Raw genomic sequence first — 1,135,542 nt, forward strand, 5'->3', positions numbered from 1 at the left:
CTCAAAAAAAAAAAAAAAAAAAAAAAAGGCTGTGGTTCATTCTTTCAAAAGCTAAGTGGAGCCCACATTGGCACAGATGCCAGCTACAGTGTCTGTGGAATCAGAAGCATCATCTGGTGTTACAACTTCTGGCCTATTGCTCTTTTTCTTCTTTCTCCTTTGCCTACTCTTCTATTTCTCCATATTACCTTTTTGTTGGCCAATGCCTTAGACTTGCTCATGAGCATTTGTAGGTTTGGTAGCTGGCACACAAAACCAAAGGAATAAGTGTCTCCAAGTTTGAGTTGTAATTCTCCAGTTAAATTTCTTTCTTTGAGATTTATTACAGTAATAGGTTACTAAGACATTGTAATTCTCACTTAGGGTATGACTGTATTTTATTCTAATACTGAGTTGAAAAATTACCATGGCCTCATATCTATATATCTACATCTGTGTATTTTAAAGGCTCACAACTCTTATACGATATAAATTGAGCTTTAGAGCAAAATTTATTCAAGATAATATTTATCATGTGTCTTTATGTACCAGGAATGAGAATACAATGGTGAACAGACAGAAAAGTCTCTGGTTTCCTGTAGTGGGCATTCCAGGAGCAGAATGGCGTCATAATTCATTTACTCTATAAGTCAGAGAGAAAAATGATGGCACGAACTGCAAGGGATTTGTGTGTAAAATTTGACAGTAAGAAAAAGAAACTGGAAGGGAATACGCATTTGCCATGTTCTATAATATGCCACAGACATTGTAACAAAATATTTCATGTCAGTTACTTCCATTTAGGAAATACATGTTCATTATTTTCTTCAAACTAAGAATTACTTTATCCCTCTTTTCTTTGAAGTTATCTTAAATCTGTTATTATTCAGGGTCTCTATCCAACTTCTCATCAAATTACCCTATTTGTAGCTTCCAAACGTTAACACCTCTCTGCTGAAATGGAGCCTACAAAAAGCCTTAGTGGCATAAACTGTGTGTGAGGGAGAAATGGTATTTAAGCCCTTAATGAAGTTAGGAGCTTTCAAACTGTTGCACTTTGGGTTTACAGGATCCTTCCTCCATGTCCTTTTTTTTGGGGTGCGGAAGGATTTGGGAGAGTGGGAAACACTCTCACTATATATTTATTACATTAATTATCTTCTCTTTTAAAATGCAATTTTCATGAACTGGCGATTTATGAACACTTCACATTGCTTGAAAGCATCTTACACTTTTTTTTTTCCGTCAACTCACAAGGCAGTTTCTTTCTACTGGTCGAATTCTCAAGGCAGAAAGGCTACATAAGTCCCTCGTTTCTTCACTAATTGTTCTCTAGAAAAGGGAAAGTGAAGAAGGGAAAGAGAAAAGACAACGGGGAAGAAAAGAGCATAGAGGAGAGAGGAAAAGTGGGGAGAGAAAGGAAGAAAAGGACTGAGAAAACGCAGGAGCCCTGGCTTGCCGGTGAGCAGACCCGGCGCAGCCACAGCGCGGAGCCGGGGCGCCCACTGGTCCTCGGAGCTGCCAATCGGCGTATAATCCTGTAGGAATTTCTCCCGGGTTTATCTGGGAGTCACACTGCCGCCTCCTCTCCCCAGTCGCCCAGGGGAGCCCGGAGAAGCAGGCTCGGGAGGGAGGGAGCCGGTGGAAAAGAAGAGGAGGAGAAGGAGGAGGACCCGGGGAGGGAGGTGCGGCGCGGGAGGAGGAGGGGCGCAGCCGCGGAGCCAGTGGCCCCGCTTGGACGCGCTGCTCTCCAGATACCCCCGGAGCTCCAGCCGCGCGGATCGCGCGCTCCCGCCGCTCTGCCCCTAAACTTCTGCCGCAGCTCCCTTTCAAGCCAGCGAATTTATTCCTTAAAACCAGAAACTGAACCTCGGCACGGGAAAGGAGTCCGCGGAGGAGCAAAACCACAGCAGAGCAAGAAGAGCTTCAGAGAGCAGTCTTGCCGGAGCACCAACTCCGTGTCGGGAGTGCAGAAACCAACAAGTGAGAGGGCGCCGCGTTCCCGGGGCGCAGCTGCGGGCGGCGGGAGCAGGCGCAGGAGGAGGAAGCCAGCGCCCCCGAGCCCCGAGCCCGAGTCCCCGAGTCCCCGAGCCCGAGCCGCAATCGCTGCGGCTACGCTGCTCCGGATTCGTGTGCGCGGGCTGCGCCGAGCGCTGGGCAGGAGGCTTCGTTTTGCCCTGGTTGCAAGCCGCGGTTGGGAGCAGCCGGTCCCTGGGGAATATGCGGCGCGCGTGGATCCTGCTCACCTTGGGCTTGGTGGCCTGCGTGTCGGCGGAGTCGGTGAGTGGGCCAGGCGGGGGACGCGCGCGCCGTTTAGGGTGTTTGAAGCTACGAGAGGAGCCCGCAGGGAATCGGGGAGCGCCACCTGGGGAACCCCCAGTCCCCAAGTATACACCGGAGATCCGCTGGTACAAATGCGCTCGTCCGGTCACCCTTTCCCCCTCTTCCCTTCCTCAGAAAAGCGCTGCTCGCTGGCGTTACCCCGCGGTCCGCGGGAATGGGGGCACCGAGAATTGCAGTTTGGTATAGCCGCAGAGGCCCCTGAAGTCACTCCCAACTTCTTCGTCCTCGGCGGGTCTTGCTGCGTGGTCTGGGAAGGACGGAGGGGAAAGGGTGGCAGGAGGGGGGAGCCTGCGTCGGACCCGCGAGGGAACGGCTCCACTCCGCGCGCTCCTCGAGACCAGGGATGACCTGGAAACTTTGGGGTCCCTTCCTCCGCACACCATCCCCCCCACGCCAGCTTTCCTATTTGACTGCATGCAAGTTTTGGGGAGATGGGGGCCAGATTTAAGAGACCCGCGAGTGTCCAGAGAGAAAAGTTTGCAAAAGTTCTTTTGTTTGATGCTCCCTGCGGCTAGGGCGAGGTAACCGACACTACGTGGAATCGCAGTACGCGGTCCCTCAAGGGGATACTGGGGGAGGCACGGAACGCGTCCGAAAATGCTGGGACGCCGGCCACTGGATTCCCAGTCCTGCGGCGACCCCCTCCTCGTTGAGGGGTGGAGGTTGCACCGCGGAGCGTCAGGGACAGGAGGACATTTTCATAGGAGTTACACGGGAGTGCCGCAAGCAGGGCGAGGCGGGGTACGTGTGACACGGCGCTCGGCTTCGGGTCGCCTGGCCGCTGGGGGACAGAGGCTTCCCTCCCGCCACGCTCGCCCTCTCTGGCCCTGGCGGGGCGCTTCTGGGGCCGGGAGGAGTCTCGTTTCCGGCGGGGTGCCTGCCGGCACCCAGCTTCCCTCCCCCGCCCTGGCGGTGGGAACTTGATTTCTCCTTTTGGTCGCGCTTCGAGGGCTGGAGCTTGTTTCCCCAGGTCGCCCAATGAGCGCCCTCTAAAGGGAACTGCCTCCTTGGCCTCCTCTCGTCCGCAGCTGCCTCTACCTGGGCGCCAGGAGCTCTGTGGGGCCAGGTGGAAGCTTGAGCACCCCAGATTTCGTCTGCAGCCTCAGTGCCTTCTGGGGTCTCAGGGAGTGCGGCTGTTTCTGGCCCTTCTGGTTCCCCACGTCCTCTCCCTTTGCCGTTTAATAACGTGTCAATTTCTAATTAACTGAATTGTCTTTTCAAAGACAAATTATGTCATCTTAAGGTCTTTTAGGTAGTTTTATGAGTTTGAGTCTCCCTCCCCCTCCCCTTTTTTGTGCTGAGGCTAATTTAGGACTGGGAAACCTCTTTGGCATCGAGCGGCAGATGGACATTTTTAATCAGTGTGGGAGCCTCTGTGTGTGCTAGCAGATCCCCATACGTTCTTTGTGGTTGGAGACTGTACAGACTACATGAGTATTTTGGGTGCTCAGGTTGTAAAATAGAACTCCGAGCCTTATCAGTGTTTCCCTTTGGCAAATGATGGTTTAATCCGTTGGTATTAGTTATCTCCCAGCCAGTTAGGATGAACTTTGGCTCTTTGTACACGAAAAGGCAGCAGTTCTCTTGTTTATTTCAGATGAGCGTTGTTGCTCCTCTTGTTGCAAAACAGGGCAAAGGGACTTCATCTAATAAATTTGAAGAGCCTGCCTAAAAAACTGCACATGGTTAAGGAGGCCCTTTTTTTTGCTGAGTCTTATTCATGGATTTGCTAGGAAATGTTACTGTTTTGGGATTCTGGAGAAAGAATGTTTCTATCTTCTGCCCTTCTGGGTTTTTGCATAAATCTACCAGTGCTCCTTAAGGAAGTTTTTTGGCCGAACTATATACCCGTCCTCCCCGGTGACAGCTTTCCCCTGAACTGTGTATCTTTGGGGTTCTAATATTTCTCAATTTGAACCAGAACTGGATGCTTTCCGAGTGAACTGCTTCATTGTGATAGACACTGTTTTCAGTAATTGGAAAATCATCCAAAAAGGGTGATTAGATATTTATAAAATGTCAACTTGGAGACTAGCAGAGAATCTTTGTTAGGCAGTGAGTCAGTCTTTCTAAATAGAAGCTGTTTCAAGGCCCAGAATGGCTAACAGTCCATTTAAATTACTTTTCAGTCTCCGTTTGTTTCATGTATAGCAGCAAAAATATAAATGAAGTCAAAAGACTGAATTTTTAAAAAAAATTAGCAATTACAGAATATTATTTCCAGAACTTTGCATTTTAATTTGAAAACTGCAACTGTTTCCTGGGATTTAGAAGTAGTAATTTGGGTTTAAAGTCTCCCTTTAAAAGGAAGAAAGGAAAACTGCCTACAGTTAGTGAATTCTTGAGTTTTATACTTAGCTCTGGGGGTAAAAAAGAGGTTCTCAGGAACTAAGGCTCAAAACTGCCTATGAAAAGGAACTGGTAGCTGTTCCTTTATGGATCCTGGAGGCAGCTGGGAAAGCCTGTTCCTAGTGATCCATTCATACTTTCCACTGGCAGGTTAGGACTTTGGCTGCGGAACACCAGGCAAGGGGAAAATCTGACTGAGTGTGGCAGTAGTGATATGCTGCTGGTTTTCTGTCCATTTTGTACATGACTGTTTATCTTTAGAAATAATATATTGCAGACTGCTATAAACACATAATTTGAACTGGAAATATGTTTAAGAAAAGGAAGTGTTTTGAACTAGAGGAATTTTATAAACATTCTTAGATGTCTGTAAATTAAAAGAAACTGTCAAGTCATTTGGGCCCATGCATTATCTCTCGGTGTATTATGAAAGGCAGGCTCTGGAAAGTTTGCATTAGAAGGGTAACTAAAATCGAAATCATGTAACTTTGCAGTTCTTTAGAAAATATAGTTTGGCTGTTTTATGAGTGAAACAAATTGCTTTTGCTAGGGAATTTTATAAAATCAAGGGCTCTTTCTCTCTTAGTTGGGTATTATCAGAAGGAGGATGTCATTTAAGAAGGAAAGATCTTGAAAGATCAGGCTTGCAGAAAATGGATGTCTGAGAAGCAATTTGAGCATGCCCTTCAGCTTCTGCTTTTAGGACCTGATATGTCTAGTTTTGATGGTAGCCACCCTTCGAGGGGTAGCCTACCCTGTGTAATATGATCACTTAAATGGCGCCTTGGATAATCATTAGTTTGGAAAGGATTTCAAAAGGTGAACTGGTTTGTTCCCTGGGTGGAACTAGTTTTCAAGTCTCCAAAAGCCCCCAGAGACCTGACTGGCCAGCTAGAGGTGGCTTGGAGTCTCCTTAGGTCGGCAAGGCCCCTGAAGCTGACCCAGTCACACAGCCCCACCAGCCCCGTCGTTAAGGTTTATAGCGAGTCCAGTCAAGCCACTGTGCTTTTGGCATACCTGCTGGTGGGGATCCAGTTGTCCTGTGAAGAATGCCATCTGGGTTTAGATTCTCACTAGATTGTCCTTCTTCCATTGCCAAAAATCAAACTAAAAGATTTTGCCCATCCTTTTCTTTTTCCCAAGGCAGAAGGGTGCATTGCAGAATCTCAAAACCACTGAATTCTTTTCGTGGACTAGAGGCCAAAATAAAGTCTTAGAGAAAAGCCAGAAGTAATGAAGAAGAATCTTTGCTAAAACCAATCTACTCTTATTTAACTTTTTTAGTCAACTGTGACAGTACTATCATTTTCATTCTAATCATTTGGATTTAAATCTTGAAGAAGCCCTGGACTCATTCATCTTTGTTGGTTTCCACGTCCAGTCTGCCTCTAAGTCCAGCTGTGCATTCATTCTGCAGATATTTATTTCATACCTACTAGGTGCTTGAGGTAAAGCAGTGAGCAAACCAGGCAGATATCCCCCTGCCTTCTTGGAGCTTGCATTCTAGTGATCTTTCCGTTCATTTTTTCATGCCTTCAGTGGCCAGTGTGGAACTTCCTCAGGAGTGCCAACCGGCCCCAGAATGCCCTGGCCCATGGGAACCTGCACTTAAAGATGCAGCACCAACAGGTGTTTACCCAGCTCCTGACCTGAGCTCAGCACTGCAAAGAAGTCGGGGTTTGGAAATGTGGTCCCTTCCTGCAGCGCTAATCTTTTTTTTTTTTTTTTTTTTTTTTTTTGAGACGGAGTCTCGCTCTGTCACCCAGGCTGGAGTGCAGTGGCGCGATCTCGGCTCACTGCAAGCTCCGCCTCCCGGGTTCACACCATTCTCCTGCCTCAGCCTCCCGAGTAGCTGGGACTACAGGCGCCCGCCACTACGCCCGGCTAACTTTTTGTATTTTTAGTAGAGTTGGGGTTTCACCTTGGTCTCGATCTCCTGACCTCGTGATCCGCCCGCCTCGGCCTCCCAAAGTGCTGGGATTACAGGCGTGAGCCACCGCGCCCGGCCCTGCAGCGCTAATCTTTTTTTTTTTTTCCTCTTGAGATGGAGTATCACTCTGTCACCCAGGCTGGAGTGCAATGGCACTCTGCAACCACCACCTCACTGCAGCCACCTCACTGCAACCACCACCTCCCAGGTTCAAGCGATTCTCCTGCCTCAGCCTCCCGAGTAGCTGGGACTACAGGCATGTGCCACTGCACCTGGCTAATTTTTGTATTTTTAGTAGGCATGGGGTTTCAACGTGTTGGCCAGGCTGGTCTCCAACTCCTGACCTCAGCTGATCCACCGCCTCGGCCACCCAAAGTGCTGGGATTATAGACGTGAGCCACCATGCCTGGCCATTGGTCTCTTCCTGCAGCACTAATCTTGATGGGACAGAAAATTTCAAATGAAGAGCTTTCCCTCTTTTTTTCTTCCTTGGGGGCATGCCAGCTTGTGCTTCTATGTCAGTAGCCTTGTAGTTGCCATTCCTGGCCCAGACACTTGCATGCAGTTTGGTTTGTCCTCCACCACTTTGATCATGTTGCCCATGGTCTAGACACCTCCGTGTCCTTGTTATTATGGCATATAGTCTGTATGCCTCTGCTGGATTTATAAGCGGCCCCATAATAGCCTTCCTTTCTGGTTACCCCCTTGATCACTTTCCACCACATCTCCCAGCCCTGGCCCATTGATATCACTATCATGAACACTCCCTGGACATTGCTACTTTTTCAGTGTTTCTCCTTTTAAATGCTATTGATTAAATGCAAGCTCCAAATACCTTTTCATGGCTGATCCAGCCCTGTTGTTTTTAATCCTTCTGTAAATAGCAAGGCATACTGATGATCAGAATCATTGGAAGTATGTGAAAATACAGATTTCAGGCCTCCTCTCAGACTTACACAATCAGAAACCTGAATGGGGGTGGGAGTGTGGGGGAAACTGTATTTTTATAAAGCGACTGAGATGATTCTAATGAATCAGACTAATTTGGGAATTGCTGGTCTAGATCACAGCATTACCCCTTAATTATGTGCTATTCTGTGTTACTACTAGAGTTTTCAGCAGTAGCTGGGCTTAGAGTACAAAGGGCTTGGGAGGTGGACAAGTCTGGGTTCAGATGCTAGTACCTTGCCACTTAATGTGTCAGAACTTGGACAGTATATTAAAGCTCTGAGTCACTTAAAAAAATGTGTGTGTGTAAATTGGACCTAAGAATGCCTTTATAACATGACTGTTGTGAAGATGAAATGAAGGGAGCATATGAATGGTGCTTGAGGCACGGAAGATAGGACATTTTTTTTTTCTTCCTTTCCTCTCTTGGCCTTTTTTTTTTTGGCAATGAAATGAATGAAATGAGGGAGCCATGTCAGATGTTCTTACCTCTCTGACATTCTAAAGAGGTGAATTTTCTCTCCCATCAAGGTTAGTGCTATAGGAAGAAACCATGTTTCCAAATCTCCTACCCCTGTGCAGTGCTGAGCTGGGTAAACATCTGTTGACACTGCATGTTGAAGTGCAGGTACCCGTGGGCCTGGACATTTTGGGGTTGGTTGGCACTCCTGAAGAAGTTTCACGCTGGCCGCTGAAGGCATTATGGTTCAGGGTCAACTGAATACACCAGCCCCCAGTGGACCTGGGCTAGTTGTCCAGTTTTGATGCCTCTGCACTCAGTGTCATCAGCATTGCAGGGTTGGTGTCAAGAATAAAGAAGACATTGATGTAACGTCTTGACACATCAGCTGTGCACAATCACACCTCCTCTTCCCTGAGGCTGTGCTGAGATTCCAGCACATGGGAAGGAGAGAGTTAGAATTTAGTCTGTATCATGCGTTGGTATGCCGTTGGTCATTTAGAATGGGGTGGCAGGGGTAGTGAGTATATTTTGGGGATCTGGGGGCAGAAAAGGGATTATTTTTATTTTTTAAGAGTGGAAATGTGGCCTGGCGCGATATCTCATGCCTGTAATCCCAGCACTTTGGGAGGCCGAGGTGGGCCAATCACCTGAGGTCAGGAGTTCGAGACCAGCCTGGCCAACATGGTGAAACCCCGTCTCTACTAAAAATATAAAAATTAGCCGGGTGTGGTGATGGGCACCTATAATCCCAGCTACTTGGGAGGCTGAGGCAGGAGAATTGCTTGAACACAGGAGACGGAGGTTGCAATGAGCCGAGATCATGCCATGGCACTGCAGCCTGGGCGACAGAGTGAGACTCCATCTCAAAAAAAAAAAAAAAAAAAAAAAAGGAGTGGAAATGCATTAAATTTCTTTTATCCATTTGGGCTTTAGGTCTTACTATTGAAAATCTCAATTGCATTTTGATAAGTCTGTTTCTAGGCAGCATTAGCTTTAGCAACAAGGATGGAGGGGTGAATGCCTCTGAATGGGAGAGGACACTGTTGAAATAGAATTGTGAATGTCTGTTTTTCTCGAGTATCTCAAAGAATTGGTAGGAGTGGGATAAGAGAGAAGCCTTGAAATCTTTGGAGATTTTCCATTTGCATTTCACATCAGCAGAGTGAAGCCAATGAGTATGCAGCTGGTGGTGTGATAGCCAATGCACAGTCTTGGAAAAATGGAAAAATGTCATTAAAGACATGTTTTCACAGTTTTTTTCTCTACCATTCAGTCTATTTTGTGAAAAATGTCACAAAGACTCAGTAAGTATGCTCTCTACAAAGCATTTTGGTGTTCTTTTTTTATGATTACACAGGTATATTAAATACAAGTAGCCGTGATGTTTAAGGAGTATGTGCAATTAATAGAATTTAGTCTCATGGTATAAGAATGACACATGGGACAAGATACACAATTATTAAAGGAAAATTTTTTTTTAAGGGAAAAGTTAAATATGTATTTCTTTTTTTTTTCTTTTTTTTTGAGACAGAGTGTCACTCCGTCACCCAGGCTGGAGTGCAGTGGCATAAATGAGGCTCACTGCAACCTCCTCCCCCCATTCAAGTGAATCTCCTGCCTCAGCCTCCCGAGTAGCTGGGATTACAGCGCACACCACCACGCCTGGCTATTTTTTTTTTGTATTTTTAGTAGAGACGGGATTTCACCATGTTGGCCAGGCTGGTCTTGAACTCTTGACCTCAACTGATCCGCCTGCCTCAGCCTCCCAAAGTGCTGGGATTGCAGATGTGAGCCACTGCAACCAGCTGAGTTAAGTATGCATTTATGTGTAATTTGTTATTAAATATAAATACAGTAGACTAAATATACAACATTTTAAGTCAAGGCAAAAGCAAGGTTTTATACACATGTAATTAACTGTCTTAATCCCTGTGAGACCTCAGTTTTCTCATCTCTAAAATGATGGAGTTGAACGAGAAGAACTCTGTCTCTTTAATATTTACTTTTTCTGCACTTTAGGGTGTGGTAGGAGAAATGTGAAGATTAACTTAATAAGTAATTATTAATCCCCTGTAAAATACTTCTAATTTTATTATTGAAACATGGAATTTATTCACCTTACAGAAAGGCAAGTAATTTCTAATAGCTCATGGTAACCTGTTACCTTGAACTGAGTGTTCATTGTTTACTAGGAGTGTATACATTGTCCTGCGTATTGGTGATCTAATGTCTATTTGTATTAGTCTGTTCTCACTCTGCTAATAAAGACATACCCGAGACTAGGTAATTTATAAAGGAAAGATGTTTGATGGACTCGCAGTTCCACATGGCTGGGGAGACCTCACAATCATGGTGGAAGGCAAAGGAGAGGCAAAGGCACGTCTTATATGGTGGCAGGCAAGAGAGCTTGTGCAGGGGAACTCCCATTTATGAAACCACCAGATCTTGTGAGACTTACTACCACAAGAAAAGTATAGGGGAAACCACCCCCATGTTTCAGTTATCTGCACCTGGCCCCGCCCTTGAAACATGGGGATTATTACAGTTCAAGGTGAGATTTGGGTGAACACACAGCCAAACCATATCACTAGTATTTTTTTATATATTTTCTGATACAAGCCAGTGTAACATAAAGAACAGCTGCGTGGTAAAAATAACTTTCATTCTAGATAGAAGACTACATGACTTGATATACTGGGGGGCTTTTTAAACTATAAATCTCATAAAGTGTTTTAGGTTCCTCCTATGGTTTCTGGCCTGGATCTCCATTTCCAGAGTGGGGCTTTTAACTGGTGCCTTCCGTTTGGTCCCTCTCTAGAGCACTTGAGCCTGGTCTGAGTACTGTGCAGACCACAAGCAAGAATCTAAATGAGCAGACTATGGTAGTGTTGCCTGGGTTTGGATACACTTATTATGTAACCTTGGGCAAGTTTTTTAACCTTCTGGGCTCAGTTTTCTCATCTGTAAAACTGAATATCCTAAAATAAGTTTTTAGGATTATGTGAGACACAATAAGTAGGGACTTTTTAGCATAAGGGAATGTCCATGCTTTGTGTCACATGCTAGTTATAATTCCTGGCTTTCTGCTTCTCTGAAGAATAAGGGCTTGGCACACACATTAGTTGGGCTCATCTGACAAGCTCTAGCCCAGAGGGTGGCTCAGCATATGCATGCTAAGGCCTACTTTTTCATAACAGGGGCTTTCTTCTTGTCTTGGGGTAGACTAGTTCTACGCTGAGATATTGGGAATATGTTTGTAGTCAGCTTTTCTCTAAAAGTGGATGATGTGAGAAAATATGCCATTTATTATTTCTGGCTGATGAAAGGTTCCTTACAGGGACAGGACAAATCCGTGTTAAGATGTGAAAAGCTCATCTTTCCCAGTAATTTTACCTCCACAAATCTGTCCAAAGGAAATTATTACCAGGTAAATAGTATTTAATGTCTTTGTTGAAGTCTCTTACTTATAATAGTTAAAAAAATGGAAACAACCCAAGTGTACAATAATAGAGTAATTGTTAAATAAGATTCTAATTTAGACACTGAATATCATGTGGCCATTAAAGATTTATTTGAAGGGTATTTATAACTTAGAAACTATAGTACACAAAAAGTTAGATATAAACCTATTATAGTGAGACCTTGGTTATATTTTAAAAGGTGTGTGTGTGTATAATGTATATATACAAATCCATACATGTCATAGAACTGTGTAGATACACATACACAAACATACACAGCATGAATACAGGTAAAACTAGGAAAATCAGAATAAGATTGGTAGATTGTATCAATATCAATATCATTGTTGTGATGTTTACTGTAGTTTTATAAATGTTACCATTGGCGGAAACTAGGAAGGGGCACAAGAGATCTTTGTATTATTTCTTACACTGTGTGTGAGTCTACAGTTATCTCAACAAAAATTTCAATTAAAAAATGGCACCAGAGCTAGATTGTTGTTCAAGTAAGTTCTGCTGATCCTTCAGAGAAAGATATGTTGTAAAGCTCAGAGAATGATAGAAGGCTGTTCTTTCTCATTTTAGGAGGTTAGCATCACTCTATGTCAAAACCAGACAAGAAGAGCAGAAAAAACAGACCTATAGGCCAATGTCATTTATATTAGATGTCAAAATTTTAAATAGAGTATTATTAAATTGAATACAGCAGTTTATTAAAAGAATAATGATGAGCCCAATTGGGATTTTTCCAAGGACAGTTTCAACATCAGAAAAGCAATGCAGGTATTAACAGTTTAAGGGAGATAACAATATGATCATCTCAACAGATGCAGAAAAAGCATCTGACCAAAGTACATGTGAAAGTATTAATATAAAGGTCCCCAAATTCTGGTTAACTGAAGGCATATTATATTTGGCTAGTACATCTGTGCTTCGGACTCAATTCACTTGACATGTTTAGGAACCAAAAGGCCTCTGTTTACAAAGTTGTTAGGCAACAGTCTCTGGTTGCATGAGTGACAGGTGTGTGACAACCCAATAAAGGATGGGCCATGACATATATAGATTCTAATTCATATGGAGTTGTTCTAGCATTGCCAAGGTTCACTGTGTACTCTCCCAAATTAAGAAAATGCAAGAGATGGTTTTGAATGTTTTAGAATCAGATAAATTGGGGTTCAGTTTCTGGTATTACCACTTAAAAGCCATGAGAAGTCTCTTATCATCTCCATGCTTGTTTCTTCAGTGTGAAACTGGGATTAGAATATTTTGCTTTTTGGTTATTTTGAAGATTAGCCTCAATAATGACTAAAATCTTCTAACACAAAGCCTGACCCATAGTAGGTGATTTAAACCTGTTGGTTTCTCTTTTCTTCCATCTTTAAGTTTTGTGATTCTGCAGTATATTATATGTTTATGTATAAATATATATGCATATGTTTTGTGTTTCTCACCTGCATCCTGACTCTTAACACTATGGGACATATATTTTTACAAATTTAGAACTGGTTTTATTTTTATTTTTATTTTGTATTTTTTGTGTGTGTGTGAGCAACAAGGCTGTTTATTTCACCTGAGTGCAGGCACGCTGAGTCCGAAAAGAGAGTCAGCGAAGGGAGATAGGGATGGGGCCGTTTTATAAGATTTGGGTAGGTAAAGGAAAATTACAGTTAAAGGGGGGCTGTTCTCTGGCAGACAGGTGTGGGGGTCACAAGGTGCTCAGTAGGGGAGCTTTTGAGCCAGGATGAGCCAGGAGAAGGAATTTCACAAGATAATGTCATCAGTTAAGGCAGGAACAGGCCATTTTCACTTCTTTTGTGGTGGAATGTCATCATAAAACTGGTTTATTTTTAGTCAGGCAAGTTATGATGCTTAATTATATTTTGTATTTCCCCTATCACCCATATTTCCTGAATAATACTTAGCTAAAACTTGCATACAAGTTGGAAATTTAGTTAAGACTGGAAAATCTTTGGCAGTACTTGGATTATAATTAAAATAATTAAAGAAGGTCAGCATCGGAACCCTAATTATTTTTATTATTTTTATTTTTTTTTGAGACAGGGTCTTGCTCTGTCGCCCAGGCTGGAGTGCAGTGGTGCGATCTCGGCTCACTGCAGCCTCTGCCTCCCAGGTTCAAGCCATTCTCCTGCCTCAGCCTTCTGAGTAGCTGGGACTACAGGTGCGCCACCACACCCAGCTACTTTTTGTATTTTTAGTAGAGACAGGGTTTCACCATGTTGGCCAGGATGGTCTCAATCTCCTGACCTCGTGATCCCCCTGCCTTGGCCTCCCAAAGTGCTGGGATTACAGGCATAAGCCACCGCGCCCGGCCTGGAACCCTACATTTTAAACACTGTTTTATATAAATTTACTAATGAATTAAAATCTTAACTTTATTTATGTCCCACTTCTGAACTTGCTTAAATAGGAGTGGTGTTTTGATTTGATTATTAGATTTGATTAGGTTTTGTGATTATGCTGATTAGTTATTGAATTAAGTTTTGTACTCGATAAATCAGTTTAACAATGGACACACGTTACTATAAGCCAACAAAGGACAAAGCTCTATGTTGGTCCTGCAAGTTAAAAAGAAATTATGACATGGTACTCACCTTGAAGTAACTACTGTCTACCTTATGATTATTTAGAGAATTGAAAATGAGTTGGGCCAGCACTTAAAATATGTGTTATATGTAAAATATGCATCAGTTTTTGTTGAATCTAGTTGGGCATTTGTACAATCAAAATTGCCAAAAAACCACAATGGAGAATAAGAAGAACCCCTTGTAGAAGAGAAGTCACTGGTCTCCTGGAAAAGCAAAACCTTCCTAAAACCTTCCTTGAAGTGGCACAGTATGTTGGAGAAAAAGGAGAATTCTGTTAATGACTTGGAGACACTTGATTTTCATGTGTTTCTCTTTTTCCCAATCTTCTCTTCAAAGAAAGACTTCCAAATGGTAAAATGTACAAAAGGTAGAAAGAGTAAGAAATTGTTTAGAACCTGAATGATCTGTTGATATTTCTATCAGGGGAGAAAGTAACCTTATATTTCAACCAGTCTTGGTTCTCCATATTCTATAATCTTTGGGGTCTTAAAAGTGAGAGCTGGGCCTTTGTATATATCATATGTAATCAGGTAAAAAGTATATATTTATAATATACACTTATATATTATACACATCATATATTATATACATTACATATATGTATCCAGTGAAAACTTATAAGAGACGGAGTCTCATTCTGTTGCCCAGGCCGCAGTGCAGTGGTGTGATTATGGCTCACTGCAACCTCGATCTCCTGGGCTCAAGGCATTTTACTGCCTCAGCCTCCTGAGTAGCTAGGACTACAGGCACCAGTCCTGGCTGAGTTTTTGTTGTTGTTGTTCACATGGGGTTTCACTATGTGGCCCAGGCTGTGGACCTTATATTAGGTGTTCAGTTAGATCACATAGCCTTAGCTGGCCAGGAACGGTGGCTCACGTCTGTAATCCTAGCACTTTGGGAGGCTGAGGTAGGTGGATCATGAGGTCAGGAGATCCAGACCATCCTGGATAACACAATGAAACTGTCTCTACTAAAAATACAAAAAATTAGCTGGGTGTGGTGGCGGGCGCCTGTAGTCCCAGCTACTCGGGAGGCTGAGGTGGGAATATGGCGTGAACCTGAGAGGTGGAGATTGCGGTGAGCCGAGATCACGCCACCGCACTCCAGCCTGGGCAACAGAGCGAGACTCCGTCTCAGGAAAAAAAAAAAAAAAAAGATAGCTAAGTAATCAAAGAGGTATAAAAGTGTTGGGATAATTCTCATTGTATTCTTTTGGATTTTGCTTTTTTAGTTTTTGTACCAACGGATTTTAGAGCTGGAATGGACTTTTAAAAGGAAACACATCCAGAGAGGTTAAGTGATTTATCCAAGATTACATAGGTAATTAGTGGCAGAGTTGTAAATTTAGCCTATGCTGTTTTATTAGTGTATTTTCTTATAAAACATTCCTTTTCTGGCTGCTTCTACTCCCTCATTCCCCACATTAATGATTAGCACCTAATGCACTTATTTCTGGCACATGTTTGATAAATAAATGAAATACCATGAAACATACATTTTATGTTATACATTTAGCATCAGTGTGGTTAGTGGGTTTTGTGCAGAATCCTTTGGTGTTTAGATACTTCTTCAATTTCCAGCAAAACTGTGCTCCAACTAATTCCTTTACTTGCTGGTGAAACTTCAGGCTAATTATGGGAAGACAGTTGAGAGGACTGAGATTTGGAAGACCCAGAGACTGAAATAGAGTTGATTTGTAAGTCTTAGGAAGATTGTGGAGATTTATAGATAGAAAAGGAGATAAAAGCTTCCTGGAGATAAGAGTCGGGACCAGAAGCAAAATCCTCGTGAATTAATACTGCATTTTCTGGGGGAAAGAAGGCTGCTATTGTAGTTAAGAGAAAAAGAACATTCCTTGGATTTTTATGCTAAAAATATGTCAGTGCCTTCCAGGAGAGAGTCTGATGCACTTACAGCCCAGGTAGAAGTGCTTTTTTACCCAATTCCTTTTGCCAGTCTTAGATGTAGGCTCCTCTTTTCTCCCAAGAGTTTCCTCTTGAATATTGGCCGGGTGTGGTGGCTCATGCCTGTAATCCCAGCACTTTGGGAGGCCGAGGCGGGTGGATCACAAGGTCAGGAGTTCAAGACCAGCCTGGCCAACATGGTGAAACCCTGTCTCTACTAAAAATACAAAAATAGGCCAGGCGCGGTGGCTCATGCCTGTAATCCCAGCACTTTGGGAGGCCGAGGCGGGCGGATCACGAGGCCAGGAGATCAAGACCGTCTTGGCTAACACAGTGAAACCCCATCTCTACTAAAAATACAAAAAGTTAGCCGGGCATGGGGGCGGGCGCCTTTGGTCCCAGCTACTTGGGAGGTTGAGGCAGGAGAATGGCGTGAACCCGGGAGGCGGAGCTTGCAGTGAGCCGAGATCGCGCCACTGCACTCCAGCCTGGGCAACAGAGTGAGACTCTGTCTCAAATAATAATAATAATAATAATAATAATTAGCCGGGTGTGGTCACGGACACCTGTACTCCCAGCTCCTCAGGAGGCTGAGGCAGCAGAATGGCTTTAACACAGGAGGCGGAGGTCGCAGTGAGCAGAGATTGAGCCACTGCACTCCAGCCTGGGTGACAGAGCAAGACTCCATCTCAAAAAGAAGAAAAAAAAAAGATTATTGGTTTATAAATTTTATCATAACACAAATGTATTTGAGTCAAGCTTTTTCAGAAAAATAAGTCTGTGAGATATTTTTAAGGAAAGAATTTTATTAAAAGGCAGTAACATTAAAAATTACCGTTACCACAGCCTTCTCCTACTATAGATAGGCATTTTCCATTCATTGTCTATAACTGTCTCACAACTGCTAGGCAGTATTACTTGCCAAGGCTGCATTTTATGTGGCCCAGCACAAGTTAGAGCCTCAGTTTTTCTAGCTTTAAATAGTCTTTCTGTGATACTGTAATCTTTCAAGAGAGCAGTGAAAGTGTCTAACTGTATCACCAACTGTTTAATGTAGTCCAATGGGTACAACCCTGGATCATGAAGTGTCTAATGGTTGCAGCCTCAAATCGTGAAGTATCTAATGGATGGTTGCAGCCCCGAATCATGAAGTGTCAGAATCTTCCTTTTCATTGGTTGGCCTAATCTTCCAGGTCACTGATATTCTGATTTCTTTACCAACTTTTAGCATATTGCTTTAATGGCTTCTCTCTGCAAACTTCAGTCTGGTAATGGGAGAACTAAGAGGTAGAATTAATGGAACCTCTCTAAATCTCAGCTCTGCCAATTTCTGGACTTGGGCAGGTGATTTAACCTCTCTATGCTTCCATTTTCACATCTGTATAAAGGAGATTAGTCATAGTAGCCACCTCATAGAGGTGTTGTGAGGGCTAATGCCTTAATTAATGGGTGTCAAGCACTAATAAGAGTGCGCAGGATAGAGCCTGCACTAGACTCTCAGTGTTGATGATGATTGAAATGGACAGCTAATTAGATGTACTGACCAAAGAAGACAGTGTCAATAGTCTTTTGAGGTTTTGAACATGAGGCAAAGAAGACTGATGGTGCCACTGACCAGATCAGGAGGACAGACCGATTTTTTTTCTCTTCTTTTTGTGGCTCTTGTGTTTTGGTGAAAGGAGGAGGCATTTTGGTTTCTCTAGGTTTTCCATCTGGGTAGTGGAGGGCATATTCTCCATCACAGGTTTTCAGCCCTTGCTGCCGATTACATAAACTTGGGGAGCTTTTAAAAACTATTCATGCCTTGGCCCCACTCCAGACAATTAAATCAAAATCTATGTGGTTGGGGTCCAGCTCCCTGTTAAAGCTTATTCTCACTTCCAGAAGGCTTGAGAACCTTGCTCTAGAGGACTTCTTAGTCTCCAGTTTAGAGAGCAGCCTAGCAGGTAAGATTTTGTATTCTTAACGTATGCTTTCTACTGCTGTGATTAAGCCGCATGTAATGAGGTGGCTTTCCAGGACTCATCTGCTGCCTGTCACAGTCTAAGCAGTGTGGAATTGGGAAATCCTTGCTCCCTTCCAGCTTTTTCCTTTTCTCCAATGTCTTTTCTGCTGGATCATACTTTTTTCTTTTGACTATTATTTTGGTGGATTTGGAAACATTTGAGAGGTCTTTAGACAGAAGACTGCATAGCTATAAAGTAAGTTTATCTGAGGATGTCTTTTTAAAAAATGCACACATTGCCCTTCCTGAAGGAAAACTTTTCCTAGTGGAGCAAGGGACACTCGTCCTCTTGGTCTGGTTACAGAAAAGCATGTTTGGCCAGCTTATTAGATTTGCCTGAGTTCATACTTTGAACAGAAAAATTGCATGTTTTACTGATTGGAAATACATTCTGGGACTTGATTGAATATACTGATCATGTATAGGTCCTACATAGGTGTCTTAATAATGGCCTTCTTACCGTACCTGCACTGAAGTTCAGCAATTTGGACCTGGTTCAAGTCGCTTCAATTCCATGGAGCTGTATTGTTTGCAGCCGAAATAGGAAGAGAGCGTGCTTTAGGCTGTCTTGTGAGCAAGACATCGGAGTTGTCTTTAGTTCATGCTTAAGCACAAAAGCAGCAGCCCATCATCTAATCTATTCATAGTTTACTTTGTTCGGGTATCTAATTTGGGAGCATGCTTGCCCTCACTCACTTCTAAAACACACAATTTTCCATCCATTGAATAAAAGGGTCTATCTTTAATTGACTCAGGGAACAAAACATTGTTCAAGAATTCTGGATTTCTCAAAGCTTTTAAAAATTGCTCTGCAGGATAACATTACAATGCTGACCCTACTGCTAGTCAACATGTATCTGTCCTACAATGGAGTTGGAAGAGGGATTATTCTGAGAAGGCTATTAAAATGAACCATTTACTATGATTCATAGGCTTTTAAACCCAGTAAGTCTGTAATATCTAGAGTAAAATTCAACATCAGTTTATTATTTTGGTGATGATGGGGTTAAATGTGTCTTTACAAAGTATTAAGCATGCACAGAGAAAATGCAAATGTGAATTCTCTTCGTTCTCCCCGTTGGGAGTGTATGCCTGATAGATAAATGTTCCAGAGCATTCATGTAATACAATTAGTAGATATAAGTGCTTTTTCTCAGTGGAAATTGAGGTCTGTTACAAGGAGTAACAGATTAGGCTAGTGGTTCTCGAAGTAGGGACTAATCAGCAGCATCTACAGCTCCTCGGACCTTGTTAGAAATGGAGATTCTGGGCCTCTCTGCAGACTAAGCAATCAAACTTTGCAGGTAGGGCCCAGCAGTCTTGAGCTTTAAAAAGCCCTTCAGGGGATCCTTCTGCATGCTAACGTTGGAGAACCTCTGAGCTACGGTTCTCACCTTGACAGCACAGACACTATTGAGAGTCCCTGGTTGTGGGGCACGGGTGTCAGTATTTTTGTTTCTTAAGCTGCCTTGGTGATTCCAGTGTTCAGTCAGGATTAGAGGCTGCTGCTCTAGGACCTTGCTACCCAAAATGAGGGTCCCAGACCAGCAGTGTGGGCATCACCTGGGAGCTCTTTAGAAATCCAGGCTATCAAACCTCACCTGAGACTTACTGAATCGTATTTAAGTTTAACAAGATTCCCAGTGACTCATAAGCACATTTAAGTTTGTGAAACACTGATTTATAGAAATAGTGAGTTTCCTTTGTAGAAGCCAGCCCTTAGAACGCCCTTAATTTAAAAGTTTTGTGAGGAGGTAGAACAGCTGTTTTGGCTTCTGCCTGGCAGTGACTCAGGGAAGCAATCACTGGGGGCAAGGCAAGGCTCCGAAAGCTGTGAAGGACCCAGGACCATTTCATCAAGTGAGTGCTGGTGCAAGTAATGAAAATCCCAACTCAGATTGGCTTAAGCAATGGAAACTTTTTGGTTCAGATAATGGAAAAGTTCAGGAGTAGTTCTGTTTTCAGGTCTGGCTGCATCAAGAAGCTTATGTGATTTTTTTTTTTTTTTTTAAATCAGCCTCAAGGCTTACATAACTCTCAGCTCAACCTTACTTTGTTAGATTCACTTTCAGGTTTTATGGAATTAGAGTAACAGCTAAGGTGTTGTTAAAAAGAGATTCCTAAACATAGTGGCTTAAAGTAGATTTATCTCTGTTTGACACAACAGTCCCAAGACAGGTCTGGTGGGATAGCTCTGCTGTGCTCACACGCAGTTCTTACCTGCTGGTCCAAGGTGGCCAGTCCATCCATACTGTCTCCCAGCCAGGAGACAGAGTCAAGGGGGAGAACATACCCATTCCTTTTAATGCCACAGCCTGGAGGGGTAACACGTCACTTACACTTATATCCCACTATTTGCAGCATAGTCACGTGGTCACACAAGGTACTATGCGGGCTGGGAAATGTAGTCTCTACATGGGTGGCCACGTGCCCAACTAAAATCTGGGGATGTTTTGTTACTAAAAAGGGAAGACTTTAGGTATTGATGACAACCAGGAGCGACTTTTCCTCTGGTGGTGGCAAGATGGAGTCTGGCAACTTCAAGTTAACAGCCTGTCCTGTCAGCAGTTTCAGTAGAAAGCACTACTCTTTCCTAGTTCTTCCAGTAAGAATCCCAGAATAGCTTCCTAGTTCCTTAATTTCTGGGAACTACACATGAAGAAGTGTCCCCAGAATCCCGTGGACTGTGATAGAAAAGGATTGGTTCCCCCAAAGAGAACTGTTTAATAGCAGGCTTAGAACAGAGAGACCTTTACCTCACTCCTTTGTGAATTGGCATTTAGACCCAGACAAGAAAGGAAAGTGGAGAACACGGGGGTGCTCAAGCCAGATGTGGGGGCATTGGGGGCTATTTACTGTCGAGTTAGTCAAGCATGGAATATTTGAAGATTATTAGCACGTGACATAAAGGGTATTTAGGAATAAATGTGTTTGCTGAGTTTAATAAACATAGGAGACTGTAACAGTGTACTTTTGATCTTCTGATCTCTTATTTTAGTGGTTGGTAAATAAGAGTAAAAGAAAATATAAACTTTGACAAATGCTTTTAAGAATGTTTTAAATTATTTAATCTTTAATTGCTAAAGATTATGTAAATAGAAGCCTTTAGTGCATCAAACAATGAGTGTTGGAGAGATGATGAATTGAACTTGTGTTTACCGTCTCCTTCTCAAGGTTTTGTTTTCTTAGTATGTTTTTTATACTTTATACTTAGTACTTTTTTATACTTTATTCATTACACAAAGGATTTGAGGTAATTTCCAAGACTAAGGCCTTTCTCGCAAGCTTTAGAAGAAAATTCTAAAAGCATACTACATCCTGCTTTTAAAAAAAGTTGTGACAGTCTTACATGATAGAAAAATAATATATCATATTCAAAATAACATGGTATTTCTAAGGCTCTCAACTGCTTATTGTCCTTTTAATGAAAATGTGGATTGTAGGCACATCTGCTATAAATGAATTAAAATTTCATTTGCCCAGAACTTTGTGTATTCCATTAATAAGATTTACCCAAAACACTATTGTTGGTTTAATAAATATTAAGAGAGCCTTTGGGATGTGCCTCCTGGCGTTTGTTGTTTCTCTCCTTTGAGCATTAACTACCCTTCTGAGCCTTCACAGGCTGCTTTTGTTGTTTTGTGCCTTGAGGTATAAATAGAGGCAGAAAACCCGGAAGATGCAAACAGATTTAATACTATAAACTATTTACAGATGTGTTTAGTATTCATTCAATAGAACCTTTTAGTTTATTGAATATAAACCAGCTTTAGCATTCTACATGTGCAAGGGGTTCTGTTTTTTCTTTTATTGGAAATTTTAAAAACGACAAAAACATCTTTTGGTAGTATCATCATCTAATAAGCACCAGAAAGATGTAACGTCATGACTTGCACCTGACCCTTTGTCTTCTTGGATCTTACATACTTTTGGACAACCAAGAGTGAAAAGGGTGGAAACTTCCGATCTCGACTGAGTAAAAGGAAAGCCTTTCTAAGAGGCAGTCAAAGATGGAACAGGCTACTTAAGCAGGAGGCAGGACCCATACCTGGAGCTAAGCTGGTGTGTGTTTGGATGGCTGTTTACTGAGGATCTTTAGAGGAGATTCAAGCCATCAACTGGCTGGGGAGAGTCGCTGACCTTTATAGCTTCTTTCTAACCTTAGAAGATTCTGTACGACATTTTAAAGGTGAGTGCTGAGCAACTTAAACTATAATTTATTTCCTTTCCTGATAACTTGGTCTGACTGAGACTAGACATCTTTTGTTGCCTGTAGTTGAAGGAGTCTGGCATTCTAGGACCAACTTGCTGTTAAACTGATGGCAAGATCTCTATTTGCCAAAGTTAGGGGACTGTGTATGTAACCATTGAAATCTAACATTACCTCAAACTTCAAGGGACTCTGACAGGTACTTTAACCAGTTAGAATGGCACACTTGACTGTCTGGTTTGAGTCAGAGCAGTGAGTGCCTGGGAGAAAACAGCAAACTCAAGACACCATGAGTGGACTTTAGGGAGAGGGAAGAGAGACAGAGGGCCCACAGGCCAGCACGAAGAGTGTAAAGGGAAAGTGGCCACTGTCCCAACCTGCCAGGGGTTTAGGAGGCACTCTTAATTTCCCAAGCATTCACTTATCCACACTTTGACCAGGCAACCCTTCTTAGGCTGGACAGGGACATTCATACTGGACCTTGATCACCCATGACCCATGTGTCATAGTGCAGAGCTTTCCGTCTGAGGCTTAAGTGACCAGTGTGACAAGAACCCTGAAACACCTAATGTACAGAAGGACTCTAGGTCCATGGTCCCCAACCTTTCTGGCACCAGGGACCGGTTTCATGGGAGACAGTTTTTCCACAGGTGTTAGGGGGGATGGTTTTGGGATGAAACTGTTCCATCTTGGATCATCAGGCATCAGACTCCTTTCACAAGGAGTATGCAAACTAGATTCCTTGCCTGTGTAATTCACAGGGGTTTGCATTCCTAGGGGAATCTAATGCTGCCACTGATCTGACAGGAGGCAGAGTGCAGGCGGTGATGAGATTGGATGGCTACTCACCTGCTGTGGGGCTGGGTTCCTAACAGGCCATGGACCAGTACTGGTCTGTGGCCCTGGGGGTCGGGGAATCCCTGCTCTAGTCATGAACCATTTGTCTCCCTCTTGATTTTTCCTGTGCTAGCGCTCACTTCCATGTTTCCTTCTTTATTCTGGGTAAAGCAAGAGAATGCTGGACAGGTAGCCAGAAGACTTGGGTTCTTATAGGCTGGCCTTTCTCTGCCAGTAACCAGCTGTGACCGCTGGCAAATCACTCAACCTCTTTTACCTCAGTTTCCCTTTTTGTAAAACCAGCTAGTCTCTGCAGTCAAACCTTCAATAGTTCTATAATGGCTATGCTTTTCTTAAGGAGTCGCTTTTTCCCCCTACTTTCTACTTACTGCCTTGCAATGAAGTTTTTAAAATTCCAGTCCAGACTTTAACACTGTGTTCTATTCTCCTCTCTTCTCCTTTGGCAGCCAACTAAATTGGTTACAGTTGTCATTTAGAGTGCGGTAATCTTTCATGACTAACCATTTCCTCTCTTAGAGATGCCACTTCATCTAGCTGCTGTAGCTCGGATTTCTTCCTCACAGATAAGAGGATGGAGGTTGCTCTTGATATGGGAAATAGAAGGATGGAGGTTGCTCTTGATATGGGAAATAGAAGGATGGAGGTTGCTCTTGATATGGGAAATAGAAGTCGGAGTAGGAGGTAAAGTTCCACTGTAGAGGGAAAATGTCCACTTGTTAGAGACAGGAAACAACTGGGGTGCGAGGGGCCAGCTGTCCATGTTCTATGGATGAAAATTCCCAGCAGATTTTTTCTGTATTTTTGGCTCTGAATATTATACACTGAACATAGAGTCTTGTCCTGGAATCTGATAGTTTTCTTAAACACTGGACAAGTGAATATACTCCAAAAAGATCATGAGGCCACGGGTATTGTATTCTGAGGTCCCGAGAAGTTGATGAATCTTCTCTCCCAAAGGCGGATATTTTTACCAGCGTGAGCTACCCAGAAAATTTTCAATTTGAAAATCTCCCAAATGCCCATGATTTTGATGGCAAGAATTATTAGAGGCAGGTGGAAAATACTGCCCAACTGTGATCATGACACTTTCACCAACTTACGGCTCCCTAGCCCTGGGACTGGAACCCAGTGTTGGGCTGGAAGGGGAGCCCTTCCAGGCTGATGGATCTCTTTGCCCCAAGTGCTGTTGTCACACTGCCGGTGTTCGAATCACCTTGGGGATTGGGGTTATTTGTTAAAAATGCACATTCTTGCATCCCATCTCAGACCCTGCATTTGAATGTAGCTGAAACATACTGAAGTTACAGAATCATTGCTTTTGGCTGAAAACCTAGAAAGCTTGTAATGGCTTTCTGTGGACCCCACCTCTCTGCTTAACCTTTTTGGGTTTTTGGTTTGGGATCTAAGGCCCTCCCCTCTCTAAAATGCAAAATTTGACACTGAGCTAAAGATCAAAACATAGCAAGCATTATCTAGAAATTATTCCTTTAAAAATAGTTTATTTAGCCATGCAATAGGATAACTGTCAAACAATATTTTATGCTACTTAGAGTTGTACATATAGGTACATAACATTGAATAGCTTTGTTGAAGTATAATGTACCTGCCACAAAAATTCACCCATTTAAAGCGTAGTTTTTAGTGTATTCACACAATTGTGCAACAGTGACCACAATCTAACTTGAGAATATTTTAATCACCCCCCCACCTCAAAAAAAAAAAACCTGTACCCATTTGCAGTCACTTTTCATTCCACTCACTTCAAAGCCTAGGCAACCACTAGTCTCAGTCTCCCTTCTGTCTCTGTAGATTTGCCTATTCTGGACATTTTGTGTAAGTGGAATCATGTAATATATGGCCTTTTGTGATTAACTTCTTTCAGTTAGCATGTTTTCAAGGTTCATTCATGTTGTAGCACTAGTACTTCATCTCTCTTTATTGCCAAATAAATATTTATTGTGCATTGTATATAGTCATACCCCCTTTTCCATTTGTTAGTTGGTGGACATTTGGGTTGTTTCAACCTTTTGGCTATTAGGAGTAATGCCGCCATAAGCATTTGTGTCCAAGTGTACAAGTTTCATGGGGCTATATGTTCATATATTTCCGTTTCTCCTGAGTATATATACCTACGAGTGGAATTTCTGGGTGATATGGTAACTCTGTATAACATTTCAAGAAACTGCCACACTGTTTTGCAAGGTAGCTGTACCATTTTACATTCCCACCAGCAATGCACAGGGTTCCAGTTTTTCCACATCCTCATCAATATTTATTATTGTCTGTCCTTTTGATTACAATCCCTATTGGGTATGAGTGGTATCTTATTGTGGTTCTGGTTCTCATTTTCTTACTGACTGATGATGTTGAGCAAGATGTGTTTTTGTGTTCTTCTTAGCCATTTGTATTTACTCTGTGAAAAAATGTCTATTCAGATGTCTATTCTGTGGGTTGTCTTTTCATTCTCTTAATAGTGTCCTTTGAAGCACACAAGTTTTAGATGTTTATGAAGTCAAACTTATCAGCTTTTTCTTTTGTTGCTTATGTTTTTGGTATCATAAATAAGAAACACTGCCTAACTGAAAATTGGAAACATCTATTCCTATTTTCTTCCAAGAGTTTTATGGTTTTAGTTCTTACATTTAGATCTAAAATCTATTTTGAATTAGTTTTTGCATATGTTGTGGGGTTGGGGTACAGTTTATTTTCTTCTTTATGCATGTGGTATCCAGTTGTCCCAACACTTAGAAAGTCTTATTCTTTCCCCGTTGAATTCTTGGCACACCTGTTGAAAATTTATTGACCATAAATGTAGAGGTTTATTTCTGCACTCTCAATTCTGTTCCTTTTATCTGTATGATTTATATGAAGTACTATATGTACATATTTTTGTATGTATGTATGTGTGTGTATAAATACACACGTTTGTGTGTGTGCGTGTGTGTGTGTGTGTGTATATATATATATATATGCACACATGAATCTTAAAATTGTTTTTCCTGTGGCCTTAATTTAGGTGATTAGGGAAATGGACAAGTCAATAGGTAGGAATTAAAAGACGTTAACTACACCAGGAGACTTGACCATGAAGTCCCTCCTGCCTCAGCTGAGCTCATTTAACAGGGATACAAAGAGCCGCAGAATGATTGGTTTGCTGTTGGTGTTTTTCTTTTTCTCTCCCTCCCTGAAATGGAGTGCCTTTCAGAATGTTTTGGAATGGGGTGCATTTTAGATATCTCTAGTCCTTGGCCTAGCCCTGACAGTGAGGTCTTGGCTAAGATACTTAATGAGTTCTGAATGCCCCTCTCCTCACCCTTAAGCAGCTGATTTTTCGAAGTTTTGTTTCGCTTCATGGTATAAAAAGCCTAGTCATGTGATCTTCGTAATGTTTCTCGGTTATTTTAATTTTTAATGGTAAAAAATGCCTGACAGAAAAAAAAAGAAAAACCCAAGACTTTCTTGTGACACGGTGCACTTCTGCCTTGTGGACCTAGTTGGAGAGACTGCCTTACCTTGAGAGGTTTTTTCTTTTTTTTTTTGAGACAGAGTCTCTCTCTGTCACGCAGGCTGGAGTGCAGTGGTGCAATCTTGGCCCACTGCAAGCTCCGCCTCCCAGGTTCACGTCATTCTCCTGCCTCAGCCTCCCAAGTAGCTGGGACTACAGACACCCGCCACCAGGCCCGGCTAATTTTTGTATTTTTAGTAGAGACAGGTTTCACCATGTTGGCCAGATGGTCTTGATCTCTTGACCTCGTGATCCTCCCGCCTCGGCCTCCCAAAGTGGTGGGATTACAGGCGTGAGCCACCGCGCCCGGCCTACCTTGAGAACTTTTAACTACAGATAAAGAGCTGAAACTTCTTGTGAAAAATGTCTTAATTTTATTCTTGGGTCCGTGGGAATTTAGAAATATAGGCTTTTAATTGTTCACAGCTGGTGCATGAATAGAGTGGTAATAATAATTAGGAATAATATGGTTCACCTCCTAAGCTGTTAGTTTTAATCCGTTAAATTTTTTTGAACTGACACAGTCTTCAAGTCTGGCACAGTCTTCAAGTGAGACCATTTGGAGGAGGTCCATCCTAGGTTTCAGTCAAAAAGTGTGCATGTCTGTCTTGTCCTGCTAATTTGTTACAATGATTTCTATGGTTTGATTTTAATGTTTTTCATCTAAAAACACACATGCAAATCCAGCCTACGCTCAACAAAATCCATCCAGACACTCTCACTACAGAGCCCTTGAGTGACAATTCTCTGTATCTAAGTTAGAGGGAGCGTGCAGCCTTTCCTACATCCCTCTGCGGTGGGAGGAGCCTTGCTAAGGGAGAGAGGGGGTTTGCTCTAAGTCTCTTGTAAATGGAGGCCGACCCAGAGTGCCCAGAGTGCAGTGCTTCCTGTAATTCCCCAGAGAGTAGTTTGGAAATCATAAAGCTGATTTACAGTTATTGATTCCCTGCCCCTCCCCCCACACTATTTTTTGTGAAATCCTCAAATTTCAAAGTATTAGTACAATTGATTAGTGATGTTTACTTTTCATCATTTCTTAATGCTCCACGATACAGAAATTTTTCAAAATGTTTCAAAATGACAAATATTTAGTAGAGAATAAGGATTAAAAAAGGAATGTGTTCTTGAAGAGTGATCTGGTTGGAGGTTGTTTTCTGGGAAGGTTTAACAAAATAGTTGTCTTAGGAGAACACATCATAATATCAGATTATTTAATGAAACCTCTTTTATCTTAGATAATCTAGGGGGAAAAATCCTAAATTTACACTTAAGTGGTGAAAAAAATTAAATCGCAATTTAATTATTTTTTAGAAGTAGTATAAATTTTTTTTTTTTTCTTTTGAGACAGAGTCTAGCTCTGTCACCCAGGCTGGAGTGTAGTGGTGCAATCTCTCCTCCCGGGTTCAAGCAATTCTTGTGCCTCAACCTCCTGTAGCTGGGATTACAGGCGCGCACCTCCACGCGTGGCTCGGTTTTTATATTTCAGTAGAGACAGGGTTTGTTGGCCAAGCTGGTCTTGAACTCCTGACCTCAAGTGATCGGCCTGCCTCAGCCTCCCAAAGTGCTGGGATTACAGGTGCGAGCCACCACACTCGGCGTTAGAAGTAGTAGTATAAAATTGATGATATCAACAAGTTGATAGCTTCTCATAATTTATGCTGCCCACTAATTTGGCTAATTTAGTAAATAGTTGTTACCTGGAACTAAATGATTTCTCATAACATGCCTTCTTGGCCTTTCTCACGGGACTTCCTGGAACAAGACGACTTTTGTTGGGTAGAGCTGATATAAGAATCCAGCCAATAAAACTGTAGTGACAACTTTTTACTTTTAAAAGTATATATTGTAAAAAGCTCTCTTGAATCTACAAATAGAATCCATTTTACTAAAGCTAGGGTGTTAGTCACATTATATTTCCAAGAAAACACAGTATAATTGTCACTTTCAAGGGCCATCGAACTGAAGTAGAGAAAGGTGGTGACTTTATGGGAACACCAGATTAGTATTAGAAATTAGCGTGAGATCTATACATTTAGCAGTTTCTAAAGGTGATTTCTGCTGCTTCACTCACTCTTACTGTTTCTTGAAGTATTGATTGTCAAAGTGATTAGAGGAGCAGTAATAATTCATTTACAGGGAGTCTTACTGCCTTTTCCCTTCCAGAGCCTCTCCTCACATTCCCAAGCTGTTTATATGTGATGTTCAGCTTGTGGACAGGGTGTGTGCTTATGTTTTAAGTATTTGCTTCTGGAGAGCTAGCTAGAAAAAGCAAAACAGAGAAACCCATTGGCGTGTTGAGAGTTGAATCCACAAGAAGATGTTGTTTGCAATGTGCCGAAAACATAAGGTCCAAACAGCCGGAACAGGCCTGGTGCCAGGCAATTTCACTGTGAGAGAAAGAGGAGGTCTGATGCAGTTCTCTAAGGATTAGCTGCAACTCAGCAGCTGCTGTCTGAGTTTGATTATGCACATCCTGAGACCTGCATTAACCCTTGTGCCCCTGGGGGAACCTCAGGGCTGTCTTCTAAACAAAGGACTTTTCCCCTGGACACCCAGGGGCAAAAGCCAAAACAATATGGAGGTTAAAAGAAGGCGGAGCTCTGGGAGACTGGATTTGAGAGAACAATCTAGGAAGGAAACGGATTGTAGAATTTTGGAACTGCAAGTGCCTTTTAAGACCCTTTCATTTTATTGATCAAGAAGCAGAGGCTCAGAGAAGTTAAGTGACTTGCCCAAGGAGAATCAGTCAAAACTTAAGTCCAGGTGTCTTCATTCCCAGCTAAGCTGTTTCATGCAGCACCACATCCCTAATGGGATGATTTTCACATTCGTATAGATAATATGTTGTGTATTTTTGAAAACTGCGCTGAGAGGAAACCAAAAGCATTTTTGAATTATGTGTTAATCACTTCTTATAGACTGTCCAGGGATATTCAGATTTTTCTTTCAAATAGCATTTTATTAGTGTGTAAGTCTTAATAAGTGACAGGTAAATAGATCATTCCAGTAGATACCATGTATGATTCTTAAAGGCAGAACAGGCGTCCTGGGAAGGTGTTAGGAGGGAAAGCTCGGATCTAGGGAGACTGCTCTGAAAACAAGGAAGGATGTTTATGGAATGAACTCTTTTGTTCAACCATGGCGATGTCTGGATCAGGGCAGCCTTGGAGGATTTATGGCCTCCAGTCTGGAGAAGGTAGGTGGGCTCACATTATCTGTGTTGTAAGAAAAGTGTGTGAGGTCTTTGAGCCTAAGGCTGTCCAGGTAACAAAAGACTCTGTCAAAAAAATATGTCTATTTAGAGTTCTTTGAGAGTAATATGTTGCTATTTATTTCACATCTGTGTCGGGTATTGAGCATTTTCCTTGCTGTGCGGTTGTAACAAGATCCTCAGCTTTCTTCCTTTTAAAGGTTGGGGAGCTAATTTCTTGTAGGAAATAACACATTAAATCCAAGCGTATCACTAAAACATGTGTGCCTTCTCTTTTTGCTCAATTAAAAGATTGAGCTGTTCGTGTTTTGTTTGATATGGGGGTACTTATCGAACATTGTCAACCTAAAGCATTTTGAGTAACCAAGAGAAAAATCAGGATGGCCTAATTCACTAAAATTCCAAGTAGATTTGGGATGTGTTTTTATACTTCTTAATTATGAGATTTTAAATTGCTTTATTTTTAAAGGTTGAGTGTGAGCTGAGTGTGTGTCTTTTTCTGTAGTCCTACCATCCTTTCTGCAAAACTCAAGTGAAAATTATTTATTTAGGATGCCCTATTGAGATATAGTGGAATGTCTTTGTTTGCATTTATTCTTTTTCTGGGATTTTGGTTATATCTATAGCTGTAAATAAAGGGGAAAGGAAGGCTTGGAGTGCATGTTAGGACAAGAGGTCCCAAGTAGGAAAAAAAGTCTTGCCTTAGAGCTATGCCTTGGGAAGTGCTTTTTATTTAGTAACCTAATCAGGACATGCCTGTGTCTATTTATTGTTGGATGAGCTTTTGAAGTACATATTGCCTGAAAGAGAATTTTTCAAGTGGTTACCTAATTTTTTTTTTTTCCTCCTCTGGCTGGAGAAAAGTTAGAACAGAAGGGAACGCTGTGTATTATTTTTGTTGTTCTTCATTAAAGACATAGTCTTGGCTACTTTGGAAAAAGAAGGAAGGTATGAAATGGTGGTTAATCCTTTCCTCCATTTTGTCCCCAATTGCTTGCAGTGTCTCTTCACCCTACCGAGAAACACTTCCTCAAAGCTGTCTCTGTACTGTGATGATATCAGAGGAGTCAACTAAAAGCGATTTTCTCTGTAGACAGTTATTCTAGTTTATGGGATGTATTATAAAACTATTGGGGAAAATCACTGAACTACTAAGGTAAGGGAGATAGCTTAAGGATCTATGATCCATATTTGAAATAGTCATTAAGTTATATAATTGGATTTTTAGAGAACAAGATAGAGCAGTTTCAGGATGTAAGGTGTAAGATAAATCTGGTCCATGAACTGCTTCCAAATCGTCACCCTGACCAAGAAGTAACATTCCTCAGGTCGTGGCTTTATCTAGAAAGGGGAAATGGCTATTTCTGGATTAGCTTTATACAAATGAGTGTATTTCCCACCTGCTGCTTTTGCCTAGGGTTGGAATTTTTCCTTTTCACTGCTTGTTACTTGGCGTTTGGATGGAAACGTATCCTCCCTTTCAGAGCCAGAAGATTCTGTGTGAGTCATCAAGAAAAATTACTCTGAGGAGTTATTAATTCAGTTAGTTGCTCCATAGTAAATGGTTCATGCAACAGTGATAAACCTCTGAATTTGAAATCTTTCTTTAAAATCTTTTTTCCTTCAAAAAATGCATACAGTGGATTGCTGAGCATCTAAAATCCCGCACTGTTCAGCACTGTCATTCTTGGTAATCGCTTTTTAGAGGATTTGGTGTTGTTTTGCTGCTTAAGCTAAACCACGAAGTTAAACTTTTGTACTGTGGAGTAGCTCATGAATCCTTTAGATTTCTTGGGAGAGGAAAGATGAGTGTGTGGTGAATATATATGAATATCACATATTTGAATGTGTTACTAGTTTTGGTTGAGCATTAAGGTTGCCCCTAATGGATGGGATCTCTGCCAGGGGTAACTCTTGGAGTCGTAGGTGCTATTGGGGAGGAACCTTTCATTCTCGGCATTCTGGGGGAGATTTACATCTGTAAGCCGGATAAAAATATGTGGAAAGGTGATTAGTTTAATTGGCCCACTATTATAATTATTCAGTAGGAGGTGGCTGTGGGACTGCTATTATAGCCCAAAATGCCTGGTAGGAAGAGGCGGAGACTCATTGAAAACAGCAGCAAGGTTATAAAACGTTGGTTTAAACGTACATTTAATAACAGATTACCCTGGTGCTTTAAAGACAGAGGAATGCTTAAGTATTTGGTACAAGAATCCATCCAAAAAAAGATGCGGATTTTTTTTCAAAGATAATTGTGGGAAATTCTGCTAATGATTTCTTTTCCCTTAAAATACCATACAGGGGAATAGGATTTAGGTAGGTGTAAAGTTGCTCAACGTGTTGGTAACTTTATTTCTTCTCTGGTTGTTGCCACAGACACTCAGGGTGGCCACAATGGTGGTGTTGTTTTAGGATTCTTTCCAAAAAGAAGTCCAGTCCAGGATAATGTTGTAAAGTGGAGTATTTTTCTTTCACATCAAAGGGCAAGGAATGTTTTACAGACAGTGAGCTAAGAAGTAGGGCACAGACATTTCAGTACTTGCGTTGGGAAACTATGTGTGGAATGTCATAGTTCATATACCAGAGACCCTGAAGTGAATCCAGGTGCCTGCATGGTGCTAACTTTTCCTGGAGTGAGATGACTGTAGGCAGAAATTGCAGCCAGATGAACCTGAAATAAAATTGATGGCTTTATTGGACATTCTTTTCATGAGATTTAACTTCTTAACGTGCACATACATCACTCTGGGGATGTCATTATCATGGCTGACCTTTTGTTTGGGGGAGCTGCTGCTCGCTGTCTGTGCAGCTCCGATCAGCTTGGCTTTGATTACCACCCACATCTGTTGAGCATGTGAGAGAGAGATTTTGAAAAATCTCAAGCACACTGACAACTGGCTACAAAGATTTAATTAAAACCGGTCAGAACTAATTTCAGTTATATATTCCAGTTTAGGGTATCAACTCTTCTGGTTTCAGAAGGGGGAGTTATGACTTCCTAAAAGTTGTTGTTGAAGGCAGCATGAGGAAATCTCCTTGGGCAAGCAGTGGGTTTCTTTGTCTTAGCTCCCCCACTGCTACCTGGGGTTAATGATTACAGGGTGGCTGGCATAATGAACCAGTGCCGGAAAGCTTATTATCAACATGCTCAAGTCATATTTAGAAATCATTCCTCCTCCTTTTTTCTCCTTTCCAATACAAGTCAGAGCACTGCTGTGGTTCCACCTAATAAATACTGCAGGCTTCATTGGGCTGTTTAATGAGACCTAATATAGTATCATTTGTGCACTTTAGTGGGTGGTTCCTATTTATATTTTTGTGTGGTTTACTGCTCAATCTTGGGAAGATGTGGGGTTTGAGGGTTTATCAGTTGCAGTTTTTTGTGGAACCAGTTTGAGTGAGACAAGACTTCGGCCATTATTTGTCAGGTTACATGGATCTCCATATGAGCTATGAAGATACTGGAATAATTGGGTCACAATAATGTAAAATCGTAGTCTGTACTTTCAGCTCATTCCAGGGGAATGATTGGAAGCCCTGCTGTCCCTCTCTTCTGCATGCAAACCTCAGGCGTGATTTCGGCCTGTGCCCAAGTGTTCTTGAAATGTTCAAGGCTGTCCGTTCCCACTCTGTGATGAGGCTTCTGGTTGATGTGTGACGTCACTTAGGGCAGGAACTGGCACTGTCTTCATCCTGGCTGTCCTGGAGAAGCTTCTGTGCTTGGCCTTGGGAAGCCACCCCATTTGGTGCTGCTGTAGTCTCCTTTCTGTGCTCCTCTTTTAACAGCTGCCTCCCACCTGTGCTCACTTCCACCTGCAGGCCTTGTTTTCCAGTGGCACTGGAGTGCCATGCTGAGGTCACTGGACAAGTTCCTTATCAGAGCCCCCTTCCCATTAGAGTGAGGCTGCACCCCATCCTGCCTGGGCTTACTTTGTGAGTTGCTTGGGGGCATGGAGAAGGTTCTTGCCCTTGGTGCTTTATATGAGGTCCAATTCCTCCAGTGTTTGCCGTCTCCTTTAGAGCTCTCTGGTGACAAAACCTTCTTCAGCTTGTCTACCCTCCAGGCTGGTGAGTTGAACTCAGACTGGTGCTCGGAAAGGTTAAAGGACTTGTCCAAGATGTTACCTTACTGGCAAACTGCATTCCCAAGTCTTTATTGATCTCCGAGGGCATCTCTTAATTTGTTGGAGTTTTCTTTTCCTGGAAAAAATACTGCTTGGGTCTCAGTTTCTCCACATATAAAATCAGAATAAGACCATAAATTCATGTAATTGAAAGGGGCGGTTTCAGGAAGAAAACTAAGATAATGAAAGCCTCCGGAAAAGGGTCTGGGACGACATTATTTACAGAGTACTTTCCATACATTGTCAGGGTGGGGCCGCACAGGAACCTTGTGGGGTAGGCATCATTGACCTGTTTCAAAGATGAACAAAGTCAGTCCCAGAGACCTTGAATGGAGGCTTATCAAAGCTAAGCATACGGCTTCAAGTTTAACCGTCAAATGGTAGAGTTAGTCATGGCTTTTGGATGTGCGGGCCAGGCATGTGCAGGGCCAGGTATGTTTTCGCCTTGTGGATCTTTTTCTGATATTTCGGTCCTGTGGGCCTCCCCAAAGTGGCTTTGCACCTATGTTTGTTATGGGCATAAGGAAGTTAGAATTCTATGAATATGTACTGATTTTTTGTGATTCTGAATTTAAATAGGCCTCTATAAAGCTAATACTTGAAGTTTTGTTGTAATGAAGCATCAAAAATACTTTTACATAGGAAAAAGGAAGAAATGAGAATTTTACATGCTTGACATACCAAGCTGATCTCCTTAAAGCGGTTGCAAAAACCACCCAGTTGTTATACGATTGTTTGTTTCATGTTTCTTGTTATGTAGCATATTTCCAGTAAGTGGAGGGACCAAATATTTTATAGTTACAGAAACTTCTTCTCTCCCTCCTTGAAGTTTAAAAAAGTGGATCAAATGTCTGCCTATTTTCAAGGAGGCAGGGAGACAGAAGATCTTTTCCAGATTGCAGGAAGGCCAACACAGGTTGCACCCAGAGAACTATGGAAACCACTGTTGAGGAGGAAGGAATTGGGTGAAAATTAAAGAATCAAGCTAGTAAAAGTGAAAAGAGGCCTTTGGTTTTTTTTGGACAGTTTTTAAGGGCCTTCATAAATACTTGGTGTACTCCTCAAAGACCAAGCGTTGAAGGGTCAAGTCAGGGAACTAAAACTTGGATTGTGTGTTGACCCCTGTGTAGCTGTGGCCAGGGTTCCTGATTTTCCCCTGACGATCCATTGGTAGAACAAGGCCAGTGGTACTGTTTTCTGGTGCAGGGGAGGCTCGGACCTGCAGGGGAGTTACGGAGGCTGGCCACTGGTTTGGAGCAGACAGGTAAGTAGCCTCTAGGGAGGCGGTAGCTCTGTACAACAGTCTGTTCCCGATGTCTGGGTGACTCTTGTTCCCAATACTTGGCTCTCTTTTTGGATGTCAGAGTCATATTCTTCATTCTCCATGTCTCCTGCTAATTTTTGGCATTGACCTATCCAGGATTTATTTCAGCAGCTAGCATGGTGCCTGACCTATCCATAGTAGGTGCTTAGTAAATACTGCACTCCACAGGGGGAAGGGGGCAGGCACGTTCTGCCTGTTGACGTGGTGGGAAGAGAGACCGTGCTTAGGGACAGGTTTGGGAGCTTCATTATTTCTGCCTTGGGAGTGTTTGAATGCACCCTATTTTGCTATAGGGGAAACACTGCAATAACATAAATCCCACTTGAATCATTCTTTGTTCTATCAGCCCTGCCCTTATCGCTGCTCTTGTAAGACAGACATCATAGGAGACTCCTAATCCTCTCCCTGCCTCTGGTGGGTGCATGACACTGATCTAGCTTCCACTTGCACAGTTCTCTCTCTCTCTGCCCCTAAAACAGAAATATGATCGTGTTATTCTCCTACTTACATGCCCGTCAGTGGCTCCCCAGTGCCGTACTGCTGTGGCACACAGAACCCTACGTGATCTGGTCCTGCGTGCTCTGTAAGTGGCAAGTCCCAGGGCCTCTTCGTGCAGGCTGTTCAAGGAGGTCTCATAACCTACCACTCCGAGTTAGACTTGTTGGGTCTTAAAACCGAGCTGCTTTGAGTTGGGTCTTCAGATGAACTGGGAATCAACATATTTGGGATGGATCCATAGGGTGCATATTTAAAAGGCACTGAATGTGTGGAATGGAGTGCAAGAATTAATGTTAAGTTACCACAGAAAATTGAGGTATTAAGGGATCTGCACATATAGTTTTCAAAAATCAATTAAACAAAAAGCCTGTTTTTTAACTGATTCTATAGTTCATTTGGAAGACTATGTATATTACATTATATCATATATCTACATGTGTGATATATTTATAATAGAAAAATGAAGCAGAAACTTCTACTACCAAATATTAAAACACATTATAAAGTGATGATAAAAGATGATGTGGGCATAAAAACGTGCAAATAATCCAACAAAACAGCACTTTTCAAAACTTTTTTTAGCGTATGGAATAAATTATAAGTCATTGGGGAAGGAACAGATTATTTGATGAAGGGGGTTGTGAAATTGGGTATTTTAAAAAATCTATTTATATCTTTGCTTTGGTGACACACCAAAATATCTTTCATATGGATTGGATTTAAGTATATATATTTAAAGCTCTAAGCGAGAAAAAAAATGTGGAGAAAAGTTGATCTCTGAGAAAGAGGATTTTTTTTAAGCCTAAAAGCCAAAAACTCTAAGTGATTGCTCAACTTAAGTACATAACAGTATTCATTTTACTGAAGAATTACAAATAACTAATAATGATCACTAGAACAGAAAAATGTCAAAAGAAAAAACACACGGTATTCATTGTCCTCTCATAAAATTAAGAAAGATTTAGAAAATGCAAATACTCAGTGCTCATAAGAATATGGTTAGATTTTCAACACTTTCTAGAAGGAAAAATGTTAAAATAAATTCCAAAGAAAAAATTTTTTAAATGGTTTGGTTTTTACATATACTGGGGAAACTTACTATTTAAAGACTAGAGTTAATTATTTCAAAATAAAAATAGTCTTTCTAATTTTAGTTTCATAATGTTGGTTTTTAATCTTTATTTGATTTTAAACAACCCTTTAGTCTTTGGGCTGTCCAAAATTATAAATTATATGTCTGTAATTTACTATTGTTAATCATACAGTTCTCCATATAAAAAATGGCAGAGAGATAAACTGGAAAAATATGCCCTGTGAAGGGGATTTATGATCCTTACTATCCCAGAAGAAGACCATAATGAGGCATCTTATGTAACAGAGAAGTCATAGAGGGCTTCAGTTTCTAAAGTGCTCAAATTGTAATTCATAGGGTGACTTTGAACAGGCTACTTTACCTCTCTTGGTCTCAGTGTCTTCATCTGTGAAATGGGAGGGTTGGGTTAGATCAGTTTCCCAGCTGAGATGCCCTGGCACAGCTGTGCCAAAATTCTGATGCCCCTCGGCCCTAAAGACAGCTGGACAGAGCTGGGGTGGATGCCCTAGGTCAGTTACTTCCACCCAAGGGCAGCCATTTGTTTTCCCCAAGGAAAATAGTACCACAAATCACACTCAATGCACTCTTAGATAATGAGTTGTCTTACTTTTAAATTCAAGAGGTGAGAGCTACGTGGAAGAGGAGATAATTTTGGACATCACAGTGAACCATTCATCCTTCCCAGTCAATATTCAATAGGTATGTTAAAAAATGAATGGAAGAAAACACATCAAAATGTTATTAGTAATTATCTCTGGTGATTGACTTACAGGTAATTTTTATTTCCTTATTTATAATATTCTGCCTCATTCAAATTTACTGTTAAGAATTTGTTAAATTTAAATAAGAAAAGTTATTTAAAACAAATCCCAACCTGTACCCATTTTTATATTTAAAAACTCCATGAGTACGAGTGACGGCTATGGCTGTTAGAGTTAAGAATCTAACAAAAATAAAACGGCAAACATGGACCCATTTCACATTATGGAAATATCCTGGGATATTTTCATTCCAAGGTTTCTTGCTCAGTGCTTACTTTCAAGGCTGGTTTCAGGTGTGAGGAAGAAGCTTTGAGCAGAAGGCCTGTTTGTAGAGTGAGTGAGTAGCCTTCTTACTTGGGGCAGCTGACCCCAAAAGTCTTCCTCTGCATCTCCCTCCTTCAGTGCTTTCTTCCCTTATTTTTCCCCTTCCCTGTGACCCCTGAATTGCTGATAATTCCTTTCCTTCTTTGTTCTTCTCAATCCCCGGTGTGTATATGGTTAGAAGTTCCTGGTGCCCACTTAGCTGAGCCACAGAGATTCCATTTTTAACTTGTCCCTCATATGCCAGCCCATCTAGTTCCTTAGGCATTACTGCCTTCCCTCTCCCAGCTTTCTTCTGCTTATTTACATCTTTCTGGGAATGATGTGCTTCAAACTTTCCAACCTATTAGTTTAAACCAGATTTAGTGGCAGGGGCGGGGGGAAGTAGACTTTCTCTGCCCTTTGGTTTTGCTTTGCTTTGGTTTGAGATAAACACTATATACATTAAAGGTGCTTAAATGATGTTTTTCTCTGACTTCCTAAAGGGGTTACTTTTCATTGACTCCTAACATTTTAATTCTCTGATTGTGATTGTTTTGTCTAAATCATGGGGTGGAGTGCATGTGGGGAATTAGAAAACTAATTGTCATTATAACCTTTCAGCAGAATTTTGGAATGATTAATAGCTATGTTAATATGCCATAACATAATTACTTATAAAAATCAGAATATACCACCACCTTGTTAGTATTAAAATGGTGCTAGGCTGGGCACGGTGGCTCACGCCTGTAATCCCAGCACTTTGGGAGGCCCAGGCGGGTGCATCACCTGAGATCAGGAGTTGGAGATCAGCCTGGCCAACATGGTGAAACCCCGTCTCTACTAAAAATATAAAAATTAGCTGGACGTGTTAGCGGGTGCCTGTAATCCCAGCTAGTTGGGAGGCTGAGGCAGGAGAATTTCTGGAACCCAGGAGGCGGAGGTTGCAGTGAGCTGTGATCGTACCATTGCACTCTGGCCTGGGAGACAGAGTAAAACTCTGTCTAAAACAAAACAAAATGAAACAAAAAAACCTGCTAAAATTAGGTTACTTTCTTTATATAACATTTTAGGACCTTACAGTGTACCTTAACTTTCTGAGCATAGATAACAAATGAAGATAATAAGAAATATTGTTTTATATTGTTTATAAAGCACTGTGCTCTACATTGCAGTTTATAGAACCACATAACAGTTGGCCATGGGCAGTATCTCAGGAAGCCTTACAATCTCAGGAAGACTGACAGAATGGCAGAGCTAAGATGGACCTCAGGGTCATCTAATCCAGTGTTTCCCAACCATTTTCACATCATGGCACACATTGAAAAGGTGCACAGCACACCCTGGGGAAATAAATGACTGCTCTTGGCTGAAGGTAGTGGATCTGAGGACTCCAGCCTAGGCTGTGTCCAGCTCCCCTGAGGGCTGATGGGCATCAGAACCTTGGCGCAGCTGTCCTAGGGCATTCCAGTTGGGAACTGTGATCTAACCCAACCCTGCCATTTTACAGATGAGGCACATCTGCATTTACATATCGAGACCCAGAGAGGTAAAGTAGATTGTTCAAGGTTACACGGCGAATTAGTGACATTATGATAAATAGAATTTGAGCATTTCAGAAACTGGAGTTTAATATAACTTCTCTTTTACATTGCATGCCTCATTATGTTGTTCTTATAGTACATTAGAACTTTTATAGGGCATGTTTTTCCAAAAGGTTTACCTCTGCCATATTGTATATGGAGAAGTATGATTAATATTAGTAAATTATAGATATATCTCTTTTGGACAACCTAAAGAATAAAAGGCTCTTTTAAACCCCAAATTCAAGTTAAAAATTAAGATTATAATGCTAAAAATAGTCTAACATATGTAAAAAGACTTAAAAATATTTTATTTACACAAAGAATGTACTCAGGCTATGAAACTTGTATGCTGGCAGTTGCCTCACTTTAAAAAATTCAAGAGAGAAAAGTAAGATGGAAAAGAAAATTAAAATTGTAAACATTTTAATGACTCACCACTACCTCCATCCTTAGATTTCTTTGCCATCAACTATTTAAACCCTTTAAGAATATTAGGAAACCATGGTTACTTGGAATGGTTTTATAATTCTGTTCTGGTAACCTCTAAATTCTCCTTCAACCCCATGATGATTCACTGATTCTAGTGTAATGAGGGCTTGGTTCAGCCTTACATATATTTATGTGTGTGCCAACCAAGATATACATGGGAACATGGCATCTCATCTTCAGTTCTTTGTCTGAACCACAAAATTTATGTGCCAATTCAGGACAGTTTATAGCGCTAGGTTTGTAACATCAGAGTGACTTGTTCCACCATGACCTCAAGATGGTAGCTGTAGACTAGCGACACCTTCCATTAACAGCTGGTTGACCTTGGAGAAGTTCTATAATCTCTTTTTTTGCCTCTGTTTTTTCGTCTGTGAAGTGAAGGACAGACTGCCTACCTGCTAGGATTGTTATATGGATTAAATGCATTAGTTAATGCAAAGTCTTAAGAACAACACCCAGTGCACACAGAAATAAATATGATAAATAAGTACAGTGAATGTGGGCCGTTTTCATCACCATTATTAGTAATAGCTGCCATGAGTTGTCATTGAATAGGGAGCAGTAAGGGGGCCTCCAGGTATAAACAAGACCCACCCTGCTTTGTCAGTCTCAGGTTTTATAAAAATAGTTGCCGCCTAACTGAGTTCTTGGGGCACCAAGGAATAGGATTATTATTACCAGATGCCCCTGAGTCTCTCTGCTTATTGAGGCTTGCTTTTTTTTTTTGGTAGGGCTTTGTTTGGGGAAAAAAAGAAAGAAAATCTACCTCCAGGGACATGGGTAAAATATTTTTTCCCTTAGTTAACATTAAATTCCAGTCATTCTTTTGCAGAAGTGTTGTGGAACAGAAGGGAGGGGTAAAGATTCCAACTTTAGACATTAGACTAAGAATGCATGTAATGAGTACCCAGACAGCATGACACTTTTTCAGTTATCACTGCCACCCCCATCCCCCCAAAAAAACACACTGTGAGGGAAAGAGCAGGAGCTGTGAACTCAGACAGGCTGAGTGCAGCCCCTAGCCCACACTTAATGGCTGAGTACATCCGGGCTATGCATTCACCTTCTCTGATGGGTCTTGTAGGTTGGAGTCATCTTCTAGAGGTGCTGTAAGCTGGTGTAAGAGACTAGCAAAGTGCCAGCAGCATAGGCCCTGTGCCCTAAATGGGCCCACATTTTTCTGAGTTCATCTCTGCCAAAGGGATTTTTTTTCTTAAGTACATACTGTATCCAGAATTGGTGGGTTCTTGGTCTCACCGACTTCAAGAATGAAGCTGCGGACCCTTGCGGTGAATGTTGTAGTTCTTAAAGGCGGCGTGTCCGGAATTTGTTCCTTCTGATGTTTGGATGTGTTCAGAGTTTCTTCCTTCTGGTGGGTGTGTGGTCTCGCTGGCTTCAGGAGTGAAGCTGCAGACCTTCGTGGTGGGTGTTACAGCTCGTAAAGGTGGTGTGGACCCAAAGAGTGAGCAGTAGCAAGATTTACTGCAAAGAGCAAAAGAACAAAGCTTCCACAGTGTGGAAGGGGTACCTGAGCGGGTTCCCGCTGCTGGCTTGGGCAGCTTGCTTTTATTCTCTTATCTGGCCCCACCCACATCCTGCTGATTGGTCCATTTTACAGAAAGCTGATTGGTCTGTTTTACAGAGAGCTGATTGGTCTGTTTTGACAGGGTGCTGATTGGTGCGTTTACAATCCCTGAGCTAGACACAAAAATTCTCTAAGTCCCCACTAGATTAGCTAGACACAGAGCACTGATTGGTGCATTTGCAAACCTTGAGCTAGACACAGGGTGCTGATTGGTGTATTTACAATCTCTTAGCTAGACATAAAGGTTCTCCAAGTCTCCACCAGATTAGCTAGACACAGAGTGCTGATTGGTGCATTCACAAACTTTGAGCTAGACACAGAATGCTGATTGGGGCATTTACAAACCTTGAGCTAGACACAGAGTGCTGATTGGTGTATCTACAATCCCTTAGCTAGACATAAAGGTTCTCCAAGTCCCCACTAGACTCAGGAGCCCAGCTGGCTTCACCCAATGGATCCTGCACCGGGGCCACAGGTGGAGCTGCCTGCCAGTCCTGCTCGGTGCGCCCGCACTCCTCAGCCCTTGGGCAGTAGATGGGACCAGGTGCCACGGAGCAGGGGGCCGCGCTCATTGGGGAGGCTTGGGCATGGCGGGCTGCAGGTCCTGAGCCATGCCCCACGGGGAGGCAGCTGAGGCCCGGTGAGAATTTGAGTGCAGCGCAGGCGGGCCGGCACTGCTGGGGGACCCAGTGCACCCTCCGCAGCTGCTGGCCCCGGTGTTAAGCCCCTCACTGCCCGGGGCCAGCGGTGCCCACCGGCCGCTCAGAGTGTGGGGCCTGCCGAGCCCACGCCCACTTGGAACTCACTCTAGCCTGCAAGCGCCACGCGCAGCCGCGGTTCCTGCCCATGCCTCTCCCTCCACACTTCCCTGCAAGCTGAGGGAGCTGGCCCCAGCCTCAGCTAGCCCAGAGAGGGGCCCCCACAGCGCAGTGGTGGGCTGAAGGGCTTCTCGAACATGGCCAGAGCGGACGCTGAGGCTGAGGAGGCGCCGAGAGCAAGTGAGGGATGTGAGGGCTGCCAGCACGCTGTCAATACGCTGAGTCACCTCTCAATACTTTAGGCAATTTCTTGTGGTGGCACATTTGAGACTGTTTCATGTCAGTGGCTTTTTCATTTTCCTTTCTTTTTTTGAGACTCTTGCCCTGTTGCCTAGGCTGGAGTACAGTGGTGTGATGATAACTCACTGCAACTTCAAACTCCTGGGCTCAAGCGATCCTCCCACCTCAGCCTCCTGAGTAGCCAAGACTATAGGCGCATACCACCATACCTGGCTATTTTTTTTTTATTTTTTATAGAGACGAGGGCTCTTCATGTTGCCCAGGCTGATCTCAAACTCCTGGACTCAGCCAGTCTTCCTACCTCGGCCTCCAAGAGTGCTGGGATTCCAGGCATGAGCTACTGTGCCTGGCTGGCCTTTTCACTTTCTATTAATGGTTCTCAGGGTCATCTCCCGCTGCCCTTCTCCCCCAGGAATATTTTAGCAGCATTCTAAGTTATTTCAGCTCCTTCAGTTTTGTTGCTCATATCTTTGCTACCCTTGCTCACCATTACAATTCAAAGCGTCACTGTTCTTGCCTTCTCACTGATGGGTTAGCCTTTTTTTCTTCTATCACAAATAGGGTTGCTAGATAAAATATTGGGCACCCAGTTAAGATGGAATTTCAGATAAATGCCAAATAATTTTTTTTTTTTTTTTTGAGTCAGAGTCTCCCTCTCTAGCCCAGGCTGGAGTGCAATGGTGCGATCTCGGCTCACTGCAACCTCCGCCTCCCGGGTCCCAGTTCAAGCAATTCTCTTGCGTCAGCCTCCGAGTAGCTGGGATTACAGGCATGTGCCACCACGCCCAGCTAATTTTTGTATTTTTAGTAGAGATGGGGTTTCACCATGTTGGCCAGGCTGGTCTTAGACTTCTGACATCATGATTCGCCCGCCTTGGCCTCCCAAAGTGCTGGGATTACAGGTGTGAGCCACTGTGCCCGGCCCCAAATAATTTTTTAGTCTAAGTGTGGCCCATCCACTATTTGGGACATACTTAAACTAAAAATTGTTTGTTTATCTGGAATTCAGATTTAACAGAGCATCGTGTATTTTTAAGTCTGGCCACTCTACAAATATCTGTACCAATTCTCCTGTTATAACTTTTTACCCACACGGCAGCATGTTTTGGCCAAGAGGAATAAAAGAGGCTTCTCAGATATTTCCTAAGGCCCTGTTTTGACGAACTTAAAGAGAAAATGCCAACAGGTTAATAGGAGATTCTGACAACGAAGAGGAATTCCTGTGATTTTAGGGGTTGAGATATATGTCGACTTCGATTTGGGAGATCACTTGGTAAATGTGAGGTGTCTGTATTTTGGGCTGAATGTCAACTCTGGAAGTAGGTAAAAGTTAAGTTTTATATCCACATGCTATTCCACCTCCGTTCAAAACTTAGAAAAATATTGTCTTCCATACCTAATTCACAGTCCTAATGATCAGGTATTAGCTGAACAGAACAAAGAAGCCTGCCTTAGAGGATGTTGTGAATAGGTTTTGGGGATGGAGACTTGAGACACAATATAAAAATATGATCAGACCAGTTAAGTATGACATGAGGCAGTTTTATGAAACGTAAAAATGGCTTTTTCATGCAGCTCAGAGGCATGGATATAGAAAGGGAAAAACCAAAAAGAAATGATTTGTGTATGTCAGCCCACTAACATTTATGGAAATGTCCCTGGGGACTACCGAAGTAATCAGATGACATGGACTTGCCCCTTGAGGAATTTAATTTATGGGTGAGAAATTTGAAAAGAAAGTGGCTTATCCTAGCTTTTCTTTTTCTTTTTTCCCTTTTGTTTCTTCCAAAAATTTTCTCCCAAGGGACAGAAGTGGGTCTGCCACAGCTATGGATAGGAATAATCAAGTGAAGGGAGGCAGTGACATGGGTGCTTCCACATAGAGGCTGCACTGTGATGATTCAGGAATATTTCTTGAGTACCCTTTATTTTATTTTATTTTATTTTATGTTATGTTATGTTATGTTATTATTTTGAGACAGGGTCTTGCTCTGTTGCCCAGGCTGGACTGCAGTAGTGTGACCTTTGCTCACTGTAGCCTCAACCTCTATGGCCCAAGGGATCCTCCCACCTCAGCCTCAATAAGTAGCTGAGACTACAGGTGTGTGCCACCATGTCTGGCTAATTTTTGTAGATACGGGGTTTCACCATGTTGCCCAGGCCAATCTCCAACTCCTGGACTCAAGCAATCCCCCTCCCTTGGCCTCCCAAAGTGCTGGGATTACAGGCATGAGCCACTGAGTTGAGTACCTCTTAGGTGGATTGTCATCATATTTGAGTGCCTAGCATGGTGTTAGGTGCTGGGGATGTAGCAACAGTCCGCAAGGGCAGAGTCTCAGTCAGCTCTGTAGAGCTTGTGTGCTGTCATCATAGGTACTTTGAGAAATGCAAAGGTAGACCAGGTAGGATAGGGAATTCTGGCCTCTAGGAGCTTCCTTAGGGTTGATTACCTATGGTTTTCCTTCTGTGGCAATTGGAAACTCAGTCTGCTGTTGGCCAGAATACTGGATAACTGGTAGGTTACTCTGCATTGTTGGGAAGGCTGATCAGACTTCAGGTCCCCCATTGAGGAGTTTTACATCTGAATCTTCAGCAGCTGGTCTAAACTGACAATGGCAGGCTTCAGTAAAATCAGCCATTCAATTTATCTATATTATAAAATGATGAAGGCATGCTCCATCTGGTATCAGATAGAGTACCTTCTAATATTGGTGCATTATCAGTACCTTTGTGTGTAGGGGGCCTGCTGTAATGACAAACAGTAGAGCTCGATTCATCCTAATTACATTTTGATCAATTTTAGGGGGCTGAAAAGATTGTACTGTGACAATAAGGTTTTTCCTTCTTACCAAAAGAATTTATAAATGGTACAGAAAGTGAAAGATGGCTAGTGGGTTTAGCAGTTCTAATGTTTTTTCTTTTTTTAGATAAGGAAAAAAACCCCACTCTGATTCTAAAACCCGCTGGAATTTGAACTCTTGCCTGTGTTCTAAAAGTGTCTTGAATTGCTTGGGATCCCAAGCCTGAAGTTTACAGCATCTCATGGTGTCCAGGTATCCAAGAGGAGTCATAAAGTTCTCCGAAAATTGTGAAAACCATATACTTAAGGGACACACGCATGCAGTGGAGTATTCTTCGATGGCCGCATTTTCTTTTGGGGGAAATAGCAAATCAGGCAGTAATGAGGTGTAAGGTCAGAAAAACTGCATAGAAATCAATGACTAGGTGTTCAGAGAAGTTAAAAGAAATTAATAATTTTTCTTCTGTGTGATTTTTGCTTTGGGATATTTTGGTTATTTTTTACCGGTTTCGGTTGCTATTTTAATGAGTATTTTGTTTATATTTTGTAGGCCCATGAATATGAAGGATAACTTAGATTTTAAAAGTTCTTTCTTCTATTCCCCAAGGGCTGATGGACTTAAAAATACCTGTCAGTTGAGCCTTCAAAATCTTTATATTGACAAGTGACTCCTGACTTCAGGCCTAATTGGTTCCTGAATGTTTAGTCTTGGGGCATGGTCATAACACAAACTCTTACTTCCTGCAGGCTGTGTTATCTGTAAAGCTTATGTTTTGTTTTTGTTTTGTTTGTTTGTTTGTTTGTTTTTGAGATGGAGCCTCGCTCTTTCGCCAGGCTGGAGTGCAGTAGTGCAATCTCGGCTCACTGCAACCTCCACATCCCAGGTTCAAGCTATTCTCCTGCCTCAGCCTCCTAAGTAGCTGGGATTACAGGCGCACACCACCACGCCCGGCTAATTTTTGTATTTTTAGTAGAGACGGGGTTTCACCATGTTGGTCAGGCTGGTCTTGAACTCCAGACCTTGTGATCCACCCTCCGTAGCCTCCCAAAGTTCTGGAATTACAGATGTGAGCCACTGCGCCCAGCCAAAGCTTGTGTTATATATTGGGCTTCCATTCCTGAAAGCTGGTTTTATACTATATAAATAACAATGTCAATATGAAAATGTGTCAAAAATATGAATGTACCTCTTAAATACACATATTTATTAACTATTTCAAACAAAAGTACTAAAGATAAAAAAAGTTATACTGTAAATGTTACTTTCAGGGAATTTTTTTCTGCTGAGGTTGAGTTGACTGAAGCTTTTAAAGTCCAATGTTAAGTCTTTCTAAAGCATATAGAGGTTATTTTTTTTCCAGTGTTTCAAGGTCTTTTAAATTGTGTTAAAAAACAGAGTTATCTGCTTCCAATTCTATTGCATATGAAAAGTGTAGAAATGCTGGGAAGTTTGTTAATTGCTAAAAGTTGAAGGAGGGGCAGTTTCCATTTCAACTTCTTCAGTAACCCATGCTCTGATATTTCAGAAGGATATTCTTTGCTGAGCTGTGAATGCAGTATTAAGAATTCAATCAGATCTTCAGAATGTGAAGAGCAATTGCTAAAGAAAATCATTAGCCCTGTGCACAGTTAGACCAAACAGCTGGCTGGGTCTGTGCTGTCCCCTATTGAGTCAGCCTTACCTGTCCACTAATCAAGGCGTTGCCTTCTGGACATATTCCTTGGTGAGTCTGCTAGCCGTCTGGTTTTGGTCATCCCTATGAAAGTCTTAGGAAAGGCAGTAACAGGTTGAGCTGTCTTTGATTGAGTTAGATTCATGACTGAATATCATTAGGATGTATTCCTTTAATCTGTATGTGTTGGGAAATGATTTGTGTGTCTGAAGAAAGTAAGCAACATATAAATTTTGTCTAAAAGGCCACATTTATGCTGTAATAATTTTCTGGTTTTACTTTTAAATAAGGGGACAAACCAGGGCCTGACATTATCTTGTAATAACGAGTACTGAGCATAGAATTTTATGTGTCCATGTCTGTGCCTTCATGAATTGTCAGATTCTACAGACATGACCTGAAAGGGAGATCTTTTATCTCCCATGTTTTCAAAGATGAAACCCATCTACATGTGAATGAGATGATATAAAAGTGTTTTCTTCAAACATTTTTGGTTACTTACATTTTCTTACTGATCTTCTTGACTAGATTTTGTGCTTTGTAGGGTTGTGCACATATAAAGTACTGAAGTATTTATGGATTTTATAATATGTTGACTCATTTTCTGGTTGAATTTATATTTTCAAAAATTATTAAATTAAAGGAAGAGAAACAGTCATCTTGCATTATTGCTAATAGTCAAGTAAACATCAATCTCTAAATCAGTGTGTTAAGTATAGTACATATTTGCTTGCCTAGCACTATGCCATAGGGATCAAAAGGAAATGTAGGAAATGATGCCTGCATCGTTTAAGTTGCCCAGTCTGATTTTATAACCTCTTATTCATAGTTGAAAAGCAATATAACGTGAATTTAATTAGGTTTTCACTTAACAAGGCAGTCTACTCCGTTTTTTTCATTCATTCTGTTTTCTCGTGTTAGATGGCATTTCTGATATTTATAGTCTTTGGTCATTCCCCTACCCAGGTTTTCCAATTTTCTAAGGTGTCATTTCTGGAGCAAGGTATAGTTTAACCCTTACCTACCCTTAGGACACCATATGATATAAATTAACTTATCCTGACTTCCATAACCACAGAAGGGAACCTGCTTGGAGGCAGGGTCTCACTGTCACCCAGGCTAGTTCTGAGCAGTTAACTTGGTTGGGAAAATGGGGACATATTGACGGAAGAAATCCTTTTAAAACCAGTCAAGCCTCCAGTAAGTTTCAAGAAATAGGAAGAAAAGTGTAGTGTTCATTACATGAATATGAAAATCATCTGTGATTATGCTTTTCTGATGTCTGTTCAGAATCTCAAGGAGGGGAGAAGAAAGAAAAAAAAAAAAAGCCCCCCCACCCCCACCCCACCAGGTACAGCCTTGACAACTATCAGAATTGCACAGGAGGCCAGGCGTGTAATCCCAGTACTTTGGGAGGCCGAGGTGGGTGGATTGCTTGAGCTTGGGTGTTCAAGACCAGCTTGGGCAACATAGCAAAACCCTGTCTCTACTATATATATATATATATATATATATACATATATATATATATATATATAAATTAGTCGGGTGTGGCAGTGTGTGCCTGTGGTCCCAGCTATTCATAAGGCTGAGATGGGAGGATCGCTTGAGCCTGGGAGGTGGAGGTTGCAGTGAGCCAAGATCCGTGCTACTGCACTCCAACCTGGGTGACAGTGAGACCCCGCCTCCAAAAAAATAAAAATCTGTACAGTAACTTCAATTGGGCCTGCCTCTGCTCACCCGCCCATCTTTAGGAAGCCAGTCTTAGAAAGACAGTGGCTGGCCAGAGGCCTCCCTCCCCCACTCTCCTTTCCCCCAACACTGCTTTTTCAAACTTCTGTGGTTATGGAAGTCAGGATTTGAAAAGAGATTTAGCAATGTTTTTCTCATTCTGTAGTGGCTTTCTTTTTCCGGTTGAAGAGGCTATCCTCTTGGCCTTCATGAAGTAGGTTTTACCACAGCATTGAAAGTGAAGTATTAAAATATAAGCTGATAAGAGCAAGGAAGTTTACCAGAAAAATTTCAGTTCACATAGGGCCAAGTAGGTTATTGAGTCGTGCATTCTTTTTGAGTGGTAGGAAATAGAAGAGAGCCTTGGAGAAGCATTTTCTTACCTGACTTTATTTCATCTCTGTTTATCTAAGAAATTTCAAATATTCCAGTCTAAGAGATTTGAAATTCTGTCAAATTTAAGGAGACTGTCTTTCAGTCTCTGAAGTATAGTTATTTAATTGATTAAAAGGTATTTATTATAGATAAAAATATTTTTTATGGATATGTGTATACATACAGTGGAATATTATTCAGCCTTAAAGAAGGAAATTGTAGACTGGGCATGGTGGCTCACACCTATAATCCCAGCACTTTGGGAGGTTGAGGCAGGCGGATCACGAGGTCAAGAGATTGAGACCATCCTGGCCAACATGGTGAAACCCCATCTCTACCTAAACACGAAAATTAGCTGGGTGTGGTGGTGTGCGTCTGTAGTCCCAACTACTCAGGAGGCTGTACCCCGTCTCTCCTAAAAATACGAAAATTAGCTGGGCATGGCGGGGTGCACCTGTAGTCCCAGCTACTCGGGAGGCTGAGGCAGGAGAATCCCTTGAACCCGGGAGGCGGAGGTTGCAGTGAGCCGAGATCACACCACAACACTCCAGCCCGGTGACAGAGCAAGCCCATCTCAAAAAAAAAAAAAAAAAAAAAAAAGAAGGAAATAATGCTACAACACGGATGAACTTTGAGGACATTATACTAAGTGAAAGAAGCCAGCCAGAAACAGAAAGACAAATATTTCATGATTCCATTTATGTGAGGTACCTAGAGTAGTCAAATTCGTAGAGGCAGAAGGTACAATGGTGGCTGCCAGGGGCTGAGGGAGGGGGCAATAGGGAGTTAGTGTTTAATGGACACAGATTTTTAGTTTTTTGAGATGAAAAGAGTTCTGGAGATGAATGTGGTGGTGATTGCAGAACAATGAGTATATTTAATGCAATTGAACTGTAGGCTTAAAAATGGTTAAGAGGGCAAATTTTATATTGTGTGTATTTTACCACAGTTTTTAAAAATGTTTATTGAGCACCTGTTCTTTGGTTCCAGTTGAGCTCCAATGACTGAAACAAAGGCCCTCAGCCTTGAGGGAGCTGACAGGTGAGTTAGAGGTGAGCATGTGATGCTGCTGGAATAGGGAACACAAGGTCATTGTCATGGCTTAGGATGCTGTGGTCCTCAGTGCAGGCGAACTTGAACCTAGCCATGAAAAAGCACCAGAAATGGCTCTCTTTGTAATTTTCACTTCTCCCCAGCTTCCCCTCCCAATATGTAGTGCTGCCCCACTGCTGCATCCCAAAGCCAATGCCGTGGATCATTTTAACCGGCTGCTGCTTTAACTGGTTTGTCTTTTGCTCTTTTCCTAAATCCAGCTCTGCTCTTCCTCCTTGGTCTGCACTTGTAAGGCCTTTATTTGATGTGCATGTATCTCCCATTTTATAGCCCACATCATTTTTCATCTTGGACTATAAATTCGGAGAAGATGTGGGCTATGCACTTTGACCTTCGCAGCACCCAGCACAGTAAACCATAATGAATGTTTTGGATGAGGATGAGGCTCTGAAGTTGGGAGCTGACGTGGCTAATGCCTATTTAATTGAAGGTTATTAATGCCTCTTTAGCAGTGAAGGCTAGATAGTCTTCTGTTTACAGCAGAGAAGGAACAAGCCCTCAAGCTTTTTCCAGTGGTCTCAAAGAATTCTCTGTCAGGTGTTGCCCCAGTACACACTGACCTGAACTTAGCATCCCGGAGAATGAAAGGGACAGTTGGGGCACTGGGGCAGCTTCCCCCGGAGAAGACAAGCATCTTCTCCTCTGGGTTCATGGTTCCCAGGTGGGAATTCAGGGCGGGGGTAAGTCAGAATATTTATGTTCTAGTTCAGCTTATTAAATATGAGATTTTCCGTCTCTTAGTGAATAGAGTTTGCCTTCTGTCCAGCATGATAGTTCTAAGTAGGGCGACCATATGTCCCAGTTTTAATACCTATTTGCCTGGATTAATTATTAATAGCTCCTCCTTTAACAGTGCCCTGGTTTGGATGATAAATATTATTGCTATCCTTGTTACAAGGGGGAACATATAGAGAGGATAGTTATACAGGGGAAGGTGGGGAGAAAGAGGGAGGGGAACTTAGGCAGGCTGCTGGAGATTCAGAAGATAAGGAATGTGAGAAATAGCTGTGTAGTCAAACATTTAGATGTTTTTTGGATGGAAAAAATTATTTGGCTTTTAAATGATAAGCTAGTCTAATAAGTTAGGATTTGAAAGTCTTGATCAAAGGGAGATTTTATTTTATCAGTCATAGTATAGGATCTTTTAGTGCAGGTTAACAGGTTAATGTGTATACTCAGAGCTTCAGGTATTTTATGGCTAAAGACAAAAGACTTTAATGTACAAATATGTGTATATATCTCACATTTGTTTCTTTAACTATGAAAATGAACTTAGTCTGTTTAAAATCCTGTTTTTATTTGCATATGTATTTAACTTAGATAATGGTGTAATGGATATTCAATATTGATTAACCTTAGGTATGAGGAAAAGCCACATTGGTAATGAAGGAAATTAGGTAGGACCATATTAATTCCTTCATATTTGTTAAGGGAACATCATGTAATCTGAACAAAATAAGTGTTTTATAATCAGATGTTATTTTGGAATTTTTATATTCAAAGTTTTTGTTTAAATCAGTTTGAGCTGGTTTTCGGTGAAGGAGTTGTATCAATATCACTTTAAATCAATGGAAAGTCTAAACATAGGGTGCTCTAGGGTTGCTCCATCAAGCAGCCCGGCAGTCTTAGCCGCATCCTGTGTCTTTCCATTTCTCTTTGGCATCCCTGGTGTGTGCTTCAGCCTGAGCCAAATGCTCACCTTGCTCTGGGGAAGCCATCATATTTGAGTTTTTAAAAATCATAACAATATGTGTATATGAGTGTGTATTATATGTGCGTGTTCCTTGTGTACTTACAAATAAATTTATAATTTTTCAAAGTTATCTGGCAGTATTGCTTTACATTTTGAAAGAGCATTACAGTTTTAGAAATGACTATTTATGTCATTGGATCAGCAAACAATTTTACAGGATGGAGAAATTATCGATTGTATTTTGTATGTTAGTGACTTACTCGAGGTGCTAGAGCTGTCAGAATGAACTTAGACTCAAACCCAGGTCTTCTGACTCTATGTCCATCACCCTAGCCATGATATTGACTTGTAGATGTCTTGCCCAGTATATTTCAGAAAGAATTTTTCTTTTACAATTGCTTTTCTGTTTTGGTTTAATTTGATGTTGTCCTACAGTATTCCTTGTTAGGAAAAAAAAATAACCTGGCTGCCTTTGGGCTAATTGGATGTGTACTTACCTATCTGCAAAGTGTACTTACTGATGCAAAATTATCACCATCCTACCGGTATACCTTGATGGTGGTCTCAGTTCAAACATCCCTTTGACAACTCTGCCTCAGTTGCTGTCTCAGTACGTTTGTAGCATAGGAGCTTTTCTGTCTGTATTCTTTACCTCTTGTCCTTCCTGCTTGCTGACTGTCTTTTCTATTCTAACCTCCACTTAAAAGACTTATGCTCATCCTTCAAGAACCACCTGAAATGCTGCCGCCTCAATGATGTTTTCTCTATTTGTTCTAGCGATTACTCTTTTCTCTCTTGAGTTCCTGTAGTGCCTTGAATTTCTCTTCTGGCCCTTATCATACCCTGCTTTACACCACAGCCATTTGTCTTTATTATATTCCTCCCTACAAGATTGCGGTGAGCTTCTCAAGGGCACTGGCCATTTCTCATTCATCTTGGTGTCCCCACAGCACTTTGCACAGTGCCACATCCCTTGGAAACTCTGCAGTTCATTTTGTTTTAAATAAATGAATGGGTTTAGACATGGTTACACCCACTCATAAGATATGAGGTGATTGTAGATTTTTACAGCACATGGAGATTACAGAGAACCTTATATTGGTATAATTATCACCTGGTTTGTGCATAATTAAAAATGTAATTGTATATTTTTATGCAGTAGGTTATCATGTACTGTTTTAAGTGTGTACAGCTTTTTATGGGCCTACCATTTAGTTAAATTGCATAGATGCTTTTTAGAATGCTACTGTGAAGAAGTGCAGAGTTGAGGTCGTTTTTAGAAGCTCAGTGAGTTGGCCCCTTTTGCTCTCTGTATTATCCTGTTAGGCTAAGCTGCAGCACAGCTGTCCCACCTGACTAGCTTTCCTCCTGTGGCTCTTATCGTCATTGCATTAGCTGAGAGAACAGGTTTTAAGATGTTTAACTCTTCTCTGCCTAGCCTGGGTTTCAGAAATATTTTAGAGGGTTTTTAGAAAGTCGAAATTCAGTGGATAAGACTTTTGATAGTTTTCAGGTTCTCTTTGTTTTATGTAACCTTCGGTTTTTAAAAATGTTTACATTTCACTCCATTTTCTTCTAATCCTGTAGATCTTGGACTGGCCTAGGATCTGGCGTTTTAAATAATCTTTTCACTTCCCCTTCCCCCAACAAGGTAATTCTGATGTCAGGGAGACAGGGAAAAATTCACCTCGAGAAACACCAGTATTGGGGAATGAGGACTTGAGATTTGCCTTTCAAAATGAGTAAGGTTTAGGTGGATGGAGAGGAGATGATTTCCTTGTGGAGGTAAGAAACAGAGCAAAGTCTAAGGTGAGAATGAGCACGTAATATTAGGAGAGAAGGCGGGCAAGGAGGATGCTAACCAGCTTTCAGTGGAAGATTATTTTAGAGCAATGTTCTCAAACTGTGGGTACATTAGAAGTGTACCATGGGCTTGTTAAATAGCCACATTCCTGCCTTCCACCCCGACCCTGAAATTCCTTGTTTGGGCGTTCTGTGGGCTTAGGGTGGTGGCCTGGGCATCGGCATTTCTAACAGACATCCAGCTGAACTTGGCGTGATGGAATCCCTGCTTTATGGAATAAAAGAGGGTCTGCTGACAAGGCAGCAGGGACTGCATTTTGGCAGTCCTTACTGTGTTAGATGAGGTTTCGGAGTTAAGGTGGGGACACTAGAACTCTAGCTGGGAAATCAGGTGCAGGGATGCTGCATAATCCCATGAGGTGATGCGTGCAGCGAGGCAACAGCGGTCAGGCTCTACAGGGTAGAATTTATTCTCAGAAGAAGGTATAGACCGCTGACAAAGGAGTTCACTCCTCTGTAAACTGTTAAGGAATTGCAAAGAAATTTTCCATTTGTAATCTGCTGACATATTTTAGAAAGGTAGCCTCCTTAATCCACCCCTCTAAAGACCTGATGATGGTCCCTCGCAGGTATCCAAAGTAGCCTAAAATCAGAGACTGGTCTAGTTGGAGGATTTGACTTGGAATCTATGAACCCTGGATGTACTTGAGGGCAACTCACTTGAAACTTTGGAATTTCATGTGGATGCATGTTTTCTGGAGAGAGGTCCTAGAGTCTTGACCATATTCTCAGACATGCCCTTACTTGGATTTAGGATTAGATGATTTAGTACTTGGCTCATTGGGTGGCTGGCTTTCTCTCTCCTCTCTTTTTTAAAAACCCAGAACAAATTCCTATTAGTGAAAAAGAAACAATAGCTTGAAGAACAAAGAAGGCCCCAGACCATAAGATAGAATGATAGAAGAGCCCTAGATTTTCCAACAGATGACCCTCCCTTTATTTTTGCTTGGGTGGGTGTGCCATTATTAATAATAAGCCAGGGGAATAGGGGATTGAGAAGCTCTTTGTAGAATGTGTAATGAATTTTTCTGTTCCTTGTGGAGCAGTTTCAGTGGTTTCAGCTGAAGTACACAGAGAGGGCTATGTTAACAGTACGGAGGTGAATTACTAGTTATTGCTATCAAGTTTGGAGCTGGGGAGAAAGCGGGTGTGTGAAACAGGACCATGTGTGAATGGATTTCTCAAATGTTTCATTAAAGATCCGTCAGAACGGTTAGCCCTCTAACCATGCTTCAGTCTCTGGCTTCTGATTCCTTTGTGGAATTAAAAATGCTTTTGGGAAGAGGGGCTAAACAAGCCTTTTGTCTGAATTTCCATATATTGATTAATGGACCCAGCAGAGCATCCTGCTGTGAATTCTGTCTGCTGATGGTAACTCTTACAATGAGCAAAGCTTTTCTGAACTGGCATTTTCCACTCAGCCTGTAGGCTGCTGTATTGGGTGTGACAATTTTTTAAAAGCCATCATGCTAGAATGAAAATGAGCCATATCTAAATGGCCTATTGATTTGCAAAACCTTTTTGTGTTGGATTGAATGGTTTCATATCTCAGCTGAGGGAAAAAGATGCAGGCTATTTTTAATTTATTTTTATTTTATCTTAAAGATTTGAGTTGACAACGTTTTGGTCATGATGTTTACCTACTGTTGAAAGGTCTACTTGCATGTCATGACTTGATAATAAATGTAAAACTCTGGTTCATTAGCTTACACTATAAAAGAGTTCTACAGCTCCACTTACAGTGTGAGCCACAGTCAGTAAATATGGATCCAGAAGTCCTAATTATGACTCAAGCTCACCCATAAACTTGGGGACCACCTTCGCACCAGCGCTGTCCACTGGGCTATTTATGGAAGAAGCCACCAGGAACTGTTAGGCGACTCCATGTGTCTGGCTAACAGGGTCTTTATTCATTCACCTCATCACAGTATTCAGTCTTGATGCTAGTGTGCACGCTTCCTAAGAATTACAGATGGGAATAAAAGGTGTCTGGGTATACCTGGGGAGTGTATGTTTTTGCCTGCTGATATAGGATACTAGGGTAGCTCGTATGCAAAAGCATGAGGGTCTAGGTTTAAAGGATTCTTTTTGTTAATATCTGAGTTGACTTGGTATGGATCCTTGTTTTATTTTTTTTTTAAAAATTTTTATGTATGTATGTATTTACTTTTGAGACAGGGTCTTGCTCTGTTGCCCAGGCTGGCGTGCAGTGGCATGATCACAGTTCACTGCAGCCTCGACCTCCTGCTGCTCAAGTGATCCTCCCACCTGAGCCTCCCAAGTAGCTGGAACTACAGGCACACACCACCACACCTGGCTAATTTTGTTTAATTTTTTGTAGAGATGGTTTTGCTATGTTGCCCAGGCTGGTCTCAAACTCCTGGGCTCAGGCCATCCTGCCTGCCTCAGCTTTCCAAAGTGCTGGGATTACAGGTGTGAGCCACCACGCCAAGTCCTTGTTTGATTTTCTTAACCCCTTGATGGCAGCTTTTGTAGATGTTTCTTACTTCCAACAATAAGAAATATCTACTATTTGCTAGGTGGAGCAATTTCAGTGGTCTCAACTGAAGTAGCTGATTTTTGTCAAATGCAGAAATTAAAATCAAAATGAAAAACAGGATGGTTTTCCCAGCCTCTCTGTACAATTTTGATTAGGGTACAGTTACGGGTTGGGCATCCCAAATCCAAAAATCTGAAATGCTCCAAGATTCAAAACTTCTTGAGCACTGACATAATGCACAAAGGAAATGCTCACGGGAGCATTTTGGATCTCGGATTTTCAGATTTGGGATTCTCAACTGGTAAGAATAATGCATATGTTTCAAAATGTTTCCCCAGACATGAAGGGTCAAAGAGAAAGTTCATTCTAAGAGTCACAGATGCTTTTTGCTGCAGATAGATGATATGATTCATCTTGACAGAGGGATTCTTCTCTAATCTGCAGACAGGAGTGAGCAAAGTGCCACCTTTTCACTTGTTTTAAACCTGTACTTTACTCCAACACTTCAGTATCTCCTTTTTCTCTTCTTGAAGTGGCATGAATCTTAGGGAAAGGTGAGGAGCTCCTAGAAGTAGCTGTCACCAGAAACGGGCCAATGAACTTCCTGGTCCAAGTCTTCTGTTTAAACTCCCAGTTTTAACATTGAGCGTCTGCTTTGCAACGAACATGAAACAAGGAATTTGCAGCATTGAGGGTCGTACGCTTCACTGACTTGAGGTCAGTGTTGCTGGTAAGTAGGCCTATGGCAGTGAAAAGGCTTTGACCCCAATTCCGCGGGGGACAGAACTTCCTAGAGCATTCTAGAAAAAGTGTACACGTGGAGTAGATGCCATATTCAGTGTGATTTTGCAGCATAACGTTGTGTTGTGGAAACTTCCCTCTTACCACTGTGCCCCAGTAAATTGAACTCGAATGTGCCTCTGTACCTTTTATCTCTTGTATAGGAAATTATATCTGTGAGAAACATTTCTTAGATAATCTGAGTATAGGAATCTAAAAACTGAGTACTCTTGTACTAAAATGAGACACCAGTTTCTCAGGAAAACTTAGGAAAGCATGTTATTTAAAAACAATTTTGAATATTTCTAAACTTTCTCCTTTGCATTTTTTTCTCCAACCAGAGGCCTTGGCTTAGATAAAATAAACTAATAAAATCTTTTTTTCTTTTCCTGTTTCCTGTTGTTGAATGACAACCTCCCTGAGCAGCCTGGTGGCTTGGAGGCTCTGCTGTGAAATATAGGATAGGTGGAGGGCGAATAACAAAAGCCTTATCATGTAGATAGCCCTGAAATGGGACCACAGTCTTTATCTTTGAGAACTGTCCAGTGACTGCTGCAAACTGGGCAGCTTTTTTGGAAATGAGCAGTCTCTGATACAGCTGGTAGGTAGAACCAATTTGGCCCCTAATAGGCTAACTGGAGCCAGTAGTTTAAGGGGGTGTTTATTAATTTGCCTTGTGTTTGTCTTCATTTAGAGTAAGTTCATCAGGCTATGTTTTCATGGTACCTTGCATCAAGGAAAATGTGGTTCTGTAAGTCTTCATATCAGTTTCTCTTCGAGAGTAGGAGTAATAATGCATATATGTTTGCATACTTCCAAATGCCTTTGTTTAGGGACTCAATAAGTATTTACTATTAAATTTGAGTTTTTAGTTGAATAAACATGTTTTGAACAAAAATTATTTCCTAATTTTGACTCAGAGCCTAGAAACTGTTATAATGTGTGGCATGTACACTTCTTTTTAAGCTAAGAGTAGAGTTAGAATCTACTTTCTAATTCATCCATTTTGAACGTTGAACCTGAAATCCAGCTCATCTTTAAGATTGTTGTATCTGCTAGGTTTGGAATTTTAAACTTGGAATTTTGGGGTCTCCTTGGTGGTGTATAGTACTTCCAGATATAGACAGCATAGATGGGTCTCTTAGCTCATCTGAAAATGGGAGCTCAAAATTTTTTCAAAGATCTCATATTTACAAATGAATAAGTATAATGTAAAATGCAAAAATGAAAATCAAAATGAAAACAGGATGGTTTTCCTAGCCTCTCACTAGGATTTTGATTAAAATACAGTTACAGGTTGGGGATCCAAAAATCCAAAAATCTGAAATGCTCCAGAATTCAAAACTTTTTGAGCACTGACATGACACACAAAGAAATGCTCACGGGAGCATTTTGGGTCTTGGATTTTCAGATTTGAGATTCTCAGCTGGTGAGGATAATGCAAATATTGGAAAATGTGAAAAAATATGAAATCCAACACACTTCTTGTCCAAAGCATTTTGGATAAGGGACACTCAACCCGTTTAATCCAAGCACTTGGTGGAGAATGTTGACAGTCACTTTCAGAGGTAGACAAATTCCACTGGCAAGTTTAATGACCGATGGTATTATTATTGTTAACTCACACTTGTGTCAAAGGTGCTTGTGACATAGGGAGTTTTGCTCTGTCCAGCATGTCCATTGACTTGAGCTGGTTCCCACTCAACACACAGACCTCAGGGCCCTGGGGAAATCACTTAGGCAGCCCAAACAAGACCCCTGACCTCTGCTGTATAGGCAGATTTCATTAGCAAATAAGAAATGTTCTATTTAAAGTATATTACAGTGATTCATTGTAGATTAACTCACAAATCAAGACAGACCAGTGCCCTTTTGTGATTATTTTTCATCAGCCTCAGGAGCCTCTAGAAGCCTCCTGTGGAGGTCTCACGCATGGGGTGTCAGGAGTCAAAGTGCTTCCTGCTGATGGGTGTCCTGATTTTTTTCTAGGTCTAATAGTATCAGCTGTGGGTTCCTTCCTGTAGTCTTTGTGATCATCTGACTGGCAAGGTCTCCAGGTATCCACAGCTCACAAGTTACTATTGGCGAGGGCTTGGAACTTGCCTCCTGCCCAGCCAGTGATAGCATGTTCATGCAAGTCCCCACTGGCCAGCAGGGCTGCCGGAATAGTAGATGGCTCTCCCTGGGGAGCTCTGCCTGGTTCAAGCACCATTACCATGGGGAGGATTTCTTTGACCCACACCTAGTCTAGGCAGGTGGTGCAAGTGCAGAGACACCTGTCACAGCCTTGCCGTGGGTTGCATCACATTCCTCCTAAAAGCTCCAAGAAGTTCACTTCTCACTCACTAAGTGGGATTGAGAGAAAACCTGCCTGTAGTTACAATTTTCCTAATCGAAACTCACCTCTTTTCAGTAGGACAGTACAAAACAGGCTACTTTCTCAGTAAATAATTACTAATAACTAACACTGATATACTGCCTGTTTACTATGTGCCAAGTACCTATTCCAAGCATTCTGTGTATTTTAAGTCATTGAATCCTCCCAGCAATCTCATGAGACAGGTATACTATTATTAGCCCTAGTTTACAGGTGAAGAAACCAGAGACAGAGCAGTTCAGTAACTTGTCCAAGGTCTCCGGTCCAGTGGAACCTGGAATAACTCATCCAGCTCCAAGGCCCACCTCCTCACCTGTCATGCCTCTCATCACCAAATGCAAGCTAGTTTCAGGGTGGTTAATTTTGGAGCTGATAAGCTTTACAGGTGATTGAATTTAATCATTTATGAGAGTAGGCAGGTAGGATATGCCAAGAAAGAGACCTTACTCAGTAAGTTTGGCAGGCCTCCATCTTTTGGGCCTTTCTTTGCTTCCCCGTGTGATCCCAATGAACTTGGGTACCAAGTCTTCTTGTTCCCATTACCCTTTTCTTGGAATAGATTTTCTCAGATAATCTCCATCTTTCTCCCAGTCTCCTCTTCCTTCTTCCTTTTTCTTAAACAGGATGAGCCTGTTTACTGCTGGGGGCAGGGTATGTATCCCCATGAGTCAGGGGCTTGATTGGTAGGGGAGGTGATTGTTCATGCTGCGTCCCTAGACATCTTGAATGTCCCCCAATTTGAGCAAGTAACACATCACTTAGTTCTGCAGCAGAACCAGCCTCACATTGGTGTGTGTTTGGCTTGCCTCTGATTTGATGTTGCTCTTTTCTCATGAGGCTTGGACAAAACTCCTGCTTTACTCAAATCTAGTTTGAGTTAATATCTCAGCCTCCAGGTGAAATGAGGAATGAAATACAGATTTTAGTATCTAATATAAAACCATAACTTGTTTTTACTCTGAGCTCCATCTTGGGACTATATTCTATCCAGAGGCCCTGAGGAACTTCTCTCCCTCCTTTGTTTTGATTTATTAAAGTTCTTGAATTATATCCCATGTTATTGATCTCAGCAAATGTGGGTTTCAAAATTGAGAGAGAAGTAAATCGTGCTGTGTTGTTACTGTGCATTTGGCTGAATTCTGTTCAACCTCTAAAGGAAAGGAAATATATCATGCTGCAGTCTTTTAACATAAAATCAGTTTACACTTTGCCATTCTAAAAAATTGATCAGTTCAATACATTTGATAAGTGCCGCAAGTAAGGATTTACTCTGATTCAGTATCATTGTAAAGTCCTAAATTTTACTTAAATTATTTTAATTTACAAGCTGTCTTCCTCTAAATTTAGGATGGAAGGGGACAAAGAAGTTTTTAGATTTTTGTCACTGATTTATAGCATGTAATTAAGGTCATTTTGTACTATTTTGAAGCTCCATTTTGTTTCTTGGTTATGTTGTTCTTAGAAGGAATGCTTTAAAATTGTTGAGTGTATTTAGTTAACGTTTCATATAAAATGGTATCTACTTCCCCTCCCCCAGGTTAGGAGACTCTGAATGATGAAATTCCTCTGAATTATCTTGAAGTATCTTTTTAGAAAGTAATGTTTCTCCAATTCATTAAGCTACTAAGAGTTTTCTGGTATTGAATGAAAAAGAATTGTAGATATTTCAGGAATTCCTGAATAGCTGTTTTATAACCAGACTGATGAAAAGAAAGCCATTTTAGATGTGGGGTTGTATGTAATAAAAGTTTCAAATTTTAAAAATAACACAGAAATCTGACATTTATTTTAGAAAATGCCTTTTTTACATTGAGGGAGAAATTACTGAAAGGCATAAAATAAGTTTTATCTGATAAATATTTAAAATAGAAATGTGTCTGTGAGGTATAACTTTTTAAAAGACTCAACCCCCACAAACCAGTATTTCTGTTGATATTAATTTTAGAAAAGATTAATTACACATTCAATTTTGATGCTGATCTATAAAACATATATTCTAATTATGCAGGCTCTATGTGAAAATGGTTTCTTATTGGATTTTAATATTGTTTTATTTTGATTTTAAAAATAACTTTGAAGATACTACAGCATATTGTAAGTATAAATGGCTCAGAAGTTGATATATTTTAAGATACATTTTCAGAAAATTACAGGGCTTTTTTTTTTTTTTTTAGTCCACAACTAAGTTTGATTGCTTTAATATCTTCCTCTTAGGAAGAGATAAGGGTAATGGGAAGTTGTAGAGATAAGCTAAACTTATACCAACACGAGTTTGAGAGCCATTCGATTTTTTTTTCTTGCTATTTTTTGGCAACAAGAACCGCACACACCAGTAGCAGAGTAGATAATACAACCATTTATCGACCTTAAAGAACCACAAGTGTTATTCTTTATGCTTTATTACTTCGCTTCAGAATATTACCTTCAGACTGTGAAATTGTACCCCTGTTTATTTACGATTTTTATTTAAAGATTTTTTTTTTTTTTTTTTGGAGACAGGATCTCACTCCAGTTGCTCTGGCTGGAGTACACTGGCACAATCTCGGCTCACTGCAGCCTTGACCTCCTGGGCTCAGGTGATTCTCCCACCTCAGCCTCCCGAGTAACTGGGACTTTAGGCATGCCATGCCCAACCAGTTTTTTTGTTGTTTGCTTTGTGTTTTGGTATTTTTAGTAGAGACAGGGTTTTGCCATGTTGCCCAGGCTAGTCTTGAACTCCTGGAGTCAAACAATCTGCCTGCTTCAGCCTCCCCAAGTGTTAGGGTTACAGGTGTGAGCTACTGTGCCCAGCCTAATTTTATATAAAGATTCTTAATCTGTCTGTCTGGTTTGGACTTAAGCTCTCTGTATAATAAAGTAATTGATAAGATGATATGCAGTTCTGGATTTATGCCAGATATATGTTTTATAAGGAATTTTACATGGTAATTACTTAAAATATAAGATTCTGGTGTATTGAAATACGTATTTGAGTAGCCTGCCATTTTAAAGTTATAATGCAAGTTAACTTCTAAATTTTAATAAAATTTTGAGTTTTGTGAATACCGTTTTCTTCAGCAAAGCTCAAGTATTAGGCTATTCGTGTAAAACTATTATATCTTTGGGCACATGTTTCTTAATATGATTTTAAAAGGAAAAAAAGTAGGTTTTAAGCAGGTCATGGTTTATGTTCCAGCATTTAGTTAAAAAAAAAAAAGACCTCTAATCTTATAATGCTGTTAATTTGCTGAACACTTTATCTTTACAGATCAATTTCACATACTTTTATCTGGTTCATTTTTCACAGCCTTGCTCCGAGTGAGGTGTTCTTATCATCAGTTGACAATGATGGGACAGAGATGGCTCAAGAATGTTGGGCACCCAGGGGTGGTTGAACTGGCAGTTACGACTTGATCCAGGTTATCTGATTTGGGATCCAGTCTGCTTTCTCCTAGGTCACAGAAGCCTTTTGATTTTGTTTTTCTTCTTTTTTAATGTTAAGACGGGTAACTGACTAGGGCTGCAGGTCTGGCGGCTGCTTGTTTTGGGTTGGTCTTCAAACCCTGTTGTTCCCTGACGTCCTGCCTTCAGCACAGGTTGCTGTACAGCTTTTCCTGTGGGCCCAGCTCCTCCTTCCAGGGGCCTTTCTTTGCAGAAGCTGCTCTTTCTGCATGGAACTCTGTTTCCTTTCCTTGTTTCTCTTCCTTTCCTTCTTCGAATTTAAGCCTAGTTACCCTCCACGTCAGCGCTTCCTCCCACCTTCCCCACTGTATACTCTCCAAACTCCATCCACTTCCCTCTGCTTGGAACTCTTTCTCTGCAGTGTATTTTTGTGGCACTTGAGTGGCTTTGTCCTTAGACTAAGTTCTGGGAGGATGGGATCTTTTGCCAGTTTTTTACCCATTGTATTCTCAGCCCTTAGCAGGATGCCTCATACTTAAGAGGTACCCACATATTTAGGTGGATGGATGGATGGATGAAAGAATGAATAATGCCGATTCTTTCATTATATGGACTTTGTTTCCTTTCTTAGACAATTGGAATCAGCTGATCGTCTAGCACTTGGCTAGATTTGAACAAATTAGGAATCCTATGTTCTGTTTAGTTCCAACTCCAATCAATTAACCAATATTTATCGAGTGAGAGGCAGAATGTGAAGTGCTGTATCTCTGTTGTCTTCTCTGTTTCTCTATCTTAGCATTTTTTCATGTTTACAGAGCATCAAGCATGATTCAAGTAGTTGCTGGAAGCCACCAGGTCAAAGTGTGCAGAGAACAAATACCAATATGAGGGGAGCTACATAAACATATGCACACATATTAAACATAAGCTATGTCATCTGTAGAATTTAATAAACTAGGCTAGATTTAAAATCTTTCCCTTTGATGTGTAATACATCATGGTTTTGAACATTTTCAGAAAATGGGGCCACTTCTCAGTTACTCCAGATAAAACTTACTCTTCAAATATGACAGCATTTTCTTCACCAATGTATTTTCTTCACTCATTTTTCAAAATCCCTTTATTGACCCTGGGTGCCAGATGAGTGCAAGTTGGGGCACCCATACAAACCCACATTTTAAACTTCTTTGTTTGTTTCAGGGAAGGTTTGAAATAGTGTAAATTTTCTCTTAGTCCAAGAATAGGCTATTTCCAGCCTGAGCTATAGTACCTTGTTAAACTCAGTGAAAGCTACACCTTTCAACTTCATAAGCTTGGTTGCCAAAATGTAGTTCGTTTGGAATGAATTATTAGAATATCACACACACACACACACACACACACACACGCATACACACACACACACACACACATTCAAATGTAACTGGAAAGTCAGTAGATAAATCAGTTGACTAGAAAGTTTATGGTTTGGATTATTTTTGTAATGTTATTTCATATTTCCCACCCTTATATTCCCCTCTTTGGGAATGATAATTTGAGAAGTTAGCTATGTATTAGCCTTAGTAAGAAACTGTATTATGTTTATCAGAGAATGAAATGAAACAAATTATTCCTCCTCTTTAGCTACTCCCCTCCCCCGCCCCACACTCTTTTAACCAGTTTTAGGATTTTATTAATTAAGTACTTTGCCACATGTCTGGTCAGTTGGTGTCTTTGTATAAGAATGGTACCACTTCCTGGTACCAAAACAGAGATACAGATCAATGGAACAGAACAGAGCCCTCAGAAATAACGCCGCATATCTACAACTATCTGATCTTTGACAAACCTGAGAAAAACAAGAAATGGGGAAAGGATTCCCTATTTAATAAATGGTGCTGGGAAAACTGGCTAGCCATATGTAGAAAGCTGAAACTGGATCCCTTCCTTACACCTTATACAAAAATCAATTCAAGATGGATTAAAGACTTAAACGTTAGACCTAAAACCATAAAAACCCTAGAAGAAAACCTAGGCATTACCATTCAGGACATAGGCATGGGCAAGGACTTCATGTCCAAAACACCAAAAGCAATGGCAACAAAAGCCAAAATTGACAAATGGGATCTAATTAAACTAAAGAGCTTCTGCACAGCAAAAGAAACTACCATCAGAGTGAACAGGCAACCTACAAAATGGGAGAAAATTTTCGCAACCTACTCATCTGACAAAGGGCTAATATCCAGAATCTACAATGAACTCAAACAAATTTACAAGAAAAAAACAAACAACCCCATCAAAAAGTGGGCAAAGGACATGAACAGACACTTCTCAAAGGAAGACATTTATGCAGCCAAAAAACACATGAAAAAATGCTCATCATCACTGGCCATCAGAGAAATGCCAATCAAAACCACAATGAGATACCATCTCACACCAGTTAGAATGGCAATCATTAAAAAGTCAGGAAACAACAGGTGCTGGAGAGGATGTGGAGAAAGAGGAACACTTTTACACTGTTGGTGGGACTGTAAACTAGTTCAACCATTGTGGAAGTCGGTGTGGTGATTCCTCAGGGATCTAGAACTAGAAATACCATTTGACCCAGCCATCCCATTACTGGATATATACCCAAAGGACTATAAATCATGCTGCTATAAAGACACATGCACACGTATGTTTATTGCGGCATTATTCACAATAGCAAAGACTTGGAACCAACCCAAATGTCCAACAATGATAGACTGGATTAAGAAAATGTGGCACATATACATCATGGAATACTATGCAGCCATAAAAAATGGTGAGTTCATGTCCTTTGTAGGGACATGGATGGAATTGGAAATCATCATTCTCAGTAAACTATCACAAGAACAAAAAACCAAACACCGCATATTCTCACTCATAGGTGGGAACTGAACAATGAGATCACATGGTCACAGAAAGGGGAATATCACACTCTGGGAACTGTGGTGGGGTGGGGGGAGGGGGGAGGGATAGCACTGGGAGATATACCTAATGGTAGATGACGAGTTAGTGGGTGCAGCACACCAGCATGGCACATGTATACGTATGTAACCTGCACAATATGCACATGTACCCTAAAACTTAAAGTATAAAAAAAAAAAAGAATGGTACCACTTCTTGCTGAACAGTATTTTTATCTCTTTGATGACTTTCCCTTGATCCAAGAACACACTGTTTTGTAGCAGGAAGATCCTATAACTCTATGCTGAGTATTTTTGTTTTTTAAAAGAAGATACATAAGTACTGGAGGAACACAGTGCGTTAAACTTATCCTGAGGATAGATGTTAGGGTGTGTCTAACCCATGTCTACATTTAGGGTACTTTGTAAATAAAGCCCATAATTGGTACACATGAATAGTTAGAGCAGTTCTAATTGCATGAAACCTGTCTGAGAGAAGGATTCATTCTGTTCTTGGTGGTTGAGAAGATTATAAGTGTAGAGTAGAGCTGTGTGTCATTTAGAAATGTTTTGCTGGGGTTCAGGCATGCTGCTTTTCTGGTGAGTGGATATAGGGTGAGAGGAAAGGAGCTGGATTTGCCCTGATTCTTGGGAAAGGAGAGGGGGTTGGGGATTCTGGCTCAGGGTCGGGGGTTCTGGCTCAGAGTTTGGGCATTGGGAGCAATGATTAAGCAGAGGAGTTGGCTTATGGTGTTTTGTGGCGTGCAGCTGATAGGCCTTCATGGATAGGTATGTTTCCTGTGTAGATGGTGGTCTTCAGTTACAGCCTTGCCATGGAGGAAATCTTTTTAAGGTAAACATACAACACAGAATTTCTGAATTTCACCTTCTGAGATAGTCTTAAGGTTCTCATAACTAAATGTCTATACCTAGTAAGTGCTTAGAAATATTTGTTGAATAAATGAATGGATGTGATTTTTAAATGAAATGTCTCTATAAATTGATATCTGTTTCTGAAGCATCTTAATGAATCAAAGCTTTGGAGCACCAATTCTTTCCATTGTAATCCCAACACTTTGGGAGGCTGAGGTGGGCAGATCACTTGAGGTCAGCCCCAAAGAGGGGAATATAAGGGTGGGAAATATGAAATAACATTACAAAAATAATCCAAACCATAAACTTTCTAGTCAACTGACTTATCTACTGACTTTCCAGTAGATAATCACATTTGAATATGTGTGTGTGTGTGTGTGTGTGTGTGTGTGATATTCTAATAATTCATTCCAAACAAACTCACAGATCGTGAATGTAATAGTAAACTAAGTGATGCAAAGTAGTAAAGAACCTCAATGAAAAATCTTAATGCAAATATTATTTTAAAAGTCACATTTAATTTCCAGATTATTTCATGGATTGCCAGTGGAGGAGCTGGCTTATTTTTAGACTGTTTTTACATGACTTAATGTAATTGGCGAGTAATTTTCTGCACAGTAATTTAATGAGTAAGTCATCTACTTTATGCTCAGTCTGGGCTGGGTGCTTGCTCTCTGGGATCTCCGTAAGGAGTACTGGTGGAAATGAGGTTGCCATATTTGACACAAGGGCCGATGGCGGCTGTGTGGGGTATGATGACATGAGACAAGAGTGTCAAGGCTTGAATGTCCAAGGAGGTAAAACTTGAGGTGAGGCTTGAAAGATTTCAGATTTTAACAGTGAGAGGAGAAAGGAAGGAATTGCTAGATAATCTTCACTAACTTGGAGATTGAATAGTGAAGAGGGTGACCGACCTTGTCGGAGGTTGTCTGTTGTTAAAAGGTGGAAATGACATGATGTTGTGGGGCCAGGCAGAGGAATTGGGATTTACTAAAGTAAGTAGTAATAGGAAATCACTGCAGATTTCTGAAGAGAGGAGTGAAACTGCAGTTTAAAGAAGCTTGACTTGCTATGTTCATGAGTACTTCTCATGACACTGGTATAATTTGCTGCTTACGTAGCCATATACCAGATACTGCCTCCAGTAGGTTTTGCCTCCTTCCCTTTTTAGTGGATTACCAGTGATGATTTAGTGATTCAACCTTTGTAAATATCAAGTTTTGTTTTGAGTTTTATACCTCTGTGAGTTATAGAGTGCAAGTAGGTCTTGTAATCTTCATTCTATAAGAAGGGAAATGAAACTCAAGAATTCTTCAGCAGAATTCTAACCAAGTGTGGAATCCATCCAGGAATAGTAAGCCAGCTTTTCTCTTCCACTTACTACTGAACTTCCTAATGTGAAATGAATTGTCTGTTTTGGAACAAAACACCTAGGCTAAATTTACGTTTTTGAGTTTGTATTCTTGATAATTTGATCTTAAAATGACAAAATATCAATAATTCATTTGCCTCCTTAATTGTCAACTGATTTTTTAATAGCTGTAAAATGTAATTTACATACCATTCATCCATTTAAAAAGTGTCCAATTCAATGGTTTTTAGCATATTTAGAGTTGTGGAACCATCACTACAATCAATTTTAGAACTTTTTCATCACCTCCCTGAAAAACCTGTGTCCATTAGCAGTCACCCCTACCTACCCTGTCATTCTCAACCCTTTCCAGTCCTAGGCTATCACTAATCTAATTTTTGTCTCTATAGTTCAATTGGTATCTTTCTAAACTAGTATTTTACAAAATGTTACTCTGGATTTTGTTATCAGAAGATGGTTTCAGCCTCAGCTTGCTAGTACTATGACCTTGAGAAAATTTCTTAACTTTGTGAAATTTATCCCCATATCTGCAAAACATGAATAGTCATATCTTCACAGATTATTTTGACGATTAAAGGATATTTATGTGAAAGTGTATTAAGTGCTATATGAGTTAACTGTTCTACCAAAGATATGTAACTGAATTATTTTATTAAATGGTCTCATTTTAATCTTTTAAAATAGTTGGTGGAACATAATAAAACACATAATAAATGTTTGGATAGAAAAGGATGGAGTTTTATGTTTTTAAGGCGATGGTTTTATTATGTATGTGATTTTATGGTTTGACTTTTAAGATGGAAGGAGTTTTTCTGAATTTCCCTGGAGAACTTAATATAGTCGTACTTATATTATTTTTGGATCATTAAACCCTCTGAGAATCTAAGGAAAGCTATGTACATATACTTGATTTTCCAAAAAAAAAAAATCAAGAGGTTCATGGATCTTTAAAACTATTTACACAGTCCCTAATACCAGGTTAAGAGCCCCTTTATCTAAAAAGAGAGATACGCCGGGCGTGATGGCTCACGCTTGTAATCCCAACACTTTGGGAGGCTGAGGTGGGCGGGTCACTTGAGGTCAGGAGTTCGAGACCAGCCTGGCCAACATGGTGAAACGCCATCTCTACTAAAAATACAAAAATTAGCTGGGCATAGTGGCACGCCTGTAATCCCAGCTGCTCAGGAGGCTGAGGCATGAGAATCACTTGAACCCAGGAGGCGGAGGTTGCAATGAGCCGAGATGGCGCCACTGCACTCCAGCCTGGGCAACAAAGCAAGATGCTGTCTCAAAATAATAATAGTAATCATAATAATAATTAAAAGAGAGACAAAATAGTTCTTCAAAGCCGGGCCAAGTGATTCCACACATTGGGAGGAAGACACAGCCAATCAGCCCAAGGTATGTTTATTTACTGTCCAATTTTCAGTATGTTCTGTTGTTCATATAAAAGTATACTCAGTATATGCTTGCTCAAGCAAGGGGGATTTTCTTCTAGCTATGAGATTGTAAATACACCATACATAGAGAAGACATGAAGACAGCTCTTGAAGACAAAGCTGAGGGGAGGAAGAACAGGCAGCCAGAGTGCCTTTCATACTGTAGCAATACTCTTTGGGCTGCACATTTTAGAGCGCTTGTATAAACAAGCATTGGATTCCCAAAGGCCCTAGGGGAAGTGGGAATGCTGTACAGGCTGTGTGGGGCGGCCTGATTGAGTTTATTCTCCAGATGGCTATTACAGGCCACTTAATAACCACTGTTTTTTATTTCATTGTTGTTAGATGGCCTAACAGTACAGCATCCCTCAGTCCATGTAACAAAAATGTTCTTACCGTGTCTAAAAAGCAAATTTCTTCCTTACCAAGTCTATTCCCAGTTGCTTCCCTTAATTTGAGATGTATTATTGTGGAAGAATTTGGATACCAGTAGTGAAAGAATCCAGCTGAGAACAAAACTCAGAGGTGCTGGAAAGGGGAAAAAAGAAATGCCAGTTAATGGAATGACTGGATGGTCCTATCAGGTAAGAGGGCAGACCACTTGCCACACAACCTTTGGATAACAGTCCTTTGTCAGGCATGGGGTTTTTGTTTGTTTGTTTTGTTTTTCCAAATATTTTTTCCTAGTCTGTGACTTGTCTTCTCATCCTCTTGACAGTGTCTTTCCCAGAGAAGTTTTTAATTATAATGCAGTCTAGCTTATCAATTATTTCTCCTATGGATCATGTGTTTGGTGTTGCATTTCAAAAGTCATCGCCATACTCAAGGTCATTTTGATTTCCCCCCATTGATCTTCTAGGCATTTTGTAGTTTGCCTGTTACATGTAGGTCTGTGACCCATTTTGAGTTAATTTTTGTGAAGAGTTTTTAAGATCTGTGTCTAGATTCATTTTGTTTTTGCATGTGGGTGTCCCATTGTTCCAGCACTATTTGTTGAAAAGACAGTCCTTTCTCCATTGTATTGCCTTTGCTCCTTTGTCAAAGATCAGTTTCCTGTATTTATGTGGGTCTTTTCAGGTCCACAGCCTTTCAGTGACTTAATGATGAAAAGAGGTGGCATCTTTCCCTGGGGCTGCCTCCCCTGCTTGCCCATGGCAGGATTTCTGAAGGCCACAGTCAGCCTGGGAAGTTAGGATGCCAGGGAGTTGGCATGGAGTCCCTGTGGGACTTGGTAGCTCTGGGGGGCTTCTGAGGAAGCGAGTCATTGTTACTGGAGTGAACGTCAGAAGCTCTGCATTCGTGGATTAGTGAGTCCTTTCCTCATTTTCTCCTCTTGTGCAGGCTTCTTGTTCCTAATGCACTCATTCTAACTGATGAGATAATTACAGCAAAATTTTGTATAGCTACTAGAACCAGGAATTCCGTCGACACAATTAGAATTGGTAATCCTTACCTTCAAATCTTCATTCTAGTGAAACCTAAAATAAAATTAGCCTTGCTTTCAAGCAGAGCTTTTGTGCTTAAATTACCCCATTTCTATTCCATATCTTAAGGCTGACCTCCATTCCAGATTTCCCATTTGGGGACTTGGATGGTTCTCCTGTGGAGCCAAGGTGAATTTAGTGACAGGTTAGTGACTCTGGTGGGGGACATGTTTGCAGTAGAGCTCCACTCTTTTTTTTTTTCCTTTCCTGACAATATTTCCTAACTTTTTGCCTTCAGACTATCATTTTGACGCACATCACCCCTAATTTGTTTTCGTGGCTCTGTACTCCTTTCTCTCCAATTACTGTTCCATTGTTACAGCTACCTGAAAGACATTTTCCCTTGACACATGCTGTCTGTATCTCAGACACCTCAGCGAGGTGACTGTGTTGCCAAGTCTTGTCAAAGGTTCCAATTTTGAAACCTTATAAATCTCTCCCTTGCCTGTGTTCAGCCTTGCTGGGATCAGCTGTCTTGACAGCCTTCCATCTGGCCTTCCTAGCCCTTCCTAGCCCACCATTCTAACAGCCTTACTTCCTGCCTCCAAAATTTTCAAGAGCTCCCAATTTTCAGGGAGAGTGCGGGCTTCCTAGGCTAGCACTCAGTGTCTTGAATTTCCTGGCTTTTACGTAACTGTCATCTTTAATTCTAGCACATCGTCTCATGCTCTTTGCTACCTAACTAAGCTGAGTGCTCTCCCTTCCTTCCATTTCCTATAAATATCTTGTACTTTTCCACTTTTATGTCTTTGTTCTCAGACTTCTAAGCCAGTGGTCCTCAAACTTAGGAATGTATCAGACTCCACATGGAGGCCTTGTTACAGCAGGGAACACAGGGCCCAACTCCCAGAGTTTCTGATTCATTAGGTCTGGGGTGGGGCCTGAGAATTTGAGATGCTGCCGGCCCCAGGGACTGCACCTTGAGAACCACTCTTCTAAGCAGTTCTCTAATTCTAATACGTTTTGGTTAAAAGAAACATCGAATTCATTGGAGGCCATTGGTTATTCAGATCTGTGCGTTGGATTTTACATCCAACAGTGCTAAAATTGTGTTTTGAACATAAATGCATTTTGAGCTCCTGCTTGGTGCCAGCTGACAGGCCCTTTTTCCATAAAACTACTGATGAATTGAAGGTTATACTTCTGTTTCCTCTCTGCATGTTGGGTGAGGACACTTACATATTTAGCTGTGAGCCACTGGCGGCTACACTCTGTCATTACAGACCAACAGGCCCTACAGCCAGTCAACTGCCAATTAACAAAACTACAGGCTTGTATTCTGCAGGCAGTTTAGCCAAGGGATGCCAGCATCTCTGTTGTTCCTGCCGTTACCAGGCCTAGGCATTGTCTTGCAGCTTGGTAACTCCACCTTTCTAAAGACTCAGGTGTCCCCAGTTGTACTGGTAAAAGGTTTTGCATTTTAGTGTTATGGTTAAATTTGGGAATAAAAAAAAATGTAGGAATCATTCCTTTGTCTCATTCACAGTGTAATTGTCAACCACCTGTATCATTAGTGTTGGCGGGGAAAGGAGGGGTGAGGAGTCACTGTGGCCATGGATACATGTCATCTGTCCAGGCCTATAGCCTATTACAGGCACTTGATTTGAGTACTTTCAACTTTGCAGGGGGATGGGATGTCCAAGGGTGAATGTGATTTGAGTAGGGCATCTGGAACTTTTTAGAAGATAATCAGTACCTAATAGATTTTTTACCGCGTAGATTTTTCACTTCTCGTTGCACTTGCATTTTGCTGGTGTAGAATGCAGCGCCTTGACTGTAGAGCTGTGTGGGTTGCACGTGGATTAGCCTCACACAGAGAGGTAAAGGGCCTCTAATTTAAAGGACCTTTGTGAAGGATTCTAAAGTAAAAGTGTACAGAGTGCTTTCTGATTGGCGAATGTACCTATGATACGTTTTATTTGGGCATATTTTCTTGTTTTCCTTACACACCTGTAGACTTCTGATATCTGACATGAAATAAAACTTTCCAAGAAAATACCTCAAGATTCCAGGTTTTTTCCTACAGTTCAGCTTACACGTGTTATCACATCCCATAGGTAAGTGATGAAGTCTGCCGTGCCAGTGCTTTGGGAAAGCACCTTGCCCACCGTTTTGGGAGTTGAACTTTGTGATTGTTTAGAATACCAGCTTTTAATTGTTTGTTGTTAAATTTTAGTCAATCTCTGTACATTCTTCACTTTGCTTCATAAACTTTGATAAGTTAGCAATGGGATATCCCTTTCTGCCTAGGTATATTTATTCTTTAAAAAATGTACATTGAGGAAGGGAAAGTAATTTTTAGGAAAATTACAGTGTGGTAAGCATACTGATCACTGAGACCATCCTAAATCTGATTTTTTGTTGTTGTTGTTGTTGTTGTTGTTGTTGTTGTTGTTGTTGTTGTTGTTGTTGAGATGGGGAGTCTTGCTCTGTCGCCAGGCTGGAGTGCAGTGTACGATCTCAGCTCACTGCAACCTCCGCCTCCCGGGTTCAAGCAATTCCCCTGCCTCAGCCTCCCGAGTAGCTGGGACTACAGGTGTGCGCCACCACACCTGGCTAATTTTTTTTGTATTTTAGTAGAGACAGGGTTTCACCATGTTGGCCGGGATGTTCTCGATCTCCTGACCTCGTGATCTGCCTGCCTCAGCCTCCCAAAGTGCTGAGATTACAGGCGTGAGCCACCGCACCCGACCCCTAAATCTGATTTAATCTTTGATTCAGAAGATATCTCAAGAGTCTTACAGGATCCATGTACATCTTCATTTTTTTTTCTCCATGCTGAAATGAATTTAGTTTGAGTTTTAACTTAATAGGGTTTTGGATAGAATAAATCTATATGTATATGTATTAGGATAGAGACATAATAGGAAGTGTGGTGTTGGGAGACAGAGAATTGAAAATCTGGGACCCTAGCAACAGTTGCTTCAATAACTATAGTACTGAATGTGTGGCCTTTATGTCTGTGTCTCAGTTTTCCCCGACTCCAGTCATACCTGCATTACACATAGTTTGGGAAAGACTACCTTCCCTCTGCAAAGTCCATCTGATTGGAAAGGCTGGGTAGATAACTGCAATAAAGAGATTGAATATAACGGCGTTCCTCCTGGGGACGGGAGGTGAAGGATTCAGAGATAGGCAGTAGAGTGATCAAAGACCTGGAAGTTGTAGAATTCAGAGTTCTGCAGCCAGTTGACATAGCTGCCTTGTTACCCCAGAGAAGATTCATATTGTTAGTGAAAAATATGCCACCCAGAAGACCTGGGCTTGAGTCCTGCTTCTTTCCTGCCCTGTACACCACGTACCAGCTGTGTGATCTTGGGGAGGACCTTAGATGAAGTCCTTTTCCCATCTGTAAAATGTTGGTGATGACCACCGTCTGGTCTTCCTCACATGAGCACAGTGAGCACTCACTGGAATAGTGTTCTTCCTGTCATAGATGTAAAGCAGCAAACTGAAAGTTCTGGTGGTTTATCATGATTATTATACTTGTTGGCTGACTTTCTCATGGGCTTCTTAGATGCTTCTCTTAAAGGCAGAATTTTAATTTAAAAATGGATATTATGTAAGAATATTGTAGTTGACTTTGAGAATTCATGAACTGAAACACTTAAACTCTCTCAGGACCTCTAAATATTTCTTGACTATTTCAGAGCATTTGATTTGTCCTAATGCTATGGAGTTATAAAACCATTAATGGTATGATAGCTCTGGAAACAAACATTAATTCATTTGAATTCATTAGAATGATAAAGCATATTGTGCAGGGGTTTTCAGGCATTCAGTTCATAACTATCAAAATGTGGATCATAACAAATTTTATTTGGGTGTGTTTTCATGTCTAAAGAGGATCTTATCATAACTCTCATACTTATTAGTTTTATGTGAAATACAACTAGCAAGCATATATACGTAACAAAAAAATTGCTGATTGTATTTAGTTTCTCTGAGATTGATCTATTTTATTAAATTATTTTTTATTTTATTTTTATATTTATTGTATTATTATTAATTTTTTGTTATAATTAAGTCATTCTGACCTTATAATTTGAGAAGCATGTGCCCTGTTTTCATGCTTTAATTTTATTGTAAGCATCTATATTTAGGGAGGGGAGTGTGGTTATGTGTTTGTATATGTATGTTCAAGTATATCTTTATTTTTATTTTATTTTTGAGACAGAATCACACTCTGTTGCCCAGGCTGGAGTGCACTGGCATGATCTCGGCTCGTTGCAACCTTTGCCTCTCAAGTTCAAGCGATTCTCTTTCCTCAGCCTCCCAGGTAGCTGGGATTACAGGCAGCAATCACCACGCCCGGCTAATTTTTGTACTTTTAGTAGAGATGGGGTTTCGCCATGTTGGCCAGGCTGGCCTGGAACTCCTCACCTCAAGTGATCCACCTGCCTCGGCTTCCCAAAGTGTTGGGATTACAGGCGTGAGCCACTGCGTCTGGCCTATATCTTTATTTTTTAAAGTTTACAAGGTGATAGTTTGTTAGTAAGCGTTCATGGCAATAACAGTTTCTGTTCAAATGTAGTTAAAGCCTGACTTGAAGAATTCTGGTAGCGAAAGGGGAAGATTTCGTACCTCTCAATTGCAATTTGAACAGAAAGTGGCATCTTACAGAAGTCTTAATTTTGGCATGTTTTGCCATTAAAATTTTTTTAAATTTCAATAGCTTTAGGGATACATGGTTTTTGGTTATATGAATTAATCGTGTGTGATGAAGTCTAGGATTTTAGTGCATTTGTCACCTGAATAGTGTCCATTGTACCCAATAGGTAGTTTTTCATCCCTCACCCTCTTTTCTTCCTCCCCACTCTGAGTGTCCAGTGTCCACCTTACCATTCAGTATGCCTTCGCACACCTGTAGCTTAGCTCCCACTTAAGAGTAAGAACATGTGGCATTTGGTTTTTGATTCCTGAGTTACTTCATTAGAATAGTGGCCCCCAGTTCCATCCAAGTTGCTGCAAAAGACATTATTTTGCTCTTGTTCTGCCATTTTTAATCTGATTAAGAATCATAAGAATAATTTCGTTGTCATAGATATTTTTTCCTAAACTTATTTTTATCATAAACACCTAATTATTCACCCATAGTCTGAGAGGTGGAGTGGAGTAACACCTCCGTTGAGCACCTCCGTTGAGCACAGTGCCAGGCACTGTTAGACAATGTGCAGGCAGTTATTATAACTCCTATAGAATGCAATGGCTTTATCCTCACTTTTTGGAAGAGGAAACTCCTTCAAAGTGTTGCTGTCATTTGAACCTAGGTCTGCTGCACACTAGAAGGTCCGTATTTTCTCCCATGCTTTTGTATAGAGGCATAATTACTGGCTCTTTACCCTAGTGTATGGCAGTAAAACAAATTCTTGTGTTTTAGCATCAGTAAACTTAAAGGAGAATTGCCTCAATTTTCTTTGCCTTCTGTTACAAAGTTATAGGAGGGTTAAGCTAAGTACACCCTCTTTTTCCAGCAAAGCCTGCGGGTTTTCCTCTCTTCCTCAGAAGTTCTTAATTACTGTTGGCACATCTTGTGGTGAAAGAATATACCTTGTGGGGGTGGAAAATGAAATGTTAACTGTAATGAGTAAGATTGTTGGCCAACCCAAAGAGTTGGTTTAAACAAAAGTGGGGAACAGCTTGAATGAATCTGCTTTTCATAGGTACTTTTAACACATAACCATAACCTGTCAGACATACCAATCGACTGTCAGTTGCTTACATGATTGTTTTAGTGTCTGGTGGTGGAGCCCCAAAGCTCTGTCTGTATTTGCCAGACAGGCATGGTAGTTGGAGCGATGTATGTGGTCAAAGAGGTCCAAAAACTTGCCTAAGTGAAGACCTGGAAATGGAGTTCTTGGTTGGAGTTCTTGATTTATAGGTAGAAATAAATACCACAGAAACAGTGCCACCCTTTCTTGTATCTGCAGGTTTGGAGATTGTGAACTGATTAAATAACTGTAAATTGAGCATGGGTGTGCTGAACCCAGAGCTGGTTAGCGCAGCCCTGTCTAGGACATAATTCAGGCCACCATTTTAGAAGTATGGGTCTTTAGTCCTAAGAGAAACTAGGGGAAAAGTGAATTCATTCAATAAACATGTATTGCTTCATGGTAGGGAAACAGGTAAATGGGGAACTGTTCATCTATTTGGGATAGGCAGATGTAAGCCAGAGTGCAATGCAGGTGAGCAGTGTGAAGAGTAAGGAAAAGTCACTGGGTGTCAGGGAAGGGAAATTACACATGGCTGCTGCTTGGATAAGAATGGTAGATAAGATAGAATGTAGAATGCTCACTGCTTCCTCCTCCTTGTTTTTTTGTTTGTTTGTTTTTGAGACAAGGTCTTGCTGTTTCCCCCAGGCTAGAGTACAGTGGCACAATTATGGCTCACTGCAGCCTTGAACTCCTAGGCTCAAGTGATCCTCCTCTCAGCCTCCTGAGTATCTAGGACTGCAGGTGCACACCAACACGTCCGGATAATTTTTAAAATGTTTTGTAGAGACAGGGTCTCACTACATTGCTCAGGCTGGTGTTGAACTCCCGGCCTCAAGCCATCCTTCCGCCTTGGCCTTCCAAAGTGTTGGGATTACAGGCATGAGCCACCACTCCCGGCCTCTTCCTTTTTCTTATACTCTCAGCCTAGATATCCTTTCCTCCATGAAATGCCTTCCCCGACTTTCACCCCAGTTCTGGGTTAGGTTCTCTTACTGGGCCAGTGTAGAGTACAGTATACCACACTTAGCAGAGTATCTACCTCCTGGCTTACCACAGCTCTTATCTCTCTCCTACCTGACTCTAAGCTCCTGTAAGAGCAAGAGCCTTATAGAGACAGTCCCCAGTCCATAGTAGGTACTTAAATATTTGCTAAATGAACTAAAATGAAGCTGTAAAAGTTGGAGTCCAATTGTGGAGAGCCTTGTAATAATACTAGATGATATTTATTGAGTGCTTACTATGTTTTAGGCACTGTAAAGGTACGTGGCATATATTAACTCATTTAATTTTTCAGTAACCTATAAAGTAGTTACCATCGTTAATCCATTTTCTAGATGAAGAACCTGAGGCATGGGAAGTTGGGTGTCTTCTCAAAGGTGGTTCACTTTGCTCCCTGCTTCTGGCTCCTGTACTGCTGGGAAATTTAGAGTGGTTCCTGGAGGCGGTGGGGACTGTTAGTGCTATAAGGGGCCCGGAGGTGTGAGCACATGTGCTCTCTGGGAAAGGAGTCCTGACATTGTATGTAGATGGACTACAGGAAGGGGAGTCGCTTGAAGCAGTCCAGAGTCACCTCTGAAATGGCAATGCAAAATATATTCATGTGATTTGTTGATCTAACACGCAGGACGCTCACTAAGTGCTAGGCATTGTTGAAAGTGCCTTAAATGTTAACTGATTCAATGCTTTTGGCAGCTGCTTGAGGTAGGCACTATCACTATCCTCTCCATTTTATAGATGATGAGCCTGAGGTTCAGAGAGATCCTGCAGCTGGTAAGTGGCAGAGCCAGGCAAGTCTGGTGCCAGGGTTTCAGCGACTATCCCAAGCTCTGCTTAGTCTTCCTGTACAAAGGGAACGATAACTAGTAGTCTCCAGTGATGTTTTTGTTCCAGATAGTACAGGATCAAAGTGATATTTTGGAGACAGATCCTTCCGTTTTCAAAAGCATCTGCCTTAAAGACATTTGTCTAGAAATATTTATATGATTGTATTACATTTAATATGTGCTTGGCTTAGAGCAGGCAAAAACAAAAAACAAAAAACCCAAAGACACAGGTCCTGCCCTTGGGGAACTCATACTCTGCTAAGGGGAGATAGAGATGTATGTAGACTTACAAAGAAAAAAATAATTTCGGCTGAGAAAGGCAAATGAAGAAAGTAAAACAAGCCAGTGAAAGAGACCTGTGCATTCCACTGTGATAGCCACGAGGTGCATGTGTCCATTGAGTACTTGAAACATGGTCAGTCAAAATTGAGAAATGCTGTAAGGGTGAAGTACACACTGGAATTCAAACTTAGTATGAAAAAAATATATAAAATATCTCAATAATTTTTACATTGATTATATTTTAAATGTTCATACATTGGGTTAAATAGAGCATATTATTAAAATGAATGCTAAGTGAAATAAGCTAGGCATAAAAGGACACTATTATTGCACTTATGAGGTGACTGGAATAGTCAAGTTCATGGCGGCAGAAATTAGAACAGTGGTTACCAGGGGAAGGGAGAATAGGGAGTTACTGTTTAATGGGTAGAGTTTCAGTTTGGGATGATGAAAGGTCTAGAGATGGATGTGGTAATGGTTGCACAACAGTGTGACGATACTGAATGCTGCTGAACTATACACTTGAAACTAGTTCAAATGGCAAATTTTAGGTATATTTTACTACAACTTTAAAAAGCCAGAAAATATGTGTCACACTTTTAAAAAATGTGACTACTAGAAAATTTTAAATTGCATACGTGGCTTGCGTCATAACTTCTGTTGGACTGTGCTGGATGGAGAGTAATGGGTAAAATGGTCAGGAAAGGCCTCTTTGGAGAGGGTCACATTTGTGTCCTATGAAATGAGAAGGAACTGACCACACAAAAGGCTTGAGGGAAGCATTTCAGGCAGAGGCAGAGCGGCTGCAAAGGCCCTGGAGTGGGGAAAGTTTGTATGCTTGGGGAGGTGGGATGAAGTTAGGATGGAAAGGGGCAGGGCCCCGATCACCAGGGTCTTATGGGCCTGAATACTGCTGCTCTGCATAAAACTTGAAAATAGAAACAAAGCAATAAAAAACTCAAATTTCCATACAGATTAAACCACGTGAAATTACTGGTATTCTGACCTAGTTATATGATTCAGCCTAATCTTGTGTTTGTGGTTCTGGGGTTTGATTCTTTCCCTAGTGATGTACTTGTTTGGCTAGCAGAGAAGGCACTGCCTTACTTTCTAATTATTTGCTAATTGGTGGGTACCCAAAAGACAGCACCCCTCTTGCTGGCTTACATACCACTTTGCCTGACAACAAATTTGTGTTGAAATGGAAGGAAACCCAGCTGCTCACAAACTCAAACTGTCACAAGTAATAAAAAATCCTGAAGACAGTACCTTGAACATTTTCTATTTCATAAACTTCGTCTTTGTCAGCTTGGTGGCTTTTGGAACCCAGAGGGAGCAATAATAGTATCATTAGCACCTTTGGATCCTGGCGCTATGAAGTCACTGGGAGCATTTATTATTATTGCACAGGTAGACTTTTCTTTCTGGAAAAGTCTTGGCTCAGGACAAGTAAATTGAAGGGTTGGCTTTCTCAGTAGGGAAGGGTTGTTAGGAAGGTAAATTGGGGTTTGTTTATCCTTCTGTTAAAGGCCATCAGTGCTGGCTCAAGCAGTCTTGTGGAGGCTGCTGCCACCCTGTTTTTTTCCCCAAGTCCACCTTGGTGGCCTCATTGTGTGTTACTACTGCTTTTCCTGGAGCAGGGGTCTGGGACAATGAGAGGCAACCCTACAGGAGGTGCTGCAGAATGAATTGTTTTCTTAGTGGTTTTTGACTCCAGAACCCCTGGTGGAAAATGTTTGTTCATATTAAAGGAGAAGATGGTTAATACCTAAAATCTTTCATCTTATGGAAAGTTTTTTTGGGCTTTGAAACATCTCTGGCCACCTGCTGAGGACCAGTGAGTCTGGCAAGTGGTAATGCCCACTGCCTGTGCACTGGTCTTTTGTGGAGGGGTTCTGTGCCACATTTGAACTCCCCAGTCAAATGGTTCTAGTGGTGTCTCAGGTGGTATGAAGCAGAGAGGTAGGTGCCTGCATTCGGTTCTCCAGGCTGGCCCAAGTTTAAAAGTTGACTGGGTACTTTGTGCTCCCTTGGGATTGCTAGATATTGCCTCATAACCTAGGTGCTGTGTAAGCTAATTTGTTAAAAAACAACAAAGGCCCCATGTTATGTAATTATTGATATCTGAACCACAAACCAGAAATCTGTGCCCAGAAACCATCCCACAATTTCTAGATTTCCACCCCTGCACATATCGTGGTCCATTTCTGTAGGATCACTGTTGGTGTCATCTTTGTTTATTTACTGTCCAATTTTCAACTGCTGTAAGTCATTAACTACATTAGTTGAATACTTTCTTACCTCAAGGAATTCCTTATTGCAGTAGGTTTATATGAAGGTGGGGTTAGCTTTAGACTTAGCTGCAGAGTCTTCATTTATTTTTCAGTCCTAATCAGCTTTATTTGTTTATTTTGTTTTGTTCATGTCAGGATTGGTCAGATTGTTGTGACCACCAGCTTAGTTATGACACAGACCAGGAAAACCGTGTGACCTCCCCAGAGGTGGCTTGAGCTACAGGAATAGGCACTTTCTTAATGTGGGGCCTTGCCTGCCTGAAAGATCAGATGCATCTGCATAAATATAAATAATTACTTGTATTCTTGTTTTTTGTTTTGTTTACAGTTTACATGAACTATTTCACATTTTTTCTCTTTAATCTTCATGTGAAATTTGGGAGATGGGCACAATTATTGTCTCATTTTATAGACAGAACAACTCAACCTCAGAGTTTTAGTCCAGGTGTCTGACTTCAGGATGGATCCTCTTCTCAGACCTCCCAACAACAATGTTGCCTGACCTTCTGGCAAGTTTCCAAGAGTGCCACAACAGCCAGTTGTTCAACATGAATTGAGAAAACGGTCCTCTATCAAAGGTCATCTTCCTTCCTTCCCTCCTTCCCTCCTTCCTTCCCTCCCACCAGCATGTTCTGCCTCCTCATTCTTCCAACTCATCGCGTCTCAGACACAAGTTGCTGTCTGAGCCCACATGTATGTGCTTGCTGTATGACGGTTGACAGTGAAGGACTCTGTCCCTCAGCGAGGACCCCAAATTAGAAACCTGGGTGCTGTGTTTACACTTCATGTGTGGGTGATGAAGGGGAAACCATGGGATCGCTAAGGCTCAGGTTCCACAGTTGCAAAATGGGGCTAATACCTGCAGCGTTGGATGCTGGGAGGATTTTGAGGTCTTATCCATGTAAAGTGATAACAGCACCTGACACACAATTGCTCTACGAGGACAGCAGCGACTATTGTCATTTAAAAAAATAAATCATCATATCCTCTCACTTACCCTTCATTCAATAAGTTCACAAGACCTGTAGATTTTACTTACTTTAATACCATTGACTCTGCCCTGGCTTTCTAATCCTTCTGGTTTGGCACTTCTTACACAATTCCCGCCATAATTGGATGGATCACACTGCCTCCAGTCAAGCCCCTCTAATCTGTCATCTGCACTACATCCAGCCTGATCTTTCCAAACACAATTTTGACCTTCTCCTTGAACATCCCTCATTTGCTTACAGAAGAAATATAAATCTCCTAGTTATTCACCAAAGATTCTTTATAATCTGACCCTCTTCTTAGTCTTATTTCACCTATCCCGAACACACACCCTACCCTTCATCACACAGAACTAAAACTCCTCTCTTTTCTCATCCTGTCTTGGTCCCCTAAATGCCCGCATTCCGTGTGCCTCATTTGACCCTATTCTCCCCCTGCCCTCCACACCCCCTCCCCTCCACACCCCCTCCCCTCTGCATAGCTAGCACCAACTCACCTTCAGCTTTGGGATCTTAGCACCGTGCACACACCCTGCACGGTGCTCAGTGAATAAATGAATTAACTCTTGGTGTAAGTGGATACAGTAGCCAGCATCTTTAGCCTAGGGGGTCTCGCAAGTCTCTAGCCTTTCTAAGGGGTTGGCAAGGCTGGACACAGACTAGATCTTCATGGGGAAACCCTGGGATGGCAGCAGAGCTACCCGAAGACCTGGAGTGTGCACCTGGGATCTGAGGGGAAGAGAAAGAAGTGAGATCACAGTCACCAAAACATCTGCTTTATCAGCAGCAAAAAAGCCTACCTGTGGTTGATCTGAATTCAAATATATGCCAGCAGCAGCTATCTCATCAGAAACTTATCTAGAGCTGTCATTTGGCTATTTAGAATTTAAACCGTAATTACTTCCTAAATATTCTCTGCAGAAGTAACTGCCCTTCCCCACTAAGCAGCAACCAGGCAAGATCAGTTATCTGTGGTTACCAGGTACAAAATCTCCATTAGCTGAAATAACAGCCAGGCCTGCTATCTGTGTGGTCTGCAGGACCTTGTTCTCTGTGGTAGGAATTACGCCTGTTCACAGTCATTTGACTGCTTTCTACTGAAGGTGTTAAAGTGCTAGGCTTGTCTTACTGTTGTTCTGTGAAAAAGACATTTAATGCCTCCTATCTTTATTTTATGTTTTATGTATTTGGAAAAATGGAAGAACTATGGAAAATGTATTGCGTTTACCTGTAGGTTCTAGACCAGTGGTCCCCAACCTGCTTGACACTAGGGACTGGCTTTGTGAAAGACAGTTTTTCCACTGACCGAGGGCAGGGGTGGGGGATGGTTTCGGGATGATTCAAGCGCAGTACATTTATCATTAGATTCTCGCAAGGAGCGTGCAACCTAGATCCCTCACATGTGCGGTTCACAATAGGGTTCGTGCTCCTATGAGAATCTAATGCCGCCACTGATCTGACAGGAGGCGGAGCTCAGGTGGTAATGCTCACTGGCGGCTCACCTCTGCTGTGCAGCCTGGTTCCTAACAGGCCACGGATCGGTATTGGCCTGTGGCCTGGGGGTTGGGAACCCCTGTTCTAGACAACCAGAAATCTAAGCCTTTCTCCTTCATGAAAACTGTAGAGATGCAGAGCCTTCTAAATATGTTTCCTGAGTGAGCACTGGCATCTCTGACTTCAGTGCTCAGATACACAGGTAACGAATGAAAAAACCTGAAAGAACTGTGAGATCCACCTGGTAGGTGTCTTGTAAATACCTGTAATTGCAAACCTGCGGGGTGGTGGGGGTAGGGTGGGGTAGGGTGGGGTGGCGGCGGGGAGAGTTTCTGAGATTCAGGTTACTCTCTTTATGTTTGTTTTAGTCAACTTTTCACTGAAGTATAAATCAGAAAAGTACACAGATCATAAGTGTACAGTTTGAATTTTCAAGTCATCCTTTTAATATATTAATATACAATACATGAATAATTTATGTATTCATGCCACCAACAATTTCTTTCTTTAATTAAAATTAAGGGGTTGGTGAGGATGGCAATAGGAGCCAAGTTCTGAGTTCTGTTCTGTTGACATAACTGTTGAATCACTTCCCCCCACTCACTTGTTCAAGGAGGCAAGGTTTTGTTTCCTGGGGGTAATATCTAAGCCATTCACAGCCTGAAATGTTTACCTCTAATTTTGTTTCTTTAGCTATCTGAATACGTGAATTCCATTAAAACCACACACATAGAAAAATGATTTCTGTTCTGCATGTCAGATTTTTTGTTTTCCCAATGAAAGTGCACCAAAGAGTTTGCAAGTAGCTCTGACAAGGAAGTTCTTTACTGTGACTGGACTTGTTTTCTGCCCTTATAAAGATGCCTCTCTTACCTGCTTTTCTGTCTTCCCCCCTTTCCGTTGTCAAAGAAACCTTTTCCCTTTAGGGCGCTAGCTTATCTGTCAAGTTCATAGCTGTCTTTTCTCCTAGAATATTATGTGGTTACCACCCTCCCCCATCCCCACACACAAACACATCATGCAGTCTTTTGTGGGCCCAATTTGTTTAAGTCAACTAACTACAGGCTGGTATAATTTTTAGCAGATTTCACCTCATTCTTGTACCTGGTATGAAGGCGGTACTTTCTGGTCCCATTAGTGATTAATACCAGCTCTGGTGTCACCTGAAGTTTTTTCAGCTGGAGTTACCCTACTGCCTTCCAACTTTTAAATTATGAATTTGCAGATACACAGAGAAGTTGAAAGCATAGGACAGTATTCTCCACATAAGTTCAATAATTGGTAGTTTTTTTTTGTTTTTGTTTTTTACCAGATTTGCTTTATTATTCTCTTTATATACAGCTTTTTTTGTTGTTGTTTGGTTGTACCATTGACAGTAAATTTCAGTGATCAGGATACTTGACCCCTGAGGATTCAGCATTTATCCCCTGGGAAAAAGGAGAAAACACAATCTCACCTAAGAAAGTTAATGGTAAATACATTTCTAATATTCAACCCATATTTACATTTCTCAGTTGTCCCAAGAATGTATTGAGATGTAGTAGACTTTTAATCCTCTGCAGTTTATTAATACATCAGAGAAATCCCAGTGATTGTGCTGGCTAGGTGGATGGAACGGTGGTGCAACTCATTATTTAATACTTGTACACAAATGAGCTATTTTCCTAGAGAAGACTGAACTTTCCATATCTGTTGCTGGCATCTTACTTTCTTGCTTGATGGAACAGTGTAGGCAAGAATGAATGAATGAGAATGAATGTATAATACCCATTACAACTGTAAATGGGCTACTTATAACTTCCAGAAGTCCAGGAATGTGTCGTTTATTTGCCGAAGCTAATTGAGTCTGATACCAGAGAGGTGAGGCAGCTAGGTACATACATCATTAACAAACAAGAACCATCTCTTGTGTGATTCATCTAAAACCTGGTTTCACTGTAGGAGGGATGGTTGGTCAGGGCAGAATATATGGACAGGCCTCAGGAGTTCTCCAGGTATTTGTCTTTTTGATCATGAATAGACTATTTTTTTGGTAGAGTCTTAGATTTATCAAATAATTGAGCAGATAGAACATTGTGTTCCATATACCCCCCATGCATTCCCCCATTTCACCTCTTACTGTATACTAACATATCTTGTATTAGTGTGGCACATTTATTGGGATTAATGAACCAACATTGATACATTATTATTAGCTGTAGTCCATAGTTTACATTAAGGTTTACACCTTGTGTTATACACTTACATGAGTTTTGACAAATGCATAATGTCGTGTATCTACTATTATATTATACAGAATAGTTTCACTGCCCTAAAAATACCCTGTGCTCCACCTATTTGCCCACCCCCTCTTCCCCTGAACCCCTGGCAACTACTCATCTTTGTATTGTCTCTGTAGTTATGCCTTTCCAACATGTTGTATACTTGGAATCATACAGTATGGAGCCTCTTCAGATTGGCTTCTCTCACTTAGCGATGTGCCTTTTAAGTTCCTTCATGTCTTTTTGATGGCTTGATAGCTCATATCTTTTTATTGCCAATAATATTCCATTGTGTGGCTGTACTCTAGTTTGTCTATCCATGCATGAAGCTTACTGTTTTACACAAATGATAGGACATTTCAGCACATAGCAGTTGTTTGATAAATAGTCATTAAATGACCTAGTTAGATGGACTGCTTAATTTTTCTGCCAGATGTATAGTGCCAAGGGAGAGTTGTGATGGAAAAGGCAATTATGTCGTTAGGCACTGACTTCTGTTAATGTGCAGTTAATGTTTAAGTGGCTTAGCCCAGCAAAGGTAGGTGGCTTTGAAGTGTCCAGGCTTCCAACAGCAGTTTCTTAAATTCTCTTTAGAGCTGCACTGTCCAGTATGGTAGCCACTAGAAAAGTCTGGAAAAATAGCCACATGTGTCTATTTGAACTTAAATTGATTGAAAAGTAAGTAAGATGAAAAATTCAGTACCTTGGTTGTACTAGCCACGTATCAGCGACTCAATAGCCATATGTGGCTATTTGCTATTATTTCGGACAGTGCAGATGTAGAACATTTCCATCATCACAGATTTTATTAGACAGCCCTAATGCAAATAAAAGCATTCAGAGAGAAGGATGGGATTGAAATTAGTTGACCAGGCTGATTCTGGTTTCTCTTCAATGCTTAGCTCTTTTGTGCCACAATTTTACAATGGAAGAGATGAAGCTCAGAGGTCTGTTTGCTGAAGAACAGTTGCTTAAGATGACTTTGGGGATAAAAAGGCTGCCAGGCCAGTGAAGCTGTGTAATGCCCCCTGCGTGACAGCCCCAGGCGGCATGGCTTGACAATGGTTTAGGCCCTTGATCAGCTAGTGTTAAGGAGTTTTACAGAACTCTCAGCTCTTGCTTATTTAGTTTGGTGTTGAAAAAAGAAAGAAAGAAAGAAAGAAAAAACAGGGGCCTTCTCTAATTTGAGGGGATGATGGGGTGGGTGTGGAAAGGGAATTAAACTTCCCAACTAATAAATTTGGAAATTGTACACCCATTTCCTCAGTAAACTCCTGCGGTTGTTGGATACCAGGAATGTGAAACCTGAATGCATATCAGACACTTGCCACAGGAATTGTAGCTCACTCCCTTGTAACTGCAATTGCTCTTATTTGGGAGCAAAGCAAATAGCAGTTAAGTTTTTTTGTGTTTTGTTTCTTTGCCAGCACTTCGGATTTGATCAGATCTAATTTCATTCACGTGGTAGGTGCCACGCTGACAATAAAGCATTATGGGCTGTCAGTCTACTTAGATTTCAGTTCTGTATTCGTTTTATGTATGGCATTTTAATAAAGTCTTCATTTTTTTTCTTCTAAACAGATAACAGACTAGATTACATTGTGCTTTCCTTTAATGTCTAATCTGGAAATTGGCTGTTGATGCTAGTGAGGGTTTTTAATATAAGTTTTAAATGAAAATGCCAAATTGCTTTGTCTGTGCATTGTAGCTTTTTAAATATTGACTTTGTGCCTTTTGAAATGCTTGAGTTTCTAAGAGGCCTAGCGTGAAAAGGCAAACTTGACAGAATAATATATCTACCATCATTCCTGTGAAAAGACTTAAAATATTCTGGTATTTGGAAGTTCAGTCAGGATGTGACCACTTGGAACCATGACTGTCTATAAACACAGGCTTAGAATTGATACTTTTCTCTAAGAATAGGCACAGAGAAAATAGTATATTATCTTGCAAATTAAAAATTGGAAATGCCAGATCTCAAATGAAGACAGAGTTTTCCTCAATCTTTAAGCTATTGTCATCTGCTAAAGAACTCTTATAAGAGTTGCAGAGTTTTAATCAATATTTAACAATTATTGGATTTGTTCAACTGGCATTTGTTTTAAACAAACATGTTGTCTCTTACATGAAAGGCAGGATAACGTATGGCTTTCTTTTATCTGCTACAATTTTTCTGTAATTTTTGAAGATAACATTTTAATTTAGATACTGTTTCATGTTAGCAAAGTCTAGAAAAATTGATTATAGTTTCTTAGCATGGGATTGTTTTCTTAAAAGCCGTGAAAGGGAAAAGAATCAATATTAGGGCTTTCCGAATGGCAGCTTTTTACAGAGTCCCCCAGCACGACTGATTACAGCTGCTTTTGTAAAGGATTTAAAAAGAACAATCTGTATGAAAAACATCATTCTTTGGTATGAGCTTTAACAGCTCCACATGGGTTACCATGGGGGCTGCCCTGCAATGTGACCACTTGAACGAACGGATTGTGGTCATCACCGGTGGGCCAGGGCAGCGAGGCAGGGGAAAGGCGCTTAGGTGAGGCATTGCTGGCATGCATGCCAAAGAGGTTACCGTGGCAGCTGCAATCATTCAGCCGCATTCTTTAGCCTCCAAAGCAGGAGGGGCAAGAAGCGTGTCATTTTTCTACAGGCAGAGTGTAAGGTTAAGCAGCAGGAAGGGAGAGTCAGAGGATGTCTTTGTTCCAGAGCATTTGCCAAAGCCAGGTATGTCCAGTCAAAGGGATAATGCAACCGATAGCTCCCAAGCCTCCATATCCTCAGCTGTTGCTTGTTGCCCCTGAGGAGTGGACATGTTTTCATTTGGCATCTTACATGTGAGCATCATGACTACAGACTCATCTTATACCAATTAAATAATAAACTCCACTCTGTGGGCAGAGGTTCTGTCTGGAGGTGAGTGTGCCTGGAGCAGTTAAATCTATTAAATATTAGAAACGTTGGTCCCATCCTCACAGGGCATGGGACAGGGCCCAAGCAAGAGACCATTAATGTGGACTGGGCTTCCAGAGTTTAACTCAGTAAGACTCTGTGGGCTCTAGAAAATTCAAATGTAACAGGTAGTCCAGGTGCTTTCATTCTAAAAGAGGGAGCGGGGTGCTCATTGCCATTGGCTACTTTACAGAAGGCATTTATTTGCAGGAATGGGGTACCCTATTAATTTGGGAAGAATTGAATATCCTAGAGAGTATGGGGATTTTTATAAAATAGTGTTGAATTTAGCATCACTTTTCATTTAGCACCCCTGGGTGCCAAATCCCACAGGGGCCTCTGTAGTATGGCTTGCCTCAGAACTAGTAGAATCAGCTTTTTTTATTTCTGGACTAACTTGGAGAAAAAAAATTCCTGAGATGATCTATTTTTAATTCCTAACTGTTTTGCTTTTCTTCATCTTCCATATTTTTAGAAAATGAAATGTTATATCTCTTATGAAATGGTACTTACACATGTGTGTTCCAACTGAGACTTTTAATTGTCACTAGTAAATTACTATAAATCAGCCTCATTCGGGGGCAAAAAATAATAATATGTGTTCTTGTTTTAAACGTATTCTCAAAAGTGCTTCTTAAGTAGTATTTTTTAATTAAGCATGTAATTTTATCATTTTGCAAATTCGCTTTTACCTTTCATCCTGTGCGACCCTGATATCATAAGGATAAGAGTACTATATGAGGGCTGGGCATGGTGGCTCACGCCTGTAATCCCAGCACTTTGAGAGGCTGAGGCAGGCAGATCACTTGAGGGTTAGGAGTTCGAGACCAGCCTGGCCAACATGGTGAAACCCCGTCTCTACTAAAAATACAAAAATTAGCTGGGCATAGAGTTGCACACGCCTGTAATCCCAGCTACTTGAGAGGCTGAGACAGGAGAATCTCTTGAACCTGGGAGGCAGAGGTTGCAGTGAGCCGAGATTGCACCACTGCACTCCAGCCTGGGTGACAGAGCGAGACTCTGTCTCTTAAAAAAAAAAAAAAAAAGTAAAAGAGTACTATATGATTCTGTCAGCAGGATGCTGGAATGTCTTCATATATAGATTCTGATGGAGGTAGATTAGAAAGACAGAAGGCAGCATGGGAGTGGATTAGGTTACCTTTTTGGATTTTTGAGGGCTTTGGCCATGTGTCAGTTTGTACAGCTGATAAAGTATTTGTCATTGGTGAAAAAAAATTACTGTCCACAGGTTTCCTTTCCCTCATATTGGGCAAGAACCTGAATGTCTTCTTCAGATAAAGTACTCATATACAGCACTTCAGCACACCAACAGGAGTCCTTTCTAAAATGCGTTTGTTTGGAGATGGCACAGGTCATGTGATCATCAGTATACTCTGCGTGAAGCATGTCAGTTTGACCGGGAGCTAATGCTTCTGCCCCAACTGCCATGGTGCAGCTCGGGGAAGGCTTCATTTCCTGGGGAATTTCATGCATTTTCTGTGATGGATTTCATAATGGGCTCTAATACCTTTAAATATTTTCCTGGTTCTTCTGTCAAGGAAACCATTTCTTTAAAAGTTGCTTGGTTGGCCATTATCATTTATTTTACTTGGTTAAAAATTTTGGCCAGGAACAGTTCCTTTATATATAAAAATAAATACAGAGCCTAGGGCTATGAGTCTTGGGCAGAATCAGGCTGTTTTCCCAGTAGATATCAGGAATATGAATAATCTCTTTGACACACAGTGCAGCCACCCTGGTGACTTGGTGCTAGGTATTAAAAACCCTACCGTTCAGAACAGTTTCTTTTAACTTCAGCTTTGAAATTGGTGGTCTCATCAGCTTTAGATTTATTCCTTCTTTTTTAGCTTTCTTGCTTTTGTTTAGATTTTTAAATTTTTAAGAGAGTCTTTGAAAGTGCTGACACATTTTCAGGCTCCCGGTATAAGGAACCAACTGCAAGTGTCATTTTCTTCATTTAAAAAGTCCTCCTAGATCAGGTCAGTGTGTCCACTTACAGACTTTCCTGTAATCAGCAGAAGGAGAGGCTCCCATTACAAACAGGTGAGGTAGGTGTAATAGATTGGATGCTGAAAACCAGGAGCAGTATGGAACATCTGCCCAGCTCACTGGCATGTCAGCCCTGCAGGTGTGTCGGAGGCACAGGGCTCAAGTGCAGGCATCTGCCTCCTCTGGTTGGGGCTAAGCTGGAAGGGAGCTTGCATGCTGGGAAACGGAGCAAGCTCTCCTTGACATGGAGTGGCTTCCTCCACTTGAAATAACCCAGGAGCAAGGAGGCGCTAACAAGACAGGTTATTAGACCCAGGAATTTTTAAAACCTGAAATCTTGCAACTGAATATCCATTTTATTAGACCTTTTGCCTTTGTGACCACAGGTGAAATGGATCAGGAGTGGCCCAAGCACTGTTCTGTGAGTTGGCATTTTTCTGAAGTGTGACTTTTTTTTTTTAATACTTACATACTTCCATAATATTTGCTGCTTTTCTTAAAAAAATCTTTTGTAGAGATGAGATCTTACTATGTTGCCCTGGCTGATCTTGAACTCCTGAGCTCAAGCAGTCCTCCAGCCTTGGCCTCCCAAAGTGCTGGGATTACAAGCATGAGTCACTGCACCCAGCTCATGACACTTGCTTTAGATTTATATATAATATATATATAATATATAATATATATGATATATATGATATATGTAATATATATTATATATCATGCATAAAATATATATGATATAATATGTGTGTGTGTGTGTGTCTTGTGTTTGGATGTATTCGCTGTTAATTAATTTTCAAAAGTTTATTTGCACAGTTGATGTCTGAAAGCTGGTTCCAAGTCATTTGTGTCTATGACTTATCGGTCTTGTGCTTTCTGTGCTTTCAGCAACATTATAGTGCCAAAAAATGTAGCTGTAATATCAATTAGGAAAAAAATTACACATAAATCCACCACCCTAACCAGTTATCTTTCTTCTTCATTTTCTATTCCCTTTCGGTGCTTGGCCAAATATATATATGTATTTGAAATATATGTGTGTGTATGTGTGTGTGTGTGTGTGTGTGTGTGTGTGTGTGTGTATGAGAAATTGCAATATAGTTGTAATATTAGAAAAAATTAATGTATGCTTTTTAAATTTAATATGTTGTTACAAACACTTTTACTTATTACTATGTGGTATATGATTTTTAATGGCTATGTTGAGAAAACTAATATATCATGCATAATTATTTACCAGACATAGTACCCCCATGTAGTGGGCATTGAGATTGTCTCCCTGATTTGTCTTTAATGCAGTAGTAAACACCCTAACTTTTATTTCATTAGGATAATTCCTGGGAGAAGAAACATCTGGTCAAATAGTATAAAAGATTTCATAGCTTCTTAAAACACATTGCCAATGTGATTTCCAAAGGGTCTGTGTCAATTTCTGTTAGTTGGCATCTTTTAAATAGTCAAGGCTTCTTTTTACAGGCCAGCAGCAGAGTGTTCCATATTCCTATTGACATTCAGACTCAGTTCTAGCTCAGACCTCTGAAAACACTTGGAAATTGTATCCATTGACTGTGGCAAGTCTCAGAACTCAGATTCTTTCTCCAGCCTGAGCTGAAGCCTGGAATGGTGTGGTCTGCCCTTTGGCCCCAAGGTCTTTCCCATTTTTCTGTCCTGTAAGCTTTCTGTGGCATTCTGTCAGCCCTTGTATAGGGAGGAGAATATACGTGGTTATGCCTTGGGGCCTAGAATTGTAGCAGTTGAAAAACTCTTGAAGTGAATTATTAAATCTAAACCAGAGCCTGTTGGCTTCCTGTGCTTGACTTGGACTCTGTTCCATTATGGTAGTTTTTACAAAACACTTCTGAATACGAAATAAATTCCAAATATTTCCCCCCCCTTCTCCTGCCAAACTCCGCCAGGAAATAGAATCTCATTACTTCAGTTAGAATTTATTAATGCTGACCCTCTCCAGCACTTGGAGCTTTTCAGGTTAGGCTCACACAGCTTCTATTTTTACTCTAGTCTAAACAGTGGTCATATGGATAGCAAAATAAATACTAGAATATTCTAGTTTGGGAGGGGGAGAGGCAGCGATGCCTATAATAACATGGCTGCAAACCTCTCGCTTCCCTCTGTTTGATATTCCAAAAAAGGAAGAAAGCTCAATGCGGAGCACATCTGTAAGTCATGAACATTTTCCTTTTGTGTGTCATGCATATTCAACATAATCCCACTCAAAGTCCCAGGCGTTGCTTTAGTATACATTGCCTCATACATCCCTACTGTTGTTGCCAGAAAATTTAATTCAAGACAAAGGTTGCTTCCCTTCTCTCTCTGGATCAGGAATCCGAACCCATTACCACAAACAGAAGTAAGAATTGTCAGTGTGTTCTGCTTTGCTTTTATTTTGTTTTTTTCCCCCAGTTGCCTTTTATCCTTGTGGCTGAGGAGGAAGATTTCTTGTTCGTTTATTTGTTTTTAGTGTAAGCAATACACCAGTTTCATGAAGTGTATTTTTAAAAAACGTATTGATGGGATTTTGTAATGCAAGTGTTTTGAAATTCAAAAGCAACAAAAGGACATAATGTGAACATTCTCTCCAGGTGGGATATTTGGCTTTTAATTAGTTCTCTCTGTAATTATTTTGATTAAAATGTACGAAATGTGTCAAGAGTTTGGGTGAAAAGGTTTAGTTTCCTTTTAGCTGGTTTTATTCAGTTAAGAGTTCATCATGAGATGATGGCTTGGAACACCTGAGGGTTCAGATGACATGAGTTTGTAGAATGATATGCCAGTGATACGATGACTGGGAGGTGAGCATAGACTCAGCGAGTGTGTACACCCAGGGCTGCTCATTGTTACCAAGCTTTAGATTGAAGAGAAATGAGAAGGATGGGGGCGGATGCATCCTGTTTTATGTGTTGTGATGCTTGGGGACAGGGGAAGGGGACATCATTCAATTAAATAAGCATATGAGATCTTTCTGGATCATCATATCTGAGATGCTATTTTAAATTTACCCAACAAACCACTTACTGCACCAGGTACTGTTCTGTAGAGTGAATAAACAAACACTGTAGGAGGAAAAATCGTTTTACACCACCAGATGCCCCAACGTACATACAGCAAGGCCCCTTTCTGAAAATGATATTGATTATATTGAATCATGACTACAAGTTTAGATGTGCCAAGTAATCCTCTGGCAAGAGGTTTTTTCTTTTTTTTTGGTTGGTGGGGGGGCGCAGTTAATGTACTGATTATTGCGCTGAGCAATTTATGAAACAGATTTTACGAAACAGATTTTACTTGGAGCTTTGTTGGTTTAGGAAATCTAACTGCTCTGAAGCAAGTTTAGTTCTTTTTTCAAACAAAAGAGCAGAATTTCTGCAGTTAAGTACCCTAACTTGGTGTTACTTTTTAACACACTCCTCAGCCATTTAAATGTTTTCCAAAGACCAGAGCCATGCCTGGCTCATTGGAGGCCTTCTTCATGAGCCCAAGGTTTCTTCCAAGGTCACATTTACCTTTTCTGGCAGTTCCCCTCACAGAATAAGGCCGAATTCCAGCTTTTTAAAAAAGAGACCACGTAAGAGAACATTGATCTGTTTTTCTCAGTTGTAGGGTAACCAGGTAGTTTCTTTAAAGGGCTTGGTTATTTCCTTTCACCAAATGACGTAAAGCTTGGATTCAGCCCCTTAGAAAAAAGGGTTTCTTCTACTTTCTGTGGAGTCTTTACCATATATTGGTTCCTAGAATACAACGGCGGTCAAGGGAGAGGACGCAGAAAGCATCAGGCTCAGGCCTGGGTCTTGGGCATCTTCAAGGAACTCACTTTCTCAGTGGTATAAGAAGAGCCCCACTCTGTAAGAGGCATCCAACAGGAACAGCCAACATCAGTGGCACATTCCAAGTGAGTGGTTCAGACTTCAAGGACTGTGAATAATTACAGTAGGAATTCTGTCATCTCCCAGACCTTGGGTCATTTCAGAAGCTTCATGGAACTAGAGGAATTTCTCCAAAGTTGCCTATTACTTGACATCTTTATGACCAGCCCAGTCATCCTTGTGCCTCCCACTTTCCACCCAAATGTGATTCTACCTTCATGTAACCTGATTACTTTTTTGGCTTTGGGTTTGTTTTCCTAATATGCGTGAGTAAATCATTTAAATTCATTCCCACTCTGTGGAAGGGATGTTGAAGTGTTTCTTAAAGAGACTTTAGCTTTCTATATAATGAATTAAGAACTACTTGAGATGTTTGAAGCAGTTTGGAACTGAAGACCCTTCTTTTTTTCTCTTTTGTTTTCGAGATGGAGTCTGGCTCTGTCACCTAGGCTGGAGTGCTGTGGCGCAATCTCGGCTCACTGCAACCTCCGTCTCCTGGGTTCAAGCGATTCTCCTGCCTCGGCCTCCCAAGTAGCTGGGATAATAGGCACCTGCTACCACGCCTGGCTAATTTTTTGTATTTTTTGTAGAGACGGGGTTTCACCATCTTGGCCAGGCTGGTCTCAAACTCCTGACCTCAGGTGATCTGCCTGCCTTGGCCTCCCAAAGTGCTGAGGTTATAGGTGTGAGCCACTGTGTCCAACCTAAAGACCTTTCTTAAGAGTTTCTTATGTAGCGGGGGTTAAGAATTTTCTTTCATGTGTGACCTCACTTTTGATTTTGGCTTTTTTCCATGGATGGTTTGTATGTATATACAGGATAATAAGGTAAGCCTAGGAAATTGCTACATACTAGATAGTTCTCTGTAAACAAACCCTTAAAGTAAGTGCTAATAAAGACAACAGTATGTGCTTATAAGTCAGCCATATCTAACATATTCAAGGGCAAGATCATCTTTTTCCCACAGTAAACAAAGGGCTCTTTCCTTCTGTTACATTTTTAGTTTGCGTGGGTCACCTGCTTGTTAGAGATGGCGTTACTAAAAATTAATGAATGACAATTGGTGTACATGGCTCCAGGCATCTTCCGTGTAGGAAATTTGAGGGGCATTAGGCAGAGAAGTAACTGTTAAGCCAGAACTCAAAACTCTCAGTGCAATTTTTTCCCCATCTATGATGCCAAGAATACTTGTTCTGAAAGATGTTAAATCGATATTCTGGGGGGAGAATTTCCATGATCAAAGTTTGAAAATGCTGGATTAAGCCAAGTTCAACACAGCTCTTTATTGTAGTTCTTCCCCAGTCCTTTATTATTATTATGTGTGAATCACAGGAAAAGGGAGGGACGAGGTAGGCAGCATGTTGAACATGCTCAGTGACACACATTTTGAGGTCCCAAGTCCCTACTTCTGGAGCTGTATGATTTCAGGCAACAATCTCCCGGGTAGGCCCTGGAGATTGTTGAGATGATTAGATGAGCCAATGCTTAATAAAATGCTAAGCACAAAATGCCTGGCACATAATAAACACCTACCAGCCACAGCTAATCCTTTTGAACCCGAGGCTGAATGGTCTGATGTCACTCATGTTGTGGGGCATGACAGTGCAGCAGAAAGAGCCCACACTTAGGTGTCAAGAGCTTCGGGCTCCAGTTTGGCCACCAGCTAGACCAGAGGACTTTTGAGCTACTTTGCTACTCTGGTGTTCTGTTTCTTCATTTTTGAAATAAATCAGTGATCTTGGTGACTATAGTGTCCAGTCAAGCTCTAAAATTGTATGTTCCTTTGGGCTAGCCCTAAGCCAGAATTGACAAGTTTAGCTTGAGGACAGGTATATCATCTCTGAGTGACTGTGTGGGTGACATAAATTTTTAGCTAATTATTATTTCCTTTACAATGTGTGTTGCTAGTAATAAAATAGTTTACTGAGTCACCTATGGAAAGATAAGCTACAGTTACAGCCTTTTTGGCACTTTGTAATCATCATAAAAGTTAATATACATTTGAGTCATAATTGGAGTTGGACTGCCTTTACCGTAAAACAGGAGGCATCATCTAGATGTTTGTTGTCTGTGATGTGATACAGAAATGTATTATTAGGCCACACGGATATTTTATTTTTATGTTCAAAGGCTAATTTTCTGAAAGTTGGGTCTGGGAGTCTGAGTTATCCATAATTAAGTTTTCTACCTTCTGCTTTCGTTGTTAACCTGAGTTAAAACCATAAAGTAAATTCGACATTTACTAATTTGAGCTTTAATTATTTTGACCACGGTGTTGGTTGCACTGGTTGAAAGCATGTGCAGGACCTCTGCTTAGTAGGTAAGGCATTGTGTTTTTTAAACAAGGCTTTGAATTTCTAAATAACAGATTTCCACACTGGCAGTTTGAAACATGGTATTTGTTCAGTGTAGGTTTTACCTACGTGAGAAAAATCAAACAAATAGATTTGTTCAGTTGCTATCCTACAAATTGTCTTCGCTGAGAAAATGGACAGGTTTGTGATGTTTCTGACTAAATCAAGACTCTACTACACTTGATCTTTTGTGTATTGAATTAACACTTGTTCTTGTCATTTTTATTACAACTACCGTATAAGTTTGGGCTGAATCATTTTATCAAACTCTAAATTTTTATCATCAAATGTGGAAGGCCTAAATCACCATCGCTGTCCTCAATTTTCCAACCTAAAGGTGTTTATTTCCTCTTAGGTGTATAATACGAAGGAAAGTAGTGTCACCAGATCTCTTCTTGGTGTTTTTGTATTGGTGCCTGGGGTTTGGGTAGAGGAAGCAGCAGCAGCTGAGACTAGAACTGCAGCTGAGGCCACTTGGTAAAGAACTTTTTTCCAGGCTAAGGACTTTTGTTTTGTTTGTTTGTTTGTTTGTTTGTTTTTTGAGACAGAGTCTCCTTGCTCTGTCTCCCAGGCTGGAGTACAGTGGCGCAGTCTCGGCTCACTGCAGCCTCTGCCTCCCAGGTTCAAGTGATTCTCCTGCCTCAGCCTTACGAGTAGCTGGGATTACAGGCACCTGCCACCACACCCGCCTAATTTTTGTAATTTTTGGTAGAGAAGGAGTTTCACCATTTTGGCCAGGCTGGTCTCAAACTCCTGACCTCAGGTGATCCGCCCGCCTTGGCCTCCCAAAGTGCTGGGATTACAGGCGTGAGCCACTGTGCTAGGCCCAACTAAGGAGTTTTTATGTCATCCTCTATGTGGCAGGGAGCCAATAAAGGCAGGAGAGTGATACGATGATGTTTGAGTTCAAGAACAGTCCCTCTGCATCGAATGGCTTCAGAGACACAGACGTGGGCAGTGACAAGGTCGGGAGGCCTTAGTCCAGGTCCAGGCCCAACATGATGAGTTAGCCAGAGCCGGGGGGCCAGAGGCAAAGGGGTGGAGATAGACAAGTATGTATCTTGCCTTCCTTCTAGGCAGTGTGGGTTTACACAACTGAATCAGATGCGCATTCTCCTCTGGGAATTTCATCTATGGAGGCAGTGTAGTGCTTCAGTTTCCCTGGCTGAATGTGGCATTACGCAGAACCCTCTATCTGTCTGCCGCACATTTTCTTCTTGGTCGTACCTTGTTGCTTTCCACAGCCTTCCTTTGCTCTCCTGTATTCACATCTTGCATCAGCCAAAGGGGGAAAGGTCTGAAAGACCAGCTTTGTTTTTCTCCCAGCTTGTACTCTGGACCCTGTTAGCCAACAGTATTGGCACTGCCTCACAGCGATGGTCAGTCCCAAATTAAACAGCCTCGTTATGACACCCTACAGCCAGGCTGCAGCTCTGGACTTGTGCTTCTGCACGTTTCCTTCCAGTTGCTTTCGTCCAGCATCTCGGTCCCATTGAGTAAGGGAGTGTGTGCAGAGTATGTCCCGAGGTTTTCTCCTCAGTCAAGCAGACTACATTTCGCCAGGTGTAAAATCGGTAGTTTCGAATTCACCCCTTTTCATGGCCTTGAGGAGATGCTTGTCTCCTTGTCCCAAGGGAATATTGGTGCATAAATCATTTCCCGTCCTAGGCATGTTCATTCCAGAAACCTTTCAGAACAGAGTGTGGAGTCTTCATAAAAGGAATTTGTCATGAGCGCAGGGTTTTTTTTTTTTTTATTTTTTATTTTTTAAAGGGGAAGGCAATAGAGGTATTCATTATCTGCTACAGAGTGAAAAGGGCCCTGCTTTATGTTAAATTGGACTTTATGGAAAGATATTGGTAATTTCTCCTATGTTCTTGGTGCTCCTGAAATCAGAGTGGGAGAGAACTTTGATGTCAAAATTATTTTCACCACCCTGGATCACAGAGAAACACACTTTTGGCTGCCTTTAAACACACTAAACATCTGGTCAGCCCAGAGACCACCCGGGAGCCCTGTAGACCCCAAGTAACTGAGTGGCTGAGGGTAAGCCAGCTTCTCTCGACACACCCTGACTTCCACCCCAAGTCTTGTTGAAATAACAGGCCTGACGGCTGTCCCAGGAAGTCAGTTGGCTTGTCAGGCTGCCAGTGTGGTTGAACGGTGAGGTGGCTAGAATTCTCTGGGAGGCATTTTTGGCCCATCTGCCTGGTAGCATGACAGATGTGTTAGTCCAGACAACTGGGTCATCGAATGAATTAAAATTCAATTTACACATAGGGATTAAGTATCTCAGTATTACCCTTGCCACATCAAACTTCATTGACAGAGCCAAGAGGAAAATGAAAGTCATTCAATGTTAAGAAAAGGGAAACAAGATTCTAACATGGAAAGGGAATATTTTGCTTACTTTTAAGACCGTAGGTTACTTAAATAGATGCAATGCAAGCTATAGGAGTTTTGGGGCAGATGGTCTCCTAGGCTTAAAATGGAGAGATTTTAAACTACGAGGATCCTGGAGGTCTTGTGACATGTAACTCTGAAACCTCAGTCCAAGGCCAATTTGGTTTAAGTAATCTCAGTCAAATATTTATTTTGTGTCCATGCATTTTGAGAGGGACAGAGAACACAGGTCATTCAAAACATGCCTTCAATGAGTTGTACTCTGCTGAGGGGCAAGAAAAATACATATGAAACAATGAAAAGTAACAGTGAGGGTTTATGTCTTAAACTGTTCATATGCTACAAAATCCTAAAATAGTGCTTTATAATTAGGAGGTGTATAAGGAGTGGAGAAGTCACAGCCTGTTTCATAGTAGACAGGATTTGAGAGAAGAAACCAGGAGGTCCTCCAGGGGAAGTAAATGGGACAAAGTTTAAGACAAGCAGGACGGAGAATGGCTTTTTCATGGGAGCACGAACAGTGGTTCAACCCAAGCGGTGTTTACTGAGCATCTACTATATGCCAGGCACTGTGATTGGGGGAGGGAAGCCTTGCCTTTAAAGGAGCTGAGAGCCTAAGAGGAGGCAGTTGATGATAGAGCTGTAGAACACAGGGCTCCTGACACAGTTCACAAGCTTTGGGAATTACAATCTGGAATGGTGATAGCCTTGGAAACCAGTGAAACAGGGTGGCGTCAGATTGCAGAGTTAAGCTCTGACCATTCTACTAGAAAAGTTGCAGCACACTCTTGGCTCAGGGTGGTCCAGGCCACTGGAACACCAGTCTCTAAGGTTTCAGTTCTCAGAATCCACCAGTGTGATAGCTCAAACAAAATAGATTCCCATGCTTTGCTTTCAGTTGGCACTGAGGCCTGGTGGAGAATGTGGGCTCAGGTTTAAAGTGCTTTAGCCTTGCTAGCCAGCTGCTGAAACCTGAGAAAATAAAGTGGTACTGTTACGGAGGGTTGGACCTGTCCTCTTAGGAAGGTTCCAATCACAGCGACTGCTGGAAGAGAAAGTTTTATTTTAAGATTAAATCTAGTGAAAGCCAGTGTAGTAAGGGAAACATTATTTTATAATTTCTGTTAAGAGCAAACATTCTATATGATTTTTTAAAAATAGAGCAATAATGAGTGTTGCCTGTTTCCAAACAAGCGTTGCTTAAAAGCTGCCTGTCTGCTTTATTATTTTTTTCCTGGGCTTTTGGGAGATAATGGTAGTAAAATATCAATTTACTAAAACCATTTTTTAAAGTCTTATACCTCTACTCTGTCTCCAGTTCATGCAAGTTCTTCTTTTGGCAGGATTAGGTTGAATTTTAATACTAAACTCTTACTGAAGAGTTAAGAAGCTGTGGAACTGGTATACTTAGTGACTGATCCCTCTCCATATTAAGCGTGTGATTTGCTATTACCAGTTGCCAGTAATAGAAAAAGAATGTGCTCGTGTGGGTTTATCTGTATTTGTCATTAAGGTTTTGCTAAGCCAATGAGCCCTAGAAGCAGGCGTGCAGTGGGCTTTCTCCCTGTCGGGTGAGCCTCACGGGCGCTGCTCCTCTCCGGGCACTGTGGCTGGCCTCAGCACAGGTCTGGGCTGGGGTAGAAAGGCCTGCATGGCCTGAGGACCCGGGTGACTGGGGATCTCTCATCTGTAGTGGTAAAGTTCTGAGCATTGCCAGGCCTGCAAGCACTGGTAGGATTTGATGGATCCCTGGGTGATTATTTAGCCTAAGCTAAGCCGTAATACCTGTGCATACATCCCCAAGAAAGTCCTAAGTGTTTTGTTCCCTTTCCAGTAAGGGAGTGACAAAGAGAATGCCCAAGATGGCTTATAACTAGCATTGGGATGGCTGAAAGTCAGGTAAGTTTAGTGGAATGCAACAAAATAAGCCCAAGATAGGAGTTTAGATCTCCGAACTGTTTTCATTCTACTGGTTTAAGCTGTGTAGGCTTCCCTTGCAGGTTATTAGTGCGTGCTCACCTCTCAAATTGCTGTTAAGTTGTCAGGGTGCCTGAGGAAGACTGTGGCCAGAGATGTGGATTCAGACTACTGTGGGAGTGGGAGGGGTAGTCACTGCAGTATGTACCTGAACAATCAGATATACAAGTGTGTTTCTTAATCTCTCAACATCCTGACTCCCTTGTCTTTCCTTTCTCAGAGAGCAGAGCTGACATCTGATAAAGACATGTACCTTGACAACAGCTCCATTGAAGAAGCTTCAGGAGTGTATCCTATTGATGACGATGACTACGCTTCTGCGTCTGGCTCGGGTAAGGTGGCTGCTTCTAAGCACTGGACCTCATTCTCCAGGCATGCACGCACACACTGCGCTTACTTCAAGGAGACAGGCAGGATGCACAGTGGTTAAGGGCACCGTCTTTGGAATCAAAGGGCCTGGGTGCTAATTCTAGCTCTCTCTGCCACTTACGCTGTGAGATCTTGAGAATTTATTTGCTGAGCCTCAGTTTCCTCCTTTATAAAATGGAAAGTAACAATAGTCCTTACCATAGAGTTGTTGTGAGGATTAAAAGGGAGTTGACACATCTAAAGCTCTTAGATTTGGGGGCTTGGCACATAGTGCTCTGTCAACATTAGCTTTTAATCGTATTAAGACTTTCAGAGTGATGTCATGGAAACCACCCTTCAAGAAATCCCTCAAACACTGGTTTCATAAAACCACCTACCCTATGTTAAAAATTGTAGATGAGACCAAGAAGTTAATACGTTTTTTATTCCTAGGGTATTGTAGGAGGAAAATGCAGCAGCCAAGTAAAATGATTATGTAGTGACATAATCAGATTCCTTAGTATATTATTAATAGTTATCTGTTACCACTCTAAGGCTACATAATAAACCACCCCAAAACTTGGTGGCTTAAAGTAACAGTCATTCATTTAACTCATTATTCTGTAGGTTGGTGATGTAGGCTGGGCTGGCTGGGCTCCCTCACATGTCAGTGGTCAGCTGCCGGTTGAGTGTACAGCTTTAGGTTGGGTTTGCAGCTTTCGGGTACTCATATCTCTGGGGCAGCTGAGCAGACTTGGGTCCTGTTCGTGTGGTCTCTCATTCTCCAGTAGGCAAGCTATTTTTTCACAGTAACAGCAAGTAGAAGTGTGCAAAGCCTCTTGCAGCCAGGCCTTAGAACTGGGCACAGCATCACTTTTACTACATTTTACTGGTTGAAGCAAGTCAGAAGGCCAGAACAGACTCCACCTGTTAGTGAAAGGATTCATAAAGTCACATTTACAGAGGATATGTATACACTGAGGATTAAGGGATTCTGGTCACATTTGCAATCTACCATAATTGATGAATATTTCCCCTGTTCTCAGAGTGGCCCCTGTATGAGTTCATTCTCACCCTGCTAACAACACAGGGACTGGGTAATTTATAAAAGAAAAGAGGTTTAGTTGACTCACAGTTCAGCATGCCTGGGGAGGTCTCAGGAAACTTACAGTCATGGCAGAAGGGGAAACAAACATGTACTTCTTCACATGGTGGCAGCAGGGAGAAGTATGAGCGAAGAGGGATAAGCCCCTTATGAAACCATCAGATCTCATGAGAACTCACTGTCGTGAGAACAGCATGAGGGTAACTACTCCCATGAGTCAGTGATCTCCCACCAGCTCCCTCCCATGACACGTGGGGATTATGGGAACTACAATTTAAGATGAGATTTGGGTGGGGACACAGCCAAACCATATCAAACCCCAAGAAGCTCAAAAAAAGGAAGAGCTTTCCACGTACTTAATAGTCAAGTGAGAAATTTGTGGTCAGCAGCATGGTAGGTAAGACTTATCCAGACCTTTTTTGCTTTAGGGTTTTTATAACAGATTCAACAGATTGTTAGATATCTATGTTCGGTATAACTTTTGTGATCAGATTGAGCTGGGCTTCAGAATGACCCAGAACAAATTAAAATCAGTTGTGTCTTTGGTAGAAATCTAGCCGTGTAAGAGTGAATGTTTTAAGTTGAAAAGCACAAAGTCTGAGAAAGACAAGAGAGGTGGTTGCTGACCTAGTAACAATGAGCTTACAATGCAGTCCTAATGTAAAAATAACTCTAGTTATTCTTGGGAGAGTGATATATATCACACACACAAAATGGGTGTGAAAAGAGTTGTTCTTATTGCTCACAACTCTATAAATATCTTTCACTCATGGTACCTCTTTTTTTTTTTAGCACCTTAAGAGTTCTTTGTAACTGTCGTCTTCAATATGTCCCAGGAAATAATAACTATGGACCTTTTTTGTTCCTACTTCGCAGATCTTAGAATCCAAGAGTTGTTAGTGGGGTGTACAGGTTGGCGAAGTCATTTTGCTGATTTGCTAAGGTTGACCTTAAGTCTAGTTTAAAGAAACCAGTATGCTTAAAGTAAGTTTTCTTTAAATTAAACTTAAGGACAGTCTTAGCAAATCAACACAATGACTTTGCCAACCTCTACAGACCCCCTGCCCCCATCCAGGTAAAAGAGAGTTAGGGAGGGTCATTTGAAGTCCTGAACCCACTGATGAGATAGATCAAGCTGAGGGTTAAACATGGGCCCACACTGCTTGTGCCATGGCCCTAGCCTTAGGCTGATCACTGCTGTGAAGAAGTGAAAGAGCTTCGTTCTTGACTTTGGAAACCACCTTACACTGAGCTGGAAGTGTTGTTTTTCAGCATGAAGCAGCAGTACTTTTAACTAAAATTTGTGAAGCTTTTAACTGTGTCAGAAACTACTCTAACCCCGATAACATCTCTGAAACGATAGATTCTATTAGTATTTCGATTATTCCCACAAGAAAACCTGAGGCACAGAGAGATTCACTTGCCTCAGGTCACACTGTTAGAAGGTAATAGAACCGGGATAGTGAGAAAGTGAGGGAGTTGGGCGTGAGAGTGTGTTTTCTTTCATTCCTTTGCTGTGCTGCCTCCTTGTGTCATAAACCCCTTCTAGAATTACCCAGTTCCAGCTTAAAAACACCCCAGGGTTTGGCCAGTGTACCAATTGTCCCTTCTTTCATCCAGCTATCCAGTAGAAAAGCAAATGGATTGGAAGAAATGGCTGAAGGCCCAGAGGGGACTTGGGCAAGGAGATAGGACTATGTTCTATATGTGGGCTCAAGTATGGGCATAAGCAAACATGAAACCCTTCATAAGCATTTGCTGTGTGCCACACACTGTGCCATGCTCTTGGGGCACAGAGATAAGAAAGACTTGGTCTCTGTCTGTAGGGGACCAAGAGTCTAATGAAAGAAATACAAACATGAGAAATAATCATTGTGATACCCGGTGAGGGGTGACATAGTATAGGAAAGGGCTGTATAACAAAAATGTAAGAGTTAAAATATAGACCTTTGGTTAAAGATGGCAGATTGAACACTACTACCTTTCAGTATGCAACTAAATTGACGATAAAAGAATTGGGCATGAACTCATAAGGACAAACAAAACAGTAAAGGAAACAAAAGCCATGAAGTTTTGAAAGCTGGGAAGAAAATGAGCTAGTGGGGACAGACTTGGCAGGCTTCAGAAGGCCGAGTTAGTTAGCAGTGGGGAGAGCCAAAAAGCAACCCAGTTAACACAGCAGAATCTCTTGGGACCTAGGAATAGGTGGCATTCAGTGGAGGGTGACAGTGATGTTAAACTCAGGATGATTGGCTGGAAGTCTGTTTAAGAAGTAGATCCCCTGATTCCTTTCCTCTCTCATGTAGCAAAGGGGCTCGTGTTCCCTGCCCTCAGAGGGAAACCTGGAGATTTATTATCTGGAGAGGGTAAAACAGAACCCGGGGGTATTTCAGGAACAGATGGGGCTGGGGGTACCTTATGTAAGACAGAGAAAATAAGTTCTTAGATTAAGAATAATTTAATATGGTGTGATCTCCAGTTGTCTTGTCTTCTCCCAGTCAGTTCCCAGAACACTGGCAGTCTGTCCTTTTACCCTCTGGGTAGGGGACTGGGAGGCTCCCCTCTGGGAAGCTGGACCAATTCAAAGAGAGTGGCATGGGAGCTCTCCAATGAAACGTACAGCTCTGTATTACAAAGAATAAAACTTCAATGAGAAATGAAAAATTTCAGTCAAGGGGATGATGCCTACATTTGACACACCTCTCCTGTGTGCTCAAAGCTTCTAGTCGTCTTTTCGGTGTTTCCCTCTTCAATATAAACAGGTAACCAAGGCTCCCCAGATATTTAGGAAAAACTTGTAACATGAGAGAAAGAGAAACCCCCAAATTGGGAGAGGACAGCCACTTACAGGAAGAAAAAAATTCACAGAAAAACATAGTAAATTCAGAGAGAAAAGCAGATGTTCGAACAATGGCACAAAAACAGGATACTATAAAACAGGAATGTTCTGAGACATAAGAGTTCTTAAGAGTGTGGGACTGTCATGTCAAAAATGAAAAGCTCATTTGGAAGGTGAGAAGACACAGAGGATATTCATTCATTGAGGAAGTATTTCTTAATCACTTAGTACATGGGGGAACAGGCACCATTCTAGGTTCTAGGGACACTTCAGTAAATAAAATCTAACAATGTTTTCTCTGGCTATAGGCTAATTGTATTTATTCCTTCTGTGTTTCCAAATTCATACATGCAAATGTATTTTAAAAAGTATTATTTTTATAAGTTGTCTTGGTCCATTCAGGTTGCTATAGCAAAATACTTTAGACTGGGTAATTTATAAATTTATTGGTCTCAGTTCTGGAGGCTGGGAAGTCAAAGATCAAGGCACAGCAGATTTGGTGTCTGGTGAGGGCTTTCTGACTACTTTTTAGATGGTGCCTTCCTGCTGCATCCTCACATGGCAAAGGGGACAAACAGTGTCCCTCAAGCCTCTTTCCAAAGGGCACTAATTCCATTCCATGAGGGCCCTGCCCCCATGACCTGCTCATCTCCTAAAGTCCCTCTTCTTAATACTATTGCATTGGAGATTAGGTTTTAACACATGGATTTTGGGGAGACACATTCATACCATAAGTAAAAGAAAATGTTATTTTTAAAAAAGAAAATAAGGCTGGGTGTGGTGGGTCACGCCTGTAATCCCAGCAGTTTGGGAGGTTGAGGTGAGTGGATCACTCGAGGTCAGGAGTTCGAGAACAGCCTGACATGGCGAAACCCCATCTCTAATAAAAATACAAAAATCAGCCAGGCGTGGTGGCGCATGCCTGTAATCCCAGCTACTTGGGAGGCTGAGTCAGGAGAATCGCTTGAACTCGGGAGGCGGAGGTTGCAGTGAGCTGTGATTGCATCATTGCAGTCCAGTCTGGGTGACAAGCAAAATTCCGTCTCAAAATAAATAAATAACAAAAAAAAAAAATAATAAGAGAATGAGCATGGGAACATAGAGACAGAACCGGTGCTCTGATGGAGAGATCAAGGAAGGCTTCAGAGAGGGGGTGATATTGATGCTGTACTTGATAGTGAGAGCAGGAGTTTCCCAGATGGAAACAGGCCTTGGAGTAGTCTATTTCAGACAGGGAGAACAGTAGGACCTGAAGGAGGAGATATTCAGTGGGACTTCGAGATTTCTGGTTTGAGCAAAAGAGTTAATGTTTTTAATAAAGATATTGAAAGCAGCAGAGCCATCTGAGACAGATTGCCCATCTGTCTCTATCTTTTTTTTTTTTTTTTTTTTGAGACAGAGCCTCACTCTGTTGCCCAGGCTGGAGTGCAGTGGTGGTATCCCAGCTCACTGCAACCTCCTCCTCCCAGGTTCAAGCGATTCTCCTGCTTCAGCCTCCCAAGTAGCTGGGACTACAGGCGCCCACCACCACACCTGGCTAATTCTTTTTATTTTTAGTAGGGATGGGGTTTCACCATGTTAGCCAAGATGGTCTTGATCTCCTGACCTCGTGACCCACCAGCCTCGGCCTCCCAAAGTGCTAGGATTGCAGGCGCGAGCTACTGTGCCTGGCCCTGTCTTTAACTTTAAAGTGCCAGCTTAAGGGGGATTTTCTACGTTACAAATCTCTTCCCTCATACAGATTCATCCCACTTCTAGGTTGATGACTCATATTGGTAACTCTTGTGAAACAAGAGGGTCTTTAAAAGCCCTAGACTGAAATTTTTCATTTCTCATTGAAGTTTTATTCTTTGTAAGAAAATGATTCATTGTAGGAACAAATTAAGCATATTATATGTAAAATGTTGATAGATAATTAGGTCACCTGATAAAATAGCATTATATTTCTGGACCCATCATTATTAATGACCTATATTTGCGTAACAGTTTATATAGAATGCTTTAAATATGTATCATGTCTGTTAGATATGTATCTGTGATATATATGTACCTTCGTGGGTTAGTTATTATTAGCCCCATTTTACAAATGAAGAAACCAAGACTCAAGTATTACTTGCCTAAGAGTACAGAGCTAATAAATGCCAGAACCAGTACTAGGTTTGTTTGCTTTCTTAATACCAAACCCTGTATTTATTCCAACATGCCCTGCCATTTCTTCTGCATAATAATGAATATATATGTTTTGAAATTAAAGGAGACAGTTGATAAATTAAGAAATGAACCGGCCAGGAGCCGGGCACAGTGCCTCATACCTATAATCTCAACACTTTGGGTGACCCAGGCAGGAGGATCCCTTGAGCTCAGGAGCTCGAGACCAACCTGATAACATAGTTGAGACCCCGTCTCAACAAAAAATACTAATAATAATTTTTTTTTAATATTAGCTGGGCTCAGTGGCACATATATTTAGTTCCAGCTACTCAGGAGGCTGAGGTGAGAGGATTGCTTGAGCCCGCAAGTTTGAAGCTACAGTGAGCCATGATCGCACCCCTGCACTCTGGCCTGGGTGACAGAGCAAGAAAAGAAAAAGAAAGAAGTGAACCATGGCCATCGCACATGTTTCCAGCATGTGTTGCTTTCCCACCTGCTTATTACATTGATGCGATTCTGTGGAAAATACCCATTTTCTTTTGTTTGAGGAATTTAGAGGTATTTATCAATTTGTTGTCCAAGGAAGCCTGGTTAGTTTGAGTTACAGAGTTGGAGTTTGTTTGAGTTGTTACAAATTTGACAAATGATCAACTTAAAAGGAATGTTGTATTTGAATGTCAGAAATTCTCAAATGCTATTCTAGTGAAAAGGCAACAACAACAAACAAAAATCGTGCTCAGGTAGAAAGTCACTTGTTGAACAAATACCAGATCAGAGCCTGTTATGTCTTAGACACTATGTTAGGCACTCAGGGGCCTATTAGGAAGAAGGCAGGTACAGTGGTTCATGGAAAGGTCACAGTGGCTTGGATTGCAGTGGTGGCCCCGGAACTGTAGAACGGTGTTAAGAGTGGAGGGATAATAAGAAGATAAGATTGATAGGACTGGATAAAGTATTCAAAAACAAGGTAAGGAAGAGGAAGTCAGAGTTTTGGTGTGTAGGAACAGAGGGCTTCAGTCACTGCAAGGTCACAGGAGGAGAAGAGAAAGGGACCATGAGTTCTGGTTTGGACATGTTCAGAGGTGTGTTGTACCTTTGAGTCATTCAAGTGAAAATGCCAGGAAGGCCACTGGATATGTGACTTTGAGAGGGGTGGTAAAAGCCGATGATGTAAATTTAGGTATCATCTGTGCTTAACTCATCATTTGTTGACATTGTGGACATGGATGAGGCAGAAAGTGTAGAGGAAGAAGAGGCCTAGGGACAGACCTTCAGATACTCTTTGATATTTGGTGTTCAGGTAGAGGAGGATAAACCAGCAAAGGAAACTTAGAATAGCCAGAGAGGTGAGGGGGAAGCCAGGAACTCTTAGGAACCCAAAGAAATAGGGTTTGTCAGGAAGCAGATGGCACTTGACAGTGTGCAGTGGTGGTAGGAAGTTCTTCTACTAGAGGAAGGCGATTCTGAAGAGTGCCACTGGGTGCTGTGGATACTGGTGACCTTAACAAAACAGTATTAATAGTGATGACAGGGAAAATGCTCCTGGAGGGAGTAGAATGCAGAGTGGAGAAGATGATGAGGACAAGACCTAGTGAGTATCCACCCCCACTGGAAAAATCTGCCTGTAAAACCAGGAGAGGGCCAGGCACGGTGGCTCACGCCTGTAATCCCAGAACTTTGGGAGGCTGAAGCAGGTGGATCACAAGGTCAAGAGATCCAGACCATCCTGGCCAACATGGTGAAACCCCGTCTCTACTAAAAATACAAAAAATTAGCTGGGTGTCGTAGCATGCGCCTGTAGTCCCAGCTACTCGGGAGGCTGAGGCAGGAGAATCACTTCAACCTGGAAGGCAGAGGTTGCAGTGAGCCCAGATTGTGCCATTGCACTCCAGCCTGGTGACAGGGCAAGACTCCATCTCCAAAAAAAAAAAAAAAAAAGAAACAAAACAAAAACCCAGGAGAGAGGGCAGGAACTCACATGAAATAAGGAGTCAGCCATAGGAAAGTTTTCCTGTTTGTATTTTGTTTTGTTGTGGGTTTTTTTAATTTTTATTTTTGGCAGAGTCTCACCCTGCCACCCAGGCAGGAATGCAGTGGTGTGACCTCTGCTCACTGCAGCCTCCACCTCCGGGTTCAAGTGATTCTCCTGCCTCAGCCTCCTGAGTAGCTGGGATTACAGGCGTGCGCCACCATGCCCAGCTAAATTTTTGAATTTTTAGTAGAGATGAGGTTTCACCATATAGGCCAGGCTGGTCTCGATCTCCTGACCTCGTGATCCGCTCTCCTCGGCCTCCCAAAGTGCTGAAATTACAGACGTGAGCCACCGCACCTGGCCTGTTGTGTTCTTAAAATGGAAATGGAGCATGTTTCAGTGTAGATGGGAAAAAATCTTGTCAAGCAGGGAGAAAAGGAACATGCAAGTGAAAGAAGGGCTACTTGAATGTTCAGGATAATACTATTAAGGAAAAACTTGCTAGGCTACCCACAGACACCTTTGAAATCACTTCTTCATCATGGTGAAGACCACAGGAAGCTTTGTGCTGAAGTGTTAAAGAGCCAGCCTTTTGAAAGAACATGATTCTGTCAGTGTCAACGTCAGGCAGTAGTGCCTGATAATGGAGACATCTGTGTCATGATTGCCATGCTCAGTTCATCTTCACTTACTTTTCCAGGAGCTGATGAGGATGTAGAGAGTCCAGAGCTGACAACATCTCGACCACTTCCAAAGATACCGTTCACTAGTGCTGCTCCAAAAGTGGAAACCACGACGCTGAATATACAGAACAAGATACCTGCTCAGACAAAGGTGCGTTCTATTTTCCATTGCATTGCATTATCAGGTTATTATAAATGCTTCACTCTACTGACTGTACACAACAGTCCCTTTTGTATTATTTTCTTCTTTTTGGAGCTACCCATCATGAACTATGTACACAACAGTTCTTTTAAAAGGCCCCACTTAAAATAGTGTAAGGGCAAATGGTCTTCAGGTGGTGTTATAAATGGCTCTTCCTTACTCTTTTTGATGATTTTGGCATTTACCCACTTATAATTTCTGTCATCCAGGCTCAAATTATATACAACTATTTTTCACATGGCCCTCCTTCTTAAGGAACGTCTGAAGCCCAGTTAAGAAGTAAAGCCCTGTTTCTTTGGTTTCCTGGTTTGTAGGTTACGTAATTAGAAGACTCCAGGTCACGTCTTGAGGTGGTCCTAGTCTCACTAAGTCATTTCTCAGTCTTCCTAGGCCGACCATCAGTACTACGTAATCCTTGACCTCTCTCAATGATGATGATGAACCTGGGTACATCTGTATATATTCATTTTGAGAGCTGACTTATTAAGAATAAGGTCTTTGGCCTTAGACCTGAGTAAAGTGACCAGCTAATGAAAACTTGGAGCTTGTGATTTTGACCTCGTTAATATTGCAGTTAGCTGACCATCCGCTAATAGGTAACCCACTGAAGTTAGAACATGCATATTAAAGTCTGGCAAAGACCTAAGTTTCAAATCCTGGATCCAGTCACATTTCTTAGCTTCTGAACCCATTTCCTATGGGCCTTGAAGAAGATGAAATGTGAGTGCATGTAGCATGGCACCTGAGACCTAGTCACCATTCTGTAAGCATTAATTGAATTTGGTGGAGCAGAAGAGACCAAGCCAATTCACCAAATGAGCATGTGTAATAACTGTAGTGGTAGACTTTGCAATCAGTGCAGGGGTAACATACGGCTTAAGAAAACTCAGAAGCACAAGCATCCCCTTTTAGAGCTCACCCATCTGTTGATTAGAAATGAGATGCTGCCAAGCTTTAGCAGCAGACAGGATATGAATATGGAAGGCTGTTTGATGAAGGTGGCGACAGGCCTTCCTTGGAGTAAGAATCATCCCGTCTTCAGGCAGGAATGCATGTGGGCTTTTCTTACCCTTGCCCCAGAGTACCTTTGTTCTTCCTTCTCCTCCATCCTCCCAGTGCCTGTGACTGGAATGGTGAATGGCACCACTGGATGGGTTTCTGCAGATGTGGAACAGCCAGGAAGCCAGCCCTGTCCAAATTGAAGTGCTCTCTGTAGGACCAAGAAGGGTCAATTACTATTAGTGGTAGACTTCACAAGCTGGGCGGTAGGAAGGCAGGGAGAGCCCTATGAGAACTGAGACCGACTCACCTGGCATGTGCTGAATCCATGCATAAAAGCTACTGTATCAATGTTTCAGTTGAGTGAATGAAACAAAAAAAGAAAGGGAGAAATGAAAAGTGCAGGTGCAATTGGTGGTAGGATGACTGAATGCCTCAGAGTGTGTGTGGCACAATTATCTACTATTTACTAAAGATGCATTTGGCTCTTACCACATTTTTATTTGACCACTTCTCTTGACTAAATCTGTTGAAGTCAGAGACAATTAGGACTCACTAGCTTGAGGGAAGAAACTCTCCTGGGTGAGTTTTGGCTTGTAGTGATAGAGAGTTCTATCCTAAGCAAGACTTAATTTGACATAGAGTTCTGTCTGGTTTGTTAACAGCAATGGATTGACCACTAATTTAAATTTTTAAAAATTGGTTTTAAGGAAGTAATTGCATCAGATCGAGATAAAAAATATAGAACTTTGGCAGGTGAATTTAAAAATTAAGGAGCCCAAAAGATTTTAATACATTTATATTCTTACTATCATTTGTGTTCAATATAGTAATAGTAGAAATTCATCCATTTATAGGAGATTTGTTGAGTGCTATTCATTATGTGTCGAACACTGTTTGCAGCACTGATAATGATAATATTGATCATGAATAACATGAATAATAATGATTAAATTTTTCATTTTGCTGTTTATGTGGTACAGTCAAATTGAACATTGCCTCTAGGATACCATTAGTGTAGATTTTGCTTTTCAATTGGTCTCACAGTGGCATTAATGTCACTGTTACAGATATCCTATCTAGTTTGTTGTAAATTTAAGTGACTAAAATGCAAAAAAGGGAATCTCGTTATTTGTTTGAGAAGAGCATCACTCATAAGCTTTTACTTCTGTTCCATTTCCATGGGATCCAAACAACCAGACATGGATGTGGCAGATCTTTACTTGGCCTCATTTAATCATCCCTGCTGTCTTTTTGCAGATTCATTTTGCACATACATTCATACAAGAGTGAAGGTATTTCAGATTAGTTCCATATTACAAAATGGTATCTTCTTAGTCAAGCCTTTGCTTCCATACGATAAAACATTTTGACTTAAAAAATGAATTTTCCACCCAGAGCCGCTTGAGGCTTGTGCACCTTCAGCTGCAGGGCGGCTCCAGTTCTGTGGAGTCCTTCAGTCCCCACACTCTCAGATCCCTGGATTGCACGCTTTGTTCAGCCTGCCGGATCAGAAGCTGAGTCAGAGGAAACTGAAAAGATCAACTCTCTTAAATGACTTTAGGGACTCAATCACATGGTGAAACCATATGATTTTTAATAATAATGGGACAAAGATGGTATGGATATGGATGAATTAAACTCAGTCTCTCATATTACAGTAACTACTTAGGTCCATTTCATTTCTCACCGGAACTTGTTTACCTCTCTCCCTAGTCACAAACCTGAGTATTCACCTATTTGAGATTTCTCTTCCCTTTTCTAACTTGTAATAGTAAAGCAGTACTAATGAGCAGTGAAAAGGTTTCTAGACTAGAACCCAGATAATCCATTCTCTGATCTGTTGTCTGTCTTTCCACCAGGCAGCCAGTTAATGATGGGCTTTTCATGAGAAGAATAGAAAAAACTCAGCAAAAATACTGCCAATGAGCTGCTCTCTTCTGCTTTACTTTGGTACCTGAAGGCCTGGGAAGTCCTGTCGTATTTCCTTCTCTCATAGTAATAGAGAGGACCGTGACATTTTCAGTGCATATTGTGCACCAGTGAAATGAAATTTCTCTATGGCCTCTGCTTTTTGTAAGTCATGGCAGGTTGAAGTTTAGGTAGTACAGGGTTTCTTGCAATTTGGGAATGACAGTTACTCTTTATTATACTTTATTACATACCACCTTCAGTAGAAGTGTAGCGTTCTGCTCACTGAGACAGGGACCTATTGATCTTACATACCCTAGAGTACAAATGGATCCACCTGGTCTAGCTTATGGTCCTTCCTAGCAACGAGGGTGGCCTTAAGGTGCAGAAAAGAAGTATGATGTGGTCAGGGTCCCACAGGAGCTACTTGCACAGCCCAAGAAGGTGAGGTCTTTTCTTCTTACACTCTTTGAGCCTCTAGACTTAACTAGCAGGCCGCCATTTTGGATGAACTCTAGCCTTCAGAAAGCAATCAATTGCTTTGCTGAGCCATGGTATGTTAGACTCTGTGGAGTCCTAATGAAGATGGTAGGAAGCTCTCAGGAACTTAGGAAGAGTAGTAGAGCTGAGAAGGATTATTGTCTGCAGTATTTTTTTTGAGACAGGGTCTCACTCTGTTACCCAGGCTAGAATGCAGTGGCACAATTATAGCTCACCGCAGCCTCCAACTCCTGGGATCAAGAGATCCTCCACAGGTACACAGCACCATGCCTGGCTAATTTAAAAAATTTTTTTGTAGAGACAAGGTCTCAGTATGTTGCCCAGGTTGGTCTCTAATGATCCTCTCACCTTGGGCTCCCTACCCAGCCACCTTTAGCCTTTAAACCTCAATGAAGTTGACAGTGTTTTCATCAGTGATGTTGGCCGACAAGAACTTCAGACTGTTAGAGAATGAACAACTCCTTTGAATGGGACTTCTCTAACCCACTGGTTCTTAAACTGTGGAATTGTCTGGAGAACTTAAATAGCAGTAAAAGTCAGTGCCAGCTACATAGTGCCCTGTATAGCTCAGAAGTGAAGGAGTAAGGAGAACTGGGGCAGTGCTGTTGGGTTGGAGCAGTCAGAGGGAGATGGTGATCTGAAGTCAGACCAATTGAAATGGAACCTCTAGTAGTAGGACTGTATTTTTTTTTAATGCCTTTCAGGTGATGTGGCTCAGCGTAACCTTGGGTGATTCACATAAGATGGCCAGTGATGGTGCTGAGAGTTAGAAAGGCAAGAGATAATTTCTTTGTAAATAATCCTGGGGTTTTAGTGAGGTAAAAGGTCAGAGAAGGCTTCATTAAGGACAAACAGATAGTAAAAGAAGTGCAACATTTGGACTGGGGATAGAACTGCATGAACTAGAGCAGAGTTCCCCACCCGCTTCTGGGGCCACGGACCAGTAGCGGTGGCCTGTTAGGAACCAGGCTGCGCAGCAGGAAAGTGAGTGAGCATTACCACCTGAGCTCCGCCTCCTGTTAGATCAGTGGAGGCATGCCATTCCCATAGGATCTAGGAGCGCAAACGCGATTGTGAACTGTGCGTGTTGTGCTCCTTATGAGAATCTGAGGTGGAATAGTCTCATCCCCCCCTCCATCCCCCCCACCCTCCCATTCATGGAAAGATTGGGGACCGCTAAACTACAGCACAGATACTAAGAATCATTTTTGATAATGAAGAGGTGGTGGAAATGGCCTCACAGGGTTTTCTACTGGGAGTAAGTGGTGGGTTGGGTGAGGACTGGAAGCTACCCAACACGTGCAGTTCTGAGGTTGATGCGGGATGGGAGCTGGGCTGTGATGTGCTGGCCACCTGAACGAAGCTGTGGAAATGAGAACCCAAGGGAAGAAGTTAATGTGAGAGCAAGATGGGAGGCAAATTGACAGTGCTGTGACATGGAAAACATATGATAGAAAATGTGCCGAAATAGATAACTTGGTAACACCCCAAAATACAGTGCCATTAATGGGAATAGAAAAGGAGGCTGATCTGATTCAGCAGTGAATTAATTACTACTTAGACTTGACGAGTAGAGTTAAAGGTGGTACAGCCAACAGTTAATGTCCTGCAGGCTGCTGGCTTGTTGGGAATAATGCTGACTAGAGATGCGGCTGTGAGAGGTATTCCCATAGATTTCTACTTGAGCATTGTGCAGTGTCTGAGACCCTGTGAGTGTCGTTCATTAGACAGGTGAGGAAATCAAGGTGGAGAAAAGAAGTATGATGTGATCAGGGAGGAGCTACTTGCACAATGCACGTCCCCGGATGTCCTGGTCCAGGGTTTGCTGAAGGTAATATGACTAGGGGGAAGCATTAGGAGTAAGGCTTGGGGATTGCTCCCCACAGAGTGGGGACAGGAAAAGCCCAGTCAGGCGTGAGAGAATATCTGAAAGGGAACTGTTGTCATAGTGCCCTGTGTAGTTCAGAAGTGAAGGAGCAGGGAGAATTGGGGCAGTGCTGTTGGGTTGGAGCAGTCAGAGGGAGATGGTGACCTGAAGTTAGAAGAGTGGTGAGAAAGTAGAAATCTTAGGAAATGTCCACTAAAACAACCTCACCATGTCCTTAGGATTCTTATGAACTCACTAGCTCTCTGACTTGCCTGATCATGCGATAGGTGTTGTGCCAAACCATGAACTACATGGGTCCATCATGACACCCATTGCTGTAAACATCACACAAGTGATTATTCCAGTTATTTCCTAAACTCATTCTTTGGGGGAAAAAAAAGAAATTTTGGAATATACTCATCTATTTCTTCTTTCCAGCACATTTTCTTAAATCAATGTAATCTTTCCCTGTTTCCCATATCAGTCACCTGAAGAAACTGATAAAGAGAAAGTTCACCTCTCCGACTCAGAAAGGAAAATGGACCCAGCCGAAGAGGATACAAATGTGTATACTGAGAAACACTCAGACAGTCTGTTTAAACGGACAGAAGTCCTAGCAGGTGAGTAGCCTGGTGGGCATCAGGTGGGAGGGTGCCTACATAGGCCTCTGTTAGTCTAAGTGATATTCAGAAGTGCAGCAGAGCCTGCTGTCATCTTTCTACTGAAAGCAGTCTTGTGGGTGCTTGCTTCCAGAGCGAGAAGCAAGAGGCTCAGCAAACATTGTCTTTATTGTCTGCCAGCTCCCTCAACCTACCTCTTCGCCAGCCATCGGGCAGGGGATAGGAGGTAGCCTAAAAGAGGGAAAGTTAACATCTGAATTGATCCAGAACAGCTGGATGTAGAGAGATGGCAGAGTGTGAAGATCCATCAGTCTTGCTCACAGGCATTCCACATTTCAAAATAAAGAGAACGAAAAGTTCTTTAGGGGAAGGCAGTTCATATAAGTACTGCCCAAAGTGTTAAGAACGTTGTTTCTATTTTAACTTAATTGGATGGAAGTGCAAATACTTTAAAGGGGAAAACTTTCAAGATTTAGGAACACTTGATAGTCTCAAATCCAAGAATAGAAATAAATTTGCATGCTTTTTTTTCATGTATACTCTTTAAAATTTTAAGTCAATTATACTACGTTTTGTGTTGAAAAAAAGCGGTTAGAAAATTAGAATATGAAATGTGAGTTCTGAAAAGACAAAAGTAGTTTTCAAGTATGGAATTAGTTAAGATCAAGGCCAGATTTTTCTTATCGAGGTTTTTGGGTGGTATTATTAACACTAACCAAAGAAATTATTGTATCTTCCTGAGGAGTTTCAGATTTGCATAGTTACCACGTTGCTTCATTGAATCCAGCTTTTTTTTTATTGGGGTTTTCAAATTAAGCCTTTTAAAAAGTGTAAGTAGATTAGGCTTGACAATAAAGCTAATGTCTGCAACCCTTGAATCTCTTCTAAAGTAATCTTCCTTTTGGTTGTTTCAGCTGTCATTGCTGGTGGAGTTATTGGCTTTCTCTTTGCAATTTTTCTTATCCTGCTGTTGGTGTATCGCATGAGAAAGAAGGATGAAGGAAGCTATGACCTTGGAGAACGCAAACCATCCAGTGCTGCTTATCAGAAGGCACCTACTAAGGAGTTTTATGCGTAAAACTCCAACTTAGTGTCTCTATTTATGAGATCACTGAACTTTTCAAAATAAAGCTTTTGCATAGAATAATGAAGATCTTTGTTTTTTGTTTTTTTCATTAAAGAGCCATTCTGGCACTTTAATGATTAAATCCTATTGTATTTAAAACATTTCGTGTATTTCTTTAGAACAACATAAAATTAAAATTTAACATCTGCAGTGTTCTGTGAATAGCAGTGGCAAAATATTATGGTATGGAAACCGTCGATGTTCATGGAATTGGTTTAAACTTTTATGCGCAAATACAAGATGATTGTCTTTTTCCTATGACTCAAAGATGAAAGCTGTTTCATTTGTGTCAGCATGTCTCAGATTGACCTTACCAAGTTGGTCTTACTTTGTTAATTTATCTGTTGTCCCCTTCCTCTTCTCTGCCCTCCCTTCTTGGGCCCTTAAAACCAAACCCTATGCCTTTCGTAGCTGTCATGGTGCAATTTGTCTTTGGAAAATTCAGATAATGGTAATTTAGTGTATATGTGATTTTCAAATATGTAAACTTTAACTTCCACTTTGTATACATTTTTAAGTGTCAGACTATCCATTTTACACTTGCTTTATTTTTCATTACCTGTAGCTTTGGGCAGATTTGCAACAGCAAATTAATGTGTAAAATTGGATTATTACTACAAAACTGTTTAGTCATATCTATCTAATCAGATCTTCTTTTGGGAGGATTTGATGTAAGTTACTGACAAGCCTCAGCAAACCCAAAGATGCTAACAGTATTTTAAGAAGTTGCTGCAGATTCCTTTGGCCACTGTATTTGTTAATTTCTTGCAATTTGAAGGTACGAGTAGAGGTTTAAAGAAAAATCAGTTTTTGTTCTTAAAAATGCATTTAAGTTGTAAACGTCTTTTTAAGCCTTTGAAGTGCCTCTGATTCTATGTAACTTGTTGCAGACTGGTGTTAATGAGTATATGTAACAGTTTAAAAAAAAAGTTGGTATTTTATAAGCACAGACAATTCTAATGGTAACTTTTGTAGTCTTATGAATAGACATAAATTGTAATTTGGGAACATAAAAACTACTGAATAAATCATGTGGCCTAATATTGAAAATGTCACTGTTATAAATTTTGTACATTTTTGATCAAATGTACATCTCCCCTTTGGTAACGGCCGTCTGCTCTCAAGGATGATGTGGGTTTGATTTCTAAGTGTTTCACAGTGTCTGTAAATCAAGACCAAAGAGCCTGTCGATGAGACTGTTTATTACCAGATTCACTTCTGAATTGGCCAGAGGAAATCTGAATGTATTATCCTGTGTGTGTCTAGGTAGAGATATTGGAAGGCTGCCAGGGAATTTCGAAGGTTGCAACCTTTATAGGATAACTGATGGCAATATTAAGACAGACGCCTGCTTTTGCAAATAACTTACAAGACTATAAATTCCAAATATCTGAAGGGGGCTTTCCTGATGTTGGTATCTAAGGCTTAGGCCTATAGATTGATTTACCTTTGGAATTGTGCTCCAAATGTCTACTGAAGCTTAACCGAAGAACTAATAAATGGACTACAGTAGCTCACGTTACAGGGAAGGAGGGTAGGCAGGGAGGCTCTGTGTGTTAAAATGAGGGCCTCACTGCTTTAGGATTGAAGTGGCTGGAGAGAGTGATGCCTGGGGAAGGAGATGGAGGTATGAAGGTACCGTGGCTGGTACTTTCTGTACTAAACATTTCCTTTTTCTATTTTACCATTAATTTTGTTTTAAACTGTGAGCCGTCCAAGTCGGAAGAAGACAGCAAAAAAAGCAACTTTTCCAACATAACAATTTACTTTTAATAAAGTATGAATATTTCATTTTGAGAACATTCCCTGGAATTGCCACATAATTCATTAAAAACATTTTTTAAGCAACACTTGGAACAGTGTTTACTTAAATCCTTAATGGCCTTAATTAATTCTCAAATTCCTGCCCCATCACTTACAGAATCAATTCACTTTAGAGTGACTGAAAGGAAACGATAGCCTAGCTTTCTAAAGCCACGCAGTGTCCCTCAATTACAGAGGGTAGGAATGGGTATACCTCTAACTGTGCAAAGCAGAGTGAAATTCAATTCATAGAATAACAACTGCTTGGAATATCCGTGCCAGGAAAAGAAAAGTTTCTGGCAAATATTTTGTCACTGCTGTAAAGCAAAATATTTGTGAAAGTGCCAAAATAAAGTCTGTCATGCCAAAAGTAAATCATTGTATAGACTGGCATCCAGTTTTCTTCAATTGTACACTTTCTGCTTAGTTTTTTTTTAAGATGCAGTAAATAATACTATAAAAAGTGTTAGTAATGATTACTGAGTTCAGGAAAATTTTGGTAAAATGTAAATATTAAAGCCAATGTGAAAATTTCCTGTTTCCTTAACCACATGTAAATGATTTCTCTTGAGTGAATATGGCTTTGTGTTTGAGAGACTTGAAATATTCACACTGTCCCATTTTCAGCCCGTAGGGGGAATAGGAAGCACTTGGGTTTTATTTTTGTTTTTCAGTTTTAGTTGCAGGTGCGTAGTACCTGAATTTCAGGATTAGGACCTGTTTAATAAAAGTGAACAAGATTATAAAAATTGCCATTTCTTAAGGGTTGATAGTTTCTCATCAAACGTTTAGTGAATTTTAGTCAATGCACTTTTTTGCAAGTTAGACAAAATGTACTTGTTATGGATGTAGTCTGTTAGGTCTAGGAGAGTAAGCTAATTAAATAGAATATGATTACTTTCTTCAAGTGTCCCTAAAGAAACTACTGTGTCCTACCTCATAGTTCTAAGGAGCTTATTTCTTCAATATCTTAGACATTTTGAAACATCAAGGAAAGATGTTAGGTGAGCAAAAATATAAAACCTAGAAATATTGGGTTAATTTTATAAGCGTGATCTTTATAGCGTTACTATAATTTCATGAGGGGGTGGTAGAGAAAAAAATATTTTTAAACATACTTGGTAGTACCAAAAAAGGCAACAACTTTGAGCAACACTATCTCTAATGTGAATTTCTAAATTCTAAGCCCGCACCAGACATTGGTGAGACCCTAAGAGGTTTCCAATTAAAATTAAGCCAGATGATAAATGGAGTAATCTGAAGTGAGTGATCACTAAGGTTTTTTTCAGTTCTAATATTTTATGACAATTGTGAAATTTGAGACTTGACCGTTCCTGGGGAATTACATTAAGTCAGCACAAAAAACTTTAAAAGGGTAAAACCACATCTTTCAGTGATAAAAACAGTTACCAAAATCACTTCTGTCTCACTCTGTCTCCAAACTCTGGGTGACTTCACTCTTACAGTTTATGGTTGTAAAGTTTCATTTATTTTTGTTTATCTGCTGTATATGGTCTTTAGCAGGGCCTTTTCTGACCATGGAATCGTGGCAACTCTGAGAGCAACTTGGTTTCCTGCGAATTAGCTGGAAGGGTGTAACCCAAGCTGTCAATCCAACCCACAAATAGAGTGAAATGTTAGGCTTTGGTGCTTCAGAGATGCTGAGTGCAAGATGCATTTATTCCAGTTTTGTTGGCAAAATAGCATTCAAAAAACAAATGCTTGTATGTGCAATCCATCAGAAGTTCAGTCAAATATTTGCCTGACTATGCACTGGAAACTTAAAGAAGCAGAAGGTATGGTGGTGAACTACACAGACAAGGACCCTGCTCATGTGGAGCTTTCATGAACTTGGTGTGGGTTGCAGAGTGGAAATAAAATCAATAAATGAAAGTGACAAATGGAAATTACCAGTTGGTAATTTCCAGAATGGACACAATACAATATAAGCTGACGTGTGGGACTGAAGGGCTGTAACAGTCCAGAGAAGCTAGGTATGCTATGGTAACAATCTGAAAGTCTCAGCAAATTAAAACAGCAAAGATTTCTTTCTTGCTCCACTCTGTGTCCTATTGGTTGATGGGGAGCTGTGCTCTGGATAATTGTCATCCCCTCTTCAGGGCTCAGGCTGATGGAGTAGCCATTATCTGAAAACACTGGTGGTCACTGGTAGAAGGAAAAAGGGTGAAGCACACAGTGGGATCTTAAAGCTTCCACCCATACTTAATTTGCCAAAGCAAGTCATATGGCCACATCTCATGTCCAGGGTGCAGAGAAGTGCAGTCTTACTTTGTGCCCAGAAGGAGAGAGAGGGAATATTTGTGAGTAGCCAACATTACTACTATAGCTGAGTCAGCAAAGATCTCTGAGAGGGGAAGGCCTGAATGATGTGTAGCCAGCTGTGCTAAAATCAGGACAAGCATGATTTTAGCTGTGAAAAGATTCTGAAAAGGGAACAAGCTTGGCATGTTGGAGTAACAGGGAGAAGACCAGTAGCTGGTGAGTGGGGAGACAGAGGTAGAAGAGGTGGAAGAAGAGGGCTGAGAAGTACAATCCCCCCTTGACTGGTCTTCTTCCTCTTTTGTTCCTTTGTACTTTATTTCCCACAAGGAAGCTAAACCGATCTCATTAAGGTAGAAATTAGTTTATGTTGCTTTCTCCAATGGCTCCTATAGCACTTAGAATAAAGCCCCTGCTTCTTATCCTTGCCCTCAAGGTCTGCAGGAACTGCCCCGTGAACAATGCATTATAAGTGGACACAGTGGCAATAGCATGGCTAGTTGGGAGGTCATTATAGTCACCTAGGGAAGAAATGGTGGTGGCTTGGCCTAAGGTGGTTATAGTGGAGATGGAAAGGAACTGTTCGGGGAGGAACAATCGGTAGGTCTTTCTAAAAGATTGGAAGAAGTAGGAAGTAAAGAAAAGAATCAAAGAGGGCATTGCCATTTTTGCCTGAGTAGTGGGTGAATCATGTTCTGAGAAGAAATACCATGGGGAATTGGCTGCTAAACCAAGGTTTTCTATTGGGCCATGTTAAATTAGAGAGGACTATTAGACAACCAAGTGGAGGTGTCAAGTGAACGATTAAATGTCAGAATCGAGCTCAGAGAAGAGGTCCTCTCTTGGAACTGGAGATATTAATTTAGGGGTAGTGTTAGTGTTCATTTGCCTGTTGGCACTCTGATTCATTTCTTGCTCTTTCATGCTCTACTCTGTATGGCTTGAGGATGAGTGGCTACCAGGAAAGTGGGGTCTGCAAGGTTGACCCACACAAACTACACTTCCCAAGCTTCCTTGCCAACTGGCCTCTGGGAAAGTTTGGCCAATGGAAGACACTGGCAAAAGACCGCAGTCAGTAGGAGAGGAAAAGCCAGAGTACTTTCCCCTGTCTGTGCTCTGGGCAACATCTCTAGCATGAATGCACTTCCTCTGTAGTTAAGTCACCACCAGGCAAGCCCTCCTGCATGGCCCTAGCTCCCACTATTCCTAAACTCTTATAACTCCACTTTCCTCCTTGGTTTCTCTACTCCTAGGGAGGCATCAACTTCCTGATGTTGGTATTCTCTGAGTTATTTCCCTCTCTCCAGTTTGCCCTTACAACTTTGTCAACATCTTTGCAACTGACTGGTATTAAATCTCTCTATTGCACTACCAGGTGTGGGTTCTGTTTTCCTTCCCGGACCCCTGGTGATGACACAGGAGTGAACAGCATATAGATGGTATTAAAAGCCATGGGATTAGATGAGATTATTTACACAGGTAAGTACAGTAGCACCCTCGGTTATCCAAAGGGGATACATTCCAAGGCCCCCAGTGGATGCCTAAAACCATGGAGATACCTAGCCGTACACTGTGTGAAAGTTGCTCATACAAATTGGGTCGTATTTTCATACCCAACCAATTCAGAGTCAAGGAGCCAGAGGGAAAAAGAACGTACGGCATACAACATTGCTCTGAGAATGTAATTCTCTGCAAGCCTGGCTGCTGAAACTGCCTGTTGTAACCTGAAACTAGTTTTATCAACAGCTACCGAAACAAGCTGCTGTGTCTCTAAGACTAGTTTTACCTACCGCAGTCACTCACCAATCAAAGCTTGCCAGCTCCCCAGAACCTTACTGGTGCCAATGAACTTTCTTGAAAAGAAGTAGGTAACATTTCTTCTTTTTATAAAACCTCCAACCTTCTCTTGTTCTTTGGACATATGGAAGACCACCCAGTCTGTGTGCATTCCTTGAATTTCAACTCTTGCTTCCCATATAAAACATTTTATTTTATTTTATTTTATTTATTTGAGATGGAGTCTCACTCTGTCGCCTAGGCTGGAGTGCCATGGTGAGATCTCGGCTCACTGCAACCTTCGCCTCCTGGGTTCAAGCGATTCTCCTGCCTCAGCCTCTCAAGTAGGTGGGACTACAGGCATGCAGCACCAGGCCTGGCTGTTTTTGTATTTTTAGTAGAGACAAGGTTTCACCATGCTGTCCAGCCTGGTCTCAAACTCCTGACCTCAAGTAATCCGCCCATCTCGACCTCCAAAGTGCTGGGATTACAGGAGTGAGCCACCGAGCCTGGACTAAAACATTTTAAATTTAGAGATTCATCTCTATGTTTTATTTGACAACTGTAAAAACTATGTTTTTTCCTACACTTACATACCTATGATAAAGCTTGATTTACAAATCAGACACAGTAAGATATGAGCAACAACAATAAAACAGAACAGTTATAACAATATAGTGTTCATGATTTCACAGAGAGAAGACTCATTTTGACCTTAGATCTCAGCAACCTCAGTATACAATATTTTTCTTTCCTTATAAAGTTGGCAACTTTCACCTTTTCACTTAAAGGAAGCGCTTTATGGCTCTTCTTTGCATCTCTAAATTATCAGCATCACTACTCTTGCACTTTAGGGCTATTATTAACCAAAATAAGAGTTACTTGAGCACAAGCACTGTGATACTGTGTCCGTTGATCTGATAACCAAGATGGCTACTCAGTGACTACGCAGTGGAGAGTGTCTACAGCATGGGGACATGAGACAAAGGGAGGATTCATGTCCCGGGTGGGATGCAGCAAAATGGCAGATTTCATCACACTACTCAGAACTACACATAGTTCAAAACTTATGAATTGTTTATTTCCAGAATCTTGCATTTAATTTTTTTTTTTGAGACAGGGTCTTGCTCTGTTGCCCAGGCTGGAATGCAGTGGTACAATCTCAGCTCACTGCATCCTCTGCCCCCACCAGGTTCAAGCGATTCTCCTGTCTCAGCTTCCCGAGTAGCTGGGATTACAGGCATCCACCATTATGCCGAGCTAATTTTTGTATTTTTAGTAGAGGTGGTGTTTCACCATGTTGGACAGGCTGGTGTCTAACTCCTGACCTCAGGTGATCCACCCGCCATGGCCTCCCAAAGTGCTGGGAATACAGGCATGGGCCACCACGCTTGGCCTATTTAATATTTTTGGACAGCAGTTGGCCTCAGGTAACTGAAACTGTGGAAACTGAAATTGCAGGTGGGGGGACTACTGCAAATAGAGAAGGATGGTCCTGGGTCTGCCTTCTAGCAGTGTGACTATCTTTTTAGGTGAACCAGTACCTGATTCACTGTTGAGCACTGGTTTGCCATGTTGGCAGATGCTTTGCAGATAACACAATCTTTCATTGCAAGGGAGGAAAGTCCCCATAATGCACCACGGACACATTTTTGAGAAAATTAATAGGTAGGTAAAGTATCCTCTTCTACCTGGTCATTAATAACATAAAATCTGAACTGTTTTTAAAATAGAACACAGTAGTTGGGTGGAGGAGTAAGAAGTATTTGAATATCAGGAAGTGCCACTATTATCTGTGTTTACAATGGGAACATATCAGTAAATAAAGCAGTGAGTAATTCTCCCACTTGTAGCTTTGTCCTAAAGTCATTGAAAGCATGATTTTTGCCAACCTTAATTACATTCTGCTTCAGTAAATGCCAGAGTATGCTTGAATTCCTCTGTCGAGATCAATTACAGGGACGAGCAGTAAAGAGGGTAAAAATGTAGACAACTTGGCTCTATGTCAGATCCAGGACTTAGAGATCATGAAGTTTCCTTTTCTGATAACCCCACATCTTAGTCCTTTGTGCTTTTAGTATCTGTTACCCGTTTTTTTCACTTAGCTCATTTTTTTCATGTGTAAAATAAAGATAATAATATCCACCACATTGGCTTCTGGGAATTCAATGAGGCAATGGAAGTGATGCACTTAGCACTATATCTGGCCTCTGGGAGATGCTCAATACTCACACCTGTAACCCTAGCACTTTGGGAGGCCGAGGTGGGAAGACTGCTTGAGCCCAGAGTTGAGACCAGCCTGGCAACATAGTGAGACCCTGTTTCTACAAAAAACTTTAAAAAAAAATTAGCTGGGCATGGTGTCATGAGCCTATTGTCCCAGCTACTTGGGAGTCTGAGGTGGGACGATCACTGAAGCTTAGGAGATGGAGGCTGCAGTGAGCCATGATGGCACCACTGGACTCCAGCCTGGGCAACAGAGGGAGATTATGTCTAAAAAACAACAAGATAATTTATTCTTCTCCCAAATACTTCCTGAGCACTTTGTTGGGCACAATTTCAGTCCCTGGGAAGAGACAGACAATAACAAATAAGTTATATAGTCATGTGCTATGTAATATTGTTTGTGTCAATGATGGACGGCATATATGATGGTGGTCTTATAAGATTATATTACCATATTTTTGCTGTACTCTTTCTAAGTTTATATATCTTTACATACATTAATACGTAATGTTGTGTTACAGTTGCCTACAGTATTCAGTATGGTAACATGCTGTACAGGTTTGTAGCCTAGGAGTCATAGGCTATACCATATAGCCTAGGCATGTAGCAGGCGATGTCATCTAGGTTTATTTAAGTTCACTGTATGCTGTTTGTACAACAACAGAATTGCCCAATGATGCATTTCTCAGAGCATATCCTCATCATTAAGTAATGCATGAGTGACTGTGTGTCAGTGAAAAGGTGCCATTTGCGCAGAGTTGAAGGTGGTGAGGGATTGAGCCATGGTGTGTGGGGAAGGGGAACCAGGGCCTTGGGGGATCTGGGAAGCATTGCAGGCAGAAGGAACAGCAATTGCCAAGGCCTAGAGTGTAGCCAAGGAGCAAGTGAGCTGGAGAGTAGAGTGGTGGGTAGTCAGGGCTGTATCCGTGAGCCAGACCGCATATGTATGGCCTTGTAGTCATTGTGATGACTTTGAGGAGCAGGATTTTGAGCCAAGGTGTGACATGATCTGACCTATGCTTAAAATTGGTTCTCAAACCTCAGCAGGGATCAGAATCATCAGGAGGTCTTGTTAAAATACAGATTTCTGGGCCCCAGCCCTGGAGATTCTGATTCTGAGAAACTCGTGGGTGGAACCTGAGAATGTGCATTTCCAACAAGTGTCTCAGGTGCAGCGGCTGCTGCTCGAGCAGGGACTTCTTTTTGAGAAGCAGTGCGTCAAAGGGATCACTGTGATTTTACTTGGATTACCATGTTGACAATAGGCTAATTGGAGGTGGCAGAGATGAGCAAAAACACAACAGGGAGACTAGTGAAGCTATTGCAGGACTCAAGGAGAGAGACAATCATGGTGATAGAAGTGGTCAGATTCTAGAGAGCCAGGGTAGCCTGAAAGTCAGGAAATCCAGGTGAATACATAATAAATGGTCTGTTGATGTTACATTACAATATCTGATAACATAATATAATCTGTGTTTTCAGGCTTTATGGTCATTCCATTTTTTGAAGATCTAACCAACCAGATTTGCTAGCAAATCCTGGGTGACCCTCTCTTCTTCCAGATGGCCACACATTCCATTATCCTCTCCTCTTCTCAGGATATCGGGAACTACTGTCATTATCCATTCCCTCAATCAACCTCACTCCTTTTCCTTCACTGCTTTAGCTTTTAACATTATACCTTGTCTGGCTTTGTGTTGATGGATGATATAGATATAGATGTAGATATAGATATAGATATCTACTTTTGCCTTCAGTTCTAATTATACTGAGGACCTAGATTATGTTTGATTCACTTTGCCATCCCCACCCCACATACCCCCAAACCTCCTCACCCCCTTCTGCTTCCCATCCCCACTACCACTACCATTCTTAGTACTAGCCAAGTTCCAAACGTTGCAAGCATCATCAGATCCCCTCCATTTCTCTGTGAAATTTGGTGGGATCCCATATATTTGGGACATTCAGCCAAGCAAAACAAAACAAACAAATGACCGATGTCCTGTCAAAAGTCTAAAGAGAGTTAAAGTAACTAGGTGTCCACAGATACTTGTTAAACCCTGGGCTTGTACTTCACCTCCTTAAGGCACAGAAAGTGCTCTGATGAATTTATAGTTTTCTTCCAGATACATTTTAGCATTTGGCGGATAAATATTTAGCATTTAAACAGGGAGCTGATTAGTGTTTTTTTCCCTTTGTTCTTTCAATATTTCCGCCGTTGTGCCACATAATCACCACGCTGGATCCAGGCTGTCCCTGAGATCAAAAACTACCCTTTTTATGACCCGTTCTCCCATTTATTTGAAGGAGGCTGGGCTGTAAACGTGGTATGAAAAAAATTCTTATATGCCATCTTGATTGCTAACATCTGTTCAAATTTCCATTCATAAATTTAAAATTCAGGCTTCTGTAGCCATCTGTTTTCTCACAACAATCTGAAAAGAAGAAAAGCGTAAGGCAGATGTGCGGTTGGGAGAAGAGCTTCTGCCCGGCTTGGCCAACTTTTGAGAGTTTTTACTTTGTTTTTGTTTTTCCTCCCTAGCAGGGTAGGCATGACTTTTCTCCCTTCAGGGAGATTTCAGTCCCCGTGTCTCAGTTTCCTGTTAGACAGTGGGGTTAGAAAATGGCTTTTATCTCTCTGTCCTTCCCAATTCCCTCTCTCTCCCTCTTCCCCCACTCTCTGTCTTTCTGTCTCTTTCCCACGTGTATGTGCACGTGTGTGTGTGCACATACACTCACAAAAATGCCCATCTATGAACAAGAGGTAGGAACTGAAAACTTTCTGCTGACTTTCTTAAAGTTGCCCAACAATCTCAGCACACGCTGGTGAGCTAGAACCCACTGCTTGCCTGGATCATAGGCAATTTTCTGGCTTGGTGGGCCTCTCATTGGGAATTTCTCCACGGATTACTTTGGCATAGCTAATGGATATGATTTGGCAGCTGCAGGATCCAGATGCCAAGCCAGGCATTTTGCTCTTGGCAGTGTCATCTATGTCTAAGGGACTGGGCTTCTTCTAAAGCCACCTGGCTTTGTTCCAGCAGTGCTGTTGCAACAACTGTGAAATGCCTTCGAAAGCTGACATGACATTTTGGAGGCCTGCTGGGCTACAGTACTCTCCTAAATGGGACCTAGCTTGGGACTCACTTTTAGCATCAAATACTTTTTTCCCCCCAGTTTATGTTGAGAAACAAGTTCTAAGCAAACCACATTCAAAGTCTATTTTGCATCCTAATGTCCACTCTGAAAACCTCAGCACTATGGATCAAGGCTCCACCCATCCCAAACTTGAGTTTAACTGTTCTGCACACAAGCTGGTGGTTTGTGGGATCATCTTGTTGGGTTATATGTGCTCATTTTCACTTTACTCTGACATTGCATTTATATATAACTCATGACTGATGTCCTGGGCCTCACTGTGTGACAAGTCGTTTAACCATTCTGAGCCTGACTTTCTAAAATGTCAGTGGAATAGAGGATATCGATACCTTACCTCCCCTTGCTTGCTAATGAGTGGATCACTGGGGTGTAAGGAAGGGCTTGACAGGCATTGATGATGTGGGAATACTTGACTTATAAATTACCCATACTTCTGAACAGCTGTTATCCCCACATCAGAGCTGCCCCAGCCATTGATTTCATCAGGGCCTCCCACACTGTCACTGAAGCCTCTCTAGTATCTACTTCCCTTCTCTGCTCTCTGTATCGTTCTCCTGTCCTCTTCCCCTACTCCCTAGACTCCTCAGGGCTCCAGATTGAGGAGTACTCAGAGACAGAGACAAGGTCACTGGAGCAGAGATGACAAATATCTGGTTTTTGGTCTTCTTTTCCCATTTCTTCAGACACCATTAATTGATTCTAGTATGCACTCCTGCTAAGGCCAACCTCAGAATTCTTCTCCAGACAGGGATCCCTGCAGCCACAAGTAATCAGTTGGAATTGGGTTGGGAGATTAAACTTATCCACCATCTTCTGTCTAGAGGGACACTGGTCTTGGGGCCACAGTGGCTCTGAATCAGCCATGTTGTGAGTTAAATAGTTTTGGTCTACTTAGATAGGTTGGCCTAAGGAACCAAACCTAACCTTAATACTGTAATACTGTTTTGGGGGGAAACGCATTTGGAACTTGAAACATTAGCTTAGAAGGGAGCTTTTGGAAAGCCACTGGCACCTAAATCAGAGTTCACCTGTACTTGGTTATGGCATGATGAGAGTGGCACGTGGGTAGAGGCTGAGAGCATGGACTGCTTGGTTGTAATCCTGGCTGTGCCTCTTAACTGGCTGGCTGACTGGGCAAGTTAAAGTTAACTAACGTCTCTGTGGCTTACTTCTTTTGTCTGTAAAATAGAGATGTTAATAGGATCATCCTCCTCATAGGATTACTGTGATGATTAAAAATACATTATTTGTAAAGCACTTAGAACAATGCCTGGCATACAGAAGGTTTTTTTTTTATTTTTGTTTTTATTTATTTATTTTTTTTGAGACAGTCTCGCTCAGTTGCCAAGGCTGGAGTACAGTAGTATGATCTTGGCTCACTGCAACCTCTGCCTCCCAGGTTCGAGGAATTCTCCTGCCTCAGCCTCCTGAGCAGCCGGGCCTACAGGCGCATGCCACCATGGCCAGCTATTTTTTGTACTTTTAGTAGAGATGGGGTTTCACCATGTTGGTCAGGCAGGTCTTGAACTCCAGACCTCAGGTGATCCACCCGCCTCAGCCTCCTAAAGTGCTGGGATTATAGGCATGAGCCACCGCGCCCAGCCAGACGTTTCTTATATATATTCTCATTTTAAACCCAGAATTTAGCAGCTTATTTTTGACCTCATATATATTCTTATATTGTGGTATAAGAAATTGTGAATAAAAAACCCAAATTCTAATCTGAACTGGAAGGCTATATCTGTTTTCATCTTCTTTATGAAACAAGAAAAACAGAGATGATCACAACTTTTGTATTTGTAGAACATACATGCTGTTGGCATCTATTAAATCATTTATTCCACACTTTCCAGATATATTAACTCATTTAATCCTCCCAATTGCCTTTTGAGGCAGGATATTCATCCTCATTTTACAAGTGAGATTACTGAGGCATTTCTACATGGTATTACAATTTACCGATACAGTCATACAAACGCCTTAGACATCTCTCCAACACCTGTAGCAGAATCGGCAACCCTATGTCAGAGGCAAGGAGATGCTTTTCAGGGACTTTGCCTGAATGTCTTCAGTAACATCCATGTGTCCCAGTTGATAACAATGTAAGTTATTGAAGGTTGTGAATACCCACGCTATGGACTCTTTTTCCCTAATTGTGTTATTTAAATTTTACTTTAAAAGGTATCTTTTACTAGTACAGAAACAGGGCATGTACATTGTCACACATTTGAAAATAAAAACAAGCAAAAATAAGAGAATAAAAAAGTATTCCCATTGCTCAGTGAGGACTAGCACTAGGTTACTATGCTAGTACATTGTTTGTGTTTCTTTTTTTTCCCACAAAATGAGAGCACCTGATACTACTGCTGTTCTATTCTCTGCTTTTTTTTTTCAGTCACTGATCCACATTTTTCCATTTCAACACGTTTCATCTCATGTAATAATAAGCCATATATAAATTTCCCAGTTATCTCTAAACTGTGTGTTATAATTGGTTTCTGCAAATTTGAATCCCACCCAGGACCACATTTGCATCTGCTTGGTATGCCCCAGATGCCTCTTTTAATCTGTCCCTTTTATATGACACAGATGTGTTGAAGAGACTGGACCAGTTATCCTTCATTCTTGACTTTTTAAAGAAAATTGGAAACAGTCCCAAATTTACAGAAAAGTTGCAGTACAAATAATAATTTTTCTTTCCTGAAGCATGTGAGAGTGTGTTGCTGACACGATGCCCCATCACTCCTAGATTTTTAAGTATGTATTTCCTCCAAAAAGGACATTCTCCTATACAACCACAATACAAGCATGAAATCAGGAAATTAACACTGGTACGTCACTACCATCTACTCTTTAGACTTTGTTCAAGTTTCTTTTTTTTTTCTGAGATGGAGTCTCACTCTGTTGCCCAGGCTAGAGTTCAGTGGTGCAATCTCGACTCACTGCAAGCCCTGCCGCCAGAGTTCAAGCGATTCTCCTGCCTCAGCCTCTCGAGTAGCTGGAACTACAGGTGCATGCCACCATGCCCAGCTAATTTTTGTATTTTTAGTAGAGACGGGATTTCACCATGTTGGTCAGGCAGGTCTCGAACTCCTGACCTCATGATCCACCTGCCTCGGCCTCCCAAAGTGCTGGGATTACAGGTGTGAGCCACTGCGCCCGGCCTGTTCAAGTTTCTTAAGTCGCCCCAGTAATGTCCTTTAGGAGAAGAATCCAGTCTAGAATAGTGTGTTGAGTATTGTTGTCATGTTTCTTTAGTCTCCTTCAGTATGAAACATTCTTCAGTCTTTCCTTGACTTTCGTGGTCTTGACACCTGTAGAGATAAAAGGCTAAAGAGGGGTAAAAACATGTCCTTCAATTTAGGTTTGTCTAATGTGTCTTTATGATTAGAATCAGGCTATGCATCTGCCAGAAATGTCACAGAACTGATGCTGTATTCCCATTGCATCCCATTAGATGGCATAGGATTTAGATTTGTCCCATTACTGATGATGTTAACATTGATCATTGATTAAGGTGGCATTTGTCAGGCATCTTGCCCTTAATAGTTAGTATCTTGTGGGAAGGTACTTTGAGCCTATGTCCATAACCTGTTTCTTCTCGTACTTTCAGTTTGTTGTTTATTTATATCAGTTTGGACTCATATGCAAACTATTCTATTTTATTTCATGGGTCATAACCTATTACTAGCATTATTTATTTTCATGCTTATATTGGTCCATTTTTGGCTAATGGGAGTCCCTTCAGTCTGGTTTCTATGTCCTTTTGATGTGACATGTCTCTAAATTCTTTGAGCACTTTCTTACTTTCTGGCACAAAAAGAACTTTCAGGTTTGTATTGCAAGTTAACTAGCCCAGCTTTGGAATCAGCCATTTATCCAAGGATCCCTGGTGTCTTTTGGAATGGTGTGTAGAAACCAAAATCTAGATACTCATTATGTTCCTTGGTATTGGAGTGTCACTGCTTCCAGACCCTCTTAGTGCGTAGACCTGGGAAATGTGTATATGTCTGTGTATACGTTTATATTTATTTTTTATCTATATATATCTGTCTATTTAAATCTTGAAAACTATACATTCACATCCTTAACTCCAGTTCTAATGCAACACCACAGGATTCGTTCTAGTTTTCCTTTCGCCATATTTGTAAACCCCTCTCCAACAATAGGACACCTAGCTCTCCTTGTCCTTAATATATTTACTTACTAGTATGTAACAAATCCACCTATATGTAACAAATCTCTCATCTTCTCTCTTTACATCACTTGGGCTCTAACATGCCCTACTCGGCCAACCTACCATGTAGATGTCCTATTCACTCTGCCCAAGCCCTGCCGTCTCATACCAGGCAGGCCTGTCTGCATGGATGTCCTCCTCAACTGATGATTGAGGCTCTGATGCTCCATGCCAGCCCCAGCTCACCCCAGTGTGAATGCCTTCCTCACTCCTCTTGTCCTCTGACACAATGCTGAGCCACTCTGCCTGCTGTGTGGGTGTCCTCCTTACGCTGCTCAGGCTGCCACACCCTATACTGGGCTACACTCCTGTGGGGGGAGGGATACCCTCCTCAATCCACTCTGGCTCTGACACCCCACACAGAGCCCTCCTCCCTCACAGAGACCCGTCTCACCCCACTCAGCCTTCAACACCTCACAAGAGGCAGCCCATCCACATAAATGTCCTTCTTACCATTTTTGGATAAGGCTACCTCATGCCAGGCCACCCCCTGTGGACACCCTCTTGGTCCCTGCCCTGGACCGTCATGGCTTACTACCCACTCCCAGCCCAACACACACACACACACACACACACACACACACACACACACACACCGTTGCTCGATCAGCTTCATCTAATGACTTTTGCACAAATTATTCAGGAAGGATAGAGGAAGGGAAAGAAGAAGAGAAGGGAACAGCATTGGCTCTTGAGGGAGGGAACACTGGCTCTTTACCACTAGGCCCCCTCTCCTTTTCAATGACTGAAACCCCAGACCCTTCCCTTAGCCATTGGCCGAATAAGATAATGCTTAGTGATTACCCCACAAATACCATGGGTTTGCTTTCTGTGGGTATTTGAGTAGGGGGAGGTGAGAGGAAGGGAGCCAGAAAAAGATTTCTATTATTCTTTCCCAAAGGATCTGGTGAGAAGAGATGCCAGTTTGCTAATAATTAGTGGGAGACATTATTAATTTTCTAGGGATACCATAAAGAAGTGCCATAGACTGGGTGGCTTGAAAACAGAAATTTATTTCCTTAGAGTTCTGGAGGTTAGAATTCTGAGATCAAGCTGTCAGCAGGGTTGGTTTCTTCTGAGGCCTCTCTCGTTGGCTTGTAGATGGCTGTCTTCTCCCTATGTCTCCACAGTCTTCCCTCTGTGTACGTCTGTGGCCAGATCTTCTCTTCTAGTAAGGACACCAGTCACATTGGGTTAGGGCCCACCCTAATGACTTCAGTTTAACTTAGTTACTTCCTTAAAGACTATCTCCAAATACAGTCATGTGCTGAGATACTGGGGTTTAGGACCTCAATGACGGAATCTGTAGTGGGAACATAATTCAGCCCAGAGAAGGGACATCCTCCCCGAGGACATGTTTTACATTCTTTTTTGTGTGGCAAGAGTGCCTTATGCACTGTGTATTTTCAGGACTTCCTTATTTGAATGATTAATCTTCTCATAAAATCTTATTCTTTCTTATCCTTTCCTAGCAAAAATTCCTATTACCAAACATGGGAAAAGTCCTGAATAATTTATTGAGATACATAGGAGGTTTTTATCATTGGGTTTCCAAATCATATGCATTAAAGCTAAGAGAGATGACATCAAAAGAAGGTTTGTATCTATTAAGGGGACCTGGAAGGTTTGCTACAGGGCCCACTTGAGGAGACAAAATGACTCACTTGTTCTTGCTTATGGAAAGACAGCTGACTCAGGGATCCTTGGCTGTGTGCAGAAGTCAGAGACGCTGCCTAGTGGAATAGCAAGTGTGCTGCCCAGGGTTCTTGGAAACACTACAATCAGGGTGAGACTGAAAGAGAAGGCCAGGCTCAAGGTACCATGAAGTGTCAATCTAAACAGATCCAGTTACCAGGATACAAGACAGAAGTAGAGATAAGGCACCAGAGCAAGAGGGTTTAGCATGGAAAGTACAAAGTGGAACCTGAACCAATTTTCTAAACCAATGGGACATAACTGTAGGAGCTGTTTACAGGATGTCAGCAGCTTTAGCCATGGGTGATGAGGGAGTTGTTAGACTGACCAAATCAATTCTGATTGATATGATTTGGCTTTGTCCCCCGCAAATCTTATCCTGAACTGCAGTTCCCATAATCCTCACATATTGTGGGAGAGACTTTGTGCAAGGTGATTGAATCATGGAGGTGGTTACCCCCATGCTGTTCTCATGATAGTGAGTGAGTTCTCATGAGATCTGCTGATTTTATAAGGGGATTTTCCCTCTTTGCTCAGCACTTCTTCCTGCCTCCATGTGAAGAAGGACGTGTTTGCTCCCCTTTCGGCCATGACTGTAAGTTTCCTGAGGCTTCCCCAGCCATGCAGAAGTGTGAGTCAATTAAACCTCTTTCCTTTATAAATTATCCAGTCTTGGGCAGTTCTTTATAGCAGGATGAGAACAGACTGATACACCAATACAATAAAAATCAAGACTCTTTTGAAAGCAAATGACAGAAATGCTAACTCAAATAAACCTAAATATAAAATGAATTTATTGGTGCATGTAGCTGAAAAGGAGCAAATTTAGCTTCAGGCACAGCTGGATCTTGGGGTTCAGATGGTAGCAGCACTTTCTATCTGCTCTCTGCTTACCTCTACCTCCCTCCTTGGTTTGGCTACATTTTTTTCACTACGTATGGCTTTTCTGGTGTTGGGAAAGATGTTTGCAAATACAACAACTTCACTTTCCTCACCTGTCTAGAAGAATACACCCTCACTCTTCCAGCATCTATATTAATTTTTTTTGAGACAGAGTCTTACTCTATCACCTAGTTTGGAGTGCAGTGGCCTGATCACTGCTCACTGCAACCTCCACCTCCCAGGCCCAGGTGATCCTCCCCCCTCAGCCTCCTGAGTAGCTGGGGATACAAATGCATACCACCACGCCCAGCTATTTTTTTTGTGTGTATTTTTTGCAGAGAGGGGGTTTTGCCATGTTGCCCAGGCTGGTCTCCAACTCCTGGACTCAAGTGATCCACCCATCTTGGCCTCCCAAAATCCTGGGATTACAGACGTGAGCCACTGCTCCCAGCCATGTATTAAATTTTAAGGAAGAATCTGGCCCACTTTGGGTCACATACCTATTTGAAACTAATCACATGGTCTGCAAGATGGGCTATTCTGAGTGGTCATTCTGGGTCTGGGGCTGGGGAGGGATGGTATCAGAATCACATGGAAAGAGAGCAGAGGAGCTCTAGAAAGGTACCAAAGTGCTGTTACTAGAAAAATGGAGAATGAGTTCATGGTAGGCAAATGCATTATCCATCACAGACAACTATATCCAAACCAGGGAGTACACACATTTTCCATGCCCAGGACACCTATCCTGACTTATTTTGTGTGCTACCTCATCCCTAACATGTAGAAGAATGACCCTATAAGAATAACTCTGAAGGCTCCATAAGACATCCTGGAATTTCTTGCTAAGGCACTGGCATCCTTTTAAGTCAGGCCCTGTCTCTACCTGCTACACCAATGTCCACTCTGACCCATTTTTGCTTGTCATTTTAGTATACCTGAAGAAGCCAGTGAGCAGTTAGCTTGACTGCCGCACATGTAGTAGGCAAAGTGCATCCAGGCTCAGCCACACAAAGAAATAAATCTTTGGGTCTCTGGTGAGATGGCTCCTGCCATACATTCCTACTGACTGTTTTTGCCTCTGGTAGAAAATGTTATAATCTACTCATGAATAAGGGGAGAAAATGTCAACTTGTCTTTCATTGCCCTTCCTTCCTTCCTTCCTTCTTTCCTTCCCCCTTCCTTCCCTCCCTCCCTGCCTTCCTCCCTCCTCCCTTCAAACTATCCATCCATTCATGAGTATGTATCTACCCATCTATCTTCCTTCTAAAATCTTTGACACTTACATAGCATTCACTGTGTGCCAGGCACCATTCTAAGTGCTTTTTTTTTTAAAAAAAGTTATTTTTGCCAGGTGCAGTGGCTCACACCTGTAATCCCAGCACTTTGGGAGATTAAGGTGGGTAGATCACTTGAGATCAGGAGTTTGAGACCAGCCTGGCCAACATGGTGAAAACTTGTCTCTACTAAGAATACAAAAATTAGCCAAGTGTGGTGGTGGGCACCTAGAATCCCAGCTACTAGGGAGGCTGAGGCATGAGAATCACTTGAACCCGGGAGGCAGATGTTGTAGTGAGCCGAGATCATACCACTGCACTCCAGCCTGGATGACAGAGGAAGACCCTGTCTCAAAAAAAATTTTTTTTTTACAAATATCAACTATTTTTTCTACATAATCTTCATATCCTAACAGTTCCCTTTGTGTCCCAGTTGAGGACAGGAGTTTTCTTCTGCAGGTTTATGAAAGTCCACAGGTTGATCTTGAAGATTTGAAGAGTCAACGTAATCAACAATTAAAACTAACACCGAGAAACTTAGCTTAGAAAAAATCAAGACTACCGTAGAAGAAGAAGGGGTTGGGGGGAAGAAGGAGGAGGAGGAAAAGAGGAAAAAGAGAAAACGTTACATACATACTCACTGAAGTGTTTAGCCTCCGCGTCTTTTGAAAACCGTAATTCAAGACACTCTTCTGGATTACCTGAATTGGATATAAATAGATTGAATTCAATCAATGTTATTAAGGGTCTTCTATGTGATAAATACTGTGCTAAAAAATGTACTCAACTTATTTGTGCTTAGTAAATGACACAGTTCCTGCTATTATAAAATCTACTGTCTAGTGAGGCTGGGCATGGTGGCTTATGCCTGTAATCCCAGCACTTTGGGAGGCCAAGGCAGGAGGATTTCTTGGGCCCAGAAGTTCAAGACCAGCCTGGGCAATATAATGAGACCTCGTTGTTACAAATAATAATAATAATAATAGCCAGGCATGATGGTGCATGCCTGTAGTCCCAGCTACTTAGGGAGCTGAGGTGGGAGGATGATTTCAGCCCAGGAGGCAGAGGCTGCAATGAGACAGGGTTGCACCACTGTACTCTAGCCTGGGCAACAGAGTGAGACCCTGTCTAAAAAAGAAAAAAAAGTACTGTCTGGTGAATAATAGTCATATGTGACAGACTGATAAATATCTTCTGTTTATTCCATCTTTCTTCCTGTTAGTAATAAAATATCTAAAAGTTTTAGCTGTGTATATGGTTGCCAAGATAGAAATGACTTTTTCAAGTATCCTTTGTGACTAGGTTTTGCTATGAAATTATGTTTTGGCCAATCAGGTTTAAGTAGAAGTAATGCATGCAATTCCCAGGTCATTTTTTTTAAAGAGTCTCCCTGATTTCACTTCTTCTCTCCCCCATACCATATATTGTGGGTATATGGTGCTGGGGTCCATCTTCCACCACGTGATAAGAACCACACTCTAGCAGCCTTTCTCAACTGGGGTTCCTGTAAGAGAATTAAACCTTCCAGAGAATGATTTCAGTAATTCTTATCTACACTATTCCAAGGATGGTGTAAAGCTATACTATTCTAGATGCATAGAGGAAAAGTTAATGTATAATTATAATGGAAGCCTTAAAGCATTAAAGCTTAATTCTCTCAAGAAAATTCCACCGGAAAAGGCTTATTGAGAACATACGAGCAAGAAGATGGGAGGAAAGTGGAATTGTGCAGCAACATAGGACTCAAGAGGCTTGAGATTCAAAGAGCTGTGAGATGTTGGGCAGGTTGGGTTCAATCTGAAAAGATAAATAAGAACACTCTGGTTATTGTCTCTGGCACAATTTTTCTGCTAAGAGAGGCCATTTGGACAGAGCAGCAGCTGCAGACTCGGGGAGAACACACTCTCAAGCGATGCCAGGGGGCGCTTCTCCCATGTGCCTCCTGCCCAGTGTTGCCCCTGACCCTTCTGGATTAAATACCCCTCTTATCCATGAACCAAAAATTCAGACTGCCGTGGAATCAAGTGTATGTAGAAAAGAACTGCCAGATCAAATACATATTAGCAAATGGCTGGCCTTTCTTATGGGAGACACGTCTTTTCCCCAAAGACAAATAGCTGTAGTCACCAGCAGAGTGAGTGTTAATAGATATCTTGGGAAAATGCTGTATCTGGGTCCTATTGGATTTTTGTTTCTTTCCAGTATGGTAATTTTACAGCACCACAGTCCAACCGCTGATCTCCGTTCCATAGTTCTTACTAATAGAGACAGGACACACTAGATGTAGCTAGCAGTCAGAGGGTCTTAATTAGCATTGGTGCCTGAAGTACAAAGCCCCAACATCACATGCAGTTCTTATAATCTCTTATAAGGTCGGGAGGTATCAAAACAGATTTTTATGGATGAAAAAAGTGATGGCCAGAAAATTTTAAATAACTTGGAGAGAGGCGCAGAGCTATTAAGTGATAGTCCATGTGACTCCACAGCTAGTACTCCTTCTATTACACCATGCAGTCTCTAAGTACTGAATAAAACTGGTCTCTATGGTAGATTAAATTCTTGTCCCCAAGTTTTCACCACTCCCTCTATCCACACTCTTTACAAGTGAGTTTATAGTTTGTCCCACTAAAGGCATAATGGACTTCCCTGCCTATTGACTCTGAACTCAGCTACATGACTTGCTTTAACCAAGTGGGTGGAAGTCCATTGAATGGGTGAATGTGGGTGGAAGTTACTATGCACCTACTCTGAGCCTAGGACTTAAGGTGAACCCCAATTTCTGCTGCCCTCTGGGGCTTCTGCCATTGCCATGAGAAGAGCATGCCCTGGATAGTCACTTGCTCAAAAACGATGAGAATGCCCCTTAGGCATCTGATTTCCCTTTAGCTTGGGCCCCAGAATGAACCTACATGGAAAAGACCCAAGCCCAGCCTACAGGAAGGAACTGAGACCAGACAGTCCTGCAGATTGAAGCAGAGCAGCCCAGCCAAGTCCAGTCTAGATCAATCCTGGCCAACATACAGACATGCAAGCAAGAATAAATAAGTACAGTTTTAAGACACTGAGTTTTTGGGGTGGTTTGTTATATACCAACAGCTGGTTGAGATCATCTCTGACAAAATTTTAGCCAATGTGGAAATATATTGGACTGTCCTGAAATTGGAGGAGAGATAATACTATTCTGCTTATAATTCTTAAGTGGCTCCCTATATGACTCCTTTGTGATAGTCTGTACCCTAATTGATCTCCAATAAACTTTCTTGGACCTGATCCCTGCCTGACTGTCCACTTCATCTCCTCCTCTATATATCCATTACTTTAAGCCCCACATGGGTCATGCTGTTTTACACCTCCAGGTCTTTGTGTACTCAGTTCTGTCTTCCTAGAATGTCTTGTCACCTTCTCTGTCTAATTAATTCTAATCTTTCCTCAAGATGAAGCTGAAACATCCCCTCCTCCAAGAAACTTTCTCTGCCCTCCATTGTGACTTAGATGTCCCCTTAGATGTGCTTCCCTATACTGTAGCCCTTATCACACCATATTAAAACCAAAAACTTGAAATTCTGGATTTATTTTGAAGGTACAGCCAGCATTATTGGTTGATGCCTTGGATGTAGGTGTGAGAGAAAGAGAGAAGTCAAAATGTTACCATAGTTTTTGGCCTGGGCATCTAGAAGGTTGGAGTTGCCAACAGATATGAAGAAGGCTGCAGGTGAGAGACATATTTGGACATGATAAGTTGGAGGAGACGCCTATTAGATATCTGTTTTAATTTGTTTAGTGTTACTATCACAGAATACCTGAGGCTAACTTACGAAGAGCTTTACTTGGCTCGTAATTCTGGTGGTTGGAAGATTCAAGATTGGGCAACTGCATCTGGTGAGGGCCTCAGGCTGTTCCAACTCAGGGCAGAAAGCATAAGGGGAGCAAATGTGTGCAAAAACATCACATGGTGAGACAGGAAGCAAGAGCACTGAACTGAGGAAGCTCTTTTTAATAACCGGCTGTCTCAGGAACTAATCCATTCCTAAGAGCAAGAACTCACTCACCCCAGATGGTGGGCATTAATCTATCCATGGGAGATCTGCCCCCATGACCCAAACACCTCCCACTAGTCCCCACCTCCCAACACTGCCATGTTGGGGATCAAATTTCAACATGAGTTCCAGAGGAGACAAACTATATTCAAACCACAGCAATATCCAAGTGGAGAAGTGAAGTCAGCAGTTGGATATACAAGCCTGGAGATGGGATGGAGAAGAATACATGAACTTGTTCAAGGTATTAATACATCATAAATGCTCTGTGAATGACTTCCAAACCCTAAAAATCTGGTGGATTTTTATTTTCCTCATTTTAAAATGCAAACTAGATACTTCCCAAATGCCCATCAACAGTAGAATGGATAAATAAATGGTGGTATATGTGTACAATGTAGTAATACTGTATAGCAATGAGAATGAATGAACCACAGGTGTGCACGATAATATGAGTGAATCTCTCAAACGTATTTTTAAAATGATAAAATTTTTATAGCCAACCACAGTGGCATCAGCCTGTACTTCCAGCTACTTGGAGGCTGAAGTAGCAGGATCACTTTAGTCCAGGAGTTTGAAACCAACCTGGGCAACAGAGTGAGACCCTGTCTCAAAAAAATTAAAAAAAAATTTTTTTTTCTTTTTTTTTTTTTTTGAGAGACAGAGTCTTTTTCTGATGCCAAGTCTAGAATACAGTGGCATGATCATAGCTCACGGCAGCCTCCAACTCCTGGAATCAAGGGCTCCTCCTGTCTCAGCCTCCCAAGTAGCTAGGACTACAGGTGTGCACCACCATGCACAGCTACCTTTTTTTTTTTTTTTTTTTTTTTTTTTTTTTTGGTAGAGATGGGATTTCACTGTGTTGCCCAGGCTGGTCTCAAACTCCTGGCTTCAAATGATTCTCCTGCTTTGGCCCCCCAAAATGCTGAAATTACAGGCATGAGCTACTGTGCTTGGCTTAATTTTTTAAAATTGTAGTAAAAAACCATGTAACAAAATTTACCATCTTAACCATTTTTAGGGGTATAGTTTAGTAAAGCATATTCACGTTGTTGTGCAGTGGAACTCCAAATCTTTTTCATCTTGTAAAACTGAAACTCTATATCCATTACATAAGAACTCTTTATTTCCTACTTCCTCCAACCCTAGGCAACCATCATTTTGTTTCTATGAATTTAACTACTTTAGATAGCTCATACAAGTGGAATTATATAGTATTTGTCTTTTTGTGACTGGCTTATTTTACTTCCCATACTGTCTTCAATGTTTAGTGCCATCCCCTTGATAGTGTCCTCCTGATAGTGAGTGAGTTCTCATGAGATCTGGTCATGTAAAAGTGTGTGGTACCTTCCTCCCACTCTCTTGCTCCCGATTTTGCCACGTGATGTGCCTGCTCGCTCTTTGACTTCTGCCTTGATTGGAACATTCCTGAGGCCTTCCCAGAAGCAGAAGCTGCTATGCTTTCTGTATAGCCTGCAGAACCATGAGCCAATTAAACCCGTTTTCTTTGTAAATTACCCAATCTCAGGTATTTTTCTTTATAGCAATGTGAGAACAAACTAATACATGTAGCATGTGACAGGATTTCCTTCCTTTTCAAGGTTGAATAATATTGAGATATAATATGTATATGCCACAACTTGTTTATTCATTCATCGATAGGTGAAATATCCATTTGGGTTGCTTCCTTCTGCTGGCTATTGTGAACCATGTTATTGTGAACACAGGTGTGAAAATATCTCTGAGATCCTGCTTTCAATTATTTTGCATATACACCCAGAAATGGGGTTGCTGGATCATATGGTAATTATATTTTTCACATTATAAGGAATTGCCATACTGTTTTCCATAGTGCTGTACCATTTCCTTGCCAACACTTGTTATTTTCTGTTGTTTTTTTAATGTAGCCATCATAATGAGTGTGAGGTGGCATCTTATTGTGGTTTTGATTTGCATTTCTCTAATGATTAGTGATGTTGAACATCTTTTCATATGCTTGTTATCCATTTGCATATCATTTTTGGAGAAATGTCCGCTCCAGTCTTTTGCCCATTTTTTGTTTTTAATTTTTAAAAATTTTAATTTTAAAAAGATAGGGTCTTGCTATTTTTCCTAGGGTGGACACAAACTCCTAGGCTCAAGTGATTCTTCTACCTCAGCCTTTCTCCCAAGTAGCTGGGACTAGCAGCGTGAGCCATTTTTTGTGTTATTATTTATTTATTTATTTATTTTGCTGTTGCATTGTAGGAGTTCTTTATATATTCTGGCCATTAACCACTTATTGGATATAGAATTTACACATACCTTCTCTCATTCTGCAGGGAGAAATTTTTACTCTGTTGGTTGTATCCTTTGATGCATAGAAGTTTTTAAGTTTGATATGGTCCCATAGGTCTATTATTGCTTTTGTTGCCTATGCCTTTAGTGTAATATTCAAGAAATTATTGCCAAGCCCAATGTCATGAAGGTTTTCTTCAATGTTTTCTTCCCTAGGAGTTTTATAGTTTTAGCTCTATATTTAGGTCTTTAATCCATTTTGAGTTAATTTTCATATATGGTATAATAATGTCAGAGTCTGACCTCATTATTTTACATGTGGACATCTAGTTTTCTCACATCATTTGTTGAAGACATTGTCCTTTCCCCATTGAGTGGTCTTGGTATCCTTGTCGAAAATCATTTGACCATATATGTGAGGGTTTATTTCAGAGCTCTCTATTCTATTCTGTTGGTCTATATTTCTGTCATTATGCCATCGAACATATTTTTGAATAAACGAATCCAGATACAAAATGACACTGTATGATTCAATTTATATAACATTTAAAAATATTTAAATCTAATCGATGGTATTAGAAGTCAGGCTGAGGGATAGCCTTGTGGGTGTAGGTGATGACTAATAGGCAGTATGAGGGAGACTTTGGGGGGCACTTGTACTATTCTGTTTCTTGATCTGCATGCTAATTATATGAGTGTGTTAACTTCGTGAAAATACACAGATATAGTCATGTACTGCATAATGCTATTTCAGTCAACAACAGACCTCATATGGATGGTCAACTTCTAAGATTATAATGGAGCTGGAAAATTTCTAATTCCTAGAGACATTGCAGTCATCATATTACTCAAATGTTTGTGGTGATCCAGGTGTAAGCAAACCTATTGCACTGCCAGTCATATAAAAGCATGGCACACAATTATGTACAATACATAATTTTGATAGCAATAGTAAAAGAGTATGTTACTGGTTTATGTATTTACTATACTATACTTTTTATCATTATTTTAGAGTGTACTCCTTCTACTTACAAAAAAAAACAGCTTTAGGCAAGTCCTTCAGGAGGCATTACAGAAGAAGGCATTGTTATCATAGGTCCATGCATGTTATTGCCCCTGAGGACCTTCCAGTGGGACAATATGTAGAGGTAGAAGGCAGTGATATGGATGATCCTGACCCTGCATAGGTAAAAAAAGTTAGCTATTATTAACATTTATTGAGTAACCAGCATGTGCCAAGCTTGCTAGTAACTTTTATAAGGTTAATTAAATCTAATCCTTGAAGTAGGTTTTGTTATTTCCCATTTTATAGATAAGAAAATGAATGCTCAGAGAGGTTAAGTGATTTGCCCGTGGCAACACAGCTAATAAATGGCAGAGCCAGAGTTTAACTTCCAAACTGTCTATTGTAAAGCCCTGGTTTTCAAAATGCTTTGGCTAATATACTCCTTGGCACATTTTTGTAACATTAAAAAAAAATAAAATTTCCCACAGCTTATAAATATTGACATTTCAACATAAAACTGTTACATCTCTCTTCTAAATGTATCTAATGGAATTTAGATTCTGCAATAACCAGATACTCCCCAAGGTACACTTAAAAAATACCTGAAAAAAGCTCTTTAATCGTCAGAAATTTTATGCTGTTCCTTTTCTTCCATAAAGTTGTTTTTCTATTCCAGTGCTCCCCATTCTGGGTTTTATCTCCCCAGTTTTTATGCTTCACAATATTTTGTTGATTTCCCTATCATAGTTCTCCACAGCAAAAAAATACACATTAAAATATAATTTAAAAATTTTTTGTCCAGGTCCTGAATGTTAAACATTTTGCTGAATTGAATTATCATTACGATTACTAGTATTATATGATTTATTACAACAATATAAATACATTACATATTTAATAAATAAGTATTGAATACAAGAAGTTAGATATTGGAAGTGAATCTTCCTGAGGCAGATGAGGGTCACGGGTACTGATGGAACTTAGATTAATGGAATTATCGAAGTGTCCCTTGGCTTGACACATCTTTTCTTCCACCAGACAATGCACCTCAGAGAGATAGAGGATGTGTGAGAAGAATTCTTTCTTTTGAGAAGTGGAAGAAAGGTAATCATGAAAGGTACCTTGTAGGCAAATTTGTTTTGGAAAGAGGTAATATGGCGTTTGAGGTTCTGGATCTTGAAACTGATTCTTTACAACTGTCTCTGCCTGGCTGCTCCTTGGAAAGTTCTTAAGCACTACCACGACCACACATCCCTCTTTCATGCCTCTCGTCTCTCTGTTACTCTCTGTCTCAGTTTCAGTGGTAAATTATTGGTCATCCCAGTGAGTACCCCTTGTCATTCCCCTTCTCATTCCCAAGGTGAACATATATTTAGATTTGAAGATGACTCTTGAAAACCAAGGAGTGCCTATATCCTATTTCTTTTTTTCCTATTAAGATTTTAAAATATTCATTGCATACCTACTATGTGCCACACACTATATTAGGTACTTCGATATATATCTCATTATCAAAATTATCATGTGAGATATTTTTATTATACCCTCCCCCCTTTAAAACATTTTTAAAAATCCTGAAAACCTAGAAGGTTTAATTGACTAGCGATGGCTAATAAGTGGCTGAACCAGAGCCCAAACCTGGGTCTCCCTGTTTCTAAAGTCTTTTTTTTTTTTTTTTTTTTTTGAGACAGAGTCTTGCTCTGTCGCCCAGGCTGGAGTGCAGTGGCGCGATCGCCACTCACTGCAAGCTCCGCCTCCCAGGTTCACACCATTCTCCTGCCTCAGCCTCCCAAGTGGCTGGGACTACAGGTGCCCACCACCACGCCCGACTAGTTTTTTGTATTTTTTAGTAGAGACGCGGTTTCACCGTGTTTGCCAGGATGGTCTCCATCTCCTGACCTCGTGATCTGCCCGCCTTGGCCTCCCAAAGTGATGAAATTACAGGCGTGAGCCACCATGCACGGCCTAATTTATTTTTTTAGATGGAGTCTCGCTCTGTCGCCCAGGCTAGAGTGCATGGTGTGATCTCAGCTCACACCAACCTCTGCCTCCCGGGTTCAAGCGATTCTCCTGCCTCAGCCTCCCAACCAGCTGGGACTACAGGCACACACCACCATGCCCAGCTAATTTTTTTTTGTATTTTTAGCAGAGATAGGGTTTCACCATGTTGGCCAGGATGGTCTCGATCTCTTGACCTCATGATCTGCCCACCTTGGCCTCCAAAAGTGCTAGGATTACATGCATAAGCCACTGCACCCGGCCTTTTTTTTCTTGAGACAGGATCTCACTCTATCATCCAAGTTGGAGTGCAGTGGTGTGATCTCAGGTCACTGCCGCCTTGACTTCCTGGGCTCAGGTGATCCTCCCACCTCAGCCTTTCAAGTAGCTGGGATTACAGGCATGCATCACTGTGCCCTGGAGACCCAGGGACTAGACCTGGATTTCAAGAAAAGCCTATTGTTGAAATCCAGGTCTAGTCCCCGGGTCTCCAGGGCAGGCAATGCCTTGCATTGGTGTCCTTTCCTGGGGCAGGAGGTCCTACCTCATGAAACTTGGGTTGTGGCTCAGTCCTCCTCACTGCCAGACTGCTCTTTTGCCTATCAGGCTCCCTTTGACAAATGTTTGTACTTCCTCGTAATCCTGGTTCTGTTCACCAGCATCTCTTTCCTCGGTGACAGCACAGTGCCAAACTATTCAGTGATGGCAGCCAGAGCAATTTCTCCAAATGCTAAATTAAATGCACTGGATGTAAGCCAGTCCAGTGTTTTCTATAAGGATAAAGCCTTAACCTCGAAACAAGATTGATACGGCCCTTTTTTCAAATGCACACTTCAGCCCTACTAAACTTTCTTCTCCTTCCTTGTCCATACCCCGACTCCTCTCATTTATTGTTGAGGAGTTGCCCCACACACTTCTCCACCTATTGTTGCCTATTGTTGCCCCACACACATCTCCACCTTCCGGAATCATTTTTGATTCATGCTTCAGATCTTAGATCTCTGAAAAGTTCCCTGGGTTTTGTGCACCACTCTCTGCCCCACTAACTTTGATGCCCTTCCAGTGGTGTGCTGAAGCCAGCTGGTACAGGCTCTCGACGCCGACTGTGCATATCACTTCCCAGCTCCAGTGTTGCATGACATCACTTTGGCATCTTGAAATTGGCCATGATGGAAGTATTGATAGCATGGAAATCAACAAATGGTACAAATGAGGGTTTTATTAAAAAAAACCAACAACTTGTTGGTAAGCATTTACAAGCACACCACCATGCCCCTCTTATATTTTCATAACACTCTGAGCACTGTGTATTTCTTCATTTGTTCAGTGAATATTTACTGACTGTGTATTATGTGCCAGGCACTGCCCTCTATACTGAGGATATAAATGTGGGTAAATAATATCGTTCTTGCCATAATGGAGCTTAGAGTTAAAAGGGGGAGACTGCCCTTAGTCAAGTAAGTAAGTAAATAAATAAATATTCAGTGATAATTACGTTAAGAACTAAAAATGCTTTCAAAATATATAATAGGGTATTTGACCTAGTCTAGGAAGGTTTTCCTGAGCTAAAATCTGAAGGATAATTTTGAGTTGAGGAAGGAACAAGGTGAGGGAACAGCATTCCACGCCAAGGGAACCGCATGTGCTATGGTTGGAGGGAGCATGCCTCCTGGGAGCAAGGAAATAAGACAAGTTTGGCTAGAAGGGAGTCAGAGAGTTTTGTGTGAGATGCAGCTGAAGAGTTAACCAGGAAGCAAGCCATGCAGAGTTTTGTAGGCCCTACTAAGGAGTTTTGTCCTTTCCTAAAAGCAGTGAAGTGTTTTTTTTTTCTTTTCTTCAACTTTTAAATTCAGGGGTACCCATTACTGGGTATATACCCAAAAGAATATAAACCATTCTGTTATAAAGATACATGCACGCATATGTTCATTGCAGCACTATTCACAATAGCAAAGACATGGAATCAACCCAAATGTCCATCAATGATAGACCAGATAAAGAATATGTGGTACATATACACCATGGAGTACTATGCAGCCATAAAAGGGAATGAGATCATGTCCTTTGCAGGGACATGGAGCTCCTTTAGGAGCTCTTGAAAGGCAGGCCTGGTGGTGATGAATTCCCTTAGCATATGCTTGTCTGAAAAGGATCTTATTTCTCCTTCACTTATGAAGCTTAGTTTGGCTGGATATAAAATTCTGTGTTGAGAATTCTTTTCTTTAAGAATGTTGAATATTGGCCCCCAATCTCTTCTGGCTTGTAGGGTTTCCACTGATAGGTCCACTGTTAGTCTGATGGGTTTCACTTTGTAAGTAACTTGGCCTTTCTTTCTGAGTGCCCTTAACATTTTTTCTTTCTTTAGGCCTTGGAGAATCTGATGATTAGGTGTCTTTGGATTGATCTTCTTGTGGAGTATCTTACTGCAGTTCTCTGGATTTCCTGAATTTGAATGTTGGCCTGTCTTGCTAGGTTGGAGAAGTTCTCCTAGATGATATCCTGAACTACGTTTTTCAACTTGGTTTCATCCTCTTTGTCTCTTTCAGGTACCCCAATCAGTTGTAGGTTCAGTCTTTTTACATAATCCCATATTCTTGGACGTTTTGTTCATTCTTTTTTATTCTTTTTTGCTCTATTCTTGTCTGCTGGTCTTATTTCAGAAAGATAGTCTTCAAGCTCTGAGATTCTTTCCGCCACTTGGTCTATTCTGCTATTGATACTTGTGATTGCATTGTGAAGTTCTTGTGTTGTGTTTTTCAGCTCCATCAGGTCAGTTATATTGCTTTCTCACCTATTCTGGTTATCTGGCTATCAGCTCCAGTATTGTTTTATTATGTTTCTTAGCTTCTTTGCATTGGGTTACAACATGCTCCTTTAGCTCAGCAAAGTTCGTTGTTACCCACCTTCTGAAGCATACTTCTGTCAGTTCAGTCATCTCAGCCTCAGTCCAGTTCTGTGCCCTTGCTGGGGAGGGGTTGTGGTCATTTGCAGGAGAAAAGGCACTCTGGCTTTTTGGGTTTTCAGAATTTTTGCTTTGATTCTTTCTCATCTTTGTGGGCTTATCTACCTTTAATCTTTGAGGTTGTTAACTTTGAATGAGGTTTTTGTGGGGTCTTTTTTGTTGATGTTGTTGTTGTTGTTTTGTTTGTTTGTTTTTCTCTTAACAGTCAGGCCACTTGACTGCTGCAGTTTGCTGGAGATCTGCTCCAGACCCCAGTTGCCTCACTTTTTCCTGTATCTGGAGGTATCACTAGTGAAGGCCACAAAACAGCAAAGATGGCAGCCAGCTTCTTCCTCTGGAAGCTTCATCTCGGGTGGTTTCTGATCTGTTGCCAGCCCTCATACACCTGCAGGAGGTGGTTAGAGACCCCCACTGGGAGGTTTCACCCAGTCAGGAGGAACGGGATTAGGGACCCACCCAAAGAAGTAGTCTGGCTGCTTTTTGTAGAGCAGGTGTGCTGTACTGGGAGTGGGGGTGGGTGGGGCCCTCATAGTCTGGACCACTTGTATTCTCCACAGCTGGTAGGCTGGAGCAGCTGAGTCCACTGAACTATAAAGATGGTGGTTGTCCCTCTCCAAGGCAACCTGTCCCAGGGAGATATCAGAGCTCTCTCCATAGAGCCCTGGCTGGAGGGCTCTATGAAGCTCCTGCAGGGAGGACCTACCCATGAGGAGGAATGGATTGGGGTCCCACTTAAAGAAGCAGTCTGGCTGCAATTTGGCAAGGCAGCTGTGCTACATTGTGGGGGACCCTTCCTTGTATGGTCCATCTGTATTATCCACAGCTGGCAGGCTGGAATGGCTGAGTCTACTGAACTGCAGAGATGATGGCTTCCCCTCCCTCCAGGAGCTCCGTCCCGGGGAGAGATCAGAGCTCTGTTCATAAAACAGTTGCTGGAGGGGCTTAAGGAGGTCCTCTCTAGCGAGGAGGAATGACTTGGGGTCCCGCTTACAGAAGCAGTCTGGCTGCTTTTTGGTAGGGCAGGTGTGCTGCATTGTAGCAGAGGGAACCCTTCCTAGTTCAGACCATCTGTATTCTCCACAGCCAGGAGGCTGCAGCAGCTGAGTCGGCTGAATCACAGAGATGGCAGCTGCCCCACCTGCTGGAAACTCAAACCTGTCTCAGGCAGACTCCTATCCACTGCCATTGGCTGGCTGGGATTCTAAGCTGGTGGGTCTTAACTTGTGGGGTGTCATGTAAGTGGGGCCTGAAGAATGGTATTGCTTGGCTCCCTGGATTCAGCCCCCTTCCTACAGATGGATTTCCTGCCTTGCTGGTGATTGTGGCCAGAGTATGTAAAACTTCTGGGCCTCTTTGTATGTGCCTGAGTGGCTGCTCTGTCAAGACAACACACAGCTCTGTGTATCAGACTCAAGGCCCTCGTGGTGTGGAGTCACGAGGGGGTCTCTTGATCCACAGGTTGCAAAGATTCATTGGAGAAGCATGGTTTCCTGGGTTGCACAATCACTCACCACTTCCCTTGGCTGAGGGTGGAGGTTCCTTTGGCTCTGTGCTGCTCCGAGGTGGGCTCCCCACCCTGCCCAACTTTTCTTCATTCTCCATGGGCCGGTGGTTTGCCTAGTCAGTCCCAATGAGAGAACCTGGATATTTCAGTTGAAGGTACTGAATTCACTTGCCCCTTTTCATTCCTCTCTGAGTGCTGCAGGCAGGGGCTTCTAATTGGCCATTATGGATTGATCTCCCTGCAGTGAAGTGTTCTAAGTAGGAAGAACACATGGTATTGTGGAAAATCAGCATAGCATCGTGGCTCAGAAATAGATTCTGGAGCCAGGCAGGTTGCTTGGTTTGGAATTCTGGTCCTGCAACTTACTGGAACCTCTCTGTGCCTTAGTTTCCTCACAGTTTAAAGAGGGATAAAATAATATCTATAGGTCTATTTGCGAGGTTTTAAAATTCTTGGAATAGTACCTGGCTCATTATACATGCTATAGAAGTGCTTATTCAATTAAATAAATAAAAGCATCTTTGGTAAGATAACTCTGAACATTGTATGGTTTAGTAGAGGATGCTGACAAGAATAAATAATTAAAACATCATGAAGTAAGCATAAAAGATAGTGGTAACGCAAAGATGCGAATGAGCTCTGCTTCCTGTGATTAGTGTGAGCAGACAAATTCACTGTACTCAGAAGCTTAAAGCCTAGCGTGGGAAGCTGACATGAATGAAAACCAATGGGAAAAAATGTTAGAGTAGAGGTGTAAGCAAGAGTGATTAATTTCAACTTGAAAGCAAATGGGGGAGGTTTCACAGAGAGGGGCCCAGCATGTTGGTTGATTGCTTGGGCTCCAGAATCAGGCCAGCTCAGTTTAATGCTGACTTTGTACCTCACTGGTTTTGTGACTTGACCTCTCTAATCCTCCATCTCCTTATCTGTACAGTGGGGAAAAATAATAATGATAATAATATGTAGCTCATAGGACAAATAAGAATTCACAGTTAATGCATCAAAAATCTTAGCACAAGGCACTCAATAAATGTGAAGCTTTTATTGTTATTACGAGTTGAAACTTGAGTGGGAAAGAACTTCGTTCGCATTAAACATGAGAAAAGGCCCAGAAGTTGAAAAGCATTTGACATAATTAAAGAACAGCAAGTCAGTGCCACTTAAACTGTAATCCAACCACCGCCAGTCAATGAACAGCTTTTTACTGCTCCATGAACAGGTAAGTATAGAAATTGTGAGTAAGCATTTAGAAATAAAAACAACAACAACCAATAATTGAAAAACTAATTTTATACTTTTTGGCATACTCATTGTACACTTGTAATAAAAACTGGGCTTGTAGTTTTTGTCTCTTTTCTTATTTGCTAGCAGGTTTTGATTTGTATTTTACAGAAATAATGGTCCATGTCAGGTTGGAAATAATAAAAACTTGTCTTTTACCCTTGATAGTTTGAGAAAAAAGTAATTCAGTGGGGTTAGATATGGCATCCGAGAGATGATTCTGGAAAGGTGGGCCAGGGCCATGTTTATGTGGACCCTCCAATGCCTCAGAGTTCATACTTTTTTCAATGGGCAACAGGACTAGTAAGGTTTAGAGGGACTGTTAACCGAAGGTGAGTGGACTTTGCACATTTTATGGTATTTTTTTTTTCCCAGTAGGCATGTGCTTATTCTTTCTTTTCTTTTCTAATTAAAAGTTCTGTTTGGTTTTTTTAGTTAAGAGGAGAGACTGGAACTGCTCAGTGTTTCACAAAGATAACTGTTTGTATTTGATAAGAGTTTCGTTAAAGAAAGGAATTTGCACTTATCAAAACATAAAGCATTGAAAACACTGAGCACATACTCTGTGACCAGAATGCGTGTGACTTGTTGAGATAAGCCACACCGGGTAATCAGATGAGTCTCCTTTCTTCTTGGGCACCCTCATATAATCAAGGCACAAACGAAAGAGAAAACACTTTTTCTGATCTCTCAGTTCGGGTCATCTCCTCTGCCTTCCATCATCACCGCCTAACAATCCTACACCTGGCAGGGTGGGAAAACGGTTTAATAATCTCTTCCCTTTGGGAGGCGTTTGACAGCTCAGAAAGCATGCCTTTACTCAGGCTCAGAGACACACAAAAACCTTTCACGTTTTCCTTTCAGCTTCGCAGCCCCGTCCTTCTCCACCTGCACGGGCACCCACTGAAGCACAGGACCCTTCTGCCAAGCCATGAGCCTTCTCAGGCCCCTGCCGCCCGCCTCGCCTGAGGCTGCGCTTCTGAAAAGCACGCGGCCCTGGCCTGCGCACCACCCAGTCTGAAGGCGACGCCCCCGCACGAAGGAGTCAGGCCTAGGGGCTCGGGACCCAGGGCGACACTCAATTTTCTAACAGGAGCCACAGCCCAGAAGCTGAGCAGCCTTCCGGCCGATCTGTGGCCCTGAGGTCGCCCTTGGAGAGCGAGTGAGAACCCCCCAGGCGTTCCGGAGGTGGCGCCCGGCCCGAACCCGGCGCCCGACCCGGCCCCCGGAGTCAGGTCTTTGCCCCGCCTCTCGGCCCCGCGGCCTGGCCGGCAAGCAGGGCTGCAGTCACGTGGCGGCGCGGAGGGCCCCAGCCCGGTCAGGGGTGTGGCCGCCGCCACCGTAAGGCTAGGCGGCGAGCTTAGTCCTGGGAGCCGCCTCCGTCGCCGCCGTCAGAGCCGCCCTATCAGGTGTGTTTGCAGCCGAACTGGCAGTGCCCGCGGGCGGCTGGGCCGAGGCCTTGGCTCCTACCCGCGGCGGTCGGGCGGGCTGAGGCTGGAGCAGGCCAGGGGCGGGGGCAGAGGGGGACGGACTTCCAGCATCGCTCATTCGGGGGCGTGACGGGAGGACCTGGCTGGGGAGCGGCGGGTTGGGAGCCTGTGGCTGCCCCTTCGGTGACAGTGGAGTCACCGAGCCTAGAAATGGGGAAGCTGTGACGTGGGGGTGGTGGAGGATGCTGCGGGACAGCAGCGAGCACGGCCCTCAGCCGTCCTTCCCAACACGGTTTCACTTCCCCTCAGCTCCAGGGCTCAGCCCCAAGCCGCCCCCTTCATCCCCCATCTGCAAACAATCCTGGTCCCCCTGAGCCTCCAATATGCCTTAGCAGTTCTTTTGGGGTTCCTTTCGCATTTTACCGTGTACTTTCGCTTTTGATGCGTCTAGTTTCTGCTACTGGACTCTCCTAGAATCGAAGTTCCATGAGGGCAAAGTCCTATCTGACTTAGGACTCAGAGCTACTCAATAAGTAATTGAATGAGTACCTATGCCGTAGAACTGAGTGAATTAACAAATGAGTAAGTGAATAAATGAGTGCATACGAGATACAGCTGAATGAATCAGTGCATGAGTGAAAATAAAGATGTATGAAGTGGAAGCAGTGGAGACGCAGGCTTACAACTCCTATTTTTTGATAGCTTTCCAAAAAGTTGTGTGAATGTCGCACTTTTGCAAATGGAGGCATTCTGATTGGGACCACTTAAAAAGAGTTCTATGCTGTTCAAATAGTCTCTGGAAACGCCCCCTGGTATTTCCATTTTTGTTGGACTTGGCTATATGTGTTTGCTTAAAACAAAATATGCCTAGGTTTTTTCTTGCTTGTGTTTTGTTCACTTCTACTTTGGACGTTTAAAGAATCATTGTCACTATAATATTATTTCATGTATTTCTTAAAGATAAGGGTGACTCTGAAGGCAGAACCATATGACTCTGACTTGTTTGTAAAACCAGGCTTTTCTTTTGAATTCAGAGTTGTTAAGAATCTTGTCTGTTTTCCTGAGACAGGTGCTGGCTGATTTGCAGGTGACTGAAGAAGGCTACATAAGGCCCAGAAAGACACTTATCTGTTTGTAAACAAATAGGCTTAGCACATAGCTTTAATACAGTTGGTCACTGCAGCAGTTCTTACTTGCCAGGTCCAGGTTCCAGAGGAGCTGGATGACCTTGGACTTGCCACTTGATCTCTTTAGGTTTTAATTTCTTAATCTCCAAAATTAAGGTGTTTAGCTAGGAACCCTGCCTGAGTTAAACCTCTGGGATTCTTTTGTGTCACGGTTAGAAGTTGAAATTACAGATGATTTCATGGAGTTCTGCTTACTTCACCTCCTCTGTTTGAGATTCCATAGCATTTTGTCTCTGCTGTCTTCTCTGCTGTTTACAGCTCATTTCCTTTCTTCTCCACATCTGCAACAAGAAAGCCTGGGAGCTCAAGATAAGTGTAATAAACCCTAGGCTGGTGGGGAGAAAGGAGGGTAAGATTTTCTTCTACATTGTCACAGGCTCCTGGTCCTGGGTCTGACTTTTTTCCAGTGCAACCCAGTCTGACAATGCCATATATTCCCAGTATATCTGGGGAACTGCATCACTATTTCTTTGCATGCATTTGAGATTAGTTATCATAGATCACATTTTGGAGCTGGAAGGACCTTGGAGATTTTTTAAAGGCACTTCTAAAGTCATTATACATACATATTTAAATATTTTTGCATGCTACATTTAACAAACACAAAGTTCCAAATGTGTTAAGTAAAATGAAATTAATGTTACCTACTTCAGTGAATTCACATTTATAAGGAGAAGTGGAATACACATGTTGCTTGGTGAAAAGGGCCAACTTTCTCACACTGTTTTCCCAATGAGGTCATGTGTCATACAGGCATGGAATGTTACAAAGCTGATATTTATGGGGCACTGACCATACACCAGGCACTGTTATATTTAATCTTTTTACTTATATTGCCCCATTTAATCATCACTATATATCTAAGAGCTAGATACTATGGTAAGTCCTATTTGATCTTCTTAACTAGAAACAGTACATGGTAAATGGGAGAGTTAGGACTCAAAACTCAAGCAGATGGAAACAGGGTTTCTCCCAGAAACAAGACAATCCTGCCAGGAAAAACTGTGTGACTTTGAAGAATGTGGTCTCTGTGTGTGTTCAAGCATATATACAAACCCTGGGTTATTTGGGTAAATGAATTTAGAATAAGAGCACAGGGTGAAATGATGAAGACTGAATTATAGGGGAGTTGGTTGTTTTATCATTTTGAAAATTATTGAATTCCATTGAGATTCCAGAAGACTCTGATACTTTGACCTAGGTGCCCATGCATCTTAATTTTAAATGTGTTCAGACTTACCAATTTAGGGAATATAAAATGAGTGACATCGACAGCTGCCATCAGTGAATGGCACTTAAGGGCTTTGAACCATGAGTGCCAAGCAGTGTTGTTTCTTGGACTAGCTTTGTGCCCTTGGTAAGGCACTGCCTCCCAACCTCTTTCTTTATAAGACCAACAACCCCTAGTATAGACAAAGAACAATGCCTACATCTGTGTAATCCAGAGACAAGAATGCAGGATGGGTTTCCAGAACCCTTATAATTAATTGATGAGAGCAAAAGACGAAAAGAGAGGCCCATAAAATAAGTGGGAAATTATTTTGTTTCTTTTTTGTCAGCCAAGTTTAGCCCCATGGAAAGCAGAGACCAGTTGTGGCCGCCTGAAAAACTAAGAGCTGATGCCGGTTTGATTTAGCTCAGGAGGCTGAAACTTTCTGCCCCGAAGGCTGGTGTGATGGAATAGACCTTCCCATTGCTCACAATATTATGAAAAAAACATTAAAGCAACAATTTTTATTACTTGCCCTGAAGCTAGAGCTTTAAAATGTACTTTCTTCTCCCCTACCCTCCCTAAACCACTTAGCTTTTAAAAACAAACAACCCATTCATGTGTTTGTTACAGTCACATTATTAGTTCTTTCTCTTTATTCCTGGGCCCTTTTCTTTAATGCAGCAAAGTATTTGGAGGGATGTACTTGTGGATCTGTGGAATTTTGCTTTAGTTATTTTATTCAGAAAATATTAATTTCAATAACCATTTATTGAGTGTATACTATGTGACAGATAAAGATGAATGAGAACAAATCTAAATAGGAGAGTGACCCATCTGCAAACAATTGCACCACAGGGTAATGTGGAAGTAGTGGCCACTCACTCTTCCAGGAAAGAGGTATGATTGGAACTCAGGAAGACTTTGCAGAGAAGGTGAATTTTGAACTGTGTTTTAAAGCCTAAAGACCAAGCAGAGGGAGAAGGGTATTCCAAGAATGGAGAACAACAAGAGCAAGGAAAAGGAGGCAAGTATGAACATGGCATTCTTCAGGAGATGGGAGTTCAGTGTGGCTGTGGTAGGGAGGTGTGGTAAGGTTAGGGCCAGACAGTGATGGTCCTTGAATGTCATGTTATTTAAACTTTATCACAGTCTAGATAATCCTTTTCAGCATTATTTTTGTTTTGTTTTGTTTTGAGACAGGGCCTCTCTCTGTCACCCAGGCTGGAGTGCCGTGGCAAGATCTCACTGCGACTTCCGCCTCCCGGTTCAAGTGATTCTCCTGCCTCAGCCTCCCAAGTAGCTGGGACTACAGGCGCACACCACTACAGCTTGGCTAATTTTTTTATTTTTAGTAGAGACGGGACTTTGCCATGTGGGCCAGGTTGATCTCGACCTTCTGGCTTCAAGCTTTCTGCCTGCCTTGGCCTCCTAAAGTGTTGGGATTACAGGCATGAGCCACCGTGCCTGGCTCTTTTCAGCATTTTTAAGCTGAATTTTAAACAGAGGAATGATATGATTGGATTTTCCTTAGAAAATAGCTACAGTAATAATGTTTCAGAAGAACTGGGGAAGGAAGAGCCAGAAGGCCACAGGAAAATGAAGATGCTATTGCCATAGTTCTAATGAAATAGGATAAGGATCTAAACTAAGATAGGTTTGAGAGACTTTTTGAAGACAGAGCAGGATTAATGACTAGCTGGATATGGGAAATATGTTTGAAAATAATCCGAGGTTTTGGAATTGCTTAACTGGGTGAGTGGAGATGCCACTAATGAGGGTAAGAAATATAAGGTGAGGAAGAAGTTTCGGGAGAAAGACGGTGAGTGAGCAGAGGTAGCTGTGGAACATCTGGGTAGAGATCCCAGGATATAGCCTTTTCTGTAGCTGTGCTGTGATGTCACACAGTCAAGACCTCGGCCAAACATTACAATAGGGCCTCAGTCTAAAAAGACACATCAATTTAATAACTCACTTAAAAAATACATCATACTTATCTAATGACCATTACATTATATTTCAGGCAAGTTCTTAGAGAACTCTGATTCTTATGTAAGTGCCAGTGAAGGAAAAAAATTGGAGACTCAAACAATGAGGAGTTATTATAAGCTCCCAGGAGAAACTGAAAAAGAGAAATACAGACCAGAGTCGTTCAAAGGAACAAAGATAAGGAAATGGCAGGAGTGTTGCAGAAAGCAGTGGTTTCTGAAGACACAGGTATAGGCAGATATGAAATAGAAGAAATTTGAGCTGGCGCTTCCAAATAACTGTACTTCTTTAATGGTAAGATATCCCAAGCTTTGATTTGTCATCTTATTCAGTTTGTTAGGAAGAGACAAACAGGTGTGGGTGCTGGGCAGAGGGCTTGATCTCATTTTGCAGAGAAAGTGTTTGGAGACTTTGAACTAAGCAAAGAGTAACAGGGAAAATAAGATAAAAATGAAAAGGGTAATGATTCGGAGAAATTTTTCAGAGAATTTAAGGAATTCTATGACAAACAGGTGTTAAAGAAAAAGGCAGATCAACACAGTGTTCTCTTGATATAGTGGTATTAGACTTCCTTGGAAAAAAGATTCGCATAGCGCCTTATATTTAAAAAGCAATTTTATATATGATTGTTACAAGAACCTAGGAAGCAGGTGCAGCCAGGCATTATTATCTTTCTTTTATAAACTTAAAATCTGGCATGAAGGAGGCTGCAGTTTGTTTCATGGCTCAGATGGCTCAGATCCCGTGGCTGGCAGGGACTCAGAGCCTTCTGACTTTGGGTCCATTGCTTTGCCCATTGTATCAACGCCTTGCCTTACCTTGGAACCTTGGCCTTCTGCAGTGTGCCTCCTTCCCTTATCATATCATATCACATAAATGTAAAAGTAAAGCAGATGGTATTTGAAGACCAAAAGAACCAAGATCTCTGGGGAGACAGGCAGTGATGTGAAAGGATCCTTAGCACTGATTATGCTATATACAATAGGGATGTTCATGAAGAGTTGTGCATAGAGTGTATCTACGTAAATCAAATGACACTTTCAGTGCAGTAGGGGAGTCCACAATATCCAAAGTGTTATGATTAAATTTTTTATGAGGCAAATAATCCCTTTATAAAATGAACAATCAGTCACTCCTTGATATATTATCTGAATAAATCCAGATTTTCAAATATGGGGTTGACTTAAAGCAAGATACATCTCTAGTAGCCTACATCTATATTTATCATATATGAAGATTTTTCTGACTTGGGTATTGAATATGAAGATGGGGATCTGGAGCTGGATCCTCTAATTGTTAGAGACCATTTAAAATACAATGGACATCATAACTTGCAGCTAAATCCATTCAGCTACCTTTACTGTCTACCAAGCACCTAACAGGTACGCCATTGGATGGGGCAAAACTCAGCTGGGAAATGGAGAGAGAAGCCCAGCACTGGCACTGCCTTGAGTCTGACAGTTAGACCACAAGAAAGTCATAAATGTAAATTCACCAATATAGTGAGCCAGGGTAAGAAAACTAGAAACTCTTATGGTCCTTGAATTCTACATCAGCATTAAAATGAAACCAAGTATATTTCAAAGCAAAGACCGTTATGTTAGACCCAGAGTTATTCTGTACTGACAAAAGATAATCTCTGTAAGGAAGAAGAGGTAGTTGTGACTCTTTATGCATCAAACATTTAAAAATGCATATCTTTAAAACATAAAACTAATGATTAGAACTATGAGAAATAAGCGAAGCTATTTGTAGGACACTTTAGATCTGTTGTTTTACATGACAAATCAAGTAGACAAAGTCAAATGGTAATACACAAGATTTGAATAATATAACTAATGAGGTTGAATAATATAATTTATGAGTGAATAGGGATATGGAACATTTAATAGTATATTTTATTAATCAAAAAATTGTTATGTATGAATATATATGTACATGATATATATTGGGATATATGTGGGGTATATGTATGTATATATGTCTCCTTTTTTGCATTAATAAGTTCTTTTTTATTTTATTGTAAATTGGCAAATTATGGTTGTATATATTTATGAAATACAAAGTAATGTTGATATATGTCATAATACAACCTTCCATACAATGTGGAATGATTAAATCAAGCTAATAAACATACCCATCACCTTAAATACTTATCATTTTTGTGGTGAAAATATTTGAAATTTGCTCTCTCAGCAATTTTGAAATATACAACACAGTATAATTAACTATAGTCATCATGCTGACAATATAATCTCAAAAAATTTATTCCTCTTGTTTAATTGAAACTTTGAACCCTTTGGCATTCCCCATTTTCCCCAACCCCTCAGACTTTGGTAAGCACCATTCTACTCTACGCTTCTTAGTTCTGTTGTTTTAGATTCCACGTAGAAGTGAGATCATGTGGTATTTGTCTTTCTGTGCCTATGTCTGGCTTATTGCGTTTAGCATAATGTCCTGCAGCTTCATCCATGTTGTCACAAATGACAGAATTTCCTCATTTTTAAAGGCAGAATAGTATTTCATTGTGCATATATACCACCTATTCTTTAGCCATTTATCCGTTGATGGACACTTCGGTTGATTCTATAATTTGGCTATTGTGAATAGTGCTGCAGTGAACATGGGATTGCATATATCTCTTTAATATAATTATTTCAAATCTTTGGCTATGTACTTAGAAGTGGGATTGGTGGATCATATGATAGTTATATCTTCAGTTTTTTTGAGGACCCTCCATGAAGTTTTCTGTAATGGCTATACTAATTTACATTCCCATCAGCAATGTATAAGAGTTTCCTTTACTTCACATTGTCACCAGAATTTTTTGTTTGTTTGTTTGAGACGGAGTCTTGCTCTGTCGCCCAAGCTGGAGTGCAGTGGCGTGATGTCGGCTCACTGCAAGCTCCGCCTCCTGGGTTCACGCCATTCTCCTGCCTCAGCCTCCTGAGTAGCTGGGACTACAGGCGCCCGCCACCATGCCCGGCTAATTTTTTTTTGTATTTTTAGTAGAGACGGGGTTTCACTTTGTTAGCCAGGATTGTCTCGATCTCCTGACCTCGTGATCCACCCGCCTCAGCCTCCCAAAATACTGGGATTACAGGCGTGAGCCACCGCGCCCGGCCCCAGAATTTTGTTTTTGAGGCAGGATCTGGTTCTTTTGCTCAGGCTGGAGTACAGGGGCGTGATCTCGGCTCACTGCAACCTCTGCCTCCCAGGCTCAAGCCATCCTCCCTCCTCAGCCTCCTAGGTAACTGGGACTACAAGTGTGCCACTGTGCCTGGCTAATTTTTGTATATTTGTAGAGAATGAGTTTCGCCATGTTACCCAGACTGGTCTCAAACTCCTGAGCTCAAGCAATCTACTCTCCTTGGACTCCCAAAGTGCTGGATTACAGGAGTGAGCCACAGTGCCTAGTACATTTGTCATTTTCTGTCTTTTTCATAATAGCTATTCTAACTGGGGTGAGATAGTCTCATTGCAGTTTTGATTTGCATTTTTTTGATAATTAATGATGTTGAGCATTTTTTAATATATCTGTTGGCCATTTGTATGTCTTTTGAGAATTGTCTGTTCAGGCTCTTTGTCCATTTTTTAATCAGGTTGCTTGTTTTCTTGCTATTGAGTTGTTTGAGTTCCTTATACAGTTCATCCTTGAGCAATGCGAGGCTTAGCGATGCTGACTCCCTCTACAGTTGAAAATTCTAGTATAACTTTTGATTCCCCCAGAACTTAACTACTAATAGCCAACTGTTGACTGGAAGCCTTACCAATAACATAAATAGCCAATTAACACATATTTTGTATGTTACATGTAATATATACTATCTGCTTACAATAGAGTAAGGTAGAGAAAAGAAAATTTTATTGAGAAAATCCTAAGGGAGAGAAAATAGATTTACTATTTATTAAGTGGAAGTGAATCACCATAAAGGTCTTCATTCTTGTCATCTTTATGTTGAGTAGGCGGAGGAGGAGGAGGAAGAGAAGGGATTGGTCTTGCTGTCTTAGGGGTGGCAGAGGTGGAAGAAGCGGAGGAGGTGAAAGAGGAGGGAGGAGAGGCAGGCCCACTTGGTGTAACTTTCTGGAAATACATAATAATTTCTGTATGGCTACTTTTCTCTTTCTAAAAATGTTGTAAAGTTTATCTTAAAATGTTTCTATACAGTACCAGTCTTCTGCTATTTGCATTAGCTTCAGTGCCCATATCATAGAAGCGTTCATGTCATAAAAGAAGGCAAATGCAATCTTAAATAATCAGAACGCTTCTGCCAGATTGTCTGATGTTAATTTGCTTTTTGGTACTTTTATATCCTTCTCATCATCATAAGGCACTGGTTCAGAAGCACTCTGTCAAGTTGTCTTCTGTCAATTCCTCTGGTGTGTAGTGTCTATTAGCTCTTGAATTTCTCCAAGATTCATATCTTGACACCTTCATTCACCACCTTTTTCCCCACTATATTTACAATCGCTTTCATTATTTCCTTGAATTGGCTTTGTCATAAACCCTGTGAAGTCATACACAACAGCTGGGCACAGTTTTCTCCTGCAGGAACTGTTGTTGGCTTGATGGCTTTCACAGCTTTTTCTATAACAATGATGGTGTCTTCAGTGGGGTAATCCTTCTAGGCTTTCATGATGTTCTCTCTATCGGGGTTCTCTAACATAGCACTGACATCCTTTCCATAGAGTACTGTGTATAATGAGCCTTCAAGGTCCTTATGATCCCCTAATCTAGAGGATGATTAGAGACGTTGCATTTGGGGGCAAGTAGGACCCTTGGATGTCTTTGATGTTGAACTCATGGGGTTCTAGGTGGCCAGGGGCATTGTCTAATATGAAAATAATTTTAAAAGGCATTCCCTTACCAGCAAGATACTTTCTGACTTCAGAGAAAAAGCATCAGTGGAACCAATCCAGAAAAATAGTTCTTGTTTAAGCCAAAAGACTGGTAGCTGATGTTTATCTTTTTCCATCAAGGCTTGGAGGTTAGCAGCTTTATAGATGACAGTCCTGACCATAAACCTGACTGCATTTGCATGAAACAGTAGTTAGCCTATGGCTTCCTACCTTAAATCTTGGTGCTCACTTCTCTTCCTTACTAATAAATGTCCTTTGTGGCTTTTTTTTTTTTTCCAGAATACAGCATGTTCAGCTGCATTAAAACCCTGTTTAGGCAGGTATCCTTTCTCCTCAATGATTTTTTAATGGCTTTGCAATATAGTTTGATATCAGGCAGTGTGATGCTTCCAGCTTTGTTTGTTTTATTTAAGATCATCTTGGTGATTTCTTTTTAATTCCCTATGAATTTTAGGGTTATTTTTTCTGTTTCCTTTTAAAATATACTTTCTGGCCATTTTTCTCTCTCTTCATCTTCTGAAATTATGTGAAGATTAGTTACCTTGACTGTGATTGTGTCACATAATTCTTGTAGGTTTTCTTCATCTTTTTCATTCTTTTTTCTTTTTGCTCCTCTGATGAATAATTTCAAATATTCTGTATTTAGCTCATTGATTCTGCTGCTTAATTGAGTCTGCTGTTGAAGATTTCTATTGCATTTTTCAATTAAGTCATTGTATTCTTTATCTCTTGGGTTTCTTTTTTATTGTTTCTACTTCTTCTATATTCTCATTTTGTGTATTGTTTTTCAAATTTCATTTAATTTTATATCCATATATTCTTGTAGTTCACTGAACTGCTTTACAAGGATTTTTCTGAATCTTTTTTCTACCACTTTATAGATCTTCATTTTTTAGTCTGTTATTGGAGCTTTGTTAGTTTCTTTTGATGATTACAGATGCTCTTTGACTTACAATGGGCTTATGTCCTATTAAACCCATAGTAATTTCAAAACTTTGTAAGTAAGAAATGTGTTTAATACCCCAGTAAACCAATTGTAATGTCAAAAAATTACGAGTTGAACCATCGTAAGTGCAGATGCTCCTTGACTTACAATGGGGTTATATCCTGTTAAGTCCGTTATAAAGTTGTATAGTTGTAAGTTGAACCATCATAAATTGGGGACCGTCTATATTTGTAATCCTTGTGTTCTAGCATTGGTGTCTGCACATTTGAAGAGACAGCTTCTTCCTGAGTGCAGTGGTATAATGACAGCTCACTGCAGCCTTGACCTCCTGGGCTCATAAGATTCTCCCACCTCAGCCTCTTGAGTAGTTGGGACCACAGGTGTTTGCCACCATGCCTGGCTACTTTTTGTATTTTTTGTAGAGAGGGGTTTCACCATGTTGTCCAGGCTGGTCTTGAACTCCTGGGCTCAAGTGATCTACTTACCTTGGCCTCCCAAAATGCTGGAATAACAGGCATAAGCCACTGCATCCAGCCCCAACAGCTTGCTCTTCTGGTCTTTACAGGTATTCTTTGTCAGGGATTGACCTTTACTTCTTAGTCTAGGCTGTGATTCTAGTTGGGTCAGGTGGTAATGACCCCATGCAGGCAGAGCTCGCTATAGTTGGCTGGGTGCTGCCTTTGCTCTGAGGTCTGATGGGGCTACTGGCTCGGCTCCCATGCTTCGGGGAGACCACTGGCTGAGCTCTGCTATAATTTCTGATTGGACAAGGTTGTAGGGTGTACTTCCTGGCTGGGTGGTACTACTTTTTTGGTTCAACAGTTGAGCAGGGCTGCAGGCTGGACTCTGAGTTTAGGTGGAGTTGCTGCTCAGGATGGATGGGGTCTGGAGTATATGCTGCATAGAACTGCACAGCTGAGGATTGCCTGTCTCTGGGCAGGGCCTTAGAGTGGGCTCTGAGTCTGGATTGAGTCACTCTTTGGATTTCTGCGTCAGGCAATTCCAACCCCTATGATCCACAGAAATGCCCTGTGATGGTCATCTCCACATCTCCCGCCTGGGTAAGGCATTGGGGTCGCCTCTGAGGCTGGCCATCTAAAGTCTCAAAGCAGGCTGACCTTCTCATCATATTTCTGTGAACAGTCAACTTGGCTTTGCAAGTGATCCATACCATTGGCTGGTATCTCTGATTGCGCACCACCACTGGGAGGAACATAGAGCCATCACCAAAATTTGCACACTGTTCCCTGTGAGCTCTGCCTCCTTTCTTTGTTTATACCTAACCCAGGAGGTCTAGCCATGTCATTACTGCCAGTATTCCTCATGAGGTCAGATGGGAGTGGGCTTTCTGGGAAGTGTCTCAGAATGCTAGGGAGCTGGATGTCTAGAAACTCTGGTTACCTTTTTTTTTTTTTTTTTTTTTTTTAACTGTATGGGCCCAGTTAAAAAGACCCTCTTGGCAGGGCACAGTGGCTCACGCCTGTAATCCCAGCACTTTGGGAGGCCGAGGTGGGTGGATCACGAGGTCAGGAGATCAAGACCATCCTGGCAAACATGGTGAAACCCCGTCTCTACTAAAAATACAAAAATTAGCTGGACGTGGTGGTGTGCGCCTGTAATCCCAGCTACTCAGGAGGCTGAGGCAGGGGAATCACTTGAACCCAGGAGGCAGAGGTTGCAGTGAGCCGAGATTGTGCCACTGCTGGGGCAACAGAGTGGGACTCTGTCTCAAAAAAAAAAAAATCCTCTCTCTGTGTGTCACCATGCTGATCTGGGGGAGCAGGAGGGGCAGTGTAGTCAACGTGAGATTGTTCCTCTTCTAATATGGTTTTTATTTGATTCAGTGGCCTATTCATTCAGCTGTCTCCGTTTCTTTCTCAAGTTTGTAAGTTTTCACAAAAATGTTCTTGTCTTTGGATTGTTGCTTGTTGGACTTTCTGTAGAGGGAAGTGAAGCCAAGTGAAGCCTGGGACTTCCTATTCTGCCATCTTGCTGATGTCATGCCTACATGTTTACAGAAAATTCACATCCTCTTATAACATTTATGAGACATTGTAAAAAACAAAACAAAACAACAACAACAACAAAACCCAAAAGCCTTAAATGAAGACTTTAGTGAATTCCAGAGTCCTTCTTACTCTTACTGGCCTTGTGCCTTAGCCCTCTGGTTTAGCCCCTGTTTCCAGCTAGCTTTTAACAGGTTGAGAAGATGAAAAGAAAACATACCTCTCTCCTTTCACAATGCTGTGAAGTAGCTCATATAATTCATCTTCCACGTTTATATACGTATGTCTCTTTTGTGCCCAGAGCATCATTTTGAGATTCTTTTTTCATTATCAAAATACATTGGATCTATGTTATTCATAACTAATCTGAGGCTGTATTTGTTACATTTGAGTATTTTAAATCATTAATGCCATATATATTGTATACCAAAATTTACCATCTAAAACACCTGGCTATTCTTTTGTAGGGTTTTTCTTTTCATTAGCTTTTTTGAGCTAAAGCTTAAAGAAAATCAGGGACCAAAGGAAGGTTAGAAAGTGGCTGGAGGTATCATAAACACCAACTAAGTTCTTTGAGAAGCAGAAGGTACATCATGGAAATCAGCATTATTCTGACTTCATTTCATTGCCTACTCAGTCCAAATTTTAGGGTTTACAACTTAAACTAATAACTCACTGGCACCTTGCATTTCCTGTGGCTTAATGGTTAAGAACATGGGCTTTGAAGTCATTGTCCTGAGTTCAAATTTGAGGTCTACCACCATCACCTATGTGACTTTGGGCCAAACACATATACTCTTTATACCTCCATTTCTTCATCCATAAAATTGGGATAAAAATTATAACTGTCTGCAGTGGGCAGAATACTGTCTTTCCTACCACCCCCTATGGTGTCCATATCTTAATCCCTGAAACTGTGCATGTTAGGTTACATTGCAAAGGGGAATTAAGGTTGCAGATAGAATTAACATTATTAATCATCTGGCCTTAAAATAGGAAATTATGCTGGATTATCCTGGTGGGCCCAATGTAATCACAAAGGTCTTTAAAAGTGGAAGAGTGAAGCAGAAGAAGTCAGAGAGTTAGGAACATGTGATTATGGAAGAATGTTCAAAGAGAGACAGTGCCACTGGCTTTGAAGATGGAGGAAGGGGGCCATGAGCCAAGGAATGTGGGTGGCCACTAGAAACTGAGGAAAGCAAGGAAATAGATTCTCTCCTAAAGCTTCCAGAAAGGGATGCAGCCCTGCCAATACCTTGCTTTTACGTGATGCATACAGTGTTAGACTTCTGACCTAAAGAACTGCAAAATAATAAATTTGTATTCAGATACCAAATTTGTGGTATTTTGTTACAGCAGAAATAGGAAATAAATGCACCGCCATATGGGGTTGTTGTAAGGGTTAGGAAATGTAAACCTTTAAGATAGACCTGCCACATGGTAAATGCTCAGTTAGTATTAGCCACTATTATTATCCATTGGTACTTTAGTTTCCCTTCTGTCTTTGCTCTTTTGTGGTAGTTGTCTTGTAATTAACCAAATTTGTGGTTATCTTCCCTACAAAGACTATGGCCCTAGGTGTTTTTCACTCTCATTTTAGTCTATACTCAGCCTCCAGTAATTTGTCAAAATTACCATTTCAGAGTCCCTACCATTTTGTGGTTCCAGCAGCTTCTGTTCCAGGTGAGTAGATCTTGGCTGTGACTCTCTGGATTTGCCTGTCTCTCCAGATTTTAGGGTGGTAGTTTGCCCTGCAACTTCAGTTCTGTGGAGCGTCCAAGGAAAGTCACTGGTTTTCACTTTGTTTTGTTTCATTATTGTAAGGACATGAGTGCTGACTTCCAAGTTCTTTACATGTTGGTACTGAAATTGGAAGTGTGGGCAGTGCTCTTTACCCTACGGCTTTAATACTCTTTCTATACACATGAGATTTTCATCTCTACACTTTACTTCTTTCAGATTTCCATTATCTGGTTTTCACTTCATTCATTTCATTTCCAAACATGCTTTTTCTGTATTTTCTATTTAGGTTAGTGGCATCTCAATCCAAGGGATAGTAGTTAATTTGATGTGTCTGAAATACAGGGTGCAAAACAGGCTCATAGTCGGGGAGATTGCCCTTAACTCTCCACCTTTCCTGAATCCTTTTCTTCAGAATTAGTAAGTCGCCAAGGGCTGTTGTGTCTATGAATTTTGCCCACATCCTTGCTGTCGTTGCGCTAGTCCTAACTCTTGACTCGGCCATGCAGAATATTTTAAACCACTTTATCCTCTACACTGCCTCAGAGTTAGATCATAAGTTGGATCATGTTACTTCCTCTCTCAGAAGACCTACGTTTTGAAAAATTGCCTGTGGAATAAATCCCAAACTCCTAATTTGGCATTTAAGGTTCTTAAAGATCTGTAATTAAGGTATATTTCTAGGTGTATTCATAGTGCATGTACCTACTGTATTTGCTAGTGCTACCACAACAAAATCCTGCAGACTGGGTAGGTTAAACAACAGAAATGAATTTTCTCATGGTTGTGGGGGCTGGAAGTCCAAGATCAAAGTGTCTGCATGTTTGGTTTCTTCTGAGGCCTCTCTTTTTGGCTTGCACGTGGCCATCTTTTCTCGAGGTACTTACATAGTCTTCTCTCTGTGCATGCACACCCCGATATCGCTCTGTGTATTCCAGTTTCCTCTTCTTATATGGACACCAGTCAGATTCTTTTAGGGCCCACCCTGATAGTCTCATTTTACCTTAACACCTCTTTCAAAGCCCCATTTTCAAATAGTCACAGTCCAAAGCCCTGGGGGTTAGGGCTTTAACGTATGAATTTTGGGGAACACAATTTAGCCCATAACACCGACTGTATCCCTCTATGTATTCTGTACTCATGAATGTATAATGGATCACCTAGGAAGATTTAGAAAATACTGATTTGGGGGTCTCACCCAACTTCTTGTAGGTTCTGAATCAGTAGGTCTGAAATGGGGCTGAGAATACATTTGGTGTTTGTGTGTGTGTGTGTGTGTGTTTACACTTCTCCCTAGTGCTTTCCCAGCTTTCCTAGACTCTTTAACATTATTGGTGAACATACTATAAGTGTTCATACCTTTGCTCATATTTGTTTTTTAACTGAAAATTCTCTTCCTACCATACCTATGAAATTTAATATCTATGAAAATTAATTTAGCCTTCTAGGCTGATCTGAAATATCATCTTTTCTGTTATCTTTTTCTTATTCTCTCCAGAGACAATCCTGCAATACTTTGTTGTGATTTTATTTTACTTTATATAAGTACTGAAGAATTTATTTTGTTTTATATGATAGTCATTTGCCTTCTTCTTTCACTAGCTTTCTGAGACCAAAGAGGACATATTCTTTATTTCTGTATATATGAAACAGCGGCAGTTGCTCTGAACATAGTAGATAATTAATCAATCTTTGCAGTGTGAAAAATGAACTAGTTAAGAAATGCTAATATTTTTATTGTGACTTTTTATAAAATGGAGATCATTGGGTGAAAAATGAACATATCAAATGTAAAACAAGTGGCAGACTTTTTTTTAAAAAGACTTTACTTTTTTTTGAAAAGCAGTTTTAGATTTATAGCAAAATTGAGAAACTGTAGAAATATCCCATACACTACCTGCCCCTCACATGTGCATTCCCCACCAGAGTGGTACATTCGTTGCAATTGATGAACCCATATAGACATATCATCATCGCCCAAAGCCCATGGTTTATATTAGCGTTCACTCTTGGTGGTGTGCTTTCTGTGGGTTTGGATTGCCCTAAAAATCCCCTGTACTCTACTTGTTCATCCCTCCCTTCCCCTCACTCCTGGCAACTACTGATCTTTTCTCTGTGTTCGTAGTTTTGCACTTTCCAAGATGTCATATAGTTGGAATCATACAGTATGTAGTCTTTTCAGATTCGCTTCTTTCACTGAGTAATATGCATTTACTTCTCCTCCCTGTCTCTTTATGGCTTGATAGCACATTTCTTTTTAGCTCTGAATAATATTCCATTGTCTGGATGTACTATAGTTTATTTATCCGTTCACCTACTGAAGATCATCTTGGTTGCTTCCAAATTTTGGCAATTATGAATAAACCTGCTCTTTACATCCATGTGCAGGTTTTTGTGTTTACATGTCTTCAACCCTTTTGGGAAAATATTAAAGAATGCCATTGCTGGATTGTATGTTAAGAGTATGTTTAGTTTTTTAAGAAACTGTCAAACTATTTTCCAAAGTGGGTGCACCATTTTACATTCTCACCAGCAATGAGTGAGCATTCCTGTTGCTCCACATCCTCACCAGCATTTGGTATTGTCAGTATTATGGTTTTGGGCCATTCTGCTAGGTCTGTAGTGGTATCTTGTTTTCTTTTCCATTTCCCTGCTTACATATGATGTGAAGTATCTTTTCACATGTTTATTTTCCACTTTATATCTTCTTGGTAAGGTGTCTGTTAAGGTCTTTGGGTCATTTTTTAATTGGGTTGTTTGTTTTCTTGTTGCTGGGTTTTTAAGAGTTCTTTGTATATTTTGGATAATAGTCCTTATATTTAATATGTCTTTTGCAAGAGTGGCAGAATTTTTGTTCATTATTTTTTTCTTGAATTAAATATCCTTAACATTACACATAAACAGTATTTTTAATGTGTATTTTCAATTTGGAACTTTTAACATTTAAAAATTTCTCTTGATGAAGATATGTGATAATAAAAGGGGGGCAAAGTGAAGACATTGTAACAATTTTTGATAATCGCATCTTCTTCTGCATTGCATTTTTCAGGGCAGAGTATTAATGGTCCAGTTCTTAAAGATAAATGGATTCCTCAATGTTTATTTGTAGTATATCCTTGTTTATTCTCCTAATGAAGAACTGCATCCTTAAAGCTGGCAGAATTAGGTAGACTTGTCTATTAGCTGAGCTACTAAGCTTTATTTTCCTGGGTCAATGAATAACAGAAACAATTCTCAAAATAATTAAATCTGTTAAGACCCAGTTTTGGGGTAAGGAGCTGGGGTCTGGCATTTCCTTTTTGTTGGTTTTTCAAAAATTATTAAAACTTCAATGGTTGGCCAGGTGTGGTGGCTCATGCCTATAATCCCAGCACTTTGAGTGGCAGGCAGATCGCTTGAGCCCGGGAGTTCAACACTAACCTGGGCAACATGGCAAAACCTCAACTGTACAGAAAATATGAGAATTAGTTGGGTGTGATGTGGCACTCCTGTAGTCCCAGCTACTTGAGAGGCTGAGGCGGCAGGATCACCTGAGCCCTGTAAGGGTGAGGCTGCAGTGAGCCAAGATCACACCAGCACTCCAGCCTGAGCTACAGAGCAAAGCCCTGTCTCAAACAAAACAAAACAAAATCTCAATGTTAAACTTTCTAGAGAATGGGTAATCACCTTTCAAGTCATTTTTCCAAACCCATTTCTGAACCAGGACAGGCAATAACAGAGATTGGCAGGGGAAGGACTGATGTCTCCCCACAAGGGAAAAAGGACTCTGCATTGAAAACACAGATGAGCCTTTGGATGTGGAAATTTACAAGGCTCAGAGAGCCCCGAAACATCTTCAGAAGTGGAGCCCAGCAGAATAATGGGAGGCTGTGTGCTGGCTTGGCACTGGAGACTGTCTGGCACAAACTACACTGTAAACAACTCCTCAAACATTTTCATCTGCATACATGATATTAGATTCTCCAAATGTCCAATTAAACACTTGTCAATGGAAGAAATGTTTGTTTCCTCAGCTGACCTGTTGTCAGCCTTGGCCTTCCTGATGGGGAAGCAGTTTCAGCTGATACTGTGGTATGCTCTTCCTTTCTGGGCCTGATCTTGTCCCTTTTGAGAACTGTGGAGACTGTGCCAAGCTGTGGACCATGGGATTAGGTTAGGTAACTAAAGAAAATATCCAGGCTGTGAGCACTTTTCAAACCTAAGAAAATCTTTAGTTTTTTTTGCACAGTTGTAAACCGTTTGTGCTTAAAAAATTATAAAAGTGATTGCAGTTGAGATAAAGAGAAAAGAGCAGTGCTGATATGTGTTTATATACTTCTAAGGGCTGACTTCATTTTTTTCAACATCTTAAACTTCTATTGAACAAATATTGTGTGTGTAGGTGTGTGTTTGTGTGTGTGTGTGTCATCATCTCTGTTGACAGAAATGCTCAATTATAAGTCTCTGTGACTGGAAGAGCAGTGAAGGACTTGGACACATGCTGTAGAAACATAAAGGAAGTGAGGAAGGCAATATTGGAGAAGAATCAAAGGAGTTTAAATTATTCTTTGGAAAAGTTGGAGTTTATAAATTAAAAAAAAACTGTATGACCTTGAGCAAATTTCTATTTTTACTAGTGTCAGTTTCCTAATCCATAAGATAGGGAATATAATGTCAAGAACATCGAAGGTTATTGTTAAAATTAAATAAAATGATCTATGTAAAATACAGCAACACTTGCCACATTGTAAATGCTCAAGAAATGCTAGCTAATATTGAAATATGAAATAATACTTCTTTGGTCCAAAGATGTTTAAGCATTCCTATTTGGTAAAGAGAAGGAGCAAAAGAACAAGAGAAAAATTAGATAATTGGTACAGTATGAACAGAGAATTTGGCTTTGGAAAGGAGGGTAGGCAGTTCTTTCACTGGGACAGGAGCTCAGAATGACTCTATAGGTAAAGGGATAGAAGAACTTTTAAGGTGAGGATGAAGAAAGACAAAGCATGTCATGGTCATTCTATTGTCTCTTCAGTTACGTAGAAGAGGAGAGCTTTTTCTGAGCATGAGGGGGAATAGGAGTGAAATTTGAGGCTTAAAGAGAATGGAAAAGTTTCATAGCAGCTGCTGTGGAGAATTTGATACGTGTCAACTGAAGATAAACATAAGGGTTGTGCAGCAATGCAGAGGATATGGCTGAGGTCAGACAGCCTTAGTTTATAGTGGCATGATTTTGGGAATGTAGATGATGGCATTATGTACCCTGGAGCAAACACAGAGAAAATTCAAAATTACCTTTGAGGAATAAGAAAGGAGGTGAGGAGTAAGGGTAAAGGCGTCCTAAGGTGCTAATGAAAATGCTGTTGAAATCATTAACCACCAAGTAAAGTTGTGAGCCAAGATTAATCTGAAATGGTGATTTGTGTGGATAGAAGTACAAATAGACTGGAGGTGGGGAGGCCCTTCACTGGACAGGCAACATTAATCTAGCTGCCACTGTACCACACACATGCTGAATGATGATGATACAGGAATGAAGGAAACACAATTCACTTGGGCAGCTCAAGAGCATTTTTTTAAGCTCTTAGTATATACTGGCTAGATCATCCATATGACAGCAATGCTTCCCTTGAAAAGCTTTAAGTCTAGTGATATGCCCTGGATAATTTAAACTCAGACTGTGGGGTACTTTGAAGGAGGTAAGCAGAGGGTCCTAGGAAACAATAGAAGAGGACATTCAACATGACCTGTGAAAAGAAAGGGCAGGTCAGTAAAAGTATCCTGGAAAATATCTTGCTTGAGCTGAATCGATTGTAGAGAGCCAGGGTAAAGAATGGCAGAAAGGGAGAGGCAAAAGCAAGGGAGAAAAAGCAAGGAAAAAACAGAGCAAGGAAGTGATTTGGCTAGGGCAGACAAAAGATTTCAGAGAAGGGATAATTAAGATGAGTTACATATGATACTATTACTAAGTGAGAGAAATAAGGAAGACATGAATGAAAGTGATAAACAATGTGTTGGTAGGAACAGAAGAAAGAATGCCAAGAGAACAGAATGATGAGATTTAATGACTGATTGAATACGTGGGGAATGAATGGGTGATTTTATACTCTTGATCCTGAATTATAGGGACAATTATGGTTTCCTTAACAGAAAGAGGGAAATCCCGAGTTAGGGAAGATTTAGGGGAAGGTGATGAGTTTGGAGATGTTGAATCAGAACATATGGTTTCAAGTGAAAGTAATTCAACCAAGATGGGATTAAACCAAATGAGAGAATTTGTGATGTTCATAATTAGTAAGTTCATAGGTGCATCTGGATTTAGGCATACCTGGCTCTCCAGGGTTCAAATATGATATGGGCTTATCTCTATTCCTATGATCTCTGTCTCTTAGATTAGCTTGTCTTGCTTGTTTTCATTCCAAAGACAGGCTCTCAGTATATGGTAGGCAAATGGGTACCTCCAGGTTCACATTCCAGCGATCCCAGTGGAAATAACTTTTATTTGCAACATCCATATATTTTAAATGTAGGTTTTATTATTATTCAGATATGGTGAGGCCAGGAGATTAGGAGAAAATTGCCAATGGAAAATATAATTTGTTACTCATATCTCCTATGATATGGGGGCACACAATGACATGCAGACCACACAGGGAAGCACCAGGGTCAGTTAGGAAGCAGAAGGAGTGAGGGAAAGAGCCTTTATTGTGGGGTTTGTGGGAAGGAATGGATGAGTCAAAGCAAGTAGGCTTAGGTTTGGCTAGTTTGAATGATTTTCATGGGCTCTGGGTTGTAGAGTTCTTTAGCAAGACGTCTGGTACCTAGCCCTGTGGTTATAAAGGCAGGAAAATATTGGCTAGGTGTATGAGGATTTGATAAGGGAGGTCATGCTGGTGGGATGGGCTTTGGATTGGCTAGTTTCTGCATGAAAGGCACGCTTACAGGGGTGTTATTTGCTATCACTAGCAATTAGCTAATGCTGTGAGGGACAGTCCCTCCTGGTCCATTGAGTTCCTGGATGCCAGAACATTAAGAATACAGAAAATAAGAGAATATAGTTAATACATTGTATACCAACGTCAGGAAAGATTCTGATTTGCCTTACTTGAGTCATTCCAGCTCTGTAGTTTAGGTGCAGAGTACAGGGTGAGGAATGGTATTGTGATTGACAGTCAACCTAGACCAGAGTGTAGGGATCAGGGAGGACTACCCTAAAGAAAATAAAGCCAGAACATGGGAAAGTATGCTGGTAAATCAAAAACTGTATCGACTGGTCTATTCCAAGGTGGCTAGAGCCGTCTTGGTTGAGATGACCAGGAGGCCATTCAAATATGGCTCTTGGCCTCTAGACTTCGAAGAGGCTAAGGATTTTTATTTTTGTTTTAGCAGCTCTCGTACACCATGTATTGCTCCCGGGCTTGATGGCCCTCTTCTGTCCTGCTTTTCTAAAGCCTATATAGTTCCTGAGCTCAGTGTTAAAAACCAAACTGGAGTTTTAGGCATCATTTAGGTTTTCTGATTCTCTTGGTGAGGTACCAGTGTTTTCCTCAATGCCTACCTCAGAAACCTTAGCTTTGACTCCCTTCCTTTCCCTTCTATCAAGTCATCTATCTTCTTCTGAAATAGCTCCCAGATTTACTTCTTCCTTACTCATATTAGCTGTTGCCTTTCTAGTCTCTCTTTTTTAATACGGCTTTCTGAATATTGCCAGAGTTATCTCACTGGGGAAACATCATCCCCACTTCTCCCACAAAAAAATCTACCCCTGCCATTTGGACATTACAGAGAGTAAATGGTGTGTACATATTACGTGGGTGGGTGTCTGAAGACCTAGATTCAAGTCACTTCACGTTCCTCCTCTGCATTTTATTAAAGATATTTGGTGGCTTACATAAGAAAATGCATGTTTTAAAACTTTTTATAAATTGTAATGTAGTTCAGATGATGGTGATTTTTTGATTTCTCTAATTTTGAAATTCTAATTTTCAGGCTTATCTTTTTTCTTTTTTTTTTTTGAGACAGTCTTACACTGTCACCCGGGCTGAAGTGCAGTGGCACGATCTCGGCTCACTGCAACTTCCGCCTCCCGGGTTCAAGCAATTCTGCTGCCTCAGCCTCCCATGTAGCTGGGATTACAGGTGTGTGCCACCACGCCTGGCTAATTTTTTTATATTTCTAGTAGAGATAGGGTTTCACTATGTTGGCCAGGCTGATCTCAAACTCCTGACCTCGTGATCTGCCCACCTCGGCTTCCCAAAGTGCTAGGATTACAGGTGTGAGCCACCGCACCTGGCCTTATCTCCTTTTCTAAATGAACCTCTCCGTCGCCACACTTAGGCCAAGTTTGTTTCTATCTTTATATCTTTCTATATTGTTCCCAACCCGAAATCCCCTTCTTTGCTCTACTGTCTGCCAACTAAATATTAGCTATCCTTCAAAGTGTGTCTGAAGTCCTGTCTCTTATATGAAGTCTTGTCTAATTATCTAGATCACCTATATTCTCTATTTTTCTTACACTTCAATTTCACTACTGATTATTTACCTTTAATTATTATATATCTTTTATTCTCCACAATATGTTTGATGCTTCTGAGGGCAGGGATCCTGACTTTTACTTATTTTGTATCATGGACAGTTCTGGGCATAAATTAAAAAAAAAGTTGCTAATGATTAATTATTAATTGGGGAAAAGTACTAATTTGCAATAATCACACTTTGGATATAGTTTGTGAGCTTCCCTTTTCCTCATGGGAATAAATAAGTTTGGATTGATTGGACTGACAGATGGTGAAACAATTTGGTTCAGTTAGACAAATTCTTATTGAGTTCTAGAACATATGGGTAACTGCTGAATAAATATTCATTTGTTCATTTATTCAGTCAACAAATATTTATTGGATATCCATTGTTTGCCCCACACTGTGCAAGTTACCATAATATATGTCTGCAATCAGACATTTAGATATTGAAAATCTAAACATGAATCTCACATGGTTCTCATCTTCAATTTGCTTTATTACATGACCAAGGATGAGATCATTGGGTGATTATAAAGCATTGCAGAAAAGTAAATGATATGCTTGTGGACATTTGAAGAAGGGAGTAATTTATTCTGACTCGGGTAGCTCAGAAGAGGATTCAAAGAGACCATATTCAGGAAAAAATGAAACATGTAGAAAGGAAATATTAACACTCATGTTTGCTTTGTGAAAATTTTGCATTTTACACAGTGTGTTGTTAAAAATTAACATGTTGGAGAGTTTCCATTTCCAGGAAGATGGAGTAAATGTAGTTTTTCCTATTTGTCTCCTAAGTACAACTAAAAACCCTTGACATTATATATATAAAACAAATATAAGAAGACTATGAAAGGTGGAGAGAATAAGGCAAACCAGCTGGAGACCTCAGGACCTGAGGAATGACACATTACTGAGTTCTCTGGGTTTTTCTTTTTGCCTTGTATATCTCAGACTTAGAGCTGACCAAATGGGTAACTTGGAGATGCCAATGGTGCAGACAAAAAAAAAAAAATCTCCAACAAAAGCCTGTTTTCTCTAACAAAGGACCCAAAAAGGATAATCCAGCAAGACAAAACTTTTAAAAAGTAACCACTCTATTGCAAACAAACAGAAAAAATTGTGGACCCACCCTTATGTATTCAGCAAAGACTGAGTGGATATCTTAGATGTCTACTCTAATAAGGCTGTGATGAGGTATCTGAATATCCCTGCCAGGGTAGGGTCAGAGAAGACCAAGTAGAGGTACTTTCCTTCCCATCAACCAGTAATGAGCCTCCTGCTGCCCCCACCACATCCCCGCTTGTGATGTCAGCGGGGATCTTGGACTTGTGGCCTAATTGACAATAATGCACCTCTCCCTTGCCCTGCTGGCATGATGTCAGAGGAGATCTAGTGGACTTTTACCATTTCCCAGAAGTATTGAGGCCATCTTACCACAGTGTCAGTGGATACCACATGGAGGATCTACGACTCTCACTTTCACTCAGAATGTATGAGGAGACCCTGCCCCTCCTTGAGTGTCAATGGAACCTGGACTTGTACCTCTATCTGGCATTGATGAGGCAGTGACACCTCCCACTCTCCATCGCCCCTGCAGTAGTGTCAGAGAAATCCAACTAAAATGGATGTGGAGTCTCATAACATAATATAAATATCTGGGTTTCAATTGAAAATTACTTGTCACAGAAAGACAGGAGGAAAAAAAACCTAGAGAAACAAAAAACAGAGAATAAAAATAGAAAATAAGAAATAAAATGGTGGATAAGTTCTAATATATCAACAATTACATTAAATGTTAATGGCGTAAATGTAACAATTTAAAACAGATTGCCAGAATGCATTGAAAAACATGATCAACTCTATGCTATGTACAAGAAACTTACTTCATATGTAAACATATAGGCAATTTGGAAAGGAGAGAAAAACATATGTAATTGATTCTTGTTAATCATGGTAGTTATGTTCTGTAAAACTGCTGTGAATGCTGAATTTGCAAATACTAAACTGCTGTTCCTAGGGGAAATACAGAGCTAGATTCCTGCAAGCCTCTGGTCACATTTTTCTCAACTGGTCAATGAATAATTTTATTTTATGTGTTCTGTTTAAAGACACCTTACTGAGTATATATTATCGATTCATTAACTTTGAACTCATTGCCAAGAGCTCTAGAACTCATATCTGAACAAAGCTTATCGCACACACATGTTTTCTCTGTAAGGTACATCAGGGCTTTCATTTGCTTAGGAACAATAGGGCTTTAGTACTATGCTTGAGGCCATTTTAAACAGTAAAATCACCAATAAAAAGTACAAACATATCAAAACCGTGGCAGTAAATAAACTGTGAGAACAGTTGTTTACAGCATGAGAGCTAAAACAAGAAGGCAAAGTATTTACTTGTTTGACCTTGGCTAGGAACATGTGTATGGAGTGACTCAATTTTTTTTTTTTTTTTTTTGCTGTACTGCACTTGTGCACAAATGGCTGCAAAAGCAATGCAAGTATGATTTTGGGGTTACAGATAAATTTTAGTGAGTAGGCAAATTAGCAAATATGGAATCCACAAATAATGAGGATAGATGGTGTCATGCAAAGATCAATCAAAGGAAAGCAGATATATTAATATCAGATAAAGTAGACTTCAGATGAAAGAAAATTAACAGAGACAGAGAGACATTATCTAATGATAAAAGCCTTATGCTAATGTTTATAACAGCTTTATTTGTAATAGCCAAAATGGAAAGAATCCAGTTGTCCTTAAATTGATGAATGGTTAAACAAACTGTGATATATCCATACTATGGAATACTACTCAGCAATAAAGAGGAAAAGATTATTTATATAGGCAATGACCTGGAAGAATCTTTAGGGAATTCTGCTGAGAAAAAAATCAATCATAAAGGTTATATACACATGTTTCTATTTATATAACAATCTTTAAATGACAGAATTATAGAAATGAACAACAAATTAGTGGTTGCCAGGATTTAAGGAGTTTGGGTGGGGGTGGGAGTAGAGGGATGCGTGGGTGTAGCTGTAAAAGAGCAACAGGACAGATCCTTGTGGTGATAGACATGCTCTATGTCTGGACTGTCTCAATGGCAGTATCCTGCTTCTGATAAAGTACTGTAGTTTTGTAGGATGCTGCACTGGGGAAACTGGGGAAAGTTTACATAGGATCTCTCTGTATTCTTTCTTATAACTCAATGTGGAATCTACAGTGATCCCAACATAAAAACTGTAATTTAAAAAACTTAGTGTACTTTACTGTATGTAGCTCCTTTCCTTGTACTTGATAATCTTCAGTCTTTTTGTCAACCAGTGATACACTGGTCTACAAATATTTATTTTGAATTCCTGCTTTGTTCTCAGCATTATGGTGGCTGGAACTATTAGGAATACAATTACAGAAGCATAAGATTTAGAGTACATATAAAAAAGTGTGTGTGTGTGTAAAGCATATGCAAGTATGTCTGAGAGAGTAAACATAATTCTCATCTTTCAAAATTTTGGTGTTCCACTGTAAATTGTAAAAGCTATAGTGTAAAGTAGCATTTGTAATCCTATTCAGCTCTTAACTTGCCAAGAATATCCTCTCAGGATGTGTTGCTTCACTACAGTACCAACCATTGTGTTGTCAAATCCATGTGAATTATGCAAAACAAAAGAAAAACAAATGGCCTACGTAAGGTTTGGCAGCTGCAACAAGGAAACTATCAATTTGAGGTTTATTGTAATACATTAAATTTGAAAGAATATTCTTCCAAGTAATTCTAGGGCTTGGAATGAATGAAGGATCATTTGAAAAATCTGCAACTCATTTCTAAAAGATTAGGAAAAAAGAGAAAAGAACATAGTTGCCAACTTCTCCTTGGTTTGTATTTATGGAATATATGAAGGTTTAGCATTTTAGATTCTTTCCTAATTCTCAGTTAATTTACCTGTAGAATCTCTTTGAAGAACTACTTTTACATTTCTTTCATTTTGATGAGAAAATTGAAAACTTGGGGCAACTAAAAAGAAGTGTTTAGCTTGAGTGATAGTTCGTTAATATGATTTTTAGGGGCCTGGCAGAAACAAATAGATCCTAGCAGGTCTCGTGATTTAGAGGATTATTAGAGATTTGGGTGAAATAGGTAAGTATTTCTCCTTTGACAGAATCAGATAATTGTCTCTCTGTGCAATGTCCAACACCAGCTTTCTATGTAATAAAAATAAACTATGAAAACAAAAAGGAGGCAAAAATAAAGCTTCATGGGCTTCTTAAACCGTTTGTGAAAGTTGTTGTTTTAGAGATCATAAGGTAGGGAGTTAATAAATACTTTGTTCCTTGACAGGGCTACCCCATTCTACCACTCCAAAACCATGGGAATGGTGTCCTGTGAGGTTGTATAGTACACAGTCAGCCTTGTTCTGTGCAGCATCCCTGGGACCTGCCATGTACTAGACACTGTTCTAGGTACTGGGGATATAGCAGTGAACAAAACAGATGAGAAATATCCCTGCATTGATGGAATTTCCATTCTAGACTGGAAATTGAGACAATGAGCCAAATGGATAAATTAATTTTATAGCATGCTTGGAGGTGGCATATTCTATGCCAAAAAATAAAGCAAAGGAGTTGGAAAACGATTGCTAGGATTGGGGAGTTGTTTCAGTTTTAAATAGGGTGATCAGATCAGCTGAGTGCAGGAGTTCGAGACCAGCCTGGCCAAGATGGCGAAACCCCATCTCTACTAAAAATACAAAAATTAGCTGCGCTTGGTGGTGCATGCCTGTAATCCTAGATACTCTGGAGGCTGAGGCATGAAAATTCCTTTAACTTGGGAGGCAGAGGCTGCAGTGAGCTGAGCTTGCATCACTTTACTCCAGCCTGGGCGACAGAGCAAGACTCTGTCTCAATTAAAAAAAAAATGGGGTGGTCAAGGAGTGCTTCTTTGAGAAGTGAATGTTGTTTCTTTAAAAATTTTTTTAAAATGTTAGATTCAGGGGGTGCATGTGTGGGTTTGTTACATGCATATAGTGTTTAATGGTGAGATTTGGGCTTCAAGCATAGCCATCACCCAAATAGCAAACATTTTCAACCAAGATGAAGGTGTACTATTCACTCTGGGTAAGAGTGTGCCAGGCAGAAGGCACAGTTACTACCAAGGTACTGAGGTGGGAATATTGCCCTTCAGCAAAGAGGCCAGAGTGACTGGAGCAGAGAAGGGGAATGGTAGATGTTACCAGTGGAGTCTTGACTAGGAGTCATCCAGGTTCTTGGCAGTTTGAACAAAGAATTGGACAAAACACACACAAAGCAATGAAAGAATGCAGCAACGGAAGTACAGATTTATCGACGTGAAAGTACACTCCACAGAATGAGAGCGGACTTGGGCAAGCAGCTCAGGAGCAGTGGTTACAGAATTTTCTGGGGTTTAAATACCATCTAGAGGTTTCCCATTGGTCACTTGGTTACATCCTACATAAATGAGGTAGTGGGCCACGACCAGTCTGATTGGTCGCCTTTCATGATCAGTCAGAGACTGAAGTGGTTACAAAGTTACACCCCTATGCAAATGAAGACTAGGCCTGTGACCAGCCTGATTGGTGGTGGGAGGGGACAGATCAGAGGTACTTTCCATTTTTCATCTGATACCGGAAAGGGGGTGTTGTAAAGGGAGCCTCTGATGCTTTTGTTACATGGGCTTGGAAAGTTGGGGTTTTCCTTTTGATTTAGTTCTAGGAAGTCAGTGTGAATTGGCCTTAGGGTCCCTGCCTCCTGACGCTATTCTCCTGCCTCAGTAGAGATGAGATCTGAACATAAGACCGGACTTGTGGGACATCCATAAGACTTCAGCTTTTATTCTGAGCAAGATAGGGTGCAATCTGAGGGCTCTAAGCTGGGAGGTGACATTAGCTGACTAGATAGCTGTGGGTAGTGTGAACACTATATTGTCTGGCTAGTTGGGAAGTGGCTCAAATATCTTATTGAATAAATCGCAATAAAATGCTAAAGTTGGAGCTGTAACTGAGGAAAATGGTGGTTAGAAAAGAGAAATGAAAAACAAATAAACCCGTGACAAGACTTTTCTATTACTTGTAAGAAAGTGGAGGTGGATGAGTGGGGGATATTGTCTTGTAATAAAAACTTAGTCTTATTTCTAAAAAGTAATTGTTCAACTAGAAGCAACAAAACTAATCATAGGGAATCTGTTTTAGTAGGTAATGCAGTATGTCAACCATTTTTAGAATATCTCAAAATTTTCAACATCGGCAAAATACCCAAAGCTGGCATTACAGCTTGGATTCTTCCCAATGGAAAACCAAGTTGGACACAATGTTCTGAAGAGGAAAGGAGTCTGAGAAATAGAAAGAACTGAGATGCATGTATTTCCTGAACCTTTTTTCCCCCTGTCCTTAATGATGTTGTGGTTAAAACACTTTTGTGGGTTTATTGAGACTGATAAATACACTCATTTACATCTCATTAATGTCAAATTGATGTGGCTGAATAGCATAGTTTGGTAGTCTCTAATGTGTGAGACTTCATGACTTAAGTAAACTTTTCTATTACTCTGAATTAGTGTCACCAAGGGCATAGGTTTTTTAAAGAAATGCTTGTAGAGACTTTAAAATAATGAAAAATATTCAACACACCTGGCTAAGAGTGATTGTATTACATTCCTGTTTCTTTAGATAAAGGTCTGTCTGCACATCCATTACAGGCACATCTTTTCAGTTGAAACTTGGCATAGCAGTTCTAAGGAGGAAAGAGATTCAAACAAAATGTGAACAAAATGTTTCTTTTGCTTGAAGAAGACATTCCCTTCATACCCTGATGCAGCTACATCCCATAAAACTTTGAGAATCTTATTTTCGTTTTGTTTTTGGTAAAATAAGAAGCGCCTTTGAAAAACAGTTTATCTTTGGACACGAAGGTAAAGAAAAACCTTTTGATGTTTGGCAACAGATTTGCTTAAGAACAAAAATGATTTAAACGGCTTTTTAAAAAGAGTTAGTGTTGTCTGTTTTTATTTTCTCAGACAGACCATAATCACAATGACAATTGAAACACTGATACCCTTAAGGACTAAATTTATCCCGCCTGTCCCTGGAACAAAACAAGAATATCCACAAACATGACACCCTCTTTGGCAGAATAGACACTAAGTGCATATTTGTTGAGAATTGAGAAGATGCATAAGTCAGAGAAAAGAAATTATATTTAAAAAGGCTTTACAAATTTTTAGTTTTTGAGGTAATATATACAAGTGGAACACAACTCAAAAAGAGTATGTAGTGAAATGTAAGTTTCCTTCTTCCTCCTTGCTCTAAGCCACCACTGGGTTACCCTCCACAGAGACAAACACTGTTATCAGTGTCTTATGTATCATTTAAGAGAGCATATTCTTTTTTCTTTTTAGTTAATTGGTAGCTTTACATTTTATTCTGCACCTTGCTTTGTTCTCCTGACATTTCATTTTGGAGGCTGTTCAATATATGTATGTAGAGAGCTACTTCTACTGCATTCTTTTTAATTAGCTTCGTGTTCTAATTGGTACGTTACATGTACCAATACACATAGATGTACCATGATTTACTTAGTCTACATAAACATTTAAACTATTCCTAACTTTTCCTATTACAAACAGTGTAACACAACATCCTCGTGCACAGATCATTTTGTGTGAGTGTATCTGCAGGATAATTTCTAGAAGAGGAATATTTATGTTAAAAGTATATGCATGTATGTAGACTGTTCTCCATAGAAATTGTACACTCCCAGCAGCAATATGGAAGTGTGCCTGTTTCTCCATTCCCTTTCCATCACAATGTATATGAAAAACTTAGTAATCTGATGGAGGGGAACAGCACCCTGTTTTAGTTTGTGTTTTTATCATGAGTAATGTTGAGCATCTTTTTATAAGTTTAAGAATCATTTGTATTTTCTATGAATTGTTTATTTATTTTCCTGCTTTTAGAAAATATTATTGGTCCTTTTCTTATTGATATGTGAAAACTCTTTTTTAAAATAAGTGTTTTCTCAACAACACACACTAGTGCATTTTTGGTGTATGTAAGTTCCAGTTGGCTTTTTATCATACCAAAAATGTTTATTTTTTCCTATTTTTATTGATTAATAATTATTGTACATACTTATGGAGTATGTGTGATATTTTGATACATGCATACAATGTGTAACAATCAAATTGGGATATTTAGGATATCTATTACCTCAAACATTTATCATTGCTTTGGGAACATTTCAATTCTTTTAGCAATTTTGAAATAATAAATTATTATTACTGTGTCACCTTACTATGCTATCCAACACTAGGACTTCTTCCTTTTACGTTTCTGTATATAACCAACCTCTCTTCATCCCTCCCACTGCCTCACACCCTTCCCAGTTTCTGGTAACCATCATTCTACTCTCTATCTCCATGAGATAAACTTTTTTAGCTACCACATATAAGTAAGAGCATGCAATATTTTTTCTTTATGTGAATTTATTCCTGGGTTTTCTATTCTATTCCATTGGTCTATGTGCCTGACTTATTTCACTTAACATAACGACCTCCATTTCCATCCATGTTGCTGCAAATGACAGTATATCATTCTTTTTTATGGCTGAGTAGTATTCCATTGTGTATATATATGCCACATTTTCTTTATCCAGTCTTCTGTTGATAGACACTTGGGATGATTGCATATCTTGGTTATCGTGAATAGTGCTACAATAAACATGAAAATGTAGGTATCCCTTCGATATACTGATTTCTTTGTTTTGTATTTGCTTTTTTAAAAGTAATTTTTATTTCAATAGTTTTTAGGGTGCAGTTGGTGTTTGGCTACATGGATAGGCTGTTTAGTGGTGATTTCTGAGATTTGTATACCCATCAGCCAAGTAGTGTACACTGTACCCAATATGAAGTCTTTTATCCCTCATCCCCTTTCCAACCTTCCCTACCAAGTCCCCAAAGTCCAGTATATCATTCTTATGCCTTTGCATCCTCATAGCTTAGCTCCCACTTATAAGTGAGGACATACAATACTGGTTTTCCATTCCTGAGTTATTTTACTTAGAATAATGGCCTCCAGCTCCATCTAACTTGCTGCAAAAGACCTGATTTTGTTCATTTTTATGGCTGAGTAGTATTCCATGGTCTATATCTACCACATTTTGTTTATTTACTTGTTGTTTGATGGGCACTTTGGTTGGTTCCATATCTTTGCAATTGCAAATTGTGCTGCTGTAAAAATGCATATGCATGTGTCTTTTTCCTACAATGACTTCTTTTCCTCTTGGTAGATATGCAGTAGCGGGATTGCTGGATCAAATGGTAGTTCTACTTTTTGTTCTTTAAGGAATCTCCATACTGTTTTCCATAGTGGTTGTACCAGTTTACATTCCCACCAGCAGTTCTAAAAATGTTCCCTTTTCACCACATACACACCAACATTTATTGTTCTTTGAATTTTTAATTATGGCCATTCTTGCAGGAGTAAGGTGGTATCTCATTGTGGTTTTGATTTGCATTTCCCTGATCATTAGTGATGTTGAGCATCTTTTCATATGTTTGGTGGCTGTTTGTATGTCTTCTTTTGAAAATTGTCTATATGTCCTTTGCGCACTTTTTGATGGAATTTGGTTTTTTTTTGATGGTTTGTTTGAGTTCCTTTTAGATTCTGTATATTAGTCGTTTGTCAGATGCATAGTTTGTGAATATTTTCTCCCATTCTGTGGGTTGTCTGTTTGCTCTGCTGATTATTTCTTTTGCTGTGCAGAAGCTTTTTAGTTTAATTAGGTCCCATTTATTTATTTTTGTTTTTGTTACATTTGCTTTTGCAGTCTTATTCATGAATTCTTTGCCTAAGCCAATGTCTAGAATAAGTTTTCCAATGTTATCTTCTAGAATATTTATGGTTTCAGGTCTTAGGTTTAAGTTTTTGATCCATTTGAGGTGATTTTTATATAATGTGAGAAATGAGGATCCAGTTTCATTCTTCTACCTGTGACTTGCCAGTTTTCTCAGCACCATTTGTTGAATAGGGTGCCCTTTCCTCAATTTATGTTTTTGTATGCTTTGTTGAGGATCAGCACTTACTTAATATATTTGGCTTTCTTTCTGGGTTCTCTATTCTGTTCCATCGGTCTACATGCCTATTTTTATACCCCTACCCTGCTGTTTTAGTAACTATAGCCTTGTAGGATAATTTGAAGTTGGGTAATGTGATGCTTCCAGATTTGTTCTTTTTGCTTATCTTGCGTTAGCTGTGAGGCCCCTTTTTTGGTTCCATGTGAATTTTAGGATTATTTTTTCTAATTCTGTGAAGAATGATGATGGTATTTTGATGGGAATTGCATTGAATCCGTATATTGCTTTGGGCAGTATGGTCGTTTTCACAATATTGGTTCCACCTATCCATGAGCATGGGATGTGTTTTTATTTGTTTGTATCATCTATGATTTCTTTCATCAGTGTTTTGCAGTTTTCCTTGTAGAGATCTTTTACCTCTTTGGTTGATATACTGATTTCCTTTCCTTTGGATAAACACCCAATAGTGGGATTGCTGGAGTGTATAGTAGTTATATTTTTAGCTTTTTGAGAAACCTCCATGATGTGTTTCATCATGGCTGCACTAATTTAGATTCCCACCAACAGTATATAAGCATTCCCTTTTCTTTGCATCCTTGCCAGCATTTGTTATTTTATGTCTTTTTGAAAATAGCCATTCCAACTAGGGTGAGCTATCTTTTATTTGCATTTCCTTCATGATTAGTGATGCAAAGCATTTTTTCATATACATGTTTTCCACTTGTGTATCTTATTTTAAGAAATGTCTCTTCAGACCCTTTGCCCACTTTTTAATGGGATTATTTGGGCTTTTTTTTTTTTTTAGCTGTTGAGTTGTTTGATTTCCTGTTATGTTCTGGATATTAGTTCCTTGTTGGATAAATAGTCCGCAAATATTTTCTCTCATACTGCAGGTTGTCTCTTCACTCTGTTGATTGTTTTCTTTGTTCTGCAGAAGATGTTTAGTTTACTATGACCCCATTTGTCTATTTTTGTTTTTGTTGCCTGTTTTTGAAGTCTTAGCCATAAAAATCTAATGTCCTGAATTGCTTCTCCTATGTATTCTTCTATTAGTTTTATACTTTTGGGTCTTATGTTTTAGTATTTAATCCGTTTTGAGTTTATTTTTGTATACGTAGTAGGGGTCTACTCTCATTCTTCTGCATGGATATTCAGTTTTCCCATTTGTTGAAGAACTGAATGCTTTTTCTATGTCTACTGAGATGATTCATATGGTTTTTGTCCCTCATTCTGTTGATGTGATGTATCATATTTATTGTTGGTGTTGAACAATCCTTGCATCCCTGGGATAAATTCCACTTGATTGTGGTGTATTGTCTTTTTAATGTGTTGTTGGATTTGGTTAGCTAGTATTTTGTTGAGAATTTTTGCATCTGTGTTCATCAGGGATATTGGCTTTTAGTTTTCTTTTTATTTTTTAGTGTGTCCTTGTCTTGTTTTGATTTCAGGGTAATTTTGGCCTCATAGAATGAATTAGGAATAATTCCCTCTTCTCCAATTTTTTTGAATAGTTTGAGAAGAACTTTTGTTAGTTCTTCTTCATGAGTTTAGTAGAATTCAGCAGTAAAGCCATCTGCTCCTGGTCTTTTCTTAACTTGAGACATTTTATTAATGATTAATTATTACTAATTTTTATTCTGCTCAGGCTTTCTGTTTCTTCCTGGCTCATTCTTGGTAGGTTTTATGTGACCAGGAGTTATCCATTTTCTCTAAGTTTTTCCATATGTTAAAGTATAGCTGTTTATAATAGTCTCCAGTGATTCTTTGTATTTCTGTGGTACCAGTTGTAATGTCTCCTTTTTTTTTTGTTTCTGATTTTATTTACTTGAATCTTTTCTTTCTTTTTCTTGGTTACTATAGCTAGCAGTTTGTCAATTTTACTTATATTTTCAAAAACCAACTTTTCATTTCATCGATCCTTTGTACTTTTTCAAGTCTTGATTTCCTTTAGTTTTATTCTAATGTTATTACTTCTTTCCTTCTGTTAATATTAGGTTTGATTTGTTCTTGCTTTTCTAGTTCCCTGAAATACATCATTAAGTTGTTTATTTGAAATCTTTCTACTTTTTTGAGGTAAGCATTTATTGCTATAAACTTCCTTCTTGGCACTGCTTTTGCTGTATCCCATAGGTTCTGGTATGTTGTATTCACATCTTCATTTGTTTCCAGAAATATTTTAATTTCCTTCTTTATTTCCTCATTGATGCAATAGTCATTCAGGGGCATGTGGTTTAACCTTCATATATTTGTACAGTTTCCAAAGTTCCTCTTGTTACTGATATATAGTTTTAGTTCATTGTTGAAATTCCCAACTGATATGGTTTGGCTGTGTCCCCACCCAAATCTCATCTTGAATTCACATGTGGTGTGGGAGGTTACTCAGTGGGAGGTAATTGAATCATGGGGGCTTGTCTTTCTCATGCTATTCTCATGATAGTGAATAAGTCTCATGGGATCTTATGGTTTTAAAAACAGGAGTTTCCCTACACAAGCTCTTTGCCTGCTGCCATCCATGTAAGACCTGACTTGCTCCTCCTTCCTTTCCACCATTATTATGAGGCCTCCCAGCCCTGTGTAACTGTAAGTCCATTAAACCTCTTTCTTTTGGAAATTTTACAGTCTTGGGTATATCCTTATCAGCAGCATGAAAACAGACTAATTACAGTAAATTGGTACCAGGAGTGGGGTGCTGCTGAAAAGATATCCCAAAATGTGGAAGCGGCTTTGGGACTGGGTAACATGCAGAGGTTGGAACAGTTTAGAGGGCTCAGAAGAAGATAGGAAAGTGTGGGAAAGTGTGGAACTCCCTAGAGACTTGTTGAATAGCCTTGACCAAAATGCTGATAATGATATGGACAATGAAATCCAGACTGAGGTGGTCTTGGATGGAGATGAGGAACTCGTTGGGAACTGAAGCAAAGGTGACTCTTGTTATGTTTTAGAAAAGAGACTGGTGGCATTTTGCCCCTGCCTGAGAGATCTGTGGAACTTTGAACTTGAAAGAGATGATTTAGGGTATCTAGTAGAAGAAATTTCTAAGCAGCAAAACATTCAAGAAGTGACTTCAGTGCTGTTAAAGGCATTCAGTTTTAAAAGGGAAACAGAGCATAAAAGTTTGGAAATTTTGCAGCCTGACAATGCAATAGAAAAGATAATCTCATTTTCTGAGGAGAAATTCAAGCTGGCTTTAGAAATTTACATAAATAATGAGGATCCTAATGTTAATCCCCAAAACAATGGAGAAAATGACTCCAGGGCAGGTCAGAAGTCTTCATGGTAGCCCCTCCCGTCACAGGACCAGAGGCCTAGGAGGAAAAGATGTTTTTTTTGGCCAGGCCCAGGTCCCTCTGCTCTGTGCAGCCTAGGGACTTGGTACCCTGCATTTCAGCAGCTCCAGCCATGGCTAAAAGGGGCCAAGGTACAGCTTGGGCTGTTGCTTCGCAGGGTGAAAGCCCCAAGCCTTGGCATCTTCCACATAGTGTTGTCTGTAGGTACACAGAAGTCAAGAACTGAGGTTTGGGAACCTCTTCCTAGATTTCAGAGGATGTATGGAAATGCCTGGCTGCACAGGCAGAAGTTTGCTACAGGGGTGAGGCTGTCATAGAGAACTTCTGCCATGGCAGTGCGGAAAAAAATGTGGGGTTGGAACCCAACACAGAAACCCTACTTCAGCATCGTCTAGTTTAGCTGTGAGAAGAGGACCACCATCCTCCAGACTGATAGATCCACTGATAGCTTGCACCATGCACCTGGAAAAGCTGCGGACACTCAATGCCAGCCCATGAAAGCAGCCAGGAGGGGGGCTATACCCTGCAAAGCCACAGAGGCAGAGCTGCCCAAGGCCATGGGAGCCCACTTCTTACATCAGCATGGCCTGGATGTGAGACATGGAGTCAAAGGGGACCATTTTGGAATGCCCTGCTGGATTTCGGACTTGCATGGGGCCTGCAGCTTCTTTGTTTTGGCCAATGTCTCCCATTTGGAATGACTGTATTTACCCAATGCTTGTACCCCCATTGTATCTAGGAAGTAACTAACTTGCTTTTGATTTTACAGGCTCATAGGTGAAAAGGACTTGCCTTCACTAAGATGAAACTTTGGACTATGGAATTTTGGGTAAATGCTGAAATGAGTTAAGATTTTGGGGGACTGTTGGGAAGGCATGATTTGTTTTGAAATATGAGGACATGAGATTTGGGAGGGGCCAGGGCAGAATGATATGGTTTGGCTGTGTTCCCCACCCAAATCTCATGTTGAATTCTCATGTGTTGTGGGGGGGACCCAGTGGGAGGTAATTGAATCATGAGAGTGGATTTTTCTTGTGCTATTCTTGTGATAGTAAGTCTCACTTACTCACTCGTGATAGTGAGTAAGATCTGATGGTTTTAAAAAGAGAAGTTTCCCTATACAAGCTCTCTCTCTTGGCCTGCTGCCATCCATGTAAAACGTGACTTGCTTCTCCTTGCCTTCTGCCATGATTGTGAGGCCTCCCAGCCATGTGGAACTGTAAGGCCATTAAGCATCTTTCTTTTGTAAGTTGCCTAGTCTTGGGTATGTCTTTATCAGCAGCATGAAAATGGGCTAATACACCAACTATTGTTGTACTGGAGTCTGTCTCTCCCTTTATATCTGATAATATTTGTTTTATATATCTAGGTGCTCTGCTGTTGGGTGCATGTATGTTTGGAATTGTTATATTCTCTTTCTGAATTGATCCCTTCATCATTATATAATGACTTTCTTTGTCTCTTTTTACAGGTTTTAACTTAAAGTCTGTTTTATCTGATATAAATATCACTATTCCTGCTTGCTTTTGGTTTCATTTGCACGGAATATATTTTTCCATCCCTTTACTTTCATTCTATATGTGTCCTTACAGATGAGATGAGTTTCTTGGAGACAGCATAAAATTGGGTCATGCTTTTTTATCCATTCAGCTTGATTATATCTTTTAAGTGAAGACTTTAATCTGTTTACATTCAAGGTTATTATTGATAAATGAGGAAATATTCCTGTCACTTTGTAGTATGATTTTTGGTTGTTTTATATATCATTTGTCTCTTTCTTCCTTTTTTATTTTTTATCATTATGGTTTAGTGGTTTTCTTTAGCGGTAATGTTTCACTTCTTTGTCTTTCTCATTTGTGTATCTTACTTTTATACTTTCATGTGTTTTTATGATGGTAGAGATTATCCATTTGCTTTCAGATGTAGGATTCCGTTAAGTATTTCCTGCAGGGCTGATCTAGTGGTGATGAATTCCCTGTTTTTGATTGTCTGGGAAATACTTTATTTCTTTCATTTCTGAAGGACAGATTTGCTAGGTATGGTATTCTTAGATGGCAGGGTTTTTTCTTTTGGCACTTTGAATATATCATTCCATTCTCTTCTGGACTGTAATTTTTTGCTGAGAAATTTACTGTTAGTCTGATTAGGATCCCCTTGTATATGACTTGGCACTTTTTCTGTTTTTAGAATTCTCTCTTTGTCTTTGGCTTTTGGCAGTTTGCTTATAATGTAATTTAGAGAAGACCTTTTTGGATTATGTCTATTTGTGAGTTTTTGTGCTTCTTGTACCTGGATGCCTAAATCTCTTGCAAGATTTGGGAAGTTTTTAAGTATTATTCTGTTAAACAGGTTTTCTATGTTGTTACCTATTTCTTGCCCTTCTGGAACTGCCAGAATTAGAATTTTTTTCTTTTTATGGTGTCCCATATATTATCTAGGCTTCCTTCATTCTTTTAAATCAATTTTTTCTATTTTTTTCTTTTCTCTTTTGTCTGACTGAGTTATTAAAAAAAAAAACCTGTCTTCATGTTCAGCAGTTCTTTTCTCTGCTTGGTGTACTCTATTGTAGAAGCTCTGGATTGTATTTTTTATTTCATTTATTGAATTCATCAGTTCCAGGCCTTTGGTTTTGTTCTCTTTGGATATCAGTCTCTGGTATTTATCATTCAGCTCATGAATTATTTTTGATTTCTCTGTATTATTTATCTGTGTTCTCTTGTATCTCACTGTGTTTCTGTAATATTATTCTCTGGAATTCTTTTTTAGGCATTTTATAAATTTCCTTTACTTTGGGATCTCTTACTGGATAATTATTGTGTTTCTTTTGAAGTGTCATGTTTCTTTGCTTTTTTGTGTTTTTTGTATCCTTACATTGATTTCAGTGCATCTGACATAACAATTGCTTCTGATTTTATGCATTGGCTTTCATGGAGAAAGACTTTTTCCTGTAGATAATCTATAGTGTTGGTTGGATAAAGTGCTTTGGTTTTGATTCTGGTTGGGCACGGTAGTATAGTCTGCATGATTTCTTTGGCTGTAATTAGCATCAGTGTTTTCTCTGAGTTCCTCAGTGGCTTAGACTGCAGTTGTTAATGGATGTTGTGGTGAGGCTTTGCTGGAGATGGGCATGCCATGCAGGCTGGTCCTTGGGTACCAGTGGTGTTGGTGAGGCATGCCTGTCCTCAAGTCCCTGATGGTGGATGCAGGTGTTAGCTGTGGCAGGTACGGTGAGGACTGATCCTTAGACCCCCACACAGTATGCTTGGGTGCAAGCAATCATGGTGGTGGGTGGGATCGGCTTGTCTTTAGGCCCCAGATGATGTACTTGGGTGCCATCAGTGGTGGCAGTGGATAGGGTGGCCCTGTCTTCAGGCCCCTGGATGGAACATGTGGGTGCCAGTGGCAGCAAGAGGGATGGGTTGATTTCCAGGTTCTTGGATTATGTGCACAGATACCAGCAGCAGGGAAAGTGAGCCTGTCCTCAGGCTCTCTGATAGTGTGGGGAGGTACCAGCAACAGCAGGTGGAGCAGATTGATTTAAGAGTTAGCTCAGTGTTGGCCAGACGTGGTGGCTCATGCCTGTCTCCCAGCACTTTGGGAGGCTGAGGTGGGTGTATCACGAGGTCTGGAATTCGAGACCAGCCTGGTCAACATGGTAAAACCCCATCTCTACTAAAAAAAAAATACAAAAATTAGCCAGGCATGGTGGCGCTTGCCTGTAGTCCTAGCTACTTGGGAGGCTGAGGCAGGAGAATCACTTGAACCCAGGAGGCGGAGGTTGCAGTGAGCTGAGCTCTGCCACTGCACTCCAGCCTGGGGTGATAGAGTGAAACTCCATCTCAAAAACAAACAAACAACAAAAAAACAAAAAACAAAAAACAGAGTTAGCTCAGTGTTTTATGATTTATAAATATTTTCTTAATTTTCTAGGCATTTGTGTTTTGATTTTTTGTTATGAAAAACTTTTTATTTCTATTTTTATTAGTCAAATTTATCAATTTTAATGGGTTCTGAGTTTTTTGACAGAATTAGAAAATCTTTATTGCTCTGAGATCTTTTTTATAAACCATCTCATTTTTTAATGGTACTTTAAGGGTTCTTATGTTTAAATCTTTAATCTGTCTCAGATTTCTTTTGTGTAAGGTGTGTTATATGTATCTAGCTTAATTTTTCTTCATTTAGTTATCAAGGTTTTTTTGTTTTTATATCACTTTTTGAAGTTCATTTTTTCCCATGGGATTCAAATATACTTATCACATTAAAATTTTCTAACTATATTTGTGTCTATTTCTGGGTTCTCTGTTCTGTTTCATTGATCTATTTTTCTGTTTACAAACCAGCAACTCACCATTTTAAATAATAGCTTTACAATAGGTTTTTATATCTTGCATTGTTAATCCCGATCATTTGTGTTCTTTTTCAGAATGTTTCTTGTTATTCTTATTTTTCCTGTGAACTTCAGAATCAAATCAATTTCTTTTGTTTCAAATAGTATTAATTGTGTGTGTGTGAATATGTGTGAACATATTAAATTTATAGAATAAGTCAGGTAGAACTGACATCTTTAACATTTTGAGTTTTCTTATCCATCAATATCCCTCACTTTTCCATTTATTTAATTCTTGTGGGTCCATCAGTAACATTAAAAGTTTTATTCACATATTTCTTGTTATACATTTTTCTAGTTACTCTATAATTTTGGTTGCTACTTTTAATGCAATCTATTCTTACTTTGGATCTCCTATTTGTGTTGTTCATATGTATGAAAAGTAGTGGTGTCACAATATTATTTTTGTATTCATTCACTTAACTGAATTCTGTCATTATTTATAGTTTTCCAGTTGATTCTCTTGTGCTGTCCAGGTAAATAATCATATAGTTTGCAAATAATGATATTTTAGTTTTATCTCTTAAAATTTTACCTGCATTTTACTGTCTAGTTATGTTATTCAGGACCTCCAAAAAATTAATGGTGGTCATAGTAGACACTCTTGTCTTCAACTTATTGTTAATAAGAATACTAATAGAGTTTTCATTAAGCATGACATGCTGGCTTTTGAGATGCAACAGAGATATTTTGTCATATTAAGAGAGGAAACCCTCTTTTCTTAGTATAGTACATGATAAGGATTTTTGTCAAAAATAACATTGAATTTTATCAAAAGCCTTTTCATAATTTATTGAGATGGTATTTTAGTTTTCTGTTTTTATTATTAACATGGTAAATTATATTAATAGATTTATTGTTATACATTATTCTTTTATTTGGGGCATAAACACCACTTAGTAATGGTATATTATACTTTAATGTGATCCTGGATTCTATTTGCAAATACTCACTTAGGGTCTTTTTTCATGATATTCACAAGTGAGTTTAGGCTATATTTTTATTTTTTTCTGTGCTTTTTATTGTGGATTTATATGTTATAAATATACATTTGAAGATTTTCTTTTTTTTTTCCTATGCTCTACAACACTTTGAATGGCATTAAAGTTAGGTGTTTCTTAAAAATTTGTCAGTATTCCGCTAGTGAAACCAACTATGTGTTGAACTATTTTGTTGGGAGTAAATTGACAATTTGTCCTCCTTTTAAAACAGTTAGTGATATGTTAGATTTTCAAATTTATCTGGGGTGTGATTTCTTAGAAAAGCATCTTAATTCTCAAATTTACTCACAATGAATTGATCAAACTGGTGTTATAGGAGTCTTTTAATTTTTTTTTGTTTCTGGGATCTTCCTCATTGTTTCTTGTTCTTTGTATTTGTATTTTCTATCCTTATAACTAAAAATGTTTTGGCAAGTTAAAGGTTTTGTTTCATGTTATTTCTCCTCCTCCACCCATGAAACATCTGTTGGGTTTACTTATTCTTCCACATTCCATTTTTCTTTTCTTTTCTTTCTTTTCTCTTCTCTTCTTTTCTTTTTTTCTTTTTCTTTTTCTTTTTTTGAGACAGAGTCTTGCTTTGTCACCCAGGCTGGAGTGCAATGGTGCAATCTTAGCTCATCGCAACCTCCGCCTCATAGATTAAAGTGATTCTCCTGCCTCAGTCTCCTGAGTAGCTGGGATTACAGACGCACACCACCACTCCTGGCTAATTTTTGTATTTTTAGTAGAGATGGGGTTTCACCATATTGACCAGGCTGGTCTCGAACTTCGCCTCATGATCTGCCTGCCTTGGCCTCCCAAAGTGCTGGGATTACAGGTGTGAGCCACTGCACCCGGCCACATGCCATTTTTCTAATTCATTATTTCACTTTTTATGTTTATTAATTTCTTTTTTCTATTTTCCTGTTTTTCATTTTATTCTAACTTGAGTGCTTATATTATCTCTTTCATTCTTTCTTGTTTATTAATATTTCAGCTATATCACCTAGATAATTGTATATTGTTCTTTCTTCGATTGTTATTTCCCAGATATCCTATAATTTCAGTTTTGATTTTATATTTGATGCAAAACTTAACAGAATTTTAAAATATCCTGATAGTAGATTATTTTCATTTTCTGGGTTTGTTATTTTTAAGTTTTATTACATTATGAGCACAGATGTATACATTATTTCTCCTTTTTGAAAACTGTCGAAGTTTTTTTTTTTGTTTGCAAATGATCAGTTTTGTGAATGTTCCATGGAAACTTGGAAAGAAGGTGTAGTCTCTATTTTTAGAGTAATGTATATCACTTAATTTTATTTAGGTTTTCTATATTCTGAAAAAAAATTTTTTTTGCTTATTCTGTCATGTCCTGAGGGAAAAGAAAGTTTCCCATTGCTGAGATTTTATTTTCTAATTTAAGACTTCTGTTTTCTGTAGGGTTTTTTTTATTGATATTGCTTCTGTATTACTGGGTAATTAGATAGTCATAACATTTAATCTACATTTTGTATTGTGCCCTTTAGCATTACAAGGTGTTTATCTTTTTTCATTGAACATATATTATGCTGCATTAAAACCCATCTGATATTAATACCATGAACGTTATTTTCTTTTTACTTGCTCTTGCCTGTTGTAATCTTTGCCTTTCCTTTTATTTTCAACCCTTCTTGGTTACTTATTGATTTGTCGTATTCTTGTGTGCAGCAGATATTTGGATTTTGCTTTGAGGCCCACCTCATTTTTCTTTTAATGAGTATGTTTAGGCCATGTGTAGTTGTAGAAATAAGTGTTTACTTTTAATTCTGTCATTATATCTTATCACACTTTGTTCACAGTATGGACTATTTCTGCTTTGTGGGGCGTGTGTGTATTTTCTGATTTGGAAGATTTGTAATTTTATGCTACCAGTTACTTTATAATTATATCTTTATGTGACTCTCTATTTCCTACTATTAGCATAGATGAACTTGGCAATTTCCATTTTCTTCCTTCTACTCCTACTGCAAAATTGAAGGTACTATATTTCTTCATGTATGCCTCTTTATATTTCAATGTACTGTAATTCTGTTGCTTGACTTACCAGTTTTAAATGATCTCTTTTGATTGCTAGTATATCAATTAGAATATTTTCATTGATAAGTAACTGAAAAGCCATCTAGTGGTTGCTTAATCAATTAAGACAATTGCTACCTTAATAATAATGTTAATAAGTCCAGAAGTAGGATAGTTCTAGTATCTCAACAATGTTTTTAGAATCCAGTTTTTCCATATTTTTCTTGACCATTCTCAGCATGTAGGCTCTTAACTTCATTGTTGTTTCTTCTTGGTTACATTTATAGGCATGAATTTATTCTATAGCAGCGTAAGAGACAGAGAAAAATGCTGTTTATCTTCTCAAATTTCTTCATAAGAACTGAGAAACAAATGTCTGCTCATGACTCATTGGACAGAATTGAATCACATGTTCATGCTAAAACCAGCCCATGTTAAGAGAAATAGATTTCCCAAGACTAGCTTATGCTAATCACAAATCATTCTGTGGAGCTGGGGAGAACCTCCTAGTTCTACAATACAGAAGCAGAAAAGGATAAATTTGTGTAGGTCTCCAGTGGTGTCTGCTACCTCTGTCTCTATAAAATGAAGAAATCAGCAGAAATATACTGCCACCAATTTTCTTGCTCCCTTGCTGTGTCAAGTTTTGTTAATTACACATTGTTACATGTCAAGGCTTCTAACCTATTCATTCTATCCTGTAACCATAATGTATTTGTTTTGGTCTTCGTTATAGAGAATTCAGTACAACTATTAGTCATTTTGCCAGAGATTTATCATGCATTTCTTGATTGACTGAAGTTAATGCACTAGCAATTTCTTCCAGAAATGGAAAAAGGGAAGAAGGCAACCAAATTCTGTGGATTATTGCATGTTAAAAAAAGTTTGTCAGCAGTCATTGTACTTCAGCAACCGTTCGATTGGATATAAAATTTTTTCTTATTTCCTTGAGGACTTTTCTCTAGATGGGAAAAAATTATGTATTGAAGCCTGTTCCTTCCATTGTTTTGATTACACTTTTTGGGGACACTAGTTGTACATATGCTTGATTTCCATTTTCTCTCTCTTCGTGGCCTTTTGGCTAAGATCAAGTGTAATTGATTTCCATTTTCTGTATATATCCTTTTTTCTATAATCATTAAAAAATTTTACTTTTGCTATAATCCTTTTTAACTTGGTTATTTACATTTTATTCTGATCACTTTTTAAATTTGTGTCCTTCATAATTCTTACTTTGTTTTCAGCAGCATTTACTCTGTTTGGATTGTCTCCAATATGATCTTCATTTCTCTGATGGTTTTATTTTTCTCTCCTGTTTATGAACTCTGCCAGTCCAAGCATCATCTCCTTGTATTGCCTTGCCTTATTTTACTTGGGCTCTTGTATACTTACTTTGCATTTTTAATTTATAGAGGTATGTGCTTATTTTTTTGTTTATATCATTATATTTGGTCACAATTTTTATCTGTTCTGTGGCAATATTTTTTGGATGCAACTTTCCTCTGTTCCCTATTTTCTCCTTTTGTGGCTCTTATGCAAGTTATTCCTTTTAAAAAATAATCATCTCTAACTGAGGCACATTTTTTCTGGATCAGCTACCTGTAAAAGGTTTGTGTGAGAGGGGCACCCCATTGTGTTCTAGGCTAATAACAATTGTCCTTATGATTTAATGAGTATTTTTTTAAATTTAGCTTTTACTCTCTTCCCCATTGCCTTGCCTTCAGACAGATTTCTGAAAATATAGCTTGTACATGTGATTTGTTATTCAGTCTCAGTTACTTGCTTTCTTTAGTGCCAAGTTGTGTCCAGGAAATCTATTGCCAAGTTATGCAACTACTATCATTATTCCTAACAAGGGATTGTTAGTTTTTCTGTTAGGATGTGATGCTTACTTTGGAAGATTGTTTTCTGCTGTAGCCATATGTAGTTTCTTTTGACATCTTCTTGCAACTCCGTTTGAGCTGTGATACAAAGTTTACATGCCCAATGCAGGGGAAATGATGTGTGTCTGCTGCTTTTGAGTGCTATGATTGCTGACTTCTTTAGATTCTCATAGTCTGTCCTGATAATTGCAGGAATTAGAAAAGGCTGGCCTAGAGTCCTTTCCTCACCTATGACTTTAGGGCCACATTATGGCTTCCTGTTACCATTTCATGAAAATATGACTACATCTATGGTCTTTTGTGAAAAACAAAGTAAAATGCCCTGCTAGCAACTGGCAACCCAAATCCAAGAGGTAACCAGATTTTCTTTAGGAATATAAGGTTTTCCAAGGCAATATCCATGTGTGAGACATCTTCATGTATATGAAATGCCTAGACACAAGAGCCTCCTGGGGGATATTTTCTGAATGGAAGAACAAATGTACAGAAGTTGGTTGTATTAGTTTCCTAGGGCTGCTTTAACAATTTACCATAAAACCAGTGGCTTAAAAGAACAGATATTTATTCTTTCACAGTTCTGAAAAGCTGAAGTTCTAAATGAAGGTAACAGCAGGGATGCTGTTCCTTCAGAGGCTCTAGGGGAAGAATTCTTCCTTGCCTCTTCCAGGTTCTTGTGGCTCCAGATGTTCCTTGGCTTGTTGCTGCATAACTCTAATCTCTGCCTCAGTCTTTATATGGCTTTCTTCCTTATGTTCTGTCTTCTCTTCTGTCTCTTATAAGGATACTTATCATTGAATTTAGGGCCCATCCAGGATGATCTCATCTCAAGATCTTTAACTTAATTATATCTGTAAAGTCCCTTTTTTTGAATAAGGTTATACTCATCAAAAGTACTAGGGGTTAGGACATGGATGTATATTTTGGGGGACCATTACTCAACCCACTCCACTAGTGTTTCTGTGTCATCTCTCTTCATACATTTAACAGTTGTATATATAGCAATGTCTTTATGAGTGACACTGTTCTGGGGGTTTCAGAGTATTGACTATCTTTTCCTTAAAATGTTTATAATTTACTTGAGGACTCAAGATCTACATTTGGACAATAATATAAGTTAAAACAAAAAATAAAGCGGAGTCATTTTGGTAACTGGTGTGAGAATTCCATTGCTGGGAAATATGTTCTTGATATGATACTTTGATAAGCTTGGGTAGAAGTTAGCCTCCAAAGCCCAGCTAGTCCTCAGCTTTCTTTGATGCTGGTATGAGAAGTGGCTTTTCGGTAGAGGCAAGCCTAATGGGGATTTCCATGTAAAATGCTGTTCTGTGCACTCTGACCCTTCCTCATTACTCTAAAATATGTCCAAAACCATATAAATAACAGTGAAAATAGGTTGAGTGTATTTCCTTTGGAAATCACTGAACACGCTGGGCATTATCAAGACATACAATTACATATAATTAAATAAGACTATAATACTATTAATAAGTCATACAGTTCTGGAAAACAGTAAGGTCTCTCTGGTTGGAGTTGTCTCTGGAAAATGAATCTTGAGTTGAATGTTAAAATTGGGTGGAATATGACTGAGAAAGGGTATTCTAGAAAGGAGAATGATATTGGTAAGTGCAGGAGTGTACCTAAGACAAGCTTGAGACACCAAGTGAGTGGTCTGATCCTGCTGAATTACAGTAGGCTTTCATTGCTTGTAGGTGTGTAATAGAACTATTGTGAATAAAGTTGTGGTTTGTAATAATTATTGAACCCTAGGGCCTTAAGCAAACATAGGCAGTGGTCAGGTAGTTACAGTGGGCCTTGGGTGAGACCCAGTGCTATGCTGGCTTCAGGTCTGACCCAGCACAGTCCCAGTGTTGGTGACTGCAGCGTTGCTTGTGTCACCCCTCTCCCAGCTCCAGGCAGCTCAGCATAGACAGACTCTGTTTGTTTGAGAGAAAGTAAGGAAACAGAGCAAGAGTCTTCCTGGTAATCCAGCGAATTCTTCCGGATCTTATCCAAGACCACCAAGGCGATAACTCTACAAGTCCACAGGAGCCACAGTTTTACTAAGCTTTAGGTGTCCCCTAATGCAGATACAGCTGCAATGCCCAAAAATTTAGACCACAACACCCAAGTCCTTTCAAATACTTGAAAAGCCTTCCTAAGAAGGACAGGTACAAATAAGTCCAGGCTGCAAAGACAACAATAAATATTCAATTCTTCAACAGCCAGAGACCAATGAACATTCACAAGGATCAAGACCGTCCAGAAAACATGATCTCACCAAATGAACTCAATAAGGTGCCAGGGACCAATTCTGGAGATACAGAGATAGGTGACCTTTCAGAAAATTCAAAATAGCTGTGTTGAGGAAATTCAAAGAAATTCATTGATAAGGAATTCAGAATCCTATCAGATAAACTTAACAAAGGGATTGAAATAATTAAAAAGAATCAAGCAGAAATTCTGGAGTCCAAAAAGGCAATTGACACTCTGAAGAATGCATTAGAGTATCTTAACAGCAAGAATAGATCAAGCAGAAGAAAGAATTAGTGAACTTGAAGACAGGCATTTTGAAAATACACAAAGTAGACAAAAGAAGAAAGAATAAAAAAGATTGAAGCATGCCTACAGGTTCTAGAAAATGGCCTCAGAAGTGCAAATCCAAGAGTTATTAGCCTTAGAAAGGAGGAAGAGTAGGGAGGGGGGAGAGAGAGAGAGAGAGAGAGAAGGGTAGAAAGTTCACTGAAAGAGATAATAACAGAGAACTTTCCAAACCTAGAGAAAGATATCAATATTCAAGTACAAGAAGGTTATAGAACACCAAGATTTAACCCAAAGAAGACTACCTCAAGGCATTTAATAGTCAATCTCCCAAAGGTCAAGTATAAAGAAAGGATCCTAAAAGCAAGAAAAAAGAAACAAGTAACATACAATGGATCTCCAATACATCTGGCAGCAGACTTCAGTGAAAACTTTACAGGCCAGGAGAGAGTGGCATGACGTATTAAAAGTGCCAAAAGAAAAAATCTTTTACCATGGAATAGTATATCCAGCAAAAATATTCTTCGATCATGAAGGAGACATAAAGACTTTTCCAGACAAAAAAAAAGGCTGAGGGATTTCATCAACATCAGACCTGTCCTACAAGAAATGTTAAAGGGAATTCTTCAATCAGAAAGAAAAGGATGTTAATGAGGAATAAGAAATCATCTGAAGGCAAAGGACTCACTGGTTATAGTAAGTACACAGAAAAAATGGAATATTATAACACTGTAATTGTGGTTTGTAAATTACCCATATCTTAAGTAGAAAGATGAAAACATGAGGTGATGAAAAATAATAAACTGCAACTCTTCAAGATGTAGGCAATACAATAAGATATAAATAGAACAATAAAAAGTTAAGAAGCAGGGAGATGAAGTAAAAGTGTAGAGTTCTCTTTTTGCTTGCTTGTTAGTTTGTTAATGCAGTGTTAAGTCACCAGTTTAAAATAATGGGTTATAAGATGGTATTTGCAAGCCTCATGGTAACCTCAAATCAAGAAACATAAACAAATACACTAAAATTAAAAAGCAAAAAATTAAAACATAGCACCAGATAAAATGACCTTCACAAAAAGGAAGACAGAAAGGAAAGAAGGGAGGAAGGAAGAGAAGACCACAAAACAACCAGAAAACAAATAATAAAATGGGAGGCATAAGACCTTACTTATCAGTAATAACGTTTAATGTAAATGGACAGAACTCTCCAATCAAAGGACATGGAGTAACTGAATGGTTTAAAAAAAAAAAAAAGACCCAATCATCTGTTACCTGCTGGAAACACAGTAAAGAAATATCAGACTTAATCTGCACAGTAGATCAAATGGACCTAATAGATATTTACAGAACATTTTATCCAATGGCTGGATAAGACACATTCTTCTCCTCAGCATATGGCTCATTCATAAGGATAGACTATATGTTAGGCCACAAGACAAGTCTTAAAACCTTTGAAAGAACAGAAATTATGTCAAATATCTTCTCTGACTACAGTGGAATAAAACTGGAAATCAATAACAAGAGGAACTTTGGAAACTACAAACACACAGAAGTTAAACAATGTGCTCCTGAATGACCAGTGGGTCATTGAAGAAATTAGGAAATTAAAAAAAAAAATTGAAGCAAATAATAATGGAAACACAACATACCAAAACCTATAGGATACAGTGAAAGCAGTACTAAGAGGAAATTTATATGTATAAGCAGCTACATAAAAAAGAGGAAAAACTTCAAATAAACAAACTAATGGTGTATCTTAAAGAACTAGAAAAGTAGTTTTTTCCAATTCTGTGAAGAAAGTCATTGGTAGCTTGATGAGGATGGCATTGAATCTGTAAATTACTACTTTAAAGTTCATATGGAACCAAAAAAAAGCCCGCATCGCCAAGTCAATCCTGAGCCAAAAGAACAAAGCTGGAGGCATCACACTACCTGACTTCAAACTATATTACAAGGCTACAGTAACCAAAACAGCATGGTACTGGTACCAAAACAGAGATATAGATCAATGGAACAGAACAGAGCCCTCAGAAATAACGCCACATATCTACAACTATCTGATCTTTGACAAACCTGAGAAAAACAAGCAATGGGGAAAGGATTCCCTATTTAATGCATGGTGCTGGGAAAACTGGCTAGCCATATGTAGAAAGCTGAAACTGGATCCCTTCCTTACACCTTACACAAAAATCAATTCAAGATGGATTAAAGACTTAAACGTTAGATCTAAAACCATAAAAACCCTAGAAGAAAACCTAGGCATTACCATTCAGGACATAGGCATGGGCAAGGACTTCATGTCTAAAACACCAAAAGCAATGGCAACAAAAGCCAAAATTGACAAATGGGATCTAATTAAACTAAAGAGCTTCTGCACAGCAAAAGAAACTACCATCAGAGTGAACAGGCAACCTACAAAATGGGAGAAAATTTTCACAACCTACTCATCTGACAAAGGGCTAATATCCAGAATCTACAATGAACTCAAACAAATTTACAAGAAAAAAACAAACAACCCCATCAAAAAGTGGGCAAAGGACATGAACAGACACTTCTCAAAGGAAGACATTTATGCAGCCAAAAAACACATGAAAAAATGCTCACCATCACTGGCCATCAGAGAAATGCAAATCAAAACCACAATGAGATACCATCTCACACCAGTTAGAATGGCAATCATTAAAAAGTCAGGAAACAACAGGTGCTGGAGAGGATGTGGAGAAATAGGAACACTTTTACACTGTTGGTGGGACTGTAGACTAGTTCAACCATTGTGGAAGTCAGTGTGGCGATTCCTCAGAGATCTAGAACTAGAAATACCATTTGACCCAGCCATCCCATTACTGGGTATATACCCAAAGGACTATAAATCATGCTGCTAAAAAGACACATGCACACGTATGTTTATTGCAGCATTATTCACAATAGCAAAGACTTGGAACCAACCCAAATGTCCAACAATGATAGACTGGATTAAGAAAATGTGGCACATATACATCATGGAATACTACGCAGGCATAAAAAATGATGAGTTCATGTCCTTTGTAGGGACATGGATGAAATTGGAAATCACCATTCTCAGTAAACTATCGCAAGAACAAAAAACCAAACACCGCATATTCTCACTCATAGGTGGGAATTGAACAATGAGATCACATGGACACAGGAAGGGGAACATCACACTCTGGGGACTGTTGTGGGGTGGGGGGAGGGGGGAGGGATAGCATTGGGAGATATACCTAATGGTAGATGACGAGTTAGTGGGTGCAGTGCACCAGCATGGCACATGTATACATATGTAACTAACCTGCACATTGTGCACATGTACCCTAAAACTTAAAGTATAATAATAATAAATTAAAAAAAAGAACTAGAAAAGCAAGAGCAAACTGAACCCAAAATTAGTAGAAGAAAATAAATAATAAAGATCAGAGCAGAAATAAATAAAATTAAAATTAAAAAATAGTACAAAAGATAAATGAAATGAAAAGTTGGTTTTGTGAAAAGATAAACAAAATTTACAAACCTTTAGTCAGGCTAAGAAAAAAAGAGAGACTACCCAAATAAATAAAATAAGAGATGAAAAGGAGACATTACAACCAATACCACAGAAATTCAAAGGATCATTAGAGGCTGTGATGAGCAAATATGTGCCAATAAATTTGAAAACCTAGGAGAAATGGATCTCATTCTAGATACAAACAACCACAAGATTGAACTATGGAGGAATCCAAAACTTAATCAGATCAATAACAAGTAACGAGATGGAAGCCATAATGGAAAGTCTCCCAGAAAACCAAAGCCTGGGACTTGATGGTTCCATGGCTGAATTCTAACAAATGTTTAAGGAAAAACTAATACCAGTGCTATTCAAACTAGTCCAAAAAATGGAGGAGGAAAGAATACTTCCAAACTGGCCTTCTATGAGACCAGTATTACCCTAAACCAAACAATGACACATTCAAAGACAAAAACAAAAAATTACAGGCCAATCTCCCTAATGAACACTGATGCCAAAATTCTTAACAAAACATTAGCAAACTAAATTCATTGATACACTAAAAAGATTCATCATGACCAAGGGGAATTTATCCCAGGGATGCAAGTATCCTCAACATATGCAAACCAATTCATGTGATACATCATATAAACAGATTGAAAAACAAAAAATCATATGGTTATTTCAACTGATGCTGAAAACGTATTTGATAAAATTCAGCATCCCTTCATGATAAAAACTCTGAAAAACTGGGTATAGAATGAACATAGTTCAATGTAATAAAAGCCATATATGACAGATCTATAGCTAGTATCTTACTGATGAGGAAAATCTGATAGCCTTTTCTCTAAGATCTAGAACATGACAAGGATGCCCACCTTCACTACTGTTATTCAACAGTCCTAGCAAGAGCAATTAGACAAGAGAAAGAAATAAAGGGCATCCAGATTGGAATGGAAGAAGTCAAATTATCTTTGTTTGGAAATGATGTGATCTTATATTTGGAAAAACCTGAAGACTCCACCAAAAAAGTATGAGAACTGTTCAACAAATTCAGTAAGGTGGCAGGATACAAAATCAACATATAAAAATGAGTAGTATTTCTATATGCCAACAACAAACAATCTGAAAAAGAAATTTAAAAAGTAATCCCACTTACAGTAGCTACAAATAAAATTAAATACCTAGGAATTAACCAAGCAAGTGAAAGATCTCTACAATGAAAATGATAAAATGCTGATGAAGGAAATTGAAGAGGACACAAAAAATGGAAAGATATTCCATGTTCATGGATTGGAAGAATCAATACTGTTAAAATTTCCATACTGTCCAAAGCAATCTGCAGAATTAATGCAATCCCTATCATGATACCAATGACTTTCTCCACAGAAATAGAAAAAACAATCCTAAAATTAATATGGAACCACAAAAGGCCCAGAATAGCCAAAGCTATCCCGAACAAAAGGAAAAAAATGAGGAATCACATTATCTGACTTCAAATTATACTACTGAGCCATAGTAACCAAAACAGTATGGCACTGGCATAAAAACAGACAGACCAATGGAACAAAATAGAGAACCTAGAAATAAATCTATACATCTATGGTGAATTTATTTTTAGCAGAGGAACCAAGAACATATATTAGGGAAAGAACAGTCTCTTCAATAAGTGGTGCTGGGAAAACTGGATGTCCATATGCAAAAGAATGAAACTAGACCCCCATCTTTCATGATATACAAAAATCAAATCAAAATGGATTAAAGACTTAAATCTAAGACCTAAAACCATGAAACTACTATAAGAAAATATTGGGGGAAACTCTCTAGGACATTGGACTGGGCAAATATTTCTTCAGTAATACCCCACAAGCACAGGCAACCACAGCAAAAATTGACAGATGGAATCACAGTAAGTCAAAATACTTGTGCATAGCAAAGGATACAACAAAGTGAAGAGACAATCCACAGAATGGGAGAAAATATTTGGAAACTATCCATCTGACAAGCGATTAATAGCCGTAATATGTAAGCAGCTCAAACAGCTCTATAGGAAAAAATATAATAATATTATGAAAAATGGGCAAAAGATGAATAGATATTTCTCAAAAGAAGGCAAACAAGTATATGCAAAGGTGCTCAACATCACTGATCATCAGAATATGCAAATAAAAACTACAGTGAGATATCATCTCACCCCAGTTACAATGGCTTTTATCCAAAAGACAGGCAATAACAAATGCTGGCAAGGATGTGGAGAAAAGGGAACCCTTGTACACTATTGGTGGGAATGTAAATTAGTACAACCACTATGGACAACAGTTTGGAGTTTTCTCAAAAACCTAAAAATAGAGCTACCATAAGATCCAGCAATCCCACTGCCAGCTATATACCCAAAAGGAAGGAACTCAGTATACTGAAGAGATATCTATGCTCCCATGTTTGTTGCAGCAGTTTTTCACAATAAGCAATATTTGGGAGCAAACTAAGTGTCCATCAACAGATGAATGGATAAAGAAAATGTGGTACATGTACACAATGGAGTACTATTCAACCACAAAAAGAATGAGATCCTCTCATTTGCAACATGGATGGAAGTGGAGGTCATTTATGTTTAGTGAAACGAGCCAGGTACAGAAAGACAAACATCACATATTTCCACTTATTTGTGGGAGTTAAAAAGTAAGACAATTGAATTCATGGACATAGAGAGTGGGACGAAGGTTACCAGAGGCTGAGAAAGGTAGTAGGGGGCTGGTGGGAAGTGAGAATGGTTAATTGCTACAAAAATATGTTTAGAAAGCATGAATAAGACCTAGCATTTGATAGTACAACAGGGTGACTATAGTCAATAATAATTTAATTATACATTTAAAAATAACTAAAAGAGTATAATTGGATTGCTTGTTACACAAAGGATAAATGCTTGAGGTGATAGATACTCCACTTACCCTGAAGTGATTATACACATTGTATGCCTTTATCAAAATATTTTATGTAACGCGTATATATATACCTACTATGTACCCACAAAAATTAAAACTAAAACCCCAAAATAATATAAACCACAGTGTCATATTTGTGCTTCACTGCATTCAAACAAATTTTGAAACATATGGTACTGAGGGCCCAAGCTGAGGACAAAGAGACATCAAGCACACCTATTCTAAAGTGAACTATAAATAACTGGGGTCAGACACCTCCCCCAGAGATCAGTGAGAGGTGGCCAAACTGTCCTTATCACTCTAAACTGTCACCCAAGGCCTTTCCTATCATTTCCCAATTGATAAAAGAAGATGTGGGGTAGAGAGGAGAAAGAAGATGACATTGTTACATTTGTGAGTTTCTTGCCAAATGTTGTGTTTCCCTCCCTTTCCCGTGGGGGCTTCCTGCCTACTTCAAAGCCCTGTGAAAAGTGGACTACTAGACAAGAGCCTGGGAGTGTCAACAGGAGACTGGCTTCTCACTCCTGGCTAGATGTTGCATGAGGTGAGGCAGCAGAGGCTTAGCTTGGTGAGGTTGTTAGCATGAAGTGAAGTATGGTGAAGGAAGAAAAGGACCTACTATGGGTCCTTGATGTGTGGGGGCATATATGTACTTGGAAATTGATGCCTTCTGCTTGCGTGGCTGCACTACTCTGCCAAGGCTGATAGACAATGGACCGCAGGTAAAATGTCTAAGAAGAAGACAGAGAAAATCCCCCAGCTCACTTAGAAGGTCTGGAGGAGGATTTTCATGGTTCCTATGGCTTGTCAGAATAAGTCTAGCAGGTAGAATGCAAGGCATGAGTTTGGGAACTGATCAAGTGGCATCTAGTTATGAGATACCCCATTTGGTGAGAGGGTTGAGTGCGTGGACCAGTGACTGAGACACAAAATGGAGATGCAGTTGTCTCTTGTTTTGAGGGCATTCTCAGTCATGTATAGTGCTGGCTTGAAGCAGAACATCTCTCCAAGTAAACTGCATGCACCTTCTGGGTAGATAGCACCACATTGGTAAAGACCACCAGCATCAGAAAGAACCAAACCTAGCTAGAAGGGAACTCGAAACAGCTGCCCACTTCTTCCAGACAGCCAGTCTCATATGTCAACCTCTGCCACATCTGAAATTTCTCTCCCACTGCTCTAATGCGTGGGTGGACTTACAGCCTGGAAGCTGGAGGAGGGAGGAGGTACAGAGGACACAGAGAACATCTCTTTCCTTCCTGAAGGATGGATAGAGAAGAACTTTCCCCTGTCTGCTCCAGGCCTGACCTGAAGCTTGGCTGGCCCCAGGGAGAGCAAAGAAGAGCTTTATACTAGCTATGAAACTGGAATTTAAAATATATTTGAGTCTTAAATACTGGAATTAGACTCTTCTAATAACTGAAAGTGATTGGAATTTTGTGGAATATTCCCAGATGTTACTAAGGGATAGTGAAATATGATTCAATGTAGGACAGCTGTCAGCAGGGATTGGGAAAATGAAACCATTTTAAGTTTATTTTACATCGAATACAGACTGTACAATAACCTGGTTATATACAATATAGTGGAAAGAAAATAGATTAAGTCAGACTGACTTGGGTTTGAATCCTTGCTCAGCAACTTACTTTCCACATGATTTTTGGCAAATTACTTTCAATAGTTTTCTTAACTGTGAAATGGGGATAGGCAGTAACATCATTCTTCCAAGGATTTGGGAGAAGATTAAATGAAATAAATTCTAGGAAGCAGCTAGTGTGATGCCTGAGACATATAGACCTCTGAAACGGGGATTGATTATTACAGCTGGAGACAAATCTGGTAAATCAAGGACTAATGGCTGATGTAGCTATCAAATGTAATTTGAAGTAGTTAGGTGGGTGGGATCTGATGAGTATTTGATGTTTTCTAAATCCCAAACTATCTTTTTCAATGAAGTCAATGCATTTTCAAAGCATTTTTCTGCTTAATTTGGAAGTTTAAATGTATCTAACTGGAAGCGCATACTATGAAAAGCATGAGAAAGGGCTTCTTGTCCTCATCAGAAAGATGAGGAGGCTCCGAAGAGATCTGAGGCAGGACTTCTGCCAGCCTCAAAATGTGCCACACACATTTCACTGGGAAGATGCTCTGAATAACATACTCTTGGCCATGTGAATGCGTTCCTTGGCAACCCTGGCCCTGCAAAGTTTGGCAGGAGGGGATTTTTGGGTTGCCAGCTAAAGCCCTGACACTCAGAGCAGGCCTCAGTGTCTCTGTTCCCAACCCTGTCCCCATCCCCAACGGAAGGAACTTTTGTTTGTGCAATAGCTGTTGTATCTCACTCATCCCTTCTACTAATTGGCTCTGACCCTAACTTTCCATATTCTCCAGCTTGGAGATGCCTGTGGGAGGTTTGCTTTGAGAAGGCCCCAGCTTTGGCATTGTCAGTTTCTCATCTGGCTCCTAATCTATTTCACTTTGTCTCAAGCTTCCCTTCTTTGGTGACCCACTAAAAACTGAAGTTGTGCTGGCAAGATGGTGCTTTGTTGTCATGGAAAGAGGCTGTTTGCAGAACTGCAGGGTTAACAAGAAGGCTTCTTCGGCCTGTGGACGGTTGGTTTGTCTTTGGCAGTAGCCAGTTGGAGTACAGCAGGGAGGCATGTTCATTCCAGAAGCTGTCTAGTCTTCACTTGAAGGAAGTGCCATCTTAATTTGGAAATGAGAGCAACTTACATCTAGAGCAAACTCTTTGAAGGAGGGGGATCTTCCAATATCCCGTGTGGGCCTCCCGAAGGCCCGAGGCATAGACAACAAGGAAGCAAGGAAGATGAGGAAGAAAAGGGGTGGGTAGAGAAAGGGAGAATAAGAGAGAGAAAGGTGAACGAAAGCTACAGCTGCTGAATCCTCTTCTGTATCCATCACATGTTTTTACTGAAAGTTTAAGATAATATCCCATTGCCTTATGTTTATTTGTTTATTTTGATAGCTAACACTTAAATAGTGCTTACTACCTACCAGGTGCTGCATTAACACTATATATATTAAGTCTTTTAAGCTTCACTACAAACTCATGAGGTAGGCAATGGTACTATGTTTATTTCAAGATGGTAAACTGAGACATGGAGCCATTAAGTAACTTTTCTAAGATCACACAGCTAGTAAGTGGTAGAGCCAGGTTTCAAATGCAGGATTTATATTTTCTCTTCCCTTTCCTTACTGTCCCTCCCTCCCCTTTCTCCTTCTGTAAACAAGTGTCTTCTTTGAGGTGTATTTAGTGTCACATATTTTGCATTTTTGTGCTTTTTGGGGGGGTTGTGATTTTGCTGTTTAAAATGGCCCCCAAGTGTAGTGCTGAAGTGTTATCTAGTGCTTCTACATGCAGGAAGATTGTGATGTGCCTTATAGAAAAAATGTGTGTGTTAGATAAGCTTCATTCAGGCTTTAGTTGCAGTACTGTTGGCTGTGAGTACAATGTTAATGAATCAATAGATAGATATTAAATATGATATTTAAAAGAAGCATACATAAAACAAGGTTATGTCTTCATAAGTTGATGAAAGTGTTATGACCAGAGGCTCACAAGAACCTAACTCTGTATTTCCCAAGAAGCCATGATTCAATAATCTCTAATTCAGTGTTTGTGACAACTTTATAGAACATAACTCCATGAATAATGAGACTTTGCCATATTTTTTTTGGCAAAGATTATAATAAATATGTCTTGCCACCTAAGTTTAGCTTGATGCACAGTCTTCTTTCTAAGCTATGTGGCCATTTGCTAAGCAATACCACTATATATGTTTTGTTTCTTCAGTTCATAAAATCTCACGCATAATATCTTATGTGGTGCCTGAGAAATAGTCAGTGCTCCATAAATGCTTATTGAATGAATGATTAAATGAATGAAGAAAGTAATACTCAAAATTTACAAGATAATCTAGTCTAGTACTTTACATTTTAAGAAATACATGAATGGACCTGGAACTAATGTGTGTTTGTTTTTTTCTTTTTAAGTAAGCCATATAACCTATGAGGCAAGCAAGTTGTTCTAATTGCCTTCTGGTTGATTACATACTATTTGTTGAGTACTAGCTACTGGGATTTTCAAAATGGAATTTTGCATAGTTTATTTCGCTCAATCCTACCTAATAAGATTAAGGTCTATCTGTTTTGTATAAGAGTCCACTGTTTACTTATCAAGAGTGCTTTGATAAACGAAGAGGTTATCAGCCACTTGTATGGGTATCCGATACTCTGTTTGGCTATAGTGAGGTTAAAAGGTTAAGAATCTGTAAGGGGATTCTTATCCATGAGGATATTATGTATGCCTAGGGACCATGGAAGTGAAGTTTTGTTTCATTTATTCATCTATTCAACAAATATTTTGAAGATGTGCTGGTGATATAATTTTGAATACAAAAATATGATGTCCCTGAGATTGTTCTTTGGCATCTTGGAAAATAGTCCTATGTAGAAAGCAACATCCTTCATACTTTCAGTTAAGTATTCATCAAGCACCTATTATGTCCCAGGCACTGGGGATATAGCAGTAAGACAAAGCCCATACCCTTTGAAACTTATATTCCTTCAGGAAGACCAGGCACTGAACAACCCATCTGAGGTAATACTCTCCCCTTTGGCCCTGATTCTGATTCAGCCGCTCTTTATTTATTATCTCCATATTATGTGAAATTATCTTGCCTTTTTGCTCATTTGCTTATTGTCTGTCTCCCCTCGTGACAAATGTAGCTCTAAAAGAGCAGAAACTTCATCTTTCCTATTGCTGAATGTCCATCACTGAGAATAGTGTTTGATCCAACAGTAGATGCTTAATAAATGTTCATTCTTATTTAATTATAGTTATGGTAATGCTAGGAAGTGTATTTCTGGAGATTTTGAATTAGTATGGATAATCAGGAATACTCCTTAAAGGAAATATGGATTGAGTTGAACTTTGAAGAAGTAAGCAGCAACTAAATGGAGCAAAGAGTGTATATTCTAGGCAGAGGGATCAGGTCAAAGAATGGAACATTAGAATGTGTGATATAAAATTGATATATCTGGAGTTCAAGAGTAGGAGAGTATATTAGGTGAGTCTAGAGAGGTAGGAGAGGGCAGGATAGTCAGGGATTAGGAGGCTATATAGGGATTTGGAGTTTTATCCTAAGAGCATTGGGAAGTTATTAAAGAACTACAAACAGGAAATCAATCTGTTGTTCTGTGGATGGGAGAGAGACTACTGAGTGGATAGTGCAACCATTCATGGTCTTGAAGATTAGGTGTTCAGTTTGGGAAATCTTTGATTCAAAGTACCTGTGAAACATCCAGTTGGAGGTATTAAGTAGACAATTGGCTATACATATTTTTGGGTTCAGAGAAGGAGGTCTGAAATGAATACACTCATTTGAGTGACAGCACTGTGAATGGTGTTTGAAGTCAAGAGGACTGATGAAACTGTCTAGGGGGAGAGTGTAGAGTAATAAAAACAGAGGGCTTCATTCAGGCTAATCTTTGAGGAACTTCCTCTTTTAAAGATGATAAAGAAGGGTGAACAGGAAAGAATCTTAAAAGCAGAAAAGTTTAAACTAAACTATCTATGCTTATTTATATGGCCTTTCTGAGTGGTTTTATTGTCAATTGCCCAAGTATATCTCTCTAATAAGACTCTATTTAATTTACCATGTTTTAATCACTTATTTTCTTGTCTTTTTCTTCTATTGTCCTTGAGAGTAGAGATTTTGTTCTTTAAAATCATGCTTGAAACCCTAGTGCCTAGCATGCTTCCAGCTTAATAGGCATGAAATATATCTGTTATTGAGTGGGAATACAGAGCTTTCTTAGGAAAGATGAGCAAGAGTGGAAAGCAGATTTTTCCTCACAGCCTCTTCTATGTGGGACACCATAAACATTTTATTTTAAGCCTTTTGTCTATAACTGTGAAATGGTGATTTAGGTATCAGGAAGCAGATGGGAAACTTTTTGAGGGGTAGAGGCGTTTAAATTCTGCATCTGTGGTTTCTTTGCATGGATTTGCTCCTACCCCTAGACCTGTGGCTGCTAAAAGTTATTTCCAGAAGCTGTTGCAGCCAAGAGTCTGGTGTCTACTTCATCACTTTGGAGGTTGGCCTGCCTAGGTCTCCCAATAGTCCCTTTCCTTCTATTCCCTCTCTCTCGACTATCTGTTTCCCATTTCCTCTAACTTTATCCCAATTCCTCTTTGTCCAAAGAATCCCAGGGCATGTTTCATAATTATAGGCATTATTTTACTCAGGATTTATTAACATTTTGTACAGTTATCACCTTTCCCCATTTTGCCATTATGAAATACATTTTTTATCTCATATAATTTTTACCTTTGATAATGAAGTGTGTATATTCTCTTTGATAATGGATCTAATGATAATGTGACCAGTGTGTGAAGATCAGTGGGCCTTCCCCTCCTCCCAGTTACTCCACATTCTGGCTAGGTGCCTCTGTTACTAATAGCTTAGCCTGCTGTTCCCATGTTTGAGGATTGATTCTTTTTCCTAGGCTGAGGCAAACAGTTGTAATGTTAAAGGCTTGCTGACAGCCGGTCTTTGTTGCCTGGACCGTGTTTTAATACGTGATCTTTGCTGCCTGAATTTTCTTTTTTCTAGACTACTTGATTTTTCTTGACCTGTGGAATTTTATGATTACTTGATTTGTGGAATTTATCTCAAGCCCCTGATTTTGAACCAATGACTCTATTATTTTAAGCCAGATATTGTTTTTTTAGCCTGTGTCTATTATACTGTGTGTTGCTTCTTATATTCCCTGTATCTAAGTAACTTGGCTGACTGGGCATTTTGTTAACTTTGGGGAGGAAAAGTATCAACATGACCTGCATATGGCTGGAGAAGAGTGTGGTTAGCCCTTGAGGGTTGGGGGTGAATGTGTTAAGGGTATTAAGGGTGGGGAGATAGTGCTAAGTTGGAGAAAAACTTTCAGCAAATTTTACTGATTTCAAATCAAGCTGAATTTGAAGTTCTTGTCTACATGAGTGAACAGTTTTTAAAACATTTGAAGGCATGCATTTAAAGTGACAGCTTAATGTTAAAATGGGAAGTTATGATTCATAAGCAGTAGTAAAATTTTGAATAACATGACTTTATTCATTGACAGTAACTGCTTTACATTTTCCGGTTTCATTATATTAGTACTGTGAATAAAATCCAGAAAAGTTATAGAGGAGGAAATGACTTTGAGTTTTTATTCAATAGTCATTACTTACGTCTTTCCACATTTTTTTGCAAATTTTAAATTTCAGTAATGATCTTGCTATTCAAATTTTCTATTTCTTACAACCATAATCTTCTAGAATAGCCACAAAGGTAGGAGTAAGCTGAAGTAAAAAGCCTGTAGGTCAGTGTAAATGCCTTTCATAAAGCCCACAGCTTGATTCAGTAAAACCCAGATTGACGTCTCTTTTCTTATGATAGGCCCAGAATTTATTTGATTTAGTTATATCTGTGACATTTTATTTATTTTCTCCTGGCAACATATAGTTTTCACTTTTGATCTAGGGGAAAAAAAGGAGGCTTATAGCTGTAAAAATAGCCCTGTACAAAGTAATAGACCCTAAAGTATAACTGTGCAGAGACAATGAAGAAACAGATCACTGTTGCTTAGTAGGAATTTCTGCAGTGATAGAAGTTTTTCTCTGCAGTGCCCAATACAGTGGTCACTAGCCACAAGGAGCTGATGAGCACTGGAAATGTGGCTATTGAACCTAAGATACTGAAATTTAATTTTAATTTCAATTTAACTAACTTAATCACATGTGGATAGGAGCTACTACACTGGCCTAGTGCAAGTATCTACTTCAAGCTTGTCCAACCTGTGGCCCAGGACAGCTTTGAATGCCCACACAAATTCGTTAACTTTCTTAAAACATTATGAGATTTTTTTTTCCTAACTCATCAGCTATCCTTAGTGTTAGCATATTTTATGTGTGGCCCAAGACAATTCTTCTTCTTCCAATGTGGCCCAGGGAAGCCGAAAGATGAGGCACCCCTGATCTAGATCATTGTATTAACTTTCTACTGGTATTACAAAAAAATTACCATGGACTTACTGGCTTAAACAACACAATTTCATTTTAATGAATGAATGAATGAATGATTTTTTTTTTGGCTTAGGACAACACAAATTTATTATTTTGTAGTTCTGGGAGTCAGAAGTCCAAAATGGGTTTTACTTGGCAAAAAATAAAGTGCCAGTAGAGCTGCATTCCTTCTGGAGGCTCTAGGGGAGAATGTGTGTCCTTGCCCCTTCCAGCTTCTGAATGCTGTCTATGTTTTTGGCTTGTGGCTCTTTCCTCCATATTTAAAGGCAGCAATGACCAGTCAAGTATTGTCATATTGTGTCACTCTGACACTCAAGTTAGAAATCTAGCACTGTTCTCACTGGGCTAAAATCAAGATGCCCTCAGGGCTGCTTTATTTTCTGGAGGATTTAGGAGAGAGTCCATTTTCTTTTCCTTTCTAGCATTTAATGGCTGCCCATATTCCTTAGTTCATGGCCCCCTTCCTCCATCTTCCAAGCCATCAATGTTGCATCTCTCTGTCCCCTTCTTCCGTAGTTCCATCTTCCTTTGCCTCTCTTCTTCTGCCTCTCCCTTACACTTATAAGGATTCTTGTGATTACACTGAGCAAACCTTGATAATCCAAGATAGTCTCCTTATTTTAAAGTCAGCTGACTAGCAATCTTAAATCCCTTTTGCTATAGAACCTAATATATCCGTAGGTTCCAAGAATTAAGACTGGATATTTTTGTGTGGGCCATTATTCTGCCTACCACAGCTTCTAAATTTGGAGCTATTTAATGAAAAGACAAGGTAAGCCATATGTGTGTATATATATATATATACACACATTGTTTGTTGGGCCTATACCTATATTTCATCCAACACAGTATAGGGTCTCAAAATAATTTAAGAACAATAGAAACTTAATTTTAAAAGAGGACTGATATGATATCTGCTCCAATCTTCTATCCCTTGTAGTTTTATTCTCTTCTATAATAGAATCTCTAGTTTATTAATTTTCTGTCATTAGTTTCCTATGAATGATACTCCCTACTTAACAACAAAATCAGCTGTATTGTTGTATAGCTATGATTGTTCTAGATCATCCTATCACCTAGCCTTTACAATCACCACAGAGTAGCACTTTGGTTTCTGACTTTTGGAACAATGTTAACCTGCTTTTTCGCAGAGTTACATATCTCAATAAATGGAATTACTACCTACATAGTTGTCTCGGCAAAATCTTGGGAATTCTTCTTTATCACCCACCATTCACCACTGTTGAATATTCTTAATATATAACTCCTAAAATATCTTTCAGATCTGTCTACTTCTTTTAAGTATTTTACTTTTCAGTTTTAGAATTTAATTTTTTTATAGTTTGAATTTATTTGCTGAGATTCTCATTTGTTTATGAATCAAGACCATGTTTTCTTTTTCTGTCATTGTTCTTTATGTATGTTCATTTTTTAGTTTTTAAATTTATCTATTTAACTCATTTCCATAGCTTTTGAGGTACGAGTGGTTTTGTTTACATGAATAAATTGTACAGTAGTAAAGCCTACGATTCTAGTGTACCTGTCCCTGGACATTGTACCCAATATGTGGTTTTTTTAATCCCTCACCCCACTCCCACCCTCTCCGCTTCTGAGTCTCCAAAATCCATTATACCAAGCTGTATGCCTTTGCATACCTACAGCTTAGCTCCCACTTATAAGTGAGATCATACAGTATTTGGTTTTCTATTCCTGAGTTACTTTACTTAGAATAATGGCCTCCAGCTCTGTCCTTGTTGCTTCAAAATACATTAGTTCATTCCTTTTTATGGCTAAGTTGTATTCCATGGTGTATAAATACCACATTTTCTTTATCCGCTTATCTGTTGATGAACACTTAGGTTGGTTTTATACCTTTACAATTTTGAACTGTGCTGCGATAAACATATGCATGCAAGTGTCTTTTTGATATAATGACTTCTTTTCCTTTGGGTAGATACCTAGTAGTGGGATTGCTGGGTATCTACTTTATTGCATACTCATTTATTCTGAGTACACATAAATGTGGTTGTGTATTGACTTGTGAATGCAAAAACATCTCTGCATCCTTGGGATAAAACCCACTTGATCATGGTGAATTATCTTTTTGATGTGCTGTTGGATTCAATTTGCTAGTACTTTGTTGAGGATTTTTGCATTAATGTTCATCAGGAATATTGGTCTGTAGTTTTCTTTTTTTGTTCTGTTCTTTCCCAGTTTGGGTATCATGGTGATACTGGCTTCATAGAATGAGTTAGGGAGGATTCCCTCTTTCTCAATCTTTTGGAATAGTTTCAGTAGAACTGGTACCAATTTTTCTTAGAATGTCTGGTGGATTTCCCCTATGAATCTCTCTGGTCCTGGGCTTTTTCTTTTGTTGTTGGCAATTTTTAAAAATTACTGATTTGATGTTACTGCTTGTTATTTGTTTATTCAGGGTTTCTATTTCTTACTTATTCAAGCTAGGAGGTTTGTATATTTCTAAGAACTTATCCATTTCCTCTAGATTTTCTAGTTTATGTGCATAGAAGTTTTCATAGTAGTCTCGAATGTTTTTTTGTATTTCTGTGCTATTGGTTGTAATGTCTCCATTTTTATTTCTAATTGAGCTTATTTGAATCTTCTCTCTTCTGTTTTGTTTATATTTTTAAAAAACCAACTTTTTGGTTTATTGGTTTTTTGGTTTCAATTTCATTTAGTTATGTTCTGATCTTTGTTATTTCTTTTCTTCTGCTAGCTTTGGGTTTGATTTGTTCTTGTTTCTCTAGTTCCTTCAGATGTGACATTAGGTTATTAATTTGTAATCTTTCAGGCTATTTGATGCAAGCATTTAGACCTATAAATTTTCCTCTTAGCACTGCTCTTGCTGTATTCTGAGGTTTTGAAACCTTGTGTCACTATTATCATTCATTTTGAATAATTTTTATATTTCCATTTTGATTTCATTGCTACCTGAAAAATCATTCAGGAGCTGATTGCTTAATTTCCATGTATTAGTGTAGTTTTGAGGGTTCCATTTGAAGTTGATTTCTAGTTTTATTCCATTGTGGTCTGAGAAGATACTTGATTTGATTTCAGTTTTAAAAAACTTAATGAGATTTGTTTTGTGGCATGTCATATGGTCTGTCTTGGAGAATGTTCCATGTGTTAATGAGAAGAATGTATATTCTGCAATTCTTGGGTAGAATATTCTGTAAATATCATTAGGTCAATTTTTTTTATAGTGTAGATTAAGTCCGGTGTTTCTTTGTTGACTTTCTGCCTCTATGATCTGTCTAGTGCTGTCAGTGGAGCATTGAAGTTCCCCACTATTATTGTGTTGCTATCTATCTGTTTTCTTAGGTCTAGTGGTAACTGTTTTATGAATGTGGGAGCTCCAGAGTTAGGTGCACATATATTTAGGATTATAATGTCTTCTTGTGACCTTTTTTGCCCCCCCCTTTTTTTTCTTACTATTATTGCTTTAGTCTGCTTTATCTGACATCAGAATAGCTACTCCTGCTTGCATTTAGCTTCCATTTGCATGGATTAACTTTTTCCACCCCTTTACCTTGAGTTTATTGGAACCCTTACATTTAAGGTGATCTCTTGAAGACAGCAGATATTTGGCTGTGATTTTTTAAAAATCCATTCTGCCAATCTGTATCTTTTAAGTGGAGCATTTAGACAATTTACATTCAACGTTAATACTGAGATGTGTGTACTGTTCAGTCATCATGTTGATGTTGCCCAGATGCTTTGCTTTCTCCACTGTGTGGTTGTTTTATAGGTCTGTATTAGTCTGTTCTCACACTGCTAATAAAGACATACCTGTGACTAGGTAGTTTATAAAGGAAAGAGGTTTAATTGACTCACAGTTCAGCATGGCTGGGGAGGCCTCAGGAAGCTTACAGTCATGGGAGAAGGAAAAGAAAACATGTCCTTCCTCACATGGTGGCAACAAGGAGAAGTGCTGAGGATAATAGGGAAAAACACCTTATAAAACCATCAGATCTGGTAAGAACTGACTCACTATCATAAGAACAGCAGCATGGGGGTAACTGCCCCCATGATTCAATTACCTCCCACTGGGTCCCTCCCATGACACATAGGGATTATGGGAACTATAACTTGGGATTTGTGTGGAGACACAGCCAAACCATATCATTCTGCCTCTAGCCCCTCCCAAATCTCATGTCCACATATTTCAAAACACAATCATACCATCCTAACGGTCCCCCAAAGTCTTAACTCATTTCAACATTATCCCAAAAGTCCAAGTCCAAAGTCTCATCTGACAAGGCAAGTTGCTTCTGCCTATTAGCCTGTAAAATTGAAAGCAAGTGAATTACTTACTAGATACAATGGGGATACAGACATTGGGTAAATACAACTATTCCAGATGGGAGAAATTGACCAAAACAAAGGGGATACAACCCCTTTCAAGTCTGAAATCTAATAGGGCAGTCATTAAACCTTAAAGTTACAAAATGATCTCCTTTGACTCCATGTCTCACATCCAGATCATGCTGATGCAGAAGGTGGACATCCATGGTCTTGGGCATCTCCACCCCTGTGGCTTTGCAGGGTACAGCCCCTCTCCCAGCTGCTTTCACAGCTGGTGATGAGTGTCTGTGGTTTTCTAGGTGCATGGTGTAAGCTGTTGGTGGATCTAGCATTCCGGTATCTGGAGGACAGTGGCCCTCTTCTCACAGCTCCACTAGGCAGTGCTCCAGTGGGGCCTCTGTGTGGGGGCTATGACACCACATTTCCCTTCCACATCACCCTAGCAGAGGTTCTCCATGAGGGCTCCATTCAAGCAGCAAACATCTGCCTGGATATCCAGGTGTTTCCATACATCCTCTGAAATCTAGGCAGAGCTTCCCAAACCTCAGTTCTTGACTTCTGTGCACCTGCAGGCCCAACACCACATGTAAGCCACCAGGGCTTTGTGCTTGCACCCTCTGAAGCAACAGCCTGAGCTGTACTTAGGCTCGTTTTAGCCATAGCTGGAGCTGAAGCAGCTGGGATACAGGGCATCATGTCTTGAGGCTGCATAGAGCATGGGGGCCCTGTACATGGCCCACAGAATCATTTTTCCCTCCTAGGCCTCTGGGCTTGTAATAGTAGGGGCTGCCATGAAGGTCTCTGACATGACCTGGAGACATTTTTCCCATTGTCTTGATGGTTGACATTTGGCCCCTTGTTACTTTTGCAAGTTTCTGCAGCTGGCTTGAATTTCTCCCACAATTTTTTTTTCTGTTGCATCATTAGGCTGTAAATTTTCCAAACTTTTATGCTCTGCTTCCTCTTGATCACTTTGCCTCTTAGGAGTTTTTTCTGCCGAGTACGCTAGATCATCTCTCTCAAGTTCAAAGTTACACAGATCTCTGGGGCAGGGGCAAAATGCCACCAGTCTCTTTGTGTACCAAGAGCCACCATTACTCCAGTTCCCAACAAGTTCTTCATCTCCATCTGAGACCATCTCAGCCTGCACTTCATTGTTTATATCAGCATTTTGGTCAATGCCATTCAACAAGTCTCTAAAATGTTCCAAACTTTTCCACATCTTCCTGTCTTCTAAGCCCTCCAAATCTCTAGGAAGTTTTAAACTTTTCCACATTTTCCTGTCTTCTTCTGAGCTCTCAAAACTGTTCCAACCTCTGCCTGTTACCTAGTTCCAAAGTCGCTTCCACATTTTCAGGCATCTTTACAGCAGTGCCCCATTCCCGTTACCAATTTACTGTATTAGTCCATTCTTGTGCTGCTAATAAAGACATACCCAAGACTGGGTAATTTATAAAGGAAAGAGATTTAATTGAGTCACAGTTCAGTGTGGCTGGGGAGGCCTCAGGAAACTGACAGTCATGGCAAAAGGGGAAGCAAACACATCCTTCTTCACATGGTGCCAGCAAGGAGAAGTTCAGAGTGAAGTGGGGAAAACCTCCTTAGAAAACCATCAGATCTTGTGAGAACTCACTCACTATCATGAGAATAGAAGCATGGGAGTAACTGCCCCCATGATTCAAATACCTCCCACCGGGTTCCTTCCACAATGCATGGGGATTATGGGAACTACAACTCAAGATGAGATTTGGGTGGGGACACAGCCAAACCATACCAAGGTCCTTGAGTTTTATGCTTTCAAGAGGTCTATTATGGAGGATATTGACCTATTGTTTCAAGATTTAGAACTCCTTTTATCATTTGTTGTAGGGCTGGTGTGGTAGTGACAAACTCCTTCAGAATTTGGTTGTTTGAAAAAGACTATTTCTCCTTAATTTATGAAACTTAGTTTTGCTGGATACAAAATTCTTGGTTGATAGTTATTCTTTTTAAGATGCTAAAGCGGACACCAACTCCTTCTGGCTTGTAAGGTTTCTGCTGAGAAGTCTCCTATTAGTCTGATAGGTTTTCCTTTATAAGTTTTCTGATACTGTTGTCTCACCGCTCTTAGAATTCTTTCCTTCATGTCTACTTCTGAAGCCTGTTGGCCATATGCCTTGGTCATGCCCTTTTTTCAGTGACTCTCTTAGGAGTTCTTTGAGATTCTTGTATTTGGATACCTAAATCTCTAGCAAGGCCAAGGAACTTTTCCTCAATTATTCCATCAAATAAGTTTTCCAAACTTTTTGCTTTCTCTTCTCCCTCAGGAACACCAGTGATTCTTAGGTTTGGCCATTTTACATAATCCCATATTTCCTAGAGACTTTGTTCATTTCTTTTAATTCTTTTTTTTATTTCTATTTTTGTCTGATTGGGTTAATTCAAAAGCCTTGTCTTCAAGCTCTAAAATTCTTCTACTTGGTCTATTCTACTTTTTAAACTTTCCTCTGTATTTTGTAATTCCCCAAATGTGTCTTTAATTTCCAGAAGTTTTGATTGGTTTTCCTTTAAAATATCTATTTCTTTAGAGAATTTTTCATTCACATCCTGATTTTTTAAATAAAAAAATTATGTTGGTTTTTATCTTTCTTTTTATATCTCCTCAAGTAGCTTAATAATCAACCTTTTGATTTTTTTATCTGGTATTTCAAAGATTACTTCTTGGTTTGGATTCATTGCTGGAGAGCTACTGTGACCTTTTGGGGGTTGTTATAGAACCCTGTTTCGTATTTCCAGAATCATTTTCTGGTTTCTTCTCTTTTGGATAGATTATTTTTTCTAATTATTCTTGAATTTATTTTTGATTCTACTGTGTTTTCTTTTTTTTCCCTCTTGAAATGATGATGCGACTTTAGTATTTACAGTTTATTCTAGCCTAATGAAGCTCTTGGTGCTTTCAGGGGTGAAGACTCTGTATGAAATTCGTTGGTTATAGATAGTCTTTGTATTATGGCTTTCTCAGATGCTGATTGTAGTAGCAATGTGTTTAGTGTGTGAGCAGGTTCATAGTCTCTTGTGGGGTTGAAATGGCAGAGGTCTCTTGAAGCTTATCTTATTCCCCAGTGATGTGCACATTTTAATTTATTTTTTCCCCAGTATTTTGCTTACTGGGTTGAAGAGTTCAGGCTTCAGGCCAGTAGGGGAGGTGTCTGTGGGTAAAAAACCAGTGTGGCCAAAGCAGGTGGGTAAATGCAATACCCAATGGTGGGCAGAGGTCCTAGCCTTGATAGAGGAGGCTAGGGGAGCTCTCAGTGAAACACAGTGAGGTCTCTGCAGGGGAAATTTAGGCAGCCACATTAGCTTCCCAGCCAGGCCAGCAGGAAAGCAATCTACCTCCCAGTCATACTCCTGACCCAGTGTTCTAGCTATTCACATCAGACAGGTGCCTCTTTCCATCTCCAAGAATGTTGATTCTCTAAGTAGATAGGGATTGTGACTCTACTCCTTGTGCAAGCCTGAACCTGGAGGGCACTCCTCCTGTGAGGAAGGAGTTACTCTGAACCATTTCAGAAAGGCTGTCTATAGGTGTACCCACACGAAGCTCCCATGAAAGAATCCCCTGCTGTATCTGCAATGGTGGATGAGGGGGAGAAGAAGTCCCCTTCTCCAAGACCCTTCATGAGTACCAGGGCTGCCCGAGTATTGGATAGAGCTGCAGACTTTCCCTGTGGAGTGCAGCACTTCACTTTTGCCTCTGCTGAAAGAAACTTCCCACAAGCAGAAAGTTCTGGGACTCAAGACCTGCCATCTGGATTCTTTTGTCCCATGGGGTGCTCCCTTGATGTGGTGCAGTCCCCCTTTCTGCAGAAATAGGAGTCCCTGAGGGCCAGATTACTGTGAATGATGCTGCTTCTCTTAGTTTAGCCACCCAGTGGGGCTGTCACACTCCAAGCTGGTGCTAGGGAATGTCTGCAAGGGTTCCAGTGATGTGAACTGTCCTCAAGTCTCCGAGCAGCAGGTACCAGCACTAGCTCTGATGCAGGTGGCAGGAGAGTGACATAGACTCTGTGAGATCCTTTGGGTATACATAGCCTTAGTGTGTTGGCTTTCTCAAATGTTGGCTGTAGTAGTAATGAACTGGTCATGTGGACAGACCAGGACCTTCTCATTAGCTAGGGTGATGCAGGCAATGGTGAAAGCTGAGGTCATGCACAAGTTTTCTCTGGCCTGGGTGCTGTGTCATTTTAACTGCAGATGGTGTAATGGACTGTGTTGGTTGGCTTCTAGTAGGTGGTGGCACTTGCAAAAGAGTGCCAGCTGTGGTGGTAGCAGTGGATTTTTTGTTGTTGTTGTTTCCATGAGCAAATATACAGATTTATTTTTTATTTATTTTTAAATTTAAAATTTTTATTTTAATAGATTTTAAGGGAACAGGTGGTGTTTTGTTACATGGATATGTTCTTTAGTGGTGATATATGAGATTTTGGTGCATCCATCACCCAAGCAGTATACACTACTACACTGAATGTGTATTCTTATTTCTCATCCCACTTCCACCCTTTCCTTGGAGTTCCCAAAGTCCACTATATCATTCTTAGGCCTTTGCATCCTCATAGCTTTGCTCCCACTTATGAGTGAGAACGTACGATGTTTGCTTTTTTATTCCTGAGTTACTTAACTTAGAATAATGATCTCCAGCTAGGTGCAGTGGCTCATGCTTGTAATCCTAGCACTTTGGGAGGCTGAGATGGGCAGATCACCTGAGGTCAGGAGTTTGAGACCAGCCTGGCCAACATGGTGAAACCCCGTCTCTACTAAAAACACAAAATTAGCTGGGTGTGTTGGCGTGGGCCTGTAATCCCAGCTACTTGGGAGGCTGAGGGAAAAGAATTGCTTGAACCCGGGAGGCAGAAGTTGCAGTGAGCTGAGATCACACCATTGTAGTCCAGCCTGGGCAAAAAAGAGCAAAACTCCGTCACACAGACACACATACACACACACACACGCAAGAATAATAATCTTCAATTCCATCCATGTTGCTGTGAATGTCATTATTCCGTTCCTTTTTATGGCTGAGCAGTATTCCTTGATATAAATATATATATATATATAAATATATGTATATATATACACGTATATATACACATACACACACACCACATTTTCTTTATCCACTCATTGATTAATGGGCATTGGGGCTGTTACATATTTTTGCAATTGTGAATTGTGCTGCCATAAACATGTGTGTGCATGTATCTTTTTCATATAATGACTTGTTTTTCTTTGGGTAGATAGCCAGTAATGGGATTGCTAGATCAAATGGTAGATCTACTTTTAGTTCTTTAAGGAATCTCCACACTGTTTTCCATAGTGGTTTTACTAGTTTACATTCCCACCAGCAGTGTAAAATTGCTCCTTTTTCACCACATCCATGCCAATATCTATTATTGGCACATAGCCACTGGTCTATGTGCCTATTTTTATACCATTACCGTGCTGTTTTGGTGACTATGGCCTTATAGTATAGTCTGAAGCTGGGTAACGTGATGCCTCAAGAACAATATGATTTATTCTTTTTGCTTAGCCTTGCTTTGGCTATGTGGGTTCTTTTTTGGTCCCATATAAATTTTAGGATTTATTTTTCTAGTTTTGTGAAGAATGATGATAGTATTTTTCTTTGCCTTATGTTACCCAGGGGAGGTACTCAGACAATGGATTGGGACATAGAGCTCCCCAAAAGTTCTATCATTTGTGTTAAGCTACTAGGACACATGGAGGGGCAAAACCAAGTCATGGGCACTGGGTCAAGCAAGTATGTGTTCTGGCTCTCCACATGTGGGCACAAGCAGTGGCTCCAGAGGGGATTGTAGGGCAGTTCTCTAGCTGCTGGGGTAATGTTCCAGGGAGGAGCACAACTGCCTCTGTTGTACAGAAGAGTCTTCATGGGGAGTGGGGAGTAGCAGGTGACAGTAAGCCCTACTTAGCTCCTATGCACTTGGCAAGGCTGTTTTCACACTTGCAGTGTTCCACTAGCAGCAGCTAGCTAGTTTCCAGGCAGTCTGCATCAGGACTCAAAACTTCCCCAGGCCATAAGCTTTCTCCATGGAGACAGAAACCACTGTGCCCAGGCCATGCCCCTCCCAGCCTGCCCTAGAAGCAGGGGCACACTGCTTCTGTGCTTGTGGCTGCAGCCCACTTCCCACTCACCCCTCAGTTCTGGCCAAGGGAGTTCATCCCTACTTGAGATTATATTGTGAATCTTAACTGGGGGCTTCTCCCAACCTGTTGTGTCCGGAATTGGTGGGTTCTTGGTCTCACTGACTTCAAGAATGAAGCCGCGGACCCTCGCAGTGAGTGTTACAGCTCTTAAGGTGGTGCGTCTGGAGTTTGTTCCTTCTGATGTTCAGATATGTTCGGAGTTTCTTCCTTCTGGTGGGTTCGTGGTCTCACTGGCTCAGGAGTGAAGCTGCAGATCTTCGCGGTGAGTGTTACAGCTCTTAAGGCAGCGCGTCTGGAGTTGTTCGTTCCCCCCAGTGGGCTTGTGGTCTTGCTGGCTTCAGGAGTGAAGCTGCAGACCTTCGTGGTGAGTGTTACAGCTCATAAAAGCAGTGTGGACCCAAAGAGTGAGCACTGGCAAGATTTATTGCAAAGAGCGAAAGAACAAAGCTTCCACAGCGTGGAAGGGGACCCAAGTGGGTTGCCACTGCTGGCTGGGGCAGCCTGCTTTTATTCTCTTATCTGGCCCCACCCACATCCTGCTGATTGGTAGAGCCGAGTGGTCTGTTTTGACAGGGCGCTGATTGGTGCGTTTACAATCCCTGAGCTAGACACAAAGGTTCTCCACATCCCCACTAGATTAACTAGATACAGAGTGTCAATACAAAGGTTCTCCAAGACCCCACCAGAGTAGCTAGATACAGAGTGTTGATTGGTGTACTCACAAACCCTGAGCTAGACACAGGGTGCTGATTGGTGTGTTTACAAACCTTGAGCTAGATACAGAGTGCCGATTGGTGTATTTACAATCCCTGAGCTAGACATAAAGGTTCTCCATGTCCCCACCAGACTCAGAAGCCCAGCTGGCTTCACCCAGTGGATCCCGCACCGGGGCTGCAGGTGGAGCTGCCTGCCAGTCCTGTGCTGTGCGCTCACACTCCTCAGCCCTTGGGTGGTCGATGGGACTGGGTGCCGTGGAGCAAGGGGTGGCACTCATTGGGGAGGCTCAGGCCACACAGGAGCCCATGGAGGGGGTGGGAGGCTCAGGCATGGCGGGCTGCAGGTCCCCAGCCCTGCCCCGCGGGAAGGCAGCTAAGGCTCAGTGAGAAATCGAGCGCAGCGCTGGTGGGCTGGCACTGCTGGGGGACCCAGTACACCCTCTGCAGCCACTGGCTTGGGTGCTAAGTTCCTCATTGCCCAGGGTTGGCAGGGCTGGCCGGCTGCTCCAAGTGCGGGCCCGCCAAGCCCACGCCCACCCGGAACTCCAGCTGGCCCGCAAGCACCGCACGCAGTCCCGGTTCCCGCTCACGCCTCTCCCTCCACACCTCCCTGCAAGCTGAGGGAGTGGTCTCCGGCCTTGGCCAGCCCAGAAAGGGGCTCCCACAGTGCAGCGGTGGGCTGAAGGGCTCCTCAAGTGCCGCCAAAGTGGGAGCCCAGGCAGAGGAGGCACTGAGAGCGAGTGAGGGCTGTGAAGACTGCCAACATGCTGTCACCTCTCACTGTGACCACTGCCTGTGTCAGTTGGCAGACTTCTGTGAGGTCCCTCCCCTGTGAGGTAGGATCAGGAATGGCTTTCCTCTATCTCTCCTGGAGACTGGGAATGCACACAAAGCATGTCTCAATGTTACTCCTTCTCATATACTCCCTACTGCTCCCTATAACAGCTCCAGTGCTGTATAGGGTTAAGGCCTTCCCCTGTGCTTGGGTTGCCAGGTTCCCCAGTAGGAGTATATATCCTGGAGGTAGTTTATCCCTCTCTCACATTCACGGGACTTACGGTTTTCTGCCTGACTCATGGTGTAGGCTGAAGCCTGCCACTTCATTCAAAGGGTCTGTGGTTTCTTTTAGTTTTCCTGTTAAGTTCCTGTATTGCTTCTTGGAGAAAAGTTCACAGTGTGAATCTCTATGCACTATTTTGTCTTTCCAAATGGAAGAAGCATGCCACCAATAACTCCAATCTGCCATCTTGGAAAAAAAATGTACATATATCAAGATGATATTTTCATTTCATTCTTTGAACATATTTTCTCTTAACTCCTTGAACATATTTAAAATAGCTATCTGAAAGTCTTCTGTAAATCCAACACTTGCGGCATCTTGGGATTGGTTTCTATTGATTACTTTTTTTAAAAAAACTGTGGATCACATGTTCCTTTTTTCTTTGTGGATCTAGTCATTTTTTTATTGTATGAGGGACATTGTAGACAACATATTGCAGACACTCTAAAATCTGTTATTTTTCTCTAAAGAGTTTCATGTGTGTGTGTTTTGTTTTGTTTGTTTAGAAGGCAGTAGAATTATTGGCTGATCACATTGAACTTAGATAGGCATGGTTTTATGCTTTGCTGGAATGGTTCTGTGGAAACCTCTAGGTGCTGCCTAAGCCCCTATAAATTACTAGGACTTAACTTACAAATTACTTCCTCTGAAGATCTTGTCAAGACTTAGTTCTAGGCTTTTCTTGGACTAGTTTAGTCTGTACTCATAGGGCAGTGTTTCTCTATCTTTTTTTTCATTACTATAAAAGAGATTTGTAAGACATTTTTTTCCCAGTTTTGCTCCCCCCTCCTCCATGAAGTTTTAATACCACAGATATAACTCTATATCTGTTTATGTACTGTGGTTCTTTGAAGAGGTACAAAGCATTGTAATATCTAAGATTCTTTTTGCTCCCCGCCTCCCTGCCAAGAACTAATTTTCATCCCTTGGGGATGATATTCCCCTTGCTGAGAATGCATTTTCTGTGGTGTGGTCCTAAGGTAAAGCCTTTCTGATATCTCTGCTGGATGCTCCAAAGATTAATAAGGTGTTCATGGGGTTTTTTTTTTTTCTTCCCTGGCTGTGCCAGAATGCCAGTATCTTCCAACAATGCTCAAAATCTCATACATCTTTTATGTTTTTAATCCTATAGCAGCCACTCTATAAGCTTTGGGTAGTGCTGTCCTGCCCACGTACAGCCCGTCTCTCAGCAATGTACTTGCAGGGGGCTCCTACACGGACTTTGAGGACCCCATGTTGCATGGTTTCTTCCTCTCTGGTGCCCTGCCCTGCATGTTTTAACTTTTAGCACTTTGAATTCTGCCTTCTTATCTCAGTAAGACTGCTGTCCTCTGCTTGGACTCTAGCTCACTTTACTGTGGTTGGGAGTTGTCCTGGCACAAAGAGATGGGAAATTGGGATTACTTTGTGAGTTTTTATTCTCTCAGAGATTGCAGTCTTACACTGCCCCCTTCCCAATGCCTGAAAATAGTTGCCTGTTTTGCCCAGTTTTACGGTTCTGTGGTCATTTATGGAGGGACAGTACACCTATACCAATAACTACAGTTTCTCTGACTTCTTTTGGAAGCAGAAGTCCTCCTTCTACTACTTTCAATTCTCATCTGCACCTAGTACAGGTGATAAGCATTCTATCAGAATTAGGACAATCATCTTCTAACGGGTCTTCTGATCTCCTTACTTTCAGCCTCCATACTATCTCCAGAGTGAACTTTTTGAAACACAAAAGCACAAATCTCCTGTCATTCTCCTGTTTGGAACCCTTATTAGGCACTCCTTTATCCTTAGGATAAAGTTCAGTCCTCTAAAGTAGCTCACAGGCCTCCCTCTATGATCTTTCTTCCAGCTCTCTCTCCAGCCTTGGCTTTTACTCTCCACCTTGAACCTTTGTGCATGTCATACTACTTTTTCCAGTTTGCCATACATGCAGTGGTTTTACTTGCCTCCTTGCCTTTGCACATTTATTTTTCTTTTTCCGGAATTCCTACTCTGTCTCCCCACTTTACTTGGCTAACTCTTGCTAATCCCTTAGGTTGCAGCACAGATTTAACTTTTTCTGGTAGTCCTATACCAGGATAGAGGCCCTGTTTTATGTTTCATACACTACTCTGGTGTCATTATTAACAGTTCTTTTTTTCTTTTCCTTACTTCCACAAGAAATAAGCTCTATAAAGGCAGGGATTTTATTTGTCTTGTCCAGTGCTGTATCCATAGTGCTTAGTACAATGCATGGTTCACAAGTAGGTATTCCATTAATATTTATTTATTGAATGAATAAATAAAGAGAGATAGTGTTTATTCCCTTTTTCATATGATTGCTCTTCAAATATATAGGATAACTCTTGTGGGTTCCTTATGTCTTTACTTTTTGAGGCTACATATTCAGAGATCATAAAGGAAAGGTTTAAATATTTATAGCAGGAGTTGGCAAACTATGGCCCTGGGACCAGATCTGGCCTGCTCTCTGCTTTTGTAAATAAGGTTTTATTGAAATATAACCATACCAGTTTTTTTTTCACATATTATCTATCTATGGCTGCTTTTGAACTACCATGGCAGAATTGCGTAGTTAAGACAGAGACATATGACCTAAAATATTTACCTTCTAGTCCTTTACAGAGAAAGTTTGCTGACCACTGGTCTACATGAAGTTTCCCATGCATCCTCAATTTATTTAAATGAAGAAGCATAGGAAAGTATGCTAGAGTATATGTTGTAAGTGATATACTAGGCTAGTCTGAGGTCAGCAACTAACCTTAAAATCTTAGTGGCTTAACACAACACAGATTTATTTCTCTCTCATGCAAATTTCTTTGATGCTTGGACAATTTTCCAGTGTACTCCTCTCCGTATAGTGACTTAGAGATCCAGGCAGCTTCCATTTTGTGTTCCGTCAAATCATCTATTTTCTTGATTTCCCTGGCACAGGAAGGGGAAGCTAGAGGGCCTGCAATTCTTGGGACTGAAAGTGACACATAGAGCTTCTTCTCATAGCTCATTGGCCAGAAGTAGTCATATGGTCCTGCTTAGTGAAAGTTGGTTGGAAAGTAAGGAAAGACATATAAATATTTAATGAGCGATGAGCATCTCTGCCATAGAAAGATTGCCTTAAAATGATTAAAGGCTTGTTTTTTGGGGAAAGTTTTTCAACTTAACATTTTCAGCTTCAGTTATCTTGAACATGCAATCCTTCCAAGTAACACATTATAATTACGTTTTTATTTTACAGATACCATACCCCGAATAGTAAAATATTATCAAAAGTAAATAGGACAAGGATTTTTTTCTTAAAAAATTGGGTCTACTGGTTTTTAAAAATTGGATTTTATTAAAAAAATTCACTGACACAATTTTCTAAGAATATATCAATTAAGCAAATTAAATAAAATACAGTAATGGTTGAAATGGCCTGAAGGATCTCCCTGACACAAGGGGATCCTTTTATAAACACTTACATGGAGACTGAAAATTTATCCTGCTAATGGAGTATTGTTATTTAGAGTGGTGGTTTTTCACTACTCCCTCCACCCCTTTGGTTTGTTTTATGTGACAGAACCCTCTTAGGAGAGAGCCCAGTTTATAAAACATACAAAAAGGAGCTATTGTGTCTGAAGAAGGCTTGCTTTGGATTCTGTCTACTCAATCTCTCTTTTATTACCCCCATCTCTCCCTCCCTAAATGAGTACCTTTTTAGTATCCTTGAGGACTGAAAACCACTGCTTTAAGCATCTATAGGACACAATTTCGAGCTGTAGAACCACAGATTTTAGAACTCAAAGGGAATTTAGAGACCATGTACTCTAATTTTACTATGATTTAGTAGATGTTGGTTAGCAACTCTGGAGCTGCAGGACAACAACCAACTTGTGTGCCTGATTTTCTAAAAAACTAGGGGCATCTCAAACAAAACTAACTCTAAAGTGATTATTTATTCCCAAGAGACCTCTTATATTAGGGGAAGACTACCAATTTACATCAAACTAGATTCCAAAGGGCATTTTCAGGATCTGTACTTTTCATTTTAATATAATATAATTTTTAATATATAAGTACCCAAGAACCTACCCTAAACAAAATCTGGGATCTTGACAGTAACCTGTCTTTATACCTCACCAACCTATCTCTCTGCCTACCCCTATTTGAACTAATCATCATTCTGGACCCTATGTTTCTATTTGCTTGCTTTTCTTTTTATATAGTTTTATTGCATCTGTATGCATTCTCTCTCTCTCTCTCTCCCTGCCCCCTTGCTGTTTTTAACTAAAAAATAGGGGATTGTGTTGTTTATAATCTTTTGAAGTACATTTTTAAAATTCAGTATTATACTGCTCAGAATCATCCATATTGTTGCATATTATAGTCATTCATACCTTTTGACTGCTCTGTAATATTCAATGTGTGAATATAACAGCTTGCTATGGCTTGAATATTTGTTCTTTCCAAAACTCATATTGAAATTTAATCCCCAATGTGGTGGTATTTAGAGGTGGGGCCTTTAAGAGGTGATTTGCAGTAGTATTTCTGTGCATAACATTCAAGCTGAGAGCCAAGTCAAGAATGCAGTCCCATTTAGAGTAGACACACACACACACACACACACACCCCTAGGAATACATCTAACAAAGGAGGTAAAAGATCTCTATAAGGAGAACCACAAAACACTGCTGAAAGAAATCATAGATGACATAAGCATATGAAAAAGCATTCCATGCTCATGAATTGGAAGAATCAATATCTTTAAAATGTCCACACTGGCCCCAAGAAACCTATGGATTCAACATTATTCCTATCAAACTACCAGTGTTATTTCTCACAGAATTAGATACAACAATTCTAAAGTTCATATGGAACCAGAAAGGAGCCTGAATAAACAAAGCAATCTTAAGTAAGAAGAATGAAGCTAGAGGCATCACATTATCCAACTTGTTTATACTATAAGGTAGTGGTACAAAAACAGACACATACACCAATGAAACAGAATAGAGATCCCAGAGATAAAGCTGCACAACTACAACCATCTGATCTTTGAGAAAGTCAACAGAAATAAACAACGGGGAAAGAACTTCCTATTCGATAAGTGATGCTGGGATAACTGGTTAGCCATATGCAGAGAATGAAACTGGACCCCTGCCTTTCACCACATACAAAAATTAACCAAAAATGGATTAAAGACTTAAATATAAGGCCTCAAACTGTAAAAGTCTTAGAAGAAAACCTAGGATGTACCATTCTGGACATCGGCTTTGGCAAATAATTTATGGCTAAGTCCTCAAAAACAATTGCAACAAAAACAAAAATTGACAAGTGGTACCTAGTTAAACTAAAGAGCTTCTGCATAGCCAAAGAAACTATCAACAGATTAAACAGACAACCTACAGAAAGGGAGAAAGTATTCATAAACTATGTATCCAACAAAAGTCTAATATCCAGACTCTATAAGGAACTTAAGCAATTCAACAAACCAAAAACTAATAACCTCATTAAAACGTGGGCAAAGGACATGAACAGACACTTATCAAAAGAAGACAGACAAGTAGCCAATAAACATATGAAAGAAATGCTCAACATCATTAGTCATCAGAGAAATGCAAATCAAAAGCACAATGAAATACCATCTCACACTAGTCAGAATTGCCATTATTAAAAGACAAAAAATAACAGATGCTGGTGAGGCTGAGGAGAAAAGGGAATGCTTATATGCTGGTGGTGGAAATGTAAATTGGTTCAGCCACTGTGGAAAGCAGTTTGGAAATTTCCCAAGAAACTTAAAACAGAACTGCCATTCAACCCAGCAATCCCATTATTTGGTATATACCCAAAAGAAAATAAATCATTTTACCAAAAAAGACACATGCACTCATATGTTTACCATAGCACTATTCAGAATAGCAAAGACATGGAATCAACCTAGGTGCCCATCATTGGTGGATTGTATAAAGAAAATGTGGTACATAAACATCATGGAATACTACACAGCCATAAAAAATAATGAAATTGTGTTATTTGGAGCAACATGGATGCAGCTGGAGGCCATTATCCTAAGTGAATTGACACAGGAACAGAAAACCAAATACCACATGTTCTCACTTATAAGTAGGAACTAACCATTTGGTACACATGGACATAAAGATGGGAAAAATAGACACTGGGGACTAGTAAAGTGGGTAGAGAGGCAGGGGGTCAAGGGGTGAAAAATTACCTGTTGGGTACTCTGCTCACTACCTGGGTAATGGGATCGTTCATACCCCAAACCCATGTAACAAACCCACACATATGCCCTCTGAATCTAAAATAAAAGAAGAAATTATAGAAAAAGAAGTGATTGGGTCATGAGGGTTCTGTGCTCATGATGGATTAATTCATTCATGAATTAATGGATTAATAGTATAACAGATTGATTGCTTATCATGCATATTAGTCTCTTCTTGCATTGCTATAAAGAAATAACTGAAACTGGGTAATTTATAAAGAAAAGAGGTTTAATTTGCTCATGGTTCTGAAGGCTGTACAGGAGGCATGATGCTAATATCTGCTTGGCTTCCGAGGAGGCCTCAGGAAACATACAATCATAGTGGAAGGCAAACAGCGAGCAGGCATCTTACATGGCAGGAACAGGAGCAAGAGGGCGAGGGGTAGGTGCTACACACTCTTAAATGACCCATGAGAACTCACTCACTATCTTAAGGACAGTACCAAGAGGGATGGTGCTAAACCATTCACGAGAAATCCACCTCCATAATCCAATCACCTCCCACCAGGCCCCACCTCCAACAATAGCGATTACAACTGAACATGAGATTGGGTGTGGACATAGATCCAAACCACATCATCATGGGAGTGGGACTGGTGGCTTTTTGAGAAGAGGAAGGGAGACCTGAGCAAACACTTTCGACCTCCTTGCCAAGTGATGCCTTTTGCTGCCTTGGGACTATGCAGAGAGTCCACACCAGCAAGAAGGCTTGCACCAGATGTGACCTCTTGACCTTGGACTTCTCAGCCTCCAGAACTATAAGAAATACATTTATTTTCTTTATAAATTACCCAGTTTCAGGTTTTCTGTTATAAGCATCAGCAAATGGACTAGTACATAGTTTATTCATCCTCTTTTCTGTTGATGGGAAATTGGGTTATTTCTAGGTTATTGCTGTTGAGTGCAGTGATGGCTATGAACATTCTTGTGCATATCTCTTTTTGTACATGTGCAAGAGGTTCTTTTGGGTATACACTTAGTGACTAAATTACTGGGTCATAGAGTATGTGAGTTTTCCACTTTAGGGAGTAATACCAAATTGTTTTCTAGCCCTTTAGCCAATATATAATGGAAGCAACAGCATTTTTTTTCTTTTCTTATGAAAGAGCAAGCAGCTATTTAGTCCTGTCCCTGCAGTTCCCATTTCGTTTTCACTGGGACCTGCATTAAAACACATCTGAGGGTGTCTCACTTTGAAAACAGGTGTGTTCAATCATCTACTTTCACCTTAGGTCATCCTCAGTCTAGTTAGCAGTCCTTGCTCCTGACATAAGGTATAAAAACACTCTCAGGACCGCTTCAGGTTTTATCTCATCTCACTGCTATGTTCTGTGGCAGTACCACCTTGATTTTCCTAGCTGCTTTAGTCCTTATAGTTCTTTTACATCTCACCTAGCTTTCTGGCTTTAAAATCCCTAGCTTGCACCTACATGTTGAGGAAAGATAACTCTTAGGCCTCCCTGACTTCCAGATTCCGGATTTTTTTTCTCACCTTTGACAGCTGAGAGCTCCTTAAACGACGGGTGACACATTCAAATGCTTATATAGGCCAGGGTGGGAGCACTAATGAGTGACTCAGGATTCCAGGATTAATATAACACTATCAGGAGCAGTGGGACTGTGGTGGCCTGATGATGGGGGTAGCTTCTCCTTATGGGGTTGCTCCCAGGACTTCTGATTTTTCCAGAGAAAAATAGTTATCTAGATTTTTAAGTGAAATCTCTTGACCTTTGGGTGTCAACAATAGATTTAATATTTAGAAACACTGTGCAGGCCAAATGAAATATTTCTGACCTGGATTCAACCCATAGGTCGCCCGTTGGTGAACTTTGCCTCAAACTTTGGCTTATCTGCCTTTTGCTTGGCCATTGCCTCATCTGCCTGTTCCTGCCAGGGTGTGCCCCTCTCTCTGGAGGACACTTCATTGTGACATCTCTCAGGTTTACCTTGACTTCCAAGTGACCTGATACTGACAGCAGGCAGGGCAATGTCTGATTACTTACCCTTTCCTTTCTCTCACTGCTTGCCTTAAATGCTTCTATCAAATGCTGGTTCTTGGAGGCCTGACTTGTTTTGATAATTTGTAGAAGAGAAATGTTATATGGAATGATATTTTTTTAACTTGAAAAAGTATGACAAGAGGCCAGGATTTTATTATTTAATGGCTCTCAAACTTATTTGCAGTTTTAGGGCTTCTCTGCTTGATCTTGCTCTGGTGTTGATCAGGTGGCCCTGACTTCACTGGATGCTGGATTTGTCCCTACTCTTGTCCTAATGGATTGGTGAACTAAAACAGCAGTTTTTTGATTTAGGAAAATAAGGTCTTTGACTTTCCCCCATCTTAGAAATGGTCACAATATTTTGATTTGGGATTCTAGGCTTTGAGCATTTGAGAATATCCTTCTCAAAACAGAAAACCTTTACTTTCTTTGCAATTATTTGGCACATTCTAAGGGTGGATATGGTCAGTATCCAGTTGGGAAATAAAGAAAGTGCTTCATAAATCACACAACTTTTTCTGTTGCTAAGTCAGTATCAGACACAGATATTTTCTGAGTCAAGCCTGCTGTTCTGTCAGGTGGGAGATTATGGATAAGGTCTGAGATTGAGTGGAGTTCGTTAGAGCAAGATGCTAATGAGCACAGGGTCATGGGTTTGATCCCCATACAAGTCGATTAGCTTACACCATAAAGGGACTCCTGGCTCATCCAGCCTGGCAAATATGTGGTCACAGGCCTAAGGAAGACTAGGTTAGAGAGTGAGAAAAATCCTTCATCATCAAGAGGAAAAAAACGAACAAACCTCAAAGCACATGTCCTATTGGATGTAGTAGGTGATATCATCTGTGGTGGTAGTCAGTGCCTATATTACTTATATGTAGGGAGAAGATTTGCATCCCATTAAATCTCCCAAAATATGTAATATAGCGTGCATGAGGTTAAATAACCAATGGGAACTATAGTGGCATCCAAAAACTCTCGCAAGAGAAGTCTTATAGCTAACTGAGATGGGGTGGAACCTCCATGGCCATGGTGGAACTCTGTGACTGTGCTGAAGACCTCTTGTGCAATTAATTCCTTGTTGGGCATGAAGCCATGCACATATACCCTAAGACAATGCTGTCTTCTCCTGGAGGATGGATAAAAGGGCAGAGAGGATTGTGTGAGGGCCTAGGATTGTAGCCACTTGTCCTATGGCTGTCTTATTCACTCTGTATATTTGCACACCCTGGTTTCACATTATCTGAGTGTTTTCCTATGGAAAGAGGTTTTCCTATCTTCATTATAAGAAGGACAGTATTTTCTAGCCATACCCATTTTTCAAGGATGATCTATTTAAAAATTATTTTTCCCAATGAAAAGTGTCAAATGAAGTAATCAGAATAGAATAATGAATGTCCATATACACATCATCTGGATTTAACAATTGTCAACATTTTGCCATATTTGCTTCATTATTTTGTGTTTTTTTGCTAGTGTTATCTCGCCTTTATATATTTTTCTTAAAAATGGCAATTTTCTGCATAACTGTAATACTATTATCACTCCCATTAAAATTAACTATATAATTTCTTAATGTCCTGTAGTACTGCAAATTCAAATTGCTCAATTGTCCCCAAATTGTCTTTTGCAGCCAGTTTGTTCAGTCAGGATCTAATCAAGGATAGTGAATTTTTTATGTGTGTGTGTGTGTGTGTGTGCATGTGACATGGAGCTGTGGAAGAGACAAGCCAGTTGGTCTGTACAATGTCTCATCTTTTGGATTTGTCTGAGTTTTCAGGATGAGTTTTGATGATTTGTATTTGGTGTTGAAAATGGGCTTGGGTCTGGAGATTGGCAGTGGCCAGGAGACCCTGTACAGGGAGGACCTTCAAAAATGAGGGAGGTAAACACAAGGGCATTAGGAATGTTCCATATTTTTGTGTCTTGCTTCCCACCAGGGCTGACAGACACAAACTCATGTGAACACACAGGGACATAGACCTTTATAAAAGAACCGGGTAATGTTTTTCTCTTTGCCAGGCCATAGATAGCACAGAACTTGAGGATATGATAATCCTATTGGCTGTATATTTTGAATAGTGTATCCTGAATAAAACAAGATAAAACCAAGAGGCAGAAAAACGAATAGAAATTAAAGCTATGAGAAAGTCATAGAAAATTCTTAGTGGTCTGACATTTTGAGTTTGTTCTACTTTGGTTAAGTTCACTCATCTCTCTTGGGAGTAGAGAGAACCCATATTTGAGATAAACAACTGCAGAGGACCAAGAGTCTTGGGAGAAGCTGATGACAGGCATTCAGAGGTAAGACTTGGGAAGAAAATAGCCACAGAAGGAAAGTACAGGGAGGCAAACAGTGGGAGGGGCCAGCTCATCTCTTTTCTCCTTCCCCCCAAAGACTGCTGGTTGTCAGTGGGCCTATAAAATCTTTTCTGATCTTAAAGGTATTTTGGAAGACTAAGTCAATCTTTAGCATTCTTAACCTGGAGCAGGGGTTCTGAAACTTGAATTGGCACATTGGCATCACCTGGGAACTCTAAAACACACTGATGTCTGGCTACCACCCTCAGAAATTCTGATAGAATTTGTCTCAGGTGTGGCCAGGGCAACGTGCTTTTTAAAAGACTTTCCAAGTAATTCTAATGAGTATCTAAGTTTGAGGTCCACTGATCTAGATCAATTAACTATACATATATATATATATATGCCTTTTTTTTTTAAAAGATACATTTAACACCTCCCCCCACCCAATAAACCTTATGGAAACCCAATGCATAAAAAAGATAAAAGTGGAGGTGCTTTACATAAGGTGCTCTTTAAACCTGGCTGAGTAGGCGCCATTTGCTACACCCACTCCCCGTTTCTTTCAAACCCTCTCATCTTCCTAGAGCAGTGTCTTCAAAGAATTAGGGTCTGAAGGGTAGGACTATTTGAAAAATAACTGGTCCAGAGTTTAAAGGGTTTTAACCATCTACATCTAGAACTCTGGCTCTTTCAATTAACTTATTAACTGTATGACTTTGGACAACTATACCTAAACTCTCTGAACCTCAGTTCTCTTATATCTTAATTAGAGATGATACCTATCTCACAGGTTGTAATGAAGACTAAAGTTGGATATATGCTAGTGTACTGTCAGTAGAGATTAGTTCCTTCAGTAGTTCAGGCTTTCCTCCAGGCTACTGCAAGCTTTCAGGTCTGTCCTGGGATGGGACTGATGGTTTGGTTTAATCTGGGAACTTCAGTTACCTTCATACTATACTCATATGGTAGGGTGTACACAGATTCCCTTTACTCATGATGGGTCTAAAATTCCTGATTGGCTTGCAGCATCATAGGAATAAATGGAGGTGGGATGGGGGTGAGAGTTTGTTCACTGCTGAATGCTAAGGGAGAAGCCAGGAGCTTCCATGAAACGACTCAGGAAATGCTCTATAATTCAGACAAACTGTTAATCAATGGGGAGGGAACCAGGCAAATTCCATTTTAATATGAAAAAGGTATTAAGATCCATAATAGGCATAGTGGAAGGGCTGGGGGTGTTGAGGTGGGAAGGAGTTCTCTGTGGACCAGAGGAGCATGTTCATGACTGAGGGAGGAGTTATTGATTTTTTTTGTAAACAATAGATTTTTAAGCAGGAATGAAGAAACATGAACATATTCTTCCCTATTTTTTTGTTCCAATATGGTTAAACAAAACTCCCAGATAATATAGAAACCTTGCTTATTCCCCTTATGAATATTTTACCAGTATTGCTAAGAAGTGAAATTGATTGATATTAATTTAACTTCCTCCTCTTCCCACCCAGACATTAGTAAATAGTGAAATGGTTGTAAGTGTTCAGGGAGATGACAAAAGAGAAGTCTGAGGCTTGAGGAATTACAAAGTCAGATGATCTGTAATTGAATAATATTGAGTAGAATACACAAATCAAAAGTGGTGTAAAATCTATTACAGGAAAAACTCATTTGAGTCTGGCCCTGTCACAGTCATTGAACTAGTGATTCAAGTCTGAACATGGCCAGCGGTGGTATTTCCTGTTTATCTTTCACAAAGCTGGCAACAATTTCCACATTATGTTCTCTGCACATCTCCAACCTCTACCGAATGAAAAATGCATTTTAGTTTCCTCAGCATTCACAATGTAGAAACTTCCAGAGAAGCTTTCTTTTCTTTCTGGCATCTGGATAAATGGAGGAATAGCACGAAGTGGTAGGTGCTTAGGCCAATTAAGATGTTTGGTGGGCTCAGTGGGGATGACCCTTGGTCTTTAAAACATTTTTTTGTAATTATCTTATTCACATATTATTATCCAAAATACCATGACTGTGGTTTTGGTTGCTACTGCACTTTAATATAGTAGATGTATTTTTACTTTCTATTTTTCTTTTTTTTTCTTTAAAGATTTCCATTCTTAATAGATGAGAAAAAAAATTTCCTAAGAAGTAAAATGTTAAAGATGCTTGTTTGGGATCATAGGATCTCTTTTAGCAATTTGCAATCTGAAGCGGAGACCACACAATTTCTGGCCACATTGGGATACTGTCTATACTGCTGCCTCTTTCTCACATTATCTTCCTGCTATCTGACATACCTATGCTTACATCCAGGTACTGAACAGGGGCCCTACATGGCTCTGAGGTAATCAGAGTTCACTTGTCCACAACTTGCCATTGAAAGGCTATGCCCTTTAGAATTTCGTATTCTGAAGAAAATTTCTATTTTTTTTAAATGTTTCAATGTTAGTGAGTTGTCTGAGGAAAGAATGTGATAAAGGTAGTTCTGATCAAGGTATATGTGAGAGACTAATCAACGGTAGGACTCAATGTTTTATCCTGATATGAGTATATTCATTTCAAAAGGAGTCTCCTGTAAACTCCAGCTAAACAAACACCAAGGCATTTTCAGGATTTCAGGTATACATTTGATGGCTGGGGCAGAGTGGTATATAGAGTTTTTCATATAGACCCTCCTCAAATCTCAACACATGACTTCTATTTCAAATCTATTTTAAAGACCAGAACTATTTAAATTTTACCCTAACATGACTAAATTTACTTTCCTTTATACCTCCACATTGCCAGGACATTTAAAAGCCTCTTCCAATCCTACCAAAGATAAGACATTGATGACATCTCATCTCCTGCCTAACTTGTGACTATTCTCAGTATTGGTGAAGAGGTGAAATTTGTAGATGAGGGATTTTAATCCTTCACTTTGTATTTGATACATGACTTTATGTATTATGGTGCTGATTTTTCAGCACGTCTTTATTTTCCCTTTTCCAGTTTTAACAATGAACTTTTCCAATCTATCATTACTTAGTGAAGACGGTTAATAGTGAATACATGGTTCAGGTATTTCTTTTAACAGCCCTGCAAATAGAAATACAGTGTAAGTCCCATATATGATTATATATTTTCCTATAATCACATTAAGAAAAACAGGTAAAGTAAAATTTTAATAATACATTTAATCCAATATGTCAAAAATATTATCATTTGAACATGTAATCAGTGTAAATAATGAGGTATCTCATTTTGTTCCTGAAAAAAATCTTTGAAATCTGGGATTTCTTTGAAATCTAGGAGGTATTTTACAATTACAGCCTATCTAAATTTGGAGTGGCCATATTGAAGTACTCAATAGCTAAGTGTGGCTACCATATTCACAGCCTTAGAAAATTTTGAGTAAGATGAATATAAGCTGTGAACCCGTACTTAGTTTCAATTAGACTATCTTCTTTATGAAAATGTTTAAATCTAAACTAATTTTTCTCCCCAAATATGCTTCTCTGCTAGTGTTCTCCAATTCAGTAGTTGGCCCTGACATGCCTGTCATATGTGGTTTTAAAGGTAGAACATGGTACACCTCTAAGAGGCATTAATTACAGTGCGCACAGCTGTATGTAGCAGTATGGGCTCAATAACACTACTTAGTTGTCCATGCCAGAAAAAGAGTTATTTGAGACACATCATCTTCCTCATTTCTACACTCCATCTTCCAAAATTGTCTTTCACTAAGTCCTTTCAGTTCTACCTCCAGAGTACATCTGGGACCGGATCACATTACTCCATCTCTACAATCTTCTCTTTAAGTAGGCTGCTACCTCCTAGATGGCTGCAATAGTCTCTAACAGGCTTCCCATATCCTCTTTGGATATTCTCCAGTCCATTCTCCATGTTGCAACCTGTTTTGTGAAAGGCAAATCTGAGCATGCCACACTCCCACTTAAAATCCTCTGACAGGCTGGGCGCGGTGGGTCACGCCTGTAATCCCAGCACTTTGGGAGGCCCAGGTGGACGGATCACAAGGTCAGGAGATCAAGACCATCCTGGCTAAAACGGTGAAACTCCGTCTCTACTAAAAATACAAAAAATTAGCTGGGCGTGGTGGCGGGCACCTGTAGTCCCAGCTACTCGGGAGGCTGAGGCAGGGGAATGGCATGAAGCTGGGAGGCGGAGGTTGCAGTGAGCCGAGATCGCCCCACTGCACTCCAGCCTGGATGACAGAGCGAGACTCCATCTCAAAAGTAAAATAAATAAAATAAAATAAAATAAAATAAAATAAATATAAAATAAAATAAAAAAAATAAAATATAAAGAATAAAATATCCTCTGACAACTTCCCAGGCTTTTATACTTGAGTCCAAAATCCTATGGTGACCTACAAGGTCTTTGTGATCTGGCTCTATTTATCTACTACTCCTTCCTTCTTTATTTTGCTATGCTACTCTCTCTTCCTGTGTGAGGATTTTCACACACTCTTACTTTTATCTGCAGTGCTTGTTTGCATGCTCTCTCTCTTTCTCTCTTTCTCTCTCTCTCTTTCTGTTTCTCTCTCTCTGCCTGGCTAAACTCTTTTTGCTGTTCTGCTTAAATGTGACTTTTTCAGGAACACCTTCTCTAACTTCCTTGACTTTTGGGCCCCATCCTGTATGTTTTTATATTAAACAGGACCACTGTGTTTTTTTCAGGACACTTATCACAATTTTATCTATATGATTATTTGTGTAATTTTAGTATATTATGTGTCTCCACTAATGTAAGCTTCATACAAATAGAGAACCAAATCTCCCTTGTTTATTCCTTTTATGTCTGTAGTACTAGCCTAGGGCCTGGCATATATTAAGCCTTCAATAACTTCCAGCTGAATCTGGAATACATGTGCTCAGCCCATTGTCTGTAGCAGCTTGGTAGTTTTAAGAGGCTTCTCAAGGTTGCAGAAACCCTTGTGGGTATGACTAAGTGTTCCAGCTTCTGTTTCATTGTGAAGATTTTAGAAGTGTAGCCTTTAAGAGGCATACTACAATCCTTCCAAAAACAAAGAAAGTCTGAAAATAAATTTGGGAGAGGATGTGGAACAAAGTAATTTCTACACTAATAGGAAAAATGTAAATTGGTGTAACTTCTTTGGACCGTGTCTCCAAACAAAAGCTGGCTCATGTCAACTGGCTGTATTATTCTGTCTTCTTGGTTATTGGGTGTTTCTTTGTGGGGGTATTCCTTCTGGTGGGTCATAACATATGCCATAAAAATCCACATTGTGGCCACTTCCATAGACCCATCTGCAGACAGGCCTTTACTCAGATCTTCTTGTCCCAGATCTTTAAATCTTTCTTCTTTCAGGTGCCTGCCCAATTAGCCAGGGTATTCTTCACTGTTTATTAATCCTTATATCTTCTAACAGCAAGTCACTTCTTGTCCACACAAAGAGGATGATTTAGTATACTGCCTTCGTCCATTGGGAAGATTTTCCTCTCTTCGCTGTCTTTCGAGGCCATCCCTAAGGGAGGGTTGTTGTGCAACAGCAGTCCATTTTTGGGTCACACCGAGATACTGAGCTGATTCATTTATGAGCTAGTTTTCCCTCTTTCAGCTGGCCATTAGGGACTCAACACAGGGCTACAGGTATCGTTTGAAGAGAAATGGATGATATGGGTTTGAGAGTCATGCAATTTGCTTGTGCCCCCTGGCCCTGCCTTTGTCCAATCCTGGAAGTATCATTTCCATCTTATGATGGAGTACTACCAGACCTGCCTAATCATATGAATTGTTGCGTTTGTTAGAACTCAGCTTAATGTGGTTATTTCTTATTGTAGGGTAACTTGAGGTTCTATGGTCAGATGCTCAGTCTCTGCTAGGGCTCAGTAGTATTCCAAGAGCTGCTGTTTGAATGTTATATAGTTCCTGGCTGAAGATGGCATGCTTTGTTTTAGAATCCTGGGGAACTGCTTATGTTATGATTCTACTATTTCTTTCTATAAAATCCACATGGTGTCTTTTCAAACCACAGAAACCCCAAGAACCAAAAGTTTTGCCGTATCATATTGCATAAGTCATAGGGTCACTTTTATGACAACCTGAACCTGCTGGAGAGCCCTTTGGTGTTTTGAGCTCCACTCACAGCTGGTAAATGTGTATTGTTGCCTAACCTATGTAAATGGGTACTGCTTCTGATCTTCTTACTGATAGGGATGGAAAAGAATGCATTTGCCAGATAAATGGCTGCATACTACATGTCAGATATTGTGTTAATCTGCTCTAATGAAGCTATCATATCTGGCCCAGCAATTGCAACTGTGGCTACTACTTGGTTATTATAGAATGTTGTAGATTTTATTTCTTTAATACTTAATGGACATTAGAGATTTTCTAAATCTTTAATTTCTAAATTAGAGATTTTCTGAATCTCTCTGAGCCCGTATTGGTAGTTCATACTTTCCTAGGAATATGTCTATTTCACCTAAGGAATTTAGTAAATTTCTCTTATTACCTTTTTAATATCTGCTACATCTGTAGTTGTGTCCCTTTTTGATTCATAATATTATTTGTGCCCTCTTTCTGTATTTCTCATTCACTTTTGCCAGAGGTATGCCAATTTTATTAGTTTTTGCAAGGAACCAATATTTGGCTCTGTTGTTTCCTTCTAGTCTATCTTTGCTTTCTGTTTTATTAATTTCTTCCTCTTGTCTTTATCTTCTCAATTTTTATATTATTCCTATTTGCTCTTTTCTTAACTTTTCTAAGTTGGAGGTTGTATTAGTCAGGGTTCTCTTAGAGGGATAGAACTAATAAGATACACACACACACACACACACACAAAAACTAATAGGATATATATATGTATATATACACATATAAAACTAATAGGATATATATATATATACACACACACACACAGAACTAATAGGAGATATATATATATATATGAGTTTATTAAGTATTAACTTACATGATTACAAGGTCCCACAATAGGCTGTCTGCAAGGGGAGGAGAAAGGAGACCCTGTCCAAGTCCCAAAACTGAAGAACTTGTAGTCCATTGTTTGAGGGCAGGAAGCATCCGGCATGAGAAAAAGATGTAGGCTGGGAGACTAGGCATGTCTCACCTTTTTCACGTTTTTCTGCCTGCTTTATATTTGCTGGAAGCTGATTAGGTAGTGCCCACCAGATTAAGGGTGGATCTGCCTTCCCCAGCCCACTGACTCAAATGTTAATCGCTTTTGGCAACACCCACACAGACACACTCAGGATTAATACTTTGTATCCCTCAATCCAATCAAGTTGACACTCATTATTAACCATCACAGAGGTTTAGCACATTAATTTTTCACCCTTTCTTGTTTCTTATTATAAGTATTTAAGGCTATAAATCTTCTTTTACTTTGGATTTAAAAATTATGTATATTTAAGTTGTAAATGGCTCTAAATCTGTCTCTATCTGCGTCTCACAATTCTTGATTTGTAGTTCTTTTGTTATCTTTCAGTTGTATGTATTTTCTATTTTTTAGTATTTTTAGTATTCTTCTATAGCCCATGAGTAATTTAGAAGTATATTTTTGAATATTCTAATGTGTAATTTCGTTTGATAGTTCGTTTTGCTGCTGATTGTTAATTTAACTTTTTTGTCAGATATTGCAATGTATGAGATATAGATTCTCTGAAATTTGTCAATATCTATTTTATGGCCTGAAATGTGGTTAATTTTTATAAACCGTGTGTGCTTGAAAAGAATGTGTATTCTCAAGTTGTTAGATGCATTGTTTCATAGACACACATTAAATTAACCTTGTGCTGTTCAAATTTTTATATCATTATTGATTTGTTGTTGTTTGACATATCAGTTAGTGAGGAGGTATGTTAAAATCTTCCATTTATGTGGATTTGTCCATTTCTCTGTAGTCCAGATATTTTTTGCCTTATACTTTGAAATGTGTTATTAAGTGCATATATATGTAAATTGTTTTTTTTTCCAGGTAGTTATTCATTTTTATTTTTTATTTATTTTTTATTTTTTATTTATTTATTTTTTAAATTATACTTTAAGTTTTAGGGTACATGTGCACAATGTGCAGGTTAGTTACATATGAATACATGTGCCATGCTGGTGCACTGCACCCACAAACTTGTCATCTAGCATTAGGTATATCTCCCAGTGCTATCCCTCCCCACTCCCCCCACCCCACAACAGTCCCCAGAGTGTGATGTTCCCCCTCCTGTGTCCATGTGTTCTCATTGTTCAATTCCCACCTATATGAGTGAGAATATGCAGTGTTTGGTTTTTTGTTCTTGCGATAGTTTACTGAGAATGATGATTTCCAATTTCATCCATGTCCCTACAAAGGACATGAACTCACCATTTTTTATGGCTGCATAGTATTCCATGGTGTATATGTGCCACATTTTCTTAATCCAGTCTATCATTGTTGGACATTTGGGTTGGTTCCAAGTCTTTGCTATTGTGAATAATGCTGCAATAAACATAGGTGTGCATATGTCTTTATAGCAGCATGATTTATAGTCCTTTGGGTATATACCCAGTAATGGGATGGCTGGGTCAAATAGTATTTCTAGTTCTAGATCCCTGAGGAATCGCCACACTGTCTTCCACAATGGTTGAACTAGTTTACAGTCCCACCAACAGTGTAAAAGTGTTCCTATTTCTCCACATCCTCTCCAGCACCTGTTGTTTCCTGACTTTTTAATGATTGCCATTCTAACTGGTGTGAGATGGTATCTCATTGTGGTTTTGATTTGCATTTCTCTGATGGCCAGTGATGGTGAGCATTTTTTCATGTGTTTTTTGGCTGCATAAATGTCTTCCTTTGAGAAGTGTCTGTTCATGTCCTTTGCCCACTTTTTGATGGGGTTGTTTGTTTTTTTCTTGTAAATTTGTTTGAGTTCATTGTAGATTCTGGATATTAGCCCTTTGTCAGATGAGTAGGTTGTGAAAATTTTCTCCCATTTTGTAGGTTGCCTGTTCACTCTGATGGTAGTTTCTTTTGCTGTGCAGAAGCTCTTTAGTTTAATTAGATCCCATTTGTCAATTTTGTCTTTTGTTGCCATTGCTTTTGGTGTTTTAGACATGAAGTCCTTGCCCATGCCTATGTCCTGAATGGTAATGCCTAGGTTTTCTTCTAGGGTTTTTATGGTTTTAGGTCTAACATTTAAGTCTTTAATCCATCTTGAATTGATTTTTGTGTAAGGTGTAAGGAAGGGATCCAGTTTCAGCTTTCTCCATATGGCTAGCCAGTTTTCCCAGCACCATTTATTAAATAGGGAATCCTTTCCCCATTGCTTGTTTTTGTCAGGTTTGTCAAAGATCAGATAGTTGTAGATATGTGGTGTTATTTCTGAGGGCTCTGTTCTGTTCCATTGATCTATATCTCTGTTTTGGTACCAGTACCATGCTGTTTTGGTTACTGTAGGCTGTAGTATAGTTTGAAGTCAGGTAGTGTGATGCCTCCAGCTTTGTTCCTTTGGCTCAGGATTGACTTCGTGATGCGGGCTCTTTTTTGGTTCCATATGAACTTTAAAGTAGTTTTTTCCAATTCTGTGAAGAAAGTCATTGGTAGCTTGATGGGGATGGCATTGAATCTATAAATTACCTTGGGCAGTGTGGACATTTTCATGATATTGATTCTTCCTACCCATGAGCATGGAATGTTCTTCCATTTGTTTGTATCCTCTTTTATTTCCTTGAGAAGTGGTTTGTAGTTCTCCTTGAAGAGGTCCTTCACATCCCTTGTAAGTTGGATTCCTAGGTATTTTATTCTCTTTAAAGCAATTGTGAATGGGAGTTCACTCATGATTTGGCTCTCTGTTTGTCTGTTGTTGGTGTATAAGAATGCTTGTGATTTTTGTACATTGATTTTGTACCCTGAGACTTTGCTGAAGTTGCTTATCAGCTTAAGGAGGTTTTGGGCTGAGACAATGGGGTTTTCTAGATATACAATCATATCACCTGCAAACAGGGACAATTTGACTTCCTCTTTTCCTAATTGAATACCCTTTATTTCCTTCTCCTGCCTAACTGCCCTGGCCAGAACTTCCAACGCTATGTTGAATAGGAGTGGTGAGAGAGGGCATCCCTGTCTTGTGCCAGTTTTCAAAGGGAATGCTTCTAGTTTTTGCCCATTCAGTATGATATTGGCTATGGGTTTGTCATAGATAGCTCTTATTATTTTGAGATACGTCCCATCAATACCTAATTTATTGAGAGTTTTTAGCATGAAGGATTGTTGAATTTTGTCAAAGGCCTTTTCTGCATCTATTGAGATAATCATGTGGTTTTTGTCTTTGGTTCTGTTTATATGCTGGATTACATTTATTGATTTGTGTATATTGAACCAGCCTTGCATCCCAGGGATGAAGCCCACTTGATCATAGTGGATAAGCTTTTTGATGTGCTGCTGGATTTGGTTTGCTAGTATTTTATTGAGGATTTTTGCATCAATGTTCATCAAGGATATTGGTCTAAAATTCTCTTTTTTGGTTGTGTCTCTGCCCGGCTTTGGTATCAGGATGATGCTGGCCTCATAAAATGAGTTAGGGAGGATTCCCTCTTTTTCTATTGATTGGAATAGTTTCAGAAGGAATGGTACCAGTTCCTCCTTGTACCTCTGGTAGAATTCAGCTGTGAATCCGTCTGGTCCTGGACTCTTTTTCATTGGTAAGCTATTGATTATTGCCACAATTTCAGCTCCTGTTATTGGTCTATTCAGAGATTCAACTTCTTCCTGGTTTAGTCTTGGGAGGGTGTATGTATCAAGGAATTTATCCATTTCTTCTAGATTTTCTAGTTTATTTGCGTAGAGGTGTTTGTATTATTCTCTGATGGTAGTTTGTATTTCTGTGGGATCGGTGGTGATATCTCCTTTATCATTTTTGATTGTGTCTATTTGATTCTTCTCTCTTTTTTTCTTTATTAGTCTTGCTAGCGGTCTATCAATTTTGTTGATCCTTTCAAAAAACCAGCTCCTGGATTCGTTAATTTTTTGAAGGGTTTTTTGTGTCTCTATTTCCTTCAGTTCTGCTCTGATTTTAGTTATTTCTTGCCTTCTGCTAGCTTTTGAATGTGTTTGCTCTTGCTTTTCTAGTTCTTTTAATTGTGATGTTAGGGTGTCAATTTTGGATCTTTCCTGCTTTCTCTTGTGGGTGTTTAGTGCTATAAATTTCCCTCTACACACTGTTTTGGATGCGTCCCAGAGATTCTGGTATGTTGTGTCTTTGTTCTCATTGGTTTCAAAGAACATCTTTATTTCTGCCTTCATTTCGTTATGTACCCAGTAGTCATTCAGGAGCAGGTTGTTCAGTTTCCATGTAGTTGAGCGGTTTTGAGTGAGATTCTTAATCCTGAGTTCTGGTTTGATTGCACTGTGGTCTGAGAGATAGTTTGTTATAATTTCTGTTCTTTTACATTTGCTGAGGAGAGCTTTACTTCCAATTATGTGGTCAATTTTGGAATAGATGTGGTGTGACGCTGAAAAAAATGTATATTCTGTTGATTTGGGGTGGAGAGTTCTGTAGATGTCTATTAGGTCCGCTTGGTGCAGAGCTGAGTTCAATTCCTGGGTATCCTTGTTGACTTTCTGTCTCGTTGATCTGTCTAATGTTGACAGTGGGGTGTTAAAGTCTCCCGTTATTAATGTGTGGGAGTCTAAATCTCTCTGTAGGTCACTCAGGACTTGCTTTATGAATCTGGGTGCTCCTGTATTGGGTGCATATATATTTAGGATAGTTAGCTCTTCTTGTTGAATTGATCCCTTTACCATTAAGTAATGGCCTTCTTTGTCTCTTTTGATCTTTGTTGGTTTAGAGTCTGTTTTATCAGAGACTAGGATTTCAACCCCTGCCTTTTTTTGTTTTCCATTTTCTTGGTAGATCTTCCTCCATCCTTTTATTTTGAGCCTATGTGTGTCTCTGTCCATGAGATGGGTTTCCTGAATACAGCACACTGATGGGTCTTGACTCTTTATCCAATTTGCCAGTCTGTGTCTTTTAATTGGAGCATTTAGTCCATTTACATTTAAAGATAATATTGTTATGTGTGAGTTTGATCCTGTCATTATGATGTTAGCTGGTTATTTTGCTCGTTAGTTGATGCAGTTTCTTCCTAGTCTCGATGGTCTTTACATTTTGGCATGATTTTGCAGTGGCTGGTACCGGTTGTTCCTTTCCATATTTAGCACTTCCTTCAGGAGCTCTTTTAGGGCAGGCCTGGTGGTGACAAAATCTCTCAGCATTTGCTTGTCTGTAAAGTATTTTATTTCTCCTTGACTTGTGAAGCTTAGTTTGGCTGGATATGAAATTCTGGGTTGAAAATTCTTTAAGAATGTTGAATATTGGCCCCCACTCTCTTCTGGCTTGTAGAGTTTCTGCCGAGAGATCTGCTGTTAGTCTGATGGGCTTCCCTTTGAGGGTAACCCGACCTTTCTCTCTGGCTGCCCTTAACATTTTTTCCTTCATTTCAACTTTGGTGAATTTGACAATTATGTGTCTTGGTGTTGCTCTTCTCGAGGAGTATCTTTGTGGCGTTCTCTGTATTTCCTGAATCTGAATGTTGGCCTGCCTTGCTAGATTGGGGAAGTTCTCCTGGATGATATCCTGCAGAGTGTTTTCCAACTTGGTTCCACTCTCCCAGTCACTTTCAGGCACACCAATCAGACGTAGATTTGGTCTTTTCACATAGTCTCGTATTTCTTGGAGGCTTTGCTCATTTCTTTTTATTCTTTTTTCTCTAAACTTCCCTTCTTGCTTCATTTCATTCATTTCATCTTCCATCACTGATACCCTTTCTTCCAGTTGATCGCATCGGCTCCTGAGGCTTCTGCATTCTTCACGTAGTTCTCGAGCCTTGGTTTTCAGCTCCATCAGCTCCTTTAAGCACTTCTCTGTATTGGTTATTCTAGTTATACATTCTTCTAAATTTTTTTCAAAGTTTTCAACTTCTTTGCCTTTGGTTTGAATGTCCTCCCATAGCTCAGAGTAATTTGATCATCTGAAGCCTTCTTCTCTCAGCTCGTCTAAGTCATTCTCCGTCCAGCTTTGTTCCATTGCTGGTGAGGAACTGCGTTCCTTTGGAGGAGGAGAGGCCCTCTGCTTTTTAGAGTTTCCAGTTTTTCTGCTCTGTTTTTTCCCCATCTTTGTGGTTTTATCTACTTTCGGTCTTTGATGATGTTGATGTATAGATGGGTTTTTGGTGTGGATGTCCTTTCTGTTTGTTAGTTTTCCTTCTAACAGATAGGACCCTCAGCTGCTGGTCTGTTGGAGTACCCGGCGGTGTGAGGTGTCAGTCTGCCCCTACTGGGGGTTGCTTCCCAGTTAGGCTGCTCGGGGGTCAGGGGTCAGGGACCCACTTGAGGAGGCAGTCTGCCCGTTCTCAGATCTCCAGCTGCGTGCTGGGAGAACCACTGCTCTCTTCAAAGCTGTCAGACAGGGACATTTAAGTCTGCAGAGGTTACTGCTGTCTTTTTGTTTGTCTGTGCCCTGCCCCCAGAGGTGGAGCCTACAGAGGCAGGCAGGTCTCCTTGAGCTGTGGTGGGCTCCACCCAGTTCGAGCTTCCCGGCTGCTTTGTTTACCCAAGCAAGCCTGGGCAATGGCGGGCGCCCCTTCCCCAGCCTCGCTGCCACCTTGCAGTTTGATCTCAGACTGCTGTGCTAGCAATCAGCAAGACTCCGTGGGTGTAGGACCCTCTGAGCCATGTGCGGGATATAATCTCCTGGTGCGCCATTTTTTAAGCCCGTCGGAAAAACGCAGTATTAGGGTGGGAGTGACCCGATTTTCCAGATGCCGTCTGTCACCACTTTCTTTGACTAGGAAAGGGAACTCCCTGACCCCTTGTGCTTCCCGAGTGAGGCAATGCCTCGCCCTGCTTTGGCTCTCGCACAGTGCGCGCACCCACTGACCTGTGCCCACTATCTGGCATTCCCTAATGAGATGAACCCAGTACCTCAGATGGAAATGCAGAAATCACCCGTCTTCTGCATCGCTCACGCTGGGAGCTGTAGACCAGAGGTGTTCCTATTCGGCCATCTTGGCTCCTCCTCCTAGTTATTCCATATGTAAATTGTTATATCTTCTTGATGAATTGAGATTTTTATGTAGTGATCTTTTTTTTATCAATAATCCTTTTGCCTTGAAGTCTATTTTGTCCCATACTAATAAAACTTTACCAGTTTTTAAATTAGTGTTTTCTTGATTTTTCTATACATTTGACATTAAATTTTTGTTTTATTTTGAATTTTTGTATGTTAAGCTTTAGATGGTGTCTCTTGCAATAACTTAGAGTTGTATTTTCTTTTTAATCCAGTCTGACAATATTTGTCTTTTAACCAGGTAATCTAGGCAATTTACATTGATCATGATTAATATTATATTTGGATTCATTTCTATCATCTTATAATGGTTTGGACTGAAGTGTTGATCTGGATTGTTGCACATCCCTTGGTTGAAAGATGTTACAGCCACTGAATCACCCAATCACTGATCCACATCCTATTATTTTGAACTATCCCTATGGCCCCCAATAGCATAGTGACTTAGGGTTAAATGGCAGTGTAAAAGGATACAGGAGGCTGGGCGCAGTGGCTCACGCCTGTAATCCCAGCACTTTGGGAAGCCAACGTGGGTAGATCACAAGGTCAGGAGTTCGAGACTAGCCTGACCAACTTGGTGAAACCCCGTCTCTACTAAAAATACAAAAATTAGCTGGGCATGGTGGCTCATGCCTGTAATCCCAGCTACTCAGGAGGCTGAGACAGGAGAATCACTTGAACCCAGGAGGTGGAGGTTGCAGTGAGCTGAGATCACACCATTGCACTCCAGCCTGGGCGACAGAGCAAGACTCCATCTCAAAAAAAAAAAAAATGTATACGGGAACTGGAGATTAAGTTAGTGGGGTGAAGAGCAGTTTCAGGAAAGAAGTTCATCAACATCCTATATTTAAAGGACTATGATATGTGTATAAAAGAGGGATTAAAACATGAGCAGCAAATGACAGAACTAGAGCAAATGAGTGGAATAATACCTTATTCCTTGAGCAGCTGTTATGTGCCAGGAAAATTGCTAAATACTTTTCACATATAGCTTAATTCATACAACAAACCACTGAGGGAAGGGCTCATCATCCTTATTTCATAGGTGAGAAAAATGAGGCTCAGAGAGATTAAAGAAGATACTTGAAGTCAAACAACTAGTAACTGGCAGAATTGGGAATCATACTCAATTTTGTATGACTCTAAAACCCTTGTTCTTTTTATTGAATTACATCACAGAAAGGTGAACTGGTAAATACCAAATGAGGAAGAATACTTTTTATAATTAAAATTCATAAAAAAGTAATGAACTATCATTTGAAATGGTGAGCATCCCATCACTGGACATTTCTAAATAGAGGTAATGTGGTCATGTGTCAGGACTATTATAGTGAGAGTTTTACTTTGAGTGGGAAGTTGTACTTTAGAACAGATGCTTGGATTAGATGATCATTAATTATGGTCTATTTCAGTTTCCATGAGGTTATTGAAACTGTGCCAGAGCTTAACAAATGCATTATTTTCAAAACTCTCCCTACCTTCTGAAACTAGCCGCAATGTGAACTTGTCCTTTCTTCACTTAGCCTCCTTAACTCACTGCAGTGTTATGTGATGTGTACAGGTGGGGACTTTAATAAAACCCTATTTGATGATGACTTGATGAAAGTCTATTTGGCCTGTTTAGATAGGAGAAAAACAAGTCATGTGTATAAGTGCAGTGTAAGGTTCTTTAATTTGAAATACTGGAGCCAAGCAATGCAAAAGCTGAGAGACGCCATTTAATAGCATGTTAATATATTAAAACCCTTAATAATAAATTCATAGCACTTAAAATACAAATATTTCTACAATGTAATATTATTTTACAGATGGTATTTAGTAAATAGCCAGTATTTACTGGGAAGTGGGGAATTCATTGTCCTTTGTGTCTTGCTTTGTTGACACATTCTACCATGTGAAGGCCAAGAGCCCGTAAGAATAGAAAAACCTTTCTGTCAGCAGCAGCCTCATCAAGCTGGTCCCTCTGTAGACTCTGCTCTGTCCACTTATTTTCTTTATCCTTACTGCTAATCCATCAAGTAACCATTTCCCCTTCTTTTAAAGCCCAGCCACAGGCATTATTTCTTCCCGGAGCTTTCATTGACCTGTGCCTCTCCCTGCACTGTACCTCTCGAGGTATCCAGTAGTGGCAGTTGAAGTATATGAAGAAGGATTTTATACATTATTTACTTTTGTTCTGAGTAGTTCTTTTAAACCTTGTGAAAGCAATTTCACAAGTGTTTCCTATAGTATTGCTCTGATGTGGATAGGAAAGACCTCATTATAGCCTTTGGACATGAAGAAACTGAGACATCAGGAGGCTGAGAATTGCCAAATAGTGGTAGAGTTTTAGCATCTTTCAGCTCCACAGCTCTACTAGCCAAATGTGCGTTCCAAAATATTTCCCACAGGTTTCTGACTCTTGGATTTTAAGTAGTATGTTATGGCTGGTACCTGGGATTTGGTGTATTTAAAATTTGTTTTGGCCAGTCGCAGTGGCTCACGCCTGTAATCCCAGCACTTTGGGAGGCTGAGGCGGGTGGATCACCTGAGGTTGGGAGTTCGAGACCAGTCTGGCCAACATGTTGAAACCCTGTCTCTACTAAAAATACAAAAATTAGCCAGGCATGGTGGTGCACACCTGTAATTCCAGCTACTCTGGAGGCCAAGGCAGGAGAATCGCTTGAACCCAGGAGGTGGAGGTTGCAGTGAGCAGAGATCCTCTCACTGCACTCCAGCCTGGGTGACAGAGCGAATCTTTGTCTCGAAAAAAAAAAACACTGTTTGACTCATTATTTGAATGGGCCAAGCAAGTGCTGACCAATGCATAGAGAGAAGTATGGTTATTGAATCCCTACTAGAATGTGAACAAATTTTGAGAAAGGCCTACCATTGAGGTGAGTGTGCTGTAACCTGAGCATGTGAGACCGAAAAAACACCTGAGAAAAATTTTTGCTTTCAGAATTCATCCATGTGACTCTATAGATTGGATATTCTGGTTTCATCCATTTAGCCCCAAACTGACAGAGGGTTGTCTTGGGCAGTCAGAGATGTGTAGTGTAAAGATTGTTGGGCACTACGTAGGAGCCAAAGGTTTTAATTATGGAGCGTCTCAAGATTAGATTCATCTTTTTTACTTTCCTGGCCTCAGCTCTCTCTTATGGCAAGTGAGGGGTTTGCAATGAGGTCAGTGGTTCTCAGACCATAGCCTTTGGAGTACATGGACCAGAATCGCCAGGTTATTTGTTAAAAGTTGAGATGCTGGACTCAATCTAGGCCTACGGAATTGGAATCTCTGGAGTGGCACTTGCTTATCTGCCTTTTGACAAGTTGACCAAATATGCACACTAAAGTTTGAGTACCTCTGGATGATGTAGATTCTAAGGTTCCTTCCAGCTGTATGATACTTTGAATGAGAAAGACAAAGACAGACAGCAATTACGGATTTCATTTCAGATTTCTTTACTATTCTTTAATGTCAGAGCCTTTAGTGATTTTAAATTTGCCAGAAATCACCTAATTAGCATGTGATGACAATATACTATTTTCATTTTTTATGTCTGCCTCCCCCAGCTTATTATCAGCATTGTTTCTATTTCTTTTGTGCATTACTACAGTAATCATCAATCTCTTCTTATTCACTTCCATCCTTTGTATCATCATCAGAGATTTTTGGTGTTGTTTTTGTCCATAAAACAACAAACACAAAAAATGTCCCTTACATGATTAATAAGTTGCTTTTTTTTCTGGCAATAAAAACCCTTAATTTCTCAGCATGGCTTACTAGACCTTTCCAAGTGTTATTTATCTTTGTAGTTTTATCTCCCAAATTTTTACCCACATCCAGCCAGGAATCCTTTAATTCTCAAACTAGTTTAGGTAGCTGATTACCTAGAGTCATCTTGTTTCTTTCTTTCTTATTAAATATGAAATAGCTTTATAGTTAACTTCATTGTATGATCTGGTACAATTTTATTCACAGAAAATATTACTATATGATAACATTTTAGACCATAAGCATTTATTAATAATAAAAAAAAACCAAGCACTGGATTTAGTTTGGCTCTCTCTGAGTTTTTTACCTAATATATTTTCTATCTTTTTTAACTGTTTGCTACCTCTTTCTGTTAGAAAAGTGAAGAAAAATACCAAAGAAATATTTTTGTAAGAATAACTTAAAATTAAGACTATTCCAGATATCAATTTAAAAACGAAATTTCAACAGATTGCTACAGATTGCTTTTATATGGTTTAAATAATAAATTACTTTGATTCCATTTATGGAGCACTGGTGTTTTTTGTGAACGCTGTTAGGTAGCAGGACCTGTGTCCCTGTGGTTCTCTTTCTGGAATGCCTTTCTGAAGCTTCTCCTCTTAAAGAATTCCTGCTCATTTTTCAAGACCCAGTAGATTTGTCACCAATTGCAAAGCCTTTTCTGACCCTCATAGAAATAACTATCAACTCTCTCCTCTATATTTTCCAGATTTCTTGGTATGTTCATCTCTACTTAAAAAACTAATATCTAACATCATTATAATAATAATGATTATTCTGTTTATCTCCTCTCTTCCTCTCTTGCCTCTATGGGTCCTGGCACAAAGTTTATGTTCCATAATTGATGTTAAATGAATGTCTTGTTTTGACTAAGATTTTTGTTCCTTAAGAACCTTATCCATCTTACCTTTATTCTGTAGGACCAAGAACACAAGATCTTATGTGTACCCATTTAGCGATGACAGACTGACCAAGTGATCTGGCTTTTCTCCACGCTCTGGGAAATAGTTTAACTCTGTCAAAGAGCAGTCAAGAAAAGTTCATATATTGAGAGTGATGTGATGATGGCTGTTTGAAAAGCTTGGAACTACCTTTTTAGATCAAATAGGCTTGGTTCTGTCTCAAATCTGGATTAGGGCCAATGCTTTGATATCCCAGTCAGCAAAGATCAGAAGTCAAGAATTCACAGTCTTTCATCATGCTCTGAAATCATTTGTCAATAAACAACAAAGACCTTCTAGGGCTGGATATTAGAGAGGCAAGTAGCCGAGAGCTTGGAAGGGGAGCTTTTCTATCAGCTGAGGACTCTGGATGGGAAAAAGGCTTAGTTCAGGTCTGGTAAAGAATTTGAGAATAAGCGAAATGCAAGGACACAGTAGTCAAGAAAGTGTTTAGTACTGGGTGTTGGCTCGGATGTGAGGAAAAAGGCACTTTACACTGTTAGTGAGGAGGACAGAAGTAGAAATTGGTACAGCCTTTCTGGAGTGCAGTTCTGCAAGGTGTATTAAAAATGTTAAAGGTGTTTATACTTTTTTTCCCACCAATTCTACTTCTAAGAATTTTTCCTAATGACATACTCTAATAAGTATACCAGGATTTTTGTATAAAGAAATTTATTTAGAACAACTATAAAGGTCCCAAAATAGGGAACTGATTAAACAAATTGATTAATCTATACAAGGTAATATCACACAGGCATTCAAATAATGATGTAGAGATATATTTATAGAAAAGGAAAGGGGTATATGATGTATTATCAGATTTAAGAATCTATTTATGAAATAATAGGTAGATTATGATTAATTTTTGTAAAACAGATATATACATGTATATATATTCTATATATACACACACATATGCTACACAATTTATGGAAGTTGTCAATGAGAGATTTTTTTTGGTTTACCTTGATGTTACAAATTTTCTACAGATAATACATAATACTCAAATTATAAAGAAATAATTTTTTCAAAATATATTTTTCAAAATATTTCAAAAATTTCAAAAATTATTATTTTTCAAAATAATTTTGAAAAAGTTATTTCTTATAGAAGGGATAATTCTTTCAGATTGGTATTCTCCAGGTTGACTGAATAGTGCTTGGAACAGAGTACATGTGTGATATGTATTAGCAAATTTAATGACTGAGTGACTAGGCAAATGACTTTACTCCAAACTTGGTAGTGTAGGTTTTATTGGTGAGAATTTTCTAAATTTTATCCATTCATCTTCCACTGGAACTGCATCTGTAGGATAGCTGATTTTTGATTCCTGAGATCTTTCCTTTTTTTTTTTTTCCTGGTTTTCACTTTTTTTTTTCTCTCTTCAACTTTTATTTTAAATTCTGGGTTACTAGTGCAGGATGTACAGGTTTGTTACGTAGGTAAACATGTGCCATGGTGGTTTGCTGCACAGATCAACCCATCACCTAGGTATAAAGCTCAGCATCCATTAGCTTTTCTTCCTGATGCTCTTCCTCCCCTGAACCGCTCTCCCAACAGGCCCCAATATGTGTTGTTTCCCCCAGTGTGTCCATGTGCTCTCATCATTCAGCTCCCACTTGTAAGTGAGAACATGTGGTGTTTGGTTTTCTGTTCCTGGATTAGTTTGCTGAGGATAATGGCTTCCAGCTCCATCCATGTCCCTGCAAAGGACATGATCTTATTCCTTTTTATGGTTGCATAGTATTCCATTATGTATATGTACCACATTTTCTTTATCCAGTCTATCCTGGATGGTCATTTGGGTTGATTCCATGTCTTTACTACTGTGAATAGTGCTGCAATGAACATATATATGCATGTATCTTTATAATGGAATGATTTATATTCCTTTGGGTATATACCCAGTAATGGGATTGCCAGATCAAATGGCATTTCTGCTTCTAGATCTTTGAGGAATTTCCACACTGTCTTCCACAATTGTTGAACTAATTTACACTCCCACCAACAGTGTAACAGCATTCCTTTTTCTTCACAAACTTGCCAGCATCTGTTGTTTCTTGACTTTTCAATGAACCACCATTCTGATCGCATAAGATGGTATTTCACTGTGGTTTTGATTTGCATTTCTCTAATGACCAGTGATGAAAAGCTTTTTTTAATATGCTTGTTGGTCACATGAATGTCTTCTTTTGAGAAGTGTCTATTCATGTCCCTTGCCCACTTTTTAATGGGGTTGTTTAATTTTTTCTTGTAAATTTGTTTAAGTTCTTTGTAGATTCTAGATATTAGACCTTTCTCAGATTATTAGATTGCAAACATTTTCTCCCATTCTGTAGGTTGTCTGTTCACTCTGATGATAGTTTCTTTTGCTGTGCAGAAGCTCTTTAGTTTAATTAGATCCCACTTGTCAAGTTTTGCTTTTGTTGCAATTGCTTTTGGTGTTTTCATAATGAAATCTTTGCCCATGCCTCTGTCCTGAATGGTATTGCCTAGATTTTGTTCTAGGTTTTTTATAGTTTTGGGTTTTACATTTACATCTTTAATCCATCTTGAGTTAATTTTTGTATAAGGTATAAGGAAGGGGTCCAGTTTCAATTTTCTGCATATGGCTAGCCAGTTCTCCCAGCACCATTTATTATAAAGAGAATCCTTTCCACATTGTTTGTTTTTGTCAGGTTTGTTGAAGATCAGATGTTTGTAGATGTGTGGTCTTATTTTTGAGTTCTCTATTCTGTTCCATTCTGTGTGTCTGTTTTTGTACCACTACCATGCTGCTTTGGTTACTTTAGACTTGTAGTATAGTTTTAAGTTGGGTAGCATGATGGCTCCAACTTTATTCTTTTTGCTTAGGATTGTCTTGACTATTCAGCCTCTTTGTTCCATACAAGCTTTAAAATTTTTTGTTCTAATTCTGTGAAGAATGTCGGTAGTTTAATGGAAATAGCATTGAATCTTTAAATTAGTTTGGGCAGTATGACCATTTTGATGATATTGATTCCTCCTATCCATGAGCATGGAATGTTTCTCCATTTGTTTGTGTCCTCTCTGATTTATTTGATCAGTGGTTTGTAATTCTCCTTGGAGGGGTCCTTCACTTCCCTTGTTAGCTGTATTCCTAGGCATTTTATTCTTTTTGTAGGAATTGTGAATGGGAGTTCATTCATGATTTGGCTCTGCTTGCCTGTTGTTGGTGTATAGTAATGCTAGTGATTTTTGCATATTGATTTTGTATCCTGAGCCTTTGCTGAAGTTTCTTATCAGCTTAAGATGCTTTTGGGCTGAGACGATGGGGTTTTCTAGATATAAGATCATGTCATCTGCAAACAAAGATAATTTGACTTCCTCTCCTCCTATTTCAGTACTCTTTATTTCTTTCTCTTGCCTGATTGCCCTGGCCAGAACTTCCAACACTATGTTGAACAGGAGTGGTGAGAGAGGGCATCCTTGTCTTGTACCAGTTTTCAAGGAGAATGCTTTCAGCTTTTGCCCACTCAGTATGATATTGCCTGTGGGTTTGTCATATATGGCTCTGATTATATCATGATATGAGGTTATATCCCTTCCTTGGTATTAGTTTGTGCCCCTTCCTGTGTCTGAGTGTTGATGATATATTTCTGATTGGTCATTAGTTGTTTTTGTTCATTTCATTACGGGTTTTGAGAGTCAGGTTCCATTAACCAGTGTCATTCCACCATTTTATTGTGTGACTTCTTTCGGTGCTATTACATTTAGAAAATTCTTCCTCTCTAAAATGTGGTAAATATTTACCTACTTAGCTTTTAAAATATATTTTCATTTAATTCTAAAATGTATTTGAAATTAATTTTTATATGATATGAAGTGAGACCACAAGTTGATATTTTTCTTTTGAAATACATAACCAGTTTTACACAAACCATTTATAGAGTAGTCCATTTTTTCCATATTGGTTTATGATGTATGTTCTGTCACATATTAAGTTATAATGTGTACAAGGCTCTATTTCAGGCCTGTTTGTTTTGTTGCGTTAATTTTTCTGTTGATTCTTATACCACCATTACACTATTTTGTATGTGTTATAAAAGGCAGTTTAATATTCAGTTTGGGTACATTTCCACTGATTTTACTTTTTTAAACAGTTGAACTATTTTCACACACAATATTTGCCAAATGCAATGCTTGACATTATATCAAAAATATAAATTAATTTTGGAATAATTAACATGTTTTATTATGTAGTCTACCTCTCCAGGAGCATATTTTATCTTTCCATTTGTTTAAGTTTTCTTCTATCTTGCATCCCTCAAGGTTTTGCTTAAGAAATTTATAGTTTGTAAGTATTATGTATTGACCTTTCCCTCATTACGTTTTCTAATTATTGTTAGTATATAGAAAATTGAATCTTGAATATGTATTTTATAATTAGTGATTTTCTTGAGTATTATTATTGATTTTGGTTCTTTTTGTATCTTTTAGAAAAGCAATCATACCTTCTGCAAATAATTATAACTTCTATTCTCTTTTGAAATAGTTGTATCTTGTTTCTTTTCTTGCATGTTAGTATGATCTTGGACATCCTTACCTTCCTCCTGATTTTAATGAGAGCAGCTTTAATAATTTGCAGCTAAGAGGCAACTGGCCTAAAAGAAATTAGGAAATACACTTAGCTTCCTAGTGAGGCTTAAAAATCAGAAAAAAAAACAGTGTTGAATTTTATCAAATGATCTTTTGTTCTTTTTTTAAATAATTATGTCCTCTTATTTGACCTAGTGATGCAATGTGTTATATTAATATATTTCTAATATTAAACAATCCTTGCATTTCTGAGGTAATCCCTACTTGATTATGCTGGGTTATTGTTTTAATATACTTTGACTTAATTTTCCAGATTTGTTATTACGAATTTTCACAACTGTATTCATAAATAAAACTTGTTTGGAAGAACATTTCTTGAAATGCATTCTAAGAAGGAATGTTATGAGGAAGAAATGGTTCCATGGTCAAATACACTTGAGAAAGGCAGATTAAAACATTTTAACAAATTTCTTTGCTTTAGGTTTCTCAGACTTTAATATGCTAATACATGCTGTAATCTCTGAGGGAGTGCTTTTCAAGTGCACTCACAATAGATTCCATTCCCCCCTCAGAAAGTGACACTAATTTCCACAGAACCCTCTTTGGAATATTAATCATTGTCATATTTTGTTATGAGGGTTATGTTAACCTCATAAAGTGAGTTAGGATAGCTTTTCCTACTTTAACGTACCCTGGAATGGATTATATAATGTGGGTCTCATAAGTTTCTTGAAAACGTGAAAGGCCTAGAACTAGTTTTGCAAATTATCCCTTAATAACATTTGCTAAATTTTCCATGGATATTCAGCTTTCTTATAATATTGAATCAATGTTATTCATATTTCTAGAAAATGGTTCACTTTATTGAAATTTCTAAATTTGTTAAAACATGATTGTGAGTGGAATTCTCTTTTAATTCTTAAAATATGTTTCATTTACCTGTTGGTAAATATAATGAAATGATCTGTGCCAAATACTTGAAACAGTGCATGGCACATGGTAAATGGTAAATGTTTTATTTCCTCCCCCTTTTTCTTATTCTGTATCTTTCTTTTTCAAAAAATTTAGATTTGTCAGAACTTTGTTGATTTAAAAACTTTGTTTCCCAGATAATAACCTCTTCTGCTTATCTTTTAATCTACTTATCTCTTCCATCTATTTATTTGATTGTTTAAAAATTCATCACTGTTCACCCTAGATTTATATTTTATTCTTCCTGCTTTTTTATAGTTTTTTTCTTTCTTTTCTAGCTAGCTTCTTGAATTGATTGAATAATTCTTTTAAAACAAAATTCTTGGTTAGTAATGAAAATATTCAAGTCTATCAATTTGATTTAAAAATAGTTCTGTATTTTGTGGTCCTTTATGCACATTGTACAAAACTCAAAGCATACAAAAGGGCTTACAGATAATAGTGAATTTTCTTCATTCTCCTGCCTTAGTCTTCTTGTTCCTCACCAGGAGGTAACCACAATTATGACGTTCTTGTGTTTCCTTCCAGAGGTATTCTAAGTGGATTTGGCTATTGAGTACAACTTTGTCAGAACTATATATATTTTTACTGAATTATTACTTTCATTATTTTAAAATAGAATTTGTTATTAATTTAAATTTCTCACTTGATACAATAATTAGGAGGGTCAAATTAAAATACTTATTCATAGGACATTTTTTGTTATTAATTTCTAGTTTTGCTGCATTGTGATTAAAGAATGTAGTCTATAATTTCTGCTACTTTGAAAGTCCTGAGGTTAATCATGTGAACAATTACAGGGTCAAATCTTATAAATATTTTATGAAATATTTTAAAATTTATAATCTTCAAAGGGCACAAAGTATATAATTATTAATTCAAAATAATTTTTATTTATTGTGGTTTACTTGATCTATTACAGACAGCAATAAATTTGTTTCCTTCTCAAATCGAAATTTTGTTGTTTTATTTATCCTTATAACTTAAAAATTTGTATGCCATAATATTTTGCATAAATTATGATTATGATAAATTATGATTCTATGAGAATAAACACAAACATAAAAGCAAACTCTGGCTTGTAAATTTTATTAAATAAATAAGTCCTGAAAGTAACACCTGTGCCAGGATATAAACATTCAATTAGTGCAGCAGGATATCAAATTAGAAGTGAAATTTTTGTTCAGACTCCCCATTTCTAATCTCACATTTCAGTCATAATTACTTTTGAATGCTTTGTATTTCTTCTAATAGTTACCTCCATAACTCTAAATAATGTGTTTAGATCTTTCATTCTTAATTAGTAACTATAGACTTTATCTATTGATTCTTCGATATGAAAGAGTAAGGCTCAAGTTATTTATACTACCCGTACCTTTCCTTTTCAAATTCTTCCCAATTGTAATTTTTTTCTTAGATGAATAACTTTTGTAATTTTTAAAAATACTTAAGCTTCAACTTCTTGATTCATCAACTTTAAACATTTTTTGGACTCTTGGTTATTTTTTGACTCTTGGGGAATGAATTTCCCAATTTAGCATTCTCTATGTCTTCCTTTCTCTACTGTCTGACTCCTATTAGCTATGTTATCACTTTATGTGGGGAACGTTTAGAGCATTCTGTTCTCTAATTCTAATTAAATTTTATATGCTTTGTCTGTAGGTTAATTCTGAAAGTCAAAAACTGGTGGAATTTTAATATAATAGTTATATAAATATTCATTTCATGTTTGAGGAATATTGGGTATGTAGAGAAAGCAATGCAACTCAACACCTACGCCCCTTTAAGGAGAATTTTCTAAAGGTCAAGATTAAATGGATTTTCTCTTTCTATTTTAATATTTCATCCATTATTCAGACTATTGTCATGATTTAACTTGTTTCATATTTGGACCATTCTTGGGAAATGTTTTGGGTTTAATTGCCTTTTTTCTTGAGAAAAGAAACACATATCTTTTTACCATATTGCCAATATCTTGCAATTGTTTAATGCTTTAGTAAGTATCACTCTATTTCTAGGTCTGTTTCAAAGCTGTCACCCTGATATTTCTCTTTATTTCACTTCTAGATTAGTTTCACTATTTCTTAGATCCTGTGTACTCCCTTTTAAGAACATTTCTTTTTCCTCCCCTTCAGGACATTTATTCAAGTGATTTTTTTTCCATAAAGGGTGCATGGGAGGTAAACTTCCTGGGTCCTTGTTTTTCTGAAAATGTATTTATTTTTCCCTAATCCTTGACTGATAGTTTTGGTAGGTACAGAATTCTAGATTTAAAATGATTTCCAGCTGAGTGTGGTGACTCATGGCGTAATACCAGCACTTTGAGAGGCTGAGGTGGTAGATCACTTGAGATCAGGAGTTTGAGACCAGACTGGCCACCATGGTGAAACCCCGTCTGTGCTAGAAATACAAAAATACTTAGCTGGGCGTCGTGGCGCATGCCTCTAATCCAAGCTACTTGGGAGGCTGAGGCACAAGAATCACTTGAACCTGGGAGGCAGAGGTTGCAGTGAGCCGAGATCACACCACTGTACTCCAGCATGGGCAACAGAGCAAGACTCCATCTCAATGATAATAATAATAATAATAATAATAATTTCTTATTAGTAATTTGAAGGCATTGCTTCTTTGTCTTTCAGCATTGACTGTTCCTAATAAAAAGCCTGAGGCCAAGTTTATTCTCTTTACTTTCTAGGTAACCTGAAGTGCTCTATCACAAATTATATTTTCTTCAGTTTCATTCTGTTCTTCATTGTTGTCAATATGCTTTTAAACTCTTGATTTTGTTTTGGGTTTCCTTATATTTTCATATTTTAGCCAATTATTTTTTTCAGCTTGTTCTCTATTTATTGTGTTCTGACCTTGTTTCATAGAGATGATGACCTTTTACATATTTATGAAGACAGCAAAAGTGGTTTAAATTTTCACTGAGAAAACTCTTTTTAGAAGTTTCTCTTTCTTTGAGATTTTAGAGAGTTATCTATTTTCTCTGTTGTTGAAGTATCTTTTTTTCCATAATCCCATTGTTGGCTCTTTTTCTACTTTTTCATTCTTGAATTGTGTGAGATTTATCCAGGCTTTGTCTTTATTAACAAAAATAATAGGTGAATTATTTTTTGCTTCACTTGCCGTTCACACGTTTTGCCCAGATTTAAACTTTTAATTTGATGGTTTTTTCAAATGTCTAACGGGCTTTCATCTGTCATGGATTTAGGTGAATTAATACAACTCTTGCATTTTTTAAACTGTAAGGTTACATGTAATTTGAAGTTGTTTGAATAGTGTAAAACATTAATTAGTTTTTTCTAAATAACTGCTTCCACTCATGCTGATTATTTTGCTAAGTTAAGAGATCTGAGGTCTTTTAGCAAAAGTAAAATAAGTAGAGCTCATAGAATGGGAAGACTGGTTTGTGTAGGAGCCCATGACTGCAGTAAAGAAAGTTCCCATAAGACTGATTGCTGCTCACTGTATTTCTCACCACTGTAGCCCCTGTCTTCTGAAACATGGTGTAAACTCTATGGGTAATCAACATCTTTTCTTATATTTTTTGAGACCAGAATGGAAGGAAGCATCCATTTTATGTGGTTGTAAAAATAAAATATGTGATGTATGGTCTAAAACTACACCTGCCAACCTATTCCTGATGATACATTAAATGGAATTTTTATACTCTTAGTAATTCTGATCTTTGGCTTTCTGTACTTTGCCAGTCAATGAAGGTGTGTGCATGTGTGCATGTACATATGCGTGCATGATTTTTTCATAATGGGAGATGGGGAGAGGCCCTATCATACATAATAGCCTGCTGCCTGCTGCCATGTTAAGAAGTCCAACCATTAGTCTGTTTTGATAAGCTAGGCATCTCAAGTAGCCCTATTGATTTTTCTTTAGTTCTTCCTCTTCTTTTTTGTTTTCTGTTTATTTTTGTGTTTTTAATTTATCCTAGGCAGTTGAATTAAATTATCTTCCACTTAATTCATCTCAACTTCTCTCCCAGTCTTTTTATGTCCAAAGTCCTTCACCAGTCTTCTTATTGCCTCCAGATTGTGAGCCAATTTCTTGAAGGTGGAGCCAAGTCTCACTCTTTATATCTCCGTATAATACATGTTTCATACATACCTACTGATAAGCTGATCAGCTTAATGATAGGGATAGAAGTGAGCTCCTACTCCTGTTTTTTCTGTCAAAGGTAAACCCTGGAAAAGGACAAAGTTTGAGTAATATTTTCTACGGAGAGCTTGGAACTCAGACGTCTCCTATGGAGTTCTCATCTTCTTGCTCCCTTGCCTTTTGGTGAGGAAAAGAATATGCCACCTGTCTTGTCTCCTGGGACCATGCCAATAAGTGTGCTGCCCCAGGGGCTCTGCAGGATGGGTTTGTTCACCTGCTCACCTTGCTCCATCCCTGCCCTACCTTTATTCTGCTTTCAGGAGGCTCAAATTGTTTTCTTGTTTCCTTCTTTCCCTTTCCCCCAAACCTCCAGTAAAGAAGAGATTTTAGTATTAAGAAAATGGGCTGTTGAATTCCAAAATCAGAAATAGACCACATAAATATGTATGAAGCATTAAAACCCTTCTTCGAAGTGTGATTTCCTGGCTAATGGATGCTTCTGGGATGATTATTATATATTTTTTGTACTCAGTTAAGCCCTATTCAGACCAACTTATTTTTTGGTGAACTTAAGGACCTTATGATTAGCATCCATTAGCATTTCCATTACATCTATATTGTAATAATACCATCTAAAATTTCTATGCTGTATCTTTCACAGAGTGCTTTTATGCCATTATTTTATTTGATACTCCCAACAACACCGTGAAGAATGTTGAGATTCTCTTAATATTTTTGTTTTATAGATGAGGAGACTGAGGCGCAGAACATTTAAGCAACTTGTCCAAAGTCATGCAGTGAGTAAGGGAGTGGAATGCTGACTAGGAGCCATGTCCTCAGCTAGTATGGCAAGGGCATGCCCCCTATCACTGCTAGTAATAGCAAATGATCACTACCACTGAGTATTTGCATCATGCCAACTACTATATTAGGCTCTCTGTATATATTTTCTCATTTAATACTCCTCATAACCCTGCAAAGTAGGAATTGTTATTATTCCCCCCGTTACATAGAGGGGAATTGCAATTTAGAGAGGTTAAGTAACTTGGTCCAAGTCACACAGCTAGTCCTAGTATACCTAGGACTATACTGCAGTTGGAACCCAGGTTTCCCTGATTTCAGGCCTCAGCCCTAGCCACGTGGGTCCCTCATGGTTTTACTGGACTGAGCCTATGAAGATATTCAACATAGCATAGCTCATAAAGGCTGTTCCAGTTCTCATGATTCCCTGAGCTGTGATTACGAGCTCTCCTTGTGACCCTATGGCTCTGGGGCATATTGCCAGAGGTAAAATTGGGAGCTGTATGGATCAGAAAGGCAGAGAAAGTGAAGGGACTAATATTTACTGAATGCTTACTATATTCCCAGTGGCCATTAAAACCCATATCACAGGAACCTTGTAAGTCTGGTATTATCATTTCCTCTTTATGGAGGAGGAAACACAGGTTCAGAGAGGTAAAGAAATGTATGCAAGATTGTAAGTGGAAGAGTCAGGATTTTTAGTCAGGTCTGTCAGACCTTATAGCCCATGTTTTCTCCTCTATGCCTGAGTAGGAGTGGGCTCAGTGGTGATGTTTTAAGGGCTAATGTTGGTGTTTTAAGGGCTAATGAGAAGGAGCAGTATTTCTAAAGGGCTTAAGGAGGATTTTAAGGAACAGAGATGAATTTAGACCCTGGTGGTTATAATGCATTATAATCAGTACTCTGGAGCCCTATAAAGGAACTCATAAGAGAACCCAAAGAGAAGAAAAACTGTGGCAAGTTTTAGGCTACATTGCCTAGCTTATATCACAATGCCAGCAGCCTTCAACTGCAATACATAGGAACTGGGACTTAAAAACCAGCAGAAACATATTGGTAAACATCATAATGACACGCACATTTAGGAAAATGATGTTTTTAATTTCAAATTCTATGCAGCCTTGCCTTATATAGTCAGTGCTAGGAAGTTGTGGTGTACCAGGAAATGATTTACATTTTAGCCTTAGGCAAAAATATGGAACTTGTAATTATGTCAGAGAGAGGCAAAACCTTCCAGATTTTACAGCTTTAAAGCTGTAAAAGTCTCAGTTAGGATGTGTGTTGATTAAACTGTGGTGTGGCTGAGCGTTTTGCCTGAAACTTCATAGGGAGTAAGCATCTGTTAATGACTTTCAGGTAAAAACCTTCCTTCTAAATCTTTAATGCAGTATTGTCAAAATGTGGAAGTGGTGGGTGACAAGCATTTTCTTGTTCCTTCTAAGGCCTTCCTGATCCAAGGTAGTTTTGAGCACAAACGGCTGTGCTGGTTAAGCTTTTGGCTCGTGGGAAGAAAGCTGCACATCAGCTCCTGATACACACGAACTAGCCTGAACTCTGTGATGACCATCAGATGCAGATAAACTGCCAGACAGAGAAGCTGTCTTGTAGATGTGACTTTGCTGCCTTCAAGAGCAGGGCTTTCTGCACCTATGCTCTAAGCGCCCTTAGTGTTCCTCTCCCAGTGGTCCTGGATTGATTTCTCTAATGGGGAGCCTCCTCTGTAGGGTCTACAAGGTGACTGGTGGATTGATTGCCCTACTCCACGTAATGTGAGTAGGTGATTGTAAAGGGGAGGTTGAAGAGCTTGCCTGTTTTCTTTGTTATTCTTCTTCCTGAGAGAGATGGACTAGAGTGGTAGTTCAAAGAACTGGCTCTGCAGTCACAGATCTGGGTACCAATCAAGGTTCTGTCCCTGATTTTCTGTGTGACCTTGAGCACATCATTTATCATCTCTAAGCCTCTTTCTCATCTTTTAATGCTTCATTCATAATACCTGGTTCACAGGATTGTTGTGGGAATTAAATGAGATAATGTGATATTAAGTCCTTAGGACTTTTAAATTTGACATAGTATTATAACTGTTACCTCCGCTAATAGCATCAAACCTTGGGTCTAATCAGGGCTCAGTCTCTTTACTATTTGTGTGACCTTCCTAACAATTTTGCCATTCTGTCTCCCTTCTGAACATAGCAAATGTAACTAGCTTGCTTTGGCCTTCAAATTAATAGAATTCATCAGCCACAGATCTCTGTGAGCCACTTGCTCTGTAACAGGGAAGGGGTATGTGTGTCTGGCATGGGAGCTCACCAATATTTGCTCAATAGCTATGCTATTATACCATCACGTGCTGCTGTGGCTTTATAGGAAGTATATCCTGGATGGTTATTACATATTTAGCTGGAATTTAGTTTCCTAGGGAAATAAAAGTTTCATTTTTTAAGAATAGACAATTATTTTGAACAAGTGGTTTATGTCCACAGAAAGTTCATGTTCTTATCTTTCATGTTTGAATGAAGGCACTGTGTATGAGGTGTCCCTGAACATTGGAAGTCTAAAGAGCATGGATTTGGACGTCAAAACTGGGTCCAGATTGAAGTTATGATATGGACCACCTGTGAAAGCCTTAATTTCTTCCTGTGTGAATGTAAATAATACCTACCTCATGGGATTAAAAGAGAAAATAATATAAGAAAGCATATATCATATTATGTAACACATAGTAGCCTCTCAATAAAAGTTAGTGGTTACTATTTTGGGCAGATCCAAACATTATGTTAATAAATTTCAATGGCTTCCACATTTTATTCTTTGGGGTGGCACATTCTGTAGAGATATCTTAGGGGCTACAGAGGGACAGTGATGGAGGGACTAAGGAAATAGTATCCAGGCTCTCTGCCCCACTTCCCAAGAAGCTCTGCTTATGTCTGTTTTACATCTAGGGCATCTGAGATTGTTTTATGGGGGAGAAAGGCTTTATAAGTGCTTTCAGTTCAATTTATTAATTTTTCCCTCAATGAACCATAGTTTTAGTGTTGTATCTAAGAAATCTTTGTATATCACAAGGTCACAAAGGTTTTCTTCTAGAAGTTTTTATGATTTAGAGTTTTAAATTTAGGCGTATGATCAATTTTTTAGTCCATTTTTGTTTATGGTAAGAGGTGTGGTGTATTAGTTTGCTAGGACTGCCATAAAGCATCACAGATTAAGTGGCTTAAAAAATAGAAATATATTTTTTCACAATTCTTGAGGCTGGAAGTCTGAGATCTAGGTGTCAGCAGGGTTGGTTTCTTCTGAGGCCTCTCTTCTTGCCTTATAGTTGGCCATCTTCTCCCTATGTCTTCATGTGGTCTCTTCTCTCTGCCGGTCCCTGCCCAACTTTCCTCTTCTTATAAAGACATCAGCCATATTGGGTTAGGACCCACCCAATGAACTCATTTTAACTTAATCACTTCTTTAAAGACTATTTCCAAATGCAGTCATATTCTGAGGTACTGGAAGTCAGGACTTTAACATATGAATTTGGGGGGTACATAACTGAGCTTATAATTCATGGATGAAAGTGTTTTTTTCCCATATGGATATTCGATTGTACTAGTGTGGTTTGCTGCAAAGAACCTCCTTTTTCACTGAATTGCCTTTGTACCTTTCTCAAGAAACAGCTGTCCATATAAATATGGGTTGATTTCTGCACTCCGTGTTTTGTTCCACTGAACTATTTGCCTATCTTTGCTCTAATATCATACTGTCTGGATTACTTCCATTTTATAATATGTTTTAGAATTGACAAACTGGACTTCCTCAAAATGAAACATTTCTGCTCTTCAAAAGACACTGTTAAGGGAATGAAAGGACAAGTCACAGACAGGGAGAATATATATATACACACACATATTTGCAAAAAGTAGAGCTGATATGGGACTACTCATATCCAGAATATATAAAAAACTCTAAGATATAAATAATAAGAAAGTAACCTAATAAAAAAGGACAAAAGATTTGAACAGATACTTCACCAAAAAAGATATGTGACTAGCAAATAAGCACATGAAAATATACTCAACATTATTAGTCATTAGAGAAACGTAAAATAAAACCACAATGAGACACCAATACACACATATTAGGAATATAAAAAGACTGACCATATCAAGTGTTGGTGAACATACAGAGGAACTAGAACTCTCATATACTTTTGGTGGGAATGTAAACTGGTACAACCACTTCGAAAAACAACTTGGCAGTTTAAAAAAGTTAAACATACACTTACATGGTCCAGCCATTCTATTACTAGAAATGAAAGCATATGCCCATATAAAGAGTACAAATAAATGTTTATAGGAGTTTTACTTGTTATAGCCCCAAACTGGAAGCAACCCAAATCTCCATCAATAAGTGATTGGATAAATGAACTGTGTTATATCTACATTATTCAGCAATAAAAAAGAATGAACTATTAATGAATGCTACCACATGAGTGAATTGCAAAATAAATATGCTGGATGATAGAAGCCAGGTATAAGACGCAAACATGCTAAATGATTCCATTTGTATCAAACTCTAAAACAATGCAAACTAATGTACAATAACAGAAAACAGATCAGTGCCAGTGGTAGAAGGGTAGGAGGAAAGGAATACCAAGGGGCCTGAAGAACCTTCTGGGAGTGTTCCTTATAACACGTTCATTATCTTAACATATATTCATTCAGTTAAGGAACACATGTTCATTATTTTAACTGTGATAATGGTCTTATGGATGTAAACATATGTCAAAACTTATTAAATTATATATGTTAAATATGTGCAGTCTATTATATGTTAATTATATTTCAGTACAGCTGCTAAAAAAGTGATAAAAAACATTTGGGCCAAATATGAAAAACCCAAGACTAAAGTGAAAAATTACAAGACTGTTACTGATCAATGTTCAGGCATATTAAAATTTCCCCTATCCCAATGGCACTTGGACAACTACTTTTCTTGTATACTTTAGGAAGTATCTAATTCAGACAGGTGACTTAGAAGAGACTCTTCACAGTGCTTGCTGATAGCCCCAAAATGCAGCATGAAACCACCCAAATGCCAAGACAAATTGAGAAAGGTTGACCTTTATATGTAGAGTTCAGTACCTTTGAATTAAATTGCATGTTCAGCTTTGGTTCTAGTTGCTAGAGGCTACTTTTTTCAAGTCCACAATTGGCTCCCCCAACTGCGTTTGAAATTCAGTAAAACCAGCCTTTGCACCTGCTTTTGTTAAAATCTGTACCTAAATTGTTTGGAACAAGAAAGAATAGTAACTAGAAGCAGATTTACTGCAGTCTGGACTTAGTTGTTTGGGTGACCTCTTTTTGCTGGTTTTCTGGGTTGATTAGACTTTGCTAATTGACAGAGTGTTTGGGGCGATAGCCCAGGCAGAGCCACTCTGCTCTGGACTTGGACTTGGTACAAGCATTCCTGGTGGTCAAGTCATGTATTTTCTAGTTCGGAAACAGACGTTGGATCAGGACTGCTGGAGCAGGATTGCAGGGTTCTATGGTGGAGAAACTATAATGACTTTCAAAAACATGGGCCAAGGTAATTTGGCTGTCTTTTCATTCCCATCTCTAAAAGAAAGAACCCACCAAAGTTCAGAGCATCTTAAACATTTTGAAGTTGTGACAGTGAGTGTGAATAATTGGTGTCTGTGGGACTCTAAGGGTGAAAGCAGGGCTTACTAGTGCTTCTTATTATTTAACAGAGAAGAGCCTGGAAAAAAAAAAACCTATAGTCAGACATAAACATTTCAGCCTTATTTATTTTCAACCAGGGAATAGCTAATACCACGATGCTGTAAAGTTCTTGCATTTAAATGTCCTATTTCACAGGTCCAAACCCATGTTCCACATAGTAGTATTATAATAGTACCATGGAGACTATCCAGTAGGATCCTGAAAGTCTTCTTACCCACTCTTTTCCATTTTGCTAAGCACTTGGTTAAATTAAAATTCCAAACAGTATTATTCAGAGACAGCATGGAACAGCGGATTCTTAATTCTGGCCCCCCCATTCATCAAGCACACATAGGCCAGGCAATGCATTTAGCACTGGAGATACTGAAGTAAGGGATTGCCTCTGCCTTCAATGAACCTTTGGTCTAGAGATGGAGACTGAGAAATAAACAGGAAATTCTAAGCAGAGTGCTGTGTACAATGGAGAAAGTCCTAAACAGAGTAATATTGGGACCTGTAGGAGGCCTTCCCACTCCAAACCATGAGGGTCAGGCAAGGCTTCCCAAAAGGTGAGTAAGAGTTACCTCCTCAAAGAAGCGGGGGAAATTGTCTCTTACTACTCTATGACAATGAGCAAATCACTCAAATTCTCTGACTCTCTCTTTTGGAAGAAATAACATCATTTACTGGTTGCTTTTGAGGATTGAATCAGATGAGATAAAGTAAAGCCCTTAGCCCAGTGCTTGCTAGGGGAAAGGTCAATATTGGTTTTCATCTTTCCTTTCTTTTTTCCTCCCCTCCTACCTCCATCAAGTGGGGAGTGTGACTTCCGGAGCACACTACACAGAGGTGACTTTTGGAGGGTTTTTAGTTGTCATCTCTGTCACTTGGTGTTTATCTTCCTGCTTCTAGTTCGTTAGGGCCTTTTTCTTCTGATGCTGGCTTGGGCTGTGTTTATGTCTTTCATGTGCTTCTGTGACACTTCATCAGGGGAAGTGGCTGGCCCTCTGAGCAACTGCTGGAGGCGTAGGGAAGATGGGAATCAAATGCAGCCTCTGTAGGTGGGTGTGGAACAGAACAGCAGTGTGGCCCTGTGCATGTGTCAGGGGCAGGCAGCAGCCCATCATCTGTCCTCATGTCCTGCCTGTGGGGTCTGATGAGAAAAGAATGAGTTAGTAATGAAGTAGAGAGGAGAGAGAGCTGAGTGCTAAGTGGAGAATAAAATCATCTTCAAGTATAACTCAGGTTTACTCTGGAGCTGTGTGTCCTGCAAATAGTACAGTATTCCCACTCTTGGCCAGGCACTAACAGCTGTGGAAGCAAATGGTGTAACTGCCTTTAGGGGGCGTTCTGACTGGCCAGCAGGCATTACTGATGCAGGGAAGCAATGCAGAAAACTCCACGGCAAGCTGGGCACACTTTGCTTTCTGTTGCTCTGTGTGTCCTTTGGTTTATTTTTCTGTGTACTCTCCCCTCCTAAGAAGACTGTGCTCTTTCCAAACCCAAATCACCTTCTTATGTTGCAAATCCACCTAACCGTCAGATTTTTTTCCTGCACAGCTGTCACAACAAACTTCCCCTCATCTGCTACTAAATGTATCAGACACTGTTGTGCAGTCTGTGAGCTGCCGACTCATTATCCGAGGGCTTTCCAATAGAATCTGATGTTATCCAAAGCTTCTCATCTGTTTCAAAGGGAACAATTTCCTGCGTTCTCTGGAGGGAAATCAAACGCACTACGTTTAGGAAGTAGGACGGTCCTTCACAGATTTAGTAGATCTCAAGGCAATTATGGGCTGATTATTCCCAACTTAGTGTTTCTTCACCTCATTTCCCATAACAGTGACTAGAGTGACCTGAAGATGGGCTTTTTGTCTTTCCAGTGAGACATCGGGAAATAAATCACAAAAATCAAGAGAAGCTGTGGTACCTTTGATTTCCCTCAGTCCTCCTCCCAAGCCGTTTTTGGCACTCCCAAGAGGAAACCAGTTCTCCTCTCCTCTTTTACTTCTGCAGTGGGCACTTGGGCTCCAAGTATCTTTTTTTTTTTTTTTTAAGTTCATCCTCATCATCCTTTAAATTAAACACCTACTCCCCTGATAAATATGATGCTCTTTTTAACAATTAGTCTTTGGATATAGAAGTTGCTGATGAGGAAAAATCCCTTTCAGCTGGTTACCTATGCTTTTTTTTTTTTTTTTTTTTTTTTTTTTGAGACGGACTCTCACTCCGTTGCCCAGGCTGGAGTGCAATGGTGCGATATCAGCTCACTGCTGCCGATGCTTCCCAGATTCAAGCGATTCTCCTGCCTCAGCTTCCCATGTAGCTGGGATTACAGGCATGCGCCACCATGCTCGGCTAATTTATGGTATTTTTAGTAGAGACAGGGTTTCATATGTTGGCCAGGCTGGTCTCGAACTCCTAACCTCAGATGATCCACCCACCTCGGCCTTCCAAAGTCCTGGGATTTCAGGTGTGAGCCACCGTGCCCGGCCCCATGCTTCTTTATACTAGTTCTTTCCTCCCTTCTCACCTCCAGCCTGGGATGTAGTCTCCACTATGGTCTTTATTCCATATTCCAAATTCGTCTCTTTCCAAGTATCTTCCTAATTCCTTTTTTTAAAGTTACGTTTTTAATTTCCTGCCGTGAAACATCTGCTGTATCATCTTGCTTCCGCCACTTCCTAGAAAACTTGTTTTATGAATGTTCTTTCTCCTCAGTATAATTTTCCTGGCTGTGCCCTGATGAAGTGCTACAATAGTTTTATTTTACATTGACTGATTAAGCACTTTGAATAATTGTTTTAGCTCCATTATGGCAAATCTATTTGGCTTAACACTTTTTTTTTTTTTTTTGCAACCTTTGATTAATGCCTGACCATTGGGACAGAAAGGAATTGGCGCATTAATTTCCCCTTGACGCCACGGAGAGCTGCTCTTTTATCTGTGCAAGAGCCTGAAGCAACAGATGCTCTGTGTTCCTATTGCAGGGGAGAGCACACACTGTTGCAAATAAGTATGTGTGTGTTCCCGGTCAGTGTTTGCTAATGGTGCTGTGTGGCAGCCATTTCATAGCAGAGAGCAAATGTTAGGATTTAGGGAAAATTGTACCAGCATATCAGATTTTAAAATGGAATGGTGAATTTTTGTTGAGTTAACAGTGTGTAGCTAGACGATGTTTTCTTTCTAAGCTCATGAAACTTAACAGCTGTTTAGTGAAGCAGTATTTTCATATATTCCTGTTTGACAGGTTTAATAGCAAATTTTGCAGTAAGTGACTTGCTGAACAGGGCTTCTGGCTTGGGCTGTAACAAGAACTGTATTTGTAGCAAGATTCATTGAGGGTCTTTGTGCTTTAGTGTTTATGGGAAGGGGAAGCCTGGCTAAAGTGAGGAAAACTGAAAGGCATGATCCAAAGGAAATTACTAATATCTCTACCAGAGTGTTCCTCAGAACTTGTTATTAACTAGTTTAGGGGAAGATAACATGGGGAAAACATGCTGTTTAGCAATAAAAACACATGAGTACAATCAGCTTACTGTAACCCATTATTGCTGCATAGTAATTAAATCTATATATCTCCAACTTTATAGTTTTCTGCAGCAGAATCTCTGAAAGACTTCTGCACTTCATCTGATTCAAGGAAGCCTATATTCTCTCCCCTGTCTCTGGAAAGGCTGCTGTGCCTTGTAATAGCTTTTTAATATTGCCAGATCGAAGACAAATGCTTCACTGGTTTTATTGGGAGAAATAAAGCACTTCCTATTACACTTACAGGGGGGATCCAAGTCTTGGGAAACTAGCACTTTATGAGGTTAGAATCCTATTTCCTTTCTTCCCATTTTTGAGTTCTCTCAGATCGTAGGACCTCAGAATCACTCATTCCTAGGGCTACCCACTTTGTATTTGGCTCCTAAGTGCATTTTTCGTGATTTATCTGTGCTTTTATTGATTGCATGTGCTTAGTTATACCTGCTGATTGTGGGTGTGTGCATGTATGACAGAATCACAGATCATAGACCCCTGTTCTCCAGGGCAGCCACCCTCATGGTCAGCCCAGCATCCTCGGCTAACAAAAGGACCAAGAGCTGTCTTACATCCTCTTTGGATTTCCGCATAGATTTTGCAAGCCGTAAATACAAAATTTGTCTAGAGTTCATAGTTGGTTCTGTTTACTGGATTTTTTTTTTTTTTTTTTGAGACAGGGTCTTGCTCTGTTGCCCATGGTGGAATGCAGTGGTGCGATATTGACTCTGTGCAGCCTTCGCCTCCTGGGCTCAAACGATTCTCACACCTCAGCCTCCAGAGTAGTGGGGACTACAGACACGTGCCACCATGCCTGCCTAATTTTTGCATTTTTCTGGGGGGTGGGTAGAGATGGGGTTTCACCATTGTTTCTTAAGCAGCATGTAAGGGAGCTTCATATTTGTTTGTCTCAGTCCCATCATGATGTAGGTCAAAAGCAAGTTACATTCAGCTAGCTGTATGACAAAGATGCCTCCTTTTGAACAGTAAGAATTTAGGCTTTGTTGTCTTATACACTCAGGCAACTTGAAAAGGATAAAAGAAAGGTGGAGAAAAGAATAGTAAAGTGAGCTCAATTAATTTTCTAAGAAGGCAAACTAAAAACTTCTCACATGTAAACAGTAAGATGTCAGGGACACAAAATGAGTTAGCCCATGTTGCTGGGATGAGGAGGGATAGCAGAGAAATGGCCATATGATGTCTGAGAGTGTGGCCAGTGGGAGGAGAGGGGTCTACTGGTGGACTTCTCTCAGCAGGTTGTCACCTCCACACTTTCTCATCCAGAGCTCCTGGGATTCCCTCTAGGAAGGAATCATTATACCATTTGCCCTGCTCCTATCATCTCACTAACCTGCTATCACTATAGTAACTCCAAGAACCAGTGAGACAAGAAAGAGGGATGTCATGAGCTGCCTCTGCACAACTGTTGAATTCAATTTTCTTTCTTCAAGACTCCTTCCCCCATGTTTCTCTAATGCCCATACTTTATTCAGGATGTCGTGTTCAGTAGCAGAGACATTTGAAATGAAGCTTCCTTATCATGGCTTTTAGGAAAAATAATGGCAAAACTATTGGATACAGGTGAATTCTAGTCCAATATGGTAGGAGAGGTAAGCCTGGAATTGCCCTTTTTACATATCCTGCAGTCTGATTCTAATAAAAGTAGACACAGTTCTGGTACACTACTATGTGGTTATTTCCAGAAATATAAATGAGTGTTATTTTATATATATATATACATATATATAAAATATATAATATATACATATATGGTATTGAACCGACAGTAGGTACTTATGCCTTCTAAAAATGTAGTAGTAAGTGAACATAGGCAGGCAATATAGGAGGTGATACCTGAATTAGTTTTGAAAGGCTCTAGCACAGCCACCAGGCATACAATTAGGGAGGAGAAGTGGATGTACATTCTATACCGAAGAATAGTTCCCTCTTTATAACCCAAAGAACAGTGCTGAATACATCTTACATGCTTTGTAAATAGGTACTGTCTTGAGCTGTTGTAACAAAGAGAACATATTGGAAGAGGAGACTGGAGGCAGGGAGATCAGTTAGGAGATTATTGTGGTAGTTCAGGTTGAAGCAATATATATATATTATATATATAAATATATATATTTATATATTTTAATGTTTATAAATATATAAATATATAAAACATTATATTTTAATGTTTAAACTTTTAAAAAATCAGATAGGTAGGACTTCCTTTTTCTTTTTTAAATAATAACTATGGAAGTGCAGAAATAATAGAGATTCTATTGTGCTCTTCACCTAGCTTCCCCATTGGAACATCTCTACAACTCTAGTAGAATGTCAAAACCAGGAAATTGCCATTGGTACAATCTATAGACTTTATTTAGGTTTCAGGAGCTGTTTCTAGGTGGGACTTTCTAAGGATTGCAAACCCCATGGCTTTTTCTTTTTAAGCAGGTAGAACTGAGGGTGCAGTAGAAGCAAAGGCTCATGTCTGGTCTCTTCCTTTCTTTCTGTATTGCCCTCCTATCCCCCATCATGTGAAAAATAGATACTAGAAAACTCATATCAAAAAGTACAGTCTGGATGCTTACTTTGCAGGGTAGTATGTTAGGTGCCCAGGAGGACATGAATGACTATAAGAAGAAATGGTTCTGTATTTTGGAATCATTTGTTTATACAGAAAGATTCAGCTCAAGACAGTACCTATTTACAAAGCATGTAAGATGTATTCAGCACTGTTCTTTGGGTTATAAAGATGGAACTGTTATTCAGTGTAGAATGTACATCCACTTCTCCTCCCTAATTTTATGCCTGGTGGCTGTGCTAGAGCCTTTCAAAACTAATTCAGGTATCACCTCCCATATTGCCTGCCTATGTTCACTTACTACTACATTTTTAGCAGGCATGAGTACCTACTAACTGTCAGTTCAATACTAGATCCCAGGGGTTCAAACATGGATTCTACACATTCTCTACCCACAATGAGTTCACAGTTTAGTGGAAGAGAGAGACATTTAAGGAGGAAAATGCAGTAGAGTGTTATCAGAGGTATAAGTAGAGGTATGAGTAGGGTATATCTTGAATGCTGTGGGGTTTGAACAAAGGAGGAAAAAATGAATTTCTTTGGAAGAGAGATAACTGTTGTAACAAAGAGAACATATTGGAGAAGAGGAGGCTGGAGGCAGGGAGATCAGTTAGGAGATTATTGTGGTAGTTCAGGTTGAAGCAAGATGACTGAAACCAAGGTGGAGAGGAAGACCTAGGGGAAGGGATGGGTTTGGGGGCTACTTAGGAGCTAAATTTAAGAGCACTTACTGATTAACTGACTATAGAGTTGAAAAGAGTGAGGTGTCCGAAATGGTCCCAGATGATGGGGTGGTGGAAGTGCCATGCACCAAGAGGGAGAGTCTGGGAGAAGAGCAGACTCTGGAAGAAAACTCTTGACGGGGTATGGACGTATTGAGTTTGGGGTGTCTGTGGGATGTCCAAACTAAGAGAGCTCACTCACTTATAGATGAGCTCAAATGATAGATGGTGCCTTGATGTGAATGACTTTGCCAGTTAAAATATGTAGTAGGACAAGAAGGTCAAGGAGAAGCCTTAGGAATCACTAAAATTTAAAGGACAGATGGGGGAAGGGACCCTGCAGGAGAGATTAAGAAGGAGAGCAGAGTGAGAGGAAGAAGAGTGTTTGGAAAACGAGAGGCAGTCAACAATATATAATGTTTTAGATGTCAGATATGATAGAAATTGAAATGTTTTCATTGGAGTTAGGGACAAAGGACATTCTTATTGACCTGTGTGAGTTCAATTTCAGCTGGCTGGTTGCAGGAGACAGCAAAACAGTAGATCAAGTAGTGATTTTTAACTATGAAACAATTAAGAGTCTGGTATAAGGCAATTTAGTTAAGTGCTAACATAGAGTGTAAAGAAAAGTGTAATTGATATTAATTATTTAAGAAAATCCATAATAGAATGTTAGAGCAGAAATGCGACCCCATTTTTAAATATAAAGAGAGATTTCAAGTAAATTGTTCAAGGTCATGCATCTAAAGAGGAACAGCCAGGACCAGGTCCCAGGTCTGTTTACTCCCTTTATAAAAGAAACTTCTGGATAGACTAGTTTAAAGGAGCAAATGAATGTCTGTTGCAGGAAAAGTGATTGTTAAAATGATGAATCAGAGCTGTATACTTCTATTGTGAAATATAACTACTTGTTTGATGAATTTATTCATGTATTCTATAAATATTAATAGATATTGTGCTATTTGTTTAATATGCAAAGACAAATAAACACATTAGTTGTAGAGAACATGCCTGGTGAATTTTATAAAAGTAAAATATTATCGCCATTAAGTGATGTAGTCTAGCAGGGTGACAGACACAAAAATGGTATCATACAATGTGCAATTGAAAAGGCAGGAAATAGTTTTGCCTAGGAGTTGGAGACTAGTGAGCTGAATCTTGCATCATGATTGTGATTTTTCCAAATGGAGAAAGGATTAAAGGGAACTTTCAACAAAGGGAACAGTATGAGCAAAATCAGACCAGTATAAAGAAAGTCTATAACTTCACAGACTGTTAAACAGCCTGGTGGGGATATGATATAAAGGTAGGGAAATAACAAAGAATTATTTTGAAGACTAGAAAAGTATTAGTTTGTTTGTGCTGCTATAACAAAATACCTGAGACTGGGTAATTTACAAAGAACAGAAATTTGTTTTCTCACAGTTCTGGAGTCTGGGAAGTTTAAGATCAAGGCACCAGCATTCGGTGTCTGATGAGGGCTGCTTTCAGCCTCTAGGATGGCACCCTGTGGCTGCATCCTTTGGAGGGGATGAATCCTACATCCTCACACATGGAAGGGACAGAAGAGCAAGAGAGTGCTTCCTTCAAATTCTAGCCTTTTTATAAGGCTGTTAATCCCAGGCATGAGGACAAAGCCCTCATGACTTAATTATCTCCCAAAGGCCACACCTCTTAATACTGTTGCAGGGGATTACATTTCAACATGGGCCCGGCATGATGGCTCAGACCTCTAATCACAGCACTTTGGGAGGCCAAGGTGGGTGGATCACCTGAGGTCAGGAGTTCGAGACCAGCCTTGCCAACATGGTAAAATCCCATCTCTACTAAAAATAGAAAAATTAGCCAGGCACAGTGGTGCATGCCTGTAATCCCAGCTACTCAGGAGACTGAGACAGGGGAATCGCTTGAACCCAGGAGGCAGAGATTGCAGTGACCCAAGACTGTGCCATTGCACTCCAGCCTGGGTGACAGAGCGAGACTCAGTCTCAAAAAAACAAAAAAAAAATTTCAACATGAATTTTGAAGGGGACACCGTCTCAAACCATAGCAAAATTCATAACCATAATACTGAACAGTAAATAGTGGGGAAACAGATGTTATAAGCCAAGGTGTCCTTTGATCTGGGCTTAAGATAAATCTGGTGGCAATGTGGAAGATGAGTTGGAAAGGGACCTCTGTTTAAGGCGGTGAGATGTGTGCAGAAATGCGTCACATGAGTGATAATGAGGTTGTGAGCTAGGGAAGTGATGGTAAGAGTGAAGAGGAGGGAAGTTAGTCAAGAAAGAATTTGAAGGCAGAATTACAGGCAGCGTTTGGCAAGTGTTCACCTGTTCTTCCTGAGGGAAAAAGAAGAATCCGAAAAAACCCCACAGTCATTTCTAACTTATTGACTAGGGTGGGGAATAAAGGGAGAGCAAGTTTGGAAAGGAAGATTCTCAGTTTGGTGTTGGATATTTAGAATTTCAAGTACTTTGGGAAATCTAGGTGGACCATACATGAGATCCTAAACACAGCATAGTCATAGGTCTTGCTTATGGTGTTAAGTAAACAATATATTTAATTATGGATCCCCAAGAAGCACTTAAAAGTAGTTTATAAGTTGGAAATGTATTCAGATACATGGCACAGAAAATCTGACTAAGTGGCTAAAAGAAATAGAGTTTATTTTTCTCATATACAGGAAAGTTGGTGATGCTGGTGTTGGTTCAACTGCTCAGTGATGGCAAGACCAGTTCTCTGGGACTTGCCATCATGGTTATAAATAGCTGATGCAGCTCTAGAAACATAACCACTTTCTTGTCAGGTGCTTCTGTTGGGGTCTGTTTGGGTAGAACTGGGTCATGAGGCCTCCTCTGGCTGGAAGGTTGGCTGGAAGAGTGGGAAGAAAATTGTTGAATTCACTTAAATACATACTTTCCCATCCTATTAGACACAATTCCTCTTTTTTAAAAACAAATAATTTGTAATGCCTTCTTTATTATCCTGAAATAAACATCATAGACAATCTGCTTGTGTACATTTTTAAATAAATATATTATCCTAACTGTAATATAAAGGAACAATTAAAGGAAAATAATTTATAATTATTTCAAAATGTGAATTCTAAGGCATGCCTTCACTAGAAGACATAATGAAGAAGTCAGATTCTTGCACGGTGAATGTGACAGCAACATATGCAGGTGATACAAGGGTATGGTAATGGTGTTTCCAGTACCACAGGCAGCATATTCATTTGTGTTTTACTTAAAAGATGACCAATTTTGGGTCAAGTTCTGCACAAAACACAGTATAGTCTTCTCTTGATATACAAGATAGTTGTTTCTTGAAAGAGTCAACTTGCATCAAAACTGTGCAACAACAATTTTGTATTCGTATACACAATAGAGTTACATTCAAGGCCAAGGTAATAGGTTTTTCACATTTAGAAAGCTATTTGGAATGTAGGAGAGTTCTTAGTACACAGATTGTCCCCCACATAGCTGTCTGTCTAGTGTCCCCGGCCTCTGCCAACTAGTTACTAGTAGAATCTCCATACCATGGTGACAAGTAAAAGTGCTCCCCCCACATATTCAAAATGGCCCCTAGGGGCAGCATCATCCATATTAAAAACAACTGGCTTAGATTAATGGGACTGGACACTTTGTACTCCAAACAAAATGGAGGTTGGTTAGCAAGGAAAAGGGGGAATGGATATTGAATAGGGAATTAAGTGTCTACCAATAGTAGGAACTGGGTTTTCCTTATGTTTGTATCTTTTCCCAAATTCTTGCACAATTCCTTGCATATAGTGAGTTCTCAATAAGCTTTCTTGAATGACTGAATAAATAACTGGAATGTAAGCTATGGGAAATGGAAACCCAGTGTTATGTGAGCTTTGAATTTAATAAAGGCAAAAATCTTCCTTGAGATACTTAAAGGGCTAACTACTGTAAATCCAGGAATGTTGTCAGAAGTTGGGAAGTGAACTTTGGTGTGCCAGTGTCTGTGCTAGGATTTAGCACTTCTGGACTTTCTGTCTGTTACACATTCTAGACTGAAGACTGAGGGTTAAATTTATATCAGTGAGTCCTGTTCAGGAATGGAGGGTTTAGGGGAAATATTTAAGTTTTCATGTAAGTAGTATAGAAGAAAAAGTAACTGTCACAATAAAAGATCAATAAATCTCAGGCTTTAAATCTTAGTCCCTCTGTCTTTTAGCACATTCTCTTTCCACTGTGTTCTTTTCCACTTCTGTTTGTCTATTCGCTCTGGCATTTTTATCATAGCCTGAGACATTTTCGAATGATAATTTTTAGGAGAAATATTTAGAAACAGAATCAAAGGGCTTTGTTTTGTTTCCTCAAAATATAAACCTATTATTAGAATATAATTCACAGTATGAGAAATGTAGGTTTTGCTTGAGTTTGCTTCCAGATTTAAGTAGAAAAGAAAGAAAATGACATTATAAAGAATTTTATCTCTTTTTTTGTGAAAAAGATAATCTGTAGCTATGGATTGTGAAGACAATATATGAAAAGCAAATCTTTTTCAAACAGTGCTCCAAAGTTGCCTTTGAATATGTAACTTCTGAATTCAAAAGCATGATACAGCATGGGTTTTTAAAAAAATAGTTGTTTAACATTTTGAAGGGTATAACATTTGATAATTCCATACTTTGAATTCAAGTGAAGGAACAATAACTTCAACCTTTTGTTTATAAGAATAAGGAACACTAAAAAATGTTGTGTAGTTTAAGTTTAGACATTTCAAATAGTCCTATAATTGCTTGAGAGAGCAGTAGAGTTTTTTTTTCAATTAGTTTATTAGTATTTCAGGGATTTTAAATGGAAGAAAATCTTGAGTGTCTTTGTAAGTGAATTGCATCTTTTATAGGCACAGATGTCTTTCGCAGCATTATTTTCATCCCCATGGCTGCTTTACAATATGTGGCCTATGGAGAAAATGACAAGTAGGTAGATGATGAGTAGGGGAAAATGGTGGAAGGTACAGCAGCAATAGGAAGGAAGTATTCCCCAAGGTTTGCCTGAAAACATCTACTTTGTGAAGCTCCAACATTTATGGAGCAAAATGCGCTAGAGTGCTGCAACAGGAGACACAACTTACCACCCCTCATACGGATGGATGGGAGGGAGAAATGGAAGGGGAAAGGGAAGGAGGGAGAATTCCTGTGATCTTCACTACCCGCTGTCTCCTTAGCACAGAGAATTCATCCGTTGCCACATCAGCACAAGGACAACATATGAAGTTCCTCAAAATTTCCAAATAAGCCATTACTTATTACCTATGCGGTTATTCCCTAAAAGTTTCACACTGAAGTAAACAAGTGTTTTTGGTCATTTCATGCCAACAAACTGATGGCCCTTGATCATCATCCTTTGAACTGACTCCAGGTCTAGAATGAATTTTCCTATGTATGGTGACCCTAAGTCTGTGTCTTAGAAAATATATATATATATATATATTTTTTTTTTTTTCTGGACTCACTGCAAACTCTGCCTCCCTGGTTCACACCATTCTCCTGCCTCAGCCTTCCGAGTAGCTGGGACTACAGGCGCTCGCCACCATGCCCAGCTAATTTTTTGTATTTTTAGTAGAGACAGGGTTTCACCGTGTTAGCCAGGATGGTCTCGATATCCTGACTTTGTGATCCGCATGCCTTGGCCTCCCAAAGTGCTGGGATTACAGGCGTGAGCCACCATGCCTGGCTAGGAAAGAACTTTTTAAGGTTGCCCTTGAATACCTGTCTTGATTAAGTTTTATTCTGTCTATATATTTCATTATTTTAATTTTATAATACATTTCTATTTCTTGCTTAGAATTTATAAATTATACATCAGATTAATGATTTCTGTGTTTTAAAAATACCTATTATATCTTATGCTGGTTTTCTTAAGTGGAATGTGATATATTAATATCTTGTTCCATTTTTATTACTTCTCCAAATATAGACGATTAGTAATATTATTTTCTACTATTTATTAATGAAAAACTACCTTAGTTGGCCTAATGTAACTATCTAAAAACAATAATAATAAAATTCTGTAGTGCTGTTAGAGAGATATATGATTATGCATTCCAGCCAGGAATTACATCAGTAATTTTTAGATTATATTCCAGGGAAAACCAGGTTTTGAGTCAACTAACACCTATTTATTGTTCACTTATGTTGAAGGTTCTAGGTGATTTCTCATATAGCTCATTGTTTTGTGCCTTCAATCTTAGTAAATCTTCTAAAGTGCTACCGATATACTCAGGGAAAACTAACTTTGTTAAAAGAATATCTTTTAAATTAACCTACTTTTAAAAATAAGCATTGTTATGTTTGTGGAATTTGAAAATACAGTCTAGTTAAGGTATTTAGAATAACACTCAGTTTCTGTTTTAAAGTGATTATATCATTTTAGTATCAAAATTAATTTAATTGACCATATAAGGAGACATTAAGTATTATTATAAAAATGGCATGTTATGGCAAAGTGTGGTGGCTCACGCCTGTAATCCCAGCACTTTGGGAGGCTGAGGCGGGTGGATCACAAGGTCAGGAGATCGAGATCAGCCTGGCCAATATGGTGAAACCCTGTCTCTACTGAAAATACAAAAATTAGCTGAGCATGGTGGCAGGCACCTGTAATCTCAGCTTCTCGGAAGGCATAGGCAGGAGAATTGCTTGAAACCAGAAGGTGGAGATTGCAGTGAGCCGAGATTGTGCCACTGCACTCCAGCCTGAACAAGAGTAAAACTCCATCTCCAAAAAAAAAAAGGCATGTTATTTATTAATACGAGTGACATACATGCAAAAGGATGTCTGACTTAAGCAATGTTATTTTCTGGACATATTTTTTAACTAGACTGTGACCTAAGTTCTGGTGGTCCCTCTAGAAAGGGTACCATTCCCTCTTCTCTGCCTGCTGAGCCATTTCCTAAGACTGTCTTCAGATGTTATGTCTTCTCTAGAGCTTTTCAGCATTCCTTTTATTCTTTTTTTTTGTTCTCATGGTACTCTATGCATGAGAATGTTTGAGTATATATATATTATTACAGTTATTTGCCTCTTAGACTGCATTTGGGTATTCCTCATTGAGTTTCTATTTCATGTAAATGCATATGGTTTCCTATAAAAAACACAATTTATAATCCTCCAGGAAGTCTGTGTAAGTCAGTCAGTCAAATTACCTGGTTGATTATAGTTTCAGGTTTATCTGCTGCCTGGGAATCAAAACACAGGTCTTGATTAACTTTCTATAAAGCAAGGATATGGATTAGGGATCACTAAGCTCTCCTGTATCTCTACAGTGGTGTCATTATATGATTCTAATCCATCACTAGAAAGGTATTGTGAAATAGTTAATTAATGTTTGCAGAATGCTTAGAGAAATTTTAATGAGAAGTAGATATTTGTGGTTAGTGCTAATGAATAGATGTCTTATGAACCTTTTTTTTGCACCAACAACACATTGGAAAAATGTACTTTCAACAATAAATTGCAATCTGGTGAAATTTTTTTATTAACAAAATTTAGCTTTTAAAAACAAGTATCAGTATAGTGGCTTTAGAAACCAGGACCCTATGCATGTAAATAGTTGTAATAAAAAGGGAAGCAGCAGCAGTGTATAGTTTTCATAATTTTTCAAAATAGTTTAAATATGATAGCAACTTTTTACTCTTACAGCTTAGCTGTGAAGGAGGCAAGGCCAGTACTCTTATACTCTGGGAAGCTAAGACCTAGAGAGATTAAAGGCTCATTTATTTCTTAAATAAAAATGTATTGAGTGCCTATATTTGAGTATAACAATTGAAGGTGCAGTGGTGAATAATTTACCCTACTTGACTTTGATACTAAGGGAGACAGGTTTATAAACAAACATATTAGCTGATAGCATAGTTAATATGGTAGAAACACAGAAGATGGTGCAAATAACTCTGGGGTGTTGTTTAGTGAGCCTTTACAGAAAAGGTAGTTTTTAAAGCATTTTCATTAAAGAGTAAGTGGAGGCATTTGCCAGATGAAGGGGAGGAGGTGAGGAGAAGGGTCTTTCAATAAAAGAGAATGAACATATATAAAGACCCAGAGTTACGAAAGAGCCTGTGCGTTTGAAGAACAGCGTGAAGTTCAATGCAGCTAGAGCAATATTGTCCAATATAAATATGAACACAAATGTGCAATTTAAATTTTTCTAATAGCCATAGTACAAAGTAAAAAGAGACAGGTAAAATCAATAATAACACATTTTATTTAACCCAATTTATCTGAAATATTTATTTATTTTTCAACTTAAGTCATTAAAATCAAATCAGGTGAATATTTTACACTTACAAAACATTTCAATTTGTCTTCCTTCCTTCGTTTCTTTTCTTTTCTTTCTTTCTTTCTTTTTCTTTACTTTTTTTTTTTTTTTTTTAGGGACTGGATCTTGCTATATTGCCCAGGCTGGTCTTCCTGCCTCAGTCTCCCAAAGTGCTGGGATTACAGGCATGAGCCACTGCCCTCAGCCTAAGACATCTCAGTTTGGACTTAACACATTTCAAGGGCTCAATATATAGAAGCTTAGCAGTGCATGTATATGTATGTGTGTGTCGGAGAGAGAAAGAGAATGAGAATGAAAATCTGTGTGCTCTGGAGGGGGAGGAGGTTAGATAAGGTTGAAGTAGTTGTTGGAGTCATATTTTTAAAGGCTCTGCATGCTGGCTTATTTTACAATTTTTTGTTATAATTTAGTAGTTTATGATTATGCTTCTCATATTATCTGTGGTGAAAGAACAATTTTGAAAATTTTGAATTTGTTATAGACTAATGCTTTCGCAAAATAACTAAATTAGAAAGGTGAAAATAAAAAGACATACAAAGAGAAGCACCATTTTTTAATCATTAAAGTAGACAAGATGTTGTCTTAGTCTATTTTGTGCTGCTATAATGGAATACCATGGACTGGATAGTTTATAACTAACAGAAATTAATTGGTTTACAATTCTAGAGCCTAGAAAGTCCAAGATTGAGGGGCCACATCTGGTGAGGGCCTTTTAGCTGCATCAAAACTTTGCAAAAGGCATCACATAGTGGAAGGGCAAGAGAGGGAGAGAGAAAAAGCAAGAGGGGGTAAACTCACTCCCATGATAAATAACCCATTCCCTCAATAAAGGCATTTGTCCATTCACGAGGGCAAATCCATCATGATCTAAACATCTCTTAAAGGTCCTACCTTCCAAGACCATTACAAAGGCAATTAAATTTCAACATGAATTTGGAGGGACAAAAGTTAAACCCATAGTATTCCTCCCATCATGTTTTTCTTACATACAAAACACATTTATTTCATCCCAATAGCTCCAAAGTCTTAATTCCTTCCAGCACCAACTCAAAAGTCCAAAGTCTTGTCTAAATCAGATATGGGTGAGACATAACACAATTCATTCTGAGGCAAATTCCCCTCTAGCTGTGAGCCTGTGAAATTATACAAGTTATCTATTTCCACAATACAATGGTGGGACAGGTATAGGATAGACATTCCCATTCCAAAATGGATAAATAGGCAAGGAAGGGGTAACTGGTTCCAAGTAAGTCCAAAATCCAACAACAGTAAATCTTAATCCTCAGAAATAATTTTCTTTGACTCCATGCTGCCCTGCTTCCTGGACACACTGGGAAAGGGGTTGAGCCCCCAAGGACTTGGAGAGCCCTGCACCTATGGCTTTGCTGGAAGGTTGGAGTCTTATGCTTACAGCTCTCCCAGGCTGGCTTTGTGTGCTGGTATCTACAGTTCAGGAGTCTCAGGTGTGGTTCTGCCCCTGCAGCTTCACTAGACATTGCTTTAGTGGGGACTGTTTGTGGCAGCTCTGCTCCTGCAGCAGATTTCTACCTGGATCCCCAGGCTGTCTGATACATTCTTTAAAATCTAGGTGAAGGTAGCCATGCCTCCACAGCTTGTGAACTCTGTGTGCCTGCAGAATTGGCACCGTGTGGATACCACCAGGACTTACTGCTTGTGCACTCAGGAGCAGAGGCCTTAGCTGCACATGTGCCTGCTCAAGCTATGACTGGAGCAGCTTAAGGGCACTGCACCAGAATGTGGGGAACAGACATTTGGGGAGGTGAGGTGCAGGGCAGTGAATTCTGAGGTCCTCTGGGTGCCTCTTTGGAAACTTTGCCCTCAAGATTCTAGCTTGCCTCAGAGATCCCTGAAGTGCCTTTGGGGTCATTTTCTTATTGTCTTGATGAATAGCACCTGGCTCTTTACTATCCATACAAACCTTTCTAGCAAATGGTTGTGTGGCCACATCTTTTGTTTGCACTCCTAAGCACACATTTTTATTCTTTACATGGCCAGGCTGTGAATTTTCATAATTTTTATGTTCTATTTCCCCTTAAATTATAAATACTGTCTTTAAATTATTTCTTTCCTCTCACATTCTATTATATACATTTAAAAGAAGCCACACAGCTCCTTCAGTATTTTGCTTAGAAATTTCTTCCATCAGATATTCTAGTTTATCACTCTTAAATTCTGCCTTCTGTTAAAGCCCTCAGGCATAGACACACTTTAGCCAAGTTTTTTGCCACTTAATAACAAGGATAGCCTTTACTACAGTTTCCAATACGTTGTTCTTAATTTCCATCTGAGACCTCATCAGAATTGCCTGTACTGTCCATATTTCTGTCAGCATTCTGGTCATGAATCTCTAAGAAGAATCACTCAAGTAATCTCTAAGAAGTTCCAGACTTTCTCTCTTGCTCCTCTGCTCTTCTGAGCCCTTCCCAGAATTGCCCTTACTACTGCATTCATTGTAATCTAGGCTTTTCCTAGGCTGCTCTTCCAAATTCTTCCGGCCTCTCCCCGTTACCCAATGTCAAAGCTGCTTTCACATTTTTCGGGTATTTGTTATAACAACCCACCTCTCTGGTACCAATTTTTGTCTTAGTTGTGTGTGTGTGTGTGTGCTGCTTTAACAGAATACCACAGACGGAGTAATTTATAAAGAATGAAAATTTATTGGCTCGTGGTTCTGCAGGCTAAACAGTCCAAGATTGAGGGGCCACATCTGGTGAGGGTCTTCTTGCCACATCATAACATGGCAGAAGGCATCTCACAGAAGAAGGGCAAAGAGGGGATGAGAGAGATCAAAGGAGACACAAACCCCTTCCTGCAATAAACATTAGTTTATTCATAAAGGTGGAGCCCTCATGTCCTGAATACCTTTTGAAAGTCCAACCTTATAATACCGTCACAAGCGCAATTACATTTCAACATGAGTTTTGAAGGGGACAAACATTCAAACAATAGCAGACATACAGTTTATAAAAAAGTGTCTAAACCAGTGCTATCCAATAGAACTTTCTGTCATGATAGGAATGTTCTGTCTGTGCTGCTTAATATAATAGCCTCTAGCCACACGTATCTATTGAGTACTTGAAATGTGGCTAGTATGACTGAGAAAATAAATCTTTAGTTTAATTTAATTTTAGTTAATTTAAATCGAAGTGACCATATGAGACAATTGATTACTATATTGGACAGCATTGAATACATTTACTCATAATCTCTGTATTTACCTATTGTGCATTAGTGAAAAACAGTTTGTGGACTGGTATGGCCCACAAACCATGCTTTGAGTAGCACTGTTTAAAGCATGGACTCTAGAGCTAGAAAGCCTTTGTGTATCTTTGGCAAACTGCTTAATCTCTTGGTGCCTCAGTTTCCTCATTTGTAAAATAAAGGTAATAATAAACTACCTTACAGAGTTGTCATGAGGATTAAATGCATTAATGAATGTAGCATACTTAGTACAAGGTCTGACACACAGCATGCACTATATAAATGCTTCCTGTTATTGTTATTATTTTTATTATGTAGGTGGTGGATATCAAACAGTTAAGTGGTAACAAAGCCCAGTCTTTTTATTAATTCTCTGCTTTTTGCAGTAGCTTAGACTTTTTCCTTTTAAAAACATACCACAGTTTGTGGCATCTAGTGGCTTCCAATAAATACCTTTTGAACATAAGTATAAAGTACTTTTCAAGCACAGATGAAGAAGCAATTATTGTTCTGAAGGCGGGGGTGGGGTTGGTAAAATTATCAAAAACAGATGACAGCTGAGAAGGCCTCAATGGAGGAGTCTGACAGGCAAAGAGGAGAGAACACACCTGGTGGAGGGAGCAAGGACACCCATTTGGATTATACTCTATTTAGGAGACTATACAGCAGGTAACACTGACTTAGCCCTATCACTGCTACCACCACTTCTTTCTCTCCTTCCCAGCTCTTTTCTTGATTTATCCTTTCAGCATATTTTAAACAGGATTAATAGGTAACACGTGATTCTACAGTTTTAAGGGAGGTCAATCTTTGCCTCTTTACTTGTTCATTCCTCGGAGTAACAGTGCCTGAATTTGATGGTGGATGTTGGGCAGTGGTTGGGAAGGGAAGGGGAATGCTGCTTGAAAAGCAATCCCTGGGTTATGGGCAGATAGCTGTGAGATTCTTTTCCCCTAAAACATAATGTTTCTTATTTACGTAGATTATCTTAACAAGAAAACCAACTGGAAAAAAAATGAAATTCCTTATCTTCGCATTTTTTGGTGGTGTTCACCTTTTATCCCTGTGCTCTGGGAAAGCTATATACAAGAATGGCATCTCTAAGAGGACTTTTGAAGAAGTAAAAGAAGAAATAGCCAGCTATGGAGATGTTGCTAAAGCAATCATCAACCTAGCTGTTTATGGTAAAGCCCAGAACAGATCCTATGAGCGATTGGCACTTCTGGTTGATACTGTTGGACACAGACTGAGTGGCTCCAAAAACCTAGAAAAAGCCATCCAAATTATGTACCAAAACCTGCAGCAAGATGGGCTGGAGAATGTTCACCTGGAGCCAGTGAGAATCCCCCACTGGGAGAGGGGAGAAGAATCAGCTGTGATGCTGGAGCCAAGAATTCATAAGATAGCCATCCTGGGTCTTGGCAGCAGCATTGGGACTCCTCCAGAAGGTATTGTTTGTCTTTTCAGTTTGATTTGTATTTTATAAAACTAATGTCCCTTGGTGTAATTGAGTACAATATGCATGATTCATATTATAATTTGGATAATTTCCTATTCCATTGGCTTAATGAGTTCTCTACCCTTTTTCATCCTCCCATTTTTTACTTCTGTTTCTTTTGTGAAAGGGAACTGATCATGTTGGATCGCTTTTTAAATGCAGAATCTGTAGCTACTGGTCCATGATACTTACCAGCCCTATCACTTTGTAATTGCTATCTAGTTAAACATTAGCATCGTTCTATAGATAATTGAAATATACATAAACAGGATACAAAAACGATGACTTCTTCCAAGTGGCCTCAGTGTGAATAATTTTTTAGAATTAATGAAATAGAGAATAGAACTTTGCACTCTGAATTGATTTAATTATTTTTATAGAACTGAGGCTTCTCCTGCAAGGAATTATCCAAGGTTGAGTTCTACCTTTACTTATAAGCACCCTGGATCAGCTTTATCAGATAATATACAGTAAATGCCCAGATCAGGGATGTATAGCCAGTCATCAGGGAGCTATCAGCCTTGAATATATCCATGGGCTAATTTCTGGTGGCAGAAGAACGAGTTTCTATTCTTTTGACTTTTTTGAATGCCAAGAGAAAGGCCTAGTGAAGAAGTACATTGTCAGTTTAAAACATTATTTCTTGAGATATAATTCACATACTATGATGTTCACGCATTTAGAATGTACAAGCGATTTTTAATATATTCACAGAGTTGTGCAGCCACCACAATCTAATTATAGAACATGTTCATCACCACAAAAAGAAACTCTGTGACTGTTAGCTGTCATTCTCCAGTCTACTTATATCCCAGCCCTAGGAAACCACTAATCTGCTTTCTGTCTTTATGGATTTGCTTATTCTGGGCATTTTACATGAATGGAATAATAAATTATGTGATCTTTCATGAATGCTTTTTTTCATGTAGCATACTGTTTTCCAGGTTCATCTATGTTGTCACATGTTTCAGTATTTCATTCTTTTTATTGCTCAATAATATTCCATTTTATGGATGTACCACATTTTTATTTATCCATGCATCAGATGATGGACATTGAGATTGTTTTTACCTTTTAGATATTATGAATAGTGCTGCTATGAACATTCATGCACAAGTTTTTCATGTGAACATTTGTTTTCATTTCTCTTGGGCATATACCAAGAAGTAGAATTGCTGGGTCATATACCAGCTCTATGTTTAACTTTATGAGGTATTGCCAAAGTGTTTTCTGAAGTGGCTGCACAGTTTTATGTACCCACTGACAATGTATTATAATTTTTCCATATGCTTGCCAACACTTGTTATTATCTGTCTTCTTGGTTATAACTATTCTAGTGGGTGTGGAGTGGTATCTCATTGTGGTTTTGATTTTCATTTCCCTAATGACAAGTGATGTTGAGCATCCTTCCATGTTCTCACTCACCATTTGTTTATCTTCTTTGGAGAAATGTGTATCCAAATTCATTGCCCGGTTTTTAATTGGACTATGAGATTTTTATTATAGAGTTTTAAAAGCTTTTTTAATGTATCGTATATACAAGTCCCTTTTCATATATTTGATTTACTAATGTTCTCTCCCATTCTGAGGACTGTCTTTTCTTTTTTTGATGGCAATATTTGCTACAGAAATATTTAATTTTTGATTAATCCAACTAATTTATTTTATTTCTTTTGTTGCCTGTGCTTTTGGTGTCATATCAAACCATTTCCTACACCATGGTCACAAACATTTACTACTACTACTGTAATGTATCTAGGTATGTATATCTTTACTCTCATCTCATATTTTCTTCTAAGAATTTTATGGCTGCGATTCTTACATTTATATCTGTGAATTAATTGTGTTAATTTTTGTATATGGTATAAGATAAGGCTTCAGCTTTCTTCTTTTGAATGTGGTCATTCAGTTGTCTCAGCTTCATTTGTTGAAAAGACTATTCCTTCTCCTTTAATTTGGTGCATTACATTAATTGATTTTCAGATGTTAAACAAACCTTGCATTACTAGGATAAACCCCACTTGATTACAATACATAATCTTTTTTATATGGTGCTGAATTCAGTTTGGTGGTATTTTGCTTAATATTTTGCATTTACATCCATAGGGATATTGGCTTGTAGTTTCATTTTCTTATAATGTCTTTTTTTTTTTTTTTTGTATCAGAGTAAGACTGGCCTCATGAAATCAGTGGCAAAGTGTCACCTTACCTTCCATTCTTTGGAAGAGATTACAACTGACTGCTATTAATTTTTTAAATTTCTGGTAGAATTCACCAGTGAATCAATCTCATTCACGCTTTTCTTTGTGGGACGATTTTTAATTATTAATTCAGTTTCTTTACTTGTCTAATCAGATTTTCAGTTTCTTCTTGAGTCAGTTTTAGTAGTTTGTGTCTTTTGAGAAATGTATCTGTTTTATCTAAGTCATGTAATTTGTTGGTATACAGTTATTTATAGTATCTTATTATAATTTTTTTATGTTTGTAAGGATAGGGGTCTAAATCACTGCTGTCACTTGCTTTTGGGCAGAACAACTGTTTAGATTTTTCTAGCAACAAATTCTCTGAGCCTTTATTCATCTTCATCTCTTTGCTTAACCTTCAGTTTTGAAAGATAGTTTTACTAGACATGAGATTCTTAGTTGACGGGTTTGTTTTTCTTTTCTTTTTTTCTTTTCTTTCTTTTTTTTTTTCATTTTCAGCACTTTGAATACATTATCCATCCCATTGCCTTCTGGACTCCATTGTTTCTTTTTCTTTCTTCCTTTTTTTTTTTTTTGAGATGGAGTTTCACTCTTGTTGCCTCGGCTGGAGTGCAATGGCACAATCTCAGCTCACTGCAACCTCCATTTCCCCAGTTCAAGTGATTCTCCTGCCTCAGCCTCCCAAGTAGCTGGGATTACAGGTGCACACCACCATGCCCAGCTAATTTTTTGTATTTTTAGTAGAGATGCAGTTTCACCATTTTGGACAGGCTTGTCTCAAACTCCTGGATTCAGGTGATCCACCTGCCTAGGCTTCCCAAAGTGATGGGATTACAGGCTTGAGCCACCATGCCCGGCCTGGACTCCATTGTTTTGATGAGATGTCAGCTGTTACAGTTTTGGAGGTTTCCTTGTATGTGCTGAGTCATGTCTTCTTTATTGCTTTCAAGGTTTTCTTTTTCTTTTGATTTTTATTATTTTGACTCTAATGTATCTAGGTATGTATATCTTTATTCTCATCTTACTTGGAGGTTGTTGATTTTCTTGCGTGTGTAGATTGAAGTTTTTCATCAAATTTGAGAAGTTTTCAGCTATCATTTTCACAAATTCTTTTTCTTCCTTTTTTTCTTTTTCCTCTCCTTCTGGTACTTCCATTTACAGTTTGTTGGTGATTTAATGATGTCCCATGTTTCTCTTATGCTCTGCTCATTTTTCTTTGTTCTTTATTTTCTTTGTTCTTCAGATTGTATGACCTCTATCAATCTGTCATCAAGCTTACTGATTCTTTCTTCCATTAGCTTAAAGCTACTATTGAGCCTCTATACTGAATTTGTCTTTTTAGTTACTATACATTTAAACTCCAGAACTTCTCTTTGGTCTTTTTAAAAAATAATTTCTGTGTCTTTATTGATATTTTTTATTTGATGAGATGTTGTCATCATATCTGCCTTTAGTTCTTTAAGTATGGTTTCTTTTAATTCCTTGAATATTTCAATAATAGCTGCTTTGAAGTGTTTGCTATATCCTACATCTGGGCCCCCTAAAAGACAGTTTCTACTGCCTACTTCTTTTTTTTCATGTGTATGGGTTGTACTTTATTGTATCTTTTTATGCCATAGTTTTAAAAACAGAAAACCTGAATATTTAAAATAATAATTTAAAATAATATTTTATGGCAACTCTGGATACTGACTTGTCTTCCTCCCTTTCCCCCATCCATTTACTTGGTCATTCATTTGTTTAATCGCTTGACTGTACTAACTCTGTGACATCTATTTCTCCTACACTGTTCAGCTTCTGATGTTCTGTTTAGATTGTTTTTCTGTTTTATTTTTTGTTTTTCTTTTGGCTGGGTTCCCTATGAGTCACCCGTAGGTCTGCATAAGCCACTTATTGGTCAAAGGTTATGCTTAGGTTCCTTTAGACAGTTATATTTTTACTCTTTGCCATTTGATGTTTTTATGACTTGGAGTCTGTTATTACAACTTAAGAAGTTTGTTTTTTCCCCCAACTTTGGCCAAGGCCAAATGCCTTGGAAGTTCCTTTTCTAATCGCTTCTGAGAGGGTGCGGCCTTGGGCATGCACACAGCCTTCCAGATTACCAGAATGCAAATAATTTTATTTTTAAGTGTGGCTTAATAGTATTTTCTCCAGGGTCAGAATAGCTTATTTTTTAGCCAGTGTTTGCTCAGAGGTTGTCCTTAAACACCTTGAGTGAGTGAGATTTCTGCCCTTTGTTGACGGATCTGTGTGCAGCTTGGGAAATGTTTTCAAGTCTGACCCATGTGTTGTTTTGATTGTTCCTGAGTAGGTATGACCTAGGACATGTGTGTAGCTTTTCAACCCCCAGGGTTTACTGGGATCCCAGGAAGGCCCTTCTTTGTTGTTTCTTTCCTTGGTTCTTTCTGTTAAAGCTATGGTTGTTCTGCCATTTTGCTTGTTGCTAGCAGTATCGTGAAGCTACCAGCACCCCCTTAATTGTTCTTCACCAAGCTCTCCATTATTTTCAGCAACACCCTTAGGTAGGGAATTCTCCATTCTCTGCACTAAATGAAGTCACTAACATCAATAAGAACTATGGAGCTCTTCATCCTTATGGCTTCTCTCTTCCCCCAGGAGAACATTCGTGCTACTGCAAGGGAGCTAGATGCAGTGATAGTGGCACCTCCCAGTGTCACCCAGAATGATATCCCTAGTGGATGATAAGAAGGGAGGAGGTAGTTCTCAGCCTTGTTGGCTTGCAGCTTCCAGTGTGGGACCACCTCCTATGAGTGAGCTGAGAAAGGGGTGATCAGAGTCTTAGTATTCTTGATGGCTACTTAGGGTAGAGTTTCTACCCTATGAGTAGGACTTGGGTAGAGGAATGGCACCTCAGTTCTCTTGGCATTGCTTGACTAGAACAGAGGTTCTACCACAAGGTAATGGGGTTGAGGAATGAGAAACACTGGTAGCCTGTCCTTCCAAAGGTGAAACTATAGCCCTAAACTGAGAATTGGGTGGAGAGAAAGCTCTTACGTTCTTGTCTGCACTTGGTCAGAATACGATACCTGTAGTAGAGTTTCTGTAACATGGGGCTGGGGGTGGGAGAGGAAAGCAGATCATGACCCAGATGCCACAGACTCTTACTGTTCTCATCAAGACTTGGTAAATTTTCTTGGATGAATGTTGTCCTTTGCTGTATGCCCTTAGGGGAGTTTTGAGAGACATTAAATTATTTTTTAAATAATTTTTCCCACTAAATATTTTGTGGGGTGAAGATCTGCTGAGTTACTCATGCTGCCATGCTGGAAGAATCACTGGGATAGCCAGTTTTGATCTCTCTAAGGCTGCATGAATAGGTGGTAGAATTCTCCAAGGTATTAGGGAGCTCCTTAGCTTGGGTTCTATAGTGTTAGTCAGTTTTCTTCAGTTGCCTTCTGTTAAATGCTAATCTATGTTAGACACCAACTTAAATCCTCCTTTTTAAGCTCTCTCAATTGTCCAGTTATCTGAAAAGGATTAGCACTTTTTTTCCCAGATGAGAGAACCAGACTCCAAGAGGTTATGTAATTTACCAAGGGTTGCACAACTGGTAAGAGGCCTTGTTTGGGCATGAACAACTGTCAAACTCCAGAGTTTGTGCTTTTAGTCATTAGACTATATTGCCTCACATACAAATATTTTAATGTTGTTTCATTTATAAGATTACTATTTTTAGCCATCTAGCTGAAGCAGATCTGTTTCAAAAGCCGTTGATACCTGTACTGTGACAGCAGAATATATTGGTTTTTGTGTGTTTTTTTAAAGAAAGTTTTCTTATTCCCATTTCTTTCTCATTGTCATTTCTCATCCTACAACTGGGCCTCCTCTTTCCTGGCTACCTGCCTGGTATTGAAAACTAAGCCAAGTTACTGATTGCTCCTGAGACCTTCAAAACCCAGAGGATGTGAATTTTACTCACCGGAATCTATTCTGGTTTTCCAAGACTCACTTTCACCCCACTCCTCGTTCCATGGGGCTCAAAGAAGATAAACAGTTGTCTGGCAACTGGACTATTTTAAGCTCTGAAGAGACTGAAGAGTTAGGCTGGACCAGGTGTGGAAAATTCCCACAGGAGACAGTGTAAAGTTGGCGTAACAGGATCTCTAACCCAGGCAGAGTGGTGCAGATCTTATCTTCTAGCCTCTCTCTCAGGAAACCTGTCTTCTCACTTTGGCTTACCACTAACTAGTTGTGTGACCTTGGTTGCCATTTAATCATCATGGCCTTGATTTCGTGACCTGTGAAATGAGAGATGGTTAGAATGTTGAATCTGTAAGGTCTCCTCTAGATTGGAAAGGGTAATTTTTATGAGACTCCATAAGGGATCACTGAAGCTAGAATTCACAGGAGCTGGATTCTGCCAACTATATGTGATGGAGTAGATTCTTTGTTTAACCAGATTTTTAAACTTTTTAATTCTAGACTTGAATATTACAGTATGTATGTTAGTTTGTGCACTCTTCTCAACTTCAGTATTACAGTAGGTATGTTAGTTTATTCACATGGCAGGATTGAGAGCTCTGCAAGTTATCTGTGGAGAGTTTGAAGAAGACAGATATACAAGCAGGCCAAGTCCGAACAGATGAAGGACAAACTTACAAGACAGGAGAAAGCACAATCTCCAATCAGTCCTGAGATAACATAGCATACATCAGATTTGAATGGACCAAGTAAAAGAGTGAGAATCAACAGTCACATCTGGGACAGGCTGACATATGTTCAAGAAGAGGAACTTGGGCAGACTATGTGGTTCTTTCCCAGCAGACATAACTCTGGGTCTTCATGGTTTATGGTCTCTGAGCCCAACACAGCAGGTCATTGAGTATTTATTAATCCTCAGTGGAGACTGACATCTCTACTGAAATACAGGGCTTTCTTAAAATTTTAGGATTGTATGTTTTTATTATGTTTGGTGTATGTTTTATTATGTTTGTATGCCATATTATGTTATGTTTTATCATATGTTTTATATTAGTTAGGGGGCTCCTGGCGGCCTGGACTGAGTCTTATCCATTTCTGTATTCTCAACATCTAGCATCATACTCAGTAAATAGTAGTTACTCATTTAGTTTACTCATTTATTTGAGAAACAGTGGATTTTTAAGGTAGTTCTTTCCTTGGGGTATTATTCACTTGTACTAAAATAAGGCCTTCTTCTACATTGTATTAGTCTGTTCTCATGCTGCTATGAAGAAATACTAAGACAGGATAATTTATAGACGAAAGAGGTTTAATTGAATCACAGTTCCACATGGCTGGGGAGGCCTCAGGAAAGTTACAATCATGGCGGAAGGCACTCCTTCACAGGGCAGAAGGAGAGAATGAGTGGCAAGCAAAGGGGAAAGACGGTTATACAACCATCAGATCTTGTGAGAATTCACTCACTATCACAAGAACAGCATGGGGGTTACTGCCCCCATGATTCAGTTACGTCCCACTGAGTCCCTCAATAAGATTTGAGTGGGACACAGCCAAGCCATATACATAATGAATGATGATACTGTTGAGCCATCATCATTTACTCAAAATTTCCCTGATTATAAAATTAATACTTGCTTATTATAGAAAACATGTACATAAATATAAAAATAATAAAAATCATCTGTATTGGTCCATTTTCACGCTGCTTATAAAGACATACCCAAGACTGGGCAATTTACAAAAGAAAGAGGTTTATTAGACTTACAGTTCCACGTGGCTTGAGAGGCCTCACAATCGTGGCAGAAGGTGAAAGGCACATCTCACATGGTGGCAGACAAGAGAAGAGAGCTTGTGCAGGGAACTCCCCTTTTTAAAACCGTGAGATCTTGTGAGACTTATTCACTATCATGAGAACAGCATGGGAAGGACCTGCCCCCATGATTCAATTACCTCCCACTGGGTCCTTCCCACAACACGTGGAAATTCAAGATCAGAGTTGGGTCGGGACATAGTCAAACCATATCATTCTGACTTGGCCCCTCCAAAATCTCATGTCCTCACATTTCAAAACCAATCATGCTTTCCCAACAGTTTGCCAAAATCTTAACTCATTTCAGCATTAACTCAAAAGTCCACAGTCCAAAGTCTCGTTTGAGACAAGGCTAGTCCTGTCCACTCATAAGCCTGCAAAATCAAAAGCAAGCTAGTTACTTCCTAGATACAACGGGGGTACAGGCATTGGGTAAATACAGCCATTCCTTGTGGGAGAAATTGGCCAAAACAAAGGGGCTACAGGTCCCATGCAAGTCCGAAATCCAGCAGGGCAGCCAAATCTTAAAGCTTCAAAATGATCTCCTTTAACTCCATGTCTCACATCTAGGTCATGCCAGTGCAAAATGTGGGTTGCCACGGTCTTGGGCAGCTCCATCCTTCCAGGCTGCTTTCATGGGCTGGTCTTGAGTGTCTGCAGTTTTTCCAGGTGCACGGTGCAAGCTGTTGGTGGATCTATCATTCTGGGGTCTTGAGGACAGTGGCCCTCTTCTCACAGCTCCACTAGGTGGTGCCACAGTAGGGACTCTGTGTGGGGGCTCTGATCCTACTTTTCCCTTCTGCACTGCCCTAGTGGAGGTTCTCCATGAGAGCAATGCCCCTACAGCAAACTTCTGCCTGGACATCCAGATGTTTCCATACATCCTCTGAAATCTAGGTGGAGGTTCCCAAACCCCAATTCTTGACTCCTGTGTACTGGCAGGCTCAACATCATGTGGAAGATGCCAAGGCGTGAGGCTTGTGCCCTCTGAAGCCATGGTTCAGATTCTACATTGGCCCCTTTCAGCCACAACTAGAGTGACTGGAACGCAGGTCACCAATTCCCTAGATAGCACACAGTATGAGGATCCTGGGCCCAGCCCATGAAACCACTTTTTCCTCCTAGGCCTTCAGGCCTGTAATGGGAGGAGCTGCCTTGAAGACCTCTGACATGCCCTGGAGACATTTTCCCCATTGTCTTGGGGATTAACATTCAGCTCCTCATTATTTATGCAAATTTCTTCAGCCAGCTTGGATTTCTCCTCAGAAAATGGGATTTTCTTTACTATCACATTGTCAGGCTGCAAATTTTCTGAACTTCTATGCTCTGCTTCCCTTATAAAACTGAATGCCTTTAACAGCACCCAAGTCACCTCTTGAATGCTTTGCTGCTTAGAAATTTCTTCTGCCAGATACCCTAAATCATCTCTCTCAAGTTCAAAGTTCCACAAATTGCTAGGGTGGGGGTAAAATGCCACCACTTTCTTTGCTAAAATACAGCAAGAATCACCTTTGCTCCAATTCCCAACAAGTTCCTCATCTCCATCTGAGACCATCTCAGCCTGCACTTCATTGTCCATATTATTATGAGCATTTTGGTCAAAGCCATTTCAACAAGTCTCCAGGGAGTTCCACACTTTCCCACATTTTCCTGTCTTCTTCTGAGCCCTTCATACTATTCCAACCTCTGCCTGTTACCCAGTTCCAAAGTTGCTTCCACATTTTTGGGTATCTTTTCAGCAGCGCCCCAGTCTACTGGTACCAATTTACTGTATTAGTCCATTTTTGTGCTGCTGATGAAGACATACCCAAGACTGGGCAATTTACAAAAGAAAGAGATTTACTAGACTTACAGTTCCACATGGCTGGGGAAGTCTCACAATCATGGTGGAAGGTGAAAGGCATTTCTCACATGGTGGCAGACAAGAGAAGAGAACTTGTGCAGGAAATTCCCCCTTTTAAAACGATGAGATCTTGTGAGACTTTTTCACTACCACCAGAAGAGCACAGGAAGCCCTGCCCCCATAATTCAATTACCTCTCCCCAGATCCCTCCCACAACACATGGAAATTCAAGATGAAATTTGGGTGGGGACACAGCCAAACCATATAATCACCTATGATATTTTCCTCTAGAGAGTCATTGCTATCATTTCTATTTTTCCTTTTGATATTTCTATATGCATATGTATTTTATTTTATAAACTTGTGTTCACACTGCATATAGTTTGTGTCCTTTTATCTTCTATATCATGAACATTTACCACATACTAGTAAATATCTTTTTAAATAAGTTTTAATGGCTACCAAATTTAAATATGCAATAATTAATATAATGCCTTGTTATTGGAAACTAGATTATTTTCTTATTTTTTTCTCTTCTTTTAAATAGCATGGGTATAAAATCTTTTAATGCAGAAAGAAGTATAGACTTTTAAAGGAAATTTTATGTTTTTAATAAATGACATATAAAGGAGGAATCATCGGTATATTCTAGGAAGTTGTAGGAGAGTAGAAACAATTAGTTTTGAAACTGCTTGTATAGATGTAAAAAATGCCAATAAAGTTCTTAGAAGCTGTTTTATTTTTTAGTGGTTTTAGTTGTTTAAAAATGTTAACACAATAGATATGTAAACATTATATATAATGTACATTTTAATGATACAACGTAAATATATTTTTTAATTTAAATTATTAATGTACATATTGATACATTTATATTCTTGATATATTTTGTTAAATTGTTTTCCAGATTGTACACACCTATTCTCTTATTAGCAGTGTATCTTCAAAACACTGCACCTTCACCTGCATGGGTATTTTTTCCTAATCGTTGCCAATTTGATGAACCAAAAGTGATATTTCCCTATTATTTTACTTTGCATACCTTTGCTTATTGTTCAGGTTAATATTTTCATATGTTTACTGGAAGCATATTTTTCTTCTTTAAATTATTTGAGCATATCCCTTGCCTATTTTTCTACTGGTGCTTTAATGATATTCTAATTGATGAATAATAATTCATTATTAATGAATTATTTTAATAAATCAATTGTAACTGGTTGTCCTATTTTATTCGAATTGAGTGTTTTAAAAGATATTAAGATGGTTTGCATTGATATATCACCTTCTTTTTCATTTTTTCTTAAAAGCATATTTCTTTCTGTATTTTGAGGATGACTTAGAATGTAGTTAATAGACTACAAAATAGCAAAGTTGACTAATTTCCACTCCCTCTCCCCTATCAAAGTGCTCTAAGGAACAGTTCTTTAGGTTAGCTTACACATACTTTGGAACATCAGTGTCATTGTTCGAAGATTGGTGAATGACATGCTTTTGAATATGTACCAGCAAACTTAAGGTCTCAGTGTAGCTAGACTTGGATTTTTGAGCTGCGTATATGGATTGGTACTTCTGCTGGTTTATGTCAAACTGTGTGTACCTTATGACTTTTCCTTTTGGGAATAATATAGGAGTGAGAGGAAGGACAGGTAAAGAGCACTAGATTGAGCTCAATGTGCAGAGTTGACTGGATAGTTAATGTTCAGCTGTGGAGATTAGCATCTCCTCTAACTGGTTTAACCAGCTATGAATATCTTACAGGATTTTAAATGGTTTACAGAATCACTGGGTAAGCTAATGATGCAGATTTTAAATTGAGCTTCTCAGGAATGAATTGGAGAATAATTCTGTAGAACCAGGCTACCATGGTTCCTGTTGCCTTTCGTAGATTAAGCAATGGCCTTTGTCAGAAAACTGCCACAGAAAATCTAGAGATTTTCACAATGGTGCTTGTCTCTGAAACAGCAGAAAACAGTCTCTGTCTAATTCCTGCTTTCCAGATCTTGTTCAAGTGCAAAAAATTGGTGACACTTAAATTACCTCTAGAACCCTAACTGTAGAAAATCCCAGGAATGTAGTTCTTAGGTTTTCAGTCTTTGTGACTCAGAAAAGCACATTTGCAGGACCTTGAATGGATGTTGAATGCCAACTCTCCATATCTAACACAATACTCCTTTCATTATGTCCCTTAATCAACAATATGATATGGACTTTTTTGCATAAATAAACAAGAACAGATTGCCATTGGTTATATAGTACAAGTATCACTACCAATAGCATTGTGGTCCTCTGTAGTTATAGGATTAGAATGAATTTAATAGGACAAAAAGGAATATAGAGCATAATCATGAAAGGAGGTATCTCCAAGGGCATTCTGATGGATTGAAGGGAAATTGCTTTAGGCTGTTTGTCACATTTGCCATACAAGTTAAAGTAGGTTTGGCTGGGTGCGGTGGCTCACGCTTTTAATCTCAGTGCTTTGGGAGGCCGAGGCAGGTGGATCACCTGAGGTTAGGAGTTTGAGACCAGCCCGAGCAACGTAGTGAAACTCCCTCACTACTAAAAACTACAAAAATTGCCAGGTGCGGTGGCTCACACCTGTAATCCCAGCACTTTGGGAGGCCGAGGCAGGCAGATCACGAGGTCAGGAGATCAAGACCATCCTGGCTAATGTGGTGAAACCCAGTCTCTACTAAAAATACAAAAAATTAGCCAGGCATGGTGGCAGGTGCCTGTAGTTCCAGCTACTCAGGAGGCTAAGGCAGGAGAATTGCTTGAACCTAGCAGGTGGAGTTTGCAGTGAGCCTAGATTGTGCCACTGCACTCCAGCCTGGGCGGCAGAGCAAGACTCCATCTCAAAAAAAAAAAAAAAGTTAAAGTAGGTTCTCCTTCATTTTTTATACCCTTTCCCTTTATCTGTTTTGTATGCTTCTCTTTCCTAGGCCATATATATATATATATATATTTCTGGTCTTACTCTGTTGCCCAGGCTGGAGTGCAGCAGCACAATCATGGTTCACTGCAGCCTGAGCCTCCCAGGCTCAAGCAGTCCTCCCATCTCCATCTCTCAAGTACCTGGGCCCACAGGTGCATGCCACCACACCTGGCTAATTTTTCGATTTTTTTTTAATAAAGATGAGGTCTCACTATGTTGCCCAGGCTGGTCTTGAACTCGAACTCCCAGCTCAAGTGATCTTCCTGACTTGGCCTCTCAAAGTGCTGGGATTACAAGCATAAGCCACCATGCCCAGCCCCTAGACCTCATCTTAAAGGCTGGCATTTCAAAGGTTTCTATCTTTTGTTTATAAACATTCTCCTTAAGTGATATGATGCAGTTCCATGGCCTTAAGTACCACCTTGTGCTTCAGCCACATGGGGTCTATTTGCCTTTCCCTCAACATGTGAGTACCCCTTGCCTTAAAAGCTGCTTCTTGGACCTCTGTCTAACCTAACCCTAACCCTGACCTTAACCCAACTCAACCCCTCTCTGCTTGGATAATTTATACTAGTTTTTAAAGACTCATTTTTTTCTTTGAAGTCTTTCTGGAACCCCAACCTAAATAAATTTAATTGTTCTTTCATCTCTACTTTTGTAGCACTGTCTGTTTTATACAATGGTCAGATTTTATTGTAGTTGAGTGTTCACATGGTTATCTCCTCTGAAAAACAGTGACCTCCTCCATGGTAAAAGCCACACCTTATTTATCTTTCCATCTCCTGTAGCACTAGGCCCAGGGCCTGGTATGTAATAGATACATATTAGATATCTACATGTTAAATCATGAGTGGATTGTGAAAGGTCACAAATTTAAAAAGGATATTTGAAAACTCATTCATACTAAAACAAGCTTCATTTTAGCACTGTGTGATTCTCATAGGTCTTTTATGTCCATGTCATATCCAAATAACAAGAAATTTTGGTTGGCATCTCAGTTAAAGCAGATGAGAAAGAGAAGTATAAATAAACATCAATCAAATGGTGATTAGGTTGTTCACCATGGCCTATTCTTTCTGGAAACTTAAGCAGCACAGATAAAGTCTGGGAAGCTACAGCCTAAACTTATTTCCAAACTCTTGTCTCATAGGAACCTAAAATAGCCTTCCTGCATTCTTCAAGCACATCTAGCAAAAGAAGGCTTTCTATGGCCAATAAGTTCAGTCCATTTGTTAGTGAGATGCTAATTTACCTGCAAAGTCCCATCATCAGATAAGTAATTATTTGCACATGACCTCATCTCCTCTTTTGATCTCATCAAGGAAACAGCATTTTCAGTATTTTTTTTTTTAGGGCTTAATCTTTGTCTGGTATCTAATTGCAGAATGAGCAGAAGTGCTCTAGACAGCCTGTATCCACAGATGATACTTTAAAATTGGCGGTATGGGATCAGTTGATGGATCTGACTACAAAGTGTCAGAGGTTGCAAATTCCTTCTCTCTGTATCAAATTAGGGATGGAAATGAGGAAGTAGGGGGCCAAGGAATTTACATTGATCAAGTGTTTATCATATTCTAGTCTAGTCATTGTGCAGATTCTTTTATGTATTTTGTCTGTGACTATAGGGGTTGTTCCCACTTTACAAATGATAGGCTCTGGGAGGTTCATCATCTTGTCCAAGGTCACACAGCTAATACATGGCAGGGTCTTGCCCCAACATCATGCCTTCCCAGTAGCCTTCCCTCTTCACCTTGCCTCATGGTAGATCTTTTTGCCCATATCTTTTAAGTATTTCCACTTCCCTCTTGACTGTTCCTGTAAGAATAAGCACACCTATCTCCTATGCACACAAACATGACCTAAGAAGCATAAATTAAAAGACAAAAATATTGCTGAATTTGATAGCGTCAGAACTTAGAATTTCTGTTCCGTGAAGGATACCATGAACAAAGCCATTAGAAGGCAAAATGAGAGAAGATATTAGCACTGTCTAAAATGTTAAGGAATAATTATGTGGGCCTAGAGAATACTGGAAATCAACATGAAGAAGGCAGTAGTCCTAATAGAAAAATGGGCAAAAGTTCTGAATTGGCAACTTAAAGAAGAGGAAGCCTAAAAGCTAGCAAGTATGTAAAGAAATGTTCAACTCATTAGTAATAAGTAGAATGCAAATTTTAAAAACAATGAGATCACTTTGTAGCAGGGATGTATTAATAAAATATGTTGGCAGGGCTGTGAAGATGTGGGCACCCTCATGCACTGATTGGTGGGTGTGAAGCATGGTGCCGCTATTCTGGAGAACAATCTCTAGCCAAATTAAATATATTTTCATATTCTATGACCCAGTAATTCACTTTTCTGGTATATTTCCCAGAGAAATTATTGTACAGACCCCTAAAGGTACATATTCAAGGATGATTATTATAGCAGTATTTATGGGGGCAAGATCTATGTGGGAGAGTGGACATATAAAATATGGTGGATGACCCCAGGGACTATGACAAAACAGTTGGAAGCAATAGACTAATGTATGTATTGCAACATGAATGGCTCTTATAAACATAAAGCTGGGCTTTAAAAAAGTAAAAAATAGAATGATATATAATACAATTGCATATGTATACATAAAATTTTACATGCACACAGAATAATATTTTATATTTTGCAAGAAGATATACAATCAAAAAACATCTTAGAAGAGTTTTCTACTTAGGACATTGTGGGAGGGAGTGAGAAATGGGGATAAAAGAGAACAAATAGTTTTTTGAAAGCAAATAAGACAAAGAGACTTGCGATGAATAGGCTAATGATTTTGTACCATGAATTGAGGCACATAATTAACTGAACACTCTGAATTTGATTTTTTTTTTTTTTGAGACAGGGTCTCACTCTATCACCCTGGCTGGAGTGCAGTGGCATGATCTTGGCTCACTGCAACCTCTGACTCATGGGTTAAACCAATTCTCATGCCTCAGCCTCCCGAGTAGCTGGGATTACAGGCGTACACCACAATGCCCAGCTATTTTTTGTATTTTTTGGTAGAGATGGGGTTTTGCCATGTTGGCCAGGCTGGTCTTGAACTCCCGACATCAGGTGATCCACCCACCTTGGCCTCCCAAAGTTCTGGGATTAAATGCGTGAGCCACCATGCTGGCCTGAATCTGATCTTAAAAACAAAAATCCACTCGCCTGTGAGGCATGAGGTTAAGATAGATATATGGATAATTTATTACTTACTTCAAGCATAAAGGAGGCCACTTCTCTTTTACTCTTTCAATGCTTATCCAGTTCCCTTTTCACTCACTATTTTATGACATTCAATTAGATTTTTGCTTTTGATTTTATATAATGTAAATACAATGTAAATTATTCACTTTTTAAAAATATGTTTTTGGTTTTTATGTCATACATCTTTGCCATTGTTTTCTTCTTCATTTCTAAGCTTTTAAGGGCAGGGATGATATTTCTTTTCACTTGTTATTGTATAGTCCCTAGCATGGTGATAATCCCAGTGTTCAATTTTATGGAAAATCTTCTAGGAGGAGGTTTTCCTTTTTAAATTCTAAAAGTGTGGATAATGTTCCTAGGAGAATAGATGACTAAATAATGTAGGCTGATAGCATCAGGTATCCTTTTTAATAAACACCCCATTCCATCTTAACACCTCCTCTCTGCCTCCTCTCTGCCTTCTCTTTAGCAAATCTGTCTGCCTTTTTTCCTGATAGAAAGTATCATTGGTTAATAACTGTAGATTCTTGATAATTGTTATTGTGAATGAATTGCAAAATCGTGGTCAATAATTAATAGGTTATAATAAGTATTGAGCTTAATTAAGTAGAAGTAGTAAATTTAGATATTTCTTCTTGATAGTTATGATTTCATCTCTTTATTTGTCTTTTGTTTATTTTTTCAGCTTCTCTCTGTGTGTCTTTTTCTATATCTCTCTACTAATCACCTCTTTTTTCTCTTTATCTCCCTCTCCCTTTCTTTCTCTTTGTCTCTTTCTTTATTTTTGACTGTGTCTCTTTGTTTTTATCTCTTTTTTTCCCCTCTCCTAGTTTCTGGTTCATGGCCTCACCAACAGTGTAGTCCAAGGCTGATGCATTTGCAGCTATGTCAGGTTAGTGCTCTAGAATTAATTAGAGCTTCTATCTTTTTTTTGAGTCTGTAAAAGCTTTCTTTGACAGGCTCATTGTAGTCTTGGAATTATAGTCACTTGAATCAAGCTGGTGAGTACATATTTTGTGTCTTCATAACAGTAAAGAAACATTTTGTGATGCATTTCACATTGAAAGTGGCTCCAAAAGAGTCAGTGCCATTTTGATGGCACTTGGGAAAATGCATCAGTAATATCATTTAGCTGAAGGCACTTTGATTTCTCCAGGAGAGCTGAATAGACCAAGGCCTTGTGAGACTCTTTACAGTCCTGATTTTCTTTGCCTTGAAAAATTTCAGGGCAATTTCCAGGAAGTTTCAGAACTTTATGTCATCAAATTGAAACTTTTTTTCTTAGAAAAACATTAAGATTTTTCTTCTTTAGTAGTAGATGGCTTAAAGGTTTTAGGTCTGCTATTGGTAAATGCATTGCATGTTCAAAGCTTGATTGACAAAGTGGGTAATAAATAAACCACTGGGACCAGATGACATCAACCCAGTATTTTTGAAGAAAGTAGAAGGTAATATTGTCAAAACTTGGTTCAATTATTTTTAACCCTTGTTAGTTGGCACTGAACACAAGAACTATCAGATTTTTTTGAGCTTACCCTTCATAAGAATTATCCTACGAAGACTTAAGCAGTACATTTTGTTGGTGATTATTATCTCTTTATTTCATCCTTGTATTAATCAAGGTTCTCAAAAGAAACAGAAGCATACACACACACACACACACACACACACACACACACACACATATGGCCTCTTTGGAGGCCAAGAAGTCTCATGATTTACCATCTACCAGATGGAGACCCAGGAAAGCCAGTGGTGTAGTTTGAAGGACTGAGAGCTGGAGAACCAATAGTATACATTCCAGTCTGGGTGTGAGGACCTGAGAACCAAAAAATGCTGAGGGCAGGACAAGATTGATGTCCCAGTTCAAATGATCAAGCAGAGTTATTCCAGCCTTCTTTTGCCTTTCTGCTCTATTCAGCCTCTTAATGGTTGGATGATGTTAACCCACATTGGGGAGGGCCATTTGCTTTATTCAGTCCACCAATTCAAATGCTGGATGGAATAAGAGAAAGAGTGAAGACAGAGTCCAGATTTGAGGGATGAATGGTTTGATTTAATGGCTTCAGAAGTGGAGAAGCAAAAATGTTAAAGATCTATTAATACCTTTTGTATATGAGAGATGAAGGAATTGGAGGAATCAAAGATTATAAAGCTTTCAAGTTTGGATTGGTGAGAAAACCATAATGGTATTACAGAGAAAAAGAAGAGGGTTGGGGAGGTAAGTTAGCTGAAGCCAGTAATGAGTTTGGTTTTCAATACACTGAACCTTTTGAGGTTGATTCCATAAAAGGTAGTCACGTCCTCATATGCAATGCTCCCAAGTGTCACAGAGTGATAACAATGGACCAGTGTAGTCACTGATCCCACCCATGTAGCATTTCTTATTTTCTTCAGTTAAATTCTACAAACTCATCAGTATCTCCTACTAATACTGCCACAACAGCGATCTCTGCTTAGTTATCTGTCAGGTCAACATACTGTGAGCCTGATTATGGCAAGGGCTGCCTGTAATCTGTCTCCCAAGTCCTGAAGATAGCACCTGCCACTTGGTAGGTGATCAGTAATTGGTTGTTGCATTGGCATCCACGGTGTGCCCAGGTCAAGGTGATGATGATACACAGATGAGTCAAATGAGGAGATAGCACTGGTGTAATGTGGGAACATGGAGAAGAGGAGGAGTGATAATTCTGTTTGGGGGTTGAACAAGCCTTCAAAGAGATGTGACATTGAAGGATAAAGGATTTACTGGGGCTGAGGAGGGAAAAAAGATATTTTTAGGACAGGAAACTAGAAAAGCAAAGGCATGCAGGTGTGAGAGTATAAGATGTGTTTGCTCAATGACTGGAGGAGCGGGTTCACAGAGAGGAGAAATAAGTGGATGGTGCTAGAACTGAAACGTATGCAGGTGGACTATAGAAAACCTTGCTAAGGCTCTTATGTGCTCTCACACTTCTTAGGACAGAAATTATTTTTAGAGTGAGGAAAGAAGGGGAAGGAGGTTGTTAGATGGTAATTTAATCTGGTATCTTTTAGTAGAAGCACAGAGAACTGGGAATGAAGAGTTTTGAGTTTTAATTTTTGTTGCTAACTAATGTGATTAGGACAAAGTTATAAAAATTCTCTGAACTATCTAGGGTTAGTTTCTGTTATTTATGAATACTATTATTAGTAGTATAATTTTTATTTGATACAAGAATTCCTAAAAGTTTTTTTTTCAGGAAAATATCTAGTTTTTTTAATTTTAAAAAATCTAATAAACCAAACAACAGTTCATACTCTTTTGGTCACATAGGCATCAATGAAATAATTTCTATTCTGACTGTCATGGAGAATCATTAGCCTGTTGCCTACTAATGTTCCCTTTGTCTTTTACACTGTGGTTTTTTGTAAACTATGTCAGTCTTGCTATGATTCAAAGGACATTAAAGCAAATGGGCTGTTTAGTGACAAAAGTATTTACAAAAAGCTTTTTTTTTTTTAAGTTCACACTGCTATATTGTACTCTCCTCAACCTTACTTTTAAGTACATTTTCTATACTTAATTTGGGAGAAATTACCATAAAACATTCAGTGCTTTGTTTTCTGATATGGTTTGGTTTTGTCCCTTAGTTCATGGAATAGAACATTTGCCTTCAGACTGTATTTATGTGTTACTTTCATCTGAAGAACATTTATTAAGCACCTGTTTGTGGGCATTGCCAGTGATATAACTGGTCTGAACAAAAACATAGCTAATGATGCGCAAGCAGAAAGTGTAAGTTTCCTGCAGCCTTTTAAAATAATATTTTCCTGATCATAAAAGCAATGTACTTAGAATGTAATATATGTAGAAGTTTGAAAAATAAAGAAAAGCACAATTAGGAAAATAAAATTCCATGAAATTCTACTGCCTGAAGATAAGAGCTCTGAATATTTTGGTCTGTTTGCATGCTCTGTTTTTTTTCCCTATGCATTTAAATATTTATGTACATTTACAATATCTTGTGAATGCTTCCCCTCTTTTAAATGAGAGTATAGTGTGATTGTTCAGGACTCGGCTTTCCTGATCCAATTAATAATGACAGTGTGACCTTTATCAACTTATTTCACCTTTCAAAGGCTCTGTTTTATTTTCTGCAAAATGGGAATAATACTAGTGTCTACTTCACAGGTTTGGAGTCAGGGCAAAATGAGATAATGCATTTACCGCACTCAGAGCCTGGCTCATTACAGGAGTTCTTTATTATTGGATATTGCAGTTATTTCATTTTTTTCATGTATGTAATGTTTGCTAAGCTATGCACAGTCAGTGCCATCAGTTTCCTTACCATTCAGTTGTTAATCACAGAGTTTGATTCCGTTACAATAATAATTGCTGAGTCAGATTTTCACCCCACTGTAACTTGTCCCTAGTGGACATTTTTCCATTAGTTTCTGAAACTTGGGACCTCTCTGTTGTTTCCCTCATGCAGATTTGGTCACACTAGATGACCTCATTTGGTTGTCGTGGGGTTTATTTCTGTAGTGATGACAGCCTCTTACATTCCGTCCACCATAGAACTTGGTAGGGATGAGAACTAGCTGGACGGGGCCAGTAACGGGGTTGCATATGACCTTCTGGGTGGTTCTAGAGTCTGGATCTGAGTCACTTCTGGCAATGGATCAGCCATAGGATTTCATAAGAGTGGCCATTAGAGCCCTTTTAAGCAGAATACTGAAGTCTGGGGATGGAACCAACCTAGGATTAAGAGTTGGGGAATCAGCTATCACCAGCATGAGGTGGGATGGAGAAGGGGATGAGGCTAGCACAACGTTAGGGAATTTTGCTGCTGTTTTGGCGGGCAATATAGGTTTGGCTGTGTGTTTGTCTTCTTGTGTCTTGGTGACATCTTAGAGCCTCACACTACTCCCTTCCTCAACTTATTTATTTATTGGAAAATATAATAAAATTGAGATAATTTTTACCTTTAACATAAAAGTTCAGCTCTAAAAAAATGTTTGGCAAAGCAGAAACTCTAAGTACTAATGAGGGTATGAGTTGCTCCTACAGCCACTTTAGAGAGCTACTAAATGCAAATAAGCATGACCTGATTCTAGGCTCACACCCTAAAAAATCTCTCCCACAGTACTAAGACAGACTTGTACAAGCATATTTATTGCAGTGTTGTTTGTAAAAATATGAAATTATTATTAAGGGAGAGTAGTAAACCAGGTCAGATTTATATAAGGAAATACTAGAAAGCAGTTAAAATGGATGAACTGTAGTTACATATGTCAGCCTGAATTAAACGACGTTGAATTTAATAGGTGTGTTGAGAATTACAGGTACAGTATCATACAATTTAAATGACATTAAAGAACATGCAAATGATACTGTATTTATGCATTTATGTATAGCGAAAGTATAAATGCATTCATTCACATGTTGAATACTGTATTTAGATAACAAGTGCTATGTCTAGAGAAGGAAGAGAATGAGATGGGGGAGATAAAGCATCAGAGATTTGTATTCTATGGATATGTACTTAAGTTAAAAAATGACAGCAAAAACAAATATTTGAGGGGATGGATACCACGTTTTCCATGATGTGATTATTATACATTGCATGCCTATATCAAATATCTCATGTACCCTATAAATGTATACACCTATTATGTACCCACAAAAATTAAAAGTAAAAAATTTAAAAGGACAAAATATTAAGTTTTAAGGAGACTGAAGTATGTTTTATATTATCTCTATTTGTTATCTGATTAACGTATTTCACCATTTTCTTAAATGGGGAAATAAGGACAGAGGAAATTAACATATAACCACAATAAATTCTAGCAGTGCAAGGGAAAGTAAGCCTTTATCACACTGCTGATCCCTGATCCCTTGTTCCTGTGGCCAGAGAAAACTGCTCTTTTTTTAAAATTTTTTTAATTTTTTTTTGAGACGGAGTCTCGCTCTGTCTCCCAGGCTGGAGTGCAGTGGTGCAATCTCGGCTCACTGCAAGCTCTGCCTCCAGGTTCACGCCATTCTCCTGCCTCAGCCTCCCGAGTAGCTGGGACTACAGGCACCCACCACCATGCCCGGCTAATTTTTTGTATTTTTAGTAGAGACAGGGTTTCACCGTGTTAGCTAGGATGGTCTCGATCTCCTGACCTCGTGATCCACCCGCCTCGACCTCCCAAAGTGCTGGGATTACAGGCTTGAGCCACTGCGCCCGGCTGAAAACTACTCTTAATAGTTACCCATGAATCCTCATGACAGCTGGTGATATAGAAGCATATTATATGCACATTCCTTTTACACCTGCATGGTAAATGCTCTTTGCTCCTTTCACTAAACTATGTATACCTTGGAGGTCATTTATCCTGCAATATCTGACCTTTTCTTCTAAAGAAACTTTTGCTTCATGAAGGTAAGTACAACTACAGTTTCTCTAAAGCTCAGTTTTGAAATCAGTGATATAAAATACATAGGGTCAGTTTTACATAGTAAGTTGTCAAGACAGATTGCACTCAGACTCAAACCAACCTTGAAAACAAAGTACTGTATATCTGTATTTACATTTGAAAGGCTCTTTTCCCACTTCAGTTTGTCAAACAGTTGAATATGTTAAGCTTGAGACTAGAGACAATGTCAGGGTGAACATATGTGAGGGATTCACACTTCTCAAAGAAAAGCACGCTTTTTGTGGCCTTGGATAAAGCTGGGATTCCGTGCTGTTGTTATTTTCACAAGTCCCTCTACTGAGATCATGACTGCATCTTAGAGTTGCTGTTGAATACAGATGATGTTAATTTTGTTCTCATTCATATTCTATTTAGTTTTTACCAAACTAAATATTTATTAGTTCGTGATATTTTGGAAGGTTGATAGGATTGTGACTATATAGCTATATTTTATGAAAAATGGAGGAAAAGTTCCCTTTAAAATACCTAAATTTTTTTTGAGTTAAAGAAAGAAAAATAAAATTCATGAAATAGTGACGTGAAGCTTGGTAGTTTAGCTGCAGCTGCCAGGTGTCTAGGCTGGCTCTTGGGAGAGATTATTATGGGATCACAGTGAGCCTGGCTACACAGAGCATGGAAAGTCCCCTCGTCCTTGTCATCACAGAGTTTGGCTTACAGACCTCTCCTCTCAAAGATGGAGGCTTCTGGTCTTTCTGATATTGTTTTCTCTTCCTGTCCCTCCTCATAGAGAGAAATCCAAAATATTTTTGCTAAAATTCTCTAGAGTTGAATTTGGGAACACCAGGGGATAAAACCCCTCATGTTAAGGCATGTAGGAGGAAAGGTATCCTCTTATCAATCGAATTGTAGTTCAAATATGCTGTAAACCCACCTGTTTACTCCTTCGTGGTGGCCATAAGATGTGAAAAGGCAGGGGCTCCAGAAGTTCTAGGTAGGAGTCCTTTGTTCTTATGTTTTTCAAGGGTCTCATGGTGACCAACATTGTTAACTTCTTTTAGCCTCTGTTTCCTCATCCTCAAATGAGGTCAATAGTATCTACTTCCAGAAGTGATATTCAAAATATCTGATATGGGAGTGGGACTTGGCTGTTATCAGACAGATGGCATATGCATCCCATAAGGTTGTGCCTGGTGCTGTAAGGTTGTGCCTGGTGAATGTCAACTAGGACTGTTTTACGGGGTTGCTATAAGGGTAAGATAAGATCATGCACATGAATGTGCTTTGAAAACTGCAAGGGGATACATAAATTTGTACTATTAATGCAAAATACATGCAATGGGCAGGAAGTTTGAGAAGTGCTTTGAGCTGTTTGACCAGAAGATTCTTTAATGAGAATAAGGAATTATTGCCCTGTGATGTCAATGTATTTAAATATATGCTTATTGTACATATATTGAACTATATATATAATATACATATATTACACATATATTGAACTCAACAATTGAATGCTTAGGTATTTACCTAAGAAAAATGAAAACACAATTCTACTCAAAGGCTTATAGGTGAATATTCATCGTAGTTTTATTCATCATAGCTAAAAACTGGCAACGATTTCTTATGTTGATCACCTGCTGAATGAGTAAACATGCTGTGATGCCTCCATACAATGGAACACTACTCAGCAATGAAATGGAACACATGCCTGATGGACACAGTAATGTAGACAAGTCTCAAGTGCATTATGCTAACTGAAAGAAGACAGACACAAAACATTATGCACCATATGATTCTATTTCTATGAAATTCTATCAAAGGCAAAACTTTAGCAACAGAAATCAGATAGTGGTTTTCAGGGACCAGGGGTCAGGGGAGAGATTGGCTGTAAGAGGTATGAGGAAACTTTCTGAAGTAATGGAAATATTCTATCTCTTGATTGTGGTGGTGGTTACATGATTCTATATGTATTTGTCAAAATCTATGGAATTATATACTGAAAAAATTGTCAATTTCATTATACATAAATTATACTTCAAAAAAATGGAACTGGGTAAAAATAGTTCCCTCATGAAAAAAATAGAAAATGCAATGTTGAAAGAGAAAGGAGGAACATTCTTTACAAAACAAAATGTTTCTTCTTTATAGGCTATATATTTCAGTTTCAGCTTCGAGTAATGAATTTTATGGCTTCGTCTCTTGCATTGAGCATTACACTCTAGTAAACACCCAACTTGCTAAGTCGTCCCCCATACACACCTTACTGTTTCTCTCTTTGTTATCATTTCCTTATGCTGAGCACTTGCCTGGAGTAGCTCCCTCCCCCAGCCTTCCCTGGGGCTCTCATTTCCTCCCTCACTCATTTGGTTAACTCTTATTTACCATTGAAGATTCAGTTTGGAATTCACCTTCTCCAAGAGGCTTCCCCTGGTTTCTCCCCATCCCTTTCACATTGGGGCTCCTTTGGGTATCCCTGGCCATTAGCTTTGTCAGTATACTCACCAGATTTCACTATAAGTAGCTCTTTATGGGTTTGTCTTCCCCAAAAGAGGTTAAGGACCATATCTTACACACTTTTATACCCTGGTGCCCAGCATGTTGCTGATGGTCAATAGATGTTTGTAGAATTAGTGATTGGGAGTGCCAAAGGGAGTGGTGAGGACGTGTGAGATTGTGGAAAGAATGCATGGGAAGGAAGATTATTTGAATCCCAGTCTCTCACTTAGTGGTTAGAGTAACTTTGGGCAAGTTGGTTAATGTGTCTCAGATAGAAAATGAAGATCTAGACCCATCTACTGGATAGGATTACCATAAGATCTACATAAAACTATGATGTGAAAGCACTCTGTACCTAGTAAAGCAGTTCACACACATAAGTTATTATTATGTCACTGGAAGAGTGTTGTTTCTCAGCTCTTGGATATAGCAATGTAAACCAAACCAAATGGATAAAATATATTCACCTTCAACTTTAAGGGTAGTGTCAGCATTGCATTGATATGTTCACCTGACTCCTTATAGTATCTAGTTAGAACTTCCTCTGCTCATAAGAGACAGCTATAGTCTTGTCAGTCCTTTCACTCTGTTATTTCTCATTGAAGCAATTGCTAACCAGTGTATATAATTTTTGAAAACATGGATCTTGTTTTATTTAGCTTTGGGTCCTCTATAGCACTTACTAGAGTTCATTGCATCTAGAAATGTTAAAATGGCAAGCCAAGTAGAGGTTAACATAGACATCTAGAGAAATGTTATCCAGTTTTCCAGAGAAGGCTAAATATCAAAATAGTGTTGTAATTAAATCTTATTTTTAGAATCTGATAAAGTAATTTTGGGTTACCACAGAAATCTTTCAAGTTTAAGCTAATAAAATATTAATGTCCTGGATCTTTGGAAATCTACTAATGTCTTCATTTGGAACTTCGTAAGAATCAAGAATTTCACTGCATCTAAGATCCGTTTTCCACAAGTCTTAAAATCTGAACTACAGCATGTTATCTATGTGATATTCTTTCTAGCATTTCATAAACCTATTCTTTTAAAAAAATAATTATTTTATCTTGATTATAGAAGAACGGAGTCTATACCTTATTTTTAGGTGATAGAGCAAGCACCAGGCCCTTGACCCACTCTCACTGCCTCTGTTCATCATTATTTTTAGTTTCTACTAACCTTTATTGTATTATTTGGAACAAAATGGAAGAAAACCTAATTGGGTGTATAAATTTTGATGTACATTAATAATTCATCAAAGTGATATTATAGATAATGTGACTGTTTTCATAAACAAAACAGGACTAAAATAAATGAATATGCAGAAGAAAGTGTGAGAGATACTGAAATATTTTGCTGGTATAGTATATTATGCAGATGTTTGCATTTATGAGGTAGAACTAGAAAACAAAAAAACTCTATGTTATAATCATTTTTAATAAATGAATTTTTATTTCCAGGTAATTTATACCTATATTCAAGTCTTGGTAAGCAATTTAAAATAATTTGCTGACTTGTTGATCTCACCTTTCAAATAATATGCCAAGGGCCAATAACTTCTTGCAACATGTATAGATATTTATCCAAATGTGTTTTTGATAAGGATATGAAAATATTTGGGGAATAAATCCAATACTTATGCTTATTTATGGTGCATAAATCAGAGTTTCCCATGAGTGACTGTAAAAATTGGAGGAAGTGGAAAGAAAGAGGAACTGAAATATAAACCAAATGTTTGTTTATGGGCTTTATTTAGAAATCCACATTAGTGATTCTGACATTGGGACATTAATCCAAAATTTCCTTTCTTTGTGGATTATTTTCACACCAAATTGTACATTCTCATGAGGCAATTCTCTTTGGAGTACCCATAGAGAATTATTACATTTTTACCAGATAGGTTCTTTTTAATATTCTAATCTAGCAAATTTGCATTTAAGAAAACTACTTTATTCCAGGATAGCTTTTTTGCACAGGTTATTGTTCTGCCCACCTCCCCTCAAATAAAACCAGCATCATAACTTCTCAGAGCTTTGTCTGCTTTCAAGATTCTTTGGCACCTGCACTGGGTTATATGCCATACCAAAAATGTTTCCCAGCCACTCATGTTTAAATACATTTAAGTTTACATTAATTTTTAAAAGGATTAAAAGCACCTTCAAAAATGAAGCATGTATTATCTAAGCAGCAAGTATTAATTTATAGGGGCTGTTCATGGAAAAAAATGCTGTTATTGTATGTCTCTTGCCCCATGCATAATAAAGAACTTTTCTTTTTGAAAGTAATTGCTGTAAAATATTCCTTGAGGGATCAAAATATTAGTATGATTGGGAAGTAGGATCTCTGTTCTTAGGCAGATTGTTTTGTTACTTAGTTCCAAATATAAAACTGGACAAAAGTAGGTGAGGTAAGGGAATGATAGAGTGGTTAGAAGAGATCTTTAGATAAGAACATCTTTGGCAACAGGGATAGGGCCTTCACGATCTTTTTAAAATCCTGGAGCAGCAGGCTTCACGTGGGAGGAAAGCAGGGGTTGCCACTAGATCAGCTAAGAGACAAGCAAATAAGAGGCTGGGTGCAGAAAATGCTGAGCCTCTCCGAAGGTTTTTCCCTCAAGCTGAGCTGGTGTCTGGTTTTCTGACCACATGTTGTTTCTTCTCTTTATAAGAGTGAAACAACATTCCTGTTTAAAAAAAAGAGCCAAAATGTTTGTCATCAAGCCTGACAGTGATATGGGTCCTCACTCAAATACAGTGAGACTTCTTCCTACGATATTGGTCCTGTGGAGTTAGGTCAGAAGGATGTGGTTATAAAATAAAGTGATTTCATTTTGTTTATCTCCTACTCAGAAACTTTCAGTGTTCCCTCTTTCCCACAGTGACAACAGGAAAAGGCCCGAAAGCTTCAGCATGGCAGGTGGAGGCCTTCTTGAACCTGGTTCCAATCTTAGCATAACTTTTACCACTTCCTAACTCAAGCCTCAACTCTAGCTCAACCATTCTTCTATGTAATCAAGAGATATTCTAGGCACTTCTGGTGGGAAGTAGAGAATAAGCCAAGGCTGGGAGGGGTGAGGCCTGGGGAACTTTAACAGAGATTAGTACCCAGATCACTAAATTTGGGGTTGGAGGGTAAGGCAAAGAACTCTGGTACTGTCCACACTGACAGTCTTTCTAAGGTACCTTTCCAAGAAGAGAAGACAGTGCTTGCCTAGTGACTGTGATGGTTCAGGGATAATGTGACAATTCTTGACACCCTGCTGTTACTTTACTTATAGATCAGAACATATTCTGTGAGCTGCTATATTAGATTTTAGAAGGAGAAGCCAATCCCAAAAGACAGGTAGGAATTAAATGGGGAACTCAGGATACCCAACTATCAGTTTGGTGGCCAGAGCTGGACTTGCTTTCTTGAGGAAATTATGATGAAAACCAGGGCCTGAGTCTTGCAGTCAAACTGGCCTCTGAAAGAGAGGGCTGGAGGTGGGAATGGGTGGGAAAATGGCAGCTCACTCTGCTGCCTAGGACTCATAACGCCTGGTATATCAGATACCAGAAAACAAGTATTATACTATTCCAGAGATTATCTGTCTTATTAATAGGGCCCTGGGTAGGGCAGAGCCTATAGGCTTTTAATTTTGACACCTGGGCAGGACAAGTTCCTTCAGCGACTATAATAGGCCTCATTGTGGTACATATGATAAATTATCTTGTCCAATTAATTTATGCCACTTTAGACTAAGAACTGTCATATATATACATATATATACACACATACATATATATATACACATACATATACATGCAGATATATATATATATAGTTTCTTTAGGTCTTACCAAAGTATTAAATACTTTTTGAACAAATAACATATTTTGGGGGGCATTATTCTGTCCACTTACCTAAATCAAGGATGATATAAACAATAAATCCAATTTCATATAAATTAAATTTTAATTTTTTTTAATGAACAGAAAGCCAATTGATTGGTTTCCTGAAGCTCTATTGTTTCCTCCTGTCAATGGAATACAAAATCACAGGAACTCTTTATCACTTAGATTGGAGATTACGAATGCCGTGAAGGAAAGTAACTGCCTTTCTTCTTCTAATTATTTTGGAAAGAACATATTTTTCACTAGAAAGACCAGAAGCTGGAAAGCCAAAGGCTTTGGCCACAAAACTGTGAAGGGACTCTGGATGGATGGAGGCTCCACAAGAGCTTCATTCCAAATTAAGATGTTCAGGCTACATTGAAGAAAGCAATCTATTTGCCTTGGAAAAATTTATTAGTGCTAAGAGCTAATATATGAAATATACAATCTGTATCTGGATGTTTGCATTTCTCTAAATCTTGCCCTCAACATATATATCATTTTCAATAAATGGTTTTGAGCCATAATTTTTTCATTCATTCTATATGCCAGTTGGTGTGCAGGTGGTGTTGATATAGAAATGAGTAAGGCACAGGTGCTGACATCAGGGGCTCACAGTCGTCACTGGCATCAGGTGAGGCACTGCATGCAATACAAGGACAGGTCCTCAAGCAACTGATGCATAGATTTTTAAAAAGTGGTATAGCCATACAACAGAATAGTCTTTGGCAATAAAAATGAATGAAGTACTGGTGCATGCTAAAAACCTCAGAAACATTAGGATAAATGAAAAATGCCAATCACAAAAGACCACATTTTATATGATTCCATTTATATAAAATGTATAGAATAGGCAAAGACATGGAAATAGAAAGTACATTGGTAGTTGCCAGGGGTTTGGCAACCCCACTTTGCCAGTGTAGGGTGCAGATGGGGAGTGATTATTAATGGTACTGTGTTTGTTGTAGAGGTGATTAAAACCTTTCAAAATTGATTGTGGTGATGGCTGCATAACTCTATGAAATACTAAGAACCTTTAAATGAACACTTCAAATGAGTGAATTGTATGACACATGAATTTAACCTGAACAAAGGTATTATAAAAAGAGAGAGAGAAATGGAAGGAGGAGATAGATCTTTCAAAAAATTGTGAATTAGGCGAAGTAGAGAAATGGGAAGGTGTTAAAAGAAGATGTTTTAATCTACATTGGTTATCAAATGTACACAACAGTTTTAAGTACACATTCTCATTTCATCCAAACAAAATTGCTGTGATTTTGCTGTTATTTAGATAAGGAAATGGAAGCTTGGAGAGCTTAAGCGATTTGCCAGAATACATACAACTTAACAAGCAGAATGGGCTATTAAGGTCAGACCTGAGGAAAGCAGATCACAGTTGAGGGGGCTGGAGGAAAAAAAGAAAGAAAGAAAGAGAAAGAAAGACAAGATGAAGATACAGGGATTTTGAATTCTCTGATCCCAGAAGCTCTCACTGGCTAAATCACAGTTTTAGCACTGTTCACTTTTATTCTTTTGTAGGCTAATGTACTAAGCTAATTATGTATTGACATTTTAAATTCCTTGAGGACTAAGCAATGTCTCTATCATTTAGATTCTTCTAGGTACAGGCATCCCTCGGAGATATTGTGGGTTTTGATTCTGGACCACCACAGTAAAGTAAATATCACAATAAAATTTTTTGGTTTCCCAGTACATATAAAAGTTATGTAGTCTATTAAGTGTGTAATAGCATTATGGCTAAAAGAATGTACATACTTTAATTTATAAATACTATTAATATATTGCTAAAAATGCTAACTGTCATCTGTGCCTTCAGCAAGTTGTAATCTTTTTGCTGGTGGTGGTCTTGCCTTGATGTTGATGGCTGCTGACTGATGAAGGTGGTGGTTGCTGAAGGCTAGGGTGGCTGTGGCAATTTCTTAAAATAAGACAACAATGAAGTTTGCTGCAATGAATGATATTTCTTTCATGAAAGATTCTTCTGTAGTATGTGATGCTGTTTGGTAGCATTTTTCCCACAGTAGAACTTCCAAAATTGGAGCCAGTTCTCTCAAATCCTGTCATTGCCTTATCAGCTAAGTTTATGGAACATTCTAAATCCTTTGTTGTCATTTCAACAATGTTCACACACCTTCACCAGGAGTAGATTCCATCTCAGGAAACTCGTTTATTTGCTCATCCATAAAAAGCAACTCCTCATCTGTTAAAGCTTTATTGTGAGATTGCAGTAATTTAGTCATATCTTCAGGCTCCGCTTCTAATTCTAGTTATTTTGTTATTTCTACTACATCTGCAGTTATTTCCTCCTCTGAAGTCTTGAACCCCTCAAAGTCATCCATGAGGGTTGGAATCAACTTCTTCCAAACTCCTGTTAATGTTGATATTTTTACCTCCTTCCATAAATCATGAAATATTCTTAATGGAATCCAGAACGGTGAATCTTTTCCAGAAGGTTGTTGATTTACTTTGCTTAGATACATCAGAGGAATCACAATCTATGGCAGCCATAGCCTTCTGAAATGTATTTGTTAAATAATAAGACTTGAAGGTTGAAATTACTATTTGATCCATGGGCTTCAGATTGGATGTTGTATTAGCAGGCAAGAAAACAACATTAATTTTCTTGTATATCTTCATCAGAACTCCTGAGTGAACAGGTGCCATGCCAATTAGCAGTAATATTTTGAAAGGATTTTTTTTCTGAGCAGTACATCTCAAGAGTGGGCTTAAAATATTTACTAAACCATACTGTTTAATAAACCATATCTGTTCTATAAACAGATATGCTGTCATCCAGGCTTTGTTGTTTCATTTATAGAGCACTGTTAGAGTAGATTTAGCATAACTCTTAAAAGCCCTATGATTTTTGGAAAGGCAAATGAATATTGGCTTCAACAAAGTCATAGCTACATTAGTTTCCAACAAGAAGGTCAGCCTGTCCATTTGAAGCTTTGAATCCAGGCATTGACTTCTCTCTAGCTATGAAAGTTCTAGATCTTCTAATAGAAGGCTGTTTTGTCTACATTGAAAATCTGTTGTTCAGTGTAGTGACATACCTCAATGGTCTTAACTGGGTTTTCTGGATAACTAGCTATAGCTTCTACATTAGCACTTGCTGCTTCGTCTTGCATTTTCACGTTATGGGCCCTCTTTCCTTAAATGAACCAACCTCTGCTAGCTTATATGGGTGCAGTTCATGGTGCTCCAAAACAATTATGATAGTAATATCAGAACTCACTGCTCACAGGTCATCATAACAGATATAGTAAAAATGAAAAAGCTTGAAATATTGTAATAACTTTTCTTTTGTAGCTTCCTTACTTCTTTCAGCCATCATAGAATTGAAGAGAGTTAGGGCTTTCCTCTGGATTAGGCTTTGGCTTAAGGGAATGTTTTAGGGGGTTTGATCTTCTGTCCAGACAACCAGAACTTTCACCCTATCAGCAATAAGACTATTTTGCTTTCTTATCACTCACGTGTTCACCGGACTAGCACTTTTTTTTTTTATTGAGACAGAGTCTTGCTCTGTCACATAGGCTGCACTGCTTTGGTGCAATCCTGGCTCACTGCAGCCTTGATCTCCCAGGCTCAAGCAATCCTCCCACCTCAGCCTTCTGAGTAGCTGGGACTATAGGTACATGCCACCATGCCCAGTTAATTTTAAAATTTTTTTGTGGAGACAGGGTCTCACTATGTTGCCCAAGCTGGTCTCCAGCTACTGGATTCAAGCAATTCTCCTACCTTGGCTTCCCAAATTGCTGGGATTATAGCAATGGGCCACCACACCTAGCCAGCACTCATAATTTCCTTCAAGAGCTTTTCCTTTGCATTCACAACTTAGCTAACTGTTTGGCACAAGAGGCCTAGCTTTTGCCCTGTCTTGGCTATTGACATGCCTTCCTCACTAAGCCTAACCATTTCTTGTTTTTGATTTAAAGTGAGAAATGTGTGACTCCTTTCACATGAACACTAAGAGGCCATTGTAGGTTATTAATTGGCCTAATTTCAATGGTGTTGTATTTTAGGGAATAGGGAAGCCTGAGGAGAGGGAGAGAGCACCACGTACTGCACCCATATAAGAAGAGAAACCTAATCAGTAAACTTTGTGTTCTGACTGCTCCATCAACCTTCCCGACCAGTCAGAACACAAGCAACGTTTATTGATTAGGTTTCTCTTCTTACATGGGTGTAGTTCGTGGTGCTCCAAAACAATTACAATAGCAATATCAGAGCTCACTGATCACAGATCATCATAACAGCTATAGTAAAAATGAAAATTCTTGAAATATTGCAAGAATTACCTAAATGTGACACAGAGACATGAAGTGAACAAGTGCTCTTGGAAAAAAGGTATGGATAGACTTGCTTGATGTGGGGTTGCAACAAACTCGATTTGTAAAAAACGCATTCATCTGTGAAGCACAAAAAGGCAAAGCAAATAAAATGAGGTATGCTTGAATATTTGGGGATCTGACTACCCATTTGCCTGTTTTGGGCAACTGTATTCTGAGAAAAATCTGAGCTCACTGGCAACCAATCAGTAGAAGTAGGGTGGCCACAGGTACAGACATATGTCCTTGTTAGTTGTTATTATTTTGTAAGAGAGTATCACCTGTAGTGTCAATATGTATTACCCTGCCCTGAACTGATAACATGGAACACACATTAGCTCCAAGTTTTTGGCAGAGATGCTGTCCTTTAACTCTTTGTTATTCAGTCCTCATCAAATCCTTCTTTCCTTTTTCTAATTGCACTCCTTTTATACTCCCATATCAAATCATTCAATGTAAACTGTTAATTCTATTTCTAAAATATATTGCAAATTCAGCCACTTCTTTTTCTCTTCTGTGAAATCAGGCCTGGCCATCTCCATCATCTTTGTTTAGGTCTTTCTTTTCAGCTGGTTACATTACTTTCAAGTCTGTCTCTCCTCTACTCCGTAACTGAAAAACTATATTTTTTTCCTATGGAAATTCCATCACATAGCTCCCTGAAGGTCCTCCTGCCTAGAAAAATTATCATCACACAATTACTTTTTAAAACACATCTTAAAAACCCAATCAGCAAATGTTTGAGGGGCTAATATGAGGGAGCTTCAAACAGTTTGTGCAAAAAGTGAATTAAAAATAAAAATGAAAAATATAACCTTTATTTCTCAACATAAGCTCCATTAAGTTCAAAACACTTTTGTAAGTGATGATATCAGCCAAATATTTAATTTATCCCTAAATAACTGGGCACCCTAGGTATATAACCATATCATTGCAGTCTTTTTTACATTATTAACTAAAGAAAACTGGTTGCCTTTTACAGATTTTTAAGATTAGGAAACAAAAAAAAAATCAAAAGGAGTTCAATCAGGACTTTCAGGTGGATGCCTAGTAACTTTCCATTGAAACTTTTGTAAAATTGCCCTTGTTTGATGAGCAGAATGAGCAGAAGCATCATTGTGGTGGAGAAGGATTTTCTGGTGAAGCTCTCCTGGGCATTTTTCTGCTAAAGATTTGGCTATGTTTCTCAAAACACTTTTATAATAAGCAGATATTATTGTTCTTTCACCTACAGAAAGACAATAAGCAAAATGCCTTGATCATCCCAAAAAACTGTTGCCATGACCTTTGCTCTTCATTAGTCAGCTTTTGCTTTCACAGGACCACTTCCACCTCTTGGTAGCCATGGCTTTGCTTGTGCTTTGTCTTTAGGATCATACTGGAAAGCCATGTTTCATCTCCTGTTACAGTTATTTAAAGAAATGCTATAGAATCTTGATTCCACTTGTTTAAAATTTTCATTGAAACCTCTGCTCTTCTCTGCAGCTGATCTGGGCACAATGGTTTTGGCACCCATCAAGTGGAAAGTTTGCCCAACTTTGATATTTTAGTCAGAATTGCATAAGCTGACAAATCAAGATATCTATGGTGTTGGTTATTGTTTCTGCTGTTAATTGTCACTCTTCTTCAATTAGGACATGAACAAAGTGAATTTTTTTCCTCACAGATTGATGTGGATGGTCTGCCACTGCAAGCTTCATTTTCAACATTGTCTTGTCCCTTCTTAAAATGAGTTAGTGATCTGTAGGCTGCTGATTCCTTTGAGGCATTGTCCCTGTAAACTTTTCATAAAGCAGCAATGATTTCACCATTCTTCTTCCCAAGCTTCACCTTAAATTTGATGTTTGTTCTTGTTTCAATTTTAGCAGAATTCATGTTGCACTGATGGGGGCTCTTTTTCAAAAAAATATTTTTTTATTGTACTAAAATATACATATATAATTTACCATCTTTACCTTTTTTAAGTGTGTAGTTCAGTGGTAATAAATGCATTTATATTCTATTTGTTTCTTCGACTCTTCTCCCCTCTCCCCTTCCTGGCCTCTGATAACTACCAATGTCTATCTTCATGAGATCTACTTTTTTAGCTCCCACGTGTGAGTGAGACTATATGATATTTGTCTTTCTGTGCTTGGACTTTTTCACTTAACATAATGGTCTTCAATTCCATCTATGTTGCTGCAAATGACAGGATTTCATTCATTTTTATGGCTGAATGATATTTCATTGTGTATATATATGGCATTTTCTTTCTTCATTCATCTGTTGATGGGTACTTAGCTTGATTCCGTAGTTTCACTATTGTTAGCAGTGCTGAAATAAACACAGGAGGGCAGATATCTCTTTGATGTATTGATTTCCTTTCTTTTTGATATATACCAAGAAGTAGAATTACTGGATCATATGGTGGTTCTACTTTTAGTTTTTTGAGGAACCTCCATACCGTACATTAGGCTGTACTAATTTGCATTCCCACCAACAGTGTATGAAGGTTCCCCTTTCTCCACATCCTCACCAGCATCTGTTATTGCGTGTGGTGAGATGCTGTCTCATTGTGGTTTTCATTTGCATTTCTCTGATGATTAGGGATATTGAGCATTTTTTTTATGTACTTCTTGGCCATTTGTATGTCTTTTGAGAAATGTCTGTTCAAACCTTTTGCCCAATATTTAATCTGAATTTTTTTTTTTTTTTTTTTTTTGCTATTGAGTTGTTTGAACTCCTTATATGTTCTGGTTATTAATCCCTTGTCAGATGGATAGTTTGCAAATATTTTCTCTCATTCTGTGTGTTGTCTTTTCACTTTGTTGATTGTTTTCTTTGCTGTGCAGAAGCTTTTTAGGTTGATATAATCCCAATTATATATTTTTGCTTGGATTGCCTGTGCTTTTCAGGTCTTAAACAAAAAATATTTGCCCAGACCAATGTTCTGGGACATTTCTTCAAAGTTTTATTCTAGTAGTTTCATTGTTTTAGGACTTCTATTGAAATATTTTATCCATTTTGATTTGATTTTTGTGTATAGTGGGAAATAGAGGTCCAATTTCATTCTTTTGCATATAGCTATCCAGTTTTTGATAGGGGCTCTTTTAAAACTGATGTCTTATCCTTTTAATGCCTCAAACTAGATTCTGTTCAGATATGTTATAATAAATTAGTATGAGTTTATTTTGATGCAAAAAAGTTGAAATCTATTTTTTTATAATACACATTTTTCATGAACTTCTTGAAGACCCCTCCTATTTGCCAGACACTGTTCTTCCATTGACTAATAAATAAATTCTCTCTCCTTTCTTTTTTCATTTTTCAGCTCTTGGGTTTTACAGTTTTAAAAATTAATTTTTAATTAGACAAGTAAAAATTATATGATTTGTACTGTACAAACGTGATGTTTTGATATGTATGTACACTGTGTAACGGCCAAATCAGGCATATCCATTACCTCACATACTTAACATTTTTTTGTGGTGATAACACTTAGAATCTATCCTCTTAGCTATTTTCAAGTATACAATCTATTGTTATTAACTATAGTCAGCATGATGTACAACATATCTCTTGAACTTTTTCTAACTGAAAATTTGTGTCCTTTGACCAACTTCTTCCCAATCTCTACATTCCCTCATCTCTGGTAATCATTATTTTACTCTCTGTTTCTATGAGTTTGAGTTTTCTAGATTCCACATATAAGTAAGCTCAGATGGCATTTTTCTTTGTGTGCCTGGCCTATTTTACTTAACATAATGGCCTTCAAGTTCATCCAAGTTGTTGCAAATGACAATATTTCTTTTTTTGGTAAGGCCGAATAGTAATTCCATTGTGCCTATATACCACATTTCCTTTATCCATTCATTCACTGATGGACACTTAGGTTGATTCCATATCTTGGGTATTGTCAATAACGTTGTAATGAACATAGGAGTGCAGGTATCTCTTTGACATACTGATTTCATATTCTTTGGATATGTGTACCCAGTAGTGGGATTGCTAGGTCATATGGTAGCCCTATTTTTAATTTTTTAGCTCTATTTTTAATTTTTTGAGGAGCCTCCACACTGTTTTTCATAATGGCATTCACAATTTACATTCTCTTCAACAGTGTACAAGGATTCCCTTTTCTACTTATCCCTGCCAGCACAAATTCTAACTCTTCACCATGGCCCAGGAGGCCCTGCATGATATGGTTCCTGCCTTTTTGTCAGATTTTGTCTCATGTTTCTCTTTGCCCTTTCTTACTGCACTCCAGCCACAAAAATCCTCTTTCAGCTTCTTGTGAAGGTTTTCCTGCCTAGAGGCTTTTGTAGGTACAGTGACCTCTGCAATGAGTATTCTTGTCTCCATTCTTCTTGTCCATAGTTCCTTAGCATAAAATCCTTCTGTTTTTCAGCTTAAATATCTCCTCAGAGAAGTCTTCCCTGATCACCTAATACAAAGAAGTTTTCTGTCCCCCTCATTCTTCAGTTAGCTAAAAATAATAGAAAACCCAAAACAATAGTAGCTTACACACCATAGAAGTTTCTTTCTCTGTCATATGAAATTATAGATAACTATGCACCAGAGTGTTAGCAACCCAGATTCCACTGTCCCGATGTTCCTTTCCAAGCCTACCTCATCATCCAGGATGGCTTCTTCCATCTGCATTTGAGTGACCAGGATAAAGACATGCCACCCCCTTTAAGTAACGTGGCCACATCTAGCTACAGAGAAGCTAGAAAATGGGGTCTTTTTAAAACTCTAGACAGTCATCTTCCCAGCAAAATTAAAACTGTTATTACTAAGGGAGAGGGAGAAAATGGAAATGGAGGGATGAAGAGGAGTTACACTCCACATTTTATACTCATGGTAGAAATGGACTTTTGTACATTATTGTATCACATGGCATTTTTAATTATGTAATTTTCTTGTAGGAAAATAACTTTCTTATGGGAAATTTGTGCTACTCTTAAGCAACTGGCTTGTTTTCCTATTATGGACATTGTGAATCTTCTGCCTGATTATGTTTTGCTTTTTGATTTGTTTGCCAGGAAGTTTGTAGCTAAATTTATGGTCCTCTCCAGCAACTACACAAATCCTATGATGGATATTTTTTCTGATAATGTTATCTGTAGCGTTATTTTATTTTACTATACCTTCTTCCTTTCTTTCTTTACCTTCTTCCTTTCTTTTTATTTTCTTCAATGTAATTTTGCAAGTCTCTTCAAATTCCTTTGGTAATAAGTCAGGAAATAAGTAAAACAGAAGTATAAATTAATAAAGTATTTTATATTTAATGAAGGTGATAAAAGTGCCTACATTATAGGGCTGTCGAGAGAATCCACTGAGTTAATGTAAGTAAAACATTTAGAGCAGTGCCTGGCATATTGTAAGACCTATAGAAATGCTAGTTCGTTATTATTATTATTTTAATTAAATCTTTCCTGAAGTGACCGTCAGATAAATCTGCTTGATAAGACAGTTTTACTATAACTTTTATTCTAGGTTAAACAAAGAGGGAAAGATTAAAATATACATTTAGGGACCACTCAGCAACAATTATTCTATGTCTTCATATTCTAATCTACGTGGCAGCTAGTAAATGCATTGTGCTGTGTAAGATAATGTGCTAAAACTCTGAGTGGAGATGGCCTCTAAATTTTGTATGTTTAGTATTTAGGCATCTTGTAGATAAGATGTATGTATGAATAATCAGATGAGGATTCAATGACCAGAAGTACTGTTGCTTTCTCTCCATCTCTTTCTGTTAGAAATAGATCTCCATCAGATAGGTCTGTGTTTGAATTTTAGATGTACTACCAACCACACTATGTGACCTAGGTCAAGTCTCAGCTTTCATGTCAATATATTTACCGATGGGTGGCAGTAATACCTATCACATAGGGACATAAGGATTACATTAAATAATACATGTTAAGATCTTTGCATGGTTCCTGGCCAGAGTACACATACAATAGGTATTTCTGATATCATTATTTTCACTCAAGTCTCTTAAACAGAAGAATTATCACCTTTTACCACTTGAATTTATATTGAATCTATACACACATCATTTTTTTATTTAAATATTTGAAATCCTTACCCTACAATCCAATGGAAATTCTGCAAATGTTTAAAGTTTTGGACTCCATGACAAAGTTGTATAGATAGAATAGTGGTTTTAAATACGGCTCGGGGATTACAAATGGTCCACATGGATCCTTGGGAATGAATCAAGCTACGAGCTCCTATAGCAATAATATTTCTATTACTATAGCATTTGTGCCTAAGTTTCTGGTGTGGATTAATAAATTATTATTGTTGTTAAATGGATGCCTGGTTTTCTTAATTGGTAGCTCATCAAAAGCTTATTAAAAACTTCCTATTCATTTTGTTGATTTCAGTGGTTGGGGATAAATGGCCCAGGAGGCTCTTTGCCCTGCTAAAGTGGATCATGAACAATGTGGGATATTTAATTCAATTCAATTCAGCAAACATATTGAATTCAAAATATGCAAAAAGCATTGTGCTACAAATTGTGGCAATATCAAGGGACATCCCCTGTGGTGGCCTTCTGTTGTTTGGTACCCAGGATCCATTTTTATTCTATTTGGGAACTACAGCCTTGGCCCACTCCAAGCTATGTGGTTTGGGTAGGATTGGCCCCTTACCCAGGTCTGGGGGTGGAATGGCCTTGCTTGGCTTAAGGTAGTCAGCATAACCCTTTCCTATGGCCATGGTATTAGCTTTATGAGTGGGCATATAACTCATGAATCTTTAAAAGACTTGTGCTTGGGGCTTCTGAAAAAAAATGAAGTCTCCTCTGTCTTTGCAGTGGGAATTTCCGGAAAAGATACTTTCTCTTTCGCTGGGCCTATAGCTAGGATGTAAGGTCTAGGAGAGCCTGCAGATGTTTTGGGGGAGAATACCACACAGATTTTGAATATGAAGCTAACACCATGGGTTTGGAGTCGGTCTGACCTGGATTCAAATCCAAGCACTGTCACTTTCTAGTTTGGTAAGATATTTGAGCTTCGTTGTGCCTCCATTTTGTCACCTATAAAATGTGGCTAATGCCCTTACTCTCTCCTCCTTAAAACTATATGGTACTGGCTTTTAATTGTAACAGAATTAACATCGATAATTGGATTTGTGCCCATCAAGCCAATGAACTTTCATAAAATGAAATCCAGAAAATTTTCATGTAATTCATATAGTTCTGATATTTAACCCATGTCTCTAGAATCTTCTTCTAGTGACAAATTATGTTGTATTGAATCATGTGAAACTGAGCCAAGTTTATCATTATTTAGGGTAGAAATTCTGTTTTGTTACAGTAGTTTCACTCAAGTTTTACTTCTCTAAGAAGAACATAAGACACACTTAAAATTTTAAGCATATCTACATAAAAAAGCCCAGTTTGTTATAACATTTTCACAGAGTTATTTTAGCCCTCTAATATAGCACTGTAATAACATTTTGTACTAGCTACAAACATAAGCACACTAGTTTCTATCATTTTTGCCCTTGGTTTATAAAGATGGAATTTAGAAAGCAAATACATTTAGGGATGAAATAGTGAAATCTGCTGAATGTGTGTAGAATTATTAAAGAGTATAACATGGCTGCTTGTTTTATTTAGAAATGACATTGGGTGGGTTAGCTAACCAAAGCTGCCAATACTGTATTTTAATGATCTTGAGTGTATCTCCTATTTACAATTCTTTGTCATTTAGTCTACAGGTGTTAGATCACTTAACACTTGCTGAATTCTTCAGATTTGTTTGTTTCCTGCCGTTTGGTGTTGATCATTTTGATGTGTGATAGGAGGAGGAAGTAGTTATCTAATTTTCACTGAACAATCTTCCCTAAGGTATCACATATATTCATTCTATATCTTCTATCAGTCAGCCATAGATTGTGAAAAACTTTGATAGAAACTTTAAATTCAGAGCCCCTGAATTAGTCAGTTTTCACTCAGTAATGCTGTGGTAACAAACAACCTCCAAAATCTCAGTGGTTCACAAAAGCCAAGCTTTAATTCTTGTTCTGTATATATATATATATATATATATATATATATATATATATATATATATATATATATACACACACACATATATCTACCAGTTAGTAGTGCCTTTGCTCCTGCCTCAGGTATCTTTTTTTACCCCAGAATGCAGACAGAAGGAGCAGCTTCCATCTGGGACATGCCATTCTCCTGGCTGAGGGCAATGATCTCTCTTTTTCTTTTTTCTTTTTCTTTTTAAGTTCTGGGGTACATGTGCAGGATGTGCAGGTTTGTTAACATAGGTAAACGTGTGCCATGGTGGTTTGTTGCACCTATCGACCCATACCTAGGTATTAAGTCAAGCATGCATTAGCTGTTTTTCCCAATGCTCTCCCTCCCCGTACTCCACTCCTCAACAGGCCCCAGTGTGTGTTGTTCCCCTCCCTGTGTCCGTGTGTTCTCATTGTTCAGCTCCCACTTATAAGTGAGAACATGCAGTATTTGATTTACTGTTTCTGCATTAGTTTGCTAAGGATAATGGCTTCCAGCTCCACCCATGACCCTGCAAAGGACATGATCTTGTTCCTTTTTATGGCTGCATAGTATTCCATGGTGTATATGTACCACATTTTCTTAGAGACAATGCCAAATCTTGCAATGGTCCTTAAAGCTCCTGCTCAATTATGACTGTATATCATGCGTATTCATATTCCATTGGCCAGAGAAAGTCTCTTGGCCAAGTCCAAGCTCAGTGTCTTTGACTGAGATATCGCAGTTTACAAGGCAATGGGTGGGCATGAGTTTTGAGAGGAAATAATGGAACATATGTCATAGGTCTGTTTTGGACAGGGCTACTGGTATATTTTTCTCTTATGTCCTATTCTTCTGCTGTTTTTTTCTCCAAAAACTCCCTTCCTTGGTTCTCTCATCCACCCCTCCATCACTTCCCCTGTACTCTTGGCTGCCAAGTAGACCCATGGAGCCTACTCCACTTTTCTGTCCAGCCTGATGTAGGATCTTTAGGATATAGGACCTAAATTATTGCTTTAGTAAAAACTGGAGCTGTCTGATGTTATAAGGAATAGCTCTACTCTGAGCCAAGTAGGCTTGATATTTACTGAAGTCATATCCACTTTGTTTTATTCCTGGTAATTTGGCTTGAAGTGAAATTTTAAATAAACCAGATACTTATTGCTTATGCCCACTAAATATATGTCCACAGCCCTTAAATAACTACCTTTGTCTTATAGTGCTTTATGGAACATAGAGCAATTTTACCACCATTATCTCATATGATAATGGTCACAAGATGCCTGGTGATGCCAATATTATTGTGATTCCCATTTCACAGGATAAAAAAAAGTTAAGTAGCTTATTCAGGATCAAAAGGCTGGTGAGCTTTATAGCCAGCATTCAAGCCAGGGTATGTAGTGATAGGCATTTCTTGTTATTGACAAAGAAATCCTCTGCTTTAAGCATATATCGAATAATGCATAATGTAATAAATACCCTGTTTCTTCAAGAAAAAGTTACAGAGTAAGATGTTGCCTTGTTTCACTGAAAATATTCAACTTAAAATTTTTAGAAATGTCTTCTTAGTTTTGAATGATCTGATGACTAAATTTCAGTTTATATAAAACTTTCCCTCATAAAACAATCATTACACAGTTTGGGCACTATGCTTGCTGGAGTATAAAACCCCATTGCAGTAAACAGTGTGTCATCATGCTGTTACTGAAAGTGGCCTACTATGCTTTATCTCCACTGCCCTGTCCCAATCTAAGCCACTGTCACCTCTTACCCAGAATGTGGCAGTAGTCCTTTCAACAGTCCTCTATACCTTTTCTGACTTCCTCCAAGCTTTTCCTCAAGCTGAGCCTAGTGATATTTTTAACTGTGAATGTGAATTTGTCTGACTTCCCTATCCTTACCCAAAGTCCTTAATACAAGTCTCCCATGTGATATCACCCTGCAAACGTGGCCAGCCTTCTGTCGTCATTCTCTCCCTCAATTTCTGCTTACTTTCTCATCTTAGTCCTCTCTCCTACCCACCCTCCAGCCAGTGTCTCCTAGTCAATTGGCACTCATTTTTCCCATCCCAGCTTCCCAGGGAAGCTAGCCATGACCCCCAGACCATGATAACTAGCCCATTTTAGTCTACTGTAGCTGGCAGCTCACCTCCATATCCCACCCATTGCCACACCTGGATTTTCCTCTGTAAATACTGCTTGAACCTGACTGAGGTGCATTATGCTTCCTGCTGCTCACTTTACCAGGTTAGATGACAGCGGTTTTCATGAAAGCCGTCCCTCACTCACGCACATTAGTCACCTTTACAAGGAAACACCCAGTGATTAGAGAGAAAGCAACCACCATGTCAGCCATGCTTCAAAGCAACCATATTCAAAACAAGTTGTTTTTGGAAAAGAGTATATTTCATGTTTTAGAGTATAAATGTTCCCTGTGATAATTACTATAAGAAATCAAGGTATTCAAGTCTGAGTGCCTGTTCATGCTGCTGCAAAAACAATGGGAAAAGTTTGGATTTTAAGGCAATCCAATTTCTAAGGACCAGAAGCAGTCTATGCTTATGGCTGCTTATTGCTAGTTGGGTTCTTATAAACCTGGAGTGTCCTACATTTCATGTTGAATTGAACATAATGGGCCTGTGATAGGCACCTCTCCACTAAATAACAAAAGTCTCTGTATAAACTCAATATTTTAGAAGTCAAAGTAGACAGGATACTTTGCTTGTGGCTTGTCCTCAGGTATCAGTACAGCAAGTGGCTCTCAGCACACCACCCAACAGGGCAGGCAGCTGGCTCTCTAGAGATAATTATAATTTATTGTGCCCATGGATTTTGATGCAGTGGGGTCTGGGCTCTCTCACAAGGCCAACAGAGCAGGTCTAATTTGAGCCAGATCTCAGGAGACACAGTCCGGAGAGGATGGGTCATGTGCCTTCAGTTATCACTTGGAGTTGCACTTTGCCCCTTGTTCCTCTTTCTCTCAACTAGTAGCTGAGTTTTAATTTTTTTCCCTGAAAATTTATTCAGAGAGACTGTTTTCCTTTTCTTCCTGGAATTCACAGAATGAAGATGGAGGTCCATAAATACCTTGGTTAAAAGTTGGAAGATCATAGAGTGTCCCACTGTCTGTTTTGGGGCCTGGCAGGAATACTCCTAATCACTGTAAATGAATAGGTGTTTCATCTATTTTTGTCTTCTCTTCTTTGTTCTCTACCTGAAAATGTCCTTCCCTCATTTTCAGGCTACTGAAATCTTCTAAAGCCTTCTTAAAGTTTCTTCTTTATAGGAAACTTCCTAGATTTCTTCCTTTAGTCAGAATTAATGCTGATTTATGTTCTCTCATGAAATTGTACTTTGTACTTTCATTTAGTGCTGTGACTGTGTTCTTTTTAAAGTTATTGCTTACTTATTTTTTTCTCCTCCAGATTATACAATCCTTAAGGATAGTACTGGAATTTCCTCATCTTCCTATTGTCCACATTGCCCAGCATGAAATTTTGGCCCAGTAGGAAGGCTATACATTTGTTGAATTAATTTGAATGTGTAAGGCATATTCTTCCATGAAAAGGACATTGCACAATCACAATATTCTCCATAAACAAATGGACACTCAGAAAGAACTGTTGTGATGTTCTTTTATCTGCCTTCCATGAATGTGCAGTTTCCTTACCACTTCAAGCCAAAACACTGAGTTTCCCAGAACAATTGTTTCTCTTCTCCATAACTCTGAGTTCTGGAAAAATCAGCCATTCCATGGACCTAGTTATCTTGCATAGTGCCCACATTAGAAGATTATGTGATAAAAGTAGAAAGCTGGGTTTCCTTTGGGTAGGGCTAGACTATTTCCTGTTCAGAGGTGAAGACTTCTGAAATCAGAATCAATTTTCTAAAACATACCACATTAAAATAAGCCCATAGACACGTTTTTCTGTCTATAAGTCTTTTTATTTTAATGGTAGAAAATGTTGTAAGATTATTTCATTATCTTCTTATTGTTAACTGTTTTGGGGAAGAATCAAATCAGGAGAGACTGAGATTGGAGTCTTTTTATCAAATTCTCCATAGACTAGATGATCCGTGCCGATACCACAGCAGTCAGCAGCTGTTGTCTGTGCTAGGAGACCACAGTAGTAATTACACACAGGTTAAGTAGCTTAAAAAAAATGATCGGTTTTGAAAATTAGGTGTGGAAGATAGAAAGGAACCTGAGGATTTTTATAATATTTTTGTGATATAATAGACTATATAGCCAAAAGAGTTACTTTGTAGTGAGTATTTTTAGCTTCAGTCGCACATTCTCTTCAGAAATTAGTATTATAATCCTTTTCATTACTCTAACAGTCTGATGACTCCTGTCCTAGAATGAAACACCCCTCCCAACTCCCTTATTAAGAGATTGGGACCTAGTGTGATTAACAGCACCCTGATCGATGAGCAAGATTCTTATAGATTAAGGAAAAGAATTGCTGACAACTTAGGCAGACTTTTATATACCTATTTGTTTTCCTTCCTAATTCCTCTTAAGATGAAAATGCCAAGCTTTTCTTTTGATATTTGTTACATTTGTGAAAAAATATAACAATGCAGTTAATGGGAAGAGCATGACCCCTGGATTCAGATATCCAATAGTTAAAAATCTCAGCTTCAGCACCTAGCAGTTATGTGAACTTTCTTCTCTGCACCTCAGTCTCTTCATAATAACTACTTTGCAGAGTTGCTGTGAATATTAGTGTAAACAATGGACATTCAAATATAGCTATTACTGTTATTATCATCATCAATTATTCTGACCTATAGAAATATGCAAGTTCCTTGGAAGTATACATTTCTGGAGAGTGATCAGGGATGGGGTATTATACTTTTATTTTTTCGGTTTGTCTTCATTCATTCAGTGAGTTGTGGGTATGTGTTTGTGTGTGTGTGTGTTTCACACGTTATGTGCTAGGCACTATTTCAGGCACTTGGAACTTACATTATTGTAGGGGTACAACTGGAAACTGATAAATGCTGTAAAAAAATTAAACAAGCTAAGAGGTATAGGAGGTTGGGAGAGAGTTGCAATTATTAATAGGGACATTAGGATAGGCCTTACTGTGAATATGACACAGGTTTTGTGTTCTTAGAGGTTTTCATGAACTATCTTTTGGAATGGGAGGATGGGAAGAAGGGAGATGAGAGTAAAGAGTAAGAGCTTGCTGCTTTGTAGGCAGGCATGAATATTCCCTTTGGTATAAGGTGTCAAAACACAAACTAATATGGAAGGGTAAAATTTTCTAGGTGGTCTAGTTTTATTTTATTCCATTTGAGCAAAAATCTTCCTAAAGTATTTTGTACACACCCTGCCTTCCCAAACAATGGCTACTGAATACAGTGGCCCACCTTGTCTGTGACTGCTGGAGGAGGTCATCACCATGACTCACATCTGTTATTGGACTTTCATGAAGCAAGTCCCTCAGGGCCAGAAGAGATGCTGTCATCTGTTTGTCCTATGCAATGGCCTGAGCCTGCAGTCATTGTGAGTTCTACCCACATGTGGCTATTTAAATGTACATATAAATTAATTGAAATTAAATGACATTAAAAATTCAGATTCTTAGTCAGTCTAGTCACATTTCAAGTGGTCAATAGCCACATGTGGCCAATGGCTACTGTGTTAGCATAGATATCAAACATTTCTGTCACTGTAGAAAGTTCTCTTAGTGTTAGTTATTTTATATGTTTCTGACTCCAACATTGTTTTTTGTGGTACTGTTGTCAGTTTTCAGACCTTATTTCCTCTTTTTGATTTGTTGTTTCTCATAGCTGATAGGTTTAAATGCCAGATGTAGAATTTTGTGTAAAGTAAGGGTAACCAGGCTCTAAGAGATCAGAAGAGCTTTCTTGTGTTCAAGTTTTTGTACTTGGAATTTTTATTTCTATTCTGAGTGCCCCAAGGCCTCTTTTGCTTGGTTATTGTTCTGCAGCTGTACTGTAGGTGTAAGGGAATCAGACTGCTGAGTTCCTATGGGAGAAGGGCTATCAAACTTTAAAGGTAAAACTGAACATTCATGGAAATGCTTTAGATCCAGTCAGCAGTCTCTTATTTGGAGCAGCACAACTCCAGGGGTGCTTAATGACCAACTGGCTACATGTACGCCAGGCACTGGTTTAGTCCCTTGACACACAAACAAAAATGAACATGGACCCAAATGGAGGAAATTACAGTTTAAGGGGTAGAGAGAGTTTCATTAAGTCAATTCCCAGATATGTCCCAGGTACTCTGAAAGTCCAGAGAAGGGCGGTACCTGATCCAGGCTTCCCTGATGTTACAGGAGACAAGAGGCCAGGGAATGCTCCCTAAAGAAGTGATTCTTGAGTGGAATCTTGAGGGATGCATAGGTACTGGTCACATGATGAAGGTGGGAAAAGGTGTCTGTATAGGTAGGTGTCTATACAGGGAAAAGTGTCTGTATAGGTAGGCAGACTTTGGATGTTGAAATGATGGGTTTTCGGCAGAGGTGGAAATGGGGAAGAGGGGTTGGGGATGGTGCCTGGGGCAGATCTGACTCTTCAGTAGTTTGACTTGTTCACTCTGGCAGCTCTGTGAAGGTAAAAAGGAGCCAGGCTGGAGGCTGGCACACCGGTGGTATGGGAGGGCCAGGGAGTAGAGACCTGTAATAGTTCAAAAGAGAGGTAATGAGGGCCTGCTGCGAGAGGGTAAGGGGGTTGAACAGAGTTCATGATTTCAATTGGTATTGATTTCTAAGGAGTAAAATTATCAGTATTGGGGGATTGATTACATATGGGGGATAAAGGAGACAGAGGAATCAGAGATGACTGTGAGTTTTCAGAAAAACAGATTAATTTAAACTCTTCTTCCAAGTTCACAGTGATAGGTTTTGACCTGTAGCTGCTACTAGTGATTTGCATTGGCAACTGTGGTGTCTAGATTAGGTTTCGGCACTTTAGGACTCCACTCTCTTGTTTGTTTAAAAAAAAAAAAAAAACTTGAATGGAAGCATAGACCATAGTGAAGTACCACCCTCGTATGACTTTAATTTCACAGTGGCCTATGAAAATTTATAGAAATTTGGCTTCATTTCTAGTGGCTCCAATCCAGATGCCAAAATTGCCCTATTGTTGCGACAGCCCTTGAGTGGACTATCGAACCTGTTATTCATTAGGAGCAGCTGAAAACCATCAGCCAAGTTCCCATACTATGCTAACAATAGCACCAGTCAAATTTCAAGGTAACTCCAGGTTTCAGAAATGTATGAATCTCAAAATCTGTCTAGCCAAACTCTTATTTGTATTTTTATGCATGCATATTATATGAAAAAAGCTGGTGGTTTCCTTAGTTTCCATAATTATACATTGCTTCTTTTAGACTATAAATTGAGTTCTCAGTGTTGGTGAAGGCATACCTATAGATCTGTAGCCAATCACTTTAAAGTGAAAATAGAAATTCAGTCTGGATCATGGTACCAGGGGTAGCCAGCCCAAAGGGCCCATTATGATGAGGCCTATATTGAAAGCAAAAATTCTTGCATACCTGTAGTGCATTTTAAAAGGATTTTCCAAGTAACAGTTAATATTTGTTAAGCTTTCAGAAAAACTTATTTCTCTAGTTTTTAATATTAAGGAAATATGGAAATATATGTTGATACTTTGTCTTTTACTGACATACTTCATGACTGCATGGCTAAAGCCACAAAACACTAGGCACTTACCACTTTCTTTCTTTTAGATATATTTAGCCACTGCATCTGGCCTTTGTTGCCAAATATTTTTTCCTTTTTACTCTAACTACTCCATCAATTTGGATCTTTAATGGTCAGGCAAATTTTGAATGATTTCTTGGAAGATGTGAAACCCTGTTCCCTAATCAGGAAAATGTGGGCAAGTCTTATGGTATGAGAAAAGAAGGGACATCTCTTCTAACAAAGACAACAGGATTATAGTGCCATTACACAACATCTTCAAAGTTTTTATTTGAAAAATAATGATGTGTTTGGTGATGAACAAGTACCGTAAATGGGAAGCATGGGAAGTTTCCACTCTTTAAGAATGTTTCTATGCAAAGGAGGAAGGAAAGCTTACTTTTTGTGGTTCTTCAGAGAGATTACATTAACCATTTGTTGAAAGTTTCATTTATGAACATTGGCTTCTAAGAGTATTCTTCACACACTGGCATCCTTTGTATGATGTTGTTGTAGGTTGTTTAGCAACATATCAAAATAGTTATATAAAAAGATTAATATGTGTTTCATTAATCCTAAGGAGAGCTTTCTGAAATTCATTTTTAAAAATAAATGATTAGCATCATTCTTTGAAATTTGTGACTTCTGAGGATGGGAAAGAATTAAAAAAGAAGCTATCTTTTCAAGCAGTTTGTGATTTAATACCAGCTGGTCATGTGAGTTGAAAAACCTTATGATTTTTATGTTATATTATTTTGAATGCCTTTTCACTCTCTTGGGAAGTTGGCTAACCCCACAGTCTTTTTCCCATGGTAAATGGCTCTAAAACTTTGATCTTCTTATACCAGTTTGCCAGATGTAGCAGAAAGAGCATGTGTGTGACCTTTCCTGTGCCAATTCAACCCAGCTGATGGGAAACTGTAAGTTAATCTTGCATGACTTTTATTTCTAGGCATTACAGCAGAAGTTCTGGTGGTGACCTGTTTCGATGAACTGCAGAGAAGGGCCTCAGAAGCAAGAGGGAAGATTGTTGTTTATAACCAACCTTACATCAACTACTCGAGGACGGTGCAATACCGAACGCAGGGGGCGGTGGAAGCTGCCAAGGTGGGGGCTTTGGCATCTCTCATTCGATCCGTGGCCTCCTTCTCCATCTACAGGTTTGTCACAATGTTCATTTGAATTCCTTTCAAAAACAAGGGTTTTCCATGAAAGAAAAGTCCTTATGAAATAAAAACAAACCATTCAAATGAAAATACTTATTGTTCATGGAGTTTCCCCCCCAAACACACACACCCATTCCACGTTTGGTCATTTGTTTGTAATATCTTCTTTGGCTTTTCTGGATTCCAAGCATCATTTGTGCGTTCCTTTAAAAAGCTTTAAGGCTTTTCACATCCACAGTGATCCCATTACATTCCTTATATAACTAATATATTATGTATTTTCATTGGCGGAAGAACTGCGTTCATGTCTGCATTTCATCAAAGATTCCTAATGACTTCAGAGGGAGCCAGGCTGTTTTCCATGTTGCTAGAGAAGTGGAGTAAAAAGAGAGTGGGTGACATGATGGGGGCCATCTATGGTATAGTGAAGAGTTAGGGAATTAGAGGACCTTGGATACAGACTTGGCTCTGCTCCCAAACAACTATGTGGTCTTAGGAATGTTTCTTAAACTTCTCTAGGCCTCATAATTTTCTTCTGTTAACCAGGGATAAAGAATAATAATAAATGTACAAAATAATTTTGAGATTAAATGAGGTCAACTTGAAAAAGATACTTAATTATCTGTAAATGATTATCTACAAAGGTCCATATAAATATTTGGTAATATTGTTTGAGAGTAACGTAAGACTTGTCTTTTTCTTTGTAGTCTTGATTGAGGTCATGCCAAATAACTTTATTGGCCCTCAGTCCTAGGATGAAATTCAGTATTACAGTGGATAAAAAGTCTAAAAACTGAGATGTAGATGTTCAGCCTAGTTTAATAGCTATTATGGCAGTGTCGTACGTTAAGGATAAAATATTTGAGAAACATGGGAAAAAGAAGCATAACTTTAGTGTGATAGCCTGGCCTAAGATTTTTTAAATGCAAAAATAATAGCAGATAGGGTTTATTTAGGTCTCCGGATTGGATTTTTAATGTCTATTGGAAAGGGAAGTTTATTTATTCTGCACAATTGCTGTTTGGAACTGGAGACACAGCTGCTTGACCTTAATTAGCACCCTACACCCCTGAAAATAAAAATAACTGGGGAACATATGTCAGCAGCTAGGAAATCCAGTCAGAGGAGAGTTGTACAAAAGTGCAGGGAAAAGGAAAGAGACATTTTCCTTATACAGGGATAAGATATCTTCCCAGGGGAGGAGGATGGGGCATGTTAAAACTACATGTTAGAAAGTTATACGACTAGTTACATTGATGTCATAGTGCTAAAAATAATGTTCTTTGCGGGGTCTTTAGAGGTTTCAAGACTAGTGAAATAATGATTGGACCATATTCTTTTGGATGATTAAGCTTCCCAGGAGGGAAGTCCTAAAATGGCTAGCTTACTTCCCATAATACCTCCATCACCCCTTGGAATAACATACTCAGCAAGCTGTGGCCATTCACCATGATTTCACTGGTCATGAGACTTAAATTATGGAGCTGGTCTGTTGCTTTGTGAAACTGGGTGATTGCCAGAAACCTTTATTTAAGAACTACTACTCATAAGACTAATAAATTCCCAAATGACTTAATGCACAGTAATTTGTCAGGATTCACTGGCATTTTTTTTTTTTTTTTTCGGCATAATGAAGACATCTGGAAACCCAAGCTACAACTTAGGAGTACCAGTAGAATTGTCCAGCAAGGGACTTCAGAATCTGTTGCTAGCCTCTAAGACTGATTATAATGTTTCACTGATTTTATAGCCAATCCATATTTCACTGGACTCTTAACTTGTATAACTCTATTCTTTCAACATTTATAAATACATAATAACATTGGACTTTACATAGCACTTTAGAATCTTTCACATGTTACTTTATTTGCTCTGACAACAATTCAGTGGCTCATGCAGAAGGGTCATTATTAGCCCTATTTTATTGATAGGGAAATAAAAGTTCAGACAATTAGACATATTAACATGTTTAAGTTTTGCAGCCTAAGAAATAAAAACGAAAATAAAATGAGATAAACTATGTTTGTCTACTTCTAGCTTATTGTTTTTAGAACCAAATTTCTTTGATGAGTATTCTATATTCCTACCTCTAATTCCTCACCTTTCATTTGCTCTTCAGACTATTATAGCCTGGCTTTTGCCAATGCTGAAACAGGACTTGTTAAGGTTGCAAATAACTGCCTACGTGTCAAATTTAATGGACATTTTTCAGGCCATCATCTTACTTCACTTTTATGAAGCACTTGCCTCCATCAACTGCGTTTTCAGTGTTTCTTCTCTTTGGCTTCCATGACTTCTTTCTCATGTTTTCTCTCTCTTTCTTGCTTGCTGTCACTCTCACTCTCTTCTCTATTCCTTCCCTATATCTCTGGCTTCTCACTGTGACTGTTTGACCTGTGTATCCTCATCATGCTCCTTTGAATGCAGTTCATACTTGTGAAGATGTGACTTCAACCACAATCTACATTGTGGCCATTTCCAAACCCCTCTCTCCCATCCATACCACTGCCGCCAGCTCTAGGCCTATATATTCACCTGCCTGTGGATTCTTCTTTGGGATGTTCCATAGCTATTTCAGTTTCAATTTTTTTCAAAATTGACCTCATCCTTCATCTTCTAAGTCACATGGTCCTTTATTGCTTTTTTCTCTTTCTGTGTCCATCATTTCTAACAGACACTGAGTCTCTTAGGTTCTGCTCCTTATCAGTCATTTCAACAATTACACACGGAGCAGCTCCATTTCCCAGCACGACTCCACATTCCAGCAGTCAGGAATCACTAACACTTTTCCCATGCACCACGTTTCCTCAAAGTTTTGTGACTTTGCATATGCTTTCTCCTCTGCAACCCTCCATTTCCCTTCTCAGTGCCACACACTTATGAGTTTCTTCCTCTGGGGATCCCTCCCTGATATCCACTTGTAGCCCAGGTGAGTTACCTCTTTTTTGGTATTTCCACATACATCGTTCTGTGCATGCTCTGTATCATAATGTCTTGGAAGTATTGATAGTTTTGGTTCGTGCTTTGGTAGAGTAGACTAACTGTTGTAACAAACAGCTTCAAATCTCAGTCACTTCACACAATAGGAGTCTTTTGCATGTTCACATAATGGTTTCAAGGGGGTGGTCAGAATGTGGCCTTCTGCTCCTTTCCATCTGTGGCTCTATCATTTTTGAGATCTGAGTTCTCTGCAGAGTCTTCTGCATTCATCTGATGCATAAGGGGATAGAGAGAGAAAGTCGATAACCTAGAGGGAGCTTTTCCACGGTTATCTATATCTAGGCCTGGATATGGCACACCTCACTTCTGCTGACATTCTATTGGGCAGAATGCTATTACATGGAGGCTAGGAAATTTGGCCTATCTTTATGTCCAGGGTGAAAGGAAAGTGAATTTGGCGAAATACTGCCCAGTCTGCCCCAATTGCCTGTCTCCACACTAGACTCTAAGTTCCAGAAAGACATTGATTACGTGTATTTTTTAACCTCTGGATTCCTATCATCTACTATAATGTTTGAAACATGGTAATAACTTAGGAAATGTCTACAGAAGGAATGAATTTGTCTGAGGATGTAGAGTAAATCATGGCAGGGCTCTCGTAACAAACCAGCTGACCTGGTTCCTGGTGCTCTTTGTCCGAACTATGTAACCTATGTATAGTAAGTTTGAAACAACTTGAACTTTTACGGTACTTTGCTCGCATTTGGAGGAAAATATTCAGATGCCCAATATGCCAGATTATACATTTTTTCTGCCATGACACTTATGAACGAAGATGTTTTGAGTTGCTGATTAAGGAAAATAGCTCCCTTCTCTCTGAAAAGCATTTCACCTCTATTGGAGTGGGTGATACTGGATTTCATCTAAAAATATTATAGAGGTCAGCAACACTAGAGAACATTATATTTTATATATATATATATATATTATAATTTGTTGCTGTTGGATTCAAAATTTGAGAATCCCCTGGAGGGTAGTTTGATTTGACCAGTTTGATTGGACACTTTTTGGTGCAATCATCAATATCATCAGCCATTTTGGGTCTGCAGTGGTCACACAGTTGCATGACAGATGTCCTGAAAAAATGTCCATTGCTTGTTGTCAGCATCGTCTCCAGGTTCATTATTGTTATTCTCTGTGTTGCCATTGTTAGTGTTCTTGTGCTCAACGTTACTTCTAGGAGATATTCCCTTTATTAATGCTTTTCTAATGACACTTCTTTCCATCACCATTATCAACTGAGACCCCCCCATTAGAGCTTTTTTAGTTTTTCTGATGGTAAAATACCTTTCTTTGCTTTTGTCATGGGAAACATATTTTAAGAATAAATGCAATTAATTAGAGATTTAAGTCCCACAGAGGAAAGCTTCTCTATGGAACAATTTGTCTTGCATTATTTCTCTAATTTATCATATTGTTTAGTACATATTTCTTGAGAGCTTCCTAGTTGCTCAGAAATTTCCAAGTACTAGGATTACTAAGGTGAATTCCATATGTTTTTTGTCCTCAAGAAATATTTTTATGTAGCCAAAAGAGAAGGGGGTAAGAACATGTAAGTGATTAGTGTTATTTATTTTATATTTAGTGCTAAGTGAACGATTGGGGGAAAGGGATAAAGAAAGGAAATTACTATTTATTAAGCCCCAACTTTGTACTATTCTAAAGGGTTAAAGAGTTTGTCTCAATTAATTCTTTATGTAACCCAATAGAAGTAGATACTGTATTGGTATCTCTTTTACTGAAGGAGAGACAGGTTCAGAATGATTAATGGCTTATCACGCTACACATCTAATGAAAGAACTAGGATTCAAACTCAGAGTCTCTGGCTCTAACTTCCATGCTGTTAGATTGTACCAAGCAACCTGGAGAGCTAATGCTATAGGAATCTAGAGGAGATAACAGAAATCTGATTGGGGTTGGTTGCACTGACAATGTGGATTTGGGGTGTGTTCAATAAAAAGGCAGAATTGACCAAGAGAAAGGAGGTGGAAAGACTCTCTGTAAATATCAAAGCAAGGTGGGAGTGCATGGTATATTTGGGTAAAACACAAGCAGATCAGTTTAGCTGAAGCCAGGCCTCCTAGGGAGTCAGAGAAATGCAATTTTGAGGTGAGAGGAAGAGACCAGGCTTGAAGAATTCAGGGTAGCAGATTAGGCAGTTTTAAGTTTAATGTGGAGGAAATGGAGAACCATAGAATGTGTTAAAGATATGGGGTGAATTTTACAGCAGTGGTTCTTGAAGTGTGGTCCCTGGAATAGCAACATCAACCTATCTAGGAGCTTATTGAAGTGCAAATTACCAGGCCCCACCTAATACCCGTTGTATCAGAAAAGCTAAGGGTGGGGTCCAGCAATCTGGTTTAACAAGCCCTCCAGGTGATTCTGATACACATTAAAGTTTAAGAACTACTGTTTTAGAAAGATCAATTTGGCCATTGTGCGTAGCATGCATTAGACAGGGAAGGACAAGTTACTCCTCTAATAATGCAGATATGAAGTAATGAGGGCATAGATGATGGCAATTGGAATGGAAAGAAATCAGCAGGAGGCATAGTATGAGAACATTAGAACTTGGGGATTGATTGTATTCAAAGGGGGAAGGAGTCGGGGTCCAAGTTGATAGGCAAAGATTAAAATCTATGGGATGAATCTGTGTTTAGTTCAGCCCAAAATTTAAAAATCATAAGTTTCAAATAACAATAAGGATTTGTGGTTTTAGAGAAAAACCAGATTTGGTGATATATCTTGTATGTTCCGTTGGGCAAACTTCAGCTGAGCAGATTAGCCACCAAATTCTTCTTGTTGATGGGATGTCCCCCCTCTTATCTGCCAAGTTTCCCCCTCTTTTTTTATATACTTTATTTATTTATGTTGCCTATTCGAGTCCTGTAGATATTTGAGCTGATGGTCCCTGCTCTAAGGATCCCAGCTTGGGGACAGGAGAATAAGAAATGTAGGGGTCGGGAGAGGGAGCTGGCTTGGAGGGAAACCAGCCAGTTTGGTTTCTAGACATTTTGAGTCTGAGGCAACTGTAAGATAGTCCCATTAATCTGGTCTTTATATTTTGCAAGAAAAACAGTTCAGCATTTCCATTTCTCTGTTGTCCGCTTTTTAGATCACCCAAGGCACTTTAAAATTCTAGGCTGGCTTTCTTGCAATACCTTGGGACTTCTGCCTCCTGCTTTCTTAGCATGCGAGCTCAAGAATGCAAAGTAATTTTTATATTAGCCCAAGTAAAATATAATTCAAAAGGTAACTCTACTGAGGCCAAATTGTTTGTTGTATTCCCATTGCCACACATACATTTTTTTCCTAGTTATTTTCTCCATTGCCCCAGATAGTTGAACAGAGACTGCAACTTTTAATCAGCTAAGGAAGCAAAAGACTTTCTCTTCACTTTACTGTGAAAATTGCATCACCACACTGGGCATGAACTCATTGAGGTGGGAATGAGTTGTTGATAGGGCTTGGCTTTGGAAATACTACTGGCTGATGTTTTATATCACTTGGCCTTTGTGTACTGTATTGACAGAATATAGTGAAGAGGAGGAGGAAGAGGAGCAATTTAGTTTGAAGATGACTAAGAGCTGATTAAACATTCAGCTGGGGAGACAGATGAGTGAATCCAGGTGATGTTTATGGAGTGTCAGAGAGGGAGAATGCTATACCATCTGGTGAGAGAGACATGAAAAAGTATATAAATCAATCTCTATAATGATACTTAATTAATACAGAGTTGATAAATGACATAATTGAAGCAATGGTTGGGCTACATCATAGAGTTAAATAGCTTCAAAGAGGGTGCTGATTAAAGCCATTACAATTTATAAAACATTCTTCATGTTAAGAAAGCATCTTGATGAGATTTCACATGAACATTTTGTAATCAGAGGGCCAGCTTAAAACACTCAGAGCAGAGGTGAAATGTCTTAAGAGGTCTATTTTGGATGATTTTTGAAAACCAGTTATTCTCAGGGAATAAAAAAGCTTGCTTTCCCCACTCCCTTTGTTTTTTAATGGGAAAAAAATTAATGTTGCATTCTTCACCTTTAGACAGTCTCAGATTTTTCATGTCCTGGTGGTTTGGTTCTTAAGCATGACCTTAAGATAATTAGCTATCAAGCTTGATTTAAATTGTTTTGAAATATCATTGCAATTTGGGGGGCATATGTGCCTGCTGGTGAAAAATAAGGAAAATACCACTGGGACTCAAAAACTGTACAAGTGACTCACCTCGATTAGTAGGCTTATTTTGTTTTTGCTTAACTCACTCTGAAGCTCATAACAGATGCACAGTAATCAAGCAGAATGCCAATTCTCATCATTCATGCAGGTGGAGGGCCACTGTGCTCCCAAGGGGGAAACCAGAGAAGACCCACAATGAACACTGCGTTTTTTCTTCTCATCATCCTTTTCTTTTCCCCCTTTCTGATTTTTGGAAGGTACATTCTTTGTTTGGAAAGCCTTTGTTAGAAATTCCAAAATGTTCTTTAATCACTGGATTCTTATTATTGTATCGGGTAGTGTGACAGGCATGCTTCCTCATAATGGATAGAGTCAGGCAATGTATTTTGGAGCCCACATTCTGGAGACTCCATGCCTGTGTCTTTGTTCAGCCACTTGCCAGATGTGCCTCATTGGTGCCTCAGTTTCATCTGTAAAATGGGGGAAATATCTTCTTTGTTTTTCTTCCTGGAGTTTTGAGGGTTTTCTTTTTTTGTTTCATTTTGTTTTTGTTTTTCTGAGGCAGAGTTTTGCTCTTGTTGCCCAGGCTGCAGTGCAAATGGCATGAGTTCGGCTCACTGCAACCTCCGCCTCCCGGGTTCAAGCGATTCTCCGGTCTCAGCCTCCTGAGTGGCTGGGATTACAGACACCCGCCACCACGTCCAGCTAATTTTTTGTATTTTTGGTAGAGATGGAGATTCACCATGTTGGCCAGGCTGGTCTTGAACTCTCGACCTCAGGTGATCTGCCCACCTCGGCTCCCAAAGTGCTGAGATTACAGGTGTGAGCCACTGAGCCTGGCCTTTTGTGGGGTTTAAAAGCAGTAATGTTATTAATGCCTGACATATAGTAAGTTTTAAGTACATGTAAAGTTGCTACTATTATACAGTCTTATTAACTATTGACTGGATATAGTTATTGAATGAAAAGGAGGAAGGGAGGGAAGCAGGTAATCAGGGAGGGATTGAGGGAAGGAAGAAAGAGAAGAAAGGAAAGAAGGAAGGAAGGAAGAAGAAAGAAGAGCTTAATTTAATGTCACTGTTGTAACTGGTGGATTATAATTGAAGCTGTCTGGTTGGGGGACAAACCCTATGCCATTTAGATCTCTGTCTGTTCAGTTTGTCCAAACTCTGCTGGGGTTATGTATTTACTAGTCTGTCTCCCTTTTTGGATTGGCAATTCTGCAGACAGACTGTGTGTCTTACTCATCTGGGTGTCCCCAGGGCTGTGCTCTATACCTGGCACACAGTAGTGCTGGAATAAATAAAGAGCTGGAAGCAGCACGTCCCTTTCTCTAACATGTAAATTCAAGGTGTCACCATTTCACACTCATAGACATTGAATAATAATGTAGATGAGGTGACTAACCTTTTGAATTGCTACTTATCAAAAATGGAATCTCTGGAATCTGAGAGGAGACTAGTTATGTAAATTTCGGCAAAGTATTGCAAACTCCATATTACTATGGTGCTTTGTGGGGCTGCTATAATTAATGGTCTGTTTGCATTTCTAGTACAGACTGTCATTTTTCATCTGCTTATAACCTTGATATAAACATTTATTCTTGGCTGCTATTTTGCATTCATAATTGTAAAATATATATAAATGTTAACCTTCTGTTTTTCAGCTTTTTTATTTATCAAAAGCACAGCTCAAGAATCACATCATTGTGGCATGTTTTTCTGAATCTCTAGTGGCAAAAAGAAATGAATGCATTTTGAATTCAGGCTTCAGGATTAAGGCAATGTTGTTTGCTTATGCAGTGCCCTTTGAAAAATGTGTAATGTAGCATATGAACCAAAAGAATCCTGAGAAACTTTTTCCAGCTGGTCTTTTTCTATTACTTATGCCTTTTTTATCCATCTGTGTTCCTCCCCACCTCTGTCATCAGTTCAAGATGACTCTTAAAGTCCTCTTGCATCCATCCAAATGACCCATTGGCCTCTTTAGGTGCCTGGAGAAAGCACCAGCAAAGGTATTTGTTGGAGTCTATCAAAGGTAACAATACATAGAGTGGGTTTCAAAATCAGACAGGCTGGGTTCTATTGTTGGCTCTCCCATTTAGATGCTGTGTGACCTTATGTACATTAAACAACCAGTGTGAGACTGTTTTCTCATCTGTAACATGTGGAGAACAATGTTTACCTCATAGAGTTGTTGAGAGAATTAAATGAAATCAAGCCCTTGACACAGACTGAAACATGGGAAGTGATCGATGAAATATAACTGACGTCTTATCTTGGCCATGGTCATTATTATCATTGTCATCATTAGATAGTGATGGGACTAAGCTAGGTAGGTTGACATGAGCTGACTTATCTTAAAAGGCACCAGCTCTAGATAGAGCTCTCCTCAGTGTTCAAAGACTCAAGAGACTTGGGTTCTGTTTATCTCCCGATTTCGGGAGCCCACTCTCCTTAGTCTCCCTCAGTCATTGACTGAAAACTATGCACTTGTCTTTTCCATTCTCTCTATCCTCATGTTAAATGCTTGATATTGTTCTTGCAAGCAGTACCAAAGTTGTGGTGGCCCAAATCAGTATCAGTGGCCAGCTTACCCAAAATGCAGCAAATGTTCTATTTCAAACAATACCCAAGATATTTTCCACCTCAGGGCCTTTGCACTCACTGTCCCCTTTGTCTGGAATGCTGTTTCCCTGCTTTGTATATGGTTGACTCTGTTTCAATCTTTACATTTCAACTGAAAGGTTCTTTTTGTGAAAAGCCTTTCCTGACTATACTAAGTAGAGTAGCACTCTCCCTCAAACTCTCTCACACATAATCTCCTCTGTATGCACAGAATCCTAATTATATTTGGTAATTTCTGTCTATCTGCCGACCTACCTATCTAGTTTTCAGCATGTACTTCTGCATAAAAATATAAATTGCATGGGGACTGGAACTGTGTCTTTCGTTTACCTCATTGTATTCTCAGTACCTAGGAGATTGCTGGCACAGGGCAGGTACTTAAGAGATATTGATTGAATAAATAACTATTTTAAAAATCATCTAAGACAATAGAGAACCAATTAAACAGATACATATTGTATCATAGCTATTTTTCTGAAGCCACATTCTAAAGCACCACAGATTTTTTTTCTCAATTTTTTGTTTTGTTTTGTTTTGAGACAGGGTCTTGCTCTGTTGCCCAGGCTGGAGTACAGTGGCATGATCATGGCTCACTGCATCCTTCACCCCCTGGGACCACAGGCACAAGGCACAATGCCTGGCTATTTTTTAAAAAAAATTTTAGTAGAGATTTTTGTGGAAAAATATAAATCTATAGTAAGGCTGAAAGAATAGTAAATGACTCATATACTCTTCTGAGATCAGACAAGATCTCAGTGTGGTATGGCCATAGATGTGACTCATATACTCTTTATAAGAAATTGCCTAACTTTTTATTTTTATTTTTATTTTTTGAAACGGAGTTTCACTCTTGTTGCCTAGGCAGGAGTAAATGGCGCGATCTCGGCTCACCGCAACCTCCGCCTCCTGGATTCAAGCGATTCTCCTGCTTTAGCCTCCTGAGTAGCTGGGATTACAGTCATGCACCACCATACCTGGCTAATTTTGTATTTTTAGTAGAGATAGGGTTTCTCCATGTTGGTCAGGCTGGTCTCGAACTCCTGACCTCAAGTGATCCACCCACCTCAGCTTCCCAAAATGCTGGAATTGCAGGCATGAGCCACGGCGCCCAGCCTCCTAACTTTTTTTACGGAAGTTGTACCATTTTATATTTTCGGCAGTTGTGTGTGACACTTCAGGCTGCTCCACATTCTTGCCAAAATTTAATTTTAGCCTTTCTGGCAGATATGTATTGGTATATCACTGAAGTTTTGATTTACATCTCCCTGATTTCTGAATCTCTCTTTGTGAAAAGTCTACTCCAGGCTTTTGCCCATCTATAATTTTTTTTAAAATTACTGAGTGGTAGGAGTTCTTTATATAATTTAGATACAGATCCGTAGTCAGATATATGTTTTGCAAATATTTTCTCCCAGCTGATGTCTTGCGCATCTTTTGTGTCATAGAGTCTTTTCTTAATAGTGCCTTTTGATGAGTAGAAGTTTTAAATTTTGAAGTCTAATTTATCCACTTTTAGTTGCTTTCTTTTATATGCATCTACATTCATTACTCGATATTTTGCCACATTTGCTTTCTCTCTCTCTCTCTCTGTTTCTGGATCATTTGAAAGTAAGGATGTTATAACACTGAAAACATTTCACCCATAAATATATGAGCATGTATTCATAAGAGCAAGGACCACCTCTAACATAACTGTAATATCTTTGTCATGCCTAAGAAATTTAGCATTGCTATAGAAATATTATTTAATTTAAAATTCATCCATATTCAGATTTTCCCAATTGTTTCCCCCAGTAATGTTGTTGATCTTTTCTTTCTGAATTCCATAATCCAATCAAGAACATACGTTACATTTAGTTGTCATAAAGCTTTAGTCTCCTTATATCTAAAATTGCTCCCTAGTCTTTTTAGTATTTTATGACACTAACATTTTCAAAGAATATAGGGGAGTTATTTTGCACAATGACTCTCAGTTTGGAGTTGTTCCTCATTATTAGATTCACGTTAAATATATTTGGCAAGGGTTCTATATGGATAATGTCATGCCCCTCATTGCATCACATAAGGAAACAAATAATGTCACTTTTCCTTATTGGTGAGGCCAAATTTGATCACTTGTCTAAGGCATTATCTCTGGATTTCTTTATTGAAAGGTAGCATTCCACCTTTGTAGAGGAAATACATTGCAATTATGGTGGGATGCTCTTGAGACTTTGTGAATCTTAAGTTCTTTAACAAAATTTCACCCAGTGAGATTTTAACATCCGTTGATGACCCCTGCCTGAATCAATCATTGTACTGGAAGTTGCAAATGTTTTTCTAATTCAATTATTTCTATTACAATTATTTGCTGTGTGCTTTTGTAATAAAGAGCATCTGCCTCCTTTTCCTTCTTTTTGTTTCTGATGATCACTTCATGGGTTTTTAAAAATGTATGTGATAAAATTCATTACTATCATCATTCTTTTTGATAAAGCATCAAAAATTTCAAAATAATTAATGTAAAAGTTAGCATTACATGATAAGCTTGAATATTTGAAGCACTGGAAGGAATACCCTTTTTATTCATCCAAAGTTACCCAGACTACCACAGATAAGTCAACTAATTAGGAGTGTGTAATCAGTATCATTTCCTCTGAACTTTTTCATTAACAGCATGAGCTTTGGGGTAATAATCCTGAAGTTATTTTTAGTTTACAATTGCCAATGTATAGAATATGCAAATAAAGATCCTTCATCCCATACATAATTGCTGTTAATTGTTAAAATAAGTGAGCAAAATCTGAGGTCCAGCAATTGCTTCTGAGTTTCTGCAGACTGATATTTGTTTTCCTTTTTTTTTTTTTTTAAACTATGCAGCTCTGATGTTGAGGAGTATGAAAAGAGCTTTTTGAACTTTTTTTTTTTTTTTTGCAAGAGAAATAAGGATCTCAATATAGGTTTGCAGAGGCCAACAGGGATGTATCTTTAGGATGGGTTTACCTCATATCTGTGTAATACAGAGAACTATAAATTATCCACCCACTCCAACCTCCCCATGTCATCAGTGGTTGTGAAGGGGTAACTAGCCTCTGCCTGGGTGTCAACAGTAATAGTTTAATAGGTCAGTGAATGTCTGTTGCCTCACTGGTTACTGCTCCGTAGAGTAAATATTTGACATCAAGGACAAGAATTTAACTTTTAACTTTCTCAACTTAATTTTATTCAGTAAACATTTATTATGTGTCTTCTATATTTCAAGCCAGGAGAAGACCCAATTTTTGTAGGGGTAGGAACTTACATAATTTGGGGGCCTCTTTAAGAAAAAAAATACAAAGTTACTTCTACACATTTAGATATAAAATCAACATTTATTTACAATAGGGAAGAAATTATAACAATTTATAAATTTAAGAGAGCCACCAAATACTACAAACATGACAAAATTCAGAAAAATATCTTGTTTTGGTTAAATAACTACCTATCAAGCTGCTGTACTTTGCATTTTTTATTTGCACATTCTTTGATTGCTCTTTGTATGACAGTGCTTTTGTGTTGTAGTTTCTAAAACAAGAATAAAAAAGGAATTCAGTCTTTCCTCTAGTATGGTTGATCATAATTTAGCTTTTATTATTGATAGTTTGGAAAAGTTTATTTCAGCTTTATAGCTTTTTTATTGGTAGTATCATGTACATTTTTAGGATTGTTGTCAAATTTGGGGAAAATGTTATCAAGTTTTGTTCATGTATGGGCTGTAAGATTTCAGGACATTTTATGTTTTTGTATAGTGACAATGAAGGAACATCATTCCATTTAGTTTGTTGTCTAGATCCTCTTTTTTAGTGGCATTTTATGAATTTTTGTTATCTTTGTATTTGTCAGCATTTTGTGTCAAACCAACAAGAAATTTCAGTCTTTTCTCAAGGTGATTTACTTTTTCATTATTTGGCTTATTGAGTGATCTATGAGACTACTCATCCCAAATACCCAAAGTATGTCTTTTTGTCAATAAACTGTAGTTTTGTATGGCTTTTGTCTGAGAATGCCATACTTTGTCAGAATAACATGTGGTGTATATTTTAACATGTAATCCAATATGTTAACACAAATAAAACTGTGACTTCATACATAGATGCATTTGCTCTTTGAGCTCTACAAACACAGGAGTTCTGATAAATTCTATTTTGCATGACTTCCTTAAAAATATAAAATTAGAGGTTGTGTTCGCAATAGCATACTCTGAATTACTGAACCTATTCTTGATAGGAAAGAACTTCCATTTTAAGTAGGAATTAATGAGGATTGGTTACCTCGACTGCAGTTCTGCATATCTGATAACTGGAAGCATTTTCCAGTGACTGGCTTCTGGATCTGCACCACTGTCTCCATGCTTTCACTGCCAGATGTTGCAGGATGCATTCTTGTTACAATATGACCTCTGACCTTGTGTCTTTGTATTATGACACTAGTAGTCCCGGGACACATTCATGTACCAAGATGGAAACAACTGTGAATCACCTAAGCACATCCCTGTAAACCCAAGCCAATATATCTCCAGGTCAGCTTCTCCTAGCTGGATCCTCAATGCCTATAGTCAATCCAGTGCTGCTCCATATGTTGGGAAGTACGATAGAAAGGAAGTCAGAGTGGATTAAAAGATTCCACACCTGTGGAGTGCATGGATTGGTGCAGCCCTCCTAGTGAGACATCCCCAGATGTTAGCTGATAACATCCTCACCCTCATCCTCCCCACCATCACTTCTCTATGTTTTACTGGCCTGATCCAGTTTTTGGTGGCTTGGCACTTGGAATTCTTTACAAGCACTTTCTTTCTATATTGACTTACTATCATTTTTAGAACCCAGATTTTTTAAATGTTCACGCTGGATGAATCCTTATACATTTGCTCTACTCTTTCATTTTATAAATGAGGAGCTTGGGGCTGAAGGTCATTCAGCTAAGTAGAAGAACAAGGACACATTATTTTTTAGCTCTTTATGCCATCTTTCTTTTCTTTCAAGTCTCCATCAGACTACACCCAACCTTCCAGGATTAAAGTAAGTTAATTAGGCATGCACTGATTTAATCTCCGTAGGTCCCCCCTAAATTGATATTTTTAGGAGTTAGAATATTCAATGTGCTCCCCAAATGCTATGTAATAGTGGTTTTTTGCTCATTTTGATAGGGCTTTTAGCAGAGTGAACTGTTTTGTGGACACTGTCACAGGAAATGGAAACTCACCTTGTGAAAAGGTAAGCTTTCCATGGGCTTTGAGTTTTCCTTTCCTCCGCAGGGGAAGGGCCTATATGTGTTAGTGTTAGCTGCCTGGCCTTCCTCTGGGGCTTGGCTTTTAATCTCTAGGGAGGCAAGGCTGACAAAATGTCATCTATTTGCCTGCTAAGGAAAGAAGCTGTGAAATAGATCTCCATTGCTTATGCACCTCAAGTTGCTTAGTTCCAGCTGTATCCATAACATCATGGTGTATTTAAAATACTGCTCATTGCAATCCTTTTGAAAAGAGATTCTGATGCTTGTAAATACTCCAAAAAGGCATTAAGGTGTTACACTGATTTTTATTTTTATTTTATTTATTTATTTATTTATTTATTTATTGAGATGCAGTTTTGCTCTTGTTGCCCAGGCTAGAGTGCAGCAGTGAGATCTCGGCTTACCACAACCTCTGTCTCCAGGGTTAAAGCGATTCTCCTGCCTCAACCTCCCTAGTAGCTGGGATTACAGGCATGTACCACCACACCTGGCTAATTTTGTATTTTTAGTAGAGACAGGGTTGCTCCAAGTTGGTCAGGCTGGTCTGGAACTCCTGACCTCAGGTCATCCACTCAGCCTCCCAAAGTGCTAGGATTACAGGCATGAGCCACTGCACCTGGCCGCTTTTTATCTTTAATTGGATTTATTCCCTTTAGAAAACTTAAGTTTGTGGATTCATGTCCAAATATTGCCCTTTACTGATCTAGCTTTTTCTGCTGTAAGTTCTAGGAACCTTTTAATTCAGAGAGGGGAAAAGAAAAGAGCTAGCATACACTCAATAGCTTTTATGTTTTGGATGCTTCATAAATATCACCTCATTTGGACCCTTACAAGAGCTTTGGGAGGCAGGGAGCTTTAGACACATTTTACATTTGAGTAACTTGATCAGGACATTTTGAAAAAAAGGTTTTTGATTATCTGTTTTTCAACTTGAGAGAGTCGTGAGATAACTAAACTACAAATGAAAAAAACGTAGGTAAGTCTCTTTGTAAGGTCATATTCGTAAAGGTTGCAAAAGAGACCAAACAATGTATTCCAATTGAGAAGTCCAGGTAGAGAATTTGGTTCATTTGTGCTGCTGAAACAGAATACCATAGACTGGGTAATTTATAAAGAATAGATCTTTATTTCTCACAGTTCTGGATCCTGGGAGGTCAAAAAACAAGGCACTGGCAGCTTCTGTTGTCTGGCAAGGGCTGTTCTCTGCTTCCAAGATGGCACCTTATTTCTTCATCCTCCAGAGGGGAGGAACACTGTGTCCTCACATGTGGAAGAACAGAGGGACAAGTGAACCAAATCTTTGTGTGAAACCTCTTTTATAAAAGCCTTAATCCCATTTATGAGGGGAGGAGCCCTCTTAAAGGCCCCACCTCTTAATATCATCACATTGGCCGTTATAAGTGTCAACACCTGAACTTTGGAGGGGACACTTTCAAACCATAGAATAAAGAAAATGAAAGGGGGAAAACTGCAAACCAATGTGCTAACACCAGCGTTAATGAGATTAGATGGATTTGAAGGGGACTCGACAGTCTTGGGCCTTTTGTTTTGGAAGATGGATTTTGAAAGTTATCTTTTATTGTATTCCTGTGAGGCCCATTTGTTTCCTACGCTTTTCTCTTGTCCCCCTCTTCCTTCTCTTTATTCAGTATCTTCCTGTGGCAAATAGCAGTTGCTAAATTTGGTTCTCTGTTATCTTCCAACTCGAAAGGCAAAAGGCACAGGCAGTACCCTCCTGGTAATTATTTATGATATTTTTCCTTCCAGAGATTTGCCCTATGGCAGCTTCAATCCGTTACCATCACTTTTTATTTTTTTGCCCATATTGGCAGCTTCCCAAGACTTTGGGAGGAAAAAGCAGATCTGCAGATACGCAAACCTCAAAATCAAGACTTGGTTAATGAAATCACTCCTCCACTTGCCCTTGCCTGTTACTGAATCCTGTTCCAGCTGGGATGGAAAAAGTGCATTGGTCATGCTGTCAAAAGCATATCACATTTCTCCACTGCTATTTCCTTCCTTCTTAACTAAAAACAAAACAAAACACCACAGACAACAAATAGACACACACACACACAAAAAGACACTAGGTGAGAGTGAAGGTAGTTTGTACTATTTTCATTTTTCGTGTGTTCAATCGTATTTCTCTCAGCAAATATGATTGGAAGTGGTGCTTTTCCTTCCTTCCTCACCTTCCAGCATTAGGTTTATAGGTGAACATAAAAATACACTGACACTCAAAGAAAGAGCTCTTTCTGCTCTGCACACATCCCATCTCGCCCTCTTCCTTGCTCCTGCTTACTTCTCTCTCTTTTTGCCTCCTTACCTCCTTCAGTTTAGAGCTTAGAGAAGTTTTTCACTCTTCTTTTGACAGGTGTCAGATAGACAGTATGAGCTCGTTTAAGCTGAACAGTCTGGGGGAAACTAAATTTGTTCAGGAGAATAGCAATTTGGATGACAAGTGCCAGGACATACCAGATGGCACGGCTGGAGAAATTCTTATCGGGCTCCCAGCTCACGTTCCAGGCGGCCTCTCTGTCTCTCTCCTCTATTCTTATTTGTTCATGGTTGACCCAAAAGGAAACTTGAAATGCAAATGTATTTCTTCTTGGAAGTTTCCAAGTAAAAAAGGTGATAGTGACTCAGCATAAGATGCTTACATGCCCCCAAAAGAATAGCCAGTACTTGTTATTTATGCTTATTACTACTGATGCTTCCCAGACCCCTGTGGGCACATATTTGAAGAAGTCTTAATTGTGAGCCCTAAACTGATTGTGTAATTCCAGTTGTTTACTAAAATAGGACTGTTACCTAAGCTGCAAAATATTTGATGTTCTTGTCAGGATGTGAATGGAAGTGTTCTTAAATATTCTTCCTCAGTTGCCACACAGTTTGACTGATTTTGTTGGCCCTCACTTTCCAGAAAGGGAACCGTGGACATAAATGTCATGGGAAGGTATTTAGTAGAAGGTGTGATTTTTGGGGGCGCATATAAAACATTCTAAAATTCAAGGCCAGGGCGCTGTGACAGGCTCTAATCTATGAATCATTATATTCTTAACATATTCTGAGAACAGGAAGAGAAAGCTCAACCTTTATAGACACAGATGGAATTTCTCCTGTGAAGACTGGTAATTCATGTGACATTTGCTGTTTGCTTTTGTTTGCAGTCAAATTCTTTCTCTGAACCTTGCACTGTGCTGTTACTGGTCACTTAACAGACCTTCTGAAAGAGCAATATAAGTTTATATTTTAGGTACACAAACAAAGCAGATGTTTATAATACTGGGCATGATTTTTTTTTTTTTTTTGGTCAATATTTGGTTCACATGAGAAGATCAACTTTTTCTAGCCTGTATACTTTGGCTCTGAATTTACGTGTTTTGAAAGGTTTGTTGTTGTTGATAATTTAGTGATGAAACTTACTCGTGGAAAAGGCTTATTGTGAGTGAATAAATAAATAGTATAGGCTAAAGTATGTGTAGCCTACATTATTTGGTAGTGTTGTGTACACGCCACATACTTTTATCATTTTAATTTTCTACTAAATTATGCATGTCCTGGTATTAGGATTCCCATAGTCATGGCAAAACCAATGATGGCAGCGCCATACTTATCTGGAGGTTAAAGTTTCATTAACAATTTAAGGTGGAAATCAGAGAAGAAGGCCTCTGAGCCAGCCTAATAGCTATGCTAACCCCACACAGCAAGGTAGTATATTGTATTGCTGCTCTTCTCACCAAGAGCTTCTGGTCCTTTAGCACATTATTTTTAACATGTTTAAATTTCTGGGTTTTGTGGACACATCACATTAGCAGATGTGGGAATGATAGAGGGTATTTTGACATACAGAGAGGAGACAAGAAAACGGAAGTGTAGCCACAAAGCTGGGTTGCCACATCCTATGGAGGTGTAAATTCATAAGGATAACATTGAGTCACCCAGAAAAGTTGTATTGTGTCTTCCTTTTAAGAAACAATGTGGTGGAACTAAAAGCCCAGTAAAAGTGTAACATGAAAGGAAAGGCTATGTTATATTAATCCAACAGGGTGTGTGTGTGTGTGTATGTGAATATGAAGAAATTTATTATAAAGAATTGGTTCATATGATTACGGAGGCTGACAAGTCCCAAAATCTTCAGGGTGAGTCAGCAAGCTGGAGACCCAAGTGAGCCAATGCTTTAGTTACAGTCTGAGTTTGAAGCCTGAGACAGGAGAACTGATTGTGTAATTCCAATCCTAAAGCTAGCAGACTGGAGACCAAGGAAGAGTTGACATTTTACTTCAAATGCAAAGGCAGGAAACATTCTTCCTCAATTGCCACACAGTCTGACTGATTTTGCTGGCTCTCACTTTCCAGAAAGGGAACCATGGCCATAAATGTCGTGGGAAGGTATTTAGTGGAAAATGCAATTTTTGGGGTCCATATAAAACATTCTGAAATTCAAGGCTTGATATCCCAGTTTGAGGGCAGCAGGGCAGGAGGAATTCTCTCTTCCTTGGGGAGGGTCAGCGTTTTTGTTCTATTTGGGCTTTCAGCTGCTTGAATAGGGTCCACTCACATTGGGAAAGGCAATGTGCTTTGCTCAGTTTACAAGTTTAAATGATAATCTCTTCCAAAAATGCCCTCACAGAAACATCCAGAATAAAGTTTGACCAAATATATGAGCACCCTGTGGCCCAGTCAAGTTGATACATAACAATCACAGCCATCCTTCCAGTTAGTCACAGAAAGATACCTTCCTGCATCTAGACAACAGGCAGCTGCTGAGGAGGGCTGGGAACAGCAGTTCATGATCTGGTATCAGATCATGAACCCAGGGGTCCAGCACAAAGACATAGATCCAGCCCTGATAGGAGAATGCCTGGTTTTTAGAAATAGGGGGATTAGCTTCCAAACTATGGAAAGAATTCATTCATCCATTCATTCATTCATTTTAAAATTCAGGTCTTAATTCAAATATCACTTCCCCAGGGAGGCCTTTCTGATACATTGTCTACAGAAGTCCTTTCAGCCGCTCTCATTTATTCATTCATGAAAATGTATCAGGCCTACCCTGTGAAAGGCACTGGGAATCCAATAGTGACTGTGAATAACAAGCAAGGTCCCTTCCCTCATGCATCTTACTTACTAGTGGGGACAGACAGAAACTAAGTAAGCAAATAAAGAAGGTAATTTCAGATAGTGATAAATGCCATAAAAGATAAAATAGGGTAATGCATTAGAGTGTTGATTTGAGGACAGGGAGAAGTTACACTAGATACACCCGTTAGGGAAGACTTCTCCAGAAGACCAGTCAGCTTGGATTGAAGGATGAAAAGTAAAAGCTCCATTCAGAGCTCTTGGGGAAGAGCCTCTTAGGCAAAAAACAGCTGGTGCAACAGATCAACGGACAGAACCATTTGGCCAGTTCTGGGACTGAAAGAAAGCCAGTGTGACTGGAATACACTGAGCAAAGGAGAGAAAGGTCAGAGAGGTGAGCAGAGAGGTTGGCAGGGCAAGATCTTCATGGAAGGTCATATAGGCCCTGATTCAGAGCTTGCATTTTATCCTGATTGGAAATAAGTTTTAAGCAGAGGAGTGATATGATCTAATTTGTGCTTTGGGAAGATCACTGACTGCCCAGCGGGACACAGATTGTGTGGAGCAGGAATGTTGTAAGAAGTACAGACATGTAGGAGGCTATTCCAATAGTCCAGGTGAGAAATTACGATAGCTGGGCTAGGGTGGTAGCTGTGGAGACAGTGGGCAGTGGGCAAGCTTGGCTGTTCTGTGAAAAAGTCTTCAGGAATTGCTGATGGTTTGGATATAAGGGGTGAGAAAAATAAAGGACTCAAGGGTGACTGCTAGGTTTTATTTTCTTAATGGCACATATTTTTATTTGAAATTATCTTGTTTATTTGGGTACTTCTTTACTGTTGATCTCCCTCATCAGGCTGTAGGTACAGTGAGAGAAGGAATCTTGCTTATCGTGTTCACTGCCTCAGCCTCAATATCCAGAAGAGCGCCTGTTCCTTGAATGTATGTGTATATAAATATTGATTGAGTACTTAGTATGGACCAGGCCTGTACTAAGGCTGAGATACAGAGGAGAACAAGACAGAGATGACCCATACGATCATGGAGGCTGCATTCTGGCAGAGGAGATAGACAATAAACACATGAACTGAGTTGTTTCAGGTTTCCATAAATGCTGTGTTGACAAAAGGATGAAGAGAGTGGTTAAGGAAAAACCTCTTCTCTAGTGGTTCTGTTATTCTACATGTACTCACTAGACTCTAACTTCCGTGAAAGCAAGGACTAGGTCTTATATTCTTCGTGTAGTGCTAAGAAGATAGTATGTGCCCAGGAAATAAAAGTGGGCTTGTCAAGCCTGGAAGCCATGCTCAGTTCCTGGAGCATCCTCAGTACCTGTTTTGTTATCTATGTGATGTGACCTGCTAGGGAAATTGTCCGAGTCTCTCCTTTCTTGTGTAGGTTGACAATGCCTAGACCCATCAGTCTCTGCCTGGACAGGCCTGTAATTTAACTGCCTGCCTGGCTCTGATTGCTAATAGGCATGGGTAGCCACCTATGGATTTGCACAGCCACACATGGCCTTGCTGCAAATGTAGCAGCAGATAGTGCCTCAAGGTCACTAGGGAAGAAATGAATCTGTAAGGTGAATAAACTAAGGCCAATAAGCATAGAGTGCCAGAAAGTAGTGCCCAGAGGGATCTGAGGGGCATCTGCATGTTTATTAATAAACAAACACACAAAAACCCCCGCCTCCTCCTCTACTTAAGGAACACAGTGAGATCTCCTCTTATGAAGTCATTTCTCCCACGTCTTCTGCTTTGAACAGATTTTCAAAAGAGCTTTGTTTGCCCTTAAGCAGTCTTATCCTCAGATAAGGATAAACAATCAGAGGAAAATTTCACTGGGTTGTTGGTCAGCTATCAAAATGAAAAATGAAAAATCTTTCTTAACTGGAGTAAGTGTGGAATGCTTGAATAGTGCAGCAGCTTTTAGTCATTCTTTTACAACTGCTGTACACATTGCAGCCAGAAAAGACATTTTAGTTGTCAGGTAGTCAATAAATATTTATTACATGCTTCCTGTATACTGGTTCTCCACTGGGAACTGTTCCTAAAGGTTTGTTTTCTTGTTACTTTTCTTGTCCCTGTGTTCCTCATAACTCAAAACTGCTGACCCATTTAGGAGGTATGGGAAAGCAAGATTGATCAGAAAGCAGACTGGGAAGAGACAAGTCATGATAATTCTTATGCTGTCAAAAACTGAGTTTAGCATCATGCTAAGCAGGCAGTATTCAATTCATAATTCAAAACTGAGTGTCGCAGTGAATGGGGCCCTGCAAAGTCAATGTCTGATTGTTTTCTTGCTGATAAGCACCATGATCAGAGGTCTCTTCACTTTGGCTTAAATCATAAACATGTTTGGAGCACCTACCTTGTATGGCCACTCTCCTAAGAGTGAGGTAGGATATTGAGGTACCCCCAATGTAGTGTCTGGCTTCTGGGGACTCAGTGTTAAATGAGTGTGGAGAAGATGTGTATATGAAGACTGTGTCTTAAGGGAGAATGTACTAAGGGAAATACGAAGTCTGGTAGGTACACAGGAGAAGGAGATATTAATACTTCCTGGGGGGAATCCAGGCATTACTAGAGATCCTTCTGCACACTGTCCCCCAGCTCCTCACTTTGAGTGTTTCTTTTGGATTATTCATTTTCTCTATCTTGTGGCAGGCCTCATCAAGACTGGTATGTGCATCTGTGTTTGCTTTTATCAGATAATCTTCTACCTACTTTGAGTTTACCTTCTGTTTCTAATTCCTTGCTTAACTTCTGAGTTCCTTGCACAGCAGCGTCTGATATTCTGCATGTTAGTTCTTTGTTTTCCCTACCCAACTGAAAATTACTAATGCAAAATTATATTAGCAAAATGGGCATAACCAGAATCACCACTGCTGGGGTAGTTAATGAGCAGAGGTCTCCCATTTGCTTCCTGCCCACCAGTCTCTCTCCTGCCCTTTCAAGGCAGACGGGTTGCTGGCTCACTAATTTCCCACATATTGCAATCTTTTCCTGTGATGCAGAAAGCTATGTGTATTTCCCCACTCCTGAGGTGACTGAACTGTTTAAGTAGTTTTGATAATTCGTTGCTTTAAAAAATACACAAAGATTTGAATAATATAGATAAATGTTTTCCTTGACTACCCCCACCACCCTATTGAGGTCAGTATTCTTAGATATAATGAACAATGTGAGTTTGATCTATATTCTTCCAGACTTTGTTCCCATGCACTGACATATGTATATATGTGTGTGTATGTGTGTTTGTGTAGTTTTGTGCTTTTTTCTAACAACTCAGCTGCCAAATGATCAGTGCATATAGCACTACTTCATTGTTTTTATTCTCTTGAGTGTCATTCATGTATTTCTAACTCTTTGTATGCCTAATATTTTTTGTTTGAATGCCAGGCATTGTTTTAAAAAGCTATTGATGCTCCATAGGTTTACCTTTCCTCTACTAGGCAGATCAGGTTGAAAGACTGATTGCTTTAATCCAACAACTGACTAAGTTGCATCAGAACAGGTTGCAATTTTGTCAAATTACTTTTTGTTCTCCCTATTTCAGAAGCATGGCCCTCCAGGGCTTTTGATTGTAATTCTTCGTCTCCTCAGCACTAAGAGACTGCAGAATATCTTGTCTGCTTTTGAGAGATTTGGGCTTAGCTCTTTAGTCTTCTGCACTGTGCAGCTTCTGAACATGACAAATAACTTGACAGGGAGACCAACTCTGTGTTCAAGGCTCCTCAAATCTTCGATTTAACCACTGAAGCCGTACATGGTTTCCAGAGGATCTGCTGGTTTCTTTGTCCCAGCAGCTTCCCTCTGCCTGAACCTACCCTAGATTCCATTCTCTAGAATGAGCCAGCTTAGGGTGGCAAATGTCCCTGAAGTTGGCTGCATGTCCTCAGATCACCTCTGAAATCTTTCCTTTCTATAATTTTACTGTTGTTAGAACTTTTGGCTTCATTAACTTTCTAATGTCCTTAAATATGTGATTTTTATAATTTATTTAACTTTTCTAGTTGTTTTTAGTGGGCATGTTGGCCTGCCATGAACAACTTCATTATACTTAGAAGTAGAACTTCTCCCTCATTGCTTTTAACTCCTTCAGATTCTTTCATTGCATGATGTCTGTGGCTTATTTGGCCATTTCCCTGTTGATAGACATGCTGATTTTTATTTGTCACTGTTATAGTCTTATAATTTAAAATGAAGTACATACATTTTGTGTACTTATTTATAGCAATTACTAATATCTGGAATTTCTGGATTTAAAATATGGATTTTTAATTTTAATAGAGATTGCCAAATTGTTCTCCAAAAAGACTTAAATTTAAATCTCAGGGGCTGAGGCTTCCCTTTAAATAAACCAGGTCTATCTCTGATCTTATAGGTTGGCCCTAGTACCAAACAGTTCTACTAGTAACATTGAGAGTTCTATGAACTCTTTTAGAGACTCTGAGCACATTGAAAGCTTACCTGCTGTGTTGTCCTTGCCACTGTTACCTCAGTGCTCTCCTGTGGGTACATTTAGTACCTTTACAACATGTGCAGTGATCATGCCATGGATTACAAGAGTTTAACACATTTTCTAAGACACCAAGTGAGTAATGTAGATACTGAGGAGATATTCAGTAGAAAAAGCCAAATCACTAATAATAGCATATTTTCAATATACAGGCAATTTCTCAGTTGAAAAGCTTAGCTATTATTGCTATGGCCATGGCTTCAAAGCTGTGAGGTTCGCTTTTTTATTTATATTGGCAATTTTCCCATGTGCTTATAAAAATCAGTCCTTTGGATGGTTCACTCAGTGTATTTGAATACCTTTTCCAATTCTCTGAAACTCCTTGATCCAGTAACAGTTTCTTTCCTTGGCAGACCATGAGGAGTGGGAAAGTAGCTTTTGCTAAGTAGGCATTGATTGGCATTGAGCAGTGGGAAAGATTGGAGCTGGTGAACATGGGGTGTGCAAATGTATTCAGCCAACAGGAGTTCTTCCAGTTCATAGGGTGGATCTGCTGGAATAGTTACCTGGTTCTCCTTTCACTTCAGGGTGGAATTAAGCTCCTGGCTCAATAGGGAGGAAGCAGGATAAGTCTTAGCCTCTGGACACTTAACCTAAAATTCTAAAGAAAAATTCCTTATTCCTTTTTTCCTTTTCAATGGCTTACCTTTAAACAGCATTAATATACTGCCTGTTGTACTGAAGCAAGAAACTGTAGTACCTATTTTCAAAACTAGTACCTGGATTTTCAATGTGAGTGTCTTGGTAATAAATGCTGGTTTATTTTGAATTTAAAAATGTATTTTGATTTTGTACTGACTGTTTAACTCTTTGAAATATAACGGAGGAAGGGTCAGAAATAAAGCAATCTTTCTTTCTTCTGGACTTATTTATTTTCTCTTCTTTAAACAGTTGTTAAATCTCTCTTATGCATTTGACATTGGGCTTTGCACTAGTGATAGAAAAATAAATAAGACTGTGATATCTTTTGGTACTACATCATATAAATTGTCTAGATTGTACTCCTAAGCCAGCATGAGCATTTTAGAATATAAAAAATAGAAACCAAACCAAGAGACTCTAGTTCGGAGCAAAATTATATGCCCAGTTGTCTAAGAAAGGGCTTTGCTTTTTACCAGTAATTTAGAATTTTATGACTAAGACTAAGCAGAAAATTGGGAAGAACAGTGAAAAGGGCAAGAAGTTAATGGAGTGCGGTCAGAGCTGAGAGGAAAAAATCTAAATGAAAGGGGGAAAAGCAATAAGGATTGAGGAAGGTTGTTTAGGTCACTAAGCTTACAAGATCTCCTGTTTCCCAATTAGTACATTCTGACCCTGAAGACGTTTAAGTACATGACGAGGATGTCACTGGAGTGTGACAAATTCTTCACATTCTCACTTCCCTTTGCTAATTCTGGCGTCAGAAGTTATTGCAGAGAACATAGTCAACCGTCTGTGGAGATACATCTAAAACAGATGTGCCTATTGTTAAACAAACATGGTATGTTTAAATCCATATTTATTTATTAAACAAAAATTAGATAATTACTCTGATTATCTGGTACTTATTGCTACCCACAGGGATCATACAAATGACAAACACAAAGGGCCAGCACTCTGAGAATGAGAAGCCTAGAGAGAGGCCAGGCTGGGATAGTGCCAACCCTGACATAAGATAGAATATAATTAGGACTTTAAAGGAAATACAAAAAAATATTGTGGGCACTCAGGAAGAAAAGCACTTTTGGTTGTTGTGGATACAGGTAGAGGGAGAAAGCACAAGCAACTCAGAGAAAGTTTCTTGAAGGAGATAGTATGCTAATTGGCCATGGAAAATTGTTTGAATGTCAACAAGTGATGGGATCTCAACAGGGATAAAGGATACAGGTGTCATAGGTAAGGTAGTGGCATAAGCAAAGCCATGAAGGAGGACAGCTTGTTTGATGACTAGCAGTGTGTGTTATAGGAGATGGGGTGGAGGATGCAGAGAAACAATGTATTTTGAGACCACACAACTATGCCTTTAAATCCCAGCCCTTCTGCTTATGCATACGGGACCATGCCTAGGTTGCTTAATCTTTCTAAATCTCAGATTACTCATCTTTAATATGGGGACAATAATATTGATTTTTGCATTTGTGTGTGTGTGTGTGTGTCTGGGAGAGAGAGAGAGAGAGAGAAAGGAGAGAGAGAGGAGAGAAAGACTGGTTATAATCTATGTAAACCTTCTGATGCTCAATAAATGGTAGTAATTATTATGGCAAGTAGTTAGGCTGTCTCAATTTTGGACAATGTGTTAGATAAAATCAAAAAAATAATTTGTGATCAAATTTTGGGTGATCTTAAGGAGCTAGTTTAGGAATACGGAGTTACTTTGATAGGCATTGGAAAGCCATTGAAGACTTTTGACCAGGGAATGATGTGATTAGGGCTTAGAATTGCAGTGCTGATTCTAGATATATTGTAGAGCTACGACATAAAGGATTAGAACAATTAGATATGAACCATGGTGTCAGACACCTACATATCTGTTCTTTACTCTCTTGCAGTTATAAAAACACTGATTTTTAGCTGGAAACATGACTGTCTAAAATGAAGACCCTATTTATCTGTTTTGCTTGTGGCTAAGTGTGCCTATGTGACGATGTTCTGGCCAGAAGTGTCCCGCAGTAGCATACCTAAAAGATGGCTGGCCCACCTTTTACCTCTTTTCTTCTTTATCACTTCCTCCATCCTGCTTCTTAGATTACCTGCCATCTTGGTCTAGGTCCAGCTGCTAATTTGGACCCTAGCAATATTGGAGGGATGAACTGGCAGGAGACTGAGTCCCAAAGAACTTCATGAAACAGAATTCTGCCATACCATCCCTTGACTAAATTTCACTAGCCTTCTACATGAGAAAAGAATAAACTACCTTGTTGAAGCCTCTGAGATTTTGAGATTCTGTTACATGCAGTTGATCTTACAATCTGATTCTAACCAATTCAGATATGGAGGAAATAAATGAATAAGAACTTAGTTTCTAGGATTTAAAGCCAGTAGCCATTATAGGAATATAAGGAAACATGTTTGGAGCAGGGGGAGGATGATGGTTTTGGTTTGGGATTCAATCCAGGTGGAGATGTCAGGTAATTGGAAACAAATGTCAGGAGCTTGGAAGAGAGGCCAGAGTTGGAGGTTTAGACTTGGGGTGGGAAGCAGGACTTTAAATAGCTCTGATAGTTGAATGTATGATAGGGGAAGACATTTTCAAGGGATAAAAGTATAAAAAGAGTGGAAAAACCTGAAGGCTGACCCTGGGCTAAGTGTCTGCTTATACAGGTGAGGAGGCAATAGAGATAGTGAAATTGGGCAGGAAGAGGTGTGGTGAAGGTGAGGGTAGAGGGAAGAAGAGTTGAGGCTGAATTAATGAGCTTATTTCTTTTGCATATGGCATGTAGGAGAGGAAAAGGATTCCTAGGTTTCTCATAGTCAAGAATGTACTGATTATATGCATTTGCTTCATTAATGAATACAGTGCTATTTTGTTTAGTGTTTCAGGAAATGCTTTGATTCCAGCATTGTTTTCCACTTTTAATGCTTGGAAACAGCTTTGCTAGGCTCTTCTCAGGTGAGTAGCTGCACGCCAAAGTGTCTCAGTGACAGCATTGCTAAGGAGTTTTATGGAGAATGGATGGTCTTGACTGGAAAGTCACTTAATGGCTTTTAAAGTTGTGAGCAGTTGATCATACTGTATAAGCGACAGACTGTGAAGTCTGAGACCTCATGAATGGTTTTGATGTTGGCATCAAATAAAATTACTAACAAATTAGATCTGACATATTTTAATGGTATGTATAATTATTATTGGTCTTTGTGATTATAGGCTACATAGTAACTGCTATCACTGGTAATAGCCAGTATTACTTTTGTCTGGACACACACCAGACATTTATGGAAATAGCTGGAAGAAGAATGATATTGAGAATTGAGGGAGAGGGTGGTTTGTGCCAAAAGGAAGGTTTGGAAGAGGTGGACACTATTCCTCTCTCACTTCCTAACCGGCTTATTCTGGAGTTGGAGGCCTGCAGTGCCTCACATCCTGTCAAGCTGACCTAGGCACCTAGTATGTTTAGCTGTTCCAGTCCCCACTCTCCAGATTTGGCCACATTCTCTCAGTTGGAGATGATGGAAGATATTGCCATCTGGAGTTCTCTGATTTCCTGTAAGTTCTTGGAGACTTTATGCATGGCCCCACCCAAAGCTTTTCCTTCACCCCAACAGGAGAGAAGGAGGCTGCAGACCACAGAAACTTCAGAGATGATGATTTATGTGGACTCATCAGAAGTCTAAAGGGGCATGTCTGTGTTCTTAAAGGGTACGGGAACCTCAGAGAGCCAATTGGCCCAAGAAGCAGTATATAGAATGGCTACATATTCTATATTTTCAAAGATCAAACAGTGCAGAGTGCAAGATTATAGGAAACCCAAAAGGGTCTTGTACAAACCATGATAAGAAAATGTCCCATTCACTGCCATATTTTCCAAACCTAAAAGAGTGCCTCAATAAATGTTTGTTAAGTGAGTTTTAAATAAATATCTTTATTTCAGTAATATTTAAAAATGTATCCTAAATCTACTTGTCGTCTGTATTTTCAAACATAGGGAAATAAGCACCAATAGCTAATTGGAGGAATAGGATGGGGGATGGGGCACAGCATGAGGAGAGGAGTGAGAGTATGTCTCTCCCAGAAAACATTTATTGTAGGTATTGATTCAAATTCCAGTTCCTTTCATTCCTAGCTGTGTGATACTGGGCAAGTTACTTAAATTTGAGCCAGAGTGTCTCCACTGTTAAACTAAGTAACAATATCTACTTTATAAGATTATTGTGTAAAGTAGGTAAAATTTATGAGAACATGCTTAATAAATTCTAAGTGACAAAATGTTAGGTGTTATTACTGACATTTATAACAACAATAATAATAATAAAATAATAAAGGTTGGAACATGGCCAGGGAGTGGTGAGGGGTCACACCATTGGTGTGAAAGTTGGATTTGAATGTCAGTTTCTCTGGATCATATGGTAACTCTGCCTATCCAGGATTTAACTTAGAATCAACAGCTCCCCAAACAACAGCTGAGCTCTATCCAGTTTGAACACTTGAACTAGTTCTTTTACTCAGTGAGAACCTGTGTGTCTGTCTGGAGTAGAGAGGCGGGTGTTGAGATTAAACCACCACAGTGGGCTGTCTCTGTCTTAGAGAAGAATAACAGAGAAGGAGTTTCCGCACACCAGTCTGACTTAGCGCTGAGCAGCACATAGATGTGTACCCAGGTATCTCATGCCTTATGCCCAGCAGGACCCTTCCTGGTGTGTATTGTCGATATGCTACCCTGTGGAGGGTGGCTATTTATTGAATTCCTATTCCATTCAGCTTCAGTTTACCTGACTTTGGAGGGGTTGCAACACGGCCTTGCCTCTTATGCTGAGCTTTCTTTGGAATTGCTATGTGACTGGTTCTTTGACAGACTTAGTTAGAAATTCAGATGATATTGATTTAAAATAGACCCGTGGGGTTTGAGAACAGTTAGAGAGAGCACAGATGAGAAGGAGAGGTTAAATTTTTTCTAAACTCAAGTTGTCAGTACTAAATTCATTATCCCCCATTAACAGGCATAATAATGAAAATAATAATGTATAACTTTTTCACTCCATTCACTCATTTATTCATGAAATATTTATTAAGTGCCTATGTACTAGAGTGTATACTAAATGCTAGACATATGTAGATAAATAGATAAACCATGCCTGTCTTAGGGAGTAAGGTGGAAAGCCTGAGGGTGGCATATAGGTTAGTCTGGCATATAATCTCAACAAGCTTTTGGAAAGATGAAATGGTTGTCCTTAGAGGCAGAAATTGCATTTGTTTTGGTCACAGATGTAGCCTACCTCCATTGCCTGCCACAGAACCTGGCTCAGCTAAGTACCCAATAGATGTTTTTTGAATTGGCTTAATATTTCTAATTGCATGATTAAGTGGCCAGAATCAGTTAATTTAACCCATGAGTCCTTTTCACTCCTTTTACAGAGCTAGAAACTTTTTGTGGCCAATCAACCTGGTAACCAAACATTTAAATTCTGGTAATTGGTAAATATGCCTCGTCACAGGTTTGTTGAATGATTTATTTTTCATAAAAGCAGGAGGTTCATGACAAGCTCAGCAAATCTGTTGGCAGTTTTAAGACATTATACCAGGTAGTTTAGGGAAGTTTCTCGGCAAATGAGACCTTTAGATTATGTAATATTCTTGCAAGGCAACTAGGAAAAATAGTTTTTAAAATTATGTCTATTTTGCTATATTTAAAAGCAGAAATTATCTTATTATGGAGAATTGATTAAATATTTGATAGCATTTTTGTATGATTTAACATATTTATAGGTGTTAATTTCTCACAAAATTTAAGTTATAGCTCTAGGTGTAGAATTAATAGTTTCCCTCTGATTACAGTTTTTTTGGTGTTAACTTACATCTATTTTTGGATGATTTGACTTACCCTTCCTTTTTAAAATTCAGACTCTAAATTTAAGGCTGTACATCACCATAGTGTTTATGAAGGGAATTAAATCTTACAGAATGTTCCAGTGCAATCTGAAACTACAGCAACTACTTGAGGTTTTATGTCTGAAAAGTGTTTTAATCAGTGATGGATTTGGAATTATTGCAGCTGATTCCTGAATTCTTAGGCCTAGGCCTTAGGAACACACTCTCCAGATGTTTATAAAATGCCATTTTACCAATGTCCTGTTTATACTTTGACTTTGTGGTTCAAAAAAAATACATTTGCCTACTTCAGAGTACCAGATGAAAGTATTTTACATCAACTAAATACTGCATTTGAGCTGCCCAACTGTCCCTAACCCTGACTCCTTCTGCCTTAAAGGCATTTATTTCCTATCATCACCTATTTTCTCCAAGACATGTGAGAAGAATAAAGCCTGTATTGTGGCATTTTGTGTGAATGCTAAGTTCTTGGCAATGTTTCTTATTCCTTCCCTAGCTCTTCTATTTTCCCTAAAAAGTATTCTCTTTTTGAAAGAAAAATTTAATTTCTCAATTTCTTAAACCAGATTATTAATTAAAACTGCAAAATGAAGGAAGGAACACCCACTAATTCTTCAAAGCTCAGCAACAGAATCAAATCCTTTGAAGATCTGTCTGCTTAACTCATCACTATTAATCAGTTTAAGACTATTTAGAAAAGGTACTGAGAGAAAGAAATGAATAAAAATGGGTGAATAAGGCAATATTAAGCTGACACTTTATAGTCTGGTTGGTAGAGTAAAAAAGCAGTCAAACTTAACAGCTTTTTTAAAAAATTAAGAATGTTATATAGGTTGATGTTATTTTTATTATTATAAATGTAATATTTACTCTTTTTGCCAACTTGGAAAATGTAGAAAAGTCAAGAAGAACATAACATTCATCCATGATCCCACCACCCAGACAAAACCACTTTTACCTTTTCCCCTATTTTTTAAGTCATTTTTTTGCTACATAATTAATCAATTTGCATAAATACAAAATTGAGGTAATGGTATATGCACAATTTTGAAACATGTTTTAATCACTTTCTTGTGGCATTAAATATTCTTCAAAATATGTTTTTAGTGGCTGCAGAGTTATGTTATGACTTTCTCATCCTTTAGTTGGTCTTTAGTGTGTTTTTATGGTGTCCAGTTTCAGTCTCATGTTGATCTCCTTCCACCCTTTGTCTTCACTGAGTCACTCTTGGCTCACTATGGTAATCATTAGCACTGGTTTCTAGATATTTCTGGCTCTTCACCTGCACATGAAACAGGGCTGTACATATCAGTCCCTTGGAGTTTGGGTGAGGACATGTGACTTTTTCTAACCAATGAGATGTGAGTAGAGCATTTAATTACTGACGAGAGAGACCTTTCAGAGTGCTGTCCTCTTTGCCACAGTGACTGGCAGCTTTCCAGAGAGTGGCTGCTCCATTAGCGTGGATCCCAGAGTGAGGTTGAGGCCAACATAAACACCTAATTGGCCTGGGACGGATAGGTAATGTGAGAAGAAAATGAAACTTTGTTTTAGTGAGTGAAATCTTAGGGGCTGTTTGTTATCAGTGAATAAGTTTGCCTGTCTTAACTGATAACACCAATCATTTGTATCTAGATTGGGAATCTGATTTAGACCTTGTGGTCATCTTATAGACTCATGTTCACCTTCACATCTGTAAATTATGTGGCAGGTCATCGTATACACTTTCTCAAACAATTGGGGAATCTTTGCCCCTATGCATCTGTTTTCAGGGTGTTTCTTTAGTTGACTTCAGGCGTATTCAATAACTCATATCATATACATACATAAACACTCATACCTTCATTCTCACAATGTTTATGATTAGCCTTGTTCATACTTTTCTGTTGCCTAGGAAAATGTCAATAGAAATTTTAAAGTAAAGACTGATTTTTTTTAAAGTATAAACTTTGTAGTTATATGAAAATGAGAAAATTCATAAGGAAAAAATCCTGTCATTTCCCCTGCCATTCAAACCTATTTTTTTATCCCATATTTCCTCTATTCCCTGTGTATAAAACTTTATATTGCTTATCATAGTTTACATACAACTTGACATTTTCTATATATATAAAAATTTTCATGTTTTTCCTACACTTCATAATTAACATTTTAATGGCTGCAAAATATTCCACTGAAATTGAACACCGTAATTTATACTACAATTTCCTTATTACTGGTTTTTTAGTTTGCTGCAATTTTTTTGAAATTCTGTTGGAATAAATAATTTTTAGAGCATTTTAAAACAAATATACTAGAATGTATACATCTAATCAGTATTATCATATAAATAACTTCTAAGTCTAAACACATATTCTAATGCAGGTGCCATTGATATAAACATTTCTAATCTCTTTTAAAATGGTCTTTATGGCCAATTGATGAGCTACAAATTAAAAATTAGTCTCATTATTTTATAATATATCTTGATTTGGACCCCAAATCATTCATTCATTTTGTTAATCATGTTTTGGCTGTTTTCAAGTTAATTCTAATTTTAAAGCACCAAATTTTGCCTTCATTTAGACCATTTGGAAGGCTGCCAAATGCTCTGAAGGCAATTTCAGAGGAAAAGTTCCAAAACTGTTAACAGCACTGGGCAATTGCTGCGATAACTGTGCAGCCTACCATAGTGATGGTTTTAGAGAAAAAAACACTCTTTTAAAAATGTGAGTTTGAGTAGATTTGTTACTGTAATCATTAAATCCACAACTCTATAGTCACGCTGGGCATGGATGTAATATTGTTCAAAATAAATGCCAGTTGCTTGATAGCAGGGACTGATTCTTTCACGGCATCTACATTAGTGCCTTGCACATGGTAACTACTTAGGTATATTTGTGATTGAGTCTGTGAAAGTGATCCCTGTTGAGATCACACTTTTTCCATTGGCAAGGACCTATCTTTGAATAAATCCTTTCTGCTGGTGAAGTCTTGAAGTCTCCAGCACTCTAGACTTACAGCATTAGCATCATGTGGGAATTTGTTAGAAATGAAAGTTCTCTGGCCTCACCCTGGACCTACTAAATCAGAAATTCTAGAGATTGGGCCAGCAATCTGTTTTAGCAAGACTTCCATGTTATTCTGACACATAATAACTAAATGGTAAAGTTAGCCTGAAGAAAAACTGAAAATAAAGGTCAAAGAGGTGATTCTATAATGAAAGAAAGTTGGTGTTAGAAGCCACAGACTAGCAAAATTCAATAAACATCTTCAGAGCACCTACTGTGGTCCAGAAATTGAGCTTGTAGATACTAGGTATGCAAAAGCAAAATAGATAGTGTCTATACAGAATACATAAATGTGCGTAAATGGGTATAAAATAAATACAATGCTGAGTGATACTTCGGTATAGAAGAATATACAAAATATGGGTGGTGATGATCATAACTACCATTTATAAACCACATGTTGTCTGTCAGGCACAGTACAGTGCTTTATATATATTATTTTTTTGGTATGATTATCAGAAGGAATATAAAGATTAAAAGGTGCTGCATTACTTAAATAGGTTCCCTTAAACCTGGAAAGAATAAAATCCTGGTCACAAAGTTCATTTCTTGCCCAGAGCACTTGACCCATTCAGGGACCCTGTGTTTGTCAGTTCACTTCAGAAATGATTATATTGGCACCTATCTCAGAATTGATATACAGATTAAATATGGTCATGGATGAAATTATTTAGCCCACTATATGTCATCAATATTCATTAGATAGTAATCATTTTTATTGCTACTAATAGTAATCATCATCATCATTAGAGGGGTGAGCGGCAATATAAGATAGATTCTATAGAGGTTAAAAGCATGACTCCAGCCAGATTGCCAGGGTTCAGTTCTGTCTTTGTCAGCTTCTAGCTGTGAGACTATGGGCTTAGCCTTTCTGTTTCAATTTTGTCATCTGTACAATGGGGACAGTAAGAGTCCTTCACAGGGTTGTAATAACTGGTAAATGAATTAATGTGTGAAAAGCACACAGCACACTGGCAGGCACAGGGCAAATGCTCAGTAAGTGCTAGCTTGGAGTGTTCTGTCAAAAAGCCTAACATCTCTTGGTGGTATTTTGTGATTTTTGACAGAATGGTGTATGCTTTAGGCATCTATGGAACAAAAATATCACCCTTCCTTAAATCTGTGGCGTTCAGGGATCACTACATATTTGAATAAAGGCCTTTCTGTGATGTCTAACAGGAAGAAGAAAACCACTGATACAAAACTAAGGTTTAAAAAAGGCCAAGGGGAGAAAATTTTAAATCAAAAGTCATCCATTCTTATTTCATGGAAATACGTTATTTAAGCAAATATACTGATAATGATGCACAGATGCTGTTTGTATACATTACTTTCCTCCTTTGAATTCTTATTGTACTCCTTTGAATCTATAAGTACTGATTTCTTATTGGTGCCAGCGATCTTCAGAATTAGTTCTGTCCCCTTCTGTATCATTGTGTGAGACAAATATCTCATATACAACTTTTCTAAAGATTAGAAGACTAAAATATGTGTCTGTTGCCTCAAAGGCAGAGAAGAGGTACACAAATTTGAATAAACAGTTAAAACATTAACAGATGTATTGGAAGAGTCCTTGAATACACATGCGATTGATATCAAGAAAACATTAGCTTTGTAATTCTGCCTAGATCCAACACTGATGGGCTGGCACTGCAGAAAGATTCAGCTGCAAGTATTTCATGTAACTGATGGTGTAACGCAAAAACATTTCAGTAGATATCTTTCTAATAATTTGCCACAGGTGCTCAAATGCCTGGGAGCTAGAATTTCAAGGATTCAAATTGCTACTGTGATAGCTTCAGGCTTTGCTTCCAGGTTTTTTTTTTGTTTTTTTGTTTTTTTTTTAAGCAGGCTGTGGCACATGTTTTTAAGAATTTAAGTTTATTTATTGGTGATGCTGCAGTTTGCTTGATTACAGTTTAAGAGGGTGACTGTAGTTTCTCAAAGAACCTAATGAATATGAACTCAGTTTACATCATTGAAAACTCATGTTCAATCTCTATCCTGCGTGTACTGTGTTCAGTTATTTTCTTTGAACTTAACATTATTTCATCTACGTTTCTATGTACTGCTTTCGACCCATTTACGTGTCATAGATATCTTCTCTTTTGCCACTTCCTCTCCTGAAGTTTCTCTCCTGGGTTTCTTCTAGAGTTCAATGTATATATAGAGATGCAGAGAACATCTTAGTACAAATTATTTTTTCTTTTTTTACCATATTGCCGAGGAGTTTGTTCTCCAAAGCAAAATAACCAAAACAAAATCAGAATTTTTATAGGTTTGCTGCATTTTGGGAGATCACACTCTAGAAAGATCAAACTAATTTAAGTGCCACCAGCATTGGTTATACAGATTGATCATCCCTTATCCAAAATACTTGGGATCAGAAATGTTTTGGATTTTGAATTTTTTCAGATTTTGGAATACTTACATGTACATAATGAGATATCATAGGGATGGGACCCAAGTCTTAAACATACAGTTCACTTGTGTTTGAGATACACCTTATATACATAACCTAAAGGTAATTTTATGAAATATTTCTGATAATTCTGTGCATGAAACAAAATTTTAACTGCATTTTGACTGCCACTGGCCACAGAAGTCATGTGGAATTTTCCATTTGTGGCATCATGTTGGTGCTCAAAAAGTTTCAGAGCATTTGGGATTTTGGATTTTTGGATTAGGGATGCTTAAACTGTATGTATAATTTTCCCATAGCTTATACGGTACCAGATTTTTATTATAATTTAGGTGTGTAATAACTTCTTACAGTAATTTTAATTTAGGTTTACTTAGTTGGTAGGAAGTTATATATCTGTGAGAGAAAAATCTTAATATTTATAATTTGAAAATATATAATGCACTGATTTATCATTTTGGTCATGGCAAACACTGGGACATATTTGTCTGCAAATAAAAGAAAATTCGACTAATGGTGGTTGTATTAGTCAGGATTATCCAGAGAAACAAAACCAATAGGATGTGCAAGTAAGCAGAAATTGTAACATACAGTAGAATTAAATTGGAAAGGAAACAAGGAAACTCATATATTTTGTGATGTTTACTATGGGTTACAGAATGTACAGTAAACACAAAAGCTAATATTTATTCAATACTTTCTAGCTCACAAAGCATTAAGTGTAAAATTTTAGCTATTTTAAATTTTCTTTTATCTTTATTTCACAGGCACTTACCTCCTGTATCTTTGAATCTTCTTTATATTTTTATGTTTAAGAGAAAAAAGCCAAAAGTCCTTCCTGTATGGTGTGGATGTTAAATACCCAACAGTTTTATTCCCCTTAACATTTTGACCATCTTCCTTCTTTCTTGCACTCTTGTGGAGTTGGCTGCTTTCCTCTACTTTGGAAGAAGCTACGTTTTTCTGACCCTGTAATGGTGTTCTTCTGAGATTTGTGGATGAACATAAGATATTAAACATATCGGTTGAGTTTTGTTCATGTGGAGTCTGTCATCAATATGGAATAGAATTCAATAATTTGACTTTTTCTTGCCTCTCTTCTGCCATTTCAAATGAATCATAAAAATTAGGAAGGAAATTTAGTCTCATCTCCTCTCTCTTGAGCAGATTTCTTTTCCTTCTCTTTTTTTTTTTAAACCTGTGGGAGTTGGGAATATTTTAGTGCTCCCCCTTTGTGAATTATGGTGTAAATGAAACTTTTTGCTTTTGTGTTATTAATGACAGTTTAAAAGTCTGAGATGGATTTTCTCTTATTGTTGTTAATGACAGTATAAAAGTCTTAGGTAAATTTACTCTTAAGGTGCTAAATTTAAAAAAAATTAATAAAGTCAATTGAAAATTTTCCAAGAGTTATTTTAAAGTTGATTTTTAAATCAAATAAGCTTTTCTAATAAGCAAAATAAGTGCTCTTTTAATTAGAAGCTTAAAAAAAAACTCTATGGAAACAAAAGACTATACCTTCAAAAGCTCACAATGTTTACAATTCACACCTCCAGACCTTTTTTTAGGAAACATTCCAAGGCTTTAAACTATTTGTGAATAATTTTTATCTTAGTCAATGTGTTATATGCCCCTGCACAGACTTACATATTCTTCATTGAGATATATAATTGTCCTCTTGTTGGATATTTAACCTATAAGCTGACACTCACTTTCAAGGATTGATTTGAACTTTGCAAATTTTGAAATGCTCAGAAACATAAAGTGCTTGGTATCTTTTATAAGAAGCTAGTCAGAACTGCCTGACATGAAGGGAGTTTGATTGATGTGTGATAATCAGGTAGGAAATTTCAAACTTATTTATTTAAGCACTGCATTTATTTTATGTAGATCAAAGGAAAATATTCAGCTGGCTTCAAATGATGTCACTTTTCATAAGATACACAAGAAATTTGATGAAATTTGAAAAACTGATTAAGACTTACATTTGTTCATGTTCATTTTATATTTTGGGTGTACTATCTCGCAAGCACAAACACCAGCAGGCTTTGCTTTTACACGTCTCATAAGCCAAGTCCATGGAAGTATAAATTTTTAATGAGATAGATACTAGGATTCTCTCCTTAAAGGAAAATTGGAACCTTAGGATTCTTATTTTGATTTTCATGATAGAAGTTCTATTTGGGATATAATTCAGACACAATAAAATATACTCCTTTAACTTGCACAACTCTATGGTTTTTAGTATATTCACAGAGTTGTGCAACCACCACAACTAATTTTAGGACATTTCATCATCCCAAAAAGAAAGCTCATATCTATTAACTTTCCACTCTCCCCTGCCAGTCCTGGGCAACCTAAAATTTACTTTCTATCTAAAACCTAAAATTTACTTGATTGAATTTACATTCTATCTAGATATGCCTGTTCTGGACATTTCATACAAATGGAATCTTGCAATATATGGTCTTTTTTGACTAGCTTCTTTCACTTAGAATAATGTTTTCAAGGTTCATCCATGTTGTAGCATGTACCAAATGTCATTTTGTATTGCTGAGTAATTTCATCATATGGCTGTACTGCATTTTGTTTACACATTTATCATTTGATAGGTATTAAGGTTGTTTCTACCTTGTGACTATTAAAAATAATGCTGCTATGAATATTTGTGTGTAATTTTTCTTCATGTGGGCATATATTTTCATTTCGTTATAATATATACCAAGGAGTAGAATTGCTGGGCCATGTGATAAGTACACGTTTAACTTTTTGAAGAACTGTCAAATTGTTTTCCAGAGTAACTATGCCATTTCACATGCAATGTACAAGGATTCAAATTTCTCCACATCCTCCCCAATGCTTGTTTTTATCTCTTTTTGGTAATAGCCATCCTACTAGATGGAAAGTGACATCTCATTGAGGTTTTGATTTGCATTTCCTTTATGGCTAATCATGTTCAGCATCTTTTCATGTAATTATAGTCCATTTATATATCTTCTTTGGAGAAATGTCTATTCAAATTATTTTCCCATTTTCATAATTGGATTTTAAAATTATTGAATTGTTAAAAATCTTTATATATTTTAGATACAAGTGCCTTATCAGATATATGATTTGTAAAAGTTTTCTCCCATTCTGTGGGTTGCCTTTTTACTTTTTGATGGTGTCCTCTAAAGCACAAAAGTTTAACATTTTGGTGGTTCCATTTATCTATTTTTTATTTTGTTGCTTGTGATTTTGGTGTTGTCTCTAAGAAACAATTTCCTTTCCCAAAGTCATGAAGTTTTATAGTTTTAGCTATTACATATAGGGCTATGATTCATTTTGAAATTATTTTATCTATGGCATGATTTAAGAATGTAACTTTATTCTTTTGCATGTGGATGTCTGGTTTGCCTAGAACAATTTGTTGAAAAAACTGTTCTATTCTTGTTGAATTGTCTGGGTATCTTTGTTGAAAATGAGTTGGCCATTCCTAGAAGGGTTTATTTCTGGACTCTCAATTCTACTCTATTGGTTTATATATCTATCCTTATACCAGTACCATGCTATCTTGGTTACTATAGTTTTATGGTAAGTTTTTAAATATGGAAGTATGAGTTCTCCAACTTTGTTCTTTTTTTAAAATTCTAACTTGTTTTGTTTATTTTGAATGATTTCCATATGAATTTTATAATCAGCTTGTCAATTTCTTTTTTTTAAAAAAAGCAGCTGGAATTTTGATATGGATTGCATTAAATCCATAAATCAACTTGGGGGGCATTGCCATGTTAACAATATTAAGTATTCTACTTTATAGACATGAACATCTTTCCATTTATTTAGATCTTTAATTTATTTTAACAATATGTTATAGTTTTCAGTATACAGGTCTCACATGTTGGTTAAATTTATTTGTTCTATTTTATTGTTTTTATTATGAATTACATGGATTGCTTAGTTAATTTAATTTTCAGATTACTCTTTGCTATTGTTTTGCTTTTGCATCGTTCATTGCTGCTGCACAATTGATTTTTGTATGCTGATCTTTTATCTGATAACCTTGATGAACTTAATTAGTTCTAATTGTTTTGTGTGTGTGTGTGTGTGTGTGTTCCTTAGGATTTTCTATATGTAAGATCATGTCACTCTTTCTAGAAATTTGGCTTTGATATTAAAAATACATTAATATAAAACTAAAGAATTAGAATAAGATTTTATTAAAAACATTAACTTACTAAAAAAAAAAGATCATGTCATCTGTGAAAAGAGATACTTTTACTTCTTCTTTTCCAATATGGAATTTAAAAAATTTCTTTATTCTTATTTGATTCCTCTGGTTAGAATTTCCAGTAAAATGTTTAATAGGAGTGGGGAGACAAACATCCTTGTCTTCTTTCTGATCTCAGGGGAAAAGCATTCAGTCTTTCTCCATTACATATGATGTTAGCTGTGGGATATTTGTAGATGCTTTTTATCAGATTGAGGAAGTTCTCTTTCATTAGTTTGATTAGTGATTTTATCATAAAAAAGTGCTAGATTTTGTGAAATACTTTTTCAGTATCTGCTGGGATAATCATGTGGCATTGTCCTTTATTATATTAAAATAGTACATTACATCGATTGATTTTTGGATGTTAAATCAACTTTGTATTCCTGGGATAAATCCCATTTGTTTGTGGCATATAATCCTTTTTATATGTTGCTGGTTCTCTTTGCTGGTATTTTGTTAAGGATGTTTTGCATTTATATTTATAAGGGATTTTTGGTCTGTAGTTTTCTTTTCTTGTGTTGTGATGCCTTTGTCTGGTTTTGATGACAGTAATGGTGGCCTTGTAGAATGAGTTGAGAAGGGTTCCCTCCTCTTCTATTTTTTGTAAGAATTTATAGAGGATTGTTATTAATCTTTAAATCTTATTTAGATTTGTTATGGCTTCCTTGGTAGTTTACCCTTTGCTTTTATAAATTGCAGAAGGGGCTTGTAAATGGGGACAGGAAGGTGGTGTTTGTGCTGATTGGTCCCTTTACAATAATTTTACTACAGTGAAATTAGAGGATTTTAAATAAAACTGAGTCTTCATTTTGCCTCCTTCTATAAAACAATGATAGATGCTCCACCATTGGAAGACATGCTTAGTTGCAGAAACAAATTCAAAGGTTTTTATATCTTAAATTAAAATTAGAAGATGCCTTTCGGTGCCATCTCCTCAGCTGAGCCATGGGTGCATGCCCAGCTCACTGTCCCCACTTTAAGAAATCTTACCAGTAACCTATAAGTACAAATCTGTCTAGAAACACTACTTAAAAGAGCCTGTTAAGAAGTGTTATACTGACCTTCTCTTAGGTAAGAGCCTAAGAACAAGGAGAGTTTGTTGAATCCCAGACATCACGTAAGGTAATATGAATAATAAATATTTAGATTGTCTTCCTACATGTTGCAAGGTAATTTTTGGTCATTAATCACTCCACTAGCTCAGTGGGAAAAATTAACACCAAAGAAGTAATAACAACTGATGTTTACTAAGTAATTACTATGTGCCAAACACTGTCTTAAATCCTTTATGTACACTATCTCTTTTATTTTTCATAGCAATATTATGAGGTCAATGCTAACATTATTCTCCACTTTACAAATGCGGAAATTTAGAAACAAAGAGGTAATCTTAGTTGCAAAGAATGCTGGAGCTGGGGTCCGACCTAGGTTAAGTGACCCCAGAACCTGAACCAGAATTTGGAATAGATTATATGCATCCCAGGGATTTAGACTCAGGGTCTCTGTATTCCAAGTTCTGGGTTTGGAAGATAAGTCTTTGTACTCCTTTTGATGAATAATAAAATTTGCAGTCCACCTTTTCTTTTCTTTTTTTTTTTTTGAGACGGAGTCTCGCTCTGTCGCCCAGGCTGGAGTGTAGTGGCATGATCTTGGCTCACTGCAAGCTCCGCCTCCCGGGTTCAAGTGATTCTCCTTCCTCGCTATACCTGTAATCTCTGGGGATTACAGGCATGCACCACCACACCTGGCAAATTTTTCTGTATTTTTAGTAGAGATGGGGTTTCCCCATGTTGGCCAGGATGGTCTTGATCTCTTGAACTCATGATCCGCCTGCCTCAGCCTCCCAATGTGCTGGGACTACAGGCATGAGCCACCATGCCCGGCTTGCAGTCTACTTTTTAGAAATGTTCATAGAAGGTATACTCAGATGGTACTAATCACTTGAGATTAGACAGTCTCTGCAGGGATAATTGAATAAGCAAGTTAATAAAATAAATATTTAAAATGCATTGAGTGATTAATGTGTTTGAGGGTAAGTGATTTAGTTGTATAATTAATTATTTCTGCAAAATAACTCTATGAAATGGTATTATTATCACTTCCATTTATAGAAGACGCCCCTGAAACAAAGATGTGGGTAACTTGCCCTGGGCCAGTTAGCAATAAGCCCATATTTGAACCCAAGCAGTCTTGTTCCAGACCTTCTGTTTTTAACCATTCCACATTGCAGTTTCTCTAAGTAAATAGTCACCTGAAATATGGTTACAACAATACAGTCACAAAAAGAATTAGTTAGAGATAAGAATGCATCATTGTGTTTGTGCATGTGGAGACTGGAGCTGCTTCTATAGGAGATAAGCACCAAGCTATCATCTGTTGGAGAGAAATGTGTTGTGGGTGAAAGGAGGAGGAATGCTGTTCTGTAAATATGAGACAAGCTGAAACAAATATAGAAATATGAAAAGAAAAAACTAATTTTCAAAAGTGAAGTTTTTAGCCTATGCTTTAACAGAAGATAGGAATAGACTGTGGCATGCACTTGGAAGCTGTGACAGTTTGGTCCTGAGAGCACTGTGGTGTGGGAGGGTTAGGAGCCACACCTCAGGGGTGAAAAGGAACAGTTTGAAAGGGCAATTTTAGAAAATGACTTTGATAAGCTCCATTAGTAGATACAGAGGTTGAATCAACAGATTAATATAGGCTTCAATTATAAGTGTTTCTATGAATATAAGAAGCATCTAGAAATTAACAGGAAAATATCTGACCAGTTGGGATGGTATTTCTCCTTTAGTGCCAAAAGTATAATAGTTTTTTTTTCTCTTGTGGCAGTAAAATTAAAGGCCTGGATTTATTCAGCAACTTTTCTTTGTGAGAATACGAGTATATTCCCAGACATTGTTCTACACTTTTCCTGCGTGGTGTTCTACCACCAATGTGGAGTTATAGATTTAGACCTCTGTGTTTGGGTGGGAAGAGAGTAGGCCAACTGGCAGGCAGTAACCACAGAACTACATGTATCTGGGCCAGTTTTATTCCAGACATGTGGATCTTCTGGTCTGCAGCCTTGACAAACTTCAGAGTTCCCTTGTCTCCTTGTACAGATGTGTGTACCTTTTGATCATGAAGGCACTATTAATGTCCTTCAGAGTTTGTGTCAATTTGCAACTTTGAAGGATATCCACATTATCAAATAATTTACATATGATGATTATTAAATTGAAGTTTCTAATTTATTCTTAACAAAAAATAAAAATTACATTCACATCAAAAGCAAATAAATCAATACTTCCCACATTTCCTGTTTCCCAGATGCAAACAAAGATAAGTGGAAGTTAAATATCAATATACAGGTGCTTTCAAAAAAGTCTTTTGGTCTATTTCCACTTTCAAGGTAACCTGGTGGCTTCTTCTCTCAAGTCCTCACACAGGTATTCAGGAATACCAGGACGGCGTGCCCAAGATTCCAACAGCCTGTATTACGGTGGAAGATGCAGAAATGATGTCAAGAATGGCTTCTCATGGGATCAAAATTGTCATTCAGCTAAAGATGGGGGCAAAGACCTACCCAGATACTGATTCCTTCAACACTGTAGCAGAGATCACTGGGAGCAAATATCCAGAACAGGTGAGTGAAAGAGAAGGCTGGCCTAAGAATACAGTTTCCTGGTCTAGTTTGAGTTTTTAGAGATAGTTTGGGAAAGAGAGAACGTGAAACCACCTAGATGGTCCTCATAGATTCATTGAAGACAGAAGCTTTATATATATTTTTTCTCATCAAAATTTTACCACGTTTACCATCTCACACCAGTCAGAATGGGTATTACTAAAAAGTCAAAGAATAATAGATGTTGGTGAGGTTGTGGAGAAAAAGGAACACTTATATGTTGTTGGAGGGACTGTAAATTACTTCAACCCCTGTGAAAAGCAGTTTGGAGATTTCTCAAATAACTGAAAACAGAATTAGCGTTTGACCCAGCCATCTCACTACTGTGTATTGTAACCAAAGGAAAGTAAATTGTTCTACTAAAATGATACCTGCACTCACATGTTTATTGCAGCACTATTCACAATAGCAAAGACATGGAATCAACCTAGGTGCCCATCAATGGTGGGCTGGATAAAAAACAAATATATGGTCATATATATATACCATGGAATACTACCCAGCCATAGAAAAGAATGAAATCATGTCCTTTGCAGCAAGATGGGCACAACTGAAGGCCATTATCCTAAGTGAATTAACACAGAAACAAAAACAAAAAGCATGTTGTCACTTACAAGTGGGAGCTAATCATTGGGTACATGTGTACATAAATACTGGAAGAATAGGCAATGGGGGCTCCAAAATCGGGGAGGGAGAGAGGGAAGCAAGGTTTAAAAAAACTACCTGTTGGGTATTACATTACTCTTTGGGTGACGGGTTCAACTGAAGCCAAAACTTTAGCCTCACACAATATGTCCATATACCCCCTGAATCTAAAGGTTAAAAAATAAAAAATAAAAATTTTACCACATTGACTGAAGAAGGGCAGGAGTAATTGAAGGACAGAATGGTATTCATGGTGTGGAAATTCAACCTCGGAACAGTTGAGGGTGGTATTTGTCCACATGTGTTGTATTTATTCCATTTGAAGCTAGCCTGGCATTTGAGATAAAACCAATAGTTAATACTTATTGTGTTAATTATCTTATTTAATCCTTTCAAAGCTTAGTGAATTTGCATATATTTTCTGTATTAGTCCATTCTCACATTGCTATAAAGAAATACCTAAGACTGGGTAATTTATAAGAAAAGAGGTTTAATTGGTTCACAGTTCTGCAGGCTGTACAGGAAGCATGGCGGCATCTGCTTCTGGGAAGGCTTCAGAGAGCTTTCAATCATGGCAGAAGGCAAAGAGGGAGTGAGGTGTGTCTTACATGGCAGGAGCAGGAGCAAAGGGGAGGGGAGATGCCACACACTTTTAAACAACCAGATCTCATGAGAACTCACTAACACAAGAACAGCACCAAGGGGATGGTGCTAAATCATTCATGAGAAACAGCCTGTATAATCCAATCACCTCTCACCAGGCCTCACCTCCAACATTCGGAATTACAATTCCACATGAGATTTGGGCAGGGACACAGATCTAAGTCATATGAAGTTTCTTCATTTTATAGGTGAGAAAACAAACCTAGAAGGAAACTCAATTACCCAAGGTCCACACAGCTAAGTAGGCAGCTAAGAAGGAATTCAAACCCAGGATCTTGTGAATATTAAACCAAGCTTTAAACCACAGTTTATGTGCAGTTTCCAGAGTTTATGAATTTATCTGCAAATAAAGGGATAGTATGCAAGTAATTAACAGAATTATCGTGAGGACTAGATTAGGTAAGGCACATCAAATAGCTTTGTTGAGTGTTTGGCACATCACAGCTCACTCAATGTAAGTTTCCTTTGTATGGCATCTAGTGTGCAATAAACACTTTTTATAAGGTTTCTGGTGCAAGTCTCATACATTTGTTATTGAAATTCTAGAAATGGAACTTAAAAATGTTATTTAGAAATTTCAGACTTGTATTTTATTTGACAGCATCAGTGGGATGAAGGAAAGGGTGAAGAGTGATGGCGTTTGGTGATGGAGAAACAAGTCTTATGCACATGACTTCTCCCAGACTAAGGACTGGGAGACTCAGGACTCAGGACTTCTCCCAGACTTGAGGGCTGTACTGCAGTAAAGATTCATTTTAAGCTCAGGACTCTTTTCCCTCTTCTAAAATCATCTGCCTCAAGGACCTGGGCATCAACCATGGCTTTTGCCACAGGGATGATGGAAAACAAGAACTCAATAGAATCACAGGGAGTCAGACAGCTGTAGAGAAACCATGGTTTCAAACAGACAAGCCCAGCCCCTTGTGCCTTTAAGAAACTGATAACAACAGAAGAGCCAAGAGTCTATATTTCAGATGCTAAATAGTCAGATGCCTTAAAGTGTAATCCTTCCCAGGTATTTTCCCCAGTCAGTAGTTCCTGGGTAAAGTTATGTCATCATCAGGTAGCTAGCCCAGGGCTTGAAGGGTTTAGGATTATAATACTATCGCTGTTTGGTCGAGCAGGCTGGGTGAGCTGGCCTAAGGTTGTGGGCAGGTGGGTGGCAGGGTGAGAGTGAGTTATGGGGATCCTTAGTCTGTAGCAGCTAGGGAGTCTCAGAATCTGAGGCTGAAGTATTTAGGCAGAGGAGTTCTTGAGAGCCAGAGGGCTGAGATAGTGCTGGCTCTGACAGCTTCATGAGGGCCATTAACATCTTCTGGCTAGGAGAGCTTGGGCCTATTTGTCAGCTCAGCCTGACTCATTCTTTTATCTTTTAAAATCAGCTGAATTGAGGTATAACTTATATAAAATAAATCAACCAATCTAATGTACAATTTGATGAGTTTGGAAAATGTATAATGTAACCACTACCACAATTATAATATATAATATTTCCACCACCCAAAGTTTCCCTTGAGTTCCTTTGTAGTCCATCTCCGACTCTACCACCCTGCCCTGGCAGCCAGTGATCTCCTTTCTAGAGCTATAGTTGTTTTTTAAATTATTATTTCATATATAAGTGAAATAATATAATTTGTAGTCATTTTCTGTCAGGCTTATTTCACTCAGCATAATGCTTTTGAGATTTATCCATGTTGTTGATTCAGTTGTTTCTTCCTTTATATCCCTGAGTAATATTTCATTGTACAGATATATGACAATTCGTTTATCCATTCAGCAATTGATGGATATGTGGGTGGTTTCTAGTTTTTGGTTATTGTGTATAAAGCTTTTGTGAACATTCTTGTACTAGTCTTTCTGTGGACTTAATGTTTTCCTTTCTTCTGAGTAAATATCTTGGAGTGGAATTGCTGGATTGGCCTAAATTTAAGTACCCTTCTCTCTGTCAAGATGCTTCACTCTGTATTTTGTCGGGGTAGCACCTTCTCCCAGAAGGTAGATGGACAATTTCAGAGCAATCATGAGATTTAGGATGTTGCCTAGAATTCCAAGAGTTGATCATAAATACTTTTTTACCAAGATGTAAAAGGTAGAACTTTAACAAAACTTCTTCCACAAAGAAGTAACAGCATTACTTTCACAGAAAAAAATGAAAATGAGGACAGTAAAGTCAAGTCTGTGGTTGCGTTTTATGGAGGGAATCTGCATTCTAGCTGGCCTGGAACCACAGGGGACATACAGACTATGAAGGCAAGCAAGAAGCATGAAGTCCCTCTGCAGGTGTTAAGTTGACTAATGAGCCTGAAAAAGAATGGCCTTATCCCCAATAAATGTCGCTTCTTCCATGACGACTGCTTTGGTAACATTCCCCTCATCCCAACACTTCATGCCACTGTTATGGTGTCATCTCCTAGCAGAACTTGCAAATGCCCTGAGAGCAGGCACTCTGTTCACTCTATTTCCTTTCTTTTCCTTTTTCCCGCCCTAATGGCTATTTCAGGAACTTGGCATGCAGTGGCTTCTCAACACATGTTTTATCTTGGTAAAATGAAGGAGTAAGTAAGAAGAAAATGGTTGGAGGATGTTACTAATCTTGATCCCCTTTAAATCTGGAAGTTTTACTGCCCTTTTAGAATACCAATTGTTCATTGGCACATTGAACCTCACCCCTGAATGTAGTGCAATATGTCCAAATATGAACACATTGGCTCCCTCATACCTGATTTGTTGTCTTTGTTTCTTGTTTCTATTAAATGAACCATATTTATCGAACAGCAAAGTTATAAAACTTCAAGTTAATTTTCATTCCCTCTCCTTTATCACTGTCCTACAGTCAGGTATCACATCCTATTCAGTCTATTTTCAGCATATTAAAAAAAAAATTCTGTTCCTACCTTGCCTTTACTGCTACTACTGCCTTGATTCAGGCCCTCACTATTTCCCCCCGATTTTTTTTTCTTCTGGTCTTTTCCATACTTCTTTGCAATGAGGCTCAAAGTTATTTTAAAACATTTGATCTCAACATGGTGATTCCCTGCTTTCAGATCCCTCTCTCCTGTTTCTTATAAGGTAAAGGTTGTGATGAAGATAAATGCTGAGGTGAGTAATCAGAGGTGAGCAGATGACAGAGAAAAAAAGACAAAGACAGAGGGGAGTCAGGGTTAGATAAGAGGCAGTTATAGTAAGAAGAAATTATATGGTACCATTCATAAATGAACAGAAAATGAGAATGAAGAAAGGGGAAAAGGAAATGTATGATGGTGAAAGGCAATGTCTGGTGGAGATTCAAGGTCAACTGAGAACTGATCTTTCATAGGCCAGGGAAGGAGTTCAGTTTCAAAGTCTAGCAGACTTTCCTAAAATCATTCATTTTTAAGTTATCAGTAATGCTAACAGTAACTTAAAAGTTGGTTTTTATAATTTAGGTTGACTAACTTCTGCCTGACACACCCTTGCTACTTTGCTCCATAGCATACTAAAGAATAGTGGTGCTAAATAACTTATAAAATTAGCTGCAGTGGAAATTTTCTCTATAAAAGGAGAAGGTCTGTTGAAACTATCATTATTCTGCCTGCAGAATAATGCAAATATCTTTGGAGACTTGAAGGTAGGCAGAGGGGAGGAAAGTGGGTATCTTAGTCTGTTTTATGCTGCTATTGAAGAATATCATAGAATGGGTAATTTATAATGAACAGAAATTAGATCAGAGTTCTGGAGACAGGGAAGTTCAAGAGCATGGCACCAGCAATTTGCAAGGAACTAAGGAACTTCATGCTGCATCATCCCATGGCAGAAGGTGGAAGGGCAAGAGATGGTGAGAGCAAGAGAGCAGGAGGGGACCAAACTCCTTTTTATAACAAACTCATTTTTGAGATAATTAACCCATTCCTGTGATAATCATATTAATCCATTCCTGAGGGCAGAACCCTCATGATTTAATTACCTCATATTAGGCCCCACCTTCCAGCAATGTTGCATTGGGGATTAAGTTCTCAACACATGAACTTTTGGGTGACATATGCAAACCATTGCATGGACTAACACTAGGCAGTGGCTAATAGATATTGTTCAGTAATAACACCCAGTATAGTTCCTTACATCTCATCAACCATGCAGAGAACCTTAATAAAAGTAAAGCAGTTAGCATGTAAATAATCCTTCCATTTTGGCCCAAAACCCATGGGCAAAATGTGGTAAATATCAGCTTTAGAAAAGTGTATATGTGATTGATAAAGTATTAGTACATTTCAAAACCCTGTTGCATAATTCATCCATAAGCCTGGACTGAATTAACCACAGGATTTAAAAAGATGCCAATAGGCCAGGCGCGGTGGCTCGTGCCTGTAATCTCAGGGAGGCCGAGGTGGGCAGATAACTAGGTCAGGAGATGGAGACCATCCTGGCTAACACGGTGAAACCCCATCTCTACTAAAAAATACAAAAAAAAGTTAGCCGGGTGTGGTGGCGGGCGCCTGTAGTCCCAGCTACTGGAGAGGCTGACGCAGAAGAATGGCATGAACCTGGGAGGCGGAGATCGCACCACTGCACTCCAGCCTGGGCAACACAGTGGGACTCCATCTCAACAGAAAAAAAAAAAAGCCAATAATGAAAATACTTTATTGGGTTTCACTTTGTGAAAATAGCAGAATAGGGGTAGTATATACCTAAAATCTACCCTCTTTCCAAAAAACCGATGGTGGCACATTCTGGCTCCTCTAAGCCCAGAATTCTCTCTCCACTCTGACTTCCTCAGAAACTGTACTCTTCTGTGACTTGGGCATGTTGTGTAGGACCCAGAAGATCTTGGACAGTGTGCATGAGTGCACTTCACTGGGGCTAAAGCAGTCCTCTGGAAGCTCTGACATTAGCCTCAGAACTGCATTCTCTCAAGACAGGTTTATCCCTGGGAAATCACGGTATCTTTAAGACCCATCTATGGTTGAGAATAAATCCTAGTAGGTGAAAATGAGCGCTTTTTGATTTCTGAGCTGATACTTCATGGTACTAAAATAGCAATATTATTTCTACCCCCACTTATCAAGGAACTACTTTGCATTTGAAAATTCAGAGGAAACTTCTTGCCATCTGTGAATAGGTTTTATTTTTTGTTAACTCTATAGAGGTTATCCTAACAATTAAAATAGTCTTAGAGGCAGAGACAGAGAACAGGGATCCTAGAGATTTAGTACAAACTCCATGACTTTCAGATTAGGAAAATTGACCAAGGAGAACTTGTCCAAGGGGACACAGCAAATGTGTGGTACAAACACATCTGGAACATAACTCTAGATTTCTGGACTCCCATTTCTTTTAACCTCTAAGAGATTCCATTATGCCTGGGCATGCCTTAGTTGAATGGTGTCTAAATTTGAGGGCTATACATTGATTCAGGATATAGGCAGTTCCATCCTTACCAAGTCATTTTTATAGGAGAAATTGTACCTTTCTCTCATGCTTTTTCTCCTGACATCTTTTCCCTAAGCACAAAGAGCTCTCATATCTACTGTCCTTTGTCGTCTCAGAGTTTCCTTAGAGCACCCCTGAAGGAGTTTCATCTGGGAAAGTCGCCTGTGCTTGATCCATTGATTTTATGTATCCTCCCTCTAAGTCCTCCTTGGGTCATTTCTTTTTAGCTCCTTGTCACTTTGGAAGAGGATCTGATGAATGCATCACTTCTGGGGTGTTAATGACTATGACGCCTTGTTCTCCTGTGCCTCTTTTCACACCCCTTCACCAATCAGCTACTCAGGTCCATCTTTATCAGAGGGCAACAGAAAAAGCCAAAATAGATGCACTACTAATCATATTATATTGTAAAATAAACTTTTTTAGAAATAATTTTAGACTCACAGCTATTGTAAAAATAGTGCAGAAAGTTCAAATGTACGCTTTGACCAGGCTAACATGATCAGTGATAACATCTTACGTAACCATAGTACATTAACCTGTTGAGGACACTGGTGAGAGGAGACTCCTGAGAGCGAGCTGCTTTCTTGGAAAGCGAGGGCTGTGTTGTGGGCATCTCTGTGTAGCACCCAGTGCAGGGTGGACCTGCTCTGACTTTATTCCCCTTAGTCTTTTTCCAGTTTTAACTTATGATGCTTTCATGATTTTCCACAAACAAATGAACAAATAAACACAGAAGGAAGGTTGTGCTTGAATTGACCTGACCAGAGGACAAACTGATCCTAAACTGGACTCTCTCACCAGTAATGGATTCTCTAATGTTGACTCTTGGGGCTGGCCCATTTCTTTTGATCCCCAGCAGTTTCCTAGGTCTTATTTTGAGGTTTGCTTAGTAAAGGCAATATTTTTAAAATGTTAATATATTCATGAATTATTCTGAAGTTATTGTATGGAAAGGAAAGTGTTTGGGATTTTGGAGTGGTTGGCGGTTGATGGTATTCAAACCCATTTTGATAAGGCCTTGATGCAGCGAATTTTTTTTTAACATGCCTTTTTCTTACAGCAGTTATTTTCATGCATTCAAAGAACAAATTCAGTTTTATATGCCAGTATTATTTTAAATATGGTACAGTACTGTGAAGGCTAGTGGGGAACATTGAAATGAAAACTCTAGTTTGTTAACTGAACACTTCACTTTCTTTTTTCAGTGTGGGGCAGGATTTCTCAACATCATCTCTGTTGGCTCTTTGGATCAGATAATTCTTTGTTATAGGGGGCTGTCCCGTGCATTGTGGGGTGTTTAGCGACATTCTTGGCCACTAACCACTAATGTCATTTCCTACCCCACACCACACCTCCTGCAGTCTCGAGCATCATAAATGTCTCCAGACATTGCCAAATGTCCCTTGGGGGACAAAAGCCACCCCAAGTTGAGAATCACTGATGTGGAGTAATGGAAGAAAGACTAGATGGGTGTTGTGAGGCTTTGGTTCTGGTTTTATTTCTGCCACAAATAAGCTGAGTGGCTTAATCCTTCATCTATAGAAGGAGGAACTTTGTCTGAAAAAGCTTGAAGGTCATTGCCAGCCCTAAAATTCCTTTATTAAAAAAATACTGAAAGATGAAAAAAAATACTTAAAGATGAAATTTATCGTCACACTAATGGTAAATTCTGTGTACTGTTAAATAGCAACAAGACATCATGGAAGCCCTTTCTAAAGCTGGTGCTGGAGAAAAGCATTATTTACAGAGTAAGGGTGCTGCTGTTTTGTTTTGTTTTTAAATTCTGTGTTCGAATACAGTTGGGAACTTTCCTATTCAAAAAGTTAAACAGGCTCCCTTCTTCTGTGGTACTTCTTAAGCCTTTAATGTGCTGATGTGCACTGGGAATCTTTAAGAGGTAGCTTTGCAGTATTCTGCAAATTTTTGAACATGGAACACTGTTTTCACAGAGTATCTTAACATAAAACATTTTGTGAAACAGTAGGATGAGGCATGAGTTTTGCTGGGTAGATTATGTTTTAGTGTTTTTTATATTCTTTTAAAATTGCTCTTACATTAATTCAGCATCTGTTTATTTATTGGGTATTGGTATGTGTGAGGCACTAAGGTTATAGCAATAGCATGGGGTGGGCAGTATGCTCTGAGCATAACCTGTAAAATTTGCATCCTGTCTCTTATGTTTTGTTGGTAGACTATTTTGCCTTTCTGGATGTAAACATCAGCCTTTCCTGAAGATGGGAGAACTTATGCAGAAGTTGAGAAATAGGAGAGGCCCATTAGGAGGGACAGCCCACGGTGGGTCTGACATGCCATGTGAAGGGCCAGGGCTTTGTCCTGTAGGCAGTGCAAAGGCACTGTAGAGTTTTAGCAGTGGATTTGCATTTTAGCTTATTCTGGCCACTGCATACTTTTGAGTAGGCAAAGACTGAAATTCAGCCAGAAGATAATAGAGTTTAAACCAAGACAGTTGAAATAGTGTTGGAAAAGAGGAGAAGGATTCAGAAAATGTTTGGAAATAAAGTTGGCAGGAGTTGTTGAAGTTTGGGTATATGAGAGAAAAAGAGGTAGAAGTGCAGTTTGGATGAGTAGGAGAATTCATCCATTAATTCTACAGGAATTTGTTGAGCTTCTACTTTGCTGGGTGTATTAGGGTTCTCTAGAGGGACAGAACTAATAGGATATATGTGTATATGAACAAGAGTTTATTAAGGAGAATTGACTCACACGATCACAAGGTAAAGTCCCATGATAGGCCATCTGCAAGTTGAGGAACAAGGAGGCCAGCAGTGGGTCAGCCCGAGTCCCAAAACCTCAAAAGTAGGGAAGCTGACAGTGCAGCCTTCAGTCTGTGGCCAAAGGCCCAAGAGCCCTTGGCAAACCACTACTCTGAGTCCAAGGGTCCAAAAGCTGAAGAACATGGAGTCTGATGTTCGAGGGCAGGAAGCATCCAGTACAGGAGAAAGGTGGAGGTCAGAAGACTTAGCAAGTCTGCTTTATCCTAGCCTCACTGGCCATTGCTTAGATGGTGCCCACCCAGATTGAGGGTGGGTCTGCCTCTTCCCGTCCACTGACTCAAATGTTAATCTCCTTTGGCAACACCCTCAAAGACACATCCAAGAACAATACTTTGCATCCTTCAATCCAATCAAATTGACACTTAATATTAACCATGACAAGTTTACCCCTTGTCAACTTGAACCCATACACATCTCCTGAAATCGTATATAATCTCCAAATAAAGACAATAATTATGCCTAATATAATACAGCTATCTCTTGTGCAACCGGGAGCACACTAATCGTTAACCTAAATGCTATTACATAAAGTTAACAATACTTAAATACTGATATGAAGTCAATAAATCTTACATCACATGATAAAGGAAAAAGAAAATGAAGATATTTTCTTAGTGCAAGTGTATATATCTACATATTCTTAACAAAATTAGGAGGAAATATTCACAACAATTACAGTCCTCTTTCTGTAACTGGTCACGTGGTTGTAGCTGGTATTGATGACTACCTTTTTCTACTACCTATTCTGTATTCCCTTTGCCTTCAGCAAGCACCTCAGTGGGTCGTAGTTTTTTACTTGGTGTAGTGACCCAAACTTTCACTCCTGAAGAGTCTGGGCCATTTGTAGTCATGCCTGGATTGGGTTGTTGTAGTTTCCCATTGACCATAATCACGAGGCATGGTAATACTAAGAGATGCTGTAAGGATCTCCTGTATTCCATGCATACTCTTCCTTACCTCCATTGTGGGATAATAGACTAATTTTATCTTGATAATCCGGATCAGTCACCCCGGCCAACACTGTAACTCCCTTCTTAGCCTGTTGACTTAGAGGTAGGCAGAGCCCAAAGTGTCCAGATGGCAACCTTAACTTCCAATTTATTAGAATCATTGTTGTGCCTCCTGGCAACATTCCTCCCTCTGGAACTAAGACTTCTAAGCCAGCAGAATATAATGTAGCAGGAACAGAAAACAAGAATTTTGCTAGTGGGTCACTAGGGGTGATGGTGAGTGATGCCACTTCCATTTCCACCCCTTGTTTCTTGGACCTGTGAATCCTGGCTATGGGAGAAACAGTACCATGTATTGGATGCTGATTCAGATCATACACAGCCTTCTGGAGAACTTCACTCGAGCCCTGCAAAGCCCTGCAAAGTATTGTTGCCTAGTTGGCATTGTAATTGTGACTTCAGAAGTCATTCCACCATTCTATCAATCCAGCTGCTTCAGGATGATGGGTAACATAGTAAGACCAGTGAATTCCATGAGCATGCACACATTGCCACACTTTTTTAGCCATAGAGTGAGTGTCTTGGTCAGAGGCAATGCTGTGTGGAATACCATGACGGTGGATAAGACATTCCATGAATCCATGGATGGTAGTCTTGGCAGAAGCATTGCATGCAGAATGGGCAAACCCATATCCAGTGTCTATTCCGGTGCGGACAAACTGCTGTCCTTTCCATGATGGAAAAGGTCCAATATAATCGACCTACCACCAAGTAGCTGGCTGATCACCCTGAGGAATGGTGCCACATCGAGGGCTCAGTGTTGGTCTTGGCTGCTGGCAAATTAGGCACTCAGCAGTGGCTGTAGCCAGGTCATCTTGGTGAGTGGAAGCCCATGTTGCTGAGCCCATGTGTAACCTCCATCCCTGCCACCATGGCCACTTTGTTCATGGGCCCATTGAGCGATGACAGGGGTGGCTGGGGAAAGAGGCTGAGTGGTGTCCATAGAATGAGTTATCCTGTCCACTTCATTATTAAAATCCCCCTCTGCTGAGGTCACCCTTTGGTGAGCACTCACATTGGATACAAATATTTTCACAGTTTTTGACCACTCAGAGAGGTGCATCCTTAAAATTTTGTATATACATATTATCCTATTATCAAATATTGTCAAATTGCCCTCATAGCACCATAGCTGCATGGTAAGATGGGCAATTAAACAAGCAACAGTGATAAAAGGTGGTAAGTGCCACAGTATGGCAGCTACATGCTTCTATAGGGGCTCATTTGAGGACAACCGTCCTGGTCTAGGAAGCCAAGGATGGCTTTCTGGAGAGATTCAGTTTATTCCTACTAAAAAGAAGATTAACTGCATGCTAGAGATTATAAGGATGGGGTTGGGATGAGGTATATTACAAGCTGAGGAAGTACATGTGAAAGCCTGAAGAGTAGTGTTACTCTTTTTTTTAAGAAACGTGATGTGACTTCCTGTAACTTCTGAATTCATTTGCTAATGAATCCTGTTTTTATGGAGTTATCCTGCAAAATAACCCAAAGACAAAGACATGGCTTTTTAAATGTATATGTGTTTTTAGAAATAAATCATTGAAAAGCTCAGTAATCCCTTTGGAGAACGGCTTTAGCATTGATGCTGTCAAGACCCTTGTCAAAAGAATAAACCAAACCTGATTGGCCTGGTGGATAAACTCATTCCATACATAATTGAATAGTTAGAGACTGTACAGAAATGCAGTTTTGCCTTTCATCCGAATATGTAGTCTGATGATTTGTAAAAACCTTCTTAGTGGGAACAGCAGGTTATTCTGCCTGGGTGGGAGCCTTTTTACTAACTTAAGCAGCTGTTTAAACTTTCATAAGCAAAGTAATTATTAAATGTTTCATGAACATATTGGTTGGAACGTTTGTTCACATTTTAACCTTGAGTTGGAAAGTTTTAGGGGGGTGGGGTTAAAGAGTTTTAAGCTGGCAAATTCATTCTTTTTTTCTTTCTTATTATAAACTTTTTATGGCTTAGAACCAGCCAACCTAAATCATGGAAGGAAAAATACATGTGTGGCAAGCATGAGACATTTCATTGTTTATTTTTCAAGTTTCTGAAATGTGCTCATAGCTGTGCATGCCTCTGGGCTCATAAAGACAGCAAATGGAAATAGCTGAAGCCAGACAGACTGTTTTAGATAGATAGCCACCCAGGTAGGCAAGGAAAACCTTGGAGGTTACTCTTTCCTGGAATCAAGTCATATTAATTTGCCAAAATGGGATTTTCAAGCAGGAGGATGTGATCTTTCATAGGTCTGAACACCTTGCCTTTTTCAATGATGGAGCCATTTAATAATAATCATAATCAGAAGATGAGGAATAATATACATTTATAGAGTACTTAGTACATGGCAAGTGTATATGACACATAGTAGTCTAGGTGTTTCTCATACATTATCTCCTTTAATGTTCACTGCAACCTTGTCAAAGAAGCAATGCTGTTATACCCATATAACAGATGAAGAAACGAAGGCTTAGAGAGGTCACAGAATTTGCAAAGCTTCTGAGTGGCTGAGCTGGGATTTAAATTCATCTGTCCTATCCAAGAACAATTCATTATCCTGTACTTCTTAGTGCCTTTTTATTCTAGTTTGTGGAGTGCTGCTACCTAAAGAGTTTCCCATTTTACTCTAAATGAAAAAGAAAACCAAGACAACCATCAGCATCAACAGCAACTAATGCTTGTTGAACAACTACTATGTGCAGGACGCTATGTTATAAGCTTGGGAAATATTCTGGGACTGAGAATAAAGAAGATAAAAGGGTCCTTGCCTGTGGCTGGTGAGGAAAATAGGCAGTAAGTTCTAGAGCTCACACTGTGCAGCACTAGTGCAGGGCCTGCAGCACTGTGTCCTTGCTGGCCCAGTACTAATGTCTGCATATAGTGCTTTACAATTTGTAGTGTGCCCTCACTGATATTGTCCCACATAATCCCAACAATAGGACTGATAATAACGATTCCCACTTTAAAGATGAGGAAGCTGAGATTCAGAAGGACAAAATAATTGGACTAAGGTCAGGCACACACCAAAATAAGTGGAAAATACGATTCAAAATGTGATTCTCTATAACTTGCTGTAGTCATTACCTAGAGCCCTGCAATTTTATATAGCATAAAATAAATGCTTTAAGGATTACCTGAAACACTACCTTAAAAATGAAAGCCTTTAAATAATAATAATTACAATATAGTGATGTAATGAGAGCAATTTTAGTGGTTTTAAAATATGTCCACATTTTTTTTTTAATTTCTGTTTAAAAGGTGGAGCCGAATTCTCTTCCCCTGCATGTGTACTGTACTTAGTGTCTGACTTCTAGTGAATAGAATATTGCAGAAGTGCTGGGTTATGGCAGCCAAGATTAGAACATAAAATGCAGTGTAGCTTCCTCCTTGCTCTTTCTCTTGCATCACTTGCTCTGGGAGAAGCCAGCTGCCATGCTGGGAGGAGCACTTGGAGAGGTCCAGGTGGTAAGACACTGACTCCTTCTGCTATTAACCCCTACAAACTAGCTAACAAGTAAATCCAACAGGTCCAGTCTAGGCTTCAGATGACTTCAACCCTGGCCAATATTTTGACCACAACCTTATCAGAGACCCTAAGCCAGAACCACCCAGCTACGCCACTCCCAGATTCTTGACTCACAAGAACAGTGTGAGATAATAACTGTTTATTGTTTTAAGCCACTAAGTTTTGGGGTAAACTAATACAGCAATTAAAGGGCACAAGATACACAGAAAGGAATAACTGTGTCTAAGCTGTTACAAAAGATGGGTACTAAAATGTGACAAATATGAGTAGGAACTTATAGGTGGACAAGGAATTTATTGGGAGGTGTTCTGGGCAAAGAGGCAAGTGTATGCAAAAAAGTGTGGAAGTGTGCCACAGCAAGGTACATTTATGAAACTGCACAGTACAGCGCAAGATAAAAATCACACCAAGAAATGTAATATATCATAATATAACAACAAATGTTCTTAAGAGTGACTTTGAGTCTGCAAGAAATTTAGTTCTATATGGACTATTTTAAAAGATAGGAAAGCAATTAAAACATTGTTTGAAATATTTACTTCAAAATTTTTTTAAAGTACTGTATAAATTTTTAGTTAGAGTCTAAGCTATCCAGAAAAGCCACTTCCCTGTTTTCTTACTTCACTAGAACTGTCTGGTTCCATGTTTTGAAAACTTTAGTTTAAATGTAGAGCCAAGAATTAACTAATGAAGAACACCTGGATTTTCTGCAGGATTTCACTGCACCAATTCTGTTACAACAATCAGGTAGAAATTAACATTTTATAACCAATTATATGTTTTACTTGGCATCATGCTAACCAACTGAATTTTTACAAAAGAGAATTGGCCAGATTGACTCATTATTCTCCACCATATCTCACTCATTGACTGACTATTTATTGAGTGCCGTCCGTGTGTTACCCACTGTGATAGGCCCATAAAACAACCCTTTATGGCTGCAAAAATCACTTTGCATCCCAGTTGCAGCTCTACTGTTTTCTAGAGTTAATAGAAGTTCCTGGTGAAAAAAACTATGCTTAGTTTTTTTCTAAGCATGTTTAACTTGGGTTTTTAATATAAAATTAATACCTACTCATTTGAAATAAAGAGAAAAGTGAAAAGAAATTTTACTTGGAAATACATTAATTGAAAGACAGTTGCTGTTAGCATCTTGCTGCACTTCTTTCACTCTATTTTCTTCTATGAGTATCTTTATAAAGTTATAATATTTTATAGATACTGTCAAATCTAGTTGTTGTTTAACATCAGGCAAAATATCCCTTGAAACAGAATTTTTAATGTATTTAAGTTATTCTAACAAATGGATATCCTGCAATTTACTTAACCTGGTATTAGATGTTTTGATTATACATGAATCTTTTAGGAAAAATGATGTCATAGTTAAATAAATATGTAGCTAGTGAATTTTGGATGTGTCTTTTGAACTGTTTATGGGCTTTGTGATGATTGGGTAATTTTAAATGATAATCAGTAGGAAGCTTAGGAAGAGGTTAACATGGTTTCTCTCCCTTCCAAGAGAACTGCCTTTGTAAGATTCTGAGATGACCACTGTGGCCATGTGCCCAAGTGTGCTGTCACAGTTATACTGTCAGTTAAATTAAGCATGAATGATTGGATGGAGAACATTATTATTCTCTGCACATTCTTGATTCTTAATTTAAGGTTAAACTAATTTAACGTCATGTAAATTTTTAGCAGCAATTATGGACAGTTAATGCATGTTCTTCCTTAGTTATGCCTCATCTCTTTGCAAAATTACAATATTTCATTCCAAATTTCTTCGGACCAGATTTGGAAGTAGCTCTCTCTTCTCTTTTCCCTCAGTGTTTATATCAGAAGGGTTTTGAGTTTATACTGTAAATCTCCATTTGTGTATTTTCATAATAAGACTCTAAGAACCTTGACTGGTTATGAGGGCACTGGAATCAAAGCAAATGAGGGCACTGGAATCAAAGCACTGGACCCAGTGCTTTCTCCATCCTTCAAGGGATATTGTACAGACAATAGAGATGCTATCTTAACATCTCTGTCTGAGTTTTTCCCTCTCCACCTCTCTTGCATACCACCCTAACCAATACTCCTTAAGTATGCCTCTATATTACTATGCCCCTATCAACACTCTATTTTAAAAAGGCATGGCTTCACACTTCCTGTAAGATAATAGCCAGTAGTCCTTGAATCTGGCATTCAAAGCTTTAAATCTACAAGATGATATACTGGTCATACCTTTTCCTGCCTATTTTCTAGAGTCTTTTCCCAGAAGACTCTGTTCCATGTATTTGGTGTCACTTTCCTGTCTCTGTGCCTTCCTCATACTGACCCCCTTTTCTAATCTGACTGTTGAAATCTTACCTACTCAGTCTTTTTTCATTTATTTGTTGATTGTTTCAATAAAATTAATTTACTTAATAAGTATTTACTGAGCACTGATTGCTCATCAGACAACATTCAAGAGCCTACTGAAATGGCACCTTCCCTGAGAAGCCTCTCTTAATTACACACCCATATACAATGTTTCTGTCTTCAGAACTTCCATAGGTCTCTTTTTTATGCTTTCCATAAAATTTGTCACAAATCCCATACCTTATTTATGTGCATATAGGAGCATCTAATGGGAACTCAAAATTGCTTCAAAGAACATAAATGAATGAATGAACATGAATGAGCTAATGAATGAAAGAAAAGTTATGCCTTCTGCACCAGCAGAAGCTAGTGACTAAAATAAAATGGTTAAACTGGACTAGAAATTTAAGATTGTTATGGGTTTCTAGTCTAGGAAACACCCTCAATGTGGTTTCCATATTGGATTATCCCAACAGAGAAAGATATGGAATCCCCATCTTCTGATTCCCAGACCATTACTCATTCTGCACCATGTTATCACATGCTACTCTATTAAAAGTGAGGCAGTATTATCATACTTTGTTATTGCTTTTCATTATTAGACATAGTGTTTTAAGGACAGTATTGAATAGGAAGATTGTTTTTTCAGAGTGCTGTAACCTATTTTAGCATTCAAAACGGCAAATGTATAAACCTGAGTGGTGAGAAAAACGAAGCAGATTAACTAATTTTGAAAGATGATTTATTTTGAACTTGAGTAGGGGCTAGGGACCTTCATTAGTTCCTAAGAAAAGTAGACCACGAACTCAACCTCTATGCTCTTTTTTATCTAGTCATGATATTAGAGTATGTGTGGACTTTGACAGTGACGCCTAAATGGTTTTTACTTGCCTCATTGTTTCCTTACTAACTGTATGAAAGAAGAACACGTGTTGAGCCCCTCCAATCTAAAAATACAAACTATGGAATGCTCCAAAATTTGAAACTTTTTGAGTACCAACATGACTCCACAAGTGGAAAATCCTGACCTCACATGTTGGATCACAGTCAAAAGGTAGTAAAACAATTGTTTCATGTACAAAATAATTAAAAATTTGTATGATATTATCTTCAGACTATGTGTATAAGGTGTATAAGAAAGATAAATTAATTTTGTGTTTACACTTGGTCCCATCCTCATGATATCTCATTATGTATATGCAAATATTCCAAAATCTGAAAAATCCAAAATCCAAACATTTCTGGTCCCAAGCATTTCAGACAAGGAATACTCAACATGTGAGACTCTGGAGGTGAATTTTTGTTTGTTTGGTTGGTTGGTTTTTGCAGTAAATTGTTGAAGTCTTAGAAGGGGCGCATTCAGCAGTTAGAGCTTCCCTTTTAATTTGCATACCATGCCGAAGAAGAGAAGGTGTGATTCTCCTTCTGGAGATGATCATTCTTTCAAAAAGAATTACGGTGAATTCTGTTTTTTACAAATAGACTTCTAGGGCAGAGTAGGGGAAAAACATAGGGAACCGTTAATTAAGGTATCAGGGCTTGAGAACGTTGTTTTTGTCTGCCCAAGACCCTTCCTTTGGAAAAAGCACCTCTCCCAACATTTGTGCTCCTTGTGGACTGGTAACTTGCACTTCTAAGAACTGGAATCTTGAGGAAGACACAGAGCGATAGATGAGATTGGGGCTGAGTCATCCATGATGGTGTCCTGGGCAGTTCAGAATCTCTGAGCCTCAGTTTTTCTTCCCCCCAAAATGGGATTCTATGTCTCACTGAGTTATTTGAGGATTCAGTGAGATGATGTCTCTGCAAGCTTTGGCACAGAGTTGTTATTCAAGTGAATATTAGCTACCACTCTTTGAGGTTAGTAGTCCTGGGGACAATTCTTTTCTCCCCCTAAAGAAGGAAAGGGAAAGGAAACTTTCTACTGAGGAGGTAGCAAATGCAGAATCACTGAAAGTGCTTGCGAAGAATATCCAACTATTCAAATTATGGATTAGCAAAAGATAATCAGGTGATTGTGAACTGTGGGTTGCTGCTGCTTTGTTGTAATACTGCTGTTAAAACCCACGTTACTTCATTCTTAAAAAGTTAATAGTACTGCAGAAACTCAGGCTTCTTGTTGGGTCGGGGAGTGGCGAAATGTAAAGGGAGTAAAAAGGGTGGTAGTCTATAAAGGAACTAGCCATCCAGCCATCCAGAAACCAAGTCCCTCTTTTAATTAATAGAGTTATGGAGAGGCTCCAGCATATTAATAAATGTCCCCCTATGGGTGGTGAGAACGTCAAGTGTGAAACAGAGCATATTGGATTTTGTAATAAAAATACAGAGAATTATAAATGAGATGTCCAGGAGGCATCTAAGTTAAGGACATCTAAGAGCAAGACTTTATATTCTAGTTGATAAAAAGTTGTGGATAAAATTAGGGTGCTGAGATGGAAAAAGAAAGGCTCCTGTTGGTAGGAGGAACACTGAATGAAGTGATGGGAGAGTTTTGATCAAGCCTGTATCTTTGGTATTTAATATGGGGATGCGTAGAGAGTATTAGAAGCCATAGGTACAGCCACATACATTGTTAAAATGTGACTTTTTGTATATTATTTCACGTTTGAGCAATTACCAACTTACTAGCAGTTGTACAAAAAGTAAGCCATTGTGAATTTGGGATGCATTTTCACATATACATTGTATTAGACCATTCTTGCATTGCTATTGAGAAATACATCAGACTGTGTAATTTATAAAGAAGAGGTTTAATTGGCTCATGACTCTGGAGGCTTTATAGGAAGCATGGTGCTGACATCTGCTCGGCTTCTGGGGAGGCCTTAGGAAGCTTACAATCATGGTGAAGGTGAAGGAGAAGCAGGCAACTCACATGGCGGGAGTGGGAGCAAGAGAGAGAGAGTGGGAGGAGAGGTGCCACGCACTTTTAAACAACCAGATCTCTTGAAAACTCACTCACTATTGCAAAGGCAGCACCAAGCCATGAGGAATCTTCCCCCATGATCCAAACACCTCCCACCAGGCCCCACCTCCAGCACTAGGGATTACAATTCAAAAGGAGATTTGACCGGGGATAAATATCGAAACTATATTAGACATGAAGCTGCAAATTATTATTTAATTCATATTCTAGCATTAGGTATACCAGAACAAGCTATCAGGCAGGGTAAGAGAAAGTCGATATGAAGGGCACAAGATAATGGAGGAAGACAGTTTCTTCTATCATCTAGGGACTTTGAGCCAATTCTTGGGAAAAAAAATAGATGATGTTGTCTTTGATGGTCCTTTTGTTGTTGTTTTGATCCTCTTCTTCAAATTCCTGGTACCTTTTCTTTCTGACTAACAGAACTCTCTTGTTGTAAAACAGCCCAGTGAAATAGGTATTATCCCAATGTTACAGTTGAGAAAATGGGGCTCAGAAAGGTTTTGTTAACTTGCTCATGCCAGTATAATAAATAGGAAAAGCCAGTTTCATAATCAAGTATGTCTGGCTCTAAAGCTCACCAAGTCCAACATTTTTGCCTTGGAATGTGTAAGTTAACAATGCCCCCACTAACAACATGAAGCAATACAGAAAGAATGGGTTGAGATGGGGTTTGGGCAAAGCTCATCTTTGAGCTTGGTTTTAGGTGTGTTGATTTTGAGCTACCTTGGTAAGCCATTTTCTGTTTTGTGGTTGCAAGAGAAATCATGGTTTGTTGCCCTGTGTTAGACATGGGTAAACTTAGAGTGTTCCATTTGCTGTAGAATTAGTGGAGGATAGATAGATGGGATATAGAGGCAGAGATCGATAGATAGATAGTTGTTTTTACATTGGTTGTTTGAAAGTTGAGCAATGTCTGCAGTCACTAGTCAGTATTTCTATTGCTTAGCAACTCTATTTCCTCATGTAGCCATAACAAATGGAACTTTTATATTTATTTTTTATGCCTAAGGGTACATAGTGCTGCTTATAAATGATGCATAAGTGACAATTTTATACTGTGAGCATTACTCTGACTCTTGGAATCATAGAATCTCAAGGTTTGACAGGAACTTAATAGTTGGATTTGTTCTATATTCAGACTGCTTTACACCTCCATGAGGTCCTGACTGACACATACTACTCATTTAGATAGTGCTCCCTATCTGAAAAGTCTCAGTTTTGAGATAACATTTTCTTTCCTTTAGGCAAATTGTTCCTGTTTTACCCGTGAAGGACAAATCCAAATATCTTGTCTTCGTGAGAGCTCATTGCACATTTAGAAATAGGCCCCATGTCTCTGCCAATTTTCTCTTTCCTGGGCTGAGCTTCTTCTCCATCTTTTCAGTGGCTCCTTGGGGAGATATATTCCTTGAGCGCAGGACTCTTTAGCCCAGGTTCTGGGAATGCACCTCACAGAAGGTTCCAGTGTCATCCCCTGCAGGCATTGTCTCACTGGCAGAGAGCCACTCATCCATGGCCATAGCCTTTTCCGGTGTGGTCCCCATCTAATGATCAATTCAGATGAGGTATAAAAGCTCAGTTATTTCAGTCCAATATGTGACAACTCTGACAAGCCATTTTAGTCTCAGAGCTGCTCATGGGGTCAGCTGAGTCTATTGTTGGGCTGCATTGCAACTTGATTTGTTTTCTGTTCCTTCTTGAGTCCTTCCCCTCCCTTTCTCAGGTGTTCATTCCAAGGGCATAAACATTCTGCCTGCCAACTCTGATGTAGAGTCTGCCTCCTGGGGAACCAGGCCTGCAATGTATGACTTCAAGTCTTCTTATGAAACTGTTCCAATTTGTTTATGGACTTAGACATGTTGGCAGGGCTTCTGGAGTGGATGGATACCTCTAGGTGTAATCTCCTGTGTAATCAGAATACATTTTGCTTTGAAGAATATTTTAAATTAAGTAGGATTCCACAAATCTAATATGTAAAGCTCATGCAGTAGAAAGTTTTCAGTGTGGATCTCTTAGCTTAGGTTCCCCCTCAAAAGCAGAGTGTGAAACAAGGACTTACATGTGAGTAGTTTATTTGAGGAAATTATCCCAAGGAACAGAAGTGGGAGACTGGAAATGATTGGTCACAATAATCTCTGTCATTTCATAGCCATAGTTTTTCATCAACACTTTCCTAATGAGCTCATCTTTGGGATGCCAAGTGACATTGCTGTGTGCTTTCTTCAAGAGATCTGAGCAATGTAGTCAGACAGCCAATTAACATTTTTATTTACTTTGGGAAAGCTTTGAGTCCTGAGACCTGCATGAGATTTTTCTGGTAGTATTTCCAACTGTCTAACAAAACATGTCAAAAATTTCATATTTGTCATTCCAGGAATTCAGCTTAATAAGACTACACAGACCAGGACTGAGAGGTTGGTGGCAAAGGAAGGAGCTACTGAGAGCCACACGTCAATAAGATGAGATATCCAAAGCATGGAAGGAGGGTCAGTCAAGGCAATGAGGGATAGACTGGGATCAGTTCAGGAGGCTCCTCCCAGAACCAGGAATCTAATTAGGAGACTGAAAAGAAAGGAAGTGAAGGGGCCCCAAGCCAGAGAGCCCTATGTATAAAATTATACATGATTTTATATATGTAAGTCGTAATTTAATTCTCACAGAAATATTGTGAAGAATGTGCCAATATTATTATCAAAATTATTTAGCAGATGAAGTAACTGAGGCACAAAGAGGCCAAATAAATTGTCCAATGTTGCATAGGTAGTAAGTGGCTGAGCCTGACTTCAAACCTCGATAGACTTTTCCCAAAGTTCATGCTCTTCTGAATATTACTTATTTCTCATGTACCTGTTTCTGAGGCAGAGGTTCTCATGTATTATAAATTTCCTTGATGAAAGACCAGGACTGGTTCAGAATGTGTGTGTTGGAGAAGAGGGGTGTAACAGATACACATTTTATAGACCTCCTTCCATCCATCTGGGCCCACTGCATCTTGCACTGCACCACTCAGGGAACTGCCCCCTTGCCCTTGTCTGCTACTATGTATCTCGGTCAGCAAGTTCCAACTTGGAGTTTCTGGCTCTTCTTGCCACTTCAGGACTTGGATGAGATACTAAGCCATGGGGCACGCAATGTGGCCCCACATGTGTTGGAAGAAGCCAGATGATACACCCTGGACATGAAGGAGAGTTAACTCCTTGTAGGGTGAAATTTGACCAGAGGAGCGCAATGGACAGGAGGGAAGTGGCTAAATTCCCTCATCTTGCACTGTCCAATCGACTTCTCTGAGGCATGAGTTTTTCTTCTAGCTCATTCTTTCCCTTGTCAAGTGGACACACCAGCAAAGGACCTGTTGCGTCTCTTTGTGGCTTAGTGTGAAGTGATAGGCAGCATAGTGATCCTTCAGTTGGCATTGCTTGGCATCTTTTCTTGCCTCAATTTCCTTCTAGCTCATTCTTTCCCTTGTCAAATGGATGCACCAGCAAAGGACCTGTTGCGTCCCTTTGTGGCTTAGTGTGAAGTGATAGGCAGCATAGTGATACTTCAGTTGGCGTTGCTTGGCATCTTTTCTTGCCTCACTTTCCTTCTTTCTAATCCTTGTGCCCTGGGTTTACCCCTTTCAAAGAAAGCATTAAAGGCCAAGCTAAGAAAATGGGTCTGGACTAAAAAGTGGAAACAAATAGAGTAGTAGGCATAGTTCTTAACAGCACTTCACTGTTCAGAGACAAGAAAGGACATAGATTCTTTGAAAAATAAGTGTAGAACAAGTTAGATGTTGATATTATGACTAATGTGTAAGTTCCAGTACTTAACAAGAAGTTGTTGTAAGGTGAGTATTTATGAAGAAGGGGGAGAAGGGAAGAACTCCCTGATCAGGCTGATTTTAAGTCAGATCTGTTTACTGCCTGTTATGCCTGTCTCCTCTTCCTCTTCATGTTGCTAATAGCAAAAATAGCCGCTATTTTCTGAACACTTAAATATATGTCTGAGACCATGCTAAGTGCTTTATGTATATTTTCTCATTTATTCCTTTGAGGTAGAAAATTGAGACTCAGAGAAGAGAAGTAGCTGTCAAGCAGCTAATGAGTGCTAGCACCAGATTTCAAACCCAGGGCTGACTAACTCTGAAGCCCATACTAAAAATGGATTTGTTCTGCTGTCTTCTGCAAAGTTCCTTATCAAAGGAAGTTATCTAGAGCAGAGGAAAGCCACATGGAGAAAAAAATATAGCATGAGAGCATCTTATTCATTTTGTTCTTATTTGCTCCGAAAGCAACTTCTGGTGGAGCCAGCTGCTGGTGTTTGGAGTGTCTTTGCCTTCTAGGATGAAATACTCTTTCCTAGGTGCCACACTGTTGATACTTCTCAAGACCAAAATACCACAGGCCTCCAGCTCCTTGATAAAGCTTTAATGTGTTGGATTGGCATAAATCAATTCCCTAAGTCTGCCTAGCAGAACCAAACTCTGAATATGGTGACCTCACAGGGTCATCTAGCTCAAGGCAGCCAGCAGGCTTCCTACTTGATACTTTCTTTGATAGATGTCTTTAGGGGAGCCAACTTTTCTTTAACATCTTTCCTTTGACTCTAAAGCTCTCCTCTCCCAACATTTCCTCCTCAGTTTAACCCGAGTTATGTGTTCATGACATAAATAGGGCCACGTTTGCCGCTGAATGATGTCACAGTGCAGGTGATCCACAGATAGAGAATACAAATAGCATTTGACATTTGCCTTTGGGATGCCTTATACTACTTTTTATCCTCCCAGTAATGTTTATTTTGTTGTTTTGTTTTTGTTTTTTGTTATTTAAATGATAATGGCAAAAGACCCTTGTTAAGAGTCATGAGATCTGGGATTTGATTGCAGCTCTGACTTATCATCTGGATGTGACTTTGATCTGTCACCTGGTCCTCTGAGGACTCAGTTCTTTCACCTGCAAAATGGGAGAGTTGGGAGAGATTATGTATTCTTAAACCATGCTGATCATCAGAATCACCACAGATGCTTTTTGAAAAGGGCCCATCTCAGAGTCCTGAATCACACTTCAGGTGATGGGAGGAGAAAGGAGATTGGGGAGAGGAGCAAAGGTCCAGAATCCATAATTGCAACAAGCTGCCTAGGTCATTCTGATGCACAGTTTAGGACAACTTTATGCAATACTGCCAGTTGCACAACTCCAAGGGGTGCCACTTGCATTCTACAGACTCCATGGGCACAATTCACATGAAATAGAATCTGAACAGCACCTCTTGGTATTGTGTAATACAGCAGCCCTGTATGAGCTGATTACTGTATAGGGTCATTTGTAAGCATGGATATTCTTTGATTGGATGACAGTAGAGTGCTTTGAGGTCCTCAGCAGACAGTAGCCCTGTATTAGTTCATTTTCACTCTGCTATAAAGAACTACCTGGGACTGGGTAATTTATAGAGAAAAGAAGTTTAATGGACTGTTAGTTCTGCATGGCTAGGGAGGCCTCAGGAAATATACAATCATGGCACAAGGCCAAGGGGAAGCAAGGCACATCTTACATGGTGACAGGAGAAAGAGAGAGAGAAAGAGAGAGAGTGAGGGGGGAAGTGCCACACTTTAAAACCATCAGATCTTGTGAGACCTTACTCACTATCATGAGAATAACAAGGGAGAAATCCACCCCCATGCTCCAATCACCTCCCACCAGGCCCTTCCTCTAACATGTGGGGATTACAGTTTGAGATGAGATTTGAGTGGGAACACAGAGCCACACCATATCAGACGCATAAGCATGTGGTTACAGATGAAGGCACAGTAGCTGTGACCAATAGGATAGGAAAGTGGATGGCTTAAGAACAGCTGATGAACACTGCCCCATACAAATCTGACTCTCAGATTGTCTCCCACATTATAGCATTACAGCTGGTGCCCATCTGACAAGAGGGAGAGTTGTGTGAAGAAAGCAGGATGTTGAGAGCAGCGTGAGCCAAACAGCAGGACCTCGGGTCATGGTTTCCCCAATAGGGTTGAATTGAGGAAAAGAAACAAGGCTTTCTCCCAGCTAAGAAAAGCTTTTAGTTGCCTACTAATTTCTGTGCTTTGGGGTTTCTTTGACTTTGTTTTCCCTTTACACATGGTGAAATTCCTTTTGAAAATAAATTCAGCCCTGTCTTAACCAAAAAAAAAAAAAAAAAAAAAAAAAAAAAAAAAAAAAAAAGACTGGTAAACCTGTATGGAGATATTACTGGAGTTCCTAGAAGCCAGGTTTTGTTAGTAAAAAATTGGATAAGTTTGGGTACTTGGGCAGACAGAAAGTTGAAAATCTGGGGAAAGAGAGTTAGCATGCAGTTGTGATTACATTAAATGCTATAAATGAATTTATATCAGAAGCTAGTGAGATGCTGCTGAGCTGACTTGAGGTATTCCATTGTCTAGAATAATACTCTGCTCAATTTGCATGAGAATCAGTTGAGGCATTTGTCAAAAATGCAGATTCCTGCCACAGCCCCAGGCAATTCTGAGTCACCGGGTATGGAGGGGGCACCTGGGCTGTGCATTTTACATGAGAATCCAAAAATCATGCTTTGAGAATGCTGCCCTAGACAACTGATGGAAAGAGGGAACTTTGTTCCAGAATACATCCTGTGTTCCTTGGAAATTATATTAACTCCTCTCAGCCTTAGTTTTCCCTCATGTAATGTGGATAAGGATACTTACCCTTTCCAAAATCAGAGGTCTTAGAAAAGTATTTTAAAAAATAAACTGGATAAAAGAGGTAATGCTAGTTACTTAGAACAGGAATTTATGTGAATAAAAGTCTATGTCATGGGCTTCTGTAAACTCACCTCTCAACCCCAGCATACAGCACAAGAATATGGAAATAGAAGGAAGTATGTATGCATATATGTGTATAAATATGATTGAGATTGCGTAGGAGCCTGTCTTAGTCCATTTGTGCTGCTATAACAAAATTATAATAAAATACCACCAACTACATAGCTTATATACAACAGAAACTTATTTCTCACAGTTTTGGTGGCTGGGAAGTCCAAGACCAAGGAGCTAGCTGACTCAGTGTCTGATGAAGTCTCACTTTCTCATAGATGGGGCTTTTTTGCTATGTGTCCTCCGGTGGTGGAAGGGGCAAGGCAGCTCTCTGGGGCCTCTTTTATAAGGACACTAATTCCATTCATGAGGACTCTGCCCTCATGACCTAATCACCTTCCAAACACCCTGCTTCCTGTCACATCACATATGAATTTTGGGAGGACACAAATGCTCAGACCATAGGAGAACCTTGGAAAGATTTCTAGAAAGTCAAACAATAGATTTTTAAGAAGTCTATTTTCTAATAAGCTATTAGTTAGTGCTTATTAGAAAATAGAATCTGCCAAAGTAATGTGGGAGGAGCATTTATCAAGGCAGATTGATAGAGACAGCTCAGTAGATAAGGCAAACAAATGTTGACCAGTGAATTATATTCATAATATATTTTGTATTTGTAATATATTTTGTTCTTATTTAGAGAATGTACTAATTAGGGTAAAGTATAGCTGCTGTAACAGAGAACCAACAGTCTAGTGGCTCAAATAACAAAGAAGTTTATTTACTGCTCATGTAGCAATCCTGGTATGAGTAGTCATTGCCTGATGAGTAACTTTGCTCTGCATGGTCATTCAGTGAGAGGTTCCTTCTATCTTGTTGCCGTGCTATCACGTAGGACACTGCCATCATTTACTTTGCAGAAGCTGGCTTGTCACCTGGAAAAGGGACAGAGAACATGGATCATCATAAAGCTCAGACCTGGAAGTGGCACATAGAACTTCCATTCACAAACCACTAGTGAGCTTAAAAACACCAGGATGCCTAAGTGAAGGGGAGGCTGGGGAATGTAGCCTATCAGAATAGCCATACCCAACCATAACTCTATTATTACTGCTGTTGAAGAAGGGGAGAATGGGGTTGGTGACTAACTAGCAGTCTCTGCCATGGGAAGGTATACAGAACTTTGAAAATGGAGCCAATTACTACTTTTTATGGCTTCACTAATTGGCCAGAGCTACTACTGTGCTGTGGAGTATCAGTGTTTCCTTTGATGTGTTGTTCCTAGCCTCTCTATGGGCTTATATCTAGTATCCCAGGTAAACCTGAGAGTTATCCTGGGCAATGTGGATGCTGGTATTCCCTTTTCTCAATTTTAGGGTTCTCCTCCTGTATCCTGTACAGGTCATGAGAAAAGACTTGTTGAGTCCTATCCTACTGTTAATAAATGTGCTGTTGATAGGAAAATGTTGGCAGAAGTGCCAATATGAATAGTCTTCTAGTTGCCTTTCTGATGGTTGTGACATAATGAATCTCAAGTGTGACTTTTGTCATATAATTGGAGGCTCTGAACATTAAGAACATTTTCTTAAGGATCATCCAGGCAGAAAATGAGTTCACAGGTTCTTAACATTTTTATTGATGGTTCCCAAGTCTCCACCTGTCCCTGCATTCTATTCTATACTGCCTCTTTATTGGATTTCTCCCCCACTGCAACGTGTGTGTGTGTGTGTGTGTGTGTGTGTGTGTGTGTTTCTGTGTGTGTGAGGAAAGAGAGACGAGAGAGAGAGGAGAGAGGGAGAAGAGAGAGAGAAGAGAGAGACAGAAAGAGAAAAGATTGACAATATATTTCAGAATTCTTAAGGTTTGCTCCTCGTTATTCTGTGATGTGCAGTACTATTCATAACAGAAAGGTCTGATAATTAGCTGCCTTGGGATGTTCTAAAGGTGAAGCCACTCTCCTGCCATGCATCTTGCAAGAGAGATTAGTGATGTAGACTGGAGGTTGGCATGTGACAGAGACTGTTAAGGACAAAAGCAGGTTGATAACAGTGAAAGCTGCTGCTTGGATAGGTTCATGGATTTAGAGAGCGACCTCCCCGCCATGGGAACTGGATCCCTATGAAACTGTGGCATGAACTACAATGAGATGAAATTACCTCAGAGAAAAATCTGAAGGCACATTTGAGGGTTGGGACATTGCTTAGGAAGCTGATTACCAAAGACAAAAACATTCATGTGTATAGTGGGAGAATGGGAGATAGGTTACTTTTTAAATAGCTGGTTGGCATTGTCATTGAAGTTTGCCTTACTGGAAAAATTATGCAGCTATTTCTCTTTTCAGTTTTATACACATGTGCACTCACACACACACACACACCCCATATATTCTGGGGAAGAGGTGTTTTATTTTCCTTTTGTATCATGATTTCATAGACCCTTATATTCTCTAAGAGATCTGGGCTTTCAGCCACATTCCCATAGGATTCTGGAATTTTTCCCTCTACCCTCAGCCTGTCCCATCACCCAAGTGTGATTTTTGTGATTCTTGTGTTTCTCTAGTGTCTCACCAACTGTATTTCTAAAGCTTGGTCAGTGTTCCATCTTGGATTTCATGTTTTGCCACTTGTGATGGCAATTTATAATAAAACCAAGATATGACCTGTTTTGTATCCAGCAATGAAACAAGTTGGAATCTGCCTGTGATGTGCAATGTGCCTTCAATGAAGGGGCAGCTGTGATATGAATGGATCTTGCGGGAGAGAAAGGACCTTAATTTCTCTTCTCTTTTCCCATGGATATAAAACTTTGTTATGGTAAACTAAACCTCTGATATCATATGCAACCGCTGGCATTCTAGATTGTTTTAATGGCCACTCCTTATTGCTTCATGCTAAGCATTACCATCTGTTTCTTTCTTAATTATAAATGCAGCAGGAATTCACAATTACATCAGTAACGGTGGAAATAAAATGGAGTTAGAGGCTTTCTACTTAACACAAGGCAGCCTTCCTCTAATACTTTTCTTCTGTTACAGGCATTGGTCAGAGAGGAGACATTTTCAGTGGTTTTCTTTTCCCTCTCTTCAGTATACTTACCATGAGAATGTCATGCTATAAATTCAGCAATTTCCTTTTAGTGAGAGGGAGAGCTGTGTTTATTTTCTGTCCATGGAGCTGGGGATGTGTGGGCAGCTCTTTCTCACAGTATTGGAAACCAGTGGTGTGATTGTCCTGCTGTTATTGGCCTCTGTTTTTGTGAAAAGAGATGAGTTATGATAGCCCAATGACATGAGTCATGTCATCCCCCAGAGGAGAGCTGGGAGTGGACATCTAAGAAACTCTGGTAGCCAGCCTGCCTGTCTGTGAATATATGGGAACATTTATAGAGGGAGGTGATATAAAAGCTGAAGACATGTTTAACCCAGATTACTTAGGCTTTTATTTTTCATTAAGTGGAAAAACTAATCAAATTTCAGACTCATGAAATTTTAGTGCTAAAAGAAACCCTTATAAATCACCTTGATCAAAGCTGTAGTGACTGCCCTTTCCTTTGTGTAGTGCTTGACCAGGTTGAGCACGGGATTTGGAGTCAGCAGAACAGGTTTGATTCTGAAGCCACCACCATGGACTTTGAGTCCTCTTCACTGAGTTTTTAGTGTCAGTTCTCTTTATCCATGACAGGAGACATGATGCTTCTTATGAAGCCTATGTTTGGATTAAATGAGAGGGAACAAGTAAATCCTAGCCATTGTGTGGCTGGTCTGTGGGGTTTTTTCCCCTTCTTTCCATTCACATTTATGATAGATGAAGAGATATTGGTCCAGAGAGGTTAAATGCCTTGCCCAATATGATACATCTAGTTCAGGGTGGACCTGAAATAGAAGTAGTTTTAAAACTCTATTTCAAGGCTTTTGCTTACTATGTCATATCTAGACCCTTTGCTACCTTTCTCCATCCTTGGCACCATTGTACAAGGATATGTACTTTTGCACAATGAATAACCACAATGGTTATCATGTGTATGATACTTTTTAAATCTGTAAAGTACCTTTTAAAATGTATATTCCCATTTAACATGAAGTAGGTGAAATAGTGTTATAATCTTTTTTTTCTCTCTCTCTTTGAGATGGAGTCTCACTCTGTCGCCCAGGCTGGAGTACAGTGGTGTGATGTCAGCTCACTGCAAGCTCCGCCTCCTGGGTTCATGCCATTCTCCTGCCTCAGCCTCCCGAGTAGCTGGGACTACAGGGGCCTGCCACCACGCCTGGCTAATTTTTTGTATATTTAGTAGAGACGGGGTTTCACCGTGTTAGCCAGGATGGTCTTGATCTCCTGACCTCGTGATCCGCCTGCCTTGGCCTCCCAAAGTGCTGGGATTACAGGCGTGAGCCACCACGCCCGGCTGAAGTAGTGTTATAATCTTATCCTTCCTTTTATTTTAAGTTGGAAATTCTGAAAGGTCAAGTATCTTGTTGAAGTCACACAGAAGGCTGAGTCAGGACTTGAACCAGGTTTTTAAGACTTTCCATGTATGGGCTTCACTCTATACTAGATGGACTCTTACTGTTACACCAGTACATGTAGGAGAGGACTGAAAGATGCAGTAAAAAGAAATCGATATTATTATCTATAATTTAATAGTTGTAGTTAGGACTTTTTATGATGTGGATACTATAAGACCAAAACCATTTTCTTGAATTATATTAATATTTTAGCGATCCACATGCTTTTTACGCACCAGAAGGTTCCCCTGGGTATGTAAAGAGGTGGAGCAGGAGAGAGCAGGTTTCCACCGAAAGTAGTTACAAAACAAAACAAAACAAATAAGACATCAACCACAAGAAGCCCTTGCTCCAAAATGCAAATGACTCATTTGCTACTTCAAAAATGCACCTCATCAATGAAGGGATCATTTGATCATTTGTTCCTGCCAAGTTTATGTTTAGTCCAGGAAGGGTCAGACTGATGCATATTCTCACCCAGAGGTCTGAGAGCACAGTGGCAGGTGTGAAAAGAGTCTTTGGGCCTTGCACTTGCCTTTTCATGCCAATGCCCTCATCCAAATAAGAAGTCCCCTTTGCACTTTCCCAGCTTCTAGGCCATATGTTATGTCTGTTTCTTACAGGGTGATTCAATGATTCCTGGTGATAATGACATCACACTGAGTTTTACTTACATCCTGTTTCTCTTGTATAATGCCCATGCTCCTCTTGTCATGCGGTCCTGAGCCATCAGGGCCCACTCTATAAAGCTTCCTGAAAATCAGGCCTTCCTGGCAACAAAACTAAATCTTTTAATCTCAGAAACCCTACTACTGACCATGTATAGAAAACCATGCAAATTTAAAGAATGTAAATATTGACATTCTCAGGTTTTCCCATGTAACCTCATTTAGTCTGATTTCCCTATTATTTCTGCCATTTCTGTGGACATTTTACTGAAGCCAGGTTTTATAAAGCAGCCCAGAAGCAGCATCGTTCATAAGGTAAGGGCACAGGCTGTAGTATCGGCCAGACCTTTGGTCGAGTTCTGGCTGTGTAGCTTGACTGTGTGATGTCATGTAAGTTCTCAGAGCCTCCCTTTCCCCATCTGTAAAGTGATGATAACGGTGCCAACCCATTAGCTGGTGCTGTGAGGATCAGATGAGCTACCGCATGCAAAGTGCTTAATTACAGGACAATGTTTTGCCTTTCTGACCCCCCAGAACCAGATGAATGATTCATTTGTGATGTTTTTCTCTCATTAGGAAGCTTTAGCTGGACAAAGGTCATTCAGGATTATTTTAACATATGAAATGCATTTGTTTTATTGAAAGAGATTAGAAATGTTATTTTGAAAGTTTTATACCTTACTTTAGAAGTCAAGTCTTATGACATTAGTAGGTTTTCACTTCAGGTTACTTTCATGTTGTCTTTTCACTGTGAGCAAGGTGGTGAGAAAGCCATTCTTTCTATTGTCTTGCATGCGAATGTGAAAATATCCTCTATGTGCCAAATACAACTTCGTGAGCATATTGTTTGTTTTAATGTAGCCTTTTAATGTCAGAAAAAAAGTCTCAAAGTTCTAGTATAATAATAATGATTAAAATGCTTGTTAAAGAGCACATTAAAAGATAAGGCTATTTTGAGGACTCAGGGGCATATAAACAGGTTATTATTTTTTCATAAATGTATTAAATCAGGCATGTGCTAGCCAAATGTATGACCTTATATAGGTTTTCTTCAGAGTTCTCAGAAATAATGCTAAAATAAAGGAATGTGAATTCCTTTGCCAGTTCTTTGAAGGAAATGGTAGAATCTGACCTACCTCGAAGGAGTATTAAGAGAAACAACCTGGTTATATTGCTGGAGGCTTAGAGTCTTTAAATAGTCTCAGAGATCAAATCTCCTTTGGCTACATAGAATGATTCCATATGCTTTCTTCTGAAACTTCCTCTCTTTATCTCTAAACAGGGCCGTTTTGAGCCCCACATGAGGAGGCGCAGTGGAAGAAAAATGTTCTGCTGAGCAGAATCTGCAAGCCATGCCACATGCAGACATCTCATCTGATAATGACATTCTCACTCTGTAGAGGCCAGGACCAACTGTGTTATCCTCTTTCTCCTGCTCCTCTCCTCCCACCACACACATGCACAAGCACCTGTCAACCAACATCCTCATACCCCTTCTTCTCTTAGAAAGGAGGGGCTTCAAAAAATATTCTAGGGGGAAAGGTCCCATGCCTCTCTGATAAGAAGAGGAATCTGTGTTAAATCCTTTAATTCTACTAAACATGCAAAAGCATTGAGCAAGCAATTAGGCAACCATGTATATAGCTCCAGATGTCCCATACATATGGACAATGGTCCACACTGCTAGTGGGGCTGGCAGCATTTTAAAAACTGGTTACAACACATATGGTCCTTTGCTTTTTGCTCTGGCATCTGAAGTCTTGCTAATCCAAACACATCATCGCTGTGGTACTTCCAGCACAGTAAATACCTATCTGCTCTCAAGTTACGAATGCGGTGTGCTTCCCTAGCTCAAGGTTGTGGGTAAATTAATTCTTAAATGAAAGTGAGAGGCAGGGAGCTTTGCAAAGAGAAGAAGCATGTTAGGTGTAGGAAGAGGAAATTAAATGGATTGGACTCTCCTCTATCTTTTCAGTGTTTTGGCCCTCCACCCATTAAAAGCTTTCAAGCTTTATTGGATGATAGTTTCTAATTCCCCTTCTAGCCAAGGCTCCAAGGTATGATTTCAGGATGGAGAGTAAATTCTTTGTGTTTCCCATCTCTCAGAAAAATTGCTTATCAGCTAAAGTTTTCAAAGAGTCAGTTTATGGGAAGCTATTTTGGTTGTCTAGCTACTTATGTTATCATTATTCAGTCTAAAGTCTTGCCTATTGCTGAAAACTTTATGCAAAACAAGATATTGTGGTTATTTATTTCTTAGCCATTGCTTTGTTGTTTACACACCCACATAATTACCTTGAACACCACAGAAAAAAATTGCAAAATAATATTTCCTAAACACACTTTGGGTTTACAAAGTGATTATAAATGGCTTTTAAAGAAAGTAATTCTTGTTCATTTCATTGTGTTCAAGCTTCTCTACTTAATTGTGCTGTGTGTGTTGGAGGATTGTGGTGGTAAGTTGAGATATGTAGACAAAAAAGATTTTGTCATTTTTTTCAGTAGACAAATTATAATAGTGTGGAGATACTGTCATTTTAAAATTAATCTGAAAAATATTTATTGAGTACTTTCAATACGTCATCAGACAACTTCACCTGTCTTTGGGTATGAAGTTTTTGTTTGTGTTTTGTGTTTTGCTTCGATTAGTTTTGTAAAAGGAGACAGCAACCCAAGGACTTTATAGCTATAAAAAGGCAAGGTGGTTACTACAAGCTAAATATGAGAAAAAAACAGTTTTGATTCATTCCTTGAATGCCTCCATCACAGAGCAGTTTTTAGCAATGGAAGTAAGATTGTGAAAGGAAAAGAACAGGGCCCTTTACAGAGCTCCAGGAATCCTTTTGTGGTACTTTCAGCAAGTATTGGCGGTAGAAAATTAATAGATATAATAAACACTGTGAGGTTGGCTGGCATTTTATCTATCCCTTGAACAGATTTAGAAATATAATTGACTTGTGTCCACAAATCTGAAATACAATTTTTTTGTGTGTAATAGTAATTTTCCCCGCAGCTTTGGCATTCTTTTTTCCATTAAACGTCTCAGTTTTCAGTGAGGGGAATACATCCTTGGTCCTACTTTGTCATTTTGGGATGATTTATTTTAAAATTACAGTAAGGGACTTTGGTCGGAATTCCACTAGGCTAATTTCAAACCCAGTTTGCTGACTCCAACTCGCCATAATGTTCCCCACCTCCAGCACACCGAACAGGAAGTGGCATACTCAGATGCCAGGAACAAGGCGATTGCTCAGATGGAATAACACTTGGCAGTTTGGAAAAATTTGTTGATGTAAGCTGAAATTGTAGGTTAGAGACTGACTTGTGGGATACATTTCTGCCAATTACGGTCCATTGTACAGTCAAAAATGGGAAAAATTACTTACTGCAGCTGGCTTTTTGGCATTGAAATCACTGATGGAATAATCAGAGGTAAATCTTTTAAGTTATCATAAAAGATGGATTGTGACACAGGATGTCAGTTTCCAGGGTTATCCGTTTTACCTGCCTCACATGACTGGAAACCTTTTTGTTTAAGGACAGAATCAAAGAGCCAGAGAACTGTTGAGCAGTCCTTGACTCTGACTTGCCCAATGATAACTGATTCCTACAACTAGCCTTCCTGTCCTGCTACTTCAGGGGCCTATGTTTTTAAGAGCTGCAGCCTTGGGAAGATTTTTTTTCCATGCCTCTCCTGTGTCCAAAGCTCCTGAAGCATCTGTAACTTCCTATTCCAGGAGTGTACACATTCTGTAACTAGAAGCCTACAGCTGTAATGCTGAACACCAAAATAACTACAGTTGATCACTGGAAACATGCCTAAGGCTGAACATAATTTTTCATTTTCATTCATGGATTTGTACATATTCTAAAAAAAAGTTCACTCTGAAAATAATATTTGCATAAAAGGAAATAAGAGAAAACATACTACCCACCCATGTAGAGCAAATGAGCTACATCTCTTTATTGATGAATTTTAAGTCATTTGGATTTTTCCATACTTATTTATCACTGAATGCTCCTTTTCCAGAAGACCTCACAGTTGTCTGACTGTGTCCTCCATCACAGTCCTCCCAGTATTCAGGACAGATCTTAGGATTCCTCTCTTGAGGGTCACGTATCCCTGCTTTGTAATTCACCTCCTCTGTCCTCTATTTCAGGATGCTCGGCTCTAAATACACTGCTTGCCTCAACCTTCCCTTTGGATTGTAAGTTCCTTAAAGGAACTTAGGCAGCCGATGTTTCAGCCTCCCCAGAATCTGCCTCCTCTTTTTCTGGAAATAGTACCTTAATTACTCAAGAGAACCTCCTCTCCCACTTTGCATACAGGCCAAGTGGCATCCCAATTAAGATTTTCTTCTCGTTTCTGCCTGGAGGTGATCACATGATTCAGTTGAGGCTATCCAGATTATCTCTGCTCTGAGAATTTGAGCTTTGAATAGAATCCCTGTAAGAATGGAAAAGAGAGAGATCTGATTCCTCTTAGGAGAGTTTTCTGAAGAGAAGGCAGGATATCCTGCTGCTTGCCTTGACTTGCCTACTTCCCTTCCTTTATAAGCCCCGGTTGAGTAGCTTTACTTTAGAGTATGTGAGTTGACACATATCTTGCCAATACATCTTTTAATTTTGTCCCAGTTGGCCCAAATTGGTTGGTGTTTGTTGACAAAGTATCCTAATACAGCCTCCATCTTCCAGTTTCTATTTATGTGTCATGATGATCTGAAGCATTTCGAAAGAATAGTGAAGGTTATTGCATAAGATTCAGAAAGTTCCAGTATTCAATGGGATCATAGATATGAATTAAACCAAAAAATATTCTTTATTATACAACTTTATTTCTTCCCAGAGTTTTAGAAATGTGTGAGTTTAAAATGGAGAATTCGAGCAGGAAATAACTGGAAATTCATGACCATTATCTTTAAAAATGATTTTTTAAAAATTTTAGAATAGTTTTAAATGTACTGAATTTTTGTAAAATAGTACAGAGTTTCCATATAGCCCACACCCAGTTCTCCCACTATTAACATTTTACATCAGTATGGTAGATTTGTCACAATTAATGAACAAATATTGAATATTTTTAACTGAAGTCCATAGCTTATTTAGATTCCTCTGTTTTTCCTTAATATCCTTTTCCTGTTCCAGGATCTTATACAGGGTACCACACTACATTTGAAGTCACATCCTTTAGGCTCCTTTTGGTGTGATAGTTTCTCAGAATTTTCTTGTTTTTGATGGCCTTTACAGTTTGGAAGAGCATGGTCAGATATTTTGTACCATGCTTCCAATTGAGATTTGTCTGATGTTTTTCAAAAGTTTAGACTGGGGTAATGTGTTTTAGGGAGGAAGACCACAGAGGTAAATTGCCATTCTCATCATCACATCAAGGGTGCAAACTATCAAAATGCTTATTGCTGTTGATGGTAACTTTGATCACCTGGCTGAGGTAGTGTTCGTCAGGGTTCTCTTCCTTTTTTTTCCTCCTTTTACACATTGCACTCTTTGGAAGGAAATCACTACACTATGTGTAGCCCACACTGAAGAGTTGTAAGGTGAGAGACAGACAGGTACAAAGAAAGAGGCAGTTATTAATTCCAGGATTTAAAAAAACAAGATGGCATTATACTCCACCTCCTTAAGGGTGTAGTTTGTATATATATATTATCCATAATTCTTCCACACAGGATATTTATCTATTTTCCTTTTTTATTTTATAGCTTATTTATATCACTGTAGATACATGAATACTTATTCTATAAGTACTGGTTATAATCTATTACTAGTTTATTTATTATGTTGCTCAAATTGTTACAGCCTTGGCCATGGCCATTGGGAACTCTTTCAGTGGCTCTTGTGTCCCTTTGACATACTCCCATTGTTGTGGGGTTTTTTGGTTTTTGGTCTTTTTTAGCCCTTCCTTACTTTCCGGCAACACAAAATGCTCTTGGCTTATCTCTCATACTTCCTGCTCCAGTCCTAGAATCAGCCATTTCTCCAAGGAACCCTGGTTCTTTTTAGTGGAGAATGGCATTAAAAATATGTATCTGGTATTAGTTACGCTCATTACACCTAGAGTGTCATTGCTTCTAGGTCTTCTCAGCTGAAAGAGCAAAAAGATGTATGTGTGTATACTAACCCATCTGTATACACGTATCTATAAGTATTTCTCTGTGTAATCATTTGTATCTATTAAGATAAACATGAACACATACTGATATCTCCAACTCTAATCTTTCACCACATTCTAACTTTGTCCTCTTGCTTTTCTGTAAGATCCCAACAGTGAAAATCTGGTTCCCTTCACCCACCATTCATTGTCCAGTTCCAGCATAGATGTATTGTTTCAGAATTGTTAACTCATACTCCTGTGGAGAACAGCTGTATCAACTAGAGTACAGTGCTTATAGTGCAGTTACTGTTACCTTTAGCCATATAGAGTGTACTCTTAGTGTACACCCTAAGATTACCCCATGGGTACATAAGTTACTCTAGCTTTACTGTGCTGAGTCAGTAAGAATTCCTATATCTGCTTGACATCTTCATTTTGTGTGGTTCAGTGTTACAGATGTCTTTCGCCTTTTTTTTTTGTGCTGTTGGTTGTTGTGAGAGGTGATTGTGGAAAGAAAAGGGTGTGCCCAGTTAAACCTGAAGTCCCATACCTGGTCTACATTTTGTATGACCACACTAAACTCAGCTCATGCGACCTCTTTGGAGAAGGTACTCCTGAATCTTCCAAAGTAAGTTTCTTTGTCTTTGGCTTCCATGGCATTCTGTCTGTGGCACATGCCATACTCTTGTCATTTTCCCCACTAGACAATAAACACATCTAGGGCAGGAATCATATCTAACTAACTAACGTATGTGTACTGTGAACTCTGTGCTGCTGACTCTACTAGATATCCTCAATGTGTACTTACTTAAATCTAAGAATTTGCTACATTAATTGTAAACTAAAACCTCTGAGATATATTATGTTGCTCAGGTACCATCTGAGAATGTATGTGTCAATGTTGGGCTGAAACTAGAATTTCACGTTTTAAAGTCTTAAACTGGTTTTATGTTCCACAACTATGCGGCCCCTGGAAGGTATTCTTGTGTGACCTAGAAAAGATTGGAAGAAATTGAGGATACTTCAATTAGGGAGGTTCCCCAAATAACTTGATTTTTCTAATTAGATAGAGATATCTTTCACATTTAAAATTTTATTTCTGTGCAGATTTGCTGTGACTTTGGTGCGGCCTAATCTTCAGAAGTAATCACTTTAGCAGTGAAATTTAACTTAGAAGTCCAGTTAGGGTTAAGATAAAAAGGCCACATGAGGTAACAAATGAGAATATGTACTCTGGAGTTATACAGATCTGAGTTTGAACTTTAGCTCCTTCACTTACCAAATAAATAAGTCATCAACTTCTTTCAGCCTCAATTCATCTATGTTAAAATTGGGGTAATAGCAATACAAACATTATAGGTCTGTATGAAGATTAAACAATATAAAATATGTAAAACAGCATAATGCCTGGTATGTGGTAAGCTTTCAATAAATGTTACCTTCATTTGTTATTATATATCATGACAGTTAATACAATGCTGAGCAAATATTTGATGATTGTCTCAAATAACTTGAAAAAGTTTAGTGAAAAAATTGGGAGATGGAGGGGTTGGGAACTGGGCACAGACAATTCAGCCATCTAAGGAAGCAGTGGCACTTTCTTCACTGAGCCCTATTAAATTGAAAGATTGTGTTCTAGCACCAGGCAAGAGTAGCTATATGAATCATTTCTTATGATCTAAAGTCCATTAGCTACTCCATTTAGCTGTTAATGTTGCGAGGCCATTGGTGGAAATAAATATGTTATTTGGTAATGGACTTGTTTTCTTAACAATTATAATATATTCTTTCCAAATGCTGTAATTTAATTCTGCCATTCTGCTAATTAGTCAGCCGATCAGCCTTCAGCATTGTTTCAATATCCCGCCCACCACATTTTTATATTAAGCTCATTTAATTGGTGTTGTGGGTTGAATTCTGTTCCCCCCCAAATTCACACGTACCCTAACCCCTGGTACCTCAGAAGGTGATCGTATTTAGAGATATTTCATCTTGAAAAGATTAAAATTAGGCCATTAAGCTATTAGGGTGGGGTCTGCCTCAATGTGACTTATCAGAAGAAGAAATTTGGATGCACAAAGGGACACTAGGGGCATGCAGAGAGGGACCACCTTGTGAAGAGACAGAGAACAGGCGGCCATCTGCAAGCCACAGAAAGAGACCTCAGAAGAAATCAGCCCTGCCAACAGTTTGATCTTCAACTTGAAGCCGCCAAACTGTGAGAAATACATTTCTGTTGTTTAAGCCACCCTGTCTGTGGGATTTTGTTACAGCAGCTAAGCAAACTAATGTGGTTGGCATTGAGGAGCAAAATTTAGACTGGAATTTCTGATTTATTTTATTCTGTATAGCTTATAAAGCACTTATCACACACGCCATTTGAACTTCACCCAATCCTATAAAGTAAGTGTTATTATTAACTCCCGTTTTACAGATGAAGCCATTGAGGCTCTGAGAGTCTACACAAACACATAGCTGCTCAGGGGGCAGGTGGAAATTGAACCTGGGCTACTTGATTTCAATCCCCCTTTCTTTTTATGTTTCTCATTTCTCTCCCCCTTTACTGTGAATGTAGAGCATGCACCTGTTCTTTTCTATTGCAGTTCATTCATTTGTGCAACTGACAGGTTACCACTGGTGACTGTGGATTGCTGCCTAATGCTGGGCTGAAGAAAACAACAAATTTGCCAATCTCAAAAGAGAGCATTTTTATTTATTGCTCAGCTTCCAGAACCTAATGCCTTTCAATTTTCTGTCATTGTTCCACTGAAAGTGAAGAATGCAATGATGATATACCTCTTGTTTTTTCTGCCTTTATGCCACTCCATATGGTTAGACCACCTTTTAGGTGTTCATTCATTCCACAAATATATACTGAGCACCTGTTTTGAGCCCCGAGTTTGGATGTCATGTTTTTGAGGCAGGAGTTAATGTGCTCAGCATGAAGAGCTGGGACTGCACAGAAAACTGCTGCTTCTTGAGCCAGGGAGGTCTTCCCATGATACTATATTGCAGCTTCTTTGCTGTAATGAAAATACAGTACACCTTTCCCCAACTCCCAAATTAAGCTTTCAGTGTTCTTCATTCTCTGAAAAACTTTTATAGAAATTCTAAGAAGTGTGCCTCAAAATAATATAGTAAGCAACCTGACATTACTGGTTTTATATAATCTTAGTGCACTATCTTATTCATAATTAAAGTTACAATGGTGACTATGTGGAAGTATCTTGGAGGAGAAAGTGAATAGATGAAGTGGGGGGACATTTGAGTAGTAACTTTGATTTTGGATGTCTTCTCTATTATTTTTAGATTATAATTTAAATAAGTTCATGTGTATTATATTATTTCACCAAAAATTTTACTTTAAGATATGGAGAATGCTCCTTTTTTACCCATAAGAGTAGCAATAATTTTTAAAATTGTCTTTTAAAATTAGATTAAATTACTTAATTCCAGAGACCTGTGTTGTTCTTGTGTGACAACACAGAGTATGCAACTTTAAGTTACTGGCCGTCTAATTAAAAAGATGTTTCCAAAGTATGACCAGCATTGGAATTTGTTCAGACCCATATTTATAAACAGTAACTATGACAACCCATTCCTCCCAACCATGCTCAACCCCTCATACTTTCCCAACTGTCTGTTTTACAAGATGACATAAGTAGAGGGTTTGGAAAAAAGAAAAAAAAAATCTTTGGATGATAAACGCTTTTTGCAAACAGAGCCTATAAAGCTGTTTGTTCAGCAGCATGCGAATCAGACAGTGGGAGTTCATCAGACAGCAAGGATTAACCCCCTAATTTGTTTCTCTCTTTTGGAAGAGAACAGACTGCTGTGAATTCCGTGTACTCAGCCTGAGCTGCCAAACATGATTGAAAACTATTTGACTGACTGGTGGCCAAAACATGAGGCAGGGAGCATTCATCATTTTCCTGCTCTTCACAACCCCATATAATAAGTTTTGTTTTGTTTAAAAGGAGTAAATGTATGTTACAGTTTTCAAACCAATGTCTCCCACAACCTAAAAGCATTTCAATATTGTACCCTTTTCCAATAGAATGGAATGATGCTACATATCTGTAGCAATTTTAACCAAATTCCTTCTAGTTACCTCCATTTCCAATGCAGAAACTCCTCTCAAGTGAATACATACACAGGTTATAATATACTTGATGAGCCAGTTTCTTTAGGATGAGTACATACATGATTGGTTTTGATTTGACCATTGTGGTGTGCAGTGGGCTTACTGTGTCCATACCAGTGTCAGAATAGTCCTCTGGTGCTTGATTGGGTGGCATAGCCCATAAGATTAGCTGACTTTTAAAATCAAAGTAATAGGAGGACTATGCAATGGAGACAACTCCTCAACATTGACCCATCCCCTCAGTCCAATTCCATATGTTCCATTGGGAATTAATTTCCTGCAGGCATAGAGGAGTTGTAAGAGCTGCCTCTGCCAGAGAAACCCCATCTTTCCTTGAGCCAGGAGTCAGTAGAAGATAGTAGGCTACAAACCATTTGACTATACCTCTATGATCTCTTGCCACTGAATATAGAAAAGGAGTATAAAGAAGCAGTATAAAATATGAAATTGAATTGTCAGTGGCTAGATAGTTAAACATATAGTCTGGGTATTCAAAGGGAGTGCCTTTTAAAAATGTGCTCAACCCCCATTAGCCCATGAAATGCCTCCTTTCCATTCCTACACTGGCATATCTTTCACCAGAAGCATTTAACCAGATTCTAGAACCTGTCCATTGGGAATAATTTAGTCACCTTCTTCAACTTATTTTTCTCTTTTTCCCCTCTCAAATGTCATTTTTTTCGCATGGCTCCAGTCTCAATTCTCCTCTTATTTTATCCATTGTCCCCAGTAACACACTCTTCTTTGTCCATCTAGTCATACATCAATCCACCTATCTATTCGTCCAATCAACTATTATTGAGCCCCAATTACATGCATGTGAAGCATATTCTCAAAGCACCATTTCCCTGGCCAATCTAGGATGATAATGAGAGATAAGATGCTCTGTTTCAGTTTGGTTATTCAAAGCAGACCCTATAATAAGGAATTGGGAGCAAGTAGTTTATTTGATAGGTAATTCCAGGAAGCAACAGTGAGGTAAAGAAGGAGGGGAAAGGGGGGAAAAAAACAACAAAATAATGAAGGTGCATTAAGATGTGAGAAACTGCTTATAGGCAACTGGGTTTAGTCCTGCTGGGAATTTTTTGAGAAACTTTGTAGAACATGCCTCAGAATTGTCCCCCTGAAGGATGAGAAAGCTGAGATGTTTATCCATTTACTTCAGTCCTCACTGGCTAAGAGTTATCTTGGGGGCATTAAATCCCTGGCATTTTCAGGATGCCCTCCCAGTAGGCTTTGCAAGCCTTAGTACTGGAGAGAGCCTTCAGGCAGAAAAGCAGAAGACAAGGGCATGCATAGTTTCTGTTCACCTAGGCCGCAGGTGAACTCAAAGGTGGATGCAGAGGTTTTGGTTGGGGGTGGGGGTAGGGGCAGTGGTGGTGATTCCATAGCATCTGCTTCAACCTCTGTGTGACCACCCCCAACTGCCTTAAATGGAAGCATATCAGAGTTTTTCATTTTCTGGTAAAGAGTACCAGGGTGGGCATTTACTCTATGTAATGTGGAGAAACACAGCACTGTGTTTAGAATTGGACTTACTCATTTCCTGAATATATGTATAGCTTCCCTTTCTCTACAACCTCTTTTCAGCAGATTTATGCAGACAAGAAAAATATTGTAACCGAAAGCGCCACTGCAAATTTCCCTGTGCTGACATTAATCATGCCCATTTGATTTATTATCTATCATTTGAAAAGAATATTTTGCAACTCTTGCGCATTGATTTTTTTTTTTACCAAGAATGATTACATCCATGCAGCATAACTCTTCTAAAGGCTAATGCAGTTTGCTTTTATCACCCATTCACTCCCTAATTATGGTGTTTTCGAAAGCAGACACTATACCTGGAAAGTTGGGAGAGAAATATTTGATTCACCCATCTTTCAGAGAAGAGGAGATGGATTTAAACCAGGCTAGATACTGTAACTGATTATTGAGTATTTGGCTTGGTGGGCTTAATTTACCAGCTACCATTGAATTAATTGAAATATAAACTTCTGTGGATATTAATACTTTCAAGAGTCAAAGTTTAAATGCCATCTACTTTGGATCCATTCAAAATATTTTCACTAACCCTTTATAATTTAATTGACTTTTTAACTTTTTTGTTCTGTTTTGTTTTAACACAGCGATCTACCCTTTTATGTAACCCCTTCTGCTCTACATATCACTGGGCTGGGGCCAAAAGTAACTGAGTGACTAATATCTGGGAAATATTTATTGAATGAGTGAAAGAAATCCAGTTGGGATTTATACCCAAGAACAAATGCTCATTAACTGTAAATTCTCCTTCTTTTGAGGTTCATATATAGATGCTCTATATGTGTTTATCAAACACCTATCAGGTTATGAAAAGAATGCAAGAATGCCTCTCTTTTTTCTCCATTTATCCAAATCTATCATTTAAGGCCCTGGCATAATTTCTCCTTTAATGAAGCTGCTTCAATTTCTTCCAATTCAGTGCTTCATATACTTGGCTGCAGTTGGGGAGCTGTAAAAAATCCTTTTGACTAGGCTACACCCTTAGAACCCTAGATGATTTAAACCAGAGCCTTTGGGTGTGGAATTCAGGCCTCTGCTTTTTTTTTTTTTTTTTTTTTTGAGACAGAGTCTCACTCCATCCCCCAGGCTGGAGTGCATTGGTGTGATCTTGGCTCGCTGCAACCTCCGTCTCCTAGGCTCAAGTGATTCTCCTGTCTCAGCCTCCTGAGTAGTTGGGATTATAGGTGCCTGTCACCACACCCAGCTAATATTTGTATTTTTAGTAGAAACAGGGTTTTGCCAGGTTAGCCAGGCTGGTCTCGACCTCCTGACCTCAAGTGATCTGCCCGCCTTGGCCTCCCAAAGTGCTAGGAATACAGGCATGAGCCACCGTGCCTGGCAAGGCCTCTGCACTTTTTTTTTTTTTTTTTTGAGACAGAGTCTTGCTCTGTCGCCAGGCTGGAGTGCAGTGGCGCGATCTCAGCTCACTGCAACCTCTGCCTCTTGGGTTCAAGTGATTCCCCTGCTTCAGCCTCCTGAGTAGCTGGGACTACAGGTGTGCACCACAACGCCCAGCTAATTTTTTGTATTTTAGTAGAGATGGGGTTTCACCATGGTAGCCAGGATGGTCTCAATCTCCTGACCTCGTGATCTGCCCGCCTCGGCCTCCCAAAGTGCTGGTATTACAGGCATGAGCCACCGCGCCCGGCTGGCATCTGCATTTTTAAAAGCTCAAGTTATTACAATGTGCAGCCAAGGTTGAGAACACCACTGTACCTGGATGTGATTGCTCTCTTCTCTGAAAACCTAGGAAACCTCGATATTAAAAGCCACCTCTTAAGGACAGTTGTAATTGGCTTAGTATTCTGGCTTAAGTTACTCTGAAGATCAACTAGCCTAACCACCCTTCCAATTCCAAGATACCTCTGACAGCCTTCTGGTTGTCCAGTTCAAATCCTTAATACTGACATGGAACTTATTCCCAGTGTAGCCTTGCCCATCTTTGGGCAGCTCTGACCAGTCCAGACATGAGTCTGTCTCTTTGTAGCTTCAAGCTATTCTTCCTGTCTCTATCACTTTGGGGTGGGGCTGGGAGTGAGGGAATCTTTCTAACAAGTGTTTTAAATGTCTGAATGATCTATTTATTCAATAAACGTTTATGGAATGCCTCCTATGTATTGGACACTGGGCTACCTCATTGAAAAGCAATGTACAAATTCCTAGGAGGATTTGCAAGCCAGTCCTCCTTTCTTCTTCTTCTTCTTCTTTTTTTTATTGTACTTTAAGTTCTGGGGTACATGTGCAGAACGTCCAGGTTTGTTACATAGGTATACATGTGCCATGGAGGTTTGCTGCACCCATCAACCTGTCATCTACATTAGGTATTTCTCCTAATGCTATCCTTCCTCTAGCCCCCAAGCCCCAGAGAGGCCCCAGTGTGTGATGTTCCCCTCCCTGTGTCCATGTGTTCTCATTGTTCAACTCCCACTCATGAGTGAGAACTTGCATTCTGTTTGTTGTTATTTTGTTATTAAGCTGCCACATTTCTGACATAAAAGAACATCTTTGGCTGCAATAGTGAAAGAGCAAATGGGCTTAAGCTACAACATGAGAAATTTAGGTAGCAGAGCGATGACTATTAAACTTTGAGAAGTTTTCTGTTTAACGTTGTGAAATCTTTCCTTGAAGCTTTAAATATGACATACTTTCATGTGACTCTATTTATATACTGCCTTGAGGGCAGAGGGCAATGCCCTGTGTTCCTTCTGAGGGTTCCTTCTGAGTGATTCTAAGTCTCTAGATGAGGTAGCCCTGAGGAAGCAAGAATGAATGATTAAGATACTTCCTGATGATGTTTTTAGGGGAAAGATAAACAAGGTTGCTTCCCCTGCTGGCTGGTGTTCCCCATCGTGCGTGCATCCAGATGAGGTCTCCAAGGAAAATCTTGGCCCAGCAATGCTTGACTGTGCCAGTTCCCTGAGGCTGAAGGCTTTGCTGGGAAACAAAGCACATTAAGGGTGGATCTAGGTCACTCTGGACTTCATACCTTTCCAAGGCAAGGAAAGGCCAAGCTCCAGGGGCTCCATTCACATTATTGTGCTCCTGAGGGGTTGCGCTCCTAGACTTCATCAGTGTCACTGGAAATAATACCTCCCACAGTCATTTAATGAGGTAGTCCTGGGCATATAGCACAGTGGAGATAGGCACCTTGTCAAACAACTGGTGCTGGAGAAGTGCTGAAAACTCTATGCTGTCTCATTGGAGGGAAGGTAAGGGGTCTCAGGGACTGTCTCCTAGGAATTAGAACATGGTTCCGCTTACTCCAACCTAGAAACACATCAGAGAGGAATTTTATACTCCAGGAACCAAGCTAACTAAGATGTTTCCACCACCTTTTTTTGCCTGCTTAGATTTCAGATCCTTCTTTCTTTCTAATACACCAAGCCCTGAGATGACATGGGTTCCTTCTAATCTCAGAGTGTGAAATTTTCTCTCTGGAATTTAATTCTGGTTTATTCCTCCACCTTGCCCTGCTTTATCCTGTGGCATATGTGATGCCACAATGCAGTTGTGACTTCCCTGGATGCATCAGCGTTAAAGCAGACACAAGCACTGAAAATATGCAGGGCCAGACCAGCAGGTCCCGTACAGCTGAAGTTCATCATGGTGTTTTACAACCAACCAATTACTCAATTCATTTTATGGGTTGACTGTGCCCATCTTTTACTCTCAAGAAGCATTTTCTAATATCATAAGACAGAAAGCGAGGGAAAAGTGCTCTTTCAGTTCCAAACCCTGGGGCATTTATGCACTAATAACCTTCCTCCTTTGTGCTTTTCCAAAGAATGTAAACCAAAGCAATTAAATTAAATGGAGTTAACATTGGCATGGTAGCATAAATCAAATGTCAGGAAATTCATTATTAAGGGGTTATCGTTCCTTTCTTATGAGCTATCTAGTATCTGCCTTCTCTGAAGTAAAAATAAGCCAAAAATTTGGTGCTGATATAAATGAGGGGACTGCATGAGAGAGAGACAGACAGGGAGAGAGAGACCTTGTGTTTAGCAGCAGATAGTCAGACTTGTGATTTGTGGGCAAAACATGTTTATCAGATGCTTGTCTCTTTGCCTCTTAATCAGGTTCTTCTTCCCATGGGCATGCTAAGCAGGCAAACACAGTTAAGCAGTTTACCTCTGTACTCGACAGTTCCAGAACTAAAAGTAAACAGCCTTGTGTGTTTAGGCTGCAGCCACCGGGCTGTGCTCTGTAGAGCCGCCAGATTTCTCCACATCACTGATTCTCCCAGTGAAAAGCAAAGGCTTCCTCTTCATTGTGTTCACAGACTGAAAGTTGCTTGCAGGATTGGCTTCCGAAGTTCAGACCCTGATGAAGGAAAATGATACCCCGAGTCTGAGGGTGGCAAATCAGAAGAAATAATTTGTTTGGATTCGGGTCTGATTTTAATTTCAGGAGTCTGGGGCCTGAAAGCTTTCTGCTGAGTCTGAACACAAACCCCAAACTTCTCAACTCAGTTTGCTTTTAAGGAATTGTAAACTATTTAAAACCTATATATTTAAAAAATTATAATTTATTCCCAGTGAGAGGATCCTCTCCCCAGCCAACCTCTATTTTGCACATGACTTTCTAATGAACTGTTAACAAGCATTTATATTAAGAGCTTGCTCGGGCTTTTGAATGATGGAAGATAATTCTGATTTACATGAGTGATAGTTTAAAATTCCAGGTGCTTTATTTCTGTTTATTGGGGTGGGACAGGGGAAGGACTAAAACTGCCTACAAAGACCCTTTCAAAGGCAAAGGAATAGAATGTATAACATTCCATTTTGTCAGCATGAGGAAGGTCTTATTTAAGACTCTCTGAACAGATGTGACCAATTGTATTGGTGAGGAGGAATGTTGGAAGATAAGATGTTCTGCTCTGTTTGAATGTGTATTTTTAGCAGTGTCCTATTGTAAAGAAGTTATGCCCATTATCTTTTGACTTGCTTTATCAGATTAAACAAAGATGCTCATCTTTCTAGGCTTTCTAATATGCTCCATCAATGCAAGTCTCTCAGCTCCAATGCTGCGTGTTGGAGTGTGATACCCCCTCCTGTTACTCCCATTTGGCTGAATTTCAGAAATCCATTTAGATACTCTCACGGTTTTGTTCAGCATTGCTCAAAACATGGCTTCTCACCAATTCTGACTGTCTCTCTGAAACATGATTTTTTCTATGTCTATCTTTACACTGTAGAGTTTAGGTTGAAAATATACTTTTACTGTAGTCTCTTATTTTCAGGAGTGTGTACGTAAGCACCCAAATGAATTCTACCCTGAGATACAATTACCCATGTATGCTTCCAACTGAAAGCATCCACTGAAAAAATATAGATAGAGAATTCAGTAGCTCTGACTGTTAGAGCATCTCAGTAGGCAAAAGTTTCCTTACAGTAATTGCTATGCTTTGGAAACAGCATTTTCTGTGTACTGAGAACTCAAGGGAGAGCTGTGTTCAGATCAAAGCTTGGGTGAGGTATAATAAGAAAGAACCCCAGCCGGAGCAGTGAAAAAACCAAGAGGCGAGAATTTTGTCCTCTCTGAACTTCTCAGTTAGAAGATAAAGAGGGAGATATAGGTTCCCTGAGACATTCAGAAACTATAGGGGTTTCTATGGCAACAGAAATGAAAAATGAAAATACAGTCTCATCTTCTCTTGTTAAGATCCCTCAGTTTCACATGAGCCCAAGATCAAGGAGTCAAATACAGAGAAAGTCACAGAGCAAAGAGGGAGCCATGTTTCTTTTAGTCCAGCAGATGGCTAGCAACAAGAACTCCTTAGAAGACCTTCACTTGTTGAGGAATTGAGAGAACTGTTGAATTTCCTTTTTTCCAGGTGATTTTTGGGAAAGATTGAAAAGTTAATCCAAAGAGTTGGTTGAGATAGAGCATTTATCTCACTTGGTAGCTCCCCCAGTGGAATTGAAGTCCACAGAATTGCTGTCTCAGAAGTTTCATTCTTTGGTTAGCTGTTTCCAAAGTGTAAGTGAGTCCTTCACAAACATGATTACCAAAAGTAATAAATAAATATATATCTGGCAGTGAGGATGATTTTTTTTGGAGATTTTTAGTTTTAAACCACGTATTTTATTGGAAGTATAATGCACCCATTTCCCAGTGGTTACATGGAAAGACTTCATTCCTCTTCTGGTTCTCCCAGCAATGACTTTTCAGTCACTGAAGAATTCAGAGGACAATGACAACTCCCTTCACAGGATCATACAGACACCTGTCATTTGAATGCCTGGGAAAAGGATAGGAATGGAGATGTATCTGTTTGGACTCCAAGATAAGGAAAAACTTTTGATGGGCAATTGGAATGTCAGCAGATTTATATCTCCTTGAACTTGGGTCTGTCAACACTGCCATGAGAAGGAAGATGTTTTTCCCACAGAGAGACATTTATGGGGCAAAGACAGACATCAGTGTGCTAAATCTTATAAAATTCCTTTGCATCATCCACCTTGACAGATGGTCTTCAGGAATGTGCTGAACATCCAAAACAGAGGGTTGGGAGGAAACCCAAGAGTGTTCTTCACCTGTCTTCTGTCAATGACTACAACACACTGAAGGCCACATTGACCTTCCATCAAACATACATGCAGGCTTCAAGCCGCCCTTCCTTCTTCCCCGTAAGGGACTAGTTGAAGCAAAGATCATGCTATTAGGTATTAGGTAACAAGCCTCCACTTACAGAGTATCCTAGGGATGAAAACCTTTTTGCCTTATAGCCATGCTAGCTTCAAACATGAGATAGGTAAAATCGTTTTGTTTTCAACTTTCTTTCCATTTACTTCCCTTTAACTTTTCTATTATGCCACAAAGGACAAGTGTGTATTTTCCTTATAAAAACAAGTTTTGGCAAAAAATGAAGTTTTGGTCCTATAGTTTATAGTGGCCCCAGAAAAAATTGCCTTACTATTTCCACAACACCATTGCTTGTTTTTTGTTTTTTTTTTTTATATAGTCCCATACTTTCTTTTGCTCCTGTTTCATTTACTAACTTGGAATGCTCACTCTCCTGGGCCTGATACACTCCTAGGATCACCTAGGCTGGGTGAAGCTTGGCCTTCAGAGGAGTAGACAGAGCAGGAAGGATGACCACTACGGTCTTAGCTTCCTTTAGTATGACTTCCCTTTCTTCAGCTGGAGTCCCTTCCCTAAACACCTGCAGCCATCCTGTGGCTTTGCATAGTGGAGCCCAGGGACTAACACGACAGTGGCCTGAGTATCTCAGACTTTGAGACTATTGCTTTCTCCTCTGTCCCAATCTCCAAAAAGAGTTCTATGAGAATAATTGCCCAAAGAGAAGGTACTTCATTTGGTAGGGCTGGGAAAAGAGGCATCAGATTGCATCTTGATATGGTGAAAGATTTGAACAGACAAAGATCTATCTGGTGCTAGTTTAGTTGCCTTGAATCATCGTTACAGATCCCTCTGGACTATTTCCCTTTAGCCAATCAGCAACTTCCCCAGGGAGAAACTTGAGATCTTTTATTCTAGATTTCTGGATCCCTAACTTGTTCCAATGTTCCTTTCTTTTTAAAATTATTTTTAGTTTTTAATTTAAAATTTTTTCAAACATTTTTTAAAAATACAGAAAATCAGAAAAAGCGCAGCATGTATATATTCACTACCCAGATTGAACGGTTAACACTTTGCTATGTTTTCATCAGATAACTTGGGAAGGAAGGAAGGAAGGAAGGAAGGAAGGAAGGAAGGAAGGAAGGAAGGAAGGAAATAGTGCAAATATAGTTGAAGTTTTACTCAGTATTTCCTGCTCTCTTCCCTTTCTTCCCCATATAGTTTACTTAAAAGTTTGTATATATTATTCCTATGTGCATTTTGATTATTTTTATTACATATACATGTTCTCATAAACCACATAGTTATTGATTTTTAATATTATAACTTTAAACAAGCAGCATCATAAAGTATGTATCCTTTTTCAACTTGATTTTTATTCAACATTATTATTACATTTTTAAAGACTCATCCACATTGATATATCTAGCTCTAGTTCATCCATTTTAATTATACGAACGAGAGTTCGTTAAATGGTATAGTTGCTCTAAATGCCACTTTACTATACAAAGCTGATTATGTTTCTTCCCTACTCATGACAACCCAGCCCCAAACTGCCTTTCCAGTCATCGTGAATTACATGTTCTTGGACCCTTTCCCCTTGGTCCTCCTGTCTTTCAAAAGATGTGCTACGTTATGTGATGAATTAATTGTCTGTGCTTTGACCCCAGTGAGTACAAACAGCTTTGTGAGCAGCGTCTTTCAGGTAAGAGAGTTCATTTGAGATATGAGATTTTGTTTGTTCACCATTATCTTTCCAGCATCTAGGAGAGTGCTTGATTCTTAATAGGTGTGCAATAGATATTTGTTGGACAAATGTCTGCATGAGTGAGTAGACGGCTGTGGAATTGGGTTTAATGCTGTGATTCCAATGCATATGATAAGGAATTAAGTTCTTTCCTAAAGTACTCACACCACACTCTAGCAACCATTGGCTTCTTGCTGGTTGATTTATTCTCTAAGAATTGCCACAATAGATTAAAGAGATGATGTGTGTCAACTCTTTCAGACGGTAGAATCCTTGCTTGCCTCAGAGAGGACCACTGAATGTTTGCAAAGAACTACCACAAGCCCTCACCATGGGGAATTGGTGATTTGAAAGGCCTGGCAGATGTTACACTCTTTTGCCATCTGTCTCTTGGAAGTAGCTTCAATTTGGCTTTCAGTAGGCCCCAGCAAGGTCATGAATATCAGATTTGGTGAGAAAACGCCAAGTGTGTAGCTTCAGTCAAAGGGAGACAGCTTTTCCCTTATGCTGCTCTTCTCAGCAGCCCAGGCCCATTTGTTCTTGCTCTGTGTGGAACTGGATGCTCCCTCCTGTAGTAAATGGTTGGAGGGTCCAGAATGAGATGGAAAGTGGTCCTGTATCATCAGCAGTAGCTTCTTGTGGACTTTGTCACCCTCATTCATTCAACAATTGTTTACTGAACAAGTAATTGACAAGACATTCTAACACCCACAAGTTGTGTTTAATTCAGAGGAGGAGACTAAACGCTGGTGTTTCCAAGGCACTAAATAAATGCTAAAACAGGGAGAGGAAGCACACAGGGCAGAGGAACACTTAGGAGGAGCACCATACTATTCTATGGTGTGGTGGTCAGCAAAAGCTTCCTGGGGGAAGTGACCTTATCTGTAAAATGAAATGGGATTAATACACATGTTGCAAGATGGAGCCAATGTAAGGTAATGTCTTTAAGTTTCCTGCTGCTTGCTTAGTAATAGCAGTGGTGACCATGTGGTATTGATGGTGATGACAGTGATAGAGAAGAAAAAAAAATGGCTTCACAACCAGATAGTCCTGTTTCAAATCCTAGCTCTTCTTGTCCTTAGCTCTGTGGCCTTGAGCAAATCACTTGGCTTCTCTGTGCCTCATCTATAAAATGGGAATAGTGCTATGTACCTCTACCACAACTGTAATGATTGCAGAAAATGTTCACAAGGAACCTAACAGTGCCTAGCACCTGGAAGGCATTCAATAAGAGGTGAAAATGCAACAGGAGCATGAAGAGAAGGTAGCAGTAGGAGCCATCAGTGGATATGGAGGGAAGAGCTCTGCATGTGGAGTCTAGGGACCTAGATTCTCATCTGACTATCACTGAGAAGCTGGGTGCCCTTGGGCATGTCGTGTCTGGCATTCTCTGGAGTCTCCCATCAGTGCAGAGAGGCCCATCCATGAAACAGGTAATTTTTAAGTGAGAGGAACACACAACAAGCCTAGGATTGAGGATGGTAGAGAGATTACTGTGTGATGCTATGGCATGGGAAGACTTTGTGGAGGAGAAAGCCCTCGGGCTGGATGCTGAAGGCTAAGTAGGTGTTAGACTGAGGGAGCTAAGTGAAGAGGGCATTCCAGGCAGGGGCATGATTGAGCAAAAGGGGCCAAGTCACGCATTAAGTATGTCAGCCGCTTCCCTCATCTCCTCACCTCTGGGGCAGCTTTACTCGTGGAGAAGAATGGATAATAGGAAGGTCTTGACTTCAGCTCAGAAGTTTGTTTCTTTGATAGTCAGGACTGGCTCTGGGAAAATTGTCAAGTCATTGAAGTTAGTCTGTGCGACCATTCATCTTAATGTGAGCAACCCACGTTTTTTGCCTGCACATTGCTGCCACCTGGGCTAAACAAGCCCCCAACTCCCACCCCACTTTGCAAGCCTACAAAATATGCCCTGTAGAGCAGCTCCTTTTTGATTCTTCTTTCCACCCTCCAAAGCATACCCAGAAGCACAGTATGTCAAAGCTTAGAGGGAGCTCGGAGTTCATTATTTTAAGCCCCCTTATTTTATTATGAAGGGCCATACCCAAAGATAAGCACTTATGGGCAGAAAAGGAACAGAGACAGATCATCACGATCCCCCAGTTGTGTTCTTTCTTCCACTATGCAGCCTACATTTCTCTCTACCATACATTTTGATTACTTAACCTAGGGCATCAATACGTATGTATTAATCAGGACTCTTGGGATTTTAAACGTCAAACACCTAGAGAAACTTGTTTGATAAGCAGGGAAGTTATTGGCTTATGTAACTGAAGAGTTTTGGTAGGGCTGAATCCAGGTTTCCAGAAGATGTCAGGTGTTTGCCTCTCCTTCACAAGGCTTAACTTTTCTCAGTGTGGCTTCATTCTCAGGCAAGCTGCCTACAAATAGTGTCCAAAAGGCCTTAATGGCAACAGGCTTATATCCTACAAATAGTGTCCAAAAGGCCTTAATGGCAACAGGCATATGTCCTACCATCTTGGCATCCCAAGAAACATAGAGAAATGTCTCTGGCATAGGTCCTAGATAGGGTTTTCATTAATTGGCTTGAGACATGTGCCTACTTTCATTGTGATGGGGTTATAGAACTGTGATAGTCTTAAACTAGGTCAGGTACCCACCACTGAAACCAAGACTCAAGGTCAGTCTCACCCAAACAATGGATGACTGTGGGGAAGAGGAGGTTCCCAAGAGGTTACCAGGTTTCTGTTTCCAAAAGAGAGGGAAATAGATGTTAAGCTAGTATGTGTTCACTCACCCACACATCACCCTCACACAACCCACCACAAGCTGATAACAGTTTAAGGTATTGTATTCCTGATAGCATTAGCCTTTTGTGAAGGACTGTACGTGTTTTAGTTGAGTATAACATGGAAATTTGGGGTACCATGGAAAGGCCAGTGAGGGGGTTAGAGAAGGTGGAGATTTTGTATTTCAGGGTTTTTTAGGCTCCCTCAAATTATAGCACAAAATATCTACTTTGTGGCATAGCATAAAATACTTTACTTATAAGTTCTGTCCTGATGATAGCCAGGAACTCAGCCTGAGATGAAAAGGTTTCCATTAGTGAACCACATGTAGACAATTGAAAGTTAATGCTAATTCATTATCCTCACACCTGGGCTTTCCAAATTTGTCTACCTCTTTTTTTTTTTCTTAACCATGTATTGCTTATCTTTCTCATGAACATAACCAATGTCTTATGAGCACAAGTCAAGTAGTGAACATCAGATAGGAAATTATAATTTTGTGTATATTCTTTCCCTCATTTTTGTGGCCTTTTTGTGTAGTTCTCTTGTGCCTGGAGAAAACTCAGGGTTTGTGTGTTAAGAATGAAGTGCTTGCATTCCCTCACCCGGATGCAGTGCAGCAATGGGGTATAGTGGGACCACACTGGAAGGAGGTAAGAGTGGTGGCAGGTAGTTAAAAGGTAGCATTGTTTACTGTGGGTCTAATGCAGTATTTCTGGACTGAACGGAATGGAAGTTTTGCCTAACATCTTTTAGAAATCATTTTCAGGTCTGTTTCGATTCCTAATGTTCTTTTGTATAATTTCTGACTCATTTGCTTAATGGTTTCATTTGTGTTTAAAAAAGCAACATCAAACCTTCATTATTTACTTTCCATGATGCTTTAAATACCACAGAATTCAGTAAGGCCATCAGAGAGACAGAGAGGCCAACATTAAACATTAATTTTTATTACTTTGGCAAAGAATTCTTGAGATAATTCAGCACAGAGGAACCAGTACAGGTCTCTGATAGCTGTACCAAGTGCTGATTAACTCAACCTCACAGAACCTCTTGCCTGTCAACAATTAGTAGAAACATACAGAAATATCTAAATATCCCAAAGATATTGGGGAGATATTTGGAAAGTATATGAAAACATTTAGAAACATCAGAAGTTTGAAAAACAAAGTTTTCCACATATATGGATGAGACTGGGGAAGGGAGTATGGTCTGTTTTCTTCTCACAATTTTATCACCCTGGCAGTTATTGGTGGAGAGAAGGTTCTCAGTAAGCATATGACGTATCTATTACTTTATCTTTACCTTGATTTCTCCATTCCCATAGCTTTAAAAGTCATTAGAGGAGATAAAACAGGGTCATTTATTTTGTATTGTCATATGTATGGATCTAGCAACATGTGATATCTTTCCTTCCTTCCTTCCTCCCTCTCTCCTCCCTCTCTGGGTATTCCCTCCTTTCCTTCCTCCCTTTTTCTTTCCAGTATTTAATGACTCCTACTCTATGTCATTGTCTCTTATGACTGAGAGATGCATAAGGCTTAGTCTTGCCCTCAAAAAGCTTACAGTTTTTTTTAGAGGTTACACACAAGTTAATGGGCAATTTCAATATAGTATAATAAATATTATGATAGAGGAAGTACACAGTGCCTTTGGGTCATTTAAGGAGAGCACTTAAACTCAGGGAATCAGGAAAGCCTTGTCAGGGGAAGTGCCATCTAATCTGAGTTTTGAAGGACAAGTTGAGTTAGCCAGAGCTAGTTTTCTATGGCCGAGTGGGCCAGATGGGAGGAGCCTGGACCTGAATTTAATCTCCCTGCTGGGGTAAGGCAGGTGTCAGTGGCCACCCCCAGCTTCAGGTGCTCAGATAGAGTCCAGTCCAGTAGTCATAGCGTGGTAGCCAAAGGATTTTGCCTTGAGTTCATAATCAAGAAACACCTCCAGGCCCTGGGGAGCAAGAGAGGAGATAGTAGTACTGGAAGTCTGCCAGACCTTAGACCTTAGGAGAGACACTTGTATGAACATGGTCAAGTGAAATTCTAGTGTCTGGACACCATGACACAGCTCAGCCTGCACAGGGCTTGGGACTTGAGCTTTGTATGCACAGTGCAGTCCAGGATCCAGCCGACAGTCCAGTTGTTGCCTATACCCGCAGTCAATTGCCATGTTTTTTAGGAAGCCTCTGTCGAGCGACTGTAGAGGTGTTTCTCCCTTCCCTCTTATTACTAAACCTTACAGAAGCTAAGCTTGCTTCTAAGATATCTTTTAGGTTTAATATTCACAGGATTACAGTGTCTGCATTCCTTAGATGCTCCTATCATGCTGTGCTAGTCGGGCACTGTGCTAGGCACAGGGAATGTTGAGATAAAAGGAACTTGGTTTGTTGTTTAAACTACCCAGATTGTGCATTGTTAAAAATTATTATTTTTTTTGGAACTCTTAAAATTTTGTTTTGCCCAAAAAATTACATGACACTTTCCTCTTAGAAATAAGTTAGTTATACAATACAGAAATGTAAAGGCCAAAACATTAATATTTTCCTTCTTGAAATTCTAGCTTCTTTCACCAGCGTTAACAACTGATAACCTTCTCTTGTGTATCTTTTTAGTCCATTTTCTATGCTTGCATATCCATATATAATTGTATCAGTTGAGATTCCAGTAGGAAACAGATGGTACATTCAAATTAGAATAATTTAGACCAGGTGTGGTGGCTTATACCTGTAATTCCAGCACTTTGGAAGGCCAAGGTGGAAGAATCGCTTGAGGCTAGGAGTTTGAGGCTGCAATGAACTAGCATGGTGCCATTACACTCCAGTCTAGGTGACAGAGCAGGACCCTGGTCTCTAAACAACAACAACAAAACCAAATTAGGATACTTGAGGTTTAGTTTAATAAAGGGACTATTTATATGATGTAGAGAGGGTATAGGGAAAGCACAGGGGATCATGTTTATCAACCCTAAATCTGAAGGGGTACAGAGGAAGTGGTCATGGAAACCTGGACACAGAAAGGGTGCTGCAGAAAGGACCCTCTAATGGGCACTGAGACCTTTGATGGAGAGATGCAGCCAGTTCTTAGCAACCACAGGAAAGGGGCTGGGAATAAATGCACTCCTTCCTCTCTGCTTCTAAGCGCCCCCCATTGACTGAACCCTATGGGAAGCCAAGGCAACAAGAAAACCTATTGATGTAGTCCATATAGGTCAGCCCCCTTAGCCAGAGAGCTGAGTGGAGAAAGGTGGAGAGTGGATCAGAGGGGCAAACAGAAGGTCTCCAGTACAAATACATACATAGCATATAGTTTTAGGAGTTTTTACTTTCTGTGCTTCCTTGTTACAGAAATGAGATTGTGCTGTAGTACTATTCTGGGACTTTTTGTTAACACAATTTGTCTTGAAGCCTTTTTGCATCAGTATGTATGGATCTAATTTAATTATTTTATTCATTGGCTGCTTAGTATTTCGTCATACAAGGTATCTGAACTTTTTAAAATTCTGTATATGTAATAGTTGGTATATACAACAGAATATGTACCACCTGTGTAAGTTATGAAGCCTAGCAATAAAACAGTCATCTGTAAATTTATCTCTCAACCTAAGATCACTAATACCATTGACCTTAGTCAATCAAACTATTTGACCTCAGATCATCAGGCAATCAGGCATTAGTTAGAATTACCTAAGGAGCATGCACGTGCAGTTCACAATAGGGTTTGGGTTTCTATGAGAATCTAATGCTGCCACTAATCTAACTGACAGGAGGCAGAGCTCAGGCAGTAATGCTCACTTCCTGTTGTGCGGCCATATTCCTAACAGGCCACAGACTGGTACCAGTATGCTAGCTGGGGGTTGGGGACCCCTGCTATACAGTCTTCCTGTGTCCCCTCACCCTGCCAATGCTAGTCTGAAGTTTTTTGTGTTAATTCTCTTATACTTTTTAAAAATAGTTTTTCCATATTATGAGTATGTTGAAACAATATATTATATAGTTACTTTTTAAAAAGCTTTATAAAATTGCTGTTTTAGTTGTACATAGTCTTTTACAATTTGCTTTTTTAACATAGCATTCATAATGCAGTGTGCAGCTGTGCTTCATTTATTTTCATAGCTTATAACACTCCATTGTGTGAATATGCCGCAATTCACTTCTCCATTCTACTGTTGGTGGACTTTTGGGTCATTTCCAGTTTTTGCTGTTTCAAACAGTGCTGCTTATGAACATTTTTGTCCATGTCTCCTGGCACATACATACAAGAGTTGCTCTAGGGTATATACCTAGGTATATATTTCTGGGTCATGAGGTTTACACATCCTTGGCTTTGCTAGGTAATGCCAAATTGTTTTCAATGGGATTATGCCAATTTACATTCCCATTAGAAGTATGTAAGAATTCTGGTTGTTCCTTTTCCTCCTTAGTGCATGGTATTTGCAGAAGGCTTAACTTTTTACCACCAATACTCTTTTCAGGGATACCAAGCAAAAACTTAATGAGAGTCTGACTCTGTTATCATAATAAATATTTTTCTACTTTTCTCTGTAAAAATGATTTTCTCTTTCTTGCCCTGTTTTTTGCCTCATTGTTCCCTAAGTTTATGTCATCTACTAATAAATTATATTTAAAAATAATTAGTACATTAAAACAAATCTGCCAAATGGGCCTTTCAATTCTTTCCAACTCTAAAATAAATGTAATTCTAGTAGAAATCCATATGCAAATCATGGTTCATAAAACTGAAGGTTAACATTGGTGCCATATGGAGAAGTTAGCTCACATACAAAAAGAGAAAACCATCAGTTCTCCAAATATTTCTTTTTACCAAATTTGACTTTCACAGCAAACTGGATTGTGTGTACTCTTGAAAGGAATAGTGCTCCATCTTGCTCTCCCTCTCTTTCTTCATCCTTCCTTAGTTTTGTTCTTTCTTTCTTTGCTTCTTTTATGTATTCATTCACTGATTCACTAAAACCCAGTGGAGAAGACAAATGAATTATTACTGCGTAGCCTGCAAATGGGATGATGAGGAATGGACAGATGTCTTCTGGAGTGAGAGAAGGAAACTTGACTTCTGTATTTCTTGAGTTCACTTCAGTTCCTGACATAAAGTAGGCTCTACTGAGTATTTGCTAAATGAATGAACAAATCAATACTATAAAATGTTTTCAGCTTTTTACTCATTGTAGTGTAGGAAGAGCTACATGGAGTTGAATTTCTGTCAACTAGCCCATCTTTTATTACTGGAGTTAGTCTTCTTTGGTAATTTAATACTCAGAGTACCTCATATGATCTCTTTATCGATTCCTTCAGGAGACATTGAACGTTCTATCAATTAATTATACTTAAAAAGAATACCTTTTGGATTCATTCAAGCACTTCATCTTCTTTCCCCAAATCTTGGGAACTGGTGTCAGCTCCTTAAAATGAGCCAGCATGCTTTTTCACCCTCCCATATAAGTAAGAGCTTGTAATCACCCAGTGTTTCTCTGACCTAGAAAAGCTGAGAAATTCACATAAATGAAAACACAGGGGCTTACAAAATTGCTTTCAGCCCTCTCCCTTAGAAGCATGTCTGGCACTTGGTAACTGGCTGGATGGAATGTGGGTACTACATGGAGTGCCCTGGTGCTGCTGCTGCTGCTGCTGCTGCTGATAGGCTTATGTAACTTTGAAATCAGAAAGCAGATTCAGTGGGGTAGGGGAGAACTGCTTTTAACAAGCTGCTGGGATTGGCTGAACTTGTGCTGGCCTTGCACTCTTACTATTATAAACTTGATGTCTTTCTCATTTGTAAACTTTATTTGCATGCCAGAGCTCAGCTGAATTTGCCTGGGTTCCTAGTTTCTTTAATCTTTTCTCCTGACTGGCTTGCATGTAAATCAGCTTCAGACTTTCAGCTGCCCATATATTGCCCTAGTTTGCACTCTATAAAGAGTTCTTTCTTTGTAGGCTCCTGTCCAAAGCATGGCAGTGTGTCTTAAAACTGTACAATATGGTTACTATTAGTAGCAATGAGTTGTTATTGAGTGTCAGTATGAGGTTGGGTAGATGGAGCAACCAAGGCAGCTTAGAACTGAAGGTTTCCCAGCTAACATGCTGTGGAACCCTGGAAAATTTGCCAAGCTCCTCCAGGTCTCCTATTCCATCCTGCCAGAGGTGATGTTTTTCTTTCCTGCTAGGGATGTCATGAATATAACTGAGAACCATGATTCTAAAACAATTAGAATGAAACTTTGTAATTTTATTTGATGAGATAAGCACCGTTTTCATATCTTTACATACATACTGCATTGTTAAGTCCTATTGTCATACCCATGAATTAAATGTAATCATTTTTATATTTTTAAATATAGCAATGCAAGAAAACTGAACTGATAAAGAGTGATAATAAGGCAGATAAGTGAAAGAGGAAGGTGTTTAGCCATTCAAGCTACTGCTGAAATAGTGAATCTCTTTAATGGTAATATATGAGCTGGAATGTTTATCCTTATCCTTTCCTCTAGAGAAGATTAATTTATTTGGCAATATCTAAATAACTGAGAATGGTATATTCCTCATTCATAACTTAGAGAAACAATTTGGCTACTTTTGTTGGCAGAACCTGAAATAGCATTGCCCTTCCAAAGACTGTTTAACTTGATTTCACAAGTAAACCACAAAATGCAATTATTTGATATTTTACCATATCCCATTCCCTTCTTTCATCCCCATAATGCAGGGGGCTGAGTTTGGATTTGCAAACCTTACTTCTTAGCCTAAGCCCTTACAATTGTTTTTTAAATGGGAATTTGATAATCTTGCCAGATGCATGTTAAGGAAGGAATCCTATAGAGGTAGGGTACTTGGAGCAAAGTTTTCAGGGTGGCCAGCTCTGCCCAGTTGCCTTCTTTGGTCCCAGCGAGATTTGTAGTTTTGGTTTCTCTGTTTGAGGCTGGGTTGGGTGCAGGGACCAAGCAAATGAAAAAACAGACCCTTGGGGTATAAAAGAGGTGAGACATAGGTCAAACAACCTATGGCTCCTCTAGCTGTTACAGAAGATCCATCACCAACAACATAGGTTTATGGCTCAGTCCCATGACCTGGGTGGAATATCTGGAGCAGTTCTGGAAATATACCATCCATTATAATCATCTGAGTGCTTGATTAAAATGTATATTCCTTTAAACACAAACAACAAAAACAAAAACATGTAGATTCCTGGGACCCATGCTCAGATTCTGATTCACTAGATCTGGGGCGGGACCCAGGAGTCTGCATTGATGCAGATGTCACAGACAATTCTGATGCTGGTGCTCTAAGAGCCACACTTGGAAAAATTCAGTTTAGTGCCTCTTTGTCATTCTTCCCTTTGGCTCCTTGGCTTTACTTCAGGAAATAACTTTGAATATGACTTTCAATGTCACCTCTAGGAGCTGCAGCCAGACATTCCTATGATGTACTTATAGCTAATCTAGTTGAGCTCCATTTGAGAGGATTCTAGATATATTACTTACTAGAGACCTGGCTTTCTAGAAGGCTCCCACTGGATCCAGGTAATGTCCAGTGGCTTGAATGATAGAAAGCTGGAGTCAGCAGCTGGCCTTCCAGACCCGTGCAAATCCTCTTTCTTTGGAAAGCCTCTAGCACTTCACTGTAAAATAACAGATAATCCCAGGCCAGAATTTTAATTAGAAAAGCTGAATGACCTGTAAGTAAATTATTAAGAATTTGAATATCAGCTAAGATCAATGGAACAGAACAGACAGCCCTGAGGTGCATCTGTAGATGCGTGTACACAATAATTAAGTTTGTTATAAAGATCCTATATACTATTTTCTCTGTATATAATGGTGGGACCTATTTTCATACAATCCATAGATACAATTGAAATAATACAAATAATACAAATCATTGATAACTGACTACCATGGGTCAGGCCTTGTTCTGCACGATTTCTATATATTCTGCTAATACTCATAATAAGCAGCACTTTAAGTATTATTACTCTTCTCCTTGTATAGTTAAGAAACCAAGGCACAGGGAAGCTAAGTAACTTGCATAATGTTGCACAGCAAGAAAGTAGCAGGCTGGCCCTCTTGGTTTATTTAAGTTAAAATGAAATAATGGAGGAAATTAGGAATCTGAAGAAACCTCCATTTTCAAAAGAGTAGAAAAATAGATACCTGAAGGGCATCGTAGGGTCATAACATAACCACTGTGAGAAGTGTTGTAGCTTTTTGTATGTTTGTGAAATTTTTCAAAAATGTGTCTAGGTACAGTAGTTGAAGCTTCTAATGCATATTGGGGTTAATTCCAGGACTCTTATCGTCACTCAGGGTTTGACAACGTAATAGTTATTTGTGTTACTAAACCTTTGAGGCTGGAAGGTTTTGTACATTAATAGATGTTAAAGATCTTACTGCAGAAATTACTGTCATGATTTTGGAAGCCCTAGTTTAACCCACATTGATCATAATATGTCTCTGGCATGGTCAAGAAGTTCTTTTTTCCTGATTCAAGTACTTTATAAAGCATATTTAAAGGCTGGCTTCAATCTCTCTGGAGTTATACAGCCCTTCTGTTAGTCCTGGTACAATCCCTCTTGAGAATTTTTTCTTTTTTTTAGTGTTATCAAAAACACAGTAAGACGATTGATATTGCTTAGTACTGAATCCCGGAGTTCTGTCTATGATCAAAATATCCTCTGGCCCACCAGCCAAGATTCCAAAAGTGGTCTCATTATGGTTCATACCCAGTTTTCCATCCTACAGCCTTGGGTTGAGAGCTGCAGCCTCCCTCCAAAGTCCCCTCCAGGCAGTTCTGGGAGTTCTCAGGTGTTTCTAATCTGCTCAGTCCATTTGTTCATGACCCCCTGCTTCTGTCATCTCATCAGTATATCCTGATATAATAAAAGTTTGAAAATATAATCAATGCTAGTAAGGAACAGAGTCCTATGCTGTACCATTTCTTTCTGAAGTGTAGCTTTGTTATTAAAAACAGTAATAAAAAAAAGGACTGGTACAAAATTTCCTGTTCTGGAGGTGTGGACTTTTTCATATGTCAACCAGCTTTAACCTTTTGAAGGTTTAATGAAATCAGCAAATATAATCCACTGCACGAGAGTGGATATGAATCAAGTCTATCATTGTTGAACAAATGGCATTAATTTCCAGTGCACATGTGGATCTGAGTTTTAAATATTGGTTTGAAAAATGTCAAGCTGCTCATTGTTTTAGAATATTTGAGCAGCTTGCTAGTATACTCTTTTTGAACAGTTGTACTTCTAAAAGGTTACAGTGTTTGCACATTTATTCTTTTCAATTTAAAAAATTCTTCCAGTGGCCTGGGTAGTAGGGAAATACCTCGAATTCCTTTTTTTTATGGATTGTACTTCCTAGAGGGTATTAAAAAAAAACTCCCTTTCACTTTTAGCAGTAGCTGAAGCTACAGGACTCACTTTACACCCCAGCGCTCATCATCATGTCTCCAGGTGAAGTTCTCTTCAGTGTCCCCAGAAGCTGTAGAATTAGATTGCTTAAAGCTCGTGGAAAAGCTTATATCTCCTATGTCCAGTGTCAGCCCCCTAGGAAGAAAAGAGCTCTGGGGGAACTAATGCTTGTTGAGTGCTCTAAGGAAGCAGGGATTGGATGATGAGCAGGATGGCCATGGGCCCTGCTCTCCTGGAGATCATGGTTGCTGTTCAGCCAGGGTCAGTGGGGCAGAGAGCACAGTAGTCTCAAAAGTGGGTGTGGGGAGATCCATGAGGATGTTGGAAGCAAATATAAAATTGAGGGTTTTCTCATTTTGAATTTCCATTGTTGCAGATGTTTCATAATGCAGATAGTATATTGGTATTTTGGTGCATCTTTTACAACAAACTTAATTATTTTGTATACACATACACAGATGTGCTTCAGGGCTGTCTGTTGTGTTCCATTGATCTTAGCTGATATCTTTAAGAAGGATTGACAACTATGTTTTAAAAATCTAATCTATCTAATCAGGAAATTGATTTAAACAAAGCACTCCATTCCATACAAGATTTGATTGAGCTGTTTTTTTTTTTCCAAGATGAAAGACTGCCTAGGAGCATGGTTATTTTTGCACCTATATCCAATTTAGCACCTCTTTCAAGTTAGGTTTGAAGTTGGAAGAATTACAACATATTTCTGTAAAATAATCTGTTTAATGATATGATGTTTCATTTCTTACTAAAACAAAACCCTTCCCATTAACTTGTTCGCTTGTCCCCATTTTATCATATATGCCTAGGGCGAAGTCTCCATTAACTGGTTTCTTCTTGCTCCTAAACCATATCCTCTTTCTTAAGCAAGTTCTCCACACTATTAGTTTGCTTTCAGGTTCCCCTGTGTTTGCTGTCTGTTCAAAACTGGTGATGCTGTGAATTGTAGTCAGCTCCAGTGACTTCTAGGTGACTTGCCTTCAGCAGTGGCTGCTCATTTCATGCACTGCAGAATCCCTGGGTCATGCTGACCTGTTGATGATACCAGCATCACAGACTGCACATTTCAGGCCCGCTTTCTATGATGCTGGTTTTCCAATTAACTTTGTGAAAAGATATATCCCTGCTTATGTCTTCCTGGTTATCCAGCTCCTCTTGCATTTGATTTCATCTTCAGCACTCGTCTGTTTGCCAGTTTTCCATAGTAGAAAGATAGAATTTTTTTCAAAAACGACTCTTCCCTTTTAGTTCCATTCCATAGGACTTCTAAAACAGATATTTGCATTGCTTTCATTTCCAAAACAAAATTATTTGATAATTAGAAAAATAATTCTAGAAAATAATTGTCATGTTAGTTTGCTATATTGAATATTTTTGGGGGATTCTAGATTTAATGTATCACATTTCACTAATTGAAAGAAAATTATTATCAGCAAGATGAATCTGTTTGGGAGTGTTTACTTATTTCTTTAATTTTCTAAATTAACATGCCCCTCCATAATTCTGAAATCCAAATTAAACTAGTATTTCTGGTACCTCAAGATTCCCTAAATGGAGCTTCCTGGGTCAGTACGCCACTTAATCTAACTTGTGAAGAAAGACTTCAGCACTCAAACTCATTCTGACCCTGTGGACTTTGCTTCAGCTGCTCCCTTTGGCTGTAGTTCTCTTTCTCAGAGCTTCATGTGGCCAACTCTTATCATTCAAGTCTCAACTCAAACCCTACTTTCTTGGAAAGACCGTTTTCTGGCTGCTGAGGTCTCTGCCACTATCTGTCATATAATTTGATTTTATTTTTTCACATCATGTGTCAGTCTCTGGAATTATTTTTGTTAACTTGTACATCTACTGTCCTCCAATTAGAATGTAAATTGAGAAGAACAGAGCCATTGTCTGTCAAGTTCATTGCTGTATCCCCAGTACATAGTATGGTGGCCAGCACACAGTGGTTTGATAAATTCTTGGTGAATGCATGGATATAACATTTGAGAAATGCTGCATAAAATATCATTCAATGGGTTTCTCTAGAGTGAGATATATTGGTTCAGCATTTTCCAAATATATTTGACTAAGAACATGTATATATGCCATGTACCACATAATGCAGTTTTGATCAATGACTGGCCACATGTATGAAAATGGTCTCACAAAATTATAATGGAGTAGGCTATATCATCTAGGTTTGTTAAGTACACCCTATGGTGCTTGCACAACAAAGAAATTGCCTAAATGACACATTTTTCAAATGTATCCCCATTGTCTCCTACTATTGGTCTGTATGACTGTCATTATGTCAGTACCATATTGTTTTGATTACTGTAGCTTTGTAATACATGTTGAAATCAGGAAGTGTGATGTTTCCAGCTTTGTTGTTTTTTCTTATAATTGATTTGGCTATTTGTGGCCTTTTGTGGTTCCATATAAATTTTAGAATTGTGTTTTCTATGCCTGTAAAAAAAAAAAAAAAAAAAAAAAACTGCTATGGGGATTTTGATAGGGATTGTAGCCAAGCAGCTTGGCTTCAAAAATGCATTTTAAAACTTTTTTCTCCTTTCTCTTTTCTCCTTAATCTCAAGATGTAACCTTGAAGCCAACTGCAGAAGCGTTTCCCCTTAACCTTAAAATAAGACTTCATGTCCCTCTCTTTCCTATCATTATCTAACTGTATGCTAGTATCTAATTATGTGCTTACTTAAAGTTCTAGGACTTAATCTTGAGACAGGCAGACCAAACCCGGAAACCCTGCTTCAAAATTTCAGATAACCTCAAGGTAGCTAGTTAACAACTTGGCCATTGTTGAGATGATGCCAGCCCATGCTCCAGGTGGACCAAGACCCAATATAGCAACCAAAACAAGACATGCAGATCTAGTACTTAGCGCAACTCCTGCTTGCCTTCCACATCAAGTCTCCCCTTTTTAAATACTTAGCTTCTTCCTAGAAATTCAAAGTGGTTACTTTGGATAGGGAATCTGGCCACTTCCCCATTACTAGTTTTGGTTAATAAAGTCACTTTCTTTCTATCAGACCTCTCTCTTGTTAATTGGACTCTGCAAGCAGTGAGTGGCCAGACCTGTGTTCAGTTACAAGATGACATTGAATCTTTAGGTTGCTTTGGATAGTATGAACATTTTAACAGTATTAATTTTTCCAATTTGTGAACTGCAGCCTGTAAGTTTTGATATATTGTGTTTTCATTTGTTTATATTGAGGTATTTCTAATTTCCTTTTTGATTTCATTTTGACACAATGGTTGTTTAAAAGTGTGTTCTTTAATTTCCATGTATCTGTAGATTTTTCAGTTTTTCTTTTGCTATTGATTTCTGTGTCATTCCATTGTGGTCAGAAAAAATACTTGGTATGATTTCTACCTTCTTAAGTTGGTTAGGACTTTTTTTGTAACCTAGCTTGTTACCTACCTTGGAGAAAGATTTGGGGGCACTTAAGAAGAATGTGTATTCTGCCACTGCTGGGTGAAACGCTCCATATGTATCTGTTAGGTCGGTTTGATCTATAGTATTATTCATGTCCTCTGTTTCCTTACTTATCTTCCATATTGATGTCCTCTCCATTATTGAAAGTGTGGTATCGAAGTTTCCTACTATTACTGTATTGCTATCTATTTCTTCCTTCAGTTCTGTCAATGTTTGCTTTACATATCTAGGTGCTCTGATGTTGGATGCATATATATTTATAATTCTTATATCTTCCTGATGGATTGACCTTTTTAATCGTTGTATATGTCCTTCTTTGTCTCTTGTGATAGTTTTTGACTTAAAGTATGTTTTGTCTAAGGATAGCCACCCATGCATTCTTTTGGTTACCATTTGCTTAGAATACCTTTTTCTAGCCCTTCACTTTCACCCTGTATGTCTCACTAAGTCTAAAGTGAGTTTCCTGTGGAGTGCATGTAGTTGGGTATTTTGTTTGTTTTCCATTCAGCTACTCTATGTCTTTTGATTGGGAATTAATTCATTAAAATTCAGTGTAATAATTAATTGGGAAGGGGAGGATTTATTATTGCGGTTTCATTAGTTGTTTTCTTTTAGTCCTATAGTCCTTTTGTCAGTCTTTTCCTTTCTTACTGTCCTCATTTGTGTTTTCTTGATTTTTTTTTTTGTATTCATATGCTTTAATTCTTGTTGACATTTTTAGTATTATACCTTTTCATGGGTTTTGGAATTTTGGTCTGCTGACTCATTTTGAGTGGGATGTTTTTACATTCACTTTTTATTACATTTTTTCCCTTTCTTGTTTTCCTTGAGGTTTTGTGATCACTTTTATCTGGTCTGAAAGACTTCCAGTCCAGACCCTGGTTTTATTGTGTTCTATCAGCCACCCTTGCCAATGGTGATATTGGGGATATCACATACTCTGTTACCAAGCGAGCAGGTGGTTTGATTCTGTGCCTGGGTCTGAATCACATCTTTGTCAACTTTTCCCTCACAGGCTTAAATTTTTATAAAACTGCTCCTCTTAGTGTGTCGTGTTTTTTGTTGTTGTAGTTTTGTTTTTAGCTTCTTCTTATTAGCCCAACCTCCTTGTTTGGCTTTACAGTTAACCTGGCTTAGGTCTCCTTATCTCCAGTGAGCCAATTTTAGATTCTCTTATCCTGTAGGAGCAGAATGCCTAGCAGTCAGTGCTGGCTTCTAAATCTGGAGCCTTGCAGGTTCCCTGACTTCAGACTTACTCACTGCTTGTGATTCTAATGCGTTTCTAGTCCACAGAGATGTTTATCTGGTTCTTGGAGACAAACTATAAACATTTTGTGTTTACTTTTTATGTTTCATCTCTAATTATCACATGTCTGGAATAGGAGGAGTTTTATAATGGTGTGAATTTGCTGAATCATGTTGACCAGAAGTCTCACCATTACTTCTGGAGCATTTTAAAGCATATTTCTGTCCTAATTTCTTGTCCATAGCTCTGCATGATTCTGACCTTTGAAGACTATAATAAAGGTTCATCATTTTTTAATGTACTTATTGTTTATACTCATCACTGAGAGAAAATACGTTACATTACACAGTAGTCGAGAATAAACTTCTTTAATGGGTTTATGTGACTAAAATTGTAAAGGTCAGGGGAATTAATGGGAAATTTGTTTTAATTATGCATTGATCACAAAACATAATATTGTTTTCTTTAAGGAACTGAACTAGCTGGATTCTGAATCATATTTTATTACTAAACAGAAACAAATAAACTCAGATTGACTTATTGACCCTGCTGTATGCCAGGCCTTGTGAGGAATACATGGGAAGGAAATAAAAAGGTCTCTGTCATTAGAAAGGCCGGTGTTTCTCAGCTGAAGGCTGAGGTTGGAGGGTCTCCTCCTCCCCTCTCCCCAGTAGAAATCTGTGAGAATCTGAAATAGGAGGCTTTTTAATTTTCAAGCTATGCACCCTTTCTCCATTTCCCAGCCCCTACCACCAGGGGAGTGTGTCTGTTGCCCCTCAACTGCTTCAGAACTACTATCAGAGCCACTTTTACCAAGAACATACACCACAGCAATTGGACATTATGAAAACAATAAAATATGTAATTAAATTCTAAAATGAATTAGGATGCTAGATGGATTGAGCATACACTGGATACTAGGCAATGCATTAGGACCTTCCTTGCAATTGCTGTTACATCAACTCTGTGGACAGATGTTAACATCCATTTTTAGATACATAAAAGAGGGAGCGCAGAGAGCTCAAGCAGCTTGCTGAGGTTCCTAGTAAGTGGCAGAGGTGGACTTCAAATCCCGGCCTGCTTGCCTCTGAAACCCAGATCTTAATTACTGTGTTGTAATAAGAGGGAGAAAGACAAGGTTAAAATATGTCCTACTGTATTGTGGTTTACTGAAGGAATTTATGGAGATTAAAACTCATAAATTGTTACAGAGTTAAAACAGATGAAATAATGCTTCTTTGACAGACCATTTAGTTTTTTCTTTCATCTTTAAACAACGCTGCACTAAAATTTGTCTGTAATGGCATTAAAAAAAACCTGATATTTGCCTTTTCTTCTCCATTCCCCATGCTTGTCAATCGTTACAGAGGTTATGCTCAAATGTGATATCAGGAAATACTTTTAGTCCCCAGCTTAAGCTTCTCATTTCTATGTGAAATATGGCAGACTTTTGATGCTTTCTCTAAGGTCCCATTCTGGATATTCTCCCTGTGTTCAAGGCCCTTTTAGGGAGAGAGCCAGTCTATGGCCAGTCTTGCCAACTCTGTAAATGCAATTTACATTCTTAAAATTCGCTATCACCAGGTCAAAACTAGCCCCTGGTGCATTTTGGGAAGCTTCAGTTCAAACACCTGAATTCATTTTCACCAATGCTACCTGGTTACCTTGTAACTCCAGAGTTTTTTAGAGAGGTTTTGTATATGATTGCTTGAGCTATAGCTTTTTCCCCTTTTGCAAGCTATTATTGAAATAAAAATGTAACTTACCTATTTCACGGTGTATGGATGTTTTTAAGTGGAATAAGTTCATGCTGTTTTAACTTAGGTTCACCAAACAACATTTTTAGAATATTTTCACCTTTCTAAATAACGTGCTTTTGATTGATACTCCCTGTAATTCAAACTGGCAGTGCATAGTACCCTAAACCAATGCCCGCATAAGCAGTCTGTATAAAACATGCTTACGCTTTTCAGCTTCCCAAGTGAATCTTTCCTAGAGAGAATTGGTTTTTTTTGAATGTTTGAGGTCATCTTACAATAATTATGACATAATCAGTAATGGAAACAATTTAAAGAGTTTGCACTATGTGCCAGGAATATGATCGTGATAAACAAGTCATCTCATTTATTTCTTACAACACACTTTTTAAGGGAAGGTTCGTATTATCATTCCCACTTTACAGAGAGAGAAACAAAGGTTAGAGAGATTAAGTAACTTGCTCATGTCAAGGTGGTAGTGAGAAATTATTGAAAGCACTCATTATGCCATGTGAGTAAGCAAAAACTGGCAGATTAATTTTTAGCATACTCAAATAAAAGGTCATGCATTAGAAAAAAAGCAGTCAAAAGTAGCTTCTGCCCCATCTTTAGTGAAGCAGACAGAGGGATATGATTGAAATAGTCCTCAGCTCTGGGTCAAACTCTCTGGCTTCTATTTTCAGGCCCTGCCACTTGGGCAAACATTCCTTCTCTGTGGAAAAGTAGAATGTTGGCCACAATCTCCTAAAGTCATTCTAGCTTTGATAGGGTGTGATTGTAGGAGCCTGCAAAGGAATCTAGAGTCATTGTAGTTTTCCTAATGTCTGTAGCTCTATGCAATTAAAAAGATTGAGTAAATCTTGGGAGCTGTCAAGAAGGTTCTTACAGTTTATATATAACATACAAAAAAATGTATAGGATACATCATAGTTTTGCTTGCTACATCTCCAAAATCTAGTGGAATTCAAGAAAGTTTCAGAAGGAACCACCAAAATGGCATGATGAGACTATTATAAGGGGTATAGCAATCTTTAGCCTGTAAATAGAGAAAAAAGTCTTATTTAGAAATGTCTACAAAATTATGATTGTTATGTATTTCATACTTAAGAAAGTAATTTTAGTTGAGATAAAATGAAGTACTGTTTTACACAGTGGATGATAATTTTGTGGAACTTTCCATCTGTAGAATCAAAACATAAAAAGTAAATGTGAAAACAGGCAAATGTAGAAATAACAGTCCATCATGGATTATCAAAGGACACTATAAAGTATGCAGTTCTCCCCTAAAAGTTGGTATTGATAGGGATCTTAGTTATTATGCCTTCCTACTGTATGTGCCAGGGTTCCAATGGAAGTTGTCAATACAGCATAGCTCCAATTCAGGAAGGCAAATTTTAACTCATAAAAGGTTCTGTTTAGGATGGCAGATTTCCTTAATCATTAATTTTATTAGTAGTATAATATAATGTTAAACTTTTGTTTTGGTTCCAGTTGAAGAGCAGCATGATGATAGGAATTTGCACTAGAAAACAATACTAATATCACAGGAAAACATTAAGAGTTTCTTCTCTCTGAATAGTGGTCATAATAAGCCCATCCTTCCTTTTCATAGAGGTTGATGGTGTCTTTGGAGATGATCTATCTCATGGCCTCCTCAGGGCAGGTGTCCATTGTTTACCTGGCAGGTGTTCCTTGCACCTCTGCTTGAACACTGCCCATATTTGGCAGCTTATCCTCTGGGGAGTACTGTTCCCTTGTGGGACTGCTCAGGTTTATTCTTTACTGAGCTCAAATCTATGTGCATATGCTCTTTCTCACTGGCCTGATTATTCCTTCAGGGAAAGTCTACTCTTCTTGCAGATGAAGCATCTAGTCCCTTACAGTCTTCTCTTCTCCAGTGTAATATATTCTGCTGCTCTTCAAGCAATGCATTTCTAGACACTGGAAAATCCTGACAGCTCTTTTCTGACCACCGTCTCTTTTCCAAACTCTTTCCTCAAGTGTCCTGGAGGGAAACAAAAGGGAGTAAAAAAGTGTTGGATTTATTTAGAATAAAAAGGGAGTATTACTTCACATAATCAACAGCATTATTTTATTTTTATCAATGAACCTTAAAATCTTTAAAAACATTTTCCCGTGACTGAGATACTGTTAGCTCAATATGCTTGTGGCCACCACCTGAATTTCCTGATTGTTGCCAGACAGACCGCTATCAACTCACCCTCTCAAAGTGCAGTGTGTGCTTCAGATTTATCCCCACTGAATTATCTTGTCAGTTTTAAGCTATTATTTGTGCTTCAGGATATTTTACAATCTTGATTATTTGGTCCAACATATTAATGATTCATCTTATATTTTTAGCATCTTAAAATTCATAAGAATATCTCCAAGGTATTGATGGAAATGTTAAACAAGATTGTATCAAGGGCCGAGTTAAGTTAAGCAATGCTAACATTCAAAACTTAATGAGAAATATAATTTAGTGAGAATGGTACTTTGATGCTTGTATTTCCTTTAATCTTGCTCTAATTTATAGCCTATTAAAATATACTGTTTATGCTAATAAATACAAATTAAATTTTAAAATACATGTTTTGGTTTGTATTGTTTTTTCAAAAAATGCACAATTGAGAAAAAAAGTCCACTTTTCTTTCTTTTTTTTTAAGGTTTTCCACAGGTTGTGATTATTCAACACATGGCTACAATCGACTGATGAGATTTAACTGATTTAATGTATGATAATATAATCTAATGACAAGTCAAAATAATTAGGGGGACAGGGACAACCTCATGAGTGTTGACTTTAAAAATCTAAATCCACAACATGACAATAATGTCACAATGTCCATTGATGAAGAAAGTGAACAGTCTTTTTTTAATGATGTTCTTTTATTTTAGTTGATTGCATTTAGAGAGAGGACAACTAAATTATTCATTCTCCTTTGTGGTATCTATTAAGTTTTAAAAATTACCTCGTCTTTCTGTTATGTTTTTTTATTTATTTATTATACTTTAAGTTTTAGGGTACATGTGCACAACGTGCAGGTTTGTCACATATGTATACATGTGCCATGTTGGTGTGCTGCACCCATTAACTCGTCATTTAACATTAGGTATATATCCTAATGCTATCCCTCCCCACTCCCCCAACCCCACAACAGGCCCCGGTGTGTGATGTTCCCTTTCCTGTGTCCAGGTGTTCTCACTGTTCAATTCCCACCTATGAGCGAGAACATGCGGTGTTTGGTTTTTTGTCCTTGTGATAGTTTCCTGAGAATGATGGTTTCCAGCTTCATCCATGTCCCTACAAAGGACATGAACTCATCATTTTTTATGGCTGCATAGTATTCCATGACGTATATGTGCCACATTTTCTTAATCCAGTCTATCATTGTTGGACATTTGGGTTGGTTCCAAGTCTTTGCTATTGTGAATACTGCCACAATAAACATACATCTGCATGTGTCTTTATAGCAGCATGATTTATAATCTTTTGGGTATATACTCAGTAATGGGATGGCTGGGTCAAATGGTATTTCTAGTTCTAGATCCCTGAGGAATCGCCACACTGTCTTCCACAATGGTTGAACTAGTTTACAGTCCCACCAACAGTGTAAAAGTGTTCCTATTTCTCCACATCCTCTCCAGCACCTGTTGTTTCCTGACTTTTTAATGATTGCCATTCTAACTGGTGTGAGATGGTATCTCATTGTGGTTTTGATTTGCATTTCTCTGATGGCCAGTGATGATGAGCATTTTTTCATCTGTCTTTTGGCTGCATAAATGTCTTCTTTTGAGAAGTGTCTGTTCATATCCTTCTACCACTTGTATGGCCATACTGCCCAAGGTAATTTGTAGATTCAATGCCATCCCCATCAAGCTACCAATGACTTTCTTCACAGAATTGGATAAAACTACTTTAAAGTTCATATAGAACCAAAAAAGAGCCTGCATTGCCAAGTCAATCCTAAGCCAAAAGAACAAAGCTGGAGGCATCACGCTACCTGACTTCAAACTATACTACAAGGCTACAGTAACCAAAACAGCATGGTACTGGTACCAAAACAGAGAAATAGACCAATGGAACAGAACAGAGCCCTCAGAAATAATGCCACATATCTACAACTATCTGGTCTTTGACAAACCTGACAAAAACAAGACATGGGGAAAGGATTCCCTATTTAATGAATGGTGCTGGGAAAACTGGCTAGCCATGTGCAGAAAGCTGAAACTGGATCCCTTCCTTACACCTTATACAAAAATTAATTCAAGATGGATGAAAGACTTAAATGTTAGACCCAAAACCATAAAAACCCTAGGAGAAAACCTAGGCAGTACTGTTCAGGACATAGGCATGGGCAAGGACTTCATGTCTAAAACACCAAAAGCAATGGCAACAAAAGCCAAAATCGACAAATGGGATCTAATTAAACTAAAGAGCTTCTGCACAGCAAAAGAAACTACCATCAGAGTGAACAGGCAACCTACAGAATGGGAGAAAATTTTTGCAATCTACTCATCTGACAAAGGGCTAATATCCAGAACCTACAATGAACTCTGTTATGTTTTTAAAATAATTATTCCTTATGGACTCTCAGTCTAAGCTAATTTTTATTTGTTCTCTCCAGCAGGTCTATCTTTATAACATTCAAGCTCCCCCTACTCCTTATCCTTGGAGTTCACTTTTATGGGGACAAAAGATGAGTTTTCTGTGCTTTGGAAAGCATGATTATGCTTCATGTTAGCTTTGGAATTAGAAGAAATCATTTTCGGACCATTCTTTTTGAGTTGTGATACACAAACATTATAAGGTTAATCAGCATTTTGGCTTATTAGTGGCCCTTGATTCTTACGAAACTAAGATAATTCTCTTTTTCCTGCAGATGTGACATTTGACTATGAATATTGAAGTTAAGCTTCAATTCATTATATTGTAAATGGAAAAGAAGAGTTTTTCATTTTAGGTATATATACATAATACATATATTCTTTTCCTTGGCTCTCATCATGTTTATATTAGGTACAAAACTAGTTGACATGTCTATTCTGTCATTTTTCCTCCAAGATATATAAATTCTAATAAAAAATAAGATGAGATTGGGGAATGAGGATAATAGTATTCTTTTAAACAAGGATGAAAGAAAATGAAATGTTTAATTTTTGCAACATCTCCTTTCTAAAACAAAATATACTGATGGAAATTTGGCTTGTTTCCTAGAGTCTCAACACAGGGGTTATTAACTGCGATGACCAGGCTAATGCTATGTGAGGTGGAGTATGATAAAAGGATTAAAAGCTAGAGGTACTGTGCTTGGATAGCAAGCTGGATGCTTGTGCAGGCATGGAGCCTTTCAAAGTAAAGTTGGCTCCTTGACACTCTGTCCTGAAGCTTGCGCTGATTTTTAAGATCATTGAAAATCAGGTCATTGAGAAGTCTTCTTTTAGGGATGTCTGTAACATTCTTTGACTGTCTTATGTTTAAGCTAGAATTTAAGCATCCAAATAAAAGTTGTTCTCAGGTGTCATCATCATAGGAAGCCATTCAGCTACCCTAAAGTTCACTAAAAAGTCCTGGAACTTGAGATGATTGACTTCTGACTCCCCATTGTCAGTGTGGTCCAGGGACATGGCAGGCAGGAGCCAACTGCTTAAGGTAGAAATGCTTTGAGTAACTTTCATTTAAACTGCACAGACTATCATGGCTGGGTATTTTTCAAAGCTACATAGGGTTCTGGAATTTTAGAAACCATTAGGGGCCAAGAAGAATCTGTCAGCTTATAGATCTAAATGTTCAAAATTTAAGTTAAAGCCTGTTTCTTTTGGTAGGAAACACCTTGACTCCCATTTTTTATCGTGAAAGATTGATGATATCTCTATTAGCTTGTTTAAACTGAGCCATAAAAGAGTCTGTAGGAGGCCAGATACAGTGGCTCATGCCTTTAATCTCAGCACTTTGGGAGGCTGAGGCAGGCAGATCACTTGAAGTCAGGAGTTCCAGACCAGGCCAACATGGTGAAAACCGGTATCTACTGAAAGTACAAAAATTAGCCAGGCATGGTGGCACGTGCCTGTAATCCCAGCTACTCAGGAGGATGACGCATGAGAATCACTTGAACCTGGGAGACAGAGGTTGCTGTGAGCCAAGATCACACCTCTGCACTCCGGCCTGGGTGACTGAGTGAAACTGTGTCTCAAAAAAACAACAAAAAAAAGTCTGTAGGGTACCAAGTGCTTTTTTTTTTTTTTTGGAGACAGGATCTGGCTCTGTGGTACATACTGGAGTGTAGTGGTGTGTTCATGGCTCACTGTAGCCACAGTCTTCTGGACTCAAGTATCCTCCTACCTCAGTCCACCTTCCCCTCTCCAGTAGCTGGGACTATAGACGTGCACCACTACACCCGGCTATTTTTTTTTTTTTTCCAATAGAGATGAGGTCTCACTACATTGCACAGGCTGGTCTTGAACTCCTGGCCTCAAATGATCCTCCCTCCTTGACTTCCCAAAGTGCTCGGATTACATGTGTGAGCCACCATGCTCAGCCTTCTTCTTTTTTAAAATCCCACCCACTTAACATGACAAAGGCCTGGGACATAATGGTAAGCGAATAGTTGTAAGGAATGAGAAGTTTTAGCTGTGCACTGTACCATGCTTGGATTTGATTATGGGAAAGATGATCAATATTAACATAGAAGTTACCTAAACTCTCTGTGTCTTTTCCCTTACCTCAGGAAGTTCAAATACAATGTTGTAATTCAGCTCTTCTACTCTTCCTGTCCTCTCAAATGAGACAACTTATACTGTGGTTGCTGAGGCTAAATAGAGGAGGAATTCAAATACATGGTTCTTCTACTTAAGAGAAGATCATCTCCAGTTGCATCTAATCATGACTTCTGGATGCAACCCAGTTGCCTCCATTTCATGAGAATGATTTCCTTCCATAGACATTCTCTGCTGTTCCCCTATCATTGTCAAATCAATGTTTAATCAATTCCAGCCATTTCTTGAAAATCCACTGCAATCACATTTTATAAATCTACCTAGTGCTTGGTTTTCATGCGCCACAGATAAATTAGGTCCTTCTTGTTTTATCCTGAGCTATCAGTCTAGTAACATGCTCAGAGCATGCAACCAGGAATAGGCATGATCTCCTTTTTGTGAGTCTAATCTGAGTGCCCTTTACAAGTAAGAGGGGATAGTCTGGGAGTGGAAACAGCTCTTTTCAGGACCAGCTGGGTGATCCGTGAGCATTTGAACAGATGGCCCATTTTTGTGGGAAAGGATTCTGTATCCTACAAGCTAACACCCAACAGCTTCACTGAAAAAAAAAAAAAGCTTGAAGATAAGAAATCAATTCAAGAGGAACCCACATGTTTGCTGTGTTGCCTCTGAACACACCCTGTATGTCAAGAGCTTAGCTTTATTCTGTAGACCACCTAGTCAGAATCATTGGGGAGGAAAATATTTGTTCAAACATAGTCCCTTTTGTCTGTGCTGGGCAATAGCACAATACATTCGGCAACTACCCTCTGAAAGCCAAGGCTTTGTCTCCAGTGGGGATTATGAAAACATGGATTTCTTGAGAAGTGCCTGCCCACCTGTGTTTAGATTTTAAATTTTAGGAAGATGCTTGACAGCCAGAAAAGAGGTGCTCAGGGAAAAGTCTGTTGAGATTATAGAGACTTTTTGAAAGACCATTACCTCCTTTAAAATGATTAGAATAGAAGAGGAATTCTTGAAAACTGGCATGGAATATCGTATTAGATGGAACCTTGGAAGGTTTTATTTATCCCTTCTCTTTTAGCTTTCTGTCTAAGGCCTCAGAATGTAGTCTATTTTAGAAACTCTCCAAGGAAGGAAATTTTTCATAACCTTTCCCCTGTTAGTCATTTTTTTTAACTTCAACAAAAGCCTGCATCAGAAGCTTCTTGCTCGCTTATATGACCCTAATGCTCACTGCTGCAGTCCAAGCCTGGCTTCCTTTGCGCTTTCTTTTGCTGTTCATATTCTTCACAGTGGGACCTGTCTTAGCTGAAGCCCATTATTAGGTCACTCCTTGGCCTCTTCTCTAAGGCTAAATAATGAGTTATTTTTTTTTTCTCCTTTTTTGGTACATCATATTTTTTCAACCATTTAATGATTTTTGTTGTTGAAAATTTGGGGATTTCCTGTGTCTGGAAATGCATTAGGCCTCAAACTTTGTACCCCTAAGACTTTTCCTGCCACCTTTTAAAAGACACCAAGTAAAATTAAGACTAGGAGAAGAAAGCTGCTGCAATTTTAAAAAAATCACAAAAGCAAAAAAAAAAAAAAAAAAACAAAAAACCGAAAACACCAAGTAGCTGTCTTTCTGGTTTTTGATTGAGCAAGATATTTGTAAAATGAAGCATACTTTATTGTCAGATGGGCCTGTTGTTTACTGACAATTGACCAACATGAATGTGGTCAGGTTTAGATGAATATCTATACAACTCACATAATTTTTAATGAAGAGAGTTAAAAGCTAAGCATGCCAAGAAAATAAGTATGACTCAAAAGTGGCCCTTTCTTAGTATATTGGATGTATTATAGCTTCTAGTTACCAAGGGCCTTTGAAGATGACTGGGCCATTATTTTAATACTTTTTAATATGCTTCTGGATTCAATTATTGCAGATTTTTACAATTATATTTGATCTCTAGTTTATAAGGAGGACACTATCTTTGTCAGGTTTTAATATCAAGATTGTGATAGCTTTGTAAGTAAATGTAGATCTTTTCTATACTTTTTCTTTGCTTTAGAACAGTTGAAATAGAACAAGATCAATCTGACATCTAATGTTTGGTTGAACTCACTTCTAAAACTGAGCCCCTTGACTTTCAAAGGTAGGTTTTTGATAATTCTTGCTATAGTTTAACATATCACACATATGGAAGACTTTATTTATCTATGTTCAATCTAGAGAATAGTAATGGAAGGATTACACATGTTCTCACCACTGAGTTGCAGAAACAGAACACTATCAGTATCTTTGAAGGTCACTGTGTTCCTGTACCTGATCACCTCCTCCTCTCTGCCCTAACCCCTATTTGACATAAACACAATGCTAACTTTGGTATACCATTGCTTTGCTTTTCTTCATAGTTATACCATCTTTGTATATATTATTACTGAAGATTATATTATTTAGTTTAGTTGAAATTTATATTATAGAATCATAATCTTCTACTTCTTTTGTCTTTTTTGGGTTTTTGTTTTTTCTTGCCTATTTTTGTTTTGAGATTCATTTATATTTAATAATGCATCACTAGGTCATTTTCGGTTCACTTTACTACTTTGTAATAGTCCATTGTATGACTATTCCACAATGTATCGATTCTACTGACGATGGACATTTGTGTGTTTTCAGTTTGAGAACTTCTGAATGTGTCTGTATGACCGTTTTGGTCCATGTCTCCTGGTATTAGAATTCCTCTAATGTTTACACCAAGAGTGGAATTGTTGGATTGTGGAATGCCCATATGTTCAACTTTATAAGGATATGTCCAATTGTTTTCCCTTAATGATTTTAACAATTTTCTGCTTCTACCAGGAGTGGATAAGAATTCCTATTGCTCAGCCTCCTTGCCAAGATCTCATTTGTGTGATTTTAAATTTTTTGCCAGATAGTTGTAAAGTGGTATCTTATTAAGGATTTAATTTACATTTACATTTCCCTGATTGGTAATGAAATTGGTCACCTTTTCAAATGCTTGCTGTCCATTCATCATTTCTTTTCTGTGAAATGCCTCTTTATGTGTTTTGCCTATTTGCTTTTTGGGTTGCTTGGCTTCTTTATTGATTTGTAAGAATTCTTTACCCATTTTGAATATAAATCATTTTGAGTTATATATATTGTAAATGTCTTCTTCTAATTTCTAGCAACTGCTCTCATTCTATGATTTCTCTTGATGAACATAAAGGCTTCATTTTATGATAGTTAAATTTATACATCTACTATTCATGCTTTTAATTTTTATTCTATTTTTAAAATCTCCACACTGAAGATATAAAGATATTTTTCTCTGTTGCACTTAAAACTATCATTATATTGTGTTTATTTATTTTCCATCTTCCCACCAGAATCTAAATTCAATTAAGGCTAGAATATTTGCTTGTTTTATTCATTTCAGTATCTCTAGCACATAGTGTGAACTCAATAAAAATTGTTGAAGGAAACCATGACTGAATGCCAGAGAGCGTGAAATGTTCTTCAGTATCTTGCATTAGCTCATTTTCCTAAGAATGCACATCCTCTGAGGCTATTTCCTCTCCCTAGTCCTGCCATATTTTTCATATGTCTCATTTTCATCTCATAATCAGGTGGATCCATTTGGACTCAGTGTCTTCATATGCACCAGTAACAGAGGGGCTTGTCCTCAGGCTGCTGTCTGCACATCTTTGATTTCATCCATCTCCACTCTCAGACCTACAGCTGGCCTGCAGGTGGATGTATGCCGTTGCCATTCTGGTTCCTTCTCCTAGCAGGCTTTCATCCAGTGCATTTCTGTTCGACTGCGGTGTATTCTTCCTCTATTCCCAAGGCCCTCATTCCCAAGGTAGTCAGGGCTAATTTAGTCTGCCTCGCAAATAACAAACCCTACATTTCAAAGAACTAGAGTTCCCATTCTGCGTTTCTAGTTGTTTTGTTACAGCTGCTACTGCTATTGTTGTTTTCAGAGTAACTTTTTACTCTATACTGCATTTGGAAAAGATGGTGGTGAAAAGGAAGTTGGGGGAAAGGAATTGGTCAGTGCCTTGAGTGCCTCAGGATGCAGAACACAAGGGGTAGATGGGCAGGTGCCCACGTCTCTGTTGATTCTAGGCCATGCTTTTGCTCAAAGGAATCCAGATCTGGCAACAGAGGCAGTGAAGGGACTGTGCATTTTCCTAGCATTTATCAGGTGATATTTTTCATGAAACTGCAGTTTATTGCATTTCTGGGTAGTCTGTTTTTGTTTGTTTGTCTAAATCAGATCCAAGTTTATTATAACTAATGTTCTTTTATGCCTGACCCTGACATAAGGGAGATTTTCAGTAGCCTTGTGTGTTGGTATATTTTTCTGGGTTATCTTTTGTGAGGTGACATTAAGGAATGCTAGCCACATTCCATTTTGAGTGAAACCCCCTGCACTGCTATTTTCTAAGTGTATGCAGAAGCTCATATAGTTGGAAAATTCAAGTTCATTCAAATTGCTACTGAATTAGAAGTATCTTTTTGTCATTACCTAGTTTTAAATCAATAGATATTAAAATTACTACTACTATTTCATTGTTGCCCCAGTTTTTTTTCTGATTAAAAAAAATATACTAAAACAAGCTCTCATAATCCAGAGAATATGTAATAATTCTTCTATAGCACTATACCAAAGACCTTATCCTATGGGATATCGCTTAGTTTCCTATCATTCAAAAACCATCTTTCCAATTTTTTAACTACCAGTTTAAGTAACATTAAGTAGATTACAGAATGGAGAAAACATAAAGAAGTATGATCGTAAACAACTTCAATTTTTCTGAAAGAAATCTGAAGGATAAAATAATAGCTTCCCTGACTTAGTTGTTCCTATATATTATCTGAGAAAAAGTTTATTGAAGCACATTTTGACACTTTTAATCCACTGGAACGTCATGGAGAAAATGTTCTGAGAGTCATGAGAATGTTGACTAATTGGGCTGTTTGTCCCACATGGGATTACACCACTACTTTCTGAATCAGAAGTTCCTGCTATTGCAACATGAATTATTCTTTATTCTTTATTTTTCCCTCTTAGAAACAATCCATTTGGGTTCATTACATAGCCATTTGTTAGTTTAGGGGATTGTGCTTGTTTGTAACTACAATGAAGTCATACTAGACTGGGTCTGTATGTAAGTCAGTGGGAGATCGTGCAGCTGCTCTGTGAATCATTCAGTGCAAAGGGTCACCCTAATATTTTAACCCCAAAATCCTGCTTTCCCAAAGTCATGGGTAATTTTTATTTTAATCATCAAGAAGATTGGTTCAACTTTGGTTTACTTAGTACATGTTGCACATACATATCAATCTGTAAAAGTTTTAAAAAAATTATATTGAAGTATAATATTCTCAGAGAAAGTGCACGAATCCTAAGTGTATATGGTGAACTTTTACAAACTGAGTACACCTGTGTAACTGCTACCCAGATCAGAAAACAGAACATGACCAGCACCCCAAAAGGTTTCCTCTACCCCCTTTGTGTCACAATCCCTCCTCACCAAGGGTAATCACTCTCCTGTTTTGCGTGTTTTTATACTTTATATAAATGGATTTATACATCATGTGTTATTTTGTACCTGGCTTCTTTCATTCTTCATTATGTTTATGAGACTCATACAATTTTATCATGAATTGTGTTTTTTCATTTTCCATTTCTACCTTATTGCTATGGAGTGTCCTATTGATAAATACAACACAATTTATTCATTCTATTGTCAGCAGACATTTCATGAGTTTTCTTTCTTTTTTTTTTTTAGGAGGGTTAGGCTATTATGAATACTCTGTTATGAACATTCCAGTACATCTTTTTTGGCTAAAGTATACACACACACACACACACACACACACACACACACACACACACACATCCTGTTGGATATATAACGAGGAGTAGCATTGCTGGGTCATAGTTTTGTGTATGTTCAGATTTAATAGATAAGCCAGTTTTTCCAGGTGGTTGAATGTACTTACACTAGCAATGTACAAGAGTTCCAGTTGCTCTACCTCCTCACCAATATTTGGCATATTTTGTCTTTTTCATTTTAGCCATCTGGTTCAATATGTATTGAATGTGGTTTAGTTTATATTTCCCTAATGATAATGAAGCTGAGTATCGTTTTTATGATTATTAGTAATTTGCTTATCTTTCTTTGTGAATTGTCTGTTCATATACATATATATATATGCTGAATATTTTCTGTTTTTCTGTGGGTTACCTTTTCACTCTCTTAAGGGGGTCTTTTGATGACTAGCTTTCCTAATTTAAAAAAAAAACACTCTCACATATTAAAGATCTTAGTAAATATTTAGAAAATTGTTAACCAATGTGTGAGGATCTAAGTAGTGACATGTTTAACTCAAAACGTAATTTATTATTTTTTTCTTTTATGGCTTATAATTTTTGTGTCCAGTTTAAGATATCTTTGCCTACTCCAAATTGGTGAAGTTATTCTATGCCTTCCTCTAAAATCTGTGTTTAAATATATAATTCATCTGACTACATATTTGTATGTTTTATAATGATCAGGATACATTTTTTTTCAAACCAATGTTCTATATACCCCAGCATCACTTTACTTGGTTTATAACTTGTTTGAAATGTGTCCACAAAATTTAGTTTCAGTGAATTTTTTAATATTTTCTTAGAATTACTAATACTTCCTAAGAAGAATTTTAAACGTGTGATGATTTCAAATGTGTAATATAATTTCTAGATTTATTTAATACTAATGTCAGTTGAAATTTCCCTTAAAAGTTCTCCTGTTCAATTGGATCTAGTTTTGAAATCCAGCTATTTATTTATTCAACATCAATCTATAATGCATAAAACAATTTTTTAAATAAATTATTGTTCTCATTTTCTCATTTAAATCAATTCAACACATGTTTATTACGTTTCTTCTAGAATTTGGGACAGTTATGAATGTGGTTGAAGTTTCAAGCTTCATTTTTATGTCCTTTAGGTTTTAAGCCATATAATAAATGTATCAAATATCTGTCAGTAATAAGCCAATTTCTTTTCTTTTTTTTTTTTTTTTTTTTTGAGATGGAGTCTTGCTCTGCCACCCAGGCTGGAGTGCAGTGGCGCAATCTCAGCTCACTGCAAGCTCCACCTCCCAAGTTCACACCATTCTCCTGCCTCAGCCTCCCAAGTAGCTGGGACTACAGGCGCCTGCCACCACACCCAGCTAACTTTTTGTATTTTTAGTAGAGACAGGGTTTCACAGTGTTAGCCAGGATGGTCTTGATCTCCTGACCTTGTGATCCACCCGCCTCGGCCTCCCAAAGTGCTGGGATTAGAGGCATGAGCCACCGCACCAGGCCAAGCCAATTTCTTTAGTAGTCAAAATTATATTAATAAAGAAAGGTACAAAGTGAGGATTTTTATTACTATTAGGATTGACTTAGACCCCTTATACAATTCCTCAATACCAAGTTTTCCACTAATAATGACACATATCTTTAAAGACATAAAAATAGGAAAGAAAATATAAAAGTTTCATTTTTATATTTTGAATACCTATAAATGTTTACTCTTTGATGTCATTTTTGCTTAGTTTTATTTTTTGACTTTTTATTATTTGTTCTAGGTTGTACTGGTCAGTGGACATCTGGACAGCTGGGATGTTGGGCAGGGTGCCATGGATGATGGCGGTGGAGCCTTTATATCATGGGAAGCACTCTCACTTATTAAAGATCTTGGTAAATATTTAGAAAATTGTTAACTAATGTGTGAGGATCTCAGTGACATGTTTAACTCAAAACACAAAATACTTAACAGATTAGTTACTATGGTATGTTCAAAGATCCTCTTGAGTTCAGTTGATTCCCAGAAAAGAAACAACTTATCCTCTTAAAGAAATTTTTATTCATGTGTATGCCAGACATCTAAAGTGTCAAATGTTATTATCAGCCACTGGGGAAAATGAACAAGCAAATAAAACTGAAGCAAATGTAACCACACCAGCTAAAGAATATGCAAGGAAAATATGATGAAATGCAAAGAAAAATCAGCAGCACCTCCTACTTCCTTTCCCTTATTCATCTTAACACATTATCAGACTATTAGGACAATGGATAAAGGCTGGTCGTCTTTCCATCATAGAAATAAAAGAGTAACCTAGATAGAAAGAATGATTTCCATAGCCACAATAAGGAATCCAGGCAGATAATTCTTTGTTGCAAGGTCTGTCCCATGCATGATAGGATGTTTTGCAGCATCCCTGACCTCTTCCCACTAGAAGCCAGTAGCACCCTCCCCTAACCTCAAGTTATGATAACAAAAATGTCTCCAGACATTGCCAGATGTCCCCTGGGGGGCGAGGGAAGCAGTTGCCCCATTTTGAGAACCACTAATATAAACTAATAAAAATATCTAGGTAACCTGAATACAGGGTCATTTTGTTAAAGAAAACAAACTAATTGGAAATCTTACATTGTATATACACTTTTACCATAATTACAATACATGACAGAAAATATTTTGACCACCTACTTTGCTTTTTATAAAGCACTTTGTAAAAGCTGGGCACATAGGTTTAAAGCATGTCCCCTGTTCTTAAGGCTCTTAGAATGGAGTGGGTAACCTTCACACATACATACACACATAGTTATCAATATAGACATAATTTCAACATCTAATTTTAGAATTGGGGAAGGTTTGAGAGAGAAGTTATCCAGCAAATAAAACTGAAAATCACACATTCCTTCACAGAAAATCTGGGAGACGCTATGTTAATTCTCTCCTGCTCTTCTCTTAAAAATATTCCCTTGGCTATCTCTTCTTTCTGTTTCTCATATCATTCCAGAAAGAAGTGGGTTCTAGAGGAAAGCAGGAAAAAGTCAAACATTTTTCCTCTTCAAAAAGCACCGATAATGATTTTGGACATTAATTTTATTTCAGTATGTTCAATCAGCTTGATTGGAAGCACAGTGGTGGAGTAAAAAGAGAAATTTTTTTAGACCCATTTGAATTGGACTTTAGGTCACTTTACTATATTCTGGGCCATAAGCAAGTCATTTGAATGCTCTGGACTTCATTTTTCTCATCTCTATTAAACTGTAAGCTTCAGAGTATTTCATTTGCTCTAGATTGGAATCAAAATTGTATCTTCTTTAAGCTTTGAATCTTACTTCTTTGGTATTCAGCATGGGACCCTAAATCACTGTTAATTGAATTGAATTCAGTTGCATGGACAAATGTTAAATACCATGCAAAAGTGAATTGAGTATCTTTTACCAGTTCTCAAAGTACATCGACTTCAGTTGCTTTTGATAGCTAGTGACCAGTCTCTTTAATTCGGGACTTAAATCTCCAAAAGATTTCTGAAAGTCTGTGTAAAGATATGAATAGAACTCTAAAATAAAGAGTAATATTTCTTTTGAGTAGGCGTTATGAGGCACCATAGTATACTGTTAAAAACAGGATTCTGGAGCCAGACTGCCAGGGTTCAAATCTCAGCTCTGCAGTCTGCTAGGTGTGTGGCCTTAGGTAAGTTACTTTGCCTCTCTGTGCCTCAATTTTCTCATCTGTGAAATGGGATAATAATAGTTCCTATCTCATAAAGTTGCTTTGAAAATTAAATAAGCAGAGTATACTTAGAACATGGGCTGGCCCAACCCAAGTTATCAATAAATGTTAAATTTTATAACTTAATAAGCATGATTCTGACAGTACCATTTTTTTAATATAAGAGAAGATGATAATTTAGTTTACCTCCATCCCCATTAGTGATTACTTTGCCTCCTAACTTAGTATATTAGCTATACTAATGTAACTTTAGGGCCAGTTGCTACATATCCCTAAAATATCCTTTCCCTTTACTACTTAAGTCACCATCCCTTGTATGATAGAAACCCAGTGACCCCTCCACTTTTTTTCATTTCATACTAAATTTTTAGAAGTCTTAAATTTCTCCTGGTTACTTTTATATCCTGCTTATGTTTAATGCCCAGTATCTTACTCTGCACCTCACTTTCCATGATTGCACTCATTGAGTCTTACTCTTTAATTTTGAAATTGTGGATTTCTATTTGTAGATTGCCTATGTATTTTAACATGAAGAGCTAGGTTCAGCATGTGATGTATGAATTCTGGATGAAAATTGCTGATATACTTGAACTAGAAATATGCCCTTGGGCTTGAGGCCAAGAAATAGGTTCATAATTATATTACTTAATTACATGGAATCCAATCTGTTTAATTGGTAAAATGTGAAAGCTCTGTGGCAATCTCTTTTTCCAAGAAAAATGAGACTCCTTTTGGATGCTATTCCTTGGATGCAGCATGTCAGAGTCCCTCAGTGGAGCTTGTTAACTTGAAGAGCTGGTCCAGTGGGGATCTCTGATATTTGGAAATATTTTTCTAAGATTCATCCTTCTGGTATCTTCTTGTTTGTCTTCCCCTGTCACCACTCTTATAGATTCAGTTTTTTGCTCAAGCCTTCAGCTTAAATTATATTCAATTAATCTAACAGAAGAGTTATTTGTGCTTTGTAAATATAATCAGTCTTTCCCGAGTAACTGTCTACAGAAGGCTGTTTGCTGTGAAGCGTCGTTGAATACTTTTCTGTGTTTGTGGTTTACTGGACTTGAAACTGTTTATTTGAAATGTTATTTTCTGGAATGTTCTGGTGTCAGTGGACAAAGCCTATGGCCAATGATGCTCCAAAATGCTCATTTGGCACTTAGAAAATAAACTACCATCCATCCCAAATTCTTCCGACTATATCATTTTCTATGAAGTTAGAATTTTGAGTTTCCAGATCTAAAGAAATGAAAGATATGAGAATTAACAGTATTACCTGGTTGTTGGAATGTGGAATATATAAGAAACATTTTTCCAGAAAAAATGTAAATGTTGAGCCTTCTGACTGTGATTACTATAGAGCTTGAAAGTCTATGTCTTAGAAAAATATTTTATTGGTATGTTTCTTCATTCATTCACTCAACAAATACTTGTGCATTGACTGCTGGTTCATGTATCAGATGCCTTGCACTAAAGAGGAAAGAGAAATGGCCCTTTAAGTCCTTGAAGTAGGAGAGACATTTAATTCAAAAATTGCAATGAAATTGTGGTAAGTTCTCTGAATGTAGGATGTACAAATTACTTTGGGCACCTGGTAAAGAGACGGACCAACATGGCTTGGCTGGGTCAGAGCAACTTCACTAAGATGTTATTTGAACTTTCTTTTATAAAGATAAATAGAAATTCCTGAGACGAACAGTGCAGAATGAAGTATTCCCAGCAGAGTACAGAGCTTCCAGTTCTGCGTGTCATTAAAAATGAGAAGAAAATTGTTGACAGTAGCAGTCTTGGGATTATAGGGGGGAGACAGGAGTTGTGGAATTACAGGAGAGGTTCACTTTTTACCTGATATATTTGTATAATGTTAGATTTTTGTGTAATAAGTATGTGTTACTTCAGTAATCAAGAAAAAGCTATCAAATACTCCTCTACCCCTACTACCAAAAAAGAAATTAAAAAGAAAAGAAAGAGTTTTGGTATTGTCATTATCATAAACACCCTGTTAACAGAAACAACACGGCAGAGGTAAGGAGTTGGAAGAGTTGTCCAGGAGTCACCAAGCCTCCCTGGCCCAGAATACAACCATGAAGACAGCCAAAGGCATGCCAGGGCTTTGATGCAAGTTCCACTATAGCTAGAGCCTTATGCAGCCATTTCCAATGCAGTGGGTTCTCTCTTAGAAATGGGGACCCATCTGGGAAGAAGGTTTTCTTCCCTAAGGCTCTGGTCAAGACTGTCTTGGAAAAGCCCCAGGAAATGTAATTCAGAGTAACAGAGAAGAAAATGAACAGCCTCCAGTGAAATGGAAGCCTAAAGGGTAGAGCTAGAGATGGCTGGTGTCCTGAAACGAATCTGGGACTAGCCCAGACCTACAAAAGATATCTCCTTTGGAAAGGACCTCCCCACTGGGTTTAGCCGTACCGCTGGGTATAATAAAAGTATTGAGAGCTAGCATTGACTGAAGATTACTATTGTAAGCATTGTGCTAAGCACTCCACTAAGTACATATTCTCCTTTATTCCTGAAAATAAACCCAAGCAGTAGGTAACTCGTGTTATATTCATTTTACAGAAGAGGAAACCAAAGCAGAGAAAAGCTAAGTACCTTGCCCAAGATCAACAGCTATTATGTGAAAAATTTAAATCTAGGCAGCCTGACGCCATGCCCAACACTCTTAAGTACTTTATAATATTGTTTTAATGGAACAACACTGCCAGTCTGTTTCTAGGAACACTCATCCTCAGGATAAAAAGAGATATTATAAAGAAAGCGGGGAAAAGTGTCCTATGGTCAGATAAGTTTGGGAACTCCCTCTTGGTAATTTCTTTATTTGTAAATAACATTTGTTGGGAGAGTACTCCGTGGGTATAGCGTACTTTGGAACACAATGCCCTGCGGCATTTTTTGAGGTGACAGAACTGAGTAAGAATACAAAAATCCTTACACAGATGCACTTCTGGAAGTGAGTACAAATAGCCTTGGATTTGTTTTCATTCTAGATTTTCTAGGCTACCTTTGGGAGCCTGAGATTGCCAGAATATTGACAAGCTAGAACCATATGATGATTCCTTAACTGGCATGATAGAGCCTATTGTTGTGTCTCTCCCTGAAGAACATTTGTATCCACCCAAGTGAAAACTCTAGCTGATAACTAACTTTTTATCCACACTGAGTCTATTTTATTCAAAATGAACATAGTATTATTGGAAATATTTGAAATATGCTAATGACTCTTTCTATCAGGTTTTTCTATGGCCCCAGATGAATCAGAATTTGTAAGATTTTTATTTTCTAGAAGGAATTTTTATTTTAAAACATTCCATGAACTCTCCCTATTGCCATGTTGGATACGCTTTCTGCACAATTATTTGGGAACAAAGGAAGGGAGACTAACGGCCCTGGGAAAGGTATCCTATTAAAATCACTGGTCCTCAATATGTTTAGTGAATAATACATCTGCTTGTGAAGCTGTCCAGTCTGAAGCTGTGTTTTAAGTCTTAAATATTTCCCCCAACATTAAATTTTATTTTTATTAATTTAAATGTTAATGCGTAGATGCTGCTTGCTTCTTTGGTTCTGAATTTTGGTCTTGATGTTTTATAATTGCACTTATTGAGGAAAGTACCTAAAACAGTAGAAGAATTAGAAACTTGAAGAAATTGTGACGAAGGATTAAAATGGCAGATAGGAGGCAGGACTAGTTTGCAGCTCCCATTCGAACAGACAGAGCAGTGTTTGGAGACTCACATAGTGAACTTTTGCTCTAAGAACTACCTCAAGAACATATCAGGAAAGCCAAGAGAATCCACAGACCCTTTGAAGGAAATGGATCACCGCTGCAGGCTTCCTGAGATGCCAAAAAAACTATGAGTCTGTTTGCTTTCTCAAAGGAGAGGCTCTTGGTCTGAGGCAAGTTCTCAGCCCTAGTTACCTGCTGCCTGGAAATAGATTCGGTGCTGTTATGGGGGCACTGTGGTAGTGAGACCGGCCTTCAGGATTGCAGGCTGCATGGGAGCAGGGTAAGGCCTGTGACTGCCAGCTTTCCTCCACCTCCCTGGCAACTTGTATGATTCAGTAGAGACGGCCATTATCCCCCTGGGAATATAACTCCATTGGACTGGAATCCACACCCTCATAGCCCACAGCAGCTACAGCAAGTCCTGCCCAAGGAGAGGCTGAACTCAGACATGCCTACCCCTTCCCCCACCTGGTAGTCTTTCTCTACCTGCCCTGGTAGCCAAAGACAAAGGTCATAATCTTTTGGGAGCTCTATGGCCCTACCCATCACCTGAGAAACCATTTAACCAAGTGTTCCTAGGGCAACTAGGAACACAGCTGATGCACTCTTGTCAGTGCCACCTCCTGGCTGGAGGCCAACCAACACAAAACCAACACTCTAAACAAAAACACAACCAAGGACCCTCGCAGAGACGACTTCACTCCCCTGCTAATTCCATCAGAGCAGGTGCTGGCATCCATGGCTGCAAGACCTGAAGACAGATCACATCACAGGACTCTTTGCAGACACTCCCCAGTACCAGCCTGAAGCCCAGTAGCTCCTCTGGGTGGCTAGACCCAGAAGAGCAAAAACAATCACTACAGTTCAGCTCTCAGGAAGCCCCATTCCTAGGGGAAGGGAAAGAACATCACATCAAGGGAGCATCCCGTGGGACAAAAGAATCTGATTAGCAGCCCTGAATCCCAGACCTTCCCTCTGACCTAGTCTACCCAAATGAGAAGGAACCAGAAAAACATCTGGGTAATATGAGAAAACAAGTTTCTTTTACATCCCCCAAAAGATGATACCAGTTCACCAGCGATGGATCCAAACCAAGATGAAATCTCCAAATTGCCAGAAATAGAATTCAGAAAGTTGATTATTAAGTTAATCAAGGAGGCACCAGAGAAATGTGAAGTCCAACTAAAAGAAATAAAAATTATGGGATATGAAACAAAAAGTTTTCAGTGAAATAGACAGCATAAATGTAAAACAATCACAACTTCTGGAAGGCAAGAAATGCAAAATGCACTGGAAAGTCTCAGCAATGGAATGGAACAAGCAGAAGAAAGAAATTCAGAGTTCAAAGACAAGGCTTTCAAATTAACCTAATCTGTCAAAGACAAAGAAAAAAGAATGAAAAAATTGAACAAATCCTCCAAGAAGTTTGGGATTATGTTAAACATCCAAACCTAAAAATAATTGGTGTTCTCAAGGAAGAAGAGAAATCTAAAAGTCTGAAAAACATATTTGTTAGAATCATCAAGGAAAACTTCCCTGGCCTTCCTAGAGATCTAGACATCCAAATACAAGAAACTCAAAGAACTCCTGGGAAATTTGTTGCCAAAAGATCATCACCTAGGCACATAGTCATCAGGTTAACTAAAGTCAAGATAAAGGAAAGAATCTTAAGAGCTCTGAGGCAAAAGCATCAGGTAACCTATAAAGGAAAAACCCATCAGATTAACAGAAGATTTCTCAGCAGAAACCCTACAAGCTAGATGGGATTGGGGTCCTCTTTTTAGCCTCCTTAAACAAAACAATTATCAGCCAAGAATTTTGTATCCAGCAAAACTAAGCTTCATAAATGAAGGAAAGATAGTCTTTTCCAGACAAACAAATGCTGAGAGAATTCACCACTACCAAGCCAGTACTACAAAAACTGCTAAAAGGAACTCTAAATCTTGAAACAAATCCTTGAAATATACCAAAATAGAATCTCCTTAAAGCATAAATCTCACAGAAACTACAGAACAATAACACAGTGAAAAAAAAGGTAATCAGGCAACAAATAGCATGATGAATAAAATAGTACCTCACATGTCAATACTAACATTGATTGTAAATGGCCTAAATGCTCCACTTAAAAGATAACAGAATGACAGAATGGATAAGAATGCACCAACCAAGTTTCTGCTGTCTTCAGGAGACTACTCTCACACATAAGGACTCACATAAACTTAAGATGAAGGGGTGGAAAAAGATACTCCATGCAAATGGACACCAAAAGTGAGCAGGTGTAGCTATTCTTATACCAGAAAAAACAAACTTTAAATCAACAGCAGTTTAAAAAGATGAAGAGAGACATTATATAATGATAAAAGGACTGGTCCAACAGGAAAATATCGCAATTCTAAATATATATGCACCTAACACTGGACATCCCAAATTTATGAAACAATTACTATTAGACCTAAGTAGTGAGATAGACAGCAACACAATAATATGGGGGACTTTAATACACCACTGATAGCACTAAACAGGTCGTCAAGATAGAAAGTCAACAAAGAAAAACTGTACCTAAATGATACCCTACAAGTGAACTTAACAGATATTTACATGACACTCTACCCAGCAACTGCAGAATATACATTCTATTCATCAGCACGTGGAACATTCTCCTAGACCACATGATAGGCCACAAAACAAGTCTCAGTAAATTTAAGAAAATCAAAATTATATCAAGTACTTTCTCAGACCACAGTGGAATAAAATTGGAAATCAACTCCAAGAGGAACCCTTAAAACCACGTAAATACATGGAAATTATATAATCTGTTCTTGAATGATCATTGGGTCAACAATGAAATCAAGATGGAAATTTAAAAACTTTTTGAACTGAATAATAATAGTGACACAGCCTATCAAAACCTCTGGGATACAGCAAAACTGGTGCTAAGAGGAAAGTTCATAGCATTAAATGCCTAAACCAAAAATCTGAAAGAGAACCAATAGACAACCTAAGGTTATGCCTCATGGAACTGGAGAAACAAGAACAATTGAAACCCAAACCCAGCAGAAGAAAATGACGAAGATCGGAGCAGAACTAAATGAAATTTAAAAAGAAAAAAGATAAATGAAATTTAAAAAGAAAAAAGATAAATGAAACAAAAGCTGCTTCTTTGAAAAGATAAATAAAACAGATAGACCAACGAGATTAACCAAGAAAAGAAGAGAGAAGATACAAATATGCTCAATTAGAAATGAAATGGGAGATATTACAACTGGTACCACAGAAATACAAAAAATTATTCAAGGATACTGTGAACACCTTTACACACATAAACTAGAAAATCTAGAGGAGATGGATATATTGAAAGTATACAATCCTCCTAGATTTAACCAAGAAGATACAGAATCTCTGAACAAACCAGTAACAGGCAGTGAGATTGAAATGGTAATTTAAAAAAATTCCAAACAAAAAAAGTCCAGGACCAGATAGATTCATGGCTGAATTCTATCAGATGTTCAAAAAAGAATTGGTACCAATTCTACTATTTCGAAGGATAAGGAAATAGAGAATCATCCCTAACTCATTCTGTGAAGCCAGTATCACCCTAATAGCAAAACCAAGGGAGGACATAACAAAAAAAAAAAAGAGAGAGAAAACTACAGACCAATATCCCTGATGAACGTAGATGCTAAAATCCTCAACAAAATACTAGCAAACTGAATCCAACAGCATATCAAAAAGATACTTCACCATGATCAAGTGGGTTTCATACTAGGGATGCAGGGATGATTTAAGAGACATAAGTCAATAAATATGATACATCACATAAACAGAATTAAAAACAAAAATCACATGATCATCTTAATAGATGCAGAAGAAGCATTTGACAAAATCCAGCATCGCTTTATGATTAAAACCCTGAACAAAATTGGCATAGAAGGGACATACCTTGAGGTAATAATAGCCATCTACAACAAACATATAGACAACATTATACTGAATAGGGAAAGTTGAAAGCATTCCCCCTGAGAACTGGAACAAGACAAGGATTCCCATTTTCACCACTTCTATTCAACATAGAATTGGAAGTCCTAGCCAGAGTCATCAGACAAGAAAAAGATATCAAGCGCATCCCAATCAGTAAAGAGGAAGTCAAACTGTCACTGTTTGCTGATGATATGATTGTATATGTAGAAAACCCTAAAGACTCATCCAAAAAGCTCCTAAAACTAGCAAATGAATTCAGCAAAGGTTCAGGATACAAAATTAATGTACACAAATCAGTAGCTCTTCTATATACCAACAGCAACCAAGCTGAGAATCAAATTAAGAACTCAACCCCTTTCACAATAGCTGACAAAAAAAACCACAAAACCTCAGGATTATACCTAACCAAGGACATGAAAGACCTCTACGAGTAAAACTAAAAAGCTCTGCTGAAAGAAATCATAGATGACACAAGCAAATGGAAACACATCCCATGCTCATGGATGGGTAGCATCAATATTATGAAAATGACCATACTGCCAAAAGCAATCTACAAATTCATTGCAATTCCCATCAAAATACCACCATCATTCTTCAAGAAGTAGAAAAAACATCCTAAAATTCATATGGAACCAAAAAAGAGCCCGCATAGCCAAAGTAAGACCAAGCAAAAAGAACAAATCTGGAAGCATCACATTACCCTACTTCAAACTAAACTATAAGGCCTTAGACACCAAAAACAGCATGGTACTGGTATAAAGATAGGCATATAGACCAATGGAAGAGAAGAGAGAACCCAGAAATAAAGCCAAATACTTACAGCCAACTGATCTTTGACAAAGCAAACAAAAACATAAAGTGGAGAAAAGATGCCTATTCAATAAATGGTGCTGGGATAATTGGCAAGCCACATGTAGGAGAATGAAACTGGATCCTCATCTCTTACCTTACATAAAAATTAACTCAAGATGGAACAAAAACTTAAATCTAAGACCTGAAACCACACAGATTCTAGAAGATAAAATTGGAAAAAGTCTTCTAGACATTGGCTTAGGCAAAGACTTCATGACCAGGAACCCAAAAGCAAATGCAACAAAAACAAAGATAGACATACGGGACTCAATTAAACTAAAAAGCTTCTGCACAACAAAAGAAATCATCAGCAGAGTTAACAGACAACCACAGAGTGGGACAAAATCTTTACAATCTATACATCTTACAAAGGACTAATATCCAGAATCTAAGAACTCGAATAAGCAAGAAAATAACAAATAATCCCATCAAAAAAGGGCTAAGGACATGAATAGACAATTCTCAAAAGAAGATATACAAATGGCCAACAAGCATATGGAAAAATGCTCAACATCACTAATAATGAGGGAAATGCAAATCAAAAACACAATGCAATACCACCTCACTCCTGCAAGAACATCCGTAATCAAAAAAAAAAAAATAGATGTTGGCAGGGATGCAGTAAAAAGGGAACACTTTTACACTGTTGGCGGGAATGTAAACTGGTACAAGTACTGCAGAAAACAGTGTGGATAATCTTTAAAGAACTGAAAGCAGATCTACCATTTAATCCAGCAATCTCACTACTAGGTATCTACCCAGAGGAAAATAAGTCATTATATGAAAAAGATGCTTGCACACTCTACCCAGAGGAAAAGAAGTCATTATATGAAAAAGATGCTTGCCCACTCATGTTTATAGCAGCATGATTTGCAATTGCAAAACTATGGAACCAGCCCAAATGACCATCAATCAATGATGGGTATATATATATCATGGAATATTACTCAGCCACAAAAAGGAACAAAATAATGGCATTCACAGCAACCTGGATGTAATTGCAGAACATCATTCTAAATGAATTAACTCAGGAATGGAAAATCAAACATCGTATGTTCTCATCCACATGTGGGAGCTAAGCTATGAGGACGCAAATGCATAAGGACTTTGAGGACTCAAGGGAAAGGATGGGGGGGCAGCAAAGGATAAAAGACTGCACATTGGGTACAGTGTATACTTCTCAGTTGATGAGTGCACCAGAATCTCAGAAATTACCACTAAATAACTTACTCATGTAACCAAACACCACCTGTTCCCCAAAAACCTATTGAAATAAAAAAAATTTTTTTTAAAGAATTTGTTCCTTTCCTTTTTTTAATTACATGTAAAACTAGGTTTATGGCCATGGGGCATCTGTGACTCCTCCTCTTTTTCTTTAGAGGATGATCTTCTCATTTTTTATTCTGATATGTTATTTCCTCTAGCGGCAACTTATGTTAGTGAATGGCTTTTCTGTAAGACCCATGGCAGATACATATTTTTTTTTCTGCTGGGAATTGCTGAGAGCTTTTCCTAAGGTTTGAACACATTTAGAAGCTTCACTAACACACTCAACAACCTTATGTCTCATCAGTTTACATAGACATTTCTACTAGCATGTGTAAAAAGACAAATTGTGTGTAAATTGATTTGCAAAATACATCTGTGAGATAAAGCAAGATTTGTTTACAATGAGTCACTTAGAATGTGGTCTACCTTTTAGTCTGGATTTGGTATGAGAGATTCCATAGTCATTTTAGAGCCTTAGGCTACATGAATATTGCTGTTTTTATTGTATCATTTAGTTAGAATATACAATTTCTGTGCAAAAGTAGACACCACCCAGGGTATACAGCATAATGACCAGTTCTTTTCTATCTGACAGTCTGGAAGGGTGGCAGATGAATGCTATGAGAGGGCCCCCTTTTCTACAGCATGCTTAGCTTCCTCCCTGATGTATGCTTTGATTTGGCCTTAGAAAGTGAAGACATGTGGTTGTAAAGGAAACGGAAGCTTAAGAAATTGGTATCATTTATCCTGGAGAATAAGGGCCATAGAAAATCTTACTAATGGTATCCTTAGTGCCCCAGTGGATTTCCTCCCACCCAAGAATGGAATACATACAAATCCATGGTAGGGCTGTCTGGAAAACCTAGGCTACCTTATTGCAATGGTATCATCACTGTATCACACACTTGGCTCACAAGGAGACGTCTTATTTCAATAAGAAGCTTTGACTGCCCACTTCATGTCAGGCAAATAATATGGACAGGACACAGTTCCTTGCATCAAGGAGCTCATAGTCAGGCAACAATGGCTTCACATAGATAGAGGCATTTAAACCAGGCCTTGAAAAGTTAGGAAGTGGGAAAAAAAGAACAAATTAGAACTCATGAAAGTACATAGTTTGAGGAGTAGAAGATGTCTTCATAAATCTAGAGTAATGGGTGAGTGAGGAGGGGGTGGGAAATGAGTAAAGTGAAGGATGAGAGTTTGTGAAGGGTACTGGATGCAAAGCTAAAGGCTGGAGTTGGTGCTATAGGCAGCAGGCACCACTGAGGATTTTAAGCATGATAGGACTTCTTTCTAAAATAGGGATATCGCATTGACTATTTTAACTGCTAAAGTACTATGATAAATAGAATAGAGATACAGAAAAACAGAGTAGGGAGATCCCAGTTATACTGAGCCTGGAGAACTACAGCTTTGGAGTTGCTTAGCAAATTTTATTTGCTGTGGTGGGTGAGCCAGCTTCTACCTCTCTATGTTAAATATACCAAAGAGGAAGTGATGGGGTTTCCAGGGATGCTGTGTTCTTCGCCTACACGCTTCTCTGCATCATGCTAATGCTGCATTTTGCAAAAGCTGTGGTTTACCCAGCTTCCAATGAATTTTGTTCCAGTAAACTTGCCTAAAAACGGAAGTCTGCAAAAAATAAGAAAATATGCTATGAACATCTGATCGGACCTTTATGGTTAATTGGGTTTTTTTAATTGCTGTGGAATGTAAGGGTTTAGTTCAGTCTATTCTTAGGCTCCTCGACTCCTGCAAACATTCTCAAAAATAAGCACTAGGAAAAGAACGTTTCTACTGGGTATGTGACAGGATAAAGAAAGTATTGAGGGAAGTTGATTATTATAAGAGTACTTATTTATAATCCTGCTCGTGCCCTCCTCATATTAGATAATCATTATCGATGAGCTGATGCTTGGCCCATGTTCTTGCCTGACACTAGCATTTTCAGACTACATGTGACCCAGATCTCACTGATTTTTCAACCTTTAAGTCCTCCTTTCTTAATCCTTAAATAATTCAAAATCTCTAGGTAAGTGAGAGGCAGCATGGATAGTAGAATAAGCATATGCTCTATGTTAGAACATCTTGGATTCCAATCCTTCTGTGCTATCTAGTAGTTGTATTTTCCTGGACAAATTATTTAACATTCTATCATTATATATAGATTTTGAAACAGAGTCTCGCTCTGTTGCCCAGGCTGGAGTGCAGTGGCACAATCTTGGCTCACTGCAACCTCCGCCTCCTGGGTTCAAGTGATTCTTGTACCTCAGCCTCCAGAGTAGCTGGGATTTCAGGCACACACCACTATGCCCAACTAATTTTTGTATTTTTGGTAGAGACGGGGTTTCACCCTGTTGGCCAGGCTGGTCTCAAACTCCTGGTCTCAAGTGATCTGCCCACCTCGGCCTCCCAAAGTGCTGGGATTACAGGCATTAGCCACCGTGCCCACCTAAATTATTTAACATTTTAAATCTCAGTTTTCTCTTTTTACAATGGGAACAATTTATCTTCAGTGCTTGATAGGATAATTTGACATAATATAGACAGTAGCTGGCCCCTGCTAAGGCATCAATAATAGTAACTATTATTATCAGATTCTAATTGCCAAAACAGCAGGTTGGATGTTCCAGGAGAGGTTATAATCCCAGTATCAACTCTCAGCTCTCGAGTCTTCATGTCTGTATCCAATTGCAAAGTTCAGCTTGGTCAGGGGAATCCCCACAGTGAGGAGGCCTTCATAATAAAGCCCACATGTGAGTTTGGCCTGGATAAGCTAAACTCACAGACCTTCACCCCAGTGTAGCCACCATCCGTGAGTATACATGAGGCTAGTGTATAAGGCTAATTCTCTCCTCACTGTTGTAGTGAAGAGCACTTAATAGATGTGTCATAAATGTTATGCAGACTTAACACTCTGAGGACATGGGGATGCACAGATCATTTTTTCCATCCCTTTTGCTCTCTCTGTGATGTCCTTAACCTAAATAACAGTGTATAGAGAAAAATTTATAATATTCCTGAGGAAAAGAATAGTAGAAACGGTAAATAGCTGTTAAGGTCAATATAATTTACTACAAAATAAGTTGTTTGAGATACAGAAAAAAATCAAGGCAGAGAAAACACAATCAAATCTAGTGCTTACTATTTACAATTTACCCTGGGGCCTGAATTCTCAAGAAATCTTTCTGTTTTTTAATATAGTCACAACACCACAATTTTTAAGCATTTTCAGAAGATCCTCATGCATAAAAAACCAAGGATGGTGACCACTGATGCTTGTATTATTTTCCTTTCTCTGAAATAATGGCATCTTTTAAAAGGAATATATTTAAAATGTAATTGAAATTATTGAGTTGTTGCTCTGATTAATGTATGTGGGAAAATATAAGTCAGGAAGTGTTTCAAAAGCTATATTTCTGTTCTCATCGCCAATCACCATAGACCCTAGATCCATTGGGCCATCCCATATTCACTTGTTTTAGGCAGGATGTTAGAATAAGGAAATATTTTATGAAGTGCTTCATACTGGAATTACTCCTTTTCTGAAAGAGGGAAGTGTGAATTTATCTTTTATAGTGAAATAATTTTACCTGAAGTCATTTCAATGTCATTTTTGGTCATAAATGAAGAGTTTGGTAGAGGAATCTTTGAACTAATTACCTTTCTGAAACCTTACAATATTTTGTTGCAAAAAACAATGGTTAAACTTATAAAGCAGAGGTTTTTGGTAAAGATGCAAAACATCTACCTAAGAAAGCCCCATGTCCTATATTTTCATTTTTATAATCTATAAACATTAATTGAACACCTGGGAGAATGGAGGAGAGAACCAATATTTATCTCCTGTGTGACAGTTACTTACCATGATCTTTTTAAATCCTCAAAGCCGCCCTGTAAGGCATGTATTATTACCACTGGCAGGTCACTGGGCCTGTCTGGGACTCAGTTCCTTATCAGTAAACTAGATGGTAACATGCTTGCAGGACTGTTATATGGATCAAACATAATCTAGGAAAAACACATGTCTATTAGAGTTGCAAAGATGGAAAATACATGGCACATGATGTTAAAGACAACTGTAGTGGCAGTGCTGCTACTAATGGTGATCATCTCATGGCTTGAATTGAAACAGAGCACTTTGGTGGAGCAGTGATGTGGGATATAGTGACAAGGCAATGTTCATAGTGGTTGTAATAAGGAAGAACTTCAATAATGTCCTACAGCATTTTATAACAGAAGCATCATTTTACTAATCACAAATATATAACATTTCCTGATTTTTTTAAATAAAAGAATTGGCAGTGAATACTCTTGCTTTAGGACTTAAATGAAGTAGAGTCAAATAAGATTTCTCATCCAGGTCTTTTATTTTTTTTCTTTGATATGGAGTCTTGTCTCCCAGGCTACAGTGCAATGGCACATCAGCTCACTGCTGCCTCAAATTCCTTGGCTCAAATGATCCTCCCACCTCGGCCTCCTGAGTAGCTGGGACTACAGGCATGCACCACCATACCCGGCTAATTTTTAAAATTCTTTTTTATAGAGACAGGGTCTCACTGTGTTGCCCAGGCTGGCCTCAAACTCCTGGACTCAAGCAACCTTCCTGCCTTGACCTCCCAAAGTGCTGGGATTACAGGTGTGAGCTACTGTACCTGGCCTCATCCCAGTCTTCTTAAATTGATGTGAAGATGGGAGTAGATTATTTCAGATTTTAGGATGAACTAATAATAGCAGTTAGCATGCTTGAACAGGCTGTATCTAGTTCTGAGCTAAATGCTGGATATGTGATTCTCATTGAGTCCAGGAGGTAGGAACCACTATTACTCCTTTGACAGGTGAAGGGACTAAGACTGATAATCTCACAACTTGCAAAACTAGAAAATCTCATATTTCTTTTTTGTAAGGTTGTTTTTTATTCTTTGCCCTTTTTTTAAACTAAGAAATATTTCAAATATTGAAAAATAACATTGAATATCCTCCACCTAGATTTCATAAATGTTAACGAATCTGGATATTTGTTTCAGATCCTTAGTTCAGAAGAAATTAAAAGTTACCAATACAGTTGAAACCTGTTTTCTACCTCTCCACAATCCATTTCCTTCTCCCTCTGCAGATGTAACCAGTGTTCTGAGATTGTTTTAAACTTACTCTAGAATATGTATATAAAAAATGGTATCATATAGTTTTTGTGATTTTGAATTTACATAAGTGGTATTTTCTTCCATATTCAGGTTTATCCTTTTGTTTATTTCTTCTATCTTTTTGAGGTAAATATTTAGTCTATTAATTTTCAGTCTTTCTTATTTTCTAATGTATACACTTAAGGCCATGCGTCACCCTCTAAGTACTAGTTTAGCTGCATTTTGCAAGTTTGAAATAGTGCCTTAAAGTTTCCAAAATAGAGAGTTATTATTGAGTTACTGAGCTCCAATTTTGTTGCATATGAGTTGTAGTGTGGTCTATAGAATACCAACTTTTTGTTATTTATTGAGAGTTAACTTTGGCTCATTACTGGTCAATATTTTTTTAAATGATTATATTGACTTGAAAAGAAGATATAGCCTCCCTTTGCTGGGAATAGAGTTCTACATAGTTCATTAGAGCAAACTTACTAACTATTCAAAAGTACTGTGTCATTTGAAAGAAGTATATTAAAAGGCCCCATTAGGATTGTGATTTTATAAATTTCTCCTTTAATTTCTATCAGCTTAACTCTATGTAGTTTGGGGTTTTATTGCTTTATACAGTTTAGCCAAAAGACCTTCTTTATCCTTAATAATGAATTTTCTCTGCAAGTCTATTTTATCAAATATTAATATCATAGAACCAATTCTTTTTTGGTTACTTTTTTTTTTTACTATTCCTTTTCTGACTTACCTCGGTTGTTGTGTTTTAGTTGATTCTGGTATATTTTCAAATATCCAATCTGACAATAGCAGTTAACAGGGAAGTTTGTCATGTTTATTGTGATTACTTACATTTTGTGATTTTCTAACATTTTCTATTAAAGTTGCTATTTTGCTCCTTTTTTTCTCCTTGTTTGCTTTCTATTGGATTCAGTGGTTTTTCTTACCCTCTCTCCTCATTTTCTCTCCACTATTTAGAAACTTATACATTCCCTTTCTTTTTTTTAGTGGTTACTATTAAATATCACATGTATATTTGTCTTAATTAAATAATATAGTAACCATAGATTGCTTCAATATATCCCCTTCCATCATATATATTATTGTTGATTAGTGTTTTAGTTATGCCTTGTTTATAAACTGTCCCCAGATTTGTTATAACATGGTCATTATTATCTGCTGTGGTCTGAATGTGTCTCCCAAGTTTCCTATGTTGGAAATGTTGGAAATCCTCAATGCAACAGTGTGGGGAGGTGAAGTCTCTGGGAGCTGTTTAGGTCATGAGGGATCTGCCCACATGAATGGATTGATGCCATTATGAAAGGGCTGGAAGGAGGGAGTTCACCCCATTTTTCCCTTCTGTCTTCTATGTGAGGACAGTTTCTCCCCTCTGGAAGATGAATTGTTCAATGTGCCATTTTGGAAGCAGAGACTGGATCTTATCCTACAGTGCCTTGATCTTGAACTTGTCAGGCTTTAGAACTGTGAGAAAATAAATTCCTGTTCTTTATAAATTACTCAGTCTCAGGAATTATGTTGTGGTAGCACAAAATGGACTAAGACATTATTTGTTTGGCTTTGCCACTTACTGGCTGTATTACTTCGCAAGTTTTTTAGATGTGTGATGCCTAGTTTCCTCATGGATATACTGGGGATTATAATAGTATCTAATTATAGGTTTATTGTGATAATTAGATGAGCTTCATCAGTTCCTGGCACATAACTGCTCAGTGAATTTTAGCTGTTATGATTTAGTTAGTACTTATTAGATTGTCAACATGTTCACTGATATGTTTATGAACTATTATTTCTTTCTCCTGGTTCAGTTACCTTCTTCCTGAAGTAGCACTCATAGTAGTTCCTTTAATAGAGTTCTGTGAGTAATAAACTATCAGTTTTATTTGAAAACACGCTTACTTTGTTCCATCTTTGAATGATGTTAGTTGAATGTGAAATTGTAGATAGCAGTTACTTTTTTCCCAGAATTTGGAAGATATTATTTTATTTTTTCTGGCTCTTATAGTTGTTCTTGAGGAATCTAATTGTATCAGTGATGATCTGCATTTTCACCATGATTTGTTTAGGGACACTTTAAAAAAATATTTCCTTGCTCTTACATTTTTTTCTTCTTCAATCTGAGAACTGGGAGCTCTTATTTTTTTTTTAATTCAGTAATGTCATAAGCTATTATTGCCTCAAATATTGCCTTCCTGCATTCTATTCTGTCCTTCTGTAATCCATACAGAATAAATCTATCATTTTGTCTCCCATGTCTCTCAATCTCAGTCTCAGGTTTTCCATCTCTTCAACTTGCTTTACAACTTTCTGGGTGATTTTCTCAGGATTCATCCTTTCAATTTATCTCTCTTTGGTTGTGTTTTTAATTCTATTTAATCCTTCCATTTAGTTTTTTAGCCTGATGCTTGGCATCTGGAGAAGACAAGAACAGGAAAATCAGGACAATGACCTGACTGTTTCACCCACTGGCATGAAATAATGAGGAAGGGGTGAGGAGAACTATGAAAAGCATGAATGGCATGTTCAGTGATCCTCAATCAGTTTACCAACAAGTTTTCTTGGTATTTTAACCTTTTGTGTGTGTTTTCAAAGGCGTTGTAAAAAACAAAACAACATATAAATTTGTTAAATAATAATAATGTATCTCCAGATTTTGCTTATCACAAAAATTTATAACAACCATACTTTAATTTAAATGACCAGTGTTACTGTATCAAACTGGTATTCTTTCAACTAAGAGAAAAGAAATTAAATTTGCCAATTTAGTTTATTTGGGGTACCATCTCACCCATAAAGATATAATTTTTCTATGTTTTTTAGAATACTTGAAACTGGTTCATAGAGTCCCTTTTGTGATCATAGGTTTGTAAACACTGGCGTAACATTACTGATTGGAGCTCTAGAAAGCGGGAAGTCATTCTTGCCTACCATCTTTTATTCAGCATTTAGCTACTGGCTGATCTAGAAACTGCATCTACAGCCACTGCTCATTACCTTCTTGACCCAAGTTGCAGCATCTACAGAAGATGGAGATGCAGTTCGTAAGTGGTCCAGGAATGAGTGTTGATTAGCTTTTAGAGGATGTTGCTTGGACTAGCACAAGGAGTATCATACAAAACTCTCTTGTTGCCACCCTTGACAAATGACCCTAATTTTCATATCAGATTAGAAAATTCGATTGGACCATCAAAGCAAATGTGTTCTTTTATGGTTTATTAGTGATTCTTCCCAGCTTTGGTAAGTGCAATTTATATAATCAGCTCTCAAAGATTTTCACTATGGGTTTTTATTTATTCTTGCAGAATAGTGCCTTAGAAAATTTTATACGGATTTTTTTTGGCAACTATTAAGCAGTTTTCCCTTATTCCCACTCTCTCAAACCCCAATGCCCAGCATGAAGAAGAAACAAATCTCTATTTTCAAATCTAAGCCACTCATGACACACCCAGCTGGGCTTACTCTGAAATTGGATTTCCATTGAAGGACAGTGGGCAGAACACTAATCACTTGGGGGCCTGGGGAAACAGTGGGAGGGTGAATCAGGAAGCCATCAGGAGATGCAGCCCTCTTGCTGCTTTATGTAGTTAGAGAGAGAGCATATTTTTAGAATGGACTTTGCTAGGAGGATAAATAATACAGTTCTATTATTTGGACATTTGAATCACACACGTCTAGCCCTTTAACTTATCTGATATACCCCTATGTACTATTATTTTTCCATAGGGAGAAAAAGGCATTAAGTGAGGGATAGGTATATTAATGAATATACGCAGAGTTACTACATTGAAATCTGGGGAATATAGATACAGAGACCAAAATGGGGAGTGATGTTGATCATTGTTGGCTAGTGGCCCTGAATGGAGCAGGGAGTAGGTTCCTGAATGGGCACAGGTAGGAATCATGTGGGAAATGGGCATATGTGCATCTTTCAAATCCCTCCATAGGGCTGCTGCCTACTGCTTGTATTAAAAGGCATTTTATGTTGCATCTACTTCAAGATGCCTAAATATGCTATACTTTCACCTCTCCTCATTCAACATATGTCCATATGTTATGTGTACTTCCATTGTCAGATTTGAGCTCTTGAAGCATGATTTTTAATCTGTGCGTGCCCACATCCAGTGCAAAGTAAAAACCAATAGTGTCTTTCAGGTTTAGAACTGACCACAGTCAAGTACTTTAGGACAGGAAAGTGAGAGGGCCAGAGGGAAGCTTCGCTTTGGGGAGTAAAAGAACCAATCTACAGAGGCCCTTGGTCTCCCACAGAAACACAGAAATGATAAGGAAGTATAACTATGACTAAAGAGAAAGGAAAGAAGAGAGAGAGAAAGTGAAGAAACACAGCCAAGTAGAAGCAGAGCCTGCTCAGGGAAGCATAGATGGGTTAGAGGAGGGACATTTGGGATGCACATCAGAAAATCAGATGAGAAGTCCGCGTTTGTCTGTTTTGTCTGGTCACCATAATTGTGCTGGCTCTGAGTTTCAACCTTTGTTAATCATACAGCCTTGTTTAAATATGGAATCATTTTTCTTTTGTCCTTCCTTGACTCCATCTTAAACATCACATTACTGATAACTCAGAGAACTTTTAACCTAGGCAATCTTCATGTGAGTTTCTTTCAGTTCCTTTTGATATACACATATTTAAAGTGACAGTTATTTCCTCTTATGGAAGATAGATTTTATTTAATAATTTTTTCAAGCGGAGAGATTAGTTGTGGTCACAGTAGAAAATTTTTCATAATTCTCCAAGTACTATAAAAAGTAACTTGATGGCATAAAGTGAATTCCCATGATGAGAGTCATCCTGTCACTGTGAATTGCTGTGATCATCTTTAAAGTGATATATCTTTCCACACTGTCTGTCAGCAACTATGTAGGGTTTGTTTTAGATTCAAAAATGTGTGAGATTCGTTGATCTATATCCAAGGAATTCAGACACTTTTTGTTGTTTTTGGATCTAGTCACTGTTCACTAGTTCAGTTGTGGGGTAGTTTTCTTATGTTTATCTGTCCTGAAGTTTTATATTCAGAGGCAGTTTTTACATGCTCTTTTTTTCTTACCCTTCACTTAATGAAGCAGGGTTATAGGAGAAAAATAACCTTTTATCTTTCCTCAGGGATATTAACTTCATTGCATTTAACTTTTTAATAAATCGTAAGCCTACTAATTTACAGAAGCCTTATTTCTAAAAAATGTAATATATATGACTTAAGACTGATCAATATCTTCCCCTTTCTACTACATACATATTCGGAGTTTTTATTTTGTTTTCTTTTTGTATATTCCAGACTGGGAAAAAATGTACTATTTGTAAGCAGATGATTTAATTTCAATAAATGTCTTTTTAGTTCTCTCTCCCTTTGATTTATTGCTTGGAAACCATGAGAAACATCCAAGTGCAGATGCTGTTTTCCAACTCTGACAAAACATTGCTTGTTGACCTCGCAAACTTAGAAAGATTTATCTCCTGTGATTCAATGGTGGAAGTAATAATATTAGCAGTTAAAATTTTCTAAGACACGATCAGGAAAAGGAAACTTTGGTCATTCTGCTTCTTGTTAAGAACAGCTGGCAATTTAAAAAGCAGACACTTGCTAAGGGGGAAGGAGATAAAGAAGATCAAACAGAAATGCCTCCCCCTTTAGTTAAGTATGAACTGAGGATGCTGCATAGTAGCAATAAAATCAGATTCTTAAATGCTTTCCCCTGTTTAGTGTGTATATGTGCTTATTTTTATTTAGTCTTCAAAGATGACTTTCCTTATATATTTATTCTCTTCGAAGGAAATACATCTTGACCAAATATTTTTTGCCAAATACTTGTCATATATTAAAGCCAGCTTAAAATGTCATATTTGCTGTGGCTATGTTGAGACTCTGACAAGATTATCTGCAGTGTGAGTGATGTCTGCAAGAGTGGCCTCTCACCATGCCTTCTGCACATTGATTCCACTCATCTGCCAGGAGGCAGAGGTGATTCCTATCATTCTGAGAGCTTCCTATAGAAGGCAGAGCCTCTGCAGTCTCTAGAACTGAGGAACTAAATGAAGGCCACCAAAGTGACAATTAAGTTTCTTAATTGTGAGGAAGCATCTTTAAGAGGAAATGATTCTACAGCCAGAAATATGCGTGACCAGTTCTACAGGATGTGATGTCATGTGACTGGTGGAGCTTGTCTTTCTATCAAAGGCTTGTACAGAAAAGGGAAAATAAATGGGCATGTTTCAGGTCAGTTCTGAATAATGGAAGAAAGAATGAAAGGAATGAGAGGGGAGGGGAGGGGACAGGAGCGGAGGGAAGGGGAGGGGAGGGGAGGGGACAGGAGCAGAGCGGAGGGGAGGGGAGGGGAGGAGAAGGGAGGAGAGGGGAGGGGAGGAGAGGAGAGGAGAGGAGAAGAGAGGAGAGGAGCAGAGAGGAGAGGAGAGGAGAGAGGAGAGGGACATGTGAGCTGGATTTCTTCAAACCCCACCAACCTGGACAGTGAGTCCTGGAATCAAAATAATGGTGAGCCTCAGCATCTAACATCAAACACCCAGACTTCCTTCTGGTTTAAGAAATTCCAAAGGCTCTCAGCTGTGATAAAATTAAAAGGACATATTCCTATTTGTTCTTTTTGTTATTGGTTCTCTGTCTCCCCCTGAACCTTTAGCCAGAAATAGAGATGCACCCTTTCTTCTTCAGTAGCTTTGAGGATCAAAGAATCTTAGTTGCCAGAGCTGGGAGGGGAATCTCAAAGATTGCCTAGTGGAACAATATGATTGTTCATGTGAATAAACTGAAACTCAGAGAGAATGTGGTCTATGCAAGACATGGCCCATAGTCTGTGTCAAAAGACAGGTTTTCTGACTTGTGGCCCAGGGCTCTCTGTAGTATTCCGGGCCAGCAAAATCCCATGTCTCTCCAGACACATCTTCTCTTGCACCAAATGGGCCTCCTTGCTGTGTCCTCCTCAAACCACCCTCACTCCCACCTCTGAACTTTTGCTGATGTTCACACCCTGAACAGAGTGCCCTTCTCCTCCAACTCCTCTGCTCAGCACATCACATCCCCTATGCTCAGCCCGATCTCATTTCCAAAGTTAAGGCTCTGCTACTCTTTCAGCCCAAATTGATGTCTCCTCTCCCTAGACCCCTTCAGGTCTTTTTTCATTCCCTGTTTCATGTTTGATTTTAACTTCTCAACCAGATGATACTTTCCCAAGCCTGTGTTTTTGTCTTCTCCACAGCAGTCCTCCCAGCACCTACTGCCAGGCCAAGTGCTTTTCTCTACTTCAGTCTTCTTCTCTGTTAAATGTGTATAATAACAACTGCTCTAAATCTAAGCCTAGTGGACTCCCAGCTTGTTGAAGGGCATGTTGAATGTCTTATGTACTGGAAGTTTGAGCTTTTGGGAGGGTAAAAGAAGGGACAGGGATGCCTAGGCACAGAGAACTCAAATGCAGTTATTTGGGTTTTCCTCTAACTTAGCCTCCACTGGTCAAATGTTTTTAGCACCTGCACCAGCAGCCATTTCCATGTATCCCTTCTCCCTGGAGACAGTACAAACAAGAGATAATTCCTATCATTGTCGGGACAGAAGTCTCTCAAAGCCCTTACCAATATTATAGTTTTGAGATTCACAGTGTCCTCTGAAACTTCCCCTTTAGGAGGGATGGAAACCACAGGATGGGCATTCTGGTAAATGCTCAACATAGATACCTATGGACTGGGTAGCAGGTGACCCATAGGAAAACCTCAAATATCCTATAAGGTCCTAATAAGGGCCAGTCATTCTAAGCAAAGGAGCTTCTGTGAGTCATAGTGCAATCCATAGATATGCTTGTTAGCTCCTTTTTTAAACCCTTCCTGAAACAACAGCCAAGAAAGGAAAGGACTCAAGGTCACCTCTGGAATCAGAATCTACTCAATCTTTTCCCATCCTAGTTTGTATTCACCATATTCAGCTCTCAGCCAACTTGAGGCAGAGTGCCTTGGTAGAAAGTGGTTCTTAGAGACAGGCATCCAGGCAATGTAGCAAAGTAGAAAGAGCCCTAGACTAGAAGTATAAAGACCCAGGTTTGAGGCCTGACTCTGCCACCTGCTGTCTCAAAAACTGCAATAATATAAAGTCTCTTACCAATTCTAGCTTCAGTCTTTTCCTTTGTTAAATGTGAATAATAATAATGCCTTCCCTGCCAGTCATGGTGGCTCACACCTCTAATCCCCCCTCCCCCCTACTTTGGGAGACCGAGGTGGGCCAATCACTTGAGGCCAGGAGTTCAAGACTAGTGTGGCCAACATGGCAAAACCCCATCCTACTAAACATACACAAATTAGCTGGGCGTGGTGGCAGGTGCCTCTAGTCCTGGCTACTCTGGAGGCTGAGGCACAAGAATCACTTGAACCTGGGAGGCAGAGCTTGCAGTGAGCCGAAATTGCACCACTGCACTCCAGCCTGGGAGACAGAACAAGAGTCTGTCATAATAATAATAATAATAATAATAATAATAATAATAATAATGCTTTCCCTACATCTAGCTATAATTATTTCTTTAACATTTCCTTCCCTGCTACATTGTCAGCTGCATAAGAGCAGGGTCTATGTGTATCTTGTTTACCACTGTATCCCCAGAACCCTAGTAGGACACGTACTGTATTAACTGGTTGGTTGACTGAGCAATAGGGAGAAGTTTAGAGCAAGTGCAAGCTATTATTATGATCCTTATTATGTTTGATGTTGTTGTTATGGCTCCCTAGAGTTTGGTGGATTTTGGTTTGGATTTCCATTCCACTCTCCATCATTGAGAAGGAACTGAGTCAAAAGACCCATAGTGGATCAGCAGAGACCAACCACTCACCATGGTCATAAGTAATTTCAGAGTCCATAGTATCTCTCTGTAGATTCTTCCCTAGTCTCAGTACTTGGCCACAGAGTGGATGGCTTTGATCTTACACAGATTGATTCTATATCCCTTGATGGGTGTGTGGCAGCAATCATCAACAGCAAGGTGACCTTCTCTGCTTATCATGACTGGCCCCTTTTCTTCTATAATTTTCTTCTTTGGTTTTTGATGTATGAGTATTTTTAGTGACAAAGATAAGCTTCCAATGGTACTGTACTAAATGTGGCTTCTGCCTGAGGATGCACTTGTGTCTGAGGAGGATCTAGACTGCCCAAGTGAGCTCTTATTTTAAAGCCCCTCTTACAGGTTGGCTCTGAAGGACTGAGGAAAAAGCAGGGCCTTTAGCATCAGGCAGGTCTACTTTTGGAAGCCCATGTAGTTGACAATCTAGCTACATGGGACAATGTAGCTACAGGGAAGGAAATGTTAAAGAAATAATTATATGTGTGAAGAATACCTAGATGTAGGGCAGATATTATTATTATCATTTAACATGAGAAAAACTTAGTCTGAGAGAAGCAAGAAGCTTTGCTCCAAGTTTTTGAGACAGTGACACAGAGAAGGTGTCTCTCCTTATTGTATAATAGGGACAATAATAAAGCCATCTTCAAGGGATGTTGTGATGAATCAGTAAGAAAATGTATGTGAAGTTAATGAGCAAAGAGTCTGGCCGTAGTATTAATTAGTATTAATACTATTAATAAGTATTCAATAAAGGAGAGTCTCCCACTTTCTTTCCTTCCACTGTCTTTTCCATAAATTAACCAGAGATAAAAGTGGTGGAATTAGACTTCAGTCCTGTAATGGTGCACCTGAAGTGCTTCCTCTTAATTCATATCCATCTTCCAGATTGCTTGTTGTACCCATATTTTCTGTTAACACAAATTGGAGGGAGTATCATGACTTTCATTTGTTGACAGATACACAAATGGGCAGAACACAATGATGAATGTCTCAATTCAGACAGGAATTGAATGTTGCCTGTGGGGTAGGCTGGCTCTGCCACCGGCACTGACAATACATCATCCCTGGAAATTAACCCATCTTCACCATAGCCATTGAAATGGAAAGAAGTGCTTGTTCATTGAAAACACCTTCAAATGGAAAGGATGAAGGTCTAGCATAGTATATATGGTGCATTAATATCTATAATCATGTTTAATTTGCATTAGTCTAACTCTGCCACTTGGAAACTGTTTTTAAGATATCGTGTTGCCTGAATGGGTTTGTGTATGCATTATTTGCTTCTTGAATAAGAGCTGAACAGAAGCTAATAGCTTTATATAAAATATAGTGATTACCAAATTCAAGAGTCAATGTCCTGTTTCACATTCATTCTTGCTCACTTTTAGTACAAGCTTATGCATCATCAGGCATGTTGTATACAAAAATAATGATGTGGGTCCTGGTCTTTATAGGTCTAATGGGTGGTAGTTCCACATTTCTGTAAATTTTAAAAGCATTATTACTCACTAAATATGGATCATTTTAAAATAATTAGATATATATATGAATAGGCTTCATATCACAAAGTTTTATTTTCTTTGTTAAGGATATGAATCCTAATGTCTTTACTATTGAATCTGCTAATTCAAATAATATCTATCAGTAGGTAGATGAGCTAAACACTAAGCCTGTATGTCAAATTTTATACACGATATTATGCTTAGATGCATACATAGCAAAACCAATATTTATAATATATTGGTGTACAAACAATATATTGGTGTAAAAAAATGATTAGTGCTTCTTCATCAAGTTAATATATTCAGGTTTCATAATTATGTATTATTTCATAGTGTATCAACAAGGAGAAGAGAAACGAGTTATTTCAAGCAGGAAGTGATTTAATTTAGGGAAATAGATTCTATAACAGAAAGAATTAATGTTTACCAAACACTATATTGTTCTCCCGTTCTCTCTTGCTGTTAATTGGGACCCTGTGATAGTCCTGGCTGAAGGACTGTGAAGGGGAGGGAAGAATTAATATCCCAGGGCCTAACTGGTTAAGAGCTTGTGTGCCTCTTTCAACCCTCACTTTCCCTGGAATAAACCTTGGAGCTATATGTTGAAACAGAAAATAAAAATATGGATGAATCTTGCTCGTCTGAGTCACCAGTTAGAGGAGATCTCTTGCCAATCTGCACTGGATTTTGCATGAGCAAAAAGTCACCTTTTACTGGGATAAGCCACAGAAATTTCAGAGTTTTGTCTATTGAGACAGCTAGGGTTAGTTACTGTAAAAATACTAGGGCCTGGAAAAATGTTGGAAGGCTTGAGAGAGGGAAGATCAGGTTGCAACTACTAGTATGCAGAAAATCATAAAGCATAGGAACTACAGGAAACTGTCACCAATGATCTCAGCTGTCTACAGCACCAAAGTGAGTGGTCAGTAGGAAGATACTTGGAAGCTGTTAGCAAAAGCTCACATCTGGGGTCTACCCAAGTCCATGTGACTACCTGTCTCGAAAGAGTAATAATAGTTCTATTTATCTTTTGTCTTTGAAACCTTGCATGAATGAGCCTAATTGTCTTAATTTAAACCATAACCCTGCTGGCAGAGATTCTAAGAAATGTAGTTCTCATGCTTCCAATCCCTATAATACTAGGGAGAGCGTAGAAGGAGAAAATGGTGTCAAATTGCCAAAAAAAGAACCTGGCATATAGAAGTAGCCCAATTATTAGGGTGATGACATGCCCCAGTTTGTCTGGGACAGTCCCAATTTATTCCTGTTGACCTAGAGTAATTTTTGATAGTACCCCGTTTCAATCTCAACATGTTCCCTGCTTGGACACTAAATTATATGGACATCGACCTATTAATAACATGATAAAAATACTTTATTTCATCAAAAAACACTTATTCAGGATATGCTAAGTGCTAATCATTGTGTGGGACATTGGTCAACAAAGGCATTTATGACCTTGGCATTCATGAAACTTAGAGTCGAATCTAGTGAATGATGGGAGCCTAAACAAGGCAATAGCTATGAGGATGGAGCAGAGGAGGCATACTTGAAAGAGGTTGAAGAACTAAATCATACAGGTCTTGATAACTAGCATACTGGTTAAGACCCTTAGGCTCTTAAGTCAGACTATCCAGGTTTGAACACCAGCTCTATCACTTGTTGGGTATTTTAACTTGGGAATTTACCAACTAATCTCTGCCTCAACTTACAACTCTGTTAAATGGGAATTATAATAATACTTATAAGATTGTTGTGAAAATTAAATGAGGTAAAAATGTATAAAGTTTATAAGAGGGCCTAAAATATAGTAAATGCTCAAGAAATATTTAGCATTATAGTGAAGAAATTGTGGTGGTGGTTGTTTTATAATGGCTGAATATGAGAGAACTGTTAAGAAAATCCTAGGTTTCTGACTTGAATATCTTGATGGATGGTTATGTAAAATAATAAATGCAGAAGAAGCTGATTTATGTGGGGGAAAATAATGCATATAGTTTGAATGGATTGCTAGAAGAGTAAACAGAGGAATTGGCATTCTAATTTAAGTGGGGGAAATAATGCATTTGGTTTGATTACTGCTGAGTTTGAGGGACTGGTGGGAAATCCAAATGGCAAGGTCTGATAGCAGCTGAATAGTTAGAATTGGGGATCAGATAAAGATCTGAGCTGAAATTTAGACTTGTGAGGTTTTTTTTAAAAAAAAAAAAACACTTCTATTTTAAGTTTAGGTGTGCAAGTGCAGGTTTGTTACATGGGTAAACTTGTGTCATGGGGGTTTGTTATACAGATTATTTCATCACCCAGGTATTAAGCCTAGTACCCATTAGTTATATTTCCGGATCCTCTCCCTCTTTCCACCATCTCACACCAGTCAGAATGGCTGTTATTAAAAAGTCAAAAGATTTGTGACTTTCTAGATGGTAGTTGAAGCCAAGGAAATTTGGGAGATGAATTAGAGAAGGTATTCAGAGTAGACCAGAACTTAAAGGGCAGAGGAAAAGAAACATATGAGAAAGACAAGAAGGAATTGCCAGAAAAACAGAAGAGAAGCAGGCAAGTGATGTGAAGGAAGGTGAGGAAGGAGAGAAAGCCAGAAAGAACAGGGTGGACGATGGTGTTAAGTGCCAAGCACAAATCAAGAAGATGAGAACAGAAATGATTTCCACAGATTCAGCAATTGAGGGCTTTTGCTGATTTTAGTAAGAATAGATTCAGTGGAGTAGGGAAGGTGGAAGTCTTCTCAGGTCACCAAGGGTAGAGGTGAGAATGAGAAGAGAGAACATATAGATCATGAAATATTAATCTTCAGGGTGCTTGGCTGTGAAGGAAAGGAAAAGGGTCAACTGGTGGCTAGAGGCTTTTTAAAAGCACAGCCTACAAGATCCTTTGGTCCTAGAGTTGCACAAAGGATTTGCAGACCAGGAAAGGTTTAGATTACATGACCACCAAAGTCTTCCCCATTTCAAAGTGTTTATTATTTCATGATTCTCTGCTTAATAAGTACCAAGGTTCAGCTTTTATTTTCACAGGTTGTTACCTGTAAAGAGGGTACAAAATCTGTTTTATCCTAACAAATTTAAGTTAGAATTTAGTTTGATCTTACGAGTCTTTAGGGAAATATATTTTAGGGGTCAAAATGTGTATCTGTACATAGTATATTTATGAATAGTGTTCTTAATTTTTAATTCAGTACCTTTACAAATTATTTTATAATTGGTTCCTGTTTTCAACCAGTTGCTTGTGCTTATATATGCAATTTGTCTATTTTTTTCATATCTGTTTTCAGCTTCTCCCAAAGAATTATCATTAGGTCATAACATTGGGGGAGGTTTACTGAATGATAATTCTTTTCAAAGACTTTACCATTTCCCCCAGAGCCTTGGTTGGTTTATTCACTAGAGCAAAGCAGTTAGTTTGCTATTAGTGGAATAAGGTAGGCAAAGCATCTGGAAATGTTCTACCAGGAGGAGCCAGTGGCCTTGTTTTCGAAAAGTCCCAGGTCTCCCATCACTCCCTCCAGTCTTGCTAGGGCATGAAAGAATCAGAATTTATAACTGCATCATAATTCTGTACTACAGCCTTTCATCTGGGATCTTCTGTTTGGAAAGTCTCTTCAAATGTTTTCTTAGCCTCAAGGGAAAAATTTCTCCCAGAGGTACCTCAATTTTGATCAAAAGCATTCACAAGTCCACTTTCAGTTTTTTCTTTACCAATTAAAGCCCTCTTAGCTTGGTAGATTAAAGCTCATAAAACTGGTTCCACTGGTTTATTAGAAAACTCACTTTAGCTAGAAGAGTCGAAATTTTGATATACACAGACCCTAGAGAGCTAGGAAAAGCTTATTTTTCTCCAAAGAATTCAAGTTCTATTATTTAATTTTCATCTGATTTTGGCCAAGTTCAGATTTTTGCTGACTGTGTAACATAGCCTATTCATTTCAGCTACAAATAGTTCTCTTTTGTTTCCATTTACTTAGAAATTAACAAATTATTGCCATCATTTTATGTGTTTTCATAAATGTATTTAAAGCCTTTTATAATTATGATATTTAAATATTCTGTTTTTAAATTCCAAATAACATTAGTTGAGAGATGCATCTTTGACATAAAAAGAAATTTCAGGAGAAAAATTTCTTGTAAAAGCTTCTCAATGAGTGTATACATTGATCGTAAGACCATTCTGATTCTAGAAACATTAAATATGAAAAAGTATACTTTTGGAATTGAAAAGATATGGCATTAATGGTCATTTCACTTGACTTGAGGCTTCCCATGTGTGGGATTCATCATTACTTCATATGCATCTATCTAATCTTCATTTATCCACTCAGCTCACAGTTATTGAGAACAATATTAAGTCTTAAGCTCTTTTGCTAAGCAACGGACAATGAACACTCCCTGGTGCTAGTTAGCATCCGAATTTGTAAAGTGAGCCATTTGTTGTATGTTTTAACCTTTTAAAAAATTCAGCATTTTTCTCTAAATATTTTGAAATCTAACTCAAGAAAAATAAAAATCACCCAGTGGCTTTTTCACATAATTTTAATCACCTTTATTCTTCTGCTTATCCTGTCTCCTCAGTCTTACATTCCCCTACACTGTGCAGCAACCTGAGTTGATAGCTATCATACCACGCCATGCTACTCTCATCATCATACGGTGGCATGATTAAGACGGAGAAGACTTGAAAATAAGCATGCTTAAAATCTTCAGAAAATAAAATGTGAATAGCATCCATTAAAAAATAAAAACAGGAGTTTATGAAATAACAATTAAGTGGTAATCAAATTAGAACATGCAGATTCAAAAGACAACCGATTTAAATGATTAGAAATAAAAATGTGTAGTCATTTAGATTTTCTAGAAAAAAATCTAAATAAAAGGAATAAATAAAGAGAATGCTGTCAAAGGGAGACTTTATAAATTGGATCACGGAAATTAGAAATTACCAAACTGTGCAAAACAGAGAAAAGAGAACTGAAAATATAAAAGATTTTGTAATGTAAGAAGTTCTATTATATATAAGTAAATAGTTCCAGTGGGAGAAAATAGAGAAAATTGCTGAACAGTTTCTAGAATTAAGGCAAGATGTGAGTATTCATATTCCAAAAAGGACAAATCATGCCAAGCAAGATGAAAATTTTAAAACCTCTTTCTATATTTACATTATAATGAAGCTAAAGAACATCAAGAGCAGAATGTTTGCTTTTCTGAATGGGGAGATATGAAATATCATTGAAGCTTTCCTTGATTACTAGAGGTTTATTCCTGCATTCTGTTGTGATAACACTTTCTTCTATGTTGATTTAGTTATTTGCCTGCTGTAACTTCTCATGCAGTCATTGTACTGGCCTCCAGCTCACTTTTGTTTACTGCTGTTCTATGCTATTTGCTGGACAAACCAAAAAACTGCCTTTGTTAAAAGACTTATAATAAACAACAATAGCTTATTAAACGAAGAATTGGCTTTAAAGAAGGTACATGATACCAGCGTAGCAAAAGCTAACATTAATCAGGTGTTTTCTATCTACTAGACATTTTTACAAGATTTTTCTCACTTAACCCTCACAATGTCCCCATGAGGCTGGTATTACTCTATCACCCCCATTTTACAGATGAGGAACCTGAGGCTTAGTTAGAGAAACTGATTCACTTGCCCAAGATCATGTGGCTTTAGCAAGTACGTTAAGTGGTGCCTCCTAGATTTTAACAAAGTCAAATTCTAAGCCCAAAATTTTTAAATACTCCTTTTTCTTATCCTTTTTTTTTTTTTTAACTTTTATTTTAAGGTCAGTGGTACAGGTGCAGGTTTGTTACATAGGTAAACCTCTGTCATGGGGTTTGTTGTACAGGTTATTTCATCACCCAGCTATTAAGCCTAGAACCCATTAGTTATTTTTCCTTATCCTCTCCCTCCTCCCAACCCTCATCCTCCAAAAAGCCCTAGTGTATTTTGTTCCCCTCTACGTGTTCATGTGTTCTCATCATTTAGCTCCCACTTATAAGTGAGAAGATGTGGTATTTGTTTTTGTTTCTGTGTTAATTTGCTAAGGATAATGGCCTCCAGCTCCTTCCATGACCCTGCAAAGAACATGATCTCGTTCTTCTTTATGGCTGCATAGTATTCCATGGTGGGTATGCACCACATTTTCTTTATCGAGCCTATCATTGATGGGCATTTAAGTTGATCCCATGTCTTTGCTATTGTGAATAGTGCTGCAGTGAACATATGTGTATGTGTCTTTATAATAGAATGATTTATATTCTTTTGGGTGTATACCCAGTAATGACATTGCTTGGTTGAATGGCATTTCTGTCTTTAGGTCTTTGAGTAATTGCCATGCTGTCTTCCACAATGGCTGAACTAACTTACACTCCCACCAAAAGTGTATAGGTGTTCCTTTTTCTCCACAACCTTATCAGCATCTGTTATTTTTTGACTTTTTAATAACAAACATTCTGACTGGTGTGAGATGGTATCTCATTGCAGTTTTGATTTGCATTTCTCTAATGATCAGTGCTGCTGAGCTTTTTTTTTTTTGTATGATTGTTGGCTTCATGTATGTCTTCTTTTGAGAAGTGTCTGTTCATGTCCTTTGCCCACTTTTTAATAGGGTTGTTTGTTTTCTTTCTGTAAATTTAAGTTCCTTATAGATGCTGGATATTAGACCTTTGTCAGATGCAAGTTTGAAAAAATTTTCTCCCATTCTGCAGGTTGTCTGTTTACTCTGTTGATAGTTTCTTTGGCTGTGCAGAAGCTCTTAAGCTTAATTAGATCCCATTTGTCAAATTTTGCTTCTGTGGCAGTTGCTTTTCATGAATCTTCATCATGAAATCTTTGCCCTTGCCTCTTTCCAGAATAGTATTGCCCAGGTTGTCTTCCAGGGTTTTTATAGTTTTGGGTTTTACGTTGAAGTTTTTAATCCATCTTGAGTTAATTTTCATATACGGTATAAGGAAGGGGTCCAGTTTCAGTCTTCTGCATATGGCTAGCCAGTTATTCCAGCACCATTTATTAAATAGGGAAACCTTTCCCCATTGCTTGTTTTTGTCAGCTTCGTTGAAGATAGATGATTGTAGGTGCATGGCCTTATTTCTGGGCTCTCTATTCTGTTCCATTGGTCTATGTGTCTGTTTTTGTACCAGTACCATGCTGTTTTGGTTACTGTAGCCTGTAGCATAGTTTGAAGTCAGGTAGCATGATGCCTCCAGCTTTGTTCTTTTTGCTTAGGATTGCCTTGGCTATTTGGGCTCTTTTTTGGTTCCATGTGAATTTTAAAATAAATTGTTTTAGTTCTGTGAAGAATGTCAATGGTAGTTTAATAGGCATAGCATTCAATCTATAAATTACTTTGGGCAGTATGGCCATTTTAAAGATATTAATTATTTCTATCCATGAGCATGGAATGTTTTTCCATTTGTTTGTATCATCTCTGATCTCTTTGAACAGTGGTTTATAGTTCTCCTTGTAGAGATCTTTCACTTCCCTAGATAGCTGTATTCCTAGGTATTTTATTCTTTTTGTGGCAATTGTGAATGGAAGTTTATTTATGATTTGGTTATCTGCTTGCTTATTGGTGGTATATAGGAAGGTTAGCGATTTTTACACATTGATTTTGTATCCTGAGACTTAGCTGAAGTTGCTTATCAGCTTAAGAAGCTTTTGGGCTTAGACAATGGAGTTTTCTAGATATAGGATCATGTTATCTGCAAACAAAGATAATTTGACTTCCTCTCTTTCTATTTGAATACACTTTATTTCTTTCTACTGCCTGATTGCCCTGGCCTGAGCTTCCAATATTATGTTGAATAGGAGTGGTGAGAGAGGGAATCCTTGTCTAGTGAAATCTGATTTTCAAGGGGAATGCTTCCAGCTTGTACTTCTTCAGTATGATGTTGGCTGTGGGTTTGCCATATATGGCTCTTATTATTTTGAGATATGTTCCTTCAATACCTAGTTTATTGAGATTTTTTAACATGAATCGTTGTTGAATTTTATTGAAAGCCCTTTCTGCATCTATTGAGATTATCATGTGGTTTTTGACGTTAGTTCTGTTTATGTGATGAATCACGTTTCTTGATTTGCATATGTTGAACCAAACTTGCATCTTGGGGTTGAGGCCTACTTGATTGTGGTGGATAAACTTTTTGATGTGCTACTGGATTCAGTTTGATAGTCTTTTGTTGAGAATTTTTGCATCAATGTTTATTAAGGATACTGGCCTGAAGTATTCTTTCTTTCTTTTTTTTTTTTTTTTTTTTGTATTTCTGCCAGGCTTTGTTATCAGGATAACCCTGGCCTATAGAATGAGTTAGTGAGTAGTCCCTCTTCAATTTTTTGGAATAGCTCCAGTAAGAATGGTACCAGCTCTTTGTACATCTGGTAGAATTCAGCTGTGAATCCATCTGGCCTTGAGCTTTTTTTGGTTGGTAGGCTATTTATTACTACCTCAATTTCAGAACTCATTATTGTTCTATTCAGAGATCCAGTTTATTCCTGGTTGAGTCTTGGGAGGGTGTATGTATCCAGGAATTTATCCATTTCTTCTAGATTTTTTAGTTTATGTGCATAGAAGTGTTCATAATATTCTCTGATGGTTGTTTGTATTTCTGTGGAGTCAGGGGTAATATCCCCCTTATCGTTTTTGATTATGTTTATTTGAACCTTCTCTCTTTTCTCCTTTGTTAGTCTAGCTAGCAATCTATTTTATTAATTTCTTCAAAGAATCAACTCTTGGACTTGTTGATCTTTTTAATGGCTTTTTGTGTCTCTATCTCCTTCAATTCAGCTCAGATTTTGGTTATTTCTTGTCTTCTGCTACCTTTGGGATTTGCTTGCTCTTGGTTCTCTAGTTCTTGTAGTGGTGATGTTAGGTTGTTAACTTGAGATCTTTCTGTCTTTTGGATGTGGGCATTTAGTGCTATAGATCTCCCTCTTAACACTGCCTTGTCTGTGTCCCAGAGATTCTGGTACGTTGCATCTTTGTTCACATTAGTTTCAAAGAACTTCTTGATTTCTGCCTTAATTTCATTGTTTACCCAAAGGTCATTCAGGAGCAAGTTATTCAATTTCCATGTAATTGTATGGTTTTGAGTGAATTTCTTAGTCTTTATTTCAATTTTGATTGTGTTGTGGTCCAAGAGACTGTTAATATTTCCATTCTTTTACATTTGCTGAGGAGTGTTTTACTTTATGTGATTTATTTTAAAGAAAGTGCCATGTGGCGATGAGAAGAATGTATATTCTGTTATTTTTGGGTGGAGGGTTCTGTAGATATCTATTTGATCTAGGTCCATTTGATCCAGGGCTGAGTTCGGATCCTGAATATCTTTGTTAATTTTCTGTCTTAGTGATCTGTCTAATATTGTCAGTGGGGTATTAAACTCTCCAGCTATTATTGTGGGGCAGTCTAAGTCTCCTTGAAGTTCTCTAGGAACTTGCTTTATGAATCTGGGTACTCCTGTGTTGGGTGCATATATATATTTAGGACAGTTAGATTTTCTTGTTGTACTGAACCATTTACTGTTATATGATGCCCTTCTGTGTCTTTTGTTTATCTTTGTTGGTTTAAAGTCTCCTTCATCAGAAGTTAGAATTGCAACCCCTGCTTCTTTCTGTTTTCTATTTGGTAGATTTTCTTCCATCCCTTTATTTTGAGCCTCTGTGTGTCATTGCATGTGACATTGGTCTCTTAAAGACAGCATACCAATGGGTCTTGGTTCTTTATCCATCTTGTCACTCTGTGTCTTCTATTTGGGGTATTTAACCCATTTACATTTAAGGTTAGTATTGATATCTATGGATTTGATCCTGTCATCATGTTAGCTGATTATTTTGCAGACTTGTTTATGTGGTTGCTTTATAGTGTCACTGGTCTGTGTATTTCAGTGTGTTTTTGTAGTTCTAAACCCAAATTCTTAATGACTACTCTATATCTTTTTTAATGGAAAAAAAGACTTTATTTCCTAGGACCCCACACACTATAAGCCCCTATATATTTCTCTTGAAGCCCGAAAGTCTTGACTTATTCTTCAGCTGTAATCAGCTGTGGTGTACTTTGGGGACCCATCACTAGATTTGCACTGTGAGGTTACCTATGCTCCATTTCTCCAGTGGCCTGGTGCTATCTGACTCAATCTGGAGTAATATGCATGCTTTGCCAAGTGAATTTGATGACTGAAGGGTTCCATAAGGGTCTAAGATAAGCATAGATGCATATTGGCATCATCTGCTTGGAAGGGGCCTTTAAAATGACACCATTCCTCACTATGCTACACCAAGGAAAGGGGGATAATTATCATTGCTTGTGGTAGGTGAGGCAGGATGGTCAGAGCATGTACTTTGAACCTCATCATTCTGCTAAGTACTACTATACGTTATTTTTTTTGACTATCATTATCACTGACATCTAGGATATAAGCACCTGTCTTTACTAATCAGACTTAGTAAGACATTTTGGTATGTGTTGAGAAACAGTAATATTGAACATATAACCTTACAGATGGAATTACATTTTGGATTTAACTATCCTGACATCTTTTTCTTTAACTCTCCTAATTGATTTCCATTATGTTGAAATCCAAGTCCATCCTTTGAAATGTTAGCGGGAAGACTGAGGATTGAAATGTGTAGATAGAAAAATCACAGAATTTAACTTAAAGTACATGAAGAAATTCCAATGAAATTATAACCATTAATATCCTTAATACATAAAATGTTCATACAAATCAATAATAAAGAATCCCCATGACTGCAATAAATAAATAAGTAAATGTCCAAAATGAATAATTTGTAAAAAAAAAAAAAGTTTAAAATGTTAAATCCCAGTAGCAATCAAATACATATAATTCAATTCAAAACACTGAAATGACAGTTGTAGTCTTTTAAATTAGTGATTTTAAAAAAACAAAACAACAAAAAAAAACAGAATATTGGTAAGAGAGCAATGAAAAATGCGTTTTCATACACTGTGGGAAAATAATTTGGTATCAACTATGTAAAAAGCAATTTGGCAATACTGTATACATCAAGAGCTACAAAATTACCCTTTGACTAATTTTACTTCTCATAAATTATCCTGAAAAAAATTCAAATATCTGGAAAAGCTTTAGTTCAAAGCTAATCATTACAATGTTATTTGTAATGTTAAATATCAGAAATAAATGAAAATTACTAAAATTGAAAAACAGAGTTTACTTCATCCTTAAATGGAATATTTCACAGAGAATACAAATAGAAATACAGAGAGACTGTGAAATAGCACAGATAAATGTCTAAGCTTTAATGTAAAATGAAGAATATACATATGTAATGGATCAACTATAAGAAACTTAAAAATGTGATTAAGAAAGATTAAACAAAAATACCAAAATGTTAACAAAGATTATCTCTTGTTAATGGGGTTTGACTATTTCTTTTCTGTGTTTCCCAAATTTTTATGATGAATGTGATTTATTCTATTTTAAGAGGGAAAGAATTTTTTTTATAAAGAAAAATTGAATTAAAATAAATTTTTATGGGGCTGAAGAAAAGGCCTCTATAAATGTGACTTGATTGGGAAGCTTGTGAATTTTTTCTGTAGCAACTGAGTATTTATGAACTTTTTTTTTTTGAGATGGAGTCTCACTCTGTTGCCCAGGCTGGAGTGTGGTGGTGCGATCTCGGCTCACTGCAACCTCCGCCTCCTGGGTTCAAGCAGTTATTCTGCCTCAGCCTCACAAGTAGCTGGGACTACAGGTGTATGCCACCACACCTGGCTAATTTTTGTACTTTTAGTAGAGACAGGATTTCACCATATTGGCCAAGATGGTCTCAATTGCCTGACTTCATGATCTGCCCACCTCAGCCTCCCCAAATGCTGGGATTACAGGCGTGAGCCACCGCTCCTGGCCTATGATCATTTTATATGGACTGATTTAAAATCTGTTTTGAAGCCAGGTGCAGTGGCTCATGCCTGTAATCCCAGAACTTTGGGAGGCTGAGGTAGGATAATTGCTTGAGCCCAGGAGTTCGAGACTACCTAGGACAACATAGGGAAATTCTGTCTCTATAAAAAATAAAAATACATTTAAAAAATAAAATAAAATCTGTTTTGAATAGCCATCAAAAACAACTTCTCCTACACTAACATTTAAGAGCGTGAAAGGTGGCAAGAAAAGTTCTATCATAGCTTAGATCCTAAACTATGCTACGCAGGTTTTTGATGGGCTCTAACATGTTAACAGCATATATGTAACACTAATTACAAAGAAACCTCATTTCTTCATTGAAAAGGTTATCAGTTTAATGCAGTGAAATCTGACTATGTGAGTGTGAGTATATATAGTTGTGCTAATATCAGTTTGTAGTCGTTCAAGGCTAATCTTCCCACTCCAGAGGAATTTTTTTCTCATATATGCATACATTGCTGCACTGAATAATGGGAACCTAAAATAAAAAAGATCATTGCCCATTGTATATGCTCCATAAAATTCACTGACAGTAACCACCAACATCCCAGGTATCGTCTGCAGTTTAGAATCCTGAATATTTTCCCCAAAAATGTCCGATAAGGGAAGCAATTTAAGCAAGGCAGACAGTGCTGCTAACAGAGACCATACAGTTTCAGCCAGCGAGTCTGCTGACTGAAATGAAGTCCTTGGACCTGTGGTTTTTTTGTGGGGTTATTTGCTCTTGTAGAAGAAGGCTCTCAGAATTTCAGTAAAAGGGTGAAAACAGTTTTGAAACTGAGAAGACTGTTACACTGCCTAAGAGGAATAGAAGTGTGATTGAGATGTGGTGAAAGAATCTGAAAGTTGAGTTGTTTTTTTTTAAGTCTCTTCCCGTGTCTATGTCCTGCCATTTCTTAGATTTATACAAACCCGACCCAAAAAAGGGTGTCAGGGGCTTGACTCCAGCAGGCACTCTCATACAGGTCTGTTACACCACTTCACCTTTTATAGTCAGTAGACAGGACAGGGGGAATTACTTAGTATACAAAGAAGTGCAAGGGAAATAAAACCTATGCAAATCACATTTGTAGCCTTCTAAATATTTGACCTATATGAAAAATTCCAGCTTTGATTTCTTAGTCCAAATTGCAAATCAGCCAAACGTAGCTGATTCTGTCCTATATGAGTTGGTTATTACTGTCTTTCCCTTTCTTAGAACCCCTGGGAACAAACAAGAAAAAGTAAGGAAAACAAAATACTTATTAAAATGTAAATACAGTGGCTGGTTCCCTGATGTGTTATGCTGACAACCCTTGCTGGCAACCCAGGAGGACCCAGGTGCACCAGGAACCGACTTATCTGGTCACAGAACATCGGGGGCTGGAAATTGACAGCCTCTGAAGGGGGCCTTTTGTTACTTGACTTCTGTGGCAGGTTGCTGGCTCATTCTCCTGCATGGAAGAGTTGAAACTCGTCTTTCAACTAAATGGAGTACATGAGGGCAGAGATTCTTTTTTGGTTTGGCAACCCAAGTATATTAGGAAAAAATAGGCACTGCAAAATAGCAGGAAAGCATGAAAAATGCTTTATGAAGAAACATAAAAGAAAACCAGAGGAAAGCATATTCAGCCTCAGTCATTAAAAAGCACACTACTGTTTCCAGTCTTGCCTTCTCCAAAAGTTTGTCTGTTTGAAGTTTCTTCTGCAGAACTCTAAGCAGGTCTCAAATATACTGACATCTTTAACAGCATTCTGGAATGAGAGGAGTGTCTATCAAGGGAGACATACTCCTCTATTTCATTTGGAATTTTACACAACACTTTTCTGTGTGGCTTAATTTTTGGCATCAAACTGTTTTAACAGAAGCTGTGCTTTTCAGTTAGATCTTTATCTGAGTTCTAGTGTCCTCCCACGATGCCCCTAGGAGCCTATCAAAGCAGGCCCACCCTGCAGAAATGCCTAGAATAAAATAACATGCAAATGCCACTAAGAACTTGCTTCCCTCCTGACTCATATTTTACTTTCTATAAAGTGTCTGTTTTCAAAACTTACAGTGTCTGTAGCCTGTTAATGGAAGATAATGATTTGCACACCAAAATGGGAGTAATCACAGGGCTATTTGACACTGTCCTTAGAAAAATTCCTTACTTACTCAAAAGCCAAAGCAAAGAACTATTTCTAAAATGACAAATGTGTGTAAATTTTCAAAGTGGATTGTGATTTCACCCAGAAAAACACAGGCAGCCAGAACACAGTTATGCTTTAGTGTATATGGTGATCTAATTCTTGAAATAAAACTTATTCTGGGCAATAGCATGCATTTCTAGATGAGAGGAGAAATTGTTATTGCTCATAATAAAGGACGAAATGTTTTTCTTATTTGGGAACTTCAGGGGGATGAAGTAAGGAAGTGGGCTGCAGAACACTGGGATAAATCTTATTTATTTAACATTTAATGCTATAGTCTGTTAGGAAACAAACTCACTGTGGTATAATTATTTAATACTGGACAGTAAAATCATCTGCTAAGATTAGATTAAGTAGTTGACTCAAAGTACTCCCCAGGTTCAAGGCTCAAAAATGAATAAATCAACATGCTTACTGTACAGAGCCCTTGAACATTATGTGTGCTGGGATGGTGGCTTACTGAACTATCCTCTCTTGTTTGGGTCTGTTGTGAAGTCAAGGCTTGAGGACATGACCTGACCTCTTTATTTAAAAAAAAAAATCCATTTAATATCAGTTATCACTTGAAGAATTTAAAGACAGAATTATTTGCTCAGAACAATTTGATGCTTTGTGCTATTAAACCCTCAGTACACAGAAATAGATTTAAGCAACATGGTGGTGAATCAAGCCAAGGAGAGCTGGGAAGCTGGAATTGATGGCTCAGTATTCTCTGTAATAATGTGTCGATTTATGCCTGGACATTTTAGGATGTCTGTTTATACAAATGTGAACAAATGTACCTTTGACTTGTAGCCAGGGTGAACCCAATGCCAAAAGAATAGCTCTTCCCTTGGACTGGGTTTCTCATTTTTTTTCAGTTTTGTGACTGGCCTAGGGTGTATTTTCCTTTTTGGAGCCTTGTGTACATACACTAAATTGTTGTCACCTTCATCCATGCCAGGTTCTCATAGGACTAATCCCAAGGAAGTCATCCCCAGTCTACTGGGCACACTGAGGGAATCCATGTGTACAATGGAGGCTTAAGCTGTGAGCTTTGCTATCAGGAGAACCTGGCTTTAAGTCCTGTTTCTGCCCATTATTATATATGTGACCATAAGTGAGTTGCTTAACCTCTCTAAGCCTCAGCTTCCTGATCCATACAATAGGAAAAGTACTAGTACCTGCATCCTGTGTTACTGTGAGGTTCAAAAAGTAAAGGAACTAATGCACATAAAGTGTTTAGCATACTGCCTGGCACAGGGTAGGGATTCCATAAATGCCAGCTTTCTTTATACAAAGAAAAACGTCTTTGCCCTTTAGTTAATGTTCTCCTGTCCATGTCAAGGTCAGCATGACACCATGGAAGTCTGTCTAGCTTGTATTTGTGTCTGCTGCTCACATAATTGTTTTTTCACTTGCTGACCTGGTTGGCTGAAGTTTTGGCCATGGGCCACCCTGTCTGTGCCCCCTGGCTTTGGATCCCATCTCGTCCTATCCATAATGTCAGGAGCAAAGCCGCTTCTTTACGTACGTGGCAGAATCCAGCCAGACACTCTGCATCAGCAACATCTCCACAGCCAGCTGCTTGGTCTTCAGCCTGTCAGGCGCTGAGCACTTGTTCTCCATCTGAACCAGCTCTGTGCTGGCCTCTAGCAATTATAATGCACCTGCTGATGCCTCAGAGAGCCAGGCCAGACTGACACTTTCCTCTCGGTATTCTTTAATTCTATGCTTGACCAGTTCCAGCATTCTTTCTTCTTGGTCCCAGACACTTTCCACCTCATCTACATGTCACATCTGATTTGTCCTTATTGTAGAAGGTAGGTGTAAGGCCTAAAGAGTGAGTGTCGTTTGTTGTCAGCTGCTCCAAATGGGGCAGCATTGGCAGGAGGTGCAGGAACAGATAGAATAAGATTTCTATATCTTTTCTTGAGTTTGTGACAGTGCTGTTTATGGTCACCAGTTTTTATTTGAGGAATTATCCATTTATGCAAAAAATGTTTTTTATTCTATATATCCTTTAAAAAGACATACAGGTTGCCCTCTGGAAGTGAGTCTTAAGCATGTCTATAGTATAGCTATATCATCCACATCTTGAGTCATTTTACTCAGTGGATTTTCTTAATTCTCAATTAATTTGTATTCAGTCAGACAGTCTAGTGAGGGAGTAACGAGTGGTAAGTTAGAAGGTGACAATTTTATCCGAGGTCTGTGCATAGGGTACAGTGGAAGAATGGAGACGGTGATGCCTCATGGCCTCAGCTTACAGTGTGATTTGTACATTTTCTGTGATTTCTATAAGTAACAGGCTGACAGTGTTGGATTTGCTGTGTTGTGCTTTGTATCTACCTTTGTACTGCCTCTTTTTTTCCCTCCCACGCTGACTTTATCTCATTCCTTGTTTTCCTTGAGAAGATTGCACTGGAAAACTTGAAGAGGGGTTAGAAGGTGGGGCCATAGTAGATACCAGTAGGAAGACTTCAGAACAGACCCTGTCCCCTGCTGTGATGATGCCTTGTGACTTAACACTGATGACCTTACATGGAGGATTTAGTGAAAGTTATATTAGAAAGCAATTCAGTTACTTCCAGATTGTTATTGAAGTCCAGCCTCTGTGGTCTACCTATGCCATTAGTATTTGTCCTAGGTTATTTTTGCTTTCGTATGTCAGAGAATGGTCTCAGTGTAAGGGGGTCTGAGTCAGGGTGGTCTAGTTGAAAAGGTATGGGCATTGGAGTAAAAAAATAAAAAATCTGGATTCATATCCAGCCTCTAGCACTGAATAGCTCTGTGACATTGTGCAAATTGCTTACATTCTTTTAACTTTTGTTTTCTTATCTGTAACTTGGGGATCCAGATATAATAATACTGTCAGGTATTATAGAATTATTGTGAAAATTAAATGAGATAATGTCTGGAAAGAACTTAGCACAGCGTCTGGCATAGTGTTAAGTACCCAGTAAATCCTGATTCTTTCTCTCCCCCAGCCTCACTGCCTCACCAGCTGCCCAGCTGTCTCTAAACACAGCATCAGTGGAACTGTAAATACTTTCACAGTTATGTAATCGCTCTCCACAAATTCACTCTTTGATCACCTTTCTGCCCTCCCTCCAGATCTATTCCTTAACTCAATTTTGACTCTCCCTCTGGTATAATCTCCTTCTCTCTGCAGAGAACAGTAAGACCTTAATGTTTAAAAAAATCATTTCTTCTTAAAACTTAAAGGCCCTAAAACATCATTTTGAGTTTTTGTCTCCAGCAGGGTTTATTTCTGACAATAAAATTAATATATTTATATTTAATATTTGGAGCTTTTATTTTACAATCATCTTGACAGTAATATTTTTCTGATATTTGAAAAGCCCCGTGATTTTTCTGTGCAGAGAATGCATTTTGTTAATTTGTCTAAGTGGCTGCTAGGCTTTTAAGGTTTTAGGTTCATTTTTTATTTTTCTGGAGCTCAGTCCCCTAAAATGCAAATGAGTCTTGAGCAGCTCTTCCAGAAGATAAATTATTCTTCTTTTCTGTCTCCTACTGTTCAAAGTTAGTGATAATTTTTAGACCCAGCAGTTGAAGATTTTGACATTCCTGTTGATATAAATCTGGACATTCCAATGTTGTTCAACTTCTGACTGTCTTAGGGACTGATTGCTTATCTCTATCAGCCAAGAAAATGCCCTTTGCATTGGTCTCATCTCTCACCCACACCAACCAAACACATATATGCAATCTAATGTCTATAGGTCACATTCTTGCCACTTTGTCTCTTTAAAATTGGATAGTTTTAGATGGAATTTGCAGGTGCTAATATGGACCACTGGGTAACAGAGATAGATACAGTAGCATTGTTAGATTATATTCTCTAAATTGAGATTTTTCACCTAAAAAAGAGACAGAAGAAGATAGAGGTTGCACAGTACTGGTCAGATCTTCCCATGCAGTTTATCTTTTGGAAGGGCAACAGTATAAAGCAGTTAAGAGCATTAATTGGGCATTAGGCAGTCCTAGGTTTGAATCCTGGCTCTGACTTATTGGCTGTATAATACTGGTCAAGTGACTTAATTTCTCTACCTCTTAGTTTTATTATTTGTGAAACAGGATGACAATATTACTTGCTTTGCAGAATTAAATGAGGTAATATTTTGAAAATTATATGAGCTATTGTCTAAAAACATTTAGCACAGTGACTGGCACAGCATAGAGTGCCCAGTCAATCTTGGTCCCTTCTCCCCAATTTTGCCCTGAATGTTGGCCAGCTTTGCTGCAGATGCTTTCTCCACTATGCCATTACTCTCATCCAATCCTTTCCTTTATTAGCTTTCTTCCCTAGCCCTCACTTCTTCTCTTGGACCCAGTGTGCGCTCTCTCTCTCTCTCTCCAGAAAAATAATAACTTAATTTTAAAAAAATCAGTTCTTCACATGAATGCAAAACACCTACTACAATGATGTGGGTGATGGTGATGATGATAAGAATAATGTGGGAACTTTTTACCCTTTTTGTCCTCTGGATTGTAAGTTTCATGAGTTCAAAGATAATGATTTCTTCGGCACCCAGTGCCTTGGTTCCTGGACCAGGAATAGTTGGTGAATGGATGAATCTGATATTCAGAGTCGCAATGATTGTGGCATTTAATCTTTTTTATTTCTGCACAGTTAGTCCAAATGAGTATTTATTGACTTGTATATTTACTACTTCTATTGCAAAATTTTAGTTTCTTCTTTTATGAAATAGAATTCTTAAATGCATGCTTGTGCATCCAAGAAGGACAGTGATGATGTGTTTCAATGTGTTCAATGTTGAAATTTAAATGTTGGGGCATGTTCTTGAAATGGTGACTACATAGGGGAAAAAACTCTAATAGATTGGTTTTAAGGTTTGAGGACGGGGGTCCTGGGAAAGTGCTGAGAATGGAGGCATAGCATTCCTTCCCACACTCAGCACATAACTCTGCATGGATTTGGTTTCATTTCAAAAACAGAGTGTTCACAGACTGAATACACCTCTGTACACTTGACCCTAGTAGGGCAGCAGATAAACTTGGGGAGTCTTTTTTAGACAATATTCCCCTGAGGTTTTAAGTAAATTTTTACAAGCTCCTAGAAATACTTTTAAGAATCTATATAAAATTTCTCCCTTACCTTAACAGCTTTTACTTAGAAGATATATCAAAATGACCCCAAAAAGCAAAAGCTCCGTAAGGTCAGCTAATCCATTACCTTAGCAATGTAAGGTGCATAAAATGTGAAGCGCTGAAATTTCATGTAAACACCTCACAGTTTGCTCTAAATTTTCTTTTATCTCAAGGATGCAAATGTGTCTTGTGCTTCCCATAATTGAAGAATGAAAATGTTTGAGATAAATAGCCCTTCCCCTGAGAGGCCAAATACTTTCCTCGAAGAAATGCCAGTCCTATGTCCCTGTGGGTAGGGTTCAGTATTTGTAGAGTCGCCAATTATAATGGCCCAGATCTAATAGGAACTCAAGGATTCCAGCCTATTTCCACCTACCCCACCTGCCCAAGACCAGCCTTATTTCCAGGCTTTACTCTCCCTTAGGCATATGTGGTGGCAGGCACCTGTAACCCCAGCTACTCAAGAGGCTGAGGCAGGAGAATCGCTTGAACCTGGGGGGCAGAGGTTGCAGAAAGCCAAGACCATGCCACAGCACTCCAGGCTGGGCAACAGAGCAAGACTCCATCTCAAAAAACAAGCAATAACAATAATAATAATAATAATAATATTAATGATTTAATGTTCAAAAATATCCTTTGTCCAAAAGTTCTTTTTATAAATCTGATCCATATCGCTATTGTTGCAGCTTAAAATTCTGTTACACATGGTAATACATACATTAACAAATACGTATAGGTCTCTTTGATTTACCAGGGGCTGTGTGTGAAAACTACATTAATCATAATTAACTGCCAAATGGTTAGAACAGAAAATAACAGTTTTGAAGTCCGGAGAAAGGAGAGAGTGGAGCAGGAGGAATTGGAGCTGGATCTTGTAAGATAGTTGAGATATGCATAAGTTGAGAGAAAAAGAAAGGACAAACCAGATGGCATAAATGGTGTGAGGAAAAGCACAGAAATGGAAAGAAAGTGAGGAGGTCAATTTACATGGAAATGAGGCTTTTGGAAAAGGGAGTAGTTGGAGGTAACTCTGGGAGGCAGATCGGAATCTATCTACATAGGGCCTTGAATGCTATACTAAAGAGGATGGTCTATCCCATAGACCAGTGGCGTCCAAAGTTAGGTAGTGTGTAGGAAAATACATTTGTATATAGAAAAAGATGTATTCTTTATATAGAAAAAGAAATATATTTTACTAATAATTTCTTGTATTGACAATGTTGTATATGTGTCATTTATATGTAAATATGCATATGTGGTGATCCACACTCAAAATTGTTTTATTGATAGAGATACATGTTCAAAAGAGGTTGGAGGCAGATGACTGCTATAGATGATAAGGGATGATTAAAGGTTTTCATGCAGCCAGTGACATGTTCAAAGCAGTATTCTAAGAAGATGAATCTGGCAGCAGTTATACCAAGAGGATTGGTGGAAGCAGTTAGTTGGAGATTGCAACAATTCAAAGGGCTTAAATTATGATAGCCACAGTAGGAATGTAAAGGAGGGGGAGAGTTCCAGGGATGTTCGTATAATCTTATTATTTGCATGGTGAGATTTTCCTTTAGCAAGAGTATTCAGCAATCTCTTTGGGGGCTGAGAATAGAGCAGTGCTCAAGAAGGTGAGTTTTTGTTTGAAACTGATTTCAAAAGTGGGTTCAGTGGTCAGGCGCAGTGGCTCACACCTGTAATCCCAGCACTTTGGGAGGCCGAGGCGGGCAGATCACTTGAGGTCAGGAGTTCAAGACAAGCCTGGCCAACATGGCAAAGCCCCATCTCTACTAAAAATATAAAACTAGCTGGGCATGGTGACAAATGCCTGTAATCTCTGGAGGCAGAGGCATGAGAATCACTTGAACCCAGGAGTCGGAGGTTGCAATGAGCTGAGATTGCACCACTGTACACCAACCTGGGTGACAGAGGGAGACTCCATCTCAAAAAAAAAAAAAAGGATTAGTACTACCCCAAATGTACTATGGTCTGAAAACCTAAACTTAAATGTGACCAATAATTAAAAATTACATTAATTACTGGTCAAAAACAATAAAGGATTAATCCTTTCATTGAGTATAGATAACTTCATTACTAATTTTATACACAAGGAAAATCTTTGAAAATGTAGATAACATCTTCTCCACCATAATCACAAAAAGGAGCATGTTAACAGAAGTAGCTTAATAATGATTCCTGCATTATATTAAAAAAAAACTTATGCTTCATATTTGCTGTTTGGTATTGAAAAGGGATCCCAGAAATTTTCTCATCTCAGTTGCTTGTTGGAGATGCATTACTTTTTTATAATACATGATTCAAGTACAAACAGTTGTTTTTCCTCACACAGCTTGATCTTCACAAAAAATAAAATTTAAAAAACCATTTTGGTAAATGTAAATTTGTAAAAGGAGGTTTTGGTACTTGTACTTGATTTACCATCATTTTCTTTAAAATTGTACTGTTGTTTAACTTCTCACCAGTTGATGTTTTTGTAAGGTAGAACTCTTAACAAAAGTGTGATTCAGAGTTCAAATCTATTATTAGCCAGGCTTCTCAATTTCTCCTTGCACATAAAAACACGGTAAATAATGATAGAGAAAAAGAAATAGCATGTTTTAAAATGCCAACTAGATCAGGCTTGTGATTCCTACATGATACTAGCATTATCTTAGACATGTGTTGATAAAAGAGCCCTACTATCAGGCAATTTAAATTAAAAAAAAAAACAAATTCACATATTTTAACTCTTGCCAGGCATCGGATATAAACTTAACAATTATCTCAATCAAGGTAAAATAGACTATAGATTGTGTGTGCATGTGTGTGAAAATGAACAGAATATAGTGTAGAAAAATAGAAACAATATGACACATAAAAAAGAAGATAAGATTTTAAAGTTCTACATTAAGCAAAAGTAACTTTTCTCAGGCATTGCTGGTAGAAATATAAATTGGTAACCTTTCTTTAGGGCATTGGTGGGCATGTGTCAAGAACCTTAAGAATGTTTATACTGTTTAAACTCAGTTCTATAATTCTATTTTTAAGAACTTGTCCCAAGAATAAAATCCTTAAATGCCCAATAATAAGGGAGTAGCTAAAATAAGTGAAGAACCATTTTTGAACATTATTGATTATAATAAGGACCATATGTGCCCTGACTTTAAGTGGAAAGGGCAGTAGAAAACTACTATTGTTTACATACATTTATAATTTTTGTACGTACATATTTGTATACATACATTTGTTTACAAAAAATGTAAAGAAGTATAACAATATTCTTACAAGTTGTTTTGGTTTCTAATTTTTTGTTTCTCTCAATTTTAAATTTTAAAAAAGATATGTTGCTATATATTGTATTTATATTCAGAAAAATTATCAAAATAATTTTAAAAATAAAATAATTAAAGAGAGCTCCCAGAGTTTAAAATGTAAATACCTATCATATAATTCAGTTAGCTGATGGAAAATTTTGGTGACCATTACATATTTATTTAATGACTTAGTCAACAAGAGCTGTTGATGTATTAAATTTTGAGTAGACCCAGCTGTGCTACAAAAGTAGGTAATGTAATGGCAACTAAAGCAAATGTCAAAGCTGAAGCACATTTAATTATCTTGGCTACTGGGGTGTTTTAACCTATGTTACTTGTGCTTTGGTCTCACAAAAATGGTATCTTTTACCAACTTTCTAAACTGAGTAGGCAATGCATGCTTTAGATTAAATGAAAAGGTGGTCCCTTTTATTTATATTTATACAAATATATTCATTCAGTCAATCAAATAAACAAAAATTTATTCAGCAATTGTTAAATGTCAGGTATTGGGCCAGATTATGAAAAAGGGAAATGAGTATCAGAAAGTTAATGGTCTAACGGGAAGATCAACATTTAAGGGTGGCTGAACATGAAAATAGAGTTATGCATGCAGTTCTAGAGGAACATTGAGAAAGGGGCAGCCAACTCTGCCTTTGAGTTAGGGGAGCCTTCCCAGAGAAAGTATTATAGAGATAGGCTTTGTTCAATGAATAGGAGTTTCCTAGATGGAAAAGGTGAAGAGGTATTCTAGATAGGAAGAAGAGCATATACAAAATGTCAAAACTCTGAGATAACATGGCCTGTTCAGGGACTGGTAGGAAATATGGTATAGCTAGAGCTTAGGATGAGAAGCAGAAGCAGACCATGATGGCAGACCGGAAGCAAGACTAGATTGCAGCTGTCACTCGGATGGACAGAACAGTGTGTGGAGACTTGCATTGTGAACTTTTACTCAAGAATGACTGCAGGAATACATTAGGAAAGCCAAGAGAACCCATAGACGCTCTGAAGGAAGCAGATTACTCCTGCAGGACCTGGGAGACACCCCAAATACTGTAAGACACCCCAAAAAACTGTAGAAGTGGGAAAAGGAGATCATCTGCCCCTGAACATATATCCCTACTGGAGAGGGAACCTGAAGTTCTAGAGTACGGGAGAAGATTCTGACCTTACATGCAGCTGAGTCAATGTAGAGGGCCGAGCAAAATATGGGGTTAGAAGAAGCAGCAGAAAAGTCCCTGTGGGCTCGCTGGCTCCCCTAGCAAGCCACTTCTGCCTCACCTCACAGGGGTCATTGAGGAGGGGGTGCTAGAGGCACTGGGAAAAGGCCACAGGGAGAAGGAAACCTCCAGCTGAACTTTGTAACAATTTGAGCTGATCAAAAAGTCTCCTGGCCAGAACTGGGGGAAGGGCATGAATGCGGTGTGCAGACTCCACAGGCAAGGGAAGAAGGAAAGCCCTACTTACTTTTGCAGCTGGGAGGCAAGTAGCCTGGGGCAAGTTCTCAGCCCTGCTCACCCACCGCCTGGAAACAGACTTGGTGCTGTTGGGAGGGGCACGGTGAGAGTGAGATCAGCCCTTTGGGTTGCCTGGGAGCTGGATGAGGCCTGTGACTGCCGGCTTTCCCCTACTTCCCTGACAACCTGCATTACACAGCAGAGAGAGCCATAATCCTTCTAGGAACATAACTCCATTGCCCTAGAAACTTCAACCCCATCCTCCACAGCAGCCATAGCAAGACCTGCCCAAGAAGAGTCTGACATGCCTAGCCCTGCCCCCACCTGGTGGTCCTTCCCTACATACCCTGGTGGCTGAAGACAAAGGGCATATACTCTTGGCAGTTCTAGGGACCCACCCACCACGTGTTCCTCCCCATAATACCACAGATGATGCTCTCTTGAATGTGCCACCTCCCAGCAGGAGGATAACCAGCACAAAAATAGTGCACTAATCAATCAAAGCTAAGGTATCCTCACAGAGTCCATTTCACCTCCTTGCCACCTCCACCAGAGCAGATGCTAATATCCATGGCTGAGAGACCCATAGACAGTTCATCACAGGACTCTGTGCAGATGACCCCAGTACCAGCCCAGAACCTGGTAGACTTGCTGGGAGGCTAGATGCAGAAGAGAGATAACAATCACTACAGCTCAGCTCTTAGGAAGCCACATCCCTAGGAAAAGGGGGAGAGTACTACATCAAGGAAACACCCTGTGAGACAAAAGGAACTGAACACCAGGCTTGAGCCTTAGACCTTCCCTCTGACAGAGCTGACCCAAATAAGAAGGAACCAGAAAACCAACTCTGGTAATATAACAAAACAGCATTCTTTAACACCCCCCCCAAAAAATCACACTAGCTCACCAACAATGGATCCAAACCAAGAAGAAATCCCTGATCTACCTGAAAAAGAATTCAGAAGGTTAGTTGTTAAGCTAATCAGGGAGGCACCAGAGAGAAACAAAGCCCAGTGTAAGGAAATCCAAAAAAATGATACAAGAAGTGAAGGGAGAAATATTCAGTGAAATAGATAGCATAAATAAAAAACAATCAAAACTTCAGGAAACAATGGACACACATAGAAATGCAAAATGCTCTGGAAAGTCTCAGCAATAGAATTGAACAAGCAAAAGAAAGAACTTCAGAGCTTGAAGACAAAGTTTTCGAATTAAGCAAAGACAAAGAAAAAAGAATAAGAAAATATAAACAAAGCCTCCAAGAAGTCTGGGATTATGTTAAACTATAAAACCTAAGAATAATTGGCATTGCTGAAGAAGAAGAGAAATCTAAAAGTTTGGAAAATATATTTAGAGAATAATTGAGGAAAACTTCCCCAGCCTTGGTAGAGAACTAGTCATCCAAATACAAGAAACTCAAAGAACACTGGGAAATTCATCACAAAAAGATCACCACCTAGGCACATTGTCCTCAGGTTATCTAAAGTTAAGATGAAGGAAAGAATCTTAACAGCTGTGAGGCAAAAACACCAGATAAACTATAAAGGAAAACCTATCAGATTAACAGCAGATTTCTGAGCAGAAACCCTGCAAGCTAAAAGGCATTGGGGCCCTATCTTCAGCCCCCTCAAAACATTTTATCAGCCAAGAATTTTGTACCCGGCGAAATTAAGCTTCATAAATGAAGGAAAGATACAGCCTTTTTCAGACAAACAAATGCTGAGAGAATTTGCCACTACCAAGCCACCAGTACAAGAACCGCTAAAAGGAGCTCTAAATCTTGAAACAAATCCTGGAAACACATCAAAACAGAACCTCTTTAAAGCATAAATCACACAGGACCTATAAAACAAAAATACAATTTAAAAACAAAAAGCAAAAAACCAAAGTATACAGGCAACAAATAGCATGATGAATGGAATGGTACCTCACACCTCAATACTAATGATGAATGTAAATGGCTTAAATGCTCCACTTAAAAGATACAGAATTGCAGAATGGATAAGAATTCACCAACCATCTGCTGCCTTCAGAGACACACCTAACACTTAAGTGCTCACATAAACTTAAGGTAAAGGGATAGAAAAAGAGATTCCATGCAAATGGACACGAAAGTGAGCAGGAGTAGCTATTCTTATATCAGACAAAACAAACTTTAAGGCTCTAGCAGTTAAAAAAGACAGAGGGTCATTATATAATGATAAAAGGCCTTGTCCAACAGGAAAATATCACAATTCTAAATATATATGCACCTAACACTGGAGCTCCCAAATTTATAAAACAATTAGTAATTGACCTGAGAAGTAAGATAGACAGCACCACAGTAATAGTGGGGGACTTCAGTACTCCACTGACAGCACTAGACAGTTCATCAACACAGAAAGTCAACAAAGAAACAATGGATTTAAACTACACCCTGGAATAAATAGACTTAACGGATATTTACAGAACATTCTACCCAAGAACTGCAGTATATACATTCTATTCATCAGCACATGGAACTTTCTCCAAGATAGACCATATGATAGGCCACAAAACGAGTCTTGATAAATTCAAGAAAATTGAAATTATATCAAGTACTCTCTCAGACCACAGTGGAATAAAACTGGAAATCAACTCTAAAAGGAACCTTCAAAACCAGGCAAATACAAGGAAATTAAATAAACTGCTCCTGAATGATCATTGGGTCATAATTGAAGTCAAGATGAAAATTAAAAAATTCTTTGAACTGAGTGACAATAGTGACATAACCTATCAAAACCTCTGGGATACAACAAACGCGGTGCTAAGAGGAAAGTTCATAGCATTAAATGCCTACCTCAAAAAGTCTGAAAGAGCACAAATTGAGATTCTAAGGTCACATCTCAAGGAACTAGAGAAACAAAAACAAACCAATCCCAAACCCAGCAGAAGAAAGGAAATAACTAAGATCAGAGCATAACTAAATGAAATTGAAACAAGAAAATACAAAAGACAAACGAAACAAAAAGCTGGTTTTTTGGAAAGATAGATAAAATTGATAGACCATTAGCAAGATTAAACAAGGAAAGAAGAGAGAAAAGCAACATAAGCTCAATTAGAAATGAAAGGGACATATTACAACTGACACCACAGAAACACAAAAGGTCATTCTAGGGTACTATGAACACCTTTATGTGCATAAACTAGAAAACCTACAGGAGATGGATACATTCCTGAAAAGATACAACCTTCCTAGCTTAGATCGGAAAGAATTAGATATTCTGAACAGACCAAAAACAAGCAGCAAGATTGAAATGATAATTAAAAAATTACCAACAAAAAAAGCCCAAGACCAGATGGATTCACCCAGAATTCTACCAGATATTCAAAGAAGAATTGGTACCAATTCTATTGACACTATTCCACAAGATAGAGAAAGAGGGAACAGTCCTTAAATCATTCTATAAAGCCAGTACCACCCTAATACCAAAACCAGGAAAGGACATAACCAAAAAAGAAAACTAAAGACCAATATCCCTGGTGAATATAGATGCTAAAATCCTTAATAAAATACTAGCTAACCAAATCCAACAACGTATCAAAAAGATAATCCACCATGATCAAGTGGGTTTCATACCAGGGACACAGGAATGGTTTAACATACACAAGTCAATAAATGTGATACACCACATAAGCAGAATCAAAAACAAAAATTACATGATCATCTCAATAGATGCAGAAAAAGCATTCCACAAAATCTAGCTTCCCTTTATGATTAAAACTCTCAGCAAAATCAGCATATAAGGGACATACCTCAATGTAATGAAAGCCATCTATGACAAACCCACAGCCAACATAATACTGAATGGGGAAAAGTTGAAAGCATTCCCTCTGAGAACTGGGACAAGACAAGGATGCCCACTCTCACCACTCCTCTTCAACATAGAACTGGAAGTCCTAGCCAGAGCAGTCAGACAAGAGAAAGAAATAAAGGGCATCCAAATTGGGACTGTCGCTGTCTGCTGATGATATGATTGTTTGCCTAGAAAACCCTAAAGACTCCTCCAGAAAGCTCCTAGAACTGATACAAGAATTCAGAAAAGTTTCCAGATACAAAATTAACGTACAGAAATCAGTAGGTCTTCTATATACCAATAGCGACCAAGCTGAGAATCAAATCAAGAACTCAACCCCTTTTAAAATAGCTGCAAAAAGATAATATAATAAAATACTTAGGAATATACCTAACCAAGGATGTGAAAGACCTGTACAAGGATACAAAACACTGCTGAAAGAAATCATAGACAACACAAACAAATGGAAACACATCCCATGCTTGCGAATAGGTAGAATCAATATTGTGAAAATGACCATACTGCCAAAAGCAATCTATAAATTCAGTGCAATTCCTATCAAAATACCACCATCATTCTTCACAGAATTTAAAAGCAAGCAAACAAACAAACAAAACCAGTCCTAAAATACATACAGAACCAAAAAAAGAGCCCACATAGCTAAAGCGAGACTAAGCAAGAAGAATAAATCTGGAGGTGTCACATTACCTGATTACAAACCATACTATAAGGCCATAGTCACCAAAACAGGATGGTACTGACATGAAATTAGGCACATAGACCAATGGAACAGAATAGAGAACCCAGAAATAAACCCAAATACTTACAGCCAACTGATCTTCAACAAAGCAAACAAAAACGTAAAGTTGGGAAAGGACACCCTATTCAACAAATGGTGCTGGGATAATTGGCAAGCCACAAGTAGGAGAATGAAACTGGATCCTCATCTCTCACCTTATACAAAAATCAACTCAAAATGGATCAAGGATTTAAATCTAAGTCCTGAAACTATAAAAATTCCAGAAGATAACATTGGAAAAACCCTTCTAGACATTGGCTTAGGCAAGGATTTCATGATCAACAACCCAAAAGTAAATGCAATAAAAACAAAGATAAATAATGGGATTTAATTAAACTTAAGAGATTTTGCATGGCAAAAGGAACAGTCAGCAGAGTTAACAGACAACCCAGAGTGGGAGAACATCTTCACAATCTATACATCTGACAAAGGACTAATATCCAGAATCTACAGTGAACTCAAACAAACCAGCAAGAAAATAAACAATCCCATCAAAAAGTGGGCTAAAGACATGAATAGACAATTCTCAAAAGAAGATATACAAATGGCCAACAAACATATGAAAAAATGCTCAACATCACTAATGATCAGGGAAATGCAAATCAAAACCACAATGCAATACTACCTTACTCCTGCAAGAATGGCCATACTCAAAAAATCAAAAAATAATTGATGTTGGCAGGGATGCAGTGAATAGGGAACACTCCTACACTGCTGGTGGGAATGTAAACTAGTACAACCACTATGGAAAACAGTGGGGAGATTCCTTAAAGAACTAACAGTAGAACTACCATTTGATCCAGCAATCCCACTACTGGCTATCTACCCAGTGGAAAAGAAGTCATTAAATGAAAAAGATACTTGCACACACGTTTATAGCAGCACAATTTGCAATTCCAAAAACGTATATATATACTATATATATAGTATATACAGTGTATATATACACAGTATATATACACAGTATATATACACAGTATATATATAGTATATATACACAGTATATATATAGCATATATACTGTGTATATATATAGTATATATACTGTGTATATATATACTATATATATACACAGTATATATGCTATATATATACTGTGTATATATACTATATATATACACAGTATATATATAGTATATATACAGTATATATATTGTATATATATACAGTATATATAGTATATATATAGAAACTGTAGTGTATATATATACACACTATATATATACACTATATATATACACTATGTATATACTATATATATATACACTATATATATATACTATATATATTACTCAACCATAAAAAGGAATGAATTAATGGCATTCGCAGTGACCTGGATGAGACTGGAGACTATTATTCTAAGTGAAGTAATTCAGGAATGGAAAAACAAACATTGTATGTTCTCATTCATATGTGGGAGCCAAGCTATGAGGATGCAAAGGCATAAGAAAGACACAATGGACTTTGGGGACTCAGAGGGAAAGGGTGGGAAGGAGTTGAGGGATAAAAGACCACAAATTGGGTGCAGTGTGTACTGCTCAGGTGATGGGTGCACCAAAATCTCACAAATCACCACCAAAGAACTTACTCATGTAACCAAACACCACCTGTACCCCAATAACCTATGGAAATAAAAAAATAAAAAATATAATAAGCAGAAGCAGAGAATGAGAGTGGAAAACTGGGCTAGGCCAGAAATGGCCTTTATGCACTTGGAGTCATAATGTTTCTGCTTCACCAATGATTAATAGTGATTTTCCTGGCTAATAGAATCTTAATCATTATAATGAGGTAGGACTGTTGCCTTTGAATTATGGAAATTATAGCTGTTAAGACCTGGTCCACAAACACAGGTTATACATATTATCACATCTCTTTAATCTTCTTTACAGTTAATCACCCAAGTCTCCACGGGGCTTATTAGCAGGAAGTCTATTATCTCCTCTTGAGATCCCTCCCACTGCCCCTGAATTGTCCATGAATCCTGACTTTACTCAGGCCAAATGGGTCAGTCCTCCTGCAGAAGCCCATAGCTGGATCTGTCTGTGACTGCTGCCCTCTCTGGTGTCTGCTGCATGGCACCATTTGCACATCCATGTCACAGGGTACCCATTTTGGGTGACAAGGTTACAACTCTCTTTGTTTACATTTCCATCCTCAGCCATTGTTCCCTAAATCATAACCACTGTGCCAGGCTGGCTGGTCTGGAGGCGCTTCTGGAGTTGGCCTCATGCTAGTGTGAAATTAGTCCTTCTCCTAGAATCTGAGGCCATTTTGTTGAGCCCAGATCAACAGCCCAGATTCCGCCCTTCTTTAGGATCACTTTATTTCCATGGCTTCCAGGACCTTCCCTGCTCCGGGACCTTAGTCAGTGTCATCCTGACCCAACAGATCTCTCATCCCTGGCTTCCAGTTCGAGGAAACGGGGATGAAGACACTAGAGCTTCCCCCCAGAAGGCCCTGGGCTCCTTTTTCCACACAGATTCTCCTCCTGCCAAGTGTGCAGATTGTTTCTCGGGGTGGCTCAAAAGGTAGCAGTTTGCAAGATGGAGTTTAAAAAACAGTTTGTTGCCCTGCCCTAATGCTCCCCCAAAATGCCTAATTGCTTTATATTTACATAACTAAGAAAGACACCATGGGATTCTTCCAAAAACAAAGATCTTCTTCAAGGTGATCTTCTGTTCTGCCTTTAAAGAGAAGTAGTTGCAGTTTACTCCACTAAAATAATTAATTTTTGTCTAACCATGCCCCTATTTTATCAGTGATAATGTGCTCATAAATTACATGACAGATTATGTAATTTGCCCAAAGCAGAAAGAGGTCTCAGCCCCCAAACCCATGCATTTAACCACTCTGCTTTACTACCTCTTGTCATTCAATTCACACGCTACCATGTCATTATTTACTTTTATGTCTCGGATACTGTACTCTTATTAGTTAAGTTTATTGCAGGAATATAAATCTCTTTAAGTGTAGGCACTCTCTTCTGGGCTGTTGCTGAAAGAGAGTGGGACAACAGGTGTATTTGTGAACTAGTAGGAAATGAGTATATTTACTGCAGAAGGAAGTTGTGTTTTCTCTGCAAAGTTAGATCACAGAAGGGAGAATGATACTTATGTATAGTTCTGGAGGGTTGAAACCGAATAGTAAATGGGTGTTAGGGTCAATATATATTCTTAAGAAACAGTGTTCTATAAATTTCATGATTTAGGAAAGCTGTCTACAAAGCTGGATTAATCTTTTTCTGCTGAGAGCCAAGTTTACTTTGCTCTGCCCCTCTCTTTGTGCAAGTGTAAGACAGTCAACTGACCTTTCAGATTATCAGCTTAATGATAGTTCTCTCTCAGAATTCTTTAAGAATAATGAAAAAAAAGTCCAAAGAGATCTTTTTCATCATTTCTCTTCTCCCTATTATTATTACTCTCCTCAATGAAATGAAAATGAAATGCCTGTGTATCCTATTTCATAAACCAAAACCAAGTTCTGACACATTATTGGAAGTTTATGTTGCTTTAGAGGAAAACCATGTTGGCTATATACTGTTGCATTATCTGGAAATCATACTGTAGATTCCAGGATGTCAAGGCATCTCTGGCAACTTCTATATATTTATAGGAGAACCGATTGCCTCTCCTCTAACAAAACCTCAGTGAGACCTGACTCCTAGCAAGCTAAGACTCGGCATGGTCCTCCCTGCGTCTTCAAATTCTAGGACTTTCCCTCATGTGCTTGCCTTGGACTGGAGCTGCATGCTACCAAGCCAGCGCCAGACTGGGGGCCAGGCTTACAGCAGAGCTTCCACTTATCCCAAATCTGCCACAGAATTAATTCCCTACATTTGACCTCATATTACTTTGTTTTGTTACTATCATTGTTACTGCTTTATTATTGTTGTTGTCGTTGCTTTCCTGTATATATTTAAGACTTGTGGCTTTTAAAACTAGTTTGGATTTAAGATACACAATAAGTTCTGTCATTTGAAAATGATAAATATAGATGTCCTTATATCAATTGTCTTCAGATTTCGGATATATTTAGCCTTTTGACTTTATCCAAAAACTAAACATTCTGATTGGCCCTCATTTTAAAAGGGAAGAACCTGTTTCTATTTATTTAGATTTGTATATGCTCTATATTGGGATGAGGGAGCTTTTTGTACTGAAAGAAGTTATGTATTTTCCTACAGGTTAGATAAAATCTGTGCTTTCCCTTGGCTGGGTTTATGCATGCTGTATAAACAAAGGTGTTCTGGGGCTCCTAAGGAAGCGGTCTGAGGACCATGTGTCTCACCTAGTTCTCCCACATGCTCTCCCTGGTGACTGTTGGCACTGACCAGAAAGGTCTAGAGTGGTGGAGAGAGAAGCTAATAAACAATTCTTGAAAACCTACTATGTGCCAGGACTATGCTTGATATACATTTGCTTTGTTTTATTTAACTTTCATAACAATCCCAGCAGGCAATTACCATTTTCCTTATTATATAGATGAAGAAATTAGGTATTATAATTAATCTAATCTCACAGAGCCAGAAGTGGCAGAGCCAGGAGTAAAACACAGCTCATTCAGACTCCACAGCCAATGCCTTTCTGTACCCTACACCGTCCATCATGGATTTAGGTAGCCTGGGGACCTGAACTCCCCACTAGGTTTAAGGTCTAATTCTTGAATGAAACCTCACGCATTTCTCTTAGGTTCAGGGACAATCAGATTGTCAGAGTAGAAAGAGACTTTGGATTCAACATTTGCTAACCCACTGGCTTCCTAACTTCTTCCTAAGGCCTTCACTCTGTGAAGTAGGTGCTAGGGTTCCCTGCTAATGAGTGCTAAGCTTCTCAAGGGCTTGAGCAGGCTTGTTAGTCTTTTTAGGGCCAGCTGTGCACCAACTATGCTGTTGTTGTGTTGAGGCCTTAGCATTCCTCACTTCGAATCAATTACTTCTTTATTACCTTAATACATCACTGGCCATGTGGCTGATTTGGAATGTAAAGGAGACTAACCCTGTAGGATAATAACTTTCACTTGGCACACAAAATCTATATGGATATTCAGAGCATTTGCTTTTAAAAAATGAATATTCTGTAGCCTGTGCTGCCTGTTTATTCTTATTTAGAGAACTTCGTCATTTTAATAATTTGGTAATATTTTACTGGTAGGTGCAGAGATATGTAAAAAAAAAAAAGGGTATTTTTTCCTTTTCTTGTGGATTTAAAAAATGTTTAGAATTTTTATTTGCAGCCTATAAACAATAATAGTACTTTATCCTTTCTTATTTTTGCCTATATTACAAGCAAGTAATTTCATTTAAATTGACTTTAAGCACATTCCTTTGAAAGAAACCAAAGATTGTTATATTTGGCAATCCTGATTAGATTTCTTCCTCAGACTACAGTTTATTAAGTTTGCGCTATGAATGTGGGCAGGTGGTTTGACTCGGTGGAGCAAGTAGTGGGCACTCTAGAATTCTTGTTCTCCAAGTGCTCAAAGGCCTTTGGAAGAATTTCCTCTCTGAGCATTTAGATGTTCCTTCTACTCTGTGAGGTGAAAGTGTGTTATGTGGTTTTATTTTTCACTTATTGAATGCCAATTACATGCCAGCCCCAGGGTTGTCTTACATGTGTTATCACATCTCATTTAATTTGAAAAAGGATGATGGCATAGGCACGTAATATTATCTTCATCTTTCAGATAAAGAGGCATAAGTTCAGGTAAATACGTTTCCCAGTAGTTACACAGCTAGTGCCTAATGATAGCAGGATTCACCAGATCTGTCTGCCTTTTTCAAATATAACACCTTGCCTGGGAATGAGCTAGCAGAAGACTTTTAGAAGATGAGACTGGAGAAGTGGCTTCAAATTTCATTCTAATCAAGACACTAAGCTTTGCATTTATTTATTCCTTCATTACCATTTATTGGGCACCTAATGTGTGTCAAACAATCTAGGAATTGGCGACATTACAATGAATAAAAAGCATAGATCGCTGTCTTCCAGAAGTTTACTTCTGGTTATTGGAGGTTTTGAGCCAAGAAATGACATGATCTGGCTTAGCTTTTACAAAGACCCTCCTGGCTACAGTGTGAAGCATCACCTGAAGAGAGGTGAGGGCTTCAGCAGCAAGCCCAGTTAGGAGGCCACTGCAGCAATCCAGACAACTGTGGGGCTCGGACCACAGTAGTGGCCAAGATGAGAATTTGGATTCTATATGGACTTAGATGGACACACCAATGGGATTGCTGAGGAACTGAATGTAGAAATTGCTTGTCCATGCTTTAACTGCAACTATGGTCAGCCTGCATCCTAAACCTATGCTTTTTAAGTTATGTTAACATGCTGAAGTATAAAGTGACTTCACAACTATATTCAATTTCATGAAAAACTGTAGCTCCTCCTTTTCAGCTCCTTAGGCTTAGGAAAGGAGAGTGCCTCTTGGAGCCTGGAAGAGGCAGGAGAGAGCTCTGTGTCCCAGAAGCATTTGTCATCCAGGCTGCAGTTAGCCAGCTGGCTCCTTCAAAAGCCACACACCTGGGTGGCAGCACATATGTGGTTATACTTGAGATATGTGGTGTGTCCATCTCAGAGCCACTCAAAGTCCATTTTAACCCTTCCCTATGGCTCCCCATGAGGAGGTGGGAAAATGAATCCTCTTAATAAGATTTAAGCACAGCTTCACATTTTTCTGCCTTTGTTATTTCTCAGAAATGCCATTATCAGTCTGAATCAGAACCGATATTAATTCTTGGTCACAAAGTAGCACTTTTAGCATACTCTCACCATTTTTTTAACTTCAGAAACAGCTTCCTTGTAGGTAACTTTCACTGAGCTGACATTGTCAGCCAAAAATGGTTCTGGAGCCACTTCATCTGCCATAAAATTTAATAAGTCCAGGATACAAATTTGTGTATCACAAGTCAATAAAATTGCCACCAAGCTGTTTGTGTAGTAATAAGGTCAATAAATATCATCCTCATTCAATTAATTTTCATTGACCTTAAGGAAATGACCTTCTATTTCCAAGTAGGAGAAGAAATTGGCCATGGAGAAGCATAACTGTTGCATCTGCTTTTCAGTTATTACATTACTGAAGATAGCATGGGCATCTAGCTATGCTTGTATATTCAGACTAAAAAGTAATCTACATGGCTTATCCTGAAGTAGACCCAAATGATTTAATTTCAATTAAGATCATTGAAAGACCCCACAATCTGCTTGGGGTCATCCTAACTGCATCTTCCAGATATGATCTAATATCTCACTGATCTTGGCCATCCATTGGGTTCTGCTGGGCAGGATATCAAGTTAAGGAGGTGATGAGAGGCTCTCACTTTCTGGCCTGCAAACTGCATTTGTCACAACCCCTTTCTCCATTAACCTGGCCTGGAGATCAGCCCTGAAGTTGCTCCTTTGCTGTGCTGGCCATACCCTGAAGGAGACAACCACACCAGTGAGAGTTGAGTGCCTCTGATTTCCTCCTTCCTCCACAAGGCAGATGAGGGACCCTGCCATTTTTTTGTAAATTCAAAATCAACTAAAGTATCAATTTTTTATTTTATTATTTTCCCAGGGCTGCGTCCAAAGAGGACTCTGCGGCTGGTGCTCTGGACTGCAGAAGAACAAGGTGGAGTTGGTGCCTTCCAGTATTATCAGTTACACAAGGTAAAAACCCAGCCGTGGATTGCTAAGCATTTGTACATGTAATATACAAAAATCCCTCTCATTGTCCATTTAAGACTTCAATAATACTTTCTGGTCAACTGGCCCTAGGAAACACCCTTATATGAGCCTTCTCCCTCCAGCCCTGTGAATGAGAATGCACTGGTAAACCAATGATGCTGTGGTGTAGAGCTGAGGGCTTTTCTTCTTCTACACCACAGTCTGAGGCCAAAGAAAAATTCCAATTGCCATGCTGCCATTTTTTTCAAGTCTCCCTAGTTCTGCTGTATTCATGTATGTCAGAGAAATAGTTATAGGCAAACATTCCCTCTCCCCACTGAGCCTATCCCCATACCTCAATGCCCGCCATATTCCCAGAAGCCTTGGCATTTGAGAGCCAGGTTCCGAGTCATTGAGTCTGCCAAGAGCATTGCCATGATGGTGGTGGAAATGGCAGCAGCCACAGGCCTCTGTCCCGGGAATGTGGAGGACAGCTTGGTTTGACACCAGCTGTCATTACACAAGTGTGAAGCTTGAAGTAGGAAGGTTATTGTGGATGGTCATGATTAGAAATACAAGACCACATGGAAGAGAGGGGATAGGGAGATTAATATCAAGAGCAAATTTTGAGACAGCAAAATATACAAGCTGAGAAATACTCTAGATCAAGTCAAATGTTAGTTCAAAGAGGAACTCCAAAATCAACGCGCATATGCTGGCAAGCAGTGATGGTTGCCCAGAGAGGAGCATTTGGTCTGCTGCTGCTGCTGGATGGTTTCCCCTGAATGTCCAGATGAGAAGAAGCAGATCTTGCAAGCTTAAATTATCCAAATCAGAGAAGGGTTTCTTTTGTGAATTGTGTGTATGTTATTTTTGAACTTTTTTTTTTTCAAAGTCGGTCTCTATTACCCTATTTCAGTCAGTTAGAGTATAATGAGTTCAAAGTCATGAATTTGGTCACTGAATACAATTATTTACTGTACAAAGGACAACTTATGACCTATGCCCTACTCTTTCACCACTTTAGTTCTTTTGGCCTCAGGTGATCCTGGGGATAACATAATTCAAGACAAGTGTCCTTTGGTTGGTAGGTCAGTAACATCATTTTCTATGTGTTGTGGTAGACCACAACATCATATAAGGGTTGTTCTAGATTCAGCAACATTCAATTAATATTTTCTGAACATGTACTATGTTCCATACACTATGTTATGCATTAATGTTAGCATCAAAAAGATCTACCCTGACCTTACAAAGCCTACATTCTAAAGGACACTGACGATTAACTTGAATTATAAGGTGTTAAGTCTTTCTGGGAAAGAAATTACATCTAAGCTGAGACCTGAAGACTGAGTGGAAGTAAGCTAAGGAAATGGAGAGGGAGGGAGGAGGTGGGTACTGCACCTTGGCAGAGGGACCTGTGTGTGCAAAGGCAGGAGATGAGACAGAGGAAAGCATACCAGAGAAATGGAAAGGAATTCAGAGTGGCTGCTGCATAGAATGCAAGATGCACAGTGGTAGGAGGGTGGAACAGAGAGGTAAACAAGAGCCTGAACAAGAAGAACATATGAATCATATTTAGACGTGCGGACTTTATCCTCGAGGCAAGAGAGTAACTTATTTTTAAGAAGAAGCTCTAAAATTCTATACATATTGGACTTTATAGAAAAAAAAAAAGAATAGTTAAAATAACTATTCTTTTTTTTTTTTTTTTTTTGAGATGGAGTCTCGCTTTGTTGCCCAGGCTGGAGTGGAGTGGCGCCATCTTGGCTCACTGCAACCTCTGCCTCCCGGGTTCAAGTGATTCTCCTGCCTCAGCCTCCCAAGTAGCTGGGACTCCAGGCGTGTGCCACCACGCCCAGCTAATTTTTTGTACTTTTAGTGGAGATGGGGTTTCACCATGTTAGCCAGGATGGTCTCGATCTCCTGACCTTGTGATCTGCCCGCCTCGGCCTCCCAAAGTGCTGGGATTACAGGTGTGAGCCACCGTGCTCTCTTTTATTCTCAGTAATACACTCTACTCCAAGAAAAATATTGGATTTAAATTGCAATTGATCTGGCTAAAAAATTTATCATCACTGAAATTCCTAGAATGTGAAAAAAGAAGGTTTATTTTTCTGTAATGTGAGTTTCACTGTAGCCTATCAAAGCACATGGATGAAATCGGAAATGCCTAAAATTCTGAGGTTGGCAGAAATACACACACTCAAAGGACATGCAATCACATAAACAGAACTAGTTTATCTTGACAGCATCCAGGCTGCCTCCATACAAATGTAGCTTCATGTTGGTGGCTAGTCTGCATTGCATTTTCAGAGATAGAAAGAAGAAATTCCAGAAAGGGAAAACATTGGCATTTTGTTTTACAGTAACTCTTTACCTCACCTTTAAAAAGCCATTGTGCATGCTTTACATGATACAGCCAATTTCGAAGGACTTATTCTGGATTCTTATGATTAGCATATTGATATTGACATTACTAAGACTATAATCATTTCAAAAGTGGCTGAGTTTAACTTAAAAGTTAATATAATACACAAGTCACAAACCACAAGGGTAAATTAGATTGTCTTTAGACTTCTCTGTGGCATTACTGAATGCCAGCAGACAGTCCAACAATATCCAGTTCACTCCAGTCACAACAGAGAGATCATCTGTTCCAAATAAGGTTATGCTAACTGCTGAAACAAATAATAGGTCAAATTTCAATGACCTAACATAACCCAGAAATATATTCCTTGCTCACTTAACATACAATCTACAGTAGGGCTCTGCTTTATACAGGTATTCAGTGATCCAAGCTGACATACCCTTTAACAACATGGCTTTAATATGCCTTTGAGTATTGACATCCAGCTGGCAGGCAGGGGGATAGTAGGAGGTTTTTATGGGACAGTTCTAGAAGTGGCTGACATCATTTCTACTCACACTCCATTGGCAAGAACTAGTCATGTAGTCCAACTGCGTGAGAGGCTAGGGCATACAGGCACTGGCTGAGCAGCCACTTCCCAACAACAGCTCTATACTGTAGGCTGGGAGCATTCTATAGCCATATTCTCTATCTTTGGCAGAAAGCTGACCCACTCTAGGGTCTTCCTTTCACTTCGTTCTGGCTTTCTAAACACTTTAGCTGCACAAGAGGCCAACTGCCCTGAGGTCTTTACCTCCCATGGTGCTCAAAGTTGAGATCAGCTCTGTGAGCTGCCTAAAAGTACTTATCTTCACCACTACCAGGATGCCTTTGTCTAGCAACACACAAAAAGAAAAGAAAAGGAGTCACAGTCTATGACCAGAAGGACCTTACATTTTACTTCAAAAATAACTTTAAATGCACACATAAGAAAGTTAGTATAACAAACCATATATAATGAAGTTTTAAATAATGTACTAAAAGTATTTTATTTTTATGGACGATGCTATCATTGACAAAGTGCCAAATGGTGTAAAGGCTGAACAGAGTAAATGGAAAGGATTTAGAAAAGGGAGAAATCACTATGGCATGTTAGTCGTGAGGAAGGAGGCAACACCTAATCCTTGCAGAGCAAGTGGATTTCAGCCAGTGATCAAGAGGGGAGAGAAGGGACAGCTGCTCCCCTTTAGATGGATGATAATGGAGCTCGAGGTCTGCCTTTGGCATTGGTGTGGGTGATACCAAATAAGAACAGAACTTTTATGGCGGGGGTGGGGAGATCTATTTTAGTGATTGTAGAAATAAAAGGTGTGAACTTTTTAAATGACTCTGCTAACATTTTTATGATACAGTTATGGTTATTAGTGATCTATGTCAGGAATCAGAAAATTATAGCTGATGGACCAAATCCAGCCTGCCACTTGTTTATGTACAGACTTCAAGCTAAGAAGTTTTTTCATATGTTTAGCTGATTATGCTACAGAGATTGTATGTGGCCCACAAAACTTAAAATATTAACTATCTGGGTCTTTACAGAAAAAGCTTACCTACTTCTGGTCTATAATGATAAAAGTCATAAAATATCATCACATTATTTGTATACAATGATCTCTTTCTCGTTTGTATGACCTAAAATATAATTTTGTAAATTTTGTTTGGAGCCTAATATTAGCCAATGTAAGTATATTGTAGGAAGATATTATTGTAATGATAAAAGTTTGCATGCACAATCTTTTTTTTTTTTTGCATTCTTATCTGGCAGTCTTTAATAATAAAGTTGGCTAAACCTACATGGCACTAGCTAGGGAGAAAAACAATATGTAGATTATTTCTTCTTTTTGTTTTTCTGAATGTAACATTCTTTCTTCCCCCTCACAAAGTCTTTTCAACAGCGAAAGTTCTACAAAGGCTATTTTAATAATAAATCAGTTTGTGGAATAATGAATTATTAATATTCATTATCCTTTCCTTAGTAAATATATCTTTGTTTACACTGTACTCTAATTAATATATGCAGAAAATATAAAATAGTTATTTTAAATTGTGGGTAAAATGTATTGCTGAACTAATTTTCAAAATTGTATTTGGATTAAAAGCTACCTTTACTTCATAATTATGCTTTCTTATGACATATCAGCTCAATTATTATAATAAGTGCTAGAATTTACTAAATTTACTAAACAATTTATTAAATTATAAAGGATGTGAGGCTATTTGTAGCTTGTGTATACATTTTGAAATTCATATGCAACTTTATTATAATGTCTAAAACACTTCAAGGAAACAAACTTTGGCAAAAATGGTCTATAAGCATTTTAGTAGCAGTTACTAAGTAAATAACTCAAACAGGAAGTGTTGAATATTTCACTGTAGTACTATACACTAGAATAGAAATCATTCCTGAGATCCATTCAGCATGCCTCTAACAGTTCATAGCGGAAAGTCCCATAAAAGATTTCTCTTCTTAAGAAAATGCAAGTTCACATGTTCTCAAGAAAATGCAAGTTCACATGTTTCAATAAGTTGTTAAATTTTCTCTCCTTGTTTTAAAGTCCTTTTCACCATGTCTTTGATTGTCTTGGTATTAGCACATAAGCTTGAGAATGACTTATATGGACAGTATATTGTTTGTGCTTTATTTAGAAGCTTCTTTTAGAAGCAACTCATTTTTACTGCTGTTTTATTGAAGTTTAATTAGCATTTGGTAAATGCACATATCTTAAGTACACAGCAAAATAAATTTGGAAAATGTATACCCCTATGTAATCATCCCCCAGATCAAGGTATATAGCATTCCTATTACCCTAGTAAGTTTCCTTATATCCCCTTCAAATCAACTTCCGACTCTACCAAAGACAACTACTATGCTCCTTTGTAACTCCAGATTGGTTATGTCTGTTCTTAAACTTCATATAAATGGAACCACACAGTACATAATCCTGAGTCTGACGTCTTTCACTAAACAGTATGGTTTTGCAGTTTATCCATGTTGTTGCATTAACAGTAGTTTGTCCCTTTCTATTTTTTTTTTTTTTTCGAGATGGAGTCATGCTCTGTCCCCCAGGCTGGAATGCAGTGTGGCACGATCTCAGCTCACTGCAACCTCCGCCTCCCGGGTTCAAGCGATTCTTCTGCCTCAGCCTCCCAAGTAGCTGAGACTACAGGCGTGTGCCACCACACGTGGCTAATTTTTGTATTTTTAGTAGAGACAGGGTTTCACCATGTTGGTCAAGATGGTCTCGATCTCTTGACCTCGTGATCCACCTGCCTCGGCCTCCCAAAGTGCTGGGATTACAGGTGTGAGCCACCACGCCCAGCCATCCCTTTCTATTTACTGGGTAGTTTTCTATTGTGTGAATATACTACAGTCTCTTTATTCTCCAGAACGAATGAAGCAAGAATATTCTGTTGATGGACATGTGAGTTGTTTCCAGTTTTAGCTATTATAAATGAAGTTACCATGAACATTTATGTACAAATCTCTGGGTGGACCTATGCATTTATTTTTTTTTCTGGGAGTATAATTGCTGGGTCATATGATAGGTGATGTTTAACTTTACCAGAAACTGCTGAAGAGGTGGGAAGTTGTACCATTTTACATTTCCACCAACAACATGTGGGAGTCCTAGTTGCTCCCTATCTTTCCCAGTATGTGGTATCATTAGCCTTTTTATTTTTAGCCATTCTTACAGGTGTTATGTGTTTATATTTTTCAAAGTACAGTTCTGAAGAGTTACAAGAAAAGTCCTGACTCCTCTCCTAATGGCCACTATTCTTTTGCCCTCCCTGCTTCTTCTTGCCTTAAGACTTTTTGTTTGTTTGTTTGTTTGTTTTGTTTTGTTTTTGAGACAGAGTCTCGCTCTGTCGCCCAGGCTGGAGTGCAGTGGCGCGATCTCGGCTCACTGCAACCTCCGCCTCCCCGGTTCACGCCATTCTCCTGCCTTAGCCTCCTGAGTAGCTGGGACTACAGGCACCTGCCACCACGCCCGGCTAATTTTTTGTATTTTTAGTAGAGACCGGGTTTCACCGTGTTAGCCAAGATGGTCTCTATCTCCTGACCTCATGATCCGCCCACCACGGCCTCCCAAAATGCTGGGATTACAGGCGTGAGCCACCATGCCCGGCCGCCTTAAGACTATCTTCATTTCGGTGTTGTGCTTTATGATTTCAGGGAGACCAAAGGCCTTTTTACCCTGCATGAGGTTTGTGGGGCTGTTCATGGTTGGAGGGACCTTATTTCAATTTAGAGAAACATCTTGGCAAGAGGAGGACATAGAAATGCCATCCTGCTCCATAACCACGGCCAACTCCCAAGAACACATGGGGGCTGTTGAAACTCAACTGGAGCCCAAAGGGGAGGACGATTCCCTCAAAGGACATGAGGAGGAAGATTTCTCTTTTATGCCCATAAAAGAGGTTATTCTAGGGAGAGGGGAAAAGTCCAGAAAATGCCTTTATGTTATTCTTTATTGATAAATTATATTTTTTAAAAATATGAACTCTATTGGTTAAATTTAACTGGCATTCACTTAAAAGGAAACTTTACCACATAGAGAAGCATGTTATTGCACTCTAGTGAATAAGAGTTTATTTATAGGAGTGGAATTTGACTTTGAAATTTGAAAATATAGATGAGTTTATTGAATTTTCAAATCAGTGAATAAAGTGAGGGTTGTCCAGGCACCATTTGCCTAATCTGCTTTTCATGGGAATAATGTTGCTGTCTTGTCTTCTCTTCTCTTCTCTTGGAAGGAGAACAGGATGTCATTTCTCATGTCCTGAAATGGACAAAGGAGAAAAAACATACCTAGCTTCAACTGGATTTCTGGCATTTGTTAATCTTTTCCATTTTAAGGAAAAATATGATCTGGCATAATTATAATGAGTAAGGTAATCTGGCCTTGAGAAAGCCTCATTACACAAGGTAATCAAATAAAATAGATTGATATGTCTTATTCTGGCATGAAAAATATTTTAACCTTTTCCTGATTTATTGCACAAACTTCTGGCAATTGAATTACAGGGATAATGAACACTGTTGTGTTCTGGTAGTCATTAATAAGGGCAATATTTTAAATAGGCTTTATTAAATGAGGGATGGGATGTATGGTCATTCCAAATACACGAATTTATCTCAACTCTAGCCAACTCTAAAACTGAAAAGGCAAAATTGAATATTTTGTCAGAATTTCCTGTTTTGTCATACTGAGGAACAAAAATTCCTCTTTATGTATAGAAATACACAAAAGTGTTAGCTTCTTTTAGCAGTGAAGTTCTTGCCATCTTCCCAACCTGCATTAGGTTTCATGTTTCACTCTAAAATAAAAGAATATGTTAGAAATGCTTTTGAGACTTCTTCGTGCTATCTGGGCAAATGTGTTTCTTTGGCATTTTTATTTTACTAACTCTATTTCCTCTATATGATGCTAATTTAGATAGAGTGACACTGCTAGAGTAAGGGTATTGTACTCATGTTGAGCTCTGGTTATACAAATAATAGAGCTGATGTACTCGTTCAGCATAATTGTGTCCGGACTATGTCTCCAGCACAGCCTTTCTTATATCTTTAATGTTCCGTGCAGTATAGACGTACTAATCAGAGGTTATTGTCTCAATCATTACTGCTGGGCGTTTATGCATCCTGTGTTTTTCTTTCAGTGCCTAGATATTGCATTAGTTTCTCAAGCACATCACAAAATTGGTTTAAATTTCATTTGTCTCAGTGTTTTCTTGGTCTGGAGCCCTTGTAGTTCCTATATTCACATGATTTATACTGCACACCTGGGAGCTCTTAAGGGTCTTATTAGAATTTGTGGATTTTATTTTTGTAAAAAAAGGAAAGGATTGTCTTTTGAGTTTGCTTTCTCCTGTGTAGAATTCCATTATGACTAGGGGACTTCTGAATCTTATGTACATATGGTAATTATATATCAATGTATGCCAGTCTAGGCAGAGCTATCAAAATATCCCCTTTGATACTAGGAGAATCATATACCACCTTGCGAATAAACATGAGTAGGTTTCAACTCATCTCTTTGCTTTATCGCTCTTTAGAAGGGATCCTTCTTAACTGGCTTTTATTATATTTTTCTATATAAGAGAAAATAAAGTAAAAAGACTATGACAACTAGAATGGAATTTTTTCATGTTTCTAGGAGAGCAAGACCTTGCCTACCATTCTGAGATAATTTTATTTAATTCAATGCCTTATGGTTTCAGATTATAGTGAAGTTTGACTTGAGTGTTGGTTTTAGCCCAGTACCTTTAAAGAAAAGAGAAATATCCCAACTTTTCTGCTACCATTACTAACCTAAGTAAAACAATTGCCTTTTAAAGTTACTCCTAAGAATGTTGTGCCAAAACTTTGAGGTTTCTTGTCAATTATTTGGCTGGCATTTATTCTCCCCTCCTGAAACCGTGAAGAATGGCTTCAGCTTGTATCTAGTCTGTTTTACCAGCTTACAGGAGAGTGCCTTCTGGCACAAATAATTTCTGCCTCAGTGCCTCCCTACTCCTAACCAGGCCATGACCTGACCCAGAAGGACCCATAGCATATCTAGTGCATGAACTTCCTGAGGAAATCAAGTTGGCACACCAGGATGCACAAATCTGAACTGAGGCATCATGCCTTGGGCTCACAAGTGAACTGCATGGGTCAGAGGCTTTGGGACTAAATTATCTCATTACATGTACTGGGGCCTTACTAAGTTACAGAGTCAGCAAACCACTTTTCAATCACCAGCACTATTTTATTTTGCCTGAAGTTGTCTTCTGCCCTTTTGTTTTCTAAATCAGGGGTTGGCAAACTTTTTTTTTTAACAGTCCAGATAGGAAAGATTTTAGGACTGCAGGTCATATGGTTTCTCTACTCAACTCTCATTGTAGGCAGTCATGGGCAAAACTAGACAAATGAGTATGGCTGTGTTCCAACAAAACTGTATTTACAAAAAAGAAAAAAAAGAATGAAGGCAGGTCAGATAGTTTACTGACACCTGTTCTAAACTGTTACAAGGCAGAAGTTTAGAAAACTTTCTTCTGAAGCCTTTTCTTATATCACGGTCACAGCTTTTAGTGAAACAGATTCGTAGCACATAGTGGAATTCTAACGTTTAGAGATTATGTCTTGGTAGGCTAATAATAGGACTGTTGGTAAGCTTAGCATTTACAAGGTTGCAGTTGTTTCCCTGTAGGTATTTGGCCAACAGAACACACCATCACCAGATCAGTCTAGTGCCTTAGTTATATCCCACTGAGCCACACAATAGGCATAATTACCTTGTTGGAGGAAGAAGTTAACATACTTCCCCAGTATTTCTAAAAGCAAGAACAGAACCCTTTATAAAGATAGCTAAATGTGTACTGGAAAATATACTTTAAAGGATATCTATTTTAAATGTTTACACATATAGAAGGGTCTTTTAGAGAAATGAACATTCCAATACATTTTGGCAATTTCACTGTTTAACCACATCCTAGTTTTGTCCATTGGTTTGCTTACACTATTTTTTTTTTTTAATATTTCCTTTCCTTTTTAATGTTAAACAATTGTGATTCTTTTTTTTTGAGTGACTTCTTTTATTATTATTATTCTTATACTTTAAGTTTAGGGTACATGTGCACAATGTGCAGGTTAGTTACATATGTACACATGTGCCATGCTGGTGTGCTGCACCCATCAACTCATCATTTAGCATTAGGTATATCTCCTAATGCTATCCCTCGCCCCTCCCCCCACCCCACAACAGTCCCCAGAGTGTGATGTTCCCCTTCCTGTGTCCATGTGTTCTCATTGTTCAATTCCCAACTATGAGTAAGAACATGTGGTGTTTGGTTTTTTGTCCTTGCGATAGTTTACTGAGAATGATGATTTCCAATTTCATCCATGTCCCTACAAAGGACATGAACTCATCATTTTTTATGGCTGCATAGTATTCCATGGTGTATATGTGCCACATTTTCTTAATCCAGTCTATCATTGTTGGACATTTGGGTTGATTCCAAGTCTTTGCTATTGTGAATAGTGCCGCAATAAACATATGTGTGCATGTGTCTTTATAGCAGCATGATTTATAGTCCTTTGGGTATATACCCAGTAATGGGATGGCTGGGTCAAATGGTATTTCTAGTTCTAGATCCCTGAGGAATCACCACACTGACTTCCACAATCGTTGAACTAGTTTACAGTCCCACCAACAGTGTAAAATTGTTCCTATTTCTCCACATCCTCTCCAGCACCTGTTGTTTCCTGACTTTTTAATGATTGCCATTCTAACTGGTGTGAGATGGTATCTCATTGTGGTTTTGATTTGCATTTCTCTGATGGCCAGTGATGGTGAGCATTTTTTCATGTGTCTGTTGGCTGCATAAATGTCTTCTTTTGAGAAGTGTCTGTTCATGTCCTTCTCCCACTTTTTGATGGGGTTGTTTGTTTTTTTCTTGTAAATTTGTTTGAGTTCATTGTAGATTCTGGATATTAGCCCTTTGTCAGATGAGTAGGTTGCGAAAATTTTCTCCCATTTTGTAGGTTGCCTGTTCACTCTGGTGGTAGTTTCTTTTGCTGTGCAGAAGCTCTTTAGTTTAATTAGATCCTATTTGTCAATTTTGGCTTCTGTTGCCATCGCTTTTGGTGTTTTAGACATGAAGTCCTTGCCCATGCCTATGTCCTGAATGGTAATGCCTAGGTTTTCTTCTAGGGTTTTTATGGTTTTAGGTCTAACGTTTAAGTCTTTAATCCATCTTGAATTAATTTTTATGTAAGGTGTAAGGAAGGGATCCAGTTTCAGCTTTCTACATATGGCTAGCCAGTTTTCCCAGCACCATTTATTAAATAGGTAATCCTTTCCCCATTGCTTGTTTTTCTCAGGTTTGTCAAAGATCAGATAGTTGTAGATATGTGGTGTTATTTCTGAGGGCTCTGTTCTGTTCCATTGATCTATATCTCTGTTTTGGTACCAGTACCATGCTGTTTTGGTTACTGTAACCTTGTAGTATAGTTTGAAGTCAGGTAGTGTGATGCCTCCAGCTTTGTTCTTTTGGCTTAGGATTGACTTGGCGATGAGGGCTCTTTTTTGGTTCCGTATGAACTTTAAAGTAGCTTTTTCCAATTCTGTGAAGAAAGTCATTGGTAGCTTGATGGGGATGGCATTGAATCTATAAATTGCCTTGGGCAGTATGGACATTTTCACGATATTGGTTCTTCCTACCCATGAGCATGGAATGTTCTTCCATTTATTTGTATCCTCTTTTATTTCATTGAGCAGGGGTTTGTAGTTCTCCTTGAAGAGGTCCTTCATGTCCCTTGTAAGTTGGATTCCTAGATATTTTATTCTCTTTAAAGCAATTGTGAATGGGAGTTCACTCATGATTTGGCTCTCTGTTTGTCTGTTATTGGTATATAAGAATGCTTGTGATTTTTGTACATTGATTTTGTGTCCTGAGAATTTGCTGAAGTTGCTTATCAGCTTAAGGAGATTTTGGGCTGAGACAATGGGGTTTTCTAGATATACAATCATATCACCTGCAAACAGGGACAATTTGACTACCTCTTTTCCTAATTCAATACCCTTTATTTCCTTCCCCTGTCTAATTGCCCTGGCCAGAACTTCGAACACTGTGCTGAACAGGAGTGGTGAGAGAGGGCATCCCTGTCTTGTGCCAGTTTTCAAAGGGAATGCTTCCAGTTTTCGCCCATTCAGTATGATATTGGCTGTGGGTTTGTCATAGATTGCTCTTATTATTTTGAGTTACGTCCCCTCAATACCTAATTTATTGAGAGTTTTTAGCATGGAGGGTTGTTGAATTTTGTCAAAGGCCTTTTCTGCATCTATTGAGATAATCACGTGGTTTTTGTCTTTGGTTCTGTTTATATGCTGGATTACATTTATAGATTTGTGTATATTGAACCAGCCTTGCATCCCAGGGATGAAGCCCCCTTGATCATGGTGGATAAGCTTTTTGATGTGCTGCTGGATTCGGTTTGCTGGTATTTTATTGAGGATTTTTGCATCAATGTTCATCAAGGATATTGGTCTAAAATTCTCTTTTTTGGATGTGTCTCTGCCAGGCTTTGGTATCAGGATGATGCTGGCCTCATAAAATGAGTTAGGGAGGATTCCCTCTTTTTCTATTGATTGGAATAGTTTCAGAAGGAATGGTACCAGTTCCTCCTTGTACCTCTGGTAGAATTCAGCTGTGAATCCATCTGGTCCTGGACTCTTTTTGGTTGGTAAGCTATTGATTACTGCCACAATTTCAGAGCCTGTTATTGGTCTATTCAGAGATTCAACTTCTTCCTGGTTTAGTCTTGGGAGGGTGTATGTGTCGAGGAATTTATCCATTTCTTCTAGATTTTCTAGTTTATTCGTGTACAGGTGTTTGTAGTATTCTCTGATGGTAGTTTGTATTTCTGTGGGATCGGTGGTGATATCCCCCTTTATCATTTTTTATTGCATCTATTTGATTCTTCTCTCTTTTCTTCTTTATTAGTCTTGCTAGCAGTCTATCAATTTTGTTGATCCTTTCAAAAAACCAGCTCCTGGATTCATTAATTTTTTGAAGGGTTTTTTGTGTCTCTATTTCCTTCAGTTCTGCTCCGATTTTAGTTATTTCTTGCCTTCTGCTAGCTTTGGAATGTGTTTGCTCTTGCTTTTCTAGTTCTTTTAATTGTGATGTTAGGGTGTCAATTTTGGATCTTCCCTGCTTTCTCTTGTGGGCATTTAGTGCTATAAATTTCCCTCTACACACTGCTTTGAATGTGTCCCAGAGATTCTGGTATGTTGTGTCTTTGTTCTCGTTGGTTTCAAAGAACATCTTTATTTCTGCCTTCATTTCGTTATGTACCCAGTAGTCATTCAGGAGCAGGTTGTTCAGTTTCCATGTAGTTGAGCGGTTTTGAGTGAGTTTCTTAATCCTGAGTTCTAGTTTGATTGCACTGTGGTCTGAGAGACAGTTTGTTATAATTTCTGTTCTTTTACATTTGCTGAGGAGAGCTTTACTTCCAACTATGTGGTCAATTTTGGAATCGGTGTGGTGTGGTGCTGAAAAAAATGTGTATTCTGTTGATTTGGGGTGGAGAGTTCTGTAGATGTCTATTAGGTCTGCTTGGTGCAGAGGTGAGTTCAATTCCTGGGTATCCTTGTTAACTTTCTGTCTCGTTGATCTGTCTAATGTTGACAGTGGGGTGTTAAAGTCTCCCATTATTAATGTGTGGGAGTCTAAGTCTCTTTGTAGGTCACTCAGGGCTTGCTTTATGAATCTGGGTGCTCCTGTATTGGGTGCATATATACTTAGGATAGTTAGCTCTTCTTGTTGAATTGATCCCTTTACCATTATGTAATGGCCTTCTTTGTCTCTTTTGATCTTTTTTGGTTTAAAGTCTGTTTTATCAGAGACTAGGATTTCAACCCCTGCCTTTTTTTGTTTTCCATTTGCTTGGTAGATCTTCCTCCATCCTTTTATTTTGAGCCTATGTGTGTCTCTGCACGTGAGATGGGTTTCCTGAATACAGCACACTGATGGGTCTTGACTCTTTATCCAATTTGCCAGTCTGTGTCTTTTAATTGGAGAATTTAGTCCATTTACATTTAAAGATAATATTGTTATGTGTGAATTTGATCCTGTCATTATGATGTTAGCTGGTTATTTTGCTCGTTAGTTGATACAGTTTCTTCCTAGCCTTGATGGTCTTTACAATTTGGCATGATTTTGCAGTGGCTGCTACCGGTTGTTCCTTTCCATGTTTAGTGCTTCCTTCAGGAGCTCTTTTAGGGCAGGCCTGGTGGTGACAAAATCTCTCATTTGCTTGTCTGTGAAGTATTTTATTTCTCCTTAACTTATGAAGCTTAGTTTGGCTGGATATGAAATTCTGGTTTGAAAATTCTTTCCTTTAAGAATGTTGAATATTGGCCCCCACTCTCTTCTGGCTTGTAGAGTTTCTGCCGAGAGATCCGCTGTTAGTCTGATGGGCTTCCCTTTGTGGGTAACCCGACCTTTCTCTCTGGCTGCCCTTAACATTTTTTCCTTCATTTCAACTTTGGTGAATCTGACAATTATGTGTCTTGGAGTTGCTCTTCTCAAGGAGTATCTTTGTGGTGTTCTCTATATTTCCTGAATCTGAATGTTGGCCTGCCTTGCTAGATTGGGGAAGTTCTCCTGGATGATATCCTGCAGAGTGTTTTCCAACTTGGTTCCATTCTGCCCATCACTTTCAGGTACACCAATCAGATGTAGATTTGGTCTCTTCACATAGTCCCCTATTTCTTGGAGGCTTTGTTCATTTCTTTTTATTCTGTTTTCTCTGAAATTCCCTTCTCACTTCATTTCATTCATTTCTTCTTCCATCACTGATACCCTTTCTTCCAGTTGATCATATCAGCTCCTGAGGCTTCTGCATTCTTCACGTAGTTCTCGAGCCTTGGCTTTCAGCTCCATCAGCTCCTTTAAGCACTTCTCTGTATTGGTCATTCTAGTTATACATTCGTCTAAATTTTTTTCAAAGTTTTTAGCTTCTGTGCCTTTGGTTCGAATTTCCTCCTGTAGCTCGGAGTTGTTTGATTGTCTGAAGCCTTCTTCTCTCAACTTGTCAAAGTCATTCTCCATCCAGCTTTGTTCCGTTGCTGGTGAGGAACTGTGTTCCTTTGGAGGATGAGAGGTGCTCTGCTTTTTAGAGTTTCCAGTTTTTCTGCTCCGTTTTTTCCCCATCTTTGTGGTTTTATCTACTTTTGTTCTTTGATGATGGTGATGTACAGATGGGTTTTTGGTGTGGATGTCCTTTCTGTTTGTTAGTTTTCCTTCTAACAGACAGGACCCTCAGCTGCAGGTCTGTTGGAGTTTGCTAGAGGTCCACTCCCGACCCTGTTTGCCTGGGTATCAGCAGTGGTGGCTGCAGAACAGCGGATTTTTGTGAACTGCGAATGCTGCTGTCTGATCCTTCCTCTGGAATTTTTGTCTCAGAGGAGTACCCGGCTGTGTGAGGTGTCAGTCTGCCCCTACTGGGGGGTGCCTCCCAGTTAGGCTGCTTGGGGGTCAGGGGTCAGGGACCCACTTGAGAGGTAGTCTGCCCGTTCTCAGATCTCCAGCTGCGTGCTGGGAGAACCACTGCTCTCTTCAAAGCTGTCAGACAGGGACATTTAAGTCTGCAGAGGTTACTGCTGTCTTTTTGTTTGTCTGTGCCCTGCCCCCAGAGGTGGAGCCTACAGAGGTAGGCAGGCCTCCTTGAGCTGTGGTGGGCTCCACCCAGTTCGAGCTTCCCGGCTGCTTTGTTTACCTAAGCAAGCCTGGGCAATGGTGGGCGCCCCTTCCCCAGCCTCGCTGCCGCCTTGCAGTTTGATCTCAGACTGCTGTGCTAGCAATCAGTGAGACTCCGTGGGCATAGTACCTTCCAAGCCATGTGAGGGATATAATCTCCTGGTGCGCCATTTTTTAAGCCCGTCGGAAAAGCGCAGTATTAGGCTGGGAGTGACCCGATTTTCCAGGTGCCATCTGTCACCCCTTTCTTTGACTAGGAAAGGGAACTCCCTGACCCCTTGCGCTTCCCGAGTGAGGCAATGCCTCGCCCTCCTTCAGCTCGCGCACGATGCACTGCACCCACTGTCCTGCACCCACTGTCTGGCACTCCCTAGTGAGATGAACCCGGTACCTCAGATGGAAATGCAGAAATCACCTGTCTTCTGCGTCGCTCACGCTGGGAGCTGTAGACCACAGCTGTTCCTATTCAGCCATCTTGGCTCAGTATTTCTTTTTTAAACCTGAATTATTTTCTGGGAGAGATGCTCTTCCCAAGTGACCCAAAGATCATTAGGTCTTTGGGTACTCAGTAGCCCTTCTGGAAGTTCATCTTCTACTTCTTGTTACTGTGATTTTCTGTGCTTCCACGACACTAACACGTAAACATCAAAGAATGGTCTCTCTAAGACAGCTTGAGGAATGCACGAGCAGAAGTACTGGCAGGGCTGTTCATAAAGTCAATGCCAGAAAGCAGCTCCTGGCTGGCACATCCACTTTGTACTTTGAGAAGCAGTATCCAGAAGCCAGGATGGGCAATACCCAAACTATGTTACTTTAAGGGCTGAAGATCAGGCAGGGAACTGAGCCCCAGAATTGTTAGACATTGTTGTGAGTGCAAACTGAGCGCTTTTGTCTTTCTTTCTGCTACTCATCTTACTTGATCATTCCTGAGTATATTAACCAAATCCTGTGGTGTCTCAAAGATACCATGTGTGCCCTGAGAGGCTGGTCTTGGTCTAGCTTTCTGATTTCCTTATCAATTGGGTCACATCTGTATTTTCTGCTGACTCACTTATGTGTGTAAAAAACACAAAGGCATACTTTTTTTTTTCCTAAGCAGATCGGAACTTCTATTCCTTTTTTTTTTTTTTCCCAGAAGACTTCTCTCGTGTACTGTCATCAAATGCTTGTCCTACATTTGTAATTATTTATTGTAGAAGCTGAGGTTGCCCCTAGCAACCAGCAGTTTGTCTAAACTGTTTTGGTTTCAGGGTTGTCTTAAAGGAGAGTTTCTCAACATCCATTTCCAAAGAGCTTTTATACCCCACACAGCAAAACATGTATAAACAACAATTCAAATTTAGGGAGCTTAACAAGGCCTTTCAACAAAGGTTTAAAGTGGTTTCATCACATGATTTATTTAAGATTAAACAGAATTTCTGTTACTAGTTAAAACGGGAGTGTAATTTGCTTTTACGGATTCCTATAGTTTCATTTAATAAAACTCATCCAATCAGATGCACTCCTCCCCTGTGAAATCAGAGGCAGTGCCATATTTGTAAATGTGTTTCAGGCAACTCTCCAGGTAGTAACTGAGGGCTGGAAGAACGTACAGCATCCACCTGCCCTCACTGCCATAGCTGGACGTCTTTTCCCCTCCAAAGCTCTGGAAAATACTTTATTATACCTCACAGAGCCAAATGAGAGGCAATCAAACTGTTTTGTCATTTGAATTAGGAAAGGTCAAAGGGAAAGGAACATAATAGTAGACAGACAGAAAAGTGTTTTGTGAAAATTGCCCATTTTTTCCACGTAAGGAAAAGTAATTTGTTTCTTTTATTAGATCTGAAAATTCAGTGCTAGAGATTTTTTTTGATAGATTTACAGAGAGAAAAGAAACCATCAAGAATTTTGAAAGGTCCCATTTCCCAAACAAGTTCTTACCATTTAAAAGATGGCATTATAATCTCTTGCATCTATGTGATCATTTATAAATTACGCTTTCGTGGACATCAAGTCATTGATGATAGTAATGACCCTGGTGGTTGCCAGACCATGTACTGTTTTCCTTATTTCACACATGAAGAAACAGAGGCTCAAAGAAGTGAAGAATGTACCCAAGTTTGCATAGCACAGCCCATAAGGTGCAGAGCCTGAACTTGGACTTCAGCCATGACTTCTATGACCACATACTTCTCTGTCACCATCTTAAATGTAGATATCTACTAATTTGTCATAAACTGAGGGACATACACAGCAGCATATTTAGGAATGCTGGATAATCAGTAACATATAAACAGATGAAAGGAGAAGTTGCTTCAAGGTGCTTAGTTTAAAACACATATAGCATGGTATCAATTCTATACAATGGCCAAAGGATGTTGTGTAACCATGCAGACATCAGTTGTCACTAGTAATTCTCAATGTTTTATATTCACACTTTCTTGGTATAAAAATAAATATTTGTATTTGTTCACGAAGTTAATTCTATAAATCCTGCTACAATGAGTTTTAAAAAAATAACCAACAACACTTCAGTCATCTGTGTAATTTTCCTTTAGTTTGGGGCATTTTCTAGGTAAAGTTTTAGCTAAACAATACAGAAAAATTAAAAAGTTCAGAGATCTTTTAATGATATGAAAAACTGTTTCTAATAATAATAAATGTTAAAATCATTTCACTATTCAAAAGACTGCGTTCAGAGCAGAGGCACCCTAACATACTACTCTAGGACATTTCTCACTGCCTTCATCTTCAAATAAAAGTGAGAATAGAACCCTAACCTTTGAGAGATGGAAATAATGCATGTATATGTCTGTTTATATATCTTTCCCATGTGTATAGAGCTTAGACACTCTATATGTGAAGACCCTCCAAAAATCAAGTCTGGCTTTCTTCTTTCAGGATAACCATTCCCAAAACACCAAGGACAGGGATACACCAGAATGGACCCCTACCTGTGTTATATATTTAAAGATCTCCAAGGATAGAGATTTTACATATGTCAGTATTTTTTAACACTATCAGACAATGAGAATATTCCTGGCCAGGTCCACTTAGTGATTTCTTCATTGAAGGATACAATTTAGAAGATTGGGGGAGCAATTATAAAAGAAAGTGATACAATTTAGAAGATGGGGGGAGCAATTATAAAGGAAAGTAGCTGTAGGTCTCCAAAAGTTAAAGTCCCTTAATCCCAGTTGCCTTAGTAGTTCTTGCATGAAAGCACTAAGGAAGGATAAATGACTGGGAGATGGGATGAATTCTGAATTGCAAAAGAGACATTTAAATATTACTTGCAAACTAAACTCAAAGCACAAATAATTTAACACTGTTTTGTTTTAGTTTCTAAAAAAGTGGACTCTAATTCATTCTTTCCTTGTTCAGGAGATAAAACTATTTGTAACCTTTAACATGTTCTTTTCTTCACAGTTGAGAGCTTAGTTTGTTAATACTTTCTTTCCCAAACTGTTTTCTGAATGTATTGGAAAACTGCACCTGCCAGAATCGATTGGTGTTTGTTCTTCTTCAGTGAAAGGTGGCTGTGATCAGGAGCTGCCCCTTTTAGAGAGCTTAAGCTGCCAAAGCCTAATACAACAGAGGTGGAACGGAAAATGAGAATGAAGGACATATTCAAAAATTTAACAAATTGTTGGTGCCTCAGGCATGAAGCCCATTGGTTTCCAAAGAATTTGGCAGAAAGATTTCTATCTTCTCATCTTGTAGGCAATTACCTTAATATGGCACACTTTTGTGATGGCTTTCATTGAAAGGCTCTGTTTAAACATCTTTCTCTGAATCACCAAGATAAGAATGGAGCAAATGAAGGGAAAAAAAATATTCACTTGTACACAAAGCTGCTACCTTCAATTCTCTGAAATTGTAGTTAATGCCTAATTATACTGACATTCCTATTGTACAAAAGTGTTGAGAATGCAAATATAATTTCCCAGCTAATTATTTCATTACATGGAAGTGACATGAGTGAAGTAATAAATTAGCATCGTCTTTATAAGAACCAGCAATTCTGGACTTTAATATTGAAATTTTCAAGTGGAGTGAAGTGCTTTTTCCTTATGACTACTCTGATTAGGTGAAAAATGCCTTTTAAATTTATGTGTATAATACACCTCCTTCCTTTAGCAGATATTTTACCATTAATATAGGACAGCGATATTTATGTGAGTATATTATTACTGAGACGGAGACCCAAAGGATGTCAAAGGGCAGAGCTGCCAGCTGCAACAGTCTGGCTTGTACTGCTTTTCTTAAATGTGGTTCAAAGCAATCAGATTATGAATAACAGTGAAATAAACTTACTTTTACTTTTAAAATACAACCACCATTAATAGCTCCCCAGTTAAAACAACTGAATGTCAAATAATTGTATTCTCAAATTTAAACTAGAAAATAGTAGAGCTTGAGGAAGGGGAGTGGAAACTCAATAGTGACACACTGAGATGGGTTAGAAGGTATTCAGTTCTCCATTTCTTTGATTTAAGGATCGTCAATTGTTAGCGGTGCGATTAAAATTAATACAAATTTTCAGGAAAAATAAAACTACATTAAATGCACAGGAGTTTTTAAACTGACAATATCATACAGTGCCCAACACTTTTGTTTTTAGAATCAATCTATGTCTAAAATACCTTCAATCCAGAGTCTGCAGATGTCTCTGAACCCTTTGGTCATTAGCAGTGAAGCACTGGCATTAAGGTGCCAGGCCACTTTGTGTCACCCATGCTCCTTGTTTTGACAAGGTGCTAAAGGTGTACGCTTGTGGTTGGCAGCCTATTACAAGGCATATTGAACACGTCTTTCCTCTGTACTTTCAATTTGGCCAAGTTTTTTACACTTTATTTTTAATTTTAATATTTCTGTAAGCCATATAGCTTCTCCTGAAACTCTAAGGGAGCTTTTGGCAAATTGCTTAGTACCCGAGTGGGAGGCCTCCATGATTCATGGCTGGCTACACCAGTCTTTGCTCACCTTGAACACTCTAGAGTCTATTCTGAAGATTTGGCGATTTCTATTGTTTTTCATTGTTTTGCCTCACACGTGAAAATCAATCTTCTGTGTACATCAAAATATAATGAAGAATTTTAATCAATAATTATGGACTGTAATTTAAAATTTAATGATCTGTGTTGATACCAGTGTAAATAAGTGAAGTGTAAAATACATTATCCAGGGCCCTTTCTGTGTGATGAAGTTTGCATGTGGACAAACAATGACAATGAATATATGAATACAATACAATGAATATGTTTGTTTATTTGCCTAGAATTTGGTAACTTTCTTATGGAATGCATCAATAACAAGATACATTCCAATTTCCAAAATGCTAAAAAAGGAGAATACTGTGATTCTTACATTTAGGGAAATATGGTATTTTATCTTTTGAATTTTATACTGGCAGAAACAGGAGATGCAAAAAATCAGAAAAACAAGCCAGACGTGGTGGCACACATCTGTAATCCCAGCTACTTGGGAGGCTGAGGCAGAAGGATTGCGTGAGCCCAGGGTTTGTGATCAGCCTGAGCAACGTAGCAAGATCCCATTTCAAAAAAATTAGAAAAATTGTGCTTAAGTAGCCTTTTGGTCCTGATTTGCTTGAGAGTCCAGCTTGTACCCATTGTCCTGACATAATCATTAATAGAATCCCCTTTCACTCTCAAAAGTTTCCTGGCCTACATAGCAACTTAAGTAATGGTTACTCTACTTATTAGTCACTTTTGTTGGTAATAACAATGCCTCGAGAGAACAGAATAGCTTGGTATATTATAGCCCTTCGAATAAATATATTAAATTTATATAATCCTCAGAACAACCCTATTAAATAGCCCTTTCTTTTTGATGAGGATATGAAGCTCAGTGAGATTAATGGTTGCCAGGGTCATTTAGCTATTATGTGACAGAACCAGTACTCCAACCCACATGTCCAGGGCAAATTAATTCCATTGAGTTTAATAATAATAACACTATGAATGATCATCATCATCACCATTACTACCTTACTAATAAAGCTACAATTTGCCCAACAGAGGTTCTTGACCATTGCTGTGCCACAGGCCACTTTGGTAATCTGGTGAAACCTATGGACCTCTTTTCAAATAATATTTTTGAATGCATAAAATAAAATGCATAGTATTACAAGGATATGAATTTTATTAAAATATAGTTACCAAAAATTTTAAGCTAAATTTGCAATATAGTTATATATGTGGTTTTCCAAATGAATTAAACAAGATCTTGAAGGATTATTTAATTATGACTATGGTATCAAAGTAATGATGAACATAAAGAATACTTAGAGATTTCTGCAACAAGTCTAATGTGATATGAAAAGATCTATGATTTCTACCAGCAACAAAGTGACAGGTTTTGCTAATACTACTGAAGTTTGTTGCTTACATTCATAATTAAAGGAAATTCTAAATTTTACATACAGGTTAGTAAAAATAAAGATGTAATTTTTTCCCATTCAAGTTCACAGAGCTCATCCAAGTGTATCAACCCCCAAGGAACCCCGATTAGGACTTCCTGCCTTGGAATAAACCTGCAAAACAACTATTATTCCCATTTTACAAATGAGTAAACTGAGGCTCAAAGTAATTAAGTAACTTGCCTAATATTATTTACCTTATGGCTGAGAAGTGCATCAAATGGCATTGGCACTTGTACATCACCTCCTTTTGCTCCCCAGTGGCAAGCACTATAGAGGTGGGTATTGTAGTGTCCACCCCTCTCTCAGACTGACAACCTTTTCAGCATAGTTGCCCTAGTCACTTGCACATCCTTTAAACACCAATGATGCCCTTGATGGAGAACACAGATATCCAAAGAGAAACTGGAGGAGAGGTCTGAGTGTCTGACTAATGCTTTTTATTCAACCCGCCTTGAGGATTTCTAGTGTTCAGTATCCCGTCAGTGGTCCTCACATGGCTCCCCAGAATGATCATTATTCCCGACATATTTGCTGCTATTTTCTACCATAGCTATTTTCCTCTTCTACCTTTAGGTGATTATTGCTGCTACTTATTACTATTCTCAGATGAAGGAAATTGTTTGTCTTCACCTCCCTTAGTTCAATACAGGTACCTATTTGGATTTTTTCAGTAATTGCTATAATTCCTTAGCCTCTCTTTATCTAAACTATACCCATTAAATTATGTTAACTCTTCTCAAAGCTAAATTGCCTCATCTGTTTATTATTTTCCTCATCTTGCCTGAATATTTTAAAACTTACAAAATATGTGAAGCAATTGTTAAAGATCTAAGTAGTCCCAGGACACATTTATTAGTTACTGTAATTGAGTCTTACTGATTACACATGCATTATAAGCCTCATGATGTGCTAACTTTAGCACAACAAAGATACAGTTTTAAAATATTATATATTTAATATTTTTTAAATTCTATGTTGTCAGTTCAGTTACTGTTGCTCATCCCCTTCTCCTCCTGAGTAATGGCCAAGTTATTTTGTGAGTCTAACATATGGGAGTCTCATCTTTGATAGCAAAATGATGATGACATATAGTCTACTGAGAATATATTCAGCCCTGTTTTCACCTGAGAAGGAGGAGATTTTGCCACCTAGCCTCCAAAATAAGAGCATCTTATTCCATTATTGAAGGGACCTTTGAAGTTTCACTTGTATTTTGATAATTTATGGCCACTTCTTAAAAAATCACTATCACTCTATATATCCTTCTGGAAAGCATTTGTTTTAGCACTTATAATGGATGTTGTAAACATTTGTATATTATTAAGTGCTTTATAACATACACAGTAAAGATTCAGCTAATAACTTTAATTGTGGAACTGTAGGTTTTCTTGAGAACATTTTTTTAAAAAGGAAAACCGATTCTGAAAAACTGATGTTATTTTATCACCAACACGAGTAACCACATCATCATCATCAACATCATCATTATCTTCACCACCACCACCATCATCCAAAATGGCATCTAGTTACATGCTCGCATGGGTTCACATATACAAATATACACACGTATGTGTTTAAACACACACATACATGCATATATTTATTCATTCAGTCAGCACATGTTTACTGAGAGCCTACTAAGTGCCAGGCAGTGTTTTGAGGTCTGCCCTCATCTTGCTTCCATTCTAGTGAATCAAGACTGATAATAAATTGGATAAATAAGTAAAATTGTATGTTAGATGAAAATAACTGCTAAGGAGAAAAATAAAACAGGGAGCAGAGATAGAGTACATGAGGAGGGGGCTGTTTTAATTTTTGATAGAGGGGAACAAGGCAGACTTTATGGAGGTGGTAATATTTGGTTAAGACCTGAAAGGATGAAGAGGAGAGCCACATGGATACCTGGAGGAGAGCATTCTAGCGAAGATGGAGAGTTGTTCCAAAGGTGCTGCTGGAGGCCATGCTTGACATTCGGGGGATAGGGAGGAAGCCAATGTGCTTGAAATGGAGCAGTGAAAGGAAAGCAGTAGGACAAGAAGTCAATATAAAGAAGCCCAGGCAGAGTCAAGCCCCATGGGCCATTTTCTCTGAGTGAGGTTGGAACTATGGGAGGCTTTTGAGCATAGGAGAAACATGATCTGAATCAACTTTCTAAAATAATCATTCTGGCTGCTTGGTTGAGAACAGACTAAAGGGGAACCAGAATGGAAGAAAGATAATAGCCTAGGCAAGACAAGAGTGTAGTTTGGAACAAGATGATAGCTGTGGAAGGCATAGCAAGTTGTCAGGCTGCAGATAATATTTTAAGGAAGGAGCCAACAGAATCTGATGGTGGATTGCATATGAAGTATGAGAGAAATAGAGGAGTCAAGTGTAACCTGATAGTTTGGGGCCCAAACAACTGAAATGAGGGGAGTTAGGCAGGGGGAAAGGGGGAGATAAGGAGTATGGGTTTAAACATGTTAAGTTTGAGATATCAGACTTTCATGTGGAGAGGTCAAGTAGGCAGTTTGGTAAAAAATATAGAGTTCAATGAATTGACATTTCTCAAAAGAAGATATACAAATGGCCAACAAACATATGAAAAAATGTTCAACATCACTAATCATCAGGGAAATGCAAATAAAAACCACAATGAGATACTACCTTACCCCTGGGAGAATGGCCATTATTAAAAAATCAGAAAACAATAGATGTTGTCATGGATGTGGTGAAAAGGGAACTCATACACTGCTGGTGGGAACGTAAATTAGTATAGCCTCTATGGAAAACAGTATGGAGATTCCTCAAAGAACTAAGAGTATATCTACCATTCTATCCAGCAGTCCCACTACTAGGTATCTGCCCAAAGGAAAAGAAGTCATTATATCAAAAAGACACCTGCACATGTACATTTATCACGGCATGGTTCACAATTGCAAAGATATGGAATAAACCTAACTGTCCATCAGTAGATAAGTGGATAAAGAAAATGTGTTACATACATACCACGGAATACCACTCAGCCATAAAAGAGTGAAATAATATCTTCTGCAGCAACTTGGATGGAACTGGAGGCCATTATTCTAAGTGAAGTAATTCAGGAATGGAAAACCAAATACCACATGTCCTCACTTATAAGTTGGAGCTAAGCCATGGGTATGCAAAGACAGAGTGGTATAATGGACACTGGAGACTTAGAAAGGGGGAGAATGGCAGGTGAATGAAGGATGAAAAACTACCTATTGGGTATAATGTATACTATTCGGGTTACGGGTGCACTAAAATTCCAGGCTTCACTGCTATACAGTGCATCCATGTGACCAAAAAACCACTGTACCCCTAAAGTTATCGAAATAACAAAATGTTTTAAGTGTAGAGTTCAGGGGAGAAGTCTACAGATAGCCATAGGCATGGAGTTTTCTTCATATAAATGTTCCATCTGAATGGAAAATAATAGTTACCCTCTCACAACACCGCTGTCCCCTGTCCAGTGGAAGCTCAGCTTCTATGTTTTCAATGCTGTGATTGTTGGTTTTGCTCTCCAGGGAATATAGTGCCCTTAGAGGCTCTGTCTCTTCATCTTGAAGATCCCCTGGTCCTAGGGTCTGGATTCTCCACAAGCCTCCTTTATCACATCATCATGACCCTCACTGGAATCAGTCTCTCTGAACTGTTTTCTTCCTCCTCCTGATGTCTCACTCCCCTCTCTCCTTTCTCCAGGGCTATTGTTGCCACCAGTTCCTAAAGCCATTGGATGCACCACCTTTCCTTCAATAAGTCAGCTGATGTAATTGGATAGAGACGGTTTTGTGGCTAACTTTTTCAGCCTTTTGAGGTTCAAGTCCATATTCTGTAGACAACTTGAGGCTTCTTTAGTCCTAAAGCCAAATAAATAATAACTCAACTCTCACCTTCAGATTCTCCCTGACCAAGATCATTTCTCCCATTTTCTAAATAGGCTGAAGGAAGTCAAGGGCTGAAACAGGGAGACAGGATGCTACTGCAGTACTCCAGGTGAAGGCTGGTAGTCGCTTGGACTGAGTCAGAACAGGGAAACTGATGGGAAGTTGTCGGAGAGTAAGTCTATGTTGAAAATAGAGCCAACAAGATTTGTTGGTAGATTGCATTTTGGGTGTACAAGCAAGAGAGGAGTTACAGAAGAAACCAACTCTACCAGCACCTTGATTTTAGCCCTGTAAGGCTTATTTCAGACTTACAACCTCCAGAACTGTTAGAGAATAAATTTTTAGGCCAGGCACAGTGGCTCATGCCTATAATCCTAGCACTTTAGGAGGCCGAAGTGGGTGGATCACCTGAGCCCAAAAGTTCAAGACCAGCCTGGGCAACCTGGCGAGAGTTTTCCTCTATAAAAACACAAAAAAATTAGCTGGGCGTGGTGGTGCACCTGTAGTCCCAGCTACTCAGGAGACTGAGGTGGGAGGATTGCTTGAGCCTGGGAAGCCAAAGCTGCAGTGAGCCAAGATCATGCCACTGCACTCCAGGCTTGGTGACAGAGTGAGACCCTATCTCAAAACACACACACACACACACACACACACACACGCACAAATTGTGTTGTTCAAGTCAGTGACTTTGTGGTAATTTGTGACAGCAGCAATAGGAAACTAATACACAATTAGACATCTAAGTAGAGATACTGAGTAGCTGTGGGATATGAGTATAGAATTCAGGAGATGCATGAAAATATGAATTTGGAACTCATCACCATACAGATTTATTTAAAACCATGAGCCTAAATAAGGGTTCCAACACAGTAAGTGTGATAGAGAAAAGAAGAGGCCTTTAGTCTGTTTCTGAGCACCCCAATGTCTATTGGTCAGGAGGATGAGAAAACCAGCCAAGAAAAATGAGAAGGATCATCCAGTAAAGCATAAAAAGAGCCAAGAGTCTGAGGTTCCAGAAGCCAAGGGAAGAAAGCATTTCCGGGAGTAAACAAACGTCAAGTGCAGCTCCATCACAGGTTTGAAATTTGATGCTCACTAATGGTTTCCACTTTAAATTTTTTGCTAATGCCTACAAAAATTCTAGGAGGGACAACCAATGTTTGAGAGTGAGATACTCTACAGAACATGCTTATATTTATCCTTTTAGAGATTGCCTAAGCTCTGATCCTCTCTTGGAAAGCTACATTCTGGACATTAGTTGGATGCTTAGAATAAAGTCATTTGTTCATTTGACAAGTATTTTCAAGTGCCCGTTAGCTAGGTTCTGAGAATATGCTGATGAACTAACAAGATCCCTGCTCTCATGGGAAAACTTTCAATCTAGGGTATTTGCTGAGGCCAAACATCACCTCTTTTATCAAGCTTTTGCCAACATTTTTCAGTAGTTGCTTTCCCTTCTTTCTACATATTCATAGAACTCATCACATTTAATGTATTAGCCAGTTATTGCCTCTGCTGGTAAACTCTCCCCTCCTTTAGGAAAGCAACCCTATCTTAGTCATCTTCATATATAGATACCCTCATATGTAGGTTGGAAATATGATTTATTATTAAAACCAGGAAATGTTTGCAAGAGAAAGGAGGCTCTGTTAATTAACACCAAGACAGGGGATGTAAACTGGGACTTCCTAGGGCAAACAAAAATGTATAGTCACCCTATCACTCAAGTTTACGTCAAAATAGCTGTTGAATAAATACATTTTGCTTCCTGAAAAAAACACATTTACTGAAATGTGACTTAATATTTTGCTTTTGGCTTTAATTGAGGATCAATATGTAAGAAATAGTGTTAGGAAAAGTGTTTCTGCATCTTTTGTAAAACTGTTATTGGAGACTGTGTCCATTATTTTGTCCAGTGTTCCTCATATAAAGAGCCATGTAATTACTCCTCTTAGAACTGAGCGCTAGGAAAAAATATTGCTTTTTTCAAGGAGATGGTGGTGCACTTTCTCTTCCTAGATAATGAGAGCTCAGTAATACATCAATCACGCTCTCACATTGGCAGCCACAAGCTAGAGCTAAATTACATCCTCAAGTTGCTTTTAAGGCTGTGTCACAATGTTCCAAATTGTGACTTTTCCTTTGCCTTAAACATTTATTGTGCACCTACTATGTGCTTAGTTCTGTTATTTAATCTAGAGATATGGCAGAGATCCACACAGGTGATTCCTGTGTTCATGGCATTTTCTTGGTTCTAGTGCATTTACCTACTCTTTTAGTACAGTATTAGGATATTTTCTTGTAGAAAGCCTTAAATTTTTGCAGGAACAAGGTAGGTATTTAAAAAAAATTGAATGAAGTGCAATAGGCCAACAAATTAGGGAGGGGTATGGACGGTAGTCACAGAAGGCTTGGGCAGAAGTAGGGCATGAAGTCACTTGAGCAGACCAAGGAGCCCTGAAGTTCATATTTTGGTACTTTTGTTTTTCATAAGGTTTCAAACCTGCTAATTTTCTTTTGAAAAAGAAGAAGGAAAGGCCCGCCTAAGAAAATATAATTATTTCTAAAGTTGTGTTTAGCATCTTTACTAATATTTGTAAAGAGTACTTGATCAAATAAGGCATATGGGGATATTGTCACAATCCAGAAATGCTGAAAGTGCTTGTCTGTAGGCTAGAGAAAGAAAAACTCACAAATTGGGTTTTAATATGATACACCCTAATACACCCTAGGATTGAGTAAATATTTGGGTTCTAGAGTATAGTGTAGTCTATTTTTGCAGGACAAGAAAATGATGAGTACTATTTTTTTAAAAATAACCTGTCCACTTATGGGTAGATGAACTTAGCGGTCCATTATAACCTTAGAAAGGGACTTGAAGAAGCTGCTGCAGTCTTCCCAACCAAGAGAAGGACATTAGAGGTCAACCAGAAAGCACTATCTTGGCTGGTACAACAATGCCATCAAAAACAAGAAACACATCTTTATGTGTTAGTTTATTTAGCATGTCACAGTGTTAAAGGAAAATGGTCAAATGAAGGAAAGGTTCTTCAGGCAGGCAATTTAGTTGTTACCTTTTGAACCTGGAGAAGAATAGTAGTCTGGTGGGTATAACAGGAAAGAATGACAGATAACCTGTTAGAAGAGGGGACTGAGAGGGATAGAGAATGAAAAAGGCAGGAAGTCTGCTCCTACAAAGCCAGCTGTGTTGGTACTTTCTCTTCTACGACTACATACTGAAATGAATGTGAAACCAGTAGCATGAAACACTTGACCAATACATAGCATTAAAGGAATCAAAATTTAATTGTGAGCTCTTGAGTCCCACTACTTCTATTATTATTATATTGCTTCAACATGAAAGAATAAAATTAGAAGCTGAAATAGATATCAATTTGCTATGTAAGCCTTTTTTTAAGTCATATCTACCAAATATCCTGGATATTGCATTTTTTAAAAAAGCATATCAAATGCAGTCAGATTTGCTATATAATACAAATAAAATTACTCTTTTTAGCTAATGTTTATGCCACACTTTTAGCCTTCTGGCTCACTGTTATTACCGTAGTGTCATTTATGCAGGGATCATGTGTTTTTGGTAAGCTTAAGAGTTATCCACGGACCTTACCAAGCACAAGAGGAGAATTCACTAAGATCTAGAGTGCTTCAAATGACATTGCAAACATTGGACTGCCTGAAAACATAGGTTTGTCTCAGAACAGAATACCTCTGTGCACACACAGAGAATGATAGGTCTGGAAAGGGATCTCCAGTGGCTACTCATTCTGTTCCTGTCTCCAGGTACGATGGTGGCTAAACCATAGTAGGAGTGCAGTGAGAAGATGGTTAGATCCACAGAGGCTCCTGCATGTGTTAGGTTTCCCGCTCTGTCTACAATTTTGGTACTAATGTAACTTACCCAAGACTGCCCATTTCCCCAAGCTGCAGCCAGTTGAGCTATCAAATAAAATAATTTATGTTATCATCCCTTTCCTGGCTCTCCCTTGGGTGCCCAAAGCTGTTCAAAACTGAGTGCTGGAGACTGAAAGTAAAGGTCAAAAGGAAAAGTCTGAACTTCAGGGTAGATCTGACCAGAAAATAAAGGCTGTCTTTCTACTTTGCACAGCAGGAGAACCTTCTTTACCTATCATCCAATCATGTTAGTTGTTTGAGCTGAAGCTCTGTAAAGAAATCACCTTCATCCACAGAAACTGGGAATTCCAGGGTCACTGGCAGAACTGCAAAACAGGATTGCAGCAACTCAGCACACACATTGTAAGATGATTTGCTTTTGAGAACTTGTTTTGAGCCTACCACCTGACCAAACAGCATCACCACCGTTATCTGTAAAATATTTACATTTACAGGGCAAGAAAGAGTTACTAAAATTGATTGCCCTGTGTCAGTGTGGAGTTTACTTCTTTGAAGAATAAATTGAGGAGGCTACATGATTAATTCAAATAGTTAGGAGTCTCTTTTCTTTCCACTTAATCTTGAGACTTCAATGTCACTTTAAGTCAAATTCAAAGACATGTTGAGAAACATGAGGAAATACATTTATTTCATTTATTTTTCCATGGTGGTCTCATAGGTTATTTTTTCTAGGTTATGAGAAGATAAAAAACTTTTAAACAAAGAAGCCAAATTTGGAGAGAAAGGAGCTATTATTGAACTTGGGTCTATGTTTCTGAAAAGTAGCCTAGAATTTTATAAAAGCAAAAAACACAAACATCATCCTTGTGTTTATATTAGCAAGTATTTTAAAACATGCAATATGTATTTTAAACACTTTTCTTTTGAATCTTGCGTTGCACCCAAAGAATGCTAATGGTAACCAAATTGTTCTTTGGCAGAGTAGCCTGACCCTTAAAAAAAGAAACAGAAGTGTTACAGCATGTGATTGTAGCACAAGACAAAATTATGAATCCTCAACCCTGAGCAGATATTAACTAATCCTATGATCTGACCGTAAGAGGTTACCTTGGAGCATTCCTCTACATTGCATTATGTATATTACATGGTAATGAATGACAGTTTTCATGGCTCCTAATAAAGAGCTGCTTCTCTTTATTTAGAGAACAAAATAGGGGGTTTACAGATAATATCTGAGTTTATCATTGAGCTGCTCAGCCTCCTCTTCTATGTGCCTCAGCTTGTCTCAATCAGTGCTGGTTATCTCAGCAATAAAGCATTCAGCCTCTAGAAGTTGGTTTCTTCCTACACCCTATAAACAAGAGGATGAATATCTTGTTACATGTGCTAAAATGAGTTGGGTGAAATGAGCATTACTCTGCTCCCTGTCACTAGCTATAATCAGCTTTTCAAATCTATACTGAGTGTGTACCCACACATAGCACACTAAGGAATAAGGATGTTCGTGACAACACATTCCTGAGAAGCAGCAGTTCTAACAGCCCAGTGACACAGCTATTCATTCCAGTTTCTTTGTGCAGAGACATTGTCCCAACTCCTTCACCATGTGCTAACAATTAGATAATGACTCTATAAATGTAGAGAAAAAGCAGTGTCATGGACGGTGGGTGGTTTGTTTTCTTAGTTCCTTATTGAAAACATATGGAGATGTTTATATATAAATAGAAAACAATAAAACGCTGCCGTCATGTAAGCAGCAACTTAAAAAGTTCTACACGAATAGAAATCAAACATTTCTATACCTATGCCAGAATTCTGGTTTACTGATATCTACACATCCTGTCTTATTTGGCTTGAAAAGATGTTTTATTATTTTAGGCTTTTTATTTCTAGTTGGAAGCAAATTGTGGAGCAAGAGATTTTTGTTTTTGTTTTCATTTCTTTCTTGGCTTAAACAAATTACTTTTTTAGCAGGAACAACAACTTCTGTCCAAGTATACCTTGTGTTATGATCATGAAAAAAAGTTTTTAATGTATACATTTAACTACAGTCTTTGTATTTCTGAATTAAAAGTGAGGACTTGTGGCCTGACAGAAGTGACTTTCAGGAGACCCAGCAGTGGAGAGGCTGAGAGCACTGCTTAGGAGGTAGAAGGAATTCCTCTGGGTTGGAATTCTGGCTGCACCACTTAACTAGCTAGGTAACCATGGGAAAGTTAGTCAACCTGACTAAACCTTAGTTACTTCATCTGTCAGATGAGAAATATAAGAGCACTTAAAGAATGATCATGCACACTCATGGGATGAGCTGTAAGATGTTACACATAGTGTCTGGCTCGTAGGAAACATCACAGAAATGCTGCCTAGCATCGTTGTAATCAGCTAACAGAAGGGCTTATATTGAGACCATCCTTGAAAATCTGAGAAGTGTTGATGCTCAGTGCCAAGAACAGTAACAACAGTAATGCTACTGTTTACCAAGTGCTAGTTATGCCCTAGCCTTTACAATGTACTGTTTTTGACAATTCCATGAGCTGGGTACCATTATCATCCCCATTACAGCTAAAGATTGGTTGATGTGAGGGTCAAACCCAGTCTGGATCATTCAGAAGCCCACACTCTTGATCTCTCTGCTAAAATGGCTGCCACATATATAGCCTAGGGCACCTTTGAAACCTTCCTTATTTACACTATTCTCTACGTTCCTGTCAACATCCTGTGACATTGCACAATGGCATTCACAAACTGTGAAGTCCCCTGTCCCTAGGACATCTGTTCATTTGTAGTTAAAGAGGACCAGGAAGCACTTAATGAACACATTATTAGAAGCCCTGGTTTTCAATTCATGCAACCATTTTTGCTTTGGTTTAAAGGCCGTTTCTTTAAAGGTGCTTGAAGCTTCATATGGACAGGCTCATTATTCAAGCTTTTGTCCCAACCTACAGATGCAGAAGCCAAGGACCAAAGTAACATGACTTGGGGACAGAGGGAGAGGCCATTCACCCACCTTTGTAGCCCAGTGTATCAGTTGCTGAATCAGGAATACAACAGACTGAGCCCAGGGCAGTGTCCAACTCATCAGGCTGCTCATTAATGTTGGGTCTAACAGCCAAACTGCTAACTAGCTCCACTTTTTAAAAACTTCTATTTTAAGTTCAGGGGTACATGTGCGGGTTTGTTACATAGGGAAACTTGCCTCATGAGAGTTTGTTGTACAGATTATTTTCTCTCCCAGGTGTTAAGCCTAGTACCCATTAGTTATTTTTCCTGATCTTCTCCCTCCTTCCACCATCCACCCTCTGGTAGGTCCCAGTGTGTGTTGTTCCCCTCTATCTGTCTTTCCCCTCTATCTGTCTATGTGTTCTCACCATTTAACTCCCACTTATAAGTGAGAACATGTGGTGTTTGGTTTTCCATTTCTTCCTTAGTTTGCTAAGGATAATGGCCTCCAGCTCCATCCATGTCCCTGCAAAGGACATGATCTCATTATTTTTGTGGTTGCGTAATATTCCCTGGTATATATGTACCACATTTCCTTTATCCAGTCTATCACTGATGGGCATTTAGGTTGATTCCATGTCTCTGTTATTGTGAATAGTGCTGCAGTAAACATACACATGCATGTGTCTTTATAATATAGAATGATTTCTATTTCCCCTTAACTGGTATATACCCAGTAATGGGCTTGCTGGGTTGAATGGTAATTCTGTCTCTCGGTCTTTGAGGAGTCGCCACACTGCTTTCCACAATGGTTGAACTAATTTACACTCCCATCAACATTGTATAAGTGTTCGCTTTTCTCCTCAACCTCACCAGCATGTACTTTTTTTAGTTTTTAATAGTAGCCATTCTGACTGGTGTGAGATGGTATCTCATTGTGGTTTTGATTTGCATTTCTCTAATGGTCAGCGATATTGAGCTTTTTTTCATATGCTTGTTGGCCACATGTATGTCTTCTTTTGAGAAGCCTCTGTTCATGTCCTTTGCCCACTTTTTAATGGGGTTGTTTTTCCTTGTAAATTTGTTTTAAGTTCCTTATAGATGCTGTATATTACACCTTTGTCAGATGCATACTTTGCAAAACTTTTCTCCCGTTCTGTAGGTTGTCCGTTTACTCTGTTGATAGTTTCTTTTGCTGTACAGAAACTCTTAATTAGGTTCCATCTGTCAACTTTTGCTTTTGTTGCGATTGCTTTTGGCATCTTTGTCATGAAATCTTTGCTAGTTCCTATGTCCAGAATGGTATGCCTAGGTTGTCTTCTGGGTTTTTATAGTTTTGGGCTTCACATTTAAGTCTTTAATCAATCTTTAGTTGATTTTTATATGGTGTAAAGAAGGGGTCCAGTTTCAACTTCTGCATGTGGCTAGTCAGTTATCCCATCATCCTTTATTAAATGGGGAACCGTTTCCCCATTGCTTTTTTTTTGTCAGCTTTGTCAAAGATCAGATATTTGTAGGTGTTCAGCCTTATTTCTGGGCTCCCTACTCTGTTCCATTGGTCTTTGTGTCTATTTTTGTACCAATACCATGCTGTTTTGGTTACTGTAATCCTGTAGTATAATTTGAAGTTGGGTAACGTGATGCCTCCAGCTTTGTTCTTCTTGCTTAGGATTGCCTTGGCTATTTGGGCTATTTTGGGGTTCCATATGAATTTAAAATAGTTTTTTCTAGTTCTGTGAAGAATGTCATTGGTAGTTTAATAGGAAGAGCATTGAATCTGTAAATTGCTTTGGGCAGTATGACCATTTTAATGATATTGATTCTTCCTATCATGTAGCTCCAATTTTAACCTACACAGTACATGACTAGAAGCACTTTGGCTGATTTTCTTGTTGGAAGAATGGGATCTGCCTGCAATATGGAAACCCTCACAAACAAGATGACTCAATTCTGTTTTCATTTGCAAGATATATTGTGAATGTTCTTTTCTCCTTTTTGCAGGAGAGGGAAAGGGTTTAGGGTTGTGGGTGTGGCAGGGCATAGAAGGGAAGAGGCTTAGGACTGCCAAATTACATGTCAACCTGCTGACTTAGCATCAGTGTACTAGTTAAACGAGCCCTGAATGTAAGACATTAATGCAAATATTTTGCATATTATTAACTCTAATGATGCTACCATAATGCAGTATCCTCAGCTGAAAGCTGAGGTGGCATTTTTTATTATAAATGCCCTGGGTCTTTCACTGAAAATCACCATGAAGACAAGCCCCTTAGAAGTGAGAGCAGAAATATGAACAGACTTCTGCATCGTTAACCTTCTCATCATTAACAATAACAAAAAATGTTGGTGTCCCAGGGCCCTGCATTCAGTAAATGCCGGCAACATCTTTCTTTAGAAACTGTCACTGCTCTTGCCCTTATAACTACAATATACTTCCAAAGCAAAAGGTTAGGCAATCATTGTAAAATGGAATCTGTTTTAGAAAGAAATGCTATGCAATCCCCAAATTGTTATGTAGGTGGAAAATTATTCTAAATGCAGAACAAGTATTGCTTACCCTCCAGTGCCATGCTAGTGATGGTAGTGTGGAGTCTTGGAAAGCAGGGGGTTTCAGAGCCAGCGCTACCATTTGCCAGCTGTATGACATTGAGCAAATCGCTTGACCTCCCTGATTGTCAGATCCTTTCCTATAAAACAGCAACATTAATAATACTGCTTTGTCTATTTTATGAGTTGCCAAAGAACACCAAAGGAGATTGCCAATGTGAAAGCTCTCTGGACGCAATGTACAAATGTTATTATTGATTTTTTACTAGGTGAGTAATGAGGAATGAGTAGCAGTGTTTGTCCAAGGATAGCTTGGGAATAAGTCAACCAAGGTGGCAGTTGGTAGGTCTTGAAGATGTGGTTGGCTCCTGGGAAACAGATGAGCTGGCCAGTTTGAAGGATCTTAAAGTTGCAAGTTTTCGGGCTGGGTAGCAATTTAACTGTGCAACCTGTCAAGAGCCTATTATATTCTAAATTTGTGCCGTGACAATATTGGCTACATGAAATAACTGTGTGCTTTCTTACCAGACTTTATTTGGAAAGAGTTTATGAACTAGTGGCCTGGCAGCGTTGCCTGGAATTAAGAGTGCTGTGGTTTTACACCAGGGAGAGCAGTGTTTCATGCCTTGTTCTATTACCTCCCTCCCTGGAGATTCAACAGATGGAACAATAACAAAATCAGAACCCCAAGACAAACCTGTCAGCTTGATGTCTTTAAGCTTCGGCAGAACTCACAATTAAGATAAGATAGAATATCCATTTAGAGGAAAGAGGTGCAAAGAAATAAGTTCACAGAGCATACCTTCTTTTGTCTGAGCACGGCTAATACTATCTGGAGATCCCTGCCACATAGGAGGAATTGTATACTGGAACACAGTGAACACTTAAGAAAATTAGTTGAAAGAATATTATTGCTAGTAGAAATAACTGACCATCTTTAATATGGGGCTTTATATTTCCCTTCATTATATTTTTTTAATCCTTTCAAGCCAACTCTTGAGTTTGGCAAATCCTAGGCTGAGTAATTGTGCATCTCAGAATGGTTAGATAATATGCAGAGCAGACCTTAAGTCAGGCACAGCAACATGTGTTTTGGCACAGCCGTAAGGAGGTAAAGTATTTGGTAATTGTTGTTTGATAGTTCCCAAGGAGAAAGCACTGAAGCAACAGATAAGAACCAAACAATGTTCTCTTGTGTTTAGGTAAATATTTCCAACTACAGTCTGGTGATGGAGTCTGACGCGGGAACCTTCCTACCCACTGGGCTGCAATTCACTGGCAGTGAAAAGGCCAGGGCCATCATGGAGGAGGTTATGAGCCTGCTGCAGCCCCTCAATATCACTCAGGTCCTGAGCCATGGAGAAGGGACAGACATCAACTTTTGGATCCAAGCTGGAGTGCCTGGTAAGACCAAAAGATGAAGTTGTGTTCCTTATATATTGCCAACAATTTAAAATAAAATTTCTGTTTTAATAGAGCACAATGAATACTGGTAGGCCAGGTTGTCCACGGAAACCTTAAGCTTTTGTTCAAGGTATAATCTGATGATTTCCAAAACTGGGATAATAGTCCTCACCTTGTATTTGTTTACCCATCTGTATCCCTCCACTCTTTCTAAATTATAAGCTCCTCACTCCCAGAGATTCTGATTTAGTCATTCTGGAATTGGGCCTAAAAATCCATTGTTTTGTTTTGTTTTTTAAGGAGGTATCTTTGGTGATTATAGCACAAATGATCTCATAACCAAAATTTGAGAAATAGAGTAGAAGGCAAATATTACTACTAATATCCTTCTAGTTCTAGTCCTGTGCTAGAAAAACTTCCCTGATCCAAATAATTCCCTATTAAAACACTGTGGTATCTGAAATTTTACCATTAGAGAGAGATTCCTTGAGGGTGGGGTACTTTCTTTTAATCATGTTTTACCTTAATGCAAAGACTCCTGTGCAAGAGGTTGAGCATAAACTAATTTACCCTGGGCAGTGATTTATCATGTGAATATCCTGAAGAGAAGTCCTAAGTCCCTGGGGTCAGGGATGAAATTATGAAATGGGAGCGGACATGAGGAGGTTATTTACAGAAATACAAGCTGGAACAGCTGGAGCAGTCTCTTTTTTTTTTTTTTTTTTAGACAGGATCTCACTCTGTCACCTGGGCTGGAGTGCAGTGACATGATCACAGCTCACTGTAACCTCCACCTCCTGGCCTTAAGCAATCTTCCTGTCTCAGCCTCCCGAGTAGCTGGGATTATGAGTGTGAGCCACCATGCCTGGCTAACTTTTGTATTTTTTATAGAGACAGAGTTTCGCCATGTTGCCCAGGCTGGTCTCCAACTCCTGGGCTCAAGTGATCTGCCTGCCTTGGCTTCCCAAAATGCTGGGATTATAGGCATGAGCGACCATGCCTGGCCTCTAGAACGGTCTTAAAGAAGACAAATGTATACTACTTCACAAAGTTACCTAAGCCTGGCCATTGAAAAAGTTTACTGATATTGTTTGTGACCCGAGGTTGCTTCCTCAACACCATTATATCCATAATCCAAAAAAGTTAAAGGATCCATCTGCAAATTGTTCTGTATTTGTACTATACACATAGGAAGCCTAACCTTTGAACGGTTTGAACATTGCTGTGTTCAGAAATATTTCTGTGGCTACGAACATTTCATAGGTACTAAAACAGTGTCTCTGGACCTACTCCACTCCAGATTTTTTTTTCCAGGCTGCAAAGTAGATTTTACCAATAGTAACATACTACATAGATTTAAGATTTTTAAAAAGCTTATTCTTGCAATACTGCAGATTTTTAAGGCATATTTTAAGTTTTAAGGTTTATAATAATCTTTCATAACTAAAAATAAAAGGAGATTTTCTGTACTCTAATAGAAAGACCAAAATTCTTTTCCTTTGTTCTTTGTTCTGTGTATGTTAACATATTTTGAAATCTCTTAAAGCAACATTTCCATTTACAATGCTGTACTTCTCCGGACAGATCCAATACTATCTACATATGTGTCATTGATAAACATGATCTAAGTGTAGGGGAGAGAGTCTGCCCTTTAAATTATATAGAATCACTTGTATGAAATTCTAGATTTTTTTCTGAGCCTGAAATATTTCAACAGGAACTTCTTAAAAATTGAGAAACCCTGAATAAGCTGCTGTGTGGTAGCTGTGAGGAAAAGACTGGTAGACTGTGGGTGAATGAGAGTGCAGACTGGGGGTGGTTCCAGGTGAGGGAAGGAGCTGAAACCTAAGACAGAATTGGGAACAAAAACTTGTCCCTCCCCATCCCAGGTATTTCTTTTTTGTTGTGTTTGATCATTGAGACTTGGCTCTAGCTTTTTTCCTTCACATGAACATGTTGTATAAGAATGGTTCTGTTTGGAGTGATCAGGTTAATTTGATTCTTTTCACCTAAAATAAGAAAGCATTTTCTGTCTTTGCCATGGTAAGATGAGGTCAGATTTGATTTCTACCTAATAGAATGGAGTGGGGAGACTGAGCCCATTATGGTTGTGTAAGAATTAATAAGAGGCCAGGTGCAGTGGCTCATGCCTGTAATCCCAGCACTTTGGGAGGCCGAGGTGGGTAAATCACTTGAGGTCAGGGGTTCGAGACCAGCCTGACCAACATGGTGAAACCCCAGCTCTACTAAAAAAAAACAAAGTTAGCCAGATGTGGTGGTGCAAGCCTGTAATCCCAGCTAACTGAGAGGCTGAGGCAGGAGAATTGCTTGAACCCAGGAGGCGGCAGTTGCAGTGAGCTGAGATCATGCCACTGCACTCCAGCCTGAGCTACAAGAGTGAAACTCCATCTGAAAACAAACAAACAAACAAACAAAAAAGAATTAAGAGTTAAAATGTGTTGAACTCCTAATATGTAGGAAGTACCTAGGCTTTTTGCAGACACTGTTTTATCCATACAACCATCCTATGAAGGAGGTACAATTATCATTATCCCTATTTTGCAGATGAAGAAACAGACTCATAAGGGTTAAATGACTTGCCCAAGACTATACTGCCCTTAGGGCAGGAGTCACCCTGAGAACAGGCCATTTTGGCTTCAAGGCTGGTGGCCCTTTTCTCACAATATGCAACAACACTGAGGGGTCTGGAATGCTGAGAAGTCTCCAAATCTCTGGCAGTGTCTAAAATGTTTATCTTACTCAGCTCTTGCTTATGCAAAGGATTTCAGTCCATTCCTGCTCCACAATGATTTACCCCTGGGAGAAAGGAGTTTGTTATTGTAAATAACTACTTATATCTTCTCACATTCTTTGTTCTACTCCCTTCTTTAACTCTGAAAGATCAGAAAGGTTTACATAAAGTCAGTAGCTCATTTAGATGACTATAAATGTTTCCTTGAATTCTGTTTTATTTCCTTTAGAGCATTATAAGACAGAACCAAATTACTGCTGTCTTCCTTTTATTACTTTTGAGTTATCCTTTGATATTTCAAATTTGGGCTATTCCTGGAAGAAACAATGGTACTGCTTATAACTCTTGTCACCTATTGAAAATTTCAGGAACCTTGCTGTGTGCAGTGGCTTACCCCTGTAATCCCAGCACTTTGGGAGGCTGCAAGGTGGGAGAATTGCTTGAGGCCAGGAGTTTAAGACCAGCCTGGGCAACATAGCAAGACCCCCATCTGTCTCTAAAAAACAAAAAAAGAAAAGGATGAAGAACCATACTTGGGTTCTTCATCTTTTTTCTAAAAGATGAAGATGAATTTGCCTGAAAAAGAAAAAAGTAAAAATATATCAGTTGTGTACCCTATATTTGTGAAGGCCTGATAAATTATAGCTTAAAGCTAAGGGTAGGATTCTAATACTAATTAAGTTATCGTTTAAATAACTGCTCACCTAACTTCTAAAAAATTAATGCTAAATAATATTTCTAAACTCCATCCTTTTTTCTTTCTTTTTTTCTTTCATGGATTCAATAAACATTTATTGAGTCCCTACCATGTTCTAGGCCTATTAAATTTCTATAATTTGAGGTGACTGTATGATGACTAGGCCCCAAAATTCCATGTATACTATTTACGAAAATACTGATAGAATTGTATATCTATCACACAGATAGAATTAAAATTCAACACTGCTTTCATTAATTATAGAAGACAAAAGGATCAATTTATAATACGGCCATCTTTGGGAGACAAAAGATGATATCCTTTACCCATCTAGATGATATCTATAATGGACAGAATAACTGTCAACATAAATATAAGGCTTTGGGGAAAAAAGATTTTCTTTAAAAGTATCTTGGATGTACTTTCCGCATAAACTCTTTGTTCTAGATCTTCAGATTCCAGCCTTCTCCCATGTCCACCTCCTTCCATATTCCTGTTCTTTCCCTCTAAATCCTCAGTGCTCTTTAAGGCTCATTCTGTATTCATTGGTGTTCATGAATCCTGAGTCCGTAGTGCTCTATTGCTTTTCCAAATTTCTAACACGCTTCAAGTCTTTGTCCCACAACCTGGCATGTGAATTACAAACTATGATATTGTTCTTGGAACACTAGGGGCTTATGTGCATCCTGCTGCCTATATGCAGTGATCAGTTCTTTGAGGTTAAGGTCAATAATTTCTCATTCTTTGCCTATTCCATAGCTGTCGGTTTAATTTTAGGAGACATTTAAATTCTTATAAATCTGACTTAGCAGAAACAAAAACATTGAAATAATGATTGTCTAGACAAGCTTTTAGATACTTCAGTTTAACAATATGAAGAAAATAAAGGATACTAAGAGCCAAAAACATATAAAAAATATTGGGAGAATGATATAAATTGGGAAGCCTAGAGCAATAAGGATTATTTCTCTTAAAGGAGCAAAGACTGAGAGAAGATGTATCTTTCAATACTTTAGTGATTCTCACACATAAAATGGTGAATTGCTCTTCCCTGACAATTTGAAAGACAATACAAGAAATGACTTAAAGTGACCTAAGAGGAATTTAAGCTAGTCTCTATTCACTCCAGATAATAGAGAGGCTTTAAATCTCAAGTTTTTGCCTGATTCTCCTATATGAGCTCCAGGTTAGGATGAAAGGAGTCTATTTCATTCTGAGTATGTCACCAATGAGGTATAATCCATGGTTCTTAGATGTCCCTAAGTGCATCCTTCTTGAATATATTTCTTCTTTAGAAACTCTTTCACAAAATATACATTAATGAAAAAAAATTAAATACCCTCTTACTGTGACCTGAGAGAATGAGCCCACTCTTACTCTATATCTGCCAAGAAGAGTTTACTCCTCTGCTTCAGAATCTGAAATTCAACTTTTTGTTGTTGTTGTTTTTAGTGTGGTGGCTTGTGGTAGACGGTGTATTGCAAGGAGTTAGAGGACTTGAGTGTATATTCTGACTTCAAAACTTCTAACTATGTAGGCAAACGGTGTAATTTTTCTAAGCCTCATTTATTTGTTATTAAGCATCCTTATTAATCAACTATTGTATGGTACTGGAGAATCAGTAGTAAGAAAAGACAGATAAGATCCATGCTCTCACAGACAACACAGACTAGTAATGAGACTTGGTTATTTCATCTGCAAAATAAGTCTGGTAACCTATGAGTCATTATTTCTACCAGGCCTCCACTTGTGTTCTCCTCCTCCTCTGTCCCCTATCTCATTAGCAGGCACTATAATTCAGAAACCTCAAAAGCACCCAGGACATAAAGCCAAATGTTTACAAGTCCTGTTTACTCCAAATCCCTGCTATTTCTTAAACCCATTCCCTCCTCTCCACCCCACAGACCTTGTCTCACCAAAACTCACTGATTCCTACAGCAGCCTCCTAGTAATATCCCAACCTGTGTTTTTAATCTTCTTTCACCTAATTGGCTCACTGCTTCTAGAATGAACTTTCTAAAGTGAAAATCAGTATATCAACCTGGATGCTTTTGGCTGCAAAATGAAACAGAAGACCCAGTCAGAATGGCAGTAAGGGGAAGATGTTTTTAAATTCGCTTAAAAAGAACTTTGCAGCAGGTGTTACAGAGTGCATAATTTGGCCATTCGACCACTTCAGGGACGTTGGTTCTTTACATCTTTCCATGTTGCCATTCTCAGCTTGTAGACTTTTGTCAGGCGTGTCTCTTTGTGGTCCCGGGACGGCTGCAGTTGCTCTAAGCAGCACATTCTCATACATTGTGCAGTAGTGGAAGAGAGAATGTCTGTAACAGATATCCCTTTTGAAGAGTGAGGAAATGTTTTCTAGAAGCCCTAAAACAAGTTTCTTAAACTCCATATTATTGGCCAAAATTGTGACATATGTCTGTGGCTAAATCATGTAGAGGCGATAGAGTGGAATTACCTAGATTGGCTTATACTGATCAAATTTTACTTCCTAGGCATAGGGTGGGGCCCAGTATTCACTGAAAAACAACTTCCTGAGAAGCTGTTTGAGAAAAATTGGGATTCTTTAGGGAAAAGATGATGATATCTATTGCGTAAATAATTAAAAGTAGCTGCAATATCTGATCATCCCTGCTCCTTGCTTCCAATCCTCCAGCATCTCCCTGCTGTCTCCAGAGTATGTATGAATAAAGTGTTCACCAAGTATGGGATTCAAGGCCCCAAATCTCAGAAATCACCGCTAAATAACTTACTCATGTAACCAAACACCACCTGTTCCTCAATAACGTATGGAAACAAACAAATGAAAATGGTAATTAAAAAAAAAGAAATCAGGGGCATCCAAATCGGTAAAGAGGAAGTCAAACTGTTGCTGTTTGCTGATGATATGACCGTATACCTAGAAAACCCTAAAGACTCCTCCACTCCTTTCTATCCATCTCTCAGTCATACAAGTCTAATTGAAGTTCCAGGCACACCCTGCTGCTCTCATACTTCCTTGCCACTGGACCTGCCCTATTCTGTCTTTTTCACCAGTTAATTTCTACTCACTCATGATGCAGCTCCTTGTTCTCCTCCTTCTCAAACCTTCTGCAATCTGCTACAGTCTGAGTAAATGTCCCCTGGGTACACTCCTACAATGCCCTGTGTTCACCTCTCCTCTTAGTACTTATCTTGTTCTCCTAATTGTGATCAATTGTGAATTCCTCAGAATTCTCAGTGCCTACAAGTGCCTGGCCCTCTACAAAATGTCCATGACTCAAATGCTGAATAAGCAGGATCCATGTCTGTAGGAAGAGTAAGATAATGCCAATGAGGTTTATTAACTATAATGCAAGACACAACTGTAAGTTATGATTACTTTAGTAATGACATCACTCATTGAGCTGTCCTCTTTCATTGCATATTGTGTTGTTTTAGAAATCATATTTTAGTTTATGTCATCTTTTCTATAATAGTTCAGACTCCACGTTGAAGTACCAAATACACAGATTACTCAGAATTTCACGTATTTTCCATCTTGCTTATTTCTGCCCAATACCTCATATGGCATTAAGCAGAACTAAATTAAAACTTTCCATTTCTACATTTGCAAAGGCCTTTCCTCTAAAATGTTCTAAGAAAGGAGACATCAGGACACAAGTAGAAATGGTACTGTAAAGTAAATTGAAGGTTCAGCCTCTGGACCCAGGACTCCTGCGTTTTCCAATCACCAGATGGAATAGCGCAGCCCAGCAGTTCTGTATCCCCTCTTGTCCCTAATTTAAGGGTGCCTCCCTTATGGTGAAAACACTGTGCAGTGATGTTTGAAGGGATTGATGCTCCATGGTAAGCAGACTTCGCCCTACTGGGAACATGAAAAGGAACCTCTTTGATTTGTGGCTGTAACCCTCAAGCCCTCATTTAAATAGCCAGGGCAGTTTCATTTAATCAACAAGCATGTGTTGAGTGCCTGCTGTAAACCAAACGCTGAGACACTGAGGAGAGAGGATGAAAAAGACTCACCAGGTCTCTGCTCTTGTGGAGTTTACATTGTGATGGAGGGGTGGGACACTGGGAAGATACATATTATAACTAAGAAATAGATTAAGAATAGAGAAAAACAGTAGACATTGATAAAGGCTATACAGAGAATTATAGTAGGTGGTTACCTCTTACCTCTTTAATTCAGATGAGTCAAAGCTCTTCCTATTCACTGACTGCTATTTGCTTGACAGCAGTGTATGACATCCTCATCAATATTGCATTCCTGGAAATTGTTCATCAGAACAGCTTATAAGCTTCTTCTGCTCTTCCCTCTTGCAGTAGATCTGCTTCAGCTCAAACAGAAACCACTGGGTATCTTGCCCAAAGCAGACCTGGCTCATGCCTTCTAGGATAATTACCAAGTAGGAGAAGAGCAAATTGTTATACCATTGGGCAGTTAGTCATGCACTGCTTTATGAAGTCTCTTCTATTGTTGCCTTGAACTGTTTTTTAAAGCACACACTTTAACTTTAAAGTTAATATACTTCGTACTTTATCTCCTTAACTGGATTGAGGATGAAGAGACTATTTTCTTCTTGTTTATATACCCACGACACCCATTATTACTTGGCATAGAAAATGTATCCAGTAAATGTTTACTGATTAGATGTATTGATTTAAAGATGAAAATAAGCTAAGGAACAATAAAAGGAAGTTTTTCGTATAGTACCAAGATAAATAACACATGCAGAATAACTGCAGGGGCACACAGGTCAGAAGACAAGAAAGACGTGGATGAGAGCAGCTTGAGCTGGACATTGAAAGATACGTAGTATAAGAATGGACAGGCCAGGAGCAGTGGCCCATGCCTGTAATCCCAGGACTTTGGGAGGCTAAGGCAGGCAGATCACCTGAGGTCAGGAGTTCAAGACCAGCCTGACCAACATGGTGAAACCCCCTCTCTACTAAAAATACAAAATTAGCCAGATGTAGTGGCGTGGCGGGTGCCTGTAATCCTAGCTACCCGGGAGGCAGAGGCAGGAGAATCACTTGAATCTGGCAGGCAGAGGTTGCAGTGAGCCAAGATTGTGCCACTGCACTACAGCCTGGGTGACAAGAGTGAGACTCTGTCTCAAAAAAAAGAATGGACAGAAGAGGGTAGAGAAGGACATTCCTGATGAGATAATAATATGAAAAAGGCAGGTGTCCCTGTGGGGCCAGAAAGGAAAGTGACACCACTTTCCTAATTCATCTTGCAGGGCAGTGGGCGATGAGAATAGGTGAGTACCTCTGGGCCAGATGAAAAAGAGTCATAAATGTCAGGTGAAAACTCTCATAGCTGATGCGAAGTTACCGGAACGCTTTACAAGGAGAGGGATTAATAAAAGCAGTGTTTTAGAATGTAAATCCCTAAAGCTCGTGCATGCCTAGAGCATCCAGGTCACACTCAAGTAGAAGGCTCAAAGTAAGAACACTTAAAGGGAACCGAGGAGCTTGAGGAAGTAGCAAAGGGTTCAAAACAATTGCTTTAGAAAATCAGATAATGACATTATGATGTTGCTCCATTGTATGTACTATAATGACCCATAAAACACTATTACTTAAGTCTCTGTACCATTTTCCGTTCTAATGACATAGCCTAGAAAAGTTTTCCTTCTCTATCTTCCCCTTTTAGGGTCTCAAGATTAGCTCTTCTGAGTTCCCCTTCTTAACCATAGGACTTTCCATCAGTTTCACTTTACAAGTTCTCTAATTTATTTCTTATGTTACACTTTAATCAATGGGTAGCTATAGTGTATATAAATTATGGAGGATACAAAAATGAGATATGGACCCTTCTCTCCTGGAGCTCACAATTGAAAACTGATTTTGGTTAGCTTAATAATCGTGAAGATAAGAATAAAGACTTCATCATAGAAAACTAAATAAAGCTACATTAAAATTTCTAAGAAAAATATCTAAAATTACTTGAAAGCCAGTGGAGTATAAAGAAGAAGGATTTCAAAATATGTTTTCTCCTTGTCAGCCATGTGAGATTTTTCTCTCTCTGCTTTAAATAATTAGGGAATGTAGAATTTATTCTGACTTGTTTTAATATATCAAGTGATTTTAAAGTGTGATTTTTTTAAAATGCTATTACCAAAACTTTCAAACATATACAAAACTAAAATAATATCATGAACCCCCATGCACCCACCACTCAGCTTAAGGAGTTTTTCACTCATGGTCAGTCCTATTTCAGCCACACCCCAGCTACTCTCCTACACCCAGTTTATTTTGAAGCAGATCTCCAAAATCACATCATTTCATTTATAAATATTTTAATTTGTATTTCTAAAAGGTAAGGACTCGGTTTTATTTGTTTTTGTTTTTGTTGTTTGTTTGTTTTTTGTTTTTTGAGACGGAGTCTTGCTCTGTTGCTCAGGCTGGAGTACAGTAGCACAATCTCGGCTCACTGCAACCTCTGCCTCCCGGGTTCAAGTGATCCTCCTGCCTCAGCCTCCTGAGTACATGGGATTACAGGCACACACCACCATGCCAGGCTAATTTTTGTATTTTTAGTAGAGATGGGGTTTTACCATGTTGGTCAGGCTGGTCTCGAACTCCTGACCTCGTGATCCTCCTGCCTCAGCCTCCCAAAGTGCTGGGATTACAGTCATGAGCCACTGAGCCCTGCCAAGGACTCATTTTTATTTATATAACTACAATACTATTATTCTACCTAAAATATTTTACAGTGATTTCTTAATATCATATCCAATATATGGCCAGTTTTCAAATATTCCCAATTGTCTTCATACTTCTTTAAACATAGTTTTCTAATGTAAACCAGGATTCCAATAATGTTCAAACAATGCAGTTGGCTGATATATCCCAAGTTTCTTGTAATCTATAGGTTCTACTTCCGTCTTTTTTCTTCTTACCACTTATGTGTTACAGATGCCAAGTATTTGTCCTGACTCCATTTCCACAGCATCATTTGTCATGTTCCCCTATCCCTTGTATTTCCTGTGGATTGAGTTAAATCTAGAGGCTTGCTCTAAGTTTGATTTTTTTTTAGCGGGGGAGAGGGAGTAGGCTAAAATGCTTTCTAGATGTTGCTGCTTGTTTTCATAGGAATAATATCTAATTATCTCCCTTTTTATGACATTAGCAGCCTAGATACATTTGAAGTTGACCCTTGAACAACAGGGAGTTTAGGGGTGCTGAGCCCTGCACACAAAAATCTGCATATAACTTTTGACTCCCCAAAAACTTAACTACTAATAGGCTACTGTTGATCAGAAGCCTTTATGATAACATAGTCAATTAACACATATTTTGTAAATGTATTATATACTGTATTCTTATAATAAAGTAAGCTAGAGAAAACTGTTAAGAAAAGCATAAGGAAGAGATACATTTATAGTACCGTGCTCTATTTATCAATACCATCTGTTTACAAGATGAATTTTCTGAAATGGCAACCTCAGTGGCACACCTCAATCTGTGGTACATATCAAGCAATTCAACTTTTTCTTGTAAAGTCACGACTTTTCCCTGCTTCTTGGGAGCACTTCCAACATCACTAGTTGCACATTGTATGAGTCCTATGGTGTTAGTCAAGGTCTACAGTATTACACTAAATGTGATGAAAAGTATGTGAGAGCCATCACTTCTTCCTGTGATATGCAATTTACTGGAGAGATGAACTGCTCACATAGAGGTGATTAGCATCCGCAGCATTTTACCAGATACTGGCAACACTTGAGCTCACCACAATAGCAACAGGAGGTAGCTATGAAATTACTACAGTAGTACAGTATGTACTACAGATAATGTTCTGCAGTTATGATTTAATACTACATCTTTACATTTGTTTACATTTCTCTCATCTGCAAAGGGAGCCATGTACAATCTGTGTTTATGTGCACATGTTTTGACAAATTTTAACTTTTTATAATAGATCTGTGTATACTTTGTGGTAGTAAATGCTAAAATAAACTAGCATCCACATATATTTATGCATTCATAACATACCTAACTTTTTCTTAGTTATATTGATATTTCCAGACTATGTGGTTCATTGTAGAATTTTTTTAAATTGTCACAAATCTCCAAAAAATTTGTGGAAAAAATATTTGAAAAAGTGGATCCACACAGTTCAAACTCATGTTGTTCAAAGGCCAACTAGATTTAATTTCAGTATATTCTGAATGGTACAGACTAATCATGTAATTCCTTCTTTATTAATTTAAATAAATCTACGCAAACAGAACTTTCCCCTTATCAGCTATTCAGTTACTCTGAGATACTTTTGTATAAGAAGGTAGGATAAATGCCTCATTCTTTCTCTTTATTTACCTATTTTTAAACCATCAGTTTGTTTACTAGTATCAACCAAAGACGATTGATTTATTTTTTGTGTCATTATTAACTGATGGATTTAAAAATATTTGATGTGTTTCATTCCATTGTAGTAGCTATTTTATTGATGCTCAAATTGTCCCATCTTTGGCCAATTGAAACCTCTTTAAACTGGTTCTGAGTCCTTTTGACATGACCCTCATAGTTGTTGATATCATCCTGGCTTTCTGATAGGACAAATTGTTTCAGGCTATCTTGTACATGTCCTGCCCTAGATCTGAAATCAGCTATCTCTTCAAAGAGTCCAATTTATTTTCCTAGGTCATAGTATTTAGAGGCCACAGTCTGAACAGTAAGTGTGTGTGTTGCTACTGGATTGTTCATTGTTCCTAGGTCTTTTCAGCAGACAGGACTAGGAAACACTTTTTTTCTCCAACAAGAAATTATATTACTAATTATATGATATTTCCAATTTAAGTTCAGGACTATAAAATTGCACTTTACCTCACTGATGTTACATCTGCATTTTCTTTTTCCCCTGCCTACAATCCTGGCTCTCAGTGGAACAACATAATCACTCATTTGCTTTATCCCACAATACACACCCAGTAGTCTCAGAAAAACAGTATCAACACGATCACCAACAGTGTAACTACTGAAGAGAGTTTTCTGTAGTTCTTTTTGTTTTTAGTATGTATATTCTACTAGAGATGTACAAATTTCTGTTAACCTATGATGCATATTACTCTAAATATGATATCATTTCCATTTCTCTCTCTCTCTCTCTCTCCCTCTCTCCTTTTTTAGAGATGGGATCTCACCCAGGCTGGAGTGCAAAAGTACATTCATAGTTCACTGCAACCTCAAACTCCTGTGCTCAAGCAATCTTCCCACCTCAGCCTCCCGAGTAGCTAGGACTACAGGCTGGTGCCATTTTTTAAAAATTTTTTTAAAATTTTTATTTTTAGAGATGAGGTGTCACTATGTTGCTTAGGCTGGTCTTGAATTCCTGGGCTCAAGCAGTCCTCCCACCTCGGCTGCCCAAAGTGCTGAGATTATAGGCAGGAGCCACTGCACCTGGCCATCTTTATTATTTTTGTTTTAAAACCTCCACTATTGATTTCTAAAATGTTTAAATGCTTATTTTCTAATTTTTCTTTATAATGTGGGGAAGAGAATATGAGTAGGAATCATTATATGATTTATGAATTACCTTGGAGTGTCATAGTTAGATCCTCAGTATACTATTGCCTGTTCTTTCTTCTTAGACCTGACTCAATTTCACAATTTCATTCACTCATTCATTTAAGAAACCCAAGTAAATGCTATGAAGCAATTGGAAAAGAGGCTTAAGGAGAGAATTTAACATATATTGGTTGTCTACTATGTGTCAAAATTATGATAGATGCTTTACTTATCTCATAATTTCATAAGAACATTTTGAAGTATAAATTATTATTATGTAACCAATTTTCGGATGAGGCAGTTGGGAATCAGGGAGTTTCCTTTGCCCAAAGTCATAAAGATACTAAGTAGAGAAGCTAGAATTAACATATACAGTCTGTTTTACTCCAGTGTCATATATAAGATGCAGTCCCTGTCCTTAAGGAGTTAATGGAGGGTTGAGACCCAGGAAGAACAGAGTACAATAGGAGTTCAGGCCAAAAGAAAGGTATTAAACTGCCGGGGCCTCACAAAGAGGTGGCATTTCACCTGATTATCAGGAAATAATAAAATGTGCTGGATATAGAGGGAATGCATCCCATGTCAAAAATTGGAGATGAGCAACATTCTGTAGGTAAGAAAATGTAAGGGGTATTTAAAATGATAACCAGTCGGGTTGGACCAAAGTTTAGTTAATATAGGGAAATAGAAAACTAAAAGGGTTGCCTGGAACCTCAGTTGGGATCTGAAGGTCATTCTGAGGATTCAGGACAGCTAGAAACTTTTGAAGGTTTGAGCAGGAGTGAAATATGCTAGGGCACAATCCTAGCCACTGGGCAGGCTCCAGCTAACCCAGATCCTTCTCCTTGGAGGGACTCCAGACAAAACCCACCCTCATAGATCCACAAGTCTTGCTGATTGACTGCATGTCTTCTAGCAATTTGCTAGAAAAGTTGCATTTTCTTCGATGTTTTGCTACTGGAAGTTTTGCCAAATTAAGTCTTACAGTCGAAGAGAGATGGAGTAGCCCCACAAAGCATTGCATTGCGATTGGCAGTGGTTTTCTGAAGTCTCAGATGTGAGCAAATAAAGTCTGACTCTAATTAGACATACTTAATCTGCTCATTGAAACTTGGAGTCAAATAAGTCTTAGAGTAGAGTGACATTTCACTGATTTCTTATAAGAGCTTTGCTAAAAAATATGCTTATCAATTTAATCAATTATAGGATTATAGAAATCACAAGAAAAAGATCACAATTAAAGAGATTTTGGTAAAACTGAGTTCAAATTGGGTAGGACTTTTTACTATAAAAATAAGTTATATCTAATGTTATACAATAAACTGCCTAGTTTGGATAATTTCATTAGCTTAAACTCTTCCCTTTGCTCAGTATTAAAGTTCAGAAGTCGCCACCTAACCTAACGTTCTTACATATCCCCCTTATGGGGACTTTTAACACAGTGAATTAAGTGTCCCCTTTATTCCATTTTTTTATAAGAAAGTATGAGATTGCATAATTCATGATAACTAAACTTACTTTTAAAATATGACATTTGCTGTCTTAATTCTTTCCAGTTCATAATCTATAAATCAAATGTGGTCGAGCTCTGTGAAATCTATTAGTTATGCATCTTTTGAGACCTGAGTGATCTGTTGCCTATCATAGGACTAGATATGAAGTGTGTCCTCAGTATTCTTAGTACCCAACCTTCTTTCCTTCCTTCCTTCCTTCTTTCCTTCCTTCCTTCCTTCCTTCTATACATGTATTTTTTGTAATAGCTTGAATAGTTTACTGTCATGTAAGAGAATAGCATCTTATGTAGAAACATAGTGTGGACTTCACCAATACTCATTTTTGGAAGTTTAAACCTAAGAGAAAAATGTTTGCTGGATACATCTTTATAAAATCTACATTTTTACAGAAATAGTTCATTGATTATTATAAATATCATGTTTGAAAAATTTTTTTAAATGAAGTTACACACAGATATTTTTTAATACCTTTAGCACTATACTGCAAAGTGCACTGCAGAAATAAAGCCATTGTTTATTTAGATGGGTCAGTGATTCCAGACTCACTACTCCTCACACAAGATTTTATCTGAGATACCCTGATCATTGTAGTCATTTGGCTTGTGAGCTTCAGTTGCCCCCCCATACGCTTAAATTTTTCGTTTTGTGCTAGTGTAGACCAAGTCAAAGCCCACATAAACCCAATATATGTGTTAAGGTTAGAGTTGTGCTTCGCACTCTTGACTGTACTTTAAAATCACCTGGGGAGCTTTTAAAATTATCTCAGTGCTGGAGCCCCACTCCCAGAGAGTCAGAGCTAATTGGTCGGGCCGCAAGGCCACAACAGTTGAACAAATGCAGGCGGCACCTCTTACGAAGAACCTCTTCATCTCCCTGGCCTTCCAACTTCCTGGAGCACAACTCCACTGTTTTCCATGTGAATAGCACCCCTGTACTTGTGCAAACTTGGAAGCCCTAGCGATAGTGGCTGAGCACCCATGTTTTCAGAAGGCCCCCAGGTGTTCTAATATGCAGCCAGAATTGAGAACCACTGACATATAATATAACTTTGACATTAGGTGTATGGATTAAGGAGCTGTGTAGAAATAGATTCAAGATCTAGCTCTACTACTTTTTAGCTGTGTGACCTTAGGAAAGTCATTTCACTCCTTGGAACCTCAATTTCTTCCTAAATAAAATAGTAATACTAATACCTACCTCATGAGATTATATAAAAGAAAAATAAGATGGTCAAAGTGAAATGCTTGGCACAAAGTTAACACTTAATAAGCCACTTTTATTATTTTAGCTATTAAAGCAAGATTTCTATATTAGTCTAGATTCCTACAGTACTAAGTTACAGAGGTCTATCTCAGATGATCTGAAATAAAAATGGGGAAATTAAGCAAGCCACGGAAGGGTAGAGTTTGATCTGGCCTCAGATTTTGGCATTTGAATGCTGTTAGGACACATATTCTCTCTCTCTTTCTCTCTCTTGGGCTTATTTCAGCTTCTCTTTTCATGGTGCTTGCGTTCTCTCAGCCCAACTTCCCCCCTTGGGGTAAACCATGACCATGGGCCGCTCAAGACATATCTTTACAGCCTCTTTAGCACAGAACAGGCAAAAAATTCATCCTATCTGACCCGGTTGGAAAAGTTACAGTGACCCAGCCTGGCTCCATCCCTGTGGTCAAGAGCTGTAGTCATTAAAACGGGGAGAAGGAGGGCTGTGCAGATAAATACAATAACCAGCTTTGTTTCATTGTTGAGACCTGATTCAAAATAAATAAAATACATAAAACTCTTGCCATTCTAGGATCTACTGGCAGACAAGGAAAGTCAGCAGTAAGATCCCAAGAGCAAGAACTTCCCTGAAATTAAAACACCTAGTCTCTCCACTCTCCATGACCTATGCACAATAATCACCCCTTAAGGTGAATTTAAGATCACAGAAGTGTGCCTTATCCCCTCTGGTCCAGTTTACTTGAGACGCTCAAACTGACAGGCAAATGAGGAGTTGAATCACTTCATACCAAGCTCCCAGCAATCTGCATTATTGAATACCTGAAGTGTTCTGTCCTCCCACTCCCACCCCATGGTATTTCCTTACCCATACAAGTGAGAAGACTAGGCAGAGTTATTTATTTATATAAGTGTTATTTATAGGAACACTCTCTACAGCTACTCTAACGTGTATGTTATCCAAGAATAAGGCAATGAGGTAAAACAACCACAAAAGGCCCAGAAACATCCTTTAACATTTGGATTGTTCTAACCACTTATCTGACACTTGTGGTGGAGAGGCAACAAGTGTCATGAAAGAGCAACAAGATTCATCACTTATAGCAGTGTGCTTTTGACAAGTTACTTAACTTCCTGGAGCTTCAGTTTCCTGATCTGTAAAATGAGGGCAATAATATTTCAAAGGACTATTGTGAGAATTGAATGTATTTGATAAGTGATAATGTATTTGAATGTCAATTACACTCTGTACAGTTGACATTAAATAAGTGGTTTTCCAGGGGGGGTGAATAATTTTATATTTAAAGCATTATTGAAAAAGCTTTGCTATGAACATGTTCTCATGTATTTGGACCCAGTAGAGAGGATGACTGGGCATGTACTCGACTATCCTAAGAAACACTGCAAAAGAGGCACAAGTACTATTGGCACTCACCAGCCATTGGGTTCTTAGCATACTTACTTTGTGGTTACAAAAAAAGAGTGATGGAGCTACTAGCATACACTATAACCACCCTGCTACTATACTGGTTCAGTGTCCTTGTTTAGGAAAGCAGCCTGACTCATTTCACTGTAATATGGTACAACACTGCAGAGAATAATGCCAAGAAGAAAAATGTCAAATATTAATAGCATTACTAGCTCTTCTATTTCAAAGAATGCCTCTAGGGATTTTGAGGTATCTGTATAGTTCCTATTCAGTCAAAGTAAATTGATTATAGGTGATAAGAGTCGGTGGAGGATTATATGAGTGAATGTATAAAAGCACCTGGCCAAAGGCACAGAATAGCACTTGGACTGACTCTCACAGGCGACATCAAGTTCTAGTTTGTCTGCTATGGACTGACTGGGTATTCTTCACTGTAAAGGAGCCTCATCCCTAATGGTGATGTGAAGATAGTATGTATCCCAAAATATACATAGGGTATGCATTTTCTGTGACCTGGAAATGGGACAAGTACCTCTGTAAGCCTCACTTATTTTATTTTTTTTCACACTGCCATGAGAAAGTAAATGTAAGCCTCTTTTAGCATTAAAACTCTATAACCCAAACCCCACATTTTTCCAGAAGTGAAAATTGCTTACAATGTAAAAGACGAACATTTTCAATGAAGGAGCAGTCTAATCATAAACTTTTAGGAACAAGAGATGAAATAGCACAAAACTGCCTATATCAAAGAAACACGAATAAAGTTCAGACGTGGATTTTAAGTTATTCAAAAGATTGGTACTTCAACCTACTAAAATATTGGGGACAAACTGATGAGAATATCTTGGAAGTGAAGGAACATATTTCCTTAATTTTCAACATGTAGTCTTGGAACCAGTTTTATTTCAAATTTTTTCTAATATAAATGTATAAATATCTGATTTACACAGTTTATGTATCCTGTGGCAACGTGATCTTTTGCTTCTCTCTTTTATTTTCTTCCTACCCCTCCCCCATCTTTTTCTTGAGGGACTCAGGAAACGGTGTCCTATTTCTCAACTGTTGAATCTATTTATGAAAATTAGAACTAAACAGTTTAGCACAATTAAGCAGAATGCCACATTCATCAAATCTTCATTTTTCTAAGACTTCAATTCTGTCAGTCACTAGAAAGCATGTGCTAAGTAGAAGCTGTGTTTCCCGTCTTTTGGCATCCCACATCTGTTGACAATTACAGAGGCACATACATTGCCATTCATAGAATGGCGTGTGTCTCCCTATGCCTTGGTTCACAGGCCCTCGGGGACATTTACAAAGTGTGTACTTTTTAACTGTCCTAGAACTAAGGAGTTTAATTTTGCCTGAGAATGTATTTATGTGCCTTGTAAAGGAGCTAGTCGTTCCCTTTTGCTTTCCTTTATTATGACGTGTGTACACTGTGTGTGTGTGTGTCTCTGTGTGTATGTACACCAAAGAAGAACCACACCAGGAATTGAGCATAAAGGCTTTCTCTTACCCATCTACACACCTTTCTTGTAAGTTGCTGCTTTTATTTTTTATTTATTCTTTTGTTAATAGTGTATTTCTTGGCTTCTGCTGGATTTTTTTTCTGTTTCTAAACACTATTTAGTTCTGATTTCATATCCTTATGTTCTTCAGTCAATACTCGGGTCAGACTTCTTTATATTATATATGTAATTATTATAATAAAAGTCACCATGTGTGGTGGCCCACACCTGTAATACCAGCAATTTGAGAGACTGATGAGGGAAGATTGCCTGAGCCTAGGAGTTCAAGACCAGCCTGGGCAACATAGCAAGACCCTGTCTCTACATAAAATTTAAAAATTAGCCAGGCGCAGTGGTGCATTCCTGTAGTTCTAGCTACTTGGGAGGCTGAGGGAGGAGGATCACTTGAGCCCAGAAGGTGGAGGCTACAGTGAGCCCTGATCATGCCACTGCACTCCAGCCTGGATGACAAAGTGAAACTTTGGCTCTAAAAAAAAAAAAAACAAAAACAAGTCCCTGGACCCTCTCTGGAGCTATGCCCTCTTTCTTTTGGATCTCTTCCTGACCCATAAGCAAACCATATTCTTCAGGAAGTATCTAGTACCTAGAAAACTGAAGCTGAATCTACATGTCATCTATCCAGGAACTTCATCTCGCTAGTCTTAACACCTCAGATATTTGGCAATATCCAGAATATTGACCATTTTTCCTATTTTCATCCAAATATTTAATATTGGGTATGCATGACCATAATAACATTAATTTTTTTTTTTCATTTAAAAGATAGGTACTGCCTTTGGACATTGTGAGCATCTCTTGTTAATACTATGAATAGTTAAATAAATTCTAGTATAGGAGCCACCTAGAGGAGTTGTTTAATGGCTGAAAGACGAATTAGGTGAAAAAGAAGTTGAGACTGAGGCTAAAGCCAATTGTAGTTTCATCCACGGTGGTTAATGGTGTTTCTTAATCTTTAAATATCAAATGTGTTGTAATGCTTAATTATCCTTAATACATAAAGGAAGTGACCTACAAATTCTTTACTGTTTATTGAAAAGTAGCATATTTGGAGGCTTTGACAATTCTACAGAAGAGAGGAAGCTGTTAAATTCTAGGCTACCATGTCCTTCAAATGGGAAAAAACAAAATGCCTGAGCATGTCTCTTCTCCAGCATTAAATTTTTCATCAGTTTCCTATTAAACTCAAGGATATGTGAAGGGAGCAATTTTAATTGCTTGGCACTTAAAAAGCCTCCTCCACTGTTCAATGAGTTAGAAATATTTTGAAAATTTGATTGCATTTAGAACCACACAAATTTACCTGTAATAAAATTTTTGCTGCACGCTTAAATAATGTCTTCTAGAAATGAACATTTAAATGAACCATAGAATGCTCAGGGGGTAAAGGGAAGCTAATATTTATTGAAGACCTATAAGGTGCCAAATACAGTACATTCATTATTTTATTTGCTCTTCTTAACATCCATGTGAATGGGTATTGCTGTTTCTGTTTTACGAATAAGAATTGGGGCTAAAACCAGCTGAGGGGGTTACCTAAATGGTACGAGGTGCAGGGCAGATCTGAAATCTGCTCTGTTTGATTACAGAGTCTGTTTTCCTTCTCTGTTGTCTTTACATTCTCAGGATTATGTTGAAAACAGCAAAGAGTGCCATCTTATTAGCTCATATAGGCTTTACAGTCAGTGCAGCCTGATTCACCAAAGCTACACACCCACCCTCACACACAGAAAACCACTTGGGGGCTGACTTATCTGGATTTGTGTCTAAATTATCCCATATATCAAATAATACTAGATCTCCTCTTCAGTTTCTGCTTTGTAGTTAGCTTAAAATATCTCAAAACTCACATTGTCCCAGAGGAATACCAAGAATGTCATCTTACGTTAAGTAAGTATGTACTGTACTGTCTCATATTAATTAAATTTATGGTACCTAAATCAAGAATCCTTCAGATTGGCTTTTGAAGTGCACTCTATCTCTGCCATGGGAAGAGCCCATTTTGAGGTTTTCCTACACAAAAGAAAAGAAAGCCACCTCCAGGTATCCTTAGGGTCCTTTCAACTGATCCCCAAACAGAGGAATCTAGTTTCAATGGAAGTTTTTAATAAGCCTCATTATTTGACAATTAGTCAAGTGTCTGGCATTCCTTCTTCCTTTATTTTTCCACTTCTGCTTATGCTTTCAGGCTCCTTTGATGTTGTTTGCCCCTCCGGTGGTGGTAAATGACCACCATGGCTAATAGGCTGGCTTCCACAGGCGCCTGTTAACAACCACCTCATAAATATTCAACAGGAGCATTCTGTGCAAAAGGCTGGGGAATTAGGTGACCTGCCAAATCTTTCCACATCTAATATCTATGATAATGGATACACAAATTACACGGGACAGAAGGAATGGCCTTGCACTGTGAAAAACCGAAGGGGAATCAATACAGCCTGTGGCTCCCAGCTCAGGCAGGCAGCCTCGCCCAGTATACTTCTCCCAGGTGCCGACTTGGGGGGTCAAGGGCTTTCCCCTCTGCCTAATGAGTAGTTCTTCCATAGCAAGTCATCACCACCCCAGAGTGGTGGGCTCTTATCTGTATTTTAATTTTTTGTTATGATGGTAATTAGCATTACATCTTGAATAGTAAATTAAGAAACCCAAAACAGAATTTTAAATTTAAAAAGCTTTTCCATTAGGAATCCAGTTGCATTAATTTTGTGGATGGAAGGTGAGCTAAATTAGCCAAGTTTGTGCATTCATTACCTCGTTCTAATCCTCAACATCACAAATGCAAAAGACTGTCATTAGATTTGAGAACTGACAAGAACTGGGATTTCACAATATGAATGTTGAAAGATTAATTTGAAAAGATCTCACTAAAAAACACAAAAGGTTATTGCTAACACGGAATATTTTATGTTCATAGTCTGTACCTAGTTTTAAAATGCCTATTTACAGTTATCTGGCTTAAAAATAAATGGTACATTTACAGTACTTGATCAAATTGGAATATTTCTAGGTATCTTGTTTTGATGATAGAGAAGTGTAGGTATCCAATATTATATGATAATATTGGAAATGCTTTTTTTATCAAGAGATATTTGACTTTCAATTATTATATCCAAAGATAGGTTAAAAATAAAGAGAAACAAGAAAGAGAATGGGCTTTTTCACCATTTTACTTCATAGTATGATGTCAAAAAAGAAAGTTATTCTTTTGCAATATTTCACCCTTTGTGTTTGCCCTGAAAATATTAATGGTGAAGTAGAAATCACAGTGATGAAAGCAGTGTCATACATTTCATGAAAGTATAGTTAATTTTCACGAAACGAGTTGCCAAGCTGGTAGTGGGTAAAGATGTAAATGTTCATCTTTGATCAATTGAATTTTAATGTTGTGAATAGCTGTATGCCTTGATTTATACATCTGTAGCACATTTTAAACATCTGTGTTCAAGATGACCATTTGGGAAAAGATTCATTGGCTTCACTTAGTTCATGTTGTTTGGTTCTATATACTACATTCAAGTCCCAAATGAGACTTTTCTAAAAAGAAATTTTACACAAATTGCTTACTTTATTATAGACTGCATAACCTAGAATGGCGTTTTAAAAACCAGCATGGGTGATTTCACCATGAGTTTTCAAAGGTTATACAATTGTTGAAGAATGAAAATGTATCCGTTTCAACAGTGAAAATGAGAATAATTGATATTTAAATGCTACAGTAGCTGAGGCTAATGTTTCTCTTAGGAGCTCTGTTACCACAGGACCCTCACTCTCTGTGTTGTCTTTATTAGTTTCTAGGAGATTTTTGCATTTAGAACCTATAGCCTAGCTTTTAAAAAATGCTACTTTAAGGTCATAGACTGGAGTGTAGCATTATTTTTCATCAAACTTGATTAATTTTAACCATAGGTAGCTCAAAAGAACAGCTCAATTAAAACTACCACATATACAGGAAGAAAAGAAATAGATTGCCTGTAGCTTAGCTCTAAAATAGGAAGTCCAAGCTATACTTGAAATAACTTTTACAGGTGACCCTTCTATTTTTAAGACAATTATAGGCTGGGCATGGCGGCTCACACCTGTAATCCCAGCAATTTGGAAGGCCAAGGCGGGCAGATCACCTGAGGTCGGGAGTTTCAGACGAACCTGACCAACATGGAGAAACCCCATCTCTACCAAAAATACAAAATTAGCCAGGTGTGGTGGCACATGCCTGTAGTCCCAGCTACTCAGGAGGCTGAGGCAAGACAATCACCTGAACCCGGGAGGCGGAGTTTGTGGTGAGCTGAGATCGTGCCATTACACTCCAGCCTGGGCAACAAGAGCAAAACTCGGCCTCAAAAAAAAAAAAAAAAAAAGAGAAAAGAAAAGAAAAGAAAAGAAAATTATAGTATTACCATTTCTAAAATATCTAGGCAGCCATTGCTATTAAGAAAGTTGCGTTGCTTCTATTTACCTTACAATGTGTTTGCATCTTTCCTAAAAGCACAGGCCTAGAAGTAATTCCAGTGATCCAGGGGGTAGTCCATAGTCTCGCCTTCGAGACCAGAGCTACAGCTGCAGATTTTGCTAACATCAGAATAGTCCGCTAGTTCTTCTTCATTTGCTATTAGTACAGGAATCCCCCCATGGGCTTAAAAGCAGCAGCTTTGTTATAAGAGGATCTTTTAAAAAAAATTACTCTTCAGATCCCTTTCTGCTGGAGATATATTTATTTTGTAGTCAATAAAAACTTACAGGACCCCTTCTGAAAGTTTTGCTTGGTAACTCATAATTTAAACATCTGTCATTTTTTCCTTTTTAACACTACCCTTTATGTGTATTGAACTCAACCTAGGATGGGGTGGGGAGTACTGATCCTGTCTTTAATTTTGAGTGGCCCTTTGGAAACACTTACCCCTGGACCAGTAGTATTCAATGTGGTTAACAATCTCCTGTACAGCTTATTACAAGTGCAAAGACTCCTGAGCCCAATATCCCAAAATACTAATGTAGTAAGTGTGGGGTGAGACTCAGAATTTTCATTTTTCTTAAGTTCCCCTGCTGGATAAGAAGGGCATCTGGGAACCATCCTTTGAGGAGTAAGATGGTCTCTGAGTCCTTGTTTATCTGTTTACACAGAAACTACCTACTGTAACCACCTAAGAATTATGTGATCGAGGCAGTGTTTTCCCAGGTATACTAATGTTAACAGTTGCAGAGGCAAAAGGATAACACTGAGGTTACTTCACACGAATGGATGTTTGATGGATTCTGAGAGTTCCCTGGAGTAGGGAGACCTGGGTGAGTTCCAGGGCCCTGATGCTGATGCTCTGGCATTGTGCAACTTAAATGACTCAGTTTTCTAGTGTGTGAGTGGAGATAATCATCTTTCCCTCCTACCCACATAATTCCAATGCTCTGACAAATGTCGAGGCACTACTTGTAAAAATAATCTAATTTCTACATGATGGTGTAGTTATATAAGTAAAAGTTTTCCAGAACAAAATACCCATTGAAAACCTAGCATTTTTTAATGTTTTATAATTTCCCCCCATTTTAGATGATAGCTTGTAAAACTACTTCCTCACAGACTTTCCCCATAACTTTCTACTTTACCTTTAACCTGTGCTAATTCATTTCTATAAAGACATTGAGATACCAGATTACATGTCATGTTTCCAAACCACTCTCTAACTGGTGTCCTTGGAAATTTCACATTTCCCACACTCAGAACCTAGGAGATCAACCATATTTGACTCGCCGAAAATAATAACCAGTCTGGGATATGGTATGGGAAAAAAATTAGGTTAAACCACAAAACTCTTCCCAATAATGAGTCAGTGTGTGAGTGCCTCTGTGTAAGACCTCATTTAAGAGCAGCAGGAGCTGAGTGGGGGACAGTTCTCAAGCCGTTCTTTGGAATTAGCATTTTTGCAAGGAAGCTTTCTTACCCACCCCCACTAGAGAAACCTCTCATTGTTTTACCCACCTCATCCTCTCCAAACATTATGATGCAACTTCACATCATAACAGGATGCCACAAGAGTCCATGCCCCTTTAACTTCTGCTTTGTCTAAGACCAAGAACACATCTATGGCTGGACAAATTGGGTTTACCATTCATTGCAGTGAGGGAGAACTCATGTCATGGGGACCCACGATGCATCTCAATAAAAGGGTGTTAGAAGGGCTTGGAGGAGGATTGAGATTTTGTGTAGAGGAGAGTTTGGTAAGAGTCCAAGAAAGTGGAGTTCGCTCCAGACTGGGCACTGTTGGGAAGTGGGGACCATCCTATGACTGTGTATCTTAATAAACTGTGTCTATAGGGAGAGAAGCCCAGAAGAAGACTAAAGCTTTAATTAGTAAAGATGCAGCCATCACTTATATTTCTCAGAAGAGGGGATGTCTGATATTTTGTGGTTTCCCAGTGACTTTGTTTTTTCTGGGCTTAAACGAAATTATGAACTGGCTAGTTTTGACTTACTTCAGTACAGTCACAGAGTGACCTTGTCTGTTGCTGGCGTTCCATGAGATTAGTTATTTGTTCATGAGGAGAACAGATGGCATGGTTTCCTTAACAGCACTGATACCTACTTGTAATTGTCAGGCCAGTTCCCAGATGTCAGAGGCTACTTCTTTTTTAGATCAGATACCTTTGTAGCATAAAATCAGTTTTAGGGCAGTATGATTTTTCATGGTGAACATTTTAGGTTCTCTTTGTAGGTGCTGGTTTTTAAATTAATCTTTAGTTTTGCCATTGTCCATTTATGATCAGTTGATCTGATTTCAAAATGCAAATCCCTAGCATTTAGGAACTTATACATTGGGAACATTTAGGGATTTAGGAAAAGTGGGAAGAGTGAAGAAAGGTTTCTCCTATGAAGCAGTGGGTCAGTAGGGAAATCATAAGGAAGACCAAAGAGAATGAAATGGTTACCAAAGTGTACTAATGTGAGAGATACAAAGATGGATGGATGGATGGATGGATGGATGGATGGATGGATGGATGGATGGATGGATGGCAGAGAGAGAGAGAGAGGATGAAAATGTCATGCTCATCTGAACCTCATTCTTATCACCCCAGGGAAACTGCAGTTATCCTAAATGCCTCTGGTACCAATAACTGACAAAACACATGATTCCTACCATTTAGTTATTCGTCTGTTTGTATGTATGTGCATACGTACATATGCATTGCATCTGTTTGACACATAATACTGAAACTGTATACTGCTAAAATTATGGTAAAGAGCAGCTAATGTTCCAATAGGCTTTTCTTGCTTCATAGCTAAGGGGAAAATATATGGGATGAAAACTCCCGTAGAAAACTGTGTGCGGCATTTAGTTTTAACACCCACTACCTTTAAATCTGTCAAAAATCCATTGTCCGCTGTGGTTAGCCTCAGAATCATAAGGTTTAAAGGCTATAAAATGTTCATTTTCATATAAACATAGAATGGATTCAGGATTTGAGGTGATGCATTCCTTTTCCAATAGGTACTTCTGCATAACTACCCAGTAGAGAAGGATCCTTTCACAAGAGGTGTGGGAAAACGATACTACAAGGCTGCAGTAACCAAAATGGCAAGTTACGGGTACAAAAACAGACACATAGGCCAATGGAACAGGTTAGAGAAGCCAGAAATAAAGCCACACACCTACAACCATCTGATCTTTGGCAAAGCCAACAGTAAAAAACAATGGGGAAAGGACTCCCAATTCAATAAATGCTGCTGGGATAACTGACTAGCCATATGCAGAAGATTGAAACTGGACTCCTTCCTCTCACCATACATAAAAATCAACCCAAGATTGATTGAAGACTTAAATGTAAAACCTAAAATTATAAAAATCCTACAAGAAAACCTTGGAAATAACATTCTGGACATTGGCCCTGGCAAAGACTTCATGATGAAGACTCCAAAAGCAATTGTAACAAAAACAAAAATCGACAAGTGGGACCTAATTAAAGAGTTTCTGCACAGTAAAAGAAACTATCAACAGAGTAAATAGACAACCTACAGAATGGGAGAAAATATTTGCAAACTACGTATCTGACAAAGGTCTAATATCTAGAATCTATAAGGAACTTAAGCAATTCAACAAACTAAAAACAAACAATCCCATTAAAAAATGGGCAAAAGACATGAACAGACACTTCTCAAACGAAGACAGACAAGCAGCCAACAAACATATGAAAAAATGCTCAACATCATTAATCATCAGAGAAATGCAAATCAAAACCACAATGAGATACCGTCTCACACCAGTCAGAGTGGCTATTACTACAATGTCAAAAAATAACAGATGCTGGCAAAGTTGCAGAGAAAAAAGAACACTTACACACTGCTGGTGGGAATGTAAATTAGTTCAGCCACTGTGGAAAGTACTTTTGGAGATTTTTCAAAGAACTTAAAACAGGACCTACCATTTGACCCAGCAAATGCTGTGTGTATACTCAGAGGAACATAAATTGTTCTACCATAAAGACACATGCTCACATATTTTCATCGCAGCACTATTCACAATAGCAAAACACAGAATTAACCCAAATGCCTTTCAATGGTAGAGTGGATAAAGAAAATACATTCATTACCTGGGTGACAAAATAATTTGTACACCAAACCCCAATGACACACAATTTACCCATGTAACGAACCTGCACATGTACCCCCTAAACCAAAAATAAAAGTTGGATAGAAAAAAGAAAGAGGTGTGAGAAAAGACCCCACTGTGACACATAAGTGGCATAGATAACAGTGGAGATTCACTCACATTTGATGCGTTATTACCTAGACAAGGAGGACAATGGCCCCTCTTCCTTTCTGTATTCTTTGTAAAGAGTAGGCCTTCTGAGAGGTTAAACCACCAATCAGAATTTGAAATCTTTAAAGTAATCAATTTACCTGCTATTCATTTGCCTTCTACTTTAAATCTAAAGTTTTGTCACAGCCAATATTTAGTCTCTGACATCACTGGGATCAGAATGGAGATACTAGAATCTGTTTTGTGGTATCCTAAATTCACTGAATTAGTATTTATTGTAGGACTCCCATAGGGTGTGAGTCTTTACAAATAAAGGTAGGGAATGCCCTTTATTTGTAAGGGCAAATAAGTTCCTCCTTCTCTTGTCAAGGGGATGTGAAAATCTCCTTGCACATTTTTTCTTTTCTTTTTTTCTCTTTGCAGAATGAGTGTTCTGAGAAGAACAAAACTCTTTTCTGACAACTCTTATAAAACACTTTTGTGTTTGATTCTCCAACGACTAAGATTTGGACACACAATTCTCCATTCATTTCTCAAGTGTCAAGAGAGAATTGAGTTTAAAGGCTCCAGTTCCCTTGCAGGTTACACTGTCTATCTAGATGAATTAGTATTCAGCACAGCTTTGGGAAAATCTCAAATGATTTGCAGGTTTGCAAATTGTTCAAACTCATAATGAAATTTCAGGCTGAGGAAATCACTAAACAGTTCATGGCATGAGTTTTTCCCTCTGAGGTCTGGACATCTTAGATCAATTCACTCCTCTACCTTCGCTGCCCCATCCATGCCAGACAGCCCAGGGCTGCTTGAGAAAGTCACACACACCTGTCACCACTGAGGTTATTCTCCTATCCCCATGTCCTCCCCTGCTCAGCAAACCAGCCCACTCTCCATCCATTTTCATTCTTCAATTTCTGTTCCTATAGCGTGTGTTCCTCTTCTTATCCAGGGCTATGTTCTGAGTCCGGTCCCCCTCTATGCCCTCAAGCAACTCAAACTGGCAATTATTTATATCCTATTGCTTCAATTCTCTCCTTCTCTAAACTTTTCCCATCAGAATATAAATATTTCAAGTATTCGCCATTAAAATATATATATACAGCTTTACCCAACTTTATGAACCTCCAGCTCTTTCTTTTCTTTGCAGCCAAGCTTTTTGTCCTCTCACTCATTCCTCCTTCCAGTGCATCCTGAATTCCACTTGGAACTGTCCACCAGGATTACCTTCCCAAGGACACAAAGGTCCTCCTTTTGGCCAAATTGAACTGGTGCATTCTAGTCCTTTTCTTGTTTGATTTTTCTGAAGCATTGACATAGTTGACCACCACTTACATCTTGAAACTCTGTATGTCCTTAGCTTCTCTTAACTCCTCTTTTCATTCCTTTTTTGCTTCCCTTCCTTGTGCCAGTCCCTTAAGTGTTAGTATATGCTAGGATCTCATCCTTGGACTCTATTTATTCAGGTCACTGTTCCTGGAAGATAACTCTATAGATTCTCAAATCTATATCTATAGATTTTGGAAGCCATGGGGCCAACGTTACCACTTGGATATCCTGTAGGTATTTAAATTCAACATGTCTGAAGCCAAACTTCTATCTCACCCTTACCACAACCCATCTCTAGGAATAGAAATTATTGTCCAAGTCGCTCAAACCTGAAAACTTGGCATTGACTTAGACTTATTTTCCTCATTCACTCTCCCTCATTCAGTCAATCCTTAAGATAATGCCATTTCTACCCTTTAAATGTAGCCTCTCCTTTATTCATTGTACTGCTGCCTTAGTTAAGGCACTCGAAATTCCTCATTACTGCACTGCTCCCAGTTGTCTTCCCAAAATGTGGCTTCCCATTCTTTCAAGGCCAACTCTTGAGCATGACATATTGGTATATAAAGGCCTACATGACTTGACAGTTGCCAAACTCTCCAGCCTGGTCTCTCATGGGTTTTTCATGTGGACTTAACTCTGGCCATAGCATCCTGCTGGAAATTATTTAAAAACACCAAATTATTTCACAATTCCTTATTTCATATGCTATTATTCCCTTTGCTACTTATCTTTTAAGGCTTAGCACAGAGAGCGTCTTAACACATATTACTCAAGAGATGTTAGCAATCACTATTGTTGTTTTTGTTGTCATGTCTCCCTTTAGTATCTAAGGCTGTTTGGTACTCCTCCTCTGCTTTCATAGTAAACTTAAAACATAGCCTTAATCATACTATATCATAGTTGGCTACTTGTTTTTCTTGTCACCAAATTCTGAATTTTGGTGACAATTCAGAATTGGTGACAATTTTGGTGAATTATTTGGTGAATTTCACTTACATTGCCTTCCTGGACCCTAAAAGCATTTGGGCTTGTTATTTCTGTTTAAAATAACAAAGACCATCAACAAATTTCCAGTGAAATTATAGTTGTGGTGGGGATGATGATGATGATGATGATGATGATGATGATAGCTACATTTATTGAACTCTATGTCCTAGGCACTTGCTAAATGTTTTTAAATGTTTTCCATTATAATCTTATTAATGATTTCATTTAATGGGTAAGGAAACTAACACTGAGAGAGGTAAGTACCTTGGCCAATTCATATAAGTTATGAGTGGTAGAGCCAGGATTTAAGCACATAGAGTAGTATTCCAGAGACCAAAAAATAAAGAAATCATTATCTATATCCTGATACTAACCTTATTCTTATTACTTTATGAGAAAGAGAGCCTGGAAAGTCAATTCAAAATATTTGTTACATGTCTACTTTATGTTGGATTGAATTAGGTCTTTGAATAAAACAGCTCTTCTTTGAACTTTATCTCCTAGAAAGGGAAATTAGATATGAACATCCCTAAATAACTAGGCAAAATATTATAAATGCTAAAACGTGCAACTGCTATAAAAATGGAAAGAGAGAAAGTTTAAACTGGTTGAGGAAAACTCAGGAAAGTCATCTTGGAGAAGGCGGCATTTGATATGTGCCTGAACAGTTGAGTCCTAATGTGTGAAGATGGCAGAGGACTGAAGAGTGCATGAGATTTGAAGGGTACTTGTAAGGAATGGAACAACCGCCTCTTATTACTCTGCTTTATGGCAAACGAGTAAGATGAAGGCAAGAGGCCTTCATAGAGCTTTCTCCCTACAGAGAGGGGAAGAGTATAGTCCCTCATGACTCAGAATCTCTTGGTTGCTGCCATGCAGGCATCTATGGAATCACAAAAGCGAGACCCAGGAAACTTTAAACTAACCTATGCTTCCCGCCCAGAATTCAGTCTATTTCCATATTAGTGGGTGCCTTCTGTCCATACCTATTTCTGTGTGCAATGTGTTGAGTCTTTTGAGTGGTGGCTTAACAGCCCAGGAGAGAATTGAGCTATACTGAGGCTTCATATATGAACACAGTATGGTTCTATTCTTGAAAAGGTTGCCAGTGTCCTTTTCCAAAACTATAGAGTTGTGCCGCTTCTGTCTAGAAAGCAGCTCAGTGAACTTGACCTTGACCCTTCTGCTGTATGAACTTCTCAGAAGATTGCAGATACTTTTATTCAATAAGTCTATTCCCCCTTTTTTTGTTTAGTCAAGTAGGTAACTATTTTGTGGGTATATTTTCTTAGGGCAAATTCCTAATGATAATAGACAACCTGAAGTTGATAGTGGCCAACTCTGTGACATTGCTACTTGATAAATATACCAATCTTAGGATCTCTTCTTTTTTTTATGAGTACACAAAAATCATTTTGAAATGCCTGACTTGCTAGTTTTTTGACGCCTTACATATGGAATATGCGTAATAAATTACATTTGTGATTTAGTATATGTGATTCAGTATATACATATGCAAGTACGTATGTGATTGTAACCCTATTTTTTAGTCCTACTCTCTGTCAAGAATAAGAAGCTTAAAGGTCCCTATAACCAACACAGAATTCAATGGCCTCTGTCGTGTAAGTAATGCTGGCAGCTACAACAAGCAATCCCATCTCAGTGGCTTAACAAAACAAACATTTAGTTCTTGCTCATGTTATAGGCCAGTGGGGAACAGTTTGTGGGAGGGGTTTGGGGAGGAATATTGTGCGCCATGCAGGTATTCAGGTATCCAGACTTCTATCTACTGACCTGGCTGTGCCCTAAGGTCTCAGAGCCTTGAAGTTCTCCACTGGAACCTCTGCAACTGGTTGCCCAGACAAGGAGAGAGAGAGAGAGAAAGAAAGAACATGGAAATTTACAAGAGAGGTTTCTGGAAGTACCAAACATGACTTCTGCCCAAATTCCATTGGCTAGAACAAGTTACATGTTACATGGCCCTAACTAAGTGCAAGGGGAGCCAGGAAATGTTGCCTTCCTATGTATCCAGAAGAAAAATAAAATGATTTGTTGAACATACAGCATTGTCTCTATCTCAGCCTTTATCCCCTTCATTATTCCACTCATTTCTAGTATTTTGAAAGTTTCAAGGTCTCCCCCAACCCTCAGATGTCAAGAGGGCCTCCTAATAGATTGATGGAGAGAGTTGGGGATACATAAAGAATGCAGTCTTCCCAACTTTACACTACTCTCTTTTTCCTGGATCATGGCTTTCTGCAGCTGCTTCTCATTTAGTTCAGTTCAAAAACATTAATTGAAATCCCACCATGAACCTAGCACTGTTGCAGGATCTGGGGAGTCAATGATGCACAAGACAGTCTCTGCCCTCAAGATGCTGAGTCTAGTGCGGTCCTCTACTACTGTGGCATGTTCTTTCATCAACTCCAAAGAGCTTTCTCCAGTGCTTTTCCCCCTCCCAAACTTCTGGGTTCTTCAGAGAGAGGTCATACTCCCCTTCCAACTCTAGACAGCAACTCTCAGCAGAAGCCCTGCTGGTCCTTACAGGAGTACTCTGTGTTTCCAAAAACCTTCTTTGAACACCCTAGAATTAATTTTGAGGGATAAGTCTAGAAAACATAACCCAGAGCCATATTCCTGCTTATTATTAAGGTCCTCTTTAGATTATGTCCTCAAGCATGGCACAAATTCACTGATGTTCTCTGGCACAAGGAAAACTCTCATCCTCTCTGAGTGGATTGGTTGTCTTAATGGTCACAGTACAGGTCATCATACACCTCTGGAGGAAGTCTGTTCTGCAGTATTGAGAAAAATTAGCAATAGAATCAAATTCCCCTTCACAGGGGAATTTATTCAATTGGGTCCTGGAAACAGCCATTGATATCCTATGATTCCCAGAGACATGCAAATAGAATTCTACAATAGCCTGAGGTTGTATGTGTGTGTGTCCACTCACACCCCCACACACACATACATAAACACACAGATATGTGTATAAAATTAAATTTAGAAAGCCATTTTGTAGAAGAGACTGACTTAGGCCTGTTAAATAAAAGTTTAATTTAACAAAGCAACCCGGTATTTTTTTCACCAAGTTTTTAAAGCATTCAAGATGCTAAATTTTCCAAGATGAGTTTTCTGGAAGAAGTCCCAAAACTCCCTTCTCTCTTTTTTTTTTTTTTTTTTTTTTTTTTTTGTGATGAAGTCTCACTCTGTTGCCCACTACCAGGCTGGAGTGCAGTGGCACAATCTCAGCTCACTGCAACATCCGCCTCCCAGATTCAAGGGATCCTCCTGCCTCTGCCTCCTGAGTAACTGGGACTACAGGTGCACACCACCAAACCTGGCTAATTTTTGTATTTTTAGTAGAAACAGGGTTTCACCATGTTGGCCAGGCTGGTCTCGAACTCCAGACCTCAGGCGATCCATCCACCTTGGCCTCCCAAAATGCTGGGATTACAGGCGTGAGCCACCATGCCTGGCCCCAAAACTCCCTTTCTGATCACATCCTATCAGGCTTAGAAGGGGCAGGTATTTTCTTTTGGTGGGTTCAACTCCACCTTTGTTCATTTTGATTATAGGAAAAATTCTTAAGATATGTGTTTTTTTTTTTTTCTGACTACGTGGTTTCTCCTAGTGCTAAATTCTCACCATGCTTGAAATATTGTAGAGCAAAGCAGCTCTAGTTATCTTCAAGAAAAGGATCAAAGAAGGGAAAATATATTAATGAGCACAATAATTCAAAACCTCTTAAAATGCTGTTCCCAAGTGTGCTGGGACTTTCTGGGCATGTCTCTGCGAAATGGATATTTTGGATCTTGCTTTAGCATACACAGGAAACCAATCTCCAGGCAGTTCTTCCTTATAATTTCTTTACAAGTTTCCCCTTAAAGAATTCCTAATGTACTTTCCTCAGTAGTAACATAGATTTTTCTAGAGTTAGAAAATTATGAGAAAATAGAGTGAGCGGCTATCTCAAGTGTGTTTACTTGTCTAGTCCCCTGATATTAACTAGCTATGTACCCCTAACACCAAGGCAACCACATTATTGATTTAATGATAAGCTGTACAGCAGTGAAATCACATTGTTTCTTCATAGACACAGAGAAAGCAGAAGCATAGCTACTGTTGTCAAGGAGGTTAAAATTTAGATGTGAACGCTAAAAGTGGGAACCCCAACTGGAACATAAGTTCCACGAGAGGCAGCCTTATTCACTGCTGAATCTCTAGTGCCTTGGGTAGTATCTGGAATATGATACAGTTCTCCAGAATTATTTGTTGAACGAATGGAGATCCAACAGCATAGAGCAATATATCACCAAGTATTAAAACTGTAAGAATGGCAGGAGTTCACTGAGAAAAGTGAAGACTTTATGAAGACAGTGGAGTTGAGCAGAGCCATAGAGCTATAGACTTCCCATAGGTGGAGGAGAGAGGAGTGGGCAAACCAGGCAAAGAGAGATGAGAGAAGTAACACAGGAGGTAATGAGCATGTTGCAGTGGGAAAGTGGGCTTGGCTCTGGTCAGAGGAATCACGCAATGGATTAATAGAATCCAGGCAGGTCAGGGATAGGGATAAGGACTTAGACATCCATCTGGTTTTCTGTCCTAGCTTCATCATTTATTCAATAGCTGAATAAATCACCCCTTTTAGTCTCATTTAATATCTAAATTTGAGAATAATACATAGAACATATATTTTTAAAATTCAAGAAGAAATTATAGGTTAAAAATGGTAAACTTGAAGAGCTTTTTTAAAACATGGTATTATCATTGTTATTATTTATGACAACAGTGTTCTGGTTGACCTTTTGATTGTGGTTTTCTTAATGGGAAAATAGCTCATATAATGGCCCCCGCATGTATGCCTGGGAAGAAATATGTTAAAAAATGAAATCTAGTGATTGATTGTTTATTGGATAATTTCAAAATAGTACAAGTGAAAAAATTATTTTAGTACTCCTAAGTATTAGAAATAATTTTACAGTTCAATTTGTGTGATTAAATTATTGTATATTATATACAGTCGTTTCACAAAATTGTCATGTGGGAAGTAAAGATCCATTCAGTGACTGAGTTAGCAAAGGAACTTGATTAGAATAATACTCAAGCACATTTGTATTGTCAGGAAATGTTAGAGAAAGCTTTATTGTTGTTAATGACTCTTGGCATATATAATACTCCTCATCCTTAAAGAACTTGACAAACATTGATTTAAGCCTCTTTTCAAATATATTCCAAAACTAAAGTCATTGTTTCTGAGTATGCCATAAAAGATAAAGTAAGATTTGGTGGTTCTCACATTAAAAAAACTGTTGAAGAAGCAGAAGTGAAAACTGCATATTCATAGAGTAATGATAGTTTGGGAGATGATAGTGTTGGCTTAAAACAAATTGGGTAGTATGTTCTGCCCACAATTGATCAAGTTGTGGTCAATTATATAGACAGATTCAGCAAATATATAGTATTTCTGCAGTACTATATATATATATATATATGATATACTATATATGTAGAAGATATACTATCTCTCTCTCTCTCTGTTTCTCTCCTTAGAGACTCTGAGTCTAAAGCAGACATCACTAATCAATCACACATTCTTTCCAACTGAGTCTTTTTTCTTTTCTTTTTTTTTTTTTTTTTTGCCTTTTGACCAGGAAAAGGAATCCAACTGAGTTTTGATTTGGCCATTATGTCTCTTTGAGATATAGGGCTCTAAGTAGCCAATACCAGAGATCAGAGTTGGCACAGGCAAAATGGAACTTACTTACTATCCTAGAATCAAGGATGGTTCTATAAAAGTTTCAAAGAGCCTCCCTTATCATTAATGGCTGCAAACATATAAGGGCATATAATTAATAATACATAAATGCAGGACTTAAATGACAGTAATATCTCAATCTCCCTTCCCACGTGTTGCTTTCTTCATTCATTTGGCCCTTCATTTTTATTCATTAGATTGGTGGCTCTCTCTCTCTCTCTCTCTTCCTCCCTCTCTCTCTCTCTCTCTCCTGATAGCTCACCTTATGTTAAGTGCTAAAGAGAAAAGATATAAGACCTGCTTGCTGCTCTGAAAGAGCATGCAATATGGTACAGTTAGGGAGATAAGATCTAGCTGTGAGAAGCAGTCACACATCCTGCTTCTTTTTAAAATGAATGTGATTACTTGAGTTGTTTGTTTGTTTTGAAAATAAAAATGCACTCAAACTGAAAAAAAGGAAAACGGATGTATTTCTTCCTGGGTTTGCAAAGCCCCTTCTGATTTCAAAGAAAGCTGCTCGGTAATTTCTTATGGGCTCAATTCTGAAAGAAGCTCTTAGAAACCAAAGTACCTAATTACTAAGTCACCCCCATCCAACCATCACTACTGTTTGAGTTAAACTGCCTTTTTCCAGAAGTAGAGAGAGGAATAGGGGAGAGGTTCTGTGATGGGAAAAGAATGAGGACCAGAGTGATTGTATATGTTGCTGTTTCTCGCTATTCAACAGGCAATTGAAGGTGGCTGCTTTACAACATTGGCAATAGTGCCTTTTCACTTACCTTCTTTTACTCGCAGTTTCAAGGATTCAGATTTGGTGTTTTGATTAGGAACATGGTCCAAAAGGCCTGAGTTCAGGTATTAGCTGTGCGATTTCAGCCAAGTTCTTAACCTATCTACATGTCAGTAAAATGACATTACTGACATTTTTCATCTGTAAAATGAGATTAAAAACAGTGTCACTGAGGGAATTATGGTGCACTAAACCACCCAGCACTACGCCCAGACTTTGCATGGGCTGAAAAAATCTTGTCTAGTATTATCACTGGTGATGCTTAGTTGACTATATTAGTTTCCTTTTGCCACTGTAAGAAATCACCACAAAGTTAAGATGACTTAAAACAACAACAACAACAAAAAAGTGTCTTTTTTTACGTTCTAGAGGTCAAAAGTCAGAAATCTGCTTCACTGGGCTAAAGTTAAGGTGTTAGTAGAGATGGTTCTTTACAGAGTGTCTGAGGGGAGAATCTATTTCCTTGCCTTCTAGTGCCTTAGGGCCCCTTCTTCCATCTTCAAAGTATATCACTCCAATCATCTCTGCTTCCACCATTGCATTGTCTTCTTCTCCAACTACCTCCTGGTTTCCTCTTGTAGGGACCATTATGGTTACATTGGACCCACCCAGATAACTCAGGATAATCACCCATCTTAAAATCCTTAATTTAAGCACACCTGCAAAGTTCCTTTTTGCCATATAAGGAAAAGGTGACACTCACGGGCCCTAGGAATTAGGACGTGGCCAGCCATCTTTGGGGAACATTATTCAACTTAACCACATTGACTAATCAGATTATTCAACATCATTGAGACAGTCTGCTTCATAGTGCTATAACGCAGAGTGGTGACCGTGAACCTTGAGGCCATGAGGGTTTGAGATGCTAATCAAACAAATCACTTTAAAAAACTAGTATTTTTTAAACTCTAGTGTTATTTCTGTAACACCCATCTTTCCTTCCACTCCTGTCTTATCTCTACTTGCTCAGGAAGAAAGATGAAATTTGATAAAGCAGAACAGAAGAGCATAATCCTAAGACTCAGATAGACCTGAGTTCATGTTCCAACTGCAACCTGATGGCTAGCTGGGTTACCTTGGGAAAATTACATGATTGCATTGGGTGCATTCCTCAAAAGCATTCCCTGAGACAAAGATTTGAGGCAGGACTTTATCTGAAAGATGATCCCAGGAAAGATGGATGGAAAGTGAGGAAATGAGTCAGAGAATGGAAAGAAGCTAATAAACAGTATATTATCAAGCAGGTTACTCCTGTGGGCCACTGGGTGACCTGTGGGAAGTCACAGGGAGACAGTGTAGAACATCAGAGGTATCCTACCTGTGGAAAAGAAGCTTTCATCATTGGCTGAGGACTGATCCCTGGCACATTATCTTCCGCACTTCCAGGCTGCTCTTGAAGCAGGCTGAGAAAGCCCTGGGGAGACTGCATAGGATGGCCTACCTCTAGTGAGAAGCACTGAGTGCCACACTGGTTGTAAATGGGGTACTAGAAAGGCCTCTCTGAACTTCAAGGATGATAGTACTCAGCTTGCAGGGATTTTCTGAGAATCACATACTAAAGCACCTACTAGTATGCATGGCACATAATAATCGCTCAACAAGTGGTAGCTTCTAAATAATGATCATATCAAAGGTTTCCCTTTGGTTTCTGCTTATGAAATTAGTTTGCACATGAGAAGATCACTCGACATTTTTGTGCCCAGTCGTTTTTTAATCTCTAAAATCAGGGAGGAGAGTAAACTAAACCATCCCAAAGTGTATTCTTAGGACTAATAATCTAAGTCGTCATGGCTTAGTTTCTCATGTCCTTTGGCACTATAATTTCGCTCTGGCTTCTATGCTGATGATTGTAAACTGACCTTAGCTGATTTGGTCATGTGTGACTCTTAGGATCTTTTTGGTAAATCATAGTAGCCCCTGATGAAGTTTTGAGGTAAGAGTTGCCTGCTCAACTGGCAACTTCACTACTAGGTTATAACGAACAGAAATTCCAGACAAATACTGTCACATATAAAACATCCATCAAGTAAACATTTATTAGCAAGTAAACACACAGTTACACACACACAATTTATATGACCTGTTTTGTAAACTTGAGCATGTGTCAGCTGTTATTTTTAGCTGCTCTGACCCCCATCTTGCACAAAATATTCCCTGAAGGCCATCACAAAGATTCCACGGTCAGGAATTTGTCACTCTTTGGCTAGCATCAGGGATCTAGAATCCCTCAGTGTTCCTGGCTGGGCATAGGACTATTTAGAGATTTAGCCTAGGTCATCATCCCTGAGGGTGAAGGCTACAGGACTAATTGGATTCTTGTGCCCTTGTGAAGCAGGTGTGGGGAGTGTTTCTAAAATATTTCTGCCAATCCACATGTAATGAATACTTTTAATTTCACTGAGAGTCTTTTTCTAACATTCACTGGCCTACATAACAAACTGCCAATTTCATCAACAGAAAATCTGTTTCTGACTTTCAGTATGTTAATTAGCAAAGCATTGCTTGTGGGTTGAGATACAGGTAACAAAAACTTGTGGTAGCTAATTGAAAAGACCACCCTGGCATTGTGCCTTCTTGATTAGCATGCAGACAGCTCTCGGGTTATAGCTTAACCTAAGTAATGGCCATGTGGTATCACACAGCACATGCTGAAGTTTGGGGATTTTTTTAGATTATAGTAAAATAGACATAAAATTCCACACAGCCCTTGACAACCAACATTCTACCTTCTGCCTCTGAATTTGACAACTCTGGATACCTCATCTAAGTGGAATCATACAATATTTGTCCTTTTGTGACTGGCTTATTTCACTTAGCATAATGTCTTCAAGGTTTATCCAGGTTGTAGCATGTGTCAGAATTTCATCTCTTTTTAAGGCTAAATAATATTCCATTGTATGTGTGTACCACGTTTTGTCTGGTTTTTTATTCAGCAGTGGACATTTGAGTCGTTTCTACCTTTTGGTTATTGTGAATAATGTTGCTATAAACATTGGTATACAAATAAATGCCAAAAGCATTTTGACATAAATTACAGATATAACAATCTGCTCCTTTTACTAGGAACCTAAGGAACATACAAACTATTGCTTAATCCTTAGTATTGTTGCAGTTTAGTAAAACACTTGTAGCTTCTTAGTACCTTATTATATCTAAAAGCATTGGTCACGTGGATCTTCAAAATAAGATTTTAGAAGGAAACAGTTTTAAACTCTTTATATGTTATCATAAGCCTGATTTCATATTTCATTCCCCAAACAGCTTTTAAAAATATCATTTACCCTATAGTCATTTAATTTCCTATACAGTACTTTCATTCTGCAAAAATCAGTTACATTTCTACAGCTATTTGGTAATTCTGCTTTGTTTCTAGGATGCAGTTGCATAAAACATTATATTCTGTGACCTCAACCTCTTCATCTGTGAATGCTGAAATGTGCCTTCATCTTCCTTTCCATTGGGAGGTCCGATACTTTACAGAATTTTAATAACTTCCCTCTGTAAGACCATGAATGTGGATAGTATCTGCTCTGAATTCTGATGATGGCCACGAATGAATCAAGTGGATTACATATCAGCAGAGACTGGAGGGCTTGGATTCTGTGCAGGATGGATTGTTTGTTTCCTTAATTTATATGTGAGAATGAATGTGTTTGTAAAATCAGGAAAACCCAGGACCAGGCACTGTTCTTACCTACAGGTATGCTGTCAGAAAGCCCCTGCCCAGACTTCTGGATATTTCCTTAACATGCTTGGAAAGAAGTGTGTTTCCTGAGTGATGAGTTCCTGGGTTCTGACCCTATCTTTGCAAGTGATAGACTGCAAGTTCTTGGAAAAGTTGACCTTGGACTTTGATCACACATCTATTAACACATTTTTATTGAGCACCTACTATGTGTCAGGCACTCCGCCAGGTGCTTAGGATACCTCAGTGAGGAAACAGTGCTCCCTGCTCTTGCAGCACTGCGTCTAGAGCTGCTCCTTGGGAGCCACTAGCCACATGTGGCTATTTAAATTAAAATATGTTTAAATTTAGGGAAATTAGGTAAAATTTAAAATTAAATTCTTCAGTTGCACTAGCCACATTTCAAGTACTAGACATCCAAATGGAGATGTCAGATAGAGAGTATGATGCTAAGAAAGAGGTGAAGGCTACAGAAATCATTTGAGAATCAATAGCAGGAGAGCCTTGGGCCAGATGGATCGCAAGTGAGTGAGCATAGAGAAGAGAAGAGCCCTGGCAGTTCCATCATTAGGAGCTTGGGGATAAAGAGAGAGAATCAGCAAAGAGCCGAGAAAGAGAGGCCAGTATAGGAAGAAAACGAAAGAGTGTGGAATACTAGAAGCCAGTGAAAAAGCATATTGGGATAGAGGGAGTGATTCTCGTGTCACATGCTGCAGGAATATAAAGTAAAATGAGGATAGAAAACCAATCATTGGATTTAATATATTGGTGACCTTGACAAGAACAATTCTATTAGAAGGTGAAGAGCAAAAGCCAAACAGGAAAGAACAGAAGGGAAGGAATGGGAGCTACTGACTCTAATAGCAGAAATTTGCTACAAAGGATCTTTTTTTCAAAAAGGCTTAATAGGTAGTGCACTAACATTTATGGGATCCAGGCCAAAATGGAGGCCTATATACAATATTTGTAAATAGGTAAAAGTTATTTATCAAGCTAACAAACTATTAAACAAATATGTGCTTTGCATTATATTGACAAATATAACTTCATAAGAATCTGGAAAAGCAGATTCCAATTTAGAATTATTGGACTTTGGAGTTCTGTTCTATAACTTGGTGGCACAGGGAAAGGGCCTGAGGCCCACATGCCTTGGCTTCCAAACCCCAGCTCCATCCCATACTCTGAAGGGTGTGCTTGTGAGGGGCCTGCATGCCCTGGCCTGCATATCCCAGCCCTGTCCACACTTCTTCAAACAACGATCCCCTGAATATCTCTTGAGTCCAGGAGTGTGTAAATCAGCAAGTCCACCCTAAGGAAGATGGACCCAGAGAAGAGGACTATGAACACCCTGTAAGGGGCTAAGGACCATGTGGGCAGAGAATTCTGAGGTGCAGAGTACCCATGATCCAGATGGCAGGAAGCATCAGCTCTGACTAAGCACTTCTCCTTGGCCTAGCAAATGCTCACCCAGAGAGAGATGTGTGGCTGGAGAAGGGCCAGAGTACAGACCTTAAGGCACAGAGCCAAGGGCAGCTCTCTGAGTTGGTGGGGAAATGGGGCAAAGAAAAAGATTTTTAAGATAAGAGAAATAACATGTTTGCTCATGAGAACAATCCAGTAGAGTGGGAAATAGATGATGTGGAAAAGAAAAGGATAGCCAAAGCCATTATCTGAGTAGGCAAAAGGGAAGAGGCTGTGGTGTGCAAGTGTGGAAATGGGCTTTGGATATAAGCTTGAACAGTTCCTCTACAGCAGCAAATAAGAAGGCAGAGCATGTGGATGCTGATGCAGGTGAGGAAGTGGATGTGGTGGTGGGACAATGTGGAAGTTCCCTTCTGATTAATCAGCATGTGTTTCTGGAAGATTTCTGATTAAGAATGCCTTGCCAGTGCTGTTTCAGGTCAAAGTTGATTATTTTTGTTAATTTAATTTCTATGTAAGTCTCATTAATAATGCACCATTTTTAAGTATATAAAGTACTAATACTCCATGTTGTATAGCTCTTTCACCTGCATAGTTTCTCCATGAGGAAACTGAGGCACAGAGAGACAATCATTTGTCAAGGGACACGTAACAACTCGGCTGCCATTTTCTCCTGACTTATGATATAATAGGCAGCTCCTACTGGCCTTTTGAATGTTTTTCTTGATTTAGGAGTCTGGGGGTTCCCAAATAAGAGATTTTATTTTTAAAGACTTGATGGGATTATGTCAATTTTAAAAATCAATAAAAGAACTAGAAAGATGAATAAGAAGAATACAACTCCTTTCTTCTCATAAATTTTGTTTTTAAGTGTCAAAACACGCAATTTCTTTTCAGATACTGAAACCTGTGATATTATGTGCCCTTTGCCCACTGCAATCACTTTCTGAATAGTCAAGTGATTTCAGCGATTACCTCTGTGCACCCAAATCCTACCTGATTGGAAGGAAGTTACCGGGGAGGGGATGGTGAGATGACGCACTAAAGTAAAACTGCTTGCTTGTAAAAGGTGAATAAAAACCACTTTTGTGTTACTCATAGAGACTGAATTGAGATCAACTTTAAAACATATTTTGAAGAATTTCCAGCTTCATAGAATTAAAGTGGTTAATTACAGACAATAACATAAGAGAAAGAGAAGCTTGTTGAGTGAGGATTCTCCACCACATTTTCTCAAGGACTTCAACCTTTGGCTCACTCTTCCTCCATACCCATATTCTGCCATGATACTTAGTGACTCCAACTTCCAACACAAAATGTCACCACCGTTCAGCTTATCCCTCAGCATAGCTTGTAACTCATCAGCATTCAGAGATGCTCTCCCTCAAACATCTTGAGCATTAAATTTACCTTAGTTGATTGATCCACATTGCCTCATACTTACCAACTTTCTTGTACATCCTGAACCTACTTCTCTTCTTCCTGACTTCCAGACCCTTGACCCTTCCCCACCCTTCACTGGCCCTGCTCCATCCCATTCCTGCTTCTAGCCATGATCCATTTCAAGGGTGTTCTTAATAGCTACGGTGCACTTTCATTCTCCATGCTCTGCTAGTTTCCCACATTGGCAATGATCTCCACTGTTGGTCTATGCCATACAACTCAGAATTGTTTCATTCATCTCAGGCAAACCCCCTTTCAGATTCTCTATAGTGCTGTGTTCTGAACTCTTAACATGCTCTTGAGACCACAGTTCTACCTTTCACTGAAGGTCTTTTCTCCACTATGTTGAGACATTGGAAGATGTCTGTCAGGGGTTCTCATTCTTTTCTTCCCCTCACCCTTCACAGCTTTACCCAGCCCTCCATCTTCCTTCCTGACCCAGAAGGTTCCCCTCCTTTCTAAGGGTGAGCCATCAAGGTCTACCAGAACCTTGCTCTGTGAATGATCTCCTCTCTTCAATGTCTCTTCCTCAGTGATTCCCCCTTTGGCCTACAAACATGCTACACACAAATGATTTTTTTTTTTCAGTTATCTAGACTTTTCAGACTCCTTGAATGATTATTCCCCTTCTCTTTCTTGGTGAATCCTATGGAATATGTACTCAGCACTTTTGGCTCCTACTGCCTTACCCGCTGTTTTATGACCTCCACCTCCCTTTCTGGCTTTACCTCCATTCCCCACATGACTCGTCCTCAGGCCAATGCACATCCCCAGCTCCCTACCTTCTATCTCCATTTCTTCCTCCTTCTTTGCCTTCCCCCCAAAAAATTCTTTAAGGGTTATTCTCCATGGAGCCTTCTTGAGGCAGCACTTCTACAAATCCATGCTGTCTTTCTACCCAACTCTTATTTTTTTCTATTTTTACTGAGATACAATTGACATATGGTAAAATGCACCCAGCTTGATGAGTTTGGATAATTATGTAACCTGGGTGACAACCACCCAAATAAAGACAGAACATTTCCAGCACCCCAGACATTTTCCCAGTTCTACTTTTCAGTCAACTGCCAACTTCACCAAGAGACAACACTATTCTGATTTCTATTACCAGATATTAGTTTTTCCTGTGCTTGAACTTCATATAAATGGACTCACACACGGGTATGTATCATATTTAGCACTGCATACTGTTTCTGAGATTCACCCACGCTGTTGCATTTATCAATAATTCATTCTTTTTGATTGCTGAGTACTATTCCATTATATAAATACACCACAGTTTGTTTATCCATTTTCCTGTTAAATGCATATTTAACTTTTTTTCAGTTTTTGGCATTTATGAGTAGAGCTACTATGTACGTACTTATACAAGTGTGCAAGTTTTATTTTCTTTCTTGGGAAAATATCTAGGAGTGGGATTGCCGGGTCACAGGTTAAATATATGTTTAACTTTCTAAGAAGCTGTCAAACTATTTTCCAAAGTGGTTTTTACCCCTTTTCATTCTTCACATCCCACCAGCAGTGTGCATGGAGTCTGGTTGCTCCACATCCATCCCCTATTTTTGTGTCCTCCTTCTTGGCTTTTTTTGGCATCATTGCCTATGTTCTTAGAGCATCTTATCTCATCTCCCCTCCACTTGAGCTTCTGAGGGACTGCAGTTGTGCCTTCATCATCTCTGCACCCCCACACTCTAGCCCTCCTTAAAGCTCTAAATTTGTACAGAATAGGATAATATGGAATCCAGTGAAGGAGCCAGGGATTCGGGAGTTCTGTACAAACAACCAAGTGGCCCAACCAAATCAATATGATCCAACTCACCCAGCAGTGTATTACAGTATTACAGCTCGAATGTGGGGCTCCTGCGGCCATTTGTCACAGTCTTCAGGAAAGGCTTTTTATCAGATTCATAGTGGCAAGTGATACAAATTATTGGATTTCTTTTCCAACATAAAAAATAGCTATTTGCAGCCTTTTGAAGCTGGGTAAATGAGCCATTGATCTTACCTGTGGAACACCGCAGGGTATTTTTGTCCATCCTAACTTCCAATATTCTATGATGGGAGCCCACCCCTCCAGCCAAGCTTGTCTAATCATTATTCCTTGGGTGTGCCTGATCTGTATCCTCCTCCATACCTTTTCCCACAATGTAGAGAAAATTTTTAGTGGAAATGTCCTCCCTTTTCCCCCTCCTGGAAGCTGTCTTCAAGGCCTGGCACAAATGCCAGTATGTCTATGAAGCCTTCCCAGCTGCATCATCCTGTAGTAACTCTTCTCTCCCATGAATTATTACAACCTTCCCAGGATGAGATGACGGCCTCCGTCATAGCTTCCTGGACTTCTAAATAGAAAGAGGAATCTGAGAACAGAAGAGAGCTCCCTAAATGACAAGTGTACCCCAGATGTCTGTGGCCATGTCCCAGAGGGCCAGCTGCAATGCAGGGCCTCTCTTTTGATGTCCCTTGTTCACAACAAGCCATTTCACTTCTAGTCAGGACTATCTGCCTCCTACCGTCATCTTGAAGCAATAAATTGCTTCAGACTGTGTTTCATCACTTACCAGTCAGTCAAGAGCTTGGGTTGCATTCAAGAGCACATGTTAGAGCATTCTGTCTGCTGAGTGTGTGGGAAGGCACAGAGTAACATGGCCCTGCCTCATGTCGTCAGTGCAGGATGCTCATTTCCAAGGGGGACAAGAAACATTCAGCTTAAATTTGGTAAATATCTTGAACAAAACAAGAGGAGTCTAAAAACCCTCCAGGTTTCTTTTCTCTTATTCTGTCTCACTCTCTCTCAAAGCAAACCAGCACCTGGTCTGTTTCTTCATATGCTCTGGGATATCTTCCTGAAGAACAGCCTGAAAAGCAGAGTCTTCTCTTGCCATGGTCCACACTGATCTCCAGGAAATCCTTCATCTTTAACCCTGGAAAATGGCAGCTGGAGAACCAAGGAATACCACCCTCCCATGCTTCCTTATTTTCCCTTTCTAGCTTTGGTACTCCACTCTGTCCTCACCTCCCATTTCCTATAAAATATGTTTATTCATTAAAAAGTATTTAATGCCTTATTTATTATTATTATTATATATATATATATTTTTTTTTTTTTGCTAAGACACTGTGGTAAGAATTAGAAGTCCAACAACAGACAAGATGAAAACAGTGTCTACTTCTGGGGCTTATATTTTACTAGGAGATATAGACACTCAATGAGTCATCTACAAAAGAGTATCCTGACTGCCATCTTAGTAAAAGTACAAGGACTGTGGGCATATGAGAGGGGCACCGAGGCCAAGCTCAGGACATCTGGGAAGGCCTCAGAGAAGAACTGACCCATAAGCTGATGAGAGTTACCCAGAAGTCAGCTGGAAGCCATGAGGGTGGCATGGCACAGAGGACATGGGTGGGGGCACCCAGCAACTGAGAGCATGGCACAATAAGGAAGCAGTGGCAGGTATGAGAGAGAGTGGTGAAGACAAAGCTGAAAAGGGCAGCAAGGATATTCCCATCACAGGCCTTTCCTGTACGTTCTAAGAAAGAGTAGGGACTTAGAGCAAAGGGGAGCCATTTATAAGCTCACACAGGGGAATGAGGGCATCGCTTTTGTGTTTGCAAAGGCCGTGCTGCAGCAGCACTGACAGCATGGATCAGAGGGCAACACTGGACAGGCGGGAAGACAGAGGAGACATGACAATGGCTTCCATGAGGGGAGGGGCAGTGCTGATGGTGTACATGGAGGCACTAGTGATGTCACGGAGAGGAAGGAGTAAAGGATGGGGCTCAGGTTTCAGGCTTGGGCCTCTGGGATAATCGTAGCATACCCACAGAAGTTGGGAAGACTAGAAGCTGCAGATCTAGGGACAGAGGGAAGCCATTTTGGGGATAGTTTGCTGTGTATCTGGGCCTCAGGAGAGGCCTGGACCGTTGGGGTCACAAATCATCAAAACTTTGCTAGTCATGCTGCCCTGGGAGTGGGTTAGACAGCCCAGGAGAAGAGGAGGGATGCTAAGGAGCAGGCAGGTAAAGAGAAGCCCATGGAGAAGACTGCGGGGCCATCAGCGAGTGGGGGCAACCAGGAGAGAGGCTACCATGACAGGGCTTGGGGAAGAGTTTTGCAAGGAAGGCAGATGATCAAGCAGGTCCAGTGTCCCAGAAAGATCTTTTTTTGTTTTTGAGACAAGTCCTGTGCTGTCGCCCAGGCTGGAACCTCAAGAGGCTTGGCTCTGAAGGGAGGAGACAGAGAGAGCAGCAGCAGGAGAAGGGTGTGGGGTAAAAGAATGGGTTGCTTTAAGACAGGAGGAACATAAACAGGACTTTAATGTGTTTTAGAATGAAGAGGATGAGTGAATGAATGTTTGGTGAGAAGCAATTACAGGATATAAAGCAAATAATTAGAATATAGGCACAGTGTTTACTGACTTAAACACTTAACAACAAAATTATATGATAGTGGACTGAATCCTCAGTTTGCAAAATGGTTAGAGAACTCAGTTCCATGTGGTGGAGGCAGCATAGTGAGCAGGTTCTGGAGCAAACCTCTGTGGTGCATTCCCAGTTGAGGGTGGCTAAGGGCAAGTGACCTAATCTCTCTACCAGAAATGGAGATAATCACACCCATCTCTCAGGCAACAACAACTGAGCTCAGTTAGAGCTCAACAAATGTCAGCTCTAATCAGCTACTGAAACCTAACATTAAGGGAATAAAACGTATCTGGTGGATACTCACCCAGTCTGCTAAAGGTACAGAAAAATGTGTTCATGTGCTGTTGATTTCTAAACTGCTGAAACTCAGACCAGTCCTCAAGAGCTGGGCCTGTTCCAACTGTGGAAACACTTAGGGTTTGTATTGTTTGGCTACAACGTGGGCAGCAGAGTGTCCATCACGAAGGCCATGTATGCACAGCCAAGAAAACTCTTTTAGGTTCCTACCTGTCTCTTTCCAGAGCCATCCCTCTGGATTTCAAACGAGATTTCCCTATTAAGGAGGGATGCCAAATGCTGGGGATTTCATAATACTCCCAACCCCAGGCACCAGATTTGTGTAATTGCAGTGGTGGAGATTTAATTGTCCTTTGAAGAGGCCCCATACTGTTTGTCTGTCAAATTGTCTGCATGTTGGTGCAGTTGAAATTATAGGAGATGAGGAAACCAGGGGTATGTTTCAAAGTAGTTGGCACATAGTTGGTGATCCATAGTGCAGGTTTCCTTTCTGGAAGGTAACAGGACTGTGTTCTCATAAGGCAGCATGGCAGGGTGGAAGCCATATGGGATTTGCCCTCGAATTTCAGTGCTGCTGTTGAGCAGCTGTACGAACTTGAGCTATTTGCATATCTTCTTGAACTTTTTTGCTCCTCTGTGAATGAAGCCATCGCACCAGCATGTTTTCAGGATTAAGTGAGACAATATGTGGAAGTGCCTGGCACACAGTAGGTGTTCAGTATTTTTTTATTTTGCATTCTCTGTGTCCTTGTTTTGACTACCAGGTAACTATGTTTACCCTCAGAGATCTGATGTATTTCTTCACATCAAGTATATATCAAGAATTTCATCCCTCATCCTAATGCATTAAACTCACTGCATGGAAGTTATACCATTACCTAGACTCACCACGGTCTTGTCAGACACCAGCAGAGTTTTGTGTGGCTGCAATAGAGATGTTATTGCCAGTTGTCAGTATTGAAATGAGGCACTCCTTCATCCTTCAGTGAAATCTGTGCAGGCATTTTCCTTTCTCTGGTTAAACATTTTATAGTCTCCTTTAAAAACGATGCCCTCATTTCATTTCCTCTCTCTGGCTGGACTCTTCTCCTCCCTCCTGCTTTCCTAAAATCCATCTTGTTTCCCTGTATTGTTTGTTTAATGGGCAGTTTAATGAATACAGCATTTCCATTTTGAAATGTACAGAGCACAAGGCAGAAACTGAATTTCCTCCTGGACAGTTTCCATCCACAGTCCTCATTTCCAGTTTTCTCCCTTCTTTTCTTTTCTACAATACAACTGAAATTTGCTGAACCAGAAAGGGGAGGAAGGAGGTGTGACAGGAGAGGCAATATGCCTTCTCATTGTTTCAGCAAAAGCTTATTAGCATCCTGCTCCCTAGAAGAGACCAAGTGCCCTAAAGATGCCCTGGGTGCCTCTTCTATTGCACAAAGCTCAAGGTCCAGAGTATACAGTGCATGACAGAATCTAATTACCAAGATAATTACTGTTACCTGCACTGCCTAACTGTTGTGTTTTGTAATCAAAAGCTATATTGGCAGGGGTGAGTGTGAGCCTGCTGAAAACTCAGGGAAACTGTTGAAGGTTTATCAACCCGAAGCAATTTTACTCTAGTTAGTGGGCCTCTGTTGCTCAGTTAGCAGAATGTTTGGGGATCAGAAGAATACCCCAGAGCACTTCAGCCATTGCATAGACATTAGTCACCGGGTAGGAATATCCTCAGCTGACTCAGGTATTCATGTTGTTGAAACCAGACTTCATGGCAATTTGAAAACGTCTGTGCCATTTTTAAATTTGTTCTCGAAATAGTTTATCAGTACCTGACTTAGCCTTTATTTGGCATTCGGTGAAGGAGAAATTGATTTCCTTTGGGCATGGCTGTATGTACTTGATGGGTACAGCGTGTGCTAAGCTGGATGTAGGTGTGTATTCATACTATCACCACCTGCTTCATATTCATTATGGCACAAGGTTACAAATTGGCTTCCTGTTTCCCATCTCAGCCAGCTCTAGTTAATTTATGTCTTTACCTCTGTGCTTCGCACACTAAAGAAATGGAGTTTCTACTTTAAAAATCAGGTTTATTGAAAAAATGGTTATAATTGTTTTTTTTAAATTTTTAAAGAAATTCCAAGTGGAAAACAAGGAATAAGTTGCAAAATCGTATGAAAAGTTTGGTAATAAAGACAAGGACACTTAAAAGGAGAGAGTAAAATAACAAAGCAAAATGGGTGAGGCTGACAGGCTATAAATTGAAAAGGGAGAAGGGGTCAAGGAAAATGCAGACAGGAAGAAAAGAGACAGAAAAAGAAATGATATGGCCTTGAGTAATGGACTCAGAAAAGGAAATAGGAAAAGTTAAGACCAAAGTAAGAATTATGGAGACAAAAGTCAAAGACATCCAGGTCTCAAGAATTACAGGTTATTGGTGGCCTGGGAGGTAGTGAAGAGGGGCTAGGCATATCCCTCATGAAGTTAGATGTCTGAATTCCTCAGGACAGTGTGACAGTCAGGGAGAATGTCCCCTGAATATGCTAATTCAGACTCTAAAATAAGAGCCAGCCAGATTCATTACCATGGTTGGCCAGCCTGTAACGGCAACAGAATTCACTGATGCATATTAAACTGAATTTTTCTAACCAAGGTCTTAAATAAACAGACACCAGCTATAACTGAAAATTAGAATAAGGCCTTCAGTGGTGACTGTTTCTGTAGGGAAAGTCTGAAAACCCTTAACATGGTTTTTTTCCAAATTTTTAGAAATTTGTGGTTCTTAAGGCTGCTTAGTATGTTAGCAAGTGCTCCAGTGCAGGACTGTGTGGATCCCTCTGGTATTTTCTTTTAACTTTTTGCAAGGCAGAGAGAGTGGCTGACCTGTGATATAAATGAAACCCCGTGGCAGGAACATTAACTCCATCTACGACAAAGGAACATGTAGAGATTTGGATTCTAATGAAAATAATAGAAGCTCCTTCTCCCAAAGTTGGGAAATCCAGAGGAGGTCTCAGCCAGTCCAAATTTGCAAAACCAGAATCATCACAGAAAGGTAGATAATAGGAGGCCTAAGAGAAAGCTCAGTTGTCCTTTGGCCTATGGCCTTTGGGCTTGCTGTAGATCCTCTGCTGGCAACTGGATGCTCTGTTGAGTCCAGGAATTGATGATAACCAGTAGCTTGTGGGTAGATTTCCATGTTGAGCACTGCCTTCAGCTAAGTGCTTTCAGTTGCCTCTTGTTATGGTTGGAGCTGAATGACCTTTGTTTACGTGTGTTTCAGGCTAAGTGATGAATTACAAGATTTTCACCAATGAGTGGGAAATGTAGCGATAATTATTCAGACTGATGTATATTTGTCTTTGGGCTGGTTTTTCATGTATATTTTTAGACATTTTAATATAGTTGGATCTGATTTTTTATAAAATCATGAGGTTCTCTTTATGCTCAAGTGCTGCCAAGAAGTTGGACAGCCCTCCTGTTCTTCTCCCAGTTCCCCAGTCCCTATTGCAGATGAGGGGATGCAGAGTTAGTTGTCAATTCATTCAACAAACGTTTATTCAGCAGTCAGAGTGACTATCTCATCTCAGTTCCCCTGAGACTTTTCTGGTTTGAGCACTGAAAAGTTCTATATTCTAGGAAACTCCTCAACCTCAGGCCAGCCAAGACAGTTGGTTACCTTATCATCTACCATGTTCCAATAGAGCTAGGAGAGACCCTAGAAATCATGACAATTTCTTTATTATTATTAATTACTTTTTAATATTCTTCTTTTTTTTTGAGACAGGATCTTGCCCTGTACCCAGGCTTGAGTACGATGGTGCAACCACAGCTCATTACAGTCTCCACCTCCCAGGCTCAAGCAATCCCCCTGCCTCAGCCTCCCAGGTAGCTTGGACTACAGGCATGTGCCATCACACCTGGCTAATTTTTTATTTTTATTTTTTTGTAGAGACGAGGTCTCATCATGTTGCCCAGGCTGGTCTCAAACTTCCAGTCTCAAGCAATTATCCTGTCTTGATGATTTAAATTCAAAGAAACCTAGCTTCCCAAAGTGCCAGGATTACAGGCACGAGCCATGGTGCCCAGCCCATTCTGATTTCTACACACCCATTTTAAAGTGCCAGTTAAAGCCAAGGAGACCTCTTTATCAATTTGTTTTCCTTCTGATTCACACATTCCCTGGATTGGAAGAGATAATTAAGTTCTATGGTTGAAGATGTTATCTTCAGGCTGCATTAAAGAATAAAATTAAATAAAAGGTCATGCAGTGTGCCAATAAGAATTTTACAAGCCAGGTTGGAATTTGAAAATTAGAGAGTCAAAAAGATAAAGTGAATCAAAAATCATTTATTTAGTATCGAGGTACCTTTTGGTACATCAAAGAGATCATTTATAAAATAGTATAATGTAAGGAAGTTGAAAGAATGAACTACAGTGGAATACTATTATTATATCTACTTATGCCTTTTTTTCTGGAAAATGTTCACAATGATGTGAAAGGATCTAAGACCAGCCTGGCAGCCACCAGATGGTGATTCTAGTCCTGGCTCAGTCAGTAATAGGTCACTGACCCCAGAGAAATCAATTCAGCCTCCCCAGATCCTTGGATTTCTTTCTGTGAAAATGAAAGCATAGGTAGGAATTTCCCATGGAACAGCTAGCAGAGGAAAAATATTAAAAGTCAGGAGACTCATGCTATAGTTTTCATACTTCATTACAACAATGTTGTTTAGGACAAGTGAGTTAACCTGTTAGCTTCCTCATATATAAAATGGAAAGTCATTAAAAACCTACATAGCAGGGTTCTTGTGAAGATCAAGTGATAATGTAGGAAGCATGTACAAATTTCACATTCTGCCGTCATGTAATGGCCCTCACAGCTTGAGGTAGCATTTAGCATGTGTCATGATTTAGTACAAGGGTTGGCAAACTGTTGCTCTTGGATTAAATCTGGCTCATTGCCTGTTTTTCAAAGAAAAAAATTGTATATGTGTGTATATATGTTATATATAGGTACACACACATATGTGCTATATACAGCATATATACACACATAATATATAAACATATACATATATAGCATTATATATATACGTGTATAATATCTCCAGTCCTCATGACCAGCCATGCTTGTTCATTTACATTTGCATACTCTATGATTGCTTTCATGCAACAATGGCAGAGTTGAGTGATTGTTTTGCAACAGAGACTGTATGGCCCACTAAACCTAAAATATTTAGTCTCTGACCCTGAAATGTAAGATTGATAGCCCAGGACCAGGCGTGGTGGCTCACACTTGTAATCCCAGCACCTTGGCAGGCCAAGGAGGGTGGATCACCTGAGGTCAGGAGTTAAAGACCAGCCTGGCCAACATGGTGAAACCCTGACTCTACTAAAAATACAGAAATTAGCTGGGCGTGGTAATGGGTGCCTGCAGTCCAAGCTACTCTGGAGGCTGAGGCAGGAGAATCACTTGAACCCAGGAGGCAGAGGTTACAGTGAGCTGAGATGGTGCCACTGCACTCCAGCCTCGACGACAGAGCGAGACTCCATCTCAAAAAAAAAAAAAAAAAAAAAAAAAAGATAGTCCAAGATCCAGGATTCTTTTAGGTTCTGTGTCACTATGTGACCTCAGGTTAATGATTTATTGTTTCTGATTCTGTTTCTTACACTGTAAAAAAAAAAAAAAAAAAAAAAATGGTGGAGGGGAATACAAATCCAGCCCCTTCTTTCCTCACAGAAATGTTGTTAAGATAGATAAGAAAACAAAAGCATTGATCTCTTCTGGAGGAAAGATGATTTAAATTCAAAGTATTACTCATAAGGTGGATGCTGTTAGATGACTCAGAAATGATGACTGATGTGTTATTATTATTCTCTGAAATTAGTTCCCTCATGTACCTCAGTGGGGGATTACTTAGATCAGCAATAGCATACAGACCCCTGCATTGTGACACTACGTCAAAAGCTAAGATACTGCACCAGAATCTAATTTAATCACAGTACCCAGTCAGGAGTGAGTTTTAATTGTTTCTTTATCCCTTTATCCTCTGAAGACTGTCATTAACATTTACAAGACATGAACTTCAGATCATGCCAACATCTCTGCTGAGGTCACCTGGCAGCTAGCCATTTTAGTCCATGATCAAGACAGAGGGGCCTTCTGGGCACATAAGGAGGGACAAGACAGAACACTAGTGGTGGTAGCACATAAGCTGGTTTACAGAGCAAATACCAAAGATACTTGTTTTTGTTAAAACTTGAATTTATATTTTATTCTTGGACACATGACTGATATCCAGGCTGACTAAGAACATACACAAGTAATTAACAAAACTTTGTCTAACACGTATAAATATTAGGACCTCCTTTTTCCCCAAGAATCCCCTCAAACCTCCAGGGAGGATCTCCCTAAAGGAGCAGCTCTTCATGTGGCTGAAAGCAGCCACATAAGGAGGCTAAGGCTGGCCTCTGAAAGTTACCTCGGCCCATGTGCAGCCCATTTATAAACCCTCTATACCCAACTCCAGATTTATGGCATAGATAAATTAGTGGGCAATCATTTGCTCTATAAAATGATTCTTCATTTTACAAGTTTATTCACTGCCGCATTCCTTTACTGATCTATTGCCACTAGTGCAGTTCCAATAAAATCTCATTGTTAGAAATCCAGTATACATATGCTTTTTCACTGCTAACCTGGATGGAAAGATGAAGAATACAATGCACGTATAATCCCCTTAGATCTTATGATGTGGCTTTGGTCAAAGTCTTCTGTTCTCAGTTTAGGAGCTTAATGTTCCTTGGTACTTACGATTGACAGGGAGAGACAGGATACAAGATTCTTTAAAATAACAATGAAACAATATGTGATTTCATTAACTAACTTGCTCTAATTATCTGCATGAGATTTTTAATAAAAGGATCAGTCATACAGAAATAAGCTAACTGGCCTTTTGATGATGAGTAATAATGATATTGACAATAGCTACCATATTGAGCATTACCATGTGCCCCATAGCATTCTAACTCATTAACTTATTGAAGCTAAAACCTAAAAGGTAAGTATAATTATTTTCATTTCTGTATTACAGATGAAGAAATTAAAGCACAGAGAAGTAAAATATCCTACCTCATGTCACAAGCTGCTATATTCGGAGTCAATATTCAAACTCAGTGGCACTGACTTTATAATTTTGCTACTAAATAGTCACAGTGCTGTATTGACAAGTAAAGCAACTGTCAGGTGCTGAAATGTAGGAGTAAGAGCAATACATAACATGTGTTCTACCTTCAAGAAACTAATAAGAATTTCTGCCTCCGGCCATTAGAGAAAAACTGGTTTGGGACTTGTCCTTTGCCATAAAATGAAAGAAAAAAGGATAACTGGACAAAATATATCAAACAACTAATTTCATACCTTGGACAACAGGAAGGTTGTTGTTGGACAACAGGAAGCCAAAGTGGAAAGAACTTGTTGGGTATATAGTAAATTCAACAGAGACCCTAGAAGGGCCTTGGTTTAATAGTAAGGCTAAACTAGCCCTAGAATCAAGATTATTTTAGACTCACTCTGGTAAAACTTAAAAACAAGACTTGAAAGGATCAAGTACATCTAGAGCTGCCAAAACAATAGCCAACACTTTTTAAAGGAAAAAAAGACAATCTAGACAGACACTCAACATGTAAAATTTATTATATCTATCATTCAATCAAAAATTACTAGACATGTAAAGAAGCAAGAAAATATGACCCACAACTAGAACACCCACTGAAGAGAAGCAGACCTAGAAATGATAGTGATGATGAAATTTGTAGACAGGCGCTATAAGCAACTATTATACATATATTCAAGGATTTAAGAGAAATCAGAAACATAATGAAAAGAGAAATGGAAACTATCGAAAAGGAATCAAATGTAATTCTATAACTGAAAAATACAATATATGAAATAAAAAAATTCACCTTATGGGCTCAACAGTAGATTAGATACTGCCAAATAAAAGATACATGAACTCGAAAAGATAGTGATAGAAGCAATTCAAACTGAAGATAAAATGAGGCTGAAGATAAAAAGGCTCTTGTAAAAATAAGAACAGAGTCTCATTTTTAAATAAAAATAAACAGAGTCTCCATGACCTGTGGGACAACATCAAGCAGACTAACATATATGTAAATGGAGTCCCAGAAAATGTCAGGGTAATGGCAAAAAAACCTGAGGAATTAATGACTACAGTTTTTCCAAATGTAATAACAACTATAAACTGACATATCCAAGAAACTCAATAAAACCCAAGCATGATAAACGACAAGAAAATCATTACAATCAACTAGACAGAAAGCAGCAATACAAAAAAAAAACTTAAAAGCCTCCAGAGAGTTGAAACACATTATATAAAAAAGAAAAAGATAAGAATAATCACTGATGTTTTTTGAGAAAATGCAATGTCTTGTAGAAGACAATGGGTGACATCTTTAAAGTGCGTGAACAAAAATCTGCCCACCTAGAATTCTATAATCAGCAAAAATATTCCTCAAAAATAAGAATGAAATTAAGAATTTTTTAGACAAACAAAATTTGATGAGCAAATTTTTCACCACTCTAAGAAATGTCGAAGGGAATTTATCAAGTCAAAATAAAATAATGGGAACTCAGATTTGCACAAAAGAGAAAAGTTTCTAAATTAATAAATATGTAAGCTGGGTGTGGTGGCTTATGCCTGTAATCCCAGCACTTTGGGAGGCCAAGGCACGCGGATCATTGAGGTCCGGAGTTTGAGAACAGCCTGACCAACAAGCTGAAATCGCATCTCTACTAAAGATACATAAATTAGCCGGACATGGTGGCGTGCACCTGTAATCCCAGCTTCTCAGCAGCCTGAGGCAGGAGAATCGCTTGAACCCAGGAGGCAGAGGTTTCAGTGAGCCGATATCACACCACTGTACTCCAGCCTGGGCAACAGAGTGAAACTCTGTCTCAATAAAATAAAATAAAATAAAATAAAATAAAATAAAATAAAATAAAATAAAATAAAATAAAATAAAATAAAATAAAATAGTGAGTAAATATAGAAGGCATTTTGGTTTTTAAAATAGCTTGAAAAGTAAATGGACTGTTCAAATAAAAAATAATAAAGATATAATAATGATATATTAGGAAAAAAATGTATGATAGCATAAAAGAAAAGAGAATAAGTGGAAGTATACTATTGTAGAATTCTTAAATATATGAAGTACATATCTAATGAAGACTGTGATAAGTTAAAATGCATATTGTAAATGCTAGAGCAACCATTTTTAAAAAATGGTATAGCCAATAACCCATAGAAAAGATGAGATGGAATTTGAAAAGAAAAACCTCATATGAAATGAAAGGAAGAAAGGAACAGTGAAAGAATAAAGAATAAGGTACAAAAAAATCAAGATGATATAATAGACAAACTCAATATATCAATAATTACATTAGGCATAAATAGACTAACCATGCCCCATTAAAAGACAGAAATCGTCAAACTGAATTAAAAAAGCAAGATTCAGTTATATGCTATTTACAAAAAAACATACTTTAAATATAAAAATAGCTAGGTTAGATATAAATGGATAGAAAAAGATATACAGCAAATTCTGTATACGTGAAGGCTGTCATAATTGTACTATCTGAAAAAGTTGGCTTCAAAATAGAGAACATTATTAGAGAGGAGGAGGGACATTTTATAATGGTAAAATAATCTATTCATCAATAAGACACAGTGATCTTAAAAGTAAATTCACTCGCCGAGGTGGGCAGATCACAACAAGGTCAGGAGTTTGAGACCAGCCTGGCCAACATGGTGAAACCCCATCTCTACTAAAGAAAAACAAAAATTAGATGGACTTGGTGGTGGACACCTGTAATCCCAGCTGCTCTGGAGGCTCAGGCAGGAGAATCATTTGAGCTGGGGAGGTGGAGGTTGCAGTGAGCCGAGATTGCACCATTGCACTCCAGCCTGGGCGACAGAGCAAGACGCTGTCTCAAAAAAAAAAAAAAAAAAAAAAAGTAAATTCATTCAATTACAAGCTTTGAAAACTACATGAAGAAAAAACTGACAGAATTGAATTGAAAGAATACACACATCTATAGTTGTGGCTGGAAATTTCAACACTTCTCAGCAGTTGTTAGAACAAGTAGCTGGAAAGTCTGGATATGGAAGATTCAAACAATACTATCAATCAACTTGATCAAATTGATATTACAGAACACTGCATTCAACAACAGCAGGGTGTACATTCTTTTTAAGTGCACATGGGGTATTCACCATGATAGACTATATGCTGGGTTATAAAAGCTTCTCAACAAATTTAAAAGGATTAAAATTATATGAGGTCTGTTTGTTGACCACCATGGAATTGTGTAAGAAGTCAAAAGCATTAAGATATCAAGAAAATTCCCAAATACTTGGAAATTAAATATCACACTTCTAAATAAGCCACAGATCAAAGAAGAAATCACCAGGAAATTAGAATTTATTTGAACCTTATTGATAATAAAAACACAATATATCCCAGTGTATGGGATGAAGCTAAAGCAGTGCTTAGATGGAAATGTGTAGATTAAATTCTTATGTTAGAAAAGAAGAAAGTTCTAAAATCAGTGATCTAGCTTCCACATTAAGAAGCTAACAACAACAACAAAAATACTAACCTTAAGTAGAAAAAAGTAGAAATCAATGAAATAGAAAATAATAAATAATAGAGAAAATCAATGAATTTTAAAACGGACTTTTTGAAACAAAGCTATAAAACTGATAAACTATCAGACTGGTCAAGAAAAAAGAGAAGATGCAAATTGGCAATCTCAGGTGTGAAATAGGGCACATGACTACACATACGTCATTAAAAGGGCACTAAAGGACTCTAATGAACAAACATATACAAAAAATTCAACAACGCAGATGACATGCATAAATTCCTTAAAAGACAAATTACTAATACTGATTCAAGAAGAAATAAAAAACCTAAATACTCCTATAAATTAAATGAATTGAATTCATAAGTAAAAGCCTTTACTCAAAGAAAACCCCAGGCCCAGGTAGTTCCCTAATTAATTCTGTGAAACGTTTAAAGGATAAATAATAACATGACTATGCAAACTTTAAGAAAACAGAGAAAGAGGTAAATACTTCCCAACTCATTTTATAAGGCGTGTATGACACTGATATCAAAACCAAAGATATGGTAAGAAAACTATAGACCAATATCTTTCATGAATATAGACACAAAAATTCTTAACAAAATATAAGCAAATTAAATTCAGCCATATGTAAACTGGATAATATACTATGTTCAAGTGGCATTTATCTTAGGAATTTAAGGTTGGTTTAATATTTTTAAATCAATCAATATAATTTACCACATTAACATAATAAAGGAAAGAGTATGATCATTTCAGGAGGTGCATAAAAAGCATTGCACAAAATTCAACACCCATTCATAATAATGACTTTTGGAAAATTAGGAATAGTGACAGCTTCCTCAACCTGTTAAAAGGCAGTGATGTCAAATCTTCAGTTTAATTATGAAAGAGTGAATGCTTTCCTACTACGATGGGGAATAAGACAAAGATTCCCGTTCTCACCACTTCTATTTAAACATCATATTGCAAGTCCCAACTAGTATAATTAGACAAGATAAAGAAATCAAAGATTACAGATTGCAAAGGAAGTAGTAAAATTATTATTACGAATAAACAACAGAATTGTGTACTGTCAACCTAAATAACTAAAAGAGAGAGGCTCTGTGAAAGAAAGATGTTTATCTGGGAATAGAGCTTTGCAATGGAAATACCTAGGCTGTAGTTAACTATGTGTGTATTCAGGGAGGTAAAGGAAGACAAAGCTTTTTCAAGGAAAAAATGAGGAAGATTACATAATTGTTTTGAAATAATTATCCTTGACTACAAAGATCAATAAGAAGGGTGTGATGGGTACGCTAAAAGCCCAGACCTCACAACTGCACAATATATACACGTCTTCTGCACTTGTACCCACTAACCCTATAATTTAAAAAAATAATAATAAAAAATAGCAAGAGTGACACCTTCTGAGGTTGGACAGGTAGCTGCTGGGCAGATGTACTTACAGAAGTAAGTTTTATGCAAAGTCTTGATGGTCTTTGTGCAAAGTTGTGGTTTTAGCAGTCTTTTTTGTTATCAGGCATGCAAGCATGAGAACCCTCTCTTCGTGACCTTCCCTAGCTGTATTTGTTTGGGTTTTCATAACATTTATGCCTTCATTTTTATTCTGATAACTTTCACAGTACATAGAAAATCCTAAGAAAACTACAAACATATGCTGCTAGAAGCAAGAAGTATACTTAGCAAGGTCACAATATACAAAATTAAAGTTTATGTCTGTATACTAAAAACTAGCAAATAATATTTTAAAAAATAACATCAAAGAACTTGAAATACTCAAGAATAATTTTAATAAAATACATGTAAAATTTAGGAGATTTTTAAGCAGACTTAAATAAATGAAAGAAAAATTTTGAAAAGGAGAAAAAAAATTTGAGGACTTACTCTGATTTCAAAAACTTTCATCTACAATAATCAAAGTCATGTGGTATTGGCATATTGGCATAAGAATAGACAGATCAGTGGAATAGCATAGGTCTATGCGTATATGGTCACTTAATTTTTTACAAAAGTACAAGGTTATTCAACGGGAAAAGGATAGTCTTTACAACAAATAGTGTTAAAACAGATATCCTTAAGGGGAAAAAAATGAACCTTAGCCCTTATCTCATACCCTGCACAAAAATTAACTCAAAATGGATCATAAACCTAAATGTAAAATCTTAAACTATGATAATTATAGAAGAAAATATAGGAGAAAAATCTTTTGACCTCAGGTTAGGCAAAGATTTCTTAGATTGCTAAAGGAACTAACCATTTAAAGAAATTGATAAGTTGGACATCATCATAAGTAAAATTTCCACTCTTTGGAAGATATCATTAAGAAAATGAAAGGCAAGCCACAGAGGAGAAAATACAATACATACATCTGACAAAGGACTTGTAACTCTCACAACTCAATTAAAAGGAGACTAACAAGAAAAAATGAGCAAAATATTTTAACAAACATTTCACAAACAAGATACACCAATCCCCAGTAAGTACATGAAAAGGTGCTTGAGATCATTAGTCATCATTGAAATACAAATTAAGGCTAGGTGTGGTGGCTCCCAACACTTTGGGAGGCCAAGGCCAGCAGATCACTTGAGGTCAGGAGTTTGAGAACAGCCCGGCCAACATGGTGAAACCCCCATCTCTACAAAAAATACAAAAATTAGCTAGGCGTGGTGGCACGCACCTGTAGTCCCAGCTACTCAGGAGGCTGAGGCACGGGAATTACTTGAACCTGGGAAGTGAAGCCTGCAGTAAGCCGAGATTTTGCCACTGCACTCCAGCGTGGGTGACAGAGCAAGACTCCATCCCAAAAAAAATGAAAAAAAGAAAAAGAAATACAAATTAAAACCAAGACAAGACATTGCTAACACTCACTAAAATGTCCAAAACAAACTATGCAATAATGTGGATGAATTCCCAAATCATTATGCTGAGCAAAAGAAGCCAGACACAAGAGATCACACTGTATGATTCCTTTCAGGCAAAAGTATAGGAAAGGGAAGCCTAATCAATAGTGACAGGAATCAAACCAATGGTTGCCCGAGACGGGGGTGGGAAGGAATGGACTGAAAAGGACCATCAGTGAATTTTTAGGAGTGATGGAAATGTTCTGTGTCTTATTGCTGTAGTAGTCACACAGGTGTGTTCATTTGCCAAAACTTGTCAAATATACACTTAGAATGAGTATTTTCTATTCTATTCAAATTTTGCATAAAAAGAAGCAGCTATTTTGTTGTTCATGATAGAAGCAATATTAGCACTTACTGTTCTCTGGCTCTTTCCCAAGGTTTTGCAGCACTATGGATTCCTTTAGTCACTCAGAGAATTAGGAAATTAGCATGGGTTGTTTTGATCTGATTGGGCATCACAATAGGAACTGACCTTTCTGTCTTCTGAGCTCTAACTTTGGATCTCATGTTTTGCTCCTGGTGTGTAAGTCCTAGCTCTCCTATTTGGGCCTCCTTAAGGGTGGGTGCTTGGTGCAACTGTTATAGTCCTTTGCTTAAAACTTTCTCCTTGGCCAGGCACAGTGGCTCAAGCCTGTAATCCCAGCACTTTGGGAGGCCAAGGCAGGTGGATCACCTGAGGTTAGGAGTTCAAGACCAGCCTGGCCAACTTGGTGAAACCTCGTTTCTACTAAAAATACAAAAATTAGCCAGGTGTGGTAGCAGGCACCTGTAATCCCAGCTACTCGGGAGGCTGAGGCAGGAGAATCGCTTGAACCTGGGAGGCGGAGGTTGCAGTGAGCCGAGATGGTGCCGTTGCACTCCAGCCTGGGCAACAGAGCGAAACTCTGTCTCAAAAAAACAAACAAACAAACAAAAAAAGCTTTCTCCTCAGCTTATTTTACGAACATAGTTGTAAGTTGAATGAATGCACGCCTGGAGAGCAATTGGGATGCACTACTGTGGAAAGTACTGCTTTTCCTATTAGTAGAGGTATTCAGAAAAGGCTCAACAGCCATATATTAGGGATATTATGAAGTGATTTAAACATTAGATGATGGTCGGACTAGAGAAGTTCTTCCCCAGTCCTGATTATGTGAAAAGAAAGCTTCCAAGGGCAGGAGACATTTCTACACAGGGGGAAGTGAGTCTAAATATTAGGAGGGTCAGTAGCCATTCTGACAACCTACCCACCATAGACAGAGTGGGATTCACCCCTAAACCAGCAGAGTGGTTAGATGTCTGTCACCAGGCACGTGGGTCTGAATCAGAAGAAAGAGAAGGATATCATTTTGGAAATTTACAAGTGAGACATGAAATCTAATAGAAGGGATTTCAAAAAGCACAGATTCATACGAGAAGTTCCCTGGAAAGAAAAGATGGGTGCTGATGTGGGCAGGGGCCATCTGAGGATGGCAGCTTCACAGAATTGCCCTCTCGCTCCACTCTGGGGCCAGGACTCCCCACTCCTGTAGTCTTCTCCCTAAGATGAGTAAATAGAATTCAGCACCAAGTAAAACGGCCTACACATCCTCTCACCAGACTCTTTTGCTTATAATCATCATTATTACCTTAAAGCCAAAGTTTACTCATCTGTAAAATGAGGATAATAATAATTATAGAATCATTGTGAGGCTTTGATAAGATAATGCCTGTAAGTGTTTAGTACAGGCTCATAGAAAGTACTTAGTAAATCCTGGCTATGATTGTGGTTATGATTTTGTTACTTGTTTCATCATTAAACCATATATCATTTACTCCGGAAACAAAAAGTAGGAATGCTATTTCCCAATCTCTGTACCACGCTCACAGCGAAACAGCCTGTGCCATCCACTAACATACCCATAAACAATCTCCACTGCATTACAATCAGGAACTTAGGGAAAATGAGGCTTTTTTCTTGTTAAGCTTTATCTGCAGAATCTCAAGTAGTTTTTAGCCGTGCTCTTTTATATTCCAGTCAACCTCATTTCCACAGATGTACTCCCCTAGATTGAAAGTTCCGTGAGAGCAGGCATCTGGTAAATTATGCCCACCACTCTTTCCCCAGGGCCTAGCAAGGTACTTGGCACTTAGTGGGAGCTCAGTAGATATAAGATGAATGAATATGGTGCCCTTTCCAAAATCCTTCTACGCAAGTCCCGCTGCACTAGTCGCTGCCCTGCTATGGATGCAAAAATGAGTGAAAGGTTGATACATTGTAAACGTAACTGTGATCATTCTGAGTAGTCATTTAACCTCTTTACAGCAGCTGGATGATTATTTCTCAGCTATATGAAATTATTAAATAAGAAATAATTCATGCTTCATGTTCCATGTCCTCCATCATGAGGCCTTTTTACCAGTTTAATTAGTTAGTAAAGGACAGCACGCTTTCCTCTCCACCTTTTGTCAAGAATTCTAAAGGCTTTAGAGAAAAAATGACTCAGGAGGTGAAACAGCAGGACTCCTGGTGTTATTTATAAACTCGTCACTGGCATCTGCAGCAGCAAATCTCAAGCATCGTTTACCTTGCCCCGTAATTCTGGAGTTTGAGTATAAATGATGAAACAGCTAATGGCATGTTACCCAACAAAGTAGCATTAGCTTCCTTTATCATCGTCAGCTGTTTTTTTTTTTCACAAAAATGTGTAAACTGCAGTTTATCTCACCAGAGAAGCATTTGATCAAATGTACTTTAATTATATTTTGTGTGGCTACTGAGAATAATCACTGTTTCTTCATCATAAGGATTGTCCTAAAAAATTATATTAATGTGGGTCAACCATAAACAGCAGTGGGAATTTAGCTACCTTTAAATGCTAAATTTGCCTCTCAGCTTGTAGATTTCCTACAAATGAATTTCTTTGGGTCAAGATTTTTTCATGAGCATTGGCATTTAGTGGATATTCCTTTAATCAACCTTTTACTTTAAGTGAAATGTATTTGCATTAAGAGCATATTCATTTCCCAGGCTGCTTCTTAACACATTTGTTTCCCTTTGTTTTGGAATTCACAAAGCTTTTCATGGTTTGCTCATTCGTTCCCTCACTGCATAATGATTTTTAGTAGGTTATATTTTAGAAGGTTTTGTGTCAAAAAAAAAAAATTTGCATCTCTTCATCAGGTAGTCAGTTAAAGAGGCTGCATTGAGCTGCCAAATGGGATGCTGCCAGGTGACCAAGAAAGAAAAGCCTACTTGCATAAATAAAACGAAAGCATATTAGAACATTTAGCTAACATTCACCCAATTTTTCATAGTTGGCAACTTCTAACTTTGTTTCATCTTCAAGGATTATGGTTTGAAGCAAGGGTAATTCGCCTTGTGTCTTCCTTTTAGTTCTTCCCTCAGAACCTGGTTTGGGAAAAACCTCACTAATATTTTGTAGCATCAGCCAAGTAGTTGTCATCTTTTTTGTAACCAACTGCCTTATACAAAAGCATAGACACACTTATTTTGGATAAATCCATACTGTCTGACACATAAGCAAATATGGAAAATATAAAGGAATCCAAAGGCTCTCACACAGATCAATTTTCTTCATTGGCCAGAGCTGCCTCTAAAGAAATTCACATGACACCGTCTTCATTTTTCTGAACATGATACATATTATTCATTAGCATTTAAGCTTATATCTAATGCACATTTTCAGATAGGATTTTTTAGTAGTAAGACTTTTTTATATGTTTACCTATTATTATCCATGGTAGAGTTTCTTGTGACCTTGACCCTGTGATATCTGGAAATGAAAAAAGCCTATTTTGTTTCAGACTCTTGGTCCCTCTAGCTGTAATTCTACTTCTGACAGTGGCCCCCAGAGGCATTTTGTGGAGGGCCGCTGCCACTTTGACATCACCCCTAAAATTGTTGGGCACACCCTCTCTAAAATAATTTTATTTCTCATTATAGCTTAATCACTATGAATTTATACTAGAGTCATTTAAAAGAACAATTTTAGCCTGCCCTATTTGTTGGGAAGAATAGGGGAAATTAACAGCATCTTGTAACTGGAAGGACCTTTATAGGTTCCTAAGACTGATTCCAATTCCAAACAATAATACCAGTCCGTAAGTGGATCTGCTTATACAGAAACACCTGTTGCTTCTGTTTTTTGTCTCATATCCAGTTAGTTTCCCATTCACAGCAAAACATTCCCTTCAATCCCAAGAAAACTCAACCTTTTTGATTATTAGTATAGTTTCATCAAAGTTTCTTTGAAAGGTAAAATATCCCCTTTTTCTTGCCTATAATTTTTAAACGTTTTTAAAGGTTGTAAAGAATTAGTTAGTCAAGGCTTCTTCTCATAAAGCCAGGGTTTCTTTTTTCCTAGACTCTATGTGCTTAATTGCTCTATGATAAAATGTGGATGTTATAAACTCATCAGCTTGGCCATGTGGAAGTGAAAACCACTGGTCAGAGGTGTGTGGATTCTCCCTTGTGACCTCTCTCATATTACTGTGAACCAGCTGGCCTCCAATACCATAAGCATTAACAATGGGTGACAAAATTGGGACTCCAGCTCCATTGTGTCACCTGGGCATCCGTGCAGCACTCCTGCCAAACAGTCCTACTAAACTATTCCGATTTCAGATGGGAATTTGGTCAGAAACAGCATTTTCTTGTAATACTTCCCACTTTTCTAATTCCCTTGTTTCTGGTTGCCAACAGAATGGGAGGTAGACATGAAGAGGTGGGGAAAATGTTTAAGTTCCAATGTCATCTCTGCTAAAACCTGACTTCCACTGCACTGTGGCTTTGTAACCTCCTTGTGTTTGTAGCCAGCTATCAAAAATCTGTCCATTTGAACATGATTATACTAAAGCATGATTATTTTAAAGCTTTCATTATAAACTCTACACTGGAAATAATCTTTAGGGTGTTTTCAGGTTTGAAAACCCATATGCACTGAATGTTCTCATGGTGTGCTCTGTCAGAAACAATTGTTAATGATGTTTCCTCAGTGAGCATCATTCCCCAGATGTGGACAGAGCTACAGAAAGGCATTTACAAGGAGTCATGCTGGCTCAGATGGGTGAAGAGGGAACTTTATTGACGTCAGACCATGAAAAGAGAGTGGGCAATAAATTCTGTATAGACAAAGGTGAACACAATAAACTGAGACAGACATATAAACACGAGTACAATTCAAAATACAGTGGTAAGGAGGTGTGGATGTTTCTTTATAGCTGTATATATTTTTGACACACCTGCACACACAGAAAATTATAAAGTCAAATATAATGAACCTAGAGTCATGTGGAAGGTGTGAGGTGGGTCAAGGGAGAAATAGAGGTTATTAAGGAGTATAGGTAGGTATTGAAGAAGAGCCTCATTTTATACACATACAGACACATGCACACATATATACCTATATATACTCTTTCTCTCTCTCCATACATACATATATTTATATTTATGCACATGTAAATACATATATGGAATTTATATTTATTTTCCCCCAATACTCCTCATACCTAGAGACCATGAACTACATACAGAGGGAAGGCACACTTTCTACCTGAAGGCCAGCCCTTATATTGGTGATCAGTTTGTTCAGTGCTCTTAATCATTAGAGTAATTGTGTATAAAATCATGAATGGGGACTTTGTGAGTCACTTAACGTTTGCAAGAAGCATATGAACGTGATTGTTCTTTTAGAGTTTGTTAGGTGGGTGGTGGTAAAGTAATACAATTTTCTAAATGGTAAAATCATGAATCTCATGCATGTCAAAAAATTTATTCAATTCATTAATTAATGAGAATATCAGTAAGATGTTATACCATTTTAAAGAGCATTTGAGAAACCAAGTCTGTGCAACTTAATAAATATATATTAGGATAAAATTGCTGGGTTAGATAAAAACTGGTTAATGTCTTAGAAGCCAATAAACTGTAACATTTGAGATATCTGTTCTATGGGACAAAATTCATTTTCATCTCTTTTAGACATCTTTAAGTTGACATGTAACTTCACTAAATCTGGGACCTTTAATCAACAGTAAGCAGTGAGTCAAAATAAGTACATTCTAATAAATAATCTTTGGGTGGACTTGGCCCCTGAATGACATTGAAAGAATGTACTGCCTACCTTTTTGCTTTATTTTTAAGTCATGAATAATTTTTATAAGAGTGGTGAAAGGTAATAAGAACATACTGGGTTCTACATAATAGTGTTTGGATCTCAACTTGTATATTGCTATATGTTTACATGGTTTTGGTAAGGAGCACTGACTTGTCGTTCTCCAAGGCAGAAGCTGAGAGTAGAACTCCCAGAAAGTGGGATTTACTTACCATAAGTTGCTGTAGAAAAGGAGGATGGAGTCAATCTTTATTTCTGCTTTTGTCCCATTACATGTTAAGAATTTTTTCATTTACCCATTCAGTGATTCAACAAATATCTGTTAAGCATCCACTATGTGCCAGGCATTGAGGATTGGGGTGAAAAAGCCCCTGCTCTTAAGGAGCTTACATTCTAGCAGAAAAGACAGACAACAATAATAAAACCATGATAATATTGTTTCAACTGGTAGATAGTGCTATGAAAAAGAAAAAAAAGCAGCAGCATGAAGGTAAGGGAGATAATGAGTGACCACATGGAGGGGTGGACTTTAGACTGAATGATCAGGGAGTCCCAGGAGGACTGGCAGGCCTGCAGAGTGTGGCCCGGCCAGAGCGATGGGCTTGGTGTCAGGTAGGGCTGCCATTCATCTTCTGCCCACTGTATGAATGTAATTCAAGTCTTTACTCTATTTCATGGTCCAGGATACCTCCAACCCAAGTTTCCATCTCTTTGTCATAAAGTAGAATAGGGGTGGGAGATCAGAGCTGCAAATGAAGCAAGTCATGCAAATGGTTTCCCACTGGAGAAAAGGCACATTTTTTCCTGAGACAGGGCAGTGAAGAAGGTACAGAGCATGGATTTCAGATCAGAGACACCTGGGTTTGAATTCTATTTCTACCACTTACTACTGTATGACATCAGACAAGTTACTAAAATCTATTTTCCATCTGTTAAAGACACATGAAGATCCCTCCCTCATAGGGCCAGTTCAATGAAATCATCTCCAGAAAGCCCTCAGTACACAGAAAGCACTCAACAAGCAGTGACTATTATTTTTGTAATTCCCCTATTTGGGGAGTCTGTAGTATCATCTTCATGTAGTACTGATTAACTAGTCTTAGTTATTGCTGCCACACAGTTTTACAACCTTACAGAAAGATGACTCATTATCACACAGTTCAGATACTGTGGGACCTGCAAGTCCACCAGAGGTGTTGGTGTTGACCTAAACTATTTGGTCAAAATTATGCCCACAGCCAAGCCAAGGTTTCCAAAGAGACAGAAGGTACATGGGCTTAGTGGCGCACCTAAAACTTTTTAGCCCAAGTTTGGAGATTCTTGGGTAGCTTGAGAGTTTAGAAACTAAAAGTAGAATACTTTTAATGGATTTGTGATTGAGGATTTTGTTTGTTTGTTTTTACTTTCTGGTCCTGTCCTGTCCTTTGTTTTCCTTTCCTTTTTTCCCCCTCTTATGAGTTGAGTTGCTTTCTCTTCTAGGGAGCTATGTGTTAGGAAGCTGTTAATGAACTGCTTTTGAGTCTAATTTTCAATAAGATTTAATACAGTAGGGATTAAACTGCCCCCTTGAAAAGAGAGATTAAGTGTCTGCAAATCCCATGAATTGATTTTCTAATTGTTTTGGTAATAATGTGTGTGTGTTTTTCATTTGCTAATGTTGCTGAAAATAATAATAATTTTAATTAAATTTTAAATGTATTTTTAGTATTTTAAGGATTCTAGAGGGACTAAGTTTTCTTGCAGGGAATATGTTAAGACCATAACATTCTTCCCTCACCCCATAATTATTATGATCAGGGAATATCTATAATATATTCCATGGCAATTAAATTGCATACCCCAGACTGTTCAAGATGTGTTTATAAAAGGAGAAATGGATTTCCCACAGCTGCTCGCCTGTGAATGCATCCTTCACACAGAACCACAGTAGCCAGTATATGCACTAAAATAACAGACTTGAATTTAAACTTTCAGTGCTTTCAAATGTCTTTCAAAAACTTCTCATAACACAAATTGCTTAATTTGTGTACATGAAAACTCACTGATTACATATGAATGAGAGTCAACCTATAATAATGGGGACTTTGAGAATCTTTGTGTATGTGCCCACCCATCTCTTCAGGAATTAGCAGGTATTCAGTCTTGTTCCAACATTCTGCACAAGCCACAGTCATTAGTGAGAGCACCCTGTGAAGGCTGAAATCTGCTGTGAACAGTATGGGGCAGCTCAGGTATTTTTTATAATATTCATCAGATGGTCTTCACCCAGTCACGTAGCTGGAAAATGTTTTCTGTGAGATGAGTGTTTACAAAAAAAAAGATTCATAGAGAAGGAGCAAGGGAAGGAGGAAGAGGGAAAATAATCCAAACCAGGGTCAAGGCAGTCATATAGACTAGAATCACAGACCAGCTGTTCCGTCTTTAAAAAGCGATCGTCACAACTTTGATTTATTAAATTGGAATTTAAATATTCCAAGCTGTAATGAATTGATCATGATACCGTTGATATAGATTGGCTCATCTTTGTGGCTGTATAACAACTATAATAAAGAATTAACTGAGTACCTATTAATCCTCACAAGCATCTTGGAAGTTGGATATCATTAGCCCTGTTTGCTGATTGAGGAAACTAAAGTTGAATGGCTTTACATCATTCTTTCAAAGTCACCCAGTTTTTAAGCAGAAGAATTTGAATTTGAACCCAGCCCTACCTGCCTCTAAACCCCGTATTCTCTCAGCTGTATCTCCCTCCTAGGTGCAATGGCTCCTTGGCTGACATGCTGAAGGATATGTCTTCACATTCTTAAACTCCAAACCTCCCTTGGAAATAATTTCCTAACAGTGAAACTGCCCTAATAATGCTGTAGTTTGTTTCCAGGGGAGAATATTTGCCTTCAGAGCAGGCTCCTTCTACCAGCTTTCCATTTCATAAGTGCATTTTATGACTCCCTCTTCAGAGCTCATATACCTGTCAGAAGATCCTATGCAATTTATCCCTGGGGATAGTTAACATTCCCCCTGACCCACCCACCCTGCAATGTCAGGTGCTCTCAGAAATGGAAGTGCAGGATCTCCCTCAGTGCCCATCTTTTAGATCAGTAGCTGTCACTGATAAAATGTCTCCTTGGAACTACAGAGACAAAGCTGCAAGCCAGCCAGCGGGCCCACCCTGGTATCTCCTGCAGTTATCAGCATTCTCACTAGTGATAGAACACGTTTTGGAGTTGTTTTAGTTTTGTAGAATGTTCATGGGAACTTAGATGATATCTGAGGAAATGCCTTCTTCAAGTCACTAGTTCTAAAGGAAGGCAGCCAAATTCCTTCAGTCTGAGAATTTTGGAGCTCTGAAGAGGGCATGGACAAATATTTCTTGCCTCTCTTTTTTAAATATGGAATTTGGAGGCTTTGTCTGTCGACCACCATGCCGTGTCTTTAAGAAGCTCTGACTGGGAAGGAAACAGCCCCAAGTGTTCCAAGCTCTGTCTGCTGGAATTAAATGTCCCTTCCTGTTTCCTGACATCCACAATTCTAATTCATCCTCCATTCACCCTCAGTGACTTCTGTTCTTTGAAGGTTTTGACTCTGTCCTTGTACATGAATTTGACATTCACCTGATACTCTGTGGGGTCCAGAGAGCATGTACTCCCCACCAGCTTCAACTAACTCTAAAATGTCACAGTTTCTGTTAAAGTGCTTTCTAGCTACTACCAGAGTAAACATACAGATTTGTCTCCCCTGGGTGTGCTGTGAGTTCATGGCATAAAGTATTTTCTGGTTTTAAAATGGACTTCTGGCCTGTGATCCCAGCACTTTGGGAGGCCGAGGCGGGCGGATCATGAGGTCAGGAAATCGAGACCATCGTGGTTAACACGGTGAAACTCCTTCTCTACTAAAAATACAAAAAGTTAGCTGGGCGTGGTGGCAGGCGCCTGGAGTCCCGGGAGGCAGAGCTTGCAGTGAGCCAAGTTCACGCCACTGCACTCCAGCCTGGGCGAAGAGCAAGACTCCGTCTCAAGAAAAAAAAAGGACTTCTGGCTTTTCTACTGGGAAATGTGGTTATCTGTGCCTTCTGGAGGTCAAGATGTCATCATCTGGCCCTGGTCCCTCTCTCTTCTCCTCAGACTGGACCTCTTCTCCAGCTGTTTACTCACCTTCGTAGTTGTTCACACAATTTCTCCTTCATGTTTTTTGGAGCATCTCCCTAAAGTGCATCTCTAGTCATCCCACCTTCTCATTCATCCTCCCAACCGCCATGGCTCCACATTTATGAACTACATTCAGTCTATTTTCAGCCTTACATTTAGGACCTTCCACAGGTAGTTGCCAACTTTATCTGCCAATAATTAGCCCAAGTTACCCCCCAGTGTCAACCAAACTGGAACGCTCACATGTTCTGTTCATCTGGAATACCTGTGCCTATATCTGTCTGTTGACATCCTAAGCACTCCACCCCAGAGCAAGGGGTTTATGGGAGTAGATAGGGGAAAACTCTGGTACAAAGTTGTAAGAACTTGGGTTGGGCTTGGAGAAAATCTAGATGGCATCCTGGGGCAATGGAGGGCTCAAGAACAATGGCAATGTCCAGTACACAAGACAGGAGGTAGGGGATTTGAAGAGGGAAATCCTAGCAATGTGGTTACCAGAAACACATAGAAACATACCTCCCCTTCCCTAAAATAGTTATTGGATATAATAATAATTGCCTTTTAATAATACATGACTTAGCAAGATGCAAAATAAGGGAATTCCTCAGAGGTGAGAAATAATAGAAATAATGAAAATCTATAGAAGTAAGAAAACCCTGGGGCCTGACATTTGTCTGCTAATCCCTGTTTGCCTAGAGCATGGGTTTTAATGAGCAGTGAGTGCATCTAGGACAAGTACAAAACTTGGGGCCACTAGTGTACTTTATAAGATATTGATTAACTTTAGACTTATTAAGATGAATATGTAACCTATAATTTCCAAGGTCTCCACTGACAGAATTGAAATAAAGCATGTAGCTTCCAAACTATAGAGTTGGAGGGAAAAGGAATGAGAGAAGGGAAAAAAATCAACCCAAAAGAAGGCAAGAAAGAAAGAAAAAAAAGAAACCTAGAAAACATAATAAACAGATAGAAGCAAAAAAATTCAACTCTGAACTATTCATAAGAGAAACTCCTAAAAGTATGAGATAGAGAAAGGCTGCCAGTAAAACGATGGGAAAGGACACACCAGGGTAATAGTCTGCAAAAATAACTAGGTGTGCCTATCTTAATTATTAGGAAAAACTGGACTTCCAGAACAAAAAGCAATATTACAGATGAGTTTTCAATTTACCAGGGATACATAATTTTAAATTTGTATACCCCTAACAGCATAACTTTGAAATATATTTTAAAAAATTACTGGAACTACAGAATATTCAAAATCACAAAGGGACATTTTCACACATCTCACAGAGGGACATTTTCACACATCTCTCTCAAAATTGATGGGTCAAATAGACAATAAATCAGTAAGGAGTTAAAAGGTTTGAAGAACACAATTAAGAAGCTTGATCTAATGGACTTACACAGAGCACTGAAAGCACATTCTCTTCAAATACACATGAAACATTTACAAAAATGCATCGCATACTAGGCCATAGAGCAAACATCAACAAAATTCAAAGAATCTATATCATACAGCCAACATTCTCTAACAGTTAAATTAGAAATCAATAATGAAAAAAATAACTCAGAAAACTTCATACTTTTTAAAATTAAAAAAACGCATTCTAACTCATGAGTCAAGGAAAAAGTAAACTAGAAATTAATAAATATTTAGAACTGAATTGTCATGAAACTACTAATGGGAACTGGTGAGATACAGCTAAAGCAGTATTGAGGGAAGATTATAGCCTTACTGCTTATGCTAGAGACAAAGTACGTCTGCAGAGTAATAAACTGAGTGTTTAACTCCAAAAATTAGAAAAAGAAAAGCAAATAAATCCAAAGAAAGGAGGAGTAAAATAATATAAGCATAATATAAACTTAGGAGCAGAAATCAATGGAAGAACAACTACTAAATAATAGAAAGTATCCAAAAAATGAAAGTCATCATTTTTTCTTTTTCTTCAAATTATTAATAAAACTGACAAACTGCAAGCAAGATTAAAAAAAAAAAACAAAGACACTGATAATCAACATCAAGAATGAAAAAGAGGGCATCACTATAAATGCTGCAGACATCAACTAAAATTAAAAACAGGATATTACTGACAACTTCATGCCAATTATTTTGAGCATTTAGGCAAAACTCACAAATTCCTAGACAAATGTAATTTCCATAGTTAATTCAAGAATAAGTACAAAACCTGAATAAGCCAATAACCATGAAAGAAATTGAATCACTAGTTAAAATTGTTATCATAAAGAAAACATCAGACTTTGATGGCTTTGTTAAAAGTTCTACAAAATAACCAGGAAATAAATAATTCTAATCTTACACAAACTATCCCAGAATGTATAAAAAAAAAAGGAAAACCATGTTATGCATCAGATACATCCTTGATACTAAAACTGGAGAGCCACAAACAGAAAATGTAGGTTTTTCAAAATGAAAATTTACAATAGCAACAAAATATATAAGCCATCAAAGAAAGAAAATGAACAAAAGGGATGTAAAACTGTTATAAAACTTGAAAGACATTAAGAAGACAAATAGAAACATATATAAACACACCATTTTCATGGATAAGAACACAATATTCTAATAAAAAGATGTTAGGTTCCCCCTAATTTAAAATAGATATTACCACAATTCTGAACAAAACCCAAAAATACTTTTGGAGTATATTTAAATGATTCTAAAATTTATCTGAAAGAGCAAATGGTTCTGAATAATCAAAACACTCCTGAAGAAGAAGGAAGAGAAAGTGAGGGAATTTGCTCTAACATATATCAAGGATTCTAAAGTAATAGCAATTAAGATAGTGTGGCATTGTTGCAGAGATAGACAAATAGATCACTGAAACAATTAGAAAGCCCCAAAATAAACATATAAGGAAACTTAATATGGCACAATCCGTACCGCAGATCAGTGGAGAAAGAGGATGTACTACTAATGAATAAATGTTTCTAGGCAATGGAAAACTGAAAATAGAATCCTACCTCACACCCAACACAAAAGTCATTTCCTATTCTGGATGGGTGGAGAACTTAAAAATGAAAATAAAATATTTTTAAAATTTAGAATAGAATTTCAGAGAATATCTTTGTAATATTAGGGTAAGGAAGGACTTCTTAAGACATAAACAGTATGGATCTTACAGGAAAATATTCATAAATCCAACTACATTGAAAGTAAAAACACTTATTCATCAAAACACACACTAAACAGGGTAAAAAGATGAGCCACAAACTGGGAAATGATATATACAAACTTACTAACAGAAGTGTCTAAATTATGCCAAGAACTCTTACAAGTCAATAAGAAAAAGACAAATCCATTGAAAAATGGGCAAAATGCATGAACAAGAACTTCACAAAAGAGAAAATACACATAAATGACAAAAAAATCCACATGTAAAAGCATACTTAATCTCACAATTAGTTTCTTTTAAAACTGAAAATGAAATGTTAGCATTTCACACTCACCAAATTTACAAAAATTAGTTTGACAATATCAAGTGCTGTAGACTATGTGAAGCAAGAGAATGACTCATATACTAACAGTGTAAGTGTAAATTGAAAAGGAAAACATTTTGGAATTGCATGGTAAAATTGAACACACACATACTCTATAGCCCAGCAAACCACTCCTACATTCAAAGCCTTGATAGTGTTGGTAGCAGCACGTAATAGAAAACTGGAAACCACCTAAATGACCATTGTTGGTAAAATGGATAAATAAATACAAAGAGGTAATATACTGCAATAAAACATGAAAATACTACAGCTATACACAACAGCATAGATAAATCTTATATATGTTTGAATGGAAAAAGCAAGCTAAAGAAATATATCTGGAGGATATGGTTCAAAAGTAGGCAATATTAAACTGTATATCTGTACACGTATAATTGTTATATATAGTCATATACATATATGTGGTAAAGTATGAAGTGGTAAAACTGTAGAAAAGCAAGGAGTAATTAAGAGGCAAGACAGGCTAGTGGGTACCTCTGGAGGGAGGAAAAGATCTGCAATGGGCAGGGGTGTCATAAATGGGTTTCCAAGATACTGGTAATATCATTCTTGCATTAAATTATGGACATATATATACTTATTATTTTCACCCTTTATAATATACATTTATGTTCTTTACAATCTTATGTGTGTATGGTATATTTCACAATAAAACAGTCAACCAACCAATCAATCAAGCTAGCTAGAGGCTAAAGAACTGAAACTAGAATCCATAAGATGGGTCTAGTAGGTTTTCAAGGATAAATAAGAGACAGTGAAGTTTCCCTGAGGCTATGATCCATGACTGAAACTAGCAAAAAGCTTCACACTTGAATAAGAAGAAAGCTTTGAAGCGGGGCAGACTCCTGCTGGTGCCCTTGGAGGTTGCTGGGGATGTTATAACTCTAGGAAGTAAATGGATGATTTGAGAAGGAAAACTTGAACAAAGGGGTATTGACTTTCTTTTGTATCCAGGAAGGTACATAATTTGCAAACGTGCAGATACAAAGAAGATACTGTCTTTTTATAAATATGAGGCATTTGTCTCAGTTACTTATACAAATAAAAGTTTATTTTCCCTTATATCACAGGAAATCCAGAAGAAGGCGGTGCAGAGCTTGTTGAGAGAGTTAGCAATATTTTCCAAATGCAGGCTACTTCCACTCTGCCATTTTTAGTTTAGGGGCTTTTTGCCCCATGCAGCTCCAAAGTTCTCATCTGCCTTTAATGCAGCATTAGGGATATTTTCCCAACTCTTTGTCAACGAAGTTAAAGGCTTTTCTAGAACTCATCCACAGCCGGCTACTCACATCATAGTCATCAGAATGGTGACACATGGACATTTCTTGCAGCAAGAGAGCCTGGAAAAGTAATTATTTTGCTATTGCAGACTGTATAATAGGAGCAGGCAAAAGTGAAGGGGGAGAGGTGTGTATTCAGCAGTGTCTGTCAAAATACTCCACTAAGAACTATTCCTCTTTTATTCCCAGGAGCCAGTCTACTTGATGACTTATACAAGTATTTCTTCTTCCATCACTCCCACGGAGACACCATGACTGTCATGGATCCAAAGCAGATGAATGTTGCTGCTGCTGTTTGGGCTGTTGTTTCTTATGTTGTTGCAGACATGGAAGAAATGCTGCCTAGGTCCTAGAAACAGTAAGAAAGAAACGTTTTCATGCTTCTGGCCAGGAATCCTGGGTCTGCAACTTTGGAAAACTCCTCTTCACATAACAATTTCATCCAATTCATCTTCAAAGCACAACTCTATTTCATGCTTTCTGTTATTATCTTTCTTGATACTTTCCAAATTGTCTGATTCTAGAAAAAGGAATCATTCTCCCCTCCCTCCCACCACATAGAATCAACATATGGTAGGGATCACAGTGGGGGCATTTCTTTATATCACCTCTTAAAAACATTGTTTCCACTTTAAAAGTAAACACTTAATAAATTTTTGGAAGATCTCTGATTTTTATGTGTTCATTTATGAACATTAAATACGAAAATATTATGGTTTATATTATTTATTGAAGGAGTAGAGGAATTACTCAACTTTAGTATGCTCTTAATTGAATATATGGAGGCACTTGACTTTCTAATTTGTATATTTTTATATTATGTGAATTTTAAAAATGAGCTTTGGAATTTTTTAATTTATAGAAAAAAAGGATATCATTTGGGGAAAAAATCAAGAATGTATCATTCAATTGCCTTATTAAAGGTAAATACTAGGGTCTGTCACTAGATAAATAATAATGCTATTTTGCATTTATGTTTTGTTATTTTACACAACATTTCCATGAAGTTGGGGCTTATTCACAATTTGCTGATGACATGGTTGGAGCTCAGAGAGGCTCAATAATATTTACAGAGTCGTCTAGAGCAAAAACATTAATCCCCATCCTCTCTGGAGCCAATTTCTACTATTCTGCCTCACACAACATCCAATATTCAATAAAAAATTACAAGACACACCGAAAAAAGAAGAAGAAATAAACTTATTGTCAAGAGATAAAGCAATTAAGAGAACAAGACTAAGAGATGACCCAGAAGTTTGAACGATCAGAGGAGTTTAACCTAACTATGATGATTATGTTAAAGGTCTAGTAAGAAAAATGGACTACACACATGAACAGAAGGGGAATTTCAGCAGAGCTGGAAACCATAAAATGGAGTCAAATACAAATGTTAAAAAATGCAATGTCAGAGATATAAAATTTTTTTGTCAGACTCATCAGCCAATTGGACAAGGCTGCAGAGAGCATTAGTGGACTTGTATGTAGGCCAATGGAAATTATTCAAAAAGAGAAGAAAGAGTAAAAAAAAAAAAATGCCAGAGTGAATCATCCAAGAATTGTGATACAATATCAAGTTGTCTAATATGTGTGTTATTGGATTTTCAGAAGGAGAGGACAAAGCATCAATTGTATTAATGATAATAAAATGATTGAAAGAGTGGGATCTTTCATTTCTGACAAAGTAGCACACCAGTACTCTGACCCTTACACTGAAGATGACTAAAAATGCTAGATAATATTTGAGAAACATCTTATTAAATATATGAATGAACTGATTAACAAGAATATTAGACAAAAGACTAAGTATCGAAAGACTATATACCAAGAGATACATAGAATATTTTTTGCTTTTAAAAGGTTTTTAAACTTTTAAATATATATATATACATATGTGTGTGTGCGTGTGTGTGTGTGTACTCCGTTGCCCAGGCTGGAGTGCAGTGGTGCAATCTTGGTTCACTGCAACCTCCACCTCCCAGGCTCAGGTGATCCTCCCACTTCAGCCTCCTGAGTAGCTGGGACCAAAGGGTGCTAAATTTTTTTGTGTTTTTTGTTTGTTTGTTTGTTTGTAGAGATGGGGTTTCGCCACATTGCCCAGGATGGTCTTGAACCCCTGGACTCAAGCGATCAGCCTGCCTCAGCCTCCCAAAGTGCTGGGATTACATGCATGAGCCACTGCGCTCAGCCTTAAAAACATATATATTTTTTAATTCCAATAGCTTTTTAGGTACAAATGGTTTTTGTTACACGGATGAATTGTATAGTGGTAAAGCCTGAGATTTTAGTGCACCCCTCACCCAACTAGCGTGCATTGTATCCAATATATAGTTTTTTTATCCCTCACCTCCCTCCCATCCTCCCTGCTTCTGAGTCTCCAATGTCCATTATAGCACTCTGTATGCCTTTGTATACCCATAGCTTAGCTCCCACTTATAAGTGAGAACATACAGTATTCAGTTTTCCATTCCTGAGTTACTTCACTTAGAATAATGGCCTCTAGCTCCATCCAAGTTGCTGCAAAAAACATTTCATTCTTGTTTATAGCTTACTCAGCAGTGTTCCATGGTGTATATATACCACATTTTCTTCATCCACTCATCACTTGATGGGCAGTTAGGTTGGTTCTATACCTATTCAACTGTGAATTGTGTTGCGATAAACATATGTATGCCAGTGTCTTTTGATATAATGACTTATTTTCCTTTGGGTAGATACCCAGTAATGGGGTTGTTGGATAGTATGGTAGATATACTTTTGGTTCTTTGGGAAATCTCTATACTGTTTTCCATAGAGGTTGTACTAATTTACATTCCCACCAATAGTGTATAAGCAGTCCCTTCTTACCACATCCGGTCAACATCTATTGATTTTTGACTTTATAATAATGGGCATTCTGGGGCCAGGCATGGTGGCTCGTGCCTGTAATCCCAGAACTTTTGGAATGCAGGAGGATTGCTTCAGTTCAGGAGTTCAAGACCAGCCTGGACAATATTTTGAGACCTTTACTGTACAAAAAATAAACATAAAAATAAATTAGCCAGGCATGATGGCATGCATCTGTAGTCCCAGCTACTTGGGAAGCTGAGGTGGGAGGATCTCTTGAGCCCAGGAGGTCAAGGTTGCAGTGACCTGTGATCATGCCACTGCACTCCAGCCTGGGTGACAGCAAGACCCTGTCTCAAAAATAATAATAATGGCCATTCTGACTGCAGTAAGGTGGTATCTCATTGTGGTTTCGATTTCCATTTTCTTGATAATTAGTGATGTTGAGCATGTTTTTATAAGTTTGTTGGTCATTTGGAGATACATAGAACATTGAACAAGCTTTCTCTTTGAGAAAGTTTAAGGAATGTGGTAAACTTAAATTCCATTCAGACATCAGGAGATTGTAGACAAATTCGAGATTCTGCCACATTAAGGATACTATAGAACTCCAACAAAAATGAGACCCCAAAATATTATACCTCAATACAGTGGTGAACAAAAATAACTCTCAGGTCTGCAAGGAAAGTTACCATGATTGAGTAAAAGCTAAGTAGAGGGTCTGAAGAAATTCCCACTTATAAAGTTAGATAAAATATTAACTCACAACAAAAAGGGGGAAAAAAAGAATCACAGCATTCTGAGCAAGAGCAAACAAAAAAAAGATAAAGAATTAACCCACAGTGTCCTCTGATATTGGAATTTTTAGGTTAAAATTATTTAAGCTATGTCCATTATTTCAAGGAAGTCAAAGAAGAGTTTGAAAGTAGAATAGAGAGCATGGGACCATAAAAAAAATGATCAAGCATATTGTAGAAAGAACCAAATAGAACTTTAGGGAATATAAATTATACTCAGTGAAATTTTAAAATTAGAGGACAAATTTAACCAATTTAATGAGAGTTAGTAAACTGCAAGACAATAGTGATGAAATTTATGAGAATTTAGCACAGAAAGACAAAGAATGGAAAATATAAATGAAAGGTTAAGAAATATGAAGGATAGAGTTATATTGTCTAATGTGTTTAATCAGGGTTTCAGAAAAAAGAAAATGGGACAAAGAATTATCTGAAGACATAATAAATCAAAATTTTCCAGAAATGAGATACACAAAATCAAGAAACCCAGTGAATCCCAAACAGAATAAATAAAAAGACATATTTTAGAGAAACTACAGACCAGAAGAGACAAAAGAAGCTCTTTGAAGTAAGAGAGAAGAGATGGACTATCTTGAAAAAAGCAACAATTGGACTTTTGGCTAACTTCTTAACAGCAACAATGCAAGCCAGAAGATCTTCCACATGCTGAGAGACAACAATTATCAACCTAACAACTCTGTGCTCAGGGAAAATATCTTTTGAAAACAAGGACAAAGTAAGGATATTTTTCAGATTAAAAAGTGAAAGAGTTGGCCAGGCATGGTGGCTCATGCCTATAATTCCAGCACTTTGGAGGGTGAGGCGGGTGGATCACCTGAGGTCAGGAGTTCAAGACCAGCCAGGCCAACTTGGCAAAACCCCATCTCTACTAAAAAAAATACAAAAATTAGCTGGGTATAGTGGCACGTGCCTGTAATCCCAGCTACCAGGGGGCTGAGGCAGGAGAATCGCTTGAACCTGGGAGGCAGAGGTTGCAGCGAGCCAAGATCATGTCACTGCACTCCAGTCTGGGCAACAGAGTGAGACTCTGTCTCAGAAAAAAAAAAAAAAAAAAGTGAAAGAGTTTACTACCAGCAGGTCTTCACTACAGGAAATTAGAAAAAGTGTCCTTTAGGCAAAATTAAATGATTATAGAGTGGACACTAATATACAAGAAGTGAGGAGATTGGCTCCAGGCCAAAATCAAAATCTGTGTGTGACTTTCCAGGCCTGACTTTAGGCATTACAAAGGCTTTGCCTGGCAGGCGCTACTGGGAGAAAGCTGCCCCCTTGATGTGGTTTGATTGTGTCCCCACCCAAATGTCATCCTCAATTCCCATGTGTTGTGGGAGGGACCTGGTGGGAGGTAATTGAATCATGGGGGCAGGTCTTTCCTGTGCTGTTCTCATGATAGTGAATAAGTCTCATGAGATCTGATGGTTTTATAAAGGGGAGCTTCCCTGCACAAGCTCTCATTTGTCTGCCACCATGTGAGACGTGCCTTTCACCTTCTGCTGTGATTGTGAGGCCTCCCCAGCCATGTGGAACTGTGAGTCTATTAAACCTCCTTTTCCTTATACATTACCCAGTCTCGGGTATGTCTTTATCAGCAGCATGAAAACAGACTAATACACCTCCCCACAGCTGACTTAGTGCTCTGCCAGTGGGTTACAGTTTTCCAGAAGGAGCTGCAGTCAAGGACTCAGGCCGCCTAGGGCAGCCACCCATTCCTCACCCAAACACCTCCATTCAAGGCCTCCTTATCTTATGACCAAGATACTTTCATCCACTCTGACCCAGTACTTTTCTAGTCCTAGACTTCCCCTACTCCCTTCTGTCAGTCCCCTGGAGTCAGGAGTCATTTGTTCAGGGCTCTTTGGTAGTGAGATGATTTTCCCTGTCTGAGCTGATTCATCTGACCCTTGCCTACTGCCATTCCCTGGGGAAAAAATGGAACGTTAGGAAGCTGGTGCTTATTTTTGCCTCTTGTTTACACTATTTCTGTAAGTGATTAAGGCTTGATTGTTAACTTTCAGTTTGGCTTATTGTTCTGACTGACCACCTAATCCTGGCCACTGGACAGAAATTAAGAGCAAAGAAAGTGATAACCGTTTTAAACAAACATAGAATAAATAAAAACCACAATAATATGGTGGTATTTGAAAAGAAAACAAGATGGAAAGAATATATTTCACTGGAATAGCATGTGAATAAGAAGTGAAGTTACTGGAATTAGTGTTCTAAGGTCCTTTTGAAACTGCCTTTGCAAAATTATAACAGTAAGAAAAATCTGACCTAGTTGACTCCATCTCACTTCTAACCCCAAGCTGTCCTTGGTCATTCCTGGACATAGGCCAAGATAACTTTGAGAGGAATTTAGTTTATAGTTTAACTTAGAAGCAAGAATGATAATAGTCCCTCCCTGAAACTAACCCTCTCCCTGTTCAATGGCTGAAACTGCCTTTGTAAGACTAATGAAAGGTCACAAGATTAGGATTATGGGAGAGGCCCAAGTTCCGCTAAAATGTAGGCATAGTTTCTATAATTTCTTACTGCTCAGGAGTCATGTGGCCAGAGGTCCCAAGATTTATAACTTCCCCAATTGCTTCTATAGGTATCACTGTTGTAGAACCTAAGACTGGGGAGTTTTTTTTTTAGATGTTTTTCAGACTGATCCCACCTGGACTCATGACTCAGCTGGTCCTGTGGCTCTGCCCACAGGTGGCCTCACTGCACAAGGACAGTCTTCCAGCACCCCTGTGATGGCATTCCCAACCAATCAGCTGCACCCATTCCCTAGTCCCCTGCCCACCAAACTGTCCATAAAAACCCTAACCTCTGACCCTTCAGGGAGACTGATTTGAGTGATAACTCCAGTTCTTCTGCATAGCTGGCCTCACGTCAGTTAAACTCTTTCTTTACTGCAATGCCATGGTCTCAGTCAATTGATTTTGTCTGTGCAGTGGGCAGAAAGAATAAATTTAGGAGCTCATATGGGATCCACCCTTGTGGGTGCCTGCTTGCAGTTGATTGGTTCCCCACAGGTCCGACTGACCTGGAGGTGAGCTCTGATGGCCACTTATTTCTCCAGAACTGAGGGTCTCTGCCGATGTCCCTCTGCAGCTGTCCTGCCAGTGAGGCACTGTTGACCCATCGTGCCTGGGCCTAACTGTCATGTAGAAATAGTTTCTGGAAGTCATCTTTAAACTGGTCTGGTGAGTATTCTAAGTGCGACCAACATCCCCTTCCTTCTCCTGACCTAGTTGGCCCCTTTTGTGGGTTCCAGTTAGCCTTTTTCTGTGGGTTCACTTGTATTGCTCTAGAAGAGGATAAAGATATTGTCTAACTTTAGGCTTTGCTAAGTTAAATATGAAAGTTAAATTTTCTGGCCAGGCGCCTTGGCTCATGCCTGTAATCCCAGTACTTTAGGAGGCTGAGGTGGGCGGATCGCTTGAGGTCAGGAGTTTTTAAGATCAGCCTGGCCAACATGGCCAAACCCTGTCTCTACTAAAAATACACACACAAAAATTAGTCAGGCATGGTGGTGTGCACCTGTAGTCCCAGCTACTCGGGAGGCTGAAGCACGCAAATCATTTGAACCCAGGAGGTAGAGGTTGCAGTGAGCTGAGATCATGCCACTGCACTCCAGCCTGGGTGACAGTGGGAGACTCCATCTCAAAAAAAAAGAAAAAAAGAAAGTTAAATTTTCTCAGGTAACCACAAAAAAGAGAGAGAGGTGAAGTGTGTAACAAAAAAACAACCTCCCCCACCAAATGGAATGAGAAAAAAAGCCTTAACAAATTTGATATCATATTCTGTGACCACAATGCCACTAATCAACTAAAAACATATATAAGTTTGGAAAATTAGAAATATGACTCATTGAAATAAATAAATGACTTAATAAATAAAGAAATTATTTAGTAGCTTATGAGTCTGATATGGTTTGGCTGTGTCCTCACCCAAATCTCATCTTGAATTGTAGCTTCCATAATTCCCACATGTCATGGGAGGGACCCAGTGGGAGGTAATTGAATCATGGGGGAAGGTCTTTCCCATGCTGTTCTCATGATAGTGAATAAGTCTCATCTGATGGTTTTATAAAGGGGAGTTCCCTTACACAAGCTCTCTTGCCGGCCGCCACGCAAGACATGACTTTGCTCCTCATTCACCTTCAGCCATGATTGTGAGGCCTTCCCAGCCATGTGAAACTGTGAGTCAATTAAATCTCTTTTATAAATTGCCCAATCTTGGGTATGTGTTTATTTGCAGTGTAAGAACAGACTAATACGGAGTTACAGAAAGAATTATAATTAAAATTAAAACATATGTACAACTGAATAATAGCTCACACACAGACAACACTTTCATATCAAAACTTGTAGGATGCAGGTAGGCAGTTTCTTAGAGGCAAAGTTACAGTTCAAAATGATAAAAATTTTAAAATAAGCTAATAAACCCAAAGAAAGAATTAGGGATTATTGTTTATTCCCTAATTATTTGGTTTATTCTGCTATCCTTTTTTTCCTCCAATTAAGAAATAGCAGAATAAACCCAAATAAAGAATTAAGGCATAAACAATAAATATGAGTAGAAGTGTGTGAAATAGATCACAAGCCTTCAGTAGAAAGGATCAACAAAGCCAAAGATTTGGCTCTTTGAAAATACTGAAAATTACTGATTAAAAGCTTTATGCCAATAATTTGGAATCTTGAATAAATGCACCAATATTTAGAAAAAAAATGCGATTACTTAAATGAGTTGATGAATAAACTTCGTATTTTAATAGCTCTAGAAACATTAAATAAATTGAATCACTAGTTTAAAATGTACCCCCCACCACATAAATTCTTTAGTTTTATAAGTAAGTTCTCCCAAACTTTAAATAAATAATTTCAATTTTACAAAATTATTTTACAGTATAGAAGAAGGACTAATTAATTCTAAGCTCATTTTATGAGACTAGTAGAATCTTAACACCAAAATCTAATTAAGGACAGTTTGGAAAAATCACAAGCCAACTTCACTCATGATTATAAATGAAAAAATTGAACAAAATATTAACAAACTACATCTATTAGTGAAAGAAAAAGAGAATAAATGATGACAAAGTTGAGTTTCTGCCAGATATGCAAGATTGGTTTATCATTAGAATATCAGTTAATTTAATTCATCACATTAACAAATTTAAAAGAGAAAAGTTATCCAATCATCTCTAGATGCAGAAAAAGAGTCACATAAAACCTGGAATCCATTTATGGTAAAAATTAAAGAAGACATCCTTACCCAGATAAAAAGCGTCTACAAAAAAAGCTAAAGAAATATCATAATTAACATGAAATGCTGAAAATATTTCTTTTAAGGTAAGAAATAAACTAAGGGTATTCACAGTTACTACTTCTATTTGGTAGTACTTGGATATTCTAGCTTCCACAGACGGGAGAAAATGTATAAGCAATGGAAAGGAAGAAAGAAAACTGTTTCTACTTATAGACAAATATGATTGCCTACATTGAAAATTCAAAAGAATCTACCAAAAAAGTATCATAATTAAAAATGGGGCGTAAGAAGTTTGCTCAAGAAAAGAAATTTTAAAAAATGAAAAATATTTCTAGACAAATACTTAGAAAATGCAACTAAAAAGATATCATTTATGTTTGCATCAAATAATATAAAATGTTAGCTGTGTTCATTGGCACACACCAACATTCCTGTAGTTCCAGCTGCTAGGGAGGGATGAGGCAGGAGAATCACTTGAGTCTAAGAGTTCGAGGCCAGCCTCTGCAACATAGGAAGACCCTGTCTCTAAAAATAATAATAATGTAAAGAGTCTAGAAAAAAATTTTATGATAAGATGTGAGATTGTTTTATGGATAAAAATTATCAAACTTTATTAAAATATATTAAAGTAGAGCTAAATAGTTAGAGAAATATGACATTCATGTTTTGGAAGACTCCATAGCAAAGATGTTCATTTTCCCCAGATTTATCTATGGAGTCAATACAATCTCTATCAAAATTTTACAATGGAGTGTTTTGGCTTTGAGTTCTTGATTTTGGTTTGTTGGTTTGTTCATTTATTTAATGTGTCAAGCTGAATCTAAAGTGTAATTGGACTACTAAGGGCTAATAACAGCCAACTATTTCTGAAAAAAAAACAATAAAAGTAGGGGATCATAGCCCCTTAGTTCCACTTTCCTTCAAGGCAAGATTGTACTTTCCTGATTTCTTGTAATTTGGTATTACTATGTACTTTTGGCAAATTAATATAAGCAGAAATCAGCAGGTGTTTTGTTTTGGACTTAACTGTTGGGTGTTCAGTGAGAAGAGCTTCTACACAGGACTTACAGAAAAAGAGCAAAGCCCAAATATTAAGCAACTAAAACTCATGTTTCAAAGAGATCATACACCTCTGAGTGGAAATTGTAAAATTCCCTGTATGGTTTGCCATACTGTCTCTTTCTCCAAGGCAAATGGCAATGTTTCAGATAATGCCTGCTCCACAAGCTTGGATCCAGAGTGATAAGAAGGAATGACAGAGCTTCCAGTTTATTCACAATGGATGTGAAGCATGACTAAGAAATAAATTTTTGTTGTGTTAAGCCACTAATAATTTTGTGGAGGTTTTGTTGCCACAACATAATGTAGCCTATTCTGATTTTTTATCTTGTCTTGCCAGATGTCAAGACTTAACTTATTGTCTTTAAGATGGCATAGCATTAGCAAAATAAGTGAGTAGTCCAATGGGACAGACTAGAGTTCAGATCCAGAACCACATATGCAAAAACTTGATTTATGACAGGTTGGTATAGATGATCTGTAAAAAATAGGTGGACTTTTCAATAAATGTTACAACAGTTATCTATAAGTAAACGTTTAAATTGGACTGCTACCTCATACCTCCTCTGCAGTCTTTTGTTAAGAACAGTTGGAAAACAAGTGGTTGTTTCCCTAATTTAAGGGCACCAAGAATAGTGCCCAGTACATAGTAGGTCCACAATATGTGTCCCCTGATTGAGGAATGTTAGCTGCTTCTATTTTACAGCAAATTCATTTCTCAGTTCCATTCCTCCTTCCTTCCCTTTTTTGAAGTAATGATGGAAGCAAAATGAAAATTTCCATCAAGAAGCCCTGTCAAGAGAGAGCTAGCCTGAGTGCCTTTCCAGGAAAGTCCTGGAATTCTCTTAAGAGAGGAGAAAGTCTTAGGAAGGAAATATGGAAACTACCAAAGAGGCAGGTCATTATCACAATTGTGCTTTAGGTGGTATCATTCATATCCTATCTTCACAAAAGGAAACAAGTGGTCAGAAATGGAGATTTGTATTGGAGACACCACTCAGTAACCCACATGAGTAATAATTTCTACCACAGTGGCCCTTGATGACACAAGGAAATATTTTGAGTGATTAATATTGGTCATGTAGCATACAAGATGGTGTCTTTCAACTCAATCCAAAAGACAGTCAGTCACTCTCAGGTTCATGCGGGATTTAGATATGTAGCATGTCCTGATTCTTTAACCAAGCTCAATTAGGTGAAACTACAGCAACATTTAGTCTAGGGCTAATTTTGCCCCACTACTAAAGCTCAACCCTTCTAAGTACTCTTGATGCTCTATAGATTATGATGTTTTTTCTCTATGACTGAAGGAACAGGAGTTCCTAGTATTATTTTCTATATTCCTTCCAGATGGTTCGTTCCCCAGTTTCTGATCATTTCCGCAAATGCATGAACTGATCAGTACTCACCTGAAGTTGTGGGAAGGTGGGACCCTCTGCAGCTCCCTGGCCTTCTCTCTGTGTGTGGAACTATCCTCCGTGACACTGTGTCCTGTGAATTCTAGCTGCCTCAGCCTCTCTGGACATTCACATTCCTCTTTTCAACTCATGGTGGTTCCTGGGTTCTGCCTGGGTTTCCCTTCCCCACAGTGTAACTGGACACTCTATTAAGGAAGTAAGCTAGGGCCATCATAATGCTCACCTCATTCGTTTTCTGTCTGTTGGGCATCATTGCTCCTCATTTCCTGGTGTCTGGTGTCTTGAACACTGTTATTTAATACATTGTATTTGGATTTTTTAATTGTTTCATGCATAAAGGTAAGTCTGGTCCCTGTTACTCCTACTTGGTTGGAAGTGGGTGTCAGACCACTAATTTTTGTCTGACGAATATACTTATATTCCTTTTACATTTAATGCATTTTGATTCATTTTTTTCACAACTTGATTCCAATCTGCGTATGTAGATTTACAGAAATGTTCTGAACTGTCCAAAGTCTGCTCAAATATGCAAGATTGGTTTATCATTAGAATATCAGTTAATTTAATCCATCACATTAACAAATTTAAAAGGGCAAAATTATCCAATCGTCTGTAGATGAAGAAAAAGAGTCACATAAAACCTGAAATCCATTTATGGTAAAAATTAAAGAAGACATCCTTAACCAGATAAAAAGCATCTACAAAAAAAACTAAACAAATATAATAATTAACATGAAATGCTGAAAACATTTCTTTTAAGGTAAGAAATAAGCTAAGGGTGTTCACGGTAACTACTTCTATTTGGTAGTACTTGGATGTTCTTGGTATCTATGAATTACCACAGTTCAAGGATAATCTGTAGTTTATCTAGTCATCATTATTGGATTTCAGGTTTGTTTTCTAGAAAAGTTATATCCAGTTTTATAATTAGCATTAAAAATTCACAGGCTGACTGATTGCCTCCTTTTTGCTTTCTAAGATGGACATTTATGTCCTATTAGACTAAATTTCTTCCCTTTCCTTCAGTAATAGCAAAGAGTAACTTCTTATAGGAACACTGCCACACCAATGAGCTCCACCTCCCTTTGACTTGGGGCTGCTGTGCTTTCTGCTTATCAGCTCTGAGCAACATCTTAGATTATCCCCATAGACAGTGGAGCCCAGAGTAAGTTAAATTCTGTATTCTCCACTCACTGCTACCACCACCTACCCCAGTCACTCCAGAATTTTAGGTTTCAGAGCAACTTTAGAAGAGAGAAACTCACAAAGTTGTATTAGTCTCAAAGTTCCACCAGCTGCTGGCAAGATCGTCATTTCCTCCCCCACTGCCTCCTGAGTCACTGTACCATTCTAGTTCCTCCAGGGAACCAGACCCTTTCTCCACCTCCACCTTTGGCGTAGGGTTAGGGATTGTACCCCCATTGCCTTATCCTACAAGTGGCTCTGAAGAAATGGACCTTATTCATTCTCTCTGTAAAATTGTCTGTTTCCTTAGCAACAAAAAAAAAATTATATGGGGCCAAATGATAACATAAACGGCCCATTTTCTAGCTGGGCCCCTTTACTGCTGCCTTATTAGAGGAGTACGGAGTGTCTGGGTAGGGGCGACAGTGTGACTGTGTGCAGGTAGGGGAGTGTGCTGATGAGTGTGGTTATCGATAGCAATAAGAGTAGGGGAGGTATGAAGAAGTATGTGGGAGTTAGAACAAGAGAGGGTGGAAGAAAGATGATATAGTTTGGATGTTTGTCCCCTCCAGACCTCATGTTGAGATGTAATCCCCAATGCTGGAAGCGGGGCCTGGCATGAGGTATTCGGGTCATGAGAGCAGATCCCTCATGAATGGCTTGGTGCTATCCTCACAATAGTGAGTTCCCACAATATCTGGTTGTTTAAAGGTGTGTGGCACTTATCCCATCTCTCTCTTGCTCCCACACTTGCCATGTGAGACATCTGCTCCCCTTTCCCCTTCCACCATGATTATAAGCTTCCTGAGGTCCTCACCAGAAGCAGATTCTAGCGCCATGCTTCTTGTACAGTCTGCAGAACCATAAGCCAATTAAACCTCTTTTCTTTATGAATTACCCAGTCTTAGGTATTCCTTTGTAGCAAAGCAAAAAGCCTAATACAAGAGTGATCTGTAGAATTATTTTCCTCTTATGAAAACTCTACCTGCACATCATAATTGCTAGGGTGTACCAGGCAATCTTGCAGCCTGGCACAAGCTATTGAGTAACTATCGCTATAGGCATTTTTAAGTACGATTTTCTTGTTTTCCATAAATTTAAAAAGAACTGTTTATCTGCTGAGAAATGGTATATCATTTGCATGGTGGCCTATTTTCTATGCATGCAGCCACTTTCCAATTTGACTTTAGGGTCAAGTTGCTTTTCTGATTCATTTAGCTGAGTAGACTTAAGTGCAAATTGAGAAGAGAAACCCATTTAAATATTGTATAATGTGAAAAGGGTGAAATCTGTCACCGAAAAAAAAGGAGGAAGCTAGAGGGAAAGGAGGTCAATTGCTGATTTTGCCCTTGACATTGTTAAGATGTGGTTTTGAGGGTTCTGCTGTGTCTGTGGAGAATTTGGAGTTTATGTTCCCCAGAGTGTTCCACCCTCCTCACAATAATTACAGTAATGACACCAAGAGCATCTTAAAAATTCTCATGCATCTACACTGCATACATTACATTGCCACACACAGTCCTATTTGCTCAGTATGCTCCTTTCATAATAATTTGAGATGCTTCTCATTTACCTTGAGTAAATATCAAACGGATCTTGATATCTATATCTGTCTCATGAAATATACATCCTCTCTAACTGTGCCCGAATGACTAATTTACAGCTATGTGATGATTAGCATAAAAACCTCATCACAACACGAGATAGAAATGTTATCACTAATTGCTATTTGAAGTGAAGAATGTTTTCTGCGTAGAAATTAATGATGCATGCTTACTTCTCAATTCGCTGTTAAACCAGAAAACCCAAGACTGTTTTTGGAGAAGAAAGAGATTACCTTTGAAATTGTGTGGGGCTTTTTCCTCTCCCTTAGATGACCCACAGTTAACCAAAAGGAATTGTGGAAGGCAATGGCTAATGAAGTTCCATGCATAAATTAGACAGGTGTACTCAGCCCTTATCAAATCAAGTCTTGCTATCAATCCATGACTCAACTATTCAACTGCAGGCAAAGACATTTTCCCCTGGGCATGAGAGCCTCCCTGTAGCCTTGAAACTTGTCTCATAAATATTCTTATGTTTACAGCATATCCTAAGAGTGTCCGGGTTCTTCACAGAACCTGATGGTCTTAATATCATTGGTGATCATTCTGGGCCTGCTCAAGCAGCCACACAACTACCTATGAGTTGGATGGTACCTCAGAAAGCCTTGCTTTATTTTCCAGATTTAAAGAACATTGAGCTGTGACTTAGATTTTGACAATAAAGTCACGCCCTGGTCCAATTAGTTATCTTAATTCTAAGTACCAGCCAGTCTATCCCAGAGATTGTAATGGAACATGAATTTTTCCCAAGCTAAGCTTGTCTCTGAGATTCTGCCTTGCCATCCAAATCATCATCATCATTATCAGTAATACCTATCCTGGGCCAATCATGCTGCTAAAAACTTAATGCTCATTTTCTCAGTTAATGCTCACCCAATGCAATGAGGTAGGTCCTATTTTAATCCCCATTTTAGAGTTGAAAATTCCTGGGTATACAGCTTGTAAGTAACTTTTCCAAGATCACAGAACTGACCAAATTTGATTAAAATCTAGATGATTCAAAACTGATTATCTTCCTCAAACATACTTCTCTGAATAGTGAGCCTTCTAATGTTCCCAGAGTGAATATATCCAATCTAACCGGTGCATTTTCATTTTAAGGAATAGAAAGTGGGGTTTGAAAAGTGCCATGCTTCAGCGCACGAAAGAGGGGACCCCTGCCCTGAGCCCTGTGCTTTAGAGGATCCCATGTATCACAAAAACACACCAACAATAAATTTACTGAAGGATATATGGATGCTTCTATCACCAGGGATCTGACACTCAGGGCTGGCACAGCGTGACTCTGCATGACTCAAAGTGTTCACCTCCAAGCTAATGCCATTTAGGCCCCAAAGAAAGGTGGTTCTCAGGTCCTGCCTTGGAGGGAAGACTGTGTCTGAATGTTGTGAAGACAGACACTGCTTTAGAGCATGAATATTTGAGGAACAAAAGTATTCAAGAAGAAAAGACAAATTCATCAACTTGTCAAATCTTTCCTCTCAGAGAGCATAAAATCAATAGGTTCTCACATAAGGGAGTATTGTTTCCCAGAAGTGAAGAGCATCTATTCTTTGGGTTCTTGTTATGCTCCAATTTGTGGTTCCAAGGGAACTTGTGAGTTGGCATGGCATTTGCAATAGTTGTACATGGTGGCATTTTGCATTGTTTAATATCTGCAATGTTAAATAATTTGTACTTATAAATTTGATGTGTTCATCTAGGTATAACACTTATGAAATGCAATATCCATAATTTACACTGGCAACAAGATGGGCATTTTCATACTGGAATTGCAAAGTTTTACTTTGTAAAATTAATAATATTCAGCAAACATTTTAAAATCCAAGTAGAAAAAGATTGCTTTATTTAAATATCTTTATTTAAAAATTTGATGTGTTAATTATAGTTAATAACTCCCCTTCATTTAATAGCTAACTTTAAATTATTGTGTTAAAAATTTTGTGTTAAATTTGTGTAAGCTTTTTGTTACAAAGCTACAGTAATCAAAACAATATAGTACTGATATAAACATAGATATATAGAACAATGGAGTCGAACAAAGAACCCAGATATAAACCCTTACACATGTGGTCAAATGATTATATTTTTGCAACTAAAAAGCTTACATAAAATTTAATGCAACACAAAATTTACTATCTTAACCATTTTCGTTGTACAGTTCAGTGGTACATCACATTGTACATTCACATTGTTATGCAGCCATCACCACCATCCATCTCTAAAACTCTTTTCATCTTGCAAAATTGAAATTCTACTCCTCCAACATAACTCCTCATTCCTGACTCCACCCAGCTCCTAACAACTACCATTTCACCTTCTGTCTCTATGAATTTGACTCTTCTAGATACTTCCTGTAAGTAGAATCATATAGTATTTGTCTTTTTTCCAACTGGCTTATTTCACTTAGCATAATGTCCTCAAGTTTCAACCATGTAATAGCATGTGTCAGAGTTTCCTTCTTTTTAAGGCTTAATAATATTCCTTTGTCTATATACACCACGTTGTGCTTATCCATTCATCTACTGATGGACACCTGGGTTGCTTTCCCTTTTTAGCTTTTGGTTATTATGCTGGTACAATGCTGGTATATGGGTGTACAAGCTTCTTTTTGAGACCCTGCTTTCAATTCCTTTGGGTACATACTCACAAGTAGGATTTCTGGATCACATGGTAATTCTATTGTTAATTTTCTCAGGAACTTTTATACTGTTTTTCATAGCAGCTTCACCATTTTACACTCCCACCAATAGTGCACAAAGCTTCTAATTTCTACACATCCTAGCCAACACTTATCATTTTCTCTTTTTGTTTTTTTTTTTTTCATAGTCGCCATCCTAATGGGTGTGAGATGTGTGAAGTGGTATCTCATTGTGGTTTTGATTTACATTTCCCTAATGATTAGTGATGCTGAGCATCTTTCAGGTGTGCTTATTGGCTAGTTGTATATCTTCTTTGGAGAAATGTCTATTCAAGTCCTTTGCCCATTTTTTAATTGAGTTGTTTGGTTTTTTGTTGTTGAGCTGTAGGAGTTCTTTACAGATTCTGGGTATTAACCCCTTACCAGAGATATGGTTTGTAAATATATCCTCTGATTTCATAAGTTGCCTTTTTACTCTGCTGATTGTGTCCTTTGATTCACAGAAATTTGTAATTTTGGTGTAGTCAAATTTATTTTTTCTTTTTTTGGCCATGCTTTTGATGTCATATCTAAGAAATCATTGACAATCTAATGTCATGAAGCTTTTCCCGTATATTTTCTTCTAAGGGTTTTATAGTTTTAACTCTTACATTAGGTCTTTGATCCATTTTGAGTTAATTTTTCTATATGGCATAAGGCTAGGATCCAACTTCATTCTTTTGCATGTGGATATCCAGTTTGCCTAATAACATTTATTGAAAAGACCTTTCTTTCCCCATTGAATGGTCTTGATACCCTTGTCAAAAATCATTTGACCATATATGCAAGGGCTTATTTCTGGGTTCTGTATTCTATTCCATTGGTCTGTATGTCTTTATGCCAGTACTATACTGTTTTGATTACTGTGGCTTTGTAAGAAGTTTTGAAATCAGGAAATGTCAGATATCTGTTCTTTTTCAAGATTCTTTTGGATGCTTGGAGTTTCTTGAGATTTCATATGAATTTCAGGGTGAATTTTTCTCTCTTCAGTTTTGATAGGGATTGTATTACTCTGCAGCTCACTTTGAGTAGCATTAACATCTTAATTACTGTTAAGTCTTCAATCCATGAATAAGGGATATTCCTCATTTATTTGTGTCTTCTTTAATTTCTTTCATCAATGTTTCATAGTTTTCAGTGTATGTCTTTTTCCTCCTTGGTTAATTTATCCCTAAGTATTTTTTTGATGCTATTGTAAATGTAATTGTTTTCTTGATTTCCTTTTCAGATATTCACTGTTAGTATATATAAATGCAACTGCTTTTTTGTATGTTGGTTTTGAATCCTTCAACTTTGCTGAATTTGTTTATTAGTTCTAACAGTTTTTTGGTGGAATCTTCAGACTTTTCTATATGTAAGACCCATGTCATCTGCAAATAGAGATCATTTTACTTCTTCCTATCCAATCTGGATGCCTTTTATATCTCTTTCTTGACTAATTTCTCTGGCTTCAATAATTCTGAATATTTTAGAAGAAAAATAACCTTTTGGAAAGCATAAAAATGTACAAAAATGTTTTTAATTGTTTACACTCACTTTAATTTATATTTCTATTAAATATATTCAAAATTTTCTACATTAGAATTCAAATACTTTTTAATCTTTTAGAGCATTATTTTAAACAGACTACAACTATATAATTATAAATTTATAATGACATAGAATATAATGTGTTCTGGATTATAAGACCACAGTTCATGATTTTGCTGAAAAGAAGGCAAGAAAAATAAATTTTATAGAATACATATGTAATAATTTGTGAATTATGTGTGTCTTTATTATTCATCCAAACATTACTAGCCCATCAATAGAATATCAGACATGGGCAATAATGATTAAATTCAACTATCTTTGGTATTTTTTTGACTTTTAGTCATTGTGAGTGTGTATTTGTCAAAGTACTTAGTTTAACAGTTTGTTAGTCTTCATGTATAACTTTTAAATATTTAGGTATATTTAAAAGTTTCTCTGTAACAGTCAAGAATCCCAGAAATAGCCAGTTTGGGCTAATCTGTAGCTCAATGCTCTCCTTGCCAGAGTCCCACAAACATGAGGGACAGGCTTGGGTTTGCAAGTACACTCTTACAGTAGGTTTCTCATTTACAGAAGTTATTCTGATGGGATAACTGCCCCCTCAACATTGCAGCCAGGATGGTGTTTATGTGTTACAAATATGTCCATGCACTCCCCTACTTGGAGCCCTTTGGTAGCTCCCCTTCCCACTTGGGATGAGTTCATGATATCAGCCTTTTCCTTTCCAGATTCACTTTATACTGCTCCTCCTCTCTTCAGCCAACTCAGACCACGTTGGCTTTTTACCAGTTTTTCCAACATTTCCCCTCCTGTCCCAAGACCTTTGGCCATGTGGTTCCCTCTCCCCATAATGCTGTCCCTTTACCCCTTCCTTTGCCTAGCTTACTGCTGCCTATCCATGGAACTCGTCTCCAAGGTCTCTCCCTCTGGGAAGCCTCCTTTGAATCTTTCCACGAGATAGATATCAATAATAGCAAAAATAATTATTATGCTGGTCATGTGTAAAAGCTAACACTGACTGTTTGCTGTACAATGAAGTAGTACGCACTTCATGTGTATTAACTCTTTTAATTCTGGCAAAAGTCTCCCCTCCAATTTTATAAATTAGTAAGTTAAGACTTAGACCTAAGTTAAGTCACTTGCCCCGGGTCACATTGTTAATTAGAGGTGGGGCCAAGATTTTAATCAAGACTGTCTAACTCCCAAGCTTATATACTTAGTCACAGTGCCATATTGGTTTTCTCTGGCAAGGGTCCTCATTCATAATCTGGTCATTCATCCCAAATGTTCATTAAGTTTCTACCATGTGCAGGCACTGTGAGGCACTGGGAGTATGGTGTTGAGCGGCAAAGTAGATAAGGTCCCTGCACTCAAGGAACTTTGTTCTAGTGGGGGAAGAAAGACCACAAAAAGTAAAAATAATCAAATAAACAAACAAGATTATTCCCATGGTGGAGCTGGACAGGTTCTGTGGTAGAGAGTAAGTAGGGGAAACTTACTATTGACAGAATAGATGCAGGTGGTCTCTCTAAATAGGGGTCATTTGAGCTGAGTCCTCAAGGATGATGAAGTAGAGGGAGATTATTGTTTTTCAAAAAAATCACCCTTTTTATGGTAATAGAGGCCCTAAATTTTAGCTGGAGTAAAGATATTATATTCTCCTGCCCCAGTTTGTAATCAGGTGTAGCCACATGGGTCATTCCTGGAAGTGGTATGAAAAACTTCCAGGAGTTTTCCTTAAGAAGAGCTAAAGGAATGGGAGTGCTCTCCTCCTCCCCATCTTCCTTCTTGCTAGAAAGTTGTAGCATCAGCAGCAGATTTAGACCATGAAGTGAACTTGGGAATGGGAGTCACACATAGCAGAAACAAACAGAAAGAAGTGTAGGTCCCTGATACTCTGAAATACCACACCAGCTCTGGACTGACTACCTCAGATAAACTTCATTAAAAGAGTGCTTCCTACTGCAAGACGACTTCTTTATCCTTCTGAAGATTTAATGCTGCCACTTGTGAAATGTAGGGAATAAGCGTCATGCACAAGCTTTCACCCACAGTAGTGATAAATTAAACATCCTCAGAAAGTCATTATAGACCCCCTTTAGTTGCCTCTGACTCCCAATCACAGGAAATGGCTGGGTTCTCTTTCTCTCTGGAATGCGTTTGGAAGGTGTTTGGCATGCTGGGAGGGCTACTCGATCAGATGGCACCTGCCAAACTGACATAGATAAAAACCTCCACAAAGCAGATATCTGAGAAGCACCTCCATGACATATTAGTGATTTCACAAACACATTCAAATGCTCAGATAAATCTTTTGATGTCCCTGATCTTTGCACCTCCAGATGGTGGTTGAACAAATAGAAATCGGTCTTCTTTGAAACCCTTCAAAGCAGTGAAATTGCCTAAATCAGTCTGTTGACTATTCTTTGACTTCCAAAGGTCAGGAAGGCTTTCCGTTTGTTCATCTTTCCAAAGACACGTTCACATTCTCTTCTAGGTACCTCTGTTCTGGGAAATTTAAATCCATAACTGATCTGTTTGATATACAACTTTAAATTCCACATGAAGACTTGGCTAGTTTTTCTAAGGACCGAACATGATTATTTTCAAAACAGTTGTACAAACATTCTATTAAGAAATGGTAAACTGAACTTATCGGCATGGAGGTAAATAGTTAAGAGGAGAAACTGATTGTTTTAACAACATATTTAAAGCTCATGAAATCACAAATGTGTCATTGTCATTTACTAGAATATTCTATGTAAAATCCAGTGTGCTGAGGTTATTATGTTACCATCTATGTGAACTGGGCCTGGCAGTAGGAAGACTATGTGGTTTGTGTTTGTTTTTCTTTTTTTTTTTTTTTTGAGACGGAGTCTCGCTCTGTTCCCCAGGCTGGAGTGCAGTGGCACAATCTCGGCTCACTGCAACCTCCGCCTCCCGGGTTCACGCCATTCTCCTGCCTCAGCCTCCCAAGTAGCTGGGACCACAGGCGCCTGCCACCACGCCCGGCTAATTTTTTTTTTTTTTTTTTTTTTTTTGCATTTTTAGTAGAGACGGGGTTTCACCATGTTAGCCAGGATGGTCTCGATCTGCTGACCTCGTGATCTGCCCGCCCCGGCCTCCCAAAGTGCTGGGATTACAGGCGTGAGCCACTGTGCCCGGCCTGTACTTGTTTTTCAACAATTGTTAATTAAGTAATCAGCTCTTGAGGATGACTCTCACCAGGTAGAAAACACCATGAAAATTACCATGTGCAGAGATGAACTAAGAGGCTGATACTTTATGGTTTTCTCTGTCATTATGACCCTCGTAATCAGGACTCTATAGGTAAGAGACAAAATACATTTAAACTAACTCCATAAGAAAGAGGAGATACTGAGGTATCACGTGAACTCAAGGTCTCAGATATAGCGAGGCTGAGGCTTCAGGAATTGAACTGGAGACTGCTGCCTGCTCAGCAGTGCTTTTCAACCTGCTTCACCTCACAAATATTACATAAAATGATGATATTCCTATGGCTCATGGGGATAAAATAATGAGACTGCTCCAGTGTAATCGAAAGTGACTTACTCCTTGTCATACTGATCAGCCATCCAGATTCCAGATAAAGCCCTTTATTCTCCCAGTTCCCAAGCTCTCAGGAAAGCCATGGCAGATATTTATGGAGACCCTGTTGTGTGGCAAGCACTGTTTTAAGCACTATACCTGCATTTCATCACTCAACAAATCCTCACACAATCCTTTAAGTCAGCTATTATATTTTCCCATTTTATAGATAAGAAACCTCAATTACTTAGGGGCTAAGCAACGTGCCCAAAGTCGTGGGACTAGTGATGGAGACTGAATTTGAATCAGTTAGGCTCCTGTTTCCCCTTAACCCTCAGTTTCAGTGCCCCAGCAATGGAAGGTAATAAAGCTTTCTATAACAGGGAGGGAACTGATTGGCTGAGCTTGAATTAGGTGCCCACTCCTTGACCAATCAGCCATGAGAAGGGGATGGTCTCACACTGTAGATGGCAACTAGGTGCTCCTGCTAAGCCCTGTGGAAGTGGATAGGGACAAGTCCTAGCAAAAGAGTGCTTAACGGTCACTCATAGGGGTCCTCTTCTTTCTCTCCCTCCTGAGTCCCTCAGGGACTCAGGCTGACTTAATCATTCTCATCAGTTCACAGCAAGCTGTCATTCCAATGCATCTCTTGCTTTATTTCATCCTATTTCTATTTTCCATTCCCATTCTCCCAACCCCAAAGGCAACCATCCTACTTTGTTTGATAGGAATCATTTTATTTTTATGTGTTCTTACATAATGTGTCAATATATATTGTTTTGTGTGCATACATTATTCATTTACATACATGACACTGGGCTACAGGTCCTACTGTGTGTCTTCCTTTTGTCACCCGGTGTTATGTTCATAAAATCTATCCGTGTTGCTGTGTGCACGTCCAGCCTATTGCTTCTGACCACAGCATGGACTCTATGATGCGCCAGCAACACGTTTTGCTTTATCCAACCCATGTCCTGTTAAGTCACGGACTAGTGTGGTCTATGGGCTGGCAGAGGTGAAAAGATCTCCCTTGTCATGTAGCTTGCCCACCTACTTACAGCGTTGCATCACAGGGTCAAGTGTTTCTCCTCCACTTCATGCAGCTCGGGAGCCCTCTTGTCTGGAAAGGCCCTTCCCTGCTGGTGCCTCCAGGCTGGGCTGGTTGTTGTTCCTCTATGCTCCTGAGGTCCTCAGTGCCTGCCTTTATCAGAACAGAGGCCACAGAGCACCTTGGTTAAATGTACAGTCTCTGGGACCAGACTGCCTGGACTCACAACTCTGGCTCCGCCATTTACAGGTGAGTCACATAACCTCTCGGTGCCCCCACTTCCTTGCCTGCAAAGTATCATTTACCACAACTACTCATTGGATTGGTGTGAGGGTTCAATGAGAAAAATCTATGAGAAGTGCTAAGAATAGTACCTGCCATCAATTAAATTCTATTTGTGCCTATAAAAATAACATTTGTTGTATGTAATGAAATTGTGTTTACTTGTGTGTCTCCACCATCAGGCTAAGACATCCTCAAGTCTAAGGACCTTGGTGTTTTCATCCCAGAGCCCCACACCTTGCAAGTGTCCAGAGCATAGTCATTGGATGATGCTGTTTCCCACTTACCCTCTGGTTTGACATGGCTGCAGGATTGGCATATGGAAACTGACTGGGTTGAGAAGAGACTCAAATAGGGACAGACTGGAGATGTGGGCTTAGAAAGGAGAGATTTCCTGAAGCTTTAATGCTGTGCAATAGAAATATACAGCATCACCTTCCTTATACAACTAGGCGGGTCAGCAGTCACCTGTGGCGGACCCAGGGAGGATGTCCTCACACCGACAGGTGAGCTTGGCTCGGAGCATGGCCAGGAGCCAGCCCATAGCCACATGCCACCACTTTCTGGCCTTCACTGTGTTTGCCTTAGTGTCCTCGTCTGTAAAACAGGACTAATGGCATCTACCTCACAAGGCTGATGTTAGGACTTTGTGAGGAAACAGTTTTCAAAAGCTTAGAACAGTGTCTGGCATGTCCTCAATTGGCAAGAAATGTCAGCTCCTCTTGGTGTGATGATCACCAAACCCACTTTTTTTACAAACAGAGTGGGGAGACACCACGTCATTTTCATTCTTGTTTCAGGATCTTGGGAATTTCTGTTTGTCCATTTATGCATTTGTTTTTGTCTTTATTTATTTATTTAGAGTTCTGGTGGAGATAATTTGTTAGCAGGTTTTCTGTTGGAAGGTGCAAGCCTTCTTCCCTAGCCTCAATAAGTGTGTCCCTGTAGGCAGAGGGGGGCAATATAGCTTCTCAATCTTCGAAGATTTCCTAAGGACAACATCACTCTCAGGTTAGAAATTCTCCGAAATCCCAGCTTACAGCAACCCACAGTCAAGTATTCCTAGGGATATGAGAGGGTTTTGTTCGCAGTCACAGAACACGTATAAATGGGGATAAACTCAAATGGTTTGTTGTTTTGGTTAAAGTAAATAAAAGGGAAGAAGAACAAGGAAATCAAATACGGATCCAGTGGGACCATCCTCAGTGTAATAACAGCCTTTCCCATTAGCTTTCTAAGCAACTTTTAGGCTACTGATTTGCCGCAGAAAGACTTTTTTAAAATGCTTTAGTTTCATACATAGAAAGAAGCCCTCAGGGTGAATTGCTGGCTGCCCTACATTAGAGGCCTAGCAGTAAGAACCATTAGCTCTAAAGAGAGGTTAATTACGAGGAGAACTCCCTGGCCTAAGCTGAAGGAGTTACAGTGATTCCCAGTGAGAGGCTAATCAGGAGGCAGCGTTGGGTGGCAACAGCCCTCTCCTGGACAAGGGCTTAATGGGAGTGTCTAATACCATTTGCAGTGTTTGGGTTTATGTGGGGACCAGGGGTCCTGTTGTGTTTGGGTTCATTAGCTTCAGGGATTATTGCCTATGGGGATTCACTAACAAGTAGCAGGGGAAGGCGGGAAGAGGCAAGATGAGCTGGAGAGATTCAGCAAGACCTCTTATTCTATAAAATTAAGATCTTGATGAAACCCCAGACTTTGTCCAGGGCTGGCTCCTTGGTCTATCTGGATTGGCAAATAGGTGTAGACAACATATTACAGGATCTTACACCCCATGTCATCTATTCCAGATGATTCTGCAATCAGCTGTGCCTTAAAACATGTTCATGAAAGCTACTCTTGATTTCCAAGAAACTGCATGAGATTTCGTTTAGAAGCCCTTGAAAACAAAGTTTGTATTTTGTCAAGAAAAGTTTGTTTAGAGCCAGCAACACAATTTCCAACCCATTCACCACCCTCCACCAACATTCTGAGGGCAAATAGGAATCCAGGATGTGCAAAATTTAGGAACTTTTCTCCAAAAGAGGTATTTTGACAAAATATATATAAGCATCAGATTCCACAGTTACTAACTGAGCACCTACTATGTGCTTGACACTGTGCACAGTACTTTGCTTTGCTCCACGATTCCCACAATGCTCATTACTCCACGGGACAGGGGTATGGTTATCAGTTCTGCAGATGGTGAGACTGAGGCCTACAGACTCACAAAAGGCCACACAATGAGAGCAGAGCCAGCCTCTGTCTTCCAGTCCTTTAACTTTGGTCATTTTTCCTGTCTTCTGCCCTGCCTCAACAGAATAACCCAAATAGTTACCTGTAATGGAAATTAGAACCATCGTAACAAGTATTCACAAGTATTTAGCTTAAGGGAAGAAATGTTAAAATGTCTCTCCCTGTGGGTTACTGAGTGTGACACCCCCTGACCTCACCCACCCTCTACAAGTGGGGGCCAGGAGCCCTGTTGTGTGTTGTTGTTGTTTGTCTTCCCAACTTTGGAGTGAATAAGTATGCAGATAAACCCTGTGACAAATATCAGGTAAATCTGAAGTGGCTGTTTGTGTTGACATTTCATTTTTATTATATGTTTTCAATATCTGTGAAAATTTTCAATAAATAAATTTTTCTTATGACACCTTCAAATTGAATTATATTTTAAGAATATCTACTTCGCTGTGCTGGCACTGGATGAAATTCTACCATTTTGAACTTCTCCTCTTCATGCCCATGTGACAATTAAGGTAATTATATAACATGTTACTGAATGATGATCTTGTCACAGGTTAATAAAAATTAATGTATTTCTATTCTTCACTCTTTAGTTTCTTATCAACATTCGGCTTAAGCATTTTTAGCTCTTAAATATTGTACATTTGGCAATGTCTATAAGACATTTCCACTTGAGTTCAGCCAAGGCGGTATGCAAATGAGGAGCTGACACTGTTCTGTAAGTCAGCAGAATGCGGTGGGTAACAGTCTGGTTTCTGGAGCCAGCTTGCCTGAGTTTGGTTCCTGGTATACCATCACTTCTGCTGTTGATCTTGGGCAAGTTACTGCACCCAGCTCCATCTTATGTTCTCTGTAAAAATAAGATTAAACGTGCCCCTGCCCCATTTGGTTCCTGTAAAACCATTATTTATGGAAAGTGTTTAGAATGATGCCTGGAATATAGTAACTCTATATAACTAATTGCTGTTATTATCATTATGTAGGAAAAACAATGAATAAGACCTAAAAAATGTGGAAGGCAGCTACTGGCACATCAGGAATCAGGACTTGTGTATGCTGGGCCTCACCACCATGACCTTCCAGAACTGAAGAACTTGCAGTACTAAAGCACTTAATGATTATCTTAGTCCATCTGTGCTGCCATCACAAAATGCCACAGACGGAGTAATTGATCAAGAACACAACTTTATTTCTTGCAGTTCTGGAGGCTAGGGAATCCAAAACCAAGCTTCCTGGCATTGGCGTCTAGTGAGGGCTGCCCTCTGCTTTCAAGGCGGCGCCTTGTTGCTGTGTCTTCACATAGCAGATGGAAGGGCAAGAGGGCTGAACACTGTATGAAGCCTCTTTTATAACGGCCCTAATCTGATTCATTAGATCTCCACTCTCACGACTTAATCACCTCCTAAAGGCCCCCTCTTAACACTGTCACATTGGTGATTAAGTTTCAACATATGAATTTTGGAGGGGACATAAACATTCAAACCATAGCAGTGATACAGTCATGACTCTTCTCCCCTAACTCACTTCTCAGGCCTGTAATGTTCATGCTTTTTTCAGTCTGTTAAATAAATCAGCTCGTAGTTCACAAAATATAGCCAAATAATCTTAAGATGTGAAAGTATAAATAAGTAGCCACTTAGCAAAAAGTTTGATTCTCGTAGGCAGAATTTATGGGATGTGTTAAGCATAAGATAAGCAGATAGCAAGTAGAACGTGCGTGTTATACCCAGATTGAGTAGGATGAAAGGACCGAGAAATAGCTAATATTTATGATGCAGTTGAGTATTAAATATTTGTAACGTACTAGATAGACATTTAGACATAAGGCTAAACACCGAGAGGTACCAAATAGACATGAGCATTTTATATACATGATCTCCTAATTTGGCAATCTATTGGCTATATCTTTCTGGTCCAATGTGTCCTCTGCCCCCAAAAACAAATAGAACTTATGGCTGCTCATCTTGCTAACTGGCAAGCTATAGCTGTCACCAGGCATACTTGTCCTTATATCTCTAGTAGAACAGGGATGTGATATCAACCCAGCAAATCCATCCCTATCTATATCAGGGATTCCCAAGGCCACCCTCATGTTCAATGATTTTCTGGAAGGACTCACAACAATCAGAAAAGCAGTTATACTCATGGTTACAGTTTATTATAGCAAAGGCTATAGATGAAACTTGGCAAAGGAAAATATGCAAAGGGTGGAGTCCAGGAAAGACAAGGTCCAAGCTTCTAGTTTTCCTCTCCCAATGGGGTTGTATGAACAACACTTAATTCTCCCAGAAATGATGTGTGATACTACATACAAAGTACTGCCAACCAGGAAGTTTAACCATGCTTTAAACTTGGTGTCCTGGGTTCTTACTGGAGTTTAGCCACATAGGCATAGAGTGCCCATGTAGCTTATCTTAGCTACTCAAACCCTAGGCCCCCGCTGCCCCCTAGAGGTCAAACTGATAGCATATGGCCCAAGTCTACTACCTAAATCACATTTTTAGCATAAACTATCTGGTATGGCCCAGGGCACTGGGCAAACGGTAGCACTTTTATCAGTAAGGATATTCCAAAGGCTCAGGAATTATCTCCCTGAACTAGTCCAAGGGCCAGTCCTTTCTTTGGGATGTACAGGTTTGAACACCCCAGACCCACTGAGTTAACCCTTTCCTGCACAGTGGGGTCCTTCCACTCCACTTGTGTCTGATCCTAAGTGCATTAACTTACCCCATCTCTCTCCTCTTGCGTCTCACTTTGTGTTTTAAATTGACTTAATAACTTTGCTATTTGCAAATTTTAATCTGCCTCTTAATGAGCCCTTCTGGGATAGCTTGCTTGAGAGTGTATTTGTAGACTATCATTTCAGACTATCATTTCATGTACTTTGAGCTAACTTCTCACCAGACATGTCCAGCCTTCATCATTTGCTTTACCCACCCATCATTAGGTGGGTAAAGAGAGGTGGTATATTAGTGTGCTTTTCCTGAGCTATGCCATGGAGGCAAACAATACCAATGCTTACAGTGACCATGGTTATAAATTAGGAATCTGTACAACATACCACAGTGGGATAGAGAGGAGGAGAAAGCTTAAAAAGCAGATTTTTGAGAGTATTATTATAGGCTTGGTCTTGTTCATTGCTTCTGGGCACTGCTGACCATAATTTGCCTACAAGTCACATTTAGTGAATGCCCACTACAGACCAGGCACCATGCTAACCACTCTAGATGAATTAGCTTATCCTCACAAAAACCTATGAAGTAGGTATTATTTATATCTTCACCATTTTATAGATGGGTAGATGGAGGTACAAAGGAACTTTGAGCTTGTGTGCTTTGTCAACAGTGGAGCCAGAATTCAAAGGCTGGTGACAAAGTTCACACTCTTAACCACTCTGCTAGGCTGTTTGGGCTCTCTCATTGGTTTGTCTCGGCTACCTGGCATACAGTAGACATAACTCTTTTAACTATGAGTGACAGAAACTCAACTCAAAATGACTTAATTGAAAAGGAATACTTAACTCCACAAGCTTGAAAATTTCCAGAGCTAGAACTGAAACAGTTGGATCCAGGAGCGCAATCAGGAAGTCAGGATTTGACTGCCCTCTTTCCATCTCTCAGTTCTGTCTCTTCTTATTGGTCTCACTTTTCTCTCGTGGCTGTTGGCAACTTGAAGCTGACATTCCCAAAGTTTGGCAATCCCAGCTCTATGAGAGACATTCTCTTCCCCAAGAATTCTAACCACAAACCAAGGAGTTGGAGTGGCTTTGGTTTCCCTAATCAATCCAGTCACTGGGGTAGAGCAGTGGCCTGGTGGGGGTGATGTGTCCATTCTTGGTGCTAGGTGCTGTGGTCAATCCCACTTGAACCACACGGACTTAACATGAAAGAGAACATTGGCCCAAAGGAAGAGGAAACAGCTCCAGGAAGGCAAAAATAATCAATGCTCTTATTGGGTTCAGAAAATATATGAATATTGGAAGATGGATGAATGGATGGATGGATGGGTGGCTGAGTGGATGAATGGATGGATGGATGGATGGGTAGACACATGGGTATATGGGTAAATGAATGCAAAAGATAATGCCCAAGACAAGGGCCTCTATGATGAGAAACGCATAAGACAAATACTTCTTATGCACCCAAACAGTAAGAGGAGTCAAGGTTAGGTTAAATCAGTCAAGGTTAAAGAAACTTTGCTTCTCTTCCACAAAAAGAGACACCAGGATATTTGGGGGAAATGGTAGAGAAAGACTATTGAAAAAAGGTATATGAAACAAAGAATGAGAACATGAGGAGGAATTTCTCTAATGGAGACAATTACAGTTTTAATAGGACATCTGCTTCGAGCAGTATGAATTTCTGGGTGCTGCTATTGTTGGTATATCTCTTTTTCTTGGTGCAGTAACTAGGCTACAGTTGTCATGGGCAATTACAGCCCAGTGCGCAAAGTCACACATCCCATCTGGAGAGACCGGTCACCTCAACTCGCACAAGCCAGCAGGATCCTCAGGAAATATGAGCTCACTCCACAGGGCTTCTCAGATTCTCTTTAACTTCCTAACTCAAACTGTTCCTTTAGGTTGCTCTCTAGTTTTCAGCCTTGTCTGTGTCCCCTTAAAGCTGCCATTTGGAAAGCTGAATTTTCAGAATGGGATTTGGCAAGGCAAATAGAACCTCAGTTGGGAGAGACTATCTGTCCTGCCGAGAAGCTTATGAAAAAGGACAGGATGATGGATTCCAGCAGCAGGTTTAGAGAAAGAAAAAAAGAGCGATGTACATACTCACATACATAAGCATCTTGAACTGCTTTTATGCAGAGCTTGGGTTCAGCAAGTCCTTAGCATATTTCAGCCCAAAACCTTTGTCTTATTTTATTTTTCACCCTACGCTATGTTTCAGAAAAAAATGTAATCTGCATCTTTCTAGTTCTTCTGACTTCAATTTTGTCCTTCAAATTTATTAGCCCATCTTTTAAACTCATACAGCTATTCTTATATAACAGCTCCACTCTTCTATAGCTAAGTAGATGTTTATGTCTTTTGTGTTTATGTCAGGGATTTGTTGTGAGAAAGTAGGGGGAGGGTTGCTTCCAAGAATTTGAAATTTCTTTTTCAACCCAGAAGTTTCTAAGAGTCATGAGCATCTGCTCTGCTAGTCTAGAGGGCTCAAGTCTAGGGCACCTTTTGAGGTATGATGCTTCATTCCTTGGGCTCTGATGTGGGACTGAGTTTGCTTGCAATCTAGGACCTAATATCCTAACTATTTCCTTCTGCATCAGGACTGGTTATGCCCATCTTAAGCCAACTTAGGGTTAAATGTAAGAAAATGTTTTCATTGTAGAATGCAATTTGCCAACCAAAACTTATGCCAAAACTGAAATCTGAAGGGAGAGAGAACAAAATGGGGTCACTTTTATGAACTTTTGCCAACCTGGCTGGGCTAAAGGCAGCACAAAGCAAGAGAGCTGGTTTTCTAACTGCACCTCGGGCAAGCACAGTGACAGAAGTCCTTTAGGAACCACACATCACCTGCAAGACATGGAGAAAGTGGAGATTCAGCAAGGAGCTGGATTCTTTGCACAGATAATTTCAAACTTGTCCTTTCCCTGCTCTTTCAACTGGTGAGATACTCTGCAAGATCTTCTGCCTCATCCTATTTTATTGCCAACCTATCTCCACTCAATCCAGTTTTGCCCAGATATAATTAATGGCAACAAGAGCTTTCCAGCCTACAAAATTAATATGGAAATGGCTGAAACAGTGTCTTGATGGCAGAAGGAAGAAACATTTCCTTATAATTTGCCATGCAAACAATCCGCTACATCCGTAACTGTGCCTTTTTACATGCAAATGAAGGAGCCAACCTGATATATGAACTTAATTGGGCCTCTTTAGGAAAGGAAGTCACATCTGAACTTGGCTTCAGGAACTTCTACCCGCATTCACCTTAGTACATAAGGTCAAGTGAATATTTTTTAAATGAATGCCTCACTGTATTTCTTTCCCTGCCTCCCTAGACTATTTCATTCGGATTCAAATCTCATAGTCCAGGCATTAATACTGACAATTCATCTGACTGTTAAACAAAAAAGGGAGATAATTTCTTACATACAGAAACAGAGAAGCCACTTCCTCAGATTTGATGAATTTAAATGCCTAACTTCATCTTAGAAAGAATAAAGCCAGTAATAGTGAGAGGAAGTCAGAAGTGGGCAGGGCAGACCAGGTAGGCCCTTATAAGCCTTGCTAAGACTTTGGATTGGAGGGTTGAAAGCGGGACATGACATGATTTGAATTAATATTTCCTCTTTTTATTTTATTATTATTTTTTATAAAGTTAGGATTCAAATTCTATTTAGGATGCTATTTTAAAAAGAGAAAATGCAAGACCTGAGAGAACCAGAAATCACCAGTCAGGAGCTGCCATATTATTTTCAAATATTCTCCTCTAAAAGTGGAACTGCCCACACAATATGAGCATACTCATTGGTCTTGTCACACAAGGAAGAATTTGTGAGAAAAGTCAAAATTCAGTTTATAATGTTCTTTCTCCATAAATGATCACAGGATATCAACTTTTTCTTTATGATATGACTTAGGCTAAGAACTGTGATCCTGGATGAAACTTAGCTTCCTCAGCCACCCTGGCTTCTGCCTATTGTCAGGCCTCTGAGCCCAAGCCAAGCCATCGCATCCCCTGTGACTTGCATGTATGCACCCAGATGGCCTGAAGTAACTGAAGAATCACAAAAGAAGTAAAAAGGCCCTGCTCCGCCTTAACTGATGACATTCCACCATTGTGATTTGTTCCTGCCCCACCTTAACTGAGTGATTAACCCTGTGAATTTCCTTCTCCTGGCTCAGAAGCTCCCCCACTGAGCACCTTGTGATGCCCGCCCCTGCCCACCAGAGAACAACCCCCTTTGACTGTAATTTTCCATTACCTTCCCAAATCCTATAAAACGGCCCCACCCCTATCTCCCTTCGCTGACTCTCTTTTCGGACTCAGCCCACCTGCACCCAGGTGAAACAAACAGCCATGTTGCTCACACAAAGCCTGTTTGGTGGTCTCTTCACATGGACACGCATGAAATTTGGTGGATCAGGGGACCTCCCTTAGGAGATCAATCCCCTGTCCTCCTGCTCTTTGCTCCATGAGAAAGATCCATCTACGACCTCAGGTCCTCAGACCGACGAGCCCAAGAAACATCTCACCAATTTCAAATCTGGTAAGCGGCCTCTTTTTACTCTCTTCTCCAACCTCCCTCACTATCCCTCAACCTCTTTCTCCTTTCAATCTTGGTGCCACACTTCAATCTCTCCCTTCTCTTAATTTCAATTCCTTTCATTTTCTGGTAGAGACAAAGGAGACACGTTTTATCCGTGGACCCAAAACTCTGGCACCAGTCACGGACTGGGAAGGCAGCCTTCCCTTGGTGTTTAATCATTGCAGGGATGCCTCTCTGATTATTCAACCACGTTTCAAAGGTGTCAGACCATGCAGGGACGCCTGCCTTGTTCCTCCACTCTTAGCGGCAAGTCTCGCTTTTCTGGGGGAGGGGCAAGTACCCCTCAACCCCTTCTCCTTCACCCTTAGCAGCAAGTCCCACTTTTATGGGGGAGGGGCAAGTACCCCTCAACCCCTTCTCCTTCACCCTTAGTGGCAAGTCCCACTTTTCTAGGGGGCAAGAACCCCCAATCCCTTATTTCCACACTCCAACCTCTTATCTCTGTGCCCCAATCCCTTATTTCCATGCCCCAACCCCCCTTCCTGCTTTTCTGGAGGGTAAGAACCCCCAAAACCCTTCCCTCCGTGTCTCTATGCTCTCTTTTCTCTGGGTTTGCCTCCTTCACTATGGGCAACCTTCCACCCTCCATTCCTCCTTCTTCTCCCTTAGCCTGTGTTCTCAAGAACTTAAAACCTCTTCAACTCACACCTGACCTAAAACCTAAATGCCTTATTTTCTTCTGCAATGCCGCTTGACCCCAATACAAACTCGACAGTAGTTCCAAATAGCCGGAAAACGGCACTTTCCATTTTTCCATCCTACAAGATCTAAATAATTCTTGTCGTAAAATGGGCAAATGGTCTGAGGTGCCTGACGTCCAGGCATTCTTTTACACATCAGTCCCTTCCTAGTCTCTGTGCCCAGTGCAACCCGTCCCAAATCTTCCTTCTTTCCCTCCCGCCTGTCCCCTCAGTCCCAACCCCAAGCATCACTGAGTCTTTCTAATCTTCCTTTTCTACAGACCCATCTGACCTCTCCCCTCCTCTCCAGGCCGAGCTAGGTCCCAATTCTTCCTCAGCCTCTGCTCCTCCACCCTATAACCTTTTTATTGCCTCCCCTCCTCACACCTGGTCCAGCTTACAGTTTCGTTCCGTGACTAGCCCTCCCCACCTGCCCAACAATTTATTCTTAAAAAGGTGCCTGGAGCTAAAGGCATAGTCAAGGTTAATGCTCCTTTTTCTTTATCCCAAATCAGATAGCGTTTAGGCTATTTTTCATCAAATATAAAAATCCAGCCCAGTTCATGGCTCGTTTGGCAGCAACCCTGAGACACTTTACAGCCCTAGACCCTAAAAGGTCAAAAGGCCATCTTGTTCTCAATATACATTTTACTACCCAATCTGCTCCAGACATTAAATAAAACTCCAAAAATTAGAATCTGGCCCTCAAACCCCACAACAGGGCTTAATTAACCTCACCTTCAAGGTGTACAATAATAGAAAAAAAGTTGCAATTCCTTGCCTCCACTGTGAGACAAACCCCAGCCACATCTCCAGCACAAGAGAACTTCCAAATGCCTGAACCGCAGCAGCCAGGTGTTCCTCCAGAACCTCCTCCCCCAGGAGCTTGCTACACATGCCGGAAATCTGGCCACTGGGCCAAGGAATGCCCGCAGCCCGGGATTCCTCCTAAGCCGCGTCCCATCTGTGTGGGACCCCACTGAAAATCGGACTCTTCAACTCACCTGGCAGCCACTCCCAGAGGCCCTGGAACTCTGGCCCAAGGCTCTCTGACTCCTTCCCAGATCTTCTCGGCTTAGCGGCTGAAGACTGACACTGCCCGATCGCCTCGGAAGCCCCCTAACCCATCATGGACGCCGAGCTTCAGGTAACTCTCACAGTGGAAGGTAAGCCCGTCCCCTTCTTAATCAATATGGAGGCTACCCACTCCACAATACCTTCTTTTCAAGGGCTTGTTTCCCTTGCCTCCATAACTGTTGTGGGTATTGACGGCCAGGCTTCTAAACCTCTTAAAACTCCCCAACTCTGGTGCCAACTTAGACAATACTCCTTTAAGCACTCCTTTTTAGTTCTCCCCACCTGCCCAGTTCCCTTATTAGGCTGAGACACTTTAACTAAATTATCTGCTTCCCTGACTATTCCTGGACTACAGCTATATCTCATTGCCGCCCTTCTTCCCAATCCAAAGCCTCCTTTGTGTCCTCCTCTTGTATCCCCCCACCTTAACCCACAAGTATAAGATACCTCTACTCCCTCCTTGGCGACCGATCATGCACCCCTTACCATCTCATTAAAACCTAATCACCCTTACCCCACTCAGTGCCAATATCCAATCCCGCAGCACGCTTTAAAAGGATTAAAGCCTGTTATCACTCACCTGCTATAGCATGGCCTTTTAAAGCCTATAAACTCTCCTTACCATTCCCCCATTTCACCTGTCCTAAAACCAGACAAGCCTTACAATTCAGTTCAGGATCTGCGCTTTATCAACCAAATTGTTTTGCCTATCCACCCCATGGTGCCAAACCCATATACTCTCCTATCCTCAGTACCTCCCTCTACTACCCATTATTCTGTTCTGGATCTCAAACATGCTTTTTTTTTTTTACTATTCCTTTGCACCCTTCATCCCAGCCTCTCTTTGCTTTCACTTAGACTGACCCTGACACCCGTTAGGCTCAGCAGATTACCGGGGCTGTACTGCTGCAAGGCTTCACAGACAGACCCCATTACTTCAGTCAAGCCAAAATTTCATCCTCATCTGTTACCTATCTCGGCATAATTCTCATAAAAACACACGTGCTCTCCCTGCTGATCGTGTCCGATTAATCTCCCAAACCTCAATCCCTTACAAAACAACAACTCCTTTCCTTCCTAGGCATGGTTAGTACAGTCAGAATTCTTACACAAGAGCCAGGACCGCACCCTGTAGCCTTTCTGTCCAAACAACTTGACCTTACTGTTTTAGCCTAGCCCTCATGTCTGCGTGCAGCAGCTGCCGCTGCTTTAATATTTTTAGAGGCCCTAAAAATCACAAACTATGCTCATCTCACTCTCTACATTTCTCATAACTTCCAAAATCTATTTTCTTCCTCATACCTGACGCATATACTTTCTGCTCCCCGGCTCCTTCAGCTATACTCACTCTTTTTTAAGTCCCACAATTACCCTTGTTCCTGGCCCGGACTTCAATCTGGCCTCTCACATTATTCCTGATACCACACCTGACCCCCACGACTGTATCTCTCTGATCCACCTGACATTCATCCCATTTCCCCATATTTCCTTCTCTCCTGTTCCTCACCCTGATCACGCTTGATTTATTGATGGCAGTTCCACCAGGCCTAATCGCCACACACCAGCAAAGGCAGGCTATGCTATAGTACAAGCCACTAGCCCGCCTCTTAAAACCTCTCATTTTCTTTCCATCATAGAAATCTATCCTCAAGGAAATAACTTCTCAGTGTTCCATCTGCTATTCTATCTGCTATTCTACTACTCCTGAAGGATTATTCAGGCCCCCTCCCTTCCCTACACATCAAGCTCAACGATTTGCCCCTGCCCAGGACTGGCAAATTAGCTTTACTCAACATGCCCCGAGTCACAAAAACTAAAATACCTCTTAGTCTAAGTAGACACTTTCACTAGATAAGTAGAGGCCTTTCCTACAGGGTCTGAGAAGGCCACCGCAGCCATTTCTTCCCTTCTGTCAGACATAATTCCTCAGTTTAGCCTTCCCATCTCTATACAGTCTGATAACAGACCAGCCTTTATTAGTCAAATCAGCCAAGCAGTTTTTCAGGCTCTTAGTATTCAGTGACAGACTAATGGTCTATTAAAAACACACCTCAGCAAGCTCAGCCACCAACTTAAAAAGGACTGGACAATACTTTTACCACTTTCCTTTCTCAGAAGTCAGACCTGTCCTCAGAATCCTACAATGTACAGCCCATTTAAGCTCCTATATAGACGCTCCTTTTTATTAGGCCCCAGTCTCATTCCAGACACCAGACCAACTTAGACTGTGCCCCAAAAAACTTGTCATCCCTACTATCTTCTGTCTAGTCATACTCCTATTCTCCATTCTCAACTACTGATACATGCCCTGCTCTTGTTTACACTGCCAGTTTACACTGTTTCTCCAAGCCATCACAGCTGATATCTCCTCGTGCTACCCCCGAACTGCCACTCTAAACTCTTGAAGTAAATAAACAATCTTTGCTGGCAGGACTATGCTGAATCTCCTTAGGCACTCTCTAATCAGATGTCCTGGGTCCTCCCAATTCTTAGACCTTTTCCATTTAGTTTTTCAATTCATACAAAACCGTATCCAGGCCATCACCAATCATTCTACACGACAAATGTTTCCTCTAACAACCCCACAATATCACCCCTTAACCACAAAAACTTCCTTCAGCTTAATCTCTCCCACTTTAGGTTCCCACGCCGCCCCTAATCCCACTTGAAGCAGCCCTGAGAAACATCACCCATTATCTCCCCATACCACCCCCCAAAAATTTTCGCCGCCCCAAGACTTCAACACTATTTTGTTTTATTTTTCTTATTAATATAAGAAGGCAGGAATGTCAGGCCTCTGAGCCCAAGCCAAGCCATCGCATCCCCTGTGACTTGCACATATACACCCAGATCGCCTGAAGTAAAGGAAGAATCACAAAAGAAGTAAAAAGGCCCTGCCCCGCCTTAACTGATGACATTCCACCATTGTGATTTGTTCCTGCCCCACCTTAACTGAGTGATTAACCCTGTGAATTTCCTTCTCCTGGCTCAGAAGCTCCCCCACTGAGCACCTTTTGACCCCCGCCCCTGCCCACCAGAGAACAACCCCCTTTGACTGTAATTTTCCATTACCTTCCCAAATCCTATAAAACAGCCCCACCCCTATCTCCCTTCGCTGACTCTCTTTTCGGACTCAGCCCACCTGCACCCAGGTGAAATAAACAGCCATGTTGCTCACACAAAACCTGTTTGGTGGTCTCTTCACACGGACGCGCATGAAACCTATGACTTGTTATGCTTTGTCATTGAAAGGTCCTGGCTGATCTTGGTCAAGTCACCCACTCTTGCTGGCCTCACTTTTCCTCTTTTGTACCATGAGCCCAGAGAGGACGATCTCTGAGGCATTTCTATCTGCCTCCTCATAGTTCTAAGTCTCCACTTTTAATCTACATTTCTAATTAAGCGAGCAATCTGTGAATGATTCAGAGGCAACATTCTAAAGGAGTGGTTCTAACCCTGCCCTGCCCTATTCTCCAGAAGGTATCACACCAGTTGCCTCCTTTAAATATAATTCTATGGAAGTGTTTGCTTACTCGCGTGTTTCCTTGCCTGCCTTCCACTTGTGCCTTCCATTACAATTATCTTTTCCTCCCAGCCCCCACACTCAATTGTAGCAATCGCTCATTTGCTGGGTAGACGTCTCTAGAGCACCTGTAGGTACAAAGCACAAGGCCCCCGTTTCTGACCATCAGAGAAGGGAAAGTTAGTGACCAAAGGCAGAAATGCAAGATAGAAAGTTCAAAGGAAAAGGAGGTCACACAGCAAAGATTTCCTGGGGAAACAAACAGGAGGAGGAGGAAAGGAAGCTGACAGAAATAGCCTCAGGACATTTGCACATGAAAGGCTCTGGAAGCCTATCTATGCTGCTCAGTCCCAGCTTTGGTTTCATAAGAGGTAACTGGTAAAACTGAGAGGCTTGTAAAACCAGATTTCAAAGCATCTCTCTCTCCCTGCTTCTAAGAAACAAGCCTCTAGGCCTCCACACACCGAAACACTTTCCACAAGTCTGTCTTTTGGGGTTCAGAAGAGAAACAAGATACAACAGGCCATTTGGAAGGGAAGGGTAGCAGGAAAGAGGGGGACAGCTAGTGGAATAATAACCAATCATCATAAATTAATATTGAGCCCTAAACATGCAGACTTGCATTTAGAGCACAAAACAATTAGTTCCCACATAGACTGAGTCTTTACAAATATTTAAGTTGGAAAGAGAGAAAAGAAACAAATCCTCATTTTGGTATTTGCAGGAAATACATGAGTTTCAGCTTGGGAGGCAATGGGGTGCTCTAGGGTGGGAAATGATGTCTTGAACAATTAAGGTGCCTACTCCTGCCCTTTATCCAAGCAGACTTCCTTCCCATCCATCCCTTAGCTATCACTGGGGTGTCTACCCACTGTGTTCACTTCTGCAAACTTCTCTGACAGAAGAAAGGGGGACTTGCAGCTGGACGCTGCTCCCTGGCTCTTTGGAGTGGGTTCTTTACACTGTGCTTCTCCACAGCATGGACCATAGATTAATTGCAGGCATGACTCAGGGAGAGCTTGCTAAAGATGCAGGGTCCTGGCCTCCACCCAAAACTTCTGACTTTGAATCAGTGTCTAACATTTCTTTATTTATGTACTTACTTATCTGTTTTGTTCAATGCTATATCTTAAGCTCCTAGAAAAGTATTGAGCATGGTAGATGCTCAATAATTATGCACTGAATAAATGAATGAATTCACATATTACATTCACTTGGCCACAGTGGTTGGCTTTAGGAAACACAATCAGTATGACACACGAAGACCCAGTTCGAGGGCTCTTGTTGGGAATGAGAGCCATTCTTTTATTGCAGGGATGGATAAAAAAACAGTGGGGTGATTTTTGCCTGAGAATAAAGTCAACAGAGAGAAAACTGGAGCCAAGAGATTGAGTGAGAAAGACTGGGTCCCGATGACACTAAACTTCTAGAGCCAGCTGTGATTTCCTTGGGGATGAGAGGCAATAAATTCCTTTCTGCTGAAGCTGTGCTGACTGGGGTCTCCATCACTCACTGAGACCTGCCAGGCTTCCTGGTGCTTCCCTGTCAGGATCACACACTCAGGCTGAGTGACAGCTTTTTCAGAGCAGACTTGATGCCTTTTCATGTTTTCTATATCTCTCCTTTTCCAACCTCCTGCTCTTGAGGGTCTTTAATGTAGGGCAGGGCTTTCTAGGCATGGTTACCATTGTTATGATTATTGTAAGAAACTTATTTTTGAAAATGACTTAAGAATTTGCAAATCATTTCGTATTTATTACCTCATTTGATCCTCTCAAGGACCCATAAATCAGCAGTGGACGTGTAATCCTCGTCCAGTTCATTGATGAGAAAATGGACACTCGAGATAAAGGCTCCAGTCCTGGGGTCAGATGACTCGTATGCAGCAGGGTCTGACCTGGATTCTCACCCAGGCCCTCTAATCACATAGCCCTTGCTTTTTCACTTTGTCTTTATGTCTCCTTTTCAAGAAAAAAATAATAGGCCTAAGATTCAGTGAGTTTTCCCTAATGAATTTATAGACTCGAGCCATAAAGAACACTTGAGATTCCTTGGACCTTGCAGGAATGTTTCTGTGTCCCACTGTTGGATTTTGTAAATGGAGCAAGTCTCCAACAGGATGATACTCAGGCCATGGCTGCTTTCTGGAGCTTCCAGATACTTTATGATGAGAAATTAGTTGAGTTCATGTTAGTAGCATTTTTGCAGCCCATTTCCTGGTACAGATGGTGTGGACTGAAACACAAGAGTGGGATGGAAATCCATCCTGGTAGAGTTCAGCAGATAAATGACATATTTTAGAACTTGTGTCCAGACAACATCCCAAGGTACAAGACACCATTTCCCCTTCACCAATACCTAATGCTCACTGTTGAGAAGCCAGTGCGGACTTCAGCCTAGACACACACACACACACAAACACACACACATTTATAATTTATTTATTGGGTGTTTTAAAACTCTACGCTCTAGGAAATGACTATGGATGAAAGCCTAGAACTTATATACCAGTAAAAAACAAATACAAATATGATACTAATTAAAACTATAGCAAGATACAAAGTTCACCCAGAAAACATCACCTTGTTGAGAAGAGTCTGTTTAAAGATACAAGTCAGAATACAAAGTCTGGCACCTTGTCCTTAGTGAATTAAAAATTCCAGAGTCCTTCATGGATTTGAAACTTGCCATTGGAATTATAAATATTGCCATATTGATAGATATACCTTGACAGTTATGAATAGTAGCAGTAATAATAACGATGATAAATATGTTATCTGACATAAACAATAGCTAATACTTTATTGTTAGCCAAGAACTCACTCTCCACATATCATCTCATTTGATAGAACAGTCCTGATGAAAATATGGAGCTCATCACAGGCAGTTCAGAAACAATCCCATGCATTATTAACGGATGTCCTGAAGCATCGGCTCTCAGAACAAGAGCGACTCATTGAGTCCAGCTGGATCATTCCACAGATGATAACAATAGCCAACATTTGTTAAGCCAGGCCCAGTGCTACACATTTTACATTCATTATCTCATTTAATCCTCACCCCCAGTTTGCTGGTCAGGAAACTGAGACTTAGCAATGTTAAGCGATTTAGGATGGTTACTCAACTAGCAAATGAGAGAGCCAGGCTGTGTGGTTGAAAGGTGTTATCCTTGTGGCTCAAGATACACTTCTAGTTCGGTCCTACACAACTTCATGTTCTTTACTAGCAGAGCTAAGATATGACAAACTTTCTGCCTTGGAGCAAAGGGTCCAAAAGAAGACAAATGAAAGAGAACCTATACTAACTAGCCATTCGCCCTTTGGAAAATCAGCATCCCCCAGCCTTGTCTTCTGCAAAACAAGACCCTTAGACTGAATGCTCTCTAAAGAATCATTCAGCTCTAACATTTGATGATACCATAAAATATATCATGCATGGTAATAGGCAAGTGTGTTGGGAAGGGAAATTTTCCCATTAACAAAAAAAAAAAAAAGAAAGGAAGACAGGAATAAGCATAGCTACTTCTGAATTCTAGAGAAGCAGCAGAATTCCTCCCAGGGGACTCTTAAAATGCATCCTATTAGGCCTTTTGGTTGTTAGTATATTTCTTATAAAAGAGTTTTAAAAGCCCTCTGGTGCCCATAAGTAAGTGATTTCTGTACTTCAGAATCCTTCTCAACACAGGGCCCCAGGCAGCCACCAATAAATGATCAAAGTGGGCTTGCAAGATGAAATGCATTTTATGTCCTTCCTACAAAAGGATATCTTGGTTTCAAAAAAAGCATATACCTTACAGACATCTCATGGTTATACTGTAGTGGTCAAATAAATGGTGAATGGGTGACAGCCTGTTGGACAAGTGCAAGGCCTGCTAAATGCATTGCCAAGGACAAGGTTAACATGCATCTGGAAATGAGGTAGTCCAATGACCACAGTCCAAGCTGTGGTCATTGGTTGGCTTTGACAGTGACATTCATAAACTCTCAGTATTACAGCCTAACACCTCTGGGATAGAAATTGATGTATCCACTTTCAGCCAGGAGAGAAACAGAGAAGCTTCTCGGGGAGAGTCCACACTCCCCACCATGGGGCTCCCTCTCTGGGAAGACAGTAGCTACTCTCAGCATGCCAGCTCCCACAGGGCTCACAGACAAAACATCATACAGATGAAAGCATCCTATCAATCTAGTTTACTTCTCTCTCCTTTGGGAGTGAAGATGAGCTTGTGGGATCATAGCAACAAGCTGTAAATAATGGTTGCAGGGACAAATGGAGGACGAGAGCATCTGGGCAGGCTCCTGGCTGCTGCTGCATTCCAGGTCCGCCTGCTTCAGTCACCACCACGCCCAACTCAGAGACACCTCCCGAAGGGAGCGTGTGTCCTCCTGGATTTTATTTCTGCTGCACTTTGCCTTTCTATTCCTGCCAACTTCTGTTTGTTAAAAGTTGAATGATACAACCATAGCTGAGTGAAAACACAGCCGGCAAATCTAGCTTTCTTCTCAAAACTGGGCACTCCCATGAGGTCCTTTGATTCTCTGTGAGAAGAGAAAATGGTATCTCCTGAGGTATCCAGCTGGGTAGTTAGTCAAATATGTACATGGAGTGGCCACTGAGTGCCAGGCTCAGGGGATGCAAGTGAATACAAGGGGTGGGGAGGGCATGGGTCTTATTTCATGGTCCTAGCAGTTTAGATGGAAAGACGACTGAAATAAATAACTACCAATAACAAATGAAAAAATGGCTAAGTGCCAAGTGCTGTGAGGGAGGACAGTGGGCAATGGGAGTTCCACATGGGGACCAACCGGGTCTGGGTTCTATGTGGTGAAAGTTCACACACACTCATTGATGTGTGAATATCCACAGAGCTTTATAGCCATAGCTACACCCTTAGCATCACTCCCTCTCTGCATCAATTTCAGGCATTTCCCTAAAAATGCACTCCCAAGTCCAGGGATAAGCCATGTTTTCCAGCTCCTAGAAGCAGTGCTGGCAGCAGCAGTGGTTAGGTCCATAGTGGTGGTCAAGGCAGGTCCCAGAGCAGGAAGACTCTGGTGCTACAGCAGCAGCAGCAACGTGGTTCTAATGGCAGCAGCCTCTGTGATGAACTGAACTCCCTGGGTGCATCATTTTGCCTTTTTCTCCATGGCCTGAGGAGCAGTAGCAACTCTCTGCAGTTTGTAATCTGTGGTTTCCCTTACTGTTCTCCTTCTGCCATCTAGATTTTTCAGTCAACTCCCCAAATAGAATTCTCTCTGATTGAAATATGCCATCTAGATTTTTCAGTCAATTACCCAAATAGAATTCTCTCTGATTGAAATCTCTGGCATGTTTCAGTTTTCCTGACTGGACACTGACAGACACAGGGTGCAAAGATGTCTAACAGGTGGCCCTGCCTTCATGGTCTGCTGAGGACAAACCCTCGGCCTTCCCAGCGGTAACATTTGAGTTCTCTTCTCACTTCGCTGAGAGCGATGGGGTAAAGAAGAGAAACCCCTTCACTATCCCCAACTAAATGTGTCCTAGCTTGACTTGTTGTGGGGACTAAGAGCTTTCTCTCACTAAATGTAGGTACCCTAAAGCTTTGTGAATTGCTAGAAGTAACTTGAGAAAAATAGAAAGCAGTGGAAAGCATGTGCTGAAGGAAACTTAGCCAGGGAACAGAGAAGTACGAATGACAGAAGGCGACCTACAGAGAGGACTCAGAAGGTTAAGAGTGAGCAGTAAGTAGGAAGAAGCAGAATTCAAGTTGGTCAAGGCCACCTCTTGACCTGTTGGCCAGATTGGGTGTGATGAAGGAGGAATGAGCTTCCAATCTGCTCAGGGAATTGGGATATTTCTGCACAGCCAATTTCAGTCTAAAGCTGGGTTTATATCTGCAACCTCTCTATAACACAGTGGTTAAGGCATGGCTTGTGTGTCAAATCACACACTAGCTACGTGATTTTGAGCAGGTTTTTATATTTTTCTGAGCCTCAGTTTTCTCATCTGTTTAACAAAAAAATAGTAGAATGGGGGGAATATGATGGTCAATTTTAGGTATCAATTTAGCTGGACCATGGCATCTAGATGTTTGGCCAAACACATCTGGATGTTGCTATGAAGGTAATTTTTTAAAATTTGAGGTTAATGTTTAAATCAGTAGATTTTGAATAAAGCAGATTATCTCCATAAAATGGTGGGTCTCATCCAAGCAGTTGAAAGCCTTGAGAAAAAGACTGACCTCTCTTGAGGAAGAGGGAGTTCTTAGCCTTCAGACTTCAGCGGCTTCATCAACTCTTCCTTGGGTTTCCAGCCTGTCTTGTAGATTTTGAACTTGCCAGGCCTCCTCCAATTGCAGAAGCCAATTCCAATTCTTGAAATTAATCTAAATTAATCTCTCTCTCTCTCTGTCTCCCTCTCTACCCTCCCTGGAGAACTACTATAGAGAGTAATCATTTCTACATTGCCAAACATGGAAGCCTGATAGCTTTGGAGGCCATTACTCAGCCTCCTACAACTTGGTTCCCTGGTCTGGGCTGATGCCCTGAGTTCAAAGGCGTTTACATTATGCAAAAATCAAAGCCCCACTGATAGGAAGAGAGGTTGTACCATGAGCCCCCAAGACAGCCCACTTCAAGACCCAAGGGATGAATAGGGCATGTTTGCTGAAGGGAGACCCCGTAATCCTGCCAAAGACTGACTCCTTGGCTGCTTTCCAGAAGCTTAGCTTGAATCAGAAGAGGTCTTGGCTGGGCTCATTCTTCTGGGGGGAATGGGTAGGGGGAGGAATGGCAGAGTCAGCCCCAGCAGAAGTTTATACTGGCCCAGGAATTCATTTGGGAAAAACAGTCTGACTACTAGACCAATTAAAAGGAGGACTCACAAATCCTTTTTTCCCTAATCTGTGGAAATTTCTGTGCCAAGAAAAGCAGCTTAATTTTTTTGACATAGCAAACTTTTTCTCCCATGTCCAGCTCCACTCTCAAGGAGGAGAAAACCATCTATCTTCATCTGTGCTAGCAGGCTGCTCAGTATGAGAACATGGAGGACTGAAATGATTAAGCCTGACAGGCAAGGACAGTTTTCTTTTTGCACAGGGAACGGGAGCAGCAGGCAGGAAAATTCTCAACTTTAGCTCTCTTGCTCTCTGGTCCTCATTCTGACATCATTGGCCCCTCACTGAACCTGCTTTCTTCTCTGTAGCTGCTCTATTCCTGGTCTACAGCTTTAGTCTCTCCTTTTCTCCCACAGCCCCTGCTTGTTTAGCCCGGAGTGTGTGCAGATGTAAAACCATTACTCTTCAATCTTTACTTCCCTGGTGATTCTTCTGAGAGGTGCCCTGCACAGATGTTGGCAATGCCCAACTCTATCCCCTCTGCATTTACCATCACTGTAAATGTAGCCCAAATCTCACCTGCCAATCAGCACCCATGATACTTTGCCCGCAGCCTCGCTCTAACTGTTACAGCCCCCTCTACCCACTGTGCCCACTGGGGCCCACCCAGCTCCCTCTGCCCTCAGATAGGATGACTCCAAGGCCTGTGCTCTATGCTGGCTCCCAGCGTTCCTCAGTGTCCACAGCAACAACTTGCCTGATGAGGGGCTTTACTTGGCTGCCTTCCCGTCTCAGTCTTACTGCCCCACTCCTCACCAGTGCTTCCTGCAATCACCTCCCGAAAACTACAGTAGTCCCCTGCAATCACCTCCTGAAAACTACAGTAGTCCCCTCGTATCTACAGTTTTGCTTACCAAAGTTTCAGTTACCCGCAGTCAACCCAGTCCAAAACTATCACATCACTATTCTTGTGCTTTGGGGCCATTCTTAAGTAAAATAAAGAGGACTTGGACACAAGCAATACCATGACAATTTGATAACTGAGAGGGTGTATTAGTCTGTTTTCACTCTGCTATAAAGAACTGCTCGTGACTGGGTAATTTATAAAGGAAAGAGGTTTAATTGACTCACAGTTCAGCATGCCTGGGGAGGCCTCAGGAAACTTACAATCATGGCAGAAGGCCAAGGGGAAGCAAGTCACCTTCATAAGGCTGCAGGGAGGAGAAGCACCAAGGAAGGGGAAAGAGCCCCCTTATAAAACCATCAGATCTTGTGAGAACTCACTCACTATGAGGAGAACAGCATGGGGGAGACTGCCCCCATGATCCAATTACCTCCGCCTGGTCTCTCCCTTGACACATGGGGGGTTATGGGGATTACAATTCAAGATGAGATTTGGGTGGGGACACAAAGCCCAATCATATCAGAGGGCTACTAGGTGACTCAAGGTGAGCAGTGCCACAATGTGGAGATGCTGGACACAGGGAAGACTCATGTCCTGGGTGGGATGGTGCGATATTTTGTCATAGTACTCAGAACTGAGCCCTATTCAAAACTTATGCATTGTCTATTTCCGGAATTTTACATTTACATCACAATGCCTACATCATTCACCTCACTTCATATCATCATGTAGGCATTTTATCATCTCACATCATCATAAGAAGGGCGAATACTGTACAATAAGATATTTTGAGAGAGAGAAAGACTACATTCACATAACTTTTATTATAGCATATTTTTATACTTGTTCTATTTTATTATTAGTTATTGTTAATCTCTTACTGTGCCTAATTTATAAATTAACTTTTATCATATATAGGTATGTATAGAAAAAACATTTTATATATATATATATATGTATAGGATTCTATACTCTCTGCAGGTTTCAGGCATTCACCAGGGAATGTATCGCCCATAGATAAGGGGGCTGCCATATTTGCACTTGAATTCTTGCCTCAGGGTCTGCTTCTGGGAGAAATGTGAGCTGGAACATCCTCCTGTCATCTCTGGCACTCCCTGTGTTCCCCACATCCCCAAGGGCATGAGCCTTGGAGCAAACTTTCCTATCTACTATTATGGCTTCATACCCTGAAATCTGCTCACTTTAGTAATAATGGGAGAAAGCAGATAGGGCCCAGCATTTCCTTGCTGTTCGTTGTCAGCCAAGATTGTTCACTCCTGTTTGCTTATTATCTCATTTTTACACCCTACTTTAGCTTCTCCCACAATAAACACACACAGGCTTCCTTCTAGAAGCTATTCCAATGTTGGTTTATGGTAAGCTTCAAGTTTTTCTTGCTATTTTGCTTGTTTCTCATTTTTTAACCCATCTCTCTCTCTCTCTTTTTAAAAGAGATTGGTTCACGACCTCTGGAACAATTCAAACCCACCACGTGACCTCCTTCTACTCCCAAGCCAAGTGCAGGCAAATGGCTCTCCTAAGGAAACTTCAGTCATCACTTGCCCCCATTGCAACTCTATCAAATCAGAAACTGACCTTCCTGAATCAGCCCCTTTCAAAGCTGTTATTATTTATCTTTCTCGTCTCCAAATGCCCTCAGTCTAGTTGACATCATTTTAATGCAGACAGGCTTGAACTATACCCAGGGTGGCTCGGCATCCATTGACTTGCATCCTGTCATTTCCAGCAGTGACAGGACTCCTAAGTCAGCTTTGCCCCAAAGTGAGGTCGATGACCTCAGTAATTATTGCTTCACTCCTGGGTGTCTCTCGCTGTGTGCGGCCATTAATTCCTGGCTGATAGTAATGCTTGTGCAGTGTGATTTAAGAAACAAAACCTAATACAAATAACTATTCCTGTTGCTGGTAATTGGATCAAACTTCCTCAATGTTATCCCTAACAGAAGCCAACTCTCTGGAGAAACCCTTGATTGGGATTTGGAAGATTGAGAGGTCAGTGTTCAACTCTGTCCCTACCTCTCCAGGTCTTCCTTTTTGCCTATCCCATAAGTTTCCAAATGACTTTGAGGTTGGTGGGTGCGGGGAAGCCATGAAGGTCAATGCAAAGCTCCTGGGCTTTGAAATCCTGACATCCGGGTTATATCTCAGTTCTATCATTTGCTCGGCATGTGGCCCCTAAACAAGTTAACCACCACTCTGAGCCTCAGTTTCCTCAAGTGTAAAATAGGAAAGATAAAATCTACCTGCACATTAAAAGTGATACAGTGTATCTAATTCATGGGTCAATTATGGAGAGGAGTGTGTTGAAATATTTCACTATGATGGTGGATTGGTTGATTTCTTCTTGAAGTTCTGATAATGTATACAGAGAACTTAGCACAGGGCAGGCATGGTCGGCACTAAATAAACACACACATTTAACAGGTGGAAAGCTAAGGTAGGGTGATAGATACAACATTTTATTTTTCGCAGCCATAAAAAAGAAAGAAATCATGTCCTTTGCAGCAACATGGATGCAGCTGGAGGCCATTATCCTAAGTGAATTAACACAGGAACACAAAACCAAATATTGCATATTCTGACTTACAAGCGGGAGCTAAACACTGGGTACTCGTGGACATAAAGTTGGCAACAATAGACAGTGGGGACTACTAAAGGGAAGAGGCGGAAGGAGGGAAAGGCAGAAAAACTAACTGCAGGGTACTGTGCTCAGTACCAGGATGATAGATCATTCGTACTTCAAACCTCAGCATCACGCAATACACCCATGTAACAAACCAGCACGTGTACCTTGTGAATCTAAAATAAAAGTTGAAAAAAAGTCATATGTGCTATATTTGAATTCCAGCTTATGCATCTATTAGCTGTGTGAGCTTTGAAAAAAAAACACTTAAATGACTACTAGTTCTTCATTTGTAGAATGGTGGTAACAATTCTAGATATATGGTGGGCATTCAGCATTTCCTATTTTTCCTGTATTTCTTTTCAATTACTTCAAAGTTGAGGTAGTCAATAGTGTGGACTCAGTATAATCGATCAGGGCGAAATGTGTTTGTCATTTGTTGTTGCTTTGTTATTATTTTGCCCCATGTCTTCTAATGTTAAACTTCCCAATTAAACAAAATATGGCAAAGCCTGAGACCATGCTTAGTTAACAAAAAGGTAAAATCTAAAGGTCTTACTGTCCTGTATGCCCCAGGTGGGGATTAAGCCACATATAAAAGATGTGAACCTTATCTCCTAAGATTCAATAAATGTATTTTATTTTGTTAGAAAGCAATTTCCTTCAGGCTTAGGTCAGAATTTCTCGGAAATAAAACGGCAACATATCACTACTTTGTCACAATTCTCAGTAAATCATTAGAGCTGTGAAAAATAAATTTCGTTTTTAACAAAACATCATTCTAGATCAGGGTCAGCAAACTATATGGCCCGTGGGCTAAATCTAGTCCACTGCCTATTTTTGTATTTTTTACATTTTAAAATGTCCTTTTAGAAAAATTAAAAGAAGAAGAATATTTTACAACACAAGAAAATGATATGAAATTCAAATTTCTGTGCCCATAAATAAAATTTTATTGGAACTCAGCCACACCTATTCATTTATGTATTATCTTTGACTGCCTTCATGCTACGAGAATCGAATAGTTGCAGCAGAGACCATATGGGCCACAAAGCCTAAAATATTTTCTACCTGGCCCTTTATATAAAAAGTTTTCCATCTTCTGATCTAGATTCTAGATCGATGGTTTATTTAAACTATGTTAACTCTAAAAAACTGCCTCCAAGTTACCTCAAGTAAGAGGGATTTATCATCAGGCTCCAGGTTTCCACAGAAAGAGCTGGGGCAATCCTAGAGCAAGGTGCTGGCGTGCAGTAGGCTGCCGTCCTCGAGCGGATGCCTCACTGACAGCGACAGAGTTCCAGCCATGCTGCACTTGCTCCAGCCACTGACTTAGAGACAGCAACCTGTACAGGCACCAAGCAAAAGAAGAAATCTGGAGATCTTAATTAGACTAGGAAAATCTCTCTTCAATATTTCAATCCTTTCAAAAGCCAGGTTGGTTTTCATTTCCTTATCTTCCTACTGTTGACTGAGTTCTAGCTACGAGGTGCTGTGCTGAACACTTAGATCCATTGTGTCCTTGACTCTTCTTAAGAGTTCTGTGAGGTCAGTGGCTGAATAATCTGAGACTGAGAGAAATTAAACAATATGTCTGCTTTCGTTTGTCCCCTCCAAAACTCATGTTGAAGTTTGATTCTCAGTGTGGCAGTATTGGGAGGTGGGGGCTAGTGGAGATGTTTGGATCATGGGGGCAGATTTCTCATAAATAGATTAGGGCCCTTCTTCTGGGCTGAGTTCTCGCTCTCAGGAATGGATTAGTTCTGGAGAGAGCAGGTTGCTAAGAAGAATCTGGCTTCTTCAGTCAGCGCTCTTGCTTCCTATCTCTCCATGTGATCTCTGCACAGACCCACTGCCCTTCTACTTTCCACCATGAGTTGAAGCAGCCTGAGGCCCTCAGCAGATGCAGCTGCCCAATCTTGAACCTTCCAGCCACCAAAATTATAAGCCAAATAAATCTTTTCTGTATAAACTACCCAGTCTCAAGTATTCTGTTATAGCAACACTAAACAAAGTAAGACAATGTCCAAGGCCACCCACCTACAAAGTGTGGATTTGAGGTTTTAAACTTGATTTTTCTGACTTCAAGAGCCCCTGGTTCTACTCATTATACTCTACTATCTCATCTATGCATTTTTTTTTCTAAGAAATGGAAAGCAAAAGCATGTACATTTTAAAATAAAGTCTGAGCTCTTGTCTGTTTTTCACTTTATTAAGGCTATGGAGTTGGGTACAAATCCATCACTGTGGGATCCCAGATGCAGTTAGTTGATTATACCTGAAAGGTGTAATAACTTGCTTAAATGAAGCTTCATTCATAACCACCAGTGTGCACTTTATCTCCCGAGATGTCCAGTGATTAATTTCTCACACACTCGGGATTTGGAAACTTAAACGTGAAAGTGAGCGGCTCGGCAACCCTCCAAACTGGACTATGATGTGACTTTTCCCCTGGAGATGCCACCGCTATTGTGAAAAGCCTCACTAAGACTCAATCTCCATGTAGGAATATAGTCCATTTGGATTGCATAAGAAACACACAGTCTAGGATGCAGGGGTGTCCTGGATGTCCATTTGGTGCAGACTCCTGTGCAGTCCCCCTGAGAACTCAGGAACTTAGCCTGTTGCAGAACATATGATGGGCCCCAGGGAGAGGGCAGAGGGATCTTCCCAACATCCCTCAAAAGATCTGAAAGGAGACATTGAGTTTTATAAAGAATGATTGTTTTCAGGTAGCAACTAAAAGCTAAATTTTGCATCCCCAGGAGATCCTGATAAGGATTCTGTCTTAAAATCCTAAAAGCTGTCTTTTGGCAGAAATGCTCCAAGCAATAATTTTTTAAGTTTCAAGTGCAAAATATGAGTGGCATATGTATGCTCATTTATATTAATGTTATAAAACTCATCAAACATAAAAAGATGAAGTATATGACCAGTATTAGCAATGGGCCTAATCTATTTTTTAAAGAAGGAGAATACAATATATGTCTAACACAAATATCAAAAATAGACCCCCCAAAACCCTGTAAAATAACTAACTAGCACAAATGCTTACAGGATGCTGATCTATGCCCAGTGGCCAATGTGAGGTGCAACCACAGATCAGGTTGGGGATAAACAGTTTATGTCAGTGAGGCTGCTTTGGGTGTCTGGGAAATAGACCAAGCTGACAGAGGGCAGAGGACTCTATGGAAGGAAGGCCCTGGGGATCTAGAGTCCGGAAAATCAAGAATGAAAGCATAAATGGCAGAAAAGAAAAAGCACCTCCCATCCTCCTGTCAATGGTAGATGGCAGACTGGGTCATGCATTTCTCTGTTCTCCCCTCCCATTCCCTCCCTGTCTCCCTCCCCTGTCCCCAGTAACAACCTCGCCAAACAGTATCAGGACTTGAGTCATCAAAACCATCTTTGTGGATCTTGTACTTACAGTCCTCTCTCTTTGATTTAAAAAGAGATATTGCCCCCACTTCCTATGACCTGCCATTTCTTGGTGACATGCTCTCCTAGCACAGCTCCCAGGATTCTGTCCATAGTGGTGCAAGGAAGTGGGTGCACTTTGGCCCTTCTGGGTGTGACAAGACACCGTCTTTACTGGGAAAGCAAGTCAGTTGTGGGGGAAGAAGTTGACTATTCAGGTAATTGTTCTGATTGCACCTGGAATCTCTGGACACAGAGTGAGGCTGGGAGGCCAGGAAGTGATGAGGAGTTCTGAGGTGGGGTGGAATGGGGGAATATTACCTCTCTTCCAAGCAGTGACATCACATGAAGAAATACCACCTGTGAGTAGTGAGAAAAAGCCCAGGATGATTCAATAACACTGCAGCAGAGGGCGAGTCTCCCATGCTAAGGACAGGCTATGTGGCCATCTTCAATAACTCCATCCCACCCATCACCCATGCTTTAGCACTTGCCATTTTCCAGCACCATGCTCAGCAGAGTACATATAACGAATGCAAAGACAAGTCACGCAGCACATAATAGGCACTTAGCAAATATTTGTTGAATGGATATGAATGAATAACTAAAGACAGTCTCTGCTCTCAAAGTTTTCACACTCCAATAAAGGAGACGTAAGCATGGAAAATGTAGTGCTAAAACAAAGGTGTGAACTGGAAACCATACCAGAACACAGGGGTGACTACTTACTTCTATTTGGGTGGGTCAAAGAGGATTGAGTCTGGGTTTTGAAAGAAGAGTAGAAGTTTTTCAGTTGCAACCCAGGCAGAGAAAATACCATATGCAAAAGTACAGAGGCTGGTATATGCAAAAGTATAAAATAGAATATGCAAAAGTATGACATAGTTGGGGAGCTGGAGCTGTTCAATATGGCTGGAGAGGTAAGTATAGTACTCGGGATGAGGGGAGGATCACGACTGAAAAGGTCAGGAATTGAATCATAGAAGGCTTGACGTGTTTTCCCAAGAAGTATGAAATACCATCCTGTATGGGATGCATATATCAGCATCCTGTAACCATTCACTTTAGTTAGTTATTTGTTTTATAGGGTTTTTGGCATATTTTTTAGTATTTGTGTTTAACATATATTTTATGCTACTTCTTTAAAAAAAGATTGGCCGGGCGCTGTGGCTCACGCCTGTAATCCCAACACTTTGGGAGTCCGAGGTGGGCGGATGACCTGAGGTCGGGAGTTCAAGACCAGCCTGACCAACATGGAGAAACCCTGTCTCTACTAAAAATACAAAATTATCTGGGCATGGTGGCACATGCCTGTAATCCCAGATACTCAGGAGGCTGAAGCAGGAGAATAAGTTGAACCCAGGAGGCGGAGGTTGCAGTGAGCTGAGATCACGCCATTGCACTTCAGCCTGGGCAACAAGAGCAAAACTCTGTCTCAAAATCAATCAATCAATCAATCAATCAATCAATAAAAGATTAAGCCCATTGTTAATATCCGAATATATACTTCACCTTTTAATGTTTGATGAGTTTTATAACCTTAAAATATGCTGCTCATTTTTTTATGAATGATTTCATTTTTCAAGAACTAGCAATTCAATTGATTGGATTGGGTGGACTATGGTTATTCACTGGATGAGGAGAAATTGAATTTAGGCAAAATCTTCCTGTCAGGTTTGGGTAGGCACGCACACAGCCAGCCCTATCATTTCAGCCTGAAAGAACCTGTCCTGCAGCGTGCTGTGACTAAGGTGCCTATCCCCTCTGGGGGTTCCAGTGTGGGGGTGTGTGTGGACTCTGGATCCCGCACGCCGGGCAGTGTGTGGACAGTGGTGGCTGGTGCCTGATGCTGCCATGCTGTTCTTCGCACTGGCTCCAGGTTTCCTCTCACATTCAGTCTTGCCTCAAGACATAGGCCAAATGGAAATAAACTGTTGCAGTTGGCCCCTTTCCCAGAGAAATTATATTTAGCCTCCAAAAGCAGCAGGCTTCAAAATGGCATGGTTGTCTCAGCTAAAAATGGCCATCCGGAAGGAGCTGGATTATGGGAAGCCATCCAGAGATGAAGAACGGGCCACTTTGAGGCAATGATTATTATGTGCTTCAAGGAGTCCTGTTCTCAAGTCCTCATGGACTGGGCCAAATTAAAACAGATGGGCACATGACATTTAGAAGCAACCATAAAAAGGGCTTATCTGGAGGGTCCTAGGCCCAGAGCCAAGGCTGGCCAAGGCGAATTTCAGCCAACTTCAAATTTATGCTCCACAACATAGATAGCATTTACTACGTCATAATATTGAAGGCCTTTTAGGGCAAAAGACGCAAACAGACATCATACAAAGGGAATGATAAAAGTGTCAAATGTATGTTTTTTAAAGCTCAATCTTTGCCAAGAAACAAAATATAAAATACCATTTTTCAAAAATGTCTTAAAAATTATTATAGATAGTAAAGTTTTGGGAAATAGGTATTCTCATACAATGCTAATAAGAATATAAATTAGCTGAGCTATTTAGAGTTTTGTTTTAGAAAAAGCACTTTGACTAAGGGGTGGAGAATGGATTGGAAGGGCTCAAAATTCAAGGCAAGGAGACCACTTAGGAGATAGGACAAAAGCAGAGGGGAGGGTAGCCTGAATAGGGCAGTGGCAGAGGGGTGGAGGAAGTGAACAAAATCAAGAAGTATAACTCACAAGTCTTGAGAATTGATTGGATTGAGTACCTGGGTGGACAATGGCCATTCATTGAAAGAGGAGACATCATCATCACCATCACCATCAGTGCAAACTTTTATAGACCACTGAGTAGGGTGAAGCACTGTTTTGAACACTTTAAAAGTATTAATGTGTAAGGAAAATACCTAATGCATGAGAGCTTAAAACCTAGATGACAGGTTGATGGGTGCAACAAACCACCATGGCACGTGTATACCTATGTAACAAACCTGCACATTCTGCAAATGTATCCCAAAACTTAAAGTAAAATAAAAATAAATAAATAAATAAATAAAAGTATTAATGTGCTCAATCCTCACAGTAGCCCTATGAGGTTTGTCCATTCTTCTCCACACCTGACAGATAAGGAAACTGAGGCACAAGAATTGAAAACTTGCCCAACGTTCATACATTGGCATTATTCTCTTCACCTTTGTTTATGATATTGTTAAAAATAGAAACAACTTCAAAATATCACAATAGTATATTGATTATATAAATTATGGCCCAGTCACATGATGGAGTGCATGTTTTAGAAGAATATTTAATGAATGGAAAAAGACATAGAACATAAGTTAAAAAGTGAGTTATAGAATTCCAGGTGGGGGTGGCTGGTTGCAATGGCTCACACCTGTAATCTCAGCACTTTGGGAGGCCAAGGCAGGCAGATCATGAGGTCAGAAGTTCAAGACCAGCCTGGCCAACATAGTGAAACCCCATCTCTACTAAATACAAAAAAGTTAGCCGTGCATGGTACTGGGTGCCTGTAATCCCAGCTACTTGGGAGGCTGAGGCAAGGAGAATCACTTGAACCTGAGAGGCAGACGTTACAGTGAGCCGAGATTGCACCACTGTACTCCAGCCCCAGCGACACTGCAAGACTCCATCTCAAAAAAAAAAAAAAAAAAAAAAATGGGCCAAGTGGTGGCTCATGCCTGTACTCCCAGCATTTGGGAGGCCGGAGTGGGAGGATCACCTAAGGTCGGGAGTTCAAGACCAGCCTGACCAACATGGAGAAACCCCATCTCTACTAAAAATACAAAATTAGCCAGGCATGGTGGCACATGCCTGTAATTTCAGCTACTCAGAAGGCTGAGGCAGGAGAATCGCTTGAACCTGGGAGGCAGAGGTTGTGTTGAGCCAAGATCTTGCCATTGCACTCCAGCCTGGGCAACGAGAGCAAAACTCCATCTCAAAAAAAAAAAAAAACAATTGCAGATGGGAGTTGATCTATATATCTATATCTATATCTATCTATCTATCTATCTATCTATCTATCTATCTATATATATATATATATATATATATATATGGCTCCCATTTTCTGACAGGAAAAGATCATTTAAAGTAAACCCACTTAAAATATAAAAAAAGTGTTATAATGAATAAGCAAGAAAAGATTTGATTAGGGTTGTGTCTTTAAAAATTAAGCTAAACATTATGAAAATTTTTATTTTATCTTACATATAACACTATATAGATTACTATTAAAACTTTGAGCTAATTCTTGGAACCCAGACTGAAAGGAGGCTTAGATATGAGCTTTCTGAGAAACTATATAGTGACTTGAGTACCCCCCAAAGTGAATCCCGAGTCAAGGACTTGTGTGCTGTTGGTTGACTCAGCAGGAGATCCAAGTAGCATGGCTGAGGAACCAAGGAGAGGGAGGAGAGGAAGAAATGCAATGCAGGCAGTCTATCAATTTTGTTGATCCTTTCAAAAAACCAGCTCCTGGATTCATTAATTTTTTGAAGGGTTTTTTGTGTCTCTATTTCCTTCAGTTCTGCTCTGATTTTAGTTATTTCTTGCCTTCTGCTAGCTTTGGAATGTGTTTGCTCTTGCTTTTCTAGTTCTTTTAATTGTGATGTTAGGGTGTCAATTTTGGATCTTTCCTGCTTTCTCTTGTGGGCATTTAGTGCTATAAATTTCCCTCTACACACTGCTTTGAATGTGTCCCAGAGATTCTGGTATGTTGTGTCTTTGTTCTAGTTGGTTTCAAGGAACATCTTTATTTCTGCCTTCATTTCGTTACGTAGCCAGTAGTCATTCAGGAGCAGGTTGTTCAGTTTCCATGTAGTTGAGTGGTTTTGAGTGAGATTCTTAATCCTGAGTTCTAGTTTGATTGCACTGTGGTCTGCGAGATAGTTTGTTATAATCTCTGTTCTTTTACATTTGCTGAGGAGAGCTTTACTTCCAAGTATGTGGTCAATTTTGGAATAGGTGTGGTGTGATGCTGAAAAAAATGTATATTCTGTTGATTTGGGGTGGAGAGTTCTATAGATGTCTATTAGGTCCACTTGGTGCAGAGCTGAGTTCAATTCCTGGGTATCCTTGTTGACTTTCTGTCTCATTGATCTGTCTAATGTTGACAGTGGGGTGTTAAAGTCTCCCATTATTAATGTGTGGGAGTCTAAGTCTCTTTGTAGGTCACTCAGGACTTGTTTTATGAATCTGGGTGCTCCTGTATTGGGTGCATATATATTTAGGATAGTTAGCTCTTCTTGTTGAATTGATCCCTTTACCACTATGTAATGGCCTTCTTTGTCTCTTTTGATCTTTGTTGGTTTAAAGTCTGTTTTATCAGAGAATAGGATTGCAACCCCTGCCTTTTTTTGTTTTCCATTTGCTCAAGACTAATAAAGAAAAAAAGAGAGAAGAATCAAATAGACACAATAAAAAATGATAAAGGGGATATCACCACCAATCCCACAGAAATACAAACTACCACCAGAGAATACTACAAACACCTCTACGCAAATAAACTAGAAAATCTAGAAGAAATGGATAAATTCCTCGACACATACACTCTCCTAAGACTAAACCAGGAAGAAGTTGAATCTCTGAATAGACCAATAACAGGAGCTGAAATTGTGGCAATAATCAATAGTTTACCAACCAAAAAGAGTCCAGGACCAGATGGATTCACAGCTGAATTCTACCAGAGGTACGAGGAGGAACTGGTACCATTCCTTCTGAAACTATTCCAATCAATAGAAAAAGAGGGAATCCTCCCTAACTCATTTTATGAGGCCAGCATCATTCTGATACCAAAGCCAGGCAGAGACACAACCAAAAAAGAGAATTTTAAACCAATATCCTTGATGAACATTGATGCAAAAATCCTCAATAAAATACTGGCAAAACGAACCCAGCAGCACATCAAAAAGCTTATCCACCATGATCAAGTGGGCTTCATCCCTGGGATGCAAGGCTGGTTCAATATACACAAATCAATAAATGTAATCCAGCATATAAACAGAGCCAAAGACAAAAACCACATGATTATCTCAATAGATGCAGAAAAAGCCTTTGACAAAATTCAACAACCCTTCATGCTAAAAACTCTCAATAAATTAGGTATTGATGGGACGTATTTCAAAATAATAAGAGCTATCTATGACAAACCCACAGCCAATATCATACTGAATGGGCAAAAACTGGAAGCATTCCCTTTGAAAACTGGCACAAGACAGGGATGCCCTCTCTCACCACTCCTATTCAACATAGTGTTGGAAGTTCTGGCCAGGGCAATTAGGCAGGAGAAGGAAATACAGGGTATTCAATTAGGAAAAGAGGAAGTCAAATTGTCCCTGTTTGCAGATGACATGATTGTATATCTAGAAAACCCCACTGTCTCAGCCGAAAATCTCCTTAAGCTGATAAGCAACTTCAGCAAAGTCTCAGGATACAAAATCAATGTACAAAAATCACAAGCATTCTTATACAACAATAACAGACAAACAGAGAGCCAAATCATGAGTGAACTCCCATTCACAATTGCTTCAAAGAGAATAAAATACCTAGGAATCCAACTTACAAAGGATGTGAAGGACCTCTTCAAGAAGAACTACAAACCACTGCTCAAGGAAATAAAAGAGGATACAAACAAATGGAAGAACATTCCATGCTCATGGGTAGGAAGAATCAATATCGTGAAAATGGCCATACTGCCCAAGGTAATTTACAGATTCAATGCCATCCCCATCAAGCTACCAATGACTTTCTTCACAGAATTGGAAAAAACTACTTTAAAGTTCATATGGAACCAAAAAAGAGCCCGCATCGCCAAGTTAATCCTAAGCCAAAAGAACAAAGCTGGAGGCATCACACTACCTGACTTCAAACTATACTACAAGGCTACAGTAACCAAAACGGCATGGTACTGGTGCCAAAACAGAGATATAGATCAATGGAACAGAACAGAGCCCTCAGAAATAACGCTGCATATCTACAACTATCTGATCTTTGACAAACCTGAGAAAAACAAGCAATGGGGAAAGGATTCCCTATTTAATAAATGGTGCTGGGAAAACTGGCTAGCCATATGTAGAAAGCTGAAACTGGATCCCTTCCTTACACCTTACACAAAAATCAATTCAAGATGGATTAAAGACTTAAACGTTAAACCTAAAACCATAAAAACCCTAGAAGAAAACCTAGGCATTACCATTCAGGACATAGGCATAGGCAAGGACTTCATGTCTAAAACACCAAAAGCAATGGCAACAAAAGACAAAATTGACAAATGGGATCTAATTAAACTAAAGAGCTTCTGCACAGCAAAAGAAACTACCATCAGAGTGAACAGGCAACCTACAAAATGGGAGAAAATTTTCACAACCTACTCATCTGACAAAGGGCTAATATCCAGAATCTACAATGAACTCAAACAAATTTACAAGAAAAAAACAAACAACCCCATCAAAAAGTGGGCAAAGGACATGAACAGACACTTCTCAAAAGAAGACATTTATGCAGCCAAAAAACACATGAAAAAATGCTCATCATCACTGGCCATCAGAGAAATGCAAATCAAAACCACAATGAGATACCATCTCACACCAGTTAGAATGGCAATCATTAAAAAGTCAGGAAACAACAGGTGCTGGAGAGGATGTGGAGAAATAGCAACACTTTTACACTGTTGGTGGGACTGTAAACTAGTTCAACCATTGTGGAAGACAGTGTGGCGATTCCTCAGGGATCTAGAACTAGAAATACCATTTGACCCAGCCATCCCATTACTGGGTATATACCCAAAGGACTATAAATCATGCTGCTATAAAGACACATGCACACATATGTTTATTGCGGCACTATTCACAATAGCAAAGACTTGGAACCAACCCAAATGTCCAACAACGATAGACTGGATTAAGAAAATGTGGCACATATACACCATGGAATACTATGCAGCCATAAAAAATGATGAGTTCATGTCCTTTGTAGGGACATGGATGAAATTGGAAATCATCATTCTCAGTAAACTATTGCAAGGACAAAAAACCAAACACCACATGTTCTTACTCATAGTTGGGAATTGAACAATGAGAACACATGGACACAGGAAGGGGAACATCACACTCTGGGGACTGTGGTGGGGTGGGGGGAGGGGGGAGGGATAGCATTGGGAGATATACCTAATGCTAGATGACGAGTTAGTGGGTGCAGCGCACCAGCATGGCACACGTATACATATGTAACTAACCTGCACGTTGTGCACATGTACCCTAAAACTTAAAGTATAATTAAAAAATAATAATAATTAAATAACTGTTATCTAAAAAAAAAAAGAAATGCAATGCAGGGTGCATTATTATCAAGGTCACTCCTGTTGACAGCTAGGATGTAGCCTCACCAGTAACCTCTGAGGAAGGCATAGAATGCATCTCACAGTTATCCACCTGGGGACAGACTGGAGGACTATTTCTCCATCAGCTCCTTGCCCACATTGCTTATGGGTTGTTCCTGGGGCCATTATTGCTCCCAGCACTTCTGGGCTACTTGTGTCTGTTTGGGAAGCAGTGCTGGTGTCTACAGCGTAGAGAAACCCAGGAGGGAAGTGAAGAGCAGGAGTCCTGAGTGTGGAAGCCCACAGGGAACTGCCTTCCATCCTGCAGCCTTGGCTGTGATGAGAGGAAAGAGCATGAGCACATGAATCTGGCCATCAGAGGTGGGTGACTGACACGATAGCACACATCATAGCATTCTCATTTGAATCACAACATGATCATACTGAGGACCTCTGCAAAAGCGTTGCATAGAAGTCTTCATCAGTTTTCCCAAAGGCCTTTTGTATCCTTTAATATTCAACTCTTTTAAACCACCTTCCATGCTGTGCTGTTTCTCTTCTTTAATTGTTAACTGTCCCAACCCTGCCAAACAATGTTTGTTGATGACTTGGTATGTGTTTTCTGCAGTTCTCCAACTCACTTTAATCAGCTTCACAAAACAATGCATCTTTTGCAAGATTTGAGATTTCTCTTTGCAGTGAACTTGCAATGCATTTGCAATGAGCAGACTAACCAACAAAAATATTCATGCGAGAGTGGGAGTATATACAGGGAGGGCTGACTGTTAACACTGAGAATTAATTTACTCAGTGGTCAGTTTATTACTTCTAGTTAGTGTCCTTAACCCACATACCATACCTTTACCTTCTCCCAGTTGGTTGCCTAATGAATATATCCCTTGGAAAGCAGAGGTCGATGCCTAAAGCATTGGAAATTCCTACCATACAACTGTATATTTCCCTCACAGCCACTCCCAGAAGAGAAAAGCAATGCAGGGTGTGTCCTCTCAAGCATCTCTGCACCTTCCCTACCACCTAGTCAAGCCTGACTTCATCCTTGCCGGACAATTTCCCAACATGGGCTTCCTCCGCCAAGGATATGAACTAGAATTTCTTTTCATGTCACCTTAGTAATATCTCACTGATATACTGAGACCTCCAGACCCTTAACACTAACTTCACTTTTACCCTCAAAGCCTCCTGACCCCATGCTTCATTTTCTTTCACATTAGGCAGGAAAATGTTGGTATTATAAAAACATGGATTGGAAGTGTCAGGCCTCTGAGCCCAAGCCAAGCCATTGCATCCCCTGTGACTCGCACGTATACACCCAGATGGCCTGAAGTAACTGAAGAATCACAAAGGAAGTGAATATGCCCTGCCCCACCTTAACTGATGACATTCTACCACAAAAGAATTGAATGGCCAGTCCTTGCCTTAAGTGATGACATTACCTTGTGAAAGTCCTTTTCCTGGCTCATCCTGGCTCGAAAAGCAGCCCCACTGAGCACCTTGTGACCCCCACTCCGGCCCGCCAGAGAACAAACCCCCTTTGACTGTAATTTTCCTTTACCTACCCAAATCCTATAAAACGGCCCCACCCTTATCTCCCTTCGCTGACTCTCTTTTCGGACTCAGCCTGCCTGCACCCAGGTGAAATAAACAGCCATGTTGCTCACACAAAGCCTGTTTGGTGGTCTCTTCACACGGACGCGCATGAAATTTGGTGCTGTGACTCGGATCGGGGGACCTCCCTTGGGAGATCAATCCCCTGTCCTCCTGTTCTTTGCTCCATGAGAAAGATCCACCTATGACCTCAGGTCCTCCAACCGACCAGCCCAAGAAACATCTCACCAATTTCAAATCCGGTAAGCAGCCTCTTCTTACTCTCTTCTCCAACCTCTCTCACTGTCCCTCAACCACTTTCTTCTTTCCATTCTTCAATCTCTCCCTTCTCTTAATTTCAATTCCTTTCATTTTCTGGGAGAGACAAAGGAGACACGTTTTATCCGTGGACCCAAAACTCCGGCACCGGTCACGGACTGGGAAGGCAGCCTTCCCTTGGTGTTTAATCACTGGAGGGATGCCTCTCTGATTATACACCCACGTTTCAAGGGTGTCAGACCACGCAGGGACGCCTGCCTTGGTCCTTCACCCTTAGCGGCAAGTCCCGCTTTTCTGGGGAAGGGGCAAGTACTTCAACCCCTTCTCTCCTTGTCTCTACCCCTTCTCTGCTTTTCTGGGAGAGGGGCAAGTACCCCTCAACCCCTTCTCTCCTTGTCTCTACCCCTTCTCTGCTTTCCTGGGGCAGGGGCAAGTACCCCTCAAACCCTTCTCCTTCACCCTTAACGGCAAGTCCTGCTTTTCTAGGGGAGGGGCAAGTACCCCTCAACCCCTTCTCTTTCACCCTTAGTGGCAAGTCCCGCTTTTCTAGGGGGCAAGAACCCCCAATCCCTTATTTCCACACCCCAACCTTGTATCTCTGCGCCCCAATCCCTTATTTCCGTGCCCTGACCCCTTATTTCCATGCCCCGACCCCTTATTTCTGCGCCCCATCCCTTATTTCCATGCCCTGGCCTCTTATCTCTGTGCCCCAACCCCTTTTCCCACTTTTCTGGAAGGTAAGAACCCCCGAACCCCTTCCCTCCGTTTCTCTACTCTCTCTTTTCTCTAGGCTTGCTTCCTTCACTATAGGCAACTTTCCACCCTCCATTCCTCCTTCTACTCCCTTGGCCTGTGTTCTCAAAAACTTAAAACCTCTTCAACTCACACCTGACCTAAAACCTAAATGCCTTATTTTCTTCTGCAATGCCGCTTGACCCCAATACAAACTCGACAGTAGTTCCAAATAGCCAGAAAATGGCACTTTGAATTTTTCCATCCTGCAAGATCTAAATAATTCTTGTCGTAAAATAGGCAAACGGTCCGAGGTGCCTGACGTCCAGGCATTCTTTTACACATCAGTCCCTTCCTAGTCTCTGTGCCCAGTGCAACTCATCCCAAATCTTCCTTCTTTCCCTCCTTCTTGTCCCCTCAGTCCCAACCCCAAGCGTCACTGAGTCTTTCTAATCTTCCTTTTCTACAGACCCATCTGACCTCTCCCCTGCTCTCCAGGCCGAGCTAGGTCCCAATTCTTCCTGAGCCTCTGCTCCTCCACCCTATAATCTTTTTATCGCCTCCCCTCCTCACACCTGGTCGGGCTTACGGTTTCGTTCCATGAGTAGCCCTCCCCCACCTGCCCAGCAATTTACTCTTAAAAAGGTGGCTGGAGCCAAAGGCATAGTCAAGGTTAATGCTCCTTTTTCTTTATCCCAAATCAGATAGCGTTTAGGCTCTTTTTCATCAAATATAAAAATCCAGCCCAGTTCATGACTAGTTTGGCAGCAACCCTGAGACACTTTACAGCCCTAGACCCTAAAAGGTCAAAAGGCCATCTTATTCTCAATATACATTTTCTTACCCAATCTGCTCCAAAATAAAACTCCAAAAATTAAATTCCGGCCCTCAAACCCCACAACAGTATTTAATTAACCTTGCCTTTAAGGTGTACAATAATAGAAAAAAGTTGCAATTCCTTGCCTCCACTGTGAGACAAACCCCAGCCACATCTCCAGCACAAGAGAACTTCCAAACGCCTGAACCCCAGCAGCCAGGCGTTCCTCCAGAACCTCCTCCCCCAGGAGCTTGCTACACATGCCGGAAATCTGGCCACTGGGCCAAGGAATGCCCGCAGCCCGGGATTCCTCCTAAGCCGCGTCCCATCTGTGTGGGACCCCACTGAAAATCGGACTCTTCAACTCACCTGGCAGCCACTCCCAGAGCCCCTGGAACTCTGGCCCAAGGCTCTCTGACTCCTTCCCAGATCTTCTCGGCTTAGCGGCTGAAGACTGACACTGCCCGATCACCTCGGAAGCCCCCTAGACCATCACGGACGCCGAGCTTCGGTAACTCTCACAGTGGAAGGTAAGCCCGTCCCCTTCTTAATCAATACGGAGGCTACCCACTCCACAATACCTTTTTTTCAAGGGCTTGTTTCCCTTGCCTCCATAACTGTTGTGGGTATTGACGGCCAGGCTTCTAAACCTCTTAAAACTCCCCAACTCTGGTGCCAACTCAGACAATACTCTTTTTAAGCACTCCTTTTCAGTTCTCCCCACCTGCCCAGTTCCCTTATTAGGCTGAGACACTTTAACTAAATTATCTGCTTCCCTGACTATTCCTGGACTACAGCTATATCTCATTGCCGCCCTTCTTCCCAATCCAAAGCCTCCTTTGTGTCCTCCTCTTGTATCCCCCCACCTTAACCCACAAGTATAAGATACCTCTACTCCCTCCTTGGCGACTGATCATGCACCCCTTACCATCTCATTAAAACCTAATCACCCTTACCCCACTCAGCGCCAATATCCAATCCCGCAGCACGCTTTAAAAAGATTAAAGCCTGTTATCACTCACCTGCTATAGCATGGCCTTTTAAAGCCTATAAACTCTCCTTACCATTCCCCCATTTCACCTGTCCTAAAACCAGACAAGCCTTACAATTCAGTTCAGGATCTGCGCTTTATCAACCAAATTGTTTTGCCTATCCACCCCATGGTGCCAAACCCATATACTCTCCTATCCTCAATACCTGCCTCCACAACCCATTATTCTGTTCTAGATCTCAAACATGCTTTCTTTACTATTCCTTTGCACCCTTAATCCCAGCCTCTCTTCACTTTCACTTGGACTGACCCTGACACCCATCAAGCTCAGCAAATTACCTAGGCTGTACTGCCGCAAAGCTTCACAGACAGCCCCCATTACTTCAATCAAGCCCAAATTTCTTCCTCATCTGTTACGTATCTCGGAATAATTCTCATAAAAACACACGTGCTCTCCCTGCCAATCGTGTCTGACCGCTCAAACCTCAGCACCTTCTACAAAACAACAACTCCTTTCCTTCCTAGGCATGGTTAGCATGGTCAGAATTCTTACACAAGAGCCAGGACCACACCCTGTAGCTTTTCTGTCCAAATAACTTGACCTTACTGTTTTAGCCTAGCCCTCATGTCTGCGTGCAGCGGCTACCGCTGCATTAATACTTTTAGAGGCCCTCAAAATCACAAACTTTGCTCAACTCACTCTCTATAGTTCTCATAACTTCCAAAATCTATTTTCTTCCTCATACCTGACGCATATACTTTCTGCTCCCCAGCTCCTTCAGCTATACTCACTCGTTGTTGAGTCTCCCACAATTACCGTTGTTCCTGGCCCAGACTTCAATCCGGCCTCCCACATTATTCCTGATACCACACCTGACCCCCATGACTGTATCTCTCTGATCCACCTGACATTCATCCCATTTCCCCAAATTTCCTTCTTTCCTGTTCCTCACCCTGATCACACTTGATTTATTGATGGCAGTTCCACCAGGCCTAATCGCCACACACCAGCAAAGGCAGGCTATGCTATAGTACAAGCCACTAGCCCGCCTCTTAGAACCTCTCATTTCCTTTCCATCGTGGAAATCTATCCTCAAGGAAATAGTTTCTCAGTGTTCCATCTGCTATTCCACTACTCCTCAGGGATTATTCAGGCCCCCTCCCTTCCCTACACATCAAGCTCGAGGATTTGCCCCACCCAGGACTGGCAAATTAGCTTTACTCAACATGCCCTGAGTCAGATAACTAAAATACCTCTTAGTCTAGGTAGATACTTTCACTGGATAGGTAGAGGCCTTTCCTACAGGGTCTGAGAAGGCCACCGCAGTCATTTCTTCCCTTCTGTCAGACATAATTCCTCAGTTTAGGCTTCCCACCTCAATACAGTCTGATAACAGACAAGCCTTTATTAGTGAAATCAGCCAAGCAGTTTTTCAGGCTCTTAGTATTCAGTGAAACCTTTATATCCCTTACGGTCCTCCGTCTTCAAGAAAAGTAGAATGGACTAAAGGTCTTTTAAAAACACACCTCACCAAGCTCAGCCACCAACTTAAAAAGGACTGGACAATACTTTTACCACTTTCCCTTCTCAGAATTCAGGCCTGTCCTCGGAATGCTACAGGGTACAGCCCATTTGAGCTCCTGTATAGACGCTCCTTTTTATTAGGCCCCAGTCTCATTCCAGACACCAGACCAACTTAGACTGTGCCCCAAAAAAAACTTGTCATCCCTACTATCTTCTGTCTAGTCATACTCCTATTCACCGTTCTCAACTACTCATACATGCCCTGCTCTTGTTTACACTGCTGGTTTACACTGTTTCTCCAAGCCATCACAGCTGATATCTCCTGGTGCTATCCCCAAGCTGCCACTCTTAACTCTTGAAGTAAATAAATAATCTTTGCTGGCAGGACTATGCTGAATCTCCTGAGGCACTCTCTAATCAGATATCCTGGGTCATCCCAATTCTTAGACCTTTTATACCTGTTTTTCTCCTTCTGTTATTCCATTTAGTTTCTCAATTCATCCAAAACCGTATCCAGGCCATCACCAAATGTTTCTTCTAACATCCCCACAATATCACCCCTTACCACAAGACCTCCTTTCAGCTTAATCTCTCCCACTCTAGGTTCCCACGCCGCCCCTAATCCCGCTTGAAGCAGCCCTGAGAAACATCGCCCATTCTCTCTCCATATCACCCCCCAAAAATTTTCGCCGCACCAACACTTCAACACCATTTTGTTTTATTTTTCTTATTAATATAAGAAGTCAGGAATGTCAGGCCTCTGAGCCCAAGCCAAGCCATCGCATCCCCTGTGACTCGCACGTATACACCCAGATGGCCTGAAGTAACTGAAGAATCACAAAGGAAGTGAATATGCCCTGCCCCACCTTAACTGATGACATTCCACCACAAAAGAAGTGAAAATGGCCAGTCCTTGCCTTAAGTGATGACATTACCTTGTGAAAGTCCTTTTCCTGGCTCATCATGGCTCGAAAAGCACCCCCACTGAGCACCTTGTGACCCCCACTCCGGCCCGCCAGAGAACAAACCCCCTTTGACTGTAATTTTCCTTTACCTACCCAAATCCTATAAAACGGCCCCACCCTTATCTCCCTTCGCTGACTCTCTTTTCGGACTCAGCCTGCCTGCACCCAGGTGAAATAAACAGCCATGTTGCTCACACAAAGCCTGTTTGGTGGTCTCTTCACAGGGACGTGCATGAAAGGAAGGGCTTTAGCACATCAGATACGTACCCCCATTCATTGACATGTATCTTCGTCTATTTTCTGCTGCTATAACGGAATACCTGAGACTGGATAATATGTTGAAGAAAGGAAATTTATTTGGCTCATGGTTCTGGAGGCTGGGAAGTCCAAGATAGAGGGGCTGCATTTGGTGAGGGCCTTCTTGCTGTGTCAGCCCATGGCAAAGGCAGAAGGGCTAGAGAGCATGTGTCCACATGAGAGAAAATGAGGTCAATCTCATCCTTTTATCAGGAACCCACTCTCACAATTGCTAACCCACTCATGTAACAACAGCATTAATTCATTCATGGAGGCAGAACCCTTATGACCTAATCACCTTCCTTTTAAAGGTCCCACCTCTAAACACTTTCACACTAGGGATTAAGTTTCCAACACATGAACTTTGGGGAACACATTCAAACCATAGCAATGTGGGTCATGAACATGTTCTCAGTTTTATGTAAATTGTGAAAAAGCAGCTTTAGGGCAAGCCTCTTAGTCATCCCCTTTACCCCACAGTTGCCTCTAGCTCTGCCTAAGTGGAAATTCTGGCCCTACTCCTGACAGGGAGGGGCTTTATATTACTTGGTCATTGTTAAATCCCAAGCAATAATGATTGGCAGCTCAGTGCTCTAGGTAAAAGCATGAGTTCTCGTGTTTGAGCACCTGGCTTTGGGACCTGGTAGCACCATTTACAAGTCATGTTACTCAACTGCTCTGTGCCTCATTCCTCCATCTGCAAAGCAAATATAATTATATCAGCTACCTCTAGGCAGATGAGGATTAGTGAGTTCATTCATGAGAAGCACTTAGACCAGCACCTGACTTTGAACAAACACCCAAACATTAGCCAAAGCTATTCTCCTCCCTCCAGTTTGAGATAGAGAAATAATACTTTTCATGTGGACCACATGTGATGAAAGAAGTCTGAAAGAAGCTAAGAGGATGACCATCAATTAACAACCTTCTTGGAGGGCACAACTTTCCTCTATCATGTCTGAGAATGTAGAGAGGGCTTATCCCAGCTCCCCTGGTTAGCTGAGCCTGACTCAACTGAGCCTCCTTAAGAAGATGAACAGATCATGGAAATTTATTAGCAAGCACCAGAACCATCATTGTGGAAGCATTTCTCCAAAAGCCATAATTGAAGGCTAGAATGTATGACATGGGGAAGTGGCAAGGGCCTGAATTAAACAGGGACTTTGTCACTTCATTTTTCAAGAGGGATGTGAAATCTGCACAGCCTCAGAGATCTGTATCCAGAGTTCAGTGGGTATTCATCCATAACGTGAGACCAGAAGCATTTGGCTGAGTCAGGCTGTCATTAAGGGTCACTGGGGGTGCTGACTGCAGCTTATCAAAGGCATCCTACTAAACTGAGAAAGGCACAGATGAAATAAACAGGACCTTGGCCCCACTGGAAATGGAGCTTTCTTTGCAGGGGGCTGACCTTGTTTTTGTAAAGGGCTTTGATTATCAGTTGATCTGACTCCAACAGGGTCATTCTAGGGCAAAGGGAACCACCTCCAAGGGAACCGATGCCGGTGCCAGCACACGTAGGTGGGTACTGCCCACTTTTGCTTATGTAACCCTTCACCTGCCAACTTCCTTCCCACCTCTGCCACTATGGGAAGGTGGCATAAACTCACTGACACACCCATTTCCAAGGCCTAGCAGGCCAGCCTTGTGTCCTAACTAACATAAGACAATGTTTAAGCACAGTTGGGGGGAGCACCTTTTGGCTATCAAATGACAAGTAACAATTTGTGTCTTTCAAAAGCAGCAGCCAAGCCCAGGTCACTTCAGGAGGGTGCAGCATACAGACCCTCTTCTCCCACCATGTGAAATAAGAACTGCTGTTCACTGAGAGCTTATCCAGGACCACACCCCTTCATCCACATGGGGATCCTGTGAGATAAGACAATCTCCATCTACAAATGAGAATTAAGGCTCAGAGAGATTAAGTAACTAGCACAAAGCAGCCCAGCAAGGACGTATGAGTGGGGATTCATACTTGGGGTGTTGAATATAACCCAGAGGGGTCTTACACATGCTATCTCTGAAGATCCCCAGAAGCCTTATTAGTCTTTGGTAAAACTGAGAGGCAGCGAAGTTTATTTTTGGTTGTCTCCTGCTTGGCATTCAGTGTTTCTCCCCCAAAATTAACAGAGCACCTCTCTTTGTTGGGTGACCCCCTTGCCCAAACACGTGTATTCCCCTTTGTCTTCTTCCCACCACCATTGTCCAATCCACATGCTCTTCGTGTTTCTGCCTTAGCTTCCATCTGGAACAAAGAACACTGATGAATGAAACACATCAACTCAACCAACCGAGGTTGATGATGACTGCTGCCCACCTCACTCAGGGTTACTCATGCGTTCAAAACTTAACTCCAAATAATGAATTGTGATGGTTCTGAAAAGTACCCAGTATGGCCTACAGAAGGGGACCTCCAAGCTGTGTCTAAAATAATCCAGGCCTTGGGTTGGCCATGGTGGCTCACGCCTGTAATCCCAGCACTTTGGGAGGCTGAGGTGGGCAGATCACCTGAAGTTGGGAGTTCGAGACCAGCCTGACCAACATGGAGAAACCCTGTCTCTAGTAAAAATATAAACAAATTAGCCAGCCATTGTGGCGCATGCCTGTAATCCCAGCTACTCCGGAGGCTGAAGCAGAAGAATTGCTTGAACCCAGAAGGCAGAGGTTGCGGTGAACCGAAATCACGCCATTGCACTTCAGCCTGGGCAACAAGAGCAAAACTCCGTCTCAAAAATAAATAAATAAATAAATAAATAAATCGAGGCAAAAGGGCTATGTGTGCTTTCTTTCCTCTCCTCCATATGGTTCTTGAGATGCCATGAATAATCCAGCTATACCCAGCGATTCCGGGGGGTGCAGACCAGAGCTCCCCTGGCCATAGGCCTTTGAGTTATATCCACTTCAGGGGTTCTGGAGCTGATTCCTAGGCTCAGCATAAAAAGTCACTAGGCACAGTGGCTAAGCATCAGATGCCTGAGTCAGGCGGCCCAGTTCATAACATGCTTTGCCATTAACTAGCTTGTTCGCCCTGTACACATTACTTAACTGCTCTGAGCTTCAGCTTCCTTATCTGTGGGGAGGGGCCAGCACATAGGAGGCACTCTATAAATTGATGGACAAATGGCAATAATAAAATGACCTTCTTCATATTCTTCATAGGATTGTTGTGGAGGATATGTGTGTGTGTGTGTGTGTGTGTGTGTGTGATTTATATGTGATATATATAAAGGCAGTGTTTGACTCCTAGTAAGTACTCAATAGATAACCATTATACTGTCCAAAGGTGTGACTTGCCCCTGACCCTGGAGATCTGAATCATATAAGGGGTCAAAAGGCATGAATTCGAACGGTGGGTGAGACTCAGAAGTGGCCTGCTATAGTTCTGGGCCATTACATTCCTGTTAGGTGCCCAGGTTATGGTCTAGTGAGCAGGAGAAGATCCAGTTGCCCCCAACTCCCTCTCAGTGAGGGGATGGAAGTTAGTGAGCCAGGCCCTGTCCTTTGATATGCATGGCAGGGCTTCAGTCCGAATGGGGAAACAGGGAAACTTGTTGTTGGTTGATGTGCCTCCTGGTCCTCATTCCTCAACACCAGACTCATTCCAGACCCCTGCTGGTGCACCGTGCACCATGAGGCTCAGCAGGGCCCTACACCCAGGATGGGTCAGGCTGGCTCAGGAAGTGAACTGGACTAAGCTGCCATGGGAGACATTGCTGCTTTAGCTGAGATTCTGGGCTACTCTGGGGTCCTGACCCCAGGAGGTTCTGGGGACTTTTGCCATAGCCCTGATCACATGGCTGAAGGAATCAGTCACTCCCATCTGCTGAGGGATGGAAACAGGGAAAATTGTCACACCATCTAAGTCACTTATTTCTTACTCATGCCTTTATCTGTCCATTCAAAAATAATTACTAAATTACTACCTATTCCAGCTCCTGTACCAGAGACAGTGAAAATAAAAAGCCCCTTGGAATTTACAATCTGTTAGGAGAGGCCCAACTAAATGAACAATTACAGTAAAACATGATTAATGCTGTAATGGAGCAAAAGCAGGTGCCATGGGAACATAGCAGGGCAGCTTACCTAGGCTGAGCCAGAGAGGCTTCCTGGAGGAAGAGGCACTTCCATTATGGTTAGTGATTATTAATAATATTCCCTCATTCTTAAATATGAAATACTATATATACCCCCAAATAAAGTGAGCTCTTTTTCCCAAAAAATTATCTTTTTAAAGAAAAAGGAGAGAGGAGTTGCCTTTTTCTGAGTTTTTACAGTCACATTTTTCATAGCAAAGAATCTCTCTGTAAGATGTTACCTAGAGTAACAAAGTTCTAGTAGGAGGAAGTATGTTAGGCTACATGACCTCAGTCGATACTAGTTTGGGATTGTTTAAACAGATGACCATATAAATTTGGCTGCAAATAAAGAAGGCAAAAGAGCATAAAACAAATGTAGTGATTATTCCTGCAGCTGTGTCCTCACTGTTGTGTTAGATATTGTAAGCAAGCATGCCAAAGACGCTTATGATACAGTGATAAGTTATTACCTTGAAATATTTCCATGTATGCTGTCTTAGTCTTTTGGGGCTGCTATAACAAAATATCATAGGCTGAATAGCTTATAGAGAGCAGAAATTTGTTCCTCCTAGTTTTAAAGGCTTGGAAGTCCAAAATCAAGGTACTGGCAGATTCAGTGTCTGTTAAGGGCTTTCTGGTTCATAAATGGTACCTTCTTGCTTGTCCTCACATGGTGGAAGAGGCAAACAAGCTCTTTCAGTCCTCTTTTATAAGAGCACTAATCCCACTCATGTGGGCTCCATCCTCATGACCTAATCACCTCCCAAAGACCCCACCTCCTAATACCATCACCTTGGGGGCTACAATTTCAACCTGTGAATTTGAGGATGAACACAAACATTCAGACTACAGCATATGCAATGGTAGTTTGCTATCAGTGTCATATATGGATTCAAAAAAGGCTCTAGCTCAACAGTGCTCTGAAAAACCACTGCAAATGCAGCTCTGGTAAGAAAAAGACAGTGATGTCAAAGACACCTGCAGTGTAATGAAGTATTTTAGTAAAGTGTACTCCAAAATAAAATGCTTTATGTACTATGTGATTTTTAAATACATGTGTATTCCTAAATTAATAGATTAAGTACTTAAGTAGACATTTGACTAGTTGACCTACGAAGAGACTTCAAAAAGTTCATGGGAAAATGGAATTAAAAGATAAAAATAAAAAACATAAACTTTCTTTCTCAACATAAGCTCCATCAAGTTTAAGACACTTTTGTAAGCAACGATACCAGTCATTTATTCCATCCCTAAAGAACTTAGGGTCCTGGAATTTAACCATGTCCACGCAGACTTTCTTACATTTTTAACTGAAGAAAAATGGATGCCCTTTACAGATGTTTTTAAGATTAGGAAACAAAAAGAAGTCAGAGGAACCAACTCAGGACTGTAAAGTGGATGCCCAATGACTTCTCATCTAAACTCTCACAAAGTTGCCCTTGTTTGATGAGAGTAATGAGCACAAACATTGTCATGGTGAAGAAGAACCCTCTGTTGAAGATTTCCTGGGTATTTTTCTGTTAAAGCTTTGGCTAGCTTTCTTAAGACACTCAAATAAGTAGATGTTATTTTTCTTTGGCCCTCCAGAAGGTCAATAAGAAAAATGCCTTGAGCATCCCACAAAACTATTGCCATCACTTTGCTCTTGACCAGTCTGCTTTTGCATTGACTGGACTCCTTCAACCTCTTGGTAGTCATTGCTTTGATTGTACTTTGTCTTCAGGATTGTATTGGTAAACCCATGTTTTATCTCCTATTACAATTCTTCAAAGAAATGCTTCAGACTTTTGATCCCACTTGTTTAAAATTTCCATTGAAATCTTTCCTCTGGTCTGTAGCTGATCTGGGTGCAGTGGTTTGGCACCCATCAAGTGGAAAGTTTGCTCAATTTTAACTTTTCAGTCAGAATTGTGTAAGCTGAATCAATTGAGGTGTCTGTGGTGTTGGCTATTGTTCCTACTGTTAATTGTCAGTCCTCTTCAATTAGGACACAAACAGGATGATCTGCTGCTGCAGGCTTTATCTTCAATATCATCTTCTCCTCTCTTAAAACAAGTTATCCACTTGTAAACTGCTGATTTCTTTGGGGCCCTTGTCCCCATAAACTTTTCATAAAGCATCAGTGATTCCATCAAACTTCACCATAAATTTAATGTTTGTTCTTGTTTCAATTTTAGTAGAATTCATGTTGCTTTGATAGGATCTCTTTTTAAACTGATGTCTTATCCTTCTTAGTGCCTCAAACTAGATCCTCCTCAGACATGTTATAACACGGTAGTACAAGTTTATCTCGGTGCAAAAAAATTTTTGAAATCCATGCCTAGTTTTTTCATAAGATACATTTTCCATGAACTTTTTGAAAGCCACTCGCATATCCTAGACTTTGTACAATCGGATTGACACGGGAAAAAAAAAAAACACTTTGGGAAAAATCTTATTGAGGAAATGAAGACTGTCTTAACTTCTAGCTTGTCTTCTATTTGGGCAAGATGAGAGGTCTCTTCAGTCACTTGGTCAACCAACAAGAATGTGTTGAGTGCCTACCTGGGTATTATGGGGGCTACTAAAGGGAAAACAGAGGTCTCCCTGTCCAAGAGTTTGCCCTCTTGCTGGGGAGACAGGACACAGTCATAGGAAAGGATCAGAGAACAGGACACAGTGTGGGGTGGGGAGGGGGAATCCCCTGTAGAACTGGCATGACCCATTTGTGAAAGCACATTCTCCAAATGCAGGTCCACTGTGTCTTGAACGTGGAAGCACCCCATGTCCTTAGATACTTGTCAACAGGGGCTACAGCCCAGGCAAAAGGAGAAAATTAACCCTGAAGTGTCCTCTATTACCAATGTGGCCCCCAAAGACATGGAGAAGGTTCATGCAGGGGCCCTCGATAAGCCAATGTGTGGCAGACAAGGCAAGGAATCACAGGGAGCCAACCACCATGCGACCCCATCTGCCATATTGCCAGCCCCTAGCCATCCTCTAGGTTCCTCTGAGATGCATGAGGTTCTCTCTCATGTCATTCTGAGAGAGACACGTCATGAGGTTCTCTCTCATGTCATTCTGAGAGTGTCATTCTGACACTCTTCAGGCAGTCTGACAGTGCCAGTCCCCTGCCTGTGCTATGGCTCCTGGCGCTTCTGCGGCTGCATAAATGCCATACCCAAAGCAAAGCCCAAGGTGCAGATAAGCTGTGCCTTGTGCCTGTACCCACAGAGCACCTTTGACCAGGCCCAGACCCTGCCAGTGGCCCTCTAACACCACAATGCTTCATCGTGAGTTCACCAGCGGGCACAGACATTATCCCCCGGCCATCAGAGGCAAGTGCCTGGGCAGAGCAGGCAGAAACAAATTGCTTTACAGCCACTACCTTGAATCCGACACACATCCCTTTTCCAAAGTGTGCACCTCACTGGCAACTTCCAACTGAAATTCATGGGAAAGTATTTAGCAAATCACATGCTGACACATTTATCTTGTTAGCTGTCAAAATGAGTAAGTATGCACGTTGAATGCCATCATTCAGCCTGAACTGAGAAAGGCTACTAATCAAGAAATCTGACAAAATAAATATGTTTTCTAACCTGATTTGTCAGATTTATATTAATCCTTTGTTCAGACCTTGTCCTAATTGACCTTAAATAGACCTATGACGACCCAGGTGACTAGAGACCACGAGCCATCATGTGCCCTACATATTAAAGCGACATGCTGCCCACAAGGCCCTGCAGAGGGTGTGATGGAGCAGCTATCCAGCCAGCACCCCCTATTTTACTTGCCTTTTAGTACCTAATTACCCCGAAAAATCTATCAAAAACCATATGTTCAGGCCTTGCCACAAATGCAAGCAAAAAAGCCATGGGGCAGGTGAGGTCATGGTCACATTCTCAGGGGTTCTGTCCACCCTTCCGACAGCCAGGGCAGAGCCTTGAAGTGAGTTCAATGTGGAGGAAATGGTAAGAGCATGGACTGTGGGGTGGAAATACTTCAGAGCACTAACAGACTTCAGAGTAGAGAAATGTCGGTAACTGCCCACATCCTCCCCTGCCCTATCAACCCTGGCCTGGCCTGAGGCAGCAGATTAATTGCTGACTCATCTGTACAGGTTTAGGAGTTCCAGGGAGGACAAGCCCCTGTCCCCTCCTTTTTCTAAGCCTTCCTTGAGGACAGCCTTCTGAGTGCCTACCTTCCTCTGGTAACTTGAGATTAGGGGCCTAGGAATCTGTATGTGTTAAAGCTCCGTGGCACTGGGGCCCGGTGTGCAGACGTAAAGCCCCCCCGCATTAGAGGACAGTGGGCTTCCAGCTATGTTCAGAAAGGGCAAAGCAGACATTAAAAGCACAATTTTATTTTCTCTGAAAGCTCTTGTTTTATTTTTAAATGTATTTTTTTAAATGCATAATGTTCTTGCTCTATTAAGATAATCAAAATTCAAAACTCTTCCCCAACTCAAACTGATCTCGCAAAATGTAACCTATTTATCCTGTGGTCTTATGTACTAATAATAGCCAGAATTTCTGGAGCACTTATTAAACACTTGGGAACATCCTAAGAGCTTTACCTGTCCTAGCTCATTTCACTCTCACAATTGCACTATGAGGAAAATAGCATTATCTGTATTTTGCCAATGAGGAAGCAGAGGCTTGGGGAGATTATGTGAAATCTCACCCAGCCAGAAAGAAGCAGAGCTGGGATTTGTGTCTAGGTTTGTTTGAACCCCCAACTGGCACCTTTAATCATTGTGATTGGCAGTCTTCTGATATGAGATGCACAATCCTAGACCAGAGGCTATTTTCTTCCCCAGTTGAGGATGGACTTTTAATAAAACTCCTCCTCCTCAAAGGAACAATTATAACAGCAATAACAAACAATGGTATGTGCAAGGCCACTAAGTGAGTGTGTGGAAGGACTGGAACTCAGTTCTCTACCATTCTTTACAGGGAAGGTATGAGAGGTTCAGTGTGAGATGCTATTCAAGAGACATGGGAGGAGGCTTGTAAAAGTCCCCCACGCCCCAGCCTCTCTTCCTACAGGGCACTGACAGAGGGGGCTGGCAGGGGAATCCACGATGGGAGGGCTACACACAGATGTGGTCTAGAAGGATCTACGCCTGGAAGCTACCAGGTTTCATGGGTTTGATTTTGCATCTGAAAATGTGTATGGTCTCAAAGGGCACATCTCAAAGGAGGTTTCAGTGCCTGCCGTCACCAAACATTTTTCTTCAAATTATATTTCCTTGCAGGTTCCGTCTGAGGAGATAATGTTTGAGAAAAAGCCTCTGGTTGCCTGAAAAGGGAAGTTCCATAAAGGCCCTTCACAAAATGCTGACTTGAATGTGTAGCTCAGCTGACAACATGAAAAATGCAAGTTAGCCAAAATAGATTGCAGTAAACAGGGACTATGCCTCCTTGATTTAGACTGTATCTTGCCCTTCATTCATTCTTTCACCCATGGGATATTTATTGAGCACCTGCTAGGTAGATGCCATGCACTATGGTAGATGCTGTGCATACATAGATAGATATGCCTTTTATGATTTCAAAGTCAAATAAAAAAAGACATAAATATCTGTCTACACTTAGAATGAGGAATATAAGAACTAATGGTTGCATGGCAATAAATAACAAGAGCCAGTAGTAATTGAGCACCTACTATACATCAGAGGCTTACTAAACCATTGCTGTGTACTAATGTGTTGAAAATTTACAGACCCTTTAGGATAGATCCAATTAGCATCCCATTTTACAGATGAGGGTATCAAGCCTTAGCAATATTAAATAACTTGCCTAGCATCTATAGCTGGGGCATTTAAAACCAAGCTCCTCAGGCTTTGGTTTAGAGCTGTTTAGCTCCAGAGCTATAATCTAAAGGGGCCTGGGTTTGATCCTAGCCTGGTCACTTAGCAGCCATAACACAGGTTGCAGTGAGGACTAAAGGCAAAATGCATGTGAGGTGTTGTCACCCACTCTAGCCATCTAGCCATGAACTTGAAGGTCTTTGTGTTTTCTGTAGAGGTCTGGACTACATGCCTCTTCATCTAGCTGTAGTTCTGGTGATAGGCAGGCAGGCAAGGAAAGCATCAGGGAGGTGACCTTAAACAGGATTTTGAAGGAGCTGTACGAGTTTGCCAGACAATGTGTTGTGGGGAACAGAGAAGAGAGGACACAAGAAAGGATACTCTAGGCATGGAAATGACGTGAGTAGAAGCAATTAGATATGGCTGGAGCCTGTCTCAGGGCTGGGCTGGGGGCATAAAAAGAAGAGGCCAAAGAGGCAGACAGGCCACAGGTCAGGAGACCATCCATGGATGTTGTGCTACCAGGTTACACCTGACCAAAGGTGACAGCGGGGCAGTGGAAAGGTCACTCTGCAACAATGTGCAACAAGGTGGAAGGTGATCACAGGGGGAGACCTGGGTGGCAGCCAGAAGCACAGTTAAAGAAGTATTGACATAATTCAATGACAGCTTCATTCATTCATTCAATCTATTAGCCAGGTAATAGGCAAATATTTGAAGACTGTCTTACAGCAATTCTCAAATTATGATATGGGGACCCTTGGGAGTCCTGAAGACCCTTTCAGGGGTATCAAAGAGGTCAAAACTATGTTCTAATACTACTAAGACATTATCTGTCTCTTTTACTCTCATTATCTCACAAGTGTCCTGTGGAGATTCCCAGAGGCTGCACAACCACAGATAAAAGAACATATTGAAGGCAGGAGCAGATAGAAGAATCCCTAGCCTTTTATTAAGTCAAACAGTTAAAGAGATTTGCAAAAATGTAAAACAAGGCCACTCTTCTTAATACATGTTTTCGTTTTCAAAAATATAGTCGTTTTTTCATAAAAATAGGTTCTTTATGTTAGCATGTAATGGGTATGCTTTTTAAATGAACTATTTATTTAAGAGTATAATAAATATTTATATATTTTTAAATAAGTATTTTTAGACGTTATGCTTTAATTTCTAATATGAAAATCTTGATAGCTATAATCCACCAAAAAAAAATTTTGAGAGTGTAAAAACGGTTTCTGAAACAAAATGTTTGAGAGCCACGGGTATAGTACATACTGGGTACTGTCTAGGACACTAGGAGTAAAGCAGTGAACAGGCCTCAGTCAGTTCCTGCCTTGTGGAGGCTGTCATTCTAGTTAGTGGAGGTCCATAAATAAACAGTGAACAGCAAAGAGCTGGGTAATGGGTGAAAAGCAGTGAGCCAGGCTCGCCTTGCTGTCTTTGTTTGCTGGCAGCAAAGCCCTGGTCCCACCCTCTTCTCTTGCTCTCACTGAATGCCACAGTCCCCAAGGGCATCCATCCTCTGAGGGCATATTAGTCCATTTTCACACTGCTATAAAGAACTACCTTAGACTGGGTAATTTATTTTAAAAAGAGGTTTAATTGGCTCACAGTTCCACAGGCTGTACAGGAAGCATGGCTGGGGAGGCCTCAGGAGACTTACAATCATGGTGGAAGGTGAAGAGGAAGCAGGCATGTCCTACATGGCTGGAGAAGGAGGAAGAGCAAAGGGGGAGATGCCACACACTTTTAAGCAACCAGAACTCATGAAAACTCACTATCACGAGAAGCAAGGGGGAAGTCCACGCTAATGATCGAATCACCTCCCACCAAGCCCCTCCTGCAACACTGGGGACTACAATTTGACATGAGATTTGGACGGGGACACAAATCCAAACTATATCAGAGGGCCTCTCACATGATGGCAGTTTCCCTCCCATGCCCCTCACAGCACAACCAGCCCTGGCGTTGGGGAAAGGGTTCTTCATGTTCCCACTGCCTCCTCCAGTCCCTCTCCCTCTTTCCTGCTCAGGCATTGATGTGTTGTTAGAAGCTTCCCAGAGCCAGAGTTCAAAATGATTCCCCTGATATACTCACACCATTCATCTCATAGATGAATTCTTCACACTCTCCTCCTCAAACACCTCTTCCCTGTCCTCACTCACAGCTTCCTAATCCATGGGGAAAATGGAAAAAATCCAAGAAGAACATGTACCTCACTCCTCACCCTGTCTACCCTAGTGCATCTACTCTCAGACGCTCTGGCTTCCCTCCCCCACCACTCTGTTACCAAGAATGAACTCTCCTGCTCCTGCCACCCTCCCTGCTGGGCATCCCACTGGCTCCTACATTCTCCACTTGCCCCTTCACTCTCTCCTGCATTATTCATGTTTCACTCTTTACCAGAAATTTCCTATTGGCAAAATAATACAATATTTCTTCCACTAAAAAAAAAGAAAAAAAAATCTTTACCCCACATCCCTCTCTATTGCCCCAAGTCTGTATTCTCTCTTTTAAAGCAAAATTCTTTAAAAGGATTGTCTTTACTAGCTCTCTCCAACTCCTCTATTCTCATCCATTCCTGAACCCATTCCAGTCATAATTTCTTCCCACCATCCCATTGAAACTGTTTCCCAATGACACCCAAGTCACTAAATCCAAGGTCAATTTAAGTCCTTATCCTGCTTGACTCTTTCAACAGCACCTCACCCAGTTGATCATGGTCTCCTCTGAAGCACTTTCATTTTCTTCCCTTTCTTGGGAAGGAAAACCCAAGAGTGGGACTTCCAGAACGTCCCACTCTCGGGTTTTCCTTCCTTCATGAGCTACTTATTCTTGGTCTCCTTTGCTGGTTCCTCTTTGTCTCCCTGAATTCTGTTAGGGTTTAGTTCTCAGAACTCTTCTCTATACTATAGTCACCCCCTGGATAATTTCAGTCAGTGTCAGTGCTTTAAATGCTCTTGGCCAGGTCCATGGGTCAGCAGTCTCCAGCAGTCTAGCAGTAAGAACAATGTTTTTCTCCCAAGAATAATTTCTTGGGAATACGTTGTTGTTTTGGGATTGGGAGAATGTCTCTCTAAAATTCCAAGTAAGCACCATGCTTTGCTGAATTTCAGCAAATGGAGCCTGTACTGCCTTTTTAGTGAGGATTTTGCCTTACTAAGCTGGATTCCTGCCGGTTCTTTTTCATTATTGCAGCAGAACTGGTTCACATGGAGCACTTTCTTCCATGTAACATTGATCTCTTAAAGACCAAATCTAATGTGCAACCACTTGACATAATGACCACAGGAGAAGCACAGAAAGCAAATGGAGAGCTTTGTATTCCTGCTGTCATTGGTCATCATCATCCAGGCTGCCTAAGCCTCCTTGGAAACCAGACAGACATCACCCCGTCGCACCCTCCATCACTGGTCAAAACTTGAGTTCATGCTGTCAGACCATTCTCATTCATTCTCTCACAAGCCTGAGTTTATTACAGCCCACATCTCAGAGGAAATATTCCATATCTTGAGTTTATCACTATCTTTATTCAGCCTCCCAACAATTTTAGCTAAAGCTACCCACCAAGCCTTCTCTTAAATTCTGCAATTTGAAAAAAAGAGATACCATTCAATGTATTAACTCCATTCTTCATTATTCATTCACTCATTCATTTCTGTACAAAGCTCAGTACACATGGTCAAACAGGGAAGCAGAGATGTAAAGCAACTGAAAAACTGCTGAAATGGAGGCAATACAAGGTTAAGTAGAGTATCTTCTCTTTCATGCCAGTATTTTTGTACATGTTTTTCTCCTTGTTTGAAATAATAATAGGTAAGATCTAAAGAGCGCTTAGTAATATGTCAAGAACCATGTACAATTTATTTTTCCTCAACTGAATGGAATAGCTATTTAACATCTTTTTGCCTTAGTTTCTCTTCTCAAAGATTGTGGAAGAGTCTCAAGTTGACAGGCACGAACCTAACATAATTTTATTTTTTTAGGACCTGAAAGCAGCTATATATACTCTGTCATTTTAGCTATTAGAGAGTGTTTGTCTTCTCACTCAGGACTCTGTGCCATTTATTTTAAAACTGCAAGCTTCTATTTGCTTCAAGGTTCTCCCCCTGACCATCCCGCACTGACTGGATTTATAGCTCCTCTAGTCCCGGATCGTGGGCAGGGGTGGGTTAGGATCTGCATTTTTACTACCTCCCCTCTGCTGTCTCTTTCAGGTATTCACCTTCTTGTGTTGGGCAGGAAGAAGAAAGGGGCAAGGCACCTCCTTATGTGAGTGCTCATGCTGAGTTTGTTGTCCTATTTTAATGTTCATCCAACTCCAATCCAGCTCATGGTCTCCAGCCTTGGGAAGTAATATGGTGGTCTCACACACTCTACTGACAGGCCTTCATCTCATGTGACTCCTTAGGCATCAATGGTCACTTTCCTTTTTCTGTTTTTGTTTTTTTTGTTTTTTGGGGTTTTTTTTTGGCAGAACTCTCACTGCCTTCCTCTGGTGCATGAAACTTTTTGTCCCATTCTGGAGCAGCCTCCACAGTGCAGCAGCCTCATCCCATCAATCCTCTGCAGGATGACTGGGCTTTCCCTTTCGACATGACTGTGCCCTCTGACTTCTCTTCCCAGTCCTCTGATGAGTTGGAGGAGCAAATCATGAGCCCCAGCTGGATTGGGCAGGGACCAGGCCATGAAGGGCTGGTAGTGGAGTAAAGCGTTTATGCTTTAGGCCAGGTGGAGCCACCAAAGAATTTTGAACAGGGGAGTGATATGATTAGATTTATTACAATCCTTCTTAGAACACAGCAGAGAATGGACAGGAGAGTGTGAGACTAGCAGCAGGGAGACTAATAGAGCCAAATGCCATGCTTTTCCACTTGCATATTGTCTGCAAACATGGCCAATCTTGATCACTCTTTTTGCTTATGACATAATCTAGAAGGTGATTCAACATGCCTTGGGTGAGTCGGTCCTTTCTGTCTATGGAAGGCTGTAGTGGGTTGAATTACATCCCCCTCAAAGGTATACTGAAATCCTAACCCCTGGTACCTGTGCCTGTGACCATAGTTGAAAATAAGATATTTGCAGATGTAATGAAATTAAGGTCATGATGGATTAGGGTGGGCTCTAAATCCAGTGACTGGTGTCCTTTTAGGGACAGGGGAGGTTTGAAGACACACAATGAAGAAGGCTGTGTGAGGAGAGAAGCAGACATTGGAAAGATGCAGCTATAAGTCAAAGAATTCCAAGGACTGCTGGAAACCACCAAAATCCAGGAAAGACAAGGAAGGATTCTTTCTAGAGTCTCAGAGGCAGTGTGGCCCTGCTGATACTTTGATTTCCACAATGATGAGAACATTACTGTTTTTTCTTTTAAGTCACCAAGTTTGTGGTAATTTATTATAGCATCCCTAGGAAACGAACGCAGGGCCAAATAATTACAGAACATTAGAACCATCTCCATCATCAGATGAGAAAGCTCAGGCCCAGAGATGTGACGTGGATTCCCAAAGTCCCCAGAGGATTCACGGCAAGTCCCGTAGATAAGGAAGGTATACTTGGGGAAACAGGGACCGTTTACCCTGGTTGTAGTTTCTGACACTTCCTTGGCTGCCCGCATTTGACTTCAGACCCTCAGCTCTTTGCCTAACCAGACCCTTCTCCTCATCCCCTACCCAAGCCTCCCTCAGTCCTCTCTCCCTGATCATCCAGTTTGCAAACTGTCTGCCCACCCAGGACCTAGCTGGAGTCAGCTCTGGGGATCTGACTCAACACCTGTCTGAGCCTGACCCAACCCTGCTGCCAAGTGCAGCCACTGGGATCTCCAAGTCATCTCGTGAGCTGACCCTGAGGGATCTCTCCAGCTCCTAGACCCAAACATTTATTACACTAAAGGCAAGGCCACATCATTTTCATGAGTCTCTTTCCCACTAGACTATAAGCTCCTTGAGGAAAGAGACCATTTACTTTTACAAATCTTTCTTTTTTATACCCAGCACAATACCTGATCCATGGTGAGCTCTCAAGAATACTGAATGATGTTATTAATTGAGTCATTTCTTTACAAGCTGTCTAACATGCCTCAGCCCTATGGAGAGAGATTGGAGGGGCCCCAGGGTCAGTTCACATGGGAAGTTCCCACCCCATGAAAAAGAATATGTGCAAAGAGATCAGGCAGAGTTACCAGCAGTTAACAAGTATTCCACAAAAAAAGAATATTGCATGTGCAAATCAGTTTGGGGAAGGCTATGTCATAAAGAGTTAAACCTCTGTCTTTACTATAGGACCTGGAGGGATCTTGACTATGCTAATATGCAGCTCTCCAAGATGAGTATCAAAAGGAATCACTCTTCTCTGCACAACACCTGACTTGCACCAGGCGTCCCTTCTGTTCTGCTGAAGAATATTTGGATTTCTAGTGAATTTCTGTTTTGTTTTTAAGAGGAACATGAGCCAAAGGCGGAACATGAGCCAAAGGCATCCTCTTGTGAGCTGTAAGTCTGCCCGCTCAGTTTGAAGATGCTGACATGGCCCTAAATGTCACCACATGGATATTAAAATCTTTGGCTTCTCCCCACTCCACAGTGCCTCTGGGCTCTTTTGCCAGAGTGCTTTATGGGGGAAAATAGGCAGAGGAAATAGATGACCGCAGTGTTGCGTGGCAGTCACCTAGGAGACCAGCTGTGCCTCTCAATTCTGAGTGCAGCCCCAAATAAATGAGGCTCTGATGTGTGTGAGCTGAGCAGATCACTCCTTGAGCATGGGGGACTGTTGAGAATGGAAACACTTTGAGCCTCCACTATGTTAGAGAGGAAGAAAGTGGAGCCCAGAGAAGTGACATAGCTTCCACAGCATCACAGAGCCAATGCTTGTCTCGTCAAATGTAACTCTCAACCTGGTTAAAACTGTAACTCAACCACCAACCATTATAAGGTGCTGTATTTTTAAAACTTGCTTCAGAAATAAATATACGCAGTCTGGGGTCCTAGCGTGGGCGTAGTAGGAAGGCCAGAAGACAAAGGCAGCCATCATTAGCCATTAGGATAGCAAGGGATTCCTAGCTAGAGGTGATGCAGGTGTGATTTGTCTCCTCCAGTTCTCAGCTGCACTTATTCCCACCTTTTTCTCACTCCCAGGCAACCACAGGGGATCTGAGAAGGAATCCTCCTCAAGTTCCCCAGGAGATTCTGCCCCAGTTTCCTGAGCATTCACGGCTAACAATTCCAAGGAGAAAGAGGCACCCAGCCTCCTCTCTAAGGGCATCCCTCTTCCCTGTGTTAAACCTGCAGCAGCAAGCCCAGCTGAGCACCTCCCACACCCCCTGACCCTCCAGGGGACTCTGCATCAGGGACAGAATGGGAAGGGAGAAAGTGTGGTGGCTTTGTTGTCCCCTTCACACCCCACTCAGTATCCATTCACCTTCTCTAAGAGCACCCTGATCCCTGATTTCCTCCTGGTTTGAGTTGTAGTAGGATGGTAAACCCAGGCACCTGCCCTCCAAATAAAGCAATCAAAATCTCCTTCCCCCAGAGCCTCCCTCAGTATCCCAGTGTCACAGGGGACAGGCATGGGACCACACTCAGTAGCAGGGGCTTTCCCATCTCTGCATCTTGAGTGGGTGTCCCTAGGAATGGTGATATGTCCAGAGTCCTACTCCCCTGTGGTGGCACCCTGGGCATGCAGTCCTGCTAGAATTCTACTCCTGGGGCTTTGCTTCCTCATCCTCTAGGGCTTTCTCACCTTTTGCTTGTCTCCTAGCCTAGTTTTCCAACATTCCCTCTGATTCTATAAGCACCTGATCTACCTCCCCATAACCCCATTCCCCTGGCCAACCAGAGTCACTTTATGTTGCTTGCAATCAAAGACCCCTAAGGATACAAATTTGTGCACCAATAATCCTCAGCAGATGTAGTAAATACTTAAACTCTCACCAAGTGCCAGAAAGAGGAAAATGTTTGGGGAGAAGTGGGAATGGCAGGGGAAGAAATCCAGGAAGTCTTTGAAAAGGAGGAGATGTCTAGGGATTGGAAAGATCCCCTACAGGGTCAGGAATGGCCTAAACACTTAAGCAAGTGCAGACAGGGACGCTTGTGCACAGGTGGAGCAGCTGCAGGGAGGGGAGAAAGCAGAGTGTGTCCCAGGCGCCCCCTCTGCTGCTGCTTCTGCAGGACAGCCACAGCTGGGTCCCCCCACTGCACCTTCTCCCCAGAACTGAGATGCAAATGCAGCCACAAAAACGCTGGCACCCACCCCTTCCTTCCACCTCTGGGCAGGGGCCAAGGGGAAAGGGGCTGGGGTTTCTCAGTGGTGACAACAAAGCCAAGCCAAGGAGGCATATGTGGCAACCTTGCATCCTCATAAGGGTCTTTCCTGAATGCCCAAGCCCAGAGCTTCCTCTGAGCACACCTGGGGGCCATTGCAGCATTAGCTTCTAGTAACTTCTCCCCCTCTCTGCCGCTCCCTCCCCGAGCTTACTGGAAAAGTTCCCTCTTCATGTTTACAATTCTCCATTTCCCACTGGGCCATAATGGCCCATGCTCCATAAGCATGGAGACTATGCTTATAATGCTCTGCATTAGTCATTTCCACAGAGATTCAAGCAAAACAGCAAATCCAAGTGAATTAATTCTGACAAAACTCTGGCAAAGAAAAAAAAAAGGAAAAAGGGCCAATTGCTTATTATAGTCCTCAAAGCAAAAGGGCCAATTGCTTATTATAGTCCTCAAAGTCAAAACGAGGGGTTACGGCAACTTATCTTGTGTTCCCCAGTGTCAAGGACAAAGGCGAGATAAGACTGATCCTCCCTTATGCCTGCCTCTTTCTTCACAAGGACATTGGAAATAAGGAAGGTCTGGGAACAATTTGTTCAAGGTTTGAGCTATTGGCTCCTAAACAAGGAGTGATCTTGGGGAAAAACATTATAATGCAATTGTGACGAAAATCTCTTTTCAGTAGAAGATTTGCAGAACATTAAATCCACGGACGGTCTCAGATGCAGTCCCTAGTTGATGAGAACAGAGCAGCTTTTGAATCTGAGTTTTCTCCCTGCCGTACCTGAGAATCCTCTCTTTCCATTTGGGGTGCTGTGTTTGAGGTTTGGCAATGAAGTGGCATTTCCTTAAAAGGAAAAGAAAATACATATTTTGGTGGCTATGGCTCAGGTAGCACATGTTTCCAGAGGAAATGAAAGTCTTTGAAAGGAATGTTTGCCTCCTTCAGTATAAATAATGTTGATTTGTCGATGTCTTAACCTCTGTTTGGTGTTTAATGAGCAAAAATATATCTTCTCAGACATGGAGCACACTGGATCATTTTTAGTGGGCCACACTGGGGTAAATAAAGATGAAAAGAAAAGCGTTATTGTGACTCCAGTGAAATACACTGTTCTTTACGCAATTATTCTGAAGTTTGGATCCAGGCTGTTCCTAGGGAAATACCAGCTCCTTCACCGGTATTTTTCTTTTTCTTTTTTTCTTTTTCTGCCTGCAAATCATAACCCCTAGAAATTTTAAATTACTTCTTCGTGCTTAACAAATTAACTAATTAGATGATTTCATTTGGACATTGAATAATATGGTAGAGTTAGGGATTGGTCAAGTTCCTTGATTTGATTTGAGAACCAGTTCCAGGAGTTACTGGCTGATGGATCTCCTGAAAGTCATTTTTCCCTTCAAAGCCTCAGTTACCACAGGCATGAAGGGGGATGATAATACCCACCATACCCCCTTCAGCTATTATGAAGATCAAATGAAATAATGAATTGAAAGTGCTATAATGCAGATCAAATAAAATAACAAATTGAAAGTGCTTTGGGAAGTACAAAGCATGTCACAATTAGAAGAGAGGGAAGGAAAAGGGAGTCATGGTTTATTGGGCACCCAATGTGTACCAAGTCTTCTGCAAACTGACTCTTGCAATAGCCTCCTAAGCCCTCTCTACATCTCTAGTCTTACCATGCTCGCCCCAATCCATCCCCAATGGCATCCAAAATGACAGAAATCAGATCATGTCATTTCCAGCTCTAAAATCCTCCTGTCTCCCATTGCAATTATAATAATATCCAAGCTCCTTGCCATGGCTTTATGAGGCTCTACCTGACTGCCTCCTCTCTCCCCAGTGCCTACTTCTCTACTTGGTCATACTGGTTCTTCCCATTATTGGACCATGTTCAGCTTCTTTCTGTTTTGGGGCCTTTGCACATGTCTTAACCTCGCCAATCCTCTTCCTCCTTTGCAATTTGCATGTCATTTGCTCCCTCTCAGCTAGAACTGCCATATTGACCAGACCTGTTAAGTAATATACATCTCCAGGGGGTGCCATTCACATAGACTACAGTCTGCACGACAGCACATGGTGGCCCTGTTCTCAGCCTCCAGCACCACTCCTGTTATACCCTTGACTTGCACTACACTTCTCCTTCACAGCAATTCACACGTTCAGAATCATTTATTTGTTAAATGTCTATCTTCTCCACTAGTCCATCAGGGTAGGGACCATGACTTCCCTGTTCACCTAGAATCCTCAGCACCTACAACAGAAGGTACTCAGTAAATGTGTATGGACTGACTTTCCATGAAGTACAGATGAGTACATATCATGCTGTCTCAACACAATGTCACTAAACAGGCATGCGCATTGAGGCTTGGCAAGTATCTCAGCAGCTTCCCATCATCCATCTCCATCCCCAGTGCCAGCATTGACCTGGAAGCTAAGAAGTCCTCCTATACCACAGGCCAGGTGTAGAGGACCTCAGAGGAAGAAGGGCAAAGGGTCACTGGGAACTGAGTCCTGCCTTCTGCTGCTAAGAGACACATCCCTGCCCACTAGAAGTATTTAGTGTCTCTCTCCAGAAATGAACTATTCCAAGGAAAAGTATATGAGAGCAGACTCTCAAGTTCTGAAGAACTGAATTTTAATCTTGCCCTATAATGGGTGAGCTGATGATTATTGGCAAGTAATTATAAAATGTTCTATCCTTTATCCTTGCTAGGATTTTTTTAATTAAACAAGTCACTTTATAAGTAGAACCCTGAGCTCTAAGGCAGAATGACTCTAATAATGTGATGCAGCATTGTTATTATACAGTCGATTAATAAACCTCTCAAAGTATGTGGTTGCCATTGCTTCCCTCTCACCTGGGTCTTAGCTGTAGCTAGCTTCAGTAATAACTTGTTCATTAATCAATCATAAAGGGTTTAGAAACAGAAGGTGATGTCTGCATTGTGTTTTGCATAATATTAAAATAAATAACCCTAGCAAACTCAGTGCTCTTTTTTGGTGAGACCTCATTCATTGATTCTTAGAGCAAACATTTATCAAATGTCTTCTCTGCACCAGGGATTGTGTTATGTGTTGGGAAAGATGTGTTTCCTGCCTTTAAGAACCTCACCAGCTAGTGCAGGGGGTGGGGGGAAAGAGCGAACCAACGAGCAAGCAAACAATTGCAAGCAGAAGGTCAAGTCTGTTCTGATGGAGGTATGCACAGCATCCCACGGCAGCACAGCGGGGAAGCCAATCAACTCTGCCTGAGTGAGAAGACAATTCTCAGGGGTACCATCTTAGACAAAGCTACTCTGCATCTCATGTAGACATTCAAGGGAGAAGAAGGTGGGAAGGCTTTCTGGAATGTATTAGTCCGTTTTCAGGCTGCTAATAAAGACATACCTGAGACTGGATAGTTTATAAAGAAAAAGAGATTTAATGAATTCAAAGTTCCTTGTGGCTAGGGAGGCCTCACAATCATGGCAGAAGGCAAAAGGCATGTCTTACATGGCAGCAGTCAAGACAGAATGAGAGCCAACTGAAAGGGGAAACCCCTTATAAAACCATCATATCTCCTGAGACTTATTCACTACCATGAGAACAGTATGGGAGAAACCACCCCCATGATTCAATTATCTCCCACCAGATCTTTCCCAGAACATGTGGGAATTATGGGAGCTAAAATTCAAAATGAGATTTGGGTAGGGGCACAGCCAAACCATATCATGGAGCTACTCCTGGGCAGTGAGAACCAATCAGATTCCTTCCAACTTCTAGTTATCCATTTAAATCTGATTCCCATCATCTGAGTGCACACAGACCCACAGGAAGGAGAACAAACAAGGAACTGTTTGCAGAATACCAACCCAGGCCCTCTCCAGGTAGACAGGAGGTTTATGGGCAGCAACATCACTCCAAATTCCTCTTGAATGAGTGAGGTTTGGCAGGGGGCACTCTGCCTAGTGCATTTTTCTTCTTCTTCTTTTTTTTTTTTTGTAAATTTGTGTATTTCTGACGAAATTTAATTCTTAGGAGTCTCACTTGCTTACATTCCAAAATGCCATTTTTTATTCAAGGTATAAGAAGCCTCTATACACCCTTTCTTTCCAAAAATGTTAGATTTTTAAATTCCCAAAGTCCAGAATGTAGGCTCCAGATTTAAGCCTGGAAAATCAGTGAAAGTTTGAGTTACAAGTGCTCTCATCTCTGACTCTCTGGGACTTCCACAGGGCTGGTGGTGACATGGTATAAGGCCGTGAAGTGGACAGCAAGCTTGAGCTGGCTGTGACCATTGCATCTAGATTGGAGTTGGGGGCTGGCTTTTGTTGACCAACTAAAGTTCCATGGAGCTTTAGAAGGGCTGGATAGATCAGAAAATATTTTGATAAGTTTCCTGGAGGAAAGATGAGAGCCAAGGAAACAAAGGAAATAGCTAAAGTGGTCCACATTAGAAACATAAGTGACCAACAAACATATTTAAAAATGCTTATCATCACTAATCAGAGAAATGCAAATCAAAACCACAATGAGATACCATCTCATACCAGTTAGAATGGCTATTACAAAGAAGTCAAAAAACAACAGATGCTGGCAAAGCTATGGAGAAGAAGGAACACTTACACACTGTTGGTGGAAATGTAAACTAGTTCAGTCACTATGGAAAGCAGTTTAGAGATTTCTCAAAAAACTTAGAGCTACCATTTGATTCAGCAATCACATTTCTGGGTATACACCCCCCCAGAATAGATAATTCTACCAAACGACACATGCACTCCTATGTCTATCACCTAGCTATTCACAATAGCAAAGACATGGAATCAACCTAGGTGCCCATCAGTGGTGGATTGGATAAAGAAAATGTAGTACATATATACCATGAAATACTATGCAGCCATAAAAAAGGATGAAATCATGTCCTTTCAGCAACATGGATGGAGCTGGAGGCCATAATCCTAACTAATTAATGCAGGAGCAGAAAACAAAATACTGCATGTTCTCACTTATAAGTGAGAGCTAAACATTGAGCACACATGGACATAAACGTGGGAACAATAGACACTGCAGACTACTAGAGATGGGAGGGAGGGAGGGGGGTATGGGTTGAAAAACTACTTATTGAGTACTATGCTCCCTACCTGGGTGCATTATACCTATATAACAAACCTGCACATGTACCCCCTGTATCTAAAATAAAAGTCAACATTAAAAAAAGAGAAAGAAAGAAATGGGCAGAAACCAGGGGGCGGGGGAGTGAATGAAAAAGACAGGAGGGAAGATGGGAACAGAAGAGGTGAGGACCAAGCAACATGAAGGGGTCCAAGGAACCTTTCGAAGCAGAATTGGATGACACTGTGTTTGGGTCAGTTTCTGATGCTATGGTACAATTCCTTTCATCTTTCCAAGCCTTCAGTAATGTCACCTACACACAAAAAATGCCTGTGGGAGAGGTTTGTTTCAGGAAAGTTAGCAACTGAGTTACTTGGCGAATGTAGTGCAAGGTCAAACATAGACTGAAATAAACAGACCTACCGAATCCCTCAGCCTCCTCCTCTGTCCTTGCGGCATTTATCTCTTTGCTGCTTGGGCACCATATTTGGGTGAGACAATACGTAAATTGATTAATTTAGTGGAAGAAGGAGCTCAAAACCCAAGGTGACCGACCATGAGCATGTAATTTACCCCAAAATTCCTGTGACTCTGGAGGAAGTAGTTGGAAGTTCCATAACCTGTAGTTCAAGGGTGCAATAGTTTGAATGTTTTTATCCCCTCCAAAACTCATGTTGAAACTTAATCCCCAATGGAACAGCGTTGGGAGGTGGGGCCTTTCGGGAGACGTTTAGGCCATGAAAGCTCTGTCTTTGTGAATGGATTAATCCCACCATAAAAAGGGTTTGCACAATATATCCACATCACGTAATGGGACTAGCTTACCCCCCCCCCCCCCCCCACCATACAAAACAAAGACTGCCAGCACTACAACCAACACCTCCATTCGTCAAGCACCAACTGTGTTGTGTACCCGGCACCATTCCAGGCAATATGCAGATATCCACTACTTTGAGGTAGTTATTCTTACATGAGCACAGGGGTGCTTAGAGAGCAGACGTAACCATATATAGAGATCACTCAACAATTCTCATAAACTTAACTTTTGTTTAGTCTGTTCTTTCGATAGCAAAAACTGTTTATTAGTTCTGCCATCTGTAGCCTGAAGTATGGAAAGAACATAGGTTTTGGAGCCCACCTCTGACACTTTCTGTGTTAATTTGGGCAAATTCCTCAACCTCTCTGAGCCTCAGTTTCCATCACAGATCTAACACTTTCTTCCTTGCAAGATTAATATGATATATGTAAGGAACCTAACACAGCTGTTGCCATGTAATCAGCACTCAATAAATCATAGCTACCATTTTAAAAAGACAGTGGCTGGAGAGTCTTGAGGGAGTTGAGAAAGTGGGTTGGCTCTCTTCCACTCTTCTACCAGGTGAGGAACAGCGTTTATCCCTCCTGAAGGATGCAGAATTCAAGGTACCATGTTGGAAATGGAGACCAGGTCCTTAGCAGATACCAACCCTACTGGTCCCTTGATTTTGGACTTCTCAGCTTCCAGAACTGTGAGAACTGAATTTCTTTCCTTTACAAATTACCTATTCGCAGGAATTCTGTTATAGCAGCAGAAAATGGACTCAGAGAGTTTGAACAATCTCCTTTTGCCCCTTAAGGGGCAAAGAGACCCCAGCTAAATCTAGGTCTAGAATTTTATTTTCTCATTTGATCATGTAATAAATAGAAATAATTGTCCTATCTTCCAAAGGAAAAGGCCCAGAGGGTCTTTTATTTCCCTAAGTCCCATACCTAATAAGTAACAAATCCAGAATTTGAATTCAAGTCTTCAGCTGCAATTTTTAAGAATGTTTTGTTTAGAAATTTTTGTAGACTTACAGGAAGTTGCAAAAACAGTGCAGAGAGGTCCAGTGAATGCTTTATCCAGCTTCCCCAATTTTTGGGAATTCTTCTGCTATTTAATATTCTTCCCTTCACCCACTGAATTTAGGGATGAAGAGCTGAGCTGCAAAGATGAGTTTTGTGCTACAGCAGCCTTTCTAGGTTTACAGATCATCAGGCCCTGGGTCTCTAGCTGAGAATCAGAAAGTAAACAGACAAAGAGTTCAGCCTAAAGAAGTTCAAGTCCCAGAGCAGTGGATCTCAACCCTAGCTGCACATAATCATCATCTGGAGAGCTGTTTAAAATACAGGTTCTAATATAATCAATTAGTTCTGGGAATTAGGCTTCCATGTTTTCTGAAGCTCCTTAGGAGTTTCTAACAGGCAGATAGGGTTGAGCTGTGCCATTGGTACTAATAGGCTCTAAAGTGAGCCCACCCTCTCATCAGAGCATGGTGTCAAGCGACTCTCCTTCCTAAGATCCCATCGCTGACACCAAGATACCTGTAAGAGGATCCTGTGAGTGGAGAGGCTCCTGGGGTAACCTGGCAGGGAAATTTGTCTATTGTGTTTACTGAAAGGCATTGTAGTACTGCCACTCAGAGCTGTGCTTCCCTTTCTGAAACAGTCAAGCAGTTCCGGGCACATCAAAGGAGATTATCATTCCTCTGGCACCAGCTTTGTTTTTCGCTGCCTCTAAAAGAAACAGGTCCACTTATCTCCAGAATGCTTTCCCAGAAAGCTCAGTCCCTGCTGGGTGAGGTCACCGGTCCACAATTTGCGTCCATCACACCTTGTAGGAAGTGAGGAGAAACTGGCTTGCTTTGTTTTCCAGCACTGGGGAAACAGATTTCTTCTTAAGCTTCACACAATAAATTGTATTAAATCCTTTCAGCAGGGTTTCCATGGCTATGTGAAAGGAAAATCATACAGTAATTGTTTTAAATAATACAGCAAGGCAAGCTGGAGAGTACATCTTAATTTTTGTCATCTGTGCTGTGTTCCTGTTTGTATGGAAATGTTCCTGAGGCAGAGGAAAGGTTTCTGCATTCACTGGGAGTTGCTTGGTGAATGTAATGCAAGGTCAAATACAAACCAAAATAAACAGACTTACTGAATCCCTCAGCTTCCTCCTGTCCATGTGAGCCCCAGGGCTTGTTTGCTTACTTTAAGTGGGAATTAGGATGGCATTTATCTCTTTGCTGCTTGGGCACTAAAACTGAGCCTTCGACTGCATAAGCCTGATTCCTGCTTCTCCCTCAGTCCTCCATAAGGAGACAGAGTTAGATGTCTGCCCTAGACAAAGGCGATGCCTGAGAGGAACCTTGAGTATAAATTTGTCCCCCAGCTGCCTGGTACCTGGGAAATTCTGCAGGGTTAGGTCTTTCCACCAGTGTTAGCGCAGTCATTTACAACAAAACATCACGCATAACAGTCAAGGTCCTGTAATCCCAGCACTTTGGGAGGCTGAGGCGGGTGGATCACCTGAGGTCGGGAGTTCAAGACCAGCCTGACCAACCTGGAGAAACCCCATCTCTAGTAAAAATACAAAATTAGCCAGGTGTGATGGTGCATGCCTGTAATCCCAGCTACTCGGGAGGCTGAAGCAGGAGAATCGCTTGAACCCGGGAGGTGGAGGTTGCAGCGAGCCAAGATCATGCCATTGCACTCCAGCCTGGGCCACAAGAGTAAAACTCCGTCTCAAAAAAAGCAAAAATAAAAAAGAGTCAGGGTCTTCATAATGGACTGTCCAAGATTCTGAGCCCCAACAACCAGGCTGTTGCAAACTGCCTACCCTCTCTGAGATTTCATTCTTCATCAGTAAAACGAGGACGGTGAAACCTATACACCCAGAGATTCTGGCTCTCAAATCAGGTAAAGGATCTAAAGTGCCTATCCTAGTATCTGACAAAGCATCAGGGCTCAATAAATAGTAATAGTGTTTTGTTACCATTATCATTATTAGTATTTGGTTGTAGAAGAGACTGCCTCTCTCATAATAAGGTGAACCAGAGGGTTGTTGCCTGCCTGGGTGGTATCCAGACTAAATTCAACAACTGCCACTGAGCCCCTTCCAGATGTCACAGAGCTGGCTAGTGTTGGGAAATTGGCAAAGGTCTGCTTCCTCCCCTGAAGGAGCTCTCAGTCTAGAACTAGGACCCTCACCAGCTGATGCTGATGAACATTACACTCAGATTGTACTTGACCATGGCTGGCCCATGTTGTGCGATTACTCCAGGGAGAAAGCAGTTCCTAACTTAGTCCTAAACAATCAGTTGGATAAGGAAATAGAGAGCTCTGTACTGTCACTGACAGAAAATGTCATGTTGGGTCCCAATCCTCTGTAGGCAATTCAGCTTCTAAATCGAGATACAAGTAAATTCCCTCAGCCAAGCCCCAAAGAGAGTCAGGGTAGACTGCATCCCAGGGCCTAGTCCTTTGACCACAATGATGCTGATGAGAACCTCATGTGGCCGGGAATGGGGAGGTGGAGGAAAGAGAAGATAGGAGTCGAGGAGGCAGAGCCTCACCAAGCAAGTATGAGATCACTTGGCAGACAAACCAACATTGGAAGGAAAAGGACATTGGCCCTAGTCACAGTCTGCCATTTTGAACTCTGGAAGTTTATTTTAGCTCTTTTTTTTTTTTAACGTTTTACAGCATGGACAATAAAAAGTAAGAGAACGCATTAAGAAGATTCGCCCACACAGAAGTCATCTGTGGAGCCAAAACCAAGACATAGTTGAGATGTTTTGCTTTAATCTGTGCCTGTGAGAGACACTTGCTCTCTGCAGGCCCCATGGGAGTTGTGGAACAGACTCACCAGATTCCAGGGCTGCCTGAGAGTGTGCCAGTCTATGGCCCCTAGAGGCCAGTGTGGCCCTGTCCTTCGGTGCCTCTGGTCAGTGGCTTTTGCCTACAGTTCACTAGGTCAATCCCAAGCCTATCACTTTTTCCAGATGCAGCTCATGCCTCACTCGCTTCCCTGTTTAGAACTTTTTCCCAAGGTGGAGTAGGTTGATGCCAGAGTTGGAGCCCCTCCTCTGCACTCCCATGTTGCCCTCTACTGTGGTACTTACCCCCTAGCCATACTTCCTGTTTACCTGTCTGTCTCCCCTGCTGGTTCATGAGCCCCTCATGATCACAGGGGAGGAACCGTCTCTTAAGTGTCGTGCGTCCCCAGAGCATAGCACAGGGCCTGGTGCATAGAGGCAGGCAATAAATGGTTGTTGAATGAGTGAATGCCTATATAAATAAATGAATGGGTGACAAAGCTCACGGAGCACATCAGTATGGTGATGTGCTGAACATCAAGACATTCCTTTAAACCTCTCGGCTGGGGTCCAGCCTCTTTAAGTTTGCCCTCACCCCATGTGGAATTCCAGCACCCACTCACCCATCCACATGCACATACAGTGGACAGCAGCAGCATCTTAGGCCTCCAGGGGGCTTCAGAGCCCCTGCTCCTTCTCTCTAGGCTAGTGCCTCTGGTCTCACTGTAACAAGGGCTGGGTCTGCTCAACTGCTCACTATGACCTTAGTGAGCTAGGCCTGCTCAGCGCATGTGGAGGTGGTACGTGCCGTCTATGGAACCATAACAGCCCCATTTTAAAAGGCCAAGTGTTTCTATTTCTTTTGAGCCCAGGATTTTTTCAGAACATTTCCCCCATGAATCAAAATCCCCTATAGTCCATTACAGAAAAATGGACAGCAAATACAAAGATGCTAATGACCTAACCTTACTCTCAGGTCCTTAGTAAAATGACCAGATTCTTAAATTTATTCTTCCCACATGGCCACAAGCATCTCATCTACCTTTCAACAAAAGCAGATGACTCACACTGGTTTACTAACCATAGTAACTACCTACTGACCCACTTTCTGTCACTATATTGTCACTTTTCATACACTCTCTCTTTTAATTCCCATAACAAACCCATTAGGTGGGTTCTGTTTTGATTTCCATTTTATAGATGAGGAAAATGAAGCTCAGATATTTTAGGTGACTTGCCCACAATCACATAGTTGATAAATGATGAACTTAAGATTTGAAACCATGACTGTTGACCTCTAAGATTTAACCTTATCTGGTTATCTCTTGTTACATAACAAACCATCATCAAAATTTAATGGCTTAAAACAATTTACTATGATCTCTCATGGTTCTGTGGATTGACTGGGTCAGGTGGGAAGTTTTCACCTGTAGTCTCTCATGCAGATGCAGTCAGATGGCAGCTGGGGCTGCAGTCATCTGAAAGCTGAACTGGGCTGGATGTCCGAGATGACAAATCATATGGCCACCAGTCAATGTTCACTGAGAACTGGGAGTTCTTCTGGGGCTACTGATTGAGCATTTATATGTAGTTTGTGTGGTTTGGGCTTCTCACAGAATTTAGAATCCACAGGATAGTGGGATTCTAAAAAGGAGTATTCTAAGAGAAAACTTTTCAAGAGATCCAGGCAGGAACTGCAAGGCTTCTAATGCCCTAATCTCACAAGTCCCAAACTTCACTTCCTGTGTATTCTATTGGTCAAGCAATTCCCCAGGGCCAGCTTGGATTCAAGAGGAGGGAGATAAGACAATAACTCTTAATAGGAAGAGGGTCAAAGAATTTGCAGTCATCTTTGTCACAGTCTGCTCTCTGATTGCATATTATTTACATTCCTCCCACATGGTAAATACATGTGTCTCCTCCTAAGACCCAAAAGTCTCATCCCATTATGGCATCCACTCAAGCTTGAGGTCCAGGATTTTATCATCTAAGTCAGATCTTGATGCAGATGAGCTTCCTTGGGGTGTAGTTCCCTGAGTACAGCTCTGTCAATCTGAAGACCTGCTAGATGAAGAGACAAGTTATCTGTCCCACACACATAAATACAGTGGTAATACAGAGATAGGATAACTTCACTAAAGCTTTCATTCGAAAGGGAAAGAAACGGGAGGCACATCGTAGTCACTGATCCATAGCAATTCTAAACTGCTGCCAGGTACATGTTGCCAGATCCTTGATTAGTGAGTTCCCAGTTGTGCCTCCCTGGGAATGATTGTAGCTCTTGGCTCCCCACTCCTACTGGGATTTTGATTCTGCTCTCTGAATCATTCTTCCTTTTCCATAAGAAATGGCCATGTTTGCAGCTTAGTAGGCTTCTTGTCCTACTTCTTACCCATATAAGGCTCTTTACAGTTTGAACTGTCTCTTTCCTGTTTAGTTCAAGCTGATGGTGCTTTCGCATGTACAATTCTCTTAAATTTTTTGTAAGTTTCCTAAAGACTCTTTCAGGTTCACTCCATTAGTCAAATACATACCTACAAATCTCTTTAAGGCATGCCACTTTCTGCCTTGGGCTGACAGTTGGGTGCTATGGAACAATGCCCTTCAGAATTCTTCAAAGTCTGTGAAGTAGACTTTCGCCTCTCCGTGTGGCCTGGGCTTCTTACAGTATGTCACCTTAAAGGTTTCTAAAATCTTAGCAAGCATCTTAGAGCCATATCTCTGAGATGATCATTACCTTATATCATGTCTTACTTTGAGAACTTTTTTTCCAACTGGAGAGGCTTGGAATGGAAAACAGCTTTATTTCTAAACCCAGCAAGTCTGGCTTCTTATATTCCATCTAAGTTTTGCTTGAAACCGAATAGTTCATTATGGAAGAGGGGAGTTCACTTCCCTATATTCATACTTTACCATACTTGCCTAAGAGAAACCATTAGGCATGTTTAGCATTCTGCCTGGAAGTCTCCTTAGCCAAATCTGCCATTTCCTAGATATATTTTCTGTTTTTCACATTACCAAAAGCAACATTATCCATCATTACAAAACAAAGGATGCCTTTTTCCAACTTCCAATAACAATGTCCTCGTTTTCCCTCTAGTTCTCATTAATAGTTTCCTCAGGGACCTCATAGCTTCTTCCTGCTGCTTGGTCCCCAAAGCCAACGTCCCACATTTTAAGTTTTCATTATGGCAGCACTCCAGGTACCAAATTCTGTTCTAAGTATCCACAGTTCCATAGAATGCCACCCAAAACATAATTGTTTAAAACTGCAATTTATTATTTATCATGGTTTCATGGGTTGACTTCGTTCAGCTGGGTGATTCTTATCTGGGCTTTCTCCTACGGTTGCAGTCAGATGTTAGCTGGGGCTGCGCTCAGCTGAAGGCTTGATTGGGATCCATGTCTATATGGCACACTCAGATAGCTGGCAGCTGATACTGGCTGTGGGAGGGAAGCTCAGTTGGAGCACCTACTTATGGCCCCTCCATGTGGCCTGGGCTTCTTACAGTATGCCACCTGGTTCCAAGATGGAGCATTCTGAGAGTGAACATTCCAGGAGACCCAGGCAGAAACTACAACACTTCCTCTGACCTAACCACAGAAGTCCCAGAACATCATTTTCACTGTATTTTATTAGTCAAGCAAGTCACTATGGCCAGCTTAGATTCAAAAAGGGAGGAATTAAGGAAAGGAGAAGACATGGAGACTTGTCTCTCATTAAGAATCCATCTCTTAATGAGAAGCAAGCCTGTGTCCTCTCCTTTCATACTATTCTATACAAATTATGGGTCAGCTCTGCATATCTGGTAACTCATTCCTTTAAATATTGATGCTGATTCTGCTCCCAAGGCCATCTTCTCTTACCTTAAAAAAATACACATATCCTACTAATATATAGACTCAATTTGACATTCTTCTGAGCTTTGTATTTGTAAAATATGTTAACTTTTAGTAACTTTAGGACATATGAAAGCTAAAATTGACAATGGCTCTGTCAAACAGCCATCCATGGAGAACCTAGATCAAGAATATTGCCTCTCAATCCCCAGAGCTCTCTCACTCCACTTGATGGGGCCCCACGGGGCCAGGTACTGAGGGGACTCCCCTCTCTGTATCCCACCCATCACTAGCTTTCCCCTGTGCCCTGGGGGAGCCCTAAACTGGGCACTGTCTCATTCTCACAAATATTTTAAGGGGGAGTGGAAAGGGAGGGGGTCATAGCTGTTTTGTTTAACTGGAACTAGAACAGGGATCATGTCCTATTTTAGGACAGAAAGGGGGAAAGATATCAGGATCTCACTTATGCACTGGCCACCACCACTGTCACTCATCACTTTGAGTGTACGTCCCTCAAGAGTTTGTATAAATTCAGGTCAGAGCTGCAGCTACACAGCCATCCAGTGTCATAGAAAAGCAATTCATGGATGACTGATCTCTCCATTCGGAAGGATGCAGTCTTCACGTACAATGATGAGAAACTGTTATTTTATAATCTTTTCATTAAAAGCTTGGCTGAAAACCAAAAAAAAAAAAAAAAAGAAAAGAAATATTGCCTCTCTTTAGGCAATTGATTCATGAGCAATTAGCTGCCTGAAACAAAGAAGAAAACACCCGAATCAAACATTCTTATAACTTTCAATTAATTACCACTGCTAAGTGGCAGACCAAAGTGTAAGTCTATGTCCAATTACACACCTTATGGACCATTGCTTTTGTTGGTGTAATAAGCCTTCAGCCCCCTTTTGCTATCTTCATCCTTCAGAATGGCTATCTGATGTGGGTAAAAGTGAGTGGTCATTCTCCACTTGTGCTTCCTCTACCTCTGTCAACAAGCATGACAGGGGGAGAAGGCTGTTAGGCAAGATGGGAGGAGGAATGGAATGCAGCAAGGGCCTCTGCGATTTTATAACTATGACAAAGAATATACGCTCTCCTGCTCAAATGACCATTTGGCAGTATCTCTCACCTTGCCGAGAGCCAGTATAGCTTGGAGAGAATGGGCACAAGCTCTGGAGTCAAGGAGCTTGTATCTGGTTCCTGGCCCTTCCGTTTAATGTGCAACAATGGACAAGTTATTAACCCTCTTCGTGCCTTATTTCCTCAGTTCTCAATACTCGTCCTGCTTCTCCTGTTAGTCACATGTAATTACTCGATCACTCCCTCCTTTTGAAAACACGCAGAGTGACCGAAGGGTCAGGGAGAGCTGACTTAACACTGGGCAATCAGGTGAGCACATCTGAGGAGGTGGCATTTAACCTGAGCCTTGAATGACAAGAAGAACCCAGCAGGCTTGTAACAGTCATGGCAGGTGTATTAGTTTCCTGCAGCTGCTGTAACAAATTACCACAAATTGGGCAGCTTAAAACAACAGAAATGTATTCTCTCCTAGATCTGGAAGCCAGAAATCTGAAATCAAGGTGACAAGGCTGCCCTCCCTCCAAAGGCTCCAGGGGAGAACCTGTTCCTTGCCTCTGCTGGTGGCTCAGAAATTCTTTGACTGTGACCACATCTCTCCAGTCTCTACCTCTGTGGTCACATTGCTTCCTCCTCTTGTCTGTGTGTCTTCTTCTCTGTGTGTCTGTCCTACAAGGATTCTTGTGATTGCATTTAGAGCTACCTGAATAATCCAGGATAAGTGCCTCTTGTCAAGATTCTTATTTTAATCACATATTTTTGCTATGTAGGGTAATATTCACAGGTTCCAGGGATTTGTAGGTGGACATATATTTTTGGGGCCACCATTCAACCCGCTGCAGTGTGGTCAAAAAATAAAAAGAAAATCAGACTGGATGGGGCCTTTTCAGCCTAGTAAGGGGTTTAGTTTTACTAGCAATGAGAAGCCATTAGAGATCTCAGGCAGAGTTTATACTGAGATGTGTGTGTGTGTGTTTGTGTGTGTGTATGTATGTGTGTGTGTGTGTGTGTGTGTGTGTTTTTTTTTTTAGAGGCAGTATCTTGCTCTGTAACCCAGGCTGGAGCACAGTGGTGCAATCCTAGCTCACTGTAACCTTGAACCCCTGGGTTCAAGCAATCCTCCTGTACCTGAAACTACAAGCACACACCACTGATAGCTAATTTTTACATTTTTAATAGAGTCGGGGTCTTGATATGTTGTCCAGGCTGGTCTCAAACTGCTGGCCTCAAGTGATCCTCCTGCCTTGGTGTCTCAAAGTCCCGGGATAACAGGCGTGAACCACTGTGCCCATCCTACACTGAGATATGTCTTATGATGATCACTGATCACTCTTGCTGCTTTGTGAAGAATGGATTTGGAGGGAGAGTAGAAGTAGAAAGACCAGTTCAGAGGCCATTGCCAATCTGAAAACTTGAGTAGGGGGCAGATCTGATATTATCCATGTAGATAACAGGCAAATAATCCTTCATCAAAGCCTGTAACACAATATTGCTCATAAGAACAATTTTTTTGATAAGGCAACTTCTCATTCTAAATCCTACAAAATAGGACTATGTCCTGGCCCCACTTTATTTTACCTTTAACCCAAATAATTTACTTCTGCTATTAACTAAAATGAACTCATGCTCTGTTTTCCACAGCATTTGGGGACTTCCTCCATTATACCGATGACATGGTTTTAGAGTGAGGAACTCAGAGCAGACTTGAGAAGAAGCTAAAACATTTGGTAACAACAATCAGAAGGAACAATGTCAGGTCTGCCATACAAAAGTGAAAATATTTGCAGTGGGGAGCAAGTGGGTAAGTAATAGACTGAATACTTCCTGTCTTAGGCTGATCAGGTGCCATAACAAAGTACTGTAGACTGAGTGACTTATCAACAACATAAATGTATTTTTTACAGTTTTAGAGGCTGGAGGTCTGAGATAGATCAGGGTGCCAACATGGTTGGGCTCTGATGAGGGCCTTCTTCTGGGTTGCAGATGGCTGTCTTCTTTTTGTATTCTCACATGGAGGAAAGAGAGCAAGCTAGTTCCCTGGACTCTTCTTATAAGGGCATTAATCTCATTCCTGAGGGCTCCATCCTCAAGACTTAATTACCTCCCAAAGGTTCCACCTCCTAATATAATCGTATTTGGATTAGGGGTTTCAATATATGAATTTTGGGGGAACACAAATAGTCAGTCCATTGCACCCCGGCCATGCCCCGCAGGCCTTTCTTTCACGACATGAAGGTTTCCTTACAACCAACTCAGTTGATGGGTCCATTAGCTTACAGGATGTGTTCAGAAATAGACTTTCTGCAGAGATGAGACTAAGCATTTCTGTGATTAAAAAGAAGCAGTGCTTTTATTAATGTTGCTTTTCAGGCCACAGATGTCTCTTTCATGCATACAGCAGAGATCTCTGAGGTCTTAACCAAGTACATGCGTCTCATGTGATTAAACTAGCCATTGAAATAGAACATTGGTTCTATTTCAAAAACAGATGTTGGCTCTACCAGCAGTTATCCCTGCAGCCACCCTCTGGTTTTGCCTTGCCTTACAGGGAAAGGGAAGAGAGGACCAACATTTATTGCCACCCACTTTGAGGGGTCTCACTTTGTGGCAGAGAGTTCTGATTGTCCTTCAGTGGTCACCCTTCCTCCCTGTGCCCCTTCACCCTCGATTAGTAATAGGATCCTTGATTGTTAACTAGTTAGTGTTGCCAGATAAAATATAGGACATCCAGTTAAATTTGAATCCCAAATGAACAATGAAAAAAAAAAGTATGTTTCAAACATTGCATGAGACATACTTATGCTCAAAAAATTATTCATTGTTTATCTTAAAATTCTGATTTAACTGGGTGTCCCATATTTAACTGGGTTGTACTGAACAAAGATGATGTTTCTCACCTTTCCCTGAGGCTAAGTGAGACCTTGTGACAAAATTCTGGCCAAAGGGATGTAAATAAAAGTGTTCTTAAAAGAAAATAACGTGCCCTCTCCCTTTCTTCTTCCTGCCTGCGTGCTGGGACGTGAAGGTAATCCGGGAACTCCAGCAGCCATTTTGGACCATGAAGGGATCTTGGGAATGGAAGCCATTCGTGGTACAACAAGAAGCTAGAAGGAGTCTGGTCCCTGGTCTAGAAGATGAGTGAAAAATAAACTTCTACCTTATTGAAGTCACTGTTATTTTGTTTTTTTTCTGCTACTTGCAGCTGAAGCTAATAGTACCTACTACACTATGTCTTCTAATTCTCAGTTAACCTTGAAAGGCACATTATTCACATTTTGGCAAACAGAATCCTGAGGCTGAGAGAAGTAACTTGGCCAAGGTGGTCACATAGTAATCATTGAGTCAGATTTTGAAACCCAGTCTATGCGAATGGTATCCTGGGCTCTTATTTTTCTACAATACATTCCTTCTCTGGGTAATAATTTTTATCAAATTCCTAAGGTTTTGTAGTATAATATTAAATTTGCTTCTGCATGTCTGCTCTCTAAAGCATTTAGCTTTCTCCCTCACCAAAAATACAGAACAAGGCATTTCTGCTGTCAATGTTATAGGATCTAAAACTCCATCCCTAGATCTGATATTTGAGAGATCTGCACCAAACGACACATTATTTATTTACTTGTTTCCTTTGGGGTTGCTAAAGAAATGTTTCTAGTCTGTATTATAATAGTTCCCTGCAAAAATGTCTTAAGTGAGTTATGATTCAATATGAAGTGCTCGCTTTTATAGAGAATCAGTATTAAAAGGTCTATTTGTCTATATCTTTTGAAACTTACTGGGTTGTTTGTTGTTCCTTGTAAAATAGAATTTTCATGCAATAAATTCCACAGTGAATTTAATGCCAGAAAAAAATATTTTCAATATCTATTCAGGCATAATTCTATGTTTTTTTGTTTGTTTGTTTATATTTTTGTCAAATATCAAGAGAATAGGAGAGCTTAACAGTTACTTTTTTGCTTTGGTTTCTAGGAATCTTGGAGTTAAATCCCGTGTTTATTTGTGGTCATTCAATCATTCCAGATACTAAAATATTCATTTCTGATTTTTTCTTTTTTAAAATCCATTTTTTCTTTTTCTCCAACAGTTTTTTTCTTTTTCTTGTCTCTACATTTCCATTTTAGGATACATTTTTATTATTATTGACTACCTCAAATTTGCCTTGATTTATTTCACAAATGCTTATTCATTGCCTCCTTTGCATACCATACTTGCTTGAAAGAAGGTAAGCTGCAAGCTATAAATTCCTAACTGAGCCTTTGCTTGTAACTCATGAATACTATTTTCTTTCAAAATGGCCCTACAAATCTCTACCAAATAACTTATTCCAGAATTAGATGAAGATCAACAGTAAACCCAATATTTTCCAAAATTTACATTCTTTCTTCTGTTTTAAAAACCAAAACATTAGCCGCATCATTCCAACCTTCTGACAGAAAGCACGTAGCAGTCACAAATTTCAGGTGCCATTAATAGGACCAAACCTAGAGAAAATTGTGGAGGGAGTAGCGTTTTGACAGCAGCATTTCTGCTGCCATCTGTTTTGCAATTGGGGCTTTGCTCTGGGTTCCCGAACACTGAGTACTTCTGGGCCCTCCTTTCACCCACTTCTAGCTACCAACCCTCTTCTCAAAGGATATCACAGACATCATTATAGCTTTGTGTGGATGTCACTCTTTTCTCCCCCAGTGGGAATGGCATCTTCGCCCTTATAGCAAATTAGGAAATGAAGGGCTTCATCCCCATTAGAGGAAACGTATACACTGTTGAATAGGTTTTAAGAAGGGGGAGGGGCCAGGCGCGATGGCTCACGCATGTAATCCCAGCGCTTTGGGAGGCTGAGATGGGCAGATCACAAGGTCAAGAGATCGAGACCATCCTGGCCAACATGGTGAAACCCCATCTCTACTAAAAATACAAAAAATTAGCCTGGCCTGGTGGCAGGTGTGTAGTCTCAACTACTCGGGAGGCTGAGGTAGGAGAATTGCTTGAACCCAGGAGGCGGAGGTTGCAGTGAGCCGAGATCACGCCACTGCACTCCAGCCTGGGCGACAGAGTGAGACTCCACCTCAAACAAAAAACAAAAAAAAAATGGGGAGGGAGGGTGAAAAGCAAGACCTGAGGGCCTTGGAGACAGTAAGAAGCTGGGGCCTTCCTGGTGTCTCTGAAGTGGCTGTGCAGTCAGCATCCATATGCCTGCTTGTCTTGCTCAGCAAAGCACCTGGCAGGTGCATGTCTCCATGGTGATGTAGCCCGTTCTGTCAAATATTACTGAGCTTTCAAAGGGTGGAAAATACAGCCAAGCAGAAAATTAGAGCCTTTCTGCTAGACCAGGGAGGCTGAATTGGAATTTTGATTTTCTTGCCCCCCTCCACTGTTAGAAATGGTTGACCCCATCATCTAGGATAGCCTGAGCTTTCTGCCCTTTCAAGCTGAAAAGAGAGACCAGCAACGGCCCATATTCCTAAAGAATCTGTTTGGCTCCTCCATGACATTCCCCTCCCTCACACGTGGGGTTTTCCCCTCTGCCCACAGTCTGTTCTTGGAGGAGACTCCTGATCCAGTCCTCTCCGGCCTCACAGAGGGAAATCATGTGCAGTGATTCACAGACATCATGGTTCACAAACCCCTTTCACATGCTCTGTGAGGTAGGTTTATGACCTCCGCATTCCTGCTGAGGAAACAAGCTCAGGAAAATTTAGTGGCTTGTATAAGATTTACAAAAAATGAGAAAGCAGAGCTGGGACTAAGAGGTCATAGCTCTCACTTCAAGACAAGAGTTATTTTCAGTTCTCTTCAGCGAATGTGTCTGCTGAGAGCCAAGCAGGTTGGCCTCCTCTCGGAAGCCTCCTGCTAGCAGATGCTCGGCCCCCTTCCCTTCATTCCCCCAGTGCTTTGCTCACACCTCTCACGCTCTAGGCGGCTGTTGATGTGACTCTGTTCCTAGGCTGTGAGTCTGTCAATGGCAGGGACAATGTCTGATTCAACTCCAACTACCACATGCCTACCACCATAAATGTCAAATGAAGGAATGAACTCGGGGCTAGACCCTTACTGCTGTCATACCAGCATAAGGAGAGTACTCTAGTCCTTGTGGCACTCCGTATAGAAAAAAAAAACAACAACATCATTTTCTTGACACATCATCCCCACTGCACACTTGCTGTGTTCAATGAAAAAAGAAGCAGGCTTTAGGTGTTGTAGGACATTTTAGTGGGAAAGATTTAATGCCCTGGAATAATATCTGCCTCATCAAGTCCACATCAGAAAATCAAGCAAACCAGAATATGGTCTTTTTTCTGTTTTTGTCTTAACGGCTTTGGAATTGTGGTCAGTGGAAACAGCATAGTTTGCAGTAAAAATATTCCTGGCTAGCCAAGTGACACATCTGGTTAGTCAAGGACAAGGAAGAGAACAAACTCTTTCATTCCTCAGCAGCTCAGGAGAAGGCATCTGGGTGGGTCTGCCCATGAGAATGTTTGTGAAGTGTCATTTGAGAAACTCTAGCAGAGCAAGGATGATGAATTTCATAACTGAAATCAGGAATCAGGTCCAGAATAAAGTTTGGACAATTTTATAAAATTGTGGAGTAGACGAGATCCTACATGAGGACAATTATTCTATCCCTCCCCTGCTCTTTAGGACAAGACTGAAATTATCCTAGAAAATTTACTCACTTTAAAAATCTCTAGAATAGGAATTTCTTAAAACTTTCCTGGATGAGCCTTTTAAATACCTCACAAACTTTCTGGGAAGAAAAGTTTTCCTTCTTTCTAACCCAAATCCTTCTTGCTGAAATTCAAATCCATTCCCTCTTGTTTGAGGATCAGCCAAGGATTTAATGCCTTGATCAATTTGCATCAAAACATGCAATAAACTTATTGGTTTTTTAAGACGTGTAAAGTACACCTATTAGCACTCCTTGTTGCAAATAAATACCCAACTCACAGTAACTAAAACCATAAAAGAAACTCTTTGATACCCATAAGTGAAAAGTACAGAAGTAAGCTGAGCCTTGGCATCTTAATAATGTCAATAAGGGCCTGTCTTATTTCCTATTATCTGCTCTGCTTACCATAGTGTCAGAGTCATCCTGAAGCTATTTCCCTCATAGTGGCAAAATAGCTGCAGCAGTTCCACACCTCACAGGCTTATACCACACCATCCCTTCTGCGATAGTTTGGATGTTTGTCCCCTCCAAGCCTCATGTTGAAATTTGATCCACAATGCTAGAGGTGGGGGCTAATAGGAGGTGCTGCAATCATGGGGGCAGATCCCTCATGAATAGATTAATGCCCTCCCTCAAGGGCAAGTGTATTCTTACTCTATGAGTTCCCTCAAGAGCTGGTTGTTTAAAAAGGACCCAGCACCTCCCCATATTCTCTCTTATTTCCTTTCTCATTATAAGATCTCTGCACAGGCCAGGTCCCCTTTACCTTCCACCATGAGTAGAAGCTGCCTGAGGCCCTCGTCATATGCCCATGCCCAATCTTTAATTTTTCAGCCATCAGAATCATAAGCCAAATAAACCTTTTTTTCTGTATAAATTACCTAGCCTCAAATACTCTGTTATCACAACACAAATGGACTAAGACACCTTCTAAGCAACAGGTGCTAAAACTCCCCCGATGAGACTTGCTTGGGTTATGTACCCACACTTGACCCAGGAAATGTAATATACCCAATTGGTTTGATTTAATCGGGGCTCACCCTGGACCTGGTAATAGGGGGTCAGCTTTCCAGCAGCACTTGGGCTTAGTGGGAAAGAAGACGAAAATGGAATTGAAATCTTGGTACTGTTGCAAAGGGGATGGGTAAGATGGACAATTGAATACTCGGTAATTGTGCAAACAGAAATGAACCTAAGGTTAAAAAGCATGGTATGATTTGTTTTGCATATAAGACATCTCCCCAGACCTGTGGCTTGTCCACTTAGAGATGCGTTTTATAATCCTCATATATCAGTGTTTCCTACCCTTCCCTGATGATGAGAATCACTTGGAGCATTTGTTAAAGCCATAGCTTCTTAGGTTCCTCCCTTGGAGCTTCTATTCGATGGATCTTGGATAGGGCCTGGGAATTTTTAATTGGAAACATTCTCCAAGTGATGCTTATGAGACAACGTCCCATACACAACCAACTCCAGTGCATGCTCTTTCTACTCCTAAAAGCAGGCAGGTACACTGTGGCTGCAAAGATCTTTGGGATGAGGAGGGGCATGCTCAAATCATGACAGTTCAGTCTAAAAAAGACTTTAGGAAGGTCTTTTCAGACTTGGTCATTGTGAGTATTGGTCTGAGTCTGTAAGTGGTGAAGAAAACAATTGCTAATCCTTATTGAGTACTTAATCTGTGAAGGATGCTGAGCTGAGTGCTTTGCATGAATTATCTTCTGTAACTGATGCATTTCCTTTTCTGGAGGATTTTTAGGTAAAGCAGGGACTCTCAACCTTCTAAAACATTCTTATTAAGCACTGACACCCTTATCATGTATAAAAATCAAAATCTCCCACAATAACCATTTACATATCCATTATTGAGAAAATATATAATATCAAGAAGTGACTCTTGTCAAAGTTTTCTTTTGTTGAAATTATGGAAACCAGCATGAGCTACCATGATCAATTTTTAATGTATTGGAAAGACTTCTAGGATACTCAGAGGCAATTCTGGGAGGTAAAAAGCCAGAGCTGGAGAGCAGTTAGAGTCTGACTGTGCGTTGCCTCAGTTTCTACTTCATGTACTTGCAACACTCTTTTCCCCCTGCATCCCCACTTCCCATGCTGAAACTGGGGTGAGCAGGAGGTGGTGCCATCCCGCAGTTCCCAGTTACATATTATCACAGGGCCACTCACCTGCACCCAAAAGCTATCTTTGAATTCCAATTTCAAGTTTCTAAAAGGGAGGCTGTAGTTGGCTGAGATTAGGCAAGGCGTCCGCCTTGGATCCAATTCACTGAGACTGGGGAGAAGGGGCTCATGTGGCACAAACATGGGCCAGGAACCAGGGGCCAGTTTCTATTGGGGGGACGAGCTTAGTTCTCACAGAAAAGAAGTCTTTGAAAGCTGAAGAGAAGCCTCCCACAAGGCTATTGATACAATGAGAGTGAATCAATAGCTCTTGGATTTTTATTTTATTCATCCCAGAAGCATCTGGAAACATTTGAAAAATTGTGGTGCTGGATGTGCTCGTGGCTTCCTAGACCTACTGCAGTAACCCTTCAGCCCTCCCAGGGTCCGAGGCCAGCAAGTGGGAGCCAGCGTGTTAGAGGAACAGGAATAAACCAGGTGATTCTTAGGAGTCCTTGACCTCTCTGGTTACATCCTGGGAAAGAAATGGAGATAATGCTTCACTTGCTAGAAGTGATTGGATGAAGAGCAACAGATTTCCTCCCTGGCCTCTCCCAGGGCCCTCCCAAAGGCCTACCTCCTCCCTCCCTGGCCTGCCTCAGAGCAGGCCCAGCCACTGAGCCTGCCTAGCTGGTAGTAACATTTCAGTCTCACTGGCAGCTGACTGCCCACTTCCTGGCAGCTCCAAACTGCAGGAGACTAATAAAACAAGACCTAACGAATGGATGGCACTGCAGTAATAATGAACGCTCAGATTTATTCTTGTTAATAATTTCAGTGGAGTAGGCCAAAGGGACTCTCATCAGTATAACTAGGAGATAAAATTCTGATGAATGAAGCAATACCTTGTTGATTAAGGAATAGTGCATAATTAAGAGGATTGTTGACTCTAATTGAAATGATGTTGCCAAGGTAAGCCAAATAGCACTTCTGGACCAGAGAGGGAGTTTTCTGCCCAGGACAGACTCTCCTACAAGCAGAGCAGCTAACTTTGATTCTGGTAACGTTAAGAAATGAGCTTTGGGCCAGGCGTGGTGGCTCACACCTGTAATCCCAGCACTTTGGGAGGCCGAGGAGAGCCCGAGACCACCCTGGCTAACATGGTGAAACCCATCTCTATTAAAAATACAAAAAAATTAGCTGGGCGTGGTGGTGCATGTCTGTAGTCCCAGCTACTTGGGAGGCTGAGGCAGGAGAATGGCGTGAACCTGGGAGGCAGAGCTTGCGGTGAGCCGAGATTGCGCCACTGCACTCCAGCCTGGGCAACAGAGCAAGACTCCATCTCAAAAAAAAAAAAAGAAAGAAAGAAACGAGCTTTGTTAAGGGGGCTTTTTAACCTGGATATGGAGCTAGATCCTGAAGAGTGCCAAGTGCCAGACTCTGCCTTATATAGCCCTCCTGGCTAAGAGGAAGGGACCAAGATATAATCCAGGTGCCTGTCCATCCCAGGCCTCCACTCAGGGTCTGCAGTTGCTCTTCTGAGTGTCCGGGTGAACAGGGCCAGGTGGAGACTTTTAGAGAAAGTTTGCATAAAAAAAATAACCTGCCCACAATAAGTAATTTAAAATATAGTAGCAAATCTTAAAATTCAAGGAATGCTAAGATGTACTGATTTTTTTCCACCATGAGGACTTTGACGTATCTTTTAGAAATATCTAATTCTTTCTTTTAAAGGTCTGGGGCACATCTTAAGCATATTTCAAGGCTCCTCTTGGGTAAACTGTGATGAATCAGAGAAAGAGGCAGGACCGACAACCAACACACCTGAGTTCCAACCCTGGCTCTGCGTCTCAAGCAGCTCTGGAACTTTGGGCAAGTCACTTAACCTTTCTGGCTCTCAGAAAAGTCATTTGGAAAATGGTGGTTCCTCAATAGGCAGCGGTAAGAATCAAATGAAATGTCAAAGTGCTTTGTAAACTTAGAAACACTGTACAAATATAAAAGGAAGGCCCTGTCACTGGAGCATTCATTATGCAAGGGCCTGAAATATGGTATGGCACAAGATGGCGAAAGGTTTCATATCGCAAAAATACTCACACATTGGTCCCTACTCCAAACCTCCTTACAATTAACACAAGCACTCCTTCTTGCCAGAAGCACAGGTCTGTCCCTTCCTGATGGTCTGATACCCACAATATCTGACCTTATTTGCAAATGCTGTGCAAACATATGGTAAAATGAAATTGCAAATCTGGTAATTAATGAGGGATTTCATGAGGTCAGTGAAAGTGATGTTGGAGGCTGCGTTAATTCAGGCAGCTAAGTCACTGACCAAGAAGTATGGGCAGAGGTAGCCAATTCCCAAATAATGAAAGAAAAAAAGTAAGGTTAGTGATGCTTCAAAAAAAAAATGATTTTAATGTCAAAGACTTAAAAGAAGCTCTTGCAGAAAATGATAAAAATTCAAAAATACTTGAATTTTATAAAAATTATTCTTTCAGGGATTGTGCTACAAAAGTTAAATGCGAAGAATTTGGTATAGACAATCATAATTTTGTCGGAAAATTTTCACATATAAAGTTTATTGTATTCATTCTTTAAGAATTAGCTGATAGTTGATATTACAACTTAAATTTTGTTCAACATAAAATAAGCTTATTTTATAGTTTTTAGTTTTATTTTCTAGGCAAAATCATAAACAAAACATTTGTTGTGCTTGTTTGTTTATTTTTTGCTTTTGGGTTTTCTTGTTGTTTTCGCTATTTACCACAATCTTTTTGGTCAATGTTTTAGGTGGTATCACTTTCAAGTGACTTTATTTCTTCCGATGTGAAGCAGTCTCAGATAATGAGGAACTTTTATAGTTATTTAATTATTATTGCTGATTTTATTATTTCCCAGTACCCTTCAATGGAAATGGTGTTGACAGTCTCCTCAAGCCCAAGAGAGGGAAACGAATGAACTCCCAAGCCTTTTGGAAATGGGAAGGTACAAGAGCTGCTCTTTCAGAGAGAAAGCCAACATGGCTTGGAAACCTTACAGTGAGAAATGAGCCCAATTTTCTAGGCAGGTCTGAATTTTCTAGGCAGCCCAATTTTCTTGGCATGCCAGGCCGGTGCAGTGTGTTGTGGGAGAGGAGCATGGCAGAGACTGGACTGCAGGGCCTCTCTACCTCACCGACCACAGGCTGGACTAGGCCACTCCGACTTGCCAGGCACAACGCACATCCCCGTCCTCTCCAATGGCTCCATTTCTCCCTCCCCAAAACTGAGGGGGACCAAACCTTAATCAAAAGAGTTGAAGTTTCAGAATGCCCTTGATAGAACCTTCACAGAGAACACAGATGCTGTTGTCAGTGCCCTTAGAAACAATAGGGCCCACCTTACCAGCAGGTTGCTTGAGGAATTCAACATGTCAGAGTCCTTTGTACTCTGTCCCTCCAGGTGCTGGGCCACCATTCAGAGAAAATGGGCAGCTGGAAGATAAGATTGCAGGGTGCCTAGCAAGGCAGACCTGGGTTCAAATCATAATTCTGCCACCTTACTTGTTATGCAACCTCAGGTAAGTTACCCAAACTGTCTAAGCTTGTTTTCCCTTTTGTAAAATGGAAAAGGGTTCCCTATATGTCTACCTCATGGAGCTTGGGGTGTGTCCTAGGTCAGATTCCTCAGAAGAAGATCCTGAGATGAGGATTCAAATGCATGGGGTTTATTTAGGACATGCTCCCTCTAAGGGAGTTGGGGAAGTGGGCAGGGACCGAGTGAAACCAAGCACGATACAGCTTCCCAGCCTGAGGCCACGGGGCACTCTGGAGAATGTTATTCCTCAGAGTTTGTCCTGACTCACGCAAGCGAGCTTGGCTTCCAAACTCCTGCACTGGTCATTTATTGGCTGAGGGCTAGGTTGACCCAGATACTCTGGCTGGCTGTCTGCATGGTGGGCAAAGAGGCCCAAGAAGCGCTCAAACAGAATCACAGGTGTGAACCATTAGGAGCGTTATTATGGTAAAAAAGACCCAAGGATCTGGGAAGAGCAGGAATGGTGTCTGCTACAGCAATGGTTAAATGACATAATGGTAAACCACTCAGCACAGTGCCTAGTGCAGAGGAGGCATGGCATGTGTGCCATGCCAGCTCTTATTGCTGCTGGAATTATTAATAATACAATTGTCATCCTTCTAGGCCCTCTGCATCAGGGAATCTGTACTATGGGCCACAGCCAAGGAGCTAGCAGTCGAAGCCTCCACGTGGGTAGATCGCACACTTTAACCGACAGCAAAGAAGGGGCACTAACATTTATTGAACACTTACTGTTCAAATGTCAGGCACTGTGCTGAGCACTTTACAAGAGCTGTCTTATCTAATCCTTATAACAGCCCCATAAGATGGAATTATTATTTTTATTGTTATAGCTAAAGAAACTCATCCAGAAAATCAAAATAAATTGCCCAAACGCAGCTAAAAAGCAATAGAGCCAGGATTCAACTGCGGTTACGTCTAGGTTCTAAAGCAATATTCCTTCTGCATAAGCTTCAGAGGCTGCCTCTAAAAGATGATGTGGCAGAGCCTGCCTGTTGCCTGCCCAGCATATTCTGCACAGCAATGTGCCTAGCTCAAATAATACATACATCAGCTTCCCTTGCAATTAAGGATGGCCAATAAAAGAAAGTAAAGTCATCTGGTGGGGCTCCTTTAAATAAAATGGATTCCATCAGGAGGCATTCTTTTTGTTCTTCCCCATCCTTCTCCTGCTTAGAAGACAGATGTGATGGCTGGTGCACCAAAAGCCATCATGGGCCATGGAAGCTAGAGACCTATGGATGAGCTCTGAATTTATCTAAGACTTATTTATATGAGAGAAAACAAACCTTTATATTACTATTACTTAAGCCTGTTATTTCTGGTTTCTGCTTCTAGCAGCTAGACCTAATCCTAACAGACACAGATCACATGATATTTATGATCTCCTTTAACGACTTTATTATCTTGAATCAAAGTAAATTATCCACTTGCCCCGGCCCTCTGTCCTGAAAACATGTTGATGTATCTCCATGCTACAAAATTGAACCCATAAAGTCCCAACGTGTTGCTTTATAAACATCAACAGATAATAACAATAATAAACTATGAGTGGTCTGGGCTTTCAGAATTTCCAGGGCAGGTATGATTTCTTACCTTTCGAAACTGAAGAAACTGGGACACATGCTGAGAGACAAAGCCCTGATCTGACAGTGTTCTCTGAGACCCCGGAATCACTACGACTGGCACTTTGACATCCATGCCTCCCACACATTCCTCATAGGAGCTGCGCCTGCCTTCTCACCTGGGAAGCAATGGCATTTTGCCCTGTATCTTGTAGCCCTTTAAGTGTCCCACTATTCAGTGACTTGTTTTTCTAACTGCAGTCCCAGGAAACAGTGCATGACTGAAAGCCTGACAAGGACTTCAATCTATTTCTTGCCACTTGCAGGAAGAGTTGATGAGAAGCTTCAATCGATAGCAGAATCTCCCACTCTGGAGCACAGCAGAGGACTTACATAGCCAGGGATGGTTTGTCAAAGCAAATTTCACAAGCAACTGATTCCATCACCCTGGGACTCTGGCGGAATAAATAATCACCATACACATTTTGTTAGCTACGCCTCGTTAGAGATGGATTTTAGGAAGTGGCATCCTGAAGGCTGCTTATCTGTCAGTGCTCCTTTAAGCATGGTAAGCTTTCCAGATTGGCTTTTCTAGAAGATTAGACCATTGCCATGGCCAGGTGCCACCTGTCATGGTTACTGGCATTGTGGGAGCCAAAGGGAGGGATATAAAGGCCTGAGCTCACCTTCAGAAAAAGTGCTGGCAGAATGCTGGGAAGACATTTCCTTGCAGAGTGAAAACTTGATCAGAACTCTTGCCAAGAAGGCTCTTGATTTGAGCATCAAAGAATTCCAGCTTCAAGTCACAGTGTATTTCTACACCTTTCTCCCACGTCTCTCTTACCACACTTATTCTATCTTGAGTTGGATCCCACTGAATGGAATGTTGGATGGACCATCCCTATGATTCTGCCCTGTTTTCTGTGTTTCTATGATTACAAGGGATGTGGCCTGGCCACCATGGATGTTCCAATTGTATGTGATGTTCCAATTGCATTGAATTTGTGTACCGAGTGTATTGTGAACCAGATGCTGTATTTTGTCTGGGAAATAGAGGGCTCAGTGACCAGTCCCTGTCCTTGAGTGGTGGGACCCTAGGGACAACAGGGCCCCTAACAATATCCATTCACACAAAGGTCCCAGGGTGTGGTTTGGGGATTTTATTTTTAACCTAATTTGGCACCTAGCATATCATGGAGCCACAATCTGCATTCTTAATTTTAAAGCCTATATCTCTTTTATCTCTGCGTACTCCTTAACATTTTTTCTGCTCTAATTCTTATATCTTATACAGTCTTGTTTCCGAGGCCACACAAGCCTCAAGAAAAATAAAGCTCTGGGACTAATTAATAAGGTTGCTGGCTCTGGACTCCACCCAATTTTGTTAACAGGCTAACTACCCCTTACCTCACACTCATGTCACATGCCCCACATCTACTTTGTGTCACACGGACACCTCTGTAGGCCCTAAACCACTCCTATATCATGTCAACCATATTTAAATATGCCCATAGCCTTCATTTAGAGACACATAGGCAGATGGAGAGAGTTACAGAGTTCTATACATACTTATCTATAGTATATATTATTCTACATTGTTTTGCTATAAATTTTTTGAAAGGATGTTCAATTTTCATACATTTGAGTTTGTGAAGAATAAATTATTTTATTTTTATGATCCAGACATTTCATATTTACCTATAACTATATGAGACCTATACATAATCCATTATTACATGAATGGCCTAATGTTACATTTTGAAAACACCTAATTATTCATTTATTAATTTTGGCTTTGAAATTTTCTTTATGTATTAATAGTTAATAAATATTTTTACAATACCTGAAAAATTTATAGGCATCTGATATGTTGACCTACGAATAAACAACTCTGTTCTTCTCCCTCTACTCCCAGCACTACCTCACTCAATCCCAAATTCCCTTTGTAATGGATCCCAAAAACTTCCTGCTCCCATATCCTTGCAACTAGCTAGATATTGCTCCTGGGTTCCTATTTCTGTTGCACTGGGTTCAGTGGTTACCTGAGATGACCACACCCCCAGTGAGCTCTTTATTCTCTTAAGGAGTAAGGCTCCCTCTTACGGAGCTTCTATCAAGTTTCCTAACCATCAGGCCACAAGATTACTCTTGTGGCTTCTCCATGTGCCATTTTACCCCCTGCCATAGAACATGTGTCTCAAAAGGGACACCAGAACCTAACTCTCCCCTACACTGGGGTGAATTCCTGACCCCCACAGGACAGCCTTCACCTCCTTACCTTGCATCATAAGTCAAGCCCAGCATCTCGTGGTCTGACTCTAAATACCAATGCACTTATTCTCCAAAGAGTCTGGAATCTTACAAATCTGTCTTGGCATCCCAGAGTGACCCCATACTCACCTTCTGATAACACTTTACACCCTCCAAAGAATCTTTACGCAATATAAAAGATGTTTGACTCAGAAAGATGTTCTCTCCTAAGGATATTTTGACTCCTAAGAATAATACCATTAAAACCAAAATTATGTCATAATGAATACATTTTTGTACTGAAAGGATTTTCTGGAGAAAACTCCATTAAGTCCATTTGACTCCTTGATCAACCTTCTTAAAATAGCCTAGTTAAATCCTCTTTAATTTTTCCCATTTTCATTCATATTTTATTTCACAGAAGTTATTTGATTGGGATTAATTTTTTCCTGTGTCAGTTTTATATAAAGCTTTGATGCATTACTCAATTGGTTTATTTATATCAAATATTATGGTTGTAACTTTTGCCCTTGAAAACTTACTATATAGACATTGTTCTACAAAGTTCAATATTCCCAAGTCAGACTGCACAGATTAGATTTTCACTGCTAAAGGCTTTAAATTCTGTTGATCATTTCTACCAGTGATATTCATTATGAACCATATAAAAAAGCTGAGAATGGTGTCTCTTTCACAGCGAAGCTACACACTCATGTCCTTAGTTAGATCTTCCAGAGTAGGCCTTTCATTTATGGCTGGATTGTAGTACAGTGAGTGAATAAGGCATGAGCTCTGGAATTGAACTGTCTGGGTTAAATTGGGCAAATATTTAATTTCTCAGTTTTCCCATTTGTGAACTGGGGTCAATATTAGTACCTAAACCACAGGGTTCTTGTGAGGATTAAAGCAGAATTCACACAAAGTGCTTCACATAGTACATTGCATGCAGTGTTAGATGTGATAGCTCTTGTTATTACTCCAACCACCTTAAAAATTCTCTGTTATCTATTACTACAGTTAACAAACCAGCCCAAAACCTGACGGCTTAAAATAACAGCAATTTATCACTCAATAATATTTAATTGTATGGGTACAACACATTTTGCTTATCTGTTCATCAGTTAATGGACATTTAGATTGTTTTCACCTGTTGGCTATAGTGAATAGTGCTTCTATGAACATTGCATACACGTATTTGAGTGCAAAAAGAAATGAAGTAGCGATATATGCTACAACATGGATGAACATTGAAGACATTATGCTAAGTGAAGGAAGCCAGTCACAAAAGTGTCTCCATAGAGACAGGAAGCAGATGGGTGGTTGCCAGGAGTTAGAGGGGGCACGGAATGAGAAGTGACTGCTTACTGGGTACAGGGTTTGCTTTTGGAGTGATGGCAATGTTTTAGAACTAGAAAGAGGTGGTGGTTGCACAACATTATAAAGATACTAAATGCCATGAATTGCATACCTTAAAATAGTGAATTTTCTGTTAAGGTGTATTTCACCTCAATTTTAAAAATCATCATAACAGCAATTTATTATTTCTCGTGACTCTGTAGGACAGCTGGGAGGCTCTGCTGGCTTCACCTAGGCTCCATTCAGCAGGAGAATTGGCTGGGAGGGCAGGTCCTCTCTTTCACCTGGTCTCTCATCCTCAGGAAGGCCAGTTGGAGCTTCAAGCAAATCCCTGTGAGCAAGCACTTACCAAGTCTCTGCTTGGGTTATGTTAGCTGATGTCACATGGACCAAAACAGGACACATGGCTAAGCCCAGAGTCAGTGTGGGAGAACACTACACAAGGGCATGGTATCAGAAAGTATGATTCACTGGGGGCCATTATTGTGATAATCTCTACGAGCATCATTCTAATCATCTACCCCAACCTGACTTGGTCTGAAATGACTCCTACATCCTGACTAACATGGAATAGAAAGCTTGGGCTGCATGGCTTTAGAAGGGTAAGATGCAAGTCTCAAATGTATTCAGAGTCCTCAGAATGAAAGGAAACTCAGCTTCTTTCAGCATTCCTTTTTTTCCAGAGTTCCCCCCGTATTTAAGTTCAATGTTTTTGATCAGAGACCTCTTGTTATGATCAATTTAATCTGAAACAACTGAATGAAGGGCAGTGGCGATGCAACACAATGATCATCTTCACAGTGTCCAATTGTAAGTGCTCCGAAGTCACCACCCTGACATTCCTGGGGAGTTAGTCCTATCAGAAAGGGCTGGTGGCAGCTCTATTGGGAGGGGCTCCCACAGCCAGGGCTGCCTGGTAGACAGAGTACCCACAGTGCCCTTAAAGATAACTGTTGTTTATGGAAGACACCTGCACCCACTACCTTACTTTAACCCTGCAAGCTGGTACTATCATAATCCCCATTTTGCAGATGAAGAATGTGGTAGGACAAGAGATGCACTGCCCAAATGCCCTTTCTGGAGGGAAGTACTTGCCTCCAGCTGTCAGCTCCTTCAGGGTGTGCTTGCTATAGACAGCTGCTTTGCCCAAGGGCATCTCTTTCCTTTCCGGGTAGCCCAAATGCAACAGCTAACAGTGGCAGGGGTACAAAGACCCAGGACAGGACACCTCTGTGGGCTGCGTATGCTCCAGAGCTCCCAATAGGGTTTGCTGATCAACTTCTCCCTCTGTCCCATTCTACCCCCTCCCCCTACAGTTTACACGTTGATCCATAATAAACACTCGCCACTTCCCAGTTGGTGAATCTGGGCAAGTCGCTTTGTCTTCCTGTATAAAGGGTGTGGTGGAGGCTGTCCTGCCCACTTCACAAAGTGTCAACAAGATGTAGAAATGCTGGTGAGATTAAGGCAAAATATGCTGACCCCAATATCTGCTTTTTGATCCACCAACGTGCCAATATCTTTTCTTGGATTCTCAGATACACTCACCCCTGGTTTCTTCAAATGGTTATAGCTATTGATCACTATGCGCTAGTCACTGTGGTGATAGTATTACCATGTGCTAGTCACTGTGGTGATAGTATTACCATGTGCTAGTCACTGTGGTGATAGTATTACTCATAAAAATGCTATGAAGTAGGCACTATCAGTAGTAGATTTGTTATTTTCTATTCCACTGTTTTTAGAGACATTTAGATCTGGTGAAATCTGTTAAGCAATTCTAGAAGTTTTGGTGTGCAATATTGGGAGTAGGACATGGGGAGAGCTGAATTGCCCCGTGCATAGAGGGGAAAGAATTTGGCAGTCTGAGAAATCTAGGAGGACAGGAGTAAAGAAAGATGAGGAAAAAGAACCGTGGATGAGATAATAAGCTGCTTGTTCAGTATCCCCAGATTGTCTGTAAGGTATATTAAGCTTGCAAAGTGCTTGCTATGAGTGGGTTTTGTGGAAATCGGGGCAGGAGCTGAGTTTTGAGTGTGGGCTGATGGAGGCAAAATAGGCTACAGCACCAATTGGTAGCTGGGACAGAGGACTCCACATGAGCATAAGCCCTATTTCTGGAGAAGGATTTGGGTTTCCCTAAACTATGGCCTATAGGTCTGAGTCCGAGGCATTGCTTTCAAAATCACGTGATATTTTGTGTGACACAAGAGGTCCTGAGCCTTTATCTGGGGTAGGTATGATTATGGCCGTATTAAAGATCAAGAAACTGGCCCTCAGAAAGGTCAAGCTATTTACCCAAAGTCATCAGCAATCAGTGCTGGGGCCAAGATTCAAACCCGTATCTGTCTTGTTACAAAGCTGGCGTTCCCATGGCTACCCCAACACCATCCTTTTCGTTCCTCTGCCACCACCACCACTCTGCCCCAGGCCCACCATACTCTGCCATTCTCACACAGCCAAGCATGGTTTTCCTGCCAGGTCCCAGCACAGACCAAAAGGTGGAGCCACCAGCCCGCAAGAGACCGTCACTGGGGTTCAAAGGCAGGAGGGCCAAGAAGACAAGTGCCACGGCACCTCCTGTGGCTTCACCCTTCACCTCCACTCCTAGTCAGCCCCTTGCCCTCCCCACCTACAGCCACATGCCTCCCATGCAAGCAGGCAGAAAATCCCCCCAGAAAAGATGCAGGTGGAAAGGGCGGCACCTTCTTCCACGACAAAGGAATCTCATGGTGGGCACCCCGGATGCACTGCAGCAGGAATCCTTTAACAATGGAACCAAGAGCAAGGGCTCCATAGTGGGCCAGACTCCCAAACAGAAGACAGAGAGCCCAGGCACTGCCAAAACCACACGCCACAAGAGGGACCACTCTCCACCACTTCCTCTCAAATAAACAGCAGCGCAGCACTGCCCAGGGCCGGGGCCACAGCACAAGGGCTGCCAAAGCTTCCATTAGGAAGCCCCTCTTTTCTGTGCTGAAAATATAGCTTTCAGAGTTTATTCCGGGTTCAGACCCCTGCGTCATCTTGGGAGCCGGTTTCAAACTGACTTTTCCTTCATTTAGATTCTCCAGGGATAAAGAACTCCCTCACTACCCGCTCCCCCAGCACACAGCCTTCGCCAAATAACCAAACAAAACTCCTAATTGTTTAAAGTGGTTTTACTTTTCGTTTTGGATTTTTTTTTCTTTTTCTTTTTCTTTTCTGTGTTATGGAAATCAGAGAACAAATCGCTCCTCTAGGTAGGGCTGGAGACTGGAGTGCTCCATTGTTTACAGGTGTGTATGTGGTTGGGGGAGACATGGGAGGACCTCACAGTGCCCCTCCTGCACGGCAGGAAACAGGACACAAATGTCCTAGCCATGGGGCCGGCTGAGCCCCCTCAACCAGCTGAAGGGGCCTATAGCTTTCTGTAATGCTGCCTGTTGGTTCTCCAGCTAACTCCCAGCAGGAGGAGGAGGAGGAGGGGGAGGGGAGGGGGAGGGGGAGGGGCAGACTTCCCTGTTGAAGGCCTCAGTCCAGAGTCCTGGGCTGCCCCTGCTGGCCCCACATTCTCTTTGAGCATCACTTCGTCACCCCATCCTCCCACAGCTGGCTGGAATACAGAGCTAGGCTTGACCACAGACAAGGGAAATGGAGGCGCTCAAAGGGCCGAGATAACTGTGCACAGTCCCCTGGGTCTCCGCCTTGGCACAGGAAAAGTCTCCCTTTTCTGGGTGGTCTCTGTTTCCTTCTGCTCTAAACCTCATCCTCAGAGCAAAGCTTTCCCTCTTCCTTTCTCCCTCTGGCCCAAGGCTGGGCACCCCCTCTGGACTCCTTTGATTGCTAAAGGAGGAAACTGTCTTTTCTGCTTGGACCCAGGCTCCCCACTTGGACTTGTGGGTGGAATTATCTGGACACCCACTTCTCCCAACCTGATTAACCCATTTATGTCCCGCTGTGAGGGCTCTCCTTTTCTCTTATCCCACATCAAATCTGGACACACCAAGCCCCTAAATTTTGAGCAATGCATCTAAAATTCTCGTAATTCCCTTGTACCCATCTCCTCTGTCACCACAGCCCAGCCCAACCCAGAGGGAAGTGCACCGAACCACCACCACCAAGCACAGTCCATCTCTTTCTCTCACTCATGTTCTTGGAATGTGTTTGTGTGGAGCATTTCTCACTAACAATCTTTTCCCAGGTGTTATACATTCATTCTAGTTCTGTCCTGCTCTGTCCAGAGGTGAACCCTGCCATCTCTCTGAGCCTCAGACACTTCACCTATATGGCCAGTCTTACATCCATCCCTCATGTGGCACCGTCCAGGGCTGGAAGACGCCCCTGCACCTGTGTGTCCCTCTGCCACCCACATTCACAAGGCATATCTTGTCCTGGGTTATCCCCAGGGGAACAGACCCATTATGCAGAGAGTGAAAAACTCCCAAGCCTCCCTCAAGTATGAACCCTGTGGCTCCCAGGAAAATCCCATCCCTGATTCTCGAGGTGCCAGCCTGTATCACCAGACCCAGTGCCTCTGCCCCTGTGGAAGCCCCTTCATCTGTCATTAGTGGCCGTTAGCCTCACTTTTTGGACTTCCCTGCCTCACATGCCCACAGACAGCAACCACTATCTGGATTATCTGTAGCCAAGAGGCACATCAGAAATACAGAGGGAAAATACCAAAACCTTAAGAAAAGAATAATAGTAATTAAACAAGGTTTAATGCCTTGAGAGTTGAAAGCATGTGTATGTCACATTGAAGCTGCAACCAAATTTCTATCATATAAAGACTGTGCTACTGTGTAGAAAGGCAGGGTAGGGAGTTGCTGATGCTCGATGCCTGACCCTGGCCCGGATCCTCATAAATAAGTGTTTTTGGTTCCTGTCCCTCCCACTTCCTTATTAACAAGGATGACCTGGGAATGGAGTGCTTCTTCAGTGGGCATCTATTGTTTTGGCCTGCCCAGCATCCATCCCCCCTTCCTCTGGTACTAGCACCATGATTTATTTTCATTTGGAAAAAAATCATCCCTTTCCTATTGTCCGTTCTTGTAGCTCGGGTGGGGCTGACCCCTTTCCTGGCTCCAGGGCTGGGCAGTGACCCAGTTCTTAGCAATTGACTCAAGTGTTTATAATCAACTAATAAGCCAAGAGTCAACCTCAGGACTTTTTTTTTTTCCTCTGGTACTGGCAAGGAAGAAATACTTTCATGCTTTATTAGGGTTACTGAAAGGGTAAGATTTGTAGGCCTAGAGCATCAAGACGCCATCTTGCCACAGGGAGGAAAGGGTCTGCCCCTGGATCAAGTCGTATCTGAAACCCAGACTGCCCCTGGACTTTTCAATTCTATACATAATTTGAGCCTTGTTTTTTTTTTTTTTTTATAACTTCCATCTAACTCCAAACTTTTATTCCTCTTTTACAGATTAAAAAAAAAACAGAGAAGCTAAGTAACCTTCCAGGTTCCACACGCTAGCTAGTAGCTCTGAGTTTTGATACGAACACAGTCCAAATTTTTTTTGTTTTTTTTTTTTTGAGATGGAGTCTCACTCTGTCACCTGGGCTGGAGTGCAGTGGCGCAATCTCGGCTCACTGTAACCTCTGCCTCCTGGGTTCAAGCAATTCTCCTGACTCAGCCTCCCAAGTAGCTGGGATTACAGGCACCTGCCACTACATCCAGCTAAATTTTTGTATTTTTAGTACAGACAGGGTTTCACTGTGTTAGCCAGGCTGGTCCCAAACTTTTGACCTCATGATTCACCCACCTCGGTCTCCCAAAGTGCTGGGATTACAGGTGTGAACCACCGCACCCGGCCTGATTCCAAGTCTTAGCTGTCATACTCCACAACCTTCCATTATATTCCTTCCCTTCACTCTATGCTCTAGACCCAACTCTAGTAAACATTTAACAGACAACCATTCTGGAACATGTGGTGTCACCATCAGGTACCCAAAGCCAGTGACTCCAGCCAGGCTTACTTGTATCACTGTCCATATCCACTGCGCTTTCTTGGTTCCAACTGGAGTTTCAGTTTGGGTTGTGAAGGCCAGGGCTTTCAAACACAGACTTCAAGCCAGCTATAAGGTGAGCATGTTCTGTAATCTGCATTTTACCATTTTTCCTTAGCCAAGAGATCCACATCATTTTCCACCAATTGCATGTTGACCCAGAAGCTACTGGAGCACTCAGGGAATGAGGACTACCTATGGATGACTGTTTGGCAGAACTGTCTTTTTTAAGCTGGCTTGGGTCACCATGGTTCCAGCTCAACTAGGGCCGAGGAGCATTTAAAAATACCAAACAAGGTGAGGTGAGACATCAAAACCCTTACATCCAACTCCAATTAGAACAATCCCATGAAAAGAGAGCCTGAGAAATGCACGGGCCATACCATGTTGGGAATGACTCTCCCTGTTTTCCCCTAGCCCGCAACCAAGAAGAGGCTGAGATAAATAAGGTAAACTTTTCTGGGAGGATAATATAACAGAAGTCCAATAACAAAAAGAACAGCCTTCCAAATGGTGACCTTTAGCAAAGTTACTGGGCTATGGGGAAAGTTCTCCATCTGGAGGTCTAGAGCAATCACTATTTGGGGGGATTTTTGGTTTCAAATGAGGACAACTACTCCTAGCCAAATTGTTATAGAATCAACACACAATTATCAGCAAAGTACGTGCTTGTGTTTAATCCGCTCACAGGATTATTCTAGAAACTGGGGCTAGATTGAGAAGACTGTCTTTAATCAGAGGCCAAACTAAAGTTTTGGCTGCTGCTGTAGCATTTTGCATTATTCAGATGCCTCAAATGTAACTGTTGAAATAAATGTTCATGCTTAATTTGAATGCAAGGTGACACCACTTGATTTTCATGCTGCTTAGATCCACAGGGAATCCATCAAAAAAGTCAATCATACATGGTAAAGCTACCAGGGCTGATACTTAAATTCATAGCTGGTTCACATCTCTTGCCGAAGCACCAAATACTTTTTCTAGGAAGCCAACAATATAGATTTAACACCTAAAAATAATTTCCTTGGCCAAAAACAGCCTCCAAATCATTGAGAAATATTAATAGATGTATTTTATTTGGAAAGAAATAACAGAAAATATAAAATTAATCCCATTGATCAAAAAGAATTTAAAGTGCTTCCACTGAATCATGAGTAGGACAAAGAAACTCACAAAATCTTCCAAGAAGAATCTACTGTATTGCCCTATGACCTCTTGGTCATATGCTGGCTTTTGTTAAATTTTTATTTCATGTTTTCATTGAACTGTTCGTATATACATATATGTATATACATATATATATACATATATGTATATACATATATATACATACACATATCTATATATTAATCTATCTGTCTATCTATCTATCTATCTATTCTATCTATCTACTCTTCCCATTTAGATGAAATAGTAAGTGCAAGCCTGTATTCTACAGGTCCTTTGACCCTATGGTGCCTAACGCATGCCTGAGATCACAGAAGGTACTAAACAAGCAAGCTGTCTGAATCGATGAATAAATGTTGACTATTCTCCCTTCTCCAAGGTATTCTAGCAATGGTGGTCATGGAGTCTGATGAACCCCTGGCCTTAGAATTGTGTGGTGAGTGCTTATCTAACAGCAATGTTCCTTCTTCCTTGCAGTTCCCAGGGAAACAGTCCTGGTCAGCCCAAGCCAGTCATGGCAATAACAGTCCCCTTTGCCAGCAATTTGTCTAAGGGTGAAGACTCATTTCTGGCCAAAAAGATAGAAAGCAAAGTCCATTGGGAGGCTTCAGGAAATATTTTCCTCTCCAATAAAAGAGATAGGGTTCTAGGGGAGAAGTCCTTGTTTGCTCTCTTTCCTAACTTTCCTGTTTTAAACACTGTATTTGGGGATATGATGCCTGGAACACAAGCAGTCATCTCAGGGACATGAGACAAGTTTGAGGACAAAAAGTCTTTGCCAAATCCAAAGATGTTGGAGGGGAAGGACTGGAAGGATGGAAAGAATCTGGAAGCTTGATAAGTGAGCAGCTAAAACTAAGCATAGGATCACCTACCTCCAGATTCCTTATTACAAAAATAGTGTCTGTCCTTATTTCTGGGCCTAAGTCAGGGTTTCTGTTACTTGCAACTGAAAGCATTCTAACTGAATCATACACCCTTGTTAAAAACAGGAGTAACTGTGTCTCCCCTCTTCTAGGTATGTTATAATTGAGAGAACAGAGGTTCGGGAGCCAAACAGACTCCAGTCAGACAGAATTCTGGCTGAGTAACCCTGAACAAGTTCCTTAATCTTCAAAGCTTCAGTGTAATTAACTATAAAATGTAGGTAACAATGAAGACTTCATAAGCTTGCTATTGTAAAAAAATAAAACAACAACTGTATATAAGTCACTTAAGCATGCAGTAGCTGCTCAGTGTTAACTCCTTACTTTTTTACTTTCCATATAATCCCTGTGTGGAGTAGAAGGGTCAATTTTTTGTGAAGGGGAAAGCACACTCCCATGGTAATATCAAGAAACCTTGATTTTATTTTTCATCGTCTTTCTTATTCCAAGACAAGACAAATGATAGGGATTGCTGTCCATGTGGGAGGCTGGAGTTCAAAGAACAGCTTCTAATCAGCAGGCCTGCCTACATGGCCTGTACACAAACAAATCCCTCATTTAGGAGCTGCTCTTGCCTTTTGTTGAGCCTGATGCTATCTGTGACTCAGCCTGATCAAACCATCTACTTAATGCCTCTATTCAGAAAGGCCTCCACCTGCTGGGCTGCTTTGGGCCAGGAGGGTCTCTGTTTCCCACAGGCTGCCCGCAGCTGTGAGCCTTTAAAATGTGGACCCAACTACCTCAGTGGGCAGTGATCCCCAAGTGAGTGTGCATCATACCCTGGCAGCCTCAGGATGGTGTGGGTCTGAGGACAAGCAGCAGGCAGTCAAAGCTGGCTTGCTGGCCACTCTCATGGCCTTCCTGGACACACACCTAGATATGGCCCATGCACACACACACCCTTTCCACACTTTCCTCCCTGGTGATTAGGCACAGTGATCATCACCCCCTGGAGAGCTGAGAACCTATCTACAGTCACACACTGTCCTTCCTCCTTCCTGAAGGCATGAGGACGATGTTAGCCTAACTCACAAACTCATACTGCAAACCTCCACCAGAGAGGCAGTGCACAATAATGGTTAAGAGCCTCTACCCCTAGTTCCAGGAATTACAACTTACGTAACCTTGGGCAAGTCACCTAATCCCTCTTGGGCTCTTTTATCTCATCTGGAAAATGAGTATGAAAATAGATTTGTTTTGATAATGTGTATAATGTGCTTAGCACTGTCCTTAGCATGTGGTACCCACTCAATAAAATGGACTCTCCCAGTCCCCTTGTATATTAGGAAGGGATCATCTCCTCCTGCCAAAGGACAACCCCAAGGCATGGCCCACCCAACCTGCCATCTTAATTGGCTCATAAGATCAACATTTGCACTAGTCCAAAATATTTGTCAGATACCTCCTATGTGTGAGCATTTGGGATCCAGCAGCAAGGATCTTTCAGAGGTTACAGTCTAAGGGAAGAAACAAACTCAGAGACAAAGTCACAGTCACGAATCGTAAATCCTATCAAGGAAAAGAGGGAGCTGTGAGAAGGAGTACAAAGCCAGCAGCAGGAGTGGGAGTATCATTTTACTGAAAGTCAGATAAGACCTCTTGCTGAGAGAATGGCATGTAAGCTTATAGGGACTCAGTGTCCCTCACATAAATGCTAGAAGGATAATAAATTGTCCTCAGGCCAGAGGTGGCACTAGTAGCAAGACAGGTTCTCAAAGCACAAGATGAAGAGATCTCCTGATACGGTGGGGCCCCACAACCTTGCTTCCTTAGGGACAATCTGCCCTGTAATCATAACCTCCTCCAGAATGTGCCTGGGTTCAAATGCCTCACCTTGCACCCTCGTCCCCCTCTTAGTGCCCTGAATTATCTCATAAATCATCTAGTCCCACAGCACTTGGCAAAGCAGCACCAGGCGTTGATGACCATATTTTCCACACAGTCTTGGAATTCAGGCTATTTAGTATTGAAGCTCAAAGTAATTTTCCCCTAGATTTATTCACTCTGTTCCACTCTGCAGGTTTAACCTCCTGTCCAGGTTGCTTTTCAGCGAAACCACTTTTAGAGATTGTTTTTGTTCTACCCCAATTTTCTGGAGTCATTTAAATTCAAGGGACCTCTTAGGAGATTGCAGATTATATATACATATCTACGTATAAAGACAGAGAAAGATCCCTGGGAAAGTCATTGTCCAGAATCACACTGGCTTTGCTTTTCCTTGTTTTCAATTACAGACTCAGGTGCTGTGGAACATTACTAAAGCACAGTGTACATGGTACATTTCCAACATTTTTCATTTGTTTTCCTGCTCTCTTCCCTTTCCCTACTTGATTTCCAATGTGAGAGTGATTTGGTGCCACTGCTTTTTGCCCAAAGCTTTGTGCAGGTAATAGCTTCCCTCTCCCACCCCTTTTAATCCATTTCTATTAGGTTCATACTTCTCCTTCACTTGAAGTTATTCCCAATCTCTGCTCCTGAGCTCTTCTAACCTCTCTGTAGTTTGTCACTGACACCTTCATCAATTTCTAAGGACCATTCATTTGCATTCATTCAGTGCTTAATGAGCACCTACTATGTGTAGGCCACTGGGCTGTGGGAATACAAAAATGATTAACACATACTGTTTTATTCTTCTGTGATCTAAGGATCACATAATCTCTGGTGGGAGCAGGCAGGTAAACAGGTAAGTACAAGTCATTACATTAGTTACTGTAGATTGAAGTGTGGACAAAATATTGCAGAAATAAAGAAAAAGGGAAGGATTAATTCAGCCTTGAAAGATTAAAAATAACAGCACAGAACAAGTATATCTGAGCTGTATGTGAAAGGGCTTTCTTGCTGAGTAAACAGCTTGTGTAAATATGAGTGTTCAGAGAACCAGATATGGTTCACACTGGCTGGAGCACAGCACAGGGTGGCAAGGGGAGATAGTTAGAGACAAAGATGAGAGGAGTTTGGTAAAGGTTGGTTAGGGTCAAAATACAGGTCAACTGAACAGTTGACTGTAACTGACTGTAAATATTAAATAAATAAAAATCCACACACTTGTAGTGACAGTAAGGAAATCATGCCCTTATTTGAGACCAGTGGAGGTTATTATACCGACTTCTGATGCTGAAAATTGGTGATTAAAGGGAACGAATTAAGTCTTTACACTGCCTTTTTAGGAGAAAACATAGTTCTTTGCCAGAAGATGAGGGAAAGACCTCCCTTATACCAGAATACCAACTAAAGTACGTGAAAAGAACGACAGGATTATAAAATCACCATTTTGCAACCAACAGTGAAATACCTGACTTGGGCAAAAACCATCAATGGCTGCTAAAACCTTGGGATGAAGTTTTGGGGAACATAATATTCTCTCAGTAACAGAGTACCATCTAGAAATTACCAGCTAACTGGAAAGGGAAAATGCATCTTTACAAAAGAGAGACATGGTGATCACCATCTTAACCAAAAGATCAAACTTATGGCACAACCGTAGGACAACCTCTCATTGTGCACCTTCTGATGTGACATATATAAAGTACACAGCTTCACTTAGGTAGTATCTTCAGTGTTTCAACTGCATCTTTAGTTATAAAAAAAAAAAAAGGAGATAGAGGAAAAAGTTAAAACCAAGAAGAAGCAATTGGACAAATCTAGAGTATGGGGCATCCTACAAGACAACTGCCCTAACTTCTTCAGAAAGTTAATGTCACGAGTGGGAAAATTTAAAAAGGTGGGGGGATTATGTTGATTTTAAAAAGACTAAAGAGATATAACACTCAAATGGAATGCCTGAATATTATTAAATCCTGATTGTAAAACTAACACGGTAAGATAAACTTGGAAACAATAGAGACATTTAAAGACATTTAAATATGGACTGGATACTAGATGGTATTTGGGAACCAATTTCTAGTCTTATAGTGATCTTGTGATTATGTGGGAAAGTATCTCTTTTTTTTGAGACAGAGTCTCGCTCTGTCACTCAGGCTGGAGTGCAGCGGCATGATCTCAGCTCACTGCAACCTCTGCCTCCCGGGTTCAAGTGACTCTCCTGCCTCAGCCTCCCAAGTAGCTGGGATTATAGGCGTCCACCACCACGCCCCGCTAGTATCCTTATTTTTAATGAGATGCACACTGAGTATTTAGGGATGAAGCATCATGCAACTAATTCAAATGGTTCAGCAAAATAAACATATATACACACACATAGACAAACTAAATATGTCTGAAAGTTCACAATCACTGAACTTAAGTTGTAGGTATACAGGTGGATTGTACTTTTCTGAATATTTGTAAGTTTTCATAATAAGGAAGTTTGGAAGAAACAAAAGGAAAGGGCACATAATGGAGGGCTTGTTATGAGCTCCTTGGGATTCTGGATCCTACTGCTGAAGGTTTTAACCAGTGCTTGACATGATCAAATTGACATTTTAGAAAGCTCATTGATGTATTGCATTTACTCAACTAGCATTTATTGATCACCCACATCCAATGTTGAGTGAACCCTGAGGTAGGTGCTGTGGGAGACATGAAAACCAAAAAGGCATCGTCTGGCCAGAAAAGCACTTACCATGCAATAGAGGAGATGAGACACAAAACACTGAGCACAAGGTAAAGCTTTCTTGTCACAAGGGGTAACTGGGAGACCTGCAGGGAAAAGGCAGATGCACGGTGCCTCTAGGTGTTATCTGGTTTTCCACGCCCACAAAATTATCTCAGAAAGCATAAAACTACAGGTGACTGAAAATCACCTGTCAGCTCTAGCCCCTTGAACTTTCCTTATTTCTAGATGGCAGGACCATAACCCCGAGAGATACTGGAAAATGCAAGATTTCCTTGAGGTAGGGTATAGGAACGTGACTCATTTCTGGCCCAAAGGACCTGACTTAGGTCTCCTGAAATCCACCAGGGACTACTGACAAAGATCTTCTTTCCTGATAAAAACAGAGACATGTAAGAAGGCCCCCTCCTCCCCCTTTCTTCCTGCCTCTGAGTGCAGTTGGGTGAGGTTGTGATGCTTGGAGCTGGGGAATTGTGAGGGGAAAGCCAAGGGAAAGAAAGAAAAGATGGCAGACTCAGATCCCTAATATCATTGAGCCGCTGAAGCCCACAACCTGACAACCTCCCATCACCAGACTTCTTCTTATAGAAGCAAAATTTCCCCCTTTCCAACTAATTTATCAGCAGTTGTTGATATATATGGCCCAAAACCGCACTCAGCCCTCATCTGCAAGCATACTGTGTCTAGAGCCAATCCTAACCTTTGAACAACGCAGTTGAAGGAAGCCTCACCCACCAATGAGTCAAGTCGGTCCTGCTCCTAGTTGTTATGACCACATGCATGTTGTAGTTCAGGATGGTAAAGAAGTTTCACATTCATATGCCAACTCAGATTGATGGGCAGCAACTGGATAATCCGCTGTGCAGAAAGTTAAATACAGGTTCTGTGGAAAGAAGTCTCTAGATTCACAGTGCCAGACATCTGCCCTGGGCCACATGCTTACCGTCCCATGGATGGATGGAACTTGGAATCAGAAGACCCAAGTTTGAGTCCTGGCTCTACTACTTTTGTGATTTTGGTAATTTAACCTCTTTGAGCCTTCTTATGGCATAGTAGTTATAATCAAGATAATATAAGTGAATGTGCTTTGTAAACCATGAAGTGTCGGTCACACAGATGATAGCTACTGTCTTATATTTGTCAAACCTCAGCTGAGGACCAGGTTGACAGGATGGAGGGAGAGGAGGAATTCAAGACTCGAGCCCTGGATGGCCAATAGCTGGACACCTGACAGGAGGTTCTAAGGCCAGAGTTTCAGGTGAAAGTGAATGAGTAGTAGTGAGCTGTGGCCCTGAACAGTGAAATATAGTTGGAGAAGATTCCAAAAGCAGGAGTGAAGACACTACGGGCAAATAAAGATAGAAATCATGGACTGGATAGCCTACGCTGTACTTTTTTATTGTTCTAACACCTGAGGGATATGACCCTACCCATCAGTTATAGTGGCTCCCCATGGCTGGGGACTTTTCTGAATCTTCAGAGGGGCAAGCGAATTTGCCAAATTTCCCTCCCTAGGTTGTTCTAACGTGCCTCCTTAGGGCAGTGTTTCTCTTTCCTCTGTTGCAAACCACTAAAGCAGACTAGAATGAAGAAGCCCAAAGTGCAAGAAGAAATAGACAGTCCAAAGCTGGTAGAGATCTTTGGTAAGCTCAGGGTGGCAGGACCATTTTATTTTTCTCTCCTCCCTCACCTATGGCCTAGCACAAACCTACCACATTTCCAAAAGGCCCAGGAGGTAACAGTGAAAAAATCAGAAGAGGGCTTTTTATAATAAAAATCAAAGCTAAAAGGGGGGCCAAGGACTCTTGACTAGAATGACCCAAGAGGCCCTCCCTCTCCAGGTTATGGAAGGCCTGAGTCCCTTGTGAAGTCTGACCTAAAGGCCAAAGGTGAGGGAGGCTTCCTTTAGCCCCCTCTTCAACCCACATGGACCTAAAGCATTCACCAGCCCCATGCAGGAAAATGGAAAAAAAGATTGACTGTCAACCCCAGGTGAAAGCTAAGAAGAGACTGAAGCCTATGGCAGGTGGGTGGCGGGGTGGAGTGCAGGTGGAGGAAGAAAAATTCAAAGTTGTATTTGTCCATAGCTATATCTCCAATGTCTACACCAAGGACTGGTTCATATAAGAGGCAATGAATGAATGAGCCAATGGAGAAGTAGTAAATCCCAGATTGAATGGGTTGTCCAAGGAACTGAAGAGAGGTATTTGAAAGAGGGCCTGGACGACAGAGGCTCTGCACCCACAGAGAAGCAAGTGCATAAATGAAATTGAACTGGGCAGAGAGCCCCTCCCAATTCACAATCCAAGCAGACTCTGAGTGAATCCTGAGAGGAAGATCAGGCCTGGAGATGCTGCTCTCCATCCCTTCTGCATTCCACATATCAGAAAAACTCCAGGGGTTTAAATTATGTTTAACATGCAAAATTAGGAGATTCTACATAAAGATACGGTTGATAAACTGAAGATTATTCCTACTCAAGTCAAGAGCTATATGTGAGCTGGTGCATTCTTGAACCAGACTGCCTGAATTTAAAGCCTGGCTCGTTCATTACCAGCATGATCCTGAACAATTTACTCAACCTCTTTTTACCCCATTTCTTCAACCCATCCCCTCATTAAGAGATAATTATCACTTGTTATAAGGACTTAATATATTAATCCTTGTATAACGCCTGCAATAGTGCCTGGCACATGATATGCCTCAATACAATTAACTACCATAACATGTGAGGCACATATGTGTCAAAAGAATACAAGTTAAGATGTTGTGAGGGGTTAAATTGCTCCTGCCCTCACACCAAATTCATATGTGGAAGTCATAATCCCTAATACTTCATAATGTAGCTGAATTTAGAGACAGGGTCTTTAAAGGGTAATTAAAGTTAAATGAGGTCATTAGAGGGGCCCCAATTCAAGATGACTAGTACCCTTATAAGAGATTAGGATATATATACACACAGACACACACACACACACACACACACACACACACACACACACACACACACACACACACACACAGAGACCATGTAAAGACAGAGAGAGAAGAAAGCTATCTATAAGCTGAGTGAGGCCCTCAGAAGAAACCAACCCTGCTGATACCTTGATCTTGAATTTCTGGCCTCCAGAACTGAGAAAATAAATTTGTTGTTTAAGCTACTCAGTCTGTGGTACTTTGTTATGGCAGCCCCAGAAAACTGATACAGATTTTCTTATGAAACAAATGTGGCCCACTTCACAAATTACCAAATTCAAATGCCCTCAGGCATCTGAATATAAACAGTGCTTTAAATTCACTCATTCATTCAACACTGTAGCACCTACTATGCCCTGAACACTGCATGTTTATTAAAACCCTTCGTCATATAAGCCAATTTTATTTTCTTGTCAGTAACCACCCACTTCTAATTTTGTCCATTTTCTGCTGGGCAGCTTAGTGTGCCACTTGGTTGTCTGCCACTGCTTCTCCTGATTAATGGGAAATGATCCTTGTTATGGATCTGAAATGAACAGCATCAGAGTATGTAGTTCTCAACTCTGGCTAAACACTAGAATCACCTGGGAAGTTTTAAAAATATCTACACCCAGACCTACCCCTTACCCCATTCTGATTTAGTTGGTCTTCGTGTGGGGCTCTGGCAGTGTTTCTGTAAGCTTCCCAGACAATTCTAGTGTGCAACCAAAGTTGAGAACCATTACTTAAGTTTAAAAGGGACTTCAAGGTCACCCCCCCTTTCCACTCAAAGTGCAGTTCACAGATCACCAGCACTGTCATCATCTGGCAACTCGTTAGAAATGCAGAATCTCAGGTTCCATCCCCAACTACTAAATCAGAATGCATATTTTAACACGATTCACCACACAATTCAGATGTACTCTAAAATTTAAGAAGCACTGTATTCCTACTAGAATCTAGATGATTCATAGAATCTAGATTATTCTAATGGGAGTTCACCGCTTCTGAATCAACTAGAAAGCATGTTAAAAACTAAGCTACCTGGCTTCCTCTCAGAATCATAGAATCTCAATCTTTGGGTAAAAAGCCTAGAAATCAAAATTTTATGTATTTTTGTGTAGCTAGTCACACAAGGGTCTGCGGCTTGGGAATCACTTATCTAGGGCAATGTATATATTCTCTCAGCTGCCCAGCCTGTTTAAAAACCTTCCAATTCTTTTTTGAAAATCAGAAATATAACAGAGATACAGGTTTTTATTTTTCCATCATGCATGCAAACTTACAACTATTTATACTGTTTAAGAACACAGAAATAATTGCGTTATTAACAGGGTGTCAAATTACCAAGTAGAACAACCAGTTACTAATTATTTTGGGGAGGTTATTTTCACAGAACACAGCAACAATTTCCAAATTATTCTTCCAAAACCAGAGTTATGAGACCAGTACAAGCTGATAACAATGCTAATGGTCACACAAGTTTCCATGTTACACAGAAAAAAAAGATTGACATTCTGGTGAAGGGTCTCAAGTACCTTATCATATCAGAATTTTTGAAAGAGTTTTACAACAGAACAGTCTCTCTCTTGTTTTGTAGATGCAAGGGAAAGAAAGCATCCCTCTCATTTCTTTTTGAGACTCCTTGTTAATTCTTAAAACACATTTCTAAGGCCCATCTCTGGAACTTCATTAGTTAACATTAAAAGCAAAAAGCAGACCTGATGTGATTATGATAGTGCACCCCATCACTATCACCATCAAAAGAGACTACCAATCTCCCAAGGTAGTCACGGTTGCATTGGCATAGTGTCTTGGATTTTCAATAAACAATACAGGTGAAAAGAGAGAGATACAGATGAAACCAGGTTGACCATAACTGATAAGTGATGCAGCCAGGTGATGGACACATGGGGTCCAAGGACCATCCTCTCCACTTCTGTGCATGTCTGAAAATGTCCATAACAAAGAGCAAAAAAAAAAAAAAAAAAAAACAAAAAAAAACAAAAAAGCAGACTTGCACATCTCTATCTTCCCATTAGACTAAAATGGGGAAAGTCGTAAGACTTTAAAGGCAAAATGTGCAGCATATAGCATTCTTCTGCATGTACAAAGCCACACCTAGAACAAAAAAAGCATCCAAAGTAACATTATTCTGTTTCTGGTTTGTCTCTGTGGCTTATAAAATCTACTAATGATAAGATTGGACAAAACTTTGGGAACATCCTCAACTAGGCATCCTATTTGTTCATAACCCCTTCAATTCTCATTTTCCAAGCTAGGGAGGTCCCTCCCATACTCTATCACTGAGAGACAGGCATGCTCCCCCTGCGGCTTCTCAAGCCATTTCTGTCTGATTTTGCAGGCCCACTCCATACCAGTATCATGCCTACTCGACGGTTTTGCTCCAAATCCCCCACCTAGCACATCCTTGCTACAACTTTAAGTCAAGGACTCTCTTGAGGAACTCAGAATGAGGCCTCCCTAACAAAAGAGAAGGTAGGGAAGAACAGGTGTAGATACAGTCCTTCTTACCCACCCTCAGGGATAAGAGAGGGAAAGGCCCAGCTCTGCTTTTACACCCACTGGAAATAACCCGGAGATCCAAAACAGATTCTGCCCATCCCAATCCCCATCCCCCAGGAGAAGCTTGTGATGCTCCATATTGGAGACTAAAGCCCACTCCTGGGGCTATTTGAGGTAGAAGCAAAGAGAGCAAAGGACTGCTGAAAGCGGGAAAGCTGGGGATTGAGGCCCAGATGGCCAGAGGCTACCACAAAGGAGGAAACAGCAGGAGGCACTTGGGTCTTAGCAAGCATTAAAACAAAGTCAAAACAAGAGTAAACACTAGTCTATGACATGGCTGCCCTGGGGTTTATAACTCAAGCAGATGCTAGGCATGAAAAGGATTTTCAACTTCAGAACTGTAGAGCAAGCGCAGGAGACAGGTTCAGGGTTTGCCAGCAGATCCACTTGGCCTTCTGGTTTCCTCAACTCTCTTTCAACCTAGTATGTGTACGCAGTGCCAAGTTCTCAGCTACCTCCCCAGCTGTATGTAGAAAAATGTGGTTTTTCAGTTGTTTTCTCTGTGGTACTATTTAAACAAAATAAAAAAGAATAAGGAAAGAAGGAAGGGGAAGGCGGAAGGGGAGGAAAGGAGGCTACCAGGAAAGGGAGGGAGGAAAGAAGAATGAGAGGGAGGAAATGAGGGATGAAGGCAGGCAAGCAAAATAAGAAGTATAAGTGACCTGAAGTCAAGCAAGCAGAGGCCCACAAATCAGAAATACCTCTTCCCAGAACCCCTACTATGGCACTCTGCTCACGTCTTAGACGGGAATAAGGGAAGTTGACAACGGTATCTGGATTCTATGTAGGCCCAGTCCTCACCCTCACCTGGAGCCACAGCATAATGACATGAACACATGTCCACACATACCAGCCCGCCCATCAGTCTGGCAGCCAGTAGGGTTCCTGGAAAGCTGGGGAGGGTAGGTGTGTGTCTCATGCACTGGTAGGGGGCCTCGGTCCACAGGCAGTTCTTGAGGTCCTTGTTGACCAGGAAGCCAACTGGGGCTGACAGCAACCCAGACAAAACTTAATGGCTTGATAGTGACACGGCATGGCACAGATCTTGATGAAAGTTCACCAGCAGAAGGGCCCAGAAGCAAGAAAAGACACATAATGGTACAGAACACATGGCATACTGTTTCTTGCCCTTAACTTCATGCATGCCCAGCAGTCAAGTGCCATTCTGCAGAACATCAAGCAGGATGGGTATCACGGACCACAGGCCAAAGCCAGAAATAAAGCAGGTGACATCTTAGCTGGTGACCCCAGACCCACAGAACAGTAAGTTCTGGCTGATGACTAATACCATGTGCACTGGCTTCATTCTGCAGTGGCAATGGAAACGCTTGCATAGATGACACGCGTGGCCAGCATGAACACGAAGCCCAGCAAGTCACTGGCCCTGAAGGAGCAGAGCTTGAGGATGCACTGGTCTTCCTGGAGGATGACTCATGAGTGTCCATGTTAAAGACAAGTAGGAAAGGCCAGAGCCAAGAACAAGGTCCAGGCAATGTAGATAACAGGCAGCACACATGTAAAGTACGTGTGCTTAACATAAGAACAGTCCGGGTGCGATCACATAACATGTGACACTAACGTAGAAAAGCAAGAGGCTATGGGAGGCAAAAGAACATGATCATAAATGCCATATTCTTGTAACTAAAGTCCAAAGGGTCTATAGTACACAGAGGCCAACATGAAGAGAAGGCAGAGAGCCAAATATGTAGTCAACCAGGAGCAGCCCAGCAGGAGGTAGCAGCGAGACTTGTGCAGGATCAGTTGGACTGGCTCACCCCAGGCTGAGTAGTCTCCATTGGCTGCTTTCCTGGACCTTGCCTGCCTTCTTTTTCCTTTCCTTTCTCTACACGAGCCCCTTCACTCAAAAGGTAGAACTGCAAGGGATTGGGCCACAATTCTTCGTTGATTATCTCCACGATCTTGTCAGACTCAATGGAGCTGTGGTTTGAAAACCACCCAAAGAAACTACGGTTGTTTTCTGGGTTTCCCTGGCTTAGGGACTGGAGATCATGCCCTGGGAGCCACTGGATTGGAGTAGAACGAGACACCACCTGGCCAGAAGGACCACACCCATATTCCTTGATGAGCACCTTATTTTGGAAATACGGGTTGCGATCGAAGTAGAACTTGATTTTGTAGCCCAATCTGGCAAGGCCGAGCTCTTCCACTTCCAAGCTGTTTAAGTAGCTCAGTACCTCTTTCTCTTGGCTATTCAGAAAGGATGCTAGCTGGGGGTGGTTCTGAAATGCTTGCCCCCAGAAGCCCGGGATATTTTGGATGAGGTGGTTCCTGCGCTCCAAGTGCTGCAGTCGCAACTGCCCAAACTTCCTGGAGAGCCGAAGGTAGGCCCTGTCCGCCTGGGCGTTCATGTTCTCCAGCTTCAGCTGCACGTTCTCCAGCGTATCCATGCTGCCTTCCGTCGCTGGGGGCCCCGACCCTGCATCCCTCTCTTCCTTCTTTTCCTCCCCAGCTGACACCGAGGTATTCTCCCCTGCCGCCCCTTTCTTCTGCCTCCCACCAGCTATGACCTGAGGCCCCCTCCCCGCGGTGCTACAGGTTTCTGGGGCCTTCTTCCCGGCAGAGCCACGCCGGTTTCCAACGCGGGGGGCATTTTTCGGCCTTCCCACGGTTCCCGCTGTTCCCACGAAGACAGTGTCTGCGGCCAGGCGCTCCGAGAGAGATGCGGCCTTCCCCGGGCCGGGCCTGGCCGCGGCCTGGCCGCGGTCCCCCGCAGCTCGGGCCCGCAGCGCGAGGCCACAGTCCAGGGGGAGCCGGCAGGCGGCCTCCTCCCCGAGCCGGAGGAGCTGCGGGGAAGCAGCGGCTTCCAGGCCACCCCACCCCGCGCCAGCCTGCACCTGTGCCGCCTGGGTGTCTTCCCCGAGACTCTGGTACTGTGAAGGGTCCGGGTCGCGCGGGGCGTCGTCCGGAGCAGGGCGGACTCGGGCTTTGGCGCGGCCTTTGCCCCGGTTTTTGGCGCGGGAGGACTTTCGACCCCGACTTCGGCCGCTCATGGTGGCGGCGGAGGCAGCTTCAAAGACACGCTGTGACCCTGCGGCTCCTGACGCCAGCTCTCGGTCGGGACCGAGCGGGTCTCTCCACGGCAACCGCCGACGTCACGACCGTACAACTGTACCGTCGCGAGAGGACGTGATGCGCCCGGTGATTGGCGCCGCCGCTGCGGCTGCGCAGGAGACGACCCCCGCGAGCGCTCCCACCCCCATCTCGCGCGGACTCGCTTTAGGTCTCGGCGAGTTTCTCTGATATGCGCTCGCGGGGGGTGCTGCCCTTTCATCTCTTCCGCGCGGGCTCATCGTGCCCTCAGGGTCTCGTTGAACAAGGCAACGCTAAGAGCCATCACCACCTGTCCCCCATCACCTGTTTTCTAAACTAAACATCTTCATATCCTCCAGTTATCTCTTGTGGCGTCTGTCATGAAGAAAGTGCTCGGGCGTGTGTGTCTCTCTTTGAACACCTTTGCTGAGGGATTTGCTCTGGTACCTTAACTCCAGAGAACGTAAAGGTGGATGCTATAATGCCGGGCGTCAAAGCGATTTGGTACGCAGTAAGATGATAGTAGAAATTATAAAAATAATGGCAACTAGTATTTTGTATCATTTGTGCCAGGCACTGTACTAGGTGCTTTAAATGCATTATCTCAATTTACAAAGTTGGTGTTGATATCATTCCCATTTTCGAGATAAGAAAACTGCAGCTCAGAGACCCCCGGGCACATTCCCCAGGTTACACAGTAAGGGATGGAAGCACAATTCAAACTCAAGCCCATGGGACTCCGTATCCTATGCCTTATATTTGGAAATGGCAAGTCCTTCCAGACTTGTTCCACTGTCAATTACTGGGCTGGCTCTTAAGAAATCAGCCTTGCTCCTTAACAAACAGGCTTCCGTGGACCACCTGACCACCTCTTCTGCCTGGGAACATCACCCGAGTCCCCCAGCTGCCTCAGTTTACAGAACTGGACTATCGCTCTAGGTATAGGACCAGAAGTGAAGACCTGTATTAGAGCTCCTGTAATTGGAGTAAGACAAGAATGTGGTGAGAGGTGAAATTATTATTCAGGGAGCAGATTGAGGTTCAGAAGCAGAGCCTCCACGTGGCACTGCAGAAGTCCTAGAAACTTCTTACACTGTGCATGGAAACAGCCGGACAACCTCCCTCACAGTCCCGGAGGCAGCCCTGGACCACGCTCTTACTAGTGAGGTAATAGGACCATGAATAGTGAGGGGACCTGTGGCTAATGTAAAATATAAAGAAAAACCTTTTGAGGTGGTCTTTTCAGGCTCAAAGGGAACAAAAAGGCCCTTGTAACCAGCTAGTGGAGAGATAAGCCCAAAAGCCCCGGGACCTCATTACTCAAAGTGTGGTTGTGGACCAGCAGCCTGATATCACCTGAAAGCTTGTTAAAGATGCAGAATCTCAGGCCTTTCCCCAGACCTACTAAGTCAGAATTTGAATTTTAATAAGATCCTGGGTGATTTGTATACACCCCTAAGTTTAAGGAAACAATTTAAAGAGGAATTATTTTTATACAGATGGCCCTATTTTAAGCCGGCCTAATACAAGTGATCCCTCATTTTCTCAAAAGCTCTAGAATAGCCTGCAAGGCCCTGTATGATCTGGCAAGTCTTCTACCTGCCACTACATGAGTTACCTCTCTGACCTCATCTTCTGTCTCCTCTCTCCCACCTCTAGCTACACTGGCTTCCTTGCTGTTCTTAAACTCACTAGGTAAACTCCTGCCTCAGAGCCTTTGCACTGGCTCTTCCTTCTACCTTAAATGATCTTTCCCAATGTGGTTGGTGGCCTTGGCCAGCTGCCTTCACACTTTGCTTAAATGTCACCTTCTCAATGACCATCCTATTTAGAATTGCCACCCACCCCATCCCTTTTATCCTACTCTACTTTTTCTTTATTCCAACACACTATACCAATTATTTATTATGCTTATTAACTATCTCTTCTCTCTAGAATGTCAGCTCCATGAGGGAAGAGATTTTTGTTTTGTTCACTGATGTATCCTCAGTGCCTGCAACAGTGTCTGACATATCAAGAGCACTTAATAAATACTTGTTGAAAGAAAGAACCAATCAAAGCAGAGTTTTCAAAAATGGGTTTGTAAATGATTGTCTGAAGTTCAGAAAAGCTCCCCTTTTCCCACAGAAGCAATGCTATGGATGCTGTATTCTCAGATCAACTCATGGAAACCTACTAAACTCATAATTTAGCCAAAAAATTATCTTTTGTTACAGAGCACCATTCAGGGACAGTCTGTAAGTAAGAATTTAGAGTGACAAATTTAAAAGTTAAGTTGGGAGAATTAATATTTGACTTAAAAGGGATTAATTAGTGCAAGGATTATCTTAAATTCTTGTTGAAGGCCCTTTCATAATAATTTCTTCCCAAGGCCTTCTGTGATCACCCCAGACCACAATAAGCAGCCTTGTCCTTGATCTCACAGAGTACTTGTTAACTATAGTATTCATTTGGCAGTGGGGCACACCCTGTTTTGTACCAGTTCTTTTACAAAATTACCTCTTAAGCTGGATAATCACAGCCTGAAACTCTCCATAAACCTCAGGAAAAAAATTTAAAAACCATCTGACGCATTTGCCAACCCTCTATAGACTTTAGACATTGATGGGTTGGCCTCCTTCTTAGAACACTCACAGATCAACCCACCTCTGTTGTCAAGAGTCTTAATCCAGCGTCAGCATCTGCGTCACATAGCAGTCACCAATGGCTAAACCACTGCAGGATTAACACAGGGCTGGGCCATTGCAATGTGTTTATTATACAATCTGCCTTGAGCCTTTTCTCATCATGTCAAAGAGATAAGCCTCAGATGAAGGGAAATAATTTATAAAAATACCCCTCTGCTCTAAGCCACCCAGTTCCTCATGGCTTTTGTATTTAAGAGTTTGGTCTGTGCTGCTGAACTGGACTGTGTTTTCTTCTTGGGTATTAATATTTAACTTTATGTGGAACTGTAGTTTGTGTTCCTAATTGGATAGTAAACTGTGTAAGTGTGGAGACTGTGTCTCTTTTTACTTTTATCTCTCAGAGTACCTAGCATGGGGCCTTGCACATACCAGTAATTATAATGAAAGTTTACATTTATTTCATACTTTTATATAGTGCTATGCCTTAACTCATTTAATCTTTGCAGTCACCCCATGGGGCAGGTGCAATTATTGTTCTCATCTTGGAGAGGAGGTTACTGCCACACAAAATGGTTCCATAACTTGCCCAAGGTCACACAGTTAATAAATGTTTTTTGCCCAAGCGATCTGACTCCAGCACCATGCTCTTAATTAAAAATACATAATGTAAAATTATGGCTTAAGAGATTAAAACTCTCTCCAGTGGGTAAAAATACCTTTTAATGTTAAAAAAATTATATATATTAAAAATATATATACACACAGATATGCAGATGCATACATATACACATAATACATACATCATTTACTTATGAGTCATTTATTTATGGGGTATACAATATACCTGGCATAGCAATACTCAACATAAATTTAGTTTCAACAGCCCATGATGAGAACGAAGCATCTCTATTTGCACTGCATTTATCATAAGCATCCTGTTAATATTATGAAAGAAATGCAAGTTTACTGTCACGAATTCAGAGATCCTGGAGTGTTGTGAACTTCTTGCAATATCTGCAGGCTTAAGTTGATGGTAATATAAGCATTTGATTGATTATTTCTAATGTAATATTTATTAGCAAATATTTATTAGAAATTCATAAAATATTTTTCAAATGTTTATGTGTATTATGTCTATATGTATGTATATGCATATGTACTTGTGTGTATGTAATTCAAAATATTAGAATAAAAAGTCTTCACTTTTGTTTTCTGCATATTGTTTTTTCTCCGTTCCTTTTGATATGTTTTCTTTGAATCACAGAAATTTACAAGCTGGGAAAAAGATATTTGTCATCCAGCCTATTCCTCAGCCAAGGGAACAATATTCCCCATCATTTATCTCGTAGAGCTTTAGGATCCCAGACTTGACATTTTTAGCCACAGGACTTTTCTATTCTTCCCCAAGGAGAAAGTTTAAGTCTGTTAGATAGCACTGAGTATTGCTTACTGTGTGGAATTTTGCCAACCAACCCTCCCAGGTTACCAAAGGGTATGGAAAAGAAGGCAGTGTCCTAAGAAATATTTTCATAGTCAAGGAGGGAGGGAGAGAAAAATCTGCCTCTTATGATAAATTTCAAGACTATTTGAGCTTAACATCTTGAGAAATTTGCCTAGCTTCTTGCCAGTTCCTCGCCAAAGAGGACAATTTTATGGTAGACCGCGTCACTTATTTCAGATCATATCCTATAAGTAGCTATAAAATATTTTAAAGTATTGCCTGACGTAGTCTTTCTTCTTGGCATTTCCTTTTTATCCTGCAGCATCTTAACCATTAAAAAAGATCTTAGGCTAAGGCTTTTGTTCTAGAAAAGGGGAAAAAAAGCAAAGAACCCAGCAAGCAGAATTTCAGCAAGTCAAATTCTTCACTTTGAATTTCAAAATTGGCTCTTAAGAGGGTAAGACACAATAGCATGGAAAGAGAAAGATATATATTTGATATATATTTGAAGAGCTAAATGCGCGCACCCACACACTGCCTCTACTCTCACTGTGTGTGTGTGTGAGAGAGAGAGAGAGAGAGTGTGTGTGTGTGTGTGTGTGTGTGTGTGTGTGTGTGTGTGTGTGTGTGTGTGTATTTAGCTCTCCAAAGATAAGTCCTGGAGCACTAATAGCATAGAGTTTATAACATTAACCGTAGAAGAGGAAAAACATGATGATATACAAGCCATTTCTCTGCTACACAAAGAGGAGCTAAGAACCTTTTCTGGTCTGGAGTCGAGGAACTTGGAAAAGATTCAGAGAGTGAATAGTTGGTGTAGGGTCTTGAGAAATGCTTCTCACGGTGACCACACAGTGACCACCACATGGGTCAATACCCTTGGAGCATTGGTAAAGACCACCTTCTCTGGACAAGACAGAGGTATGGGAATAGGGAGAATTAGTTCTTAACTTGACAATTGAAACTCACATAAGAAAGGGCTTTTCTCAGAGGGCTCCATACCATCAAAGGGCAGCCAAGACAGTATAAAAGTATGTATAGGGTAACAAAGAAAGTTCTGAAATGGCTTCTCTCACCCTGTATGCCCCCCACTCCCAATCTCTGGCAGCCCTAGAATGAAGTGGAAGGGCAGCCATATGTTCCTCAGGCTTGCTAAGAGAGGTCCAGAGGTTGGCTAAGAGCAGATGGAGTTCAACTGGGTCTTGCAAGGTAGGCACAGAAGTTGCAGAGTAAAGGGCTTGGTCATCAGATACCATGAGGACGTGCCGCATCAACGGACACAATAAAAGTAGAGGCAGATCCCAAAGACTAGGCAGGGCCAGCTAAGCTTCAGCAGAGGCCAGCAAAGACAGAAGATGAGATGCACACCAGAAACCTTTTCACCAGTTATGGGATGGATAACCCTTGGCTCCTGAGAAGATGGAGAAAAGAAACAGGGAACACCCTAAATGAGTACATATTTACCTCAAAGAAACTTGAATTTCAAGTAGTACGTTACCAAGTTGCCTGAATTGCCATGGTTAAATTCATCTGGATTTTATAAATTGTTATAACTATAAAAAATTGTATTCACTACAATAGTATTTTCTGGACCAGACCCAGTATCTAACAGATGTAGCCATATAACACTAAGGCAGAAGAAACTCAAGAAACAAGTGACTTTAAAACTCCCTGGAATATAAGTCACATTAATAATTTTAGAAAATAGCAAAAGGTATTAAAAGAAGACTTCATAAAATATGTTATGATCGCAAAAATCAAGAAATCCATGAAACTCGAAATATGAGCATTTTTTACAACAGTTGAGAGTAACTTCTAAAGCAAAACTGAGTGCTCTCCAAGAAAGTCTTTCATTCATTGCTTATGAGTTAAATTTAGAATCGTGGGTACACTCCATTTATTGCAGTTATTGCTTTTAACACATAATTTAGTAATTTATCATACACTTGAATTCTTCTCCAGTTGGGTTACATATGCAAGCCTTTTGCCTCCAACCAGACCAGAAGCTTCAAGTTGCAGAAACTGAACTTGCTTTATGTAAGCTGCACGGTGCCTTCTCCCTGAATTACTCCAAAGCCATTCCTGCACCAAACAAACCTCATCAATTTCCAAACCAAAAACAAGTTGTTCTCAGTCAACACCACCACGTGTTTTCTAGTGCAGAAAACAGCAAGGATGCAAGGTCTTTCTCTTCTCTACCATCTCTTTTTATGCCACTCAACAATGCTGATATCATACTTGTTTGTATCTTTACGGTTATACATACATACAGACACACTCTTAACTTCCTTACCCCTCTTTTTTTTCTCCAAATACAACACATCAATTACTGGTGTAGAAATATACTAAAGAAAAAAGTAAAGTTGCAAATTTTTCACTTGGAAGATTAATTGAGAGGAAAAGATCCCAATAGAACCTGGATATGCCAGATGTCGTTGAGAAACAGCAAGATGGAAAACAGAAACTGGCATCATATCCACCTCATGTACTCTTAAGGTCCTGGATGGTTTTGAGAGTGAAGAAGGCATACTGCTTCAGAGAATGGCCAGGACCAGCATGGAGTTAGGGTCCTGGGGTAAGGTGGGGGAGTTGTCTCAGATAACCTGGCACACCTCCGACACCAGCCAAGCAGCTTTGGTGGTGAGAGAAACCAACTAGAAGACCTTCCCCCACTTTATCAAACAAGTCATCGTTTTCATGGAGCTAGGAGTTTGTACCTAGGACATAAGAGACATGAACAAAGATAAAATTAAGTTAAATTTTAAATGAATGGGGAAGCATTGTGTTCAATCATATGTTGTAATCAATTAGAGTCCATAAGTATGGGGTTCCATTGTTCCAATTTATTTTACCTGGGCTAATTTAATTGAAGATACTCCTTGGCTTCTGGAATGCCCACTTTAGTTATTTATTCTGTATTTGTATAACACTTGGTAGCAATAAGACATTTTTAAAAGCACTTAAAAATGAATATTCAAGAAGAAGGACAAAGGAAAATTAAGGGCTGGGAAGAAAAGAACAAAACAGAGTAAATTACCCAAGTGCATTCAATTCTATTGTGTTTGATATACTTGCTAAAGGCAGGCCACAGATTGGACTCTGACCTTTTATCCATCAGTGCGAAGAGAGAAATCAGATGTGGTATAACATTTATAATGTTTGTAATATTAAGAAAGAAAGAAGAAAACAGATTCTCAGGGAAAACACATTTATTTACAATACTTAACCCAGAGAAGAATGTCAAGATTGAAAGTCCCAGTAGAATCCTGACACTGAATCCAGCACTGTGGGCCCGTCCTGTGGCACTCGCCTTAGGCTGGTGAGCAGAACAGAGAGACACTTCATAAAAGCAGTTCCACGGTGGTTTAGGTCCAAAACTAGAATGACTCAATCCAAGGAAACAGTTCATAGAATTTAGAGGAGACAGTGGACGTGTATCTCAAAGTCAGCCTCTGCAAACACTGCCTTCTTCAACTGACATTATTCTCCCTGACAAGAGCCTGGAGCCTGGGTATTGTCTGTGGTAGACAACATCACATGAGGAATGGACTGTGTTGAATTTCATTCTGTTTCCTTCACCAAATGGGTACAGAACTTTCCTGAGAGCCATGCCTTCCGTTGCTTTTAAAAATGTTTTCCCACTTCAAGTCCTCCCCACCTCACATTCAGACTAAGTTAGGTCCCAGTGGAGTTAAACATTTTTCTTCTCAGAGTGACTCTGCACCTTGGTTTCTCCATAGTGTCAGAGATGGTTGTTCAGGTCAGGGTTCAGGTACAGGGTCATGCAGGTGGTGGAATGAATAGTGACCCAGTGCAGTCCTCAGGAAGTCACAGGGGCTGGGAGGGAGTGCGGGTTATGCCTCATCTCAGGCTGACAGTTGCCACTCAACTCCAACTGCGTGCTGCCATGAAGAACTCTGCGTTTTTATGTGAAATTTCTTACTTTTTAAAATCCCATGAGAACCAAATGAAACAATTCTGCTTGTGGGCTCCATGGTGCAACCCCTGTTCCATGCCCATGTTCTTTAAAAACTATGTTTTTCAGTGAAAGCATGAACAAATGTCTGGAAATTATTTGAATTCCCCTAAAGAACAAAGATTTTTATTCCTGTCACTCCAGAGACACTTTTGAAAATAAATAGCAGTAATATGATTCAAGGTAGGACTCCACCTTGTGTGGTTAAAGAGGAAGGAATTGATGGCAACTGGAAGACAGCTTTTACAAGTAAGGGATATTTTTGTTAAGCAAGATTTTTATTCTTTTTCATTTTAAACATCAAAGATGATGATTGTGTGGGGTTTTTTATTTTTATTTTTTCCTTTTTTTTTTTTTTGAGATGAAGTTTCGCTCTGCTGCCCAGGCTGGAGTGCAGTGGCATGATGTCAGTTAACTGCAACCTCTGCCTCCCAGGCTCAAGCGATTCTCCTGCCTCAGCCTCCCGAGCAGCTGGGTTTACAGGCTCCCACCACCATGCCTGGCTAATTTTGTGTGTGTGTGTTTTCAGTAGAGATAGAGTTTCACTATGTTGGCCAGGCTGGTCTTGAACACCTGACTTCAAGTGATCCACCTACCTTGACCTCTCAAAGTGCTGGGATTACAGGCATGAACCACTGTGTCTGGCCTTATTTTTTACTTTTGTAGAGACAGAGTCTTGCTTTGTTGCCCTGCCTTGTCTCTAACTCCCAGGTTCAAGTGATCTTTCTGCATCATCCTCCCAAACTCCTGAGATTGCAGAAATGAGCCCATGCTTACCCGTGATTATTTTTAATTGGTTTTACTTTTTCATACATAGGGTTCTGTGCTACCTCTGTTTTCTTTTTCTTGCTTGCTTTTTTTTTTTTTTTTTTTTGCAACAGTCTCGCTGTTGCCCAGGCTGGAGTGTGGTGGTGTGATATCTTGGCTCGCTGCAACCTCCACCTCCCAAGTTCAAGCGATCTTTGTGTCTCAGCCTCCTGGGTAAATGGGATTACATGCGCCCACCACCATGCCCAGCTAATTTTTTGTATTTTTTTGTAGAGACAGGGTTTCACCACATTGGCCAGGCTGATCTTAAACACCTGACCTCAGGTGATCCACCTGCCTTGGCCTCCCAAAGTGCTGGGATTACAGGCGTGAGCCACCATGCCCGGCCTGTTTTCTTAAATATGTAGTTTAGACTCCCCAAACATGTTCTTCTCCCTACAATACGAAGGCTTTTCCAGACCATCTCAGACACATTCATGCTGCTTGCGGCCCTCAGCAGTGGGATCCGCAGATCTTTATTGAGCAACTAACACGCTCCTGACAGGAACGGCAGACTGAGTGACTAACTCTGCCTCTTTGGATGATTTTTTCCTCCCCATCTTAATCAATATCTACATAATTGATCAGGTGAGCCAGATGGCCCTTCCGCTTCACAGATTAAGACAATTAGGACACCAGACAGGTGTTCAAGCTGGCATTTTTCATAACTAAGACAAGAAAACCTAACACTTTATCTTCCTCGGAAAAAGGCAAGCTCCATCTGGTCCTGGGCATGAATCAGTACTAATTCATACACTATCTAGCTAAAAATGGGTACAACCATATTTAGACAAAATATGGTATAAAAGGGAATTATGTGTCAGTAAGTTTGTAAGAGCTCCCACCACAGAATCTGGATTGAAATATCATAGTAAAAACCTAATAGAATACTGAGAACACTGTGTGTACCAACATTTTACAGACACTCTAAGAGAAAGAGGCTGGTTCTAGAAAGCATCTAGACTCCCTTCTCTAGGACCAAATCTCAGAGAGACGAAGAGCTCTGAGACCAGGGGAGCCTCACAGCTCTGAGCTCTGAAATGACTGGGGGGAACAAAAAGACCTAGAAACACAAGGCGAGTTATAAGGAAAGATTAAAGATCTATTTCTGGAACCTAGACTTACAGAGGGTACTCTTCCCATGCCACATGCTATTTCAATGGGAGAAAAAATGCAAAACAAGTCGCAGTTTGAACATGGAATGGTTACTTTATTTAGAACCAGAAGAATATTTACCATTCTGTAGCTAAACATAGGACTTGTATTTCAAGAGGCCAGGGGATTTATGCTTTCCTCTGTGACATGTTCTCTTAACTCCAAGTCCCAGTGTTCCATTGCAAGAGTAGCAGAGGGACTCAGCTGTAGTGGAGGGACCCCACTGTAGCAGGGATCATCCTAGAAATGACACTGAACACCAAGCAGGCCCCTGAAGAAGATTTATAAACCTAAGAGCGACTCCAAAGTACCTGGGCACCGAACCCGCCACACGGAGGAGAACTGAAAAATAACAGAAGTGCCTCTGGGAAGGAAATGACAAATATTCCTCCTGTCTCTTGCCTTCCATCACTCATACCAATTAAAAAGTAAAACGAACATAGCCAATGACAACAATCAATTTTCCCAGTTTATAATCAAACAAGATTTCAGCAACCAAGAATGTTGCAAAAAAAATTATTACCATAGGCCCTGCATATTTCTATAGTAAATAAATTCATTCATCATCAAGAGAGCTTATATGATATTCTCTTGATGATGAAATAATTCACTTATGAGAAGAGAATTCTGGAAAAAGTCATGTTAAGAATCCTGCAGGTGGAGAATAGCTAATGGATGCTGGGCTCAATACCTAGATAATGTGTTGATCTGTGCAGCAAACCACCATGGCACACAAAGATTATCTATGTAACAAACCTGCATATCTGGCATATGTACCCCTGAACTTAAAATAAAAGTTAGAAATTTTAAAAAATTAAAAATTAAAAAAAAGAATCCCTCAGGCATAATTCAGTCTGGCCTTCTGGCCTCGATTTTACTATTCAAGAGTAACTGGAAAATATCATGCATGACTAACCACCCCCAAAATTACACACAATTAACAAAGTAAAATGTCATTTTAAAATTAAAATAGAAAATTTGTTGATGTTTTTAGGATGATGTTTGCTGAACGGGATAGGTGGGACCATGTGGGATGGAGGAGGGGGTTGGCAGGAAAGAGTGGCCACAGGCAGGGTGCTAATTTATGAGTCAGTATGCATGAGGATCTAAAGAAATCTAATCCAGGTTTTTATGATTTTTAACTCAGAAAAACGCAGTTACCTGCTGACAAGAAGCAGCTATGCTGAAATAAGAGAAAAGGGAATTGGGACCTGAATTTGTTTCCTATTGCTGGTTTAACAAATCACTACAAATTTTGTAGCTTAAAACAACATAAACTTATTATTTCACAGTTCTGGAGGTAAGAGGTAAGAAGTCCAAAACGGTCATACTGGACTAAAATCAAGTTGTCGGCAGCTCTGTTCCTGTTGGAGGCTCTAGAGGAGAATCCGTTCCCTTGGCTCCTCTCTCTTCTAGAGTCTGTCCGCCTTCCTTGGCTCTTCCAGTCAGCAGTTACATTGCTCCTACTTCTGCTTCCATCATCACAACCCCTTCTTTCACTCAGACCCCCCTGCCTCCCATTTTCACTAATAAGGACCCTCATGATAACACTGGGCCCCCACTCGGGTAACCCAGTATCATCTCCCCATCGCAAGAACTTTAACTCACATTTGGAAAGTTCCTTTCTCTATATAAGGTAACACATTGACAGGTTTCTGGGGATTCGGATTTGGACATGTTTGGAGACCATTATTCTGCCTAACACAATGCCATAAATTATTGAGCTTTATTTCTAACAGAGAAGTGTCAGAAGAAAATGAATGATCAATTGTCATGTTTTATAATTGTTCATCTCCCTCTCATACACACTCAAACCTTTTTATTCCTGTGCCCTATATCTATTTTATATTAGAAATGGCTAGAATTTGCTGGGTGTTTGTAAGTATCAGCTACTGTGCTAGGCAACTTACTTGCATTTTCATATTTAATTGTCTCAACAATCCAATGAGGTAAGTGCCATCCTCATCCTCATGTTGTGAATGGGAAAACTGAGGCTTACAGAAGGTAAGTCATTTGTCTGAGCTTTTACAGCTGAAATTCAAACCTACGTCTGTTTGAATTGAGCTAGGGCTCCTAACCAATAAGAAAAAAAAAAAAGAATATATTGAGGCTTACAACAAACAAAGGTGTATTCTTCCTCATGCTCCATATTGGACACTACATATTCATCTGGGGCCTGCTGCAGCCTGCATATCATCATCATTCTGAGACCCTGGGTGAAGAGGCAGCCCCTGCCTGGGAGATTGCCCTTCTCAGATGTTGCTCTTCGTTAGCAGTGGGGAAAGACAGGGATTGGGGGGAACTTCTTGGCGGCTTTTAGGGTGTTAATTTGGAAGTGATGTGTCCCACTTCTGTTCACATCTCATTGGCCAAAACAAACTCAATGACCAAGCCCGATATCCATGTAGCTGGGACGAATCAGTCTGTCACCATGCAGGGCAGCAAATATTTGGAAATGATAGCACACTCTGCTATGGCTCTTAGCTTCTGTGCTCACTGAGATGAGAGGAAAAACAATAAACTATTATTATCACAGAGAGTCAAGATGACTTTGGACTTTCCTTAGTGGCACAGCACTCACCTCCAGGCCAGATGGACTCCTGGATCTATGTAGAAGAGGCCACGTGTATAAAGGGAGATTCTGAGAACCTGAAATTTTCCTTCATCCAGATGCCCAAAGTGTCTTACACTCCACCAGTAGAGATAAAGTTGTGCTGCCTGAGGATAGCTATGTGCTACTAGGAGTTATGACGTGTTCTTCAAGGAGGCTTTCTCCCAGCTGGTAGGACTCTTGGTATGGAGGTCCCTCAAAGCAGCAGATGAGAAAGAGTAAGGGTCTCCTAGTCTGAAGGCTTTGTAAAATTCTAATCCAGATGAAGAACACTCTTCTCTGAGGACAGTTCTTAGGACTCAAAGATTGGGAATGATGATTACATCTTGTCCAGTATTTCTGAAACTGTGCTTCAAGGAGCCCTTGGTGTGCTATAAAGATGTGTCAGAAATAGCAAGAGAGATACACATAACTCCTACATGCCCTTATGCCCTGGGGGCTTGATATACACAGAAGCTAAGGCTAGGATAAGAAATGGGGCTTTCAGTCCAACAGCAAACAAATGGATAAAGAAAATGTGGTATATGTACACAATGAAATATTATTCAGCCTTGAAAAAAGAGACCCTGCCATTTGCCACAACATGGATGGACTTGGAGGACATTATGCTTGCTAAGTGAAATTAGCCAGACATAGAAAAAGAAATATTGCATGGTTTTGCATATTGTGGAATCTATTTTTTTAAAAGCTCAAATACACAGAGAAAATGAAACAGTAGTTATCACAGGTGGGAGTGGGGAGAGGAAATGGGGTGATGTAGGTCAAAGGATACAATATGGCAGACATGTACGATGGACAAGTCTAGAGATCTGATGTACAACATGAGGACTGAAATTAATAAAATTGTATTGTATTAGCAATTTTTGTGAAACAAGTAGATTTTAGCTGCTCTTATCACCAAAAAAGTAACATGTGAGAGGACAGATATTAATCTGCTTCACTATTGTAACCATTTTACTATCTACACGTATCTCGTATCATCATGTTGTAAACCTCAAATATACACCATAATATTTATTTTTTTAAAACAAGAAATGGCGCTTTCAGGACTGAGACTTAAAGTAGATTAACAGAGAGAAGTGTTCTTTTTGATATAAAAATACAAGACTGTCTGCTAAGAGTGGCTCCATCTTAGGGGGCTAGAAGTTCTGTCTGTCAGGTATACCTGTGGTTCTGAATGGCTCTGCATGGCCCATCCATAGAGGATGGAGCTGAATGACCATCTGGCAGTGTATTAGTCTGTCCTCCCACTGCTAATAAAGACACACCCCAGACTGGGTAGTTTATAAAGAAAAAGCGGTTTAAGGGACTCATAGTTCCATGTGGCTGGGGAGGCCTCACAATCATGGCAGAAGGTGAAGGAGGAACAAAGGCTCATCTTACATGGTGGCAGGCAAGAGACCATGTGCAGGGGAACTGCCCTTTATAAAAACATCAGATCTCGTGAGACTTATTCACTATCATAAGAACAGCATGGGGAAAAACCCACCCCCATGATTCAATTACCTCCCACTCGGTCCCTCCCATGGCACATAGGGATTATGGGAGCTACAATTCAAGATGAGTTTTGGGTGAGGACACAGCCAAACCATATCAAGCAGGAAGCAAAGAAGAAGAGGGTGATCATAAAGGGCAGGGGGATGGCGGGGACGGGGAGGCAGGGTGGTGAAGGAAGCTCAAGGGCTGGTTCCAGGGGAGGAACAAGGAAGAGAGAGGGTCAAAGGGGGAGGTTTGTTCTCTGTGACTCCGAGAAGGGCTATGTGGGTGAGCTCCATAACTCTTGGGGTGCAGAAGGTTGCATGGAGGAAAGTCACGCCTCTGATGCCCCTACCTCCTTTTGAATTCCTTGGGATGGACATGTGAGCTGAAATGGCCACCAGCAAGGCTGCTTAAAAACACTTATTATATTTTTACTTTTTTCTGTCACAAAAGCATTGAGTGCACAAACATAAAAGGCTTCCACTTAAGATTTTGTTTGAATGTTTAAAAACAAAGAGTGAAATGCCACAATTTAATCCAGTGTTCTTATCTCATGAAAAAGGAAATGGGAGCACAGATTAAAAGACTAGTCTAAGGTCAGGAGAAAAACAGGTAGAAAGTTGAAGCCACAACCAAGACTTGGGGCTCCCAGTCCAGTGCTCCCTCCCCTACAGCCATATATCCCTCAGCTCCTGGGTTCCCATTGTTGGTGCCCACAGCCTCCTAAGTGAGGGGAGGCAACCCTTTGCTTTCCCTGGGTAACTTGTTGAGGCAGGGTGAGTTATTTACTTGGATTCTGCAGCAGCACCACCCGGCTTTGAAAGCAACCAAACCCTCATTTTCCTGAGTTACTAGGCTCATCTGTACCCATAAGAGCCACAGCATAGGAGAATGTGACCTGGCTTCAGCCGGGTTCCCACCATCTTGTCACATCTGTTCTCTTGGCCTCCTCTTATGGACCTTTAAAAGGCCTCTCCTGCTTGCCAGGTTGGGGCATCCTGTTAGCTGGCTACCAGTTGGATTTTTCACAAGTTTGCCACATTGCAGTGACAGGACTGTGTTGAGGCCCAGATGCCTCAGCATAAATAAATAACACATCTGGGATGTGGAAGGGGTCCAACTGCATATTACAGAAGAAGCTGGGGTGGAAACAGAGCCAAAGGATACACATCTGGAAACAGTTAAGTCAGGAGTAAGTGGGGAGGAGGATGTAGTAGAAAAAGAGAGAAGAAAGGTTGAGGGGAAAGATCAAACTAGGAATTACTGTTGTCTGGAAGGATCTGAATTAAAATTGCTAAGAAACAGAACCATGGTTTATATAACAGCTGAATTAAGAGCATTCCTATAAAAATGATAGTTTATAATAATTGACCTCAATGCAGAGAGGCTGAGCAGGACCGAGCAGCTGGAATCCTGGACGTCTGATTGCTTTGGATGTAGCTAGGAGGGGTGGTTCCCTCCTAGCTATTTGAATCTATAAATGGCTTCACGGTGAGCAGGGTGAAGGAGTTCAACCCTGCACAGATGAGAACCCCAGGGCTCCCTGCCCAGGATCACCAGGCACTTGGGAGGCTTAGTGAGTTCCCAGGTTCCTGGGCAGCCTCCGCTTAACATGCCTGTTGTGAATATACAGAGCATTAAAGAGGAGGCCTGGGAAGAGGGGGACGTGCAGTGACACCGCTTCCTCCCAGCCAGAGACCCAAGCAGATGATTCACCTAGACAAATATGGAATGGCTGCAGAGGGAACTGCTCACACCCATGCCCCCAGCCAGCAACCGAAAGCTACAGTGACATCACTACACAGAGGACAGAAGTCTAAGTAACGGGGAACTTAGGACAAAAAGAAGAGAGAAAAAAATATCCTTTTCTCTCCCTGTCAATGGAATTCAAGTGTATGGATTACCTTCTTAATGGATGGCCTGATTTAATCTCCTGGCATAAAAATATTCCAAATTAATCCGTCATTAAGAGAAGACAGAATGCAGGCATTCCAAGCAAAACACAGAAGCACAGGGCAAGGCTTTTCTCATTTCTTCCAGCCCCCTTTCACTGAGTCTCTGTTTTATGACAGGTAATACAGGCTGGATCCTAAGAGAGGCTTCAGCTGACTTGGGGCTGAACTTTGATGGTGGTAAAATGTAGGCTTGTCATTGTTTAAATAAAAGCAGATGACTCAGCAAAATGGACCTACCACCATGGTAACTTTTACACCTGGTTTGGTTGAGATTCCAGGTTTTCTACATGTGCAGGGAATCTGAAAGAATAAATGGCTTTCTTCGGGTCTTGGTTAGAAACAGTTTCCAATTGGCAATAATTGTACTTTAGAGAACCCTCAAAATGATCAAACCATAACGCTACTCTCAAATACTAATCCTTAGTTTGTAGGTTCTCAGCATTCTAGTGGAGGGGAGAAACCAGTCCATCTTCCAATATCATATGCCTTGTGATTCTGAAATCTTTTAATAAAACATAATTAGGGAATATGATTAGAACTTGGTATGATTCAGTTTTAGATTTGTGCATAATATTAAAAGCTTTGTTCATTCAAGAAATATTTACTGAGTCTTCTAAGAGCCTGGCATTATGCTGGGAGCTGATGGGTACATTACTGAATGAGACAGAGCCCCTGCTCTCAAGGAGCTTATAATCTGGCCACCAGAGTTTCTGCAACCATCGTAACAGTAAAAACACAGCTGTTAATTCTGTTCAAGTTAATTTTCTGGAGCACCAGTGAATTCGAGGGCAAAAGAAGGCTGCATAGCTCTACAAGTATTCCATCCTCAAAATAAAAATAGAACTATATTTAGAAAATCTTAATTTTGTGGCATTTCAAGAGCACAGAAACTACATAAAGAGAGATAAGCCAAAATTCTTTCTGTAGCCTGGTTATTAATTTGCGGCTTAAAATCTGCTGCAGGAGACTCCAAACCAAAGTGATATTTTGTGGAAGAACTGGGGAGGTTGAAAATAATGGTTGAATATAACGTCTCCTAAAAGTATCTCCTTATTCAAAATCCACACAATTCAGGAGCAATTCTGACCAATGTGAGATAGTTTAGGTGCTGTTTACCAGCTAAAATGGCATTGCCATGTGGCCATAGCATAAACACCATTTATAATATATCCTGCCTGTCTGTTTGAAATTATATGATTTGGGGCTCATTGTTTGGTTAGTTTGGGGGTAAGCTGGATTTTTTCTGTTTGTTCCTCCAGATCCTTCTCTACTCTGCTCTGTATTCCCAGGAAGTCCATCTATATGGACTGCATCAACAGGTTCTCTAGCCTTCTGGCTTCCAGGCATGTTTCACCGATGGCTGGCACTTGCAAGAAATCAGGGAGATGGAGGAGAGAGGTCAGGCTCTCTATGCCCAGGGCTCCCTCTCTGCCAAGTCACTGTGGGTCAGTTGCATCTTGTCCAAAAGTCCCCAGCTTCTGTCAGGTGGCCCTCTTCACAACCACTCTCCCAGGGGCTCATTAGTGATTCATTCCCCTTGTCCTTTCAGAACTGAAGGGGGTACAAGTACTATTCCGTGTAGTTTCCCTACATCCTCCTCACACCTTTATAAACCGTCATTTTGTCCAATTAAAGTGTGCCATCTATTTCCTGCTGGAACCATGACAGATACAGGGGATTTCACATTATTTAAAGTGTTGTACCTAAAGGAAGGCTTTATTATTATTTTCATATTACAGGGTTTCAAATTTCCATAGTAAAATTTGCATGAAAAAGCATTAATTTCAACAGATCCCCATGCCCATCTGTATCAGTAACGGTAGAAAATTGTTTACAATAACCTGCCTTAGATTTTCCTTTCTGGCTCAAACTATTCTCATTTATGACTTTGGGCTTTCCTTTTCCACTTTACTTAATTTAGCTTAAATAGTAGATGTAAGGTTGTCCAATAACTATTCCCTCCACCCTGGCTTCATTCATTCCTTGGCAAAAGAACAGAGTTTACAGTGGACACATTAAGGCAATCATCCCTCTGCCTTTCTAGTCATTGGAAATCCATTCTCAGGCAACAGTAAGCTCTGAAATATTTAGAACAAGCATGTGACATCTCTCCTTCCACTGCAGCACAGGGTTTAATTTTTGTTTTGCTTGATTTCATCGTTGCAGCCCTTCTTGCTGGGTCACTGATTCAGCAGTATATGGTTTGGCTTCCACTACAGCTCAGCAAAGCCAAGACACACAGTTTGGCCATGGGGCAAATGGGTGTCTGTTACCAAAAGCTGTGGTAGATCGGCTGATTTATGGGCATAGCCCATCATTTCAGCATTTCCCACCTACATCTGGAACTCCCCATCCATCCATTCATTCTTATTCATTGATGCCATTTCCACTTCATCATTTGCAAGGAAATGCATTCTGGAAGCATAGTGGGAACGGGCAGGCAATAACTTCCTGAGATTCATGTCCAGGGAACATAGGTTTAAATGAAAAGGCAACGATGGACAGTGACCCACCTTCGGATGGGCAGATGATCAGCATACTGGCTGACAGCATTGACTTCAGAATCAAATCTGGATCTTCTGCTTTGTATTAGCTGTGTAACATGGGCCAGTTGCTTAACCTTCTTCTCTATTAATACCTACCTCAATGGCCATTGTGGAAAGTAAATGAAGTAATAGCATAAAGCTCTTAGCACAGTGGGTGACACAGTGGGCCTTCAATACATGGTAGCTAGTCTCAAACAGTGAGCCCCTTGGTGGCTTCCCGCCCTCTTTTTCTTTTTAGACGGAGTCTCACTCTGTCACCCAGGCTGGAGTGCAGTCGCACTATCTCGGCTCACTGCAAGCTCCGTCTCCCGGGTTCCCGCCATTCTCCTGCCTCAGCTTCCCGAGTAGCTGGGACTACAGGTGCCCACCACCACGCCAGGCTATTTTTTTGTATTATTTTAGTAGAGATGGGGTTTCATCGTGTTAGCCAGGATGGTCGAGATCTCCTGACCTCGTGATCCCCCCGCCTCAGCCTCCCAAAGTGCTGGGATTACAGGCGTGAGCCACCGCGCCCGGCCAGCTTCCCTCCCTCTTAATTCTTTCAGATTAAGCACACCCTCTACCTTCCATTGCATGGTTACGACACGTAGGAACAGAGAGAATTTTCCTTTTATTGCTATGTTTAGATTTGCTAATCACTTTTGGTCACATTTTCCTGTCCCATACAGACCTCAGCTCTACAAACCCATGATTATGAAAAAGGGCAGCGTCATAGGCACATAAGGTTTTCCCCTTTTAACCTCTTTTAAGTCATTGTTTTTGGGGTGAAGGGTTAGGCTGAGCTGTACTTCTCTGATGCCTCTCTCCGAATAATAAAAGGCCAGAAAAACACCATTTAGCCCATAAAACGACCTAGCAGCTAACCCTTCCGATTTTCCTATCTGCTTACAACTCCTCTATTGGAATTGTTTTTATTTTCTACTCCTTCCTTTCCTAAATCTATGAAATTCAAATTTAATTCCTCCGGTGAATAGATATCACTGAAGAATTTTAAGCAAAGAGCATTTAGACTTAGATCCTCAAAAGATCATTCTGGAGGTGTAAAGAATAGGGAGGGAGGGCTCATCTATCTCAGTGCTGATGGAACATTAACATGCATCTAATCACTGTAACAATGCAAGTCTTCATTTGCAGTAGGCTTGGGGTAGAGCCTGGAATTCTGCACTTCTAATCAATGCTGCTGGTCCATGGGGTGTACTTGCGTTCCAAGGAGCCAAACCCCCTAATAATACAAGGTCTGATAGTCCAAGTTCTGATTTAGGACCGTTGCCCGTATCTTGCCCCGTATAACTCCTAGTATAGTGTTCATTATAGTTAACATGTTTAATAATTGCTTTCTGACAATGCTGATGTCGATTGCTGACAGTCAAAAACTGAAGAGAAATTAAATTATTGAAAATGTGCCCGGAAGATTTCTAAATGCTTGGTTTTTGTTTGAGGGTAGAGAAAAATAACCCCAAGTTTACTTACCTTAGTTTAGGTTTTGCCAAACAATTCAACAATTTCAGATGAATTTTTCAGTTCAATAAAATAATGGGTCAATTCAGAAAAAAAAAAAAAATCTGTCACTGTGGTTCTCTGGTAGCACTGACAGGTTAACCTAATGCCCCTTGTAGAGAAGGACTGAGTGTCCGAATGCCTAAAGTCCTTTTCTCAGTCAACTCTTCTTCCTTTCCCTGGTCTGATGTGGAGACAAAGTCACTGGGGCTGCATCGCCTGTTCTCTGTCACTCACACTCCCTAAGTCACTCAAATCACAAACGGTTTGCTTGTTCAGGCAAAGTGTGAGCGATCTACCTCAGGGACCCTCATTTTCCCAGATCAGAGGTTCTCAAAGTGAGGTCCTGCACCAGCAACATTAGCATTACCTGGGGACTTGGGAGAAATGCAAATTCTCAGCCTGGACTTCAGCCCTTTTGGATCAGTGATTCTGGGATAGGCCCAGCACTCTGTGTTTTAACAAGCCCTCCAGCTGATCAAGTTAGAGAACTATTGCCCTCAACTTGGGTTTCCTGGTGGAGGAACTTCAGCTAAGCAACCCTCCTGATAATTTTTCCCCACCATAAAGAGAAGATCTATGTATAATTGCTGAGTGCGCAAGAAGAGATTAGACATTCTAAGCTTGGCGCCTCCTGGGATCTCTGATTCTGATCTTCCTTTCCCCAGGGAGGATCCACTCTGCCTGCTTCCAGCCATACTGGAGGTGGTCTGCCCCACTAGGGGAGGCCTGTGTCTGTCCAACTGTGCCTGAGACAGGGTGCAGAAGTTTAATTCTAAGAAAAGTGTCAGGAGACCCACTGTGGATAATGTTCACTTCTCCAGGGAACATTATCCATGATAAAGTTGATATGTGATCTCCATCTCTTTGCTTCCTGTGTGTTATTTCTGAAAGGATCCCAAATTTGGAAGGTGAAAAAGGATGCTCTTTATTGAACCTCTAAAACTCCAACATATTGTTGTCTGAATAAAAAAACCCATGAGAAATAATAACAGTTAACATGATTTACTATGTGCCTCTTTTCTAAGCCTTCTCCATGTAGTAATTCACTTGTGTCCCCACAATTTCTCTGAGAAACACCCTGTTATTATCATGACATTTTACAGATGAGGAAACTTTGGCAGGGAAAGATTTAAAAACTTGTCTGAGGTTTTGCAGTCTGGACCTGTGAGAACTGTGACTTAACCCCAGACAGTCTGGTCCCAGGGTCCTCCCTGCTATATTGATGAGGATTGCTACTTTGGTTGACAAGAATTGCTTCTTGGGGAGAAAATATCTCACGTAAGTGACTGAAGCCAAGAAGTCTTGATTCAAGGCTGGAAGCTTTGGGCTTTTTGACTTAGTCCATTCAGGCTGCTATAATAAGATACCATAAACTGGGTGGCTTATCAACAACAGAAATTTATTTCTCACAGTTCTAGAGATGGGAAGTCCTAGATCAAGGTGCTGGCAGATTTAGTGTCTGGTGAGAGCTCAGTGTATTGTTCACAGATAGCCATCTTCTTGCCGTGTCTTCACATCATGAAGGATGAGGGAGCTCTCTAGGGCCTATTTTACAAGGGCACTAATCCCATTCATGGTGGCTCCACCTTCTAAAACTGTCACCTTGGGATTAGGATTTCAACCAATGAATTTGGAGGGGACACAAACATTCAGATCATAGCAGCTTTGTAAGTGTTCAAGTAAAAAGAGAACATGCAAGTTTTTTAACTTGGAAGTTAACAGCAGCCTTTGCTGTAGCTAGGGGACTGCCTCATGTAGTATTCGCTTTCTATTGCTGCATTAAAAATTAACACAAACTTAGTGGCTTAAAACACCAAACATTTATTATCTCACCATTCCCGTGGTTCAGAAGTCCTGGCATAGCTATACTTGGTCCTTTGTTCAAGGCCTCACAGAGCCACAATCAAAGCATTGGCCAGGGCCGTGGTCTCATCAGAGGCTTAGAGTCCTCTTCCATGCTCACATGGTTGCTAGCAATATTCAGTTCCTCGTGGGCATAGGACTGAGGCCCGTGCTCCTAGAGGCTGCCCCTTTCTATAGGCCGTTCACAGCAGGGCTGTTTGCTTTTCCTAGACTAGCAGGAGACTCTTGCTTTTAAGGCTTTCACTTGATTAAGTCAAGCCCACCCAGGATCATCTCCTTTTTGTTTAGTTCAAAGTCAACTGATTGAGAACCCAGTCCCAGATGTGACATGACATCATATTCACAGGTACCTCCCACACTTCAGGGGTGAGGATTATACAGCTCATGTATACTAGGGGGCAGGAATTTGGGGGGCAGAACCTTAGAATTCTACCTACCACAGTAAACAATGACTGTGATGTCCTTTGAGGTTGTCTTTGGTGTGACCTTGCAGGAGCACTTTATGCCTGAGCAGGCATGGCTGCAGCAAGAATTTGATTTTAGGGAAAATAGAAACTTTTGGACTTACTCAAGTAATCCTAAAATCAACAGAGCTACAGTACACAAGCTGTTTGGACACTAGGGTATGAAACAATTGCTTTTCTGCTTATGTTACGTTTCTTAGACATTTCTAGAGGCGAGGCCTTTAAACTACAAAGGCAGCTATATTATTCCTGGATGCAGAGCACCAACGTTCATTTTATGCCCATCATGCGTAGACAGTGCTAAGTCACCTACACAACATGCAGTTCTCCGTATGTTGTTTAGAACTGTGTTCAGGCACAAGGCGGGGCAATGTGGAAATAGGTGGCAAATCCACAGACTCAACTCACCCACAAGCTTCAGTCTCCAGTTCGTTCTGAACTTGCTAACTACATACATTCTGGCCCTCACTTTACATTCCAGGGTCCCTAACTTTGGTGACACTCCAAAAGGGTAATAGATTTCACCAACAAATGTATCAATAGGAATAGGAGCCATCAATTTATAGACAATATTCCAACTCTTTGGGTTTAAATAAAGAAAAACAGACCAAAAAAAAAATACCCTCAAAAAGCTCAGTGAAATTATTACAAACTCAAAGCTAAGAGAGCAATTTAGGCAGTCTGAGCCTGAAAGAGTGTTTCTGAAAGCAGATTTGTTCAGAAATTCAGGGAGGAACTGGAATGATTGTCCAAATATGCTTCTGTCTCACTATCTAAACAAGGGCAGAAAGAAAATTAAAGACAAATAAAAGCAGATGGGCTGAGTAAGCCTAGGGAAAAGAAAAATTTCCTTAGAAGAAAGATTGGACTTTAAAAGACAAGATAAATGGGTATAGAGGGGATAAAGAGGCACACCCAGCTCTAACTGCTCATAAAGAGAAGATTAAGAAGAAGATCCACCAATCTAACACAGCCAGCTGCAACAACCCCTCCTCTGCCCTCACCCTCAAGGAAATCCCTAGTTCTGGACCCCACTGGGAGGCATGCTCTTGCAGCTATAGGAAGAGAGTTCATCATGAGAGCAATTGCAGAAATCACACACGGGAGACTGCACTGCTCTGCCAGGTGATCACAGAAATTTTAGACAGATTGAAGAGGGAAAGATCCAACTAAAATATTCAAAAGAATTACTGGGTGAGTTTCAAGGTAGAACCATTATTGTAAGTAAAGCTGAAGTATTACCTCTGATCTAAAGGAAGATGCCGAGAAATCCATGGAATTTGGACAAAGAAAGCCCCAATGAAGATGAGACCTTCTGAAAGGAAGCAAAGCAGGAAGAAAATAGTTGCAGGCCTCAGGTTACATATTGGTCTGATGGGACTATACCTCCTAGGCTGGAGTATCCCATATATGGAAGTGAAGGTGCAAAACTTGTGTTTGAACAATGAATGCTGGGAAGATCCAGAAATCTTTGACTCCTTAGCTCTCAGCATGAAGAACCCCAGAGACAAAATCTAGAGGGGTATAAAAAAGACAAACACAATCCTAAAATTTCAAAGTTATGGTCAGGGAATGGTGGCTCAAGCCTGTAATCCCAGCACTTTGGGAGGGCAAGGCAGGACGATCACTTGAGCCTAGGAGTTTGAGACCAGCATGGGCAACATAGAGAGACCCTGTCTCTATGAGGCAAAAAAAAAAAAAAAAAAAAAATTAGCTGGGTGTGGTGGTGCATGCCTGTAGTCCCAGCTAACCGGGAGGCTGAGGTGACAGGATTGCTTGAGCCTGGGAGGTCAAGGCTATAATGAGCTGTGATTGCACCACTGCACTCCAGCCTGGGCTACAGAGCAAAACCCTGCCTAAAAAAATAAAATAACATAACATTTTAAAGCTTTAGTTTGCTTTACAGGAGAGAAATAAGACCCTGAATTAGGCTTGGTGACTAGGGCTGCCACTGCTGTGAATTTTCTTTCTTTTTTTTTTTTTCTTTGAGATGGAGTTTTGCTCTTGTTGCCCAGGCTGGAGTGCAGTGGCGCAATCTCGGCTCACCGAAACATCTCCCTCCTGGGTTCAAGCAATTCTCCTGCCTCAGCCTCTCGGGTAGCTGGGATTACAGACATGCGCCACCATGCCCAGCTAATTTTTGTATTTTTAATAGAGACAGGGTTTTTCCATGTTGGTCAGGCTGGTCTCGAACTCCCAACCTCAGGTGATCTGCCCACCTGGGTCTCCCAAAGTGCTGGGATTACAGGCGTGAGCCACCGCACCCAGCTGTGAATTTCTAAATTTGGCAAGAAAGTAGGAACATATCAACATTCAGTCCCTAATGAAGAAAATGGTTTTCAGGTGTGGCTTCCACACTCGCCTCCAATATGGTTAACCAGTGCGATGTCACCTCTTTATGGAAGATGTCTCCCAGCTGAGTTTAAATTAAAAGGTTATAGGCTATGGACAAGTATCTTAGATAGAATGGTTGGCATTTTGATAAAGATGAAACTGAAAATTCCTCTCTCATTGCCTCTACTACGGTCTCCATGGCATTAAATCTAGACTTATGGGGATATAGTTTGGCCAGATATACCTGCTCTAGAACATGGGTCCGCAACCCCCACGGTACTGGTCCATGGCCCGTGAGTAACCTGGTTGCACAGCAGAAAGTGAGTGGCATGACGGTTGGGCGAGCATTACTGACTGAACTCCGCCTCCTGTCAGATCAGTGGTGGCATTAGATTGTCATAGAAGTGTAAACTCTGTTGTGAACTGTGCATGTGAGGGATCTAAGTTGCACACTCCTTATGATAATCTAATGCCTGATCTAAGGCGAACAGTTTCACCTCAAAACCATCCCCCACCACCACTATCCATGGAAAAATTGTCTTCCATGAAACCAGTCCCTGGTGCCAAAAAAGGTTGGGGACTGCTGCTCTAGAAGATGATAATTTGCTTATGGTCCTCTAGGAGGTGGTAATTTGTTCCAGAAGAAAATAATTGATAATTTTGGGTATCCTATTAATTATTTGGACTTATTAAACTAAGAGACTTTGTGTTGAATTAATTCACTTCAAAGGCACCAAAGGAAACACACATCTTCCACTCAAAGGAACTGTACACTCAGGCCCTGAGAATCCTCCTGGTCCAGCCTGAGCCAAACATGCCTGAGAATGGTTCCAGCCATCAGACCAAAGATGTCCCAGTAAACTTACAAATCACATCCTTGATGCCTTTCTCACCCCAGCTGTCCTCCAGCATCTCCTTCTCCTGCTCCTGACTCCCATCTCCCCAACTGCCATGCCCCACTCCCTCCCTCTTTTTCCCTCTCTGACAATGAGCCTTCTAGAGCCATGCTGTCCACTGCGATAGCCACACATGGCTATTAAGCTCTTGAAATGCAGCTCTTCAAAATTCAAATGTGCTGTAAGATTAAAATACATGCTGGATTTTGAGGACTTGGTATGAAAAGAAATAAAATATCTCAGTAGTTTTTGTAGTAATTAGATGTTGAAATGATAATTTGGGGGGTTAAACATAACATACCAAAATTAATTTTATTTATTTCTTTTGCCATTTTTTTCTCTTTTATTAAGTTGGTGTAAAAATAATTGCAGTTTTTGCCATTGAAAGTAATGCCAAAGGCAGCAATAACTTTTGCACCAACATAATATCTTTTCTAAATTAAAAAATTTAAAATTACCTATGTGGTTCACATTTCCTTCCTTCCTTCCTTCCTTCTTTCCTTCCTTCCTTCCTTCCTTTCCTTTTTTTTGGACACAGTTTTACTCTGTTGCCCAAGCTGGAGTGCAGTGGCACTATCTCAGCTCACTGCAACCTCCGCTTCCTGGGTTCAAGCGATGCTCATGCCTCACTCTCCTAAGTAGCTGGGATTACAGGCGTGTGCCAACATGCTGAGCTAATTTTTATATTTTTATTAGAGACAGGGTTTCGCCATGTTGGCCAGGCTGGTCTCGAACTCCTGACCTCAAGTGATCCACTCACGTCAGCCTCCAAGTGCTGGGATTACAAGCGTGAGCCTCCACGCCCAGATGGTTCACATTATATTTCTATTATAAGTCTGGTGCCCCAGGCCCCAGCCATCTCACTCCATCCTCCCCTACTCCTGGTCTGCTGAGGCACCCAAACCAACCTAACTTTCCTTCTTCTGTATGAGCATAAGATTTTGGTGTTCTTAGTTGGAGAATTATTTAATAAATGAACCATCACACCATGATCATAATGGTTGACTATGCTTACTTTTGTCTCTCCACTTGTACTTTTGAACACCTACCATGTTTATGGATTGTACTTGCTGTCAACGGGGCATACCAAGGAAGATAGGACAGCCCCTGCCATCCAGCAGCTAATAAGCTGGCAGGGTGTCCTCATTTAATTAGAGTAATCCGAAACACTGACATATCCTCCCATAAAGGAATGAATCAAACAGGAATTCTAGGCACCATGGAGGAATTAGGAAAACTATTTGTATTATGGGTTATAAAGAAAGTTTCATGGAGCCCTTCAATTCATACCACGTGTGTCTACATGCTTCCAGCCCACTGCATTGTCAAGCAGTTGCAGGCTTTTGGTTTTTCGAGGGTTTTTGTCCCTGACAAGAATTACGAGGTATCTCTTTCTCTGGTGCAGACAGAGAAGAAAAGTAAATGACTTGAGCCAAGTTAGAGAAATAAAACAAAATGTCAAAATATCTTCTATTCTGTCTCATCCATTTGAAGAGCCAGGTGTCTGGGAGCTGTGCCTTGATGGGTTCACCCTACAACATTTTCTTCCCATTTCTGCTCAGAGCAAAACCAATTAAACAAGAGCCCCACTCAGAGAGGAAATAAGTTCTGAGAGAATGGTTATTTTGTCTCTTTTCTCTTTTCATTGAGGAAGGTAATGGCGCCAGTTCAAGAAGCCAAGGATAATTTTGTTCATAAATTGTATACTTTGACCTCATGGTTTTTAGCACAAATTAAAGATGGGATTCAGTTTCAGTTCTCTTTCTTTTGAATTGGATTATTTTAAAAGAGGAATGTTTTCCCTGAAGTATTTAGTATTTGCAACCCAAACATTTTCTGCTCATGGCTGTCTACAGGGCTGCCTTTTAGATACAAATGTTCCTAATAGATCACAGTTTGAGGCTTAAAATGTCCATGTTTATCCCAAAATGTTTATTTCCTTTCTCCTTCTGCAGACACTGTAGTCAATTTCTTTTCCAACCCTTTTTATCTCAAAGAAAACAAGCTTTATCATTTGGAAGTGTATCTCATGCCATAAAACCAGGTCAATATTAAGAGAAGAGTGTAATCACATAGATCAGTATCAGACACCAAATGCAGGATTTAGAGTGGAGAAAGATGAGATTGTAATGACCACAGTAATTAATTGCAAAGAATGGAGAAAACAGAGCCCAAGCTTAACTGTGGAGATCTTATTTATTGGGACCTCAGTCCCTGTGCCCTGGGACTGAGATCCCTCCAGGCAGGAGAAAAAAAACACTCTACTCTGTCTACCTTCAGCTGCCATAGCTAAGTCTGAGTGCCAGGTTCTGGTTATAATCAATCACTGATTTATTTACCATGCTGTATAGACATTCCGGCCCTGAATGCACCCACATGTCCTCAAGCCACCTAGTTTACAAGGTTCATGATTTTCTTTGTGCCTATATGCCTCCCTCCCCTCACACCAGCACCATGCTTATCTCTCCCTGCTCATCCATGCCTGCCAACCTATATGTCCTCTCTTCTCCCTACTCAAGAAGAACCTCCTCTGAAACACCTTCTCTTTTTTACTTTCTCCTCCCTTTTGCCTCTAAAGTTTGTGTATTTCCAGAGGCAGGCTTCTCATCTCAGTCTCTGTAGTATGTACCCAATCGCAAGAGTTCAACAGCATCCCTGGCCCCTTCGTCTCTCCTGATGAGGCCCATTTGCAGCACTTGGTTTCAATCCTACTTATCTAACTCTTCCTGGAAACCCTCAATTTGTCCCTCAGGATTCCTAAACAATATGTTCAAGTTGAGTTTATCATCCCCTTGTCTCCCGACCCATCATATGCTTACCAGCAGTGTCTCCCACTTCAAACCACCTCAACCTGCCCTTCCTTGTTAATTTTCTGTCTCAGTGAGAGAACTTCTGTCCCCCTAGATACCCAACCAGAAATTCTAGAGTTGGCTCTTCCACCTCCCTATGTCTTCCCTGTGATATTCAATAGGACTTCAAGTACCGTGCATTCTGCCTCCTGAACATCTCCCAAACCTGCGTCCTCTGCATCCCCTTCACCACCACCCTTGTCTTTTCATATTGGGATTCTCCTACCTATGCTCTCTGTTTTCATCCCAGACCCCCTGATCTGTCCTCTCTATGGCCACCAGAGTCATCTCTAAAAAGTGCAAATCCAGGAGAAGCCTTTGATGACTCCAGATTATTTTAGGATAAACTCTAAGCTTCTTCTAAGCACACAAGGTCCTGCATTTCTCTCAAACCCCACCTCTTGCTATAACCACAATGAAGTACTTGTGGTTCCCAAAGGTGCTCCTCTCTCTAGGCTCAGTGCCTTTATACCTGTCTTCCAGGAAGGTCCCTTATCCATATCTTTGTCTGGCTAAGTCTTACGTACTCTTCAAGCCTCAGCTCAGAACTTCCTTCAGGGAGACTTCTGTATCAGTTTGGATGTTTTCAGCTCAACTAACAAAATATCCAACTAGATATTTAATAGTATAATAAAGAGGTTTATCTCCCCAGTAAGATGTCTGCAGCAGCAGTTTCACAGCTGGTTAATTTAGCAGATGGAGGATGTCTGAACTCTGGGCTGCCTTTTTTTTTGTCTTGGCTTTCCCGGTACGGACTCAAAATACATGCCTTAACTCTAAACATCAGATCCACACAAAGCCGTACTCAAAACAAGAAAAGAAGTGAGGAATTCCCCTTAGACACCTCTCATTTTTATCAGAGAGAAAAACTTTCCCAGCAGACTTTGCATCTGGTTCCCTTAAGGTCTGGGTTTCCCGTTTACTGTATTCAGACCACTGACAAAGGGAGAAGAGTTGTTGTGGCTTATCTGTGACTGCGGGAAGAAAGGTATCTTCTTTGAGTACACTCTGCCTCATATAGAATAAAATTAGTGTTCTCTTGGCAAAGACAGAGGCAGAGACAGTGACTGGGGGGGCTACCAACAGTTTTGGCCATGGCTTCTTCACCCAGTGTCCCTTGCTCATGGCTCTCTCACCAAAGTGAGTTAGATGCTTTTCAAGTATTCTGTTATTGTCTTTCCAAAGTATAGTTTAGTTGTTGATTTACTTATCTATTTCCTTACACTAACATCCTCAAAGTTGGGGACTGTTTTATACATCATAATTCCTTGGAGGACCTAAGACTTGAGACCTAGCTAAGGCCTAAGGCCTAGTGCATAGCAGGTGCTCAATAAAAATAAATCCATAAAAAGCATTGATTGAATGATTGTATCATTGAACTAATTAATTAGTAAATTGTCCAGGACACTTTCCACATAATCTAGAATTGTAGTGCATTAATGCCAGTAATTTAACCCAATTGATATATGGCCAATTTGTGCTATTTGCTCCATGCAATTTCTATTGTCTTACTGTTTTTATGACTCAGCCCTGTGATTTGTTACCCACTGCAGCAGCAACCAAAGGACCATGTTCTTTTTTAAATAGAGTCAATGTTTTCTGGTCCTGCAAGCGGCCATCCTGGGGTTATTGAGACATCTTTTTTTTCTCTTGGTCCATCAGTGCTCTGCCAAGCCAGCCTGGATCAACATCATCTACCATCCTCCCATCTTTAGGGTAGAACTTCAAAGGCAGGGTTTCTTTTCCTAGGTCAAGTTGACCTGTAACTTCCATCTTCCTCATACTAACTCTCAGTTTGTAGAACTGCATAAGCTCTGCAAAGTGGTCACAAGCTTCTCATCCAGTCAGTGCCTTAACAAATATTTATTGAGGGAATTAATGAATGGATCATTTGACTGACTTGTGTGTAATCTGCAAAAACAGGCATAAGCAGACAAGAGTTCTCATTTAAAAAGTATGTGCCTCAGCTAAAACACCTTTTAAAATAACCAAACCAGCAGCTTTTATCAATGTTGGCATTCTTTCCTCAAACTAATTATCTGCTTATATAACTGACCTTATTAAGGGCTGTTGCCACCTTCTTAAGTTATCTTTGGACACCAAAATCAAACCCAAAGACAATTTATGATCTTGCCAGTTTCAAAGACTGCCATTTTGATGTGACCAGAATTCCCTATTGAATTCAGAAATCCAATGCAAATCTTTGTTGGAAAAGACGAATGTAAATTGAATCAATAAATGAATAATAAATAAAACAGTCGATGATTAACTTAGTCATGAAAATAAAAATAGAAGTGTCAACTGAAGCACCCTCTGCTAATTTTCTATTATAAGATAAACATTAGCTGGTTGATGAAAATTTGTTTTTGACATTTATACAGAAGATGGCTCCTTAGCAAACCAAAGCACTACAGAATACTGTCATGGCACTATCCCGTGTGACAATGAGGACTGTCCCATGGCAGAAATCATAGTCAGGTTCCTTGAGAATCCCCTCAGCACAGGAGAAACATCAAATAGAATGTTCTATTAGAAATTAAGGTCTGTGAAAACAAAGCCATAGAATCGTGCCCCAGACAGCCAGACAGGAATACCTCTTGATGCAGCTCCCCCAAGATGTAAACCAATCCATGAAACAAGGGAACAGAACTGCCAGCAAGCATTGCCCATCACTACAAACCAAAGGCCAATCTTGGCTCACCCAGTCATAAACTCCTAGAGGACAGAAACAGCTAGATGATGATATTATTTGTAAATAATAAGGCTTGAGCTGACTCTGCAATGCACGTTCATAAAATTGCTGAGTGAAGATGAGCTTTAGAACATAGTTAATCCAAATTCCTCTTCTAACTGAAGAAAAAACCAAGTTTTAAAGAGGGAAAGGGACATGGCCAATCTCATGTGGCCCTCTCTGGGGAAGTTAAGACTGGACCCCTGGGCCCCTGACTCCTACCCAGGGCTCTTCCCACTTTATACCATAAAGTCCCTACCACATTGCCCTGCCTGCAGCTGGCTTTCAATACAACTTGATGAATAAATCATGTCAATCTTCATTATGTAGGAGCATGGTCAGATCCCGGTTATGTGGGGCCTATAATTCAGGGGGAGGGCCTTCTTTAAGAAAAAGGATGCAGACTGAGCGCAGTGGCTCATGCCTGTAATCCCAGCACTCTGGGAGGCTGAGGCGGGTGGATCACTTCAGGTCAGGAGTTCAAGACCGGCCTGGCCAACATGGTGAAACCCGTCTCTACTACAAATACAAAACTTAGCCGGGCATGGTGGCACGCACCTGCTGAGGTGGGAGGCTGAGGTGGGAGAATCGCTTGAACCTGGGAGACAGAAGTTGCAGTGAGCAGAGATCATGCCACTGCAGTCTAGCCTGGGTGGCAGAGTGAGACCCTGTCTCAAAATAAAGTAAATAAATAAATAAAATAAAAGTAGGTAGAAAAGTGAATATTTATTTAGACTGTGAGAAGAAAGCACAACAAATTAGAAATATAACAAAGTTCACTATTAAGTATCACAAAATCCAGAAACCTAATATTTCTATTGAATAACTGCTGATATGCTTCTACAGTGCTTCCTTCTTTCAGTTCTTGGCTTCATACTATGATTTTCACTCTTCATATCAGAAAAACTGTATAATCTTTTCTGGAGAGAAAACAGTCCAGTCTTCTAGCAAAAAAAAAAAAAAAAAGGTTGTTTTGTATTATTAATCGCACAGAAAAGTTACTTTCTACTTCACAATTTGTTATTGATTATCTTACATAAATTTTCTGGGTGGTTATCAAATTTGGGGAAACTTGTATCTGGTTGCTTTTTTAATCAGCTGTAGGATTTCAGGGCATTTCTTGGCTAATTTTAAGAGTTTTTAGAATTCATGACACACATTCACCAGAGAAAATGTACTTTAAAAGTCCACTATATTATAATGTGCTACATAATTTGTACAACAAATTACTCTTACGATACACAATGATTCAAAGATGAGTATGTGTAGGAGTTTTGTTCAGTAGAACATTTGTTTTTTCAGGCTGTTTCTTGCATGCTGTTTCATCTTGAACCACCAGATTTCATCAGGACAAGATACATTAGATTCACAAAACTATAATGTGATATGCATGCAAAAATATGCAACTTTACATTTTGAATAGAGTCACTGCTTAAAGTACTGTCACAGGTTTGTATCCTATAAATACAAGAATTCAGATAAATTCTATCTTATGAGACTCCCATTATAATAGGAAAAACTGTAAGATGTATGATCAGTGCACACACTACATTACTAAAGTTTATTTATTTATTTATTTTTTGAAGAAACAGAGTCTTGCTCTGTCTCCCAGACTAGAGTGCAGTGGCGCAATTGTAGGTCACTGCAGCCTCAACCTTCTGGGCTCAAGCAATCCTCCCACCTCGGCCTCCCAGGTAGCTGGGACTACATGCATGTACCACCCTTGGTTGGCTAATTAAAAAATATATTTTTTTTGTAGAAATGGGGTCTTGCTATGTTGCCCAGGCTGGTCTAAAACCCCTGGCCTCAAGCAATCCTCCCACCTCAGCCTCTCAAAGTGCTGGGATTATAGATGTGAGTCACAGTACCTGGCCTAAAGTATATTTCTAACAGAAGAGAACTTCATTTTGACTAAGAGTTGATGCGCATCTAGTTTTCTAATTATAATTTTACACATCTGGTGATTAAAAGAAATTTTCACAGGTTAGTGCGAATACACTTCAAACCTTGTTTCTCCCCCGCTATTTTGGGACTAGGCACTGAAGGACACAAGCACACTATGGTCATACTGTGGTGTGGTCTCCAGCCTTGCACTGTTGTTTCACTTCACCCAGTGAGTGAGCACAGTGGGCGAGAGAAGGATTTCAGAAAGTCATCTGCACCGGAGAGCCAGCAGTAATGGAACAATACATGCGAGTAACTGCAAACTATGTAAATATATCCCACTAAGTTAAATTAAATGTCTCTCCAGCTTTACATTACCTTGGCAGGATCCCAGAAAGTTCATAGTCATGTTAGTCACCTGACCCAAGAGAAAGACAGTGCTCTTAATTGATCATGGTTAAAATACCACTTTGCAAATTTTACAAAAATGTATCATCATGTGGACATAAAGCTGGAAACCCACCCGTGTCCTTGGAATGGGCCTCCTCAGTGAGGGGCCCTGAAGCTTTTGCTTCATGAGGTTTGTGGTCATTTTTTTCCTATGTAATGGCCTTTCTACGACTGCTGCGCAAAGACAGGAAAACAATCAGCAGTATCATATTTAAATGTGAAGGACAAGGATTGAGCATATGGACTGCTGGAACATGTATTCCTTTTGTAGGGCTGCCATTACAAAGTACCATGAACTAACTGGCTTAAGGCAATGGCAACTGGTTGGCTCATAGCTCTGGAGGCTAGAAGTCTGAAATAAAGGTGTTGGCAGAGCCATGTTCTCTCCGAAGGCTCTAGGGAAGAATGCTTCCTTGTCTCTTCCACCTTCTGGTGGTTCCTAACAATCCCTGGCATTCCTTGTCTTGTAGATGCAATTCCTTGTCTCCAATCTTTGCCTCCATCATTACATGGTCCTGTCTGAGTGAGTCTGTGTCCCTTCTCCTCTTCCCATAAGGACACTAGTAATACTGGAATGGGGGTCCACTCTAATCCAATATGACCTCATCTTAACTAATTACATCTACAAAAACTCTATTTTCAAATAAGGTGACATTCTGAGATACTGGAGTTAGGACTTCAACATATCTTTTTTGAGTGACACAATTCATCTCATAACAGAAAGGAAACAATGCTGTCTTCATTATGCATTGGTCATCTGTATGATCCTAAGCAGCTCAAATTTGTCATTCAACAAACATCAGTTAGCACTAAGTGTGTGCTGGGGATACTGAGAAGAGTATGATCAGGCAGCCACTCTTAGAGAGCTCCCAGCCTGGGAGAGAGATAAGGAAACTAGCAGTGCAATGCAGAGTGGTGCTTGCTAAACTGGAGGCATGTGCACACAGTGAGACAGGCCCACTAAGGACAGAGCCTGAGAGCATGAGGGTTTGAGGGGCTCTACAAAACATGGCCTGTTTGAACAGAGTCTTTAAGAATAACTAGATGTTCACCAAATAGACAATGGAAGGCAGAAAATTCCAAGTGGGAGTAATAATGCATGAAAAGGCTTGGATTAATGGAAAATTGTGCATTTGAGGAGATTTTGTGTTATTTTGTGCGACTGGAAGGAAAGTGGCCTTTGACATGGCAGATTAGGCCAGAAAAATAGGGGGACTCAGGTGATGAAGACACAGGAAAGTGTGTGGAGGGTGTGTGTGTGTGTGAGAGAGAGAGAGAGTGTGTGTGTGTGTGAGACAGAGAGAGAGAGAGAGTGTGTGTGTGTGTGTGTGTATCCACATGTGAGCCAGGGGTAGAGCCAACCATGGTAAGAAGTCTGGTCTTTATCTAATAAGGGGGATGGGTACCAAAAGGAAAATAACTTGACTGGGTTTGCATTTCAGAAAGATTGCTGGGGCATCAGCGTGAAAGGTGGATGAGAAGGAAAAAGAGAGCAAAATGGTCTCTCTCTCTCTGACACCCTCGTTTGGCTAGGCAGGTTCACACAGGCTATCTTCTTTAACCTCTTCAACCACCCTTTCAGATACACTTGAAAGCTGTGGGAACTGGGGCACGCAGCAGAGGAAAATACCCACAGCTCATAATCAGCCAGCTATTGGCTACTCGGTCCATAGGTTCAAGGCATGGCAGTAGTCCATGGAAGGGGCCATCGGAGCCTGACCTAAGGCAAGAAGCAGCGTGACAAGGAGAAGAAGATGGAGGCAAAGAATGCTCAGACTAAATTCCCATTCATGGAGGCATGGAGGGCAAGACAGATGGCCTCACTGGGCCTGTTTCTTCATCTGTCATGTGGGGAAAACAGGCCTTACTAGTATTCCCACAGCCTCAGGTCGAGTGATGACCACTATAACAGAACACCTTGAGGAGATGAAACGCGCAGGGTCACCTGAGCATTGCCACAGAGGAGAGCTTTGTTTTTGTCACTTTGGCCTCTTTTTCTGGAGTATTCACACTGTAATAAAGCTAAAATCATCCCAGGGATTATCCAGGGAAAAGGAAAATTTCAGGGAGGGAGAATAAGGGTAGGAATTGATGTAGTGCCTCAGACACAGGAAAGTGTGTGGAGGGTGTGTGTGTGTGTGAGAGAGAGAGTGTGTGTATGTGTGTGTGAGAGTGTGTGTGTGAGAGAGTGTGTGTGAGAGAGAGAGAGTGTGTGTGTGAGAGAGAGAGAGAGAGTGTGTGTGTGTGTGTGTGTGTGTATCCACATGTGAGCCAGGGGTAGAGCCAAGGCTTCTTTTTTCTCTTTGTTTTTCTTGTGTTTTTATTTTTCCCTGCCTTTCTCTCTCTTTCTTTCCTTGTCTTTTCCTTGTCTTCATTTTCTTTTCCTCCCTTCTCCTTTCCTTTCTTGGATCTATTCCTTTCTGGGGTATCTCTAAAAGATCCCGAACCCCCTGCAAAAAACAAACACAATTATTCCATGAAATCTCTTATTTGGTTGACATATTGCTCTTCAAATTTATCCCACTACCTTAAAAATAACTACAATGCTTGCTTTAACTTTGGTAGTCTTATCTCTGCCACTTTGATGTCATTTAGCTTATATAAGGGCAAGATGGCAGAGGTGGTGTTTTGTTTTCTTTTGTTTTGTTTTGCTGTTAAATTCTTCCCTACTTCTATTTCCTAGCTCTCTCTATATTTGGAGTTTAAGTGTAGTGGTGGCTGATTTTGAGTTCCTTTTTAAATCTAATCCAGTATAAATATTAACCTGCTTAATATTTAGACATTTATAGGCTCACTCAACTTATGTTTGGTTCTTATTTTTTGTTTGTTTTGTTTTTATGGAGACAGAGTCTCTCTCTGCCACCTACATTGGAGTGCAGTGGTGTAATCACAACTCACTGCAGCCTCAACCTCCTGGGCTCAAGCGATCCTCCCAACTCATCTCATGAGTAGCTGGGACTACAGGTGTGCCCACTCATGCTTGGCTAAATTTTTAAATTTTTTTGTAGAGATGAAGTCTTGCTATGTTGCCCAGGCTGGTTTTGAACTCCTAGCCTTGAGAGATCCTCCCACCTCAGCTTCCCAAAGTGCTGGGATTACAGGCGTGATCCCACAGATCATGTTTGGTATTTTAAAGTAAAAACAAATGTGAGTTGGAGGACTAAAGAAATTGTCAGCATAAATTTATCTTTATGAGATCATTTGTATTACTTGTGAGTATCTTCCCAGACACCAGAGCTTGAGCATGAAAAGTCAGGCTCCCCAGGCCTCATAGGATAGAGAAGCCCTCAGGGAGTGCAGTGGGTCCTCCCCTGACCCCACCTCCAGAAATGCCATGCAGGTGAATTGCTTACAATATATACTATATTAATTTTATATTCTCATAGGCACATCATTGCATGCATCAGATTAAGTCTATTAAAAGGCTTATTAAATTGTGATAATAAATTAACTTCACAAATCCTCAATCGTTTATATTTGTTGCTTATTGATACGTTTACTCATACATGTTAAGGATTGAGGAACTTTATGTTCCACCCTACCTTTTCATTCATGCATGCATCCATCAGTCATTCTTCATTTTACAAATGTGTATTAAGAAACTACTATGTGCTATGCTATGAGGATAAAACAATACCATAAAATGATAAAACAAGTGAATTTAGTGAAAAATTCATTGAGATGTTTATGCCCTATATAAATGTGTTATGTATGACTGTGTTTTCTCTTTTATGCGCAAAGATGATCCCTACAGCCTGCCATCAGCAGGACTTGTACCTTAGCTACTTTCTGGTCATGGCATGGGGTGCCCTAAACCATCCCTTCCATACCCCAGGCCCTGTGTGATCTTAGATATGTGCAATGCTTGTATTCTGAGACTCCATTCACTCATACACTCCAGACCTGGGTCTCTACATACACGGGTGCTGAAGATTTTCAAATCATTTAAAAGTTAGGGATGTCTGCTTTTATCCTACAAAAAGTACCTAAACTACCTTTCCTTTAACCACAATGGTCACATTGGTTGTGTGTGCTAAAACCATTGATTTTCCAAATATAGTGCCTGCATTTAGCAAAAAGAGTAAATTCCCCTTAGTTGCCACAAAGCCAAACAATACTGGGAGAAGCCTGCCTATTGAGGTGGAGCTGATGCTGGGGCAGAGGGATGAGCTCTGGCCGCAAGTTCATTGTGGCAGGCAGACTTTCGGCATGTGAAGGACTAAGCCCAGACAACAGGGGAGCCAGCACGCTGACGCATGCCCAAAATACAGGGAAAGAGAGTGTAGGAACAGACAATACTCAGAAACACACGGGCAGGCAGCAGGGCCAAGCAAAGTCTGTCGGCAGACACAGAGACCAGGCTAAGCTGCTGGGGCAGGGGGCAGGCATCAGATGACTGCAAAAGAAGCTTCCATCAGGAAGACAGAAGAGGGCAATGATAGAGTTGACTCCAGAGGCAGACAGAGGTAGGTGTGAATCCTGATCCAGCTACTGTGTAACTATGGAGGAAACCACTGGCAGATTTCTTTTTTTTTTTTTAATTATACTTTAAGTTCTAGGGTACATGTGCACAATGTGCAGCTTTGTTACATAGGTATACATGTGCCATGTTGGTTTGCTGCACCCATTAACTCCTCATTTACATTAGGTATTTCTCCTAATGCTATCCCTCTCCCTGCCCCCGACCTCATGACAGGCCCCCATGCGTGATGTTCCCTGTCCTGTGTCCAAGTGTTTTCATTGTTCAATTCCAACCTATGAGTGAGAACATGCGGTGTTTGGTTTTCTGTCCTTGTGATAGTTGCTCAGAATGGTTTCTAGCTTCATCCATGTCCCTGCAAAGGACATGAACTCATCCCTTTTTATGGCTACATAGTGTTCCATGGTATATATGTACCACATTTTCTTAATCCAGACTATCATTGATGGACATTTGGGTTGGTTCCAAGTTTTTGCTATTGTTAATAGTGCTGCAGTAAACATATGTGTGCATGTGTCTTTACAGTAGCATGATTTATAATCCTTTGGGTATATAACTAGTAATGGGATGGCTGGGTCAAATGGTATTTCTAGTTCTAGATCCTTGAGGAATCACCACACTGTCTTCCACAATGGTTGAACTAGTTTATACTCCCACCAACAGTGTAAAAGTGTTCCTATTTCTCCACAGCCTCTCCAGCATCTGTTGTTTCCTGACTTTTTAATGATTGCCATTCTAACTGGTATGAGACGGTAGGTATCTCGTTATTGTTTTGATTTGCATTTCTCTGATGACCAGTGATGATGAGCATTTTTTCATGTGTCTGTTGGCTGCATAAATGTCATCTTTTGAGAAGTGTCTGTTCATACCTTTTGCCCACTTTTTGATGGGGTTGTTTTTTTTCTTGTAAATTTGTTTAAGTTCTTTGTAGATTCTGGATATTAGCCCTTTGTCAGATGGATAGATTGTGAAAATTTTCTCCCGTTCTATAGGTTGCCTGTTCACTCTGATGGTAGTTTCTTTTGCTGTGCAGAAACTCTTTAGTTTAATTAGATCCCATTTGTCTATTGTGGCTTTTGTTGCCATTGCTTTTGGTGTTTTAGACATGAAGTCCTTGCCCATGCCTGTGTCCTGAATGGTAATGCCTAGGTTTTCTTCTAGGGTTTTTATGGTTTTAGGTCTAACGTCTAAGTCTTTAATCCATCTTGAATTGATTTTTGTATAAGGTGTAAGGAAGGGATCCAGTTTCAGCTTTCTACATATGGCTAGCCAGTTTTCCCAGCACCATTTATTAAATAGGGAATCCTTTCCTCATTTCTTGTTTTTGTCAGGTTTGTCAAAGATCAGATGGTTGTAGATGTGTGGTGTTATTTCTGAGGGCTCTATTCTGTTCCATTGGTCTATTTCTCTGTTTTGGTACCAGTACCATGCTGTTTTGGTTACTGTAGCCTGGTAGTATAGTTTGAAGTCAGGTAGCGTGATGCCTCCCTACGGGCAGATATCACACCTGAATCCTCTTCTTCTTGAGCACACATCCCTTGTTGTCAGTTGTGGCCACTAACTAGACATGACTGCATTTTAGCCAATGCATGGTGAGTGGAAGCAATCGGGACTGGTCCTCCACTCAATTCTCCATTCTGCTGCACCATTGGGTTGACCTTGGAGTTGAGAGGTAAAACTATAAGATAGATGGGGCTTGGCCTCTGAATAATCACTGCTTGGAGGAAAGCCCTGGACACTCAGAAACATCTGCTCTGGATTTCAGGTGAACAATAAATGCATTTCTATTGTGTTGAAACTGAGATTTAAGGGGTTACTGTTACTGTAGCCACTATTACCTTAACTCATACAATAACTTAGACAAGTTACATAACCTTGCTAAAGCTCATCTGAAAATTTAGAGGAATATTAATCAAATGATTTCCTATCACTCTTCAGCAACCTGGGATTCTCTTTCCCAGATAGTTTCCTGTTCCATGACATCACTTCATAGAGGCTCTGCTTTTATATTGCTGATACTTGAGAAAGGAATTCCTTGGCCATTCTCTCTAAAACACTACTCTTCTCTTGCAGCATCCACCATCATTTTTCTTCTAAATTTATCTTCCCCTCAATTTTATTGACATATAATTGGAATACAGTAAAATGTACATATTCAAACCATGAATTTAATTAGTTTTTCCATGTGTGCATACCTTGCCCTGATTTAATTTTCTTCTTAGCATTTATTTCTACCTGATTTATTTGTTTGTTTGTTTATCACCTGTCTTTTCCATTAGAATATGTTTCATTAGAATGTAAATACCATACCTTTTGGGCAGCATGGGTGACTTTATGTGGGAGCTATAGTCCTAGGCTGGCTCTCTTCATGGTTTTCCTACATCTAATTCATCCAAGAGCAAAAAAAGCCAAATAGGTTCTCTCCTGCATGCTAATCCTAGGCTGTTGGACACAGCTGCATGGAGCACCGAGTTGAGGGGAATTCTAAGATTGCATTTATCTGGGCTTAGCAGAAATGAGAATGGTGATCCATTAATGATGCCTACCTCGAGTAGGAAAGTAGGAAGTGTCACAGGCATATTTGCAATTATTTTCCTAGAAACTATTGTGGGGCTGACCCTGCTGGTGGGGGTCAAATCATCTCAGCTGTGGGAGGAAGTGAGCCACAGAGGCTGGGAAAAGGCAGGACCTGACAGTAACATTGCTGAAATGCCATTTACTGCCTGCACTGGCTGTGATTACGCAAAGGCTGGCAGTTGTGTGATTAAATACACTGAGATGATTAGTCTGAATGGGCTTTGGGCTCCTGGCTTTTTTCCTGATGATTTTCAATGGGTAATAATAACATGGTGATAACTTCCACGTAGGAAGAGGACACAAGGGCACAAGAGGGCTGTCATGCCCACCTTAACCAGGCTTGTGTTTACCCTGACAATGGTTGCATCTCACTAAATTGGTACTTATGCAAGCCCCCTTTTCATTCCAGCAGCATGATTTCTTTCCATGGGATGCCTTAAAGCAAAGCACCTAGAGCCTGATGAAGCCTCGTCTGACAGTAATTGAAGATACAGACTAAACCCTCAAGGTTTGAAGCTCGCCACATGTAATTCAGCCTTGTTCCAGCAAGACATAAATCTGAGATGTCTCCTTTTATCATAAAGTGTCTCTTGCAAAATCATTTTCTGTTTGTCCAAGACCAAGCTTCAAGAGATCCACTTTACTGCAACCAGATCTAAAGCCTGGATGCTGCCTAATATTCTGTAAAGCCTTGGAATTTGAATAGCTCAGAGGCTGAAACACAATATACATTAAGTGCTTAACTTCTTCAGGTATCCCCTCAAAAGCCACTGAATCTCGCTGCTGTGCAAGTCTCTCCTTAGTAGAAAGTCAGGAACCCAGTGGTCTTTCCTACCAGTCTTCAGAGTCACTTGTAATTGTAAGGAACATGGCTGTGCTTTCGTCAAGGATAGGCCGAGGTAAACATCCAAAGTGACTCAGCGAGTTTAGAGTGCAGGCGTATAACTCCACTTGTTATCACAGCCATGTAGCCATAACATGGGAAGGCTTATCATTTGGCTCTAAGCCACTATTGTCTGTAAAATATATAATTGCCCTGCTGACACTGTACAGGTGCGCTCATGCCCAGAGAGAGATAGAGTTAAGCTACTGACCCTGAAGGCGAGGGAGAGCTGGCCATACAGCTGTGCGTGGGAGTGGCTGGCTCAAGCAGCCAAGACAGAGCAGACAGTGTAAGACAGCTGCTGATAAGAGAGCTGCTGAATGAAGCTGTATTTCAGCTACCTACAGCCCCCCATCGAGTGTTCTTTCAGTTATCTGCCATTCATCCCCCTACTCCCTTCAGACCTCAGCACGGGCTGGAACCTGAACTTGAACCTAACAGCAACCCTTTAATGTATGCAGTGGCAATGGTTAGGGATTCTATCACCCACCATTGCCAGTATGACACCCACACCCAAGCTAGTGTGTATGTGTGTGTATTCATATCCGTGCTCATTTTTAAGTCGTTTAATTCTTTCAATACATTTTTATTATATTTTCCACCTAATTTTTTGTATTTTTAAAATGTTTTACTAGGTACTTCTTATTTTTTAACACTATTTTGATATTTTACTTCATTATTAAAATGATTGCTGGTATATAAAAATTTATTGTTTTGCTGTTATTCTTGTTTTTATTGGTTGTTTATCCAATCATTTTGCTAAACTTTCTTATTAATCTTAATAATTTGTCTGTAGATTCTTTTAGATTTCCTATATAGAAAATTTTATATTCTGTTACTAATGACTCTTAGGATGCTTCCTTTTCAATCTTATTTCTTCCCTTACTGAACAGGTCAGCATCACTGAAATAGAAGTACATGAAATAGAAGTAGAGATGATAAGCACTTTAGTCTTATTCTGATATTAAAGAAAATATTTTCAATAGTTTTCCTTTTTTTATTTTATTTTATTTTATTTATTTTATTTTTTTTGAGACAGAGTCTCCCACTGTCACCCAGGCTGGGGTGTAGCGGCACGATCTCAGCTAACTGCAACCTCCCCATCCCAGTTCAAGCAATTTTTGTGTCTCCGCCTCCTGAGTAGCTGGGATTATAGGCATGTGCCATCACGCCCAGCTAATTTTTTGTAGAGATGGGGTTTCACCATGTTGGCGAGGCCGGTCTCAAACTCCTAACCTCAGGTAATCCACTACCTTGGCCTCCCAAAGTGCTGGGATTACAGGCATGAGCCACCACACCCAGCCAATAGTTCTCCATTTCTTATCATGTTTGCTGTTGGGATACTTCAGCTTGATTTTTGAGGTTAATAAAGTTTCTTCCTATATCTAGTTGCTCAGTGTTTATATTGTGAATATATGGTGAATTTTAGCAATACATTTTTCCATTACTACTGAGATGACTTTGTAGTTTTCCCCTTTAATTTATTAATTGACTTTCTAATGTTAAACTAATCTTAAGTCTTTGGGATAAATCCGACTTATCCATGGGGTATTATTCTTTTCATGCATTGCTCAATCCAGCTTGCTGATATTTTGTGTAGAATGATTGCCTCTATGTTCGTAAATGCCATTGAACTGTCATTTGTATTTTTTGTACTGTCTTTGTCAAGTTTTGGTATTAAGAGTATGCTAGACTCATATATTCTACAAGAAATTTTATAAAATTGAGATTATTTGTTCATTGAATGTTTAATAGCGTTTAACAGTAAAATTGTCTGGGCCTGATTATTTTTGGTGGGAATACTTCATATTACTCATTGAGTATCTTTATTGATTATAAAATTATTCATAGTTTCTATTTTTTCCTGAATCAGTTTGTTGAGTTATATTTTCCTAGAATTTGTCAGTTTCATCTAAATTTTTAAATTGATTGGCATTATTCAAAAGACCTTATTTCCATCTTAATAATCGCAGCATCTGTAATCATATCTTTACATTTATAATATTAATTTGTACCTCCTATCTCTGCCATTAAGTTTTCAGTGTGTCAATTTTATTAGTCTTTTAAAAACACTTTGGCTTTGCTGATCTTTATTACATGTTCATTTTCTGCTTCTATCTTTGTTATTTAATTCCTTCTACTTCCTTTGGGTTTATTTTGCTATTCTTTTTCTAACTTCTTAAGAAGAATACCTAGTTCATTAATTTTCTTCCACGATTCTTGTCTGACTATCCCTTAGACTATAAATTTTTCCCCAAATATAGCTTCAGTGAAAACATAAAACTTTTCATAAGTAATATTTTCAATTCTATTTCATTCTAAATAGGCTGTAATTCTCCTTGTTATTTCTCCTTTGGCCTTGGAATGCTTAGAATTATGTCTTCAGGTGTCCAAATAAATAAATTTTTTGTCATATTTTTCTTTTTTATTTTTAGCTTAATTATACTATGATTAGAGAATATGACCTATGTGATTAAAATCTTTTAAATGTGTTGAGCCTTGCCTTGTGGACTCATATGTTGTTGATTTTCATAAATGTTTCTTGTGTGCCTCTGAAGTGTGGGTTTCCTGAAACTGATTGCAGTATTTCATTTATGGAACTGATCTTTGATTATATGAAACTTGTTAGTTGTGTTATGCAAATTTTATCTATCCTTAGTGGTTATTTTCTTAGCCTGCTTGTCTTCTTACTAAGGAGATATATTAAAATCTCAGCTGGGCACAGTGGCTCACACCCGTAATCCCAGAACTTTGGGAGGCTGAGGTGGAGGATAGCTTAAGGCCAGGAGTTTGAGACCAACCTGGGATACATAACAAAACCCTACCCCTACAAAAAATTTAAAAAAACAAAACAAAAAAAAAAAAACCTCTCACTGTGATGCTGGATTTGCCTATTTTTCATTGAAGTTCTGTAAATTTTTACTTTATCTATTTTGAGGCAGCATTTTTAAGGTTCGTATAAACTTTATTATTATATCTTTCTATTGAACTTAACCATCTCGAAATGAAGATATTCCTCCACTAGAAATATTTTTCCCCTACGGTTTATTTTGATATTAATAAAGTGAAACCAGTTATCTTTTAATTAGCATTTGCTCATTGTTCCTTTTGCCTAAGCAGTAAATGAGTAAACTACATTTTGTTTCCTATTTGATATGGTCATATTTGCCTTTTCATTGGAATGTTTAGTTCATTCTCATGGATTATAACTACTGATATATTTGGATTTATTTCTAGCCATTTTAACTCTATCTACCATAACTCTTAACCTCTCTTTTATCTTTTCCATCTCTTTTTCTGTTTCTACATTCTGAATAATTTCTTCTCTTATCTTCCAGTTGACTAATTCTGTTTAGCGGTAACTAATAAATTGTTAAAAACAATTCATATGTTAATTCAATTGTAATACTTATCATTTTGTGCAGTTCTGTTTTATTTTATTTCAGATTTGCTTGCCTGATCTTTTTTTGTTATTGTTGTTTTAGTGACATCTTTTTTTTTTAATTAGTGACTTTTTAATTTTTTATTATACTTTAAGTTCTGGGATACATGTGCAGAACGTGCAGGTTTGTTACATAGATATACACGTGCTATGGTGGTTTGCTGCACCCATCAACCTGTCATCTACATTAGGTATTTCTCCTAATGCTATTCCTCCCCTTGCTCCCCATCCCCTGACAGGCCCTGGTGTGTGATGTTCCCCTCCCTGTGCCCGTATGTTCTTATTGTTCAACTCCCACTTATGAGTGAGAACAGGAGGTGTTTGGTTTTCTGTTCCTGTGTTAGTTTGCTGAGAATGATGGTTTCCAGCTTCATCCATGTCCCTGCAAAGGACATGAACTCCTTCTTTATGGCTGCATAGTATTCCATGGTGTATATGTGCCACATTTCCTTTATCCAGTCTGTCATTGATGGGCATTTGGGTTGCTTCCAAGTCTTTGCTATTGTGAATCGTGCTGCAATATATAGTGCACACTGTGAATATGTGCATGTGTGTTTAAAACAGAATGATTTATAATTCTTTGGGTATATACCCAGTAATGGGATTCCTGGGTCAAATGGTATTCCTAGTTTTAGATCCTTGAGAAATCGCCATGCTGTCTTCCACAATGGTTGAACCAATGTACACTCCCACCAACAGTGGAAAAGACTTCCTATTTCTCTACATCGTCTCCAGCATCTGTGTTTTCCTGACTTTTTATTGATCATCATTCTAACTGGCATGAGATGGTATCTTCATGTAGTTTTGATTTCATTTCTCTAATGACCAGTGATGATGAGCTTTTTTTCATGTGTCTGTTGGCCACATAAATGTCTTCTTTTGAGAAGTGTCTGTTCATATCCTTCGCCCACTTTTTGATGGGGTTGTTTGTTTTCTTTCTAGTAAATTTGTTTAAGTTCCTTGTAGATTCTGGATATTAGCCCTTCGTCAGATGGATAGATTGCAAAAATTTTCTCCCATTCTGTAGGTTGCCTGTTTACTCTGATGATAGTTTATTTTACTGTACAGAAGCTCTTTAGTTTAAGTAAATCCCATTTGTCAATTTTTGCTTTTGTTGCCATTGCTTTTGGTATTTTAGTTATGAAGTCTTGCCCACGTCTATGTCCTGAATGGTATTGCCTAGGTTTTCTTCTAGGGTTTTTATGGTTTTAGGTCTTACATTTAAATCTTTAATCCATCTTGAGTTAATTTTCGTATAAGGTGTAAGGAAGGAGTCCAGTTCCAGTTTCAGTTTTCCGCATATGGCTGGCCAGTTTTCCCAACACTATTTATTAAACAGGGAATCCTTTCCCCATTGCTTGTTTTTGTCAGGCTTGTCAAAGATCAGACAGTTGTAGATGTGTCATATTATTTCTGAGGCCTCTGTTCTGTTCCATTGGTCTATATATCTGTTTTGGGACCAGTAACATGCTGTTTTGGTTATTGTAGACTTGTAGTATAGTTCGAAGTCAGGTAGCATGATGCTTCCAGCTTAGGATTGTCTTGGCTATACAGGCTGTTTTTTGGTTCCATATGAAATTTAAAGCAGCTTTTTCCAATTCTGTGAAGAAAGTCAATGACAGCTTGATGAGGATAGCATTGAATCTATACATGAGCATGGAATGTTTTTCCATTTGTCTGTGTCCTCTCTTATTCCCTGAGCAGTGCTTTGTAGTTCTCCTTGAAGAGGTCCTTCACATCCCTTGTAAATTATATTCCTAGGTATTTTATTCTCTTCATAGAAATTGTGAATGGGAGTTGATTAGGCTCTCTGTCTATTATTGGTGTATAGGAATGCTTGTGATTTTTGCATATTGATTTTGTATGCTGAGACTTTGCTGGAGTTTCTTATCAACTTAAGTAGTTTTGGGGCTGAGATGGTGGGATTTTCTAAATATACAATCATGTCTTCTACACACAGAGATAATTTGACTTCCTCTCTTCCTATTTGAATACTTTCATTTCTTTCTCTTGCCTGATTGCCCTGGTCAGAACTTCCAATACCATGTTGAATAGGAGTGGTGAGAGAGGGCATCCTTGTCTTGTGCCGGTTTTCAAAGGGAATGCTTCCAGCTTTTCCCCATTCAGTATGATATTGGCTGTGGGTTTGTCATAAATAGCTCTTATTTTTTTGAGATACGTTCCATCAATACCTAGTTTATTAAGTGTTTTTAGAATGAAGGGCTGTTGAATTTTGTTGAAGGCCTTTTCTGCATCTATTGAGATAATCATGTGGTTTTTGTCATTGGTTCTGTTTATATGATAGATTACATTTATTGATTTGCATATGTTGAACCAGCCCTGAATCCCAGGGATGAAGTCATCTTGATTGTGGTCGATAAACTTTTTAACGTGCTGCTGGATTCAGTTTGCCAGTATTTTATCGAGGATTTTCACCTCAATGTTCACCAGGGATATTGGCCTGAAATTTTCTTTTTTTTTTTTTTTATTGCGTCTCTGCCAGGTTTTGGTATCAGGATGATGCTGGCCTCATAAAATGAGTTAGGGAGGAGTCCCTCTTTTTCTATTGTTTGGAATAGTTTCATAAAGAATGGTACCAGCTCCTCTTTGTACCTCTGGTAGAATTTGGCTGTGAATCCATCTGGCCCTGGGCTTTTTTTGGTTGGTAGGCTATTAATTACTGCCTGTATTTCAGAACTTGTTATTGGTCTATTCAGGGATTCGACTTCTTCCTGGTTCAGTCTTGGGAGGGTGTATGTGTCCAGGAATTTATCAATTTCTTCTAGATTTTCTAGTTTATTTGCATAGAGGTGTTTATAGTATTCTCTGATGGTAGTTCGTATTTCTGTGGGATCAGTGGTGATCTCCTATTTATCATTTTTTATTGCATCTATTTGATTCTTCTCTCTTTTCTTCTTTATTAGTCGAGCTAGCAGTCTATTTTGTTAATCTTTTCAAAAAGCCAGCTCCTGGATTCATTGATTTTTTGAAGGGTTTTTCATGTCTCTAACTCCTTTAGTTCTGCTCTGATCTTAGCTATGTCTTGCCTTCTGCTAGCTTTTGAATTTGTTTGCTCTTGCTTCTCTATCAATTGTGATGTTAGGGTGTCAATTTTAGATCTTTCCTGCTTTCTCTTGTGGGCATTCAGTGCTATAAATTTCCCTCTAAATGCTGCTTTAGCTATGTCCCAGAGATTCTGGTACATTGTGTCTTTGTTGTCATTGGTTGAAAAGAACTTATTTATTTCTGCCTTAATTTTGTTTTGTACCCTGTAGTCATTCAGGAGCAGGTTGTTCAGTTTTTATGTAGTTGTGCAGTTTTGAATGAGTTTCTTAATCCTGAGTTCTAATTTGATTGCACTGTGGTCTGAGAGACTGTTATGATTTCTGCTCTTTTGCATGTGCTAAGGAGTGTTTTACTTCCAACTATGTGGTCAATTTTAGAATAAATTCGAAGTGGTGCTGAGAGGAATGTATATTCTGTTGATTTGGGCAGGAAAGTTCTGTAGATGTCTATTAGATCCTCTTGGTTCAGAGCTGAGTTCAAGTCCTGAATATACTTGTTAATATTCTGTCTCATTGATCTGTCTAATATTGACAGTGCGGTGTTAAAGTCTCCCACTATTATTGTGCAGGAGTCTAAGTCTCTTTGTAGTTCTCTAAGAATGTGGTTTATGAACCTGGGTGCTCCTGTATTAGGTCTGTAAATATTTAGGATAGTTAGCTCTTCTTGTTGAATTGATCCCTTTACCATTATGTAATGCCTTTCTTTGTCTTTTTTGATCTTTGTTGGTTTAAAGTCTGTTTTATCAGAGACTAAGATTGCAACTCCTGCTTTTTTTGGCTTTCCATTTGCTTGGTAAATATTTCTCCATCACTTTATTTTGAGCCTATGTGTATCTTTGCATGTGAGATGGGTCTCTTGAATACAGCACACCGATGGGACTTGACTGTTTATCCAATTTGCCAGTCTGTCTTTATATTGGGGCATTTAGCCTGTTTACATTTAAGGTTAAAACTGTTATGTGTGAATTTGATCCTGTCATTATGATGCTAGCTGGTTATTTTGCCCATTAGTTGATGCAGTTTCTTCATAGTATCAATGGTCTTTACATTTTGGTATGTTTTTGCAGTGGCTGGTACCAGTTTTTCCTTTCCATATTTAGTGCTTCCTTCAGGAGCTTTTGTAAGGCAGGCCTGGTGGTGACAAAATCTCTCAGCATTTGCTTGTCTGTAAAGGATTTTATTTCTCCTTCACTTCTGAAGCTAAGTTTCATTCGATATGAAATTCTGGGTTGAAAATTCTTTTCTTTAAGAATGTTGAATATTGGCCCCCACTCTCTTCTGGCTTGCAAGGTTTCTGCATTGAGATCCACTGTTGGTCTGATGGGCTTCCCTTTGTGGGTATCCAGACCTTTCTCTCTGGCTGCCCTTAACATTTTTTCCTTCATTTCAACTTTGGTGAATCTGACAGTTATGTGTCTTGAGGTTGCTCTTCTCAAGGAGTATCTTTGTGGTGTTCTCCGTATTTCCTGAATTTGAATGTCAGCCTGTCATGCTAGGTTGGGGAAGTTCTCTTGGATAATATCCTGAAGTGCGTTTTCCAACTTGGTTCCATTCTCCCCATCACTTTCAGGTACACCAATCAGATGTAGGTTTTCTCTTTTCACATAGTCCCATATTTCTTGGAGGCTTTGTTCATTCCTTTTCATTCTTTTCTCTTTAATCTTGTCTTCGTGCTTTGTTTCATTAAGTTGATCTTCAATCTCTTATATCCTTTCTTCCACTTGATCAATTCAGCTACTGATACTTGTGTATGCTTCACAAAGTTCTCATGCTGTGTTTTTCAGCTCCATCAGGTCATTCATGTTCTTCTCTAAACTGGTTATTCTAGTTAGCACTTTCTGTAACCTTTTTTCAAGGTTCTTAGCTTCCTTGCATTGGGTTAGAACATGCTCCTTTAGCTTGGAGGAGTTTGTTATTACCCACATTCTGAAGCCTACTTCTGTCAATTTGTCAAACTCATTTTCTGTCCTGTTTTGTTTCCTTGCTAGCGAAGAGTTGTGATCCTTTGGAGGGAAGAGGCTTTCTGGTTTTTGGAATTTTCAGCCTTTTTGCTCTGGTTTTTCCTCATCTTCATGGATTTATATACCTTTGGTCTTTGATGTTGGTGACCTTCGGATGGGGTTTTTGTGTGGTCATCCTTTTTGTTGATGTTGATGCTATTGCTTTCTGTTAGTTTTCCTTCTAACAGTCAGGCCCCTCTTCTGCAGGTCTGCTGGAGTTTGCTGGAGGTCACTCCACACCCTGCTTACCTGGGTATCACCAGCAGAGGCTGCAGAACATCAAATATTGCTGCCTGCTCCCTCCTCTGGAAGTGCCCCAGAGGGGCACTTGCCAGATGCCAGCAGGAGCTCTCCTGTATGAGGTGTCTGTCGACCCCTGCTGGGAGATGTCTCCCGATCAGGAGACTCAGGGGTCAGGGACCCACTTGAGGAGGCAGTCTGTCCTTTAGGAGAGCTCAAGCGCTGTGCTAGGAGATCCACTGCTCTCTTCAGAGTCGGCAGGCAGGAACATTTAAGTCTGCTGAAGCTGCACCCAGAGCCACCCCTTCCCCTGGGTGCTCTGTCCCAGGGAGAGAAGAGTTTTATCTATAAGCCCCTGACTGGGGCTGCTGCCTTTCTTTCAGAGATGCCCTGCCCAGAGAGAAGGAATCTAGAGAGGCAGTCTGGCTACAGTGGCTTTGCTGAGCAGTGGTGGGCTCCACCTAGTCCAAATCTCCCAGTGGCTTTGTTTACACTGTAAGGGGAAAACCACCTACTCAAGCCTCAGTAATGGTGGACGCCCCTCCCCCCACCAAGCTCAAGTGTCCCAGGTCGACTTCAGACTGCTGTGCTGGCAGCAAGAATTTCAAGCCAGTGAATCTTAGCTTGTAGGGCTCCTTGGGGGTGGGATCCACTAAGCAAGACCACTCAGCCCCCTGGTTTCATTCCCCTTTCAGGGGAGTGAACACTTCTGTCTCACTGGCTTTCCTGGTATCACTGGGGTACGAAAATAACTCCTTCACCTAGCTGGGTGTCTGCCCTAATGGCCACCCAGTTTTGTGCTTGAAACCCAGGGCCCTGGTGGTGTAGGCTCCCAAAGGAATCTCCTGGTCTGCAGGCTGTGAAGACCATGGGAAAAGTGTAGTATCTGAGCTGGATAGCACCGTCCATCATGGCATAGTCCCCCATGACTTCCCTTGGCTAGGGGAGGGCATTCTCCGACCCCTTGCACTTCCCGGGTGAGGCGACGCCCCACCCTGCTTCTGCTCACCCTCTGTGGGCTGCACCCACTGTCTAACCAGTCCCAGTGAGATGAACTGGATACCTCAGTTGGAAATGCAGAAATCACCCACCCTCTGCATTGGTCTCGCTGACAGCTGCAGACTGGAGCTCTTCCTATTTGGCCATCTTGCCCAGGAAAAAAAATGTTGCCTATTCTTTATAGATTCTTTCCACTGCTCATATTTTCAAGCTTGTCTCTTACTTTATTAAATATGTTTACTATAGCGATCCAGAGTATTTTTAGGTCTGTTTCTGAAGTCTGTTCATTCTGCTGTTGCTTTCTATCCTTGTGGTTTTTTAACTATGAGCTGCTCAGTTTGCTTGAAAATTTATCTCTGGAAATTGCTTAAGGGCCTGGGATGACGATGGGTTCCTCCAGAGATAACCCACATTGGCTTCTGCCACACTCCTGGAGGCCTGTCATTATAAGTCTAACTTTAAATCACATTCATGGCTCAATGTTTTTTGAGCTGCTAATTCCATTTAAATTCAGACTTCAAACTAGCATGAGGCCCACCGTGTGGCTAAAAATTCTGAGAGGACTTTTCCTCTGATTAGCACCAAGTTTTGAGACAATTAATTTCCTCTGCAGATAGGGGAGAGAGGAAGGATAAAACCAACCCCTTAGGGTCACCGCTTTTTAAAGAGAGGGTCTATTATTAATTTCCCACCTTGTACACACCCTGGGTTTTCTCCTGTTCCCTGTTTTCTATGAGGCCATGAAAAAAAAAAAGATTAAGTTTATCAGGATCAGCAACTCTACACAAAACATCATGAGCCCAATTGTGGTTCTCAGTAAGTAAAACCAGGTCACCCTCTGCTTTTACAATTACCATATTGTATATCTAAATATCAAAAATTATCTGACCTACATTTTCAGTTTAGTGATTTGACACAAATCCAAAGATGGTGTGTGTGTTTCAATAATACAGCCACTACTTCAGAGCTTCATAATTCAGTACAAAGGAGAAGGCACTAATGAGAGTCAGGGGCTGGGAAAACATTGTGTGATACATACAGGCAACATTCTTGATAATATCATAGAAGAAAAAAAGCTTAGATCTTAGATATCTCAAGTGCAGCCTCTTCGTTTTACAAATAAGGAAACAATAGATCAGAGATGCAATGTCATATAATATATTACACAGCTAATAAATGTCAGAGCCATGGTCAGAGATCATCTAACTTTCAACTTAGTCTTTCTTCCTCATAAAACTGTGGTTTCTAAACTTGAGTAGGTAGGATAAAACTTCCCCATGAGTCACTCCTCAAAGGTTCTTTGATCAAATAAATTTAGGAAATTCTGCACACCGTAACTCCCTCTTAGAGACTTAGAAGCCATACAACATACCTAGGGCTCAGAAACATTGTGAAGTAAAGAATTCTACATAACTATTACTTCACAAAGTAAGTTAACCATAAAAATCTTTTTCTACAGAATACTTGCTAATACTGTACAGGGCACTGGTGTTTCCCAAAGCAAATTAGGAAATGGTCCCTTGAAAAGTCATCTCAGCTACTTTCTAAGTAGCATGAAACTCTGCAGTTATTAGATCCCCAACAAAACAAAACAAAAAATCCTCCTGCACATATTATTTTATTACATTTGAAGTTGGCATGTCTAGAGGCATAGATCAAAATTTTGCCTCATCAGTTATTTGAACTTTCAATTGTGTAAATAGAAAATTTTAATCTTTTAAAAATGAATTAGAGAGGACTTCCACTTCCAACTATAATGGATTACCTCTTATCAGACCACCTCTCCTACTAAAAACAATTCCCAATGTTGAATAGAATATTAGAAACAGCTGCATAAAGATATCAGTAATCAGTTAAGGCAGCCAAAAGTTGCTGGGCCAAGACCCCAGGGAAGAGGGAAAGGCATTTCTGTGAGCCTATCTTCTCTGCCAATTTGTAAATGAAGTAGAGTCAAGAAGCCAACCAAAACGTAACTTCTCAGAGCTTTTTGCAGTTTCATGGAGCTACAGAAACAAAAATTGAAGTTTTAGGTGACAAATAAGTCAGTATCTAAAGTCCTAAGATACTACAGAAAAGGAAACTACAGGTAAGAGGGCCCCATATTCTGTCTGTGTGACTTTTCTCAATGAAGAATTTGCTGATTCTCAAGTTGCACCATAAACAAAACAACAGCTAGGAGGCAAAAAGCTAAGCAGAACTCTTAGGATTCTCACGGTGCTAGGAAACAAAAGTAGAGGTTAGGGCCTGACAAGAGAAGGGGTCCTAGTAAGCACAGAAGACTTTCCAATGACAGTCCTGAAGGGCTACTCTCTAGAAGACAAAAATTGGAAATATATTAGCCTTTAAAAAGACTGAAAGCCAGCTTGGAATGGTCTGATTTGCAGCAGGATCAAGGTCATCTGTGACTTCTCTAACTGCTACAAGAAAAGTTAACCCTCTCTGAAAAAAAAGAAAAAAAAAAGCCTCTACAATTTCTCATAGAGATATTCTGGCCTTGAATAAAAAGAAAATTTACAGATATGCCAAGAGAAAGGGCTGTAGGACTAAAAACCAAAGGGAAAATTAGATAATAGGAATAGACCTACAAATGCTACAGATAATCACCATCAGATACAGACTTTTAAATCACTATCTTTGATATCTTCAACAAAATAGATGAAAATATGAAAATTTCACTAGAGAACTAGAATCTATAAAAGCATGAAATGAGAATTATAGAACTAAAAAATGCAATTACTAAAAATAAAATCCCCATAGTGAAATTATCAGGAAACTAGATACAGCAAAATACAGGATTAGTAAATAAATGATAGGTCCATAGAAACTGATAGGCCAGTCTGCAGAACAGCAAGGGAAAAGAATGGAAAAATACCGAACAAAGGATAAGAAACATGGAAAGTGGTAGAAGGTCTAACATATTGTAATTCACCTCCCAGAAGAAGAAGATAGAGAGAATAGGGTAAAAGCAATATTTGAAGAGATACTGGCTGAGAGCTACCTAAAATAAAGGCATCAAACCACAAATTTTTAAAATTCTACAAATTTTAAGTAGAATAAATACAAAGAAAGCCATACCTAACCACATCATAGAAAAATTGTGATAAACAAAACCAAAAGGATATCTTAAACCCACTTAGGATAAAATATGCATTACTTTCAAAGATAAGGTAATCTTTGCAGTTGACTACCAACAGAAATTATGGAAGCAATGGTGTCTTTAAGTTGTTAAATGAAAATAACTGCCAATATCCAGTGAAAATGTCCTTCAAAAATAAAAACAAAATAGGCTGAGTGCAGTGGCTCACACCTGTAATCCCAGCACTTTGGGAGGCTGAGGTGGGTGGATAACTTGAGGTCAGGAGTTCAAGACTAGCCTGGCCAACGTGGTGAAACCCTGTCTCTACTGAAAATAAAAAAATTAGCTGGGCATGGTAGCACATACCCGTAATTCCTGCTATTGGGGAGGCTGAGACATGAGAATCGCTTGAACCCAGGAGGTGGAGGTTGCAGTGGGCTGAGATCATACCACTGCACTCCAGCCTGGGCAAGAGAGTAACACTCTGTCTCAAAATAAAATAAAAGCAAAATAAAACATTTTCAGGCAGAAAAAGAGATTGAAATTGTCATCAGACCACCTAAAGGAAATACTAAAGCGAATTCTTTAGGCAGAGAAAAATGATCCTAGATGGAACATGGAAATACAGGAAAGAATGAAGATCAATGGGAAGAATAACTTTATTGATACACCTAAATAAAAACTGACTGCAAAAAAAAGATAAAGATACTTTGATTTTAAATATACGTATAACAAAAATACGTGACAAAAATAGCAAATTCAGAAAGCAATAAAAACAATTGAAGAATACTAACATTCTTGCATTATTTGATAAATGGTAGCAGTACTAATTTATAATGTACTCTAATAATTCAAGGTTGTATATCATAGTCTATTGAATAATTTAATAGAACAGTAAAAAAAAAAAACAGCTATGACTAACAACCTAATGGAGAATAGATGAAATTTTAAAATTTGGTTAGGCCATAGGTAAATTTTAAAAAGGAGAAAAACAGGAAACAAGAATGTATGAGAAGGCCAAGCACACCGGCTCATGCTTGTAATCCCAGCACTTTGGGAAGCAGAGGTGGGTGGATCACTTGACGTCAGGAGTTCAAGACCAGCCTGGCCAACATGACGAAATCCTGTCTCTACTAAAAATACAAAAATTAGCTGGGCTTGGTGGCGCATGCCTGTAGTCCCAGCTACTCAGGAGACTGAGGCCGGGGAATCCCTTGAGTCCAGGAGGCAGAGGTTGCAGTGAACCAAGACTGTGTCACTGCACTCCAGCCTGGGTGACAGAGTGAGACTCTGTCTCAAAAAAAAAAAGAGATAAGTAGAAAAAAAGGACAGGACAAATAATACAAATACAACAATAATTACATTGTTAATATATGAAATGTACTTTAAAAACAAAGCTTGTTAGATTATATTGTAGATAACCAATTACATGCTGATGACATTAAATGGGGGAACAAAGTTGATGTAGCTTTAGTAATGTCAAACAACGTAAACTTTAATGCAAGAAGATTATCAGAAATAGAGACATTTTATAATGATAAAAGCATCAATCCACTAAAAAAGACAAAACAATCTCAAATTTGTTTGCATCTAATAGCATTGCCTTAAAACATATAAAACGAAATTTAAAAACCTAAGGGATAAATAGAAAAATTTACGATCACAGTTGGTATTTTAATACATCTCTCTCAGTAACTGAAAGAACAGACAATGAATTAGCAAAGATATGAAAGAGTTCAACAGCACAAATAATGAATCTGATCTAAATAGCACATACAGAACTCTCTGCCCAAAAAACTGAAAGATACACTCATTTTTCAAGTGCATATAGAACATTTACTTAAACTGACTATAAACTGGGCTGAAAAGTAAGTCTTAATAAATTTTCTAAAATTAAAATTATATAAAACATTTTCTGACTTCATTAAAAGAAAGCCATAAATACATAATAAAAATACAGTTAGACTATATACATTTAGAAATTTTAAAATATATTTATAAATGACCCATGGGATCAGAGAGAAATAAAAACAGACATTGGAAAATAACTTTAACTGATTAATAAGATTATAACATATTGAAACTTGTGAGATGCAGCCCAAGGTGTGTTTACAGATAAATATATAGTCTTAAAATCATGTATTAGAAGGGAATTAAGCTTGAAATTTAATGATCTAAATATCCATCTCAGGAAAGTTTTAAAAGACATAAAGATCATGTCTTTCTCAGGGACATGGATGGAGCTAGAAGCCATTATTCTTGGCAAACTAACTCAGGAACGGAAAAGCAACCACCGTATGTTCTCACTTATAAGTGGGAGCTGAATGATAAGAACACATAGACACATGTTGGAGAACAACACACACTGGGTCCTGTCGGGGGTGGTGGTGGGGAGAGGGAGAGCATCAGGAAGAAGAGCTAATGCATGCTGGGCTTAATACCTAGGTGATGGGTTGATCTGTGCACGTGTTTACCTATGTAACAAGCCCTCACATCCTATACACGTACACCGGAATTTAAAATAAAAGTTGAAGAAAAAAAAGAAATGGAAAAAAAAGACATAAAGAGCAGAAAATTAATGAATCAGAAAACAAATTCAGAGAAAACTTACAGAGACAAAAGTTGGTTCTTTAAATAGAACTTTATAAACTCTATAAACCCCTAGCAAGAATGAAGGAAAAAAAGAGAGAAAACACAAATTACCAATATCAGAAATGAAAACAGAGACATCATTTCAGATCTAATAGATATTTAAAAGGTAATATGTGTATATTACAAACAATTTTATGCCAATACAATTGAAAATTTAGATGAAATGGGCAAAGTCCTTGAAAAACTTAATCTACCAAACTGACTCAAAAAGAAATAGACATATAGCAATAGAAATATGAATAGCCCTATATTTATGAAAGAAATTGAATAATATAGAGCTTCCCACTTTAAAAAACAAGCTCATTTTAAAATGCAAATCTGGATGGCTTCACCAATTTTTCTAAACATTTAAAAAATAATGTTAAATTTATACATATTCTTCCAGATAAAGAAATAAAATAGTCTGTATGTCCCCATTTGTATCATGAAGCCAGGACAAACTTGATACTAAACCTCACAGAAAACAATTAACAACAAAATCCCTCTCATGAAATAAATACAATGTTAGCAAATCCAATTCAACAGTAGGTAAACATATCATACAACACAATCAAGTTGGATTTATTTCAGGAATGGAAGGTTGGTTTAACATTCCAAATCATCTTTCTAATTTTAATCTCAATAGATACAGATAAAGTATTTAATAAAAGTCAACATTCATTTACTATAAAAATTCAACAACTAGGCACAGAGGTGAATTTCGTGATAAAGTAAATTTCCTGATTAAGTAAATTTATCTTATGAAGGTGTATACAAAATGTCGACAGCCAGCACCATTATTGTTTTGAGTTATTAAGCCATTGGATAATTGTTAGGTTTGAAGCCCATCCTTGTTTACTTTTCTTTGTTATTGGGGGCCAGGACTCTGCAAATCACATTTTCACTTTGCCAGCAGAATCCATGTTCAGCTGTGCCAATAAGGGGCATAAGAGGGAGGCTCCAAGGCTGGAGGAGGAAAAAGGTTTTCTCCCTCCTGTTTGCTTTCCATTTCTGTTTGTATTAATGCACCAGAAGTTCTTCATCCTGGCAGCAACAGTTGTTCCTAATAGTGGCTGTTGGTGCCACTCTGCAGTTTTTTCCTACTTTAGAATCTGTCTCACCATGCCCCTCCAGGGATCCCAAGACCAACTCTGGAGTTGCTCCTTCCCAAGACCTAAGACTAGCCCTGGAGTTACTCCCTCCTTCAAGATTGGAACCCCAGCTCCAAGGAACTCTCTTCAAGGTTCCCAAGCACCAGCACCAATCAGGCAGTGAGTGACCTGCACCCAGGGGTCTATGATCTGCATCCATGGAGACCCTCATCTAAGCTTTTAAGTTTTATGACTATCAACCTCTTCTCTTTGTTTTCCCAGCACTGGACTAGTAGTTGTTTCCTGTTGTAACAACAACCTCTGTGATACCTACTGTCCTCTCTGCCTTTTCTCTTCTCTGAAATGTGGTTAACAATTCTTCAAATTAAATTCTCTCTCTTAAAATAACTGGCATGGTTTCTGTGTCTTAACTGATGCTGACTGATATAATGCATAATGGTAAAATGTTGAAATCTCCTCCCAGTGAAAATGAGAATTAGCAAGGACACTGCTGACATCTCTTCTATGAAACAATATTCTGAGAGACCCAGCCAGGATAGTAAGACCAGAAAAAAAAGTAAAAGGTAGGAAGATTGGGAAAGAAATAAAATTCTTATGACAATGTGATTGTATGCACACATTGTATACAAAAAGATGTACCTATAAATTATTAAAATAAATAAGTGGACTTAGCAAGATTGATAGATAAACATATCCAGGGCAATATAGAAAAATAAATTGTATTTCCAAATACTAGCAACAAATCATGACAAAATAAAAAAATTTTTAAGGTAATATTTATATTAAAATTATGCAATCGCTATAAATTTAACAAAAGATGAACAAAGAATTATTGACAGAAATTTCAAAAAACCTAAGAAAACAAAAGGATTGCATCCACTGACCAAGAATACCACTTTGTATTTCTGCTAGTAGAAAATAAACTTCAACTGTGCTAAGCCAATGAAATCTAGGGATTTATTTGTTACATGTGGTGTTAGACTCCATACATACATTAAAATCACAAATGTTTTGGCTAAAAATGCAATCCAGTATGACATTATTTTCTCAGAGATCAATTATTTGTTTAGCCCCTCAAATGAGGCTGTTATTAGATTTCATTTTAAAGAGTTTTAATTAAAAATCAGTCTTTTTCTTCAGCTTTCACTCTACTCATTTCCACAAACTGAGAGGCTTTCCTATTTGTTAGGCTTCAAGGATAAGTTGAGCCAAACTGGTCCCAACCCCATTCTCATGACCAAGGGAAGAAACCCTGGGAGGAACACCACTTTCACCATCTTTCTTTCCTAAATCTCTTACACAGTTTTATTAAAGGGCAGAGTATCAGAGACAAATTTGCCTCCCTTGCCTACTGGTCCTTTAGAATATCTGCTCTAATCCTTAGCTTCTGGGCAGATGATCACGTGATCCTTCCCCATCCCACAGCCAGGTGGTGTGTAACCAAAAGCCAGTGATTTATGGGTTCACCAAACAAAAAAGGTTCTTTCTTCTGGGACTGGAAGGTTATTCATATCCATTTTAAGCCACATTCATACCAATAAGAAAGCAAGGAAACCAGTCTACAAAGAGAAGCCAGAGAGTAGTGCTCCTGTCTAGAAAAAAGCAGGAGCATGTAAGCATTTGGAGAGAAAGAACAAGAGAGACCACCTCACAGTTTTCTACCTCCTTTTGAGGCTTAGCTATACTTCCTGAACATGAATCCCATCAGACTTCCCTGTAAGCTTCCAATAAGCCCCTTTCCCCTTGAGCTAATTTGAGTTGGCTTTGGTCGTTTGTAACAAAATAGACCCTGATTAAGGCAGAGAGTGTTATGACAGTATTTAGCCAGGAGTCTAAAGAAGAGATGAATCCTGTCTTCTCTCAGTTATCCTTCTGTCAAAGTACAATTTTCAAAATATTAAAAATCTAATTTTCATGTGGATAGATAAGTGAGCACATGTCAAAGTTTTATTCAACTCATTAATGAGAGAAGCAGTAGGATGACAAAGCCAGTGCGAAAGAGAAGATGAGAAAATAGGATTTCTGCAGTCAGAGGGAAGAAAAGGATTCCAAAGTAAAATTGCAAAGTCAGACACAAAATTAGTTAGTGTCCAAGAGAGCAGTAAAGCCATAATATTTGCAATTGTCTTCTCTACAGGACAGAAAATTAAAATTATCACCACCTTTCTATTATTATAAACAACCAAGCCCAAATCAATGTACAAACTATGTTGTATTCCCCTGGAGTGTAAGAAAACACTTAGGCAAGCTTCTCAAGATCAATGCTTCTCAAACTGAAAATACAGACTCCTAGGCCCTGCCCCCAGAAATTCTGGTTCAGTAGGTCTTGGGCAGGGCCTGGGAATTTGCATTTCAACAAGTTCCCAGGTGACATCATTAGTCAGCAAGCCACACTTGCAGTAACATAGCCTTAGATGACATTGCAAAGTCATACAGTAATCCTTTTGCTTTATTTCCAAGTTTTGCATAATTTTCTTAACACTCCACTCAAGGTCCCCAGGGGAAATCTAAGCCTCCAGATGACAAAAAGCAAAATAAGGCTAAATAACACTTCACTCTTGGCTGAAAATTTGAGTCCAAAACTGAGTGAAGAACTTAGATGAACAAAATGAGGTCATAGGGAGGAGTCTGTTCCTACGTTGAACAAATGCAGGTCCTTGACTATTTTCCCCAAAGCTCATATTTGAGATCCTCATGTTACCATTGCAGTGCAAGGAAAAATTGATTCAAGCTACACCACCAAGGAAAAGAAACTAAAGAGAAAGGGAGACAGCAAATTCCTTCCAAAATCAAGAACGAAGCTGGCCTAGGCTGTCTTCCCAGAGGGACCTCAGTTTGGTGTCAAAGCAGAGGATAGCACTTCTAAAGGGGAAGAGAAGAGGCAACAGGCCTTCTCCCAAGGGAGCAGTCTGAGCTTATTGTGGCTCCAAGGGATAAAGTCACTGGATAAATTATAGGAGACACAACTAAATTTGAATTTCACATAAACAATAAATAATTTGTTAGTGTAAGTATGTCTTATATATTGCACAGGATATAATTACGCTAAAAAAAATTACTCACTGTTTATCTGATATTCAAATGTAACTGGGCATCCTGTATGTTTCTTTGCTAAATCTGTCAACCCTAGCAAGAGAATATCTCAACAGGGCCACATCACGCGCAATGGCCTTGTAGCACAGGATACAAACTCGAATGCCTATGGGTGCCAGGAGGATGGTATAATTCAATCAATTACATTGCAGCAAATCTGGGCCTGCATGCTGCTCAACAGGTGCAGCCACCATACAGTTCCAGCCCATTTCCTGGAAAAGGGTTGTAGGCTCGGTGTTACTGGGTCTGATATTTCAAGATATGCCAAAAATTTAGCTTTATGTAAAATCTTCCAATGTTTGGCTGTTGGGACGTAATTCCATTTTTTAAAACATTGAGCAGAAATAAGAATCTCAACCCCCTATAGATGTCACTCTGTTTTTTCTCAAATCTCACCAAAGCAGGTCAAAACTTCTCTTCCTGGGTATATATCCTGGTCTTGAGACATTGCCAAGGAGACAGAAAGAGAAAAAGAGGAGGCCAATTTGTCCAAACTTCCCAAGAGGAGAAAATAACCTTAAACTTCTCCCAGACACTAACCCCCCAGTTTTTCTTTCTTGCTTTGGTTAGTCTTTTTTTAAAAAGGTTATTGGACACTTGGTGGTTAGCCCACCCAGCTGTGCTGCTGGCCTTCATTGGTAGCCACTCCTGACATGAGGGTTTCAGTCACATCTTTCTTACACTCCCTATTTACACAACAGGGTTATTGAGATAAGGAAATCACTTACATCTATTTGTGTGCCTAGTACAGTGCTTTGCACAGAGTGGAAGATAATTGATAGTGATGAATTCTTTTAGCTTTTGTATATCTGAAAACATCTTTATTTCACCATCATTATCTAAAAAATAATTTTCATTGGTATAGAATTCCAGGTGGACAGGCTGGGTTTTTTCAGTACTATATTTTAAAAATGTTACCCAACTCTCTACTTACATGCATTGCTTGTGACAATTAATTTGTTGTCATTCTTATTTTTCTACAAAATATGTCGTTTTCTCTGTCTGCTTTTATAATTTTCTTTTTATCACTGGTTTTCAGAAGTTTGATAATAATGTCCTTTGGTGTCGTTTATGCTTCTTGTACTTGAGGTTTGTTGAGATTCTTGGATCCTTGGGTTTATAGTTTTCAATAAATTTGGGAATTTTTAAGTTATTATTTCTTAAATAATCTTTCTGTTCCCCTGTGCCTCCATCAGGAACTGCAATTATGCACACATTCAGCCACCTAAAGTTGTCCCACAGCTCAGATGCAATATTCTTTTTTTTAAATTCTTTTCTCTTTGTGTGTTCCATTTTGGATATTCTCTATTGCTATAGCTTCAAGTTCACTAATCTTTTCTTCTGTGTTTTCTAATCAGGTATTAATATCATTCAGGTATTAATATCATCTTGGATTCTGTTTTCATCTGATATGGAGAAGCATTGGATCTGAGTGGGACACATCCTCTCTAATGCACCCTGCCTTTTCCGCTGCTCCAAATTTCACACAAGCGTCAGAAAAATTCAAGACAATCTAGAAAATCTAAGTACAAATACAAAAAGGAAAGTGTTTTCTTTCAAAGCTGTGAATTATATAAAGTGAGTAAGCTCAATAAACATTTGCAGAAGTGGGAACATGTGTTAGTTCATTCTTGCATTGCTATAAAGAAATACCTGAGACTAGGTAATTTATAAAGAAGAGAAGTTTCTTTTAGTTCATGGGTTCTGCAGTCTGTACAAGAAGCATGATGTCAGCATCTGCTTCTGGGGAGGCCTCAGGAAGCTTATAATCATAGTGGAAGGTAAAGGGGGAACAGATGGTGTCACATGGCAAGAGTAGGAGCAAGAGAGGGAGGAGGAGGATCCAGGCTCCTTTTATTTATTTATTGTATACATAACGTGTGTGTGTGTGTGTGTGTGTGTGTGTGTGTATACATATATATTTTTTTTTTTTTGAGATAGAGTTTCACTTGTTGCCCAGGCTGGAGTGCAATGGCACAATCTTGGCTCACTGCAAACTTCGCCTCCTGGTTTCAAGCGAATCTCCTGCCTCAGCCTCCCAAGTAGCTGGGATTACAGGCGCCCACCAACACGCCAGGCTAATTTTTGTATTTTTAGTAGAGACAGGGTTTCGCCAAGTTGGCGAGGCTGGTCTCAAACTGCTGACCTCAGGCGATCCACCTGCCTTGGCCTCCCAAAGTGCTGGGATTACAGCCGTGAGCCACCGCGCCTGGCCCAGGCTCCTTTTAAACCACCAGCTCTCACATGAACTCAGAGTGAGAACTCACTCATCACCAAGGGAATGGCACTAAGCCATTCATGAAAGATCTGCCCCCATGATCCAATCACCTCCTACCAGGCCCCACCTCCAAAACTGGGGATCACATTTCAACATGAGATTTGGAGGGGACAAAACTAAATCAGAGTGGGATGGGCAGAAGGGACCAACATTCCACCTCTTGTTTGGAGGGCTCCTGTTTCATTCCTTCTAGGAGGGTGGAAAACCTTCAAAATGAGATCTGCTGTTCTGCTTTCACTCTGTGCTTCCTTTGTGAGAGGACAGGGAAGGAACTGGAGTGGGGAGCTGGGACAGAATGAAAGGGAAAACCCTTTCTAATCCATCTTCTTGCTCTCAAGCTGCAGGGTCAGGTAGACCTAGGATTGAATCCCAACTGTGCCCCATACCAGTTATTTCACCTTGGCAAGTTATTACCTCTCTAAGCCCCAGATCTTCATCTTCAAAATAGGAATAATATTGCTGGCCTCATGGCACTGTTGAGAAATAAATTAGGTCATGTTGAACAATGCAAGTAACGCAATTAGCACAGTGGTTGACATGGAGAAATTAACATTCAATACATGTTTGTTGTATGGTCATCACCCTCATTTTTGTTACTGTCATCACCAGGACCATGTGATTAAAGATGAAAATCTAAATGAACCGCCAGCACAGATCTAATTTTGGAGGTTGGAATTACAGGTCATTTTTATTTTCTAACTCTATTTAATATGAAGATTTATTTGCTTTTCTAAACAGAAAACAAAAGATAAGTTATTTTTAAAAGTTGACCAGTGTCCTTTTGGGATTCCCTTTATCTTACACTGGTGAAAGCTATCTTTGTATTTCTTACCTCTCTCTGCTCAAAGAAGGAACAGTTATGTAGGCTGCAAGCACCCACAGCAGCCCTATAAAGGTAGCCATGCTTCCTACGAATCTGAGAGCTGCAGAGAACGAAACACCCCTCTCCTGCCCTGATGCATTCCAGATTTGGCCACAGGCTCTCTAGACACCAGAAAGAAACAGAGGCTCCAGACTGGCTTGGTTACTATGAAATGAAGTGCAAGAATACTTGACTCCAACCGGGGCCAGGAGTAGGGTAAGGTGAGTGAGATGTCTAGGGTGCAGATTGGAAGGAGGCGCCGACAGTGCACTCAGGTGACCCTGAGAGTATTGCTTCCTTCTGTTTTGCACCGTAAGTACCTCACTCACTTTACCTTAGTACTGGCCCTAATCCCAATCATGACCATGTCCAGAATAATAGCCAGGATCCCAACCAGCCTCCTACCCCACCTCCCCAGCCCTTGGAAGAGAAAGAGGGTTTATCAGACAGTTCTTTATGGCAGGTGTACTGCCTAGACACCCAGTGGAAAATTTACATCCAGAAATCTGGGGTTGTATACGCTGGAGGGAGCAAGGCAGCCTTAGGCTCCAACCTAGTTGAGATAGCGTTGTCATGTCCTGTCCACCTTCTGGGGTCATGGTGCCCTCTGGGGCAGTCAGCCTGTCCCCCAGACTGTACAGTATGTGCCTTCTCTCTATCCACAAGGTTCTGCAGGAGAACCAAACCAAACAGCTTTCTTAGCCAGAAGCTGAGCTCATCAGCAATTAACTTTCTTCACAAGCAGCTGCTAGGCCCCCATCTGTGTTGGCCTTCTCTTTCCATTTGTCTACAGGAATCCTCCCCTCTCTCAACTGCACCAAGGTCTGTGATACTATTTCCTCCAGAGCATCACAGAACAACTCCCACCCCAGTTGCCGCCCCCTTCTACCTGCCAGAACAGCAGCCTCCTGTCAAGACCCCTCAGGTTTTCTGGTTTTTTTGGTTTGCATAGATCAGCATAATCCTTAGTGTTGAAAGCAGTAGATAATTAATTTCTGCTAATGATTTTCTGCCTTGTCTCCTAGACTCCTTTCAGTAACTCCAACGACAATTTCAGCATTAAATGATTCAGCACTTCCCTTGCTTCCAAAGGAATTCACTGCCTGGTTTATCTATTTGGCCCACTGAAACCTCCCTTTGTCCTTAGCTACAGTTTCCCTCTCTTCTCTGACAGGTAGTGTTTCTGAGTCTCCCGGCCTCCAGCACTGCCCATGTTGCTGCTCCACTTGCCCCTCCACCCTGGAGTCAAAAAACACTGGTAATAATACAAAGAAAGTCTGATTCTTCTGTCTTTGGCATGCCTTGCAAATCCCTGTCAATAACTAGAAATTTAACAGGTGTTACTTTTAGTGAAGGTATTGTTGACCAACTCTGCTTCCCCCAGCTGGGTTCCTTGAATGGCCCTTGATAAATGTGTGCAAGACCATGTTGTTCCTCTTGGGGACTTCTTTTCCTTACTCAGTCATGAATGATGAAACAGACCAGATGTGGCCCAGAGCTGCTCAGGTTGTAGGAAACAGTGGGAAAGATTCCCCCACTATTTCCACTTTCACTAGGGCTCGCACTACAGAATGCAGACCTTTGCCTGAGCTCACTCTGGCGTTTCATCTTGCTAGCCATGAAAACAACCCAACACAGTCCTGCCTCCTTTCCTTTAGCAATTGTCATGTGTTGGGCATCAGAATTATTGTCTGAAAAGTTATTTTCTTTCTCTTACACTCAGATGCCCAGAAACATGTATCTGGGCTAACTAAAAGACAGAAAATCTTTATTCATAAAATTTATATGGGAGAATTAGCACATGATACCATCACACATTCTTCTGACTCTTTAGCCAGTCTAAGTTCTTTCTTCCACTTAAATTTGTCCTTAAAGCAAAGGAAGGCCTGATGAGTCATGTAGAATCTGTGAGTATATTCAAAGCTTCCAATAATTACTTTCTACCCATCACATGAGAGGTGACTGGTGACACAGATGTTTAAACATGGCCTAAGTTGGTATCTGACCAGAGGCTATCAAGGTTATTGTGAGATGATCATCTTATTGATAATTTAAAATTGGCAGTGTATTTGGTTCCATTAACTCCAAATCAAGACAGGCAGTTTCAAAATTGCTTTCCCTGGTAAAAAAGCTCTGTCTCCAGAAAAAAAAAAAGAAAAAATGGAAGAGGATGTTTGTGGGTGAAGAAATGTCCTCTGCGCAGGAAAGTAGAAACAGACCATGCTTATATGACACTGAATAATAGTTAGAATAAATGGTTCAGAGCAATGACTAAATAGTCAGAGCTGCCTGAAGCAGCTGAACGAAGTAGGATTTTCACCAGTAACTGTTTGATTACAACCCATTAAAAAGCTGACTTGGTGCCGGGTGTGGTGGCTCACATCTGTAATCCCAGCACTTTGGGAGGCTGAGGCAGGCGGATCACCTGAGGTCAGGAGTTCAAGACCAGCCTGGACAACGTGGTGAAACCCTGTCTCTACTAAAAACACACAAAAAATTAGCCGAGTGTCGGGGTGGGCGCCTGTAATCCCAGCTACTTGGGAGGCTGAGGCAGGAGAATAGCTTGAACTTGGGAGGTAGAGGTTGCAGTGAGCTGAGATAGCGCCACTGCATTCCAGCCTGGATGACAAAGTGAGACTCTGTCTCAAAAAAAAAAAAAACCTGACTTGCTTTGCCTCCTTGTTCCCTCGTCTTCTAAGTTCTGCTTTTTTGGCCCACTCTGGATGGTTCAACACTCATTGTTCAACCAGTTTATCCCAAAAACATTTATTGAGCACCTATTCCATTCATAGCACTGTGCTGGGCCCAGGAAAATACGAGATGAAAAAGTTATTCTGTACTGTCAATGACATTAGAGTAACCACAGACATATACAAGTAAATAAAAAATTAAAAGTCAGAAAAGAAGGTTATCATTGTTATGAAAGAGATATAAGAAAGAACAAAGAAGGCAATTTGCTCTGAGTAGATAATGTTTATTTTGATTTCAGTCATGTTAAAATTAGTTGTCTAATGGGGCATTATGATTTTCCAAGAAGAAGATAAAGGATGCCTTGTTTCCCAAACTCATGTTCATGGCACAGGGTGCCTTCATTTATGGCAAACTGGTGACTCTCTTACTGAACTCAATTTGGAAAACGCTGGAGAAAGGCATCTATTGTGCAGAGGAAGATGTGTTTGGTAAGGGAGGTTGGGGTGTGATGGAAAGAGGCCTTGAAATTTCCTGCTCAGAGGAAACTGGCTCAGCCTTCTTTGCTGCATTTGTGTTTCTCTGAGGCCAGAATGGTTGTCCAGTCAGTTTCACATGCTGGTGTGTTTCATTCAAGGCAGAACTTGTTCCTCGGGATGAATCTAGCCTGAAGACGTAGTGAGGGACCCTCTCCAGAGCCTTTGCTTCCTCAAGTCACTCAGTGTGTTTACCCCCGGTCAATGGGCACAAAACAAATGTTCAGAGCTAAAATTAAATGAACCAACAACACATTGTAAAGGCAAAACCAGAGTGCCCCTATTTGCACATCTGTAAAATGGTGTTTACCATTTGCAAACCCAAAACATGCTAATTACAAAGATGAATAAAAAGAAACACAAAGCATTGTGTACCCATTGAAAAGCATGTGTACCCATGCTTCAGAAAATAAAAAGTAAAGTTTGTCAGAATATTGTTTTTTCTATGAAATGAAAAATTGTGTACAATCCTAACACATTTTGTAAATCAGAATTTATAAAATTCAAAACCTGCCTGATGAATAATAGGCCACTTGAGAAGAATCACCATCTTGGGACCAGATTCCACCAACATTCCTAATGGCTAATAGTTCTTTTGTGTTTGCAATTTACGAAGTACTTTTGTGTCTGTGATCTCAATTAATGTTCACAGCAATCCTGTTAGGAAGTTAGGACAACTCTTGCACCCATTTCACACATGAGAAAACTGAGGCTTGGGTAATATCTGCCCAAGAGAGTGTAATGAGCATCAGACTTGGCCCTGACACTCTCACCCCAGAGTGGTCCTTCCACTCCCCTGTGTTCTCTCCTGGGACACGTGGCAGCTGCTTTAAGTACCAGACTTCCCAAAGGGGCAAGGAGTTTCCTCACCCTCTTATTAATTCAAATATGTATTCATTCATTTAACAAGCCCTCACTGAGTGTTGCTAGGCACAGGAGATATCATGGTGGCAGAATGTAGGTACCCCCATCCTTCTCCAGTTCTTAGTTAGCTGAACAAGACACACAATGAAACAAGCAGTAATAATGGAGTGTGGTTATACTATGACAGGGCAGCCACAGTAGTCACTGGCCTAAACTGAATGTACCCATTGTCTATAGCATTCAACTGTCCCTGGGCTTTGCAGCCTTTTGCATAATAGTAATAACTATCATGTCAAGGCTCAAACTCAGAAGGATCCACTTTCAGGCTCTCTCACGTGGGAGCTGGCAGGATTCATTTCCTTGGGGCTGTTGGACTGGGGGCTCAGTTCCATACTACTTAGCTGGAGGCCATCCTCAGTCCCTTGTCACATGGGCCTCTCCTTAGGGCAGCTCATCACATCAGAGTCACAGAGACAGAATGCAAACAAGGTAATCTTTTACAAGCTGATCTCCAAAATGACAGACCATCACTTCTGCCATAGTCTATTAATTGGAATCACTAGGCCCAGCCCACATAAACACAGAAGGAGAGGGTCATGCAGGGAGCAAACATCAGGAGATGGGATCACTGGAAGCCATCCTGCTACTCTTGCCAACAGCTAATTTGTAGTATATTCAAAACCCAAATCCAAGTCTGTCTGACTTACAGTAGCTGTGCCACGTCCACCAAATGACAGTCTCACAGGTCTCCAATATGTGCAGAGTTAATTATATTACATTTCCAAGGCACTATTACATGTGTGATTTGTTTCATTCAAGGTACACACGGGTAGATATCTTAATTCTCATTTTATAAAGGAAAAAACTGAAAATCACAGAGTGTAAATGACTCATGGACTTCTGTAGGTCATGGTAATTTTTAGTGTTGAAGTTAAATGACTTTTTAGTGATGGAACCTAAATGATACGCCCAAGCTCACACCAGATGGAGCCTGGGTGCAGGTTTTCTGCCTCCAAATTCCAAGAAGTTCAATGCTGTAACTGTATCTTCCATTGATTTCCACCTATTTTCCACAAAGCCCTCCTATGCAGCTCCTAACCCCCACCTGTCTGTAGATAGCAGTGTCAGATCCTAAAGCCACCTAAAGCCCATCAGAGGGCACCTCAGGCTCCCACGACTTTCCAATGTGACTGCACCTCCAAAGCCACCATGATGGGAAGATTGGGAATGAAGCGAGAAGAGGAGGTCTGAGAACTTTGGGATCGTCCCCTGTGTGTTGAAGACAGATCTCACTTCCCTTCTTGGGGATCACAAGGTAACTTTTACAGAGTTAGAAGTGGAAAAATGGCTCATCCAGGACTCAAAGAGCATCCATCTTACTTTCGTTCTTTTGCAGGTAGCTCTGGCAACTCTTCTTCTTCTCTTGCCAGTCACAACCAATCACTGAGAACTCCCAAATCCCCTTCACACCCACCCTCTGCTGCCTGCTCATGCAGCAGCCTCCTTACTGAGTTGTTTTCCTGCCTCTAGTCTCCACCCTGAAATCCATTCTCCATGGCACCCAGAGTGAGCTTTCCAAACTTTGATCTGATCTTAGAACTCTCCTACTTAAAACCTTCCGTGGTTCCTCATTGCTTCCAGCATAAGGCTGATATTCCTTATCATAGTGCCAAGGCCCTGCCCATCTGGCCCTCTCTTTTCTCTGCCAGCCTTAGCTCTCATCATTCTCCCATCATCACTTCTGCTCCAGACACACTGACCTGGCATGGCCAGTGTCTCCCATGCGCCCTCCTCTTCCTCATTTTCTGGCTGTCCCTGCTGTCTCCCAACCCCTTTTATTCTTAACCTGATCAAGACCTCCAACTCATTCCTCATCTAGATTTGGTATCCTTCCTTTGTCATCCCATAGAATGTCTTGTTGTGCCTGTCACACTGTGTTGTTATTGTATGGTCAGCACCAGAAGGAGCGAGCCTGAGTTTGCCCTGTCAGTGATATCCACTGTGGCAAGCATAGTATCAGGGCCATGGGAATAACTTAGCAAACTTGTTGAACGAATGAGTGAATGAAAGCAATCTCCATTCCCATGTTCCTGGGATTAAAGGCTTCCATGTGCTTACTCACCCACCCACGGGTCACCGAGCTTCCTTTAGTCCTGATGACTCCAGGGGGGTTGTCCAGTCATTGGTGGGGCCCCCCACTGCTTGAGGCAACCTATTCATACATTTGTTTTGTCAGCAAACATTTGTGCCAGGCATGTGCTGGGTGCTGGAATAGAGTTGAAGATGAGTAAGGAACATAAGAGTCCAGTCCAAAATGAGTTCTCAGTCTGGTGCCTGGAGCTTATGCAATTTCAGAGTTCCTTGGGGAAATAATAGGTTCATCTTTAAAAGTACCTAATAAAGACACTATCTTGGTGTTACTATCCTCTTTCAAATATGTCTGATTTTTACTCACTGTAGCATTATCAGCTTATTCTACTCACATTCAGCCTATTCTGTCCACTGTTATATTTTTGTTTCACTTTTTAAGTTTTGGGGGTATGGGGCCAGTGGCTAGCAATGTGGCAGGGCTCAGACCTCCTCTGCTTTGATGACAGCCCACACACCAGCTGCAGCTTTATTGTTTGGAATTGTTTTTGAGATGGTAATTATTTTAGGAGTTACTGGTGAAAAGCAATATGGGTCAGCAATATAGTCAGCAATATACTTTAACATTTTATGACCCTTTCTTCATTCCCTTCTAGTTAAAAAATAAAAAATAAAAATCCTTCTTAAGGCTTAGGGGGTTGTAAGCTTCTATAGGATTTGAAGCCATCATCATTAGAGTTTGCATAGTTCATACTCCAGACTGCTCCAGTCTATGAGAGGAGAGGAATGCTCCACCAGGATGGATCTGAGTTTTTCTCCTCCAATATAAATAATTATATTATTAAATGTACCTACAAATAAATAGGTACATTTATTTATTCAAGTATTTATTTATTCTCTCATTAGTTCTAGTATTTATAATAGTCATAATTATGTAGCATTGACTCAGTACTTACTGTATGCTAGTCACCACATTAAATGGTTTCCATTTATTACCCACCACAGCCTTAAAAAAAAACTTAGTACTCTTGTTATCCCCATTTCATAGATAACGATGAGGATGCTGAGATTTGACAAGGTCAGGTAAGTCACCCAGGGTCACACAAGGATTAAGTGGCAGGACAGGAATTTGACCTCAGGCCGCCTAACATGGGAATTCACATTTTTAACCATTGCACTCTTCTCAATTCCCTTAATTCCAGAAATATTTGAGGTGGGTTACAAAAACACATTCAGTACACAAGAAGACAAATCAGTGAAGTAAACAGATAAAGAGGAAAATTCAGGTAGAAACAAGTAAGATGAAGTTAGACTTAATATACTACATATATACCCACAGAGTCCTGTGCACTTTGTAGAAGAACGCAGCAAATTTGATTCTATATTTCTCAAAGAGAGAAATGTATTCATTTACATGTTTTACCATATTCATAAAATCAAAAACAAACTAGGTGCTCAGGGTAAAAAACCCTCCATCTTGATACTGAGACTTACAGAAAACTTCTCACTTGAGCCTCTTAAAAAATTACTGTGTAACATAATAATAGACTGTTGAACTTTACAGCATCCCTACAGCAAAGTCAGCAACCATTCTGTGAGACTGTTTCACAGATCCATTTATAACACATCTCAGTGTAGTGAAACATCAAAGCCTAGGTTAAAAGGGCAAACCTCAGATTTTACAGCTTTCCAATGGCTTGGCTGAATCTCAGGAAGCAGAGCTCCAAAAACACATTTTCTTACACCAAGCCTGGAGATTTACTCCCTGACACCAGTCTGGGGTGCAGGAATTCCACAGCACCAATCAGAGGCAGGCCTGTGTCCTTCCATAAAGTGTACAGGTGTTGACATCTTCCTGTGAAGAGCAAGGAATGCATACAGGATGAGCATCTGATGTCTGTGCCTCACCCCCACCTTTATGCAGAGCCAGACACTGGCAGGGCTCAGAGCCCCTCAGAAGAGGATTCTGGTGGCATCAGGTAATGTGGGTGATGCATTCTCAAAACCTTACTCCATAGAGCATGGCTACGATCATTTCAACCTGGAAAAGTGTTTAGTCAGCTGTTACTAAACTCTAGGCACAGTCATGTAAAAGTCAATCAATCAATACATGGATTAAAGTGCATTTTGAATATATAACACTAAGCAGTGTCACATCCTGTGGGAGTCTCCAAGGTAAACCAGTAACAAAATACATGGACTTGTAGAGAGTTGTTAGGACAAGTTAGACGTTGGAAGATGTTGTTGATATGGCCAATGGGACTCAACCTCAGCATCTGGAACAATTGTTTCTTTCCACCTCCTTTAAAGGCAACTGCCAGAGTCCAGACATGGTATCCTAGAGCCATAGAACCAATCTGTCCACCTAAACAGTACATCATCATCCCTGGGCGCAACCAGGAGTCTGCCTACATGTACTAGTCGGTTTTCACACTGCTATAAAGATACTACCCGAGACTGGGTAATTTGTAAACAAATGAAAGAGGTTTAATTGACTCACAGTTCTGCATGGCTGGGGAGGCCTCAGGAAACTTACAATTATGGCAGAAGGGGAAGCAAGCATGTCTTACATGGCGGCAGGAGAGAGCACATGTGAAGGAGGAACTGTCAAACACTGACAAAAACATCAGATTTCATGAGAATTCCCTCACTATCACGAGAATAGCATGGGGGAAACGACCCCATGATTCAATCAGCTCCCACTAGGTCCCTCCCTCGACACATGGGGATTATGGGGAATACAATTCAAAATGAGATTTGTGTGGGGACACAGAGCTGAACCATATGACTACACTCTCAGTGGAAGTGTGAGGCAGGCTGTGCTGCTGTGCCTTAAAGAACTGTGTGGTCACTGAACTTTGGATCCTACACTCCATCAGTAACCATTTTACACATACATATATATAGTAGATTATAAGTATCAGTTACTGTACAGTATTTTATAAGTAATACAAAACATCCATTAAAATAAAGATTGGGAGGAATGAAATATAAAATGAATATAGAGAGAAGTTCTCTGGAAGTTCTATTTTCTTCCCACATTTCTTTGTATCATCCTGCACACTCCTCTTTGGAGAACACTGTCTTAATGTAAGAAGCTGGGCCTTCTCTAAACCACCTCTTGGCACTTCCAGCAAGCTTTTCATCATCCAACCCCAACCCATCTCCCCAGCTGTCCCTGCTGGTGCTCTCCACCCATACTCCACTATCCACCATGACAGCATACACACCATTTCCTGCACGCACAATGTACTCTGCATTTTTTTGCTCATGTCATTCCTTCATCCCAAATGCCTCTCCCTCTTTCTCCAGCTATCAAAATTTTCAGCTTGCAAGACCCAGTTCAAATTCTATCTCTACCCTGTAATTAACCTAGATCCCTTCTCAAATAGAATGAATCACTTTCTTCCATAATATTAACTAAAATTATATTTTCTAATCTTCCCAATATCCCTGCAAAGTATTATTGAGTATTTGACAGATCAGAAAAGGCTCTTTTCTAGTCAGAAAGACTATAGAAGGCTCTTTTTCTAGTCAGAAAGACTATAAATGGCTCTTTTCTAGTCAGAAAGACTATACTCTCAGGAATCATTTCTATAGTTTTTTACTAGAGAAATTTCTCTGAATGTGTAGAGCACTGGAAACCGTGAGGAGAAGCTGCATTCTCTTCTGAGCATGAAGTGAGCTCTCAGTGTTGCTTCTCTGCAACTGCCATTTGCCATTGATGATCGTTCTTCTCTTCCTCTGGGAGAGTAAAAGGGTACAGGATGCAGTCTGAGTAATTACTGCTTTAAAAAAGAAAAAGAAAAGTCTCTTGGATATTGTGGAATTAACCCACACCCCTAGTGACTGATAGGAGCAGAATTTGAACTCATAACACCCCAGTGGCTATGTTCTTTCCAGCGCACTAAGGTTTCCTTCATGCCTTGGCTTCCCATGACAGAAACTGCACCCTATATATATTCTCTTATGACATCTTCATAGCCCTGTGAATACATATTATCATCTCTAGATTGGAGCTGAAAAAACAAAGCCTTGGAAAGGTGAGGTAGCTTGCCTAACGTCACTTAGTTAGCAAACAGCAGGGATGGTTCCAACCCAGGTTAGTCTGACTGTAGATCCCATATTCTTTCTGTTTTGCCATGCAAGTGGGTCTATTCTTCTCATTACTTGTTACTTTCACCTCACTTTAGCTTTTAGTCATTTTGCCTTGGCTTAAATAGCAACTTTAATACCTCTTTCCTTCAATGCTCTGTGAGGTAACTGAGGACAAGAAAATATGTTTCACTCAAGTCTCTGGTGGCCAGAAACTACATATCAAAAGTATGTTTATAAATGTGAAGTTGAACCCTATAGGAAGAATGATTGCAAAGAAATCTCAATTCACTGCGCTGTCTCTGTCTCTAGAGTTTTTGTACCTATTGGCTTGCCAACACTGCATTCAAAGAATATGGAAAGGAAACTGAAAACGGTGGAAGAGACCACCACCTCTTGCTATCTCCTAAAAGATCATTTTTAATAAGCTGCAGGCTACCCTTGAAAACTATCATAAGCAGAGTGCTGGCAACATCTCCTGAAAGATGATAGAGGTCCAGGTGGCCATCCAGATGCTGGAACATGCCTGAGGACGTGGGGGGATGTTTAAAATAATTGATAATTTTGAAAATAGAAAACAGTTTATTATATAAGGATATAAAGAATAAAATATTTTGTATAGCTGTACAGTGTGTTTGTATTTTGAGCTAAGTATTATTACAAAAGGGTCAAAAAGTTAAGAAAATTTAAAAGTTCATAAAGTTAAAAAGTTATAGCAACCTAAGGTTAATTTATTATTGAAGAAAGAAAAATATTTTTATAAAGTTAGTGTAGCTCAAGGGCACAGTGTTTATAAAGTATACAGTAATGTACAGTAATGTCCTGGGCCTTCTGAGAATGTATCCCACCACTAAGTGACATGATTGTAGTAAACTCCTTGCAGATGTTGACTAAGTCAAAGATTTTGAGATGAGAAAATTCTCCTGGGTTATCTGGATGGGGCTAAATGCCATCATATGTATCCTGGTAAGGGAGAGGCAGAGGGATATTTGACACAGAAGAGAAGGCAATGTAACCACAGGGGCTAAGACTGGAGGAATGTGGCCACAAGCCAAGGAAAGCTGGGAGCCACCAGGAGCTGGAAGAGGCAAGGAACCTGCGCTCTTCTAGGGCCTTTGGAGGGAGTGTGGCCCTGCTGACTCTGGTTTCAGCCCAGTGATACTGATTTCAGATTTCTGATTTGTGGTAATTTGTTAGAGCAGCCATCAGGAATTAATATACTAGTAAGAGCTTTACTGCAAGGAGATAGAAGCGAATGACACACATGACAAGTAATAACTTAGGTACAGTACTCAGCACCTCTCCAGTCTTAAGCATGCTCAAAACCTTGGCTACCGCATTCCAGGGAAACCAGGCTGTCCCCCACCACCAAAAACCCATGCTTCTTTTGACATTCTATCAGTTCAGATGGAGGATGATTATTTCTAAGATGACCACTCCACCATCCACCAAAGTCCTGCAAAAAATAACTCTGTGTGGCTTTCCAGTTAGTTAAACCCACCACGATCACGGGCTTCTCTTTATTATTAAATATAAGTTCTAATGGATACTATCCTCACCTTCGTTCTCATCCCTGTACCTCCTTGGATTTTATCTCCTTAGGCCTGAACTCCCACTGGTCCCAAACCTTCCACCAGGCCATTTGGGAATGCTACCCAATTTAAAGCACCTTACTATATCCTCAATATTTTCCCTATGCCTTTACTGCTCTCACTCCATCTGGGTTTTGCCAATCACATTGAGAACCCCAAGCCATTCATCCCGTCTATTGATCAGTCCCTTCTCTCTTCACTTCCTTGCCCACACGGTCCAGATCCTACAGCTCATTAGTTCAGCTGCTCCTTTGCCAATATCTTCAACTCCCTTACTCCATCTGTCCTCCTGTTGCACCTGCCTGGCAAAATCCCACACCCAAACCAATGCAAACTTATGGCCTTCCTCATCTCTACCTGGGCTTCTGGCATTCCTCATCTCTACCTAAGCTTCTGAGCAGTGGCAGAGAAAATCAAAATATCCATCAAAACTCTAGCTAATCATGGTCTCTGGCCTCACTTGGATCCTTAAGACAGTCTTCGCATTTTTCTAGTTAGCTTTCTCGACAGTGGCTGTATCAAACCTTCTCCACTCTTACCAAAGCCCCTATGACTTCTTTACCCTCTCAGCCTTGTGCATTTATTTATCCATTCATTGTTTCTTTCAACAAATACTGGCTGGGTGTCAACCATGTGTCAGATGCTGCACTAAGCATACGGACAACACAGTGAAAAGACAGATATGGCCGCTGCTCTAACAGGACTTAACAAGCTACCGGAAAACACTCTCTCAGAAGACCACCTTTCTGAGACAGGAGACACAGAAGCTATCTGAGGATTATTTCCACCTTCCTGTGTCCAGACTCACATCGTTGCACCTTCCTTCTATCCTCCTTTTCTGTACAAAGAGAATCATGTTTCTCCTGTCAACAACCAGTCCCTTGGCTGATGCTCCAAGGTCCCTTGCGTCCCCACTCCTTGAACTCCTTGTTCTCTAAGTTATCCCTCTATCTTGAATTGCCGCCCTTTCTTTCTCTTTCCAATGTCTTTTCACCACCAGTGTTTAAAAGGTCTTAGGTCTTTTCCATCTAAAAAAAAAATATAATTACCCTCCCAAGCTGCTGTCTTATTTTTCTCCTATTCACAGGCAAACTCTTTTAAAGAGTTGTCTGCGTCCCTAGTCTCTGCTTCTTGCTTCCCAGTCCCCCAAACACCCACTATAATTTGGCATATGCTCCACTCCCAGGCCCCGCCTTTCTTGACGTCTGTATAGGATTTGATACTGTTGACTACTCCCCCCTTTTTGAAACACTACTCCTTTAGTTTCCATAACACTACACTCTTCTGGTTTGTCTTCTGTCTCTCTGTGATAAGCAGAATTCTAAATATGTCCTCTCAAAATTCCCATCTCCCAATTATTCAATTAAACACTAATCTAGTTTTTGCTGTGAGGAGACTTTACAGATGCAGTTCTGGTTACTAATCAGCTGACCTTTAAATAGGGAGAGTGACCTGGATTATTCAAGTGGGACCAATGTAACCACATCTGCCCTGAAAAGCAGAAGAGGAAGGCAGAAGAGTCAGTCAGAGAGATGTGGCAATAGAGAGTCAAAATGTGAAAAGGACTGTGCTGTCACTGCCGGCTTTGAAGGGAGCCATGAGCCAGGGAGTGTGAGTAGCCTCTAGAAGCTGAGGACATCTTCCATTCAGCAAGGAATTTTACCAATAACCTGAGAGAGCCTGGAAATGGATGCTCCCCACTGGGGCTTCCAGCAAGGACTGCAGCTCTGCTAACTCTCTGATTTCAGCCTGGTGAAACTCTAAGCTAAGAACAAACTAAAAACCAGCTGAGTCATGCTGTGCCCAGACTCCTGACCTACAGAACTGAGATAATAAATGGATATTATTTTTAAATGATGAATTTGTGTTCATTTGTTATGGCCACTATCAAAAACTAATACATTTTCTATCTGCTCCCTCTCTGCCTCTCTGGGGACCTGTCTTCCTCTATCTGTCCCTTAAACATCATTTTCTGTTCTACTCATTCTCGCGAGTAATATTATTAGCTCTATGCTTCCATTTCTATCTATATGCTACTAAATCCATAAGCCATAACTCTTTGTCAGATATCTTTGCTGAGTTCCAAACCAATAAATCCAGCTGTCTGATAGACATTTCCATCCATATGACTCAGACGCACCTAAAACTCAACATATCCAAACTTGAACTCGTTATCTACCCCTATAGCTGCTCTTACTCCTGAGACCTCTATGGCATAATAGTTATCCAGCTGCCAAAGTCTAAACCGGAGCCTCATCCTGGCTTCTTCCTCTTCTTTGATGCTAAATCAAATCCCCACATGCTATCTATTCCAACTCCAATTTCCTCTAATCCTTCTACTTCCCTCAGTTTTTGCAGCACAAGTCACCATCACCTCTCATCCATGCTACTGCAAAAGCTCCTTACTGGTCTCTTTCTCTCCAGTGGTACATCCTCCAGTTCATTCTCCCAGCTGCAGTCAAAATATCACTCCTGAGATAAAAATCACTCTCCTTGAGGGAAATAGAATAGAGTAATATGACTAAAGACCAAGTTACCATTCTGAAGAATGAAGTCAAGAAAATCATCCATAACTAGGGCAAAAAGATAAAAAAAAAATGAAGGAAAAAGTAAGAGACGTGGAGGATTACTTCATGAGGCCCAATATCATCTATGATTTCTTAAATGTGGGACTGGGAAGTAATTTTTAACATAAGAAAATATTCCAAAGTTCTAGAAAGGAATTTCCAAGTGCCCTAGACTATTATTTTAAAAAAGACCCACGCTCAGGCATATCCTAATAAAATTTCTCATCGGATGCCTAAACACCAGGGAGAAATATATTGAATCTACTAATATAAAACAATTTTAAATCTAGAATCCCATTTTCATCCAAACTAACTGACTAATAGAGGTCAAAAAGAAAGTATTTTCAAATATACATAAAGACCACCTCTCTAAATGAATTGTCTACGATGTAAACTGTGCCAGTATTTTAATTAGCCTCATACAATTCTAGAAAGTCGTCACCTCTGACAGATATGATTAAAGCAAAACAAAAAATGTCATTCTACCATGACTTGTAAGTAAAGAAACCAGGATCACTTACAGTTAAATCCAAATAAGTTGGTGCATGTTTTGCAGCTGACCAGATTTTAGAATTTTGCTATCTCAGGGATAGATTATACTTTGATTCTTTGAATCACAATGGGATGAATTTCAGAACACCAAGAGACAGGCTGATCAAAGGATTTCACCACCCTTTATTCACTATCATATGCAATGTTTAAATAATATTTAGACATTGCCCATATTGATTTCAGCTCTCTGCCCAAACACTGGAAACACCAGTTATGTAAACAGTCCCAGAATCCAGAGCTAGGGTTGCTTGCATAGTGCTTAAGGGTAGAGTATACAAAGAACGCCAGGAGCCTGATGCCAAGCCCTACAGGGAACTTTCAGGTTATAATTCCAGCAAGCCGATTATAGACCTGTGGCTAAATTTACTTAAAACCACCACCCAGGGCGAAATCCATTGTGAACACCAGCCATGGCAAAATCCCATTACAACTTCCTTCTGATACAAAGGCACATAATAAAAGAGCAAGCAATCAAGAGTCCCAACCAAAAGACCTCAAGTGGGGCCTCGCAAATATTTTTTCTCCATTTCCCAGATCTTGCAAGATAGGGCTGTAGAGCCCTTGGGCATGCTGCTGAAAAACACTGGTTACCATTAGCAACCACTGTTTATTCCAGGATTTTGTTTTATTATTGGCTATAAGGATAGTTACACCAAAACCTTTCTATGCTACATTAGTGACACAGTGGAAGCTATTTTAATATTATAAACTCATGTGATATTTCAGTTTAACTCTAATTTTATCTTTTCTTTTCTGATTTTATGTAATCATTTACTGATTCATTTTTTTCCAAGAGGCCAGATTTTCTCCTGTTTTCTGTATAACTGTTCCTAACAATTTTAATACACTCCTACTATATGTTGTCACCAGGTGTTTAAATTACGGTATTTTTCAAAACTTTAAAAATCTTAATTTTTCCACACAAAAAAATTAACAAATTCACTAAGGCAGAAATAAAACACATTAAAAACTCACAACTAGAGAAGGGTACCTCTGAGGTAGGCTGAATAATGGCCCCATAAATTGTCCACATCCTAGTCACCACAACCTGTGAAGATGTTACTTTATATGGCTAGAAGAACTTTGCAGATGTAATTAAGTTAATGATCTTGTGATGGGGAGAATACGCTGCATTATCTAGGTAGGATAAACGATGAAATCACAAGTATTCTTATAAGAGGAAAGCAGAAGAAAATACTACTATGGAAGAAAGGGCAATGTGGTGACAAAAGCAGAGATTGGAATGGCGTGCTTTGAAGGTGAAGAAAGGGTCCACAAGCCAAGGAATCGGGCAGCCACTAGAAGGGGAAAAAGGCAAAGAAATAGAGTCTCCTCTCAGAGCCTTCAAAATAAACTAGACTTGCCAATACTTTGACTTTAGCCCAGTGAGAACTGATTCCATACTTATGACCTTTGGAACTATAGGAGAAAAAAAACTGTATTGTTTTACATCACTGAATTTGTGGTAATTTATTACAGTTTCAGTAGGAAACTAATATAACCACCCACAAAAAAAACCTAATTTATTTGGGAATTCAAAAACACTTTTCAAAAAAACTAGTTAATTAAAAGAGTAATTACAAACTATTTAGAAAGGTAAGGGTGTGTACTACATATTGGAGGTTAAGGGATTTGGCTCCTGCAGTAAGAAAAAAAAAAAGTAGAGAGAGGATTCTGGGAAGACAGCAGAGTAGGAAGCACCAGTAATATGTCCCCCTATCTAGACAAAAATTGCACTGGCAGGATCTGTCTGATTTAACTATTTTCAAACACTGGAGTCTATTAAGTTTTGCAACTTTCAGGGGAAGTTTTGAATAGTAAACTGCATTAATTTTGATCAATTTCAGCTCTTAGCCCAGCAGCCGCTACCCGTCCCTCACCCCTCAGCCCCATGGCAGGTCGTTGTGCATGCGTTCCTAGAGCAATCTGCACACAGCTTGCAGGAGCCAAAGTGAGCAAAAAACATTCTGTCCTCCAGATATCAGAGATCTGTGCTCTGTGCTTTGATTGCTAATTTCCACTTCTGACCAAAGAGGTGCAAAAAACTGTTGGCAAGCTTTTCTTCTTCTGCCTGAAAAGATGTCCAAGGGATGGATTGATTGATTGATTGATTGATTGATTTGGAGATGCAGTCTCACTCTGTCACTCAGGCTGGAGTGCAGTGGCATGATCTCGGCTCACTGCAACCTCTGCCTCCTGGGTTCAAGCGATTCTCCTGCCTCAGCCTCCCAAATAACTGGGATTGCAGGCATGACAGGTGCCACCACGCCCAGCTAATTTTTTTTTTTTTTTTGTATTTTTAGTAGAGATGGGATTTCACTAATGTTGGCCAGTCTGGTCTCAAACTCCTGACCTTGTGATCACCCTGCCTCGGCCTCCCAAAGTGCTAGGATTAGGGCATGAGCCACTGCACCTGACCCCAAGGGATTTAAAGTGCCCTTTCCACCTTATTTTTTTCTATTTTTTCCCTTTTGGGAGCCAGATATTAGACACTAGAATATTTAAAAATAACTGCATATGCAGGGAGAATTAGAAAGTGACCAAACATGCCCAGAGAAAGGCACAGGCTCAGAAAAGACTTGAGAAGATGTTGAGTTTACACTTCAGGCTGATCCTTGGCACAGAGACAACCCACAACAATCAAATCCAAAACAATTAAAAATAACAAAAACCAGCAAACCCTGGGAGAAGGAGAGAATTTTATTTCCAAAGTTACCACATTATTAGATTTAAGTGTCTAATTTTTAACAAAAATTCACAAAACCCAAAGGAAGAGCAAAGAAAGGCCCATTCAAAGGAATAAAAAAAAAAATCAACAGAACTGCCCCTGAACAAGATCTGATGGCAGCTCTTCTCATCAAAGACTTTAAAACCACTCTTTTAAAGATGTCCAAAGAACTAAAGGAAAATGTGAAGAAAGTCAAGAAAATGATGTATGAACAAAATGGAAATATCAATAAAGAGAAAAACCTAAAGTGAAACCAAAAAGAAATGCTGGTGCTGAAAAATACAATAACTGAAATGAAGAATTTACTAGAGGGATTTCAGGTCAGATTTGAATAGGCAGGAGAAAGAATTCGCAAAAATTTGAAGATAGGACAATGGACATTATTGAGTCTGAGGAGCCGAAAGAAAAAAGATTAAAAGAAAGTGAACAGAATATAAGAGACCTCTGGGATACCATCAAGTGGACCAACATATGCATTGTGGGAGTCTCAGCAGAAGAGAAAGACATAAGGACACAGAGAATGTTTGAATAGATAATGGTTGAAAACTTTGAAAATTTGATAAAAGACATGAACATAAACATCCAAGAAGCTCAATAGACTCCAAGTAAAATGAACTCAGAGACCAACACCAAGGCATGATCCAACTTTCAAAAGACAAAAAGAGAGCAGCAGGAGAGCTCCTGAGAGCAGCACCTAGTCACATACAAGAAATCCTCAGTAAGATTATCAGCCAATTTCTCATTAGAAATTTTGGAGGATGAAAGGTAATGGGCTAATATATTCAAAGTGCTAACAGTAAAAAAGAAAAAAAAAAAGAAAAAAGAAAAGCCAACCAAAAATTCTATATCAGGCACAACTGTTCTTCAAAAACGAGGGAGAAATTAACACATTCCCAGATAAACAGAAGTTATGGGACTTTATTACCACTATGACTTCCCTAAAAGAAAATCATGAGGGAGTCCTGCAAGGTGAAATAAAAGGACAGTAGACAGTAACTTGAAGCTATATGAAAAAATGAAGATCTTAATAAAGGTAAAAATATATGGACAATTATAAAAGCTAGTATTTTGTAATAACAGTTTTTATTTTCTACAAAAGTGTAACTACACCTTTTGTTTTCTACCTGATTTATGACTAATACATTTTCTAAAAGATTAGTCTTAAAGCCAGTATAATCATAACTTTGATTTGTAACTTCACATTTTGCTTTCTCCATAATTTAAGAGACTAATAGTTTATTTCTTGGGGGCACACAATGTATAAAGATATAATTTTGTGACATCAACAAATGAAAGGACTGTAAAGTAAAGGAGCAAAGTCTTTGTATGTTATTGAAGTTAAGCTGGCATAAGTTCAAATTACAGTGTTATGACTTTTTTTTTTCTTTGAGATAGAGTCTCACTCTGTTACCTAGGCTGGAGTGCAATGACACGATCTCAGCTCACTACAGCCTCCACCTCCCAGTTCAAACAATTCTTGTGCCTTAGCCTCCCAAGTAGTTGGGACCACCAGCATGTGCCACCGCACCTGGATAATTTTTGTATTTTTAGTAGAGATGGTGTTTTGCCATGTTGGCCAGGCTGGTCTCAAACTCCTGACCTCAAGTGATCTGCCCTTGTTGTCCTCCCAAAGTGCTGGGACTACAGACCCAGCCAAGAGTGTTATAACTTTATAATGTTAAAAGTAATACCCATGTTAACCACAAAATAGTTACAGAATGTACACAAAAAGAAATGAGAGAAAAATTTAAATATTTTAACTACAAAAAACTGACTAAACACAAAAGACAACACGGAAGAATATAAGGGATTAAAAAGCTATAAGACATATAGAAAACAAATAGTAAAATGACAAAGTTGTCTCCTTATCAATAATTACTTTAAATGTAAGTGGGACTGAGCGCGTTGCCTCAAGCCTGTAATCCTACTATTTTGGGATGCTGAGGTGGGCAGATCACTTGAGGTCAGGGGTTCAAGACCAGCCTGGCCAATGTGATGAAACCTCGTCTCTACTAAAAATACAAAAAAAATTAGCCAGGAGTGGTGGTGCATGCCTGTAATCCCAGCTACTTGGGAGGCTGAGGCAGGGGAATTGCTTGAACCCAGGGGGCAGAGGTTTCAGTGAGCCGAGATTGTGCCACTGCACTCCTGCCTGGGTGACAGAATGAGTGAGACTCTAACTCCATTTCAAGAAAAAAAAAAAGTAAATGGATTACATTTTCCAATCAAAGGACAGAGATTGCAGAATAGATAAAAACATATGGCCCAGCTATATGCCATCTACGAAAGACTCACATTAAATCTAAAGACACAGATTGAAAGTAAAATGATGGAAAAAGATATTCAATGCACATAGTAACCAAAAGAGAGCATGGGTGGCTATACTAATATCAGACATAATAGATTTTAAGTCAAAAAACTTTATAAGAGACAAAGAAAAACATTAGCTATTAATAAAAGAATATATTATATATAATAATTATAAACAATAATATGTAATAATTATAAACATTTACAAATATGACACACCATCAAAATACACAAAGCAAAAACTAATGGAAATTAAGAGAGAAATCAATAGTTGTTTAAAAATAGTTGAAATCTCAATACTCCCCTCTCAATGGATAGAACAACCAGACAGAAGATTAGTAAGTAAATAGAGGACTTACACAACACAGTAAACCAACTACATCTAACAAGCATGTACGGAACACTTTACCCAAGAACAACAGGACAACAGGATACATATTCTCCTCAAGTGCACATAGGACTTTTTAAGGATAAACTATACGTTAGGCCACAAATTAAGTCTCAATAAATTTTAAAAGGTAGAGATCATACAAAGTTTCCTTTTTTACCACAATGGATGGAGTTAGAAATCAATAACAAGTAAAACTGGAAAATTTGCAAAATTGTGCAAATTAAACATCACACTCTTAAACAGCAAATGAATCAAAGAAGAAGTCATGTAGGAAATCAGAAAATATTTAGAGATGAAAGAAAACAAAAATATAACACACCAAAACTTATAGGATATGGGGAAAGCAAGCCGTGCTCAGGGAAAACTCAAACAAATCAGCAAGAAAAAAAAAAACCCTATTAAAAAGTCGGCTAAGCCCAGGGCCAGCCCCATCATCATGGTATTGGTAGCCTCGCCCCATCCATGTCATCCACGTCACATCAGGATGTGCAGTCTTCCTTGTCCTCTGCTAGTGGAATTTGCCTGGGAAAACCTCCACTGAATACTGAAATTGTTGCATGCCCACGGATTTCTTACAACAAATGGGGAACGTGGTGTTTCCCACCTCTTGTGGGTAGAAAGAAACTGCAGTCTGCCTTGAGGAGGTAAGAAGGCAAAGCCCGGGCAGAGCCTTGCTGCGGGAAGCATTCAGTGAGAAAGCAGGTTTAGATGCTTAGGAGGGCTGAGGGAGAAGATTCGACCAGCACTATCTTTGCTTCAAGTTTTAGGATGTCTGAACTTTCTGCTTTATGTTTTCAACCATCTTTTTTTTGTTAATGGCATAACCTACATCTTGCTTTTAAAAGAAGTAGCCTCAAATTAAACTTCTTAAACTCTGATGCTCTGGGGCTAAGAACAACAAGTTTGGATCTCGTGCCGTGTAATTTGATGTTTCATTCTGCTGCATCCATCACAGAACAGAATCGCTTTCTAGAAAGGCAGTTACTGGAAACAGCAGAGGCTCCCAGCAGTGGGAGGGCTGCTCAACAATGCCTCCTATCTCCCCCAACACCCTTTTTTTCCTCTGAGGGGCCCAAGGGTTATGGCTTTCATGTCTAAGTGTGGGGACAGAGGAGGGAGAGGCAGAGCCTGGGCCCAGAGAGGACAGCCTGGTCTGAATCTGGAGTAATTAATGCCACCCAAAGAAAAGGTCCTGCTACGTCCAGTGTTGTCTTAGATCTAACGATGCTGCTATATACAAAACACTGATCATCCAAAAGCTTGAATCTGTTCCTCCTTGAATGACCTTGTAGATGCTTGACCTCTACCATATCTCCACATCATTATTTATGTCTTTGTAGGAAAATGTGCACGTGCTCCATGCACTATGGGGAAGGGTGTTTTTAAATTAATAAAGTGTGTTACCATCAGCCATATAAAAAAAAAAGTGGGCTAAGGACATGAACAGACAATTCTCAAAAGAAGATACACAAATGGCCAACAAGCATATGGAAAAATGCTCAACATCACTAATTATCAGGGAAATGCAAATCAAAACTACAATGCAATGCCACCTCACTCCTTCAAGAATGGTCATAATCAAAAAATCAAAAAATAATAGATGTTGGTGTGGATGTGGTGAAAAGGGAACACTTTTACATTCTTGGTGGAAATGTAAACTAGTACAACCACTATGGAAAACTGTGGAGACTCCTTAAAGAACTTAAAAGTAGATCTACCATTTGATTCAGCAATCCCACTACTGGGTATCTACCCAGAGGAAAATAAGTCATTATACAAAAAAGATATTTGCACACGCATGTTTATAGCCACACAATTTGCAATTGCAAAAATATGGAACCAGCCCAAATGCCCATCAATAAATGAGTGGATAAAGCAAATGTGAGATATATATATATATATACATGCACACACACAATGGGATACTACTCAGCCATAAAAAGGAATGAAATAATGGCATTTGTAGCAACCTGGTTGGAATTGGAGACCATTATTCTAAGTGAAGTAACTCAGGAATGGAAAACCAAACATCATATGTTCTCATTCATATGTGGGAGCTAAGCTATGAGGATGCAAAGGCATAAGAATAATACATTGGACTTTGGGAACTCAGGGAAAATAGTGGGGGTAGCAAGGGTTAAACGACTACACATTGGGTACACTTTACACTACTGGGGTGATGGGTACACCAAAACCTCAGGAGTCACCACTAAAGAACTTATTCATATAATCAAACACCGCCTGTTCCCCAAAAACATATTGAAATTAAAAAAAAAAAAATTCCCAAAAAAAGAAAAGCGCTGGACCTTATGGCTTCACAGGTGAATTCTATCAAATATTTGTAGAGAATTATTACCAATCCTTCTCAAACTTTTCAAAAAAGTTGTCGAGGAAAGAACACTTTCTAACTCACTCTATGAGGTCAGCATTACCCTGATACCAAAGCCAAACAAAGACATCGCAAGAAAAAAAAACTACAGGTCAATATCCTTGATGAACCCAGATACAAAAATCCTCAACAAAATACTAGCAAACCAAATCTGCCAGCACATTAAAAGAATAATACACCATCACCAAGTAGGATTTATTCCTGGAATTTGAGAATGGTTCAACATACAAAAATCAATCAATGTAACACATCACATTAACAGAATGAAAAAATTTACATAATCACCTCTATTGATACTGAAAAGGCATTAGACAAAATTCAACATCTTCTATAATAAAAACAATTAGCAAACTAGGAAAAGTAAACTACCTCACTAATAAAACCATTTATGAAAAACTCACAAGGAAGTTTATAATTAACAGTGAAAGACTGAAAGCTTTTTCTTTAAGATGAAGAACAAGGCAACAATGCCCACTTTCACCACTTCTGTTCGACTTAGAACCAGAAGTTCTAGGCAGAGCAATTAGTCTACTAAAAGAAATAAAAGACAACCAAATTATAAAGGAAGAAGTAGAATTAGCTCTGTTCACATATGATTTGATCTTATGTAGAAAGCCCTAAATATTTCATATGCAAAAACTGTTATAACTCATAAATTAATTTAGCAAAGTAACTGGATGCAAAGCCAACACACACAAATTAGTTGCATTTCTATATACTAACAATGAACAATCTGAGAGGAAATTTAAAAAATAATTTTATTTACAATAGCATCAAAAAGAATAAAATGTTTAGGAATTAACTTGACCAAGGAAATGAAAGACTTGTACAATGAAAATTATAAAAAATTGCTAAAGAAATTTTAAAAGACATAAGTAAATGAAAACACATGTCATGTTCATGGATTGGAAGACTTAATATTGTTAAGATGTCAATACTACTCAAAGCAATCTACAAATTCAATACAATCCCTATTAAAATTCCAGTGATGTCTTCAACTGGAATAGAAAAACCCATCCTAATATTCATAGGGAGTCTCAACCCTGAATAGCCAAAACAATCTTGAAAAGGAATAACAAAGCTGGACCGCTCACATTTCCCAATTTCAAAACTTATTACACAGCCACAGTTATCAAAACACTGTGATACTGGCATAAAGACAGACATATAGATGAATAGAATAAAATAGAGCCCAGAAATAAGCCCTCCTGAATATAGGGTACCAAGGGTGTCAAGACCATTCAATGGTTAAAGGACAATTTTTTCAACAAATGGTACTGGGAAAATTGCATATCCACATGCAAAAGAATGAAGTTAGACCCTTACCTAACACCATATACAAAAATTAGCTTAAAATGGATCAAAGACCTAAATGTAAAATCTAAAACAATAAAACTCTTAGAAGAAAACATAGGACAAAAGCTTCATGACAGATCTGGCAATGATTTCTTGGACATGATATCAAAGGCACAAGCAACAAAAGAAAAAAATAAATTGAACTTCATGAAAATTTTTAAAATGTATGCATCATAATGCCTTTTAAAATATGAGAAATACTTTGTACAACTTCACATTAATAAATGTGAAAGTTCACATGAATTGTATGCTTTTCTGTGAATGTGTATGACTTATGAAGAGGAAGGAAAAACTTAATGAACCCATAATCACTTAATAAATTGTTTAGATTGTCAGAGAGTTATCCTGAAAATTATAGTAAGCTCAGATAATTTTAATGGCAAGTTCTGCTAAGCACACAAGCTCTGTGTTATTTAAAATAATACAGAGCATAGCAGGGTGGAGTAGGTGAGCTGTTCATCTCATTATGTGAGGCTGGCATACCCTTGACACCAAAATGGAAAAAAATAATAAAGAAAGAAAACTACGAACCTCACTTAGGAAAATAAATGCAAAAGTCATACAATAACAGCAAATAGAATATGGTAGTAAATTTTTTAAATATACATCATGATAGAGTTTATGCTAATTATTCAAAGACATCTTTGTAGTAAGTATTAAAATGTCTATTAATTTAATTCAACACATTATCAGGTTAAAGAATAAAAGCCACACAAACCAACAGATTCCAAAGAATATTGGATAAAACAACCTCCTATTCTGACTTGAGGTGGGGGGCAGGGGACATCTTAGCAAGCTAGAACCGGAAACAAACAAACTTACTTAACATGATAAACTATCAGAAATCTCTTGCTGAGCGCGGTGGCTCACGCCTGTAATCCCAACACTCTGGGAGGCCAAGGTGGGCGGATCACAAGGTCAGGAGATCGAGATCATCCTGGCTAATCACTGTCTCTACTAAAAAAAAAAAAAAAAAATTAGCCGGATGTGGTGGCAGGTGCCTGTAGTCCCAGCTACTCGGGAGGCTGAGGCAGGAGAATGGCATGAACCCGGGAGGCAGAGCTTGCAGTGAGCGGAGATCACGCCACTGCACTCCAGCCTGGGCAACAGAGCGAGACTCTGTCTCTAAATAAATAAATAAATAAATAAATAAATAAATACTAGAAATCTCTAACAAACCTTATATTAAAAGCATTCTCATTAAAGTCTGATAGAAGACAAAGATGTCTACTAACATTATTGTATTGCAGATTCTAACCAATGCAGTAAGAAAAGGAAACAATGGGTATAATTTGAAAACGTTAAAAGACCGAAGGATCTGCATTTGACCTTGCATCTATGGAAAGCTTACAAAGAAACAGGGAGAAGATAAGGCGAAGAGCCAGAAACAGGTCAAGACATGAAGTTTCAGGCTTATTTGGGGGATGCTAGATAAGGTCAGGTTACTTGTTTCTAGATCAGGTAAATTAGTGTATCAGAGTCTTAGGTTGTCCACCTTCTTTTACCTGATTATATAATCCAAGTGTGGGGTTTGGGAGAACATTTATCATGCATACAAACTTACTCACACATACAAAAATGTCATTATTTACAGTGGATATATCTTCTAAGAAATCACAAAATATTTTTTTCTTTTTTGTTAAGACAGAGTCTTGCTCTGTCGGTCAGGCTGGAGTGGAGTGGCATGATCTTGGCTCACTGCAGCCCCCGTCTCCCAGGCTCAAGCAATTCTCCTGCCTCAGCCTCCTGAGTAGCTGGGATTACAGGCATGTGCCACCACACCCAGCTAATTTTTGTATTTTTGGTAGAGATGGGGTTTCACCATGTTGGCCAGGCTGGTCTCGAACTCCTAACCTCAGGTAATCCTCCCACCTCAGCCTCCTAAAGTGCTGGGATTACAGGCATGAGCCACCGCACCCGGCCAGTTTTTTTTTTATTTTTATAGGAAAATGTGAAGCAACCAAAATAATTTTTAATGAAAACTAAAATGCCATAAAAAATATTGAAAACATCTTGAAGGCAGAAAAAGCTGCAAAATAATTAAGAAATACTAAGGAAAGATGATGAATGGAGGTGGGAATCTAGACTGGGCAGCAGAGCGCAGAAGCGGGCTCTCCCTCCGAGGGCATCTGCCAAACCTAGAGCACTTGTATTTCATTCTGACAGTCTGAGAAATGCCAAGACCCACCAAGAGTGGGCAGACTGATAGAAAATTTTCATTCCATGAAGCTAACGCCCCAAAGGGCTATATTCTCAGAAGAAAGAAAAGAACTTGTAAGTTATACCCATAAGCTGTTCCTCACACTAATTTATTGCCAAGATTCACAATCTGAGGTAGTCTTTAAAAATTATCAACCATTGCTCCATGTATACCTATTTCAAAATAACATGTTGTACATGACAAATATATACAATTTTTATTTGTCAATTAAAAATGCATAAATAAAAATACATAACTTTTTAAAGATATCCTAAGACAAGTATTTAATTTCAAAAGATTCCAGACTGACAATGACCTCAGATACATTGCAAAGGCAAAACTCACTGGAAGAATTCACCTTAATTTCTGCCTCAAGAATTTGTACACACACACAGAGACACACACTCAAATGAAGGTATCTAAGTTTTCTCAATAGAAATTCACTAAGCCACAAGAAAGTCTGTCATCAAGATGAGAAGTAGCTGAAACAATAGACAGCAAAATCCCCAAAAGAATTTAGACATGGGAATTATCAGTCAAAAAGTATAAAATAGCTATGCTTACCATCCCAAAGAAAGAAAATACTAGCTTGAAAAATATGTGTAATAAACAAGAAACTATTAAAAGATCAAGAAAATCTGTACAGACACAAACAAAATTTCTAAACATGAAAAACATAATAATTAGCATTTAAGCTCAATAGACAGATGTAACAGCAAAATGGATTCAGCAAAAGAGATAATGAATTAGAAGATAGATTCCCCCCAAAATTATCCAGAATGAAGAATTAAAGAAAAAACGTATAGAAAATATGAACAAATTAAAGCTGGAGAACAGATTTAACATATATCTAATTGGTATTTCAAGAGAAGAGAGAAAAGATGTCAGGAGAAACATTTGAAAGATAATGGCGAAGAATTTCCCAATAGTCTTGAAAGACACTATATACTGCTTGGTATAATTCGTAGATTCAAGATACACAAAGTTTCTAAAGCAGAATGAATAAAAATAAATTCATACCTATCTATACCAAGGCACACTGTGGAACACAAAGAAAGACTGTTAAAAATAGAGATAGAGGGCTCACACCTGTAATTCCAGCACTTTTGGAGGCCAAGGTGGGCAGATTGCTTGGGGTCAAGAGTTCTTCATGCAGCCTGGCCGACATGGAGAAACCCTGTCTCTACTAAAAATATAAAAATTAGCCTGGTATGGTGGCCTGTACCTGTAATCCCAGCTACGCAGGAGGCTGAGGCGGGAGAATCGCTTGAATGTGGGAAGCAGAGGTTGCACTGAGCCAAGATCACACCACTGCACACTCCAGCCTGGGTGACAGAGCAAGACTCTGTCTCAAAAAAAAAAAAAGAGAGAAAAGATAGATTACTTTCTATCAGTTGGACTAACAGCTAAAATCCCAACAACCGCAATGGAAACCAGAAATCAGTTTAATGATATCATCAACAAAATGAGAGAAAATAATCATCATTCCAAAATTTTATACCCAGAAAAAAAAAATCATAATACGTCTGATAAATTCACACCGTGGATTACGTTTTTCTTCTGCTTCACATTAGAGTTTGTTGTTTGCTGCATTCCCCTTTTTCCCACTGTAACATTCTTTAAAGATGGACTTTGTCTTATTCATCAAGTATCTATCAAAAGTAGTGCCTTGCTTGCATATAGCAGGTGATATCTAAAAGAATGGGGTAGATCTACATGTGCTGAAAAGGAAACAATTTCTAAGATATATGATCATGGGGGAAAATATACTGCAGAAAATACAGTATAACTCAATGTGTGCAAAATATTGATTACATATATGGGCCTGTGTTCTATAAATATATGAAAGGAAACTGCCTGGAAAGATCCATTAAATAGTAAGTAATGATTACCTTTGAGGGGAAGCAATTTATCTGATTACTGAGACATGAAAATGAGAAAGGAACATGTGTGGCTCATGCTGGGCTCTTTTTTGCTGTCAAGTTTAGATCAAGCTATCTGCAGGACACATTTGTTCTTCCCTCCTCCAGGCAACAAGCACCAGGATAGACTCTACTTTGCACAGGGCACAGGGCCATGAGCCTGCCAGTGCCCAGCTGCTCCATTCCCGCCTGGATGGACAAGTTCAACTCAAGATGGGGAAGAAGCATGTTACCTATTTTGGCCTTAGGTCCAAATAGCATTTTCTAATCCCATTTTGTCAGAGATAAATTTCATATTTTGATTTCAATCTAACTTCTGTGTCTTTTTCTCAGTAAGTTCAGCAATTCAACCAGAGATGGATATGAATAATTGGCCACTTCAAAACTCCAACAATGAAAATGTATGTATATATTAACTTGGAGAGTCTGCACCCATAGTGTGATTTCAAAATACAGAAAATCAAGGTTATTAGTATTGAAAAGAAGCAGTTTGTCTTAGATTCCATTCAGTTCAACACAGAGATATTAATTACCTGCTATACTGCAAGCAAAGCACTGCTTTTGATAGATACTTGGTGAATAAGACAAAGCCCAACCTTAAAGGACATTACAGTGAGGAAAGATGGAATGAAGCAAATAACAAATTCTATGCAGAGCAGAAGAAAAACAAATGCTCAAATAGAGGGAAAATCAAAGCTCTGGGGGAACAAAGAGATTGGTCACTCAATTCTACTTTAGGAGAATCTGCTCAGACATCACAAAAGAGAAGGCATTTGAGATCACTAGAAGGATGACTAAAATTGTAATGGTGAAACAAGGGCAGAGAGAATAGTGGAAGCAAAAGCACAAAGCAAAATTGTACACATTCTGAGTCTGTAGAACTCTGAATTGCATGCCGCAGTTGGGACACATTAGAATGGAAGAGGGCCAGAGAGGAAGAGAAAATGGGAAAAGGGGAATGTAGTTATATGAAGGAAGCTGATGAACATTGGGCTCAAGAATTTAACGTTGTGCTGTAGGCAGTGAGAAACCATTGTGGATTTTTGTGTATGGCAAGACATGATAAGATCTGTGCTCTAGAAAAATAATTTTGGTGTGAAGAATGGATTGGAGAAAAAAAGAGAGAGCATCCAGTTAGGAATTTACTGCAATACTGGTCCCTGGAAGTGACACTAAGGGTCTGAGCTGCAAGCATTCACATCATTAAACATAAAGGAAAGTAAGAGCAAAGGCAGAGTTCATGAAACATGTTAGATGTGGTGAAAGAGAACTGTTTCAGGCTCCAGCAAGAGACTTTGAAGGGAAGGAAGGAAGACAGCCCTCTCCAAGTGCAGGCTGGCCACCCAAGAGCAGGAGGCAGTGCCAGGAACCCAGCAGCCAACAGGAAACCCAGTTTCTGGAACAGGCTGAAAAGATGTCACCACAGAGCAAAGTGAAAACTCAGGGAAGTTGCAAAGTGGTCCTGGATCCCAGGAGCAGAATAGATCCTGCTTTTAATTCTTTTCCTTTTTAAACAGAGGGACTCTGGTGCTGTGGCCCTGGGATGGGGTTTCTCATCTCTCCCTCAAGGCCTCAATTGGTCTGTCAGGCTCCTGCTTCCTAGATAGGGGACATGCACATGTCCTGAAGCAGGGGCACAGTGGGGTTTGGGGGTGTGCCTCTCCTCCTGAGCCACATCAGTGCAAGGGAGAGGACCAAGGCCAGCCACACTGGGATAATTGGGGACCAGACAGACACAAAAAACCTGGTTTGTTCCTCCCCGATGTTTCTTCAGTTTCATTGTTAAGTCTGGAGGAAGCAAGCTTCATTTAATTATCTCCAAGATCTCTAGAATGTGCATGCCAAAATCCTTTCTATTTTAAACCCTTCCCTGTTGAGTCTTCTTTGATCCCTAAAAACAACTTTAATTATACAAAGATCTCAATCAACTTGATTAATTTTTAATGTGCATAGAAGGCTACAACAAACTTTATTTCCATCGAGCAAAAATACTTTTCAGAAGCCTAAACAGCCTGCTGCTACCTTTGCAATTCACCACCATCATTTTATAACCACTAACTCTGGGGACCCCCCCCCACAACACCAAGATTTTAAAAGTAAGTGCCTGTTATCTATTTCTTGCCACACCAAGATTCACTCCATAATCCCCCACAACCTGGCCCTCTGGCGGATGAGCAGGGAGCTGGCCAGAGCACAGCTGGGGAGCTTGGCTCCATATGCCTCACCCTGGCAGCTGGGGATGGTGTGGGCTGCTAGGGAAGCTTGTGTCGTAATAGCTTCAGTGTCTGAGGAGAACACGCCAGGCAGCAGAGGGCTGAACAAAGGGTCACTTGTATGAGCTGGACCGGGTCTGCTGCTGTTACTGTGACCTGGCTCCCCCAACCATCAGATCCTCCAGCTCTTGTTCCATCCCCTTCTCTTTTCTCCCTGGGACTGCTTTAGTGTTGCTCCAGAAATGAGTGCCTCTTCCAAACCCCTGTGGTTCTTAGTGTCAGGGCTGCTTGATCATATCCAGGGCCACCAAGAACAGCAACAACAGAAGCAATGTAAATGTAACAGCTCCTATTGACCGAGTGCTTGCTGTGTATGTGCCACACATGTGTCTTCTCAAGTTATCCCCCCCACAACCCCCAAGGTAAATTTCCCTAGCGTTCACATACTATAGATGAGGAAAGTGAGGCTTAGAAAGATCCATTAGCTGGTGCAACATTGCACAGCTGGAAAGTAGTGACTTGAGCCCAGGACTGCCGACTCCAGCCCTGGACCTCGTAATTGCCACTCTACACATCTGAGTTTGTGGAGCTGTGCGTTTCTCCATTTACATTCTCCATTCCACTCACCAAGTCTCAGAGAGGAAAGGGGAAAACATAAGCTACCCTACTATAGGTGCTGAAATTCCCTGAACTTTGGGCAGGGTGAGAATTTTGGAAAGACATACAATAGACTGCCTCAATGAGCCAGAGACTAAAATTAGTAGGATAGGGTTAGGATAATAGAAAGACTCCAACAAGATAAAATTTAACAAGGAAAGAGTCCTACCCTGGACTCCACATGGGTAAATCCAGATGCCTGGCAGAACATCATGTGAGAAACATGAAAGGGTTTAGACAACACTGGTACTTGAAACATTACTAATAATTATAATAATTATAATTCTAATACCAGCACTGTGCTATGTGCTTTTGTTGAATTAATAACTTGATCCCCACTTAAAACAAATATATAACATTATAATGGTAGGGTCTTTAGTATTCCTCATTTACAGAGGAGGAAGCTGAGACTCCAAAAGCTCTTAAAATGATTTCCCACAGTCCCTCATCAGTAAATACTGGAGCCAAGATTAGAACCCATGCAGTCAGATTTAAAATTCTGCTCTGGCACCCTCTGAGCTGTACACAGGTCCACTCAATAACCTGGTGCCATTGTAGACTGCATGCACTGCAGTTTCTAGAATGAGGCAAGTGCATTCCACACTTCCCTGTGCCACACCAAGCCACAGATAGGGTATCGCCACATCCAACCCGGGAAGCCATGCTTTAAATAAAGATGATCAAGTCTGAAGCATTCAGGACAGCAAAGGAGTCTGAACTACATCCCATAAGGAAAGTTAAAGGAATTGGCCATACTTCCTTGAAGAAGACACTTCTTCAGATTCTTTCAGTATACTGGGAGGACTTGCTGGTGCAAAGGGACTGTATTTATTTTAGATGGCCTTAGGGGTGGAGCTAGGACTAGAGGTTGGAAGTAGCAAGGAGACAGCCTTCCGCTCAGCAGTCTAGCAGCACTGGCAAACGCGGGAGGGACAGAGATGGCCCTTCACTGGCTTTCACAAGCCAGGCCACCACATGGCAGAATGTTGTCACGGGGGCTCCAAGCAGCAGAATGTAGCTGGCAAGATGACAGTAGCAGACCATGTGTGCAATGATTCTCCCATCTCTGGGGATGCTCTGTCCAACACCTCTCAACTCACAGAGACATCCCGCCTGTAACTGTTACCAAACAAAGGGGCTCCTGCTAGAAGCCAATACTAAGACACCAGGTTTCTGAGAAAAGAAAAGCTTTTTGTTGTAAGTCAGTTCCCAAGAAGACAGGAGTCCAGCTCAAATCTTATCTCCCTGTGCTGGCTTTAAAGCAGTAATTTTATTAGAAAAGGCATAGAGAATGGATCCCGGGATTAGCAATTGATTGGTGGAAGGAAAGGGGGTCTGGGAAGTCCTCAGTCATGCAGTTATCTCCTCATGCTGCCTCATGGGCCCCATGTGTAAATTTGGAAGGAGCTAGTATGAAGCACACGGTGGAAATTCAGGCTGTGACATCAGCAAGCTCCTTCTGTGCAGACTGCACTTAGCCATATTGGTTCCAATCAATTTAAGCCAATTTTTTTTTAACTTTAAGTTTGGGGTACATGTGTAGGATGTACAGGTTTGTTACATAGGTAAACATGTGCCATGGTGGTTTGCTGCACAGATCAACCCATTACCTAGGTTTTAAGCCCAGCATGCATTAGCTATTTTTCCTGATGTTCTCCCTCCCCCCAGCTCTGCACCCCCCAACAGGCCCCAGTGTGTTGTTCCCCTCCCTGTGTCCCTGTGTTATCATTGCTCAGTTCCCACTTATAAGTGAGAACATGCAGTGTTTGGTTTTCTGTTCCTGTGTTAGTTTGCTGAGGATAATGGCTTCCAGCTCCATCCATGTCCCTGCAAAGGACATGATCTCATTTATTTTTATGGCTGCACAGTATTCCATGGTGTATATGTACCACATGTGCTTTATCCAGCCTATCATTAATGGGCATTTGGGTTGATTCCATGTCTTTGCTATTATGAATAGTGCTGCAATGAATATACACATGCATGTATCTTTATAATAGAATTATTTATATTCCTTTGGGTATATACCCAGTAATGGGATTGCTGGGTCAAATGGTATTTCTGGTTCTAGGTCTTTCAGGAATCACCACACTATCTTCCACAATGGTTGAACTAATTTACACTCCCACCAACAGAATAAAAGTGTTCCTATTTCTGTGCAGCCTCACCAACCCCTATTGTTTCTTTATTAAGCCCATTTTTTTAACCTCACAAGTGGAGGGAGTTTCAGAGTTTCAGCAAGTTGTTTATTTTCTTATATGCTCTCCCGTAAACCCAAGAACAGAGTCATTGGCTTTTTAACTCTTTGGGGCATGGTTTTAAAACCATTCTGTATTGTCCAAACCCTCTCTCATCCCTCATTGCTGCCCCAGCCACAGATGATCAAATGGGGGCAGATGCCTGATCCAAACAAAGACATCAGATACTTCACCCTGGGAATTGAGGCTTGGGAATGGATAGGAGTGGGCAACTCCAAGTGGCTGACCCCATAGCATGTCAATTTGACGGCTTTATGGTAGCTATGTTCTGCCAAGTAGCCACAGGAGCAAAGGAATCAGTCTGCAGAACAAAAAGGACACAAAATAAGAACCTTCCAATTCCTTGGACTGGGCCCTATCTGGGGGTGTCTCCTCTGCCCCTGAGTAGAGGAAGATACCCTTGTATCATTTTTCAAATATTCCCTAGGGAAATTTTGATGCCTGTAATTAGAAGAATCTTGATTACGATAGCAGCTGGCCAGTAAGATCCCATCACTCAGAGGGTGTGTGACTGACAATGGCATATTCCAGTGCAGCCCTTTGAAGTCAGTTCTTGAAAGACAGTACGTATATTGAAATAAGATCCTGAAATATTAATCTTGAAGCTTCCTCTTTCTTCCCTCACTTGCCAAATATGCAGGAGCAGAAGTCCCTGAGTGGATCAGAACTTGCAGTCTCTGCCACAACAAGATTAGAGGTGCACCCTTTCCCTAATTGGTCATGGGCATCTACAGGTCCTCGAGCCACAAGGACAATGAAAAAAGGTAACAGGTAATAGTCAGACTCTTTTTACCTCCAAACTAGACTTTTGGAAATCCAAAGAGAAAGCCCTGAGTGGAAGAGAACATAGAGTTTATGATGGAATCAAGACTAGAAAGAAAATGGAGGGAGAGGAAGCAATTGAGCAGCCCTCCCTGGAAGATAAAACGAAGGGCACCAGGATGGGTGAGGGCACTAGCATGGTGGGGCCATGACCTTGGGGGTTCTGTTGACAAGAAGACTAGACATGGCATGGAGTGCAGAAATTACTCTCAGAGAGGGAAGTCTGTGTGGAGAGGCATCTTAACCCCTCCTAATGAGTCAGTCTAGTGCCTGTGGATCATCCCAACCCTTGGAGGGAGCAGCTCCCTTGCAGAGGCTGTGCTGCAGGGCCTTTGACAACAGCCTGCACATCTCCCAGCTCATCTGGCTGCCTGGGCTACAGGACTTTGCCAAGCCCCCATCAGAGCTTCCTTTTATGGACCCCTCCCTTATCAATGGCCCAAAATGCTCTAATGTCCCTGAAATAGAAGGTGATGGCCTTCACCCTGGAGGAGCCACAGTGGTGTGAAAGCAATGAAGGCATGAAGCCTTCATTGAAGTTGATTTCCTTGGGTCACATCAGTATTGTCCCCAGTTTCTGTCATTCTTGGCACCTCCTAAAGTGCAGCCCTTATCACCCCAGGTGCTCTCCTCTCACCATCACATGTGCTCTCTACTACTCCCTCTACCTTTTCTTCCCCTCCTTTTGAACCTGCCCTCTCTTATTAACAGAATTCACCCCTCCACAGGATGCCTCAGCAAGGCCCAGCCCTCCAACACACACCAATTCCCCATTCATCTTCTCAAATAAGTGTGGCTCTTCTCCCCTTAGCCCAGGACATCCCCAGGCCAGGAGGGACACAGTATTCCCCATGTTGCTTCTAACCTTTTTCATCTGTACTTTCCCCCTTCACTCATCTGTCACTTTCTCCCCAGTCACTTACTCTGGCATCTGGTGCAGCATCTTCATTCTCCATCCACAGCCTGTACATCTCTCCTAGTGACCTCAGCTTCCCGAAACAATACTTCTGAGTTCCAAGCCTCACATTCCTCAGTTACCTCAATTTCAACTACCTCCACCTCTGAGCACAGCCTGACTCTACCCATAGTCAATTCTCTCTTTTTTTTTTTTCTTGAGACTGAGTCTCACTCTTGTCACCCAGGCTGGAGTGCAGTGGCATGATCTCAGCTAACTGCAACCTCCACCTCCTGGGTTCAAGCGATTCTCCTGTCTCAGCCTCCCAAGCAGCTGGGATTACAGGCACACATCCCGACACTGGGCTAATTTTTGTACTTTTAGTAGAGACGGGGTTTCGCCATGTTGGCCAGGCTGATCTCAAACTCCTGATCTCAGGTAATCCGCCCGCCTCGGCCTCCCAAAATGCCGGGATTACAGGCATGAGCCACTGCCCCTGGCCAATTATCTATCTTAAACCCCAGCATTTATAATCTGAAAGTTTCCTGCAAATATTTTTAACTCCATCCTTAACCTCCTTGTACCTCAGCTCTGCTGCACCCCCTTTCTTTTTTCTGTCAATGAATAAAGACTTTCCCTGGTCTTGTTTCTCTCCTCTCTCCACTGAGCCTCCTTAAACAGTAACATTTTGTGCACTTGCAACACTCATATCCCCTGTCCTTACACCTCCCCCAGCCTACAGACTCAACCCTAGATCAACCCAACAATCTGCCTTCTACTCCCTCTGATACTAAAGAAACTTGGGGCAGCTGCAGAATATCTCACAACCTCTCTGGCTGGGGCTGTTACCAAAATGCCAGGGTTTTGGTCTAGGTCCCATAGCTCCTCACACAGATTGCCAATCACTGAGACAATGAGTATTGCCAGAGAAGAAGGCTTTAATTGGGTGCGGCAGCCAAGAAGAATGGGAGAGAAGTCTCAAATCTATCTTCCTGACTGGCTAAAATTGAGCGCTTAAATAGTGGGGAAGGTGGGAAAACAGAAACTAGGGAGAGATACAGAAGCAATTATGATGGATGAGGGGTCTTGTGGCTCATTTTCTTGACGCCATGATCTGGTGAGTTTCAGTTGCTTGCCTGAGGGTCGGTTTCCTGAGGAAAGAACTAAGATGAGACAAATGTAAGTTTCAGGTTTTAAGATGGGAGGGTCAACTTCTATGTGTATCAAAAAAACCCATGAATATCAGTTCTATGGAACAACTGGGCCAGTTCCAGGGTTACTACAATGTGTAGTTCTCAGCTAGCCCTTTGGCATGCCATCAATCCTTTGATTTATTTTAGATTAACTCCCTTTCTTCAGTAAATACACCCAACTTTGCAATTACCCTACTAGTCTGAGTCAGTGATGTGCCATTATTGGCTTCCTCCCACTGATGTCCAATATCAATAGGTGCCCCCATAAGATGGGGGTGGGGATGGGTGAAGTTTAAAGTACTAACCCTCTAGTAATCACCTGTCTGGTTTCCATGGCAATCAGTCCTTTTTAGGAGCCTGCCAGGCCCCCAAGCATGGAAATAAAGGAAAATTTTGAGTTCCTTCAAGGGAAATTCCAGGCATCTAGCTACCCTTCAGAAGACTACAGCATAATACGAATTATATATATATTTGGTCCCTACACCCACCCCGCTGCTCATTTTCTGGACACAGCTCCTAAAACCCTTAAAATCTCCCAAGCAATGTTGTCTTTTGTATGCTAATGTGGTGACTGGTGGCTGGGATCCTGGATAGCCTCAGGATGGGGACTGATTGCCATGGAAACTAGAAAGGTGAGTACCAGAGGATTAGTACTTTAAACTTCACCCCCCCCACCCCCACCCCCCCCTCACCTCTAGGGAGAGGAGAGTCTGGGAGTTGAGTTAATCATTAATGGCCAATGAAGTCTTCATAAAAACTCAATGAATAAAGTTGCAAGAGCTTCTAGGTTGATGAAGACATCCACATGATTGGAGGGCTACTCACCCCAACACTACCAGGACAGAAGCTCCTATGTTCAGGACCCTCCCAGACTTCACCTTATGTGCCTCTTCATCTGTATCCTTTATCAAATGCCCTATATACCTTTTCATCTGTCACCTTTACCAATTTCTTTCTTCACCTCTATTCCTCTGCATCCTTTATCAAATCCTTTATAACACACCAGTAAATGGTAATGTTTCCCTTAGTTCTGTGAACCATTACAGCAGATCATCCAGCCCAAGGAGGGTGTTGTGGGAACCCCTGATTTATAACCAGTCAGACAGAAGAGAAGATGACAACTTGTACTTGTAATTAGCATCTGTGTTGGACTGTTCTTGCATTGCTATAAAGAAATACCTGAGACTGGGTAATTTATAAGAAAAGAGGTTTCCTTTGCTCATGGTTCTGCAGGCTGTACAGGAAACACAGTGCTGGATTGTGCTTCTGGGGATGCCTCAGGAAGCTTTTACTCGTGGAAGAAGGGGAAACAGGAACAGGCAGCTCACATGGTAAAAGCAGGAACAAGAGAGAGTCAGTGGGAGTGTGGTGGGGGAAAGTACCACACACTTTTAAATGGCCAGAAATCATAAGAACTCACTATCATGAAGACAGCACCAAGCCACGAGAAATCTGCCCCCATGATCTAAACACCTCACACTAGGCCCCACTTCCAGAATTGGAAATTACAATTCAATATGAGATTGGGCAGGGACAAATATCCAAACTATATCATTATGTTCCTGGTCCCTCCCAAATTTCATATCCTTCTCATATTGCAAAATACAATCATGCCTCCCCAACAGTCCCCCAAAATCTTAACTCATTCCAACATTAACTCAAAAGTCCAAAGTCTCATCTGAGACAAGGCAAATCTCTTCCAACTATGATCCTGTAAAGTCAAAACATGTTAGTTACTTCCAAGAAACAATGTGGGTATTGAAGTGGTGTCGTCTGTGGTAAATACCCGGGGTTAATTGTCTCATGCCAAGATTAAGGACACGGACCCACATGACGAGTGAGTTTAGGAGCAGAGGTTGAATAGGCAAAAGAAAGAGAAAGGAGAACAGCTTTCTCTCTTATGAGAGTGAGGGTGCCCAGAAGGGAAATCCAGCCCACGGCAGAGCACACTGGATTTTATAGACAGGCTTGAGGAGGCGGTGTTTGATTTACATAGGGCCCACAGATTGATTGGACCAGGTGAGATGTCTACATAATGCATGAGGAAGGCTGGCCACCCCATTCTAATCTTACGCAAATGGGCTTTCTACTTGCCCAGCGCCATGTTGTCTGCTCCTTACTGTACACATGGCTGGCAAAGAGAAGAGAACATGGAGCCATCATTTTGACTGTGCCTAGGCCCAGGTAGCCTTTTCCTATTGGCACAACTGCCAGCATTCACCAGTGCAAGCTTCTAGCTTGCTTGTCTATGTTTGCAGCTTGATTTTACAGGATGCTCTTTGTTAGAAAAGAAAATGATTTGGGGGCTGCTTTTTATTAAAAGGAAAACCTTACTGAGGACTTCGTTACTCTACCTGCTTAAATGACTTCTTCTTAACTCCTATATCAGTATAGGCATTGGGTAAACATTGCCATTTCAAAAGGGAGAAATTAGCCAAAAGAAAGAGGCTACAGGCCCCATGCAAGTCTGAAACCCAACAGAGCATTCATTAATTCTTAAAGCTCCAAAATAATCTCATTTGACTCCGCATCCTGCATCCAGAGCACACAGGTGCAAGGGGTGGACTCCCAAGGCCTTGGACAGCTCCACCTCTCTCACTTTATGGGGTTCAGCCCCTACAGCTGCTCTCACAGGTTGTTGAGTGCCTGAGGTTTTTCCAAATGCAGGGTGCAAGCTGCTGGTTGGTCTATCATTCTGGAGTCTAGAGGGTGGTTGCCCCCTTCCCACAGCTCCATGAGGCAGTGCCCCACTGAGAACTCTGTGTAGGGGCTCCAACCTCATATTTCCCCTTTATACTGCTCTATTAGAGGCTTTCTGTGGGGCTTCTGCCCCTGCAGCAGGCTTCTGCCTGAGCACCTAGGCCTTCTCATACATCCTCTGAAATCTAGGTGGAGGCTGCTAAGCATTCTTCACTCTTGCATTCTGTGCACCTACAGGCTTAACACTACATGGAAGCTGCCAAGGCTTATGACTTTCATTCTTCAAAATGGCAGCCCAAACTATACCTGAGCCCCTTTGAGCCACAGCTGGAGCTGGAGGAAGTATCCCAAGGGTGTGCAGGGCAGCAGCCTGGGCCTGGCCTACAAAACAATTCTGTTCTCTTAGGCCTCCAGGCCTATGATGGGAGGGGCTGCCACAAAGGTCCCCAAAATGTTTATGAGGCCTTTTCCCCATGTCTTGGATATTAGCACTTGGCTCCTTTTTAATTATGCAAATATCTCTGGCAAGTGGTTGCCTCACAACCTGCTTGAATTCCTTTCTTGAAAACACTTTTTCTTTTTTCTGCCACATGGCCAGGCTGCAAATTTTCCAAACTTTTATGCTCTGCTTCCTTTTTAAATATAAATTCCAACTTTAAGTTATTTGTTTGCTCCCACATCTGAGCATAGGCTATTAGAAGCAACCAGGCAACATCTTGAATGCTTTGCTGCTTAGAAATTTATTCTGCCAGATACCCCTACGTCATCACTCTCAAATTCAATCTTCCGTAGATCCCCAGGGCATGAACAGAATGCAGCTAAGCTCTTCGCACAGGACCTTTGCTCCAGTTCCCAATAAGTTCCTCATTTCCATCTGAGACTTTGGCAGCTGGGACTTTACTGTCCATATCAGCAGTTTGGTAACAACCATTTAACCAGTCTATAAGAAGTTTTAAGCTTTCCCTCATCTTTCTGTCTTCTTCCAAGACCTCCAAACTCTTCCAATCTCTGCCCATTACCCAGTTTCAAAGTTGCTTTTACATTTTCAAGTACCTTTATAGTAATACCCCACTTCTGGCACCAATTTTCTGTGTTAGGCCATTCTCACATAGCTATAAAGAAATACCCGAGACTAGGTAATTTATAAAAAAAGGGATTTAATTGGCTCATGGTTCTGCAGTCTGCATAGGCTGGCATCTGCTCCTGAGGAGGCCTCAGGAAGCTTTTATTGATGGTGAAAAGGGAAGCAGGAGCAGGCACATCACATGGTGAAAGCAGGAGCCAAAAAAAGTTGGGGAGAAGGGGAAGTGCCACAAACTTTTAAATGAATAGATCTTGCAAGAACTCACTTACTATCACAAAGAGCAAGTCATGAGGGATTCACCCCCATGATCCAAACACCTCCCACCAGGCCCCACCTCCAGCATTAGGGATTAAAATTCTGTATGAGATGTGGGTGGGGACAAATATCCAAACTATATCAACATCTGAAGTGGGGGCAGTCTTGTGGGACTGAGCTCTTAACTTGTGGGATCTGACACTAACTCCAGGTGGATAGTATGAGAATTGAATTAAATTGTATGACACCCAACTGGTGTCAGAGAATTGGTCAGGGTGGGAAACCAGACCCACACCACCACATCTGGTGTCACAAGTGAAGTATTGAGGGTAATATTGAATATAGAGAAAGAGAGTTTGCTTTTCCTTTATGCAGACCAAGTTCATAAAGACCCTCCAATGATTCCCCCTGCTACTCATGAAGGAGTGTTGGTTGACATTCTCTGGTTTGACCCAAGCAAGCTCTTTGATAAAATGGTACTACCCCAACTCCTGGATATTGATGTGCAGTCTCTGAACACAGATTTCTACAGCAGTGGGTAGACTCCGGGGATAGGCCTGATGGGACTTATAGTGTCTCTGAGTAACCTAATGCTAGGAAGCACCATTCATCCACAGAGGCCACTTTTGGATAGAGATTGCAATGACCCTAAGAAACTCCTTCAATTTCTATAGTCTACCTGGGCACAACTTCCCTTGATAATATTTTAAAGCTGATTTTCAATTACTACATATCACACTTCAAACACTATTCTAAGTGTTATTACATATATAGTATATAGTAATTCATTTAATCCTCACAATAATCCCCTGAGCCCAATACTATTATCATCCCCACTTTACAAATGAAAAAACTGAGCCAGAAAAAGGTTAAGTAACCTGCACAAAGCTGGTAAGTGATACAGCCAAGATTCAAACCCAGCAATTATGCCCCAAAGCTCATACATTTGACCACTTCCCTTTACTGTTGCTGGGGTCAAGTGAGTGGCAATCAGGATCACTGGGTTTCTTAAGATCAGCTCAGCTCAAACTTCCACTCACATCCTGGGGAAACACCAGTGCCCTGCTAAAGGTTCTTGAGATGTCTCGAGGGGTCAAGGGTCTCATGGTCACCTCTGGCACCAATTGTGTAACTCCACTAAACGTCTCATGATTCCCATTCTTAACTCCACATCTCATGAGTATTAATTTATCTCTACCCTGGCATTGACCCAATGGGGAAATTCTGTCTCTTCCCTTAATTGAGTGTTTTTCAAACTGCAGGTCCCACCCATTGGTGGATCATATAATCAATGTAGGAGGTTGAACTAGAATTTTTTTTAATTAACTAGAAAACATAAAAGTTCATAGGGGGAATTGTGGCAATGTAAATGCTGACACAAATATTGTGGCCAACTTCTCCTTACATGTGAGAGAGACAGTGGTAGGTATATAATGAATATACACAGTGGCTAGGAATGGGTCATTTATTCTTTTGCTCAATGACATTTTATTCTGTTCCTCAGCTTATGATGGTCAATTTGACCATCACCATAATGGTAGAGTTAATTTGGTGCACTTTTATTTTCTATTATCATAATTTGCATTTCCTCTGTCAGCAAAATTATAGAGGCTTTCAACTGAGTTTTGGTGACCAATTTGCAAGGTCGTTTTCAGAAAGGATACTTTCAAGCAGGACTTTTTTTAGTTTCTCAACAATTGTTATCTTTTTATTGAAACAGTGTAATTTGTCCTTCAACTGTCTTACTTTATTATTAGAAGACAAAAGATTGAAGAGGGGGAAAATCCAGAGGCATGTGTGCCAGTTCAACAGCTGAATCTGGAAGTTCAAAACTAATGATACTGAGCAAAATGTTCACTCTAATCAATAAACGTGGACTTAATTGAGTTTTATTTTTAAAAAGTAAAAAGTCAATGTAAGCTTTTATAATGAAGATTATTTTTAAATGCATTTTATCTTATATGCAAACTTCTTTGAAAATGACAGAAACCAATGCATCTTTGGTAAGTATATATTTTCACTAAGTTCTTGAAGAATTTTCAAGTAAGGAAAAGAAAAGACATGAATTACTGACACAATTTCTCATTTGAGAGGTAGTTCAATATATTGGTTAAGTACCAGACTTTGAAGTTAGTTGCTTGGGTTTGGATTCCAGAACTTCCTTTTGCCCTCTTGGGTAAGTTACTTTCTATGGCTCAGTTAATATAAAACAAAAATAATGATGGTAATTAGTTTATGGCATTGTAAAAAAAAAAAAAAAAATACATGCAAAGCCCATGGAAAAGAGCTTGCAGACAGGGACTGCTATTCAGGGGTCTCCAAACCCCAGGCTATGGATTGATACTGGCCCGTGGCCTGTTAGGAACCAGGCCACACAGCATGAGGTGAGCGGCAGGCCAGCAAGCATTATGACCTGAGCTCCGCCTCCTGCCAGATCAGCAGCGGCATTAGATTCCCATAGGAGTGCAAACCCTATTGTGAACTGTGCATGCAAGGGATCTAGGCTGCGCGTTCCTTATGTCTGGCAGAAGAAATTTCAAAAATCTAATGTCTGTAATGCCTGATGATCTGAGGTGGAACAGTTTCATCCCAAAACCATCCCCCTTGATCACAGCCTCCAGTCCATGGAAAAATTGTCTTCCATGAAACTTGTCCCTGGTGCCAAAAAGGTTGGGGACTTATGCTACCTATAATACTGTATATAGGTGTTTGCTGTTTGTAGTTTTAGTCACTTTACAGCAGCTAATAAGAAAGCCTTATTCTAATACGTAGTTGTATCTTGGGTGGTAAAAGAGAAAATGGAACACATGGTTCCTAAAATGTATTATTCTTTTAGTACATATGAATATATGGGTGTAATTTTAAATAATAAACCAGCAGATCAAATTAAATCTCTTCGTCTTAGTGAAAACACAATACCACTGTACAGAATGCACAGGCTAGTATAGATTTCAAAATCTGACTTAAGGGCACTAGTTTTCTAAGAGAAGCAATATTTTTATGTCAGATGTGTGTGGTTAGATAATTCATGGAGAATTTGCTATATAATTTAAATTTATTTTATTTTATTTATTTATTTATTTTTTGAGATGGAGTTTCACTCTTGTTGCCCAGGCTGGGGTGCAATGGCACGATCTTGGCTCACTGCAACCTCTGCCTCCCGAGTTCAAGCAGTTCTCCTGCCTCAGCCTCCTGAGTAGCTGGGATTACAGGTGTGCACCACCACACCCAGCTAATTTTTGTATTTTTATAGAAATGTGGTTTCTCCGTGTTGGTCAGGCTGTCTCAGACTGCCAACCACAAGTGATCCACCTGCCTTGGCCTCCCAAAGTGCTGGGATTACAGGCATGAGCCACTGCTCCTGGCCATAATTTAAATTTAATCTCACATAACTGAATTACATACAGTTACAAAATGAGAAGAGTGCATTATTGATCAATATGAATTAAACTAGAGCACTATTAAAAAGCATAGAAGAGTAAAGAAAAAAAGACACCTGGAAAATTTGGTGGAGTTAAATGCTACTAATAACAGTGCATTTAGAATGTTTTATATGTCTTGATATGGGCATCTAAAGATATTCTACCAAATCTCATGGACAAATAGAAAACTTCATTCTAGACTGTTAATTTTACTGAAGGAATCTCACTGAATAGCTAATTTTTTGGAATATTTTATTGAGAGACTAGAGTTAATCATATCTACTTACTATATCATCCCAAAGTTTCTTGGTTGTTACAGGGAAAGTGTTGAACCTTGTATATGAATTCTGGAATGAGATTCATATTTTTCTAGTTAAGCTGCAATATCATTTGGCAATTGTTTCAAAAATGGTGTTTGTTAATAAAATTGGCATATTCAGCTGATATTTTCAGCATTCTTAATGAACTAAATTTGAAACCATAGAGAAAAATCAACAAGATACTCAACATAGGGATTTCAAAAGATTTATTTGCCTACTAAAACTTAAGTGATCACCCTATCTATTAAATGTTCCCAGTATTGTTACAACATATCAAAGAAAACATTACTAATGAACATCGCCCAATTGAAATAGAATTAGAGATATTGTTACAACTTCCTTCTGAACCAAATTTTTCATCTTTAACTTTCCAAAAGAGAAATTGAAACATTAAAGAAAAATGCTTGGATTACAAATCCATTTGCTTTTCCAAAGCCTGATTCAATAATTAAGCTTCATTGGTGTTGTCCAAAGAACAGAACAAATTATTGCAGTTAAGTCATTCATGCTGAAGAACGATCACAGTGATCACAAGACTTACGTTTATGTCCATCATTTTTGATTAAGATTGAATAAGAATTTCTATAATTAACTAGAAAAAGTATATTGCTATTATCATTCACAGAAGCCCATTTAGGTTAACTAAATCTTCAACTATGACTGCATTAAAAACAAAGAAAAAATGTCATCAACAATTCACCAGATGTGCTAGCAACCTTGTGCACATATGTCTTACAAAGGATGAAATTATGAACAGGCAAGCACAACTATCTCATCACATGATCTCGGTTTATTTGAAATCATATAGTTCTTATTTATTTGAACTATTTCTATGTTGCATTTAGGGATTAATAATACCATATTTAATATTTAACTTTATGTGTTTACTTTGTCACACAAAATAAGGACAAGAATTGTTTTGCGGACATGTGTGCGTGTGTGTGTGTGTGTGTGTGTGTGTTTGTGTACAGGTGCTCGTATACTCATTTTGGGTTTAATGAAAATTCATCCCAACAAGATTACCTGAATCAGTCCTCTCAACCTTACTCTAAACCACTCATGAAAACAAGGATGTTGCCAATATCCAACCAGGACCAGGGTCTGCATAACAGAGGGCTTATATGGCCATACATGTAGCTATCAACTTGAAGTTGCAATTTATGTTTTAAATTTTATTTATTTATTTATTTATTGGAGAGAGGATCTTGGTCTGTTGTCCAGGCTAGAATGCAGTGGTGCAATCATGGCTCTCTGTGGCCTAAACCTCCTGGGGTCAAGCAATCATTCCACCTCAGCTTCCTAAAGTGCTGGGATTACAGGTGTGAGCCATCATGCCCAGCCAAAATTACAATTCAATTGTCCTTGTTCTTAAGTCATGTCAGCCATCATGGATCACTTTGAGACCTCAGCCTCCTGCTGTGTGCTGGCTCCTCTCTTCCTTTTTCTACCCCTTCCTCTCACTACCCTAAAACCCACCTCCTCAAGTCCCCCAAGAAATTCCAAGTTTGTTTCACTCTATTAAGCACAATATTTCAACTCTCCTCAGCCAGCTCCATGTCTACCTTCCAAAGCCACTTGAAGTGTCCACTAAATAAACTTAGGCCCATTTCCCTCTAGCAGACCTCTCCTCCTTTACATTCTCAGGCCCCAAACCTATCTACCCATCCTACCTTCCTGCACCCTTAGGATTCAGAAAGTCTCTCCTCAAACATAAATCTTCTTGAGACCACCTCTTCCAGTATTCTCAGGCCTTCCTGACTCATCTTTCTTGCTCCAGCCCCTGCCACAATTTCCTTTTGTAATTGTCAGTCTCTTGTGAAAAAAATCTGCCTACAGCCAGGACCACTCTGAGTGATCTCTTTCCTTCATCCACTGAGATCTGAAACTCTCCCTCATGTGGGAGTTGTTCCTTCCTCAGCCTCTCCCAAAATGGCTCTGCAAGTAACACTTCCTGAGCACTTAACTCTCCTGGGTACTATGCCGAGTGCTTTGCATAAATTATCCCCACAACAGCCCAGCTTGGCAGATTCAGTTAGTTCCTGCATTTTACTAGAGATACAACTGAGGTTTACAGAGAAAAGGTAATTTTCCCATTCATTCAGCATTAAGTGGGGCAGCTGGGATTTGAAAATACTGTCACCCTGGTGTGACAGCCCAGGCTCACTACTCCATCCTCCCCTCTCCTGTGTTAAAAATCACTTCTTGCACTCAAACCACATGCTAGTGAAATTAGAGCAAAGCAGGGAAAAATAGGCAAAGACACCTGATCTTCTGAGAATTCCTGAACTACAGGAAGGAAGGGCTTTGTTTGCTCACTGCTTGATATGATTTGGATCTGTGTCCCCAGCCAAATCTTATGTCAATCTAATCCCCATTATTGAAGGTGGGGCCTGGTGGGAGGTGATTGAATCATGGGAACAGTTTCTCATGAATGGTTTAACACCATTCCGCTAGCCGCTGTTCTTGTGATAATGAGTTCTCATGAGATCTGGTTGTTTAAAAGTGTGTAGCACCTCCCCACTCTCTCTTCCTCCTGTGCTGGCGGTGTGAAGATGCCTCGCTCCCACTTCTACCATGATTGAAAGCTCCCTGAGGCCTCCCTAGAAGCATAAGCCACTCTGCTTCCGTAAGGCCTGCAGAACCATGAGCCACTTAAACCTCTTTTCTTTACTAATTACTCAGTCTCAGGTATTTCTTTATAGTATTGCAAGAGTGGACTAATATACTGCCGTATCCCCAGAACCCTGACCACTGAACACAGAACAGATGAGGGGCTCAGAATTAATTGCAGGGTAAATAAATGAATGGAGTTTCAAATTCTATCTCTAACCATTAATTTTTTTTCTTTCTTTTTTTTTTTTTTAAACCATGTCTCACTCTCGTTCTGTCACCCAGGCTGGAGTGCAGTGGTGCAATCTCGGCTCACTGCAAGCTCCCCTTCCCAGGTTCATGCCATTCTCCCACCTCAGCCTCCCAAGTAGCTGGGACTACAGGCGCCTGCCACCACACCTGGCTAATTTTTTTGTATTTTTAGTAGAGACGGGGTTTCACCACGTTAGCCAGGATGGTCTCGATCTCCTGACCTTGTGATCCGGCCGCCTCGGCCTCCCAAAGTGCTGGGATTACAGGTGTGAGCCACCGCACCCGGCCACCTCTAACCTTTAATTTCTTAGCAACAGGAGCAACAGTAAAGGTTTTCGTACGTAGCTCACCAAGCACATGCACATCCGTTACCTGATTCAAGCCTAACAACAGTCCCATGAGTTTAGAGTTACTGTCATCCCCCTTCAGTGAGTACCTACTATGTATGGAGTACCAGGACATAAGCCCAGTGGTATGAAGAAGCATAACCATGCTACCCATTCATTCATCCATTCAACAGGTATTTATTTATTGAGCACCTGATAAATTCCAAATACTGTTCTGGGTTCCAGGAATTGAACAATGAACAAGACAATCTCTGCCCTCATGGAGTTTTAAGACTAGCAGAGAAGGCAGAAAAACAGATATGAAAATATATTTACAGTATAATGCAAAGGAAAAATACATGTTATTGAAAATAGTAAAGTAGGAGGGAAATGAGGGTTATTGCTCTATCTAGGGTGCTCATATTTGAGCAGAGCCCAGGATGATGTGTGCAGGAAGGAAAGCCAAGCACATGCCTGGATGGCGGGGGGAGGCAGCGGGAGAGTGGTGCACCGGCACAGGCAGGTGTGTACGAAGCTCCCCTAAAGAACAGCCAAGACACAGATGGCCAGAGTTCAGCCTGATGGAGGAAAAGAGTTGTCAGGCTGCAGCCCTGTTCAATAGCCCACAAGATGACTCTGTGAAAACTTGAAAAAGATATTGCTTCCCCTAAACACCTTATTTCAACTGCCAGCAAATTGCCTGGCGTTGTGCCCCTGCCATTGTGCACAGCTAAAGAAGAGAAATTCAAGAAAGAACCCAGGCATAGTCCAGAAGAGAAGGATCCAGTGAATGAAACCGGGACAGAATGGGCAGGGTGGGAACCAGGGGAGTGTAGCCAAGTGAAGGATGCCTCAAGAAGGAAGGAGATGGGTGGGATGCTACTCATCAGTTGAGATAAAAACTCAGAGATTTCCAATAGATGGTCATTGCAGACCTGGAGTTTAGGTGGAGTAGTGAGGACCCAAATCTGATGGAATGGATTAAAGAGAGAACAAAAAGTGAGGAAATGGAGGCAGCTACCAGAGACATCTCCCACAGTTTAGAATAATATTAGAAATAAAGGGGAGAAATGGGGCTGAGCAGGATGTGAGGTTAAAGATAAGTGGTACTGCAAAGTGTTTAAATTTCACTGGAATGACACAGTAGAGAGAGATAGGTGATGCAGAAGGAAGCAAGAAGAGCGGGAATAAAGTGCTTGAGTAGGCGAGAGCAGAAGGGATCCAGCATGCAGGTGGAAAGCCAGCCCTAGGTAGGAACAAGGACTTCTCATTCAAGCAACAGAAGTAGAGATGCAGGAAGGATTGTAGATCTTGTAGTTGAAGCCTACCAAAATTCTCTTTCAATTGCTTTCATTTTCTCAGTGACATAAGAAGCAAGTTTATGAGTGGAGCAGAGAGACCATTGCTGGTCTGAGGAAAGAGAAGACAGGAGTGAAATCACTCTTTGGGAAAGTGGGGATGGATTGACAAGGTGAGCGAAGCCCCTCTGCCAGGAAGGGCTGAGTGCCTACTTCAAGTCCAAGCTCAGGAATTTAAAGTGAGGCCAATTGACAAGGGTGTGTGCTCTTCACAAGCCATAGGGAGCTTCTTGGGTGAAGGAGGAGAATAGTCCAAGTTGGATTTAACCAGGATTGAAGCTTTGCCAATAAGTACGAAGAAAGATGAGATGAACAAGGGAGTTGAGTGGCATGCAAGAAAATGTATGCAAGCCAGTTCATGAAATCTCAGCTGGATAACGGGGAAAGAGATTGACAGAGAAAAGGAATAAGGTGGATTGGCAGTCTCAGAGGTCCCAAAGAATTGCTGGAGTTGGGATACCAAAGGGAACAGGCTAGAATAGAAAGACAGGATGATCAGAGAGCACATGAAGTGAAGTGGAGACTTTGAGGTGGTGAGGGAATGGTTAATACAAAGTCTAGGGTATGGCCCTGGAATAAAAGACTGACATGGTCCAAGGATAAAATCCTTGCAACTGAGAGGCCAAGTGTTGGATGAATTATCTATGTGGATATTCAGAATACTGAAAATAATGACATAAGTGGCAGTGGAAAGACTGAAATCCAGGTGCTAAAATTCTCAATAAATGAGGGACATGCAGAGGAGGAGGGTAGGTGACACAAAAGGAGGGTGTGGGATGTGGCGGAGCCCGGTGGCATGTGCTTCGGATGCACTGCAATTCTTTAGAGTGGGTGCAACAAAGGCCTGGAAACAGCAGGGAGAATCAGGGATATCTCACCCGCCTCCAGGCTCAAGATGTGAAGAGGGCAGGAGAGAAAAGAAAAGGAAGGAAGCACCACTTGAATGGCTGCAAAAAGATGAAGAAAGTGTTCAGAAAACAATTCGAGACTAACAGGATTTTGCTGATGACCGTCTGGGAGCCCAGAAAGCTTAGTGCACAGGTTTGAGGACTGGGAAGAGTCAAAGCTTGAGTTAGAGAAGGGGCTGTAAAGGCAGCAAGAGAGGGAACAACATGGGTTGGCCTGAGATGCTGGGTCACTCACAGTGTCCAGGTGAACAGGCCATTCTTGGGTAGGGCACAGTGGGAAATGAGACCTAGTGGGCGATTATTCCTAGGTGCTGCCTCTTTAGGGACTGGCCTGGGAGTGCTGAGTGTTGAGAGAGAGGAATTGAATGTCTTTCCAGAAGCACTAATGGACACCAAAGCGTTTTACTTCTGATCTAACTTGTTCAGGTTTCCTTATTCCTGATTTCTCTTTGCTGGCTGGGTTCTGATTTCCTGGCCCAATTAAGCCAGTGTGAGCTTCTGAGCATTCTGCTACTTGGATCAACATCCAAATCTGAGCTCATCTCTTTACTAGTGAACATGCCTCTGTAATTCCACCTACAATAAATAGGCTATGGAAGTAAATATTTGGGGACTGTTCTGGTTGCATTCTGTCTAACCTGGCCCAACACTAAGGGCTTTTCATAACATGAGCAGTAAATAAAACTAACTGAGCTTTATTTTCAGTGAAAACACTCCGACACCCCTTCCTGGTAGACAAACACATGGGAGAGAAAGCATGAAATGAGCGAATATAATGGCAGCCAGAGGCCATGGTATTAATTATCTTTTTATTCTCTTCTTGTAGAATATGACAATCCCAGGTCATGTCTTTTCACACCTCTCTGTCCTTAAACAAGCTATTCTTGCCCCTTGGGTGTGCTTCTTTCCTTTGTCTACATGTAGAATTCCTACTCAGTCTTCAAGACCCAGTTCAAATGCTATCTCACCTTCAAATTCCTAGATCAGCCTCTCACTTCTCTAGCCAAGCTGCTTCACTGTATTTCCTCGTTAGTTTGTTATAATTTGCCCCATTGGGTCCAACTCATCTTGCAACACTCCAGCTCCTTCCTGGGGCTGAGTCACCTCATCCTTCACCTCTTCCACTCACCACCACTCTTTGGTCAATGGCTCATGTCTTCTTATCCTCCAGTTTTGCTTATAAATCATTTCTTCGAAGAGGCTGCCCTGACCCCTTTTTTAGGGGTAGGTCCTTCCTGTTATTTTTTCAGTGGACAAAAGGTCCACTGTTTGTGTCCTTCAGGCCCTGATCATAATTGACCACTGTTTCCGGCTCTCTCTTCCAGACAAGCACATAGTCCAGCTGCAGCCATCTCCCGCTCCCCTCCCCATCTTCTGCGAATGCTTCTCCCTTAAATCTAGCAATAGACAGCATCTAGAAACGAAGACAATCATTGCCATCCTATCTTATGTCACCCTAACTGCATTTTTTCTTAACATGGAACTGAGTTTTACCTGTTCTCTTTTCATCATCAACAAGCCCTGTGTTGCTGAAGATAACTTAGCATACAATGGAGATTGGGTGGGTGGAGGGAACCACGGCTTCCTACTTCAGCCAGAGCAGAGGCTGGAGAAGAAAGAGGTGCTTCTCCTCTCTCCCTCTCTGGGCCAGGACCACTGGTGCCAGCTCTGCTTGATCTGGGATCTCTTAAAGCCAAGATCTGAGATTTGTTTGGAGTCAGAGGACAGAGGAAGAGTTTCAATCAGAATTTAAATTCTCCCATTTGGAACTCCATGGAGCAACCAGAATGATCTTCTCAAAGGGAAAACCTGATCAGATCCCTCTCCTGCTTATAAACCCCTTCAAAGACATCCAATGCTCATAGGATGAAATCTAAACCTCTTGACAGACCTGTGAAGCTCTGAATGGTTTGAGTCTTGATCATCTCTATGGCATCGACATCAGCCTCCTGGGGTCTTTGAGGGCCCCATAATTAGCACCTTTTCTTCCAACTCAAGTTCTGACCAATGGAGAAATAGGACAAAGGGGTAAGCATCTTTGTCAATGATAAAGGCAGGTCAGAGGAATGTAGCTTGAATCTGTGCACTGGTGTACCTCGCGCTCAGAACCTCAGAATTAGGATGCCCAGGGGAAGATAGTGCTGATCCAAGGCAGGCCACCCTCCTATGGGCAGAGCCCTCCCTGGAGGACCAAAGGGATCTCAACCTCCCTCCCTGAGAAGAAAAGAAGGCATGAGCTGCTTCTGTCCACTACAGACATCATTCCTACTACACTCCAAGGGAGGTGAGTCAGTAAGGGGTAGAAAGAGGCCAGGAATGCTCTAATGAAGTTACCTCCACATGAGAGAAAACTCAGGAGAGGGGAATAAGGACCCACTCACATAGCCCTCCCTCACTTCTTCACTCTGGCCACATTATCTCCTCTCAGCTCCTCATACTCACCTCCTTCCACCATAGGGCCACTGAACATAGTGTCCCTCTGCTGGAATGTGCTTCCCTCCCGTCGGGCCCAGTTAACTTCTCCTGATCCCTCAGCTCTCAGCTGCAACATCATGTTCTTTGGAAAGACTTTCCAGCTCCACTCCATTCCCACCCAAGACCAGTCTCTCATGTCTCTCTCATTCATAGGACTCATCACGGTTGAAATCTTATAAGGTGTATGTGATTGATTGAATAATGTCTATCTTCCCTACTAGCCCATAAGCTTCATGAGGGCACAGCCTGGCACAGTTCTTGACACACAGTAGGCATTTGATACTCACTGAATGGAATGCATGAATGAATGAATAAATATATTTTGGAGAGAATTAACAACATACGTGTGCACACACACACCCACACACACACAAGCCAGAGATTCCACAGACAGAACTACACATTTCTGCATGCATGAATGGGACCAGAGAGACAGTTGCAGTCTTTCCCTGGGAAATAGCCTTGGAGGTGAATACTTGCCTACAGAAAGATTGTTGGGGAATGTTCTTAGGATCAACACCCCTGGGGAAGTGAAAGAAGCAGGACTCAGCATAGAGAGCAATTGAAAGTCATAAGAAAGGCCTTGGTGGAACCTATGCAAGCTCTAAAGCTGAACGGCCTTTCAGAGATTTTTTGAGCCAACTCAGGGGGCCTGGCCTTTGTAGCCCCACTGTACTGACGAGTCATTGGAAGTGGGCTTCCCTTGGGAAGGAGCTATGACCTTGAGTGAGGTGTCTCTCTTATTCTGAGGACAATTTTCAGAGAAAGATTCAGCTGAGAGCTGTCAACACCCCCAGCAGCTGGGGAATGAGTGCCTCAGCCCTTAGAGAGGAAGGGGGATCTGGGTGGTGGACAATAGCATCCATTACAAGCACCCATTTGTCACCTGCTTCCTGAGTCACACATGGGCATGGCCTCTGCTTAGAGATCTTATTCATTAAATGTTAGGTCACTTATCCAAGATTTCCTTGAGCACCTTTTATATAGCAAGCGCTGAGTTTTGTAATGTCTGAAAGAAAAATATAAATTTTCTAAGAGTGTCACTAAAAGGTTTAAGAAGGATATTAATAATAAGAGCTACCAGGTCAACACTTTTCATGTGCCAGGCACTATAGTAAGTACTTTGCAGGCTCATTGAATCCTTGCATCAGTCTGAGATTGATATTACTATCCCCATGTCTTAGTCCATTTTGTGCTTCTGCAGCAGAATACTACAGACTGGGTAACTTACAATGAACTTTATTGAATCATGCTTCTGGAGGCTGGAAAATCCAAGACCAAAGGGCCAGCATCTGGTGAAAGCCTTCTTGCTATGTCATACCATGGCAAAAGGTGGAAGGGCAAGAGAGAGAGAGAGTAAAATGGGGCTAAACTCCCCCTTTTATAAAAGAACCCACTCTAACAATAATGGCATTAATCCATTCACTCTACCTTCATGGCCTAATCACCTCTCATTAGGCCCCACCTCCCATCACTGTTGCACTGGAGAGTAAGTTTCCCACACATGTTTTTGGGGAGATACATTCAAACCATAGCATCCCATTTTATGAATGCAGAAAATTAAGCTCAGAAAGGTTAGTGACTTGCCTGAGGCCATACAGCTCATGAGCAGCAAATCTCTGATTCCCAAGTCCTTGCCTTTAAACACTATCTTACGCTGCCCACATTTGAAGATAGCAACTTCCTGTCAGAATGCTTTGCATATACTTTTATGTCCACTGGGAATGCATCCAGCTGTAAGTAACAGGCATTCCAACTTACAGTGGCTCAAACAAGTCAAGATTTAACTTTCTCGTATTATAAAATATCTGGGGGTAGCCTGCCACTGGTGTTGGTTCAGTGGATGGATTATGTTATGTCTAGCATCTCTGCAAACGTCTTGGCCTTTACCATATGTTTTATTGCCTCATGGTTGCAAAATGGCAGTTGACCCTGTAGATACCACACCCATTTCAAGTCAAGAAGAATGGGGAAAACTTACATTAGTGCTGGCCTTCCTTCTCTTTCCACCAAAAAAAAAAAAAAAAAAAAAAAAAAAGAAAAGAAAGATAAAAGCTTTCTAAGAAACCATATTACCTTCCTCTTACATCTCATTGGCAAGACTGTTCATATGATCACCTTCCTGCACAGGAAACCAGCAGACTAAGTATTTAGCTTTTTGAACCTCTATGGGGGTGGCAGGCAAGGGGTCTGGGTACGGGCACTAAATTGGCCAATCAGTCACATCTACCACAACCGCCTAGATGATCAGTCTGCCTTGTAGTCATTGTCTGTGCATGTGTCTGTCTCCCTCACGTATCAGGCAAAGGTAGAAATCCCTTCTTACTCATGTTTGCATCTCCAAAGTTCCTGGCACTTAGTTTAATAAGTAGATGTTCTACAGAATTAACGCTCCATTCCCCAGGTCCTGCTCCAATGCTGAACCTTAGGGAAGAAATTATAACGTCTTCTGGATGGCGCGCTACCCAGTCTGCAGCCCTGCTGGCTGTGAAAAGAAGGCATATCTAGGATTGTCAACAGTGTGTAGGCTTCCAGACTCATATTCAGGCTTCAGAGCATCCTCCATAAATCCTGGACAGAAGGTATGGACAGAAGGACAAAGGGTGTGAGAAATTAAAGGGGAGACTTAGAAATTTTAGTGCAGCCCAAAGGTCATTATTTAGCTTTGTTAATAGAAAGAACACAGGTATCTAAGTCAAGGGCCCTAATTTTAGTCCAATATTTTCTCATAAGTAAGTACGGCCTTAAGAAAGTTGCTTCACACACCTCTTTGCCCCAGTGTCCCCACCTGCAAAGTAATAACTATTCAACTATGAAGGTAGTTTCTTAGAATTGGAATAAACATTCATCTCTCCTTCTAAGTTTTTATTTGCCATTTTTTACTTTTTAGTTTTTGTGGGTATATAGTAGGTGTATATATGTATGGGGTATATGGATATTTTGATCAGAGTAAATGAGGTAATCCATCACCTCAGGCAGTTAATCCTTTGTGTTACCAGCAATCCAATTATACTCTTTTAGTTATTTTTAAATGTACAATTATAAATTATTGGCTTTTGTAGTAGATTTCATATAGCTAGTAAAAAATACCTTTTATTATTGACTATAGTCACCCTGTTGTGCTATCCAATCCTAGATATTATTTATTCTTTCTAACTATATTTTTTGTACCCATTAACCATCCCCTCTTCCATCCCATCCCCACCCCACTGCCCTTCTCAGCCTCTGGTAGTCATCATTCTACCCTCTATCTCCATGAGTTCAATTGTTTTAATTTTTAGCTCCACATATACAGGAGAACATATGAAATTTGTCTTCCTGTGCCTGGCTTATTTCACTTAACATCATGACCTCCAGTTCCATCCATGTTGTGGCAAATGACAGGACTTCTCTCCTTTTTAGCCATTAGAAAATTGGGGCACAGAGGGGGAAAGTGACTGACACAGATTTTCTAGTTAGAATCACATGGAGTTGTCTAAATGAGCATTTACACAGACACAAGAAATATGATGGCAACCCACATAATCACACACTCTGCCACACTTTTCTATTGGGTGGCCTGCTGCTGACCTGAAAGGGGCTCAAAATACCTCCAGGCTGAGGTACCACTGGCATCCTCACTCAATCAGGCTCAAGGGTGACATTTTCTAGTATCCAACCAGCCAGGTTATATTGAGCCACGTGTGTCCTGAAAGAACCTTCTCATTCCTACGTACATCAACAACAGCAGACAGGCCAGCCACGCTGGTGTCAAAGCTTGTCTGCAAGCAATCACTGAGCCTTTTAATTAGTCTTGGTGAAAGTCTGGGCTCTTTGCAGCTGCACTGCTTCCTGCACCCCTGAGGTCTCAATCAGTGGTGCCCAACTCCAACGTCACAGCAATTGAGAGGGCATCATCCACTGAGAAAACACAAGGGTCAAAAAGTACTCTGAATCCAACAATGCTTCTAAATAAATTTGTGTTTTACTCATTAAAACAAGCTCTACATATATTTTCAGTCATTTTAAAATATGAATATTTATAATTCATTTAGTCGAGAGAGTTGATACTTGCTCTTAGGCTAGGAACCACTGGTCTAAAAATCAATGAACCAAGTCATAAGTAATGTGTCATTATTCATGTGTTTTCATACAGAGTCATGATGGAAATAATCTGGCTGGAAAAGAGTAGATGAGAATCATGAGACCTGGTAAACATTCTCTGCCTATAACTATATAACATTTGGTGATTTACATTATCTCTCAAAGCCTTTTTTTGCTTTTCTGCAGGATTCTCATCTCTAAGTGCACATGGGAATCACCTTGGTCCTACACCCAGATATTCTGGTTTATCTTGGTCCTACACCCAGATAATCGGTCTGAGTGTGACCTGACATTGGGATTTTTTATGCCCCCCAAATGGCTGCAGTATACACCCATATTGACAACCACTGTTATAAGGGACTAGATAAGGCACAACAATTACTGATCCATCTTCTGCCATAGCCCTCCTCTCACACCCATTGTGAACATCACTATTGATAGCAGTGCCCAATCTGCTGAGCCCAGATAGATATTGTCTTGCTATCCTTCTCAACACAAGAACCCACCCAACAGCTACCAGTAGTTCAACACTGGCACAAGGAATGAGATCATTTTGCCATTCCCAGACTAGATAACTCTTGGGATTCATCTCTAAAATTCTGAGTCTGAGATTTCCTCTAGTACTGAGAAGTGAGAAATGATAATGAATTTCACAGGTTAACTCGTGGAATATTTGATGTGACTCAGAGCTATTTTTTTTCCTATTTCCTTGCTGATGCTCACACATTCTGTAGTGATAATGCTGATGAGTGATGAGTTAACGCACATAGAGATAACCAGTTTGTGCTTCTCCAGACACTTGGCCAAAACATTGTGTTCTATATTCTGGACATCAAGGTCTCAAACACTGTAATTAAATCTTTTTTTTTGTGTGTGTGTTTTTTATTTCAATAGGTTTTTGGGGAACAGGTGGTGTTTGGTTACATGAATAAGCTCTTTGGTGGTAATTTGTGAGACTCTGGTGCACCCACCACCCTAGCAGTGTACATTATACCCAATTTAGAGTCTTTCATCCCTCCCCACCCCTGACCCTTTCCCCCAAGTCCCCAGAGTCCAATGTATCATTTTTATCCCTTTGCATCCTCATAGGTTAGCTCCCACTTGCAAGTAAGAACACACAATGTTTGGTTTTATTTCTGAGTTACTTCACTTAGAATAATAGTTTCTAATTCCATCCAGGTTGCTTTGAATGCCATTATTTCATTCCTTTTTATGGCTGAGTAGTATTCCATTGTATATATATACCACATTTTCTTTATCCACTCATTGCTTGATGGGCATTTAGGCTGGTTTCATATTTTTGCAGTTGCAAATTGTGTTGCTATAAACATGCATGTGCAAGTATCTTTTTCATATAATGGCTCCTTTTCCTCTGGGGAGATACCCAGAAGTGGGATCACTGGATCAAATAGTAGGTCTACTTTTAGTGCTTTAAGGAATCTCCACACTGTTCTCCACGGTGGTTGTACTAGTTTACACTCCCACCAACAGTGTTAAAGTGTTCTCTTTTTGCTGCACCCACACCAACATCTATTATTTTTTGATTTTTTTAATATGGCCATTCTAGCAGGAGTTAGGTGTATTGCATTATGGTTTTGATTTGCATTTCCCTGATAATTAGTGATGATGAGCATTTTTTCATATGTTTGTTGGCCATTTGTATATCTTCTTTTGAGAATTGTTTATTCATGTCCTTTGCCCACTTTTTGAGGGGATTGTTTTTTTCTTGCTGATTTGTTTGGGTTCTTTGTAGATTCTGCATAGTAGTCCTTTGTCAGATGTATCGATAGTGAAGATTTTCTCCCACTATGTGAGTTGTCTGTTTACTCTGCTGATTATCTCTTTTACTGTGCAGAAGCTTTTCAGTTTAATTAAGTCCCATCTATTTATCTTTGTTTTTGTTGTAATTGCTTTTGGTTCTTGGTCATAAAATTTTTGCCTAAGCCAATGTCTAGAAAGGTTTTTCTGATGTTATCTTCTAGAATTTTCATGGCTTCAGGTCTTAGATTTAAGTTTTTAATCCATCTTGAGTTGGTTTTTGTATAAGGTGAGAGATGAGGATCTGGTTTCATTCTTTTACATGTGGCTTGCCAATTATCCCAGCATCATTTGTTGAATAGGGTGTCCTTTCCCTTCATGTTTGTGTTTGCTTTGTCGAAGATCAGTTGGCTGTAAGTATTTGGGTTTATTTCTGGGTTCTCTATTCTGTTCCATTGGTCTATGTGCCTATTTTTATACCAGTATCATGCTTTTTTGGTGACTATGGCCTTATAGTATAGTTTGAAGTCAGGTAATGTGATGCCTCCAGATTTGTTATTTTTGCTTACTCTTGCTTTGGCTATGTGGGCTCTTTTTTGGTTCCATATGAATTTTAGAGCGTTTTTTCTAGTTCTGTGAAGAATGATGGTGGTATTTTTATGGGAATTGTATTGAATTTGTAGATTGCTTTTGACAGTATGGTTATTGTCACAACACTGATTCTACCCATCCATGAGCATGGAATGTGTTTCCATTTGTTTGTGCCATCTATGATTTCTTTCAGCAGTGTTTTGTAGTTTTTCTTATAGAGGTTTTTCACGTCCTTGGTTAGGTATATTCCTAAGTTTTTTGTTTTGTTTTGTTGTAGCTATTGTGAAAGGGGATGAGTCCTTGATTTGATTCTCAGCTTGGTCACTGTTGGTATATAGCAGAGCTACTGATTTGTGTACATTAATTTCGTATCCTGAAACTTTGTTGAATTCACTTACCAGTTCAGGAGCTTTTTGGATGAGTCTTTACAGTTTTCTAGGTATACAATCATATTATCAGCAAACAGCAGCAATTTGACTTCCTTTTTACAGATTTGGATGCTTTTTATTTCTTTCTCTCATCTGATTGCTCTGCTAGGACTTCCAGTACCATGTTGAATAGAAGTGGTGAAAGTGGGCATCCTTTTCTTGTTCCAGTTCTCAAGGGAATGTTTTCAACTTTTCCCCGCTCGGTATAATGTTGGCTGTGGGTCTGTCACAGATGTCTTTTATTACCTTAAGGTATGTCTCTTCTAAGCCAATTTTGCTGAGGGTTTTAATCATAAACTGATGCTGGATTTTTGTCAAATGCTTTTTCTCCATCTCTTGAGATGATCATGTGATTTTTTGTTTTTAATTCTGTTTATGTGGTATATCACATTTATTGATTTATGTATGTTAAACCATTCCTGCATCCCTGGCATGAAACCCACTTGATCATGTTGGATTATCTTTTTGATATGCTGTTTGATTCAGTTCACTAGTATTTTGTTGAGCATTTTTGCATCTATGTCTATCAGGGATATTGCAGCTTTCTTTTTTTGTTGTGCCATTCCCTGGTTTTGGCATTAAGGTGATACTGGCTTCATTGAGTGATTTAGGGAGGCTTTCCTCTTTCTCTATCTTTTGGAATAGTGTCAGTAGGATTGGTACCAATTCTTTGAATGTCTGATAGAATTCAGCTGTGAATCTGTCTGGTCCTGGATTATTTTGTGTGTGTAATTGTTTTATTACCGTTTTAATCTCACTGCTTGTTATTGGTCTGTTCAGAGATTCTATATCTTTCTGGTTTAATCAAGGAGGGTTGTATATTTCCAGGAATTTATACATCTCCTCTAGGTTTTCTAGTTTATGCACATAAAGGTGGTCATAGTAGCCTTGAATAATCTTTCGTGTTTCTGTGGTATCAGTTCTGATATCTCCAGTTTTGTTTCTAATTGAGCCTATTTGGATCTTTTCTTTTCTTGGTTAATCTTACTAATGATCTGTCAATTTTATTTATCTTTTCAAAAAACCAGATTTTTGTTTCATTTATCTTTGTATTGTATTTGTTTGTTTCAATTTCATTTCATTCTGCTCTGATCTTTGTTATTTCTTTTTTTTCTCCTGGGATTGGGTTTGGGTTGTTCTTGTTTCTCCAGTTACATCAGGTGTGACCCTTGACTGTCTATTTGTGCTCTTTCAGACTTTTTGATGTAGGCATTTAATGCTATGAACTGTCCTCTTAGCACTGCTTTTGCTATATCCCAAAGGTTTTGGTAGGTTGTGTCACTATTATTATTCAGTTCAAATAATTTTTTAATTTCCATATTGATTTCATTGTTTACCCAATGATCATTCAGAAGCAGATTATTTAATTTCCATGTATTTGTATGGTTTTGAGGGTTCCTTTTGGAGTTGATTTCCAATTTTATTCCACTGTGTTCTGAAAGAGTACTTGATATAATTTTGATTTTCTTAAATTTACTGAGACTTGTTTTGTAGCCTATTCTATGGTCTATCTTGGAGAATGTTCCATGTGCTGATGAATGGAATGTATATTCTGCAGTTGTTGGGTAGAAGGTTCTGTAAATATCTGTTAAGTTCATTTGTTGTAGGATATAGTCTAAGTCCATTGTCTCTTTGTTGACTTTCTGTCTTGATGACCTGTCTAGTGCTGTCAGTGGAGTATTGAAGGCCCCCATTATTATTGTGTTGCCATCTATCTTATTATTTAGGCCTAGTAGTAATTGTTTTATAAATTTGGAAGCTCCAGTGTTAGGTGCATATGGATTTAGAATTGTGATATTTTCCTATTGGATTAGTCTTTTTATCATTATATAATGTACCTCTTATCTTTTTTAACTGCTGTTGCTTTAAAATTTGTTTTGTCTGATATAAGAATAGCTAATTCTGCTCACTTTTGGTGTCCATTTGCATGAAATATCTTTTTCCACCCCTTTACTTTAAGTTTACGTGAATCCTTATGTGATAGGTGAGTCTCATGAAGACAGCAGAAATTTGGTTGGTGAATTCTTATCCATTCTCCCATTCTGTATCTTTTAGGTGGAGGATTTAGGCCATTTAAATTCAATGTTAGTATTGAGATCTGAGGTGCTATTCTCTTCATCATGCTATTTGTTGCCTGAATAGCCTGTGGGTTTTTTTTTCATTGTGTTACTGTTATATAAGTCCTGTGAGATTTATGCTTTAAGAAGGCTCTATTTTGTTATATTTGGAGGATTTTCTTCAGGATTTAGAGCTCCTTTTAGCAGTTCTTATAGTGCTGGCTTGGCAGTGGCAAATTCTCTAAGCATTTGTCTGGAAAAGACTTTATCTTTCCTTCATTTATGAAGCTTAGTTTTGCTGGATACAAAATTCTTGGCTGATAATTGTTTTGTTTAAGGAGGCTAAAAATAGGAAGGACCCCAGTCCCATCTAGCTTGTAGGCTTTCTGCTGAGAAATCTGCTGTTAATCTGATAGGTTTTCCTTTATAGGTTACCTGTTGCTTTTACCTCCCAGCTCTTAAGATTTTTTCCTTTGTCTTGATTTTAGATAACCTTATGACTATGTGCCTAGGCAATGATCTTTTTGTGATGAATTTCCCAGGTGTTCTTTGAGCTCCTTGTATTGGGATGTCTAGATCTCTAGCAAGGCCAGGGATGTTTTCCTCAATTATGCCCTCCAATGTTTTCCACACTTTTACATTTCTCTTCTTTCTTGGGAACACCAATTATTCCTCGGTTTGGACATTTAACATAGTCCCACACTTCTTGGAGCCTTTTTTTTTTTAATTCTTTTTTCTTTGTGTCTGATGGACTGGGTTAATTCAGAAGCCTTGTCTTCAAGCTCTGAAGTTCTTTTTTCTGCTTAATTCTACCGTTGAGACTTTCCAGTGCATTTTGCATTTCTCTAAGTGTGTCCTTGATTTTCAGAAGTTGTGATTGTTTTTTATTTATGCTATTTCACTGAAGAATGTTCATTTCATATCCTGTATCACGTTTTTTATTTCTTTTAGTTGGACTTCACCTTTCTCTGGTACCTCCTTGATTAACTTAATAATTGACCTTCTGAATTATTTTTCTGGCAATTCAGAGATTTTGTCTTGGTTTGGATCCATTGCTGGTGAGCTAGTATGACCTTTTGGGGGTGTTAAAGAACCTTGTTTTGTCATTTTTCCAGAATTATTCTTTCTGGTTCCTTCTCATTTGGGTAGACTATGTCAGAGGGAAGATCTGGGAATCAAGACCTGCTCTTCAGATTCTTTTGTCCCACGGGTGCTCCTTTGATGTGGAGTTCTCCCCGTTCCCTTAGGAATGGGACTCTCTGAGAGCCAATCTGTAGTTATTGTTTTTGGTCTTCTGGGTCTAGCCACCCAGTAGAGCTACTGGACCCCAGGCTGGTACTGTGGATTGTCTGCAAAGGGTCCTGTGATGTAATCCATCTTCAGGTCTTGAAGCCATGAATACCAGCACCTGCCCCAGTGGAGGTAGCAAGGGAGTGAAGTGGACCCTGTGAGGGTCCTTGGTTGTGTTTTTGTTTAGTGCACTAGTTTTGTGTTTGTTGGCCTCCAGCCAAGAGGTGGCACTTCCAATAGAGCATCAGCTACCATCCTATAGCAGGGAGGCAAACTTGCCCTAGGGATACCTGGCTAAGTGTTCAGGTTTCTCAGGTGGTGGGCAGGGCCATAGAGCTCCCAAGAGATTATGACCTTTGTCTTGGGCTACCAGGGACGGTAGAGAAAGACCACCAGGTGGGGGCAGGGATAGGCATGTCTAAGTTCAGCCTCTCCTTGGGTGGGGTTTGCTGAGGCTGCTGTGGGGGATAGGGGTGTGGTTCCCAGGCCAATGGAGTTATATTCCCAGGGGGATTATGGCTGCCTCTGCTGAGTCATACAGGTCACCACAGAAGTTGGGGAAAGCTGGCAGTCACAGGCCTCACCCTACTCCCAAGCAGCCTCCAGTCCCAAAGGCCAGGTCTCACTCCCACCATGCCCCCACAACAGTACCGAGTCCATTTCCAGGCAGCTGGTGAACAGGGCTAAGAACTTGCCCCGGACCATGAACCTCCACACTGAGGAAGCAAGCAGACTCACAGTTTTTCAGCGTCTCAGGGAGCCTGCAGTGGTGATCCAGTTCCTTCAAAGGGTCTGTGGATTATCTCAGCTTTCCTGGTATGTTCCTGCAGTAGTTCTTGAAGCAAAAGTCTATGATGTGAGTCTTCACATGCTGCTCTGTCCGTTCAAGTGGCAGCTGCAAGCTAGTCCTACCTCCTATCCGCCATCTTAATCCATTGTGATTAAATCTATTACAAGCCTCTTATGGGTAATAACACAGAAATTGGCTATCTGAATGGTGAAAAGTCTAATCCAATCACAACAGAAAAAAATAATAATTAACAACATGGCTGCATCTAAGTACATTTGAAATTACCTAACATAAACTTTCTAAACTTGAAATATCATTTCCTGGAATTTTTTTACTTTCCTTATTTTGTTTTTAGTGGGAAGGGGTATGGATTGTAAATGAATTTACAGCAAGCAAATGAATAGGGAAAAGTTTTTACCTTCAGTTTCAACATCATACTTTATCTTTCACCATTCCCAGGGTATAAATATGAAGAAAATATATCCATAACATAAATTATAATAAACAATATAATTCCATATATGCAAATTAGTTAATAAATGGTTCTTACTGAAGCAATTTCTAAGCAATACTCTATAACCTATAACTATAGCTTTAAAGTGTTAATCGGGTGATGAAAAACTGTTGGATCTCTCATTCAAAAAGTCTGCAGTCTTTCTAAGACAGAAAGTTTCTTCAAGAGCAGAGATGCTCAATGTCCAGGCATCAGAAACACCTTAGGTGGTAACATTAGATCCACTATTTTCCAGGTTTGATTTATTTCAGGGAAATAAAAACAGAATTAGTCAATACCTTCCCACCAGCGTGCACTAAGGAAGGTTTAAAATCACTCAAATAGTTTTAAGACAGTGGTTCTTAACTTTGGCTGCACCTCAGAGTTAATGGAGAAACTCTGAAAATCACTGATGCTTAGGTCCCACCCTAGAGATTCTGTGTAGTTGATCTTGAGGGCAGCCTGCGCATCAAGAGTTTTAAAGACTCCACCACCAACCCTGCTGTGCTCCTAACGTCAAGCACCACAGCCTCAGAAAACATCACCCACATTAAGCCAGGGGGAGAGTTACATAAACAAAGACATGCAATTCATCCCGTGTCACTAGCTATTCATGCCCACTGCTTTTTGGCTGAACTAAGGGGAACCAGGAGGTAGGAAAGTCTGGAAGTGAAATTGATAAACAAAGAACAAATCCAGAAACCATGAACCAAAGCCAGAAAAGCTACCACCACAGCCCAGAGGCCAGCACTTTGTTGGGACTGTCCTGGCAGGAAGCAAAGGTGCTCTATTAGAGGGCCCGGGAACTAAGCTCCCGGGGATGCAATGTATACCTATGGATTTAGGAGGGTCAGAAGCCCTTAAAGGGCAAGAACTCTGCTCATCTGCTTGCTCTCTCTGCTCAAGAGGAGCCCCACATGGGAGACAGATTCCTGTAGTGAGATCAGGTGACTGCAATGAAAGCAATAAATGGGAAATTCTGGAAACTGATGACCAGCGTGTTTGTTTATATTTTGCCCCTGGAACAGGGAGATCTTTGAATGTCTCCTCTGCTCAGAGCGTCTGTTTTCCACATGTCCCAACACTGAAAAAAGGGAAAAAGAAAAAACAAAATGGACTTTTTTCTGGGACGCAAAGCCTATTGGTCAAACATCCCCTTTGCCTGGTGCCAGACATTTACCTTTCACGTAGTCATAGCAGTTTGGCATGAAAAACATTGGCCTATAAAGATGACTCTTTTTTTTTTTTTTTTTTTTTGAGACAGAGTCTCGCTCTGTCACCCAGGTTGGAGTGCAGTGGTGCGATCTCAGCTCACTGTAAGCTCCAGGTGACCTTGTTGGAATAATTTTGCCATTATCTTTTCCATGTTTTCCAGCCCAGCACTAAGTTAATTTAAAATAAATGACCACTTCAGTGTCTGTGCCATGTAAGATGGGGAGTAATTTCAAGGGAAAGATGCTTAACAGAGCAGTGAAATATACACTGACTGACACCTGTTTTACACAAAAATTCTGAGGCTTTATACAAATGTATCATTAAGTTGCAAATATTTTTTGAGAGCTGAGTTTTTGCTCCATAAACAATCCCAGCTTATGAAGACCTTTGAGAATTGTCTTGATTTCAAAACGCATTTCACGATCTGTAAAGGGCAGGAAAAAAATGCAGAAAACCACTACAAATAATAATTCCCATGTTCAACATGGGGAAGTAACAATGTATTGGTAATCATTAGGCTTTGTGTTTATCTAGATTCTCTCCAAGGAGGGTGTATGAATCTGCAACAAAGTAGAGAATCATCTGGAAAACACAGTGGCTCTCTAAGTTAGCTCTCTGAACAAATGTGGGAGAGGCGGGGGATTTCTGTGGGTGTGCTTACACATCCCTCCTCCAACTGTTTGCTCGCTTTTCTCTTTTCCAATTTTTCTAGACATCGGCTGTTAGGCCCCAGCGCCAGCTAAATTTGGCAAGGATGGCATTTTTTTATTTCCACTTTCTTTTCCTAACTTATTTCTTTCATGTAGCAAATATGCATTGACTGCCATTACTGTCAGTGAAAATCTCAGAATAACCTCTGATTGAGTTCATACAGTGACTTTGGAACCAGAAATGAGCCAAAGATCTCATTGTTGGGCCTGATTCTGACCCCTTTAAGATTCTGTGAGCCATTAGGTCCCCAAAGTGCCAATTCTTTCATTTACTCTAAATGGCCACATCTCTCAGGCAATCTGGGTTAGCTGAATGCAAACCAATGCAGCATCACTTTTCATTGCTTTCACCTGTTTGGTTTTTGTCATTTCTTCCTTTGTAACATCAGTAAAATCTGTCCTTGTTTCCACATTCAATTGTACAGCTCCAGTTGGTAAGGTAGGTAGACCTATACTTACCTAGACATGTGAGAGGCCTGAGCAATGAATAATTGGGTGACCCTACAGACCAATACTCTTTAAAGATTTGCTCAACATTTATTTCATGAAAGCAGAGAGAAACTGATTTTATAGTAATAAAATTGTATTCTTTTCTATTTTCAGTCATGTGGGATTCATTACTAAGGTCTTCAGAATGAAAAAAAAATGTTTTGTAAGCAAATTGAACCATGTAAAGATGTAGACAATAAATCCCTCTAAAATAAATTACTGAGACCCACTAAACAGTAGCATGTCATATATTATTGAATTTCAAAATAAGTTGCAAACACCAGCTTCTCACAACTGTCAACAGGAGCTGGTCTCAGGGTTAATGGAACAGACAGAACATGTAACTTGTACATACATGCATGTTGAAAGATACTCAAAGATGGCAGTCAAGGGCAAATCTTTAATTTCTACTGTACAGCAGGGCCTACTTTAGTGGGAGCAGAATCGATTTACATTTGGCCAGTATGGAAGTCATCACATGGAAACCTGAGTTAGTCTGTACTATATTTCTAGGAGGGTTTACAGATTGACATCCGGGAAGCTCCCTACCCCACCACTCCCTAAAGCTAGTTCTGTTCCCAGTCTAGGGCCTGCCCATCTAACATGAGGACTGCTACTGATTTTTCATCATTTACTTCTATGAATGAATAGGAGTTCCTGCCTCCATTTTCTCTCCCTTCAGATAAGTCCCATTTAATCTGGTTTACCTTGTTCTGGTTGCCATTCAGTCACTAAACCCAAAATAGGCTTTCCTGTGCTTCATACAGTTTGTGAAGAAGTGATGAAGAAAACACAGGCTCCCTGAATTAATGCAGCTGCCATATCTATGGGATGTTTCTATGAGTCTACAGTCTGGACTCCCAGAGTTACAATGGAAATTGGCAACCTGTAAATGCCACTTCTGCAGGGCTGCATTGCGCCCCCTCCAGGGATAGTGAGAGGTCCTCACCACTACAAGGCTTTCTTTTTTTTTTTTCTTTTTTTTTTTTTTTCAGTGAAAGCCTGTGTGGCTAGTTCCCTGTACTCCGAAGTGAAAAGATAATTAAGCTGATGAGATAATAATTTCATCCATCATATGTATCTTGGGAGGAGAAGAAATGAATTCTTCCCTTTAAAAATGAGGTAAATCCATTAAAAGCATCTCTGTGATGAGCCTACTTAGAAACAGGTCACTTGCCTTGAAAGCACAGGTGAAAATTGTGCTGCTTGAATACCCAAGAGCATGCACACTGGCCAGAACAGCAAGAAGAGAATTGAGACCTAATCCTGCCTCTGACAGCTGACTGATCACTCATGGGCAGGCGCTCAGTCTCCTTGAGTCTGTTTCCTCATTTGTAACATAAGAAGAAGAATCTCTGTCAATTTCAGTATCTTTGAGATGCTTGGTTTGGGGGGAAATATATATATCATAAGCCAACTCTGTTTTCTATAACCTCCCTCATTTCAGATGGGACATTGGTAAGTGAACTAAATTAATTCTTTTTCAATTAATCACTCCAGGAAAAATGATGTACCTTTAACACAAAGAGAAACACCAAAGCTGGTGGTTTTATTGAAAAGAAAAAAAAAGTTTTTACAATATTGAAAAACCTTTGCAAGAAAACAGTGATGATGGCTTAACTTTCTTGTTTGTTGATTTATCATCTCTACGCAATTCACTGTCATCTCCCTTTTTAAAGGAAGTTCTGAGGCTGCCCAAATGTGAATTGGGTAAAGAACCCCTTTTCTATCTTTTCTTCTCAATTTACTTCCCGATTGACTCAGGCATAGGCTTCACTCCCCAGCCCACTCCCAATGCTGAGACACCCCTTATGCCAAGAGCCTTCCTCCTCTCCTGCCTCCCCTTCCCCACCTCTCTGTGGTTTAGGGAAGGATAGGGTGCCATGCAGCATGGTTCCATCAAGCCATGCCCACCTCTGCCCACCTCCCTCCCTCCCAGCTCCCCTCACCACACTCCAAAGGGAAGGTGGATCTTCTAGCCTGATTAGTTCGGCCAGAAGACATTCACTGGGCCATGCTTATTATTTGGATGAGGGAAGGGGGCATTCAATGCCTTAAAAGCAGAAGCCCTTAGCCTCCCTTGTTCCCCTCTCTGTTAGGTCCTACTTCTGGCCTTCATGTGCTCATGAAGCCTAGGAGGGCCTGGCCCTGCAGGACACACTAGCCAGCCTCACTCTCTTCAAGACCAAGAGGCTGAGTAGACAAGGAGGCTCTGGGGCCCAACAAGGCCCAGGAGTCATTCTCTCACTGTGTGTGTCCCCACCTGTCCTTCTCTGTCCCTGCCACACTCCCACCTACTTGCCCCTAAACATGCCCTAGGGCCCTTCTGTACTTCTCTCTCTATGGAGAAGCAGTTTAGCAAAGTAGTTATGAGATCAGGCTCTGGGCTGGGACTTGACTTGACTCATGCCTGTAATCCCAGCATTTTGGGAGGCCAAGGTGGTTGGATCACTTAAACCCAGGAGTTTGAGACCAGCCCGAGCAACATAGTGAGACTCCTGCTTCTGGCTCTACCACTTACCAGTTTTATGAGCTTGACAATATATTCCTCGAGCCTCAGTTTTCTCATCTGGAAAACTGGCACCTGGGTCATTGTTTCTGCTCCATTTAGAACAATGTCTGGCACATAATAGTCCACAAGTGTTAGCTCATATTCTCATCAGCACTGCTCCTATCATACGAAAGGAAGAAAGAAAGAAAGAAAGAAAGAAAGAAAGAAAGAAAGAAAGAAAGAAAGAAAGAAAGAAAGAAAGAAAGAAGAAGAAAGAAAGAAAGAAAGAGAGAGAGAGAGAAAGAGAGAGAGAAAGAAAGAAATAAAGAGAAAAAGAAAAAGAAAGAAAGAAAGAAAGAAAGAAAGAAAGAAAGAAAGAAAGAAAGAAAGAAAGAAAGAAAGATGGGGTCTCACTCTATTGCCCAGGCTGGTCTTGAACTTCCAGCCTCAAGTGATCTGCCTACCTCAGCCTCCCAAAGTGCTGGGATTACAGGCATGAGTCACTGCACCCAGCTTCCTATCATTCTTTTTGAGTCCATGTGGCTGGGTAGGAAGGATGGCTCAGGGCCCCAGAAGAGCAGCATCCCCCACCTTCCTTTTCTACAGCACCCTTACATGCAGATTTAACTTGGTGATAGGTTAAACCAGGGCCTGTTTGCAGACCAACTGGCAGCCTCTTTCTCTCCTAAATGTCCTTCCTCCACACCACAGGCAGAGGGTAGTGTGAACCATGGTCTGAAATGGGGGTCACTAAAAGATATCCCCCATATAGGCTCTGAGCCAAAACTGCATGATCTAACCCAGACTTTACCAGTTTTCTGCTGGGCTTCGGCTGGCACACTTATTATAAAGAGGTCCTTTATTCTCATTCTGCTATTGTTTTCCCAGACACTCTCCAGGTGACAGGAAAAGCGTTGTTACTGGGAGCCAGAATGGGGGCCTTCATGGGAATCTGGTCATAAAATTATCAATAAAGCAGCAAATCCACACCTTTATCTGTCATAAGCCAGGCACATACACAGGAACTCTTTTAGATACTGGGGGCACAAAGACCAATCGGGCTTATCATCCCTGACTTTGGGGAGCTGATAGTCTAACAGGTAAGATTATTTCTCTGCAGAGTGGTTCTCAAATGTTAATGAAAACCAGAATCCCCTGGAGGTCTTGTTAAGTTACAGATTTCAGGGCTCCAACTTCACCCTTTCTGATTCAGCAGGTCTTGGTGCTGAGAATTTGCATTTCTGACAGCTTCCAGGAAAGAATGATATTGCTGGGATGGAAACCACAGTCAGACCCGCTGCTTCACTGTGCTCTGAGCAAGCACAGAATGTCTGGGATTCTATGGTGCTACAGATTTTTACCTCTAAACTACAGGGCTGTGGGTCCACACCCAAATTATCCAGGGGCTAGTGAATATTTCCTGGAGTACACAAACCTGCACAGGATCCTAAAGGATACGTACGGATTAAGCCTGGAGTGGCTTTTGGGCCAGGTGCTCAGCCAAGTGGTCTGGGCATAGGGATTATCATCATTAGAATGACTTGGGATATTGGAGTGCAGCTTCACCAGCCTTTAAGAAAGCCAAAGTCAATAAAACAAACAACCCCATCAAAAAGTGGGCAAAGGATAGCAACAGACACTTCTCAAAAGAAGACATTTATGCAGCCAACAGACACATGAAAAAATGCTCATCATCACTGGCCATCAGAGAAACGCAAATCAAAACCACAATGAGATACCATCTCACACCAGTTAGAATGGCTATCATTAAAAAGTCAGGAAACAACAGGTGCTGGAGAGGATGTGGAGAAATAGGAACACTTTTACACTGTTGGTGGGACTGTAAACTAGTTCAACCATTGTGGAAGTCAGTGTGGCGATTCCTCAGAGATCTAGAACTAGAAATACCATTTGACCCAGCCATCCCATTACTGGGTATATACCCAAAGGATTATAAATCATGCTGCTATAAGGATACATGCACACGTATGTTTATTGTGGCACTATTCACAATAGCAAAGACTTGGAACCCAAATGTCCACCAATGATAGACTGGGTTAAGAAAATGTGGCACATATATATCATGGAATACTATGCAGCCATAAAAAATGATGAGTTCATGTCCTTTATAAGGACATGGATGAAGCTGGAAACCATCATTCTCAGCAAACTATCGCAAGGACAAAAAACCAAACACCGCATGTTCTCACTCATAGTTGGGAATTGAACAATAAGAACACATGGACACAGGAAGGCGAACATCACACACCAGGGCCTGTTGTGGGGTTGGGGGAGGGGGGAGGGATATCATTTGGAGATATACCTAATGTTAAATGACGAGTTACTGGGTGCAGCACACCAACATGGCACATGTATACATATGTAACAAACCTGCACGTTGTGCACATGTACCCTAAAACTTAAAGTATAATAAAAAAAGAAAAGAAAGCCAAAGTCCAATGCTGATTGTGCCATGACAGGCCCCAGAAACAACAAAGGAGATTTAGCTACTCATGGGTGTTTTGTGCCCTCCAGCATCCCAAGGGCCCCTGGTCCATACAGACCCTGACCAAGCCAGGGAATACACCAGCAATTAGATCAAGAACAGATGAGGCAATCAGGGGAGAAAATGGTCAAGGGAAATAAAAAGTGGAAGATTAGAAGGAAATATCAATAAAGCCAAAGTTGTGAGACAAATGGTGGGAATTTCAGTAGACCTGACATGCAGAGGAGATCCAGTTTAGGGGAATAAGCGTACCCTTTGAAATAGCATAGATCTGAGTTTAAATAGCAGAAGTAACTAGAATATAGTTAGTGCACAGTGATAGCTGTTGGATTAATTGGTATATGAAAGTATTTTCGTATCTTATGAATTCAGTGGCCTTGGGAGAACAATGTACCTACCCTTTAGGGAGGTGGTAGATACCATCTAGAAAAGATGGTCTTTGATAAGCTTTTGGGCTCTAAGCTATGGGTCCTCTTGATCAATGCTTCTCAAACTATCTATGGAGGAGGACCTGTGGGGTTTCTTTTGTTGCTGTTGTTTCCTGTCATTCTAAATCCACATGTGGATCCACTGCACATGATGAGTATCTACAGGTGATTTTTTTTTTCGAGACAGGGTCTTGCTCTGTCGCACAGCCTGGAGTGCAGTGGCTTGATATCAGCTCACTGCAGCCTCCACCTCCCAGGATCAAGTGATCCTCCCACCTCAGCCTCCCAAGTAACTGGGACTACAGGCACTCACCACCACACCGAGCTAATGTTTGTATTTTTTGTACAGACTGGGTTTCGCCAAGTTGTCCAGGCTGGTCTCGAACTCCTGAACTCAACAATTTCCCCACCTTGGCCTCCCAAAATGCTGGGATTACAGGAGTGTGTCCCTGCTCCCAGCCTTACAGGTGATTTAACACATGAATTTGAAGGCAACCAAACAAATCTATACCTTGTTCAATAAAATGAACGAGCTAATCATGTATTTGGATATTGTAGCTTTGTCAAATTGCTACAGAAGAACTGCTAGATGTCAGATTTTGAAGAAAGCAAGATTCCACACAACTTCCTTTAGATACCAAAAATGAAATTTTGAAGTCTGGGGAGTTTTACTTCGAGCCACAGGAAGCTAGAAATCACTCTAAGAAGAATTTCAAGCTCTATTAGAGAGGTTTTTAGTGTGCAGAGAGAAAACAAGAACAAGGAGAAACAAGAAGTCAGACACATCTTAGTCACTTCCCCACTCCCAGCACTGCTATCATCACCATACCCAAAAACCACCAGGCAAAAATCCCAGGGCAGGGAGAGGGCCTTGCTGATTGTAGTAGAAACATGCAGACACACATGGAAAAACCAGAGGGCACCAGGACCAGCGGCCAGATTTCATGACACAGTTGGGTGGGGGCTGCTGCATGCTTCTCCAGAAGCCCCAGGTCCTGCACAGCAATCACACCCAGTTTGACACACTTGCAGATGTGCAGCTTGGCAGAGGGAGGAACAGATGTGGCACCTGGAAAAGAGGTCACCTTCTCTGACCTTCTGACCTAACTCCAGTGTTGTTTAGGTTTTGCTTTCTTTTTTGAGACAGAATCTCACTCTGTTGCCCAGGCTGGAGTGCAGTGGCACAATCTCAGCTCACTGCAACCTCTGCCTCCCATGTTCAAGGGATTCTCCTGCCTCAGCCACCTGAGTAGCTGGGATTACAGGCACGCACCACCACGCCCAGCTAATTTTTGCATTTTTAGTAGAGACAGGGTTTCACCATGTTGGCCAGGCTGGTCTTGAACTCCTGGTCTCAAGTGATCCACCACCTCAGCCTCCCAGAGTACTGGGATTACAGGCGTGAGTCACCATGCCCAGCCCTAACTCCAGTTTTCTTCCCACTCTTGGCTCCATTCTGCACCACACTGGGGGCCACCCAAATGTCCACAGACCCACTAAACTGTTGCTCCCTGGCCATCCTTGGGCCCAGATAGATATACAGTGGTAGCCCGGGAGATGGCATGCAAGGTTCCGGATGCAGCCTCAGGGACGTTTACACAGGAATTTCAGAGTCCTGACTACCCGAAGGGTGGTCTAAGAAAAGAGCACAAACTCTTGGCCCCGTGGACTCCTCACTAGAAGGAAGGGGTGCAGCCAGAGGAACAGATAAGGAATGGCCTCCAATGTGCAGGGCCCAGGGCTGCACTCAGTTGGCTGGACTCAGTTGGCTGCACTCAGTTGAGTGCACTCAGGGCTGCACTCAGTTGGCTGCACTCAGTTGCCTCGGGGCAATACAGAGAAAAGTCTAGACAGACAGCCTGAGCTGGCACTGGTGGTTTCGCATGACTGGTGCACTATATTCAGACAGTCTAGAAGTTCCCGTGTGCCCTGGTTGGGGACACAGAGGTGGAGGGAGGAATGAGGACTAAGGAGGCCTGAGATGAGGAAGGCAAGCCCATCAAGAGCAGGAACCTTGAGACTGGAGACAAAAGCAAGGTCCAAGGTCAGCGACTGCTGGTCCCAGCATGGGACCCAAAGCCAGACAGGACCAGTGACACCAACAGTGAAATCAAGAAGGACAGAGCTGGTATACTCAGTCAAGCAGGCCAAGACCCTTCCATTAAAGCCAGCAAGGATCTAGAAAACACAAGCCGAAGAACTGCACGCCCATACACTGGGAGCCAGCCGGGAATGAAAAAGGGGGAAGGAAAGAAATTTTGAAAATTCAAGCATTTCTGTGGAAGGCAATGAGCTAACTTGAAAAGGGCAGTTTAAACTGGAAAAGACAGAGAAGTCATCATCTCATCAACTGGGAAGCGGATGTACATACCCCTTTTGCCTGGCAGGGTGGGTCCCAAGAGCGAGGTCAGTTTCCAGTAGAGTTTCCCAACCTTTTTCACATGGTAGCACAGATGGAAAATGATAATACCTGTATAGAGCATAAAGGAAAGCAGTCAAGACAACTGGCTAGGGACTCCCAACCCTACCCAGGTTCCAAGAGGCAGAGGACATCAAGGTCTCTGCACCCCTGCAACTCAGTTGCACCCCTGTGCCACAGAACATCAGTGAGGGGGCCTGAGTTACAGAAAACAAAGAACCTACATATTCCTCTGCACATACAAGTAATCACTTGTAAACTTATAGACCCCAACTACAGGATGAATGAATGAATGAATGAAGAAATGAATCCATATCTTACCACTTCTGACTGAGTAACTTCTGTCAAGTTACTTAACTTCCTAGTTTCTCTGGGAAGAGTACAGATAATAATACCTGCCTTGAAAACTAATTTGTGAGGATTAAATGAGGCAATGTTAGCTTTGTCAATCAATGTGAGCTTTTTGGACTGCTTCTCCTTATCCATTCTAAGCAGGCCATCCCAGGGAGATTAAATTAGCTAAAGGGACAAAGCTCAGCTTTTTGCCTCTGCCCATTAGGGCCCTTCCCTGGTAGGCCCTGGTACCCACAATTGCCTTGGGGTGATTTGTCTGGCTCTTGAGCTACAACTTGCTCTCACCTCCGCCAGCGTATTGTGTACCCATATGTTAAGCTGCTTTTTCTCTTGATTCATTCTTCCTTTGGCCCTCAGACCTTGTCCTCCTTGCCTTCACAGCCAACTGGTTCTCATTTTTCCCTCTCAGAACCTGCAGCCCCCTCTTTCCTTACAGTTTTCAGAGGAAAGGACCATAACAATATATCCTGGATAGAGGTTCACAGTTTCAGGGAGAAGCTGATATCAGGAGCCTATGAGAATGCCTAGAGAATCCTGGCAGATCTGAAAGAAACTCTGTGACCTGTAAGAACATGACACTTCAATCTCAGCAATTACTTTCCCTAAAAAGTGCTACATCCTTTCCTGAATATTGGTTATAGCACCAAATAAATCAGCAAATCCATCATCCTATCTCCTTGTGGGACATGTTTTTCCCCGATGTCTATGCGTCATCTCATCAAGTCAGCACTCAGAAAGCTCTGAGACTGAATATCCCCGCTTATCCTGCACTTCAGCTATTAATGAGTAACAGCAATATAATTAAGGCTTTTCACTTAACGATGAATCAACCAAAGCACTTGGGAAAGATGTGACACTTACAAGAACATTTACATTTTTTGTGTTAAAATATTATTTTAAAACTGCACACTATATCACCAAAAACAGTTCTGGGTGGAATTAAACACCACATTTCATGCAACTTGGTGCCATATGTTTTGTTAAACCTTGTGCTCTTGAAATGTCTGAGTCTGCACTGGAACCGAGGCAAGAAGGGTGGCTCAATAGGAAGAAATATGTACATACATCAAGTGTGTTTTCAGTTCTTATGTGCCAAGAAAACTGGAACCAGTGTGAATGGATTAGATGACCCAAGTGGGTTGACAGGATGCAATGCCCTGAGGGTAATACATGAGTTCCTAGGAAGAACTGAGAGGCAGAAAAGTTCACCAACTTGACAAGAACATGGCTTAAGATACTGAGTACTCAGTGAATTGCTTCTAATCTTCCCTTCCTGACAGCTCATTAGTTTCTTTCCTAAACATGCTATATGCTTGACTGCCTTCTCTGGGGCTGAGGAAAAATGAAGTGAACCTTATGAAATATAGAGTTGAGCCCCTCCTCTCCACAGATATCCAGAAGTATCATTGCTTAGGGAGCTCATACAGAGACAAATGGTGGCCGAACTCGATAAGGAATGGTATGGGGCTCACCGTCTCAGCCAAAAGTGCTCCCTAGATTTTAACATCTTTCACATTTTGCTCTCTCCTTTGAATTTATGACTTTAGCAAAGCAACTCATGCATGTAATTCAGAAATGCAACCTTTTTTTGTCGTGGGAGACAGGTTGAACAAATAGACTTATTTTAAATAAACGATTCCCCGTGAATTGTGCATGAAACATGGGGATGTCTCCTTTTAGAGTGTGGCTAACATTTTGTTCTTCTCATTGGAATGGAGTTTGTTTCTGCTGTGTTTCTTTCTTCTACTTAGCCGAGTTTTCCAATATGTCAGAGGCTGACATAGCGCATACCTATGGTTCAGTGACCCCTCTGGAATATTTGATTTTCGGGTGATCCATTTCTCCTTGGCCATATGATAAACTCAAATCAGGCTACTTTCAACAAAATGTTGTTGATTAAATCATTGTGTTGCAAATTAAGTTTTCTTCCCAACTTCCCTTCCTGGGTACAAGTGCCTACCGAATATTTTTGTAATGGTACTTAAGACTCTGAGGGATGGTGTATGAGTTCAAATATGAGTTCAGTTGTGTGTGACAGCAATGCAAAATAACACTGGTATAAACAAGATAGAAATATATTTCTCTCTCACATGAGAGTTGCCCTCAACCACATGACCCCAGATGACTTTTCATTAAGTCCTCATTCCAGCCAGCAGGAAGGGGAGAGAGAAAATATATTCCTTCCTTCTGAGATTGGTGAAATGTTACATTTCATTTCTACTTATATCCCATTGGCCGATACTTAGTGACATAGCCAGACCTGGCTGCAAGGAAGTCTGGGAAGTGTAGTTTTTATTCTAGCTTGCCTGATAATGTACTTTTCAGGCTACTATAGCTTGCCTGATAAATTACTTTCAGGCTACTAGTTTATCAAGGTAATTTCCCACATGACAACTGTGAAGTCAAAACAATCTGTGACTTTGGACCAGATTGGTATTGGCTTTGGGCTGGTATTTGTGAAGGGTACTCCCTTCAATTTATAACTCTGGGGAGCAGCATAGACATAAAATACGGCGCTCCGTATTTTTGAATATGGATTTCTTAACCCAGGGAAAAGTCTATATACAGAATGAAGTGCTTGAAGGAATTATCCAGATAATTCACGGCAAAACGTAAAGCTCTTAGAAACCAGACTTCTTGTTTTGAGGGACTTGAACCAGAAGAACCCTATGCAAGGAGTCTGACATTATCTTGAAGGATGCTAAGTAAAACTCTCTTTGGCAGAAAAAAATCTATTTCAGGTAGCTGTGTCAGAGGCGTTCAAAACAAAGTGACTCCATCTTGAGTGAGGGTTACGAAAATGAGGCTGGGGCTGGCTGGGCTGTATTCCCAGAAAGGTATTCTTAGCCTCTAGATGTTTACGGTTAAAGGAACAAATTGATAATGTTTACTAAACAGACCCAGGCAAAGGCATTCCTAATTTTGCCGTAAAGATAATAATATTGATTCTTGCAAAATATAGTAATTAAGAAAACAAATCCTTTATCACAAACCCTTGTAGCACAGCACATCTCCCCATGATCTTTTTTTATCCTATAAATAACAAGCATTGTACCTAGAATGGACGTGTTCCTCCTCTTACTTTCGGGAACACCGTACTCTATGCCGTAGCTATTCTTTCACCACTTTACTTTCTTAATAAACTTGCTTTTGCTTTGCACTGCAGACTCACCCTGAATTCTTTCTTGTGTAAGTTCCAGGAACCCTCTCTTAGTGTGTGGATCAGGACCCCTTTCCTGCAACAGCTGGGATCAGCAATCCCACTTGCCATATCAACATTATGTGTCCAGAGAAGGAAGTGCTGGTTACACTGTGGATTCTGAAGTCATTGTCTTGTAAGACAATGTTGTAGAACAAAAGGCAGGGGTCAATTTGTCAAAAATCACAATCCTGATACTAGCCAGCCTTGGTTCCTATGTTAGGCAAATATGCGATCTCTGTTGTTCTCTCTAGCAAGGGTGCTGGCTGTTACTTATAGATAATGCTTGAATGGGAACTTACACTGAGAAATCAAACTTTGAGTTTTACCCTGACTTCAGGAAAAAGAAATCAAAAAGGGAAATGTTAGGCTATTTGACAGGTGGACTTTTTTGTTTCCTGACAGAAATTATCTAAGCAGTGGTTCCTAACTCTCATAGTACATTGGAATCACCAGAGGAATTTCCTAAAAATTAAAAACTAATTAAAACTAATGTCTAATCCCAACTTCAAGGATTCTAATTCAGTTATCCTGAGATGGGGCCAAAGGATCAGAATTTTTAAAACCTTCCTAAGTGATTCTAACATGCAGCCAGGGTTGAGAACCAATAACTTAAGGACCCTCCTCCCTGCCCTGATCCATTCCAATCATTACAGGATTGAGCAATCCAGATTAAAAGATTTCAAATGGGCTGAGCAAGGAATCCCTTTGCCATCAATAGCTGTAGCCAATTATCACACACCCACAGCTCTGATATCAAGCCCTGGGGAAGAGCAGATATAATAAACGGAGGGAAAAATAACAAAGGAAGGAGGTTAGCTTTAGTCATGCTCATTCTGTACAAGAAATCCACCCAAGGTACCCCCACAAAAGATGTAGGTTTATTATAACCCTACATAAGTACCTGCAGTAGATGTGAAAAATGGGATAATTCCAAGGACCAGCTCCTCACTGAGTCTCCTTCATGGGCCTAATATTGAAGACTGCCTGCAATGTCACCTGAATGACTCATCTTTTCATCCTATTTTGCATTATTTTCCTACGGTCACCCAACTTTCTAGCCAAGCTGGACCACTGTTTGTTCCCAGTGTCCCAACTTCTTCATGAAGTCTCTTTTCTTTTCCCCAACAGGAAGTGATCTAGCCCCCCTTCTTAATCCAACATGTTGTATCGTTGTTAGACATGTGTGTTATTCTGCTTATGTTGTGCTTACTTGTATTCTTTTCCTTCCCAATAATATAAAAACATCTTGCAAACAAGCTCTGCATCTTACTCATGTTTGTACCCCTTTAGTCCCTAACATAGCTCTTTCTGTGTGTTTGGCCCTCAGCAAATATTTACTAAGTGGAAATGAATTTTCAGAAACTTCTCCAGATGGTTCATTCATATAGTGGATTGGTTCCGAGTATATGTACTTTATACCTTATCTGCTGCTTCTGAACCATGAAAGCCTGAGCAACTCTGTCTTTGAACGAAGGCTCTTCTTAGGTCTACACATGCTAAGAGAAATTGCTCTGGGCATGTCAACTATTATTTATTCAGCAGTTCAGCATCCACTATCTTAAATGGCCCTCTTCCAACTGCAGTGACTCATCTGACATTTTGGAATAAAATAAATATCCCTTTTAGGAAAAAAAAAAATCCCAAAGTTTCTCTTTAAAAGCTTTAGGGTTACTAGGGGGAAAAAAGAACGGAAAGGAAAAATATGGGAGTGGATGCAGTGGTGAACATGCAAAGAAAGTTCTTCCAATGACAATAGAGCTTTTAAATATTTATCGAGAAGGAAAGAACACTTTTCAGAAGCCAAGTCATTTTTCAGTTAAACAAACCTCTCCATCTCCAGGGAGACATGGGTATTCCCATTTGATCTGCAGGGGGAAAGTGGAGGATTAGCAAAAGGATTTTACTCCTAAGCACATTTCTGTTTTTTAAACTTTAAAAAGCCAGCTAGACAGTCTGCCTCCAATATGGGAGTAACTATATCCACAGAATTTGTGAGGATTGACAGATAAATATTGTCATAGTATTAACATAATTGGTATTTATATTTACATGACTCCTTCCAAGTTATAACATTTTTCATATGTGTTATCTCATTGAAAACTCACAACAACCCTGTAAGTAATAGGAATTATAATCCCCATTTTACAGAGCATGAAACTGAGGTGCTGGTTGCTAGAGAAGACAAAGTGCCCAGGCATTCTTTCCAACCACACACCCTGTTAATATGCAGGACAAAGCTAAGCAGATGGAGCCCTGTACAAACAGTTCCCCACTCAAATACATCCAGGGTCAGTGCAGTGATTAAGAGCTTATGCTTTGGAGTCAGACAGAACAGACCAAGAGGCAGAGATTCCAGCTCTGCCTCTCCATAACCCTGGGCAAGGTACTTATTAACTTCACTTGGTAGCAGGCTTCTAATTTGTAAAATGCACATAAAAATAGCCACAGGGTTTTTCTGAGAATTAAATGAGTTCGTGAAGTGCTTACCACAGGGCCAGGTACAAGACAAACCCTTAATGAATGATAGTTATTAATATTAGTATAGGTTCATCTATGAGGAATAACACATTGCACATTGCAAAGTGCTCTATAATTATGGCTTCTAATTAAACGCATGGCCTAATGAAAAACACATCTGGGAGTTTTCTCTGGCTGAGAGTAAACACTAATTTCAAATGAAAAATCGGTGCTAAACCATTGTACCTCAAAACGGACTCCAATATTTTTTCAAGATTATGTATTCTGTTACTGAAAGTGCAAACACTAGTCAAAGTTGGGTTTTATTTATTTAAAAATGCCCTGTGTTTTAAAATTTTTACCAATAAACCATGTCTACCAGATTACCCCATATTTCACTGCACACTTCAATAATCTTTACACGTTAATCAACCACCTTGACTTTGCACCCTGTATTTATTGTGCCCATATTTTATTATTTCCTTGGTAAACCTTATGTTTCAAAAGCTTTCCAGAAGAACTCAATCACAAAACTATGCTTCTGGGTGACACTTAAGATATAAGGTTTTAACCCAGTGGTGAAATAATTTTAATGATAAAAACAAAACCATGAAATGGAATCCTAGTGACAGTTAAACAAATCTGTAATTATCCAGCCAGTGTGTAAATCCCTTCTCTCCCCTTTCTCATTCAATTTGCAGACCTGGATGTCATCTCATTAAATCAACAGCTCAGATGTGCACACAAACGTCTTACACCAAATACATATTCCTCTTTCCACCTCTCTCCCAACATCTAAGCTTCTCTTACGTAATAGCAACATCAAATTAAATCAGGGGTAAAAAGTAAATGAGGAAATCAGGTATCCAAAGCAAATGCAAGCAGCTACAGCTGGTGCTTCAAACTAACAATCTCCAGGTGTTGAAAGAAGATTATGTGAATGGGAATGCTGTGTGTGTGTGTGTATGCACGCACACGTGCAATTCAACAATTACTGAATTCTTCCCATTTGCATATTTCCAGCACTAAGCCACATGCCTGGCACATATGAGTCTTAATAACTGTTCATCAGATGAATCTATGAATTACAAACACTCCACTGAAATCACTCTCTGTAATGGTCCTTGCATGACCCTCTGATCCCACTTATTCAGCATCTGTATTTAAGACTTTGTTTTGGTAATTAAAAGTCTTAACAGTTATGCTTTGTTCAAGCCCAAAATACCATTCAGATGAGATGGCGCTTCCTGTAGCAGTTTCTCTATGTCATCCATCTACGCCAAGCTTCACCCTTACCCTCAAGAGCTTGCTAAAGTTTTTGCAAGAGATGTGAATGTCTGTCATCCATAGAAGGAAAAGAGAGGGTGCAGTGCTGCCTGAAGTGCTGAGAAGCACAAGCCAACACTCTTACTTCCAGGAAATCCATGGCCTTATGGACTAAGTTGTTATCCATGGTCCCCAGCTGTAAGCCTTCACTCGTTTCCAAGCTGGGCCCCAAAAAGGGGACCCGGGGCCCAGGCCTTGAGAATGGCTTGCAATGGCAGGAAGTAAATCAGGAGTATGCTTTTGGGAGTCCTAATCTCCGATGCTCCTTGCACTCATGGGATATCATTGTGGAATAAACTCTCAGTGAGAAAATAAGGAACTGGACCCAACCAAAGTCATTTTAAAAACACATCTGCTATTGGAAAGAGAAGTGAATCTAATATCTTTCTCACAGAACTGACTTGCAGATAAGTGGAAACTTTAAGTGTCATTCCTGGGGATGCCGCGCCCTGCTACACAGCTGGAGTGGATCCTTATCCTCCATCTGGGACTCATCCAGAAACCCAAAGGCATCATGTCATCCACTTGTCCATTTAATTACCAGGCTTTTTTACTTTTAATATTCTTTCATTCTCACCATCTGGAATTGGTATTTGTCAGATGTTAGGATCCATAATATCTTCCTCTGAGTCGCTAAAATTGGATGAATTTCTTTGGGATTAATTTGGGAGGAGGTGTTTTCTTTAATTACAAACTCAAACATCTCAAAATGTTTTAATGAGCAAGGGAATTGTGTTCAAAACCAGAGCAGTCCAGCCAGACTTGGTCCTTTTGACTTCTGGAGAAGAACACAAATAAGTCCTTCCCTCAGTGTCAGGAACCAGATGGGTATTTACTGCTCACAAAAGGAAGAGTTCATATTAATTTAATAACAAAGTTTTTTTAGGAAATTCTCTGTGTCGGTTCTTTAGATATAAACTAAGAAAAAGGAGTCATTCTCATCATGACAGAGACTGAGATGAGACCTGTAAGTGTGGAGTCCACTGGGAAGGTGGCTCTGTTGGACAGAGGCCCTGGCCATAGGCCAACGGGCAGAGAAAGAAGGTGGCAGGTGATTAAGGAGTTGCAAGAGGAGGCTATGTTGCAGAAGAATTACTCTGCCAACAGTAAATGGGGTGGATAGGAATGGGAGAGGATGGGGCCTGCAGTGGAAAGCCAGGCACCTCTGTATCAGGGACGGGCCAGGAGAGGTGGCAGTAGGAAGGCAAACACCTCCCCCACCCCAGACATTCTAAAGAAATACAATGATTGGGACTTAACTAAATAAGTGATGAGATAAAGGTGAACCTATGAGCAAGCCTGAGTCAATGCTAGAAATGGATGAGGAAGTAGGTGGGTGTCTTGGTCTGTTCCAGCTGCTATAACAAAGTACCATAGACTGGGTAGCTTATAAACAACATAAATATATTTCTCACAGTTCTGGAGGCTGGAAGTCTGAGATCAGGATGCCAGCATGGCAGGGTTCTGGTGAGGGATCTCTTCCAGCTTGAAAATGGTCTGTTTTATAAAAAGAGGCCTTCATAAGGGTGCTAATCCCATTCATGAGTGCTTCACCCTCATGATCTAATTACTTCCCAAAGGCCCCATCTCCTAAAACCATCACACTGGGGATTAGGATTCCAACATAGGATTTGGCAGCAGGACACATACATTCAGTCCATTGCAGTAGGTTTGAAAAGTTCTGGTGGGCTGAGCTCTAGCAAGCACCTGAAAAATGGCAGAGCTCCTGCATGCCAAAACACCTGTGGTTGACTCACTCTTCCCACAGCCCTAGTATTATCGGCTAGCTTCATTTCCCTCCATGATGCTCTGCAAAAGAAACAGCATCCAAACAGGAGAAAGAATGGAGTCCACTGCTTTGATTTTGCATGTAGCAGACACTAAGCTACTCAATTTTTTCAGACCTTCTAGTTCATTTTTTTTAAGATATATTTATTTGACAACACAGAGTTTGCCTAGAGGGAGAAAATCAATCTGGGAAAATGTTTGGAGATGGTGTCAAAAGAAGAAAGGCTGTTGTCTATAAAGAGCTGTCATATGGATGGAGTAGACTATTCTCTCTGTTGCTTCAGAGGGGCCAAACAAGGAGAAAAGGATAGAAGCTGCAGGGGGATACATATTGATTCAGTATAAGAAAGACTTTTTCTTATAATTAGAATTTGCAACCACACCTCTTGGAGGAATGCATTTCCTGGGATTTTTGCATGATCACAGAGTTATTAAGTTGGTAGGAGCTATAGAGCCCAACTTCTTCATTTTATAGAAAGTAAAATTAAAGCCTGAAAATACTGCATGCTCACCATTGGTTCTGGAGGTTAGAGTAGGGTCTCCTGCATTGAAGAGGGTATTGAGATGACCTTCAAAGTGTATTCCAACTTGTGAGCCCAGGTTCCCAAAACCTAGCTCATAATACAAGCAGAAAGGCAGAGTATAATGGGAACTAAGAACATTAGCTTAAAATTGACAAATGGGATCCAATTAAACTAAAGAGCTTCTTCACAGCAAAAGAATCTACCACCAGAGTGAATAGGCAACCTACAGAATGGGAGAAAGTTTTTACAATCTACTCATCTGACAAAGGGCTAATATCCAGAATCTATAAAGAACTTAAACAAATTTACAAGAAAAAATCAAACAACCCCATCAAAAAGTGGGCGAAGGATATGAAAAGACACTTCTCAAAAGAAGACATTTATGCAGCCAACAGACACATGAAAAAATGCTCAACATCACTGGCCATCAGAGAAATGCAAATCAAAACCACAATGAGATCCCATCTCACACCAGTTAGAATGGTGATCATTAAAAAGTCAGGAAACAACAGGTGCTGGAGAGGATGTGGAGAAATAGGAACACTTTTACACTGTTGGTGTAAAAGTTCAACCACACTAGTTCAACCAGTGTGGAAGACAGTGTGGCAATTCCTCAAGGATCTAGAACTAGAAATACCATTTGACCCAGCCATCCTATTACTGGGTATATACCCAAAGGATTATAAATCATGCTGCTATAAAGACACGTGAACACGTATGTTTACTGCAGCACTATTCACAATAGCAAAGACTTGGAACCAACCCAAATGTCCATCAGTGATAGACTGGATTAAGAAAATGTGGCATATATACATCATGGAATACTATGCAGCCATAAAAAAGAATGAGTTCATGTCCTTTGTAAGGACATGGAAGAAGCTGGAAACCATCATTCTCAGCAAACTGTCTCAAGGACAGAAAACCAAACACTGGATGTTCTCACTTATAGGTGGGAACTGAACAATGAGAACACTTGGACACAGGATGGGGAACATCACACACCAGGACCTGTTGTGGGGTGGGTGGAGGGTGGAGGGATAGCATTAGGAGATATACCTAATGTAAATGACGAGTTAATGGGTGCAGCACACCAGCATGGCACATGTATACATATGTAACAAACCTGCACATTGTGCACATGTACCCTAGAACTTAAAGTATAATAAAAAAAAAAAAGAACATTGGCTTTGGTATCAGAACTGAGCCAAATCCTGGCTCCACCACCTACCAGCTGTGTGACCTTGGGCCACCCAATATCTCTCTCTCGTACCTATCTTGCTTCTTTACTCAATAAAATGGGACTGATACCTGTAACTACCTCAGAGGGCTCTCATGAGAGTTAACTGAGAGAATGTATGTTAGCTATTATTACCTTTGCCTGGCCCCAATACCTGACTGATGTAGGTGTTTTCATTGGATTCAAAACATAATTTATCTTACTGTCACTATGCTGAGAAATGCGACACAAAACATGAGATTGCTTTGCATGAACTTACTTACCGCCACGTGAATTCCATCCTTATAGAGCCTTTGGCGCTTCCCTGCCATGCCAGGTTTCTCTTGAAGAAAAGTGGTATCTGAATAAGTATTTACAGTCAATTGTTCACTTACTGAGCAACTACATGCTGTACCACTTTTCTTCAGGAGACACAGGTCTTGCCCTCAGGAAATGCAACCCAGAGAAGAAGACAGAAGACAGATGGATGCTTTTCTTCCCAAAAGGACTCCAGTTCATATCGACTCATTAATGAATCCTTTTTGGGAAAATAGTCATTATCATTTGAACTGTGCCCCCAAACAAAAGATGTATTGGTGTGTTAACCTCCCAGTACCCTTAGAATGTGCCCTTATTTGGAGATAGGGTCTTTATTGAGGTAATCAAGTTAAAATGGAGTTATTATAGCAGGCCCTAATCCATAACTGGTTGTCAATAGATAGATAGATAGATAGATAGATAGATAGATATAGAGATAATCATATATAGATATATATGATATGTATTGATATATATAGATATAGATAGACAGATATATTGATATAGAGATATAGATATAGATATAGATATAGATATAGATATAGATATAGATATTGAGTCAGAGTTTTGCTCTTGTTGTCCAGGCTGGATTGCAATGGAATGGTGTGATCTCGGTTCACTGCAACCTCCACCTCCTGGGTTCAAGCGATTCTCCTGCCTCAGCCTCCCAAGTAGCTGGGATTACAGGCACCCACCACCACGCTAGGCTAATTTTTTTGTATTTTTAGTATAGACAGGGTTTCGCCGTGTTGGCCAGGCTGGTCTCCAACTCCTGACCTCAGATGATCCACCCACCTCGGCCCCCCAAAGTGCTGGGATTACAGGCCTGAGCCACCACACCCGGCCTGGTCCTTATAAAAAGGAAACATTTGAACAGAGACAGACACACACACAGGGAGAGCACCACGTGGAGATAAAGGCGGAAATTGAGGTGATATTTCCACAAGCCAAGGATGCCAAAGGTTGCAGCAAACTACCAGAAGCCAGGAAAGGGGAGCAGGACAGATTCCGTCTAATGGTCCTCCAGAGGAACCAGCCCTGCCGACACCTTGATCTCAGCCTTCTAGCCTCCAGAAACAGTGAGACAAAAATTTCTGTTTTTTAAGCCACATAGTTATCACAGCCCTAGCAAACTAACACAATACTCTATGCCAAGTCCTCTGCTAGGGACTATGGGAGATAGAGGCAAAATAAGAGCTATAACGGGTTGTAATGTACTGTCATGTTACACCAGCAGGATGAATAAAGTGTTGGAATAGCTTACAAAAGTGATTAATTTTGACTACGGAGGGAAAAAAGCAAAGGAGTTTTTATAAGGGAGGTGACATTTGAGGTAGCTCTGAAAGGATGAGTCTATGATTTCGTGAGGTGGGGAAATGGAGAAGGAATCCTTGAGATCAGGGAAACAGCATAAGCGGAGGAAGATTGATGGTATGTTCGGGGAAGTCCGGCGTGGTTAGAGATGGGGTGCAGGGACAAGGAGGGAGTGGTTGCAGAAGAGACTGTGGCCAGTCTGCAAAGAGTGATGGCAATCTGGTGGAGAAGTCTACTTTTACTTTGTCAACAATGGGGTGTCATCAACAGTTGGGGAAGCTGTGTTATAATTGTACAGATTCAAATCTTTTATCTAAGTGCCCTTTGCCTTCAAACTGACACTGGCCTCATGGTGAGTTCAAACATCCTATCCATACAAGGAACTTGTGTAGCTGGAGGTACCACTAGGTGGGTCTGGATCCCCTGATGCTTGCCCAATAGTGGAGATGCACACCTAGCTCAGTGCCAGGTGCATAATACATGCTTGTTAGACAACAGCTAATAATCATTCATCCATTCCATAAATTGTTTTTAATGAGATAGGGTCTCACTATGCTGACCAGGCTGGTCTTGAACTCCTGGCCTCAAGCAGTCCTCCCGTCTTGGCCCCACAACGTGCTGGGATTACAGGTGTGAGCCACCACGTCCGCGTCCGGCCATTCCATAAAACTTTAATAAGCATCTATTATATCCAGGCTCACTGTTCCAGACACCATGTAATGAAAATGACAAAATCTTTGCCTTTCATTCTAGCAAAAGGAGGCATAGAATAAACACAGAAACAAATAAAAATGATTTCAGATAGAGTGATGAGGAAAACAGAACACATTAAGTGGGATGGTGAATAACAGGGCATGGGGAAGGATGCTGATAAAGGAAGGTTGTTCTAAGGAGATGACATTTTTGCTGATTCCAGAAGGATGTGAAGGAGCTAGGTAAGCAAAGATCTGGGGAAGAGACTTCCAAATATAGGGAGCATCATACCTGAGGTGGGAATGAGTTTGGAAGTTCAAGAAACAGAGAAAAGGACATTGTGGCTGGAGGATCATGGTGTGGGGAAAATAGTAGAAAAATCATCAGAGAGGTAAGTAAGGAAAGGCCTGTGCATTTGGGGCCTTGCAAGTTCTCATAAGAAATTTGGATTTTATTCTGACTGCAATTTAAGCCATTGAGAGTGAGTCTAGTCACCAGGAGAGATGTTTGACACGATTTACCCTTAAAATGACAAAAGTAGAAGCAGGAAAATGAGTTAGGAGGTTCCACAATAGTCCAGATGATGAATGGAGGGAACTTGACTAGGTAGAAGCCATGGAGATGGTGAGGCGTGATAGAATTGGGGGTATATTTTCAAGGGAGGATTACAGGGCTTCATGATGGATAGCTCATGGGCATAGAATGTTGCGTTAGTCCGTTCTATGTTGCTATAAAGGAATTCCTGGGACTGGGTAATTTATAAAGAAAATAAGTTTATTGGCCAGCTGCAGTGGCTCATGCCTGTAATCCTAGCACTTTGGGAGGCCAAGGTGGGGGGGGATCACCTGAGGTCGGGAGTTCGAGACCAGCCTGGCCAACATGGTGAAACCCCAGCTTTACTAAAAATATAAAAAAAGATAGCTGGGTGTGGTGTCAGGTGCCTGTAATCCCAGCTACTCGGGAGGCTGAGGCAGGAGAATCACTTGAACCCAGGAGGCAGAGGTTGCAGCGAGCTGAGATTGTGCCATTGCACTCCAGCCTGAGCAACGAGAGCAAAACTCCATCTCAAAAAAAGAAAAGAAAAGAAGTTTATTTGACTCACCGTTCTGCAGACTGTACAAGAAGTGTGGTGCCAGCATCTGCTTCTGGTGAGGGCCCCAGAAGTCTTGTAATCATAGCAAAAGGCAAAGAGGGAGCAGGTGTATCCCATAGCAAGAGTGGGAGCAAGAGAGAAAGGGAGGAGGTGGCAGGCTCTTTCAGACCAGATCTTGAGTGAACTCAGAGTGAGAACTCACTCTTACCACAAGGACAGCACCAAGACATTCATGAGGGCTCTTCCTCATTACCCAAACACCTCCCAGGAGGCCCACCTTCAACAATGGAGGTCACATTTCAACATGAGATTTGGAGGGAACAAGGCATCCAAACCATATCAGCCGTTCAGAGGATTGAGGCTGCATATGTGGCAAATGGTGTCACGCACTAGAGGGGAAGGTTGGAAAAGGGCATGTTTGGTGGGAGAGGGGTAAGATCAAGAGTTCTATTTTGAATGTTTAAATGTCAAGGTACCTATTAGCCATCTAATGGAGATTGCTATTATGTGCAGCCAGGATTAAGAATTATCTTATTGTGTCTATTAAATTATAATCAGTCTGACCTGAGTGGGGCATGGAAAGCTAAATCATTCCTGAATCTCGAGCAGTCATTATCCCAAGGCCTATGAGATGTTCCCAGTATAATAAACAAAACCCTCTGGGATGCTGGCCCTGTCTGCACATTCCTGCCCTCTCACTCACAGCTTTCCTCTCATCCCTCCTTCAAAGCATCTGAGCTGGATGGCTACCCAGAAAGCCTCCCACTGCTGCAGAATTGGAAATGTGTGTCCTCCACCTAACAGCTGGGTTGGATCCTGGGTCAGCAGCAGATTAAGGCTACACTGCAGGGGCCTGACCCAGGAGTGTATTTAGGAGCTTCTCAAGTCAGGCAGCAGGAAGTGAGTCATCACTCGCCATCAGAGATGCAGGACTCCCTGCAGCTGGACACCGCCACAGCCTGTCAAGCCTCCTAAAGGCAGCTGAGTGTGCTGGAAAGCAGAATGGAAAATTACACTCACGGCCACCTCTTTTAAAGAAAGTTTATGAAACTGACCAGTATATGTTGTGGAAAAGTCTGGGCTCACAGAAGAGGAAAAACATAAACCTGGAAGCTGAAAGCAAGGAAAATTGATTAAAGAAGAACATAAAAACTGCCACACCCTTAGCTATTCCACTAAGCCTACCCTGGTTTACTAATTCAGCTCTCCTCTTTTTTTTTTTTTTTTTTTTTTTTTTGAGATGGAGTCTTGTTCTGTTGCACAGGCTGGAGTGCAGTGGCACAATCTCGGCTCACTGCAACCTCCGCGTCCCGGGTACAAGGAATTTTCCTGCCTCAGCCTCCCGAGTAGCTGGGACTACAGGCGTGTGCCACCATGCCCGGCTAATTTTTTGTATTTTTAGTTGAGACCGGGTTTTGCAGTGTTAGCCAGGATGGTCTCCATCTCTGGACCTCATGATCCGCTTGCCTCGGCCTCCCAAAGTGCTGGGATTACAGGTGTGAGCCACCGAGTCTGGCCAGCTCCCCTCTTTCTAAGACCCTCTTCTCTCCTGCTTTTCCCTTCCTTCCTGCTCTCTTGTATCAATTTGATTTCTCAGGGAGAGCCTTGGTTTATGGACTCAATTAGTTTTCAAGTGTTTGCTGATGAGCCAATCGCATCCTCCCCTCTTATGTCAGATTCTCTGCATCTCAGTGGCAGGAGAGATGAGCACAGCTGCTCAGATGCCCCTCCAGGAGCAGCCTCTGTGCACCCTGTTGGCTTTGGAGGGGCTAATAAACAGCATCCCTATTCCCCACTGGAGTTCTGAAACAGTTCAGAGGTAGACATGGGAACCTGGAGGCTGAAGGTGGAGAGAGCACCCTCAATACAGATGAAAAGCTCTATCAGAGGCCATGGCTTAGTTGTTACTCACCAGTGACAGGTGCAGTTGGAAAATGACAGGCTCCTCCTTGGAGACCAACCCTGTCAGGCTTTCCTCATAACAGAGGACAAAAGAAATCTCGTTTTTACTAAAGGCAGGTAAAGCTAAGCTCCTTCTCCCAGACTCATCAATCAGGTCAAACACTCCTCATCTGGAGAAGAGTGACACATGACACGGGAGCAGAGTGTTCCTCTAGAAAGGATCCTCCACACAGAAGGAACCATGGAGAGTGAAGCCAGATCATAAATATTTTAGGCTTTGCAAGCCAAAATCCCAAAATCAAGGCCATTATTTATGTAGTACTCATAAGAAAGGACATAAACTTCTACAATTTTTAATTGGTATGTTTTTAAAATATGATAATAGTAACAATTTGGTATAATTTTGTACTACAGGTCTACTCATAAGAATAAATTTTCAATTTTTGATACAAATGTATATGGTACACGTGCAATTTTGTTACATGTATAGACTGCTTAGTGGTCAAGTCAGGACTGTTAGGGTACCCATCACTTAATTAATGTAGATTATAATGCTTGCTGACACCTCGTCTACCTTTGCTCCCTTCCAATGCTTCTCTACACTCAACAAGGTGAATATATTTGAAATACTTACCTGCTGAAAATACTTCAAAGGATTCCCACTATCCTTAGGTCTAAGACTGACATCCTTAAAAGACCCTTTATTGCCTTTCGATAATCATTTTGTTTTATTTTATTTTATTTTATTTTATTTTATTTTATTTTATTTTATTTTTTGAGATGGAGTCTTACTCTGTCACCCAGGCTGGAGTGCAGCGGCACAATCTCAGCTCACTGCAACCTCCACCTCCCAGGTTCAAGTGATTCTCCTGACTCAGCCTCCCAAGTGGCTGGGACTACAGGTACACACCACCATGCCGGGATAATTTTTGTATTTTTGGTAGAGATGGGGTTTTGCCATGTTGGCCAGGCTGGTCTCGAACTCCTTACCTCAAGTGATCTTTTCGCCTCGGTCTCCCAAAGTGCTGGGATTAGAGGCGTGAGCCACCGCGCCCAGCCTTTGATAATCATTTTGTACCATATTACTTAGCGCTCACTCCATTTCACTTACACTAGACTTACTTATTCTTAGTCACCATGTTCTAACCTGCCTCAGGGCACTTGTACATACACGTTCTTTTGCATGAAACACTACTCCGTCTCCTCTTGCTTATTTAATATTATCAGAGTTTAGATCTAAAGTACACCTTTGGCTGGGTGCAGTGGCCCATGCCTGTAATCTCAGCACTTTGGGAGGCCGAGGCAGGAGGACTGCTTGAGCCCATGAGTTCAAGACTAGCCTTGGCAACATGGCAAGACCCTGTTTCTACAAAAAAAAAATAATAAAATAAATAAAAATTAGCTGGGCATGGTAGCACACGCCTGTGGTCCCAGCTACTCGGGAGGCTGAGGTGGAGGATCACCTGAGCCCAGGAGATTGAGGCTGCATGAACCATGATCGCACCACTGCACTCCAGCCTCAGTGACAGAGTGGGACCCTGTCTCAAAAAAAAAGAAAAGAGAAAGAAAATAAATGGTCAGTTCTTTAGAGAATACTTCCCTTATGTCTCTGACTTTGTCAACCACACACACAACCATATACATTGCTTGCTTTCATAATACGAGTGTCTTATTTACATTATCATATTACAATTGAAATTGTAAGGTGGCTCTAGAAGGCATTTAGAACTGAGCACGATCATTTCTTCTCAAAACTCTCTCCAGGTCTCAATATCCTGTGATTTGAAGTCTAAACACTTTAGGCTGGAATGACATAGTCTGCTAACTTTTCCCCAATATCCACTCTCTCCTTACTTTTTTTTAATACAACCCTTGCCCTCCCCCACACACACCTACGTTTTAACTGGGCACAAGGTTTTTCAGCTACAGTCTACATTTTCTATGTTTCCATATGACTACTTTCTAGCTAATGAGACGTGAGGAAAAATACTGTGGGCAATGTCTAGATCATCTTCTTAAAAGAAAATTGCTTGCCCTCTACGTGTTTTTTTTTTTTTTTTTTTTGAAACAGGAACTGGGTCTTGCTCTGTCGCCCAGGCTGCAGTGCAGTAGCATGATCATAGTTCACTGCAGCCTCAAATTCCTGGACTCAAGAGATCCTCCCACCTCCCAAGGTGAAGGGACTACAGTCTCAGCCTCCCGAGTGGCTGGGACTACAGACACGAGCCATCACACCCAGCTAATTTTTTATACATAATATTTGTAGAGACAGGGTCTCACTATGTTTCCCAGACTGGTTTCAAACTCCTGACCTCAAGCAATCCTCCCTCCTCGGCCTCCCAAAGTGCTGGGATTACAGGTGCGAGCTACCATGCTCGGCCTATGTCCTCTTTCTTCCTTTCCATGCACTAGAAGAGAGATGGCGTAGGAATGAACCAGATTCAACCATGCAGAAGATACCTCAGGGGACAGAAGCGCAATAAAATGAAGGCACGTGGGACCCTGGATACCTATGTGAAGCAGAACAAATCACCTCCCTGGGTCACCTACCAGCTTGGATATTTACAGGACTTAGAACTAAATCTTCTACCTTGATTTCTATTAAAGTGACCAAACCGATGTACTAATACCAGTACTCAAGGATCTGTGAGTTCTGCTCCTAGTCATCCTACTTCCCCTTCCAGTCCTGCAGGAACCCACAGTCATGCTCCTGAACTTGCCACCTGCATCCTTGCTCTGGCCTTTGACAAGTTGGTTCTGGGAACATCCTCCTATCCTCCTCACCTATTTTTCATCTGTCCAAGTTTACACATCCATTGACATCCAACTCACACTCACTTCACTAATTTAACAAACTCTTTAATATTAAGCACCTACTATGTGTCCAACACTGAATGATTTCTGCCTATAATCTAAAGGCAGCTATTTCTAAATGTCAGCTGTTACATGCAACTCACCTGTCTCTCTAGTGTCAGGTGTCCATTTGGACTCCCTGCTGTGGGCTCTACCCACCAGATTATATCCCTGGGCACCAACTCTATCCAAATCATTGCTGAAAGCATTTCCCGTGTAATAAAGAACTTGGCCTCTGTCTCCAGGTCCTGGAAGGCAGTGTCTAAATCCTTAAAATTTCCCAAATGATAAGAGTGTCTTTGTTATTCATGGTGGGTCCCCTGATAGTTGTTTAGGCTAATGAGGTGACTCATGGTGGACCCCCTAGATAGTTTACAATAGCGAGATAACTCAGGATCGGGACTAGCCATACCAGAAAGAACAATGACGCGATCAGAGGTTTGGTGCTTTGAGCCACACGATATCAGCCCAGCCTTTAGGAAGAAAAGGAGGGCTGAAGATTGAGTTCAATCATATAGCCAATGATTCAATCAATCCTGTCTACATAATGAAACCTTAATAAAAACTCAGAACACCAAGATCAAGTGAGTTCCCTGGTGGTGATACTCTGTCACACTACAGAGTGTCTGTTGTACTGAAAGGTGTACTGGTTGTATCTGGTGTACTGAAAGGTACTGTTGTATGTGGTGTACTGAAAGGAAAATACTTCCTGACTCCACAGGGAGAGGACACAGAAGCTTTTCTCAGACCTCACCTATGTCTATCTTCTCTGGGCTGGTTCTAAATTGTATTCTTTTTGCTATAACAAAATCCATAGTCATAACTGTGCAATTTCCTGAGTTCTATAAGTCCTTCTAGCAAATTACCAAAACTGAGGGGTATAAGCTTCCAAATTTGTAGCCAGTTTGTCAGCTGTAAATGTAGCCTAGAGACCTCCAGATTTGCAGCCAGTATCTGAAGTGAGAGTAGTCTTACGGAGGGCTGAGCCTTTAATCTGTAGTTTGGCTTAACTCTGGGTAGTGTCAGAAGTCATGGCAGTGTTCTTCCTGCTGGGGCTGAGTATCTGGATTACCTAATTATGTGCTTCATTCATTTAATCATCCAGCAAAACTACATTGAGCATCAACAATGTGCTAGGTACTGAATTCAGGGTTGGGTAAAACAGATGACATAATTCTAATCCCTGCCCTCAAACAGTTTGAAATCTTGTACAAAAGGAAATTACAACAGTATAGTAAATATTCACAGAATTGTGTGTGAAGTTTGCCACAATCAAAGGGAGGATCAACTACGAGGTGTGGGGAGAGGGCACTCCAGGGGACTTCCCAAAGGAGGCCACCTCTGAGCTGGCTTTTGAAAGATGAATAAGCATTTGCCTCATGGGCAAAGAGAAGGGGCATTGTATTTAGCAGGGATTGCATGTGCAAAGGCACAGCGGTGTGAAAAGGTGCACTGTATTCAGGTACAGTCATCTGTCCTTATCCTTGGAGGACATATCCCAAGACTCCCAATGGATGCCTGAAACCACAGATAGGACCAACCCCTGTATATACTGTGTTTCTTCCTATACATACATACATACATGCCTACGATAAAGTTCAATTTATAACTTAGGCACAATAACAGATTAACAGCAACAACTAATAATAAAATAGAACAATTATAGCAATATTGCCAACATCACTGCTCTTGTGCTTTGGGGCCATTATTAGGTAAACTAAGGGTCACTTGAACACAAACAGTGTGGTACCGTCAAAGTCAATCTGATAACCAAGCTGGCTGCTAAGTGACTAACAGTCAGGGAGCGTGTCCACAGCATGGCTATGCTGGACAAAGGGAGGATTCACGTCTCAGGAAGGACAGTGAGAGGTTTCATCACGCTATTCAGAACAGTGTGCAATTTAAAACTTATGAATTGCTTATTTCTGGAATTTTCCATTTAACATTTTTGGACTACTGTTGAGGAGAGTGAACCTGTGGATAAGGGGGACTACTGTACCTTTAAGTTTATTCATATTTTTGGAACACAGTGTGGGGATGAGAAGTAGGGAGTAGAAGAAGATAGGTCTGGGGAGTAGGAAGAGGCCTTGTTTTCCATGCTGAGCAGCTTGAACTTTGTTCTAGAAGTTTCTCAAAGTGATGCCTAGAGTCCAACTGGAAATAAATAAAGTTTAACAAGCAAGCCTTTTTGAGAATGACAGCAGTGGATAATAAGAAACCTGCACAGACTTGCATTTTGAAAGACCACTCAAGACTTGCAGTGTCTGGAAAAAAACAGCTAGGTTACTCAGATCAATCTTCCAGCTGAAATCAAAGAAAAATGAAATGTTGTAGAAACAACAACTTAAGGTCAGGTGTGGTGGATCCCAGCACTTTGGGAGGCCAAGGAAGGGAGGATTGTTTGAGGCCGGGAGTTCAAGACCAGCCTGGATGACATAGCAAGACCCCATCTCTACCAGAAACAGTAAGGGGGCAACTCAAAAATACTGAAGAGCTGAAAAGATAAGAGGAACTTCCCAGGCTAATTTTTGGACGAAAACCCATAACCAGAAAGGTAAGCCAAATCCCTCAGATCATAAGCCTCACTTTCTGAGGCTCTAGGGCAAAATTATTTCCTATTCTGTCAATTGCATTTTGGTAAATTTCCACGTGGTGAGCTGCCCTTTTACGGAGCATACCTGGTAATAATTACTTTTTCTTCCTCAGAGAGGCTGTGATTCCTGGAATGTTTAATGTGGTGGTTGATTGGACTTATGCCTTTGGTCAGCAGCTCAAAGAATGCTACAATTCACTCTTCTACAAAGTAGACATCCAGCCTTGATACCCAACCCAGAACTCTGAAAGAATGAAAATTTGCCATCTCTAGCAGATGGAATTATCAGTAGGTACTTTATTAATGCCCAGTAGCTCAATTTCATAATGTTTCCCTTTTTTTATTAAGAACTAACATCCTTTTGTTGGTCCATATCACCAGCATGCTGTGTCTGGGGTGTTGCACTGTTACAGAAATCAACAATCCTCCTCACAGCTCCATAAAGATAAGTGGGTGAGAGATTGTATGGCACCTGTAGGGCTGGGAAATTTTATCTGAAATTCCCATAAGCAAAACTGCAGTAAAGACCTCTTTGCCCTTTGTTAATTGAAAATAAACTACTCCTTTTTTTTTGGAGGAGGCCTCTGAAGGCTGCCATGGAAACAAGCTCACTAAAGTCTCCAGCAACTGCTCAGATATTTAATTTCACCCACAGTGAATGTAATCCAGGCGAGAAGTGCTCACAATATGAAAACACTGATTAGCAGGCGACTGCATGTGTACCTTGCTGGGTACAGGCCCCACTTTCTTTCTCTTTGAGGACGCTGAGCTTGAACATCCAAGGGGAAAGACATCCAAAAAGCATCACCACAAACCAGCTGTGAAGCTGACCAAGAAGATCATGGGTTCTGCCTGCAGGGAGGAAAACACAGGGTAAATTACTAGAGAAGTCAGCTTCTTCTGCCCCTCAGAGAAATGAGGAAGCTCAAGTCAGGATCGGGAGACTAGAAGACTCCAGAAAAAAAAAAAAAAAAAAAGGCTTATCTCTGATTCACCCTCTGCTGCAGTAACCAAGCCTTCTATCAGTGGCTGAGATTTCAGAGTCATTTTCCCAGAACAAAACAATGATATTTCCAAATCAAAGAGAGGACAAAGGACAGGATTAATAAAAGGGGGTTGGCGACCTCTTTGAAAAGGAAGGCAGAGCTCGGCATCTTTTATATTCTCCCAGTTGTCCAGACTCCAACCCCCAAGCCATGTCGTCATAGCATTCCAAGCGGGAAGAAAAATGAGCAACTGTCAGTCTACCATTTTTACATTCTAGAGGAGGAACTGAGATCCAGCAATGTAGATGAGTGATGTGGCCAAAGCAGTGACAAAACCAGACCCAGAACCCAGGCCCTCTGAGTTCACCCCCTGCACTGACTGTTCACTCACTGACCCTTCCTTGCCTCAATTTTTCAGCAGCCATCAATCAGCAAGTTCTACTGAGTCTCATTTTCCCTTTCACTTTCTTGCCAGTGCTACTACACAAGCACAAGCCCTTATCATCTTGACCCAAGACAAAAGGAGAATAATGTCAGGGTTCTGTGCTAAGCCCTTGGCAAACACGCCTTTAAATCCTTACCACAACCTAAGAGGTGAGTAATAATTCCTCTTTTGTAGATGAAGGAACAGGAGCTTGGAGACTGAGAGAGGCTACACAATGACAAGTGACAGAAGCTGGACTCAGACCCCTCATTCCTCTGAGCCCAGGTCCATGCTAATAACCCATCACTCTATTGCCTCAGGAGACTATGTCCATGGCCTCCTAGTTGTGTTCATTCCCTTCCCATTTTAAACTATCTTGTACCCTGAAGCCAGATTGATCTTCTTTAAATTTCCCTTTAATCATGTCACTACCTTCCTCAAAAGCCCAGCCCCTTGTCTTGCGCTTTGATGTGGTCCTACTGACAAGTTCAGCTCCGCCCTCCAAGCTCACACACTGTCCTGTGGATGTTCTCACATGCCTCTTTCCCTCCCCTAGAATGTTTTCCCCTGCCTTTTCCTTCACCCTCAAAGCCCCAGTAATGGCTTCTTTATTTCCTCAATACTAACTGAATGCCTACTAACTCTTCTACAATATTTATTGCTAAGAGGCAGTATTGCTCAGTGGGCAAGGCACAGACTCCGGAACAATTTGCCTGATTTGAATCCTGATTCCACCACTTATTAACCACGCGACCTCAGGCAAGTTTCTCAACCTGTCCGTGCTTCAACTTCCCAAAACATAAAATGATGATATTTACGGCTCCTATTTACAAGGTTCTTGGAAGGATTAAATTAGTTAATACATATAACACTTTTGGAATTGTGCAAAGAGCAGACTAATAGCTCCAAAACCATGAGCTAGTCCTAGCAGTAGTGGTAGGTACCAAGCACTGGCCTCATTGCTGGGATCCAGAGATGAGTAAATCACAATCAGTCCCAGCCAAGCACAGTGGCTCACCTGGCCAAGATGACGAAACCTCATCTCTCCTAAAAATACAAAAATTGGCCGGGCGGTAGTGGAGTGCACCTGTAATCCCAGCTATTTAGGAGGCTGAAGCAGGAGAATCACTTGAGCTTGGGAGGCAGAGGTTGCAGTGAGCCGAGATCATGCCACTGCACTCCAGCCTGGGTGACAGAGCGAGGCTCTGACTGAAAAAAAAAAAATAATAATCACAATCAGTCCCTTTCCCAGACATCTAGTGAGCAAAGTGGACATGTCAACCGATAATCATAGCCCAGTGCCCTAGGTGCTGTAATAAAGGCAGGTACAGAGGGCTGCGGGGAACAGAAGAGATATTAAGTGTCTGGAGTAGGGTAAGATTTCAGGAAAAAAAAAAAAGTTTCATCTCAAAATTAAAGAATAATTGGAGTTCTTCCTAGTGCCCCTGCATGCACATGTCGCTATCATCCAGAGGTATCATGCAGAGGTTGCCAGGAGCCCCAATGGCTGGAACATAGCATTTGTGGGGCTGGCAGTGAAGCTGGCAAGGCAAGCAGGCACCTGATCTCACAAAAAACCTTGTGCCTTTCAGAGAAGGTTGTCCCTGAGACTGTAAGCAGAGGAAAGCCCACCCCAGACCATCACGATCTCAGCCTCTTCTGGCCTCATCTAGAGCACTAATTGCATATTTTACTAATGCCACACTTATTTGCTATCTTATATTATTATTTCTGAAAATCTTGACTATACCAACCCACCAGCAGCCCCTCTCTGAGGCTTCTTATCCCAGGTTGACACATTTCGTACCAAGTAACTCTGCTACCTTGGTCACAGGTGATTGGACCAGGGATTAGCATCTGACCTAAGGGCAGCTACCCTATGGTTGGCCAGTGCCCTACAGGAGGTGGCCCAGAACAAAGCCCAGCTCATTGGTGCCATTCTATCCTGCACGCTGACTGCCTAGACAGAGTACCTCTCTCAGGGAATTTCAAATGTGAGACACAGAAAGGAAAACAGACACAGGGGCAACAGACATGGAAAAACTCACTTGGAAGAAAGCAGTAAGCAGAAGACGTGACAAGTTGAGCCTAGAGGTAGAGAACAGAGTGAGTCAGTCGTGTCAGAACAGCAACATGGACAGAAGCCGCTAAGACTCAGTGAGACAGAACACTGGCCGAGGGATCCCAGAACGAGATAAACCACGGTATACACTGAACTGTGGCCTCATTCCCAAAGATCATTCCTATCATTCCTGTTTTTTGTGAGTTTGGGCAGTGTCACTGACTAAGACAATTTTCTGTTTCTCATGATTTCATGAGCATCCTCATAATAAACCCCAAAACACCCTGAGCACATCGCTTCTCCTTGCCACATGTCCTTTCTGCTCGATTAAAAAGTGTGTTCTGTCATGGGGAAATGATGGCCGGTGGTGTGGGGGTGAAAGAATTTACCAAGACAGTTGTAGGTAAAGGAAGGCAGATTTATTTGAGAAAGTAGGAAAATATGTGGCCAGAGAGACAACGGGCAAGTCAGCAGAAGCTGACTGTGAAGAAACAAAGGCTGGCTGGAGAGTGTATGGGATGGTGTGTACGCTGTCTGTTGAAGGAGGCTTTGTGCAGCACTGGTAACGCCAAGGTTGGCCTGCAGGGAGCTGACTTGCAGGTGTCTGGTGAGGGTTGGGCACAGGAAAATTGTGTTACTTTCACAGGAGGGCTGTGTGTCCTGGACCATGCAGAAAGGTGGACTTGTTGCTCACTTCCTTTCTCTTTTTGCTTTCCCTTCATTCCATCAGCCTGGCTCCCTTTTCCCCATGGAACGCCCATGTTCCATGAGGGCTTTCTTATGGAACAGAGAAACAGCCCATGCGTTAGCAGAAAAGCAAGACCCAGAAGGGCTGATTCTGAGCGATGTCCAGGATTTTCTTGAGAGAGGATGGAGGCAACTTTAGGGGGAGTGGGGAGACATGAGGCAAGAGAAGTGCGGAGGAAGCAAATCTTACAGGGATCTGGGCTTTCTCCTGAGGTTCTGGGGCCCGTTTAAGGGATTAGGAATGAAAAAATATGATCAGGTTTGGGATTGCTGGATAAAATGTTGCCACTTCATACAATACACACTGTTATCTCCAGTACACATGAGGTGTCTCCATGGAAGTAAACATAAGGTATTTGGGGTCTCAGAGCAACTCTCTTCTGTGAAAATGTCTGATTCCTACCTGACCAGGAAGGAAATCCATCTCTCCAGGAATATTCACCCAGCCAAAAATGTAAAGCAGAGAAAAAGAAATTTAGACACATTACACACCTAGTGCCTAGATAAAGGACCTCCCCCAACCCCATCCCCCGCAACCCCTGGAAGAACAACATCAACAGTGATTTTCTTAACACAAAACACAACACGCACACAAAGATGACACAGAGCTGGTGGGGGCTTTTTTTTTTTTTTTTTTTTTGAGACGGAGTCTCGCTCTGTCACCCAGGCTGGAGTGCAGTGGCGCGATCTCGGCTCACTGCAACCTCCGCCTCCCAGGTTCAAGTGATTCTCCTGCCTCAGCCTCCAGAGTAGCTGGGACTATGGGCGCACGCCACCACACCCAGCTAATTTTTGTATTTTTAGTACAGATGAGGTTTCACCATATTGGCCAGGCCATTCTCAAACTCCTGACCTCTTGATCTGCCCGCCTCGGCCTCCCAAAGTACTGGAATTACAGGCGTGAGCCACCGCGCCCGGGCTGATGGGGGCTTTTTAAAGACATATGTGTAATAGCACACAAATTTCTCTCTCAGGAAAAACAATCTCTAAAGAAAAATTTAATGGAAAATTCACACCATGAGTATCTTACCTACTTTACCTTGGCCCGAGTTTCACAAATACTTGCTTCTACCCCACACAGCCAGGCACTGAGAAGTGTACAGAAAGACTCCAACTGCCCGAGATTCCCAGAGAAGCAGAACATACAGAGCCACGACGAGAACTTAGGATGGAGTAAACTTCCAGGTCCATGTGAGCTTCCAGGACCCAGCCCACATCTGCCAACCCACCGTGTCCTCTGCTTCATGTTTACCCTCTGCATCCTTTTCACTGATGCCTTCAAATACCCGTGTGTGCACGGGAACAGTGGTTAAGCTGCCAATTTAAAGAACCAAGGCTTCAGAGGAAAGGAAACTCATGCGTGCCCCCACCCCCCACTCCCCACTCCCCACTCCCCACTCCCCGGTTCCTGCTGGTTATTTGTAAAAGTTATTCACAGGAGGAAGAGAAAGAGCCTTCGTGTGTGATTCCCTGCTCACATCACGGTGGGGTGAACCAAGGTTCTCTGTGCAGCTTCCTCCACCATCTGTTCGCACTGCCTTCTCTTGGAGACTTGGCAGGGAAACACTGTTTTTCATCCCAACTCAAAGACAGTGAGATTTTTCATACCTGCACAGGAAACATGCAAGTTGTGATTGAGAAGAGCATCATGGGATGCAAACAGAAAGAAAAGCGGTGAAGGTGCCAAGCTGCGGATTCTAACAGCTTCCAGAACGCTTGGCCACAAGTGGCCGTCAGACTGCGGAGTTCCATTTCCTTCTTTTCTTTACAGGTTAAACTCTGTCAAATTTGATCCAACTCCAACCCAAACTTCTGTTGAATGAAATGATTGTTTTCTAAGCTCCAGCTGGTAGCAAACTCATTTTGAGACATATTCAGTATAACTGAACCGCAGTGTAACATAAGGGGGTGCCTTGGCCTGAATTTTCCTTTCCTTCCTCTGGTTCTCAATCCCCTTCTTCTCTTCCTCCCTTCCTTCTCACCTCTTTCTTTTCAGGGTTTGTTTTTTTTTTTTAACCCTTTGTTAAGTTCACTTTTCAGGCCTCATTTCTGCTTCATTTTCTTTTTTTTTTTTTTTTTTTGAGATGGACTCTCACTCTGTCACCCAGGCTGTAGTGCAGTGGCACAATCTCGGCTCACTGCAACCTCTGCCTCCCAGATTCAAGCAAATCTCCTGCCTCAGCCTCCTGAGTAGCTGGGATGACAGGTGTGTGCCACCATGCCCAGCTAATTTTGTATTTTTAGTAGAGAAGGGGTTTCACCACGTTGGCCAGGCTGGTCTCGAACTCCTGACCTCAGGTGATCCACCCGCCTTAGCCTCCCAAAGTGCTGGGATTACAGACATGAGCCACCACGTCCAGCCTTCTTCATGTTCTAGATGTCTTTCACCCTTTCCTATCTTCACCCTCACTTATTTACACTTCACTCTTTTGCCTTTTGTTTCTCTCTTCTTTCTTCTGTCTTCTTGTCCCTTCTCAATCTTAATGTAGAGAGAAGCTACAAACTCAAAACCAGGTAATGTTGAAAATGTTACCAAACGGGACCACACAGCACTGACTCATCAGAACAGACACTAGCGGTTGAGCTGCAGCAAGGTCTAGAAGGTTTCCTGCTCTACCACTAACCAGTGGGTTGTGGGGAGGTCTGGGGGAAGCAGGCACCAGGCAGGGAGATGAGAAAGCCCTCAGAAGGCTCATGGCCATGGCTAAATACTACGCAGTACAGAAGTATTTCTATATTTTAACAATCAATATGGCTGTACAGAGTGTACCAAATTGAGAACAAGAAAAACAGGTCCTAACATCCCAGAAATGGCCTGGTTCTGTCAGCCAGGACTTCGTGCTGCTAGGAGCTGGTGTTGGCACTCATAGTCTTGTTGAACACAGACAATTTCACAGAACCCCAATATCACGCCAGTCCACTCCACAACTGTAATGAATCAAAGCAAAAACAAGAACACTCCATAAACATGCCTGAGCATGGACAAAAATATAAACATTGTTCAACGCACAAAAATGACCGGACATCCCCCTGCTGTGCTAATGAGTGACAGCTGCTGCTTTTTCCTTTCTTCTTTTTTTTTTTTTTTTTGAGACAGAGTTTCGCTCTTGTTGCCTAGTCTAGAGTGCAATGGCGCGATCTCGGCTCACCACAACCTCCACCTCCCGGGTTCAAGCGATTCTCCTGCCTCAGCCTCTCGAGTAGCTGTGATTACAGGTATGCGCCACCACGCCCGGCTAATTTTGTATTTTTAGTAGAGACAGGGTTTCTCCATGTTGGTCAGGCTGGTCTCGAACTCCCGACCTCAGGTGATCGCCTGCCTCGGCCTCCCAAAGTGCTGGGATTACAGATGTGAGCCACCGCGCCCAGCCAGACAGCTGCTTCTTTACCAATCAGAGCTCTGGCCTGATTCCTTACTCCTACCTTATAGAGGCCTGTTTAAGATACCCAACAATAAAATCCCCCTGCTTCCTGAAAGCATCCAGGTCTTAAACGCATCTAATCCTGATTTTCCTTTTTAAAAAAATTTTATTTTAGATTCAGGGTATACACGGGCAGGTTTATTATTTGGGTATGTTGTGTGATGCAGAGGTTTGAGCTTCTAATGATCCCATCGCCAAGTAGGAACACAGCACCTCATAGGTAGTTTTCAACCCTTCCCTCCCTTCCTATTTGAAATCCCCAGTGTTCATTGTTACCATCTTTATGTCCATATGTCATGGACAATGATTAGCTCCTACTTATAAGTGAGAACGTGTGGTATTTGGTTTTCTGTTCCTGTGTTAATTTGCTTAGGATAATGGCCTCCAGCTCCACCCATGTTGCTGCAAAGGACATGATTTCATTACTTTTTACAGCTGTGTAGTATTCCATGGTACACATGTATCGCATTTTCTTCATTCAAACCAGCATTGATGGACATCTGCAATCCCAAAATTTTTTTTTTTTTTTTTTTTTTTTTTTTTTGAGACAGAGTCTCAGTCTGTCGCCCAGGCTGGAGTGCAGTGGCATGATCTCGGCTCACTGCAAGCTCCGCCTCCCAGGTTTACACCATTCTCCTGCCACAGCCTCCCAAGTGGCTGGGACTACAGGTGCCCACCACGCCCAGCTATTTTTTTGTATTTTTAGTAGAGACGAGGTTTCACCGTGTTAGCCAGGATGGTCTCCATCTCCTGACCTTGTGATCCACCCGCCTCGGCCTCCCAAAGTGCTGGGATTACAGGCGTGAGCCACTGCGCCCAGCCTATAATCCCAATTTTTTTAACCCTCCCCCAAATCACCAAACACAAGCCAAAACCTTCTAATAGGTCTTTTGAAACATCCTTCTGCTGAGGCTCCCCACAGTTCCCTATGGTGTGGTCTCCCTCATTGCAACCAGCAATAAACTCAACTTGTTCAAACACAGGTGTGTGCCCAGTGGTCTTTGGCTGCAAGGTCATTGAGGAAATATCAATTCACACCCTGCCCAAAGCCTTAAGATCCCTTTGAGGAGGGGATTTGTGGCAAGGAGGACCTGAGCCTTCAATGAGGACTGCTAATTAAGTTTCCCTGTGAGGAAGAGAAAAGGGGGACCTGTTCCCCACCTTGTTTCTCTTCTGGAGTTTTAATCCTGGAAAACTTCCAAGAAGGGAGCATGACAAAGAGGGCAGTCTTCGGTGACAAGAAGAAGAACATGATGGCTCTTAGATCTAGCAGGTGAAATCCCAGCCTCTTACCTGGGGAGCCCGTTAAGGCAGCAGGAGAAAAGTACACAGTTTGGTAAAGATGAATCCCTTTGCTTGCCCTGCTTGAGGGCGGATTTTTGACCACTTGGGCAGTTCTCTCTGTGTCCCGAAATGGTTCCAGAGCACCTGTATTATTGCTGCTTACCTCCCTGCCACAGCCACTTCCACTCCAGAACTGACTTCCCTTCCCACAGAGTTGGATATAAGTGCAAGAAAAGGGGACAAAACCAGGTGAACAAGCGTGCTCCTTCTTCCTCCCTGTGGCTAGGTTTTCAAGCTTGGTGCAGGAGCTCCAGCAGGCATTTTCCCTTTCATGATTGCTTTCAACTAACACAAGGGAAAGAGCTTAAAGCAAACAGAAAACTTACCAACCCATCAAGGCTAATGTCAAGAGGTAGGACCAACCTCTCTCTTTCAAAATGCAACTTTACTTTCAGAGAAGCACCAGGTTTCCAGGAACCTGATGGGCTACATGGCGTGCCCAAATTCACATAGCAATGTTTTCTTATAAAGCAATTCTTTTCTGCTTTCAGACACTTAGTGAAATATGCTGCTTCAGGAGGATGTATAATTGCCACACAACAAATTAGCCACAAATCGAAATTTAGGATTGCTCTTAAATTATTCAAGATGTTGGAAAAATACATACACAAAACAGATCAATCAAAGAAATCAAATACATACCCCACAGTTTTGAGACAGTTAGGTGAGAAACATTCTGCAATCGAACACCAGCAATTATTTCTCCCACTGAGCAGTATCAGAAAGCTCAGAAAAAATTAAATGTGGTATCATATCACTAACCCACAAGTAGAAAATGTCATCCTGAGCACTGATATCAGTAAACAGAATTACAAAGCCTAATAGAATCACAGAACAAATGCAAACCTGAGGGAATCACCATCTTTAAAATAAAACAACGATTATCTCCACGTGTGAGCTTTTTGCTGACAGGGGAGCTGCTACCTGATTCAAGGATCTCACTGTGGCTGGACTAGCACATGGGCATGCCAGGGCAGAGGGGCGTCTCTGCATCCCACCAGCACCTTAGTCGCCCACCTGTGGGACAGTTTAATCCGACAGAACAAAGCAGATGGCAGGGGTTGGGATGAAATCTCAGCATGCTAAGGACGCATCCTCTCTGTGCTCATTAAAAAGGTATAATAATCGGGGTAACTGAGCTGCTATCACAAATAAATCCCAAATTTCCAGGGCCTTAATAAAATAAAGGTTTCTCACTTAAGTAATTTTCCAGTGTGAGTGTTCCTGGTCTATGGGCAGCTTTCTTCCCCATGATGCTTTCCATGTTATGGCTATAACCCCCCTCTACAGCAACAGTCCTCCTACTTGGTTGTCTCCTAGAATCACTTATGGAGCTTTTCCTGCTGCTCAGACTACACCCCAGCCCAATTAATTAGCATTCCTAGGGGTGGACTCTGAGCACTAGGACTTTTTAAGGATCCCCAGGTGATTCCAATGACTGCAAAGGTTGCAATCACCATGTCAGAGCCCCAGAGTCCTTCATATTGGGCTGGTGGAAGAGGAGAGAGGCAGCAGAGAAGGCACCCCACTCTCTAAAGCCCTGACCCAGAGATGAGATGTTACTCTGCTCACATTCCATCATGGCAAACGTGTATGCAAGCAGGGACAGAAAAGGTAGTCTCTGCCTGGGCTGCCCTCTCCTGGTAACCTTCCCACAACACAGAAGGGAGAGTACATATTTTTGGTGGACAGCTGAATATCTTGATAAAGCGGTGAGCATATGAGAGGGGCTGAACAGAAGCAGACATCAGAAAGGAGAAAGGAGGTGAGGGTTAGGAGTAGAGAGACAGAAGAGGAGAGAACCACAGCAGTTGGAAAGTCGATGTCACTTGGCCCCTCACTCCATCTGGTGCCATTGCTCACCTGGGAATACAAGTGCCACCCTCTGCCCAGTCTCCCACCCTGGACACACTACTTCGCCAGTGTTTTGGTTTGGGTTTGGGTTTGGGTTTGGGTTTGTGGTTTTTTAAAAGCACAATCTCAGTGACCGCCAAATCACTTTTTCTGAAATTGGCATCAAATCAAAAGCAAAACACTGGGAGGCATTCTCATCTCCCCAACTCAGTTGAGGGACCCTGATGAATCAAGATCAAATTATATGACCATATAGGATCAATTCCTCTCCCTACCAAATAAGGAGCATTGCTTTGGGGGTAGTTGGTACTTCGATACACCTGCATACTCCATGCTGAGGGGAAAGACATGGAAAGATAAGCAGTAACATCAACATTTTTAGCAGCCAGGGGAAGTGCTTGGTAGAGCCCTGTTGGCTGGGACATACAATGGCCTGTGTTTAAAGCCAAAATAGAGCCCATCTTCTGCTTGGCTCCAATACAGAAGTCACTCTTTTTACCAAATTAAGCCAAAGAGGAAATTCCTTCCCAATGCCATGGTGTAGCAGAAAACATGGAGGCAGAACCCAGGGGTAGTGGCACACGGCAACTGCTCAGAACAGAGATGAACAAGCCCTGGAGCCTTGGGAAAAGGACACTTCTGACAACTATGGAGCTGTTTTTGCAGAGCATGTTGAGAAACATCAGTCTCCTTTAAATACTATTCACATAGACTCATGCTGAAAATGAACTCAGACCAGTGGCAGAGAGGGACTTAGAATTCTCTACAAATGCTAATAAGGGACAGATACAACCAATCAATAGTCCCACAGAGTGGCTGGGGACAAAAACAGTGCTGACCACATGGAAATGGTCAGCAGGATGAGGATGGTGTAAGAAAAGATGCCTGGATCAGACCAGGACTGAGATGATTTCTTGGCTACAGTTTGTTGAGGGTTTCCCCAGGAGGTTAGGAAGTGGAAATGAATCTCACAACATCACTGGATAGTATTCATGATTGTTGTAAATAATCAAGCTTGGGTAACCCCTAGAGTAATCTACATAATGTTCTAATTCCATGGTGGGAGTTACATCATACCCAGCATGTCCTGTTTGTTACCTTTACATGGCATGGCATGGCATGGTGTGGCATGGCATAGTAATACCCTTCCAGGTATTAATAAAAATATAGACCTAATCTGGATATGCCCCACTAGACTGATATAGTCATAATCCCAGTGTCCAGAGGGGGGCGTCCAGGCAAGCAGTTTGCTCCACAAGGAATACAGCTGTCAGTAGCATTGGAAAGAAGAAAGAAGAAAGAGAAGGAAGCGGAGGAGGAGGAAGGGATAGAGGGAAGGAGGAAGAAAGAAGGAAGAAAACAGGACTCACTTCTGGGAGGAAATACGGTATACGGAAAATAATAGATTCAAGCATGATGAAAGCAGAATTCAGTGCAGACTCTGGCAAAAGCTAATGTTTATGACCTTGGACAAGTCCCATATCATCTCTGGGCTTCAGTGGCCTCCTGTAAAATGACAGTATTGGACTAGAAAATCAAAAGGCCCCTCCCAGTTCTGCAATCCTTCCTTCTATTCAATGATAAAGATAATTATAGAAAAATGATTACCTAAAATCAACTTGGTTTCTTGTAAGAAATGACTTCATATAAGTCTATAGTCATTTCTAAATTATTGATGCAAAAGAACTCAGAAATTATGCAGGCCTCTGCTTTCTCCTTTTCTGGTTCTGCTACTTGTAGCCGTCATCCTGTTCATTGAAGTTACTGTAAGATGAACAGCAGGAAAAAAAAAGAGAGGAGCTAAAACGCAATCATTTCATTTTCCTTACTTGGTAAAGAGCAAATATTGAGCAACAACATGCCAGTAGGTACCAGTGGGGACTTGATACATCAAAGAGGAAAAGGAAGGCTGGGTGTGGTGGCTCACGCCTGTAATCCCAGCACTTTGGGAGGCCAAGGCAGGTGGATGACTTGAGGTCAGGAGTTGAAGACCAGCCTGGACAACATGGTGAAATCCTGTCTCTACAGAAAATACAAAATTAGCTGGGCGTGGTGGTGCACACCTGTAATCCCAGCTAACAGGGAGGCTGAGGCAGGAGAATTGTTTCAAACCCAGAGACGGAGGCTGCAGTGAACCAAGATCGCACCACTGCACTCCAGCCTGGGCAACAGAGTGAGACTCTGTCTCAAAATAAATAAATACATTTTTTAAAAAAAAGGAAAAGGAGAAGAAGGAAATGTAAGCCTTGTTTGACATGCCCATGATTTGCTGCCCTGTCGCTGGCATGTAAGGAGAGCTGGCACATAATGACCAGCCTTCTTTGCTGTCTGCTGGGGAGGCCTCTGAATGTATGTGAGCCTTAGGTTGGATTTCTCACGGTAACTTAGATCTGATGTATCTTTTCTCATTAAAGCTCTGGTCTTCTCGTTCTTAAAAATTTGTACTTTCATTCTATTTATGCTGTCTCACATCACACATAAAAAGGCAGCAGTAATTGTTGAATCTGGCCATCTTACAAGTACAAAACTCAGTTGTTCAGTGGAGACTTGGTGATGAGGTCATCTTTCAGGACTTTTGTGTTCATGAGGTGTTGGGATAAGCTCCTGTCTTCTTAGACATATTTACACCAGCACTGTATACCTAAATGTGGCCCACAGCTACAAAGGACAGTCTTAAGCAGAGATCTGTCGTCTCTCAAAAGTCAAACCTCTAGGCTAGGGGAGGGATAGCATTAGGAGAAATACCTAACGTAGATGACGGGTTGATGGGTGCAGCAAACCACCATGGCACGTGTATATCTATGTAACAAACCTGCACGTTCTGCACATGTATCCCAGAACTTAAAGTATATTTAAAAAAAAAAAAGAAAGTCAAACCTCTACTTGGTCATTGGATAAGTGAGGATAAGCTAAGTTGTCCTTACAGATAGCCACAAAGATTTAGGTGTCTAAAGAACAAGGAGTTTATTCTTTTTCCTGTAACAGTCCAGGTACCCAGGCTGACAATGGCGCTGCCATCTTCAGAAAGCGGCTACCAAGGCCTCTCTGGGAATTGTCATCCAGTTAGCCATGAGAGGAAAGGAGCATAAAGGAACTCACCAGGGAGGTTTTTATGGGCCAGGCCTGACAGCTATACATATTACTTCCATTCACATTCTGCTAGACAGCACTTAGACACCTGGTTAAATCTCAATGTATAGAAGGCTAGGAAATGTAATCTCACTGTGACCAGAGAAAAGGCAAATGGATTCTGATGAACGCCTAGTGGTATTTACCACAGCATTTTTCAATTACAGGTCACAACTCAGTGCATCATAAAATCAATCCAGGAAGTAGAAATTAGCACTTTTAAGATGGAGTGGAAAAGAGCAGAGAAGGGAAGAGAACAGAAGTGAATGGAATGGGGAGGATGGAAGGGGAGGAACAGAAGGAGAAGAGAGCGAGGGCCTGGGTGGGGAGGGATCAGAGAATATTGCATGTGTAAGGGTAAGTACTGTCTAATGAAATGTGTGTATCAGTTTTGTGTATGTTAATAAGTTATATGGCAAAATGAATTTCCTCCTGTGGGTCACAGTCAGAAATGTTTGAACGTCCACTTGCTTAATGTATTAGTCCATTTTCACACTGCCGACAAAGACATACCTGCGACTGGGCAATTTACAAAAAAAAAGAGGTTTATTGGACTTATAGTTCCACGTGGCTGGGGAGACCTCACAATCATGGTGGAAGGTGAAAGGCACATCTCACATGGCAGCAGACAAGAGAAGAGAACTTGTGAAGGGAAACTCTCCTGTTTAAAACCATCAGATCTTGTAAGACTCACTCACTATCATGAGAAGAGCACAGGAATGACTCACCCCTATAATTTAATCACCTCCCACCGGGTTCCTCCCACCATAGGTGGGGATTGTGGAAGGTGCAATTCAAGATGAGATTTGGGTGGGGACACATCACTTAGTCTCTGTCTCTTCTTAAGTTTGTTATTTAAAAATCTAGGAAAAATAAAAATAAAAAAATCCCAGAAAAATGTGGGGGTTTTTTCTTTCCTCAGCCTACTATTATAATATGTCTCATTGAACAACAAACTAACACTATTCATTATTCACTATAGGGTGGGATTCTGTCTTGGACACCACTGAGTGGGGGAAATACATTCCTTTATTCATCTATTTATCCATAACAAAACAGAACTAGATGTGGAGTTGGAAAACCTGGATTCAGATCCCTGCTGTTAGGCTACTTCATGTATTCATCCCCTTCACAAATACGTATTGAGTACCCACCATGTGTTAGTCACCATGCTGGATGGTGGAGATAAAGCATTCAGCAAATAGTCAAGGTCTCTGACCTCACTTTTCTTTGGAGAGACAAACAATAAACAAGGAAACAAACCAGGTAACTATAGATTATGAAAGGCATATTCTGTTTATCTCTTAGGGCCTCTGTATTAGTCAGGGTTCTCTAGAGGAACAGAACTAATGGAATTGATATAGAGATGATAGAGATAGAGATAGAGATAGAGAGAGATAGAGATAGAGATAGAGATAGAGATAGAGATATAAAGGGGAGTTTATTAAGTATTAGCTCACATGATCACAAGGTCTCACAATAGGCCGTCTGTAGGCTGAGGAGCAAAGAGAGCCAGTCCAAGTCCCAAAACTGAAGAACCTGAGGTCTGATGTTCAAGGGCAGGAAGCATCCAGCACAGGAGAAAGATGTAGATTGGGAGGCTAGGCTAGTCTCTTTTTTCACATTTTTCTGCCTGCTTATATTCTAGCTGGGCAGGCAGTTGATTAGAAGATGCCCACCCAGATTAAGGGTGGGTCTGCCTTTCCCACCCTTAAATGTATTTCCCCTACTCCGTGGAGTCCAAGACAGAATCCCATCCTATAGCCCACTGACTCAAATGTTAATCTCCTTTGGTAACACCCTCACAGACACACCCAGGATCAATACTTTGTATCCTTCAATCCAATCAAGTTGACTGTCAGTATTAACCATCACAACCTCCATTTTCAAACTTATAAAATTAGTATTGTATAATCTATACCTCAAAGGTATGTGAGGGTGCTTTGTAAGTGTCTATACCTAGGTAAGGAATTACTTTACTTATTCAACTATGATTTGCTAAATTCTGACCCCATGCCCAGGAGTGTTCCAGGACCATGGAGTTTAGTTATTAAGAAATTAAACAACCTTGTTATGAAGCCACCTCACCTGGTGTTAGGGATTGAATTGTATCTCCCAGAAAAGATGTGTTGAAGCCACAATCCCAGGCACCTCAGAATAGGATCTTATTTAGAAATAGAGCCTCTGCAGATGTAGTCAAGATAAGGTCATTAGAGCAGACCTTAGTCCAATATAACAGGAGTCCTTATGATCAGGGGAAACTTTTGGGCTAAAGACATGCATACACAATTCTCAAAAGAAGATAGACAAATGGCCAAGAAACATCTAAAAAAAAGTTCAACATTACTAATTATCAGGCAAATGCAAATCAAACCCACAATGTGATACCATCTTACTCCTGCAAGAATGGCCATAATTTAAAAATCACAAAAGAATAGATGTTGGTATGGATGTGGTGAAAAGGGAACACTTTTACACTGCTGGTGGGAATGTAAACTAGTACAACCACTATGGAAAACAGTATGAAGATTCCTTAAAGGACTAAAAGTAGAGCTACCATTTGATCCAGCAATCCCATCCCACTACTGGGTATCTACCCAGAGGAAAAGAAGTCATTATACGAAAAAGATACTTGCACATCCATGTTTATAGCAGCACAATCTGCAATTGCAAAAATATGGAACCAGCCTAAATGCCCATCAATCAATGAGTGGATAAAGAAAATGTATATATATATATATACACACACACATACACGCACACACACACACACACCATGGAACACTACCCAACCATAAAAAGAAATTAAATAATGGCATTTGCAGCAACCTGGATGGAGTTGGAGACCATTATTCTAAGTGAAATAACTCAGGAATGAAAAATCAAACATCGTATGTTCTCACTTGTATGTGGGAGCTAAGCTATAAGGACGCAAAGGCATAAGAATGACATAATGGACTCTGGGGATTCAGGGGGAAGGATGGGAGGGGGATAAAAGATAACACATTGGGTACAGTGTACACTGCTCAGGTGATGGTGTTATGCCTAGACTATTAGTTCTTTAAAGAAGACTACCAGAGTCTAAAGTCAAAGCCAAGCGGCAAGGATCTTTACTACAAGTTCGAACCTGGTCCTTCTATTCCACAGCATACAAGAGGGCCCTGAACAATGCGAGTGTTTGCTTTTTATAGCCTGAGAGTTACAGGGGAACAAAGGAATTCTTTTGGTTCCTGCTTTTTCGTAAAACTTTGAACGGCTGTCCTCTTATCGGAGACTTTCTTGGTGGTGTTTGTACTGGGCTCAGGAAGTTTGAGAGATATATGGCGATATGTGGTGAGATGGGAAGATGGGATGTGTTTGTACTGGGCTTGTTTGTTTTGAGCCCGGGGCTGAGGAATGTGCCCGGCTCCTTTCAATGGATGCACCAAAATCTCAGAAATCACTACTAAAGAACTTATCCATGTAATCGAACACCACCTGCTCCCCAAAAACTACTGAAATAAAAAATAAAACTCAAACTGAAAAAAAGGAAAGGGGAAACTTTGACACTGGCATGCACACAGGAAGAATGTCATTTGAAGACGAAGGCAGAGATCAGGATGATACGTTTACAAGCCAAAGAACACAAAACCACCAGAAGCTACGAGAGAGGCATGACACTGATTCTCTCTCACAGCCCTTGGGAGGAACCAACACTGCTGACACATTGATCTCGAACTCCCAGCCTCCAGAAACTGTGAGTGAATAACCTTCTACCCTTTAAGGCATCCAGTTTGTGGTGCTTTGTTAAAACAGCCCTGGCAAACTAATATATCTGGATAGCAAGAGCCAGGACAGCAACACAAAGAGTCTAGACAGCTCTGCAGCAGGACTTCAGGTCTTTTCTTGATGGATGGATTCTAGGGCTCGAGGCCATCTGCTGAATGCAGAAACTTTGAAAATGAGGGCTATTTTCATTCAAATGCTCCTTATTTTCTTTTTTCCCTTTAGCATTAGGCTGGAAGTCAGAAAATGAATACAATGCCATTATTAACATCATTATTAACAACTCATTTATACAAATCTTAGAATTAGATTTTAATGTTTCCTTACACTGAGTGCCAGTGCTGGCTACACCCAGTTAATTCAAGGCGACAAAACTGGTTAAGCCCATGCGTGATTTATTTTTACTCCTATAGAAAGTTGACACTTTATTCATTAAACTACTCCCTTTAACACATTTCTAAATCATTGCTTTCCACTCTGATCCGGTCTAGTTTTCATTTCTGAGTTTCAGCTGGAATGGCTTTCATAATTATTTCTTTTTTTACCTGACAAGCGAAGTTAAAACCTCCCCCTACTGAACATTTAAAAGGGAAATTGGGGGTTTTTGTCAGGCTGTTTATCATATCTTACAAATACTCAAATCTATTTCCTTTGGAAAAGGTTTGTCTTTCTATGACAGGCATATAAAAAGGTTTTATTACAGTGCTCTATTCACTGGAGCTGCTCTGCCCAAAGATAAAAAGGAATTCATTTTCTGGATTTTCCTTGAATGTCAGCTCTATAGTTTCTTTCTATTATCAGAGTTCTTAACTCAAGAAGAATGAAGGGGAAAGAGAATTCAAGCTGATATACAATATCAAGATCCATTATGGACTAACATGAAAATCAAAAATCCCAAAATAAAATCCAAATCTAAATGAAAGTGGTAAGTAAAAACAGGGAAAAAAAATCTCTGTAGGTTTAATAGCAAGCATGGATTTACTTCAAACATGCAATGCTGCATGGCTCCCCAGATCTGAAAAATCTCCCCAGCATCATTTCCTAAGTACACTCCGATCTGTCAGCTATGGTATCAAGCAGCACTTCTCAGGCTCTGCTATGTGTGTAAATCACCCAGGGATCTGGATAAAACGCAGATCTGCATTCAGTAGGTGGGGTGGCGGGCAGCCTGAGCCTCTGCATTGCTAACGAGCTCCCTGGTGACACTGCTGCTGGTCAGGCACAATGCCCTGAGTGCCAGGGGATAGAGCTTAAAAGGCCCAAGCAGCGTGTTCCAGGCCTGATTGGAAACATGAGCTTCACTCCAATCCTTGAGCTGGGTTTGTCGGAATAACAATCTGGATATTACACGAGAGTCTTGGATCCCACTAATTTGTACCCACTCCTGGAATTCACCATTGTCTGGGCATGACGGATGGGTTGATGGAGAGTCCACATCAGATTCTGACCCCAGCCAGCCCCACAGACTCATGTCTGAGGCCTTCGGAGAAGGAAGGGTGCAGACAAGCTGGAAGAGCTGTACGCAGACGGGACTCTGGGAGACTCAGAGACCCATGCAGAGGAGAGCCATTGAGCATAGCTGGCTTAGGATCTGGAAAAAAATGCAGAGGGGCCAGGACCAAGGCCACTGTTAGGGTTTGCAATGTGGGAAGCATCAGGAGACTATACAGTGGCAGCAACGAGGTGCTGCTGTCAAACCACAGACATTGACAAGAATCCAAAACAGAAACAGAGGCAGTCCCAGAGACTCCCAGCAACAACTTGGAGATCTGAATGGGGCTGGAGATCATTCATTACACAGCTGCAGGAATGAGCAGAGAAACTTGACTTTCCCCATGCATGTAAACACAGGAGGCTTAAGGAAATTTGGATTACACTTCCTTCTAGTCACTGGGGGCTTAGGGCAATGAAACAAGGATGAGTCGTTGCAAGTCTATCTCTATGACCAGGAAAATAACTCCAACACAGTTAGTAAACCTTCAGACAGTAGGGTCACAGACCTCATTTCATAAGTCAGTGAGGTGGCCAATCCCACAGCACAATAACTAAGTATGATATAGGAATTTTAAAATAGAGGGAAGTAAAGAGGAACCATCAGCTCAGTATCTGTAGCATCAAATTTGGGGAGCAATGTAAGTTCAAGAGAAGTCCAACAAGGGATAAATTAAAATCTGCCCTCATTCTTCCTTGCTAAGCCAAAAACATGTTCCTTAAATTTCTGAGCCTGAACCTGGCCATATGTATGAGTTCAGGCCTGAGTCTAAGGTATGGGCATCTTTGTAGCCTTGAAACTTTACTTTTAGCAACTTCTATATTCTATTGGTTGTTGCTCCTCTTTTCTTACCTGAAAAAGAAGAAGAATTATATTGGCAGCAGAAACTGAGTGATAGAGAAAAACCTGAAATTGCCTTCTTCTATTTCTTTATTACAACAAACCAACCAACCAATGACACTGTCTGTCCATCCACCTTTATCCACAACAACAACCAAAAGGCTTTCCACTCCATAGACCTGGAGGGCTGGGCTCTGGGCAGTGAGGTGCTCAGAGCAGCAACAGGCAGGACCTTGCCAAAGGTAATGTGGGCATCAGTTGCTGTGGAAGGCAAGTCCCAACCTCAGTGCTATCCCTGGGTGGCACTATGGCTAAGAGAAATCACATGTTTTTGCACGGTCTGGACATGCTCGTAACCAGTTATGTGAGACCCCAGGGTTGGCCTGTATGAAAACTTGCATGTGTCCCTTGCTAGTGTTTTTACTCACTCTGGTGGTCAGTTATAGCAGCTCAGGGCAAGTTGACGCTTCACCACCACCCCCAGCTCCATTCCACTGATGATATGACATATGCCTCAATTGCTTCTGCTGTCAAATGGGAATACAATGGTACCAACCTCATTGTGTGGTTAAGAATATAAGTGAATAATGCATTTAAGAAACACAGTACAGTGCATGGCATATAGTAGATGCTCAGTAAATGTTTCCTGTTCTGCTGCTGCAGTTTTTGCCCTGTCTTCTACTGCTAAGAGACAGGGCAGCATAATGGTTAGAAGCATGGGCTAAGGCTTCAGACTGCCTCAGTTTGTAATCCTATCTCCACTGCTACTCAATGGCAAGCTATTCAACTTCTCTGTGCCTCAGTTTTCTTGCCTGTAAAATAGGGGTGATTATAAGAGTAACTACCCACAAGGTATGAAAAGATGAAATAGTATAATCCATGGAAAGCATTTAGCATAGAGCACCTAACATACAGTAAGTGCTAGATAAGTTTGGGTGCAGTGTTATTACTACTATTATTACTTCTGACTGACACCTTTAAAGAGAAAGTCACTTCCATTTGAGCTTTGTACAATATGTTACAAACCAACACACTGGCACAAGCTCCTCTGTGCAACTCACTCCCACCTTGGCACCATCTCCCTATTCAAATGATTTCTGAAAATGCAAGCAGCATTTTTAGAAATGCAATCCCAGTGGAGAAAAACGTAAAGTCACCTTCTCAAACTGTACTTAAGCTCATGCTCTTCCCCAGACAGAAAACAGTAGTCAAGAGAAGAGATGCAATTTTCCGAAGCCTTGATAACATCTTTATTTAAACCTTGTCGACACTGTAAAATATTTTTGAGGATTTGGCTTTTTCCCACCTGCCAGCTCCTCACAGCTTGTCTGAGAAACAAAGACATACAGTTAGGTAAATGAAAGAATTTTAATCAAATGATCCTGTCTCTTTTGTTTTTTGGCATAAACAAAAATTCTTTTCCAGAACCCTCTAACAGGCTGTAAAGAAGCCTTCTTTGGGATTCCCTTTCAGTTGAAGCTGACTTCTCTATGAAGGCTTGGAGGTCAGGGCAGGGGCTAGATAAGCCTCAAAAAAAGTGAATCCGATGAACCTAGCCATCAGCACAGAACCTCAAGTCTGGTCTGAGCAGCTTGCCCCATTACAAGTTTGCAGCAATGACAAAAAGTAGGAGTGTTTCAAAAGACCAAACTCATAACATAGCCAGCTTGAGGCCACATTTGTCTCTGCTTCCCTCTGCTCTTCTGTCACTCTCCCTCAATGCCTTTTGGATACCTCACCTCCCACCACACCCCAACCCTCAGCCTCCAATCCCCAGCATATACCCACACTCCATATCCCTAATATCCTCCAAATGTCCAGGACCCATGGTAGGGAACATCTGCCCTATCCTAGGCCTGGTTCTCTTCCCTTCCTTCACCAAATTTTCTCATGCCAAATCCTAAGTCAGCAGGTGCCTGCTCTCTTCTCTTGAAAATGAGTTGAACTTACCTTACATGAAGGCAGGAAAGGCAATTGCTTATATGATATGACTTAAAGCACGCCACCTAGAATGTTCTCTGCTCCCATACTAAAATTTTCCCCATCCCTCTCCCACAGTGCCTTAAATACCATCCTTGGGAGGTTTTCTGCTTTGGGTTCAATCTTTACTGTTTCCACGGGTCCTCTGTTGAATTACAATGCACCTGGGTTAGAATAACACATGAAGTCATAACCAGGAATAGAGAGCTCATGGAGAAGGAAACAAAAGACAAGGCAGTTGTGATAGAAAAGTAGGAAGGGAAAACTCAGTCTAGAGCACAGGAATTATTTTATTTAGAAAGAATAGATAAGGTCAGTCAGGCGTGGTAGCTCACGCCTGCAATCCCAGCACTTTGGGAGGCTTAGGCGAGCAGATCACGAGGTCAGGAGATCGAGACCATCCTGGCCACATGGTGAAACCCCGTCTCTGCTAAAAGTACAAAAATAAGCTGGGCTTGGTGTCATGCACCTGTAGTCTGAGCTACTCGGGAGGCTGAGGGAGAAGAATCACTTGAACCTGGGAGGCAGAGGTTGCAGTGAACTGAGATTGCACCACTGCACTCCAGCCTGGGTGACAGAACAAGACTCCATCCCCCCAAAAAAAAAGAATAGATAAGGTCGTTGGGTAAACAAGGCACGGCATAAAGGCCCTGGGTTACAGAGAAGAGGCCAAAAAAAAAAAAAAAAAAAAGGAAGGTTAAAAAGAATTGGGAATAAATCTCACCCACTTCCTGGTTCTGCTCAGCTCCAGCACAGTGGTGGATCTGAAGCGGAATAATAATTGGATAAACTAATCCTCCTTTCACTGTGTCATCTGCTAATGTGTTACCTCCCACTGTCTTGCTTCTCTCATCAGCTTCTCCTTCTGCTCTACCCAGAAAACTTCTGCCTAGAACCAATCAGAATGTGCACTTTACTTTAAAAATGACATCAATACAGGAATAAGGTACTGCGACAAAACAGCAAGGGACACAATTTGGTGGGAGGTAAGGACTTTTCAACAGGCCTCTCAAATCACTACATTTTTGTGACAGTTTGTTTCATTATACATAAAACGGGGTTGGATAGTTTTATTCCATTTGTGTCCTATAGAGCCTAGTTACAGTCTCTTCATTCATTCATTCATTCATCAAATACGTACTGAGTACCCACCATATGCCAGGAACTGTTAGGCTCCAGAGATCCAAAATGAAAGCCCTATTCCTGACTTCAGGAAACTCATGTGCTGACCAACCAGCTCCCCCCACCCAAAAAAAGCTCAACATCACTGATCATTAAAGAAATGCAAGTCAAAAAACCACAATGACATACCATCTTGCACCAGTCAGAATGGTTTGTTACTAAAAAGTCAAAAAATAACAAATGCTAACGAGGTTGCAGAGAAAAAAGAATGCTTATACACTGCTGGTGGGAGTGTAAATTAATTCAACCATTGTGGAAAGCAGTGTGGCAATTCCTCAAAGAACTAAAAACAGAACTACCATTCGACCCAGCAATCCCACTACTGGGTATATACCCAAAGTAAAATAAATTGTTCTGCCATAAAGACACATGCATGCATATGTTCACTGCAGCACTATTCAAAATAGCAAAGACATAGAATCAACCTAAATGTCCATCAACAGTAGACTGGATAAAGAAAATATGGTACACCATGGAATACTATGCAGCCATAAAAAATGATGAGTTCATGTCCTTTGTAGGGACATGGATGAAACTGGAAACCATCATTCTCAGTAAACTATTGCAAGAACAAAAAACCAAACACCGCATATTCTCACTCATAGGTGGGAATTGAACAATGAGATCACATGGACACAGGAAGGGGAATATCACACTCTGGGGACTGTTGTGGGGTGGGGGGAGGGGGGAGGGATAGCATTGGGAGATATACCTAATGCTAGATGACGAGTTAGTGGGTGCAGCACACCAGAATGGCACATGTATACATATGTAACTAACCTGCACAATGTGCACATGTACCCTAAAACTTAAAGTATAATAAAAAAAAAATTTAAAAAAAAAATAAAAATAAAAATAAAAATAAAAATAAAAATAAAAAGAAAATATGGTACACATACAACATGGAATACTATGCAGCCATAAAAAAGAATGAAATCATGTCCTTTGCAGGAACATGGTTGGAGCTGGAGGCCATTGTCCTTAGCAAACTAACACAGGAACAAAAAAGCAAATACTGCATATTCTCACTTACAAGTGGGAGCTAAGTGATGAGAACACATGGACACACAGAGTCAAACAAAAGACACTGGGGCTTACCTCAGGGTGGAGGGTCACAGGAGGGAGAGGATCAGGAAAAATAACTGATGAGGACTAGGCTTAACATCTGAGTGACAAAATAATCTGTACAACAAACCCCATGACACAAATTTATATAACAAATCTGCATATGTACCCCTGAACCTAAAATTAAAAATTGAAAAAAAGTCTTAATAATTTTTTTAGAAACCACAGGTTTGGAGCATTTGCCAAATGCCATGGTGTAAATATCCTCACTATGGCCAATCTCAAGTTACCCATAGTTTAGCAACTGGCTAACATCACTCCTGAACATGTAACAATCAACTCTCCCCAGTTGATACCAGCAGGCTCCAGTACAAACATAGTCAAGCAAGGGAGAGGGGGTAGCCATCAGAATACTGAAGCAGGCACAGGGCTATGGAACCACGAAGGTAAGAGACAAAGTCTACCTACAGAGAGTCAAGGGAAACAGAAGAGAGAGAGATCATGAACTCCAGCCACTGAAGGAGAGAAATTAAATTTTTACAATGCCCCACAAGACTGTGAGCTGAGGGAGGACAGAGACTGCAGTTTCTTTTTTATTGTGTCTTTCTGGTAATGTCTTTCAGTGGATTTCTCAGTGTATGACATAGATACACAGTACAGCCATTAACTGAGATTCTGAAGGACACAATTAACATAAGTAGCTTGTCCCTTTTTCCTGGTGGCTGTGCAGTGGTTTTCAGATTTTATAAAAGGAAATCTTGCCATTGCTAAGTGCACCCTGAAAACTCATTTTATTATTTTGACTTCAGTTTTAATTAACTGTACATATGGCTGCTCACTCATTAGGGTCAGATGGCCCAGCTGGGGACAGAGCTTCCTGGCATCTGGGCTGAGCTAGCAGGTGCCTTTGGGATTTGGGTCTGTGACGAGAGGTTGTGAAGGAGAAATTCGGGAAAGGTTACAAACTCAGGTGCCAAAAGCAACTGCACAGCTCTTCCAAAGTGAGAGCAAAGAAAAAACGGCTGTAGGAAAATGTTCCAAGGTAACAAATAAAATTCACTGTACAGCAAAGGCTGGCTGGGCGCGGTGGCTCATGCCTGTAATCCCAGCACTTTGGGAGGCCGAGGCCGGCGGATCACCTGAAGTCAGGAGTTCAAGACCAGCCTGGCCAACTTGGTGAAACCCCATCCCTACTAAAAATACAAAAATTAGCCGGGCATGGTAGCATCCCTGTAATCCCAGCCACTCTGGAGGCTGAGATGAGAGAATCGCTTGAACCCAAGAGGTAGAGGTTGCAGTGAGCCGAGATCAGGCCATTGCACTCCAGCCTCAAGAAAGAAAGGTAAAAAAAAATTCACTCTACAGCAGAGGTTGACCAAGGACTATTCAAGCCCACTGGAGGTCTGGAGAGGGGCTAAAATGTCTGCAGACTTTTTAAGTTGGCAAGTTTCAAAATAAAAATTCAATGACATACTACTAAATCCAATAGCAGAAAATACCAGTGACCCAGAAAATATCACTCCACAAAAATGCACGTCAATCTAACAACCACTTTCATCTGTGCTACAGCTAAATCTCACTTTTTTAATGCAAACCTCAAAAGACACTTAGCAGAAAACAGGTTTGTAACCCTGGTAGACCATATGGCTTGCTGACTTCCAGAAAAGAGACTTCCTTTCTGGAAGGCTTATGTTTCCATATGATTATTTAAAATGGACTACTGAAGCCATGTCAAACAATGCCAAAAAAAAACCCAGCCTGCTTGATTATTGTAGATAAAAAAAAAAATCTGTCAATCCATTATTAATATTGTGTAGAAAAACAGTCGATTCACTAAAGTTTTAACTGGCTGCCTAAAGCACCTAGAATGAAGACACCACTTCAAAAGAAAGCGAGAAAGAAAGAGAAAGGAAATGGTAACTGTGTGAGGTAATGAATGTTAATTAGCTTGATGCAGTCATTATTTCACAATGTATACATATATCAAAACATTGTTGTACACCTTAAATATACACCATTTTGTCAATTAAACCTCAATAAAGATGAAAAAGAGAAAAAAAAGACCCACTCTAGAACAAACATAAGAATTACAAAATAAGAAAAATAAAGTAACTAGCAAAAGCCTCTAGCATCTTAAAACATCAATTATAAAAAGCCAGTTACTATCAAGTTTTCTTGATTCCTTTATCGAAATGAATAATTCTTCACTAGTGGCCACCAAGCTCAGCCCTTCCCCTTTCAACAAAAATCTTTGTGCAAACTCTACCGAATTCAAATTTTCTACAACAAAAATACATCATCAGATTGCTCCAAGGGCCCTGATGACATTTTCTTCGTAGCACAAGCACAGTGGTAACTAATATCTCATTTACTATATGTTGAGTATAAAAAGTCATTGGCCTGGAGACCCCCTAAAACACCAAATATTTTTCTAAAATCATTAGCATTTTCCCTATGAAATGAGAATATTATATATTGAACCATATTTGTTATTTGTATTCTAGCTACTTGAAAAAAGTACCTGAGGTGGTTGAGACAATAAACATATATACTTCTCAATCATTAAAATATGGATAAAATATCAGCTGGGCTTGGTGGGTCATGTGTGTAATCCCAACACTTTGGGAGGCTGAGGCAGGAGGATCACTTGAGCCCAGGCATTCAAGATCAGCCTGGGGAGCAAAAAATAAAAAAAATAAATAAATAAAAAAAATTAGCCAGGCATAGTGGTGCCAGCCTGTACTCGCTTGAGTCCAGGAAGTAGAGGCTGTGGTTAGCCATGTTTGTGCCACTGTACTCCAGCCTGGACAACACAGCAAGACCCTGTCTCACAAATAAATAAATAAAATAAGGATAAAATATCATAAGTATGTACTTGAGAAGAGGAAGATTATTATACTAGAAACCCAGGCTAAGGGGAGTTACTATAAATGAGTCCTAAATTTTGTTTTAGATTTTTCAGTGGCAAACAGGAAATTTGGTGAACATTATAACTCTCACTTATTAAAACAGAAACAAAGCTTTTTCTTTTGTACTAAAATCTAAGAGAAAATTATTGTATGAATCCTTATATAAAGAACACTAAACAACAATAGGCAACTTTTAAGGCAATTTTAGGGAAGCAAACTTTTTTTCATATGAACATTTCATATAACCTCAAGGGGATCATATTAAATAATCATTTTATGAAGGTTGTTCTCCAGAGAAATAAACTAATATAGTCCAGGTATGTGATTTTTCTGGAGCTGTAATTTGATGAGGAGATATAGCCTGGAAAATCTAAAAGATTAGATTATTAGAAGTTCTGTTAGATAACCTTAGTCAAGTATAAAACACTGTGGCTGTGTCTTTAACAGACAACTAAAGACTGAGCTCCCTTGAGTGTGTCTATTTTCTGGTCAACGCCTAAAATCAGACCTGCATGCTTTTGATAACAGAAGTGCAAAGAGCCAGATGCCACTTGGTTAAGATAATCAAAAAGCAGCACAGTGGATCTCAATCATGATACCTGCCCTGCCCAGAGCCCTTGCAGACATCTTTGCTGAAGGGGTTGTACCACATGTACCTGGCCAAAGCTAACTGGACAGGGGCAGTCACCTAACTTAAAGGCCAATAAGCCATAGGCCAATTAGGCCCATGATATGTGTAGGGGAGAAAAAGCAGTATCTTTTACTTATCCATCACAAGGTTCATGGCTGAGGCTCCTATCATAAAAGACAGGTTAACAAGAGAAAAGCACACACATTTATCTAATAGATGTTTTATGTGGCTCCGGCACCTTCAGAAATGAAGACCCAAAGAAATAGGGAAATATGTATTTGTATGCTTACGTTTGATGAAGAGTAGATGGTTGAGGAGAAGTAAGATCGAAGGATAATAGGATATGATCTAATAGCAATAAACTGGGGGAAACTTAGCAAGGCTGTTCAGATACTTCTCTGGGTCCGTGTCTTCGGAGATAAGGATGTTGTTTTCCTCTAGGTATAGGACAGGCACTTCTGGAATGATAATTTTATGACCTCTTTCAGGGAAAGTTTAGCTGGGTTTTATGGCCTGATTCAAGGGAAGAGGAGCAAGGAAAAGGTGAGAGTGACCTCCCTGCTTCTTTTGTTCCTCAAATGACAAGCTGCCATATTTTGGGGTAGCATGTCTTGAGCCCCATCACATGGCTTGGCTTGAAAACATAAACTTGTCCATTCTGATTGGCTCTCTTCATCATTTAAACAAACAAACAAACAAACAAAAAATACTGAGATTGGGACAGAAGCTATGAGAAGCAGAAGATTTGAGGCAGATGAGTGCATGGAGATAAAGATGAGAAATCTGAGCAAAAAGGATCCAAGAGTGTTTTCCAGAGGGGGCTGACCCACGTGCATTTCCAAGCTCTAGAATTCAGATCATTCTGCTTCTCTCCACTCTATGGGTCCTGCCCTTTCCTGTCTGGTTCTTCAGTTTTTCCTAGCTTCCTCTGTGTATGTACCCTTCAAGTAAATGGTGAATTACCTAAAGTAATTTGTCTAAGTCACTTTTTTTGCACCCAAAGCCGATAAATTAAAATATATTATTTTATCTATGGAAAGAGCTTTTCACCTTTACTAGAGATTAGCTAAACCAATCTTTTGGGGCTCTGTTTAGCCAGAGGCAAAATTGTTCTCCAGCAGCATCCTCTTAGGAGCCTGGAAAAACTGAAATCAATTGAAGCCCCTGAGTTTTCACCATGAAGTACAAAAGAAACAGATTTAACCTGAGATAAATATTTAAGGACAAATATTACCAGTTTTCTGTCTTTATGGGGAAAAAGAATGATAGTACAAGTCTCTTGAATATCTGATTTTAAGCAGCATTGCTTCCTGGCCAGGACCAGGGTTGGTTAACTGCAGATGGGTTAGTCCTAGATAATCCAATTTATTTTGTGTTACAGTCCATCTAAATATTGAAAAATGTCAATCCCAAGTAACAATTTTGATTTCAAAGTACTAATGAAAGTAAAATAAAAGATAATAAAGTTGACTAAAGACATTTTCTGGGAACAGACAGCCTGGATTTAAATCCTGGCTCCTAAATCTGCTAGATGTGGAAACTTGAACAAGTTTCTGCATCTTCATTTCCTCATCTGTAAAATGGGGATGGTTATAGTACCTTTCCAAGTGAGTGATTATGACTTTCAAACAAAATGATTTATGGAGATCAGTTAGCACAGTGCCTAGCATACAGCAGGCACTCGATAACTGTGAGTTATTACCAACACTCCTTCTGGGTTATCTTCTTTTAGTTACTCCAGTCACTTTATTCAAAGGTACTGTACTCAGGAGTCATCTTTAGAAAAGTTTTAAAGAAGCAAAATCAAAAAGCAAAATATACAGAAGGTAGTTTGCATTAATATGGTAACATGAAGCTATTTGGGACTGAAGTGCATGGATTTGAAGAACTAGAGTTCCAAGGGCTCAGTGGAGGATGAAGAAGCCATTTTATGATAGTGAAGATGTAAACATCCATTCAAAGATCTGGCATCCTGGAGGAAAATACTTATTTTAAAAATACAAATTGGCTGGGTGTGGTGGCTCACACCTATAATCCCAGCATTTTGGGAGGCCAAGACAGGAGGATCGCTTGAGCCCAGGAATTTGAGATCAGCCTGGACAACATGGCAAGACCCCATCTCTACAAAAAAATATAAAAATTAGCTGGGCATGATGACACACACCTGTAGCCCCAACTACTAGGGAGACTGAGGTGGGAGGATCACTTGAGCCCAGGAGGTTGAGGGTGCAGTGAGCCATGATCATGCCACTGCGCTCCAGCCCAGGCAACAGACTGAGACCCTGTCTTAAAATAAATAAATACAAAGACAAATTAATTAAAACAACAACAAAACTATTTTTAAAACACCTTCTGTTCTTTTATTATTTTCACACTCACTATTATTGCTGCTAGGTTCTTAAAAGCTTGTGTCAACACAATTTCTTTACCTTCCCAAAATAAAATCCCCAATCTAAGCACCCGTAGTTGACACTATCAATGTCCCACTTTTACTCTTTATCCACAGCCTTCTCACTGCAGGTATCTGCATCTCTGTTCCTGCAGGTTTTTTATAGAACTAAAGTGTTGCTCCCCACCAAGTGGCAGAACAAAAGTGCTAGGAAGAAATACCCTACCCTTGGGAATAGCCTTCAACCAAAGACTTTTGGGAGTCAGTGTATAAATACCCCAGCTCCCTCACTCTTCAGATAGAATTCAAAGACAAGTGTTTTACCCAACTTCTCAGGGATTTCCTGCAGAATTAAGCCCTAGTTACCCACAGTAGTTGCTGAGTTAATAATACACCCTTATTGGCTGTCTTTTCTTCTCGATATTACTTTTCCACTCCCACCCCTAATGTTCCCTGCACCTCTTAAATAAACTACTTGCCTTGAATCCTTGTCTCAGGCTCTGTCTATGAGACAACCCAAATCTCTGCAGACATCTTTTTCTTATTAAGCAATCTAAAGTGTCCATGAGAGCAGTTAAAACTCCCAAGCAGCCTTCTGCGTTGATATTTTTTTGCTCTCTTCCCCATAGATTTGCCAAACTGCAGAGATGTCTGTCAAGATGTCGAGCCTAAGAACTGGGAATGAAAAACACCAATGCAGCTGTGCAAAGGTAGCCTCACTTTTTCATGGGTAGTATCCCAAGAGACAGAGACAGAACTCAGTGGCTACTTTTCATCTCCACTCTCCAGTACAAAGTGGCTGGATAGCCTTTGCCAAGGTATCAGTTTTCCCATGGTGAGGACTGCCAGGCAATTAGATTCTTGCTCTCTCCAAATTTCAGCAGGAGCACAGAAGTTTTATTTTTAACTGTGCAGGAAGATGTTGCCATGGCAACATAACAAACTACAAGAGCAATTTGATGGATTGATGATGTTGTGGGGAAGGAGGACTGGCATGAAAGACACTGAAAAAAATCATATAGCTTTATCACCCTGGATTGAGTTTATAGATCTTGGTTATTAGACACAGTATGTGACACATGTTTATCATTATGCAAAAGGAAACATAGACCTTTTTCTGCCTTGGTTCCCCAAAGCAAGATGATGACAAACTAGTGAATTGGCCATCAAGAAAGTGAGCTGGTCTCATGAGTTAAAGAGACATGATAAACGTGGCTGAAAGAACATAGTATTTGCTAGGCAGGCTAGGCATAGTGGAACATTCATATGCCCCACTCATCAATTAATGGAGAACATTCTGCTATTCCCTGCCCTAAAAACATTTCACTTTCAGCCATCCTCTCCTTTCAATTAATCTTCCTCACCAACTTCCTTCCCTACAGCCCAGGGAAGGCAAGGGAGCATGCCAGCAGGGAAGAAGGGGGATATGACTAAAGAGCGGTTCTCATCAGACAGGAAATGAATGTGGAAAACCTTTTGGTAGGGCAGGGAGAAAGTTTTAGGGCAGCAGCTCTCAAAGTGGTCTGGATTCTCCTGTGAGTCCCAAGATCCTCTCAGGGGCTGCATAAGGCCAAAACTATTTTCATGATTCTACTAAGACATTATTTGCTTTTTACACTGTGTCTACTTCAGGAAGGTACAGTGGAGTTTTCCAGAGGCTACATATGATTATCATTAACAGTTTAAATGTTGAAGCATATATCTTCCATTAGATATATGCTGAAACAGACACTGTCTTCTGTGAAGCCAAACATAAAAGAGGTTTCCAAAAAATGTCAAATGATGCTACTTTTCTTACTAATTGTTTTGTTTCAGAAATACATTTATTCATTAAAAATGTAATTTATGTTAATAAGTAATGAGATTTTTTATTTTTAAATCAGTAACAGTTTTGTTTTAATTTCTAATGTGGTTAATATTAATAGAAATAACCCATTCAAGCAGAAATTCTTTGCAGTTTCAATAATTTTTAAGAGTATAAAGGGGCCTTCAAGCCAAAAATCTTGAGGACCAGTCACAAGAGATCAGATTAAGATAACTACGTTACTAAAGTCCCTGAGAAAGGAGTCAGAATCTCAGCACAAGATGGGCTGGAAGGGATTAAAGAATATCCAGTTTGCCGGACAAAGCCTCTGGGAGAAGTTCCACACTCACTCTGGCACCACCATTAACAAGCTCTGGAGCAGTAGAATAGGCGGCAGCAAGGATAGAAGGGCCTGGGTGAACAGTTCCACTTCCGGTTACCCATGGCTGCGCTTGGTGTGAAGGGATTCAGAAGCCCAGTGGGGTCCGGCGGAAGTGATAACTCAAAGAGGTGGAATCGTCGTGGAAGCAAGGCGGGAAGACTGCAGACTGTGGTGCTAATCCCCCAAAGGCTTGGGCAGGGACCATTTACTTCCACTAACAGGCAGGAGCCATACTTCAGCAACATCAGTATCGGATGTCCTATGACCCAACAGGGCCGGGAAGATTCTCGGCACTAGAAGGCGAGGGTCTCAAGAGCCACAGGCCCCGGTTTTTGCAGCCCATGAGATATCAGCCTCACCATCTTGAGAAGCAAAAAGGGAAAACACCTTGAGAAGCTGAAAGAGGCCCTCTAGGAAGCTTGTGCTTTCTGTTGACTACATATTTACTCACAAAGGACTATGTTATACCGGAAAACCCCAGTTACTAGATTTAAGCAAATTTAAGGTGACTTTTTTCCTACATCAGTTGAAATTGTTGGTCAGAACAATATGAGCTCAACTAATTTTTTTGTACATATAAATCATAGTGGTTACATTTTGACATCAGCTCAAAGTTCTCTTTCTCTGTTCCTGTCCTATAGAAAGCTTTCCTTAATAATTTCTTCTTTATCTTTTTCCTTTATCGTTCTCATTTTTTTCCTCCATTTGTTTCCCTCTCCTTATCCATCTGCTTTTATTCTCCCTCCTCTATATTCTTTTTTATTGTTCTCTGCCTCAAGCAAGTTAATCGTAGCCTAAACTTACTGACCCAACAGTATTCAAAGCTGTTTTCAACAGTTGCTAATTCCTGTGTCATTTACTGTGAGCATACGATAGTACACCAGGAACTTTATACAGAGCATTTCATTTAATCTTCACATCAACCCTATATTTAATGTTTATACTTAATGCTTTATTGCAGCTCAGAGTAATGAAATTTGTCCGGTTTACACAACTGGTTATATGTGTCAGGTAAGGATTTAAACCCACACTCGCCAAACTCCAAGCCCATGCCCCTTCCTCTATATCAAGCAGCCTCCACAGGTACAGTATTTTACAAGTTACAGTCCAAGAGCTATTTGCACCCCAATCTTCCCTGCCCTCTCTTACTCTTCGCTTATGACATATGTTTCTCCTGTGCCCATACTCTTCATGAGTTGATGGTTGTAGAGAAACCAAGAAATGGGGAGCAGTCACACACAACATTATACCTAGACCATTATCTAAGAATAAAATGCAGAAGCTTTAGCAGTGGAACTCCAATTTGTATTTTTCTTTAATCACATGTGCCTTGGAAGTTGATGATATGACAGAAGTTATATGATGAAGTCAAAGAATTGCCAAAATTCCCAGAACTTCATTAGATACAATTCTTAAATTATCTTTAATTGAGCACTTGCTATGTACCAGGCACACAACTAGTTAATTTCCATATATTATCTAATTCAACTCCTGCAACAACTCTACATGACAAATTTTAATTCCCTTTCACAGATGAGAAAACTGAAGCCTTAAGGGTTTAAAATACTTTCTTATGATATCACAACTAGTAAATTCAAACTCAGGTCTGTCAGATTCAAAGCTTAAGTTCTTTTCGCTCCCTGCAATGATTATGTTTCACTGATATGTTACAATCCCACTGCTAGCATGTGACTTGGAGTTATTAGATTTTTTTTTTTTGGTATAAACCTTTTAGGATTCAATGTGCCCCCTCAGGCAGAAAACTGCCACATAGAGATGATGCATTGTCACAGGAATGTGTTTTTTAAATCAGAAACAAATCCATTTCTCTGCTTTTATATTGCATTGATGTCCTTCCTCCTTTTAAAGTTCTCCTGAATGATAGAGGCATTGAAAATGACATTTTGCCTGCTAGTTTTCTTGTTAGCATCTACTAGCTTTTGGTGCCACCCTCCTTCTTTTTATATTTTTTTGAAGAAAATAGTGAAATAGCTTAGATATTAAACTATAAATTATACCAAGATGTGATTTGGAACTGAAATAAACCTCATGCTTTTTTAATGGGAATTTTCAAATACTGAAATACAATTTATTACCCAAAGGGAAAGACGAGTCTAGACTTTTCTACTTCTCCCCAGTGCCTGGGTGACAAGTGACCTCAGGTTTCACTGAGGAATCACCAGAGGAAAGGGGATAGATTCAAGAATTTCATAATCAGAATGAACTTTTCAAAGACATACAACCACCCTGTATGCATTCAGGCATGAGCTCCAAAACATTTAAAGTGACTAAAACATGCTACAAAGTTAAGCACAATTTCATCTGTGCTAAAAATAATAATAATAATAAAGAGTTCCAGCTAGGTGCAGTGCCTCACAACTGTAATCTCAACTCCTTGAGAAGCAGACAAGGGAGGATTACTTGAGCCCAGGAGTTAAAGATCAGCCTGGGCAATGTAGTGGGACCTCATCTCTACAAAAAATATAAAAGCATGTGGTGGCAAATGCCTGTAGTCCCAGCTACTTGGGAGGCTGAGGCACGAGGATTGCTTGAGCCTAGGAGGTGGAGGCTGCAATAAGCCGAGATTGTGCCACTGCATTCCAGCCTGGGTGACAGAGAGAGACCCTGTTTCAAGAAAATAAAATAATTTTTAAAAAATTTTTTTAATTTAAAAAAAATTTACACCCATTTTCCAAGATGGCAGATTAGAGGCTTTCAGCATACCTCAGCCACTTGGAAACAGCAAGATAGTATATAAAGATCAACTCTGTGAGCTTTCTTCAAGAAAGGAAACGGGAATGCACTGGAATCATGAAGGACACCCCAGATCCCAGAGAGGAGAACATCGGCAAACGGCCCCCATGATGGCATTCAGCTGATAAGTGGATGAGGCCCTAGTACATGAGAGAGGCAGAGAGCCGTTCTCTGTGACTTACCTTTCCACTGGGGATCTGAGCAACCCAGGCCAAGGAAGAGCACTTTGCTTCTCCTGAGCCAGAGTTAATATGGGGAAAGTCTTGGAGACACCATGAGGGAAAGACACTAGGAAAAGCTGCAGGCATTTTCCCAGATCCAGGACTAGAAGCAGGACACCATTTTTAATGTGGGCACATACAAAGTCAGTTGTTCTTTGGTAACCCAGCAGCAGGGCTGCATAGGCATTTTAATCTCAAGCCAAAGACTGGAGTGCCTGCTGGAGAGTGGAGTAGGGGCCTCCACAGCAAGAACTGTGGAAAGCACCTCAGCAGTAGGTGCTGGGATTCACAGGCTACAGCTGCGGTTTTTCCTGGGCAGTGAGACTTGCAGTCAGGGCCAGCTTGGCAACCTGGAACTGATCTGCATGTGCCAATGCTGGTTGCCCCACCCTGCTCCCCTGAGGTTTTAGTGCAGTGGGGACTTATCGTCTCTACCCCCAGGCAGAAATCCAGACATTTGGAGCACTCACTTGCCTGGACCAGCAGCCTGAGCCGTCCCACCCCTTCTGGACATAAATCTTGGTGCAATAGGGCTCTCTTTGCTCCATGCTCATGCAAATCTCCAGGCATTCAGAGAACCTGCTCATCTGGATCAGCAGCCTGGCCCACCCCACCATTCCTGTGCAGAGATGCGGGTGTAGGGAGACCCTCTCTGCTACCCAGGTAGATCTCCAGACATTCAGAGCACCTGCTTGCTTGGTCCAGCAGCCTGAGTCACCCCATTCCTCCTGAGCAGAGATTTTGGTGCAGGTGGTGACCTCTGCTCCACACCTAAGCAGATCTCTAGGCATTCAGAGCATCACTCATTAGATTAGCAGCCTGAGACACCCTACCCTTCTTGTTTAGAGGTCCTGTTACAGAGAGATCCTCTCTGCTTCACACCCAGGCAGACAGATCATTAGGCATTCAGAGCACCCACTCATCTGGTTCAGCAACTGGAGCTGCCCCAGTCTTCCTGGACATAGATCATAGTGCAGCAAGACCCTCTATGCTTCACACCTAGGCAGATCTCCAGGTATCTGAAGCCCTGACTCTCCTGGATTAAAAGCTTAGGCTGCCCCTGATCTCTGTGCAGAGAACTCGGAGCCAAGGAAGTTTCTCAGCTCCATGCCTAGGCACACCTCTGGGCATCTGATGGCTACCCACTGGATTCTCCCTTGGCACTGGTGCTTGTGCCTGCCATCAGGGGGCCTGCACATGGACCTGCCCAGTCCAGCCTCACCCTTTGTGTCTCTCCTTGCCCTGGGATGTGCAGGGAGCTCAGATAACTATGCATTCTATGAATCAGCCCATGGCCTGAGGCAACAGACAGCTTCTGCCAGTAACAAGAATCAAGTATATACCCAGCCACATTGGCTGCATCTGGCTCTTACCTAAAAGTGCCAGGCTTGTAGGATGAACTGCACAGGCCCACATAAAACCTGCCAAAAGAAGTGCATAGGGCTATAGAAACAACCAAAAGACCCTTCCCAGCATTCTCTACAGTCACATCCCCTAGGAAGGGGGAGGGAAAGGGACAGGGGAAAGAAAAAATAATTTTTTAAATAACAAAATTTTGGGGGAAAAAAGAAAAGAAAAAAAATCCTATCTGCATAAAAATAATTACAAAAATTAGAAGTGCCAGTATCTCCAGAGATGAGAAGGACCCAGAGCAAGAATTCTGGCACCCTGAAAAATCTGAATGTAGTGACACCACCAAATGATTGGCTCTCCAGCAATGGTCTCTAACCAAAATGGAAACTCAGAAATGACAGATATATAATTCAAAGTATGGATTGCAAGGAAACTCAATGAAATTGAAGACAAGGTTGAAAATCAACACAAAGAAACCTCTAAAGCAATCCAGGAAATGAATGAAGAGATAAACATCTTTAAAAGAAATCAATTAGAGTTTCTGGAATTGAAAAACTCACTTAAGGAATTTCAAAATACAATTAAAAGCTTTATCACTAAACCAGACCATGCAAAAGAAAGATTTTCAGAGCTTGAAGACCAGTCCTTTGAACTAACCCAGTATAACAAAAATAAAAATTAGTTTTAAAAAATGAGTAAAGCCTTTGAGAAATATGGGATTTTATAAAGCAACCAAACATACAAATTATTGACATTTCTGAGAGAAAGAGAAAAGGCAAACAACCTGTAAAGCATATTTTAGGGAATAATTCAAGAAAACTTCCCTAATCTTGCTGGAGAGGTAGACATCCAGATATAAAAAATCCAGAGGACACCTGCAAGATACTGTACAAAACAAACATCACCAATGCATAGAGTCATCAGACTGTCCAAGATCAATGCTAAAGAAAAAATCTTAAAGTCAGCTACAGAAAAAGGACAGATCACATACAAAGGGAACCCCAGCAGGCTAACAGTGGACTTCTCAGTAGAAACCTTACAAGCCAGGAGATATTAGGGGCCTATTTTCAGTGTCCTTAAAGGAAAGAATTTCCAACCAAGATTTTATATCTTGCTGAGCTAAGCCTCATAAGCAAAAGAGAAATAAAATTTTTCCAGACAAGCAAGCACTAAGGGAAGTTGTTAGCACTAGATTATCCTTACAAGAGATCCTTAAGGAAGTTCTAAACATGGAACAAAAGAATCATACCTGCCACCACAAAAACACACTTAAGTACATAACCCTCAGACCCTATAAAGCAAAAACAACAAAAACTACAAAGCAACCAGCTGACAACTTTATGACAGGATCAAAACCTCACATAGCAATATTAACTTACATTCAAATGTAAGTGGTCCAGATGCCCCCACTTAAAAGGCAGAGTGCAAGTTGAATAAAAAAAAAAAAAAACCTATCCATCTGCTGTCTTCAAGAGACCCCTCTCTCACATAGTGACACCCAAAAACTCAAAGTAAAGAGTTGGAGATAGTTCTACTATGCAAGTGGAAAACAAAAAAGAGCAGGGGTCACTATTATTATATCAGATAAAACAGACTTTAAACTAACAATAGTTAAAAAAGAAAAAGAAAATAAAGGACAAAGAAGACATTACATAACAATAAAGGGCTCAATTCAATAAGAATACTAAACAATTTTAAATATATATGCTAATAAAACAAGTACTTCCAAGCCTACAAAAAGACTTAGCCACACAATAATAGTGAGGGACTTCAACACCCCACTGACGGCATTAGATAGATCATCAAGGCAGAAAACTAACAAATAAATTTTGGACTTAAACTCAACCCTTGACCAACTGAACCTAATAGACATCTACAGATTATTCCACCCATCAACCACAGAATATACATTCTTTTCATCTGCACATGAAACATACCAAGATTGACCACATGCTTGGCCATAAAGCAAGTCTCAATAAATTTTTAAAAATTGAAATCATACCAACCATACTCTCAGACCACAGTGAAATAAAAATAGGAATTAATACCAGAAGATCTCCCAAAACTATGCAAGTACATAAAAATTAAACAACTTGCTCCTAAATGACTTGGATAAATAATGAAATCATGGTGGAAATCAAAAAATTCTTTGAAATAAATGAAAACAGAGACACAATATACCAAAATCTCTGGGATGCAGTGAAAGCAGTGTTAAGAGGAAAGTTTATAATGCTAAATGCCTATCTCAAAAAGTTAGAAAAATCTCAAATTCATGATCTAACATCACACCTAGAGAAACTAGAAAAACAAGAACAAACTAACCCCAAAGTTAGCAGAAGAAATAATTAAAATCAAAGCACAACTGAATGAAATTGAGACCCAAAAATTCATACAAAGAATCAATGAAACCAAAAGATGGTTATTTGAAATAATAAACAAGACAAATAGACCACTATCTAGATTAGCAAAGAAAAGGAGAGGAGCCAAATAAGCACAATCAGAAATGACAAAGATGACAGTTAGTCCCACAGAAATACAAAAGACCCTCAGAGACTACTATGAACACCTCTATGCCCACAAACTAGAAAATCCAGAGAATATAGATAAATGTCTGGATACACACAATCTTCCAACACTGAATCAGGAAGAAGTTGAAACACTGAACAGACCAATATTGAGTTTTGAAATTGAATCAATAACAACAAACCTACCAACCAAAAAAATCCCCAAACCAGATGGATTCACAGCCAAATTCTACCAGATCTTCAAAGATGAACTGGTACAAATCCTACTAAAACTATTTCAAAAAATCAAGGAGGAGAAACTCCTCCCCAACTCATCATCCTGATACCAAAACCTGGCAAAGACACAAGTGAAGAAGAAAACTATGGGCAAATATCCTTGATGAACATAGATGCAAAAATTCTCAACAAAATACTAGCAAACAGCACATCAAAAAGTTAATTCACCATGATCAAGTAAGCTTCATTTCTGGGATTCAAGATTGGCTTAACATATGCAAATCAATAAATGTGATTCATCATAAACAGAATTAAGAACAAAAACCATGTGATTATCTCAATAAATATGGGAAAAGCTTTCAATAAAATCCAACATCCCTTCATGATAAAAACCCTCAAGAAACTTGACATCAAAGGTATATACCTCAAAATAATAAGAGGCATCTATGACAAATTCATATCTAACACCATACTGAACAGACAAAAACTAGAAGCATTCCCCTTGAGAACTGGAACAAGACAAAGATGCCCACTCTCACCACTCCTATTCAACATAGTACTGGAAGTGCTAGCCAGAGCAATCAGGCAAGAAAAGAAATCGAAGACATCCAAATAGGAAAAGAAGAACTCAAACTATCTCTCTTTGCAGATGATATGATTCTATACCTAGAAAACCCTAAAGACCCCACCAAAAAGCTCCTGGAGCTGATAAATGACTTCAGCAAAGTTTCAAGATACAAAATCAATTTACGAAACTTAGTAGCATTTCTATACACCAATAACATTCAAGCTGAGAGCCAAATCAAGAGCACAATCTCATTTAGACTAGCCACACAAAAAGAAATACTTAGGAATACATCTAACTAAGGTGAAAGATTTCTACAAGGAGAACTATAAAATACTGCCAAAAGGAATAAAAGATGACAGAAACAAATGGGGAAAAATTTCATGTTCATGGATTGGAAGAATCAATATCATTAAAATGTCCATACTGCTCAAAGCAATCTACAGATTTAATGTTATTCCTATCAAGCTCCCAATGTCATTTTTCACAGATTTGGATAAAAAACTATTCTAAAATTCATATGGAACCAAAAACAAGCCCAAATAGCCAAAGAAAAGTCAGAGGCATCACATTGCTCACTATACTATAAGGCTACAGTTACCAAAACAGCATGGTACTAGTACAAAAACAGACACATACACCAATGAAACAGAATAAAGAACCAGAAATAAAACCAAACACCTACAGCCATCTAATCTTCAATAAAGTTGACAAAAAATAAGCAACGAGGGAACAACCGTCCATTAGATAAATAGTGTTAGGATAGCTGGCTAGGCATACGCAGAAGAATGAAACTGGACCCCTACGTTTCACTGTATACAAAAATTAACTCAAGATAGATTAAAGATCTAAATGTAATACTTCAAACTATATGAATCCTAGAAGAAAACCTTAGAAACACCATTCTGGACATGGGCCTTGGGAAGGAATGCATTACTAAGTCCTGAAAAGCAATTACAACAAAAACAAATTTTGACAAGTGGGCCTAATTAAACTAAAGAGCTTCTGCCCAGCAAAAGAAACTATCAACAGAGTATACAGACAACCTACAGAATAGGAAGAAATATTTTGCAAACTATGCATCTAACAAAGGTCTAATATCCAGAATCTATAAAGAACTTAAACCATTGAACAAGAAAAAAACAAATAGCCCATTTAAATATGAGCAAAAGACATAAATAGACACTTCTCAAAAGAAGATATACAAGGGGCCAAGAAACATATGGAAAAATGCTAATCATCACAGAAATGCAAATCAAAACCACTATATCTCACACCAGTCAGAATGGCTATTATTTAAAAAGTCAAAAAACAACATATATTGGCAAGGCTGCAGAGAAAATGGAACACTTATATGCTGTTGGTGGCAATGTAAATTAGTTCAGTCCCTGTAGAAAGCAGTTTGGGGATTTCTAAAAGAACTTAGAACTACCATTTAATCCAGCAATCCCATTTCTGAGTACATATCCAAAAGAAAACAAATGGTTCTACCAAAAAGACACATGCACTCACACGTTTATTGCAGCAATATTCACAATAGAAAACATGCATGGAATCAACATAGGTGCCCATTAATGATAGATTGGATAAAGAAAATGTGTATATATACATTATGGAATACTACACAGCCATAAAAAAGAATGAAGTCGTGTCCTTTGCAGCAACATGGATACAGCTGGAGGCCATTATCCTAAGAGAATTAACACAGGAAGAGAAAACCAAATACTACATGTTCTCACTTGTAAGTGGGAGCTGAACATCAGGTGCTCGTGGACATAAAGATGGCAGCAATAGACTACTAGAAGGAGGGAGGAAAGGTAGGGAGCAAGAGTTGAAAAACTAACTGTTGGGTACTATTCTCAATACCTGGGTAATGGGATTATTCATACCCCAAAACTCAGCATCATGCAATATACCCAGGTAACAAACTTGCACATGTACCTCTGAATCTAAAATAAAAGTTGAAAGATAAATAAATAAACTATACTACATGTCATCTAAATTCTATTTAGCAAAGACTGTTTTTTATTTATTATACTTTAAGTTCTGGGGTATATGTGCACAACATGCATGTTTGTTACATATGTATACATGTGCCATGTTGGTTTGCTGCACCCATTAACTCATCATTTACATTAGATATTTCTCCTAATGCTATCCCTCCCCCATCCCCCAACCCCACGACAGGCCCCAGTGTGTGATGTTCCCTGCCCGGTGTCCAAGTGTTCTCATTGTTCAGTTCCCACCTATGAGTTAGAACAGGCAATGCTTGGTTTTCTGTCCTTGCGATAGTTTGCTCAGAATGATGGTTTCCAGCTTCATCCACATCCCTACAAATGACATGAACTCATCCTTTTTTATGGCTGCATAGTATTCCATAGTGTATATGTGCCACATTTTCTTAATCCAGTCTATCTTTGATGGACATTTGGGTTGTTTCCAAGTCTTTGCTATTGTGAATAGTGCCGCAATAAGCATACGTGTGCATGTGTCTTTACAGTAGCAGGATTTATAATCCTTTGGGTATATACCCAGTAATAAGATGGCTGGGTCAAATAGTATTTCCAGTTATAGATACTTGATGAATTGCCACACTGTCTTCCACAATGGTTGAACTACTTTACAGTTCCACCAACAGTATAAAAGCGTTCCTATTTCTCCACATCCTCTCCAGCACCTATTGTTTCCTGACTTTTTAATGATCACCATTCTAACTGGTGTGAGATGGTATCTCATTGTGATTTTGATTTGCATTTCTCTGATGACCAGTGATGATGAGCATTTTTTCATGTGTCTCTTGGCTGCACAAATGTCTTTTTTGAAAAGTGTCTGTTCATATCCTTTGCCCACTTTTTGATGGGGTTGTTTTTTTCTTGTAAATTTGTTTAAATTCTTTGTAGATTCTGGATATTAGCCCTTTGTCAGATGGGTAGATTGCAAAAATTTTCTGCCATTCTGTAGGTTGCCTGCTCACTCTGATGATAGTTTCTTTTGCTGTGCAGAAGCTCTATAGTTTAATTAGGTCCCATTTGTCAATTTTGGCTTTTGTTGCCATTGCTTTTGGTGTTTTAGTCATGAAGTCCTTGCCCATGCCTATGTCCTGAATGGTATTGCCTAGGTTTTCTTCTAGGGTATTTATGGTTTTAGGTCTAACATTTAAGTCTTTAATCCACCTTGAATTGATTTTTATATAAGGTGTAAGGAAAGGATCCAGTTCCAACTTTTTACATATGGCTAGCCAGTTTTCCCAGCACCATTTATTAAGTAGGGAATCCTTTCCCCATTTCTTGTTTTTGTCAGATTTGTCAAAGATCAGATGGTTGTAGACGTGTGGTGTTATTTCTGAGGCCTCTATTCTGTTCCATTGGTCTATATCTCTGTTTTGGTACCAGTACCATGCTGTTTTGGTTACTGTAGCCTTATAGTACAGTTTGAAGTCAGGTAGCATGATGCCTCCAGCTTTGTTCTTTTTGCTTAGGATTGTCTTAGAAATGCGGCCTTTTTTTTTAATTCCATATGAACTTTAAAGTAGTTTTTTCCAATTCTGTGAAGAAAGTCATTGGTAGCTTGATGGGGATGGCATTGAATCTATAAATTACCTTGGGTAGTATGGCCATTTTCATGATATTGATTCTTCCTATCCATGAGCATGGAATGTTCTTTCATTTGTTTGTGTCCTCTCTTATTTCGCTGAGCAGTGGTACGTAGTTCTCCTTGAAGAGGCCCTTCACATCCCTTGTAAGTTGGATTCCTAGGTATTTTATTCTTTTTGCAGTAATTGTGAATGGGAGTTCACTCATGATTTGGCTCTCTGTTTGTCTGTTATTGGTGTATAGGAATGCTTGCGATTTTTGCACATCGATTTTGTATCCTGAGACTTTGCTGAAGTTGCTTATCAGCTTAAGGAGATTTTGGGCTGAGACGATGGGGTTTTCTAAATATGCAATCATGTCATCTGCAGACAGGGACAATTTGACTTCCTCTCTTCCTAATTGAATACCTTTTATTTTTTTCTGCCGCCTAATTGCCCTGGCCAGAACTTCCAACACTATGTTGAATGCGAGTGGTGAGAGAGGGTATCCCTTTCTTGTGCCAGTTTTCAAAGGGAATGCTTCCAGTTTTTTCCCATTCAGTATGATATTGGCTGTGAGTTTGTCATAAATACCTCTTATTATTTTGAGATACGTCCCATCAATATCTAGTTTATTGAGAGTTTTTAGCATGAAGGGCTGTTGAATTTTGTCGAAGGCCTTTTCTGCATCTATGGAGACAATCATGTGCTTTTGTCTTTGGTTCTGTTTATGTGATGGATTACATTTATTGATTTGCGTGTGTTAAACCAGCTTTGCATCCCAGGGATGAAGCCAACTTGATTGTGGTGGATAAGCTTTTTGATATGCTGCTGGATTTGGTTTGCCAGTATTTTATTGAGAATTTTCACATCAGTGTTCATTAGGGATATTGGTCTAAAATTCTCTTTTTTTGTTGTGTCTCTGCCAGGCTTTGGTATCAGGATGATGCTGGCCTCATAAAATGAGTTAGGGAGGATTCCCTCTTTTTCTATTGATTGGAATAGTTTCAGAAGGAATGGTACCAGCTCCTCTTTGTACCTCTGATAGAATTCGGCTATGAACCCGTCTGGTCCTGGACTTTTTTTGGTTGGTAGGCTATTAATTATTGCCCCAATTTCAGCGCCTGCTATTGGTCTATTCAGAGATTCAGCTTCTTCCTGATTTAGTCCTGGGAGGGTGTATGTGTCCAGGAATTTATCCATTTCTTCTAGATTTTCCAGTTTATTTGCATAGAGGTGTTTATAGTATTCTCTGATGGTAGTTTGTATTTCTGTGGGATTGGTGGTGATATCCCCTTTATAATTTTCTATTGCATCTATTTGATTCTTCTCTCTTTTCTTCTTTATTAGTCTTGCTAGGGGTCTATCAATTTTGTTGATCTTTTCAAAATCCAGATCCTGGATTCACTGATTTTTGGAAGGGTTTTTTTGTGTCTCTATCTCCTTCAGTTCTGCTCTGATCTTAGTTATTTCTTGTCTTCTGCTAGCTTTTGAATGTGTTTGCTCTTGCTTCTCTAGTTCTTTTAATTGTGATGTTAGGGTGTTAATTTTAGATCTTTCCTGCTTTCTCTGGTGGGCATTTAGTGCTATAAATTTCCCTCTACACACTGCCTTAAATGTGTCCCAAAGATTCTGGTATGTTTTGTCTTTGTTCTCATTGGTTTCAAAGAACATCTTTATTTCTGCCATCATTTCATTATTTACCCAGTAGTCATTCAGGAGCAGGTTGTTCAGTTTCCATGTGGTTGTGCAGTTTTGAATAAGTTTCTTAATCCTGAGTTTCATTCTGATTGCACTGTGGTCTGAGAGAAAGTTTGCTGTGATTTCTCTTCTTTCACATTTGCTGAGGAGTGCTTTATTTCCAACTATGTGGTCAATTTTGGAATAAGTGCAATGTGGTGCTGAGAAGAATGTACATTCTGTTGATTTGGGGTGGAGAGTTCTGTAGATGTCTATTAGGTCTGCTTGGTCCAGAGCTGAATTCAATTCCTGGATATCCTTGTTAACCTTCTGTCTCATTGATCTGTCTAATATTGACAGTGGGGTATTAAAGTCTCCCATTATTATTGTGTGGGAGTCTAAGTCTCTTTGCAGGTCTCTAAGGACTTGCTTTATGAATCTGTGTGCTCCTGTATTGGGTGCATATGTATTTAGGATAGTTAGCTCTTCTTGTTGAATTGATCCCTTTACCATTATGTAATGGTTTTCTTTGTTTCTTTTTATCTTTGTTGGTTTAAAGTCAATTTTATCAGAGACTAGGATTGCAACCCCTGCTTTTTTTTTTTTGCTTTACATTTGCTTGGTAAATCTTCTTCCATCCCTTTATTTTGAGCCTATGTGTGCCTCTGCACATGAGATGGGTCTCCTGAATACAGCACACTGATGGGTCTTGGCTCCTTATCCAATTTGCCAGTCTGTGTCTTTTAATTGGGACATTTAGCCCATTTACATTTAAGGTTAATATTGTTATGTGTGAATTTGATCCTGTCCTTATGATGTTAGCTGGTTAATTTGCCCATTAGTTGATGCAGTTTCTTCCTAGCATCGATGGTCTTTACAATTTGGCATGTTTTTGCAGTGGCTGGTACTGGTTGTTCCTTTCCATGTTTAGTGCTTCCTTCAGGAGCTCTTGTAAGGCAGGCTGGGTGGTGACAAAAGCTCTCAGCATTTGCTTCTCTGTAAAGGATTTTATTTCTCCTTCACTTCTGAAGCTTAGTTTGACTAGATATGGAATTCTGGGTTGAAAATTCTTTTGTTTAAGAATGTTGAATATTGGCCCCCACTCTCTTCTGGCTTGTAGAGTTTCTGCTGAGAGATCCGCTGTTAGTCTGATGGGCTTCCCTTTGTGGGTAACCCAACCTTTCTCTCCAGCTGGCATTAATATTTTTTTCTCCATTTCAACCTTGGTGAATCTGACAATTATGTGTCTTGGAGTTGCTCTTCTCGAGGAGTATCTTTGTTGTGTTCTCTGTATTTCCTGAATTTGAATGTTGGCCTGCCTTGCTAGGTTGGGGAAGTTCTCCTGGATAATATCCTGAAGAGTGTTTTCCAGCTTGGTTCCATTCTCCCCATCACTTTCAGGTACACCAATCAAACGTAGATTTGGTCTTTTCACATAGTCCCATATTTCTTGGAGGCTTTGTTCATTTCTTTTTACTCTTTTTTCTCTACACTTCTCTTCTCACTTCATTTCATTAATTTGATCTTCGATCACTGATACCCTTTCTTCCACTTGATCAAACTGGCTACTGAAGCTTGTGCATGCATCATGTAGTTCTCGTGCCACGGTTTTCACCTCCATCAGGTCATTTAAGGTCTTCTCTATGCTGTTCATTCTAGTTAGCCATTCGTCTAATCTTTTTTCAAGGTTTTTAGCTTCCTTGCAATGGGTTTGAACATCCTCCTTTAGCTTAGAGAAGTTTGTTATTACTGACCTTCTGAAGCCTACTTCTGTCAACTTGTCAAAGTCATTCTCTATCCAGCTTTGTTCCATTGCTGGTGAGGAGCTGTGATCCTTTGGAGGAAAAGAGGTGCTCTGGTTTTTAGGATTTTCAGCTTTGCTGCTCTGGTTTCTCCCCATCTTTGTGGTTTTATCTACCTTTGTTCTTTCATGATGGTAACCTACAGATCAGATTTTGGTGTGGATGTCCTTTTTGTTTATGTTGATGCTACTCCTTTCTGTTTGTTAGCTTTCCTTCTAACAGTCAGGTCCCTTAGCTGCAGGTCTGTTGGAGTTTGCTGGAGGTCCACTCCAGATGCTGTTTGCCTGGGTATTACCAGCGGAGGCTGCAGAACAGCAAATATTGCAGAATGGCAAATATTGCTGCCTGATCCTTTCTGTGGAAGCTTCCTCTCAGAGGGGCACCTGGCTGTATGAGGTGTCAGTCGGCCCCTACTGGGAGGTGTCTCCCAGTTGGGCTACTTGGGGGTCAGGGACCCAATTGAGGCAGTCTGTCCATTCTCAGAGCTCAAACACCACGCTGGGAGAACCACTGCTCTCTTCAGAGCTGTCAGACAGGGACGTTTAAGTCTGCAGAAGTTTCTGCTGCCTTTTGTTCAGCTATGCTCTGCCCCCAGAGGTGGAGTCTATAGAGGCAAGTAGGCCTCACTGAGCTGCGGTGGGCTCCACCAAGTTTGAACTTCCCAGCCACTTTGTTTACCTACTCAAGCCTCAGCAATGGTGGACTCCCCTCCCCCAGCCAGGCTGCTGCCTCGCAGTTCAATCTCAGACTGCTGTGCTAGCAGTGAGCAAGATTCCGTGGGCGTGGGACCTGCTGAGCCATGCCCGGGATATAATCTCCTGGTGTGCCGTTTGCTAAGACCATTGGAAAAGCGCAGTATTTGGGTCGCAGTGTCCCGATTTTCCCCGTACAGTCTATCATGGCTTCCCTTGGCTAGGAAAGGGAAATTCCTTACCCCTTGTGCTTCCCTGGTGAGGTGATGCCCCACCCTGCTTCAGCTCACCCTCCGTGGGCTGCACCCACTGTCCAACCAGTCCCAGTGAGATGAACCAGGTACCACAGTTGAAACTGCAGAAATCATCCGTCTTCTGCGTCAATCGTGTCGGGAGCTGCAGACCAGAGCTGTTCCTATTCTGCCATCTTGCCATCCATTCAGAAATATTTTTTTGAGACAGAGTCTTGCTCTGTCTCTCAGGCTGGAGTGCAGCGTCATAATTTCGGCTCACTGCAACCTCTGCCTCCTGGACTCAAGTGATTCTCATGCCTCAGCCTCCCGAGTAGCTGGGATTACAGGCATGCCCCACTATACCTGGCTAATTATTGTATTTTTAGTAGAGATTCAGTTTCACCATGTTGGCCAGGCTGGTCTTGAACTCCTGGCCTCAAGTGATCCACCCACCTTGGCCTCCCACAGTGGTGGGATTACAGGCATGAGCCACTGCACCTGGCCTAGTAAAGAAAGATTCAAGTATTTAATATACAATACTTAGAGTAAAACAGAAACAGGGAAAGATTAATGACTAATCTATATTTATATTTCTTCAAAATGACAACTTGTATAACTCAACAGTGCTAAATATTTCTCCTAGTGTTTTGCATTTCTTTTCTAATTTGATTCACAGACCATTCCATAGCTCTGATACTCACCTAAATAGTCTAGAGGAAATTTTGACTCAAAACTAGAAACTTTGAATAGAATCTTTTTTTGTAATTTATTTGGTGTTTGCATTTTGAATACAAAATATACATGGTAAAAATTATATATATATAAATTAAAATTTTAGTGTGAGTTCAGCACTGGTTCTTATATTATCTCTGTGAAATCTGTTTTCTTTTTATTCTGTCTATAATGACAGCCCTAGCAACAATAAAGTCATTTTCTACTTGGTTAAAAAAATACAGGGCTAGAAAATATTTGCAAAATACATATCTCCTAAAGGAGAGTTTTCCATAATATACAAAGAACCCTTAAAACTCTACAATAAGAAAACAAATAACCTGATTTAAAAATGAAGCAAAGGCCTTAATAGACACCTTACAAAAGAAGACATACAGGTGGCAAATAAGTGTATGAAAAGATGCCCCACGTCCTATGTCATCAGGGAAATGCCAATTAAAATAACAATGAGATACTGCTACACACCTAGTAGAATGGCCAAAATCCAGAACACTGACAACATTAAATGCTGTCAAAGATATAGAGCAACAGGAACTCTCACTCTTTGCTGGTGGAAATGCAAAATGATATAGCCACTTTGGAAGACCATTTGGTAGTTTCTTGCAAATCTAAACATACTCATCAGCAATCATACTCCTTGGTATTTCCCCAAAGGAGTTGATAACTTATGTCCCTGCAAAACATCTTTATTCATAATTGCCAAAACTTGGAAGCAGCCAAGATACTTTCAGTAAGTGAACAAATATATAATAATCTCCATTCCATCTAGACAATGGAATATTATTCAGCACTAAAAAGAAATGAACTATCAAGCCATGAAAGACATGGAGGAAACTTACATGCATGTTACTAAGTGAAAGAAGCCAATGAGAAAAGGCTACATACTATATTATTCCAACTATATGACACCTGGAAAAGGCAAAACTATGGAGACAGAAAAAAGATTACTCAGGAGGCTGAGGCAAGAGGATTGCTTGAACCCAAGAGTAGAAGTCTAACCTGGGGAACATAGCAAGACTGTGTCCCTAGGGAAAAAATTCAGTGTTTTCCAGGTTTGGGGGAAGACAGGATGAATAGGAGGAGCACAGAGGGTTTTTAGGGCAGTTAAACTACTCTGTATGATACTTGATATGGTTTGGCTGTGTCCCCACCCAAATCTCATCTTGAAGTGTAGTTCCCATAATTCCCACATATTGTGGGAGGGACCTGCTGGGAGATAATTGAATCATGGGGGTGGTTTCCCCCATACTGTTCTTGTGGTAGTGAGTAAGTCTCATGAAATCTGATGGCTTTATAAGGGGTTTCCTTTTTCACTTGGGCCTCATTCTCTCTCACCTACCACCACGTAAGACATCCCTTTGCTCTTCCTTTGTCTTCCACCATTTGTGAGGCCTCCGCAGCCATGTGGAACTGTGAGTCCATTAAACCTCTTTCCTTTATAAATTATCCAGTCTTGGGTATGTTTTTATCAGCAGTGTGAAAACTGACTAATTCAATGCTATAATGGTGGATATTTGTCATTGTATATTTGTCCACAGAACATACAACATCAAGACTGAACCCTAATGTAAATTGCAGACTTCATGTGATTATGATGTGTCAATGGATGTTCATCTATTGTAACAAGTGCACCACTCTCATGGGGGACGTCGATGATGGGGGAGGCTATGCATATGTGAAGGAAGGGGAAATGGGAAATCTCTATACTTTCCACTCAATTTTGTTGAGGACCTAAAACTGCTCTAAAAAATAATGTATGTTTAAAAATAATTATAATAAAAGGTGTATGATATATATATATATATATATATCCACCCCTCATCTTTTATATACTAGGTAGACTCTGCCCCTGCAGAGTTGAGGAGCAGAGGAAGAACTGTAAACGGCAAGGACAGATCTTACTTGAGAGGTATTGTAGTATTTTGGTCTTGGTGCTGTTTGGACTCTTGCTGCATCGTATTAGTGGATTCACCAGAGACCTGCTTAGTGACCTCTCACAAAATTCCCTTAACACATCTGATACTCCCACCAGCCAGACACTTATTACCCATCCTTTAGCCCCTTGTTTCTGAAAGGCCACCCCATAGATCCTCTTTCAGGATCTTAACACCCCCTGCAGGCTATCCTGTTGAGACTATGTAAAATCACTCCAGATCATGATCCACACTGGATCAACTGGAAATTCACACATTTTCTCTCCCAAACTAGGAGTGCAGACTATTCTGTAGGCAACCATTTTTCTTTGCTCTGTCTTCTGGCCATCACAGTCCTCTGGCTTTTAGACTTTTCTAGAGCCTCTAAACCCCACAGTCTCCAGAGCTATCACATGCCTCCTGAGTCTTCTCTTCTACAAGGGCAATATTAATAGATGCTTTAACAATTCTTTATATGATGTGCTTTTGAGGCTGTATTAGCTAGCTATTGCTGTGTAACAAACCAATCCAAACTTAGTGGTTTGAAGAACCGTTACTATACCTTGTGAGTCTATAGGTCAGCTGGATAGTTCTGCTTATCTAGGCCAGGCTTAGTTGATCTCAGTTGGACTTATATATGCATTTGCAGCCCCAAGCGTCAGGTCAGCTGACTGGTCTAAGATATTCCTCTCCATGTGTGGCAGAGGGCTGACTTGACTTGGGCGACAGGTATAACTAGGTTATGTGTTTCTCATCATTCAGCAGGCAAGCCTGGGCTTGGTCGCATGGCAGAGGCACAATTACAAGAGAAAGTGCAGAAACATGCAAGGACTCATGAAGCCTAACTCAGAACTGCTATCCTGCCATTTTTGCCATTTGCTATACAGGCCAAAGTAAATCATAAGGTTTGATTCAAGGGATGGAGAAATATTCTTCATCTCTTATGGGAGGAGCTGCATGATCAAACTGCAAAAATCTCCAGTATATGGAAAAAGGGGACATTTCTGCAATCAATCTATAATGCAAGCAATTCCTTATTCTGGTCTTTACAATAAGCTCCAGCTCCTATTGACCCCACTTAGCCCTACCTCTATTAGTCTAGCCTAAAATGGACATTAATATATCAAGGAAGTTGCTGTTAAACTAAATTTGGCCTGAGGATGCCTCCATACTTTGAGTCCCTAGTAACAAACTGCAACCTATCTTAGGATGTAAGTTAACTAAAAGCCTAATTTAGGAATACAGTTTTGAAACAAATTGAGTCTCATCCAATCACAGCAGCTGAGCCTCAGTCAATCACAGGCAGCCAACTGATCAGACCATGTCCAAATTAGGCAAATGCCAAGTTGTAACCAATCAAAATGTTTCTATACCTCACTTCTACTTTCTATCAATAATTGCTGCCTGCCCACCTTGTGGAGTGGAGGTCTCTGAATCTCTTCTGGTTCTAAGGGCTCCCTGATGTGAATTATCCACATGTACAGGGCCCCTCTGACCTGATTTAACAAAAAAATGAAGTCAAATCAGGAGCTGTAGTCTCTGCAGTTTGTGGTGGGAGAATTATGATTCCTGTTAGAAAGACCCTTCTTATCCAGAGCAAGCCTGGTAAGACCAAGCACAGATGTGTGGTGTCAGGTCGGTCCAGCAGTACCTTGTGGATATAAGCCTAATACCATTCAGAAAGCAATAAGAGGGAAAAGAAAGGAAATCAAAGAGCAGGTCAGTGAAAGAATAAATCAAAAGGAAGAATCCAGAAAAAGAAAGAGAGAAATTAGACTGTAGTACATTTATTTTTATGGGGAGAAAAAAACATATTGGGATTTGAGACGGTAGGCAGGGGAGAAGAAGCGGGACACATCTCTGATGAATTCCCTGCTCATTCTTTAGCATGCAAAAGCTAGTGCCTACTTGGCAGATCACTTTAAAAGGCTCTGCTCATTCCAGTCCCAGCAGGTGGAGATTTAAGGGCTAAGGCTGTCTGATCCACTGAGTGGATGGGCAGTATTTGGAGTTTCTGGGGAGCCATTTTAATCTCTCTTCAAAGGGGCCAGTTACTATTGTATCACCGCAAGAATGCATCGTAATGCCAGTGGTCCTTACCACACTAAACTGGGATTGCTTTTCATAGAGAGCCTCCCTAGAGACCAAAACTTTTGCTCTGAATCTTAGGGATTTCTCTGGTGGAAAAAGTTTTACATATCCTTCACCTATACCCCCAAAATAAACAATTAAAACTAACAAGGAAACTGGGAAACCCAAAATAGAATACAAAAAGTAAAAATGGACCTCACTGTATTACAAATAAATAACCACACTGAAGAGGATGAGGAAGAAAAAAACTAGCCTAAATAACTTTGGGAAACAGTATCCTAACTGATTACATGGTGGTGGATGCCTGTAATCCCAGTTACTCAAGAGGCTGAGGCAGAATTGCTTGAGCCCAGGAGGCAGAGGTTGCAGTGAGCCGAGATTGTGCCGCTGCACTCCAGCCTGGGTAACAGAGCAAGACTCTGTCTCAAAAAAATAAATAAAATATAAGACTAAGAAAAAAATAGTACACAAGACTAAACAAAAAATTAATAGTATACATATGCTATAATATAGTTATTAAAGTGTTTCCCCCAGAGGTATGGGTTAGCTATTCTTTTTTTTTTTTTTTTTTTTTTTTGGAGATGGAGTCTCGCTCTGTCACCAGGCTGGAGTGCAGTGGCACAATCTCGGCTCACTGCAATCTCCACCTCCCAGGTTCAAGTGATTCTCCTGCCTCAGCCTCCTGAGTAGCTGCAACTACAGACACACACCATCACTCACAGTTAATTTTTATATTTTTAGTAGAGGCAGGGTTTCACCATGTTGGCCAGGATGGTCTCGATCTCCTGACCTTGTGATATGCCCGTCTCTGCCTCCCAAAGTGCTGGGATTACAGGCATGAGCCACCACACCCGGCCCTGGGTTAGCTATTCTGAAGCACTTTACATGTGTACTAGAATCAAATAATTAAATAGTGTATATTGTAGATAAAGAAAGCTAGACTATTAGAGAAAAGTTTACAAAGAAAGACTAAAATGGACCTGGCACGGTGGCTCATGCCTGTAATCCCAGCACTTTGGGAGGCTGAGGCAGGTGGATCACCTGAGGTGAGGAATTCGAGATCAGCCTGGCCAACATGGTGAATCCCCGTCTCTACTAAAAATACAAAATTAGCTGGGTGCGGTGGTGGGACCCTGTAGTTCCAGCTACTTGGGAGGCTGAGGCAGGAGAATTGCTTGAACCTGCGAGGCGAAGGTTGCAGTGAGCCTTGATCGTGCCACTGCACTCCAGCTTGGGTGACAGAGTAAGACTCCATCTCAAAAAAAAAAAAAAGAACCCTCTGGTCTTGAATTGGAATCAGAAGTATTAGGATAAACTCATTGTTTTTAATATCTATACAGACAGATACGTGCAGAAATATAAATGTGGGGGTGTTGCTATACATACATGTATTTTCTAGCTCTGTCTGCTGGATAAGCCTAAAAGCAATGACACTCCAGTAGCAATGAGCATGCCTAATTGCCCAGATTTTTATTTCTACTAACTTTTCCCCAATTTCTTAGAGAAGCAGGTGATTCTAAAGCTGGGGTGGGAAAAATACAAGACAGATGTCTTGTGGTGGCAGAAAAATGAAAGTACTCAAAAAAGATTGTGAGCTTGCCAGAGAACACGAGCTAACCTGAAAGAGCTCCTAACAACTAAAGATGGAAAAGGTTAAACAACAAAATAAATAATGATAGCATTATATTTTAATCAGTAAAATAAGCTAAATGTCCATGAGTCTACACTGATATAAATAAGCAATGAAATACATAAAGAAATGGGGAGAAAGGACATCTCTTTCCTAAAGAAGAATTCCAAGCAATATACAGAGAAAAGAGAAACAAAAACTCACTATTTGGTAAACACCACAGTAAAAACTGTTGCAGACAAGATCTGCTTGTGAATCTTAAAATTACTGGAAAAATTTGAAGGGGAAATAAATATTTTTATATTCTCAATATACCTACTCAAGATATTTATGAACTACAAAGGGAACGATAACTCTACAGTGGGAAGACTCATCAGGTACCACCTGAAAGAAGTAATCATGGTTAATATCACCAGTAGTAAGGCCTACTGACATAATGAACCCCTTAATATGATGCCCTGAGGATACAATATCATTTTTGTTTTGCTCTTAACAAAAACATACAACCACATTCTAATTGTGAGAAATGATCAGGCAAGCCAAATTGAGAAATATCCTACAAAATAACTGATTAAAACTCTTCAAAATAAGTCAAAGTCCTAAAAGGACAGACTGAGGAATTGTCATGGTTTAGAGGAGATGAAGGAAAAATGACAACAAATAAGATGAAAAGCGGGATTCTAATTAAGATCCAGGAACATCTGAAAAAGAAATCAAAAAAGGAATTCCATTTACGATAGTCACAAATAAAATTAAATGCCTATGTATTAACCAAAGAAGTGAAAAATCTCTATAATGAAAACTATAAAGCACTGATGAAAGAAATTGAAAAGGACATCAAAAAATGGAAAGATATTCCACGTTAATGGATTGGAAAAATCAATATTATTCAAATGTCCATACTGCCCAAAGCAATCTACAAATTCAATGCAATTCCTGTCAAAATTCCAATGACATTCTTCACAGAAATTTTTAAAATCCTAAAATTTATATGGAACCCCAAAAGACCCAAAATAGCCAAAGCTATCCTGAGCAAAAAAGGACAAAACTGGAGGAATCACATTATCTGACTTCAAATTATACTACAGAGTTAAAGTAACCAAAACAGTATGGTACTGGCATAAAAACAGACACATAGGGGCTGGGGTGTTGGCTCATGCCTATAATCCTAGCACTTTGGGAGGCCAAGGCAGGTTGATTGATTGAGCTCAGCAGTTCAAGAGCAGCCTGGGCAACATAGTAAAACTCTTATCTCTACAAAAAATACAAAAATTGTCTGGGCATAGTGGCACACACCTGTAGTCCTAGCTACTCAGGAGGCTGAGGTGAGAAGATGGCTTGACCCAGGGGGTGGAGGTTGCAGTGAAACAAGATCATGCCACTGCACTCCAGCCTGGGTAGCAGAGCCAGATGCTGTCTCAAAAAAAAAAAAAAAAAAAAAAGACACAGAGCCAATGGGGAACCCAAAAACAAATCCATACACCTATACACCTATAGTGAACTCATTTTTGGCAAAGGTGCCAAGAACATACACTGGGGAAAATGGATTAACGACTTAAATCTAAGACCTCAAATATAAAACTATTAAAAGAAAACATTGGGGAAAAAAGAAAAACCACTGGGGAAACTCTCCAGGATATTGGATTGGGCAGATTTCTTGAGTAATACCCCACAAGCACAGGCAACCAAAGCAAAAATGGACACATCAAGTTAAAAAGCTGCTGCACAGCAAAGGAAACAATCAACAAAGAGACAACCCACAAAATGGGAGAAAATATTTGTAAATTACCCACCTGACAAGGGATTAATAACCAGAATATATAAGGAGCTCAAACAACTCAATAGAAAAAAAAATTGAAAATGGGCAAAATATTTGAATAGACATTTCTCAAAAAAAAAAGATAAAAATGGCAGGCATTTGAAAAGGTACTCAACATCATTAACCATCAGAGAAATAAAAATCAAAACTACAATGAGGTATAATCTCATCCTAGTTAAAATGGCTTTTATCCAAAAGACAGGCAATAACAAATGCTGGCAAGGATGTGGCAAAAAGGGAACCCTCGTTCGCTGTTGGTGGGAATGTAAATTAGTACAACCACTATGAGAACAGTTTGGAGGTTCCTCAAAAAGCTAAAAATAGAGCTACCATATGATCCAGCAATTCCACTGCTGGTTATATTCCTAAAAGAAAGAAAAATCAAGATATTGAAGAGATATCTGAACTCCCATGTTTGTTGCAACACTGTTCACAATAGCCAAGATTTGGAAGCAAACTAAGTGTCTATCAGCAGATGAATGGATAAAGAAAATGTGGTACATATACATAATGGAGTACTATACAGCCATAAAAAAGAATGGGATCCTGCCATTTGCAACAACATGGATGGAACTGGAGGTCATTGTGTTAAGTGAAATAAGGCAGTCACAAAAAGACAGACTTTTCATGTTCTCACTTATTTGTGGTAAGTAAAAACTAAAACAATTGAACTCATAGAGATAGATAATAGAAGGACAGTTACCAGAGGCTAGGAAGTACAGTGCTGGGGTAGAGGGCATGGGGGAGAAGTGGAGATGGTTAATGGGTACAAAAAGTAGTTAGAAAGAATGAATAAGACCTAGTATTTGATAACACAACAGGGCAACTATAGTCAATAATAACTTAATTGTATACTTTAAAATAACTAAAATAGTATAATTGGAATGTTTGTAACACAATGCTTGAGAGGATGGATACACCACCTACCATTATGTGAGTATTACACACTGCATGCCTGTATCAAAGTATCTCATGTACCCCATAAATATACACACCTACTATGTACGCACAAAAATTTTTTTAAAAATTAAAAAAAGATCCAGGAACAGAAAAAGGACATTACTGAAAAAAACTAGGGAAATTAAAATAAGAGCTACAGTTAGTTAATAATATCATACCATTGTTAATTTTTTGGTTTTGATAATTGCAGTATGGTTATATAAGATAAATATTAGATTAAAATTAAAGTGAGAGGTATATGGGAATCCTCTATATTATTTTTGCAATGCTTCTGTAACTCTAAAATTAGTTCAAAAAAGGGTTCTAAAAAGAGAAATTCAATTAAAAATGTGAGCAAAATATTAGAACAGATACTCATTAAAGATGTGTCAAAAGAAGCCAATGAGAAGATGTTTAACATGATCAATCATTAAGGAAATAAACATTAAAACCACAACGAGATACCACTACATATCTATTAGAATAGCTAAAATTAAAAAAAAAAACTAACAATACCAAGTGCTGGTTTGAGAATGTGGGGCAGCTGCATCTTTCACGCATTGCTGGTGGGAATACAAAATGATAGTGATTTGGGAAAACAGTTGGCAGTTTCTGACAAATTACATACTATATGACTCAAGGATCCCACTCCTAGGTATTTACCCAAAAGAAATTAAAACTTATGTCCACCCAAGAACTTAGTTGCAAATATTTATAATGGTCTATTTATAATAGCCTCAACCTGGAAATAAAATGTTTCTCACTAAATGATTAAACAAACTATGGCATATTCCCACCCTTTGATTCTTGGGAAAGGCTGGGAAAGTTGGTTATCTGAAAGTTTTGCAAAAATAACAGGAATCAATGATATATGCACCTAGAGGTCAGAGGATAAGAAAATACACAGTATGATTTATCCCACTGAGTCACCTTTTGGGCCCTATGGTGCCCATGTTGAATGGATTCCTGCAAATTTCTTCTGTCTTGGCCACCCTCCCTCTGTGGGATCCCACTCCCAGGATCTAGCCTCCTCTCTTCCAGCACCTACAAGGTCAAGGGGAGACCTTCCTCCCTGGCTTCACTGAGGATAAACACAGTGTCTTCACAGTTCCCTGGGCTTCACAGTTCCCTGGGCTTCTCGGTTCCCTCCACAGTGTCTGGAGGCTGAGCAATCAATGCTGTTCTTAGCATAATTTTAGATATTTGGCTAGACATTTATTGAGTTCTGACTGTATGCCAGCAATCAGAGAAACAATGACAAAACAGACAAAATTCCTGCCCTAATGAATAGTGATAATAATAATTTAATTTTAAAAGAAAAAAACTAATGGAATCATGGCTCAAGGTAGACACCTTGAGCAGCAAGAGGTCCTGGAGGGAAGAAGACAAATCTGGGGGGTGGCTTGCCCTTTCTTCAAATACGATGCTTGCTTATCTCCTTAGGGAGCGCAAAGATCTTTCCTTTTTTAACTTTCTTTAAATAGCCTCCAGTGGACTCTCCACATCACAGTTTCCATCAAACATATTTGAGTTAAGAAATTCTCTAACTGATGGTAAGATATAAGTAATATTAATGGTATTGGAATTTAAAGGTACAAGGTAGAAAGAAGACCCATTTTTCCTTAAATATCCTGAAATGCTTTGAATTTTTATCATATGTGTATACTATTTTTATATCACAAATAATATTAACAAATTTTTATGTGTTCTTCTTTCTGTGGTCCTATGACAGAATGTACTATCACTAGCATTTTCTCCTAAGCTAACAATATATAATCAAATCCTTCAAAAGCCCATGACTTTTTAAGAATTGAGCATCAAGACCGCACAAGCCTCCTGACCAAACCCTGCCTTCTATTTCCATCCCTGCTCCCACTTCACTTCACTGTAATTATATAACTAAGGTGATCTTTCACCCTGATAATAAACACTAATGTCTATGTCATTCCTCTGTTCATAACACTCCCATTGCTCCCTATTAAACAAAAAAAAGAATTGAGCGTCAAGTAGCAATTCCATTTCTAGAAAATTATTCTGCAGAGGTAGTGAAGCATATCAATATGGAATGTGGGCTCTGGAATGAGACCTGGATTTAAAACCTAGCTCTGCCACATTCTACCTGTGTGACCCTGAACAAACTACTTAACGTTGTTTCTACTAATTCCTGCCTCCAATACCTACCCCATTGGCCTGTTAAGAAGATTAATTGAGATAACACATGTAAAGTTCTTTGCCCACAGCTTAGGCCAAAGAAAATACAATTATGCTTCACTTAATGATGGGGATACATTCTGAGAAATGTGTTGTTAGGCAGTTTTTTCAGTACTCAAACATCACAGAGTGAACTTACACAAACCTAGATGGTACAGCCTACTACACACCTAGGGTAGATGGTATAGCCTATTGCTCCTAGGCTACAAACCTGTACAACATGTTACTGTCCTGAATACTGTAACAGAGTGGTATTTGTATACCTAAACACAGAAAAGGTACAGTAAAAATAGGATATAAAAGATTTAAAATGGTACACTTTTTTTTTTTTTTTTTTTTTTTGAGACAGAGTCTTGCTCTGTCTCCCAGGCTGGAGTGCAGTGCAAGCTCTGCCTCCTGGGTTCACACCATTCTCCTGCCTCAGCCTCCCGAGTAGCTGGGACTACAGGCGCCTGCCACCATGCCCAGCTAATTTTTTGTATTTTTAGTAGAGACGGGGTTTCGCCATGTTGTCCAGGCTGGTCTCGATCTCTTGACCTCGTGATCCGCCCACCTCAGCCTCCCAAAGTGCTGGGATTACAGGTGTGAGCCACTGCACCTGGCCGAAAAATATTTCCTTTATGTCCTTATTCTATAAGCTTTTTTCTATTTTTAAAATTTATTATTATTTCTTACTTTTTAAACTTTTTTGTTAAGAACTAAGACACAGACACATTAGCCTAGGGCTATAAAGGATCAGGATCATCAGTGTCACTGTCTTCCACCTCCACATCCTGTCACAGTGGAAGGTCTTCAGAGGCAATGACACACACAGAGCTATCACCTCCTTTGATAACAATGCTTCTGGAACACCTCCTGAAGGACTGCCTGAGGCTGTTTTACAGTTAACTTTTTTCTCCTGTTTTTTAAATTTTTTATTTTCTATTTTTTGTTTCAATAGGTTTTTGGGAGAACGCGTGGTGTTCGGTTACACGGATAAGTTCTTTAGTGGTGATTTCTGAAATTTTGGTGCACCCATCACCCGAGCAGTGTACACTGTACCCAATGGGTAGTCTTTTATCCCTTGCCACACCCATCCTTCCCACTGAGTCCCCAGAGTCCACTGTATCATTCTTATGCCTTTGGGTCCTCATAGCTTCGCTCCCACTTATGAATGAGAACATACAATGTTTGGTTTTCCATTCCTGAGTTACTTCACCTAGAATAATGGTCTCCAATTCCATCCAGGTTTTTGCAAATGCCGTTATTTTATTCCTTTTTATGGCTGAGTAGTATTCCATGGTGTGTGTGTGTGTGTATATATACCACATTTCTGTTATTCCCTCATTTATTGATGGGCATTTGAGCTGGTTCTATATTTTTGCAATTGCAAGTTGTGCTGCTATAAACATGTGTGTGCTGGTATGTTTTTTTGTATAATGACTCCTTTTCCTCTGGGTAGATACCTAGTAGTGAGATTGCAGTATAAAACAGTAGGTCTACTTTTACTTTTACTGTTTGACTTATTTCTTTAAGGACTCTTCACACTGTTTTTCATAGTGGTTTTACTAGTTTACATTCCCACCAACAGAGTAAAATTGTTCCCTTTTCACCACATCCATGCCAACATCTATTTTTTAAAGCTTTTTTGATTATGGCCATTCTTGCAGAAGTGAAGTGATATCATATTGTGGTTTTGATTTGCATTTCCCTGATAATTAGTGATGCTGAGCATTTTTTCATATGTTTGTTGGCCATTTGCATATCTTCTTTTGAGAATTGTCTATTTGTGTCCTTAGCCCACTTTTTGATGGGATTATTTGTTTTGTTCTTGCTGATTTGTTTGAGTTCCTTGTAGATTCTGGGTATTAGTCCTTTGTTGGAAGTATACATTGCAAAGATTTTCCCCCACTCTTTGGGTTTTCTGTTTACTCTGCTGATTATTTCTATTGCTGTGCAGAAGCTTTTTCGTTTAATTAAGTCCCACCTATTTATCTTTGTTACAGTTAACTTTTTTTAATAAGGAGAAGAAGTACACTCTAAAATAATGATAAAATATAATATAGTAAATACATAAACCAGTAACATAGTTGTTATTATCATTATCAAGTATTATGTACTATACATAGTTGTATATGCTGTACTTTTATATGACTAATAGTGTGGTAGGTGTGTTTACACCAGCATCACCACAAATACATGAGTAATCTGTTGTGCTATGATGTTATACCACTAGTTGATAGAAATTTTTCAGCTCCACTATAATCTTTTGGAACCATTGTCATTGACCAAACAGTCATTATGAAATATATGATTGCATATAGTGTATCTGAAGGTAATGGTGCTGTGGGTAAAATAAGCAAGAAACAGGAGGGTAGGGAGTATCAGTTGTTGGAGGGAAGATGTTTGCTGTTTCAATTAAGGTGATCAGGGAAGTCTTCAGTGACAAGATGGCAGCTGATTGGTGACACCAAGATGGCGAGGGGGCAAGCCAGAAGACACTTGAGAGAAGAGCAGGCCAGATTAAGAGAACAAGTGCTAAGGCTGTGGGCTGGGAGCAGGCTTGCCATGTTCAAGGACCAGCAACCAAATAATTATGGATGAAGTGGCATGAACAAAGGGTGAGAAGTGGGAGAAGGGGTGGGAGAGGTAGCAGAGGCCAGACCATGTAGGGTCTTGGGAGCCATATTGATAGCTTTGGATTTAACTCCAGGTGATATCATAAGCCACTGGATGTTCTGGGCAGAGGAGTGCCATGAGCTGACATATTTAAACTCGTTCATACTGGCTGCTGTGTTAAGAATGCCTGAAGGAAGCAAAAAGATAGATGTATTGATACCAGTTAGAAAAATATTGCAATACTACAAGACAGAGATGATAGTGAGTTAGACCATGGTGGTAATAGTAAGAGTAGTGAGAAATATTCAGATTCTAGGTAAATTTTGAAGGTAGAACCAACAGGATTTGCTGACAAATGGGATTTGGGGTAAGAAGAAAAGAAGAGTCAAGGATAAATCACAGGTTTTTAGACTGGACTAGAATGAGAGAATGGCCATTGATTGAGCCAAGGAGATCAGAAGAGGCACAGATTTAGGGGAGAATCTGATTGAAAGAATTTGGTGTTAGATGTTAGATTTAACATGCAAGTGCAGATGTTGAAAAGGCCGTTGAATATACATGAGTCTGAAGTTCAGAGGAGTCCATTGCCATGAGGTATGAAAAATATTTAAAGCCGCAAAATTAGATCAATTGCTCAGGTTTCACAGGACACAGTTTGGCCTGTATTGTAGTTTTTATGAATAGTGTCCCCTGGAATTAGACAGTAAGCACACATGGTGAACATACAATGATTCCTTAAATGATGTCCCTAGATAAAAATCATCTAGAAACTGACTAAGCTTTAAGAGTCTCCAATATTTAGAAGCCAAAGAGGTAAGTTGGAATGAGCAAAGGCTAAGAAAAAGTAGTTACTAAGGTAGAAAGGGAACCAGGAGACTGTGGGGTCCCAAAAGGTACATGAAGAAAATGTTTCCGGAAAGAAGAAGTAATCAATTGTGGCAAATTCTTCTGAAAAGTCAAAGAAGGTGAAGGCAGAAATTGTTCCTTGCAATTACTTCTATTACATGCAAGTAAGTATAGTCCCCGCCCCAGACCCCTTGCTCTGGAGTGCTTTCCTCAACTTTTTCTAAGCCCCCCTCCAGTGCTTGAGTCCAGACATAGCCATTAATGCCATCTAGGAAAAGTGACTCAAGTCTGATCCTGGTACCCTGGTAGTCACCAGAAGTACCTCCCTTGAAATTGTCTAAGTCTCCTTCCAATGCCTGGGACTGGCTGGGACCAGCAACACCATCTGAGTGGGAAGTCCCAAGCCTAGACAGTTACAAGCATAGACTCTGGGATCCATTTCTGCCCTCCAAGACACTCTCCATCACTCTATCCCATATGTGGGGTCAACCAGCTGCCCCAAGACACTCCTGGACCCATGTGTATGGAAGAATTTTGAGGCTGCATGGCTGGATCTGAGTTCCAGGAGGCATCCTAGTCAATGTATCCTTCTGACTCACCACCAGAACAGTATTTCTTTTGTAGGATTGTACAAGACCAGGCCACTAGAATGGTGCTGACCTACTGATTTTTGGTGATTCACATAGGATATTGGATGAATTCCGGGACTGGGGCAACCAATAGTCTGCCACCATCTCTTGGGTGTGAATGCATCTGTATGACAATTCTCACTCAGCTGTATTTTGACTATAATACCACCTCTGGTCCACAGTAGAAGGTGGTGCCAAGAATCCTTTATCCTGTGTGCCCCTGTTCCTAGCACCCAAGGCAGTCACCCACCCCCTCTACAGGTTCTACTCCATGTGTCAGGCAGTACTCCAGAAGGGGCATGCCTATCTCCTCTAAGAACTTTTTAAGACCATTGCTCTGCAATACCAGTGGGCCCTTCCAACTGATGTCCTCTCTTGTGTCCACTTGATGTGGTGATGTCATGCTCTCCCAAGTTGATCTTAAATCATGTTGAAAGGACAGTGAGTGTTCCTGGAGTGAATGGAATCACTCTCCTCATTCCATCCGTGGTCCCCTCTCTTATCCTTCCTTCTTGGTGGCAGTGTGCGCACTTAGAACTAGAATACAGAGATTACAGCCTAGACACTGTGTTGTTCTACACTCATACAATAAACTTCTGAATGGTTCATCTAACATGACCAAAAAATTAAGCATTTTTCTCATTTTCCTGCATGCTGTGGGTGAGAATTCCATTTGTGGTGGTGAGCAATGAAGCTCAAAGGTTATTTTAGAGAGTCATTGCAAGCTGGCATTCACAAGCAGCATAATAAACGATACATGATGAATGATAAGATAACCAGCATTAAATAATGATATCAGGGAAATGCAGAGGCAAGAAGATCAATATTGTTTTAATGCAAACAGGTTCTGAAGTGCCACTGCAAAGTAATTATAGCCTCACTACCTTTTCTTGTGACAGAAGATGTGAAATTAGTTGGAAACATCACATTGGGCAATAAAGAACACAAAGGCATTGTCCGTGGATCTGAACAGGAGAGTTGTTGCCTGGACACAATTCTGAATCTTCACTTCCACTGATGGGATAATAACTAAATACATAAGAACTTCCTCTCCATCCATTATCCTAAATCTTCATCAGTAAATCATTAGACCTCACATGAATTTTGCAATACATCTTTTAATCAAAAACTGTATATGGACAGGACCCACACACATACATGCAAAATTTGTAATGTTCATGAGTAGATGAGAGAGAAGGGGAATTTGTGAAAAACTGGAGGTGCTGCCCATAAATGAAGCATAGATAATTCATCCATAAAGGACAGCAGGCTGAGTATAAAGACCCAGATGCAGTTAGGTGGGTAGATGTGGTGATGGTCACATGTGGATGTTTTCTTTTCTTTTCTTTTCTTTTTTTGAGATGGAGTCTCGCTCTGTCGCCCAGGCTGGAGTGCAGTGGGGCGATCTCGACTCACTGCTGCAAGCTCTGCCTCCCGGGTTCATGCCATTCTCCTGCCTCAGCCTCCTGAGTAGCTGGGACTACAGGCACCTGCCACCACACCAGGCTAATTTTTTGTATTTTTAGTAGAGACGGGGTTTCACCATGTTAGCCAGGATGGTCTGGATCTCCTGACCTCGTGACCCACCCACCTCAGCCTCCCAAAGTGCTGGGATTACAGGCATGAGCCACCACGCCCGGCCATGTGGATGTTTTCTAACGGCTTCTATTTTCTCAGTGACAATAGGCAGCAAGCCTGTCTCATAGTAAGGATTGTGGACGGGGCTTGAGAAGAGAGAAAAAGATGTGAAATAGCTAACCAGAGGGGTGGGAGTGTAAGTGGACTAGGAAAACGTAATGAGATTGCCAGGCAGCAACAAAGGCCCACTTGAAGTTAATGGCCATGAATTTAAAAGAGCTCCAGTCAGCATGACCATGAGAGTTTTTCTCCAGCTGTACTCATTGAACAGACACAGAATCAGCACAGTTGAATTTAAACAGGAATTTGCCAAGAGAATATAATAAAGGGAGAAAAAGAAAGGAAATTAAAAGTATACATGAGTGAGTGATAGAATTTGGACCATGGAATCCAAGTGAAGCAAAAGAGGGAGGGCTTGATGGATTGTGCCTGTCAGTGGTGCTAAAAGTTTCATCATTAGTATACTAGAGGGAGTAAGCTGCAAAGAGTGGTATGCTTCCAGCTGATATTGTGGACATGGCATGGTTATCAGTGATGGTGAGGCCTAGGGTATGACCTTAAAGTGGAGGCTGAGATATGGTGGAGCAAAAGATCATTGGAGGAGAGACAGTAAAAGAACTGAGAAGCAAGGGTGCTAGCACAGTCATGTATGTGGATATTAAAAACCTCCCAGACCCATATCAAGAGAGGTTGTATCCCTATAGAAAGCATGACACAGAGCACCACCCTTCGAGGAATGAGAGGTGGGGGAAGGTAGAGGTTGGAAGACATTCGCAACAGAAGAAATCATAGGTGCTACCATTTGACTGAGGTTCAAAGCTAGGGTTTCCAGGAGGAAGACAAGGAGAATGATCTGAAAGTGGCAATGAAGAATAAGGAGGACACCAAACCCATCTCTAGGCTTCATGAAGGAATATAGGAGAGAAAGCAGCCCCTGTATCAAAGGGAGGCAGAGGGGGGCCAGGGTTCAGTTGTTAGAGCAAGGAGGTGAAGAAGAATTTCTGAGAAGAGGCTAGAGATACAGGTCAATAGCTGACTGTGGTTCCAGAGGGCACAGTACAACAAATTTGAGAATTCTGGGTGTGAGGGGCAGAGAGAGTAGGTCAGAAAAGGGGATGCACAGAGCCTTACAGGCACTAGAGTCCTGGGGAATAAGGGTGACCAGGAAGATGGAGGTAAACTGACTCCCGGATGATTCATGCTGATGGTTTCAAGTCGGCAATGGTATTAAAGCCATCAATGTTGCAGGGAGGGGGGCAGTAGAAGACAAGTTTGCAGAGTTCTGGGAATCCCTCTGCTCTCCTGCCAGCAGATGAAGATGCAGGGAGAGGGCTGACCTGCTACGTGTACATTTCTGGAGCTTTTCATCACTCATTGGATGGGGAGATTATAGACAATTTTAATTTTCTTTTGCTTATCAGATGCTACAATTTATATCATGAAAGCATACCCCTTTTGTGATAAGAATATTTTACCCAATCCCAGAATTTTCCAATTCTTCCAGCTATTGTGTGACTTTGAATTAGTCATTTAAAAAATTTAGAGAGTGTCTCCATCTGTTTATTAAAAATGTAAATGGAAGGTTAAAGTATTTCCTGTATGTACAAATATAGGAGAGAGTTCTATCACTTACATAGGAAAAGCTTTCACATTCATGTAAATCTACATTCCAGAATCATCACCAATTGGCCTAGAACCTGATCTTTCCATGCTGTTACTGAAATATTTACCCCTAAGAATGACAGTGCTCTATCTACTTTCTAAGAGTTCTATTTGTTTGTATTAACCCATGGAAGTGAAGACATTATAAGCCAGAACAAGATCACAGAAAGCAGATATCACCTGCTCTGATTAAATCAACCTTAGGAAAGAGGCTGTGGCAAGCCTTACAGGTGTCTATTTCCAGACACTGGAAGAAATTCATCTGTAAGAAATCAGCAAAAGCCAATTCAAATTATTTTTAAAGCATTATGAGGTGAGGTAGATTATTGCTAATACCAGGAAAAGCTACTCACATAGCCCAAGCCCCTGTTAAAACCAAAGACAGAACATTTCCTTCTCTGCTAATAGTGAGAAGGTACATTGTGTTGCCCTGTCCCCTTGTGAATTCCTTCCCACCAAAAGAACCCCAGCAATGCTCCCATAGAATTCATTCCTTTATAACTAACAGACTATTCAACTCTCCAAATTGCAAGAAAGACTTCTAAATGGGTCTTTTAGAATAAAATGTGTTTCCTGAAGAAGAAATTGGAATGGCTGTTTGGAGCACTGAAAGCCTGTATTTATCCAGGGAACGGGAACTTCTTTTGGAGTTACTTTGCCCTGAAATGTTGTCTTGCTATTACATGAAAAACAACAGCTCTCAGCCAGACCAGTATTTGCCAGCCTTTCTGAGCATTTAGTGATGACAGCAATGAGGCCTCTCCCCAGAATGGCCATCTATAATCCAACGATAGTCTCAGGCTGTGAGCCATCTTTAGGAAGACCAACCCGACTTTACCCCAATTGCTTTCTGACCCAAAGCCCATTAAACTAGACTCCTGGTCAGGTCCATTTGTGCTTTATGACTAATTTTAAAGGAGTGTGTTCTGGGTCAAGAGATTATTTCCAATCCTCTTTTAAATTGTCTAAAATTCACAGGCTGATATAGTTAGACACCAGGAAGATCAATGGGGATAGAATAGATGCCCATCTGTCTAATGAGATTTGGATGTTCAATTTTACTGGACTGTTGATTCTAGCTACCATCCAGTTGGCCAGAGGTTACTTCCACAGTGTGTTTCTATTTTCTTGTTCAGTCAAATTAAAAAGTATTGGAGCGAGGGGCCCCCATTGCTTCCTCAGGAGCAAGAATGAGACAGATCTTTTCATGAAGACATTTTCTTGCACCACCTTAAGAAGTTTTTGTTGCCCTCAGCATTGATGCATTTTTTTTCCTAGATGTTTCCTCTTGGAGCCCAGTAAACTATTTACTCCATCCCTAACATTCATGCTTCAGGTACTTGCAGATGATTTGGATACTCCCTCCTCAACCCTGTTTGGCTGTATTGTAAACACATCTAACCATCTCATTTCTTATTCGTCCTGACTCCTGCCCTTCCCCTGATAAATTGGACATAACTAGTTGTGGCTTTTCCTAAATATTCTAGTATTTTTCAACCATTTCCTAGCACTTGGTGAAACGTAATTGTATTGGTTTGCTATTTCTGTGTAACAAAAAAACCACAATATCTTAGAGTTTAACAGTAAGCATTTAACTTTTATATCTGTGGGTTGGCTGGGAGTCAGCTGATCTAGGCTGGGCTCAGCTAGGGTGGTCTGACTGGGAAGGTTCAGCTGGGTTGCGTCTGTTCTGTGTACCTCTTTTCCCCCTCCTAGCATCAGAGGCCTAGATGTGTTCTCCTCATAGCAATGGCAGAACATAAAAAGGAAAATGGAAACACATAGACCTCTTGAAAATGAGGCTCAAAAATGATGCACTATTACTTCCACCTCTTTCTCTTGGCCAATGCAAATCACATGGCCCAACCCAAGTCAAGAGACAGGGAAGTATATACTTCCATCCCTTTCATAGGGGGAACTACAAAGTCACATGGCAAGTGGCATGGATATAGGACATAGTGAAGAGCTGGGGCTAAAAATGCAATCTACCATAGTAGCCAATGCATCTGAACCATCACACAAGTGTCTTTCTAAGACCTGGTATTTTTCATTGTTCTCTTTAAGTACCATGAAACGCTACATTATTGGTATTTTTAGCAGTATTGCTGATGCTTATCAGAGATTGTGAGTCCTTGAAGGGCATCTAGAACCTGATTTCCCTAGCAGAATAGAGATACAGCCTGTTTAAGAGAGAAGCCTTAAGCCCCTCCAGAACCAGATCAGGATGATTGTGGAAGCACTAAAAAGTAACTAGTGTCATTTTAAACTCTGGTGATGAAGTAATAATGATAGGTAGTTTTTATTGAGTATCTAATATGTTCTAGGCCATTGATATATACTCCTTTATTGATAATCTCACTAAAAACCTGCACAGTATTATTATCGCTACTTTCAAAGGAGGAAATTGGCTTTAAACGATTAAGACACTTGCCCAATATTACATGAGTTTTAAATGCAAAAGGTAAGTTTCAAACCCATGTTGGTCCTAATCACAGTATCTATATTCTCTCCAATACCTCCCATGAAATAAGATTTAAGAATCCTCTTGATGCCTGTAATATGTACATACATACACAAAATATACACGAGATGGAGTAAAATAACAAAAGCAAGATAAAGAACATTTAGTATAATATACTATCTTTGGGGTTTAAAAAGCAGGGGGCAAGGATAGGTAGGAAGAAAATTAAAATTTGTGTTTGTATTTGCTTGTCTATGCATGAAGAAACTCTAGAACAATACATAAGAAACTAAGAACTGTGATTATATATGAGGAAGTGGAATGAGGACAAGGATGGGAGGGAGAATTTCATGGTGTATCTATTGATACTTCCTGGTTTTTTGAACAATGTGAATGATAGAGCTATCCACAGAATTAAATGTAAAGATAAATAAATAAATACTGGACCAAACTAGGTAGGGTAGGACAGAGAAATGAGCTAGGGCTTTGAGGAGTTTAGTGTCTACAAAGCTCCATTAAAAAGAGCAGCAGTTTGTGGGGGAAGGTGAGATTTAGAGATCCAGTGTCCATCTATACTCTACCAGGCTATTATTTGAACAGCAAAAGGTATTGGCATAGACGGTCTCATCCAGAATAGTGCTACCAGGACAGTGACTCAGAGCTATTAATGGGAAAAACAATTATTCCTCTGTACTAGATGTTAATCAATCCTGGCTGCATTTAGCCCCATGTTGTGCTACTATGTGATTTGCTGCCTGCAATCCCTTTGTATCTCAATGTGACAGATCCTAAGATCCTTTTCTCCCTACCATGAAATTCTTTTTACTAGATGTCACTGCTTGAATTGTCTTCATTATTATTTATCAGTTTCTCCTATCTATAGGTTCTCTGTTACCAATTCCATTTGAATTATGTCTCTTGAATCAGTGACTGTTTTTACCATTCAGAGATCATTGTTAAGCATTTATTTAGTGTGAGGTTTGACTATAAAATAAAGTGAACATTTCTAATACACTATGACTTGCATATATAAATGAGTGTTTTCATTTCAAAGTAGTCACTTCAGGATGTTATTCCCCTAACAATTTAAGAGATTATACTCATAATTGTTTCCTTGCTATTAACTGAAAAACATGCTAACACTTACTCTTGCCAAGTTCATCCTTTAAGACTCAGATTAGGGATCCTCTCCCTCTGACAGCCTTTCTGGAATCTTCAGATATTCATTCTTTATGATCCGATAGTTTCTGATCATGGCAGATTATATTTTCCAAAATGGCTATAATAGCATCTCCCATCCACAGGCTATTCTTCAATAACTTTGATACTTCTTCCAACAAAAGAAGGTCTATATTCCCTCTCCTTAAATATGGGCAGGTTTGTGACCATATCAGAAAGATGTTAAGGCTCTATTATTTGTAGAGCTATATCTTAACAGGTGTTATAATTTCTCCCTGATTCTCTTTGGAGTTTATTCTTGGAACCCAGCCACAAAGCCCGGGCAGCCAAAGGAAGAGGCTGCATGTAAGTGGTCAGGCTGACATTCCCAGCTAAGGTCCCAGACAACAGCCAGCATCAACTATCAGACATACAAGTAAACATATCTTCAGATGAGTCTATACTTGAGCCATCAATTCATCCTCAGTCTTCAAGTATCCCCAACTGAGGTCCCAGACATCATAGAACCAAAACAAGATATCTCTACTGGCATGTCTAGAATTCCTGATGCACAGAATCCACAAACTAACAAAATATTTGCTCTCATATGCCACTAAGTTTGGGGTTGTTTGTGGTAAATCAATAGTATCTGAAATAGGTTTTGATACCTATTTCAGTATCAAAAAAGAAAAAAAGTATGCTGCCATAGTAAAACCTAAAACATTTAGCATTGACTTGGTATTGGTTGATTGGTGGAAACCTATAAGGCTTTGAGGGGGCTGTTGGTGAAGTATTAAAGGAACATTTTTTTTTCAATGTTATTGAAAGCTGGAGAAGAGGACACCCTTGCTAGTAGAGGCAGAAAGTTTAGCAACACTGTCACTTGCAGTAACGTAGAAAGTAGGGTTGTATCTAATAAACTCAATGAACTAGATTAGGAGATTTCTAGTCACAATATTGAAAATGACAGCTGGCTTCTTCTTGTATCCTACAAAAAAATGCGAGGAAAGAAATCAGTTCAGGAATGGAATGTTGAATATAAAGAAGACAGGACTTAGTGGGTTCAAACATAAAACTGTTTTCCATTCTCAGCCTCTTGAGTGGCAAACAATTATTAAATTAACAAAGGATTTCAGGCCAAAAGTCAAATCTAGGCTGGGACACTAAGAACCTTTGTTTAAACCTTGTAGCATCTTTCCAATGAGCAAAAGTTCTGAAGATCTGAAGGGCATACTTCAGAGACATTCTCCATTAAACAATGTGGTTTCTAACAACTACAAGGGCATTGTCCCACAGTAGTCTCACAGAGAGCCTGAGGTAGAAAAGACTTACTGCCAAGAGTTTTGTGGCATGGGTTTTAAGCAATGGAGGGGTTTATAAATAGATACATAGGAGATCTGCAAAGATTTTTTTTTAATTATATCAGCTTTGATTTTAAAAGACAAAGAGCAGAACAGAAACAGGAGTTCTTTGATCCTTAAAGTACTACAAGTAAAGAAACCAGCTGAGAAAACTACTCAGTAGCAAATACTAGCAGCTTCTTATAGAAAAAGAAAGATAACTCAGAGAATAGAAGCAAAAGCCAAGAGAAAACTCCCAGGCAGTAGGACTGAGCCCTAATTAAGGAACTGACAGCATACGTCCAGCTCAATTTCAAAATTGCTATGGACTAGTGATAATAGCTGGGAAATCAGTGTGTTTCCTATTTTTTCTCTTTCTAAATGGGAGCGCTATTACAGTTAGTCAAGGCCTATCCCACGTTGTATATTTGATGGGTAAGGGGGAAGGCAGATAACTTGTCTCTTTAGTTCACTGGTCTTTAGAGAAACTGCATCAGAGGAGCTACGTGAAGAGTTTCATCACGCTGGACTTGATGTAAATGATAAGATCCTGGATTTCAAGCTGATGCCATTTTGAGATGAGACTTGGGGCTCTTGGAGAAGGGGATGTGTGTATTTTGCATGTGAGAGGTATGTGAATTATTGTGGCCAAAGGGTAGACTGTGGCAGATTGTATTTTCTAATCCCATTACGATCGTCTTACAATATGACTTTGGGACTCCTCACATGAAAAGTGGGGTTTACATCCCTTCCCCTTGAGTCTGGGGTGCAAGTCTGGCTTGGAATTCTGGCAGAAATGACACTGTGTGACTTCCGACCTGTGTGGTTAGATTTTTTAAAACTATACAGCTTCTGCCTGGTTCTTTTTGGGATTCTCACTCTTAAAACTTAGTCAAAAGAAAAAAAAAAACTCAGAAACCATGCAGGGAGGAAATTCAATAAGTCACATGGAGAGGCCACATGTGGGTGTTTTGTCTAATGGCCCAAACTAAGGTCCCAGTTGACAGCCATTATCACCACCAGACATGTGAGTAAGTTAGCCCTCCAGTCCTCAGCTGTTGTGTCACCCCAGCCTTTCAGTGTGCCCAGCTGAGATCCAGACATCATGGAACAAGATGTTCCATTTTACGGATACATAGCCCAACAAAACCCATGAGTATAATAAAATCATTATTGTATTATGTCACTAAGTTTGAGGTGACTTATTACTCAGTTATAAAAACTGAACACCTAAGAAGTATCTGTCAAGGGCAGAACTCAAGCCTCAGACTCTGGAGACACATCTAGATTTCAGTCTCAATTTCATCCTTTACCAGCTCTATGACTGCAGACAAGTCCGCCAGGTAATTATTACTGTTTTGTGGTTGTTTATAAGGATTTAATGGGATAACACACATAAAGTACAATGCAGAGCACATGACACAGTCATTGAATGCCTGTCTGCTTTGATTGTTCTTCAGATATGCCTTTATTACTGTACTTACCATTGAAATTATCTGTTTATGTGCCTGTCTCTTCCACTAGACCATAAGTGCCTTGATACTGGGAACTATATCTTGTTCATCGGAACAGATTAGTGCCTAGCCCAGTTTGCTTAGCTATTTTAAATCCCAAATAATACAACGTATACAAAGTATTTTGTAAGTGGCAATGTGTTTCCGAAGCATACAGTATAATTATAGCTAATTAACTTCGAATTTGATTCATAGCCACAGAGCACTTAATGTGTGGTAAAGCATTTTCATAAGCATCTGACATACTGTTAAAAGTGATCCTCTTAGCAGCATTAGGAAATATTATTTTCATTTTACAAGTGAAGAAACTGAGACTCAGGTAATTTAAAGACTGGCTCAACATCACTCGTGGGGCTGAAATTCACCCACACGCACAGCATTTCCTACTGCACTACAGCTGACATTGCTAAGCCCTCTTGTCCCCCTCTTTCAGAGCCCAACCCTTCAAATATCCCCATCATGAACAAATTTTCATCCTTCAAAAAGGTCAGAAATTATATGGAGATCACACAGATGAATAAAGAAGACATCTATTTGTTTTCTCCAAAACCAGGCATGACAATATAGTAATAAAACTGATTTTCTCCCAAGCTTTAGAAATTCTTCCAAAATAAGAGGTATGACAATGTTTCTAATAACTTTGGAATAAATACCTAAAGGTGAAGATAAATACTTATTTCAATACATTACTTTATACATTTTCCATCTTCTGAGTGTTCCCTTTAACTATTATGCCTGGCCAAAAGGGAATAGGAAGCTTTAGAAAGATACTTCACAATCCATACCAGCAGCTTCAAAGAAAGGCGGAAGGCACCAAGTAAAAGGTAAGGAAGATACTTTCAACAACTTGTTGACTCATTTCATAGTCAATGAATAGTCCTGTTATTCCCTTAAGTGATGACTCCATCAAGAAAATGATATTCAAAATATATTCTAAATTGCATTTTAGAGAGGAAAAAGGAGAGGGAGACTTCACACAATTTAAGCAATATTTTTTTCTTACTGTTTCCATCTTGAAAACTATTTCTATAAAAGAAAGCCTAAATTTTTTTATTACTTTGAAGAAAAATATTATGACTAAGCATGAAAATGCTGGATTTTAAGCTTCCAAGAAAGTAATCCCTTCTTTCAAGTAAAATGAGTTTAAATGAGAAAATTTCTGTTCATAAATTGTTAGCCCCCAGATAATTGTGAAACGCTAGAAATAAAGTTTTAAAATATTATTTACTCATTATTCATTGTTTCATTGAACAAATATTTAAAGAGTGGATGCTGCTGGCAGATACCACCCTGATTGCTGGGAATGCAATGATGAGTCCTAGAAACATAGTCTCTCATTTCAGAGAGTTTCCAATCTAATAGGGAACTCAGCAGTAAGTGCTAAATGTCATAAGGGCAATGAAGGAAACGTTGAGGTGGTAGGTGATCATATAGCAGGAGGATATACCCTAGGCTGTGGGAGGATCTGGAAGGCTTCTCCAAAAGATGACATTTGAACTCAGAGCAGAGGGATGGTACATGAGTTTCCAAGGGCTGTCTAAGAAACCATCACAAACTAGGTGACTTAAAGCCAACGTTTATCCTCTCACCATTCTGGAGGCTGGAAGTCCAAAATTAAGTTGTCAGCAGGGCAATATTCCCCCTGAGACCCTGGACAGAATCCTTCCTTGCCTCTTCCTTGCTTCTGGTCATGGTTGTCAATCCTAGGCCTTCCTTAGTTTGCAGCTACATCCCTCCAAGGTCTGACTCCTGCCAGATAGTGTTCTCCCTGGGAGTCTTTCATGGCCTTCTTATAGGGACAACAGTCATATTAGATTAAGGGCTCACCCTACTCCAGAATGGCCTCGTCTTAACTAACAGCACCTGCACCAACCCTATTTCCAAACAAGGTGACATTCTGAGATACTAGGGATCAGGACTTCAACATATCTTTTAGGGGGGCACAATTCAACCCATAACAGAGGGTTAGGAACTAATCTGGAAAAGACAGGTGGGGCAGAGGGAAGGCCCCAGCAAGGCCCTGTGGTAGGAAGGAGCACAGCACATTTGAGGAACAGAGGCAAGGCAGGGTAACTGGCAATCTGTGATCTTGCTTCTTCTCAGCTTATCCTGTTGTGCCTATCTTTCCTCATGACAATTTATCAAAACTATCTTTTTTTTTTTTTTTTTTTGAGACAGAGTTTCGCTCTTGTCCTCCAGGCTGGAATGCAATGGCATGATCTCGGCTCACTGCAACCTCCACCTTCCAGTTTCAAGCAATTCTCATGCCTCAGCCTCCCAAGTAGCTGGGATTACAGGCATGCACCACCATGCCCAGCTAATTTTTGTATTTTTAGTAGAGAGGGGTTTCACCATGTTGGCCAGGCTGGTCTCCAACTCCTGACCTCAAGTGATCTGCCCGTCTCAGCCTCCCAAAGTGCTAGGATTACCGAGGTGAGCCACCACACCCAGCCAAAACTATGTTGATAGTTATCTTGATCAGAATCAGAAAGCATGCCATGAGCCTACCATTTCTCTGACTCTGTTTCTGACATCCTCATGGGTAAATCCCTAAAGATGGAACACACAGATTTCCTGGGCACTATGTCTCTTAGTAACCATGACTGCAACATGATTTAAAATAGTTTGCCCTTCACTCCTTCAGATCCTGGGGGATTTTGCATGTAGTTTGAAGTCTCTGAATAAATTACTAAACCAAGCCTCATTAAAAACAAAAACAAAGAAAAACACCTTGATGGTCTCTTTCATGGTACAAAACAAGTTTAGTTCCCAGAAGGCTGCATCTGAATGAGCATCCACCCTTGTTTTCAAGACCAACCCACATCCTGATGCTGTGCTCATTTGATTCTTTGAATTCAGATCAACACCATAACCAGTTGTGAGACCACAAATCAAGATGCAATGCCTAGTTAGACAATTCCTGTAAACCCTTCATCTGCTTCCAACATTTAAAGTTGCAACAGATCTCACAGGGTAGCGAAACTAGATAGTTTATGCTGGACTAACTCAACAGTGCTAGAGTGTCAAAGAAACAGTAGACCACAGAGTACCTAAGAGTTGGATCCAATTTTTGGCTACTGTCCCTTGGGAGAGTGGGGTGGGTGCATATGTGTGTACGCGTTTTGCTGTTATCCAGACCACAGTTTACTTTGGAACAGGTTCTTCTAAGAAGTTACATGGGACACTGAGAACATCACGTATTCTCAGGTCAGCTTTTCCTGGAATACAACACAAGTAGCTTGAAATCCATCATGTAATATATTTGTCTCCCTTTCGCAAACTTTATTCAACATCCATGAACCTGGGCACCAAAGCAGCAACATCAAGACCTGTTGCTGACATGAAAATTCCTCCTGACTCTGTCAGCTTGCTTGTAGTTCAAAGCTCTCAGAGCAAGGCTGGCCAATGCAATACAGAGAGTCACATTATGCCATTTACTTCTACTCGAACCTTCTCTTATCCTACTCATATCGTTTGTGAAAAAGGCAAAAAGCCACTCTGGCTCCTTGCATACTGAACAGAAAGTTTCTCCAGAACTGCCCCTCACTAGTTAAGAAGCCAGTAGGGGACAGCTACCAGGTAGAGGAGCTAAGTAAGAGGCTTAATGGTATCCTGGAAAAACATCTGGAATCAGATGTGGATTTCAATGTGATCCTGCCTACAAGGTACTATTTGGCTGGAGCAAATGATATGTTTGCAGCTCAATGCCCCTTTCTTTAATTGAGCATACCATGTGCCCCATGCACCTCACAGGGTCATCGAGAGGATTTAATGAGTTAATTATGGGACAAAACTTTGAAAACGATAAAGGGCCATGAGTCCAGGTGCAGTGGCTCATGCTTGTAATCTTAGCACTGTAGGAGGCCAAGGTGGAAGGATCCCTTGAGCCCAGGAGTTTGAGGTTACAGTGAGCCATGATCACACAGCTGCACTCCAGCCTGGGCAACAGAGTGAGACCCTGTCTCTAGAATTTAAAAAAAAAAAATGAATATTAGAGGTCTGATTATCGATTCCCTTATCTCCAAGCCTCTCTCTGAAATCAGTTCCTCTCTGTCCTCACTCCTCACTGTCACCTTCACTCCATGCTCCTCCAGTTGCCCAGTCATGGGAGGCAAAGCAACCCCGTGGGTACCCCCACACTCCCTCTCGGGCATTCTCGCCCACAGCTGCATATTTCATCCCAGTGGCTGTCAACCTGGCTGTACATTAGAGGCAATTTCTTTCTTTTTTTTTTTTGAGACAGAGTTTCATTCTTGTTGCCCAGGCTGGAGTGCAGTGGTGTGATCTCGGTTCACCGCAACCTCCGCCTTCCAGGTTCAAGTGATTCTCCTGCCTCAGTCTCCCTAGTGGTTGAGATTACAGGCATGTGCCACCACGCCCAACTAATTTTTGTATTTTTAGTAGAGACGGGGTTTCACCATATTGGTCAGGCTGGTTTCGAACTCCTGACCTCAGGTGGTCCACCTGCCTCAGTCTCCCAAAGTGCTGGGATTGCAGGCATGAGCCACTGCATCTGGCCATTAGAAGTAATTTTTTAAATTACCAGTGCCTGGACCCCAGCCCAAAATATTTCATTCAATTCGTCCAGGCTATCCATAATTCACAATTTTTAAAGCACTCCTGGTGATTCTTGTGGGCCATGAGTGGCTGGTTTTTTTTAAATATCACTGTTTTGAATCCAAAAATTAGCCGGGCATGGTGGCGTGCACCTGCAGTCCCAGCTACTTGGGAGGCCAAGACAGCAGAATTGCTTGAACCTGGGCAGCAGAGATTGCAGTGAGCTGAGATCACATCATTGTACTCCATCCCGGGCAACAGAGCAAAACTCCGTCTCAAAACAAAAAAAATTCACGTTTTGAATCTTACAAACTAAAATCACAATAATAATAAATTTTTTTGGACATTTACAATGTACTGGGCACTATGATAAATATTTAAATACATTATTTGATCCTCACAGCCACCCATTGAACTAAGTGCCTTTTCTCTCCCCCTTTGCAGAGAGAAACTGAGGCTCACAGAGCTTAGATACCATACTTCCTGACACACAGCTACTAAATGATGCGGTAAGGATTTGGACTCGGCTGTGTCTGACCAGGACACGTGAAGCCACATCACTGGTAAATGAATATGGAGGAACACTGAGAAATCTGATTGTAATTGAGAAAAAGAGGGAAGGTGAAGAAATTTGTCATGCACAATGAATCTTAAAACTCAAACGTCTTCTGAGCCAGCATGGTTAGAGCATTTTTCTCTCTTATATTTCAAATGTCTGGTTGACCCTGGAATACATTAAAATTTGAGGTTAAATTCAATTTTATATTGCATTCCATAAAGCAGCGTTATCTCACTCTCAGATTTCATAGTCCAAATGAAAGCATAAATGATAAGGTTTAGTGGAGGGAAAGGGATTGGGGACTTCCAAATCTTTCCCAGATAAGAGAGACACCCTTTTCTTTTCCCCTGCTCCACCTCCCTGCAAGTCACAGCAATATGTAATGTGTAATAAGCTTAGGTCATCCACAAGCAATAGAATCTCTGCCTTCTGTGTTTGTTTAGAACAGAGTTCATTCTCATGAAAACAGGTAAGTTCTGCGGTTTTCTAATGGTGCTGGCAGAGCCCTAAGGGTTCCTGGGGTGTCCTGGGTGGAGGAGAGGAAGTCAGACTGAGCTGGGCTGCTGGAGGCAATCGGGCTGCACCAGAGCCACTGAGCTTTAATTCATTCCCTTGACCTTGTAAACGTCACGTAAGTTTCAGTTGTAAGAATGGGCTGCTCCTCTGGTGAAAAGCAAATGCTTGGAAACCACAGTTCTAGTTAGTAAGCTGTGATTCAGACCCTACATGAATTACTAATTTTCAAAGAATAGAATCACAATAAAAAGCACTTAATCCTAAATCTGTGCTGAGCCAATCTGGATGATTCAGAAAGTACCACAAGATCTTACTATAAAACTAGTTGTTAATAAGATGTTCTGGTTAGTAGAATGATGGTAATGGCACATGCCACGCTTGGCTTTCCCGATATATCATATGTACACAAAATAAACCCTCAAAATTGCTCTTAGTAGATGTTCAGGAGCTGCTTACAGACCAGCTGGAAAGGATGGATGTCTCCTAATCTCTCCACAGTGTGCAGAAACCTTGTCCAGCCTCCCCATCCTCTATAAAAGCAGCAGCAGCAGCAGCAGCAGCAGCACAAGCCACAGCTCTTTGGAGTCAGTAGCATGGTTTTGCCAAACGGCATTGCAGAATTTTTTTCCATGATGTTTAAAGTGGGAATTTTAGTTGTATTTTTTAATATAAAGCCCAAAACTATAAAAACCCTGGAAGACAGCCTAGGCAATACCATCCTGGACATAGGAATGGGCAAAGATTTCATGACAAGATGCCAAAAGCAATTGAACAAAAGCAAAAATTTACAAATGGGATCTAATTAAACTTAAGAGCTTCTGCCCAGCAAAAGAAACTATCAACAAGGTAAACAGACAACCTACATACAGAATGTGAGAAAATATTTGCAAACTACGCATGTGACAAAGGTCTAATATCCAACATCTATAACAAACTTAAACAAATGTACAAGCAAAAATCAAACAACCCCATTACAAAGTGGGCAAAAGACATGAACAGACCCTTTTCTAAAGAAGACATACATGCAGCTAACAAGCATTTGAGAAAAAGCTCAATACCACTGATCATTAGAGAAACGCAAATCAAAACCACAAAGAGATACCATCTCACACCAGTCAGAATGGCTATCATTTTAAAAGTCAAAAAATAACAGATGCTGGCAAGGTTGTGGAGAAAAGGAAACACTTATACAATGTTGGTGGGAGTGTCAATTAGTTCAACCATTGTGGAAAGTAGTATGGAGATTCCTCAAAGAGCTAAAAACAGAACTACCATTCAACCTAGCAATCTAGCAATCCCATTACTGGGTATATACCCGGAGGAAAATAAATTATTCCACCATAAAGACATATGCACACGAATGTTTGTTGCAGCACTATTCACAATAGCAAAGACATGGAATCAACCTAAATGCCCATCAATGACAGATTGGATAAAGAAAAGGTACATATGCACCATGGAATACTGTGCAGCCATTAAAAAAGAACAAGACCATGTCTTTTGCAGCAACATGAATGGAGCTGGAGGCTACCATCCTTAGCAAACTAACACAGGAACAGAAAACCAAATACTGCATGTTCTCACTTATAAGTGGGAGCTAAATTATGAGAACTCATGAACACAAAGAAGGAAACAACAGACACTGGGGCCTACCTGAGGGTGGAGAGTGGGAGGAGAAAGAGGAGCAGAAAAAAATAACTACTGGGTAAGCGGCTTAGTACCTGGGTAGCAAAATAATCTGTATAACCCCCTGACACAAGTTTACCTGTGTAACAATCTGCATATGTACCCTCCAACTTAAAATAAAAGATAAAAAACAATAATAACGTTTCTGTCATTTTCTGGTTACAAAAGAAATATTGTGATAGGTAACTGCCTTCATTCTCTTCTGCTTGCTGCTCAGATCTCTCAGGCCAAGAATTATAAGACCTGCCTTCTTATTTAAAATAGGGAGGCCAGACACAGTGGCTCACGCCTATAATTCCAGCACTCTGGTAGGCCCAGGCAGGCAGATTACTTGAGTCCAGGAGGTCAAGATGAACCTGGGCAACACAGCCAAATACTGTTTCTACTAATAATACAAAAAATTAGCTGGGTGTGGTGGTGTGTGCCAGTAGTTCCAGTTACTCCAGAGACTGAAGTGGGAGAATCACCTAAGCCTGGGAGGTCAAGACTGCAAGCCAAGATCATGCCACTGCACTCCAGCCTGGGCAACGGGAGAGAGACCCTGTCTCAAAAAAAAAAAAAAAAAAAAAAACAAGGAGAGGCTGGGGTGCAGTGGCTCATGCCTATAATTGCACCACTTTGGGAGGTTGAGAGGCTGAGTGGGGAGGATCACTCGAGCCCAAGAGTTCCAGACCAGCCTGGGCAGCATAGTGAGACTTTGTTTCTACAAAAAAAAAAAAAAAAAAATTTTAATTTGTCAAAAGGTCTAACATCCAGAATCTTTAAGAAACTCAACAAGTCAACAAGTCAAAAACAATCCCGTTAAAAAAAATGGGCAAAGAACATGAATAGACACTTCTCCGAAGAAGACATACTCATGGCCAACAAGCATATGAAAAAATGTTCAATATCACTAATCATTAGGGAAATGCAAATCAAAACCACAATGAGATACCATCTCACGCCAGTCAGAATGGCTATTATTAAAAAGACAAAAAACAACAGATGCTGGCAAAGTTGCAGAGAAAAGGGAATGCTCATACACTGCTGCTGGGAGTGTAAATTAGTTCAACCATTTTGGAAAGTCATCTGGAGATTTCTCAAAGAACTTAAAATAGAACTACCATTTGACCCAGCAATTCCATTCAATTATTGGGTATATACCCAAAGGAATATCAATCATTCTATCATAAGGACACATGCACACATACGTTCATCACTGCACTATTCACAATAGCAAAGACATGGAATCAACCTAGATGCCTATAAACAGTGGACGGGAGAAAGAAAATGTGGTACATATACACTATGGAATACTATGCAGCTATTTTAAGAAATGAGATCATGGCCTTTGCAGCAACATGGATGGGGCTACAGGCCATAATCTTTTTTTTAATCTTTTTTTTTAATTATACTTTAAGTTCTAGGGTACATGTGCACAACATGCAGGTTTGTTACATATGTATACATGTGCCATGTTGGTGTGCTGCACCCATTAACTCGTCATTTATATTAGGTATATCTCCTAATGCTATCCCTCCCCGCTCACCCCACCCCACTACAGGCCCCGGTGTGTGATGTTCCCCTTCCTGTGTCCAGGTGTTCTCATTGTTCAATTCCCACCTATGAGTGAGAACATCTGGGGTTTGGTTTTCTGTCCTTGTGATAGTTTGCTGAGAATGATGGTTTCCAGCTTCATCTATGTCCCTACAAAGGACATGAACTCATCCTTTTTTATGGCTGCATAGTATTCCATGGTGTATATGTGCCACATTTTCTTTTGGTTTTTTTTTTTGTTTTTTTTTTTTTTTTGAGACAGTCTCTCTCTATCGCCCAGGCTGGAGTGCAGTGGTGTGATCTCGGCTCACTGCAAACTCCACCTCCCAGGTTCACGCCATTCTCCTGCCTCAGCCTCCTGAGTAGCTGGGACTACAGGTGCCCACCATGGCACCCAGCTAATTTTTTGTATTTTTTTTAGTAGGGATGGGGTTTCACCATGTTAGCCAGGATGGTCCAATCTCCTGACCTCGTGATCGGTCCCCCTTGGCCTCCCAAAGTGCTGGGATTACAGGCGTCAGCCACCGTGCCAGGCCGTGCCACATTTTCTTAATCCAGTCTATCATTGATGGACATTTGGGTTTGTTCCAAGTCTTTGCTATTGTGAATAGTGCTGCAATAAACATAGGTGTCCATGTGTCTTTGTAGCAGCATGATTTATAATCCTTTGAGTATATACCCAGTAATGGGATAGCTGGATCAAATGGTATTTCTAGTTCTAGATCCTTGAGGAATCGCCACACTGTCTTCCACAATGGTTGAACAAGTTTACAGTCCCACCAACAGTGTAAAAGCGTTCCTATTTCTCCACATCCTCTCCAGCACCTATTGTTTCCCGACCTTTTAACAACTGCCATTCTAACTGGTGTGAGATGGTATCTCATTGTGGTTTTGATTTGCATTTCTCTGATGACCAGTGATGATGAGCATTTTTTCATGTGTCTGTTGGCTGCATAAATGTCATCTTTTGAGAAGTGTCTGTTCAAATCCTTTCCCCACTTTTTGATGGGGTTGTTTGATTTTTTTTCATAAATTTGTATAAGTTCTTTGTAGCTTCTGGATATTAGCCCTTTGTCAGATGGGTAGATTGTAAAAATTTTCTCCCGTTCTGTAGGTTGCCTGTTCACTCTGATGGTAGTTTATTTTGCTGTGCAGCTCTTTAGTTTAATTAGATCCCAATTGGCTATTTTGGCTTTTGTTGCCATTGCTTTTGGTGTTTTAGTCATGAAGTCCTTACCCATGCCAATGTCCTGAATGGTATTGCCTAGGTTTTCTTCTAGGGTATTTATGGTTTTAGGTCTAACATTTAAGTCTTTAATCCACCTTGAATTAATTTTTGTATAAGGTGTAAGGAAGGGATCCAGTTTCAGCTTTCTACATATGGCTAGCCAGTTTTCCCAGCACCATTTATTAAATAGGGAATCCTTTCCCCATTTCTTGTTTTTGTCAGGTTTGTCAAAGATCAGATGGTTGTAGATGGGTGGTATTATTTCTGAGGGCTCTGTTCTGTTCCATTGGTCTCTATTTCTGTTTTGGTACCAGTACCATGCTGTTTTGGTTACTGTATCCTTGTAGTATAGTTTGAAGTCAGGTAGCATGATGCCTCCAGCTTTGTTCTTTTGGCTTAGGATGGTCTTGGCAATGTGGGATTTTTTTGGTTCCATCTGAACTTTAAAGTAGCTTTTTCCAATTCTGTGAAGAAAGTCATTGGTAGCTTGATGGGGATGGCATTGAATCTATAAATTACCTTGGGCAGTATGACCATTTCCATGATATTGATTCTTCCTATCCATGAGCATGGAATGTTCTTCGATTTGTTTGTGTCCTCTTTTATTTCGTTGAGCAGTGGTTTGTAGTTCTCCTTGAAGAGGTCCTTCACAGCCCTTGTAAGTTGGATTCCTAGGTATTTTATTCTCTTAGTAGCAATTGTGAATGGGAGTTCACTCATGATTTGGCTGTTTGTCTGTTATTGATGTATAGGAATGCTTGTGATTTTTGCATAATGATTTTGTATCCTGAGACTTTGCTGAAGTTGCTTATCAGCTTAAGGAGATTTGGGGCTGAGACTATGGGGTTTTCTAAATATACTATCATGTCATCTGCAAACAGGGACAATTTGACTTCCTTTTTTCCTAATTGAATACCCTTTATTTCTTTCTCCTGCCTGACTGCCCTGGCTAGAACTTTCAACACTATGTTGAATAGGAGTGGTGAGAGAGGGCATCTCTGTCTTGTGCCAGTTTTCAAAGGGAATGCTTCCAGTTTTTGCCCATTCAGTATGATATTGGCTGTGGGTTTGTCATAAATAGCTCTTATTATTTTGAGGTACATCCCATCAATACTTAGCTTATTTAGAGTTTTTAGCATGAAGGGCTGTTGAATTTTGTCGAAGGCCTTTTCTGCATCTATTGAGATAATCATGTGGTTTTTGTCTTTGGTTCTGTTTATATGATGGATTACATTTATTGATTTGCATATGTTGAACCAGCCTTGCATCCCAGGGATGAAGCCCACTTGATCATGGTGGATAAGCTTTTTGATGTGCTGCTGGATTCGGTGTGCCAGTATTTTATTGAGGATTTTCGCATCAATGTTCACCAGGGATATTGGTCTACAATTCTCTTTTTTGGTTGTGTCTCTACCAGGCTTTGGTATCAGGATGATGCTGGCCTCATAAAATGAGTTAGGGAGGATTTTCTCTTTTTATATTGATTGGAATACTTTCAGAAGGAATGGTACCAGCTCCTCTTTGTACCTCTGGTAGAATTTGGCTGTGAATCCGTCTGGTCCTGGACTTTTTTTGGTTGGTAGACTATTAATTATTGCCCCAACTTCAGAGCCTGTTATTGGTCTATTCAGGGATTCAACTTCTTCCTGGTTTAGTCTTGGGAGGGTGTATGTGTACAGGAATTTATCCATTTCTTCTAGATTTTCTAATTTATTTGCATAGAGGTATTTATAGTATGCTCTGATGGTAGTTTCTATTTCTGTGGGATCGGTGGTGATATCTCCTTTATCATTTTTTATTGTGTCCATTTGATTCTTCTCTCTTTTCTTCTTTATTAGTCTTGCTAGCAGTCTATCAATTTTGTTGATCTTTTCAAAATCCAGCTCCTGGATTCATTGATTTTTGGAAGGGTTTTTTGTGTCTCTATCTCCTTCAGTTCTGCTCTGATCTTAGTTATTTCTTGCCTTCTGCTAGCTTTTGAATGTGTTTGCCCTTGCTTCTCTACTTCTTTTAATTGTGATGTTAGGGTGTCAATTTTAGATCTTTCCTGCTTTCTCTGGTGGGCATTTGGTGCTATAAATTTCCTTCTGCACACTGCTTTAAATGTGTCACAGAGGTTCTGGTATGTTGTGCCTTTGTTCTCATTGGTTTCCAAGAACATCTTTATTTCTGCCTTCATTTCATTATTTACCTAGTAGCCATTCAGGAGCAGGTTGTTCAGTTTCCATGTAGTTGTGCAGTTTTGAGTGAGTTCCTGAGTTCTAGTTTGATTGCACTGTGGTCTGAGAGACAGTTTGTTATAATTTCTGTTCTTCTACATTTTCTGAGGAGTGCTTTATTTCCAACTATGTGGTCAATTTTGGAATAAGAGCACAGTAGTGCTGAGAAGAATGTATATTCTGTTGATTTGGGGTGGAGAGTTCTGTAGATGTCTATTAGGTCCACTTGGCCCAGAGCTGAGTTCAAGTCCTAAATATCCTTGTTAACTTTCTGTCTCATTGATCTGTCTAATGTTGACAGTGGGGTATTAAAGTCTCCCATTATTATTGTGTGGAAGTTGAAGTCTCTTGGTAGGTCTCTAAGGACTTGCTTTAAGAATCCGGTGCTCTTGTATTGAGTGCATATATATTTAGGATAGTTAGCTCTTCTTGTTGAATTGATCCCTTTACCATTATGTAATGGCCTTCTTTGTCTCTTTTGATCTTTGTTGGTGTAAAGTCTATTTTATCAGAGACTAGGATTGCAACCGCTGCTTTTTGTTTGTTTGTTTGTTTTCCATTTGCTTGGTAGATCTTCCTCCATCCCTTTATTTTGAGCCTATTTGTGTCTCTGCATGTGAGATGGGTCTCCTGAATACCGCACACTGATGGGTCTTGGCTCTTTATCCAATTTGCCAGTCTGTGTCTTTTAATTGGAGCATTTAGCTCATTTACATTTAAGGTTAATATTGTTATGTGTGAATTTGATCCTGTCATTATGATGTTAGCTGGTTATTTTGCTCATTAGTTGATGCAGTTTCTTCCTAGCACTGATGGTCTTTACAACTTGGCATGTTTTTGCAGTGGCTGGTACCAGTTGTTCCTTTCCATGTTTACTGCTTCCTTCAGGCACTCTTGTAAGGCAGGCCTGGTGGTGACAAAATCTCTCAGCATTTGCTTGTCTGTAAAGGATTGTATTTCTCCTTCACTTCTGAAGCTTAGTTTGGCTGGATATGAAACTCTGGGTTGAAAATTCTTTTCTTTAAGAATGTTGAATATTGACCCCCACTCACTTCTGGCTTGTAGAGTTTCTCTTGGCTGAGAGATCCGCTGTTAGTCTGATAGGCTTCCCTTTGTGGGTAACCCAACCTTTCTCTCTGGCTGCCCTTAACACTTTTTCCTTCATTTCAACTTTGGTTAATCTGACAATTATGTGTCTTGGAGTTGCTCTTCTTGAGGAGTATCTTTGTGGCATTCTCTGTATTTCCTGAATTTGAATGCTGGCCTGCCTTGCTAGACTGAGGAAGTTCTCCTGGATAATATCCTGAAGAGTGTTTTCCAACTTTCTTCCATTCTCCCTGTCACTTTCAGGTACACAATCAGGCATAGATTTGGTCTTTTCACATAGTCCCATATTTCTTGGAAGCTTTGTTTGTTTCTTTTTACTCTTTTTTCTCTAAACTTCTCTTCTCACTTCATTTCATTCATTTGATCTTCAATCACTGATACCCATTCTTCCAGCTGATCGAATCGGCTACTGAAGCTTGTGCATCCGTCACGTAGTTCTCGTGCCATGGTTTTCAGCTCTATCAGGTCATTTAAGGTCTTCTCTATGCTGTTTATTCTAGCTAACCATTCGTCCAATCTTTTTTCAAGGTTTTTAGCTTCTTTGTGATGGGTTCAAACATCCTCTTTTAGCTCGGAGAAGTTTATTATTACTGATCATCTGAAGCCTTCTTCTCTCAACTTGTCAAAGTCATTCTCTGTCCAGCTTTGTTCCGTTGATGGCCATGAACTGTGTTCCTTGGAGGAGAAGAGGCGCTCTGACTTTTAGAATTTTCAGCTTCTCTGCTCTGGTTTCTCCCCATGTTTGTGGTTTTATCTACCTTTGGTCTTTGATGATGGTGATGTACAGATGGGGTTTTAATGTGGATGTCCTTTATGCTTGTTAGTTTTCCTTCTAACAGTCAGGACCCTCACCTGCAGGTCTGTTGTAGTTTGCTGGAGGTCCACTCCAGACGCTGTTTGCCTGGGTATCACCAGCGGAGGCTGCAGAACAGCAAATATTACAGAATGGCAAATGTTGCTGCCTGATCCTTCCTCTGGAAGCTTCCTCTCAGAGGGGCACCCAGCTGTATGAGGTGTCAGTCGGCCCCTACTGAGAGGTGTCTCCCAGTTAGGCTACTCGGGAGTCAGGGACCCACTTGAGGAGGCAGTCTGTCCATTCTCAGATCTCAAACTCCATGCTGGGAGAACCACTACTCTCTTCAAAGCTGTCAGACAGGGACAATTAAGTCTGCAGAAGTTTCTGCTGCCTTTTATTCAGCTATGCCCTGCCCTCAGAGGTGGAGTCTACAGAGGCAGGCAAGCCTCCTTGAGCTGCAGTAGGCTCCACCCAGTTTGAGCTTCCAGGCCGCTTTGTTTACCTACTCAAGCCTCAGCAATGGTGGACGCCCCTCCCCCAGCCTTGCTGCCACCTTGCAGTTCGCTCTCAGACTGCTGTACTAGCAGTGAGCAAGGCTCCTTGGGCGTGGGACCCTCCAAGACATGTGCGGCATATAATCTCCTGGTGTGCCATTTGCTAAGCCCATTGGAAAAGCACAGTATTAGGGTGAGAGTGTCCTGATTTTCCAGGTACCGTCTGTCACGGCTTCCCTTGGCTAGGAAAGGGAATTCCCCGACCTCTTGTGCTTCCCGGGTGAGGCAATGCCCTGCCCTGCTTCAGCTCACACTCTGTGGGCTGCACCCACTGTCCAACAAGCCCCAGTGAGATGAACCTGTACCTCAGTTGGAAGTGCAGAAATCACCCATCTTCTGCTTCACTCATGCTGGGAGCTGTAGACTGGAGCTGTTCCTATTCGGCCATCTTGGAACCCTCTACAGACCATAATCTTAAGCAAATTAACACATAACAGAAAATCAAACACCACATGTTCTCACTTCTAAGTGGGAGCTAAACATTGACTACACATGGACACAAGGGAACAACAGACACTAGGGTCTATTTGAGGGTGGAGGGTGGAGGTTGGAAGGAGGGTGAGGATTGAAAAACTACCTATCTGACATTATGCTGGTTGAAATGAAAAAATTATCCATACCCCAAACCCCCAAGACATGCGATTTACCTGTATAACAAACCTGCACATATACCCCTTGAACCTAAAATAAAAGTTGAAAAAAAATTGTTGGATGTGAGGCATACAACTGTATTCCCAGCTCCTTGGGAAGCTGAGGCAGGAGGTTCACTTGAGCCCAGGAATTTGAGGCTTCAGTGAACCAAAATCATACCAGTGTACTCCAGCCTGAGCTGCAGAGTGAGATCCCATCTCTATAAATACATAAATAAATTTTTAAAATAGGGAGGAGGAAAAATTATATGAAAAAAACATTATTTACAATGTCAATGAATTGACCTGCAGCAAAATGATTTTTTTGTTTTGTTTGGAGGGATGTGATGGAGCTGTACATATGTCACAAATATTTTCTCACTTCAATAAAAAATTCCAAAAAGCATTGTATTGATAGTCTATCTACATAGGCACACTGTACTTTATTCAAACATTTTTCTATCGTTGACCTTTAAGATTGATTCCACATTCCCCGGCAAGATGGCAGAATAGGAAGAGCTCTGGTCTGCAGCTCCCAGAGAGACCAACGCAGAAGCTGAGGTACCCAGCTCATCTCAATGGGACTGGTTAGACAGTGGGTGCAGCTCACGGAGGGCGAGTACAAGAAGGGTGGGGTGTTGCCTCACTCAGGAGGTGCAAGGAGTTGGGGAACTCCCTCCCCTAGCCAAGGGAAGCCGTAAAGGACAGTGCCATGACAGACAGTGCTATCCAGCCCAGATACTATGCTTTTCCCAGGGTCTTTGCAACCCGCAGACCAGGAGATTCCCTCGGGTGCCTACACCTCCAGGGCCCTGGGTATCAAGCACAAAAGTGGGCAGCCATTTGGGCAGACACTGAGCTAGCTGCAGGAGTTTTTTTTCATACCCCAGTGGCACCTGGAACACCAGCAAGACAAAACCATTCACTCCCCTGGAAAGGGGATTGAAGCCAGGGAGCCAAGTGGTCTTGCTCAGTGGATCCCACCCCTATAGAGTCCGGCAAGCTCAGATCAACTGGCTCGAAATTCTCACTGCCAGCACGGCAGTCGTGCCAGCACAGCAGTCTGAAGATGACCTGGGATGCTTGAGCTTTGTTGGGGGAGGGGCGTCCACCATTTCTGAAGGTTGAGTAGGCAGTTTTCCCCTCACAGTGTAAATAAAGCCTCCAGGAAGTTTAGACAGGGTGGAGTCAACTGCAGCGTCAGAAAGCCTCTGTAGCCAGACTGCCTCTCTAGATTCCTCCTCTCTGGGCAGGGCATCTCTGAAAGAAAGGCAGCATCCCCAGTCAAGGGCTTATAGACAAAACTCCCATCTCCCTGGCACAAAGCACCTGGGGGAAGTGGCAGCTGTGCGTGCAGCTTCAGCAGACTTAAACGGTCCTGGCTGTCAGCTCTGAAGAGAGCAGCAGATCTCCCAGCACAGCACTTGAGCTCTGCTAAGAGACAGACTGCCTCCTCAAGTGGGTCTTGGCCCACATGCCTCCTGACATCTCCCAGCAGGGGTTGACAGACATCTCATACAGGAGAACGCCGGCTGGTATCTGGTGGGTGCCTCTCTGGAACGAAGCTTCCAGAGGAAGGAGCAGGCAGCAATCTTTGCTGTTCTGCAGCCTCCGCTGGTGATACCCAGGCAAACAGGGTCTGGAATGGAACCCCAGCAAACTCGAGCAGACCTGCAGAAGTGGGGCCTGACTGTTAGAAGGAAAACTAACAAACAGAAAGCAATAGCATCAACATCAACAAAAAGGATAACCACACAAAAACTCCATCCAAAGGTCACCAACAGCAAAGACCAAAGGTAGATAAATCCACGAAGATGAGGAAACAGCAGTGCAAAAAGGCTGAAAATTCCAAAAACCAAAATGCCTCTTCTCCTCTATAGGATCACAATTCCTTGCCAGCAAGGGAACAAAACTGGATGGAGAATGAGTTTGACTAATTGACAGAAGTAGGCTTCAGAAGGTGAGAAATAACAAACTCCTCTGAGCTAAAGAAGCATGTTCTATCCCAATGCAAGGAAGCTAAGAAAACCTTGATAAAAGGTTAGAGGAATTGCTAACTAGAATAACCAGTTTAGAGAAGAACATAAATGACCTGATGGAGCTGAAAAACACAGCATGAGAACTTCACGAAGCATACACAAGTATCAATAGCCAAATCTATCAAGCAGAAGAAAGGATATCAGAGATTAAAGATCAAGGTAATGAAATAAAGCATGAAAACAAGATTACAGAAAAAAGAATAAAAAGGGATGAACAAACGCTCCAAGAAATATGGGACTATGTGAAAAGACCAAACCTACATTTGATTGCTGTATCTGAAAGTGATGGGGAGAATGGAACCAAGTTGGAAAACACACTTCCGGATATTATCCAGGAGAACTTCCCCAACTTAGCAAGACAGGCCAACATTCAAATTCAGGAAATAACAGAGAATGCCACAAAGATACTCCTCGAGAAGAGCAACCCCAAGACACATAATTGACAAATTCACCAAGGTTAAAATGAAAGAAAAAATGTTACGGGCAGCCAGAGAGAAAGGTCAGGATACTCACAAAGGAAAGCCCATCAGACTAACAGCGGATCTCTCTGCAGAAACCCTACAAGCCAGAAGAGAGTGGGGGTCAATATTCAACATTCTTAAAGAAAAGAATTTTCAGCCCAGAACTTCATATCCAGCCAAACTAAGCTTCGTAAGTGAAGGAGAAGTAAAATCCTTTACAGACAAGCAAATACTGAGGGATTCTGATACCACCACCTGCCTTACAAGAGCTCCTGAAGGAAGCAAGTGGAAAGGAAAAACCAGTACCTGCCACTGCAAAAACAAACCAAAAGTTAAAGACCACTGACACTATGAAGAAACTGCATCAACTACTGGAAAAAATAACCAGCTAGCATCATAATGACAGGATCAAATTCACACATAACAATATTAACCTTAAATGTAAATGGGCTAAATGCTCCAATTAAAAGACACAGACTGGCAAATTGGATAGAATCAAGACCTATCGGTGTGCTGTATTCAGGAGACCCATCTCATATGCAAAGACACACATAGGCTCAAAATAAAGGGATGGAGGAAGATTTACCAAGCAAATGGAAAGTAAAAAAAAAACAGGGGTTACATTCCTAGTCTCTGAGAAAACAGACTTTAAACCAACAAAGATTAAAAAAGACAAAGGGCATTACATAATGGTAAAGGGATCAATGCAACAAGAAGAGCTAACTATCCTAAATATATATGCACCCAATACAGGAGCACCCAGATTCATAAAGCAAGTTCTTAGAGACCTACAAAGAGACTTAGACTTCCACACAATAATAATGGGAGACTTTAACAACCCACTGTCAATATTAGACAGATCAACGAGACAGAAAATTAACAAGGATATTCAGGACTTGAACTCAGCTCTGGATCAAGCGGAACTAACAGACATCTACAGAACTCTCCACCCCAAATCAATAGCAGAATATACATTCTCAGCACCACATAGCACTTTTTCTAAAATCAACCACATAATTGGAAGTAAAACACTCCTCAGCAAATGCAAAAGAATGGAAATCATAACAGTCTCTCAGACCACAGTGCAATCAAATTAGAACTCAGGATTAAGAAACTCACTCAAAACTGCACAACTACATGGAAACTGAACAACCTGCTCCTGAATGACTACTGGGTAAATAACGAAATTAAGGCAAAAATAAATAAGTTCTTTGAAACCAATGAGAACAAAGGCACAACATACCAGAATCTCTGGGACACAGCTAAAGCAGTGTTTAGAGGGAAATTTACAGCACTAAATGCCCACAGGAGAAAATGGGAAAGATCTAAAATCGACACCCTAACATCATAATTAAAAGAACTAGAGAAGCAAGAGCAAACAAATTCAAAAGCTAGCAGAAGACAAGAAATAACTAAGATCACAGCAGAACTGAAGGAGATACAGACACAAAAAGTCCTTCAAAAAAATCAATGATTCCAGGAGCTCGTTTTTTGAAAAGATTAACAAAATAGACCGCTAGCCAGACTAATAAAGAAGAAAAGAGAGAAGAATCAAATAGACACAATAAAAAATGATAAATGGGAGATTACCACTGATCCCACATAAATACAAACTACTGTCAGAGAATACTATAAACTCCTCTATGCAAATAAACTAGAAAATCTAGAAGAAATGGATAAATTCCTGGACACATACAGCCTCCCAAGACTAAACCAGGAAGAAGTTAAATCCGTGAATTGACAAATAACAAGTTCTGAAATTGAGGCAGTATAATTAATAGCCTATCAACCAAAAAAAGTCCAGGACCAGACAGATTCACAGCTGAATTCCACTATAGGTACAAAGAGGAGCTGGTACCATTCCTTCTGAAACTATTCCAAACAATAGAGAAAGAGGGATTCCTCCCTAACTCATTTTATGAGGCCAGCATCATCCTGATACCAAAACCTGGCAGAGACACAACAAAAAGAGAAAATTTCAGGCCAATATCCCTGAAGAACATCGATGCAAAAACCCTCAATAAAATACTGGCAAACTGAACCCAGCAGCACATCAAAAAGCTTATCCACCATGATCAAGTTGGCTTCATCCCTGGGATGCAAGGCTGGTTCAACATACACAAATCAATAAACATAATCCATCACATAAACAGAACCAATGACAAAAAACACATGATTATCTCAATAGATGCAGAAAAGGCCTTTGATAAAATTCTACACCCTTTCATGCTAAAAACACTCAATAAACTAGGTATTGACAAAATTCAACAGCCCTTTATTCTAAAAACACTCAATAAACTAGGCATTGATGGAACATATCTCAAAATAATAAGGGCTACTTATGACAAACCCACAGCCAATATCATACTGAATGGGCAAAAGCTGGAAGCACTCCCTTTGAAAACCAGCACAAGACAAGGATGCCCTCTCTCACCACTCCTATTCAACATAGTATTAGAAGTTCTGGCCAGGGCAACTAGGCAAGAGAAAGAAATAAAGCGTATTCAAATAGGAAGAGAGGAAGTCAAATTATCTCTGTTCGTAGATGACACGATTGTATATTTAGAAAACCCCATCATCAGGCTGGGCACAGTGGCTCTCACCTGTAATCCCAGCACTTTAGGAGGCCGAGGCAGGCAGATCACGAGGTCAGGAATTCAAGACCAGCCTGGCCTACATAGTGAAACCTCATCTCTACTAAGATACAAAAAAACCTCATCTCTACTAAGATACAAAAAATTAGCTGGGCATGGTGGCAGGCACCAGTAGTCCCAGCTACCTGGGAGGCTGAGGCAGGAGAATTGCTTGAACCCAGGAAGCAGAAGTTGCAGTGAGCCGAGATCGCACCATTACACTCCAGCGCAGGCGACAGTGCAAGATTCTGTCTCAAAAAAAAAAAAAAGAAAAGAAAAGCCCATCATCTCAGCCCAAAAACTCCTTAAGCTGACAAGCAACTTCAGCGAAGTCTCTGGCTACAAATCAATGTGCAAAAATCACAAGCATTCCATACACCAATAATAGACAAAGAGAGAGCCAAATCATGAGCAAACTCCCAATCACAATTGCTACAAAAAGAATAAAATACCTAGGAATACAACTTACAAGGCATGTGAAGGACCTCTTCAGGCAGAACTACAAACCACTGCTCAACGAAATAAGAGAGGACACAAAAAAATGGAAAAACATTCCATGCTCATGGATAGGAAGCATCAATACAGTGAAAATGGCCATACTGCCCAAAGTAATTTACAGATTCAATGTTATTCCCATCAAGCTACCATTGACTTTCTTCACAGAATTAGAAAAAACTACTTTAAATTTCATATGGAACAAAAAAAGAGCCCACATAGCCAAGATAATCCTAAGCAAAAAGAACAAAGCTGGAGGCATCACACTACTTGACTTCAAACTATACTACAAGGATACAGTAACCAAAACACCCTAGTACTGGTACCAAAACAGATATATAGACTAATGGAACAGAACAGAGCCGTCAGAAATAACACCACACATCTACAACCATCTGATCTTTGACAAACATGACAAAAACAAGAAATGGGGAAAGGATTCCCTATCTAATAAATGGTGTTGGGAAAACTGGCTAGCCATATGCAGAAAACTGAAACTGAACTTCTTCCTTACTCCATATACAAAAATTAATTCAAGATGGATTACAGATTTAAACATAAGACCTAAAACCATAAAAACCCTAGAAGAAAACCTAGGCAATACCATTCAGGACATAGGCATGGGCAAAGCTTCATGACTAAAACACCAAAAGCAACTGCAACAAAAGCCAAAATTGACAAATGGGATCTAATTAAACTAAAGGGCTTCTGCACAGCAAAAGAAACTATCATCAGAGTGAACAGGCAGCCTACAGAGTGGGAGAACATTTTTGCAATCTATCCATCTGACAAAGGGCTAATATCCAGAATCTACAAAGAACTTAAACAAATTTACACGAAAAAAAACAACCCTATCAAAAAGTGGGCAAAGGATATGAACAGACACTTCTCAAAAGAACACATTTACACAGCCAACAAACATATGAAGAAAAGCTCATCATCACTGGTCATTAGAGAAATGCAAATCAAAACCACAATGAGATACCATCTCACGCCAGTTAGAATGGCGATCATTAAAAAGTCAGGAAACAACAGATGCTGGAGAGGATGTGGAGAAATAGGAACACTTTTACACTGTTGGTAGGAGTGTAAATTAGTTCAACCATTGTGGAAGACAGTGTGGCGATTCTTCAAGGATCTGGAGCTAGAAATACCATTTGACCCAGCAATCCCATTACTGGGTATACACCCAAAGGATTATAAATCATTCTGTTGTAAAGACACATGCGTACGTATGTTTATTGCAGCACTATTCACAATAGAAAAGACTTGGAACCAACCCAAATGCCCATGAATGTTAGACTGGATTAAGAAAATGTGGCACATATACACCATGGAAAACTGTGCAGCCATAAAAAACAATGAGTCCATGTCCTTTGCAGGGACATGGATGAAGCTGGAAACCATCATTCTCAGCAAACTAACACAGGAACAGAAAACCAAACACCACATGTTCTCACTCATAAGTAGGAGTTGAACAATGAGAACATATGGGCACAGGGAGGGGAACATCACACACCGGGGCCTGTTGGAAAGTGGGGGAAAAGTGGAGTGATAGCATTAGGAGAAATACCTAATATAGATGACGGGTTGATGGGTGCAGCAAATCACCATGGCACATGTATACCCATGTAACAAACCTGCACATTCTGCACATGTATCCCAGGACTTAAAGTATAATTTTTAAAAAAGATTGTTTCCACGTTTGAGTTATGATAAATAACAATGTGATGAACACTTGAGCATAAATCTTGGCCTGCCCATGAGGTTATTTTACTTGGATAAGTAAGAAAAATACAATAGTACAGTTTTTCACACCATGTTTTAATGAGATACCCCTTTCTATTCTCCCCCTTTTTTTGACATTCCATGTCCTTTTATTCTTTGTGACCTTTCTTTACTGGGTGACTTTAGCAATTTCTGGATATGCTTTTGGGCTTCTGTCTTGTCTTATTTTGAAAGATTCTTCTGGGGATTCTATTTTCACCGAGTCATTTCAGTTGTCCTGGCCATTTGATTTGAGCTCTTAATCGAGAACAGCATTCTCTTGGTGCTGATGCAATCTCTTATTATCTTATATCCTATTATACTTTACAAGTCATTCCCCAGGATCTTTCAGTACATAACTTGGATCTTACATTTTCGTCTTCTTCTAATACCCTTGCCTGTTCAAAGCATATATTAAAATGGGTAGAAAACAGCCTTTATAACACAAACCTGCACTTTCTGAACTCTTTTTCCATGGGAAATCTTTCAAGCTTAGAGAGAAAGTACAACCTTGTATAATTCTTTTAGATCAGAGTTTCACTGGGGAACATGGCAGAGTTATTGAGATTTGCACTTATTAGCATCCAAGTTGTAGTTAAACACCTTTCTATATTCAGTGCTTGAGCAAAACAGGCCCACAGATCTATACCAGCTATCTCCCTATGGCTACGTTAAATGAAGCCAAATTTTAAAGTGTTAGAAAACACAAAAAGATTTCAAACATATCCAAGGGATTTCATTTCTTAAGAATTCACACTTTACTCTGGCATTTTCAGAATCTGAAAAAAAAATCAGTTCAGAGGTTGTTCATTTCTTTGTTTGTTGTTTGTTTGTTTTAAAACTCTGTGATTTAAGGGTCAGTGTCCTTTAGAAAGCTCCAGGGGGCATTCAGCCCCCAACACTACATGGCTGCCACTGTTTCCACCACAGCTTCCCCATCCATTCTGCATGAGGGCTTACTAAATGCCACTACAGGGACAGAGGTCCAGCATGGTCCACAATCAGTCCCATCAGCCTGGCATTCAGCAGAGTTTTAGACAAAATCAATGTTTCTCTGCCCTGCTATGAAACCTGCATGAAGAGACTTCCCCATGAATAAACATATCTGATAAGATTACATAGATCATTCCACTGGGGGAAATTGAGGCTGTTTAAAATGCAGCCTTTCTCATCCTGCTGTAAACTCCACAGCATTCATTTTATTGAGAAAATGAACTTGACCAGGGCTAAAATGTGGCCCAAATGTATCTGGATGATTATGGTTGTTGTGAAAATATTGAAATATTTACTAATTGGTACTGTCTGTTTACAGTACCAATATCTGTTTCCAGCATACCTGGCCCCGGACATCAGGCCCCTCCCTAGACCCCTACCTCCCCATGATCCAGCAACTGGTAAAGAGTTAGCATCTGGCACAGAAGGAGCCTCTAGCTCCTTAATCTAGCAACACTGGGTCAGAGTCCATTTTGATTGATGATCTAGTTCAGGAGTAATAAATATTTTGAATATCTTCTTGAATGGGACTAATGTGTCAGCTAACCTCAAAAAAATCATGGAATATGTGTTTACTATAGTTTTAGTGGAGTGTTATTTTATTCTCACCTTCAATTATTCAACAAATGTTTATTAGGCACCTGCTCGGTGTTGAGCAGGGCACAGTCCTGGATGCTTACAATCTAGTAACAAAGAGAGGTAACTAAATAAATTTCAATCCTGTGTAAGAAGGCTACAAAGAAGCAGGTACAGTGTGCTATGATAGCTCAGAGGAGAGGCCTTATACAGGTTTACAGGAGGAAGCAACGGTAAACATGAAACTTCAGGGGCAAGCCTACATAAGCCACGTTAATAGGGGTGGGGACAGGTGTTGTATGGGGAAGGTACAAGCACAGTAAACAGCCTACAGAAAGGCCTAGAAGCGAAAGAGAAGCAGGCAAGTTCAGGGAGCTACAAGGAGTTCCTTGGGGATGGACAGAGGGAAGTGATGAGAAAGAAGCTGTGGCGTTAAGCCGAAGAATGAACTGCTTTTTCCATCTCACAGTTGCATCTAAGCTGAGGATGCACTGTAATTGGCTATTTTCATTCCTGGGTATCTTAGAGTACTTGTGGTAGCAAGCTATATTCAAGCTTGCCAGGGTTCTGCTGAGCATTTGACTCCCAAGACTGCTCTGGAGGTCTACTAAGATCCCCCTGCATGGTAAACCCAACAGCTATGAAGAAGATATGCAGCAAGGGGCTGATAGTTCGTTCCAGGGGGACAGGGCCTCGCCAGGCTGATGGCTTCAGCATGGAGCCTAGCACCACAGGCTAGGTGCTAGTGAAAATCTGTTGAATTAATACATGAATGGAGGCATGAATGGTAGGTAATAAGTGACAGTGACAGTTTTTAAGATGATGTTCTCAATAAGTGCATCACAAATACTTGACTCAGTGATCACAACAACTCAATAGTCACTGCTTCCATTTCAGAGTGATACTTTGGCCGGGCACAGTGGCTCACATCTGTAATCCCAGCACTTTGGGAGGCCAAGACAGGAGTTTTGACACAAGCTTGAGCCCAGGAGTTTTGAGACAAGCTTGGGCAACATAAGGAGATCCTGTCTCTACAAAACATTTTAAAATTAGCCAGATATGGTGGCACATACCTGTGTAGTCCCAGTTAGTCAAGAGGCTGAGGTGGGAGGATTACTTGAGCCCAGGAGTTGGAGGCTGCAGTGAACTATGATCATGCCACTGCACTCTGGCCTGGGTGACAGAGAGAGATCCCATCTCTTAAAACAAAAAAAAGAAGTGATGCTTTTAACATATTTTAAGAGAAAAGATAAACACTTTACTAATTGTCTCTATCTCCAAACTGTCCTCATTGCTTGTTTTTCAAAGCCTGGAATGTGTGATGAGAGCCTTGCCACCATTTCACTCTTTTCTTCATCCATTGCCTCTTGTTCCTCAACCCCCTCTGGCTCCTCTTCCTCCTCATTCTTAAGTGGCTGACATTCTAGAATTACCAACTCTTCCTAACTTTCCAGAATTTTTGTGGTTTTAGCACTGAAAATCCACATCTCTGGATACTTTTCTTCCCCAGCCCAATCCTGGCAAACTGGAAAGGTTTGTCACCCTTCTGGTAAACAGCTTCTTTTCCAGCTGGATAAACTCTGAAAACAATGGGACACTTCAGTCACCTCAATGGCAGGAAATTATTATGCAGGACAATTTCCAAAGCCTCACATAAATTCACATAAATCTGGCAGTGAACGAGCAGGAAATGGCACCCTAAGAAGGAACAGCATCTGCAAATGTATGGAGGTTATTCTGACTGAGTGAAACAGAAGTCCAAAGAACATCAGGGGGGCTGAAGGGAGGAAATCAAGAGATTTCTAATTTTGAAGACAGAATTTTCAGTAACAAAATAGCAGATATTCTTGTGTTAATGTACAACTAATAGCTGCTGAAAAGAAACCCTTTTGAATGCCGGTTTAGATTAGCTGTGCTCTGACTCTCATCTATTGCTGGAAATAATCAGAAATTTGCAGAACTTCCCACTATTCCCAAGGGTGAGTGTGGTCTGGATCCGGTCCTATCTATCACACTAATCCTGTTCATTCCTACTGTTAACGTGAATAAATAAGCAATCTGATGTGACTAAACATCACCATGAGCTGCTTGATATAGCAAAGGGCTAATTTATTTTTGATCTACCACCGATGTATAAACATCTGACTCAGAGCATCTCGCCTTCTCTCCAGGGACTCAAGCAGCTAAGTTCATGAAACACCTGACTGCTATGCAGCAGAACTTGGATTCATTTTGTCTCTCTTCTTTTCTAACTCTTCACTCTAAACATCTGTTTTCCCCTGTGGAAGCACGAGTTCATCAGCAGAACAACATAGCAGTCCTATATATAACAGTATTCTTGGCTATGATACTTCAATGTGTATGTCAAGGTCTTCTACTCACTATAGCTTCCTTGACTACCCTGATAACCAAGGAACTTCCACTTGTGTTTCTTTATGTCACCAGAGTCCACCAAAATACTTCCCCATCATTTGCACCACACTGAATTGTGCTGGCTTTGCATAGGGGACATTGTTGGTTGCCTACAAAATCCCATTCCCCCTTCTTCTTTCCTAACAGAACCACAGTTTTGTTCAGGTGCCACACAGCCAAGTGCCTCAAGGGAAGATGACTCATTCCAGCTAAAGGCAATCCTTCTAACGGTGATACTACTCCTGTGGAGTGATTGGCTCAGGCACAGGGATATAACCCAGGGATGGCCAATGAGATGCAAGAGGCTGGAGCTTCTCTCATTCTTAATAAAAAGCCACTGGGAGACCAGATGGGTTGTCTTTCCAGATGTTAACCCTGCCTGAAATTGTTGCAGCCATGTTGCTGCCAGGCAGATGTAGCCAACACTGAAGATGACAGAACAGAGGCAGAAAGAACCAGATACCAGACCATAAGCTTCTGGTCAAGGTTTTTATCCTACAATACTCCTCCTAGACACTTTCCTGAAGGATGATTTTTGGGTGTGGCAGGTAGTGAGTAAATGCCCTAGACTTATTTCTCAGAACTAATTCCACTCAACTAATTTAGCACTAATCTGAAAATTATTTTCACTAATTTGCAGCAGCTAAAGTCATGGTTTACTCTGATATTCTTAGACAATATTCATTATTGGCAGATAATAAGATATTTAAAGGGAAAAATGGGAAAGGAAGTAATAATATCATTGATGAAGATAAAAGGAAAATAGGAGCTGAAAGTGAAAAAGAAAAGTATAATAAGTAAAGACCTTTGAGAGTTCTTCTCTCTCATTAATAGGAGAATTCTGTCATTGGAAACATACACTACAATGGAAAAACCCTAGTGATGGGAATGGAAGTAAACTTGCATAAGAAAGATGGATAGCAGACATGACAGAAACCAACTGGGATCCAAAGAATAGTACATGTGGCTGTCATTAACCCTTGACCAAATGGTAGAATTGTAAAAATAAGAAAATTGGACAGAAGTTACTGTAAGTATTCACTGATCATGGATATTAAAAGCCATGAGATATCCTTTGTGTATGAGATGATATTATTGCATCATGATCAACAAGTTGATCTTTCAAGCTACTTTTTCAATATGACAGAGAACTGGCACTGAGCCAGCTTCACCTAATTATCCAGTACCTCTTTGAAAATAGTTGACCAAAGAGAGATGTGCAAGTTTTTGATTGTCTCTAAGTCTCAGGTACCTTACCTGTAATTAGAGACAATACATAATTCAAAGGTCTGTGAAGAGAATGAAAAAGATGGTATATGTGAAGCACTGAGCAAGTGTTTTGCACACTGAAAGGTCTCAAATATTTAACTTCCCTTTCCTTTGTCCTCCCACTCCTGACACAACTGAAAGGGTCATTGCTCCCTTGGAGTATATGTGAAGTCTGCCTTCTAATGAGTAATTAGAGGCATAAGGATAGAGACCTATTTGATTTGGGGCTGCCTCCTGGACTCAGCCACTTCCCACAGATGGCTGTAGGCAGAATTGCAATTCACCTCCAGTCTCACCAGCTTATTTGACTCAGAGTCAAGTGTTCCCCCAAAGAATTACCATTGTACGGCCTAAGAAAGTACTTATCCCACTGATGGCAGCAGCTGCTGCCATCACACTGGCTATTGGAGGGAGGCGTGACCGGGGCTGCACACTCCATGGAGCCGGTGGGAGTCCCACCCCTTCTGGGTGGTGGGTCTACAGCTACCCAAACTGTGGCTGTGGATCCAAGCCTGTGCTCATGTAGGGGGCCAGGAGCAGGCAAAATCTGACCTCCTAGGTGCAGCTGCAGCTTCCGGATCCATGGCTGCAGACCTTGGCCTCTAGCTCCAAGGAGCAGGCAGGAGCCAGGGACAAGCAAAAACCCCACCCCTTCCAAGTTGGCAGGGCAGGAGCTCCCTGGGTACAGCTACGGCCTGCCCTCCCAGGGCCAGGACCTGGACATCTCTGCAGCCTGCATCCTGGGGGACCGGGAAGCCCCTCCCCACAGTCCCTGCTGGCTTGGGGGTGTCTGCTCCCACTGCCTGACCTCACAGTAAGGCTGGGGCCAAGCTCAGGGCCTTGAACGGCAGTGGGAGGCAGAGTCCTGGGTGGAAGCAGTGGGTCCCCCAGAAAGGCTCCACCTTCAGGCCAGGGAAGGCCCGAAGGCTGGGGGCCAGGCTGCCAGTCCTGCCGAGGGGAGTGAGGACTTGTGGGTCTCCTCTGGGCCCACCCATGGCTGCCCATGGACCAATCAGCAGGCACTTCCTCCCCTCTGAGCCCCATAAAAGCCCCAGGCTCAGCCAGAGCAGGGCAGAGGGCAGAGGACAGAGATACAACAGGTGGACCAGCTGCGGAGAGGAGCTACCCTCTCTGCTGAGAGCTAAACACTCTCAGGCAGGTCAGACGGGATGACCTGCCTACAGAGAGGAGCTACCCATTGCAGGTCTCCTCTGAGCTGTTCTGACACTAAATAAAGCTTATCTTCATCTTCTTCACCCCTTTACTTGTCTGCATACTTCATTCTTCCTGGACACAGGACAAGAACTCAGGCAAAGGCGCCACCAGCTACAGAGGTTTCCAGGAAGAAAATTGACACCCCAAAGATCCCATAACAACACTATAGTGTAGTCATTTATATGACTTTCTTTACTACTAGACTGGAAATTGCTAGAGGGAATTCCTTTCTGTAACCAAGAGCCTCACACAGAACCTGAACATAGAAGATGCTCAGTAAGAAAGGAAGAAAGGAATGGAAAGAAGGAAGATGGAGGCAACAAACAACAGAATGGGCAATGCTTAGCTTCTAGACCACTGCTGTCTGGTATAAATGTAATGCAAACCCTAAGTGTGAACCATGTGTGTAATTTTATATTTTTTAATAGCCACATTAAAAAGTAAAAAGAAACTAGATTAATATTTAATAATATATTTTACCTAGCAAAATGTATCCAAAATATTACCATATCAATATGTAATCAATATAAAAAATTATTGTGAGATTTTAGAATTTTTGTATTGTCTTCCAAATCTGCCGTATATTTTACACTCATTGAACATCTCAATTTGGACTGGACATACTTTAAGTATTTGACAGCCACATGGGGCCAGAGGCTTCCATATTGAACAGTGCAGCTCTAGACTCTACATACCTTCTCACTGTCTTTTCCATTTCAGAAGCCCTGCCTTCCCCAGCTGGAGCTCCACCTACTTAAAGGTGTCCAGCTCCTCCCGACTAGCCACTTAACTATCCAAGTTAAAAACATTTCTAATTCACTCTGACTTACAAAATGTACCATCCCATCTCCCAGATTCCTGCCCTAAAATGCCACTTAGTTTGGTGTTATTAAGTGCCAATCAATTTAAGTAGCTAATATTCCCAAGTAACAGTCTGGTTTTTAACATGTTTTAGGAAGGAAGACATTTTCTTCCCATTAAAGGCTTTACACATATCCTATATTGGAAAAAAAAATGTGACTACGAACTTCGATGAAGGCACTTCAGAATGTCCCAGGCACACCCAAAGATGTGGGTGAAATATAATACTTTGGTCCAGGACTCACTGAATACAGAAACTATCATCTGTCTTCATGCCCGCAGTGCCAAGCACTGTGTCTGGCACAAAGAGAGCACACTAAATATTGGTATTATATGTCATTAAAATTAGTTGAGAAACACAAGTGAGAGTTCCATCAGAGCTAGTTAAGGTTACCCAGCAAGGAAAAGAAATTCATGAGGCATGACTAATGGCATTCTTGGGTTTTTAAGTCAAAGAGTCAGTATTTTATTAGAAAGTGGAAAAAACAAAATGACATAATGGGAAAGAAATAAAATGGCAAAAGTCCCTTAAAGTCCATGGATCAGAGAGCACAGCATTTATGACTAATCTTCAGGGATTGTGGGGGAGGATATTTACACATTCATTCAACAAATATTTCTTAAACTGCTATGCGCCAGGCTCCGTGCTTGGCAGAAGTCACACAAATGTAAGACATCGTTCCTATCCTAAAGGAGCTCTAGAATTGAGAATAGACAGGCATGAAAAATAAACAGCTTCCTACCTTATGATGTGATGAAAGCTATGCTATAAGGGAGATATTTGCAAAGAGGAATGGGATCAAAGAGGAAGGAGGGACTGTTTAGGGAGTTTCAGGATAGCTTCATAAAGGAAGGGAAAATAAGACCTTGAGAGATCAGTAGGTTTCTGCCAGGCAAATTTAACAACAAGCGCAAAGACAGAGGAAAGAAAATACATACAGAATATTCTAGATAGGAGAGTAATGCAGTGTAACTGGAGCACAGCACTGCATGAAAAGTGGAGAGTAGCAGGAGATGATATTGAAAAAGCAGACTGAGCTCAAATCACAAAGGACCTTGCAATGCTCTGCACAGGGATTTGGACTTTAGCCTAAAGTCAAAGTGGATCCACCCCAAAGTTCTAAGCAGATACATGATAGGAGAGAATTTCTCTGCCCACAGGAAGCCAGAAGTGATCATGTGACTTATTTGGGCCAGTGAAATGTGAATAGAAGTGATGCTACATTCTGGCCAGGCATGGTGGCTCACGTCTATAATTCCAAGACTTTGAAAGGCCAAGGTGGGTGGATCACCTGAGGTCAGGAGTTCAAGACCAGCCTGGCAACATAGTGAAACCCAATCTCTACTAAAAATACAAAATTGGCCAGGTGTGGGGGTGCACACCCGTATTCCCAGCTACTCAGGAGGCTGAGGCAGGAGAATAGCTTGAACTCATGAGGCGGAGGTTGCAGTGAGCTGAGATCATGCCATTACACTCCAGCTTGGGCAACAAGAGTGAAACTCCATCTCAGAAAAAAAAAAAAAAGAAATCATGACACATTCTATTTTTTTCTAGCCAGTGACTAACAATTTTAAGATAGTGGCTTTTCAGAACTCAAACAAATTTACAAGAAAAAAACAAACAACCCCATCAACAATTGGGCGAAGGATATGAACAGACACTTCTCAAAAGAACACATTTATGCAGCCAACAGACACATGAAAAAATGCTCACCATCACTGGCCATCAGAGAAATGCAAATCAAAACCACAATGAGATACCATCTCACACCAGTTAGAATGGCAATCATTAAAAAGTCAGGGAACAACAGGTGCTGGAGAGGATGTGGAGAAACAGGAACACTTTTACACTGTTGATGGGACTGTAAACTAGTTCAACCATTGTGGAAGACAGTGTGGCGATTCCTCAAGGATCTAGAACTAGAAATACCATTTGACCCAGCCATCCCATTACTGGGTATATACCCAAAGGATTATAAATCATGCTGCTATCAAGACACATGCACATGTATGTTTATCGCGGCACTATTCACAATAGCAAAGACTTGGAACCAACCCAAATGTCCAACAATGATAGACTGGATTAAGAAAACGTGGCACGGCTGGGCGCGGTGGCTCACACCTGTAATCCCAGCACTTTGGGAGGCCAAGGCGGGCGGATCACGAGGTCAGGAGATCAAGACCATCCTGGCTAACATGGTGAAACCCCGTCTCTACTAAAAATACAAAAAATTAGCTGAGCGTGGTGGCAGGTGCCACTAGTCCCAGCTACTCAGGAGGCTGAGACAGGAGAATGGCGTGAACCTGGGAGGCGGAGTTTGCAGTGAGCCGAGATCGGGCCACTGCACACCAGTCTGGGCGATAGAGCGAGGCTCCGTCTCAAAAAAAAAAAAGAAAAGAAAAGAAAATGTGGCACATATACATCATGGAATACTATGCAGCCATAAGAAAGGATGAGTTCATGTCCTTTGTAAGGACATGGATGAAGCTGGAAACCATCATTCTCAGCAAACTATTGCAAGGACAGAAAACCAAACACCGCATGTTCTCACTCATAGGTGGGAATTGAACAATGAGAACACTTGGACACAGGATGGGGAACATCACACACTGGGGACTGTTGTCGGGTGGGGGGAGGGTGGAGGGATAGCATTAGGAGATATACCTAATGTAAATGACGAGTTAATGGGTGCAGCACACCAACATGGCACATGTATACATATGTAACAAACCTGCATGTTGTGCACATGTACCCTAGAACTTAAAGTATAATAAAAAAATTAAAAAAAAAAAGATAGTGGCTTTTCTGTCCACCTGGGTTCCTGAGTGATTACAATTGAGGTAGGAGGCAGGACTCAACTCCAGACCAGATTAAAGACTGACTGAAACAGGGAAGTGGTGCTGAAAGCACCTCTCCATAAGATGTACCCACCAGCACCATGACAGTTTACAATTGCCATGGCAATACACAGAAGTTACCACCTCTTCCCATGGCAACTAGCAGGAAGTTTTCACCCTTTCTCTAGAAATTTCTGAATAACCCACTGCTTAATTGCATGTGATTAAAAGTTGGTATAAATATGACTGCAGAACTTCCCTGAGTTGCTGCTCGCAGCACACTGCCTATGAGGTAGCCCTGCTCTGCAGGAGCAGTGACCAAGCTATAACACCACCTCCTCAATAAAGCTGTTTTCTTCTACCACCAGCTTGCTCTTGCATTCTTTCCTGAGCAAAGCCAAGAACTGTCCTGGGCTAAGCCCCAGTGTTAGGGCTCACCTGCCCTGCACTGCAGTGAGCAGAGCCTTCCTGCTGAATGACAGTGGATTTGTAATGGGAGTAAGAATTAAGACTTCGTTGTCTTAGCCACTTTGATTTGCAGGGGCTTTCTTATTACTGCATAAAAACTGCAGGCTATCTTGACTGATAGAGCAGGAGACCAGCATGATGAGATTTATATTTTTAAAAGATAATTGAGACAACATGGAGGATGGATTAGAAGTAGTAGAGGAAGTTAATTACAGGCACAAAACCAATACAGAGATATTGCAATACTCCAGGAAAGAGATAATAAAGGCCTAAAATAAGAGCAATAACAGTGGAAGTGAAGAAAATGAGTTATATTTAAGAAATATTTACATTGCAATATCAACAATATTACATTGCAATATCAAAGAATATAGTGATTATCAAAATGTGCTATATAGATGTTTTTTTCACCTATTCCTATGTAAAAAAATTAGCCCAAAACTTATCAACTTAAAACAATGATAAAAGACATTTTCTCACAGTTTCTGTGGGTCAGAAAGTTCAAGAACAGCTTAGCCGGTGGTCCTGGCTCAGGATTTCTCATGAGGTTGCAGTCAAGATGTTGGCCAGGGCTGCAGTCATCTGAAGGTTTGACTGGGGCTGGAGGATCCAATTCCAAAATGGTTCACTTCTATAGCTGGGAAGTTGATGCTAACTGTTAGCAAGAGGCTCCCGTTTCTTATCATATGGACCTTTCCATGAGGCTGCTTGAATGTCCTCATGATGTGGCAGCTGGCTTTACCCAGAGTGAGTGACCCAAAAGAGAATATGGTACAGTAGCAATTTCTCTTATGGCCTAGCCTTAGAAGTCACACACCACGACTGCCTGTATATTCTTTGGCCATAGTGACCAAACATGATGCACTGTAGGAAGGGCCTCTAAAAAGAGGTGAATATTAGGAGGTAAGGATCATGAAGGGCCAGCTTGAAGCCTGACTACCACAATGAACAAGACGGAAATAAAGAAGCTGACTGACTCTGAGACTTCTAGCTTAAATGATTCAATGGTCAGATTAAGCAAGATACAGAAAGGAGGTGGGGGGACCAGTTTGGGAAGGGAGAAAGCAGATCATTAGTTCTATTTTGGAACTGCCATGGGGAGGAGCTTCGAAGACACGCAAACAGAGATGCCTAATTGTTAAATAAGCAGCTCCTAAGAGAGGGTTGATAACTTAGGAATGAATACTATCTGAGTAGTGGGAGGAGCAAAGGCAGAAAATAATATGGCCCAGGAAGTATATACAGAAAAAAGAGGGAAGAAACTAAACAAAACACCAGGAATGGATCCTTATGAAGAGATTCTTATATTTTTAAGGGAAGGGGGAAAGAGGAAAAGTCAGTAAATGGCACAGGGCAGCAGGACTCAGGGAAGGAATCAGAGAATGGGTGTTGTCTGGATCGGGAGGCTATGGTGGACAGTTCTGTGAGTTTCAGCAGCAATGCCACATGACATAAAGCAGTCAAGCAATGTGAAAACTGAGACAAGCCCACTGGATTTCAGAGATATAGTGTGTGGTCATATGGTAAGTATCTCAGTGGAGGTGGGATGGTATTGCTCACCTAAATGCATAATTTCACCATTGAAAGATTAAACTCTTCCTCTCATGCAATAGAGGTGGCTTCCCTCATAACAGGCCCACAGTATAACACCTTGAGGACAGAACAACCACAGCCCACCCATGATGTAAGAACTAGTCCACACAGCAATGGAAAACTCCTTTCATCATGGGTCTGTCATGAGCATATCTATTGTGAATGGAGCATGAATGGGTCAGAGAAAGAACAATTTCTTCTTCCCAAACAACTCTGCCTTCATGAAAAGCTTAGGTTATTGATGAATTTCTTAGGGCAACCATATTGCTTGGTAGCTACTCTATGGATCTAGGGTTATAGTATAGGAAGTCCCAAACCCAGAATCGCAGGATTTGAAAATCGTAAGAAGAGATAATCTTGATGAATCTTCTTATTTTAAAGATAAAAGAAGACCTAGTAAGATTAAGCTATTTGGTCAAGGTAATTTTTTTTTTTTTTTTGCTGTGATTGGGTCCTGGCTTTCTGGCTGACTGCTTCTCATCCAGAACCCTTTTAACTCATTCACATTTCTTCACATTATTTTACACACACATACACACACACACACACACACGTGCACATAGATATAAATCTGATATCAGGAGAAACTGATGTTCAGTAGTTTAATAGGCATCTCCAATTTAACATAGCTAAAACAGATCTCTTGATGTTGTTCCTGAAAATAGATCTCTACCCACCTCCCCCATAACTATAAAGGGTACTCTCACCCATACCCCAGAAACCTTTCTTGATGGCGCTCTCTCTCACCATCGTAGCATTTACCAATATCTGACGTTGTTTTAGATTTTTATCTGCTTATTATCGTTCCACTGAAATTTAAGCTCCATGGTGGCATTTTGTTCAGAGAAAACTCTTCACTGCTTTAAAAGTCCCTGGCACATAGTAGGCGCCCAAAAAATATATGTTGAATGAATCCACTGGTATTAAATCCTGTGGTCAGGAAACACTTATGGCAACATTATTTTTAGCTAAATGGGAACTTAATGTAGGGACTTACCAGAAACTGAAAGCAGAAATGTCACAGTCATTGCTATAGGCCATGTAGTTGCCTTTGATTTTAAAAACAATGAGGCCGGGCACAGTGGCTCACACCTGTAATCCCAGCACTTTGGGAGGCTGAGGCAAGTGGATCAATTGAGGTCAGGGGTTCAAAACCAGCCTGGCCAACATAGTGAAACCTGGTCTTTGCTAAAAATACAAAAATCACCTGGGCATAATGGCACACACCTGCAATCCCAGCTACTTGGGAGGCTGAGGCAGAGAATTGCTTGAACCCAGGAGGTGGAGGTTGCAGTGAGCCAAAATCATGCGACTGCACACCAGCCTGGGTGACAGAGTGAGAGTCCATCTAAAATAAATTTAAAAAGACAATGACAGTCACAGTACCTCTGAAAACTTTGTATAGGATCAAATACCAGCCTATTAATATGCTCAGGAGCAAGTGACCCTGATACGACAGGAGGTAATATGGCAAAATCAAAACTTACTACTACTCTAAATTAATGACTTTGGCCATATCATTGTCAATATCCACTGAGCCTCCCTCACTTCTAGATATCCTGCCAGGAAATTATAGAAACAAACTCAGTTACAAAGCAATAAAGGACACTGCCGTGAAGGATCCAATTCCACTAATTTATGTATTCATTTATTCTATTTATTCAGCAAACTTTCACTGAGTGGATACTATGTGCTTGACACAACTAGGTGCCAAGACTAAAATCCTATCTGGAATAGTGTTTACTATTGATTTTGTTGCAGTCATATCTCTGTCGCCATCATCTTATTCATGCAAAGCTGAAGGCATATAAAGGTTACCATGGGAAACTAAAGAAAGGCATCTCAGTGTCCTTTACTTATTTTTCCTACAGTGGGCAGTGATGATGACATTTATCAAGCTGTCTCACCTAAACCATCGACAAGTTGTTGTATCCTAAGAACTGATGTCTCTATCTTGGGACCATATTATCTAAGTTACCTGAGTCATAAGGATGAGGGGAAGCATTCGTTCTTATTTCAGAGGGGAAATTCCATTCCCCTACTTTGACAATATTTTCCCAGTAGCAATTTAATCCTCAGAATCCTGTAATACCCTTAGGATAGTAATGAATAAATGAATGGCTGCAGTACATTAAATCCTTATTTTCATCCTAAGAGCTTGATCTTGGTGGTTACCATTTTTCAGCTCTTCAATCATTTATTGCAACATATCATGCTACAACAGAAACTATTTAGAAGCAAGCAAGATGCTAACTGCTGTTATGTGCATTTAGAAATGGTCAGTTGACGAGAGGAGAAATCAGATGGTTAAACTTCTGCAACATTTTTCAAAGACCTCCAGTAAGGCTTAATACCTTGAAATACAAATTACAGGAAAAGAAAGATTTGCCTGTACTAAAATTTTGGCAAAGAAACAACAGAAACATATCTTCGAACCCATCAAACAATTCTCTTCTGTCTGACCCTTACCAAGAACTCTCTTTATCTCCTTGGAATATTGACTTCCTTCCAATATACATATAGGACTTTTCTGCATTCCCCAGGTGGGCCTATTGTCACTAAGAGTTTTTAACATGATGCATTAACCTCCTTGGGCTGCTGTAACAAATTAGCCCAAACTGGGTGGCTTAAACCAGCAGAAATTTATTCTCTTACAGTTCCAAAGCCTAGAAGTATGAAATCAAGGTGTCAGCAAGGCCATCCTCTCTCTGAAGGCTCCAGGAAAAAAATCTTCCTTGCCTTTTCCAGTTTCTTCCATTCCAGGTTGCCAGAGGGATCTTTGGCATTTCCTGGTTTGTAACTGCATCACTTAAATTTCTGCATCTGTCTTCACATGGCCATCTTCCCCCTAAGTGTGTCTTTTTTTTTTCTTTTGAAACAGGGTCTCGCTCTGTCACCCAGACTGGAGTGCAAGTGGCACAATCACAGCTCACTGCAGCCTTGCCTTCCTGGGCTCAAGCAATCCTCCTGCCTCAGCCCCACAGAGTAGCTGAAACTACAGGTGCACCACCACACCCCACTAATTTTTGTTTTTTGTTTTTTGTTTTTTTTTGGAGAGATGGGGTTTCAACATGTTGCCCCAGGCTGGTCTCAAACTCAGGCTCAAGTGGTCTGCCCGCCTTGCCTCCCAAAGTGCCAGGATTACAAGCATGAGCCACCACACCCGGCCCTGTGTGTGTCTTTCTGTCCAAATCTCCCTCTTTTTATAAAGACTTCAGTCACTGGCTTTAGGGCCCATTCTAATCCAGTACGACCTCATCTTAACTGGATTACATCTGCAAAGAACCTGTTTCCAGATAAGGTCACATTCATAGGTACCAGGGCTTAGGACTTCAACTTATTTTGGAGGACACAGTTCAACTCACGACAATGCCCAAACTCTGAGCCTTCTAATCCGAGAAAATTCCACCAAATGGCATCATAAACATGAGGTAGCACTTGGACTCTCTGGGTCTTCTCTGAGAAACTGGAATAATCCTTCTCATCTTCAAAAGCTAGTCACAAGTTATAATGAAACAATTTCCTCCCTTCCTCCTTCTTTCCTTCACTCTTTCCTTCATTTCCTCCTTTTCCTCTCTCCTTCTTCTTTTCCTTCCTTTCTTCGTCCTTTCTTTCCTTCCTTTTCACAAATACTTATGAGTATTTACTATGAGATAACCCAATGTTTCTGCTTTGGAAGACAGAAAGATGAAGTGAGAGTCCCACATTCAAAATTCAGAATTAGGGCTGGGTGCAGTGACACCTTTATTCCCAGCTACTTGGGAGGTGGAGGCAGGAAGAGCGCTTGAGCCCAGGAGTTCAAAGCTGCAGTGCACTATGAAGGAATCTGTGAATAGTCACCCCAGCTTGGGCAATATAGCGAGACCTCATCTCAAAAAAAAAAAAAAAAAAAAATTAGACTTTGTTGGAAGATTCAAAAATCATAATATAAGGCAGAAGGTGGTAGTTGCCATAAGAGAGTCATAGATCCTGTGGCACAAAAATACAAATAAAATAGATCAATTCCTGCTGAGAAGAATCCAGCAAGACATTGGAGCTTGACCTTGAAGAATTATCTAGGATTTGGAGTTTCAGAGATATAGAAAAAGAGTTCCCAGTTAAGCTGGGGACAAAAGCATAGAGACAAGAAGCCAGTGTATTTATAAATTTCTCAGTGTGTCAAGGGCCCCTTATGCGTCATTGCTACAATCGAATTTCAGAAGTTTTAATAGAAAAGAGATTGGAAATGGAAAAAAGCACCAAAAAAAAAAAAAAAACTAACAATGGTCATCTTTGAGTGGTTAAGAAAAATTGTGCTTTTATTTATTTTTCAATTTTTTTCTAATGAGCTTGCATTATTTTTAATTAGAAAAATTTTTTAATTTTTCAAGAAAGATTTTTCAAATCACCTCAAAATTGTTGCCTCAAGAAAAGGACAAATCAAATCCTTCCAGACACAGAATGTTTACTGAGTGAGACAACTATCATCATGTCCATTATGACACAGAGGAAAGAACGGCCATGAGAGCTACTTGATCAATCAGCTGGTTCCTGCAGATACAGGCATTTTAGCCTCTACTTGAAGGCAGAGTAGAGCTTGGATTTTTCCTTTAAGTAAGCAATGTCTGCCCTCTGCTGGGCATTTAAAAGTTACCAAACACAACACTTTGCCTTTCCCATGTGGCAAGACAGAGTGATCAAGAGACAAGAAAGGTAAAATCACCATTCTGATCTTAAAGGCATTCGTTTTATTACTTTGACCAGGTTTCCCATTTCTATAAGCATACTCCCACATCAGAGAGGAAAGCCCTTTGTTCACTTTCCCTCAGAGGTCAGTAGCACAGCCCATCCTTGGCTGGGACTCCAGACCACCATCCGAGTCAGAGGCACATGGTTTCAGTTGGCAGAGGGCAGGTACGCTTTGGTTTGTAGGGGATGGGGGCAGGGGTTGGGCCCAGTACCCCAGTGCTTGGGGTTGGCTGGAGGATCTGCCTAAAGCAACATGGACAGTCACGATGCAGAAAGGAATCAGCTGTTTATCCTAACTCAACACCTTTGAGTGGGCTTTTTTCTGAATTAGGCTACATTCTCAACCTCAACACTATTGACTTTGAGGACAGGCTCATTCTTGGTTATTACATAGAGGACAGTGCAGGCTGTCCTGTGCATTAGAGGATGTTTGGCAGCATCCCTGGCCTCTACCCACTACATGCCATGGCACCCTGCCCTCAGTTGTGACAACCGAAAATATCTCGAGACATTGTCAACTTCCCCTCCTTCCCACCTGCAGGGAGGATGGGGAAAGCTGGGTAGGGGGAATGGCCCCCTGCTGAGAATCACTTCTTGAGCCCCAGCTTCTCTTCCTTTTAACCCCTGACATATATACAAACTGTCACTCTCATTGTGTGTAAACAAGCAGCAATGACAAGGACAAACAACTAGAAGTTAAAGACCCTGGCCGGGCACAGTGGCTCACGCCTGTAATCCCAGCACTTTAGGAGGTCGAGGTGGGCAGATCACCTGAGGTCAGGAGCTCGAGACCAGCCTGGTCAACATGGTGAAACCCAGTCTCTACTAATAATACAAAAATTAGCCGGGCATGGTGGCACATGCCTGTAATCCCAGCTACTCGGGAGGCTGAGGCAAGAGAATCGCTTGAACCCAGGAGGCAGAGGTTGCAGTGAGCCAAGATGGCGCCATTGCACTCCAGCCTGGGCGACAAGAGTGAAACTCCATCTCTAAAAAAAAAAAAAAGAAGTTAAAGACCCTATGTTTCCCTGTGCCACATCCTGGAGCCTCCTGGCCTTGGTTTCATCAACTGCAAATATAAATATATATCATTACTTTTATTTTGAAAGACTGTTGTGTGTTTAGTTAACAAACACTTACTAAGCACCTACTATGTGTAAGGCAGTGTGCTGATGACTCCATGAGGAACAGTTTCAAGTCTGAAAATGAGATTACTACGCAGAGCATGATGCACTATACAGACGTGCTTCTATAGGAAAATTAATAATGAATCATTGGGAGATAGTACTTTAAGAAAGACAATATTGACCAGGTGCAGTGGCTCACACCTGTAATCCCAGCACTTTGGGAGGCTGAGGTGAAAGGACCACTTGAGCCCAGGAGGTCAAGGTTGAAGTGAGCTATGAGTGCCACTGCACTCCAGCCTGGGTGACGGAACAAGACTCTGTCTTCAAAAAAAAAAAGAAGAAAAGAAAGACTGAATACAGGTCCAGAACCTCTTATTCACATTTCTGAAATCCAAAAAATTCTGAGAACCTATTTTTCTTTTAATGTATTTGGCATCAAAATTTATTCGGTGGCAAAGCCTGACCTGAGGTGAATGACACCACCGACAGTCTTCATTGGTCCTGCTGAGTGTGACTATTCATGTTTTTCTACACAAATATTAATGTGTTTGGTCAAAGGGTGCCTGCTCAGACTGTGCTGGGGGTGTTACATAATATATAACATGTGCACTGTTTTGCCTTTCTGAAACCCAAAATAATCTGAATTCCAAAACGTATATGGCCCTGAGGGTTTTGGATAAGGTATTGTGGACCAGAATATGTAAATTCTCAGGGAATTGAGCAAAACTGGAGCTAACACCTTCACACTATAAGCATTCATTACTCCTCATTTGCATCTTGTACCGTGCCCAGCAAACTGTGAGCTTACGAGATAAATAGGGAAAGATGGGAGTGTGAGTTTGCATGTAGGGCATGTGGATTTTGTCCCTTCAATAGCACAGGTAGCCTCTGTTCAAAGAAACCAGTCACTGTTTACATCCATCTCCCAGAAAGGAAAGAAGCGAAACTTAATCACAGATGTGGCCCAGTCCCTCTCTGTAGCCCCAGGTACTGGAAGCAGCCCTCCTGCTGGAAATGACACTTCTCTCCAGTTCCAGCGAGCAGGAACCCACTTCAACTCACCCGGTTTGCATGTTCTGTTCTCCAACTTTCTTCATGCCCATTCAGCCCAGCAGGCTCAGACGGAGACGAACAGCTCCTGCATCCTTGGGTCTAGGTCTCCGCCAAGTTGGCGGTGGAGGCAGAGGAAGGTGTGGTGCTCTTACCCTGTTGTTTAATATGCAGAAGATTTTATGGGAGCCATGGATTAATCGGCTCAAAAAATACGAAGAGATATTTATGGTAAGCTCAAGTTTCACAACCACTCAAGAGGTTTTTCACTTCAAAGGATTTTAGTTCAAACCAGAGCTCGATGTCTCATTACCACAAACTTCGATCTTTTGGCCTTCAAAGGTCTTGTCTCGACTCAATTCTTCACTTCAATTTATTTGTTTGAAAATATATACTGAACCTGTATCACGTGCCAAGTGCTGTGCTGGGTGATGGAAATATACACACAAATAAGACATGGCCCCTGCCTGGGAAAAGTCATGGTCCAATAAGGGAGACACTGTTGGACAACAGGCTGTCTCCAATCACTTTATGAGCAAAAGCTACTTTTCTTTTACCTAAGTTTGTGGCTGAAAGCAGAGGTCAGGGCAGGACGTGATGGCTCACGCCTGTAATCCCAGCATTTTGGAAGGCTGAGGCAAGTGGATTACTTGAGTCCAGGAGTTGAAGACTGGCCTGGCCAACATGGTGAAACCCCCTCTCTCCTAAAAATTCAAAAAAAATTAGCCAGGTGTGGTGGCTCGTGCCTGTAATCCCAGCTACATGAGGCTGAGGCAGGAGAATCGCTTGAACCCGAGAGGTGGAGGTTGCAGTGAATGGAGATCATGCCACTGAGAGGTGACAACATGCTAGCAGCCCTCGCAAGCTCTGGGCGCCTCCTCGGCCTCGGCGTCCACTCTGGCCGCGCTTGAGGAGCCCTTCAGCCCGCCGCTGCACTGTAGGAGCCCCTCTCTGGGCAGGTTGAGGCCGGAGCCAGCTCCCTCTGCTTGCAGGCCGGTGTAGAGGGAGAGGAGTGGGCGGGAACCGGAGTTGCGCACGGCGCTAGCGGACCAGCGCGAGTTCCGGGTGGGCGCGGGATCCGCAGGCCCCACACTCGGAGCGGCCGGCCAGCGCTGCTGGCCGCGGGCAGTAAGGCGCTTAGCACCCGGGCCAGCAGCTGCAGAGGGTGCGCCAGGTCCCCCAGTACTGTCCGCCCGCCCGCGCCGCGCTTGAATTATCGCCGGGCCTCAGCCGCCTCCGCAGGGCAGGGCTCGGCACCTGCAGCCGGACATGCGCGAGCCACCCCTCCTCCCCGGCAATTTGCTCCTGCGCTGCCCTAGCCTCCCCGACACACACTGCCCCTGCTCGGCGGCGCCCGGTCCCATCGACCGCCCAAGGGCCATCTCTGTAAAATGGGCCAATCAGCAGGATGTGGGGGGGCGTGGGACGGGGTGGGTGGTCAGATAAGAGAATAAAAGCAGGCTGTCCTAACCAGCAGCGGAAACTCACTTGGGTCCCTGTCCACACTGTAGGGGCTTTGTTCTTTCACTCTTTGCAATAAATCTTGCTGCTGCTCAGTTTTTGGGTCTGCACTGCCTTTATGAGCTGTAACACTCACCACAAAGGTCTGCAGCTTCACTCCTGAGGCCAGCGAGACCACTAACCCACGGGGAGGAATGAACAACTCCAGAAGCACCGCCTTAAGAGCTGTAACACTCACCGCGAAGGTCTGCAGCTTCACTCCTGAAGCCAGCGAGACCACGAACCCACCAGAAGGAAGAAACTCTGAACACGTCCGACCATCAGAAGGAACAAACTCCGGACACACCACCTTTAAGAACTGTTAACACTCACTGCGAGGTTCTGCGGCTTCATTCCTGAAGTCAGTGAGACCAAGAACCCACCAATTCCAGACACACCACCACACTCCAGCCTGGACAACAGAGCAAAACTCTGTCTGAGAGAAAAAAAAGCAGAGGTCAGCAAATGGACCTGCAAGCCAGCTGCATGTTTTTTGTTTGTTTGTTTGTTTGTTTGTTTGTTTGTTTGAGACAGAGTCTCACTCTGTCACCCAGGTTGGAGTGCGGTGGCATGGCATGGTCTCGGCTCACTGCAACCTCTGCCTCCCAAGTTCAAGTGATTCTCCCGCCTCAGCCTCCTGAGTAGCTGGGATTACAGGCACGTGCCACCACACCGGGCTAATTTTGTATTTTCAGTAGAGATGGGGTTTCACTATGTTGGCCAGGCTGGTCTCGAACTCCTGACCTCGTGATCTGCCCACATCAGGCTCCCAAAGTGCTGGGATTACAGGCGTGAGCCACCAAGCCCAGCCACATGTTCTTATAAATAAGGTTTTTCTGGAACATAGCCACACATATTTGTTCATGTATTGTCTGTGGCTGCTTTTGCACTACAATAGCAAGTCGGGTTTGCTCTGAGTATGCAGTAGAGATCATACAGCTCCCAAAGCCTGAAATAGTTCCTGTGTTGCCCTTAAAGTAAAAGTTCGTCGACCCCTGGACTTAAGGATAGGTGGAGGGCTGGTGGCAGGGAAAGCTATGAAGGAAGGTAAAAGGAAAGAAATTCCTGACAGTCAAGCCCCCAAGAAGAACAATAAAGTGACAGTGTATAAGTTGGCATTTGGCTCAGCTGTGCATAACAGAAAATTCTAGGCTTAAACAAAATAAAGATTTTACATCTCCTACATGAAAGAGGTCAAGAGGTAGACAGCCTAAGTTTGGGTTTGGTGGCTTCATGGTCACCAGGGAGCCAAATTCCTTTTATCTTTCTGCTCCCTGTCATTACTAGCAGGAGTTTTCCTTCCTCCAGTTTGTCTCATGGCCCAGTATAGCTGCTGGAGCTCCTGTAATTACATCTGTGTTCCAGATAAACAGCGAAAAATGAAGCAAAAAAGAATCTACCTTTTATCCGAGTCAATTCTCTTTAAGAACATGACCTGGAACTCCCACTCTAAAATTTCCATTTCTGACTCATTGGCCACCCCTAGCTACAGGGAAGATGGAGATCTAGTCTTCCACAGCACCCTGTTCATAAACCCTCCACATTTTTCCCCACAGAACCATAGAAGCGCGTATAGATGTTAGCATGTTCATAGCTAGGATGTGAGATCCTCTAATTGAGTTCCAAAATGAACACTGTGAACAAGGCTCACCAGAAAAAATAGGAAAACCTCTTCCCCGTCTTGCTATTAATGTATTTGTTCATTTTGCAAATATTTTTGAGCCTCTCCTGTGTTCCAGATACTGTGCTTGCCACTGCAACCCTCTTTCTTTTTTTTTTCTTTTTTTATGTGTCTTTTTGTTGTTGTCGTTATTTCAGAAAACAGTGGGATAGAAGAAAGCTTTTAAGGTGTTATCTAAACCATTCAGTTATTCCATGATTAATTATGTGAGTTGACTTTCCTTTACATGACACACATATGTGTAACTGTTAGCAAGTAGTATATGTCTTTGGATGGTATGTCTTCCCAAATGGTATGGGTTAAAGTTGTTTTGTACTGTTGTTAATGTAAAGGGAATTTACATCTTATAAAAGCACCCATCCATTGTTATATTTGTTTACATTTCTCTCCTCCAATAAATAGACTGTAACTCCTTAAGAACTTTGTGTTTGCTAATTGCAGGCACTTAATAAATGTTCAATGAGGGAATAAAAGAATGGTCTTTCAACCTTCTGGTTGAGTACTCCCTGCCTTTAAAACTGAGCTTAGTGACTGTTTCCTGTTCTCTTGAGACAGATGACAGAGATGAGGATAATGCTTTCGTGTGTGCAGGACTTCAAAATTTTCTAAGAGCTTTTCACATACATTTTTTAATAATTTAAAAATAAATTAACCTGGAAAATATGCCTCAACCATGGGAGTGGTAGCAAGTATCCCTTTTACACTGAATGAAGTTAGGAGGAGTTGTCTTTTTCCTTCCAATTGGTTCTTCCTTCCTTCAAATCCTTTAAAGGCAGGATTTGAAAAATGTGCATTTCAAATGCCAGGAGAAGCATGACTACCTTCTTCAACTGTAGGAAAACCAAGAAGTAGAGAAGTTAAACAGCATTGAAAGGAATCCAGGTTAAGACTCGGGAAAATTTTGTTGAACATAAAATATATGAAGCAGGAAAATGCCTTCCTAAAAGAGGTATGGAATCACCACAAAAATGGCACACACTGTGGTTGCTTCATTCGGAAGGGCTTGGTTCAATTTTCCTTGGGAAAAACATGCATGAAAAAAATTGGCCACCAGAGGGTGCTGTACCAAAATCCAATGGAACTCCTGCGAATTCCCGACAGAGTGCTCACGTGTTGAAGACGTAGCATGGGCCAGTCTCAAAGCTTTCCTGGTTTTCCCAATCAGTTCTCCATAAACTGTGCTTCATGGAAAAGCACCCTGACTTTTGCTCTAGACTTCCAGAGCAGAACACCCTTTCTTAGAAGCAGAGTCACATGGGACCAACACTGCCCTCACCGGGAGAGCTCTATCACCTACAACCCAGTACCCTTACATGAACAGTCCCTTTTCTATTCTTGCATCTGCTCATGAATATAGTAATTTACATATGGTTAATTTATGTCTGCCACTTCCCTTAAGTACACTGGTGATTAATAAATAAGGACAATATGAGAACCTATGAGACTGTTACATTTAATTTCATAATTAATAATGAAGATTAAGAGACCTATTTGTCATTTAGGAACACCAGGATTCATCCTCTTAATTGCCATCTGGATTTCTTGTCAATTATTTGATTTGTTTAAGCCTTGTTTATTCTCATTCAAAAGCCCTCAGATTTCACTAATTTGACATGCCAGATACTCAGCTAATCGTCTTAGCAGAAAACAAAATATGCAGAAGCTCAACACTTGAACCACCATGGTCATGAAGAAAGCCAGGGGGGCGTAGGTGGGGAGATACCTGCTCTCCCATCACGTTAGCCACCAATTACCTGTGGGACCGTGAGCAAGTCACTCTGTACTTCTCGACCTCAGAGAGAGGGTTGGACTAGAGTAGAGGATTTTACCTTTTCAAGTGAACCGCTTCTTCTGTAATGGAAGCGGTATATTCCACCAATGTCCTGGCTCTAAGGAGATGGTAAACAGATTACATTTGGCTTCACTCAAGTTTATAATGTTTTGCCTTTCATTCTACACCACCTCTCCAGGTCTCTGGAGGCTAGGCCCCCCAAAAATCACGTGGGCGGAGCTCATGAGTGCAGGACAGACATTCCAATGCTGGTTGTCTACACAAAGTAAGAGTCGATAGCATCGGGAGATATACCTAATGCTAAATGACGAGTTGATGGGTGCAGCACACCAACATGGCACATGTATACATATGTAACAAACCTGCACGTTGTGCACATGTACCCTAAAACTTAAAGTATAATAATAATTTTAAAAAAAAGAAACTAAAAAAAAAAAAGAGTCATGGGGCTGGGTGCGGTGGCTCACGCCTATAATCCCAGCACTTTGGGAGGCCAAGGCAGGCAGATCACCTGAGGTCAAGAGTTGAAGACCACCTGGGCAACGGGGTGAAACCCTGTCTCTACTGAAAAAAAAAAAAAAAATATATATATATATATATACACACACATATATATATATACACACATGTATATATATACGTATATATATACACATATATATACGTGTATATATACACGTATATATATACACATATATGTATATATTTATATATTTTTTATATACACGTATATATATTTATATATTTTTTATATACATGTATATATATTTATATATTTTTAATATATACACATATATATACGTGTATATACGTGTGTACATACACGTGTGTATATATATATACACACACACACATATATACACACACACACACAAATGGTGGTGGGCACCTGTAATCCCGGCTACTTGGGAGGCTGAGGCAGGAGAATCGCTTGAACCCAGGAGGCAGAGGTTGCAGTGAGTTGAGATCGTGCCATTGCACTCCAGCCTGGGTAACAAGAGCAAGATGCTGTATCAAAAAAAAAAAAAAGAAGAAGAAGAAGAGTCATGGGGACTTCATAATTGTGCTCAGGTACATGTTTCAGAAGCAAAAATAGTGGATTAAGTGAGGGGTTTATTTCTCTCATGTAACCAGGAAACCGAGTACTGGGTAAGCCAGCCCTAATGGGGCTGCTCACAGAACAGGCTCCTGCTACCTCCCCACTCTGTCATCTTTGCAAGTGGTCATAAGATGGCTGGGGCATCTTTAGGCATCATGTCACCATTTCAGGCAGGAAGGAGGAGAAAGGAGAAGGCAAAGGGCTCACGCCCGCTGAGTCTGCCCAATTTTCCTAGGAAAACAGTAGCTTTCCCAGAACCTCATGGAGTGGAAGATATAAACCTTTCATTCACATGTCATTGGCCAGACTATCCACATGACCTTGAATTGTTGATGGGCCCAACACCATCCCGAAGCAAACTGGAGCTATAACAAGCAAGGGAAACGAGGCGAATGGAAATTGAGTAGGCCACTGGATGCATATGTCAAAAGAAGGAGAAAAGTATTAGGACACAGATTCGGAGGTCCTCATGCTAGGACATGCAGCAGATGGCTGTCTACGAGGAAGTCCTCACCAGACAGCAACAAGAAATCTGCTAACCAACCTCCTCCTTATGGTGGATGCAGCGCTCACTGCAAGGGAATCTTGGCTTCTTTTGACAGCCTGCATAGGTGAGCCATTCATCAATGGCTGCTGAGCCAGCAGAGCATCACACCCTCTAGGTGCCAACTCTGCACCTGCTGGAGTCTGGTCCCTCATCCCAGCCCCTCTGACCTCCCTCCCTATTCTCTTCCTCTCCATCTTGGCCTCTCCTCCAGCTCTGAGAGTCCCTTGCCCTTCCTCACTTCCCAAATCTCTAGTCTGTGCACAGGAATCTGCTCTTTCTGAAGCCTGAGCTTCTGAAACATAGAACCCAAGAATACCCTTCTTTCTTTGTCCATCTGTTTTCTCTGTCACCTTTCTCTAAGGCAGTGAACACAGAATGCCATACTCACTGAATGCATAAAGGAACCACGGGTATAAGGAAGTTCCAGGAACAACAACAAATTAGATTTCAGCCGGTGGCAGCTTGGTGGCTCACACCTGTAATCCTAGCACTTTGGGAGGCTGAGGCAAGCAGATCACTTGAGCCCAGGAGTTCGAGACCACCCTGGAAAACATAGTGAAACCCCATCTCTACAAAAAAATACAAAAATTAGCCAGGCATGGTGGCACACGCCTGTAGTCCCAGTTGCTCAGGAGCTGATGTAGGAGGATCACCTGAGCCTGGGGAGGTTGAGGCTGCAGTGAGCTGTGATCATGCCTCTGCACTCCAGCCTAGGCAACAGGGTGAGACCCTGCCTAGAAAAAGAAAAGAAAAGAGAAAAGTAGATGTCAAAATATCATTCCTCTGCTCTTCATGTGAAATCTTACCCAGAAACCCAAAATGTAAAACATAAAAACCAGAGTATGGTTAAGGGGTGGAAAGAATGGGAGATGAGAGGACCCCAGGGCCCTCCCCTAGAGGCCTGAGAGAAGTCTGCCAAGGAAAGTTTGAAAACTCACCAAACTGGGAAATCTCTGCAGTCTCTTCTAGCTTGAAAGTTCTACAATTCAGTGTTAAGGAGCAAACACTTGGCCTAATTCCCAAACTTGAGAATAGTCACGCATACTAAGTGTGACAGGTGAAGTAAATGATGACTAATGTGGGTGTGTTGCAGCCTTTTTTTGACCCTGATCCTACTCCTTGGCCTGCTTCAGGCCCTTCAGCTTCCCCACCCTCCAAGCAGGGTTTTTTCTGTGTGTGTGATAAGGAATCAGTATGGAAAGATGAGAAACACAAGAGTCGCCAGGTCAAAAATTAAGCAGAAAAATAATGCATGACAGCAATTCCATACCCACATAAATACCAAAAAGAACTGGAAACAGGGACTCAAACAAACACTTGTACACACATGTTTATAGCAGCACTATCCATGATAGCCAAAAACAAGAAACAACCCAAAAGCCCATCTGCAGATGAGTGGATAAACCAACTGTGGTATTTTACATACCATGGAATATTATTCAGTCATCAAAAGGAAGGAAGTACTGATACATGCTGGATGAGCCTCAAAAACATTAAGCTGCTTGAAAGAAACAAGACACAAAAGGCCACATATCGTATGGTTCCATTTATAGGAAATGTCCAGAGTAGTTAAATCCAAAGAGACAGGCAGCAAATTGGTGGTTGCCAGGGGCTCAGGGAGGGGAGAATGAGGAGTAACTGCTTAATGGGCACAGGGTTGTATTTGGGGAGAATAAAATGTTTCAGAACTAGATAGAGGTGATGGTTCTACAATATTAAGAATGTATTAAATGACACTGAATTTTTCACTTTAAAATGGTTAATTTTAGGTTTTGTGAATTTTATCTCAATTTTTTAAAAATCAGTTGAGCAAAAAGAAAAAGAAGAGATGGCACCAGGGAATGTTTGCAGAGAGAGTGTTTGAGGGCAGTGGCTGTGGAAAGAGCAACTGCAGGTATGAGTGGAGTGGAAGTGGAGGGCACTGTGGGAGATGTTCTGCCCTCTCCCCACGCTGAAGTGCAGGTAAAGAACTCCAGCACTGGCGTGGTTTGGAGCAGAAGCTCTGGAACCAGACTGCCTGGTTTTAAATCCCCATCCTATTACTTATTAACAGTAACCTTCAGCAAGTTGCTTAACCTCTCCATACCTTGTTTCTTCATCTGTAACATGGAGATAATAATAATACATAACTAAGGATTGTTTAAAAGGGTTAAATAAATTCTTTCATATAAATCACTTGGGATAGTGTAGACCATCTCCTCAATATTCGCTTCAGCCTTCAGTGAATGTTACCCAGTGTTCTTTTCTCATGTGGTTTCATAGGTCTTCCTCTTTGACTAGATCATTCCAGAATTGAACCATGTCCACTGTCCACTATGCTTTGTAAATCTTCTATCAGTGTTTCCCTATTCTGCAAAATGGTTTTTGAGACAGGGTCCCACTCTGTCACCAAGGCTAGAGTACAGTGGCACAGTCACAGCTCACTGCAGCCTCCGCCTCCTGGGCTCAGGTGATCCTCCCACCTAAACCTCCTGAGTACCTGAGACTACAGTTGCCTGCCACCACACCCTGTGAATTTTTGTAATTTTTAGAGACTAGGTTTCGCCACATTGCCCAGGCTGGTCTTGAACTCCGGCACTCAAGCAATCTGCCTGCCTCAGCCTCCCAAAGTGCTGGAATTACAGGCTTGAGCCACTGTGCCCAGACTGCAGGTGTTTTTAATACAAACTTTGAAATAAGTATAAATAATATCCTTTTCAAGGAAAGCTGCCTTTACATCTCAGGTTCTAAAGAACTAAATCCCCTAGTTTCTTTGACTGCCATAACAAAGTACCACAAACTTGGCTTAGAACAACAGAAATTTCTTCTGCCCCAGTACTTGGGGCTAGAAGTCTGGCTACAGCCACCAGGCTCTTTCCCAGCTGTCACCCAAGGCGTCAGCAGGGTCATGCTCCCTCCAAAGCCTCTCGTGGAAAGCCCTTTCTAGTCTCTTCCAGTTTCTGGCAGCCTCCCGGCCTTCCTTGGCTTGTGGCAGCAGAATGTTTGCCTCTGTCCTCACATGGCTGTTATTCTGTCCTCACATGGCCGGGACAGGGGTGCGGCGCAGAGAGCCCCACGTCCTGGAAAACGGGGTGCTGCTGGAAAGGCAGCTGCTCCCTCGACCCTCACGTGGGGAACCTGACGCTAAACCATTCGTAGCCCACCTGCTTCTGGGTAGGGGTTTTGTACGTAGCAGAGCAGCTACCTGCTGAGATCTATTGAAAGTCAGGCCTTGACACAAGGGTTTGTAAAAGGAAAAATAAATAAATAAATAAATAAATAAATAAATAAATAAATAAATAAATAAATAAATAAAATGAAATAAACGATAAAAGAAAAAAGACTTCAACGAATCTCCTAGGGCACACAATTCAACTCGTAAACTTCCCAATCCCTATAGCTCTCCTAATGCATTCATAAGCTCCACCGCCACACTTCTGTGGGCTTCCCAGACTAACCAGCTGCTGGAACAATCTTTTGTTTGGCTTTGTTTTGTTTTGTTTTGTTTTTTTAGATACAGGTTCTCACTCTATGGTCCAGGTTGGAGTGCAGTGGCACAATCATAGCTCACTGCAGCCTCAATCTCCCTGGCTCAAATGATCTTCCTGCCTCAGCCTCCTAAGTAGCCGGGACTATGGGCTCATGCCACCATACCAGGCTAATTATTTTATTTTTTGTAGAGACAAGGATCTCACTTTGTTGCCCAGGCTGGTCTCGAACTCCTGAGCTCAAGTGATCCATCCACCTCAGCCACCCAAAGTGCTGGGATTACAGGCACGAGCCACCGTGCCCAGCTGGGAGCAATATATTTTTAATGTTTTAAATGTTTTATTTGGCACACTAAAACCCACATGCTTAACCACTGTACTGCAATGAATGAATGAATGATGAGTGTTGAATCAGAAAATATGTGTTGATCATGTCTAAGAAGGGAGTGAAAACCACAACTGAAACCCACCAGTCTCTAAAAAAGTTATGAGTAGATTGGTGCAAAAAAATATTGTTTATCCACGCCTGTAATTTCAGCACTTTGGGAGGCTGAGATAGGTGGATCACTTGAGGTCAGGAGTTTGAGACCAGCCTGAGCAACATGGTGAAACCCCGTCTCTATAAAAAATTCAAAAATTAGCCGGGTGTGGTGGTGCATTCCTGTGGCCCCAGCTACTTGGGAGGCTGAGGCTCAAGAATCACTTGAGCCCAGGAGATGGAGGCTGCAGTGAACTGTTATCAAGCCACTGCACTCCAGGCTGGGTAACACAGCAAGACTCTTTGTTTCAAAAAAAAAAAAAAAGAAAGAAAGAGTATAATTGATCTATACATTAACTCCCCACAAAGGCACAGAACAGCAGAAGCTGCCCTGGAGAAATCCTGTCTTCTGGCTTGTGAGTTAAACAGGAAGTGGGACAGACCTTGGAGACCAAGGCTGGGGCTTACCAAAGAGCCAGGCAGCCCCTAGGAGGGAAACTGTGTCCCTCAAAGGGTGTAAACTCCTGGAATTTTTTTTCCCACTACAAAAACAGAGAATTATTAAAAGAGAAAATAATTAACACATTTACCATGGGCCTGAGCCAATAGGAACCAAGTACCCAAACACAAGATTGCTAATAGACTGCTAATAGTAGAACTTAGTAAATGAAATAATTTATTTCATTTATTGTTGCTTGGAATACAGAAAGTGCTTAGTAAATATTGAATGAATCAAGAAAGTGCCTCCCAATATAGAGAAATCACTTCTGCAAAGAATAAAACCAAGTTGATCCTATTCAATCGAAGGCATCTTTTGGGGCTGTTACAGTTATTTCCTTTATTTGAGGAAGGAATATGATATACCTACTTTGTTCCAAGTCACTGCTTATAATGTGCTAATGGTACTAATGGAGTTCTTACTTATATAAGAAAGACTGTGAATGGCCTATTTTTCAAGTGTTCAAAAATGGAGGCATACTTTAAAAACCCATTTTACTCTTCTCTGTTTCTCTTTTAGGGTGGTTATGGCTATTTGTGTTTCCATTTGTGGAAAAGGTAACAGTGAGAACACCTGGGGTGGGGGGGGCAAGGAGAATGAAGAAAAAGTGAGAAAGCAGTTATGTGATGGAGTTTCCACACATAAGCCAAAGAAATGGGGAGAAAAATAAACTCAACTAAGAGAGTCCCAAGAAATCCCTTCCTTCCTCACAGCCATGGAGCTCCTTTCCAGTTCTCATGCCTCTAGGTATCTTCATCTCTGGGACTTGCAAAGAATTACCTACAGGTGAACACATTTTAAGAAAGCCTAATATATGGGCCCCTGTATCAGAACCACCTGGAGCACCAATAAAGAGCACAGACCCTAGGGCTCATTCAAGTAGGATAGGGCCCTGGCCTCCATCTATTTACCAAATTCCTGGAGCGATTCTGACCCACACCCAGGTTTAAAACCCAGTGGTGTAGACCACCTAGACCTGGACCAAAATCCAAACAGAAAATAATTATCACTTGATAAGGTAATTCACCATAGGATTCCTATAACTTACAGCTTTTGTTACATTTTTAAAATAAATTTACATCATTATTTCATGTATTTTTAAGTGTCTACTGTGTAACCAGAACTAAGTTGTATGAGAGTTTGGAAATCCTTTCCCTTGCCTCAAATAACTTAAGGTTTCTTAAATAATAGCAAACCAAGAAGACGGTAGATTGGCATCCTAAGGTACCATCTTAAGTCAGTACAAATTTCAGGCTCTTTTTATGTTAAGGGCAGGGAGAAGAGAGAGAGGCTGGGATCAATGACCGCAGGGCTGATCCACAGCCGCAGACATCTGGGCACCAGCGTGTGTCTGAGGACTTCCTTGTCCTTGGTCAGGTCACAATGCTCCTATAAATCTTTAACAACACATAGTTGTTTACATACTTCCCCTTTCATCCCAGAATTAGTTTTTAAAACTACATGATTACTGTTTTTGCATATTACCTCAGTGCTCTAAAATTATCCTAGCGTATATGCAGGAATAGCTCCTTAAACTAAACTGTGCAGCTAACTAAAGGGCTTCGTTGCCAGGCATGGTGGCTTATGCATGTAATCCCAACACTTTGGGAGGCTGAGGCGGGCAGATCACTGGAGGTCAGGAGTTTAAGACCAGCCTGGCCAACATGGTGAAACCCCATCTCTACTAAAACTACAAAAATTAGCCAGGCATGGTGGTGGGCACCTGTAATCCCAGCTACTTAGGAGGCTGAGGCAGGAGAATCACTTGAATCCAGGAGGTGAGGCTGCAGTGAGCCAAGATCGTGCCACTGCACTCCAGCCTGGGCGATAGAGCGGAACTGTCTCAAAAAATAAAAACAAACAAAAAAAAAGGGCTTTGTTGGTTCGTTCCTTGGCTGTTTCACTGTTACAGAATCAGCAAGGACCATGTCGGGGTCAGGAACATGCCTGGTGTGTTTAAGGAACGTAATAAGGAATTCCTGAGTGGAAATGGAAAGAGGGGAGGGCGTGGTAAGAGACGAGGTCAGAGAGGTAGGGGAGGACAGATTGGGTGGTGCCTGCAAGTTATTGTACTGAGATGGAAGCCATGGAGGGCTTGGGGTAAAGGACTTACATGATCCATTGGTATCTTAGCAGAATCATCTTGCCCACTGGACTGAGAATACACTGGAGAGGGGCCAGGCAGGAAGATGAGTCAGGAAGCTTTTGTTGCCCTCCTGGAGTAGAAGCCACCCCCACCACAGCATTCACCTCCAAAGGTTGGGCCACTTGAAAATGTATCCAGCCTGCTCTTGCAATGTCATCTCACAGCAATCATATTTAATCCCTGCTGTGCAAGAAAATAAAAAAAGAGAAAAGAGAAAATGGGGCTGGACATAAGGGTTACAGTTTCCCAGGAAATAAGGAAAAAATAAGTAAATTGCAATTTGCGTTTTTGACAGTCAGGGAAATTGAGTGGACCAAAGTTGCCTTGGAAAGAAAAAAGCTAACGTTAGTAAGTTAAAAATAACAATGCAATACAGAGTGTGCCTGAATAATTAGCCTTGAAAAGGGGTTTCCCCAATCATCCCATTACATTTCCTCAGATGACTTTCCCAAGCAGTGGCAGGTGAGGAATAGGAAACCGCTGGATCACCAGACATAATGGTTTGATTTTAAAGCCTATAATTTAATGTTGAAATAAATGGCAGAGTTCAAAAACATCAAGACCAATTAGAGGATAGTTAAGGAAAATGGCATGCACTAGTGTCCTATACACAGCTCTCTTAGGATGTTCTATCATGCTGTGCCCTTCACTGTATGTCAGGACCATGAGCCATGGTATCCCTGGACACCAGCCAAATACACGTGGGTGGGGGATTGTGTACATTAAATTGTACAGCGCCAATCAGTTTAGAGGCAGAAGGTTGGAAGAATTTTTTCCTAAACTGCACTTATGGAAACCAACACCCACCATTTGAAGGGCTAATGCTTTGCTGCTGTCAGTGATTTTTTTTTCTTTTTACCCTGCCTGCCGACTTGGTAAGCTGAAACAAAAACCAATTACTCTCTAAGATCAAAATCTTCAGATGCCTCAAGAGCTGTTTTAATTTGGTTTTAGAATTATGGGCTGGCTTTCTCCCTCGCCTGTTCATGTCAGATGTGGCCAAATTAAAAACACTGCCAAGTAATGGAAAGTTATTTAAACCTTTCTCTTATAACTGTTCCGTATTTACATTTTAAATGACCATTTTCTGGCTAGCCACAAACACATTTCTTTTAAAATGGAATGCCCTATGGCTCATTTTGAGCTATTTTTCTCACCCTCTTTATTGACCTCTGTCCCTTTATCTCATTCTATTGGAAGCCTGAACCTCAATTTAGTAAACATGTTAAAAATAAAAACTGACCCCATTTGCAATGAGGTCATGTTGGTGAATTTATTCTCAGATTACATCATGATTGAAACAGTTCTTGTTCACTCTATGATATGATTAGAATTCAAGTGTGGCCAAGCTTCAAACTCTTGGTTTCCATAGTGGTCAAAGTAGAGCTCTTAAGCTATGCTACTCCTTCCCCCATCCCAGCTGATTGCTGCTTTGGCCCTGCCTGTTTTCTAGGATAAATTGTCCTGCCATCTCTCTGCAGTTGGACTAGATAACAAGTAATGAGCAAGTATGATACTGCTTCCTGCCCATGACACCATCTAACTCAACATCTCAGAAACTGGCCTTTGCAGAAAGGTAGTCTCCAACCTTCAATGACATCTTAGTGCTATCCAGGAATCCTTCCACATGTCCCTACTTGATATGGTTTGGCTGTGTCCCCACCCAAATCTCATCTTGAGCTGTAGCTCCCATAATCCCCAGGTGTCATGGGAGGGACCCAGTGGGAGGTAATTGAATCATGGGTGTTGGTTTTTCCCATGCTGTTCTTGGGATAATAACTAAGTCTCATGAGATCTGATGGTTTTATAAAGCCTGCACATGCTCTCTTGCCTGCCACCATGTAAGACATGCCTTTGCTCCTCCTTCACCTTCCACCATGATTGTGAGGCCTCCCCAGTCATGTGAAATTGTGATTCCATTAAACCTCTCTTTCTTTATAAATCACCCAATCTCAGGTATTTCTCCATAGCAGTACGAAAATGGACTAATACACTACTCATTAATTCAATTCATTTTACTGAGCACCTACTCCATGCAAGGCATTGTGTCAGACACAGAGAGTTCATGGTCTGCAAACAGCTCCATCTCCTATTCCTCCTACACCTGTTTCTAACCCCAGGTGTTCTGAAGCCCCCAACTCCAACACCTTTATTTCTCTTAACAATGACCTAGGCTATTTTAGAAAAAGACTCCCTCAACTTTTTTTGTTCTTTTTTTTTTTTTCTGAGACAGAGTCTCACTCTGTTGCCCAGGCTGAAGTGGTGCAGTGGTGTGATCTCAGCTCACGGCAAGCTCTGCCTCCCCAGTTCACGCCATTCTCCCACCTCAGCCTTCCAAGTAGCTGGGGCGACAGGCACCCACCACCATACCCGGCTAATTTTTTGGTTTTATATTTTTGGTAGAGATGGGGTTTCACTGTGTTAGCCAGGATGGTCTCAATCTCCTGACCTTGTGATCCACCTGCCTCGGGCTCCCAAAGTGCTGGGATTACAGGCATGACCCCCTCAACCTTTTATACCATCCTCACACCTACACACATATCAGCACCTTATTCCTTTTCCCTCACTTCCATGGAAAAGGTATGACTTGGGTCCCATCACTTATTTTCTCAGGAGTTTCACTCCATTAATTTCCCCCCTCTCTCTTCTCTACCCTCAACCTCTTCCTTGTTAGTTGTTCTCTCCCAACAATATTTAAATGTTCAGGTCTATCCCAAATTAAAAATTCATAAATAAGTGGCTGCTGTGGCTGGGCATGGTGGCTCATGCCTGTGATCCCAGCACTTTAGGAGGCCAAGGTAGGAGGATCACTTAAGCCCAGAAGTTCGAGACCACTGGGCTCAAGTGATTGTATGACAATGTAGTGATACCTCATCTCTACAAAAAAATTTAAAAATTAGCTGGGCATGGTAGAGTGCATCTCTAGTCCCAGCTACTTGTGAGGTGGGAGGCTCACTTGAGCCCAGGAGGTTGAGGCTGTAGTGATTGCACCATTGCAGTCCAGCCTGGTCAACAGAGTGAGATCCCATCTCAAAAAAAAAAAAATGGCTGCTTCCCTAAGTCCTCCTCTAGCATCCAACTTATCTGTGTCTCACCATAGCCAAGTCCCAGAAAGGGAAAACTATACTTTCTATCCTCACTTTATTATCTCAGCATCAACCTCTACCTAAATGGTTTCTAAATGTAAATCAGATCTATGTCCTGGATTCCTCACTATGTAATCAAACCCATACTGGATACATCACCAAGTCAATGACCCAAGACCATTAAAACTTCATATGCCTGAAATTTAACTCATCAATTTCCCCAAGCTATAAGAGTTTAGATCCCATCTCTAGCATTATAGGCCAAGTGACTGTGAAAAAGTTGGGAAACTTTTTGTGTTTCAATTTCCTCTTTTGTGAGCATCAAGCACTGCAAAGTGTGTGCAATGTTATCCTAATAACTAGAAGTTAGTCTGCCACTGTTTCATGGATGCTGGCAGAAGATAGAAAACTCCTGGGTTAGAAGAAAAGAACGGTTTGTTACTGACAACAACTGCAGTAACCAGAGTATCAGTACATTTTGCTGTGGTTCCCTGCACCCTAACTTCCACAGGATAATGCAAAAAGGGCCAGATGGCACCCACACATGCAGTATGGTTACTGGAAATAAATCCTGAGCTTAGAGGAAGTGTTGTTTGCCCCAAAGGGAGACAATATATCTTCCAAGGCTGTTTTGCTACACAAATGTCTTGAAATGATAGACTAGAACAAAGGGCAATCAGCGCCTAGCTCACAAGATGCACAATAAAATGAGGAAAAGTATATAGCAGCTAACTCACCAGGTTGTGAGTATTAAATGTGTTAATAATTGAAAATCTTTAGAATAGTGTTAGGCAAACAGTAGGCCCTAATATGATTTCATGACTCTGTCTCCCAGTAGCTTGTTGCTTGAGGCTGTGTGTTACCCATCTCATAAGCCCATGTTCAGCACAATGCATTGCACAAAGTAGTTGCATGATAAATGTTTACTAAATAGTTGGTTGTCAAATATCTGAAGATCTTGAAATATCACATGTACTATTTTACATTCTAGGTGCTTTAGTGATAGAAATCTTAAATACTGACTCATTTTAGGTTTAACAAGTAAATTACAATGTTAATGCTAATTGTGAAAGCTGTCAAGTTAACATGAGTTGTGTGGGAAAGAAAATCATTTTATATCCTGTTTTTAAAAAAAGACTTAATAATGTCTAAACGCTTGTTTTTAAACTATACTCCATAAAAAGTAATATTCCTGAGGCCAGGCACAGTGGCTCATGCCTGTAATGCCAACACTTTGGTAGGCCAAGGTGGGTGGATCACTTGAGGTCAGGAGTTCGAGACCAGCCTGGCCAACATGGCGAAACCGTGTCTCTACTAAAAATAAAAAACTAGCCAGGCGTGGTGGCACACACCTGTAGTCCCAGCTACTCAGAAGGCTGAAGCAGGAGAATCGCTTGAACCTGGGAGGCGGAGGTTGTAGTGAGCTGAGATCGTGCCACTGCTCTCCAGCCTGGGTGTCAGAGTGAGACTCCATCTCAAAAAAAAAAAAAAAAAAGCAACTGTATTAGTTCATTCTCACACTGCTAATAATAGAGATACCCTGGAATGGATAATTTATAAAGGAAAGAGGTTTAACTGACTCACAGTTCAGCATGGCTGGGGAGGCCTCAGGAAACTTACAATCATGACAGAAAGGAAAGCAAACACGTCTTTCTTTACATGGCGGCAGCAAGGAGAAGTGCTGAGCAAAAGGGGGAAAAGCTCCTTAGAAAACCATCAGATCTCCTCAGAACTCACTCACTATCATGAGAACAGCATGGGGATAACCAACCCCATGATTTTATTACCTCCCACCAGGTCTTTTCCGTGACATAATCATGGGAACTACAATTCAAGATGAGATTTTGGTGGGGACACAGCCAAACCATATCAGTAATATTCCTTTAAATAAGTTATAGGTTAATAGGGGCAATTTCAGACAAAAGATTGCCTTTGCCCTTATGGTTAATTTGACCTATAGCACAGCAAGTCTCCAATGAATTCACAACCAAAACTTCATCAGCTATTGTATTTTGACATAAAATTTATTTATTAAATAAATATTTATTGAATACATTCTTTGTGCCAAACATTATCCTTGGCTGTAGGGATAGCCTAGGCAGAGAAAACGGCCAATACTCTTTCTTCCTTCAAGGACTCACATTCAAAAGGCAAAAGAAACATCAAAAATTTAAATACATAAATGTTGGGGGACTTCAGGGAAACACCAACAAATAGATTCACATTTCCCTGCCCAAGTTCCAAACCAATTAGGAATTAAGACAAAAGAGTCATCATAGGAGACCAAAATATTACCCTCATAACTGACAAGGCTGATATGGAGAATCTGGCAATCTGGATTTAGTTGTGGGAGCCATGTGAGCTTTCAACTCCCAGTTCCCCTAAATTGGGTAGACTCATCAACCCAGTCGTAGAAGATTCCAAATCACCGCAGGCAGTTATCCCCACATGACATAGATACAAGTTCTCTCCTACTTATATATATGATTGAAAACAATTGGGAACAAGTGTTCTCTGCAGGCAGGCAGATCCTAAAAGAGAAGGCAGCAAAAAGAACTTTGCTACTCATATCCAGTTCCTTCTTGCTATGGCTTCAATGTGTTCTCCAAAAATCATGTGTTGGAAACTTAAAGTAACAGTGTTGGGAAGTGGGGCCTAATGGGAGGGGTTTAGGTCATGAGGGTTCCACCCTAATGAATGGATTAATGCCAATTATAAAGTCTAGAAGCTGCAAGTTTGATCTCTTGTGCTCTTATGCTCTCTTGCCCTTCCACTTTCCACCATGGGTTGATGCAGCAAGTAGGTCTTCACCAGATGTTGGCACCTTGACATTGGACTTCCCAGCCCCTAGAACTGTGAGAAATAAACTACTTTTTAAAATATAAACTACCCAGTTTGTGGTATTCTGTTATAGCAACATAAAGCAGACTGGGACACTCCTCAAACTCACTACTCAGATAACCTGCTGTAGGGAGGAGAATTAAGTGGAACAAAACATCAAAAATGTTGAGGAAAATGCCCTCCTCATGGAAATTAGGGGAGTGGGGAGAAAATGTTCCCCTCTAACAATAAATCAGATATTTTTAGGAATAAATAGAGCTATGAAGAACATAATATAAAGCAGTATGAGAATGTGGGGTAGGGGGAGAATCTTCCTTGCCTGGGATGTTCATGGAAGGCCTCTCAGAGGAGAGGTATTCAAGCTGGAGTCAGCTCCCCAGTGCCTTGGGAGAAGGCCATTCTAAGCAGAATGAATGCTTAGGGCAAAGGTTCTGAGGTGGGAATAAATCTGATGTCACTGAGAACAGAAAGAAGGCCAGTGGGGGTACAGCTGTGGAGTAGGCTGAATAATGTCCTGCCCCAAAGATGTCCATGTCCTAATCCCTGAGAACTGTGAACATGTTATTTTTATGGCAAAAGGAACTTTGCAGATGTGATTAAGGATCTTGAGATGAGAAAATTATCCTGAATTATCTGCCGGACCCAGTATAATTAATCACAGGGGTCCTTATAAGAGGGAGGCAGGAGAGTCAGAGAGAGAGAATGGAAGATGTCACCCCTGCTGACTTTGAAGATGGAAGATGAGATCACAAGCCACAAACTACAGATGGCCTTTGAAAGCTGGAAAAGGCAAAGAAACAGATTCCCATCTAGAGCCTCCAGCAAGAACAGAAACCTACCAGCACCTTAATTTTGGGACTCCTTACTTCCAGAACTGCAAGAGAATAGATTTATATTGTTTAGGCCACTATTGGTGGTGGTAATTTGTTGCAGCAGAAATATAAAACTAATACAAGCTTGGCCGGGCGTGGTGGCTCACGCCTGTAATCCCAGCACTTTGGGAGGCCGAGGCAGGTGGATCATGAGGTCAGGAGATCGAGACCATCCTGGCTAACATGGTGAAACCCCATCTCTACTAAAAATACAAAAAATTAGCCAGGGGTGGTGGCAGGCGCCTATAGTCCCAGCTACTCGGGAGGCTGAGGCAGGAGTATCGTTTGAACCCAGGAGGTGGAGCTTGCAGTGAGCCAAGATCGTGCCACTGCACTCCAGCCTGGGCTACAGAGCGAGACTCCGTCTCGAAAAAAAAAAAAAAAAATAATAATAATAATAATAATATAAGCCAAGTGAACAAGAAGAGAGTGGAAAGCCAGGTGTGGTGGCTCACACTTGTAATCCCAGAACATTGGGAGGCAGATCGCTTGAGCCCAGGAGTTCAAGACCAGCCTGGGCAACATGGTGAAACTCTGTCTCCACAAAAAAATACAAAAGCTGGGGTGGGAGGCTCACCTGAGCCTGGGGAGGTCGAGGCTGCAGTGAGCTGTGATCATGCTGCTGCACTCCAGCCTGTACAAGAAAGTAAGACCCTATCTCAAAAAAAAAAAACAAAAAAAAAAAACACATATACACACACACAAATAAAGAAGAGAGTAGAAAAGATGAGATTCAAGAAGCTGTTAATGGCCAGATTATGTTGCCCTTGTAGGCTGTGATAGTTTGGGCTGGGTGTCATGGCACACACCTGTAGTCCCAGAAGGCTGGGGTGGAGGATCGCTTGAACTCAAGAGTTCAAAGCTGCAGTGAGCTATTATAACTGCACTCTGGATTGGGCAACAGAGTGAGATCCTGCCTCTAAAAAGAATAAATAAATGCCATTTTTAAAAAGAGTTTGAAAAGGGTTTTATTCTGGTTGCTATGGGAAAGAAGCCACAGGGTGTTTTAAGGAGAGGTGTGATCTTTCCCAAACCTATGCTTCAAAAAGATTACTCTGGGTATTGTATAGAAGAAAGAGTAGAGGCCAGAAGACCAATCAGGAGACTGTTGCAATCATCCAGGTGTCTTGAGCCAGGTTTGCAGCAGTGGAAAGAGAGAAGACTGGTCGCCTTTAGGCTCTTTCTTAAAGGCAGAGATGATAACACGTACTGATGGATTGACTGTGGATTTTAAGGGGGGAAAAAAAAGAAAAATCAAAAAGGACTCCAAGGTTTTTAGCCAGAGATACCAAACTAGAAATAATAGATGTTGGTACTTCTAACTCAAATGAGGAAGGCTTTGTGGAGGAAGAATATGGGTGTGGGGTGAAAGGGAAATCAATAATTCTATATTTGTCATGCTAAGTTTGCTATTCCTATTAGACACCCCAGTAGAGACGTTACTTCAAAATGTGGATATATGAGTTTAGAGACCAGAGGCAAGACCTAAGCTGGCAATCAAAATGTGAATGCCATGAGCACATCAATGGAATATAAAGCCCAGGACTGGAGAACTCTCCTAGCAGGAGGGCACGGACAGAGCAGAAGGAGGATGGAGCCCTAGAGCATTTTGGCTTTTAATGGTCAGCTCGGGGAGGAGACATCAGCAAAATAAATGAAGACCTAGTGACCAATGAAGAAGGAAAGAAGTCAGGAGAGTGGGTGTCTCAGAAGCCCAGAGGGGGGAAAAAGTGTTTTCAGGTAAAAATGGTCTATCAAGGAATTCTACAAAACAAAGAACTTATTTTCAGCCACCGATTCAGATTCATGATGTCTAATTAGTAAAAGAGGTCTGAGAGTTAGAGTCTACCAAGCTTAAAAAAGGAAAAGGTACACACTTCTCCATAACAGATCCTAGCCAGTTTGAGAGTTTTGTTCAGACAGTGCAGAGTATGAATAAATCGTTTGGCATTTTTAGGGCCACTTTATTACGTTACATGTTATCATGAAAATTTATATTGGGCAGATACTGACTTCCTTCCCTCATGACTCTTTTCAATTTCTTACAAGTGAAGTCAATATTTTTGTCATTTATCTCACTTTTGAAAAAATAAATGTCTGAACATTTCTTTCATGAATGCATTTTACACTCAGCAAATTTTTTTTAAATCACGTTCTGTAAGTAATCTTCATAGATAATTATAACAGATATTTGGAGCCTCATCTTTTCAAACCTCCTCTAAGATTGGATTCTAGAATTGGAAAGTTGTAGCACATCACAAGAAGTCAATGACAACACATTTCCCAATGTGTGTCTGAGTGAAAGAGAGAGAGAGAAAGAGACAGAGAACATGTGTGTCTGATGTTTCCCTGTGATTAAATCCAGGTTCTGTGTCATCTTTATCAGGAATATCATGGAAGTGATGCTGAGTTCTTCTCGATGCATTCCATCAGAATCTATTATTGGTGATGTTAACTTCTATCACTTGATTAAGGCAGTATCTACCAGACTTCTCCAGTGTAAATTTACACTTCTCCCCTCTGTAATTAATACATATTTTGTAGGGAGGTACTTTGAGAACATATAGACATCCTGTTCCTCACCAATCTTTCAAGTTAGTCATTTACTTATTTATGTCATATTGAATCATGGTTCTATTTTATTCAGTGGATTTTAATCCATTCCTATCAAGCTGGCTTCTGCATCCTTTGGCACAACAAGATATTTCAGGCTCATCCTGTGCTTCCCTACTCAAACCCTGTATCAGCCACTTCTCCAAGGGGTCCTGGATCCTTTTAGTGGAGAATGGTACTTAAAAATCAAGACCTCAGTGCTAGATTTGCTCATTGCTCTTGATGTGTACTACACTCAGGCTCTCAAAAGGAGCAAAGCTAGGGAGCATACATATGCACACGCATACACACACAGACGTACACACACACACACACACACACATATCTATATTGATTCCCATATCTACCCATAGCTTTCAGTGTATACTGAAAGCTATGAACTCACGGTAATATCTCCAACTCCAAACTCTAACAGTAGAGAGCTCATCAGTTGTCTCCCTTTCCATATTTTAACTTCCTTCTGTGACAGTGAGAAACTTTGCTCCTACTCTCCTCCATATCTTGACATATTGGAGCACTACTATATGTAATATCCCACCTTGTAGGCCCTGACACCCCCCTGCCAGGTTGCCCTCCCCTAGGCAGGCCCCCTCACCCTATTCGGACTCCCACACCCAGCAGCAGGCTGCTGATTCCCCTCATCTAAGGCCCTCCTCACCCCACCTGGCCTCTGATGCCACATGCTGGGCTGCCATAGGAATGTGCACCCCACCTTGCTTGGTATCTGACACCTGTGCCTGGCCCCTAGTCATGATATGACTTGTCTCCACACTAGCAGAAACTAATCGAGTCCCTATATTAGGGATAAGTGGCATTTATATATATATATATAATTTTTATATATAATTTTTATATGATATATAAATATTTATACACTATATATTATATACATATATATATGTACACCCATCAGCCCCTCGTGTGCATGCCTTTCTCACTCTGCATGGCCTCCAACACCCCGCCCTGGTCTTCCTCCCTGCATGCCTCCCCACCTGAACTTGTTCAGACACTGATACCCTACCTTTTGTCACTGATCTGCCCAACCCCATCTAATAATGGCTTTTGAAATGGATTGTTCTGGAGGGAAACAGAAGGGAAAACAGATAAGAAAAAAGAATAGGACAACATTCTTCTTTAAATGCTAACTATGATTTCAAAGCTGTTTTTGAAAAATATTCTGTAAAAAGTGGTATGTCCCTTTTAAGTAAAGCTGTTTATAAAAGTTGTGTATTATTTAGGGACAACTCAAACAAATGAAATGCTATCATTTAAATTTAGGAACATGGAAGCAATATATAAGAAACTCAAGATGCAATAGTGGCTGAGAACAGAAATGTTTCCCTTTTTAGGTTATGTAGAAATTGGATTCTTTTTGTTCAGGAGAAAGGAGGTTTTGTTGTCATCAGAGTGAATGTGGGGTTGATCATCTGCAGTCTCTCTTTCTGCTTTGAAGAGAATACAGGGGAATCAGGGAAGGTGGCAGCCTCCCAAGACAGTAAGGAGGCTAGGAGGATACACTTAGGTTTACCTTTTATTAGCTTGGCTAATGCCACATGCAAATGAGGCATCCAGGCAGCTGGGAGAAGTGGAGGTGCCCCAAACTGGCCTGAAGTCCCAAAGTGTGTTCCTTCTTCAGGAGAGTCCTGACTCCAAGATAAGACTTTGAAGTGAATTATAAAGATTAGGACTGGTAGGCTGCATGTAGTGGCTCATGCCTGTAATCCCAGAGCTTTGGGAAGTCAACACAGACAGACCACCTGAGCTCAAGAGTTCAACACCGGTCTGGGCAACATAGCAATATTCCGTCTCTACAAAAAATACAAAAATTAGCCAGGCACGCTGGTATGCGCCTGTAGTCCCAGCTACTCAGGAGGCCGAGATGGGAGGATGGCTTGAACCCTGGAGGCAGAGGTTGCAGTGAGCCGAGATTGTACCATTGCACTCCAGCCTGGGTGAGAGAGCAAGACCCTGTCTCAATAAATAAATAAATAAATAAATAAAGAGTAGGACTAGCTATTTTATCAGGGTTACTTTACATCAGAACTGATAAAATATTAAAGACTGAATCCAACTATTAGGAAAGTTACCAAATTATACTATGGTGTTTCTTTTTTTTATGCTAGATATACGTTTAAATTTCTGCTTTCAGCCATGATAGACTAGATTACGCCCAACCAACTCTTCTACTAGGAACAACTAGAAAAGTTGGATAAAATACAAAAGTCATTTGTTTAAAAGCATCAGAAAACTACAAAAATAGCCAGGAATTAAGAGCTCAAGATCCTGACTTTGAGTTCCCCCTGAAGCAGATCCCCAGGGAAGGATTTGAACATAAGGAGGTGATTTCAGGAAGCATTAGTAGGGAAGTGAGGAAGAGAAACAAGAAAGATAAGACAGCCAAAAAGAGCTGGTTCTTAAACAAACTGCCACTGTGAGTAACTGGAGCTTGAGTCCACTGGGGAAATCAAGGAGACCTTTTTCCTCAGAGTTATCTCACCCAAAGGGCAAGGGGATCTGCGGCACTTATGATCCAATTGCATTTTATTGGGTCTTCTTGACCATGATAGCAAAACTAGATAATGATACTGCAAAAAAGAAAAATTGTAGGCCATTCTCTCTTATGAACATAGATGCAAAAATCTGAAACAAAATATGAGCCAATCAAATATGGCTATATGCTATATATCCCATCCAGACTGGGCTTATTCCAAGAACACAAGACTGGCCAGGCGAGGTGGCTGACGCCTGTAATCCCAATAATTTGGGAGGCTGAGGTGGGTGGATCACTTGAGCCCAGGACTTCAAGACTAGCCTGGGCAAAACAGCGATACTCTGTCTCTACAAATAATACAAAAATCAGCTAGGCATGGTGGTATGTGCCTGTAGTCCCAGCTACTCAGGACACTAAGGTGGGAGGATGGTTTGAGCCTGGGAGGCAGAGGCTGCAGTGAGCCGAGATCGCACCACTGCACTCCAGCCTGGGCAACAAAGCGATACCCTGTCTCAAAAACTAAAATAAAATAAAATTTAATTTAAAAATATATTTTTAAAAAAACAAAAGTGGAGCAAAAGGCTAATTTATACTTAAAAATCAATCAATGTGATTTTACCATATGAATAAAATAAAGGAGAAAATTATATGATCATCTACATAAGATGGTATTTAATATTCGGTTTGGATATTTATTAAATATTTCTCTCTTCTTCTGAGACAGGGTCTCACTCTGTCACCCAGGCTGGGGTACAGTGGTGTGATCTCGGCTCACTGCAGCCAGGACCCTTCAGGCTCGAGAGATCCTCCCATTTCAGCCTCCTGAATAGCTGAGACTACAGGCACATGCCACCACACCTAGTTATTTTTATTTTTTAAAAGAACAATATGTGTTCATTTCCACTCAGCTAATGGCATGGCTTATTTTAAATATAATAGGTAAAACGACCAGGGTACAAAAGTAGCACACATTAATTATAAAATCAAGTTTTAAGGGGCTTGGGTGGCCAGGTGTGGTGGCTCACACACACCTGTAAGCTCAGGAGTTCAAGACCAGCCTGGGCAACATGGCAAAACCTCATCTCTACAAAAAATACAAAAATTAGCCAGGCATCGTGGGGGGTACCTGTAATCTCAGATACTCAGGAGCCTGAGGTAGGAGGATCACTTGAGCCCAGGGAAGTCAAGGCTGCAGTGAGCCGAGATCGTGCCACTGCACTCCAGCCTGGATGACAGAGTGAGACCCTGTCTCAAAATAAATAAATAAATAAAAGGCTTGGGGGGACCTCTTGAACGGGCAGATCTACACTGAGAATAATGACAATGACTATGAAAGAAAATTTGTATATCTTATGAACCAGTGAGTGAAAACCAATTCTCAAGAGGTGACATATTAGAAAAGACTGAGAGAGGGCAAGACCCAGGCCAAATACATAGGTAATTTATAGTATAGCTATGAATGTAGGGACCAACACATAGAAGCTTGAGTCTAGCAGATAAAGGAAACCAACATATGGGTCCGGAAATGGAGAGATGGATACCTTAAGTCATGATCCAAGTAAACCCTTAAATGTCAGTCTAAGTAGAGATGGAGCAAGTGGAAAGTGCATTCCCAGAAATGTGTGCCTTCTCAATTCCTAGCTGTTTGGGTAGCTTTCTGATGCCTTCAAATAGATAATTTTTGTATTTTACTCAACTTTTCTAGGAATGAAGCTAGTCTAGCGGAGAGTCAGGTCTAGTCAGTGGCCTAAAAGTAAAGGCCTAGTCAGCCAGCGGAGGCTTCATTGGTGCACGAGGCAGTTGCCAGTGTCAGAAGGCCCAGTACTAATCATTCATTCAACTGACATTTACGGAGGGCGACCAAATTGCAAACCCATTCCTTTCCCTCAAAGTGGGCGCCATCTGGTGGGGAGATAGGCAAAGACAAGAGCAAATGTTAAGAGAAACACAAAATTAGAGCAATGCAAAACGTATTTTATGAGCATGAAAAGGAGAACCCACCTCATTCTAGAGCTGCACTATCCATTATGCTAGCCATTAACCACATGTGGCTATTTAAATTAATTAAAATTAAAAATTCAGCTCCTTAGTCATGCTGGCCACATTTGAATTTCTCAAAATCACATGTGCCTAATGGCTGCCATATAGAACAACACAGATATAGGATATTTCGTTATGGCAAAAAGTTGCATTAGACAGCATTTCAATTCTAGCAAATTCAGAGAAGGCTTTCTAATGCCTAAGTTGACTCTAAAAATGTTTATCATGGCTCATGTCCATAATTTGAGCACTTTAGAAGGCCAAAATGGGAGGATTGCTTGAGCCCAAGAGTTCAAGACCAGCCTGGGCAACATGACAAGACCCCTTTCTACAAAAAAAATAATAAATTTTTAAACGCATATTAACCAGTGCAAGATGTCACCAAATCACACATAGGTAAAAGACTAATTCAAAGTACAAGACAGGCCAATGGGTTTTATGTAACAGAGCTTGTTACTCTGTTTATTGTGGTTTCAGATTTTATATTGCAACTAACTTTTAAGAAGCTACCATTTGTTTTAGCATAATAGCAAAGAATAGCCCCCAATTACTTTAAAAGACTATTAAAATACTCCTACTTCCTTCAACTACATAACTGTGAGACTGGGGTTCATCCATTTTTTAAAAATGCATAGAATTTAGGCAAGGAAAAAACAAAAAAAAGTGGGATGACTATTAGTCCAAGAAGAGAAAATGAACATGACAAAAAGTAATAAGTGAATCTAGAAATTCAGGCAGAAGCAGATCATTCAAGCCTATATGCCAGTAAATGAGCTTAGGTTTCATCCCATATGTAGGAGGGCCCCAGATTAACTCTCAGTTCAACTCAGAATGCAAAGAAACCGTAGGCTTCTTTTAACCATGACTTATGTAATTGTCACAGTGGCAGGGAAAGAAGGTGTCAGAACGGCATCTAGATCCCTTTGCTGCTTTTGGATTCTCCCTGGCCTCTGTGGGGATGAGATCCCTCATCACTGCTTGCCCCCGATAATGGTTCTAGAGCCAGTTCATCCCAGCCATCAACAGCTAATTGCACACATCTTTTCTCACATCTGTGTTGGGTAACATGTTGATAGCTTGAAATCAACTACATTAGTAGTTACACCACAGAAATTAGCAAACACTATGAATCTTTTAAACTGGGCTATTTTGGTTTTGTTTTCCTGGAGGGCTTATTTACCAGCACATCACCAATTCCCACTTCCATGATAGCGTAGCTTCTAGGCCGGCCTCTCAGGTGGGACTCCCTGGCTGCTTCGGCCTGGTCTTGGCCTTCACTGGCCTCTGCAGATCCCTCTGAGTCTCCTCCACATCTCCCCAATGATTCTGGGCCAGGATTCAGGATCCCCTTGCATTTTGCTGTGGCAGGCCCCAGGGAAACTCCTGGGTCTCGCTTCAGAAGACAATGTGAAGATGGGGCTACACAGGGTGACAGAAGTGACTAATACTGAGCCCTCAGCTCAAGAGGCCTAGATTCAGTCAGTAGTTATTTCACACTCAGCCTGGATTTTTTTTTTTTTTTTTTTTTTTTTTTTTTTGCATAGCAGTTTTGTGATGGTAATTCACTATTTCATAATGTTCAACATTTCTTTTTAGCCTAAAATGTGCTATAGTCCTCCTTTTTTATTTGGCATATAATTAGGTATTCCCAGATAAGAGGCTTAAGACATGAAATTTCCGGGTTTTTTTTAACTTAAACAAGATTCGTAAAGTTCAAAGTGATGTTTTTGGTCACAAGATCCCTCTGAAAAATTTTGTGGATGCTGTACACCACAAGACATATAGAAGCCCAAAAAAGAGAAGATCACCAAGGGTCCCACGGATGACAAGATCTTGCGAATGGTGGCAAAGGCACCATTTACAAGCCCTCTGAGTCCGCCCAGACACTCCTTCCCCTCCGCTGTGTTTGTGAGTTGTAGTTTGTTACGGTGACGGGGAGTAGGCTGAAGTGGGAGGTGCTTTTTGAAAGATTTGTGATATGCAATTTACAGTATAGGTCCTGTCAGCATTTACTCCCCTAAGCCAGCTTTGAGACAGCACATTCCCCACGGACACGTTTCCAGTGGACCCCACATGGTCAGTGATGTGGCCTGGAGGTCTGCAAGGCAAACTTCTGCCTGATGTCAGTTCACTGTCCTGGGACCCAGGGGAGGCTGTGGTTATACTGTGAGAAAAACAATCCCAGCAGAGGACCAGCTAATGATGGGACAAAAGACTGCATCTTGTCTTTCTCCAGAAATGCCTAACCTTATGTCTATAGGAAGAGAGAAGACAGATTTATTGAGGGTTTGAATTATATGGATGAGTGTGACGGAAGGGTAAAGGTGCAAAGGAAGTGGTAGATTACTTTAGTTGAATAACCATGAAATGGCCAGGTAGAGAATGAAGAAAGCCTAGAAGGCTGAAAAGACAGGAAGAAAACTGAGTGATTTAGCATTAGAGATGGTAGAAAGGAGGCCAAGAGGAAAGTAAGGTGGGAGTTAGGCCATAGGAAAGACAGAAAGACAGCTGGTTGGTGGGGAAAAATAGAAAATTAAAGTGAAACTTTTTTTTTCTTTTTTTTTAGACAGAGTCTCGCTCTGTTGCCCAGGCTGGAGTGCAGTGGCACAGTCTTGGCTCACTGCAACCTCTCCCTCCCACATTCAAATGATCCTCCCACCTCAGTCTCCCAAGTAGCTAGGACCACAGGCATGCACCACCATGCCCAGCTAATTTTTTTTTTTGAGATGAGTCTTGCTCTGTTGCCCAGGCTGGAGTACAGTGGCACGATCTTGGCTCACCACAACCTCTGCCTCCCGGGTTCAACCAATTCTCCTGCCTCAGCCTCCCAAGTAGCTGGGACTACAGGCGTGCACCACCATGCCCGGCTAATTTTTGTATTTTCAGTAGAGACGGGGTTTCACTATGTTGGCCAGGCTGGTCTCAAACTCCTGACCTTGTGATCTGCCTGCCTCGGCCTCCCAAAAGTGCTGGGATTACAGGCATGAGCCACCGCCCCCAGCCTAATTTTTTGTATTTCTGGTAGAGATGGGGTTTTGCCACATTGCCCAGGCTGGTCTCAAACTCCTGAACTCAAGCAGTCCGCCCACCTCACCTCCCAAAGTGCTGGGATTACAGGCGTGAGCTACCGCACCCAGCCAAACTTTTGGTAGTTGTTTCCAATTTCAACACAATTGACGATGAGGCCCAGGAAGCAGGTGGTTACCAAGGATTAGAAGTGAAAGTCATGGGAAGTTCAAGAACTGCAAGGCCAAGCTCTGGGTTGGGAGATCTACAAGGCATCAAAATATTCTAGCTTGTGGCAGACTTCTTCAACAGGAAGAGTAAGCTCAACTCCCAGGTTTTCAGTGAATGAGGGGGATGAGCTCCAACTTAATAGTGGGTGACCCCCAGCAGAAGGTGAGGAAAATCTACCTGAACACCAGGCCCTCAAAGGAGGATGTTCTTGGACATGAGAACAAATGATCCACAGCCAAGAAGAGGCTGAGATGAGCCAGGAGGAAGCCAACACCTCCTCCTTCCCTTCCTCCACCAACGGTCCTTGGTGGGGAAGAATAAAAGAGCTACAGAAGAATGTTTTTGGGGATTGAGCCAGATTTTAGTTAAGGCCAGGAGCGGGAGATAGGAGTCTGAAAGTATGGGAGATGTGGAGGAGTTTGCTAACAATGGAATAAGTGCTGCAGACTGTGCAGGGGAAGGAGGCTGAGAAAGTGCAGACCAGGAAGATAGGAAAAGTACAGAGAGGACGAGGAAGCAGAAACCAGGGCGGGGGGTTGGGGGTGGACTTGGCTTTTCCAGTGATCACAGAAAGGAGAGGACCAGTTGGAAGTGACTGACAGAGCTGGGGTTAGGATGAGACGAGAGAGGCACTTGCCTGGGGCACAAAATTTAAAAGTGCCAAAAAAAAACTCATTAACCAAAATAAATAGTTTAACACAGGGCCAGGTGCAGTGGCTCACGCCTGTAATCCTAGCACTTTGGGAGACCAAGGTGGGTGGATCACCTGAGGTCAAGTGAGACCAGCCTGGCCGGAACGTGCCTGTAATCCCAGCTACTCAAGAGGCTGAGGCAGGAGAATCGCTTGAACCCAGGGGGCGGAGGTTACAGTGAGCCGAGATCGCGCCACTTCACTCCAGCCTGGGCGAAAAAGCAAAACTCTGTCTCAAAAAAAAAAATGTGTATATATATATATATATATGTGTGTATATATATATATATGTATATATATGTGTGTATATATATGTATATATATGTGTATATATATATGTATATATATGTGTATATATATAAATGTATATATATACACATATATATGTATAGTTTAACACAAATATTTAAGAATCAAAGGTAATGCTAAAAAAAATTTCATGATGAACCAAATATCGACATTTTAAACAAAGACAAGCTGTGTGTTTTACTACCTGGTGTTATTGCACAGTGGGAACAGTCATTTCCAATCAGCCCACTGTTCTCAGATCCAGCCCTTCTAGCCTGTTGCATCCCCTAAGAGTCGACAGTGGCACGTGAACAGATTGAGCAACACAGGGCTTTATATACAGTTATGTTTAGGGACTGTTCAAAATATGATAAGAAATTTTGATAAATGTACATAGAGATCCACATTTCTCCTTTTGCCTCAGGCTTCCCTATGGCTTAGCAGGGCACTGGTGACCGACCTCAGATGTCATAACTTTAGCCCAAATCTCTGTGTGCCAAGAGTGATCAAGGGCCCAGGGAGAATTGGCCTGGCCTCAGAGAGGTGAGGAGGATTTCCCGAGACTGTGAGCAGCCTGTTCTTTAAACACACTGAGCCACAAAGTGCAGAGCCGTGGAAGAGCCATGGTTAGTGTCAGGGGTCGCACGCATTTGTGGAGCAGATGTGAGGTGTCCACAGACTCCAGAGACCCTGAGCAACTGCTCTCGAAAGCAAGGCAGTGGGAAGCACAGGCAATGCCAGACAGACCGATAAATCAAGAGCAGAAACCAGCCACAAAGCAGGTGGGTCACTAATGGGAGATGAATCGAGTTGCTAAAAACCTGTGTTCCAAGGAAGCATTTAAGACTCGATTACTTAGGACAGAAACCTGCTCTCAAACACCAGGCCACCAAGGTCAGAGAATATTCAGCAGCAAGATGACTGGCTGCTGAGTTCTTGTCCGTACTTCCCAGGTGAGGATCAGGCTCAGGGTAGGCCGAGAGGCCAAGACACTGGGCAAGGGGTGAAGGCGGGTAAGGGGCTTATGGCAGAAAGAGAAAAAGACATGGGCCACACCTGATCTCAGGAAGGTAGACCACCAAATGCTTTGTAAACTTTATTCAAGTGAGGTTGGAATTTCAGAATCCAAGTGTTGGTGTCTGGTTTTCACAAGTCAGCTCTGTGGTGGTGGGAAGGACATTACATTAGGGGTTAGGAGATTCACCATCCTGAGGTATGACTGAGTTTCAATTGCCTCTTCTATAAAATGACGATATCCATTCAGCCACTTGCTAAATAGGTGTCAGGATTGAAGAATGTAATGTAAGTGAAAGAACTTGGGGGAAAAAGCAACCTGCTCTTAATGTATAGTGTCATTTATTTTTTGTTGTTGTTGTTTGTAAAACATATTTACATCTGTTTCTAACTTAGTCCTCAAAGTTGCTCATTCATTCATCCAGGAAATAATTAAGAGTTGATCATCTGCAGAAAGTGTTACACCAGGTGCTATGATATGTGTTGGCTGATCTTTTGGTTGCTAGAAATAAAAAATGAGGATCTTTGCAGCTCTGGTCCTCTGGCAAAAACTTCTTCCTTTCTTTCCCTTATTTTCCCAGTATCTCTATAAACAGTCTCTGGTATGAGCCTGTTTGGGTGTACACAGTTAAATCTTCCACAGATAATAGAAAAATTATTTTAAAATGTCTGCCATAAGCTATGGGTTTTTTCTTGTTGTTTTTGTTGTTTTTTTTTTTTAGATTCACTCTCTGTCACCCAGGCTGGAGTGCAATGGTGCAATTACAGCTCACTGCAACCTGGAACTCCTGGGCTCAAATATAAGCTATTTTTAATTAAACTATTATTTATGAAATCGAACTCCTCTTGCTAAAGAGACCAGTTTAGTAACCTTTTTTTTTTTGAGGAAGGGTCTCACTTTCTCACTCAGACTGGAGTGCAGTGGCATGAACACGGCTCACTGCAGCCTCAACCTTCTGGACTCAATGGATCCTTTTTTGAGACTCCATCTCAAAATTTTAAATTTTTTTTAAAAATTAAAATAAATGTACTTAAATGGTACCTTTAAACATAGTTTTTCTGGCTAATAAAATTATAATTCATTTTATTTTTCTTGTACTTTAATGTAATTATTTTATTATACTTTAAGTTTTAGGGTATATGTGCACAATGTGCAGGCTAGTTACATATGTATACATGTGCTATGCTGGTGTGCTGCACCCTTTAACTCGTCATTTAGCATTAGGTATATCTCCCAATGCTATCCCTCCCCCACCCCCCACCCCACAACAGTCCCCAGAGTGTGATGTTCCCCTTCCTGTGTCCATGTGTTCTCATTGTTCAATTCCCACCTATGAGTGAGAACATGCGGTGTTTGGTTTTTCGTCCTTGCAATAGTTTACTGAGAATGATTTCCATTTTCATCCATGTCCCTACAAAGGACATGAACTCATCATTTTTTATGGCTGCATAGTATTCCATGGTGTATACGTGCCACATTTTCTTAATCCAGTCTATCATTGTTGGACATTTGGGTTCATTCCAAGGCTTTGCTACTGTGAATAGTGCTGCAATAAACATACGTGTGCATGTGTCTTTATAGCAGCATGATTTATAGTCCTTTGGGTATATACTCAGTAATGGGATGGCTGGGTCAAATGGTATTTCTAGTTCTAGATCCCTGAGGAATCGCCACACTGACTTCCACAATGGTTGAACTAGTTTACAGTCCCACCAACAGTGTAAAAGTGTTCCTGTTTCTCCACATCCTCTCCAGCACCTGTTGTTTCCCGACCTTTTAATGATTGCCATTCTAACTGGTGTGAGATGGTATCTCATTGTGGTTTTGATTGGCATTTCTCTGATGGCCAGTGATGGTGAGCATTTTTTCATGTGTCTGTTGGCTGCATAAATGTCTTCTTTTGAGAAGTGTCTGTTCATGTCCTTCGCCCACTTTTTGATGGGGTTGTTTGTTTTTTTCTTGTAAATTTGTTTGAATTCATTGTAGATTCTGGATATTAGCCCTTTGTCAGATGAGTAGGTTGCGAAAATTTTCTCCCATTTTGTAGGTTGCCTGTTCACTCTGGTGGTAGTTTCTTTTGCTGTGCAGAAGCTCTTTAGTTTAATTAGATCTCATTTGTCAATTTTGGCTTTTGTTGCCATTGCTTTTGGTGTTTTAGACATGAAGACCTTGCCCATGCCTATGTCCTGAATGGTATTGCCTAGGTTTTCTTCTAGGGTTTTTATGGTTTTAGGTCTAACATTTAAGTCTTTAATCCATCTTGAATTAATTTTTGTATAAGGTGTAAGGAAGGGATCCAGTTTCAGCTTTCTACATATGGCTAGCAAGTTTTCCCAGCACCATTTATTAAATAGGGAATCCTTTCCCCATTGCTTGTTTTTCTCAGGTTTGTCAAAGATCAGATAGTTGTAGATATGCGGCGTTATTTCTGAGGGCTCTGTTCTGTTCCATTGATCTATATCTCTGTTTTGGTACCAGTACCATGCTGTTTTGGTTACTGTAGCCTTGTAGTATAGTTTGAAGTCAGGTAGCATGATGCCTCCAGCTTTGTCCTTTTGGCTTAGGACTGACTTGGCAATGCGGGCTCTATTTTGGTTCCATATGAACTTTAAAGTAGTTTTTTCCAATTCTGTGAAGAAAGTCATTGGTAGCTTTATGGGGATGGCATTGAATCTATACATTACCTCGGGCAGTATGGCCATTTTCACGATATTGATTCTTCCTACCCATGAGCATGGAATGTTCTTCCATTTCTTTGTATCCTCTTTTATTTCCTTGAGCAGTGGTTTGTAGTTCTCCTTGAAGAGGTCCTTCACGTCCCTTGTAAGTTGGATTCCTAGGTATTTTATTCCCTTTGAAGCAATTGTGAATGGGAGTTCACTCATGATTTGGCTCTCTGTTTGTCTGTTATTGGTGTATAAGAATGCTTGTGATTTTTGTACATTAATTTTGTATCCTGAGACTTTGCTGAAGTTGCTTATCAGTTTAAGGAGATTTTGGGCTGAGACAATGGGGTTTTCTAGATGTACAATCATGTCATCTGCAAACAGGAACAATTTGACTTCCTCTTTTCCTAATTGAATACACTTTATTTCCTTCTTCTGCCTAATTGTCCTGGCCAGAACTTCCAGCACTATGTTGAATAAGAGTGGTGAGAGAGGGCATCCCTGTCTTGTGCCAGTTTTCAAAGGGAATGCTTCCAGTTTTTGCCCATTCAGTATGATATTGGCTGTGGGTTTGTCATAGATAACTCTTATTATTTTGAGATACATCCCATCAATATCTAATTTATTGAGAGTTTTTAGCATGAAGGGTTGTTGAATTTTGTCAAAGGCCTTTTCTGCATCTATTGAGACAATCATGTGGTTTTTTTCTTTGGTTCTGTTTATATGCTGGATTACATTTATTGATTTCCGTATGTTGAACCAGGCTTGCATCCCAGGAATGAAGCCCACTTGATCATGGTGGATAAGCTTTTTGAGGTGCTGCTGGATTCGGTTTGCCAGTATTTTACTGAGGATTTTTGCATCAATGTTCATCAAGGATATTGGTCTAAAATTCTCTTTTTTGGTTGTGTCTCTGCCTGGCTTTGGTATCAGGATGATGCTGGCCTCATAAAATGAGTTAGGGAGGATTCCCTCTTTTTCTATTGATTGGAATAGTTTCAGAAGGAATGGTACCAGTTCCTCCTTGTACCTCTGGTAGAATTCGGCTGTGAATCCATCTGGTCCTGGACTCTTTTTGGTTGGCAAGCTATTGATTATTGCCACAATTTCAGAGCCTGTTATTGGTCTATTCAGAGAGTCAACTTCTTCCTGGTTTAGTCTTGGGAGGGTGTATGTGTCGAGGAATTTATCCATTTCTTCTAGACTTTCTAGTTTATTTGCATAGAGGTGTTTGTAGTATTCTCTGATGGTAGTTTGTATTTCTGTGGGATCAGTGGTGATATCCCCTTTATCATTTTTTATTGTGTCTATTTGATTCTTCTCTCTTTTCTTCTTTATTATTCTTGCTAGCGGTCTATCAATTTTGTTGATCCTTTCAAAAAACCAGCTCCTGGATTCATTAACTTTTTGAAGGGTTTTTTGTGTCTCTATTTCCTTCGGTTCTGCTCTGATTTTAGTTATTTCTTGCCTTCTGCTAGCTTTTGAATGTGTTTGCTCTTGCTTTTCTAGTTCTTTTAATTGTGATGTTAGGGTGTCAATTTTGGATCTTTCCTGCTTTCTCTTGTGGGCATTTAGTGCTATAAATTTCCCTCTACACACTGCTTTGAATGTGTCCCAGAGATTCTGGTATGTTGTGTCTTTGTTCTCGTTGGTTTCAAAGAACATCTTTATTTCTGCCTTCATTTTGTTATGTACCCAGTAGTCATTCAGGAGCAGGTTGTTCAGTTTCCATGTAGTTGAGCGGTTTTGAGTGAGTTTCTTAATCCTGAGTTCTAGTTTGATTGCACTGTGGTCCGAGAGACAGTTTGTTATAATTTCTGTTCTTTTACATTTGCTGAGGAGAGCTTTACTTCCAACTATGTGGTCAATTTTGGAATAGGTGTGGTGTGGTGCTGGAAAAAAATGTATATTCTGTTGATTTGGGGTGGAGAGTTCTGTAGATGTCTATTAGGTCCACTTGGTGCAGAGCTGAGTTCAATTCCTGGGTATCTTTGTTAACTTTCTGTCTCGTTGATCTGTCTAATGTTGACAGTGGGGTGTTAAAGTCTCCCATTATTATTGTGTGGGAGTCTAAGTCTCTTTGTAGGTCACTCGGGACTTGCTTTATGAATCTGGGTGCTCCTGTATTGGGTGCATATATATTTAGGATAGTTAGCTCCTCTTGTTGAATTGATCCCTTTACCATTATGTAATGGCCTTCTTTGTCTCTTTTGATCTTTGTTGGTTTAAAGTCTGTTTTATCAGAGACTAGGATTGCAACCCCTGCCTTTTTTTGTTTTCCATTTGCTTGGTAGATCTTCCTCCATCCTTTTATTTTGAGCCTATGTGTGTCTCTGCACGTGAGATGGGTTTCCTGAATACAGCACACTGATGGGTCTTGACTCTTTATCCAATTTGCCAGTCTGTGTCTTTTAATTGGAGAATTTAGTCCATTTACATTTAAAGTTAATATTGTTATGTGTGAATTTGATCCTGTCATTATGATGTTAGCTGGTTATTTTGCTCGTTAGTTGATGCAGTTTCTTCTTAGCCTCGATGGTCTTTACAATTTGGCATGATTTTGCAGTGGCTGGTACTGGTTGTTCCTTTCCATGTTTAGTGCTTCCTTCAGGAGCTCCTTTAGGGCAGGCCTGGTGGTGACAAAATCTCTCAGCATTTGCTTGTCTGTAAAGGATTGTATTTCTCCTTCACTTATGAAGCTTAGTTTGGCTGGACATGCAATTCTGGGTTGAAAATTCTTTTCTTTAAGAATGTTGAATATTGGCCCCCACTCTCTTCTGGCTTGTAGAGTTTCTGCCAAGAGATCTGCTGTTAGTCTGATGGGCTTCCCTTTGTGGGTAACCCGACCTTTCTCTCTGGCTGCCCTTAACATTTTTTCCTTCATTTCAACTTTGGTGAATCTGACAATTATGTGTCTTGGAGTTGCTCTTCTCAAGGAGTATCTTTGTGGCGTTTTCTGTATTTCCCGAATCTGAATGTTGGCCAGCCTTGCTAGATTGGGGAAGTTCTCCTGGAAAATATTCTGCAGAGTGTTTTCCAACTTGGTTCCATTCTCCCTGTCACTTTCAGGTACACCAATCAGATGTAGATTTGGTCTTTTCACATAGTCCCATATTTCTTGGAGGCTTTGTTCGTTTCTTTTTATTCTTTTTTGTCTAAACTTCCCTTCTCGCTTCATTTCATTCATTTCACCTTCCATCACTGATACCCTTTCTTCCAGTTGATTACATCGGCTCCTGAGGCTTCTGCATTCTTCATGTAGTTCTCGAGCCTTGGCTTTCAGCTCCATCAGCTCCTTTAAGCACTTCTCTGTATTGGTTATTCTAGTTACACATTCGTCTAAATTTTTTTCAAAGTTTTCAACTTCTTTGCCTTTGGTTTGAATTTCCTCCTGTAGCTCGGAGTAGTTTGATCGTCTGAAGACTTCTTCTCTCAACTCGTCCAAGTCGTTCTCCATCCAGCTTTGTTCCATTGCTGGTTAGGAACTGCGTTCCTCTGGAGGAGGAGAGGCGCTCTGCTTTTTAGAGTTTCCAGTTTTTCTGCTCTGTTTTTTCCCCATCTATGTGGTTTTATCTACTTTTGGTCTTTGATGATGGTGATGTACAGATGGGTTTTTGGTGTGGATATCGTTTCTGTTTGTTAGTTTTCCTTCTAACAGACAGGACCCTCAGCTGCAGGTCTGTTGGAGTTTGCTAGAGGTCCACTCCAGGCCCTGTTTACCTGGGTACCAGCAGCGGTGGCTGCAGAACAGTGGATTTTCATGAACCGTGAATGCTGATGTCTGATCACTCCTCTGGAAGTTTTGTCTCAGAGGAGTACCCGGCCATGTGAGGTGTCAGTCTGCCCCTACTGGGGGGCGCCTCCCAGTTAGGCTGCTTGGGGGTCAGGGGTCAGGGACCCACTTGAGGAGGCAGTCTGCCGTTCTCAGATCTCCAGCTGCGTGCTGGGAGAACCACTGCACTCTTCAAAGCTGTCAGACAGGGACATTTAAGTCTGCAGAGGTTACTGCTGTCTTTTTGTTTGTCTGTGCCCTGCCCCCAGAGGTGGAGCCTACAGAGGCAGGCAGGACTCCTTGAGCTGCGGTGGGCTCCACCCAGTTCGAGCTTCCCCGCTGCTTTGTTTACGCTGCTTTGTTTACCTAAGCAAGCCTGGGCAATGGCGGGCGCCCCTCCCCCAGCCTCGCTGCCGCCTTGCAGTTTGATCTCAGACTGCTGTGCTAGCAATCAGCGAGACTCCGTGGGGGGTAGGACCCTCCGAGCCAGGTGCGGGTTATAATCTCCTAGTGCGCCGTTTTTTAAGCCCGTCGGAAAAGGTCAGTATTAGGGTGGGAGTGACCCGATTTTCCAGGTGCCCTCTGTCACCCCTTTCTTTGACTAGGAAAGGGAACTCCCTGACCCCTTGCGCTTCCCGAGTGAGGCAATGCCTCGCCCTGCTTCGGCTCGCGCACGGTGTGCTGCACCCACTGTCCTGCGCCCACTGTCTGGCACTCCCTAGTGAGATGAACCCGGTACCTCAGATGGAAATGCAGAAATCACCCGTCTTCTGCGTCACTCACGCTGGGAGCTGTAGACCGGAGCTGTTCCTATTCGGCCATCTTGGCTCGCCCCTCCTAATGTAATTTTATTCTGTATTACATTTGTAATATGTATTATACTTACGAGACAGTAATTTTTAATGTTTATACCTTTTGACAACATGATAGCATTTCTAAGAATCTCTCCCCTAAGGAAATAATTTGAAACATGAATATATTTGATGATTGTAGTATTATGTATAATAATGGAAAATTGAGACCATTTTGCTCAAGGCAATTTCCTGAATCATTTTTGAATGACCTCAAAATGTTGCTACTACAATTTGGAGATGGTGCCACTAGGTGGCACTAGAGAGTCTCTGCCATGAGAGTCCAACTTCAAGGTTAGTTTGCAAACTTTCAGAGCCCAGCCTGATGGAATGTTCATTGAGAATCTTTATCAAAGTGATCTCAAAATGTTACCCAAAAGAACCACAAAAGCCTTTAACCAAGAAACCAGACTTTTAGAGATAAACTACAGAAAATAATAGGACTAAATGAACAAGATGTATGTACATGTATTAGTCTGGGTTCTCCAGAAAAACAGAACCAATGTGATATACAGATAGATAGATAGCTAGAAACAGATTTACCATAAGGTGTCAGCTCACATGATTACAGAGGCTGAGAAGTGCCCAGGAGAGCAGATGGTGTAGTTCCAGTCCAAGTCCAAAGGCCTGAGAACCAGGAGAGCTGAGGAAAGCTCCAGCCAGAGTCTGAAGGCAGAAGACCAATGTCCTGGCTCAAAGACAGAAAGAGCAAATTCTTCCTCATGAAGCCTTTTTGTTCTATTCGGGCCTATGACAGATTGGATGATGCCCACCTACATTGGGGAAGGCAATCGGCTTTACTCAGCCTACCAATTCAAATATTCATCTCATCCAAAAGCACTCACGACACTCCCAGAATGTTTTTGTTGTTATTTTTTAAACTTTATTCTTGTTTTTTGTAGAGATGGGGTTTCACAATGTTTCCCAGGTGTTCTCAAACTCCTGGGCTCAAGTGATCTTCCCATCTCAGCCTTCAAAGTGCTAGGATTACAGGTGTGAGCCATCACCCCCAGCCCTTTATTTATCTTTTTATGCTTTAAAATTTTTTTTCAGAATAATGGTTTTTTCTTCTTCTTCTCCTTCTCCTTCTTCTTATTCTCCTTCTTCTTCTTCTTCTGACAGAGTCTTGCTCTGTCACCCAGGCTGGAGTGCAGCGGCACAATCTCAGCTCACTACAACCTCCTCCTCCCGGATTCAAGTGATTCTCCTGCTTCAGCCTCCCGAGTAGCTGGGATTACAAGAGCATGCCACCACGCCTGGCTAATTTTTGTATTTTCAGTAGAGACAGGGTTTAACAATGTTGGCCAGGCTGGTCTTGAACTCCCAACCTCAGGTGATCTGCCCGCCTCGGCCTCCCCAGAATAATGTTTAACCAAATATCTGCACACCCCATGGCCCAATCAAGTTGACACATAAAATTAACCGTCACAGTATATAATAGCAAAAAATGTAAAACAACTTAAATGCCCATCAGTGGTGGATTGTATGCATACATTACGATACCTCACTAATGACCAAGCTCTATATTTGACATGGAAAGATGTCCATTATACACTGTTGTTAAGTGACTAGAAAGCAGATTACAGGACACTAACATAGAAGGTAATTTCTTATAACAGCTAAAAGCACACTATCTAGAGCCAAATGGTCTGGGTTCATAGTCCTACTATTAGCTGTGACCTTGGGGAATTTTCTTAACCTCTCTAGGTTAAATGCAAATGATATTACTGTAAAATGAAAGTGATATTACTGCCTCACCACATTGCTGTGGAAATTAAACCGAGTATTACAGGTAAAGTCCAAGAATAGTGTCTGACATACAATAAGCTCTCAGCAACTGTAGCTAGCATTATAATATAAAGTGTGATCTCATTGTCTTCTTAAACATCCAATATATCTATATTTAGACACATGCATTTTCTAGAAAGACACATATCAAAATGTCACAATTGTTATATCCCAGTGGTGAGATTGCAGATAGTATTTTGATTAAAGCTCTTAATAATTTGGTGAAAAAAATTCTGATGATGGCTCTATATACTCAAATACAGAGATCTGGAACTATGACTTCCGTACCATCTTTCTAATAAAAAATTAAATATGTATGTGTCTGTAATATATATATGTATTCTTTTTTTTTCTTTTTCCTTTTTGAAAGAGGTGGTCTCACTCTTACCCAGGCTGTAGTGCAGTGGCGAGATCATGACTCACTACAGCCTTGATCTCCCGGGCTCAAGAGATCCTCCCACCTCGACCTCCCAAAGCGCTGAGATTACAGGCATGAGCCACCACACCCAGCCCCAAATTAAAGATTTTTATTCAGAAAAATTTTATTTAATAACCAAAAAAACATTGTTTTAAAATAAGGTCCAATGTTTCTCCTTTCTAATAATTTTCCTTTTTAAAACAATGTTTGATTCCGTCTCTCATCTCAGCAGAGCCTGTTTGTAATGCTTCTTTACACCGCAACCTAATTGGAGCTTAGGGTGGGGCCCTTCGCCCAGCCTAGAACTGCCCTAACCCGGCAGCGCGGGTCCTCTTACCAGAGCCCTGGCGGGCTAAAATGGTATCCTCCTATTCTACTCCTACTTCTTTCTTCCTACCACAGGGACCCCAAACCATTCCTTGTTTAAGAAAAACTAATTCCTCCAGTTAGATTCCCTCCAGTCAGACCTCTTCTCGGCCTCTGAAACACCGTTTCCCATTTTGTTCCCTTTAAATAAAGAACAGCTCCTCTCCTACTCCGCGCACCCCACCCACCCTGTCCAACCTCCTTCCTTTTTCATTGTCTGGTTGCTTTGTGTACAACGTCCCAGCGATGAAACACCCTCCAGCCGCTTCCCTTTTCAACCTTGCCAGTTTCTGCAGAAACCAAGATGAAAGTTTCAAAATCCTGACCTACACCAGAACGTTTTGTTTAGAAAATTAACAGCTAATTAAACTGCTTCTATCACTGCAATTCATGATGTCTGCTTTAATTGCACCCCACTCAATTGCTAACACAAACTTGATGCTGGTTAGAGTTTTCTCAATTAACTATTTCACCTAATCAATGGCCTTCAAATATTAGCCTCTACTTTTGAAACTTTGGAAGTAGAAGCCAGCGAATTAATTCTCAGTAGTAGAAAGAAATCAAAACTGAAGTTGACCCCTTCTGCCGATTTAAAAGGGCTGGAGCTCTGCTGACACTGGAATTCGCAGATAACTGACTCTGGCATAACACAATTTTTTGCATTTAGCGATTAATGCAATTAGAAGCAACTGCTACTACAATTTTATCTTATTTTTTAGTTGAAGCAAGAAGTAGCTACTACATTTAATTAATGTAAATGTATATTGCAGGTAGGATAATGGTATAATTTTGTAAGGATAAAATACAGTAAATGAAAGTAACTTCTGATTTTACTCCCATCAGCCTTAGACATTTAGATTGGTTCAAGAGTAATTTTTAGCCCTGGTGTGGCTCATACCTATAATCCCAGCACTTCGATAGGCCAAGGCAAAAGGATCACTTGAGCCCAGGAGTTCGAGACCAGCCTGGGCAATATAGCGAGACCTCGTCTTTACTAAAACTTCTAAAAATTAGTCTGGCGTGGTGGTGTACACCTGTGGTCCCAGCCACTGGGGAGCCTAAGGCAGGAGGATCATTTGAGCCCAGGAGTTTGAGGCTTCATTGAGCCTTGGTGACAAAGTGAGACCCTGTCTCAAAAAATATAAATAAATAAAAAAGTTTAAATTAGCTTTATATTGTTTTATATTTAAATCACAAAGTTCTCACAAGGATAGAGGTTGTTTTCTCTTTAATGGAAAACAAAGCTTATTTTGAGGATGTATTCATTCATCAAACATTAACTTGGAATTGATAACTAGCATAGTGTTGGGAGTGTGGTGGGGGAGGGGTTACAGAAAGCAGAAGACAGTTTCCACTTTCAAGTTTATGATCTACTTAGAGAACAAAGTATATACATAAAATCACTCATAGGAAATTTTGATCACCACCATAAGACAGGGGGAGAAAAACAAAATAAGATAAATAAAAAAGAAAAAAGATTTTAAAGAAAATTTTGAGGCCAGACATGGTGGCTCTTGCCTGTAATCCCAGCACTTCGGGAGGCCAAGGCAGGCAGATCGCTTGAGCTCAGGAGTTGGAGACCAGCCTGACCAACATGGTGAAACCCCTTCTCCACCCAAAAAAAAAAAAAAAAAAAAAAGAAAAGAAAATGTTGAAAGCAACATAATAAACAAGTATAACAATGGGGATTGTTTGTTTTTTATGACCTTTACGACTTTGTTGTCAGGTGAAATACAGGACCACCAGTTAAACTTGAATTTCATAAACAACAAATAATTTTTAGGTTATGTATAGCATGTCTCATGCTAAAAAAAAAATATTCATCATGTATCTGAAATTCAAGTTTAACTGGGCATCTTGTATTATTCTTTGCTAAATTCTGCAGCTCTAAACTTGAGGCATGTGCATTACAAAAAGGATCTTGACAGAGTGGAGTTCATCAAATGAGCTTCCTGGAGAATGTGAGCTTTCAGCCAACTGCTGAGGAAAGCAGTGGCTGGAAACAGAAGACATTCCACATGTGGCCAGTGCATGTTGATGGCACTGAAACCGAGATGAGCAAGTAATTCCTGGCCACGGCAGCAACCAGATCAGCTTTGCTGGAGGGAGACAGATGGACAAAAGAACTGAAAACCAGCAATGGGAGTGATCAGTCATCACTGGATTTATTTCTATGGAGTTTGTTTAAAGGCTATTTTCCAATCAATGAGAACTTATCTTCACTATTTCCTCCATATAAGCAAGGACTACAGGCTTTATTGGTTGGGACTCACATGATTTAAAGTGTAGAGGGGCCGGGTGGATCATGCCTGTAATCTCAACACTTTGGGAGGCCAAGGCGGGCAGATCACCTGAGGTCAGGAGTTCAAGACCAGCCTAGCCAACATGGTGAAACCCTGTCCCTACAAAAAAAAAAAAAATATATATATATATATATATATGTGTGTATATATATATATGTGTGTGTGTATATATATATATATATATATATACATATATACACACACACACACAAAATTAGCCTGGTGTGGTGGTATGTGCCTGTAATCCCAACTACTCAGAAGGCTGAGGCAGGAGAATAGCTAGAACCCAGGAGGCGGAAGTTGCAGTGAGCTGAGATCGTGCCACTGCACTCCAGCCTGGACAACAGAGCAAGACTCTGTCTCAAAAAATAAATAAAGTGTAGAAGTATTTATCTCTAAGGTATGTACATGGGCATTACAAGTGGAGTTTTGTAAGTACACATCTTAAAGATCAAAAATGTCTTTGAGATAGGTACCTTTGGGGAAGAAAAATAAATGTCTTTGAGAGAGAGAGCTATTCCAACTGGCTTCCAACAGTAGGGTTCTGGTATCTGGCAGGTCTTTGTTGCATGGTGCTCAGCAGGGTTGGAGGGAAGAGAATGAGTGAGACTTTACATGCTCTGTACAATGAAAAGAGCAAGCATGAGAGTGAGGAGCTTGTAGTCTAAAGATTGTTCCTGTTGGTGTAGAGAAAGGTTCTGGGGAGAAGTGAAATAATTACAGAAATAATGAAATTAAACTTTTTGTCCTGCTTTCAAATTTTCCGTGTCTAACAGCCCTGTTTCTAGAAATTGATCAAAACCATACACTGGCAAAACTAAAATTAGATATATGCACAAAGCTACTCATTGTAGCACTATTTGCAACAACAACAAACAACTGGGAATAATCTAAATGTCCTTGAATAAGGGACTAAGTGAGTAAAACATGGGGCATCCAAACAGTGGAGGACTCCACAGCTGTCAAAGGGAGAGGAGGGGGCGGGGAGAAAGGAAAAAAAGTGGGGGAGAGGATACATTGTTAAGTGAAGAAAGCCAGATCTAGCACAGTGTGTACAGCATGCTCCAGCTACATATAAGAACTGAGTCTAGGCTGGGTGCAGTGGCTCACACCTATAATCCAAGCACTTTGGGAGGCCAAGGCAGGCGGATGATCTGAGGTCAGGAGTTCAAAACCAGCCTGGCCAATATGAAACCCCGTCTCTACTAAAAACACAAAAATTAGCTGGGCATTGTGGCGGGTGCCTGTAATCCCAGCCACTCAGGAGGCTGAGGCAGGAGAATCACTCGAACAGGTAGGTGGAGGTTGCAGTGAGCCGAGATCATGCTATTGCACTCCAGCCTGGGCGACAAGAGAGAAACTCCGTCTCAAAAAAAAAAAAAAAAAAAAAAAGAACTGAGTCTACAAATTTGTTTATATTTCACACATCTGTATGATTATATTTTTATATTTTTAAAACAAAACTAAAGGATAATTATAAAACAAAAAATCATAACACTCACCTCTGGGGGAGGGAGGAAATACGGTAGAGAAAAAAGAGACAGAAGGCTGGGCATGGTGGCTCATTCCTGTAATCCCAGCACTTTGGGAGGCCGAGGTGGGAGGATCACCTGAGGTCAGGAGTTCGAGACCAGCCTGAGCAACATGGTGAAACGGGCCTCTGCTAAAAATACCAGAATTAGCTAGGTATGGTGGTGATGCCTATAATCCCAGCTACTCAGGAGCCTGAGGCAGAAGAATCACTTGAACCCGGGAGGTGGAGGTTGCAGTGAGCCAAGATTGAGCACTGCACTCCAGTCTGGGTGACAGAGCAAGACTCTGTCAGAAAGAAAGAGAAAAGAGAAAGAGAGAAAGAAAGGAAGGAAGAAAGAAAGAGAGAGAAAGGAAGGAAGGAAGGTAGACTTTTTTTGTGTGTGTGTGTGAGACAGTCTTACTCTATAGCCCAGGCTGGAGTGCAGTGGTGCAATATTGGCTCATTGCAGCCTGTACCTCCCTGGGCTCAAGTGATCCTCCCACCTCAGCCTCTCGAGTAGCTGGGACCACAGGCTCACGCCACGATGCCTGGCTAATTTTTGTATTTTTTATAGGGAAGGGGTTTTGCCATAGTGCCAGGCTGGTCTGAAACTCCTGGGCTCAAGCAATCCACCCACCTCGGGCTCCCAAAGTGCTGGGATGACAGGTGTGTGCCACCATGCCTGGCTAGACTTCTTAAAATGTGCCTCATTGGGTAGATACAACTTTGAGATCATGTAATTATTTAAATAATTTATCATTAAATTATGAAAAAGCAATCCTCAAAATCAAAAAATAAAAGGAAACAAATGAACATGTATATCCAGTTGGTGGCATAACACCAAAGAGGAACCACTTTAAGTGACTTAAAACACAGTAATTTCACGGGCATTCTCAATGGGATATACTGTAAGGATAAAAAGAAATGTGAAAAAATAATTTTAAAAATCGTAAAATTATTTTAGAGTTTGTGATGTTGGTATCGGAGATTGATGTATAACTTGGGACAAAGCAAATGAGTAATTATATGATGTTCATTCTCTCATACCCAGAGTCACTGAGACCAGATTCTTGGCATGGGAGGAAGGAAATAAATGATAGAAGAGGTTAACTGAAAATCCTGTAGTCATGAATTTCAATATGGAGTACCAATATGAACAAATGCAGTATTTTATCTTCGAAACAAAACCAAAAATATTTCCTAGTTCCGTTTGATAAGAAGTCCTAGAAATAACAAAAAAGGTAGCAATGAGCACTCTAGTGCCCCAATTGTGACCTTAAATACTATTCCCACTAAAAGAAACAAGACTCTTTAGAAAGAACTAATTCTAGGGGCCAGACAAATACATGACCTTAGAACATCTTGTCATATCAGACAACGAAGGGGCTACCACAGACCACATGATCATGTCAAAAGGGCTCAGGTGCCAACCTAAAGAGACCCCCAGTGGCAAGAGATGAAACAATTCAAGCATAAATATGAATAATAATAGCAAGAGCTTGAAATCCATCCAATATGTTTACTTTATGAGTTTGCAAAGGCAGTAAAGCAAAATATAGCCTAATTGATCACTGTTGCAGGATACTAATGAGCCAGCTTATTATTTTGAAAGCCGATAAAGAGAAAGAATCAAGCATTTATCCTGCCTTCCTATACAAACTATGCCACTGTGTAACCAAATTGTATTCAGCTAGAAAATGAAGAATGAGTGACAGAATTAGAATGTCACCATTCTGCAATCCCTAATGAATTAATGGACCTAGGCATTAACCGTCAATGGCTGCTAGTATCACAGACAGACAATCGCACCTACGGATGGAAGGACTATATAACCTATGAAGTGGTCTCGCTGAAAACTCAAACTTGAAGCTGACAAAGCTTCAAGACCTAACTACCAGGTCACAAGAACCTTAGGAGACAAAGGAACATGCTACACACTATGGGGGTGCAATTAGCGAAATCCACATGACAATGTCATGACATGACAATCTTCGACAATTAAATTGCAAGGGGAAAAAACAAAGAAAGGGTAAGAACAATTATGGATTAAGCCAGACTTAGGACACACATCAACAATCACAATGTGTGGACATTAATTGCATCCTGAGTCAAACAAGTAAATCAGTTTTTTAAATTATGATCTTTGAGACAATTAGAAACTTGAACAGTGGCTTTAAAAAGAATTTTACCTCTCCCTCTCCCTCTCCCTCTCCATGGTCTCCCTCTCCCTCTCCACGGTCTCCCTCTGATGCCCAGCCGAGGCTGGACTGTACTGCTGCCATCTCGGCTCACTGCAACCTGCCTGCCTGATTCTCCTGCCTCAGCCTGCCGAGTGCCTGTGATTGCAGGCGCGCGCCGCCACGCCTGACTGGTTTTTGTATTTGTTGGTGGAGACGGGGTTTCGCCGTGTTGGCCGGGCTGGTCTCCAGCTCCTGACCGCGAGTGATCTGCCCGCCTCGGCCTCCCGAGGTGCCGGGATTGCAGACAGAGTCTCGCTCACTCAGTGCTCAATGTTGCCCAGGCTGGAGTGCAGTGGTGTGATCTCCGCTCGCTACAACCTCCACCTCCCAGCCGTCTGCCTTGGCTTCCCAAAGTGCCGAAATTGCAGCCTCTGCCCGGCCGCCACCCCATCTGGGAAGTGAGGAGCGTCTCTGCCTGGCCGCCCATCGTCTGGGATGTGAGGAGCCCCTCTGCCCGGCCGCCCAGTCTGGGAAGTGAGGAGCGCCTCTTCCCGGCCGCCATCCCGTCTAGGAAGTGAGGAGCGTCTCTGCCCGGCCGCCCATCGTCTCAGATGTGGGGAGCGCCTCTGCCCCGCCGCCCCGTCTGGGATGTGAGGAGCGCCTCTGCCCGGCCGGGACCCCATCTGGGAGGTGTACCCAACAGCTCATTGAGAATGGGCCATGATGACGATGGCGGTTTTGTCGAATAGAAAAGAGGGAAATGTGGGGAAAAGAAAGAGAGATCAGATTGTTACTGTGTCTGTGTAGAAAGAAGTAGACATGGGAGACTCCATTTTGTTCTGTACTAAGAAAAATTCTTCTGCCTTGGAAAAAAAAAAAGATTTTAATTTTTTTTCTTGAGACAGGATCTGTCTCTGTCGCCCAGGCCAAAGTGCAATGGCGAGACCTCAGCTTACGGCAACCTCCACATCCCAGACTCAAGTGATCCTCCCAACTCAGCCTCCCGAGTAGCTGGGAACACAGGTGCGCATCACCACTCCCGGCTAATTTTTTTTGTATTTTTGTTAGAGACAGGGTTTCATCATGTTGTCCAGGCTGGTCTCAAACTCCTGAGCTCAAGCAATCTGTCCACGTTGGCCTCCCAAAGTGCTGGGATTACAGGTGTGAGCCAGGGTGCCTGGCCTTTAGGAATTTTTATTAATGTTAATATGTGATAATGGCATTATGGTTATTTTACAACATGAGGCTTTTTTATCTTTCAAAAACATATACTAGGGCTGGGCGCAGTGGCTCACGCTTGTAATCCCAGCACTTTGGGAGGCCGAGGCGGGTGGATTGCTTGTGGTCAGGAGTTCGAGACCAGCCTGACCAACATAGTGAAACCCTGTCTCTACTAAAAGTACAAAAATTAGCCAGGCATGGTGGCAGGCACCTGTAATCTCAGCTACTCAGGAGGCTGAGGCAGGAGAATGGCTTGAAGCCAGGAGGCAGAGGTTGCAGTGAGCCAAGAGCGGCGCCATTGCACTCCAGCCTGGGTGACAGAGTGAGACTCCATCTGAAAAAAATAAATAAATTATATATATATATATATATATATATATATATACTGAAATATTTATGAGTAAAATTATATGAAATCTGAAATTTGCTTCAAATGGGTAAAGAGTGAGAAATAAGATGAAATAAGATGGTTCATGAACTAATAATCATTGAAGCTGGAAGACCAGTACATGGCAGTTTATTGTACTTTTCTCTTTACTTTTATATGCATTAGAAACGTCCCTTAATTTTTAAAAATCTATATTGCAGATTAAAAAACAGCTACAATTTATTGAACAATTAACGTAAATCATCATTTTTTTATCTTCACAACACAGTAGTACCTACTGTGAGGTAGGTACTATTACCATAATCTCCATTTTAGAGGTAAGGAAACTGAGGCTTGGAGAGGTTAATTAATGTATCAAAGATCATGTAGCAAAAGACTCAAATCCACATACTAAGTAACCATTGTCTCATAAGTGGGTTTTCTGGAGACTGCATAATGATGCCAAGCCATGTGTCTAGGTTTGCATGAAATGAGAACAGAAGGTGTCCTTAGGGACAGCTGGCATCTGGGTTTCAGCCATTCAAAAACTTTTGCTGGGCATGGTGGCTCACGCCTGTAATCCCAGCATTTTGGGAGGCCGAGGCGGGCAGATCACCTGAGGTCAGGAGTTCGTGACCAGCCTGACCAACATGGTGAAACCCTATTTCTACTAAAAATACAAAAAATATTAGCCGGGCATGGTGGTGCATGCCTTAATCCCAGCTACTCAGGAGGCTGACACAGGAGAATTGCTTGAGGCGGGGAGGTGGAGGTTGCAGTGAGCCAAGATCATGCCACTGCACTCCAGCCTGGGCAGTGGACAGAGCGAAACTCTGTCTCAAAACAATAAAAATTTTAAAAACTCTCCAAAATACATAACAAAAATAATTGGGAAAACAATAGCATGTCCAAGCCATGCCAAGGAAAATGTATCACTACTTCTATTCATAGTAAAAAGCCTATTTCAACACTTTACCAAAAAAAGTATTACTGAGCCTTTCAAGAAATGAAAAAGCAGGCAATATACTTGTAGACAGGCAAAAAGACATATGGTCCTCAAGGGAATATGAATTTGAATGGAAAAATTTGAACAATGGAGAACAGCCTGCCTCTTACATCCCCTGATGTATGAAGTTTGGTCCCTTTCCAATAGCAATCAGAAGCTTCTGGCAGTGGCCCAGCTGGCCTGCCTGTAAGACCATCTGGGAGAAAGGGAAGTGTCCACCACACACTGGTCGGGCTGACACCAGCACTGAACTGTTTGTTCATTTCTGCAGTACCTGCGGAGCTACTATATAAGGCTGGAGTAGTGACATCAACTTCTGACTAATCCAGAGGGATTCTATGCTATGTATGTTTCTAGATGTGACACATAGAAGCACCTGGCACAGAGAAGGGACTCACAAAGAGGACCTTGAAATAAGTGAGGAAATGTACATTGTGTCTGTCCTTCATGTTTAAGATCCTCAGACCCTCAGTCCAGCTTGATTCCCTTCTGTCCATAGCACCAGGAAAAATTATCCTTTTCCACTGTTCACAGGAATCTATCTCACCTAGCAAATAACTCAGGACAAATGTTTAAGAGGCCTTCTGCCCTCACTTATTCATTAATCTCCCCGTCAGCCAGATTCGCTGTTTCTTGATCCATACCTTCTCTAACACAGCTATATCCCATCCAGCGGTGTGCTGGTAAATGTTTAACAACCAGCTCTTAGGGCAGTGGCGTGGGAGAGAGACCCGATTGGTAGGTAGCACTTGCCAGTTTCAGTGGCATAAATACACTTTCATGAGGGCTGATTTCAAGCTACTAGTGTGACTTCATTAAATGCATATTTGAGAAGAGATGAACACAATAGACTCTCAAAACCCTACTTTAGCTCACCATTGATTTTCATCTTATCAATAGACAGTGGTTACCAGCATAACCTTGAAGTTGGACAAAGCTGAAATCTAGTCCCAACTCTACTGCTGTGTGATGCTGGGCAACTTGTTTAAAGTCTCCAAGCTTCCATTTCCTTATTCATAAACTGGAGATGATAATAGCAACCTTAGTTCATAAGTATTAAATGAGAGAAGGCATATCAAGTGCTTACCACAGTGGCTAGCACATAGTAGGTGCTTTAGAAATATTAGCTACTTCATGTTTGGAAGGCAGATTTTAAAAAAAGAGATATTAACTGCTATCATCATCATTATCATCATCATCATCATCATCATCTTTATTAACCCCTACCCTCTGAGGTCACCATTCAGCGCTTACTCAGATCCATAGATATCAGCTGCTCATCTGCATGGCTTGGTAGGGGTCACAGGCATCCATACTTCATCTGGTTTATTGTATAAATATTTGCATAAACATTAGCACCCAAAAACCCTGTTATAGTTTTGTTACTCAACTTTAAACTAGTAGGACATATGTCTGGAATATTTGCCACTGACCATGAATAAGACTAATTTACTTCCATAACAGGAAGAGAGAAACAGAGCCTGCCATTTGTTAAGTACCTACTTTGTGGCCCACAAGGTCTTGTGCTAGAGATTCTCCCTGTTATCTCAGGTAATCCTCACAACAACCAGGAGATATTAAATCTTCGTCTCATTTATATGGATGAGAAAACTAACGCTCAAAGAAATTAAGTCACTTGCCTGAGGTCACACAGCTAGTGATACAAACCCAGGACTCTTCTGGCTGATCCCAAAGCCACCCTGGCAGTGTGCCATGGCACTAACCTCATCAAGAATGCCCAAGTGGTGAGATGACAGGCTAAAGCAATTTAAGAATGCGCTGGCTGTCTGCCACACTGGCCTGTAGAGAAGGTCTTGGACAATTAAGTTCAGATTAAATTGAAGCATTTTTGACCATTATTCTGGTTAGGTTTGAGTTAGCCTGCATGTAACAGAAATTCAATTACAGTGTCTTAAGGAAAGATTTTTCCTATGTAACAAGAAGTCCAGAAGGAGGCTCCTTTCACTTTCTGATCATCCATTTTTTGTGTGTGGCTTTCTTCTTCATGGTCATAGAGAGCTACCCCATCTCCAGGTATTACATCGATGTTCCCGGCAGAAAGAAGGAAAAAGACACCTATTTCTAAATATGCTTTTTTTTCATAAGGGAAATCATCAATCTCCCAGAATTCTCATCTTGTGGATTTTGCTTATATCTCATGGTCTGGAACTAGGTCACAAAGCTGCTCCTAGTTGCAGGGGACCCAGGGAATTATGTCTCCTTAACTGGACATTCTAATTCTCTAAGCACAATTGGAACTCTGTCACAAAGGGAAATGGAGACCACATACAGGAAAAGCAAGCAACAGGGCCTACCCTTGCATAGATACTCAGAAAAGCCTGGAGTTTTTCAGGGTTCAAAGGAGCATAGAATCGTAGGATGAAAATGGAACTTTGTGATTATTGATCTAGTCCAATTTCTTGCCTAATGAAGGAATTACTTCTTCAACTTCTCTAACAATGATCACCCAGCTTCTGCTGAATACAGATAAAGTAGCAATGTCTGGATATTTGACTATTATATGCAGGAGAATAGGATTTAGGGACAAAGTGTTAGGGTCACATTTTTCTGTTGTGTCAGTGGAGGCAAGTCCACACATTTTGTCATGTGTCTCCTATGCATCTTTCAGATTTTTATCCTTACTCAATTCATTGCTAAAAAAAAAATTCCAAAAATTTTTTTAATTGTTTGTTCCATAAAACTATATTATTAATACTAACATTGATGTGTTTTTGGTTTTTTTTTCTGAGACAGGGCCTTGCTCTGTCACTCAGGCTGAAGTGCAGTGGTGCAATCACAGCTCACTGCAGCCTTCACCTCCCAGGCTCAAGCAATCCTCCCACATCAGCCTCCCCTGTAGCTGGGACTACAGGCATGTGCCACCACACCCAACTAATTTTCTTAATTTTTTGGAGATGGGGTCTCACTGTGTTGCCCAGGCTACTCTCAAACTCCTGGGCTCAAGCAATCCTCTCACCTCGGCCTCTCAAAGTGCTGGGATTATAGGTGTGAGCCACTGCACCAGGCTTATTATTGTTATTTTTAAATGAATCAATAAAAATATTTTTAAAAATTTCTCAGATTTAATTTCTATTGTAATAAATATCAATAGTTATAACCCATGTAAATAAAAGCTCTTTAGGATTCTCAACAATTTTTTAGGGTAATGGGGTCCTGATGCCTAAAATTTTGAGAACCACTAATCTAATTCAGAATCCAAAGGGGGATTTTGAGAACTAGTAATGCTGGCCTAAGACAGTAAATCTGCTCATTGGATAAGTGACTCTATAACATTAAAATAATAATAAGGATGGTGAAGGCCAGGAGCGGTGGCTCACACCTCTAATCTCAGCACTTTGGGAGGCTGAGGCAGTGGATCACTTGAGGTCAGGAGTTCGAGACCAGCCTGGCCAACATGGTGAAACCCCATCTCTACTATATAAAAATACAAGAATTAGCTAGGATTGGTGACAGCCACCTGTAATCCCAGCTACTTGGGAGGCTGAGGTGGGAGAATCATTTGAACCGGGAGGTAGAGGCTATAGTGAGCCGAGGCTGCAGTCGCGCCACTGCAAGCCTGGGCGACAGCACGAGACTCCATCTAAAAAAAAAGGAAAAAAAAGAATAAGAATGGTGAAAGGATGGTGAAGTAACCAAACCCACGCATTAATTTTGTGCTTAGTAATAAGTTTTATAAACACCAAGAATATCCTCATGAGTTTGCAAGTGAAGGTGTTTGGAATTGCTCAAGAGAAATTGACACATTATAGAAACTAACACCATCCTATGATTACTGAAATTTTCCCTTTTTTAACTTATTGCAGAATGTGTAACAGAATTTGGTTACATTTATAGACAGTACTTAAATATTTAATATATACTACATTTAGAAATCTATATATTAATTTAAATGCATTTAGATTCACAAGAGCTGTTTAAATGCTTACAAAGATTTTGCTTGCTTCAAACCTAACATTTGCACTATTTGAGATACCAGATATATAGTATTTTATCAATTCTAGACGCACATTTCTTCCTCATTTTAGCAAATGTGCAAAATGGATCTGGATATGTCTTACGATCAATATAAGATTGCATTGGTGGCATTTTCCCTTTCTGGTAGTACATAAAATAATGGTGCATCTTACAACTAATGGCAGTTTAGATTTGATGCTATAGTATGAAACTCGTAAAAGTAGTTTAAAATGTTTAAGAAAACTCAATAAACTACTTTTATTTAGGGAACTGTAATCTGTTAAATTTATAAATTAATGAAACATGGATTTTTTAATGAAAGCAATTTGTCTTAATTTTTACAAAAATATATAACATTTATTAATAAAATAACAAGTTGCAAATTTGACTAAGAGGCATAAGAAAAACAAAATTCTCCAATTTATAATTCTAATTAGTTGGACATTTATTAAATGTAAGCAAATATAGGCAGCCCTTTCCACGCATAATTTCACCCTCAGATAAAAACTCAAAAGATGTCATAGAATGGCATGCAGAATAGGGGTAACAATCTCCATTGAGAGTTCTTAGTACCAATGGGTTAAGAAACATATTATTGGCCGAGTGCCGTGGCTCATGCCTGTAATCCTAGCACTTCGGGAAGCTGAGGTGGGTGGATCACTTGAGGTCAGGAGTTCGAGCCCAGCCTGGCCAACATGGTGAAACCTCATCTCTACTAAAAATACAAAAATTAGCTGGGTGTGGTGGCGCACACTTGTAATCCCAGCTACCAGGGAGGCTGAGGTGGGAGGATCGCTTGAACCCAGGAGGTAGAGGTTGCAGTGAGCTGAGATCATGTCACTATACTCCAGCCTGGGCAACAGAGTGAGAATCCATCTCAAAAATAATAATAATAATAATAATAATAATAAATTAACTGTGTGTGGTAAGGCACGCCTGTAATCCCAGCTACTCAGGGGGCTGGGGCAGAAGGATCACTTAAGCCCAGAAGTTCAAGTGAGCTATGATTGTGCCATGCACTCCAGTCTGGGCAACAGAGCAAGCCCCTGTCTCTAAAAAAAAAATATATATATATATATATATATATATATTTGTCTGTATATGCCTGAATGCCTTAAATATTTTAGTAGCAAACAATTTACCTTTCTCAATGATAAATTTTGAAGTTAATCAATAGGTTAATTATGATTGGCCTTACACAAATTTTTAAACTTTTTTTCCATAACAAAAATGTTATATACAAGGAGTCCAACTGCCCTGGATAATATGTGGTGAGTTTAGAAAGGTTATCCTAGGAGAACACTCATTGTAAGCACTACAAAGACAGAAGAAAATCACCTTACTGAGGAAATTCTCTGACTGTAATGATATTACCTGTGAAAGCAAGAAGCAAGCCAATGAGAACACCTTGGTGTGAGCCCCTTGGCTTGCCCGTAGTTAATAATATTACTGGGGCCAGGTGCAGTGGCTCACACCTGTAATCCCAGCACTTTGTGAGGCTGAGGTGGGTGGATTGCTTGAGGTCAGGAGTTCGAGACCAGCCTGATCAACATGGTGAAATCCTGTCTCTACTAAAAATACAAAATTAGCCAGGCGTGGTGGTGCATGCCTGTAATCCCAGCTACTTGGGAGGCTGAGGCAGGAGAATCGCTTGAACCCAGGAGATGGAGGTTGCAGTGAGCCAAGATTGCGCCATTGCACTCCAGCCTGGGCAACAAGAGCCAAACTCTGTCTCAAATAATAATAATAATAATATTACCTGCCATTCAGGTGATCAAGCTTGAATCCTTCTCTGTTCTCATATCCAATCAACAACCAAACTTTGGTTATTTCTTTCACAGAGCTCGTCTCTACCCTTCCCATCCCATTCTCACAGCCACCATCACACAATCCAGCCTTTATTCCTTCCCATGAAATGCCTTCTAATTATGGAAACATTTAAAAATTCAAAATCTAAGTGTGACAGGCATTTCTCTCTTGATTATTACAAAATTTAATTTAAATAAAAGGTTTGTTTTGCTTTTTTAAGGCGGTATCTATTTTGTCTTCAGCAGCTCCCTAAATAACTAATACAGTACCTTTATGTGGAAATACTATCTTAAGAGTTCTGCAGTTCTCTTTGCAATGCCCAATCTTTGGTCTCCTGCTGGAATACCAGTCCTTCCAATGTCCATCCGCTGTCCCTTCTAAAGCGTCAGAGCAGACTCAGGCTGCCCTCACAGTTGCTCTCAGAATGACCAGCTCAGCCTCTCCAGCCAGGGTCAGAACACCCCAACAAGACCTGCACAGCCAATCAGCTGTTTCTTCTGGCTCCCTTTCAGTCCCAATCCTTAGTCTGTTTAAAGGACTGAAAGTTAAATCTGAGCCAAAGAAATAGCTAGAAGGTGACAACAGCTAAGTCCCCAAGGCTTTAAATAGAGTAAGACGTGTAAGGAGAAGCCTCCCTGGAGGCGCCTACCCGATGAAAGGGATCTCTCAGGAAAATCACTCTCTGTGCATCACTCATGCGTGCACTGGAGTCAAAGGCCAGGGCGCAGCCAATTTAAGAAAAGGATGGAGGCAGCAGTGTCTGGCTTTGCTAGGAGACAGATTGCTGTCGTTATAATGCACGAGAAACATTCCATTTGTTAAGCCAGAGAAAAAGACATTTCACACAAAAAATAAGAGGAATGTATCTATTGGTCAATTATTTCATCTTACTCCAAGAATTGCTGAATTTCAGATAAATGATTCTTCATCATAGAAGATATTAGTTGCCAAAGAGTCCTCTAAAGACAAGGCCAGGCAGGCCCTTAAATGTGTGAAATACAAATGTATAAAATGAAGTTAACAGGAGAGTGCACTCCCACCTAAAGACATTCAGATTTTAAGATATTTGAAAACATTGATCTGGTCATACAAAACCAAAACACAGCTGTATGCAAATCTGGCACACAGATGCTGGCTTTCCTCTCTGGCTCTCAGGTTAGGCAAAGAGATTATTAAAATAATCAAAGATCTGGAAATGTTTTTGTTTTTTTCTTAACTACATGGTTTAATTTTAGACAGCATGTGTTGACTCCCTGCTATGAAAGATGAAGTGATTACACTCTTAACAATTTCTCCTACCTACATTTTTCTCCATTTCTCTTCTCATTAATTATAATATATTTTACTTTGCCAGGTTATAAGCCATCACATCATGTTCTGTAATTTTGATACCCCTAGTTACTTAGTTTTTGTTCTATTTTAAAAAGTGTCTAATGCTCATTTCCAGTTCTTTTACCACTCCTACATTCTTGATTTTGATTCATTTCTTTGGCTGGATTTCAATGTCCAATGGTTTTGTTCATGAAAGGCTTACTTCTATATCTTTTATACACTAGATTCTAAGTACTACTTTCCCTCTGTCTTTTCATATTTGAGAAAGCTTGCTTGTTGACTTTATAACTGAACCGTTTTGTTGGACTACACTTTCTTTTAACAGGCTTAATTCACTTTATTTTACTTGTATAAAAACCTTATGTTGTAGCCACAGCTGGAGCCTGGGTCCTCTGCACGTAGACTCTGGCGTGGGTCTTGACAAGGTGGTCAGTGAATTCCTGATAGGGAGACTTGGTGAATACAGTCTCCTTCCAGAGGTCGGGGGTCAGGTAGCTGTAGGTCTTGGAGATGGCATCAAAGGTGGCCTTGGCGAAGTTGCCCAGGGTGGCATTGCAGCCCCCAGCTGAGGTGTGGCAGTCATGGATACCGGCCATCATCAGCAGCTTCTTAGCTACTGGGGTCGAGGCGATGCCAGCGCCCCGGGTGCAGGGATGAGGTGCACCAGCACAGAGCCGCAGCGGCCTGTCACCTTGCAAGGGACGGTGTGGGGCTTGCCGAACTTGTTTCCCCAGTAGCCTCTGCGCACGGGGACAATGGAGACGTTGGCCAGGATCATGGCCCCTCAGATGGCAGTGGCTACCTCCTCGGAGCACTTAACACCCAGACCGACGTGGCCACTGTAGTCCCCTGTGGCCACCAACGCCTTGAACCTGGTGCACTGGCCAGCAAGGGTCTGCTTCTGCACCAGCATAATCTTCAAAACCTCATGCTTGGGAGAGGCCCCCAGGAAAAAGTCAATCATCTCAGACTCCTCCATGGGCAGGGAGAAGAGATAGATCTCCTCCAGGGACTTGATCTTCATGTCTTTGACCAGGCTGGCACAGCTTGGTGATGGGCATCCATTCTTTGTCCTTGGCCTTGCCTCCACGAGCTCTGCGGCCTCAGACACTTCCGCCCCCGATCATGGCAGCAACCCCGGCCGGGGATGCCACTGCCGCAGCCTCCGCAGAAGACTCCGCGGTTCCCCATCCCAGGGCCCCTTCCTCTCTCCGCTGTCCCAGCGCCATCTACCATTTGGTGTTTTCTCGGAGAAGAAGTGGGCTACACTTTTTTGTCCTCAGAAGTGAGTGGATATTGCTCCATTCCCTTCTGTACCACAAGATTTTTCGTTAGATTTTTTTCATTCGATTTAGAGGCAGATGATTTAATCTGACTTTATTTTGCCACTTGCATTCAGAGATTTCTTTGCTTTTTATATTGTCAAATTTTATATACTTATATAACGTAAGGATGTAAAATACCTAGAGAACTATTACCAATACATAACTTTTTTAAAAGCAAAAAATCTCCATCCTGTTTATTGCTCTGAAATAAACGTTCCTCAGAACTGCTACTGTATGATAGTTAAAGAGCCAGCATAGACCTCAGCCCCCAAACTCCAGACCCTGACAGACCTGTATTTGAGATCCCAACTCTGCCACTCACTAGTTGTGGGATAACTGAGCAAGTTACCTAATGCTTAGTTACTTTTAATGGCAAAACCCAATTACTTTTGCACCAACCTAATATTAAAAAGGGGATGATAATAATACCTACCTCATCAGTTGTGAGGATTAAATGAAATAATGCACACTAAATGCTTGCCACAGTGCCTGGCATGGAACCCACCTATTTTCTAGGTTTTGCATGCTGCTTCCCCGCTCCGTGATGCAGGCCATGGAAAAGAAATTTTTTGAATTAAAGGAAATTTAAAGGTTATCTTATCCAAGCCTCTCACATCACAAAAGAAGAATTAAGATCATGAGAAATTGCATCAGATATATTATACCTACTCCTCAATACCCTGACACTGGAATTAGATTCTTGATCAATGGGCATGAACATTCTGATCCTTGTGAAGGAGCATTTCTCATTGTAAATTATTAACTAGGTATCCAATTTATTAAAAACACAACAAAATCATTTCAACAGGACCTGTGACAACAACCTGAGACCTCTGAATCTACGTCCAGTGTACTTTCCACTAATTGACAGCTTCACTTACATTATTAAAGGAACTATCTTCAATCCCATGAAGGATTACAAAAATATTTATATAAAGAAGTGTAAAATTTTAAAAATAAAGAAATAGGCCGGGCACAGTGGCTCTGTACTCTCAGCACTTTGGGAGGCCAAGGCAGGTGGATCACTTGAGGTCAGGAGTTTGAGACCAGCCTGGCCAACATGGTGAAACTCCATCTCTACTAAAAATACAAAAAGTAGCCAGGCATGGTAGCGTGTGCCTGTAGTCCCAGCTACTCAGGAGGCTGAGGCAAGAGAATCGTTTAAACCTGGGAGACAGAGGTTGCAGTGAGATGAGATCGTGCCACTGCACTCTAGCCTGGACAACAGAGCGAGACTCAGTCTCAAATAAATAAATAAATATATAAATAAATAAATAAATAAATAAATAGCCAGGTGCAGTGGCTCATTGCCTGTAATCCCAGCAGTTTGGGAGGCTGAGGTGGGAGGACTGCTTGAGCCTGGGAGGACTGCTTGGGCCTGGGAGTTCAAGACCAGCCTGGATAATATAGTGAGACCTTGTCTCTATTAAAAAAAAAAAAAAAAAAAAAAAAAAAAAAAAACCTTAAAAACAAAACTTAGCCAAGCGTGGTGGCACCCCGGCAGAAACACGCATAAGCCCAGCAGGCAGAGGTTGCAGTGAGCAGAGATCATGCCAATGTCCTCCCAGCCTGGGCAACAGAGCAAGCACCCTGCCTCAAAAATAAATAAATAAATAAATAATAAATAAATAAATAATTTTTTATAAAAAGAAATAAATGTTATTGGGGTTTTTTAAAACATGTTAAAGTTGATAAGGAGACATATCATTAAATATCTAAACTGTTCAAAAGATACAGGACTCTCACAGAGTTACACTAAGCTTGTGAAGGCTTAGCTACTAAAAAGAAGAAAAAGAAATACATATATATATAAAAAGATACACTAAGTAGCCGGGCGCAGTGGCTCACGCCTGTAATGCCAGCACTTTGGGAGGTGGAGGTGGGTGGATCACAAGGTCAGCAGATCGAGACCATCCTGGCTAACACAGTGAAATGCCGTCTCTACTAAAAATACAAAAAAATTAGCTGGGCGTGGTGGTGGGCGCCTGTACTCCCAGCTACTCCAGAGGCTGAGGCAGGAGAATGGCATGAACCCAGGAGGGGGAGCTTGCAGTGAGTGAGCCGAGATTGTGCCACTGCACTACAGCCTGGGGGACAGAGTAAGACTCTGTCTAAAAAAAATAAATAAATAAAAAACAAGAAGATACACTAAGCTAATGAAAGTCTTACCTTTGTCCATACCCACTGGTATAAAAGTTTTAATGCAAATTTATAATTCATCATAAGATATGCATTTAAAGGTCACAGTACTAAAAATGTAATGTTGTGATTAGCTCAAAAAAAGTAATGAATCCTTAGAGGAAAAAAATATTTAATATCTTAGACCACAGTGACTTGCACCATCCTAATAATGTACATTGCTTCCAACCCAAATGTTCTTAGCCTAAAAGGTGTTAGAGAAGGAGCAGCCTTGGGGAATACATTTCACTACATAAAGCTCCTGTGCCACTCCAGCTTCTTTGGTGCACTGCCACCAGGCACTCTCCTTCTTGCAACTCAACACCCAAACCCTGCCCTCCTCAGCTCACACCCTAAAAATGGCCCCTGGTCGTTCAGATTGTATTGTTGTTGATATTCTTTTCTCACTATTCCAGCCTGAAATATAGATGCCATTAATTCAAATTTTTCTTACTCCTAATGTGACAACCAGTTAATCAGATAAACAGGTCAGCTTTAAATGGTTAAGAGATAAAGGAAACTAAGGCCCGGCGCAGTGGCTCACCCCTGTAATCCCAACACTTTGGGACCTCAGGTGGATCACCTGAGGTCAGGAGTTCAAGGCCAGCCTGGCCAACATGGAGAAACCTGTCTCTACTAAAAATATAAAAATTAGCTGGGAGTGGTGGTGGGCACCTGTAATCCCAGCTACTCAGGAGGCTGGGGCAGGAGAATCACTTGAACCCAGGAGGCGGAGGTTGCAGTGAGCTGAGATTGCACCATTTGCACTCTAGCCTGGGCGACAAGAGCGAAACTTCATCTAAAAAAAAAAAAAGAGAGAGAGATAAAGGAGACTAGAGATAAAACATCCCACTCCCTTCCCCTCTCTGGAAATATATATGAGTAAGACTGAAGCTTTCAGAGATGGTGACTTCATCTTTATTGCTTAACCTAAAGAAATGCCTTCAGTGGTTAAAAAAAAAATTATTGCTACAGGAGCCAGAAGAAAGCCATGGCATCCCATACTTGTTAGAGGTAACTGAGGGCTATAGTAGACTACTACAATAAACATGAGCAGAGCATGGTGGCTCACATCTGTAACCCCAGCACTTTGAGAGGCCATGGTGGGAGGATCCCTTGAGGCCAGGAGTTCAAGACCATTCTGGGCAACATGGTGAGACCTTGTCTCTACAAAATTAAAAAATTAGCCAGGTATGGTGGCACACATCTGTGGTCCCAGCTATCAGGAGGCTGAGGTGGGAGGATTGCTTAAGCCTAGGAGGTTGAGGCTGCAGTGATCTGTGACAGCGCCACTGCACTCGAGCCTGGGTGACAAAGTGAGACCCTGTCTCAAAAAAAAAAAAAATGAATATAAAGAAATAGAATATGTCTGGGTGAAATTTGGAGTACTCCTCAAAGAAGCCCCAAACATATGGCTACTTAGTCCTGGTCTGTCATCAAACATCCGAAGCCACAGTGGCTCTAGTATTGCAGGAGATGGCCACCCGCAGGCACTCCCTTACCACCTGCTGAGGTTCTGCTGCTCCCAAATGGACCAGAGCAGAGAAGTATCATGTGACATCATTTCCTTGCTGTGCTAGGACCCCTGACATTTCTGATCATCCTTTTCTCTGGGCCACTTGGACCCAGGCTGGGACTCCACGCTTCTTGGCCCTTCACTTGCTCACAGTCTGCACTCTTCTTCCCCTTCCCAGTCAGGGGTGACAATGCTACAACTGAGCATTGGCCAGGAGATTGGAGAATGCTGCTTCCCTCCAGAGCAGCTCTGACTAAGGTGAGCATTGGCATTGCCTGACAGCAATGACTTGCCTGTGCTCAAAGTACTTTCTAAGGCTCAACAGAGATCCCCTATTTAGAAAGTATTGAAATCCACTACATTCTACACTTAACTTAAAAGCTGGCCACTCAAAGCCTCTAGCTTTCTCAGAAATGCTGATTCAACTGTAAAATTTCAGAACAACAAATAAGCCAGAAATTTCCATACAGATAGGCTGTTCATTACTTTCATATAAAGTTATGTGACTCTTAAGTGAATTCAAAGGCCAAATCTTCGAAAGTCAAGATCCATAAAATAAATAAAACAGTTATTACACTTCATCATTTACACTTAGTTTTTGACAATATATTTTCAGCATTTGCTGATGATGCATAAGGTTGCTTTTGTTTTCTTCTTCACAATTGAACATGCAGTCAAGCAGCTTAGTCCAACAAGCAGTAATTTGAGACTAAAGAGTCATAACTTTTGGCATGCCAAATTCATACTTCACATATTCCCTTAAGAAATAGAATTCATAGCCAGGCATGGTGGTGTGCACCTGTAGTCCCAGCTACTCAAGAGGCTGAGGTGGGAAGATGCCTTGAGCCCAAGAGGTTGAGGCTGCAGTGAGCCATGATCATGCCACTGCACTCCAGCCTGGGTGACAGAGGAAGACCCTGTCTCAAAAATAAAAATAAATAAAATAAATAAACAGAACCTGACTGGGTGTGGTGGCTCACACCTGTAATCCCAACACTTTGGGAGGTCGAGGCAGGAGGACTGCTTGAGGCCAGGGGTTCAAGAACCAGCCTGGGCAACAAAGCAAGACCTCGTCTCTACAAAAAAAAAAAAAAATCAATTAGCTGGGCCCACTGGCGAGTACCTATAGTCCCAGCTACCTGGGAGGCTGAGGCAAAAGGATCCTTTGAGCCCAGGAATTCGAGGTTGCAGTGAGTTATGATTGTACCACTGCACTCCAGTCTATGTGACAGAGTGAGACCCTGTCTCGAAAAGAAGAAAGAAGAAGAAGAGAAGGAAGAAGGAGGAGGAGGAGGAGAAGGAGGAGGAGGAGGAGGGGGAAGAGGAGAGCAGAACTGACATGCAACTTCTGGGTTATGCCCCTTAAATGGATAACATGTCTTTTTATTCTACTTTGCCTTCTCCCATCTTGCTGCCTGGAACTTGGACATGGCAACAAACCATCTAGGACCAAACAGATGAGGCTAATATTTTAGGGACACTTGAATGGCAGCATGGAAGAGCCAACATATCAGCACTATTTGAGAAAGGAATCAGACTATTAAATGAGAAATAAAATTCTTTTTTATTATTTTTAAAACTCTACCCCTGAGTGACATATTAGAGAAATAACATTCTATCCTGTTTAAATTTTTGTTGTCTCTGTTAAAACAGCTAAAACTTTATCATCCTAATTGAAATGTCTTGCAATTTCAATGTCACATTTAGAATTCATGTTTTTGTTACTAATTGCTATTTCATTTTCACTAATTGTTACAGAGTATTTAAGGCAAGGAGCAATAAAACATTCAAAGAATTATACAAATTTTTATACAAAGATAGTAACTTTACTAAAATTGATGGGCATTAACATGATGCAGTAGTTCAAAATGGTCATTATATCAGCTAATTATAAAAGTTCTAACCCAGTGAGCAAATCCTTTTCTCAAGGATTTGTGAGTAGGCAGCATTCATGCTGCAACCACCACCTCCCAGGTTCAAGCAATTCTCCTGCCTCAGCTTCCTTAGTAGCTAGGGCTACAGGTGCATGCCACCATTCCTGGTTATTTTTTGTATTTTTAGTAGAGAGGGGGTTTCACCATGTTGCCCAGGCTGGTCTCGAACCCCTGATCTCAAGTGATCTACCCGCCTCAGCCTCCCAAAGTGCTGGGATTACAGGCGTAAGACACCACACCTGGCCTTCAGTTTCAGTTTTAAAGTTAGCTAAGAATAGTCTGTTCATAGAGATATGTTCAAAAGAAATGTTCATAAGAGTTATATTCAAAAAGTTCAAGAAAACTGAAATTATTGTAATTATGAGCTCTTTCAGAAAGTAGATTGCCATTAGATGCAAATTTCCATTCATAAATAACTCAGCTAGAGAACTGAGAAAGTTAGTTTTGAGTCATTCTCTCAGGATTATAAATACAAGGAAGAAGTGAAGACAAGAGAAATAATCTTGAAATAAAGAGCACTAGTACCTAGAAGTTTCATGTCATTGTGATGCCCAACATGAGCATAATTTCTTTTTCTTTTTCTTTTTTTTCTTTTTTTTTTAGACAGAGTCTTGCTCTGTAGCCCAGGTTGGAGTGCAATGGTGCAGTCTCGGCTCACTGCAACTTCACCTTCTGTGTTCAAACAATTCTCCTGCCTCAGCCTCCCGAGTAGCTGGGACAACAGGTGCCCACTACCACGTCCAGCTAAACTTTTGTATTTTTAGTAGAGACAGGGTTTCGCTATGTTGGTCAGGCAGGTCTCAAACTCCTGACCTCAAGTGATCTGACCGCCTTGGCCTCCCAAGTGCTGGGATTACAGGCGTGAGCCACCACGCCCAGCCAATGACCATATTTCTATTTCTACTATAGCTACCACAAATAAAAGTAGTAGTATTACTAGGAGAGGTGGGCGCAGTGTAATCTCACCACTTTGTAATACCTGTAATCTCAACACTTTGGGAGGCTGAGGTGGGAGGACTGGTTGAGCCAAGGAGTTCGAGACCAGCCTGGGAAACATAGGGAGACCTGGTCTCTACAAAAATAAAAAATATTAGTCAGGCGTCATGCCATGCACCTGTGGTCCCAGCTACTTGGGCGGCTGAGATAGGAGGATCACTTGGGCCTGGGAGGTTGAGGCTGCTGTGAGCCATGATTGCACCACTGCACTCCAGCCTGGGTGACAGAAGGAGGCCCTCTCTCAAAAACAAAATAATAATAATAAAAAAGAAAAATAAAAAAAGAAATGTGTATTTCTAGCCCTTATAATTTTCTTTGTTGTCGTTGCTTTGAGACAGGATTTTACTCGATCGCTCTATCAGGCTGGAGTGCAGTGGCGCCATCACAGCTCACTGCAGCCTCGACCTCCACAGGCTCAAGTGATCCTCCCATATCAGCCTCCCAAGTAGCAGGGACTACAGGCATGCACCACCTTATCCAGCTAATTTTTTTTTTATTTTGTAGAGACAGGGTTTCACCCTGTTGTCCAGGCTGATCTTGAACTCCTGAGCTCAAGTCATCTGCCCACCTCAGCCTCCCAAAGTGCTGGGATTACAAGTGTGAGCCACCTTTCCCAGCCTAGTGCTTATAATTCTCTTTGGGCTACCAAAGTAGGGTAAGAGTGGTAAGAATACAGGGTCCCTGAATGTTGCTGGAGGGGAGAGAAATCACATCTTAGAGAACATTCAGGGAACATCTGGGAGAAGCTATGAGAACATTCAGTTTTACAAATCATGAATAAGTCCTAAATTAATGACAGTAATCTCATTTCAAAGTGAGGATTAGTAGTAATGAACTAACTTTTCTCAGTTTCTCTATTTTCACTAATAGGACCGTGATCACCAGGTCACTTAGTCACAGAGCATTACACACCCATAGATTCTTCCCTCCACTTTATCCCACTTCTGTCACTACTTATTGCCATTCATTGTCAGCCTTTCTCTTCATTCCCACCACCATTGAATGAATTTAGGTACTTGGGGTACTTCACATCTCAGATCACTGAGATAGCCTTCTTTGCACCCACTTTCCAATACCACATTCACTAATTCATTCATTCAATACATATTTACATGAATAGGCACTGCAGTAAGTGCTGTGAGTACCATATTATACAAGTCAGACACCCTTCCTGCCCCAGTGGAGCATATGTTCTAGCAAGAGATGCTGGCAAACTAGTTTTATTACATACTTGTCCTCAGAGACTATAGAATAGTCCTGGATCTTATCCTATGTTATTAACTGCAGTGTATCCTCCCACTCACAAATTCATATTTTGAAGTCCTAACCCCTCAACGTGACTATATTTAGAGATACAGTCTTTAAGCTTAAATGAGTTCATAAGGGTGGGTCCCTAATCTGACACCACTGATGTCCTCACAGGAAGAGGAAGAGACCCCAGGGACCTCTCTGTCTCTCTTTCTCTCCAAGGACACACAAAGGAAAGGCCATGTGAGGACATGGCAAGAAGGCAGCCATCTGCAAGCCAAGGAGAGAGGCCAGGAGAAACTAATCCTGGAGGCATCTTGATCTTGGACTTCCAGCTTCCAGAACTGTGAGAAAATCAATGTCTGCTGTTTAAACCACCCAGTCTGTGGTATTCTGTTATGGCAGCCTGAATTAATACATCCTGTTACTCTTGTTCACACCAGACTTAAGCACTATTCTCTATTACCATCCCTCAGCTCCTGTTAAGTAAAATTCTCCAAAGGCAGGCTTTTCCTTCTTCTTTCTTCTTCCCCTTCTTCTCCTTCTCCTTCTTCCTCTTCTTTTTTCCTTTTTTTTTTTTTTTTTTTTTTGAGACAGCGTCTGGCTCTGTCACCCAGCTGGAGTGCAGTGGCACAATCTTGGCTCACTGCTGCCTTGACCTCCCAGACTAAAGCAATTCTACCACCTCAGCTTCCCAAGTAAGCTGGGACCACAGGTGCACAACACTACCACGCCCGACTTTTTTATTTTTTGTAGAGGCGGGGTTTCGCCCATGTTGCCTAGGCTGGTCCCAAACTCCTGGGCTTAAATGATCCTCCCGCCTCAGCCTCCCAAATATGCTGGGATTCCAGGCATGAGCCACTGTATCAGCCTTTTTTTTTTTTTCTTTTGAGACAGGGCCTCACTCCACAGCCCAAGCTGGAGTGCAGTGGTGCGATCTCAGCTCACTGCATCCTTGATTTCCCAGGGGCTCAGGTGATCCTCCCACCTCTGCCTCCCCAGTAGCTAGGACTACAGGTGCACACCACCACACCTGGCTAATTTTTTGTATTTTTTGTAAAGACAGAGTCTCCCCATGTTGCCCAGGCTAGTCTCGAACTCCCGGGTTCAAGTGATCCGCCCTCCTTGGCCTCCCAAAGTGTTGGGATTACAGGTGTAAACCACCATATCCGGTCAATAGGGAGTGTTCTTATTTTAGTTGTAGACAAAGTACACACTACCTGCACTTTGGGAAGCCAAGGAAGGAGAACTGCTCGAGGCCAGGAGTTTGAGACCAGCCTGGGAAACACAGCAAGACTTCGTCTCTACAAAAAATTTTAAAAACTAGCCAGTCCTGGTGGTGCGCACCTATAGTCCCAGCTACTCAGGAGGCTACAGCAGAAGGATACTGGAGCTCAGGAGGTCAAGTCTGCAGTGAGCTGTGATGGCACCATTGCACTCCAGCCTAGGTAAGACCCAGAGTGAGACCCCATCTCTAAAAAAATAGAAAAAGGAAGGAAATGTGAAGTATAAAGGCCATGGTCCATAGCAATTCTGAAATGCAACTCAGCAAATATTGGAAGTTCTTTGATTAGGTTTCAATGTATGGAAATAATTTTCTGTGGATCTTGGCTCCACCCTCTATGCTCCTGGTTCTGCCTTCTGAGTCTCCCTTCCTTTTTCATGAAAGGTGTAAAGTTTGATGCTCAGTGGTTTTCTTATGCTGCTTCCTGCTAATAGAATTTTGGAAGTTCAATGACTTCTTTTCATTTGCTACTCTTTCTGTCCCTTTCAGTCCAAACTGGCAGTGTTTTTGGTGATACAATTTTCTTAAAAACTTTGTAGGCCTTCTGTGAATTTCATTGGCATTCACTCCATTGGATAAAAGCCACATCCAAAAATCTCATCTAGGTAAGATCTTTTTCTATCTTGGGCTCCTGTTGATTTTGCTGAGAACAATGTCCTTAAACTTCCTAGAAGACCTGTGGTTTCACTGAAAAGGTCCTTGAGGCACACTCTTAGTCTCTTTCAAGGGCCTTTTATGTAACTGAATACTGATTCGTTCATCTTTCTGAGATTTTAACAAAAGGCTACATAGTCACACCTCCAACATTTCCTCTGCCATTCATTTTTCTTTTTTTTCCTTTTCTTTTCTTTTTTTTTTTTTCAGGGTCTCACTCTGTTGCCCAGGCTGGAGGGCAGTGGTGAAATCATAGCTCATCATAGTAATCTCAAACTCCTGGGCTCAAGAGATCCTCCTGCCTTAGCGTCCCAAGTAACTGGGATTACAGATGCTCACTACCATACCCAGCTAATTTTTATTTTTTGTAGAGATGGAGTCTTGCTATGTTGCTCAGGCTAGTCTCAAACTTCTGGGCTCAAGCAATCCTCCCACCTCAGCCTCCCAAAATGCTGGGATTACAGGCATGAGTCACCATGGCCAGCCTCTCTGCCACTTTTCTTGACAGTGCTTGGAAGCCATTTCTTGTTCTAGCATATTCTCCACTCTGAAGAGACTGAGTATTTTCAAAATCATCAAGTCCTAACTCCTTTTGTTTCATAGTTCTCTCCATTTATTTGTCTCCTCTCATATTTTGCTATAAATATTAAGAAGAAATCCAGTGGGGCCTTCAACACTTTGCTTTGAAATATCCATTCCTACAAAAGCAAACCCAGGACTCACATGTTCTGCTTTCCACATAATTGCGGGAGACATTTGACTACATTTCCTGCCATTACATAACAAAGATATATACCTTCCTCCAGTTTCTAAAAACATGCTCCTCATTTCCTTTTGAACTTGGGAGTGTTTCTAAAGTCCATAAAGTCCTTTAAAGTCTTTAAAGTTTCTACTAACAGTATGTTCAAGCAATTTGGACTTTATCATGCTCCTCAAAATTATTCCACCTTCTTACTATTCCCTGGTTTCAAAGCTACTTCCACATATTTTGGTATTTTTTATAGCAGCATTGCACTCCCAGGTACCATAATACCAAAACCAGTTCTCTCTCACTATGTAACAATGTTACCACAAATTTAGCAGCTTAAAACAAACGCACATTTACTATTTCATAGTTTTTGTGAGTCAGGAATATGGGAACAGCTGTGCCTGCTCCTTTCTTTTCGGGTCTCTCAGAAAGTGTTAGCCAGGAATGGGGAGTCATCTGATGACCAACCAGGTAGTGATCTGTTTCCAAACGCATGAGGTTGCCAGCGGGATTCAGTTCTTTCTGGGTCACTAGGCTGAGGGTCTTTCTTCCTTGCTGGCTGCTGATAGGAGGTCACCCTCAGTTCTTGCTACATGGGCCTCTTCTGATGGATATTTACTTTGCCAAAGCCAGCAAGGGAAAGAGAAAAATAGTCTACTAGCAAGATAGGAGCACCAATTTTACGTAACATCATGATGGAAGTGACATCCCATCTCCTTTTGCCATATTTTATTGGTTACAGCAAGCCACAGTTTCCTTACATATGCATGGGGACAGGATTACACAAGGATATAAATACTAGAAGGTAGGGGTAACTGGCGGAAATCCGAGAGTCTTTCTGCCACAAAATACTAACTGATGGCCGGGTACGGTGGCTCACGCCTGTAATCCCAGCATTTTGGGAGGTTGAGGCTGGCGGATCACCTGAGGTCAGCAGTTCACGACCAGCCTGACCAACATGGTGAAACCCCGTCTCTACTAAAAATACAAAATTAGCCGTGCGTGGTGGCACATGCCTGTAATCCCAGCTACTCGGGAGGCTAAGGCAGGAGAATCGCTTGAACCAGGGAGATGGAGGTTGCAGTGAGCCAAGATCACGCCATTGCACTCCAGCCTGGGCAACAAGAGCTAAACTCCATCTCAAAAAAAAAAAAAATACTAATTGATGCATTAAATTAGAGAAACAGCTTTGCGCCATGTGTAAATACCTGTTAGTCTTTTTTATTCACATTAACATTAATATAAACTATTCTTTCAAATATATTCTGAGCACCTACCAGGTGCTAGGCATTATGCTAAGTATAGGATATTGTACAAAGGTGAGCAAAAACAGACACAGTTCCTGTCCTCATGAAAATTCTAGTCAGAAGGAGAGAGAAAATAGTTATGTGAATAAATGTGAAATTGTGATTTTGACAAATACTATGAAAGTTTATGATACTATGAAAATCCGTAGGATGAGGAAACGACCTGATCTAGTGGTTGGGCACAGCTTCTGGGAGAAAATGACATTTCATTTGAGATATAAAAAATGAGCAAGAACAAACTAGAAAAAGCAAGGAAATAAATTCCATGCATTCAGAAGATCATCTAGGTACTGCAAGAGGCAGTACCCCCAACTCTGATCACCACTTTGGGGTCTACACACATACATCCATCTGCTTATTTGTACTTCTCAAAATCAATGTGTAGAAAACCAATCTTGGCTTGTAAAACTTAGTTCTTTCCCAACATTCCCTACTTCAGTGAAAGGCACCACCATCTGTAAAACTGGAAGTGAGAAACCTAGGAGTTATTCTTGACAGTTCCCTCTTCTTCACTCCCTCACCAAATACTATGCACTTTATTACTAGTTACACAACAGGTCTCTCATAATCCAGACATACCACGTTCTCTCCTGTTCCCCAAGCCTTTGCTTTTGCTGGTCCCATGCTTGGAAATTCCTCTCCATCCTCACCTCCTTCTCTTCTTAGCAATATCCTAATTCATCCTTCAAGACGTAACCCAAACATATTGCACTTGGCGTTCTACTACATCCATGCGTAAATAATAACCTCTCTCCTCAGTGATACAATACACTTTTCAAATACCTCATCACCCCGTTACAGGTTGGTTGTCTGGGAAGCAGACTTTCAGGCAGATCGGCAAGCAGGACAACATTAGGAAGTGCTCCTGGAACCAATGCCAGCGGAAGGAGAAGGAACTAGGATTGGGCAGAGGGAGAGCTGGGTTGAGATGTACCAAAAGTCCTCAGCCAAGCAGTGCTCTGGGCTGGGATAGTCCTTGGGATCTTTCCAAATTGAGTTAAGAAGGCCAGGACTTTAAATCCTCCTCCCCAGGATGATCAGTCCATTGGATGCGGGTTATCCCTGGAAGGAGGCATGACTTTGGCTGAAGAAGTTTTCCTCAGTAATCTCCCCCAAAGTATGACAGCTTAGGGATGTCTTCTGGATGTTTCCCAGAGTTAGAGAATAAGTCTTTCATTCCTGAAGAGGGATCCAGGAGATGCATTGCAGCATCCACCACGATCCCTAGGCTCAAATCAGTTTACTAGAACCACATTCCCTTGTGTTAAGGAAGGCTCCATTGCCCTCACTAGGTATTTTTTTGGTGTGTGTGTGTTTTTGTTTTGTGTGTGTGCGTGTGTGTGTGGTTTGTGGTTTGGTTTTCTTTTCCTTTTTTTTTTTTTTTTTTTTGAGACTAGATCTCACTGTGTTGCCTGGGCTATTCACAGTGGCTATTCATAAGTGCGATCATAGCATACTAGGACCTTGAACTCCTAGACTCAAGCATTCCTCCTGCCTCAACTTCCCAAAGAAGCCTAACTAGTTTTTGAGACATTTGCTTCCTTAAAGAGTTGGGATTTAATAGAAATCTGGTAAAGGAATTACTGAATAAATGACCCAAGGCAACTGATTAACCAAAAACACAGGACCTTACTTGAAAAAAGCAGAGTAAACCCGGCAGGGGGCTCACACCTGTAATCCCAGCACTTTGAGAGGCCGAGGCAGGTGGATCTCTTGAGGCCAGGAGTTTGAGACCAGCCTGGTCAACATGGTGAAACCCCGTCTCCACTGAAAATACAAAAATTAGCCAGGCGTGGTGGCTCATGCCTGTAATCCCAGCTACTCAGGAGGCTGAAGCAGGAGAATTGCTTGAATCCGGAGGCGGAGGTTGCAGTGAGCTGAGATTGTGCCATTGCACTCCAGCCTGGGCAACAGAGGGAGACTCCATCTCAAAAAAAAAAAAAAAAAAAGAAGAAAAGAAAAAGAGAAAACAATGCAAAGCAGAGTGCAAATATCCTTTTTTTTTTTTTTCTCCCAGACAAGGCCTCACTCTGTCGCCCAGGCTGGAGTGCAGTGGCAAGATCTTGGCTCACTGTACCCTCGACTTCTCTGGGCTCAG

At 40.2% G+C, this 1,135,542-nt stretch overlaps 3 protein-coding genes, 1 non-coding gene and 1 pseudogene across 12 annotated transcripts; 3 read left to right on the forward strand and 2 right to left on the reverse strand.

Moving 5' to 3' along the window:
- Window positions 1-475: 475 nt before the first annotated feature.
- SDC2 (syndecan 2) lies at window positions 476-118,761 on the forward strand. Of its 3 annotated transcripts, none has more exons than XM_004047334.5 (5): window positions 476-2,259; window positions 101,608-101,719; window positions 110,503-110,636; window positions 116,450-116,585; window positions 117,500-118,761. In XM_004047334.5, the coding sequence occupies exons 1-5, from the start codon at window positions 2,200-2,202 to the stop codon at window positions 117,661-117,663; spliced, it is 606 nt and encodes a 201-aa protein (XP_004047382.1). In that variant the 5' UTR covers window positions 476-2,199; the 3' UTR covers window positions 117,664-118,761. The 3 variants fall into 3 exon arrangements, with proteins under 3 accessions (XP_004047382.1, XP_055204029.1, XP_063565459.1); XM_055348054.2 differs by lacking the exon at window positions 476-2,259 and adding an exon at window positions 93,007-93,140; XM_063709389.1 differs by lacking the exon at window positions 476-2,259 and adding an exon at window positions 100,914-101,309.
- A 34,598-nt stretch (window positions 118,762-153,359) lies between these two features.
- Window positions 153,360-649,282, forward strand: CPQ (carboxypeptidase Q). Of its 5 annotated transcripts, none has more exons than XM_055348055.2 (10): window positions 153,360-153,517; window positions 188,534-188,638; window positions 190,115-190,174; window positions 292,822-293,287; window positions 343,039-343,246; window positions 387,576-387,783; window positions 472,211-472,322; window positions 535,659-535,750; window positions 572,279-572,480; window positions 648,801-649,282. In XM_055348055.2, the coding sequence occupies exons 3-10, from the start codon at window positions 190,148-190,150 to the stop codon at window positions 648,962-648,964; spliced, it is 1,479 nt and encodes a 492-aa protein (XP_055204030.2). In that variant the 5' UTR covers window positions 153,360-153,517; window positions 188,534-188,638; window positions 190,115-190,147; the 3' UTR covers window positions 648,965-649,282. The 5 variants fall into 5 exon arrangements, with proteins under 5 accessions (XP_055204030.2, XP_063565463.1, XP_063565462.1 ...); XM_063709393.1 differs by lacking the exon at window positions 648,801-649,282 and adding an exon at window positions 598,599-604,237; XM_063709392.1 differs by lacking the exon at window positions 190,115-190,174.
- Window positions 456,669-787,556, reverse strand: TSPYL5 (TSPY like 5). Of its 3 annotated transcripts, none has more exons than XM_055348056.2 (2): window positions 785,235-787,556; window positions 456,669-459,872 (listed from the first exon to the last, which is right to left on the reverse strand). In XM_055348056.2, the coding sequence occupies exon 1, from the start codon at window positions 787,436-787,438 to the stop codon at window positions 786,185-786,187; it is 1,254 nt and encodes a 417-aa protein (XP_055204031.1). In that variant the 5' UTR covers window positions 787,439-787,556; the 3' UTR covers window positions 456,669-459,872; window positions 785,235-786,184. The 3 variants fall into 3 exon arrangements, with proteins under 3 accessions (XP_055204031.1, XP_055204034.1, XP_030869657.1); XM_055348059.2 differs by lacking the exon at window positions 456,669-459,872 and adding an exon at window positions 783,081-783,962 and having other exon boundaries at window positions 785,278-787,556; XM_031013797.3 differs by lacking the exon at window positions 456,669-459,872 and adding an exon at window positions 783,081-783,962.
- A 73,973-nt stretch (window positions 787,557-861,529) lies between these two features.
- On the forward strand, window positions 861,530-861,743 carry LOC115935737 (small nucleolar RNA U3). Its single transcript, XR_004071347.1, has one exon. It is a non-coding gene; the product is annotated as a small nucleolar RNA U3 (small nucleolar RNA).
- A 258,869-nt stretch (window positions 861,744-1,120,612) lies between these two features.
- Window positions 1,120,613-1,121,350, reverse strand: LOC101140051 (small ribosomal subunit protein uS5-like; annotated as a pseudogene).
- Between the last annotated feature and the right edge of the window lie 14,192 nt (window positions 1,121,351-1,135,542).

This window comes from Gorilla gorilla, chromosome 7 (genome assembly GCF_029281585.2).
Source record: "Gorilla gorilla gorilla isolate KB3781 chromosome 7, NHGRI_mGorGor1-v2.1_pri, whole genome shotgun sequence".
In the NCBI taxonomy this organism is placed as follows: Eukaryota; Metazoa; Chordata; class Mammalia; order Primates; family Hominidae; genus Gorilla; species Gorilla gorilla.

Coding starts and splice junctions, on each gene's coding strand:
- SDC2 (XM_004047334.5), top strand. CDS start 2,200: ATGCGGCGCGCGTGGATCCTGCTCACCTTGGGCTTGGTGGCCTGCGTG. Junction 2,260..101,607: donor CCTGCGTGTCGGCGGAGTCG/GTGAGTGGGCCA, acceptor TTCCTTTCTCAG/AGAGCAGAGCTGACATCTGA. Junction 101,720..110,502: donor CGCTTCTGCGTCTGGCTCGG/GTAAGGTGGCTG, acceptor TTACTTTTCCAG/GAGCTGATGAGGATGTAGAG.
- CPQ (XM_055348055.2), top strand. CDS start 190,148: ATGAAACTTTGGACTATGGAATTTTGG. Junction 387,784..472,210: donor GGAGCAAATATCCAGAACAG/GTGAGTGAAAGA, acceptor TATTTGTTCTAG/GTTGTACTGGTCAGTGGACA. Junction 472,323..535,658: donor CTCACTTATTAAAGATCTTG/GTAAATATTTAG, acceptor TTATTTTCCCAG/GGCTGCGTCCAAAGAGGACT.
- TSPYL5 (XM_055348056.2), bottom strand. CDS start 787,438: ATGAGCGGCCGAAGTCGGGGTCGAAAGTCCTCCCGCGCCAAAAACCGG.